At 50.1% G+C, this 1,118,886-nt stretch overlaps 44 protein-coding genes, 3 long non-coding RNA genes, 11 other non-coding genes and 1 pseudogene across 146 annotated transcripts; 31 read left to right on the top strand and 28 right to left on the bottom strand.

The window, feature by feature from the left end:
- Positions 1 to 8,980: 8,980 nt before the first annotated feature.
- On the top strand, positions 8,981 to 9,052 carry TRNAQ-CUG (transfer RNA glutamine (anticodon CUG)). Its single transcript has one exon. It is a non-coding gene; the product is annotated as a tRNA-Gln (tRNA).
- A 15,129-nt stretch (positions 9,053 to 24,181) lies between these two features.
- On the bottom strand, positions 24,182 to 24,253 carry TRNAQ-CUG (transfer RNA glutamine (anticodon CUG)). The gene has a single exon. It is a non-coding gene; the product is annotated as a tRNA-Gln (tRNA).
- A 32,215-nt stretch (positions 24,254 to 56,468) lies between these two features.
- Positions 56,469 to 56,540, top strand: TRNAQ-CUG (transfer RNA glutamine (anticodon CUG)). The gene has a single exon. It is a non-coding gene; the product is annotated as a tRNA-Gln (tRNA).
- Positions 56,541 to 90,063: 33,523 nt separating this feature from the next.
- Positions 90,064 to 90,135, bottom strand: TRNAQ-CUG (transfer RNA glutamine (anticodon CUG)). Its single transcript has one exon. It is a non-coding gene; the product is annotated as a tRNA-Gln (tRNA).
- Positions 90,136 to 106,634: 16,499 nt separating this feature from the next.
- TRNAQ-CUG (transfer RNA glutamine (anticodon CUG)) lies at positions 106,635 to 106,706 on the top strand. The gene has a single exon. It is a non-coding gene; the product is annotated as a tRNA-Gln (tRNA).
- Positions 106,707 to 113,163: 6,457 nt separating this feature from the next.
- On the top strand, positions 113,164 to 113,235 carry TRNAG-UCC (transfer RNA glycine (anticodon UCC)). Its single transcript has one exon. It is a non-coding gene; the product is annotated as a tRNA-Gly (tRNA).
- Positions 113,236 to 131,757: 18,522 nt separating this feature from the next.
- LOC125698329 (olfactory receptor 6B1-like) lies at positions 131,758 to 132,729 on the top strand. Its single transcript, XM_048956520.1, has one exon. It carries the CDS (start codon positions 131,758 to 131,760, stop codon positions 132,727 to 132,729), a length of 972 nt encoding a protein of 323 aa, XP_048812477.1.
- A 7,230-nt stretch (positions 132,730 to 139,959) lies between these two features.
- LOC125698328 (olfactory receptor 6B1-like) lies at positions 139,960 to 140,931 on the top strand. The gene has a single exon (XM_048956518.1). The coding sequence runs from the start codon at positions 139,960 to 139,962 to the stop codon at positions 140,929 to 140,931; it is 972 nt and encodes a 323-aa protein (XP_048812475.1).
- A 7,720-nt stretch (positions 140,932 to 148,651) lies between these two features.
- On the top strand, positions 148,652 to 149,623 carry LOC125698050 (olfactory receptor 6B1-like). The gene has a single exon (XM_048955896.1). It carries the CDS (start codon positions 148,652 to 148,654, stop codon positions 149,621 to 149,623), a length of 972 nt encoding a protein of 323 aa, XP_048811853.1.
- Positions 149,624 to 153,758: 4,135 nt separating this feature from the next.
- Positions 153,759 to 160,986, bottom strand: LOC125698051 (olfactory receptor 12D2-like). 2 transcript variants are annotated; one of them, XM_048955898.1, is made up of 2 exons: positions 160,960 to 160,986; positions 153,759 to 154,700 (listed from the first exon to the last, which is right to left on the bottom strand). In XM_048955898.1, the coding sequence occupies exons 1-2, from the start codon at positions 160,984 to 160,986 to the stop codon at positions 153,759 to 153,761; spliced, it is 969 nt and encodes a 322-aa protein (XP_048811855.1). The 2 variants fall into 2 exon arrangements, with proteins under 2 accessions (XP_048811855.1, XP_048811854.1); XM_048955897.1 differs by lacking the exon at positions 160,960 to 160,986 and having other exon boundaries at positions 153,759 to 154,718.
- On the top strand, positions 160,188 to 161,168 carry LOC125698049 (olfactory receptor 10A7-like; annotated as a pseudogene).
- Positions 161,169 to 169,998: 8,830 nt separating this feature from the next.
- Positions 169,999 to 173,881, top strand: LOC125698327 (olfactory receptor 1020-like). The gene is made up of 2 exons (XM_048956517.1): positions 169,999 to 170,050; positions 172,917 to 173,881. Exons 1-2 carry the CDS (start codon positions 169,999 to 170,001, stop codon positions 173,879 to 173,881), a joined length of 1,017 nt encoding a protein of 338 aa, XP_048812474.1.
- Positions 173,882 to 180,649: 6,768 nt separating this feature from the next.
- LOC125698326 (olfactory receptor 10A2-like) lies at positions 180,650 to 181,654 on the top strand. The gene has a single exon (XM_048956516.1). The coding sequence runs from the start codon at positions 180,650 to 180,652 to the stop codon at positions 181,652 to 181,654; it is 1,005 nt and encodes a 334-aa protein (XP_048812473.1).
- A 3,775-nt stretch (positions 181,655 to 185,429) lies between these two features.
- TRNAI-AAU (transfer RNA isoleucine (anticodon AAU)) lies at positions 185,430 to 185,503 on the top strand. The gene has a single exon. It is a non-coding gene; the product is annotated as a tRNA-Ile (tRNA).
- A 171-nt stretch (positions 185,504 to 185,674) lies between these two features.
- TRNAM-CAU (transfer RNA methionine (anticodon CAU)) lies at positions 185,675 to 185,746 on the bottom strand. Its single transcript has one exon. It is a non-coding gene; the product is annotated as a tRNA-Met (tRNA).
- Positions 185,747 to 190,595: 4,849 nt separating this feature from the next.
- On the bottom strand, positions 190,596 to 198,992 carry LOC125698052 (mitotic-spindle organizing protein 2B-like). The gene is made up of 3 exons (XM_048955899.1): positions 198,820 to 198,992; positions 198,604 to 198,740; positions 190,596 to 190,854 (listed from the first exon to the last, which is right to left on the bottom strand). The coding sequence occupies exons 1-3, from the start codon at positions 198,966 to 198,968 to the stop codon at positions 190,697 to 190,699; spliced, it is 444 nt and encodes a 147-aa protein (XP_048811856.1). The 5' UTR covers positions 198,969 to 198,992; the 3' UTR covers positions 190,596 to 190,696.
- A 3,491-nt stretch (positions 198,993 to 202,483) lies between these two features.
- SHF (Src homology 2 domain containing F) lies at positions 202,484 to 219,617 on the bottom strand. 2 transcript variants are annotated; one of them, XM_048955894.1, is made up of 7 exons: positions 219,082 to 219,616; positions 215,516 to 215,645; positions 214,393 to 214,611; positions 212,896 to 213,033; positions 210,322 to 210,493; positions 209,954 to 210,073; positions 202,484 to 207,080 (listed from the first exon to the last, which is right to left on the bottom strand). In XM_048955894.1, exons 1-7 carry the CDS (start codon positions 219,553 to 219,555, stop codon positions 206,894 to 206,896), a joined length of 1,440 nt encoding a protein of 479 aa, XP_048811851.1. In that variant the 5' UTR covers positions 219,556 to 219,616; the 3' UTR covers positions 202,484 to 206,893. The 2 variants fall into 2 exon arrangements, with proteins under 2 accessions (XP_048811851.1, XP_048811852.1); XM_048955895.1 differs by lacking the exon at positions 212,896 to 213,033 and having other exon boundaries at positions 219,082 to 219,617.
- Positions 219,618 to 229,209: 9,592 nt separating this feature from the next.
- Positions 229,210 to 229,281, top strand: TRNAH-GUG (transfer RNA histidin (anticodon GUG)). The gene has a single exon. It is a non-coding gene; the product is annotated as a tRNA-His (tRNA).
- Positions 229,282 to 229,709: 428 nt separating this feature from the next.
- Positions 229,710 to 229,781, bottom strand: TRNAH-GUG (transfer RNA histidin (anticodon GUG)). The gene has a single exon. It is a non-coding gene; the product is annotated as a tRNA-His (tRNA).
- Positions 229,782 to 229,903: 122 nt separating this feature from the next.
- LOC125698157 (sodium/nucleoside cotransporter 1-like) lies at positions 229,904 to 238,198 on the top strand. 5 transcript variants are annotated; one of them, XM_048956107.1, is made up of 19 exons: positions 229,904 to 230,085; positions 230,176 to 230,298; positions 231,229 to 231,324; positions 231,397 to 231,491; positions 231,592 to 231,683; positions 231,936 to 232,125; positions 232,234 to 232,375; positions 233,015 to 233,128; positions 233,556 to 233,633; positions 233,904 to 233,984; positions 234,271 to 234,351; positions 234,477 to 234,602; positions 235,366 to 235,496; positions 235,635 to 235,803; positions 235,928 to 236,125; positions 236,570 to 236,651; positions 237,006 to 237,104; positions 237,486 to 237,597; positions 237,740 to 238,198. In XM_048956107.1, exons 1-19 carry the CDS (start codon positions 230,008 to 230,010, stop codon positions 237,855 to 237,857), a joined length of 2,205 nt encoding a protein of 734 aa, XP_048812064.1. In that variant the 5' UTR covers positions 229,904 to 230,007; the 3' UTR covers positions 237,858 to 238,198. The 5 variants fall into 5 exon arrangements, with proteins under 5 accessions (XP_048812064.1, XP_048812068.1, XP_048812069.1 ...); XM_048956111.1 differs by lacking the exon at positions 229,904 to 230,085 and having other exon boundaries at positions 230,214 to 230,298; positions 231,197 to 231,324; XM_048956112.1 differs by lacking the exon at positions 229,904 to 230,085 and having other exon boundaries at positions 230,273 to 230,374.
- A 121-nt stretch (positions 238,199 to 238,319) lies between these two features.
- ALPK3 (alpha kinase 3) lies at positions 238,320 to 268,676 on the bottom strand. 3 transcript variants are annotated; one of them, XM_048956104.1, is made up of 14 exons: positions 268,450 to 268,676; positions 259,577 to 259,615; positions 256,259 to 256,380; positions 250,262 to 250,379; positions 248,114 to 249,137; positions 243,478 to 245,326; positions 242,659 to 242,806; positions 241,615 to 241,742; positions 241,463 to 241,498; positions 241,081 to 241,355; positions 240,660 to 240,748; positions 240,214 to 240,431; positions 239,966 to 240,014; positions 238,320 to 239,808 (listed from the first exon to the last, which is right to left on the bottom strand). In XM_048956104.1, exons 1-14 carry the CDS (start codon positions 268,674 to 268,676, stop codon positions 239,487 to 239,489), a joined length of 4,644 nt encoding a protein of 1,547 aa, XP_048812061.1. In that variant the 3' UTR covers positions 238,320 to 239,486. The 3 variants fall into 3 exon arrangements, with proteins under 3 accessions (XP_048812061.1, XP_048812062.1, XP_048812063.1); XM_048956105.1 differs by lacking the exon at positions 259,577 to 259,615 and having other exon boundaries at positions 268,450 to 268,633; XM_048956106.1 differs by lacking the exons at positions 238,320 to 239,808; positions 239,966 to 240,014; positions 240,214 to 240,431; positions 240,660 to 240,748 and having other exon boundaries at positions 241,193 to 241,371.
- A 6,352-nt stretch (positions 268,677 to 275,028) lies between these two features.
- Positions 275,029 to 305,056, top strand: LOC125698247 (mucosa-associated lymphoid tissue lymphoma translocation protein 1-like). Of its 5 annotated transcripts, XR_007379138.1 has the most exons (16): positions 275,043 to 275,138; positions 275,869 to 275,971; positions 276,121 to 276,209; positions 277,350 to 277,503; positions 278,196 to 278,416; positions 279,645 to 279,741; positions 282,896 to 282,922; positions 283,724 to 283,927; positions 288,660 to 288,837; positions 292,189 to 292,263; positions 292,879 to 293,006; positions 293,275 to 293,406; positions 293,538 to 293,689; positions 298,048 to 298,173; positions 299,477 to 302,412; positions 303,551 to 305,046. XR_007379138.1 is itself a non-coding variant. In XM_048956324.1 (15 exons), exons 2-15 carry the CDS (start codon positions 276,200 to 276,202, stop codon positions 299,792 to 299,794), a joined length of 1,941 nt encoding a protein of 646 aa, XP_048812281.1. In that variant the 5' UTR covers positions 275,029 to 275,138; positions 276,121 to 276,199; the 3' UTR covers positions 299,795 to 305,053. The 5 variants fall into 5 exon arrangements, 4 of the variants coding, with proteins under 4 accessions (XP_048812281.1, XP_048812278.1, XP_048812279.1 ...); XM_048956324.1 differs by lacking the exon at positions 275,869 to 275,971 and adding an exon at positions 276,924 to 277,042 and having other exon boundaries at positions 275,029 to 275,138; positions 299,477 to 305,053; XM_048956321.1 differs by having other exon boundaries at positions 299,477 to 305,056.
- Positions 305,057 to 314,860: 9,804 nt separating this feature from the next.
- ZNF592 (zinc finger protein 592) lies at positions 314,861 to 348,841 on the top strand. 2 transcript variants are annotated; one of them, XM_048955992.1, is made up of 10 exons: positions 314,861 to 314,959; positions 315,745 to 315,856; positions 319,423 to 321,770; positions 331,961 to 332,139; positions 335,839 to 336,015; positions 336,820 to 336,979; positions 340,790 to 341,068; positions 342,363 to 342,475; positions 345,626 to 345,761; positions 347,058 to 348,841. In XM_048955992.1, exons 3-10 carry the CDS (start codon positions 319,431 to 319,433, stop codon positions 347,580 to 347,582), a joined length of 3,909 nt encoding a protein of 1,302 aa, XP_048811949.1. In that variant the 5' UTR covers positions 314,861 to 314,959; positions 315,745 to 315,856; positions 319,423 to 319,430; the 3' UTR covers positions 347,583 to 348,841. The 2 variants fall into 2 exon arrangements, with proteins under 2 accessions (XP_048811949.1, XP_048811950.1); XM_048955993.1 differs by lacking the exon at positions 345,626 to 345,761 and having other exon boundaries at positions 347,058 to 347,187.
- Positions 348,842 to 349,362: 521 nt separating this feature from the next.
- On the top strand, positions 349,363 to 358,679 carry SEC11A (SEC11 homolog A, signal peptidase complex subunit). 2 transcript variants are annotated; one of them, XM_048955994.1, is made up of 6 exons: positions 349,363 to 349,497; positions 349,580 to 349,689; positions 352,154 to 352,303; positions 356,553 to 356,672; positions 357,991 to 358,048; positions 358,202 to 358,679. In XM_048955994.1, exons 1-6 carry the CDS (start codon positions 349,447 to 349,449, stop codon positions 358,250 to 358,252), a joined length of 540 nt encoding a protein of 179 aa, XP_048811951.1. In that variant the 5' UTR covers positions 349,363 to 349,446; the 3' UTR covers positions 358,253 to 358,679. The 2 variants fall into 2 exon arrangements, with proteins under 2 accessions (XP_048811951.1, XP_048811952.1); XM_048955995.1 differs by lacking the exons at positions 357,991 to 358,048; positions 358,202 to 358,679 and adding an exon at positions 358,079 to 358,194.
- A 7,345-nt stretch (positions 358,680 to 366,024) lies between these two features.
- On the top strand, positions 366,025 to 370,631 carry NMB (neuromedin B). Of its 5 annotated transcripts, none has more exons than XR_007379091.1 (5): positions 367,365 to 367,520; positions 367,960 to 368,162; positions 368,920 to 369,023; positions 369,173 to 369,277; positions 370,358 to 370,631. XR_007379091.1 is itself a non-coding variant. In XM_048956098.1 (3 exons), exons 1-3 carry the CDS (start codon positions 367,385 to 367,387, stop codon positions 370,403 to 370,405), a joined length of 387 nt encoding a protein of 128 aa, XP_048812055.1. In that variant the 5' UTR covers positions 367,365 to 367,384; the 3' UTR covers positions 370,406 to 370,631. The 5 variants fall into 5 exon arrangements, 1 of the variants encoding a protein (XP_048812055.1); XR_007379090.1 differs by having other exon boundaries at positions 368,917 to 369,023; XR_007379092.1 differs by lacking the exon at positions 368,920 to 369,023.
- Positions 370,632 to 378,130: 7,499 nt separating this feature from the next.
- Positions 378,131 to 382,475, top strand: DUOXA1 (dual oxidase maturation factor 1). Its single transcript, XM_048956278.1, has 6 exons — positions 378,131 to 378,277; positions 379,096 to 379,153; positions 379,837 to 379,971; positions 380,108 to 380,321; positions 381,003 to 381,217; positions 381,848 to 382,475. Exons 1-6 carry the CDS (start codon positions 378,131 to 378,133, stop codon positions 382,057 to 382,059), a joined length of 981 nt encoding a protein of 326 aa, XP_048812235.1. The 3' UTR covers positions 382,060 to 382,475.
- Positions 382,476 to 384,283: 1,808 nt separating this feature from the next.
- Positions 384,284 to 392,689, bottom strand: DUOXA2 (dual oxidase maturation factor 2). The gene is made up of 8 exons (XM_048956199.1): positions 392,307 to 392,689; positions 391,111 to 391,199; positions 389,564 to 389,874; positions 389,367 to 389,424; positions 386,560 to 386,694; positions 386,153 to 386,366; positions 385,417 to 385,631; positions 384,284 to 384,973 (listed from the first exon to the last, which is right to left on the bottom strand). Exons 3-8 carry the CDS (start codon positions 389,708 to 389,710, stop codon positions 384,774 to 384,776), a joined length of 969 nt encoding a protein of 322 aa, XP_048812156.1. The 5' UTR covers positions 389,711 to 389,874; positions 391,111 to 391,199; positions 392,307 to 392,689; the 3' UTR covers positions 384,284 to 384,773.
- Positions 392,690 to 396,476: 3,787 nt separating this feature from the next.
- DUOX2 (dual oxidase 2) lies at positions 396,477 to 413,489 on the top strand. The gene is made up of 33 exons (XM_048956057.1): positions 396,477 to 396,540; positions 397,147 to 397,230; positions 398,014 to 398,178; positions 399,031 to 399,218; positions 400,191 to 400,392; positions 400,858 to 401,024; positions 401,097 to 401,157; positions 401,258 to 401,354; positions 401,487 to 401,574; positions 402,256 to 402,355; positions 402,553 to 402,716; positions 402,920 to 403,083; positions 403,253 to 403,371; positions 404,081 to 404,218; positions 404,324 to 404,437; positions 404,958 to 405,160; positions 405,276 to 405,461; positions 405,830 to 406,055; positions 406,677 to 406,770; positions 406,998 to 407,173; positions 407,348 to 407,414; positions 407,714 to 407,806; positions 408,601 to 408,779; positions 409,590 to 409,820; positions 410,008 to 410,107; positions 410,234 to 410,283; positions 410,365 to 410,492; positions 410,669 to 410,822; positions 411,345 to 411,577; positions 411,912 to 412,070; positions 412,230 to 412,385; positions 412,467 to 412,595; positions 412,831 to 413,489. Exons 1-33 carry the CDS (start codon positions 396,477 to 396,479, stop codon positions 412,951 to 412,953), a joined length of 4,602 nt encoding a protein of 1,533 aa, XP_048812014.1. The 3' UTR covers positions 412,954 to 413,489.
- A 473-nt stretch (positions 413,490 to 413,962) lies between these two features.
- SORD (sorbitol dehydrogenase) lies at positions 413,963 to 430,320 on the bottom strand. Its single transcript, XM_048956077.1, has 9 exons — positions 430,188 to 430,320; positions 426,884 to 426,917; positions 426,006 to 426,170; positions 424,389 to 424,548; positions 422,141 to 422,259; positions 421,636 to 421,701; positions 416,334 to 416,509; positions 415,449 to 415,570; positions 413,963 to 414,916 (listed from the first exon to the last, which is right to left on the bottom strand). Exons 1-9 carry the CDS (start codon positions 430,245 to 430,247, stop codon positions 414,751 to 414,753), a joined length of 1,068 nt encoding a protein of 355 aa, XP_048812034.1. The 5' UTR covers positions 430,248 to 430,320; the 3' UTR covers positions 413,963 to 414,750.
- A 3-nt stretch (positions 430,321 to 430,323) lies between these two features.
- On the top strand, positions 430,324 to 441,362 carry LOC125698140 (uncharacterized). Of its 3 annotated transcripts, none has more exons than XR_007379086.1 (4): positions 430,324 to 430,719; positions 439,019 to 439,136; positions 439,223 to 439,256; positions 440,640 to 441,362. It is a non-coding gene; the product is annotated as an uncharacterized LOC125698140 (long non-coding RNA). The 3 variants fall into 3 exon arrangements; XR_007379085.1 differs by having other exon boundaries at positions 439,350 to 441,362; XR_007379084.1 differs by having other exon boundaries at positions 439,019 to 439,256; positions 439,350 to 441,362.
- A 3,763-nt stretch (positions 441,363 to 445,125) lies between these two features.
- RBPMS2 (RNA binding protein, mRNA processing factor 2) lies at positions 445,126 to 466,454 on the bottom strand. Of its 2 annotated transcripts, XR_007379111.1 has the most exons (9): positions 466,138 to 466,454; positions 458,325 to 458,402; positions 457,656 to 457,694; positions 457,081 to 457,143; positions 456,183 to 456,333; positions 455,620 to 455,768; positions 452,888 to 453,050; positions 446,540 to 446,609; positions 445,126 to 446,317 (listed from the first exon to the last, which is right to left on the bottom strand). XR_007379111.1 is itself a non-coding variant. In XM_048956235.1 (8 exons), exons 1-7 carry the CDS (start codon positions 466,195 to 466,197, stop codon positions 446,547 to 446,549), a joined length of 603 nt encoding a protein of 200 aa, XP_048812192.1. In that variant the 5' UTR covers positions 466,198 to 466,454; the 3' UTR covers positions 445,126 to 446,317; positions 446,540 to 446,546. The 2 variants fall into 2 exon arrangements, 1 of the variants encoding a protein (XP_048812192.1); XM_048956235.1 differs by lacking the exon at positions 452,888 to 453,050.
- Positions 466,455 to 484,637: 18,183 nt separating this feature from the next.
- OAZ2 (ornithine decarboxylase antizyme 2) lies at positions 484,638 to 494,161 on the top strand. The gene is given in 6 exon segments (XM_048955891.1): positions 484,638 to 484,727; positions 487,116 to 487,191; positions 487,193 to 487,273; positions 490,607 to 490,782; positions 492,253 to 492,338; positions 493,334 to 494,161. Coding segments are annotated over 6 exon segments (573 nt in total). The 5' UTR covers positions 484,638 to 484,707; the 3' UTR covers positions 493,468 to 494,161.
- A 113-nt stretch (positions 494,162 to 494,274) lies between these two features.
- On the bottom strand, positions 494,275 to 531,113 carry ZNF609 (zinc finger protein 609). Of its 3 annotated transcripts, none has more exons than XM_048955888.1 (10): positions 530,983 to 531,113; positions 522,187 to 523,056; positions 505,772 to 505,997; positions 500,701 to 500,788; positions 498,228 to 500,580; positions 497,585 to 497,951; positions 497,197 to 497,372; positions 496,500 to 496,716; positions 496,346 to 496,415; positions 494,275 to 496,272 (listed from the first exon to the last, which is right to left on the bottom strand). In XM_048955888.1, exons 2-10 carry the CDS (start codon positions 522,934 to 522,936, stop codon positions 496,266 to 496,268), a joined length of 4,254 nt encoding a protein of 1,417 aa, XP_048811845.1. In that variant the 5' UTR covers positions 522,937 to 523,056; positions 530,983 to 531,113; the 3' UTR covers positions 494,275 to 496,265. The 3 variants fall into 3 exon arrangements, with proteins under 3 accessions (XP_048811845.1, XP_048811846.1, XP_048811847.1); XM_048955889.1 differs by having other exon boundaries at positions 522,187 to 523,053; XM_048955890.1 differs by having other exon boundaries at positions 494,275 to 496,415.
- Positions 531,114 to 531,321: 208 nt separating this feature from the next.
- TRIP4 (thyroid hormone receptor interactor 4) lies at positions 531,322 to 560,360 on the bottom strand. Of its 3 annotated transcripts, XM_048956348.1 has the most exons (13): positions 559,781 to 560,359; positions 558,826 to 558,992; positions 558,463 to 558,599; positions 555,763 to 555,990; positions 554,867 to 554,945; positions 552,974 to 553,103; positions 552,568 to 552,783; positions 551,960 to 552,086; positions 551,027 to 551,214; positions 549,977 to 550,101; positions 549,108 to 549,199; positions 535,790 to 535,892; positions 531,324 to 531,718 (listed from the first exon to the last, which is right to left on the bottom strand). In XM_048956348.1, the coding sequence occupies exons 1-13, from the start codon at positions 559,864 to 559,866 to the stop codon at positions 531,651 to 531,653; spliced, it is 1,746 nt and encodes a 581-aa protein (XP_048812305.1). In that variant the 5' UTR covers positions 559,867 to 560,359; the 3' UTR covers positions 531,324 to 531,650. The 3 variants fall into 3 exon arrangements, with proteins under 3 accessions (XP_048812307.1, XP_048812305.1, XP_048812306.1); XM_048956350.1 differs by lacking the exon at positions 535,790 to 535,892 and having other exon boundaries at positions 531,322 to 531,718; positions 559,781 to 560,360; XM_048956349.1 differs by lacking the exons at positions 531,324 to 531,718; positions 535,790 to 535,892 and adding an exon at positions 540,672 to 545,280 and having other exon boundaries at positions 559,781 to 560,360.
- Positions 560,361 to 560,584: 224 nt separating this feature from the next.
- Positions 560,585 to 650,156, top strand: CSNK1G1 (casein kinase 1 gamma 1). 6 transcript variants are annotated; one of them, XM_048956360.1, is made up of 16 exons: positions 560,585 to 560,663; positions 561,238 to 561,384; positions 579,642 to 579,748; positions 602,896 to 603,312; positions 607,561 to 607,601; positions 611,216 to 611,285; positions 626,710 to 626,861; positions 629,913 to 630,147; positions 631,679 to 631,764; positions 633,842 to 633,926; positions 635,862 to 636,010; positions 637,481 to 637,585; positions 641,541 to 641,648; positions 641,923 to 642,029; positions 644,179 to 644,202; positions 647,037 to 650,156. In XM_048956360.1, the coding sequence occupies exons 4-16, from the start codon at positions 603,135 to 603,137 to the stop codon at positions 647,089 to 647,091; spliced, it is 1,395 nt and encodes a 464-aa protein (XP_048812317.1). In that variant the 5' UTR covers positions 560,585 to 560,663; positions 561,238 to 561,384; positions 579,642 to 579,748; positions 602,896 to 603,134; the 3' UTR covers positions 647,092 to 650,156. The 6 variants fall into 6 exon arrangements, with proteins under 6 accessions (XP_048812317.1, XP_048812316.1, XP_048812315.1 ...); XM_048956359.1 differs by having other exon boundaries at positions 560,586 to 560,663; positions 561,244 to 561,384; XM_048956358.1 differs by having other exon boundaries at positions 560,593 to 560,882; positions 561,244 to 561,384.
- A 1,493-nt stretch (positions 650,157 to 651,649) lies between these two features.
- Positions 651,650 to 652,950, top strand: PPIB (peptidylprolyl isomerase B). Its single transcript, XM_048956385.1, has 5 exons — positions 651,650 to 651,828; positions 651,946 to 652,059; positions 652,135 to 652,228; positions 652,370 to 652,554; positions 652,629 to 652,950. The coding sequence occupies exons 1-5, from the start codon at positions 651,673 to 651,675 to the stop codon at positions 652,749 to 652,751; spliced, it is 672 nt and encodes a 223-aa protein (XP_048812342.1). The 5' UTR covers positions 651,650 to 651,672; the 3' UTR covers positions 652,752 to 652,950.
- A 150-nt stretch (positions 652,951 to 653,100) lies between these two features.
- On the bottom strand, positions 653,101 to 654,929 carry SNX22 (sorting nexin 22). 3 transcript variants are annotated; one of them, XM_048956391.1, is made up of 6 exons: positions 654,480 to 654,929; positions 654,096 to 654,179; positions 653,890 to 653,994; positions 653,724 to 653,818; positions 653,574 to 653,647; positions 653,112 to 653,477 (listed from the first exon to the last, which is right to left on the bottom strand). In XM_048956391.1, the coding sequence occupies exons 1-6, from the start codon at positions 654,546 to 654,548 to the stop codon at positions 653,374 to 653,376; spliced, it is 531 nt and encodes a 176-aa protein (XP_048812348.1). In that variant the 5' UTR covers positions 654,549 to 654,929; the 3' UTR covers positions 653,112 to 653,373. The 3 variants fall into 3 exon arrangements, with proteins under 3 accessions (XP_048812347.1, XP_048812349.1, XP_048812348.1); XM_048956390.1 differs by lacking the exon at positions 654,480 to 654,929 and having other exon boundaries at positions 653,101 to 653,477; positions 654,096 to 654,473; XM_048956392.1 differs by lacking the exon at positions 654,096 to 654,179 and having other exon boundaries at positions 653,104 to 653,477.
- A 117-nt stretch (positions 654,930 to 655,046) lies between these two features.
- Positions 655,047 to 665,748, bottom strand: SNX1 (sorting nexin 1). The gene is made up of 15 exons (XM_048956356.1): positions 665,578 to 665,748; positions 664,499 to 664,601; positions 663,473 to 663,609; positions 662,193 to 662,259; positions 661,388 to 661,431; positions 660,327 to 660,468; positions 659,732 to 659,810; positions 658,938 to 659,013; positions 658,340 to 658,453; positions 658,107 to 658,200; positions 657,404 to 657,609; positions 656,223 to 656,366; positions 656,031 to 656,111; positions 655,701 to 655,772; positions 655,047 to 655,447 (listed from the first exon to the last, which is right to left on the bottom strand). The coding sequence occupies exons 1-15, from the start codon at positions 665,710 to 665,712 to the stop codon at positions 655,397 to 655,399; spliced, it is 1,545 nt and encodes a 514-aa protein (XP_048812313.1). The 5' UTR covers positions 665,713 to 665,748; the 3' UTR covers positions 655,047 to 655,396.
- A 1,281-nt stretch (positions 665,749 to 667,029) lies between these two features.
- PATL2 (PAT1 homolog 2) lies at positions 667,030 to 672,891 on the bottom strand. 3 transcript variants are annotated; one of them, XM_048956345.1, is made up of 19 exons: positions 672,781 to 672,891; positions 672,581 to 672,683; positions 672,140 to 672,438; positions 671,852 to 671,920; positions 671,700 to 671,765; positions 671,445 to 671,612; positions 671,205 to 671,288; positions 670,660 to 670,814; positions 670,264 to 670,347; positions 670,042 to 670,180; positions 669,768 to 669,888; positions 669,598 to 669,695; positions 669,255 to 669,299; positions 668,971 to 669,104; positions 668,568 to 668,727; positions 668,080 to 668,220; positions 667,902 to 667,999; positions 667,676 to 667,825; positions 667,030 to 667,312 (listed from the first exon to the last, which is right to left on the bottom strand). In XM_048956345.1, exons 1-19 carry the CDS (start codon positions 672,802 to 672,804, stop codon positions 667,273 to 667,275), a joined length of 2,178 nt encoding a protein of 725 aa, XP_048812302.1. In that variant the 5' UTR covers positions 672,805 to 672,891; the 3' UTR covers positions 667,030 to 667,272. The 3 variants fall into 3 exon arrangements, with proteins under 3 accessions (XP_048812302.1, XP_048812303.1, XP_048812304.1); XM_048956346.1 differs by having other exon boundaries at positions 671,205 to 671,285; XM_048956347.1 differs by lacking the exon at positions 671,205 to 671,288.
- Positions 672,892 to 673,127: 236 nt separating this feature from the next.
- On the top strand, positions 673,128 to 674,932 carry B2M (beta-2-microglobulin). The gene is made up of 4 exons (XM_048956394.1): positions 673,128 to 673,263; positions 673,371 to 673,649; positions 673,759 to 673,793; positions 674,745 to 674,932. Exons 1-3 carry the CDS (start codon positions 673,200 to 673,202, stop codon positions 673,770 to 673,772), a joined length of 357 nt encoding a protein of 118 aa, XP_048812351.1. The 5' UTR covers positions 673,128 to 673,199; the 3' UTR covers positions 673,773 to 673,793; positions 674,745 to 674,932.
- A 945-nt stretch (positions 674,933 to 675,877) lies between these two features.
- TERB2 (telomere repeat binding bouquet formation protein 2) lies at positions 675,878 to 679,468 on the top strand. The gene is made up of 7 exons (XM_048956515.1): positions 675,878 to 675,941; positions 676,255 to 676,336; positions 676,925 to 677,070; positions 677,232 to 677,293; positions 677,634 to 677,722; positions 677,817 to 677,905; positions 678,321 to 679,468. The coding sequence occupies exons 1-7, from the start codon at positions 675,878 to 675,880 to the stop codon at positions 678,437 to 678,439; spliced, it is 651 nt and encodes a 216-aa protein (XP_048812472.1). The 3' UTR covers positions 678,440 to 679,468.
- A 127-nt stretch (positions 679,469 to 679,595) lies between these two features.
- RPS17 (ribosomal protein S17) lies at positions 679,596 to 681,547 on the bottom strand. Its single transcript, XM_048956393.1, has 5 exons — positions 681,465 to 681,547; positions 681,170 to 681,321; positions 680,955 to 681,060; positions 679,896 to 679,961; positions 679,596 to 679,718 (listed from the first exon to the last, which is right to left on the bottom strand). Exons 1-5 carry the CDS (start codon positions 681,465 to 681,467, stop codon positions 679,638 to 679,640), a joined length of 408 nt encoding a protein of 135 aa, XP_048812350.1. The 5' UTR covers positions 681,468 to 681,547; the 3' UTR covers positions 679,596 to 679,637.
- On the bottom strand, positions 680,471 to 680,602 carry LOC125698499 (small nucleolar RNA SNORA71). Its single transcript, XR_007379206.1, has one exon. It is a non-coding gene; the product is annotated as a small nucleolar RNA SNORA71 (small nucleolar RNA).
- An 873-nt stretch (positions 681,548 to 682,420) lies between the features above and the next one.
- CPEB1 (cytoplasmic polyadenylation element binding protein 1) lies at positions 682,421 to 706,997 on the bottom strand. 4 transcript variants are annotated; one of them, XM_048956351.1, is made up of 12 exons: positions 706,898 to 706,997; positions 706,355 to 706,532; positions 700,684 to 700,872; positions 688,644 to 688,870; positions 688,039 to 688,288; positions 687,809 to 687,922; positions 687,533 to 687,637; positions 686,480 to 686,616; positions 685,574 to 685,772; positions 683,998 to 684,092; positions 683,758 to 683,838; positions 682,421 to 683,553 (listed from the first exon to the last, which is right to left on the bottom strand). In XM_048956351.1, exons 1-12 carry the CDS (start codon positions 706,910 to 706,912, stop codon positions 683,443 to 683,445), a joined length of 1,701 nt encoding a protein of 566 aa, XP_048812308.1. In that variant the 5' UTR covers positions 706,913 to 706,997; the 3' UTR covers positions 682,421 to 683,442. The 4 variants fall into 4 exon arrangements, with proteins under 4 accessions (XP_048812308.1, XP_048812309.1, XP_048812310.1 ...); XM_048956352.1 differs by having other exon boundaries at positions 687,548 to 687,637; XM_048956353.1 differs by lacking the exons at positions 706,355 to 706,532; positions 706,898 to 706,997 and adding an exon at positions 701,136 to 701,558.
- A 479-nt stretch (positions 706,998 to 707,476) lies between these two features.
- Positions 707,477 to 718,316, bottom strand: AP3B2 (adaptor related protein complex 3 subunit beta 2). Of its 2 annotated transcripts, XM_048956342.1 has the most exons (28): positions 718,029 to 718,316; positions 715,799 to 715,874; positions 715,620 to 715,694; positions 715,450 to 715,545; positions 715,201 to 715,361; positions 714,952 to 715,018; positions 714,471 to 714,653; positions 714,167 to 714,343; positions 713,836 to 713,933; positions 713,634 to 713,688; positions 713,412 to 713,483; positions 713,184 to 713,246; positions 712,830 to 712,962; positions 712,639 to 712,748; positions 712,385 to 712,561; positions 712,119 to 712,305; positions 711,922 to 712,040; positions 711,660 to 711,771; positions 711,215 to 711,428; positions 710,962 to 711,133; positions 710,834 to 710,888; positions 710,193 to 710,299; positions 709,866 to 710,097; positions 709,691 to 709,775; positions 708,989 to 709,086; positions 708,867 to 708,890; positions 708,133 to 708,271; positions 707,477 to 707,845 (listed from the first exon to the last, which is right to left on the bottom strand). In XM_048956342.1, the coding sequence occupies exons 1-28, from the start codon at positions 718,139 to 718,141 to the stop codon at positions 707,695 to 707,697; spliced, it is 3,351 nt and encodes a 1,116-aa protein (XP_048812299.1). In that variant the 5' UTR covers positions 718,142 to 718,316; the 3' UTR covers positions 707,477 to 707,694. The 2 variants fall into 2 exon arrangements, with proteins under 2 accessions (XP_048812299.1, XP_048812300.1); XM_048956343.1 differs by lacking the exon at positions 708,867 to 708,890.
- Positions 718,317 to 724,010: 5,694 nt separating this feature from the next.
- On the bottom strand, positions 724,011 to 728,047 carry LOC125698262 (uncharacterized). Of its 19 annotated transcripts, none has more exons than XM_048956381.1 (10): positions 727,936 to 728,047; positions 727,757 to 727,843; positions 727,466 to 727,549; positions 727,303 to 727,320; positions 726,868 to 727,129; positions 726,228 to 726,460; positions 725,329 to 726,156; positions 725,022 to 725,251; positions 724,909 to 724,944; positions 724,011 to 724,511 (listed from the first exon to the last, which is right to left on the bottom strand). In XM_048956381.1, exons 2-7 carry the CDS (start codon positions 727,793 to 727,795, stop codon positions 726,136 to 726,138), a joined length of 657 nt encoding a protein of 218 aa, XP_048812338.1. In that variant the 5' UTR covers positions 727,796 to 727,843; positions 727,936 to 728,047; the 3' UTR covers positions 724,011 to 724,511; positions 724,909 to 724,944; positions 725,022 to 725,251; positions 725,329 to 726,135. The 19 variants fall into 19 exon arrangements, with proteins under 19 accessions (XP_048812338.1, XP_048812340.1, XP_048812335.1 ...); XM_048956383.1 differs by having other exon boundaries at positions 726,868 to 727,069; positions 727,466 to 727,522; XM_048956378.1 differs by having other exon boundaries at positions 727,436 to 727,549; positions 727,757 to 727,774.
- Positions 728,048 to 730,893: 2,846 nt separating this feature from the next.
- On the top strand, positions 730,894 to 734,188 carry NR2E3 (nuclear receptor subfamily 2 group E member 3). Its single transcript, XM_048956363.1, has 8 exons — positions 730,894 to 730,951; positions 732,132 to 732,282; positions 732,726 to 732,829; positions 732,904 to 733,158; positions 733,227 to 733,408; positions 733,583 to 733,814; positions 733,883 to 733,988; positions 734,056 to 734,188. Exons 1-8 carry the CDS (start codon positions 730,894 to 730,896, stop codon positions 734,186 to 734,188), a joined length of 1,221 nt encoding a protein of 406 aa, XP_048812320.1.
- A 655-nt stretch (positions 734,189 to 734,843) lies between these two features.
- On the bottom strand, positions 734,844 to 897,982 carry MYO9A (myosin IXA). Of its 9 annotated transcripts, XM_048956332.1 has the most exons (44): positions 897,929 to 897,982; positions 867,232 to 868,153; positions 845,011 to 845,105; positions 841,157 to 841,219; positions 837,324 to 837,423; positions 834,729 to 834,785; positions 831,627 to 831,727; positions 829,082 to 829,208; positions 822,709 to 822,798; positions 806,074 to 806,190; positions 799,235 to 799,369; positions 783,973 to 784,094; positions 782,715 to 782,856; positions 781,834 to 782,029; positions 777,413 to 777,532; positions 773,595 to 773,670; positions 769,557 to 769,700; positions 768,773 to 768,812; positions 767,368 to 767,490; positions 763,845 to 763,925; positions 762,891 to 763,001; positions 761,549 to 761,671; positions 761,090 to 761,239; positions 760,535 to 760,845; positions 757,924 to 759,576; positions 757,278 to 757,359; positions 756,554 to 756,766; positions 751,666 to 751,778; positions 751,237 to 751,394; positions 749,486 to 749,709; positions 748,879 to 748,995; positions 748,259 to 748,447; positions 747,354 to 747,401; positions 746,632 to 746,743; positions 745,657 to 745,718; positions 743,526 to 743,718; positions 743,208 to 743,336; positions 742,515 to 742,620; positions 742,279 to 742,410; positions 741,104 to 741,227; positions 740,054 to 740,107; positions 737,986 to 738,188; positions 737,647 to 737,789; positions 734,844 to 737,273 (listed from the first exon to the last, which is right to left on the bottom strand). In XM_048956332.1, the coding sequence occupies exons 2-44, from the start codon at positions 868,072 to 868,074 to the stop codon at positions 736,822 to 736,824; spliced, it is 7,974 nt and encodes a 2,657-aa protein (XP_048812289.1). In that variant the 5' UTR covers positions 868,075 to 868,153; positions 897,929 to 897,982; the 3' UTR covers positions 734,844 to 736,821. The 9 variants fall into 9 exon arrangements, with proteins under 9 accessions (XP_048812289.1, XP_048812292.1, XP_048812290.1 ...); XM_048956335.1 differs by lacking the exon at positions 897,929 to 897,982 and having other exon boundaries at positions 757,278 to 757,356; XM_048956333.1 differs by lacking the exon at positions 897,929 to 897,982 and having other exon boundaries at positions 831,627 to 831,724.
- A 145-nt stretch (positions 897,983 to 898,127) lies between these two features.
- On the top strand, positions 898,128 to 901,350 carry SENP8 (SUMO peptidase family member, NEDD8 specific). Of its 3 annotated transcripts, none has more exons than XM_048956386.1 (2): positions 898,128 to 898,194; positions 899,089 to 901,350. In XM_048956386.1, exon 2 carries the CDS (start codon positions 899,132 to 899,134, stop codon positions 899,768 to 899,770), a length of 639 nt encoding a protein of 212 aa, XP_048812343.1. In that variant the 5' UTR covers positions 898,128 to 898,194; positions 899,089 to 899,131; the 3' UTR covers positions 899,771 to 901,350. The 3 variants fall into 3 exon arrangements, with proteins under 3 accessions (XP_048812343.1, XP_048812345.1, XP_048812344.1); XM_048956388.1 differs by lacking the exon at positions 898,128 to 898,194 and adding an exon at positions 898,257 to 898,377; XM_048956387.1 differs by lacking the exon at positions 898,128 to 898,194 and adding an exon at positions 898,427 to 898,584.
- A 1,773-nt stretch (positions 901,351 to 903,123) lies between these two features.
- On the bottom strand, positions 903,124 to 910,240 carry GRAMD2A (GRAM domain containing 2A). 3 transcript variants are annotated; one of them, XM_048956585.1, is made up of 12 exons: positions 910,155 to 910,240; positions 909,723 to 909,836; positions 909,592 to 909,640; positions 908,141 to 908,213; positions 907,966 to 908,069; positions 907,138 to 907,236; positions 906,292 to 906,363; positions 905,373 to 905,435; positions 904,645 to 904,798; positions 904,297 to 904,396; positions 904,117 to 904,224; positions 903,124 to 904,031 (listed from the first exon to the last, which is right to left on the bottom strand). In XM_048956585.1, the coding sequence occupies exons 1-12, from the start codon at positions 910,187 to 910,189 to the stop codon at positions 904,028 to 904,030; spliced, it is 975 nt and encodes a 324-aa protein (XP_048812542.1). In that variant the 5' UTR covers positions 910,190 to 910,240; the 3' UTR covers positions 903,124 to 904,027. The 3 variants fall into 3 exon arrangements, with proteins under 3 accessions (XP_048812542.1, XP_048812544.1, XP_048812543.1); XM_048956587.1 differs by lacking the exon at positions 909,592 to 909,640 and having other exon boundaries at positions 910,155 to 910,234; XM_048956586.1 differs by lacking the exon at positions 903,124 to 904,031 and having other exon boundaries at positions 904,113 to 904,224.
- Positions 910,241 to 910,482: 242 nt separating this feature from the next.
- On the bottom strand, positions 910,483 to 927,605 carry PKM (pyruvate kinase M1/2). Of its 2 annotated transcripts, none has more exons than XM_048956138.1 (11): positions 927,470 to 927,605; positions 923,796 to 923,965; positions 923,329 to 923,420; positions 920,727 to 920,858; positions 920,315 to 920,501; positions 919,252 to 919,522; positions 918,655 to 918,805; positions 917,484 to 917,636; positions 914,441 to 914,607; positions 911,522 to 911,703; positions 910,483 to 911,278 (listed from the first exon to the last, which is right to left on the bottom strand). In XM_048956138.1, exons 2-11 carry the CDS (start codon positions 923,944 to 923,946, stop codon positions 911,172 to 911,174), a joined length of 1,593 nt encoding a protein of 530 aa, XP_048812095.1. In that variant the 5' UTR covers positions 923,947 to 923,965; positions 927,470 to 927,605; the 3' UTR covers positions 910,483 to 911,171. The 2 variants fall into 2 exon arrangements, with proteins under 2 accessions (XP_048812095.1, XP_048812096.1); XM_048956139.1 differs by lacking the exon at positions 914,441 to 914,607 and adding an exon at positions 913,821 to 913,987.
- Positions 927,606 to 929,420: 1,815 nt separating this feature from the next.
- On the top strand, positions 929,421 to 938,044 carry PARP6 (poly(ADP-ribose) polymerase family member 6). 8 transcript variants are annotated; one of them, XM_048956131.1, is made up of 22 exons: positions 929,421 to 929,521; positions 931,655 to 931,732; positions 931,824 to 931,918; positions 932,038 to 932,098; positions 932,188 to 932,278; positions 932,355 to 932,421; positions 932,798 to 932,947; positions 933,148 to 933,298; positions 933,515 to 933,568; positions 933,652 to 933,747; positions 933,821 to 933,913; positions 933,991 to 934,116; positions 934,196 to 934,261; positions 934,383 to 934,450; positions 935,690 to 935,738; positions 936,216 to 936,325; positions 936,415 to 936,487; positions 936,623 to 936,692; positions 937,152 to 937,231; positions 937,301 to 937,364; positions 937,440 to 937,524; positions 937,592 to 938,040. In XM_048956131.1, exons 1-22 carry the CDS (start codon positions 929,519 to 929,521, stop codon positions 937,692 to 937,694), a joined length of 1,833 nt encoding a protein of 610 aa, XP_048812088.1. In that variant the 5' UTR covers positions 929,421 to 929,518; the 3' UTR covers positions 937,695 to 938,040. The 8 variants fall into 8 exon arrangements, 6 of the variants coding, with proteins under 6 accessions (XP_048812088.1, XP_048812087.1, XP_048812086.1 ...); XM_048956130.1 differs by having other exon boundaries at positions 936,213 to 936,325; positions 937,592 to 938,039; XM_048956129.1 differs by having other exon boundaries at positions 933,148 to 933,325; positions 937,592 to 938,038.
- A 676-nt stretch (positions 938,045 to 938,720) lies between these two features.
- Positions 938,721 to 949,244, bottom strand: CELF6 (CUGBP Elav-like family member 6). Of its 7 annotated transcripts, none has more exons than XM_048956144.1 (13): positions 948,977 to 949,244; positions 946,976 to 947,058; positions 944,145 to 944,193; positions 943,050 to 943,178; positions 942,891 to 942,970; positions 942,351 to 942,494; positions 942,074 to 942,218; positions 941,843 to 941,992; positions 941,680 to 941,742; positions 940,945 to 941,025; positions 940,713 to 940,856; positions 939,973 to 940,127; positions 938,721 to 939,833 (listed from the first exon to the last, which is right to left on the bottom strand). In XM_048956144.1, the coding sequence occupies exons 1-12, from the start codon at positions 949,242 to 949,244 to the stop codon at positions 940,000 to 940,002; spliced, it is 1,464 nt and encodes a 487-aa protein (XP_048812101.1). In that variant the 3' UTR covers positions 938,721 to 939,833; positions 939,973 to 939,999. The 7 variants fall into 7 exon arrangements, with proteins under 7 accessions (XP_048812101.1, XP_048812102.1, XP_048812103.1 ...); XM_048956145.1 differs by having other exon boundaries at positions 940,945 to 941,022; XM_048956146.1 differs by having other exon boundaries at positions 943,050 to 943,175; positions 948,977 to 949,202.
- A 1,306-nt stretch (positions 949,245 to 950,550) lies between these two features.
- Positions 950,551 to 959,821, bottom strand: HEXA (hexosaminidase subunit alpha). The gene is made up of 14 exons (XM_048956141.1): positions 959,409 to 959,821; positions 956,721 to 956,819; positions 956,289 to 956,354; positions 956,099 to 956,145; positions 955,786 to 955,896; positions 954,913 to 955,014; positions 954,679 to 954,811; positions 954,276 to 954,456; positions 953,861 to 953,947; positions 953,535 to 953,607; positions 953,030 to 953,207; positions 952,601 to 952,691; positions 952,113 to 952,217; positions 950,551 to 951,753 (listed from the first exon to the last, which is right to left on the bottom strand). Exons 1-14 carry the CDS (start codon positions 959,650 to 959,652, stop codon positions 951,690 to 951,692), a joined length of 1,581 nt encoding a protein of 526 aa, XP_048812098.1. The 5' UTR covers positions 959,653 to 959,821; the 3' UTR covers positions 950,551 to 951,689.
- A 3,644-nt stretch (positions 959,822 to 963,465) lies between these two features.
- Positions 963,466 to 966,862, bottom strand: LOC125698174 (uncharacterized). Its single transcript, XR_007379102.1, has 3 exons — positions 966,751 to 966,862; positions 965,663 to 965,802; positions 963,466 to 964,173 (listed from the first exon to the last, which is right to left on the bottom strand). It is a non-coding gene; the product is annotated as an uncharacterized LOC125698174 (long non-coding RNA).
- Positions 966,863 to 967,046: 184 nt separating this feature from the next.
- Positions 967,047 to 1,014,181, top strand: ARIH1 (ariadne RBR E3 ubiquitin protein ligase 1). Its single transcript, XM_048956137.1, has 14 exons — positions 967,047 to 967,508; positions 985,612 to 985,679; positions 992,563 to 992,707; positions 996,435 to 996,527; positions 996,911 to 996,966; positions 1,000,436 to 1,000,502; positions 1,001,074 to 1,001,180; positions 1,001,605 to 1,001,647; positions 1,002,919 to 1,002,990; positions 1,009,043 to 1,009,173; positions 1,009,269 to 1,009,326; positions 1,010,582 to 1,010,842; positions 1,011,655 to 1,011,767; positions 1,013,929 to 1,014,181. The coding sequence occupies exons 1-14, from the start codon at positions 967,149 to 967,151 to the stop codon at positions 1,014,011 to 1,014,013; spliced, it is 1,659 nt and encodes a 552-aa protein (XP_048812094.1). The 5' UTR covers positions 967,047 to 967,148; the 3' UTR covers positions 1,014,014 to 1,014,181.
- Positions 1,014,182 to 1,015,831: 1,650 nt separating this feature from the next.
- Positions 1,015,832 to 1,047,580, top strand: BBS4 (Bardet-Biedl syndrome 4). 4 transcript variants are annotated; one of them, XM_048956134.1, is made up of 16 exons: positions 1,015,832 to 1,016,042; positions 1,016,273 to 1,016,324; positions 1,030,592 to 1,030,671; positions 1,034,100 to 1,034,163; positions 1,034,905 to 1,035,016; positions 1,035,637 to 1,035,709; positions 1,037,541 to 1,037,594; positions 1,038,786 to 1,038,913; positions 1,040,597 to 1,040,651; positions 1,041,376 to 1,041,444; positions 1,042,319 to 1,042,471; positions 1,042,585 to 1,042,756; positions 1,042,951 to 1,043,020; positions 1,045,398 to 1,045,539; positions 1,045,913 to 1,046,105; positions 1,047,024 to 1,047,580. In XM_048956134.1, exons 1-16 carry the CDS (start codon positions 1,016,019 to 1,016,021, stop codon positions 1,047,161 to 1,047,163), a joined length of 1,581 nt encoding a protein of 526 aa, XP_048812091.1. In that variant the 5' UTR covers positions 1,015,832 to 1,016,018; the 3' UTR covers positions 1,047,164 to 1,047,580. The 4 variants fall into 4 exon arrangements, with proteins under 4 accessions (XP_048812091.1, XP_048812093.1, XP_048812090.1 ...); XM_048956136.1 differs by lacking the exon at positions 1,030,592 to 1,030,671 and having other exon boundaries at positions 1,016,015 to 1,016,042; XM_048956133.1 differs by lacking the exons at positions 1,015,832 to 1,016,042; positions 1,016,273 to 1,016,324 and adding an exon at positions 1,020,758 to 1,021,027.
- Positions 1,047,581 to 1,047,705: 125 nt separating this feature from the next.
- ADPGK (ADP dependent glucokinase) lies at positions 1,047,706 to 1,061,623 on the bottom strand. 3 transcript variants are annotated; one of them, XR_007379097.1, is made up of 8 exons: positions 1,061,300 to 1,061,622; positions 1,057,733 to 1,057,958; positions 1,056,716 to 1,056,778; positions 1,055,980 to 1,056,100; positions 1,055,287 to 1,055,483; positions 1,054,560 to 1,054,658; positions 1,052,627 to 1,053,782; positions 1,047,706 to 1,051,973 (listed from the first exon to the last, which is right to left on the bottom strand). XR_007379097.1 is itself a non-coding variant. In XM_048956143.1 (7 exons), the coding sequence occupies exons 1-7, from the start codon at positions 1,061,512 to 1,061,514 to the stop codon at positions 1,053,231 to 1,053,233; spliced, it is 1,470 nt and encodes a 489-aa protein (XP_048812100.1). In that variant the 5' UTR covers positions 1,061,515 to 1,061,623; the 3' UTR covers positions 1,052,110 to 1,053,230. The 3 variants fall into 3 exon arrangements, 2 of the variants coding, with proteins under 2 accessions (XP_048812100.1, XP_048812099.1); XM_048956143.1 differs by lacking the exon at positions 1,047,706 to 1,051,973 and having other exon boundaries at positions 1,052,110 to 1,053,779; positions 1,061,300 to 1,061,623; XM_048956142.1 differs by lacking the exon at positions 1,047,706 to 1,051,973 and having other exon boundaries at positions 1,052,110 to 1,053,782.
- A 70-nt stretch (positions 1,061,624 to 1,061,693) lies between these two features.
- Positions 1,061,694 to 1,111,694, top strand: LOC125698173 (uncharacterized). 2 transcript variants are annotated; one of them, XR_007379100.1, is made up of 5 exons: positions 1,061,694 to 1,062,372; positions 1,062,833 to 1,062,954; positions 1,099,848 to 1,101,144; positions 1,103,818 to 1,103,972; positions 1,111,529 to 1,111,694. It is a non-coding gene; the product is annotated as an uncharacterized LOC125698173 (long non-coding RNA). The 2 variants fall into 2 exon arrangements; XR_007379101.1 differs by lacking the exons at positions 1,061,694 to 1,062,372; positions 1,062,833 to 1,062,954 and adding an exon at positions 1,070,767 to 1,070,838.
- The last annotated feature ends 7,192 nt before the right edge of the window (positions 1,111,695 to 1,118,886 follow it).

The following is a 1,118,886-nucleotide window of genomic DNA, read 5'->3' as shown; positions in this document are numbered from 1 at the left end:
CCCGCCCAGCAGATTCATCTGCTGAAGCCGATGGATTGTCCCATCTGGAGAACACACCGCAGATATGGATGGATCGTTCTCTCAACCTCCCTGAAAACTGGAAACATTTCTCTTCCTCTCTGTACGGAGACACTTTGGTTTTTCCTTGTCATTAAAATCTTTGCGCTGCATACCTTGGGACTTGTGATTTGTTTTCCTCCTGAAACATCTCAGCGTCTGCTCTGCAGCAGAAAGCATCCTGAGCTTTCCTCTTCTCACTGGAAACAGAGGAGGGACAACCTTCCTTGTCCCATGACCACAAGGCCATCCGCAGGCAAAATAAGAACAAGAGATCCTGCAGAGAACACTGCCAAGATCAATCGTTCTGCAATTAAGAGACTCTTATAAAAGGAGACGCTGGGAGAGCAGGGATTCATTTGCATCGAGAAGGAAAGGCTCACTGGGAATCTCATCCATGCATTCCTTTGTTCATGAAGCTTCCCTTTAGATGCTGCCAGGCCACTATCAGGTCTCCCCAGAGCCTTCTCCTCTCTGGGCTGCACAAGCCCAGCTCTCTCAGCCTGTCCTTGTAGGAGAGGTGTTCCATCCTTTGGATCATTTTTGATCCAACCAGGTCTGTGTGCTCCTGAGCTGAGGACTCCACATCTGGAAGAGGTACTCCAGGAGAGGCCTTGCCTGCGCAGTGCAGAGGGGCAGGATCTCCTCCTTGCCTTGCTCGCCACGCTTCTTTTGATGCAGCCCAGGATACGGCTGGCTTTCTGGGCTGTGAGGGCACAGTGCTGGCTCACGTCCAGTGGCTATCCACCACTGCCCCTAGTCTTTTGTGTCAGGGCTGCGCTCAATCCTTTCATCCCCTAGCTTGTTTTGGTAGTCTGAGGGTTGCCTTGACCCAGGTGCAAGACCTTGCACTTAGCTTTCTTGAACCTCATGAGGTTCACCTGGACCCATTGCTCATCCTGTCTAGGTCCCTCTGGATGGCATCCTGTCCCTCTGGTGTGTCCACTGCACCCCACGGCTTAAGTGTCATCCACAAACTTGCTAACGATGCACTTGGCCCTACTGTCAATGTCACTGATGAAGATATTAAAGAATATTGGCCCCAGCAGCAACTGTGTGGGACATCACTTACCACTTATCCCCTGTAGAGGCTGGGGATTGACCTCTTGGAGAGCAGTATATGGGAAAGGGACCTGGGGGACCTTGTTAACGGTAAGGTGACCATGAACCAGCACTGTGTCCTTGTGGCCAAGAAGGCCAGTGGCATCCTGGGTAGTATTAGAAGTGGTGTGGTTAGTAGGTCGAGAGAGCTTCTTCTCCCCCTCTACTCTGCCTTGGTGCGACTGCATGTGGACTATTGTGTCCAGTTTTGGGCCCACTGGACATCACTTATCATTGTTCTCCATCCAGACACTGAGCCATTGGCCACCTCACTCTGGACTCGATCCTGCATTCAGTTCTTTGTCCACTCTACAGTCCACCCATAAAATCATATCTCTCAAATGAGGAGAGAAGGATATTGAGGGACACCATGCCAAAGGCTTTACTGAAGTATAGATAGATGGCATCAGGGACTATTCCCTTGTCCAGTGATGCTACTAGGTTGGCCAAAGAGGGTTTGCCTTTGGTGAAGCCATGCTGATTCTCCCATATCTCCTCCCTATCTTCCACGTACCTTAATAAATCTGGGGAGAATTTGCTCTCTGATCTTTCCCAGCACAGAGGTGAGACTCACAGGAAGGTAGTTCCTGCGGTCATCCTTGTTACCCTTCATAAAAATGGGTGTGATATTGCCTTTATTCCAGTCATCTTGGACTTCATCTCATGGCCACAACTTTTCAAATATCAGTGAGAGTGACTTGACGGCTACATCAGCTAATCTCCTCAGGACTCTGGGATGCATGTAATCAGAGCCCATGCATTTGTGGATGATCAGATTTCTCAGGAGGTCGTAAACCTGGTGTTCACTCACAAGCGGAGAGATGTTGCATCCCAAACCCTTCCTTCCTTTGAATAAATGCAGCAGCTAGCAGCAAATGAGGGTGATTCACTGGGGCACCACATCTCCCTTCTCGTCTGCAGCCTACCTCACCTGCTATATCGACTCACGGACACAATTCTCCCAGAGAAAAAAGCAAAGAAATCTCTGCTCACCCAGCTTTCCTTTTATAACACATCTCTGCATCATAGAAGGACTGAACCTGGAAGTGTTCTATGCAGGAACTCTTCTTTCTATCTTGCCTGGCAAAGAACTTGGGGCCATGGGACAAGGAAGGTTGTTCCTCCTCTGTTTCCAGTGAGAAGAGGAAAGCTCAGGATGCTTTCTGCTGCAGAGCAGATGCTGAGATGTTTCAGGAGGAAAACAAATCACAAGTCCCAGGATATGCAGCACAAAGATTTTAATGACAAGGAAAAAGCAAAGTGTCTCCGTACAGAGAGGGAGAAAAATGTTTTCAGTTTTCAGGGAGGTTGAGAGAACGATCCATCCATTTCTAGGATGTGTTCTCCAGATGGGACGATCCATCGGCTTCAGCAGATGAATCTGCTGGGCGGGCGAGGCAGACACAGCCCAGAGCCCCCCAGACCAAGGGAGCCCCCAGAAGAGATGGGAACGCCCGCGGAGCTGAGGGAGCTGCCAACAGCAGCTGACAGAGAGGATCCCACGGCTGTGCTCTGAGGGAAGGAGGTGAGGATGGGGCCCGGCAGGGTCACCACCACAGGGGAGGCCTCGATAACCACAGTCGAGTCAGCGCAGCGGGCGACACATGGCTCACTGCAGCTGCTTGCCAGTGGGGTTGGGCCAGAGGCACCGCAGGGGGACGGGACGCAGGGTCTGCAGCACGACATCTCTCGTTGAGGGAGGCAAAGCTGAAACACAGAGCAGGGAGGGAACACGGACCCAAAAATCAGTCAGTCTTTGTTTTCTGCTGCTCTCTCACCCTCACTCCTTGCTCCACTCTCGTTCTGTTTTCAGTTCCATGCTCTGAAAGGGAGTGCAGACGATACTGCTAGCACGGATAATGGCTGTGCCATTGCACCTGTAGGTCCTATTGGAGAGTCTGGCAGCAAATCACTGATTTCCCTGGGATGCTTGTTGCACCAGGACTACCTGCTGTGTTTCATGGTGCAGTAGCACAGAAAATATTGCTGAGATTGGAACAATGCAAGAAGTCTGAGACGAAGAGATGTCACAGCAATCTCCACTTAGAAATGCACGCTGTCCTTCATTGCTCCTACCATCCTCATTGTGTTCTCCAAGTTACGCCGCACATGGAGTCTCACCCAGTTTTGGAGTAGTCCAGATAGTCAAGAGAGGAAAGACTGATCATACCCGTCTCAAAAAATGAAAATCTAGGCAAAGAAGATAGCACAGGATGCACTTGGCTATTTGGTCAGTGCCACCTGCTGCAGGCAATGACTCTGCAGGGCGTACATCCTTGCCTCTGACTCCCTGAATCGGATTTGCCCTGAAAGATCCCACTTCTTCCCACCTCCACACATCCACCACTCTTCCTCAGGAAAAGCGTTCACAGTCCTGAAACATTTGCCATTGCCATACTGAGGAAGCCTACATCAGACCCAAACTGAGGAGCTAGCATGACAACTGTCAAGCCCACAGGCAGAGTCCGAGTGAAGGGAGGCTTACCTCGTTTCTGCAGGAAAGTGAGGGAAGCAAAGGCGATGCTGAGCCTGCTGCAGCATGGGCTTTTATGCCGTGTTCCTGAGGCATGTGACGACAGAAACATTCCATGGTCATGAAGCATCAAAACAGGTAGCGGTTGGTGACTGCCAAGACCTTGCTAGTAATTAATATCTTGCTTCTGTCCTCTGAAATGTTTTGCTGCAGATTCATACTGCCTACCATATGAACAGTTCATCTGTATTCCTGTCTGCATGACTGCTGATTGGAAAAGGGGCCCAGATCAGCAGGGATGCGGCAGAGGCAGTGAAGACCACCGAGATACTGCTTGAACTTAACATGCACTTACGGAAACTGCGCTGGCTGTTACTTCGCTATATGCCAAAGTAATGGCAATGAAGGCAGATTCCCAGGAAGGGAGAGTAGAACTGGGAGCCAGACACTCTTTTCTGTAGAGGTTGCTGGCTGGGATGTCTAACCACTGCCACATGTTCCCTGTCAACTCTTTAGCAGCATTCCTTGGCAGCTTGATGATGTCCTCACACTTTTACCAACCAGATGTGCTCTGCCACCAGCCTCTGTGAAATTCAGTGTTGAAGTATCTGAGAGTTCTCTTCTGAAATGCTCTGTGTGTGCAGGCCATGGGAAAGTAACGCTATAAGACACTATTCCTCCTTGTGGGCAATCAGAGACATGCAGGAGGTTGTGGGAAAAGTTCAGACAGAACATGGAGATCGTACAGTCCCAAATGAGAGATAAGACCCACGTGCCCATGGATGTTTTCAAGCTCAATGGCATGGAAAAAATGATTGGAGCTAGAGGAAATCCCCCTGTAAGCTGCACTGAGGACCACCTGTATGTTTCCTACACTCATCACGCTAATGCTCATGCTCTTTGACAACTCGATCAGCAAGGTAGACAGTAGAATTGAGTGTGCCCTGAGTAAGCATGCTGATGTCGCTAAGCTGAGACTGATAGTGAAGAAGGAGGGGGGAACAACTTTAAACCAAAAGAGGGGAGATTGAAGTTTGATGTTAGAAAGACGTGTTTTACTCTGAGGGTGGCGAGGCGCTGGGACGGGTTGCGAAACAAGGGTGTGGAGGTAGTGAAAACAGAGAAGGGTAACTTGAAGAGTGCGTGAGGTGGACTGTGACTAGGATGTCTGTAGCCATGCTTCATGGTGGTCCGACGGACTGTCTGTACACCCATCATTGTTTTATCTCTTCCTAACGACGGTGGGCCATGTAGTCATATTCAGTGTGATGACGAGTAGAGGTGAGAGTCATGCTCTTCTCTTTTATGGGGCTCTTGAGAGGAATGTCCACAGCCATCTTCCTTGGTGACTTGAACATGTTGTCCATGTTATTCCAAGCAGGAACAGATATCAGCCTGGGTAGTGGAAAAAGCTGTTGGCACTCACCAAATCTGGCTGTGGGAGTGAGATCAAAGTAATGCCAGCGTCCTTCCCTAAAACTGACCCATACTCAAATTAACCTGCTTTGCTCAGCGACGCATTAATCTCATTGACCACAGTCCTGCATGGCCTCCTTTTGAGGAGAGGCTCGGGGCTGGGAGTCCACTCCGCGCATTTCCAAGTTCAAAATGACATAGCATCAGCCTCCCAGAGCACCCGCCTGTCATCATGAATGGGGAAGAGATGGGAAAAACCCTGAACCGCAGGCACACATGAGTCACGCGGCTGTGGAAAGCAGTGGAAAAGGTGTCCTGGCCTCAGGCACGCCAGGAATAGCAGGCCTCCCAAGTGCCACTTTCCTCATCATAGACATTACTGAAGGGCTTTGAACCATTCCTGAAGCAAGTGGAATGTCTAGCGCTGCGTCCTTCGAAAGCGCTGCCTCTCTGTGACTAGTGCAGATCCTATGTCACTTGTCTTGGCTTGGAGAGGACTTTTGGATATGATCCACCCAACCCAGTGTCTGATGAAAGCTCACCCAGGTGAGCTTTCTCTGCTGGATCACCTGGGAACAACTGCTTGGCACTGCCCGGTCCAAGCCTGTGGGTGTCCCCTCTTCCTGACAACACTACTTGATGACTGCGGAGAAGTAAATGTGAGCCGGCGTCGGAAATGGGGAAGGAAGCCAAACTGGAGAAGCAAGGAAAGGTGATGATCATGTGGAGTGTGTTCAGTGTGCGTTCCCTGTGGGGATGATCAGAGGCCTGGTGCTCCAGCCCTGTGGGGATAGCGTGACATTGTGACGCAGAGTCTGAGAGACCAGGGTTTTCTTAGCTGCAAGGCAAAACCTTCTACCTGTGGGCATGAAAGAGCAGCCCTCCAGTGCCTAGAAAAGATGACAGAGTTGGCAGGAGGAGGTCATCTTGCCTTGCTTGTGTCCTGAACAGCTGGCAGGCCACGGCAGCTACTCCAGGTACATCAGACCAGACAGAGGAAGTGTTTACAGCCCAAACGTAGAGCTCTTGTCATGCATCTTGGACGTTCATGACAATCCTTCATAGGAGCAACCAAAGGAACTCTCAGCTAGTAAGGGCTCTGCACATGTCAGCATCTTGCTGTGGGACTCAAGGTACACATATAATCTACCCCTGAATCCCTTCCATGGACTCCAGAGCCCAGGGGAAATGAAAAGACAAAACTTGGCCCGCGTGGTTGTCACGTGGCCTGTTCACGGGAAAACAGAATGCTTCCTTCTGTCCTGCTTTGGGCCCAGCAGGCTGGCAAGTGAGAGGTTTGCATCATGAAAGACTGGTGGAAGGCTGTGCCTGTCTTGAAGAGTCTGGAGAGTGAAGGAGGAATGGCAAGAGATGTACCCGAGTGCTGTGGAGAGGGACTGCGCTCCAGTGGCAGTGGGAAAGAGGCATGTGTGCAGCCCATGCTGCAGAGGTGGGTCACAAACGGTACTGTTTCTGAGGACTGCAGCTTCATGGAGGGAGCCTGAGTGCAAGGCATCTCAGGAGGTCCATTGCTAGTCCAAGGAAGAGTTACAAGCATGGCTAGTCCAAAGTGAGGGCACACTGCTCAGTGTGTGGCCTTGTTGAAACTGCAGGTTCATAATGCAGGCATGCAGAGTCCTCAACTTCTTTGGATACTTGCTTTGTGCTTTCCTTGTGAAATGCTTGTGGTCCTCAAGCAGCCCATCAAGTCTTGGTTCAGCACCGTAATGCCCAGGGAGGAGATGACGGTGGAGCAGTTGGATCTGGACTGAAGGAGGCTGCATGTAATGCAGAGCCCTCACGGGAGCAGACTCAGGGCCAGAACTGCAGCCCTTGGAGAGAGAAGTTCATGGATGAGCATTTGACCCTGCAGGAGCTGCCACCCACGGGACACACATTCTGCTGTGTTCCTTTCCTAAAGGAGAGCACCCTGTTGTATGGACACGTCCTGGAGCAGTTCTTGAACAATTGCAGCCTGAGCATTGCACTGTACACTAACCTTACCTCCACATTCCCCATTCCTCTGCAGCGCACTGTGGGATGATGAAGAAGAGGATGGGTGGGAGAAGACAGATGTTGTTTTATGTTTCCTTTCATCTCTGGATATGTTAGCCTGCTTTTAATAACAGGCAGCAGATTACATTAATCTGAGTCTGTTGTTCTCATAACAGTCATCAGCGATGGATCTCCTTGTTCTTGTCTCAACCCTGGAGTCTGCTTTTAGTGAACCTATACTGAGGGCTGCAGAAAGCACCAACTTGTGAACAGATGGTCCTCACTGTTAACGCTTAAAGGAGGACACCTGACAGCACTGAGTCCCCGCGGATCTTCCCTGAGGCCCTGGGGCTTTGCTGGCTGACCTGTTCCCAACCCTTGCACACAGAGAGGTGGAGGTTGCGCCGTCCTCTGTTCTCCTCCTCTGGGGAAGAAGTGCAAAATGACATGTGGTGGAGATGATGGAATCTGGCAACTATTTCATTCTGCCCAATGTACTTATCGGTGTGTTGTAGAGAAGGAGGGGGCTCCTCAGTGCCTTCTTTCAGTCCCGGGTCTACCAGCCTGAGCAGTAAAGTTCCTGTGGAGAATGGGGCACCTGGGTGTACTGGGTGAAGCGTGTAAAGGAGAAGGGATACCTGGAGTGACCCTGAGGGGATAGTGAGGAGAGAGAGGATGAGTGGTAGCCCCTTGCTGGTACACGGTTTGTTCCCTGCATTGGTGCCACTGAAGAGAGCAGAGCAGTAAAAGGTGATTGATGCACAAATGCTTTCCCTCTCCTGCAAATCCTACCCAGCTTGTCCTATTTTTTTGTTTGTCTCGTGTGTCTGGCTCATGTCTGCAGCCAGGGTGTGTGGATGGCACAGGGAAGCTGCCTGCAGATGGCAAATCATGCAGGTCTTTCCAGAGCCAGCTCTTGCCTTGTTCTCCCAACAGGCTCTAGCAGCACAGCCTATCCCAGACCTTCCTCGGCCTGCTGCCAGCGCCTGAGGCTGGTCTCCACCCACAGCAGGTAAACCAGTGCTGTCCTGGGAGCCTTGGAAGCCCCACCTCCTACACAGCTGGGCTGGGCAGGCAGCACTGCAGGATCAGGTCAGAGAGTGTTCTCTGGCTCCCTGCTTCTGCCTGCCCTTGCTGCTCCCTGTGAGCTGGAGGGTAGTGGCAATCATTCATTGTGGCTGGGGCTGTCCACTTCCATCTGCTCTGTCCTGATCACATTTGTCCCTTCCTTGCCCAGCAGCACTCCAAAAATGCTGTGGAGCAGCACTTGCAGCGCACCACTCAGCTCTGCCTGGGAAGACCAGTTGTTTGGGGGAGAGGGGCTTGTGCTAGCTAGGCTGACACACAGCGGGTGCACGCAAATGCCCACACAAGCATGGGCATGTGCAGGCAGCATAGTTCTGAGCTGGATGGAGAGCAGCACCAGTTGGAGCATTCAGGGGAGCAGTAACAGGCCTCGCGTAGCACAAACAAGAGCTCCAACCCATGAGGCATATGGAGGTGAGCTTACCCAAAAAGCTTTAAAAGTGAATCCTGACCATAACAAGACATCAGAGAACTGTGATCACCTGGATACAGGCTTATGCTCCTTTGGTGTGAGACCTTGCTTTCTTTTTGCTGTCTCCTGGTATATTATGTCGCTGTGGAACGAGGTTGTGGATCTGCATGCAGTCGTGTCAGTAGCCAAGGAAAGTAGGCATAGGAAAGCAGGCATAGGAAAGAACTCTGAGACATGAGAGCAGTAGGCTTTCCTGATTGCCATCCAGGATTAATAGTTAGCCTCAAGACTGAATTCTCTTGAGTGCCATCAGAGGCAGCCATTGCATGCTGTGGGACCCATGAGAAGGTGTGTTGTGTCTTCCTGCCAGCTCAGCGTTCTGCTGAAGCCTCCTGTCCGTCCATTCTGTTGCTGAGAGGACATAGAGCAGGTGTGCAGCTGGTCCCATGGTGTAAAGGTGAGCACTCTGGACTCTGAATCCAGCGATCTGAGTTCAAATCTCAGTGGGACCTCTACTTTTGGGCTCCCAAACCATTGCCCACAGCTGACTTTCACCTAAGCCTGAAACTGAACTAATTAATGCATACCAGACGTCCTTCTTGCCATCCTTCCTTCTCTGTGCTTTTAGCCATGCAGTGGCCTTCCCCTGACATGGTTCCTCCACACCTGCCTAGCTTAGTGAGCACAGGCCCTGACCCTTCTTTGTTGCCTTCTGATTGATGGCTGCTGCCTTGTGAGGGAAACCAGCAGAAGGTCACTGTATCCCACAGCAGCTGAGGTGCAGACCCTGCAGTCCAATCCTGCTCAAGGCATGGTCGAGAAGAGCAGGCTGTTCAGAGCCGTGTCTGGGGGCATGTTGCTTATTCCAGTGAGACAGACTCCTCAGCATCCCTGGAAAGCTCAATCCCATCTTTGTCCATCTTCACAGGACACGAGGAATACTGTGTGTGGTGTTCTGTGGATTCCCACTGATGGCATGGCTTTTTTTCCTCTCACAGGGGTGGCACTGAGAAGAGGCTGCCTCTCTTGTGCCTCTTCTTCCTGCCCAGCCTCCCTCTGCAGGTACTAAAGTCGAGGACGGGATGCCCCCTGAGCCTTCTGCCCTCCGCACAAACCATTCCCTGCTCTTCCTGCTTCTCCTGTTAGAACACATCACAGAAGCACAGAGTGGTTGAGGCTGGAAGGAGCCACAGCTGGACGTGTTGTCTTTTTGTAGCTGGGGATGGACTCGCTGCCATGGGACAGGGCAAGTTCTCCCTCCTCTGTTTCCAGTGAGAAGAGGTAAGCTGAGGGCAGTGGGCACTGCTTTTCTAATCAGAGCAGGTGACCAATGGCGTTAGGAGGAAACAAAATCACAATTCCAAGATCTGCAGCACAAAGATTTTAATGGGAAGGGAAAAGCAAAGTGGCTCCGTACAGAGAGGGAGAAAAATGTTTTTAGTTTTCAGGGAGGTTGAGAGAACGATCCATCCATTTCTAGGATGTGTTCTCCAGATGGGACAATCCATCAGCTTCAGCAGATGAATCTGCTGGGCGGGCGAGGCAGACACAGCCCAGAGCCCCCCAGACCAAGGGAGACCCCAGAAGAGATGGGAACGCCCGCGGAGCTGAGGGAGCTGCCAACAGCAGCTGACAGAGAGGATCCCACAGCTGTGCTCTGAGGGAAGGAGGTGAGGATGGGGCCCGGCAGGGTCACCACCACAGGGGAGGCCTGGATGGCCACAGTTCAGTCAGCGCAGCGGGCGACACATGGCTCATTGCAGCTGCTTGCCAGAGGGGTTGGGCCAGAGGCACCGCAGGGGGACGGGACGCAGGGTCTGCATCACGACATCTCTCGTTGAGGGAGGCAAAGCTGAAACACAGAGCAGGGAGGGAACACGGACCCAAAAATCAGTCAGCCCGTCTTTCTTTGCGTTGGCTCTCTCACCAACTCCCTTTGCTGCCCTCCAGCTCTCTTTCTGGCTCCGTGTCCTCAAAGCACCTGCAGATGCTGTTGCTACCACAGTCTGCAGTGTGACAGCTCTCCTGCAGGCTGAGTTGGAAAGACTGTCAGGAAAGCTGCGACTAACTGGGTGCTGATTGCACCAGGACTGCCTCCTATGTTCCTGGTGCCGTCACATGGGTGAAGATTGCTGACACTAGACCAGGACATAGAGGCAGGCCAGAATAGACGTTGGACCAAACTTGCTGGGAAAACACACCGGGTCTTTACAGTTCCCATCATCCTCAGCACGCCATCTGAATTGCCCTGCAGAAGAACGCTTCCCACTTCTTGAAGAAGGCCCGGGAGAGTCTCTGGAAAGACTCATCTCTCACATGAATTTCACAACGTTGAAGATGGCGCAGGATGCACCCGGCTGTTCTCTTCGAGGCCAGCTGCTGCAGGTCCTAATTCTCTGGACATACGTCCTCCATGCCAACAACCATCAGTCTCACTGTGTCACTGAGATAGCGTCTCTTCCCAGCCCTCCACCCAATTTCCCAGTGGACTACACAGACCAAGTAGCAAGGGGACTCAACAGCAAGGGGACAGCACTTGGTCCCAGCTGGAGAGCTGGAGTGACTTTGTGCTTACCTCGTTCCTCAAGGAAAGTGAGGGAAGAGGGGGCGATGCAGAGCCTGCAGCAGCACGGGCTTTTATGCTGTGTTGCAGAGGCCCCACAGGGCAGAAACATTCCTGGCTCATGCAGCATTGAAGCATCTGGTGCTGGCTGATTGCAGGGACCTGCCAGGTAATTAAGACCACTCTTCTTTCATCTGAAATGTTTAGCTCCAGAATCACACTGTCTGACATCAGATTAATTCATCTGTCCCCAGATGTCGTAAGACCAAACGAGCGGGAAGACAGTCTCCTCTGGCAGGCAGGAGTTAGAGCCGTGATCAGATTTCCTATGCACATATACTGAAAGTTATGTATTCTATTTCTATGCATGTACACGTGTATATACTGTGTGACCAAACAGATGCCCGCATCCTTTCCTGAGAATTACCCACACTCCGATTGACCTGCTTTTCTCTACATGTTCATACCCCTGGCCCAAGGCCTAGGATGTTTTTCTTTTGCGGAGCGGCTTCGGACAGTGTTCCACATAGTGAAGTCTCTTTGTTGTGGGCCACAGATGCAACATCCCATTCCATGCATTTCAAAGTACAAAGGCACATGGGATTAGCCTCCCAGAGCACCTGTCTGTCATTGTCATGTGGAAGAATTGGGGAAGACCCTGAAGTGCAGGCACACACAAGTCACGTAGCTGTGGAGTGCGGAGCTTCTGGACTCTTTTCTGCCACAGCACTGCTTTCTTCATCAAGGTCGTTCCTAAGGTTCTGTGTGCCATTCCTGAAACAACGAGTGTTTTACACATTCTGGTCCTGCTGCCATTCAAAGCATTGCCTTTTCATGGCTGGTGCGGACCTTGAGTTACTCATGTTGTACTGGAAAGGGCCTTTGGAGATGATCTACTCCAATCCTCTGTGGGTTGCAGGCACACCTAGATGAGGTTTCTAGGTGGGACACATCACCCTTTGTAGATCTCCCCCACTACATGGAGTTTTCGTGTAAGTCCTGGCCCTAACTGCAATCCACTCCTTCAATTTCCCCTGATGACTGGTTTACTTACTGGCCGCTTTTGTGAGGTAAGAGGCATTTTTGGCCACCAAATTGGAACGCCTCCACCTGAGAAGGGGCTGATGTGTCGGACACCAGAAGTAACCTGGGGATCTCTCTGATGACCTTCCCACACCTGCAGGAAAAGTTGCCAGCAGTGCTGCTGAGAAGCTCCTGAAGTAGTGGAGTAAGCACTGCAAATGGAGGGGAAGGAGACAGCAGAATTGAAGGAAGGAAGCCTTCCTCCTTCCTACATCTGGGACTGGAAGGGAAAGACGTGCTGAGACAGATTTCCCCTCCTCCTTCCAGTAAGTCCATCAGGAAGAGCTTTCTGGGCACACGCATGCAAGTGATACGCAGAGCAGGTGGCACAGTATTTCTGGCCATGGTTGTAGCAGTGTTCATGCAAAGAAGGATGAGGCAACCTCTTTTGTTGCAGTCTGCAGCATTTAGTCAGAGCAGTTGAGAAGAAGGGGATTGGGAGGCAAACCAGAAGCATTTCTCCAGTTGTGAGAGAAGATCAGGTTTGTGTTCTGCGGCCCGGGAGAAACTCGTGACGTCCAAGAAAGCCACATGCAAGCACTTGCACCTGGGTTGAGAAACCCCCCACTACTAATACGAGCTGAGGGATGAAAGGATGGAGAGCAGCCCTAACAAAAAGGACTTGGCCATACTGGTGTGTGGCAGCAGCTGGACGTGGGCCAGCAATGTACCCTTGCAGACCAGGAAGCCAACATCCTGGTCCAAGCAGTGAGGCCAGCAGGGAAAGAGAGGAGATCCTGGCACTCTGAATCCCTGCTCTCCCAACATCTCCTTTTATAACAGTCTCCGTATTGCAGAACGATTGATTTTGGCAGTGTTCTCTGCGGGACTTCTTATTCTGATTTTGCCTGGGCATGGCCTTGTGGCCATGGGACAAGGAAGGTTCTCCCTCCTCTGTTTCCAGTGATAAGAGGAAAGCTCAGGATGGCTTCTGCTGCAGAGCAGATGCAGAAATGTTTCGGGAAGAAAACAAATCACAAGTGCCAAGGTATGCAGCACAAAGTCTTTAATGAGAAGGAAAGCAAAGTGTCTCTGTACAGAGAAGAAGAAAAATGTTTTCAGTCTAAGGGGAGCCCGAGAGAACGATCCATCCATTTCTGGGATGTGTTCTCCAGATGGGACGATCCATCAGCTTCAGCAGATGAAACTGTTGGGCGGGCGAGGCAGACACAGCCTCGTATACTTCATCACTGAATTTTACCGAGACAGTTGGCCATGCACTTCTTGCTGGAAAAAGCATGAGGACATTCCCCAAGGAATGATGCTTCAGAGATGATAGGGAACATGTGACATGGCTATAGACATTCCCAGTCAGCAATCTCATGAGAGAGAAGCATTTCACTCTCAGCTCCACTCTTCCTTGTTATATATCTGCCTTTGTTGACTTTTCCTTGGTAAAAAACAAATAAAAAAACATTGCTGTTTCTGTAAGTGCATACCGAGTACAGGCAATGCCATCGTAGTCTTCACTCCTCCCTGCATCCCTGCAACAGCCCTGTTGATCTAGGCCCCTTTCCCCATCTGCAGTCATGCCATCCAGATGTGTCGATGGAACTTACACCAGCATCTACAGCACATCTCTGATGATGCCCAGGGAGAAACATCTCACAGATTTAGCCTGAGAGCTTGGACTGAAAGGAAAGAGCTAACCACTGGTGTCCTTCATGCCTGACGTTCACTGTGACTGGTGGCCATGCTCACCAGGAACAGAGTAATGCTACAAATGACATTTCTGTGACGGAAATCCAATTGAAACCCCTGGAATGCTAAATGGAGAATTCCAACTCGAGTAATTGGCCTAGGGACACAGGAATACAGAGGAACTATTCTGATGGTAGGCAGTATGAATCTGCAGCATATCATTTCAGAGGAAAGAAGCAAGATAATTACTAGCAAGGTCTTGGCAGTCACCAACCGCTACCTGTTTTGATGCTTCATGACCATGGAATGTTTCTGTCGTCACGTGCCTCAGGAACACGGCATAAAAGCCCATGCTGCAGCAGGCTCAGCATCGCCTTTGCTTCCCTCACTTTCCTGCAGAAACGAGGTAAGCCTCCCTTCACTCGGACTCTGCCTGTGGGCTTGACTGCTGTCATGCTAGCTCCTCAGTTTGGGTCTGATGTAGGCTGCCTCAGTATGGAAATGGCAAACCAAATGTTTCAGGACTGTGAACGCTTTTCCTGAGGAAGAGTGGTGGATGTGTGGAGGTGGGAAGAAGTGGGATCTTTCAGGGCAAATCCGATTCAGGGAGTCAGATGCAAGGATGTACGCCCTGCAGAGTCATTGCCTGCAGCACGTGGCACTGACCAAATAGCCAAGTGCATCCTGTGCTATCTTCTTTGCCTGGATTTTCATTTTTTGAGACGGGTATGATCAGTCTTTCCTCTCTTGACTATCTTGACTACCCCAAAACTGGGTGAGACACCATGTGCGGCGTAACTTGGAGAACACAATGAGGATGGTAGGAGGAAAGAAGGACAGCGTGCATTTTTAAGAGGAGATTGCTGTGACATCTGTTCGTCTCAGCCCTCTTGTACAGTTCCAATCTCAGCAATATTTTCTATGCTACTGCACCATGAAACACAGCAGGTTGTCCTGGTGCAACAAGCATCCCAGGGAAATCAGTGATTTGCTGCCAGTCTTTCCAGTAGGACCTACAGGTGCAATGGCACAGCTATTATCCGTGCTGGCAGAATCGTCTGCACTCCCTTTCAGAGCACGGAACTGAAAACAGAACGAGAGCGGAGCAAGGAGTGAGGGTGAGAGAGCCAACGCAGAAAAAGAAAAGACTAACTGATTTTTGGGTCTGTGTTCCCTCCCTGCTCTGTGTTTCAGCTTTGCCTCCCTCAGAGAGAGATGTCGTGCTGCAGACCCTGCGTCCCGTCCCCCTGCGGTGCCTCTGGCCCAACCCCTCTGGCAAGCAGCTGCAGTGAGCCATGTGTCGCCCGCTGCGCTGACTCGACTGTGGTTATCGAGGCCTCCCCTGTGGTGGTGACCCTGCCGGGCCCCATCCTCACCTCCTTCCCTCAGAGCACAGCCGTGGGATCCTCTCTGTCAGCTGCTGTTGGCAGCTCCCTCAGCTCCGCGGGCGTTCCCATCTCTTCTGGGGGCTCCCTTGGTCTGGGGGGCTCTGGGCTGTGTCTGCCTCGCCCGCCCAGCAGATTCATCTGCTGAAGCCGATGGATTGTCCCATCTGGAGAACACACCGCAGATATGGATGGAACTTTCTCTCAGCCTCCCTGAAAACTGAAAATATTTTTCTTCCTCTCTGTACGGAGACACTTTGTTTTTTCCTTGTCATTAAAATCTTTGCGCTGCATACCTTGGGACTTGTGATTTGTTTTCCTCCTGAAACATCTCAGCATCTGCTCTGCAGCAGAAAGCATCCTGAGCTTTCCTCTTCTCACTGGAAACAGAGGAGGGACAACCTTCCTTGTCCCATGACCACAAGGCCATCCGCAGGCAAAATAAGAACAAGAGATCCTGCAGAGAACACTGCCAAGATCAATCGTTCTGCAATTAAGAGACTCTTATAAAAGGAGACGCTGGGAGAGCAGGGATTCATTTGCATCGAGAAGGAAAGGCTCCAGGGGAATCTCATCCATGCATTCCTTTGTTCATGAAGCTTCCCTTTAGATGCTGCCAGGCCACTATCAGGTCTCCCCAGAGCCTTCTCCTCTCTGGGCTGCACAAGCCCAGCTCTCTCAGCCTGTCCTTGTAGGAGAGGTGTTCCATCCTTTGGATCATTTTTGATCCAACCAGGTCTGTGTGCTCCTGAGCTGAGGACTCCACATCTGGAAGAGGTACTCCAGGAGAGGCCTTGCCTGCGCAGTGCAGAGGGGCAGGATCTCCTCCTTGCCTTGCTCGCCACGCTTCTTTTGATGCAGCCCAGGATACGGCTGGCTTTCTGGGCTGTGAGGGCACAGTGCTGGCTCACGTCCAGTGGCTATCCACCACTGCCCCTAGTCTTTTGTGTCAGGGCTGCGCTCAATCCTTTCATCCCCTAGCTTGTTTTGGTAGTCTGAGGGTTGCCTTGACCCAGGTGCAAGACCTTGCACTTAGCTTTCTTGAACCTCATGAGGTTCACCTGGACCCATTGCTCATCCTGTCTAGGTCCCTCTGGATGGCATCCTGTCCCTCTGGTGTGTCCACTGCACCCCACGGCTTAAGTGTCATCCACAAACTTGCTAACGATGCACTTGGCCCTACTGTCGATGTCACTGATGAAGATATTAAAGAATATTGGCCCCAGCAGCAACTGTGTGGGACATCACTTACCACTTATCCCCTGTAGAGGCTGGGGATTGACCTCTTGGAGAGCAGTATATGGGAAAGGGACCTGGGGGACCTTGTTAACGGTAAGGTGACCATGAACCAGCACTGTGTCCTTGTGGCCAAGAAGGCCAGTGGCATCCTGGGTAGTATTAGAAGTGGTGTGGTTAGTAGGTCGAGAGAGCTTCTTCTCCCCCTCTACTCTGCCTTGGTGCGACTGCATGTGGACTATTGTGTCCAGTTTTGGGCCCACTGGACATCACTTATCATTGTTCTCCATCCAGACACTGAGCCATTGGCCACCTCACTCTGGACTCGATCCTGCATTCAGTTCTTTGTCCACTCTACAGTCCACCCATAAAATCATATCTCTCAAATGAGGAGAGAAGGATATTGAGGGACACCATGCCAAAGGCTTTACTGAAGTATAGATAGATGGCATCAGGGACTATTCCCTTGTCCAGTGATGCTACTAGGTTGGCCAAAGAGGGTTTGCCTTTGGTGAAGCCATGCTGATTCTCCCATATCTCCTCCCTATCTTCCACGTACCTTAATAAATCTGGGGAGAATTTGCTCTCTGATCTTTCCCAGCACAGAGGTGAGACTCACAGGAAGGTAGTTCCTGCGGTCATCCTTGTTACCCTTCATAAAAATGGGTGTGATATTGCCTTTATTCCAGTCATCTTGGACTTCATCTCATGGCCACAACTTTTCAAATATCAGTGAGAGTGACTTGACGGCTACATCAGCTAATCTCCTCAGGACTCTGGGATGCATGTAATCAGAGCCCATGCATTTGTGGATGATCAGATTTCTCAGGAGGTCGTAAACCTGGTGTTCACTCACAAGCGGAGAGATGTTGCATCCCAAACCCTTCCTTCCTTTGAATAAATGCAGCAGCTAGCAGCAAATGAGGGTGATTCACTGGGGCACCACATCTCCCTTCTCGTCTGCAGCCTACCTCACCTGCTATATCGACTCACGGACACAATTCTCCCAGAGAAAAAAGCAAAGAAATCTCTGCTCACCCAGCTTTCCTTTTATAACACATCTCTGCATCATAGAAGGACTGAACCTGGAAGTGTTCTATGCAGGAACTCTTCTTTCTATCTTGCCTGGCAAAGAACTTGGGGCCATGGGACAAGGAAGGTTGTTCCTCCTCTGTTTCCAGTGAGAAGAGGAAAGCTCAGGATGCTTTCTGCTGCAGAGCAGATGCTGAGATGTTTCAGGAGGAAAACAAATCACAAGTCCCAGGATATGCAGCACAAAGATTTTAATGACAAGGAAAAAGCAAAGTGTCTCCGTACAGAGAGGGAGAAAAATGTTTTCAGTCTTCAGGGAGGTAGAGAGAACGATCCATCCATTTCTAGGATGTGTTCTCCAGATGGGACGATCCATCGGCTTCAGCAGATGAATCTGCTGGGCGGGCGAGGCAGACACAGCCCAGAGCCCCCCAGACCAAGGGAGCCCCCAGAAGAGATGGGAACGCCCGCGGAGCTGAGGGAGCTGCCAACAGCAGCTGACAGAGAGGATCCCACGGCTGTGCTCTGAGGGAAGGAGGTGAGGATGGGGCCTGGCAGGGTCACCACCACAGGGGAGGCCTGGATGGCCACAGTTGAGTCAGCGCAGCGGGCGACACATGGCTCACTGCAGCTGCTTGCCAGTGGGGTTGGGCCAGAGGCACCGCAGGGGGACGGGACGCAGGGTCTGCAGCACGACATCTCTCTCTAAGGGAGGCAAAGCTGAAACACAGAGCAGGGAGGGAACACGGACCCAAAAATCAGTTAGTCTTTTCTTTTTCTGCGTTGGCTCTCTCACCCTCACTCCTTGCTCCGCTCTCGTTCTGTTTTCAGTTCCGTGCTCTGAAAGGGAGTGCAGACGATACAGCTAGCACAGATAATGGCTGTGCCATTGCACCTGTAGGTCCTATTGGAGAGTCTGGCAGCAAATCACTGATTTCCCTGGGATGCTTGTTGCACCAGGACTACCTGCTGTGTTTCATGGTGCAGTAGCACAGAAAATATTGCTGAGATTGGAACAATGCAAGAAGTCTGAGACGAAGAGATGTCACAGCAATCTCCACTTAGAAATGCACGCTGTCCTTCATTGCTCCTACCATCCTCATTGTGTTCTCCAAGTTACGCCGCACATGGTGTCTCACCCAGTTTTGGGGTAGTCAAGATAGTCAAGAGAGGAAAGACTGATCATACCCGTCTCAAAAAATGAAAATCTAGGCAAAGAAGATAGCACAGGATGCACTTGGCTATTTGGTCAGTGCCACCTGCTGCAGGCAATGACTCTGCAGGGCGTACATCCTTGCCTCTGACTCCCTGAATCGGATTTGCCCTGAAAGATCCCACTTCTTCCCACCTCCACACATCCACCACTCTTCCTCAGGAAAAGCGTTCACAGTCCTGAAACATTTGCCATTGCCATACTGAGGCAGCCTACATCAGACCCAAACTGAAGAGCTAGCATGACAACTGTCAAGCCCACAGGCAGAGTCCGAGTGAAGGGAGGCTTACCTCGTTTCTGCAGGAAAGTGAGGGAAGCAAAGGCGATGCTGAGCCTGCTGCAGCATGGGCTTTTATGCCGTGTTCCTGAGGCATGTGACGACAGAAACATTCCATGGTCATGAAGCATCAAAACAGGTAGCGGTTGGTGACTGCCAAGACCTTGCTAGTAATTATCTTGCTTCTTTCCTCTGAAATGTTTTGCTGCAGATTCATACTGCCTACCATCAGAATAGTTCCTCTGTATTCCTGTGTCCCTAGGCCAATTACTCGAGTTGGAATTCTCCATTTAGCCTTCCAGGGGTTTCAATTGGATTTCCATCACAGGAATTTCATTTGTAGCATTACTCTGTTCCTGGTGAGCACGGCCACCAGTCACAGTGAACGTCAGGCATGAAGGACACCAGTGGACACCTAGCTTTCAACTGCTTTCAGTGCGAGCTCTCAGGCTAAATCTGTGAGACATTTCTCCCTGGGCATCATCAGAGATGTGCTGAAGATGCTGGTGTAAGTTCCATCGACACATCTGGATGGCATGACTGCAGATGGGGAAAGGGGCCTAGATCAACAGGGCTGTTGCAGGGATGCAGGGAGGAGTGAAGACTACGATGGCATTGCCTGTACTCGGTATGCACTTACAGAAACAGCATTGTTTTTTAATTTGTTTTTTACCAAGGAAAAGTCAACAAAGGCAGATATATAACAAGGAAGAGTGGAGCTGAGAGTGAAATGCTTCTCTCTCATGAGATTGCTGACTGGGAATGTCTATAGCCATGTCACATGTTCCCTATCATCTCTGAAGCATCATTCCTTGGGGAATGTCCTCATGCTTTTTCCAGCAAGAAGTGCATGGCCAACTGTCTCGGTAAAATTCAGTGATGAAGTATACGAGGCTGTGTCTGCCTCGCCCGCCCAACAGTTTCATCTGCTGAAGCTGATGGATCGTCCCATCTGGAGAACACATCCCAGAAATGGATGGATCGTTCTCTCGGGCTCCCCTTAGACTGAAAACATTTTTCTTCTTCTCTGTACAGAGACACTTTGTTTTCCTTCTCATTAAAGACTTTGTGCTGCATACCTTGGGACTTGTGATTTGTTTTCTTCCCGAAACATTTCTGCATCTGCTCTGCAGCAGAAGCCATCCTGAGCTTTCCTCTTATCACTGGAAACAGAGGAGGGAGAACCTTCCTTGTCCCATGGCCACAAGGCCATGCCCAGGCAAAATCAGAATAAGAAGTCCCGCAGAGAACACTGCCAAAATCAATCGTTCTGCAATACGGAGACTGTTATAAAAGGAGATGTTGGGAGAGCAGGGATTCAGAGTGCCAGGATCTCCTCTTTCTCTGCTGGCCTCACTGCTTGGACCAGGATGTTGGCTTCCTGGTCTGCAAGGGTACATTGCTGGCCCACGTCCAGCTGCTGCCACACACCAGTATGGCCAAGTCCTTTTTGTTAGGGCTGCTCTCCATCCTTTCATCCCTCAGCTCGTATTAGTAGTGGGGGGTTTCTCAACCCAGGTGCAAGTGCTTGCACGTGGCTTTCTTGGACGTCACGAGTTTCTCCCGGGCCGCAGAACACAAACCTGATCTTCTCTCACAACTGGAGAAATGCTTCTGGTTTGCCTCCCAATCCCCTTCTTCTCAACTGCTCTGACTAAATGCTGCAGACTGCAACAAAAGAGGTTGCCTCATCCTTCTTTGCATGAACACTGCTACAACCATGGCCAGAAATACTGTGCCACCTGCTCTGCGTATCACTTGCATGCGTGTGCCCAGAAAGCTCTTCCTGATGGACTTACTGGAAGGAGGAGGGGAAATCTGTCTCAGCACGTCTTTCCCTTCCAGTCCCAGATGTAGGAAGGAGGAAGGCTTCCTTCCTTCAATTCTGCTGTCTCCTTCCCCTCCATTTGCAGTGCTTACTCCACTACTTCAGGAGCTTCTCAGCAGCACTGCTGGCAACTTTTCCTGCAGGTGTGGGAAGGTCATCAGAGAGATCCCCAGGTTACTTCTGGTGTCCGACACATCAGCCCCTTCTCAGGTGGAGGCGTTCCAATTTGGTGGCCAAAAATGCCTCTTACCTCACAAAAGCGGCCAGTAAGTAAACCAGTCATCAGGGGAAATTGAAGGAGTGGATTGCAGTTAGGGCCAGGACTTACACGAAAACTCCATGTAGTGGGGGAGATCTACAAAGGGTGATGTGTCCCACCTAGAAACCTCATCTAGGTGTGCCTGCAACCCACAGAGGATTGGAGTAGATCATCTCCAAAGGCCCTTTCCAGTACAACATGAGTAACTCAAGGTCCGCACCAGCCATGAAAAGGCAATGCTTTGAATGGCAGCAGGACCAGAATGTGTAAAACACTCGTTGTTTCAGGAATGGCACACAGAACCTTAGGAACGACCTTGATGAAGAAAGCAGTGCTGTGGCAGAAAAGAGTCCAGAAGCTCCGCACTCCACAGCTACGTGACTTGTGTGTGCCTGCACTTCAGGGGTTTCCCCAACTCTTCTTTGTGGTCTTCTCATCACAGTGACTGACAGGTGCTCTGGGAGGCTAATCCCATGTGCCTTTGTACTTTGAAATGCATGGAATGGGATGTTGCATCTGTGGCCCACAACAAAGAGACTTCACTATGTGGAACACTGTCCGAAGCCGCTCCACAAAAGAAAAACATCCTAGGCCTTGGGCCAGGGGTATGAACATGTAGAGAAAAGCAGGTCAATCTGAGTGTGGGTAATGCTCAGGAAAGGATGCGGGCATCTGTTTGGTCACACAGTATATACACGTGTACGTGCATAGAAATAGAATACATAACTTTCAGTATATGTGCATAGGAAATCTGATCACGGCTCTAACTCCTGCCTGCCAGAGGAGACTGAGTCTTCCCGCTTGTTTGGTCTTACGACATCTGGGGACAGATGAATTAATCTGATGTCAGACAGTGTGATTCTGGAGCTAAACATTTCAGATGAAAGAAGAGTGGTCTTAATTACCTGGCAGGTCCCTGCAATCAGCCAGCACCAGATGCTTCAATGCTTCATGAGCCAGGAATGTTTCTGCCCTGTGGGGCCTCTGCAACACAGCATAAAAGCCCGTGCTGCTGCAGGCTCTGCATCGCCCCCTCTTCCCTCACTTTCCTTGAGGAACGAGGTAAGCACAAAGTCACTCCAGCTCTCCAGCTGGGACCAAGTGCTGTCCCCTTGCTGTTGAGTCCCCTTGCTACTTGGTCTGTGTAGTCCACTGGGAAATTGGGTGGAGGGCTGGGAAGAGACGCTATCTCAGTGACACAGTGAGACTGATGGTTGTTGGCATGGAGGACGTATGTCCAGAGAATTAGGACCTGCAGCAGCTGGCCTCGAAGAGAACAGCCGGGTGCATCCTGCGCCATCTTCAACGTTGTGAAATTCATGTGAGAGATGAGTCTTTCCAGAGACTCTCCCGGGCCTTCTTCAAGAAGTGGGAAGCGTTCTTCTGCAGGGCAATTCAGATGGCGTGCTGAGGATGATGGGAACTGTAAAGACCCGGTGTGTTTTCCCAGCAAGTTTGGTCCAACGTCTTTTCTGGCCTGCCTCTATGTCCTGGTCTAGTGTCAGCAATCTTCACCCATGTGACGGCACCAGGAACATAGGAGGCAGTCCTGGTGCAATCAGCACCCAGTTAGTCGCAGCTTTCCTGACAGTCTTTCCAACTCAGCCTGCAGGAGAGCTGTCACACGGCAGACTGTGGTAGCAACAGCATCTGCAGGTGCTTTGACGACACGGAGCCAGAAAGAGAGCTGGAGGGCAGCAAAGGGAGTTGGTGAGAGAGCCAACGCAAAGAAAGACGGGCTGACTGATTTTTGGGTCCGTGTTCCCTCCCTGCTCTGTGTTTCAGCTTTGCCTCCCTCAACGAGAGATGTCGTGCTGCAGACCCTGCGTCCCGTCCCCCTGCGGTGCCTCTGGCCCAACCCCACTGGCAAGCAGCTGCAATGAGCCATGTGTCGCCCGCTGCGCTGACTCAACTGTGGCCATCCAGGCCTCCCCTGTGGTGGTGACCCTGCCGGGCCCCATCCTCACCTCCTTCCCTCAGAGCACAGCCGTGGGATCCTCTCTGTCAGCTGCTGTTGGCAGCTCCCTCAGCTCCGCGGGCGTTCCCATCTCTTCTGGGGTCTCCCTTGGTCTGGGGGGCTCTGGGCTGTGTCTGCCTCGCCCGCCCAGCAGATTCATCTGCTGAAGCCGATGGATTGTCCCATCTGGAGAACGCATCCCAGGAATGGATGGATCGTTCTCTCAACCTCCCTGAAAACTAAAAACATTTTTCTCCCTCTCTGTACGGAGACACTTTGCTTTTTCCTTGTCATTAAATCTTTGTGCTGCAGATCTTGGAATTGTGATTTTGTTTCCTCCTAACGCCATTGGTCACCTGCTCTGATTAGAAAAGCAGTGCCCACTGCCCTCAGCTTACCTCTTCTCACTGGAAACAGAGGAGGGAGAACCTGCCCTGTCCCATGGCAGCGAGTCCATCCCCAGCTACAAAAAGACAACACGTCCAGCTGTGGCTCCTTCCAGCCTCAACCACTCTGTGCTTCTGTGATGTGTTCTAACAGGAGAAGCAGGAAGAGCAGGGAATGGTTTGTGCGGAGGGCAGAAGGCTCAGGGGGCATCCCGTCCTCGACTTTAGTACCTGCAGAGGGAGGCTGGGCAGGAAGAAGAGGCACAAGAGAGGCAGCCTCTTCTCAGTGCCACCCCTGTGAGAGGACAAAAAGCCATGCCATCAGTGGGAATCCACAGAACACCACACACAGTATTCCTCGTGTCCTGTGAAGATGGACAAAGATGGGATTGAGCTTTCCAGGGATGCTGAGGAGTCTGTCTCACTGGAATAAGCAACATGCCCCCAGACACGGCTCTGAACAGCCTGCTCTTCTCGACCATGCCTTGAGCAGGATTGGACTGCAGGGTCTGCACCTCAGCTGCTGTGGGATACAGTGACCTTCTGCTGGTTTCCCTCACAAGGCAGCAGCCATCAATCAGACGGCAACACAGAAGGGTCAGGGCCTGTGCTCACTAAGCTAGGCAGGTGTGGAGGAACCATGTCAGGGGAAGGCCACTGCATGGCTAAAAGCACAGAGAAGGAAGGATGGCAAGAAGGATGTCTGGTATGCATTAATTAGTTCAGTTTCAGGCTTAGGTGAAAGTCAGCTGTGGGCAATGGTTTGGGAGCCCAAAAGTAGAGGTCCCACTGAGATTTGAACTCAGATCGCTGGATTCAGAGTCCAGAGTGCTCACCTTTACACCATGGGACCAGCTGCACACCTGCTCTATGTCCTCTCAGCAACAGAATGGACGGACAGGAGGCTTCAGCAGAACGCTGAGCTGGCAGAAAGACACAACACACCTTCTCATGGGTCCCACAACATGCAATGGCTGCCTCTGATGGCACTCAAGAGAATTCAGTCTTGAGGCTAACTATTAATCCTGGATGGCAATCAGGAAAGCCTACTGCTCTCATGTCTCAGAGTTCTTTCCTATGCCTGCTTTCCTATGCCTACTTTCCTTGGCTACTGACACGACTGCATGCAGATCCACAACCTCGTTCCACAGCGACATAATATACCAGGAGACAGCAAAAAGAAAGCAAGGTCTCACACCAAAGGAGCATAAGCCTGTATCCAGGTGATCACAGTTCTCTGATGTCTTGTTATGGTCAGGATTCACTTTTAAAGCTTTTTGGGTAAGCTCACCTCCGTATGCCTCATGGGTTGGAGCTCTTGTTTGTGCTACGCGAGGCCTGTTACTGCTCCCCTGAATGCTCCAACTGGTGCTGCTCTCCATCCAGCTCAGAACTATGCTGCCTGCACATGCCCATGCTTGTGTGGGCATTTGCGTGCACCCGCTGTGTGTCAGCCTAGCTAGCACAAGCCCCTCTCCCCCAAACAACTGGTCTTCCCAGGCAGAGCTGAGTGGTGTGCTGCAAGTGCTGCTCCACAGCATTTTTGGAGTGCTGCTGGGCAAGGAAGGGACAAATGTGATCAGGACAGAGCAGATGGAAGTGGACAGCCCCAGCCACAATGAATGATTGCCACTACCCTCCAGCTCACAGGGAGCAGCAAGGGCAGGCAGAAGCAGGGAGCCAGAGAAAACTCTCTGACCTGATCCTGCAGGGCTGCCTGCCCAGCCCAGCTGTGTAGGAGGTGGGGCTTCCAAGGCTCCCAGGACAGCACTGGTTTACCTGCCGTGGGTGGAGACCAGCCTCAGGCGCTGGCAGCAGGCCCAGGAAGGTCTGGGATAGGCTGTGCTGCTAGAGCCTGTTGGGAGAACAAGGCAAGAGCTGGCTCTGGAAAGACCTGCATGATTTGCCATCTGCAGGCAGCTTCCCTGTGCCATCCACACACCCTGGCTGCAGACATGAGCCAGACACATGAGACAAACAAAAAAATAGGACAAGCTGGGTAGGATTTGCAGGAGAGGGAAAGCGTTTGTGCATCAATCACCTTTTACTGCTCTGCTCTCTTCAGTGGCACCAATGCAGGGAACAAACCGTGTACCAGCAAGGGGCTACCACTCATCCTCTCTCTCCTCACTATCCCCTCAGGGTCACTCCAGGTATCCCTTCTCCTTTACACGCTTCACCCAATACACCCCGGTGCCCCATTCTCCACAGGAACTTTACTGCTCAGGCTGGTAGACCGGGACTGAAAGAAGGCACTGAGGAGCCCCCTCCTTCTTTACAACACACCGATAAGTACATTGGGCAGAATGAAATAGTTGCCAGATTCCATCATCTCCACCACATGTCATTTTGCACTTCTTCCCCAGAGGAGGAGAACAGAGGACGGCACAACCTCCACCTCTCTGTGTGCAAGGGTTGGGAACAGGTCAGCCAGCAAAGCCCCAGGGCCTCAGGGAAGATCCGCGGGGACTCAGTGCTGTCAGGTGTCCTCCTTTAAGCGTTAACAGTGAGGACCATCTGTTCACAAGTTGGTGCTTTCTGCAGCCCTCGGTATAGCTACACTAAAAGCAGACTCCAGGGTTGAGACAAGAACAAGGAGATCCATCGCTGATGACTGTTATGAGAACAACAGACTCAGATTAATGTAATCTGCTGCCTGTTATTAAAAGCAGGCTAACATATCCAGAGATGAAAGGAAACATAAAACATCTGTCTTCTCCCACCCATCCTCTTCTTCATCATCCCACAGTGCGCTGCAGAGGAATGGGGAATGTGGAGGTAAGGTTAGTGTACAGTGCAATGCTCAGGCTGCAATTGTTCAAGAACTTCTCCAGGACGTGTCCATACAACAGGGTGCTCTCCATTAGGAAGTGAACACAGCAGAATGTGTGTCCCGTGGGTGGCAGCTCCTGCAGGGTCAAATGCTCATCCATGAACTTCTCTCTCCAAGGGCTGCAGTTCTGGCCCTGAGTCTGCTCCCGTGAGGGCTCTGCATGACATGCAGCCTCCTTCAGTCCAGATCCAACTGCTCCACCGTCATCTCCTCCCTGGGCATTACGGCGCTGAACCAAGACTTGATGGGCTGCTTGAGGACCACAAGCATTTCACAAGGAAAGCACAAAGCAAGTATCCAAAGAAGTTGAGGACTCTGCATGCCTGCATTATGAACCTGCAGTTTCAACAAGGCCACACACTGAGCAGTGTGCCCTCACTTTGGACTAGCCATGCTTGTAACTCTTCCTTGGACTAGCAATGGACCTCCTGAGATGCCTTGCACTCAGGCTCCCTCCATGAAGCTGCAGTCCTCAGAAACAGTACCGTTTGTGACCCACCTCTGCAGCACGGGCTGCACACATGCCTCTTTCCCACTGCCACTGGAGCGCAGTCCCTCTCCACAGCACTCGGGTACATCTCTTGCCATTCCTCCTTCACTCTCCAGACTCTTCAAGACAGGCACAGCCTTCCACCAGTCTTTCATGATGCAAACCTCTCACTTGCCAGCCTGCTGGGCCCAAAGCAGGACAGAAGGAAGCATTCTGTTTTCCCGTGAACAGGCCACGTGACAACCACGCGGGCCAAGTTTTGTCTTTTCATTTCCCCTGGGCTCTGGAGTCCATGGAAGGGATTCAGGGGTAGATTACATGTGTACCTTGAGTCCCACAGCAAGATGCTGACATGTGCAGAGCCCTTACTAGCTGAGAGTTCCTTTGGTTGCTCCTATGAAGGATTGTCATGAACGTCCAAGATGCATGACAAGAGCTCTACGTTTGGGCTGTAAACACTTCCTCTGTCTGGTCTGATGTACCTGGAGTAGCTGCCGTGGCCTGCCAGCTGTTCAGGACACAAGCAAGGCAAGATGACCTCCTCCTGCCAACTCTGTCATCTTTTCTAGGCACTGGAGGGCTGCTCTTTCATGCCCACAGGTAGAAGGTTTTGCCTTGCAGCTAAGAAAACCCTGGTCTCTCAGACTCTGCGTCACAATGTCACGCTATCCCCACAGGGCTGGAGTACCAGGCCTCTGATCATCCCCACAGGGAACGCACACTGAACACACTCCACATGATCATCACCTTTCCTTGCTTCTCCAGTTTGGCTTTCTTCCCCATTTCCGACGCCGGCTCACATTTACTTCTCCGCAGTCATCAAGTAGTGTTGTCAGGAAGAGGGGACACCCACAGGCTTGGACCGGGCAGTGCCAAGCAGTTGTTCCCAGGTGATCCAGCAGAGAAAGCTCACCTGGGTGAGCTTTCATCAGACACTGGGTTGGGTGGATCATATCCAAAAGTCCTCTCCAAGCCAAGACAAGTGACATAGGATCTGCACTAGTCACAGAGAGGCAGCGCTTTCGAAGGACGCAGCGCTAGACATTCCACTTGCTTCAGGAATGGTTCAAAGCCCTTCAGTAATGTCTATGATGAGGAAAGTGGCACTTGGGAGGCCTGCTATTCCTGGCGTGCCTGAGGCCAGGACACCTTTTCCACTGCTTTCCACAGCCGCGTGACTCATGTGTGCCTGCGGTTCAGGGTTTTTCCCATCTCTTCCCCATTCATGATGACAGGCGGGTGCTCTGGGAGGCTGATGCTATGTCATTTTGAACTTGGAAATGCGCGGAGTGGACTCCCAGCCCCGAGCCTCTCCTCAAAAGGAGGCCATGCAGGACTGTGGTCAATGAGATTAATGCGTCGCTGAGCAAAGCAGGTTAATTTGAGTATGGGTCAGTTTTAGGGAAGGACGCTGGCATTACTTTGATCTCACTCCCACAGCCAGATTTGGTGAGTGCCAACAGCTTTTTCCACTACCCAGGCTGATATCTGTTCCTGCTTGGAATAACATGGACAACATGTTCAAGTCACCAAGGAAGATGGCTGTGGACATTCCTCTCAAGAGCCCCATAAAAGAGAAGAGCATGACTCTCACCTCTACTCGTCATCACACTGAATATGACTACATGGCCCACCATCGTTAGGAAGAGATAAAACAATGATGGGTGTACAGACAGTCCGTCGGACCACCACAAAGCATGGCTACAGACATCCTAGTCACAGTCCACCTCACGCACTCTTCAAGTTACCCTTCTCTGTTTTCACTACCTCCACACCCTTGTTTCGCAACCCGTCCCAGCGCCTCGCCACCCTCAGAGTAAAACACGTCTTTCTAACATCAAACTTCAATCTCCCCTCTTTTGGTTTAAAGTTGTTCCCCCCTCCTTCTTCACTATCAGTCTCAGCTTAGCGACATCAGCATGCTTACTCAGGGCACACTCAATTCTACTGTCTACCTTGCTGATCGAGTTGTCAAAGAGCATGAGCATTAGCGTGATGAGTGTAGGAAACATACAGGTGGTCCTCAGTGCAGCTTACAGGGGGATTTCCTCTAGCTCCAATCATTTTTTCCATGCCATTGAGCTTGAAAACATCCATGGGCACGTGGGTCTTATCTCTCATTTGGGACTGTACGATCTCCATGTTCTGTCTGAACTTCTCCCACAACCTCCTGCATGTCTCTGATTGCCCACAAGGAGGAATAGCGTCTCATAGCGTTACTTTCCCATGGCCTGCACACACAGAGCATTTCAGAGGTGAACTCTCGTATACTTCAACACTGAATTTCACAGAGGCTGGTGGCAGAGCACATCTGGTTGGTAAAAGTATGAGGACATCATCAAGCTGCCAAGGAATGCTGCTAAAGAGTTGACAGGGAACATGTGGCAGTGGTTAGACATCCCAGCCAGCAACCTCTACAGAAAAGAGTGTCTGGCTCCCAGTTCTACTCTCCCTTCCTGGGAATCTGCCTTCATTGCCATTACTTTGGCATATAGCAAAGTAACAGCCAGCGCAGTTTCCGTAAGCGCATGTTGAGTTCAAGCAGTATCTCGGTGGTCTTCTCTGCCTCTGCCGCATCCCTGCTGATCTGGGCCCCTTTTCCCATCTACAGTCATGCAGACAGGAATACAGATGAACTGCTCATATGGTAGGCAGTATGAATCTGCAGCAAAACATTTCAGAGGACAGAAGCAAGATATTAATTACTAGCAAGGTCTTGGCAGTCACCAACCGCTACCTGTTTTGATGCTTCATGACCATGGAATGTTTCTGTCGTCACGTGCCTCAGGAACACGGCATAAAAGCCCATGCTGCAGCAGGCTCAGCATCGCCTTTGCTTCCCTCACTTTCCTGAAGAAACGAGGTAAGCCTCCCTTCACTCGGACTCTGCCTGTGGGCTTGACAGTTGTCATGCTAGCTCCTCAGTTTGGGTCTGATGTAGGCTGCCTCAGTATGGCAATGGCAAATGTTTCAGGACTGTGAACGCTTTTCCTGAGGAAGAGTGGTGGATGTGTGGAGGTGGGAAGAAGTGGGATCTTTCAGGGCAAATCCAATTCAGGGAGTCAGAGGCAAGGATGTACGCCCTGCAGAGTCATTGCCTGAAGCAGGTGGCACTGACCAAATAGCCAAGTGCATCCTGTGCTATCTTCTTTGCCTAGATTTTCATTTTTTGAGACGGGTATGATCAGTCTTTCCTCTCTTGACTATCTTGACTACCCCAAAACTGGGTGAGACACCATGTGCGGCGTAACTTGGAGAACACAATGAGGATGGTAGGAGCAATGAAGGACAGCGTGCATTTCTAAGTGGAGATTGCTGTGACATCTCTTCGTCTCAGACTTCTTGCATTGTTCCAATCTCAGCAATATTTTCTATGCTACTGCACCATGAAACACAGCAGGTAGTCCTGGTGCAACAAGCATCCCAGGGAAATCAGTGATTTGCTGCCAGACTCTCCAATAGGACCTACAGGTGCAATGGCACAGCTATTATCCGTGCTAGCAGAATCGTCTGCACTCCCTTTCAGAGCATGGAACTGAAAACAGAACGAGAGTGGAGCAAGGAGTGAGGGTGAGAGAGCAGCAGAAAACAAAGACTGACTGATTTTTGGGTCCGTGTTCCCTCCCTGCTCTGTGTTTCAGCTTTGCCTCCCTCAGCGAGAGATGTCGTGCTGCAGACCCTGCGTCCCGTCCCCCTGCGGTGCCTCTGGCCCAACCCCACTGGCAAGCAGCTGCAATGAGCCATGTGTCGCCCGCTGCGCTGACTCGACTGTGGTTATCGAGGCCTCCCCTGTGGTGGTGACCCTGCCGGGCCCCATCCTCACCTCCTTCCCTCAGAGCACAGCCGTGGGATCCTCTCTGTCAGCTGCTGTTGGCAGCTCCCTCAGCTCTGCGGGCGTTCCCATCTCTTCTGGGGGCTCCCTTGGTCTGGGGGGTTCTGGGCTGTGTCTGCCTCGCCCGCCCAGCAGATTCATCTGCTGAAGCCGATGGATCGTCCCATCTGGAGAACACATCCTAGAAATGGATGGATCGTTCTCTCAACCTCCCTGAAAACTGAAAACATTTTTCTCCCTCTCTGTACGGAGACACTTTGCTTTTTCCTTGTCATTAAAATCTTTGTGCTGCATATCCTGGGACTTGTGATTTGTTTTCCTCCTGAAACATCTCAGCATCTGCTCTGCAGCAGAAAGCATCCTGAGCTTTCCTCTTCTCACTGGAAACAGAGGAGGAACAACCTTCCTTGTCCCATGGCCCCAAGTTCTTTGCCAGGCAAGATAGAAAGAAGAGTTCCTGCATAGAACACTTCCAGGTTCAGTCCTTCTATGATGCAGAGATGTGTTATAAAAGGAAAGCTGGGTGAGCAGAGATTTCTTTGCTTTTTTCTCTGGGAGAATTGTGTCCGTGAGTCGATATAGCAGGTGAGGTAGGCTGCAGACGAGAAGGGAGATGTGGTGCCCCAGTGAATCACCCTCATTTGCTGCTAGCTGCTGCATTTATTCAAAGGAAGGAAGGGTTTGGGATGCAACATCTCTCCGCTTGTGAGTGAACACCAGGTTTACAACCTCCTGAGAAATCTGATCATCCACAAATGCATGGGCTCTGATTACATGCATCCCAGAGTCCTGAGGAGATTAGCTGATGTAGCCGTCAAGTCACTCTCACTGATATTTGAAAAGTTGTGGCCATGAGATGAAGTCCAAGATGACTGGAATAAAGGCAATATCACACCCATTTTTATGAAGGGTAACAAGGATGACCGCAGGAACTACCTTCCTGTGAGTCTCACCTCTGTGCTGGGAAAGATCAGAGAGCAAATTCTCCCCAGATTTATTAAGGTACGTGGAAGATAGGGAGGAGATATGGGAGAATCAGCATGGCTTCACCAAAGGCAAACCCTCTTTGGCCAACCTAGTAGCATCACTGGACAAGGGAATAGTCCCTGATGCCATCTATCTATACTTCAGTAAAGCCTTTGGCATGGTGTCCCTCAATATCCTTCTCTCCTCATTTGAGAGATATGATTTTATGGGTGGACTGTAGAGTGGACAAAGAACTGAATGCAGGATCGAGTCCAGAGTGAGGTGGCCAATGGCTCAGTGTCTGGATGGAGAACAATGATAAGTGATGTCCAGTGGGCCCAAAACTGGACACAATAGTCCACATGCAGTCGCACCAAGGCAGAGTAGAGGGGGAGAAGAAGCTCTCTCGACCTACTAACCACACCACTTCTAATACTACCCAGGATGCCACTGGCCTTCTTGGCCACAAGGACACAGTGCTGGTTCATGGTCACCTTACCGTTAACAAGGTCCCCCAGGTCCCTTTCCCATATACTGCTCTCCAAGAGGTCAATCCCCAGCCTCTACAGGGGATAAGTGGTAAGTGATGTCCCACACAGTTGCTGCTGGGGCCAATATTCGTTAATATCTTCATCAGTGACATTGACAGTAGGGCCAAGTGCATCGTTAGCAAGTTTGTGGATGACACTTAAGCCGTGGGGTGCAGTGGACACACCAGAGGGACAGGATGCCATCCAGAGGGACCTAGACAGGATGAGCAATGGGTCCAGGTGAACCTCATGAGGTTCAAGAAAGCTAAGTGCAAGGTCTTGCACCTGGGTCAAGGCAACCCTCAGACTACCAAAACAAGCTAGGGGATGAAAGGATTGAGCGCAGCCCTGACACAAAAGACTAGGGGCAGTGGTGGATAGCCACTGGACGTGAGCCAGCACTGTGCCCTCACAGCCCAGAAAGCCAGCCGTATCCTGGGCTGCATCAAAAGAAGCGTGGCGAGCAAGGCAAGGAGGAGATCCTGCCCCTCTGCACTGCGCAGGCAAGGCCTCTCCTGGAGTACCTCTTCCAGATGTGGAGTCCTCAGCTCAGGAGCACACAGACCTGGTTGGATCAAAAATGATCCAAAGGATGGAACACCTCTCCTACAAGGACAGGCTGAGAGAGCTGGGCTTGTGCAGCCCAGAGAGGAGAAGGCTCTGGGGAGACCTGATAGTGGCCTGGCAGCATCTAAAGGGAAGCTTCATGAACAAAGGAATGCATGGATGAGATTCCCCTGGAGCCTTTCCTTCTCGATGCAAATGAATCCCTGCTCTCCCAGCGTCTCCTTTCATAAGAGTCTCTTAATTGCAGAACGATTGATCTTGGCAGTGTTCTCTGCAGGATCTCTTGTTCTTATTTTGCCTGCAAATGGCCTTGTGGTCATGGGACAAGGAAGGTTGTCCCTCCTCTGTTTCCAGTGAGAAGAGGAAAGCTCAGGATGCTTTCTGCTGCAGAGCAGACGCTGAGATGTTTCAGGAGGAAAACAAATCACAAGTCCCAAGGTATGCAGCGCAAAGATTTTAATGACAAGGAAAAAACAAAGTGTCTCTGTACAGAGAGGAAGAAAAATATTTCAGGGGCGTTTTCTTTCTCTCAGGAGGCTGAGAGAAAGTTCCATCCATATCTGCGGTGTGTTCTCCAGATGGGACAATCCATCGGCTTCAGCAGATGAATCTGCTGGGCGGGCGAGGCAGACACAGCCCAGAGCCCCCCAGACCAAGGGAGCCCCCAGAAGAGATGGGAACGCCCGCGGAGCTGAGGGAGCTGCCAACAGCAGCTGACAGAGAGGATCCCACGGCTGTGCTCTGAGGGAAGGAGGTGAGGATGGGGCCCGGCAGGGTCACCACCACAGGGGAGGCCTCGATAACCACAGTCGAGTCAGCGCAGCGGGCGACACATGGCTCACTGCAGCTGCTTGCCAGTGGGGTTGGGCCAGAGGCACCGCAGGGGGACGGGACGCAGGGTCTGCAGCACGACATCTCTCGTTGAGGGAGGCAAAGCTGAAACACAGAGCAGGGAGGGAACACGGACCCAAAAATCAGTTAGTCTTTTCTTTTTCTGCGTTGGCTCTCTCACCCTCACTCCTTGCTCCGCTCTCGTTCTGTTTTCAGTTCCGTGCTCTGAAAGGGAGTGCAGACGATTCTGATAACACGGATAGTAGCTGTGCCATTGCACCTGTAGGTCCTATTGGAAAGACTGGCAGCAAATCACTGATTTCCCTGGGATGCTTGTTGCACCAGGACTACCTGCTGTGTTTCATGGTGCAGTAGCACAGAAAATATTGCTGAGATTAGAACAATGCAAGAAGTCTGAGACGAAGAGATGTCACAGCAATCTCCTCTTAAAAATGCACGCTGTCCTTCATTGCTCCTACCATCCTCATTGTGTTCTCTAAGTTACGCCGCACATGGTGTCTCACCCAGTTTTGGGGTAGTCAAGATAGTCAAGAGAGGAAAGACTGATCATACCCGTCTCAAAAAATGAAAATCTAGGCAAAGAAGATAGCACAGGATGCACTTGGCTATTTGGTCAGTGCCACCTGCTGCAGGCAATGACTCTGCAGGGCGTACATCCTTGCCTCTGACTCCCTGAATTGGATTTGCCCTGAAAGATCCCACTTCTTCCCACCTCCACACATCCACCACTCTTCCTCAGGAAAAGCGTTCACAGTCCTGAAACATTTGCCATTGCCATACTGAGGCAGCCTACATCAGACCCAAACTGAGGAGCTAGCATGACAACAGTCAAGCCCACAGGCAGAGTCCGAGTGAAGGGAGGCTTACCTCGTTTCTGCAGGAAAGTGAGGGAAGCAAAGGCGATGCTGAGCCTGCTGCAGCATGGGCTTTTATGCCGTGTTCCTGAGGCACGTGACGACAGAAACATTCCATGGTCATGAAGCATCAAAACAGGTAGCGGTTGGTGACTGCCAAGACCTTGCTAGTAATTATCTTGCTTCTTTCCTCTGAAATGATATGCTGCAGATTCATACTGCCTACCATCAGAATAGTTCCTCTGTATTCCTGTGTCCCTAGGCCAATTACTCGAGTTGGAATTCTCCATTTAGCATTCCAGGGGTTTCAATTGGATTTCCGTCACAGAAATGTCATTTGTAGCATTACTCTGTTCCTGGTGAGCATGGCCACCAGTCACAGTGAACGTCAGGCATGAAGGACACCAGTGGTTAGCTCTTTCCTTTCAGTCCAAGCTCTCAGGCTAAATCTGTGAGATGTTTCTCCCTGGGCATCATCAGAGATGTGCTGTAGATGCTGGTGTAAGTTCCATCGACACATCTGGATGGCATGACTGCAGATGGGGAAAGGGGCCTAGATCAACAGGGCTGTTGCAGGGATGCAGGGAGGAGTGAAGACTACGATGGCATTGCCTGTACTCGGTATGCACTTACAGAAACAGCAATGTTTTTTTATTTGTTTTTTACCAAGGAAAAGTCAACAAAGGCAGATATATAACAAGGAAGAGTGGAGCTGAGAGTGAAATGCTTCTCTCTCATGAGATTGCTGACTGGGAATGTCTATAGCCATGTCACATGTTCCCTATCATCTCTGAAGCATCATTCCTTGGGGAATGTCCTCATGCTTTTTCCAGCAAGAAGTGCATGGCCAACTGTCTCGGTAAAATTCAGTGATGAAGTATACGAGGCTGTGTCTGCCTCGCCCGCCCAACAGTTTCATCTGCTGAAGCTGATGGATCGTCCCATCTGGAGAACACATCCCAGAAATGGATGGATCGTTCTCTCGGGCTCCCCTTAGACTGAAAACATTTTTCTTCTTCTCTGTACAGAGACACTTTGCTTTCCTTCTCATTAAAGACTTTGTGCTGCATACCTTGGCACTTGTGATTTGTTTTCTTCCCGAAACATTTCTGCATCTGCTCTGCAGCAGAAGCCATCCTGAGCTTTCCTCTTATCACTGGAAACAGAGGAGGGAGAACCTTCCTTGTCCCATGGCCACAAGGCCATGCCCAGGCAAAATCAGAATAAGAAGTCCCGCAGAGAACACTGCCAAAATCAATCGTTCTGCAATACGGAGACTGTTATAAAAGGAGATGTTGGGAGAGCAGGGATTCAGAGTGCCAGGATCTCCTCTCTTTCCCTGCTGGCCTCACTGCTTGGACCAGGATGTTGGCTTCCTGGTCTGCAAGGGTACATTGCTGGCCCACGTCCAGCTGCTGCCACACACCAGTATGGCCAAGTCCTTTTTGTTAGGGCTGCTCTCCATCCTTTCATCCCTCAGCTCGTATTAGTAGTGGGGGGTTTCTCAACCCAGGTGCAAGTGCTTGCACGTGGCTTTCTTGGACGTCACGAGGTTCTCCTGGGCCGCAGAACACAAACCTGATCTTCTCTCACAACTGGAGAAATGCTTCTGGTTTGCCTCCCAATCCCCTTCTTCTCAACTGCTCTGACTAAATGCTGCAGACTGCAACAAAAGAGGTTGCCTCATCCTTCTTTGCATGAACACTGCTACAACCATGGCCAGAAATACTGCGCCACCTGCTGAGCATATCACTTGCATGCGTGTGCCCAGAAAGCTCTTCCTGATGGACTTACTGGAAGGAGGAGGGGAAATCTGTCTCAGCACGTCTTTCCCTTCCAGTCCCAGATGTAGGAAGGAGGAAGGCTTCCTTCCTTCAATTCTGCTGTCTCCTTCCCCTCCATTTGCAGTGCTTACTCCGCTACTTCAGGAGCTTCTCAGCAGCACTGCTGGCAACTTTTCCTGCAGGTGTGGGAAGGTCATCAGAGAGATCCCCAGGTTACTTCTGGTGTCCGACACATCAGCCCCTTCTCAGGTGGAGGCGTTCCAATTTGGTGGCCAAAAATGCCTCTTACCTCACAAAAGCGGCCAGTAAGTAAACCAGTCATCAGGGGAAATTGAAGGAGTGGATTGCAGTTAGGGCCAGGACTTACACGAAAACTCCATGTAGTGGGGGAGATCTACAAAGGGTGATGTGTCCCACCTAGAAACCTCATCTAGGTGTGCCTGCAACCCACAGAGGATTGGAGTAGATCATCTCCAAAGGCCCTTTCCAGTACAACATGAGTAACTCAAGGTCCGCACCAGCCATGAAAAGGCAATGCTTTGAATGGCAGCAGGACCAGAATGTGTAAAACACTCGTTGTTTCAGGAATGGCACACAGAACCTTAGAAACGACCTTGATGAAGAAAGCAGTGCTGTGGCAGAAAAGAGTCCAGAAGCTCCGCACTCCACAGCTACGTGACTTGTGTGTGCCTGCACTTCAGGGGTTTCCCCAATTCTTCCACATGACAATGACAGACAGGTGCTCTGGGAGGCTAATCCCATATGCCTTTGTACTTTGAAATGCATGGAATGGGATGTTGCATCTGTGGCCCACAACAAAGAGACTTCACTATGTGGAACACTGTCCGAAGCCGCTCCGCAAAAGAAAAACATCCTAGGCCTTGGGCCAGGGGTATGAACATGTAGAGAAAAGCAGGTCAATCTGAGTGTGGGTAATGCTCAGGAAAGGATGCGGGCATCTGTTTGGTCACACAGTATATACACGTGTACATGCATAGAAATAGAATACATAACTTTCAGTATATGTGCATAGGAAATCTGATCACGGCTCTAACTCCTGCCTGCCAGAGGAGACTGAGTCTTCCCGCTTGTTTGGTCTTACGACATCTGGGGACAGATGAATTAATCTGATGTCAGACAGTGTGATTCTGGAGCTAAACATTTCAGATGAAAGAAGAGTGGTCTTAATTACCTGGCAGGTCCCTGCAATCAGCCAGCACCAGATGCTTCAATGCTTCATGAGCCAGGAATGTTTCTGCCCTGTGGGGCCTCTGCAACACAGCATAAAAGCCCGTGCTGCTGCAGGCTCTGCATCGCCCCCTCTTCCCTCACTTTCCTTGAGGAACGAGGTAAGCACAAAGTCACTCCAGCTCTCCAGCTGGGACCAAGTGCTGTCCCCTTGCTGTTGAGTCCCCTTGCTACTTGGTCTGTGTAGTCCACTGGGAAATTGGGTGGAGGGCTGGGAAGAGACGCTATCTCAGTGACACAGTGAGACTGATGGTTGTTGGCATGGAGGACGTATGTCCAGAGAATTAGGACCTGCAGCAGCTGGCCTCGAAGAGAACAGCCGGGTGCATCCTGCGCCATCTTCAACGTTGTGAAATTCATGTGAGAGATGAGTCTTTCCAGAGACTCTCCCGGGCCTTCTTCAAGAAGTGGGAAGCGTTCTTCTGCAGGGCAATTCAGATGGCGTGCTGAGGATGATGGGAACTGTAAAGACCCGGTGTGTTTTCCCAGCAAGTTTGGTCCAACGTCTTTTCTGGCCTGCCTCTATGTCCTGGTCTAGTGTCAGCAATCTTCACCCATGTGACGGCACCAGGAACATAGGAGGCAGTCCTGGTGCAATCAGCACCCAGTTAGTCGCAGCTTTCCTGACAGTCTTTCCAACTCAGCCTGCAGGAGAGCTGTCACACTGCAGACTGTGGTAGCAACAGCATCTGCAGGTGCTTTGACGACACGGAGCCAGAAAGAGAGCTGGAGGGCAGCAAAGGGAGTTGGTGAGAGAGCCAACGCAAAGAAAGACGGGCTGACTGATTTTTGGGTCCGTGTTCCCTCCCTGCTCTGTGTTTCAGCTTTGCCTCCCTCAACGAGAGATGTCGTGCTGCAGACCCTGCGTCCCGTCCCCCTGCGGTGCCTCTGGCCCAACCCCACTGGCAAGCAGCTGCAATGAGCCATGTGTCGCCCGCTGCGCTGACTCAACTGTGGCCATCCAGGCCTCCCCTGTGGTGGTGACCCTGCCGGGCCCCATCCTCACCTCCTTCCCTCAGAGCACAGCCGTGGGATCCTCTCTGTCAGCTGCTGTTGGCAGCTCCCTCAGCTCCGCGGGCGTTCCCATCTCTTCTGGGGGCACTGGGCTGTGTCTGCCTCACCCGCCCAGCAGATTCATCTGCTGAAGCCGATGGATTGTCCCATCTGGAGAACGCATCCCAGGAATGGATGGATTGTTCTCTCAACCTCCCTGAAAACTAAAAACATTTTTCTCCCTCTCTGTACGGAGACACTTTGCTTTTTCCTTGTCATTAAATCTTTGTGCTGCAGATCTTGGAATTGTGATTTTGTTTCCTTCTAACGCCATTGGTCACCTGCTCTGATTAGAAAAGCAGTGCCCACTGCCTTCAGCTTACCTCTTCTCACTGGAAACAGAGGAGGGAGAACCTGCCCTGTCCCATGGCAGCGAGTCCATCCCCAGCTACAAAAAGACAACACGTCCAGCTGTGGCTCCTTCCAGCCTCAACCACTCTGTGCTTCTGTGATGTGTTCTAACAGGAGAAGCAGGAAGAGCAGGGAATGGTTTGTGCGGAGGGCAGAAGGCTCAGGGGGCATCCCGTCCTCGACTTTAGTACCTGCAGAGGGAAGCTGGGCAGGAAGAAGAAGCACAAGAGAGGCAGCCTCTTCTCAGTGCCACCCCTGTGAGAGGAAAAAAAGCCATGCCATCAGTGGGAATCCACAGAACACCACACACAGTATTCCTCGTGTCCTGTGAAGATGGACAAAGATGGGATTGAGCTTTCCAGGGATGCTGAGGAGTCTGTCTCACTGGAATAAGCAACATGCCCCCAGACACGGCTCTGAACAGCCTGCTCTTCTCGACCATGCCTTGAGCAGGATTGGACTGCAGGGTCTGCACCTCAGCTGCTGTGGGATACAGTGACCTTCTGCTGGTTTCCCTCACAAGGCAGCAGCCATCAATCAGAAGGCAACAAAGAAGGGTCAGGGCCTGTGCTCACTAAGCTAGGCAGGTGTGGAGGAACCATGTCAGGGGAAGGCCACTGCATGGCTAAAAGCACAGAGAAGGAAGGATGGCAAGAAGGACGTCTGGTATGCATTAACATAATTAACACAACCTCGTTCCACAGCGACATAATATACCAGGAGACAGCAAAAAGAAAGCAAGGTCTCACACCAAAGGAGCATAAGCCTGTATCCAGGTGATCACAGTTCTCTGATGTCTTGTTATGGTCAGGATTCACTTTTAAAGCTTTTTGGGTAAGCTCACCTCCGTATGCCTCATGGGTTGGAGCTCTTGTTTGTGCTACGCAAGGCCTGTTACTGCTCTCCTGAATGCTCCAACTGGTGCTGCTCTCCATCCAGCTTAGAACTATGCTGCCTGCACATGCCCATGCTTGTGTGGGCATTTGCGTGCACCCGCTGTGTGTCAGCCTAGCTAGCACAAGCCCCTCTCCCCCAAACAACTGGTCTTCCCAGGCAGAGCTGAGTGGTGCGCTGCAAGTGCTGCTCCACAGCATTTTTGGAGTGCTGCTGGGCAAGGAAGGGACAAATGTGATCAGGACAGAGCAGATGGAAGTGGACAGCCCCAGCCACAATGAATGATTGCCACTACCCTCCAGCTCACAGGGAGCAGCAAGGGCAGGCAGAAGCAGGGAGCCAGAGAAAACTCTCTGACCTGATCCTGCAGGGCTGCCTGCCCAGCCCAGCTGTGTAGGAGGTGGGGCTTCCAAGGCTCCCAGGACAGCACTGGTTTACCTGCCGTGGGTGGAGACCAGCCTCAGGCACTGGCAGCAGGCCCAGGAAGGTCTGGGATAGGCTGTGCTGCTAGAGCCTGTTGGGAGAACAAGGCAAGAGCTGGCTCTGGTAAGACCTGCACGCATCTGCAGGCATCTTCCCTGTGCCATCCACACATCCTGGCTGCAGACAAGAGCCAGGCACACGAGACAAACAAAAAATAGGACAAGCTGGATAGGATTTGCTGGAGAGGGAAAGCGTTTGTGCGTCTCCTTTCACTTTTTCAGTGGCACAACTGCAGGGAACTAACCGTGTACCAGCAAGGGGCTACCACTCATCCTCTCTCTCCTCACTATCCCCTCAGGGTCACTCCAGGTATCCCTTCTCCTTTACACGCTTCACCCAATACACCCAGGTGCCCCATTCTCCACAGGAACTTTACTGCTCAGGCTGGTAGACCTGGGACTGAAAGAAGGCACTGAGGAGCCCCCTCCTTCTCTACAACACACCGATAAGTACATTGGGCAGAATGAAATAGTTGCCAGATTCCATCATCTCCACCACATGTCATTTTGCACTTCTTCCCCAGAGGAGGAGAACAGAGGACGGCGCAACCTCCACCTCTCTGTGTGCAAGGGTTGGGAACAGGTCAGCCAGCAAAGCCCCAGGGCCTCAGGGAAGATCCGCGGGGACTCAGTGCTGTCAGGTGTCCTCCTTTAAGCGTTAACAGTGAGGACCATCTGTTCACAAGTTGGTGCTTTCTGCAGCCCTCGGTATAGCTACACTAAAAGCAGACTCCAGGGTTGAGACAAGAACAAGGAGATCCATCGCTGATGACTGTTATGAGAACAACAGACTCAGATTAATGTAATCTGCTGCCTGTTATTAAAAGCAGGCTAACATATCCAGAGATGAAAGGAAACATAAAACAACATCTGTCTTCTCCCACCCATCCTCTTCTTCATCATCCCACAGTGCGCTGCAGAGGAATGGGGAATGTGGAGGTAAGGTTAGTGTACAGTGCAATGCTCAGGCTGCAATTGTTCAAGAACTGCTCCAGGACGTGTGCATACAACAGGGTGCTCTCCTTTAGGAAATGAACACAGCAGAATGTGTGTCCCGTGCGTGGCAGCTCCTGCAGGGTCAAATGCTCATCCATGAACTTCTCTCTCCAAGGGCTGCAGTTCTGGCCCTCAGCCTGCTCCCGTGAGGGCTCTGCATTACATGCAGCCTCCTTCAGTCCAGATCCAACTGCTCCACCGTCATCTCCTCCCTGGGCATTACGGCGCTGAACCAAGACTTGATGGGCTGCTTGAGGACCACAAGCATTTCACAAGGAAAGCACAAAGCAAGTATCCAAAGAAGTTGAGGACTCTGCATGCCTGCATTATGAACCTGCAGTTTCAACAAGGCCACACACTGAGCAGTGTGCCCTCACTTTGGACTAGCCATGCTTGTAACTCTTCCTTGGACTAGCAATGGACCTCCTGAGATGCCTTGCACTCAGGCTCCCTCCATGAAGCTGCAGTCCTCAGAAACAGTACCGTTTGTGACCCACCTCTGCAGCATGGGCTGCACACATGCCTCTTTCCCACTGCCACTGGAGCGCAGTCCCTCTCCACAGCACTCGGGTACATCTCTTGCCATTCCTCCTTCACTCTCCAGACTCTTCAAGACAGGCACAGCCTTCCACCAGTCTTTCATGATGCAAACCTCTCACTTGCCAGCCTGCTGGGCCCAAAGCAGGACAGAAGGAAGCATTCTGTTTTCCCGTGAACAGGCCACGTGACAACCACGCAGGCCAAGTTTTGGACATTTCGTTTCCTTTGGGCTCTGGATTACCAGTAGAGAAACCTCACCCAGGCGATATTTCTGTGCACACTGGGTTGTAATAGATCGACAGGCTGGAGGGCTGGGCTCGGGTGAACCTGATGAGGTTCAACACAGCAAAGTGCAGGGTTTTGCATTTGGGCTGGAAGAACCCCAGGCACCTGTACTGGCTGGGAGGAGTGGTCCTTGAGAGCAGCTCGGCAGAGAAGGACCTGGGGGTCCTGATGGACAAGAGACTGAATATGAGCCAGCAGTGCGCTCTGGCAGCTCGAAAGGCAAATGGGATCCTGGGCTCCATCAGGAGAGGGGTGGCCAGCAGGGACAGGGAGGTGATTGTCCCTCTCTACTCGGCTCTTGTGAGGCCCCATCTGGAGTACTGTGTCCAGGTGTGGAGCCCTCAGTACAAGAAAGACATTGAGATTTTGGAAAGGGTCCAGAGGAGGGCGACTAAGATGATCAGGGGGCTGGAGCACCTCCCCTATGAGGACAGGCTGAGGGAGTTGGGCTTGTTCAGCCTGGAGAAGAGAAGGCTGTGGGGTGACCTCATTGCAGCATATCAATACCTGAAGGGAACCTACACCCAGGAGGGGAGGAAACTCTTCAAAAGGGCTGACAACAGCAGGACTAGGGGAAATGGTTTTAAGTTGAAGGAGGGAAGATTTAGGTTGGATGTTAGGGGGAAGTTCTTTACTAGGAGAGTGGTTAGGCCCTGGAACGGGCTGCCCAGGGAAGTTGTGGATGCCCCGTCCTTGGACGTGTTTAAGGCCAGGTTGGACGGGGTCCTGGGCAACCTGATCTGAATGTGTATGTTTGGTGGCCCTGTTAGGCAGGGGGATTGGAACTACCTGATCCTTGGGGTCCCTTCCAACCCGGGTGATTCTGTGATTCTGTGTGATCTGTGATATCCAAAGAGTTCTTCCATGCAAACACAAGCCACACAGGCTCTGCATAAGTCAAACAAACAAAGGGAATGCTTTCAAAGGAAGCAACACAGGACTTTCTAGAAGTACCACTTGTTACAGGAAAAGTTCAATGCCCTTTGGAAATGTTGCTGATGGGGAAAGGAACAATTTGGGAGGAATGACAAGAGAAGATCTCCTATTCCTTGCTTGCCTGAGGCCGGGACACCTTTTCCACTCCTTTCCACACCTACATGACTCATGGGTGCCTGCGGTTCAGGGTTTTTCCCAATTCTTCCACATGGTGATGACAGACAGGTGCTCAGGGAGGCTGATGCTATGATACTTTGTACTTGAAATGCAAGGGGTGGGCTGTTTCAATCCTGACTTTCAAGAAACAATTTCCATGTTTGGCACCCTGCCCTGAGCCCCTCCTAGAAAGGATGCCATGCAGGACTCTGGTCAGTGAGAAGCATGTGCAGAGTAAAGCAGGACAATTAGAGTAAATGTCTCAATCAGGAATCAAGGGAAGGATGTAGATTACTAAGATCATGCATACACACAAACTTTTGGTAATTTCTAACAGAAAATGTTTCCTTCACTTTGGACTAGCCATGCTTGTAACTCTTCCTTGGACTAGCAATGGACCTCCTGAGATGCCTTGCACTCAGGCTCCCTCCATGAAGCTGCAGTCCTCAGAAACAGTACCGTTTGTGACCCACCTCTGCAGCACGGGCTGCACACATGCCTCTTTCCCACTGCCACTGGAGCGCAGTCCCTCTCCACAGCACTCGGGTACATCTCTTGCCATTCCTCCTTCACTCTCCAGACTCTTCAAGACAGGCACAGCCTTCCACCAGTCTTTCATGATGCAAACCTCTCACTTGCCAGCCTGCTGGGCCCAAAGCAGGACAGAAGGAAGCATTCTGTTTTCCCGTGAACAGGCCACGTGACAACCACGCGGGCCAAGTTTTGTCTTTTCATTTCCCCTGGGCTCTGGAGTCCATGGAAGGGATTCAGGGGTAGATTACATGTGTACCTTGAGTCCCACAGCAAGATGCTGACATGTGCAGAGCCCTTACTAGCTGAGAGTTCCTTTGGTTGCTCCTATGAAGGATTGTCATGAACGTCCAAGATGCATAACAAGAGCTCTACGTTTGGGCTGTAAACACTTCCTCTGTCTGGTCTGATGTACCTGGAGTAGCTGCCGTGGCCTGCCAGCTGTTCAGGACACAAGCAAGGCAAGATGACCTCCTCCTGCCAACTCTGTCATCTTTTCTAGGCACTGGAGGGCTGCTCTTTCATGCCCACAGGTAGAAGGTTTTGCCTTGCAGCTAAGAAAACCCTGGTCTCTCAGACTCTGCGTCACAATGTCACGCTATCCCCACAGGGCTGGAGCACCAGGCCTCTGATCATCCCCACAGGGAACGCACACTGAACACACTCCACATGATCATCACCTTTCCTTGCTTCTCCAGTTTGGCTTTCTTCCCCATTTCCGACGCCGGCTCACATTTACTTCTCCGCAGTCATCAAGTAGTGTTGTCAGGAAGAGGGGACACCCACAGGCTTGGACCGGGCAGTGCCAAGCAGTTGTTCCCAGGTGATCCAGCAGAGAAAGCTCACCTGGGTGAGCTTTCATCAGACACTGGGTTGGGTGGATCATATCCAAAAGTCCTCTCCAAGCCAAGACAAGTGACATAGGATCTGCACTAGTCACAGAGAGGCAGCGCTTTCGAAGGACGCAGCGCTAGACATTCCACTTGCTTCAGGAATGGTTCAAAGCCCTTCAGTAATGTCTATGATGAGGAAAGTGGCACTTGGGAGGCCTGCTATTCCTGGCGTGCCTGAGGCCAGGACACCTTTTCCACTGCTTTCCACAGCCGCGTGACTCATGTGTGCCTGCGGTTCAGGGTTTTTCCCATCTCTTCCCCATTCATGATGACAGGCGGGTGCTCTGGGAGGCTGATGCTATGTCATTTTGAACTTGGAAATGCGCGGAGTGGACTCCCAGCCCCGAGCCTCTCCTCAAAAGGAGGCCATGCAGGACTGTGGTCAATGAGATTAATGCGTCGCTGAGCAAAGCAGGTTAATTTGAGTATGGGTCAGTTTTAGGGAAGGACGCTGGCATTACTTTGATCTCACTCCCACAGCCAGATTTGGTGAGTGCCAACAGCTTTTTCCACTACCCAGGCTGATATCTGTTCCTGCTTGGAATAACATGGACAACATGTTCAAGTCACCAAGGAAGATGGCTGTGGACATTCCTCTCAAGAGCCCCATAAAAGAGAAGAGCATGACTCTCACCTCTACTCGTCATCACACTGAATATGACTACATGGCCCACCGTCGTTAGGAAGAGATAAAACAATGATGGGTGTACAGACAGTCCGTCGGACCACCATGAAGCATGGCTACAGACATCCTAGTCACAGTCCACCTCACGCACTCTTCAAGTTACCCTTCTCTGTTTTCACTACCTCCACACCCTTGTTTCACAACCCGTCCCAGCGCCTCGCCACCCTCAGAGTAAAACACGTCTTTCTAACATCAAACTTCAATCTCCCCTCTTTTGGTTTAAAGTTGTTCCCCCCTCCTTCTTCACTATCAGTCTCAGCTTAGCGACATCAGCATGCTTACTCAGGGCACACTCAATTCTACTGTCTACCTTGCTGATCGAGTTGTCAAAGAGCATGAGCATTAGCGTGATGAGTGTAGGAAACATACAGGTGGTCCTCAGTGCAGCTTACAGGGGGATTTCCTCTAGCTCCAATCTTTTTTCCATGCCATTGAGCTTGAAAACATCCATGGGCACGTGGGTCTTATCTCTCATTTGGGACTGTACGATCTCCATGTTCTGTCTGAACTTCTCCCACAACCTCCTGCATGTCTCTGATTGCCCACAAGGAGGAATAGCGTCTCATAGCGTTACTTTCCCATGGCCTGCACACTCAGAGCATTTCAGAGGTGAACTCTCGTATACTTCAACACTGAATTTCACAGAGGCTGGTGGCAGAGCACATCTGGTTGGTAAAAGTATGAGGACATCATCAAGCTGCCAAGGAATGCTGCTAAAGAGTTGACAGGGAACATGTGGCAGTGGTTAGACATCCCAGCCAGCAACCTCTACAGAAAAGAGTGTCTGGCTCCCAGTTCTACTCTCCCTTCCTGTGAATCAGCCTTCATTGCCATTACTTTGGCATATAGCAAAGTAACAGCCAGCGCAGTTTCCGTAAGTGCATGTTGAGTTCAAGCAGTATCTCGGTGGTCTTCTCTGCCTCTGCCGCATCCCTGCTGATCTGGGCCCCTTTTCCCATCTGCAGTCATGCAGACAGGAATGCAGATGAACTGTTCATATGGTAGGCAGTATGAATCTGCAGCAAAACATTTCAGAGGACAGAAGCAAGATATTAATTACTAGCAAGGTCTTGGCAGTCACCAACCGCTAGCTGCTTTGATGCTTCATGACCATGGAATTTTTCTGTCGTCACGTGCCTCTAGGAACACGGCATAAAAAGCCCATGCTGCAGCAGGCTCAGCATCGCCTTTGCTTCCCTCACTTTCCTGCAGAAACGAGGTAAGCCTCCCTTCACTCGGACTCTGCCTGTGGGCTTGACTGTTGTCATGCTAGCTCCTCAGTTTGGCTCTGGTACAGGATGCCTGAGTATGGCCATGGCAATCCAAATGTTTCAGGACTGTGAACTCTTTTCCTGAGGAAGAGTGGCGAATGTGTAGAGGTGGAAGAAGTGGGATCTTTCAGGGCAAATCCAATTCAGGGAGTCAGAGGCAAGGATGTACGCCCTGCAGAGTCATTGCCTGCAGCAGGTGGCACTGACCAAATAGCCAAGTGCATCCTGTGCTATCTTCTTTGCCTAGATTTTCATTTTTTGAGACGGGTATGATCAGTCTTTCCTCTCTTGACTATCTTGACTACCCCAAAACTGGGTGAGACACCATGTGTGGCGTAACTTAGAGAACACAATGAGGATGGTAGGAGCAATGAAGGACAGCGTGCATTTTTAAGAGGAGATTGCTGTGACATCTCTTCGTCTCAGACTTCTTGCATTGTTCTAATCTCAGCAATATTTTCTATGCTACTGCACCATGAAACACAGCAGGTAGTCCTGGTGCAACAAGCATCCCAGGGAAATCAGTGATTTGCTGCCAGTCTTTCCAATAGGACCTACAGGTGCAATGGCACAGCCATTATCTGTGCTAGCTGTATCGTCTGCACTCCCTTTCAGAGCACGGAACTGAAAACAGAACGAGAGCGGAGCAAGGAGTGAGGGTGAGAGAGCCAACGCAGAAAAAGAAAAGACTAACTGATTTTTGGGTCTGTGTTCCCTCCCTGCTCTGTGTTTCAGCTTTGCCTCCCTCAGAGAGAGATGTCGTGCTGCAGACCCTGCGTCCCAACCCCCTGCGGTGCCTCTGGCCCAACCCCTCTGGCAAGCAGCTGCAGTGAGCCATGTGTCGCCCGCTGCGCTGACTCAACTGTGGCCATCCAGGCCTCCCCTGTGGTGGTGACCCTGCCGGGCCCCATCCTCACCTCCTTCCCTCAGAGCACAGCTGTGGGATCCTCTCTGTCAGCTGCTGTTGGCAGCTCCCTCAGCTCCGCGGGCGTTCCCATCTCTTCTGGGGGCTCCCTTGGTCTGGGGGGCTCTGGGCTGTGTCTGCCTCGCCCGCCCAGCAGATTCATCTGCTGAAGCCGATGGATTGTCCCATCTGGAGAACACACCGCAGATATGAATGGAACTTTCTCTCAGCCTCCTGAGAGAAAGAAAACCCCCCTGAAATATTTTTCTTCCTCTCTGTACGGAGACACTTTGCTTTTTCCTTGTCATTAAAATCTTTGTGCTGCATACCTTGGGACTTGTGATTTGTTTTCCTCCTGAAACATCTCAGCGTCTGCTCTGCAGCAGAAAGCATCCTGAGCTTTCCTCTTCTCACTGGAAACAGAGGAGGGACAACCTTCCTTGTCCCATGGCCACAAGGCCATCCGCAGGCAAAATAAGAACAAGAGATCCTGCAGAGAACACTGCCAAGATCAATCGTTCTGCAATTAAGAGACTCTTATAAAAGGAGACGCTGGGAGAGCAGGGATTCATTTGCATCGAGAAGGAAAGGCTCACTGGGAATCTCATCCATGCATTCCTTTGTTCATGAAGCTTCCCTTTAGATGCTGCCAGGCCACTATCAGGTCTCCCCAGAGCCTTCTCCTCTCTGGGCTGCACAAGCCCAGCTCTCTCAGCCTGTCCTTGTAGGAGAGGTGTTCCATCCTTTGGATCATTTTTGATCCAACCAGGTCTGTGTGCTCCTGAGCTGAGGACTCCACATCTGGAAGAGGTACTCCAGGAGAGGCCTTGCCTGCGCAGTGCAGAGGGGCAGGATCTCCTCCTTGCCTTGCTCGCCACGCTTCTTTTGATGCAGCCCAGGATACGGCTGGCTTTCTGGGCTGTGAGGGCACAGTGCTGGCTCACGTCCAGTGGCTATCCACCACTGCCCCTAGTCTTTTGTGTCAGGGCTGCGCTCAATCCTTTCATCCCCTAGCTTGTTTTGGTAGTCTGAGGGTTGCCTTGACCCAGGTGCAAGACCTTGCACTTAGCTTTCTTGAACCTCATGAGGTTCACCTGGACCCATTGCTCATCCTGTCTAGGTCCCTCTGGATGGCATCCTGTCCCTCTGGTGTGTCCACTGCACCCCACGGCTTAAGTGTCATCCACAAACTTGCTAACGATGCACTTGGCCCTACTGTCAATGTCACTGATGAAGATATTAACGAATATTGGCCCCAGCAGCAACTGTGTGGGACATCACTTACCACTTATCCCCTGTAGAGGCTGGGGATTGACCTCTTGGAGAGCAGTATATGGGAAAGGGACCTGGGGGACCTTGTTAACGGTAAGGTGACCATGAACCAGCACTGTGTCCTTGTGGCCAAGAAGGCCAGTGGCATCCTGGGTAGTATTAGAAGTGGTGTGGTTAGTAGGTCGAGAGAGCTTCTTCTCCCCCTCTACTCTGCCTTGGTGCGACTGCATGTGGACTATTGTGTCCAGTTTTGGGCCCACTGGACATCACTTATCATTGTTCTCCATCCAGACACTGAGCCATTGGCCACCTCACTCTGGACTCGATCCTGCATTCAGTTCTTTGTCCACTCTACAGTCCACCCATAAAATCATATCTCTCAAATGAGGAGAGAAGGATATTGAGGGACACCATGCCAAAGGCTTTACTGAAGTATAGATAGATGGCATCAGGGACTATTCCCTTGTCCAGTGATGCTACTAGGTTGGCCAAAGAGGGTTTGCCTTTGGTGAAGCCATGCTGATTCTCCCATATCTCCTCCCTATCTTCCACGTACCTTAATAAATCTGGGGAGAATTTGCTCTCTGATCTTTCCCAGCACAGAGGTGAGACTCACAGGAAGGTAGTTCCTGCGGTCATCCTTGTTACCCTTCATAAAAATGGGTGTGATATTGCCTTTATTCCAGTCATCTTGGACTTCATCTCATGGCCACAACTTTTCAAATATCAGTGAGAGTGACTTGACGGCTACATCAGCTAATCTCCTCAGGACTCTGGGATGCATGTAATCAGAGCCCATGCATTTGTGGATGATCAGATTTCTCAGGAGGTTGTAAACCTGGTGTTCACTCACAAGCGGAGAGATGTTGCATCCCAAACCCTTCCTTCCTTTGAATAAATGCAGCAGCTAGCAGCAAATGAGGGTGATTCACTGGGGCACCACATCTCCCTTCTCGTCTGCAGCCTACCTCACCTGCTATATCGACTCACGGACACAATTCTCCCAGAGAAAAAAGCAAAGAAATCTCTGCTCACCCAGCTTTCCTTTTATAACACATCTCTGCATCATAGAAGGACTGAACCTGGAAGTGTTCTATGCAGGAACTCTTCTTTCTATCTTGCCTGGCAAAGAACTTGGGGCCATGGGACAAGGAAGGTTGTTCCTCCTCTGTTTCCAGTGAGAAGAGGAAAGCTCAGGATGCTTTCTGCTGCAGAGCAGATGCTGAGATGTTTCAGGAGGAAAACAAATCACAAGTCCCAGGATATGCAGCACAAAGATTTTAATGACAAGGAAAAAGCAAAGTGTCTCCGTACAGAGAGGGAGAAAAATGTTTTCAGTTTTCAGGGAGGTTGAGAGAACGATCCATCCATTTCTAGGATGTGTTCTCCAGATGGGACGATCCATCGGCTTCAGCAGATGAATCTGCTGGGCGGGCGAGGCAGACACAGCCCAGAACCCCCCAGACCAAGGGAGCCCCCAGAAGAGATGGGAACGCCCGCGGAGCTGAGGGAGCTGCCAACAGCAGCTGACAGAGAGGATCCCACGGCTGTGCTCTGAGGGAAGGAGGTGAGGATGGGGCCCGGCAGGGTCACCACCACAGGGGAGGCCTCGATAACCACAGTCGAGTCAGCGCAGCGGGCGACACATGGCTCATTGCAGCTGCTTGCCAGTGGGGTTGGGCCAGAGGCACCGCAGGGGGACGGGACGCAGGGTCTGCAGCACGACATCTCTCGCTGAGGGAGGCAAAGCTGAAACACAGAGCAGGGAGGGAACACGGACCCAAAAATCAGTCAGTCTTTGTTTTCTGCTGCTTTCTCACCCTCACTCCTTGCTCCGCTCTCGTTCTGTTTTCAGTTCCATGCTCTGAAAGGGAGTGCAGACGATTCTGCTAGCACGGATAATAGCTGTGCCGTTGCACCTGTAGGTCCTATTGGAGAGTCTGGCAGCAAATCACTGATTTCCCTGGGATGCTTGTTGCACCAGGACTACCTGCTGTGTTTCATGGTGCAGTAGCATAGAAAATATTGCTGAGATTGGAACAATGCAAGAAGTCTGAGACGAAGAGATGTCACAGCAATCTCCACTTAGAAATGCACGCTGTCCTTCATTGCTCCTACCATCCTCATTGTGTTCTCCAAGTTACGCCGCACATGGTGTCTCACCCAGTTTTGGGGTAGTCAAGATAGTCAAGAGAGGAAAGACTGATCATACCCGTCTCAAAAAATGAAAATCTAGGCAAAGAAGATAGCACAGGATGCACTTGGCTATTTGGTCAGTGCCACCTGCTTCAGGCAATGACTCTGCAGGGCGTACATCCTTGCCTCTGACTCCCTGAATTGGATTTGCCCTGAAAGATCCCACTTCTTCCCACCTCCACACATCCACCACTCTTCCTCAGGAAAAGCGTTCACAGTCCTGAAACATTTGCCATTGCCATACTGAGGCAGCCTACATCAGACCCAAACTGAGGAGCTAGCATGACAACTGTCAAGCCCACAGGCAGAGTCCGAGTGAAGGGAGGCTTACCTCGTTTCTTCAGGAAAGTGAGGGAAGCAAAGGCGATGCTGAGCCTGCTGCAGCATGGGCTTTTATGCCGTGTTCCTGAGGCACGTGACGACAGAAACATTCCATGGTCATGAAGCATCAAAACAGGTAGCGGTTGGTGACTGCCAAGACCTTGCTAGTAATTAATATCTTGCTTCTGTCCTCTGAAATGTTTTGCTGCAGATTCATACTGCCTACCATATGAGCAGTTCATCTGTATTCCTGTCTGCATGACTGTAGATGGGAAAAGGGGCCCAGATCAGCAGGGATGCGGCAGAGGCAGAGAAGACCACCGAGATACTGCTTGAACTCAACATGCGCTTACGGAAACTGCGCTGGCTGTTACTTTGCTATATGCCAAAGTAATGGCAATGAAGGCAGATTCACAGGAAGGGAGAGTAGAACTGGGAGCCAGACACTCTTTTCTGTAGAGGTTGCTGGCTGGGATGTCTAACCACTGCCACATGTTCCCTGTCAACTCTTTAGCAGCATTCCTTGGCAGCTTGATAATGTCCTCATACTTTTACCAACCAGATGTGCTCTGCCACCAGCCTCTGTGAAATTCAGTGTTGAAGTATACGAGAGTTCACCTCTGAAATGCTCTGTGTGTGCAGGCCATGGGAAAGTAACGCTATGAGACGCTATTCCTCCTTGTGGGCAATCAGAGACATGCAGGAGGTTGTGGGAGAAGTTCAGACAGAACATGGAGATCGTACAGTCCCAAATGAGAGATAAGACCCACGTGCCCATGGATGTTTTCAAGCTCAATGGCATGGAAAAAATGATTGGAGCTAGAGGAAATCCCCCTGTAAGCTGCACTGAGGACCACCTGTATGTTTCCTACACTCATCACGCTAATGCTCATGCTCTTTGACAACTCGATCAGCAAGGTAGACAGTAGAATTGAGTGTGCCCTGAGTAAGCATGCTGATGTCGCTAAGCTGAGACTGATAGTGAAGAAGGAGGGGGGAACAACTTTAAACCAAAAGAGGGGAGATTGAAGTTTGATGTTAGAAAGACGTGTTTTACTCTGAGGGTGGCGAGGCGCTGGGACGGGTTGCGAAACAAGGGTGTGGAGGTAGTGAAAACAGAGAAGGGTAACTTGAAGAGTGCGTGAGGTGGACTGTGACTAGGATGTCTGTAGCCATGCTTCATGGTGGTCCGACGGACTGTCTGTACACCCATCATTGTTTTATCTCTTCCTAACGACGGTGGGCCATGTAGTCATATTCAGTGTGATGACGAGTAGAGGTGAGAGTCATGCTCTTCTCTTTTATGGGGCTCTTGAGAGTAATGTCCACAGCCATCTTCCTTGGTGACTTGAACATGTTGTCCATGTTATTCCAAGCAGGAACAGATATCAGCCTGGGTAGTGGAAAAAGCTGTTGGCACTCACCAAATCTGGCTGTGGGAGTGAGATCAAAGTAATGCCAGCGTCCTTCCCTAAAACTGACCCATACTCAAATTAACCTGCTTTGCTCAGCGACGCATTAATCTCATTGACCACAGTCCTGCATGGCCTCCTTTTGAGGAGAGGCTCGGGGCTGGGAGTCCACTCCGCGCATTTCCAAGTTCAAAGTGACATAGCATCAGCCTCCCAGAGCACCCGCCTGTCATCATGAATGGGGAAGAGATGGGAAAAACCCTGAACCGCAGGCACACATGAGTCACGCGGCTGTGGAAAGCAGTGGAAAAGGTGTCCTGGCCTCAGGCACGCCAGGAATAGCAGGCCTCCCAAGTGCCACTTTCCTCATCATAGACATTACTGAAGGGCTTTGAACCATTCCTGAAGCAAGTGGAATGTCTAGCGCTGCGTCCTTCGAAAGCGCTGCCTCTCTGTGACTAGTGCAGATCCTATGTCACTTGTCTTGGCTTGGAGAGGACTTTTGGATATGATCCACCCAACCCAGTGTCTGATGAAAGCTCACCCAGGTGAGCTTTCTCTGCTGGATCACCTGGGAACAACTGCTTGGCACTGCCCGGTCCAAGCCTGTGGGTGTCCCCTCTTCCTGACAACACTACTTGATGACTGCGGAGAAGTAAATGTGAGCCGGCGTCGGAAATGGGGAAGAAAGCCAAACTGGAGAAGCAAGGAAAGGTGATGATCATGTGGAGTGTGTTCAGTGTGCGTTCCCTGTGGGGATGATCAGAGGCCTGGTGCTCCAGCCCTGTGGGGATAGCGTGACATTGTGACGCAGAGTCTGAGAGACCAGGGTTTTCTTAGCTGCAAGGCAAAACCTTCTACCTGTGGGCATGAAAGAGCAGCCCTCCAGTGCCTAGAAAAGATGACAGAGTTGGCAGGAGGAGGTCATCTTGCCTTGCTTGTGTCCTGAACAGCTGGCAGGCCACGGCAGCTACTCCAGGTACATCAGACCAGACAGAGGAAGTGTTTACAGCCCAAACGTAGAGCTCTTGTTATGCATCTTGGACGTTCATGACAATCCTTCATAGGAGCAACCAAAGGAACTCTCAGCTAGTAAGGGCTCTGCACATGTCAGCATCTTGCTGTGGGACTCAAGGTACACATGTAATCTACCCCTGAATCCCTTCCATGGACTCCAGAGCCCAGGGGAAATGAAAAGACAAAACTTGGCCCGCGTGGTTGTCACGTGGCCTGTTCACGGGAAAACAGAATGCTTCCTTCTGTCCTGCTTTGGGCCCAGCAGGCTGGCAAGTGAGAGGTTTGCATCATGAAAGACTGGTGGAAGGCTGTGCCTGTCTTGAAGAGTCTGGAGAGTGAAGGAGGAATGGCAAGAGATGTACCCGAGTGCTGTGGAGAGGGACTGCGCTCCAGTGGCAGTGGGAAAGAGGCATGTGTGCAGCCCGTGCTGCAGAGGTGGGTCACAAACGGTACTGTTTCTGAGGACTGCAGCTTCATGGAGGGAGCCTGAGTGCAAGGCATCTCAGGAGGTCCATTGCTAGTCCAAGGAAGAGTTACAAGCATGGCTAGTCCAAAGTGAGGGCACACTGCTCAGTGTGTGGCCTTGTTGAAACTGCAGGTTCATAATGCAGGCATGCAGAGTCCTCAACTTCTTTGGATACTTGCTTTGTGCTTTCCTTGTGAAATGCTTGTGGTCCTCAAGCAGCCCATCAAGTCTTGGTTCAGCGCCGTAATGCCCAGGGAGGAGATGACGGTGGAGCAGTTGGATCTGGACTGAAGGAGGCTGCATGTAATGCAGAGCCCTCACGGGAGCAGACTCAGGGCCAGAACTGCAGCCCTTGGAGAGAGAAGTTCATGGATGAGCATTTGACCCTGCAGGAGCTGCCACCCACGGGACACACATTCTGCTGTGTTCACTTCCTAAAGGAGAGCACCCTGTTGTATGGACACGTCCTGGAGAAGTTCTTGAACAATTGCAGCCTGAGCATTGCACTGTACACTAACCTTACCTCCACATTCCCCATTCCTCTGCAGCGCACTGTGGGATGATGAAGAAGAGGATGGGTGGGAGAAGACAGATGTTGTTTTATGTTTCCTTTCATCTCTGGATATGTTAGCCTGCTTTTAATAACAGGCAGCAGATTACATTAATCTGAGTCTGTTGTTCTCATAACAGTCATCAGCGATGGATCTCCTTGTTCTTGTCTCAACCCTGGAGTCTGCTTTTAGTGTAGCTATACCGAGGGCTGCAGAAAGCACCAACTTGTGAACAGATGGTCCTCACTGTTAACGCTTAAAGGAGGACACCTGACAGCACTGAGTCCCCGCGGATCTTCCCTGAGGCCCTGGGGCTTTGCTGGCTGACCTGTTCCCAACCCTTGCACACAGAGAGGTGGAGGTTGTGCCGTCCTCTGTTCTCCTCCTCTGGGGAAGAAGTGCAAAATGACATGTGGTGGAGATGATGGAATCTGGCAACTATTTCATTCTGCCCAATGTACTTATCGGTGTGTTGTAAAGAAGGAGGGGGCTCCTCAGTGCCTTCTTTCAGTCCCGGTCTACCAGCCTGAGCAGTAAAGTTCCTGTGGAGAATGGGGCACCGGGGTGTATTGGGTGAAGCGTGTAAAGGAGAAGGGATACCTGGAGTGACCCTGAGGGGATAGTGAGGAGAGAGAGGATGAGTGGTAGCCCCTTGCTGGTACACGGTTTGTTCCCTGCATTGGTGCCACTGAAGAGAGCAGAGCAGTAAAAGGTGATTGATGCACAAACGCTTTCCCTCTCCTGCAAATCCTACCCAGCTTGTCCTATTTTTTTGTTTGTCTCGTGTGTCTGGCTCATGTCTGCAGCCAGGGTGTGTGGATGGCACAGGGAAGCTGCCTGCAGATGGCAAATCATGCAGGTCTTTCCAGAGCCAGCTCTTGCCTTGTTCTCCCAACAGGCTCTAGCAGCACAGCCTATCCCAGACCTTCCTGGGCCTGCTGCCAGCGCCTGAGGCTGGTCTCCACCCACAGCAGGTAAACCAGTGCTGTCCTGGGAGCCTTGGAAGCCCCACCTCCTACACAGCTGGGCTGGGCAGGCAGCCCTGCAGGATCAGGTCAGAGAGTTTTCTCTGGCTCCCTGCTTCTGCCTGCCCTTGCTGCTCCCTGTGAGCTGGAGGGTAGTGGCAATCATTCATTGTGGCTGGGGCTGTCCACTTCCATCTGCTCTGTCCTGATCACATTTGTCCCTTCCTTGCCCAGCAGCGCTCCAAAAATGCTGTGGAGCAGCACTTGCAGCACACCACTCAGCTCTGCCTGGGAAGACCAGTTGTTTGGGGGAGAGGGGCTTGTGCTAGCTAGGCTGACACACAGCGGGTGCACGCAAATGCCCACACAAGCATGGGCATGTGCAGGCAGCATAGTTCTGAGCTGGATGGAGAGCAGCACCAGTTGGAGCATTCAGGGGAGCAGTAACAGGCCTCGCGTAGCACAAACAAGAGCTCCAACCCATGAGGCATACGGAGGTGAGCTTACCCAAAAAGCTTTAAAAGTGAATCCTGACCATAACAAGACATCAGAGAACTGTGATCACCTGGATACAGGCTTATGCTCCTTTGGTGTGAGACCTTGCTTTCTTTTTGCTGTCTCCTGGTATATTATGTCGCTGTGGAACGAGGTTGTGGATCTGCATGCAGTCGTGTCAGTAGCCAAGGAAAGTAGGCATAGGAAAGTAGGCATAGGAAAGAACTCTGAGACATGAGAGCAGTAGGCTTTCCTGATTGCCATCCAGGATTAATAGTTAGCCTCAAGACTGAATTCTCTTGAGTGCCATCAGAGGCAGCCATTGCATGCTGTGGGACCCATGAGAAGGTGTGTTGTGTCTTCCTGCCAGCTCAGCGTTCTGCTGAAGCCTCCTGTCCGTCCATTCTGTTGCTGAGAGGACATAGAGCAGGTGTGCAGCTGGTCCCATGGTGTAAAGGTGAGCACTCTGGACTCTGAATCCAGCGATCTGAGTTCAAATCTCAGTGGGACCTCTACTTTTGGGCTCCCAAACCATTGCCCACAGCTGACTTTCACCTAAGCCTGAAACTGAACTAATTAATGCATACCAGACATCCTTCTTGCCATCCTTCCTTCTCTGTGCTTTTAGCCATGCAGTGGCCTTCCCCTGACATGGTTCCTCCACACCTGCCTAGCTTAGTGAGCACAGGCCCCGACCCTTCTTTGTTGCCTTCTGATTGATGGCTGCTGCCTTGTGAGGGAAACCAGCAGAAGGTCACTGTATCCCACAGCAGCTGAGGTGCAGACCCTACAGTCCAATCCTGCTCAAGGCATGGTCGAGAAGAGCAGGCTGTTCAGAGCCGTGTCTGGGGGCATGTTGCTTATTCCAGTGAGACAGACTCCTCAGCATCCCTGGAAAGCTCAATCCCATCTTTGTCCATCTTCACAGGACACAAGGAATACTGTGTGTGGTGTTCTGTGGATTCCCACTGATGGCATGGCTTTTTGTCCTCTCACAGGGGTGGCACTGAGAAGAGGCTGCCTCTCTTGTGCTTCTTCTTCCTGCCCAGCCTCCCTCTGCAGGTACTAAAGTCGAGGACGGGATGCCCCCTGAGCCTTCTGCCCTCCGCACAAACCATTCCCTGCTCTTCCTGCTTCTCCTGTTAGAACACATCACAGAAGCACAGAGTGGTTGAGGCTGGAAGGAGCCACAGCTGGACGTGTTGTCTTTTTGTAGCTGGGGATGGACTCGCTGCCATGGGACAGGGCAGGTTCTCCCTCCTCTGTTTCCAGTGAGAAGAGGTAAGCTGAGGGCAGTGGGCACTGCTTTTCTAATCAGAGCAGGTGACCAATGGCGTTAGGAGGAAACAAAATCACAATTCCAAGATCTGCAGCACAAAGATTTAATGACAAGGAAAAAGCAAAGTGTCTCCGTACAGAGAGGAAGAAAAATGTTTTTAGTTTTCAGGGAGGCTGAGAGAAAGTTCCATCCATATCTGCGGTGTGTTCTCCAGATGGGACAATCCATCGGCTTCAGCAGATGAATCTGCTGGGCGGGCGAGGCAGACACAGCCCAGAGCCCCCCAGACCAAGGGAGCCCCCAGAAGAGATGGGAACGCCCGCGGAGCTGAGGGAGCTGCCAACAGCAGCTGACAGAGAGGATCCCACGGCTGTGCTCTGAGGGAAGGAGGTGAGGATGGGGCCCGGCAGGGTCACCACCACAGGGGAGGCCTGGATGGCCACAGTTGAGTCAGCGCAGCGGGCGACACATGGCTCATTGCAGCTGCTTGCCAGTGGGGTTGGGCCAGAGGCACCGCAGGGGGACGGGACGCAGGGTCTGCAGCACGACATCTCTCGTTGAGGGAGGCAAAGCTGAAACACAGAGCAGGGAGGGAACACGGACCCAAAAATCAGTCAGCCCGTCTTTCTTTGCGTTGGCTCTCTCACCAACTCCCTTTGCTGCCCTCCAGCTCTCTTTCTGGCTCCGTGTCCTCAAAGCACCTGCAGATGCTGTTGCTACCACATTCTGCAGTGTGACAGCTCTCCTGCAGGCTGAGTTGGAAAGACTGTCAGGAAAGCTGCGACTAACTGGGTGCTGATTGCACCAGGACTGCCTCCTATGTTCCTGGTGCCGTCACATGGGTGAAGATTGCTGACACTAGACCAGGACATAGAGGCAGGCCAGAAAAGACGTTGGACCAAACTTGCTGGGAAAACACACCGGGTCTTTACAGTTCCCATCATCCTCAGCACGCCATCTGAATTGCCCTGCAGAAGAACGCTTCCCACTTCTTGAAGAAGGCCCGGGAGAGTCTCTGGAAAGACTCATCTCTCACATGAATTTCACAACGTTGAAGATGGCGCAGGATGCACCCGGCTGTTCTCTTCGAGGCCAGCTGCTGCAGGTCCTAATTCTCTGGACATACGTCCTCCATGCCAACAACCATCAGTCTCACTGTGTCACTGAGATAGCGTCTCTTCCCAGCCCTCCACCCAATTTCCCAGTGGACTACACAGACCAAGTAGCAAGGGGACTCAACAGCAAGGGGACAGCACTTGGTCCCAGCTGGAGAGCTGGAGTGACTTTGTGCTTACCTCGTTCCTCAAGGAAAGTGAGGGAAGAGGGGGCGATGCAGAGCCTGCAGCAGCACGGGCTTTTATGCTGTGTTGCAGAGGCCCCACAGGGCAGAAACATTCCTGGCTCATGAAGCATTGAAGCATCTGGTGCTGGCTGATTGCAGGGACCTGCCAGGTAATTAAGACCACTCTTCTTTCATCTGAAATGTTTAGCTCCAGAATCACACTGTCTGACATCAGATTAATTCATCTGTCCCCAGATGTCGTAAGACCAAACAAGCGGGAAGACTCAGTCTCCTCTGGCAGGCAGGAGTTAGAGCCGTGATCAGATTTCCTATGCACATATACTGAAAGTTATGTATTCTATTTCTATGCACGTACACGTGTATATACTGTGTGACCAAACAGATGCCCGCATCCTTTCCTGAGCATTACCCACACTCAGATTGACCTGCTTTTCTCTACATGTTCATACCCCTGGCCCAAGGCCTAGGATGTTTTTCTTTTGTGGAGCGGCTTCGGACAGTGTTCCACATAGTGAAGTCTCTTTGTTGTGGGCCACAGATGCAACATCCCATTCCATGCATTTCAAAGTACAAAGGCACATGGGATTAGCCTCCCAGAGCACCTGTCAGTCACTGTGATGAGAAGACCACAAAGAAGAGTTGGGGAAACCCCTGAAGTGCAGGCACACACAAGTCACGTAGCTGTGGAGTGCGGAGCTTCTGGACTCTTTTCTGCCACAGCACTGCTTTCTTCATCAAGGTCGTTCCTAAGGTTCTGTGTGCCATTCCTGAAACAACGAGTGTTTTACACATTCTGGTCCTGCTGCCATTCAAAGCATTGCCTTTTCATGGCTGGTGCGGACCTTGAGTTACTCATGTTGTACTGGAAAGGGCCTTTGGAGATGATCTACTCCAATCCTCTGTGGGTTGCAGGCACACCTAGATGAGGTTTCTAGGTGGGACACATCACCCTTTGTAGATCTCCCCCACTACATGGAGTTTTCGTGTAAGTCCTGGCCCTAACTGCAATCCACTCCTTCAATTTCCCCTGATGACTGGTTTACTTACTGGCCGCTTTTGTGAGGTAAGAGGCATTTTTGGCCACCAAATTGGAACGCCTCCACCTGAGAAGGGGCTGATGTGTCGGACACCAGAAGTAACCTGGGGATCTCTCTGATGACCTTCCCACACCTGCAGGAAAAGTTGCCAGCAGTGCTGCTGAGAAGCTCCTGAAGTAGTGGAGTAAGCACTGCAAATGGAGGGGAAGGAGACAGCAGAATTGAAGGAAGGAAGCCTTCCTCCTTCCTACATCTGGGACTGGAAGGGAAAGACGTGCTGAGACAGATTTCCCCTCCTCCTTCCAGTAAGTCCATCAGGAAGAGCTTTCTGGGCACACGCATGCAAGTGATACGCAGAGCAGGTGGCACAGTATTTCTGGCCATGGTTGTAGCAGTGTTCATGCAAAGAAGGATGAGGCAACCTCTTTTGTTGCAGTCTGCAGCATTTAGTCAGAGCAGTTGAGAAGAAGGGGATTGGGAGGCAAACCAGAAGCATTTCTCCAGTTGTGAGAGAAGATCAGGTTTGTGTTCTGCGGCCCGGGAGAAACTCGTGACGTCCAAGAAAGCCACGTGCAAGCACTTGCACCTGGGTTGAGAAACCCCCCACTACTAATACGAGCTGAGGGATGAAAGGATGGAGAGCAGCCCTAACAAAAAGGACTTGGCCATACTGGTGTGTGGCAGCAGCTGGACGTGGGCCAGCAATGTACCCTTGCAGACCAGGAAGCCAACATCCTGGTCCAAGCAGTGAGGCCAGCAGAGAAAGAGGAGATCCTGGCACTCTGAATCCCTGCTCTCCCAACATCTCCTTTTATAACAGTCTCCGTATTGCAGAACGATTGATTTTGGCAGTGTTCTCTGCGGGACTTCTTATTCTGATTTTGCCTGGGCATGGCCTTGTGGCCATGGGACAAGGAAGGTTCTCCCTCCTCTGTTTCCAGTGATAAGAGGAAAGCTCAGGATGGCTTCTGCTGCAGAGCAGATGCAGAAATGTTTCGGGAAGAAAACAAATCACAAGTCCCAAGGTATGCAGCACAAAGTCTTTAATGAGAAGGAAAACAAAGTGTCTCTGTACAGAGAAGAAGAAAAATGTTTTCAGTCTAAGGGGAGCCCGAGAGAACGATCCATCCATTTCTGGGATGTGTTCTCCAGATGGGACGATCCATCAGCTTCAGCAGATGAAACTGTTGGGCGGGCGAGGCAGACACAGCCTCGTATACTTCATCACTGAATTTTACCGAGACAGTTGGCCATGCACTTCTTGCTGGAAAAAGCATGAGGACATTCCCCAAGGAATGATGCTTCAGAGATGATAGGGAACATGTGACATGGCTATAGACATTCCCAGTCAGCAATCTCATGAGAGAGAAGCATTTCACTCTCAGCTCCACTCTTCCTTGTTATATATCTGCCTTTGTTGACTTTTCCTTGGTAAAAAACAAATTAAAAAACAATGCTGTTTCTGTAAGTGCATACCGAGTACAGGCAATGCCATCGTAGTCTTCACTCCTCCCTGCATCCCTGCAACAGCCCTGTTGATCTAGGCCCCTTTCCCCATCTGCAGTCATGCCATCCAGATGTGTCGATGGAACTTACACCAGCATCTTCAGCACATCTCTGATGATGCCCAGGGAGAAATGTCTCACAGATTTAGCCTGAGAGCTCGCACTGAAAGCAGTTGAAAGCTAGGTGTCCACTGGTGTCCTTCATGCCTGACGTTCACTGTGACTGGTGGCCGTGCTCACCAGGAACAGAGTAATGCTACAAATGAAATTCCTGTGATGGAAATCCAATTGAAACCCCTGGAAGGCTAAATGGAGAATTCCAACTCGAGTAATTGGCCTAGGGACACAGGAATACAGAGGAACTATTCTGATGGTAGGCAGTATGAATCTGCAGCAAAACATTTCAGAGGAAAGAAGCAAGATAATTACTAGCAAGGTCTTGGCAGTCACCAACCGCTACCTGTTTTGATGCTTCATGACCATGGAATGTTTCTGTCGTCACATGCCTCAGGAACACGGCATAAAAGCCCATGCTGCAGCAGGCTCAGCATCGCCTTTGCTTCCCTCACTTTCCTGCAGAAACGAGGTAAGCCTCCCTTCACTCGGACTCTGCCTGTGGGCTTGACAGTTGTCATGCTAGCTCTTCAGTTTGGGTCTGATGTAGGCTGCCTCAGTATGGCAATGGCAAATGTTTCAGGACTGTGAACGCTTTTCCTGAGGAAGAGTGGTGGATGTGTGGAGGTGGGAAGAAGTGGGATCTTTCAGGGCAAATCCGATTCAGGGAGTCAGAGGCAAGGATGTACGCCCTGCAGAGTCATTGCCTGCAGCAGGTGGCACTGACCAAATAGCCAAGTGCATCCTGTGCTATCTTCTTTGCCTAGATTTTCATTTTTTGAGACGGGTATGATCAGTCTTTCCTCTCTTGACTATCTTGACTACCCCAAAACTGGGTGAGACACCATGTGCGGCGTAACTTGGAGAACACAATGAGGATGGTAGGAGCAATGAAGGACAGCGTGCATTTCTAAGTGGAGATTGCTGTGACATCTCTTCGTCTCAGACTTCTTGCATTGTTCCAATCTCAGCAATATTTTCTGTGCTACTGCACCATGAAACACAGCAGGTAGTCCTGGTGCAACAAGCATCCCAGGGAAATCAGTGATTTGCTGCCAGACTCTCCAATAGGACCTACAGGTGCAATGGCACAGCCATTATCTGTGCTAGCTGTATCGTCTGCACTCCCTTTCAGAGCACGGAACTGAAAACAGAACGAGAGCGGAGCAAGGAGTGAGGGTGAGAGAGCCAACGCAGAAAAAGAAAAGACTAACTGATTTTTGGGTCCGTGTTCCCTCCCTGCTCTGTGTTTCAGCTTTGCCTCCCTTAGAGAGAGATGTCGTGCTGCAGACCCTGCGTCCCGTCCCCCTGCGGTGCCTCTGGCCCAACCCCACTGGCAAGCAGCTGCAGTGAGCCATGTGTCGCCCGCTGCGCTGACTCAACTGTGGCCATCCAGGCCTCCCCTGTGGTGGTGACCCTGCCAGGCCCCATCCTCACCTCCTTCCCTCAGAGCACAGCCGTGGGATCCTCTCTGTCAGCTGCTGTTGGCAGCTCCCTCAGCTCCGCGGGCGTTCCCATCTCTTCTGGGGGCTCCCTTGGTCTGGGGGGCTCTGGGCTGTGTCTGCCTCGCCCGCCCAGCAGATTCATCTGCTGAAGCCGATGGATCGTCCCATCTGGAGAACACATCCTAGAAATGGATGGATCGTTCTCTCTACCTCCCTGAAGACTGAAAACATTTTTCTCCCTCTCTGTACGGAGACACTTTGCTTTTTCCTTGTCATTAAAATCTTTGTGCTGCATATCCTGGGACTTGTGATTTGTTTTCCTCCTGAAACATCTCAGCATCTGCTCTGCATCAGAAAGCATCCTGAGCTTTCCTTTTCTCACTGGAAACAGAGGAGGAACAACCTTCCTTGTCCCATGGCCCCATGTTCTTTGCCAGGCAAGATAGAAAGAAGAGTTCCTGCATAGATCACTTCCAGGTTCAGTCCTTCTATGATGCAGAGATGTGTTATAAAAGGAAAGCTGGGTGAGCAGAGATTTCTTTGCTTTTTTCTCTGGGAGAATTGTGTCCGTGAGTCGATATAGCAGGTGAGGTAGGCTGCAGACGAGAAGGGAGATGTGGTGCCCCAGTGAATCACCCTCATTTGCTGCTAGCTGCTGCATTTATTCAAAGGAAGGAAGGGTTTGGGATGCAACATCTCTCCGCTTGTGAGTGAACACCAGGTTTACGACCTCCTGAGAAATCTGATCATCCACAAATGCATGGGCTCTGATTACATGCATCCCAGAGTCCTGAGGAGATTAGCTGATGTAGCCGTCAAGTCACTCTCACTGATATTTGAAAAGTTGTGGCCATGAGATGAAGTCCAAGATGACTGGAATAAAGGCAATATCACACCCATTTTTATGAAGGGTAACAAGGATGACCGCAGGAACTACCTTCCTGTGAGTCTCACCTCTGTGCTGGGAAAGATCAGAGAGCAAATTCTCCCCAGATTTATTAAGGTACGTGGAAGATAGGGAGGAGATATGGGAGAATCAGCATGGCTTCACCAAAGGCAAACCCTCTTTGGCCAACCTAGTAGCATCACTGGACAAGGGAATAGTCCCTGATGCCATCTATCTATACTTCAGTAAAGCCTTTGGCATGGTGTCCCTCAATATCCTTCTCTCCTCATTTGAGAGATATGATTTTATGGGTGGACTGTAGAGTGGACAAAGAACTGAATGCAGGATCGAGTCCAGAGTGAGGTGGCCAATGGCTCAGTGTCTGGATGGAGAACAATGATAAGTGATGTCCAGTGGGCCCAAAACTGGACACAATAGTCCACATGCAGTCGCACCAAGGCAGAGTAGAGGGGGAGAAGAAGCTCTCTCGACCTACTAACCACACCACTTCTAATACTACCCAGGATGCCACTGGCCTTCTTGGCCACAAGGACACAGTGCTGGTTCATGGTCACCTTACCGTTAACAAGGTCCCCCAGGTCCCTTTCCCATATACTGCTCTCCAAGAGGTCAATCCCCAGCCTCTACAGGGGATAAGTGGTAAGTGATGTCCCACACAGTTGCTGCTGGGGCCAATATTCGTTAATATCTTCATCAGTGACATTGACAGTAGGGCCAAGTGCATCGTTAGCAAGTTTGTGGATGACACTTAAGCCGTGGGGTGCAGTGGACACACCAGAGGGACAGGATGCCATCCAGAGGGACCTAGACAGGATGAGCAATGGGTCCAGGTGAACCTCATGAGGTTCAAGAAAGCTAAGTGCAAGGTCTTGCACCTGGGTCAAGGCAACCCTCAGACTACCAAAACAAGCTAGGGGATGAAAGGATTGAGCGCAGCCCTGACACAAAAGACTAGGGGCAGTGGTGGATAGCCACTGGACGTGAGCCAGCACTGTGCCCTCACAGCCCAGAAAGCCAGCCGTATCCTGGGCTGCATCAAAAGAAGCGTGGCGAGCAAGGCAAGGAGGAGATCCTGCCCCTCTGCACTGCGCAGGCAAGGCCTCTCCTGGAGTACCTCTTCCAGATGTAGAGTCCTCAGCTCAGGAGCACACAGACCTGGTTGGATCAAAAATGATCCAAAGGATGGAACACCTCTCCTACAAGGACAGGCTGAGAGAGCTGGGCTTGTGCAGCCCAGAGAGGAGAAGGCTCTGGGGAGACCTGATAGTGGCCTGGCAGCATCTAAAGGGAAGCTTCATGAACAAAGGAATGCATGGATGAGATTCCCCTGGAGCCTTTCCTTCTCGATGCAAATGAATCCCTGCTCTCCCAGCGTCTCCTTTTATAAGAGTCTCTTAATTGCAGAACGATTGATCTTGGCAGTGTTCTCTGCAGGATCTCTTGTTCTTATTTTGCCTGCGGATGGCCTTGTGGTCATGGGACAAGGAAGGTTGTCCCTCCTCTGTTTCCAGTGAGAAGAGGAAAGCTCAGGATGCTTTCTGCTGCAGAGCAGACGCTGAGATGTTTCAGGAGGAAAACAAATCACAAGTCCCAAGGTATGCAGCACAAAGATTTTAATGACAAGGAAAAAGCAAAGTGTCTCCGTACAGAGAGGAAGAAAAATATTTTCAGTTTTCAGGGAGGCTGAGAGAAAGTTCCATCCATATCTGCGGTGTGTTCTCCAGATGGGACAATCCATCGGCTTCAGCAGATGAATCTGCTGGGCGGGCGAGGCAGACACAGCCCAGAACCCCCCAGACCAAGGGAGCCCCCAGAAGAGATGGGAACGCCCGCGGAGCTGAGGGAGCTGCCAACAGCAGCTGACAGAGAGGATCCCACGGCTGTGCTCTGAGGGAAGGAGGTGAGGATGGGGCCCGGCAGGGTCACCACCACAGGGGAGGCCTCGATAACCACAGTCGAGTCAGCGCAGCGGGCGACACATGGCTCATTGCAGCTGCTTGCCAGAGGGGTTGGGCCAGAGGCACCGCAGGGGGACGGGACGCAGGGTCTGCAGCACGACATCTCTCTCTGAGGGAGGCAAAGCTGAAACACAGAGCAGGGAGGGAACACAGACCCAAAAATCAGTTAGTCTTTTCTTTTTCTGCGTTGGCTCTCTCACCCTCACTCCTTGCTCCGCTCTCGTTCTGTTTTCAGTTCCGTGCTCTGAAAGGGAGTGCAGACGATTCTGCCAGCACGGATAATAGCTGTGCCATTGCACCTGTAGGTCCTACTGGAAAGACTGGCAGCAAATCACTGATTTCCCTGGGATGCTTGTTGCACCAGGACAACCTGCTGTGTTTCATGGTGCAGTAGCATAGAAAATATTGCTGAGATTGGAACTGTACAAGAGGGCTGAGACGAACAGATGTCACAGCAATCTCCTCTTAAAAATGCACGCTGTCCTTCTTTCCTCCTACCATCCTCATTGTGTTCTCCAAGTTACGCCGCACATGGTGTCTCACCCAGTTTTGGGGTAGTCAAGATAGTCAAGAGAGGAAAGACTGATCATACCCGTCTCAAAAAATGAAAATCCAGGCAAAGAAGATAGCACAGGATGCACTTGGCTATTTGGTCAGTGCCACGTGCTGCAGGCAATGACTCTGCAGGGCGTACATCCTTGCATCTGACTCCCTGAATCGGATTTGCCCTGAAAGATCCCACTTCTTCCCACCTCCACACATCCACCACTCTTCCTCAGGAAAAGCGTTCACAGTCCTGAAACATTTGGTTTGCCATTTCCATACTGAGGCAGCCTACATCAGACCCAAACTGAGGAGCTAGCATGACAGCAGTCAAGCCCACAGGCAGAGTCCGAGTGAAGGGAGGCTTACCTCGTTTCTGCAGGAAAGTGAGGGAAGCAAAGGCGATGCTGAGCCTGCTGCAGCATGGGCTTTTATGCCGTGTTCCTGAGGCACGTGACGACAGAAACATTCCATGGTCATGAAGCATCAAAACAGGTAGCGGTTGGTGACTGCCAAGACCTTGCTAGTAATTATCTTGCTTCTTTCCTCTGAAATGATATGCTGCAGATTCATACTGCCTACCATCAGAATAGTTCCTCTGTATTCCTGTGTCCCTAGGCCAATTACTCGAGTTGGAATTCTCCATTTAGCATTCCAGGGGTTTCAATTGGATTTCCGTCACAGAAATGTCATTTGTAGCATTACTCTGTTCCTGGTGAGCATGGCCACCAGTCACAGTGAACGTCAGGCATGAAGGACACCAGTGGTTAGCTCTTTCCTTTCAGTCCAAGCTCTCAGGCTAAATCTGTGAGACGTTTCTCCCTGGGCATCATCAGAGATGTGCTGTAGATGCTGGTGTAAGTTCCATCGACACATCTGGATGGCATGACTGCAGATGGGGAAAGGGGCCTAGATCAACAGGGCTGTTGCAGGGATGCAGGGAGGAGTGAAGACTACGATGGCATTGCCTGTACTCGGTATGCACTTACAGAAACAGCATTGTTTTTTAATTTGTTTTTTACCAAGGAAAAGTCAACAAAGGCAGATATATAACAAGGAAGAGTGGAGCTGAGAGTGAAATGCTTCTCTCTCATGAGATTGCTGACTGGGAATGTCTATAGCCATGTCACATGTTCCCTATCATCTCTGAAGCATCATTCCTTGGGGAATGTCCTCATGCTTTTTCCAGCAAGAAGTGCATGGCCAACTGTCTCGGTAAAATTCAGTGATGAAGTATACGAGGCTGTGTCTGCCTCGCCCGCCCAACAGTTTCATCTGCTGAAGCTGATGGATCGTCCCATCTGGAGAACACATCCCAGAAATGGATGGATCGTTCTCTCGGGCTCCCCTTAGACTGAAAACATTTTTCTTCTTCTCTGTACAGAGACACTTTGTTTTCCTTCTCATTAAAGACTTTGTGCTGCATACCTTGGGACTTGTGATTTGTTTTCTTCCCGAAACATTTCTGCATCTGCTCTGCAGCAGAAGCCATCCTGAGCTTTCCTCTTATCACTGGAAACAGAGGAGGGAGAACCTTCCTTGTCCCATGGCCACAAGGCCATGCCCAGGCAAAATCAGAATAAGAAGTCCCGCAGAGAACACTGCCAAAATCAATCGTTCTGCAATACGGAGACTGTTATAAAAGGAGATGTTGGGAGAGCAGGGATTCAGAGTGCCAGGATCTCCTCTTTCTCTGCTGGCCTCACTGCTTGGACCAGGATGTTGGCTTCCTGGTCTGCAAGGGTACATTGCTGGCCCACGTCCAGCTGCTGCCACACACCAGTATGGCCAAGTCCTTTTTGTTAGGGCTGCTCTCCATCCTTTCATCCCTCAGCTCGTATTAGTAGTGGGGGGTTTCTCAACCCAGGTGCAAGTGCTTGCACGTGGCTTTCTTGGACGTCACGAGTTTCTCCCGGGCCGCAGAACACAAACCTGATCTTCTCTCACAACTGGAGAAATGCTTCTGGTTTGCCTCCCAATCCCCTTCTTCTCAACTGCTCTGACTAAATGCTGCAGACTGCAACAAAAGAGGTTGCCTCATCCTTCTTTGCATGAACACTGCTACAACCATGGCCAGAAATACTGTGCCACCTGCTCTGCGTATCACTTGCATGCGTGTGCCCAGAAAGCTCTTCCTGATGGACTTACTGGAAGGAGGAGGGGAAATCTGTCTCAGCACGTCTTTCCCTTCCAGTCCCAGATGTAGGAAGGAGGAAGGCTTCCTTCCTTCAATTCTGCTGTCTCCTTCCCCTCCATTTGCAGTGCTTACTCCACTACTTCAGGAGCTTCTCAGCAGCACTGCTGGCAACTTTTCCTGCAGGTGTGGGAAGGTCATCAGAGAGATCCCCAGGTTACTTCTGGTGTCCGACACATCAGCCCCTTCTCAGGTGGAGGCGTTCCAATTTGGTGGCCAAAAATGCCTCTTACCTCACAAAAGCGGCCAGTAAGTAAACCAGTCATCAGGGGAAATTGAAGGAGTGGATTGCAGTTAGGGCCAGGACTTACACGAAAACTCCATGTAGTGGGGGAGATCTACAAAGGGTGATGTGTCCCACCTAGAAACCTCATCTAGGTGTGCCTGCAACCCACAGAGGATTGGAGTAGATCATCTCCAAAGGCCCTTTCCAGTACAACATGAGTAACTCAAGGTCCGCACCAGCCATGAAAAGGCAATGCTTTGAATGGCAGCAGGACCAGAATGTGTAAAACACTCGTTGTTTCAGGAATGGCACACAGAACCTTAGGAACGACCTTGATGAAGAAAGCAGTGCTGTGGCAGAAAAGAGTCCAGAAGCTCCGCACTCCACAGCTACGTGACTTGTGTGTGCCTGCACTTCAGGGTCTTCCCCAATTCTTCCACATGACAATGACAGACAGGTGCTCTGGGAGGCTAATCCCATGTGCCTTTGTACTTTGAAATGCATGGAATGGGATGTTGCATCTGTGGCCCACAACAAAGAGACTTCACTATGTGGAACACTGTCCGAAGCCGCTCCACAAAAGAAAAACATCCTAGGCCTTGGGCCAGGGGTATGAACATGTAGAGAAAAGCAGGTCAATCTGAGTGTGGGTAATGCTCAGGAAAGGATGCGGGCATCTGTTTGGTCACACAGTATATACACGTGTACGTGCATAGAAATAGAATACATAACTTTCAGTATATGTGCATAGGAAATCTGATCACGGCTCTAACTCCTGCCTGCCAGAGGAGACTGAGTCTTCCCGCTTGTTTGGTCTTACGACATCTGGGGACAGATGAATTAATCTGATGTCAGACAGTGTGATTCTGGAGCTAAACATTTCAGATGAAAGAAGAGTGGTCTTAATTACCTGGCAGGTCCCTGCAATCAGCCAGCACCAGATGCTTCAATGCTTCATGAGCCAGGAATGTTTCTGCCCTGTGGGGCCTCTGCAACACAGCATAAAAGCCCGTGCTGCTGCAGGCTCTGCATCGCCCCCTCTTCCCTCACTTTCCTTGAGGAACGAGGTAAGCACAAAGTCACTCCAGCTCTCCAGCTGGGACCAAGTGCTGTCCCCTTGCTGTTGAGTCCCCTTGTTACTTGGTCTGTGTAGTCCACTGGGAAATTGGGTGGAGGGCTGGGAAGAGACGCTATCTCAGTGACACAGTGAGACTGATGGTTGTTGGCATGGAGGACGTATGTCCAGAGAATTAGGACCTGCAGCAGCTGGCCTCGAAGAGAACAGCCGGGTGCATCCTGCGCCATCTTCAACGTTGTGAAATTCATGTGAGAGATGAGTCTTTCCAGAGACTCTCCCGGGCCTTCTTCAAGAAGTGGGAAGCGTTCTTCTGCAGGGCAATTCAGATGGCGTGCTGAGGATGATGGGAACTGTAAAGACCCGGTGTGTTTTCCCAGCAAGTTTGGTCCAACGTCTTTTCTGGCCTGCCTCTATGTCCTGGTCTAGTGTCAGCAATCTTCACCCATGTGACGGCACCAGGAACATAGGAGGCAGTCCTGGTGCAATCAGCACCCAGTTAGTCGCAGCTTTCCTGACAGTCTTTCCAACTCAGCCTGCAGGAGAGCTGTCACACTGCAGAATGTGGTAGCAACAGCATCTGCAGGTGCTTTGAGGACACGGAGCCAGAAAGAGAGCTGGAGGGCAGCAAAGGGAGTTGGTGAGAGAGCCAACGCAAAGAAAGACGGGCTGACTGATTTTTGGGTCCGTGTTCCCTCCCTGCTCTGTGTTTCAGCTTTGCCTCCCTCAACGAGAGATGTCGTGCTGCAGACCCTGCGTCCCGTCCCCCTGCGGTGCCTCTGGCCCAACCCCACTGGCAAGCAGCTGCAATGAGCCATGTGTCGCCCGCTGCGCTGACTCAACTGTGGCCATCCAGGCCTCCCCTGTGGTGGTGACCCTGCCGGGCCCCATCCTCACCTCCTTCCCTCAGAGCACAGCCGTGGGATCCTCTCTGTCAGCTGCTGTTGGCAGCTCCCTCAGCTCCGCGGGCGTTCCCATCTCTTCTGGGGGCTCCCTTGGTCTGGGGGGCTCTGGGCTGTGTCTGCCTCGCCCGCCCAGCAGATTCATCTGCTGAAGCCGATGGATTGTCCCATCTGGAGAACACACCGCAGATATGGATGGAACTTTCTCTCAGCCTCCCTGAAAACTAAAAACATTTTTCTCCCTCTCTGTACGGAGACACTTTGCTTTTTCCTTGTCATTAAATCTTTGTGCTGCAGATCTTGGAATTGTGATTTTGTTTCCTCCTAACGCCATTGGTCACCTGCTCTGATTAGAAAAGCAGTGCCCACTGCCCTCAGCTTACCTCTTCTCACTGGAAACAGAGGAGGGAGAACCTGCCCTGTCCCATGGCAGCGAGTCCATCCCCAGCTACAAAAAGACAACACGTCCAGCTGTGGCTCCTTCCAGCCTCAACCACTCTGTGCTTCTGTGATGTGTTCTAACAGGAGAAGCAGGAAGAGCAGGGAATGGTTTGAGCGGAGGGCAGAAGGCTCAGGGGGCATCCCGTCCTCGACTTTAGTACCTGCAGAGGGAGGCTGGGCAGGAAGAAGAGGCACAAGAGAGGCAGCCTCTTCTCAGTGCCACCCCTGTGAGAGGACAAAAAGCCATGCCATCAGTGGGAATCCACAGAACACCACACACAGTATTCCTTGTGTCCTGTGAAGATGGACAAAGATGGGATTGAGCTTTCCAGGGATGCTGAGGAGTCTGTCTCACTGGAATAAGCAACATGCCCCCAGACACGGCTCTGAACAGCCTGCTCTTCTCGACCATGCCTTGAGCAGGATGGGACTGCAGGGTCTGCACCTCAGCTGCTGTGGGATACAGTGACCTTCTGCTGGTTTCCCTCACAAGGCAGCAGCCATCAATCAGAAGGCAACAAAGAAGGGTCAGGGCCTGTGCTCACTAAGCTAGGCAGGTGTGGAGGAACCATGTCAGGGGAAGGCCACTGCATGGCTAAAAGCACAGAGAAGGAAGGATGGCAAGAAGGACGTCTGGTATGCATTAACGTAATTAACACAACCTCGTTCCACAGCGACATAATATACCAGGAGACAGCAAAAAGAAAGCAAGGTCTCACACCAAAGGAGCATAAGCCTGTATCCAGGTGATCACAGTTCTCTGATGTCTTGTTATGGTCAGGATTCACTTTTAAAGCTTTTTGGGTAAGCTCACCTCCATATGCCTCATGGGTTGGAGCTCTTGTTTGTGCTACGCGAGGCCTGTTACTGCTCTCCTGAATGCTCCAACTGGTGCTGCTCTCCATCCAGCTCAGAACTATGCTGCCTGCACATGCCCATGCTTGTGTGGGCATTTGCGTGCACCCGCTGTGTGTCAGCCTAGCTAGCACAAGCCCCTCTCCCCCAAACAACTGGTCTTCCCAGGCAGAGCTGAGTGGTGTGCTGCAAGTGCTGCTCCACAGCATTTTTGGAGCGCTGCTGGGCAAGGAAGGGACAAATGTGATCAGGACAGAGCAGATGGAAGTGGACAGCCCCAGCCACAATGAATGATTGCCACTACCCTCCAGCTCACAGGGAGCAGCAAGGGCAGGCAGAAGCAGGGAGCCAGAGAAAACTCTCTGACCTGATCCTGCAGGGCTGCCTGCCCAGCCCAGCTGTGTAGGAGGTGGGGCTTCCAAGGCTCCCAGGACAGCACTGGTTTACCTGCCGTGGGTGGAGACCAGCCTCAGGCGCTGGCAGCAGGCCCAGGAAGTCTGGGATAGGCTGTGCTGCTAGAGCCTGTTGGGAGAACAAGGCAAGAGCTGGCTCTGGTAAGACCTGCACGCATCTGCAGGCGTCTTCCCTGTGCCATCCACACACCCTGGCTGCAGACAAGAGCCAGGCACACGAGACAAACAAAAAATAGGACAAGCTGGATAGGATTTGCAGGAGAGGGAAAGCGTTTGTGCGTCTCCTTTCACTTTTTCAGTGGCACAACTGCCGGGAACAAACCGTGTACCAGCAAGGGGCTACCACTCATCCTCTCTCTCCTCACTATCCACTCAGGGTCACTCCAGGTATCCCTTCTCCTTTACACGCTTCACCCAATACACCCAGGTGCCCCATTCTCCACAGGAACTTTACTGCTCAGGCTGGTAGACCTGGGACTGAAAGAAGGCAATGAGGAGCCCCCTCCTTCTTTACAGCACACCGGTAAGTACATTGGGCAGAATGAAATAGTTGCCAGATTCCATCATCTCCACCACATGTCATTTTGCACTTCTTCCCCAGAGGAAGAGAACAGAGGACGGCACAACCTCCACCTCTCTGTGTGCAAGGGTTGGGAACAGGTCGGCCAGCAAAGCCCCACGGCCTCAGGGAAGATCCGCGGGGACTCAGTGCTGTCAGGTGTCCTCCTTTAAGCGTTAACAGTGAGGACCATCTGTTCACAAGTTGGTGCTTTCTGCAGCCCTCGGTATAGCTACACTAAAAGCAGACTCCAGGGTTGAGACAAGAACAAGGAGATCCATCACTGATGACTGTTATGAGAACAACAGACTCAGATTAATGTAATCTGCTGCCTGTTATTAAAAGCAGGCTAACATATCCAGAGATGAAAGGAAACATAAAACAACATCTGTCTTCTCCCACCCATCCTCTTCTTCATCATCCCACAGTGCGCTGCAGAGGAATGGGGAATGTGGAGGTAAGGTTAGTGTACAGTGCAATGCTCAGGCTGCAATTGTTCGAGAACTGCTCCAGGACGTGTCCATACAACAGGGTGCTCTCCTTTAGGAAATGAACACAGCAGAATGTGTGTCCCGTGCGTGGCAGCTCCTGCAGGGTCAAATGCTCATCCATGAGCTTCTCTCTCCAAGGGCTGCAGTTCTGGCCCTGAGTCTGCTCCCGTGAGGGCTCTGCATGACATGCAGCCTCCTTCAGTCCAGATCCATCTGCTCCACCGTCATCTCCTCCCTGGGCATTACGGTGCTAAACAAAGACTTGATGGGCTGCTTGAGGACCACAAGCATTTCACAAGGAAAGCACAAAGCAAGTATCCAAAGAAGTTGAGGACTCTGCATGCCTGCATTATGAACCTGCAGTTTCAACAAGGCCACACACTGAGCAGTGTGCCCTCACTTTGGACTAGCCATGCTTGTAACTCTTCCTTGGACTAGCAATGGACCTCCTGAGATGCCTTGCACTCAGGCTCCCTCCATGAAGCTGCAGTCCTCAGAAACAGTACCGTTTGTGACCCACCTCTGCAGCATGGGCTGCACACATGCCTCTTTCCCACTGCCACTGGAGCGCAGTCCCTCTCCACAGCACTCGGGTACATCTCTTGCCATTCCTCCTTCACTCTCCAGACTCTTCAAGACAGGCACAGCCTTCCACCAGTCTTTCATGATGCAAACCTCTCACTTGCCAGCCTGCTGGGCCCAAAGCAGGACAGAAGGAAGCATTCTGTTTTCCCGTGAACAGGCCACGTGACAACCACGCAGGCCAAGTTTTGTCTTTTCATTTCCCCTGGGCTCTGGAGTCCATGGAAGGGATTCAGGGGTAGATTACATGTGTACCTTGAGTCCCACAGCAAGATGCTGACATGTGCAGAGCCCTTACTAGCTGAGAGTTCCTTTGGTTGCTCCTATGAAGGATTGTCATGAACGTCCAAGATGCATGACAAGAGCTCTATGTTTGGGCTGTAAACACTTCCTCTGTCTGGTCTGATGTACCTGGAGTAGCTGCCGTGGCCTGCCAGCTGTTCAGGACACAAGCAAGGCAAGATGACCTCCTCCTGCCAACTCTGTCATCTTTTCTAGGCACTGGAGGGCTGCTCTTTCATGCCCACAGGTAGAAGGTTTTGCCTTGCAGCTAAGAAAACCCTGGTCTCTCAGACTCTGCGTCACAATGTCACGCTATCCCCACAGGGCTGGAGCACCAGGCCTCTGATCATCCCCACAGGGAACGCACACTGAACACACTCCACATGATCATCACCTTTCCTTGCTTCTCCAGTTTGGCTTTCTTCCCCATTTCCGACGCCGGCTCACATTTACTTCTCCGCAGTCATCAAGTAGTGTTGTCAGGAAGAGGGGACACCCACAGGCTTGGACCGGGCAGTGCCAAGCAGTTGTTCCCAGGTGATCCAGCAGAGAAAGCTCACCTGGGTGAGCTTTCATCAGACACTGGGTTGGGTGGATCATATCCAAAAGTCCTCTCCAAGCCAAGACAAGTGACATAGGATCTGCACTAGTCACAGAGAGGCAGCGCTTTCGAAGGACGCAGCGCTAGACATTCCACTTGCTTCAGGAATGGTTCAAAGCCCTTCAGTAATGTCTATGATGAGGAAAGTGGCACTTGGGAGGCCTGCTATTCCTGGCGTGCCTGAGGCCAGGACACCTTTTCCACTGCTTTCCACACCTACATGACTCAGGTGTGCCTGCGGTTCAGGGTTTTTCCCATCTCTTCCCCATTCATGATGACAGGCGGGTGCTCTGGGAGGCTGATGCTATGTCACTTTGAACTTGGAAATGCGCGGAGTGGACTCCCAGCCCCGAGCCTCTCCTCAAAAGGAGGCCATGCAGGACTGTGGTCAATGAGATTAATGCGTCGCTGAGCAAAGCAGGTTAATTTGAGTATGGGTCAGTTTTAGGGAAGGACGCCGGCATTACTTTGATCTCACTCCCACAGCCAGATTTGGTGAGTGCCAACAGCTTCTTCCACTACCCAGGCTGATATCTGTTCCTGCTTGGAATAACATGGACAACATGTTCAAGTCACCAAGGAAGATGGCTGTGGACATTCCTCTCAAGAGCCCCATAAAAGAGAAGAGCATGACTCTCACCTCTACTCGTCATCACACTGTGAGGAAGACTGTTAAGCAAAACAGACCTGGCTGGCCTGAAAGGGTCAAACAGGGAACACGCAGCCCCTCCTGAAAGGGAAGGACTGCCACGTGTAACATGCGGCCCTTCCTGAAAGGGAAGGACTGCCACGTGTAACATGCGGCCCTTCCTGAAAGGGAAGGACTGCCATGTGAAACCAGCAAGCATAATTAACAGCTTCTTCGTTCCATGACCAAGAGCAGAACATGTTCTGTGGAGAGAACACCTTTTGATTACTGTACTGATCATAATACAAAGAGCTAACTAACCAATGATGTATTGCTGTCAGCCACATGAATGTTATCTGATTTAAGTATTGTATACTCCTGTAGCTAAAAGATATAAAAACCCTGTAACAACAATAAACTTTGCTTTTGCGCCACCAGAGCCTTAAGCCCGTCTGTCCCAGGCGTCTTGAGCTGGTCTCCGTCATTTGGTGCCGAAACCCGGGAACTCTCGGTCTCCAAATGACAAAGGCGTCGCTTCCTCCCACGAGCCGCGGTTGGTAAGTTGAAATAGGGAGGTAAGGACTAGGGAATTGGACAGATTGTTAAATAAAATGGGACAAGCTGCAAGTACAGAACGAGGCATTTTTTCTGCAATGCTGAAATCATTATTAGTTGCCCGAGGAGTAAAAGTGACTCGGGGTCAGATTAGTCGTTTTTTAGATTTTATTGAGGAAGTATGCCCCTGGTTTCCCAGGGATGGAACTATTAATATTGAAACTTGGAATAAAGTAGGTGAAAGACTCCAGGGCTATTATGCTGTGCATGGCCCTGAGAAGGTACCTATTGATACCTTTACACTTTGGACTCTAATAAAAGAATGTCTCAGAGGAGACACAGGAGATGAGAAGTGGCAGCGGACCACTCGCTCAACAGAAAAGCTATATCCTGCCTTGTCGCGATCAAAATCTCTTGATCATATCCCTTCGTCTATGCCATCAGCACCCGCACCCTCCCCTCCCCAGTATGAGCAACCTTTGATTTGTAAATTAGCAAACGGCTTGCCGCCTTGTAAACCTCCTAGCACTAACATAACAAAGGATATTTTACCCCCTGATGATTGGGGAGAGTTAGAAAAAGAGGCTGCTGAATATCACCATAAGGACTTAGCGGCTGTATTCCCAGCGTTACAGGCTGCTGGTGCCGCTGTGCAGACACAGCAGATAGTCAATCAGGTTAGATCAGATCCCCTTGCTGTTTCACCTGCCTTTCGAGCAGGGCGAATGCCTCCCCCGCCTGGAGTAGATGCTTTGCTTATGCAACAATCCCCTATGCAATTAGCGCTCAAAGAAGCAAGGAAAGCTGGGGAAACAATTGATGAATTTTCTGGGCAACTTTTCCCGTCTCAAGTTTTCCCTGTCATACAGCGTCAACTTGCAAACGGTGGCATTCTGAATGATTATGAACCTATTCCTTTTAAACAACTGAAAGAGCTTAAAGCTGCTAATATTCTTCCCCCTTATGACTGGAAAAGCTTGGCAAAGGCTGTGTTAAGTGGAGGTGAATATTTGCTTTGGACTTCCGAATATGCGGAACGGTTCTTCTTGTGCCCCTTTATTACCAGTTCCTCATTTTGGAGTGAACCCCAGAGGATTAATGCCTAATGATTTATGGCAGATGGATATCACACATGTACCTTCTTTTGGAAAATCTTCTTATGTCCATATAACAATTGACACTTTCTCTCACTTTGCAGTAGCCTCAGCCTTGTCTGGTGAAAACTCTCTCATGCATGCAACCATCTTTTGCATTGTTTTAGCATTATGGGAACACCGAAATCATTAAAAACCGATAACGGGACAGCTTATGTAAGTAGCGGTTTTGCAACCTTTTGTTGACATTTTAAAATTGACCATAAAACTGGAATTCCATATAATCCAAAAGGCCAAGGTATAGTAGAAAAATTTAATCATTTATTGAAAACTCAACTAAAGAAAATAAAAAGGGGGACATGAGGAATTAAAGATACTCCGTCCTCTATGTTATCACATGCATTATTTGTTTTAAATTTTTTGACATTGGATGATAATAGAAAATTGGCTGCTGATAGACATTGGAGTAATAAAAAGAGATAAACCAATGGTATATTGGAGAAATCCAATGGACGGTAAAATTTATGGTCCTGATCCTGCACTAATTTGGGGCAGAGGATATGTTTGTTTTTTCCCTACAGACGAAACCTCACCGTGGTGGATACCGGAGAGATACGTCCGTCATGCCGAAAACAAAGATGGGAAAACTGCAAAGGAAGATTCAGAGACTGACTCTAACCCAGACGAATCCATTGTGTGAACAAATTATAATGCAGCAAGATTGGGATACCAATGTTTCAACAGGAATTCACTGGGCTCTGAATTTTCTCTATATAGATTTATCTAAAGGGACAAGAGGTTCTGGAACACCTCCCTTAAATTTTCCTTTATGTCAAAGCACAATCACTCCAAAAACAGAATTTGCACCTTTATGGAGAGCATGTCGAGCTAACGAAACAGTGTGCATTGATTCCACTATCTGTGATTGGAATATGATAGGAAATCAAGGGCGACCAATTAATTTGGTCTCAGGAATTTGGACAAAAAACAATCATACGTTCTATTCTAATTTATGGAAAGCAGTCACAGCCATGGAAAAAATCAAAGCAAAACAATTAAACTTGACTTGGATTCAAATAAATAATAAATGGGCAATGACTGCAGAGAGTTATACAACTGAGTTTTATATGCGAGCTTGTGTTCCAGAACCTTATGCCTTTTTAAGCGGACCGCTAAATATTGTGAATAGCATAGTGAGTTGTACCGATTGTGTAATCTCTAATTGTCTTAATAGTAGCAGTAGTTCCTTCTTGTTAGTAAAGCAACCTGATTATGTCTATCTTCCTGTAAATTTGACACATTATTGGTATGCTGATAAGGGAATGGAAATTCTCCAAGAAACTTCTTTGCAATTAATAGAGAGATCTAAGCGAATGGTCAGATTAATAATAGCCGGAATAGCTGCGCTCATTGCTGCCATAGCAGTAACTACAGTAGCTTTTTTTTAACAACTAGTATTCAGACAGCAGCTTATGTTAATGAATTATCAATTAATGTATCTAAAGCTTTACAAAATCAAGCTACTTGGGATGAAAAGATTGAACTGCGTCTCAATTCCTTAAAGGATACAGTAGACATCCTGGGAAGACAGTTACAAATTATAGCTACTCGTGAATCTCTCTTATGTCATGCAGAATACCGAGCTATCTGTGTGACTCCTGTTGAATACAATAATACCAAATTCTCTTGGAACAAAATACAAGATCATCTTCAAGGCATATGGAATAATGCGAACACATCATTAGATCTTAGGGAATTGAGACAGCACATTCACGATATGATACAATCGCACCATATAGATCTTTCAGTAGCAACTCAAACTACTACATTTATAAGCGCTCTAAAATCTGCATTTCCGTCCTTCAAATCATTTAGAAATGGAATTTATAAGCTGATAGTCATTGCCATAATGATAATAATAGGAATTCTTGCTTGTCCATGCTTGATGAAAATGATAACAAATAAACTCCAAAATTTGCATATAAATCTTAAAAAATTGGAAATGGAAAACACAAAAAACAAACCACCACCACCCCTGGTCTAATAAAATAGAAAAGGGTGGAATGAGGAAGACTGTTAAGCAAAACAGACCTGGCTGGCCTGAAAGGGTCAAACAGGGAACACGCAGCCCCTCCTGAAAGGGAAGGACTGCCACGTGTAACATGCGGCCCTTCCTGAAAGGGAAGGACTGCCACGTGTAACATGCGGCCCTTCCTGAAAGGGAAGGACTGCCACGTGTAACATGCGGCCCCTCCTGAAAGGGAAGGACTGCCATGTGAAACCAGCAAGCATAATTAACAGCTTCTTCGTTCCATGACCAAGAGCAGAACATGTTCTGTGGAGAGAACACCTTTTGATCACTGTACTGATCATAATAAAAGAGCTAACTAACCAATGATGTATTCCTGTCAGCCACATGAATGTTATCTGATTTAAGTATTGTATACTCCTGTAGCTAAAAGATATAAAAACCCTGTAACAACAATAAACTTTGCTTTTGCGCCACCAGAGACTTAAGCCCGTCTGTCCCAGGCGTCTTGAGCTGGTCTCCGTCAACACTGAATATGACTACATGGCCCACCGTCGTTAGGAAGAGATAAAACAATGATGGGTGTACAGACAGTCCGTCGGACCACCATGAAGCATGGCTACAGACATCCTAGTCACAGTCCACCTCACGCACTCTTCAAGTTACCCTTCTCTGTTTTCACTACCTCCACACCCTTGTTTCGCAACCCGTCCCAGCGCCTCGCCACCCTCAGAGTAAAACACGTCTTTCTAACATCAAACTTCAATCTCCCCTCTTTTGGTTTAAAGTTGTTCCCCCCTCCTTCTTCACTATCAGTCTCAGCTTAGCGACATCAGCATGCTTACTCAGGGCACACTCAATTCTACTGTCTACCTTGCTGATCGAGTTGTCAAAGAGCATGAGCATTAGCGTGATGAGTGTAGGAAACATACAGGTGGTCCTCAGTGCAGCTTACAGGGGGATTTCCTCTAGCTCCAATCATTTTTTCCATGCCATTGAGCTTGAAAACATCCATGGGCACGTGGGTCTTATCTCTCATTTGGGACTGTACGATCTCCATGTTCTGTCTGAACTTCTCCCACAACATCCTGCATGTCTCTGATCGCCCACAAGGAGGAATAGCGTCTCATAGCGTTACTTTCCCATGGCCTGCACACTCAGAGCATTTCAGAAGAGAACTCTCAGATACTTCAACACTGAATTTCACAGAGGCTGATGGCAGAGCACATCTGGTTGGTAAAAGTGTGAGGACATCATCAAGCTGACAAGGAATGCTGCTAAAGAGTTGACAGGGAACATGTGGCAGTGGTTAGACATCCCAGCCAGCAACCTCTACAGAAAAGAGTGTCTGGCTCCCAGTTCTACTCTCCCTTCCTGTGAATCTGCCTTCATTGCCATTACTTTGGCATATAGCGAAGTAACAGCCAGCGCAGTTTCCGTAAGCGCATGTTGAGTTCAAGCAGTATCTCGGTGGTCTTCACTGCCTCTGCCGCATCCCTGCTGATCTGGGCCCCTTTCCCCATCTGCAGTCATGCCATCCAGATGTGTTGATGGAACTTACACCAGCATCTACAGCACATCTCACAGATTTAGCCTGAGAGCTTGCACTGAAAGGAAAGAGCTAACCACTGGTGTCCTTCATGCCTGACGTTCACTGTGACTGGTGGCCACGCTCACCAGGAACAGAGTAATGCTACAAATGAAATTCCTGTGACGGAAATCCAATTGAAACCCCTGGAAGGCTAAATGGAGAATTCCAACTCGAGTAATTGGCCTAGGGACACAGGAATACAGAGGAACTATTCTGATGGTAGGCAGTATGAATCTGCAGCAAAACATTTCAAAGGAAAGAAGCAAGATATTAATTACTAGCAAGATCTTGGCAGTCACCAACCGCTAGCTGCTTTGATGCTTCATGTCCATGGAATGTTTCTGTCGTCATGTGCCTCAGGAACACGGCATAAAAAGCCCATGCTGCAGCAGGCTCAGCATCGCCTTTGCTTCCCTCACTTTCCTGCAGAAACGAGGTAAGCCTCCCTTCACTCGGACTCTGCCTGTGGGCTTGACTGTTGTCATGCTAGCTCCTCAGTTTGGGTCTGATGTAGGCTGCCTCAGTATGGCAATGGCAAATGTTTCAGGACTGTGAACGCTTTTCCTGAGGAAGAGTGGTGGATGTGTGGAGGTGGGAAGAAGTGGGATCTTTCAGGGCAAATCCAATTCAGGGAGTCAGAGGCAAGGATGTACGCCCTGCAGAGTCATTGCCTGCAGCAGGTGGCACTGACCAAATAGCCAAGTGCATCCTGTGCTATCTTCTTTGCCTAGATTTTCATTTTTTGAGACGGGTATGATCAGTCTTTCCTCTCTTGACTATCTTGACTACCCCAAAACTGGGTGAGACACCATGTGCGGCGTAACTTAGAGAACACAATGAGGATGGTAGGAGCAATGAACGACAGCGTGCATTTTTAAGAGGAGATTGCTGTGACATCTCTTCGTCTCAGACTTCTTGCATTGTTCTAATCTCAGCAATATTTTCTGTGCTACTGCACCATGAAACACAGCAGGTAGTCCTGGTGCAACAAGCATCACAGGGAAATCAGTGATTTGCTGCCAGTCTTTCCAATAGGACCTACAGGTGCAATGGCACAGCTACTATCCGTGTTATCAGAATCGTCTGCACTCCCTTTCAGAGCACGGAACTGAAAACAGAACGAGAGCGGAGCAAGGAGTGAGGGTGAGAGAGCCAACGCAGAAAAAGAAAAGACTAACTGATTTTTGGGTCCGTGTTCCCTCCCTGCTCTGTGTTTCAGCTTTGCCTCCCTCAACGAGAGATGTCGTGCTGCAGACCCTGCGTCCCGTCCCCCTGCGGTGCCTCTGGCCCAACCCCTCTGGCAAGCAGCTGCAGTGAGCCATGTGTCGCCCGCTGCGCTGACTCGACTGTGGTTATCGAGGCCTCCCCTGTGGTGGTGACCCTGCCGGGCCCCATCCTCACCTCCTTCCCTCAGAGCACAGCCGTGGGATCCTCTCTGTCAGCTGCTGTTGGCAGCTCCCTCAGCTCCGCGGGCGTTCCCATCTCTTCTGGGGGCTCCCTTGGTCTGGGGGGCTCTGGGCTGTGTCTGCCTCGCCCGCCCAGCAGATTCATCTGCTGAAGCCGATGGATTGTCCCATCTGGAGAACACACCGCAGATATGGATGGAACTTTCTCTCAGCCTCCTGAGAGAAAGAAAACGCCCCTGAAATATTTTTCTTCCTCTCTGTACGGAGACACTTTGCTTTTTCCTTGTCATTAAAATCTTTGCGCTGCATACCTTGGGACTTGTGATTTGTTTTCCTCCTGAAACATCTCAGCGTCTGCTCTGCAGCAGAAAGCATCCTGAGCTTTCCTCTTCTCACTGGAAACAGAGGAGGGACAACCTTCCTTGTCCCATGACCACAAGGCCATCCGCAGGCAAAATAAGAACAAGAGATCCTGCAGAGAACACTGCCAAGATCAATCGTTCTGCAATTAAGAGACTCTTATAAAAGGAGACGCTGGGAGAGCAGGGATTCATTTGCATCGAGAAGGAAAGGCTCACTGGGAATCTCATCCATGCATTCCTTTGTTCATGAAGCTTCCCTTTAGATGCTGCCAGGCCACTATCAGGTCTCCCCAGAGCCTTCTCCTCTCTGGGCTGCACAAGCCCAGCTCTCTCAGCCTGTCCTTGTAGGAGAGGTGTTCCATCCTTTGGATCATTTTTGATCCAACCAGGTCTGTGTGCTCCTGAGCTGAGGACTCCACATCTGGAAGAGGTACTCCAGGAGAGGCCTTGCCTGCGCAGTGCAGAGGGGCAGGATCTCCTCCTTGCCTTGCTCGCCACGCTTCTTTTGATGCAGCCCAGGATACGGCTGGCTTTCTGGGCTGTGAGGGCACAGTGCTGGCTCACGTCCAGTGGCTATCCACCACTGCCCCTAGTCTTTTGTGTCAGGGCTGCGCTCAATCCTTTCATCCCCTAGCTTGTTTTGGTAGTCTGAGGGTTGCCTTGACCCAGGTGCAAGACCTTGCACTTAGCTTTCTTGAACCTCATGAGGTTCACCTGGACCCATTGCTCATCCTGTCTAGGTCCCTCTGGATGGCATCCTGTCCCTCTGGTGTGTCCACTGCACCCCACGGCTTAAGTGTCATCCACAAACTTGCTAACGATGCACTTGGCCCTACTGTCAATGTCACTGATGAAGATATTAACGAATATTGGCCCCAGCAGCAACTGCGTGGGACATCACTTACCACTTATCCCCTGTAGAGGCTGGGGATTGACCTCTTGGAGAGCAGTATATGGGAAAGGGACCTGGGGGACCTTGTTAACGGTAAGGTGACCATGAACCAGCACTGTGTCCTTGTGGCCAAGAAGGCCAGTGGCATCCTGGGTAGTATTAGAAGTGGTGTGGTTAGTAGGTCGAGAGAGCTTCTTCTCCCCCTCTACTCTGCCTTGGTGCGACTGCATGTGGACTATTGTGTCCAGTTTTGGGCCCACTGGACATCACTTATCATTGTTCTCCATCCAGACACTGAGCCATTGGCCACCTCACTCTGGACTCGATCCTGCATTCAGTTCTTTGTCCACTCTACAGTCCACCCATAAAATCATATCTCTCAAATGAGGAGAGAAGGATATTGAGGGACACCATGCCAAAGGCTTTACTGAAGTATAGATAGATGGCATCAGGGACTATTCCCTTGTCCAGTGATGCTACTAGGTTGGCCAAAGAGGGTTTGCCTTTGGTGAAGCCATGCTGATTCTCCCATATCTCCTCCCTATCTTCCACGTACCTTAATAAATCTGGGGAGAATTTGCTCTCTGATCTTTCCCAGCACAGAGGTGAGACTCACAGGAAGGTAGTTCCTGCGGTCATCCTTGTTACCCTTCATAAAAATGGGTGTGATATTGCCTTTATTCCAGTCATCTTGGACTTCATCTCATGGCCACAACTTTTCAAATATCAGTGAGAGTGACTTGACGGCTACATCAGCTAATCTCCTCAGGACTCTGGGATGCATGTAATCAGAGCCCATGCATTTGTGGATGATCAGATTTCTCAGGAGGTCGTAAACCTGGTGTTCACTCACAAGCGGAGAGATGTTGCATCCCAAACCCTTCCTTCCTTTGAATAAATGCAGCAGCTAGCAGCAAATGAGGGTGATTCACTGGGGCACCACATCTCCCTTCTCGTCTGCAGCCTACCTCACCTGCTATATCGACTCACGGACACAATTCTCCCAGAGAAAAAAGCAAAGAAATCTCTGCTCACCCAGCTTTCCTTTTATAACACATCTCTGCATCATAGAAGGACTGAACCTGGAAATGTTCTATGCAGGAACTCTTCTTTCTATCTTGCCTGGCGAAGAACTTGGGGCCATGGGACAAGGAAGGTTGTTCCTCCTCTGTTTCCAGTGAGAAGAGGAAAGCTCAGGATGCTTTCTGCTGCAGAGCAGAGGCTGAAATGTTTCAGGAGGAAACGAAATCACAAGTCCCAAGGTATGCAGCGCAAAGATTTTAATGACAAGGAAAAAGCAAAGTGTCTCCGTACAGAGAGGAAGAGAAATGTTTCCAGTTTTCAGGGAGGTTGAGAGAACGATCCATCCATATCTGCGGTGTGTTCTCCAGATGGGACAATCCATCGGCTTCAGCAGATGAATCTGCTGGGCGGGCGAGGCAGACACAGCCCAGAGCCCCCCAGACCAAGGGAGCCCCCAGAAGAGATGGGAACGCCCGCGGAGCTGAGGGAGCTGCCAACAGCAGCTGACAGAGAGGATCCCACGGCTGTGCTCTGAGGGAAGGAGGTGAGGATGGGGCCCGGCAGGGTCACCACCACAGGGGAGGCCTCGATAACCACAGTCGAGTCAGCGCAGCGGGCGACACATGGCTCACTGCAGCTGCTTGCCAGTGGGGTTGGGCCAGAGGCACCGCAGGGGGACGGGACGCAGGGTCTGCAGCACGACATCTCTCTCTGAGGGAGGCAAAGCTGAAACACAGAGCAGGGAGGGAACACAGACCCAAAAATCAGTCAGTCTTTGTTTTCTGCTGCTTTCTCACCCTCACTCCTTGCTCCGCTCTCGTTCTGTTTTCAGTTCCGTGCTCTGAAAGGGAGTGCAGACGATTCTGATAACACGGATAGTAGCTGTGCCATTGCACCTGTAGGTCCTATTGGAAAGACTGGCAGCAAATCACTGATTTCCCTGGGATGCTTGTTGCACCAGGACTACCTGCTGTGTTTCATGGTGCAGTAGCATAGAAAATATTGCTGAGATTAGAACAATGCAAGAAGTCTGAGACGAAGAGATGTCACAGCAATCTCCTCTTAAAAATGCACGCTGTCGTTCATTGCTCCTACCATCCTCATTGTGTTCTCTAAGTTACGCCGCACATGGTGTCTCACCCAGTTTTGGGGTAGTCAAGATAGTCAAGAGAGGAAAGACTGATCATACCCGTCTCAAAAAATGAAAATCTAGGCAAAGAAGATAGCACAGGATGCACTTGGCTATTTGGTCAGTGCCACCTGCTGCAGGCAATGACTCTGCAGGGCGTACATCCTTGCATCTGACTCCCTGAATCGGATTTGCCCTGAAAGATCCCACTTCTTCCCACCTCCACGCATCCACCACTCTTCCTCAGGAAAAGCGTTCTCAGTCCTGAAACATTTGGATTGCCATTTCCATACTGAGGCAGCCTAAATCAGACCCAAACTGAGGAGCTAGCATGACAGCAGTCAAGCCCACAGGCAGAGTCCGAGTGAAGGGAGGCTTACCTCGTTTCTGCAGGAAAGTGAGGGAAGCAAAGGCGATGCTGAGCCTGCTGCAGCATGGGCTTTTATGCCGTGTTCCTGAGGCATGTGACGACAGAAACATTCCATGGTCATGAAGCATCAAAACAGGTAGCGGTTGGTGACTGCCAAGACCTTGCTAGTAATTATCTTGCTTCTTTCCTCTGAAATGTTTTGCTGCAGATTCATACTGCCTACCATCAGAATAGTTCATCTATATTCCTGTGTCCTATGGCCAATTACTCGAGTTGGAATTCTCCATTTAGCATTCCAGGGGTTTCAATTGGATTTCCGTCACAGAAATGTCATTTGTAGCATTACTCTGTTCCTGGTGAGCATGGCCACCAGTCACAGTGAACGTCAGGCATGAAGGACACCAGTGGTTAGCTCTTTCCTTTCAGTCCAAGCTCTCAGGCTAAATCTGTGAGACGTTTCTCCCTGGGCATCATCAGAGATGTGCTGTAGATGCTGGTGTAAGTTCCATCGACACATCTGGATGGCATGACTGCAGATGGGGAAAGGGGCCTAGATCAACAGGGCTGTTGCAGGGATGCAGGGAGGAGTGAAGACTACGATGGCATTGCCTGTACTCGGTATGCACTTACAGAAACAGCATTGTTTTTTAATTTGTTTTTTACCAAGGAAAAGTCAACAAAGGCAGATATATAACAAGGAAGAGTGGAGCTGAGAGTGAAATGCTTCTCTCTCATGAGATTGCTGACTGGGAATGTCTATAGCCATGTCACATGTTCCCTATCATCTCTGAAGCATCATTCCTTGGGGAATGTCCTCATGCTTTTTCCAGCAAGAAGTGCATGGCCAACTGTCTCGGTAAAATTCAGTGATGAAGTATACGAGGCTGTGTCTGCCTCGCCCGCCCAACAGTTTCATCTGCTGAAGCTGATGGATCGTCCCATCTGGAGAACACATCCCAGAAATGGATGGATCGTTCTCTCGGGCTCCCCTTAGACTGAAAACATTTTTCTTCTTCTCTGTACAGAGACGCTTTGTTTTCCTTCTCATTAAAGACTTTGTGCTGCATACCTTGGGACTTGTGATTTGTTTTCTTCCCGAAACATTTCTGCATCTGCTCTGCAGCAGAAGCCATCCTGAGCTTTCCTCTTATCACTGGAAACAGAGGAGGGAGAACCTTCCTTGTCCCATGGCCACAAAGCCATGCCCAGGCAAAATCAGAATAAGAAGTCCCGCAGAGAACACTGCCAAAATCAATCGTTCTGCAATACGGAGACTGTTATAAAAGGAGATGTTGGGAGAGCAGGGATTCAGAGTGCCAGGATCTCCTCTTTCTCTGCTGGCCTCACTGCTTGGACCAGGATGTTGGCTTCCTGGTCTGCAAGGGTACATTGCTGGCCCACGTCCAGCTGCTGCCACACACCAGTATGGCCAAGTCCTTTTTGTTAGGGCTGCTCTCCATCCTTTCATCCCTCAGCTCGTATTAGTAGTGGGGGGTTTCTCAACCCAGGTGCAAGTGCTTGCACGTGGCTTTCTTGGACGTCACGAGTTTCTCCCGGGCCGCAGAACACAAACCTGATCTTCTCTCACAACTGGAGAAATGCTTCTGGTTTGCCTCCCAATCCCCTTCTTCTCAACTGCTCTGACTAAATGCTGCAGACTGCAACAAAAGAGGTTGCCTCATCCTTCTTTGCATGAACACTGCTACAACCATGGCCAGAAATACTGTGCCACCTGCTCTGCGTATCACTTGCATGCGTGTGCCCAGAAAGCTCTTCTTGATGGACTTATTGGAAGGAGGAGGGGAAATCTGTCTCAGCACGTCTTTCCCTTCCAGTCCCAGATGTAGGAAGGAGGAAGGCTTCATTCCTTCAATTCTGCTGTCTCCTTCCCCTCCATTTGCAGTGCTTACTCCGCTACTTCAGGAGCTTCTCAGCAGCACTGCTGGCAACTTTTCCTGCAGGTGTGGGAAGGTCATCAGAGAGAGCCCCAGGTTACTTCTGGTGTCCGACACATCAGCCCCTTCTCAGGTGGAGGCGTTCCAATTTGGTGGCCAAAAATGCCTCTTACCTCACAAAAGCGGCCAGTAAGTAAACCAGTCATTAGGGGAAACTGAAGGAGTGGAGTGCAGTTAGGGCCAGGACTTACACGAAAACTCCATGTAGTGGGGGAGATCTACAAAGGGTGATGTGTCCCACCTAGAAACCTCATCTAGGTGTGCCTGCAACCCACAGAGGATTGGAGTAGATCATCTCCAAAGGCCCTTTCCAGTACAACATGAGTAACTCTAGGTCCGCACCAGCCATGAAAAGGCAATGCTTTGAATGGCAGCAGGACCAGAATGTGTAAAACACTCGTTGTTTCAGGAATGGCACACAGAACCTTAGAAACGACCTTGATGAAGAAAGCAGTGCTGTGGCAGAAAAGAGTCCAGAAGCTCCGCACTCCACAGCTACGTGACTTGTGTGTGCCTGCACTTCAGGGTCTTCCCCAATTCTTCCACATGACAATGACTGACAGGTGCTCTGGGAGGCTAATCCCATGTGCCTTTGTACTTTGAAATGCATGGAATGGGATGTTGCATCTGTGGCCCACAACAAAGAGACTTCACTATGTGGAACACTGTCCGAAGCCGCTCCACAAAAGAAAAACATCCTAGGCCTTGGGCCAGGGGTATGAACATGTAGAGAAAAGCAGGTCAATCTGAGTGTGGGAAATGCTCAGGAAAGGATGCGGGCATCTATTTGGTCACACAGTATATACACGTGTACATGCATAGAAATAGAATACATAACTTTCAGTATATGTGCATAGGAAATCTGATCACGGCTCTAACTCCTGCCTGCCAGAGGAGACTGAGTCTTCCCGCTCGTTTGGTCTTACGACATCTGGGGACAGATGAATTAATCTGATGTCAGACAGTGTGATTCTCGAGCTAAACATTTCAGATGAAAGAAGAGTGGTCTTAATTACCTGGCAGGTCCCTGCAATCAGCCAGCACCAGATGCTTCAATGCTTCATGAGCCAGGAATGTTTCTGCCCTGTGGGGCCTCTGCAACACAGCATAAAAGCCCGTGCTGCTGCAGGCTCTGCATCGCCCCCTCTTCCCTCACTTTCCTTGAGGAACGAGGTAAGCACAAAGTCATTCCAGCTCTCCAGCTGGGACCAAGTGCTGTCCCCTTGCTGTTGAGTCCCCTTGCTACTTGGTCTGTGTAGTCCACTGGGAGGACTGGTGGAGGGCTGGGAAGAGATGGATTGTCCCATCTGGAGAACGCATCCCAGGAATGGATGGATCGTTCTCTCAACCTCTCTGAAAACTAAAAACATTTTTCTTCCTCTCTGTACGGAGCCACTTTGCTTTTTCCTTCCCATTAAAATCTTTGTGCTGCAGATCTTGGAATTGTGATTTTGTTTCCTCCTAACGCCATTGGTCACCTGCTCTGATTAGAAAAGCAGTGCCCACTGCCCTCAGCTTACCTCTTCTCACTGGAAACAGAGGGGGGAGAACCTGCCCTGTCCCATGGCAGCGAGTCCATCCCCAGCTACAAAAAGACAACACGTCCAGCTGTGGCTCCTTCCAGCCTCAACCACTCTGTGCTTCTGTGATGTGTTCTAACAGGAGAAGCAGGAAGAGCAGGGAATGGTTTGTGCGGAGGGCAGAAGGCTCAGGGGGCATCCCGTCCTCGACTTTAGTACCTGCAGAGGGAGGCTGGGCAGGAAGAAGAGGCACAAGAGAGGCAGCCTCTTCTCAGTGCCACCCCTGTGAGAGGACAAAAAGCCATGCCATCAGTGGGAATCCACAGAACACCACACACAGTATTCCTCGTGTCCTGTGAAGATGGACAAAGATGGGATTGAGCTTTCCAGGGATGCTGAGGAGTCTGTCTCACTGGAATAAGCAACATGCCCCCAGACACGGCTCTGAACAGCCTGCTCTTCTCGACCATGCCTTGAGCAGGATTGGACTGTAGGGTCTGCACCTCAGCTGCTGTGGGATACAGTGACCTTCTGCTGGTTTCCCTCACAAGGCAGCAGCCATCAATCAGAAGGCAACAAAGAAGGGTCGGGGCCTGTGCTCACTAAGCTAGGCAGGTGTGGAGGAACCATGTCAGGGGAAGGCCACTGCATGGCTAAAAGCACAGAGAAGGAAGGATGGCAAGAAGGATGTCTGGTATGCATTAATTAGTTCAGTTTCAGGCTTAGGTGAAAGTCAGCTGTGGGCAATGGTTTGGGAGCCCAAAAGTAGAGGTCCCACTGAGATTTGAACTCAGATCGCTGGATTCAGAGTCCAGAGTGCTCACCTTTACACCATGGGACCAGCTGCACACCTGCTCTATGTCCTCTCAGCAACAGAATGGACGGACAGGAGGCTTCAGCAGAACGCTGAGCTGGCAGGAAGACACAACACACCTTCTCATGGGTCCCACAGCATGCAATGGCTGCCTCTGATGGCACTCAAGAGAATTCAGTCTTGAGGCTAACTATTAATCCTGGATGGCAATCAGGAAAGCCTACTGCTCTCATGTCTCAGAGTTCTTTCCTATGCCTGCTTTCCTATGCCTACTTTCCTTGGCTACTGACACGACTGCATGCAGATCCACAACCTCGTTCCACAGCGACATAATATACCAGGAGACAGCAAAAAGAAAGCAAGGTCTCACACCAAAGGAGCATAAGCCTGTATCCAGGTGATCACAGTTCTCTGATGTCTTGTTATGGTCAGGATTCACTTTTAAAGCTTTTTGGGTAAGCTCACCTCCATATGCCTCATGGGTTGGAGCTCTTGTTTGTGCTACGCGAGGCCTGTTACTGCTCCCCTGAATGCTCCAACTGGTGCTGCTCTCCATCCAGCTTAGAACTATGCTGCCTGCACATGCCCATGCTTGTGTGGGCATTTGCGTGCACCCGCTGTGTGTCAGCCTAGCTAGCACAAGCCCCTCTCCCCCAAACAACTGGTCTTCCCAGGCAGAGCTGAGTGGTGCGCTGCAAGTGCTGCTCCACAGCATTTTTGGAGTGCTGCTGGGCAAGGAAGGGACAAATGTGATCAGGACAGAGCAGATGGAAGTGGACAGCCCCAGCCACAATGAATGATTGCCACTACCCTCCAGCTCACAGGGAGCAGCAAGGGCAGGCAGAAGCAGGGAGCCAGAGAAAACTCTCTGACCTGATCCTGCAGGGCTGCCTGCCCAGCCCAGCTGTGTAGGAGGTGGGGCTTCCAAGGCTCCCAGGACAGCACTGGTTTACCTGCCGTGGGTGGAGACCAGCCTCAGGCGCTGGCAGCAGGCCCAGGAAGGTTTGGGATAGGCTGTGCTGCTAGAGCCTGTTGGGAGAACAAGGCAAGAGCTGGCTCTGGTAAGACCTGCATGATTTGCCATCTGCAGGCAGCTTCCCTGTGCCATCCACACACCCTGGCTGCAGACATGAGCCAGACACACGAGACAAACAAAAAATAGGATAAGCTGGGTAGGATTTGCAGGAGAGGGAAAACATTTGTGCATCAATCACCTTTTACTGCTCTGCTCTCTTCAGTGGCACAACTGCAGGGAACAAACCGTGTACCAGCAAGGGGCTACCACTCATCCTCTCTCTCCTCACTATCCCCACAGAGTCACTCCAGGTATCCCTTCTCCTTTACACGCTTCACCCAATACACCCCGGTGCCCCATTCTCCACAGGAACTTTACTGCTCAGGCTGGTAGACCCGGGACTGAAAGAAGGCACTGAGGAGCCCCCTCCTTCTTTACAGCACACCGGTAAGTACATTGGGCAGAATGAAATAGTTGCCAGATTCCATCATCTCCACCACATGTCATTTTGCACTTCTTCCCCAGAGGAGGAGAACAGAGGACGGCACAACCTCCACCTCTCTGTGTGCAAGGGTTGGGAACAGGTCAGCCAGCAAAGCCCCAGGGCCTCAGGGAAGATCCGCGGGGACTCAGTGCTGTCAGGTGTCCTCCTTTAAGCGTTAACAGTGAGGACCATCTGTTCACAAGTTGGTGCTTTCTGCAGCCCTCGGTATAGCTACACTAAAAGCAGACTCCAGGGTTGAGACAAGAACAAGGAGATCCATCGCTGATGACTGTTAGGAGAACAACAGACTCAGATTAATGTAATCTGCTGCCTGTTATTAAAAGCAGGCTAACATATCCAGAGATGAAAGGAAACATAAAACAACATCTGTCTTCTCCCACCCATCCTCTTCTTCATCATCCCACAGTGCGCTGCAGAGGAATGGGGAATGTGGAGGTAAGGTTAGTGTACAGTGCAATGCTCAGGCTGCAATTGTTCAAGAACTTCTCCAGGACGTGTCCATACAACAGGGTGCTCTCCTTTAGGAAGTGAACACAGCAGAATGTGTGTCCCGTGGGTGGCAGCTCCTGCAGGGTCAAATGCTCATCCATGAACTTCTCTCTCCAAGGGCTGCAGTTCTGGCCCTGAGCCTGCTCCCGTGAGGGCTCTGCATGACATGCAGCCTCCTTCAGTCCAGATCCAACTGCTCCACCGTCATCTCCTCCCTGGGCATTACGGCGCTGAACCAAGACTTGATGGGCTGCTTGAGGACCACAAGCATTTCACAAGGAAAGCACAAAGCAAGTATCCAAAGAAGTTGAGGACTCTGCATGCCTGCATTATGAACCTGCAGTTTCAACAAGGCCACACACTGAGCAGTGTGCCCTCACTTTGGTCTAGCCATGCTTGTAACTCTTCCTTGGACTAGCAATGGACCTCCTGAGATGCCTCGCACTCAGGCTCCCTCCATGAAGCTGCAGTCCTCAGAAACAGTACCGTTTGTGACCCACCTCTGCAGCATGGGCTGCACACATGCCTCTTTCCCACTGCCACTGGAGCGCAGTCCCTCTCCACAGCACTCGGGTACATCTCTTGCCATTCCTCCTTCACTCTCCAGACTCTTCAAGACAGGCACAGCCTTCCACCAGTCTTTCATGATGCAAACCTCTCACTTGCCAGCCTGCTGGGCCCAAAGCAGGACAGAAGGAAGCATTCTGTTTTCCCGTGAACAGGCCACGTGACAACCACGCAGGCCAAGTTTTGGACATTTCGTTTCCTTTGGGCTCTGGATTACCAGTAGAGAAACCTCACCCCGGTGATATTTCTATGCACACTGGGTTGTAATAGATCATATCCAAACAGTTCTTCCATGCAAACACAAGCCACACAGGCTCTGCATAAGTCAAACAAACAAAGGGAATGCTTTCAAAGGAAGCAACACAGGACTTTCTAGAAGTACCACTTGTTACAGGAAAAGTTCAATGCCCTTTGGAAATGTTGCTGATGGGGAAAGGAACAATTTGAGAGGAATGACAAGAGAAGATCTCCTATTCCTTGCTTGCCTGAGGCCGGGACACCTTTTCCACTCCTTTCCACACCTACATGACTCATGGGTGCCTGCGGTTCAGGGTTTTTCCCAATTCTTCCACATGGTGATGACAGACAGGTGCTCAGGGAGGCTGATGCTATGATACTTTGTACTTGAAATGCAAGGGGTGGGCTGTTTCAATCCTGACTTTCAAGAAACAATTTCCATGTTTGGCACCCTGCCCTGAGCCCCTCCTAGAAAGGATGCCATGCAGGACTCTGGTCAGTGAGAAGCATGTGCAGAGTAAAGCAGGAAAATTAGAGTAAATGTCTCAATCAGGAATCAAGGGAAGGATGTAGATTACTAAGATCATGCATACACACAAACTTTTGGTAATTTCTAACAGAAAATGTTTCCTTCACTTTGGACTAGCCATGCTTGTAACTCTTCCTTGGACTAGCAATGGACCTCCTGAGATGCCTTGCACTCAGGCTCCCTCCATGAAGCTGCAGTCCTCAGAAACAGTACCGTTTGTGACCCACCTCTGCAGCACGGGCTGCACACATGCCTCTTTCCCACTGCCACTGGAGCGCAGTCCCTCTCCACAGCACTCGGGTACATCTCTTGCCATTCCTCCTTCACTCTCCAGACTCTTCAAGACAGGCACAGCCTTCCACCAGTCTTTCATGATGCAAACCTCTCACTTGCCAGCCTGCTGGGCCCAAAGCAGGACAGAAGGAAGCATTCTGTTTTCCCGTGAACAGGCCACGTGACAACCACGCGGGCCAAGTTTTGTCTTTTCATTTCCCCTGGGCTCTGGAGTCCATGGAAGGGATTCAGGGGTAGATTACATGTGTACCTTGAGTCCCACAGCAAGATGCTGACATGTGCAGAGCCCTTACTAGCTGAGAGTTCCTTTGGTTGCTCCTATGAAGGATTGTCATGAACGTCCAAGATGCATGACAAGAGCTCTACGTTTGGGCTGTAAACACTTCCTCTGTCTGGTCTGATGTACCTGGAGTAGCTGCCGTGGCCTGCCAGCTGTTCAGGACACAAGCAAGGCAAGATGACCTCCTCCTGCCAACTCTGTCATCTTTTCTAGGCACTGGAGGGCTGCTCTTTCATGCCCACAGGTAGAAGGTTTTGCCTTGCAGCTAAGAAAACCCTGGTCTCTCAGACTCTGCGTCACAATGTCACGCTATCCCCACAGGGCTGGAGCACCAGGCCTCTGATCATCCCCACAGGGAACGCACACTGAACACACTCCACATGATCATCACCTTTCCTTGCTTCTCCAGTTTGGCTTCCTTCCCCATTTCCGACGCCGGCTCACATTTACTTCTCCGCAGTCATCAAGTAGTGTTGTCAGGAAGAGGGGACACCCACAGGCTTGGACCGGGCAGTGCCAAGCAGTTGTTCCCAGGTGATCCAGCAGAGAAAGCTCACCTGGGTGAGCTTTCATCAGACACTGGGTTGGGTGGATCATATCCAAAAGTCCTCTCCAAGCCAAGACAAGTGACATAGGATCTGCACTAGTCACAGAGAGGCAGCGCTTTCGAAGGACGCAGCGCTAGACATTCCACTTGCTTCAGGAATGGTTCAAAGCCCTTCAGTAATGTCTATGATGAGGAAAGTGGCACTTGGGAGGCCTGCTATTCCTGGCGTGCCTGAGGCCAGGACACCTTTTCCACTGCTTTCCACAGCCGCGTGACTCATGTGTGCCTGCGGTTCAGGGTTTTTCCCATCTCTTCCCCATTCATGATGACAGGCGGGTGCTCTGGGAGGCTGATGCTATGTCACTTTGAACTTGGAAATGCGCGGAGTGGACTCCCAGCCCCGAGCCTCTCCTCAAAAGGAGGCCATGCAGGACTGTGGTCAATGAGATTAATGCGTCGCTGAGCAAAGCAGGTTAATTTGAGTATGGGTCAGTTTTAGGGAAGGACGCCGGCATTACTTTGATCTCACTCCCACAGCCAGATTTGGTGAGTGCCAACAGCTTCTTCCACTACCCAGGCTGATATCTGTTCCTGCTTGGAATAACATGGACAACATGTTCAAGTCACCAAGGAAGATGGCTGTGGACATTCCTCTCAAGAGCCCCATAAAAGAGAAGAGCATGACTCTCACCTCTACTCGTCATCACACTGAATATGACTACATGGCCCACCGTCGTTAGGAAGAGATAAAACAATGATGGGTGTACAGACAGTCTGTCGGACCACCACGAAGCATGGCTACAGACATCCTAGTCACAGTCCACCTCACGCACTCTTCAAGTTACCCTTCTCTGTTTTCACTACCTCCACACCCTTGTTTCACAACCCGTCCCAGCGCCTCGCCACCCTCAGAGTAAAACACGTCTTTCTAACATCAAACTTCAATCTCCGCTCTTTTGGTTTAAAGTTGTTCCCCCCTGCTTCTTCACAAAGTACCCTTCACTCCTTCAGCAAAGTAACAGCCAGCGCAGTTTCCGTAAGCGCATGTTGAGTTCAAGCAGTATCTCGGTGGTTTTCACTGCCTCTGCCGCATCCCTGCTGATCTGGGCCCCTTTCCCCATCTGCAGTCATGCCATCCAGATGTGTTGATGGAACTTACACCAGCATCTACAGCATATCTCACAGATTTAGCCTGAGAGCTTGCACTGAAAGGAAAGAGCTAACCACTGGTGTCCTTCATGCCTGACGTTCACTGTGACTGGTGGCCACGCTCACCAGGAACAGAGTAATGCTACAAATGACATTTCTGTGACGGAAATCCAATTGAAACCCCTGGAAGGCTAAATGGAGAATTCCAACTCGAGTAATTGGCCTAGGGACACAGGAATACAGAGGAACTATTCTGATGGTAGGCAGTATGAATCTGCAGCAAAACATTTCAGAGGAAAGAAGCAAGATAATTACTAGCAAGGTCTTGGCAGTCACCAACCGCTACCTGTTTTGATGCTTCATGACCATGGAATGTTTCGGTCGACACGTGCCTCAGGAACACGGCATAAAAGCCCATGCTGCAGCAGGCTCAGCATCGCCTTTGCTTCCCTCACTTTCCTGCAGAAACGAGGTAAGCCTCCCTTCACTCGGACTCTGCCTGTGGGCTTGACTGTTGTCATGCTAGCTCCTCAGTTTGGGTCTGATGTAGGCTGCCTCAGTATGGCAATGGCAAATGTTTCAGGACTGTGAACGCTTTTCCTGAGGAAGAGTGGTGGATGTGTGGAGGTGGGAAGAAGTGGGATCTTTCAGGGCAAATCCAATTCAGGGAGTCAGAGGCAAGGATGTACGCCCTGCAGAGTCATTGCCTGCAGCAGGTGGCACTGACCAAATAGCCAAGTGCATCCTGTGCTATCTTCTTTGCCTAGATTTTCATTTTTTGAGACGGGTATGATCAGTCTTTCCTCTCTTGACTATCTTGACTACCCCAAAACTGGGTGAGACACCATGTGCGGCGTAACTTGGAGAACACAATGAGGATGGTAGGAGCAATGAAGGACAGCGTGCATTTCTAAGTGGAGATTGTTGTGACATCTCTTCGTCTCAGACTTCTTGCATTGTTCCAATCTCAGCAATATTTTCTGTGCTACTGCACCATGAAACACAGCAGGTAGTCCTGGTGCAACAAGCATCCCAGGGAAATCAGTGATTTGCTGCCAGACTCTCCAATAAGACCTACAGGTGCAATGGCACAGCCATTATCTGTGCTAGCAGTATCGTCTGCACTCCCTTTCAGAGCATTGAACTGAAAACAGAACGAGAGCGGAGCAAGGAGTGAGGGTGAGAGAGCAGCAGAAAAAGAAAAGACTAACTGATTTTTGGGTCCGTGTTCCCTCCCTGCTCTGTGTTTCAGCTTTGCCTCCCTTAGAGAGAGATGTCGTGCTGCAGACCCTGCGTCCCGTCCCCCTGCGGTGCCTCTGGCCCAACCCCACTGGCAAGCAGCTGCAATGAGCCATGTGTCGCCCGCTGCGCTGACTCAACTGTGGCCATCCAGGCCTCCCCTGTGGTGGTGACCCTGCCGGGCCCCATCCTCACCTCCTTCCCTCAGAGCACAGCCGTGGGATCCTCTCTGTCAGCTGCTGTTGGCAGCTCCCTCAGCTCCGCGGGCGTTCCCATCTCTTCTGGGGTCTCCCTTGGTCTGGGGGGCTCTGGGCTGTGTCTGCCTCGCCCGCCCAGCAGATTCATCTGCTGAAGCCGATGGATTGTCCCATCTGGAGAACACATCCTAGAAATGGATGGATCGTTCTCTCAACCTCCCTGAAAACTGAAAACATTTTTCTCCCTCTCTGTACGGAGACACTTTGCTTTTTCCTTGTCATTAAAATCTTTGTGCTGCATATCCTGGGACTTGTGATTTGTTTCCTCCTGAAACATCTCAGCATCTGCTCTGCAGCAGAAAGCATCCTGAGCTTTCCTTTTCTCACTGGAAACAGAGGAGGAACAACCTTCCTTGTCCCATGGCCCCAAGTTCTTCGCCAGGCAAGATAGAAAGAAGTGTTCCTGCATAGAACACTTCCAGGTTCAGTCCTTCTATGATGCAGAGATGTGTTATAAAAGGAAAGCTGGGTGAGCAGAGATTTCTTTGCTTTTTTCTCTGGGAGAATTGTGTCCGTGAGTCGATATAGCAGGTGAGGTAGGCTGCAGACGAGAAGGGAGATGTGGTGCCCCAGTGAATCACCCTCATTTGCTGCTAGCTGCTGCATTTATTCAAAGGAAGGAAGGGTTTGGGATGCAACATCTCTCCGCTTGTGAGTGAACACCAGGTTTACGACCTCCTGAGAAATCTGATCATCCACAAATGCATGGGCTCTGATTACATGCATCCCAGAGTCCTGAGGAGATTAGCTGATGTAGCCGTCAAGTCACTCTCACTGATATTTGAAAAGTTGTGGCCATGAGATGAAGTCCAAGATGACTGGAATAAAGGCAATATCACACCCATTTTTATGAAGGGTAACAAGGATGACCGCAGGAACTACCTTCCTGTGAGTCTCACCTCTGTGCTGGGAAAGATCAGAGAGCAAATTCTCCCCAGATTTATTAAGGTACGTGGAAGATAGGGAGGAGATATGGGAGAATCAGCATGGCTTCACCAAAGGCAAACCCTCTTTGGCCAACCTAGTAGCATCACTGGACAAGGGAATAGTCCCTGATGCCATCTATCTATACTTCAGTAAAGCCTTTGGCATGGTGTCCCTCAATATCCTTCTCTCCTCATTTGAGAGATATGATTTTATGGGTGGACTGTAGAGTGGACAAAGAACTGAATGCAGGATCGAGTCCAGAGTGAGGTGGCCAATGGCTCAGTGTCTGGATGGAGAACAATGATAAGTGATGTCCAGTGGGCCCAAAACTGGACACAATAGTCCACATGCAGTCGCACCAAGGCAGAGTAGAGGGGGAGAAGAAGCTCTCTCGACCTACTAACCACACCACTTCTAATACTACCCAGGATGCCACTGGCCTTCTTGGCCACAAGGACACAGTGCTGGTTCATGGTCACCTTACCGTTAACAAGGTCCCCCAGGTCCCTTTCCCATATACTGCTCTCCAAGAGGTCAATCCCCAGCCTCTACAGGGGATAAGTGGTAAGTGATGTCCCACACAGTTGCTGCTGGGGCCAATATTCGTTAATATCTTCATCAGTGACATTGACAGTAGGGCCAAGTGCATCGTTAGCAAGTTTGTGGATGACACTTAAGCCGTGGGGTGCAGTGGACACACCAGAGGGACAGGATGCCATCCAGAGGGACCTAGACAGGATGAGCAATGGGTCCAGGTGAACCTCATGAGGTTCAAGAAAGCTAAGTGCAAGGTCTTGCACCTGGGTCAAGGCAACCCTCAGACTACCAAAACAAGCTAGGGGATGAAAGGATTGAGCGCAGCCCTGACACAAAAGACTAGGGGCAGTGGTGGATAGCCACTGGACGTGAGCCAGCACTGTGCCCTCACAGCCCAGAAAGCCAGCCGTATCCTGGGCTGCATCAAAAGAAGCGTGGCGAGCAAGGCAAGGAGGAGATCCTGCCCCTCTGCACTGCGCAGGCAAGGCCTCTCCTGGAGTACCTCTTCCAGATGAGGAGTCTGTTGCATTGCCTCCAGCGGTACTATCCTAAAACCAGGCCAGGACCAAATGACTGCACGCACACACCAATATGATGAACAGCAAAATGGCGTTTATTACACGTGAACTCTAGCTTATATAACCTATGTGCTTCGTCTACGACCCTAAGGCACGTGCCACACATCAATCATAGAGCAGGGAGAGGGCCTATCGCGTCACATCCCGTGGGGGGGTCTCTCAGTCTCGCAGTTGCTGACAACATCTCCCCCTCTCCAAGCTCAAGAAAGTCTACTACAACCCGAGAGGACAATAGCATGTATAGGCGCAATGCGGGGATTTCGGGGTGTACACGGTTAGGACCCTCAGCTCAGGAGCACACAGACCTGGTTGGATCAAAAATGATCCAAAGGATGGAACACCTCTCCTACAAGGACAGGCTGAGAGAGCTGGGCTTGTGCAGCCCAGAGAGGAGAAGGCTCTGGGGAGACCTGATAGTGGCCTGGCAGCATCTAAAGGGAAGCTTCATGAACAAAGGAATGCATGGATGAGATTCCCCTGGAGCCTTTCCTTCTCGATGCAAATGAATCCCTGCTCTCCCAGCGTCTCCTTTTATAAGAGTCTCTTAATTGCAGAACGATTGATCTTGGCAGTGTTCTCTGCAGGATCTCTTGTTCTTATTTTGCCTGCGGATGGCCTTGTGGTCATGAGACAAGGAAGGTTGTCCCTCCTCTGTTTCCAGTGAGAAGAGGAAAGCTCAGGATGCTTTCTGCTGCAGAGCAGACGCTGAGATGTTTCAGGAGGAAAACAAATCACAAGTCCCAGGATATGCAGCACAAAGATTTTAATGACAAGGAAAAAGCAAAGTGTCTCCGTACAGAGAGGAAGAAAAATATTTCAGGGGGGTTTTCTTTCTCTCAGGAGGCTGAGAGAAAGTTCCATTCATATCTGCGGTGTGTTCTCCAGATGGGACAATCCATCGGCTTCAGCAGATGAATCTGCTGGGCGGGCGAGGCAGACACAGCCCAGAGCCCCCCAGACCAAGGGAGCCCCCAGAAGAAATGGGAACGCCCGCGGAGCTGAGGGAGCTGCCAACAGCAGCTGACAGAGAGGATCCCACAGCTGTGCTCTGAGGGAAGGAGGTGAGGATGGGGCCCGGCAGGGTCACCACCACAGGGGAGGCCTGGATGGCCACAGTTGAGTCAGCGCAGCGGGCAACACATGGCTCACTGCAGCTGCTTGCCAGTGGGGTTGGGCCAGAGGCACCGCAGGGGGACGGGACGCAGGGTCTGCAGCACGACATCTCACGCTGAGGGAGGCAAAGCTGAAACACAGAGCAGGGAGGGAACACAGACCCAAAAATCAGTTAGTCTTTTCTTTTTCTGCGTTGGCTCTCTCACCCTCACTCCTTGCTCCGCTCTCGTTCTGTTTTCAGTTCCGTGCTCTGAAAGGGAGTGCAGACAATTCTGCTAGCACGGATAATAGCTGTGCCATTGCACCTGTAGGTCCTATTGGAAAGACTGGCAGCAAATCACTGATTTCCCTGGGATGCTTGTTGCACCAGGACTACCTGCTGTGTTTCATGGTGCAGTAGCATAGAAAATATTGCTGAGATTGGAACAGTAGAAGAAGTCTGAGACGAAGAGATGTCACAGCAATCTCCTCTTAATAATGCATGCTGTCCTTCATTGCTCCTACCATCCCCATTGTGTTCTCTAAGTTATGCCACACATGGTGTCTCACCCAGTTTTGGGGTAGTCAAGATAGTCAAGATAGTCAAGAGAGGAAAGACTGATCATACCCGTCTCAAAAAATGAAAATCTAGGCAAAGAAGATAGCACAGGATGCACTTGGCTATTTGGTCAGTGCCACCTGCTGCAGGCAATGACTCTGCAGGGCGTACATCCTTGCATCTGACTCCCTGAATCGGATTTGCCCTGAAAGATCCCACTTCTTCCCACCTCCACACATCCACCACTCTTCCTCAGGAAAAGCGTTCACAGTCCTGAAACATTTGGATTGCCATTTCCATACTGAGGCAGCCTACATCAGACCCAAACTGAGGAGCTAGCATGACAGCAGTCAAGCCCACAGGCAGAGTCCGAGTGAAGGGAGGCTTACCTCGTTTCTGCAGGAAAGTGAGGGAAGCAAAGGCGATGCTGAGCCTGCTGCAGCATGGGCTTTTATGCCGTGTTCATGAGGCGCGTGACGACAGAAACATTCCATGGTCATGAAGCATCAAAGCAGCTAGCGGTTGGTGAATGCCAAGACCTTGCTAGTAATTAATATCTTGCTTCTGTCCTCTGAAATGTTTTACTGCAGATTCATACTGCCTACCATATGAACAGTTCATCTGTATTCCTGTCTGCATGACTGCAGATGGGAAAAGGGGCCCAGATCAGCAGGGATGCGGCAGGGGCAGAGAAGACCACCGAGATACTGCTTGAACTCAACATGCGCTTACGGAAACTGCGCTGGCTGTTACTTTGCTATATGCCAAAGTAATGGCAATGAAGGCTGATTCACAGGAAGGGAGAGTAGAACTGGGAGCCAGACACTCTTTTCTGTAGAGGTTGCTGGCTGGGATGTCTAACCACTGCCACATGTTCCCTGTCAACTCTTTAGCAGCATTCCTTGGCAGCTTGATAATGTCCTCACACTTTTACCAACCAGATGTGCTCTGCCACCAGCCTCTGTGAAATTCAGTGTTGAAGTATACGAGAGTTCACCTCTGAAATGCTCTGTGTGTGCAGGCCATGGGAAAGTAACGCTATGAGACGCTATTCCTCCTTGTGGGCAATCAGAGACATGCAGGAGGTTGTGGGAGAAGTTCAGACAGAACATGGAGATCGTACAGTCCCAAATGAGAGATAAGACCCACGTGCCCATGGATGTTTTCAAGCTCAATGGCATGGAAAAAATGATTGGAGCTAGAGGAAATCCCCCTGTAAGCTGCACTGAGGACCACCTGTATGTTTCCTACACTCATCACGCTAATGCTCATGCTCTTTGACAACTTGATCAGCAAGGTAGACAGTAGAATTGAGTGTGCCCTGAGTAAGCATGCTGATGTCGTTAAGCTGAGACTGATAGTGAAGAAGGAGGGGGGAACAACTTTAAACCAAAAGAGGGGAGATTGAAGTTTGATGTTAGAAAGACGTGTTTTACTCTGAGGGTGGCGAGGCGCTGGGACGGGTTGCGAAACAAGGGTGTGGAGGTAGTGAAAACAGAGAAGGGTAACTTGAAGAGTGCGTGAGGTGGACTGTGACTAGGATGTCTGTAGCCATGCTTTGTGGTGGTCCGACGGACTGTCTGTACACCCATCATTGTTTTATCTCTTCCTAACGACGGTGGGCCATGTAGTCATATTCAGTGTGATGACGAGTAGAGGTGAGAGTCATGCTCTTCTCTTTTATGGGGCTCTTGAGAGGAATGTCCACAGCCATCTTCCTTGGTGACTTGAACATGTTGTCCATGTTATTCCAAGCAGGAACAGATATCAGCCTGGGTAGTGGAAGAAGCTGTTGGCACTCACCAAATCTGGCTGTGGGAGTGAGATCAAAGTAATGCCGGCGTCCTTCCCTAAAACTGACCCATACTCAAATTAACCTGCTTTGCTCAGCGACGCATTAATCTCATTGACCACAGTCCTGCATGGCCTCCTTTTGAGGAGAGGCTCGGGGCTGGGAGTCCACTCCGCGCATTTCCAAGTTCAAAGTGACATAGCATCAGCCTCCCAGAGCACCCGCCTGTCATCATGAATGGGGAAGAGATGGGAAAAACCCTGAACCGCAGGCACACATGAGTCACGCGGCTGTGGAAAGCAGTGGAAAAGGTGTCCTGGCCTCAGGCACGCCAGGAATAGCAGGCCTCCCAAGTGCCACTTTCCTCATCATAGACATTACTGAAGGGCTTTGAACCATTCCTGAAGCAAGTGGAATGTCTAGCGCTGCGTCCTTCGAAAGCGCTGCCTCTCTGTGACTAGTGCAGATCCTATGTCACTTGTCTTGGCTTGGAGAGGACTTTTGGATATGATCCACCCAACCCAGTGTCTGATGAAAGCTCACCCAGGTGAGCTTTCTCTGCTGGATCACCTGGGAACAACTGCTTGGCACTGCCCGGTCCAAGCCTGTGGGTGTCCCCTCTTCCTGACAACACTACTTGATGACTGCGGAGAAGTAAATGTGAGCCGGCGTCGGAAATGGGGAAGAAAGCCAAACTGGAGAAGCAAGGAAAGGTGATGATCATGTGGAGTGTGTTCAGTGTGCGTTCCCTGTGGGGATGATCAGAGGCCTGGTGCTCCAGCCCTGTGGGGATAGCGTGACATTGTGACGCAGAGTCTGAGAGACCAGGGTTTTCTTAGCTGCAAGGCAAAACCTTCTACCTGTGGGCATGAAAGAGCAGCCCTCCAGTGCCTAGAAAAGATGACAGAGTTGGCAGGAGGAGGTCATCTTGCCTTGCTTGTGTCCTGAACAGCTGGCAGGCCACGGCAGCTACTCCAGGTACATCAGACCAGACAGAGGAAGTGTTTACAGCCCAAACGTAGAGCTCTTGTCATGCATCTTGGACGTTCATGACAATCCTTCATAGGAGCAACCAAAGGAACTCTCAGCTAGTAAGGGCTCTGCACATGTCAGCATCTTGCTGTGGGACTCAAGGTACACATGTAATCTACCCCTGAATCCCTTCCATGGACTCCAGAGCCCAGGGGAAATGAAAAGACAAAACTTGGCCCGCGTGGTTGTCACGTGGCCTGTTCACGGGAAAACAGAATGCTTCCTTCTGTCCTGCTTTGGGCCCAGCAGGCTGGCAAGTGAGAGGTTTGCATCATGAAAGACTGGTGGAAGGCTGTGCCTGTCTTGAAGAGTCTGGAGAGTGAAGGAGGAATGGCAAGAGATGTACCCGAGTGCTGTGGAGAGGGACTGCGCTCCAGTGGCAGTGGGAAAGAGGCATGTGTGCAGCCCATGCTGCAGAGGTGGGTCACAAACGGTACTGTTTCTGAGGACTGCAGCTTCATGGAGGGAGCCTGAGTGCGAGGCATCTCAGGAGGTCCATTGCTAGTCCAAGGAAGAGTTACAAGCATGGCTAGACCAAAGTGAGGGCACACTGCTCAGTGTGTGGCCTTGTTGAAACTGCAGGTTCATAATGCAGGCATGCAGAGTCCTCAACTTCTTTGGATACTTGCTTTGTGCTTTCCTTGTGAAATGCTTGTGGTCCTCAAGCAGCCCATCAAGTCTTGGTTCAGCGCCGTAATGCCCAGGGAGGAGATGACGGTGGAGCAGATGGATCTGGACTGAAGGAGGCTGCATGTCATGCAGAGCCCTCACGGGAGCAGACTCAGGGCCAGAACTGCAGCCCTTGGAGAGAGAAGTTCATGGATGAGCATTTGACCCTGCAGGAGCTGCCACCCACGGGACACACATTCTGCTGTGTTCACTTCCTAAAGGAGAGCACCCTGTTGTATGGACACGTCCTGGAGCAGTTCTCGAACAATTGCAGCCTGAGCATTGCACTGTACACTAACCTTACCTCCACATTCCCCATTCCTCTGCAGCGCACTGTGGGATGATGAAGAAGAGGATGGGTGGGAGAAGACAGATGTTGTTTTATGTTTCCTTTCATCTCTGGATATGTTAGCCTGCTTTTAATAACAGGCAGCAGATTACATTAATCTGAGTCTGTTGTTCTCCTAACAGTCATCAGCGATGGATCTCCTTGTTCTTGTCTCAACCCTGGAGTCTGCTTTTAGTGAACCTATACCAAGGGCTGCAGAAAGCACCAACTTGTGAACAGATGGTCCTCACTGTTAACGCTTAAAGGAGGACACCTGACAGCACTGAGTCCCCACGGATCTTCCCTGAGGCCCTGGGGCTTTGCTGGCTGACCTGTTCCCAACCCTTGCACACAGAGAGGTGGAGGTTGTGCCGTCCTCTGTTCTCCTCCTCTGGGGAAGAAGTGCAAAATGACATGTGGTGGAGATGATGGAATCTGGCAACTATTTCATTCTGCCCAATGTACTTACCGGTGTGCTGTAAAGAAGGAGGGGGCTCCTCATTGCCTTCTTTCAGTCCCGGGTCTACCAGCCTGAGCAGTAAAGTTCCTGCGGAGAATGGGGCACCTGGGTGTATTGGGTGAAGCGTGTAAAGGAGAAGGGATACCTGGAGTGACTCTGTGGGGATAGTGAGGAGAGAGAGGATGAGTGGTAGCCCCTTGCTGGTACACGGTTTGTTCCCTGCAGTTGTGCCACTGAAGAGAGCAGAGCAGTAAAAGGTGATTGATGCACAAATGTTTTCCCTCTCCTGCAAATCCTACCCAGCTTATCCTATTTTTTGTTTGTCTCGTGTGTCTGGCTCATGTCTGCAGCCAGGGTGTGTGGATGGCACAGGGAAGCTGCCTGCAGATGGCAAATCATGCAGGTCTTACCAGAGCCAGCTCTTGCCTTGTTCTCCCAACAGGCTCTAGCAGCACAGCCTATCCCAAACCTTCCTGGGCCTGCTGCCAGCGCCTGAGGCTGGTCTCCACCCACGGCAGGTAAACCAGTGCTGTCCTGGGAGCCTTGGAAGCCCCACCTCCTACACAGCTGGGCTGGGCAGGCAGCCCTGCAGGATCAGGTCAGAGAGTTTTCTCTGGCTCCCTGCTTCTGCCTGCCCTTGCTGCTCCCTGTGAGCTGGAGGGTAGTGGCAATCATTCATTGTGGCTGGGGCTGTCCACTTCCATCTGCTCTGTCCTGATCACATTTGTCCCTTCCTTGCCCAGCAGCACTCCAAAAATGCTGTGGAGCAGCACTTGCAGCACACCACTCAGCTCTGCCTGGGAAGACCAGTTGTTTGGGGGAGAGGGGCTTGTGCTAGCTAGGCTGACACACAGCGGGTGCACGCAAATGCCCACACAAGCATGGGCATGTGCAGGCAGCATAGTTCTAAGCTGGATGGAGAGCAGCACCAGTTGGAGCATTCAGGGGAGCAGTAACAGGCCTCGCGTAGCACAAACAAGAGCTCCAACCCATGAGGCATATGGAGGTGAGCTTACCCAAAAAGCTTTAAAAGTGAATCCTGACCATAACAAGACATCAGAGAACTGTGATCACCTGGATACAGGCTTATGCTCCTTTGGTGTGAGACCTTGCTTTCTTTTTGCTGTCTCCTGGTATATTATGTCACTGTGGAACGAGGTTGTGGATCTGCATGCAGTCTTGTCAGTAGCCAAGGAAAATAGGCATAGGAAAGCAGGCATAGGAAAGAACTCTGAGACATGAGAGCAGTAGGCTTTCCTGATTGCCATCCAGGATTAATAGTTAGCCTCAAGACTGAATTCTCTTGAGTGCCATCAGAGGCAGCCATTGCGTGCTGTGGGACCCATGAGAAGGTGTGTTGTGTCTTCCTGCCAGCTCAGCGTTCTGCTGAAGCCTCCTGTCCGTCCATTCTGTTGCTGAGAGGACATAGAGCAGGTGTGCAGCTGGTCCCATGGTGTAAAGGTGAGCACTCTGGACTCTGAATCCAGCGATCTGAGTTCAAATCTCAGTGGGACCTCTACTTTTGGGCTCCCAAACCATTGCCCACAGCTGACTTTCACCTAAGCCTGAAACTGAACTAATTAATGCATACCAGACATCCTTCTTGCCATCCTTCCTTCTCTGTGCTTTTAGCCATGCAGTGGCCTTCCCCTGACATGGTTCCTCCACACCTGCCTAGCTTAGTGAGCACAGGCCCCGACCCTTCTTTGTTGCCTTCTGATTGATGGCTGCTGCCTTGTGAGGGAAACCAGCAGAAGGTCACTGTATCCCACAGCAGCTGAGGTGCAGACCCTGCAGTCCAATCCTGCTCAAGGCATGGTCGAGAAGAGCAGGCTGTTCAGAGCCGTGTCTGGGGGCATGTTGCTTATTCCAGTGAGACAGACTCCTCAGCATCCCTGGAAAGCTCAATCCCATCTTTGTCCATCTTCACAGGACACGAGGAATACTGTGTGTGGTGTTCTGTGGATTCCCACTGATGGCATGGCTTTTTGTCCTCTCACAGGGGTGGCACTGAGAAGAGGCTGCCTCTCTTGTGCCTCTTCTTCCTGCCCAGCCTCCCTCTGCAGGTACTAAAGTCGAGGACGGGATGCCCCCTGAGCCTTCTGCCCTCCGCACAAACCATTCCCTGCTCTTCCTGCTTCTCCTGTTAGAACACATCACAGAAGCACAGAGTGGTTGAGGCTGGAAGGAGCCACAGCTGGACGTGTTGTCTTTTTGTAGCTGGGGATGGACTCGCTGCCATGGGACAGGGCAGGTTCTCCCCCCTCTGTTTCCAGTGAGAAGAGGTAAGCTGAGGGCAGTGGGCACTGCTTTTCTAATCAGAGCAGGTGACCAATGGCGTTAGGAGGAAACAAAATCACAATTCCAAGATCTGCAGCACAAAGTTTTTAATGGGAAGGAAAAAGCAAAGTTTCTCCGTACAGAGAGGAAGAGAAATGTTTCCAGTTTTCAGGGAGGTTGAGAGAACGATCCATCCATTCCTGGGATGCGTTCTCCAGATGGGACAATCCATCGGCTTCAGCAGATGAATCTGCTGGGCGGGCGAGGCAGACACAGCCCAGAGCCCCCCAGACCAAGGGAGCCCCCAGAAGAAATGGGAACGCCCGCGGAGCTGAGGGAGCTGCCAACAGCAGCTGACAGAGAGGATCCCACAGCTGTGCTCTGAGGGAAGGAGGTGAGGATGGGGCCCGGCAGGGTCACCACCACAGGGGAGGCCTGGATGGCCACAGTTGAGTCAGCGCAGCAGGCGACACATGGCTCATTGCAGCTGCTTGCCAGTGGGGTTGGGCCAGAGGCACCACAGGGGAACGGGACGCAGGGTCTGCAGCACGACATCTCTCTCTGAGGGAGGCAAAGCTGAAACACAGAGCAGGGAGGGAACACGGACCCAAAAATCAGTCAGCCTGTCTTTCTTTGCGTTGGCTCTCTCACCAACTCCCTTTGCTGCCCTCCAGCTCTCTTTCTGGCTCCGTGTCCTCAAAGCACCTGCAGATGCTGTTGCTACCACAGTCTGCAGTGTGACAGCTCTCCTGCAGGCTGCGTTGGAAAGACTGTCAGGAAAGCTGCGACTAACTGGGTGCTGATTGCACCAGGACTGCCTCCTATGTTCCTGGTGCCGTCACATGGGTGAAGATTGCTGACACTAGACCAGGACATAGAGGCAGGCCAGAAAAGACGTTGGACCAAACTTGCTGGGAAAACACACCGGGTCTTTACAGTTCCCATCATCCTCAGCACGCCATCTGAATTGCCCTGCAGAAGAACGCTTCCCACTTCTTGAAGAAGGCCCGGGAGAGTCTCTGGAAAGACTCATCTCTCACATGAATTTCACAACGTTGAAGATGGCGCAGGATGCACCCGGCTGTTCTCTTCGAGGCCAGCTGCTGCAGGTCCTAATTCTCTGGACATACGTCCTCCATGCCAACAACCATCAGTCTCACTGTGTCACTGAGATAGCGTCTCTTCCCAGCCCTCCACCCAATTTCCCAGTGGACTACACAGACCAAGTAGCAAGGGGACTCAACAGCAAGGGGACAGCACTTGGTCCCAGCTGGAGAGCTGGAGTGACTTTGTGCTTACCTCGTTCCTCAAGGAAAGTGAGGGAAGAGGGGGCGATGCAGAGCCTGCAGCAGCACGGGCTTTTATGCTGTGTTGCAGAGGCCCCACAGGGCAGAAACATTCCTGGCTCATGAAGCATTGAAGCATCTGGTGCTGGCTGATTGCAGGGACCTGCCAGGTAATTAAGACCACTCTTCTTTCATCTGAAATGTTTAGCTCCAGAATCACACTGTCTGACATCAGATTAATTCATCTGTCCCCAGATGTCGTAAGACCAAACGAGCGGGAAGACTCAGTCTCCTCTGGCAGGGAAGAGTTAGAGCCGTGATCAGATTTCCTATGCACATATACTGAAAGTTATGTATTCTATTTCTATGCATGTACACATGTATATACTGTGTGACCAAACAGATGCCCGCATCCTTTCCTGAGCATTACCCACACTCAGATTGACCTGCTTTTCTCTACATGTTCATAACCCTAGCCTGAGGCCTAGGATGTTTTTCTTTTGCGGAGCGGTTTCGGACAGTGTTCCACATAGTGAAGTCTCTTTGTTGTGGGCCACAGATGCAACATCCCATTCCATGCATTTCAAAGTACAAAGGCACATGGGATTAGCCTCCCAGAGCACCTGTCAGTCACTGTGATGAGAAGACCACAAAGAAGAGTTGGGGAAACCTCTGAAGTGCAGGCACGCACAAGTCACGTAGCTGTGGAGTGCGGAGCTTCTGGACTCTTTTCTGCCACAGCACTGCTTTCTTCATCAAGGTCGTTTCTAAGGTTCTGTGTGCCATTCCTGAAACAACGAGCGTTTTACACATTCTGGTCCTGCTGCCATTCAAAGCATTGCCTTTTCATGGCTGGTGCGGACCTTGAGTTACTCATGTTGTACTGGAAAGGGCCTTTGGAGATGATCTACTCCAATCCTCTGTGGGTTGCAGGCACACCTAGATGAGGTTTCTAGGTGGGACACATCACCCTTTGTAGATCTCCCCCACTACATGGAGTTTTCGTGTAAGTCCTGGCCCTAACTGCACTCCACTCCTTCAGTTTCCCCTGATGACTGGTTTACTTACTGGCCGCTTTTGTGAGGTAAGAGGCATTTTTGGCCACCAAATTGGAACGCCTCCACCTGAGAAGGGGCTGATGTGTCGGACACCAGAAGTAACCTGGGGCTCTCTCTGATGACCTTCCCACATCTGCAGGAAAGGTTGCCAGCAGTGCTGCTGAGAAGCTCCTGAAGTAGCGGAGTAAGCACTGCAAATGGAGGGGAAGGAGACAGCAGAATTGAAGGAAGGAAGCCTTCCTCCTTCCTACATCTGGGACTGGAAGGGTAAGACGTGCTGAGACAGATTTCCCCTCCTCCTTCCAATAAGTCCATCAAGAAGAGCTTTCTGGGCACACGCATGCAAGTGATACGCAGAGCAGGTGGCACTGCCTTGTACTCGCTCTGATAAATGGAGCACTCTTAGGCGCCTGGGCGTGTGGGGATCAAACCTAGAAACAGGTGTGTGTTTTCACACCCAGATGGAGCAACAGAGCTCAGAACGAGAGATAGAATGGGTTGTCTTGGAAGTGTCATCATAAGGACGATGGGGAGAAGTAAGGTAGGAAAGGCATTTCTGATAAAGCCCTGAATTCACCAAAACAGGATGGACAACAGCAGCCACTACCTTCTGTAGAATACACAGTGGAAATCCTCCAGACCCCTTGCTTTCTTTCACCCAGCCTGAAGAAGCTCTGCTGTTTGGTGGGAGGCCTTTGAACTAATGACAATTGAGGCTCATTTTTGGCAGCCCCTTGTCTGGGATCCAGAGGGCTGTGCAACATCTGCAGAATGTTACAGAGGGTCAGCCACATGGTTTTTGCAGCCGTGGTGTTGTTGGGGGCTGAGTCGTTGCATGTCCTCAGCACTGTGCTGTTTCCCTTGAACTGAGAAACATTTCCTGTGGTGTGCGCCCTCTCACAGGGTGGGTCATGGGAAGCGTACAGGATGGAGAGCAGAGCCCGCAGTGAATTATGAACAGGAGGAGATGCTTGGCCTGAAGGTTTGCACCGGTATTCTGGCAGAGAGCAAGAGAGAAGGGGATGTCAGGAATGGGAATTGAGCCCAAGACTCCCAGGGTTACAGCCTCTTAGGCTTGGCCTGCAGGGCTGCCCTATGTCTGCTTCCTGGTTGGACAGGTGTTCTCCCTTTTGCTCTGCCTGGGGCCGAGCAGGCTGGCTGGGGAGGGCTCTGCTCCACAAGCCCCTTGGGTCAGGTGCTAGTCCAAGCATCTGCTCCATGAGGGCTCCACACAGAGGGAGGGCAGACTGCTCAGTGCCTTACCCTGTTGAAACAGGAAATTGATAGCCAAGCGTGGAGTGTCCCAAATTTCCCTTGGGTAGAGGCTGAGTGCTTCAGCTCTTGTTGGGAAATTCTTAATGTCTTAATGGCCAAGAACTGCCCGTTAAGTCTTTGTTTTCCAGGGCTGACCTTGTTACAGCCAGGCCTCTGTCTGCAGGTCTGGGAGATGTCCCATGGGGCCAGGTGGGGCAGCAATGCTGAGCAGAGATGAGGGTAGTGTCTCAAATGCCCCGGTCAGCTGGTCTTTCGGGAGGAAGCTGGGCTGGTTTGGAGCAGGACACTCAGCCTGCAGGAGGTGAAGGCAGCCCACAGCCTGGCAGAATAAAAGTTTATCTTGATTAGGAACCAAGCCATCGTTAATTGCTTGGAAGGCAGCTATGCTCACCACCACACCACCAGCCTGCCTACCACACCTGCCCTCTGCCCTTTGGTGGGCCTTGTTATGGAATATCTGGCAAGGAAGGGAAAGTACTGACATCAAATGACTGTTGCACAGTAACGGAAGTAGGGGCTGAGCGCTGGGAACTGCTAACCTTTGGAACTTGGCCTGGGAACCTACGCTGGGAATCAGAGCAACCTTGAGAAGTGCAGCTGGCATACTTGAAAAACGCACCTGAGAGCCAGAGCTATCCTGAAGATACCACTTTTCAAGGTAACTGAAGAACTTGAGGAATAACTTACTATCTGGAAGAGTGACAGTCTGACAACTGAGCAAGCATGCTAACAAAATGGGATTTGGCAACAGGAATTGTCTGCTCAAGCAGAAGGAATAGAAATTTGCCTGCGATAATTAATTTCCTTTCTGAAACAAGGAGAGATGTCATGATCTTTTGAATTTCTTGCAGGCAGAATAGGATTTGAAAGCAACTAATACTTACTTGGAAGCAGTGGGATCATCCCGCACTCCCTGGGGTCAGGGTTTTGAGTGCTGCTTCTCTTGTAGAATCTTTTGGAGCGGGTTGTTATTGCCCAGGGCATGGAATGATCCAGGTAGAGATGGCTGGAGCAGGTTGCTGTGGCCAGGTGGCAAAGGTGTTGGACTAGAAATCTGTTGTGATTCTCCATGCAGGTTTGAATCCTGCCAACTACGTGGGATGCAGTTCTCTTTTCTCTACATGCAGTGACCACACGGCAACCACACTGGCACACTGAATAGCTCCGAGGGCTGGGATCAGGGACACAGAGGCTAGTTGGACACTGGTAGCTAGCCTTGTTACCCACTGGTTGTTACTTGGTCCGGTTCCTGTTTCACATATTCATCAACGGCCTGGAGGAAGGGAGAGTTTCCATCCTCATCAAGCTTGCCGATGACACAAAGCTGGGAGGAGTGGCTGCGCTGGCTTTTAGCAAGATTTGGGCACGCTGACGAGTTGTGTGGAGAGGGCGCATTAAAGGGGCATGGTCAGCAGGTCAAAGGAGGTTGTCCTCCCCATCTGCTCTGCCCTGGTGAGGCCACATCCGGCATGCAGTTCTGGGCTTCCCACTTAAGAAAGACAGGGGACTACCAGAGGGAATCCACAGAGTTCTACAAAATGAGTGGGGGCAGCAGAAGACAGGAATTTCCAATTGAACGTGGGAAAGAACTTCATTACTTCATTACATGACAGAGCACTGGAACACGCTGCCGGGAGAGGCTGTGCCATCTGCTTCTCTGGAGATTTTTTAAAACCGTCTGGATGCTTTCCTGCACAGCCTACTCTAGGGAAGTTGCTGTAGCTGGGTGGTTAGACGAGGAGATCTCCAGAGATGCCTTGCAACCGCACTGATTCTGTGATTCTGTGAGAAAGGGCCATTGAGGAGTAGAGGTCCTAGAGGCCTCCTGTGAACAGATTGCCCCCATTGTTCAGAGGAAAGGGAAAGCACTTCCCTGTTTGCTCCATGTCATACTGGTGTTGTGCTTCTTTGGTGATGTAGCTTCCCAGTCGGGTGGAATTTGTACAATTTCTGTTGGAAAGGCGGAATGAGAGAGAAGTTGCAGCAGATGGTGGTAGTGCACATGCAGAGGGCTGGAAGGAGGAGGATGTGAAGTCTGTGAGCTGCAGGAGCATGAGGAAGGTTGCAGGCAGCTGCGTTGGTGGTATAGTGGTGAGCATAGCTGCCTTCCAAGCAGTTGACCCGGGTTCGATTCCCGGCCAACGCATACCAGCTTTTCTTCTGCTGGTGTCTGAATTGTGCCCTGCTGCACCTGTGCTCCCCAGGTGGCCATCTTCCTCACCCAGCAGTTGACTTCCAGCTGCCCTGGGACATCAAAACATTCCCTCCCCTCCTCAGAGCCCCCGTGCTGCCTGGTTTCTTTCCCAGGACAGCCACATGAGGGCGATGCTGAGAACTGTTGGCGGAGGTCTGTCCTCTCTGGTCCTCTCTGGCCAAAGGCCAGAGACCTGTCTGTGTGATCTGAATTTACCCTGCCTCGAGTGAATAGAACGTTCTCTCCTCCGTACTTTCCATCCCTCCATGCTGGCTGGCCAAAGGAACAGTTTCTTCTTCTTTGGAAAGGATGCTGATACGTATCACTCTCTATCTGTAGAGCACATGTTACTTCCTCAGAAGTACTCGTGCTTGGCAACAGATCCTGCAACCCGGCATAACCGGGTTTGACATACTCCTTTGCACAACCATTATCAGGATTGGAAGTTTCAGCATCCCTGTGTGAGCAGAGCCAGTGCCATACTGTGCTGAGGCTTCAGCATTCTGGTGACATTCTGAATATTTCTGGCCATGGATGTAGCAATGTTCATGCAAAGAAAGATGTGAGGCACCCTCATTTGCTGCAAATGGCAGCATTTAGTCAGAGTGGTTGAGAAGAAGGGGATTGGGAGGCAAACCAGAAGCATTTCTCCAGTTGTGAGAGAAGATCAGGTTTGTGTCCTGAGGCCCAGGAGAACCTCATGAAGTCCAAGAAAGCCACGTGCAAGCACTTGCACCTGGGCCGAGAAAACCCCCGCTACTAATACGAGCTGAGGGATGAAAGGATGGAGAGCAGCCCTAACAAAAAGGACTTGGCCATACTGGTGTGTGGCAGCAGCTGGACATGAGCTAGCAATGTACCCTTGCAGACCAGGAAGCCAACATCCTGGTCCAAGCAGTGAGGCCAGCAGGGAAAGGGAGGAGATCCTGCCCGTCTGCTGTGTGCTGTGCTGTGAGACCTCACTTGGAGTGCTGCGTCCAGATGGGGAGTCCTCAGCACAGGAGAGACGTGGAGCTGTTGGAGCTTATCCAGAGGAGGGCCACAAAAGTGATTCAAGGGATGGAGCACCTCTGTACGAGGACAGGCTGAGAGAGCTGGGGTTGTGCAGCCCAGAGAGGAGAAGGCTCCGGGGAGACCTGATAGTGGTCTGTGAGCATCTAAAGGGAAGCTACATGAAGGAATGAAGACAAGGACAAGATTCCCCTGGAGCCTTTTCTTCTCCATGCAAATGAATCCCTGCTCTCCCAGCAGTCTCCTTTTATAACAGTCTCCGAATTGCAGAACGATTGATCTTGGCAGTGTTCTCTGTGGGATCTCTTGTTCTTATTTCGCCTGGGGATGGCCTTGTGGCCATGGGACAAGGAAGGTTCTCCCTCCTCTGTTTCAAGTCATGAGAGGAAAGATCAGGATGCTTTCTGCTGCAGAGCAGATGCTGAAATGTTTCAGGAGGAAACGAAATCACAAGTCCCAAGGTATGCAGCACAAAGTTTTTAATGACAAGGAAAAGCAAAGTGGCTCCGTACAGAGAGGAAGAAAAATATTTTCAGTTTTCAGGGAGGCTGAGAGAAAGTTCCATCCATATCTGTGATGTGTTCTCCAGATGGGACGATCCATCAGCTTCAGCAGATGAAACTGCTGGGCGGGCGACGCAGACACAGCCCAGAGCCCCCCAGACCAAGGGAGCCCCCAGAAGAGATGGGAACGCCCGCGGAGCTGAGGGAGCTGCCAACAGCAGCTGACAGAGAGGATCCCACAGCTGTGCTCTGAGGGAAGGAGGTGAGGATGGGGCCCGGCAGGGTCACCACCACAGGGGAGGCCTCGATAACCACAGTCGAGTCAGCGCAGCGGGCGACACATGGCTCACTGCAGCTGCTTGCCAGTGGGGTTGGGCCAGAGGCACCACAGGGGGACGGGACGCAGGGTCTGCAGCACGACATCTCTCGCTGAGGGAGGCAAAGCTGAAACACAGAGCAGGGAGGGAACACGGAACCAAAAATCAGCTAGTCTTTTCTTTTTCTGCGTTGGCTCTCTCACCCTCCCTCCTTGCTCTGCTCTCGTTCTGTTTTCAGTTCCGTGCTCTGAAAGGGAGTGCAGACGATTCTGCCAGCACAGATAGTAGCTGTGCCATTGCACCTGTAGTTCCTATTGGAGAGTCTGACAGCAAATCACTGATTTCCCTGGGATGCTTGTTGCACCAGGACAACCTGCTGTGTTTCATGGTGCAGTAGCATAGAAAATACTGCTGAGATTGGAACAGTAGAAGAAGTCTGAGACGAAGAGATGTCACAGCAATCTCCTCTTAATAATGCATGCTGTCCTTCATTGCTCCTACCATCCCCGTTGTGTTCTCTAAGTTATGCCACACATGGTGTCTCACCCAGTTTTGGGGTAGTCAAGATAGTCAAGAGAGGAAAGACTGATCATACCCGTCTCAAAAAATGAAAATCTAGGCAAAGAAGATAGCACAGGATGCACTTGGCTATTTGGTCAGTGCCACCTGCTGCAGGCAATGACTCTGCAGGGCGTACATCCTTGCCTCTGACTCCCTGAATCGGATTTGCCCTGAAAGATCCCACTTCTTCCCACCTCCACACATCCACCACTCTTCCTCAGGAAAAGCGTTCACAGTCCTGAAACATTTGGATTGCCATGCCATACTGAGGCAGCCTACATCAGACCCAAACTGAGGAGCTAGCATGACAGCAGTCAAGCCCACAGGCAGAGTCCGAGTGAAGGGAGGCTTACCTCATTTCTGCAGGAAAGTGAGGGAAGCAAAGGCGATGCTGAGCCTGCTGCAGCATGGGCTTTTATGCCGTGTTCCTGAGGCGCGTGACGACAGAAAAATTCCATGGACATTAAGCATCAAAGCAGCTAGTGGTTGGTGACTGCCAAGATCTTGCTAGTAATTAATATCTTGCTTCTTTTCCTCTGAAGTGTTTTGCTGCAGATTCATACTGCCTACCATCAGAACAGTTCATCTATATTCCTGTGTCCTAAGGCCAATTACTCGAGTTGGAATTCTCCATTTAGCCTTCCAGGGGTTTCAATTGGATTTCCGTCACAGGAATTTCATTTGTAGCATTACTCCTTCCTGGTGAGCGTGGCCACCAGTCACAGTGAACGTCAGGCATGAAGGACACCAGTGGTTAGCTCTCAAGGGCTTTCAGTGCGAGCTCTCAGGCTAAATCTGTGAAACGTTTCTCCCTGTGCGTCATCAGAGATGTGCTGTAGATGCTGGTGTACGTTCCATCAACACATCCGGATGGCATGACTGCAGATGGGAAAAGAGGCCCAGATCAGCAGGGTTGTTGCAGTGATGCAGGCTGCAGTGAAGACTACGATGGCATCGTAGGGAAGCATTTGGAAGACTATGGATTGTTGTGTTGAATGGCACTGTGTCCAGGAGGAGGCCAGCGGGGTCTGTCTTGGTACTGATGCTCTTCAGTCTTCATAAATGACATTGATGATGGGCTTGAGTACACCCTTGGCAAGTTTGCTGATGACACCAAGCTGAGTGATGTGGTTGACATGTTAGAAGGAAGTGAAGCCATCCTGAGGGACCTCAGCAAACCAGAAAGTTGGGCCCATGTGAACCTCATGAAGTTCAACACAGCAAAGTGCAAAGTTTTGCATGTGGGTTGGTGTAATCCCGGATGAATATACAGTTTTGGAGAAGACCTCCTTGAGAGAAGCCAAGTGAAGAAGGACCTGGTGGATGAAAATCTGAACATGAGCCTGAATTGTGCTCTTGCAGCTCAGAAGGCCAATTGTATCCTGGGCTCCATCAAATGAGGTGGCTGGCCAGGACAGGGAGGATTGGAGAGGAGAGAAAGAGTGCAGGCAGCCAAACCGTCTCTATTCTGCCCTTGTGAGGCCCAATATGGAGTACCGCTTCCAGGTCTGGGGCCCCCCATACAGGAGCTGTTGGAGAGTGCAGGGGAGGGCCAAAGATAATCCGAGGTCTGCAGCACCTCCCCTGCTGAGACAGTCTGATGGAGCTGGGCTTGTTCAGTCTGGAGAAGAGAAGGCTTTGAGGGGACCTCATTGCAGCTTCCAGTATTTAAAAGGAGATTATAAACAGGAGGGGAATCAACATTTTACTCAGATAGATAGTGATAGGACAAGGGGAAATTGTTTTAAGCTCAAGGAGGGAAGGTTTAGATTAGACATCAGGGGGAAGCTTTTCACAGGGGGTGTGGTGAGGTGCTCGGACAGGCTGCCCAGAGAGGCTGTGGAAATCCCATCCTTGGAGGTGTTCAAAACCAAGTTGGATGGAGCCTTGGGCAACCTGGTCTGGCACCAGATCTGGAGGTGGATGGCCGTGACACTGGCAGGGGATTGGAACTCAATGATCCTTAGGGTCCCTTCCAACCCAAGCTATTCTGTGATTCTATGATTCTATGAAGTATGGCTTGAGTTGTCAGACAGTGAGGTGGACTGAAAACTGCCTGAATGTTTCATCACATTCAGGTGATGGTGATCAGTAGCTCAAAATCTGGTTGGAGGCCAGTCACTAGTGATTTATCCCAGGATTCAACTGTGGGTCCCATCCTCCTTAAAGTCTTTGATCTGAATGATGGGGTAAGGTATAAAAATCTCATCAGATTTTCTGTTGAAACAAAGCTGGGAGAAATATATATGAGATGATATAGCATACAAAGAGAGCAGTTGTGCTGCCATGCAATGTGTCCTGGACAATGGACCACTGTCATGGTTTTATGATTTTTGTTATTGGTTATTCCACTTCATAACATCATGTAAAGCTCCTGGGAGTCTGTTGAAGAAAATTTGGTGTGCATTGGCTGGGAATTGAACTAGATTGGATACCAAAGCTCGAACTTTACACAAACTGCACTCAGGATAATCTCAGCAGCACACTGACTTTCTATACACCCAACATCACAAACACTGCTCCAGAGACCATCCCCTTCCATGTGGAAGTCAGTGGTGCTGCGAGGGTTGCCCATCAATGGCAGCTTGCCCAATGCAGAGTGATGGGAAGGAAAGTGTCACAGTAGAATCACAGAATGGGCTGGGTTGAAAAAGACCATAACGATCATCTATTTTCAACCCCCCTGCTATGTTCAGGGTCCCCAGCCACTAGTCTAGGCTGCTCAGAGCCACATACAGCCTGGCCTTGAATGCCTCCATGGATGGGGCATCCATAACTTCCTTGGGCAAACTGTTCCAGTGTGTCACCACCCTCTGGGTGAAAAACCTTCCTCCTAATATCCAACTTAAACCTCCCCTGTCTCAGTTTAAGACCATTCCTCCTTGTCCTATCACTATCCATACTTATAAACAGCTTCCCCCCTCCTGTTTATACACTCCTTTCAGATACTGGAAGGCCACAATGAGGTCTTCCCAGAGCCTTTGCTTCTTCAAGCTAAACAAGTCCTGTTCCCTCTACCTTTCTTCACAGGAGAGGTGCTCCAGCCTTATCTTAGCGGCCCTCCTCTGGACTCCTTCCAAGAGCCCGAATTCCTCCTTGTGCTGAGGGCTCAAGGCCTGGATGGGGCCTCACAAGAGCTGAATAGGGGGGGACAATCACCTCCCTCCCTGATGGCCACCCTTTTTTAATGTGGCACAGAACACAGTTGGCCTTCTGGGCTGCAAGCGCACAGTGCTGGCTCATGTCCAGCTTCTTGTCCACCACTATTCCAAAGACCTTCTCTGCAGGGCTGCTCTCAAGGAGAGCTTAACCTGGTTTGTATAAAACTCTGGGATTATCCTGGCCCAAGTGTAGCACCTTGCACTTTGAGGAACCTCAATATGTTCTCATGGGCCTGCTTCTCCAGTCTGTCCAGGTCCCTCTGGATGATTTCCCTTCCCTCCAGTTTATTGACTGCACCGCTCAGCTTGGTTTCATCTGCAAACTTGCTGAGGGTGCACTCAATGCCAGCGTCCGTCATTAATAACGATGTTGAAGAGCACCGGTCCCAAGACCGATCCCTGAGGGACACCACTTGTGACCGGCCTGCACCCTGACACAGAACCATTGATCAAAACACTTTGGCAGTGTCCAGGCAACAAGTTCTTAATCTACCGAACAGTCCATTCTTCAAATCCATACCTCTATAACTTAGAGAGAATGATGTGGTGAGGGACCATGTCAAAGTCATTACATATATGATAACTGTCATTTGTGCTGTGCTGCTGTTACTGCTCCCCTGAATGCTCCAACTGGTGCTGCTCTCCATCCAGCTCAAACCTGTGCTGCCTGCACATACCCATGCTTGTGTGGGAGTTTGTGTGGGCATTTGCATACACCCGTTGTGGTGTCAGCCCCTTTTCCCCAGAACAACTTGTCTTCCCAGGCAGAGCTGAGTGGTGTGCTGCAAGTGCTGCTCCACAGCATTTTTGGAGCGCTGCTGGGCAAGGAAGGGACAAATGTGATCAGGACAGAGCAGATGAAAGTGGACAGCCCCAGCCACAATGAATGATTGCCACTACCCTCCAGCTCACAGGGAGCAGCAAGGGCAGGCAGAAGCAGGGAGCCAGAGAAAACTCTCTGACCTGATCCTGCAGTGCTGCCTGCCCAGCCCAGCTGTGTAGGAGGTGGGGCTTCCAAGGCTCCCAGGACAGCACTGGTTTACCTGCCGTGGGTGGAGACCAGCCTCAGGCACTGGCAGCAGGCCCAGGAAGGTGTGGGGTAGGCTGCACTGCTAGAATCTGATGGGAAGATAAGACAAGAGCTGGCTCTGCTGAGACCTGCATGCATCTGCAGGCAGCTTCCCTGTGCCATCCACACACCCTGGCTGCAGACATGAGCCAGACACACGAGACAAACAAAAAATAGGACAAGCTGGGTAGGATTTGCTGGAGAGGGAAAGCGTTTGTGCATCTCCTTTTACTGCTCTGCTCTCTTCAGTGGCACAACTGCAGGGAACAAACCGTGTACCAGCAAGTGCTACCACTCATCCTCTCTCTCCTCACTATCCCCTCAGGGTCACTCCAGGTATCCCTTCTCCTTTACGCCCTTCACCCAATACACCCAGGTGCCCCATTCTCCACAGGAACTTTACTGCTCAGGCTGGTAGACCTGGGACTGAAAGAAGGCACTGAGGAGCCCCCTCCTTCTTTACAGCACACCGATAAGTACACTGGGCAGAATAAAATAGTTGCCAGATTCCATCATCTCCACCACATGTCATTTTCACATAATCACAGAATGGCCAGGGTTGGAAGGGACCTCAAGAATCATGAATCTCCAACTCCCTGCCAAACGCAGGGCCACTATCCTCCCCATTTAATGCTAGACCAGGCTGCCCAGGGCCCTATACATTCTGGCCTTGAACACATCCAGGGACAGGGCATTCACAGCTGAGCCACACTGGTTTCCTACCTCTTCTGTCCACTTTCTTATTCAGAGGGACAGAGAGTTCTTGTGCTCTCAGGAAGGCATTCTTGAAGAACAGCCAGCTCTTCTCAGCATCTTTGTTTTTAAAGACAGCATCCCAGGGCATCTCGGCCAACAGTCCATTGAACAGCTTAAAGTTCACTCTTCCAAAGTTCAGGGTCCTGATGCCACTCTTCACCAGACCCACAACCCTCGAGATCATGAACTCAACCAGGGAGTGCTCACTGCAACCCAAGCTGCCTCCAACCTTAACACCATTAGTGATTTCCTCCACATTGGTGAGCAGCAGGACCAGCAATGCTTCACCTCTGGTTGGTCTGTCCTACAACTGGAACAGAAAGTTATCATCAACACATTCCAGGAGCCTTCTAGAGCTCTTGCAGCTCGCCATGTGGTCTTTCCAACAGATATCCGTGTGGTTGAAATTTCCTATCAGGACAAGAGCCCATGAGCACAAAGCCTTCCACATCTGAAGCAAGAAAGCCTCGTCAGCAATCTCCCCTTGATCAGGTGGCCTGTAGTATACTCCTATCACCAGCTGGCCTTTATTAGACCCATCCCTAATTCCAACCCACAGGCTCTCAACCTGTTCCTGACTGTTTCTCAGAGGGAGCTCCTCACAGTCTATCCACTCTTGGACAGAGAGGGCAACTCCCCCACCCTTCCTACCTCGCCTCTCTCTTCTAAAAAGCCCATAGCCCCCAGTGGTGGTATTCCAGTTATGGGAGTCATCCCACCATGTTTCCATGATAGCAACAAGGTCATAACTTTCTAAGCGCATCACAGTTTACAACTTGTCCTGCTTATTTCCCAGGCTGCGTGCATTGGTATAAAGGCACTTCAGCCGGGCTTTCCATCTCACCGCCTTTATAGAGGATCTGGGTTCCCCTAGAACAGCAGCATCCCCAACTCCCCCCTGCCCCAGTTCTTCCCTTTGTACTTCACTGTCATCATCCGTCAAGTTCGGTACGAGCCCTCGAACGACCCGCTCAACTCCAACGGCCCTGATTTTGCCCCCTTTCCCCCTTCATACCTAGTTTAAAGGCCTGTCTATGAGTCCTGCTAGTTCCTCAGCTAAGATCCTCCTCCCCCTCAGGGACAAGCTACTTCCATTTGCTGCCATCATGCCAGGCGCCGAGTACGTTGCCCCATATGCACTTGTATTCTTAATTTCTCCGGATAAATATCCACTAAAATTTCTTCTACCATTTCTCCATTCATACAAACGCCTACTTCCTGTCGGAATACCTACCAAACATTTTTTCTATTAACTTGATATTTGTACTATCTCATATTTGTCTGTTTAATTCTGGGACAAGGATCAGTTGTAATTCCCATCTCTGATCTCTCTGTCATAGATAGCACTCGTATCTACATATTGGTTCGTGTGTCTTCTGATCACACGCCTGTCTCTAGCAATGCCGCCTGGGTTCATTGTGGTGGTGTATCTTGCAGTCAGTGTTCCAAAACACTATTCCGTTTCTGAGTAATCTTATACTTAGCATGAGTTTTGGTAGCATTGGTTCTCCTACGGAAGGAGCTGTAAGCAGGGACGTTACTGAGAGCTTCATGCTCCAGAGAGACTGCTGAAAACATGCAGTCCACAGGATACTGCACCTCAAAGGTAATATTCAGTTTGTGTTGCTAGCATCAGCCTCTACCAGAAACGGACACCTACTAAGGTCACTTGGAACTCATTCAATTTAAATACAAAACAAGAACTGTGTTGCAACACGTGCCTATTAAAAGTCTTAAGTCTAGCAACACTTTTCCTGAGAGACAATTTCACCTGTCAATTCCCTCATGACTGTACAGAAAGTTAGCAACAATAAATAAAGATTAAAAAAATGATTTAAAAAAATCTTGTTATGCATTGCTTGGTCTAACAAGCCTAACAAGGTTGAAATTATAGTGCACAGCGCAAACTCAGAATTGAAGTTTCTTGGTGTTTTAATGGGGCCTTCTGAGACTATTAGAGATGGAGCTGTTGCAGGAAATCTAAGTGACCCTCTGGAGAGGAGCTGATTAGAAGTAGAAAACCAGAGCATGGTTAGAGGCAAAAAAAGAGAAGGAACAAAAAAAGGGGTAAGGTGCTGATGCCCAGCATTACCTTTGCAGCCCTTGCCTGAATGAAGTTTCTTTATGTCAATGTAGGGCATACAGAACAGACTGTCTGCACACATACATCTCTGGGAGCAGAGGAGGACAGCAAAGATGCCTGAGTAAAGGTCCCTCCTGCTCTCCTTGCTGCTGCAGCCAAAACAAGCCAAGGCTCTGTTAAAGGGACAGACCTCCCTGTCACAGTACAACCCTACCATATCTTCTCTTTGAGAACAACCTCTGTGACTACTGTCCCATAACTGCCAGGTCCACAGGCACACCGTTGGTATCAGCCTGGCCTACACATCACTGCTGTCCCAGCCTTTGGACTACTCTCCTCCCTTGTGCTCATAAGCCTCATACACTGCTGCTCAGTCCTGAAACACAGCCCTTAACCTCAGATTTCCTGATAAAACCTCTGCCTGTAGGCCCCCAGCAGCCCAGCCTTACAGAGGCAGTACCCAACTTTTCCATGTGGTCTCTCCTGCCCTCAACTAGATCCCCACCAGACACCATTATTTCAGTGTTTTCAGTGTTATTATTTTAGGTTTTGTGTGTGTGTGTGTGTGTTTATGTGTGTGTGTGTGCGTGTTTTTAATAGGCCAATTTGAACTTAATAAAAAACATCTAGGTGTGTATTTTTTCCAAATAACTAATCATCTCTCCTTCTGACTGGCTAAATCTCCACATCAATACCACGTGCTTGCTGTAGAAATGACCTCCCATAGTTCATATCTGTATGGCCCGGCCTCAAAAAGTCACAGAAACCATAACTTTTGATATGTCGTCAACATTAACCTGCATAAGTCTGGGTTGCTTCCACCAGGGCTTCTCTGGGAGAAGTGATTGCCAAACTACTTTCTATCATTTTTTTGAAAGGTCGTGGAGAGTCTTCAGGTAACAAGTCTTCAGGTTAACAAGAGAGTTACCTGAAGACTTGAAGAAAGCCAATCTTACTCCAGTCTTCAAAAATGGTAAGAATGTGAGCCCAGGCAACTACAGGCCAGTCAGACTCACCTTAGTCTCTGGGAAGGTAAAGAAATGGTTGATTCTGGATGCTTATCTCCAAGATCCTGGAAGAAAAGAAGGTTATCAGGAATAGTCAACGTGGATTCACCGAGAGGACATAATGCTTGACCAGTCTGGTGGTCTTCTATTTGTTGCAGTACATCCAGAGGAGGGCTACAAAAACATCCCAAGGGACAGAACATCTCCCCTATGAGGACAGGCTGAGACACCTCTTCAGGGCTCTTCAGCCTGGAGGAGGCTCCAAGGAAACCTGATAGCAGCCCTTCAGTGTCTAAAGGGGAGCTATAAGAAAGAAGGGGACCGACTCTTTAGCAGGGTCTGTTGTGGCAGGACAAGGAGAAATGGTTTCAAACTAGAACAAGGACATTTAAATTGGACATGAGGAAAAACGTCTTTATGGTAAGGGTAGCGGAGGACTGGAACAAGTTGCCCAGAGATGGGCTGGAAGCCCCATCCCTGGAGGTATTCAAGATCAGGATAGATAAGACTGAGCAACCTGATATGGCTGTAGATGTTCTTGTTCATTGCAGGGGAGTCGGATTGCATAATCTTTAAGGGACTTTTCCAACTCAAATAATTATATGATTCTAAGATTCTCATGACCAGCTGGATAGATGTGTTTTGAGCAGTGGATGTTGTCTACTTTGTTATCAGCAAAACTTTTGACACTGTCTCCCATGACTTCTTCATAGCTGAGTTTAGAGAGTGTAGGACAAAGGAGTGGACAGTGAGGTGAATTGAGAATTGGCTGACTTGGCAGAGCTCAGAGGGCCGTGATCACTGGTGCAGAGCCTAGTTAGAGGCCCAAGGGAGGTGATCCTCCCCCTCTGCAAGACCTGGTGAGACCACATATGGAGTAACATGTCTGGTTCTGGGCTCCTCAGTTCAAGAGAGACAGGGAACTACTCGAGAGTGTTCAACAGAGGGCTACAAACATTATTAGGGGTTTGCAGCATCCCCCTTACAAGGAAAGGCTGAGAGACCATGTTTGGACTGGAGAAAAGGAGACTGAGAGGGATAGACAGATACCTAAAGGGTGAGTGTCAAGATCAGGAGGTGGTGCCCAGTGACGGGATAGGGGGAACAGGCTCAAACTGCAGCACAGGAAGTTCCATCTGAACATTAGGAAAAACTTCTTTCTTTGGAGGATCACAGAGCACTGGAACATGCTGCCCAGATAGGCTATGCAGTCTCCTCTTTGGCGATATTCAAAATCCACCTGCAAATTTCTCTTGAGAACCTTCTGAATTAGGGGCGTTGGTCATGGCTGTTCAATCTTTTTTGCTTGGGCTGCACTGAGTAAAGAGGAATTGTCTTGGCCTAATATAATATGTATAATATATTTCATGTTCATATTCTGGATTGCTTTGATTACACTTCCATCTAGTGGTGTTTGCGTGGTACAATTTCTATGTTTTGAGGATTTCTCTTTTTTGTTGTAGTTTCTGTGTTTCCACATATTCATATCTTTTTTTTGTTTGTTTGTTTGTTTTTTCACAGTTTAACACCTTCATGGCTGTGCTTGTCTCCCCATTATTGCAACCATCTTTCAGGCATTTCCACAAAGATATTTGAAAAACTGTCAGAGAGGTTACAGAATATGCAGGTAGACATCGCCTTTTAAAGATTCCTAGCCTGACCACTGTGGTCCTTTTTCCATCTGGAAGGAAAGCATAGACTAGTCCTTGTTTTTGTTTCCCAGAGAATACATGTATGAACATAAAAAATACATTTATGCATATGTACAGTGCCAAGAGGCATTTATTCATTAGCCTTGAGTAACAAAATAGACTATTAAATGCAAGGTAGAAAGTTGAGATTAAAAGCCAGGACCTGGAACAATCTCACTTCTTTATGATATCAGTTAGGAAAACAGTCAAGCTATAGGGAAAAGGAGAGGAGAGGAGAGGAGAGGAGAGGAGAGGAGAGGAGAGGAGAGGAGAGGAGAGGAGAGGAGAGGAGAGGAGAGGAGAGGAGAGGAGAGGAGAGGAGAGGAAAAAGGACTAGCATCTTCAGAGACTGAAATGGCTGGCATTCAGGTGGCTGTCTGTCACTGAATGTAGGTCACAGTGAGTTCTAGACTTTAACACCTGTACAGTGCAGTGGGAACACTGACTTCAGAGAATGGTGATCATCCTAGAAATCTTTCACGCAGTTGTCATTCTGTCTAGCAGTATGATTCCATACAGGCTCTAAAATAATCAAAATATATGCTAACAAGATACTAATTGACCACCAATCTCTGATTATGATCTCACATCCAGTTCCTAGTCCAAAGAAGAGTTCATTCATCAAATCCGTATCTTTCCAATTTGGAGAGAAGGATGTTAGTGGGGACCATATAGGTGGCTGAAATGAAGTCCAGACAGATTACATCGGTGACTCTTTCCTTGTCCACTGAAACTGTTATGCCTTACAGAAGATCACCATGTTGATCAAGAAGGACTTGCGTTTGGTGAAGCCATGCTGGTTTTCCCACATAAACTCCCTGTCCCATCATCTTTCTCAGAACAGAGGTGAGACTGACACATTGGTAGTTCCCCGGGTCATGCTTTTTATGCTTCTTAAAAATGAGTGTGATGTTTCCTTTCTTCCAATCACCGGGGACTCCACATGACTGCCATGATTTTTCGAATACCATTGAGAGAGGCTTGGTGACTACACCTAATTCCCTTGGGACTCTGAGGGCATCCCATCAGGACCCACAGACTTGTGCATGCTCACATTCCTCAGGTGGTCACAAACCTGATCTTCTCTCACAACTGTAGAGTCATTCCCTCCCTGTCCCCTTCTTCTCAACCACTCTGACTTAATGCTGCCATTTGCAGCAAATGAGGGTGCCTCACATCCTTCTTTGCATGAACATTGCTACATCCATGGCCAGAAATATTCAGAATGTCAGAGAAGCACAACACCAGTATGACATGGAGCAAACAGGGAAGTGCTTTCCCTTTCCTCTGAACAATGGGGGCAATCTGTTCACAGGAGGCCTCTAGGACCTCTACTCCTCAATGGCCCTTTCTCACAGAATCACAGAATCAGTGCGGTTGCAAGGCATCTCTGGAGATCTCCTCGTCTAACCACCCAGCTACAGCAACTTCCCTAGAGTAGGCTGTGCAGGAAAGCATCCAGACGGTTTTAAAAAATCTCCAGAGAAGCAGACGGCACAGCCTCTCCTGGCAGCATGTTCCAGTGCTCTGTCATTTTCAGAGTAACTAAGTTCTTTCTCATGTTCAAATGGAAATTTCTATCTTCCGCCACCTCCAATCCTCTGCTAGACTCTCTCTAGTAGTTCCCTGTCTTTCTTGAACTGGGGCACCTGAACAGGACACTAGATGTGGCCTCACCAGGGCACAGCAGATGGGGAGGATAACCTTCCTCAACCTGCTGACCACTCTCCTTTTAATACACCCCAGGATACCACTGGCCTTCTTGGCCACATGGGCACACTGCTGGCTCACAATCCTATTTTCCTCCAGGACACCTAGGTCCTTCTCTGCAGAGCTCCTTTCACTCACCTCTACTGATGCATGCATTTATTCCTTCTCAGGTGCAGGACTCTACACTGGCCATTGTTGAACTTCACAAGGTCCCTCTCTGCACAATTCTTCAGCCTGCCCAAGTCTTGATTAAAGGAAGTGGAGCCTTCTGATGTGCCAGCCGCTCCTCTCAGCTTTGTGTCATCAGAAAACTTAATGAATATTGAATCATGACAACAGCTGTTCCATATTGTGAGAACAGCCTGTTGCATAACTTGAGCAGATACAAGCTGAAGGACAGGAGGCTTGCATTAATGTAAGCTCAATAAGAAAATGCAGAGGCTGCAAAACTTCTTGTCAAGTGAAGATAAGAAAGTAGAATAGATGTCCTGCTGTTGAAGATAAGACAGCAAAACAGATGGTACGGGTATGATTCCTAACCAAGACAAATGTTCTTCTGGCAGCCTGTGTGGTTGCCTTGCACCTGCTGCAGGCTGAGTGTCCTGCTCCAAACCAGCCCAGCTTGCCCCAGAATGATCAGCTGACCTGGGGATTTGAGACACTGTCCTCACCTCTGCTCCACATTGCTGCACCACCAGGCCCCATGGGGCAGCTTCCAGAGCTGCAGACAGAGGCCTGGCTGTAGCAAGGCCCTAGTAAACAAAGACGTAACAGGAAGAGGGAGGAAGAGGGAAGGTGAAGAGACTCTTTGTTATATGTATACCCAACTGTAAGATTAAGACACAATGGGTCAAATGTTTGCCCAATCAGTTTATTACAAATCCTGGTCACTTAGGGAGATGGGGAAGGGAAGGCAGGTGATAGAAAAGAGATAGAAAATAAAAGCAAGGAGTCTTTGTAGAAAATAAGTCACCACTGAAGTTTCCAACGTGGCTCATAGTTTTCTGCTGATCCCAGGAAATCGTCCAGTCACCAGAGGGGATGGGAGAAAGCCAGGAAGCTTTGCAGCAAGCAGGCCCCCAGAGTTCCTCCACCAAGTGGTTTCTTTTCTCAGAGAGTTCCTCCCCAAAGTACTTAGTTTAGTGGGGACCTTATGCCCCCCACTTTTCAGTTTCTGATTTTTAATTCTTTTCTCTCTCTTTGCATAACAAACCTGGCCCAACAGATAAGCCAGCAAGGAGTGGCGCATTCAATGTCACGCACAAGCATCACCTTTCGCAGTGGTCAGCTCCTTCAAGCCTCCCTCCACCCCCCACTAAAGACTGCTTGTCCCTTCCTTTTGCTTATCTTTACAATCATAAGCAGAAGCATTGTGGCACAGTGACACCCACCACTCCCTTCCCTAGATAATTTGCAGTTGTCAGTTAGAGCCTTATCACCAAAAAGGCCTCACAAAGCAAGCTTTGAGACAAGGAAAACAAAGGGGAGGGGAGTTTAGAACAACATCTTTCCTAACTGCTTACCCCACAACCCTTGGAACAGCTAAATACTGCTGCAGGGCAGCCTGATCTGGTGGGAGGCAATCCTGCCCATAGCAGCACTGTTAGAACTGGGTAGTCTTTATGGTACCTTCCAACACAAACTTCTCTATCATTTATGGTAATATTTGAACCCTTGTATGGAAATCCCAAAGGATTTTTTTTTCATTGCCTTCACCACTCAGTCACAACTACATGCTTCAGCCAGCTATGCTGGGATCACCACATGCCCCGGGCAATTGCTGATGAGCTCCCTGGAACTCCCAGGGACAGATGGCACTTAAAAGCCAATGCATGGGACTGACACTGTCCAATTTGGACAGCCGATGGCACACTTACAGAGGCCCTGAGAGATGGAACACCAAAGGCTGCAGATTTAGTGCACCACTCTCAGCATCTTGGCTGCACACTGCCATCTGGCTTATCCTACTGGAGAGGCTGGTTCCATTGCAAAGATGGCCTCTCTACTGCTTCCAAGTAAACAAAGGCAAGGGCAGTTCTGTGAAAACACACTGATGGTGCTAATTGGCAGCTAGAACCATGTGATCTGTATATCATATGCCACCTGGCATATTTGGCCACAGGTGAGGATTTCAATCACCACCCCTCTCTGTTGCTTCCGGGGAAGAATCAAAGGCAGTTTTGTGTTGGTAATGCTCAACAGAGACATTGTGAGTCTCCAAATGCTTTCCCCTATATGTATGAAGAGATTCATAATCTGCTGTGAGCGGTGGGGTGGGGACTGTCTTGATAGGGAGACGGTGACATCCAGCTATCACCTCCAGACTCTTTGGAATGTAAGGTGGTATTAACCTTTGATAGAAGCCTACATTTGCCAAGCAGATCCTTGGTGCAGAACTGGAACAGCATTTGAGAGTGGGAGAGATACACAGAACGGACAGCTTTGGACAGGCAGTATGTGCAGCTCAGGCATTGCCAGCGTATATTCAACAAGGAGCTGTCAGTGATTCAAGGATTTTGCTTTCCAGCTCATGAAACAGCTACTGGGCCACTGCTATCTGAGACCTTGCTGACAAACACAAATTTGTGGTGATTAACACGGCAGGGGAGGAAAAAAAGAGTCACTCTTGCTGCCATCTCTCCAGAGACCAAACCCCCCAGGAAACGGTCTGAAATCTTGCTGACAGGGTCTCAAAAGCCTCCGTGTAGAACTACGCTCCTGTATTCAAAAAGCATTCACAGCCTGGTCTAGACTGCCAGAGATTCAACAAAGGTTGTAGAACCATGACTACAATAAGACATTTCCAATTTCTCTTCCAAGCATTATTTCAAGAATAACTGAAGAACACAGAGGCTTGGAGATGAATCAAAAGATGGCTCCAATGAGCAGCTGATTGATCCTCTGATGAAAAGTCTCAAGCTTTGCTTTGCTTCCACCCCGGTTGTGAACTTCACAAAGACTAAGTCTCGTAAGTTATTGCACGCAGTTACCAAGGTTTCATTTTGGAGAAATTGTCTACGCACACTCCTCCCTGGCATAAATGAGGAGACGGGTTGGTTTGCTGAATGCCATTACAGAAGGATGCTAAATCCTGTAATTTGTAATTTCCATGCTTCACAGGTACACGTCTGAGTTAGAGTTTGATGTAGAAGCTTATACTGCATTGATATTCAAGCAAAACTGTGACGTGAAAACAGGAATATTATCCACGTTTTGATGTCAATATTAATGAGGCAGTGCTTTCAAACGGACTTTATAGGTTAAAACAAATTACTGTAAAGCAAATTTTAGCGTCAGAAATTTTCCTCTAGAAATGTTGGGCTCCGCACTGTGCTGAGGCTGCTCCTACCTTTCTGCAAATAAAATGATGGCAATGCAATTCCTGGAGATGCTAATGCCCTACTTGTTATTGGGTCCCTTTAGAAGCAATTCACTTCATCTGAAAAGGGAAATTGTCTATATTTTAACTGAAAGTCTAGGAATTGTACTATTTGGTTAATGGGGAGAAAAATCATATGTAAATATTAATTTAATGCACCAACAATTTGGTAGAAGTTTATCCCCAGCTGAAATGTTACCCGGCTCCTGGATGCATACAGATGCCAGCATTGGGTTTGCAGGATGGTGTCCAGCAGATCTTTGTGACCAGCGACTGTAATCTGGAGAGAGATATTAATTTCTGTTCTTACAGTCATATTCATGTGGTTGCTTCCTTTTTTGTTGAAAACAATTCAGCAAACAACTAGAATGAAGATGAGCTAGAGAATCAGGGGTGGGATTAATCAGAATGTACTTCAAGGTCTTCTATGTGGATGCCTACAGTTATGCTAGTCACCTGCATTCTTATTATTTTTGAACCTTCACTTTGGATGCTTTACATCTCATCTGAAAGTTGGTAGGTGTTGTTGTTTCCACTAAGAGAGAAAAACGACACGGCAGGCATCTAAAGCTTGATCACAAAACTTCTGGTCTGCCTTGTTGTCATGGTTCTATGTTGTTGTTTTTGTTTTTGTTTTTGGATTTCAGTATTCCACATCAAAACATCATGTAGTGTACAGGGCATTAAAGTGTCACTGCCCCAATTCCAAGTACCTATCCCTGTACATTACAGCAGTCACGGGATCTGGCCCTTCCGGGTGGGGGGGCGCTCTCTTGCTGCCTGGCAGTAGGTGCTGGAGGGTGCTTTCCTAGCCGTTCCAAGCTTTCCAGGTTTGAATCGGTCCCAGGAACTCTCTCTCTTTTATCTTGTCTGATTTATTAATCTCAATTTCAACTAAATTGTATATATATTGTGTTATTTTGTATTCCGATATTATAGTAAAATAAGTTTTCCTCCATAGATTGTTGCCGCTGCTTTTTCCTCCCTTCCTTCCTTCCCATTTTTGTGGGACTGGGGTGGGGGAGAGGGCAGAGGCCCTGTCGCCCCTGCCACGAACATAGATTGATCTGGTCAACTCCGTGACACTTGTGAATTGTTATTCAGTTCCCACGGGGAAAGAAAGCCTTTAATGTTCATACCTCTATCCTATATTCCCCTTTTTTCTGTTTTCCTTGACTTACCAGGTCTCTGTTCAATCTACAGTGTTTAGATACAAACTTCTCAGAATGGAGAAGAAGAATTCCACCCAAACCAACATGTTTCTCTTGTTAGGATTCCCAGGCCTGGTGGACTTCAAGGTTCTACTCTTCACAGTATTGCTGCTGACGTACGTTGTAACGGTGGTGGAGAACGTGCTCATCATTTCCCTGATCAAAGCAAACCGTGAACTCTGCAAACCCATGTATTTCTTTCTTGGTCAGCTGTGTTTCATTGAGGTCTGGTACATCTCCGTCACTGTCCCCAAACTCTTGGCAAACTTCATTGCAGAAGACAGGAGCATTTCCTTTGCTGGATGCATGACCCAACTCTTTTTCTTCAGTTCTTTCATGTGCACTGAATGTGTCCTCCTCTCTGCCATGGCGTACGATCGCTATGTGGCCATCTGTCAACCACTACGCTATCTCCTCATCATGACGTACCAGATGTGTGTATGCCTGATAGCTCTCTCCTGGTTCACTGGGTTCACTGCGTCCTTGATCAAGATCTCCTTCATCTCTCAGTTGGAGTTTTGTGGTTCCCATGTTATTAACCATTTCTTCTGTGATATCAGCCCAGTGCTAAACCTTGCCTGCACTGATATGTCAGTGGCAGAGATGGTGGACTTTGTGTTGGCTTTGTTCATCCTGCTTGTTCCCCTCTCCATCACTGTTGTCTCCTACCTACTAATTATCACAACAATCCTGCACATCCCCACCACACAAAGTAAGAAGAAAGCCTTCTCCACATGTGCTTCCCACCTCACTGTGGTCATTATTTTCTTCTCAGCCACTCTCTTCATGTATGCCCGGCCCAAGAAAATCTCTTCTTATGACAAGAATAAATTTGTGTCAGCTGTGTATACTATTGTCACACCCATGTTAAACCCCTTCATTTACTGCCTGAGGAATCAGGAACTGAAGAAAGCATTTAAAAAAACTCTCTCTGTAAAAATCACTATCTCAGAGGTCACCAAAACCATTCCTTGTCTGCAAACATGACAGCTTGTTAATAGGGTGTCCTGTACTGATTCTGATCTATTAATGGCTCTCATGTGTATGTGTAGGCACCCCCCGGTTGCTATTCTGTAGGAAATGTAAGGGAAACAAGAAAGTGTATAAAAAGCAAGTGATGCAATGCATTTGCTCACTACCTGCTGAGTGCCCCCATCCTCCCCAGCATGCTCCCCTCAGTTTTACTGTTCAGCAAGACCGCACAGTATGGAATGTGCCATGGACGCTTTCTGTTAGCTGTCCTGGTTCTTTCCCTTCACAGCTTCCTCTGCACTCCCAGCCTCCTCCAGGCAAGGCAGTATGAGAAGTTGAAAAGCCCTTGTCTTGATTTAAGCACTGCTCTGCAACAACTAAAGCACTGATATGTTATCAACATTTTTCTCATCCTATATTCAAAATATAGCATCTTGCTGGCTACCGGGAAGTAAATATGATAAAAATAAATATGATAAAAATAAAAAATAAATATGATAAATTTTCAGCTGTCCCAGCTGAAACCAGAACTGCAGCATGTCATGTGGCTACCAACACTTCATTCCCCAAGATTCTAGCTGTGAGGGCTGCTCTGAAAGTAGTGCTTGCTGTTTTATTACACTGGCCCATGACATCAGAGTCAGATACTGGTGGCATGGCATTAGAAAGAGAACCAACAAAACAGATCTGTTTCAGTGTGGATCACCTACAAGAAAGGATACTGGCATCTACTTGATCACAGCCCTACATTCTGAGGCGCTGCCGTGCCTGAACTCTCTTCCCTCTTCCCTGGTTGGAAGACAACTGACTGCATGGACAAGTCACCATGGAACATGGCTATGGACGTGCCTTTTAGGTTCAACCTGAGAGACAAATGCCTGACTATCCACTTTGCTTCTCCTTGTAATTAATCTCTTTCTGATGCCTTAACAGTGAGCAAAAGCACACACGATCGTGATGCACACAGGAAATGGCTTCATGGCTCTAAGCCCTGTCTGCAAAGGACTTTCCCCTAGCTCATGTCGATCTGTCATTACTGTTGAGCTTGGAACCATCCATGGGGACGTGGGTGCTCTCTATTTTTAGGGATTGCTGAGTGTTGATACTACACTCAAACTTAAGCCATCATGTCTCAAATGTCTCTGATAACCCAAAGGGATGGATCATTCTCTCAGCCTCACTAAGTCCTGCCAATGTTTTACTTCCTCTCTGTATGTGTCACTACATTGTTTTCTTCTCATTAAAGACTTTGTGCAGCATAGCTGGGGACTTGTGACTTCTTTGTCACCTTCATTCATGAGGGACCCACTGTGCAAGGAAAATTTGTGGTAGCAATCTGCCTAGCCTTCAGAAAGACCTTTCACTCTGTCTCCCACCTCATTCTCCTAGAGGAGAAGACAGCTCATGGTTTAGGCAGGTGTAGTCTTTGCTGGGTAAAAATCATAGAAATAAAGAATCATCACCTTTGGGGAACATCCCACATACGGATGGATCATTCTCTTGGTATCACTAGGTCAAGCAAATGTTTTACTTCCTCTCTGTACCAAACCCCTACATTTTCCTTCTCATTTAAGACTTTGTTCAACATAGCTAGGAATCGGTGATTTGTTTTACTCCTGCTGCCATTGGTCACCTGCTCTGATAAGAAAAGCAGTGCCCTCTGCCCTAAGCTTACCGCATATCCTTGGAAACAGAGGAGGGAGAACCTGCCCTCTCCCATAGCAGCAGGCCTGTCCCCAGGCAAGAGAAAGACAGTGGTCCCTCCCAAGCTTAACCACTCTGTGTTTCTGTGATGTGTTGCAACAGCAGAGTCTGGAAGTGCACGGAATGGTGGATTTTGTGGAGGACAAAAGGCTCAAGAGGCATCCCATCCATGTGTTTAATACCTGCAGAGGGAGGGTGGGCAGGCGGAAGAAGCATGAGAGAGTCAGCCTCTTCTCAGTGGTACCCCTGTGAGAGGACAAAAAGCCATGCACATCAGTGGGAATGTGCAGAACGCCACACAAAGAATTCACTGTATTCAATGAAGGCAGACAAGATGCCAGTCGGCTTCCCAGGGAGGTGGTAGAGTCTGTCTCATTGGAGTAAGCAACATACCCGCAGACATGGCTCTGAACAGCCTCCTCTTCTCCATCCTGCCGTGAGCAGGCCTTGGACTTCAGGGTCTGAGCCTCGGTTGCTGTGGGATACAGTGACCTTCTGCTGGTTTCCCTCACAAGGCAGCAGTCATCAATCAGAAGGGAACAAGAAAGTGTCAAGGACCTGTGCTCACTAAGCTAGGCAGGTGTGGAGGGACCATGTCAGGGGAAGGCCATTGCGTGGCTAAAAGCACAGAGAAGGAAGAATGGCAATGAAGAAGATTGCAGTGCATAAGGAAATGCAGAGCACAAGAGGGCAAAAGCAAACATCTACTGTGGAAAATTGAATGGGAGCCCAGAAGTAGAGGTCTCAGTGAGATTTCAACACCAAGTGCTGGATTCAGAGTCCAGAGTGCTCAGCTTTATCCCACAGGACCAGCAGCACACCAGCTCTACGCTCAATGAGCACCAGAACAAACAGACAAGAGGGATCAACAGCAGGAAGAGTTGGCAGGAAGGCAGAACATACCTTCTCATGATCCCACAACATGCAGTGGTGCCTATGACGGCATTCAAGTGACCTATCTCTACACAACGGAAACACAGCAGGAAAACACATTCTGTCCCATCCCTGAGATTTCTTACCCTACCTCTGGGAGCTGACACATCAATAAACCAAGTAATGCTTTGTTACCACACAGAAAATTAGTGAGTGCCCCATCCCTGCAGCTTATCCAGGCCAGGCAGGATGGGGCCCTGGGCAGTCTGATCTGGTGGGAGGCAATCCTGCCCATAGCAGCACTGTTAGAACTGGGTGGTCTTTATGGTACCTTCCGACACAAACTCCTCGATGATTTGTGATAATATTTGGACTCCTATAGGGAAATCCCAAAGGATTTTTTTTTCATGGCCTTCACCACTCAGCCTCCAATACATGCTTCAGCCAGTTACGCTGGGATCATCACATGCCCTGGGCAATGGCTCACCCGCTCCCTGGGACTCCCAGGAACAGGTGGCACTTAAAGCCCAGTGGATGGGATTCATAAGGGCGTTCAAGAGAACATTCAAGATGGCATTTAAGGGGGTTCAAGAGGACATTCAGAATAGAGACTGAAAAACAAATCTGACAGGGTGAGACGCTGAGAACAGAGGCTGTCTCCAGGAGACAAAAGCAGAAGACAAGGGGTGTGAAATCTCCCTGTGGTGATGACCCAGACCAGAGAAGAAGTGTGTGAAGGCAACTTGTCGCTCTGATAGGATGAGCACTTGCTCAGTCAGTTAGCGTCTAGTTATGAAGGAGACTTGTTAAGTGCTCTGTTGACATGTTGGTGGGGATAGAAATTTACGGGAGGGAACTTGGAAATGTATATAAGGGATGTTAGAGCCTGCAGTAAACAATATTAGTCATTCATGCATCTGAGTCCGTGCCTTCAGACACTGCATGCACTGACCACATCAGACACCAAATTGCAGGCTCACATAGGCACTGAGAGATGGAACACCAGGGCTGCACCTGCACCTCTCAGCATCTTGGCCTCACCTTGGTTTCACTGCCTTTATGCTTTTACGATTTTTGTTATTGGTATTCCACATCATAACATCATGTAGAGCACTGGGAGGTAACGAGCTAACGCTCCAGTTCCACGGACTGCCAATTTTATGGGTACCTGGTTCTCAGAAGAGAAGAAGAACTACATACCCCAGAGGACTTTGCGTTTCCATTTTCTGTTCAGAGGAAAAGATAAAACTGCTTGCAAGTCATGAGACAGCCCTCACTTCTGATTCTCGTCTCATCCGTGCATGCTCCCCAGCCATCTCGCCTTTAGCTTTAGATTAAGGAGCTCAGTTTTGGACACACTCGCTCACATGTTATGTTATTTAATAAGCCTCAATTACAATTGTAGTGTATTACACTGTGTTGTCTTGCATTCCGATATCATACTTAGTAAATTAACTTTACTCCTCGTATCGTTGCTGCTCTTTTGTTTTTAGGCCCATCTCCCATCTCCCTATCCTTCCCCACTTTCCCCCTTCCCCTTACCCAGGGCGTGGCTCTGGGGGTCCCCTGCACCATTGGTCACAGAGCCAGGCCAAACCGACCTGTAAACCATCAACAACCACCCCACACCCCTTTTTCAGGACAGAGGGCCCGTGGGCCTGCTGTTCCCCTGCCACAAACAAAGACAGATCTAGAGACAACTCTGTGACAACTCCAAAGATTGCCTCTCTGCTGCTTCCAAGGAAACAAGGGCAAGGGCAGCTCTGTGGTGACAAAAACTGAGGGTGGTATTTGGTAGCTGGAATTTTAGTCCCCACTTTGCTTCTTCCCTACTACTACCATGCCAGCTCTTGCTGTGACTGTTGCAGAAGTGAGAGAAGTCTATGAAAGCGCAAAATGGAGACACAACTGCCACGCCTCACTGGCTGAGTTTTAGAGAGGGACAGGTCTATTTTTCAGAACTGGCTCTTATCAATTATTGATAGCCTTTGTGAACGCCTCTCACAGAATCCACCCCTATTATCAAAACCTTGCCACACAAGCCGCATACGGGGACCAGGACGGAGACCAGAAAGGGTTTGTGTTGGTGGAATGGGCTTGTCCAGGGGTTTTTACCACCACTGTGAGGGATGCCCAAGGCCTGAGGAGGGTCCAAAAAGCCAGGTGATGTGCAAAAGCACTCATATCCATCACTGCATGAGAACGGGTCCTGTTTTCTACTGGCTGCGGTGCAACAATATTCGGATGGCGGTGTTGAGCTGTCAGTGTGGAGGAGGTGGTAAATTCTGGTACTGGCTGTGCATATGAAGAGCAGAGCTAAGAGGCAATCACAGTTGAGAAGGTGAGCAGGAGGGCTGCGACGAGTATCAGCAGTAGAAGAGCAGTATGATAAATAAGACAAATATGCAGAAATGATAGACAAGAACTTATTCAAGCGTTTTCCATCGGTTACCTACAGGTTATCAGAAGCAAGGACATGGAACCCATCCCAGAAGTGGGGGAGAAGCAAGATCAAAAAGGCGTGATTAAGATAACTAGAAAAGCTTTGATCCACTTAAAATCATAGAATGACAGAATAGCTGTAACAAAGGAACATCCTCATGGAGAGAAGCACTGTTGAGGTTAAACACCATGCGATTTGTATATCATATGCCACCTGGCATATTTGGCCACAGGTGAGGATTTCAATCACCACCCCTCTCTGTTGCTTCCGGGGAAGAATCAAAGGCAGTTTTGTGTTGGTAATGCTCAACAGAGACATTGTGAGTCTCCAAATGCTTTCCCCTATATGTATGAAGAGATTCATAATCTGCTGTGAGCGGTGGGGTGGGGACTGTCTTGATAGGGAGACGGTGACATCCAGCTATCACCTCCAGACTCTTTGGAATGTAAGGTGGTATTAACCTTTGATAGAAGCCTACATTTGCCAAGCAGATCCTTGGTGCAGAACTGGAACAGCATTTGAGAGTGGGAGAGATACACAGAACGGACAGCTTTGGACAGGCAGTATGTGCAGCTCAGGCATTGCCAGCGTATATTCAACAAGGAGCTGTCAGTGATTCAAGGATTTTGCTTTCCAGCTCATGAAACAGCTACTGGGCCACTGCTATCTGAGACCTTGCTGACAAACACAAATTTGTGGTGATTAACACGGCAGGGGAGGAAAAAAAGAGTCACTCTTGCTGCCATCTCTCCAGAGACCAAACCCCCCAGGAAACGGTCTGAAATCTTGCTGACAGGGTCTCAAAAGCCTCCGTGTAGAACTACGCTCCTGTATTCAAAAAGCATTCACAGCCTGGTCTAGACTGCCAGAGATTCAACAAAGGTTGTAGAACCATGACTACAATAAGACATTTCCAATTTCTCTTCCAAGCATTATTTCAAGAATAACTGAAGAACACAGAGGCTTGGAGATGAATCAAAAGATGGCTCCAATGAGCAGCTGATTGATCCTCTGATGAAAAGTCTCAAGCTTTGCTTTGCTTCCACCCCGGTTGTGAACTTCACAAAGACTAAGTCTCGTAAGTTATTGCACGCAGTTACCAAGGTTTCATTTTGGAGAAATTGTCTACGCACACTCCTCCCTGGCATAAATGAGGAGACGGGTTGGTTTGCTGAATGCCATTACAGAAGGATGCTAAATCCTGTAATTTGTAATTTCCATGCTTCACAGGTACACGTCTGAGTTAGAGTTTGATGTAGAAGCTTATACTGCATTGATATTCAAGCAAAACTGTGACGTGAAAACAGGAATATTATCCACGTTTTGATGTCAATATTAATGAGGCAGTGCTTTCAAACGGACTTTATAGGTTAAAACAAATTACTGTAAAGCAAATTTTAGCGTCAGAAATTTTCCTCTAGAAATGTTGGGCTCCGCACTGTGCTGAGGCTGCTCCTACCTTTCTGCAAATAAAATGATGGCAATGCAATTCCTGGAGATGCTAATGCCCTACTTGTTATTGGGTCCCTTTAGAAGCAATTCACTTCATCTGAAAAGGGAAATTGTCTATATTTTAACTGAAAGTCTAGGAATTGTACTATTTGGTTAATGGGGAGAAAAATCATATGTAAATATTAATTTAATGCACCAACAATTTGGTAGAAGTTTATCCCCAGCTGAAATGTTACCCGGCTCCTGGATGCATACAGATGCCAGCATTGGGTTTGCAGGATGGTGTCCAGCAGATCTTTGTGACCAGCGACTGTAATCTGGAGAGAGATATTAATTTCTGTTCTTACAGTCATATTCATGTGGTTGCTTCCTTTTTTGTTGAAAACAATTCAGCAAACAACTAGAATGAAGATGAGCTAGAGAATCAGGGGTGGGATTAATCAGAATGTACTTCAAGGTCTTCTATGTGGATGCCTACAGTTATGCTAGTCACCTGCATTCTTATTATTTTTGAACCTTCACTTTGGATGCTTTACATCTCATCTGAAAGTTGGTAGGTGTTGTTGTTTCCACTAAGAGAGAAAAACGACACGGCAGGCATTTAAAGCTTAATCACAAAACTTCTGGTCTGCCTTGTGAATTGTTATTCGGTTCCCACGGGGAAAGAAAGCCTTTAATGTTCATACCTCTATCCTATATTCCCCTTTTTTCTGTTTTCCTTGACTTACCAGGTCTCTGTTCAATCTACAGTGTTTAGATACAAACTTCTCAGAATGGAGAAGAAGAATTCCACCCAAACCAACATGTTTCTCTTGTTAGGATTCCCAGGCCTGGTGGACTTCAAGGTTCTACTCTTCACAGTATTGCTGCTGACGTACGTTGTAACGGTGGTGGAGAACGTGCTCATCATTTCCCTGATCAAAGCAAACCGTGAACTCTGCAAACCCATGTATTTCTTTCTTGGTCAGCTGTGTTTCATTGAGGTCTGGTACATCTCCGTCACTGTCCCCAAACTCTTGGCAAACTTCATTGCAGAAGACAGGAGCATTTCCTTTGCTGGATGCATGACCCAACTCTTTTTCTTCAGTTCTTTCATATGCACTGAATGTGTCCTCCTCTCTGCCATGGCGTACGATCGCTATGTGGCCATCTGTCAACCACTACGCTATCTCCTCATCATGACGTACCAGATGTGTGTATGCCTGATAGCTCTCTCCTGGTTCACTGGGTTCACTGCGTCCTTGATCAAGATCTCCTTCATCTCTCAGTTGGAGTTTTGTGGTTCCCATGTTATTAACCATTTCTTCTGTGATATCAGCCCAGTGCTAAACCTTGCCTGCACTGATATGTCAGTGGCAGAGATGGTGGACTTTGTGTTGGCTTTGTTCATCCTGCTTGTTCCCCTCTCCATCACTGTTGTCTCCTACCTATTAATTATCACAACAATCCTGCACATCCCCACCACACAAAGTAAGAAGAAAGCCTTCTCCACATGTGCTTCCCACCTCACTGTGGTCATTATTTTCTTCTCAGCCACTCTCTTCACGTATGCCCGGCCCAAGAAAATCTCTTCTTATGACATGAATAAACTTGTGTCAGTTGTGTATGCTATTGTCACACCCATGTTAAACCCCTTCATTTACTGCCTGAGGAATCAGGAACTGAAGAAAGCATTTAAAAAAACTCTCTCTGTAAAAATCACTATCTCAGAGGTCACCAAAACCATTCCTTGTCTGCAAACATGACAGCTTGTTAATAGGGTGTCCTGTACTGATTCTGATCTATTAATGGCTCTCATGTGTATGTGTAGGCACCCCCCGGTTGCTATTCTGTAGGAAATGTAAGGGAAACAAGAAAGTGTATAAAAAGCAAGTGATGCAATGCATTTGCTCACTACCTGCTGAGTGCCCCCATCCTCCCCAGCATGCTCCCCTCAGTTTTACTGTTCAGCAAGACCGCACAGTATGGAATGTGCCATGGACGCTTTCTGTTAGCTGTCCTGGTTCTTTCCCTTCACAGCTTCCTCTGCACTCCCAGCCTCCTCCAGGCAAGGCAGTATGAGAAGTTGAAAAGCCCTTGTCTTGATTTAAGCACTGCTCTGCAACAACTAAAGCACTGATATGTTATCAACATTTTTCTCATCCTATATTCAAAATATAGCATCTTGCTGGCTACCGGGAAGTAAATATGATAAAAATAAATATGATAAAAATAAAAAATAAATATGATAAATTTTCAGCTGTCCCAGCTGAAACCAGAACTGCAGCATGTCATGTGGCTACCAACACTTCATTCCCCAAGATTCTAGCTGTGAGGGCTGCTCTGAAAGTAGTGCTTGCTGTTTTATTACACTGGCCCATGACATCAGAGTCAGATACTGGTGGCATGGCATTAGAAAGAGAACCAACAAAACAGATCTGTTTCAGTGTGGATCACCTACAAGAAAGGATACTGGCATCTACTTGATCACAGCCCTACATTCTGAGGCGCTGCCGTGCCTGAACTCTCTTCCCTCTTCCCTGGTTGGAAGACAACTGACTGCATGGACAAGTCACCATGGAACATGGCTATGGACGTGCCTTTTAGGTTCAACCTGAGAGACAAATGCCTGACTATCCACTTTGCTTCTCCTTGTAATTAATCTCTTTCTGATGCCTTAACAGTGAGCAAAAGCACACACGATCGTGATGCACACAGGAAATGGCTTCATGGCTCTAAGCCCTGTCTGCAAAGGACTTTCCCCTAGCTCATGTCGATCTGTCATTACTGTTGAGCTTGGAACCATCCATGGGGACGTGGGTGCTCTCTATTTTTAGGGATTGCTGAGTGTTGATACTACACTCAAACTTAAGCCATCATGTCTCAAATGTCTCTGATAACCCAAAGGGATGGATCATTCTCTCAGCCTCACTAAGTCCTGCCAATGTTTTACTTCCTCTCTGTATGTGTCACTACATTGTTTTCTTCTCATTAAAGACTTTGTGCAGCATAGCTGGGGACTTGTGACTTCTTTGTCACCTTCATTCATGAGGGACCCACTGTGCAAGGAAAATTTGTGGTAGCAATCTGCCTAGCCTTCAGAAAGACCTTTCACTCTGTCTCCCACCTCATTCTCCTAGAGGAGAAGACAGCTCATGGTTTAGGCAGGTGTAGTCTTTGCTGGGTAAAAATCATAGAAATAAAGAATCATCACCTTTGGGGAACATCCCACATACGGATGGATCATTCTCTTGGTATCACTAGGTCAAGCAAATGTTTTACTTCCTCTCTGTACCAAACCCCTACATTTTCCTTCTCATTTAAGACTTTGTTCAACATAGCTAGGAATCGGTGATTTGTTTTACTCCTGCTGCCATTGGTCACCTGCTCTGATAAGAAAAGCAGTGCCCTCTGCCCTAAGCTTACCGCATATCCTTGGAAACAGAGGAGGGAGAACCTGCCCTCTCCCATAGCAGCAGGCCTGTCCCCAGGCAAGAGAAAGACAGTGGTCCCTCCCAAGCTTAACCACTCTGTGTTTCTGTGATGTGTTGCAACAGCAGAGTCTGGAAGTGCACGGAATGGTGGATTTTGTGGAGGACAAAAGGCTCAAGAGGCATCCCATCCATGTGTTTAATACCTGCAGAGGGAGGGTGGGCAGGCGGAAGAAGCATGAGAGAGTCAGCCTCTTCTCAGTGGTACCCCTGTGAGAGGACAAAAAGCCATGCACATCAGTGGGAATGTGCAGAACGCCACACAAAGAATTCACTGTATTCAATGAAGGCAGACAAGATGCCAGTCGGCTTCCCAGGGAGGTGGTAGAGTCTGTCTCATTGGAGTAAGCAACATACCCGCAGACATGGCTCTGAACAGCCTCCTCTTCTCCATCCTGCCGTGAGCAGGCCTTGGACTTCAGGGTCTGAGCCTCGGTTGCTGTGGGATACAGTGACCTTCTGCTGGTTTCCCTCACAAGGCAGCAGTCATCAATCAGAAGGGAACAAGAAAGTGTCAAGGACCTGTGCTCACTAAGCTAGGCAGGTGTGGAGGGACCATGTCAGGGGAAGGCCATTGCGTGGCTAAAAGCACAGAGAAGGAAGAATGGCAATGAAGAAGATTGCAGTGCATAAGGAAATGCAGAGCACAAGAGGGCAAAAGCAAACATCTACTGTGGAAAATTGAATGGGAGCCCAGAAGTAGAGGTCTCAGTGAGATTTCAACACCAAGTGCTGGATTCAGAGTCCAGAGTGCTCAGCTTTATCCCACAGGACCAGCAGCACACCAGCTCTACGCTCAATGAGCACCAGAACAAACAGACAAGAGGGATCAACAGCAGGAAGAGTTGGCAGGAAGGCAGAACATACCTTCTCATGATCCCACAACATGCAGTGGTGCCTATGACGGCATTCAAGTGACCTATCTCTACACAACGGAAACACAGCAGGAAAACACATTCTGTCCCATCCCTGAGATTTCTTACCCTACCTCTGGGAGCTGACACATCAATAAACCAAGTAATGCTTTGTTACCACACAGAAAATTAGTGAGTGCCCCATCCCTGCAGCTTATCCAGGCCAGGCAGGATGGGGCCCTGGGCAGTCTGATCTGGTGGGAGGCAATCCTGCCCATAGCAGCACTGTTAGAACTGGGTGGTCTTTATGGTACCTTCCGACACAAACTCCTCGATGATTTGTGATAATATTTGGACTCCTATAGGGAAATCCCAAAGGATTTTTTTTTCATGGCCTTCACCACTCAGCCTCCAATACATGCTTCAGCCAGTTACGCTGGGATCATCACATGCCCTGGGCAATGGCTCACCCGCTCCCTGGGACTCCCAGGAACAGGTGGCACTTAAAGCCCAGTGGATGGGATTCATAAGGGCGTTCAAGAGAACATTCAAGATGGCATTTAAGGGGGTTCAAGAGGACATTCAGAATAGAGACTGAAAAACAAATCTGACAGGGTGAGACGCTGAGAACAGAGGCTGTCTCCAGGAGACAAAAGCAGAAGACAAGGGGTGTGAAATCTCCCTGTGGTGATGACCCAGACCAGAGAAGAAGTGTGTGAAGGCAACTTGTCGCTCTGATAGGATGAGCACTTGCTCAGTCAGTTAGCGTCTAGTTATGAAGGAGACTTGTTAAGTGCTCTGTTGACATGTTGGTGGGGATAGAAATTTACGGGAGGGAACTTGGAAATGTATATAAGGGATGTTAGAGCCTGCAGTAAACAATATTAGTCATTCATGCATCTGAGTCCGTGCCTTCAGACACTGCATGCACTGACCACATCAGACACCAAATTGCAGGCTCACATAGGCACTGAGAGATGGAACACCAGGGCTGCACCTGCACCTCTCAGCATCTTGGCCTCACCTTGGTTTCACTGCCTTTATGCTTTTACGATTTTTGTTATTGGTATTCCACATCATAACATCATGTAGAGCACTGGGAGGTAACGAGCTAACGCTCCAGTTCCACGGACTGCCAATTTTATGGGTACCTGGTTCTCAGAAGAGAAGAAGAACTACATACCCCAGAGGACTTTGCGTTTCCATTTTCTGTTCAGAGGAAAAGATAAAACTGCTTGCAAGTCATGAGACAGCCCTCACTTCTGATTCTCGTCTCATCCGTGCATGCTCCCCAGCCATCTCGCCTTTAGCTTTAGATTAAGGAGCTCAGTTTTGGACACACTCGCTCACATGTTATGTTATTTAATAAGCCTCAATTACAATTGTAGTGTATTACACTGTGTTGTCTTGCATTCCGATATCATACTTAGTAAATTAACTTTACTCCTCGTATCGTTGCTGCTCTTTTGTTTTTAGGCCCATCTCCCATCTCCCTATCCTTCCCCACTTTCCCCCTTCCCCTTACCCAGGGCGTGGCTCTGGGGGTCCCCTGCACCATTGGTCACAGAGCCAGGCCAAACCGACCTGTAAACCATCAACAACCACCCCACACCCCTTTTTCAGGACAGAGGGCCCGTGGGCCTGCTGTTCCCCTGCCACAAACAAAGACAGATCTAGAGACAACTCTGTGACAACTCCAAAGATTGCCTCTCTGCTGCTTCCAAGGAAACAAGGGCAAGGGCAGCTCTGTGGTGACAAAAACTGAGGGTGGTATTTGGTAGCTGGAATTTTAGTCCCCACTTTGCTTCTTCCCTACTACTACCATGCCAGCTCTTGCTGTGACTGTTGCAGAAGTGAGAGAAGTCTATGAAAGCGCAAAATGGAGACACAACTGCCACGCCTCACTGGCTGAGTTTTAGAGAGGGACAGGTCTATTTTTCAGAACTGGCTCTTATCAATTATTGATAGCCTTTGTGAACGCCTCTCACAGAATCCACCCCTATTATCAAAACCTTGCCACACAAGCCGCATACGGGGACCAGGACGGAGACCAGAAAGGGTTTGTGTTGGTGGAATGGGCTTGTCCAGGGGTTTTTACCACCACTGTGAGGGATGCCCAAGGCCTGAGGAGGGTCCAAAAAGCCAGGTGATGTGCAAAAGCACTCATATCCATCACTGCATGAGAACGGGTCCTGTTTTCTACTGGCTGCGGTGCAACAATATTCGGATGGCGGTGTTGAGCTGTCAGTGTGGAGGAGGTGGTAAATTCTGGTACTGGCTGTGCATATGAAGAGCAGAGCTAAGAGGCAATCACAGTTGAGAAGGTGAGCAGGAGGGCTGCGACGAGTATCAGCAGTAGAAGAGCAGTATGATAAATAAGACAAATATGCAGAAATGATAGACAAGAACTTATTCAAGCGTTTTCCATCGGTTACCTACAGGTTATCAGAAGCAAGGACATGGAACCCATCCCAGAAGTGGGGGAGAAGCAAGATCAAAAAGGCGTGATTAAGATAACTAGAAAAGCTTTGATCCACTTAAAATCATAGAATGACAGAATAGCTGTAACAAAGGAACATCCTCATGGAGAGAAGCACTGTTGAGGTTAAACACCATGCGATTTGTATATCATATGCCACCTGGCATATTTGGCCACAGGTGAGGATTTCAATCACCACCCCTCTCTGTTGCTTCCGGGGAAGAATCAAAGGCAGTTTTGTGTTGGTAATGCTCAACAGAGACATTGTGAGTCTCCAAATGCTTTCCCCTATATGTATGAAGAGATTCATAATCTGCTGTGAGCGGTGGGGTGGGGACTGTCTTGATAGGGAGACGGTGACATCCAGCTATCACCTCCAGACTCTTTGGAATGTAAGGTGGTATTAACCTTTGATAGAAGCCTACATTTGCCAAGCAGATCCTTGGTGCAGAACTGGAACAGCATTTGAGAGTGGGAGAGATACACAGAACGGACAGCTTTGGACAGGCAGTATGTGCAGCTCAGGCATTGCCAGCGTATATTCAACAAGGAGCTGTCAGTGATTCAAGGATTTTGCTTTCCAGCTCATGAAACAGCTACTGGGCCACTGCTATCTGAGACCTTGCTGACAAACACAAATTTGTGGTGATTAACACGGCAGGGGAGGAAAAAAAGAGTCACTCTTGCTGCCATCTCTCCAGAGACCAAACCCCCCAGGAAACGGTCTGAAATCTTGCTGACAGGGTCTCAAAAGCCTCCGTGTAGAACTACGCTCCTGTATTCAAAAAGCATTCACAGCCTGGTCTAGACTGCCAGAGATTCAACAAAGGTTGTAGAACCATGACTACAATAAGACATTTCCAATTTCTCTTCCAAGCATTATTTCAAGAATAACTGAAGAACACAGAGGCTTGGAGATGAATCAAAAGATGGCTCCAATGAGCAGCTGATTGATCCTCTGATGAAAAGTCTCAAGCTTTGCTTTGCTTCCACCCCGGTTGTGAACTTCACAAAGACTAAGTCTCGTAAGTTATTGCACGCAGTTACCAAGGTTTCATTTTGGAGAAATTGTCTACGCACACTCCTCCCTGGCATAAATGAGGAGACGGGTTGGTTTGCTGAATGCCATTACAGAAGGATGCTAAATCCTGTAATTTGTAATTTCCATGCTTCACAGGTACACGTCTGAGTTAGAGTTTGATGTAGAAGCTTATACTGCATTGATATTCAAGCAAAACTGTGACGTGAAAACAGGAATATTATCCACGTTTTGATGTCAATATTAATGAGGCAGTGCTTTCAAACGGACTTTATAGGTTAAAACAAATTACTGTAAAGCAAATTTTAGCGTCAGAAATTTTCCTCTAGAAATGTTGGGCTCCGCACTGTGCTGAGGCTGCTCCTACCTTTCTGCAAATAAAATGATGGCAATGCAATTCCTGGAGATGCTAATGCCCTACTTGTTATTGGGTCCCTTTAGAAGCAATTCACTTCATCTGAAAAGGGAAATTGTCTATATTTTAACTGAAAGTCTAGGAATTGTACTATTTGGTTAATGGGGAGAAAAATCATATGTAAATATTAATTTAATGCACCAACAATTTGGTAGAAGTTTATCCCCAGCTGAAATGTTACCCGGCTCCTGGATGCATACAGATGCCAGCATTGGGTTTGCAGGATGGTGTCCAGCAGATCTTTGTGACCAGCGACTGTAATCTGGAGAGAGATATTAATTTCTGTTCTTACAGTCATATTCATGTGGTTGCTTCCTTTTTTGTTGAAAACAATTCAGCAAACAACTAGAATGAAGATGAGCTAGAGAATCAGGGGTGGGATTAATCAGAATGTACTTCAAGGTCTTCTATGTGGATGCCTACAGTTATGCTAGTCACCTGCATTCTTATTATTTTTGAACCTTCACTTTGGATGCTTTACATCTCATCTGAAAGTTGGTAGGTGTTGTTGTTTCCACTAAGAGAGAAAAACGACACGGCAGGCATCTAAAGCTTGATCACAAAACTTCTGGTCTGCCTTGTTGTCATGGTTCTATGTTGTTGTTTTTGTTTTTGTTTTTGGATTTCAGTATTCCACATCAAAACATCATGTAGTGTACAGGGCATTAAAGTGTCACTGCCCCAATTCCAAGTACCTATCCCTGTACATTACAGCAGTCACGGGATCTGGCCCTTCCGGGTGGGGGGGCGCTCTCTTGCTGCCTGGCAGTGGGTGCTGGAGGGTGCTTTCCTAGCTGTTCCAAGCTTTCCAGGTTTGAATCGGTCCCAGGAACTCTCTCTCTTTTATCTTGTCTGATTTATTAATCTCAATTTCAACTAAATTGTATATATATTGTGTTATTTTGTATTCCGATATTATAGTAAAATAAGTTTTCCTCCATAGATTGTTGCCGCTGCTTTTTCCTCCCTTCCTTCCTTCCCATTTTTGTGGGACTGGGGTGGGGGGGAGGGCAGAGGCCCTGTCGCCCCTGCCACGAACATAGATTGATCTGGTCAACTCCGTGACACTTGTGAATTGTTATTCAGTTCCCACGGGGAAAGAAAGCCTTTAATGTTCATACCTCTATCCTATATTCCCCTTTTTTCTGTTTTCCTTGACTTACCAGGTCTCTGTTCAATCTACAGTGTTTAGATACAAACTTCTCAGAATGGAGAAGAAGAATTCCACCCAAACCAACATGTTTCTCTTGTTAGGATTCCCAGGCCTGGTGGACTTCAAGGTTCTACTCTTCACAGTATTGCTGCTGACGTACGTTGTAACGGTGGTGGAGAACGTGCTCATCATTTCCCTGATCAAAGCAAACCGTGAACTCTGCAAACCCATGTATTTCTTTCTTGGTCAGCTGTGTTTCATTGAGGTCTGGTACATCTCCGTCACTGTCCCCAAACTCTTGGCAAACTTCATTGCAGAAGACAGGAGCATTTCCTTTGCTGGATGCATGACCCAACTCTTTTTCTTCAGTTCTTTCATGTGCACTGAATGTGTCCTCCTCTCTGCCATGGCGTACGATCGCTATGTGGCCATCTGTCAACCACTACGCTATCTCCTCATCATGACATACCAGATGTGTGTATGCCTGATAGCTCTCTCCTGGTTCACTGGGTTCACTGTGTCCTTGATCAAGATCTCCTTCATCTCTCAGTTGGAGTTTTGTGGTTCCCATGTTATTAACCATTTCTTCTGTGATATCAGCCCAGTGCTAAACCTTGCCTGCACTGATGTGTCAGTGGCAGAGATGGTGGATTTTGTGTTGGCTTTGTTCATCCTGCTTGTTCCCCTCTCCATCACTGTTGTCTCCTACCTATTAATTATCACAACAATCCTGCACATCCCCACCACACAAAGTAAGAAGAAAGCCTTCTCCACATGTGCTTCCCATCTCACTGTGGTCATTATTTTCTTCTCAGCCACTCTCTTCATGTATGCCCGGCCCAAGAAAATCTCTTCTTATGACATGAATAAACTTGTGTCAGTTGTGTATGCTATTGTCACACCCATGTTAAACCCCTTCATTTACTGCCTGAGGAATCAGGAACTGAAGAAAGCATTTAAAAAAACTCTCTCTATAAATATCACTATATCCAAATTTTCCAGAACCATTTCTTCTCTCCAAATGTAAGGACAAACTCTACAAGGACAAGATCATATAAGCAGCACACTATACAGATGCCTGACCCCTGGCGAGTCTGGTCAACCACTGCACCTGATTATTACTTCCTGTCCTACCTTTCTGTTTAATTATTTTCCCTCCAGAGAATCACAGAATCCTTGAGGTCATAAGGGGTCTCTGGAGTTTGACTGGTCCAACATCCACTTTCTCATGAAGGACCATCTAGTATTGATTTTCCAGGATCATGACCAGAGGGCTTCTGAATTACACTGCAGAGGGTGACTCTCTGGGTAGCTCTTCAGCAATCCACCGTTGCTCTGTCACACACACAGTAATTGTTTCCTGACAGACTCTTTGTTTCAGTTGATGCCTGTTGTCTACTTTCCTGTCTCTGGGCATTGCTAGAAAAAGCCTGGTTCCAACTACTTTGCACAATGTGCTGCCTTGAGATAGGTTGTCTATTTCTGGGCATAAGTTTTTCCCTCTGATCTGTGCGTATGCATATGTGTAAGTGGTATGGTAGTGAACATAAGGCCATTGATTATGACAAGAGGCCTGAAAACCAGATTCTGGAGTGAGAGACCTGTATTGGACAAAAACTGGAGCAACCAGAGTGGAAAAACAAGTCACTGGAGACACCGTGAGTCCAATGTCTAGCTACCAAATACACAGAAGGGACTCTGCAAGACAGATATTGAAAAGATCAGCAGCCTGGGAGGCCATAACTGTAGAGACCCAGGGTCTAGACTGATAAGCTCACAAAGGGTATTTTCTCTTAGTAAAGATAGGCATTCACGCTGTCTGTGTTGTGTGGAGACTTGTAAATAGAGTGTCCTTCTGTCCATGCTGATCCGTTTGTGGCTCTGTGTGTGTGTGTGTGTGTGTGTGTGTGTGTATGCAGGCACCCATTGGGAATTCATGATCATGTTCACCACTAGCAAGGAAATGAGATGGGGATAAACAGCAATCATTCCACTCACCTGCCCAGGACTGCAGGAATTGCCTTGCTCTTTTAGTGCACTGGAATGAGCTACTTAGAACACACACTGGACCACAGCTCTCAGAATCTCTTGAAATTCAACAAGGTTGAAATTGGCTATGTCAAATACAACAGATAAAGGAAAATATACTCTTTACAGTGCTACAAGGTTGTCTTTAGTTCAAGTACTAATCTATTTTTCCATGACTGTAGCACATGATTCCACATGTGTTCTATGTGGGTTGTTTTTAATTTCAACATTTCTTTTGTAATTCATTGTTCCTCTGTTCCACATTGTAATTGTTTGGAAACACTATTTCTACTCCCATCTGCATTGCAATAATCACAATCTCTGTTAGGTGACATAAGCTTAGATAATTTGGCTCTAAGTAGGACCTGAAAGACACTTTTTCCAAACATTTTAGTGTACACATGACATAGCATCAGCAAAAAGAAAACTGAATGTGAATTTCAGATAAGTGGAAAGTGTTCCACAAAAAACTAGGTCATTTCAAACTTACTTTTTCTATCTCTACTCTTATCCACTCCATTCCTACCACAGCCCACCAAATTCTTAGATACTCAATAAGAATCTTACTCACTATTTTTTATTTATTTTTTTTTTTCTAATGAATTCTCAAACGCTCTTCATTTCTTCATGTTACACTCAGGGACACAGGACACAGACGCTGGATGACACGTAGTAGAAAACTGAAAATCATCTTCCCCCTTTGTATTGAAATGAGTCTTTTAAAAAGAGCATTCACATTTTTTTGATTGTGTTCAATTGTTGTATACAAGATGGAACCTGAAAGAAATCCAAAATAAGCAGTGTGCAACTGAGTATCGCACAGTCATTCACTTATTCTGCCTGCAGGGTGATTCAGGAGCAAAATGAAAAACAGAGTGACTCTGGGTTGAGATAAAGACAGCTCAACAGCACGGAAAATCAAAGCTAAATAGTAATAATGAAAGAATATTTTTAAAAGTGCTGCAGTGCAATTGCTCATCACCTACTGAGTGCCCCCATCCTCCCCAGCCTACTCACCCCAGTTTTATTGTTCAGCAAGACCACATGGTTTGGAGTATCTCGTGGACACTTTCTGTTAGCTGCCTTGATACTATTCCCTCACAGATTCTTCTGCACTCCCAGCCTCCTCACAGCAAAGCACTATGAGGTGTTGAAAAGTCCTTGACTTTCTGTAAGCACTGTTCTGCAACAAATAAATATTCACGTTATCAACATTTTTCTCACCCTAAATCCAAAACACAGCGCCATGTCAGCTACCAGGAAGAAAATAAACTCTGCTGCAGCTCTAACCAGAATTGCAGCGTGTCATGTGCTTACTGGCATTTTATTGCCCAACATTAAAGCTACTCTGAAAGTAGAGGGCTGCCCCAAAAGTAATGCTTGCTGTCTTACTACATTGGCCCATGATGTCAGACAAGGAAGCTGGTGGCATGGTAGTAGAGGCAGAAGCTGCAGAACAGATCAGTTTCAGAACAAAGTTGAAGTTGGCCATGTCAAACACAACAGATAAACCTACAGCCATTGACTATAGTGCAGCAATATTGTCATTAAAAGAGCAGTAACCACAAGCTCTGCGACATAAGCTCAGATCATTTGGCTCTAAGTAGGAGCTGAAAGACCCTTTTTCCAAACATTTTAGTGTGCTCATGACAAAGCATCAGCAAAAAGAAAATTGAGTGTGAATTTCAGATAGGTGGAAATTGTTCCACAAAAAAATGTAGATCATTCCAAACTTTCTTTTCCTACCTCTACCCTTATCCACTCCATTCATATCACAGCCCTCCAAATTCTTGTATGCTCAATAAGAATCTCTCATTTTCTTTTTTATTTTTTCTAATGAATTCTCAAACGCTCTTCATTTCTTCATGTTACACTCAGGGACACAGGACACAGACACTGGATGACATATAGTAGAAAATTGAAAATCACCTTCCCCCTTTGTACTGAAATGAGTATTACAAAAAGAGCATTCACATTTTTTTCGTTGTACATAATGTTTGTATACAAGATGGCACCCTGGAGAAATCCAATATAAACAGTGGCTGTTTAATCCAGTGGGCTCCTGAGTATCACACAGTCATTCACTCACTCTGCCCGCACTCTGCCCTGGCTAGAGAACTGGAAAAAAGAGTAACTCATGGGTTGAGATTAAGACATTTTAATAGCACTGAAAATTAAGTGTAAATAATAATAATAATAAAAGAATATACAAAAGAAGTGATACACAATGCAATTGCTCTTTCCCCACAGTGGGATGGTGGGTGGAGCATTTCAGCAGTGGTGATGTTCAGCAGGGTCGTCTCCACTGATGCAGACTTTTACAAGGAGGACACCATACGGGCTCTCAATCATCACTGTTGAGAATGTGTAGCTAATGGTGGTGCCAATGATGAAAAATAGTGTTTTGTAGCTGTGAATTTATCAAATAATGTTATCATACTCGTTCTATTTGTTGCATTTGCCACAGAAGAAACAGGAGGCTTTGCTTTCAGTGGGCAAAAGCCATTCTGCACACCAAGTTGGAAAGAGAGATGACTGTCGTGCTTGGACCACAAAGAAGTCATATATAGCCTGGTGTTACTTTTGGAACTGCCTTCATAGTTGTCTAAACATGTGCTGTCCGTGCTCACCACTGTTTTTACATTTACATTTTAATATGGCTTTATTAGTAAGGCTCCCCTTGCACTCAGTGAAAAGATACAGATGCCTCACAAGAGTTGACTTAAGTCAAATGTAGATAATATCTTTCTCAGTCTAAGCAACATTGAAAATGTAATGTATGCTTGTTTACTTAGAACACCCAGTGTTTATATGAGGAGGTTCATTCAGCTTTCTAAACAAAGCTTTCAGGTAGTAGTTTAATTCCTTTTATTATACAGCAGAACTACACGGTGCTGTCTGCTTTTGCTCAGGTTCTGCAAGAGACACATATACGTCTTTTCTAGAGATCAGAGTGGTTACGATAGGACATCTAAAATGACAGAAGAAACATCAAGGTCTTGACTATCTCCCAATTTAGATCTCAGCTGTGAACTCCTAACTTCCATGTGACATAGTGAGTATTCTTCAGTCTCTTGTAAGACAGAATCTTTTTGACCTCTTCTCTTGTAAATATGGGAAGTGGTGTAACCAAGTTATGAGTCTTGTCCTTGCCACTTTCCACCAGGAGAAAGTTTTCTCCCTAACATACTGTTCAAAGTTGATCTCACCTCCTGATTCCTAAGAGTGTAAATCAAGGGGTTTAGAGCTGGGGTGATGGCACTGTACGTAATAGACACTTGCATGTCCCTTTTAGAGGAGCTGGATGAAGACGGAGGTGTATAATTGAAGAACAGCGGTACGTACAATAGTGCCACAACTGTAAGATGAGAGGCACAGGTGGAGAAGGGTTTCCATCTACATTCCTGGGACCTGACCTTCTGGAAGAGGAAGATGATGATGTAGAGGTAGGAGAGGACGATGAGAATGAATGGGCCTAGAGCAATTGATGTGGTGACAACATTGAGGAGAGTCATGTTGAGGCTGGTACTACTACAGGCCAAGGTCAACAGTGGCTTGATATCGCAGAAAAAGTGATGAATGTGGTTGTGGCCACAGAAACTCAGTTGAGAGGTCATGACTGAATGCATCACGGCATGTGCAAAACCAAGGAACCAGCTGGCCATGGCCAGCAGCAGACAAGTCCTTGGGTTCATGACAAGGGTGTAGCACAGAGGGTTGCAAATGGCCACATAGCGATCATAGGCCATGGTGGCCAGGAGCACAGCTTCAGTACTGCCCAGGAAGTGGAAGAAGTAGAGCTGGGCCAAGCACCCACCAAAAGAAATGGGCTGACGCCCAAAGAGAAAACCAGTCAGCATCTTGGGAACAGTAACTGTAGAGTAGAAAATGTCCAGGCAGGAAAGGTTCCCCAGGAAGAAGTACATCGGTGTGTGGAGCCGGGGCTGAGATATGACCATGGTCACAATGACACCATTTCCCAGAACGCTAGTCAAGTAGAGCAACAGGAATAAAATGAAGAAAAAGTACTGTAACCCTTGGATGTCAGTGAGGCCCAAAAGGATGAACTCGCTCACCTCCGTGTGATTCAGCATTGCTGGAACAAGAAAGATCAAAGGCAAAATGTCAAGGTTTTACAGTGTGAGGAATACTGGTATTACAATACTCCTTTTTTTCTCTTTTAATACAAAAACTACAAAAAAGAGGAAAACATAACATGTGTAATCCAATATAAAATCAAGTAGAAACATGAGAAATTAACAAGAACAAAAGTCACTCTATTGTGTCCTTTCTGTCTAGAACAAGAACGAAGAATAAAAATGTTGCAGAAAGTAAATATTAAAGCCTTTCATCTGTGCACAGCAGAAGAATACATAAGACATGAAACACTGCTGCTGCTTCATTTTCAGCCACACTTCTTCTTCAGTTCTGGCTATCTGTAGCTCCCCGCTACAGCCTTTGATTTCATCAACAAAGCTTAATTAACTCCCTAGTCATGAAGATTCATATGGTGATTCACTCTTGATGCTTTCTTTCTAGTACTTTGCCCACATTTCTTTCAGCCAATTTTAACTTTCACCTTTCTAACGTTCACCATCACTTCCAGATAGTACTTTGCTCCTAAAAATTGCAGAATTCTCAAGATTTTTTCAAAAACAACTAACAAAAGGTGCTACAAGGTTCCATACAAACATCATCATTTCTTTGGTGCACTGCGGAGAGTATAAGAAGATGATGCCTTAGCGTGTGATCACACACTGTTTCTGTTATTGAACTATGTACTTGAGCTAAACAATGCCTTTTTGTTGAGTGACAGCACGTGAACGAGACAGGAGTCAGCGTACAGTCCCTTACAACATCACAATGGTAAATCTAAGGTTGTAGGAAAAGTATCTCTGATCTTCCAAAATGCTCTCACTTCTTTTCTGTTTTGGGTAAGTTTGCCTAGCGCTATGCATAATTCCTGTCCGTACACAGTAAAACAAGAAAAGGATTTTAAAAAAGCCCTGAGATTATTTTACTAGTGCACAGGTATCTGGGGCTTCCAGTACAGACTGCAAATTTTGCAAGATGACTGTTTTCCTTTGTGCTTTCAGACAGGGACGATTAATGCTGGTGAATAAAACTAATGACAAAAAAGATTGCTTCCAAAATTTTTCAAAGAGGCTAAAACAAAGATAGGCACATTTGTTGGTCATTCTTTCCTGGTCATTCCACCAGATACTTTTATTGAGAGTACGCAGTTTTAAAATTACGATATATATCCATCCCACTCTCTTTCTCACACTTCTTTAGCTTATTCTTCTAGCAGGAAAACAATAAGCAAACAAAATGTTCTTTAAAGTGGTTCCATAAAGAATGCAAACATGTAGCATAAGGCAGTTTATATACATAAATATCCACTCTAAAAAAACTGGCTATATATGGCTGAATATGCTATTAGCATAACCTCCAGAATAACAGGCATTTGAAACATTAGATCTAACAATACTCTTGACTCACCAAAATGTTAGTCAGCCACCTACACTGGAGGAGTCAGAGATGTTATTCTCTATCAGGAATCAGTGCTTCTGTTTCTTACATGTTACTTGTCGCTTTTAAGCACTGAATTGTTCCTCACTGAAATCCATCTGGGAAAAGGCATTATGACATCAAGGTGTGCCACACAACATCTGCTGTTTCTGCCTAGTTTTATCAGTTGACCACAGCTGATCTAATCACTTATTCCTATTCCTCCTAACCACATTTTTTGTCTTCTGTATCTAACATTCTAACATCTATCTAACATAGCCAATCTATTTCACAGATGCTGACTAATCTTTTATCTATTGAACTGATCAACATATCCAGTCAAAGAAAAAGACTTACACCTAACTTATTTTCTAGTTGGGGGGGGAGAAGAGGAAGCTTCCTGCGTAGGAGAGGTGATCCAGCTCTCTGATCATCTTCATGGTCTCCACTAGAGCCATTCTAACACCTCCATGTCTTTCTTGTGCTGGGATCCCCACCCCTGGGTGCAGTACTTCAGATGAGGCCGGACAAGGGTAGAGTCTAAGAGGACAATCACATCCCTGCGCTGCCATTCCCTAGTACTCAATCCAAATTTCTCATGCTTTGACTTGTACACATCACCTCCCACTGTATCACCACGCTCCCCAGAGAAGCATTTACCTCCATTCTGTCTATATCCATGCCGCACAAAGTACTCTCAGTAAGCAACAGGATCTCCTGTAAAGTTTGCTTTCCAAAGCATGAACAAACCCAGTCTCCCACACTCTCTTTTTCCCTCACGTGTGTCAGATCCATCTTCACCATGCTTTCACTGTGTTCTTCCACTGCATCCACTTCACTAAGCAATGTCCTTCCAGTAGTGGGTAGTCCAAACTACCATCAGTAAGGTCAAAACAAGAAAAAGAGGAATAACTTCATATCTGAGAAGGTGGAGAAATCTGCAAGAGATAAAATTTTGTTTAAAATGAAAAAAAGTAAGAGACATCGACACAGAGTGGATGTCTCAAGAGAAAGATGGAAAGTAACAGCATCTACTGCCTATTTGATATGGTGTTGTCCTACAGCCTCTTTCATCTCAACGATACTGAAAAAAAAAAAAAAAATTACACAAAACAGAGCTTCTCTCTCTGAGGAACTTGTCATTCTGCATGTAGTTATCACTACTACTTTTAATCAGGTTGAAGCTTCATTGGCACTCCTAACTTCATCAACTTGACTCATGGAGCAAATCCTCCTGGAAGCTATGCTAAGGCCCATGAAAGAGGGGAAGGTGATATGGCATAACCAGCATGGCTTCAATAAAGGCAGCTCCCGCCTGACCAACCTTGTCCCTTTTTTTTAGCGTAATTGTTCCTGTGGAAAAGTGAAGCGCCACTGATGTAATCTGTCTAGCCTTCAGTAAAGCCTTTGACATGGTATCCCATAACATCCTTCTCTCCAAAGTGGAAAGATAAGAATTTGACAGGTGGACTGTCTGACGGATGAAGAACTCATTGCGAGACCGTACCCAAAGACTGGAGGAAAAGGAAGACCTCACTGGGGCCTTCTGGCACTTAAAGAGAGCTTACCAAAAAAATGGACGCTGACTTGTTACATAAGTCTCATAGTGCTAGAATCATAGAATCACTGAATGGTTTGGATCGGAAGGGTCCCTTAAGAGCCTTCTAGTTCCAACCCCCCTGCTACAGGCAGGGACACCACTCACTAGACCAAGTGCCCCAGCCCCATCCAGCCCGGCCTTGAAATGCCTCCAGAGAGGGGGCATTCACAACCTCTCTGGGCAACCTGTTCCACTGTCCCAGCACCCTCACAGTAAAGAATTTCTTCCTAAGATCTAGTCTAAATCTACTCTCTTCTGCTTTCCTGCCATTTCCCCTTGTCCTGTTGCTACATGCCCTTACACGAAGTCCCTCCCCAGCTTTCCCGTTTGCCTCCTTCAGGCCACTATATAGTGGAAGGCCACTATAAGATCTCCCTGCAGCCTTCTCTTCTCTGGGCTGAAGAAACACAGCTCTCTCAGCCTGTCCACAGTGGGGAGGTGCTCCAGCACTCTAGTCATCTTAGTGGCCCTCCTCTGGACCCACTCCAACAGCTCAGTGTCCTTCTTGTGCTGTGGGCCCCAGAACTCGATGCTGTACTCTGCTCCATCTGGGGTCTCACAAGGGGCAGAATCACCTCCTTCAACCTGCTGGTCACAATTCTCTTGATGCAGCCCAGAATACAGTTGGTGGAGTCCCTGGAGGTGTTCAAGAAACATTCACATGTTGTACTGAGGGACATGGCTTAGTGGGGAAGGTTGTAGGTGGATGTTTGGACTGGATCGTCTTGGAGGTTTTTTCCAACCTTGGTAAATCTATGATTCTATGATCAGTGCCCTCTGTCCTTTCATCTTATTCAACTCGGTTTCCAAATAATTTCCACTTAAGGTATTCTCTATTCAGACTACGTGTGTTTGTGAGACTCACTGATAAGCTTCAAGCTGTAATTGTAGGATCAGACATTATTGGAGAGACAGAGGATCGTCTCAAATCAGCAGCTGACCTTTGCCCCAAAAGGAATATAGCTGAGTCTTGGTCTACTTGGGATCCATCAGGACCACCAGGGCCTTTTCTGATAGCTGTTTCCCATCAGAGCAGCCCCCAGCATGTCCTGTTTCTTGGGGTTGTTCTTTGCCTGCTGCTCTCCTTACTGAAGTTCAGTACACCTGTAGGCTTTTCGTCCTTCATATATCTGGAAATGGGATTTCAAGTCTAGCTGCTTCATCACCTTCACAGAGATCGAGATCATGCTGACTGACCTGTACTTCAGTGAGTCCTCCTTCTTACCCTTTGGACATTTGGAATTCTTGAGACACTTACACATTGTTCTGAGGAATAATAGCTAATTCTTAGTTTTGTTACAGCAAAGCTGATGTTCAGATCCTCTCTGCCAGATTATCTCACTCCAAATGGTATAAGTACAGAAGAGGAATACATATATATATTCTATTATTGCATCTGCATGTCTCAAATATCAGCCAAGCAGACTTAGGCTGAAACACCAGGACATTTCCCAGACAAATAAACTCACTGGCAGATCTGACGAGATGATTAAGTCCCAAGAAAATGGCAGCAAGGAGCAGATGCAGGTGACCACATTATGTAGACTGCTGTCTGACAGAGAGCATCTTCTTACTTCTAAGAGCTGCTTACTTCAAGTTAAAATTCAGGATATGGATTTTATATCATTTGATGAAAAAAGTGTAAGCATGTAAATATTTGTATGGATTTAAGCTTGGTTAGATTTGTTCTGTACTTTTGCAGGTAGGATTGACAATGAAAACAAAAGTCAGGTCATCATTGCTTGAGTCAAGTTAGTAGGTGGAAACTCACAAAGATAGCCGTATCACGTAGCTTTGAGAACCAAGCACGAAGTGAATTTCACTTAATTCCAGATATCCAACTGTTCGTTCACCATGTGTGGTGGAACTTGACATGACATGAAACACCTTGAATTTCATCATAAGTGATACCACCAACCCGAGCATCTTTGGACATTCATCTTAGGAACTGTGTTTCTGTATTGTGCCATATTTCTCCTTGTTAAATACAAATTGTTTCTAGGTTGCCTAGCTCACATCCAGGTGACTATAAACATTTAGACACTGAAGTTAACTGAGAGACATCCAGCCAACTGAAACTGGAATTCTTCTGGCTGACCACAGATCTCACTCATATGATAACATAACCCAAACTTTGGAGGTATCTACTTCTTTCTGTAGAACGTAAGCACAGAGCAGTTATTGGAAGTTTGTAGGTTTATCTTCCTTGCAACTAAGTTACAGGTGATTCTCAGCCTGTGACTGCAAGGATGTTCTTGTACAGGTTCCCCAGCAGGGATCTTTTACTCAAAGGTCACAGTCATATCCAATCTTAAGCCTCATCTCATGTTCTATGCCCCGTGTTACTTGCAGTAGTAAGTACTTCTGAGACCACTGGTCTGTCCCAAGCTACTAATCCATTCGTGGTGTATGTGGTTTTTGTTTTTTTGTTTTTTTTTTTTTCTCTTTTACAATGAGAATTCATGAGGAAACAAAGCCTGGAAACCAAACCACTGTTACCCACTTCTTACTCTGAGGGTTTGGCCTACGTGGCAAGATGCAACTCCTATTTTCCACAGTGATTTCTGTCACATTCCTGGCCACCATAATAGGTAACTCTCTCATTGTGGTGATCACAGCCATTGACTCTGCCCTGCATACTCCCACGTACTATTTCCTAAAGAATCTCACCTTGACAGAGATGCTACAGCCTGAGCACTGTCCCCAAGATGCTCTTGATTCTGCTGGGAGAGGGAAAAATTATTTCCTTCACAGCTTGTGCCTTGCAACTCAGTTGTGCTATACTTTTTGTCACATGTGAATGCTTTCTCTTAGGTGTAATGGCTTATGACCGACAAGTGGCAATATGCCACCCGCTGCATTATGGCACCATGATGAACAGGGATCTCTGCTTCAGGATGGCTGTTGGGTCTTGGCTCTCTGGGATACCTGTTGCTCTGATCTTTCCCACGTGGCTATTTACTCTGCCCTTCTGTGGGAGAAACAAGGTGGATCATTTCTTTTGGGATGTTTCTCCCGTGTTGAAGCTGGTGTGTGCAGACACAGCTTTGTTTGATCTACTGATTTTTATTGCTACAGTCATAACAGTGATGATCCCTTTTTCACTGATCATTATTTCTTACCTTCTCATTATTCATGCTGTTCTTCAGATACCCTCAGTCGTGGGCCAGAGGCAGCCCTTTTCCACATGTGCAGCTCACCTGGTGGCAGTAACTCTTTTCTACAGCACAGCAGGCATCATTCACTTGCATCCTAGGTCCAGCCTCTCAAGCAATATGAAGAAAATGGTTTCCCTCTCTTACACAGTTGTTACACCTATGATCAACCCCTTCATCTATAGCTTGAGGAATCAGAAGGTCAAGCAAAGCCTGAGGAATGCACCAACAAGAGGCTACTTGGGAAGCAGATGATCCTTTCTCTGTCCAGCTCATGAGTTCCTCATAGCTGCACAGGAAATAAGTGTTACCCTGGTGAATAATTTAAGAGGCATTTCTGAAAGAAGTTAAATGCCTTTCAAAAAGATGTGCTATTTTAGCATTCCTTTGCTGTTACTGTATATTGTATCCATACAATATCAGCCATTTTTTACTGAGCATATAAGAATAAATTATTGTGATTTTACCTCTGGTCTTGCAAGCAATTAAGTAAATCTGAAAAAGTAGAGGAATATTTGAAAAGTCAGCGTCATTGTTATAACATTTGATTCACCCCCCATCATAAGTGGTGTGCATAAGTGGTAACTTATGTACATAGATAGGAAAAGTCTCTAGCAATGGCACCTGTTGTCCCAACGGATATAGCATTTACTTTGTTCTTGCGGGTGGCCCAAGCAGTGGCCTGCAAACTAAAACAAATCACTGTCCAAAGGAGGACTTTCCAGACGTGTTGTCTATAGAAGAGATCTAAATAACAAGCTTAGATTTTGAGTGAAGGCCAGGTCCAGCTCCTATCACTAAGAGTAGTCTTCCAGAACTCACAACTTCATCTCTTCTCTGCTTTCTGACACCTGCTCTCAGCCCCTTCCAACATACATCTGAATGAACCACAAACAGTAAAAATCTGTTAATTTTTGCTTCAGATTTAATCATCAAAGCACCTGATATAATCCCCTCTATGGAGGAGAGCAGTCATTTCTAATCTGATTTCATCCTTGCACAGATGCCAAAGAGAGTTCCAATGAGTTGCATACCAGAAGTTCCCATTTCTGTTTATTGTTCAGGAGAGCCCTGGTGACTGATTTCAATGCAAAAATATCTCACTTTCATACTCTTTACACATGCTACATAAAGACCTGTGAGGTTTTTTTATGTTGTCTTTGAGAGAAATTCACCCTGCTTGTACTTGACGCCTCTCAGAGAAAAAGAGGAAGTAAGTTGCTCTCCCTGCTACAGGTGAAACATGAGTGCTGAGCTTAGACCAGGCTTCTAGCTAGTAAATATCTCAATTACATCAGAGAATTCTTCTCCAGTCTACTTAATATCCAAGAAAAATATCTGTAACTTCAGATACCGGAGTCCTCAGCGCTGGCGTTCAGTCATGGTATCTGTAACATGGGCTTATATATGTGGAATACATATAATGTGGCAGGGGGATTCAGTGTGGAGCCAAGAGTTGGACTCAATGATCCTTGCGGCTCCCTTCCAACATGGGATATTCTGTGATTCTAGGATATGATACTTGTTGCCTGAGCTTGCCATCGGGTCTCTACAGCCCATCTTAGTGCAAATTATTCCTTAGAAGAGCAGGAAGACTTTCCTTCTGAAGCACGGAGAACCTCTGAAATAACTTGCTGGGAATTTTAGAGAGCAAACTCCAGATTAACTACTTGTTGATGTAGCCTCTCCTTCAAAACTAATGTGAACAAACATATTTGAAGTCACCCCACCGGATTCTCCTCCCAGCTCAAGCAAGTCATTTCAGCCTTATATTAACCCTTAGGTCAGATGAAGAACACAGGAAGAAGAAAATATTTCTGCCCTTCTGGAAATATCAAGAAAACCTCCACTTTCAACTAGCTGCACTATAAGCTCCTAGATGTTCCCTCATACGAGTTACAACTGCAGCCATGCTAGAGAAAGCAGCTTGGCAATACCGTACAGCGTTATGTCCTCTATCCAATGGCTTCTACTTTGTCTCCCATGTCAATACAGACGATTCCACGTTTGGGGGCTATGATCAGATGCAACAAACATTTTGGCTTCCTAAATTCAAATGGTTCCCATTTTGGCTTCCCAAATTCAAAATGCATTTAACTTTTTTCAAATTAATCTCTTATTTAAAATATAGTTGTTGACTCACTTCTAAAAGAAAATTGGCTTGGAAATGTAAAATATACAAAAGGGATAAACATCAATATCTTTCCAGAATTTTAAATTTTAATTTTCCTGTCCAGAATGATTTTCTAAAATTGGCCAAAATCTTGCAAATATTCCCCATGCTTCTCTATTTCTTTGTTAAACAAAAAGAAGACCATGCATGCATGGTATGCACAGAATCACAGAATCAAAGAATGGCCAGGGTTGGAAGAGACCTCAAGGATCATGAATCTCCAACCCCCCCTGCCACATGCAGGGCCACCAACTTCCATATTTAATACTAGACCAGGCTGCCCATGGCCCCATCCAATCTGGCCTTGAATACCTCCAGGGACGGGGCATCCACAACCCTTCTGGGCAGCTGTTCCAGCACCTCACCACTCTCTCTGTAAAGAATTTCCCCCTGACATCCAACCTAAATCTCCCATCCCTCAACTTAAAACCATTTCCCCTCATCCTGCAGTTATCAACCCTTTCAAAGAGTTGATTCCCCTCCCCTCTGTAGGCTCCCTTTAGGTATTGAAAGGCTGCAGTGAGGTCACCCTGCAGCCTCCTTTTCTCTGGGCTCAACAAGCCCAGCTCCCTCAGCCTGTCCTCATAGGGGTGGTGCTCCAGTCCCCTGACCATCTTCGTGGCCCTCCTCTGGACCCTCTCCAACAGCTCCCTGTCTTTCTTGTACTGGGGGCTCCACACTTGGAGGCAGTATTCCAGATGAGTCCTCACAAGAGCAGAGTAAGGGGGACAATCACCTCCCTGTCCCTGCTGGCCACTCCTCTTTTGATGGAGCCCAGGATACCATTTGCCTCCCGAGCCGCAAGGCCACACTGCTGGCTCATGTTCAGTTTTTCATCTATCAAGACCCCCAGGGCCTTCTCCACAGGGCTGTTCTCAAGGACCGCTCCTTCAAGTCTGTATGGATGCCTGGGATTCCTCTGGCCCAAGTGCAAAACTCTGCACTTTGCCATGTTGAACCTCATCAGGTTCACCTTTCCAGCCTGTCGAGGTCCCTCTGAATGGCATCCCTTCCTTCTACCGTGTCAACTGCACCACTCAGCTTGGTGTTGTCAGCAAACTTGCTGAGGGTGCACTCGATTCTGTCATCGCTGTCACTGATAAAGATGTTAAAGAGCACCAGTGCCAAGACAGAGCCCTGGGGGACGCCGCTCGTTGCCAGCTTCCACCTGGACACAGAGCCATTGATGACCACCCTTTGTCCACAGCCTTTCAACCAGTTTCTTATCCATCGAGTGATCCACCCATCAAATCCAGATCCCTCCAATTTGGAGATAAGGATGTGGTGGGGGACTGTGCCAAAGGCCTTGCTCAACTCCAGGTAAATGACATCAGTCACCTTTCCCTTGTCCACCGATGCTGTCACTCCATCATAGAAGGCCACCAGATCAGTCAAGCATGACCTTCCCCTGGTGAAGCCGTGCTATCTGTCTCAGAACACACACCCATTCCTCATGTGATCAAGCATGTTATCCAGGATGATCTGTTCCATGATCTTCCCAGGCACAGAAATGAGACTCACCAGCCTGTTGCTCCTCTCAGTCCTCCTTGCACACTTTCTTGTCAATGGCAGTGACGTGACCCTTCCTCCAGTCATCCAGGACCTCATCTGACAGCCACAACTTTTCCAATATGATGGAAAGAGGCTCGGCAACTACCTCAGCCAGCTCCCTGGGATGCACGCCATCCGGCCCCATAGACTTGTACACATTCAGTCTCATGAGGCGGTCTTGGACCTGCTCTGTCCTTAAAACCGGGGGGTTTTACCACCCGGTCCCCACCTAGAAGTTTAGGGATGCAGGGCTCAGGGACTTGAGAAGTACTGGAATCCTGGCCCCCATTGAAGACCAAGGCAAAGAACTCATTCAGTACCTCAACCTTCTCTTTGTCCATTGAAGCCAGTTCTCCTTTTACATTTACCAAAGGAGGCACACTCACTGTGGCCAATGTATCTGTAGAAAGTCTTCCTACTGTTTTTCACATCCCTCGCCAAGTTCAATTCGCCTGTGCCTTGGCGTTCCTGATCCCATGTCTGCCAGTCCAGACAGCATCCCTCTATTCTTCCCAGGTGACACAGCCTTGTTTCCAGAGCTTGTACACACCTTTCTTAGCCCGCAGCTGCCCAGCAGATCCTTACTGAGCCACACTGGTTTCCTACCTCCTCTGCCAACTTTCTTATTCAGAGGGACAGAGTGTTCTTGTGCTCTCAGGAAGGCATTCTTGAAGAACAGCCAGCTCTTCTCAGCATCTTTGTTTTTAAAGACAGCATCCCAGGGCATCTCGGCCAACAGTCCATTGAACAGCTTAAAGTTCACTCTTCCAAAGTTCAGGGTCCTGATGCCACTCTTCACCAGACCCACAACCCTCGAGATCATGAACTCAACCAGGGAGTGCTCACTGCAACCCAAGCTGCCTCCAACCTTAACACCATTAGTGATTTCCTCCACATTGGTGAGCAGCAGGACCAGCAATGCTTCGCCTCTGGTCGGTCTGTCCAACACCTGGACCAGAAAGTTATCAATACATTCCAGGAGCCTTCTAGAGCTCTTGCAGCTCGCCATGTGGTCTTTCCAACAGATACCCGTGTGGTTGAAATGTCCTATCAGGACAAGAGCCCATGAGCACAAAGCCTTCCACATCTGAAGCAAGAAAGCCTCGTCAGCAGTCTCCCCTTGATCAGGTGGCCTGTAGTATACTCCTATCACCAGCTGGCCTTTATTAGACCCATCCCTAATTCCAACCCACAGGCTCTCAACCTGTTCCTGACTGTTTCTCAGAGGGAGCTCCTCACAGTCTATCCACTCTTGGACAGAGAGGGCAACTCCCCCACCCTTCCTACCTCGCCTCTCTCTTCTAAAAAGCCCATAGCCCCCAGTGGTGGTATTCCAGTTATGGGAGTCATCCCACCATGTTTCCATGATAGCAACAAGGTCATAACTTTCTAAGCGCATCACAGTTTACAACTCATCCTGCTTATTTCCCAGGCTGCGTGCATTGGTATAAAGGCACTTCAGCTGGGCTTTCCATCTCACCGCCTTTATAGAGGATCTGGGTTCCCCTAGAACAGCAGCATCCCCAACTCCCCCCTGCCCCAGTTCTTCCCTTTGTACTTCACTGTCATCATCCGTCAAGTTCGGTACGAGCCCTCGAACGACCCGCTCAACTCCAACGGCCCTGATTTTGCCCCCTTTCCCCCTTCATACCTAGTTTAAAGGCCTGTCTATGAGTCCTGCTAGTTCCTCAGCTAAGATCCTCCTCCCCCTCAGGGACAAGCTACTTCCATTTGCTGCCATCATGCCAGGCGCCGAGTACGTTGCCCCATATGCACTTGTATTCTTAATTTCTCCGGATAAATATCCACTAAAATTTCTTCTACCATTTCTCCATTCATACAAACGCCTACTTCCTGTCGGAATACCTACCAAACATTTTTTCTATTAACTTGATATTTGTACTATCTCATATTTGTCTGTTTAATTCTGGGACAAGGATCAGTTGTAATTCCCATCTCTGATCTCTCTGTCATAGATAGCACTCGTATCTACATATTGGTTCGTGTGTCTTCTGATCACACGCCTGTCTCTAGCAATGCCGCCTGGGTTCATTGTGGTGGTGTATCTTGCAGTCAGTGTTCCAAAACACTATTCCGTTTCTGAGTAATCTTATACTTAGCATGAGTTTTGGTAGCATTGGTTCTCCTACGGAAGGAGCTGTAAGCAGGGGCGTTACTGAAAGCTTCATGCTCCAGAGAAACCGCTGAAAACATGCAGTCCACAGGATACTTCACCTCAAAGGTAATATTCAGTTTGAGTTGCTAGCATCAGCCTCTACCAGAAACGGACACCTACTAAGGTCACTTGGAACTCATTCAATTTAAATACAAAACAAGAACTGTGTTGCAACACGTGCCTATTAAAAGTCTTAAGTCTAGCAACACTTTTCCTGAGAGACAATTTCACCTGTCAATTCCCTCATGACTGTACAGAAAGTTAGCAACAATAAATAAAGATTAAAAAAATGATTTAAAAAAATCTTGTTATGCATTGCTTGGTCTAACAAGCCTAACGAGGTTGAAATTACAGTGCAAAGCACAAACTCAGAATTGAAGTTTCTTGGTGTTTTAATGGGGCCTCCTGAGACTATTAGAGATGGAGCTGTTGCAGGAGATCTAAGTGACCCTCTGGAGAGGAGCTGATTAGAAGTAGAAAACCAGAGCATGGTTAGAGGCAAAAAAAGAGAAGGAACAAAAAAAGGGGTAAGGTGCTGATGCCCAGCATTACCTTTGCAGCCCTTGCCTGAATGAAGTTTCTTTATGTCAATGTAGGGCATACAGAACAGACTGTCTGCACACATACATCTCTGGGAGCAGAGGAGGACAGCAAAGATGCCTGAGTAAAGGTCCCTCCTGCTCTCCTTGCTGCTGCAGCCAAAACAAGCCAAGGCTCTGTTAAAGGGACAGACCTCCCTGTCACAGTACAACCCTACCATATCTTCTCTTTGAGAACAACCTCTGTGACTACTGTCCCATAACTGCCAGGTCCACAGGCACACCGTTGGTATCAGCCTGGCCTACACATCACTGCTGTCCCAGCCTTTGGACTACTCTCCTCCCTTGTGCTCATAAGCCTCATACACTGCTGCTCAGTCCTGAAACACAGCCCTTAACCTCAGATTTCCTGATAAAACCTCTGCCCTAGCCCATAGGCCCCCAGCAGCCCAGCCTTACAGAGGCAGTACCCAACTTTTCCATGTGGTCTCTCCTGCCCTCAACAAGATTCCCACCAGACGCCTTTATTGTAGTGCTGCTTCACAGACTGCTCTTGCAGCTCCAGAACTTCCACTTGCCACAAACCTTTCCCCCCACTTTCTGGGAACGGACAGCTGAAGAGCATCTTCTCCCAGGTGACGTGATATCTCTCCACCTGTAGTCCCAACCCTGCCCTTCAGCTCCGCTCAGTGGATATATGATCTCCCACTCTCAGCATCATACCCTCTTCCCCATCCCAAAACCTCAACCAGTTCCCTGAAATACCACCCGCCAAAGTCCACCCCCCTCAGCAGTGCACAGTTCACCCACTGCCTTCACTGTACTGACTCCAGTAGCTGGCACTACTCCTTACGGCGGCCAGCAGCTCCTCACGGTGATCTGTGACTCCCTCACGGTGGCTGCAGCTCCTTGTAGGTGCAATGCTGATCTCTGCTCTGTGCTGACCGTGACAGGACGCACGGCAATGGCATGGAGATGCATCAGCAGAGGGTCGGGGTGGACATGAGGAAAAGGCTGGGATGGTGTGTGGGAGACACATCTGTGGCACTGCACTGACTCCTCAATTCCTGTAAGAGGCTCAATTCAACGCAGGACATTTACTCTTCTTGTGGCTTTTTACTTAAAAGTAGCCTAAATAAGGAGAAAATGTGACAAATATGCATTCAGTTCATTCAGAATTATTTTTTAGATAGTTTTCATTTTTGTTTTCCAAGTTGTTAGGTTCTGTGTGTGTGTGTGTGTGCGTGTTTTTAATAGGCCAATTTGAACTTAATAAAAAACATCTAGGTGTGTATTTTTTCCAAATAACTAATCATCTCTCCTTCTGACTGGCTAAATCTCCACATCAATACCACGTGCTTGCTGTAGAAATGACCTCCCATAGTTCGTATCTGTATGGCCCGGCCTCAAAAAGTCACAGAAACTATAACTCTTGATATGTCGTCAATATTAACCTGCATAAGTCTGGGTTGCTTCCACCAGGGCTTCTCTGGGAGAAGTGATTGCCAAACTACTTTCTATCATTTTTTTGAAAGGTCGTGGAGAGTCTTCAGGTAACAAGTCTTCAGGTTAACAAGAGAGTTACCTGAAGACTTGAAGAAAGCCAATCTTACTCCAGTCTTCAAAAATGGTAAGAATGTGAGCCCAGGCAACTACAGGCCAGTCAGACTCACCTTAGTCTCTGGGAAGGTAAAGAAATGGTTGATTCTGGATGCTTATCTCCAAGATCCTGGAAGAAAAGAAGGTTATCAGGAATAGTCAACGTGGATTCACCGAGAGGACATAATGCTTGACCAGTCTGGTGGTCTTCTATTTGTTGCAGTACATCCAGAGGAGGGCTACAAAAACATCCCAAGGGACAGAACATCTCCCCTATGAGGACAGGCTGAGACACCTCTTCAGGGCTCTTCAGCCTGGAGGAGGCTCCAAGGAAACCTGATAGCAGCCCTTCAGTGTCTAAAGGGGAGCTATAAGAAAGAAGGGGACCGACTCTTTAGCAGGGTCTGTTGTGGCAGGACAAGGAGAAATGGTTTCAAACTAGAACAAGGACATTTAAATTGGACATGAGGAAAAAAGTCTTCATGGTAAGGGTAGCGGAGGACTGGAACAAGTTGCCCAGAGATGGGCTGGAAGCCCCATCCCTGGAGGTATTCAAGATCAGGATAGACAAGACTGAGCAACCTGATATGGCTGTAGATGTTCTTGTTCATTGCAGGGGAGTCGGATTGCATAATCTTTAAGGGACTTTTCCAACTCAAATAATTATATGATTCTAAGATTCTCATGACCAGCTGGATAGAAGTGTTTTGAGCAGTGGATGTTGTCTACTTTGTTATCAGCAAAACTTTTGACACTGTCTCCCATGACTTCTTCATAGCTGAGTTTAGAGAGTGTAGGACAAAGGAGTGGACAGTGAGGTGAATTGAGAATTGGCTGACTTGGCAGAGCTCAGAGGGCCGTGATCACTGGTGCAGAGCCTAGTTAGAGGCCCGAGGGAGGTGATCCTCCCCCTCTGCAAGACCTGGTGAGACCACATATGGAGTAACATGTCTGGTTCTGGGCTCCTCAGTTCAAGAGAGACAGGGAACTACTCGAGAGTGTTCAACAGAGGGCTACAAACATTATTAGGGGTTTGCAGCATCCCCCTTACAAGGAAAGGCTGAGAGACCATGTTTGGACTGGAGAAAAGGAGACTGAGAGGGATAGACAGATACCTAAAGGGTGAGTGTCAAGATCAGGAGGTGGTGCCCAGTGACGGGATAGGGGGAACAGGCTCAAACTGCAGCACAGGAAGTTCCATCTGAACATTAGGAAAAACTTCTTTCTTTGGAGGGTCACAGAGCACTGGAACATGCTGCCCAGATAGGCTATGCAGTCTCCTCTTTGGCGATATTCAAAATCCACCTGCAAATTTCTCTTGAGAACCTTCTGAATTAGGGGCGTTGGTCATGGCTGTTCAATCTTTTTTGCTTGGGCTGCACTGAGTAAAGAGGAATTGTCTTGGCCTAATATAATATGTATAATATGTTTCATGTTGATATTCTGGATTGCTTTGATTACACTTCCATCCCGTGGTGTTTGCATGGTACAATTTCTATGTTTTGAGGATTTCTCTTTTTTGTTGTAGTTTCTGTATTTCCACATAATTCTTTTTTTTCTTTTCACATTTTAACAGGTAGATGCATGGCTGTGCTTGTCTCCCCATTATTGCAACCATCTTTCAGGCATTTCCACAAAGATATTTGAAAAACTGTCAGAATATGCAGGTAGACATCGCCTTTTAAAGATTCCTAGCCTGACCACTGTGGTCTTTTTTCCATCTGGAAGGAAAGCATGGACTAGTCCTTGTTTTTAGCTGCCTACCTACTCCATTTCCCTTACTACATTTCTTTTCTTGCAAAAATGAATTTTCATAGAATCATAGAACCACTTGAGTTGGAAAGGATCCCAGGGATCACCAAGTTCCAACCCCACTGCCACAGGCAGTGCCACCAACCTCCAGATCCGGAACTAGAACAGGTTTTCCAGGGCCCCATCCAATCTGGTCTTGAACACCTACAGCAATGGACACCACAGCCAAACTGAGCAGCTGTTTCCAGCACCTCAGCACTCTCTCTGTAAAGAACTTTCCTCTCACATCCAGCCTAAACCTTCCCTCCTTGAGCTTAAAATGTTGTTTCTGCTTTGAGATAGCATTCGCTGTAAGAAATTCAATGAACTATTTGTCCTTATTAAATCAATATTAAATAAATCTAATTTACCCACTGTTTGCTTCCAAGAGAATACATGTATGAACATACAAAATGACAGTGTCAAGAGGCGTTTATTCATTAGCCCTGAGTAACAAACTAGAGTATTAAATGCAAGGTAGAAAGTTGAGATTAAAAGCCAAGACCTGGAATAATCTGACTTCTTTATGATGCCAGTTAGGAAAACAGTCAAACTATCGGGAAAAAAAAGAAAAAAAAATTAAAAAAAATAGTATCCTGACACACTGGAATGGCTGGCATTCAGGTGGATGTCTGACATTGGATGCAGGTCATAGTTAGTTCTAGATTTTAACACCTGTACAAATGAAGTTCATGACAACAACCTCTTTAAGGCTTTTGTTTACCTGATTACCCCTGGGGTGATTCATTAGTCTCCACTCTGAAAAGGCTTTTAAGGAATGAGGTGAAGGAAGGAACATTTCTATCTGACAGAATGGAAAACAATAGTCTATACATACTGTTAATTTAAAAAGAAGAAAACATTAAAATTCGTGGGCATGGAGAGGTCTTTGCTAAGCAGAGATATGTAATTCTTTTTTGTTTTTGTTGTTGTTGTTTTCCATGTGAAGATAAAATTTCTGGGGAAAAAAAAAAAAAAAAAATTGGAATCCAAACCCTGAGAAATGAAAGTCTGTTGAACGGGATTTCAACATTCCTGCCCTTCCAGGTACGAAACAGTACTGCCTGAAATCTGTGTTAGTTGGTGCAGAAATGAGACACACTTTCCACAGTTTCAGTTGTCTGATGTTGTCAATTAAGTTAAGTATCAGGGTTTTGAATTAATAAGATTTTAATAGGAAATTCTATATTAAATACGTGGAAAGAAATGTTAAGTCTTAAAAAGATATACTATCGTAAGTATTCCAGATTTAAGTTACTAGATGGGTGTCCTCACGTAGCCTTTACTGTTACAGTACCTAGTAATCTCTTTGTAGTGCCTGCAGGTGGTAAGCAAGATCGGAAAGGAAGTTCTGACTTCTGAGTTAATATCTAAACTCCTGTTCTTACCAGTGGAAAGAAAACAGAAAATGTCAGTAAATTATTTAGCTCGTACAAAGTAGATTTAGAAAACATGCTGAATTGATTGCAGTCCAAAGCACTCTCTTCTCTCTGTAGACTAGAAATGGAGGCAAAAACTGATGGCATGAATAAAGCGTGTTGATAACACACCAACTCTACAACACAGTGGTGTTGTAGAGAGCCGAGGCCATTCTCAGTGAACGGACTAAGGAACAGAATTAGGACAACTGACTTAAACTGGCCAAAGGGACATTCCATACCATATGACATCATGTGGAAAGAGCTTTGAAAATAGTGGAAGTTCATCTGGCTCTTGTGCTGCTCAGGGGCTTAGCTGGGCAGTGGTTGGGGGGTGTGAGCAATTACTTGTGCGTCAGTTGTTATACACATTTATAACTATATACAAATAAATATAATCCTAACTATTATCTTTTTCCTTTTCTTTATCTTAGAAAATAGTTTTATATCAACCCATGAGTTCTACTTTTTTCTTTCCCAAATCTCTCCCCCATCCCACTGGGAAGTGGGGAAGTGAGTGAATGAGTGTGTGCTGCTGAGCCACCCGCCAGGTTAAACCACAGCGCATGAAAGTGCATACAAAGCAAAAGCGTGTCACTGAATTCCTCCATACAGAAAAAAAATTATCTATTGACATTCATCAATGCTTGCTGAACATTTACGGAGATCAAACAGTGGATGTGATCACAATGAGGCAGTGAGTGGTGCATTTCAGCAGCAGCAACGCAGCATGCAGAATTTCCTTTGTCATCACTAAAAAAAAGTTATATCAAAACAAGAATGGAAAAACAAAACGGTTGTTACAGAGTTTATTCTCCTTGGATTTGGAAATGGCCCTGAGCTGGATTATCTTCTCTTCCTAATGTTCCTGACAAACTATATTATGACCATAACAGGGAACACCTTCATCATTGCACTGGTGGTGGCTAATCAGTCTCTTCACATCCCAATGTACTTCTTCCTGGGCAATTTGGCTTGCTTAGATATCTGCTACAGCTCAAACATCTTGCCAAGAATGTTGCTCAGTTATCTGAGTGGAGACAGAAGAATATCAGTTGTCGGATGTTTTACACAGTACTATTTCTTTGGTTGCTTGGCAGCTGCAGAATGTTATCTCCTAGCAGTGATGTCTTATGACAGGTACCTAGCAGTGTGCAAACCCTTGCTCTATTTATTCCTTATGAACCTTATGCTCTGTCTCCAGCTAGGTGCTGCATCTTGGATAAGTGGTTTTCTGTCTAATTCTATATTAACATTCCTGATCTCAAACTTAGATTTCTGTGGCCCTAATGAAATTGAACATTTCTTCTGTGACTCCTTTCCAATGATGAAACTATCCTGCAGTGACACTCACATGGTGGGACTTGTCACTTCTTTTGTGGCAGGTGGATGCTCCCTGCCTCCGTTTCTCTTGACTTTCTCATCCTATCTCTACATCATTATTACAATCATGAGAATTCCTTCTTCCACTGGAAGGAAAAAGGCCTTTTCCACCTGTTCTTCACATCTTACTGTGGTGTTACTTTTTTACTGGTCAATATTAGCTGTCTATGTCCTTCCTCATCACGGTATTCAAATATCTCTGAACAAAGTCTTCTCTATGTTTTATACTATTCTCACTCCCCTGGTCAATCCTCTTATTTATAGCCTGAGAAATGAAGAAGTAAAGAAAACTGCACAAAAAGACAAGTACACTACTGGGTTTCAGATAGTTGATTTGTACTTCAAAAATAAAATGAAATAGTCCTTGATGATTTAAAGGTCCAGATAAAACTTCATGGCATATGGATAAAGCTAATTTTTAGTACAACTTGAGAATACGACATTGTACATAGAAAGAATAAATAAGGAGAAATACAAAATGTGTGGACAGTCTTGCTATCAATTTGGGGTGAGAGGTAGTACCGAGAAAGAATGTGTAGTGAACTCTGTAAAGTAAGCAAAATAAAGCCATGAATTAATGTATTATTGCACTTAGTATCTTCTTGCCTAACTATCTTTTTTTGATCTCTTTACAGCTGAAATTCAGAATAAATTGAAACTCAGCTTATAGTGGATAAACCAGTTCTTTACTAATGTTATGTTTTAGATTACTTTTAGTTTTTTCATCTGTCTTGTAGATGTTAACAACCCAGGTAGTTATCTAGACTCTCTCATCTACAAATAAAGAAAGTGAGAAAATTTGTTTGAGTGTAGTTTGTTTGATCCGTTTTGTATGCCTGGTTTTGGTTTATATAAAACATCAGGGTTTGTAACTCAAGAACTCTGTCACATTTATTTGTCAAATAGTGTATATTTAAAATAGGTGAGATCACCAGGCCTGACAGGATTGGTATGAGTGGACTGGATACCAGCTACTGGAGTCAGATCAGGGTGTAGGAAGCTCCGGCCTATGATGCCCACTACTCAAGTGGACTTCCCTACTCCTGTCCACTAGGGCAGGAAAGGTATGTGCTTCCAAAGCAGCTGCTGGGGGCAGCAGCACAAATGAGGCAAGTGTGGGGCTGAAACCAGTGGCTGAAGCTGAGCTGTGGGTCACACCCCTTGTGCATGGTGCTAGCTGCTGGGGGGCAAGTGTCTGTATCTTCTCCTGTCTGATATGCAAAGAATGCATGTGTGTATTCAGTCGCAAAACTTTGAACTGGAATAGCCAGCAAAGCATACAGTAGAATCATAGAATTACTCAGATTGGAAAGGATGTTAAATATCATCGAGTCCAATCACAACCTCACCATACTACCCTAACTCTAACAACCCTCCACTAAATCAGTCCCCGAGCACCACATCCAAACGGTTTTTAAACACATCCAGGGATGGTGAGGAGCCTATTCCAGTGCTTACCAACCCTTTCTGTAAAGAAGTTTTTCCTGATATTCAACCTAAACCTCCTAAACTTCAGGCCATTTCCCCTCGTCCTGTCACCTATCGCCAGTGAGAAGTGAACAACCCCACTCTTACTGCAATCACCTTTCAGATATTGGAAGAGAGCAATCAGGTCTCCCCTCAGCCTCCTCTTCCCCAAACTAAACAGCCCCAGTTCCTTCAGTCGCTCCTCACAGGCCATATTCTCCAAGCCCTTCACCAGCCTTGTTGCCCTTCTTTGGACCTGCTCCAGCACCTCCACATCCTTTCTGTACTGAGGTGCCCAAAACTGAACGCAGCACCAGAGGTGAGGCCTCACCAGTGCAGTGCAGGGCAGGATGACTTCCCTGGTCCTGCTAACCACACCATTCCTGATACGAGCCAGGATGCCATTGGCCTTCTTGGCCACCCAGGCACACTGCTGGCTCACATTCAGCCAACTGTTCATCAATACACCAAGGTCCCTTTCCATCAGTTTTCCAGCCACTCCTCCCCAAGCCTGTAGGGTTGCCTGGGGTTGTTGTGAGGAAAATGCAGGAGCCGACACTTGGCCCTATTGAAACTCATACAGTTAACCTTGGCCCATCAATCCAGTCTATCCAGGTCACTCTGTAGTGCCTTTCTCCCCTCTGGCAGATCAACACTCCCTTCTGTCTCACTCCAATTTATAGGAGGGAGAGAAGGTTTTTTAATGTCTGTATATGCGGCATGAGATTAAGAAGCAACAGTTCAAATGTTGGTCCAAACAGTTTATTACAAATCTTACTTAGGGAGATGGGAAGGGGAGGACGGACACTATTATGAATTAGAGTAATGGGGAAGGGAAGGAGGGCGATAGGAAAGATAGGAAAGAAGAAGAAAGGAGTCTTTATAGGAAGCAAGAGGGAGATAGTCACCACCATGGGTCCAGCGTGGTTTGTAGTTCAATCATTGATCTTCAGTAGTGGTGACCTGTTGGGCGTAGTTGTTCGGTTGACAACAATGGTGCCCACAGCAATGATGGCCCCTTTTCAATGGTAGTACCAACTTATTTAAGTCCAAAATGGTCGAGTCAGCTCTCTTTGGAGTGACAGCTCAAATCCAAAGTGTTTTCATCAGCTCTCCTTGGAGTGGCAGCTTCTGAGTCTGGGATCTCAGCAGAAACTCCTTTGTTCCTGGGCCTTGCCAGTAGATAAGAGGGAGCAGGGATGCCCACCCGCAGCCTGTTTTTCACAGGACACTATGGTATCATTCCCCAATTTTCCCATACCAAGCTGGAGCTATTTAGTCGCAGGCCAGATCTTCCGCCACTAAACACTCATGAGCATTCTTCCAGAGGCAAGCAGCTCTGGAGGAAGGTGCTTTCAAATGTCCACAAAGTGATGTTGATTGTCACATGGTAGCACCCATCACTTGCCTCCCCAGTAAATCAATCAGAGTCTTATCAAAAGCAATACCTCAGGAAGCAAGCTTTGAGCCAAAAAACAAGGAAGGATTCTCACACCTCCCAGCTTGGTGGTGTCCGCAAACTTACTGAGGGTGCACTCAATCCCCTCATCAAGATCATTAATAAAGATGTTGAATAGAAGCAGCCCCAGCACTGAGCCCTGGGGCACACCACTCATGACTGGTTGCCAACTGAATTTAACTCCACTGACCACAACTCTTTGGGCCCGGCCATCCAGCCAGTGTTTCACCCAGCAGAGCATACATCCATCCAAACTGTGGGCAGCCAGTTTCTCTGTGAGGATGCTGGGGGGGACAGTGTCAAAGGCTTTACTGAAGTCCAGGCTGACCACATCAACAGCTTTACCTTCATCCATTAAGTGAGTCACCTTGTCATAGAATGAAATCAGGTTTGTCAGACAGGATCTACCATTGGTAAGCCCATGCTGACTGGGCCTGGTCCCCTGGTTGACCCTTAACCAGTCCACAATGGCTCTCGAGATTATCCATTCCATAACCTCCCCCGGCACCGAGGTGAGACTGAAAGGTCCGTAGCTACCAGGATCATCTTTCCAGCCCTTTTTGAAGATGGGCGTCACATTTGCCAGTCTCCAGTCCACCGGTAGCCAGGAGTGTTGTAGGATGATGGAGAGTGGCTTGGCAACTGCATCCACCAACTCCCTCAGCACCCCACGGTGCAACCCATCTGGGCCCATGGACTTGTGAGTGTCCAGCTTTCAGAGTAGGTCCAAACCAATCCTTCATGGATTATGCAGGGCGTATTCTGTTCCCCATCCCTATCTACCAGTATAAGAGGCTTTGTGCCCAGGGAGTAACAAGTTTTACTATTAAAGACTGAGGCAAAGAAGGCATTAAGTTCCTCAGCCTTATCCTGAGGTCACTATGTTGCCCTCAGAATCCAACAAGGGATGGATCTCTCCCTGACCCTCCTCTTACCGTTGATGTATTTTTAGAAATATTTATTGTTGTCCTTCACCTTGGTGGCTAAGTTCAGTTCTAGCTGGGCTTTGGCTTTTCTAATTTTCTCCCTGGAAAAGATGAAGCTAGACCAGCCAGCAAGTATCTGGGGCCTTGGGTCTGAGCAGAAGTGAAATTCAAGCTGATCTGGTCAGTGAGTAGGTGACCCATGCAGTTTACCTGCTTCACAGGGTCTGGGATCCAGTTGGGGTGCTGAGCAGAGAGAAGGGTCATGGAGGTACTCCAGGATCTGGCAGGGAGTGCTGGATGGACAAAGGGGCCGTGCACCTTGAAGTATATGTGAATGTCTGTGCTTGTGAACCTAGAGAGTGCTGTGTGTGTGTCTTCACTAGTGAATTTCTACTGCCACTAGCCAGAGAGGAGGAAATGTCTGCATTTACATAAGTCCTCCGTGTGAGTGTTGTTGAAGGCAGCCCTTGTTCAGGGCAGCCTTTCTGGCTAGTCGTGTCAGTGTCCTCTCTGCATCTCTGTCAGCCTGTATGACACATGCTCAACTTTGCTGTCAGTTGAATATTCAAAGGGGAAGTGGCAGTCACATCCCCCAGCTTGGGCAGAGCCTGGTCCTCGGTCACCAGGCCAGGTCTTATCTGCTGGACAGGAGCAGTTCTGGGCCAGAACTGAGGCGGCCACACTTGCATCACTCTTTACCTCTCCTAACAAACTTCATTATTTCTATTCATTAAAAAAACAAAAAAACACCCACTCACAACTTTCACTAAGTTATGTGGTTCACAGTCTACTTCAATACCAGGGGAGATGTTCTGTCTTTTGAGTATACTCGGTAATGAATCCAGAGAGGAGTTCAGATCTCAGAAAGCAATGCAAGATGCCATTCAGAACAGCCAAACCTCTCCTTCTCTACAGGATCCAACACAAAACTATTAACAGATCTGATAAGTTGCCCAAAAGGCAAGAAGGTATCCCAACATCTGAAATCGTATCATAAGCTCCAGATGACTTCTCAAAAAAATTGAGGTATACTAGTATTTCCTAGTCTTTTTGGTAACAAAAACTGTCAAGAAATTTTTTACTAGTGTAGATGACTCAAGAAAGAACAGTTTACATTTTAAAGGACAGAACAGTATGCATCTGAATACTGTATACAAATGTCTGCAATGCATACACTAATGACTGAGCAATATTTACTATTTTATTTATATTACTAAATCATTTCTATATATTACTAATATATATATTATCTATTAGTAAGATTTTACTTTGAGATGGAAGCGAATCAAGGACACCTGGCAATTAGCATATTTTAAATTACTTCTGAAAGATAAACAAAATAACATCTGAGTGTTCTTGTTTCTCTTCACAGATTATAAAGGAAATTCAAATGGGTATCTCAGCTGCTGATTAGTCATATGGATGTTTGCAGAAATAATACAAAAGCTTTTCTCAGTCTCTCAGATAGTGAGTGTGGTGGTGATGAGCGGCCACAGGGGAGAGTGATGGATGGCATTCAACAATTCTTGACACAGTAGCCACATGGCCAAAATGGGAGGATAGAAGCTGGATAAGAAAACTAACAGGTGAGTGAAAAAACTGCCTGGACCATCAAGCTTTCACAGGTAGATTCAACAACCTAGCCTAGATGCTATCTGGCTGTGAGAAGCATTCTTCATGGGTTGATTTGGAGTAGTGCTGCTTCAAATCTCCTTCAGTGACTGGGAAGATGTGATGGAGAACATCTTCAGGAGTTTCCGTATTATAAAAACTGGAGGATAGGGGATAGGCCATATGCAGGAACTTTATGAAGCTAGAGCAAGAACAAATGCCAAGTGGTGGAAGAGGTGAATCAGATTGGCATTGACAGACTGGGGAATAGCTCTTCAGAAAGTAATGTGGAAGTCCCAGTCTATGGCAAGCTGAGCATGAGCCTACAGGGTGTCCCTGCAGAGAATAACCTTTTCAGCAGCGGTTCTAGCAAGACCCAAACAGCTGTTCAAGGGAAGCCCCTCATTTCCTTCTGCTTTTCACTTGTGAGAGCACCCATGGAGAAAGGTATCGCATTCTGGAGTCCCTCCATACATAAAATTCTATATTAAATGGAAAAGAGTTCAGAATAGGGCCACTAAAGGCCACTAAGATGATCAGAGAAATTACCACTCAAGATGGTAGTATCCTGAAAGGGGTTGTGTTGTATAAGAAAGCAGATTTCATTTGACTGTGAAGATACATAAGGTCAGTCAGCACTGATGATCAAAGCTGATGTTGCAACTTGTCAGGTATAATCTTCCTCAGCTAATATTGCTTTCTGCAATTCAGAGAGCTCTGTGTGTGTCAGCAATTCAGAGAGCTGTACCTTTCTGTGCTAATGAATAGAGATTAATAGACATTCCCAGATAGTGATTCCAATGAAAATTATTAGATTCGGTGAGAAATACAATATAGGTTTCTGACTTACTTTTCCAGCTGGTGCAAATGAGAAGGTGCTTCAGATTTCTATCTCGAATGTGGCCATATACTTTCAGATAGCTAGATACAGGCTGGTAGGTTGCTGATGATCTAAAAGAGGAACATTTCTTACAATACTGAATTTATTAAAAAATGTCCAGTGGAGTTGAATAAAGAGTGATGCTAGGGTTAAAATAAATAAGTAAATAAGCAGGTCATTGTTTTGTGTGTTAGCAATGGTGATGGCAAATAATAACATAAGCATTCTATCCATTCTTCAAGCTATCAAAACTTTGTCGGTACACTCAACAATTTTATTTGCCCTTGTTTATTTGAAATCTATGTATGCATATATACATGCTTTTGTGTGAGAACAGGGAAAAATAGTTTTTCAAAAACCAAAAAATTTAAAGCAGAGAATTTAATTAGATTGCAGGTCAGTAAGAAATAAACTCTTATTTCACACACTGAAAATAAAATACACTAATTGCTGACAAAATTACATTTGAGAAAATACTAGTAGAACTAAAATGTAAAGTGGGTGAGGCAATATTTTATCTTAATTTAAAAGGAAAGTAGGCAAACATTAAGGAAAATCCTAGCTTTTCTGCACTTCAGCTCACTGTTTTTCTTGTAACCTTGTTTTCATGACAAGTTGCTTTTCTAGTCTACCTCTCAAAATGTTATTTGCCCATTTATATTTGTTTCTCCCACTTAATACTGGAATTGATTTCAGAGAAGCTCACTGCTTTGTATTCATCCCCAAAAAGAGTTTTCTTCTTCATATCTTTCTCACTGGCTGATACAGGCTGGGTTCCTGTTTCACATGGAAGCTGATGAAGAGCAAGGGCTCAAAAACCAGACGTACTTCACCTTGCAGGGGTTCTCCTACCTCGCCTCTCTTCAGGTTCTTCTCTTTGAGGGAATCCTCCTCATGTTCCTAATCACAATGACAGGGAACTTGCTCATAATTTTAGTCGCAACTGCTGACCCTGCCTTACACACCCCGATGTACTATTTTCTCAAAAACCTGGCCTTGATTGAAATTTGCTTTACATTAAACATAGTGCCCAAGATGCTTACGGATTTGTTGTTGGAGAGAAAGATCATCTCCTTTTCTGCCTGCGCCCTGCAACTTTACTTTGCTGTATTCTTTGTCACTTCCGAGTGCTTCCTCTTGAGTGCCATGGCGTATGACAGATACGTGGCTATTTGCCATCCCTTGCACTACACCACCAGAATGAACAGGCGAGTATGTTTTCATATGGTCACAGCATGCTGGCTTGCTGGTATGCCAATTTCCGCAGGACTCACTGGTTGGCTGTTTAGCTATTCCTTTTGTGGTTCTAGGGAGATTGAGCACTTCTTTTGTGATATTGCTCCTGTTCTAGATTTGGTCTGTTCAGACACATACTTATTTGAGCTTCTTGTGTTCGTCGCTACTGTTACAATTGTTCTTATCCCATTTATATTGATAACAGCCTCTTACATCCAAATAATCCATTCCATCCTCCAAATGCCATCTTCTGAAGGAAGACACAAAGCTTTCTTCACCTGCTTTGCTCACCTGGTGGTGGTGATGCTGTTCTACTGCACAACTGGCTTGATACATTTAAAGCCAAGGTCCAGATTCTTGGCAAAGAGCAGGAAACTAGTGGCTCTTTCTTATACAGTAGTAACTCCTATGCTGAACCCAATCATCTACAGCTTACGAAACAAAGAAGTAAAGCATGCTCTAAGGAAGACATTTGGAAGGAGACAGTTCAGCAAGATGCCTCTGCCCAGAGGGTTTCACTTATTTTCAAAAAGTTGCTCATGCTTTAAAGGTTAAAACAGGAGAATTAATGCTTTCCTCAAAGTCTGGACACTTCTCAAAGTTTGGACATTTTTACCTCTTACTGGAAAATACTGAGAAATGTATATCATCTATGTACTGAATAAATATGTTTCATGAAACCATCCATGAAAATATTACAGAAACTACGGAAATGAGCCACAAAGTCAGTGTATTAATTGTGATATGCTAAAGCCTTTTTTCTTCTTCTACACACTGGTTTGCCTTCAAGCTAGTACAAAATAAATCACTGTCATAAGAATGCTTGACTCCAACATTCATAAACCTAACATGTAGCAAAATTCCTGCTAAGTCAGAAAACAAAATTGTGCAGTTTCAGGAAGAAGATGCCAACAGATGGCTTGCATAGCAATGTGACTTATTCCAGAGAAACCATTCCTTCCACTAGACAATAAACATGAACCAGATAAATTCAGCTGAATAGGTAGTTGGATGGAATTCAGTTCAAGATTATGACACCTGACTGTAGGTACCTATAGGTAAGTCAGCACCTCTATCTTCATCACAGTCAGTGACAATCTACTCAATTTGATTATCAGCATTTCAGTTCATTTGGTTGAACTGAAGTTGAGAGGAGCTTGATTTGGTGGCTTGAAGATAGATCTAGCATTTCTATAAAAGTCCTACTTTGTCCTGTTTTGGTTCCAATGTAAAAAGATGTGAGCTTCCCATAAGCCCGGGCTCTGGGCAGCCTGGTCTGCTGGCTGGTGACTGCCAATGGCAGAGGGGTTTAAACTAGATGATCTTTGAGGTCCTTTTCAATCCAGACCATTCTATGATTCTATGACACGGCATAGATGTGAGGATGTCAGCATACGACTTGCCTGTGTGACAAAATATTGGGAAAGCACCCTGGCAAAGTGGTGGGTGAAATACATAGTGGGCAGAGCTTAGATTCTGCACTTGAGGCAAGAACTGTGGCTTCCCAAGGACTTGTAGAGGACCATATCTCACAGGAGTTCTACAGCTCTGCCTGACACTACCAGAGAGATGAAGGATTGCTGTCAGTGGACAGTTGATCTGGAAACAGTAATTTATACCTCTTTTGTGCATCCCTCCCTCCATGTTGTCTGGCCTCGACAGTGTGAGAATCAAGGACCAGAGCAAGTACTAGGAAATGCTTGAGACTGAACAAAGCAAGCAAGCTTAGGAGAACAGAAATCCTCTTTTGAGGTGTATGCATAGGTAAACATGCATCAGGAAGTGTTTCACAGAACACTGTTTCCACTAAATTGGAGAGAGTAGAATTTGAAGAGTGGATTGTTTGGTGGATAAGAAATTGGCTGGACATTGTGTCCAGAGAGCTGTGGTCAACAGCCCACATCCAGGTCTAGAGTCCATATTGAGACTGGTAATACTTAATATCATTAACAATGAAGCAGACAGGGGGAGCAGGTGCACTCTCATGCATGTTTGCATACAGCTCCAAGCTGAGTGGTGTAGCTGATATAACAAAAGAAAGGGATGCATCCAAAGGGGTTGTGCACTCTGGAGAAGTGGACTCGCATAAAATCTCACAGAGCTTAACAGAGCCAAGTGTGAGGTGCACACATCAGCACAGACTGAGGAATGAAAACTTGTACATGAGTCAGCAGTAAACACCTGCAGCCCAGAAGGCCAATTCTACCCTGAGCAGCATGAAAACAAGCATGGCCAGCAGGGCAAGGGAAATGATTGTCGCCATCTACTCTGCTCTCAAGAAATCCCTCCTTGCAGTACTGCAACCATGCCTGGAGCCCTCAGCACAGTCATGGGAAAGACACAGGTTTATTTGTGTAGGTTCAGTAGAGGGCATGAAGGATGATCAGATGGCTGGAGCATCTCTCCTGCAAGGAAAGACTAAGGGTGTTGAGCATGTTCATCATGTAGAAGGCTCTGAGAGGACTTCATTGTGGCCTTTTAATACCTAAAGAGGGCTATAAGAAAGATGGAGAGTCTTTTTATAAGAGCATGTAGTGATAGGACAAGAGGTAACACATTTTTAAGCTGAAAGAGGGTAGATTAATATTAGATACTAGGAAGAAATTCTTTGCTGTGGTGAGTGGTGAGGTGCTTGAACAGTCTGGCTGGAGAAGCTGTGGGTACCCCATCCCTAGAAACATTCAAGGCCTGGTTGGATCGAGCTTTAGGCGACTTTACCTAGTGGGAGGTGATCCTGCCCAGGGTTGGAACTAGATTATCTTTAAAGGCCCCTCAGAGACTAAACCATTATATGATTCTACACATTTTTCTCTGTGCTGAACAGCCATTACCTTTGAGAGGCAAGAAGAGGAGATTGATTAGCCAGAACATCTGTTTATCACCCTCAGTAAGCTTGCATAAGACACCAAGTTGGGAGGTGGTGTCAAATCTGCCTGAGGGTGGGGAGGCCCTTCAGAGGGACCTGGATAAGCTGGATCTCTGGGCTGAGGTGAATGGGATGAGGTTCAACAAGGCCAAGTGCTGGGTCCTGCACTTTGGACACAACAACCACAGCATTGTAGGCTTGGGGCTGAGTGGCTGGATGAGCATGAAGAAGAGAAGGACCTGGAGGTGTTGGTTGATGCTCAGCTGAACATGAGCCCACAGTGTGCCCAGGTGGCCAAGAAGGCCAACGGCATCCTGGCCTGCATTAGAAATGATGCAGCCAGCAGGAGCAGGGAGGTGATCATCCCCTGTACTCAGCTCTGTTGAGGCTGTATCTCGAATGGTGTATTCAGTTTTGGGCCCCTCACTACAAAAAAGACATTGAGGCCCTGGATCGTGTCCAGAGAAGGGCAACAAAGCTGGTGAGGGGTCTGGAACACAAGTTTTATGAGGAGTGGCTGGGATTGTTCGATCTGGAGAAGAGGAGACCTCATTGCACTCTACAACTTCCTGAAGGGAGGTCATGATGAGGAGGGGTTTGGACTCTTCTCCCAGGCAACAAACAGGACCCGAGGAAATGGCCGCAAGTTGTATCAGAGGATGTTTAGGTTGGACATAAGGAAGAACTATTTCTCTCAGTGGTCAGGCACTGGAATGGCTGCCCAGGGAGATGGTGGAGTCGCCATCCATGGCAGTGTTCAAGGGGCGTCTGGATGAGGAGCTGCAAGATACGGGTTAGTGCTTGTGGTAGCGATGGTAGTGGGAGGACGGTTGGACTAGATAATCTTGCAGGTCGTTTCCAACCTTGCAATTCTATGATTCTATCACAGATGTAGCACCAACTCCTAAGAACTCCCCTCCACTTCCCCGCATCCATTTGAAATAGAAATGAAGCCCAGCATAAGGAGAACAGCCTCCGAATTTTTGAGAAACTTGTGTAAAAATGCCTGTCTCCATTCTTTAACATTCTGCACAACTATCTATTTTCCTGAGCTCCCACACAAAGGCAAATGAATTCAATAGCAGAATGGCAGCTAACACCAGGATGGCCAAAAACACAGGAGAACATCTCAGATGGGGGTTTCTGCTGATCAGCTTTTGGCACTATGGCAGATAACTTTTGTTCTAGTCCCCAGGAGTTCAAAGCCCTCACACGCAGCAGATGGGAAAGTCATATAATACGCAGCATAGGAGTACTTTGCTGCAGCATCTCCCATCTCATGAGGACATCTGCCGGGCTGGGCAGGGCTGTGAGGCAGGGCCATGGGTGAGAGCGTAACCACGGAGCGGCTCCCATTAGAACAGCAGAGCGGTACAGCAGAAGCACGCAGGAGGTAAGCCGCCCCCTGCTGGGATGCAGCTTTTCTTCCTATAAGGATGGTCACGAAGACGGTGCGCGCGTGAGGGCCGGTTAGCTCAGTTGGTTAGAGCGTGGTGCTAATAACGCCAAGGTCGCGGGTTCGATCCCCGTACGGGCCAGAAGTGGAGTTCTTTTTTTTTTTTCCCCCGCCCCTCGTTTTTCCGTCGCTGCTTAGCCGGCGGACGCGGTCTGCACGGCCACACACCGGCACCACACAATCAAGGGCGTGCAGGGAAGAACACGGTGAAGCAGTTCTTTGAACTAAAACTGCGGGGGGGAAAAAAAAGTTATAGCAGAGGATGGTTTCGATCCATCGACCTCTGGGTTATGGGCCCAGCACGCTTCCGCTGCGCCACTCTGCTACACAGCAAGTGTGTTGCCAACGCCTTATATCTAGGCACTACTCAGTCCCGCCGTCATTTCTTTATGTATTCCCTATCTGTTGACTGCTTTCTAGGCTACCCAACTCCACCACCTGCTTCATCACAAGCACACACATGTGCACATGCAGCAGGTCTCACAACTGGCCTCAAGACTGCCTTGTCCCCAGAACAGGCCCCTCTGATCCTCCTAGCACCCAGACTGGGACTGGGCATGGTATTGACTTAGGGTATGTTCAATACTCAGCCCACAAGCCCCTATCCCACTCAACAGCTGACCATGCTCAATGTTCACCACCAAGTGCATATCACAGAATCACAGAATTGTAGGGGTTGGAAGGGACCTCCAGAGATCATCGAGTCCAACCCCCCTGCCAAAGCAGGTTCCCTACAGCAGGTCGCACAGGTCGGCATCCAGGCAGGTCTTGAACATCTCCAGAGAAGAAGACTCCACCACCTCCCTGGGCAGCCTGTTCCAGTGCTCCATCACCTCACTGTACAGAAGTTCTTGCACACATTTGTGCGGAACTTCCTGTGCTGCAGTTTCCAGCCGTTTCCCCTTGTCCTGTCTCCACTCACCACTGAAAAGAGTCCGGCCTCGCCATTCTGCCCCCCACACCTTAGATATTTATAGACCTGGATCAGGTCCTCTGATCAGACCTCTCAGTCTTCTCTTCTCAAGGCTGAACAGACCCAGTTCACTCAGCCTTTCCTCATAGGAGAAGCCCTTCACCATTTTCATGGCCCTCCGCTGGACTCTTTCCAAGAGATCCCTGTCTTTTTTGTACTGGGGAGCCCAGAACTGGACGCAGTGCTCCAGATGAGGCCTCACCAGGGCAGAGTAGAGGGGGAGGATCACCTCCCTCGACCTGCTGGCCACGCTCTTTTTAATGCACCCCAGGATGCCATTGGCCTTTTGGCCACAAGAGCACACTGCTGGCTCATGGCCAACCTGTCGTCCACCAGGACACCCAGGTCCCTCTCCGCAGAGCTCCCCTCCAGCAGCTCATCCCCCAACCTGTACCGGTGCATGCAATTATTCCTCCCCAGATGCAAGACTCCACACTTGCTTTTGTTAAACCTCATCCGTTTTTTTTTTTTTTCCCATCTCTCCAGCCTGTCCAGGTCTTGCTGAATGGCAGCACTGCCTTCAGGCGTGTCAGCCAATCCTCCCAATTTGGTATCATCAGCAAACTTGCTGAGGGTGGCCACTATCCCCTCATCAAGGTCGCTGATGAAGATGTTGAAAAATGGACACCACCACCCCTCAGCAGTGATCCTCCTCAGTCCAAGAGATGATTTGAAGAGCCACTTCCATTGACCATCATGACGGGTGCCCCTGGGGCAGGCACGAGTACATCCAACTAGGCAGTTTGCTGGCACTGTGATGATTCCTGGTGTCCACTTGCTTATCCTTGTTCCTCCACTTCTCTTCAGTCTTGGAGATGAGCCTTTAATCATGTCACCAAACACTGCTCTGTGCAAGGGAACCTGCCTGCAACTCACTTAAGGGGAATGCTTCCAAGGGGATTCTTACCTTCCCATACACACACACAGTTCTAAGGAATGCTCCCATTGGGGGGAAGAGAGGGGGGGGAAATCTGCATAGCCTATACCACAGACATCCATTAACATGCCTCCTTGCAGCCTCAGGATTGTGCTTCTCCAAAACACCCCTTATTTCTGCAACAAGGACAGTCCTGGTCCTCCTTCTTCCCTCAGTGCCACAGTTCTGGGAGAGAAACAGGCAAGAAAGACCAGCCTTAGCTCCTGTCACTACCATCCCCAGCCTTCCTTGCCCTCTCCTTGCTAGTCCATGCACTAGTCCTAGACACTTTTCATCACTCATGTTGTCCTGGCCCTCCTAGCACACCCCACACACCAGCTTCAGGATTAAGCATACTAACTAAATACATTATACTTCAGACTGATCCTTTTCTACCAATATCCTCTGTTCCTTCTTCTGCACCTTTCCCCTGCACACCTCCACGGCTTTGCAGAGCTCTACAGCTTCTTCATCCTACAGTCTGTGCCCCCTTGGTTCACAGTCTCATCTGTTGCAGTGTTTATCCTCCCTGGAAGCGATACCTGTAGCTTGTCAGCTCACCAATCAGTGCGACTGGGAGCTCTGCTTTTTGTGATTTTTTCCCACCTCAAAAATCCTCCATCAGATTACCTGGCAGGAATAAGCATTCCTACATCCTTGCCTGCTCTCATAAATCAGTGTGACTGACCAGACTTGGCTCTCATCAGTGCCTCCCTTTCACATTTAAAAAATGTCCATGACCAAATACCTTTAAAACAGACACTCTCCTGTATACCCTTAAAGTTCTGCAGAGCCAGAACTTTAAGAGAAGTTAAAGTTCTGGCTCCGCAGAGCCAGAATTAGGCTCTGAGAAAGAGAAGTTAGGAGAAAAATTGGATGCAGTTGCAATAAAGGTTGGACATGGGACCGTGGCTCAAGATGCAGCTTGAGGGAGAGGAAGAGCTGTAAGGCAAGGGTGAGGGATGCAGCTCTAGGTCATTGGAAAGGATCACTCAAGCTTGGAAGCGACTTTGAATATCAACCTTATCTCTTGAGTCCCTCTTCCCTCCTTGATCTTTTTCCATGAGGCTCTTGGGTTTCTTCAGAGATCCATTTGCAAGGCTTGCTCTCCTAAAGCCTACCACTGCAATCTTGCTTTTTGCCCTGTTGACTCTTTGAACTCCACCACCTTATGACCACTGCAGCCAAAGCCACTTTTAAGTTCCCTATTCCCAGTGAGCTCTTGCCTGCCAACTAGTTGGAAGTCCAGCAGAGTACCTCATGGGCTCTTCTGTACCACGTGGGTCAGAAATTTGTCACTGATGCTCTCCAGGACCGATTAGGCCTTGCTGTGCTGCTGTACAATCAACAAACATTCAGAGGTTAGGCTAAGTAGGATTGTCACAGTGGAAAAATAAATGAACAATGTTTCATCTACTTCTTAGCTTCTCAGCCTTGTCTACCACTCCCATGCCCTGGACTAGCAATCCAAGACCTCCATATTCAGGTGCAATAGGTTCCAGGTTGACCTTCCTAGCATCATCAGAACTTGTATGGAAAAATAACAGGGAATAATACTTAAAAGAGTCAAACAACCTTTAACAATCTCACCACAACATCCCAGACCTGTGCCCCCACCAAGCAGCACTGTCCTCTAGAAAACAGGGCAAGCCATCCCTCCCCCACAGCAGGGACTGATGGTGCCTCACTTGCTGCAAACATTTGGAAGGGACAGGATATTATTCAGCAAGCTAATAGGGAAAAGAGAGCAGGACAATCTTCTCAGGAAAACAGGCAATCAGGAAAAGAAGAGCATCGATCCACAGACTGTGGAAGACACTGCAAAAGCTTGAAAGCAGTAGGTAGGTACAACATAGGACTTATCTTGAGATGCAGAGGGGTAAACAGAACAAATGTAGACACTAAACCAGCTAGAGAGAGGAGGTAGTGAACATGCAAGCAAGAACCAACTCTGTTGTTAGGTACTATTTATTCTCAGGATCATAGAATTGTTTGAGCTGGAAGGCACTCTTTTGAGTCACATCTCCAGTCTGCTCAACCTTCTAGGGACAAAAAGCATCAGTCAGGGTTCCTTCAAAGGAAAAAACAGCAGTACAGTTGCTCTTCTTCCACCAGCAAATTCAACTAGGACAACCATTACATTTGCCTTTCTTAGGCAGCGTGATTTTTCAGCTTTTCTTGGGGGCATAGGGGTGGAAATAGGTGCACCTCCTTGCACATAGATCAGAGCAGGACATCCCAGACCTTGTAACGATGAAAAAGCTCATAAGCTATCTCACTTGGATGCCCTTCAAAGTATACTACTGCCAGCTACTGACTACTTTGCTCCCATTTCTAACTCCCCCTGAAAAGTCCCAATGTCCATGGACAGACTTTTCATTCCCACAGCTCTTCAACAGAGTATTTCACACTCATACCAACACTAGCAAAATTCCTTAATTATGCAGGGCTGACAGACCAAAATGTCTGTGAAACCTCCATGACTCTCGGAAACATTACCTATCCCTCACCAATAACAGAGGCACTCTATCCTGAATAGGGAAATGGATTTCATTAACAGCTGCTGAGTTACCAAGGCCACAGCAGGGCACTGTCTGGATATGCTGTGAAGTGATGAATGACAACAGTGAACACTAACAAGTCCACTTAGCTGTTTTAACTGCATGCATGTACCTTACACTAAGTGATGAAGCTTTTCTCTTCCTTTATCTGGTGTAGCCCTTCTTTAACCTGGCTCATTAGGCAATGAGTTCTGTAACAATAAATGAGTAATCACATTAGCATAATTAGGACTGCTGTACCATCATGCTCACACAAGGGGCCAAAGTGGTTTTCAGGGTAAGATGCTAAAACCCACCTGAGCATACAGTGAAGTGACAAGGTAACCATCAGCTGCAGAGCAAGAAAATAGCCCCATCAGACATCAGACAATAGCCCCATCAGACAGTCAGGTTTCCAGTGCAAGCTACCATCATTGCAAAGCTCTCTAACAATATGACCTACTGTGACACTACAGCACTCTTAATGCAGCAACAGATTTTTTCAGCTCATAAAACTAGAATGAATATATTAAACTGAGTCTTAAGGAAGGAGGCAGTGAGAAGCACTGGTTTGTAAATGAGTTACTATGACTCTGCAGCAACTTCAGCCCTGTTTCAGGTACTTCTAAGCATCCAGCATCTTTCTTCATATCAGGAACCTCCACAGAACACCAAGTAGTCTGCACTGACAACATAATTTTTTGGAAATAAGAATAAAAAAAAGAAAACAGCCATAATCCATGAGTTACAAATAATGTTTGCCAGTTTAATAGATACAACATAAACAATTTTACAGGCATGGCTTATATACATCTTCAAGCGTCAAAATTCATCGTTGCCAAGGTCTTAGCTACTGTTGCCTCCACTGTTCTTTCCAGAAGCTCCTGCTTTCTGCAGCCGGCTTGCACTTGGCTGCCGAGGCATCCTCTGTGCAGATCCTTCCCGGCCGCTCCTTTCTACGAGAACCTGGGTCCCACTGACAGCAGAACTGCTTTTATTTCTCCCTGAAAGAACAAATGCATACATTATGGGTGACGCACAGGGCTGACGCTACAGCATCTAAGCTGCAAGCATTCCTTAAGTAATCATGCAAAAGGCTAATTAGATTAGATGTATTAGATGTTGCAGATGTATTCAGCACCCAACATAGAAAGCAAAATTGTGAAATCAGGGCCACAACAACAAAATGAGTTGCAGTAGGAGCATTAGAAATTCAAGTTTTAATCTACAAAGTAACCTGCCACTTTGTTCTTTAAATACTTGCTTTCATTTGGCATAGGAAGACCAGCACTGCAAACAGCAATTCAAGGACATGAAGAGCATCAAACACCTCAAGTCTGGGATAAGTGAACCGATGTGCCACTGCCCACCTCTTTCTGAAGCCTGTAGTCACAAAATTCGGAGACAAGAAACCCTTCTGCTCACATCACTTGTGACTTGATGAACAAGTTTGGGTTTCCTATCACTGTCTGCAAGTTCCAGGAGCCAGATGCCTCTACGATGAGCTACTCTCAACTTTTCTTACTGTGTTCAGAAGATAAGAGTTGCAATTCCATAGGCACAAGTAACTATCTCTGTCTGCAGCGTAATGTGACAGAAGAGAGAAGCAAATGGCTAGAAAGGTCAAAGTTGAAGAAAGCAACGGCCACACAGCCCACCCTGCCAGATTCAGCAAGAGGGGAAAGACTGACAGCCAAAGGTGTGCTGCAAACCAATAGCACAAGGGGGTAAGTGTGGAACACTGATGTTTGCTGACATCAGGGAGAATTACTTCAGATGAGAAGTAATACTTGCATTAGGAAAGATAAAAACAAAAGACCAAAGAAACACAATGCAGAGGGGCTACAAGAGCTGCACAGCTTTTATTAAGGACAGTATGCTCCCAAAAGCATCACTAAACATGAACACAGTAAGGAGGAAACAACACAGGAATCCAATCAGCTGTTTTCCTCTGAGTCTGTGCAGTTACATGCATGTAATGAAAATGGAGAGCAACATTTAAGTCATTGTATCAGAGCAACTTCCAGAATGCCACTAGCTTCTGCACACACAGGACTCTCTGTGGCTACCTGGATCATCCTGGAACATCCTGTGCTACCAAAAAGCACAGACCAGAGGTATACCTGCTTTACTTACCCAACTGCCCCACCTGTTTGGAGTAACTGAGAACAACACTCACATCAATACCACAAGCTAACACCTCACAGTACAGGAAAGACAACTAAGAACTTCCAAACAAAGGGTATGGCCCCTTCTTATCTGTAAAATTTGATGGATTGGAGTAGCAAAAGAAATACATTCACTTATCCCAGCCAAATCAGGTGTTCTACAATGTCTCTTACTGTAAGTCACACTAACGATCTACCAGCAGTTATCAGCCCAAGCCAGCCAACCAGCCTTGCATTTTTTCTTTGTATAGCTCAAGCTTGTAAGCACGTCAGCAGTTTGAGTAATGTGAGTACCATCAATGGAAATAAACAAATTGCACAAAGGCAATATACGACCTCATGGTATTTACGAGAAAAACTGGCACAAAGGATTGGAGCCCACCATGATGCTGTTAGCAGACCAGCACATCTCTATGTAAGTGAGGGCTCTCCCCTTCTTCACATGCCTACGTGCAAAAAGAGTGCACGTTCTCAGCCTGCACCTGTGGACTAACTAACTACATCCACATACAAGCAATTGCAGCATTAAGTGCTACCAGAAGCCAGGCCCTTGATCTTCTGACCTAGCTGAAAAAACCTGGGGAGAAAGAACCTCTTTGTGAAAGAAAGCTATTCTCAGACAAAACACACACTGACTTCCACCCTCTTAGCCTTCAAATCACAACAAAACAAAACAGTTACTTCAACAGCATAAGAACCAGCCGTATTTTTGGAAGCATCATCTCTAGAGCTGTGCACCGAACCAAAGTAGCCCATAAAGCATGCAATGACAGGCATGGCCGGTGAACCTGCCAGTTACAACACTATGGTGATATCAGGGCTCCTGACTGCAAAACACAGAAGTTTACTACCAAAAGCTCTGCAACTCAAGTACGACAGACTAGCGAAAGGATTCCACTGATAGTCAGCCTGCTGACACAAGATGCCCTTATCCTGGATGTGCCTCGCTGTCCCGCAACAACTGTAGCCCAAATAACGAACGCATGTCATGTCTGACTTGCCTCTCATTTGAGGCCATATCTGCACAAATACAATCCCCCCAAAAAAGCAGCTGTATTTGCACCTTCTCAAGAACCTGACACAGTATGAGGAGAGCAGACATGTGTGCCCCATTTAGCTCAGTGCCAGCTCTCTCCCATTCAAAAAGGTCAGAGCAAACTGTGCATGGGCTTTAAACTCCTCAAAATTCTGCTCCTTTTATTGTCTTGCAGTAGGGACCCAGCAAGTAAGCTGGCCTTCCTAGAAAATTAAGTATGGATGAAAAATCAGCTTATAAGAGTGGAAGTCTCTCCTTCTTGCAATCACAATGGGATTACCAGGACTCAACTTTTGCCCACCCATCGGAGGTGAGCACTGCAATGAGACTTATTTTCTCTTATAGTCCTCTTTCTTCAAACCAATCCCAGTATATAGCTACGGCTCCTCATTCTCAATCTCTCCAGGTCTCCAAAGCTGCTGAAATATTCCTAACAGCTCATACAAACATGGCACGCAGGGCTTACCCCAGAGCCAAGACACCCTGTTAAAGTAGCCTCCCTGCAAAGACACAAGCACGATTGGCAGAGTATGTTTCAAATAATCCACTGGAACAGTCTTGAAACCAAGGAAGAGGAAAAATAAATAAGTTTTCAAATGCACCTGCTAAAGGAGTTTGCTACGACAGCATGCATGAAGCTAAATGGAGCAGTGGGTCATTATTTAAACATGTGCCTTCTCTTGCACACACACACATCTGAAGAGAAGTCAGAGAGGAAACACAAGGCTGAGACCTACATAGGCCACAAAAGACCTGAATAACACCTACAACCTCAAGCCAGTATTCAGCTGGATTATTAGGCAGCACTACAACTGCAAGCTTAAATTAACACACCAAGTGCCAAATCCTGTTCAATAACTTTCAAAGAATAGGATTTCACGGCATTTCCTACTGAACAGTAGCCTGTTCAAAACCATTTCCTTCTGCTTCTCTAAGAAGGTTGCTTTGCTGGCTTTCATTATCACACATGTGAATCTCATTTCCTCCACTTCTCTTGTGTGCAAATCACAGAAGAGATGGAGAAGACGTTCCATACCTTTCACAGAGCTCTATTCAGTCTACCAGCAAGACTTTCTGGGTGGTTTTAGGTTGGTCGAGGGGAGAGAAAGTGAATGAATTAATTGCTGTTCATAATGAACCTCCACCTCGTTATTTTGCCAAAGCCACAAATTACAAGTCTGGCATTTGGAGTATTCCTCTAAATCCCATTTCACTGTCAATTCTTACCTCACAGAGAAAGAATATATATATATATAGATAGATACATGAAAGCTTAATAACTCTCAAAAAGACACACTGAAAGTGATCCCCATACAATGTTCAAAACAGCTCCCAGCACAGCAAAGAGTTGGCTCAAATATCCAGCTCAGAGAACGCCTTGCAGCTCCAGGAGAGACTGCAAACATCCTGTGCATGAAAAGAAAAGATGCCTACACCGGCCAGAGAAGGCCAATTCTCTTTGCAACTTGTTCACACTGACAGCACCATTGAGATTAAGACAAATCCTTAATACCTCTGAAGGGATTCCCTCCACCGTATTCAAGTTGCACACAGCATTAACCTTGATGACAACTTTCTCTCCTTAACAAAGAAGCTTGCATTACAAATCTAGTATCCAGATGAACTCTGGGACAATACAAGGCTGAGTAAGCAGAAGGTGGGTATAAAAGGGCTCCAAAGAAGACAGCTGAGCCAGCCAGCAGCATCCAGGAGTGGTAACTATCACTGGGGGTCCTTGCAACAACAGTGGTCATTCTAAAACACTGACCACAGCTTGAAAAAGATCCAGAAGCCTTGAGACAAAAAAAAAAAAAAAAAAAAAAAAAAAAATTAAAAAAAAAAAAAATCTCATGTTAACAGCTCATTTGGTATTAAAAATGAGTTGGGCAAGGCCTTGGAAAGCCACTTTATAAAATACACTTGGGCTGAAAAGTAGGAAAATGTGGAAAAATAGATGAAAAGACTGAGAGGGCCATCAAAAAATATTAATGAGTCTAGGGAAAAGAAATAAAAGAGCAGGGCATCGACAAATGCTTGTCAATAGAGATAGAAAACCACTGGCAGCTTGAGGACAAGGTGGCATGATGGGAAAAGCTACCATGGAAACAATATAAGAAAAACCATATTTAACTAAATAGTAAATTATACACACACCTCATCTAGATTAAAACCAACACTACTGTCCTAATGGGTATGCACACATCTCCCCTGCACAACAGGAAGAAATTGCCCAAAGCACATCCTTCCCCTTTAAAATAAGCACCAAATCAGTTACTGTGACAAAGCTCTGAATGCAGCTTGCACGAGGCTGTACCTAGCTAAACACGCCAGACAGATGCACCAATACTCACAGTTATTTTGAGACAGCTATGAATTGTTACCAGTGAACAACTCCAAGCAGAACATCACAGTTTAAAGTGGTTATATTCTATGGGAAAACACAATACAAAGTATGAGATTCCCTGCTGCTTAAGAGCTTTAGCTGCAAGAAAGCTGAAATAACTACTACAAGGGCGATGCATCTTTTCACCACTACACCAGTCACAATGATCAGCAAAACAATCTTGACCTGCTTTAAGAAACCTCCCTTCATCACGATGAGCTGAGAAGCCTACGCCGGTACATCACTGCCCCTGATAAAACTTGAACAGAGCAGCCTCAGCTGATGCATAGCAAGACCTGGATTACTGCAGCCACGTGTCTGCCTTCTGACAGAGGAGGAAGCACAGGAGAAAGGGCAGACAGGCAGCACCGAAGAACACCGTGCGAAGCAGCTTGGCAAGCTTATAGAGGACAATCACTGCATTCTGTATCAGCACAAGGAGCTCTGGCTTGGTCAGCAGACAAGTCCCAGCTAAGCAGTGGGCATCTCCCATTTCCCAGTGCCTTGTCCTGTGCAGAAGCCACACCATCCTCTTCTTAAATAGAAGGAGCATCTTCCAACAGGAGCTGGCAGGGCACGCAGCAGATACAGCTTTGGTTCCCTTTCCCCGCAGCAGTTCCTAAAGGGAAAGGAGGCAAGGCAAACCAAACACTCCTGCAGAACAGACCCGGCACAGAGGATACCCCCAGTCACCCTGTTAGCACTTACCCCAAACTCCTGAACTGGGCCACTGACGGTGGACTGTGCCCAGAACCAGAAAGCTTACGGAACAAGGAAGCCCGATTCCTCCTCCTCTTCAGTTTGAGCTAACTAGTTGCTTCCCCAGTTTAAGGAGAGAGAATTAGTCTGCTGAAGATTTGTTCATTTTAACGGGATCTTTACGTCAACACCACTTTTCCTCAGGGCTCCAGTAAAGCTCCTGCTCAACAGGCAGATAACTCACATCCTCCTTTGATCTAAGATGCAGTAAAAGACACACTGGCACCAGTGGCCTGGTTGTGTTACACCATCACCAGTTCTCACAAACCAACACCCTTCTCTGGAAGTCTGTTTCCATGACCTTCAACCAGAAGTACTAAACATCTTCCTCTGACACTACAGGCACATCGCTCCAAGTGTGGACATCACCTGTGGTGTCTGACACAAGTTGTACAGAAGTGCAAATGTATTTGATGACCATCTGAAGTCAGGCTGAGCACTGAACTAAGGCAGCCCCTCTGCAGCTGAGTCAAAGCAAGGACAGATGTCTCCCACCTGAGAGGCTGCAGAAATACATCCTCAGAAGGAGGTCTTGAGGGGGGGAAAATAAAAACAAAAAAACAAATACATCCACTTTTCTTGATGTTAAGGAGATTTTATAGTCACAGAAGTAAGGGTGCTTGTGACAAGACACTGCCATGACAAGTTTTGCCCAAAGAATGTTCTGAGGGCTAGCCTGTCAGTGGTGATTCTAGTCACAGAGGAATTAGCTGCTGTTCATCGTCAGCAAGTCTGGCTGATGGCAAACTTGCTTGGGCTGACAGAAACCAGAGTTCTCATTCAAGGTTAGCTACTGCTCTGAGACCTGATGCACCAAAAGCTCTCAGAAAATTAAAAAACAAAAAAAAAAAACAAAAAAAAACACCTAAAAACCAGATGCAGCTGGAAAGACCAAGCCTTCCAGCAAAGCAGCACAAACATCCACCAGCATTTGTGGTGAGACAGGCGACCACAGCATCCCTCTGCCAGGAGCACTGAGCACCAGTTCAGTGCCAGCTTCAGAAAAGCTTTCTCTGCAGATACAGGACAAAACACTAAAACAGTGGTTTGAAGGGCACAATCCTCCTGTCTTAGTAAGCTGTGTGTGATCCAGTGGCACAGTGCATCAACTAGCCCTGCAGGCATGTTCCAGCCTCATGAAATAATGCAGAAATGTGAAATAAAGCAGCAGTGAGACACACAGAAGACCAATTTAACACTGTATTTCCCACAAGTGCCACCGAGCCAGTGCCAGCTTTCCCTGAGCTTCCCCTGCACTTCACCAGCTCAGTACAACATACTCAAGGATACCAATGCGTTGGTTTTAAGGAAAAACACAAGCCTGGAAGGCCGGTAGCAGAGACACAGAGATGCAGGCAGAGCCAGACAGTGTCTGGACAGGAGATGCTCCTGCAGCAATGGAGAGGAAACTGACTGAAGGCCCCAAGACCGATACTAATCCCTGGAAGTTTGCCATCTCTTCAACGCATTTCAGCCCCTCAGGCTGATGGGAGGCAAGTGATAAGGGCAGACCAAGTTTGTCCATAGGGTTTTTGGCTTTTCCTCTCGAGGAAGTAATGCTGTTCACAAAAAGGGACCGTTCAGCCTGCAGACCTGAGCTGGCCTAGCGCTATCCTGAAGCAGCTCGCAGCAGCGGCCCGGCGCGAGAAGAACGTCCGAGTGCCGAACCTCCCTCACCCTGCTCAAGTCGTTTTCTTTTATCCCTGCGCATATTAAAGTCACGTGAGGCTACACGCGAGGCTCTTTACTGTAAGCGTCCTCTCACCAAGCAGCCCGCAACCGAGAGCATCTCCTCCAGCAAGAGGGAGGAGCCCATCCGCGGGGCGCACGCCGCGCACAGCAGTCCTCGCTTAGAAACACCGAGAGCGATGGAGAAGGGGACGCGAGGACAGCATCCAGCTCGGCCTCCTCCGTCTGCGCAGCCGAGCACCCGAGCGCGCCCCGCAGCGCCGAGCAGCGAAGCGCACCCGCTGCCGGCGCTCACGCCGCTTCTCGGCCTCGCGACCCGCCGGCCCGGCCCGCGCCCCTCCGTGCCACGCCTTTAAGCACAAAGGAAGCGAGGGCTCCGGCACGGCGGGTCCGGGCGCAGCCCGAGGAGCCGCAGCACCGCCGTCTCACACGGAGCGGGCGCCCCGCGCCCCCCTTGGGGCCGCCTCCCTGGGGGCCGCCCCCCGGGCCGGCAGCCGCAGCCCCCGCCGCGCGGCCCCGAACCCACGGCCCTGCGGAGCGGCAGCCGGAGCGCCCAGGGGCGGCCCCGGGGCGGGGCGGGCGGCGGGCGGCGCCGAGAGGCAGCGGGGCGACGGGCGGGCGAAGCGCGGAGGCCGCAGGGCGGAGGAGAAGGCGGGCGCGTCCTCGGGGAGCTCCGGGGGAGACGCGGAGAGGGGAGGGCCCGCCGCTCGGCCCCTACCTCGGCTGTCGGCGGGCGGCGCGGCGGGGGGGGCGCTCTCGGGGCCCGCCGGCAGCCGCTGCCCCGCGCACATGGACTTCAGCACCTGGAAGACCGCGAGCGGCGCCACGTTCATGCGCAGCAGGTCCAGCAGCACCCTGCGGGCGGGCGGGGCGGGATCAGCGCGGGGCCGGGAGGCTCGTTCGCTCCCCGCCCCGGCCCCGCGCCGCCGCTCACTTGAACACCTCCGGGTCCAGCCCGCTGCCCGCCGCCTGAGCCAGCTCGAACAGCTCCGCCTCCTCCGCGCTCAGCACCTTCCGCCGCGGCCGAGCGGACGCCGACACCGCCGCCGACACCGCCGCCTTCCCCGGCGCCGCACCCGACATGGCCGCCCCGCGCCGCCGCCCGACCCGCGCGCCGGATCCCGAGGCCCCGCCCCTCGCCGCCTGGCCCCGCCCCTCACGGCGAAGCCTCGCCCCCTCACCGCCTGGCCCCGGCCCTGCCCGTTCCTCCCGCAGCCGGCAGGCGGCAGCCGCGCCTCAGCCCACGGTTACCTGTGGGCTCCCGCAGGCGGTTTGCGCACCGTTTCCTTCGTTCCCTGTTCGTGCAGAACTGGACGGTTTCTCTGGAATTCCCTTTGGTCTCCCTTGCAGCGGGCTCTGAGCTTGCATGCCGTCTTCCCCTGGACTTTGCCTTCCCTGGGGGGCAGGTACCGCCTTGCTCATGAGCAGCACTTTTAACAAAACCGTAGAATCACAGGATCGTTTGAGTTGGAAGGGACCTTTAAACGTCATCTGGTCCAACTCCCTGCAGTGCACCGGGGCTCCCACAGCACATCAGACGCTCAGCGGCCCCAGCCTGGCGCTGAGTGTCTGCAGGGACGGGGCACCACCGCCTCTCTGGGCACCCTGTGCCACTGCCCCGCTGCCCTTAGGGTCAAAAACTTCTTATATCCAACCTCAATCTGCCCACTCCTACTTTGAAACCAATTCCACTCATCCTGTCACAACAGACCCTGATAAACAGTCTGTCTCCTCCCTTCTTACCTTTAGCCTTTTTCTTTACCCTTTTCTTACCTTTACCCTTTAGTCACTTTAGCAACAGGCCGCTCTCAGGACTCCCTGGAGCTTTCTGCTGTCTGGGCTGCGCAGTCCCAGCTCTCAGCCTGTCCTCATATGAAGGTGTTCCATCCCTGGAATCGTTTTTGTGGCCCTCCTCTGGATGCGCTCCAACAGCTCCACGTTTCTCCTGTGCTGAGGTCTCCCCATCTGGATGCAGCACTCCAGGTGAGATCTCACAGCGCAGAGCAGAGGGACAGATCCCCCCCTCACTCTGCTGGCCACATTTCTTTTGATGCAGCCCAGGATATGTTGGCTTTCTGGGCTGTGAGGGCACAGTGCTGGCTCATGTCCAGCAGCCTTTTTGGCAGGGCTGCTCTCAATCCTTCCATTCCCCAGTTTGTATTGGTGATGGGGGTTACCTTGACTCAGGTGCAGACCTTGCACTTGGCTTTGTTGAACTCCACGAGGTTCTCTTGTGCCCACTGTTCAGCCTTTCTGGGTCTCTCTGGTTGTTATCCCACCCCTTGGGCCTGTCACCACACCACACATCTTGGTGTTATCCACAAACTGATGAGGGTGCACTCAATCCTGCTTGTCAGTGTCATTGAGGAAGATACTAAAGAGCATTGGTCCCAGGACTGACTGCTGAGGGACACCATTTGTCACCAATCTCCACCCGGACAATGAGCCACTGGTCACCAAAAGCCTTCCTGAAGGCATCCTCCATTGCTGCTGAGCACCTGCCCCAAGACTTCAATGCAGTGCCTGCAGACGTACCCCATGAGGCTGTGACACTCCACCCTGACTCTGGGCAAGGGTGAGATCAGGGGGCTGATAGGTAGGGAAGGTGCTTTGGGCCCTAGGCGGGGCAGCGGGTGTCAGTGTGTGGCAGGAGCCATGCAGCCACATGTGCAAGCTGCCTGGGGAGCTAAAAATGGATAAACAGTTGCTGACTGTCCTCTTGTGCTAGGGCACAGCACCTTAAGCGTGTCTCAGTTCCCAAGCCAGCAGAGAGCATCTGGCTTCACACAATAAAGCAAATTGAAAATTTGGGTCTTGAGTTGCAAGGAGACATCAAGCTGAGATTGAAATTCTTCTATCTAAATGGAAATCAGCATCGCCTCTGCCATCAGGGAGGGATCACCTGCTCCACTCTCCACACGGCAGAGACCGCAGGCATAGCAGCTGCACTTCTGAATGGATGGCAGAGCTGGGGGGAGGACATTCCACATGCTAAGAATCCTGCAAGCGTATGAAAATCAGTGCCGTTACATGCCTCGGTAACAGACAGACATTTACTGTAGTTGGCAAGACAGGAATGAGACATATTCTGATGAAAGGATCTTGCTGCTAATGGCCCTGAGCAGGACCAGCCCCGCGGGGACAATTATCACAACACTGATAGCAGGAGCAGCAACTGCCTGTGAGAACTGCCAGAATTACCATACAGTCTGCAGGCAGGCAGGGCCACAGCCACAAAGCCCAAAGATGGATTTTGGAGAGACCTTCAACTAAGTGGGGCCGTCTGGAGGACTGCACTGAGGACACCCCTGTGCTTAGTCTCTTGTCTACTCTGGTGTACGATGTGCTGCTTTCTGTAGTAAAACCAGAAGCCACATTCCCTGCAACAAACTGCAGGAGACACAGCTCCTCCCCTCCTCACCCACCCACCAGCTCCCCTCCAGCTGACAGCTCTCTGCGCATACTGTCCTCCAGTGTCACAACCAAGACTACAAACCTTCCCAGAGCAAGTGATAGGAGACTCTGACTCCCCCATGCTTCCTGCACAGGCAGTTGTATGCCATAGCTGGGAGTCACACCTTCCTCACTTTCCCTGGTGTGAGCCTGATGGGTACATTCTGCAAAGTCTTCAAGTGACAGCAGTCAACATTGCTGAGCATGTGCACGGTCCATTCTGCCCTCTGAAGCATTTCTGTGTGCTCTGACAGGACACTTTTCCCCTTTTGCTCTCTCAAGCCAAGGGTGGGGGTTAGTCATTGGCAGCCCACCAGTATCCTTTGGAAAGGCTTCACCAGAGATGCTGCAATCCAGATGGCACCTGGAGCTCTGGTTAAATGACCTTCACAGGACAAGAGGTCTTGCTGCCTTCCAGAGACCGGACTGCAACACCTTCACAGCCTACAGTTTGCAGAGCAGGCTATCAGCCAGGGCAGCCCACGGTGGTGATGCAAGGCTGCATCTCAGCCCTTGTGAGGCACAGTTACAAGGGACAGAACAGACGGCCATGGGCAGGGGAGGGTCAGACAGCCCGCATATGTAGGAAGTAAAGGGAATTCCACGCAGCACAGAGCCTGCAGTCTGTACCATAAATAAGGAAGGAGGGGGTGCTCAGATGTCAGAACACAACAACAGCGCTTGCACACATGCAGATAGCAGCGCTGCACTGCGCCTGTGCAGGGGCTGCACGACACTTCATGAGAAACCAGGACTTGCCACTAACACGCATGCCATAGATCAGGATGTCGTGAGCACACGGAGGCAACGCTACACCACACGGAGCACCCATCCATTGCATGTGTGGTAAACTGGAGACCACCTTGTGTGCAAGTGACCAGTTGGGCAGACTGTGCTCCTTGGAGAGAGACAGAGGCATGTGTGAGCAGCAAGTGGGGCAAAGAGGTGAAAGAGCCTAGCGTGTAAATAGGGCCAGGCTGTGTACCGCCAGAGAGACAGCACTGAGCACGGGCATAAAACCAGACGAGCTGCGAATGTGCCGAGAGGTAACCATTAATGCCTACAGTAAATCATGACATGCTGTGCATGCGCAGAGAGGCTGTAATGCTGCATATGGGCAGTAAATCACAGTGCACTGTATCTGCACAGCAAGCCTACCCCGAACACAAACAGCGAGAGAGGACGTGCATGTGCAGAGAGCTGCTGGTCCCACGCCGGCACAAAGCAGGGCTTGCTGTGCACTGCCATTTAATGGAGAAAAATTCAGCATGCATACTTTTATCCTGGAAATGAAAGGCTCGTAGCTGCACGGGTCACCAGGCTGAGCAGGGCGTGAGGGACAGTGCCCCAAGCACCAGGTGAGGACACGCTGCCAATGCATGAGATGGGGGTCAACGGGGAGATACTGCATGAGATAAAGGAGGAAAGGAGCACGGTCATATCACTGTGAAAAAAGGACCAGATTTAGGGTAACATGAAAAGAGCTTAAACAGCAAGCAAATTCAGCTGACACGCCCCCCAGAAAAGGAAAGAGATTCAAACATACAGACTTCTGAGGCTCTGAGCAGGTTTTGAAGGAAATCCAGCTTCAAGATAGGAAGGCAAATGGAAACGATTTATCACAGATACATTCTGTCAGTTTAATTTAATGATCTTCTCTCATAAGTAACTTCTTAGACAAGATTATGCAGCACATTTAGGCTGGTTGGAGAAACAGGAACCAGTTTCCAATGACGGGAGTGGTGGGTATGGTTACAGTGGAGGAACCAGCTAATCAAGTAAATGATGGTTTGTATTAACAAGGGTGTCTCTGAGTGAAGAGGTATTTCTAGGATTTTGTCTCCACCCCTAGTATTGGAGTGACCCCATGAATACCAACAGCAAACAGTTCAGGGATAAGAGCGAGGCTAAGTTTTCAAGAAGGACAGAGCTGCACCAGTAGCAAGGCACTGGGAAGATCTCACCCACAAGATCTGCCCAAGCATGCTGCTTTAAAGACAGCCCTCCCCAAAACTGTGTAAAGGACAGAACTCATCACAAGTGTAGACTGAAAATTAGGTGGAAGCATATGAGCACAGATGTTTTGGGACAGTTTCCAAAGAGGGCAGCAGGAACAAGAAACTGCTTTGAGATGATGCTGGGGAAGTACACCAAAGGAACTGAGCAAGGGTGGTCTCTGAGTCAGGAGCTGAAGCTGCCCCTTGCGTCAAACATGCTGGTCTCCACGAGATTTGAAAGGAGGCATTCAGCCGCACCATATGTGTGCCATGTGTGCACAACACGTGCTACGCTGCACGTTTTGCTGGTAGCCTGCAGGGGTCGGGAACAAATTTCTCCACTCTGCTATAAACTTTGTCAGCTGAGGTTTTGTTTGATCCTTCTCCTGCAGCACTGGAGATTGCCGTGGCTGGAGACAGGACACAGGGCACTGTTCTCAGAAACATCCAAGCAACTCAGGCATCACTGATAGGGCTGGGGTTTAATCTAATCACCAGGCTTAGGTTTAACAGCACTTCTGCAGGCCAGAGAGGCAGGGAGGGGGGGCATCGATGATGGACAACTGCCTACATGGGTTTTACCCAAACCCACAAGGATCAGCTATTGGTGTTCAGGAGCCCTGAGGGCTCGTGCTGGGAAAGGTGATGAAGCTCACGTCAAGCCTGACCCTAACCAAACCGCTTCATTCCTAGCAGGCAAGGGATACTGCGGATGCTAACAGAGTTTCAGCAAACATTCCCATTTCCAAGGAAGGCAGGTTCAAATTCAGCCCTGAATCAACCCTTCACAGCTCTGGGATGCCTTCCTCCTGCAACGCTGTGTCTTTTGGCCAGCAAAGGCCTTTGCAGGAGCAAGCACAGACCCAAGCTGGCCCACAACCAGGCAGAGCAGTGTGGGGCTCCAGGGCTGTGCAGCTCCAACCTGACCTCTGTGCAAGATCACGCTCCCAGCAGCACTAATCCAATTACGAAACAAACTTCTTTCCTTCATTATCACGGCCTACAGCATGCTAAAGCAGTTTGGAAATTATGGAGGGCTTAGCAAGGAACTAGAGATCAGGCAATGAATGGCAGAGCTGTTTCACTAACAGGGAGGAAGGATGGAGAACAGAGGCAGCTGCGGGGTGTTGGGGATTGCTGGGACAACAAGTGGATTGGGAACTGCTACAAAGAAAGGTCTCTTGACCGACCACCTTCACGCCCTCAGTGGGGTTAATCTCAAAGCCACATCAGGCTGCTCGGGTCTTTGTCCATCCTAGAGTTGAGCTCACTCATGAATGGGGATCCCCTGTCACTACACTATCCCTGTTACACATCTGCCCTTCTGTTATTTCCCAACAAAACTCATTTCACTCACAGGAGAGCAAAAACAGGGCTAAGTCCTGTTGGAAGATTCAATCCATCTACATTTTCTGAGAAGTGCCTGAGGATCACAAAGAGAGGATGCAACAGTATTCCAGAGCCAGAGCCCTGCTCAGAGCAATATACTTTCTGTGGGAATCCCTAAACGAGACCCCAGATGTGCACGACCTGCATGGATCTGCTTGATTTGAGAAGCTCAGGTCCAAACCCTGACCAGGCTGGCTTGGGGAAGCTGAGCATCGCTCCATCCTGAGCATCTTCCTGCAGGCCATCAGGCCAAACAACGCAGGCAAAATCCTCCACCACAATCAGGCTTTTGAAGCAAGAGCCAAAAATCCCCAGGGCAAATGAGAGGAGGGGAGGGCCAGAAGCTACATGCCTGTGAGTGTCCATCGAACACCAGCCTAGTCACACCTTGTCCCGATTTTTAAGCCTGACCCAGCTGCTCTCTGTTTGGCAGGGACACCTAATATGCAGCCAGGCTGCATAGGTGGGATTTCACTGACAGGACACAAACTCGCTGGTGCAGGCAGCTGCCAGCCACTTTGTTCTTTGCCACCATTTCTCAAGGGAGAAAAACAACTCAGAATACATGGTGAAGCTCTCCTGTGCTTTTCTTCCCTGGTTGCATGGATTCAAGTAGCCTCTGCTTTACTTGCCAGTCACTAGGAAGGCAGTAGCAATACAAAGCAAGAGCCTGTTAAAGCATTTTCAATGCAGCTAGGGCACCTAAGAGCATCTCTGCAGATGCATTCCAGCATCTCCAACCCTTTTTGCATGCTCTGGTACACAGAGAAGCAGTTCCAGGAGAAAAACCCTCCAGCCAGAGTGGCTCCATCCCCACTGGACAAGGTGCCTCGTTGGGCTGGGGAGAGGCAGCCAGGGCTGCCAGCAGCTGAACACTGCTGTAAGGAGACACTGAGTGCCCGAGACAAACTCAAACCACAGCCTTTTAAGAAGTGGTGGAGGCTGAACATCGGGGAACAAAGTACCATGGCTTCTGCAGGCCTCATGCAGCACGCAGCCTGTGCCCCCACAGAAGCTCAAAGCCATGATAGGCCATTGAAGCAGCAATTCCTCAGCTATGGATTGAGTGTAGAAAATGTCAGAGCCTGTACAAAGTCCTCATGGTCCCACGGACCATCTCCACCCTCCCAGCAAAGCAACAGGATCAGCTTTGTCCTGGGAGCATGTAACTTCAGACATAGGAAGAAGAGAAACAACCTGCCCCAGAGACAGGGTGTCTGGAAGACAAACAGGGCTAGAGCCACTACACATCCAGGGAAGAGGACAAACCTGGGAAATTCAGGGATTTTGCCTAAGGTTTACAAGAGGTAAAGCAAAACAAGCCAAGGAGCCTCAAGAGCATCTCCCTCAGCCCAGCATAACAGGCAAACCCAGCTTACTACCGCCCACAAAGGGTCTCAAAGACACACTCAGGACACGAAAGCTGTCTTTTGTCCCGTGTCACTGATGGCTGTGCTGAACTACTCAGTTCTCTGTACATGAGAATGAAAAATGAAGCAATTTTGCTTAGTAAAATCCCCTCCCTGCTGTTTAGCAGAGGTTTGTCATGCCAGCTCCCCACCCAGCTTTTGGGTTGAGGGTACAGAGTCCCTGCAGAGCAGGTGACCGTGCATCCATCGCTTTATTAGGCAGTGGTGCTGCATGCGCGGCTCTGACCAGTTACTATGTACATTTGGCAAATGAAGGCAAGGAGCACCAAGCACCCACACGGGTGGGAGCCCCAGCAGCCTCCCCCTCTGTGCCTCACTGTGACAGCACCAGCCTCCTCACCAGCAGGCACAGGGCATCCTCTCTGTCACGCAGGACGTGGGCAGAGCCAGGTGCCCTCAGGAGACATCCCAGGATACTTCTTCCCCCCTTTACTGCACCTTGCTCCCCTCATGTCCTCTCCGGGGCCCCAGTTCCAGTCCTTGCTTCCCAAGAGGGGGAGGGCAGCACATGGATGCTCCCACTCAGCTCCTTCTCCCTGCCACCATCCCAGCAGGCACACTGGCACACAGGAACCCCAGGTGAGAGCATGACGAGGGGTCTAGCTGCCAAAGTCCCCAGTAACACCATCTGTGCCCAGCTCGCTGCTCTGGTGCCCATCCACTACAGCAGCTTTCGGCCCTGCAGACAGGCCACCTTCAGGTCCACACAGCTTCGAGCTCGGCTCGTGCGTGGTGACAGCTATAGAGTGCGGATAGCCACTGGGTAAAGCAAGGACATGTGCTCAGCCCCCTTGATGGGCAGCTTGCGGCTGGCGTAGTGATGAATGATCTCTGGCACGCTGTCAAAGGGCGGGCTGTGCTGACCCAGCACGTACTTGTTCTCCTGGGTCCGGGATAGTTTCATGTGCATGAAGCCCTGGCTGCTCCTGTGAGGAAAGACAGAGGCAGGGTTAGAGGAGACAGCAGTCCCCAGACCCCCACCCCTGCAGCCATGGCCCTTCTCACATCGCCCTCCGGTCCTGCAGCTCTCAGCCCAGTGGGAATAAAGCCCTTCTTACAGCCACCCCAGCTCACACAGCAGTCACACCGGGAGGCGTCAGGCTGGTGCATCCCCTGCCTTGCTGCAGCAAAGCAGGATTTCCTCCTTCAGGCTGTGCCCCCCTCCCTTTACCATCACTGCAGGCCCCATAAAACCCGCTCAGCATAGCGAGGCCATTTCCCGGCACAGCACAGGCACTGAGCCACACGCGGCTGCGCAGGCAGATACTGCCACGAGCTCTGATTCCAAGTGACGGGCTAATGGCCCTGTTGCTATTAATTTGCGTCTCTGAGGAGAGCCACAGCCTGTCTGCAGCGTCTGGAATGCACATTACAGCAAAATATTGATGACTTAAAAGCAGACAGGACCTCATCAGCAATGCTGAGCCGTATCCAGTGCTGTGCAGGCCAGTCCCATCCCCCCGGCTGGAGACGGTGCCCATAATGGACAGAGCAGCTGCATTAGCAGAATCCATTTAGGAGCTGAGAAGCAGGGAGCCAACCCCACCGGGAAAGGGGTTGTGTCTGGGGCACACACAGGGCTCAGTACAGGGTAAGTGCTGGAGGAGAGCTGCCACACAAGGTCCATAGCGAGGTGGGTTTTGCCCCAATTGCTCCCTAGGTTTATGTTGCAAGCTCAGAGATGTGACCAAGACTGGAAATGCTCAAGGGAGCATACTGAAAAGCCAGCAGAGTCACAGCCAGCAGCTGCTGCAACCTCTGCACCATGCAACGGGCACAGAGAGCCTCCAGCCTCCACACCACAGCTTCAGCTGCCTCCAGGAAGGAATGAGCTGCCAGTGACTCATCCTCTGAGCAGTTAATACAGCATAATCCTGCCCACAGCACTCTGAGGGGCAGCACAGCCAGAGTGGTCATGATAGGGTTAAGCCTTCCAGCTACCTGGCAGGCTCCTGCTGCTCTCTTTTGAGCACATTTTCCTTTAAGGCAACACAAAATGACTGGGGATCAGCACCAGAGCTCCACTTTCAGATCATCTCTTCAGTCACTCCTCCTTCCTCGAGAAAAATAGTTAAAAAAAAAAAAAAAAGAGAAAGAGAGATAGATGCAGGCAAGCAGCTTAGAGCTATATAAAAAGCATCCCAAGGGATGTTCCTTGAAAAGGCTCTATAGAGAAAGGCAACACAGTAAAAATCACATTCCTGAGACTGTGCGGTCTCTGCAGACGAAGATCTTGGACACTGCCTGACCAGCTCTTGGATGGGATGCAGCCTCCTGTGGGCAGAAGCACAGAGCTGCAAGGCTACGTCCCACCCACGTGTGCCATTTGAGAAGGGCATTCTTGCCATGAGACTCAGGGAGAAAAAATCCAAAGAGATGACTGAATTGTAGGGAAGCTGTGAAAATGGGGAAATACGCAGTATCAGAGCTTTTCAGCTGACCTGGGGGGCAGCCACGCTGGAGAGGGAGGGAGTCCCACCAATCCCGATGCCACCTCTCAGACACATGTAACGGCTTACTGGTGGTTAAGAGGACATCTCATGGCCTCCAACACCACTCACCAATCAGCAGAAGCTGTTGCTTCAGAAGAGCTCGCCCCAAGGCAAGGAAACATTACTGAGAAAACTCAAGCATCAGTAAAAATTCCAACAAAGAAATGAAAGCGATGAGCTTTTGCAAGAGTTTTGCTGTCTGATCTAAAGGCTACAAGCACAGAAGGAAGCACAGATACATTTTTTTTTGTTTCCAGATAAACATCTGCCCCACTTTGGTGCTGAAGGCAGAAATAAAAAGAAAAAAAAAAAAAAGGAAAAAAAAAAAAAGAGATGGAGAAATCTAATTCACAACTGTGGCACTGGAAAATAAACAGGGGAGGCTGAATCTGCCAGGTAGCAATACAGGTACAGAAACCACTGGGAAAATATTGGGTATATTGAGAAAAGGGTAGGGACACCTGGTCTGCCGTCAGGCAGGGATGACTGAAGTGCTCAATACTTTTTTCCTACGTGCCAGGAAGAGAGCTAATGTACTAGCCCTGCAGAAGGACAAGGAAGTATTTGCTAATCCATCATCATCTTCAGGACAGAAGCAGCTTTATTTTTGCAGGTTCAGATTGCCCCAAGACTCCCCAAGGAGCTAGGAATGGAGCTCTGTGCACGTACCTTGATGCTTCATGCAGCTTTGGCTCTCAGAGAAAGTGGAAAATTTGGGGAAGGTGCAAAGATCCCCTCCTGACCCAAGCAGAAACCCAGCCATGCTGTGGGAGCAAGGCTTCCCTGCTGAGAAATCAAAGCAGCACAGTGCCCTCTCTACCACACGGCTAAGGAACGGCTTCAGCATTTAAGAGGGCTAGGGAAGAAGGGCTGGGGACATTTCCATAAATAACAGGATTGTACATACTTTATTTTCTCATGAAATTCAGCTACAAAAAGGGGCAGCAATAAGCCAGAGCTGGAAGCTGTAATCACACACATTCAAATGAGTAATAGGGCACATCATTTTATCCGTCTGAGGGATTATGAGCACTGCCAAGGGGAAAGCAGCGTGCCTCTAGCTCTGGAAGTCTTCCCAAGAGACGCTTCTGCCAGACACCAAACCAAACGTCAAAAGCCTGTGCCACCCCACAAAGAAAGGCAGATCTCGTATTCCAAAGCCCTGCTGTTGTCCCCGAGCAGCCCTGTGGAGTGTGCTGTTCCAAGCCCCCAAAGCACTGGGGGTACATGCACGGCATCACCTCCGCTGCAAAGACAGCGCAGCACGGCCCCAGCTGCAGCCCCCCAGGTTGCACAGGTTCACTCACTTCAAGGAGAGGGAGAAGTCGTTCTTGCTGGTCTCGCTGTTGCGCACCAAGTAGCTGGCCTCCTTGCAGAGCCTCAGCAGCGTCTCTGCGTCCGTCCGGCTGATGGCCCCATGATACCAGCTGCGGGGGGGAGAGGGACTTGGCTACATGCATGCTTCAAGCAGTACAGAGCCTCGCAGCAGCACTGACGCCAGTCCCCATGCTGGGGGTAAGGGGTGCGGGTGGCAGAGGGTGCCAGGGGGCAGGGGTAGCCTAAGGAGGGCAGCGGGGACAAGTAGGAGGTGGCAGAAACACAGTGCTGGGGAAGAAAGTGAGGGGAAGACAGCGATGGGGATACAAAAGAGCCACCTGGAGCACACAGAACTCACCACTGGCTCTCCAGGGGCAGCGCGGGGTCAATCCTCTCCCCAAGGAAGGGACCAGGCTCCGTGCTCAATGCCTTGGTGCTCTTGAGGCTGCTGGTACCATGTCTGAGGGCAGCCCTAGCCTTCTCCTCCCTGCAGGGTGAGGTGCGGCCATAGCCCAGCCCCTCTGATGGCCCTGCAAGACAGACGGACATCACAGCGGTGGCAGGGACAGTCTGACAGACTGCAAACAAACCCAGCTCTCCCCATGCAGAAGAAGGCTGCAGAGACAGCCAGAGCCATGCCAAATCACACTGGGCCCCTCTCACTGCCCCATCCCCATACGAGGACAGCACAGGGCAGCTCCATGCAGCATCCACCCCCAAGACTCAGTGCAGAGCGGGGTTCTCACCATGCCCCAGTCCCTGGAAATATTTTCCAGTGAGGTTTCATAAGCTCAGAGAGCTTACGTGTGTTGCTAATGTAACAAGATTCGGTGGTTGCAGCATACAATTAGGCATCTCCATCAAGAGAATTAGTACTGAGAGGCTCTCCAATCTTGAAAAGAAGAAAAGAGGAGTGAGGAAGATGGAGCTGAAGGAAGAAGCAGGAGGGGGATTAACCAAGATGTGCCCTGGGGACCCAGCCTCCCACTGAATGTTATTTCCGTGCAAGATGATTTCAGCATTAATAATATTGTTTCTCCCTCCTCCAGAGAGTTCATTATTGCTCCCCTGCCAAGCGAGCCCCCTCGCACAAATTACTTATTGATCGGCAGAGCTGCTGGCGGATGCTGCTGCAGAGCACAACTGCCCCAAGGGTGGGTGTGCCGGACCTGGCCCTTGGGATAAGCTTCCCTGTTCACCAATGCAGTTTTTTCAGTCCTCTGCAAACATCTCAACTCAAATTTCCTCAGGAGGAGCTGAGGAACGAGGTGCTCAGGCCATGCCTCTGCAGAGGTTCAGCTTTTACATGGGCTTGCCCTTGCCTGTAGCAGCTGGCTAGAGGCTTCAATTTCAACTCATCACCTTAAAAAATTGGGGCAATCATTAAAAAGTCAGGCAATCAGAAGGCTGAAGCACTTGCTAGCAGCACAAAGTCATCATATTAGAGGCTCAGAAGAAATACATAGTATCTGTCAGAGAGCAGCAGAGGCATGCACATGATTAAACAGGATATTAAAAACAAGTCCCCGGGATGGAGAAGACATCCTTCAAGAAGCTCAAGTCACCCCCAGACAGGGACAGTAGAAAATAACACGTAACTCCGTCGAGATAAACTTAACACAACAAAGCGAGTCAAAATGAAAATGAGCATTTGTGTTGCTTAAGCCAGGAAAAATGACAAACCGATGTCTTCAGAGCGACCGCAGGGATAACAAATGACAGAGGAAGGAGGTGGCTGTGCAGCACACAAATTAGTTCTGCGTGACACCTGCATTTGTCGTACAAAGAGAAGCGGGAAGTTTTCCATTAGGCCCTTCTCTTTCTGGGATGAGCTCAGCTTGTGGCCTCACCAGGAGGGCATGTGGGGCAGCCACACTGCTGCAGGGTGTCCCTGCGAAGCAACATCGGCCGTCACACACAACCTCGTGGGGAGCCAGCAGGGTCTGTACGAAGCTCTGCAGGGATCTGGGTAATTGCAGACAAGGAAATCAGATGTCCGCAGCTGGCATATCACAGCATCCATCAGGAACAGCCTTAGTGACGCACGGGTGGGCACAGCATGCTGCAAAGTCACGTCTCACACATTGGTCTCATGTAAGCAAGGCCAGCCCAGTCCGGACCCACCAGCCTGGGTGGGTCCTGACAGAAGCTCTTTAGACGATGCTCTTGTAAAAAACCTTACTGCAGAACAAGGTCATTAAAAAATTAATAATGGGTCAAAAGAGAAGCCGCAGTCATTGGCTGCTGTAAGTGAAATGGCCAGCAGAGCTCAAGGAGAGTTTAGCAGGGGCTCTGCCTCCCAGCATGCACAAAAAGGGCTCTGCAGAAAGGCAAACCTGAGATGACAAAGCGTGTCTGGGAGATGGAGCTCTTCAGGATAGTGAAAGCAAGAGCTGGGAATCCAGAGGGATCTCCTGCCACTGAACAGCAAGGCAGGGAAATGACAGGTGAAACAGAGTGATGCTGAATGACAAAGGGATGCACCTGGGGAAAAAATAACCCCAAATTTCAGTGGTGAGATCTGAATTAGCTGGTATCGTGCCCATAAGGGGGTTGCATATTAAGAGTCACAGGAAAACATCAACTAAATGCTCAAAAAGAAAAGCTAAAAGCGGCCATCAAATGCTGGGAATTTGGAGGCAAAGAGGAGGGAACAAAACAGTCAATAATAACTGCCACTGAAAAATCCCCCGGTGCAGCTCGACCACCGCAGGCACAAAGATATGTAACCAGAGATGTGGAAAAGGCAAGGACAACATGTGTGTCCTGCCCAGGATGGGCAAGCCAAGGAGGAAGAGGAGGAAGAGGAGGAGGAGTGGGGGGGGAGGGGGAGGGGGAGGGAAGGGACCTGCAGAGCGTGGCACAGTGCTGGTAGAGTCCCAGCAGGCATCGGCCGAGCCCCCCCGGACCCCAGCTGTCATGCGACACCCACCGTTGGCATCTTCGTAGCTCTGCGGGCCGTGCTGCGGGGGGACGGAGGCATTGGCCTCACTGTCCGGGGGGGTTTCACCACTGTCGAGCTGTCCCACCGGTGGCGGCCACGGCAGGTCTTTAATGACCTTGATTTCAACTGGATACAAGGAGGGGTGAGGGAGGGGTAGGAAGAGAGAGAAAGAGAAAGAGAGAAAGAGAAGGCTTAGAAAAAAAACGTCAGCAACACCAGACCTCGTGAGAAAAACAGCAGCTGTAAGGTAAAGACTGAATTCCCAGGAGCCATGTGCTGGCCAAGGGGACCCACAGCCACCACCAGCAGAGATGGGGCTAAGGGAGGTGACAGGAGGAAGAGGGGTGGAAGGGGAAAGGGTGCTGGCTGCCCAGACAGGCATCCAGAACCAGCAAAGCTCCAGGTGACAGCCAGGATCCTGTAGGACGAGCAGTCTATGACGAGGTGGCTGCAGGCAGTCTGCAGCAGCAGGGAAGGGAGCGCAGATGCAGCTCGCTGTGGATTAGCCCAGTGCTGGTACCACTTTGTCTCAACGGGGGGACCAGCAGGGAGATTCCAGCATCTCAGGATGCTCCTGAGATCCCACACACATGCCAAGGCATGGCAACTGGCTTTGCCATGCATTAATTCCTTCCAGACTCAGAGCCAACCTGGAGCATCCTGGGCAGCATCTATGCATGAGCCAGATGTACAAATGCACCTCCTCCACCCAGGGGCAACGGGCAAATCCCCTACACAGATACCTCAGCACAAATCCAGCCCAATTGAATCCTCAGCTCAGGGTGCCAGGACCCAAATCCCAGCCACCCACAGGGACAATCAGACACCAGTGTCACATTCACTCAAAATGTGAACCACTCCCAAGCCCCAGCCTCCACGCCTCTCCACTGCCATCACAGGCTCATGCCTTGTGCACACCAGCAGCAGCACAGACACACTGCTGCAAATTCAAACGCATCTTAGATAAGAGCGTGGCAATTAGCCAGTGCTGGCAATGGAGCCAACACTAATGCACAGCATGGATTTCCTCATTAACAAACACAAACACAATCGATCCCGCAACATGGATAAACAGGTCAGGGGGATGGACGTTCATCTGGCCAAAGCCTGCCAGGGACAGCCCAGCCCTCCTTCCTGCAAAAGGTGATCTCAAGGAAGCAGAGCTCTTCCTGGGCTGGAGATGGAGCCCTGGCCCTGTAACTTGGGGTGGGAGACGGGAGTCAGCTGGCACCAGAGATGCTGATCAGTCAGGCAGTCGGAGATGGCACTGGATAGGCTGCCAAGGCAGCTCCATCCACCAGCCCCACACAGCCTGGCTGCCACAAGCCTTGCTGAAGACAAACAGCCACTGTGCAAGTGAAACATCACTCCCTGAGACACAGAAATGCAGAAGCTGACACCACCATCCCAGCTTCCCCACTACAAAATGCTACACAGCATCAGTAGCTGCTTCTCAAAACTCCAGCTGCTTCCATCCCAGCTCACCTGCAAAAGCTTTGGAGATCCTCTCCTTCTTCCACTCCCAGGGCTGGTCGTACTCCTCCGGCGGCCGCTCATCATCCTCAGGCAATCGAGATTCCCTAGGCCTGGGGCAGGCAGGGCGGTCAGTGTCCACATCCAGCCCTCCAGAGATGGGCTCATAAGGAGTGTCGTAGAGGTGAAGTGGCCGGGTTGGAGCCTCCCGTAAGCCTTTCTGGCGGATCTCTAGCAGAAAATGGAACAGAATGTGAGCTTCTCACTTGGTCACAGTCCCCAAAACCAGACAAAAGAGCTTGGTTTCACCTGAGGGTGATGTAGGGTGGGAAGCACAAGTGACAGAGAGGGCCCAAACCTCCAGCAACTGCCTGTCACAAGCAGCTCAGCTGCCAGACAGCAGGGTCCTGAACAGTTACCAGCATCAGTATACCTGCTCTCCCCACAGTGCAGTGTTTAACTAAATGTCCAACTCTTGAGCAGAACAAAAATCTCTCCACAGACACAATAAGACTCCTTGTTGATGCTGATTCTTCCAAGAAAGCAGCAATGTCCTCCAAAAGCTGCACGAGCTTTACAGAAACCGTTTGCTCCAGAGAAACCACAGGACAGGAAAGCAGAGCCAGAGCCTGGAGCATGCAGCCCTGCGTGCACTGCAGCAGTCAGAGCAATGCCTCTGGGAGCACGTGCTCTCACCTCGCCTGCTTTCAAGCCATAAACAAAACCGTGGGGGACCCTGCTGCTGCAGCAGACAACAGCACACTCTGCAACAGCCATAACCAAATTAAATAGCTCCCACATCCATCTTGCTCTGTGCCAGACCCATTGAATGTCATGTCTCTCCTGGCTCAACCTCACGAGCAGCACTGCAAGCAGAAGTGTTGAGGGGCCTTTAATACTCATGTAGCCTTTACAAGCGCTCTGTCTGTGGCCAACCTATCACACATGTAAATCTGTGAAAATCTGGCTGCAAAGCAGCTGTGCTCCTCTGTAGCCATCCATCGGATTTGGTGGCCACCCCTGCGAGACCTGGTGCCAGCACAGGCTGCAAGGAACAGAGCAGTGGCCACCAAATTCACAGAGCAGCAGGAAATGGAAGAGTGCAGTGGTCCTTGCACAGAACTTTCCACCTTACCAGCCATCATCTTCTGGGCTTCGTACGGTTCCATATATCCATCGTTCTCTGTCACCTTCTCCATCCCTGCCTGGCTACCAGCCACCTGCGCAGCATCAAAGGGGTCTGCATAGTCCTCCAGGACAGCCAGCTGGAAAAGGGAAGGACGGGAGAAAGGTTAGGCCATTCCCTGCCTTTCCAAGGGACCAGCTGAAGCCCCTTCAAATGTCACCACCTCACCACGAGGAGCACCCAGAGCAGCAGCCAGGATCTCAAGCTCCATGGGGACAGATGAGCCTCCAAGTTCTGGCAGCAGGAGCCATGGGTTGCTGCCACTCCACCTGTCCCTTTTGTTTTCCTTTTGGAGGAAGGCTCCAAGTGGGCTCTGCAATCCTGCAGAGCAGGTGCTGGCAGCCTGCGGCTTTCCAGGCACCCGCATGAGGCTCTCAGCAGTGGAAACGCTCCAGCCTTTGTCCCAGAAGCTGGGCCAGAGCCAAGCAGAGCAGAAGGCAGCCCAGCCTCCTCTGTTAGCATTGGCCTGGCACCAGCAAAGCCACTAGCGCCCATACAGATGCCCCAGCAAGGTTGTTTCCGAAAGTAAGGCTCTCAGCTTGGCCATGTTTTCTGAGGCAGCCTGAGACCCAGTTCAGGGAAGCTGGCAGGCACTGGTGAAACTGGGAGCTCACTGGTTATTTGTCAGGGCTGCAGGCACATCTGTAGGCATCTAGGTGTCTCTTAGCAAAAGGACTACGAGCAGCCTATAGCTTCCTCTCTTCCTTCTCAGGCCCCATATATCACAAGTGATGCAGGAGGGGACCCCCAAGCAACCAAGAGTCACCAGGAAATAGGACCAGGAGCCTCCTGGGTACAATTTCACAAGGAAAACACAACAAGCTCAAGGTTTGTCCTCACGGGTGCAATCTGCCACTCCACCACAGCCAGTGGCAGAGCCAGACTGCTCTTCGATTAATGGGTTTAAAACAAAACACCTCTTTCCTCCTTCCTGTGAAAAGTGACAATAGCCTGGAGCAACAAAACACAGCAGGAAAAAGGGACAGGAACCGGAGTTATAAACACCCCCACAACTCCTTGGTGTCTTGTCCATCACCCATCTCCCTCCAGGGCTCCTAGGGCAGCTTCAGCTCATCCAGGGGCAGCTCTCCCACAACCAGCATAGCATCACCCCCAGAGCAAACCCCAGCAGTCATCAGGGAACATGCAGCTGCTCAGCGGCCCGCAGTCCCTGGGAGGTTCTGTGCCATCAGAGGCGCCATGCCCAGCACTCCCTCACTCCCTGCTATGAGCTCTCTAGCTCCACAGTGGCAGCAGGGTCAGGAAGGGGTTGCCTGCTTGTTCCTCTGCCAAACCCGCCTGCATCACAGCCTGCCACAAGCCCCATTTCCTAGATGTGTTTTACTAGATAGCCTGACACCTGGCTTGCTGCTGGCACTGCTCCCGGAGCCTCCCTCTCCCACCCCATCAATGCAGAGCAGACTCAGACGAGATAGGAAACCGGCACAGCAGCTCAAATGCTCTTCCACATGCAGCACCTTACACTGGAGCCACTCTGAGTTATAACTTCACCGCTTCATTCTCTCCTTTGGGTGCAACATTTCCCTAATTTTACCTCTAGGACCTTTTCCCCAGGGGAATCACCCCACAGCTCAGCTTTTAGCAAGCACCAAAGCCAAACCCAAAAGCAAAACAAACGCTGGCCATAGAAGAAGGGCCTGGTTCCCTGCCCCAGGAGCCGGACATGGTTGCACCCAGGGCACAGGAGGTGTGGGGAGCCCGGGGCGAACAGCACAGCATCTCACAGGATGACTCAGTTGAGAGGCTCTGGCAGGAAAGACACACGCCCAGGAGTTTCCTGGCCAGCCGTTCCCACACGCCGTGGTGCTGACCTTGTGCTCCCAGCAAAAGCTTTGCATCAGAAGCATCACATCTCAGGGCTGACCCTAAGTATGTTGGCAAACCTGGAGCCACACATGCCCATGTGGTGGTCTCTTGCCCCCGTTGGGATGGCCCAAAGGGGAGATCTCACAGCAGACAAGAAAGGTGTCACCTGGGCTCAGGCAGGGTGGTGCCATGAGGGGGTCCCTCACTAAGTCTCACATGCATCGAGGGAAATCCTGGCAATGCTGTTCCTCGCATGGCACATCTCAAGAGTCTGAGACACATCTGAAGAATCTGTCCCATGCTCAAGCTGTGGGGGATGGAGCACAGGGACCAAGCAGAGGGAGGAGGATCTGTGCCGGTCCCCACCACCCCCGGAACATTTGATAACGCAACGTGAGCTGCTGAACGTGCCCTAAGCATGTCATCACAGGATGCCACCCATCCCACAGACTGCACAAAGTTATGACGATCCACCCGGTGCCATGTGCTTCAGGACACCCTGACACAGGCACCACAAGCGTGAGCAAGCTTCCAGCGACCACCCTCAGTCCTCCTGGGCCACTTCCACAAAGGACACAGCGAGCAACCCAGCCATGCTGCAGGCAGGGAACCCTCCCACCACCCAGTGCAGCAGATGGGAGCTGGAAAAGGTGCCTGAGCCCAGCAGAAGGTCTCCCTGTGGTAGATGCTCCACTGCTCCTCCAGGGAAATGGCTTTAGCTTTAACGGGCTTATCTCCAGCTTACCTAGCCCTTCGAGCACTGCCTCCATCCATCATGAGAACCCTAAAAAATGAGCAACCTCCTCCTCATCAAGAGGGAGGATCCGGAGATAGCCTCACCACCGCCTGCCTGGGTGATGATGAAGGGCGTCCTCTGGACCCACGCTGCTACCTGGGCTTCCCCGGCCACCTCCGAGCCCTTGGCTCTTTGCTGCACTTTCCAGCTTCTCACTGCACTCCAATGGATACAGACCAGTCCCTGGGCTGCAGCACCACACGTCCCTCTGCCATCAGGAGGAAGAACCCCCCGGAGGCCCCAACAAAGCGAAGCCCTGCTCTGCTGCGGGCAGCTCGTGGGATCACAGCTGAACGGGCCCCGCCGCAAACCTTCCAATAGCAATTATGCACCAAGAGCAACTTCCCGGGATCCACCGGCGACAACTTGTTTGCCTGCATCCAGCGTTCCCCGACCGGGTTTCGCTCGGCGCGCGTTTCCCCGGCGTGTCAGGCGACGCCCGCGACTGTTCTATCAACAACTCCCTCCTTCCCTTCAGCAGGCCGATCCGCGAGGAGTTCGCCCGGCAGGCCCCATCTTGCAGCACCGCCGGGCGCCCGCGAGCCTTAATTCGCACGGTGCCCCGTCGGACTCTCGCCCGCTGCCGCGGGTTCGTCCCTGGCGCCGTCTGCGTGCCACCGGCCCGGGGACCGCTCTCGCCTCCTCTCCATCCCCAGCTCGGAGGCGGCAGACAAAGAGGCACGGCCGCTTCCCGACAAAGCAGCTGGCACGGGCCGGGCAGGCCCCGGCAGGCTCACGGCGCTGCGGGGAAGGAGGCCCGGGGAGGGCGGCCCGACACCGGGGAGACGTCCCGAGCTCCGCGGGTCGCCTCCGCAGAGACGCCAGCGCCGGGAGACGTGGAGAACCCGTCGGAGACGCGCCGGCAGCCCTCGGGTCCCGCCGCGGCACTCACCTCCTGCGGCGGCTCGTCGGGCGGCTCGGGGCCGGCGGGGGGCGAGCCGGGGGCGGCGGGGGACGGCGCGGGACAGGCGGGCGGCTTCTCGGCCGCCTCCACCTTGATGAGCCGGTGCTTGGGCGAGACGTAGCGGGGCCCGTCGGGGGCGGCGGGAGGCGGCACCCCGCTGTACGGGTCCTCGAAGTCGCGCTCCTTCTGCAGGCGGTACGCGGCCACGATGTCGGGCTGGGCCGAGGCCAGCGGCTCGGCGGCGCCTCCCGGCGGTGGGGGCGGCTGCGGCGGCCCGGCGCGGTAGTCGGGTTTGGGCGGCGCGGGCGGCGCAGGCTTGGCGCTGCGGAAGCCGAGGTGCTCGCGGAGCCAGCGGGCCATGGTGCCCACGCACTGCGGAGCTCCGCCGCCCGCCCCGGCCTCAGCCCCGGCCCCGGCCCCGCCGCCGCGCTCCGAGCCGGCCGCCGCTCCGCTCAGCAGCATCGGCGCCGGCGGACTGAGCGCGGCAGCGGAGACCGGGCCGGGGGGGGAGCGGGGGAGGCGGCCGAGGGAGGCGGCCAGTGCCACCTGCCGGAGCCGCGGCGCCGACTGCTCCGAGCGGGGCTCCGAGCTGCGCTCCCGGCTCCCCCCCCCCCCTCCGCTCCCCGAGCCCGGCTCCCACCGCGCCCCGCCCGCTTCCCCCGGGTCCGCCCCGCACCCCCGCCGCCCGGCCCGCCCTCCGCGGGGCCCGCCCCGCCGCCACCCGGCCTGCCTTGGCGCCGCGGGCTGCTCCCGGGGCTGGCTGCTTCCCCCCGGTTTGCCCCCGCTCTCCTCGGCGCGGGAGAGAGAGGAGGAGAAGGAGAAGTGGGAGCAGCTTGAATTGTATGGGAAGGCTGCGCTGAGTGGTGCCCGTTCTCTGGAGAGGCTGTTTGGATAGCAGTAGCGCACACTGCTTGCTTCTAGCATAGAAACCCCGCCAGATCCCCAACCAGACAGCACCCAACAATCCACATTAGGAAATTCAGATTGTATCTGCATTCAGAGAATATGGGATACAAAAGACTTCAGGAGGAGAAAAGCTGCCTGCCACACACAGGTTGAGCGCAAGGCTCAAAGCATTTGAGGTCAGGCACTCGCTAAATCCTGGCCAATGGAGATGATGAAATAGTTATTACAATACAAAAACAACAGAGGTTCTCAATCTGTCTGTCCAGCAGTGGGAATGAAGCAGGATTCAGAGCTGATGGCACATGAGTGACAGCGCTTCCACTGCCTGTCAGTAGCCAAGGAGGATGTTCAGCAACATCTGCCACCAGTGGCTCTCATTCAGTCCTCAGGCTGGCAAAGCATGCACTCCGCATCCTCTGGGAGGTGGCCAAGGAGGGACCAGCTTGCGACGGCTGCTTTTTTAAAAATAGCACCATGCTGGAGGAATGATAGTGGCTGTTCCTTCCCATCCTACCCTGCTGCATCTCTCCTTGGTGAGGTGGCCGCAGGGGCATCACAGAGGAACATCCCGGAATCCACCTGAGCCTTCAGCTTTGAGCAGTGTTGGCTTCCCCTTCTTAAGGGAGGAGCCCAGAGCAGCTCGACAGCAGCACAGTGTGTGGGGTGAGGAGGGCAGAGCTGGCTGGGAGCCCCTCAGGAGACGCTGGGAGAGATCTGAAGGGGGCTCTGAGCTCTGCACCCCACATGGCTCAGCACAGGCGCGGGCTGCTCGTATTTTTTCTGCAGTTGTGACAAGACACAGGCAACATCTCTCCATTCTTGGCAGTGTGTGGCTCTAAGAAGCAGCTACAGATTTCTGCATTTGCACTGCCAAAGCTGAGCTCCATCTGCGTCTCGCTGCAGCTGATCTTGCTCCAATGCCCAAAGTGTTTGTATCCATTGTCTCTGATGCATGTTGGGATGCAGGGTTGATGCCTGCACCACAGCGATCAGCCCTGGTGCCACATCCGTGGCCTTGATGCCACTCCATCTGCGAGGCCACGTGGCCAGGCCCTGTGACAGATGGCTGTCATGTAGTGTTGCTCGTGCAGGACTTGGCAAGGGGCACAGAGCTGACGGATGGGAGAGGACCAGGAGCATGCGTGTGTGCCAGACTCAACATTTTGTCTGCTCCCTCATGCAGCCACGGCAAGGAGCGCCTGGCAGGATGCTGCCTTGGGCCCCAGGGAAGATGGCAGTGGAGTCACCATTTGCAGCCTTTGGCTGGGAGGTGAGCACTTCACGGTGGCGCAGAAGTGATGTTTGGCTCACAGGGTACTAAAAGAGGTGAGATGGGAAGGCATCTTAGCAAGGTCTTGGTGGGAGCTCTGCTCCCATCCTCTGTTTTCTGCCATCTGCCTCCATCTCAAGAGGATCCAGGAGCTCTTCCCTGTTGCCTTTGGGTCGGGGCTCACAGCACAGCCCTTTCTCTCATCATTTCCTGTGTAAATGCTTCCCAAGCAGGTTGAAGCATGCACCAGGAAGAGAAAGCCAGGTAAAGCCTTCTGGGCCCCCTCCAGCCCTGTGCATGCCCTCAGCCCTCATGTGCCCTCCTGGCTGATGGGAGGAGCTGCTTCAGCCGGTCTGAGCGCTCCTTAGGCTCATCTGCAGCTGGGGATGGGAGCCCTGTTCTGGTTCCTAGGCCAAAAACAGGACATGGGACCTTGTCTGGGTCTGGAAGGGCACAGGCTGCATGGTCCCTGTGGCTCACTTGGTGCCTTTCCAGTTAAAGTGGCTGCAGTCCAGCATTCTGCAGGTTCCACAGGCAACAGAAGCCTGGGCTTGGTGTCCAGTTCATGGCTGTAGGATTTTGGTGACTCAAAGGGGAACATCTCTGCCCCTGCGTGCTCTGGAGGAGGCACAAGAAGAGGATTCACCCACAGGTGATGTGGGGCCACCATCATCACTTGCGTCAGGCACTGAGACCAGCACCTCCCTGCATTGCAGGGGGGCATGTGGTCCTGTGAACCTTCAGGTGCTTCTTCCACAGTTTTGAATCAAAGCCCATGAATGTCTGTAGTACTTCCAGCTCCTTCTGTCCTTGGAGCCACCCTATACAGCAGAGATGACTGTATATTCACTGGCCATGCAGAGCTTCTCCTGAGCTCTTGGTACAGCAGGGGACACGAGGACTGGGAGAGGGAAGCTGCAACACCAAAAGTGCTTCCAAGAGGCAGCCAGGGAGCCACAGACTGATAAATGACACATCTGTTCTCTGCAAATGAACAAAAACTGGCATAAGGAGCAGGAAACTGGCATCGTTAGGGGACAGATGGGTAAATATGACATACTGGGGAAGAGTCAGCACAGCTCTTTTAAAGGAGGTTTATTTCTTCCAAAGCTAGTGGCTTTCAAGGAAAAAGCAGCAGGCGCCTGAGAGAGATCCAACTGAGAGGTCACCTGCATGTCCATGAGCCGATCCGCTGACAATAGATCAGTGGAGAAGTGACACAATCTGCTAATAATACTGAATTATTCTGGGTACTGCAGATGAGTGCTAAGAATGGCAGGAGGACTTTTGAGAGCTTGAGCAGCTTGGCAATAAAGCAAGATGAAAGCCAGTGTCAGTGAAGTGACACACGTGGGGAAACCAAGCCTGACCTCAATGTCTAAAGTGATGGGCTCTGAGGCCAGGAGCTCTGACAGCCGTGAAAATATCCCCTCAGCACTCAGTGGAGGCCAAAACTGCAAAACTTCTCAGCCAAAACTGATTTGGGAAGGGTTAGGAAAAGGTAGAGAATGCGTCAGAGACATCACTGTTCTCTGGATCAGACCCAGCTCCCCTCGTGTGGTCCTGGTCCTCCCCTTCCAAGAGTACAGCAAAACAGGAAAATGTGCAGAGAAGGCCAGCAGGATGATCCAAGGTTCCACACGTGGGCTGTGTGATGGATTGAGGCTCTCTGGCATAGAAAAGAGAAAAATGTGGAAACTGCGCAGAGACCTGCACAGCTCAGGGGAGTGGGGAGAGAGTGGAAGATGAAGGGTAAGCATGAGGAGATGAGTCTGCACTCAGCTGCCCTCCTTCCATGGGCTGCTGCAGATCCTGCATAGTTTACAGAATCACAGAATCACCCGGGTTGGAAGGGACCCCAAGGATCATGTAGTTCCAACCCCCCTGCCTAGCAGGGCCACCAAACATACACATTCAGATCAGGTTGCCCAGGACCCCGTCCAACCTGGCCTTAAACACGTCCAAGGACGGGGCATCCACAACCTCCCTGGGCAGCCTGTTTCAGGGCCTAACCACTCTCCTAGTAAAGAACTTCCCCCTAACATCCAACCTAAGTCTTCCCTCCTTCAACTTGGATCCATTTCCCCTAGTCCTGCTATTGTCAGCCCTTTTGAAGAGTTTACTCCCCTCCTGGGTGTAGGTTCCCTTCAGGTATTGATAGGCTGCAATGAGGTCACCCCGCAGCCTTCTCTTCTCCAGGCTGAACAAGCCCAACTCCCTCAGCCTGTCCTCATAGGGGAGGCCCCCTGATCATCTTAGTCGCCCTCCTCTGGACCCTTTCCAAAATCTCTATGTTCTTATACTGAGGGCTCCACACCTGGACACAGGACTCCAGATGGGGCCTCACAAGAGCCGAGTAGAGAGGGACAATCACCTCCCTGTCCCTGCTGACCACCCCTCTCCTGATGGAGCCCAGGATCCCATTTGCCTTTCGAGCTGCCAGAGCGCACTGCTGGCTCATGTTCAGTCTCTCGTCCATCAGGACCCCCAGGTCCTTTTCTGCCGAGCTGCTCTCAAGGACCGCTCCTCCCAGCCTGTACAGGTGCCTGGGGTTCTTCCGGCCCAAATGCAAAACCCTGCACTTTGCTGTGTTGAACCTCATTAGGTTCACCCGAGCCCAGCCCTCCAGCCTGTCGAGGTCCCTCTGAATGGCATCCCTTCCTTCCACCGTATCAACCGCACCACTCAGCTTGGTGTCGTCAGCAAACTTGCTGAGGGTGCACTCAATTCCCTCATCGATGTCATTAATAAAGATGTTAAAGAGCACCGGTCCCAAGACAGACCCTTGGGGGACACCACTTGTTACCGGCCTCCACCTGGACATAGAGCCATTGACCACCACCCTCTCTCTGTCTGCGGCCTTTCAACCAATTGCTTATCCATCGGGTCGTCCACCCATCAAATCCACTTCCCTCCAATTTGGAGATGAGGATGTGGTGGGGGACCATATCAAAGGCCTTGCTCAGGTCCAGGTAAATGACATCGGTCGCCTTCCCTTTGTCCACCAATGCCGTCACTCCATCATAGAAGGCCACAAGATTAGTTAGGCATGACCTTCCTTTGGTGAAGCCGTGCTGGCTGTCTCGGATCACATGCTCATTCTTTATGTGACCGAGCATGTTGTCCAGGAGGATCTGTTCCATGATCTTCCCAGGCACGGAGGTGAGACTCACCGGCCTGTAGTTCCCCGGGTCCTCCCTGCTCCCCTTCTTGTATATGGGAGTGACGTGACCCTTCCTCCAGTCATCCGGGAAATCCGGGTTTAAGAACAAAATGAGACAAACCTGCAGAAAGAAAGCTTTCAATCCTGCAAGTCTTTGTATTTAGACCAAGATATTTGTTGGGGGAAGGCAGCAGACAATATGGGCCCACACCACATCTGATCAGATGCATTGCTCCTCCAAAGCAGCATAACGCAGACATCTCTGCATCTATGCTCACACAAGCAATACAGACTCAGGTTTTCTAAGTGCATTCAGGCCACTCAGATGCTGTCTGTCCAGGCACGCAGGATATGCCCAAAGCACGCACATTTAGAAAGTGGAGCAGATCTGTTCAGACGTTTCTTGAAGCGCCCCGAACTTCCTGTCAAAATAAATCATTAAGCAGTTGATAATATCATTGAAACGATTCTAATTGACCAGAAGAAGTGTTGACAACTCATTGACAGACATCTGCCAGCAAGGCACATTGCTCTCACCCACCACGCACCTTCACCGCCCCTGCTCGCAGCGCAGACAGCCCCCAGCACATCCACGGCTGTGAGCTCCACAGCTGTGATCTGGTGTGCCCCGTTATTTTGCTAACACTGGACGAGGTGTGGAGAGCCATGGGGAAATTTCATTTCCACAAATCCGGGCGCTGCACCCTGGAAACTGGCCAGCAAGAGAGCTGAGTGAGAAAGGCAAGAGAAAGATGGCATCAGGAGCAGCGGGCAGAGTGCATAACACTTCTCTCGTCACAAGGTGTGGGTCCGAGGGAAATTTCTGAACATCCTCTATGTAAACTCTTTGACATTATTGTTTTCCTGTAAAATCATCATGTAGGGGCTCAAGCCCCTGAGATCTGCAGCTGTGTTTGCTGCCGGCGGGGTTGGGAAGCCAAGCCATGGGAGCATTCTGCAGCTGCCAGCTGCCTTTTCCCCAGCAAAACCAGGCTTGTGACAGGAAAACCTCTTGGCAGATGCCAGTTCAGTGGCAACAACCACCATGCAGATCTCACGGCCTCACCCAGCCACCTACTCTCACACTACCAGCCACTCTGACACTTGGATGCTCTGAGTCCTGGCACAAATTTGGGCCCTTCAGCACAAGGTCCTGAGGGTGGCAGGGAGGGCAGGGAGGAACAGCTGCATTTGCAGAATTAGCTCTGCAAAGGCACAGCAGTCTTCAAGTGGGATGGGCTGCCCAAATTCCACTCCTGGATGAACAAAGAAAGCTGGGACCAGCTGGGAGAGCGTGGATCTGAACCTGATAGCAAGTGGTAAAGTGGAATTGATTGGAGCTGCCTGCACTCATCGATCCGAGGCAGGGCAAACTAAGGAGGTAGAGCATATGCAGCTCAATCAGCATGATAAGCCAGACAGAGGACAGTGCTCAGGAGCTGCCAGGGAACCCGAGCACCCCAGAAAGTATTAATGGGGGCTTGATTAATCCAGCTGCAGTGGCCGCGCTCATAGAACTGAATCCATCTGCACACAGATGCTCCCTGACTTTATATTGGCTAGGGGCTGTGAACTACCTCTGGCATCTTCCTCGTATCTCTTCAAAGGGCTGTCATCAGCCATCAGGGATGGGCATGGTGCACAAGGGCAAAACAGGGACCATTCCCCCCATGCAGGTGATTTTGCCAACAGTCCAGTCCCATGTTTCCAAAAGGCAGAAAATGAAGGTGAACTCTGAGGGGAATTCAGGTGGCAGGGAGGTGAGCGCAGGGCAGGCTGCCAGGCAGCAGGTGCCTGCCTGTTTTCTGCCCTCTCAGCACCACAACGAGAGGTGAAGAGGTGGCTGTGTGCAGGCTGTACATCTCTGCTGCAGGAGGAGGCTCCCACTTGCAGTGCAGACAAAGGCAGAGCAAGAGCTCGGGCTGGCAGCTGGAGCCAAGCAGACAGACATGTGGCAGCATCTATATAATGCAGGGGCACAGCTCACTCTCCCTGGGGTATTGCATCGCATCCCATCTCCAGCTGGATGCTGGACCTACCAGGAAAGGGCTCAGTGCGCTTTGTGATCCCTGCAGGTCAGAAGTGACAGCTTTAGGGAATCTCTGCTCCATGCGTTTTGGGCACCATTTTCCTTTCTGTCTGAAGTCAGAGCCAGGCAAGGAGATCCCAGAATACACAAAAAAAAGCGCAAAATCCGCCTGTTATAACCTGTATGTTTGCCCCAAGTAGTGCTGGCAGATGGGGAAAAGAACCAAGAGAACAAAATCTTATGCCCTGCTGTGGGCTCATAAAGCCTCTTGAGAGTGTCACAGCTGAAAATTCGTGTCAAGAAAAGCTTGAGTGCTTATCCTTCAGTCCTTGGCATACGTCACAGAACAGTTGAGGTTGGAAGAGACCTCTGGGGTCCACCAGGTCCAACCTCCTGCACAAGCAGGACTCCTAAAGCACTGCCCAGGTGCATGTCCAGATGGATTTTAACAGCCAGAAAAAGAGTCCTGATCATGTCAAACACGTAATCTTTGCCTGAAACAAATATAAATGATACAAACAAGAATTTCTGAGAGCAATCAGATCTAACATGCAGATATTATCAACTCTAGGGAACAAAAGCCTCGATATCATGAGGTAGAAGAGGATGGGGGGAAGCATGGAAGGGCCAGAGCCCGGTCATGTTGCTTGTACCATCCCACAAAACTCAGATGTGCTTTCCTTTGCCCCAGATCCCGCCTTAACTTTTTCTTCTAATATCAACCCAGACCATTCTCCTTGCTTTTGCATCCTGCCCAGCAGTGCCCATAGGTATGGAAACGTGGGATATAGGGCCGGGTGGTAGAAGTCAGTGGAGATACTCTGATTTCCTCAGGAAAGAAGGTGGGCTGGCAGCAGCAGAGCAAATTTCAAGCTGCATTTATGGACTCCAAGTATGAGAGTGCTGGCCTGTGTGAGTGCAGAGTTTTGTATCACCAGTAAAATCCAGAGTGCCTGCTTGCAGCTGTAAGCATCCATCCTGGCCTTGTAGATAGCAGCACCTTTCCCAGGGATGTTTTAGGAACCCAAGACAGCACCAGGACCAAAAGAGGCAGCAGTGGGGATGTCTCTGCCTGCCTGAGATGGAGAAATGAGGCTGCAGGTGCCCTGTTGAGGGAACAGCTGGAGAGGCTGCTCAAGGGGCTGAGCAGCTAAGACAGCAGCACAGTGATGAATTGCTCCTGTCCCTGTGCCAGCTGCAAGATTTATGTGTGTGCCATGAAGTGGCTGCACTCTCTGCCTTGCTGCCCCAGCAGGCACTTGTACAACCCCATTGAACAACCTATAGGCTAGGAGGAAAGCCACCAGGGGAAACAGGGTGAAGAGCACAGGAGCTCAGCATCCTGTTCAGCCCAGGTGCTGAGCAGAACCCAAAGGGATCAGACCACCCAGAAGATGGACAGATACTGATACTAATACTACGCATCCCTTCTCCCCAACACATCCTTGCAGGTCCAAACTATCAGAAACACCTTGTGGGCAAAACCATGAAGCAGGAAAAGGCTGCTGGGGTCCTGAAAACCTGGTGTGATTTCAGTTAGGAAAAATCACATCCAAATCTCATCGGGGAAAAGCAGTCCATTGGTAGGAAGCAGTGCTGGGACAGGGTCAGCAATGCCGGTGATGGATGACAGCAGCTCCAAGCCTCCTCTTTACACACCAGCCAGGCCCTCAGAACTTTTATCTCTGCATCCACTTGCCACCTCTCTGCTCTCTTCCATGTTAGGCCAGTTCCTCCTTATCACCACAATGTTTATCTCCACGGTTCCTGTTCCAGCAGCTGAGGTCATTGCTATTCCGATGGCTAAGCATCCAAAGCATGAGCCCCATCATGCCTACCTAAAGAGAAACCAGCTCCACAGAGGCCAGTACACAGCCAGGTGAACACCATACTGGGCTAAGAACCGGGATCAAGGCTATGGTGGGCACTGAGCTCAGCCTGAGAATCACAGAATCATAAAACGGCTTAGGTTAGAAGGGACCTTAAAAGTCACCCAGTTCCAACCCCATCTGCCCTGAACTGATTGCCACCCTTCAGGCTGCCCGGGGCTCCATGGGACAACCACAGCTCTTTGGGCAACTTGTTCTGGTGCCTCCCCACCCTCTGAGTAAAAAATTTCTTCTTAATGTCTCACCTACATTTCCCACTTTTAGCCTAAAGCCATTCCCCTGACCTATCTCTATCTGCTCATGTAAAAACTTGGTCCTCCTGTATCGTCCTGTAGCCCTCGCAGCATCTCCGTGCCTCCTCTGCCCCACTCCAGCAGCTCCGCACCCTTCCTGCGCTGGGGCCCCATTCTGGGATACCCCAAAGTGCGTTTTATTCGTCAGACCCAGCGCTGCCGGGTCGGCGTCCTGCAGAGCACCTCCCAGAGCACAGACACCAAGGGGCCGAGGGAAGGAAGAGATGGATGCAGGCGAAGGGCGGTCAGGAAATGCCCATCGCACATTCGTCCGCACCTCCGAGCTCTTGGGGCTGAGAGCAGGCGAGATGCGGAGCAGAATTGGCAGCAGGATACAGAGTGCTCATAGCCGCGAAGGGTCAGGCCGGGTCCCGCGGCACAGGGGCCCGCAGCCGATTGGCGGATGGAGCTGCCATTCACCCTGCATCGCCATGGAGACGGCGCGCGACCCTCCCCTGTCAAAGCAGCGCGGGGCGGGGGCGGGGCGATGACGTCACAGTGAGATCAGCCCGGCTCAGCCGTAAGAGCTGTGCAGAGAGGGCTGTGCTGCAGAGCCCCGGTAGCGCGCCGTGATCGTATAGTGGTTAGTACTCTGCGTTGTGGCCGCAGCAACCTCGGTTCGAATCCGAGTCACGGCATCGCCTCCGCACGGCGGTACCACGGCACACGGGCTCGCGTCTCTTTTTCCCTCTTATTTTCTCCTCTTTTTTTCTCTTTTCCTTATCTAGTTCCTGCTTTTTTTTTTTTCCTTCTGTTTCTTATCTAATTTTCTTCTTCTTTCTTTGTTTCTTCTTTTTTCCCCCTTTTTTAAAAATTTTCTTTCTTTTCCCATCATTTTCCTCTTTTGCTGCTTTTTCTTTTTTTCTTTTTTCTCTTTTCTTTTTTTCTTCCCTTTTTACCCGGAACAGCGACTGCCGAGAGCCGCAGCTGGTGGGAATGCAGGAGCCGCTGCGAGAAAGGAGAGAATGACATTAAAAAAATTGACACGAGCAGGCAGCGAGCGTGGGATCCACGACAAAAAAGAAAACAGGAGCCCGTGTGCCGTGGTACCGCCGTGCGGAGGCGATGCCGTGACTCGGATTCGAACCGAGGTTGCTGCGGCCACAACGCAGAGTACTAACCACTATACGATCACGGCGCGCTACCGGAGCTCTGGGCGCACTCGACGCCAGCGGCGCTCTTAAGGGATGCAGGCGGGCTCGGCGCTCAGGACGGGGGAACTGCGCGGCGTCTTCGGCCCGGCCTGCGGGCCCTCACGGCTCCGCGCGTCCGGCAGCGCGTGGCCGAACCCGCCGTGCTGCGGCAGCGTGGCGCGCGACCCCCGGGCACCGCACAGCGCTGCTCGTTGCGCTCACGCCGAACAAATGGTGCCCGACTTCGCTCGCGTCCGTCCCGCATCCATCTGCGCCGTGCAGCTTTGCACCACCACGTCCCTTTCCACTGTACGGTTTTGCACCGCTGCGGCGTTTCCCCAGCTTTATTTCTTCTTGCAGTGTTTTTTGGTTTGTGATTTTTATTTTATTTTATTTTAGCGGGGCGGGAGGATCCCTGCGGTGCTGTTGCGGGTGCTCCAGGGCCGGGCGCCGGGCACAGCTCTTTGGACCGAGCGGTTAATGGATAACTGCGGGGCCGGGTCGGGCGCTGCGGGACGGAGTGTGAGTGCGGGGACGAGGCGTGGGGGACGAGGCGGCAGCGAGTGGCCGCGCTCGGGGTCTGGCGGAGTGCCACCAGGTTGGTGCTGGGGCGCTGGGGGTGCCCAGGGGGCTCCTGAGTAGTGGATGTTGTTCTGGGGTCCCGAGTCCTGGGAGTGCTCGAGGGGCTCTGCTGCCCACCGAGGACCGTCGCTGCAACAAAGCGAGGGTGGCACTGGCCTCTCTGCCTCGTTCGCTGCCACCACGTGAGGACCCTTCATGCTCCCCTCTGTCCTCCCGCGGTCACCCATTGCTTTCCCTGCGGCTGCTCTGCTCTTCTCCCATCCTTCTCCAGGCACAGGTGTCCCAACGGGATGCTCCAGGAACTCTGCGCTTTGCTAACACTGTTTTTTCTTGCTTTGCTGGACCAGTTCTCCCACCATGATCCTCCTTTAAAACCGTCCCCATGCAAATCTCTGTTTATTCCTACATGTTCCTCCTGCCCTGTTCCTGTCACCAGCATGAAAAGCCTTTCTTCCTTATTCTTAGCTGGAGGGCACTTGGTTTCACTGGGAGCTCTTGGTGAGGGAGATGACCAATTTTAGTTTGTACAAAATCTCCCATTTTTGTAAAGGGCTCTGCCCTGGAGGAGGGGTGCTGGCTCTCCTCATTGCATTCTGGGGTCTGACACTTTCCTGTAATCCTTGGGAAGCAGGGGAGAGCAAAGGCCCTCCAGGATGGCAGGGAAACAGTGGGCCAGCACACCCAGCCCTGCACACCCTAAAGGATGGCTACTCAATTTGCTGGCACAGGAGCTGCTCTGAATCCCTCCTGCAAAGGCTGTTCTCCCCAGAGACCTCAGACCAAAAACTGGGGGCAGACATTTGTCCCTCTGGCACTGACCCAGGCTCTGTGTCCTCAGCCAGTGGGTCATTCGCCATGCTGTGTCTCTAGCACCGTGAAGCAATGGCACGTCTAGAGATGGAAGGAAACCAGATAAACCTGGACAACCTCGAGAAAGGCATAGACAACTCTGCTTTCAGCTCTCTGGTAAACCTCCCCATTCTCTCCCTGTTGGGGTGCAGGAGCTGCTTGGGCGCTCCGGCTAATGATGTTTTCCAGGGTGAGGAGGAGCTCTGCGAGGAACGTGATGGTCCACATGGTGGGAATGAGAGGAAGAGAGGAGAAGGCAATGGGAGAGTTGCTTCATACTGCAGGTAAGGTAATCCCTGGAGACGTGCGCATGGAAATATCTCCAATGGTCATAGCAAGCTCAAAATTGGGCTGATCTGCACCTCGTGTGTCCACTCTCCCCAGGAAAGCCCTGCAGCCAGCCTCCAAGGCAAAGAGATTCTGCAAGGCTCACACCAAGGCATTGCGAAGGGTCTGCTGGGGGATCCTTGGAGCAGGTGAGGACTTTCCACCACCTCCACACCCCTTTGGCTGCCCATGCAGCATCCAGGCACTGCCACCCACATGGTGGCTGCACCTCATCAGCCCCACGGTCTGCTTCCTGCTCATCCCGCACACAAAGGAGAGCCTCTAAGGTGGCCAGGGAAGGATGTTTGGAGGCAGCATACCTCACTGTTGTCCCCAGTTAGTGTTGTGAATCCATGATGTCACGATTCTGGTGTTTCTGACCCCCCGCATGCCTTCCCCAGCCTACCTGTGCTACTTCATTGCGGCGTGTTGGCTCAACTTCCAGCGAGCCCTCGCCTTGGTCGTTATCACTGTGGTGGTCATCTTCTTCATGTGCTGGAGCCTCTTCAAGAAGTACTGTGGGGCAAAGGTGTTGACACTCCTCAGCCCCCTTTGGAAATGCTTGCAGAAGTCCTGGCCATGGCTGAAGTGGTGAGCAGGGAGGAGGCTGGGCATCTTCCACACAGTCAACTCCTGCTCTCTCCGAGCTGCTCTCTGTGGGGACTGCCTCTCTGTGACAGTTTGGAAGTTTCTTTGCAGGCTGCTGTATGTGCTCCTCCTGGGAGGCCTGGTGACGTGGCTGGCTTTGGACACGGCCAAGAAGCCAGAGCAGCTCATCTCCTTAGCTGGCTTCTGCGTTTTGGTGCTCTTCCTGTTTGCCTTCTCCAAGCACCACAGCGCAGTACGTTTTTCAGGTGTGGCTTGGCCATTGCTTCCCTCACAGGAGGTGGCACAGAGGAGAAATCCATGGGCTCTCTCTCTGCAGGAAGTAGAAGCTCCCAGGGCAGATCTGGACACAGCTTGGGGAGCAGAGCTGGGTGCTGCAGCCCCAACGCCACCCTGCTATTCTCCTTCCCACTGCTCAACCTGGGGTTCCCCATGTTACCACTGTCCTATTTTCTACCACAGCTCTCACACCTGTACCCATGTCTGTGCTTCAGGTGCCTGTGGGCAGAGGAACATCCTGGTGGGTTGGGCAGAAGTGACTGAAGTCCCAATGGCTTTCAGTCCAACCTTTTCTAATGTTTTGGACAACCAGTCCAGCCCTTTCCTCCAAAGGGTTGGTGAGCATGCAGTAGGGATCTGTACTACCAGTCAAACAACCAGAAGATCTTTGTGCCCTTCTCCTCCATTTTGCCAGCTGTTTCCTGACTCCCACCAACTTGTCTTCCTCCCCAGTTGCCAACCCATGTTTGTGGGTTTCTGTGACACTTTGTTAGCATGACCATCACCCAAGAGCCACTGAATGGGCAGGAATCCAGAGAGGTAAGTCTGAAGGCTCTGCTAACACCTCAGTCACCGTTCTGCTGTTGGTCCCCAGGTGTCCTGGAGAGCTGTTTTCTGGGGTCTTGGCTTGGAGTTTTTAATTGGACTCTTCATCCTTCGAACAACCCCTGGCATTCAGGCTTTCCAGTGGCTGGGTGACCAGATCCAGGTACTGTTCCTGCTCACCCCATCCCATGCTTCAGTCCTCCATGTAGGTCCTGGGACCAGTAAGAGGAGCTGAGAGTGGTACAGGCTGGAGGAGCTGCCGTCCCCTTGTATTGCCCAAGAGAAAAGCCACCTCTTGTCTGGTTTTCTAGCACAGCCCCGGCCCCTTGGTGTGGTATCCCTTGCAGGAGCTGCAGCAGAGCCCCATTTACTCAGAGACACCACACTAAGTATTCTCAGCTTAGGTTTATCTGCTGGGGCAAGGGAGCTGTGAGGTGAAGGGGCAGTCCACTGCTAGGTAAAAGAGATACTGGGACAAGAGCCCCCAGATCCCATCGTTCTGCTGGGGCTTCTTACCCTCATCTGGGCTGCAACTGGGACATTTTGATCATGGAGATCTCCCTCCTACCATGCAACATCACCATTTGCAGGTCTTCCTGGGCTATACCAAAGCTGGCTCTAGCTTCGTTTTTGGGAATACACTCATTGAAGACGTCTTTGCATTTCAGGTCAGTTTGTGGAATAAGGTATTGGGAAGGAGAGATAGAGTCTGGTTTTTCTTCTGGCCTTAGCCAGCGTTCGACCAGCTCAAGGATGCTTTGTGTGCACCCATGGGTCTCTTGCATGCCATGGGGTTTTCACACTAACCCTGTTCCTCTGCAGTGTTGTGGCACCCCAATAGTGTGGGGTGGCTGTGCAACATCACACCACGCCCAAGTGTACTTTAGATGCACTGCTTAACAGCCCTTTAATCTCACACCCTGGTGCCTTGTCTACAGAGTCTGCCCATCATCATTTTCTTCAGCTGCGTGATGTCCATCCTCTATTACCTCGGTGTCATGCAGTGGCTCATCCTCAAGGTAGGGCCCAGCTTTTTGATGGTTGTGGAAAGAAGAAGGACCTGCCAGTTACTGCAGCTCCTATAAAAAGCTGAAGGATGTCCCAGGAAAACTGGGGTTGTACTAATTTGGGCTGAAGTGATAGACACAACCTCCTCTTTCTTACCCAAACCTGGGGCTGATGATACTCCCTGGTCTGTGGGCACTCCTGGACATCACCTCTGTGCAGCTTGGCAAGGGCAGGCTGGAGTGGCCAGCCTCATGGGGTGGCTGTCTTTGCGAACACAGCGGCTTTGTGTTCCCCCAGATCTCCTGGCTCCTCCAGATCTCGTTGGGCACCACCCCTACTGAGACGTTGAGCGTGGCAGGGAACATCTTTGTGGGACAGGTAAGGCTTGTGGCAGGCGATCCAACTCCTCAACAGCTCCTGATGGCAGAAAAAGGGTATTCTCTTCCCTTCCTAGGAGACCCTCAGCCCTGTGTGGTGTCAGCAGAGGTTTTTCTTTCTCACAGACTGAAGCCCCGCTGCTCATCCGCCCATACCTTGCAGACATGACCCATTCTGAGATCCATGCCGTGATGGCTGGTGGCTTCTCCACCATTGCAGGCAGTGTGATGGGAGCCTACATATCCTTTGGGGTGAGAACACAAGCAGCTGTATGGCTCATTTTCCCTGCTCAAGGGTCTGGCGTGCCAGAACTGCCCTGGGCATGTGGGGTAAGAAAGCCCACTGTGGGTCTCCTTCCATAAATGAGATGCCCTCATGCTGGCCTGGCCAAAACCCCAGAGTCCTTCCGCAGCAATCAGGGCAGATCTCACTGCACCATGGAATAATGTAGCCTGGAAGGGCCCTTGGCGGTGGGGTCTCTGGTCCACCCCCTTGCCTGAGCCCCCACTGGTGCTCTCACCAGTTCCTCACTGTCTCAGAACTGTGATATCCGGATGTGGCCTCAACCTGCTGGCTGAGCTCCCGCTATTTAAACATTAATTAGTCTCCTTAAACAGGGAGCCAAGGGTGAAAGGACAGAGAAATGAGAAACTGCAGTGCAGAGGGCAGGGGCAGGGTAACAAGGCTGTGGCTGTGATACACTGCTCGTCACTAGGTACAAGTCAGCAGTGTTCTTGCTCTGATACTGATAAAAGGGATAAAGAGGGGGCAAGGATCATCAAGGTGAAGTCAAACAAGAGAGAAATTAACATCTCTGAAGTTACGACTGCTGTGGCTCTAGCACTGTTTTCATCCAGATGAGCTACCCCCCGCATCCTCAGTGGCTAAGATGGGAAAAACAGGCACACCTTCCCACTCCGAGTGAGCAGAGTGCCCTGGGTTGCTCCAAGCATTGCTGGCAATGTGCTTGGGCAGCCTCATACAGGGTCTGAGCCCACAGTCTGCCTGTTGCAGATAGATGCGGCATTGCTGATTGCAGCATCTGTGATGGCTGCACCCTGTGCCCTTGCCATGTCCAAACTGGTCTACCCTGAAGTGGAAGAGTCCAAGTTCAAGGGCAAAGAAAGCGTTCGTATCAGCAGTGGGTGAGTGGGAGCAGAGGGGTGGCACGGGGCAGCCGTGGGTGCAGTTTGGGCACTGCAGGTGGCACAAATTTTGGAGACCCCGTAGTGAGGTCTGCAGAGACTGGCAACGTGATCCTGTCAGGGTTTCTTTCCTCCCAGGGAAGAGCGGAACATCCTGGAAGCTGCCAGCAATGGGGCTGCCGCCTCCATAGGACTCGTGGCCAACATTGCAGCCAACCTCATTGCTTTCTTGGCCGTGCTGGAGTTCATCAACGCTGCCTTGCGCTGGTTTGGGGAGATGGTGGAAATCAAAGACCTCTCCTTCCAGGTACTCCCAAGTTTCCCACCCATCTCCACCTCTACCCACTGCCTGATTAGATCCCCAGCAGCAGGTGCCCAAGCCAGGGGCTCTACAAAGGTTCAACTGTTCCCTCCTGGGATGCTCTTCCTAGATGATCTGCTCCTACGTCCTCATGCCTGTGGCCTTTCTCATGGGGGCAGATTGGGCAGACTCACCGCTGGTAGCAGAGCTGCTGGGGATCAAGATCTTCCTGAACGAGTTTGTGGCGTACCAGCAGCTAGCCACGTACAAGAGGAACCGGCTGTCAGGCCTGGAGGAGTGGAGCGGGAGCAGGAAGCAGTGGATATCTGTGAGGGCAACCACCACCTTGCTGGGTATAGGGCAGGGATGGAACTGAAATGGGGCACAGAACCTGGCTAAGGCTGGGTGCTAGGCAGCAAGGGGGGGCACCATTATTCTGGGGATGGGAGGGGGAGGGGGGAGCACTTGTGGCCATCTAGATTTGGATATCACTGCTAGGTGTGGGGTCATTCTGAAGGCGACAGTGAAACCATGTCCCACTGGTCCTGCCCTCCAGAGGGCTAGACTATGATGCTCTAGGGCCTCTGCTTGCTGCCAATCCATCTTTTCCCATTGGCAAGCTGCCCCTCACCTGTCCCTTGCTTCTATAGAAGCTGAAAGAATTGGGATGGGACTTGTCTCCATCTCAGCTGGCTGGGCTGGGAACTACAACACGGTGTTGTGGCGCTGCTGTGGGGCCAAGGTGATCATCCCCTGCCTCTGTGCCCTCCAGGAGCGTGCTGAAAGCATCACCACCTTTGCACTCTGTGGATTCGCCAACCTAAGCTCCATTGGGATCATGCTGGGAGGCCTGAGTGAGTGTGACCCACATCCTGAGTATCTGGGTATGGGGCAGAGGAACCTAAGGAGTGGGAGCTGCCTTCAGGCCTCTGTGTTCAGTCTCTTATTAGCATGCAGGTAAGAAATGGGGCTTGCACAAGGTGATGTGGGTGATTTTGTACCACTTCCATGGTGAAGGTCACCTGTACATCCCACACACTCACCGACTGAGCAATGGGGCATAGAACAGAGGTTCCAGATGGCTCTGATGGCAGAGCAGTAGATGTCAGGGCCACTTGGGGACTTGGCACTTGTCTCATCTGTCCCTACTCCCAGGCAGAGCCAAAGCAAGGATCTGTCTTGCCCCAGCTTCTGCTTTGCCCCTGCAGCCTCCATGGTTCCTCACCGCAAGAGTGAGCTGGCTTCCATTGTGCTGCGAGCCTTGCTCACGGGCATCTGTGTCTCCATGCTCAACTCCTGCCTGGCAGGTAGGTCCCTGCCCACTGCCACTGGCAGGAGACAGGGCTGGGCAAAGAGCTGAACACACCTGTGAGTGCAGCCGCAGGGATGGGGAAGGCTGGCTGCCCTCCCCATGGCTCTCGTAGGGCCTTCAAACGCTGTGCTCTCCATCAGGGCCCCCAGATCCCATAGCTCTGCTGGGGCTTCTTACCCTCATCTGGGCTGCAACTGGGACATTTTGAGGGTGGCTGTTAAAGCTTTGGGAGGGGCTCCCTGGCATCACTGCTGCAACTGGTAGGAGGGATGTGGAATGTGGGACCTGCGAGCACAGCACAGGGATGGCACTGCCAGGGTATGGGACTGAAGTGCCCAGTCCCTCAGAGCCCCAACCAGGAGGCCTTGTCTCCTAGGCCTCCTCTATGTGCCAACAGAGGTGGGCAACTGCGTGACCATCCTTATCAACGCGAACTTCACCTCTACCAACTATACCATATACACGTGCTGCAAGCAGCTGTTTGCGAGGTGGGTGTGTAGCAGGGAGACAGGTAGGGTCTGGAGCTGCGCCATGCTGCCTAGGACTGAGGTGCACGAGCATCTGAACCGTCACTTTTGCTGTGGGGTTGGCAGGGCAGCTCTTGCCCTGACTGTGCCTCTCTCCTTCCAGCACGGTGCTCGAGAATGGGACACTCTCCTTTACGGGAGCCTGGGACAGCGTGGCAGACAGCCTGCCATGCCTGACAGGGTGCTGCAGGCACTACAACCACACACACTGCACGGCATGAACCCAGAGATACCACCCCCAGGGAGCACTGTGGTCTGCACAAGTTGGCCTCAAAGGCAGAAAAATCCCCAACAGCTGGACAGAAATCACCATGCACCTTGTAACCAGCATCCCTAGGTGCTGGCCCCATGGACAGAGGGGAAACTGATTGCAAATAAACTACAGAAATCCCCATGCTTGTGCTCTGCTTCCTCTCTGGTCCTGACTTCAGCTGTTCTACAAAGGGTGTGGGATGTCTTGCTGGGGCTGCACCCCGCTGCGCAGCTCCCCATAGCTGCTGTTTGCTAGCGACCTTTCAAGCCAAGCCTTCATCAGGTGCCTCTTTAAGGTTCACCATCCTCTTCTCCTTATGGCAGGTATGAATGGAGTAGAGATCTCACTTGAAGCCATTTCCTTTCCCAAACACAAGCTGTCCCATCCTGCCATGCTTGGATGCATCTCTTCCACAGGAACCACAGGGGGACAGGCCAGTCCTTCTTGCTTTATTGCACTCGAGTACCCCCAGTCACCAAGGTGAACACATATGTACCCCATTATTTTACAGCGGCCCAACAACAAAGCACCAGGGCCCCAGAGCACACCACGCTCCCTTCCCTCCTTTGCCAGTCTGCAGTGAGCCATTTTCAGATTCCACCACCGCTGCTATATTTAGAGGGGCAGTGGTGGCACCCATGCTCTGTGGCGAGACAGAAGAAGCCAGACCCAATGCAGGGAGCTTTACTTTGCAGTGTGAGCACCACTACCTGTCCATCGCTGACTGCAGAACCGGCCTCCATCCTGCACCAGGGATGCTGCCACTGGGGTATGTATGAAGTGTGGGGGGGTGACACTCATGAGTGACAGCAGTGCCCCACTCCTGTGCACCCTGTGTGAGGTAGAGCATCCTTACCCATAGCAGCACCGCAGCCCTCAGCATCCATCTGGGCAGGGGAGGCTGGGAGGAAAAGTGTGAGAGCCCCCACCCCATGCAGCCACCAATACCCTGCTACGGGGCTGACCCACACTCTAGAAGCCCAAGCAATAGCAGCAGGCAAGCAGAAGTGCTGCAGCTCTCCATTGATCCTCACTAGAGTGAAATGTTTGCAATCAGCATGCAAGGGACCAGTGGGACTCCACTTTGGTTCACATCCTGGAGACCAAGCACTGGCTGGGCTTTACAGAGGACATGAAAAGGGACAGGAGTAGCAGCATGTGTCAGGGCAGCATAAAAAAAGCTGTGAGGAAGGAGAGCCTATGCTCCCAGTCAGCTCAGGGAAGTACCGGGACACTGCTAGGAAAGGGGCATGGCAACGTCAAAGCCCAGGGAGCCAGTCTGATGGCCCGTGCTTCAAATGCTCAAGCAAGACAAAGGGAAAGAGGTGGCAGAAGAAAAAAAGCCCCAGTTCCGGGGTGTGCACGGCCCCACAGTCTCCATAGCTGGCAACAGCTTCTGCAGAGAAGCCTGTGGAAGACCCCACAGGAAGGCACCATCACGCCCATGGCTGTGCTGGCTCTGCTGCAGAGGCAGCCGGGTGGCTCGCACTAGCACACATCACACAACACAAACGTCACGAGCTGGGGCAGGAGCCAAAGGCAGGAGCGCCTCTGGCCTGCTCTGGCACAGCAAGGGTCCCCGCCAATGTAGCTATGGCTACTGAGGGCAAGTAGGCCCGCCAGCCTCGCCAGGCCCGGGTTTGGAGGCTGCCTGGGCCTCTGCCGCTTCTGCCATTCTGCGGGCACTCCTGGGGCTCACGGTAGTCTTGCGGGTGCCCTGGGGACTTGCTGCCCCCTTCTTCTGAAGCTGGGGGCTGGATTGGGCAGACTTCCTGCCCATGGAGGGGCTCTTGGAGCCTTTGGGCTTGACCGGTTCCAGAGTCTTCAGGCCCAGGATGTCACAGTAATGGTTGCACTGGTGAGTCGCAGCAAACTGCTCCAACAGGGAGGGGAAGCAGCTTTCTTTCAGCCCCTGGTACCTGCAACACAGCCACTCTCAGCTCTCCTTCGTGCCAGGAGATGTCCCACCAGCTGGCGAGGACAGCGGCCAGCTGCACTCAGTCGTGCCCCATCACACAAGTGGCAGAGCTGGGGTCAACGTGGGGACAGCCCACACTAGCAGTGAGAGGTACTCACCCTTTGAGGTTGGTTGCTATCCGCACATTGGTCATCTTCCAGCCCACTCCTGCAAAGAAAGGGACAACAACCAGTTCCTGCCCAGGCAAGGATGGGCACCACAACCACTCTTTGAGCAGGGCTCCAAGGCACATGGGGAAACAGGCAGGAGGGCAAGGCTGGAGCTATTGCTCCTCCTTTTGCAAGAGTGAGGTGAAGAGCCGTGGGTATCAGGTGGGAATCATAGAATCACTGGAACATCCCTTTACCTTCCATGTCAGTCACAAGGATGTTTCCATTCGTCCACTGGTAGACCCAATGCTGGAAGGTGCAGCATTTGAGCACAATCTCCGAGGTGCCTCGAGCCACCAAGCTGCCATCTCTCTCAGTGACACAGTACTGCTCACAGGGCCCACCCAGGTCCTCCTCCACCGTGGCGTAAGGGATGTTGTTGGCCGGTCGGTAAATCAGGTACAGAGGAACTATCCTGTGTGGCAGCACACAGCGGGGGTCAGCACCAGTTGCAGAACTTTCCACCTCAGCAGAGATCTGCATCTATTTTTTGCCTTCCTCCCCATATCCCTTCCACATGAGAGTGGGAGAAGAGGGAGCTGCCCTTCGGGATGTCCCCAGTGCCCCACAGGGGACCCTCCCACCATCTCCCCAGATGCTTTGCTCCACTGTCAAACTAGCAGAGTTGCAGCACCGTACTTACTCGGGCACTGCTCCAAAACCAGGGACAGCACGGGCCTCAGCAGCAAAGATCTTGCAGTACTCGCGACTGGAGTTTTGGATTTTACATTCCTGGAGATTCAAGCAGGAGAGTCAGGAACCTGTCCTGCCTTCAGTCAACAAGCCCACATCAAAGCTGTGAGACCCCTCCACTAGAGAAAGCAACCCTTGGGACCACTGCCAGTTGTTCCCCTGTCTCAGCAGTCAAAGGACAAGTGAAAGATCTGAGTAGCTCTGCATTGCACAGAGAGAAGGGCTGAAGAACACGGATATTGCCAGGGACATGGCTTTACTCAATCAGAGCATTCAAGAAGCGGAAAGAAAATAAGAAAGCTGGGTACTATGATACGGACAGATGGAAAACCCAGGGGAGACCCAAAAGGGCTATAGCTCACAGTGCCCACCTGGATGGTGATATCATAGTTCTTCTCGATGAGGCTGTTCTCGTTCTTGGTCCCAAAGACAATGAAATTGTGCACTTTGATGACGCAGGTGCAGCCAGACTCAAAGACAGGCTCCAGGCCATAGATGGCTCTGGCACGGCAGGCTTTGCGTGGGAAGCCAGCACCCAATTCCATGTCCACGCTCATCACACGCCCGAAGAATTTATCTCCCCAGTAGCCCGCATCAGCCAAGCCCTTTGCGAACACCATGGGTGTCATCTCGATCTCCTCTCCAACTGGTGGAGGGAAGAGCTGGTGAGGAGGGACAACACAGGCACATCCTGCCCATCCCACAGCAAGGCCGGGTGGCCAGGGCAGCAACTCATCAGCACGTCATCCTTACCTTCGATCTCTTCCCGCAAGATAAATCCTGACAACACTGGAGGAGACAAAGCAGGAGAAGAGTCAGAGTTCTGCCAGGATCTCACCCTGCCTCAGAGCCGATCGCACAGTCACACAGGTGTAAGAGCCACCAGGCAGCTGAGGGCACCTCACCTTCTGGGCTGAGCAGGAAATCAGTGGAGTCCGTGCCATACTCATTGCTGATCACACACCGGTAGACTCCACAGTCCTTCTGGGATGCCTGCACAATGGCCAAGGCTGCCTGGCCCTCATCGCCAGCACTGGAAGAAATCAGAGTATGGGGTCAGCCCTGTGCGCTGCACAGAGGCACCTGGGGCCCCGGAGATTTTGGATGTGGGCATGAAAACAAAACCAGCCCATGGGCATGCAGGAAGGCAGGAGCACTCCAGCTGCTCTCCTTGCACCTTGCAGCAGCTCTACTGTTCACATTCTTAGAGGTGCAAGATCTTCAGCCCTGCAAACTCATGCTGGGGTTGGGCTACATGCTAATAAAGGTAGTTGTCTCTAAGGGCAGTTGGGTCAGGGTTGTAGCTGCGCTAATAAACCCTTGTTTGGGTGGGATGGCTGGAAGCCAAAGAGTCACAGATTGTCCTGCTTCCTGCCACGCTTTCAGGCATTCAGGAGTGAGGACAGACACAACTCTCTCCAAGGAACGAGTAAAGCACAAGCTCTGCATCAGTGGAATGCCAGACTTCTCCAGCCTGCAGCTCTGGGCTGGCAGTTCCTCTAGTCAAGGTGGCAGACAGGGCGCAGTCAGAGCTGAATTTTTTTTTTTTTTTTTTTTTTTTTTTAAACCATCTGGGTTGCAAGGAAGCAACTAGAGTCCCAGTTCTGTGGTTTGACCCCAGCTCTCAAGCTCTGAGATGGGCACAGCACCTTCCCTGCACTGCCCAAGGTTCAGATCAACTCCTGCCCTCCCCAGGTCTCTGCTAGTCAAAGCATCAGCCCTTGAGCCAGACTCCATACAAAGTATCAGTAGGGCAGCAGGTGCCTATGTGGGCAATCCTCCCAACTCCCGGCACTAAGAAAATATGGTTCACAGCAGATCATGCTGTGCAATGAGCTTCTCACACAGCCATAAGAGAAGAGGCATCTTCTCCTCAGTAAACACAAGAGCCAGAGCCCAAACTCAGATCTATGCACAAGAACTCCAACAAAGCGGAGCTGAAAGATTACCTCCTTTGTGCTTCTGCTACAGGGATCTCATCCTTGTACCACATCAGCTTAGAATCGCTCAAAATGTTGAAGAACTGGCACCAAAGTTTCAGGTTTCCTGATGCATCAGAAAATTGTTCTGCCCTGATCTTACGAATCACCTGTGGAGCTAAGAACAGGGTGCAAAGAGATAGATGGTGAAAGACATGGTGCTGGCTGCAGCTCTGGGGACAGGCCAACCTTCCCCAGTGCTGCTGCTTAGGACTTTGGTGTTAAGTATCATGAGTACATCAGCACAATGCCACCCAGTACAACATCACCTTTCCAAGGAAGGTCTCAAAACTCCAGATATGATAGGATGTAAGTGGTACAAACTTTCTCAATGGCACAGCACTGCACTGCTTAGAGGGGTTCAGCCAGAAGCAACGCAGAACAACACTAGGCAACGTAGCAGAAAATACAGATCTACTAAAGTAGAGATTAGAGCAAGATGTTTACTTTTGCATGAGTGCTAATTTCTGTGTGACTGGCTCCAGCAAGCACCTCAGCATCGGGATGAAGTCCCTTCTAACTCATCGTCACCACAGCTCAAATTAGCAACATGAGGCCTATTGGTCCTGTTACAGGATATGTGTTTGTGCACCTCCTGCACTCAGACAGATGAGCATCTGGCTCAACTTACCCAGCACATGCTTAGGGTAGACTTTTGGTTTTCCTGTTGCTGAAGGGTGATGCTGAAAACCTTGCAAATTTACAAAACTCATATGACCACAATTGGCTCTTACTGGCCAGGGATCAGGGACTTCTAGTAAGCATCAAGGGGATTACATCTTTCCTTACCTTTGAATGGGTTACTTGCTTTCTTGGACTCTGCTGGTTGCTCTTCTGGCTTAGCATCTTCAGGGACTTCGTGGTCTCTGCTGCTGTCACCTGTGGGCTCCTCGTACAACTTAGGAACCTCCAGCGTGGCCATCTTCTTTGTGAGGGTTGGTGAGCGCTTCTCTGTGGGAGGGGATGGAGCTGGGGCAGGGGTCTGCAACAGGCCTGCACTCTTTCTGGATTGCCGTGGTGAAACAGTAGGGCTTCTTGCGTGCCCCTGGCTCTCCGGGCTTACCTCCTCTTCCTCCCCAACTTGCTTGGTTTTCGGCAGGTATATTTTGCGCCGGGCCCCAGAAGCAAGTTCCTCTGGTGTGGCACAAGGGAGCGTTGCCAGAGGGTCAGCAGGGCTCTCTTTCTCAGAGATCACAGGAGGCAAATTGGGTGCACTATGAGCAGGCTGCCCCACCGCTGCTGCTGGCACATTGCCCACCACGATGGAGGGCACAGAGAGCTGAAGTGGCCCCTCTGCCTCAGGAGCCATCTTGGTGCGTCTCTTCGGTGGCACAGGCCTGCAAGCCAGCATCTCCCTGCTGGTAATGAATTCCTCGTTAATCATGCCTGTGATCCGCCTGGATGTTCTGGGGGTCAGAGGCAAGTTCTCTGCTGTCTGGAAGAGCTGATTGTTTTGTACCTTTTCCAAAACCCTCCTTGAGGTGCGGGGGCTCAGGCCTGCGATGCCTATTGCTGGGAGCGGGGTTTCCTCTGTGGCAGACTGTTCCTCACCCCTGGGCTCAGCATCTTCTTTCGTGGCATCCTTACTACTATCTGACAAATGTAAAAGCAGCAGTAGATAGTTCTTCAAGGAGGAAACAAGGGTTTTGTGCTGCATTTTCTCCTCCAAAGTCATCTCTTGAGGTCTCTCAGGGCTAGGCAGGACGAGTGGTGCTTGTGGCTGAACCTCAGCACCTCTTTCAAAATTACCCAAAGGTGCTGCCGGCTGCTGGCTTGGAGTTGTGGCCATCTGCATTCCTCCTTCCTCCCTCTGAGGCACCACAGACACCGGTTTGGCATCTGCCTCCCCTGAAGTGCTGGTTGGAAACATCTCCTGCGGGGCAGCTCCATCTGCCTTTTTGGTTTCTGCGTCTTTGCTCACAGGAGGCAGCAGCTGGATCCCAGATGGAGCCTCCTCTGCTGAAGTCTCCGTCCCATGGCTGCTGCTAGCTGCAGGTGGTGCTTCCTGCACCACCAACGTCCCTACTGCAGCACCTGGGAATGCAGTGGGAATCAGCTTTTCCTCAGTCACACAAACTGAAGGAGGAGCTGGTGTTTCAGCCTCCTGAAGCCCCAAAGGTGTCTCTAGCATCTCAGGAGACAACGCTGCTACACTGCTTCCTCCTGCCTCTGTACAGGGCTTGCTCTCAGATGGCTCTACACCTTTCTCTTTGCTCTTCTCATCCTTTACTGCTGTCTGATGGGTGCTTTTCTCATGAGGAGTATCTTCTCCAGGCTCTGAAGAGCTCAATTTCTTTGGCAATGGCTCTTCAGTACCTTGGCTCTTAACCTCTTGATTTGACGGTCCTTGCTGGGTCTCCCTGCCCTCAAGAGTACAGGAATGTCCTTCTGCCTGTGCCCTGGAGGCAGGCTGCTCCCCGCTGGTCTGAGCGTGGTCTGCAGAAGGAGCTGGTGGCTTTGGTGTCTCCTGAAACCTTAGCCTGGGGTTTGTTCTTTTCCCAGTCCCCCGGGTCTCCTGGGAAACAGGTTTCTCTTTCCTGAGTTCCTCGAGCTTGTCGGCTTGTTGACTGCTCTCTATTGCTGGGCCAGACACTGGATGTTTTATGTCATTTGCAGATGGTCCTGCTGTTGTCACAACCTAGTCAAAAAAGAAAACAGGAAGTGAAATACCATTTTACTAGCCGTGTCTGTTTAGCAGCATTGCCCAGCTTCTGCCAGAATTACGAGTCCACGAGTCTTAGCTATTCGAATCCAGCATCACTGATACTCATCCAGGGCCTCATGGCTTTGCCATCATCCCACAGCGCCCTGTCACACTGCACAAAATGGTTTTCCATTCCATTTCATCCTCTAACTCTGATGTCTTTCAGTGCCTTGCTTGTGCACAGCTAAGAGGCAGGACGTTCAGTGGCTTTAAATACAATCTCCTCTGACATGGTGACTTTCTGAGGGAAAAAAACCTTTTATTTTCACCAGCCATGGCTGAGGCCTTGTGTGAAACTCATCATGCTCCTTTTCAAGAGTCAGTACCCTCCCGACACTATATCCACTCTGAGATGGGGTTACTGGCATGTCGTGCAGCGTCTGGATGAGGCTGCCCAAATGATTTGCAGCGAAACCGTATACCCTGGTGTTATCTGTGCTATTCAACCATCCTGTTTCTTTGACATTCAGGAAGCTCAAATGTTTCCGACTGCAGCTGCACAGCAGCAGACGTTTCAGCAAGCTGCCCACTGCAACAGCTGAACTTCAACCTGAGGAAAACTGGTGATATCTTCCAGACAAGGGATACTGTCTTAGGATGAGGCTCACAGGAGTCAGTGATAACGCTGATGCATGCTCTGCCTGACCAATGCTCAGCTCAACATCAGGACATGCGTATAGGAAAAGGTCACGCACAGTCTCCATTTGCCTAAAGCAAGTGGGTCTACAGGTAGGAGATCCCAGAGGACCTGCTGCTCAAGTTTTTTTTCCCCAAAGGTCTCTACTGGCTCACAGACGGACAAAAGGAGTGAGCTTTATGCCATGCTGCTGGCCAGCAGGGACTGTTTGGCTGAAGAGGAGTTGGGGCTTTGGGGTGCAACAAGCTTATTTAGCAGAGCTTTTTGGAAAAGCACCTTTCCTAAAGCAGCAGTGAAGCAGCCTGTCCCAGTTTCAGCTGGGATGCAGTTAATTTTGTTCACAAAGGCTGTTATGATGCCGTGTTTTGGACTTAGGGGAAAAACAAAGGTTGGTAACACACCCAAACTGAAGGTATGTAAAAGAAATGTGATAAAAGAAAACCGTTTTCAAAATTATGCAAGAACTACTCCAAGGGTAATCGTCATTCAAATCCACTGTTAGTGCTACCCTTGTGCACGTGCAGTTTCAGAGCCTGATTACTGGCTGGCATCTTGCAAAGTCCTGCTTAGAACCCAAGGAGAAGTCCTAACCACAAGGCCCAGCTACGTCCCAAGAAGGGGAAAAAAAACGCTGCTAAGACCCTGTCTGGTTTACAGGAAAGATTAGAGGAAAAAAAAATAATCGTTGTCCTGGGGAGTATAAATAACAGACTTGGAGTCAGCTTCAAAGAGTTTTTATATGGCTTATTTGATCACACAAAAGCCTGACTACTTCCCCAGCACCATCAACTAGCTGAAGCATTCAAATTCAAATCAGAAGTGCTCCCTTTTGACTAACTCAAAAAGCACACTGGCTGACAAGCTACAGGTTTCCCTCTGTGAGCAGATTTTTGAGAAGGAAAATACCTTGATATATGTCAAAAGCTCAGGGATGCCACACACCAACAAATTCCACCCTCCTTCAGAGTAAGGGACAGAATAACACAGGAGACAAAAAGAATGGCTTTTCCATGGCCGTGCATCACAGTGATAATTTATGCTCCTGTATGTGCTGTTGATGTGATGTGTTAAAAACGTCGGTGGCTGCACTGCTTTGAGCCCAGGTGCCAGACTGTGTAACACAGCAGGTTTCTTACCAGCGAAGGGTGCTCTAGCTATGGTTAAAGCAACCTAGGAGAGGAAGAAAGGATATTCCTCCCCTGGAGCAGCCAGCAGTCCCACTTTCCATATCACGGCTACTTCCAAATGCACAGGTGCCTCCTCTCATACTGACATGTACATCTATCCTTACTCAAACAATAGATCCTGATGGCAACCACAAATTGGACTCAGAGAACCTTTTGTCTGAGAAGGCATCACTAAAGGGAAGAAAAAAAAAAAAATACTGGTAGCTTCCAGTCTAATATTTTCATGGAAAAACGCCTCAGGTTAAGTGACAAAAATAGAAATTGACTAAAAGATGCAGTGAGGGTCAGGAGCAGGTGCAGCACTTTGGCTCTGCATTGCCACTGCAAAGAGACTTGCAAGAGTTTTTCCAAGAGGGGAGAGCCAAAAAATAGCCCAGGTCTACTGTATACACATTGCACTGTAAACAAAATTCAATGCCCTGCCCGGAACAGCTCACGTGGAGTACCTGGCACGCTGCGCTCATTTGCATGGGGGGCTCATTAAATGCCAGCTGAAGCCCAGGCTCAATTGCTAAACTGGACAGATGTCATCAGTCTCGTGTACACACAAGGCATCCACCCCCAGCTACAAATAACCATTCACTGCTCCCTGCTGAACTGATTTGGAAACATTCTGCATGAGGTCAGCGTGCCGATTAAACCGGAGGGCTCACAGCACGCCCCAGGCCACTCGCAGCCCAGCTGTCCGGCTGCATGGCCTGACGTACATCTCTCCTCACCACCTCATCTGACATTTATTCAGGGATGGAAGCTCAGCTCTTTGGGCACACCAAGCCCAGGCAGGCTGTTTTCGAGGTGTTTTTGCTGGAGGAGACCTGAGAAGCCACAGCAGCAGCTTCCTTGGGGTACACACAGTGATGCAACGCTGCCACATTGGCTGTGATCTGTTCTAATTACCTCTGCACCAATGACTTTGTGCCCCTCAGACTTCTTCGCTGTGCGCTGGTCTTTCTTTCCCTTGGACGGTGCAGGTGCTGTATTTGAGGATGATGAAGCATCCTCTGCCTGCCTGCTGACACCCACAGGCCGTGGGGCAGCCTCACTCACAGCCTCTTCCTTGGTTCCCACCTCACCTTTCCCTGCTGTCTCTTTCACTTGATTATCAAAATACAATTCCTTCAAAGAGAAGTGTGTGTCACCATTAACTTTAGTGTCCTGATTCACAGCTTTCACAGGCTCTTTTGTCTTTGGAATATTTTCCTCTTCTTGATTGCTTGCCAGCCTCAGATGCGTGCTCCTGCGTAAGGGGACAGGAGGGGCAAACCTTGGATTTGTTGAGGGCTTCACCCTGTCTTGTCCACTTTCTTCTCGCTTCGAAACTTCCTGCTTTGCTGCTGGAGCATCCACCACTTTCTTTTTCTTTTTAGCTGCAGAGTCTTTGGCCAATGGCTTAGACACGAGATCCTCTACAGTCTCATAGATGTAGGCAAGAAAGCCATTCCCGTTCTCTTCTACGCTCTCCAAAGAGGCGTCTCCATTGGTGGTCACCTCTGCTTTCAAAGGTGTTATCAGTTTGCTTGGCAAGCCCGTCATGGTGTTTACCGGCTGCTCCTTTGAGTCAGACACATCCTCTCGTAGTCTGGATTTAGAATCAGTGACATGCACTTTCGCTGCATCCTCTTTCTCCCACAGAGAGGCTCCTGGCCGGAGATTCAGATCCCTGGCCAGCCTCCGCTTTCTCTGGAGCCTCTCTGGGCTCATTCTCTGCAAACTCTCCACCTCCACGTTCTCTTTCCCTCGTTTCTTGCTCTGTTCTATCTCTCGTAGTTTCTCTTCAGCCTTTCTCTTAATTTTGGCAAACCACTTCTGATGAATTTTGAACTCCGTCATGGTTCCCACTTCCAGCACACCAGAGCAGGACACGATGCCTTTGATATTTCTAGCGGACGCCTGGTAAATGCCTGCATCTTCTTCCCGGCACCTGGAAACCAAAAGCTCTGCATGAGACCTGCCCGTCCTCCCCAGCCCCTGTAGCTCTCTACATAAACGTACCCTTTCCCACTTCTTGCTGTGAAGGGCCAAAGACAAAGATGCTGGCCTATGCCCCTGGGCTCTGCCTGCTCTCTGCTCTACCAGATAAGCAATTCACATGTAAATCAGTGCCTTGTTCCCTCTGGACTGTTGCATGATGAAGGAGTTACAGACAGCACCAGGCTTTCTGACTGTTCTCAACCACATTCCTCCATGGGATCTTCTCCTCTCAGTCTGTCATAGCCTAACTTCGCTTCTTACATTCCTGTTCTTCCTCCACCCTACTGCCTTACCAAAGCCCTCCCACCTTGCTTCAAAGGCACAAAACACATGGACGCCATTTCCACCTTCACCCTTGGACTCCCGGCCCACAGAGCTCCCTGCAAGAGCCGAGTCAGTCCCCCATGGAAACCTGGAGCAGCAGAAAAGTCCTCACTGGAATCACAAGGATCACAGGACTGCGAGCAATACTGGTGTCTGTCTGACATCCCAAATCCAAGACACAAAATGCAGCAGGTCTCTGCACACTGGGGACAAGGTGTACCTGGCTCTCCAGAAACACAACCCTCATTTAAAGATAAAGGAAGATGGCAGTCTGGGTATCCCTTCCCTAACCTCACAGTGGAAGCTATGAGAGAGGAAGGGCTGCAGCCTTATCCCCTCTTTTGTCTTTGCTCAGGACATCCCTATAGACTGCTTCTGTCCTTACCCTGCCTGATTCCTGAACCATCATCCTGAATGCAGCCAGTGCTTTCCCTTTGCTCACTTTCAGTCAGTCTCATCGCTCTGCTCCTGACTCTCACTGTGATAGCACACGCTGTTACAGCACTGGAAGACTCCAGGGAGAGGAATTTCTCCTGACCTTCCTCTTGCCTCCAGCATGACTGCTATCCCTGTGTTTAAGTCTCATCCTGATGTGATCTGGAGAGAAAAGCTAACAGGGAAGAGACAGTCAGGAACAATGCAAAGGGAAACATTCGCACTGGGGGGATCGCTACTGACAGCCAGTTTCTCCAAGTAATGAAAATGCACTCCCAACAGCAAGTCCAACTACTCTCCAGCTTCCCTACTCACTTGTACAGCTGCAGGGTGTGACGATTTCCATGATGGAAAATCTGGTACTTGGGTAAGCCACAGTAGCGGTCCATCTCCTCATTATCCTTGTACCACGTCACCTCCGGCTGCGGGTAACCTGGGGAGAAGGATGGACATCAGCATGAGGAATGCTGGACCAAGGAGCACAGCAAGGGACAAGGAATCAGCAGCAAAACAAAACACTCTGGCAGAATACACGTTATTCTGGGCTCATCGCATTCTTAAATCATGCAGCAGAGAAAGTACTGTGAGTAGAAACCAGAGGGGCTTATCCAAAGCTTTTACTGCTCCTAGGAAGAGAGCTATTTTTGAGGAAAAAATCCCAGCACTTCATTCCTGAGCAGAGGAGAGTGAATCACATGGCCATCTCCTGTAACACTGGCTGGGAGCAGAAGGTGAGCACACTGTCACTTCTACGTGAAGAGGCATGTTTTGCTGAGATTAAGGCTTAGCTTAGAAAACAGGCATTCGTCCCTCCATGGAGCTCACAGCATTTTGCTAAGTGTCACAGCCTGTAAACCGATCCCAAAGTTTCCAGTGAACAGAAGCGGCCTTGATTGCATCACAGCCAGCTTGATGTCCTACAAATGTCACTTGACAACAGATGTCACCTGCCTTTTCAGCAGGATGACATCATGATGTGTGTGACTGGCTGGGCAACGAGCTGGGCACGTGGCCACACACTGCCCGCCACACTCAGCAGCGGTGGATCAGCAGGAGGGCATACAGGCATCAGAGCCCTCATCTCTCACCCACAGCAGTTCCAGCTGAGAATAAGAGCAGCCCATTTTTCAGGGGAAAACTGCTTAAGCAAGTGGTCACCATTCATCTCTCTGCTTCACACATGGCTCCTGGCACAGCCCAGCTGACCCTAAGGGCATGGGATAAAAGTTTCAACGATCACGTCATGCCCCAGCTTAAGTAAGTGCATTGGGCAGTTGCTCCAAGCCCCAGGATGGGTATCTAAAGCTTATCCCCTGCCAACAGCCCTGTGCTACTGTTGCAAAGGAGACCAGCACGCTGATCGCCACCAGCATCTCCAAATGTGGTCTGCACATCAATCTCTTCCCACAGACAGCACTGGCCAGGACCCAGACTACGCAGGAGCACACAGAATGCCCAGCCCCAATGGCTACAATGTATGGAGTGGGCAGGGACAGGACACCAACAGCCTACCCAAGATACTTCCCAATTGCTAGCCCACTGATTTCAGGGCTGACAATCAAAATTTTTAATTGAAAGTCTCCAGGAGCCACCTGCTTGCATCAGTCTGAAGTGCCAGGAGCCTACAGCAATGTCCAAGCCCAGCATACATCTGTCTCTGTAAATAAGGTCCCACAGCAGGAGTAAAACAGCATGAGTAAAGACTCATCAATAGGAATCATCTCTGGTGCTGGCTGATATGTAATGCCTTTGACCGGGAGCTAAAGCAGCACATGTTGAACCTCCTCCCCTAGCCAAAGGGAGATAAAAGAGTACTCCAGCAAGGGGATCACCAGAGACTGGCCCTGCTGCTTGTATTTTCCACACATATTAGCTACTGACTACACATGGCAGCAGGACCCTGAGCCAAATGAGCGCACAGTGATTTTCTACTGCTCCAGGGACAAGGAACAAAACAGTTTTCATGTACAGCTCACACTTCATTCAGAGCAGTCCTACCCTTCCTCAGGCTGTCTGCACACAAGACCTTTAAAGGCCCCTCAGCTATTAGTACAGCTAGCTGGCAGGTAGGTTTTCCTAATATTCTGTGAACATTCTGTGAGCCATCACAGTACTTCATTCTGGGAAATGCAAACATACCACTTCCAAGAAACCCTGCAATGTCCCCCCGTGGCCTCTGCATCTGATGCCAATGCCCAGCTGACATCTGCTGCAAAGAGCTGTAATTCCTACAGCTGCTCAGTGCCTTGACAAAAGGCTTTTTTTCTTATTAAGCCTGAAATCTCTCTGGCTTGTTGCATTTATATACCTGCTCCCCCTCAGACAAGTGGTGGTGGCTGCAAATAGCCCATTTCAGAACAGAGCAGCCATTCATAAAATCAAGCTCTCACCTTTCCTAAGCCTGTCCCTGCTGCAGCCCCCTTGCAGCTGGTGCAGAGAGGGATTTGCTGGCAGCTGGTCTCCTGCATTTAACCAGCGAGCACCTCACTTTTACAGACATACATTCCTGTGGAGGAGGACAGGCTCCTGCCGCATTCCCCAAGCATCTTCAGCATCAACAAAAGCCACTGGGAAATGCATCTTCCAGCAGCATTGTTCTACCACGACAGCCAAGCACTGCATGGTGCAGGAGACCTTCTAAGCCCAGGTTTTTAATAGAAAAATTACGAAGTTTAGATCAAATACCCTTTTTTTTTTTTTCCTCCCCTGAAGCTATTGAAGCCTGAGAAGCTTTTGTGAACTCATCCAAAAACATTTGCATCAGGGACTCAAAATCACCCGGATAAGGTGTTTATAGCAATCTCAGCTGTCATTTTACGGGGCAGAAAATTGGGAAGTTGAGCTTCTGAAGCTTGGTAAGGTGAAAAGAGTTTGGAAACATCTTCATACAATCTCTTTGATTTTCCATTGCTCCTCTACACAAGCCATCTTGGGGCTTTAGGCAGTTTTGGGAGGAAAATTCATGGCAAGATCTGATCCCTTCTGCCTATGGACTCAGTAATGCTGACAGAAGGGCCAGACACTCAGCAAGGCAGCATCTCTCCATGCCACCAGCCTGAAAGTGGCACTCACTCCTCATTCCTCTCTCCTGACTGCCCCAAACCTTGCCATCCCTGCTCATCACCTGCCCCATCCCCAAAGCCACAGCCTCTGTGTCTCCCCACACAATCTCCATGCAAGCAATTCACTCTCTCTATTCAAGCATTCTCAAAGAGATTGTTTGAATTGCTGGTGGTCCTGTGTGGAGCCAGGAGTCACTCTCAATGATCCTTGTTGGTCCCTTCCTAAGGAGGGCAGAAATGCTGCTGAACAAAACTGCCTGAGAACTGGTAATACCTGGTACTGATGTAATAGTCCTGGTAGACACAGTCACCACCTCCCAGAGTGAGCCTCACTCCTTGAAAATCACAGCAAGCACTCATAGACCCATGCCCCCTCATCCAAACTCCTGTGATTCATCAGCCTGCATCTCCCCTCCCAAGCCAACACTATACAGGGACAGTTGAAAAACTGTAAAATGCTTATAGCACCTTCAATAAGGGATGCTCTCTGTAGAGAGCCCTATAACTCCTCACAGGAGAGGCTCTGAAGGATGAGACCCCTGAGGTCTTGAAATCCAGTCAGGCCCACCAAAGAAACAACTTGGTGCAAAGAAGCTGAGTGCTCCTCTCCTTTGTGAGAAATCACACAACAAAATCATGTCTTGCTGTTTTCTTCATTCTCAGAGAATAAAGGCTGAACTAGTTTTGCCCAGAAATGAAAACATGTCATCACTGATGCACAATTTGACCCAAAACAATCAAATAAGATGTGCTAGGGACTCCAGCAGCAGCAGAACAAAGCTGGAGAACCAGAAAACAGGAGAAAAGCAGGGATTGTGCAGCTACCTGAAAGCATCAGGAAGCCTGCCTCAGACTTACTTTCTTTCCTGCTGGCATTTCAGAGGCTGGCTCTTCAAATATTTGCATTGTGCTGCTTTCCTAGGAAAGACCAGTGAGCCTCTAGTATTCACAGATAAGGGTCTGCACTGGAATTCATTATCAGTTAAGAAGCAGCAAGAAAAAATGTCATTGTAGGTCATGTAAATGCATATGGGGCTTCAGAGCAACAGCAAGAGTAACTGACTGTCAGCCCTTTGCCTCCTGTAAGGCTATGATCCAAATTGTCCCTGGACTCCAATCACAGCAGCAGGACTGAGCTGGTATCACACCAGCCACTGGCCAGGGATGCAACTGTCACCTCCCTTCTCCCTGCACTTGAATATGAACATCATAACAAGGGGGAGATATGTGAACACCAGATCAGACCACCAGTGGACTTTTCTCTGCACTTCATGCTCAGTGCCCCAGAGAAATCCTCAGCTGCTAGAACAGGCCACAGGACCACATGCAAGGCATTCAGACTGACCACGTGGCAGAGGAGGTCTGGGTTGTTTAAGGGCTTTTCTACAAAAATTCCTAATTTTGGGAGGAGTCTATTAATTTAAATGCACAAAGATATCCTCCAGTCTAGCTCACTAAGTGTGAAAATGGCTGCATGCTGAAGATGCTCACTTGATGCTTTCTTTCACTTTATCAGAAGTGACACCAGCATCGATTTTTCGACTTTGTATACGACACCACATCGTGCCACCCAGCACCAACGGGTCATCCAAAGCTGGAAGGCAGCCTTCTGCCTACAAACAGCCAGGAATGGCTACAAACTGGATAGAGAACATATCTGTCTCCAGATAAACTTTGATAGGTTCAAGCAGAGGCATTCCTTGGCAGCATGTCTCCTGCACAGTGAGCAGTTTCTCATTTTTTCCAGGAGACGCTGGAAAGGACATGGACGTGGCCCACTTATGTAGAGCTGATGGTATCATCTGGACCTTGGAAGAGAAGGGGTCTTTTCGAAGGAATTGTCCACCCCGCAGTGCATCTGGGGAAGAGTTAAGCCAGAACTAGGCACTGTAAAAGAAATTCTGAAAGAAAGCAGTGCTTTTGCATGCCTCCACACAAAGCAGCCACACTCTGGGCTCGCACCACCAAGACACTTTCAGTTGAGGAGGAGAGAAGGGCATCTGCTATTACTCAAGATCTTATAACATATCCAAACATCACTCATTTTTTGACCTCTGACACTCTCTGCTTGCAAAACGATGAGTTACATGCCACTGCACAATATGTAAAGCTTTTCCTTTTTAATAAATTCAACCAGGAAAGCCCTAATGAAGAGCACGGCTTGGAGGCAACTCTAGCAGCCCAGTTTTACCACAGGAGCAGGAAGCTGCCTGCTAAAGTTAATCATCAATGAAGCCAATGTACCACTTGTAGCCCTGCAAGTTCAGAGAGCCAGACCTGTAAAACAAGTGAATCATATAAGAGCCAAGAATTCAAAGCAGGAGGATTTCAGAAAAGGGGTTCAGTATGTCCTTCATTGCATACAGCTTATTTGCAGCACCTTTATAACAGCAAACTGGATTCCCTCAATCTTAGGCAAGTCTTGGTACTTGAGATTATGAGGCTTATTGGAGGTACTCTCCTCATTTGAGAGGTAACAAGGTTTTTCAGTTAGTCTCACTGAGTAAGCTGTCAGTATAAGAAACTTACACAACTGCTGATCCTTCCTTGTATTATCTGTAAACAGATAACTACTATGAAAAAAAAAAAAGAAAAGAAAAAAGAACAGAGCAAAGTTTTAACATCCCTGTATTTAAGAGGCAAAAGCTCACCAGCAAAGGAGTTGCTTGCCTTTACATCAGTGCTTTGCCATGCCTCTTCGCCACACCTCAGCACTAACTCTACCTTTCAGCCTCCTCCATCTCCCTCTATATCCCTTGACCTAAATCCTTCCTGCTCAGGGTTAGATTTTAGCTCACTGGGCAGAAACTGGTCTTTATTTCAGAATACTGACAGATACACGTTTATCACTGATGCAAATTTACAGCCAACAGTGAGAGCTAAAGTTGGCTCCAGTGTAACAGTCTTCTTCATTCCTGAGGTGTGAAATCCAGGATTAGAGAAGCACAGACCAGGACAATAAAGTATCACTTGCCCAAGCAGTAATCATCATATTCCATTTCCTGGTCTTCAATCTGCACTGCTTGAGATGTTTGGTTAGGCCTTTGCTTGTTTACAGTGTCAAATGTTTTCCATTGATTCCCCCATCAAATTAAAGCTGAAATTGTCATGCAATTGCTGAATCTTTACTTGTCAGTATGACAACGTCGGACTTGTTACGTGTCGCCTTGTTATTGCTTACTCTAGTCTTCAACTAGCACAAGTCTAGCAAGTGAGACAGGACCAGGTTATTCACTGAAGACACTGTTACCTGTCACTATGCACGTGAATTTAGCATCAGAGTCTTCGGACACAGAACGAGATTTGATAGTGGTTTCAAATAGTGGCTGGGTTTCCTCCGTCAGCTGGGAAATGATTGCGCAGAAGGTGCTCCTGGAAGATTCAAGAAGCATTTCTTAGAGATCAAAGTACTAGAAAGAAATCAAAGGGTTCCCTTCCTATCTCATCTCAGAAGCCTGTCTGAGCTGTGTTCTTGTTAGACGTGCCCTCCTTACCGCCCATCATCGCTACAACAGGTTTTTCACAAGTCAAGAGTCATAGTATTTGACTGTTTTTTTCATTCCTGAGATGATTCTGTCAATTTAAAGTGTCATTTGGGACACATCTCCTTTGTCTATGAAGCTATTAGGGTAATGCATGTCAAGAATAATTTTAGTTCTGTATCACATCTGAACGTGTCTTTGATCAGCCAGCAGGCTCAAACCATGACACTAACAAAGTAGCTTCGCCCTCCTGGTACTGCCACTGTTATTCCCTTCACTGAGATTTTATTTGTGAAGATTTCACATTGCAGTTCCAGGCCAAGTGTGAATCGGATATGGCTCGTAAGCATATGGCCCTTGAGCCTGGCTTGCACCTTCCTGTGCTCAGGAATTCCACGATGAGTGCTTCACCTCTCACTGCTGCAGTAGGCACTCACAGTACACACTCCATGAGTCCATGCACTGACCCCCAAGTTCAGGCTGCAAGATCCAAACAGCCAGGACCATCCAAACACCCAGTGCCATCTACAAATCTCATAAAAATTGATCTTAGAGTCTCCAGGTACTTAGATGCCATTTGAGGATAGCACTAAATCAGCATACAGTACTGCCAACCCGGTTGGAGTATCACCAAGACAGGCCCTGGAAGATCGGGTCTCTCTCTCTCTCTTTTTTTTTTTTTTTTTTTTTTTTTTAAAAAAAAAAATTTTTTTAAAAAAAAAAAAGGATTTGAAAAAAAAAAAAAAGAATTAAAAAAAAAAAAAGGATTTAATTCCAACTTCAATCTTCATTTGGATAGTGCTCTGGCGCTCTTGGAAGGGAAGAATTTCTTCTTTCATTTTCTCCTCTGCAATTAAAACACTACATGTTTACACTGGGAGAGAGGATCCCAAGGTCTCAAGTGCCAGGACCTTAGGAGAAACAGCAAGTATTGCAGTGGAACTGGTAGCTAGCAGCTCTGCTAAAACACTTTCAGCAGTGGAAGACACATTCCTTAAACACTCTAGAGTCATGCAAGAGGTGGAACAAACCCCCAGACCACTCCTGACACAGCACCACTACGAGCAGAAGGGCTCTCAGCGCGTGCTGACGGCTGTGAGGAGGACACCAGCCTCACAAGCAGCCCCCAGCTCACAGGCAGGATGCTGACACTGCTGCTACTCATGCTCTACCTGCTGAGGAAGCACTCCGGTTCAAGGAAATACCCAAATCCACGTGCTTAGCATGAAGCCAGCAAGGTCAGGCACCGCAGCAAGGATTGAACCTCACACACAGCTGAAGGCACCTGAAGAGCTCCAGCCACAGCAACTGCTTCTTTCATCCATCCAAAAAACTTACCTGGGGGCTGCAGTGCTACAGTTTTCACTCTGGCTTCCCATCAGCCTCAGCTTATGAGAGATGCAGGGAGATGGATCCCTGAGTGACAAAGGGCTGGGGGGCAGCATGAGCCTCACCCAGCTGCCAGGCGCTTGGCATCGGGGAAGGGAAGAGGATGGAAGGTGGGGCTGTCGCAAACTCGACTTATCTATTGAACAAGGGTTATGAGCTGTAGCCAAGCAGCTGAGGGACAGAAGTTAAAAAGTAGATGCCACAGCTTGGGCTCCTTCCTGTGGAAATCAGTGGTCCCCAGGAGACTGGTCCTGGCAAAGCACCCCTCTCCCCAGCCACACGGCCAGGAAGGGGCTGTGGATACCAAAAGCTGCCAAAGCAGAGAAACCTTTCCATACGCCAAACCAGGGAGACAACAAAACTCCCATTTCCAAAGAGCAAGGCAGAAAATCCAATGCTGGCAGTTGCTGGTGAGGTTCTGATGCACCTTTTGTCAGTCCTAGACCAGTAAATGCCTTACAGATCCACACAGTGAAGTCACAACTCCCCAAGCATCAATGACCATTTCATAACCCAGCAAGTGAACAAGTTCAGCATCTTCAAAAATAAAGTGATGTGCACACACATAGTGACACTCGGGACCAAGTTTAATCCCAGCACCACATCACTGCAGTGCTGGGAGTAAGCCTGGTCCTTTCAGTGCAAATCCCAGAGCCAGGAGAAACACCGCAAAGGCTACTGAATGCTCCAGGAAAGCAGCAGCACCAGGAGCTGAGGACTCCACAGGCACGGCAGATGAATATGACGAGACTTGCTCAATGCACACTTGGCAGTGAGCCCTGGAAAGTCTCTTTAATCTTTCAAAGAAACCATTGTATTAGTCACAGGCAGGTTTTAGAGGCTGCAGCACTGTGGGGCTCTCAGCTGACTCATTCCAGCTGCAATGAGACTTGTCCAATTCAAATTGGTTTCTAAACCAGTAATTCTGAGCTTACAAGAAATCTGATACAAGGCAGCAGCCGCTCTTCCTCCGGGCCTTCCTGAAGGTGCATCTTTGTTGCACAAAAAGCCCTAAGGACCAGGAAGAGGACACCAGCAATTCAGTAGCCTTTTAAAATTAAAGAGGGATTTCCATACAAAAGCAGTGTGCAGGAAAAGGAGATTTGAGAAGCGATTTGCTTTTTCTTCATCGCAATTTGCTTTTCCTGACATTTTGGTTAACAATCCCATGGCAACCAAAGTGTTCAGGAAAGGCTTCTCCTTCCACCATCAATCCTCTACGTGCTTCTGCAGCAAATCGGCAATGCCCACTGACTTCATCTGCCAAAGGCAAGGTCCAACCATTCAAGTGCACATTGTGGTAGAGACCAAACAAAGGAGGATCTTTATGGTAAAGCAAAGGATGGTGGGAAAGGAGAAAAATTTCTTCTTTGAAAGCGTCAGGGCAGGCACATCTAATTTTTAATGTCTCTGTATGGAAGTCTCACTTTAATATCACTTAGCAGCTGAACAAACTGTACACCCATCCTTTGGCCACAAAAGGTGAACATTTCTTGCACCTTAACACAGGAATGACAATGAACATTCACTTTGCTGTCTGCAGTTCAGGCAAGCATTAGGAACACAACCGTGCAGAATAAGTTTGTTAGATCACCCCAGGGCTCTCTTAATTAGTACCTGAGCATTACAGATTAATCAGATGCAGTCAGATTCAGCAAAGTGTTTGGTCAGAGAAGTTTAATGCAATGTAGTTTTACCTTCCTAAACTGGAGAGAGAGAATCTGCTGCTTGATAAGCTAAGCAAAAAACAGCATAAAAAACATTAGATAAAGAAGCATGAAAAGGAGCTGAAATAAACTGTTACAGAGAGATATTAATGTGAGTTGTTTTGCACAGGTCACAGGTCCTATTAAAAGAAGGTACAGCTGCCTTACTCAGGCTGACTGCCAGGATGAGCAAGTTACATTGTAAATTGAAGTCAAAGGCTGTAAAAATGAAACAGTCGTTAACTGCAGAGAATAAGTGCAAGGATATTTATACAAGTAGGTTTCCAAGAAGCAGCACCTGAGCCTTCCATGCATCGTCCACAGCGCTGCACTCAAAGCAGGCAACTCCACTGGGAAGCTACTCGGTTAAATGGTACTTGAGAGTACAGCTCACTGCATGCCCATGTCTCTGCTGGCAAGGAGGTGGCCTCAGATTGTGGCCTCTATTTTTCTCAGGACAGAGATACCAGCTTTTTTGAGAAACTGAAAATGCTATGCTCATTATATGCTGCTTTCCAGTTTGCCAGCCAAATCACTGGGATTAGGGGAAAAAAAAAAAAAAAAAAAAAAAACACCTGGAACTTGCAGGCATCTACAGTTTATTTTCCTCTGCAGAAATGCTCTGGTGTAGCATTAACCATTTCAGGGAATAAAAATCAAATACAAATCCTACATGAGAAACCTGGATGACCTACTTACCAGCAGCAGCCCCAGAGGAGCACCTTCAGGGACCCACATCTACCACGCTGCCATTTCGTGACAGCAGCTCCTGTGGGGCAGTAGGACCCCTAGCAGTCAGGAGGGGTTCATCAGCCTGCCCTGAGCTCATCAACATGGGAATCAGAAGTCCAACTAAGTAGCTACCATCTAGCCAGCAGCACGCAAGCCCAGTGTGACCCAGTAGGATTGTTACATACACTGCAACCCCACCATACAGCCTCAGAGGTGATTGCAGCACAGGCAAGTCATCCGTTGGGATGTCAGAAGTCACACTCCAATACTGGTACATGCAGATGGATCAAACCTTCTCAGCCTGAGGAACACTACTGAACAATCAAACTTTAGTGCTTTATGATGCTGCCGCAGGAGGAGATGCAGAACTAAGAAAGGCATAAATCTTCAGGTCTTCTACTAAATGACCTCCTCCTAGCTCTGTGCAAGTCCCAGTCACACAGACATCAGCATGACCCAGAATCTCACACTAGAAGTGACTATAGAGGGTCTCTGAAAACTGCTACTGCCGGCCCCGCAGCACTTCCACCTGTAGCACTTCTCTTCCACACCCACAGAGATAAGAATTGAAGAAGTAGTTCTGCAAAGACAGATTAGGTAGAAGTCCGAGACAGCTGCTCAGGAGCAGCTCTAGGCCCAAAAACATGGGGTGGCACTTGCTCTTTTGGCAGCAGCTTCACTCTCTCCACCCCCAGCCACATGATTTTGATCCTTCCCTATTGCCAACACTGCTGCTGATGGGGAGCTACCCAGCCGGAAAAGGATCGCATAGCAGCCAAAAAAGGCTGATGGTCAGCTACCCAATCCATTTTGCAAACACTGAGCTGGTTCATGGGGGAAGTCCAAGGAACAGCACTTTTGGCTTCCCAGCTGAGCCCCAGCATCTGAGATATTTCTTTAAGCCCCAAGCCAGATCTGCCTTTATATGATCTGCTTTACTGACCAGCACACCCTCACTGCCCCCAGACATCCCAACAGCTTAGGGGAGCAGCAATTCCACTTGAGCTGCTTGCTGCCAGTGGGATCAAGCATCCTACCACCCGCAGCCATCCTACTAGTAACAGGTCACCTCACACCACAACCCCACTCTGTCCCCAATTCATGGGCATACATAGGCTCAATTCCCAGCTTCTTCAACAGTAAAAGAGAGTGTTACATCTCATTACAAAGGAAACCGTCTCCTTGTGACCTCCAGGAATATAAAGGACACAGGCATCGCTTGAGGATCCGGAAGGGAAGATCCTAAAATGCCCACTGGAGAGTGCAAGCACAGGCAGAACAATGTTTTAAACATGCTTTATTTGCCTGAGATGGATGGGGACGTGTCTTGTCTCTTAATCACACAAAAGACTGAAGCCAGAATGAAGGGTGCCTGTGCTCCAACCCCTTGTGCTCACATATGCGATCAAGTGGTGAACACAGTTAGCAGTTTTAATTCCCAGCGCTGAGCATGCAGCCCAGGCTCTATTCACTGCATGCCCCAAAACATTACACTCAACATTGGACTGCTGATCTCTTGAGGAGCCGTCTTAATATCAAAGAAAAAAAGCATGTGTTAACTAAAGTTTAACCTCAATATGCTAAGGAACGAAGGAAGTTGTTTTAAACAAACCAGAGATTTAAGCCCAGAGAGAGTAAGATCAAATTCTGAAAGCCGCAGCTACAACAGCCCTGCCTGCAGGCAGCTGGCATTTCACTTCATTTTAATTAAGTTTACAGCATACCCACACAGAGCTGCACCAGCATAACTACATCAGACTCTAAACCAAACCTATTAGCTTGGAAATGTGGAACTCCTGCACAAGGCACGACAGATGCCCCAGCACGCCTAGTCTGATACGCCTTGGGATTGGAGCGTCCATATCCTCAGCTCTCCAGAGACTTGTTAGTGTACACAGTATGGGATTCTGCTAATTAAATGCAGCATCTACAGCGGATGTGTATCCTCTGAGCAAGCTCAGGGGCTGGTGGATGTAGGCAGCAGCTTACTTTATCCTTGCACATCTAAAGCGGGCAAATCAAGGGCTAAATGTACAGGAGAAAGGGGATTCTGCATGCTTAGGCTGGAGAGGTCTGCTCCACGCACCTCCAACCCCAGTGGGAAGAAATCCTCTGCAGGCATCTCATCTATGAAGTGAGGGACAGCTTGTTGAAAGCTAGCCCTGAAAATACAGGTCTGGTTATTAACCGCTGTTGCACTGACCCATGAGAATTACACCCCTCTGTTGTTCTTCCATGTGGCTTCTACCTGCCTCAGCTCTTCTTTAAATTCCATTTCATCAGATGCTTTCAACATTTTTCATCCTCTTAAAGGTTTTAGCCCTTCAACTACTTGTAATTTCCTTTGGAAATGAAGACGGTCTTCCCCATTTTTCATGCACTTGCCAAATTTCAGTCGTGCTGCAAGGGCAGGAGGCAGAACTGTCAACACCATTCACTTCTTAATCACTAAAAATATCGCTCAAGCTGATGGCCTAGGCTGGTTCATCACCCCACTGGGACTGAGAAGTTAATTGCTTTAAAAACATAGATTTTAAATCCTGCATTGTTTCTAATCCCTTTCATGTAGTCACTGCTTGAAATTCCCCTTTATTTCTTCACTCCCAGATAGAGAAATCATTCTCCTTCCAGCTCTGGGCTCCACATGGAAGTTGACAGGAGCTTAGAAGATGGAATATGCTTTGCATTGGCTCCTTCCTCACATGTCCGACTGCATGGATCTCCTTGAGCTGCAACAGTCATTAATATATTTCAGTGCTTTTCCACAGCACAAAGATTGAGCTGCGCTAGCTGTCCAGAGCAGCAAGTAAACAGAGAAATGCATCAATGACACCAAGTCTGAGACCTCCAAGTTATGCTGCGATGGCAATAGCAGTGCAGAAAAACTCCCCAGAAGAACCCAAGAAGAGGAGAGCAGAACAAGCCCAGGGCAGAAGGACTGCTCCAACAGTCCCGTGCAGACACTCCCTCCTGCTGCCACTCTGCCCCATGCTATTATTGGGCTTGTTTTGCACACGCGGGCTTCTAAGTATAACATTCCATATGAACTTCTCTGCCTCTAAGGTTAATACTGCCTGAGAAAAACACAAGCCACTCAGAGCGCTTTCTTAGCTGTTGGTAGCCACTCATTTCACATTTTTCAGAGCCAGCAACAAGGCCTCCACGTCCACATGGTTATGCTTAAGGCCTCTTCCCTGCCACGTGTCCCGCTTCTTATCAAACACTCCATGCACACACGGAAAAAGTTTGTGTTTCACGTACTGCAGCAGTAATTATCAGCAACCTGGCGATAAAGTAGCTGTGAGCACCATGGAGCTGCACATTGTTATTTTACTGACTGGAAAATAGATCTATTGAGTCTCTACTTGTCAAGGTCACAGAGTAAATTGTTGCTAGGCTAAAGAAGTACGGTATTTTTCTGCAGGTAACTCATTTTGAGCTTAAATGAAGAAGGACTTGCATGCAACAATTCAGAGCTAGATGCCAACACAACAGAAAGTGGAAAACAAACTTGTTGCGTGCTCCTCCATCAACCACAGTTACACTCAGAATGATTCAGATCTTGCACTTTAACTCCCAAGTATAACTGCCTCTATTGTCCACATTAACTAGTACTAGTTGAAAGACAACAAGGAATGTGGAAGGACAAAGAGCAGAACGAGTGTTGGACAACAAGACACCCAGCTAAGCTGACATTTCTCTGATAAGTCATTGTGTGTAGATTTCTGTGACTGTGAGTTGGAAAAGAAACAATGTGAAAGTAGAGGTTTTTTGTAACTGCTCTTCTAACTTCCCTCTTTGGGACCAGCTGATGCTGCAGGATGTGAGGCACAGTCAGTGGGAGAGAACAGCTTCATTCATCCAAGAGCTTCCTTGCCTTGAGGCAGGAGGAAGATGGAGCACATTTTAATTCTATCTCCTGGAAACTGCCTCTGTTCTTAAGGAAACCACACTACTCCCCATTACACAATGAAACGTGATATTTAACACTGCTCTTGAAGGGCACTGTTTGTCCAGCTCCATGTCCCGATCTTCCACCCTGGGTTATTAGTTCACCTCTACTTGACTTTCAGCAGATATCAACTGGATGCTGTAGAAAGGGTTGAAAAAAAATGCAGCTTGGGATTATTATTCATAGTGTCACTACTGACAAGGAGCCCTACTCAAACAGGCACTGTTGCTCATATAGGTATACCCACAGGAAAAACAAACATCTCCACCCTAGAGAACCTACAGTGAGGAGATCAGCCCTTCAATGCTTTTGCCCTTGTCTTTCAAGTAGGCACTGGATGTGCCTCCTTTCAAAATCTGTCAGACAAGACAGATGCACTGAATTCCCTCAGATGCCACAGCTGGTACCTTACTGGTACACTGGTTTACACTGGTTTACTGGATTTACACTGGTTACTGACAAAAGCAAGGTGCTACAAGAAGTTACAGATGCTCAATGCTGAGGAGAGAACTCCTCTGAAATAAGAAAGTAGCCATGCTTTTCGGGAACTAAGCATCCTTGAGTTTACAGCTCATTATTACAGCAACAGACCTTTTCACCTTCACTTGATACGAAGTGCAAAGCAAGTGATACAAGACTGGGAACTGCTCCCAGCCAGAAAAGCCAGATGCACAGAAAAATCATGGCAAGGCACTCTCCTGAGCTCAGCTGCCACCACAACCAGAAAAAGCCGTCCAAGAAAAGATCGGTGGCAATGTCACCATGCTCTATAAATATCTGCACACGAAGAAGCTATGACAGCGGAAAGATATTTAAGCAAGGAGGCAATGCATTAACAAGACCTAGAAGCAGACATCTGCATTAGGTGAGAGGTACTGATTGCTTCCAACAGAAGAGAAGGCCTCGAACTCAAATGAAGCACCTTCCATTTCTTTTTACAAACAATTGTATCCTAAGGTATAAGACATTCTCCAAAGTCAGTTTGTTCTTACAGAAAGGGAAAGCCTCTTCCTAAAGAACAGTTCCCAAGTGCATAGAAAGTAAATATCCCAAATACTCTGTCTGATGAAGGGATGATGTTCTTCACCCTGTGGTGCACCAGGTCAATAGGAGGTATTGGCCTGCTCTGCTCTGGTTTGGCCTCACATCCAGCACTGCACGCTTTTTTGGGCACTGCAGTATAACAACATAAAGCTATTAGAGAGCATCCAAAGCTATAAAGATGGCGAAGGCTCTAGAGAGCAAAACACACAAGGAGCAGCTGGAGGATCAGGTGGGGCTAGGGAAAGGCTCTGCCCCAAGCTGCTGAGCTCAGGGAGCCTTGGAACACTGCTCTCAGCCATAGGGTTTGGGAGGTGCTGTGTGGAGACAGGAGGTGGAGCTGACACTCCTTGCGGGTCCTTTCCAATTCAGGATATTCTATGACTTTATGAATATATGGCCATTTTCAACACCCCCAATCTCTGGCCTTTGTAGAACTACCCTCAACAAATTTCTCTAATGTAAGAAATGGAAAAAGCACATCCCAGTTTCCAAATTAGTATCCTTCAATTTGCACAACATCCCTTTCCTGCTGCAGGCTCAGAGAAATCAAGAAAGACCATCCATGTTCTCTACACCGTTCATTAGTGCATGCATACAGCTGAAGTTTCTCCACGAGTTGTCCCAGGAGCGTTCCTAACCTCAGTTTCTTTCCATGAGGATATTCCCTCATGAAGGTATTTGTCACGTCACTACTCCTTCTAGTCCTTTCCTTTGAGAAAGAGAGAAGAGAGCAGGCAAGTAATCAGCTAAACACTCTACAAATACATACAGAGACACAGCAGTAGATAAACCTGAGGAAAAAAAAAATAAACACCGCACTTCCTTTGGATTAGAATACCCATTTTTGCTTTCTAACCACCACAACAGCCTCCCTCTGCAGTTCTGTGTCTGTAACACTTGCCCCATGCGTGCCAGCTTCAAAGCCACCGAATTCAAGTACCTCCGCATTAAAGAAAACTGCTGAACGTTATCTGCCTGTACACACATCACTCATCTTGCTTTTCCAGTTCTCCCAGGCAAGCTCTCCAGATGTTTCTGGATTTAATTAAACTCTTAATTGCTTTCTGAAAGTCTCCTTGCTACACCATTCCACTCATCCACTTTCCAGAAGTGTTATGATACATTATTTAATTATAGGACAAAAAGCCCCACTTCATTCAAACCTTTGCCCTGCATCATAGACAGCAATGCAATTTTACTGTTTGTTTCCACATATCTTCTCTCAAATCTGCACTCAAGGCAGTTCAGGGAACAGGATTTTTATCTCACTTGTTCCTTAGAGAACCTGAAAGATGCCTTGAATACAGGGAAAGGTGAGTTTCACTATTTAGCAAATCTCTCTTACAACAGAAGGGGCAGCCACTGAAGTTAAAGAGCAAAATGAAATCACCTTGTTATACACTGATAACCAAGCATTTGAATGGGTTGAAAAGGGCGTTGTAGGACTTGTGGAAAATGAATTCACTGCCAATTTAAGCAATGCAATACAGCATCACTTTGTCTGCAAATGCGTAAGACTCCTACCTATGAAACAGGAGTGCAGACAACACACAGTGCTAGCGTGGCAAGTTCAGGGTGTTTAGAGCTTGGAGCTTAGCAGATGTGGGCTGGAGTCACTGTGCTTGAGACGCAGAAGTCACACATCCAGAGGATGCCAGGCTCACTGCTTCACAATACTGTGCATCTTTTGCAGTGGCCTTGAGCAAAACTTCTGCCACCTGGGGAGGTCAGCTGAGAACACTGGAAGTACTACTTGAGGACTGATGGAGCCTCTTTCATGGCTAAACAGGTTAAAGCTGTGATTTGAACGTACTTGGGAGTGGGGGAAATAGGAAGTCAAGCTCTAGGCAACCAAAAAGCCTCAGCATCTTATTTATTAAAAATTCTCTATCTGTGATATCTAGAACAGAAGTACTGGACTCAATTACAGTTTTCCTTTGCACCACTAAGCACGGTCTGAAGTCATAGATTGGCTGTGAGTGCTGTATCTGCATTCTTGGTGCTGATGATGCCATGGTATGCAGCCAGACTGCAGTCAGATCACACACTACGATAGAAGCACAAAGCAACTGAACTAAGGCAACTTAACTTTGGCACTGCACAGCTTTAACATCTGACCTCCAGGCAGCACGTTACTCTTTTCTGGTGCCGTATTTATTTTCACAAATCTCAGCTTCTTTCAGGCCTCAACCCTTGACACGCTGGAAATGGATTATTTATAACTCATCAATAAGGAAAGAGGCATGCTCGTTTCAAGGGCTTACAGGTTGAAGAGCACTCCTAGAGAATTCAAAGTAATTTAAAAGCTTTCTTTTGAACAACTAACGCTACAGCCAACACCTTTGCCTTCCCTGGCATGTTGCCTTGTATTCACTAACCTCAACCTCAGAGCTGACAGCATGTTTATCATACCTTCCCCCAGAGAACAAAGCCTCATTGCTACCCCAGACCGCCCGCCTCAGGCCATTTCTAACCCAGGAATGTAGTTCTCGTCACTGCTCAGCCCGTATCTACATTGTAGAAATACCTTTTTGGCAATAAGATAAGGCACTCGCACAGCGGGCCCCTTGCTCAGCGTCTGGTGTAGATAACACAGGCGGCTTCATTGTAGGGAAAGGGCAGGAAGGGCAGGGCAGTATCCTGAGGGCAAGTTTAACTCGAGGATATCGAGGATAAAAAAAAAAATAAAAAAATAAAAAAAAAAAAGACAGAAGCTCGTGTCTGTCAGGATTTCGCAGCAAGACAGTCAGCTCAGCGCTGTTATAAAAAGATGAACGACGCTGACAGCGTCTGCCCCAGCAACAGCCACAGAAATACCGTCCTTCCTCAGGGAAGCAAGGAGCCGGCCCCCCTGCCGAGCACTGGGCCGCCTCGAGAGTCTGAGCGCGTCCTCCCGCTCCGGCCCGCCTTTAAGGCCCGGAGAGGCGCCCGGCGGCCAGCGGACGTCACTTCTACCGCTGCGCAGCGCTCGCCTCCGGCGAGGACGGAGCCCCGCTGCCAGACGGCTGGGCGGCCGCCGCGCCCGCTCAGCATTCCCCACCGCCCTCCGACGCCCGCCCCATCCTCGCCGCTGCCCGCTCGGCGCGGGGCGCCGCCGGCTCGCACCGCCGCCCCCCGGTCCGCCGCCCCGCCTCACCTGTTCTGGGGCCGGATGCTGAGCAGATAGCTGCGCCGGTCGGGCCGCGAGGCCCAGGCCGCGCTTTCCGCCTCCTCCACGCTGCCCCGCCGCTGGGGCGGCGACGTCCGCCCGTTGCCCGCGTACGAGTCGCTGAGGGCCCGGCGCGGCGAGCCCATGGCGGCGGCCGGGCTGCGGCTGCCCCTGCCCGCCGCGCCGCTGCCGGCCCTGTCAATCACCGCCGGCATTTATAGCCGCCCCGCACATGCCGCTGTCACTCGGCGGCGGGGGCCGTGACGCTGCCCGGGCCCGGGGGCCTCCTCCCCGCGGCACAGAGCCCCAGGGGCAGTGGGGAGGTGGGCTCGGCCCGGCCCTGCCTGCTCGGCGGCTGTCAGAGCATAACGAGGCCGAAGCAGGTTTGCTTCGTGATGTCTTCCAGGGGCACATCGGGGATTCGGGGCTCATTGAAGTTCTCTCGAGATGGCCTGTAACATTCCCTGCTGCCCCTGAGGTGCAGCGTTAGTGCTTTGCCTGCAGCATTTATCAGCGCCGTTGCAGCAGTCACATCCCAGGGTCAGCCCCAGGAGCATTTATCAGGATCACAGGAGTGATCGTTTGAGTTGGAAGGGACCTTTAAACGTCATCTGGTCCAACTCCCTGCAGTGCACCGGGGCTCCCACAGCACATCAGATGCTCAGCGGCTACAGCCTGGCGCTCAGTGTCTGCAGGGACGGGGCACCACCGCCTCTCTGGGCACCCTGTGCCACTGCCCTGCTGCTCTTAGTGTCAGAAACTTCTTATATCCAACCTCAATCTGCCCTCTCCTACTTTGAAACCACTTCCACTCATCCTGTCACAACAGACCCTGATAAACAGTCTGTCTCCTCCTTTCTTGCAGCCCCTTTGGGTACTTTAGTGACAGGCCACTCTAGGGTTTCCTTAGAGCCTTCTCTAGGCTGAACAGCCCAGTTTCCCCCCTTGGCAGCTGTTTTTCTCTGGGATTCCCAAGGAAAAGCCCTGTGCTGGCAGTTACTCGTTCTCCCTGAAGAGGACAGCACAAAACAGGGCTGGCTGTGAGAGGTGGGCACAGTCACAAAAGATTACCGAGAGTGATTTAATACCAGATGAAAACATAACCCATAATAGAATCGAATTTCCTCATGTTCCACCTTCATCTTGCTGTCAAGCTGTTGTATCGCATGCCGCAGGCACATCGCCAGAGACACCGCATTGCTCCGTGCAGGACTGATGGATTGAGCAGCCTCGCTGTGGATCGGCTGCCTGCCCACGGCTGTATGCCTGCAGTCTGCAAGAAGAAAACAACAGCAGGTGTTACTGCAAAAGAGATGAGACTGTGCTAGAGAGCTCCCAAGCGGGCAAACAACGGGACTTTGTGCTGATCCCTGCCTGAGGAGAAGAGAGAATGACTGTGACAGCAAGCAGCAAGGCAGGTGGTGGCTGCACACATCCACACAGAACAGAGGGCTTCTTACCAAACCACATGGTTAGAAATGGTGTTTAATTAGAACCTAGGCTACACTGTACTGCTGCGGCATGACCACACTGGTTAGGTGCAGCCACCCCCTTTTATCCTCTTACTACTCTGTGTTTTCCTACACTTGTCCCTTCTCAGACCATCCTGATATCTCCCTTCCCCAGCCTTTGGTTCCTCCCTAGGCATCCCATACAAAGTTTTGCACAGAGCCTGTATATTTCTCCCTTGCATCCCATAAGGAGTCTCCTACCTCTCTGCTTACTTGGTGCCACCTCCAGTCCATGAGATAGGTGGCTGCCCTGTGACAACCCTGAGAGGAACCAGGCTCCTGACTGGTTGCTTGGGGCTGAAAAGATCCTGCTCTGTAGCCCTGTGCTGGAATGCCATGGATGACTTATTGCTCCAGAGGTCTGCAATACAAATACAGCACTGGTGTGCGTGGCATGAGAAAGAGAGAAGTAAACAGGCCTAAATCAGCCATGAGCCCCAGAAAAGACCTAGAAAACAGTGAAAGTGCTGGGAGGCACCAGGGCACAAGGCCACAACACAGACGTGCAGATACAAACTGATATAACTCAGCCCAGACCTCAGCTACTAGTTGTCACGGGTGTACCAAACCTTGGAAACCAAGTGGAAGGGGAGATTTGTATGAGCAGAACCTGATGTCCACCAAGAAAGCTGTCAAACTCAGCAGAATCCCAAGCCCATGTAGAGGGAAAATCAGTGAAATCTGTGGAGCATGAGGCTGGGGAGAAGGTTGCAAAGGGACACAGTGGCTGTGGGGAATCCAGAATGCAGTCCAACAGAGTGGGGGTTGGTAGACAGCACTAAACTGAAAGCCAGGACCCCAAGTCTGTTCTACTTTCATACAAAACTTCTTGGATCCTGCTGGCCTGTCAGAGTCAGTGTATAATGGATTGACAACTTAGGTTTTCATGCTTGCAAAAGTTATACTAGTCCAAAGCAATCCAGCTTTGGATGTATCCGGTTGCTTGACAGCATCCTGATCAGACCTGCTGCTCTTCCACTCAAGTCCCATAGAAATGCTTATCTTAGCTCAGATCTCAGGACAGTGTTTTGGAAGGGGTCCTACATCATTTCACATGTAGGTACTGGAGTTTATTTGCTTTTTGCAGGTCACTATCACAGATGATTGTACTGTCAAGCAAGCAAATAGCTGAAACTGGGACATCAGAGAGGATACTTGGTCTTGGCAAATGCAAAGATGGAACTCATAGAACCTCTGGATTTGCTACTAGGAAGTACGGGGAGGATTGTCTCAGAGACTGAAGATCCCACCTCAGTACTTCCCACAGAGTTATACACTCTGAGGGACAGGGAAAGAGTGTCTTTCAAAATAATACCAGGGGCTGTGCGTGAAGTTAGAAGATGGTACACTCAGTAAAACAGAGATGCTTGCTCATGCCTCTTTTCATTAAGCTGATTCCACTCATTGTGTGTCAGCAGAAGTTGGGAAAAAAAAAAAGCCAAACAAAAAAACAGGAGAAATCAGTGGAAGAAAAATTTGTTGAGGCTTCCTCAGGACAAACATATTAGCTTTGCTTTAAGAAGCCTCCAAGCTACAAAAGGATACCCATTGTGTGCATGCTCCAATCTCTCGCTTTGTGCCGTTGCCCTGTGTGAGAGGCAGGATGCTGGGAGACCCGTTGTGGCATACCTGACATAAAAGGAGATGCTGGGAGAACTACCTTTAATCTTTATAACAGGACTAACTAGAGACCTTCTTGCTGTGTTCAATACCTCACTGGGTGCACGCAAGACAGAGCCAGCACGTCCCAGAGGCACAGAGTAACAGGCAACAAAGACGAGTTGCAGTGAGGAAAATTCAGATCAGATGTCAGGAGAGAAAAAAATGCCCTGTCAGGGAGATCAAACAGTGCAACAGAGACCAGGAGGTGGGCAATCTCCGTCTGTGGAGATCGTTACATGTGTGATTTGCGGAATCAAACTCTAACCCATGTAAGGTTAAAAGAGCAGGTACGTCTTTATTTCAGCGCTGCGCCACACGCCGGGTGCAAGGGGGATCACTCCTCCTAGTTTGCACACCAGAGAGTGGAGTCTCGCTACATTTATTAGCCAAGCCATACATATTCAGTAGTAATACCCAAGACTCACTGATATATTCATTACTTTTCCGGGAATTCATTTACATACTGTTCCCCCTCCCGAGGGCATGCGCAGTAGCTTCTATTGGATGAAGGCTCCACGTCTTCCTCCCCATTCGGTGGTCGTTTGGGATGAAGTCAGACATCTCCCTCGCCACTTCTTTCTGACCTTTGTCCCAGTTCTGGGGTCTTCTCATGCCCTGCATGCCTCAGCAATACCCTATTCTGCTTATCTTCCCTTTTTTCATTGCTCTCTTAGGGGCTCCTCTTCTACTGTCTGGAGAGGGCTCCCTTTTTAGAATATTCCTGGGCTGACAAAAAGGTTAGACTAAGCAATAAGTTTCCCTTGAGTTAGCAAAAGGTTAAACTAAGTGATGCTATTTGTGACCTCTTTTGAGTTAGCATAACCAAGCGATGTTATGGACCCCTTACATCTTGTATTCTTCAGCTTACTACCTCATGTGGATGGGACAAGCAGCTGAGCAACTGGTTCAGATCCTGCCTGGACTGGGTGTCTGAACTAGAGATTTCCAGAGGTTCCTTTCGCACCCCATTCACATTGTGGTTCTGCTCCTCTCCCCACTACTGTAGGGAAAACTGGATGGCAAGAGCAGGCTTAGCACCCACCAGCTCAAGCGCAATTGGGTGAATCCTGCTGTAGTGTTTGAGCCTTCCCTCAGACACATGGTGAACGTCTATTTTTCTGACCTTTCAGGCTCTCAGTTGGTTCTTGTGCCTAGTTATCCTGCTGAGACAGAGCTTTCTTTTACAGCACGTCTGTTTGCAGAGTGACAGTGCCTTCTGCTTCTGTCTGCATTTGGAAACTTGCTCTCTCACCATTTTGTTTTTGAAGTCTAAGCCAGTCAGCCACGAGGCTTCAATCCTTGTTAGCAAAGCTTTCGTCCTCTGCCTGCAAATCCAGCGCTGATTCACAGCAAGTCACAGATGTTTTCTCACTCCTCTCACACAACCCTTCCTTTTCCCATCCTGCATACATAAATGCAAGTCCCTCCCTTTCTAAACAACAAGCTTCTTCCTGCTCTCCAGTGCAATGTCAACAAGTAAACACCACTGGCATGCAGAAAAAAACAAAACAAAATATACTCTTGGCCACATGTTCATGTAGAAGAGCTTGTATTGATCTGAGGACAAGCACAGCAGACTTTTGACAAGGTACATAATGGAAATGCAGCAGACTATAGCTGATTGAAAAGATGCTGCATCAAGCAGAAGTGTCATCTTTAGCTTCTGGAAAGTGTTGGGGTTAATTTAATGATTATTTTTATTATCTACCTGCACTACATTTATATCTACTCAACATCACAGATGTGATAGAACGATGTGGAAAACGTTCAGACAGGACTTTCATTTGCAATCTATTAATATGTTTATTTACAGATGTAGGAGTATATTTCAAAATGCTTGGCTGGATGGTCTCTGAATTCTGTGCTGGGTCTGTGTGTTGTTAGAGACAGCTGGGGAGGTGGGCAGAAGGAAAGGACCTGTGACTGTGCTGAGTATCCTCTTCCCAAATCCCCTCTGCTCACTAATGCCATGTGAAAGATTGCCACCTTTGCAGGAGCAGAGCATGACCGTCCCATTCTGCACAGAGAAAATGATCCTTCCTCCATCCTCCATCAGCTGTGTTGGTTTCTGCTTTTTCTACAGTCTGCACCCTCATCACTTGTAAGAGAAAAGCACTGGGGAGTGGGGACTAAGCACTGCTGAATTCTGCCAGCCCTGTGGCGTGACTCAGCAGTGTCCCTTGCCTGGGGAAGCATATGGAGGTGGTTCCCCTTGCACCATTGCACATCTCCTGTCCATTCCTTTTCTCTCAGCCGTTACTGCTTCTCTTTGCCATCTGGAGCTGTCTGCATCCTTTTGTGCCAATGCTGAAGGTAACTGCCGTACGTGAGGAAGGAGAGACAATAGTGGAAATTTGTCCCTGCTGATCCTAAGCCCAGACCTGCTTCAGCCCTATCAGTTTTGTGTCATGCTCCCTGCCTGCTCACTTCAGAGAGTAACGTAAGGTTCTTTGGGAATTATGGTCACTCCTTCTTCACCTTCTGCTCTCTCCATTCCCAGTTGTGCGGACCACCAGCTGTGACCTCTGCTCCTTTCCGCTTGGTCTGCTCTTTTGAAAGGTCGTAAGTATGGGTTCAGTGAGTCTGTTCTTATATAGGCCACTGCAGATCTCACATCGTCTTCCTTGTCCCTTGGGTACCTGCTCCAACACCATCATTCCTTCTACAAGGAAGGGCAGCTAGCCCCGGTGTGGATGTGCCATAGAGCCACATAGCAAAATTAAATTTATGCTGGGGAACTCTTATCGTTTCATTTGCTCAGACACAATTGCAGCCTCATCTGAGATGCTGGTGGCAGAGGATACTCTGCCTTTTGTGCTCTGCAGATGGAAGTCACAGAGCAGCGATAATGAACCTCACATTCACTGCTGTGTTGTTTCTAAAATCACAGCCTGCGCGCGAGCGTAATTCATTTCATTAAGCTGTAGCTCCAGAAAGGCTCAAAGGATCTCTCATCCTGGCATAAAGGACTGTTTGCGATAGAAATCTGACAGGCACAAGTATTCTGGTCCCAGAAGACCTCTCTGAAATTAACTCCTAAATCAATTGGCTGCCTTATTAATGAATCCTCAGACCCATTTCCGCATCCGGTGAGGGAGATTTCAGGAACCAGGGGAGCGATTTCACACTTCTCGTTCATACCACAAAGGTTAAGTTTGGGCTTTGAGTAGAAAATCAAATGACTCGGAGCATGCAGTTAGGGCCTGCTCAGAGCTTATGGTGCTGCTCCAGCAGCTGGGCTGTGAGAGCAGGCTGTCCCCAGCTGTCACCCTTCTGCCATCCCACAGGGGCTTGTGCAACCTTGGGGCGGGCTGGCCATGAGCCACTTCCCCTGCAGCCCTCGTGATGCCTGGCCCAGCTGGCAGGGGATTTCTCAGTGGAAGCAGCCTGACAGGTTGTCATTACCTCGGGTGGTGCTCACCTTACTTCTCCCAGCTAAAGGAAAGGGGACAACACAGCTGGGGCTCCACCATGAGCCTTGGAGCTTCAGCCCTGTTGACAGAGGTGAGCGATGAGGCTGAAGGTGAGGAATGAAGGGAAGGGATGGGGAGGAGGGTGGCTGTGGGGATGGGCATGAGAGCAAGGGTGGTCGTGGGGATGTGTGGGGGCACCCACAGGGACACTGGTCAGGACTGCTGTGGGTATGAGAATGAGGACACGCGCAGGGATGGGGTGAGGACACCCACGGAGATAGCGGTGAGGATGCTTATGAGCACGGGGGTGAGGATGGCTGTGGGGATGAGGTGAGGACAGCCACGGAGGTGACCGTGAGGACAGCCGCAGGCATGGAGCAATGACCCTTGAGGGGATGAGGTAGGGACAGCACGGGGGCAGCGCTCGGAACAGCCGTGGGGACAGGGCTGAGGCCGCCGTCGGGCCGCGTTACGGACACCCGCGGGCACGGGGCCGACGACGCTCAGGGCAGCGGCAGGCGCGGGCACGCCGGAGCCCCGCGGAGCAGGCCCTACCCGGCCGCGCAGCCAGCCCCGGCCCCGGGCGGAGTCGCCGCGCTGTTTCGCTTTCGGAGCGGGGCGACGGGGCGGGCCCGGCGGCACGGAAGCGCGGCGCCGAGCGCCCGCGGGGCCTTCCCCGGGCGGCGGGGCCGACGGCAGGTGAGTCCGGGGGCCGTCCCCGGGCCCGAGGGGGAGACGTCCGAGCGGCCCCGGGGACGAGCCGGAAGAGCTCGGGGCTCGCGGCCGGGCGAGCCCCGGTGAGCGCCTCCGCCTCTCTGCAGGGCCCGCGGGCTCCCGGGGAGCCGGAGCCCGGCGCTGCCCCCCGAGGACGGCGGCTCCCCGCTGGCGACCATGGCGGCCCGCGGCCGCCTCCTCTGCCGCCAGGTGAGAGCCCCGCACCGCGGCGCGGCCCGGCCAGGGGCGGCCGCCGAGGGAGCGGGGAGAGCGGGCGGCTCGGGCTCCGCCACGCTGCCCGGGGCCTGGGCGGGCCGGGGGCTCTTCGCGATCCCCGGCCGCCGCTTTCTTCTCCGCAGGTGCTCGGCGGGGCCGGGAGCCGCCGGCTGAGGGCGGCCGGGGCGAGCGAGGCACGGCGGCCGGAGCGCCGGTAGAGCGATGCAGACAGGTGAGCCGGGGCGGGCTGCTTGGCTCTCGTGGTGCTCGGCGGCTCTCGGCGGGCCGTGCGGGAGGCGAGCCTGGCGCATCGGCGGCGGTGATGCGCGGAAGGAGCAGGAGCGACCCGACCCGAACGGGGATGTGTGTGCTCGTGCCGATGTACTCCAGTGCTGTGATCAGTGTTGGTCACCTCACTGCCAGAAGGACATCGAGGACCTGCGGAGTGTCCAGGGAAGGGCGACGAAGCTGTGAGGGGTCTGAAGCACAAGTGTTATGGGGAGCTGGGATGGGTCAGTGTGGAGGAGGCTCGGGGGAGACCTCATCGCTCTCTGTAACTCCCTGAAGGGAGGTTGTGGTGAGGTGGGGGTTGGCTTCTGCTCCCAAGTGAGAGGATGAGAGGTGATGGCCATAGGTTGCACCAGGGGAGGTTCAGGTTGGATATTAGGAAAAACATATTCTCTGAAAGAACAATGGTGCATTGGAACAGGCCGCCCGGGGAGGTGGTGGGGTCACCATCCCTGGAGGTGCTCAAGAACCATGGAGATGTAGTACTTAGAGACGTGGTTCAGTGGGAGATATTGGTGGTAGGTGGATGGTTGGACCAGATGATCTTCGAGGTCTTTTCCAACCTTCATGGTTCTGTAATTTTGTGACCCATTCAGTGCCACCCCAGCGGTGTCCATCTCCTTGCTTGTGTTGCAAACCCACGCCTGTTTCCCAACAGCCATTGTGATCACCGAGCAGCCGGTCTCTGTCTCCGTTCCTGTTGGGTACTCCTTCACTCTGCACTGCAGAGCCGAGGCCCACACCTCACTGCAGTACCAGTGGTTTTGTCAGTGCCAGGTAATGTTGTGAGCAAGGGTGACTTTCCTCATTGCATTGGGCCAGCTCCATGCCCTGCAGTGAGGTGAGTTGGCCCTCTGTTAGCAGTGCAGGTGGGCAGCGGGAGGCTGGAAGAGAATAGAGGAGATGTGGTAGTACAGATGTGCTTGCCAAGGGTTTCCACTGGTTCTTTCTCCCCATATCCTTGTGAGGAGGTGACACAACCAGGCATTCCAGCTTGTCCTGCCTTTAAAGGGGCTTGCTGGTGCCTTCTGCTACCAGCAGTGACGGGGGAACTTGCTGCCTACTGCCTGTGTTTTCTCTGTAGTCTGTCCGCTACCAGATTCCTGGTGCCACCAAGCAAGACTTGCCCATCACTGCACAGCAGACCCAACTCTACACTTGCAGAATTAACGACCTCTACAGAAATGTGATCTTCTCTGACTGGGTGAAGGTGGAGGTTCATCCACGCGTTGCCGGAGGTACAAACATGTCTTCTAGCTTTGCTCTGTTCTCTGCTTTGCACAGACATTGCTGGATATCACAGCAGTGGTCCTTTGTGGTTTCTGGGGCATTGTGTCCTCCAAGCTCAAGTCATTATATAGGAGAACTGCTCCGGTGATGTGGATCTAAGCAAAACCACTGTGACTGTGCTCCAGGTATTTCAGGTCCCTGTCATGATCCTGGTAACCCCGGCTTGTATTTACCCTCTTGCCCTGCTGACCACTCACTGTGGGTTTACTAGAGGGAAGTTATACTGGGTGTTTGCTGCTAGGTGTTTGCATAGGGCAGAGGGACTGGATGAGGCAGTCTGGCTATTTCAAAGCTGGGCAAAGTAACTTAGGGTGTGCCTGACCTCAGCGTGTTGGCTGCACCCTTAGCAGGAAAGAGTGAGCATCGACAGGAGTCAAGGCACCTTTGGGATCGGGAAGCAAGAGGCAGTGCTTTGTTGTGTCATATGCTGTCATGTATTGCTCTCAAGGATTCTCTGCACCTGGGGCAGAAAGATGTATTGGTGACACTGTGAGCACAGCCATCCTGTGAAAAGGCATCTCCTGGTGTGGGTGGAAAAAGTTTACTTCTCTGTCAAAGCACATGGACTGCACAGAAAAAAAAGAAATATTGTTTTCTGTCCTCACAAAGGGAGTACTAATTCCTTGCCTCTGCTTCACAGGACTGCTCCCTCAGCTCTGGCAAGGAGAACCAGTCATCATCCTCAACCCCACTGAGCAGAAGGTGGAAGTTGGGAAACCACTACAGCTGCAGTGTGCTGCCGTTGGGGTCCCAGCCCCCAGCTACCAGTGGTACCGAAACGGGAACCTGCTGGAACACCAGAAGAAAAAAAAACTCTGGGTAACATTACCTCGGGATGGTTCAGAAACTTTGGCTACTGAGGTGGGTGATGAGAGAAGCCCAATGGGATGGTGTGCATGGGAGAGCTTCAGAAGCCTTGGACAGACTGCTGAAAATTTTATGCTGTTGTCATCCTCAATATGAGGATGACACAGTCCTTCAGTCTAGCTCTTATCTGTGTGCATAGGCTCAGGAATGCTTTGATCTGCGTGATCAGGTGAATGCCAGCAGAAAGCTGTCTCTCCTTGCCTGTTTTCCCCCTCTCTTCAGCCCTGGAGGAAGAGCATTGTGCTCAGACATTTCCCTGCACTGCACGGATCCCCCCTGTTGCTTTGATAGCCCTGACCGAAGAACTGGAGTTGAAGAGGGAATACATTTTATGGGCTTCTTTAAAAGCTGTGGATGTTTCTCTAGGAAATAAGAGATTCACAGATGTGCCAGCATTAAGGGCTCTCAGCAGGCCTCTCATACCTTCTTGTAGCAGCACAAGAAGAACTATTGTATAAATGTGCAAGGTGTTGTGGAGTGATGAAGCTGCGGGAATGGTGTGTGCCTGCAGGAAAGCTAGAAGGAAAAGCAGTTATTCACAGCAGGAGAGAGTCATGGAGTCAGCAAAAGGTCTGATTTTATGGTGGTTCATTGGCTGAGTGCAAGTCAGCACTGTCTTCTTGTTGCAAGAAAGGCAGATTTCTTCCTGGGATATCACTTGAAGGGCAATAAGGGCAAGAGAGCCAAGCTCTTCTCAGATGGTGTTATGAGGGACCATGGTCTCAAACAGCTCTTTTCCCAGCCTGATGACTAGGAAAAGGTTCTTCCTTTGCGGGTGGATGGTACAGCTGTGGAGTATGTACCCAGAGAGGCAGTGAGATCTCTGTCATCAGAGATTTTCAAGACTTGTCTTGACAGCTGCAGCTGACTTGACACAGTTGTGGCTTTAGTTCCTCTCTGAGTAGGAGTCTGGGCTGGAGAACCACAGAAGTTTTTGCAAGCCAGCACTGCTGGGGTTCTTGAGCTCCTTCAGGAGGGTTGGATACAGATGGGAAACATACTACATGATAGAAATCTAGAAAATGTCATCCAGGAGGAAAATTGGGAACCTTCTGGTGTTGGCCACGTGCTGTCCTGCTTGTGTAGCTTCTAGGGCAGAGTATGGCTGTGACACTTTCAGGGCTGGTGGATAAAGAAAGGAGAGCATTTGGGCAGAGCACTTTTGCTCTTCAGAAGAAGGCTGTCACCATAAATAATGTAATTTAACTTTTGATCTGTCTAGATCAGCCACACCAAAGTCAGCGACTCTGGCACGTATCTCTGCTGTGCTTCCAACAGCCATGGAGAGCACTGGACCAACGCAGTGGACATTCGCATAGGTGAGCAGAGCTAAACCACGTCTGCTTTGCAGCAAATCATCTTCTGGTGTGAAAGGGAATTAGACAATTTTAGTGAACTTGAATGGAGATACCAAGCTGGTAGATGAAGTACTGAGATGTTATCCTAGGGCTCAGTTTGTGAAGGGGAAACTGGGTCAGGGTTGTGGGATTGGAAGAGCTAGAACGCATAGCCCTCCCCAGCTTGATCAGACTTAGTAACAAGAAAAAAAGAAAGCCATTGCTTTTAAGGACTGCTTCTGCAGGGAGCCGAATGTGAGAGTGGAGCAGAGCTCTAAGAGATACAGGAGTGTCCTGGCAGTCCTGCAGCAGCTGTCGTGGGAACAGCTTTCAGAGCACTAATTCACACCCTGGATATACTGGATGATCTCAGCAGAGCTGCACGTGTACCCCTGAGCTGGGGACGCAGGCATCAAGCAGCACTGTGATAAATGTGATTCCTTGATAACAGAGTTCAAAAATAGTGAGGGAAGCGGCATCTGCAAAAGGAAAAAAAACCCAGCAGTCTGCCCACCAGACTGTCGTGCAGCTTGGAGTGCTGCTGTGTCCTGCAGTCTGTAGGAAACCTGCTGCATTAGGCTGTGCTCTCAGGTGCTCATTGCAGCCTTTCTTGCCCTGTCAAGTTACTGATTTAATAGATTCCCCAACAAGATGTAGCAGGGTCCTTCATTAAGGTGAATTTACAGCCTCACCGAGTTGAAGTGATGTGGTCAGATGCTCAGATGTATCGTGCTGGAGAGGATGGTGTTTATTTTGGGAGGTTCAGGTCCATCGGGCTGGCAGCCCAGGGCTGATGCTGCGTGTGCTGTGCAACCTGATGGATCCTGGGGAGAAGATGGATCCCGGGAGCCTTGGGCATGCTCTGCCTCTGATGTGACAGCTACTTTGGCTGTGTGCCTTTGCAGTCCTGTGAGACAAGTGTAGCTTTGTGGACTCTTTACTCCACCTAGAGAATTTTCTATGCCATAAGCTTTTCATCTAATGTTTTTCACTGGCATTAAAATCTCTCCAGGGTGCAAATTGGATCTCTATAATCTGAGAGCCCTGTGTACTCTCCTTGCCTCATTGCAACTTGCAAAGCAGTGCCTGGGAGTAGCAGACAGCATGAACAGACTGGGTTGGTTTCCAAATGTTATGGCTGGATAGCTTTAAAATGAGACAAGCAGCTCTGTCAGAGACAGGAAAAGCACAAACAGGTTTGTTCTGGTGGCTTTCCAGGCATTCCTGGAGCTGCAGCACCTAGATTGTCACAAATGGGGCCAGATAGGATCCACCTGAGGGTGCTGAAGGAACTGTTGGAAGTGCTCATAAAGCTGCTTTGGACTGTCTCTCAGCAATCCTGGTCAGCGGGGGAGCTCCCAGGAGACAGGATACTGCCAGTGTGACTCCCATCTACTAAATGGGTTGGAAAGAGGATTTGGGAAATTGTAGGCCTGTCAGCCTAACCTCAGTCTGGGGGAGGTCATGGAGCAGATAATATTGAACGTGATCACTCAGCATGTGTGGGACTGAATGCAAGTGTGGTAATCCGAATTGGGAGAAAGTGCTGATGGGTGTGAGGGCAGGAAGGCCCTACAGAGGGATCTGAACAAACTGCATTGAGGGGCTGAGGCCAATGGGATGAAATTTAACAAGACCACGTACCAGATCCGTTGGTTACAAGCCCGTGCATTGCTACAGGCTTGGGGTAGAGTGGCTGGCAAGCTGTGCAGAGAAAAAGGATCTGGGGGTGTTAGTCAAGAGCCATGTGAACATGTGCCAGTGAAGTGCCCAGGTGGGCAAGAAGGCAAATGGCATCTTGGCTTGTATCAGAAATAGCACAGCCCAAGGAACAGGGAGGTTATTGTCCCTCTGCATTTGGCACCGGTGAGGCTGTGTACCCAGTGTTCATATTTGGGCACCTTACTGCCAGAAAGACATCAAGGTCCTGAAGCGTGTCCAGAGGAGGGCAGTGGAACAGGTGTCTGGAGAGGAGGAGGCTCAGGGGAGACCTTATCACTCCCTACAACAGCCTGAGAGGAGGTTGTGGCAAGGTGGGGATCAGCCTCTTTTCCTGGGTAACAGTGATAGGATGAGAGGTAATAGCATTAAATTACAGCAGGGAAGGCTCACGTTGGGTATTGGGAAATATTTCTTCTCTGAACATGCTGCTCAGGGAAGTGGTGGAGTCACCATCCCTGGAGGTGTTCAGGAACTGTGGAGATGTGGCACTGAGGGACTTGGTTTAGTGGCCATGGTGTTGATGGTCTTTTCCAACCTTATTTCTAATTTCTTATTTCAACCATAATTCTATTATTCTTTAATTAGCAGTACAGTCATTACTGTGTATTCAGATGCTAAAGGTCTTCCAGACCTGTAAGATTTACACAATTAAAATATGTCCTTACTCTTTTTTTCATATAAAGCCTGTAGAGTTTCAGGCTTTTCACTGGGCTGGATTGGTTTTTATAATAGGAAAATCTGTATCTGTCGTGGTAATGATGATTTTCAGGGGCTTCATGCTGGGAATGCTCAGGCGTGGGATTCCTGCATGGATGCCCTGCTGCTCTTCAGCAGGGCAGCTAATGGACTTCACGGATGTGAACTCCATGTTTGGGGTGGCCTTCCTGAGCTGGAATTCAGGAGAAAGCAAACTAGGGTGTTGTAGGTGCTGGGAATACTATCACACCAAGAGCAAACAGTCAGCTTCCTTCCTGCTCAAGGGAGTAGCTCTCTATTTTGAAGCTTATGTTGACTGAGTTTCTTTGTGGAATCATTCTGTTTCCCCTGCCTGCCCTTTCTCCCAGCTCTGTTTCCCAGCTGCTTGCACACAGTCACTCTTCTCTCCAGCATGCCCTGACCTTCATCCCGAACCACTTGCTGTTCCCCTTTGCTGCCAAAATGGGATTTCAGATAAATCCCACGCAAATAGACTCCTCAAATGAGCAGACTGTAGGGTTAACAAGGAAGCGGCAAAAAACGTGCTTGAGGAGCAGCCTGTTTTACTTCTGCAGTTGCAGCAGGGATGCAGATGCACTGTGTGATGCAGCTTTGCATTGCCAGGGGCCATGGAAACAGGTTCCAGACCTGCCATGGGAGCTGGCGCAGGGATGCTGCATGCTGGGCACAGACTTATCTTCCCCTCTTTCTTTTCCAGACACCTGTCGCTCTGGGAAGTTATTTGGTGAGTACTGTCTTTTCTTGAGAAATTATTCCCTTAATTAAAAGTCAAGCTCCAGAATAGATAGGAGGGGAAGGCGTTGATGTGTTTTTCCTGCCCAGGCCATTTCAAGCTTTTATGACAATGCTGCTGCCACAGGCTCTTTGCTTTCTGGATCGGATCTGTAAGGCACAGGATGAGTCTTGTCCCCTGCCAAGACCTCGTCTGTCTCACCATGTGGAGAAAGATTATTCCTGATGAGTAACCCAACCTCGGCCTCCACACCTGCCAAATGACAATGAAATCTGCTTTGCACAACACCTTTTCCTTCTTTGAAATACCTCCTTGGACTAGAGCAAAGCTCCTTGCTCCCACAGCTGCTGAAACCCATGAATCTGATTTTCCCACAGGGATATCTGGGGGTTAAAATGAAAGCAGGAGATGGAGTTTCTTTCCTTTCTCCCTTGGGGAAAGTTACTTCTGAAGATAGCTCAGAGCTTTCCCCTCCCAGGCACCACCAGTATGTGAGACAGACATGACAGGACCTGTGCCAGAAATCCTCAGTAGCACTGATCCTCTGCTGCTCCTGGAGTTTTGCTTCCCAAGTGGAAACTTTTCAGGTTTTTCTTTCAAAACGATGCCTTGTGTGTTTTATTCAAGTGTTGAAAAAGCTGAGGGCTTTCTGGAGGACACTGCAGGCTTGTGACATGTCAAACCTTCCTTCCTAAAAGTGAGAAAGGATTTCCCCTGTCCTCGTGCCAACCAAAGGAAGTTAGACCTTGCTACCTGCTCTGCACTTACAACTTTGTCACTTGTTTTTGTTAGCTACAGGCAAGCTAGCCCTTTTAGTGGGCAACAACCATTACCAGCATCATCCAAACCTGATGGCTCCCGTCACGGATGTGTTTGAGCTGAGTCTTCTTCTGAAGCAGCTGGGCTTCCAAGTTGTCTCTCTCCTGGACCTGAACAAGGCTGAGATGGTGGCAGCAGTCAGTCGGTTCCTACAGCTCCTGGAGAAAGGAGTCTATGGTAAGGCAGCAGTTTACATACAGGTGGCAGCAGTCAGAGAAAGGGAGGAGCAGAGATTTGGCAATTTCCCTAACAGCTATTGTATTAAAATAACAATAATAAATAAATTAGGGGCTCTGCTAACCCACTTTTCTTCATGTGGGTTAGGGTATCCCTGCAGCACAGTCTGCAGTGGTGCCAGGCTTGGCAGAAATCCCAGGTAAACACCATTCAATTTGGGCCAGGTTACATGCAGGCAAAAAAGGTTTTTCTCCATCATGTGGCTAACCTCTGACTCGATTAGCATGGTTTTGTGCTTGGGTTTTGGGAAGCCAGTGCTTCTGATGGTGAGTGGGAGAGGGTGTTTACATTTTTTCTTAGATGACAGAATTTAGGAGGTTGGTTGTGGATTGCCCCACACACTCCTTTGTCGGGCCAGAAGCTCCTTTTGATCTCTGATTGGCTACAGTTGGCCAAAATTTCCTTATTTCTCAGTCCTGATGACAGGCTTTTTGCAGAAGCGCATATTCCTAGCTGCAGACAGGTGGCTTTTGTGGTTTAACTTCCTGGGGCAGTGTTCCGTAAACACAAAACCAAAGAGCCGATCTTGTGGGTCTTAAAGCAGGTGTCCAGATTTTTGTGATGAAAGTAGCTTCCTTGGGATTTCTGAGATTCTTCCAGCATGATGGATACTCCAAAAACACCTGGCAGATGTTTGCTGGGTTTTGGTGGGCTTTTTTTTATGCTTTGAAACATCAGCATGAGGCACAGCCTGCTTTGAGCAGTGCTTATTTTCAGCACCCTCTCAGCTCACTGGTGTACCAAGGGATTGAGGCAGCAAAAGTCAGCATTAGGGCCAATTTCAGTGCTTGCTGTGAGGTTAGGAGTTGTGTAATGGATAGAGATGAGGCCCCGAGTGAAACACTGCAAAGCTCCTTCATTCCCAGAGGCACTGACTCACCCAGGGAGGCTGAGTTGGCAGGGAAAGGCAGCAGGCAGAGGTTGCTGCTCCAGCCCTATGTCATCTGACAGCAGCGTTGTCCTGTCACTTCACTTGCAGATTCCTTTTCTGGTTGCTCTCTGAAATCCCCTTGTGTCTCAGGTTTTGTCTCCTCTCCTGAGCCAGAGTATTCCCTGGCGAGATGCTGTGCTTTTTCCACGTCTGTGTAAGGCACTGCCGCTCCTGCCTTGTATGTGTAGTGCCCGAAGACCAAATGGGGTTTTTCTCCATGGTAATTCCCCTGTTTTCATAACCAGTGGAGAGGAAAAAGATTGGGAAATGGGAAACCATTCATGCTGTCATGCCTTATTTAAACTTCCAGTACTTTTCTGCTTTTGTGGCCATTGATCCTTCCTGGCAAAATTGATTATGTGCACTGGCAAGGAAAACATAAACAGCTGAGCTACCGAACCCTGATAAGCCTCAAGTGTTTGCTTGGCATAGCCTGCCTCAAATAGTGGTTTTCTTTACAGCTTTCTAAGCTGAGCAGTCTGTTCTTCGGAGGCAGTGAACCTTGGCATGGGCCAGTCCCCACACTGTGATCAAGTGGAAGATGTTTGCTGTAATTGGGTGGCATCCAGACTTAGGGTGGAGTGTTGGGTCTGTCTGCCTGCTGATTGCCCCAGGTCTTCTGAATGATGCTGCCTCTCACTGATCCATCTTCTTGCATTTTTTCACTTGTTTTCTTTGCATAAGATTGAAAGAAATAGGTGAAGCACACATCCTGGAAATTAACTTGTCTTTTTATTAGAAATACATGTTTAGAGGAAGCCAGCAACTCCTTCTAAACACTGTATATCACTTTTTTTCAAGGCAGTAGCTCCTGGATAAACACCTAAAGCTGACTGAGAGAGACAGTTTTGACATAGATCACACAGATGATGGTGAGACAGCAGCGTGTTGCCCCATGTCTTATGGCCTTTGCTGATGAAGAGAGTTGGGCTTTGTTGTCTCGTTAATTGCCTAATTGCCCTTCCAGCAGCTGTAGGCTGTTATTAGACCCCGCCCCCCTTCACCTCCACATCACCTGCCCAGCCCAGCCCCTTCTTCCAGGCCCTGGAGCCCAATAACTGAATAGTTTCTACTGGCCTTTTTCTTGCTTCTTGAACTGAAGTCCCTAAAACTGGACGTAGGACATAAGTGGGATCTCCTTAGGGTCAGTGGTGGTGCTGACAACTTCCCTTCCTCTGCCAGTCCCTAAGGTGTCTCCTAAGGTAGCTCTGTTCCCAGGTGCTGGCTCATCTTTAGGGGGTTGCTGCTGTGTTTTCCTTATTTTTAGCATCACTGTTCAACCAGAGCTAAACCCCAGACAAAATGTTGCCTGGTGTTAACCTGTCTGAGTGCAGGACTTTGTGCTTTTTGTTATTCAACCTCATCACAGGTTACTCAAGCCCAGAGCAAAAAAACCAAGGTTTAATTTCAGGCAGAATGGTATTGCGTGCCTGGATGTTTGAGGTGATCCAAGGGCTTCTGTGATTCACTGCAGTGGCTCATCTGTTTTTTCTCCAGCTCTCTTCTTACAAAAGGTACAGTGCATTTTGAAGGACCCAAACATCCCCTGAATAATCTAATTATGCAGCCCTCAGACAAACAAGAAATCTCCCCAGCTGTTATTTCAAGTGTCCTAAAAAGTCCCGAGTCAAAAATGTCGGAAATGCAACAAAAGCAAAAGCTTACAAGGGAAATAGGAGGAACATGCTGTCATGGGTTAATTAAGCTGCATGTTGACATTTCCTGTGTTATAAGCAGTGCCTGGAGCTTCCCCTTTTTAATTTGGTACTCGGAAGCTTGTCTCTGATCAGCAGTTTTTGACTCATAAGATGTGGGCAGAGTGTTGAAATGTAACTCGGAAAAAAAAAAAACAAAATGCCTTTTCCCCTCTGGGCAAAATGTTGACATTCCTGTTCAGGAAGAGCAATTCAGTCCAGAAGAGATTTGCAGTGAAGTTGTTCAGCTCATGTGAAGTTCCTGTCTTTCTGTTTGAACTCCAGTCACTGGGCTTAAACAGCGCAGGGAGCGTTCAAAGGTACAAAGCAAGGCCTCCAAAGTTAGGAGATTTGATAACTTTATGATTCTCTGTGGGTTTTTCTGTCATACTTCAGTTCTTTCCAAGTGTCAGTGATGTTGTTAGGCATAGGATGTCATCAACTCCATTATAAGTACAGAAATGGTGTCAGAGAGACAAAAGCCAGAAATGCTTGACTACTTTAGGGTCCAAACTTGAAAGAGCTGTATCTGATTTTTCCACAATTCTTCCCATGTTATACTCTTATATTTTCAGAGCTTTTGTGGCTTTGATTTGCTAGTTATGAAAGTTTTAAACTTGTGCAAATCTGAGCCCTCTGTTTCTGGCTGTTGATCCCTAAGAAGAGGAACCCAAACCTCGTGGGCATCCGTGAAAACAGCCATTTGAGTAACTTTCCATTGTCCACTGAGAACGGAAACTGAAGATGACTTTAGCCCTCATTTACTATGAAGTCATGGTTTCACTCCATGGGATGAGGTCATGCTTTCAGTCCTTCAGATCCTGTCCCATTCACTGCATCCCTTCCAGCAGCAGAGATCAAAGTGAGTTTCTTGCAAACTGCAGGGCCAGGAAGAGTGAAGAAAATAAAGGAGAGATTATTCAGTGAAGCATGGGCTTTGGCAGTGAATCTGACTTAAGAATGTCTTCTACTTTTGCCTTATAGCCTTTTGTTCTCATTTCTGACCTCTCATTCTTCTCTATACCTTAATTGCGGTAGTGCAACTGCTTGCATCACCTCACAGAGCTATTTTTAACAGATTTCAGTTCCTCAAGTTCTCTTTCAGCAGCATCCCCCAAGCAGTTCTGTCAGTGCTGGGAAACCAACTCACAGCTTGTTTTTGGAAAGCTACAGCCCACCTAGGGATTCTCGTGCGGGAGGAGAGCCCTTCGCTGAACACGTGTGTAGGGTTGGAGAAGCGCTAGCTTTGCCGTGCTCGTCTGTGCTGGCTTTCCAGCGTGGGTGTTCCCATGTTGCTGTCTCTTGTAAAGTTAGAAACCACTGTTATGTTTTGTGCTCCTAAACCAAATCGACATTGGACTTGCCACTGACACCTGGATGAGTCTGTCTCTTCTCCCCCCTTACAGGGCTGGTATCTGTTTGGAGGTTTTGAAGGACACAGTCTACATGTTCTGGACATCTCTCATCTCTCTCTGTTTTTCTCAGTCTCATTTTTCACTGTCTCATAGATGTATAAATACTAGCAGACCTTTGAAATTCAAAGAATATTTCCCATCATCTGAGCCTGCATGAGTCTGTCCTGAACTAGGTAGCTGAGAAGCTTCTTCCTTAAAAGGTTGTTAAAGTACTGTTGGTCGAGGTGAAATGCTTTGTCTATTGTCACGTTCTTGCAAAGAGATCATTTTTTTTTGCCAAATACTTGTTCAAAGGTGATATTCAGCCTGGCAGATGCCAAGCCTGGATGTTGTTGCACAAATGATTACGGGTTAGCGAACGTATAAACCTTGGTGACTTTGGTGTCTCTTAAAGAGCTGCTGGAAACCACAAATACAAGAGAGCCTCTCATGGCTGCTCCACTGAAGGGCATGGATTTGAAGAAAGTCAGGTCTTTGAGGTCAGGGTAGCTCAAGTTGTCTGCCTGGAAGTGCTGCTAGTGTGTTCCAAGCCAGTCCCCCTACAGGGCAGGAGGTGGGAGATGGCTGTGGAGAGCTGGCTGCAGACCTGCAAGCTTGCATCATGACTCATCTTCTCCTCTCCATGTTCCCAGCTATATTCTACTATGCCGGGCACGGGTATGAACACCTGGGGAGGAACTACATGGTCCCTGTTGATGCTCCACAATTGTACGCCCCTGAGAACTGCATCAGCGTGCAGAGGATCCTTCAGAAGATGCAGCAGCAGCAGACGGCCCTGAACCTGATCCTGCTGGACACCTGCAGGAAATGGTAGGGTGCTCTTTCCTCTTCCTCACCGGGACAGGCAGTGCATGGCATTTCAAGGGGTTGGGAAAACAGCTGCCAGCTTCATCCTCCCTTCAGCAATGGGTTCCTGCACAGCTACGTGAGACGTTCTTATGGATTTTCAAGAGCACGTCCTCTGTTGCACTGGCAAGGTCTCTCTGAAAGGTTATACGTCTGTGTTATGAAATCAGCAAGGCTGTCAGGTTTTGCAGGATGTCCTGGGAAGCCCAGTTGGTCACGTGTTAGATACAGCGTTGTAAGCATCAGATCCTGCTTGAGATGTGCTAGGGAGAAGGGAGATGAAAAAGCCTGCCAAATGCAGGCTATTTGAGCAGGTCGCCTGGAGTGTTGTCTGTGTTTTTGTTTCCATCTCAGTGAGAAGAGTGCAACACGACAGGAAAAATATTTCAAGTTATGCTACTTGGTTTGACTTCTCTAAAGGCTTCTGAAGTTACACTGTGAAGTGGGACCAAGGCTGCTGCTGAGGGCAGGATCAGCTGTTCCTCTCTCAGTGTGGAAAGCCCATCATTCTCCCTTGACCTGCAGATTTCCATCCTGCAAGCTTGTGAGCTGCAGAAAATTACTAGTTGCCCAGTTTCAGTAGATGTAGTTAGGCTTATCCAGTAGAAGTTGTCTCTGTTTCATTTATTTGGGGCTCCTGAGAGGGGCTTCCTGCCCTCCTTACAGGACAGGAAGAATCTGGAGGCTGAAGGAAGAAAATTTTCCCTCTTCTTTCTGTGGTTCTGCACTGAGCAATGGAAGGACAACTTTTGATACCGCTGCCTTGAAAGAGCTGTCAGGCCCATCAAAGACTCTTTGGTATCTTTTAGCTGCAGAGGTGGGAACACTAGCTTTGAATAGCTTACAAGCTATTCTAAGTTGCACTGAGAGTCACCCTGCCTTCTGCAGCTCTGAACTGTCAACAGTGATGGAGCTCACTGTCCTTTGATACCTGCCCCAAATGCCTCATAGCAAAACATCACTGTGCAGCTCACTGCTGCTGCATGGAGGAGAGAGCTTTGGTTCCCTGTCCCAAGGCTGCTGAGAGCCCTTGCTGAGCAGAGCTGCTGAATCATCAGCACGGCTCCTGCCAGATCTGGTGGCAGAGGTTAGCCCAGGAACTTGTCCAGATGTCAAATGTTGCACCTGAAAATAGCAGGGCAGAATGTGATGGGGAGGCAGCTTTGCTACATGGAGGCTCCCTGGGAATTCTAACATGAACAGCGACAATCTATGAAATGGTTTGGAGCTGATACCTCCTTCCTTGATGTTGCTGGCCATTTATCTGCTCAGTGAATTTTACTGCACTTTGGGAGCAGGGTGTGATGTGAGAGCTGCTCTGATGTTATGTGGCTGTTCTTCTCTCTTCCTCCCCCAGTCTCACACTTTTTCCCTCCCCTTTCCCACAGCAAGCACAGCACTTTGTGCAGTAGGTGTTATCACTGGGCACACAGTGGATGGCTGTGGAAGCTCCCTGCTTGGGCTTGTTTTTCTCAAGAAGTCACTGCTTCAGCTCAGCAAAGCCTTTGGATTTCATAGTTGTGTGTGTTCACAACACCCAGTAAAACAGGACTCCTGGGGCCTCCTTTCCAAATGCCCTTTTTGTTAAATTGCTGTTGTGAATTGCAGATGGTTGTTTCCATGGCTTGCCCAGCCGTCCATGGATCAGGAGGAGCAGTGTGTGCTGAGAAGGATTTCACACCAAGTATCTCTTCGCCCCATATGTTGGCATCAGAAATACCAAGGAGATGAGAAAGGCCTGGCTCATTTGCCAAGTGGTAGCAGATGTTCAGCTTCAGCACAGAAGGAATCAGGGACATGGAGCTCGCATGTAACCCAGTAATTCATGTGCTGATTTTGGGAGGATGCGATTGCCTCTTCCAGGAATTCCTGATTTATGAGGGCTTCTGGTTGTGCTGCTTAGGGCAGGAAAAGGACACCATCTTCTGTCTGGGATGTAGATGAGAACTGAATTGCATTAATTCAGTCTGAATGCAGTATGAGTGAACCTTTACTGGAGCTTTGCCATGCTCTCTGATATCAGACATCTCCCTGCCTTTGGTCGTGGTCTGGAAACGCCCTGCTGAACTTTGTCTTCTTCTAGGGCAGGGACTGCGGCCAGTATTTTCACTGCATGCATGATGGCTTTACTGGTGCCATCACAAAAGATTTGCACCAGCCTCTGTCTGTGCAGCCTCAGATCACTGTTTCTGGCGTGCAGACAACAGTACCTCAGCTTATTTGGGGATCTGAGCTCTCATTTCTTCTTGGACCTGGAATCCCAGATTTCTGTGTTCATTTAGGAACATCTAAGGGGCAGATAAATCTCTCTGTTTACTGTTCATATTTAGATGCATGTCTCCTTTCCAACATTTTCTCTTCTCATGATCTTTAGAAAATTTACACAAGCCAGATTAATGCTGCCATTAAACATCTTCTCCAGAGTGTTGCACCAGTAGTAGGTAACTTTCTGGGTGCTGGCAATGCAGTGATCCCTTCTGCTCTTCTTAGTGTGCCAACTTCAGTTCCAGCAAGCTATTCTAGAATTGAATAGCACTGAGTAACACCATCTCTGTGCTCTTTTCTGTTTGCGATCAGGAACTTATCCATATTACTGGTGTAGGTCTCCTACCTCGGAGGCAACCAGTCCCCATGTTCTCAGGTCTGTCTGGAGTCAGATTTGCTCCTAGGCAAGGCTTGTCATTAATGTTACCATGACATCTGCTTTAGTGGAAACCAGGACTGTCACTCGTGATACACCCAACCTTGGAAATAACAGGTCACCATCTAGGTGCTCACTGAGCTAGATCTAGACAAGGGTGTCAAAACCAATATTGAGCTCTGAGATGTAATTGCATATACTGATCCCATCTGGCCATGTGTCAGCTTTGATTTCCTGGGGCACAAGGTATGTCCATGGGCTAAAAGAGAGCTGTGGGGCACCCCAGAGCTTTGGGACAGGCAGACAAACTGTAGCCACAAGCAGTGCTTCTGTGCGCACCTCCCAGTCCCTTGAATTTGTGAAAAATTAGCCTCAGGAGAGGGGAGGCAAGGTTGCACCCGCAGCTCTAGGTTCATATGCTGCGTAGAGCAGACCACTGATGCAAATAGGTCAGAGGTGGCCCTAACTGTTCATTTCTCCCTGGTTTTGTGTTCTTGGGATTCCTGGCTTTAGTCTGTTGCTGCCCTACAACGCGAGCGTTTATTTTTTATATGAAGGCTGTTCTTACTTTCATCCACAGGAGGTGAATTTCATGGAGCACACTGGCTCTGCACTGCAGGCATGCTCTGATAAATGCTCTCAGTACTGACTGGTATCTTCATCTCCTCTTACAGGTACAACCCAGAGTGTGCCCTCTCCCAGGTACAGCCGCTGGAGCCCTGGGGCAATACTGTTTATGGCTATGCCACGTAAGTGTGCTTTGCTGTGCCCACACTATGACACAGGAAAAAATACTGGCTATTTCCATAGTTTTATTCTTGCAGACTTTCAGAGGCTTCAGAATGCCTTTCTCATGTTTCCTTCATTTTTCCTCCATCTCTCACCCTTTTATCTCTAGTATTTCCCATTCAGACACTTCTTTTCTTCCTCCTAATATTGCCAGTGGCAGCTGTTCATCAGTTATAGGGTACTTGTGAAGGTGACATCAGCTCCTGTCCTGTCATCTCCTTTCCCAGGCCTGAACCTGATTCCCAACGTATGTGTGCCACAAGCATGACATCTGGAACCTCCTGAGATGAAGATGAGCTTACTGCTCCAACTCTAGTTCTTTAGGCTGTTCAGCTGCTGTCGCCCACTGAGGCTGGCAAAAGAGGCAGTGCTCTCCTCCTCTGATCCCTTTCTCTACTTTTTTCCCATCCTATTCCCTTCTCACCTTCTGAGCTAATATCAACCACTTTGCACCGTTGCATGAGAGGCTAATTCACGCTCAGCTGGCACAGCCTGAATAGAGTCAGCAAGCCCTGACTCACTCCCAGGACTTCCTCCCATCTCAGAAAGGTAAAGACAAGTCATTCCCCTTGCAGGAGTGAAGATGCAGAAGCCTATGAGTTGCAGGATGGGCAGTTCAGCTCTGGGATCTTCATGAAATATTTGAAGAAACATATTTTGCAGGAGAAGAAAGTTACACACATGCTGGAGGATGTATTAGAAGGTAAAGGAGTGGTTTGTACCCGAGCTGGAAATGTATTTCCCTAGCAGGGATGAGAAAAAATATTGGCAGAATCCAAATCCTAGCAAGGGAGAGAGGGAAGATGAGCACCCCCATTCTTCCTCCCCAGAAATGAAGATGCAGGCTGTACTCCATGCAAGGTTTCAGTGACCTGGCAGCATGGACCAGTATGTTGATGTAGGCTCTGAAAGGCAGGATGGTAAATAAGGAACCCGGAGTGACACTTGTGCCTCTAAAATGTCTCCTCCAGACCTTGGCCGGGATCCCGTGGTCACTGGGAAGCAGGTGATGGAGATCAAGCACACTCTGAAGGAAGCCCGTTCCCTGACGGACCCCATCTGCCCCACAGGAGCAGCCACAGAGCGCTGGGGATGCGGCCACGGTGAGCTGTGTGGGGAGCAGCCAGGCAAGGCAGGAGGGAGCAGAGGGACCCCGTGCCCCTGACTGGCTCCACCCGGCAGGGAGGTGGCAGCAGGACCCTCACCTCTCACCCTGCTCTGCCTTCCCTTGCAGAGCCTCCAAGCGAAACAGTGACGTTCCCCTGTGGGGTGCAGGCAGAGCTTCGCTTCCACCGGCTGTTCTCCAACGTGCTGTCTGTCTGCGCCAGGCTGCAGCACCTCCCGGCCCTCCTCACTGATGCGCAGCTCATGCTCCGCCAGCCCACTGTGAGTCCTTTGTGGGGGAATGCTGGGCCCTTCCTCTCGGTTCTCCCTGCAGCAGCAAAGGGAGGGGGATTATAGTGAGCTTGAGGGCTGAACCTGCAAAAGGATCCCCTCCACTCTTAATGCTGCCTTTCTGCAAGTGCTCTGTGCCTTATAAATGCTCCCTCCATGTCTCAGTGGCCTGCCTGGCTTGTAACGCATTATGAAATGGATTTAGCACCGGTTTCAGAGCCTGTAACCAGTTATTTCTCAGGCTTCTTTCTGGCCTGCCTGATTGAATTATTGCATTTAATCTGATTGAGATGAAAAGCCTGTCCGTTTTCTGTGTTTGGAAGCAGATCTGATTCTTGAATAATGCTGTTTTAACCCACTGTTATAAAATAACTCCATAAAACAATACATCCTCTGCACTTGTTCTGTGTTGAGCCATATCAGCTTCCGTGAATCTTTCCTGTAAGAGCTCTGGTGGCTTCTTAGGTGGATCTCTTAGGATTTAACCCTTTTTGCTGCTCATTTTTGCTAACAGTCTTCCTCGTTTTGTGTAGTCCCTTTGCTGAAGGATAGCATGACTGTCACTGGGTCTTTCTGCCCTTGTTGCTGGTGGAGGGGTGCTGCCCTCAGATCCCTTATTGTCACTGGCGTGGAGCGGTGCGTCCAGCAGAGGTCGGGAGCCCGATGCTACCTGCCACCAAGCCAAAGCATTATTTCTTCATTTCTCCTTGTGAGCTCCTTAACATGCATGAAAATTGTGTGCATGTGTGCGCATATCCACTCCACGGCAGCGCTTGTGGGGAAGGGGGGACCCAGAGGCTTGCTTCTGCATGCAGGGCTGGCACAGGAGAAACTCGGGGCAGACCGAAAAGGGACCCAGGAGAGCAGGTGGGATCGATCCGCCGTCCTTGTCCTTTTCCCCAGCGGTGATGGCCCACACTGACCTCCAGTGGTGTGTGCTGACATGGCAGCACATCCTGGCTCTGGGTTGCAATTGGTCTGCCCAATTAGACGCCTGCAGCAGGGCTACCCCCCGCATCTTTGGGACCAACTCAGAGATGCAAGGGTGTCTGTAGGAGGGCACCTGGCTCCTGTATGTTTTAAGCCCTGTGGAATGAGCCCGGGGAGATATTTGGTTGAGGAAATGGCACTTTTTGCATTTGCCATGTTCTGCCTACAAAAGTGAGGAGCCTGGGCTTGCAGTAAGGCTTGTCAGAGGTAATCACAGTGATGTTTTCTAGCATTGATCCATTTTCTTTAATTTTGTAGTGCTGGCGTTCTCTCCCATCCCTCATCTTGCATTTTCATTTGGCAGACTGTACTCAGAGAGAAAGACTGTTTTAGGATATAAGTTGAACTAAATTACACGGAGATCTAAGGCACCCCCATTTTTTAATCTGTGCTGTCCAAATGTCTGCTTTCTGTGTTGGATCTCCTTATTTTGAAGTCAAGTCACTTGCTCCGGAGCTGTTTGACCTAATGGCCTCCCCAGTCACATCCCTCCCATTTTTGTAGAATCATTGAGTTTGGAAAAGACCTCTAAGATCATCTAGTCCAACTATCAACTCCATCCCCACCATAGCCACTAAACCATGTCCCTCATGCTGCATATTCACAGCTCTTGAACACCTCCAGGGACAGTGACTCCACCACATCCCTGTGCAGATGCATGTGGGTAACAAGTTGCTGTCAACAAAGGAGCTTTGAACCACACATGTCAAGACTTTAATTGATTCCTTGAGATGAGGTCAGTCCTTGCCCAGATTTCCATCTTGAAGGTCACTGATTTCAAGAGCTATTTTTTTTGTTTTTTGGGGTTTTTTTGTGTCAGCCCTGGAGAGATGAGAGGTCGAGGAGAGCTGGTTTGTTTTCAAGGATCCCCCTCTTGACTCAGATATCCCAGTGAACAGGAAAGCAGGCAAAGGCAGCGGGAGGCCTGCATGAGTGCGCTGGGAACTCCTAATTGATCTCAGACATACACAGGTCTGTGGAACCTGATAGGATGCACCCTCAAGTGCTGAAGAAGCCAGCAGATGTCACTGTGAGGCTGCTATCTATCCTGACAGCCCGGGCAGGTACCTGAACTCGGGCAAGAGAGACATGAGAATGTCCAACGAAGTGCCATGGAGGTGCTGAAGGGCTTGGAGCATCTCTTCTACATGAAGAGACTGAGAGAGCTGAGACTTCAGACTGGAGAAGGGGAGTCTCAGGGGGATCTAATCCATGTCCATAAATGCCTGCAGGCTCCTGTAAAGTGGCACAGCAGTGCAGGGTGCTGAAAGACAGGATTGGATTTTAGAAAGATGCAATCTGATGGCAAGGCTGTTACTTAGCAGATGCAAGGTCTGGACGTGGACAGCAGTAAGCAGTAGTTATGCTGTGCATAATGGGGGAAACAGCTGGGTCATTGTGGTTGTCCACAGCCACTGGTGCAACCAAAGCAGGGCAGAAAACTCTGCTGAGGTTACAAACAGGAGCTCCCAGGTTTGTGTGAGCTCTCCTCAGTGTTGCTGAGGCTGAAGCGCTGAGTTTGGTACTGTTTCCTTCCAATGTCTGTGCCAGAGAAATGCAGCACATCTCTTTGGGCTGTTCAGCTCTTGGGACTGGCTTGCGACCATTCAGGGACACTACATGGTTAACCCAGTCCAGATTCCTGGTGCTGCCTGGCTTCCCATGCACCGTGTTTTATGTCGTAATGGAGTATTGCTATATTCATGCTAGTCACACCCATAGTGTTGAATTTTTCTTGGGATGAAAGTAGGGCATCACAGTCCAATTGCAAACTAATAGACAGACGCACAGGAGAAGAGCAGCTTATGCAAGAACAGATCTGAGCATCCCTGCCCTGTTAGCTGGAACCAGACTGTGATGTTAATCTCTGAAGATTCACAGTGGCTGGTAATGCAGTTACAAAAAGGAGGCACTTAGAAGTCATCTGATCCACTGCACATCAGTGCCTGCAAGGAGAAAAAAGGGGACACAGCCCAACCCCAGCTTCAACAGGCACCTTCCTAATGCTACTGGAAGTACAGGCACCACCTTTAACTCAAAGAGTTGGTCATTTTCCTGTTGCTGGCAGGGGCTAGCAGTGCTGACTGCATGCTCATCCTGTCCACAGCTAAGTGCATACTGCAGTGCAAGGTCAGCAGTATCAGGTGAGATGGAGCTGGCTGGGTGCTGTGGGAGCACTCTGCTCCCTTTTGCAGGCGTCCTGCTGAAGTTCTGCATCAGTGGCATCCAGGATGACTTCCCTTGTGCTTCTGTTTTGTCTGCAGGTTTAGTTTAACCCAGCTACTGGGCTCAGCATAACAGTGTCCACATTTGGGATTTGGAGCAGATACCTGATGCAATGAGCCAAGCAAGGAGAGGGCAGGAGAGGGCAGTGTTTGTTTGCAGGAAGTGCTCTGCATTGCAGTCTATCTCCCATTTCAGTTCAGGCTGGCCAAAGGCTCCCTGTGCAGGACAGCTGCTCCACCCCCCTCTGAGTTGTGTCCACCCTTTGTTGGCACACCCACCTCCCTTTTTGCCAGGTCCATTTGCTGCCCTGATCTATCCTAAATGCTTTCCAGTTTTTCTTTCCAGTAACAAGTTGCCAGGCGGGGAGATGGAATTTGACTTTGCTTTATACAGTGATAAATGCTTTTCTTCAGCCTGCCTCCCTCCAATGGACCTGCTGGATCAGCAGCAGTGAAATAAATGACTTTTACTCCTGTTCTTCCAGCCTTGCAGACAAAGGTGATTCTGATGCCTGCAAATCCCAGCGTTTAGGATCCAGCATTTTAGCTTCCACGGCCAGTATTCTTCTGGCCAGAAACAAATTGCTTTGGCCTTCTACAGGCAGCAGTTCAGGGGGTGTTCCTGGACGCAAATGTTACTGATGAGGACCTTAGTGAGAGGGAACTGTTCTGGAGAAATTTGAGTAATTAGGCAGGAAATGACAGTTCTGTAAATGGCAGGGGCTAACTCATTACCCAGCACAACTCAGATCTCCCTCCATCTGTGCCTTTGGGAAGCTCCTTACTCCCTCCTCCACAGGCCTCTTACACTACAGGTCATTGTGATACTGGCTTTTGCTGCCATCTATACCACTGGAAATCCCATAACAGAGATTTCCTGCCCTCAGAGGGTGTTCAGCTAGGTTTTGCCACTGATTTACTTGAGATAAGTGTGTAAAGTCTATATTCCTGCTGCTTGTGTTCTGTAGTACTTCAGTTAGAGTACACCACATTGCCACTAGACCAAGTGTCAAGAGCACAGGCCAGCCCCAGGCACTGCTGTGTAGAGAAGCAGCATGTTTGATGGGCAGCTGTGTCTCCGTGCCCAGGGAGATGCTGAGATTTCCTCACACTTCCTTTGTTTTCCTGACCTAGGAAGTGGACGATGTTGCCAATCTGGAAGAGAGCCACCCAGACCAAATGGATTCTCTGCTCACCTCTGTTTACAAGCATGAGGAGCTGGACTGCGTCTTCCAACTCTGTGGACTACAGAAAATTCAGGTAGAGTACAAATACAGTTTCCTGCAGCCTCACAGAAGCAGTACTTCCCCCTGCTGCTGGCTGTCCCCCTCTGACCATGTAACTCTTGGCTCCATGCAGAAGATGCCCAGCATCTGGGGTGTCAGCGTCACGCCCACATCAGTGTTAGCAGAGCTTGTTGGTGGGCACAAAAGCTTGCTTTTCTCTTGCCTCACCCTTTATTTCCAGTGCCTGGCCAGAGAGGCTGTTCCTTGCCTGTGGCAGCCTCATAGAGGTCAGAGTAACCCAAATGTTGTGGATGAAGGATGTCTCACTAAGCACTGTGATTGCCTGAGAGATGGACTTGGACTTGAGCAGCAGAAGGGATTTTTTCCTGCTGTCAGAGCAGTACTGCTGAGCTTGAGCCAGATGCCCCCTTGGCACTCTTCAAAAAGACCATTTAAAGACCACTTGAGAGGCATTATTACTGGTCCCCTGGCTTGGTTCTTCCAGCAAGTCCTTTCTCTGCAAATAGCAGCATGCACCTTGTTTCTCTCTTAGTTTTTTCTCCTCTCGCACCCAGCCAGTGGGTCTTGCCAGATGCTTTCTGCAGGGCTCCACACCTGAACATTGCTCTTGAGCTGCTGTGTGGATCTGCCTACAGTGAGCAGCATTAGCCGGGTAGGATATGTGCTTCAGCATATGGCAGCAGGCCAGGCATGTAGGAAAAATCTCCTTTGTGCTGCATGAACCATCTCCCTGCTTTGTACAGCTGGGCATCTTGGGCACAGCCCCATGCTAAGGCTCCATACTCAGGGGGGTGGCTGCCACAAGCCCGTTATTTTCCAAATCTTTCACCATATATAACAAGATGGACTGCAAATGGATCCTTGCAGAGTGCTGCCGTTTGAAACTGTCAGTTTTTTTGTACTGTGGCATATGTGCTTTAAATGGTTCACATCTGTGCCCTTACATGCCTTCCTCTTGTGTGTGCAGTGCTGGGCTTTGGCAAGGATGGACACGATGACCAGGGTGGATGTCATGGCATTCCCTGTGCCCCAAGGCCTCGGTGCTCTCAGTGCCCTATTCAGTGAGGTCTCCAGGGAGGTGGCCTGGTTTCAGGACAAGTCCTGAAATCCAGAAACTGTGGCTCAGGCCTGTAGATGCCATAAATGTACAGAGCAGCTCACTTCCTGAGGCAGCAGCACTGCCCTGGCACACCACAGCATGGGGCTATGAGCCTTCAGAATGGCAGCTGAGCCCACGGAGTGTTCTAATGGAGCAAAAGCCTCTGCTTCAGCTCTTCTGCCCAATTCACTTTATGTCCTTTGTTCTTTCCTTCCAGACGGATGTGGTCCTGCAGTTGGATTTGCATTACACCCAGCTGAGCACAAAGCAGAGGACTTGTGAAAGCCTGCAGAAAATCCTCCCGAAATTGCTGCTGGGGCAGTTTTTCACCCAAAGGAACTACACCCGGCCCAGCTATGACAGCGCTCCAGCCCGGGCAGACCCCAGTGGGGCCCTGAGGACAGGCACTGGCCGCAGCTTGCCCAGCAGCAGCCCCTCCAAGTCCAGCAGTGAGCCGGAGGAGAATGATGAGCGCAGCATGAGCGAGCTCTGCTCAGCCCTGCTGCAGGCTGGCCCAGGGCAGGAGCACCCCTGACTCCAGGAGCTGGCATGCACAGCCTTCAGATGTTAACGCAGCAGAACTGAGCTGCTTTCCAGGCTTAACGATCACCCTGTCAAAATGAAATTTCTGCAGACATCACCAAGGCGTCGTTGTCACGTCTGGCAGAGGACCTGGCCTCTCGACAAGTCATAGTGTTGGCAGATGGCACCCACCAGTGCTTATAGTCAAGGGCACAGGCTGACACTTTCTGCAAATTAGGGTTTGCTAAGCGAGTGCCTGAAAGCGGGATTTGCGGCATTAACTGTGTTGAGAAACCCACAAACACTACAGTCCTGCAGTGCCGCACAGGCAGCATCTCAAAACCTACCACTGCTGATTGTTACCACTTCTGCAAGGGATGCAAGGAGTGACCAAGGGACCCAGATCAGACTGGGTCAGTGTGTAAGCTTTCCCCTGGGGTTGCACGAGAGCTTGCAAGTCCTGCCTGTGTCAAAGCAGGTTTTAAATTATGTGTTTATGTATTTCTACTGAATGTATTTATACTCGGGGCAAGAAAATTGCTTGCTCGTAAAAGCAAGCATGCCCCTTCTAGTCTGTTACATGGGGGCATAAGATGGAGTTAGATCCTGTGTGGTCTTGAGTTCCTCTGACACAGAATCCCCTATGTGTAGGGGATGGAAAAGACCGGGGTGGAGAAGGAAAAACCTCAAAAAAAGTCATTATTAGTGCAACTATTTTTTCCAGAGTGCCTGCCTCAATGTGCATTCACTGCAGGCAACTCCAAGCACTGCCTTCTGTAGAGAACCTGCCGTCCTGGGAGAGCCGTGGGTGAGGAGGGCCAGCCTGAGCAGCCGCAGTCCCCTCCCTGCCTGCCCCTCTGATTGTTGTTGAGTAATGGTTTCGGCAGAGCACTGCAGGGGAGGGCAGTCCTACAGTGTAAAGGAGGCCAGTGACCCCTCTGAGGTGTGGGATCTCCATCCTACGTCTTGGAGGTCAAAGACTCCTTGAGAAGTCAAGGTGATGGGGTGGGGAAAGTTCCTGAGCTCTAAAAGAGGGATGGAGTGAATATTTTGTAAGTTTTGGTTCTCCTGCAGCAGTGTGTCTGTCCACAGTGGGAACTGTCTATTGCAGCATGGAAAAGTATGAACTGCTCCTTCCAGATAAACCATCCTACAAATGCTGGAAGCCAGTCCAAAGAGAACAGAGGAGGCTTTTATTCTTGGAGTGAGTAGAGCCAGGAGAAAGAAGAGAGGCCCCATCTGGCTGAAGTTGAGAAAGTCTCCTAGGAAAAAATGTAAAGCTCAAAAAAAAAAAAAAGTACATGATGTAGTTTGAATTAGATGGACTGATAGGGAAACCAAACCAGAAAATAATAAACTGATTGAAGGGAGAACCAAAGATTAAGTCAACACCAGCAGAAACTTAAGACAGGTCAGTAGGAATTGTTTGCAGGCATTTGGGAGGGATTGTGCACACCCTTCTGTACCAGCGGGGCAAAACACGTCCCTGGCTCTTATAGCAAGTGAGGAGTCATCTCCTGCAATTAATAATCTAGTTCATAACAAGACTGTATTTTTTCTAAATAAAACACTACTGGTGTTTTTGGTGCATAGTTTCATGTGGCTCTAAGTTAATAGTTTTTGTTTCTTCCCCTAATTGCCGGAGTGATTTAATATTATTCTAATGTTCTTTATGCTTTGAACTCTAGCTTCTGGGCTTCTACGTCTGAGGATTGTTTCTTTTAAGCGACCCTATACTGAAGTGTGGATTTAGAAGATGGATCAGATGACGTTAATTAGGCTGAAATGATGTCTGATGAAATGTAGATAAAATAATGCCAGCATTCATTGTCAACTATCCATCTCCTCTGCAAAGGGTGGCCCTGGGGTGGCTTAGGAGGTCTCCTTCCTGTTCCCAACTGCCAAATAGGACCTGTCCTCTCAGCAGCATTTCTGCATTTCCCAGGAGACCCAAACCCAGCCCTACCACCACATTTCCATGTACCTCAGTTTCTTATGTTTCTGCTGACATTGCAAAGCTGAATTGCAAAAAGCCTGCTGCCCTGGCACCAGTTCTGCTAGAAGTCTGCCTCTGCAACCTGAAGATCCTTCCAGTCTACCTCTTTTTGTCTACACCGGGAGCTGAGTTTTGTTGGTTTCTTCTTCAGGTCTGCCAGCACTTTGCTCTTGCCTCAAAGAAGTACTACATCTGTTTGCCCAGATACTAAGGCTTGATGGTGACTCCTGCTTGGGCCTGGATTCATTGTAGGAGGGGATAAAGGTGTTCATGCCTTCATTGCCCTACCTCACATAGGAAATCCTGTGGTGGGATAAATGTTAAGTGCAGGTAATGTTCCCTTGAATTGGTGTTTCTGTCACCCAGAACAGAATGGGCAACTTATCCAAGATCATTGTGCTTTTCTTGGCTATGCATGTCTGGTCTTCAGCAATGGACCTGGGCTCTCCCAGGAGGGGAGAGGAAGGAAGGAGCACTCATCTCCATGAATGCACTTTCAGACACTGCTCGTGGTATGGCTGTGGCAGAGTAGTGGATGATACCTCCGAGCTTAGAAACCTGGAAATTTGATGTTATCCCACTGCATTTGTTCACGGAGTCAAAGCCTGCACAGATCCAATGGCTACACAGTGCAGGTAGGCGTGTGTTATTTTATGCTACTTCTAAGAAAATCACCCCAATAGATTGATCCTTCCAGAAGGACTCAAAACCCATTGAAGGCTGAGGCTCCTTCATTAGCTGCACAGCTGCAGGCAAGGTGGGACTACAAAAACTCAGCTACAGTTAACTTTGGATGTCAGGGGGAAATTCTTTACAGAGAGAGTGGTGAGGTGCTGGAACAGCTGCCCAGAGAGGCTGTGATGCCCCGTCCATCCCTGGAGGTGTTCAAGGCCAGGTTGGACGGGGCCCTGGGCAGCCTGGGCTGGTGTTAAATGTGGACGTTGGTGGCCCTGTGTGTGGCAGGGGGGTGGAGATTTGTGATCCTTGAGGTCCCTTCCAACCCTGGCCGTTCTATGATTCTGTGATAACTTCCCTGTCTTTGACAAGCACCAAGTTAACTGAAGCTTTAAACTTTAATCTGATGAAAATAGTAATATCTAAATGTTTGGTATTTTGGGTTCAATCTTCACTTTTTTATTTCCTCTCTGCTAATGGAAAACCGTTAAGAGGAAGGTTTGTGCTCAGCTTATTCTGCAGTGTCTGGGAGTAATGCTCTGCTCTTTGGCTGCTGCTGGGCAGTTTGTGGCAAAGCGAGGAAACGCACCCAAACTGGCAGTGCAAGTTAAGGGAAATGCCACTGTGTCTGTTTTATTTAGTGGCTGGAAAATCATGGGCCCGGTGTGCAGCTGGGAATTGTGCTATATGTAGGCTGGCATATATATCTAAACCTGGCACACTTCCATTGGCAGTAGATTCTTCAAGATTTGGTCTCAGTTGTTAACTAACTTTCAACTGTCGAGCTGACAAGCTGAAACTCTCCATGCCTCCTGCCAATCTCGTGCTACTTTCTGGCCTTTCCTACCATAGCCGTGTTTGAAACGCCATTCTGACAGACCACCTCTGCTGCCCCGTGTCACACAGCAGCAATATGTTACGGTTACTGGTGCAAAGGTTCACCCTCTACTGCTGCAGCATCAACATGCACCTCTGACATTGTGGGCTGACATCACAAAACAGGAGACATTACTTTTGGAGCAACCCTCATAAGATACATAAAATAAAAAGAAAACAGGGACATTGCTTCAGCTCAACTGGTTTTAAACTTTTGTACAGATTCACGCCTCCCCAAGAAGCAGATTGTTCAGTAATGAAGCCAGGAGAATGGATTTAAAGCAAAGGAGTGAGTGAGGTCATCCATTATGAAGGCAATAAACATAAGATTGCTCAAATTAAAAGGGTCAAGCTGCATTCCATCAAGTTCCCCTTCTGCAGACTGCCTGGGTAGCTCTTTGGAAAGCAAAGGCAGGAGCAGGTGTGGTGGTGTGGTGAAGCCTGCAGGCTCAGGCTTTGTTAAGCTGAGAAAATGACTGACAGCGCAGCCTCTTTGTACGGTTGCAGAGTTCTCTCTTCTTTCAGAGATGATTTCAGTGACTGCTTTGCTGTTGTTACTAATCACTTGAAATTGGGCCCATGACATCATGTAGCATTGAAGAGAACATATCGCCAAACAAATGAGACTCCTTGAAATGCTTGAAGTTGCTTCTTATCTTCACAGTTTGGATAACCTTTTGCATAATAATCAACAGCTTCAAATGTCTTGGTCATATCACCTCCTCGAAGAGATGGAAGGCACTCTTTGAAATTGCAGACCAGACTGCATATACACAAGAAGCGCTGATGCGGTGTCACGCAGCAACGATGAGCAAATGTCTCTTTGATAAAGCTGTCTTCGCCAAGTTGGATTTTCTTGCCACAGTGTCAGGAATGGTTGATGAGACAGACGTGTTATTAAGTGGTAGAAATAAACAGATGGAAGAAGCAAGTGAGAGATTTCAGCGATGACTTTCCAGAATGTTTCAGCAAAGAATGACCCAATTTCTATTCTTTAATGGAGATAAAAAACACGAGGTACTTATGAAAGTAGTTGTAGACCTCATATATGAGTATGCCTGGCACCCACTGCAGTGACTTTGCTGGAAGGCTCAGCCGGGGAGCAAAGGGGTCCTGCCAGGTACAGCTGCAAGTCTGATCAATCCCAACCTGACCACAACCAAGGGACTGAGTGTTAATAGACATGTAGAAGGTGTTCTGGTCCAGGCTTGCTGCTCCTCTGGGTGCTGTGCCATGCTAGTGGGATGTTGACACGTGTGCTGGCTGCCTTGTTTCCCACTGGGTGTCACCACCTAATTTCGAGCCTCCTGACTCTTTTCTTGCTTGTTTATGCCTGTCCACAGCATCTCTTCTCCATAGTATTCCATTTTGTCTCTTCCCACCACGGGGGACATGGAAGTTAGACTGGTGCCCATCAGCATCTGCCCTCCAATGGGAGGATGGATGACCACAGGCAGGCTGAAGCTATTTCCTCCCTTTGGACTGCAGATGTTGGAGCATTGTCTCCTGCAGAGACGTGGCACTGTCACAGCACTAAGTAGCAGCGTGGTGAGCACGGAGGAGCCTGCCTTTGGATGTGGGTCCCTACGGCTGGGCTTGAGAGAAATCCTTTTTTCTGTGAGGATTTCTGCAGAGAAGAGCAGCTGTGCTCTGACCTGGACAGCACACTGCTGGAAAAGCAGAGGGCAGTTTCTGCCATGCAGCTGTCTCCTGCCTGCCTGTCGCATCCTTTCTGTTGCTTAATATCAATTATAAAATATTAAATCAGACAAATACCTTTGGCCTTTCTGGATGATAAGAAAATACATTGTTCTCCCTCCTATAATGCTGTTGTTTTCACTGGAAATGCTAATGGGATTGTGTAAAGGTTATTTCTGCCTCCTCTCCAGTTCGGAGACGTGGCAAAATGCTCATGATGCCCTTTGTTTATGCCTTTTTAATGGCAGCTTTTATCTCTGGGAATCTGAGGTGTCTGCGTCTTTCCAGGTGCTCACCTGCAGGGTCCTTGGGTTCCTTTTGGGGGAAACTTCCTGGAGAAGATAAATGGATCTGCGCTGTCATAGGCATCTCTGCTGGAGCAGAGACCTGGGGGTCTGATAACAGAAAAGAGCAGAGCACCAAGATAAATGACCATAATTTCTAGCCCCAGAAATATCAGGAAATGATGGGTTTTCCCCAACCCATACTTCTGCACACGCTGATAGATGCCTTTCTGTGCACTGGTACTCCTGTGACAGCTGGAGTCACAAACCTTGCAGTGCTTTGAGCAGGAGGTTGGCATGGGGACTTTCAGAGGGTCCTCCATCCTTAATCCTTTGAGGAATCCACAGGAAATTGCCACAGAAATCAGTTTGGCTGCAGTCTTCTGCTATTGTATGCTCTTGTGGAAGCTCATTTTTGATGAGGAAAAGATAAAACCAAAAATGTGGCCAGTGCAGGGATACCCTTCTCTGCCCATACCAGCAAAGGCTTCACGTCATTCTGTGTCTTTTGCACCACTGGAGGCAGGGGATGGACATTGTGCTGATACCCTAAGGGCTGCCAGAGCAGTTGGATGAGGATTCATATCTTTTCCTAAAGAATTTATCTTATAGCTCCCATGGTACAGCTGGTAGGGGGGGAGAATGGTACTTTGGGAGCAATGGGTCTAAGGCTTTGAGAGGAATATGAGGTGGTTCCTGGAGACAGAAGGGCACATCAGAACAGCTGGCACTGCATCTTTCAGAGTTAGAGGATGGAGAGAATTGGACACTGCATGTTGGATGCTATGGCATTCAGCAAAGGGCCTGGGCAGAGAAATGGGTGCATCCCTGGGGCTCAGCAGAGATACGAGTTGTAAATCCTGCTGCTAAAAGCTGTAATTATCTCTTTCAAAGTTATTTTGCTGATGTCCCTGGAGGAATGTGCCTGAGAGGTCAGAGGGAACCAAGAGCAGCTGCTTTGGGAGGACAGACCTCTGACTGTGGATGGAGATTTCTGCTGCATGTTGGCTACACAAATCCCCACTTTGGTGGCTTTGCTCTTCGCACCTCATTTCAGTGAGGTCGTTCAAATCCTCCCATGCAGAGAATATCACAGTGTGGGGTGCACACAGAGAAGTCTGGTCACTGCATGACATGGCAATCGTGGCCATGGCTGCAGAGGTGGATGAACAGGGCTCACAGGCTGTGCTCTGATTTGGGTGATCACTTTGATGACATTTGAAGGCTTCGGGGATCAGTTCTTTTTCCAACACCTGTGGCATCTGCATAATGTGTTTCTGGTAAGGTCCCAGCTGAAGGTGGCACAGGACAAGCAGACACAGCTCAAGAGAGGAGATTGTACTTCCCCCAGCAGTGTCAGCCTGTCTACTGAAATTCATGCTAAATTGATAACATCATTCACCACACCAAAGTCTCCCTGCTGCTGAGTTACTCTCATCTTTTCACTTTCTGTATGTCTTTCATAAGGGTCTCGTTGGCACCTGCATTCACTAGAGAAAACCTGAAATTTAATTTCTAACACAACTTCTTTGCAATAGTCTTTAGACCCTGTGATTCTTGTTCGTCCCTTCCAGCTCAGGATATTTTATGATTCTATGATTTCGCTGTGCACTGCTGACATAGCAGAGCCTCTGGATTCCCTTCCAAGTCTGCTGAGACCCGCAGAGATCTCAGGGGTTCCCAACTGCAGTCGCCCATCACACCAGCACTGCTGGTGGGATTGACTCTGGCCTCACCTTAAGCCATGGAGACACTATGGACCCAACCTGGTGAGCAAAATCCTAAATAGAAGCAAGGCAGTTGACAGCTGCAACCATAAACTCAGTTCTGTGGTCCAGGAGGCAACTCCACCCTGAGTTCAAACTGCAGTGAATTTTGGATGCCCATGTGCCATCAACTCCTTTGAACACCTTGAATGAAGTGTCTCTTGCTTGTGAAATGGCGGTGTGCAAGCTAGTAGGCAAGCAGGTAAGCAGCTTAGTGGGCTGTGAGAGGTAGTTGCCAGGCTGAGATGTATCTAGCAGTCAGAGGGATTGTTGCCTGGTATTGTGTGGTGACACAGGCATTCCAACAGCCCTCTCTTAAGTCCCAGCCATGGGAGGAAGATAAGAAGGCTTCCAACCTGATGGAGGCAAAAATACACAGGGGAGAGAGATAGGAACCTTGTCTTTGCTTGAGGCAGAAGGAGAAGACCCCCCCTTGCCCCTGAGGCCCCCCTCAGCCAGTAGATAAGAACTCTGGGGATGGAAAATGAAGGCAAGGATAGTGGTTTGTAATCAGAAAGGGGCAACCACGATGAGAAGCGAGAACCAGAGTCAAAACCAGCATCACTAAAAAAAGGCGAAGGATCTTATTAACTGGAGGCTCTGTGCTGAGAGGCACCAAGGTGCCCATCTGCCACCCAGATAAGCTCTCTGGAGAGATCTGCTGCCTACTGGGTGGCCGCATTTGGGACATCAGGAAGAGGACATTGGGTAGGATAAAGCCAAACTTGGCGAGGGGTTCTTCGGGCCAGTGCTCTTCCTCATCTTTATCAAGGACAGATGGTGGATTGAGTGCTCCCTCAGCAGATTGCTGATGACACCGAGCTGGGTGGTGCAGCTGACACAACGAAAAGAAGGGAGGCCATCCAGAGTGAACAGGCTCAAAAAGTGGGCATATGAGAATCTAATGAGGTTCAACAAGGCCAAGCGAGGGTGATGCACTTAGGTCAGGGCAATCCTGGGTATGAGCACAGACAGGAGAAGAATTCCCTGGAAGCAGCACTGTGGAGAAGGACTTGGTGGCTCTGGTGGATGAAAGCCACACACGAGGCAGCAGCGTCCATTCGGGGCTGGAAAGCCAACGGCATCCTGGGATTCTGGGCAGCCTGACTTAGTAGCTGACAGCTCTGCCCATGACAGCAGGATTAGAGCTAGGTGGTATTTAATTTCCCCTCCAACCGAAGCCATTCTATGATTCCATAAGACCTAGAGGGTTCATTCTTGGCACTGGTTTGGACAGTGCTACTAAGGATGTGATAGAGAACACCAAAAATCATGCTGGAAAGTACAGGCTGGGCGAAAAGACAGAAGAAAATTGGTTTCCCTTCTCAAAGTACTTGTGTGACGTGCATCCTTTTTTGCTGGTCCAGCCTCTGCAGGATCTGGCTCTAAAACCAGGCTCTAAGCCTGACTGTGGGATAATGCTTCTCTCCTGCTCCTCACCCTGGAGGCCACTGCAGAGAAATGCAGGAAAAAAAAGGTGAGAAAAAAGACCGCTGTCTACTCCAGCCCTTTCTTGCTGTGCTTTGTCTTTGGGCCATAAGGTATTGCTGTGAGCAGTGTAAATTTGGGGTTTTGTGAGTAGCAGTGATGGTAGAAGTATTGTTAGCAACTGATGCTCAGAAAGAACTCCATGCAGCTTGGGAGGAGTTGTCACAGGGAAAGGGATTTGGCAATGGATAGGGCATTCACCAGAATGCCCTCCAGCTTAGCTTGTCAACTGCAGCACAGTGACAGGGCAAGATGCTTCAGGAGAAGACCTGAGAAACCTGCCACCTCCCACACAAATTCCTTTATTGCTCACTTCATCCCTACCCCAGAGCCGTAGATTATAATTTCACTCTCTCTACTCCATCATAACGTTACTCTTTGTCTTAATCGAAGTTCTAATGAGTCCTGTTCAGCCCTCTCATAGGGAGAGGGTTATTGCTTTTCTTTAATCCAGCACTGAAATGAGGCTGCTTATTCATTCCTGGCTCCTCTCCACAATTCTCTCTTGCAGGAAACACTTCTGGCAGGCTGCAGTAAGAGTGCGCAGCACATCTCTCTGCTGCACTGCTATGAGTCAACGTGAGTTCAACCTTTGGAAAATCGTGTCTTGAAGGCCAGAGGCATTTGTCTGTCCTCTCCTTAAATGTCTTTCAGCAACACGTCACAGCACTGCAGCCCATCGCTGAGCGCCCCGATGGCCCACTGAGTGCCTAACAGGATAAAAAAGGACATAAAATGCTCTGATGTCCGCAGTAATAGGGTCAAAGGAGGTCTGCTGGAGACAACTTCATCTTCAGATGACTTCTGGCTGTGCTAGTGCTGTGCTGTCTTATCATCACGGCCCCTAATGTTTTTAAAGTGTAAATGTTAATAATAATTCTTCATGGCAAATTCTACAGTTGTTTGTTTGTTTGTTTTTCTGAAAAGGCTGTTTGTCACGGACTCTTGCAGTTTCCTATCTTTCTTCATCTGCATGGTTTGAAAACAAAACCGGCAGACACTCAGACCTCCTGCTTCTGTAAGAGATTTCCACTTTAGCATTTTAAACGTGATGCCAGAAGTGGCAGGTTCACCTCAGCGTTATGGGAGAAGGGGCAGGTAATTCAGGAAGAGCACAAGGATGTTGCTGGAGTGTGCAGAGGGAAAACTAGACAGGCAAAAGCTCAGCAAAGACTTCATGTGGCCACCACTGTAAACAATTAATTTTTTTACAAATATATTAACAGCAAGAGAAGGGCCAAGGAGAAATCTCCATCCTCTGTTGGACACGGTGGGAAATGCTATCGCTGAAGATGAGAAAAAGGCAGAGGTTCTCAATGCCCTCGTCTGTCTTTAGCAGTCAGAGTTGTTATCCTCAGGGAACCCAGCCCCCTGAGCTGGAAGGCAGCAATAGGGAGCAGAACAACCCCACACCATTCAGGAGGAAACAGCAGCCTGCTGCTCCACCTGGGCTTCCACAAGTGCATGGGGCCAGATGGGACCCACCTGAGGATGCTGAGGGAGCTGCTGGAAGTGCTCACCAAGCCGCTCTTCATCATACGTCAGCAGTCCTGGTCGGTGGGGGAGGACCCAGGAGACAGGAGACTGTTGTAAATGAGACCCCATTTATAAGAAGGGTTGGAAGGAGGACCCAGGGGACTCCAGGCCTGTCAGCCTGACCTCAGTAAGAGAAGATCGTGGAGCAGACCATCCTGAACCTGATCACTCAGCATGTGAGGGACTGAATGCAAGTGTGGTAATCCAAGTTGGGAGGAAGTGCTGATGGGCGTGAGGGCAGGAAAGCCCTACAGAGGGATCTGGACAAACTGCATCGAGGGGCTGAGGCCAGTGGGATGAAGTTTAAGAAGACCATGTACTGAATCCTGCACTTTGGCCACAAGCCCGTGTATCGCTATAGGCTTGGGGCAGAGTCGCTGGCAAGCTGTGCAGAGGAAAAGGATCTGGGGGGTCCTTATGTAGAAAACCCAGTCTGTGAGTGACACTGAATCACCCTATTGCTGCCCAACATATGGTTCTTCCCACAGGCCACCCCCAAGCCCAAAATACACCCCTTACCCAACATGCATGCCAGCAACACACACATCTACATCCATTTCTTTCTGTGACCGTGTGAAGCAACTTCTTGAAGTTTTTGGGGGTTGCTTTTTGAGATATAACCACAATGAAATGGCTGTGAGGGTGCTACAGCCTATTTAGGACAGTAAGCCTTCCAGTAGTTTTTCAAGCTTTGGTCAAAATCTCCAGCAAAGCTCAGGAGAGCTTTCAGGAGTGACGTGGGCCATGGCTTGATCCTGCTGGTCTTTCTGCCCCAACAGGTGGTTCCCACCTGCATGCCAACCACTCCACTCATTTTTGCTCACACAATGTGAAAGCCAGTGAAGGAAGTACTGAAGTTTAATTTCTTCCCCAGAGAGGCTTATGATGTCTGGATCAGATCTCTCCAGTTCACGGAGTGGTTGCATAGGGCAACTCTGTACAAAGGGATAAGAGCATACCACAGCCCTCGTGTCTCCCTGGGAAACATGGGGAAATCACGATGGCCCTTGGCCAACCCAGCCAGGGCAGCAAGCATAGGAAACATTGCTTCAGAAGCACAGACACGTTGAGAAGCTCCTCTTGCCCCAGCTGCCTGCCTCCAACCACGCTGAAACCTGGAAACTGGATGTGAGTCTACCTGGAACCAAGACAAGGAGAAAGGGGTCATTCTGAACCTGCCTCAGCAATCAGGTCACTGCTGTCAGCATGGAGAATTGTGCAAGGGACCTTGCTTGTCCAGGCTTTGGAGCGTGTCTGTACTGCACTGGAGTCTGCAGCTCTTGTGATGAAGAAAACTGGTTCTCTGGAAGTTATTTCTCCAGTTCCCATTGCATAGTAAAATTTGATTTTTACAAATCCAAAAAAGGATTTGCTGTTGCACAAGTGAAAGCTGGTTGGGGAATGCTGCAGTGGTGCCATTCCAGCAGCCTTCCAGCTCTCATCACATCTCCAACCCCAGCAAACAGGAATCAGAAGAACAGCAGGGCACAGAATGCTTACTCTCCAATCCTAAAATTGAAGGATTTTACCAAATTAGGGTTCTCACTGCAATTCCCAAATTCCCTGGGATACAGAGCTTTCTTCTGTTCAATCTGATGCAAGGATGGATATGGGCATCCAGAAGGATGCAAGGATAGAAACGTTGCAAGAGCAAAATTTTCCATGTCTGTTGCTGTTGATCAGTGGTCATATGGGGGAGATCTTTGTTGAAGAGTCATGTTGGCTCGTTGACTTTTGTGCCAATAAGCCAAGGGGGGGGGGGGGGGGGGGGGGGGGGGATTCTGTTTGGAGCAATGCAGAGGGCATGCCCTTGGAGGCAGGGAGACCAAAGAGCCAGAGTGAAAGGTGTAAGTGGTTTTAAATGTATACAGATGATATCTGTGTAATTAACTACTCAGATTTAAGTTACACCCTTTTTGTGTGTGCGTGTAGATAATGCCGACGGCTACGCTGTTATCTCAGAAGAATGTTTGTGTCTGGGGATTCATTCTCATCCTGCCAATAATAAACCTTCCCTGGAGTTTCTGAAGCATTAATTACAGTTTTGTAACACGCGAGTTTTGCAACGAGCTCAAGGTAATTCTCTGTTACACCAAGCTCTGACAGAAACAAATTAATCGCTGATTTGAGAACTGACAGTTGCCTAGGCATGAGCACTCAGGACTTTATTACGTTTGTTATGTATAAATAAAATCGGTTTCACCATGTTTGCCAGCTCGCCTGCCTGCATACGCGCACACTCTGACACAGCCAGCACCTGGGAAGAACCCATTTCCCCCAGCTAAAAAGCAAGTTTGAACAGCCCCACACAGGATGAAAAGTTGAAAGCGAGGATCTCAGGCATGGCTGCACAACGCTTGCAAGTATTTAATAAAACCAGGATGGAAGAATGCTTGATTCGTGAGTCCACATCCTCTGAGCACTGTAAAAACCCCATCCCGATTCCTCCTCCTCTTCCTGCCCCCTCCAACCAGCTCCCATTGCAGTGGGAAGGGTCGTTGCCTTGGGCAGGAGATTGCCCACGTCCAGAGGGTTGCACCCAGGGGTGCTGCTCCTTGCAGCATCTGTTGAGCCTTTTTGCATTTCTACTGAGTTGTGGAGGGGAATTACCTCCCAGCCAGGCACTCGAAGGCTGCCGTTTCTCCTTGGCCATTGGATACAGAGCTTAATTCCCATCAGCATTATATTTCTTAATTAGCACAACCATTCAAATTACAGTGGCTTTCCTGCAAGCCACAACGTGTTTGGGACTGTGGCAGGTCTTTATAACCGCATGAGAAATGTCTGTCGCAGCAGTTACAGCCTGCAGCTCACAAGTAGCTTTTCACAGAGGCGTGCTACAAACACAGGTACCACTTGTGATTTTGAAAGTGTTTTCTCCATACAGCTTCCCTTGTCCTTTCCTTCCTCTTGGGCTATCATCTCCTGCTCTCCAGTTCATGCTCAGTGCCTCTAATCCTGGTGCTGGTACAGCTGACAGGAGCCTGGCTCTGTCTTCCCTGCACCTCCCTGCAGGTGTCTATGGACATGGATGAGATCCCCTCGAGCCTCCTCTATTCCAGGTTGAAGGCACAGCCCCTCCTCACAGCAGTCAGGCTCCAGTTCCTGCATCATCTCCATTGGCCTTTGCACTGGGGAGCAGTCCAGGCATGGCCTCACCAGTGCTTATGAAAACATCAGCAATCAGAGAAAGTACCAAGCCATTACAATCAACTTCTTTTTATTATTATCTTCAGGAATTAATAATGTGTACCCAAGTGTTTTATGGTTAAGAAAGTCACTAAGCAATTAACATCAGTAGTCAAGGAATCCTACAGAAGCTCCAAAGAACCAGGAGAATAAATCTAACACCTTACTTACATCTGTGAAAAGAAAGCATGAAGATGGGAAGTCCAGATCCTCTAATCTAACAGAATCATAAATAAAATGATGTAAGTGGTGCTGTAGGATACGATATTGAAAGAGAATTAAGACGAACTAATTAGCAGACAGCCTTCTGAGCATACAGTTTTGTTTTTGTTTTTGTTTTTGTTTTTTTTTTTTGCATGAAAAAAAGAAATGCAAGGCACCTCAAGAAGTGGAGATAGGGATGCCCACAGCTGGGTCATGGCGTAGTGCTGCCAGATGTGTTGTCAGAACCACCGAGTCCTTCTCCGCAGCGCTGCTCTCATGAGACCTTCTCCCATCTGTGCTCACAGCTGGGATTGCCCCGACCCAAGTGCGGCACCCTGGCTTGGCCTTGCTGAACCTCCCTGGGTTCACGTGGTCCCGCTCTGTGAGCCCGCCCAGCTCCCTCTGGATGGCATCCCTTCCTCCTGTCGTATCCAGCGCAGCGCTCGGCTCAGTGCCATCCGCAAACTGATGAGGGTGCACTCGGTGCCATCATCTGTCACTGATGAAGATGCGAACAGCAACAGTTCTGAGACAGACCCCTGGGGGACACCGCTCATCACCAACCTCTGCCTGGACATAAAGACACTGAGCACAGCTCCCTGGCTGTGGCCATCCCCCTATTCATATCATGGAATCACCGGATGGCCTGGGTTGAAAAGGAGCACAGTGCTCAACCCGTTCCGACCCCCTGCAGGTCGCCAACCAGCAGCCCAGGCTGCCCAGAGTCACATCCAGCCTGGCCTTGAATGCCTGCAGGGATGGGGCATCCACAGCCTCCTTGAGCAGCCTGTTCCAGTGCCTTATCACCCTCTGGGTGAAAGAATCTTATCCACTAAGTAATTGTAAGAGTCCACCTTTCGACTTCACCTTTCTCTAATGTATAGATACATTATATACAATGTATAGACAGCGAGCCACTGCCCCGCAGGTCCCATCCGCTCCGGGATCCGCCGCGCCTCGGTGCCTGAACACCGCAGCGATGGAGCAGCGCCGGCAGCACGGCAGCACGGCAGCACGGCAGCACGGCAGCACGGCAGCACGGCAGCACGGCAGCACGGCAGCACGGCAGCACGGCAGCACGGCAGCACGGCAGCACGGCAGCACGGCAGCACGGCAGCACGCAGCGCGGCGGGCAGCCCTCGCTCAGGCCCTCCTTCAGGCCCGGCCTCCGCGCCTGCCCGCCCCGGCCCGCTCCGGCTTCGGGAACCCCCGGCTCTCCCCGCGGACCCCTTGCTCTCGGCCCGCCCCGTTCTCCGGCCGGGCCGCGCGGGGAGGGTGGGGGCGGCGGCAGCGGTGACGGCGGCTCCCGGCGCGGAGCGGGCAGAGGCGGTGCTGCCGCGCCCCGGCCCCGCCTCCGGCCCCGCCCGCCGCCGCCGCCGCCATGTTGCGGCCGTTGGTGCCCGGTGCGGGGTGAGGCCTGCGCGGGGCCGCGGTGGCGGCGGGGCCCGCCGAGGAGCGCCGCGTGGGTGAGTGCCGCCCGGCCGCGCCCCGGCCCGCCCCCCGCCGCTCGCCCTCCGCCTTCCCCGCGGGCACCGCCGCTGCGTGCTGCCGCCCCGCGGGCAGGGCAGGGCAAGGCAGGGCGGGCGGCCCCGGCAGCCGGAGCCCCGCGTTTCGCCCGCCGCCCCGCCGCCCCGCCGGCGGTGGTTCCGGGCCGCGCCACCGGTTGGTCGGGGCGGCCCAGGCGGCGGAAGGCCCGCGGTGAACAAACTTCGGCGGGGCCGCCCACGTGCGGCCGCGGGGCCGGGGCCGGGCTGACAGCGCGGGGGCGGCGGGCCGGGGCTGCGCCTTTGTGTCGGGCGGGCCCGCGCGTGGGGCGGCTGTCAGCGGGCGGGCGGCGGAGCGGGCCGGGCGCGGGCCGTAGCGCAGTGCCCCCGTGACCCCGCGCCGCGTTCCTCCGCGGGGCTGCGAAAAGTTCGGCGCCGGTACGAGCGCTGCGCTGCGCGGCTGAGAACCCGGCCGGCGGCCCCGCGGCTGGCCGCGCTCCTTCTGACAGCCCCCGGCCGGCCGCGCTCCCCTAATGCCAGCTGGCGCTCTGCGTCCGGCCTCCTCCGTCCCGTCCCCGCGCCTCCTCCTCCATCCCCGGCGCTCCCCGTGCCCCTCCGGGAGATCTCCGCCTGCCCTCGGCCCACGGAGCCTTCGGCAGAGCTCTTCCATTGCACCTAACCGTTGTCTTGTGGCTTTATAAATATTTATTGCGTTCTTTCAAGGCGCACAACCTCGGTGTAATTGCAGTTTCATGCTCTCCTATTAGGTGGCAATCTTGAACTTCCTCCTCGAGCAGTATGTTACATGCTGGTGCGAAGTCTGTAGAGGAGCTGCTGCGGATCTCCCAAAGCCCCCAGGAATAGCAGTGCGAGCAGAAGGTCTGTACAGTGTGGGGCTCTGGGTGTGTGGAGAGGTTGAGCTTGTATACTGAGTATCGGGAGAGCTGCTTGAGAGCAGCGCTGCGGAGAAGGACTCGGTGGCTCTGGTGGATGAAAGCCACAGACGAGGCAGCAGCGTCCATTGGGGGCTGGAAAGCCACCGGCATCCTGGGCCGCACCAACAGAGGGGTGGCAGCGGCAGGGAGGGGACCGTCGCCTCTGCTCTGCCCTCGTGAGGCCCCAGCTGCGGTGCTGCGCCCAGGCCTGGGGCCCCCAGCGCAGGAAGGGTGCGGAGCTGCTGGAGCGGGGCAGAGGAGGCACGGAGATGCTGCCAGGGCTGCAGCACCTCTGCTATGGAGACGGCTGAGGAGCTGGGGGTGTTCAGCCTGGGCAAGAGAAGGCTGTGGGGAGACCTCAGTGCGGCCTTCCAGAGTCTATAGGGAGGCTGTAAGCAGGAGAGAAATCAGCTTTTTACATAGATAGCGTTAGGACGGGGGGGAATAGAGGGAGGATTTAGGTAAGATGTCAGGGGTAGTTTTTCCCTGAGAGGACAGTGCGACCCTGGCTTACGCTGCTCTGAGAGCTATAGATGCCTCAGCCTGAGAGGTGCTCGAGGCCAGGTTGGATGGGCAGCCTGATCTGGCACTTGATCTAGCAATTTGCAGTCCTCCCTACAGCAGGGGGGGTTAGAACTAGGTGGTCTTTGAGGTCTCCTCCAACCTAAGCCATTCTCTGAAACTTGGCTGGACCAGAAGGCCCTGTGCTCTGCCATGGCACCCAGAGCAAGTTCACAGATTTCTGGGATGGTGTAAAGACCTCAAGGTTCTCTGCCTCCTGAAGAAATGAAATATGTGTACTTTCTTCTATGAGCTGCTATGTCACTGCTTGCTTTACTGATCTGTGCCATTGCTTTGCAAGTCTTGGAGCACATCCATGTCTTGTATAGGCAAATAGAGAAGGCTGGCTTTCGAGCTTTGTTTTTAAGGCAAATCTTTAGCAATGGAAGGATAGAATAAGGATGGAAGTCCTTAATTCCTGCTTTCCACACAAGCCAGTTTGTGGAAGGTCTGGGCAGAATTTCTTCAGTGTACTTTTTCTGTTTTCTATCTAAGAGAAGGCTTAGAGAAAGTAGTCTCTTGATGGGCGCAAGGATGCGTGCAGAGCCTGAAAATGCAGTTTATTCCAACAAAACCTTATTTCGTAATGCTGCAGATACCTCAGGTTTGTTTTGTCTTGTGTTTTAACATACTAATTCATCCAGAGATGTGGCTAGGTATGCAGGGGTAAGAAGGGAATGGTCAAAAGTGATTGGCAGGCTGATTTTTTTCTTTCAGCATATAAAACTTGGGTGTTCCTGGTTATGGAATGAAATGTCTTCCTCACATAGGGCTGTGTGTGCCAGAAATCTCAGCAGCTGAGCGATGCCTAACTCCTGCCCAACTCGCGTGTTTTCCCACCCAAAGAAAAGGGAAGTTTCAGATCCACGCTCTTTGCCAACTATAATAATCTATGCTGCTTCTAAACTCATTACCCATCTGCTTCCACTCAGCAGCAGCTGATAATCTTCTGGTTTCAGGGACTTAACTCAAGGCGCAGTTGCCTTACCTTGCTGAGGGGTGTGACTTGTAAATTGCTGCAGAGCCCTCTATGGACATTCATATTTGTGGTTTAATTTAAAAATGAGAACAAGTTTAAGCTAAACCACAGCAAGCCACTTTTAAGCCAAGTAAATCTCCATAGAGTGTTTTGGAGTAGATTAACCTAAGCAACACCTCCAAGGCTTGTCTATAGGCATGACTGAGCTAATGCTCTAGGACCAGCATGCCTTCCTGTTCTGTGCTGTAGTGATTTCTGCTGGCCCATTTCTACAAATTGTACCTCCACCTGGCAGACTGCTGGTGCTGGGAACGTTTGGTTTGGTTTCTGAGTGATGTTTGACGAGCTTTGCTATTTGTGACTGAGTTTATTTAAAAAAAAAAAAAAAAAAAAAAAAAAAAAAAAGGCAGTCTGAAATCAGTGACTTCCAGCCTTTTGGGAAGGTATGATACAGCTGCTTCTCTGCTCTCTGCCTGCACCTCTGCTCCCAGCTCTTCCCCCTTCTTTTGGGCTCTCGCCACCCCTTCCATCTCCCACACTTGCTGCTGGCTTTGGCAGTGCTGATGCAGCCCAAATCAAGTGAGTGTGGCAGGAGTTGCTATGCCTGTGGGTGCTCCTTGACTTTTTTCCTCCCTGTATACATCAGCTCACACAAATGCGGTTTTAAAATGAAATGTCTTAAAATAATAGCTTATTAAATGTCCAGGAAGCCTATATATTGCACCAGTGTTTTGGTTAGATGTGCAGGCAAATCCAGTATTCCTTATAGTAATGAAATGTGCAAGTGATTCTGTGCTGTCAGTTTTCATCGTGGATCTGCTCAGAGCTTGATTATTGTTGTTGCAGGTCTCTGTGTTTAAGCCCCACTCCCTTCTGGAGGGCTTATGAGGAGAGCTGTCTGGGAATGTCATTTCTTGTTATGATTTGGATACAATCCGTTACTCTGTCTATGGGCAGTTTTGCCTGGTGGCATCATTACCTAATTAAGGATTGCTTCCTGATTCAGATAACCCCTGCTTGGTTTACAGTGCTTTGAGCTGTTGTACTGAAATATTTACTGTAGACTTGTATTATTTAAATTGCCCTGGGTAGGAAGTCATCTCACCTTTCAGGCTTATTTCTTATGGGCCACCTGTTTACTTCCTGCTTTCTTCCTTGAAGCAGGACTGAATTCTTCACATACAACAATCTCTTGAGAAATCAGCAGTCACTGTTGCTTTTTAGCTCTCCTTTTCTTCCCTGCCCCTCCCTGCACACCTTCCCCCCCTCACAAACAACCCCAACTTCCCCCCTCCCCCCACCCCTCAAAAAAAAAAAAAAAAAAAAGCCTAAAACAGCCACGAATGCAGTAATGCATTTCAGAATCTTTTCTGTTGAGGTTTGTGATGACAGTTATTCTTGGAGCTGTAAGGTATGGGTGAAAGAATGTCCTCTACATGGACTTGGTGGACCAGGGTCGGTGAGGTGCTGCTGTCTCCCACTGCTTTTCTTGTAGTGCCTTGAACAACTCTGGAGCAGACAAGTTGTGTGAGACAGGATTTGAATAGCTCCTGTCACTTGTCAACTGCCTCTGCATCTCAAGGGTGAGGACAAGGCAGCAGTTAAAAACTAAAGCTAGTGGGAGACCCTTGATTGTGTGAAAATAGCCTGGTGGCTGCAGCTTGAATTGATACCAGCTGTTGGTGGGCCTGCAGAAGGCAGAATGTCATTTCCCCTTCCCTAGGGAGCTTTCTTGGCCTGAATACCTTTGTGCTAAGGAAGCTAAGCTCCACAGAGCTGGTATCTTTTGTGTAAACAGTCAGTCTTGGAGCAGTTGAAATGGAAGCTGAAGTGTCTGCAGCAGACATCCCTAGATGTGTTAATGTTTTGGATACTTGTGGTGTTTGTGTTTGACTTGCTTGCACGGACACCTTATGAGGTTTGTCCTTGAGAGAAATATACCTGACAAAGTATTTTGCTTTTAATTGCAGCTTTCACTATGGGGGACATGAAAACCCCAGACTTTGATGACCTCTTGGCTGCTTTTGACATCCCTGATCCAACTAGCCTTGATGCCAAGGAGACCATTCCATCAGCTGGGGAGGAGAACGAGAATCACCTGAAGTCATCAGGAATCTGCGTAGATGAGAACGTGTCCTTATCCCATGCCTTGCCCCCCTCTGATGCTCCTGTTGTGAGTGTTATTGTGAAGAACACAAGTCGCCAGGAGTCCTTTGAGGCGGAAAAGGAGGGGAATCACCTCGGGGCTGGACTGCTACACAATGGGTTTCGCGGGTCTGATCTGCCAGCAGAGGCTCATACTTTGGTGCATAATTATGGGAAGTTTGAGTCGACTTTTATTAATGGTGATAGCTCCAGAAGTTACTCTGAAAAACTGGACCAGTCCAAGTCAGAGCCTTTGCCAACTTTTAGTCAGTTTAGCCCCATTTCCAGCCCTGAGCCAGAGGATACATTCAAAGAGAATAGTATTGGTGATAAACCCAAACATGCTCAAACTCCGTATTTTCCACCTCCTTCAATGTATATGCCAACAGGAGCTTCAGTATTGGATCACTTCAGGAAGGTACCAGAGCCCGAATTAAGCATGTTTGATCAATATTGTAAAAAGGAACAAAAGATGGAGATCCACTTCCAGCCAGAGAGCAGGCTGGAAATGAGCAGGAGACAGCAAGACAAAGCAACTGAGAGGTTTGTGGAGTCAGGAAAGGACTTGGTAGATACCAATAGCTTTCTTGGAGAAGGCTTGGTGTTTGGAGAGCTCCCTCACAGTAATTTAGGAGAAGATAAAGGGTCTGTGCCTGAGCTGAGCTTGTCTTCATCCGTACCGCCTCGCCAGAGGTTAAAGCCAACTCACTCAAAGTTGTCATCCTGTGTGGCTGCGCTGGTTGCTCTTCAGGCCAAAAAGGTTGCGTGTATTCCCAAAGGCGATCAGCCAAACCTTATAAAGGAACCCGGTCCTTTTAAAGATGGGACAAAAGGAAGTCCAAAAATGCCCAAGTCACCAAAGAGTCCACGGAGCCCCTTAGAAGTAGTGAGGAAGGCCAGCAAGCAGCCTGAGAGCCCCCGAAGTGTGTGCAGTGACAGCAGTGGGAAGGGCTCTCCTTCCATGGCAGCCAGCTCTCCACCAGCTATTCCCAAAGTTAGAATCAAGACTATCAAGACCTCCTCTGGTGAAATTAAAAGAACTGTAACTAGAATTTTGCCAGAAAGTGATGAGTTGGGCAAGTCTTTGGAAGAATCACCTCTGGAAACCTCATCTGCTGAAGAATTCATCAAATCTTTCCCTTCCCCTGACACTAGTGCAGCAATGGAAAGCGAGGCTAGCAAGAATTCAACCAAAAATGGGGCTGCCGTAGCTATCCAGCTGTCAAACATAGCGAATCCTTACACAGATGGCTTGAAAGCAGATCTTGCTGCAAATAGCACCTCTCTTGTGTCTTTATCTCCGCTGCCAAACTGCGGTGGTGGTGCCGTAAAAGTTGGTGTCGCGGGGCAGCAGCTGAACAAGAAGCAGCACCAGCAGCAGGGTATCGTGGTGCAGCCGTCCAACGCGACCACCTCCTCCAGCCTCCTTCCCAAAGCTGTGCACTTGGCAAATCTCAATTTAGTTCCCCACAGCGTTGCTGCTTCTGTCACAGCGAAGTCATCTGCACAGCGGCGAAATCAGCCTCAGGTGACGCAGATGTCCGTGCCACTGGTGCATCAAGTAAAGAAAGCTGCTCCTGTCATCGTGGAGGCATTCAACAAAGTGCTGCACAGTGCCAATCCGGTGCCAATATATACTCCGAACCTTAGCCCTCCACCTGACACCAGTATTAATTTACCTGCCTCTGGGTACTGTTGCCTGGAATGTGGGGATTCATTTGCCTTAGAGAAAAGCCTGACTCAACACTATAGCAGGCGAAGCGTTCATATTGAAGTTATGTGCACTCAGTGTTCAACTATGCTCCTTTTTTTTAATAAATGTAGCTTGCTTAAACATGCAAGAGATCACAAGAGCAAAGGCTTTATCATGCAGTGTTCTCAGCTGGTGATGAAACCGATTTCCTTAGACCAAATGTTTTCACCTTCTGCGAGCTCTTCAGCATCTTCTACTCCTCAGACTTTGCACTTATCCTCTCCTTCGCGTAAACCCAATGCTACTTCAGGAAACGGGGTAGGAATTTCTACTAACACACAGCCTGCCTTGCCTCTCTACCCGGACCCACTGAGACTAATCCGTCAAGGACTTAAGTGTTTAGAATGTAACAAGCAGGCGCAGGATTATGTTGCTTTAGCAGCTCATTACCAGAGAACCTCTGAAGATAATGAGAGACTGGTAAGTCGTCATTTTAATGTTATTAATTAAATCTCTACGTTTAAAGATACTATCCTCTAGGCATGGTAATGGCAAGTGAGTTACGCTGCCTAAAAGAAGGGAACATTTGAGAAACATGTGGGCCCACGTGTGTGCATCTGAAGAGATGTTCTAGCATTGCTTGCCTGCCTTCTTTGTACTCTTTGCCAGCAGAAAGGATGTGTTGTATTATGGGAACGACAGGAAAAGGACAGCAGGGAGACAGTGGAGACTCTTGAACATCAAGGGAAAGTGGTGTTGGAGATCAGAGATCCCATGAATGAGTTGTATAAGAGTACTGAGTCTTGCTTTAAGCAGGTTTTTGTGCTCTAGGATTGGCTGGAGGAAATCTGGCACAACAGAATTTTCCCTTCAGTAGAACCGGCACCAAAGTCTTCATGTAACACTTCAAACACTGGGCCCTGTGTTTGTTTTAAGACTGGCAAAACGTATATAGGATTAGCTGGGAGGATGGCAGCATGGTATGTGTGGCGGGAGGCTCTTTTTGGTGTTTTTTCTCTCCCTTTGGATGGTAGAGGGATGAGCTGGTGCTGTGTTGCAGTAAGAAGCGTCTGCTCATTGGCTCATGAGCACCATTGGTGGCTTCCTTGCTGCAGTGAGCACTGCACTGTTATGGCCTCTGTCGTCTTCCCAGACATTCCCTTGGAGGTGCAGGTGGATCTGGGTCCCCTCTGAAAATTCAGCTGATGAATAGGAAGGGGATGCTCTTCATTATGTACCAAGTCCACCAGTCTGCCACGGCCCACTGTGGTTCTGCACCCTCCAGAGCCTCCTTTTGCTCGTTAAACGTCTACCAGGAGTATCAAGGCTGTTAGCGTGGGTGCACAGAGGTCCTTTATCTTTCACTTCAATTCAGCAGCAGCAGAAATAGATTATGGCTGAATGGTTTCTGTGGTGAGAAATAGGAAGGCTGGAAGGGATTGGTGTGCTGTAATCACGTTTCTTACCCGAGGCAGGCCAGTGAGCACTGCGCTCTATCAGCACCGTAACTTGTTTTTGCACTGTGATGCATTTCTAGGAAATGTCAGCAGTCTGGAGTTAAATACGTTCAGGTGAGGGGATGCTGAGTGCTCCGGAGTGAGCTAAAATGTTAATCAGTCGCATTAAAAATTTATTACCAATTTTTGTAGTGGGATTGTCAATTCAAAAGCTCCTTGAAGAGAAATGTCTGGTTGTATTTTTAGACTAGTCTAATAATTTATTCTGTAACTTTACCAAGAGAAGACTTCAAGCCTTTTACTTCAGGTTTGCTAGATGCGAGATGATTTTTGAAGGATTTTTTGAATATGACTACTGGGGAATAAAAAAGAGAAAGGGAATATTGAAGCTTGCAAAGCCGTTTCCTCCCTGTTTTATCTTGAACTCCCAGGTGTGTCCTCACTACAGCATTGTGCTGAGCCCTTCTTCTATGCCTCTGCTCTCCTACCAAATACCTCCTGAGATGGGGTGGTGTTGGGGGTGCATGCAGTAGGTGGGCGCCATGCTCAGCTTTTCTGAGTTGTCAAGTAAATTTCTGAGGTCACGGCTTTCATTTTGGTTAGAAGAAAAGAGGAATGTTGATGGGAGCTGGCGATGTTTGAGCAGCTAGTTTCACAAACACTTCCTTAGGCAGTCAAACAGGAAATATTCACGTGCAATTCTTACCCCTCTGTGGGTAATGTAAAAGCATAAATCCAACATAAGTTTCGTATCGTTCTCTCAAGCAAATTCAACGCAGTCGTCATCATATGCACATGCTTGTTCTGGAGCACGTCTCTGTTGCAGGGCAATCCACTGAGACACAGAGGTGGCACTAACAGTTGTGAACAGCCTCAGATGCAAATCGCCTCCCCGCATCTCAACAGACTGATTATCTAGAAGATGACTGGAAGAGTTTGCGTCTGAGTCCTGAGATGGAGAATCTTGATAAATTCAAAGTAAAGCTGTGTTTTGGCTCACGTGCTTTGAAAAATAACAAATTGCTGTAACTTTGGTCGCAGCAGAGCAGATCTCCACTGGGTTGTTGCCTGAAGGTTATCATCAGTCACTTTTTTGATGTCTGCTTCTGGATTAATGCAAGAAGATGGATTCTTGAGCAGGGTTGATAGAAGCAGAAAGGAAAGAGCTGACACTGTTGGCTGATAATGAGGGGTAAATGTGGAGTATTTGCAGCTCCTCGGTCTGTACTGGAAGATGGAGACCCCTTTCCCATTAAAGATAAGCTAGGTTAATTTTTTTTATTTTAATGATACTAAATCTATAATACTGATTGTGATATGTGTGCATCTAGTGTGAGCAAAACCTGAGGAAGTGAGCAGGCTTTGAAGTACTCAGTTATGGTGCTTTTATCTCAAACCAAAAAACCGTACAAAAATAATTTCATTTTTTTTAATCGCTTTCCAGACAGCACAAAACAGGGATGCCACCTTGTTTTGAAGGTGTCTTATCCAATAGGGTTGACTGGAAGAAACAAATCTTGTACTTAAGACAGTATTTTCATTTACTCTGTTCCACGTTGCAATGATAAGACCAAAGGGTGAGCAAGCTGCAGTGAGGGGCAGGAATGATTGGATTGGAGAGGGAGAATGGCTTAAGCTGGCTTTGTTCCACATGGAAACTTATCCTATTTATCCACACTTAAGACTTCTCACCTTGATCGGAATTTCTAATTGGTGAATTATTTGGACATATTTGTGTTTCCTCTGTCTGTTTATAGGGCAAATAAGATGATTGAATTTACTGTTCGTTCCTGTCAGTGGTTTGGAACAAACTTTGTATTATCACTCTGAATGGCCTTGGGTAAAGTCCATATTAATGGGACTGATAACGGGTAAATGAGTTTCCTAGGAGGGGCCAAAAAATGGGAATGACTTCAACATATCCCAGCTCTTCTGGAAGAGGGGGGGATGAATGTGGTCTGAACAATAGAGGGAAGAGGAGATGAGGAGCAGCTGTGAGGAAGAGAGGGCAACCATGCTTGGGAAGGTGGAATGGAAAGACCTTCAGAGAAATGATTGAGGAGAGCTTTACCGTAATGTTACATTGTAGACCATTGGTAATTACATCATGTCTTTGAGTGGATCATATCAGTGGATCACTGTCATTTCTCCTTTTTTTGGAGACTTGTAAGACTTGGAATTTTCATGAGTTTGGTGAGATCTGTTTACTGTTCTGCTGTTCTTTTGCAGAATGACAAGAAATGGAATCTCGAGTATTTGGTAGGTTGGATTTTGCTCACCAGATGTCATGCTGCCTTTAGATATTATGTTGGTCCAGATGTTCAAACTGTGATGGCAGATGTTTCTTGTAACTTCAGAGCTGTTTGGTCTGACTACTGTAGCGTTATGTTCAAGAGCAAGTTGTTGTTGTTGAGGCAAGCATAATTAAATATATGCTAGATGATGCCAAAGTAAGCTGATTCATACATATGTTCTATAATTCATTTTCGGTGTATGTGTAGATAAAATTTGCTGAACCAACAAGATAAGAAGCTATCGTGGAAAGCTGGGAATGCTTTACAGGAGGACCTGGATGATCATGAAGACAGAGTAGGAACAGGATGAAGCAATTGAGAGTCAGAATGTTTGGTCTCAAGAAGACTCTGTATGACCAAGGTGGTGTGATCATGCACGGGATTTGTGTTAACCTGCAGTACCAGTCAGGACCTCATTTGTGGTCCTGAATTATCAGAAATAAACTGGAATAAATGAAAAATGACCGAGGAGTTGGAATTACGATGTTATGAGGGGAAATCAGAAGACTTTTATGAGTTCAGCCTGATAAAGATATAAGTTATGACGGCTCTCCTTCAGCATCGTATTGGGCATGATGTTAAGGTGAGGGCTGTGGCACTTATTGTCTTACAGGAATTATATCTTCAGAAATGAAGAGTCTTCTCTACTTGCAGGGATCACTAGAAGTGGCTTGTCAGCATCAGACAGCTCTTGTAGCCTGTTCAGAACTGAGCTCAAACTCAAGATGAAGAAAAAAGAAATCGTGCAGCTCCTGATGTGCTCAGTATAGATTTGCTTTTCCTTACAGCAGCTTCGCACACACTTGCTCTGTGTATTCAGTGTGATGTTTAAATAGTAGAGCTTTTTAAACCTACAGGCTACATTGATGTGAGAAGAGACTCACATCCCAGAATAATGTGTGCAAAAATTCAAGGTACGTTCTGATTCTCTTGAGCGTCATCAACAGCAGAGAAGTTTCATATGCATTGTTTTTCTTTTGTGAGTTCACCACCCAAAATCCATTGAGATAGCCAAGATAAGTACAAAATGAAGTACAGAATATGAACTAAGGACCTCTGAATTTTCTTTCACCTTTGTGCTTTTGTTCTTTCCCCTTCTTTTTTTTTTTTTGTGTGTGTCTTTTATGTGTCCAGTAAGAATTTTTCACTGAGTAATGACGTATCCTGTTTATGCATCACCTACACTGGAGCTACTTAAAAGCAATTTTATTGCTGTCTTTTTTTGTTTCTCCTTCCTTCCCCCCCTTAAATCAATGTTTTATAACTTATTGGCTAAAACCTGCCAGAAGCTAGTAAAACCACATGCTGCAATGGTAATTTCCCAGCAGTAAAGGCAAGTAAGAAAGCAGCCATATCTCTGCTATTTCTTCTGTTGTTTTTTTTTTTTCCTTCTTTTTCTTGTTCCCCTGCATGCGCGTGTTTTAATTTGGAAAGCAAGAGGATTGAAAGTCAATAAAAATGCCTCTGGTGCTGTAAAGCAGTGCTTTCTCCGTCTCCCAAAGCAAAGGCAACGAATGCAATCCTTAGGTACTGATTTTTGTTTTATATGGATGTTTTCCCTCTGGTTTTTATGGAAGCAAAGGGCTGGAGGATGTTATGATGAAAGCATGTTGAGGGAAGGAAGCAGGCAGAGAGATGAAATGGCAGGGTAGGAGTGAGACTTGGTGCCCTGAGGCCAAAGCAGTGCTTTGGGATGAGGAGATGCTAGGGGAGAAGAGAAGGCTGTAAGCTGATGGCTTCTGGCAACAGAAAGAAGGCCTCCAGCGACTGGAGTCCCGCGATGGAGGGACGTGGGCCCTTTTGGAAGGACGGGCTGGCAAGACAAAATGAAGGAGTTGTCGTCTTTTGTGAAAGCAGCCGGAAGGCGTGAAGCTCTGCCCGGTGGTGGGTTGAAATTAACAGGAGATTGCTAAGGGTGATGTGGTGGTGGCTCCTCACTGCAGGCTGATGGGAAGAACAAGCTGGTGTTAGAAGTAGCCTCACGTCTGCAGGGCCTTAAGGGGGCTGCAGCCACCCAATTCTCTGGGTGGCATCGGTGGCAATCCCCTGGCTCCAGAGAAAGGGGATCTGGGGGGGAAAGATACTCTGGATTTCGTAATCATAAGTAACGTGGGAATGTGAAGGTTGCAGGAAGCCTTGGCTGTGGCATCCGTGAGATGGTGGAGTTCAGGATCCTGAGGGCAGAGGCAGGGGGGAAGGACAAACCTGCTGCACTTCAGGAGAGAAGACTCAGACGTCTTCAGGGATCTCTTTGAAAGAGACACAAATCATTTGGTTCGGAAGGGACCGCCGGCTCACCATGCCTGCCCCAGCAGGGACCTCCGAGCAGGGTGCCCAGGCCTGCGTCCTGGCTTTTGAAGGTCTCCAATGAAGAGACTCCACAGCCTCATTAGGCATCCTGTGCCGATGCTCCATCGCCCTCACGGCAGAGAAGCGATGGTCCCTGATGGTCAGAGGGTACCCGCTCTGCTCCAGTTTGTGTCCAGTGCCTCTTGTCCTGGCACCATGGTAAGAAGCCTGGCTCTTTCTTCTCTGTACCTTCCTGCAGGTATTTATGGTTGAGACTCCCCTGAGCCTCCTCTCCCAGGCTGAAGTCGCAACTCCCTCAGCCACTCTTTGCAGCAGAAGTGCTCCATGCCTTTCATCATCCTGATGGAGAAGAGTGCATCTACCTTCTGGAGGGAGGGCTGAAGTGTTGTTGCTGGTATTAGCAATTACTTGAGTGGTCATGTATGAAGGGAGTTGGTCAAAAAGCAAAGTAGTGGATAAAGATGCTAGCAGAAGTGACATTTGGACAGCTGTGATGCTATCTTTGATAGGATGTGAGGTGTAAGGAGGTACAGGGTGAGAAAAAAGAAGCGGAGCTTAGAGACTGATGGGCATTGCTGTTGATGGAGGGCTGTCATAAGAAGGGAGAGGAGACACGTGCTGTGTAACCTTAGGGGTTGTAGAAGTGATGGGAAAGTGAGGATGTAAAAGCCCAATGTCATTCAGTAGGGGATTATTTTAGCAACTGGGAGTTCTGGTTTTGCAACACAAGGGGGACAGCGGGCAGTCTGTGGGTCAAAAGAAATGACACAGAAACTGAAATTCTTAAAACTATGGCTGAGGTTGTGAGGAGAAAAGACTATAGACTGAGAAAGTTGAGAATTAGGTTTATTTGATGCAGCATTGTCTATATATGGGATACTTAGGCTTGGACTTGATGCATGTTCCTTTACTTGACTGGTTTTAGGTGTCAGTTTGGGTCTAGATCTTTCTTTTAACTAATAACTAAGTTTCTATTCTATATATTTTTTTTTTCTTTTTCACCTGTAAGTTGAACATGCTAGTGAAATGATACATAGCTATTTAGAGAGAGACTTGGGAAGGGAGATATATCTTAGCTATCGGGAAGCCCACAGAAGAAATTCTCTGCTGGCCACTTCTGCTCACACTATCAAAGTAATGCAAGCCAAAATAGCTGTGCAGGTCTCTGGCTGGCTTGATTGGCTGTAGGATGGGCAAAAAAGAGTTATGCCAGTGGATGGCGGGCAGGAGGTGCAGAGCTGATGTGCTGGGGCTGCGTGTTGCTGAACGCTGTGCTGCCAGAGCTGCGTCACCCAGCTCCACGCTGAACGTGCTGGAGGTGCAGGCTGCTGGTCCTCGACCCAGTGAGGCACTAAGGGAAAGCCAGTGCATAGTTAAAGGTGAACTTTTGAAGTAGTAATTCCATGCTCATTTTTTTTTTCTTAGAGCAGAAGCATCCTGTTACTTTCCATTGCAGTGCTGTAACTGGGGTGCCTCGGGTGCCCCTTCTGTATTAAAGCAGATGCCTCTGGTGGGGGATTTTGGTTTGAATATATAAAGAACAAGGGCTCTTTAAAACATTTGCATTCCAAAAATATCACTTCTGTTTCCCACTTGTTTCACTCTGCATTTTTTTTTTTTCCTCATTAATTTTTTACTTTTTTTTGTTAGCCTTCTGCAGATTTTCCTCTTCTGTAGTCCAGATTCCATGCCTTGCTGTCAGCACAGCTCCATGTTCTCTGCTGCAGCTCTGTGGTGCTTGTGTTAAGGAGGACTTCTGTGGTCTGGGGACATCTCTTAAATGTGAATTTTGTCAGCATCCCTTAACTCTACAGCAGTGAAGAGGATCTAAAACTAGTGTAAATCATCTCTGCTTGCACTGAAGCTGGTTCCCTTTCAGTTTGCATCAGCAGTAAGTGAAAGCAAAGAGTTTTGTGCCCCAGGTTCAGCTTCCAGTGGGGTGTTAATGGGGACCCTGCCCTAGCTGGGTGTGGGCTTCAGCTGAGCGAGAAAATGGACTGAGGGCATTTCATGGTGATGCCTGCGTGTGAGAAGGGAGATTGCTCTGACTTTCTGCTCTAGCTTGCTGTGCGCAGCTGGGCTGGGAGGGAGCACACTCGTAAATGGATCTGCCATGGCTCAGAGTCCTTCCTGCAGTTGTTTCAGGGCAGCCGAAGGTCAGTGGTGTCATCTCTTTGCAGGCATTTTCCTGAGCAAAATTGGGCTTTAACTCCAGACTGTGATTCACAAACACCTCTGTGGCTCTGGGGTTGTGCTTTCCACGCCAGAAGACTTGAGCTGATGCGGCTTTCTGTGCTTCACTTTGCTTCAGCTGCTGTTGGTTTTGTTGGCCTTTTTTTTTTTTTTCCCCCCCCTTCTGAAGAAGCTAATAAATAGAAATGGGAATAAAATCAAGTGTTCTGAAGTGGCAGAGCTTCTGAGTGTTTTCCTGTCTGTGTGGATTTGAGTTCTGGAAGAAGAAAAGCCTGAGTGCTGTGTGGCAGGCAAACTGGAGCTATATAAAACTTGCAGCAAATAACTCTTGATTAAAGCATAAGTTATGGGAGCATGTGAGAAACACAGACATTACACAATTCAAATCATATCCTGGTAACATGCTTTAGAAATAACTGACTAATGAATGTCTCAAATTGCTGCCAGACTTCTTTGAAGAGTCATGGAAAGCTCAGAGATAAAAATGTGACATCTGGAACCTAGTTACAAAGCAGGAGTGTTGTAAAAGGAGAAAAAGCCGCTCAGTCTCCAGGATGATGTTGTTTGGTGTCATCTTAATTTTATTAATTCCTGACATCTGATTTGTTTGGTGTGACTGTTGCTGAGCACTGCGCTGCTCTCACAGACCTGCTCCCTGTGCTGGCAGTGCTCAGCGGGCAGGCTGTCACTTGGTGCGTGCCATGAAGGCTGCTCTTTCCTGTGGCATCACTTGGATTCCATGGAGAAGTAAATACGACCTGCTGTCATTTTGCTCGGCCACTTCTCCATGTGGTTCTTAGTGGGCAGCCCCTGCTTGTCGTTCAGAGGCTCAGTGTTCCATGCCCCTGTGGAGCGCTGTGTTGGGGCAGGTGTTTCTCCAGCTGCACCCTCAGACACAGTGCGTTCATTGCACCTTGTCTTCCCTGTGTCTTGCTCTTTATTCCCATATTGTGTGGTTCTTGCAGAGCCTAAAGAAATTAGCAGTTGGTGTTGATGTCCCTTGCTAGCTAAAATCAAAATGTAGCCAGCCTCAATGAGGCAGTTTTTTGGATCTGGTGAGAAAGTATTTCTTGCTCTGCTACAGGGGCAAAGGTGGCCTTCTCCTCCTGTTTGTGCTGAGTCTGCTCTAAATACTGGGAGGGATCAAAGTTGAGAAGCCCTCTTCTAACCATGCCAAAAAGCTTCGTTTCCCAGCACAAATCAGTTAGGAAAAAATGCCATAAAAGACAATGACAGCTCAGACTGCCCTGAACATTAATTCTTACTTGTAGCTCACCCTTTAACTGCTGACCAAAGCACTCTCAAAATACTCCTTGCCTAGAGGTCCCGGGGACGCTTTAATTTCCTATTTATGGGTTCAGGTGATGGCTCAGTGTTGCTGCAGCTCCTTTTGGAATCAGGGGCTCCTCCAGCATTTGGGAAGAGCTGACGTTGTCCTGCCATTGGTGTGCATGGGGGTCCTGCAGCAGTTTCTTCTTGACAGTATTTTCTCTCCTACGGAGATCTTTCCTGCTTCAGATTCAATCTGCAACACCTCAGACTGTGGCTTTTGGATTGCTTGGCAAGTTCTGAAGTTTCCTGCTTCTCTGGAGCTTAATTTCTTAATCTGTCCTCTGCTCATAGCGAACCATCTTGGATTTGTTCTAGCTTTGTGTTTTAATATAAATGGTGTTTTCTGTTACTTGCAGTATATTGGACAGTGCAGAAGAAATTACGCAGTTCAGTTTCATGCTTTGATAACTCATCATTGGCTGCTTGCTGCAGCTCGTTCTTATGGTCGTGTTAGGAGCAGTGGAGTGATCTTGCATGGATTTACTGATGACAGATGAGAGTTTTAGCTCCCAGAGGTATCTGCTACAGCTATCCATGTGCATACTGACGGGGTGCTAAACTTTACGTATCAAGTAAATGAGGAACTAAATCTGTAAATCTGTAAGCGAGAAATAAATCCGTAGTGCTGTTGAGTGCAGCCCTTCCAACAACAAGGAAATAAAAGGACACTGAAACGGAGACAAAACATCTTTGCGTCATTTGTAATGCCAGAGTATCGAGAATTCTCACTGCACATTGCTGCACACGTGGCTTGTGTTCCTCAGAAGCTGAGATTCAGTCTGGTTCGGAGAAATATCATGAAAGGCAGAAACGTGGTTTTGGGGAGAAGGCTGCCATCCGTCAGCTCTGTGCTGAGTTTTGCAGTATGCGTTTTGAGTTGTAGGACTGGGAGGTTCTTCTGGTTTTCGGTGATTTTGATGCAGTCTGGGGGTACTTTCCATCTCAAATGTCTCATTGCTGGAATGAAAGCAGTGACTGCAAAGGGCAGGAGAAGAAGCTGGGTGCTCCTCTAAACCCGAAAGATTCCTGGGTTGGGAAGAGTCAAACAGAGAGTAACTAACTGCTGCAACCTTTCTCCCCTCAGACGTGCCAGGTGTGCCAGATGATGCTGCCCAACCAGTGCAGCTACTGCGCCCACCAGAGGATCCACGCTCACAAGTCGCCGTACTGCTGCCCCGAGTGCGGGGCTGTCTGCCGCTCCGCCTATTTCCAAACCCACGTCAAAGAGAACTGCCTGCATTACTCCCGCAAAGTCGGCTTCAGGTTTGTGGAGTTTAAAGCTGAAGGGGCAGGAGGGAGTGGGAAACTGGATAAAGGTTTTGGAAATCTTCCTTAAAGCAGAAACTGAAGAGGATGTAACACAGAACCGGCGTGGTTTTCTGTGGGATGAAGCGCCTTTGAAATGGGAAATGACTCAGTGGATTTAAGGGGAGCTTTCGGAGAGCAGACGTGATTTTGAGGCAGCTTTAAGTTGAAAGGCGCTGGCATCACCTCTGGTCACAGGTGGTCCCTCAAGATTGCTGCTCACAACCAAAAGATTGCAGATCTTAATCCTCCACATCTCTCGGAGGACTGAGCACATGTCAGTTGTCAGGGATTGAGGGATGCACTTTGCAGGTTATTTTATCTCCAGGCTCTTACTATGAGCTGAGAGGAATGGGGGAAGGCTCCCAAGGCTCTGGATGTGGTGGTATGTGCGCTTGCGTTGTCGTTGCTGCAGCCAAATTGATTGCTTTAATAAAAGACGTTACGTTCCCCCACAAGCTTTTCCTGCTTTCTGTGTGTAGATGCAGATGATTTACCTGGCAGATGAGCGATGGACTGGGTGACCTTCCAGGATTCCGTAGAATTCAGCTTTTTCTCTGTTTGCTGTTAAGTACCACGACGTGTCCAGGAAACAGGGCGATTCCTGCGCTCGAGCTGTTCTTTTAAAATGTCTGCCAATTGGGGAAGCCTGCGCTCTGTGGCTTCTTCTGAAATCACACTGAAGTTTTCAAGGGCAGTTTCTTTCAATCACAGAGAAAAGAGACATATCCAACTGATCCTGAATTTAATTACATACAGATAGTTTTTTGGTGTTTTTTTTTTAATGTGGATCTGATTAGAGGAGGCATAGCCCACAACAAAGAATTAATTCCGTCTCAAATTAAATGGCTGTGATACTGTGGCTGTTTGAAAAAGGAATTAATTTTGGAGAAGGAGGAATGTTGAAAAAAGGGGTTGGGAGAAGATGTCAGAAAATGAGCCCTGGCTTTGGTGCAGTTGCTTGTCACCATTAGTCCTTACTCTTCTGCTCCTAGCTGTTGGGCTCTCAGTCTACAGCAGAGGTCGGTTCTGCTTCTTAAGTGTGTGCCCTCGCATTTTTTTAAAGCATGATTAATTCCAGATTTATAATATCTTTATGATGCCTTCTTAATCCTTATCAGCAATGCCAGCTTCCATCCATCCGCAGATGTCTAACAAATATTTGCTTTTTGTGCTGGGAGCATTAATGAATGTCTGAAACAAGGCAGAGTTCAGGAATGGTACTTATGGGGGGTTTATTAGCTTTTACCAGCTTCTCTTTCTCTTCTTTAATTGGTGTGTGCTGGTGCTCATCTTTGGCAACTGAACCCAGCAGATAGGGAAGCAGTGGCCGTGCCATCCTGTCATCCTTCCTGTCTCCACTGCCAGACTGGCATCGTTGCAGTCGTTGAAAACAGAAGAAATAAATTCAAGTTGTAGAACCAAATCTAGATAATCCGTGGCATCTGTCTTATGGTCACGTAGCAACTTTTGTTCTTTCCCTTCCTTTTCATTACTTGCAGTGCTGAGAAGCCAAGGGTTTCTTCGAAATCCTGCCCAAGGTCAGCTCAACTGTTGCTTCTCCACAACATGTCTCTGCTCTCCTTGGATTTCTGATGCATACCTTTTGCTGTTTTTTCATCAGCCCTTGTTCTGTCTCCTTTTCCGCTGATATCCCAGCGTGTCCAATTAAGTTTGGAGTAGGATTGTTTGAATTCAGGTTTTGGTCACGGCTAGTGATTGCATTGCAGATGAGGAGGGTTTTCTGCATTTTAACATGAAAATCAACAAGCCTGCCCAAAGTGCTGCCAGGCTCCAAGTGTCACCTCCCCATGTCACCTCCCCGCCTCTCCCACTGCTCCCCACTGACCACATGGCGCACATTTTCCTGCTTGCTGCTGTTTGGAGAGTTCAGGAGCTGGATGCTGGCAGGATAAGAGATATGCAGAGGTTAAGACAACATCATGTAGCCTTATCTTCCCTCACAGGATTCTTTCCAAGACTCATACAGCACCCTTCCTTGCCCTGAGGCTCTCCTAGAGTCTTCTGCTGCAAATTATCCCCTCATGCTTGGATTATAGCAGAATTCACAATTTACAGAAATTACATGGCAAGCCTCTGACATCCTCCATCCACTTTGCTCTGCTAATTAGTTTACTTTATTGAAGTTCATCTTTCTGGCACTGAGATTCTTGATTACAAAGTGGCTTTTGTTTAAACTTCCATTTACTGTAAATTAAATTAACTTGTGATCGTTTGACCCTGAGTTAGTAATTATTTCATCCCCTAAATCTTTATGAAGTCTTCAGTGCTTGCCAAAACAGAGTGTAATGCAGAGCTGTCTCTTGCTGATTTGAGAAGTGTTTCTGGGGGAAGCCTGTTGAGTATTCCTGGTTGTACCATCTGTACCTTCCTGCCAGGATTAGGGCTTTCTCTCCCGTTTATTCTTGGAGATTTATTCCTCCTGATAACAGAGTTCCTGGTGCTACCCTAATGGAAGTCTCTCCCCCCAGCTGACATGGCTGAGCATTGGGCTCCAAGGCACAGCAGAATATTTTCATGTTTTCCCAAGGATGACGCTGGCTGTTGTCACTTCTTCCCTCCTGAAAATGAAGAAAGGAGCGTTTCTGTGCATGTTTTGGGGAGAGGGTTTTTCTCCTCTGGGCTCCTTCTGCCTAATGAGCTTTTGAAGTACAACTTCAAAGCACAGACTTGTTTCCTAAGCGCTGTCGGGAGGCTCGTTTGGAGGGAAGGATAATCTAGCAAATGTCAGAACGAAGGGAAAAACAGTCATAAAGCTTAACTCCAGCCTCACTGAGGGGAACCATCTCTATTCACAGCTATTCCAATCCCAGGCCAGAGGAGTGCTGGTAAGGAAATGGAGCCTCATTTGCTCTTTCCATGCTGGTGTGTGGCTTCCCGTGAGCTCAGCTGTTGGATGTGTGCTTGGGAGAAGGATTCAAGTTAAATATTGGATAGCCTCAGTCAGATGTTGCTATCTTGGGAGAGGCCTGTTGGGAAGAGAGGGAGCAGCTGGGTCACCCTGGCTTTGTCTGGGGCTGCAGGGAGGAATCCTTTAGCTCCACCTGCAACCTCTTCTTCCTCCCATCTTTCCGCATGGAGCATCCCCAGATGAGCACTATCCAGGCAACACCTCTGTCTTACTGGCTTTATTGAGCTTAATTGCTTTCTGTTGCTGTTTTCAGTATCTTTGCTGCTGCTGTCATTATTGTCTGTTGCTTGGTGTAGTATGGTGCAGGGTTACTGAAGATTTCCTGGCTGGATGTTCTTTTATTAGTACATTTGTTTTGCTGCTTGTTACTACCTGGACACCTCTTCAGATACATTTATTTCAGTTCTTCACTTGCACCTGTGATGGAATTGGCATCCAGGGGTACGAGGCAGCATTTTTGTGTAGCATAGCTTGCCTTCTTCTTTCCAGGTCGTTTTGGTCTCTGTAGATTTCTTTTATAGATGTGCTCCCTTGCTGATCTGTGGGTTCTGCCCAGCTGCTGAGTTCCTGTATCACATTCCTCCTTGATTCCTCTGCGTTGTTACTGAAGAGACTAAACAAGGACCTGCAGTAGCATGGTCCTGCTACGCTGCCTTCCATCGGTACATGCATCTTGGAAGCAGTATTGCAGCTCTGATTCAGCTCTTTCCTTCTGCATCCCCTAGGTGCATCCACTGTGGGGTTGTCTTCATGACCCTGGCATTACTGAAAGTGCACATTCACGAGAAGCACTGCGAAGTCTTCCACAAGTGTTCTTTTTGCCCAATGGCCTTCAAATCAGCAGACAGCACCATGGCTCACGTGACCAGCCAGCACCCAGCAGAGCCTCACAAGACTACTCAGTAAGTATTTTGTTATTATCTGCTCTTCTCCTTTACTGCATAGCTCTACAGCTGCCTCCACTTTCTGTCTCAGTTGTTTATTCTTCTTTCTTTCCTTTTTTTTATTGTTGTTTGTTTCCTAATTTCAGAAGAGCTGCCCCTTTGCTGGCAGAGGTCTGTTCCTAACCATGGCATGCTGTCCTTGATACAATTGCTGCCTCCTCGGTTAGGAAGAGAGGAGTTTGGGCAGGGAAGGGTGGAACATCTGCAAACAGATCTTAATTGTCACCGTTTGGTCGAGCTGGGGTGGCACCTCTTGATAGTGCCAGAATCAGGGTAACTGCTGATTCTGGCACTCCACAACGAGGGGAGAGTTGTGCTGTGCCACATTGCCCCAGAAAAAATCACTAGAGAGAAACTCTTGTTTTTTCCACTCTGTAGCATTCCCTGCTGAGCCTCGAGCTAGTGCCAAAAACGTGTGCTGTAAGGGAGGGACCGTGGAGAGGTGGAACTGAAAGAAATACATAGCAAGTATGCTCTGAGTCTGCTCCCATCCATCTGCACTTACTGTCACACACTTAGGTAGTCATGCATATGCATGTAAGTAAACTTATTTTTAGCAAGTTGTGGTACGTGCCTGGGGCATTTTCTTGTTTTTCCCAGTTGAGATAATAGTTGAGTGGTCCGTGTGGGTGTATGCTGACTGATAGAGCACAGCCCTCTAGAAGCCCATCCCTTTTCCAAGCTGCCGAGATGACCCCTTCCACTGACTCCTCAAGATAACTGATGAAGAGAGAGTGAGTTTTCTTTTTTAAATTGTTCCAGGGTGATCTACAAATGTTCTTGTGAGACTGTCTTTAACAAGAAGAAGCTGCTCCAGGAGCACTTCCAGCAGAATACCAGCAAGTTGTTTGTGGGCGTGTTTAAGTGTCCGCAGTGTCAGCTGGTGTATATGCAGAAACAGCAGTTAATGCAGCACGTTAAGGTAGGTAACTCCCACCACTTCATGATATGAGGTCCTAGTTTCTGAGTTCACAGAGAGTTTGCACTGACTATTTAAGGACACTGGTTGAAGAAATGGAATGTTCTTGAGCAATGCATTAGTAGAAAAACAGACTGCAAAAATTTATGGTATTATCTGGAAACTCCAGTTGAGCACTTTGTATTAGTTGGTAACATTGCAGGTGGTTACTCCTCCTTGTCTCATTCAACCTTGTGACAAAGACAGATAAATCTTTCTGATGGTTAACTGTTCTATATTAAACCCAAGGAAGTGATTAAGCTTTGAGGGGAGCTTTGTCTTTGCTTGGGAGGCAGGAAGAAGTGTCCTCTGCCCACAGTACTACTGAATTTGTGTAAGGAAGGCTGGATCTCCCCTCTTCTGGGTACTGACATAAAAAGGGAGGGCTTTGGTTCCTTGTCCCCTTAGCAGCTGCCTCCAAGAGAGGCAGCACAGCGTTTGACACCTGCTTCCCTAACTTAACTGCAGAACTACAGGAGATTGCTAGAGGAGAGTGGCTGAGACAGAAGGGTTTGCCCTGGAGGTGCCAGCCTTCAGAAGGTAGCTATGTTGTACTGTCACGTGAAGTTTTTAAGCCACTACTCATCGTACTTGAGAAGCTGTGGCACTTCAGTGAAGTTCTGAGTGACTGGAAAAGGGGAAATGTAACCCTGTTCCTAAAAAATTTAGAAAATGACAACCCAGGGGACTACAGGTCAGTCATTCTCACACTGTGCCCAGCAAGATCATTGAGCAGATCCTCCTGCAGAGTGATAACACATATGGAAAAAAGAATGGCTTCACTAAGGGCAAATTGTGCCTGAAAATGTGGCCTTCTATTACATGGTTACAGCGTTGGTAGAGAAGGGAAGAGCAATTTATGTCATCTATGTGGAGATGTGCAGAGCATTTGACAGTGACTTACGTGACATCCCAGTCTCTAAAACAGTCGTGCATTTGACAGATGGAGCACTCAGGTCACCAGCTTGATGCCTAAGTGCAGAGCAGTGATGACTGATGATCCTCCTGGGTCATCAGTGGGACCAGTGGTATTTAACATCGTGTCAGTGACACGGACAGTGGGTCAGAGTGCACCCTCAGCAAGTTTGCTGACAACACCAAGCAATGTGATGTGATGGTATCAGCACCCTGGAGGGATGGGATGCCATCCAGAGGACCTCGACAGGCTTGAGAGGTGGGCTTACAAGAACCTTATGAGGTTCAGCGAGGCCGGGTGCAAGGTCCTGAACCTGGGTAAGGACAGTCCCAAGAAGAAACACCAGCTGAGCAGTAAGTTGATACAGAGCAGCCCTACAGAGAGAGAACTTGGGCATCCTGGTGGAGGGAAAGCTCAATAGTGTTCACTCATAGCCCAGAAAGCCAACTAACTGTATCTGCAACTGCACCCAGAAGAAGTATAGCTGGCAAGTTGAGGGAGGCGATTCTCCTCCTCTGCTCTGCTCTTCTGAGACCCCATTGCAGTGCTGTGTTCAACTCTTGGACACCCAGCACAAGAATGACATGGAGCTGTTGGTGCAAATCCAGAGGAGGCCACGAGGATGCTCAGGGGTCTGGAGCACCTCTGCTATGAAGGTGGGCTGAGAGAGCTGGGGGTTATTGAGAGACCCTGGGAGCGTCGTGGCGGGGCAAAGGGGGAATGGCTTAAAACTAAAAGAGAGGAGATTTAGATTAGATATTGTGTGAAAATTCTTTACTCAGAGGACAGTGAGGCGCTGGCGCTGCTGCCCAGAGCTGTGGGTGCCCCATCTCTGGAGGTGACAAGGACACAGGTGGGCCCTGGGCAGACCAATCTGGGGGCAGCCAGCCTGTGGCAGGGGTGGAAATGGATGGGCTTGAGGGTCCCTTCCAACCCAACCTTTTCTGTGGTTCTGTGATACATATGAAGAGCCTGTTGTTGCCCATTTGGTGGAGTTCTTGGCAGGCTGTGTCTGTGGGCTTGCAGATCTGATGGTCTCACAATGTGTGAATACTGTGTTGCTCCAGTCAGTGTATTTCTGTAGTGTGCACACTAACCACACTTCTGTGAAAATCCTCTTAGGTTTCCTGGTTGCATTCTGAAGAAAGAACCTGCAAACTGTTTTTCTCTTTGATTAGAAAAAAGCAGACATAATTTTTTTAATCAGTGCCTACTTCATTTTTACCTAAAAGGACAGAGGGTTCGGTAGCTCGGTCCTAAAAGAGAAAAAGTTAAAACTACTACCTTGCTCTTTCTCTCCATACCTTTAATTTGCAAATCTGGAAATGCTCTGGATGCATTAATGAATTAAAATTTGAAACCCTCCTGTAAAGCTGATGATTGGTAATCTTCCTGTATTATTTCCTGGGGAAAAAGAGTTGAGAGTAAGGCTGGGACCTTCAAAGCCCCAGTGCTGATAGCTGGGCTTGAGCAGAAGTACCCAACTTGCTGCAGCTCATTTGCAGGTGCCAGCCCCAGTAATTTGTCTGCAGCAGTTTGTGAGCAGGCTGCCTGATGTTGGCACAACAGAACTTCTGTATTTTAATCACTGGGCCGTATTTGGCCATCAGTGTGTCTTTGAGGTTGTAATAGAAGGCGGCTTTTTGTCCTGGCAAGGTGGTAATTGCATTAACCCATCTCTGTTCCCATCAGATGGCACTGCTTTGTGCCATTCGGAGTTCATAGGAGGTGCTGTCTGAAAGTCACCTCACTTTCTGTGCTCCGTTTTTCTTTCCTTCCAGTGGTGGAATAACAGAAGGCATGGAGTAATGGGTGATAACATACTCTGTGCTTATAAAACACTTGAGATTTCCAGGTGGGGAGAGAGGGGAGGTGTTTGTTACCCCGCATAGCGATGCTGTGCCCTGTGATCGCGTCGGAGCTGTGCAGACATGGGCTGGCTCAGGTGCAGAGCACAGGCTTTTTGGATCAGCCCTCGTGTTTTGAAGTTTGTTTAGTGCCTAACAAAAGGAAAGGCTTCCAAATGCCCCGGGGACCTTCGTGTGTTGAAACTTTACCCATTATTAATTACTATGCACAGTTAAGCCTCTAAATTATCCTTTTGTGTGGATGAACTGTTGTTGTTCCTAGGGGAATTTCTTGAGGTTTCTTTGGTATGTTGCTGTTTTATTTGCTTTTGCTTTCCCACAGCTCTTCATTTCTTATTATTTTCTTTATGTTCAGTTTTCTTTGTTAAAATAACTTTTTTGGGGGTCAGGGATTTTGGCCTGTTGAACAAGCAAAGAGCCTGAAGTCATGTTCCATATGAGGCTGATTTCTGGCTTTGTGCTTGCTTTTATTTGTAGGGAGCAAAGTTTTTAACTCTGAAAATGTCAACAACAGTAGTCGTGGAGTTAAAGAAAGCAGGGTTGGAGAGACTGTGAGATTCTCTTCTCTTACCTTCAGCAAAGATCGAGCAGCTTTGGAGCCTCCAAGATAACGGCAAACGTTTCACTCAGCGTTTCCCAAAGCATCGTGTTTTTAAAGCCTGGGTTCTTGAAATAATGGCAGTTAGCATTTCTCTCTCATTACAACTTTTTAACTTGAGCGCTCGGGGCTCACACAGAATGTTGAACAGAGAGGAGTTGCTGTTGTCATGCAGGAAACATTAATAGGAGCGTCGTGTTTCTTGGCAATATCTCTTACTGGGGAAGTGCTGTGGTCAGCCTCAAGAAGAAGTGGGAGGACGCACAGGGGCAAGATGTTAATGTGGTGTTTGGAGGGGGCTTTTATTATCTATTTAAATGTGATGGTCATGTATGACATGCAGTACAGATTACGAATAAATGTTATGCGATTCCGTTATTTTTGTTTTCCAGGGTGTTCATGGAGTCCCCCAGAATCCGGAGGAGCTCTTAAACTTTCGACAGAAGTCTGAGAAGACGTCAAGGAACCAGGTTCATAACCCACCAAAGGAGCTGTCGGTAGCCAATGGGACTTCCCACTCACCTCTGCCAAGGAAAGACATGAGGGTGGAAGGACACAATCCCGAATCCAAGGCCAGGCTGAGAAGAACTGGTTGGACTTGCAAGGAATGTTCGCAGTGGATCCCTGATCGGGAAACCTACGTGTCCCACATGAAGAGAAGTCATGGAAGGGTAAGGACTGGCACAGAACGTTTCAGCTGGGTGATGAGATATTTTTGGCTGAAGGATCTGGTGGTCATTAATATCTGAGCCAAAAAGAATCTGTTTGCCAGCTCACTGAGGAGTAAAAGCAGAGTGCTTTCTGTACGAGCAGAAAGCAGACTTTCTGTCCTTGGTCGTGTGCCTTACAACCTGTGTACCTTATCCGTTGTTTCGTTGTTCCTTCTCCCACTGCATCTCACGGCAGGCTTTCTCCTCTGCTCATTTCTGTAAGCAGATGGAAAGTCCTGTCTTCACCAGCTGCCGGTGCAACAGGTGGTCTAAACAAAGTTGCAGGAGGACATAGAGTTCTTAATGACTTTATTTGGTAGATACAAAAGGCATATGGAGTGCGCAGAGCTATCATTATTAGGAACTGTAAATCCTCAATTTTTTTGGTTTCATTCAGCTCTGGTCTTGCCTTGACCTAGTTCTGTCAAGTTAATCCTTACTTACTGGCAGAACACAGGCCAAGATGTTGTGTGCCAGATTTCTCAGTACCTTGGCATCAGGACTTCTTGTTTGAAGCACTGAGCCACCCTTCTTGAGTCCCATGAGCAGACACTGTGGAAATGTGGTTCTTTGGCCTGCATGCCTGGTAACTTCGTGTGGGGAGCGCTGGGTTGTGCATTTAAATATCAAGGAGATTTGGGCAGGGTGAGAGTGCAGAATTTTCCCATTTGAGTTCTGTAGCAGGAGGAAATTTGGCAAATATTTCAGTTCAATGCAAAATATGTTTAAGATGATTGTAAATGGAGTGCACGCAGGGTGTACAAAGGAGAACAGGAGGAGAAAGTTAGCTAAGAAGGGCAGAGTTTGGTGAGGAGGTCACACATGGGTAACAGCTGGCACTGTGTGATGCTCTCGAGCGCACTGCCCTTTCATTGCACTGAGCTTGGAAAGGAAAGCTGTCCTTCACACTGGGTCCTGCCGTCTCCTGGGTGAGGATGGACCTTCCTTGAGTTACTTCTGCAGAGTCCTGCAGCAAAATGACTGCACAGCAGAAGCGTCCAATGCAATTCCTATCTTTAAAAAAAGCAAGCAAGCGTGTGGCTTAACTAGTTTCATAAGACCAGTGCTGTCATTAGCCAACTGCTGGGCTGAATGCAAGTGAAACCCCAACATTTCAGTTGCCTTTATCAGTGGAGGAGGGTTGTTTTGCACCCATGAGGTAAGGTCCAGATGAGCAGCAGGGGAGAGTCAGAATAAGGAAGTCAGTGCCTTTTTGTCTCTCTGTTACTGAGAGATATTTCTGTTCTTCTGCTAGGCTATGAAGAGATACCCCTGCCGACAGTGTGAACGCTCTTTTAATGCCTCCAACAGCCTGCGTAGACACATCCGCAACAATCACGACACAGCAAAGAAAGTTTACACTTGCTGGTATGTACTGTGTGCCACCTCTTGAATGCGTGCTCAGTGACGGGCTAACCTTTGTGTTTGGAAGCCCTTTGTAACAGATCCATGCCTACATCGGGCTAGAAATGACTGAGGAAGAGTGAGAAGACAAATATTTTAAATTTGTAAGCAACTTGGTGGCTAAAATAAGTCCTTGCATTGGACTGCATGGTGCCCTTCTGGAAACTCAGGGTAAAGCTTGATTTGAGAGCTGCAGGTGACATCTAGGTTGCACAGCCTTGTGGAACAGCCAAGAAAATACCAGACCGATCTGCCTGCTGCCTTTTACACAGGCAGAAGTGTCTGCACAAGCTGCAGTGGAGAGAATCTGGATTTGCTTGGGAGGATGCTCCTCAAAGTAGGAGAATGGGTTTGGAGCTGCATGAATCAGCAGTGAATGAAAATCTTGGCTGGTGAACATATTTTCACTGAGAATACGGTGTCAGTTCAGGACAAAGCTTACAAAAATACCCCTGCAACTGTTCTTATCTGCTGTTGCAGAATAAGTCATATGCTGAACAATCATGCAAGCTTAGTTCCTGCCTCAGATTCTGAGGCATCTTCTTAAAACAGAATTCAAGCATGTTTGTGTTGGAAAGGACGTTTGTGCTGATGTGGGTTAAGGGATTTTTTGGTTCAGCTGAAATTTTGTATGAATGCAGGTGTTTCTGAGGAGTGTGCTATGGATTTTTGCACTTAAATGACTACAGGTCTGTTTTGAAGTGTACATCCTCAGTGTGCTCTGCTCCTGTGGCCCACGTGGTGAGCCATGGTAGCTTTGAGAAAATGGATGAAGTGTTGGCATCATCACCACTGGACCCTGATAGAAGCAAATTCCCAACACGTTTTTCAGCCAGAATTTCTCAGCTTCCCTTTTCTTGCACCCTCTGCAGGAGATGAAGCACTGGTTCCCAGTACTTTTCGTTTTGCTTTTGCTTTGTGGGTTGTTGGAGTTATGTGCACCTGGGTTGTACAAACCTCTTCTCTTTGGATCAGTTGGTTTCAGAGCAGGGTGCATCAGAATCAAAATAGCAGGGAAGGAAGATTTGTGTAGGAATAATGCCCTGGGGTGTGCATTAGTTTGTACAGAGCCTGGGATCCAGTTTTTCTGTTACTTTTCAGAGCAGCAGGCAGCTGTGGATCTGCAGTTCACCCACGCGTTCATGGGCGTGCATTATTTGTAGCAGAGAAAACTGAGCAACAAATTCCAGTGAACTGTGGTTGTGTTTAATTCTCGAGCTCGTAGTTGCTCCTTCTCAGAATCTGCTGATGAGGTTTTAATTGGACAGTGGCTGTGCTCTCTTTAATCATTATATTTCACTGAGTCTCACTACAGTACTCTTCTCATTAAGCCTTCTCTTTAAAACACTTGTGCCAGTATCTCCAACAGCTGCTCTTTGTTTGGATCTCAGGACTTCTGGTTGGTCTTCCCTTCAGCTAGGTGACCTGAGCGTGTCTCGTTACTGAGCCTTCCTATTAACACACCCTCAAATATCAGTCTCAGTGCCCTAACTTGCTGCCACCCTCTGCTCCAGGATTTCCCCATGAAGATTAGAAGCATGAGTAAAATCTGTCACTGATTGTCCAATATTCCTGTGGCTCCAGGTGTGCTGTCTTGTAGTTACTCTCTTGCTTCTAACATTTCGAGCTGTGATTTCCCCTTCTTGCCCTGCCCTGCTTAGGGTCTCATCCTTGCGTTAACTTTGTAGGGTGAAAGCAGTGATGGAGGACTTGCTTAAGCTCCCTCCTGCCAAGTTTGTCACTGGTGTAATTAGGAAAGCATCTTTTAGCTATTCACACAAAAAGAATTCCAAATTAGAACAAACTGCAAGGCATTCTCATGTTTTATGCATTTTCTTTCATAATTCACTTGGTTCTTGTGCTCAGACCTTGCTCTCATTTTCCCAGTCTTAGGTATGAACTGTCTGGAACACTTGATTTTCAGCATGTTTATTTTTGATAAATACCACTTAATAACCTCCTCTTGCCTCCTTGAAGGAGAAAAATCCCATCATTATTAAATACTGATTTATCATCTGAGCAATTCCTGTTTAAAAAAAAAAACACAACAGAAATACTCGGTGACTACATCTGTGTTTTAACATCATTACTGATCGTTGTTTTTCCATCTAGTGGAGAAGCTGGAAGATCAGTAGAAACCTTTTTCTCTCCTGTTAAAAAAGGCCTTTGTCTCCCAGATCTGCTTCACCCTCGATTTGCTGCTTTTCATCCCCTGCTGCCTGTGTTTCAGCTGCAATTTGTGCATTGCAGAGAGGTACGATGTTCCTTGCCTCACCACTCGGGTTGATGCCCAGCTCGTGGAGCTTCCCCACGTCACACTGGCGGTCAGCAGAAGAGTACAAAGTCAACCTTGGCTTTCCTGACCGCTTTCCGAGTGCTCTTTGCACCTGGCCATGCTGCAGAGGGGTGGTTTATATTCCTGGTGCTTATTTCCAGTAGACCTTGGTCGTCCAAGAGGGCAAGTTAATAGCTGGCTCTTCCATTTCACATCTCCTTCTGAAGCTTCAGTGTCGTTTCTGGCAGCTTTTAGGTCCTTCTGGGTTTTCATGTATTTAGTTCCACATAAATGATGCATTTGTGAGTGCTTTTGACACGTGGGCTGGAAGTTGAGAGGTTTTGTAAGAATTTCAAGTGTGCCATGATAAACAAGGTCCTGTGGATGTGATACTGCACTGGTAGTGGGACCTGCAGGGCCCCTCCTCGTTGCACACAAAATGAGGTCTCCCCGTGCATTGCTCTCCTGAAAGCTGCTTTTCTCCTGTTCTTTTTTCGTCTTGATTACTTACCTGGTGCTTCTGCGGCGTGTATCACAGCGGGCCTGATCTCCAGTCATCCCTGTATTCATTAAGTGCTGTGCTGTAAATAATACGTGCCCTACTTTTGTTCTTGCTCGTCCTTACTGCGGTAAACTTCCATGGATTTCTGTCAGGGATAATATTTTATTAGTAAAATGGTGATTTCCTGTCTCTTTTGGTAATTTAATAGTGCATTACTCAACAACTTCTGTCTCCTATGACACCTATTGGTTTGGCGCATAACGAAGAGCTGTTTGGATGAAAGAACAGTGGGGCATTTCCTCTAATAAATTTTCTTTGTTTTGTATTTATTTCCAAGGTACTGCACAGATGAAAATCAGACATTTCCTCAGCCGTTCATGCTGGAGAATCACATCAGCCTCATGCACGGCATCAAAAACCCAGACTTATCCCAGATGGCCAAAGCAAAAGCCCCAGAGAGAGACACAGCAGAAGTAACTCATACATTTTCATTCAAAAATAGATGTATCTGGCAAGTAGCTGTCCACACGGGGCAGAAAACGAGTGGTATTGGTGGCAGTGAAGCCCTCTTGCTTTGAAATATGGCAGATTTCCCTCCTGTTCTCCAAATTCCATCTAGTTTGTTTCTAGCAGTGTCGTGATCTGAACTGAAAGTGCAGCTGAGCTGCAGCAGCACTGGGGCAACGCATCTTGCGTTTTTCAAGATGGTTTTGAACATACGGCCCTGTGTTTACTGGCCTTTTTCGGACCACTTTGTAACCAGAACTAATTAGGGTTTGTTTTTACCCTCGTTCTCCCCATACCACTGCACAGTTTCCTTGAGGTATGAGAGTCTGGTACATTTTTTCTGCTTTCTCCCTCGTGTTTTTGTTACTACTTGCACAAAGGTTTCTGGTTTAGCTCCTACTAGATCTGTTACATGTAAGCACTGCATTCCTCTGCAGTGGGACTGTGCCATTTTTTTCCAACAATTGTAACCGTTCAACTGATGTTATTTTGGACTGGTTTGGAGCGGAAGGTTGGCAGGTTGAGCTCCTTGTTCCAGTCAGTTTAAAAACAGAAGCAATAAGGAAAATCTGTCTCTATTTATCTGTCCCCAGTCCCGTAGCACTGAGGGATTGCAACCAAGACCCTTCTCTGTTTGTGATCCCAGGCAGGGAGAAAGGGAAATCTGGAATTCTGTGAGCTGGTGGCCGCTTCCCCCGTGCAGAGCTCTGCAGCTGAGAGCTGGCTGCACACCGCTCTAGCTGTGTTCCAGATACAAGCCAAACTGTATGCAAAACAAAGGCTGTGCAGTGCTGCTGGATGGGGAGATAGCAAAATGACACAAAGGGACACGTGGTCGAGCCGTCCTCACAGGAGGAGACCGTGCTGCAGGATGGTGCAGTACAGGGCATGAGGCTGTGAGAGGTGGCGTGAGGAAAAAGGCAGAGTAGAGGGGAAGACGTTTCAGCTTCTCCATCCCATGGTTTTTCTGCCTTGCTGGCTCCTCCCAGAGCTCCCATCTCGCCTTGCAGGATAGCAGCTGACATCCTGCAAATTGTGACAGGGGGCAGAGGAGGCATTGCTGCAACCTCAAGGTGTTTGGGTATCAACAGGGAAGGCAGTGCGAGGGGAGCCCCCAGGCATGCCACTGTTTAGTTTGTGACAGAATACCTGTGTGTATTCACCTCAGGTGCCTTCATGTGTATGTGTGGGATTCGACAAACTAAGACTTATTCTTCTGTGGGCTCAAACGATGAAGTAACTTGTTAATCTTATTTTTTAAGGCGAGATCTCCAAAGAGGATGATGACGAACGATGTGGGGCAGGCAGGGACTGCTGCAGGTTCAGACGCACCGCCGGCCAAAAAACTGAAAGCGCACTGGAAATGTGCAAAATGTGGGTTTGCAACAGACGTCAGTACTGAGTTCCAGGAGCACATACCTCAGCACAAGACAGACAGCTCCACGTATCAGTGCTTGTTCTGCGGCTTGTGTTACACATCTCAGATCTCTCTGAACAGACACCTCTTCATTGTTCACAAAGTAAAAGATGAGGAGGAAGAGGAGGAAGAAGAGGATGAGGAGGAGCAGGAGGAGGGAGAAGAGGAGAGGGAGAAGCTACGAGCAGAGACGAATGAGAACGGACACGAGGGGTATAATGGCGAGATGAACACTATGGCGGAAGAGGAAAGCCTGGAAGGCAAAGAGTGCAAAACTGACTCAGCTCTTTGTGAGCACAGGCAGACGTGTGGTGTGGAGGGTCCTCGTAGCACCTCTCAGAACAATCATTCAAAGTCTGTTAAGACTTAGAAGCGAAACAGAAGCTTTTTGCTCTGTTGGGGCTTTTTCTCTGGGGGTTTTTACTCAAAATACTGGGTGGGGATGGGGCAAATCATTGAAACGTTCTGTTGATTTCTTGGGATAGACGTTGCTTTCCGTTAACTTCCATTTGTAAGGGAAATTTGGAAAAAAAAATACCTGCCATTGCATCCTGAGCACTAACTCTCTGCCAGCTCAGAGAGTTGAAAAGGGAAAGCAGGGCGAGAATCCTCCCTGGAGTTTGTCCAGCTCCTGAGGATCAAGGAGCACTTTCTGCAGCTGCAGTTCCCTGAAGATGAGCTTTCCTCCTTTGAGTGCACTGCTTCAGCCGCTGCCCGCAGCCCCAGCCTTGCCTCCCCCATCTCCCTTTCTGTCTCCTCCTATTTATGACTTACTTTTCCCATTTTGCCTTTGTTTCATTCATTTTAATTCATAATGCTATCTCAGCAAAGCACGTGTGTCAGGGCCATGCTGGCCGATCCGAGATTGTCTGTGTTTAATGGGACAGGCCTGAGTTGTACTCAAGCTTGCATTTAAGTTACTACTTTAATAACAGTCACGTTTTCCAAAAAGTAATTTAATGAAGCATCATGATTCTTAATCACCCCAAAACAGAATTTTGTAGCCCCTTTCTGGGAGAGCACAACCACAGGGAGAGGGAGGTGGGTGGGTACAGCACTTCTCTCTGCATTAGGGCATCGCGGTCCCGAAAACAAGAACTTCTCACCGGGGCCTGTGGGGTCCTGGCAGGGAGGTGATGAGGGTCCCCACGAGGCTGGTGGGGCCGGGAAGCCGCTGTCCTATTGCCTCAGTTTTCCATATTCCTTTGGAGACGTTTATGTCCACGTAGTCATATTGACTCTGTCCGTGCCGTTTCCTCATCGTTCCCCCAACACACGCGTTTCATGTAATATAATTATCTTCTATACTTTTTTTTTTATGTTGAGCCAGAATCCTGCTCGTTATTGTTTACTATGACAATGTTTAAATAATTTAAGAACTATTTATCTTATTGCATATGAATTGCTCACTTTCTTGTCTCAATGTGTTTTGATACAAACAGTTTGGACTCTTTGTATTTTTTGATACTGTGTACATTAGCCTAGGGAATGTTTTACAAGGTAGCCTACGTAGAGTAACGATAGCGGGGGCACTCCCAAGCCATCACATATCTATTTAATCTGCAGTGGCATTTGTGCCTTGCTATAATGTTTACTTCAAAGTATTTCAAATAAAAGCATCCAACAGTGCTCCTGGCGCGGTGTTTGCTTGCCGAGGGGAAGGCCGTGGGGCTGGAGGGGACTGAAGGGACACCCCAGCCGGCAGGGGTAGGGACAGAGCCCAGGGGCTCCTGCCCGCCATCCCCGCCCTGTCACCGCTGTCCCCTCCTCCTGCCAGCATCTCTTTGCCGTCTCCTTGTTGTCTTCTGTCCCTTCTGACCCTTAACAGAGGGGGGCTGAGGGGCCGGAGGAGGGCCAAGGAGGCGGGCTGAGGAGCTGGGGGTGTTCAGCCTGGGGAAGAGAAGGCTGCAGGTAGCGGTAAATGGGACGGCTTTAACAGAGGACACTGCGGTGAGGTGCGAGGAGCGCACTGCGAGCACAGAGCGGTGAGGCGCTGGCGCTGCTGCCCAGAGCTGCGGGCGCCCCATGGCGCGGCGGGCCCCGCGCAGGACACGGGCCGGGATCCCATGATCCTCCGCTCCCCCCTCCCACATCCACCCCCCGTTGGTTCCGTCCCCGCTCCACCGCCCCCTTCCGCTGCCGCTCCCGCTTTTCCCGGGTGGGGCGGGGCCGGAAGCGGCCGAGCGCGCGGGCGGAAGCGGAAGTGGCGCGGGGCCGCCGCCGTGGTGCCCGCGATGCTGTCGCTGGACTTTCTGGACGATGTGCGGCGCATGAACAAGCGGCAGGTGCGCGGCGGGGCGGGCGGAAGCGGGCACGCGCAGACCCCGGCCGAGCCTGACCCCGCCGCCCCCTTCTCCTCCCCCCCAGCTTTACTACCAGGTGCTGAACTTCGGCATGATCGTCTCGTCCGCCCTCATGATCTGGAAGGGGCTGATGGTGGTGACGGGCAGCGAGAGCCCCATCGTGGTGGTGCTGAGGTGAAGGCGGTGGGCGCGGTGCGGTTGGGGTCGCGGCCGCGGTTTGGTTCTGGCGGTGCCTGGGCGTCCGGCCCTCTGGAGGATGCTCTCTAGAGACGTGGCCCTGCGTCCATCCCGGCTGCCGGGTCCTGGTTGGGCAGAGCCTCTCTGAGGATCTCCGGTGTCAGTGGAAGACGGGGGAGAGGATGAAATGCCCGCAGGGAGAGGACGGGCGCTGCTGAGCGGTGCCGGGCACAGAGCAGGAGGTTCTGACTGACCGTCAGCCAGCACAGCGCGGGTGACGGAGCGCCGGCACAGGCTGCCCGGAGGGGCTGAGGAGCCTCTGTCTGTGGGGACGTTCAGAAGCCACCTGGATGTGAGCACTTTGCTCCGTGCTGGGCAGCACTGGGCCAGATGGACCCAGGGCTCCCCTCCAACCTCAGCTGTTTGATGGTTCTGTGAAGCAGGAAGGCGAAACTGTGTAGAAATAGCATCTTCTGTTTCTGTCAGCTGTCAAATACGTACATGACAGGGGTGGTCCTGGAGGAGGGACAGTGAAGAAATTAGAGGACATCAAAGAGCTCGATCCAAGCGCTTTCGAGTTCTATCAGACCTCCTGGAAAAACTTGGGTGAAACATGGGAAAGGAAGGCCTTGAAGCAGGAGGCCTGGCACCAGTGGTTTGGGGACACACGCTGCTGCATGAAAGCAGTGCTTGTGGCAGGGCTCGCCTTGTCACTGAGGTTGCAGCACATCCCGCTGTAGAGGCCATAGCAGCAGGGCATTGCAGCACAGTCGCCTCCTGTTCACCTCTCTTGTTGCTGCTGTGTGAGTGGTTGAAGAATGCAACAAGTCTCAATGAACAAAGAGGTTGATGTCTTTGAGATGCTAGCAAATAAATTCTTACAGGGAAGAGTTTTTTTTAAATAGGACCGGGCTTGCCACTACCAATGAGCGTTATTGACGTTACGTTGCATCCTCACTGGTATCCATTCACTATGTTTTTCACAGCTACTTATTTTTTTCCCCCTGATCTTCTAGTGAGCTAGGAGAAAGGGAGCTGCAGCCATACCCTGGTACATGTGTGACTGTGTAAGAGAAATAAGTGTACATACGTTGTAAAGTATTGGATGATCAATAGGTATACAGAGAAGGTTAGGCTGGTGAGATTATGACATTGGAAAAGATAATCAGAGATAAATGGAAAGTGCTCACCAGTGTTGTAGGCTCACAGGAAACTCCATGTGAAGCAATCTCCAGAGAGAGATCCTTCCTGAGTGGCAGTCAGCCCTTCAATGGGGTTAGGAGAGATGGAACCAGGCTGCGCCCCTTCTGATCACGCAGCTGAATCGCCTTCACCTGTGCTCCCGGCTGACTTGGTGCTCCCCTCAGGTGGTCAATCAGGCCGTGATCCAGCAGTTCCCCTACAGGCAGAAAATAAGGGATATCACCATAACTGGATATGTTTCAGATGCTGCGTAGCCTCACAAAAGCATGATGCCATGGGTGCCACTGATGGTGTGCCCTGCTTGCGTCCTCCTCCTTTCTGGGACAGGTTCGTCCTGGTGGAGTTCTTGGGCATTGACTGGGTGCAGGCACGGCCAGGTGCTGCATGGGTACCATGCGTGTCCTGTTCTGTGGCTGCTTTGGTCTTTCAGTGCATTTCTACATCGGTGTTAATTACCTTATGCCATTTAACAAGGCTCAAAAAGAAAAGACTTAGAAGCAAGTGGCACTCCTGATGGATCCCTTGAAGTTCAGGGGAGATGCTCTGCGCTGCTCTTCCCAGTGAGTCAGACGTGGGCCTTTGGGTCGCATCCTCTCTTCTTATCTCCTAAACGGCAGCTTCTTTACTGTCTTGAGATAAAACAGTGAAAGTTCATTGTTTCCTGCTGTATCGCATTATTGATTTGAAAGCAGGAAGGTTAGGTATTTGATAACAGTCATCATTTACAGGACAGGGGAAAAACAACTTGAATAGCAGTGCCTGAAATTAGATAGTTAAGCAAAGTGATGAATCACAATAACAAATTTTCAGCACGCCCGTCTGTTTGTTCCAGATGGGAGCATAAGAGCCCGTGTGTTTTCAGCGCTGTGTTCTCAAGGGCCATCCATCTACCTGTGAAAAAACAAAACGCAAAAGCTGTCTGCCCACCACTGCAGCACTGCCAGCGTAGCGCAATGAATTCAGTGCTCGTAGAGAAGGTGCTGCTGGTTGCCAGCCCTGTTACGAGGGAGAGAGCATAATGACTTTCCCTTGGTATGGTTTTAACCCTCCCCGCTGGCACTGATCTTAATTGCTGCTAGTATAGTGATAGAAAACCCAGATGGAGCAGGGGTCAGACACGTGCCAGTCCTCCAGGCCTGTGCCATTATCTTAGGCATTCTTTAAAGACACGGTAAGCTTTCTCTTAAAAGGCTATAACTGGTGAAGCCTGATTCTCAGTGTTTAAATATTGCTTAATTGCTCCTCTTCTCTTTTTCAGTGGAAGCATGGAGCCTGCATTTCACAGAGGAGATCTCCTGTTCCTAACAAACCGCATTGAAGATCCAATCAGAGTGGGAGAAATTGTGGTCTTTAGGATAGAAGGAAGGGAAATTCCTATAGTCCATCGTGTTCTGAAAATTCACGAGAAGTACGTTAAGAATTTGGGGGGCTTCTATTGCAATTGTTGAATTAATTGTCTTTTTCCTCATCTCCTTGGTTAAGTAATGGGTGGAACTTCATTTAAGAGATGTCCAAGTGCTGCAGGAAGTAATGTCAGAGTTTCCAGCAGTGCAGATCTATCCGCTTTGGTTCCCCTGTGAGTTTCAGCTGCAGAGTTCCCAAGCTGGGGAGTCTGTCCCGGTATCCTGAACTCACTCTGTCACGTAGCATCTCCTGTCATTTCCATCCCAAATTGCCTCATAACTTTGCTGCTTTGTCTCCTCTAGGAATGGGTGTGTTAAGTAACCTCTGAAGTAGAACTTTATGCGTGAAGAGTGTTTTCAGCACAGCATGCACTGTTTTAAACTTTGAGGGACCTAACCAGGGGAAGGGTTTCTTTGTACCGTTTTCTTCTCTGTAGGAATCATTATAGCATCGTTATACTCAGTGTCCAGATGGGCTGCACTGTCCCTGTACCATTTGTATTCAAAATGTTGAGCAGAGTGTGCGTCTGAAGAAGTGAAAAAAGCAGTCATTCTGGTTTGATTACTGAACAGGGTTTGGTTTTCCAAGCAAGACTTTCTCTTCAGTTGTGAGCCTTCTTATTTGTCTGTTCTGAAGCAATTGGGACTGCTCAAAGCCAGCAGTTGGTGGGGATAAGAGCCGGCCCTGTGAGGGATGTGAGTCAAAGCTGAACCTTGAACTGAATCCCTGTTTCTTCATGCCAGAAGAGCTGGCATGCTGAGAAGAGAGCTGAGTGGGTAACCCCATTTGAATGTGGTCCCGGCATCTTTTTGCTGAGTAAATTAGGAATGATCTGGAGCTGTACCAAGGCTCAGAGATCCATTTCTAGATTTAATGAATCACTTGCATCATATGTAAAGGTGGCATTCAAGGGTTATCAAAGAATAGAATGGCTTGGGTTGGAAAGGACCTCAAAGATCACAAGCTCCAACCCCCCTGCCACAGGCATGTTGGTCAACTTCCATATCTAATAGCAGGCCAGGCTGCCCAGGGCCACATCCAACCTGGCCTTTAACACCTCCAGGGACATCCAACTGCTCTGGGTTGCTGTCAGCCGATGAGGTTGAAGGGACAGAGGTTCTCTCTCAAGCTTTTGTGGCGGCTACGGCTGTTGGAACGTCTTGACTGCCCTCCTGGCCCAACTCGAGCTCAGCCGGCTTCATGCACATAAATAGTTCAGCTGAAATCCTGACTGCAAGGATGTTGTAGGCATAGCAGATTGTTTGCTGTACAGATTGATTCTGCACCCAGAACCTGTCGTGGGTTAGTTGTTTTTCAAAGTGTTGGTTCTTGGTAGCTTTAGTTTCAAAAAGGAGGTTGTATAGGCAGTATATCTGCTATCAAACACTGCGCACATGCTTTTTGAGATGTCTTGGGAACTCTTTTAAGTGAAACACTACTTTCCTTCTCCCCTGTTGCATGCAAAAGTCTCATCTGGGCTCCAGTGCTGCTGCTCGGACTGGTGATTGAAGAGGTAAGAAAAGTCAGGGTGTTCTCTGTCTGCTTTCAGCCAGTTTTTGGGAAGGAGAAGCGGAAACGTGCTCTCAGTGTAACAATTTGTCTCCAGACATTCTTCACCCTATTTTTTTTGCCTGGCTTTATCTCAACACTAGGTATCCAGTGCTTTTTTTTTGTTTTAATGGAAGCATAGCACCGATCCCAGATTTTGAAGTGAAGTCAAGCCGTTCTCCAGTATTTTTGATTGCATTAAAAACAAAAAAGACAAAGCCAAACTTGATCCTTATGTTAGTAAAGATGAAAGACCCAAAGCTGAGCACTGGAAGCAGCTCATACTTTGAGGTATCAGTTGCTTCTCTCATTAGTTGAAGACTATTTTTCTGGTGGTGGTTCTGAATTCAGGAATTTCCTCTGGATGGCCGGAGTCCAGTTTGCTTCTGTAGTTACAGGCTGAGAATGAAAATCGTGAAAAGACTCCGTGAAAGCTGACAGGAGTGTGAGAATGAAGAGAAGCAGAATACTCTGTTGTCCACAGTTTTGTAGCAACTGGGGCTCCAGTTCACAGCAGTATTGTTTCAAGGAGAAAAGCTTTTTCTACTTGCTAGCTTCTTCTTCGTTGTTCAGAATGAAATTGAGTTTGCTCTGTATTACAGAACAGTCTGCCATCCAGAGTGGTGCAGTGGCTGTGCAGGAGAGCCAGGCTGGCTTTCCTTTCACCTTTCAAACAGCAGAGCAGCTCTGCTGTGGGCTTCTCACACAGGTTTATGATGCAGCATGGAAACAGTTTGGTATGATGGTGTGCTCCTCACACCGTCAGTCTTCAGAATGAAACGCCATTATCTGTGCCTTTGGGTATCTCTGTCTTTTCCTGGACTCTGTAAGTAAGCTGCTGGGTTGTTGCCATTTCCATACTGTGAGCCAGATGTGCTTTGAAGAGAGATCTGTTCTATTTTTTTCCCTCCTTTTCCCTTCCAAGGCTCTCCTTTCGTGTAACACAGATTGTTGTTTGGCTGTGATGACAACAGCAGGGGCTGTGAGGACCCGCGTGCTTTCCCATACCATGCTGGACCTGTTGTTTCTCTGAGGAAGCCAACAGAACCAGCAGCAGTTCTCCAGATACCACAGGGAGGCAGCGGGGTCCCCAGGCAGTGGCACAGACCGCTGCTTTGAAACAAGCATTGCTGGTTGTCCATCCAGCCAGGTGGGAATGCCTGGAGAAGGGAGAAGAGAGCAAAACACCGTGTGTAAGGCCAGAGCAGGACAGCGCTGCTTCTAGGTCAGAGCAGCGGTTCTGCTGCTCCTGGGTGCTGGTTCTGATGAGCTAACTGAGGAAGAATTAGTTGAAGGAAGGATTAAATTAGAAGAAATTAAAGAGAATGAAAGGATTAAAGAGTAAAGAGAATGTACAGCGATAATTTCCCTGCTTTCAGTAAATAATGGTTTCAAGCAAGAAGTGATATTCTGTATTAATAGCCCCGTTTTCATTTTGATGTGGGTATCTGCTCACTTACTGATGTCATTCTTTGCCATCCAAAATACTTTGTCATTGAGACATAGTTCAGTTTGTACCTGTTACCTCTGGTTTTGCTTGGTGGCATCTGGGTGTTGTATGGAAGAGGCAGTGAAAAGCTGTTTCTGTGTCACTTACATGGAGCTGCTGTCACATCTCCTGTCAGTTCTGTTGTTTCCAGGCTGAAGAGCCTTGGTCTTTTCTTTGTACAGAAGTGGCTCCGGACCTTATTCACCATTTCTGAACCTTGGCCAGGTCTTCTCTCCAAAAAGGATGTAGAGTGTTCAGAGCCATACAAAGCCTTCAAGATGTAGGCACATCCTGAGTTCATGTCATGTCAGAAAGGGATTGTTTGTTCTGGTTTGTCCCTCTTTCCTGATAATTTCTGTGTGTCAGCTTGTTCCTGACCACTACTGAGTAGAACTGTGTGCTTTAACCCCAGAGCCTCATTTTCATAGAATCACAGAATGGCTTAAGTTGGAGAGGACTTTAAAGATCACCTAGTTCCAACCCCTCTGCCATGGACAGGGTTGCCAGCCACTAGATCAGGCTGCCCAGGATCCCATCCAACCTGGCCTTGAATGCCTCCACGGATGGACATCCACAGCCTCTCTGGGTAATCTGTTCCAGTGCCTCAGCACCCTCTGAGTGAAGATTTCTTCCTGACATCTCACCTAAATCTCCTGTGTTTAAAGGCACTCCTTGCCCTTTCACAGTCAGACCATATAAAGTCAGTCCCCTTCCTGTTTTGAGCTCCCCTCAAGTCCTGGAAGGCCGCACTGAGGTCTCCCCACAGCCTTCTCTTGCCCAGGCTGAACACCCCCAGCTCCTCAGCCCGTCTCCGTAGCAGAGGTGCTGCAGCCCTCGCAGCATCTCCATGCCTCCTCTGCCCCGCTCCGTTTTGGATGGCAGTACAGATACCAGAACTCAATATAATGCAAGATGGGCATTGACACAAGAGAAGTCAAATGCATAGTCACAGTAGCTGAACCTTCACTGGAAATGGCTGGTTCTGTTCTTAAACTCTGCAGGAAAGCTTGCCTGGGGCCAGAATTCATTCTTCTGTTTGCATTTTTTCCCCCAAACACAGTGTTCCTTCCTCTGCATTCAACAGTTTCCCTCTTTCATCCTGCTCAAACATCTTGGACGTATTTGCTTCTAGCCATTTGTGTCAGTCTCAACACGCTAATTCTAGGACAGCTTTTAAGAAGTTCTTTGACTTCTCTTTCTGACTTTTCTTTGCCAGGCAAAACGGTGACATCAAATTTTTGACAAAGGGAGACAACAATGCTGTGGATGACAGAGGGCTGTACAAACGAGGGCAGCACTGGCTGGAGAAAAAGGATGTAGTAGGACGAGCAAGAGGGTAAGTGGAGCTTTTTGTATTGCTTCCCACTGCTGCCTGTTAATCCCCCTCTCCCAGTGAGCTCCCCACTGGGCTTTTGTGACCTGCATGGAAGTATTTCAAGTGGTACCATGGGGGGTTAAAAGACAAATGTGGTTGTGTTCTGAGCTTGGCCCAAGTGAAGGCATCAAGCTGTGAGCTGCATCGTGAGATTTTGATGCTGAACAGACAGCAGTGCAAAGGCAGTGCCTGCTCTGGCATTAAGGCATGATGAGAATATGTGTCAAAATTATTTTTGCGAGTCACAGTCCTTCCAGCAAGAGAGATCTGAGTTTCTAATGTGGAACCCCTGTGTTCACAATAAGGCTCTTAAGCAGTGTGGGTTATCATCAGAGCTGTTAGAGGCCTGAGAGCCTACTTGCTCAATAATTCCTTCCTCATGGGAGGAAACAACTACCAGTGTCCAATCTCCACAGCTTGCCTAATTCCTTTTTGTTGAAGTTGTCCTTCCTGAGGATATTCTTTCGATTAGACAGGACAGCTCAAGTACCCAAATGTAATCTAAGCTTCATCTTCCTGATAATCACACACACGCACACAAAATCTCACCATGAAGCATTTTTTTGTATTCCAAATCACGCATAAGAGTGTCACTTTAATTAACCGTGAAGAGTGTTAGAATAATTGGAAGTAGACAGCTGACTCTTGGCTTGTTTAGATTTTGCTCTGCTCTATAGCAGTTTCTAAGGACCCTACAAGCTACGCTGCTTCTGTGCTGATTTTGTCTATCCCAAGGAAGCTCCACGGCCATTCACTTATTTTAAACTGAATTGCAACTGGGTGCTGATTGCCCCTTCTTTCCTCTCAAGAGAATAAGCTGGTATTACACCAATGTTTTATTCCCAGTGGCTACTGCTAGAAACGTGCTGGCACCTGGCTGGAGGTTCTCTGTGCTGAAAGAAGCTGGGAAAGCAGGATAAGCAACAAGCTGCAGGTGGTGGCAGTTTAATTTGGTTGAATTCCCTTGCAGCACGCTGTGCATAACGAGTGATTTGACTCTCCCTGTTTGATGCAGAGGAATGTGCCTTTTGGACAGGCCTCTACTCCTGCTGCAGTGGCCCTCAGGAAAGCCAGCCTGGTTGGAGATGCAGGCACTGGCTGAAGCAGATCATCTTTTCCTAGCACTGCTGAATTGGGTCAGATTGCCACAAGGCCATTGGGCCTTGAGCACCAAGAACCTAGAAGGCTGACATAGGAAAAAATCACCAGTTACACCAGTAGAGGTTGTGTGCACCCTTGAATACTCTTCTTGTAGTTTTTTTTTTTTTTACTCTTGTAGGTTTGTGCCCTACATTGGAATAGTGACCATCTTAATGAATGATTACCCAAAATTTAAGGTAAGAGTTCTTCATTTTCTCTCCCACCAGCTAAAATTCCCTTATGAGAACTTTGCATACTCAGGCAGAACCGTTTGCCCAGTACTTCCGATCCCGTTGCTGCATCTTTAGAGGTGAGTGTGCACTCTTTGTCTCTTCTGCTTTGTCTTACAGTATGCAGTCCTCTTTCTACTGGGTTTGTTTGTGCTGGTCCATCGAGAGTAGCCTGCTGCACTGAAGAACGCAGTGAAGATTCCATGGGCTGTGTAGGTGAACGTTTTAAGTAGAAGATGATGGTCCGATGTGCCGGGAGGAAGAAGAAAACGTACATTTCAAAGCTTCTTGCCAGTTTGGGTTTGTTTTGTTTTTTACTGCCTAAGGGCGAATGTTTGTCACAGTATTTCCAATGGTTTGTCACATTTTAGCATTTTTAGTGAGGTTTTTTATATTAAAACTTTAAGCCAAACTGTTCAGTGTTTGTACTTTGAAGCTGAGCTTCCTCTCCAAGTGCCTACAGGACTGTGTCCTTTAAGCCTGTGCCTCTGCTGGGCAAATGTGACCTCTCCCCATGCTGACTGAACTGTCGAATGGTGATCTGTGGAGGTGATGGTTTTTTTCCAATTTAGAACTGGAATAAAGATTTTACATCTTGCCCAGCATCTTGCCACATTCTTCATTATTGCCCAGCCTCGTTGCCCAGTTTTGTTGCCCAGGGAGGGGGTAAGCTTTGTCATTGCAAGTGGGCTCCTAGAGCCCAGTGAATTGACATCCTCTCCTTACAGAGTAGCAGCTGCTCCTGTCCTTTCTTTCTGAAGAGTAAGCAGTCCCGAGCTGTAGATCCATTCAGTACTGTTATGTTCCTGTAAATCACACTGAAATAATCTGCTTCAGGGCTGCAAGGTGTTTTGGGCAGAAGATAGCAAAGGATTACTTTGAACACAAACATTCAGTGCAGCCCTAGGTAATGGAAGATTTGAGATGGGAAACACCCACAGCTGTTTGGCAAGGATGATTTAGTAGGATGCAATAGTGTTAGGTTTTTTGGGTTGTCATTTTGGAAAAAGGATCAGAGTGCCCCTAGCTGGCCACATCTTGCTCATGTGGAAGCTACTCTTTGTCCAAACCACCGCTGCCCAGTGGTTTTAAAGAAGCTGCCTCTCATCACCACATGCAACAGCTTGTTTTGTGAGCTTCTTGTTAGTGATCTTGTTTGTGTAGAAGTGGTGTCGGAGGAGAATTTAAGACACAAGGCAGAAGCTCTGGAGCATCTGCCTCTACACTGATTGTGTGACCACTGTAACTTACATCCATGCTGTCTGTGCTGACTAATGGAAAGATTTTACCTCCCCTTCGTTAGGGCAGATCTTCGCAAGAACAGGCATTGGGGTCATGGTGCCTTTGCTGCCTCCACCTGAGGCTGCCTGACCCTTCTTGTGCAGTTATCTCTGGTTGTGTTGCTTGGCAGCAGGAGCCAAGTTATCCCTGCCTGTGCTGTCCCAGGATTGACAACTTTCCTCTTGATCTTGCAAAACCTACCAGCAGTTCAAGGCCACTTGACGTGTGTTACTTCAGTTGCATTTCACTGCATCCTTTATTCCCTCTTCTTCATGACTGCTCCCAGATTGCCCAGCAACAGGGATTATTGAAGATGATTACTGCTGTCGCACACTCAGCTTGTGTAGGGTAAAGCAGTCCAGAAGGGCAAGGACAAAACCTCACTTATGTTCTATTTTTGGCTTCTTGCATATGTACCTTGTTAGACTTGTGCAATCTATAGAGGTGCTATGTCCATGAGGCTGTTTTCTTTAACACTCAGCAGCTGTGCTGACCTGCAGTATCCCTACCTGAACAGAGCCAATTGGTTTAACTGCATGGTTTGTTGCCTGAGGAGCATCATAGAATCCTTGGATCTGTTCCCTTTGAGAAGGGACTTCTGAGGGCGATCTAATCCAACTCCCCTGCAATGCACAGGGATCACAGCTAGATCAGGTTGCCTCCGGCCTGATCCGGCCTCACCTTGAAAGTCTCCAGGGATGGGGCGTCAACCACAACACTGGGCAACCTGTTCCAGTGCCTCACCACCCTCACTGTAAAAGATTTTTTCCTTATATCTAATCTAAATCTTCCCTCTTTGAGCTTGAAGCCATGTCCCCTTGTTCTATCACCACAGACCCTTCTAAAGAGTCTCCCCTTCTTTCCTGTGTCTCCCCTTTGGATACTGACAGGCTGCTATCAGATCGCCTCTTCTCCATGCTGCACAGCCCCAGCTCTCAGCCTGTCCTCATATGGAGGTGCTCCGTCCCTTGGAGCATTTTTGTGGCCCTCCTCTGGAGGCACTCCAGCAGGTCCATGTCTCTCCCGTACTGAGGACTCCCCATCTGGATGCAGTGCTCCAGTTGAGGCCTCACAATGCAGAGCAGAAGCACAAGACCACCTCCCTCACCCTGCTGGCCAGGCTTCTTTTGATACAGCCCAGGATACGGTTACTTTCCGGGCTGCGAGGGCACAGTGCTGGCTCATGTCCAGCTGCCATCCACCAGGACCCTCGGGTCTTTTTTGGCAGAGCTGCACTCCATCCTTTAATCCCCAGCTCATTTTGTTAGTGGGGGTTGTTGTTGTTCTGTGCATTAATTTAAATTTATTTTAACTTGGGATGATATAAGGGGCTGAGTCAAGCTCTTCTGAAGTCTGCTAATCAACACGTCTCAGTGAAAACTTGCTGGAATTGCTGCAGGTGCTGTTCTCTGCGTTCTCTAGCTTTCACACCTCGCAGTGGCAGTTGTGTTACTGTCACCGAATTAATTAAAATTAAAAAAAAAAAAGGGGGGCAAAGCACTAAGGGATTCTGATGGTGAGGGGTGTAGGAATTAGCTCTCCACAAGCACCTGAGATGAGAAACGGTCCTTTCAGATGTCTGGAAATAGCAAAGTCCCTGTCCTGCCTGCAGCACGGCCCCCAGGCTGGCGATGCCGGCTGCTGGCAGCAGGTGTCAGCAGTCAGTGCGGCTGAGGACTGCAGATTTGGGTGCAGGAAGGTCTTTCCCAGCTTTGCTCTTGCATGGTGACCCGCAAATGAGCAGGAAGAGTTTGAAAAATGAAGGATGTTTTTGGGTAAAGTGTGGGGTAGTTCCAGCCCGGGTTTAGTGATTATTGGAGCCATGGTGTGATTTGGGAAATGACCTCCACAGGCCATCTTCCGCCTCTTCAAAGCTCAGTGTAGCTCAGAACGTGGATCTGTGTTATCTGCAGCCATGAAAATGAGGTGTTGGCTCTCATAAGAGTGAGGATTCATGCCGCAAATCCATTTGCAGCTCCAACGCCCACCAGCTCCTATGCTACCTCCCACATCACCTTCTGCATCCCTCCAACACCTCTTCTGCCACTGCGGGAAGGGAAGATGCTGGGGATGAGGCTGCAGAGGCTGCAAACTGGGAGCGTGGGGGCAGGATGACAAAGAGCTGCTGCTGGCTCCATTCCCCAACTCTTATTCTGCTTTGCGGAGCAGAAAAGCTATGGAGCGTGCAGGATCTCTGGTTCAGCTGGTTGCTAATGCTGAAAGGTCTGGCAAGTGCTGCCATGCTCCCACAGAGCCAGGGGTTTTGCTGTTTAGATGGGCTGAGGCTTTGTGTTTTATTTCAGGTTTGTTCTTTTTTTTAAAGGTGAGGCTGCTGCAGGAAAGCCTTTGAGGCTTAAGGATCTCAGGGTGGCATAGGAAACATGGAGACCTTTGTGTCACAACAGGAACGGGATTTATTTGTAAAGCATGTGGGTGTTGAAAGGTCTGGTTTATAAAGAAAAAAAAAAAGAAACAATGGGAAAAAAAAAAAACCAGCCTGGGCTAAGACTGCCACGGGCTCTGTTGTGGTTACAGCCAAACACAGCAGATTTTCTGGTAGACAATATCATTGCCTAATTACTGCTCGATGACATCTGCAGTCCGGGGCGCAGCTCTGCAGTGCACAGATCCCAGCAGGGGCAGGAGCCGCCTCAGAGCAAAGCAGTGCTGGGTGTCTCTGATCATTGCTGCAGTTCTGATGGCTGACTTTTTTCACATCAAAGGCAGACAGGCAAGTATGATGGATGGGCGGTGAGCTGTGAGAAGTAACGTGCTGAAAATTGAAGCTCTTTGAAACGAAGGCTGTCTTTGTTTGTGTGTTTATGATGCCTGAATGCACATCATCAGCCAAACAGCAGTGAGCATTACCTGTTTTCCTCTGCCGCTGCATACTGCTTAAGCAGGGAGTTTCTAAGGACTGCGTTTGTAAGACAATTGGCTCGTGCTTTCCTTAATAAAACTGGATGATCTCATGGTGCTTTTACTGCCTTTATAATCAGAACACGTCAACCTTATGTTTTTCAAGGAGAAGCTGTAAAGCAAAGCGTTATCCTTGGATAGAAGACTGCTTCTTGCTGGGGAAACACACGATGGCAAACCCAGCGTACAGCTCCTGGGACGAGCTGAACAGGGATGCCAAGGGAGGAGAGGTGGCTTAGGCAGAGACTCTCCTCTGCTGCAGCAGGAGAAACAGAGCACCCCGGCTGAAGGCCAGCAGTGTGGGTGACTCAGGGGCTGAATCAGAGGAGGGGGTGTCCTGGTTCCGGACCTCTGACTGCCCTGGTGATGCCAGGCAGCCACAACCTTCGGTTCCCATCCGTGCTGGCAGCTCCTGGCACTGCTCCATGCCCTGAAGATGACTGGTCCACCTTAGCTCTGGGGAAGCAGCACCTATATTGCGTCGTAAGGCAATTTCCTGCCTCTTTTGCCTTCTGCTCTCCCTTGCAGCGCTTCCATCCCTTTCTGCTCACGGGGCTCTTCATACACGTGTTCAATTCTAATAGGTCTTTTGAATGTTTGATCTAGCAAAGTTCCCCAGGCCTTGGTGGAAATCAAAACTGCACAGAGATCTGTCTAATTAGGGACAGATTAGAAATGCACCCTGTGATCCAGGATGGCGCAAACATGCTCTCTTGCTCCCGCTCTCTCTGCCTGCCCCCACATCTCTTGACTTTCCTGCTAGTTCTCTTTAATAATTTAAGAGCACTTCTTGGAGCACTCTCTGCTGAGTATCTTGCTATCGCCTCTGCTCTCCAATTTCTCTTTCTCCTATAGAACCGGTCTTGCAGGGTTTCAGTTTCCAGAGAGGCAGAAGTAAAAATAATGTGTAGAAAATGAACTTCAGTTTAATTTTTCTAAGCCTCAATTCACTCAAAGAGGGACATCAGTCTTCTGCCACGTAATTCTGGTTGGGACACTTCTGATCTAGGCATGGATTTGCCGGCAAGAAAACACGACTTTTTTCTCTAAGTCTTGTTACAAAGCTGTTATTTGTACTGTGTCCAGCGGGTGTGGAGTGAGTGGGAAACCTCAGGGAAAACCACAACTCATTTACTGCTTAAATGAAAATTGAAAAACAAGATGTGTGAGATTTCAAATTTTATCTTTTATCAACAACCACTGCTGCCTGTGGAAGAATGAATGTAACAGAGGGATTCAAACTTTGTAAACAAGAGGCAAATGCGTCAAAACAGAGCCTGGGGCATATGACAGGGCTTTAAGTTTGACCTGGCTTTGGAGGAACAGCGAAGGAGAAGCTGAAGCAACTTATCTGCTGCTAAGAGTTTTATTGGCACCAGGAGCTCTGTGAAAGAGACGCGCAGGGGCTTTGAGGCCTTTGCTCTTCGTGTGTGTTTTTTATTAGAGCCATTGGTTTTGAGCATGCATTTTCCTGCCCAGTGGATATTGCAGGGCTAGAAACATGCACGCCGTGTTTCTGGGGCTCTGCAGCTCAGAGTCCCTCCCAGGCCGCCTGGGAGATGCATCCGTCAATGGCAAGGTATCAAAGCATAATTCAACAGCGAGGAAACAAAATGGACCTTGTTTTAAGCCCTCTGAACCACGGCATTTCCAGATTGCTCCGTTAACTTCGCCTGCTCTTAGCTCAGCATTAGCAAAGCCCTCTGTGCAGAGTATGATACGTTTATTCTGCAGAGCTAGAGGAAAATCTGTTCTGCTTCACTTTTAGGTACGTTTGGATTTGTTGATAGTTTCACGGGTCTGTCAGTACCCTCATCAGCTCTGCGCAGGCTGGAGTTGCTGACTGATAAGGAAGGAGGCATCCCAGGTGTCCTGTGGTGCCGTGGGCTCTGGGAAACATCGGTGTGAGAACCCACAGAAGAAACCAGTGAAGGAAAGGACAACAACAAACCCTGGGGCCTGGATGGAGATGCTGTGGGACACGGAAAGCATTGAGCTATTTGCCTGCCCTGCAACACCCACTAGAAGCACCAAGGGATTCCTGGTGAGCTGGGAATGTGGGGATCTGCAGGCTATAAACCAGATCAGCAGGCCGGAAAGGAGTAGGACCTAATCTACAAGAAAATTGGAGCTCGCTGAATCTTGGAATCAGGAGGTGTGTGGGCAAGGTGATCCTGCTGGGATCATCCAGCTGCATTTCGCAAAGGTAGTTGGCAAGGGCTCTCAGAGAAGGCTCCTAAGGAGAGGAAGGAGACCTGGAATACATGAGGAGGCCCTTACTGGGAGAAATCTTTTGCTAAAAGGTAGAAGGAAACAGTTTCCGCAGCAGAAAACACCAGGGTACTGTGCAGAGATTGAGTTCAGCACATTCAAAAATGATCTGCAAAAGAAGGCAAATGCTGAAGTTTGGTGTTGATATTAAGTTTTTCAGGGTTGGTGTGGATGAAGGCCAACTGTGAAAAGAGAGTGGGCAATAAAAATGATGAAATTCAAATGTACATACATACAAAATTGTGCACGGGGGAAAAAAACAATTTTAACTCTATTTATAAAACAATGGGTTCCGAGTTAAGTGTTACCATCTGGAACACTGGGGTTGTAACAGATTGTGCTATGAAAATGTCATTTCAGTGGTCAGTAGTCACCGAGAAAACAAATTGCAAGTGAGAATTAATAGGAAAAAATAGAGAGTAGAACATACCACGGCAGTTTCCTACAAGCAGAGGCATCAGGGGAAACCAGCAGCTCAAGCTGAAAGATCCCGAGGTCCTTCAGGCTGCCTTGGGTGAGAAGGAATGGTTCCTGCAGGTGGGAAGGAACGGATCCAGCTGCAGAAAGGCGGCTGCAGGCTGCTCTGGCCCAGCTCCAGGGGTTAATCCCAGCAGGAAAGGGGACGGTGGGCTCTGCGCAGATGCACACTGCCTCGAGGACAAAGCCATCTATCAGAAGTCCAGCCTGTGCTGAGTCACCACCGTCCTTCCCCAGCTCCATTGCAAGGCTCTCGGTGGCTGACAGGCGACTCCCCTGTACCACCTGCAGAAACCAATGTTGTGACCTTTGCTGGCAGAAATCAATTTCTAAAATGGAATTTGTAACGTCTTTTGTAAAATATATTAACTGGGGAGATTCCTTTGGTGGCAAATAGCAGTTGGTAAGGTGAACTCCTGAGCTGCAGAGAGCAAGCTGTGGAGGAGCACTGTAGTGACAGTTTCTGCCCCAGGTGCTGGAACTTGCTGAACCTCTCCCAAGCAGGAGACTTCAAGTGTGGGTGCCAGCTGTTTTTCCTGAATTACAAATATCATGTTTTTGCAATGGAGATACAGATGAAAAAATCCAGTGGAAATTTGGTCTCCATTTGTAAGCAAGGTCACTTGCACTGCAGCCACCTTTCAAGCCATGTTTGTTCATTCTCAGGGTGACAGTGGAAGGAGCAGCACTCTTGCCTGCTCAGGAAGGGAACAGCTTGGCTGCAGTGTGATCACCGCTGCAGTTGTTATTCCCAGGTGTGGTAAAACACGTTTTGGGTGGACCCAGTCTGTTGAGCATCCTGTCCAGGGGCTGCTTAGCACCTGTACGACATTCACTAGTGCACAGGAACTGCTGAATCACGGCCTGATCAATCACCTGAGGTGAGCACTGAGTCAGCCAGGGGAGCACAGTGAAGGCAGTTCACCTGTGCTGCTGGAAGGGGTGGAGCCTGGCTGCACCTCTCCCAGACCCATTTAAGAGCTGGCTACCAGTGGGGAAGGATCTCTTCTGGAGATCTCTCCTCTGGAATTTCATAGCGGGCCCAGGATATGGGTAAGCATTCTATCTATTCTCTTTTGGTATAGCAACTGCTTAGCCAAACTCTCTGGTATAATTCATAATTATAATATCTGTACATTCATTGATTATACAACTAGAAATTGCCCTTGACTGTAATTATGCCACTTAAGAGGGCAAGCTGTGCTAAGCTTTGGGTTTGTGCTCTGTGTTTTGGTGTTGGGAACTCGATTTTAACAAGACCATGGCAGGGGACAAAATTGGTATTCTCAAACCTTGCTTGTACAGCTTCCTTTAGCATCAAATGTGCTGCTCAGCAAGCAGTGGGCTTGGGTCTATTTCCCTGTTTTCCATAAAACCCCGCTGGCTGCCCAGAATCATGTCCACTTCCAGCCTGCGCGGAGTCCCTGAGCAGCTATTGTGTTGCTTTTCCCCAGCTTGAAACCAGGGTTGTGAGCCCTTGTTAATCAAATCTCCTTGTCCAGCTAAGCCTCTGTGTCAAGCAATTAAAGCAGTGTGCTATCAGCTTCTGAGTGTTTGTTACGAGGCTGTGACAGAAAAGCTCCCCACTTACCTGTTCCCAGCCTGGCTTGCAATCCCTCATCACAGCCTGGAAGAGAGAAACAGCTGCAGGACTTGTGAGGACCCTGGGAGCACATGAGGCTTTATACTCTTTTTTTTCCTCTTGTAACATTAAAGCTGTGTTTGCAGTTCAGACTCTGCCCCAGGCTGAGGGAGCAGTGAATTGCCCCGAGATCTTTTCTCTCCAGCAGCAATAAACCCTGAGAAGCGCAATGCTAGCAGTCTTCCCTGTGCCTATTCCCAAGGAAGCTCTCCACCCCACGACCTGGACCTCCTGGTAAAGCAGAGCTTTGGGTTCGGCGCCACTTCAGGATGTTTTGAGGTTATTTTGGGATCTTTTAGTGCCATTTTGGGATTGTTTCAGAGTCATTTTGGTGCCATTTGGAGCTAGACTGTCTGCGGGCAGTTCGGACATCATTTGGGCCTTTTGGGGGCTGCTTTGGTGCCATTTTAGGCTGCACTGTGGGCTCTTGGGGTGACAGTGCAGATAAAAGCGCAGCGGCTGGCGGTGAGGCGGCCCCGGCGCTCCGTGTGTCCCGGCGCTCCGTGTGTCCCGGCGCTCCGTGTGTCCCGCCGCATCGCGACGCTCTGTGACTCCGCGCGACGCCCTGAGTGGACGCGGAGGGCGCGAAAGCAGCGGGCAGGGGCAGCTCGAGGAGGGGGCGTGGCTTGAAGAGTCCCCGCCCCCCCGCTCAGTATAAATGGAAGCGGCGGCGACGGCAGCTCTAAGCGGGAGCGTGTCCCGCCGGGGCGGCCATGGTGGCGGTGCGCTGCCTTCTGCTGCTGCTGTGCGGCGCTGTGCTGGGGCGCGCCGTGCACCTCGACTTCGCCGAGCACCGCAGCCAGGCGGCCAAGATCAAGGTCAACCCCCGTGGCAACCTGTGGGCCACAGGTACCGGGGGCCCGCGGGGCAGAGCGGCCGGGGCGAGGGTCGGTGCTCGAGGCTGCGGGGCCGGGACTGGCGCGGCGGTCCCGTGAGGGGCGGTTGAGGCGGGCTGCGGTCACGCCGTCTCCTGAGGTCTCCTTTCGCGAACGGAGCTCGCGGTTCCTTCGGAGCACGGATGGCCGCTCTGGGAGCCTTGGCGCCCCGGCTGTGCCCGGCGGTCCTGCGGGCGGAGGTGAGGGGCACGGCTCTCTTCGCGGCTCCTGGCGCCGAGCCGCCGGTCCTATGGCCGTAGAGATGCCATCGGAGGAGGAGGGCTCCCCGAGCGAGGCCCCGGGGCTGCTGGGCTCTTCTAGGCGTTCGGTTCGCTGGCTGCGGGTTGTCGGCGTGCGGTGCGGGTCGCAGCCTCGCTGCCGGGCGCGAGGCACACGAGCGCGCTGTGTTGCAGGTCACTTCATGGGGAAGAAGAGCGTGCCGGGCACCCAGCGAATGGATGAACTGCGGCAGCCGGCGGCGCCGATGTCTTTCGGCCCCTCGCTCAGAGCTTTGCTGGAGGACGTGGTGGAACTGCTTACCCGGGAGCTCCTGAAAATCCTCTTGCAAGAAAGACTTTTGGATCAGAACCAAAGAAAATACGATCTCGCTGACCAGGTGAATATTGGCTGGTATGGAGGGAGATGCCCGGAGCAGGGAGGTGGTGGAGATGGAAGCACCTGTGCTGCTGCTGGAGGTTCGGCTCTTTCTAGGATTGTGTTCGGCTGAATGGCAGGGGCTTTTTGTCCTCATGATTGGAGAGCTGAGCAGGGGATGAGGTGATCTCCAGGCCAGGGGTTGTTAAGGAGTATCTGGATCCTCCTCTGATGCAGATGAGGGTAGCTGGCTGCTGTGGCTGCCACGTGTGTCCCTTTATCCAGCCGTGGTGAAGACAAGGAGTGCAAATCCTGCCTCTTCTCTCCTTGCAGAGAAAGGTCAAGAGAGACACTGCTCTGTATGTGCAGGAAGAAGAGTCTGTCCTGCAAAAAGGTTTTAGTCTTCTAATTCCCCTTTCTGGGGCTGTTTTGCTGTGGTTAGGGTGCGGGGGATGTGTGATGTTGTTAGTTTGGCCTGCAGAGAGGTGAGGTGTGTGTTATTTCCCTGCAGAACATGTCTTTAGGAACAGTTGCATGCCCCATCTACAGCAGGGGTTCCTGTACCACATCAGCAGATCTTCACATTCCTCTATTTAGCTCCTTGGTGTGGCTTTTCCCTGGGGGCTTTCCCAGCTCCTAGTGGGAAGTTAGCCCCTGGGAGCAAAGCATGCACAGATCCTCACGCAGGAGGTGGAGATGGAGTTGCTTGGGCTGTGTTTCTGCCCGTTTGCTGCCTCTTGTGTGTTTCCTTGGTGTCTTGTACTTTCTGTTCACAGCAGAAAGTAATGGAGAGCCTAGAAGAGATGAAATCCTCATGGGTGTGTCCTGTGTGTGCTCCCACTGAGCTGCCATGCTTGAGGAGCCATTCAGTAGCTGAACACAGGTAAAGCTGCTTCTGTCATCTAGAAGCACTGATTAGGCAGTGCTTGCTCCTGTTTGCTTTTTGGGATAGGCACAGGTAGAGTGGAGCTGCAGGGATGTGAGCCTGAGTGGTACTGATGCTCAAGGACCTCCCTGATTCAATTTCATCAGATTTAGGTAAACTGAGGATCTGCTAGCAAACTAATCCCCTTGGGACAGAAGATACAGCTGGAGATGGAGCCAGAGCTAGAACCCAGTGCTGGACATCAGCCTTTGGTATGTGGGCTGCCCAGTGCCCATCTGGTGCCTGGATGTGAGGTTGCACCCCATTCTGGGTGCCTGGCGGGCAGTTGGCTCCTACCTCATACCAGTTCCTTCCAGAACCTCACAGCTCTCCTGCCTCAATCTGCATGTGCTCCCAGCTGGGTCTTAGATCTGTTTCTGTCCTTCAGGTACCCTGAACACCTCTGGACTGGCTTCTGCCTTCCTGTTCCTTTTTTTCCTACCACTCACCCCCTTGACCATCTGTGCTTCTGAGCTGCTGGTTGACATTAATTCTCCATGATGATTTTGAGCGCTGTCGTTATATGTTTCTGTGGGACCTTTTTTTGCTCTTGTTGGGGTGACATGACAGCAGCATAAATTCCTCCTGCTGTTCCTGCTTTCTCCCTTCCTGTAGCTGTTGTTGGACACCTGGGGTCAGCAGCCAGCCTGTGCTTGAGCTGGTGTGTGTGCTGCGTTTGCCACCTGCCTAAGAAGCTGCTTAGCAGCTTTGTGCTGCGAAACACTGTACACCCTCTTTTCAGGGTCTGTCACTTCCATCCTGAAGCAGTTTAGAAAAGCAGAGATGCTTCTCCCTTCCTGTTTCTCAGTGGGGCAAGAACTAACATGCAAGTGCTGTTCTGGTGCTTCAGCACAAAAGCTGTGCTGTGCTGCAGGGTAACTGTTGGGAATGCACACTACTGTTCAAAAACTGAGCAGACCTCTTACACTGAGGCAGTATCACTGATCATTTATAAACTGGTTCTCCCTTCCTGTTTGCTCCTGTAAACATTAAACAAATCCTTTGTTTCACGTGGGCTGGTCCTGCCTGCTGCTGGTGGGATTTGTCTCAAAATGTCCCTCCACGAAGCAGGATCCCACACACCATTCTATGCAAATCATAGCAGAAATCTCACAGAACAGGAGAGGGCTGCGAATGGGGATTATTCATCTTTTTAACCACATGCAGTAGCAGGGCTTGGCTCTCAGTGTGCTGGGGTTTCACAGTGCCACCCCAGGGCTGTGCCTGTGCATGTGATATCAGCTGAGGTGGCACAGGGGAGTTGTGGCTCACCATTGTGCTTTTTCTTGTAGGAGACTGGGCTTTTAACAAAGGTGCTGGAGAAGTATTTCTCAAACTGAAGAAGCGCAGCAGTGAAGGATGAGGTCAGCAGGCTAAGCTGTGCATGGCAAATGGAGGAGAGCATCATCCTTGTGGGTTACTGTAGCAACATCACATTTATTCTTTCTGTAATACTGTTAATAGTGATTGCTTGTATGAAAAGCAGATCCTCCCTGTATATTTCCTGTATGTTTTCTGCTTCCTTGTTGTCTGATGTGCCCCTGTGAATAAAACCAGCTCTTTGCAGATGCTAGCTCAGACTTTTTCTTGAGGGTGGAGAGGCAGACCCCATGGCTTGTGCAGGAAGAATGCAGAATGGAAGGAGGCTCCTGCTTCTCCTCACCAGGAGGTGATAGGCTATGCTCCCTGCAGCCCTGCTTATTGATCTAAAACAAAATTACAAACTTGGGTAAGTTGTTACAGCACTTGCTACTGCAGCAATCCTCTATAATGCTTCATCATTCTTTGACAGTCCTGGCTACTGGGGATGTCCCAGTGGACTGGAGACTGGCAAATGTGATGCCCATCTTCAAAAAGGGCTGGAAAGATGATCCTGGTAGCTACGGACCTTTCAGTCTCACCTCGGTGCCGGGGGAGATTATGGAATGGATAATCTCAAGAGCCATTGTGGACTGGTTAAGGGTCAACCAGGGGACCAGGCCTAGTCAGCATGGGCTTACCAATGGTAGATCCTGTCTGACAAACCTGATTTCATTCTATGACAAGGTGACTCGCTTAATGGATGAAGGTAAAGCTGTTGATGTGGTCAGCCTGGACTTCAGTAAAGCCTTTGACACTGTCTCCCCCAGCATCCTCACAGAGAAACTGGCTGCCCACAGTTTGGATGGATGGATGCTCTGCTGGGTGAAACACTGGCTGGATGGCCGGGCCCAAAGAGTTGTGGTCAGTGGAGTTAAATTCAGTTGGCAACCAGTCACGAGTGGTGTGCTCCAGGGCTCAGTGCTGGGGCTGCTTCTATTCAACATCTTTATTAATGGTCTTGATGAGGGGATTGAGTGCACCCTCAGTAAGTTTGCGGACACCACCAAGCTGGGAGGGAGTGTTGATCTGCCAGAGGGGAGAAAGGCACTACAGAGTTAACAAGGTTAACTGTGAATTTCAGTAGGGCCAAGTGTTGGGTCCTGCATTTTGGTCATAACAACCCCAGGCAACCATACAGGCTTGAGGGGGAGTGGCTGGAAAGCTGCCTGATGGAAAGGGACTTTGGGTACTGATGGACAGTCGGCTGAATGTGAGCCAGCAGTGTGCACAGGTGGCCAAGAAGGCCAATGGCATCCTGGTTGTATCAGGAATGGTGTGGTGAGCAGGACCAGGGAAGTCATCCTGCACTGCACTGGTGAGGCCTCACCTCAAGTACTGTGGTGTGTTTTGGGCACCTCAGTACAGAAAGGATGTAGAGGTGCTGCAGCAGGTCCGAAGAAGGACAACAAGGCTGGTGAAGGGCTTGGAGAATATGGCCTGTTAGGAGAAGGAACTGGGGCTGTTAGTTGGGGAAGAGGAGGCTGAGGGGAGACCTTATTGCTCTCTTCCAATAGCTGAAAGGTGCTTAGAGCAAGAGCAGGGTTGGTCTCTTCTCACAGGTGACAGGAGGGGAAATGGCCTCATGTTGTACCAGGGTAAGATTGGGTTGGATATCAGGAGACACTTCTTTACAGACAGGGTTGTGAAGCACTGGAATGGGCTCCTCGGGGAGGCGGCTGAGTCACCATCCCTGGATGTGGATTTGGATGTGGTGCTCAGGGATGTGATTTAGTGGAGGGTTGTTAGAGTTAAGGTGCATGGTCAGGTTGTGGTTGTACTCAATGATCTTCAAGGTTTTTTCCACCTATGTGATTCTATGATTCCATAAGTTCTCCTTGTTGGAGTGTACTTGCTTTAGGATGACTGTGTGGTGTGCTTGCAGTGTGTGCCCATGGCTAAGCTCTTGTGTGTGACCCCAGGGTCCTCTGGAACAGCTGAAGAAGGCAGGTTGTCTTTTTATTATCTTGTTTTTAATGATGTGTTTATAACAGCGAGTGTACTGTCTTCAGAGATGCAGAAGGCTGCATCTTACAAGCAGAGATTACAGAATAAGTTTCTGTAACTTCGTAAAGTGCTGTTCATATACTGTCCCCCAGCTACCCTGGGCACATCCTCAAGCAGAGCTAACTCTGACACTAGGTGCCTTAAGGGAAGCTGTAAGCTGTCCCCTGCATCCTTCTCATAATGCATTCAGCCTCGACCTCTGCAGGGGGCTGCTCTGAGCTCCTGCTGGGAGGAGAACAGTTCTCTCAAGTGCACGCAGGCCATGTTGTACCAAGGCATGATCCATGCCTGGATCAGTGCTAGGATCCTTCCCACTTCAGGGGAGTGGGACCAAGCCAAGGGGAAGTTTTTCAGGAAGGTGCCTCTCTTAAACTTATTTTCTCCACACACTTGTTGCTGTGTGCTGGGAGATGAGCAGCCCCCAGTCTGCCTTCTATTAGCTGTAGCAAAGCCTTGGCTTATAAACTAATAATAAGCAAGAAAAATAATGGCTCAGCCTATCATATTTGATGCTGGAGCAGACCAGATGCCTGAGAGCTGGCAGTTGTGATGGAATGGCAGCTGTATGGGATTTCTGACCTGATGCTCAGCTGTCTTATGACATGCCATGTTGTGGGACTGCCAGCTCACATTTTGCTCAGGGAGGCCTGAGGGAAGGCAGACAGATTTCCGGATGTTACAGCAGGAATCTGCCATGCAGCACCTTAGTGAGATCCTTCTTATTAAACCCACCTAGCAAGAAATGCTCATCTTGCCTGTCTGCCCCCATCTCCCCCAGTCCCTGAGATAAAGATAAGTAGATCATTTAGGAATTGCTGTCATAGGCAAAACAAACTCAATTTGGGGAGTTTAACTTAATTAATTTATTAATATAAATGTTTAAGTACTGATTCAGGTTCTGAGCAGGCTCAGAGTAAAGATGGAGATGGTGATGATGCATCCCTGCTATGTGTAAGACTGGTCATGTGTAAGACTGAAGAAAACCATGTACTTCAGTGCTTTTTAGAGCTTAAATAGACCTCTGCCACGTCTCCATGACCATGGTTTTGCTGGGTCTGAGCGTGTTTGTAGTCTACCCACCTGCTCAAAGCAGGGTCAGCTCAGGGATTTGTCCATCTGAGTCTTAAAAATCTCTGGGGCTGAAGACTGCGCAGCCTGGTGCTGCACCTGCAGCTCCATCACTGGGCTGTTTCATTCTTTCTCCCATTCTGACAAGCAGCCACTCAAGCTGAAGCCTCGAGTCCCTCTTCAATTTAAATTACAAACTGGTAAACTGTTGAGGGTTTGTTTGTTTGTTTTTTTCCAGCTTTGCACTTGTCCCCTTGTTGCTCCATGCTCCTGTATGGAGCTCTCTCTCTCATGCCTCAACATTCTCCAGAACCTGCCAGCTGCTTCTGCATGCCATGAGCAGATCTGCAATTGGGGACACTGACTTGAGAGGTTGCTGGGGTGCCCTCAACCTGCACAGACCATCAGCAGCAGCATCAGTTTGGAACATGGATGGCTTCATGGTGATCGTGGCAGGTCTCCTGGACTTCTCTGTGGCCATGGCATGACTGCAGAGATGGGAAAAGGAAGCAAAGCAAGATAAGAGGAAGGGAGATAAACCACCTCCTCTGCTGACATTTGTTTCCTTTCAGCTGTGGGACGGCTTGGTGAGAAGCAGACTCATATTGATACGGTTGAAGGTCCACTGCTACCACTTGGTGTCATTAGTGTTCAGGGTTAGTGAAGCGCTCCCAGCCACGCTCCGTTGGTTGGATAGGACTCTCCTACACCCTCAGCAAAAGTGTCAGGCCTCAGGTTGCTGTGCTCCTTCTCCTTCCTCTGCGTTGTTTTGTGCCATCTCTCGCATGTGAGATTTAAAAAAAAAAAAAAAAGGCAGTGAAGTAGGGGGAGAAGGAAGCAGAAAGGAAATCAGCTTGCTGTCAGGAAAAAAAAAAATTAGGCTCCTAAATACCTTTGCCATCCCCCATGCTTCTCCAGAGCTCCTCCTGTCATGCTGATATGGCCTGGTGGCAATGTGGGAAGGTCCATCTGTGACCCTGCTGTATGTGTGCCTGGTGCTGCTGCTCTAGGCTAGAGAGGATAAAAGACAAACCACCCATCTACAGACCCACAAAACCTTTCTATGGGCTGCACTTGTAGCGTTTGTTCCTGAGCTTTCAGGCTTCAATGGAGGGAAAGGGATCTAGAACAACAGGGACAAAACCAGCCCCAGAGAGCCTGGTAAGAGCCTTCCTGCAACTGGACCCTGCATCAGACCCAAAAATCATCAGGGTGATGATGTACAGAGAGGAGAGGTCTGACATAACGTCACTTCCAGTTTTTATGTATTTATTCTGCACTTAACCTACATGTGGTGGTAAGAACCAAGAAGGGAAATAAAATATTCAGGGACAAATTGGTGTTTATAGAGCACCATGAGTAGGATAAATGTGACGTAGCGGTTGATCACTGCTTTCTGGGAGCTGCTCCACCAGTGCCTTCACTCAGCTGCTACTGACTTCACCACCCAGTACTGAGCCCTTACTGGAGCTGTAGAGCTGGCCAAGTTAGTTACTGCATCGTTGATGCTTTTTGTAAGATGTATTTAGGTCACTTCTACAAGAATGAGATGTTTTCCCAGTGCGGGAAGCCAATCAAAGCAATAGTTCAGAATTGCCTCTTCCTCATGTGACGGGCAGAGGCATGTAGAGCAAGATCCCTCCTGAAAGTGAATTTAGGATGTTCCTTTCTCTTAATAAGGACAAACAAAGCTCCTAGTGGAGCAGCCCTCAGGACTTTCCACTGCTTTGGAGAGAGAGAGAGATTCATATTTTCCTATTACACGGCATGCTGTTGGCCTTCAGCAGAAGAGAGACCTTCAGAGACCTTCATCCAAGTTTGGGTAGCACAGTGCTGTGCATTAATTTCAAGGATGGTGTGGAGGTGTTAGACACAGGACATCTATGGAAAAAACGGGTATTGCTTTAATCAGGCTTCTGAAAACAGGGATTAAGAGAGAAAGCTTATCTCTAAATTGCAGCCTGGGATGAAAATGCTAATTATCACGGTGTACATCATTAACAAGACCTAGAAAAGCTTGAGAAGGGTCAACTCCCTCTTCTGACATCAGACTGAACCCCTGGAAGGGATTCTCCAAGCTGAGACAGTAAAATCTACTTCAAGGCAACGCCTTACTCAATATGAGCACTGTTTGCAGTTCCCATGGGGTAAGACATAGATTCTCTGGGTAAGGATGGAGATATTAAGGAAAGTAACCAGGTTTCTGTGATCTGGAGCTCCAAGAGCACATGCTGAGAGCCTCAATGGGGCTGGGCCTTGTGATGATCAGGTAGCCCCAAGCATGATGGGCTTTCTGACACGCACCTCTGGAGGTTCCATTGGTGACCTGTTCCTCTCCTACAGTGTTTTGATGGCTCTTGGAAGGAGCAGAATGCTGGATACTCAACACAATTACTGGATGAAGTATTCCTGACAGTTAAAGTCCCTCCTGTGTCAGTTCTCACTAGGAGGATGGCTGCACCCTATGGCAATCCCACTTGCTGACAGCTTTCTCCTGACCCCGTCCCTCACCCAACTTGCTAACCTTGACACTTTCCTCAGTTCATGCTTGGTGCTTCTCAGAGCAAAATAATTGCTCAGGAAGATCTTGGTGCAGTGGTTGACTTTTCCCAGGGCAAGGACGTGCATCTGAGCATTTGTACCTGCTCTGCTTCTGGCCCTGTGCAGGATCGTGCTCTTGCTTCCAGAGTTTTGCACTAAGATGAACAATGGAGCAATCCAAGCTGGCTTGCTTTACTGTATACATACTGGGCATCCCCAGCTCATGGGGCCAGTAGGAAACGAGCCTAGTTTATCAGACTTCTGAATGTGGAATGTAATCAGAGAGATAGAGAAAGTGAAGCCTTAAGAGCGATGTATTTATTTGAGGCATTTCTCCTCTCCCTGGTCAATGACAGTACCCAACCCAGTAAGGCCAGGCAGTAGGTGCACCTGGCGGGAGCTGGGAGTGGTGGAAGAGGTGGGTGTTTGGTCAGAGCTGCTCCCTATGTCTTCAGGATTACTCCGCAGGAAGTGGGTGGGCAGGGATATGACCTGTGGGGTGATGCTAGTTGGAGGTGTGATCGCTCTGTTCCCCAAACCAGGTTACTGGACAGTGCTAGGATGAATCTGCTGAGGATGGAGGCCAGTCAGGACCTGAGCCAGGCAGCAGTCACAGGGAGGGGAGAGAAGTCATGCTGTGCTCTGTCCTCTCAGTCAAACTTGTTTTACAGGTCTCACGTGCTGAGATGTCAGGTCTTTTCCCCCATCTTTGGATCCCCATCAACTTCAGTGCCCTGTGGCAGATGAGATGCATCTTTTCTCATTTGGTGGGCACCCTGTGATGGAAAAATCTCATTAGGGTTTCACATGGGTTGGACAATGGGAAGTCTTTCCCTCTGCCACCCAGACCTCTTCCAATGACAGGATGTTGGGTGGGGAGACTTTGGTTGTCTCCACCTTAACAGAGCCCTAGCTTGATGCCAGATGAAGTATCTATGCTCAAGAACAGCACTGAGGGGCAATGGAGACAACCAATGGGGCAGAGAGACTCCTGGACACTAACTGCACCAAGGGGATAGGCATAAATCCCTACCGGAGATCTTCTGGGCTCTGCTGATCCCCTGTCCAACTTTTGTGTCACTGTCACCTTGCCTAGTAACTGAAGGTTTGGATGGGACCTTACTGGGAAAATTCCCCTGGAGATGGAGTCTGGTGCATGGTCAGCGGTGGTAGCCATCCCCAGCCAAGATGCACTGCTGGATAATGTATTTTATGGGGACAGTGGCATTTATGGGGGCTTTGAAAGCCTTTGCTGCTTTCCCAAGGAGCTTGGCGGCCCTGGTGTCTTCTTGCCATACAAAAAAAAAAAAAAAAAAAAAAAAAAAAAAAAAAAAAAAAAAAAAGCTGGATTTTTAATGGGAAAAACGGAGGAAAAAAAGGCAAAGCCCCTCAGGACTGCTCACTTCTGCAGCTCCACAAAATGCCACGCCATCCCTTCGCTCCTTGCATCCTGCCTGTCCTGGGGTTTGGCAGCAGTGTTGGAGGAGGCGGGACGCAGCATACAAATTCGGGAAGAAACATGCCAGGCTGGCTTCTTGCCCACAGCCCCAGAGGCAGCGTGGGAAGGTGAAGGCAGCAGCTCAGAGCAGCTGCTGGCCCAGAGGATCAGTGGGTGCTCCGGCATTGGCCACAGCAGAGGTAGGCACTGCATGGGGTGCGGGGGTTTCTGCTTGACTGGTGTCTCACGGATAGGGGTGTTGTTGGGCAGCATCTTGGCCAAATCAAAGCTGAGGGTGTATCCAGGCATTGTAACAGAGATCCCTGCAGTCTGGATGTTCTCTGGGGAGAAGGGAGGGCTCCCAACGGCCTTTCAGCTCGTGGTGGTCATGCTCATAGAGAGGGATTGAGGTGCTTGCCCCTGTACAGAGCCAAAGAGGGAGGGATGGCCATTCAGAAGGACTGGCACAAGCCATAGAACCTCCACCCTCCCTGGAGATGTGCACTGGTGGTGGTGCCCAACACCCTGGGACAGGAGCAGGAGATGGTTCTGTGGGCAGACTGGGTCAGAGGAGGTATGGGCAGATGACGTATCCATCAGTGGTGTGCTCCTGGAGGCTCTCAGTGCTGATTTCTACCCCTGAAGCAACAGGATGACTCTATGGGATGGCTCCTTCCCCTTCTACCCTGGCACCAACGCTTTCTTCCCCTTTGACACCACCTGGGCCATCATTGCCTCCGTCTTCCTCTCTGCACTGGTCACTTCCATCATCATCCTGCCAGGCATCCGGGGCAAAGGGGTAAGTGGAGGGCTAGGGGAACTCAGCCCTGTGTTGGGTAGAGCCTGAGTGCCACCTCCTTCCCTGCATTTACGGCAGGCCTGGGGAGCTAATGTGCCTATGGGGCAGGAACCTGCTGATGTCTGGGTCTGAGGGATCTCAGATACAGCGATGAGCTCCAGCTCAGCTCCCATGCTGGAGAGGCCAGACTTCACCACCCCAAATTTACAATCGGCTCAGATCTGAGCTTGGCAAGCTCCTAGCTAGATTAGCCTGAATGATTTCACTGGGTGAGGCACAAAGGGCTTGCTCCACCTTCCTGAATCTCCAAAAAAACTGAGGGTGTGCAGTGTGCATGCCTCAGCACCACTTACTGAGCCCCCTGGGGATGCCTGGCAAACTTACCTAGCCCTACACCACCACCCGTGCTTGCCAGGAGCCTGCTGGAAAGGCATTTCCCACCCAGCAAACCTCCAAACTGCTTTTGTCTCCAGCTGTGGCCAGCTTCCAACACATGGAAGCACATAAGGCTTGGATAAGTGTGGAAACTTCAACTCAGAACTATTAAAGGGAGTGTCTATATCCTTCCCGGAAAGGGGATGGGCACGGTTTTCCCGAATGGGATGATCTGACCTTCTTGCTCTGCCTCAGCCTCCATGCTGCCCATGACATGGAAGGGATGCCCAAGCCATGGGTCCTTCCCCTGTCCTACTCACCTGTGGAGCCCATGGGGTTGCTCCCCAAGTGAGAGAGGGGTCTATTTCTGGTGGGACTTAATCAAAGCTGAGCTCCATGTTACAAAATCTGAGTGTATCCCCAACTCTGCTTTCCACTTGTAGCGGCTCTTCTGGCTCCTGCGGGTGGTGACAAGCCTCTTCATTGGAGCAGTGGTCCTCAGTGAGTACGGGGGTCTCATTGTGTTCAGAGACAGGTGGGGATAAGGAGTGCAAGGACAGACAAGGAGAGCAAGGAGGAGCAAGGTGGGAGGATGAACAGAACAGCTGAGTCCATCTTGCAAGATGAGCTCACAGGGAAGATCAATCCAGTTCAGTGCCCAGGATCTGAGCCCAGCAAGACAACCATAGAATATCTCAGGGTGGAAGGGACCCACAAGGGTCATCTAGTCCAACTCTTGGCTCCACACAGAACTACCTGAAATTCAAATCTTATGTCTGAAGGTTTCTTGGATTAGCAATGATAGGAAGCACAGACACTCAGAAACCTCCTCTCCAAAAGTTGGTGGACCACTACTGGTTTCCTAGCTGCCAGGAGACCCAGACAAACTGGCTGTAGTTAGAAGAAGATCAGTGCCTGGATGGTGTTCACAAGCCCCATTACCTCTAGGACTGGGAACTGAGCTGAGCATGTGGAGAAACAATCCCAAATGGGGCTCCTGTGGAAGTAGGTAGGTGCTGGGGGAGGTACATGCATGGACCATGCTTCTCTGCTCAAAATCCTGCTTATAAACCAGGCCTTGCCTTTGGAATGTTATTTGGTGACACTCACAGTATGTCCTTCCAGCATACATTGTCCCTAAGAGGTCTGCTCACCAGGACATAGCTAACCCATTATCTTCACAGCCATACAGTTCACCAGAGACTGGGAGAGCGGCTGGGTGACAGCCAACACCTCCTACAAATCCTTCAGCCGTGCCGTGGTGAATGCGGATATTGGGCTGCACATCGGCCTGGCAGGAGTGAACATCACACTGGTGGGTGAGTGTGTATCACAACACAAAGACATCGGACACAAGTTTGGCCACTGTCCACCCAGGTAGTGGGCATGCATACTGGGAACTCTTGGAGTTGCCTCCAAGGCTGGGAGAAGACCTTAGTCCTCTTCCTCTGGCAGGAAACCCAGTGAATCAGGTCAACGAGACCATCAACTACAACGAGCACTTTGCCTGGAGCTTCGATGCAGACTACGACCACAGCTACAGCGAAGGCCTGGAGAAGGGGCTGCCCAGCCCCATCCTCTACGTGGCGGAGAAGTTCACCACACACAGCCCCTGCAACGTGCACAGGCAGTACCGCATCTCCAGCCGCTACGCATCCATTACGCTGTGGTAAGGCGGAACAAGGGGTAAGTTCTGCTTCTGCTTAGCTGTAGGTAGAAAGGTCTGAGAGCATCTCCACATGTCTCAGAGGTCGTGGGAAAGATGCTGCAGAGAAGAGTGGTTTGGCATTCCTTACAGGTGTGTCAGCAGCCAGGCCCAGCCCTTGTCTCCTTCTTCATGATCGAGAAAAATAACAGGCTGTGCCCAAACCTCCCTGTCATTGAGAACTGGTTATCTCAAGGCAAGGACGTTGATTTCAAGTGATTCTGCCTTATTGTTCTTGGATTCAGAACAATTTCTTAGACTCGCCTCCCCGGTAAGCTAAACCCAAGCCCTGTGCACAGGGCAAGGCTGAGAGCTGTGCTCACTGCAGCTGCTGAATCAGATGCGGGCAGGGCTCATGGTGTGATTCTTCCAACAGAAGTCTCCTTGGCTGCCCTTTTCCTTTTGAATAGATATGAAACACCTGGGGCTGGCCAGTTACGAAGGACTACAGGGCCAGAGAAAGGTACAATTTGAAAGGGGCCCTTTGGAGGTCTCCACTTGAGCCCCCTATGCAGAGTAAACATATCAGAGTCTCAAGTAGCTCAGTGCTGAATATCCCCAGGTATGAAGAGCCCTCTTCACCACTGCAGGAACTGACATGCCCACGTACAGGGCTTTCAGCTCAGTTTTGTGATCCTTTTGTAGGATGGCCTTATGCACCTGGCTCATTTCTACCCTGCTCTTCTCCATGACCGTCCTCCTTTATGGCGGCTACATGCTCCTGCTCACTGCCGTGCTGATGCTTTTCTCACTGCTCTTCTTTGTCACGGTGAGGAACATCCCAAAGTGTCCCATCCAGTTTGGGCCAGCCTCCCTGAAAACAGATTACGGCAGATCTTTTTGGCTGACATTAACAACAGGTGAGTGATTAGCTGGGGCTTTTGGTCTCCATTCCTGCAGTACCTCAGCGGTACTTCATCTGCTCTCATATGAGTGACCAAAATCATCTGTGTCTCGAGTCATAAAATCAGGGAGAGACTTGGTTTGGAAGGACTTTCTAGGATCATGCAGCAGTATTAATGTCAAAGCCTCATCAGGTTGTCCAGGGCCTTGTTCAGGCTTCTAGTTGATGTACCCATGCATCAACCCTTTGCCTTTCAGGACCATGAATGGTCCTTTCTGCCCCTCGGGGATGTCCCACGGCTATTCCACTCATTGGCAGAAGGTGGCAATTAGGTCCCCCTGAAGGCTTCTCCTTTCCTGGCTAAACAAACCTACCTCCTCCAACCATTCCCCATACATGGTGGGCTCTAGACCTAACGGTCTAGCCCTCTGCCGCAGCTTATTAACTTCTTTTTGTACTGAAGAGCCCAGTTGTAGAGCTGCTGTAGGAAACTGGGAACAGAAATAATCCCTTCCCTTGACCTCCCATGTGATGCCATATCCCATTGGCTTCTATCCCCTCTGGTCCCCATCCCTAGGTCTGTGGCTGGATGGGCCTGGAGTGCATTTGGGGACAATGCATCATCTCTCCATGCTGTGTGTTTCAGGGCTGTTCTGCCTGCTGCTGGGGCTGGGTGTGATTGTTCTCAACTCTGTGCGCCCGCAGAAACTGAAGCTTGTTTTCAACCTGGATGAGGGAAAGAGAGAAGTAGATGGGTGGGAAAAGTCCCACCTGCCAGCCGAGTCCAGCTCCTCTGAGCAGGACATACTGATGGTGTCCTTGGGTGAGCTCTGTGAGGTGACAGCCACCAACCTGTGAGGCAAAAGCAACATGGTCTTGGAGATCTCCTTGATGTGGAAGCTAAACCAAAAGAAACTGGAGAGAAATCAAATATATATAATAAACACATAAGTATGAACCAAAGGAGAAGCAACCCCTACACACTCAGTAGCACACTTACCCCAAAAGGTGCCTCCAGAAGCCCACTCTGCCCAACAATGCTCTTCCCAACAACAGGTGAAGAAGAAAGCAGAGCTGTGGGCACTAAAGTACCCTGTATTCAGCACCTGCTCTTGGTCTGGAGTGAAGGATTCCTGGCAAGGAATCCCACGTATTAGCGGGATGTTGACAAACCTTGGAGATTTCTTCAATGTTGGAAGTACCAAACCTTGGAGGCATCCTAAATGTTGGAGGCACCAAGTCTTGCAGAATTCTTGCATGTCAGAGATACCAAACCCTAGAGACCTCCCAGATATCAGAGATCCTAAACCTTGGATGCTCCCGGGATGTCAAAGATACATACCAGATGTCAAAGGCAAAAACATCAGTTGAAGATCACAAAATGTGACTTACCAAGACTCTTGTGGCCTTCTGAAAGGAAGATAAAATGTTTTGGTGGGTGGGAAGGAGAGGAGGAAGAGGGGATGGAAGTGCATGCCCCGGTTCCCCCGTCACTGTCTGTAAACAGTTTGCAGGAGGAGAGTGCCTAGAAGTACCTGGTTTCATGCTGCTTAGCTGCCCACTTGTTACGGAGCATGCAAATATGTAATCCTACAGACCCACAGTGGATGCGGCCAACTCCTCCTGGCTGCTGGTGGCTAGCAGGTACCTTGGTCATGCAGGGTGTGTATTTCAGGTTTGCATCCCTTTAAATCTGTGCAGGCTTTGCAACAACATTTTTCTGTTTTGTACTCACTTACTGTCTCTTCTGTCTCAATAAAGAAAGCTGGACCTGATCTTTCTCTTGCGTGTCATTAAAAGAATCCCTCTGAGTGCTGACAGGCTGGGGATATGCTGATCCTTTGACATGATGATCATAGGAAATGGAAGAAGTGACAGCGTTGTTGTGGCCTCACAGGACATCTGACAGTGGCTAATCAGCTCGAGGCAGTAGGGGCAAATGGTAAGTAGAGTACCAGAGAATCCCCAAGCAAATAATCAACCAGGATATGGGAAGGTTGGAGTGGCCCTGGACAGGAGGAGGTCTTGATGAGAGAATCCCCAGACCAGCAGAGGGAAGACCATTGTGCAGCACCCTCAGGGAAGGGGTGCTCAGGCATGGTAACTCGTCCCATCCCTCTCCAGACGGAAAGCACTTCAACAAGGACCTTAAGGCATTTAGAAATATGTCATATTGAACTCCTTGAGTTTTCAAAACTTCAGCTAGGAAGCAGATGCCCTATGGCAGCTACTAGGAGATGCTTCACCCTAAAGATCCAAGGTGAAACAGAAGCTTTCTATCCATTGAACGAAAATTCAGCCCTCATAAGTCTCTGCCTTTCCCACTGTGTCCCCATTTGCAGCCCATCCTGGCAGCAGGTCAGTGGGCAGCTCTGGTGCCTGCCAAGTGGTGTGGTGGCCACATGTCCCAGGGCACTGTGTGCCTTTGGGCATGAGGACCATGATCCTCGCAGAGCCCCAGGCACATTTTGTGGTGCTTGCTCAGTTTACTGGCACAGGCTGTCTGGCCAGATTCCTTGTGTCCAACAGGCCAGGTCTGCGTAGCATGGGATCAGAAAGACTGGGCTGAGAGCCAAGGCTTTGCTGGCAATTACTTTGTGTCTCATTGTCCAACAGCATCTTGGCTCAGCCGGGAAACCGGGTTCAGCAATGGGTGGAAGAGGCAGGACCAGCCCAGGGGCCACACAACCCCAAAGTTTCTCAAAGGCATCATTTATTCATGCTGAATCTGATCCTTTCTGGGGGTGCCTCCGTCAGGGCAGCCACCCCATGGAAGGATGCCACTGGTGGGACTCAAGGCTGTATTTTGTGATAAGCACAGCCAGCCCAAGTGTGCTCCACTTGAATAGAGCCCATCCAAGAGAATGGGTGTAATTGCACTCTTCTCTCTCCCATCTTTCCCATGACATCTTTTTGGCCCGTGTTAGGCTACAATTCTTATCGAATAAAACCCAAGTCTGAAAGTGAAAATAATCACATCACCACATTCCCCCTGGCAAGCTCCTCAGTATATTTACTTAATCTTTAATTCTGTAGCCATCTTTTATACTCTGGCTCACACAGCATCCAGCCTGAGGGAGTTTGGGTCTGTGCCTGGCTTTCCTAGGAACATCTGAAGGTCTACACTAGACATCAGTGCTTGGGAAAAGAAAGACTGAGCGTGTTTGATTGCTGGCTATTGGAGTAGTGAGCATCCTCAAAGAGAAATCACTATGGGAAATCTCACCCACTGGTATGGGAACTGGCCATCAGAAACCCCCTGCACCAAGCTGTGGCAGGGCATAGAGCAGGAGTGGGGGTTACTCCTCAGCCAGGTGAGTGTGCAGCTCAGGTTGCTGGAGGTCTGAGCTATACTGCCTGCAGCCTGCTTGCTCACTGCAAAGCTGTCCTTGTCCTAGAGCGGGCAATCAGGGATGGCAAAGGCAGTTCTGAGCAAGTCCTCATCCTAACGTGGACTTATGCACTCTTCAAAGTCCCCTAGATGGATAGACGAGTCTCAAGAGACATCAGGAAGGGTCTGTGCTCTGTGTTCTTAGGCCCGCCTTCAGGTAAGGAGTAGGAAAACTTTTCTTCTAGATGTCATCAGGGGTAAGTTTGGAGGGTTGAGGAGGAGACAGAGTACTGTTCATGAACCGAAGGTTGACATACACTTCAGTCATCTCTCGATAGTCCTCTGCTTTGTCCACATGGAGATCAAAGAAAGTTTTCAGTAGGTCAGAGTTGAAGTAGTGCAGTGCAACAACAGTGATCCCAGCCACAAAACAGAGCAAGCCTGGAAAACAACATGCTCTCCGTGAGCAATCCTGTAAATGTCAGCACATTTCCCACCCCATATCCATACTCCAATGGCCTCGAACCAAGGGACACCCTCTCTTACAGAAGATGGCCTTCTACTCTATGAGGTGGTTTCAGCTGCTGTGTCGACCACCATAAAATCCAAGAACAGGTCTTAAAACTCAGCCAATTGATCCCCAATTCTTCTGCTGCAACTCAGGAGCTAAAAATCTCTCCATCACCCTCAAGACAGTGATGCTTCTCCCAGTTCTGCCAGCCCTCTCTGTATCTCTGCTGGGAGCCGCTGTGTCAAGACACAGGGTAAGCCTAAACAGGGCTGCAGTCCCAAGCTCCTCACCTCCAGTGGTGAAGAGAAAGCCCTGGGGCTCTTGCACACCCAGGGGTCATAGCGGTGGACCTAAAGTAGCTTGATGTACTTACCAACTGCTAGTGTGAGCCAGAAAGATCCCCCATAGCCTATCTGCAGGGATGTGGTCCCAAACTGGATTGGGCACACCAGGGAGTTCCTCACGGTGGAGAAGGAGAGCAGTGAGAAGATCATGAAGGCCCCTGTGATCAGGATCATGTACCCTCCGTAGACTAGGACAGGCATGGAGAAGAGCATGTTGGAGATGAGCCAAGTGCAAAAGGCCACCCTAGAGACAAGAGAAGACCAATGGACAAGATGTGCAAGTGCCACTGACTAGGATGCTCTACATGAGGATTTCCAGGTGGGAAAAGAGATCTGGGCTCTTGGTTGCACTGCATGAGGTTAAGAAACTGTGGTCAGGCTGGAGTGATCCCTGGTCTCCCAGGCTAAGCAGGGAGATGTGCAACGCTCATACTGCTATGTCCAGAAAGCAAAAGCACAGACTGCACATCTACACCATCTCAGCGCCCTGCCCACCTAAGTGTGGTGCAGGGCAGACCACAGAGAGCAGCACATGGCACCGAGACACCTGTAGAAGTAGATTCAAGCTGTTTGAAGTAGCTCTGAACTTGCCTCAGGAGCCAGGTTACAAGGGAAGCCTTCAGCTGTGGTCCAGGAGCTCTTGCTCCTTGCACAGGGCCAGCGGTCTGAAAGCGGACCTCAGAGAGCCCCCTCCACACACATGGCTCTCCATATAGCAACTTGCAATCGCCACCCACCACTCACCACCTCAACCCAAGGCCTCACCAGAGACTGGCCGATGCGTAGTGGCTGGAGATGCGGTACTGCCTGTGCACGTTGCAGGGGCTGTGTGTGGTGAACTTCTCCGCCACGTAGAGGATGGGGCTGGGCAGCCCCTTCTCCAGGCCTTCGCTGTAGCTGTGGTCGTAGTCTGCATCGAAGCTCCAGGCAAAGTGCTCGTTGTAGTTGATGGTCTCGTTGACCTGATTCACTGGGTTTCCTGCCAGAGGAAGAGGACTAAGGTCCTGCTGCATCCCAATAGAATGGGCACTGACAGCCAGGAGCATCTCGATGACAAGAGGCTGTCCAGAAGCCTCCAGTAAAAACAAGGCCATCGAAAAAGCTCTTGGAGACCCCCTATAGCCATGGTCTCTGCAGAGCTGGGGCTGAAGAGAAAGGGACATGGCACTCACCCACCAGTGTGATGTTCACCCCTGCCAGGCCGACGTGCAGCCCAATGTCCGCGTTCACCACGGCGAGGCTGAAGGATTTGTAGGAGGTGTTGGCTGTCACCCAGCCGCTCTCCCAGTCCCCCGTGAACTGGACAACTGCCAGAGAAAGTTTGATTAGGGTTAAAGAGGGGTTGCTCCAGGGCTTTACTGAGCTCAGGGTGGACCCAGGGCAAGCATGAGCTGCTGCATTCCCACTGCGACACCGCCAGGGAATGTAAGAAGGGCAGGAGAGATGACTCAGCCACAAAGACGTGCCACAACCAGCCCCACGCCCTGGCACAGCTCTTCTCCTCCTCTTGCTCAGCATCCACCCCCTTGGTCCCGCAGGCGGGGAGCTCCGATCCCCACAGCCTGAATCCATTCCGGCCATCCTCTTCGGCGCTTCCCCACGCGCTCCCCACCATGGCAAGCACCGCGGCCCCGGGGGACCAGGCTCAGAAATGAGCCCATTCCTCAGCTTCAGCAGCAGGGTGAGTTTCATTGCCATTATTAAGCTCCCTGTTAAGCAGCTGATCACACTGTTAGTGAATAATAAAAATTCACTGGATTTTTTGTCAAATAGAAATGGTGGAGCAGGATGGTCAGTGGGAGAGCAGGAAGAATTGGAATCCTTTCTGCTATATGTTTTTATGAAAAAAAAGTTTCTTTTCTGAAACACTTTCACTTTGTGATGGACTCAATTTTCTGGCAATTATGTGAGCTGAAATTAAAGGTGAGGACTGAACCTCAGGCTGAACAAGACCTTTCAAATCTGCCTGAAGGTAAGCTGGGTCAACTTGTGAGAGCACTGATCCGGCAGCAGCTTCACGGGGACATTTCCTGGCTGCAGCACTGTGTGCCCTTCTGCCTCTGGACAGAAATCCTGACGCTGGCTTTAAAACAATCAATTCCTCTTGCTTATCCAAGCAGCACTTGGCTGCATCCTTATCCAGAGAGCAGTGCTGGATGGTTCTCCAGGGCTGAGCAAGGGCTGAACTGGCTCAGGCTGTGGAGCAAGCTGCTGTCCCCACCCCTCCATCAGCTGCAGCCTGGCACTTCTGGTAGCATCACTCAGTGGCTGGATATTTCTGAGCAGAGGGTGACCACTGCAGTCAGACCAGGCCCTGCAAGCCATGCGTCAGGCAGCAGAGTGCTGTGGCCACTCACAGTCTGGCTATGTACTTCTATCCTCGAGTTGACCTAGTGCTCGTCATTTAGGTTGTGCCTCACCATCTTGCTCCAAGTGGCTTTTTGTTTGTTATCTGCCCTGGCCTTTAAAACCTTCCCTTGGAGGGCTTCTGGAGAGTTTCCTTGACTTAGGGTCAGGACTGGTTGCTCTCCCCGCCCATCATCTTCCCTCCTCTCCCTGCAGCTGCTACTCATACACCCTGCAGCTCTGTCCAAATTTGAGATGCCCACAGTCTGGACCTTGCTGTTTCCAAGTATTAGTCCCATTAATTTCAGTAGATTTCCTGCTCTCTGCCCAATCAAATTCTCTCCTTCATCTCCCGCCTTGGAAAGTCTCTACCCATTACTTCCATGCTGACTGTATTTTGTTTTGTTTTACTCTCTCTCCATCACTGCAAGGCTCTAAATTTGTCTGGCTGCTGTCCAAGCTCCTTATCCATGCTCCCTTGGCATTGGGCTGTGCAGCTGGAGAAACGTGGGGCTCCTCAGTGCCATTAGAACAGGCAAATACTCAGAAGTGCACATGGGCACGTCAAGTGCTCACAGCCCTTGTGTTGGGATCAGTATCGGGGTCAGCCTTGTTTAATATCTTTATTAGTGACCTGGGTGAGGGGACTGAGTGTACCCTCAGTAAGTTTGCAGATGACACCAAGCTGGGAGAAATTGTAGATCTGCCTAGGTGCAGGCAGGCCCTACAGAGGGATCTGGACAGGCTGCATCGATGGGCTGAGGCCAATGGAGTGAGCTACAAGACCAAAGGTTGGGTCCTGTGTTTGGCAATAACGACCCCAGGCATTGCTACAGGCTTGGGGCAAAGTGACTGGCAAGCCGTGCAGAGGAAAAGATCTGAGGCTGTTGTTTGACCCTCAGCTGAACATGAGCCAGCAGTGTGCCCAGGTGGCCAAGAAGGTCAACAGCATTCTGGCTTGCGTCAGAAATAGTGCAGCCAGCAGGAGCAGGAGGGCGATCATCCCCCTACAGCCAGCACTGGTGAGGCTGTACCTCCAGTGCTGTGCTCAATGTTGGGACCCTCAACCCCAGAGTTGTGAAGGGTTTGGAGCACAAGTGTTATGGGGAGCAGCTGAGGGAGCTGGGATGGCTCAGGGGAGACCATATCGCTCCCCACAACTCCCTGAAAGGAGGTTGTGGTGAAGTGTTGGCCAGCCTCTTCTCCCAGGTAACAGTGATGGAATGAGAGCTGATGGTCTCACATTGCACCAGGGGAGGTTCAGGTTGGATATTGGGAAAAATTTCTTCTCTGAAAGAGTGGTACTGCACTGGAACATGCTGTCCAGGGAGGTGGTGGAGTCACCATCCCTGGAAGTGTTCAGGAACCATGAAGATGTGACATGGTTAGAGGGCATGGTGGGGATGGGTTGATGGTTGGACTAGATGAGCCTAGTGATTTTTCCAACCATAATGATTTTATGATAATATGGTTCAAATGGTAAGGGAGCCCACCTGAGAGCTGCATTGTTGTTTTGCATAGCAGGGGTAGGGGAACCAGCTCCTGCCAAGCCATCACTCATACTGGACCCAGACCCTGCCCCAGGGCCAAATCTTACTCTCAGAACTGCCCTTGGAGGGGCTGTAGCACTTACCAACAATCACTACTCCCACCATCAAGCTGAAGAGAACACGGACCATCCAGTACAGTCTCTGTGTGGAAAGAGATGGGATGTCAGGCACAGAGAACAGCCCCGGGCTTTCCTCCTGCCTCACCCTGAGCCAGCCGGGGTCACCCTGGCATCCAGAACACGGAGAATGGATGCTTATCCCTGGGAGAAGGATCACGCACCGCCCGTCCACGGATGCCCGGGATGATGAGCAGGAAGGTGAAAGCCAGCGTCAGGAAGACGATAACCACAATGATGGTGCTGACATCGAACACAAAGCTCTTCCTCTGCTGCGGGTAGAAGGGGTAGACGCCATCAAAGAGAGTCATTCTGCACCTCCAGGAGATGGGGAGAGAGGTGGTCGCAGCACAGGCCCAGGCTGCCTTGTTGGCTTCTCCAGTCTGTCGTCACCAGTTCCAGCTCAGTTCCAGAAGCACCAGCTGCAGAAGGGTGGCCTCAATTCCTTGTTCCGGAGGGACAAGGAAGTGTGACACTGCAAGGAAATAAGCCCAGTGAAATACTGCCTGGCAGAGGAGCACCCAAAGCCCTCAGTGGTGGAGAGGAGGTGCCTGGCTCAGCACTTAGCCAGCCCAAGGGGTTTGTGGCAGTGTGAGGAACCACAACTGCTGTCTGTGGGGAGCAGCCCAAGCCCAGAAACCTGCTGAGCAGCTTCTCCCCAGGCAGAGCTGGGTCTTTCCCTCCAGATGATGCAGCCAGGACATTCAGCTTTGCTAAGTGCCCTTCTAGGAAGCCTGCAAGCCAGCAGGCACTGCTCCTCTGCGCTGGCATGTGCAGCCTTCCTCCAAAATGATGAGGATTCACCGAGAATGTTGACTTCACAGAAGCAGAATTATCCCAGCACCAAACACCAAGCAGAGCAAACCACCACCTCCATTTCCACCCCCTCTCCTCAGAGGCTTTTCCCAGGAACTGCAAAGTATGCTCCTGGGCTATGGGTCCAAGAACACAAGGCTCTGGAGCATGTAAGCATCAGGAACCTCAGGGTGTAGCAGACTGAGCTACATGAGACCAAGAGCAGAGGATCTGTGCGATTCCCATTGATTACTTTCGACTCCCATTAACGCTTCAGTCCTAGCAATTACAGAACTTCCCCCATTTCTGGATTAGATCTTTTCTACCAAAACCGATTACATGCTTCGTCCCTTCATTTCCCTTATTTAATATCATCTCTGTATGTAACTACCCCGGGAAGTCTTCAGAAGTCAGGGAATGCCAGAGCTAATATGACTCATGATCAAATATAATTTCATCCTGTCCTTGCATGGGAGAGTTGATTTTTTTCTTATTTTCTGAAAACAATAATTATCACATTTCTAGGTAAGATCCAACTCAAAGCAATTCAGCCACTGAAGTGTGAGTCTCAAATCCCCAGAAGTGGAAGGAAATTACAGTAAAGATCTTAAATCAATTTCTTGGGGGCAGCTGAATTCACTTCTTAATCCATAAAAGCAACACTTTGTTTCCTCTCTGTCAAGAAACAGAGACCATTACAGCAAGCAATTTAACAGACACTTGGTTTTGCAGGGAGGTTGCCTGCCTCACGACCGCTCCAGCTCTCATCCGGACGCTCAGTTCCAGCGTAACAGAGCCATCAAGCACACTTATAAAGCTCAGCTTGCGTTGTTTCGCTGTAACTATTCCAACATATTTCCCTGGACAGCTAAGCACAGAGATGGCCAGCCTTGCAGCACCACTGCACTAGGATTACCTGACAAGGAGGAGCTGTAACTGAGTTCAATATTAGGTTCAAGTCCAGTCGCAGGGTTGCAGCAAAGTGCCCACAGACGGTCCAAGAGGCTGTAAGAGCAGGAATAAACAACTCATTTAGACTAATTTAGTCAAATCTTGATTGCTTGAATGTCACTTTCCCCACTGTCTTTGACCCCAAAAGGTGTCTGGAGGAAAGGAATGCTTTCCCTGACCGCATCCACCAAAACGCAACCCTTTGCAAATTAAAATGATCAGACTACAAGCAGCAAGTAAGAACTAAAACTCCAGTAACATGAAAAATGTTTCCATTTTAATCCATTTTTAACCTTCAAGCAGTATCAAAGGATTCCTGCATTTCCTCTACGCTTGTAAGAGTAGTTTTTGGGGGAGTTCCCAGGGAAACAGTGCTTTCTATTGCTGCCAGCCCAACCTCAATTCCTGCTTGAATCCCTGCACAGGAGACCAATTCCTTGACATTTTCACAGCTTGAAAGTGGAAAACTGGGACCTGCAGCTCAGGACAGAAGAAACAGAAGCTGCTGCACTTTGGAAAGCATCCTCCAATGGAGAAGCACGCATGCAGCCCCAGAGCCCCATCACTTTCTCTGTCCGTGTACAGAGACAAGAAGTCGAAAGACGTCCTCAAGGAAGAGTTCAGTCATTCAGAAGAAATTGACATTTAGAAAACACGTTTATCTGTTTTTAAAATATTCTGTACTGGCAAGGGAGAAGAGCTAGGGAGGCAGGATGTTGAAACCTTAGCACTTTCCAGGGACAGAAATCACATTTTCCTGCCACAGAACGTGTCAGGCTGGAAGTCCAGCCCAAACCTCGCGGCAGTCAGCAGCAATCCTAGATCGGGCTGCTGAGGGCTGCAAATCGGTATTTCCCACTAAAACTTCCGAGGGCCATCCCTCACCCTCGGACATCGAGCAATTAGCGCTGCAGCTCGGGGGTGGAGACATTCTTTATTTTGCCACCTTCGGAAGAGGGTCAAAACGAGATAAGAACTGAATTTAGGACGGCGATTCGCCCTTTCCTCCTCACGCTCACCTAGCCGGGACCCACACAGCCGCGCGGGGAGCCGCCGGCTCCTCGGAGCACGAGAAGGGCCGGGGCCGCACCGGGGCTCCCCGGCGGGCAGCGGGGCTCGGGCGGGGCGGGGCGGCGCGGCGGTAGCTTTCCAGCAACCTACCTGCTGGCGGCGGCGGCGGCTCTCGGGAGGCACCGGCCCGCGCCCCGCTCTTATAGGCGGCGGCGGGCGCCGAGCCCTATGTAAATGCCGGCACGGCCCGCCCCGCAGCACTGCCCTCCGCACCGCCGGGCGGGTGAGTGCCGCGCTCCTGTCGTCCCCTGCGCGGGGGGCCGGGGGATGCTGGTGGTCGCTGCCTGCGCGGAGGGCTGCGGATCGGTTCTACGCGTGACGCGCCTGCGTGGGGGCTGCGGTGGTGGCGGAAGCGGGGAGGAACACGCGTGTGCGGTGCGGGGATCGGAGCTGTGCTGATCCGTGAGCCGGGATCCGCCTGTCCCCTCTGCACGGGGGGAGCCGAGGCTTGCGGCTGCCTGCGGGGTGTGGCGGGGTCAAGGGGTTGTGCTGCTCCTGTCTCTTCTTGCATTGAGGGCGCTGCGTGATGGGGACTGTGCGTGTCCCCGCTTGTGTGGTGCATGGGAAGGGTTGGGCCACACGTTCTGTGCCGACTTGATGGACAGGGTGGGATGGGGCCGTGGGTCCCCACCTCCTTGAACTCCAGGAACATCCTTTCCTTCTTGGGGAATAGTGAGGTGGGGCTGCTTGGCCCTTTCCATATGGGAGAACCGAGGGGTTAGGGCTACTGCCCTGTTCTGCTTGGAGCACTCACCTGCGTGGGGAGGTTGGGACTGCTCGTGTCCCTGCCTGCATGGAGGACTTGGGATGGCAGGGTCACGGGGGTCCCTGTCTGTGTGAGGGCAGAGTGGGATGAGGTCAGACACGTCTCCCTCCTGCGTGGCGCAGTGGAGCCACGCGTATCCCCATACGTGAGGCTTTGCAGCCACAGGACGTGGAGTTTGGATTGCATGTGTCCGTATCATGTGTGAGCACAGGGCAGTAGGTGGGCAGGTAGGAACCCCAAGGGATTTATGTCCCACCTGAGGGGGAATGTCTCATGTGCACTGTGTTGGCACGGGGCATCTGGTCCCAAGAGTGTTCTCAGGTGGGACCAATCCCTGTGTGAATGTCATCCACGATGTGTTCCCAGCTTTGTTGTTTTCTGGATAACGTGCAAGGCTGGAGAGATGCAGCCTGATCCCAAACCCCAGTGCTGGCTGGCTAGCTGGGAAAGCGTCAGTCCCTCAGTCTGTCCCATGTGCACAGGAGGAAAACCAGAAAAGAATCTGTGACTAACTGAGATCATAGGGGTCAGGCTCCAGGCTTCACAGGTGCCTTGAGTTTGCTCTTCTTTACCTACATGGTAACACTTTGCCCTGCCACAGGTCTGCCACTTCTCCAAGATGCTGACGGGGCTGTGGAAAGGGCTCTGGGGATGTTTAGGGAATGAATATCTGACTCTGGGGGAGCCAAATCTGCTGAGATCAGGTGGAGCTGGATTCCTAGCTGTGGGGGGAAGCCACGTGGTTGTGCTATCTGCATCGGGGTTTCAACATTCTCAGAGGGATGTAAAAGTTCAGTTTTAGGCCACAGGTTTTTTCTCTGATGGGAAAAGACGGGACTGAGGAAGCTGCTCTTTGCTTCCACTAGGTACAGATGGAGGAAGTGGTTTTCCCAAGGTGGCTCAGGGAATCTGTGGAACAGCAAAGCCCGGAGGGCTCATCAGACCTTAAAAACTTTCTGGTACATTTTACAAGTCTTTGGAACCAAACCTGGAAATCTTCCAATCAACAAGCTGCTCCATGGGCTTCCAAGGCTGATCTCAATTTCGTTACGTCAGGGAGGAGTTTGGGAGGCTTGGAGGCACGTGTGAAAAGAGGAGTCTTTTTCTGGAGAAGCCAGGGAACTGATTCTCAACTCATGGAGACCATACCAGGAAAGAGTGGGAAAGGAGTTGATGAGGACAGCTGAGTACTGCTCTTGGGAGATCCATCTTCTTTGGACGTGGGGTCCCAAGCCTAGATGTGCATCTTGCCCTTCTTGAGGATATCCTGTAAGGATTGATATCTCTCAGCCTTGCCTTTGAAGGAGTTCCCAGCAATGGCTGGAGAAAGTCTGACAGATGGGAGATGTGTTAGTGCCTCCCATGCCCACACAGCCCAAGTTCTGCCATTGAGAAGTGCTCTTGGGAAAGAGAGATTGCGCTTGAGGAGCGGTTGGGAGATGCACTGCAGATATGATAATAATTCACAGGAAAGCGTAGAGGTAATGGAAAGGCATGAAAGGGAAGTTTCACACTGTTGGAAAACAGTGCGTGGTCCAGGATCCTATCGACCAACTACTGCTTGGAGCAAGGCAGCCACACTGATTGTGTCACGCTGGCTTGACTCGGTGTGCCCAGGTCTGGAAGATCTCCCTACAGTCTGGGATGGACTGGGCAATAAGAGATGAGAAGCGCATGAGAACTAGCTTGTGTCTCTTGTCTGAATCAAGAGTAATTCCCTTAGCTGATAAAATGGGAGATGTGCTCAGTGACAGAAGGAATTCTCAAAATTACTTTCTGCTGACACCCGGTGAGAACAAGAAAGGGTAAGGGGCACAGTGCTATGCTGTGCCCACGGAGCTGTGCTTTGGGTTGTGGCTTCATGCCACACATTCTGACATTGCTAAGTTTTCACCTGAAGGTGAAACCCTCCGCTGTTGGTACACTGTGGGTGAGCAGGAGAGAAATCCAGCAGGAGACCAGCCACGTGGTGATGGTGAATGGGCTCTGCCACTGCTGGCTCTCCAGAAATCTCTGATGGAAGTGCGTTCATCCAGGTTCCTGTGCTGCGTTCACGACCTGGCTATAGGTATCCAGCTTCACAAGTGCGACTAACTGTGACCACAGATGGTAAATCTCAGCTCACTTCATTAGGCGCGTGGATAATGCGCTTACTGACATAGGCATTATAACTGTGCCACTGATGATAATCAGTGAAAAACCCCCGCTGCAATTAGCAGAAAGTAAAAAATAAAACCCACAGAACTGCTGACAGTGTGTCAGCCTTCCTGAAACCAATGTTTCTCAAGGCTTGCTTCAAACAATTGGGGAAAAAAATAACCAAACCAAACAAAACCACAGCAACCCCCTCCCTGCCCCTTCTTCCCCCCCCCCCCCCCAAAAAAAAACAAGGTAAAAGGGACTTGCTGAATTGTCATGGTGCAGTGTAGGAATATCTGGGAGATCTGTGTACCCCCATATTTCTTGGTAATGCAGCTCATCCAAAATGATGTTAGCATTTGGATACTCACCCACAATGCTGTTAGTCACCCATAATGCTGGAACAAGTGGGCAAAGATCATATTTAGTGGAAAACCCTATTTTGGAGTCATATCCAAGTTTGGTATTCCTGTGCATGGAAAGCCAGTGGCAGCATTATATCATTTGTGATTTAAAACAAATATAACCTATGCTGTTTATGGCTGGGAATCCCTCTGTTCAGTCAGGTGTTGGCTGAGGATTTGAAGGTTCACGTCCCATCGATGACATTTGCTCTGCATTCAGGGTCTTTGCATAAAGTGACGTGGTATGGCATCGCAAGAAAGACTGGTTCCAAGGAGGTCATCAAGCATTTGCAAGGACATAAACTGAGAAGTGACAGAGAGATCTTTAAATGCAAATTTAGCACATTTGGGGCATCTGCCTGCATGCTGTGGATGTTCCCCTTGTGTCCAATGCTCGGTTTTGTTTGGATAGGACAATGTGAGTGCAGAGAAGCGACTGGTTTAAATGTTTCTGTAAGGATGAGCTTATTCCTATTAACTGAGTTGACAGAGCTTAAGGTCTTTGTGCTGCAGATGATGAATGGTGAACCTACAGTTGGGGCTACCTGGTTCTGCTTCAGCAGAAGGGCCGTGTCAGGCCAGGAGGTATCTCCTGACAGAGCTTGGCCAGTGATGGGCTCCCGTACGGACCCCATTTCCTTCCCACAGCCTGAAGTCTGTACTCAAATACTGCTGACGGATGGCAGCAGTAGACACCACAAGAGGGAGCTGACAGTATGGTCTGTAGATCATAGGATCGCAGAATTATTTAGTTTGGATAAGACCTCTAAGGCAATCAAGTCCATCCATTGATTCAGCACTGCCGAGTCTGCCACTAAACCTCGTTCCTGAGCACGATGTCTGTGCACCTTTTAAATACTTCCGAGGACGGTGCCTCCTAGGGCAGCCAGCTCCAGCTCATTCCTCATCCTTTCTAGTTGCAGATTGCTTCTTCCAAGGACCCAGGGGCAAATGCAGCACACAGAGATGACATCGTGTCTGACGGTGCTTCTACTGATGTCGTGGAGCTTGGGTGGTAAGAGCAGTTTCTGGGAAAGGTGTCCAAGGGTAGAGCCTGGATCCAATGGAGTTTCATGGGATAGTTTATCAGAGGCAAGATGATTCATTTTGTGAGGAGATGAGAAAATGGAGCAAGGTCCTGAGTCTGTGGAGTCCGCAGTCTTGGAAACTCCTCTATTGCTCTGAGTGCACAGCTTGTAACCAGGAAATGGAGCTTCTTCCTTGGGTGATGAACATTAACAGAGGTAAAACAAGGTGCATTCTTATTGGAATAGGTGGATTGTTAATACACAGTGCAAAGAGGAGAGCATAACTCCAGGTGGTGAGAAGGAAGGGAGGACTTTTGTCACAGAGAGAAGAAAATGAAAATCACTTGAGAGCAGACTGGTGGGAGCCAGAAATCATATGCACTGCTTTAGAAACATCAGGATCCCAAGCATTAATTTCTACTTCACACATAGATTATTCCTCAAAAGAGGGCAGAACTCCTCAAAATACCTGTTTGTACAGAAGGTTTCAGACAGATCGTGGGGAAAACAGAACAGCGTAATATAATTTTATAGTGGAAACGCTCTTTCCATGCATTATTTTGCTGCTCACCACGTGGGTTCGTCTCTTCCAGGAGCCCAGAAGAACATCAGCTGGGAGGTGCAGCGCTATGATGGCTGGTACAACAACCTGCAGCACCACAGCCGTGGCTCCGTGGGTGCGTGTCAGGGCTGGGATGGCAGTGGAGGGTGGGGGCAGGTGATGCTTCGACAAGGGGACTGAGAGAGAAAGCCTTTCCCACTCGAGCCTGAGCCCAGGTAGATCACTAGATGCACCTGGCAGCCACGCGGGGCTGGATCAGGGCAGAGCGGAGCTGTGCAGCGTGGGGCTGTTCAAAATGTCTGAGGCTGGGGGACATGGCTGTTCGGAGCTGATGATCAGGGATCCCAGGGCTGGGAAAAAGACATCTTTGGAGACAGACCTGTAGAAAATTAGCCCAAAGAGAAACCAGCAAATTCAGGATTTCTCCCACCTTTAGGATTCTCCAGCAAATGAATACCACCATGCTGGTGGAGGGCCTTTTGAAACCAACATCGGGTGCAAAGTCAGGGTGTTTTTCATCTTATCCTTTGTCTCTGTGCCCCTCTGGCTGTTCCCTCCCGCTTCCCGCAGTGCGAGCAGTCCCGTACTTAGAACACATGATTGCACAGTCAATGCAGGCAGCTTGATATCACTCCAGTTACCACATGCAGCACACCACTGGGTTCCCAATAAAGCAAAGGCATTGCAGAGGGAGAAGGGAAGGACAACAGGAAGGGAACATGCCCACACAGGATCCCTCTTCATTTTATAAGGACTGATCCCAGTGTTGCAAGCAATGCTGGGAGTCGGCCTTGGTACCAAAAGTGCCTGCGTCCTCCCGTCTCTTTCTTCTTGCGCCTCCACGCCGTGGCTGTTCCCTGCTGCTGGGTGCCGTTGGACCCACGCTTTGGTGTCACAGGTTCCAGGTTGCTGCGTCTCCTGCCAGCCAACTACGCAGACGGTGTCTACCAGGCCCTGCAGGAGCCCCATGTACCCAACGCTCGCCAACTCAGCAATGCAGTGGCACGGGGACCTTCTGGGCTGCCCTCCCAGAGGAACACAACTGTGCTGGCTGTCTTCTTTGGTAAGAGCTGGAAACTGCCAAGGGGGGGAAGACATTTGTTTTTCATGCCCCTTGATGGCACATCAAAGCTCTCCTCACACCCACCGCTTCAGAGCGAGCCCACATCCTAAAGATAGAACCTTGCTCATTGTCCTACCAGAATGCTGTCCATCTGTCATATGAGCTAGGCATGAATTTTTGGTGACCTTTGACAAATACTGATATTTGTCACTTAGAAACTTCCTCGTTTGTTTTAGCAGTAGAGTTATCTGATGGTAGAACAACTGACAGAGCTGATAAGAGCTGCGTGGTGAGTGGTTGCTGGGCAGAAGTGCTACAAGCACTTCAGAGCAGTTTCTTTTGTTGCTCCAGACGGGTCTGGAGTCCCTGGGAGCTGCTGGCTCACTGAGGAAGCAGGCTGAACTTGTCAAAGAAATGGAGAGAAATTAGTTTCATGCAGCTCAAGGTTCTCACAGGTCTCCAGATGGCTTAATGAGGGTGCTCAGTCCTGAGATGAGCCATTGGAGGGGTAGACGTTGGTGTGGTACCATTCAGCTTCTCTCTGGAGCCAGATTTTCCCATCCGACTAGAACTCAAACAGGCCAAGAGTCACTGAGCTCAACCTCAGCAGCAACTATTGGTCTTGAAGGCCATCAGCAAGGGGGAGTTCAGGGAAGTAATGGCTGAGCCCCACTCCAGGTAAAATAGTGGCCTGCAGATGGTCTTTGAACTGCTGGCTGAGTTTCTCCACCCTGGTCCCCCGAATACCCTTTCCTCACTCATGAGGTCCAACCAGGAGTGCCTGGAGCATCATCTATTCCAGGTGCTGGTCACAGTCATCCCAACGACTGCCCATGCTTGGCTCTCTGGCAGGTTTCCATGTGCTCTCAGACATCCTGGGGACAGAGAAACCTGGCTGTCCTGCTGAGTTCCTGAACATCCGCATCCCGGAGGGGGACCCCGTGTTTGACCCTGCAGGCACTGGAGATATTGTCCTGCCCTTCCAGCGTATCCACTGGGCACTGGAGACAGGGCAGAGCCCCAATAGCCCCCGAGAACAGGTAGGAGATTGCATTTCCTTTACTTTCAGCTAAATTCATCTTCCTCTGGAGTTCGGGTTTATGGCATTTCCAAAGAAAAGTGCAGCACTTTTTCAGGTGCCTGCAGTAACAAAGTGCAAATGAACCCAAAGCACAGCATGCAAGGTACTGGTTTTCATGAAGCGATAACTGGTTGCTCAAGATTAATGATGTTTTTGGCCAGAAGAAAACTTGGTTACTCTAGATCCGCCTAATTTTAATGCGCATTTGAGTGTCTTGTATGCTTTAAAGAGAGCAGAAGAGAAAGTGCAGAGGAGAAATTTTCAATCTTCCTTGGCTGTTGGAGTTTTTATTGCATCAAAATTAGCATAGGTAAGTCTTGCTGGTATTGGAGAAGAGCAGTCTCTGGCTGATGAAATAAATACAACCAGAACCTTTTAACGAGATCAAAGAGTTTCAGTACCAGATTTCTACACTCAGTCCACTCTAGGTGATCAGTAATTAAGACATGTAATTTAGGCAACTCTTTAATAATGTGTCACAAAAATGAGCTGGTTCTGTCATAAGGCTGCAAAGCTTCTGGATTTCCACAGAAGTCTCCATGTTCTGCAGCGCTGGATGCATTCCAAAGTCAATGTGCTGTGGGTTTATTTTTTTTTTTTCATTCTGGAGTATTTCCCAACCAAAATTGCTGAAGCAAAACCGCCCTGCCCTAAACCTTTCACATGACAAAGCATGATGAGACCAGATCAGCAGGTCACGTTTTCAGCAGTTTCAAGCCTCAGAAGAATGAAAACTCCAGCATGCTTTCAAAAGATAAAGCATTCCTGCAGGAATTAGTCCATCAGATTGCATGGGGATTGGCTGTGATTGTATTTGCACCCTGATAATTCTTGCTAAAACAGGGGATGGGATGGCTTGTAAGATCAGACAGGTCAGGATGCGACTTTTCAGATGTCTTGCACCTTTTGACACCCATTGTGCTCACCCTAGACCAACGAGGTGACAGGCTGGCTGGATGGCAGTTCCATCTATGGCCCTTCGCATTCCTGGAGTGATGCCCTGCGGACCTTCTCAAAGGGACAGCTGGCAGCAGGACCCGGAGGGCACGTCCCCAGGGAGACAGATGGGAAGGTCCCCATGTGGAAAGCTCTGGATCCATCCACCGGACAGGGCGGCCCTCGTGGGATCTATGGTAAGGGGCAATCTGCAGCTTCCTTAGTGGTTGTCTCATGGCCACCCCAGCTGTGGGAGACAAGGTAGCATCCTGGCCTGAGGGAGAGGAAGATGTGCTGTGAACTGAAGGTACTGTGTCCCCAGAAGGCACTGGGTCATTTCCCAGAGGCTGGCAGGTACTCATGCCTCAGATTCGAGGCAATCTCTTGTTGGGAAAGGGGATACAGACAATAAGAACCGGCTCAGCTTGCTTTGAATTCCTTACTTGCCCGACCCCTGCTCTGTGCTTTGGGCCTGTGCTGCCCGTTTGCTCACATCCACAGTGAGAAACAGTGAGGAGAAAAGAGCAGGGGGCAAGAGAGGCTGGGGTTCAACCAATGGGGCTGGGGACTTAACCACAGACATGCCAAGCTCGTGGGTCAGAGGAGGAAGGGAAGGCATGGGTGCCTCCATCCCCCTCTGATGTCTCTGGTGGCTCTTGCAGACCTGGGGAATGCCTGGGGGAATGAGAACCGCTTCCTGCAGGCCATAAGCATCGCTTGGTTTCGATACCACAACTACCTGGCTGCAGAGCTGGCCAAGGATCACCCTAGCTGGTCTGATGAGGATATCTTCCAGCACGCTCGCAAGAGGGTCATTGCCACCTTCCAGGTGAGGGACGGGACCTTGTGGTCCCCAGTGTTCTCCCCGATCTTGTCCCTGACCTGGCTCCCTGTGCTGCAGAGCATTGTGCTGTACGAGTGGCTGCCGGCCCTGCTGGGGACACCTGTTCAAACATACACAGGTGAGAGTCACAATGGGCAATGGGGTGAGGGAGTTTGGGGTGAGGGCCTCCTTTTCCCCCATCCTGGGTGCTGGATCCAGCCATTACTGCCTCGCTGCAGGTTACCAGCAGCACCTGGACCCCAGCCTCTCACCAGAGTTTGTGGCAGTAGCAAGGATGTTCCTTGCCACCATGGTGCCACCAGGTGTCTACAAGAGGTAGGAGGAGCATGATGCCCAGAAAGGGGACACCCAATCTTGAGACATGGCTGGGGATAATCCCTGCTTGGCCCCAGCCTGGGGACATCCCTGGCCAGGGACTAAGTGCCCAGCCCTTCTCTGATGTCTTAGGGACCCCAGCTGCCATTTACGAAATGTGTCCAGCTCCAGTGATCCATTCCCAGCAGTGCGGCTCTGCAACAGCTACTGGAGCAGAGAGGTATGGAGAAGGATTCCAAGCATGTGGTAGAAGTTCTGTTTCCCCGTGGACTGTCTTTTCCTTGGGAGGAGTCGTTTCCCACAAAGGGAAGGAACCCACTGTACCTTCAGCTGATGAGGTCGGGGATGTGAGGACAATCTGTTCTGGGCACAGAGTCAAAGCAATCTGCAGAGCAGTTACTGCTGTGGGACTGCTGGACTGGAGCTGCTCTGCCTCTTATCCCCTTCTTTGGGGTCATTTTCTAGCTTGATCCATATTGGATCCTGTTCAGCTCTGGTGGTGGTAGCAGGATCACTTTCACGCTAACAGCTTCTGGTCTTGTGCCCCAAGGCTCTGCAGGAGGACACGTGTGCCATGACCAGAAAAATCCACTGGTTGCTTGGGTTGGTGGTGCACTTACCCTGCCTGGGCTTCATTCAGCGCTTTATATTATGGAGGACTGAACAGGGGGTGAAAGGATAATTGGGCACAAAGTAAGCAAGGAGAGTGAGATCCTCCTCATCCAGACATACCAGATGCCTTCTTTAGGCTCATCAGGCTCAGACCTCGAGGTTGAGGTGACACAGAGGAGATGAACCTGGAAGACCCATAGGTCCTCTTTGTCCTTTGGGTGCTGGGTTCAGGGCGTTGGGGCCTCCTTACATCCTTCAGTCTGTGAGGAACCACCTCATCTTCCCTCAGAGCACTGGGATGCAGCAGGAAGATGTGGATGATCTCCTGCTGGGGATGAGCTCGCAGATTGCAGAACAGGAAGACAGCATCGTGGTGGAAGATCTCCAAGGTCGGCACTCAGAGCACATCCAGCCCCATGCAGGGCATACTGATTACAGCCCTGGGGCTTTCATCACAAGAGCGTGGCGCCGGTCCCCATGTTCAGCATGGCCTGTGGCAGAGACGAGGCCTGCCAGGCACCCAGGGCTGTTGAGTTTGCCATGTTAGCTCTGCCATTGCATCTCAGTGATTTGATTCCACCTCTAGATTACTGGTATGGACCTCTGAAGTACTCCCGCACAGACTACGTGGCCAGCTGGCTGCAGCGTGGCCGGGACCTCGGCCTGCCCACCTACAACCAGGCTCTGGAGCGATTCGGGTTGGAGCCTCTGCAGGACTGGGCAAACTTTGCCCCACACTCTCACCAAAAGGTACTGGGAAGCTGGTTTGGGTGCAGAAAGCACGTTGTGTGTTGGAGCACCTCGGGGCCGTCCAAGCAGTAGGTGGCTTCTCCAGCAGTGTGGGGAGGGGGTCGTAGCACCTTGCTGAGCTCCCTCCCAGCCCATGGGCACAGGACGTCGGGGAAATCCACATTCCTTGCTCCTCCTGGGGCTCACTAGGATTTTCTGCCCAGGTCCTGGAGGTTGCTGCCCTGTACGCTAATGACACAGCCCGGCTGGAGCTGCTCCCTGGAGGCATGTTGGAAGGTGACAGTCCCCTCTTCAGTGCCATCATCCTGGACCAGTTTGTGCGCCTGCGTGATGGTGACAGGTTCTGGTTTGAGAACACCAAAAATGGGTAAATGCCTCTTCCCCCTCATAACACACAGCAGAGATGGAGAAGCCATCCTCCATCTCCCTTAGCTCATAAAACTGTAGGGAGCAAGCCCCGGCTGCTACTGGTCATGTCTGTGGGGTTAAGCAGTGGCACCCCAGGACCACCACTTGGCTCCACATCATTTCACCAGGCTGTTCACGGCGAAGGAGGCCGAGGAGATCCGTAACACCATGTTCCGTGATGTCCTGGCTGCAGTCACCTACTCACAGCAGGCAGAGCTGCAGAGCAATGTGTTTGTCTGGAGCGAGGGTGAGTGCTCCGTCCTGCACTGAGCTGGGACGCAGGACAGGGATGCAGAACATGTGAAATGCAATGGCTGTTTGTAAACAAGGCCAGCAGCACTGATGTTGAAAGTGGGCTGAAGCCCAGGCACGAGCGCTGCATGACTCCTGCAAGGATTCCCAGGCCCCAAAAATGCTCATGATGCCCTGAAATGTTCTGGGGTTAAGGCTTGGTCTCTGCCTACCCTACATTGTGTCACTCTCCTTACTGGCATGTTCTTTATCTCTTTTACATGCATGAGCACACAGGTCAGTACAATAAATGTGAAGGACCTAAAAGCATTTTATCTGGCACACACTCCAGCCCTTGCAAGACGTTTTGGTTCTTCTGACATGCACTTGCAATTGCTCCCTGGGTTGTACAGGCTAGACAAGCAGAGGCTACAAACCTCGGTTTGCAAAGGGTTCTTTCTCAGCCCATCCCTTGGGAGAGGTGGTGGTGTTGAGCTCCCCAGAGTACGAGACCAGTTCTGCACATGGTCTGATGTGATGTGCCAAGGTTCAGCCTTGAAAACAAACCTTGTCCCTCAAGATCGCAAGCATTCCAGTTTTGCATTGCTCCCTGGGTTACTTGGCAATGAACTCCAAGCAGCATCTCAGCTGGAGGTTCATGGAGATGATGGAGGTTTGAAAGGTAAAAGCCCCGTGACTCTCACAGCCTGTCTTCCCCGATGCAGGAGACCCGTGCCCCCAGCCCCAGCAGCTGACAGCTCAACTCCTGGCCAACTGCACACCCATGACCGTGTTGGATTACTTTGAAGGCAGTGGTGCAGGCTTTGGCATCATCATCGTTGTCCTGTGCTGCTTGCCTTTAGGTTTGCCTCTCCAATTCTTTACCTATCTATCTCCTCTTCTACCAAAGAAAGCACAGGAAAGGAACTTTGTGGTACCTCATGCCTCTCTCTCCCATGTGTCCCCAGTGAGTCTCTTTGTTGCTTGGATCATTGCCATTCTCCGTAAGAGAGATTTCAAGAAGCTGCAGAAGAAGAAGAAGGCCAGCGTGCGGAGGGAGGTGACCGGCGAGGCGTTACACGGTGAAGCAGCATTTCCGATCCTTTGGTGGTGCCTGGTGATGCTGCTGAAGTCATCACACATTGAGCTCCATGTCTGTATTCTTGCATATCTTGAGCTCTGCGGCTGGGAGATCATTCTTCCCTTTGTATGTTTGGTCTCTCAGATGCGCTGCCAGCAGTTAGGGAATATCATCAAGCCCAAATAAAATGCAAGACTAGAATGAATTTCACAAATTGGATGAGAGAGGGAGAGCTTAACTCTGGCACAGCTAAGACTCAGGCACGCTTGCACCATGGCATCAGTGATGGCAGTTATTGCAGCAAAGTCAGGCTATGTGATAGAAAACTTAAGGTGACTGACCTGTAGGGCATTTTCTGTTCCCCATCTGCTATGTGCAGCATTGACAGGAAATAATGAAGGCTTTCCATCCCTTGTTGCAAACCCAATGCAGTCACTCCAGTGAAGGGGTGAAGGAGGTGCTAGGTTGATTAGAAGCACGAGAACATGTTTCTAACTGAATGCTGTGCTATTTCCCATCAGCCATGGAGTGGCACGGTCCCAAGACAGACAGCTCCCTTGTCCACATCCAGCTCCAAGCTGACAAAGTGCTCAAAGTGCTGGATGGGAGAGGGTTGCTGCTCCGGAGTGTCAACCTTAAAGCCCAGCAAAGGGTGGAGGTGATCCTCTCCAGCAACAAAGGGAACAAAGCTCTGCTGCTAAAGAGCCCCAAGGAGTATGACCTGGTGAGTGCCACGATGCCTGGAGAGAGCCTCCTCTGGGCCCTCCACCATCCTTGCATATGTACTGCACCATTTGGAGCCTCTACCGCCCACAGCCATTTGTTGGGATCTTCTGCAGGTGCTGTTGTTCAGTGAGGAGGCAGAGAGAAGCAGCTTCCTTGGAAAGCTCCAAGATTACTTGAAAACGAGCTGCCTTGAGCTGCACGTGTCTGAGATGAAGGAGCAAAGCCTGCTGAAACGAGCAGTCACCCAGGAGCAGAGGAAACAAATTCTGGAGACTTTCTTCAGGCACCTGTTTGCTCAGGTATGCAGAAGTGTGGCAGGCTCTGATGCATTGCAGAAAGTATTTCTGTATTGACTGAGCAATGAATGATGCTGCTGTTGGCCTCCGTAGCCAACGGCAAGCCACACACAAGGAAGCTGCCAATAATTTGAGGACCAAGGGACTTTTTCCCTTGTAGAAAACAAAGGAAGTTTGTAGTGGTGACGTGAATGTTTAGAGTTGCGAAGAGATGTTTGGATGATGGAACTGTGGTTTCCATCATGTGGAGGAGAAGCATGGGGTGTCCCGTGCCAAAGCCAACATCTCTGTGCAAAAGGTCGAGCAGGTGAGCACCAGCCTTCTGTCCCAGAAACGCTCACGAGTTTTCTTTTGTGGGACACAACCTGCAGATGCTGGACATCAACAAGACTGATGCTGGAGAGCTCAACTTTGAGTCTTCACAGAAAGCAAAGGAGTCCCTGACATGTGAGCTGAGCAGGGCTGAGTTTGCCGAGGCCCTTGGGCTCAAAGCCAACTCCATGTTTGTGGACTCCATGTTCTCCCTGGCTGACAAGGATGGCAACGGCTACATCTCCTTCAGGGAGTTCCTGGACATCTTGGTGGTCTTCATGAAAGGTGGGAGCTGGTGGTTGGTGTCTTCACCTGTTGCCCAAAGTCCTGTTTCTGGACTCGGAGTGAAAAACAAGATCCATCCAACTGGTCAACCTGTAGACACAATTAAAATTCTTTTTGCTTTTGACAGCTCAGCTTGAGTTGTGAGGCAGTGACGATGTAGTGATATTTTCTGTGAGACTGTTCATGAGGGGAGCTATCTTAGAGCAGCAATTTGCTGAACTGTCACCTCCAATATACAACTCTGCTCCATCTCCCTAAACGACCAAGGAAAAAAGGGATTTGCAGGTGAAGGTGGTGAATGCCAGATTCAGTCACTGCAGCTCCCAGAAAAAAATCTTGGCTTGAAAAAGCATGTTCTGGGTTTGCACAATAATGCACAACAAAGAATGCATAGATACCCATTTCTTCACTGCACTCTTGAGAAAGTCAAGCTGGAGTGCAGCACAAGGGTCTGAAGATGAGTTCAGTTACCATTCAGACTGAGCAGCAGAGTGATTTTACTCTCTTCAGGGCTGGATGAGACTTCACTGGTGCATGTCCGGACTCTTGAAGACAATGTCTGAAAGCAAGTGTGCTGGTGAAAGCAGGATCTTGCTCTCACTTTCTCTTCTGTGCCACCAGGGTCCTCAGAGGAGAAGTCCAAGTTGATGTTCAGGATGTATGACATTGATGAGAATGGGTTTCTCTCCAAGGAGGAATTTCTGAGGATGCTCAGGTACTTCTCCTCAGCTCAGTAGTGATTTTCATGATGTCTGCAGTTACAGGCGTCTGCACAAGCAGCTCACAGCTTCAGTGCTTCAGTCCCCAAGGAAGCTACATGAGAGCCTGCGGGCTCAACACTCGTAACCAGGAGCCCATTTCTACTGTGAGATTTGACTGGGGCTCTGCCCCATGTTATTGCAAGGACTCAAACTATGGTCTCATCTCTCCTCCTTGCTCCAGGTCCTTCATTGAGATATCCAACAACTGCTTGTCCAGAGAGCAGGCGGAGCAGGTGACAGAGTCCATGTTCCAGGCCTCGGGGTTTCAGGACAGGGATGAGCTGACATGGGAGGACTTCCACTACATGCTACGGGACCATGACAACGAACTTCGTCTCACCCAGCTCTGCATCAGAGGTCAGTGGGGGAGTGGATGAGAGCTCTGGGTCACCTCTGTTGGCCTGGAGGGGATGGGTAGCATCTAACTCAAAGCTCCCAAATCTTGTCCCATCCCAAATCAGTCTCTCCAACTAACAACCATTGCGTCTCTTACACTGTAAATGGCCATTTTGTTCTTTTGGCTTCTGAAAGGCGTCCCTGAGGTGTTCAAGCAAAATGTACACAACCGTGTCTCCTTCATCAAGAAAGAGCCCAGAGGGTAAGTGCTTTCACTGGTCCTGCTGCCACTTCTGTTTCTGCCGCTGGGCACATCCATCCCTCACCTCAGCTTCTCCAGCAAATGCTCCTGAAATGCTTTGCTTTTGGAGTGAATCCATCCACTGTACCAAGCAGCTAGAGTTCATGCAAGCAGGGAGGAGTGGGATGGCTTCTCAGATGAGTCTGAGATGGAAAGCATCCATGGGGCAGCAATGGGGTAAATTTTGGAAAGGCCAAACTTGCTGCTGACTGACCCACAAGGACAGCTTCAGTCAGTATGTCTCTCCCTCTTTCTGGCAGAACCACCTCAGACAGGGAGGACCCAAACCAGGGCATGGTGGCCCACTGCATGGATCAAGAAGGGCATGAGCTGAGGAAGAGACCAGGCAGAAAGTGAGTAAGCTCATCCCCTTGTTGGGTTTCTCACATCTCTGTGTAGCACATAGGTCAAGTGATGCTGCTGGGAAGAGTAATGCATTGGGGAGGGGATGCAGGAGCAGATCTGCTGGAGATGCTCAGCCCCAGCAGGCAAACCAAGCCCTTGCTGAGCACCTCCAGTGAGGACAGTGCAGGTCTGGCTGCTTTCCTTCTACTGCTGGGGGTGTGGGAATATCTCCCTGAAAATAAATAAATAAAGAAGTGGACAACTTTGGAGACCATGCCAGTGGATTTTGGGCTGTATGCCTCACCCACAGAGAGGAGCACTGCAGTCCCTTGGAACTGTGCTGATTCACACATGGGCTGCCTGCAGGCGTTGCCAGAGAGCCTGCAGCCCTCACTGCTGTGGCAAGTACTTCCACAAAGCAGCAGTTAAATGGCTGGTTTTTATGGCCAGGAGTAATATATTTTTCATAATAGCCCGGTTTCCCTTAACAATGTCAAGGACTTTCGCTATTCTGTAATGTTTATGGAGGTTTGAATATAAAAATGCAAATTATCTTTTACAGTCCCTATCTACAGTTTCATTTGTGAGTCACACGGCCTGCTGAACTGCTGCTGTTGTCTTTCAAGTAGACCAACCAGTGACCTGAGGTCACCCACTGACCCCGTGTCCTGTGGGTCACTGCAGCAATGGGTGTGCAGAGTTGGTTGCAGGGACGAAGACCCAAATCTAGGCACTGCAGCACGCTACACAGACCAGGAGGACCCTGTTGATTATATCTATTGTTGTTCTTGTTCTTCACAAGGGTGAATCAGTACCAGCTGCATCTATACACTGAAGCACAACGGAAGAAGTACCAGCAGAACAAAGTTCAGCAGAAGATCCAGGAGTTCAAGCGTTTCATTGAAAATTACCGGCGTCACATTGTCTGCGTGGTCCTGTTCTCTGCCATCACCACCGGCTTGTTTGTAGAGAGAGCATACTGTGAGTGGCCCTGCAGCCCCACGTGCTCCTTTGGAGGAGCTGCCTGTTGCACGGGGCGTGCTGCAAAAGGTCTTTGGGCGATGGCGCCAGTCCTCGCGAGGAATAACTGTAGAATTACTGGGGTCAGATGAGACCTGTGGAGGGTCAGAGCAAAGGCAATTTCAAAGCTAAAGGTCTCTTGTCTGGAGGAAGCCTGAGGAGCTCTGAAGTTGGGGATGTCACCACCTCACTGCGTGTGGGCCAATGTTTGTGATCATCTTCCCTGTGTTCTTGTTTTATGTCTAACTTGAATTTCCTTTTGTGAAACTCATGCAGTTGCTTCTCATCCTTTCACTATGCAGCTCTGAAAAAGAATTTGGCTTTGTCTCATCTGTAAAATCCACCAAAAGGTTTCAGATAGCAACAAGGTCCCCCCCCCCCCTTCCTACCATCCTCCAGCCTGACCATTTCCTTCACCCTCTCCCCTACATAACGTATCCCAACTCCCACCCGTCCTGGTGGACTTTTCTGGGCTTGCTCTAGTTTGTTGATACCTCTTACATTGAGATGTCCAACTTTGGACATAAGGTGCAGATTCAAAATGCCCAACAGAGAGCAAACGCCTCCCTGGAGCTCCAAGGACACCCTGTCACCCAGCAGCAGCATACCAGGGTCTGACACAGCAAATCATGCCTCTGTTCCCATGCAAGCCCATTTGGATGACATTTCCTTGGTTACAAACACAAGTGGCTGTCCCTGTGGAGCAGAAAGGGGCACTGTCTCCATCACTAGGCTCATCGTGACATCAGCTCTGCTTTCTTCCCCTACCAGACTACGCCTTTGCATCCCCCAGCACTGGAATTGCACAGACCACCTTTGTGGGGATCATCATCTCGCGAGGATCGGCTGCCTGTATCTCCTTCCTGTACTCCTACATCCTGCTCACCATGTGCCGCAACCTCATCACCATCCTGCGGGAGACATTCCTCAACTGCTACATCCCCTTCGATGCTGCTGTGGATTTCCACCGCTGGATTGCCATGGCAGCCCTGATTTTCTCAGGTAGGTGGGCTGCTGGGGTGTGGGGCAAGAGGATCAGACAACCATGGCATGGCAGGAGAAGGTGAGAAGCTTGAAGACACCAGAGAAGATGAGGAATCACCACGTCCTTGGTCACATAAGTGAGGTCTGTCACATCTCCATCCACAGCAGTGGTAATGCTGTTCTCTCCCTTCTTCTCTCCTTATAGTGCTCCACACTGCAGGTCACATAGTGAACGTCTACATCTTTTCAGTCATGCCTCTTAGTGTGTTGTCCTGCCTCTTTTCCAGTGTCTTTATGAATGATGGGTAGGTGAAATTTAAAGTGCAGTCAAGGGAGACCATCCTGGACATAGAAGGGAATGGAAATGCAAGCCAGGAGTTTGGTTTCTCCCAGGGCTGGCAATGCCATGGGGCAATTTCTTGTCCCTCTAGATCACAGCTCCCTCAGAAGTATTACTGGTGGTTCTTCCAGACCATTCCAGGTGAGAACACGCAGCAGGGCCCAGCCCCAATGGAGCCCCAATGGGGCAGCCCTGATCGCCTCCCAATCCTTCCTTTCGCAGGCATGACAGGAGTGCTGCTGCTCATCATTCTGGCCGTGATGTACATCTTCGCCACCCACCATTTCCGCCGTGTCAGCTTCCAGGCCTTCTGGATCACCCACCATCTCTATGTGCTGCTCTATGTGCTGGTAGAGGTCATGGGATAGGAGAGGGGGATGATGCTTATGGACTGCAACCACGTGAGAGGTCCCTAGGGACCTGGTGGCCTCAGTTCCAGCTCCCTGCTGCTGCTGAGCTGCCACCAACCCAATAATGGCAGCGCCGAGTGCCGTGCTGATGGTGGCCATCCCCTTTCCTTGTCCAGGTTGTCATCCATGGCAGTTATGCTCTGGTCCAGCAGCCCCGCTTCCACATCTATTTCATCATCCCAGCTCTCATCTATGGTGCAGACAAGCTGCTCAGCCTGAGCAGGAAGAAGGTGGAGATCAGCGTGGTGAAAGCCGAGCTCCTGCCATCAGGTACTGCTTCCCTCTGGCTGTGCCGTGCCAGGTCAACTCAGGCCCTTTACAAGAGGATGGAGGCTGCAGGGGTGGAGGAAAAACATCTATGCGAGGGCTGGGTTTTATGGAGTATTCCATGGTGGCAGTTTACAACCCCGGTGCTACACAGGTACCTGTGGCCCCAGAAATTGGCTTGCTGGTGGCTCTAGTACCTCCAACAGGGAGCCATGTCCCATTGCAAGCACTGCACTGTGCTTCCCTCACAACTAGGGAAACTGAAGCAAAGAGCTCAGGCCATCCCACCCATACCCCAGCCTCTCCAGTGTGCTCTCAAGCTGTCCCACCCACCATTAGCAGAGTTTGAATGCTCTTTCCTTAAGCCTTTCTACCAATCGACAAAGGAAAAAAGGAAGTCATAGAATGATGGACTTGTTTGAGGTGGAAGGGTCCCTTGAAGGCCATCAGTCCAAGTCACTGCACTGAACAGAGACACCTACAGCTCCATCAGGTGCTCAGAGCCGGTCCCCTTCCCCTCCCCAGGTGTCACTCACCTCCGCTTCCAGCGGCCACAGGACTTTGACTACAAGTCTGGGCAGTGGGTGCGCATTGCCTGCATGGCCCTGGGCACCACGGAGTACCACCCCTTCACACTGACCTCAGCCCCACACGAGGACACACTGAGCCTGCACATCCGTGCCGTGGGGCCCTGGACCACCCGCCTGCGGGAGCTCTACTCCCCTGAGAGCCTGGCCGTCCTCGGCAAGCTGCCCAAGGTGAGCTGTCCCTCCAGGGATGGGATTCACAGTGCTGGCAGGGGAGAGTTACTGTGGGTGTTAGGGAAAGGTTCTGCACCAAAGGGTGGTGGGCTTAGAATGGGCTGCCCAGGGCAGAGGCATGGCCCTGAGCTGCTGGAGCTCCGAAAGCATTTGGGCAATGACATAAGCTTAGGGTTTTGGGTGGTCCTGTGCGGAGCCAGAAGTAAGGCTTAATGATCCTGTGGATCCCTTCCACGTGGGCATATTCTGTGATTCTGTGAGCCCTGAAGGTGACCAATCCCTGGGCGAGTGGAGGATGTAGACACTGTACCGATTGCTGGCTCCTTTCTAGCTCTATCTGGATGGACCCTTCGGGGAGGGCCACCAGGAGTGGCACAAGTTTGAGGTGTCGGTGCTGGTGGGAGGAGGCATTGGGGTGACACCTTTTGCATCCATCCTCAAAGACCTGGTCTTCAAGTCATCCATCAACTCCAAGCTGATGTGTAAGAAGGTAAGATGAAACACCTGGAGGGCAAGAGCCCTCCTGAGATACCTTCACCTGGTGTTGGCATCTTTGGCAGTCAAATCCCCCACAGCCTTACAGGGAAGAGCGCCACGCATGTGTGAGAGGTCCTAGTCCCAAGCTGAGCCTCACCCCTGACTTCCACAGATCTATTTCATCTGGGTGACGCGCACGCAGCGGCAGTTTGAGTGGCTGGCGGACATCATCCGCGAGGTGGAGGAGGCAGACAGGAACGAGCTGGTGTCTGTGCACATCTACATCACACAGCTGGCTGAGAAGTTCGACCTGCGCACCACCATGCTGGTGAGTCCCATGCCGGGAGCAGCTGGGGAGCGGACGCCATGCTTTGGTGGCCTGTCTGACATGCACGGGTCTCTCTTGCAGTACATCTGTGAGCGGCACTTCCAGAAGGTGCTGAACAAGAGTCTGTTCACGGGGCTGCGCTCCATCACCCATTTCGGCCGCCCCCCATTCGTACCCTTCTTCGACTCGCTGCAGGAGGTGCATCCCGAGGTCAGTCCACCGAGCTGCTTGGGGATGGGATGGGGGCACCCACCTGCAGGCGGGAGGGACTACGATGTCCCCAGTCCCAGCCTTTCCCCAAGGCCCTGGAGACCTCGGTGGTGTAAGAGGAGGGCAGGAAGGGCATCAACCCCCACGCTGCTGTAGCTGCTCAGGGAGGTGATAACCCACGAGCAGGTGGGCTGGGGGAAAACTGCCGCTGACCCTTTTGGCCCCTCCTCCCCAGGTGCACAAGATCGGGGTGTTCAGCTGTGGCCCGCCTGGGATGACAAAGAGCGTGGAAAAGGCTTGTCAGCAGCTGAACAAGAAGGACCAGGCCTACTTTGCACATCACTATGAGAATTTCTGACCCTGCTCCCCTGCCGTTTTACTCCTGTGTGCTGCAGTCTTTGTGGGAAAGGTGTGTTCGACCTCAGCATCCATGCAAGCCAGGCCTTGGGTGGTCATGGTCCCATGCTCCCACCTGCTGCTATTCCTAGAAGAAATGCGCCTGTGATGGTGAGCCCAGCACACAGCACCGCCTTCCCGGTACATCCTGTGCAGGAAACCCAGTGCTGGATTCAAACCCAGCTCTGCCACCTTAATCCTGCAATCAGAGGTTGGCTCTGAACAACTTTTGGAATGTTGGCAGAACCCAAATTCACAGCACTTTGCCTACAGACCCAGGAATCAGGTCACGAGGAGGCAGCGAGCTCTCTTCTCCTGCAAATGGGCTCGGCTTCCCTAATGCACTCATTTGTGCCTGCTCATGAGTGATCTGAGCCTCCCCCAGGTCTGCTTAGGGCCTGTGTTTGCACTGGCTTCTTTCAGCAGCATCACCATCCTCTGATCAAGGATTATTTATGCCTGTTTAATTAATGCCTGGCTATGCATCGCTGGGCTGCGGCTCTCCTGGGCTATGAATGAGCGATAGGATTTCATCTTTGCTTAAATAAAGCTGATTGAAGTATTAAATCATTTTATTGCCTTCTGTGCTGAGTCTTAGTCACCTGCAGACTTGCAGTACTTGTAGCATCATGCTGGTGTTGCTCCCATTAGAGTATCTACACCATCCCACCTGGAAGTACATTCAACAGGAGTGAGTTTCCCCTGCACTCGTCATACAGAAGGGCTGAGGACAGGAGGGCCAAGGACCCGAGGCACAGCCCCCTAACCTGTACCCTGCAGTGCCAATGCTGCCCTGACTTTGTCTAGGAGGTGCCCACAGAGGCTGAGCCTTGGGGAAAAGTTTCATTTGGGTAACTGAGCTCTGCCACAGCCTGGTGAGGGCCAGCAGCACAAAAGCCCAGAGGACAGCACAGCCCAATAGTCACAGACCCCTTCAAACCATCCACCACACAGCTCAGAGGACACAGAGACACCAGGAAGGTAGCATTTATTGTGGGAAGTCCAGTACCGGCCCAAGAAATGGATCTCAGAGTGATCTCCTAGTATTAAAATCAACACAATTGTAATCTAAGATTAGATTTTATCTGCAACCTGCTCCTTGGCAAGTACCTTGTTCATGGCTCACTAATTCAGCAGGAAGGGCTGATATCCCAGAGAAGTTACAGTTCATTCACAGTGGTATTATCTTAGTGATGCTGCTCCCCTGCTGTGCTTCCCCCCACACTAAAAGCAAGCTGTGCCCCCCACCAGCAGCCCACCCTCAGGAGCCAGGTAAAGACCAGGATCTGCTTTCCCCGCCAGAGGCAAGGCAGCTTCCTTCAAACACGCTCCAGCCTGCTCTGCAGCAGTCCTTTCTGCCCCACCAGGAGCTACTGGGGGGAGGATGACACAGAAGCTATGGTCCCAGCTAGCCTCCAACCCCAGCTTCACCAAAAAATCCCTGGGCTTTCAGGACCTGCAGTTTGCTGTTTGTGAAGAGCATGGGGTGAACAATCTGAATGTTCAGATGCTCCCCGGACAGGTTTTGTTCCACAGGTTGCCACAGTCCCTGAGCATCCTCAGGGGGATGTGCAAAATCACGTATCCCTCAGTGCCATTCACTCTCATTATCGTTTGATTTCTTAGCTCTATTACAAAACACTGCCTGCATGAGGTGACTGTGTAAACATGCAACAGCCATACATCGGCCTCTCGTGGCTTCATGCTTTGCATCTCAGGCAGGCGGTGCAATGAGGAAAGGGCCGGGCACCACAGCATCTCAGGGGTTCTGGTCAGTGGGGTCACATTTCAGCATGACTTTTATCCCTTCGCCCCTCTTTGTGACCTCAAATGCCTCAAGAGCCCTTTCCAGGGGGAAGCGGTGCGTAACCAAGGGCTTGATGTTGATCCGCTTGGATGCAAGCAAGGAAATGGCCACAGGCCACCTGCAAGGGAAACAGCAGGAAGTGAGAACTTGGAGCCTCAAGGAAAGGGCAAAGAGGGACCTGGCTTCATTACAGTAATTTCTTCAGCCCAGGCAACCAAGGGACTTTTGCCCACAATCTTCCAGAGAACAAGACCAAAGAGGACAGCTGAGATTCTCCTGCCTTCAGGGCCAGGACAGCTCTCAGAGCATTTGCAGACCTGCTTTTCTGCACACTGTGCAGTTCAGTCCTCCACAGAAAGCACATATGCCTTCAGATGGGTTATTGGTACACCCTCAGCTCCGGCAAAAATGACGAGATGAAAAGGCACCATCAGCAAGGCTGGGTGCGCACTAAGATTCCCCTAATCCTTTGTCTCAAAACAGACCACGTTAGGAAGTCAGAAGCAGCCAGCTTCTCACACAGCACACAGTGTGGAGGGCCAAAGCTGCTGCTTAGCATCTCCCAACAGAAAGGGCCGAGAGCAAATAAAGGCCTTCTCAAGGACGTCAGGGATGAAAGGCACGGAGACCCCATCAGCGGTGAGACTCACGTGCTGCAGTAGCGGAATATCCCCCGGATATCCACCTCCCGCACCGCAGCGTTCACAATGGGCACCGTCACCATCTCAGGGCCCAGCCCCACCAGCACCAGGGTCCCTCCGGAACGAGTGGCCTGGAGAAAAGACACACAGGTATGTTGTATTTTGCCATCTGCCTAAAAATAAAGGTGCTCTCTGTGGCTGTGACGGATTGCCTGGGGCACGGTGGAGGAGTTGGGAGAGGCAGGATGCTGCCAGGAGACCCTAAGTGTGGAACACGTGATAAACAAGGCTTGAAAAGCAGTATTTAGAAATTCTCTGAGGGATTTTGTCATCTAAACCTCATTCTGAAAAACGACTAGGAGTACAAGAGTTACTTTTGGATCTCAGTAGGAAACGTTTAAAACATCTACAAGACTGATGCTCCCCTGGAATTTCACTGCAAACCTCAGGGAAGTGTCTTCTCCACATCCTACTATTACACAGTTCACAAGAGCAAAATATCCCCTCCACAGCTGCTTTTTTTCACCCTCTGGAATTAATTTTCTTAATTATTCTCTTTACTTAATGAAAGATGCTGTTCTATGCTCTACTGGCTCCCTGACACTGCTGGGTCGCCACGCCTGGGTCTCCTGGTGCTCCTGCAGTCTGTGTGGTAAGTGCTCCTCGCATCAAAGCAGACAATTATTTCAGTGTTGTCTGCAAAGACTAACTTTTAATCATCCCTCAGTGCACAATCTTTCCCTAGTTTGTGGTTTTACAGACATCATCTCTCTCCTGTGCTCAGCCTGCTGAAACTGAGGGAATGGTCCTGAAAGAACTGTCATCCACCACCAGGTCCCAGAAAGGGAAAGCAAAAATCAGTACTGCTCTACCCCAGGGACGACTGGTACTCACGTAAATGCTGGCCTGGATGCAGGCCTGGACTCCGGTGCACTCCACAGTTATCTCAGGCATGCAGCCAAGCAGACTTTTCACTTTGGCAGCCACCTCCTGTGGGGTCTCATTCTTTATCTGAATGGTGAAATCTGCCCCCATCTCCTTGGCAGCCTGCAGGCGAGAGGCAGATAAATCTGTGGAGGGACAAAACATGTCAACAACGGCTCAACACACAAACCGGAGAGGGAGCAAGACCCTGAGCCTGCAGCCTGCTTCCTGCCCCTATCTGACAAGCAGAACCACCTTGTTTGGCGCCCAGCTGTCAGCTACCTCAAGATGAGTCCCATGAATTTCTGCAGCCCACCCAGGCCAAAAGGTTGCCCAGCCTTGACGCGAGCAGATGACTGCCATTAAGGAGGCTGATGGAAGCACTTGTTGTTGGGGCCTGAATATGGGCTCACTGCACACAGCCAGGAAAGGGTTTGCATCCCCTCCCTCAAATTCACACGGGCTTCAGAGAGGAGGTAGGAAAGAAACGCACTCATTTTTAGAGGAGGCAATGAAGAATAAGCAAAGGAACCTGTGAAGAAAAAGGCAAAAGGAAGCCTACAGTAAGACAAAATCCCAACACTTCTTCTGTTTTCTCCTTCCGTGGGTTAGGGCTAGTTAAGGTGCCTGGCTATTGCTGACACCCCCAGTGGTACCTTTCAAAGGCACTTGCAGACTGAGGCTTTGATTTGTAACCTGATGGCCCACAAATCACCCTGCTACGGACAGCACCTAGAGGTGTTTCTGGTCCATAATATGTATTGTGGACACTGAGTGTTCTCTCTTCCACATGACACCAAACCCCACTGAGGCCAGGGACATCTCCAGGGAGGAGGAGCTGGACACTTTTAACTGCAGTAAGAAAGAGATAGAAGCACATGAACTAGAAGGCAGTGTGGTTGGACTCGGTGATTTTGAAGGTCTTGTCCAACCTCATCAATTCTACGATTTCCAGGTAGAAATCATCTCTTTGCCTGCCAAAGCAGTGATCTGCAGGGGCCTGCATGTCTGCATTGGGAAAGAAGTCTGGATCAAAGGCAGAGAACAGAAGAGAGGACTGGTGAGTCCACTGCTCTGATGTGAGCCGCTGTGAGTCAGCCCCAGTGCTGGAAAGATGTGAGGCCAGAGGGCCTGCCCATCATGCAGGGAACGTGGCATTACTGCCAGGGCAGGTGATGGACACGTCCCTGCCGGCAGCAGGAGGGCTCACGGCCAGGTGCAGGCACACCCAGGATGAGCAGGGTTATAAAATGCTGCCAAAGGAGGAAAAGCCAAGGCTGGAAACTCAGTGCAACACCCAGGAAACCCGAAAAGGTGAGACTGTAGGAGACATGAGTCACCTCTATTCTTCCCAAGCTCAGAGCACCTTGGGCAGATGTACAGTCACACTTGGCACCGAACTGCATTCAGGGACTTCTCAAACAACACAAGTTTTCAGGCACTTTGAGAGCTAAGCAGCACTTCTGCCTGGCATGTCTCTCAAACCTCAGTGCACGGGAGCAAAACCCAAGGAGAAAACCACACGCTTCTCCTGCAGCTGGCATCAGCTTCCTGATCTGCTCATCAAAGGAAGTCCTTGCACAGGAGAGGAACGCAGCAAGAGAAGCAATACCATCAGAGTCAGACAGGCCTCTGGTAACGTCTTGGAGCACTTGGCTTGTGTGAATCACTCTTAAACATTTACTGAAGCTGCCAGATTTGCAGGTTCTCCAATCAGAAGGCCACTGGATTGTCCACTACTTGTGAGTCTGCAGGACCAAACCGTTTAGATTTTAAACCTCAGTTTGGCTGAACCCCACATAACTCTTGGGAGTAAATTCTCACTTAAAGAACGACAGGGCCACATCTTGCCTTCAGGCAGAAATTAATTTTCACTTCCCAGGCAGAGATAATCAGTGTTCTCACTGCCACTCTAAGTAACCGACCTTGCATTTCTAATCCCACAGAAGTTATCAGATCACACTTAAGCTTCTTATAAGCCAGTTTAACTGGGAAATGTTCTTGAAGCTCTCACATGTCTTGTGTTGATCAACCTTCACAAAGGAGCTGAGCTTGGTCTAGTTATTCATCCTCCCTGACACTGAATTCCAGGGTTTCCAGAGGCACCAGCACTCAGGACTTGAGATTTAAACAGCACAAGGGAAGTAATGGCCCTTAGGTAGTGAATACCAAGTGTATTTTAAGTGACAGAAAAAGGCAAGACACTCTTATAGAAATATCCAACCACTGCTTCACTTGCTTGGGGTATAAGGATGCTCTTCTACATGTCTTTAAGGACAGAAGGTTATCAAAAGCAGCAATATTCTGTATCAGATAAGCTGTCATAGCTGGTAGGAAAGCCGAGTTCTGGTGCACATGAGCTTTTGGGAAGGGTAGAGCTGAGTGTCAGCCTCTAGCTACAGTGCTGGAGCTCCTGCAGAAGTTTTCCAACATCCGCTGGCTCCAGCTGTGACAGCAGCCATAGGAGGTGAGTTCTCCCCACACTCGGGGAAAGCTCTGTTAGTGAGTTACACATCTGTGCACAGTTTTGCAAAAGAAACATTTAAAGCAATGAGCTCTCAGTGTGCTGAGCAGACAAAGTTCTTCACAGACATCATAAAAATTACGTGAGATGAACTCAAAGAGTTTGGTGGCAGATGACAGAAGGGCCTTGTTGATCAGTCACCTCACAGGTATCGGTTCCTAAAGGTGACACCAAAAGCACAGCAAAATCCCCAGAGACAACAAGGCAAACAGAACCCTTTTCTCAGCTCGTGTCATGCACAAACATTTGACTACAGGCGGCACCTGCATGGGTGTCTCTGAGTGTTTCAGCCCCAGGTGTGGGATGTGGAGATATCTATAGGGCAGGATTGTTACTCAGAGCTCGCTCACCCTACAAAGCAGATACCAAGAATTCCCTGGGGTCACTTGGAGCACATGCTGTACAGACCTCTAGTTCACAGACAGCAGCTCCCTGAGCTACAGAGAAGACCACATAGGAGCAGAACCAGGGCTGGGGCACTGGGGTGACCCATCAGCCTCAGCCCCACCAATTCCTGCCAGCTCATCAGTCTCTTCCCCACCCATGGACCGGGTCACCCACCAACCTCTGCCATAGCTCAGCTCTGCAGCAAGGGTGTGATACAAGAGATCAAGCTGATCTTCCTGTTACGGCAACCATCATCCTTGGATGACAACACTTAGCAAAACCTAAGGGCTGAATTGATTACATCCACTCAGCACACCCTGCAGGGTGGGGCCAGCAGAGCAAAAAAGGCCCCTGACTTGGCAGTATGAGCATTTTGGGAGGGGAAGGCAATAAGCAGCCTTTGCTTTTGACGCACGCCAGTACTGAAGGATCCTTCTGGAAAAGCAAAAGGGTGGAACCGTAATTTTATCTCTCAATTTGAAGACTGAGAAACAGTAACCAAGAAGTCAGAAGAACCTGGTCCAAAGTGGGGAGATGGAGCAACAACCTTCTGAAAGAACCATGCTGGGGCTTTGGTCTAGAATGCTTCAGCAACCTCTGCTTGCTGCTTGGTGGCATCTCCATGCTCAGAGGTTTTTCAGACCCAAACAAAAACATGTTGGATTGTATTTCTCCAGGATGCAGTTAGGCAAGGATTTCTGAAATGCAGGTTCCTGAAAAGTCCATTTTGGTCACTAACAGTAATTAGTGGAAAATGCACTCCCTAGCAGAAAAGCAGCAAGACAGTCTGTAGAGGGACACTGTGGCTGGACACATAATGACCATAAAAATAATTTGCCCAGGCCACCATCTAGAACTACAAGAGGAAGGAGAACAGTTTGCTTGGAGCAAAGCTCCAAGAAAACCACCAAGGAGGAAATAAAATACATTGAGTTTGCCTGCCATCAAGGTAATGATTAGAAGCAGACACAATCAATGTTTATAAGCATTATAGGGAAAAGAAAATCTGATAATCAAGACACCTTGTTCTGTGAGTCAAAGGCACAACATGAACCAAAACCTGAAAGCTGAGGTCAGAAGAGCTCAAAACAGAAACAAAAAGAAAACAAACAGCGAACAGAGGCAGCAGAAGCAAAAAGAACATCTGCAACTATAACACTCGTAATGCAGATGAACGGCCTCTTCTCAAGAGACCTGCTCAAATTCCAATGGAAGCTTCTAGGGCTTGATCCAATAATCACTCATTAGCCTCTAGTTTATTCCCTTGCAGCAATGCAGCTAGCCCACTTCCACAATCTATCTCTGCTAGGAAGCAGGTGTAATTAGCCTGGTCAGATAACCTGGCAGAGAAGCACCAGTCGCAACCTATATGCTCTATAGATTCTAATTAGGGCAGAGAATATTCATAGAATCACAGAATCACCAAGGTGGAAAAGACCTACAAGATCATCCAGTCCAACCATGTACCTATCACCAACAGTCCTCACTGAACCACGTCCCTCAACACAATGTCCAAACGTTCCTCAAACACCCCCAGGGTCGGTGACTCCACCACCTTCCTGGCAGCCCATTCCAGCACCTGACCACTCTTTTGGAGCAGCAGTATTTCCTAACGTCCAGCCTGAATCTCCCCTGGCACAACTTGAGGCCGTTCCCATTTGTCTTATCACTACTTACACAAGAGAAGAGGCTGATCCCCAGCTCACTACATCTCTATTCAGGTAGTTACAGTGCTAAGAGCCTCCTTGTCCACACTGAGCCACCCCAGCTCCCTCAGCCACTCCCATAACACTTGTGCACCAAACCCCTCACAGCCCTGTTGCCCTTCTCTGGACACGCTGCAGGGCCTCTTTTGCAGCAAGGTGCCCAACATTGATTGCAGCACTCAAGGTGCAGCCTCACCAGAGCCGAGTGCAGAGGGACAATCACCTCTCTGCTCCTGCTGGCAACACTTTCTGACCAAGCCAGGATGCCATTGGCCTTCTTGGCCACCTGGGCACACTGCTGGCTCGTGTTCAGCTAAACACTGACCAATACACCCAGGTCTGCTTCCTCTACACAGTCTTCCAGCCACTCTGCCCCAAGCCTGTAGTGTTGCCTGGAGCTGCTGTGGCCGAAGTGCAGGACCTGGCACTTGGTCCTGTTGAACCTCATTCCACTGGCTTCAGCCCAGCGATCCAGCCTGTCTGTCCTGGAGAATAAGATACTTATTAGGATTCCCTCCAAAAAGGCACTCTACTGGTGCATTCAGGGACAGGCACGAGGTGTCCAAGCAGTGACCTTGAAGTTACAGCAAGGAAGTAGACATTTTTTGTTGCATCACATGAAAAAAGCATGCTTCTAAGGACTGAAAAGACTTACCTGTAACTATAACTGTTGCTGCACCCATCACCTTGGCTATAATCACATTAACAAGGCCAATTGGTCCTAGGTACAAAGGGCAGAAAAAATACATTTACAACTGTCAGCACCAGCTGTGGGATTTGAGTGTGCCCAGAGCTGGGCTCTGTCTGTGCTACCAGGTGGGCATCTCTCAGATCACTGCGCCACAATTTCAGCGCAGCAAGAGCAGATCTGGAGGCCAGCTACTGCTACACAAGGGACTCTGCAATGAAAACATTCCCCAGTCCTCTGCTCCCTTGAGCTGGCTGGCACAGTGTGCCTTGCACTTTGCATTCTGGCTTCTCAGAGTGCAGCTCTGCAGTGCAGTATGGCAAGCACAGCCTCAAGGTCCCCCCTGGCACTGCCAGAACTCTCCCATGACCCACACTTACATCTGAGTCTAGAAGCATAGCCTGAACCCTGCCCATCCCCCTCTGTGCCACTGTTGGCAGAGAACCCAGGGACTGAGGATGTTCTACCATACCTGAGCCACTTACAAAGACTTTGCTTCCCAGAGTGACTCCTGCCCTTCTGCAGGCGTGGATTCCCACCGAAAGTGGCTCGATAAGGGCCCCTTCTTCAAAGGTGACGTTATCTGGAAGCCTGCAAGAGTCAGACACAGGGCAACGGTAACCAAGGATGTTTATGAGAGTGATGAGGAAAGCGATACTTAGGCGATACTGGCAGATTAAACATGGGTCTAATTAACTGCAAAATACATTCTCAAATGAGAAATGCGGAACTGAAAAGCATTTCAAGAGGCTGTATTGCCAAAGTACCCAACACAAACTTCTCCACACCACCTGTAGGTTCCCTACACCTGGGACCCATCAGTGAAGTCCCAGACCCATCATCTAGGTCAAGTCACGTAGCTCCACAGAATCATGGAATCTTTTGAGATGATAAGGAACTTTAAAGATCATCTAGTCCAGCTCCTCCATGCTTCAGGAAGCACCTAGCACAAGCCAAGGGGGATTCCACATAAAGCAAAGGCAGCCAGAAGCAGGTATCCTTATCATGCCCTGGATGAGATGCACAAAGTGGACTGGTCCCTGAAGACAGCACAGATGTGTGCAGAGGGTATTGAACACCTTTTGGACAGAAACAGAAGTGTAGGGCAGATAGCAACACTGTTGGAAAAAAAAAGCAGAAGGAGGGTGAATCCCTTCTGTGCTGCTGACAGAAATAAAACCTAGACTTTCAGAAAGCCACCAGTGTGGCCTCTCACACAGCAGGTGCTGGGACAGCATTGGGAAGCTCAAGGTCAGAGCTCAGCCAGGCCACCACGAAGAAAAGCAATGGAAATGACAGTTGTGGGAAGGTAGCTGTAAGATGTCTGTCTCTTATCTCCAGGAGGCATCAAAGGGCTGACTCCAAGAGTTTGGATGCCTGAAAATTTGGCATCACATCCTGCAGAAAGACAGACAACACTTGCCCAAATGTACAAATGCCCACTGAGCTCTGCCACCAGCCTTTCTTGCCAAATCTGTGCTGACAGAGCAACTTCATGCCAGGGAACCTCCTCTGCATCACACAGCCATGGCACTGCTGATCTGAACCCAGGAGAACCAGGCTGTGTTTCATAGTTTAAGCAAAAAAAATTAATTAATCAAAGCAACATCCCCAGATATTCAAACTGGGGAAAACAGCAGACCTCTCCCTAACATAAGACAGATACAAAAAAACAGCCAATTCCTCCCCAGCAAGAACTTATCGTCAGGAAATGTTATTTTAATGAAACAGGGAAAATCAATGAGAGTAGGTCTGTAGAGCAAGAAGTTAGGCCCATACAGAGCTGCATCTCATTCTGCTAGCAGCTGCTCAGGATCCAGTTTGAAAGGACTTCCTGCCTGAGGATGCTCATGAGAAGTAAAAGCATTCAGATGCCTCCTTCAGAACGATTTATCCTGAATGCTGCCCCTGCAGACACCAAAGATCAACTCTGGGGAACTCCTTGCTTCACACAGATTGAGAAAGAAACGCTCCAGATAGAGACCTGTCTCAAGGAACCAGCATCTTACCCTATTTTTACCTTCCTGTGTAAACGTTCTTACATGGGTATAATTTTTTTTTAACGCAATTTTTAGCATACTAATTTGCTGGAGTACTTAAGCACAGTTTGCCTGTAAGCAAACATGTCAATCCTGCCACAATTAAGAGTGCAGTCAAATGGAGATGAAAACAGGTGTGTAACACTGGCAGCTCAGTGGGGCCACTCAGTGCCACATTAAAAAAAACAGCTTAGCAGGGACGCCGTTTTCTCTTCCTGTTCTGCTGTAACTGGGGTGGCTTTGTTTCAAATGCCAGAGCGAAGTGTCAGCAATTGATGTGGTGCTTCCTGAAAAGCAGCAATAATACTGGAATCAAAGACCTGCAGGCACAGTTGTAAGAAGGCAAGGATATAAAAGGACAACAGAAAAGGCTCCAAGAGCAGGGAGCAAGCGGGAAAAGGAAATAATTATAGGGTACAACAGCAGAGATATTGTAGGAAATATGCAGGAAACGTCTGTTGATGTCTGGCGCCAGAGGGGACAGCTACACCTGCCTGATAAACCCTTTGCAAAGCAGCTTGCTGTCCCAGCCTTTACATGCTATTCATGGATCAGAAAGCAACAAGACCTGTTGTGTTCAAGTAAAGAGCGCTCACTGTGAGACTCAAAAGGGCCAAGGGTGATTAGGCTTCACCTCCCTACAGGGACTGTAAGTTCCTCTGCAGAGGGTGCAGGACTGACTTGTAGCAGAAGCTGGCGCTGTGCTTGTAGTAGCGGCACAGGTTCCCATCGTCAGGAGGTGTTGCACAGAAGAAGATGGTTGGAGACAGGTTGTAGCGGCCAGCTTTGCAGAACTCATCTGTTTCTCTCGGGACACCAGGCTCGATGGCCACACGATCACCTGCCAGGGTGAAAGCAGAGTGTTATTCAGAGGGAAAGGTGGGCACACAGCTCAGAACAGCATGAAACCCTGGCACAGGAGAAGCACGAGGGACATTTGTTAGCTGAAAAAGATCACGCTGCTCACAGCAGGCAAGTTCCCAACAGTTCCTCTACAGAGGCCTCCTCACCAAGACCTTCACAGTTAGATGAAAAGAGCTGGTGTTTCAGAGGCACAGCCCCAGAGCAGATGGAGACTCAGTCACATATAAACCTCTCTCCAGCTGCATTCAGCCTCAATAAATGAAAAGACAGCCCTCAGCCTAAGCAGTCCCACATTGATCAGATCTCATTCAAAATCTGTAGCAATCAGAGTAAGAAATAATTAAGACAAAGCAGGAGAGCTCTGCTGGTCCTCAAGCCAGAAAGTAATTCAAGATGCAGAGGTGACAACCAGGACTGAGGCAGGACATATCAGAGAACAGAGATAGCTTGATGGTAATGATAGCGTAGAATGGGTGGCTGGGCAGACACGTGCTGCAGAACAAAGAAATATGACTTAAATATACTTACAGGGCAGGATGGACTAAGGGAAAAAAACGGTGGGACCATGTTACAAGTACAGAAGGGACAGAAGACAGTTCCTTTTATTTGCCAGTGAAAGCCAGTCGGTGCTAACTTCTCTCAGCTCTCCACCAAAAGGCTCTTAATCAGCTACAGTGACTAACGAAGGGAAGGATTACAGCCAAGGTCTGTTCTAGCTCGCTGTGATGTCTGTGATACGGCACGCAGGGAATGCCCAGGGGAGAAAGGGGCAGGACATGCTGAATTCTCCCATTACCTTCAGTTTTGGGGATAACCAGGCTGCATGTGGTTTCTCTGCATTTCGCAGCCCACAGCAATTTCTCTTCCTCCTTCATCTGCACTGTATTGCATCTGCATCCCATCACCCAGGCACCCTGCTACCTCCCTCTTGTCCTCTCCACTCTGCTTATCTCCCAGTCATCAGCAAAGGGCAAAGTCTGCTGCTAGGTCCATTTTCTAGGACATTTCTGCAAACTGCTGAGGTCACAACATGGGACCTCGTACAGTTGCTCCAATGGCCCTCTCCACTGCAGGAGGCCACTTGCTCCTTCATGTACACACACAATGAAGAAACATTAACAGCAGGTTGTTGGCAAGAGTAATGCATGTAGTTTCTGAAGCTTTCTCCAGCTTCCTCTAAAGATACCTCTTATCAGCATGCATTATAACCTGCACTAAAACACAATCAGAGCAGATCAAGGTAACACAAGGCACCTTTCCTAAGGAAAACCACCGCAGTCAAGTTGGGTGATACACAGCACTGTGGCACTTTTAGAGGAGGGTGACCCACAGCTCATAAAAGCAGATGCATTACTGCAATGGAAAAGCACAGCCTGATATCAATGCACCCTCAGGAAAACAAAAAACTCAACAGACAGACTCGATTCTAATCACCTGGTTTCAGATGTGTCACTCCTGCTCCCACTTTGACGACGGTCCCGGAAGCTTCGTGCCCCAACACCATGGGGTTCTTCACGACAAAATCTCCAATTCGACCATGCTGCCAGTAGTGAACGTCAGAACCACAGATCCCAACAGAATGCATCCGCAGGAGGACCTCTGCCAGAAAGGGACGAAAGGTTCCATGCAGAAAAGCTTACCTTCTCTGTCACTGAAAGAGACGCAATCATTGTCTCCGTGTCCCATGACCACAGTCAAACCAGCTCTGAAATATTCAGATTTATTGGAATTAAATAAATGCGCCAGAACCCTCATTAGGGACAGATGGCACATTCATGAGACGTGCTGAAATGCAAAACTACACAAGGATTTTCATTTCAGGAAAGCTTAAAAGAGGGCGAGATCCCTGTCAATGAAAGCTAATACAAGCTAAGAGGGGCATGCTGACTTCTGGAGCAAACACAAAAGAGCAAGAACATTTAATTTCTCCTTCTGCCTAAGGTATAATTTCAGCCCTGGGGAGAGCAGTGAATCAAATTCCCATGAGCCCATACACCCAGCCTGTTACTATTTAGCCCTTTGCTAAGACCTTCTGGCCTGCCCCAATGGCAGCGTAACATGAAATACATGAAATAGGATGCAAAAAAGCACCAGATACTCGGATACTTCTGTGACTGCTCCAACTCTTCTTCTCAAAGGGAAACACAGCATTATCCATTTCAGCTGCAGATTCTTTTTTTAGATTATTTTATACTTTCTCAGCTGCATAGCATACATACAGTATTTGTAGTATCATGGAGTGACAAAAGAGAATGAGAGAAGAAAACAGAGCAGCAAAGGAGGCAGGCAGAACCAGCCCTCTCCAGACCTACCATTGGGACCCGGTTCTGGGATCGGACGGTCTTCCTGTAGACAAACAGAAAAAGACAAGAGGGACTCAGGTGCTTGTTGCCCAGCGATGTGGAGCATGCCCTGGAGACACTCAAGGTCACCCAGGACAGGGCTCTGAGCAAGGGATGGAGCTGTGGATGTCCCTGTTCACCTTAGGGAGTTGGACCAGATGACCGTTAAAGGTCCCTTCCAATGCCAAGGCTTTTATGATTCTATGATCATACTATAAAGAAAATATTCTTACTACAGAGCAATAACTAAATGTATAAATCACTTGTAAATGCCACTGTAAACTATGTTTGAAGTCACATCCTCTTCTCGCAATTGGCATGAACTCCTCTTTATGCTATGACTAATAAGTGCAGGCTTCTCAAAGTCATCACAGGGTGCTGGCTGTTGGCCACAGGCCATCCTTCCTTCCAAATGGTCTGCAAGCTTTCTGCCTTCACCAATCTCCCCCAGATACTCCAAAAGACAAAGGAAGAACTCTGTTGGGTCTAACAACATTGAGATGGAATGATGCAATGTTGATCCACTGCACACTGTGCTTCCAAACATCTCTGAGGTTTGGGGTCAAGGGCACACGAATGTCCCACCTCTAAAGATCTGCCATAGATTTCTTCTCAGTGTTCAGAAAGTAAAGGGGAGAAGGTTACATTTGTTTTCCTATTAACAATAAGAAATTCACCTAAAGCCCACCCCTAGAATCACACTTCTAAGGAAGTCCTCACCAAAGGTGTTTGTGCTAACCTTGCTCTGTGCTGCTCAAACGTTCATGCACCAGAGCCCTTTGCCCACAGGCCAAGACTGGGCATGAGTCCTCTGAGCAGACCTCCTGTTCCCAGAGCTCCTGTTTCAATACAGCAGCTACTAGGAAACATCTGATGGACATCAGAGACCAGTGAGCTCACAGCTGGTGTTTGCCCCTTGCAGCGCTTACCTCTGGCTGTATCTTTTTGCAAGAGTGCCTTCAGTATCTAGTTAGCAATGAAAGATCTCCAAATTCAATTTAGAAAAGGAAATTTTCTAGAAAATTCCAGCAGCAAAATGAAATTTAATGAGTGCAAAAACAGATACGGAAATCCTGAAGCTCATCTGTACACAAACCTGGCCGCAAACCCGTAGGCTGATGACAGGGGTACTGCATCACAACTGGGAGCTGGGGGACATGCAAAGGCGAGCAGGATAGAAGTTGACCCAGGCACACATCTCCCACAGCACAGCTTTCTTAAAAGAAATACCTACCAAATAACCAGTGGCACAGTGCAATGCAAAGTGTGGTGTAAGTCCATTGACTGAAACTGTCAATGCAAGGCACTTATTTCGGGAGGGAAGCAGCTCTGTCCCACCAAGGACACAGTACAGAAAATCTGTTTTTAAAGAAGTTGATCTAGACATAAGGCCTGATGCAAGAAATGCAGTCTGGTAACACATCAGAGGTATGGACTGCCTCAGCTATCCCAAAGGGATCAGGCAGTTTCTAGTCAAGGGCTACAGATAAAAACAAAGCCAACTTTCAGCTGAAACTGTGTAGGTGGGATTCCTCAGTCCAAAGAAAAACATCTTTTTCTTTTCTTTTCTTTTCTTTTTTTTTTTTTTTTTTTTTCTTTTCAGTAACAGCTGCGTCAAATGACAAATGCTTTAATGGAAAACTAATCCAGCCTGATTTGTTAAAAACATAATGATCCAAGACTCCACATTTCTAGACGAATGTTCTGTCCACTGCTGAAGTCCAGAGACAGCAATAGGTCTGCCTGAGGCTGTGAAGCAAATACAGCATTTTCTTCTGTGAAAGAAGATATATTAAGAGAGGAAGGATACAAACCAGTTTATCTCAAAGTGGCAGAAAATGGGAGGCTGTTCTTACTGTACAAGATTTGAAGAAGAATTAACAAAAATATGCCAATAAATTCTCACGTAACATAGAATCTGAATTCACAGTGACTCTCCCTACGGCAGACAGGTTCATACAGTTGTGGTTATCATGGGAATTACCTCACCTAACTTCATCCATCAATAATGCACACAAAAGCTCAGAGTTTCCTGCTCAAACTCTTAATGTGACCAGTGGGGCACTGCAACGAGAGCACTGGGGCAAAGAAATACAGAAGCCCAACCCACCTGCAATGAACAGCTAGATCAGGGACTCAGAGCCCCATCCAGCCTGACCTTGAGTATCTCCTGGGACAGAGCATGCACCACCTCCTGCGTGGGGCAACCTGTTCCAGCACCTCACTATCCTTACTGTAAAACACTTTCTCTTTACATCCAACCTACATCTCCTCTCTTGCAGTTTGAAACCATTTCCCCCCATCCTATCACAACAGACCCTGCTAAAGAGTCTGTCCCTTTCTTCCCGACAGCCCCTTTAGGTACTGAAGGCCACTATCAGGTCACCTTGCAGCCTACCCTTCTCCATGCTGCACAGCCCCAGCTCTCAGCCTGTCCTCGTATGGAGGTGTTCCACCCCTTGGAGCATTTCTGTTGCTCTCCAACAGCCCCATCTCTCTCCTGTGCTGAGGACTCCCCATCTGGATGTGGCACTCAGGTGAGGTCTGACAGCACACAGCAGAGGGGCAGATCCGCTCGCCCTGCTGGCTGTGCTGCTTCAGATGCAGCCAAGACAGAGTTGGCTTCCTGGGCTGTGAGGGCACAGCGCTGGCTTCCATCCAGCTGCCATCCACCAGGACCCCCAGGTCCCTTTCAGCCTGTGGGATTAGAGACCGGCGACACAAACGGGATGAGCCGGCACCCGCTGTCCCGAGCCTCGTGCGCTTTTTCTGAACGACCGGACTCGGGAACGTGCTTCTGAACCGGAGGGAGCGGCCTGCTCCTCACCGGGGCCGTTCCCGTGGGACGACAGCCAGGGCTCGCGGCGATGGCCGCCCCGGGGCCGAGCTGGCGGGGAGCCGCGCAGGAGGCGCCACCAGGTGAGCGCCGCTCGGCCTTCGGCGCCCCGCGGGAACGGCCCGCACCGCCGCCGCGATCGCAGCCCAGCACATCCCGCAGGTCCGACGCCCGCCCGAGATGCCGGCTCTCCCGCCGGTCCCGTTAGCGCGGACAGCCGCCCGGCGCGAGGCCGGCACGGCCGAAAGCCGGCACCTGCGGCGGCACGCCGACAGACGCACGTGGCCCGGCCGGCTCCTCTCCGCGCTCCGTCCCAGCCGTTAAGCGACTGGCCGGCCGCACCCGCCGCTTTCCGGGAACGCTTTTTCTGGGCGATCCCCGCCGGCGGCGCGGCTCTCCCGTCTGCCTCCCGTTCTCCCCGCTCCCCCCGGCCCGTACCAGCCGCAGGTCCCCGGCTCGGTGCACTACCACGGCCAGGTTCTGCCCCGGCGCCGCCATGGCTCGGCTGGGCTCTCGGGTTCAAGGGCCGACGGCGGAGCCTCCCCCCGCCGCGGGGCCGCCCTCTGCCCCCGACCGGCCCGGCGCCGCCCCGCTCCCCCTGGCCCCGCCGCGGCCTGGCCCAGCTCCGGGCAGCCCCGCTCCGGCCTCACGGTGCCGCGGAGTCGGGGACGGCCGGCTGGGGGCTGCGGGCCCCGTCCCCGCTCGGGGCCCCGTCCTCTTTCCGGGCTCCGTCCCCGCTCTTCGCTCAGCGCGGCGTAAATGCGGCGCCGTCTCCCGCGCGGTGCGGGCAGCGGGCGGCAGGCCTGGGGCCTTGCGGCCACACGGCGTCTGCGCGCCGTTTCCCCGCGGGGCGATGGGCTGCGGGGAGAAGCTCGAGATTTCAGGCCCTGGAGGAGGCGTTCTGTGTGAGATCCTTTGCAGGCTGCGATCTCCAGATCGTTCACCCCGCTGTTCCTTGAGCAGCCCGAAGGTGAGAGTTTTCAAACTTGGGCTGCATTTAAAAACTCTGCCTTTGAAAAACAAAACAAAACACTCGGGATATGTCGTGCAGTGGTGCCAGAACCATTTAAAAATAGCCTCAACTGCTCAAGTTGTTACTTCTTCCTGCTGCATTTGTTTGCTTGCATGAATGGCAGTACCTCTGAACTTCCTTTCCTTTTTTTACCTTGCAGGCAAGCGAGGGCTGACACGTTTCTGCATCGGGGCCAGCTGTATCTCTTGTTCCCAGTGATGTTTGTCGGAGGCAGGGTGGAATTAGTGGAGCTGACCTGTGGTTACAAGGGCAGGGGAAGGAGCATGTGCAAGGGAAGCTGTGACAGGACGCGTTACTCAGTGTTTATACAGCACTACACCTCCCTTGACGAAGCCCCAGTGTTTACACTTCCGCAAACTGCAGAAACACAGCGAGTGGCTTGCTCCTCCTAAATGTGCCTGTTTGCTGGAGGCACCTGCTTGTGGCTCCTTTTTGGGGCATGTTGCAGCCAGCCTTCAAGCTATGCTCCAGGACAGGCCGTGGTGTGTTCAAGAAGTGTTTAGATGCTGTACTGAGGGACGTGGGTTAGTGGGGAAATACGGGTGGTAGGTGGACAGCTGGCCTGGATGATCTTGGAGATACTTTCCAACTTTGGAGATTCTGTGATTCTACCCACTGATTTTCAAGGAAAACCCTGAGTAAGCAGAGTTGCCCAGAATTAAGCACGTCTGGGGATGCTAATGATTCCCATGCAGCCTAAGCTGTGCTTTGAATAACCCAGCAGACTGAAAGTTTGTTCTTCCAGCAGGAACTGGTGGTGCTGGCTCTTCTCAAGGTGCAGCGATGCCCTTTGCCAGCACAGCCACGTGGCTGGACAGCTTCTGCTCCCTGCCCCATTGCAGGATGTGAAGGAAGGCAGTTCCTTGGCAGCACTGGTGCAGACAAACAGCTTTTTGTTGAGGCAGAACCGGTCCCTTCAGCTCTTCCACCTCTCCCTGCCATGGCTGTCAGCACTCCAGCTTCAATTTCCTCTCCTCTTTTCAGCTTTTCTTCTTATTCCACTTCATGTTTTCCATCTGTATTTTCTCTGACAGTACTTGATGTCCAGTGTGGGTCTAATCCTTAAATATCACAAGGTCTTGGCCAGCTGCTATGAAGTTCCTCTGAGATCCTGGTTTAAAAGAAGCTTTGAAGCTCATGTCGTGGTCTGTTTCTCGTTGTTTGCCTTTCAGTGCTACCTGGCAAACTCTTTTGACCACCAGCCAAAGAAAGCTCCAAATAAAAACTGCTGAGGACTTGGTTGTTTCTTTTTTGTTTCTTTTTTTTTTGAAAGCTGGTAGGCATCGACGACTTCTGACCACAAAAGGTATGCATATTTCCCTCAAGCATGGCAGTAGGAGTACTATGAAGGTCATGTCATAATCGTCAGTTTATAGTGCAAAACAGTCTGTATTGCCAGAGCAGCTTCACTTCACATCAGCTCAACAAAAATGTGTTTACCTAAAATGTCGATGATCAGGGTTGTTGTTCCCTTAGTAGATGAGAGGATGCCTTGCTGACACGACCGTAAGTCAGTTTACTTCCATCAGGCAAACTCAGCATGCGTTTTTCTTCTTTGCAAGTTCTGAAACACCCCTCTGGACCATTTCAACTCAAGCAGGTTTTACACTCAATGCAGTTTCTTTCATTTCCCTTATTATTTACCCCAGAAGAGGTCTCCATGTTTCCCTGGGAAGTGCAGTCATGCTCAACAGGATTTCTCTGAAGCTTCCTGCACATTTCAGCCTAACAATTCTATTTCTGTCTAACCAGAGCAGAAAATGCTAAAACACTTGTTCAGATCCACCAGTATCTTTGACAGCATTTCAAAAAAGAAGTCTTTTAAGAAAGCGTGAAAATACTTGTCCTCCATCCTGGAGAAAGGGATTTCCGTGACAACATCTCAGCCATAAGGTCATAATCAAGACCTTGGGTAGTTTTATCTCACTGCTTCAAGGCTCTGGGAGACTTTGTGGTTGCAGGTTATCAGGTTTTGCATCATTCTGTTCTGAGCCAGGACATTCGTCTGTCCCTGTGCCTACGTGCCACCACTCACTCTGCCTTCTCCATCAATTCCATAATTCAGTTAATATGAAATCTCCTGAAGTGGTGGCTATTTGCATAGCTTACACTTATGGTTTCTTCAATCCTCAGCTGCTCACTTCCTTGTTCATGCTTAAAGGGTATCACACTTTGGGTCCTCCCGTCAGTTTGTATTTTGTTTAATTTTCCCCACAACAGTGATGCTTAGCTAATCATTCACAGTCCGCTTGTGATAAAGTCATCCAAAGATCTTTTATCATGCGTGGAGGCATGCACTTCCTCCTGTCCAGGGAGGGGTGCCTGTTCCTTTTGTGTCGCTCACTGCGGCTATCCTGTCCCTTGTTTCCATGTTTGGTCTGAGAAATACTTACCACCAACCTTTGTTGGCACTGACTTTTGTCCAGCTGGGGTGTTTGTCCACCCTTTTTGTGCCATTGCCTGGAGTACTCCAAGCCTGTAGTACGCAGTAGTGTGAGTGACTCAGGGGCCAAACTGCCCAGAAGTCACTCAAGGTAATTTGGTTACATGTAAGGGTCCAAGGCAGGGCTGCTACCCAGAGAAGCTCTGCTTTACTCCACAGCTAGCTCCCGCGTCATGTATGCAGAAACACCTCTCTTCACCCAGATTTCCTGAGTTGTTGGGTGGTGGCAAATCTGTCTACATTTACGTCAGTGCCTGGTGCTTGAAGCACTGGCTCAGGTACATGTAAGTAGGGGTTTAAACCCCAAGCTCTGCTCTCAGTGCCTTGGAATAACAAAATGTTCTTGGGGCATCTGCAGTTACGAAACAGCTTTCCAAACAGCGTGATCTGTTTGCTAGTGCATTTCAAAGACTCTTGCACCGCTTCTTTCCTTGCTCTGACGTTGTCACATCAATCCCATGCAACAACATGGGTAGGTATATGACCCACTGCTCCCATTTCCTTTCTGAAGTACAGTTTTACTGACTTCACAGTCATTTTTTTGACACAGGAAAATGCCAAATCTCCTCTAGCCGTTGACCCCCCACCTTGATACCATGTGTGGGAGCTAAGGGTGGGAGCCTTGTTCAGAATGTGACTCTAGGGCTGCAAGTCTCTTAATCCAGAGGAGTCACCTGGATTAACTGGTAATGTTTAATCCATGATCCCTCACATGCTACGACCACACAATCCCCTACTGAAATTCCTGCATGAATTCAATTCTGATATTAACCCTGCAAAGTTGAGCAGTCAAGTTGTTCGTGCCCTCTGAACCCAGTGGCCTCTGCCCAGATCCTCCTCTGCAATGCATCAGAGTAACAACTTTCTGAGTCTTGTTCACTGAATTAAGATGAAGTGGGGCAAAGAAGTGCCAGCATCCAAAGTTAGCATCATACATTGACTGACCGACAGATGTAACCTAGAGGGGCCAACCATGGTTCTTCTGTCCAGCTCCTGCCTAAGTCAGGGTTAACTGGAGTTAACCTCATCAGGTTGATCAAAGCTTTATCCAGTCTGGTCAGTGATGTCCTCGTGGCTGACAATCCCTTAACATATCTTTGTGCCTGTCCCATGGCTACACTGAGCATGGAGACTTCATTCCTTAAGTCCAACTGGTGTGTCTGTAGTGCAGTTTGAGCAAATAATTGCTTGTTGTTTTCTATGGGCACCTCTGAGATGAGAAGAGTCTGGTTCTATCTTCTCTATATTCAGTCTCTACTGAAGGCAGCAATAACATTCCCCAGAAACCTTCTCTTTTCCAGGTGAAACAAGCCCAGCTGCTTCAGCATGTCTTCATATGCCATGTTCTTTAGCCTTAACCATGTTGGTGACCCTCTGCTGAACTTTGCAGTTGACCAGCCTGTCCATTGTCCTCTGGAAGGATTTACTCCAAGTCCTGCTTCCGTGAGCACAGCCAAAACCAAGCAGTCAATGACATTCCTTCCCTTCTCTTGTGCATCTCTTTCTTTGTGTACCACCCTGAAGCTACGTGTCTCTATAAGTATTATTACCGTGCACCTTTCCTCAGTATCTTCTTTTCTTATACCATTGACACCCGGATGGTTTGAGACTCACCACGTGGTACTTGGAGGTACCCATAGAGAAACAGCTTGGCACAGGCTTGGAGGTACAGTCAACGGAACTACGTTTTGGGCTGTTTGTGTCATCATCTTTTTTGCCTAAGAAGGGACTTGTGATGGTGGAAGGATGCAGAAGCTGCCTGTATGCTTTTCAGAGCTTTTCCCATCCTCCTGGCACAACCTTTCTGAAATCATCATTAAGTCTTCATAGGCAGCTGGGTATGATCCATGCAGGAGAGTTGAGGCTGGTTTTAGGGTGAGTGCTTTCATTTCTGGAGGACTGGCTGGTGGAGCAGACAGCTCCAAGCAAGTGGAGCAGAGGTACGGGACATGAGACCACCAAAGAAGCATGGCTTGATGAGAGATGCAGAGTGGTACTCAGAGAGGGAGTAGCTACAAGGAGGCTTTGAAGACAAGGAGCAAACCCTGTGCTGAAGATAGTGCATAAGGAAGTTGGGGATCCAGGCTACACAAAAAGTCACGATATTTGTCGTTAGGGATCAGTGCTTCAAGGTAGGCTGTGTGTGGGAGCAGATTTTGCATGTTGTATCTTCCTCATTCTGGGCCATTCATCACAGCGTCTCCCTGCAAGAACCTGGCCTTAGCACCAGTGGCCCCGGGCTGGGGGCAGTTGTTTGCTTTGGTTTGCAGTCACATCTAATCTATGCCTTCCCCATTCATGGTGAAGTCTGATACCGTTACAAAGAAAATCTATTTAAAAGGAAAATCACATATTTAAACACATCTCATATAACAAAGTTCTGTGGAATTAGTTGCAAACCGCATAGATGAGGGAACAGAGGGGAATAAAAATACCAAGCGCATCACGGAAGCTAGTACCAGTTTATTGCCCTGCCTCTCAAGATTTGTCTGGGAAGTTTTTTTTAATGTGTTGACATCGCATCTTCTTAAACAAAGTGACCTACGTGCAATAAATTCAGCCACCCAGGGCTAGAAATGAATTCTGGATCTCACAGGAGACTGAATAACTTCCCCTTCTCAAGAGGTGAAGCTCTTCTTTCTAATCTGTCACTGGGACCCATGTTCTGAGACCAGTATGAACAGGAGAGTAAGTATTGGCCCCAGTGGAACACCCGTATTTTGGCCATGTGGGCAAAATAGGTTGAGACATCAACAAAACAAATTCAGAGTATACTTGGGTAAATGTCTAGCAAAACCATGATAAGGAAAGAAATAAGCTCTGCAGTGTGAGCAGATGAGGTGAATCTAAGTGGCCTGTGCAGTGAACATCCCCAGGAGCAGGAAGCTGGATGCTGCCCAGCATTGGGTCTGAGCACCTGCCAACCAATGGAAGTGGCATATGAATTCCTTTGCTTGCACAACATGGCTTTGATTCATCTGGTAAACTGTCTTTAACTCAACCTGTGAGTTCTGGCACTTCTACCTCTTCATCCTTTCCCACATCCAGGCAGCACAACAACTCCCTTTTCAGCGGTGTCCCAGGAAACGTGGAGAGCCCAGCAGCGAAGTAAGGTTGCCAGGGAGGTTTTCCAACCCGTTAATTTCAGGTGTTAATTTCAGGAGAAAGACATTCTTGTGGTTCTCTGCTCTTCTCCAGGGAGGAAAAAGATTAACCAAATGCTACAGGAACTGTTAGGGTGGGCTGCAATGGTAGTAACCTATGCTCCAGTCAGAGGCTACACATTACTTTCATGAAAGGTATGTAGGACTTGCATATTCACCTGGATACCATGAGAATCTGGCATGATCTGGAGCATCATTTTTGGGCCAAACAACTGAAAGTTGGGTGTGGCTGGAAGAACAAGTTCATGGTCCATGTACAAATAGCATTTCTCAGGAGTGCAATGGAAAAAGCAGCTTCTGGAGGAGGAGGCTGAGCATAGGAAAACCAGCTTGAGTTGAGCAGGGAAGGAAAAGCCAAACATGCGAGGACGTTAAAGGTCCCCAGTGCAGAGAGCCAGAGAGGATATGGGACTGCAAGCAGGAATACAAGGTAGTCCTTCTGCACACATCCAAAAGCAAGTGAGACTCTAACTGATGAACGCTCAGCTTTTTGCAGTGTGTGGGCTACCAAATTCCTCCCATAGGTTATGACTCCTCTGCTGCTGCATAGCTGAGCTCCTACACAAGCAGGGTGATGCATCCTTCTCCCAACCTTGCCCTGGAGGTCAATCCAACAGCATACATCTGCAAGGGTTCCCCCAGACAGCACAGAGCACTGTGTGATTTGCTTGTTCTCGTTTTTCACATCGTGTCCTTTTTCAGTTCCAGCCTTGCTACTTTGGTTCCCTTTAGCTGGACAGTGATCTCGGTTATACCCATAGGCATGCTCATGGGATGCTGGGAAGTCTGAAATCCACCTGAGCGGTTTAGTTGACTCAGAATTTCAGCATGTCTTGGCAAGAAGTGGAAGCCCAGGGCCTAGAAGGGTGATGTTCAAGAAAACCCAGCAAAGAACTTGTGTGACGGATTGATGACACAGATGGAAACTGCTCTTTTAACCCTTGGCAGATGGCAAACTTTTACATCCCTGGATGCAAAGATGGAAAGAGGCCAGGAAGATCTGGTCCTAACTTGCAGGCTGTCTGTAACTGGTTGGGCTTTAGGATGCCACACATGACCTGTTTGTTCCCTTCATCCTTCCAAAATAGCTTACACGTTAGAAGATTACAGAATTGGCTCACCTGTGTATTTCCTTGTCTTCTAAAGCAGTGACTGAGTTGGAAGTTGCCGCTGTTTCCTAATTAAATGCTGGGCACGTCTTTTTGCAAGGCTATGGGCCATCGTGACAGAGTCCACCTCTGCTTATCACCACAACTGTAACTAGCAAACTAGCAATCATTACCTCTTTCTCACAAGCATACTGATGGACACAGCCGTTAAAAAGCTAATCATCACTAACAGTTTGCACTGCCAACCCATTTTGACATGGCCATGCAACTCCTTTGCTAGACCTGCTCATTTCTGCACTCTCACAACATTAGCCATGCAGGAGGGGAAGAAAACTCTCTGACCATAATCTGGGGGGAAATGTATTTTTCTGACATTTTGACATTATGTTTTCTGGTGTTTTTTTTTATAGCACTGATTAAAAGTGCACTTTCATGTTCTCTGGGATGAATACTGGTGATAGAGAAAATGTAGTTTTAGACTTGAGTACAGTAGGACTAAAAATCTCAGCCAAAATGAGCACATCTAGATTCAGCTATCCTGCTTTGGATTCTTCGTGACATTGCCAGTGGCTCCCGCTGCACAGTGCTTTTGGCAACTGGCTTTAAAAACCTGCAGTGAGCCTCTGAAGAAATTGTAACTTGAGATATGTTTATTTTTTTCTAGTGTAGAAAAATGTTTTCTAATTCCCCTGCCAGGAATCCACTTGGATTTCACAGAATCATAGAATGGCTTGAGTTGGAAGGAACATTATAGGTCATCTAGTTCCAGCTGCTCTGCCACCCACTAAATCAGGCACCAGACCAAGCTGCCCAGGGCCCCAGCCAACCTGGCCTTGAATATCTTCAGGGATGGGGCATCCACAGCTCCGAGCAACCTGTTCCAGTGCCTCTCTACTCTCTGAGTGAAAAATTTCCTCCTAACATCAAATCTAAATCTCCCCTCTTTTAGTTTACAACCATTTCCCCTTAATCATTACCAGAATGTGTAAAAAGTCTGTCCCCCTTCTAATTATAAGCTGCTTTTAAGTATGGGAAGGCCACAGTGAGGTCTTCCTGGAGCCTTCTCTTCTCCAGGCTGAACACCCCCAACTCCCTCAGCCTTTCTTCATAGGAGAGATGCACCTCTTGGTGGCACTTCTCTGAACACAGTCCAACAGTTCCACATCTTTCTTGCACTGGGGACCCATGACCCAAGTGTAGCACATGGCCTTGTTGAACCTCATTAGGTTTATGTGTGACCCCTTTTCAAGCCTGTCCAGGTCCCTCTAGATGGTGTCCCTTCCTCACGTTGTGTCCACTGCACCGCTCAGGTTGGTGCCATCAGCAAATTGCTTTGGGTGCACTCAATCCCATCATCTGTGTCACTGATGAAGATGCTGAGGAGTGCTGATAATGACACGGACCCCTGGGGGACGCTGCTCATCACCGCCTCCAGCCGGACATTGAGCCGTTGACCCCAGCATTCTGGCTGCAACCACCCAACCAATTCCTTACCCACTGAACAGTTCATATCTTTCCAGTTTGTAGATGAGGTTGTGGTGTGTGGATGTGGATTTGCACAAGTCCAGGTAGACCACATCAGTTGCCCTCCCTTTCTCCACTGATGCCATCGCTCCATCACAGAAGGACACCGATTGGGTAAGGCACAATGTTCCCTTGGTGAAGCTGTGCTGGCTGAGTGGAATCACCTGTTCTTCTCACATGAGCCTTAACATGTCTTCCAGGAGGACCTGTTCCATGATCTTCCCAGGCACAGAGGTGAGTGTCACTGATCTATAGTTCCCTACTTCCTTTCTTCTTCCTTCCTTTCACTCTCTCTTGTAAATGGGAGTAATATTTCCCTTTTTCCAGTCACTGGGGGCTTCTCCTGACAGCCATGACTTTTCAGACATGATGGAGAGCGGCCTGACGACCACATCAGTTCCTTCACATTTTCCAGCTTCACAGACTTGTACCCATTCAGCCTCATCAGAAGGTCTCGATCTTGCATTTCTCTGACACTGGGAAGGATTCCACCCCCTAAACCCCCACTTGAGGATTTGGATCCCCGCATACCGTTCACCAGCTGAGGGATGGAAGAAGGTTGCAACAGGGCATTAAAAAAGGATTTCACAAATGATAGGACCTGGAATGCCACAGGACAAACCTTGTTTTCTGTTCAAGACTTCATAAGCTGATGCTTCTTGCCTAAACAGGTTGACAGAGACATATCCAGGGCTGTGCTTCTCAGCTGGGAAGCTGCTGATGGGGAAGGGGAACCGTGCGCTTCTGGAGGAGCAAGGGGCAAAGCCAGGAAGGATCTCAGAGTGCAAATGAGCTGCTGTGTTGGAAGAAAATGAGATCTCAGAGCCATGAATCAGCCTAGGGCCCTCTCCACTGCTGGAATAATACAAAAGACTTCAGCTGAGGAAGACAGGAGGATTCAAGTCTTGCTGTGGGCAAATATGACTCAAAGGGAAAGGCACGGTGTGGCTCCATGGGTGGAGGAGGTGCTTCTCTCCAAGACAGGAGCAGAGATTTTGTTTTCTTTGCGGTTTATTTTCTTTGTGTTACTTCAAGCCGGAATGAGTTGCCTCTTGTTTTTGTTGGATTGAAAATGAAAAGTTGTTCTGGGCCACCTGCCGGGCAACGCCACACAGGAACAAGCTGAATCACCTGCAACGCTCAGAGCGCTCCTCTGGGCCAAAGGAAACCCAGTCCTTCAGTTTCATGGGGCTTTCCACTGAAAGATATCCGTAGCAGCCACTTCTGTGTGTTGAGTGTGACCTGGGTCCGGCACAACATGCCACAGCAACCAGTTCAGCTTCTCTCTGCTTGAGATCCTGGTGCAATTACTAGGAGAAATTTGATTTCATCACATAATGAAAAAAATTCATTCTGTGCTTTTGCTTTTACTTTTCTATATTTGTCTTTTTACAGGATTAGTTTAATGGACTTATTTAGCAGCAGATTGGCCATGTAGCATTTCTCTACCTGTTTTCCTGCACAACAGCTCTGATTTGTTGTTTAGCCCAGGCTTTGCTCCCAGCAATCTTGGTCACAAAAGCGTCAGTGCTGATATAAACTCTGTATTAACGATTTCCTAAAAGAATATTATCAGAATGATTTAAAACAGCTGGCATCGTTTTTTTTTCCCCACAGGGAGTTAAAACACATTTTAATAAGGACCAGAAATGACGTACACTATTGTCCATGCAAAAAGATTCTACTGGGATGACATCAGGATCCTCACGTGCATCGCAGCTTTACTCTGATCCAATAGACAACACATATCTGCAGGAGATCACCTTTCTCTTAACCACAGAATATTTTCCTTGGACACCCAAGCTACTTACTGGCTTTGGGTTGGTGTGTGCATGTGTAATGATCTTTTTAAACACAAACAGTTTGAAAAGCTGTTCCATTTTTCATTTATAGAAATGAATTTATATTTCATAAGAAACTTATGAACTTATATTTCATAAGAAAGCACAGTGCTTTCTTAGGGGTGCATGTGATGAGAAGCAAACACTGAGAAATGAGATCTGTTAAAAAGAAATTTATCCATTTGCATTAAGTGATAAATGGTTTCCTATTAAATGTGGCCAGAGTGAACTTCTTAACCAGACATATCCCTTCTTCTATTCAACATCCACATGAATTGCAACAATCAGAGAAAGTGTGAGGGCTGAAAGGCTCGGCCCACCCTCCTGCTCCAAGCTAAGGTGGGATGCCCAAGGGCTTCTCCAGCCATGCCCTGAAAGTCTGGAAGGTTAGAAATCCCGCTCTACTACTTTGCCCCCCGTCCAGCAGCTCAGTGTCGTCTTTTTCACTTGTATCCAACTGGAAACTCCCCCCTTTCTCAAGAGGGATTAGTTTTCAAGGGACCAGGTTTTTTTTTTAAGATACAGGTTTTCCTGTGTCTGTTTAATAAAACTAAATCCGTCATGGGAACTCCGTGCTTCCTCCCGAGGTGTCTATCGTTCTTCAACCATGGCAAATATATTTTTAGACAACAAGGACAGTGGTCCCTGGGATTTCCAAGTAAGCCTTTTTTAGAGGCACAAGATGTCCATGTCACAGCACTCGGCTCAAGGCAAGAGATGGCCATTTTAAGATGCAGCTGTTGAAAAATACAGAGGTTGCATTTCAGAAAGATGCCACCACATTGAGGCTGGTCTGCACGAGAGAAATGGTTTACTCTAGTTCCTCCAGGCTGCCCCAAAACCACACTTATAAAAGAGAGGATGTTCTTACAACTGGTAATTTCCATGGAAAATCAGTATTCCATTACTGATGGGTAAGATTACAGAGGGGTAAGCTAAAAATATGGCAGTGAAACTGATAAGATTTTCTCCTTTTATCCTTGTCTGCATTTTGATGTGCATGGGACACAAACACAAGGATTGATTCAGAATGGGATAGTCGTGACCTGTGTCCAGTGATTTACTTGGGGATGTTTTCCTTGCAGAAATGAGCTCTTGGGATTGGAGATACTCTCGTTCATTAACATCCCCAGAAAGACTCAGCTGTGGGGTGCAGGGTGGTGGTGGTGAGGTGAGAAATGCATTATTTCTTGAGGAACAACTTTGTTCCATTTGTAGGTGAAGGCAGTGATGTGCTTATCAGGCTGTCTGTCAAACCATCAGATGCCTTATTGAGCCAAGCACGTGGAAGCAGTGCTGCTTGTTGTTGATTCTGGCTAAGAGCGGTGCTTAGAACTGCAGCACCAGACCCTGTTCCCAGAGCAAGGTCAGTCAGCTGGCATCTTCCAACAGTGCCACGTGTAGGCTGAGTGAGCCCTGCCTGGCCATCTGCAAGATGTTTCTACCCCGAACCCTCTAAGCTTACTCATTCCCTTCCACTTTCTCTTCTCTTTCTTGGGCAAGCGGCAGGGAGATTTGGTTCCCAGTAGGTTTCCGCTCCCTCCTGGGAGCCAGAGGATGCTGTAAGGAGTGTGTCTATCTGGGTGGCATGAAGCCCACCAGATAAAGCTGTAGAGTCAGTCTTCTGTGCCCAGAGAGTGTAGGAAATAGTGGGTCTCTTGCCCAGTGGCTCTAGGGTCTGTACTGGACTGATATTTGCACAGGCTGCCCAAGGAGGTGGTGGAGTCACCATCCCTGCAAGTGTTCAAGAAATGTGTAGATGTGGCACTGAGGGACATGGTTAGTGGGCAGAGTTGGTGGTGGGTGGATGGTTGGACTAGATGATCTTAGAGGTCTTTTCCAAACCTAATGATTTCTCTGATTCTACTATTCCAGAGATAGCTTCATCTCCCTCCAAGCATCCTGACTTGCTCAGATCTTCCTGAGCTGGTCTCCTAGTGCCATCTGCTGCCTCATCCCTACGCTGCTGTAGGCTGGTGGCTTCCTCACCTGCATCATATTAGGATGGTTAGCATCACACTCCTCATCCTGGAAGCCCAGACCCTCTCAGCAAGCCCATTGGGGTTCAGTGGGGTCTTTCTGTGGGCATGCTATAGCTGATGAAAAAATGGGATCTCCCTCTGGTAACTTAACACAGAATGACTTTGTCTGAAGTGCCTGCACTTTGCCCATCCCAATGTGAAGAGAAAGGTGCAGAGCAAAATCCAGATGTGTTTCATCTGCTATTACCGGCTGTAACCTACTCCTAAGCTGCTGCTTGGGAAACCATTCTGGATCTGTGTGCTCGGGTCTTGGATGCCACCTCCTGGCTTTCCCACTGTACTGTGCAGCCCGTCTCAACGCACGCTGCAATGAGCCTTCCTCGTTCAGAGCAGCCTCTGTTTCCTGAGGCTCTGACCTGAGCTAGTTCCCCCATATGATGACTTCCAGCTGTTGTGCAGGGCGCAATTGTTCCTACACACTTGGAGCACACCTGTGTCTTTTGTATGTCACCTGTGTCTTTTTCTGCTCCCTCTTTGGAATATTTGATTGCTGATTCCAAGTGCCTGAAGGTGGAGTTGGGGAATCATTTCAGAAGCTGGGAGTGATAGCAAATCAGAGGGATTTGCTGAGGACTGATCAGTATAAACTCCTACAGAGTTCAGCTTTGCGGGCAGCCACCTGGGTAGGGCCTTTCTGCAAAGGAAAGGAGGTCACCAGCAGGGCTGGGAAAAGCAACACAGAGCTCAAGTTGGAGCCACCTGTCCTCTCCTCACAGATGCACAATTGTCCTCCAACCTGAGGTCACGTCTTCAACCATGAAAGACAGCCTGAGAGAGAAGGGATGCTCTGGGGAGGGAGGGCCATAGCAGAGGCCCTTCTGCCTGCGCTGCCGCTGCAGACCAGCAGATGGAAGCTGCTGGGCTTTGCAGGAGCCATTTTAATCATCTGCAGAAGTTGTCTGGATTGCTTTCATAAACAAGCATAGGATGAAGGTCCCAGATCCTGCAGAGGTCCTGGTGGGACCAAAAGAGACTCGCCTCCACGGGATGCCCTGATCTCTGAGCCCCGTGCTCCAGCTGGTCCTGGACAAAGACAGGCATTAAGCACTTGGTCTCCTGGCCTTCAGCTCCCATTTCAAGCAGAGACTGAGTTTGGCCTCTGGGTTTCCTGCTGGCTTCCCTAGTTTGCTGCGTGCCCAACCTGTCCAAACAGGGGCTGGGATCCATACCTGTCTACAGATCTACAGACATCCATGTATAGACATAGACGTGTACATAGATACCTATATAGTAACAGATGTACCTCTAGAAATAGATGTATCTACAGACACCTACAAGGAGAGATATACATACATACAGACAGAGACACACAGATCTATTGGTAGATACGGATGAGTGGATAGATACATGTTTAATACAGACATGTGGATACATAGGAACCTCACCCACAGCCATTCCCTGCCCCAGGAGCCCCTTTGCATGGTGACGATCAGCCCTGGGAGGCAGTCAGGGTCAAAGCAGGACCGTGGCTCTGCACCCCTTACACTACAGCTGCCCACAGTGGCACTGGGTTGGGGGAACAGCAGGGACCCTCAGCGCAGCCATGACCTACTTCAGCTCCGCTGCGCCCGCTCCCGGTGTAAAAGCTTAATAGAGCCGAGCATCAATTATTCATCACCTGGCCATGTTAATGCATGTGCTAAAGGCCTCTTTTTTGTTGGTTTTTTGCTGTTTTTTTTTTTTAACGACAAAAAAAGTCTCCTCCATAATTTAAAGCCTCACACGCTCCTGTCACTGGGGATGCTCTCAGAGGCGCTTCTGCTCCAGTGAACAGCAGGCAGGAAGCAGGAGGGGACCCACAGCCCCACCACTGCACCCTATGCCAGCTCTCACCCTGCACCACAGGGAAGGCAGGGTGACCCCACACCCTTGGCTGTGCCCAGACCACCACCCCCATGGGACACGCAGCACCCAAGGGCCCAGCACTGGGGTGGAAGGGCAGGCGGAAGATGAGGGCAGAGCAGCCGCTTGCTCACGCAGCCATGAAGGAGCTGGGCCACGCCGCAGCTCCAGCACGTTTTGCCTTCTATGGACATCTCTGCTGCACAAGGAGCAGTGCTGGCACGGATGTGAGGCCACCCCAGGCCCAGGGGAGGCGGGGGGAGGGAAGAAAAACACCCAAAAGCAGAGAGCCTTCCTGGCAAAGAGCCCCATGTCCTCCTCAGGGGGGTGCCCCGCGCCTCCCCCAGCCCCACAAGAACACAGCACACAGCAGCAGAGTCACAGCAGCCTCTGGGTATATATATTTTTTTCTTTTGTTGCATTTCATATATTATCCAGTTTCACATTCTCATAGGATCAGCAAGTATAGAGCAACTTATTCTCAAATCTTTTAATACAAGCGAGACAGCCATGGTCATATAATACTTAAAGCACTTCAATACCAAGCAATAAGATGCTAAAACAAAAATTGCACAATTTCTCATTTACGATGCCTAACTGAATCATTAGTACAGAAGACAACCCTTCTCTTTTCAAGCTTTTAACTAAACATTAACTTATCTTACAGGATTACAATTTCTCTTTTAATAATAATAATAATAATAATAATTAATTGCACACAAACACACAAGAAATTCTTTATGATGCATAAATATTTCCTTATTACACATGGTACAAAAATACTCGTACTTTTTTTTTTTGTTCGGTATTCCCATAAGGACAGCTGATTATTTGGCAGGACTGGATGCTCTCCAATCAGAAGGATGTGGAAAAAAAGGGGAAGAAAAATAAAAGAGGTTAGATAGCTTACAGCCTTTCTATATATAGAAGTCTGAAAAAAAAAAAAATAATAATATAATAACCCTGATTTTAAAACCGGAGGATGGATGAGAACAGAAACCCAGTGCATCGTACTTGGAGGAAAGGGGAAAAAAAAAAGGAAAAAAAAAAAAAAGAAAAAACATTTTTCAAATTCTTCTGGTCGTACTGGGAAGGGGGAGGGCGGAGGTGGGGAAGGGGTGAGGCAAGGACAGTTCGTGTTTCTCAGAGCCAAGTCTTCACCGACGCAAGATGAAAACCTCGATGGATCAGTCCGTAGGACCTGTTGCTAACGGTTACACAAACGCTAGAACAAACAAACTTACACTCACACATACACAAGTTAAGTGTTTTAATTCATGCCAGAAAACATGCAAAACCCGATTTGCCTTTCGTTTCCTTCAGCCGAGCTCGGGACCGAGCCCTCGCCGGGTGTCGGCGCAGCCCGGTGGTGAAGCTCAGCATGGACAGATGGATGGAGGGACGGAGGGATGGAGGCGGCGTGCGGCGGCTTCACAGTCCGGAGGGGGACGCGCCGGGGCCGGGCGCTTCGTCCGCTGGCCGCAAACCAAAGCGAGAGGTGGGAGCCATCATCCCTGGCACGCCCCTCCATGGAGAGGCAGGGAGGAGGAACAGGAGCCCAGGAGAGATGCTGTGGAAAAGAGGACGGTGAGCAGGGCTGGTGGGATCTGTGGCCCGCCCCGCTCTCCCTGTGCCCGCCGAGGTGGATCTGATCCCGCTGCCCACCAAGCAAAGCCAACTTTATCCTACATGAGGTGTATGGGGTGGGTAACATCCCGTCCTGCCCCCCCGCAGGAGCTCAGGGAGCCCAAGGACAGACAAGACAAGGCTCCAGGAGTAATTAGTTACTTACTAACAAACTAACAAAACTGACGAGACTTCCATCCTTGCTGGGTAGCTTCAGAAGGAGGATACCAGCGCATCTGGAAAAAAAGAAAGCCACGCCAGAGGTCCGTGATCCAGGATTATTTCAACCAGAGCCCAGCTCCTTTAGGCCACCCGTGAGCAGAGATGGCTCCAGTACTGGAAAGGAGGCACCAGGATGTACCCCAAAGTAGTGCTCTAAGTGCTGGCACCACCCAGCCCTGCGCTGGTGGCTGGTGCACGGACAGATTGAGGCTCACCAGGCACCAGGACAGGTCCTCCCTTAAGAAGGGCAAAAGGATCCCACACACCTGAAGGGAGCTAGCTCCCCATCCCAGGGCTCGTCTCAACATCCCAAGTACCGTTCCATAACCAGCAGACAGCATCAAAATTCACACCCAGCTCACTACAATACATTGAGCAACACCATCCAGGCTGTTTGTGAAGCTTGTCACTTTGGAGGTGTGCAGAAAGGGACTGATCCCCCAGTCACACTCACACTCTCCTGAACATCCCATATTTACAGCTTTTCCTCCATTCAGGCTCAGACAGGGCAGAGGAGGCTCACACCAGGCAGCCATCACTGCTAGATGGTGACCAGTCTGCCCTCGGCCAACAAGAGAGATGTCACAAGCCAACACACTTAAACCAGAACTCTTCCACTTGACTCAAGTAAAACCTACCTCTTTCAACACAGAAAAGACCCAAAGAGCTTTTTTAAAAACTAACACAACCATCAGAAGAGATTCTGGCCAAACTATGCAATGGAGACAAGTGGCAGAGCTATGAGCCAGCAGGACTTGGAGGCCTCCCCAAGCACCTCTACCGCCCAGCGCTGCTCTGCGACAAGGAAGGAACCAACAAGCAGACATAGGAACAATAACCAAAGCTAGCCCTATACAGGGACAATGGGCAAGGTCTTTTTGAATGCGAGCCCCATCTGGAGTGAAGAATGCCACAGCTGCTAAAATGAATGCTTTGGTAGTAGAGGCTTCATGGTTCATCCAACTTGGAGGTGGCTATCTACTACTGTCATGTCATCGATGATCAGCATCTGGCATTGCCACGGGCTGTAAGCAGGCAGTAGACGTGCCAGGCTGCTCTCCATCATATCTGAGAAGTTGCTGTCGTCAGATGAAGTCCCCAGTGAAAAAGAGTATCACTCCCAGTTATAAGAAAGGGAAGAAGGAAGAAAGATCTGGGGAAGTACATGCCAGTGAGCTTCACCTCTGTGCCAAGGAAAGTCAAGGAACAAATCCTTCTGGAAAAAATGTTAAGGCACATGCAAGCAGAATAGGCGATCCCACACAGCCAGCAAGGCTTCACTAAGGGCAGGTCAAACCTGACCCAGATGGCAGCCTTCTGTGATGGCAAGACATCATTGGTGGACAAGGGGAAGGCAATGGATGCCATCTATCTAGACTTGTGCATGGCATTAGGCATGGTCCTCCCCCACGTCCTCATCTCTAAGTTGGAGAGAGACGGATTTGATGGCTGGCCTATTCAACAGATAAGGAATAAGTTGGATGGTTGCAGCCAGTTAGTGACGAGCGGTGTCCCCCAGGGGTCTGTCTCAGAACTGCTGCTGTTCACATGTTCATCAGCAACACAGATGATGGCATTGAGTTTGCTGATGGCACTGAGCCGAGCGCTGCGCTGGATACGACAGGAGGAAGGGATGCCATCCAGAGGGAGCTGGGCGGGCTCACAGAGCGGGACGACGTGAACCCAGGGAGGTTCAACAAGGCCAAGCCGGGGTGCCGCACTTGGGTCAGGGCAATCCCAGCTGTGAGCACAGATGGGAGAAGGTCTCACGAGAGCAGCGCTGCGGAGAAGGACTCGGTGGCTCTGGTGGATGAAAGCCACAGACGAGGCAGCACTGTCCATTGGGGGCCGGAAAGCCACCGGCATCCTGGGCCGCGCCAACAGAGGGGTGGCAGCGGCAGGGAGGGGACCGTCCCCTCTGCTCTGCCCTCGTGAGGCCCCAGCTGCGGTGCTGCGCCCAGGCCTGGGGCCCCCAGCGCAGGAAGGGTGCGGAGCTGCTGGAGCGGGGCAGAGGAAGCACGGAGATGCTGCCAGGGCTGCAGCACCTCTGCTATGGAGACGGCTGAGGAGCTGGGGGTGTTCAGCCTGGGCAAGAGAAGGCTGCGGGCCCACAGCAGTGATGGAAGAGTGCTGGAACTCTCTGGTCCCTTCAAATTTAAGCCACCAGGAAGGCCACTCTGGGTTAAAATAGCAGCTGGCAATGCCAGGGAACAATGGACGGCTGTTCTCTAAGCACCTTCACACTGCTCTACATTACACTGGGTCGTGCAGCAGCAGTCCTGCTGCAAAGTCATCCAGCAGTCCTGTACTCGTGCACGAGACCTCCACAGGACATCCACAGGATTTCAGAGGAGACAGAGCTGAAGATTCATTTACTGAGAGCCAGTGATGGCCTCAGCACTGTACTCCAAGCTAGACACATCCCTGTTCTAACCCTACTTCCTCTGCCCCTGGAAGAAGGAGAGGTCTGTCACCTGATAGAAAGGCCAGAGGCTTCATAATGAAAACACAGACAGCAAGTGCCAGGACCTTGAGACAGCAGCCTCCTGCCAGGAAGGGACACCAAGGTCACACCTCCCAGAAAGCACAGCTGCCTGTGACAGCCGCATCCTCCTTCCACCAGCACAAGACCTGGGAAGCCAGAAACTGAACAGCCCCAAGGCAGAGCGGGAGAGCCGAGATCCTTCTTGTGATGCTTCCCAAGGGAGAGCCCTGCCAGTTCCATCAGCTACGCAGAGCTGCTGGATCCCAGCTACCCAAACCCTACAGCTGGGAGATGCTTGCTCAGCACAGCCACATCTCCCCATCCAGCACTCCTCCCCTCGACAGCTGGAAGCAGTTTCCTCCTGCCCTGAAGCAACAGGAAACTCCCCCTTCCTTCACAAGGCCACGCACTTAACCCAGCAGCGGCCGCCATCCCACACACCCGGCCCTTGGCGTGAGCAGCAAGGCAGTGGGGCACGTGCACCCAGCCCAGCCTCCAGCCATGTCCCCAAACCTGCAGGCTCATCTCTGCTTTCCTCAGGAGCCACCTCCTGCCCCAGATGTGCACTCCAAAGCTTCCAGCACCTTTGTTAGCCAACAGAAATCCCATCCTCCTTCTGAAGAATGGGATCATCTAGCCAAGATGACATGCTCTTTAAGAAAACAGGGCCTTTGACAGTGCCAGTTTCTATTATTATCTTAACATCCCTCAAAATGCCTTGCTTTTCCCAGGCACTGGAAGCAGATTGCTCTTGGAGCTGCCTGGAAGGAATGCAGCTAGGCAAGAGGATCTGCAGGGCTGTCTCCAGTGGGCCTCAAGGCAGCAGGTCCTGCCAATACAGCCATCAAGGATGGGAGCTGAGAAAGAGTGGATGGGGCTATCCAAAACTGGGATGGGAAAGCAGAGCAAGAGAGGCTTTTACTGGAAGACACACCGTTGCTTCTGGAGCTGTATTAGCTCACAGCTGGAAAGGAGTCTGATGTCAACTTGCATTTCTCTTGTTTGCCTTCTCTATGAAAGTCCTGCCACCTCCCCGCTGTCAGAAAGCCCTCCCTACACAGGACAGGACAAATCAGCCCTTCCTTGTGTTTCTGGGAGCCGGTAAGACCCCAGCAGCATGTTCCAAAGCTGGAAACACAGCAGATGGCAGCTGACCCACAGCAGGAAAGGTCAGTCAGGAAGGCACACCACAAGCACTACCATCGCCCAGCAGCACTCTCCAGATACCTGTTCCCAGTCCCAGCAGCAGGCATCTCACTCACACCTCCTGCTTCCAGGGCCCTGAGCTGAGGAGGCAAACAGGCAAACCCTTGCACAATGTGCAAGACCTAATTAGCTCAGCCCAGCACCAAGGAAATCTTAGTGGAGTTGAAGCAAGCACTCCCTAGCCAGCTAGAAAGCAGCACATCCTATGCTGTAAGCATGCAGAAGATGATAGGATCCATTCCCATTGCTCAGAAGGAGGACTTCGGAAAGCATCCAGTGCCTTGAACCACTCAGCTTCGAGGCAGCTCACAGACCTCAGCTTGCAGGTTGGGAAGTCACTGCTGATGGCATCTTGGTCCAAGTCACTCATCCAGTGATGCTGGGAGAACGGGTGCTCCCAAGGAACAGAGAGCATCTCACATCTGTTTTTTTCTGCTAAAAAGAAATAGCTCGCTCGGGGAGAGCCTGCCTTGGTCAGCCTGTGTCCGCACTAAGCCACTGGAGCTTGGGCAAACACCACAGCCATGGAAGTCTTGGAGAATGCTTCACACTTTTAAGGACATATGCCCTGAAAAAATAATCCTGATGAGTCCTATGTGACAGCCCCAGTGAACAGGCAACAAGTTACAAAACAACACACACTGTTTCCAGCCGTTTCTGCTGTTTTCTGCTGTTTCCAGCCACCCACCCCAGGAAAGTCCATCAGCCACCACAATGTGAAGTGCAGGAGATCTTGCAGAGGGGACCCCAAGGCTGTGCCAAAACTCAGTGCTACACCGAAGCAGGATCCTCATGGCCCTACAGGTCATTGGGCTGTCCACTGCTCCAAGATTACCAGGTTAGTGGCACCCAGATGATCCCACCCCAGCAAACAGCAGCATCCCAACAGGAGGCAGGGTCTTGAAGAGGAACACAGCATCTGAGCCCACCCTGCACTCCCAGTTATTTAGGGCCAGCAGCAGGTCACAGCTGTAGGCACCAGCCTTATGCCCAGCCACTCCACAGCTCAAAGACATCCAGCCTGTCTCAAACAAGCTCACGCAGCTTACCAGAAGGAAAAGTTGGAGAATTAGGCAGAGCACTGACCTCCCCTTCCATCGATGGGCTCTGCCTCAGCTTGGTGTTGGGAAGCCTTTCAGTCCTGCTGGCCTTTGCCATGAAGCAGAGCTTGATTGCTCCTTCCACTCCCTTGGGCTGATCCCAGATTCAGAATCCTGCCCTCACCACCCCCGCCGAAGGATGCTCCTCCAAACCATGTTTCTACTGCTGGCAACAGCCTGGAGACTGTGGGGGCACCTTGGGCAGCCAACCCACCAAGATGGGCAGCTGGAAGCTTCCATTCCATGATCTGCTCCCTGCCTTGGGAGCATCAGCCACAGCCTTCTAGGTCCTGGCTACTCAGCCTGGTCTCCTCCATGTACCATATAGTGACTACCACCAGTTTCATCCACTCCTCTACCCAATTCCCAAAGAAAGTCCAGCCCTTAGGGTTGCAGAGGCATCTTGGAAGCATCTCTTTACAGAGGTGCACTGACAGCATGATAGGAGCCTCATTGTCTCCTACAGCACACCCAAAGCCTGGTTTAGAGATGCTCCAGAACACATGGTTTCACAGCAGAAGCACAGTGCAGTCCAACACAATCACACAGATGCTAGCTGAAACATTTCATTGGGTCTAAAGGGCTCAAGACAAACTGCATCCTGGTTTCCATCTCTGTACCAATTCCCCCTCTTCCCAACTCAGCACATCTGTGCACCCCAGAGTCTTCCAAGGACAAAGGCAGACCTGGGCCCCCATCTTGGATGACTGCTCTCCCCACTATCACTACCCACCACAAGAAGCAGCGATCCTGGACTCAATTCCTTCACTTAGAGCTAAACATAGCAACCATTCTCCCACATTCCCTTTTCCCATCCTCCCGGTCTCCTACACTGCTCCCTTCCATCCCCACTCAGATGCCCTTCTGTACAGCTCACAAGAGCCGCAGCCTGGCTGTGGTTTCAGGCCGCAAAGAGAAGACAAGCTCCAGGCAGGAACTTGCTCCATTTCCAGTAACTGGAGAGAAAGAGGTGAGTTTAGACCCACAACTAAGGGCAGGGTCTGTCCCGATATGCAATTCTGGAATAAAGTGACCGCCAAGTGCTGTTGTCTAAAGGTGCCCGGTAGAATTTAGTTGTGTGCTATCGCTATCACGTCACTCACCTCCCCCATTGTGTGCTAGGAGTGAGGTCAAGGTGTATCTCTGGTCGCCCTTAAAAGGTTGTGGATGGGGAGAAACCAGGTTTCTGTCACACCAAGTGGCAGGGTCATCCCTGCCCCAGCTCAACCGGGCTGCTCCCCTCCCACCAGCAGGACCTGGCCAAGCCTGGCTCAGCTGGGAGGAGTTGATGTAAGATGGTGCCATGCTGTGTGCGCCATGTCATGTGCTGCCAAGTTGGAGATGTGGGTTAGAAAGAAAGCCTGGTATCTCATTCCCCAGGCTCTGGTGGGTGGGTAGCGTGAGGCCCATGCACTGGGTGGGCAAGGAAATATGGGCTACAGAGATGGGCAGAAGCTTGCAAATCCCATGGTGCATCTTGGAGGATAGATGGTTACCTTACCAGTCTTTCCAAACGGGGCTGCCGTCATGCTTAACACTTCTAGGAATGGAGCTGTAGCACAGCCACTCCACTAGCTGCAATAAGGCATCACTAGGGTGTCCCATCTCCAGGGACAGCTCTGAGCTTCAGGGCTAGCCTGCGCTGGCATCATGGCTGGAGTTCACTAGGGACATCAAAGGAGGGATTTGAGAGAGGGTGGGAGGGAGGGAAGGCACATGGGACAGTCTTAAAGTCAGTGGAATCCCCACACGTAGAGGCTTTTAGCAGTGCCGGCTCAGGTCACAGTCACACCTATGGCAGCCTGGTGCCTGGAGGGACCCCATCTCCATGGCACAGCAGCTCAGCAGTGCCAGAACAGCAGTCATCCTGCTCTTCTGCAAGCGGCTCACTGAGAGCTCCTGGCAAGTGAGCCGAGGCCAGACCAGCCTCCTGCCATCTCCTGCCAGCCCTCTGGCACGACAGACACCTACTCACCTACTTTCTACCAGGCTTGAACACAGAGCTGTGAGACTACGAGTGCTTCAAGTTTTAACCTTTTGCACCAAGCTCTCTGTTCAGCTACTGCCTCCAACTACGTGCTCCCTGCAGTGCTGATGGCTCGTGGAGCTGCTCCAGCCATCCCCATAAATACCCTCCAGCCAAGAGGAATCCCAGGAGGAGGAGCTACCGCTGTCCTAGAGAACAGCTCGCGTGTCCACCACCGCCAAGCCCTACCAGTGAGAACGAGGGCTCAGCACACCAAAACCAAGGTTACAGCTTTTAGCCCAGTTTGAGAGCAAAAGTCACCTCGCACTGCCTTAACTCCACCCTGCCTCAGCTCTGCAAGGAAAAGGGCTCCAGCCTAGAGATCAGGCAGCTCCAAGCAGCCAACTTAAGTAATGTTTAACCCCATAAAACTTTATTGGTGATGTATGCTGCACCAGAATGTCCCCCTGTGAGATCACCGCCAACCTCAAGCACAGTGCAGCAAGGAGCAGCTGTAACTGCTCAGCCAGCCCAGCCACTCTTCTTCATCAGAGCCACAGCTCAGAAGGGACACACTGACTCCCCAGGCCTTACGGGAACATCATCCATTAGGGACTTGCTTGGGCAGGGCATCCCATGTCCTCCCAGTATCTCCCTGGAGCCAGAGTTTCTCTCCAGGATTCGAGTCCTCTGAGAGTTAAGCTGCCTGTCCAGCACAAGTAGTTTGCCAGCTGGAAGGTTTAAACTAAAAACCCAGATGGAGAGAATCTGACTGAAGGCTTCCTTTATTCTGGGAGAGCAGTTTTTCCTCTGTCCACCCTACACAACATAAAGCCCTGGTGTCTGACCCTGCTGCTCTGGGTCCCTGTACAGTCACTGATGATCATCCTTGAAAGAACCACAGTAGTAATGGTTCCACACTCCTCAGCAGTCCCAGCCAGGATGGAGAGGGCATTCCTGGTTCTTACTACTAGGGGCAGCAACAGCCCTTGGCTCCACCACCCTACACAAGGGAAGGACAGAATCTGCCCTCCTGGGCTGCCCAGGCGCACAGTCAGATGCTCCTGTAGCTGTGGGCACTCCTGGAGAACATCACACAACTCTCAAACTGGAAGTAACCCAGTGAAGGGTCAGCATATCTAGAACACCAGGCTGAGCCTGTCCTGAGCCCCACATGCCTCTTGCCTACCCTGCAGGAGCATCAGCCCAATGCTAGGTCACCAGCAGGACAAAAGCAGCAGAGGACAAGTCTGTGCAGGCGAGGAGCTTGCGTCTCTTCCACATTGCATCTGGACACAAGCTTGGCTTGAAGCCATTCACCTAGGGTCAAAACACTTGCAGGAGCAAGAAGAGGCTGAAGGGCCAACTTAGCTGTTAGCCAGGTGGGTAAGGTGATGGGACATTGCTCTTCTTCCTCCCAGGCTAAGCAGGGAAAAGCAGAGCCAAGCAGTTAAGTCCTGATGCTCTGGGAACAAAGCCCAGAGCCCCACTGCACTGGCCCCCAGCACTACTATGGGAACAGAGACTGAAACAGGCAGAGCCCTTGGTGACATCAAGCAGGGTAGGTTCTCCTACACAAGTGCTCCAAAACAAGCACCTTCACATGGAATTCAGGCCTAACCTGTACTTAGCTTTCTTTTTGCATTTCTGCCATTTTGGAGGTGGTTATGCTTAGCAGGGGTGGGTGGCCTCAGAAGAAAATCATGCTTCCATGTACTATGATCCCAGTATCAGATGAGCAGAGGTATCCTTATGCCTCCAGCTGTCAGGGAGCACAGCCCCTGCGACAGCAGGCAGCAGTATGCATCACCAGCACCTCCATAGCCTATGGCAAGTGGCTGCACTGCACCCACAGGGTCCCACACCTTTGCTTCAAGGAGGATGTTTCATAGTTATACTTGCTGGCACATAGCACATCCTCCCCGCAGACACACAAGAAGCTTCTCTGGCAATGGGGACCAACGCCAGACAAAAACTGAGCACTCACCCCAACCCTTCCCTTCCCCCAGCCCAAGAGAAAAGCTGGGCCTGCAGGGTGGGGGAGCAGCAGAGCTCTAATTGCATCCATGTCTCCCATTTATTCCATACTCAGCAGCTCCACCACTTGCCCTGCAGCCCGTGCAGGGCCTGGAGCAGCAGGAAGAGCTCTGCCAGGAGCAAGGTGCAGAGGCCAGGGGAGAACCAGCAGAGCAGAGACCCGAGGGAAGAAGCACCAGGGGAAGGAGAGAGCGGCTCTCTCTTGGCAGGGGCCAAAGGGAGAGACTCACCTGAGCGTGAAGAGCAGCGGCCGCAGCAGCCGCTGCTGGGTACGTGAAGGCGGCATGGGGGATGGCAGGGGTGAGCTCCGTGGTGTACAGTGGGTAGGGAGCCCATGCTTCTGGGGATGCCGGGATTAGAGCCGCTCCAGTCAGGTCATCTGGACAAAGAGACAAGGGGACAGGCAGCTTAGAGCTGGACCAACTGCCTGCTTTCAGGGACAGACTCAGCATTTCCCACTCCAAGTTAAAACTCTGAGGCTTAAGATGAACACCACCAAAGCGTGCCAAGGCTGCACGGCACGGCACTGCCCCTTCTCGCTTTGCATCTAGAGATGATTTAAAGCCCTTGGTGGTACCACTCCACCTCCTCAGCACTTCCAGAGTTGGTCAGAAGCCTTAGCAGATGCCTGCTGTTCTCCTGCAACCCCAACCCGCTGGCAGATATCAGCCAGAAGACACAGCTCTCCTTCCCACCCTGGCTGTAGGCTCAGCTGCACCAAGCCCTGCCACCAGCATTCCCAGTACCAGGTACCTCCCAGGCTGGCCCTCAAGCTGCATCCCAGCATACTCACAGGGGTCCCGTGCAATGAAGTGTGCGCCCAGGGCAGGGTGGATATTGGTGGGGTTTGGTGTGGCCATCAGCTTGCTCTTGGCCATCTTTGTGTTGGCTTTAGCAAACTCTAACCGCAAGGTCTGAGGGTTCTCTGGGTCAAAGCGGATGCCCTGTGACAGAAGAAAGCAAAGGCGTCTCTCAGTGAGGTTTCCTGCCCCACTGCACTGCCTGCAGCTATTCGTGTAACAGTGCCCAACAGCGGAACAAGGGCCATCACCCTGCAGTCACATACCCAGTTTGTCACCTCATGCTTCCCTACTTAGCTGACCTAGGACCCACTGCTTCCACGTTAAGGGACATAGCTTTGCTCTTTATGTGCAGTTCCCCAGCCAGCAAAGCACTGACAGCTATTGGCAGTAGCCAGGAAATACCCATCTGCTGGAGCTAAGATGCCCTGTCTGCTCTGGAGCTTCCTATCTGTGGTGCTTCTATACCTGTACCAGCCTGGGTTGGATAAGCACACACCCTGAGACTCAAGGCGAGCTCTGCAGCAGATCAGAATGCAGATGTATTCTGTTGCCTGTACCAGACAGCTCTGGCCACAGAAGCAGCAGCATGGGAAGGCTGCTTCCCCTACACTGCACCTTCCTGGAGCAGGTTCCATCTGGCAGCAGAGCTCCTAGTAGGTCAGAGGCCAGAACAAGGACTTACCCAGACTAATGGCACCCTTAAATATGACCAGCTCTCCCGCTTGGCTTCTGGGAAATTGCATGACCAGTTAACTACCACATTTGAGGGCACAGCTGGGACTCCTTGGCTCTTCCTACGCTAGGGACAAGCCAAGTATCACTCGTGCTCCAGACCAAGTGACAGCAGTGTGTATGGCCCCCAGCCCTCCCAGTACCTCCAGTACTCACATTTAAGGCATTCTTTGCTGCTTCAGCACCAGCTCGGCTGTCAAAGGTCACAAAACCAACCGGCTACAAGAAACAACACTGATTTCAGTTTGGAAATATCTTTCAGATCCACTACCTACCCTGCCACCCTTTCTATCCCAGTTAGCTTACAGCAAGCAGAAGAGGCCAAGCAAAGTCGTATTGAGCCTTCGAAGCAGAGCTTGAAGGGCCTTGGATCGTTAACTCCTGCTCTGTCCTCTCCCAGCACAAAGTTTTCTCATCCCTACACAGCGGGCACTTCTCACCCTGGCAGCCTCTGGCAAAGCTGCTGCTCGCCCTCAAGCAGAGCTGCTGCTAGACTAGGGATCCCTGGTGCGGGGCTGAAGGACCTGTTCTCATCCAGCACCCGTGACCCCCGGCCAGTCTCAGGAAATAAGGAGACATCCAGCATACACTGAGAGCTTCCAGCCACCAGGACAGGGACAATGAGCAGAACCCAGCTGCCTATGTGATGCCACACACAGTGAAATGGCATCTGTCCCCAGTTCCCATCAAGCAGAAGAGAGAAATACCCAAACTCTAGGAAAAGGAGGTACCTGCTTCGATGTTAGCTTGATCAGTGACCCTTCATAACCCTAGAGAAGAGAAGAAAGCAAGACAGCGTCAGGTTCTTGAAGCAGCCAAGCTAAAACTTGGCCATGATGCAACAGCTCCAGGAGCTCCTGCAGCACCAAGCCCTACACAAGACAGGCTTTGCAGAGGGAGATCTATTAACCCATCTCCAAGGGTGCCAGTTCACTCTTTCCCACCGAAAGAGAAGACAGTCACAAAGCAGAGAAGGCATCTCATCTCAACTAGCCTATTCTGCCTCTCTGGGAAGAAATCCAGCTCTTGGCCAAGCTATTAAAAGATGAGCATCCTGCTCCAGTGGGCAACACAAGGGCTCTTGGGAAGAGGCTCATTTTGATGAGCCACCCATACCCTCTTTCTACACCACGGCTAGATGGAAGCAACAGCAGGTTGACTTATGTGTACCACATTATTTGATCAGTATGTGTGTCCTAGCCCAGGTACATCGAGCTTACCTAAGGCAGCCCCCTCTCAACACACGCTGCAGACCACAGAAAGACTTCCAGGACATTTAGGACCAGACCTCCCAGGTTCCCCAAAGCTTTAACAGAAGGCTTAGCTCCTCACTTCATTCTTGCTTCCTGCCACAAGATAGCATCTTTTCCACTAAAGACAAAACACAAAGACTTCCTTACCTTGAATGGTCGGAAGAGTAGGTAGAGCTCTCTGGGTTTGATGTCCACAGGAAGGCCACTGACAAACAGTGTCCGTACCTAGGAAAGAGGTCAACGAGGTCTACTGAAAGGAGATATTTAGTACTGCAGGAGGAACACAGAGCGCAGTTCAGAAGCAAGGTGCAATGGGATTAGGACATCCTGCACCAATGGTGGCTTTGCAGGCACTAACACTTCCCTGTGTTAGAGCAGCACTGTCCTGGGCAAGGTGTAGGCAGGCCTTTTCTACTTCCCACAGTGGGATTTAGACCTTCACAAAAGATTCAGGCTCCAGAAGAAGACTTAGGTTGAGTAGGGTATGGACAGCAGCCCCACAGTCTTTTAACAGACCTCGATGCCAAAGGCTTGAGGTCTACCAGATGACCATATGCTGTCAAAAGCACTAAAGGAAAGTTTGACACATCACGGTTCCAGAAGAAACAACCTCAGCTGTCTCTCTAACTCCTTCTAGAGATATCAAGTGCTTGATCACTAGATGTCTTACCCCTAGCCCATCCTGGTGCCTCAATTCAGCCACTAAATCAAAAGAAAGCCCTCAACTTTCAGTGCCACCTCATAACTACACAAGTATCTTTGACTTCAGAAGCCCCAGGAGAATAATTTGGGGTCCACCCCAGCTCCTTCCCCAGCACTCTTTGGAAGTCACTCTCAAACCACACTACACCAAGTCCAAGGATGCGACTGCTCTTCCAAGCTGTAGAACTCATAAAACAAATCCAAATACCTTTGTAGAAGCACAAACACAACAGAAGATGACTTCAACAGTGGTAGAATGCACATAAATAGCCAGGAATATGGACCAGTGCTAAAGGCTGGGAAGAACACTGCTGAGCAGCAAGACCATCACAGCCACCTTCTCCCTGCACTGGGAGATGCTGGCTGCCAGCCTATTTCCATAGGAAGCAGAGTGATGAAGCTGCCAAGATTTCCTGTAAGTCAGCATAGAGCTAGAATGGGAAGTTATGTGCTACAGAGGTCACCAAGGCACTAGTCATCATTGAAAAGGACTGGGAGAAAACGAGCTCAGCTTCACCAGGAGTGAGAAGCATGGCAAGACAGAAAAAAGGGCTCTAGAAACAAGATGGAAATCTTTGTTCATTGCTTTCAAGTCACCTGGGCATGCCTCCCATTGAAGCATGCCTGTGGAACACTGGAAGTAGAGAAGGACAGCACGAACACCCAAATGCCTGCTGGCACCAAATCATACCAGACACATCTAGGAAGGACACCCAGCAGGACCAGGAGCACAGAGCCCATCTCCTGGCCTACTTCCAGCCTGGAGTTTACATCCCTATCACACTTCCATGGCATAAGCATTCTGAACCCACACTTGCCTTGCCTGGGCATCTCCCCTTCCTCAGAAGAAGCGGGCTGCACCTGACGCCTCTTTAAAGCTCTCTTCCCACTCAAGTGAGAAGAAACGCAATGTTTCTGTTGCTTTCCAATAGGGAATGCGTGCTCCCTCAAGTCCCTCTCTCAGTTCAGAGAGATTTTTCACATCAGCTCAAGGGGTACCTTAAACCCTATAGGATGGGCATAAATCACAAATTCTTGGATGCTCTGCCCCTCATTCCCTTCATGAGGAGGGATCAAGGGCCACCAGCACTCAGCAGGCACCGCAGTGGTCTGCTGCCACCCCATTTAGGATGCAGAGCCCTTCTCTAGGCCAGCGTATATGGGATACAACCACTGAGCATCCTTATTCTCTCCTCACGTCCTCCCCACCAAGCCCAGCAACTCGTTTGGTGCCACAGCACACCACTCCAGAACCATCTTATGCCTGAGCTGAGCGAGCAGTGGCAGCCAGAAGCACCTTGACAACTTCAGGCTTCAGCATGGGCTATACGAAGCGGCTGCTGTGCATTCCCAGAAGACACACGGCCATTTCTTGCAGGGAAATGTTGCATGGAGTGCAATGGCACATGTGCCTGAGCCACGTGAAAGCACCATCCCTTTTCAATATTTCAGGATTTGAGTGCGCTCAGGCCCCAGAAATGGATGTTTCTTCCAAGCAGACAGAAATCTGCATCCCTGTTGGGTCTCTAAATGGTCCCGTGATGTGCAGCTCAGTAAGTCCTTGCGACAGGCATGACAGAATGGAGGACATGCCATTGCTTGGGGAGGGAGAAAGTCGGCTACCCAAAGCCCTTACAACAGCCTGATCAGAGCAGTGCAGGTGCCCAGGAAAGCTCTTTGTCAGAGGGAACAAGCCCCTAATGCTGTCCTCATCTGGACAGGAACAGGATACATTATTCCAAAGCTTAAAAGCTCCCCTTGGCCTCCAGGTACAGTTTGTCACAACACACAGATTGAGAAATGGGGATTCCAGACAACCCACAGCAGCTGGCAAGGATGGGCATCACCCCAAGAAAGCCTGGGCAATCCCCAGTGCCACCAGCCAGAATCTCCAAACTGTATGTGCCCAAGGATCACGAGAGACTAAGGAAGGTCCTGGCTCAGAAGACCTTGTTAGGGGAGGAGGTGGGACCTTAGGCCAACCTCCTACATACAAAGAGTGCAATTACAGAGGAGAAACAGTAAGAGGTCTGGAAAAGCATCTTCCAGTGGGGTAACTTCCACAGGGCTCTCCAAGAACCTTAAACCCTTCAAGAGGCCACCAGGACCTCCACCTTCCTGCCTTCGTCAATTTGCCCCACTTCAATTCTCTGCCACTCAGCATCGGATCCACTTCAACATTCAGCTTCCCCAGAGGCAGCTAGAAAAGCCACAAGACAAGAAAAAAAGGTATATAGATGTATGTATTCCCTTCCCTGTCCCAGCCCCCTCTGGGGATGTCCCTGGTGCAAACACCCGGCAGAGATGGAGGAGAGCCATGGAAAACAGGATTTGTGCCAGGACGGACAGGACCGTCTAGGCCATCGCTTGAAGAGGGAGGATCCCAGCATAGCTTCCCACGCAGAAGCAGGGAGGGACAAGGACGAAGCCATTAGTGCTGAGATCCTCAGTGGCTCTGAAGCCTTTCTTACAGCGCTGCGTGCCCCAGAAGAGATATCTGGTGTGAGCACAGCCAGGTTCTCAGCACCAAAGCTTCAGGTCCACATCTCCTGGTCACATTTGCTTCGTATAAGCTTGAAGGGGAGTCTTAAGAACACGTAGATACTGCCCTGCAGCCCAGCAAGGGTCAAGTTATGTCAAAAATGCAAAGGCACAAGCACACATCTCCTGCGAGGCTGCTCTGGGAGGTCTCCAGGCTTTCGTCAAGAGAGACGAAATCTGTCTACTCTGAATCCTCCCACAAGTGAGCAAGGCACAGCCTCCCCTTCTGTGGGACGCAGCTTTGACATCCATTTCCTACTCCCCTGTTCTCACAAAGCTGAGACCCCATAGTCAGTCAGGTCCCAAAGGCAGTCCCTGCTCCACACAGCCAGGTTCTCTACCCGTCCCCAAAAGGTCCCACCACGCCGCAGCCCCCACAGCTGCTCCCACAGGAACACATCCCACCGATGCTCTGCTTGGGCACCCCAAAGATCAGAGCTCTCGGGATGCAGCCACTTGACACGAGGCTGCTGGAATGCAGCAAGGCTGCAGGCAGCCCCGGGAGCCAGGACTTATAAGGCATGGATGGGAAAGGCGGGGAGCCAAGCGTGCAAATGTGGCTGCAGAGAAGGAAAGGCTCGGGAATGCCACTGCTGGAGCTAAAAACCCAATGGGGCCACTCCAGATGGCCTACAGGGCTTTTGCTCCTGTGGTCGGGGCAGGAAGGAGCTCGAGCAAAGGGGGGAGGAGGGCGAGGTAGCAGCAGCTGCCTGGAGCAGCAGGAAGCACATGGGTGCCGATAAGCCCTGGCACAACAGGGCAGCACCCAAGAATAGGACGTGGTTGGGGCAGAGGAAGCTCTGCTAGTTTTTATCCCACGGGGGCAGCTTCACAGCAGTTGCTCTGGTGGGAGATGAGCTCCCACCTACCATTTCTGCCCTGAGCACAGGATGTGGGTTTGGCTGCAGGACCCTCCCCAGGTATGCCATCCTCTAGGGTCCTCATCTGCATCCAAGGTCACGAGCCAGGCAATGGCAAGCTGAAAGTTTGCAGCAGTTCTCTGCTGTAACACTAGTTAGGAGTGTCACTTCAAATCACACCTTTGGGGATGCTGGTAGGATGCCAAGGCAACTGCAAGACTGAACCACCATTGCATTAGACCAGTTCCTGGCAAGACAGAACTACAGCACAGCGCTACACAGAAAACAGACCCTAAACGCCAACTTTAAGCAGCACCAAGTCCTGATTCCCCTCTGCACCACACAGGGCTCTTCCCCACAAGACCCCACGCACACAATACAGCCCAGAGGATAGGGGCAGGGCAGATGCAAGCCCATCATCCTCCCAAGGAGAGCATGGGGAGCCAAGCTCCCAGAACAACAGCTTTGACCCACAAAGGCAAGCTAAGGTCTCACACCTACACCATGCCTCTGTGTTCACAGTGACAGCATCTGCGCCTATAGGGCACGCAGCAGAGGTCAATTCCCAGACAGGAAAAGGCTCCTTGCTCCCAGTCAGGGCACAGTGCTCCAGCAGAGAAGGTGCCAAGCACTCTCACACCCTGATAAATCTTTGAGCTGAAGCCTTTATTCTGGGCACTCAGGGCCAGGACAGGCAGAAGCTCCGTGATCTCACCACTCAATCTTCATGACCCAAAGTCTAACATGGCCAAGACCTACAATCCCAAAAATATCTTCTTGCTCCAAAAGCTTTCTCTACCAGATCCAAAGAGTCACACTTGGCTTCATGCAATGCCAATTCCCCTAGCAATGCCAGGAGCTCTCAGAGCTGCATTCCAGATGCTCTAGGAGCATCCTTCCTATCTCACCCATCTTGGCAAGGAAGCCTTAGATTTGGGCCCTTCAGAGCTTTACCATGCACCACTTAAAACCATTTTCCATCACGGAAAGCTCTGTTCTATAGCTCCTGTGGCTAGCCAAGGAAAGAAACTCAGTTCCGAAGCCACGTCTTGTTTACTAGATCAGCAGGCAGAAGGAATAACAGTTCTCATGTCATGGAGACCAGCTGGAATACTGATGCTCAAAGCAGTTCAGATTGGAGTCTAAGAAACGTAGATTTGAATAAGCGAGGAAGGAGAAGGAAGCCATTCCATAGGCTTCCAAGGGCCACCAGGAGACAGACTCCCACATCCCATCCCCCTGGTAAGAGCAGCCCCATTGATAGAGGAAGCCTGGGAACACAGCAGTTCCCAGGACCTTTCCAGTGTCCTCCTGGGGGAGGAAGGTTTAACATCAGGCTTCCAAATCCCAACCAGAGCAGGAGCAACACCTCTGCATCAATGGGACAGAACAACAAGATGCATGGTAAGCAAGCAAGCTCCTTGGGCTGCTGGAGAAAGCAAGGAGAGCGCACAGCACCCAGCAGTGCCCCTCGGGATGGGTGCTGTCGCGCAGATCGGCGGCTGCCTGGAAAACTAAACAGAAGATAGCAGAAGTGGGGAGGGATCGGCTTTGGGGAGGTGTCTGGTGAGGAACAGCAGGGGCTGACAGTCGGCCCTGTTTGTTTAACATTCCCATTAGCGACCCAGAGAGGAGTAAGAGGCATTCCTGTGCTCAGCATGTCACCGGGCAGGAAGGGGCTGCGAGATGTGGGGGCTTGAAGATTAGATAAAGGGAAAGGCTCAATTTGGGAGCTTTGCATCGCCATATCTGGGGCACGCAGTGCCCTTCAGGGAAGCAGCAAAGTAGGCTCATGGAGGAAGGTGAAAAGCAGAAAAGGTGTTTACAGCTCCAGGATCTGGTGTTATTCTCTGCACAGCTTAGGAAGATATCCCAGCACCATACCCCTTCCTGCTTGCATTGGGGTTGAACGGTTCAGTTCAGTAATTAAACGTAATTACTGCTAACGGGGAGTGAATTGACACACAGCAATGGAAGCTCTGGATGAGAGTTTGAATTTGGGTTGGCTTGGATGTGGTGAAGTCCCCTGAACATGAGGTCATTCCCGGTCCCCCCACCACCATCAGGATCCTCAGCAGAGAAGCGCAGCTCCCGCTCAGCTGGGTAAAACAGCCCTGTGGGGGGGTCCTGCAGAGGACCACCATGGAACCCAAGCAGTCAGGATGGGGACATCCCACCAGTCCCAGAATCACCTCCAAGCATCCCCAGCTACCACCACGCAGCACATCTAAGAGGATAGGCTGGGCCATCCCTCTCCCTGCATGCAGTGCAGAGCAGGGGACACTCGTCACTCAGCCAGCCCGGCACCCCACAGCACAGACCTTGAGCCCCATCTTCCAGGTAGCGAGCATCACACTGGAGGCGACGCACTCTCCAAACTGCCCAAACACCGTAAGGGTGCAGCACCACCACAGCCAGCAGATAATTGGAGCGCACAGCCGCAGCCCCGCACACGCAGCCCACAGAACCCCCTGGTGCCGAGCCTCCCCGCACCCAGAAAATGGCACACGCTGTCCCCCCAGTGCCACCCACCGAGGTGGGACACGTCCCCAGCAGTGCGACATCGCGTCACCTCAGCTTCGCTCAGCACAGCGGAAGGAACACCGCGGCCAACACCTGCGCGCCCATTCCACCCCATTAGCCAGGTCCCCAGGATGGAGGACACGCTGGCCCCGAGGCAGCTGGCGCGCAGGGACCAAAGGGCCCCGGTGGGCGGCGGGCAGCCAGCCCGGGCGCCATGTTGCGGCGGTGTGAGCGCACGGCGTGCTGGAGGAGGGCGAGGGGAGGGGGCTGAGCATCTCCTGCTCCCCAGGGCCAGGCGTGGAGGACTGCAGCAAAACGTTGCGTATTCCTCCAAGATGGAGGAGGGCGGGTGACCCTGCTGCACCACCACCACCCCAAGGGTTGTGGGATGGTTCCGTGGGCCGCTGCACAGGGACGCTCAGGAGCCCCCCCATCATGTGGTCTGTCTCATGATGACCATCTAAAGGATGGGGATAGTGGCTAGGGTGGCACACAGCCCTATCAACCCCAGCTAGGTTGTTGGTGCAGCTGCCATCACTACAGTTTAAATTTGTCCCTGTCACCTATATTGGCATCTGGATGTCAGAGCTTGGTCGCTCCAGCTCCAAGGGAATGAGGTCCTTGACCAGGAGACTACAAGATCACCCAGGGCTCACCACACTGCAGCCAGTAGTCATACTTCCAGCCTTGGATAAAGCCAACACACACTGCGCTGCAGTGCTGGAGCCCCGACGTCCCAGCCCTCCAGTTCTTACAGCTGGACCTCAGCTCTGCAACCCAAAGATGCATCAGCATCCCAACACCGTTCACTTACACTGTGTCTCCAGTGCTGCAGCCTTCACACCCTTGATCACCTATGCTCTGAAGCCCAGATATCCCAGGTCACAGCTCCCGGAGCTCCAAATCCCAAGGAGCCAAACCCTCAGTGCTCCTCAGCCCCACTGCCTCGAGTCTCCACTGCTCCGGCTCCCCACTAACAGAGTTCCAGAGCCTCAGAAGTCCCAACTCCCTGGTGCCTTGGGCCACCACTCCCACAGCTTCAGAGCCTCAACACCGTGAGCCTTCAATGCTGCAGCTCTCAGGACTCTGGAACCCTCGGGTCCGCAGTGCTCTGCACCCCTGTTCTTAGGGCTCCTGAGCCTTGATGCCGGTGGGTCTCCGGTACTCCAGAGCCCCAACAGCCCCGGTTCCCTGGACGCAGGGTCCTCGGTGCTCCAGGTCCCTGCTCCCGGGACCCCGAAGCCCCGACGTGCAGCACTCCCGGTGCTCCAGCCCCGACGCCCGGCTCTCGGTGCTCCAAAACGTGTTCCCCAACGCGTCCCACGAGCTCCCACCTCCTCCTCGACGTTTCCTCCGCCGTTGGTGTGCTCGGTGTCCTTATTGAGGTTACTCATGGTGGGGGGCCGAGGGGGGTGGTGGTGTGAAGGCGAGTGAAACAGCAGCTCCGAGCGGGGAGCGGGTGCCGTGCGGTGCCGGTGCGCGGTGCGGAGCTGCCCTCCCGGCTCACATGCGGTGTCCCGGGAGGGGGGTTCGGCTCCGCCGTTAAGAACCGGGCGGAGCGGAGCGCAACGAGCCGCAGCTGCGGGGCCCCCGCCGCTCCCGGTGCCGCTCCCGGTGCCGCCGCCGCCGCGCACGGAGCAGCGGGGCCGGGACCCGCCCGCCCCCGCCCCCCCCCCGCGCGGAGCCGCCCCCGGGCCGCCCGCCGCCAATCCCGGCCCGGCCCGCCCCCGCGGGGGGGCAGGGGGATGTGGGGTTGGCTTTTATTTTTTTTTAATGCGTGTGGGTTTGGGGGGGGGGGGGGGTTGTGTGTGCTTTTTTTTGTGGGTTTTTTTTTTCTTCCTTTCTTCTCTCCCTTTCCACGAAAAACTTTCTCAACTTTGGTGAACTTTCGGGCTTCAACTTTCTTAAAGGGACCGGCGGCCACAGAGCAGGGGGCGATTCCTGTGGGCTCCCTCGAGGGCTCCAGGAACCTCAGGGCTGCAGCCCGACAGTCCTGCGGCAGCAATGCCGAAACCCCCCGCTGAAAGCTGCACCTCAGCCCTTGGGGCTCAGGATGTGGGCTCCGTTCCAGGGCAGCAGCCCCAAATCCCCCAGAAAAGCATCCCTTCATCCCCCAAAACGTTATCCCCATATCCTCCAGAAAAGTATCCCTTCATGCCCCGGAATGTTTTCCCCATATCTTTCTGAGCAGCATCCCCATATCCCTCAAAACTGCATCCCTGCATCCTTCAGAGCAGCATCCCCGCAGCCCCCAAGGCAGCAGCCCCTCATTCCCTGGGAGAGCAGCCCTGTGTCCACTTTCTGCCCTTCTCCATGTCCACGCGGGTCCGTGGACTGGCCCCATCCCAATGAAATAGGCAGGGGGATCTGAGCTGATATTGTACTCAGTGCTGTCTACCTGCTCAGCCCCAAGGTTGGGTGAGAGAGGGAAAACATCAGTTCTACATTAGCCTCCTGGTCCTACTGGCACCCCAAGCTGGAAAGGCAATGTGTGCCCCCAGTCCTTTGCTTCCTCCTTCCCAGGCTGAAGTCCCAGATCTCAGCTTCTCCTCATAGGGAAGCTGCTTCTGTCCCTTGATCACCCTGCAGGTCTTTGATGGCCATCAACTCCCTTCCCTCAACAGCTCAGGGACTGCCTTTATGGGGATGCTGTGAGTCACACACATCTCCTCCTTGACCCGTCCCCCATGGCCATCTCCCCAACACAACTCCATTCCTTCCTCTTCAGACCATGCTGTCCCAACAGAGCTGAACTTCCCTTCGAAATGGAACTCCGTCCATGAGCAGGACATCAGCTGCAGGTCAGGGACGTTTTGCACACATGTATGTCATGAAGTGAGCGAGGCTGGGTGTGATCACAGCTGGTTCCTTCTCTCACACCTGGGTTTGGTGACCCTACTCAAGCCCTATCCCAATCTGCTTCTCCACCTGCTCATACAGGGAACAAACTGCCCTGAACTCAGCCACCCCGGCATGACCAAGGAGCTGTGGATCCAGCACCAGCACGAAGGTGGATCCCAAAGTTAAGCAAAGCTTGACCGTGTCTTCACATGAGGAGGCACAATGTGAGGGGAGCACTGGCATTGCATTACTTTGCTTTCTAGGTTGGGGCTGCAGCAGCTGCAGCTGTGTGTGCGCAGCACGGAGGATTTGCACATTGGGTTCTCATACGGATGGTGGCAAGGCAGCTGTTTTTCTAAGGCTGCATAACGAGCTGCTAAGCCAGAGAGCCCAATCCCTGCCAGGTTGTTGTCCTCTGGGAAGGGAAAAAGAAAAAGCACTTTTTAGCTAAGAAACCAAATACCTTGTTTTAAATGTTGTTTTACGGGGGTGGGGGTGGTTTGGTTTTCTGGAGATGTTTCACACCAGGGATACCTCAACCCTGGCAAACTCAGAGAAGAGCCTCCAGCCTGACCCCAGCACCAGGGCCACAGTGGGACAGGGCTTTCTCCAGCCACCAGCAAAGCAGTATGAAGGCATCAGGAAGACATGGAGCCCACGGCAAGCAGAAGACACAGTGAGGTGGGAGTCAGAGAAGAAACAGAAGAGAACTGTGAAAATGCGATGCCTGCAGAGATTCAGGGTGAGGGCTTTTCGTTGGGTTGTTTTGCAGTCCCTGCTTCCACATGGAAGTGGCTTTAGCTGCAGCATCTGAGAGGGTGACCCTGGTTCAAACCAAGTTTCTCCATGCAATATGTTTTCATAGAAGCACCCTTCACCCCAAAGCATCTCCCATCCAACAGCGTCCTCCTCTGCACCCTGTTTTGGGAGTGAAGGCTGTCGGTGTTCATAACCACTGAGCAGGTCCTGGGAAGTATTTCTTAAGTACCTCAGTGAAAAACAGGTTGCAATCAGCTGAGAAATCAAGGTGAAATGTGATGGAGTTCAGCAAGAAGCACACAGTCCTGCAGCTGGGGAGGAACAACCCCCCCAGCACCCCTGGGGGAAATGGCCGCAGGGGCCTGGGGACACTGAGGTGACCGTGGGCCAGCAGTGTGCCCTTGGGACAAAGTAGTGAGTGGTGTCCTGGGCTGCATTGGGCAGAGCACTGTCAGCAGGTGGAGGTTCTCTCCCCAAACCTTTTTATCCGCGTTCCCATGTCCTGTGTGAGTGCAAACCTGACTTGTCTTGCTGCAAGCACTGACAGCACCCAAAAGGGTCTGCCAGACAAAACACAGAGCCACCTGCCTGCAAGGAGGCAGAGTTTCCTTTGGGGGATCGTAGGGCTGTCGCAGGGGCTGCCTTGCATCCCTGCTAGCCCCAAGCCCATACAGGCTGCACTTTGGAGGAGGTGCTGTACTGTTTTGCTGTTTCTCACTGCTTATCTGGAAGCTGAGCCTTGGCACTTGTCCCAGAGCAGGGAGGACGTTCCCGTGTCATTTCCAAAGTGTTTGAGGGACAGTGATGGGAAAGTGTGCATCCTCCAGGCACAACATGGGTTTTCCTCTGCTCACCGCCAACACCGATTTCTCCTCCTCCCACTCTTGTCTGGGAAGTCTCACATCTCCAAAACCACTGAGCAAGCACTGCTGGACTCACCAATGGCAGTTTACAGGACTTCACATCAGCTCTCAGAGATCTTTCTGGCCAGCAGCTGCAGGACACTTTGGGGTTGAAGTGCTGTTTTCAGTATGGATCAGCATCCAAACATCTGGAGACCCATTATAGCATTACGTGGTGTTAGTGGGCAGGGACCTCCAGAGCCTTCCATCCAACATCTTGCTCACAGTAAGACTGTCACCAGTGATGGATGAGACCAGTCCTGGCTCGAGAACCCCCAGGCATGGAGCCCCACCACCTCTCCAGGTTCCCACCTTCCTGCAGGGAACCCAGCCCAGCCATGCCAAGCCACCATCTGTGGCCACAATCCCACTTTACATCATCTGCCCCTACCGAAGGACACGTAGCTCCGCTATCTTTCGTCTTGTCTAGGAGCTGTAAGTGCTAATGGACTCCTTGGACCTCTGTTTGGCCAAACTACCCCGGCCCAGGTCCTTGGTGACCCTCTTGCAGTTTCTCCACCTCTTGTTCCCATTTCCATCTCACAGCACTCAACCCAGTCCCACAGCCCTTTCCACCTCTCTGTCCCCAGGCAGTGGTGACAAAGCTGAAGAGCAGCTCCAGGCTCTCTGCACAGCTTGGTCTGAGCACCATGTGGCCACACCACTCCCACGTTCTCCCAAGTTCTCCACATCGTAGGTATCGACACACCGATGCATAAACCTCACATGGGCATTTCACATCTGCAGCTGGGTTTGTGAGAATGCCAGAAGTTCCATTCCTCAGGGCTCTTCAGGTCTGTTAACCCTGAATCTCCTTTCCTAAGCTAGTACTTTAAAAAATTATGTATATGTCATGGTGACACCATTTTGAGATGGAAAAACTGAGGCTCAGAGCACCCAGCATCACAAAGCCAATAAGCAAAAGTGCCTTGCCCCTTTGGAGACCCAAATCCTGTTGCATTCAAGGTCGTTGTACATGACACAAAGGCTCCAGAGCAACGGAAGGATGCACAAAGGCAATGCAAAGGAGTGCAGGTATTGCGCTCCTCTCTGCAGCATCCCAGTGACTCTGGGGCACTACTAAAGAGGAAAATCAGCACCAAGGGAGGAGGGGAGCTGGGTACCAAAAGATGGGATGCAGTCAGTTCTAACAGCACAGGATTTGGGGTGTCCCATAAAGCACAATGGGGAGACACCAGGGCTCGTCTGACATCACATGCCTGCAGCCGCTACTCCGAGCGCTTTCAAACTTTAATTCCTTCCCGCACGTCATCGCCCGTCTTCTCCGGCTCTGCCTTGCCCCATGAGACGTGCTGAAGCTAACTGAGACAGACAGGGGCTCGGAGGTGTGTGCAAATGCTTGCTCAGACGCACCAGATCGCTGCAGAGCGGCTTTTATGGGCATTTCGGAGCGGCTCCTGGCAGCGCTGCCGGAGCTGAGAGCCGGGGCCGTTCCCTGCTCGCCGCGCCCCGTGACGTCCCAAAGCCGCCCAGCGGGCTTCGGACCAAAAAGGGGTGAGGAGAGCTCGAGTTTAGGAAATCTGAATAAAAAATGCACCAAACAGAAGTGCCTTCTCGGAGCCAGGAGCACAAACAACGAGCCCGCAGGCTTTTCCCTGACGGACTGCAGATGCAGCATGCAGTCCCCCGTTGCAAAACACTGCATGGCTTTTGCAGTTTATTCACCTAAGAAATTCACCTGGCTTTAGTCTGCCCCAAAGCTCTTCTTTTTCTTTTTTTTCGCCTTGAAGATGAAATACACACACAAAAAAATTGGCGTACTTCTGAGCTTGTGCAGCGCAGTAACAGCACTGCTATCCTGTTAGTTTAATAATGTATTGCCTGCACTGTCATATCAATTATGGGCGAATAAAGCAGCGGGAATCTTTTCTGTGGTTACTTATGAAAGGTCCCAGAGACAGCCCTCCCTGTGCCCAGCCCTGGCACTTGTGCCACTTCCAGCTCATGTGGAGCAGAGGGACAGGACAGGGCTCAAGCTGAGCCACTGGGAGGTGTCACCGTGTCACGCTGTCCTCGTGTGTTGGAGCATGCTGGGTGTCACCATGCTGGGACCTTTGAATGCTAGCATCAGGATCCCTCCGTGCCCTTGGGATGGCAGCGGATGGAGCATGTCCCAGCAGCAGGTCCAACTCCGACCATCAGTTCCAGTCCTGCATCCTCTTACATCACCTTCATCCCTAACCAAAAGAGCATACATGGAGCATACAGAAGGCTGAAGCGCTCCCCAGATTTGCCATTAAGCAGCTACAAGTCAAGAAGGCCGTGCAATACGTTCCCTGGCCATCCCAGAAAGCACAACCAAGAAAAAAAGAGAGCCCATGTTCATGCAGGGAATTAACGTCCAGCCCTTTTATGTGCTGAAGACCTTGGAAAACAAAACAAAAGGACTTGTTGTGGATGAAACCTTGGCAACACAGCCAATGTACACACGACCTTCTGACTTGCAAAACATGGCCAAAAACCCAAGCGAGCAGCCCCAGCGCACGCGGCATCGCTCGGCTCCCCAGGCACCACAGTGCTCTGTGGTTCATGGGATGGGACATGCAGGATGGCTGCTGCTCCAGCCTGAATGCAGTGCTTTCTCAGCAGCACTGGCCTGGAAAAGCCCTTTATCAGCTCTTTTCTGTTTATTATGTCCTTCCTTAGGATTCTTGGTGCTCCTATGGGATCCCTGAACTCAGTGCACATGCCCCTGGTGGCCCCCAGGGTAGGGGAGGAGCCTCCTCGCAGCTTTGTTCCTCCTTGCTGCTGTACTGTAAGGTCTTGTTGGTCTTGGGGACGCTGAGCATCACTGAGGACACTTCAATAATCAGACTCTACTTTCTACACCCCGTCCAGGGGGAAAAATTACCCCACCAAGAACATTCAGAGCTCCTGGTGGATTTGACCTCACAGCTCCAGCCTCCCATTCCCTGTGAAGAACCTTGTCCTCCTCTTGGAGCCGATGCTTCCATCCAAGGGCTATTTGCTGCTCCTCTGTCATGTGGATAACAAGGGATTAGTGAGTCAGGGGAGGATGAGAGCTAAATGAAGCATGACCACCTCAGAAGAAGCTGCTCTATCAATCTTGCTGGAGTGGGTGGCCTCCTGGAGTCAGGAAAGGCAACGCTACGGCAGCACCTTCCCACCAGTGCCATTACCATCCCTGTGCAGAAGATGCTCACCACGGCTTTGCCAGCCCACTTTTGAGGGCTCCATGGCTTGGCCAAAGCCAGGGTGTTCCCAATAAGATCAGGGAACATCCCCATCTCTGTCCCCAGGGCACCCCAAGTCTCTCCCCTCAGTGTTTCAAGCTTTGGCAGCAAACCAAAGCCATCCATCTTTCCAATCCTTCATCCCAGAAATGCCAGACTTGTTTAAACTGGACTGTTTGGATGAGGCTGCTCGTGTCGGTACGTTGGACACCCAGCACGAAGGAGCTCAGCTCACGATTAATGCTTGGCACAGCTTGGAAACCGCAGAAAACAAAGAGTTATATCATGGGATGATTCCTAGATGAGCTGCAATTACTTCTGCTCTGCTTTGACCACAGCACATAAACACTGAGCACCGATCGCTTCAGCCAATGGGACTGACCCTGTGCTGCATGCTGTGCTGGTGCCTGCGCTCCAGGCATTTCCCCACATCCCACATTCCTGCAAACACCCACTGCATCACTGATCACGGATGCTGTGAGCGCTTCCAAGAGCTGTAATTGTAACAGATCCCCACCACCCCTCTGGTTGCTCCCGATCCACGGCTCCCCATCAGCTCCAACCTTGCCATTTCCCCTTCTTCCCACCCAAAAGTGTTTACATGCCAACTTCCCAGGAACAATCCATCTTCAGGAAGGGAATATGGCCTGGAAAATTCCAGCCTCGGCATAAGTAAGGGGCTATGATGGAAACTGTTTTGCAACCTTTGTTTTTCTACCCTAATGCTGGCAACCCCATAAACTCATCGGCTTCCACATGGCCGCCTCCCCACCCTGCAGCCCCGTTGTCTCTCTTCCTACGCCCCAAGGAACCCTAAAAGCTCCTGGTCGAGACCCAGAGCTCAGGGGTCCAGCGAGCCCCCTGCACGCACGCGCCCTGCCAGGCGAGCCCTGGGAACAGCTGATTTATAGGCTCGTGCCTCGTTATGTTTACGCCAGGCGAGTTATTTAAAACGAGGAGAGCGAGAGGAGACGGGTTTTGTTTAAAGTCCGGCGAGGAGATTTGCCTTAAATAGTCAAGAGCTGAGATGGGAGGGAGGCCGGCAGCGGTGCAGACCTCCGGGGTGAGAGCGGAGCCGGGCACCGCGGGGGAGCCGGGGGGAGAGAGGTGGCAGCGGGCTCCTGGTTAACCCTTGGGTGCTGCTCACACCCGTGGCACGTTTACCCTGCATGACTCACAAGGAGAGAGGGGGACACATGAAACGGCAGCCCTGAGAGAAATGCAGCTGGCAGCGTGCTGCCTGAAATCTAACGATGGCAATTCACACAGCAGATTACGCCGGAGCAGCCCCTCTGTGCCCACCCCCAAGGAAGCCCTGCAGCCTGGCACTGCTCCAGCTAGCAGCCCCCAAGCAATGACCCCCTGCTGCTTCCCCCCTGCCCTCGAGGTCTCCTCGCAAAGGCCGCTGCTGTGAGAGCATGGCACGAGCTGGGTTTGCTCGGCGCAGAGCACGGACACGATAGCTCTCTATAAATACATCCGGGGTCACCACCAGGGACGGGGCAGAGATATTTAAACTCAAGGGGGATGCTGGCAAAAACAAAAGGCTAAATATAAACTTTCCATCTGCAGCGCCAGGCTGGAGGGAAGGTTTTAACTCCTGGAGCAAGGAGGTGGAGGAAGAGCACCCAGAGCAGTGGGGCAAGGCAAGGGTAGTGCTGGGCATGTCCTCCTTTGTCCCCATCCTCAGTGCAGAGCAGATGGGAAAAGGCTCTCATCCCTGGCCCAAGCAGGGCAGTGAGGGGCAAGATGCTGCTCAGAGATCTTTCCATGCCCTTGACTTATTTGGTCAAAACTGCTGATCAATTGATCAGAATAACAAGCGGCATTACACTGGAACAGGAGAAGCCAAAGCTGCCATTGTGCCCTTTGCTGATCCCCAAATCCTTGCTCCTTCTGAAATACTGCAGTTGAGGAGAGGGGGTGAGGGGAAACAGCACCAGTGTGCAGGCAGACACTGGGATAAATCCTGGTGCTGCATGCACCTGATTTGGGGAGCTCAGAGCTCTGTGGTGAGGACTGCAACCAGCCCCATCTGACCTCTGTCCCTCTGTTCCTACACTGTCACCCCACTGAGCTTGGGCTCGATCTGCTCTGTCCTCATTGCACCAGAAGTGCGTGGGCCTTTGCAGGAGGCTCCTCAGCGTTTGCAGTCGTAAATCACAGCAGAGCTGCTTGAGCCTGCTGTGCTCCCAAATCCCCTAAGCTGCAGCCCTGATAGCAGCCCCACCAGTGCGAGCGGAGTCACGTCCGCAGTGAAAAGTGAAGAGGGCATGCAAAGGGCTGCGGGCACTGAGATGCTGCACCCCAACACGGGCTGGCACCCTGATGTTCCTCAGACAGCACGGAATGTTCTCTCTGCTCCCCAGAATGGCTTTAATTCCTGCTGTGGTCCAATCAGCTCTGTGCTGTCCCCATTCCCGTAGCCAAAAAGGGGCTGTAAGTCCATCGGGTCACCCCCTTAGGGAACATCCCTGCAGCTTCTCTTCCAGGTCTGGTGTGATCCCTGAGACCACAGGCCTGGGTTTGGGGCCCCAACAGCAAAATCTAGGGCAGGCAGCATGGCTGTCAGTGCAGCCACTGCATTCCCCAGGGACAGATAAAAGCACCAGCCAGCAGGGTCCTTGCTACCCTAAAAGGGTTGTCCTGTCACTTGGGCTGGCCTGGCTTGTGTTAGCATTGCGGGAGGAGCCACACGTCACTCGAGGAGTGGGTGCCATCTCAGCCCTGCTGGCTTAGGGCTGCCTTATCGACATGGTGGGGGCTGCAGGAGCATCCTTGGGCCACGTCACCCACGATGGGGACGAGGACGCCGAGGACAAGCCCAAGTGTGGCCGCACGCCCAGCTGGAGCCGTCACATCCCATCAGGCTCAGCCAGCTGCAACAGCTTGGAGATGCCCGAGCCCCCACGCTCTCCGAATTCCCCTCCATCCCTTCCAGCCTGTGGTTCCCCCTCCGCGCCCAGCTCCCTCGAGCTGACATCTTCCAGCTGCTGGCCCAGCACTGCAGCCCCTGCCTGCCCAGCTTTGCAGGGCTCAGTTGGGGGATGCTGCATCCTTCCATCCCTGTTTCGGTACAGCCACGCTCCGTGCCAGCCCCTCCGCTTTTCCTCCGTGAGCCATCAAACATTCATGGCCCTGCGTGGTAAATAAGCATTACGAATTCATGACTTGCTGAATTAAACGGGGTCTGGTTTGGGCCGCTCGGCCAGGCAGAAGGAAGGGCAGCTTTGCCAGCAGCAGGTAGGGCGAAGTGGGGACAACGGGATGTTTGTGTGTCCCCTGCACTATGGGCTCCTCCAGGTTGTGCTGCTATATCCCCAAAAGCCAACAGCATTCAGCACCGAAGCAGTCCCACGTCCCAAATCAATGACAGTGCAGCCCCCAAGCCTTCACATTGGGGCTCAGTCGCCCCTAGGAATCCATCCAGGACTCACGCAGTCCTGCTTGCCCCCAAAATGCTGCAGGAAAGTGGGACCCGAGGCTAAGGTTCGTGGCCTCAAGCAATATTCAGTCAAGCACTATGGTTACAAGACTAACTCGGGTTAATGGATAACACCGCAACTCTTCACCTGGTGAGGGAAATGAGCGCAGGTAGCTTTTCTCAGCACACAGAGGATGGGATCCCCAGGTCTGACATGACATGTGGCACAGGAAAATACATCAGGCTTCACACAGACCCCTTCTCCTGCCATCAGTTCCCATTGCCAGCATCTCCCCACTTCCCCTCCACCTCCTCCGTGGGGTCAGGAAGTTCCCATGTGGTTTCTCCTGCCCTGTGGTGGCTTTCACACGGGATAACAGCGTAGCCAGACCCCCAAGGATGCTCTGACCCACAGACTCCATCCCCTCGCCTGCCAGGGATGGGATCAAGCCCGGTCTCAGGGTGACCCCAAGGCTGAGCTGACAGTGCAGCAGCACCAAATCCTCTCCCCGGCTGGGCTGGGCTGCAGCAGGGAGGTGTTATGGGGTGGAGGGCACAGTGGAAGGGGCTGAGAAGAGCAAAAGGATGGGGAGAGAGGTAGGGAGGTGGCAGGCAGCTCTCCCCTGGCTTTAAGGTTCGTGGCCTCAAGCAATATTCAGTCAAGCACTATGGTTACAAGACTAACTCAGGTTAACTGGGCTCCTGGCGTGCCCAGGAGGGGACAGTGACAAAGGCCACAGTGGGAGGCAAGGGATGGATCCAGCCACTGTGAGCTGCACAGTGCTGCACAGTGAACAGATTCCAGCTCCCTCGCTGGATCCAGGCTCAGAGAAATCCAGGCAGCTCATAGAGTGTTTCAGCAAACTTCTGAACCCACACGAAGAAGCGTATTCCCGCACGCTTCCGCTATTGAAAATCAAAGACGTAGCTAATTTTTTTTCCAGGGAAGGCAGTCCCAAAAGCTCGAAATCCCGGTTGGGCGTCAGCGGGACGCGATGCTGAGCTGATCGTAGCGGCAGGGAAGCGCTCGTTGGGAAAGAGTGACCCCAACCGTCACGCTGGAAGGAAATCCATGCTGCTCTCAGCCTGCGGGAGCGAGGCGAGGCGTCTGAAGCCCGCTGCGGGGAGATGCGAGGCAGGGACAAAAGCGACGGGGTGGGTGAGGCAGGGCAGCCCCAAGGCTCCTCTGGCTGGAAGTCGGTGCGGTTTTGTGAGACAGGAAGGGTTGCAAGGGGCTGGTTTGGAAAGGGATCTGGGTTTGTGTTAGGAGGTTTGGAAATGTTTTAAAAGGCTGCGAGATGCACAGGCTGGTTCACGGCGTTACCTCCCCAGCGGCAGGCACTGCTGTGTTCCCAGCCCGCAGCTTCCGTGGTGGGATGGGGCACCAGCAGTTCACAGCAGAGATCTGGGGAAGGAAGGACCCAAAAGCAGGGCTTTGTAAATAGCTTCCCTCAAAAACAAGGCAAACAAAGTCTGGCAGATCCACAAGTGGCACTTTAATATTTTCCCAAATAGTTTTTTAGGTTTTAGTGCTCAGAAAAGGCTCCAAGTGTAATTTAAAAAAAAAAAAAAAAAAAAGAGGAAAACACTGAAAGGCACATGGGATATTTTGCCAGTCCCTAAGAACCTGCCCCTTCACCTGGCAGCTCAGATGTGTACAGGTGCTGCAATGATGGCCGGGCACCCAAATTTCAGTGAAGATGTGCAGGATTGCACGCTGCCACCACCAGGGCTGGATCCCATGGCCCTGCTGCATCTCAGGGGTGCCTGGCTGCATGTTGGCTCTGTCCCAAAGCCACATCACAGCAGGAGGCAGATCTGGGTGCTGCCAGTCCCTCACAATGCCGTTGCCATCCCTGCATCCAGGACAGGAGGAGGCAGGGTGCTTTCCCTCAGCCCTGTTTGCACGCTGAGGACGTGCAGAGGCAAACGTGAGCTGGGATCCAAAGGATCCAAGTGACAACTGCCCCTTGGAGCAGCTTCACGAGTCCTTTCAACAGCACACCGTGCCCTTCTACCAGCTAGCAGTCCATAAGGACTTCAGGCAGCTCCCAGCAGGTCTCACATCACTATCCAAACTCCAAGCACGTGTGGGAGCTCCAGCATCATGCGTGCACTGTGGTGTGAAGCTTTCAGTGCCCTGTTTGGGAAATTCCTCCGTGCAGGTATCTCACAAAGCTTTTTATCAGCATTTCAAAGAAGCACAGGAAACCTGCTCAGGAATCCCCTGCTCAGCTGTCTGATGGGTATTTCCTGACGTTCTTCCTTGATTTTTCCTAAGCTTGGCTTTTCTCAGTGCCTGCGGTCGGAGCCCCAAGGACTGCAGGATGCTCAGGAGGACAAGAGCACCGGAAATAACTGCAGATGTGTCTCTTGAAGAAGAGTCTTTTGGTTTCCTCATTGATGCCTGATGCACCTGCACGGCAAAGGTGTTTGAGTCTGGATTGAGAGCAAAGCTGTACAGAGCCTGGGAGGCCTTTTTCCTCCTTCCCCCTCCTTTTATTTCCTTTCTCCATTCTTCAGTGCAAAGCTTTGTTCAAACAACACTTCCCTGGAACAAGGAGAACTGCTAGGTAATCAGCATGAAACGTTTTGGCATCTGAATGTGTTCCAAGCTAAGAAATCCACACCAGATTCCCATTGCTCTCCTAACAATGCTGGAAAACAATGTGCAGCACACACCCCTGCAGAGAACCCGCCAGGGAGAGCGCTCACACACAGCGGGGCAGGAGCCGCACGGGCAGGGGAGCTGCCAGCACCATCCCTGACATCTCCACAAGGCAAAACATGGAGAAATGGGCAACAGTAACATCACAGAGTTCACCGAAGAGCAACAGGAAGTCCTGCAGCTGGGAAGGAACAACTCCAAAGCCGTGCTGGGGCACCCAGCTGGAAGCAGAAATGGCCGCAGGGTGCTGGGGACACCGAGGTGACTGTGAGGCAGTGATGTGCCCTTGGGACAAAGTGGTGAGTGGTGCCCTGGGCTGCATTGGGCAGAGCACTGTCAGCAGGTGGAGGTCTTCCCCCAAAACCCTTTCCTGCCTCCCACAGCATTACACTCACTACAACTTGCTCTGCACGCTGACAGCCCCAGAAAGGGTCTGTGGTCTTCTCTGCAAGATGAAAATCCAGAGCTGCTCATCATCCACCTTAAAAGGAGCCTACCCAAGAAATGCAGACTTTGTCCCTCCGGAATACAAGAGGTTTCTTACTCTCTGCATGCCCGACAGAGATTTCTGGGGCTGTTTCAAATAAAGAATGCAATTTTATACAAGTAATTTAAATAACGCCTAAAAAAAAAAACCCATAGAATGCAGCAACTTTGAAACACTACCAAAGTGAAATTGGTGGTTTTGAGACAGCCAATGGAAAGGGTTGCACATTCATACTGCATCAAGCAATTTAGCAACCCGTGTCATGAATAAACAATCTACCTTCATCTCTTGGCAAAATATCCATTAAACCTTAAAGAAGAAAATTGTAGAAGACAAGTACCCACACCTATTTATAGCCATTCACACTAAAAATACCCACAGAGTAGTCTCAACAGCATTTGGAATACATACAGGAGCCCATGACAAGAAAATCAGCAGCTTCAAGTTGATCAGTGTCCTGGGTTGGGTTGAGAGGGGCTGAGGGGCTGCAGAGCAAAGTCAGAAGCCGTGTCTCAGCTCCCAGCTGCAAGCGAGGCACGTGGCTTTTCAGGACAATGTTCTTCTCTTCGCCTCCGTTCCCAAGCAATCCAGAGGGGAAGACGCAGCCAGCCTCAGCGGTGGTTTCACTGAGCCTGAAAATTCCTGTGGGGCCACAGAAATATCAGCTTTATGAATCTGACCACATGGGAATGGAAAGGCACCGAGCAGAAGCCCTTGCACGTGCAGAAATAACCATGGGACAGCCAAATAGGAGCATGAGGGTTTGGGGTTTGTAGAGAGCAATCCCAAGCCCACATGTGCACAGAGCAAGGGAAAGAGGAATGGTGCTACCTCTTCCAGCAGTCCACAGGATGGGACGGAGGCAAGATCAGGTTCAGGAAACATCTGGGTACCAGACCTCAGCTGCGGCCTCCGAGTGATCCAGTGGGTTAAAACAGGTCCAGACACATCATTATGGGGGTGTAGAATTGAGAAAAGCAGTATTATTAGAGCAAACAGAGGAGGTTTTTTGCCTGGACAGGACCGTGAGCTCCTCAGCTCTTTGTTCCCAGCAGCTTCAGCAAGCAGGCACTTTGCAGCCCAGAGCGAATCCGCGCTCCTGGACCACCAGGCTGCCCAGCCAACAGCCAAGGCAAAGCCTCCAGCATCGCTTCACAACATGCCTGAAACCCAAACACCGAAGCAGAAAGAAAGGCTCTGAGTGAGCCTTGCTGTGCCGGTGCAGAGCACGCCAGCCGGATTTCGGCTGACTTCAGACAGCTCTATCAGAAACACCTCCAGCTCCATTCAACACACTGCCACACGGCGTCGAAAAGCAGCCAGGATGAGATGCCCCAAAGGTGCCTGTTTTTCCCTGAGGACAACAACAGAGCTGCTTGTTCCCAGCTCACATGCAGAGGGCTGAAGAGAGGTGTGACAAAGCCCGTGTTAAGTGAACAAGGGAGAGGAGATGTGCCAGAAAGAATGAGCTCATTGCAAAAGTAATTGAAAGGGCTTTTACAAAAATCAATACAAAGACCTAGCTGGATTCAGATGTGCAGTGTGTCAGAGCAAGACACTTCCTCACAGCCCGTCTGTTTTCCTTGTCACATCCACCAGTCCTTTTGCTATCAGCCACAGCATTTCCTTTGCACCCATCAGTGTGCCACAACACAAGGCAGCTTGCATGACACTTGTCTGCACACTAGGAAGCATGTTCCTGTTTTAAACACAATATTGTTCTTCCCAAAGGCCTCCTTTTCCCCAGGCAGTTCCCTCCAGCAAAGCACTCCTCTCTCTTCGTTAGCAATCCGTCCTCAGATATTTCTCCAGGGCTCATTTTTGGCACTTGGTGCCACCCAGCAGAGCCTGCACCAGGAGGTCTTGGATGTATCCTACAGCACGAACGGACTCCACAGGCAGCCAAAGAAAAAGGCTCCGGGCACAGAGGAAGAGGGAGGCCAAGATGACGCAGAAAAGCAGCTGTGAGCATCCTCCCATCACAGCAAACAGGGGCAGAGAAACACAGACGCCTTTTTTTAACCAAGGGAAGCGAGCTGACACAGCCACAAGCTGGGAGCCACATGCCCCAACCTCTCACTTACACGTTCCTGCCTTTGCTGTAGGCTTTGTTCTTCGTGGCTTATTTTTTCCATCACACCTCATTTCCAGGTTGTGCTATGCCAAGTGATCACAGACGGAGGAAGTGTCTTTTTCCAGTATGTGAAGTAAAACCCTGCCTGCCCCTGCAGGGCAACACATCCTGCCACTGTGCAGGCTTGCTGGGGGCTCACGTGTCTCTCACAGCAGCACCTCACCCCATGACCACCACACTGATGCAAGCAGAGCCCTCTCCGATGCCTGTAAAGGCTTGGGGACTGGCCCAGAGCATCTTCAGAGCACACTGCTTGTTGGTGACACGCAGAACCATGGCGGGCTACCACGTCTTGTCACCAGCTCTCATCCCCCACCTATGTTCTTTTGTCTGCCTGCTCAAGACCTTGGATGCACCAGTATCGCCTCTGCTAAGCTTGAAGCTCAGCATGCTCTGAAACAACATGTTCCTTGACCTGCTTTTCTCTCATCACTAATTTACACCTAGCAGATTTTCAACTTAGCTCATGCATGAACTCTGCGCTGACACCACTTAATGGCTAAGTAACGAATTCTGACAGAGCTCATTAAAACACAGAGAGGCATGGATGGGAGCAGCGTGCCTCAGCTTTGACCCCCAGCTCCAGGCAGGTCTGCCAGGGAAGCAACTCACTATGACGGGAATATGAAGGAGCAGCAGAAAACTGCATCAGCATGGCTTGCTTCAACCATTAAAACCCAACCCTGAGGTGGACAATCACACGAGAACTCTGAGACACGATTCCAGCCTCGCAGCCCTGCAGGCTGACCAACTCCCCTGAGCACATCCATGGCTCACCCAGAAACACGGGAAGCCAAAACCCAGGAACGCTGCTGGTGCTGCAGCGCTGGTAATGCAATACATGTCAGCACAGGAAGGCCAAACTGGCAGCCTGGGAGGATCAAGGTATGAAAACAAAATTTCTTGGCAGCGTTTCGTTTTGTATTTTTTTTTTTTCCCCTAGAAAAACAAGATCCTAACATAGAAAACGAGCAGTCACAAAAGCAGGGTGAAAAGGCTGCAGCTGAAGACATAACTGCATTCCCAGATATGTTCTCAGCCCTAGAAAGTTCCAAATGGCACATTCCTAAAGACGATTTTAAATAACTGAAGGGCATTAATTACTTGGAGAGCTACCGATCTTTTTCTATCATTAATTTCAAAGTTCTGATCCTAAATGTTTTCCATGAGGCAGCACGCCTCTGACACATCCAGCTATGTGGTACTGAGGGCTCTGAGGTTCTGGTCGCAATGATGAGGGCACAGCCAAGGGAAAAGCATGCGGTACTCACGGTGGGAGCAGGCAGAGGGAAAGGCTACAGCTTCCCTAGTACAACCAGCAGCACGGGTTTCCTTATCTGAGAGGTTGTGGCTGTGAGGTCAGCCTGTGATTGCATTGCCATGGAGCCAGTCAGAGGGGTGAACGGGCTTATGGCCATTTCTCACACAAACTCATGGCCAGGACTGATGACAAGGAAGAATGCAGAGCAAATGTTCGAGAGATGTTCCCTTCCCACAGGGACCCTGCTGTCCTTCTCAGCCTTGAACATCTGGGTAGCATCTTTGCTGTCAGTCCCACGTTCAGGAGGGCTGTGACAAGCAGCTGTCCTCCTGTCATCTCCTCACTTGTTTCCACCTAGCATCTTCCACCCTAGGCAGCACCATGAGGCTGCCAGGCTCTTAAACACCAAGGCCTGCAAACATCATCACCTGGAATTTGGGATGATGAATCCTAAAACTGGCACAATGAACAGCAGAGCTGCTATAAGGTGCCAGTCCTACCTCGCAGTGGTTGCAGCACAAGAAGTGTTCCCAGGCCAGGAAAGGTACATGCTCTGCTGGACTGCATGTGGAATGCCACGCTAAAACAACGCACAAAGCTTTGGGAGCTGGGAAGCTGCTTGCAAATGGCTTGTGAGAAAAAAAGAACAGAGAAAAGAGGACAGTTTGCTAGGCAGAAGGATGATATTGACCAGAAAAGCCTCACTGCTGCACAGCAAGGACAGCAAGCAGGGGACAGAGGAATGACCTAAGAACAACAGCAGCTCACTGCTTTGCAGTGCTGGTAAATGGAAAAGCCACAAGTGCCACAGACCTCATTGGCAGGTGAGAAGTGCCTTGGAAATGGGCAGACGGGTGGAATCACCATCCTAGCAGCACATCTGCAAAGTACCCAGAGGCACTGGGGATGGTGGACACACACATGCCACAGAGCAGAGACAGCCAAAGCATCTCAGCAAAGCTTCTCAGAGCCGCAAACAGCAGCAAGAGACCTCGCACTCAGCAAAACGTTCCGTGGCACAGATGGGGACATGAAGGGACGCGCAATAAAACCCTTCCCGGGGGATTCAAAAATAATATCGTGTACATTCCAGCTTCCCGAACAACAATCGCCTGCAAGGCAGCCACTGTGGGAAAGTCTCAGCTTGCTTTTCCTGGGTATTATAAATAGAATTATGGCTGTGAGCAAGGCTTTAAACATGGAGGAAGGGGGAAAGGCCATTTTCTGGGCCGTGTTTGAACTCAGGCTCTGGCTGGAGGCCAGCTTTCTGCACAACAGCTGGTCACTTCCTGCCAAAGCAACGCAACGCTGCAGCGCTGGGAACCAGGGAGCCTTGAAGCAGCACTGCCGGCAGGCTGCGAGCCCACGGACCGGGACAGATAGCGTGAGAGAGGGCGAGTAGGTGTGAGGCTTCCCCAGATGTGCTCCAGCTCAGCTCCCAGGGGCCTGAGGAACTTCTGTTCCAGCAGGCTGAACCCATCACAGCCCACAGCTTGCTTGCACTGCCTGGCTCCGCAGGCTCCGCATCCCCCTGCTCATCACAAGAGCGTGCAGAGCCCTGCAACAAGCAGCTGTGCATGCTGATGGCCACGTTCCCATTTCTCTTGTCCTCCTGGCTCCTACACATCTGGGCTATGGCTCTGCAGGTCTTTCTGGTTTCTATACATCCAGGCTATGGGTCTGTAGCTCTTTTCGGCTCCTACTCATCTGAACTGCGGTCTCTACATCCTTCCGGTTTCTATGCACCTGAGCTACGGGTCTCTACGTCCCTCTGGCTCCTACTCATCCAGGCTATGGGTCAGCAGGTCCGCAGGCCACCTCTGAAGTTCGATTACCACGAACCAGGCAGGCTGTCACGCATCACACCGACCCACGGACCCACGGCAGCCGGACCCGCCTCGGCTCCCCGCGGCCCAACCCCCGCGAAGCGCAGGACTGAGGGGAGGAGCGCACCACGCATGCGCGGCAGGGGCGCGCGCCGCCTTTGTTTGGGGCGGTGGATCTTCCCGGCCTGCCCGGCGCGCGCTGGAGGGGGCGGGGTCAACGGGAGGGGGCGTGGTCGCATGGGCGTGGCCGATGGAAGAGGGCGTGGTCAAGCGCTCGGGGGAAGGGGGCGGGGCGCGGCGCGCGGCGGGGTCAGTCGGAGCGCGGCGGCGGAGGAGGGAGGAGGTGCGGAGCCTAGCGGAGCCGAGCTTAGCCGGAGGCAGCCGAGGATGATAAACACCCAGGACAGGTGCGCGGCCCCGCCGAGCCTCTGCGCGCTCTTCGGGGAGCCGTAGGCTGACGGAGAAGGGCGTTGGGCCCGAGGAGCTCCGGCGGGGTGGGCCTCGGCGGGCTGCGGCCTTCCCTCGCTGAGGTGGGCGGGAGGCGGCGGCCGGGCGGCCCGCGCTGTAGGGCCCGGCGCTCAGCCGTCCTGCGGTTAGCGGGGCCGTCCCTGCGTCCTCGGCACCGGGAGGTCGGCACGGGGCCGGCGGTGGGGCTGCGTGGGGACGGCACCCGGCACCGCTCTTCAGCGCGACAGAAGGAAGCGGCCCGACTCGTCGCGGCGGGGCCTGGAGGTGCAGGGCTGCAGGTGTGCGGCTGGAAGGTGAGCGGGTGTCCGCTGCGAAGTGACACCCGACGGCGTGGGCGCGGAGCTCTGCGCGTTGATCGGCCGGAGGAGCCCGGGGGGCTCAGCGCCTTTGCTACGGCGAACACGAAGAGGCCGCGGATGGCAGCGCTGTGCAGTTTGTGCTCTGCGTCGGTTGTGTCGAGGAGGAGGTTTTGTCGGGCTGTGGTGTGAAGTTCTTCGTGGGACCGCTGCGTGGGAGAGAAGGAAAAGTCCTTCGATTGGCGCCCCGTGCTGCTGTTAGGGCCGCTTGGTGGGAGGTGAGGCAGCGTGCCGGCTGGGTGAGGCCGGGCCCGGAGGCCGAGCCCTTGAAGAAGGGAGCTTATGTTCTGCCTCCTGCATGTGCCGGAGGAAGCAAAACTGGGAAGTGGCTGGAGCTGCTTTGCATGAGAACCGCTGCCTTTCTCTCTTCTTATTTATTTATTTTTTTTTCCCCCACGACTGCACTTCATTATCCAGCTTCTCGATGCATTGGCCGCAAGTTGGAGAGAGCTATCAATAGTACATTGTTAACTAGGGGTGAGGGAGGAGGGAAGGGAAAAACAAAGCTGCCAGCAGCTTTCTGGGGGTGGGGAATGGCACAGCAAAGTGCTTTGTCATGCCTCTCCACATCCACTACTACTGAATACACACTGGTCCATTGATGGCCCCAGTCATGCCGTGCCGAGGGACTGTATTAACACAGAGTGCAGCCGGGCGTGCGGGAGGGATTCTGCCCTCAGCCATCTCCAGCGTGAGTTCCTCATGGCTCTTCTGGAGGGTTCAGCAGCCTGTTCTGCAAGCAGCATCTGGTGTAGGTCGTGGCCACATGGAAACACTGCAGAAGAGCACTGTCTAGCAAAGCTGAAGGAGGGATATTTGTGTTTTCTGCAGAGAGATTGTTTTGGTGTGGGGTAGATAGCCAGGACTCTAGCCTGTGTCGTAACTGCGTTTGCAAGTTGTTTTTGGCACCCACAAGCGTTTTGGTTGTTTTCAACCTGCTGGTGTGCATTCCGTTCCCTGCACACTGCTCAAGCCATTCAGGTGATGTGGCTCCCTGGGTGCTGAGCTCACGGAGCAGGGCTGGAGTGCAGAGCAACGCCTCACCTGAGAAGCTTCAGCACAGCCAGCCAGCTGTAGATGCCTGCATGGAGCCTGTCTTTTACAGCCGCGCTCTGTTTTTCGGGAAGCTGTGACAGGGTGGTGGTCATACAGCTCTGTGCTGGTGTGCTGCATCACGGCACTGCTGGGCAAGGGCTGCTTTCTTTGTGTTGGCTTTGCAGGCTTGGTTACAGGAATGCTGCTGCTGCCCTGTGCCTCGAGAAAGGGCTTTTTTGGTGCTGGTGAAGGACATAATGCTCCTGAAGCAAAATAACTTGCCTTTGTGAATGTGCTGAAAGCTAGGGTAGTGGTAAAGCCTGTAAAGCACAGAGTGATCCTGAGGGGTCTTTGAGATTGCAAGGGGAGCTTCTTTCACTTGTATTAAGCTGATAAAAAAACAATTTCAGGACGAAGTCTGTGGGGTGAGCTTGTAATGATAGGATCGGGCTGAGGGAGCTGTGTGATAATTCACGCGTGTGTGGAAATGCCAGCTGGGATGTTGGGCAGTGTGTTGGAGGCGTCTGAAGAACCAGCCCTCTCACTCCTCCCTGTTTCAAAAACGTGAAACTTTAAACCTCCTCCTTCTGAGCCCTGTTGGTCTATTTGTAGATATTTGTCTGTAGAAAATGTGTGCTCATCTGGTCATGCGTTTCAGCCATCTGCTCCTGGCAGGCTCCCAGCTGTCCCTTATTAGCAAGGGGTGGCTCAGCACGCTCTCTGGGTTTGTGGCTACCAGAGCCCTTCTGCCTCCAGCAAAGCTCTGCTGTTCTCACAGTGTGGGCAGCCAGGTGGCTTAGTGCAGACCTGCAGGCGTGGAAGGTCCGTGGGTGCCCTCCCGTGTCTTGGGGAAGCAGCAATACGAGCGGCTTGGGGTTGAGCTGGAGTGTTGGAAACCTGATCCCTGCTAACTGCTGTCCTCTCTTTCTCTTGCAGTAGTATTTTACCTTTGAGTAACTGTCCCCAGCTGCAGTGCTGCAGGCACATCGTTCCGGGGCCTCTGTGGTGCTCCTGATGCCCCTCACCCACTGTCGAAGATCCCCGGTGGGCGAGGGGGTAGCAGGGATCCTTCTCTTTCAGCTCTGATTTATAAGGTGAGCAACATCTGACGTCCAAATAATGACCCATATCTGCGTTACAGCTCTGCTTGCTTCCTTCTGGGAACAAACACAAATAACTCTGCGATAATATGTGGGGAAACAGCTCGTTTTCTTCCAGCAGCTCTGCCGGCAGCTGTCTTGCTTAAGTACTGCTGGTTTCTTAATAGACTTTTCTTGGAGGTGTGCAGCCAGAGCTGGTGAGCCCCGTTCCCAGAGGCTGTTCCAGCTGCAGAGCCATGAAGCAACTTCTCAAACATTGTGCAAAGAGAGGGAATGGGAAGCAGAAAGGTGAAATGCAGAGGGTGAGGGTTGGTAAGCTCCTCCCTGTGCTCTGTTCCAGGAGGTAACGTTGTCCAGGCCTGGGAGCCACCTGAACTTTGTGGCAGCAGCAGGCTGCTCTCACACTGCAGTGTTCCTGTGTGCAGGGAGGGACGAGATCACAGTTTCTGCAGAGTTGTCTAGGAGTGCTGTGTCCCCCTCATTCTGTGGCCACCTGTGCTGTAAGGTGTCTCTTTGACTTCCACCTGGGTTGACTGTTTAGTGCAGTAACTGGTGCTTGTGCATCTCCTCTGTTGTGTTACAGTGGTGCATGTCTCGCCTTCTGGGACGAGGGCTGTTTTCCACAGACCAGGCTGTGAAGTGCTGTTGGATGAAGTTGCCTAAATTCATGCTAAGCTTGCAAATTCAGCAGCTCAGACAGCAGTGTTGTCATAGGTGTTAGTCTTCATTTTAATTACCCTGTGGGAGGCAAGCAGACTTTGTATGATGAAATGATGCAGGCCCTTCCAGGTCACAGCTACACAGTCTCCTCTGGAAATTCATGAGGAAATGTTTTGCTGTTTTGTCACTGTTTTGCTGATAAAACCCAGTTTGTTACCAGAGTCTTTGAGAACTGACCCCTTCCTTAACAGAGCTTATCCCAGAGTGGAGCAGGTTGTGTTTTTAAACCGTTTAGAGCAATTTCAAGTTCCGCTCCAGATGCGGGTCACTGGGAGCCCCTCTCTGCTGCCTGCTCAAGTCAGTGGTGCTGCAGTGTGACATGGAAAGGCGTCTGGACCCAAAAGCTTAAGCCCTTTTTCCAGCTGTATCAGCTGTTCTAGCTGAAGGCATGACCTTTCTGAATGAGTCTGCAGCACAGTGCCTGCACACAACAGCATTACAAATTAAGCAGCATGGCTCCCTATAGCTGTTGGTGTTCTTGCATTCAGAGTCTTAACACAGAAAGATCCTAACATCCTTCTTCCCTGTTCTGCCAGCACCCAGGGCTTTCCCCCTGTCCTGCTTGAGATGCTTGAGGAGTGCAACTGGGATGGAAAATTTTGCACTCGGTGAAGTATAAGCAAGTGGGCGCTGGTCCTTGTGGCTCTGAGCTGCCAGAAAGGAGCCTGGGGTTGCAGAGCAGGCAGCTGGGATAAAAGACAGAGTGGCGGGGACGTTCTGCAGGGGTGAGTGAGCGAAAACTGGATGCTTGTTGCACAAACAGGATTTTGCTGTGAGCGTGTTCCAAAGAATTCTGGGCTACTGTTTCACAGGAACAGCTTCTGTCCTCGGGATGTCACTATTTTGACAGGAATAAAATTCCACTTGCCTGAGATGGGCTGCATAAATGCAGTTCCCACAGAGCTGGGGGAACTGGTTCTGTTAATCCATGTAAATGGGAAACCTTGCTAGGTTCAGAGCTTGGAGAGAACTTTGAAAGTGATTGGCTTCTGCTTGCAGAAGGGCTGGGAGGCTCTGGGAACCCTTCCTTGCTGCTGCAGGCTTTGCAGACCTTCCTACACAAACCAGTGCATGTGCCACCCCTCCCCTGCTTTTCTCAACTTCCTTCTCTTCTTGTTTTTGTGAAGTATGAGAAAAGCAGCTGTAAGCTTCTCATGCTTGAGAGATCCCTTCCTTAATGAAGGGACTTTCTGTGCACAGGAAAAACTGCAGAAGGCTCCCGTGAAAGGTGTGCATAATCCCTTTGTTGTGCTGTTTTTAAATGCACCTCTGTGGTGCTCTGACTCTTGCCACTGGCTCTGTTGTGCCACGGTCAGGTGTCCCTTTCGAGCTGCAGCTCTTGGTAGGTAGGCTTCTGGGTGCACTTGGCTGAAAACCATCACAAAACCCACAGACTTGTTTCAAGCTCAGCCAATAGGTTTATTTCCTGCAGGATATTTATTCTGACCAAGTGTAAACTTGTTTTTCAGCACGCAGCTTTGTGCACTTGAAACAAACAGCAGCTTCCTCTGCTTTGGTGACCAGCAGCAGGCAGTTCCTGATTTACATGCAGAGCCGATGTCACCAGCATTAACTTGCTCAGCAGCTTCTTTCTTGGCACAGCAGCAAAACCGGGGGGGTTTGACTGCTTGCATGTGTGGTGATAGGGGGTAAAACAGTGGGAAGTGAGGTGGAGGAGCCTGGAAACCCTCTCAGAAGTGTTCCTGCTGAACCACTTGTTTCTGCAGTGCTTGCACAGCTGAGGAAACGTCCCCTGCCCTCCTGGTTGTGAGGAGGAATACCATGGATCCAAACTGAGCTGCCTTTTCTCAGGTGTGGGCATTATGGTCAGTGCTGCATAGGTGGAATATATTAATGAAAGATAAGAAGCTGAGGTGCTCTTTCTGCATCTCAGAGCTCATAAGCTGGCTCCGTTGCCCTGATACAACAATTCAGCTGCAGCTGACAGTGTTACTCTGGGGCCTGATGAATTTCTCCGGTCGTTTCACTGGGGCTTTTCACAGCTAAATGTGGAAGTTATTATTGGGCAAGCCTGCTGCCTACGAAAACTGTCAGGAGAAGGAATGGCATTTAACCACAAAATTGTTTTCTAGGAACTGCTCACTGAATTTGAGGCAGGCTGCCTGCTTGGCATCCTGCTTGGAGCTGTGTTAGGGGGGCATGCGTGCATCTGTAGTCTCTGGAAAAGACCTTGCCACAGCCTTCAATCCGTGTAGCTTCTGTCTGGTTTGGGATTCTCTCTGTGCTGTCTTTTCCTCCCTTAATCCACTGCCGTACCAGCTGGCTGTAAGGTCTGGGGAAGCAGCTTGTGGTCGTTCCTTAAACAAAAAGACTGTGCTGGGGAGCAGGGTGACAGAAGTGGTCAGGCTGCAGCAGCAGAAGCTGTTCTAGCATGTTGGTTCAGGCTCCAGGAGTCGCCGACAAACTGCCCTCCAAGATCTGAATGGTTCCTTGCTGCCCAGGGTTTGAGTGTAGGGCCAACATGCAGAACTGCACTCACGTGAGCAGGAAAACGCATTTTGAGCCCTGCTGTAAGGCCTGAATGCTCATCGTGGTGTGTCTGCACCCTGCAGTGCATGTCATGAGCTCTGCTCCCTCCCTGTGCAGGATGAGAAGATCACTGTTAGCCAAGATGTCCCGGTGCACGAAGGGAAGCCTCATGTTGTCCACTTCCAGTACAAGGTCACAGAGGTGAAGACTTCCTCCTGGGATGCAGTGCTTTCGAATCAGAGCCTCTTTGTGGAAATCCCTGATGGGTTATTAGCTGATGGAAGCAAAGAAGGGTAAGTCTGGGGTCCCAGAGCTTTGCCTGTGGCCTTTTGCTTATGTTTGTGATGCGGTGTGTATGGGGAGGTGAGCTGCACATACAACAGCTCTGTTCCCTGGTTTTACACCTAAAGGATGGCCTTAACACCTTGTCCTCAGAGATGTATGTATGGGAGACTAGCATGAGGATATTTTCTTCCCCTTGGTGGCCATTCAGGATGGGTTACTGTTTTCAGAGGCCCTGTGCTAATGAAAAATACTCAAGAAATGAGTGGAGCGATTCTTTGCATACTTTGTGGAACATTTTATCCCACTGGCCAATTGGCAAGCTGCTTTTGGCAAGTATTTTCCTCTCTTCCAGGAGGGAAAAGCTCCATTATATTGCTGTGCTCCTTCTCATCAGTAGGTGGTTCTGCTGTTGGGCTGCTGCCACGCAGGCTGCCAGCTCTGCCAGAGCCTCTGATTTTTCTCTGCTGGCAGAACAGGGCCGTGTTTTGTCCAGACAGCTCTGCTCTGGGAAGTTTGTGTAAGCGCAGCTTCCAGAGCAGCTACTCCCAGCCAAGCACACTGTTGGAGATCTGTGGAGGGGAGCGCCGTGGCGTAGATGTGGCTTTGCTGGATTCCTGCGCAGAGCCCCCTGAAGCCCTTCTAAACTTCAAGACGGGCTTCATCAGCACGTGTGACCAGCTCCTGCTCATCACAACAAAGGCTCCTTGGGTACCTTCAGCCCGTGCTGTTCCTGCTGCCTCGTGCTGGTCCCTGTGCTCTGAGGCTGGCTGGCTGTGCTCCCTGCGCTTGGCCCCACGTGTGCCCCTGGTTCCTGGGGGCCTTCACCAGCCCCACTCATGACTTCAAGCACGATGCCGCAGGCTTATTTTTAGCTGGGTAAAACAGCCGAGTGGAGGCTATAATTAAAGTAGTTCATTACCATATTAACGAAATCCTGGCAAATTCAATCTCCCTCAGCGTGCTGCGAGCTCGCTGACTGCTGTTTAATTAGATCTCGATTCCAGCCCTGTTTGTCACCGTGCTCACAGCCCGCGTCGCAAATGGCGGCGGGGCTCCGTGCTGCTCCATGCCCACAGGAGGGGCCCATGCCTGGGGAGAGGAAGGAAGCTGGGCTCTGCCGTGCGGCTCCTCGGCTCTGCCAGCCGGGTGATGTGTGCAGGAGCAGCTTTGTGCACCACGGGTCGTGTGCGTTGCCAGCGGAGGGAATGAATGCACACGGCTGCCGTGTCCAGCTCCCCAGCTCTGAAGGCTTTGGTGCAGCACTGCTGTGTGTCGGTGGGTGCTGGGGACTCGGATTCAGGCTTGGAAACGAAGGCAGGAAGCCCATTGTTTTGGCACCCATTGTTCACTGGGACAATCTGTAAACAAGTCATCGTTCTGCCTGACAGCATCCAAGCCACGGATGGTGCTCGGTGGCTTCCTCGGGACAGGACTTCCTATTGCTGATGTTCTTTTGTCTTCTCCTTGCTCCTTGGCAGGTTATCAGCACTGCTGGAATTTGCTGAAGAAAAAATGAAAGTCAGCTATGTCTTTATTTGCTTCAGAAAAAGCAGAGAAGACAGAGGTGAGAGCTCAGCCCTGCTGTCAGATTTAGCCCTCAGATCTAAAGCAGTGCTGTTGAACCCGTGCAGAAACCTGGTGTGTCCCAGGGCTTCAGGGGGTGCTTTTTCCTGCAGGAATCCTTACAAGTGCTGCTTTTTTTTTTTTGGAGTGTTTCCTTGTCCAGAAAGTTCAGCCTCCTCCTTGGGGGAGGAATGGTATTTGGCACCAGCCTCTGTGGTTTGGAGAGCTTAATACCCAGGACGTGAACCCTGGTAGCTCGTTGCTCCAATGCCCTTCTCCTTTTTAAAGATCTCCCAGCACTTTTGCCCTTCCTAGGCCTGCAGGTAATCCTGCCTCAATGGGAGATGCTTACGGCTTAAGGGGGCTGCTTTAGGACCTAAAGATAGATGTGTTGGGTGAGCGATTAGAGCACGGAAGTCGGAGATTTGTGGTGAGGTACAGAGCTGTGGATGTGTCGCTTCGGGTCTCACTCGGTGCGGGCTCATAACGCAGCAAATCGCCATGGCAGGAGTAATTCCAGCCTTAATTCTAATTTTACTCTGCTACATCATAAGCTGCGCTGCGCTCCCCAAAGCAGTGCCTGCTATTGCAGCTAAGCCGCACTGAGCCCAGGAAGATGTCACTCCATGTTAGGATGCCAAAAATAATTTTCAGCTGAACGAGTTCTTGTGTTTCGCCAGCATTGGCTGTGTGGGTGACCTCTGTAGTGGAGGAGACACGCGATGCTGGGTTCTGCTTGGTTTTAATTATAAGGCATGGGGTGTTGCTCTTAAACCTGGCTGTGCCTGGAAGCTGATGGCCAGCGGTGCCCTGAGCTGGGATGGCTGTTCTGAGCAGAGCTGCGGGCCCCCAGCTAAATGCAGTGAAAAGCATCGGTGTGCTGCAGGATGGCTGCGGATCCCTGCTGCAGTTAGGAGGGGAGTTCGTGGCTCGCGGGGCGAGGCAGCTGCAGAGGAGGCTGCTCCTGTTGGTAACATGTTTCCTTCTCTTTGGTAGCGCCGCTCCTGAAGACCTTCAGCTTCTTGGGCTTTGAGATCGTGAGACCTGGTCACCCCTCTGTCCCCTCGCGGCCAGATGTGATGTTCATGGTGTATCCCCTGGACCAGAACTCTTCCTCTGATGAAGAATAGCTGCGGCGGGGGACCCGAGCGTGACCTGGAAACCTTTTGAGGGGAGAGAGTGTTACATCTCCTTTCTTGAGGAAAGGGAAAACGAGCTTTTGTTGAACTGAAACTGCATTTCTCATTGTTAGATTGGCCTGTGTATCCTCAGAGTTGACTATCTCATTGAAACGTGTTGCCTAGAGAACTATATATACACACATGTAATCACCAAATAGTAAATGGAAGATGTTTATCAACTGGCATAGGAGCTCCTGCCCTGTGGCTGAGTGCCATGCTGGCCTCGAGGCCTCGCTGGGCCGCGCAGGGAGCACAGCGGTAGATGCAGCATCGTCAGCCCGACTTCTCTCCTGGCTGTTGGTCTGTCCCCATCACCTGATGTGTGGCGTGCGCTCATCTGACCGAACACCTCTTGGTTTTCACTCAGACTCTTAAAAGTAAGGCATGTTTGGGGGTTAGACACGTGGAGGAGGCGTGAGTTAACCTTTAACACTACATTAAAACCCCTCTGCGTCTCTGCTTTGGGGCAACCAATGCTGTTTTAACTGGTCTAACTTTTTTTGTTTTTTTTTTCTTTTTTTTTAAAAAAAAGAAAAAAGGCCCAACTTTCTTTCCTCTTCCAGCTTTTGTTTCAGCAGTCTTACTCTGTCCAATGTTACCGCTGCACTATCACCGCGTTCAATAAAAGGGGCATTCAGACTAACTTCACCCAGCTGGGGCTGCTTTTTTGCAAGAGCGGAGCCTTCCTTGTACTGCAGCGGTTCCCGTGGGGTGGAGGAGTGGTGGGAACATCACCTGCAACCAGTGGTGCTGGGTCTCAGCCCAGGGCTGGCTGTGGGGCCATTCTCACTCCTGCTGTCCTGCAGAGGATTTCGTCAGAGCAGAAGCCGAGCCGTTCTGTAATCGTGCTCAGTATTTTCTAAAAGGGGAGAGAGGTGGAGCAGGGATATGAGCTGGTGTGAACAAGTCATCTCTTTGCCCTCCTTCCCTTCCAGTGTGATGGAAGCAGGGCAGATGTGGGCTCGAGGGACATGGCACGGGGGGCTGCCATCCCTTTCCAAGTCCCTTAGTGGAACCGATGGCTGTGCTCCCTCCCCACAGGCCAGGCAGCGGGGCGAGGACTGGCTCCTGAGCTCAGTGCTGCCTTGCTTCCAACACACCCATCCCTTTATGTAATTGCTGCCCATTAAAGCCTTAATTATGCCTGTTGCCTCTCAGCAGCTGACCTTCCTGGAGTCCCTGATCAGTTATCCCTTTAAGTAGTGCATTTCCGGGCTTTAAGTGGTGTGGGGATGGGTCTCAGCCCTGGGCTGGGTCCCTGCGCCGTGTTGGGCACCAGGGGCTGCCTGTGGATCCCCCAACGCAGCGCAGGGGAGCGGGGATGGGAAGAAGAAGCCACCCTCACAGGTTTGTGATTGTCTCTTAAAAAGATTTATTCTCTCTCCTTGCCCAAATGTACAAAGGCAAGAAGAGTACAGTTTGTATATATATATATTTATATATATATATATAAAAAACAAGGAACTTGGTAATAATGTACACTTTACAGAAGGGCAGAATCAGGAAGACTGAAATGAAACCCAACACAGCAACTCCAATGGAAACGAGAGCTATCAACACCAACGGCTCAGCCCCGCTCTGCTCTGCCTGCGGTCGCTGGCCCTACTGGGGCGGCCCTGGCCCTGGGGTGATCCTGCAGCACCCCGGCCCCGCTGCCTCTGGGGTGACCGCTGGAAGAGCGACGAGCCAACCTGGGAGGCATCGGGGAGCGCCGCGCTGCCGGGCATCCCTCGGGCTGGGAAAGGTGGGAGAGCGGGGGGACGGGAAGAAAACAAAACCCAAAAACAACAGCTTTCAAACAATTGCTTTTTACAGTATGTACAGAGCATCCCGGTACAGCGGCTCTGGGGCCGGGGTGCCTCGCGCACGCACAGCGGAGACGGCACTGCGGCCCCGGCCCGGGGGGAGACGGTGGGGCCGAGGTAGCGCTGGCCGGGGGGCGGCGGGCGGGCAGAGGACCAGAAAGCCCCTGTCCTCGGGTGCAGGGAGCGGCGGCAGCGACCTCGTGCCTCTGGGCAGAGCCTAAGTGTGCTTGTTCCTCGCTGAGCTCTGCCCGCAGCCCAGGGAAGCCGATGGGAGAGGGGAGGGTGCGAGGGAAGCGGCACCCCGGGGGGCACAGCTCGGAGCCCAGGGGGAAGCCGTGGGGCCGGGCCACGCAAGGCACTGGGGAGAGACCCCGGCAGCAGGGCAGGTGGTGGGGGTCCCGCTGCCCAGCCTGGGGCGAGGGGCTGTGAGAGGCGTACGGGGCGGCTGTGGCCGACGGGGGCACCGAGGCCACCTGACCCCACGGCTATGGCTGCGGCCGCCCCACTGCTCACCTCCCACAGCTCCCTGAAACTGCTGTAGTGCAGGGCTCGGCCCGGCCGTGGCCCCGCGGAGGCGGGAGGCAGCATCCCAGCTCCACCACCTCATGCCCCACGCTGCTCAGCCCCACGGCGAGGCTGCAAATTCATCCAGAGACCTCAGTGCTTCCGTTTCCTCTTCATATGCACCAGGTGGGCGATCTGCTCCCATCCCGAGCGCCGGAGCCCAGGAGAATAAATACTTCCGCAGGTGCCGGCTCGCCGCTCACCGAAGGGCTGTGGGGCTCAGTGTGTGTCCGACGGGGGAAGAGGACAGAGTCTGCCTCAGACGACAGCAGAACGTCCAGCAGAACAATCAACACCATTCAACTGATGTCTACAGGAGTCTCCGGCGCGTCCCCATGTGAGCCTGTCACATGCCTGCTGCACAGCCCGGTCCCGGCGTCACGTCCTGCCGGAGCCAAGGGCTCAGCCCGCGCCCAGGGGCCAAGCCCAGCGCCCCACGGCAGCCTTACCGTCCTCACCTGCGGGGCGGCGGGTAGAGGGAGGGCGCGGAGCCCTGCTGGCTGGCCACGATGGCCGTGGAGGACAGACCTGCGGGGAGAGGGGGTGTCAGCAGCCAGGCCAGGAGCGGGGTTCACACCGCCCAGCACTCCCCAGGGCCCGCAGGGCTCTCACCTGTTGCATAGGGCAGGTTGTACTGCGCCGGCAGCAGCGAGTACCCGAGGTGGTGGTGGTGGTGGTGCGTGGAGAGCAGGCGCTGAGATGGTGAGGTCCGGGGCCGCTCTGCGCTCCTCTCTCCACCACCGGCTCCTCCAATGCTGCTGCAGCTCCCGCTGCCCCCTACCACCCCGCAGCCGCTGCGGTCCCTCTCCTGAGCTGTCTTCTCGCTTATCTGTGGGGGAGAAAGCAGCGGGCGCTGAGGGACGGGGGTATGCAGGGCTTCCCTCTACCAGGGCTGCCCTGATGGCACAGCATCCCCATCTCCCTCGCTTACAGGGTGCACTCAGCACTGAGCAGAGCGAGGGGAAGGATGGTGAGAGTCACCAGCAGGTCTCAGCCCAGCAGCTCCTCCCTGCCCCAGAGCAGGGGCTGCCTCAGAGCCCCCCTGTTCCCCACTCAGAGAGGAGCTGCCTGGTGGCCCTACATTGCTGCGGGACATGAACAGCCCTTGCATTCTGCCCCTCCACCCACCAGCTGCAGGGCTGAGTGCCTCCCTGGAGCAGCCCTGCATGAAGGTTTGGCTCATCCACTCCAGAAAGTTCTGGGTTGTGGGATTACCCTACAGCCCCAGACTTCCTACAGCAGGAGCTCCTCCAGGCTGCAGGCACCTTCCAGAAGCTCCTGCAAGCTAGGCAAAGCTGCTGACTCTCACCGTGGGTGATTTGCTCTTGTAGTGGCTGGCGTGCTGCTGCAGGATGTCCAGGGCCTTGGACTCGGAGCTGGACTTACAGCTGACACTGGGGCTGGCGCGAGACTTGTCGCTGTCATCACTCCCAGATGCCTTGCTCCCGTAGGGCGAGAAGGAATAGCTGGAGGGAAGGTATGAGCCTGCGGGGGAAAGGCAGCAGTCAGGGCACGGGGAGGAGAGGTGTGCTGCTCTGTACCGAGCTGTGCCCACGTTCCAGTGAGTGAAACAGAGACCCCAGCCATCACTCCCCTGTGCCCCACCCGCTGGCTCCTGGAGCGTGGTCACCAATATCACCACGGGTCTGGGCCGGGACACAGGCACGGCTGCCCCTGAGATGGCCGTGGCTTCCTACCTGGGTAGTTCTGCATCATGACGGTGGGCATGGCCCGGTAGCTGGGGTGGTTGGGGTCGTACGACTGGCTGTAGGAGTAGCCGTGCATGTAGGGGATGTAGGACTGGTGCTGCGTGAGGGGGGAGGACACAGGGACGTGGACACTGGGCCTGGGGTCCTTCCCCACCATGCGAGCTTCCTCAGTGGGGGTCAGTTTGCACTCGGAGCTCGTGCTCTCCTTCCCATCCTCCTTGGACACCACTTCTTTGCTTCGATTTCTTTCCTCCTTCAACTTTCTGTCCCGCTCCTCCTTCCATCGCTCATCCTCCGTCTTGATGTCCGAGTACTTTGCTGGGTAAACGTAGGTCCACATCCGGGGCTCTGCTTCCTGCAAGAACCACACCCAGGTCAGGGCAGCTGCCTCCCTCCCCCCCCAGCCCCATGTTTCCCCATACCACTGGGCACTGGGAAGAGAGCAGCACAGCCATCACCCCTTCCCCAGGTTCTCCATGTTCCCCTCGGTGGCCCCCAGCCATGGAAAATCATGGAGTCCCTTCACGATGGGAACAAGCCCTGGATCAGAGGACAACGCGCGTTTTCTGCAGTGACAGCCCTGGAAAACACATGGGGAAAGCCCACCAAATGGGCAGTGGGCTGACATTACCTGTCTGTACCAGAGCACAGGGTCCACCTCTGCCTGCCGACCGCACTCAGAGCCTCCCTTTGTCTCTGCGGTCTCCTTGCCAAGGTGGCCGGCCTCGCTCAGCTTCACCTTCAGCCCCTCGGCCACCTGGCTGCCTGACAGCTTGGACGAGTCCTCCAGCTTGGGGATGATGACGGATTTGGCCATGTCAGCACCTCCCTGCTCCTTGGCCTTGCTCAGCCCTGACTTGACAAGGTCGGTGAGGCTGGGGGCCTTGGTGAGCGTTGGGGGCATGGGCGGCTTTTGCTTCCACTCCTCCTTGAGAGCCGCCTCCCGCTCCTTCATGCCGAGCTCTGCCTTCTTCTCCAGTCCTCTCTGCTGCTGCTGCTCCAGGCTCTGCCTCTGCTTCTGCTGCTCTTCATACTGCTGCCGGTAGGCAGGGTTGGTGCTCAGCAGGTGAGCGTGGTAGCCCTGCTCGTTGTAGCCATAGGGCGGCACGTAGGCGTACTGGTTGTAGTAGAGGGACTGCATGTACATGTTGGGACGCTGCTGGATGACAGAGGGCTGCTGGCTGGAGCTGCCCAGCTCTGCCTTCTTCTCTTCAACGCCCTCACTCTTCACCTTCACCTCTGGGCTCTCCTGCTCCTCGTCCTTCTTCAGCTTCAAGGCTTGTGTCTCGGCCGCAGCCTGGCTGCTGGGGTTCAAGGGCCCCGGGCTTGCCTGAGGGTAGCCAGGGGAATAGTAGGTTTCAAAGCCTTGGTAATAGGGAGACTCTTTGCTCTGAGGTTGTGGGGGGAAAAGAGCTTTTTTGGCTCCATCCTTGACAAGCTGCTCTGGATCCTTTGCCTTCATACTCTCCAGCTTGCCCTCGCCGTCTTCCCCAGCATCAGAGATGTCCGAGTAGGCCGGGCTGTTGGTTTTTACTGAGCTCGCTTCCGCCCCATTCTGGGTGACGACGTGCAGCGGGGTCATGGGCTGGGCAGGGTTGGCGTTCTCCAGCCTGCTGGCACCACCAATGGAGGGGCTTGGGGCATTGTCGGTGAAGCTGTAGATTTTATCCGCCTCAGCCTTGATGCTAGCAAGCCGACTCTGGTGGGGGTCGGAGGAGCCGTTCAGCAGTCCCTCGCTTTTCGTCCCGAGGTCGCTCGTTTCCCCCCGGAACGGGCTCTTCCCTTCCTCCGCCCTACACACCTTGCCAGGAGTCAGAGGGTTTTCTACCTCCTTGGGCTCCTTCTTCTTCTTGTCTTTCTTTTTCTTCTCCTTGGAAGGGGTGAGGGCAGGGTTGACCGCGAAGGGCTCTCCCATCACCGTAGGTTTGGGCTGGATGGGTTTGAGCTGGGGGCTGCTCGGCATGGTCTGAACCACCGTGGTGGTGAGGCCCGTGGAGGACCCAGGGCTGGCTGTGGTGAGGGTGGCCGTCTGGAAGGTGTAAATAGGCTGCGGGGGAATGGCAGGGGCAATGGGTCTGGCAGACTTCAAGCTTTTGGAAGGCATCTTCTCCTGCTTAGCACCAGATGCCTTCTTGGACTTGTCTTTATCCACGCACCTCTTCTCCAGCGTGTCGAAGCCGTCGTTGCTCGTCTCATCAGCCACCGAGGGACCATCCTCGGAGCCGTCGTTAGACAGGGCACCGGGGTCAGTGTCTCCTTCCCCTGCCAGCTTCTTCTTGCTGGGGACCTTGGCGCTGAACTTGCTGGATGGGGATGGACTGTGGGGCTCCATCAAGCGGACCTTGGGGGTGGCCGAGCGCGCAGGCGAAAGCGAGCCCTTCTGTGACACGGAGGCACCGTTGCAGCTCCCGACGTCAGCGTGCAGGGAGGGCTCCTCGCCATACTCGCTGTCCACGTCGGCCTCCAGCTTGCTGTCATCGTCCGTGTGCGCGTGGGCCTGGTGATACTTCAGTCCATTGATGTGCTTGTACTTCTTGTTGCAGTTGGGGTGGGGACAGTCGATGAGGATGGGAGAGGGGCAGTTGCGGTCGAGGACAGCTGGCTCCACCTTGACCGTGGTGGGGGGCACAGCTGCCGAGCCCATCGAGTTCGTGCGGATGCGTTTGCTGCCCTTGGAGTCCTCCGAGCTGGAGTTGAGCTCCATGTCGGAGAGAGGTTTGCTCTTCCGCTTGGTGACAGACGAGGGGCTGGCCTTCACGTCTTCCGCCGTGCCGCTGGGCGGCGTGCGGTGGTCTGAGGAGTTCTGGCTCCCACGGCGCCCTTTGCTGTTCGCTCCTGCCCGGGTCTTGCTGCTGTTGCTGGTCCCTTTGCTGTCCGAGGCGGCGGCCGTCTCATTCACAGGTGTGTTGCTGTTGGGACGCATGCGCTTGCCTCGGCCCCGGCCGTTGCGCATCTCCAGGTCGCTGGTGGGAGAGTCACAGAACCTGCAGAGAGAAGGACAGGGGGTTACTGTGCCACGGCCCCACCATGCTTCCACGTGTGGGTTTGATCCCTGTGCCCGGGCGAGGTGGGCCGGGAGCCGCTCAACCCAGCCCTGTGCTTACCGGGGAGGTGCCCAGTCGTGTTGCGTGCAGTCCAGCAGCGTCCCCACGTACGTCTTGTTCCTCCAGGTCACGTTGACCACCAGCATACCTGCAAGGCAAGGGGACAGGGTCACCGCTCTCCCTTCCCTGGACACTGGGCAACAGGGGAAGGGGCATTTATGTCTCACGCTCTGGGGTGGACAGAGGCTCCCAGTGCATCTCAAGAGCCTGCAGTGGGGGAAGCAACCTGCACAGAGTAACTACCACAAGGCCCTGCTGTGGCTGCAAACTCCATGTCCCCAAGGAGGGGGCGTGACTGCCACTAGATGGCAAGCTGAGCCCGGCATCACCACCATGTGGGCTCAGGGTGGTGATGGGAGCTGGGGCTTTCTTTGGTGAAAGATTCATCTGCTGCTTTGCCTGGCTCCTGTGCTTCTTTCTCGGGGTCTTCTGCAGCATCCCACGGCTCTTCCCATTGCTGCAAGCAAGGAAGGCCCAGTGTGCGTCTAGCCGGCGAGCCCACCCGATGCTAGCACCTTCTGCAAGCTGCAAGAGCAGATAAGCAAGTGACTGCACTGCATATTCTGAGGCCGTTAGCAGAGTGAAACTCAAGTGGGTATTTCCTCCCAGCAATGGGCTGCTCTGATTACTGCATAACTAATTTGACCAGGAGCAGAGTCCATTGTGCTGAGTACATTTATCTGAGCAAGGTAAAACTTGGAAGATAGAAATCTCATTTAGAAGGGCAGACCAGTGCATCTAGATATACGGCCGCACAGCCCTGGAAGATGAATGGAGCCCAGGGAGCCCACAGCAGCTGTGCCTGAAGCACATTTGTAAATCTCGGGCCGTGGCCTCGCTCAGAAGGTGCCAGCAGCCAGCTGCAGGCTTTGGAAGGACAACGTCAGAAATGGAGAGGTGCTCACGCAGCTGTGGCCCCCGAGAGATGAAAGACAGAGTGCTGGCACGGGCTGTTCCTTCCTCCCTGCACAGCAGCAAGCCCTCTGCCATGCTCCAGCCTATATTTAACCTGCTGCAACCAATCATCCCAAATCCCCTCCTAATCCGCCGCCAATAACCCAGGACAATTTAAAGCACAGGGATGGATGCTAAGCAGCTTTTTTCACCCGCTGTCCCCTGCGGGTGCTCTGGGACGCGAGGGCAGGCAGCAATGCCCTGCGCTCAGCATTGGAAGGTAATGTGTCACCGATGTCCCAGCAGTCCCTTAGCCTCCGTCCTTGGCTGGAAAAGCCCTTGGAGGTGATGAGCTCTGCACCAGGCAGCCGAGCACGGTGCTTTCTGCGCTCCTTGGGAGGGCTGGAGCTGCAGCACTGTGCAGCCAACCCCACCTGCTTTCATGGGGAAGTACCACGTGCTGATGTCACTGCAGCAGGGCGCAGAGAGGGGGATGAATGGAGGGTGACACTGCCAGGCTGCTCCCAAGGAAGGAGGCAGTGGTTTGGATGCAAGGTGCTGCACAGTGAGGAAACCCTGCAAGAGTGCGTGCAGACAAAGAGGTGAGCGTGGCGGTGCAGAGCACCCTGATGGCCAAGCTCCCGTTTTGGAGCAGCTGGGCTGCCTTCCTCCAGAAATCAGTCTGAGGAGACAGGAGCTGGGCACTGCAGTGGGGTATCTGTTTGCTGGGACAGATCCAGGCTGAAGCTTTGCGTGCGAGGAAGGTTTAATTTCCAGCACAGCCAGCACATCAGCTCCCTAATTAGAGCAGTGCTCAGCTCCCAGCCCTGCTGGCTCTCCCCTACAGACACAGGCGGCTTCAACTCCTTCTGCCTCTGATGTTCAAGGGCTGAACAAGCGGCTCCATCGCACGCAGAGCATCCCCATCCCACTGAGACACTGCCATCCAGGAGCTCCCATGCTAGACAGAACAGCTGTGGAGAGCTCTGCTACCTCGCTGTTAACCTGCAGGTGCAGGAGCCTTCTGCAAGGCAACGGGACTACACCCAGGTGCATTCTCACCATGAGGAACAGTCTGCCACAAACCATGGGATGGGATTCTTCCGCTCAATGCGTCCTCCTGGAGAAGGGAGGCAGAGGAACCAACACCAAGCGCGCTCCCACAAAGCGTGGCACAGCAGATTGCAGCTCAAGAGCCTCCCTGTAAACAAGCCCTCTAATCCAGGCAAGGCGGTGAGGGCGGGAGCCCAGCTGCTATCACCTAGGGCAGCGACGTACACGCCTCAGGCAGCTCGACACCAGCAACAGTCCTGTCTGGAGCAGAATATTGCTCACCTGTTGATAAAACAGCCTTCATACAAAGCTGACAGATGCTGAAATAAACAGTGCTTTGAGAGTGATAAGCAGTGCATTAGCTCTGCTCGAGCTCCCTGCCTCCCTGCCTCCCTGCACTGTCAAGCATCCTGCCAGCCAATATTAGATCTGAAGCGGCAACGCTGCGGGAGTACCAGGAAATTATGCATGATAAAGCCCCTCTCCTCTCTGCTAGAGTGTGAGCAGCTGCTTCGCTCCCAGGGCTGCTGCTTCCCCAGCTGGGGCGCATCAGGACAGCAGCACCCAAGAGGGGATGTCCCTTGCCCGGTGGTTTCTGTCGTGCTGTGCCGTGTTGCTCGATGCTCCGAAGCTTTGAATCCCAAACGCTGTCTTGTTGGGGCTGCAAACAGCACCGTTGTGTGGTTTGGGTCTGGTCACTGCTCTGAGTGAGCGCAGCAAGGACGTGCCACCCTGCTGGTGACACTGGCGAGCAGGATGGAGGAGAGCCGGGAGCTAATGAGGCAGCAAGTGGAGTGATGCTCTCTAGTATAATTAGATCAGTTAATAGTTCCTGCAGATCGAAATCACACCTAACAGAATTAGGGAAACTGCCAAGGCAGCTGCTCCTGAGAAAGGCATTTAACAACGCACATTCCCTGCACAAGATGGGCTCGGTGAAGGGGAATGGAGGTGTCACCACTGCGGCAGTGGGACAGCACAGAGAAGCAGGGGCCACTGCTGGGGACAGAGGAGGAAGCTGGGTGTGACTGTGGGACATGTCAGTCAAGGCAGAAGAACATCAAGAGACTCGTGGGAGCACCATCGCAGTTGGGATGGCTTTCCTCGTCCTTCTCAGGATGCAGGATTACTGGTGGGCCTTGGCTTTGTGACGCCTTCACCCTGATTTCCTGGCCATGAGGACAACCCTGAGACCATTTTCTACAAAAAGGGATCCACACTGCCTTCCTCTGCATAACCAAGCCCTTCCAGGCAAGGCTTTGCATCCTCAGTCGCAAGGCAAACCCACTGGAAGGGGATGAATCCAAATATCCATGCTCCAGCATGGCCCCCAACCCAGCACCACTGCCCTGGGAGCAAGACACCAGGCAGGACACCAGAGAGCCGCTTTCACCCTGAGCTTCCAGGTGCACAGAGCTGAGCAGGCGGTGTGCTGCTCCTACAGGGGCCGACAGATGTGGCGGACTGGAAGCAACCAGGGGAAGTGGTGAGATTTGTATTCTGCGTGACAGGAGTGCAGGGCTCGCTGTAAAAGCCATCGCTCCTGACAGCAGGAGCCAAGCGGCAGGCAGCGGAGGCAGGCAGAGAAGGATCTCCACACAAGTTCATTGAATTACTGCAGACTAAAAATAGGCGAGCCGCAGGAAAGGCAGCGCGCCTCTGAGGCAGGGGCTGAAGACAGGGCTGCACACCGAGGGGTGATGCGGACGGACAGGCGGACAGGCTGCGGAGCTTGGCTGGAACAATGTGGGAAAGCACCAGCAGAGCTGCTTCCTCAGAGGACTGGAGCCCCACACAGCGCTCAGCGCTCAGCCACCCTGCGAGCGAGCAGAGCGCACTGCTTGCGCTTCGACCCCTCCCGGCTAAGCAAGGGGTCTGTTTGCTCCTCTGCCTCCCGTCGGGGTGTTTGTTCCTCCTTGCACGTGCAGCACGCACCTCTTCTGATGCCCATCCTCCAAAAAATTAATGGAAGGTCCATCTCTCATCACCACCGCCCCTGGGGGTTTGACAGAAACCAGAGCCCTGGGGTATTATAGACTGCAGCCTGTGGCCAAGGGAGTCACGCAGGACCCCAGACCCCAGTGGTGCTACCGCCATGCAGCGCTCTCCCTTCTGGCTTCCTGGTACAGCCCTGGGGCAAGCAGAGCAGCAGCTACTTCCCAAGTGTTGATGCACACGGCTGTATCCCTACCAGCTAAGACAAGGGTCCCTGGGCCCGATTTTACAGCACATGGCATTCTCCTGCCTCGGGAGCAGCAGAAAGCACACGCTCAGCTCCCTGCTAGCTACATTCAGATGGGCTTTTCCACAGCAAGCAGAAGGGAACACAGGAGGGTGGGAGGTCCCACCCAGCTCTGGGTGCCCCATCCTCTGCCACCTCTGCCCTCCCGGGCTCAGCTGAAGCCAGACACAACCGCAAGGAGTTCACCTCAGGCCTCCAGAAGCAGAACCCTCCCATGTCCCCGAAGAGGCTGGAGGGAAGGCCAGGTTCCAGCGCTCGCTGTGCTCCGCTGAGCCACCTATTCATCCTTGTGTTTCTTGGCAGAGCCCCAACAGCAACTCAAACCCATCAAAGGGGCTGGGAAAGCAAAGCAAGCTGTGTGCAGATGAGACGAGCTCCAGCGGAAAAAGGTTCGATTGGCTTGGCAGAAGAGACGAGAGCCTGATCTCCTGTCGAGTCTATTTTGAAAGCTCCGCCGGGGTTTTTTAATCCAGCAGGAGATTGCTGCTGCCTCCCAGGGTTTGAGCGCTTTTGTGACAGACCTGCAGGTTGCCAAGCAGAAATGAAGTCAACTCTGTCGAGTTCCCGTTCGGGCTGGCGTGGCCTCTCCTCTGGCACCTCCAGGAGCAAGTCAGCTCTTGCAGAAAGGCAGGGAAATGGCAGCTGAGATTTTCGCCCACTGTCTGGGCGACGGGCTAACGCAGCGCGCAGGCTGACGCAAGTTTTGGCCTGCCATTCCCTCCGCCGCACAGCCCGCGAGCTGCTCCCACACAGCTCCTCTGTCCCGACCACCCAAATTGCAGCACAACGCCCTGGAAGCGCCAAGGCACGGGGACAGAGGAAGAAAAGGATCACCACAGCTCTTTGAACGGGAATGCTGGAGAGCAGAGAGCCGCCACTTACCGTCCTCCGTCTCCTGCCAGACGATGCCCTCCAGGTTGACGCTGGTGCCGGGCTCGCAGGGCCCCAGGCACTCGGGCTCGGTGGCCAGCGCCACGTCGCAGGTGTTGACACCGACGGAGCGGGTGCGCACCATGATCTGCTCACACGGCGACGAGATGTCGTTGTTGACCACGGGGACAAGGAGGTGCAAGGGCAGCACGGCGGGTGTGGAGACCGGAGATTCCATCTGTGGGGAAGGAGAAGCGTGTTGATCACAACAAGCACCAACAGGCAGCCGTGCTTCGGAGAGCCTCGGGAGCTTCCAGTGCCCAACAGAGGACAGGACCTTGTCGGTTTCTCCCACCCCGGCACGCCCGTACCCACGAAACCCTCAAAAGCTTTGGAGGGGGGTGGGTCCTTCTGCAGGAGAGATCTGCAGAAGTGGGTGCCAAGTTCCTTCTCTAACCGCTTCTGCCGGTGCCATCGGGCCCGGTCAGCACGGCTCTGGGCTGCTGCTCTGATGCGCAGGCACTCAATGGCTTTGGACCCGATGGCTCATTAGAAAAAAACGACAGGCTTCTGCTTGACTGGCAGGACAGGCCCAACGAGCAGCGGGCTCTGTGCGGTCCCATGAAAGCCAACATCCTCCTCCTCCCACATCCACCCCGTGACCATCCCAAGACACACGTCCAGACCATATCCCCCTTCTCCAGGCAAAAATCAGATCTCAAACACCAACCATTCTGCCCTCCTCCTTCATGTCACAGGCAGAGCTGGGCTTGGACACGCCAGGCGTAACTGCCACACACATCTGCAGTGCTTTGGGGCTGGCTGCTCATCCCCTGCTCGTCTCCTCTCGCACAGTATTTTATGATCTTGATAAGGCACCGAGCAGACTCAAAACAGAAGCAGGCTGAGAATTATCACCGAGTGCTGCCCTAGGTTTCGGTTTCAATCAGCTGAGGGTCTCTGGAGCATCCAGCCCAGAGACTCCTTGCACCAGGAGCTCACACCACACAACTCCCTGTCCCACACACTACTGCACATCGGTGCATCCCATGCACCCAAACAAGGATGTTTGCCGTGAGCTGCAAAGCCTCTCCAAATCCTCAGCAATGCAAAGCATCTGACAAAGCATCCGGCATCCCATCAGCATGTGTCCTGTGGGATGCCAGGAGGTTTTGGCTATAGGGACCTCACCAGCAGACACCTCAGTCCCCTAAGCCCAGCCTGCACTCTCAGTGACTGCAGGGATGAGATGCTCCAAGGAGGCAGCAGGGTCCTGGCGGGGCTCAAGGAAGCAAACTCAAACCACACACCAAGTGTTCCGAATCTGAGCGAGTCCCCTGCAAGAAAAGCCATGGCAAGGAGCAGGAGGGATGCTTGGCTTTGGGCTGCTTGTTTGTGCATGCAGGGGAGAGGAAGGGCACCTGTGGGTTTTGAAACTGTTCGGCTTCCTTCCACTTTGCAACAGAAACCACAGTGCAGCACAGGAGCGTTTAATTACAGTTCCAGCTCTGCTAATTATCGCTCGGTCACATTTGTAATCTGCATTACGCCACAGTGCATAATAAGCAGCTCACTGCGATCTCTCTAATAAGCGAGGAGGCTTTATGGGATTTCATATTTCACCCTGCACTGGAACAAACACAGCCTCATTTATCAGCCATCAGGAAAAGGGGCGCTTGTCTGCTCCCACCAAGAGCTCGGGAGCAAAAAGGGGCGTGGGGAGGTGGGCATGGGGATGTGACCTGGCGTGGGGAGCTTGGTATGGGGATATGGCTGAGCTGGAAGAAGAAGAGGGCAGATCGGCCCCTGAATTCCCCCTGCTGCACATCTCTTATCTCCCGGTGCTGCAGTCTTCCCTCCTTCTGCTTCACTGGGGTGAAGAGATGTGCCAGCTGAGGCCGAGGGCAGCAGGGACCAGCGTGGGGTGGCACAGAATCAGGCCCCTGTAAGATCTGCTGTGTGAAATAACGGCATGCAGTGCTCCCATCCCACGCACAGCGAGGCCCTGATGCTGCCGTGCCCTGCCCTATGGGGCCAGCTGCTGCTGCCGTGGGAGATGTGGGACCCAAGCTCCCATGGCGGCATAAGAGTATTTAATTCTGCTGCTTGCCATGAGCTGGGGGATGCAGAGGCAGCGTGCGTGCCCTCTAGCAGGAGCTGGGCAGGACAACGTTTCCCATGCCGCTGCCCCTGCAGCGAGCTCCCTACTGAAAGCCCTTTGTGTCCGCGCGGAGGTTTTCCCATCACGAGGAACGTGCGCCCGCCGCCGCCGAGGACAGAGGTGGAACGCAGCCAAGGCTGGTGAGCAGCGGCAGCGCCTGGGAACAGCAGCTCTGCCATCACACTGTCAGCATGGGGATGCTAAGGGAGGAGAGGGCGGCACGTCAGTATTGCTGCTCTGCCCGATGCCAACCTCTAAAGCACCTTGCTTCGGGCAGAGTCGCGCCAGGACCAGCAGTTATGAATTTTCTCACTCGTTCCCAATAATCTAAGTCATCCGGGCGTGAAATTCTGAGCGATGAAAGCCAACAGGTGCAAAAGCCTTGTGTTTGGGAGCTCTGATAGCGCCCAGCTCTGTCACCATGTCACCATCCCACGGCACACACTGAATGCCACCTCCCTGGGGTGGGATAACCATGTGCAGCTCCAGCTGGCAGCTTCAGTGGGTGCCTCCAAGCCCGACGGCACAGCCCCCAGGTGCCCTGCTCAGCGCTGGCTGACATCATGCCAGAGGGCGGTGGGGCTTATCTCAGTGCTGGCAGCACTTGGGGATCAGCGTGCCTTTGATCAAAGCAGGGACAGTGCCCAGGACAGACGTGCTGGCACCCAGTCACCCGCTCCAGCCATTTACAGGATTATCAGAGAAGCTCTAGCAAAAGAAAGCAAGCAAAAAAAAAGGTATTTTCTATTGGAGAGGGGCAGCAAAGAGCAAAGACAGGGGATGGGTGTGTGAGGAGGAACTGGGAAAGAGAAATCCCAGACATCGATCTCCTGCTGGGGAGATGCAAGTCCAAAAGACCTCAATGCTGCAGCTCCTTGAAAGCGTGCCAACAGACACCACAAAACCCAGCTGAAGGACACAGGACTCCAGGCAGCCGTGCCAGAGCCCGCCCCAAAACCCAAATCCACACACCCTCAATGCATTTGGGACAAACTGGCTGAGAACTCCTGCAGGGCCCATCCTTCTCGGAGGGAGACTTCTGAGCTCTGCTGCTTCAGGGAGGTCAGGAGGACACGCCGATCCTACACCATCCTCTGGAGGTGGGGAGAACCCAACTGTTTCCCATACACCTCCATCAGGATGAGCACCCACCAACCACAGCGCACAGCTGACATGAGGTGCCGGGGGCAGGCACTCAGCTGGAAGACAGCACAGCTCCGTGTGCTTCCTTTGCCTTTCTTTCATCTTTCTCCTGAATTTTCCAGCCTAAATCCTGATCCCATGCTCAGCCCCCAGCAGCTCGCACCATGGCACGGCCACGCAGCACGCAGAGTGGCATGTGAGCTGGGAGCATTAATTATTAAGTCACTTGATTAATTAATGATGCTCCTGCAAGCACAAAGTCCTGCACATTCAAAGTTCTCTTTGGAAAGCTGTGGCATTTATAGGACAGCCAGTGGAGGCAGAGCTCGGGAGCTGGGAACGGCGTCGGTGTAGGATGACTGCAAAAGCCAGGCACCTGGCTCCTGGGTGCAGGAGGATGAACAGAAATGGCTCAGCGCACCCAGTGCCCTCACTTGCCTCAGTCCCAGGGTGCCCTAGCCACGGATGTAGGAGAAATGCAGCAAACCCATCTGGGCGGGTGCAGAGATGCAGAAAACAGGAGTGCTGCACATGCTCAGCATAGCCGGGTGTTCAGGGCTCCTGGAGAGGCTCCATTCCAGGGTGAGAGAGACGTATTTCAGATGCGATAAGCAGCAAAGTCTAGAAGGAGTTTCAGATCTATTTATCCCTCAGGCAAGAGGAGACATCTTCCTTCCATCTCTTTAATATTAAAGACCTGTTTTGGTATGATTTCCACGTCTTAGCCCTCGCAGGCTGCACGTTTAGGAAGCTGCCCGCTTGGCTCTTATCTCCTCTCCTTTGTAGGTTTTGCTCGAGTTGCCAGGAGAGATGCTCGTGGTTTGCAGTCACAAAGCCAGCTCTGTCTGACGGCTGATGGGGAGATTGCAGGCGGGGAGGCAGCGAGGAGCCAGCCAAAGAGCAGCATGGTACGTGCCGGCAGGGCAGGCAGGGAGACAGCACCCCGCATAACCTGCATCGGGGAGGGGACCAACACGTTCCCTGCTGCAGAGCTGCCCCCACTGCACATCCAAGCAATGCAGAAAAGCATGCTTGAGTGCTGCTCCATCAGCTCCTCTGGACTGCAGCAAGCTTAGAGCTGAGATCCAAGAGGGATCTGAAAACCCCAGGGGTGGGAGCAGGGGGACGCCGACACCACCCAGCCCCGGGGCTTTCCTCCAACCCCAGGAAGGTTCCTACACTCTGACCTTGCAGTTCTCAGCCTGCACACAGAGATAGATGTCACCAAATCTTGGCTAGCTAGCCATGGAACAAAGCCCAGTGCTCAGGGCAAAACAGCAGCCTGGGTTATGCTTGAGCAAATTTCATAGCTAGCATCCCTAAAATAAAGCAAATGCGCTGTTAGAGAAAGCATCTGCTTTATTCCCCAGGGCTCTCCATGCCACACACCGAGCTGCAAGGGACAGTTCCTCCCAAAGAAACACTACAGGTTCAGTGCTTAGTGTGCAGGTTGGGCATCCCACGTTGTTCAATCCAATCCTTGTCACTTCTGCCCTTACAATGTAGGGACCCTATGGTACCGTGGCCCCAGGGTCCTACGTGCTCGCACCACAGCCTTTGGCTCCTAAACTGGGATTTCGTTGCAAATTTGGCTTCTCTGGATGTGAGGGAACCAGAAATAAAAGGCCAAGAGAAATGGGACAGCAGATACCCTCCTGAGAATGGCACGAAGAGATTCCCAAAGAGAGGATTCCCCATTATTTAGAGGATAGACACTGGTCTGTAGAGGAAAAAATAAACATTTCTGCCTCCAAATTCCTGCAGAAAGCCCACCTAACCTCCAGCTCCTCTCCCTGAAAACACAGAGACAGCATCTGTACCCCTACCCTGCCAACTTCAGCCATCCAGAAACGTGTAGCTGGATCCACTGGTAGAGGTTCCAGCTATCAGAGGCAGGAAATGCAGGGAAGGCTGGGTGGATGGGGTTCTTGCCTAGTGGGGACTGGGGCTGGGAAGTGGGGTGCTGGCTGGGATCAGTGGGTCAGCAGGATGCCCTGTGGGTGGGCAGGGTGGCTGGGGTTAGCTTTTGTCTAGCAGATGCAGGAGGAGATGCCACAGTGCCTGCCAGAGCATCACCATGTTTTTTGTACGGGGGCAAGGAGAGAGAGCGAGCTACGAGGCTGGAGAATGCTCTGTAGCACGGAGGCTGCAGCCACATCTTGTTTTAATTGCATCAGCAATCACTAAGCAATTAATGGCAGGGAGTAGGAGGAGCAGGGCAGCAGGAGACAGAAAGGCACACAGCAAGTAGGGAGAAACAATTTGCTCTTTCTCTGAGGAGAGCAGCACCGTTTACATCCACTGCGCCCTGCTCCCAGAGCACCTCTTGTGCCATACCCAGGGACTAGAAGCGGCTCGCCGCCCTCCCAAAGCGGTCACTGCAGAACACTGGCTCAGGGATGGACAAGCAGGAACCAACCACTGTCCTGGGAAGCGCAGCCTGAATGCCAGAAGCCGCCCCGACCACTTCCAACCAGATGCAAACACTTCAGCAGGGCGGCCAAGCTGACCATGGGCCCCTTTCACCCAGCTTACGGGGATTGCGCCGGGTCACGGCACGCCGAGCTGTGCAGAAGGGAATGGCTGCAGTGAAGGAGAGGCGGGAAGCGGTGATTGATGTGGACGATGTGCCATTCCAGGTCACATATCGACAGGAGCCGTGCCTCCTCGTGGGCGGTGAGCCAGCCCGATTATCTGTCATATGCTGCAAGATGCAGTGCCAGCAGCCCGGCCGAGATCACCCAGCTTGTTTGTAATAAGAAAATACAAACCCTCGGATGCAGGCAGCCAGCTTTTGTTCAAGCCTTCACTTGCCCGTGGAAGGTGAGCGAGCGCAGCAGGCTGTGTTAAAGCACGCAATGCCTGGAGGCTGATCCTCCCTCGTGCTCCTCAAAGAGCGATGGAGAGCAGTGAGCAGGAGCGCTTCCAGAGGGAAGGACGTGAGCTTTCCTGGGAGCCAACGCTCTGTTAACCCTTCTTCTTGCTTTTCTTCTGCTGCGGAATCCTCAGATGCGAACCCTCGGCACACGGTGCCATTTTGCGTCCCGCAGGGAGCACCAGAGCCTTTCTGCCTCTTGGGATCAGAAGTGGGGAAAAAGGTTTGTCATGCTTGTTTGACAACCCTGGCGAGCAAGTGTAATGCAAATCTTAGTGCTTGCAAAGCGTATTTTATCTGGAGTTTGAAAAGAGAGAAACCAAATTACACGGAACAGAAAGTCAAGGAATGAAGGCTGCAGGTTTCAGAAGAGCTCACTGGTTTTTGCTCCCTTGGGTTCTGCAAGTGCCTTAGAGGACGCCCATTTTCCAAGGGTGGATGTTCAGAGCTGCTCAAAAGAAGACATATCGTAACCCACACATCCATCCTGATCACCTACGGAAATACGGACTGAAAGAACAGCGTCACCCTGGGTTTGGATTGCATCCATAGGCTGGAGGACCCAAATGGTCAACGCGCCATCGTCACTGTCATTCAGAGCAAAGCCACTGAGGAAAGAGTTGAGGGTTTGTGTACAGACAGCCAAGCACGCCCAAGGCAAAAGCTTTATCCCAGAGTTCCAGCCCACACTGTCCGGCACAGGCAGAGCAGAAGCAATGCCAACAAAAGCTCCGTAAGGCTCCTGGAAAGGCTGCAGCCTCAGCTGACCTCCATCTAAATAACAAATCTTCACCTGCGACTTCAAACGACACGGCACGCCGGGAACCTGCCATTAGGTAATTAGGAACCTGAATTTTTACACCCGAGATCCAGCACCGCAGGTCATGCTGCAGTCGAGCCACCCACGGCATCAGGCCTGGCACTGGAAGAAAATGGGAGCAGGAGCTCGAGGATGTGGGAAGAGAAATAAAAGCTTGGCTTTGGGAGCCGGGCTTTGTCCCAGCAGGGCTTGCATGCTAGAAGTTTAAGAAGGGGTTTGTTTGCTGACAGCTTAAAGGATTTAAGGGAAGGATTAACCATGGCTTTGCTGATGAGAGAAGCAGTGGCAAACTCGGAGCAATCCCATGCACATGGGGAGAAGCTGGAGGAGGATGGGGAAAGGGGGATGTGCTGAACCACAGGGCCGGACTGCTTTGTGCAGTAAGCTCAACTGGGAGCCACTCTTCCCAGCGTTAACAACCTTCATCTGGTGCCACAAGATACAGGGAAAGCCTAAGGAGAGCCAGGCCCAGGGTCTCACCTGCATGCTGGGATGGAGCCCAGCTTGTTCAGGTGCCCAAACGGCAAGCATTTACAGCCAAATCAAGCTCACACTCAGCAGGACCCACAAAAGATAACGGCAGGAGGCAGATCTGCTCCAGGCAGTGGGACATGCAACTGGAGGGCTTCCTTCCAGCACAAGATGTCCATCACTGAGCACCACAGGGCTCAAACAGATGCAGCCGATCGATGGGCTTGTCTGGCAGGCTGGAGCCCAGAGCCAAGGACGTGCTCCGGCTAATCCAGGCGCTTCAGCCATCGCGGCCGCCAGGCAAACAGGCACGGCCCCCTTAAAAGAAGGCATCGCCAGCACAGATTTAGCCGCAAGAGGGTGGGGAGATCGCTGAGCTCCAAGCCACGGGCTGAATCTTATCTGCTGCTTTAATACCTATCAGTGTTGATACAGATTAAAGGATTAGGCAGGATTACCGAAGGCAACCCCCCTCCGGCCCCAGGCGGTGAGGCTGGGCATGGGTGCGGTGCTCGCATTCCCCTCCTGCGCCCACAGCCCTGAGGGAAGCAGCCTCCCAAAATGTGGCGAGGAACCTTGTGAGAGCAGTGCAGGGAGCCAGGCTGGGCTCTCCAGGAGGCAGAGGAAAGCTCTGGAACACCGGCAGGCATCGTTTTGTTCTCCCTGAGGTTGCCTACCAACATGGAACTGGTGGCATCACTGCTGCAAGAAACCATCCCACCCATCCATCCACCATCCCTTCCCTAGCCCAAAGCTCTCTTACCAACACATTTGGGCAGCCTAGGGAGGCCGCCTGCTTAAAACCAGCTTTTTTCTTGCTGCTCGGCATAGCTTTTAATTGGATCACTCCCTGACCCAGTTCCCCACATGGCTGCACAAACCCTCCAGCATCAGTGTGGGAGGATGCACCAGGACGCCTCCTGCAAACGCCGATGCCCACATCGAACAGCTCCCGCACCCGAGCTGCAAAGAGAAGTTTCCCATTTTCAAATAGATGCCTGCATTCTAACACTGCTGCTTTCATGTGTGTGGCTACAGTGGGAGACCTACCAACAAGCAGTAAAGGAGCATTCCAACTGGGCTGCTTCCCTTACCACACAATCTCCATTGCAGTGCCGTTGCACTGAGCACCATCTGCAGCATCAGGTGGTGACCATCCAAACGTCTTTGTAAAAAGTCTGAGACATGAGGGAAAGAACCCTGCGTGACTTTCCAGAGCAAAGCTGAACTTCCCTGGGTTGCACACACGAGCCAAAAGCAGTGCCCTTGTCACCCAGCACTGCAAAAAAGCAGCGCCACTGCAAGCTCTGCTCTAGCAGCTGTCTTCCTCCCAGCAAAACACCGCCAGGCTACAAGACCATCAAGACCTGCATGACTGGACTTTAGAAAAAAGAATAGGGGAAAAAACAAAACAAAACAAATGAGCAACATAACATCGAGATTTCCATTTCAGTCCAGAAAAAACAAACAGCGTTTGTCCCCCCGCCCAGGAAGGCACGAGCTGCAGAAGCTCGCCGGGTGCATGCCAACAGCAATAAATCTGGGATGGAGCTGTGCTGCAGCCCGGCGCCAGGACAGATCCATCAGCCCTACAAATTCTTGGCCCGGACCAAAAAGCAGCTCCCTCCCTCCAGCCCTGCTGGGCCGAATGCCAGCTGGGTCCCCCAGTGACCCTACTGGGCCAGGCTCCCCATCCCACAAAACTGCCCATGGGGTCGATAACCACGGAACCAGTGAGAGTATTCCAGCCAAAAACAGGACAGATGGGCTATTCCCACCAGGAATAACCCCAGGTGCAAATCATGGACCCTAAGGTTTGATGGGACACGAGTACCTCCAGCCAAGGGGTTCAGAGTTAAGTCCTACAAGTATCCTTTTCTCCGCAGCACCTTAAAAATGGATTGCTTTGGATGACTGCAATAGAAGTGAAGAGGTGTCCATCAGGAGAAGCAGAGCGTGGTGCAACGCCAGCACATGTCAGGAGAGCGCGTTGTGCTTCTTCCAGCAGAGCCAGCTCCGTCCCCATGAAGCATATGGCATCACAAACGTATTTTGCTTCCCGGGTGCACAATTTGGGAGCACACACGCCGTGTATCACCTACATGTCTCATCGGGGAAGGAGCAGAGCTCCTTGTCACCGCGCAGGAGTTGTCAAACAAAGTCACAGCACAGGGACGTGTGATGTGTAGGGAAAACACTGCCAGAAGGAACACAACAAAGGGGGCAGAATTGAGGCTGCTGCGCTCAGCTTTACGCTCTTCCTCCCAGGTGCCAAGAGCCCACCTACTGCTCAGATGGCTTTTCACTCCACACTTCAATGATGAGCTGCATCCCGCTGCCACCGCTGCCTCCTGGCACCCACCAAGCAGAGACAAACTCCCTGGGGACCCATGGCCCTGTAAGCCCTGGGAGCTCGAGAGCCTTCCTACAGCTGCCCGCCTCACTCACCCACAACTCTGCTACACGAGGAAGTCCTGAGAGCAGTACTTTGTCCCAAGCAAAGATTATTTTTGGCAGGCTTATCAGAACAGTTCTTGCTCCCTTAACCTCTTGGATAAGAGCGCGCTTAGAACAGTCCAGATGTTGGAGCACCAGTGAAACAAAAAGAAATGGTACAACACAACCCATGATAAAAACACACAATGAAAACACACAGAAGCAACAGCAGCACAGTCAGAGCCCGAAATGAGAAGCTTGAGCTGAAAAGAGGGAAGTTATGGGGAACTCAAAGTTATGGGGTGGAGATGAACCTCCCATCCCAGCAAAGCACTGCTCTGAGCAAGGGGTCACCTCTTAGGCTGCTCCAAAACCCATCACCCAAAGCGATCCTCCAACGCTCTGAATCGCACAACGTTTCCCGCTGCTACCAACAGATTCCCAAACAAATCCAATCTGTGCAACCCCTACAGCAGCGATTACTGTAAATTAAGCAATCTTCTCCTCCCAGGCCGGCGCTGGCCATCTCCAGTAGATCTGGGACAACTTTCATCAGCTGCTCCCAGAGGACTGCAGCTGCCAGCAAGCCTCCAGCGCTTTGAAGCAGGCTTATTTTCTTGTTCTCCTCACCCAGAAGCACTAACACGATCCGATTAAATGGGCCACATGAAACCCAACCCACCCACACGCTCCCCCATTTTTGCCCTTTCCATTCATCGGCAGCCTCAGTGCAACACGGGTTCGTCAAATTTCTCCCCTTTCCTTAAATTCTTCTGCCAAGTTCTGATTAAAATCCTCCTAAGTGGTTTTCTCTTGATTCCATTTCCTAGAACCGAGAAGTAAAGCAGTCCTGAGCGCAGCACTGAGTGCCAGCGTTAATAGCCGCCGACGCAGCCGGGCCATCTCGGTCTCCCACGCAGGCTCGTTAGGATCAATGGGAAATTGAAAGCAATTCTCTTCCCATCTCCCCTATCAGACCACCAGCTCCCAGAGGAGGTTGGGTTTTAATAGCCCTGCTCGTACCACGCTCGGATCGCTGTCAGTGTGGGCATGTTTCACGGTGCACCACCGCTGTGGGTATCGCTTCAGTGCTGAGTTTGAAACGCCGATGGACGACGCTTTTCTCCATCCTCTTCTCCCTCGACCTGAGGGCTCCTGCACGCTGCCTATGGAGGCAATGCAATGGGAACCCCAAAACACTTCACTCAAACCAGAAAATGCAGCACCTGCCCTCTCCACCCTGTCCTCCACACCTGAAGGGCCCCACAGGGAGAGGCACTACTGCCATCAGTCCCCAAACCCCATTTTTAATTCCACAAGCACCCTTGGAGACCACTGAATCCACCTGTGGGAAGGCTCACCCACACGTGGGTCTGAGCCCCCACCCATCAGGTTCTCCATCAGGGAAGACCTCCCTTCTCTTGTTGCAGGGCAGAGCTAAGAGGAGTGGAGGCTGCGAGTCCTGTGCTGGGATCCACCAACCCCACGCAGACCATGGGCACACGTGGGCACACTGGAGGGCAGCTCCACATGCAGCTTTCCTCACGCCAGGCCTGCGGCTCATCTCCCAGCAGTTACAGAATGCTCTGCTCGTGGCTGTAGCGTTTTTTCCTCCAAAGGGACACACAGAGGCCTTCTTGCACAGGTCCGCCCTAACAGCTCCCTTCACCCTCATACACAAAGTGTAGTATTAATAGCCAGCCTGAAAGACCATAAAACACCAAATATCTAAAGAGTTCCTGTGCCTTGAAATGTAAGCTAAGCAAAAAAAGAAAAAAAGCAGCCTTCCTGTTAGCAAACAGCTGTGATATATATACACACGCTTGCTTTCCTCCCTTCCAAGCCACAGAAGAGCAAACAGCACTCGAGGCTCTGCAACGCCGCTCTCCCTACAAGGCATCCTACAGACGTGCAATCCGCCAGCTCTGGCTGATCACTTCGTTTCCACCTCAAAGAGCTCGTTGGCACCTCGCCACGCTCCCCTCACTGGATCCTTTCCAGCCCTCAGAAGCAACCTGCCCAGCCTCAATCCTCCGCCCTGCCCTCGTCCCCTTCTGCCAAGCCCAGCTCTGGGCTCAGCTCACCGGGGTGAGGGGGATGAGCAGGGCTGCTCCCAGCTGGAAGCGGAGATGGAGGCGAGCGGGACTGCGCTCGTTTGCATAGCACCTGGGAAAAATCACAGCACGGCATTTACATCGCTAATTGGGGGAGCGAGCTTCCTGGAACAAGATTGCTTTCTGGCACAGGGAAGGGAAGGGAAGGAAAAAAAAAAAAAAAAAAAAAGGAGAAACACTCACAGACAGACACAAAAAGCCTAACCACCATTTGTAGCTGCGACTCCACCTGCAGCACCTGCCGGCACCAGGCGTGCATCCCGCCGCATTTGGTGGCACGCAGTTCCTCTCCCACCAGCGCGCCCGCACACAACCCAGTGTCACCCTCAAAAGCCCCAGGTGTGTTTATTGCCACCCCTCGGCTCCCTGCACAGCCCCAGGCAGGGCCAAGTAACAGGGACAGCAATACCTCCAGCAGACACTGCCATCAGAAACAGCACATCAGCAGGCTGCAGACACCTCCCCGTCCTTTCAAAGCCCAGCCAGCCAGCCAGTGCATGCCCGTGGCGTTACAGGGATGCTCTGAAGCTGTACTTATGGAAGGGCTCCAGCTCCAGCCCTAAGTGCCCACAGCAGAGCACGGTGACCACAAAGAAGACGAGCAACCCTGCGCACCAAGGCAGCCTGGAAAGGCACAGGGAGGGCCAGCAGAGTGCTGGGCACGGTGGGCTGCCAGGTGGAGTGGCAGATTTGCTCATTAGTGGATTATTTCTGGCACACTCCGCCGTGCATCAGCTCCCCAGAAGGGCTGTAAGAGCAGCTCACGGTTTTGAAGCCTTCGAGGCTGCAAGGCGCTGGAGACGCCGGCGAATCTTCCTTTAAAGAAATCTCGCTCAGCCAGATAAATGGTGCTGTGCAGCAGGGGTCATTAGGCTAATAAGCAGCCACTGTCAGCCTGGAAGCAAGGCAACAGACACAAGAGAACCCACCAAAGCCAGTTAGCCTCACCATCTGACCCATCTAAAGCAGCCACCATCTGCCAAGAAGTCTCCTTTGGTGGAGAAGCTGGGCAGGTGGGTGAGCACGCAGGGGCACGTGGCGGCCACATCTCTGGCCACTGTGAGGCTGGGGAGACACGGAGCGCACAACGCCACGCATTTATGGCTTCTCCCAGCCAAGGAAGCGCCGTGAGCCCGGTGCAAAGTCCCTCAACGGGGAGCAGTTCCCCCTCCCGCACGCTCCTCGTTCCTGCATTGTCATTCCACTCTCGTGCTTGGCAAACAGGAGCGGGTTGCTCGGCGGTGCTTGTGCTGCCGTGTCCTTGACAGGGAGCCGCCGGCCTCGGCTTCCAGAGCACTGGGGAATTGCACCGTGAGATGGAGACGGGGCTGCCCTGCGAATCAGCTCTTAAATTGGAGCCGGTGATGCAAACGAGCTGTGCATGAAGCTAACGCAGCCCCTAACCGGTCCTTCAGCTGTGCCCTGTGGGAAACCCAGCAGGAGGAGACACGATTTCCCCTGCTCTGCTACAATGCCTTGCGAAGTGGGATCAGCTGAAGCTCCCAGACTGCTAGCAGCCTTCAGAAAGAAAAAAAAACAAAAAGCACACACATATAAATAACCTCTCAGCAGGAGCCAAAACTCAGAGCCTAACCCCATGGTTTTAAGTGAACAAGTCCAATTTCCTCCTTTGTAGCTCTTGACACATGTTGGCTGCGTGCCCCCTCCTCGCCTTGTTCCTGCAGCAGAAGGCTCTGCACTGCGGGTCAGGGGACGATAAGGAAATGAGCAGTGTAATTTCCAAGGCCTCCAAAGGCAGCCCTGTCAGCAGCTCCGGAGGCGGCTTACTCGAGCATGGCTGGAGAAAGGAAACCGCGGCGAGAAGAGGCGGCAGCTGCGCCGTGCGCTCCCTGGCTGCCCTTGGCTCGGCCCCGGCTCGGGCTGCCAAGCTGCCGATCCCTGGAAAGAGCTGGAGCAAGGGTGGGAAGCCTCAGCCATGAGCACCTCGGAGTGTTGGGTTTGGACGCCCTGCGTGCCCTAAAACCACGGTGAAAAAGGAGAGAGGGGATGGACACAGACCGCTCCGCAGCGCCTGTAAAGCACCTGGCCATTTCCTTCTAGGGGTGTCCTTTGCTTCAGCCCTGAGAAGAGCAAAGCCACAATGGGCGCTGCCCATCACCACCCCCGTGGCACTGGGCTCGGAATCTGATGCTGAAGCATGAGGCTGGGCACACAATGCCTCATCCCTGCTTGGCCATATCTGCTTGCAAATCCACCATCTCGAGCCCATTCATCCTCACCACAAAGCAGCCTGGGCTTTGCTGAACCCCCGCACGGTGCAGCAGTGAGCCAAGAAAAACAATAATTTTTAGGTAAGAAGGCCACTCTGGGCTTTTTTTTTTTTTTTTTTTGCAGGAGTGGAACTGGTGGGACTGCAGCTCCTACTGCCAGCGGGACATGCACCAAGACCTCAGTGGGGTACAGATGGGCAATAAGGGCTCCAAGGGCTCCTCCAAGCTTCAGGCAGAGAAGCTGCCCAGGTAGTTCTGCATCACAGCAAAAGAGCTGCCCACACAGGAGGAAATACCAAAACCTAAAATGGTGCATGGAGCTGGAAGTTCCAAGCACTGTGAACCTGCTGTGCTATCTGCTAGCAAAGAAGACAAACAAGAAGATGAGTGCCAGGGAGGAGATGAGACAGAGCAGAGGCACAGTTTGGATCCCCTTACCATGCCCCCTCACCCTCAGATCAGCACCAGCACGCTCAGAGCAAAGCTACACTGACTTCAGGAGAGAGAACATGGGATGAAAACGCAGCAATGGCATCCGCAGGGGAACAAACAAGGCCTTCTGCCCGAAACTGCAGTGCACGTGATGCAGAGAAGGTTTTGTGCAGAACCAAGCCTCCAGCAGCTCCTGTTTGCCTTTTCCTTGTTTGCAGCAGCGTCACATCTGGACAATCATCAGGGAAAGAAAAAAAAGAAAGAAAAAAACCACCTCCTCCTGCTGAACAAGCTCTCAATCAAAACAAAGCCGGAGCAGCAGCCAAGAGCTGGGAGGCTCTTTTGTTTAATGCTTAACATCCCCTGGCTGGCCAGCACTGCTGCTCCCCCCAAATGCTGCACCTCAGCAGCTGGGCCACGTGCAAGGCTCAGCACAAGGCTCCATGCAGGAACTGAGCCCCCTTCCTGTCCCCCACATCTCTGCTGAGGATGCAGCAGGGACTCACAGACCAAGTTAAAGGAGGGCAGGGGAGCTCGGCAAGAGGTGGCTGCATGCAGGGGGATCCCTACCCCTCGTTTTTCCCCTCTCTCCCTCCCCAGATGGGAATCGGCCTCAGAGCCTCCTCAAGCTGAAGAGGTTGCCCCACACAAGTGCCCAACGGGCTTCTCCTCCACAAGCCCAACTTGCAGCCATTCAAATCCATCATGCAAAAGAGCATCTGCTCCTCTTCCCAGCATCATTCACCTGGGTTTTGGTGCTGGGAGGGACATGAAATAGCACACCTTCTCCACACCACTCCTTAGTTTCACAAGCTTCAGCTGATGGCCCCACAGGCCTGTTTTCCTGACTGACCCTAGAGCCACTCACTCCATTCCCTGTTCTCTCCCCCAGCCTTCTGCCTGTATTTTCATAGCTCTATGCTCTACTTTCGCAGACATTTCCCCATTCTTGCAGACATCAGCAGCTCTCCCCATCCTCCCCCCCCGCCCCGGTGTCCAAAATCTGCAAGTCAGAACCAGAGAGGAAACACATCAGCTTCCACATCGCCAACCACAACTCCAATCCCGCACACCTCCCCAGTGCAGGAGCACGGCGCCACCGGCACAAAGGGGCTTCGGTAGGCATGAGCACACAGAGCTGTGCATCCGAGGGCACCCAGACCACTGCTCAGGCTCTCAGACAGATCAGGCACACTCTGCCACTGCAACCCACAGGGCTCCTGGAACTGAATTGCAGGGTGTGCCCATATGCTGCTCCTGCCCAGCCACAGCACCAGTGCCACGCAGCAGCAGAGGAGAAATGCACAAGAACCACCCACAGCAGGGCAGTGGCCACAGGCTGACTGTTGCTGCAAGCTGGGCAAAGCCCACACCCCACGTGAGGAGGCTCCTGTCAGTCCCCCACGCACCTGTGCAGATCCCACATTTACCAGCACACGAAGGTCTCCTCATCAGCAAACGACGCAAGGGAAAAAAGAAGTTCTTGGGGAACCACAGGCAGCTCTGACACACACAGCAAGGCCGCTGTGGCTGACAACAGGCTGGAAGCCCACAGTGCCCACTGTGCCAAGAGCCGGAGGTGGCACAGAGCTACGCATCCCTCCGGGCTCCTCCTGCTGGGCCGTGGGGACCAGGGAAGTTCACAGGAGCCACTCCTGCTCCTTCACCACACGCAGCAGCACGTTGCAGAGCGCAACAACCTCTGGCACTGCCACCGCTCCTTCGCAGCCTGAACCTTCCTTACCTTCTCCGATTTGACCTTTTTCAGCTGCCGGCACTCTCCTTCCCCATCCTCCAGCTCTGACTTAACTCCCAAGGGGTTGAGCGCAGCTCCTGTGTCAATAGCTATACTCCCAAGCTGCTCGGTGGCAGCAGCAGGCTCCGTCCCCTGGCCACCATCGTACTGTCCCACCCTCACAGCCAGGGCCAGGGGCTGCAGCACACCAGGCTCCTTCTCCGTCGGAGCCCCCGCACCCTCACTCCTTTCCTTCTTGCTTTTGGACGAACCGCCCTCCTTGTCCTTCTTGGAGCCGGCCACACTGCGAGACGCCTTGGCTGACTTCTCTGAGCCCTTGGGGGTGACGGCAGGCCCCAAACCCCCTGAGTTCGCGCCATCCCCAGAGCGTCCTTGAGCCTCCTTCTTGCCCCCAGCTCCCTCACCGGCCGTGAACAAGGAGCTGCCCGGGGCCGGTTTGCCACTGTCCTTGCCGCTCTTGCTCCTTTTCGACTTGGATTTGCCCTCCTTGCCTTGCGGGCCCGGCACCGGGCTCACAAACTTGATGTTGTCAGGTAGGGTCGCCACCGCGTTGGGCGCCGGGAGCCCCACCTCCTTGGAGCCCGACATTTCCAACTTCTGCTGATCCTTCTCCAAATCAGCGTCCAGATCAATGATGAGATTCCCTACGCCAATGTCCCATTCATCCCCGCTGTCGTACGTCTCTACCGGGTTCGCATCGATTCCTTTCCCTCCGGAAGCTCCGCTGCTCAAGGACATCTTAGAGTTAACGGCCCCTCACGGTTCAAGGCTCTTCCCTGCCTCCTGCCCGGGGTCTGCAGCGCTACGACGTCCTCGGGCTGCCGGCGCTCGGGGTCTGCCCAGGTGACGGCATCGCTGCTGGAAGGGAGAGCAGAGAGAGGAGTTACATGTGGAGGATGGCACACAGGGGCAGCCGCACCCAGCTCTCGCCCCACCGCCACCGCACGCCCCAGCCGGCGACAGGGTGCGAGTCCCCTCGACCGTCCTCACATCCCTGCAGCAGCAGGAGCCATCTGGCAGCGGTCCCTCGATCGATGCGAGGCCCTGGCAGGTCACAGCTCCCGGCTCCAACAAGACATTACTCACACATTCCCTGCTCGCCATTTCCCTCTGAATTATTGAGCGCGGCCCTGGGATGGAGGATTGATTCCTCTCCTGCCGATGCCACCCACGGCCGGGCTGCCTGGGGGGGCTGCTCCGTTGCCAGGCACGGGGCTCAGTGCCTCCCTGGGAAATAAATCCCAGCCCTGGGGCGCATGGACACGCAGGGCGGCATGGAGCGGGGCAGGAGCACTGTGCAGGGACACAGCACCGCACCCGGCCGTGCAGCTGCAGAGCTGGGAGGAAGCCCTGAGCCCCATCTGGATGAGGCCCCCCTCCAGCTCTGCTGTGCCTGAGGCCTGCTGCTATTGATGAGCAGCACTTCAAAAACAGGTGACTTCAAGAGAAACAAGGGGGAAAAAAAAAAAAAGAAAAACAGAAAAAAAACAAAAAAAAACACACACACAGATTTCTTCAAACTCCAGCAAGCAGGAGCCTGGAAAGCAGCTTCATGGTGCGTTTCCAGAGATGCAAACACTGTAAAAATGCCAAGGATTCTTTCATCAGACAGGCTGCCGCAGCCAGACCATTTTCCATCTGCTCCCCACAGCATCCCTGGCTCCGCGCAGCCAATAATCCACTCTCTGACAGGTCATTACGGAGAGCTTGAACCCCAGGAGCCAGGGGCGAGCACGCAGGCTGGAAATGAAAAGCACTGACCTCTCATTTCAGCGGCAGAAAGTGCCGAATCAGGAGCTCCGTGTGTGCTGACGGCCGCACCAAGCCTCCCCGCGCTGCTCTCACCTTCCTCCTCCTCCTGCCCACCTTCCTGCACACACGGCTGGAGCATCCCGCTCTGCACCCTGCACCCAGGCCCTTCCGTTCCCATGCTGGAGCCATGGCCTCGTGCCCTGTGTGCAGAGGGGTACGGCAGCACAGCCGGCCCCACAGCGCCCCAATGCTCCATGCCATGGTGAAATATTGAGAACACAGGCAGCAGACGAGGACTTAGGTCTGAAGCTGTGCAAACGGCAGCGGTGGGCGACCACGGCTGCTGATACCTCCCACAACAAAAGGCGGAAGGAGCCCAAAAGTCAGCCGGCTCCTCAGAGAGCCAGGAGCAAACAGGTTCAGCAAACAGGGGGAGAACACGAGCACCCGACAGAGGAGGCTGCCCAGGCCCTGCCAAGAAGGGAAGAGCTCAAACAGGACCAACTGGAACGGGCTGGGCTCTGAAGGCACCGCAAAGAGGAATGGGGAAGAAGCGGCGCGTCCCAGCCCGCGACCCCGAACTGCAATGCGGGGTGTTTCCCTGCAAGCCAACCCACACACGAGGAGGTAAAGCGGTTCCCACAGCCCCAAACGTTGTCCAGGTCCCCACACCTCACACTGCCACTCACCTCCCGCCATTGCCGGATGGATCCCCGTGCACCATGAGCAGCGTGTGCTCACTTGTTGGCTGGAGCCTTGCCAGCACAGCATTTTAAGAGCAGTCCTGGTGCACAGATCCAACAAGGAGACAGCTTTCTGCTTGGGAATGCTGTGCACACGCAGCACCAGACATGAATAATTCAGCTCCATTAGGTGCCGAGACCTCTCCAATCCACATCTCCGTGCTGGGAAGGAGCCAGCGTATTAGAGACAAACCTGAAAGTTCACTCTGGGAGCAAGCAGCCAACTGCAAACACACCTAGAGGAAACTATTCAAACAGAGCACTTCAAAAAGCACCCAGCAGAGAGCCGGGAAGCTGCACAAGCCCCAGCTCTTAGTGCTCCAGCATGCCGGGTCTGGCCGAGCCCTGCACCGTGGTACTGGAACCCAGGGAGGGGTGGCAGGATGCTGGAGGAAGTGCTGCTCCTGCCCCAACGGAGAAGGGCTGGCTCATCCCCGTCCAGGAGCAGCCTCTGGTGGCTCCCAGACACGACTGACTGCTACTTTTCACCCTGCGTAACTTTCAGGAAGCGAGAAGAGGAGAAGGGGACAGAAAGCCGGGGGCCCGAGGGGCCTGGCCACAAGGCATGCCCCCAGCCCCTTCTCCCTGCATGCCGTCCCAGCACCAGATCCCTTTTTGTTTCCTTTTACGAGCAAAGTGAGCTCCGAGGGGACGCGTTCCCCTTCTCAGGGCCGCTGTGCTCGCTCATAATCCCCCGGCTGGGCTTGTTTGGGTTGGATCTTTGTGAAGAAACTCCCGTGTCTTTTTCTGCAGATCTCTTTTTAAGATGTTCCCTTTCTCCCCGCCCCCTCTCTCTAGAGATGGGGGAGGGAAAAAGGAAAAAAAAAAAAAAAAAAAAGGAAAAAAAAAAAAAAAAGAGAAATGTTGAATGAGAGCCAGCTGGCACACACAAGAGGAGACGGAGAAATCTGCACAAAGGAGCTTCCTCACTCACTTGCTGCTTTCAGCTCCAGAAATCCAGCAGGGAGGAGGGCTTGCTCTCCCCCGTGCATCACTCGAGGCGCAGCAGACAAAGGCGCCTGGCCATGACACCCTCCTCGAGTGCCACCCAGGGCAGCAGGGCTCCACGTTCGCCCCGCGCCGTCGCCAGGCGCACCCAGCGACGCGGAGGAGCTGCGCTCCCACCGGGCACCAGCACAACTCCGGCGGCTCCCGGCTGGAGCGGGATGGCGCGGGCACGCTGCCAGAAGCCAGCAGGCTGAGCCCCATTTGAATAAAATGGAGCCAAAGCCTCCTCGTTTAATATGGAGGTGCACCCCGGCGAGACTACATCTTCCAGCATGCACCGCAGCCCAGCGAGCGCTCCAGAAACTTACGCCGGGACTCCAAGTTTCCGCCGGCGGAGCTGTGACACCGGGGATGAACCTGACACGGGGCAGCCAGCGGCTGAGTCATGTGCTGGCGTTCCTGGGGAAAGCCGAACGTGGGCAGTGCAAAAGCAGGGAGCTGCGAGAGCCGAGCGGTGCGGGGGGGCAGGAGGGCTGCAGAGCAGAGTTTAGCAGATCTATCCGCCGTGACACCCACCCACTTCCAAACACACACTGCACGCCAACGTAACGCACACCAGCAGGCAAAAGCTGTGGTTCAGACCAGAACTCAAGCTCGCATCCACCCCTCCCCAGCCTGCTGGTAACCCCAAAACACAACCCTGCAGCAAGGTGGAACGTAAATTACTACAAGGAATCCATAGATACGACGAGATATGGGCACACGGCATGAGATCTGAAGAGCAGGTTTTGCTGTGTTAGCCAAAACTCTTCTTCCCTCTGATGCTTACTCCGCTCCAGCATGCAGCACAGCTCAGGAGGAGCCCAGTGGGTGGCTGACAAAGCCCAGCGTCCCAAAGGAGGCACCGAGCAAAGCCAGAGCCCAGAGCACTGCGTGCCCCTCAGCCCCAACAGCCCGGCGTCACCGGCAGCGACGTCACCGGTGTGAGGCACACAGCAAGGGGGAAAGGAAAGGGACGAAACGTCTCAGGCCTTCTCTAGTGTCTTGAGATGGGAAAAACGGGAACAACTCTTCTTTCATCCTCAAATGGCTTTTGGGAGTGTCAGCACCAAAGTCACCATTTTTCGTTCGCCCCGAGCACACACACCTCCAGATTCACAATTACTTTGTTCCGGCACTTCACAGCCATGGCATTGTTTCCCAGCTGCCTACCCCACACCGAATCAAACACCTCTCAGGTTTTCTCTACCAACATGCAGAGAAATCCAAGAACTTCCTACTTTAAGAGCACAAACCCATGTCTGGGAAATGACACTGTCAATGGAAGGCACACTGATGCCTGCAGAGCCACGTGAAGGCACCTAGCATCACTTCCTCTCCCTCCCATGTAGGACAACAGACAAATGTTCTTCTCACCCTCCCTCCCCCCCAGTATGGGGATGGATGGATGCAACCCCATGGCCAAAATCGCTGTCTCGAGGTCCTGCCGTAGGTACGGCCTCACAGAACTCAAAATCTGAGAGCTGAACACATCCAAGAGCTTCACCCAGATCCACAGGTCCACATCCATGCAGCACCCAGTGCTCCCAACACGTGGCTGTATTGGGAAAGAGGAGCTGAGAAACCTTGCCATGAGGAACAAGCAGGGGAACAAGGGAGCAGCTCCCATCCCAGGAGCTCAGCTCTCCCATCTGTCCAGAACCAGGGACACAATCACAGAATGGCTCAGGTTGGAAGGGACCACAGAGACCATGGAGCTCAGCTCCCAGCCCTGCTGTGGGCCGCCCACCCGCAGCTCAGACTGCTCAGGGTCCATCCATAGCCGTGTCACTTCTGGGGAATGGGGCACCCACAGCTCTGGGCAGCCTCAATGTGGTGGTTCAAAACCATCAAGAATCACAGCACCGTCCTCACCCAAAATCTGCACTCCTGCAAGCAACGTGCAGCCAGGATGAGCTTGGGAAAGCTCTGGACCTGGCGCAGGTGCTCTCCTCGCGCCCCACGGTTTGCTCCCGCCGAATGCCAAAAATACCATCAGACACTGGAGAAGGGACATCTGAGCAAAGCCTGGCACTGAGCAGCGCATCGTGACGCTTCCCACAGGGACATACGGGACAAATCTGGGGGTTGGTTCTCCCTCTCCATCAGGAAACTGGAACCAAGGCAGCTGTGTGGATTGCAAACCGGTCTGGCTACACCCTTGCAAAGCCCCACGTACAACGGGCAGCCTGTCCTCACCCACTGGAGAGCGCCTGGAGCCACCCCAGGGCTTACACACACCTCAGCCTTCGGAGGACAAAGAACACCTCTCTGCCACTCCAAAAATGAAGGAGCTGCCACTTCTCCTATTAACGCCTTTAATTCCCCTCACTCAATAAGCAATTAGGGCACCTTGGCGAGACGAGCAGAGGCTTCATTTGCAGCAGAAGACCGGAGGTGCAGCTGCAATCCCTCTTGCTGTCAAGGCACCAGCCTGGGAACGCTTTGGGAAAAGCCAGCCAGGCTGCAAAGCGCAGGAGGAGACATGCAAGCAGTGACAAACGTGGCACACTGAGGATCGGAGCAAGAAATCCCAACAGCACTTTTTTTCTACCTCCCCCCCCCCTTCCTTTCTCCTTCTTATGGGAAGGATAATAAATAGGTGTGTTTCGCAGATTAATAAAGCCCATTTGCAATGCTATGATATACATCAGAAAGTTGCTAATTCACACTAATGGCCCATTGCAAATGACCGAGTTTTGTGAATTAGCCAGCATGTAATGGAACACAATAAAAAAAAGCTAGAATCATGCATCAAAGTGTACTCGGCCTATTTTTGAGCTGTAGTCCAGTTTTAATTACTTGTGGCAATGGGCACAAAGAGAAAGAATGTCGAAACCAGAAGAATACAGAGGAAATCTGCAGGACGAGGAGTCCCGCCGCAGAGCCTGTCTGCAGAGGCACCGTTCTGCAGGAAGCTGGAGAGCCCCGGCTCCCATCGCTGTGCCAGCAGCACGTCGGCTCCTTCCAGAGAGGTTCCATTCCATCAGCCCCGAGGAAGGGCACATCACATTTATGGAAATGGTCCCCAAATCACCTTGTTTTGTATCGATACATCGCCATCCTGGCGCAAAGCGACGTCACACCCGACGGAGCGCGGCACACAGACGTCATCCTCAGGCTGCCACGAGGCCAAGCGGCCCACGGCAGCTCAACGGAAATCCCATGCTGCAAAGCCTGCCCGTGCCCACTGTGTAAAAGCACAACATACTTTCTCCTCTCCTTTTTGTTTCTCACTCCAGAAAGTAGGAAACAAACTGCAGAAGTCAGGAGTTTAATTAACACCGTAAGATTTTCCTGAGCTGACCCACAGCCCTCCTGCCTGCCCGCACACCTGGTGCTCAGGTGAGGCCGACTTTCTTAGCACGTGAGGGATGCTCAGTGCAGCAAAAACAAAACAACACCTTGGCTGCAATTAGCAAACAGATTTTTTGCCAGAAGCAAGATGGACATTTCCTTCAAAAAAAATGCACAAAAACACCCCAGGAGAGTTGAAGTCACGGGGTGAGCTTCCATCCCGTTCTAACCACAGGACCAGCGGAGCCCACCGCCGCAGCCGCCCGATGGAAGCACGGCGCCGCAGGGAGACGGACCACCGCACAGGGTGCCTGTGGAGCATCCCAATAAGGGCGCCACGGGAGAACAACTGGCACGGGCCGCCTCCCTGGGCTTTGGGAAGGCACGCACCCAAACGGCTCCAAGCCATCCCACCGGCAGCCAGCTGGGCCGGGCTGTGGGCAGCCCCATCTCCCTCCCAACCCAAAGTCAGGGAGATGGCTTTGCTGTGCAACCGAGCACCGACCTCACCCGGAGCTCAGCAGGGAACTGCCCCACACCTCGCAGACCCCAAAGCCCACGTTTCCCTTACGCACCGCGTAAGAGCATCTGAGCACGTGCCGCCACACATCCCCAAAACGATGTACCTGGGACCATAAATACCATCCTCTTTACATAAGGCTCTGGATAAAAGGGACAAAGAGGCTTACCGCCTTACATCTGGCACCCGCGTTGCATCAGCAGCGCTTTAATCCGAATCAGAGTGCGGCCGCGCGTGGGAACGCCTGCCCGAGGCCGAGAGCAATGCGATGCAGAGCGGATCTTCCTACCGCCGCCATGGGAAAGCAAGGAAAGGCCCCGCTGGGGGACGGGTCCCGCTCGCGGGGGAAGGTCCCCAGGCAATTGGAAGGAGCTGCCGACGCCACCGCTGAGCCCCGGGACGCTACCGGCACCAACGCAGTGCGCGTCTGTCGGCCGCTCTTGTGCTCAGCGAGCCGTTTCTTCACGACTAAACGCGTTTCAGAAAGCTGAGCGGTCCGGGGGCAGAGGCCGAGCCCAAAAGCCCCGGCCACGCTCTATTACAGGTCACGGCACCTCGCTCCATCAGCGACCTCCTCCCGGCCGGCCCCGACGCGGGGCCGCTTCTGCCGAAGCACCGCATCGCGCCGCGGGCGGACGGGGCCGAAGGAGCCTCTACGGGAGCGGGGCGCGAAGGGGACGGCGCTCCGTCCGCAGCCCCCCCACGGCCGAACTCCCGGCGCGGATCAATGGGAGCCGAGCGGCTCTCCCAGCGCCGCGCGCGGCCGTGCGCTGCCAACAAAGAGCAGAAATGCGCGGCGCAGTCCTACGGCGGAGCCACGCACAAAGCGCGGAGCGGCCCCGCGGGCCCCGCACCACGGGGGGAACGGGGGGAGGGGGGGAGGAAGGCCGCGAGCACCGCCCGCCGCGACACGGCCCCGCGGGGAGAGGCGCGGGGGGGCGGCGTGACAGACGGGGCCCGAACCGGTGACCTTCCCGTGTACACAATGGAGGGAGCGGGCAGCGCCGCGGGAGCGGCTCGATGCGGCGCTCCGGCCGGCGGGGAAACGCGGGACCGAACCGGGCAGCGACCCCCGGCCCGGGCAGAACCGTCCCGCAACCGGGGGCCGAACGGCGGCCGCGGGGAACGCGGGGAACGCGGGGTCTCGCGGGGGGGCGGCGGGGGGCCGGGAGCCGTTGGGGACGGGGTCGGGACGGGGGGCGGCGGAAGGGTCCCGGCACCAACGGCCGCCGAGGGGCGGTTCGGGGCCACAACGGCCGCGGGGGGCGCGGGGGTCCCGGCCTTAACGCTCGAGAGGGGGAGGGGAGGAGGGGGGGGCGGCCCGGCGGGCACCGCTGGGGGCGGAAAAGAGGGGGTGGGGGGGCGGCCCCAACGGGCTCCGCCGGGAGGAACGAGGGCCCCGACCCGGTGCCCGCACGGGGGGCCCCGAAGCTCGGCCCCCCCCGCCGTACCCGCCGCGCCGCTCAGCGCTCCCCCCGCACTCACCCGCTCTCTCGCGCCCCGGCGGCCCTAGGTCTCCTCCATGGGGCCGGGTGGGCCGCGGGCAGCTAAGGCCCGCCCGCCGGGCCCGCCATGCCGCCTGGGCCGCTCGCGCAGGCCGCGCCGGTGTCCGCCTGGCGGGGCGGGGCGGGGCGGGGCGGGGCGGGCGGCGCGGGGCACGGCCGCTCGGCTCCGCTCGGCTCCGCTCGGCCGCGCTCGGCTCCGCGGGGACGCGGCAGCCCGGAGCCGGCGCCAGGCAAAAGGCGGAGCGCGGAGTCCGGAGCGGAGGGCGGCGGCGGAGGGGAAAACGCGGGGCCGGAGCGCCGGAACGGCTCCGGACTACGAGGGGGGAACGGAATCGGGCAGAAGTTCGTCGCGCTGAGCGCGGCGGGCAGCCGGCCAGGGAGCCGCGCAGCGCCCGCGCACGGCCGCGGGGAGCGGCTGGGGGCAAAGACGGGGAGATCCATCTTCTCCACAGGAAGACAGGGCGCGTGACCGCCGCCCGCTCTTTGGCCACACGCAGCAGAGATGCAGGCTGGGAACAGCGCTCCTTTTAATGCCGCCCGAGGACAGACGCAGCACCGCGCGCCGAGGCCGTGTCCGCGCCGCGCCGCGCCGCACCGCCTGCTGCCCGCCTCGCGCCGGCCGCTGCCCGCTTGCTCCGCCGGGCCCGCTCACGCCGCCGCTTTCTGCTTCATTAACCCCTTCTTCGCTCCCTGATGGATCTTCGAATCCAGCTTCCCTGTAAAGAGAGGGGAAAAAAAAAAAACAAGCAACCCTCATCACTCTTTATTTTTAAATGCTATTTCCAATGCAAATCAGCTGGAGGCAGCGAGGTCTCCTCGTTAGTGTGTTGCTGTCACATTCAATTATCGTGCTCGAGGAGCCAGGCGTTCCCAGCCGCCGTGGCTTCCCCTGTGCGGGCACCACACCGAGCCGGGGGCTGCGGGGGGGCTCCCGTGCGGAGGAGAGCAAATTGTCATCCAGCACTGCTGCTGGGGAGCGATCGTAGCACAGAGCTCAAGACACTGCACTTGGGGGGCAGGAAAGCCAAGAGGCGGGTGTCATGCTGCCTCACCCTGACCCTGCCTCCCTGCTGCAGTGTGGTCGGGGGCATTCCTGGGGATGCGATGCACCGGGCTCTGAGCTGCTCCCACCGTCAACTTGCACCAAACTGAGCACATTTCTCATTTCAGCTCAAAGATGACTCCAACAGTGCTTTTTCCAAAAGCAGCAGACTACAAAACCGCTTGTTCCACCACAGCAACTTCCCTGAAACTGTCCCCCTCCATCTTTTGGGTCAGCCTTGCTCTCAGCTAGGTACAGAAACGAAAAAATGTACAAAAAAAAAGCACACGAGCAAGGGTTCATTGAAACTGGGAGCAGGGACAAGACTCCATTGGTGTCTCAGGGCAACTCCCAGGACATGGGGCATCAGCACAGCTCCTCTGTGCTGCCGTCACAAACGTACAGCAGCAGACTGGGCACCTGTGGGCCAAGCCAGACCGGCCGGAAGCGATGTGCCAGCCCTCCGAGTCACCAAACCGGGGGGATTTGGCAAGAGAAAAGCATTGATTTCACACTCGCTCCGTGCTCTGGTCTCCCACTGCCGAGGCTCAGCCACATCCTGGGTTGTTAGCTTTACCCTTAGCGTGACTGCCTGCTCCTCCCAGGCCCCAGAAGTGATCAGCGGGCTCCTCTGCTCTATCAGCTGGCAAAGATAAAACGTCACATGGGTAACCTTTAAGAAAAGGCTAAAAATAAGGCAACGGCCCCAGGGTCTCCTTCTCTTTACGCTCAATGATTTAAGGACTCTCATCTCACCGGCAGCACCGCAATGCGTCCCCTCTCCCCCCTCCTCACCTCCCCACACCTCCGTGCTGCTCAATGGCGGCTTTGGGAAGCTGTGCCCAGATGCAAGGAGATCTCCCACAAGAGCCACAGCTGAGCTTTGTCCTCACGCACTGACACTAAGCAGGGACATGTCTGGGGAAAGCCACGGTCACAAATGTGACACAAACACTATGCCCATCCTTTCCATGCAAACAATAACCCTGGCAGCAAATTGAGCTCTGTTTCTTTTTTTCCTTCCCCAGGCTGCTAGAAACGACTCATTTGCAATGGAGAATCATTCAGATGTCATTGCGGTGAGGTCCATGCTGTTATCTGGCAAGAAAAGCTGCACTGGCTCGGCTTCCCAACAAGACAAACTGGCATTTTGTCACGGCCGATCCAGGCTTCAAGATGAGCTCAGGTGGGGATGTGAGCCACACTTCAGACTGCATCAGATGCAGAGCCAGCTCCTCCTAAAATAGCGTGCCACCACGACAAGTGGGTGATGGCTTCCCTGCTCCTTCCCCATCCATCACAAGCCTCCTATGAGCGACTCAGCATGCCGGCACACACCCTGGAGGGGACACACAGCTCCAAGATCCCTGCCACTGCAGCTCCTGCGCTCTCATGGCAGAGCTGGTGGGGAGGAGGGCAGGGAAGGCAAGGCCAGCAGCGGGAGTGAGCAGCCGCCAGCGCAGCCAGCTTCCTTCCAGGCTGTTAGACTGATCCTGCTCCAAGCAGGAAACTGTCACAACACAAAGGAGACTATGTGACAGAGGGGGGGGCAGGCGGTGCCCCAGCTGAGGCTCAGTGGAGGCAGATGTGACAGGGACAGGACACGGTGGCACCAGGGAGACTGAACAAGAGCAGAAAGAGGCTAAAAAAAAAATGTACAAAAAGGAGGACATGGCCCTGAGTGCTCAGCAGCACGCTGGAAAAGACCTGTCCCTGGTGGAAGGACAGTGCCACTAGCAAGATCCAAGACCTCGCACGAGCTCTGCAGATCAGCAAGCACTGTTGGCTGCCACTGGCTGAACACTCCTCCAGGATGCCGCTATAAAAGCTGGATGACAAACCACATCACTTTACCCCTCGACCTGCTCAGCACACTACAAGTATTTGCCAAATGCCCGGGGAGCGAGCACAGCCATGGGAGAACTTGAGCAGAGAAGGGGGGAGAAAACCCTCAAAAACAACACAAAAACCCACACTGGGCTTCAAAAGGCCTTATAAAGCGGTCCTGAGAAACCCTGCCGCTCCTGCGCCGCTAGATAACTACTCCCAGAGAAGCATGCTGCAAATGAGAAAGGAAAGCCAGCCATGAGCTCTGCTAAACAAACAGCCAAGACTATTTCTGCTTATGCTGCTTTTAGCCTGTCAAATTAATTTTTCACATCCCCTGAAAGCATGTTCAGTGCCTTCCCCAGGCTGTGTGGTGAGGAGGTTGCTAATAAGGACAGAGCTGACTGCAGACTCCCCAGCTGCTGCATACATCCTCCATTCTTTTTACAGCAGTGGGCAGGAATAACTGGCAGCCTGTGGAGGGCTGGTGGCTCATAAAAGGGACGAACAACGCTGGCAAGCGGAGTGCAGACAGATGCTGCAGTGCTTCACCGCCAGCTCTGCCAGGACATCCCATCCCCACTGGCCCGCAGTCACACGTCCATCTGGACCTACGGCCCTGGCTGCTTCAGGCCACTCCTGCCAAAACGAAAGCAAGCACTCAGCATGGGCCATCCTGAGCGCCATCACAACCTGCTCATCTTGTGAGGACAAACTTTGACAGTGGCACCGAGTGCACCCTCATCAGTTTGCGGATGGCACTGAGCCGAGCGCTGTGCTGGATACGACAGGAGGAAGGGATGCCATCCAGAGGGAGCTGGGTGGGCTCACAGAGCGGGACTGCGTGAACCCAGGGAGGTTCAGCAAGGCCAAGCCGGGGTGCCGCACTTGGGTCAGGGCAATCCCAGCTGTGAGCACAGATGGGAGAAGGTCTCACGAGAGCAGCGCTGCGGAGAAGGACTCGGTGGCTCTGGTGGATGAAAGCCACAGACGAGGCAGCACTGTCCATTGGGGGCCGGAAAGCCACCGGCATCCTGGGCCGCACCAACAGAGGGGTGGCAGCGGCAGGGAGGGGACCGTCCCCTCTGCTCTGCCCTCGTGAGGCCCCAGCTGCGGTGCTGCGCCCAGGCCTGGTGCCCCCAGCGCAGGAAGGGTGCGGAGCTGCTGGAGCGGGGCAGAGGAGGCACGGAGATGCTGCCAGGGCTGCAGCACCTCTGCTATGGAGACGGCTGAGGAGCTGGGGGTGTTCAGCCTGGGCAAGAGAAGGCTGCAGGGAGACCTCAGTGCGGCCTTCCAGGACTTGAGGGGAGCTCAAAACAGGAGGGAAAGCGACATTTACACAAGCAGAGAGCGACAGAAAAGGAGAATGGCTTTAAACAAAAAGAGGGGAGATTTAGGTTAGATGCTAGGAGGAAATTTTTTACTCAGAGGGCAGTGAAGCACCAGCACTGCTGCCAAGAGACCCCATCCCTGGAGGTGCTCAAGACCAGGCTGGCTGGGGCCCTGGGCAGCCAGCTCACAGCAGAGGGTTATAACTGGGTGGGCTTTATGGTCCCTTCCAAGCCGGGCCATTCTGCAATTCTATGATTCCTGCCTCACATCCCAAACCAGCCTGCAAGCACTCATGCCAGAAGCAGATCAGCTGCAGGCATGTGTTTCCTCAGAGCACATGAGCACCATGATTCCCAAGTGTTTGCAGAGGCAGGAAGAGGCATGTATTTGGAAGGAAGCAACATCTGGGGAAAGGGGAACCAAAGACAAAAATATTACAGATGTATTTGAATCATTAAACAAACACCTACAGATCAAAGAGCGCAGGGCAAAGGTTGTGAACTCATATGGCAAAGGCAAGCAGAGGTGGTGAGGAGAGCAGGCAAGAAAGGCCAAGGAGGGCATCTGTGGAAACTTTACTACTTACAGATTTTGGGCTTTCCTTTGATGGGAAACTTCACAACCATCTCCTGGGGATTAGTGCAGATAAAGACAAATGGAGACCCAGATTCCTGGCTCAAATCCGGATACTGTGAAACACAGACACATGCACAAAACACTCAGACAAACTGCAGTGGGTGTGAAAAGATCTCTACAGTGAGGAGCAGCACTAAAGGAAACGCTTCCAGGCAAACCATTACTGAAAAGGTGTAAAACAGGGTTTTACAGAAACAGCTCTGCCTCAGTAAAGTGCCCTTACACAGCTTGCATCAAGTGAGGTTGATGGCTTGAAGTAGTTGGCTGCTCCTCTGGGCCAGGCACCCTGGGACAGGAACTCAAAGTCTACTGAGAGATTTCACTGTGGTGAAAGCACCAGGGAATTTTACAGGTAGAGTGTAAACAGAGTGCTTCTCTCATTAACCACAGTGAAAAGGAAAGAAATAATGCCCAGGGTGGGAAGCACATGGAAACGCTGCCTGGATGCAGCTCACCCTCACTGCTGTGCAAAAGTGAAATGCAGAACTATAATAAAAAAAAGTGTAAATAGCAACTGTCCCTTCAGATCCTTCGCTGCAGGCCTAGTGCCGGTAGGTATGTGCAGAGTGGAGGAACAGGGCAGCACAGGAGCTTGAGCCCAGGAAAGCCTGTTCAAGCTCACAGCGGAAGCGGTTTCTCTTCTGCGGGAAAAATGCCTTTTTTTTTTTCCCCCCTTGCTTTCCTCAAGCAGATCCAGAGAGGCTGCTGTATGCATGGGACAGGATGCCAGACCAGATGGAGCAGTGTGTCCTGGCAAATCCCCCATTTGTTCCTAACAAATGACTTCTAGGCGGAATGTTTGAAAAGCTCTCCCTCTCTTGCCGGTCTGCCAAGATGGGTTTGGATGTGTCCTGAACAGCTGGGCACGGAGAGCAGAGCAGGGAGCAACCCACTTTTCCTGCATCGCAGCGGGGTTTGGCAGCGCTGCCGGCAGTTAGGGGAGATTTACAGAAGCCTGACACCAGGAGTGGATCAACTGGAAAGCGTTTCCAGCCCCCTCATTTTACAACAGCACGGGCCACGTTTTCCGAGCGAGAGATGTACGTGCGCTTAGCTGCGCTGTGCAACACCTGTGCTGGGAGAGGAAGAGCCACGCTCATCTGCAAGGCCTGCAGATGCCCTGCTGCACTGATCTGGTGCTGGACAAGTTTCTTCCTTTTATTTTTTTTTCTCCTAAGCCACGTTACTGGACTTGCTTCTACCGCTTTGTGCTGATGCCAAGGATTTTCATTTCCCATCTGCAGGGAGGGAGGATCTTGGAAGGTTACAAAGCCCCAGTACGAATATCCCAAGCCAACGCCTGGTGAGTGCGAAGTGCTGGCCCGGCTTTATTGCTCTTGCTATCGCACGGGTGACTGCTTGGCTTTCCACAGCCAGGCACTGGACTTCCCCAGCAGCTCTCGCACTAGCGGGGCCTCTGAAGACCACAGCATAGAGCTGTGGGGCTGAAGCCACCATCCTAACCGCCTGGAGACAGAAGTGATGTGTCCCTGTTTATGACACGTGGTTTGGCCTCCGCTCATTCAGGTTGCGTGTCCAAGACCACAGAGGTCCTCACAAACCTCTCCTAGGTGGATCTGAACACCACAGCGCTCCTCTCACACATCTCACAGGCCCCCACAACGGGAAATATCCCTAACAGGCATCCAGGCATTAAGAGCAGCCGAGCTTGTTTCTCCACTGACAGATCTCACCCAAAACCAGGATCAAATCTTCAGCTCGAAAAGCTTAACCCAATCCCAAGGCCGAGATGGAGGCCACAGCTGTGGCTTGGGCTTACGTTTCCACACCACAGCCTTTCATCTCCTCTCCCAGGGTACATTTCTGTACACTTGCCAAATCTGTGCAGTGTCTGTGCCCTGCATTTTAAAAGCTTCAGTCCCTCCTCTGGCATCTCAGCCCAGAATGCTAGGCAGGAGCCCCCCACCAAGACACTATTTTGGGTTTTCTATTGTACCCACCCCCAAATTCTCCCACACCATCCTGGTGAGCGACAAGGCAGAATATTCCTGGCTGCTACAGTCAAATAATCTTTTGCCAGAAGACACATCACCAGGACCAAGCGCACAGCCTCTCCCTGGTGCACTTGTAGGCAGTGAATATGAACTACCGCAGCAGACTTCATTCCCAGAGATCACCAGAGGAGTTAGCATTTCCCAGCTGCTGTTGCTACTTAGCTCCCTTACCAGCACCCTGTTGTAACATCACGTGCCATCACCACGCTGGGGCTGAGCAACGTAACAGAGCTGCAGATCCTCACCTACATATCAGCACACAACAACACGCTGCCACTGCTGTCCAGACATCAACAGGATTGAGGAAAAGCACTGAGGGAGAACAGCACAGCTATTCCTGCAGCTTAGCTCAGCACTAGGAGCCCAGTTCCTACCTGCCACACTCCAAAGACGCCTCTCCTATCAGCAGCGACCTGCTTGACTTATGTTCTGATCACAGACACAGGCATCAAGACGTGAAGCACATTTGTCTCTGTTCAATTTTCCACAGTTGCCCAAGTGCCTAATGAGTAAAAAACCCGTTTCTCAAAGTGCCATTGGCACTTTGGAAGGCTTTTAATGACATTTACGATCCTTGGCCGCTCTGAGAAAGTTCTCCTTCTGTTCAGCTGTATGCAATTCTTCCCACCCAATTTCCTCCTCAAACAATAACCTCTCCCTAAAATGCTTCCCTAAGGCAATGGCATTTCCATCCCACTGTTTTTATCGACTGTCTGCAGCTTTTCTAGACCAGCAACAGAAGGGTCAGTGCTTCTGCTCTGGACTGCAAGAGGTCAGCCGAGTCGCTCTACAATCAATAAGTTGATGATGCTGAGAAAAAATTTGCTCCCAACCACTATACCCCACAGACTGCAACCACTGCCCTTCAGCACTTCAGCAAATGCAAGAGTGTAGGAAAAGGCCAAAGACCAGATCTAATGTGCCAGAGAGAGCAGAGAGACCGGTAAAAAGGGCCTGCAACAGCTTTTTTTTCTTTCTTTTTTTTTTTTTTTCGTTCTTTAAATAAATCTCCACAGTGAAGAGAGGGCAAAGCACACTTCTTCAATGCCAGAGACCAAAAATCCAACCCAACTGGGAGCCTGATAGGGGAATGTTCCCTCCCAGTTCCAACTGCACTCATTGTTCTAATCTTGGGGGTATAAATAAGATGGGACTTACTACTCTGGGGCTTTAGTGCTGCCTCTGTTAGGAATCGATTCAGCATTTAAGAGAAGGTGGCTGGAACGAGCTCTAAGTAAGTCTGGAAGCCAGGCTGTCCCTCGAGAAGGGAAAAACCCACTCCCAAGACCACAGACAAGCCAGAAAGCTCTGAAGAAAGGGGTTGCACAATATAACTGCAGTGAAAAAAAAAAAACAATTTGGTCTCCTTCCAGCCCTTCTGCCACCTCATACCAGGCTTGCAAGATGGCTGTTCGGAAGGCAGTGGGCACCGTGGGCTGCAAGCAGTTTGCCAACTGCTGCTTCAAAACCCCACGTATGCTCTGCGCATGGCTGCGTCAGCGCAACCACCGCCCTCCCCTCCTCGCTCAGCCCAGCCACAAGCAGATGTAAGCTCCCATCGTCCCTGCAAGCACGCTGGCCAGGCTTCAATTTGCTGCTAACAGGTTTGTAAGAGCCTAGCTGTGAAGAGATTAGCAGGGAGAAGGGAAGAAAAAAAAAAAAAGAAAAAAAGCAGGTCTCCAGGCAGCTTAATGCAGAGAGCTGGAGGTTAAATGGAGCATCTGAGCACAAGCTGGAAGAGGGAGCCGCGCTAGGCTCCTGCAAAGGCCAGCCACCAATTCGCCAGCACCCGCCCTCTCTCTGGAGCTGGTGCTTTGAACACACATTAAGTGGCTATCAGATGTCCCCAGCAGTTACCCCAATCAGGCTGCAGGCAGGGATAATTGCTAATGAATGTTCCCTACACTTTGCTTTCACCGTCCCTCATCTCCCATCACCAGCTTGTCACGGCCAAAAATAGCAGCAGGCCTGCCGAGCCTCTCCGCTCCACAGCCCACAGCCAAGAGCGAAGCAGGAGCTCGGAGTCAGCACGGAAACAATCCCATCCTCTCCGACATTAAGAAAACCCTCTGCAGTGTTTTTCCCCCACCAATCTGCCAAGGGAACTATTTTTTCCTTAATTGAGGTAAAGCCTGGGGCTGGATGCGGGGGCCACGCAGGCTTGCTCAGGCACTGCTGGCTGATTTTCCTTGCAGGTGATATCCCTGCTTTCTCCTCATTCCTGTCCCTCCCGGGGCTCCCACGGCAGACAATGAGCGAAGCGGGACGGGCACTGTTTCCTTGGGAACCACCAGCGCTGCCCTTGGGCCAGCGCTTCACCCCTCAGCAACGAGATGCACCTGCTTGAACCAAAGGGTACAGAAACAACCAAAGGAAAACGTGCAAAACCATCGCTAAGTAGATGAGCTGTGCTCTGGAGGACCCAGTGGAGGAACAAAGGCCACGTGCCATGGAGCACAGGTTCTGTGCGGCACAAAGCACAGAGCAAAATCATTCCCCAGCAGCTTTGCTGGTGACCTTTCAAGCTCCTCTTGCAGTCTTATTAAGGCCTCCAGACACACAAGCTGGAGGAAATAAACAAGAGATCGAAGGCTAAAAATACCGAGTGGAAATTGCCCCGGCGTTTGTTTTCCCTTTTTCCCCTGCCTGCCTGAAACCCAGAGCCCTGCAATGCAGCCCGCTCTCCTCCACTCGTCCCCGCAGGCAGCCCAGCTTCAGCAGAGAATTGCACGCTGGAACCTGTAGTCCTGCCGGGGCGGCCGCCGTCCGCTCCATCTTAGGGCTGCCGGGGGCCCCGGGGCAGGGAATCTGGCCAGAGCTCTGCGCGGAGGTCGTGCTGGGGGGGAGGCGTTGTGTGGGGTCAGCGATGAAAAGGGTCGGATCATTTTCCTAGTGTGCCTCCTCGGAGCCCAGCGCCGGACCAGGACACCAGCTCGCAGCTCGGCCTTCACCTCCCCGCTGCTCTCGAAGAGCTTCAAAATAAAAGAGGCAGCTCTGGAAAGCAAAGCTGTCTGGAAAGAATAAAAGCAAGCAGAGCCCATGTGTTGGCAAAAGCACTCAGTTATTCCTCACCGTAAAACACATTCAGGGAAAAAAAAAAGTCTTGGCAGAGATGGTGTCCCTCTGAAAGAGCGGGGCTGCTGTAAGCAGGCCCATAAATCAGCCGTCCCCAGCAGGCAGAAACATGCACCAGGCTCCAAGAGCTGGGAGCAGCAGCCTGGCTGCAGGCAAGCAAGGGAAGCGGGAGGCAAAGGAGGTGAAGTGCTGCCCAGGACAGCGCGCCTGGGAGAGGGGAAGGCGTGGGGAGGCTCGTGAGCGTGTCTGGCCTCCACACAACTTACTTCCTTCGGTTTTCCTTGTGATTTGTGGGAAAGGCAGATCCGCTCTTCTTTCATGCCTCATAAGCTTCATAGCTGTCAGACTAACATAACAGGTAATTAACTACTAAACAGCCATTTTCTCCTCCTCTCCTGAGGGAAATTGCTCACCATCCAGCTAGAAAATGTTTCTTTAGCGGTTTGCAAAAAGAGAAAAGAAAGTCAGTAGTTTCTGGCAACCAATGGGGCTGCAGCAGCCAAATGGGGACGTCCATGGCAGCACTTGCAGTGCAGACACCAGTCCCATGTGCACGTGGGATTCAGGAGAAATGGAGCTCTCTAAAATGAGGGTGAAGATGCAGAGCAGGCCGTGCCACTGCCAGGCCACCGAATGCAGTCTGCACACCGCTGGCAATAACCCAGGCTCCTGCTCCTGCAAAAGAGAGGCTCAGGTACAACTGCAGACAAAAAGGACCAGCTAATGGTTCTGTGATGGTCCAGCAGGTAGGAGTTAGTTAACAGCAAGAAGAAAAATCCCTTCTTTCTCGCTGCATGCAGGATGAGGCTTCAGTCAGACAGCCTCCGTGTCCAAGCAGTGCCCTTCCTTCCTCACAGCTTTTCCAAGGACGGGCATGCTGAAGCATCTTTTCCCCATCTGTTGTTCTGACAGCAGTAGTCTCCACTGCCTCGTTACACGGACGTTTGCTTTTGGGGATTATCAAGCCAATCTTCCCAGCCCAGCCTTCGTTCTGAAGTGCTCCAGGGCACGTTTGCACAGCAAAGACGGCACCGACTGGCAACGGGAGCAATCGCCTGAGCCAGGCAATGCAGGTTTGGGCTGCTGTGTGATCTCTTCTTGGCTGCTGGCCTCACAAAGTGCTCACAGAACACCAAGAGCTTCACACTGAGTCTTGATCTCCCTCCCGACATGGTCTCACATCATGCTTCCAACTCTGAGCAAGTGTTTAGCCTTCTTTTAAGGACCCATTCCCTGCCCCTCAGCACAGGCCAAACAGGCTTCTGGCTCATGACAAACATTTTCCTAAACAGAAATCCCAGAGCAGATCCAAAGTTCTAGAAATGCCAAATTTTCTAGCCTGAGGCAGAAACATCCAGTGCTGCAGTGAACAGGCAACCAAGAAACTCTACTTGCAGCCCTCAGTCAAAGACCACCACGTCGTCGGCACAGAGGAGCCGCTCCAGGAAGGCTGGCTTAGAAAAGAGATCCGCAGCCACGCTCAATGCGAATCGACACAAGAGGCAAAAGAAAAAAGCAGTTTGGCAAAAAACAAAAACAAAAGCCATCAGCCAAACTTTTGTTTGAAAGCCTGTCAGGTCTAGACTGCAACGTGTGAGGAAGGAACAGCTCAAAACCACAGCTGCTAATGGTTATGGATTTGGCAATCAAAATGTCTTTGTTAAAAAAAAAAGTTAACTGCCTTACTATTGAGGTTACAAACCGCAGCCTTGATGCATTGTTGCAGTCAACATCCTCCCTGCTGTTTTTGAGAGCTTACATCTGCTGCTGGCAGATAATGTGCTGGCATTGGCTCCTTCTATGAGAATGCACAAGGAATTTTGCTAGCCAGCCTGCCTTCCTTTCCCCTTCTTCCCACAATCATGCCTGCCAGTTGTTGCCTGTTCTGCCCCTCACTTGCTTGGCCAGCAGGCCACCAGACACACAGGCAGCGGGCTGGTATCACCACGGGATCTTCCCTGGACGGTCTGAGTCCTCCATGGGCGTTCCGTGCCTCAAGCTGTGGTTCTGCACCACGAGCTGTACTTTGACTCAAGGGGCAGGGGAAGCAATTAAACGTAGTAAGCAACAACAGGACTTTGAAATGTAGGTGTAATACTTAAGTTCATTCTGGTGCACTTGATTTTGAATCACTGAACCATGGCAGTGGAGGCAGGGCACGTCACATCCCCTCTTCTCTCCCAAAACCAGCCTGTGACACAGGACCCACAGCCACCAATACCCTTCTGTGGCTCAGATCCCACCCCTGGTAAACCCACAAGCAGCATGAAGGACCTGAGATGTTTACAGAATGCCTGACAAGCATCAGGGGAAACTGGGTGGACTTGGAAAAATACTCAGTAGTGTAAAAGGCTCAGCTGAAAGAACCATCTCATACTCCAGTGCCAAGGGAGCGTGGAGGCAGGGCTAACCTCAGCTGCAATGCAGCCCCACTGCTTGAGCTGTCAGGAGGAGGCACGGCAGTGGGGAGGAGAGAGGCAATGAGGGGATGAGGAGAAAACAGGGCACCTGCTTCTGCTCAGAGCACCTGAACCCTGCTAGACGCAGCCAGGCATTTTCAATCAGCTCCATAAAGTCCTTGCTTCTTCCTTTGAAACTCTGATTTAAAGACTGGTGCAGCACGTGAGGAAGATTAAACCTAACTTTGGTGAATGCAGCTCAGTGCAGATCAGACACCCACATCCCTGCCCTGCTTTCTTCCAGCAGCCACCACTCCCTGCTGTGACCCTCGCTGCTGCTCCCCGAGAGGCACAACACGGCCAGCGGGCTGCTGGCACTATTGATCTGGTCACTGAGGCATTAGGCTATTTCTCAAAGCCAGGATTTGCAGCTGAGGGGCCGGCCTGTTCAGGGCTGTGAAATTGATGCTGTGCCGCTGAAAGCTGAAGCAAGTGAAGCAAGGGCCCTCAGCTGCATTCTGTAGCTGCTGGTGCCCCCACTGTTTAGGATCACCACACAAATGCATGGCCATGGCTCAACCCAGCTGAGCCACAGCTGGGAAACCAGGGCACCTGGCTTGAGGTCGGTGTTACCTAACCCTCAGTTTCAGGATTAATAAAACCCAAGCGCCAAGAAGAAGGCAAGTAACAGTGACCGCATCGGAAAGAAACAAATTCCCAGATCGCTGACTAGTTTGTTGAAATGGTAGCAGAGGCTAAGTCCACAGTCATCATTAATTAAGTCATATACTTCAGCCTTGGCTTCGTTTTTTCCCTAGGGTCTATGAAACCAGAAGACAGGGCAAGCTAGCCTCTATCATTCGATTTCTTTGGCATGTTAATGCATTCCTAAATTAATCATCATCAAGTGACAATCTCTCCTTCATCTTAACAGTGAGCAGTGGCCTCGGTAAACCTGCTGGCTTATGCAAGGCAGCTGGAGCATTAGAACAGCTTCTGATGAAAACCAAAGCACTTCACATACAGAAAAACTCCCCCATCTCTGACCGTCGATAATCCAAACCAGCTGCGTGCCTACTCTGCTTCTACAACCAAGAACCAGAGGTGCTTTGTGTCTAAGGAAGTACAGCGAGGAACTGAATAAAGACACGCATCACCTGTAGGTCCCTGCAGACCAGACTAACACCTCAGGCCATTGGATCTTGCATCAGGCTCCGTGTGAATAACAAATTCAGCTTAGGAGAACTCAGAGACCTGTAAAGTTCAAAGGCCTTCCTGTTGGTTGCAGTCACTAACAGCCACCTAGACATCTTTCCTTTTGCACTAACCTGATCTAGTCCCCAAAACCCAAAACCTTGCTAAATTCATCCATCTGTAGAGGTGTGATAACCAAGCCTTGGGAACCAGAAGCATCTCTTTGGTGGGAGTGAGCAGAGGAGTCTCCTGGCTACGTGCACCAGACAGCTACGCCACTGCAAAAAAGAGCTTTTGCCTCACCTGCAGCTTGTGCTAGGAAACCTTTATGGAGGTCCTCATGGAAAGTCATATTTAAATGTCTGTATGTTCATAATGTTCTTCAAAGTACATTTCAACGTATGTGTTTATGTTCCTCCCTCTCATTACGTTATTTCTTGGGAAAATACCACTCGTGTGTTATTGTTCCTTTCCTTGCAGATAACCTGAAAAGGCTCTCTGGATTCTACACGCAAATTTTCTACCTCCCTTCTTCATTCCTACAGGATAAATTAAATCACGTCTTGTATGCTTAGCGCCCAATTCTCTTTTTTTTTTTGCTGTTATTTCCACTGGGGAGGAAAGAGGAGGACAAGAGATTAAACGTGAATTTCCTGAGGGGGAAAAAAGAAACCTATTTAAATGATAGCTGCAATCTCGTGGCACAGAAATAGCTTAGACACGTTCCCTCGTGCAGATTTAGGACACCAAGCGATCACCTAGAAATGAAAAATAAACACTTTACTCCCGTCAAACATAATTATCTGATATTTCAATCCAAGATTATAGCTACTGCTAGGTATCAGTATCTGTGTGTGCTTGCATTTAAAATAAGTCCAAACACACCTATCAACTACCAAAATAGCAGCAGCGGAAATGTTCCTTTTCCAGTTAAAGTAACAGTCTCTCTGATCAAAGTCATTAGCAAAATGAACATGGACTTCAGAACACATTAAAACAGCATAAATGTAAATAGTTCTCTGCTTGCTTTAGGCTCCTGCCAAGCCCTGCCTGCACCATCCCACGTTTCCTCAGTTACCAGTGCTGAAGTCACCAACACCTAATGCAGGAAAAGAAAGGCAGCTCCTTGCTCTGCTCGAGGTGTCGGTGACGTCAGCCCGCAGCAAGGAAAAGCAGTCATCAACACTCAGATCTTGACAGGGGAAAAGTTTCCAGGTCACCTCTAGCACCGAAAAACATAACAAAGGGATCATTCTGATCCAAACCAGTGCTTTTTGGGTGGCTGCCATCAGCAGGAGGAAATGAGTCCAGAAGGCGCTCCAAGGAGGCGCAGGATGCCTGAAGCGCCGCTAGAAATACTGAGATGTAAGAGCCACACAGAGGGATCTGCTGGCACCAGCCCTAGGCAGCGGGCTGAATTCAGAAAGCAGCTTTTGCCTCACTCCCCTGGGAGCAAAGCAAGCTACACCAAGTGCCTCGGGTGGACTTTCCTACCTGACAGTAATGCAGCTCCTTGAGCGGCTTCTATCGAAAGAGCATAGCAATGAAATTAGTATACATCATCTCTGAGAGGCAAGTGCTGCCTTATTTCCTGCATGGGAAAGAGACCCAGAGGAACTTACTGAACTAGTCCATACCACGAGCAGCATAGCTGGGATTAGGGCGATGTCATCTGACGTGACGCTGACTTTAATCACAAGGACATCTCTCCTCAGCAAACATCCTCCTCTGCTCTCTGCCAGCTACTGCGTGCAAGATCTTGTCCTGTCATCACTTCTTGCACAGCCCTGCAGACCTGCAAACCACTTCAGCAAACCAAGCCACCTTCAAACACTGAACACTGCAGGGCTGACCCCTGTGAAGGGGTTATGCAAGGCCAGACCTGTGTGCCCGGTAATAACATGAGTAAGTAACCAGTCCCAAACAATAAGGCAATCGCTTGCACAGATGGAAAATATATATATATATCAAAAAATATATATGCTCAGGATGGATGGATCAGCAAGAGCCTCCCTTGTCTAGTGGAAAGGATGGTCACAAGAGTCAAAACCAACTCCAGCAGCTGCTGGAAAAGGCAGGATCAGCATCAAACAGCAGTGAGCACCACAGGGAACTATTTCATCTTCAGCTGGTGGGGACAACCCACAGACACAGCTTGCTCTGTGCTTGTGGAATTACTTCTTGTGGAAAACACAGAAGCTTCCAATAAAAGTTGGGGAGAGGAAATAAAAGAGGAGAGGCATGAGCCTGAGCACAGTGCCTGAGGAGCCCAGCAGTGCTTTCATCCCCGAGGTCTCTGCGGCAGCATCGCGTTGCCTCACCTGGTAACACACTGCAGCTCTTCAGAAAATTGCCAGTGCTTTCTGCGTGCTTTAAGTGGGGAGATAATAACATCGGCCTTTCCTGCTCCCCCTGAAGCTAGGAGGAGACCTTGTACACCAAGTAATCGCTGGATTACACTGCTGACAAGTGGCTTTGGGGCTGCTTGCTGATAAACCCGGGCTGAATCACCAGTGCGATCAACAGGGATTTCCTGCTCCCAGCGAGATCCAAGCTGGATTTCTGAGCTGGCACTACACATGTTTTTGTCTTGCTAGCATTTGCAATTAAATTAATCTCAGCTTCTTCCAGATGCACTTGCGGCTCATTCTAGTCCAAAACCACACACATTTTCTCATCAACCAACTTCAGAAGGATGCTCAGATCTCTGAGTTCAATCTTACAAGCTAGAGAAACGAACACTGCATACACTGAGCCTGGGTAAAAAGACTGAGAAAAACACTGTAAGAAGATAACAAATTAGGAATTGTAACAATTTTGTGATGTGGGAGCAGCAAAAGCCGGAGAGATATAAGCCCATATCTGCTATGGCTTTTGAGAAGAAAATCTCTTGCCTATAGGTATGATAACAGCATTCCTGGAATATGCTACTCTCTTCCTGGTGTTTCTCCAGCAAACTGAGAGGAATTTACAGAGACTATTCTTTACTACTAACTTTCTTTCTCTGTGGAAAGATTAAAAATACTATTTACCAGCATCTTGATTTCAAGATTTTAAGAAGCTGTTGCAGCCATTTTACCAGCACCTAAAGAACATGCCCACAGTGGAAGAGGAGAAATTGTGGATGATGATGATAGAGAGAAAAAAAAATAAAATCCTACACTGACCCCAGAATTTCTTCCTCTGCTCTGCCAAGGTTTGCTCCTACACAAAGGCCAAAAGTGCCTGCAGACTGCTGTATTCTTGTCCCAAAGCTCCCTCTGCTGCTCACAGTCTAACCTTTTCCCCTTCCTGAGAGGACTGACCCTGACTGAAAATAAGCAGAGGCACTCTCTTTATCTGTGGTTTCCAGACATCTCTCTCGTAACTTCTGCTTGCTGAAAACCTCAGGGGTGTGGGAAGGCCAGAAAAACACTTTATGAGAAACTGCCATCAGCCACTGATGCCTCTCCAACTCTTTGTGGCTAGAAGGCACTCATCAGTCTGCTGCATTCTTGTCCTCCGTCTCAAAAGTCTCTGTCTTGCTCACTATCAAGTGAACATGTTGGGGTCTGCCAGCTCCCATTCGACCAAACCCGGCCGTACATGGGGCAGTGGAATGAACAGACAACACCGAGGACGAGCCTACTGTGCTTAGCACTAAGTGCATGCTTGGTAGATGAATAAAACACACCCTGAGAAAAGCAGCTGCTCCACATCTGGGGCACGGAGTCTGACACAGCATCGCTGAACAGAATCAGACTTCAGGAGGTCTCTAGTCCAACCTCATTAAATAGGAGAAGTTTGAGGAAAAAATCTTGAGTGCCAACACCTGCATTCAGTCTCCAGAGAGACGATGGCCAACCATTCCCATTCCATTTTGGGTGCAACAGTCCCGCCCGTTTTCAACCCCACCAGCTCCACGCAGACATGTTTTGGACACACACACACTGCAGGAGGCTCCAGTGACAGCCCTGCTGAATGAAAGGCTCTGACCATTTGATCACAGAGGGCTATCAGATTAGTCAAGAATGCTTTACTCTAGGTAAAGTCCTCTCTGAGATGGAAAGACCAGTGTAGGTGTACTGCCTGGCTGGGCACAACATTGAGCAATTCTGTCAGCATCTTGTGTTTAAGAGAAACAATCAGTGCTTTAGAATAAGTCATATTCAGGTGAGATTAAGTCCCTGAGTTTGCCAAATGAGGACAAAAGCCAGCAATACAACACCCACAATGTTCTGTTGCACACTGGTCCACACAGGGAAAGCAACAGCTGCCAGGAGCCATGTCAGCATGATCTTTCAAGCCTGTGATAGTTTAATTGAGCAGCTACGAGTCCTCACTGAAAAGAGTTTCATGGTATATGAGAAACTAGTTTCAAAAGTGCCAGAGAGGCTGACCGTAGACTGAATCCTTACAGCCCACCACTGATGAAACATACTATCTTGCTTAGCCATACAGAACTGCATGGTAGAAGTGCCTCCTCTCATCACACTTGAATTTTTTCATTCACCATCTTTTCAAGAGCATGTCAGAAAAGTGAGTTACACCACTTGGAAAAAGCTTTCCAGAAAACAGAGGCTTGTAAAGGTTTTACTGCACTCACCTGCTCATTAAATTGCTCTTGTGATAAACAATCAGTTACGTCCACACAGCCCAGGAGGCACCCTGAGGGATAATCATTTGGGAATGCCACATCTGCACCAAAAGAAATATATTTTAAGGGGCACACAACTCCACACACATTGCTGGGATCTCTCAATCCCCAGGTACCCCTCCCTCTCTTGACACACCTGCACTTTTTAAGGCAGAAGAAAACATCAAGCGAGTTTAACATTCTGAAGTTCTTTTTTTCCATGTTTGGTAGGGAAAGAGCACACTGGCATAAACTGTGTGCGTGCTGAAAATGGTAAAGGTTGTGCATTGCTCTCCCCACACATCCTCACCTGCATGACATTCCTGCACGTGCCATTTCAGCTGAGCGGCGTGCAGAAACACTGCACAGATGTGTGTGTAGTGCAGCCACTAGCATTCACCTGCCCACATGAGAGAACATTTGTGTGGCAAACTGCACGTTTTCCTTCTTGATTCCCACAAGGTCAGAATACACAAAAAGCCTTTAACATCCCTGTGAACAGACAGCAGCACAAGCAGCTTCACACACACACACACACACACACACTTGCTATCTCGTTGCTTGAGCCCAGAATAAAATGAAGTCCCTTGCTATCAAAACTGATCAGGGAAGTCAGGCACAATTCTCTCGTGTTTGTGCTTGAAGTATCTGAGCAGCCTAAGGACGGAGTGAAAGCCTGCCACCATACCAATTCAGCTGATGAAATGCACAAAGGATGAAGAGAATTTCAAGAACAGAAAGTAAAAAAGTGAAGCAGTAATAACTGCTCAGCAGAAAGGGCTTTCTGACACTGCTCATTATGTGGCTCAACGCACAAAGATCCAAGGAGGGAAGCTCACCTTTGTGAAGCAGCATTCTATAGGTGGTCTCCAGTTCAGAGATCTCCTGAGGAGAAGGTCTTTTGGCAGTAGCTGCAATCCACAGCCGCCCTCTATGAGATGTGTACCAGGTCCTGCCCTCCACCCTAGGAGAACAAAGGAGAATTTAGGACTTAGATTTCAAGAGAATTCCCACACAGACAGACTTTCAATCTAACGTTTTTCTAGGTAATTCCTGTCACTAAACTTTGCCCTGACTACATAAACCTCAAGCAGCATGTCAGAACTAGAGAAAAGCTGAGAAGGGCAAGAAATAATGCCACAAGCAAAGCGTGTCCTCACTCCTACAGAGTAACAGCACAAAAGGACATCAATCTCCTGTAAAAACAACAGTATGTTGGAAGTGTGCAGGACAATCTGCCTGAATAATTCACTCATAAGCTCCAAAGTTGAGCATGCGATCTAGAGAGTAACAAATGACCAGACAGCTGCACAGGGCAGTCCTCAGCCATGGATCTCAGTGCGGGCACCAAGCACCAATGCTGCACCTGTACCAAAGCAGCCCAGATCACCTCAATGCAGAATCAGAGGCAATTCAGAATGCAGAATCAGGGAACACTGAGATTTATGGCATCTTCAGACTGGGAGAAGAGAAAGCTTTGCTCTCTAACATGAAGCATTCTTTGAAGGAAAGAATAAAGGCTAAAGATGATTCCTTGTTCTATATTAACGGCAGGAAAGATGAATTAACATGCCAGGAGTGCTGGGCTGAAGCAGCTTCTCTTTGGAACCCAATTCCTAGGCCAGAGGGGAAAGGTGTGTGCAAGGTATGGGGTGGGTGTTTTTTGGTTTGGCTTAGTTTAAACAAAGTCTGTGACCGCTATTGGCTTCTTTATCACAGACAAAAAAAAACAGAAGAACATTTTCAGCCCATTTACCTTTCGTGTTCCAGAAAGGTACGCCCTGACTGCACCGCAGAAATGTCAGCATCTCTCCATAGCTTGAACCTTCCACTTAGCTATTTTCATGAGAGACGGATTCACTGGGCTTCTCCAACATTTCACTCTTTACCTTTTGATTCCTCTTACGAGCAAGGAAGCCCAAGGCTGGTGCATGCTGAGGCACCAACCATCATCTGAGATCTCCTGTAACTCCCGGTCCTGAATCCGCAGTCTGTTCCGCTCTGAGCCAAGCTCCTCTCCAGCACCAATGGAAGGGGTGGCTCCCCTGTGTGGTAGCAAGCCAGTTTGGTCCACCCACTTCAGCGTTCAAAAGAAACAAGAAAAGGGTTAGCACTTCTCTAGTAGCAATATATATAACTGTAAAACCTACTTGAAGCTTTCCTTCACTTAAAGATAGCGTTACGTTACTCTTGCTGGGATCATTCCTCCTTCCCTGCAAAGAGAACGCTGCACTTGCACACTGTGTGCCGGCAGCAGGGAAGGCAGAGCGGATCCACTCTGCGTAGCGCTTCCTTTCTGTGCATCACAGCTAAACTACAGATTTAAAGAATAAAACTGCAGGCTGGTGTTTTAAAGTATTCATAGGGAAATATAATTTTCAAAGCATGTTCACAGCTGTCAACACTCAAAACTGGTAATCATCCTGCTTCCAGAATGCTTAGCACACACCAGTCGTATCATGATTAAAGTAGAATTAGACGCTGGAGATTACACCCATCGAGATCAGGAAAGCTGGCAGAAAAGGCTTCATTAATAGAGCTGAAAAACAACACAGCCTTAGGCTGACTCTCAGAAATTCTTCCAAATCCTGAAGAGGTGGCAGGAGACTGCAACCCAAATAAACCAAAACTCCTGAGAGCAGGGAACTGGCAAATCTTCTCTAACTCAGATGGCAAACGAGAATCTCTGAGACAGGGGAGGAATGAGGCACTCCTACAGGGACACTAGAATTCACAATTCTTAAGCATGGCTCACCCACAGTTAGCCAGAATTCTGCTCTAAATGAGTTCAACTCATTCAACAAAATTCAACCCATACTGACCAAAGGAGCAGGCTGAAGAAGATGGGGATTCACTAACACACCAGAACCCGGAGTTGTCTTTGCTTCTGGGTTGGCAGCTGGCTTGTTCAGTGTGCCACAATTAATGGCTTCAATAGTTTCATCCAGTCTGCAAGGACAAATGAGAGGCATGAGAATTCCCTCCTTCCCCCTGGCAAAATCCCTGCAAAAACACCTCTAACTCACGTCTGTTTTTTTAACCACTTTCCCTAAACTAGAGGATTTCTTTGCTTTAATTTCAATGGTTATTCTCATCTACCACAGAAACTCTTCCAGGTTGGAAGCCGAGATTAATTGGTTCTGGTGAGATAGTCCTTCTGCAACAAATGTGCAGGGAAGATTTATGTCTAAAAGATGTGTTAGCTCTGCAAGTCTCACATGGTCAGGCTTAGGCAGCGATCTCAGCAGGTCTGTGCTGAAAGATTATATGCCACAAGCCAAAAAGACCCTGAAGGAAGGAAAGGATGTGGAACTGCATCCTACAAACCAAGGTGCCCTTCAAGAGAATGGCTTGCACAGCTTTCCTCACACTTACTCTTTCAGTAGCTACTCTTCACCAGCAGCATTTTCACCTCCCTGCCCTCACTTACTTGCTGTGGTACTCAGCCATCCCACTGTCCTCCTCCAGGATCTGCCTTCCAGCAAAGTCGATGGTGACTTTTTTGGCAAGGCGGGAGGCATGGCGCAGCTCCTGCAGCTCCTGCTCTCTCTTCTGTAGGGCCTCCCTCTCTTGCTTGGAGAGCCACTGGTTGGAGTCCGTCGCAAAATAATCCGACTCGTCGTCAATGACCTGGGTGCGACGCACGCTGGTGACAAAGGACCACAGTGGTAAAAGATCGGCCCAGAGCAGCACCGTGTGCCCCAAGCCTGCCTCTCTTCCTGCTCCCTTCTGCTCTCAGACACAAAGCAAAGACATCCCAACAGAACACTGCAGGAGTTCGTTCTTGTGCTAGTGAACGAGAACACCAAACTTCAGTGCTCACAGCTGGGACTTACCTGGTCCTGTCAAACTCTAGCAACTTGTCTTTGTGTCTCACGGCCATCTCCAGGCCTGCTTTCAGTCTAGCTTCTTGCCGAGGCAGTAGGTCTTTGCTTACGGCATCCAAATTCCCTGAACTTTCAGCACCTGAGATAGAAAATAAATCACAGCTTCAGGGAAAGCCTGGCTGTTTAAAGGCCGGTCTCGGTGGGGCTGGCTGCAGAGATGCCCCTAAAATAAATGCCATTCAAGGAGTGAAAAGAAATACCTTGCATCAACATCACCATCTGTCTAAACCAACTTCTGACCTTTCCTCCAGCCTCTTTTGCAAAGCTCCCCCTCCCAGTCCGAGAAAGCATTTAAAACTGAGTGACAATGTCTAGGCAGTGTTTAAGAGACAAAGTCTTGGTCTTTGATTTTCCTTGGGCTTTTGCAATCGCTTGAGCAATCCAAACCCATTGTCAGTGCAGGCCTCGAGGGTCCTCCTAAAAGCCAAATTATCTCCTAAGCGCTGTTAGCACTACAGAGAGCCTCTAGTCACAATACACGGACAACAATTGCTAGCTATGCACAGAGCAAGCCTTGTGCCTGCTGCTCTACAAGCTTCTCACAAACGAAATCTTCCCACAACACACCTCAGCAGGTTTGTGAGACCAGCTGTTGTTAGAGAGAGAGAGAGAAACAGAAATATATTCCCAGCAATAATCTCTTATTTCTTACCATTTCTGGCTAGAGGCCAAAACCCAACCAACCAAACAAAAGGAGAAAATGTTTGCCTCACAGCAACAATGGAACGGGCCAATGTATTTCACAGAGGACAACACACAGCATAATGCCTTTATTTCAGGGAAACAAAAAAGCCTTTATTTCCCTGTAGCAGCCAATCCACATTTTTTCCCCTCCTGAGACAAACAGCCATCCACATTTCAGCCTTCACCTACTGGATGCACAAAGGGAGACCTAGCAGAGACAGAAGTGGAGCCCAATAAAACGGGTAAGAAAAGGGGATCCTGAAGTACAACAGGATCTCTACAGGAAGATTATAAACAGGCTGACTCTGACCAGCTATTGTTCCTGACGACTTGCAGGACCTCCTGCACATCAGCAGCTCTAATCAGATGTTGACACCAAGACCCACAGTAAATACTTCCCTGGTTCCTCAGCAAAGTTTATTTTCCAACCAAGAACACCATGACCTTGGCTACATTTCAACTCAACTCAGACAAACATCCCCATAATGCAGAGGTCTTCACTGGGAGGCTGGCTATTATTTCCTTGCGCTTTCCTTGTCTCCGTTCTTATTTTTAGCTCCCAAGATAAGTGTTAGATGAGAGAAGCCATTAGAAAACTTTAACCAACACCTCTCTCGCCCCGGTAAATCAGATAGCAGCACTCCATCTTCCACAGCACACATTCCACCCAGGACTTAACCCGATTTTCAAGGACTGCTGTGCTGATCCAGTTCAGAATCGATTCAGGAATGCCTGACAAGCGGCCCCAGGGCCTCTGGGTGAGGACAGGACATCGCACGCTGCCATTTGACACTCGCACTTATCACCACCCCATGTCCAGAAACGCTTGCTGAGGGCATACAGCATGCTGGCTTCCCAGCCACCCCTGTAATGCCCACCACAGACACCATGCAGCAATGAGGGCAAGTGTCACAGGGAAATTTGAAGCTACAGCAATTCATAAACTGCCCTGGCAGTTTGCATCTCAGAGAAATGTTCAGGCACCAGCTCATAAGAGTTTCCCTTTGACTTCGCCAACAATTCGTCATAATCATGATTTAAACAACATATACAACATATACAGATATGCACACACATCTTGCTTCTACAAAGCAAGCACACAGTGAGGCAAAGAAAATGGGATGGGTTTATTACTTTAAGATATGAGATGATACTAACCTGCCATGAGCTTCTTCAGCAGCTTCTGGCTCTTGTTTGAGTCCCGCTGAAGAATGTCCTGCTCTTCTTTAGTGCACACCTAAGTGAAACAAAAGCTGAGAAGGACATCGTGTGGTCAACCAGCTTCAGAGCTTGGGACAGCAGCTCAAGGCAAGCTGCTTAAAATGACCACGATAGCCCATGCCTTTGCTCCTTCCGTGCTGTTTACATAGGGAGAACCCTGACAGCTTGCTCTTAACTAACAACCACCTGTGCAAGTTGTACAGCCTGGTTCTGCGGGCAGACACACGGCTGAGTGCTCTCAGAGGACAAGACACACTCAGAAGCTTCCTGAGCAGATGAACAAGGCTTAACTCACAGTCCTTTTCTGGGTTGATCATATGGAGATAAAAAAGTCTTTGAAAACTGCAGCCAACCTGATTCCAAACCTTGTCTACATCCAACCAATATCCTCTCTCTGCTGAGGTTAACTTCACTGAATCTACACTCTTTAGCTTGCCCCTTTCTCCAAAAGGTGGCTTCTCTCCTCCCACTTACAGGCCAAGCTGGGCTGTGCCAGGAAAAGGCTGAAGCCTGGCACATGTTTTGGACACTGGTGCAATGCAGGGACAGCCCTAAGAGTTGCTCATAAATCAGGTAAGCTCCAAAGCGATGCAAATTACAAAGGAAACTTCTCTGCTCTCTTCATAAAAACACAAAAGTGACTTGAAGCCAGTAAAGTTCTTCCCCTGGCAGCAGATGCCACAGGCTCTTTCCTGCACAGTTCTGGCTCTTGGGGCATTTTGCTTAGGGAGCTTTGATCCAAGACAAGAAGCTAAATCAGCACATTTAAAGCCCTGAGCAAAATATGATTCTACGTAAGAATGGCAAATAAAAAAAACCACCTCATTACTAACCAGTGAACCACAAAACAAGCAGGGTCCAGAGCCTTCCTGCTCACACACAATGCGCCCGCAGACCAAGCAGTTGTTGATGAGCCTGTGTTTCTGGCCCAAGCACTCGCAGGCATGACGGCCAGGGATCAGGACAGCCAGCCTGTCTTGCCCTTCTTTGGTGTACAGGCTGACATATTTGGTCTTTCTCTTACAGGAATTGCTGCTGCTTGCAGTGCTGTTCTCCTGTGCCTGAGAAGAAAAATAAAGAAACTGTGTTCACACTGTAATACTAGCAGCAAAGAGAAAGCACTGATACTTGACCAGGCTATGAAGATTCAGATAATCTCTATTCTGCCTAATCAGAATGAAATTTCCCCAGGTCCAAACCAAGACAACTGAAGGAGAACCTTAGGCCTACCATAAACAATCCGAGGCATCTCACCAGAGCAAGGACATGAGGATGCTGCAGGCCCATTTGATCTCTTTGCTGCCTCTGCAAGCTGAAATCACTTGGTCTAGATGGCAGATGTGCTGTCAGTCCTGCACGTGTGCAGAGGTTTTCCATGTTCTGCACATTCACGTAAGCACAACAGACTCCAAACACAAACCCATCTCATGACACTGGGTGAGACTTGTTTCAAGTAAGAATTGCACACTAGCCATGACCAAGAAAAGGTAGGACTTAATATCTTGATGTCAGCAAGCATCATTCACATATAAACACACTCTGGGCTTGCCATAATCGTGACGCTTAACACTCCTCTTGCAGCTCAAGAACAGTATCTCTTTGCCTGTTCTCTGCAGAGGCTCCCTGACCGGTAGAAAAGAGGAAACCATTCCCCACAAGGCCTGTTTTAATTCACCACTGAGCAACAACTTGCCTCTCCAGCTGCTGCATGCTCAAGGATGGACACGTAGCTCACACACTGGGTTTCCCAGCAGTAGTGACACACTGCAGCATACCTCTTGCTTGGCTGTTTTCACCAGCTTACCCTGTGCTTTGCTCTAAACCAAGCTACTAGCTACATACTAGCTACATAAACCAAGCCACATAGCTTCACAATGAGAAGATAAAGCATTTCTAGTCCTCTCAGCTCTGCCCAATTGGCTTCGTTGCCACTACCAGATTCAAACTCCACTGTTCAGCAGAAACAAAAACAGATACAGTGATCCCAACACCTCGGCAGAAGTTTCTCAGTATTTCCAATAGGTTGAGAGAGAACTAGAAGGAAATCATAGAACCATAGAATCACTCAGGTTGGACAAGACCTTAAAGATCATAGAGTCCAACCACGACCTGACCACACACCCTAACTAACAGCCCTCTGCTAAATCACGTCCCTGAGCACCACATCCAAATGGTTTTTAAACACATCCAGGGATGGTGACTCAGCTGCCTCCCTCTGGAGCCCATTCCAGTGCTTCACAACCCTGTCTGTAAAGAAGTGTCTCCTGATATCCAACCTAATCTTACCTTGGTACAACTCGAGGCCATTTCCCCACGTCCTGTCACCTGTCATCAGTGAGAAGAAACCAACCCGGCTCTTCTGCAATCACTTTTCAGCTACTGGAAGAGAGCAATAAGGTCTCCCCTCAGCCTCCTCTTCCCCAACTAACAGCTCCAGTTCCTTCTCCTCACAGGCCATATTCTCCAAGCCCTTCACCAGCCCTGTTGCCCTTCTTTGGACCTGCTGCAGCACTTCCACTGTCCTTTCTGTACTGAGGTGCCCAAAACAAAACAGAAGCCAAGGTGAGGCCTCACCAGTGCAGTGCAGGGCAGGATGACTTCCCTGGTCCTGCTCACCACACCATTCCTGATCCAAGCCAGGCAATGGAACATCATCCACCCCATAGTTCCAAAAAGGTTTGTTTTGTAAATCCTTACAAATATTTTAAGCGTTTGCACTTTCCCTACTACAGAACCCTCAGTTTAAAAACATAATTAAGTTCCACCATTTATTCAGGTGCAGCCCTAACTTTTAAGATTCGTATGATCCTCCACGGCTTCACAAGGTGACACGTGGACAAATCACAGAAATTAGCTCTGGGGATGTGCACCATGCTCAGTGTTTGTAGCACAAAGGAATCCATTGCAGATCTAACAAAGCCAGTTAAGTGCAGCACAATTCCACACACCTGTCCTGCATAGCACACTCAGCAGAAATAAAATTCAGAAATTCAGTCTGGGTAACTACAACAATATTTGATAGCACAGGTCATCAAATTTGACAAACAGTTCTATTGAATGGAAAACAAGTCTGCTACAAAATGTATTAATTAGCTATCAGAAAGAAAGGTAATGAATGCTTGCTGGCCTTGCGCTGCTTTGAGACAGGATATCCTGGTTTTTAGTGTTTCTATTCTCATATTCTGCAGCTTCTTTCAGTAGAGCTCTAACATTGAAGGCCTCCTCTCTGGAGCAACATGAGCCTGAAATATTCCAGTTTTCCATGAAGGCTTTATTCATTGTGATCGCCAAGTTTCAAACATAGCAAGAAGCAACATTTTGCACACATTCCTTAATGCCACAAGCTTCAAAACTTCACTCCCACCATTCCCAAGAATATTATTCGCCCCATGGCAGGAAAAGACTCCTATATACACACAGAGCGAGTACTGCCTGCTCAAACCTGCATTCAGCTTCAAAAGGAGTGGCAACACAGAAACAGCCACCACGACAGGCAGCCATGCAGTCAGTGCTCATGTATCAGATGCACCCACCTTGGCTAGGTCGAGGGGGGTTTTTACTTCCTCCACATGTGTGCTGGGCTCCACATATGCAGGTGTTTCCTGTTTATTCCTTCCTTTGCGTTTCCCCTTCTTTGCTTGGTCTCCAGGCCGAGGTGCCTCTGATGTCTCTGCAAGAACATGTAAGCACAAAGGCTCAGAGCAAGTGGCAATGGGACACCCCTCAACTCCTGCATCCACTTAGGGAATGGAAATTGGCTACGTCGCAACGTACAGAAATAGGACCACCCATAGGCATTAATGGTAAATGATTTTCTACAAGCAGAATAACCAAGACTATAATCAGAATAATCAAGATACTTAACACTTCGACTCCTCCCTCCCCGTACCACTCACCATCCTTTTTCCGATAGGCCGGTAAGGGCTCAGCAGGTGACTGCGAGGACTGCTGCCAGCGCGACAGCAGCTCTTCCACAAACCTCCCCTTCTTCCCCTCGGTGCCTTGGAGGAGATCGACCACGTACTCACGGATCTCATCCTCGTTTGTTATCGACAGGATGTAGCTGCAGGACGGTGGGATGGAGAGAAGTGGGTATGGGGGCTTTTGTTGTCAGGACTCCAACAGCCCGATCACACACACAAGGAACTAGCAGAACTCATCTCCCCTCTTCATACCAGGTTTTTGTGGAGTTTATAGGAAGGGAAAGGAGGTTTTCTAACATAAATGCTTGAACAGATGCATTGGGAAAAGTCTTGTGGCGTTCTCAGTTAAATTAATAATAAAGGAAAACAAACTGCCTTTCTTCCTCCATTCTGGGCTAAGCGACATTCCCGTTGCCCCATAATAATAATAAATAATCAGTGGGTTGTTGTTTGCGCTCACATAAAGTAAAAAAGCCTAAACCTAAAACAATGAGAAGCTCCTGCTTAACCACACAGAGCACACAGCTAAACACACACCCCTCTCAGTGCCAAAATCAAGGGCAATCCGAGGCACAGAGGTGCCACGGAGCCATTTGGGGAGCAAGTCCCCCAAAGCCAGAGAAAGGGGACAGCTGCTGGGTTCCCTAAACAGCTTCCTAACGGCAGCTGTCGTGCTGGGTAACAGACGGGTCCGAAAGAAGGATTTCCCATTTGCTCACGTAGAGGATGCGAACCAGGAGTCGAGGAGAACCGAGGGACAGGTGGGGGACCTGGGGAGGGCCGTGAGGGGAAGGGAAACCCTCAGGAGGTACGAGGCACGGGGAGGACGTGAGGAGGACCGAGGGACCGGGTTGGGGAAACGGGAGCGGAACGGGGGAGCCCAGCGGCAGCGCGATGCAGGGCGGCCCGTGGCGGCGGGCAGGCTCACCGCACGACCTCCTCGCCCACGTCCAGCCCGAAGTCGCCGCGCAGGCGCCGCACGCACCAGCCCAGCAACGCGCCGGGCACCGCCATCTTCGCGTGGGGACGGGAAATGGCGGCGCACCGCCGTCCCCCGGAAACGCGGCCCCGGCGCTCCCGTTCCGCGGGTCGAAGAACCGAGCGGCGTTCTCCTCCGAGAGCTTATCGCGTTTTGCCTCAGCCGGGCTCTGGGACAGGTCACCCTCTCAGGGCTTTGTTACGAAAAACGCAGCCTGTACGCACCTACCCTATACACAAACATCGCATACACGCATCCTTTTTTAATACTAAGTGACGGAGAAAAAGCTGGCAGAGCAGGAAAGTCTGGTGCCGCCCCCGATACGGCCGCGCTACGAGGACCGCGAGGAGCCGAGCAGCAGCAGGATGAGGGCTGCATGACCCCGGCCATCACAGAGGGCGAGGGGGCCGAGCGACCGGCCGCGGGAAACTGCGATAAGAGACGGGAAACTGCACGAGATTCCGAGAAGGGGGACGCGGAGCTGGGCAGGAGAGCGGCCATCAGCTACAAGCGCGGTCCGGGCGGTACCCAGCTCCAGGCTGCGGCTGAACGGCCCCTCAGCGCGGGGCTAAGGCGAAACTCGGTGAGGGGAGGAGCGAGCGCTGAGGTAACTCGCTCTCCCATTGGCGGGTTGGTGGGTCGGTGCTGAGGTAACTCGCGCTCCCATTGGTGGACGTGTGTCGGTAGTGCTGCTGGCGCGGGATGGCGCGCATTAAAGGGAACGGTGTTTGCGGCGTGTACCGTAAAGGTGAGGGCCGAGGTGGGGACTTGCGTCAGGGCCCGCTGCTCACCGTCTGTCGCTCACCGCAGTGTTGGCCCGCCGCGCACCGTGGTAGGTGCTGAGCTCAGGCAGGCTCAACACGGCCCGCTCGCCGCCGCGACCTGCCCGGCGCATCAGGGGAAACCCGGTGTGTGTGAGGCCCGTTCCCGCCTGGCAGGAGGGCATCGAGGAGTTCCTGCGGCGCAGCAGTACTGCGATCCCGACGGAGAAGCGGCAGGGAGCAGCGGGCAGGGCAAGAAAAGGCAGCGCGGGGCTGGCTGAGGTCCTCAGGTTGCTTTCCTGCAAGAGATCTGTTTGCTCTCACAGTCTCGCTGAGCCCTTTCTCGCCTGCTGCCCTGCGGAACGCGGCTCGTCGCGTGGAAAACAGCGGGCGTGATCTTAAAAAAACTGGGCTTCAGTTCAGCTTTTGAGCAGGACTAAAAGTAGACGTTTGAGAGGCTGTGGGGGAAGATGTGGTAAAATTGGGGTGAAACTAAGACGTTTCTGAAGCACGGTGATAGCACACCGTGTCACGGAGTTCCCCGTGCCCTGGGACTTGTGGGCACAGAGCGAGTGGTGCGTTCTGGAGAACTTCACCTCTGTTATTATTGCTACTGCGACCTTAATGTAGTGTTCTGCTTTGGAGTTCCAGGTTCCTCAGGCCCCCTCATTTCTTGCAAGTCTGGTGATTTGATGATAGTACCCTCGGTGAGGCCCGTGTGAACACTGCAGCTTCTTTAATTGTGGGGGGCGAAGAAGGAAACACAAAACCCAGTGGTCTTGAGTGCTCTCTGTAAGTAGATTTTAAAATGTTTTTAATAAAATAGGAACAAGCAGAGAACTGCTAACAGAAGTTAAACCAACTACCGTGGCAGCATTGCCTAATTTATTTGTCTCAGTTCGTTAGAGCTCTTGCAAACATCCACAAAGACGAAAAGAATAAATTCCCCACGCTGACAATAGATGTCAGCAGCGCTTCCAGCTACCAAGGGCTGGGCTGTGCCGGTAACCCGGCAGTGCACGTTTTGCCCTTTTTTTTTTTTCTTTTTTTTTTTTTACATCAGAAAGGTGTTGGTGCTGTGAAGAGGTTTTTGGGCACGTAGCAAAGCAGCATTCAGGGAATATGTGATAGTGGGGATTTGATGGTGCTGGGGCCTTGGGTAAGGACTGTTGCGGCCAAGCTCTCTGCATACCCCCTTTCCTGGTGTTTTTCTGCTTTCCTTTAAAAAACAAACTCATTTCTGAGTAACGAACGTACCCATTTCTGTCCATCTGAAGCTGGTGGGCCTGCACATTGCTGCTGCACACCGAGCCGATGCTGAGGCTGCTTCCAGCAGGAGAAAGGAGGACGGGACGCAGCCTCCTGCCGAGTGCCAGTGGTGCGTGAGGAGCTGGCGGTTAGCGCACAGCCTGCAGGACGCCCCTCCGCTCCTCGTCGTTGCCCACTTGCCCCATTGCTGACTGGGGCTGGCGACCCGTGAGGCCCTTCGGGTGGCGGCTCCTGGCGCGGCGCTGAGCGACGCCCGACAGCGGCACGATTGTGCGCTGCGCGCTGCACAAAGCCGCATTGTCACAGCCGGTGCGTGGAATGGGGCCGCCGCGCCCCCGGCGGCGGCCGCGCTGTGACAAGTGCCCCACAGCGGGGCCGCGCAGCAGCCCGGCGCTGCCCAGAGTCGCTGCGGAAGGCCGGGGCGGGCCGTGACACGGGCAGGACAGTGCGGGACGGGGAGCGGCTGTAAACTGGAAAGGGAGGTACGGGGTGAGAGCTGCGAAGTTGTTCTCTGCGAGGGCGGGGAGCCCCGGCACAGGCGGCCCTGGGGGCCTCGTACTTTACAAAAGCAAACGGTGAATGTTAACGTGGTGCCGGCTTTGTTGTACGGTTAGTTTGTGCCGTTCCGCGGCCGTTTCGTCCTCCCCGCCCACACGCCGCCCCGACACCGGCCCGGCTTCCGCATGGCAACCGAACGCGGTTGCTAGGGCGAGCCCGCCACCGCCGCCACCCGGAAGTGCTGCGGGGCGGTGCCGCCGCTTCTTCGCCATAGGGCGGTGCCTGGGGAGGGGCGGGGCTTCCCCGAGCGCTTCCGGGTCGGCGCTCTCCCCGTCGAGCGCGGCGGAGGGAGGAGCAGCGGCGGGGCCTGGCCGGCCCAGCCCAGCTCAGCCCGGCGCAGCCAGGTAGGGCCCGGGGCCGGGGGGTTCGGGGCCTCGGGGCTCGGCCGTGCCGCGCCTGGCCTCTTCGCGAACGAGGGCTCGTTCGCGGAGCCGCCCTGAGTGCGGGCGGGAGCGAGCGTCCGTACCCGGAGCCGCCTCACCGGGTGCGGGGCCCGCGAGCGGCTGCCCCTGGGGCTCCGTTGTAAAGAGGGCTTGTCGCGGGTGGGGCCGTGCCGCGTTTCCCGGCGGAGCGGCGTTCCGAGCCGTGCCCGGGCTGCGTGCGGGGCTCCGGCTCCTTTGTGTCCCCCGGTGCCCGGGGAATCGGCCGTGCTCGGCGCGGTGTGGGCGCGGGGCTGGCCGGCGGGCCGGCTTCCACCCGGGCCCCGCAGCGCCGAGCTCCTGCCTCCTCTTCCCCGGGAGGCGGTGGGCTTTGCGGGCGCGCGGCCCGGCGCCCGGCCGTAGCGCTGCTCTCCGCTCCAGGAGCACCGTCCTCGTCCTCAGCTTCCCACCAGTCCTCCGGTGCCGCCGGTGTGCGCTCGGGCCTGATTTATTTTGTTATCGGTGACCTATCGCGTACGGGCAGCCGGCTGCCACTCCCCGAGTCCTTCAGCGCTCGGTGCCCCAGCTGCTGCCTTCGATTTGCATCGATCTCCCATCTCTGTAGCGGCCGAAGTTGTTTTTTTTATTGTAATCCCCTGTCGGTACCCCCGGCTGCCTGCCGAGGCTGGTGGGCGAGCGGAGAAGAGGGAGCTTTGTTCCCATGTAGCAGCTCTTATCAAATATTAGCGGCACTTTCCCACAGAAACATTCCGAAAATACAAAGAGCTGCTTTGAGTGGTGAGCAGGGAGAGATCGTCTTCGTGCAGAGGGGTTCTCGCTGGATGTGGTGTTTTGGTGGCGAGGCTCTCCTGGGAGCGGAACACTGATGTTGTTCTGAGGGTCTGGGTGTTGTGGATGGATTTGCTGTGGTGTCCTGCATGCAAATAGCTGGGGGTCCTCTAGAAATGCTACTAATTATAAGTATTGTCAAGCAGTGTTGTGCAGGAGGGGTGACCCCAGGAAAGGTGCAACCTGTTGGCAAAAGATCTCAAATGTGTTGTGCTTAGAAAAGGTCATTCTGTCTTAGCAAAGCTCATAAAAACAAAGTGTGCTTAGAAAGCTTGGCTGGTGAGAAATAGCCAGGGATGTCTGTTCTTGGTGAAGTTGCTGCTAGAAGTGTAGTGGTACCCTGGTATGGGTGATACAGAAAGCTTTTGGCAAAAATCCTGCTGACTCCAGTGAAATACTAAACTATGGGCTCGATAAAATCGCTGCCTTCCACTTATGCCTTGCCTAAGTAGCTATTCTCCGTTCAGATACGAATGTTTCTTCCAGTGCTGTCTGCCATGAAATTCCATTTTCTGGACTCATTGAAGCGTCCTTTACTGCCTTTTCCTGTTGCTCTTTTTTTTGGGGAGGAGCTGCTGGGTTGTGAAGGCCTGCAGAAGCTCAATAGGAATCCCTAGAAGTGTATTTCCAGCTGCTTGCCTGAAATCCACGCTGCTTTAGACTGGGGTTGCTTGCCATGCTGCTCTGCCTGGAAAGCTACTGTTACGCTGATGGGTGAGAACTTGCTTCAGGTTCTTATCGCAACCTTACTTGCAGCCAGCATGAACCCATCTGTTTTTGTGCCAACACCACCTCTTCTCTTCTCTGGTGCTTTCAGAGTGTGCTTTGCTCTTGGCTTCTTCTTCCCAAGCCCCACAGTTGCTGTTTTCCAGGTTAGCTGCCTATCTCTGCCGTGCACATGTTTGCTTAAACGAACCCCAGAATGTGACTGACCCAAGCAGGTCTCCTGGGGATGCCACACGGTGTCACACAGAGTTCCTTTGTGCCTTTGTCTTTCACCACTCCATCAGGGTGGTGGCTTGCAGGTCGCAGCAGAAAGCTAATATCCAATCTCTTGTTCCATTGCATTAAAGACCTTCCAGCTATTCAGACAGCTTTTTGAGGAGCCTGAAGCGCGTGGCCTTGCCTTGCTCCATCCCACCTGTATTTCTCTTCCATGGGAGTTTCTGTGCTGCTCCAATTCTCTGTACTGCCACCAATTCAACTTTTCAAGCTGAAGTTGCTGCTGGAAAATGTTCTGGTAAGGCTGATCCAGATGACGGGTTCAGAGAGCATTACAAGGGGAGCCGTTAGCTGGTGAGGCTGAGGACAGCATAACCTGTGGCTGTCTTAGACTCATTGCCCTTTTTTTGGTGGGTGTCTCTTGAATTGCCGCTTCTTCGGAAGCAACCAACTGCCACGTGTTTCAGGTTGCATGTGAACTCCTCTATAATGCCATACAGAGGGCCTTCAGGTGATCCATCTGGCCCAGAATTCTGCTTACTGGAAAGCAGCAGCAGGTGCCAAGGATAGGAGCACACAAATATGGCAATTTTGAGGAAATATTGCTCTGTTTTTCTCATTCCAACATTCTGTGACCTTCCTGAGCTGGGCTTAATAAGAGTTAAATCTTGTGCCCTGCCGGGGATCTGCCCACTCACTTGAATCATTGTGGTGCTCAGAGGACACTAAGCCTGGAGACTACTTCTTGTGTAGCCCACATACAGGGAAGGGACAGAAAACAACAGGGATGTCAAAAGGAAAAAAAAAATAGCAAGGAGTAGATCTGGAACAAATTGCTTCTTCACTCTTTCCATGGTATTGATAATTTCAGGAGACTCCTTTCTGGGGGAATACACTGCTGAAGTCCTGTTCCTGGGCGCTGGCTTCAGCTCTTTCTGGTGATTTTCTTTGGAGTTCATCATTTCTGATGTCCTGTGCTTTGATTCTATCACCTACTTGTGTCTTGAGGTTTTGCTGCAATTCCTTAGAGTCACTGCCCTTATTTACTGATAATGTTAAATTATTCAGAGTGGCAAATGTTGTCATCTCAGTATTGCCTTCCTTGCACCGTTCAGTAGAGTGGAGCAGAGCAGAAAGCAGCTGTGAGTCCCTCTGCTACAAAGATGATGCCCTTCTTCCCTGGTTCTTACGTGCATTTTTTTAACCAGTTACTTAAGTTTTTGAAGAATTTTTCCTTTTATCTCGTGACAGCTTTGCTCCCTGCAGACTTTTGGTGAAGGATTCAGGTACCCAGCACAGCTTTGAGCAGGAAGCTATGCAGGGCATGTCCCCATCCTGCTCTGGCACGATACGGTGCCTTGGATTCTCCTGTCCCACAGCGTGGTCCGATCTCATTGTGGTGGCTCATACTCAGCTTCTTGCTGTTGGAGATAAAATGAGGCACCGCCACCCTTCCTGCGTGTTGCTGGGGAGGAGTTGCTTTATGATGTTTAAGAACTGGTCCTGGTGTTGCATGTTGACACAACGCTCAGTGGTTTGTGTGGAGGCTCAGTTTAATTCCGTGCTTCCTGCTTGTCCAACCCCCTGGTGAGCACAGCTCTGCTGCTGTCGCTGCTGGTGCGGCTGAAGCCATGCTGGTTTGAGCTTGGATTTCTGAATCCCTTCTTCATGACACGTTGAGCTTGGATCTTGCAGAGGTTCAGTGCTTGGACACCGAGTGTCCTGTTGACCCCTCTGCCCTTCCCTGTGGTTTCAATGTGTGCTGCCCCCGCATTGTTGCTTAGAAAGCAGGTGCTTAAAGAGTTTCTCCATCATCTTAACTTCCAGTGTTGATGGAGGAACACACACACGCCTCAGTTTTGGCTTTCCATCCTATTTCACTTGTACTAATTTTCATTTTTCTAGCTTTGTTTTCCATATGGCTGCCCCTTGCCCCCCTGTAAGATGAGATTTTATGAATCAGCTTCTCTTCCCCCAAAAGCCACGTGATCCTGGGACACGTGTTCCCCTCTCTGCTCTCATGCTGAAGTGTCAGAGGAGTCTTTAATCTCTATTCCTGGTGCCCGTTCCGAGTGCTGTTTCGATTGAATCAGACCCCTCATTCTTGTACAGGCTTCCAGTTGTTCAGAAACCTCAGTTCCTAATGAGTCGGAGCCCGAGTGTGGGAGCAGTTCTTTGAAATGCTGTCACGGAGCTGTTGGTCATCGGCTCCTCATTCTCAGCCCCCAGAAACTTCCCCTCATCTGTCAGCAGCGCTTGCACAGACCGCAGCCAGCAGCTCCTTCCAGTGTTGTTTCGGAGTGCGTCCTTGCAGAAGGAGGGGGGGCTGAGCAGCCTCTGGAGCTGGGCGAGGTTGGTGGCTGTGGGGAAGCAATGGCAGCAGGCAGCTTGAGCTGCGGAGGGCTGAGAAAACGGAGGGCTTTGAGGTGCAGAAAGCACAGGTTGTAGGATAGGTATGGAAAGGTAAATACCTTAGACTTGTGCTTCCTTAATCATTATGTTTCACATTAAATCCCTATCTTCTAAAGATGGAGGAGGTATTCTAAGTCTTTGCTAGATGTCTCTTCAATTTCTGGTTCAGAAATCCAGACCGCTCATGCAAATAAAGCAGTTGGCACGACTGGCACGGAAGCACAGATCACTGTGAGGTCATCTCCATTTTCTCTTGGCATTTCCTATGTTACTCCTTTAAAGCCTATTTAGAGCAGCTCATGTTCCCAATGGATAGGTGTCTCTTACCTGTCTGAGTCTTCTGTTTTGGTTTGCTCGTCTGTGAGCAAATCCCTTCTGGATAATAACTTAATAGCCTGAAGAACTGACAGCCATCCTACCCAGAAGATTAGGCTGACAGTTTGCGCTTTGTGGAGGCAACCGAATGGTCTCGTTCCCAATGCGGGAATTGGAGATATCTCACAACGGAATACAGAAACTGCTTTCTGTCTGCCTCTGCTATCCTGCTGCTCTTTTTTTCCCTCTTAGATTATGTTATGACATTCCTTTAGACCGGGAAAACTGCAGCTGTTTACAAAGAAACGAACTTTTTTTTGCGGTCCTGAACCCGCTGTCCTTTCTCTGAGGCTGTCACGTCTCTGTCGTCTCGCAGGGTGAGCTGGCCATGTAGCACGTGCTATGGTAGAGAGCAGCCCACAGCTTGTTAACTATCTTGAGTTCTTGCTGTCCCATATATGTCTTTTAATGTGTATTGATAAAGCTTGATGAGTTTGAGGCTTGAATAATGCTAAGAAAACTCTGTAATAGCAGCTTTCTATAGAGTCCCCCTTAAATCCCCCACCCCCTCTCCCATTTCACAAGGAATTGTAATTTCTAGTGCCACAGCTAGGCTAAGGAAGTGGTAGGAGAAACCTGCTTTTGAGTTCTGCAAAGCCAACCAGCCTGAAGCATGCTTCTTCATCTATTCATTTCACAAAACACAATAGCCTCCATCTTAGCAACTTGCTGTGGAGCTCAGTTCATGTTTTAAATCATCTTAGGCAGCAATAAATCTTCCCAGCTTATAAGACTGAAAATTGTGTGAGTTTCCACTTAAGCACTAATCTTTGTTACACCTGTAATTAGGGTAACATCTTGTTTGCAGAAATAACAACCCGAGCTCTGCTTGTTTGCTAGCTGCTGCACGTTCATTTCTGAGTATAAATCAGAGGGTTGATTCATAACCAGTCTTTTTTTTTTTTTCTTTCATGTTAGTAGAGACCATACTGCAGGAAGGGGGGAATAAGGAAATCTGTTTGCATCTGTCTAGTCTTGCTCATGGCAAGGAGAGGGATATGAATGGAGTTGTTTTCTTGTGACGGGTTTTTTTGGCTGAGTTTCTAGAGCATAGCAGTCGCGGGGTCTCAGGCTTGCTGGGTCTTCAAGTTTGGTTCCTTGTGAGTCAAAATTCCTTGTATAGGCTTGACTTCTTCTTATTTAGGTCAGTGAAAAACAACAAATGAGAGGAAGTCCTGTGCAATATGGCTTATGAAGTTGTTCCACTGCAGGAGACAGTTCTGGTAAATAAACTGAAACAACTGTGCTCGTGAACATTTCCAGGTGCTTCATCCCAAGTGCTGCAGCAGCCCTGGTGGAGCGGCTCTGGCTGTCCTCAGGTACCTTCTAACTGTCCTTGTGATGCACGAGGCTGGCTTCTACAGCTTTGTTTTATTTCCTAGATCTTGAAAGAGCAAGCTTGAGTGAACAAATGAAAACTTATTAACCTGTAACATCTTATTTTAATGAGGCAGAGACCGCATGCTTTGTAGCTGTCTCTTTTCAAGGCTGTTAGACTTCAAAGGTCTCACCTTCGGGATGCTGATGGAGGCTTGTTCCTGCTGTTGCTTTTCAGCAGAGTGCTCTTGGCAGAGCTGAAGCTGCAGGTAACCCCATGCCCGTGTGCTTCGGGAGGGAGGGGTTGTGGCAGCTCTTGCCCTAAGGAGCCTGGATGCTTTTGAAGTGCCTTCCAAAATGCTCTGTGTGCTTCCACCAGGTTCTTCACCACGCCAAGTGCTTGCTGCCTGTTTGCAGTCTCATTTTGGATTACCTTGGCTGGCGTAGCTGCTGGCAGGGCATCAGCAGCAGGTGGGATGATTTCGAGGTCCTCGGCTTCCCCGGGTGATCATCCTGCAGCTGAGACCAGGCCTGCAGCCACTCAGGCATCTGATACTGCTTCCCAGCCGTCCTCTGTTTGGAAAGGTTTTGACAGGTTTCTAATTCTGAAAAAGCTCTGTGCAGTGTTGGCGGCACTAAGGCTCCAGTTTTACTCGTGATAGATGCGACACCAGTGATGGTAAATCATTGTTAGGCTGTGTTCTGCTGTTGCAGCAAGAGTATCTGTGCTGAGATTTGTATTATTCAGTGGTTGCGATCCAAAACTGGTTTTAGGCTCCAAACCAATATGCAGTCCTTTGTCTAGACTTACTGGATATAGCCCTGGTGCTCTGTTGGTTGTTTTTCTCAATCATTTCTCAATGCTAGCAGTTACTACATGTGCCAGAGTGCCTTCACTCGTCAAGATCTATGACTTGGGGCGTGTTGTTCTGGAAGCACTTGTTCTGTTCCTTCTGGTCTGTGCAGATACAGGGCTTTGACAGAAAGGGAACAATGTGAGCTAGGGCTGGTTGTGGGGATCCCTGCTGGCCAGCGTGCTGCAGGGACTGGCTCAGGTGTGAGGAGCGGTGCTGGGAGGAGGGCTGGGTGCTTGGGCAGCCCCTGTGCTGCCAGCTGCTTTCAGAGCCTTGGGGTTGAAAATGATTTGTAGGTATGGAGTTGGACCGTGGACCCTCCGCATCTACTGCAGGAAGCCCTGCTCTCGTTTCGGTGTGATCTCAGTCATCCTGCTTTTGTTGTTAAGTGCCACTGAGCTAGTGCTCCAAAACACAGAACCTACCTGGATGTCCTGCAAGGTGTGTGAAGCTGGCAGGGCTGACACAGGGAGTGCAGATGTTCCCCAGGGCTATCTTCAAACCAAATTCTCTTTCTCACACATAGATTTTCTTGAATGCTTGCAGCAATCCTGGACTTTGAACCTCAGCTGAGTGCTGCAGTACTGATTCCGATCCCAGGACCCAACACACATCTCGTGCTGGAGAATCTGAATCATCCCCATCTTTATGGCTTTGAAAATCGGTAACTGTCACAGAGCTGTTCTCTGTGACACCTTTGGGTAAACTGGATTCTGTCTTTGCAAACTGTTCAGTCAGTCTCTGGTAACGCTGACAAAAGTTTGAGTAATCCTCGTGTTCTGGCAGATCAGCTTTTCCACGGTGCGTTGTAGTTGTAGCATTAGAGTAGGAAATATGCTTGCTAAGGAGGTGTTCCAAAATACATTTGTGCTGAAACCCCATCTGTTAAACCTTCTTGATCTCCTGTCTTACAGTCTAAAACTGAATGTAGTAATAGTTTACACCACTTGAGCAAGCCTACCTTAAACAGAGCGGTGGAGCCCCACACTGATTTTGTGTAGTATTTAACTGTCCCTCTTCTGATGAGTGGAGTTGGGGTACCCTGCTAATAGCTTTGAGGTCATTTGGAACTAAATGGAGTCAACTCTTCCAAGGGATTTACCCTTGGACCAATGCTCAACACCAACTGTCCTTTCTTTCCATAGCTAATAGAATCTCCTGAGGCACAGAGGGCTAAATTTAGTCTTCCAGCAAGCCAGGTATGACCTTGTGTTACAAGGGCTTCTGCTGCTCATCTCCAGATATCTAAATCAGAATGTAAAGGATGCATTTCTGGGATGGGCAGAGCTTTGGGGGATCAGTGACGCTGGAAGGCTTTGTGTGTCGGATAATCGGCTGATGCTTTCAGTGCTGTGCTGGCAGTAATTCCCGGCCCGGCCCCAGCTCCGCAGGCCCAGCAGCGACCTGCTGCACACGGCGGCGCTTGGTGCTGGGCTTCGGCAGGAGCTGACCTGGTAGGCAGCTGGCCTTGTGGGCTGTGAGCGCAGCTCGGTGGCTGCTGCGCTGAAGCCTGCGGGTTGAAAGTGGAAGCTGAAGCAAAGCTTCTTTGTGCGGGTGTGATTTCTTAAGTGTGCGAATGGCAACAGTCCTCTTCAAGGGGAGGCTAAATTCATCTCCTAGAAGCTAGAGAAGAACTCTCTGCTCTGTACAGAAGCCATCAGGTACACAAGGAGGTAAATCCATGCAACAAAACGCGTGCCAGGGCTGTCCGGCTCTGCGCTGTTTGCCTTGACCTACATGGTCACTTGCTTTTTGTGTCTAATTAAAGACACAGTTCGTCCTGTGAGTGTAGTGAGGAACCTTCACTGGGTCCTAGAGCCTATGACTTACGCCTTTAATGTGTAATCAAGCTGTTAGAGTTTGTCTGCCATCTGCCAGAAGTGCCAAACTTTCCTGCAGCTGGCAGTGTGCTGGCAGCTGAATGGGGAAAGCTGGGAAGTAGAGCAGGACTTTTGGGTGTCTGCTGTGCTTTCTTGTGTTTAGAGTGCAGTGAATGGGGTGGCTTTTTAGCTTGTGGAATAAACTCTTTGCAGGTGAGTGGGCCACCCCTTATTGTGTGGCATGGGCACGGCTTGCTGACTGGGGTTGCAGAGCTGACCTGTACTCCCAGTAATTCAGTCATTGCTGGTGGTCTCCCGCTTGCTACAGGTAACACATGTGGTTGCTTGAATTCTTTGGGGGCTGAAGCATCAGTCTGATGAAGTACTGCAGTCACTGGGTAATGCTGAGTGAGTTTCAGTAAGTGGTCAGAGAAGGCTGTGGTCAGCAGGTCTGCGTAACAAATGCTCTTAGGCTGTGGCAGGCGTGTCTGTGCTAACATCCTTAATCCAGTGGTTCCAGATGCTGGAGCTGTTCCTATGGCATCTGCAATCGTTATGAATGGTGGCAAGATACCAGCAGAGGATTTTGTGATGCGGGTATTCATGTATTCCATCTTCATGAGCCCCTTCTTCTGGAAATATGGAGGAGATGGGATTTCCTAAATTGAGCTGGAGCTGCTTGGTTTGTGGATACCTGGAAGGGAGGGCTCAGCATGCTGCACACAGCTCCAGCTCTGCTGTGCCACATGAAGTCAGAGGAGCTTTGTCACACAACGTTCTGTGGTTAATGTGTAAAGACGTTTCAAGATGGGGTGGGTAGAAACCGAAACCAGGCAAATTGAAACAAATAATAAGAAAAAAAATAGAAATAGGGGACAAATAAGGTAATTGAACATGAAGTTCAGCCACTTTAAAGGGGAAAACTGCTTGTATTCCCCCTTTCTATGTAGAAAATGGGAGGAGGTGATGATAATGCTTCCCTTCAGCTCTCCTTGTGTGGGATGGTGAGCAGCAGTTCCTCTGCAGGCGCTGATCTGCTAATAGGCCGGAGTTGGGCCGTCACAACGATGAGTAAGGCGTGCGCCTATGAATGTCCTGCTCTGCCATACTGATTACATGAGGTCAGCAGGGCATCAGCAGTGCTGGCTTTGGGTGTGTTTATGGCATGGCTGACAAACTGAGGATTGCTTTGGTAGGCTCTTTGGTAGGCTTGCTGAACCATGCCTGCTAAAAATCTTAATCTGATTTAATCGGAGATTGGTCTGTCAAGCCACGCATTTCCCTGTCAAAACATGAAGAGGGCTTTTTAGCACGTGCAAGCAGCCGTTGATGAAGTTTTGCACCTAAACACAAAAGCTAGGAGCTTGATCCTTTCTTGGTAGTGATATCCCACAGTGAAGTGTTGAACGCTTGGCAGGCTGTGGTTGGAAGTGCCCTGCCCAGAAGAGGATGTCTGGGTGCTGCCTTTCTGTGCCCTGCTCCTGCCGCCCGTCAAACCTGTTTGTGAGCTGCTCTGCCTCTGACCCGGCACTAAGCTCTCCAGGTACTGTCAGGTGGTTTTCTCCTGTTGCTATAATGAGGTAGACTTTCTCACAAATGAGGCTGATAAGGGAAACAAGCCAGCAGGAGTTCCTGCTTGCGATTGCTGAGTTTCATGGACAACGTGGTCTGGGTTTTCTTGGAAGATCTCATTTCATCCTTCTGCAAGTTCAGTCTGCAAGCATCTCCCATCTTCTAGAGTGCGTATGTATTGATTTTCCTAGACTCTTAACGTTCTCAGGTAGTTTTCTTTCAACTACTACGACTGTTGCAGGAGATAACTGGGTTTAATGTGTGTGCGTATGTTAATAATAAAACCTTTCTGGTTAGTTATTGTTAATCAGCTTATTAGCGTCTTCTAGAAGGTTGTGACACATGGAGGAAGAGAACAAGGAGGGATAAAGAGAAGCTGCAGAGCAGCTGAAGTCTGCTGAAAGGGAGCTCTTGAGGAGCAGCTAAGGTGCTGACGGGTGGAGGCTTCTCCTAGAAGGAGGGCCATCTGCATCAGATGTGTGTACGGGCTTTCTGCTCTGCAGAGTTCACAGCCTGGACCTGTCAGGTAGGCAGAGCAGACCCCAAATAGCTGTGTGGGTTACTGACTGCTCAGCTCAAGGCATTTCTATGCTGATAGCATCTGGAGTATTAAGGAGTCGGTGAGATGGTGTGTCGAGTGTGAGACTGCTGAGCAAATCATCACAGCAGTAAGTTCTCTGACGGGTGGTTACATTTCTTTCACAGAATGCGTGAACTAAAGAAACTCATGGTCAGATGCCTATTAAAGGCATCTTGCAAGGAAACTCCTTGAATGAGATGGATATTTATAATTTTTTTTTTTTTTTTTTAAGTATGCTTCAAATCCCTTTTGGGATAACTTCTTTCAGTCTTCAGAGGGGTTTGCCTCTTCCAGAGAAGACTAGGAGTGGAAATGCTCCTTGTACAAATGCCTATCAACTCCTTAAGTCTCATGGTGTAAACCATAAAGGGACCCTTTGGAGAGGAGGAGACCCAAAAGATGAGCAAAGTGCACGGTGATGATGGTGCAATGTAGAACATGATCTGGTACTGGGTGTTTCACATAGGTATGGTGAGAAGAAGCATCTGAGAGATCGCTGCAGTGTTCCTGAGTGCCTGATTTGATATCTCTAATTTAAAATCTCACTAACGAACATAACCCAGCATTGATACAGTCCAGATGTGTGCTGGGTTCCAGCCCTTCTCACTGACTTGCCTTGCACCAGAACAGTAGTCAGCATGGTTGCACTGGGGAGCTCCATTCCTGTCTCAGAGGAAGCAAAGCAGGAGGCGGTGTGCTTGTTTTGCATCCTTACATACAATGAGGGTGGCCCTGTTCTACCTTCTCACCTGTTGCTCTAGTATTTCTGTTATCAGAACAGGGCTGTGTCTGTAGCAGCCTCTGCACCAGCTAAAAAGCAGGTGTTTTGCATTAGGGTGTGTGCCTCTTTCTCCTCGAGCCATGCGGTGTCTTCCACTTCTGTTGCTTGCATGGTGTCTGCAGCTGTAGGGGAAAAGGCTAAGTGCTCTGGAAGGGAGAAGTCAGCTACTGCTGGGGTGAGTTTTCCCACTTTGGTCTTCCAGCTTTGGAGGCTATATTGAGCAGGTTAAGTTTTGCGAAGGATAAAACACAGTTATGTTTGAGCATCCTCAGCGAGGCTGTGATGCCATCGTCCGCTTGGGCTGAGGTGTCCTTGAAGCACCAGGTGATTCATTACCCATGAAAACGTGCAGCCTGGCTCCTTTTGAGAACACCCTGTGGGCACGTGTGGTGAAAACCTTGCCTAATGAAAAGCAGGGCTGTTCTGAATGATTCAGGGTTTGAAGAATTTTATTTTGTTGTATTTGTGTGCCATAAGTAGGACTATCTGAACGTGTCCACGTGTTTTCTCTAGCTTTTTGGGTCGTCTCATTCAAGGCATCGTTATGTTCCCTTTCGTTGCAAAGACTGTTGGTGTTGGTTTTGGAGCCTTCAGCACCTTGCTGCTAGCTAAACACTGGTTTCCTTTTGCACAGGCTGGTAGGAATGTGTGCAGGCTTTGCTTTCTGCAGGCTCTGTGTAGAGCACAAAGTTCTGGTTGCTCTTCTGCTTTTGTAAAGGGAAGGCTGCAATGGAGACCCACTTGCTGTACTCTGCCACATGTGCAGTGTGTGGGCTACTCATGTGAGTTAAGGGAATTGAAAGATGTTAAAGGGTTTTTACAAAGCTCTGCAAGCAGCAGTGTGGGGTTTTTTACTTACTTTTTACATAGGTGTCAGACGATAAATACTGTTCTGAGTGCTGCCCGAGTATACAGTGCAGAATAAAAGCTGAGGTTTTTATTCTCCAGTTGAGCAGAATAAATGTAGATGTCAGCTTTGGGGTGTATTCAGAGAGGAATTTGCAAATTACTGAATGCGCAGAGGAGCTCTGCTGCAAGCACAGTCGTGAAGGCATTGAGCTGTGTGCCCAGCTCTCCTCCAGGTATCGCTGGTAAGTGTTTGTTCCCGGTGAAAAACTTGCAAATTACCTGGCAAGGTAAGGCTTTTCTTTCTGATGCAGCTGCTTTCTGTGTTTCAAGGGCAGACGGCCTCAATGCGTAGTCTGGGTCTCTTCTGCTGTTACAGCTACGAGGCATAGCTTTAATATCTACTGGTAACTAGCAAATAGCAGTGCATGCTTATTCCTTGACTCTTACTTATTTGTTCTCTGCAATCAAATTGAGTCCTTTGGTTTCCCTTCTGACAAGAACTGGTTATCTTTACTCAGCTTAAAGGGCAGTGCTGGCTTAGCTCAGGTCACGGCAATGAGGTGCTCAGGGCTGGAGGTGGGAGGAGGGAGCTTCAGCTGGAGCTAACTGCAGGTGGGATCAGGAGCAGAGCTGTTGAGGTGGAGTAGGGCTGCTGGGGCCACCAAAGGCTTCTGCAACGTCAGAGAAGCTGGGCAAGCCCAAGAGAAGGCTGTGCTGAGCACTGCTGCATGGCCAAAAGCCCACACTGGCTTGGGAAGACCCAGGAGTAAAAGCTGAAGGAGCTACATCTGCTTTTCCTCTTCTTTTCCTTTTCTTTCCCTTTCCTGGGTATCTGCTGCTAGCTCTCCTCTGGTTGCTGAAGGTTAGGAACGTGACCACCCCGGAGTTTTGAAACTCCTCGTGTTCAGAGAGTTTGTCTTTACTGCTCTTAGTTGTCTCAGTAGCTTTGGTTAAAGGGCTGTGGTGGGAGAGAATGAAGTCCTGAGTGGTGGTTTAAAAACAAGCAAAAAATCCAACCAGAGCATGGTGTGTTCCTCAAGATCGCTTATGTGTATCTGTTGGTTGAAACATGTTGCCTTCTCGAGGGAGGGCAAGCTTTTCTCTAGACAAAACTTGTGAATGCTGACATGCTGGACTTGGAAATAGAAGTGTTGCAGGCTTCTATGCCGAAGCTGCTCACTAGTGTTGATGTCTCCTGAAAAGACTTTCCTGCACACCAGAAATGATCTGCAGAGACCTCATTTTTCCATGTGGGTGTGAAGCACTTTAAATGAAAATGTGCTGACCCAAACGTGCATTGCTCCAGGTCTGACGGGGGATTTCTCAAGTATGGCTCTGTATGCCACCAGTCCAATTTCTCACCATTGAAACCTGATGTGTTGTCCTTGCTCTTAAGGTTTGTTCCATCATCTAATACCAGTGGCAGCTTTTTGACCCCTCTTTCAGTGCTGGCTGGTGCAAAGACTTCAAAGTGGGGTAGCATCCATTAGGTTGGAATTGTAATATTGCTCCTGTGCATTAAACTCGAACCTTTTTTTTTTTCTCCAGTATTATCCAGAGGTTCGTGCTGCTAAATGTCAATAAAATGATAATGAGGTGAAGAACAAAGATCCCAAAACTGTGTGCATACCACCTGTGAGCCCTGTGAGGAAGGGTTTTGTAGCGTCACTTCATGCTGTGATGGAAACAGTGTCCTCTGGGAGCTGAGCAGCATCTGTAGAACGCCCTGAATTTTTTAGTGCTAGGCTCTTGAAATCATCTCTCTTGGCTCCCACTGCTGCAGGTCCCCAAGACGAAGTGAGGAAAGGAAGGATCTGGCTGTGTGTTAAGATACAGATGTCCATTGTTGAGGTGCCTTCGGGGATGTTGCCTGGGAACCTAAAACAGGAAAGTTGGCTTCTCAGCTGCACTTCTCTTGGAAAGTAATGGGGAAGAAAACCTTGCAAGGCTGAAAGCTTCTGTATTCCTGTCCTTCCATTTCTGGCACCCTAAAGTAGAGATATTCCTGAGGAGGGTGGCACAGCGGGAACTGAGGCATCCTCATGGACTGGCTCCCCCTGCGTGCTCCTGTAAGCCCAAGGCTTGGCGTTCAGCATGTACATCTCCAGGCCCAGCGAGTGCCATCGAGGAGATGTCACAGGAAGCTCGCCAAGCGTCTGGAGGTACTAATTAAACACACAAAGGCTTAATTGCCTGTCAAAAGCTGGAAGGGGGCTGTCTTGTGGCTTAGGACAGCCTCTTTCATCCTCATTCCTTCTTTCAGTAGCGGAAGAGGTGCGCTGCACTGTGTTCTGCATAATTTGAGGCTTTCTGAACATGGCTACCACAATAACTTGTGCTCCAACCGGGCTGACCACATATTCTCACTTGTGACCATTGCTATAGAGGTGGCTATTTCATGCCATGCCAAGCACGGCTCCTGGCTTCTAGTCCAGATCTGCCACGTGCTGAATCATGCAGGGTCCTCCCCTTACTTCGAGTTTCTCTGCTTTGCCAGAGCAATCTTGCTGCCAGATGGGGTTTCTGGGTGAGCAGCGCAGCACCATCAGCGTGCTGCCGGGTCGGACAACGGCTCTGCCTTGTGAGCTCAGGTTGCTCTTGAGGCTGAGTGTGTCTGTGAGGCGCTGCTACGTGGGGCTGGGAGCAGCGGTGTTTGCTGAGCTGAAGGTTGAAAGGTCTGGTTGCAAATGGCCCACGTGAGGTGAGGATGGGTTTTTGGGATTGGCCTTTGCCAGCAGGAAGTTGTGGAGATACACTGGGTATTTTCTTGTGTGACACTTTGACTCCTCCGTTCTTGCCAATGTTGTTCTTCCAGCAGAACATGAATAATAGCTAACCTCTAGTTTAGCAGAGCGTGAAATAATGTTTACTCTAGGAATAGCCCAGCTTCCTTGTTGGGAGGTGCCAGTTCTTAATGAAAGTTGGTATGAAGTTGAAGATGCCAAGTCAGTCTTCGGTCAGGGATCCCTGATAGGAATTCGTGTGTGTGTTCCTGCCTTCCTCTGAAGTGTAACTAGAGCATATTCAAGGTGGCAGAAGAGCAAGCTTCCCCTTGTGCTCAGTATTGAAATACAGGGACTGCTTCATGAATGGGATGCTGCTACCCTTTGCCCAGGTGACCCAATGAAGCTGCAATCCCTTCTTGCTGCACACAGAGAATTGACAATTTTCTAGTTCTTGTAGGGCTTGGGTTGGGACAAGTTCGGCCAGTTCTTCCTTGCTGTGATGTTTGACCCGGTCAAAACACTTAAAACTTGAGCACAGGGTAGAACTGAAGTTTGCCTTAAGTGCTTCCTAATAAGCATAATATTAGGAGGCACACTCAACCCAATGCCTTTTCGTATTAGAAGAATGGAAAGGCTGAGTGCTGAAGCTGTGGAGCAGGTACCTGGCTTCATTCACAATGGGTACAGGTAATTGTGGTGAGGATTAATAATGGTGCCTGCTGTGAGACTTTTGAAGTCTCGTGCAATGCCACTGGGCAATCCTCATAGCTTCTTGTACACAGTTGAGGAATGACACTGGAAGAACGTGTGTATGACTTGGGCTGGACTGACAAGAAGTTTATAGGAGTATAGGCAGAGTGAAATCCTGTGTGCTGGAGTCGAAGCGGTGCCTCTTGGACGCTCAGCGATGGCTTTGGTGTATTTGTTCTTCACACTGAGGACAGCAAAAATGCTCTCCTGGCTGATGTGCTGGGGCAAGTGATGGGCATCTTCTGCTGTGGCCGGCATAGAGGGGTCAGTAGTTACAGAACAAGCTATTGGAGAGAGTATGGACCCTTAATCTTCTACCCCTGCTTTAGTAGCTGCGAAAACGCAGCTAGAAGTGCAAGCTCTGCACACCCCTGTGCATTTGGGAGCTGGTTGCTCATAGCCCAGTGCAAAGCAGCACATGTGGGAACCCCTCTTGTACATGGCTGTCCGCTTTTTCACAACTTGAAGTTGTTTTTTTTTTTTAATGACTTTTGTGGGAACAGTCCATGCCTTTTCTGCTAAGGAAGCTAGATGCCTCTGCTTTGTGTGCAGGACAGAACAGCCCGTATCTGCTCATTCAGAGCAGAGCTTTCAAGAAATGCTGTGAAACAGTTTCATTTTAGTTCATCCTTCATATCCCCGTCGCAGAGGCTGTGTGCTCTGAAGGGTGTTGCGTGAGGAAAAAGGTGCAAACAAAACAAACCCTATGTGCTTCCTTCTGACCACAGCACCTGGGGCATGGCAGGACACACAGCCAGCCCAGGGGTGCTGCCTCGTGATTTGGGAACCTGTTTTCCAAGGTGGGGAAATGCTGTTTCCCAGAGAGACAAAAAACATCTGTAGTTGAAGAAAACCCTGTTGCTGAAGTACATTCATAGCACAGAAAGCTGTTTGTTTGCTGAGACGGGGAATAAGTAGAAATAGTAGAGGTTTTCTACAAGTGATTTGTCTGCCGGCATGCTTGGAAGCTGGTGTTCTAGTTTTAGCTGTTACGTTTAGTTTCAGTGTTACATTTCAACTTTCTCTTGCCTTCCAGTTTCCCTACAGAGATGACTGGCTAGCTGCTGTGCTGCTCCATGCCCTGGCACTCACTGCCCTGTGATTTCAGATAACAAACACAAGAAGTGACTCACAAAACGTGTGGTGAGTACCTGGGGCTTTGGATTCGGGGGTGTACCAGCATGTTATCCTTATCTTTGCTCCTAAAAAGTATCTGGAGCGTCTATGGAGAGATGCCAGGAGACCAAATGCAAGTTGTTCCGTCCTTGTTTCTGTTTTAATATATTCTCTCAGTTTTGCCAGCTTTTCCTTTTTTTTTTTTTTTTTTTTTTTACCTGAAGTATCTGTGAGCTTGCATCTCTGATCTACTTTCCCTAGCTTCATTTTTAGAAGCATGAGCGTTGAGCTGAAAAACTGGGTAATTGCCATGCTGCCTGCCAAGTGTGAGTGTCTGCAGCAAGGAAACTGGGCAGGATAAGTCCCAGAGTTTTGTGAGGAGATGAAGCTTCTCAAAATGTGCTTTAACTTTGGTAATGAGGTACCAGGCTGATGTGCTCTGTAAATGAGATTTGTTCCAGTATGGCAACTAGAATATGGGCTGGGTTGCCTGTTCTGGTAGTGCTCGCCTCTGGGACAAGCAGAAAACTCAAAACTGAAGCTGTTGTGAATTTTCCTCTCCTGAAGAGAGAAGGGAGAGCAAAGGTGTGTGTTTGGCCTTGGCATGGACAGAGGCCTCGCTTTCATTAGCCATTAATGATGAAAATAAACCAAACAAAGAGGCAAGTGCATTGGGTGGATGAAGGCAATGACTTGGAGACAGCAGAGCAGGTCTCTCTGCTTGGCACACGTTTCCTGGGGGTGTTGGTAAGGAGTACTGCAGGGGTGGTACCAGATTCCCTTCTGTGTAGGGTTTTTAATTGTGTCTCATCCTTTCGGAGTGCTGTTTCTACTTCTGGACAGAATGACTTCAGAAAACAAATGCCCTAAATTGTAATTTGCATTTTAAATTTTGTATGCAGCCTTATAAGCCTTTGACTTCTGGTAATTTCAGCAGGAGAGTGGAGGAGACAAATGCCAGGATGGCAGTTTGATACTGTTGGTAGCTTCCAGACTGGAGGAGAAATTGGTTTTCAATTTTGCTTGATATGGTATGTCCAGTAATTTTGCAGTTTTGCTCCTTGAAAGTAATTTATGGGGTTTTTTGGTGCCAATTGTAAGAATGCTGTTGATAGTGTGAAAAGTGTTTCATTGGAGCAGTTCAGACTGATGCTTTTAACCTCTTAATATGAGTGCAACAGAAGACTGTAGGCATCTAACTCTGCTTCACTTTTTTTTGTATTGTTTTGTCTTAAAGATAAGCCCCTGGAGTCTGAAGCAGCCTGCTTAGGTGATGTGGTGTTGTGGAAGGTTGCTGCCAAGTCATTGCCTTGTTTTTCTTCTTCTCTGCCTGTATGAAGTCTGGGATCTTGGAAGGTTTCTATCAGATGAAACTGTTTCCGTGCCTTTGGGATCATAGTGTGCTTTTCCACTTGAGAGAAGCTTCTGCCCTGCTCACAGTGCTTAACTTTTTCCTCCTTTGCTTGCTTTCTGCTTCACCACTGGCACAGAGATGTAGATTTCTAGCACAGACTGCTAGGCAGTGGGAATGCTAAATCACGAGATGACCCAAGTGCATGTTTTTTAGTTGTTGAGGATGCATTACTGAAATTCCTTATCATAGAATCACAGAATGGCTTGGGTTAGAAGGGACCTCAAGGATCATCAAGCTCCAGCCCCCCCATCTCCAACTGATGCCTTATCAATTCCAAGACATTGAGAAGTGCTGCTTGCCTCAACCACGTTCTTGCTCCCAAGCTGCCTACAATTATGTCCCTTTCCTGCATTGTCTTGTCTTTTTGTGTACTTCAACGTTTAAACCAGCTCCAGATTTCCCATTTCACTCTGTTCCCCTGTGCTCCTCTGCAAGCCAGCACCACACTTGTGTCTTCATCTGTAAGATCTGTTTCAGGATCCTGAAGCATCCTGACTTCTTCCCACTTCCTGCAGAACCTGTGCCAGGCTCTTCTGCTTGCTCAGTTATGCTATGAAGCCCATCCAAGGGGGCAGCCGCTGAATCTGCCGTGCTTTCCCCCACTGTGCTCAGCAAACCTGCCACGTCCCATTGGGAAGTTTGGCTTCAGAAGCACTTTCCTGGATGGCATGGATGAATAAGAGCAGCAGAAGCTGAGTTAATGGTGAAGTTCCTGGATTAAAGGGTTGTGAATGTTTAATCTCTGCTCTACTCAGTGAGTGCTTTTCTGCATAGCAGCAGATCCAGCACGTGCTGGGATGTGATGGAGCGGTGCTGGACACGCTGTGCTGTCTGAGCATTGGCGGGGATTGCAGAGCACACATCTCCATGCAAAAATCCATCTGAATCCAAAATCTTACCCTTGATGTCAAGATTGGGTGGTGGCAGTGAAAGTTGTGGGTGCCTCTGCTGATCTGTGGCTGCACATGAAGTGGTCCTGATGATGTGTGGTAGCTAAAATATCCTTCTGTACAAGCAGCTTTCTAGTTGCATTAGTCATCCATCAAGCTTCTGGATTATTTAAGTGGTGCAGCTTTCCTCAAAGAACAGCAGTGTCTATTTGTAGAAAGGTACATCGTGTGAAGTGCAATTCCAGTATATGCGAGTTACGCTGCTCGAGATGTTCTCAGGAATGCTGCATCTCCTGCTGTGGGACTTTGTGATCTGTGAGGTCCGTACCAAAGGTCTGGAATTGTGGAAGGCTTCGGGTTGGTCTTGGGCACTCGAATAGTGCTGTCATTAGGGGTCCTTCTCAGCTGTGAGGCAGCAGTTGAGCAGTGTGCAGTTGAGCTGTTGGGTGCTGGGTGCAGGAGCTGATAAACCCGGAGGAAAAAGGAGCAGTGACCAAAAAGACGTGGTGCAGGTGGAGTGTTCTGCTACGTATGGAGGCAGCCTATCTTAAATCTTTAATGACCAAAACTACCTTTATTTTTAACTCTTCTGGGATCTACTTAATCAGACTTAATCTGAGTCTTGAAACGCCTGGAGCTGAACTGGTCCTCTCTTGAGCCACAGTTCAGCTGTTCCTAGCAGTGCTGTTCATGGAACATCTCTGGGACAGCTGCTAATTAGAAGGTGAATTGCAGCATGATTGTATTTCCATCAACTTAGTAAAAACTTCTACTAAAGGGTTTTGTTGCTTTTGAATTTTTGTGCTGTAATGCATACCGGGTAACTTCACTGCATTCTAACCCAAGAATTAAGCACTGCTTTGTGTAACGTTTGAAATTCATAAGCTGGCAAAACACTTGCTCTTGCTTGTGCAGCCTGGCTTTTACGTAACTCATTATTTTTGCTCAAGTGTTGCAGATAGTCTGTTTCCTGTAGCAACAGCCACCAGATGTTTAGCTGAACAAGACTTAATTCTTTAAAATTGACCTGTAAGAAATGTGTGAAGGCGAACGTGGGGGTGGAACAATTGTATGTCGGCATGGTTTCCATTTACGCACTGAGAACCCTGCGAGCCTTGCCGTTTCGTTTGAGCAAGGATGGATCCTTCTTTGTGCTGTGCTGCGAGGCCCTTCCTGTGGTTGTTAATGCTTCCATAACTGTGCTGTTTTGAGGCTGGGGGAAGGGAATCGAGCTATCTAATGAAGATTAACATCACTTGGGCAATCAGCACCGTGTGGGCTGAGTCTGGTTGATCTGCTGCTGTGCTGATCCTGCTATGAGTGTCAGTTGTCAGCTGGACTTTGTACTGCCTGTGGTCAACCTGGCAGGAGGCAGATCCATCTGTATGGAAACCAAATCCTGCCTCGCTTCCTTTGGTGGATGAAGAGAACGCCCTGGTGTTTTATGGGTGATAAAGGAAGGACAAGGGGTGATGGCTTGATATTAAAAAGGATGTGCTTAGATTAGGTGTGAGGAAGAAATCCTTCATTAAGAGGGTGGTGAGGCCCTGGCAGTGCTGCCCAGGGCTACGCTGCCCCATCCCTGCAGGCATTCAGCACCCCGGTGTCAGCTGAGTGAGTTAGAGATTCCTCTGCTGGAAATGAGAGTGGTTTATTCCCAGTGGTTCTTCAGGGCGCAGTGCAGGTGCTCTGCTCATTCATGTAGGAATTCCAGCCTTTGTTTTGGTGCTTGTTCTGAAATCCTGGATGCCTCCCACAGAATTATCACACAATTTCAGGAGGAGGTGACTTGAATCTCCATTTCTTCTAGCAGGATATGAGGCTGGCGCTTGCGTCAGGTTTGTGTATTCAGTCATTTTCAAAGCTAATGCATGATGACACGGTAAGGCTTTGCTGGAGTGAGCTTGTGAGTGAGGTGCTCTTGGGCTCCTTGCTGGGTTTTACTGCGGTCACCTGCTGTTGTCATCTTGGCACAACGAGCTGCATTTGTTTCTCCTTTAGCTTTATCCTAGACAGCTCCTTTTTGAAGTGTTATTGAATTATCTTGCTTACTAACTGAGGCTTTCATAATTGGAAAACTATGCTGAATTGAAATATCAACTAAATAATTGAAGTTGAGCATTTCCTATCCTGGTGGGAAGGGGAGGGAGGCTGTGCTACATCCCGGTGTTTCAAAAACATGTGAGGGTGGGAGATGTGGCTGCAGCTTCAGCAAGAGCTATTGCTGCTGCAGTTAACACAAATGAAAGCCTTTATGTTCTTGGCATGCTGCTATTATACAGGATACAAAGAGAGCTGCTGAAAATTACCAAACAGGGGAAGCAAACCTCCTCGAGAACATGCATTTATTTTGAGTTGTTCGAAGAATCATAATGTCCAATTGTCTGCAAGCTTCCCAACTGTTCATTTAGTGGAACAGCAGTCTGACAGCTTGCTGGAAATGATGATAGCATCCCCCTGCAACTCTCCTTTTTTTGTTTCTTGTTATCTTCTCAGTGGGGTTCAGCCAGGAACCTGATGGAAAGCCACCGCCAGACTTGGGAGCGCTGGCCCTCGGTGCTTCCCATCAGCCTGCCCTGCTCGTGGGCAGGGTGTCGCAGCTCAGCTTCTAATTGAAGGGTCCTGACCCTGACCTGTGGCTGCTCAGGGCTGGACTTGCTGCCTTCTGCTTAATTTCAGCTTCTCCCTTTGCTGCTAAATTGCTAAGGTTGTTGCAGGGCTGCTGCGTGTGGATGGAGTGGAGCATTCTGGAGATGCTGTGATTTGGAGCAGCATTTCAGACTTCAGAGGTTTTGGGGAGCTGCTTGGGGTTCACCTACAGTTAGCCACTAGGAACAGCATGAAACAGAAAATGTTATGGAGATAAACTGATGGCTGTCTGAGAGCGGTTTGTGCACTTCCCTCAGGTTGTGAGAAACCTGGAGGTAAATGCTTCATTATTTCACTTGGAAGGCTTCTGAAGTTTTTCTCATCACCTTGAACCTTCTCACTGTGCCTCAGCACTCGCAGCTTGCTGAATATTAAACGTGTCACCGTGTATCTGAGCTACTATAAGAACAAAACCAAAAACAGTGCATATGGAGCTTTGACTCGCACCCAAACTCTGTAGTTGTGCTGGCATAAATAGATCTGTGAAAGCTGTTTTCAGACGGTGCAGGGATACTTGGTCTTGCTGATTTTGCTTATGTTGGGGAGGGGGAAAAACCACCAGGAAAAGTGAAGCTAATTAACTGATACAATATGTATCTGCTCACCAGATGGATTAGGTATAAGCTGCTTTCCTACAAACACTTGAATTGAAAAAATTGCCATGCAGTAACTGATCTTTTCCTAAAAACAGCCCAGAGCCTAGCATTAACATGCAGCTACCACCGTAATCCAGGAAATGATTCCCTTCAGAGGCTGTAAAATTGTAATCCTATTGCAATAAGGAGTGTAAGGGAGGTCACAAGAGATGCAGGCATCACGTCACCTATATTTGGTACCATTTTGAGAGAAACCTGGGGAACCCTTGCAGCAGTCGGGTCAGGTCCTTGCAGTCAAGTCAGTGGTGAACAACCCCACTAAAGAGCATGGATTTGCTACTGCTCCTGGGACAGGCACCCTTTGGCAAAATGGTCCTGAATTGACCTCTGCTGCATCTGAACGTGTGTGCTGTGAAAGAACAGCAAGGGATGGGACAGACAGGGATTATCCTACTTTCTTCCTGGAAATGGTAAGCAATTTCTAAAGGTAAATACAGTTGCTCTTGCCTGCTTTTTATCCAGCAGAAGCTTACAGCCTTGTGGTTCATTGCTGTTATAAGTGCAGGTTGGGAAGCTACTGTAGCTTGTGGTGTTTGACATCTGCACAGGGCTTCTTAGGCACAGTCAGGCAGTGATTCCTCCCTGAAGGGATTTGAATATATGTAGGTAGGCTTTCTCTGCTTTGGGAAAGAGGAAAAGTGATGGATATCTTGCTTGATCTAAGCTGTAGAGCATGACACTGAGAGCTGCAGGTCCCCAAAAGCTACATAAATCCAGAAAGAAGTGGGACAGTTTTACTCAAAGGGAGAGAAGAAGCCCACCCTTGCTGTAATAGATTGCTTTGGGTCATGCACAAGTCTTTAGCTCCGATACAGAGAATTGCTGTGTTTTCCATGCTCCTGCAGCCTTGGTCAGATATGCTGCTGTCCATCTAAGGTGGCACCAGGTGGACCCGTGGTCTGGTTTCTCATGCTCTGATTACTGGCGATGACTTGATTTTTCTTTCGTATACAGTGAGTGACTCACAGGGATATTTCTAGCTGAATATGAAATCATTTCCAGGATTCACAGCACAGAAGTTGACTTCTGACACGTGAGTGATGTACAGCCAAATGCTGGGCTTGTTGTTTAGATACTATCAGGAGATGCTGCCCTTCTCCTCAGGAGTATGCTGTAGTTTTACTTCTTCCCGTGCAGAAGAAGTGCTTTACAAGCTGAAGAGTTGGACTTGTTTGTTTAGCTTTCTCAAAGTCACAGAGTTTGCATGGAATGGAGCAGACACTGTAGAGAAGTACTTCATCTTGGGAATACAGTTTAAAGCTGATGCTTCGTATTATGATGATCTGTGGCTGTGCGAGGCAAGCTTTGCAGCCTTAGAGGCTCAACCGTTTCTTTATTTCCCTGAAGGTTTGGTGGTGGAAAAGGGTTTGGATGAGGGCTTTGTGCCATTCAGAGGACAGAGACCCTTGGTAGCCCAAGCACTTTGACTTCCCTTGTTGGCTAGGAGGCAGGTCTGCATGAGACAAGGGTAAAGAAACAAACCACTTGTTTTAGCCTTACATGCTCTTCTTGTTCATAGCTCCATCAGTTTGTCCGAGAAAGCCTTGGGCTCCCTTTGGAAGACTTTGGCCTCCAGATATTGAAACACATGGAGCGATGGCCTTAGGAGTTGCCATCCTAAGTTGCCATCATCCAGGAGATCGATGCTTGTGAAATGAACGCTAAAGGTCCATGTGGAGAAAGCTGTCTGCAACTAGTCAAAGGCAAAGCAGCACATGCTCGTCAGGATGTGTGTCGTGTGGTTACAAATCTCCACAAGCACACGTTCTGCATCTCCTCTTAATTCTAAAAGTTGCACCCATCTAGATTTAAGAGTGAAGTTTGAAAGGGCAGAATAGAAAGCTTTCAAGAGTCTTTTTGCTTTCCTATCCATAGCAGCATGGAAAGCTGCAGGTTATCACAAGGTTATTGCGGAACTTGGAGCTGCAAAATGTCAAACTGGCAGGAATTCCTTGAGGCTAATGCTGTCAGTGGGTGACATGGGAAGGGGAAAGTGTTCATCTACTCTAGTTTCCAGTTTAAAAGTCAGTTCAGGTGTGCTTCGTATTTTCATATTTTCTCTGGGTTCATCAGAAATAGGTGACTTGTGCTTGTTGTTCCTGTGTGTTGTTTATTACTTTGGGTGTTGGCTTTGTTTTCTACCCGTCTCTAATCCAGGGGAAGCTGTAGGGTTGCAACTCTTTATACCAAACTCATGCCCTAATCTTATCACAGGGACTCGTTTCGGTTCTTGAGAAATCTTTGGGTTTCTCTTGACAGCGTTGCTAATTTTTTAAGCCATCCCAGGATGGGAAATACAGAATCATGGAGCTCTTATTACTGTGTTTGAAATTTCCTTGTAATCCAGTTTGGATATCAAAATATCGTACAGCCTCTCTTAGCACAAGACCGTACTGCTTCAATTTGAGCATCAAAATACTTCTCAGCTTTCCTTGAAGATCCAGCCCTGCTCACTCGTTCCTTGGCAGTCCTGGTCCTAAGGAGTAGCTCTGGAGTTGGCTGCTCAAACATTCTGTTCATGCAGTCTCAGTCCTCAAATTGTGGTGTTTGTTGGCCTCTGGCCCTAAAACACGCGGCTTATACCCCTGGCTTTCACCTTGGGACTTCCCAGACGAATAGGGCAGGGAAATCCATCAGCAGCTTACTCCCGTGCTGATCCATAACAGAAGGACTGCATGACTGGAAACAGCAGCTCAGGAAGAGTGCTGTCAGCCCTTGGGTAACGCAGTATCTGGTAAGGCCCGAGCTGTGAGGCCTTTATTGCAGCTGTGGACAACTCCTCTCCTTTGTGTTTCACCACATAATTGGGCTCGTGCTTTGTTATTTCCTTGGGTGAGGGAGCATGTGGATCTCTCTCGTTGGCTTTGTCAGAACAGCTGCAGAAATTGAAGGATTTTTCAATGCCATTTAACATAGATGTCAATGCATGAATGGGTTCAGAAGCTTGCCAAACAGGAATACTGACACATCTAAGGCCAACACATAAATCTAATTGCTTTAGCAAAATGTTTCCTTCTGCTGACAGCAAGCCTTGACTTTGCTCTTATTCACACTAGTTGGCATTTATAGGTATGTGCCTTGCCTTTCCTTCCGAACGGATTGCCGGACCGTAAGCGGATAGATTTGTTTGTTGTGGCATAACATTTGCTTTCCATGGGCATGTGTCAGGTTTACAGCAGACAGAGGAGCCAGACTGCAAGCTGTGCAAAGTCCTTAGCATCAGGAAAAGAAATGAAGGAGAAGATGGCTTGTAAATCACCTCTCCAAAACCGAGAAATCTCTTCTGCTCCTGTCCCCTGCTCACCTGCAAGTTTCTTTAAGCTGATGTTGCTACATCCAATGCGTGGAGATCTGAAAGCTTGTGCCAGTGCTGCTTGTTCCGGTCGTTGCTCGAAACTGAGTGTGCTGTAGGTGGGCATCCAGTCCTGTCAGTTCTGATGCAACACTTGGGAGTGCTCCTTTGGGACAGAGGAACATGAGGTACCCGGCAGTAAGGCTTGTTTGCCACATCCCATAACCTCTGGTGATCCCCTCCGGCCCCGGGGAGTGGAGCTCCTGGTAGAAGTAGCTGAACCACCCAGGCCTACGTGTTAAAGTAGCTGAGGTCTCTTGTGCTGTTAGAACTGTTTATTGATCCTGGAAACAAGCATTGCACGGTGCTGGGGTGTGGGTAGCAGAGCCGTTCCCTCCCTGTGCCTCTCACCATGGGTGTGTGCGTGGCAGGGATGCTTTGCCTTGCTGTGCAGGGGTTCTGCCAGCTGTCTTTGCCCACTCTTAACACCTTGTGCTGCATCTCTTGGAAATTAACTCCCACTGGGCACCTCCCCTTTTATCAGCAGCAGGGCAGTGGGATATCTGGCAACTCTTCTTTATGAACCCACATTCAGGAAGGTAGAGTGTCTCGTAGCTGGGCTGCTCCTCTGCAAATCTAAATTTATGCAATTACTGTGTACTTAAGAAAAGGAGAAAACTCAAGGAGCTTGATAGTGTGTGAATGCAAACAGTGTCAGCCAGATGGGTACAAACAAAAGAAAAAACAACCTGCAGAGCTTATCTTTGTGAGAAACTGGAGATTACTTGCTGCTACATGGTACTTTCTCCATGCCACCCAAACACTGTGAGCAGCTTGACAGCAGGCCTGCCAGCCTGCAGTGTGTCTCCCCAATGTTACCTGGCCCCACACAGCACACAAACATCTGTGAGTGATATCCATATCCTGGAGAAGTGGCACAGGTAGAAGTGTCAGGTGTGGTATGGGGATTGTTGATGCATCCTGAAGAGCCAAAGCATCCTTCCAGCACCTGAAAGCTTTCTGCCCCCTGTCAGCAGGTGTTCCCTATGATCCTAGCTGCTTCCTAGCCCTCCTGAGGAGTAACGAGGTACTGGCATCACTCTGGGAACATATGCACATGTGCACATGACTGTGTATCGAGACCGACTGCTCTGCTGAGGAAGCACAGGGTGTTACAGAGCTTGTGTAGGTGCAGCCCATCTCATTGCTGGCAGGCACAGAAGGAAACCAGTAACCAGGCCTGTACCTTGCACTGGGAGGAGGCACTCAGAGCCATGCTGCAGGAGCGACCTTTGCTTTGTGTGAAGCAGGAGGCTGGGCTGTTCCTCAGAGCTGTCACAGAGCTGCCAGGCATCTCTCAGCCCCCCTGCAAGGGGCTGCACGTCTCCAGCAGGTATTTTGCTTTGTCTGCGTGTCGTTCTTGGCAACCTCTCAATCTCATAGACTGTCAAAATCAATCTCTTCTGACAGCTAAACTGCTTCATAAGCATACACAGTTGGGAGCCTGGAAAAAAAGGAAGTCAAATTTCAGTGAGAAAGGAGGAGGTTATTTTTGATGGCCCACAAGGGTGCTGCCCTGTTGGATGGGTGCTCTTGGGTTTTTTTTGTGCTTGTTCTGAGACTGTAGCACAGCTGCAGTGAAGACTTCATGGAGTTTTTATAATTCCAGAATGGTAAGGGAGGACAAATTGTCAGACTTGGAGCCCGATGCCTGCTGCAGCAGTGCCTTCTGTGCGGAGCTCTGTCTTACAAACTGTTCCTAGGGTTTGCGAGGCCTGAGGAAGGCACCACAGATGCTTTTACTCAACAGCTGTGCTTGCTTGCTTAGTTCTACAAAATCTCTTTTTGACGAAGTGAGCTGCATGTGACCCTATAGAGACGGAGGGGGCGAGCAGGGGAGGGTGAGGTGCAGGAGCTGCTGCCCCTGCCTGAACGCAGCTCTCAGATCTGTTTGCTTATGCTCTTGCAACATATTCCTCAGCCCTCAGTGAGCAGTTTCATAACTGGGAGCACTGCTTCTTTTCCTCCCAAGCTGCCTGGTGCTCTCCCACCTACACACGGGGCTTGTCCCCTGTTTGCTTCCAGCAGTGTGCTACATGCCTGGGGAGCTTTCCCTCTGCCTGCTCTCAGGTACGTGGTTTCCTTCTTGAAAAGCAGCTTAGCTGCAAACCAGATATGTAGAAAATGCTGGTTGGGTTCCTGCCAGGTTCCTGATCTAGTGATACAAAGCAGCAGCACAGCCCTGTGACTGCTGGAAAAGGCAGTGCCTGCAAGGGAGGAGAGCGTGGAGTTTGGGCTTGAAAATGAAAAGGTGATCCATGCTAAATCAATCAATATTGAATTCTCTTATGTTCCCTTTTACTACACTATTTGTGTCCCCTGTTGGCATCACTCTTGCATTTCTTAAGAGCTAACCATCCCTTACTTCCCTGTGTTGTTGCCTTTCTGTTACCAGCTCTTGTGAGGCATTTCAGGTGACAGGCAGGCAGTGTCCCCTCAGCACGCAGGCTGCATGATGCTGAGGAGCAGTTTTGACAGTCCTTGGCCAAACAGTGCCCCACACAGCAGTGAAGGCACACGGTCCCTCTTGCAGCCGTGTTTATTTGGACTGATTTCTGGTATTCATCCCTGTGGAGCACATTTAGGCAGGATTAATCTGCCTGGCTTATTGGTGTGTGTTTTCTCAGCACCTAAATCATCACACAGTTGGATACTAGCATGAAGCTCCCTCTGAAGGGGCCTCCTTTTGATGCACTTTGCTAATTTCATGCCTTGTGCATGGGGGTGATTTCTTCTGGAAGGTTTTGCTGCTTTGTGCGGTGGTGGAGAGATCCTCACCCAGATCGTTGGTGACAGTGCTGCTTTTGGGATGGCACACCATTACACCCATACATATTTAGGTTTCAGTTCCAGACTGGCTTCCCATATCTGTGGAGCTACCAGGTGCCATATCACGGATGTTTTCCCCAGCTGGAAGCCTGCTGATGTTTGCGGCTGTGTTCTGGACGTGGTTCTGTTCATACGCTGCTGGATATCATTGGGGTATGATGCTGCTTCAGACTGCTGGCAGGCATCTTCCCAGGTCTCTGCTTTGACCAGCAGCATCTGAAACTCTTCTTGAGAGATGTGAGCCTTGGCAGAGGTTTGTATCTTTCCAAGGCAACCAAGAGAAGACTGTTCTGCTCATTTGCACTCATCTTTTGAGACGCTGTTGTGCATTTTGGTGGATCAGAGTAAAGGCAACCAGCTTCTCTGGGGCAGCCAGAGACCTCGGGAGGTGGGAGAACTTTCTCTTACATGTGGGAACAGCCTTTAGCTGTATCCCACCTCTTTACTATTTAATAATGCTTATATACTGAGGGTGTTTGAATTTGTTCTTCTAGAGAAGATGCATGTACCTGATGAGTGCTAGCCTTAATCCTGGTGCACAGCCAGGTCAGAATGAGCTTCCCAGCACTCTCTGGTTTAGTCAGGGCTGTCTTTCAGCTCGAGTGTTTAGTTAGCATGACTCCTGCTTGCCCCTTGTTATTAAGGGATTGTTGCTTTTCCATGATCCTCTCTGTTCAAGTTCATGAGGACCTTCCTTCTGCTGAGCCACTTCCCATGAAAACTCTTGGCTCTGAGCTTAACGCTTCCATTTTTTTTCTCTGAGAGCAGAAGAAAGCATGTAATGGTTTGGATGGTGCAAAGGAGGGCTGTTCTTGTTTTGGTTTGGTTTTTTTCATGTAGCTGCCAAATCACCAGTCTTCTCAAGCTTCCCCAGCACTTCTGCAATTCACCCTCCAGGCTGCTTCTCCTTGCCAGGCAGATGAAACAGTCACAGGCTATCAAGGTGCATCTGTCTTAAGTTCTGCTGCCAGTCTGATCCAAGCTTGCTCCAGAGCTGAAGCTGCTGAGTGGTCTCATCGAGGACTTTGCTTCTTGCTGGTATCAGTAAGTGTGAATTACACAGTTACACCCATCAGCTGCTATTCTCCATCAGAGCACTTAAATTTGCCTGATGTGGGCTCTTGAAGATGCAGGTGGCCTCGAAGTGGCCCTGGTAGGCTAGACCCTTTCTTCTTCAAAACTGTTACCTGAAGGGAAGCAAGTGGTGTAGATGTGCCTTTCATTTTGCTCTTAGGTAACCTGGAAAAAAAAACAGGGGTATGCGGGGTGCTCAGATATCAGAGGAGAGAATGTCTGCTCAGTTCTCATCTGCCCTGGCTCTACTGTAGACCTTTCACCACTGCCAATTTTTTTCTCATTTCCTCTATAGCATCCTCATAATTATCTGTTTCCTGGAACCCGATCTTGCCCGATCTGTTTTTGCAAGCGCACGGTATCTCAGGCGTTGGGCTTTTGCTGGCCTTTGAGGGCCATACAAAGGCTGGGTAAGCTGCTGTAATCTCAAGGTGCAGCTCTCTGAAGCAGTGTCTGTGTGCAGGATTCCTGGTAGGGCTGCAGCGTGCAGCTGTGTGTGGGCTGAACACCTGCGCTGCGCAGAGGTGCTTGTTGCTTAGGAGCGGGGATCTGGCAGTCTGTCAGGCCGTTGTGCAGAGGGCTGCAGGTCTGATTCCTGCAGCCAGCCTCAGCAGGTAGCTGGGCGCTTGTCTTTGCTCTTTTCTCCCTCTTCCCAGCTGAAGTAACAACAAAAAGAGCCTCAAGTTTCATATGGGGATTTTTTTTCTTGATTTTTTTTTTTTTTTTTTTTTTTTTTTTTAGTAATTCAGCAGTTCTAGCACTGTGCAACTCTTGATGAAGTTCATTAACTCACTTTCTGGCAGATCCTGGTTTGTAGCACTTATGTATGAATATGCATGTGTGGATGCTGCATAGCTTCAGCTTGAGTGGGGAAGCTGGTGATGCACCCAGCTTGCACCACACAAACCACTTCTCTGCAAATGGTCCATTTCATATTTCAAGACTCTGCGTGTGGAATAACTAATTACTTCTTTTTCCGGCATAACATTCCTGCCTTTCATGTTGAAGGCTTACAATGGCATATAAAAGCTTCTGAGAACAAAGTTTGGACTGACTGAATGTAGGGGATGCCAGGGCTGCTCTTGGTGAGATGATCAACAACCAGCCCAAGGCTTGCTTACAACAAATAACTTGCCAGCATATTTGTTTGAGGATGATGTGACCAATGTTTTTTAGCAAGGATCTTCAAGGAGAAAACTTCATGGATAAGACTTCAAGTGAATTCACTTCTGAGGTATTGAGAGTTCGTTTGGGTTCATCCCTCTGTGAAGACTGGAGCTGCAGCGCTGTGCATTTGAGAGTAAGGAGTGGAGATGGCGATCTTCCATCTGTCCTTCTCCCTTCCCAATAATTTAGACTTAAATACTATTTGTACACCTCATCTTTTTATCTGTACACCTCATCTTTTTTATCCTTTTATTGGAGTATTGCGTCCAGTTCTGGGCTCCCCAGTACAAAACAGACAGGGATCTCTTGGAAAGAGTCCAGCGGAGGGCCACGAAGATGGTGAAGGGCCTGGAGCATCTCCCCTATGAGGAAAGGCTGAGTGAACTGGGTCTGTTCAGCCTTGAGAAAAGAAGACTGAGAGGGGACCTGATCCAGGTCTATAAATATCTAAGGTGTGGGGGCAGAATGGCGAGGCTGGACTCTTTTCAGTGGTGAGTGGAGACAGGACAAGGGGAAACGGCCGGAAACTGCAGCATAGGAAGTTCCGCACAAATGTGCGCAAGAACTTCTTTACAATGAGGGTGACGGAGCACTGGAACAGGCTGCCCAGGGAGGTGGTGGAGTCTCCTTCTCTGGAGATGTTCAAGACCTGCCTGGATGCCTACCTGTGTGAGCTGGTGTAGGGAACTGCTTTGGCAGGGGGGTTGGACTCGATGATCTCTGGAGGTCCCTTCCAACCCCTGCAATTCTGTGATTCTGTGATCTGGACTATGAACAAAACTGCATAAGCTGAACATGAAGTCATTTGGCCAAATGATTGAACAGAAGTGACTCATGCTGTTTAAAAGGCAACTGCAACCTTCCAGCTTGGACAGAACTGCCCAGTGTGGGACGTGGGACACAGCGTGCACTTACCAGTTTAAACTGCAGCTGAGAATTCTTATCTCCTTTTTCCATTTTTTTCTATTGTTTTTCACATGAGATGATGCTGAACCAGGTTACTCCAGTGCTGTTTGGGAATGCCGATTTGTTCTGTGATGGCAGTTTGGACGCAGCTGGGTACTTGAAATGCATTCCCATGGTAGGAACCTTGCTGAGGGAATCAGTATCTCCTAGCAGGTGTAGGAAAACCAGAAAGCTCTGGAGGGCAGGAAGCAGACGAGCAAAAAAGAGGGCATATTTTTCGTGACTGTCAGGAGTGAAGACTGAGCATTAAGGCCAGAGTGGATGGGCATGGGCAGCCTGATCTAGCATTTGATCTAGTGGCTGGCAGCCCTGCCTGCAGCAGCAGGAATGGAACTACATGATCCTGGAGGTCCCTTCCAACCCAAGCCATTCTATGATGCTGTGATTCTGTAGTTCACCTTCTGCGCCTTCCTTTCCTACTTGCTTGTACCAACAGCCAAGCACCACAGCAGGATCCTCCTTTAGGTCAAGCCAGTGTGGGATATTAGGTTGTCTGTTAATTTTACCCTTAAGAATGGGGCAAATTACCATCTTCTTTTTTTTCTATTTTATTTTTCCCCCTCGTCAGTAGCACAGAGACTCTAGCAGAAATAGAGTAGTTCAACTGTGCCCATGGCAGAGGGGCTGGATCTTCAGGTTCCATTCCAACCCAAGCCATTCTATGATTCTAAAGTGAGTGATAAGGTGGCTTTGGAAAAAGGAGTTATTCTTGGGCCATTTGCTGAAGGCTCTAGGTTTTGCTCAGTATGAGCCTGGAAGCTGGTGATGTCGGTTTATAACATGACAGTTGAGAGCCCTGGAGGATTTTAGTCTTTGAAGTCATGTAGAAAAAGTAGATCTTGTCTGGAAAACATTCTTCAGATCAAGAGATTTACCAAAAGTGCTGCATGTGTGCATAGGGCAGACGTTGCAGCAAGAAAGCACATGTGCTTGTCCTAAAGCAGGAGCTGCGGTGCTGCTTTGAGAAATGGGATGGCTGAGCTTGTCCTGCTCTGTGTGAGAACAGGAACTCCAGCAGAACACGGAGCTTTCTTCAGAATCTGGGCTTCATGAGAGGAAAAAGGGTCGAAGTGAACTGCTTTCGCTTGGTGAACAGGTTACCAGCCTACCAAGTGTTTGCAGACCAGTGCGTTTTTGTATCCCTGGCCAATCAGAAATGCCCACAAATCTGCGTCAAGCCTGCTTGGTTCAATTCGAGAAAAGGCGAATGCACCTGCAGAATCAGTTTGGACAGGTATTTTCTGAATTTGTGGCACGAAGCAGATCAGCTCTCGTTCTTATCTTGGAGAAGTCTCCAGAGTTCCTGAAGTAGGTCAGGGAAATTTTCAGTGTGGCAAGCAAGTTGTGCCTTCGGATGGCAGAAGTAAAGATGCTCTGACTTGTTTGCACAGTGCCTTTTTTGCACTGTCCGTTGCTGCTGTTGCTTTTAAACTTAAGAGCTTCACAGTGGAAACAGGATTGCTCCCAGCAATGTCTCTGGACCAAAGCAGAGTTGTGATGTGCTCAGTGAGCAATAAGCCTTTCTTTGTGCTGGGTCTGATCTGAGTGTGAATGGCAGCTGCCTTCAACTCCACCTAGAAGCTGGTTTGTAGCTCTAACCCCGTGGTTTTATTGGTGCAGTGATTGAGATCTCGAGTTCTAAGCACTTGGAAGTGTGTAGGATACTAAGCTGGCTTCTTTATTTAGCTAACTGTGCTTTAAGTAATTTCCTCTCAGCCCTGTATCTTTTATGAAATAACTGTTCCCTTGTCTCTGAGTACATTGTAGTGAAATGAATACTGGAATTGAACTGAGTCACCATTAGGCAAATGTGTTCATGCAGCATTTGTTTAAATGCAAGTAACTTTCAGGAGCAATCTTGCTGAGTGGGTGGAAAGGTAGGAAGGAAAATCGTTATGAAAAAGTTTGAGTTGTGGCAGGAAATCGTGCTGGTGTTCCGAGTAGTCTTTAAATTTTAATGGTGCCGACTTCAGAAGACTTCAGGTCTAGCCTTCATTCTTCTGCCACTCCTCCTCCAAAACCGAGTGCTTTTACTTTGCTAGTCCTCAAAAGCCGTGTTTGAGGCCAGGTTTACAACAGCTGCTTTTAGTGTGTAGTGGCAGTAGTGAAAGATCTCCGTGCGGTTGGGTGTACTGACAGCTGGGTTCAGGTGAGCCATAATAAAGAGGTTATCAGCCCCTTTTCTTATTCACTGGCTCTGGATTCCTGTTTGCAGGAGGCTTTGGGCTGAGAAAGAGGATGCTTGGTGCTTGCAGCCTGCCAGCCATGACCTTTCCATCCTTGCCCTTGGGGGAGACCTCATACAATTAAGTGGGGGAGACTGGGGGCATAGGAGCTTGTAAGGTTAAAATCTTATTTCACAAGCCTGGAAGTGCACGGTGGGGCTGTGTGTGTGCTTCATGTGCCTGAGAGAAGCACAGCTACCTGAGGGGCAGCCAGCAGCTCCGTGTGAGCTTCAAACACAGCAGCACGTGCCTCTGGTTGGATCTGTAAACTTGCATGCAGAACTTGAATGAATCCAGGCTTCAGTCTGCAAGAAGGGAAGGCTGTGGGGCAAGGCAGGAGGGCTCGCAGAGTCACAGGAACCACAGTCCTGTGTCCCACAGCAGTGACTGAGCAGCAGATGGAAGTGGAAGCCAACTCAATTATCAGCTGTTTGAAACGTGGTGAGCTGTGTCTCTTTGCCTTTTGGTGGCTTTCAGCTCCACTTTACTGGTGAAATGCTGTTTTGCATTGTTGCTATTTTTGCCAGCAGGTAGCCAAGCACTTGGAAGAGATCTGTGCCAAGGCATCAGGTTCTGCTGCAGAGCTGCCCCAGAATCGGGATGCAGAGCTCTGTGGGTAGGCAGTCAATGATGCTCTGTGCTGGAGAGGGCAGAATGAAGCTTAAATGCTTTCTGGTATCCAGCAGTAAAATATGATGACCTGGAATGTGTTCTTGGGCAGCCCAGGCCATCTGATGTTTGCCGCAGTTGTGAAGTCCTTTCAGCTGATTTCAAGCCTATTGTGACTCTGTATTCTTCTTACTGGCTATGTAACCCTTAGCTGAATGTGGAAGTCTTTAAAGATTAACTTGTGATGTTACCAAAATTTCTTTCCTTCACTGTAACCTGCTCCCACCCTGCCGATTTTGCCTTTTCCTTTCCAAGTCTTTTACCCCACTTCTTAATAATATCTCTATCCCCCTCTACTCTGCTCTTGTGAGGCCCCCTCTGCAGCACTGCGTCCCAGTGTGGAGCCCCCAGTACAAAAAAGACGGAGCTGTTGGAGAGGGTCCAGAGGGCATGAAGATGATAGGGGACTGGAGCACCTCCCCTACGAGGACAGGCTGAAGGAGCTGGGCTTGTTCAGCATGGAGAGAAGAAGGCTGCAGGGTGACCTCAGTGCAGCCTTCAGTACCTAAAGGGAGCCTACAGACAGGAGGGGAGTCAACTCTTGGAAAGGGGAGATGACAGCAGGATGAGGGGAAATGGTTTGAAGTTGAGGGAGGGGAGATTGAGGTTGGATGTCAGGGGAAGTTCTTTGCTATGAGAGTGGTGAGGTGCTGGAACAGCTGCCTAGAGACTGTGGATGCCCCGTCCATCCCTGGAGGTGTTCAAGGCCAGGTTGGATGGGGCCCTGGGCAGCCTGGGCTGCTGTGAAATGTGGAGGTTGGTGGCCCTGCATGGCACAGGGGGGTGGAGATTCGTGATCCTTGAGGTCCCTTCCAACCCTGGCCATTCTGTGATCTTCCCAGTTTACAAATCTGTGCTGCCTTTCATGTCTCACAAATGCTGGGCATTGGTTTTGTTTGTTTTCTATCTGTGAAATGGGAAGGTAGCTCTTGTTTGGATACTTGTGCCCAGGTGGCCAAGAAGGCCAATGGCATCCTGGCTTGCATCAGAAACAGTGTTGCAAGCAGGAGCAGAGAGGTGATTGTTCCCCTATATTCAGCACTGGTGAGGCCACTCTTCGAGTACTGACTGTGTCCAGTTTTGGGCCCCTCACTGCAAGAAAGACATGGAGGCCCTGGAACGTGTTCAAAGGAGGGCAACAAAGCTGGTGAGGGGTCTGGAACACAGGCCATATGAGGAGAGGCTGAAGGAGCTGGGAATGTTCAGCCTGAAGAAGAGGAGGCTCAGGGGAGACCTCATTGCTCTCTATAACTTCCTGAAGGGAGGTTGTAGTGAGCTGGGGATCGGCCTCTTCCCTCGTGTCATTAGTGATAGGACCAGGGGGAATGGTTTCAAGCTACGGCAGGGGAGATTCAGGCTGGACATGAGGAAGTATTACTTTTCAGAAAGGGTGGTCAGGCACTGCAATGGATGCCCATGGAGGTGGTGGAGTCACCGAGCCTGGGGGTGTTCAAGGAAAGGCTGGATGTTGTGTTGAGGGACATGGTTTAGTGGGAGCTACTGGGAATAGGTGAACGGTTGGACTGGATGAGCTTTGAGGTCTTTTCCAACCTTGGTGATTCTATGATTCTTTTTGATACCCTTTTGTGAAATCTGCAGCTGCTGTCCATGCGTTTTCTAACCTCAGTGAGTTATGGTTCTGCCTGCAGGAGAGCAGTGCTTTCTGAGTTTGACAGCATCCACTGCATTTTCCTCTTTTCATTCATGGGACTTCTGTTTTACTCATCTTTCTGATCTCTGGTTTAGCCTTCAAAGCACACCTTCATCCTCTCACATTTGAGTTCTTTTCAGAAGTAAATAAACTTCCTGAGTTTCAGTGACCATCCATTGCTTTGTGGGTTGCTTTTTGGAGCAAATCTTTTCCTGGGGCACCTTGGGGTGGGGTCTGGTTGCTGTGCTCTACTGATACGAGAGCGTTGTCCTGCTTCTGGAAGCTGATGTCACAAAGCAAATAAAACTCCTCGTACCCAGGCAGGCGGATTTGAGACATGGTGATAACTCTGGTGATAACTCACGTCATCAAAATAAACGCTGCTGCTTGACAGTGTTGGGGATATGTGATGAAGAAGTGTCTCATTCTGCTTGCCTCTGTCAAATGCTTCCTGGTAATTCATGTTTGGTTTTAAGCATTAAAGCTTGAATTACACGTATTGGAGGTAGAGGTAAGGCCTGGTAATGCTGAGCATTGCAGTTCTTGTAGGTGAACATTTCCGGCTCTTCTCTCCTAACGATCCAGTGGTGCTGATGGTGATGGGCTGTTTGAACCCCACTCACGGGGTCCTCCTAGCTGCTGCTTGGTGTAGAATGGCCACACTGCCACTGTTCTCGGATGACCCGATGATTTTCATACCTGCTGTGCTTGCTGCAGACATGCTGCTTGGTGTTTTCTGCTGCAATGCACTTTTGAACAAGGAGGTGGTGAGAGTTCATCCTGTTTTCACAGGCCGCTGAGTCACGGCTACCTACAACGTCCTGTGGGTTGTAACCTGTGCAACCTGAACAAGGCCCTTAGCGTTAGCAAAATCACAATGAAAGATGGGTGTATTTGTGGCACTCATCCTGCATGAAGCAGATCTGTGTGGATGGGTATTTGCTCTTACTGGCTCCTCTTCAATCTTGGAGGTTTTCAAATACACTGTGGAGGAACCAGCACCTTAGGAAGGCTTGTCTTCCTAAAGGTCCTGCAAACCTCCTGTCTGTATAGGGGCCCCCAAGCGACACAAGGACAAAAGCAGTGCGGGGTAATTACAAAGTGTTGTTAAAGTTGCATGTCAACTTGGTTTAGTCTTGGCTCTTTTGCAGAAACTTTTCAGATCTAGGGAGGGAGCTCACACTCTGGAGAGCTGTGCTTTCTTTTCTGCCATCCCACAGAACTGCTAATGGCAACAGAGAAGGTTGGGGTTGTGCTAAAGACTAGTTCAGTGTTCAGAAGCTGGGATTACCAACTGTTAGCTTGCTGCCCACGTGCTCTGCATCTCTCGTAAGTGACTTCTGCCTTGTGTACAGATGCCTCAGATCAAAACAAGAGTTTCAAGAAACAAATGCATACCACAATTGAAGGTTAGGGAGAACGTACTCATATTTCAAAGGAGTTAATGCTTTTGTTCTGCTCCACTGCTCTGTGAATGGGTAATAACTCCTGTCTTTTAGTGTTGGAGGGCTGGAAGTAGGTGGGTTGGCTTCATCTCATGAAACAGCCAAGAAAAACACTGCTAAATTCTCTGAAAAATAGCCTTCTGATGTATGAGGGCTGCTCTGAAAGTCGTGCCTCTTATTTGGTGATGCTGGCCCATGATGTCAGAGGCTGACACGGGTGCTGTGGCAGTAGAGGCTGAGCCTTCTCACCATTTTTCCATCACGTGTTGTTGCTGTGACAGGTGTCTGCAGAGGGGCACTGACAGAATGGTGTCTGACATGGAAGTGCAGAAGGAGCAAAGGGTGGAATTGAATTCCTCCATGCCCTGTCTTGTAGAAAAGGGGTGACCCTTCTGGATTTCCTGCAGCCTGGACAAAGTATCAACTCTGATCTCAGTGTCAGGGAACTGACTGAGCTGAAGGCTCAGACTTGCTGGAGGAGGCAGAGGAGAAGTTGAGCTTTCTCTTGCAGCACGATGGCACCAGGCCTCATTCCAGTTTAAAGACTGTGAATGCATTGCAGATCTTGGCTGGACTGTCCTACCGCACCCACCGTATAGTCTGGACTTGGTGCATTCTGACTTCCATCTGTTCAGAATGGGCTGTGTGGGCAGCATTTTCCTGGTAATGATACTGTCACAGCAGCTGTGAAACAGTGGGCCACCTCTGCTGGTGCGGGCTTTCACAAGTAGGGCGTGCAGCTTCTCATTCACTGCTGCCAAAAATGCACAGCTAATGGTTGAGAGTGTTGGAAAGCTGTGTTACTGTGCTCTTTATATCTGCTGTAGTTCCTGGAGCTGCACACCTGAACAGGCTGCCCAAGGAGGCTGTGGATGCCCCATCCCTGCAGGCATTCAGGGCCAGGCTGGATGTGGCTCTGGGCAGCCTGGGCTGCTGGTTGGTGACCTGCACACAGCAGGGGTTGGAACTACATGAGCATTGTGTCCTTTTCAACCCAGGCCATGAGTCTGTGATTCTACTGAAGTAAATAGAAGACATTACTCTTAGAGCAACCAAGGTATTATTACTGCAGGAGGACTGAGCCTGTTTCCTTAGTAACTTTTGAACCTTCATAAATACTGTTGGATTATTGGGTGTACCTGGCAGTGTTCTATTGCTGATGTGCTCCCACTATGACTCTTGCTGGCTGGTTTCACGCAGTGTCTCTGTTCACCTTGGTGGTGTTTCCCAGCCTTCATACAAACTCTGGAACTTCACCATGAGCACAGAAGTAGGGCACAGGCCTTGTTTCCAAAGTCATTCAGGTATCGCCTCTGGAGAACTTGCAGTTCACTGGTGTCTTGTAAAGGAACTCAACCAGTGTGTGTGTAGGTCCTGTGAGGTGGAGGACGTTTCCAGGTGTGCTCATTGTAGTAGCAATTTCTTGTTTAAGAACTGCACTACAACCCCCCAGCATGCTGCTTCTGCTCATCCTGCTGAGCATTTGGGGTTGCCCACCACTGCTGGTGCTGTGCTGCAGAGACTTTAGGGTTTCCCTTTTGAGTGGTAGGAGTTTCATCTGACCGCAGAAGAGAACTCTTCTTTCTGTGGATATGTTACAGCAGTGGTCTGTATGCTCAGACAGCTCTTGGCAAATTTGTAGCTTTTTTTAAATAATGTTGCCTCGATCCACTCTTTGGTCATCTCTCAAATATGCTGATTTCAATCAGCAAATATGTTGGGGGTTATCTTTAAGAGTTGTAAAATAGAATTTGACTCTTCAGTGTGGTAGATGCCTGTAGCTATAAGCACGTAAGGGTATTTTTCTCTTGGCACCTTTGCTGCTTTCTGTTCTTTATATTGCTTGTGTGATAGTTTACAGATGTTTGATTTCTCTTTGTACTTTACACTTCCCAATGGCTTGAAAGATAAGGCACAATTGCCATGCAGCTTCCACCTGGAAATAACTTTAAATATGTGGTGCCAGTCCTGCTAACTCCAATAGTAAGTGGTGGACGGGCAGCACTTCTTATCGTGATGTTCTTAATCAGAAATTGTTAAGAAATGATAAAGTTCCTACAGAGCTGTTAATTTCCTCAAGAGCTAAATAGCTCCTAGAAGATGCTGGAGGTTTGCCACGTTGTGCACTTGTGCTTTCTGTTTTAAAATAATGATTTTTATGTTACTTATCTTTTTTCTTTTCCCCAGGTGAGAAACCAAAAGCAGCTTGCCTTGAGTCCTCAAGATCACAATCGACTGGTTGGTACTTCATAATGATGCATTAAGAAACTGGATACGGTGCCAAAAGAACTCCATGCATTTCCACGATACTCTTGGATCCTGACTGAGATACTTTTGGATTATATATAGATTTCTGTTCCAAGGAGAAGAGTGCACGCTCACCTCCCTTTCTGCCAGCTTGCTGGCAGAGGTGCTTTACTAAGATCATGGACCATCCCAATAGGGAAAAGGATGAAAGGCAGCGGACGACGAAAGGGATGCCAGGGAGGAGCAGTCACGGCTCTCGGCCGAGCTCATCTGCGTCTTCTGGTGTTCTTATGGTGGGACCCAACTTCAGAGTGGGCAAGAAGATTGGGTGTGGGAACTTTGGCGAGCTCAGACTAGGTAAGGAGTAACAGTTTTAGTGGCCTGCATTACTCAGATTAGCATTTCACCACTGGAATATAAATATGTAAAAGCTTACCCTGGCTTGAGAAAAGCAAGCGCTTGTCCTTGTTTGCCAAGTGCCGAGCTACCTTACCTGAAGCTTCTGACTCAGAAGATGTAACGTGTTGTTCTTATTTGCGTTATTCTGATTTGCATAAAGTCAAAGGGAATACATTGGAGAGGCCAGAGATGCAAATTCTGAACAATCCCAACAACGAAGACCGTTCTCAACACTGAATGTCTTGCCTAAGGTGAAAAATATTCCTAACTGTCTGGATTGCTAAATCTTGCTCTCAGTCTCTCCTCAAGTTAGGATGCCCTACCAAGCGTCAGTGTGCCCTCCTTTCCAGCATTCAGCTGCATCCTCCCTGCTCCATGACCCTCACTAGTCACAGCGCCCCAGTTTCTGCCCCTTCTCCCGCTCCCTGATCTGTCTCGCTGCGTTTGACTCCCCGGCGATGAGTGGAGCGGCCATATGGCTGCTGCATTGTGGCAGCTGAACCAACCCAGCAGCCCTCGGTTGTTTGTTTTTTTTCCCTTGGTCCACTGGTCTGCTAACTGCGTGCCTTGCAGCTGGTCGCCCAGACAGATGGCCTTGCGGAGTGCAGTGCATTGGGCTCGTAAGTCATCTCAGACAAAAGATGCATTTGGTTGGGTCTGAAATGAGGTGGGGGAAGCAGACGGTGTTTTTAATTACATGCTTCTGAGCTCCCAGTGTGTGGTTTTGGAGTGGCTTTTTCAGATCATAAGCAGCAGCTTGCAGTGGTCTTGACTTAGAACAGCTGCATTTCCCGTATTTTTGCTGAACAAGGTGGTTTGCAGTGCTAATAAACTGGAAGGTGCTGAAAGCAGGCTGTCTGACACAAATACCATTTGCCCAAAACTCGGTATGCGTTTAGAATTGAAATAGTCTGCACGTGAGGTAGGAGGGACCATAGATAAACTGAGGTGGTTGCTTCAAGAATACTTAACTGCTGAGAGCATCTGTATAGATTCCTGTTCTGAATCTGTGTGTGATTCATCTTTCACTGCATGGTTTGTGGCACCCGTAAGACGTGCCACTTCTTCCAGGATGAAGGCTAACTAATTTACGATCTGCCTTGGTAAATGGGCAGGCTTGGTTTCAGCACTGCATCAGTTTTATTGATTTGCAAGAGCCGAGATGGTGCTCCAAAGGCAGAAAGAAATGGTAGGAGGGACAGAACTTCCCAACTTCCTGAATGTGAATGAGCATTGCTGGCAGCAGAAGGTAGTGCAGTCAGCAGATGGTAGTGCAGTCTGGATCCTTATAGTAACACAGCTTGCATAGCGCCGTTGCGTCTCCAACCAACTCCCAATAGCAAATGGCCCTGTGGGAAGAGCCGTAGAATTGCTTTGTAATCCAAACAGCACTGGGTGCTCAGCAGCTTTATAGGATCCCCAGGTAAACGCTTCCTGCTTTTGTTCAGCTGGAGCCCAAAGTCTGATTTTTCGTCTTCGCAGTCCTGTTTTGTCGTGCTTTGTTCCAGGAGGCACTGGATTTTTGACTGGATCTCTGACAAGAGATTTCACTTCTGAAAACATCAGTTTACACAGAAATTCAGTTTCAACCAGGGAAAAAGCAACACCTGTTAATCAAGTGCTCCTTGTTTTGTTGATTTTCACTGGGGGTAGAGGTATTTTTGGTGTGCTGTTTTGTTGATCTGCATTAACCAAGTGTGCTGTAGCAGCTGTGTTTGGGTAACAGACACAAATAGATGCAGATAATGGCAATTAGGCATGAAGTCTGCGTAGAAGCTCTGCATTTTATAAAACTTACTACTTTTTGCAGCCACTATAGCTTTAAGAACTCCTCTTTGGTTAATTATTGGATCTTCCTATCACACAGATGTGATGATAATTATTGCTGGGTTGTGCTTTGGGAAAGGCAAAGCAGCTTTTCCACAATATGAGCAAACAAGTCTGATAGCAGCTTTGTCCTGCAAAGATGAATGACATGCCCTCTTCTTTTTGCTTGGTTTGGGGGAGGGAAGCTGTTCTGTGAGTGTCAGGTTAGCTGCTCAGCGTTGATCTCTTGCTGCAAATAGAGATAGCCCCAGGGATGTTACTTTTTTGAAGCTGTTTGTCACATGGGAGCAGAGCAGTGGGATGGCAGGCTGAGATGAGAAGAAGGTGTGCACAAACATCAGCACCTGGACCACAGTGAGCTGAAATGATGTTATCCTATGGCTGTTCCTTGGACAGGCTGCACAGGCTCTGGGGCTGAACTCCTCAGGCTGACTCACGGAGTAACCAACTGGATTTTTGCCATCTTCACTGGAAAAACCTGTGAGGTTTTACAACCCATAAGCAGGTTCAGTGCACTGGCTATCACGTCTGTATTTACTTAACATCTGAACCGTGGAAAGAGTGGAGCCCAGATCTTTTTGCTCCAGTGCAAACATAACCTGGCACTTCCAAAACTCTACATTAAAAAAGTGAAAGCAGCTTTTTTCCTGGTTTGAGGGAAGACTAAAACAATGTTTGGGGAGTTGTCCCTGTCTGCTGGTTCTATCCCCTCAATAAGCTACTGCACCAAAGAGAAGGGTCATACCTGGAGAAGTTGCATAGTGTTCTGAAGTCAGGGGTTGGTCTGAGATGTGCTTGGGTTGGCCAAAGATCGTAGCATCATAGAACGGCCTGGGTTGAAAGGGACCACAACGACCATCTAGTTCCAACCCCCCTGCTATGTTGCCATCCACCAGAGCAGGCTGCCCAGAGCCACATTCAGCCTGGAATCTCAGCAGTGGGGTAGGTAAGAGTGGCTTAGAGGTCAGATCCACGCTCTGAGCCATTTTTTTGCTAGGGAAAAGCGCACTGCAAGGCTTCCTGTGTGAGCGCTGGTGACTTAACAAGTCGCTTCTCATTAGGATGTGTAGATCTTCATTGGCTGTGGAACGGCTCAAAACTGAGGCATGGACTTTATTGCTGCCCCATCAAAAGCTTTGCCTGAACTTGAGGGGCTTTTGTTACCACAAAAGTTAGTTGGATCATCTCGATTGCATTAGCTGGGAATGTCCTTATCACAACTGTCTTGCAGTTTAAAGCACATGACTTTCTCATTACTTGGGCTGGAGCTTCCCCTGTTATGGCCCAGCATCCTCAAATCGTGCTTCTCAGTGTGAGTTCAATCCCCTGGGAGGGGGGAGGGAGAAATGTCTGTGGGCGAGCTACAGCTGGAGCTGCTGATGTGACTCATTTCTGGTTGCTAGCAGGGAGCAGATAACCAAGTGTATTTAGGCTGCCTTCTCTTAATGCCTGAGCAGATTTCCCCCTGCTAGCCCTTGGGTAGCATCAGGCCAGGGTCCTTACTGTCTGGGAAGGTGCTGCCCTTTATCCTGCCACCTGCTTGTCTGCTGCTTCTGTCCCCAGGCTCCTCCAGGCTGTGCCACCTACCAGTGTTTGTACATTCCCCATGCATCTGCACAGCTGACTTTCACCAGCTTTTAATGACAGATCTAAAGAAATGGGGACAAACAACAACAAAAGAAGTGTTGTAAGGGTGAGGGTAAGGCAGCGTGCTGGCCTGGTTAAACCCATCCTAGTGCTTGGCGTTCCTCCTCCCCAGGGCTGTGTCAGACCAAGCACTGCTGCGTGCTGGGTGTCTCAGGAATGACTTTTGTTCTCAGTGCTGTGTTACTCCTGGGAGCAGCCGTGTGCTCCACTGCTCCTGCACTGAGCTGAGGGCGTTATTCCATGAGGAGGACTGCCTTTGTGCTGCTGCCCCGAAGAAGGCGTTTTGCATACATTGCCTGCCTGTTTGTAGAGGAAGAAATGAAAGCTCTGTTGGTACACAAGTTCTTTTCTTTGCCTCCTTGTAGCAGTCTCTTTGACACGCTGCACAACTACGCTGGTGAAACTCCCTATAGATCGCAGCATGAAGTTGCTTTTTGTCCAGCAGAATCAACTCTTTTTCCCCCCCCCTTTTTTTTTTTTTTAATGATAATGCAGAGAACAAGTGTGCCTGGGATATCTCCTCAGATGTACCAAACAGAAGTGCTGCCATAAAACACAGTTACCTTATGCTGAATGAAAGGTAGCGCCTGCCCTGGTTTTGAGATTTGCACTGTGTTGGAGGCATGAATTTGAATTTGAGAGGGTAGTTGAGAAGCCAGATCTCTGCAGCCGATGGCACTCCTCAGCGTTGTCTCTATTGTGCAACTAAAAGATGTCTTTCTTTCTTCACAGGCAAAAATCTCTACACCAATGAGTATGTAGCGATCAAACTGGTAAGTGGAAGCTTTGGGTGTTTTGAAATGCATTGTACCTAGTGCTAGAAACCGAGAGGAAAAAGCAGCTTCCCCACTTGGCATGCTCAATCCCAGCCAGGTGAACGGAGATGAACAGAGAAGTTCTTGCAGAGCTCTGAAAAAGAGCAGCTCCCAGCCCCTTCTCCTGCTGCGTGTTTCTGGTCTGTCAGAAGCTGTGATCACCTCCTTCCTGAGGGGACGGCCCTGGTGGAGGTCTGTCACCCCTTCCAAGCCCCAGGGCTGAGCTGTTCTGCTCTGAATTCCCGTTGATTCTCCAGGTTGTGACCATGTGAATGCAACAAGCCAAGCGAGCTCCAATCCAGCCAAGGTCAGGCCTTCCCCTCATGGACTCAGACATCCAAGGACACGCAGCCACAACCTTTGTTAGCAGGAGTCCTGGGCACGGGGAAGCTCTCTAACTCTGCCAGATTTCTAAAGTCACCCCAGGAGTCAGTGCCTTCACTTTTTCTGCCTGTAAACTAAAACTTTCATTAGTTGCTTGGGGTTTTGCTGAAAATACCCAGTGCTCTTTTCTCATCTCTATGCTCTTTAATCACAGATCCAAACCCTAGAATTTGAAGTTAAAGTTGTAATGCTGATTTGACATGAGCAGCAAGCGTGCCTGTTTTCCCAGCCCGTGTCTGGCAAAATGACAGGAGTCATTGGTGTTACAGAAGATCAAGATGGATTTGGTGCATTAATTCTGATTCGTGTTCAGATGCCGCAGATCCTACATCTCTGGTGTTCCCTTTACATGGTGCAGAGTAGATGGAAAAATAATTAGCACGTTGCAGGAGGGACTCGTTTTGAAGCATGCTGGCAAATATCAGAAGATATTCCCTAAAATAACTGAATAACAGCTGCGGGATGTTTGGGGATGGAGCCAGACCGGGAGGAAGGGCCGGAGCTTGTTGTGTAGCTTTCTTTGTGGGCAGATCTGACAACAGAAAATGCACTTGTGTGAGCAGACTGGCTGTGCCATTGAATCGATAATGCTTCTAATTTGATTTTGCTTTCAAAGATACAAAGGGAAGAAGTGCTTCTTTCGACAGGCAGAGCTTTGAGGCAGCCCTACTTCAGCTCCGGATAATGTCATGCAAGGAATTAATGAACAAATTGACTTAGTGCTGTTGTCTGTGTGCCTTTCTGAGACTTGGACAAAAGAAATCTTCCAGTTTTTCAAATGTTTTTCTAAATTATATTGTGTTTACCAAGATAGATTAAATCATGTAATTTTCTTGGGGGATGAAAAAGCCAGGGAAGCTTGAGACTAAGACCTGTTGTAAATAGTTTTGCTTTCCTCCCTTGGGAATACCTGCATTTTTCTTCTTGTTTTTAACTTTTTTGTAGCAACTTGATAAATTTCCAAAGATATTCTTTATCCTTCAGGTAATCTGCAGACTAGTGTCTGTGTTTGCTGCGCTGAAGGCAACATTTCCTACTTTTTCCAACTCAAAACTCTACTTCAAATCCTTTGAGCTGCTTGAGATTCTCCTGCACTGCAGCCCTGCTGTCTCAGCGTTTTGTTCCTCTTGTTGAAGATGAATGGAGGGCAAATTAGAGAATAACGCTGCAGATGCCAACGAGTTGATCAGAAAATGCTGTGACGTTCTGTGCTAACCTCTGTTGGTTTGTCTTTGGGGTGCGGATTTCTGAGGTGTGCTGCATCTCAGTGAGCGGGGAGCACTGCCTGTGCTCTGACACCGTGGGTCCCCATGCAGCGCCTGCTCTCAGCTGGAGGTCTTTTGGAGCTGACGTGCCGTGTGTTAGCTGTGTTTGTTGGCTTAAACTATTGAGGGATTTAATGCTGACTTGCACATGGCAGGAGTTTCTACCAAGCTGCTGCTGCTGCCTGTCGGTTTGAGCCGTGGGTTTTATATGCTAGGCAGCAGCAATTCCCTGCTTTTCAGCACAAATGCAGCATCTGCCAGCACCCCTAAGCCCTTGGCCTGCAGAACAACCATCTGCTGTGCTGCGATCTGCTTGGAAGCTGCCGTGGCGGGCGAGTGTCCAGAGCTGCTCCTGATGCAGAGAGGCTCAGGCATGTCTTGCCCTGCTTGTCACAAGCAGCCTCATGTCCTCACACGTTAGTGCCTCTGCCTGCTGGAACAGATGAACTGCACACTGAATAGACTTGAGTTCCTGTTGCCCTAAATCCCTTTGCTGTGGAGGTCTCTGAAGTCTTAAACTGACGTTGGCAGTTATTTTCACTTAACTGTGGCTTGTGTAGCAATGGGCTTTGTGTTTCTTTGTATTTGCCTTCAGTGAAGGTTTTTGAAGTGTTTTTTAAGTAGTTGGCCATATTGCACTGCTGAACCTTGTAAATGGCATAGTCGAGAAGCAGTCAGGAGTGATATTCCCCTTGCTGGCTACAGAGGGGATAACTTGAACAAGTGCTGAACAGCTTGGCTGGAAGGTCTCTTGGCTGAATTCCTGTACAAAAATGGCTCTTTGACTTGAAGATAAGTCTTTAAGGTGAAATTTGTAGCAAACGTGGGCATTAATCTTAAACGAAATAAGACAGGGATCTGCTGAAGCTTCAAGTCTCCTGTGCAGGCTGAAGAGCCAGCTGAGCGTGCTGAAGGTGCCAGCACAAGCTCCTGACTCTGTTGAGCATCCTCCTGTAACTCTGGAGCTGATGTGTAGCAGTGCTTTGGGGCTTTTCAGCAAGTGTTTGAGATTCAGACTGGTGCTGATGCCGTTGGATGGATTTCATGTGGTTTGTGCACGCAGCATTTGTCTTCTTGTACAGAAGAGAACAACAGCATAAGCTGAGGCTGGAACAGTCCGCATCATTGGCTACCTCAGGTGCAGTTCTATGGAAAATGTAATTACTCAATTCTCTTAATCCTCTCTGTGTTAAGCTCATATTTTTTAGAAGCTCTGTAATCATGCATGTTAATGCATTATAGATCGTAGGCATTAAGTTTTGTGTGTGAAGTGGCAGTTGAGAGATGTGCTGGTTTGGATGCACTGCAGGCTTATCCATTTTTTTTTATCCCGTGTGTAAAAACAGAATATTCTTGAGTGCTTTAAAATGTTTGAATGGCACCTGCCAGTGAAGGAGGAGCCTTGCTCCCATGTTTCTATCAGATCTCTGCTGAGCTTGCTGCTGTGCTACGCCTTTATGCAACTCCAGGCACGGCATATGACTCGCTGTGTCACAGAAATGCAGGCTAGTGACCAACAGCACTCTGGGCAGATGTATGTCCATAGGCTCAACTTGTGGCTTAACCTTTCTCAGCCATGACTTTCCTGCCTCTGTCCTGCCTGGTCAGCGTCGTCCTGCAAGGATCAGCAGCTTCGATGGACAAGTTTTGAATGGCACTTCCATGAATGAGCTCTGTTTTTAGTTTCTCTTTAACAAGGAAGTTATTGCGCTTCCAGCAAAGTTCCTCCAGAGTGCATACTGCAAGTCTTCCTGCTTTTACTTTCTGTTCTCTGTTTATTTAAATGATGTCTAATGACGAAGTCTGTTGTTAGACTCCTAAGGCATTTTATCTTGAAATATGAAGCAGTCTTTATGGTCACAGAACTTTAAGTACTTTTTTCAGTCAAAATATTTCAGGTGGCATTTTTTTCTTCTCTTCTAGGAACCAATAAAATCACGTGCACCACAACTCCATTTAGAATACAGATTTTACAAACAGCTTGGAAGTGCAGGTAAGTAAGCCTGCCTTAAGCTTATAGGAGGTTTGTAATTTCTTTATGCAGTCAAACGTTACCATCGTGTGTGTTGTGCATCTTTGACAAGAATTTCCTGATTCCCTGACGCTGAAGGGCATGGAGCGTCTCCCTAATGAGGAAAGGTGGAGTGACCTGGGTCTGTTCAGCATGGGGGAAAGAAAACTGAGAGGGGATCTGATAAATATTTGTAAATATGTGAAGGGAGGTGGGAGGCAAATGGGTGAGGGCAGGCTCTTCTTGGCTGTGTGCAGTGACAGGACAAGGAGCAGCAGCCTAGAGCTTGAACGCAGGGAGCTGTGCAGTGCCATGCAGAAGAACTGCTTTATGGTCAGGGTGCTGGAGCGCTGGAACGGGCTGCCCAGAGAGGTGGTGCAGTTTCCTTCCGTGGACATATTCAAGATCCATCTGGGCACTGACCTGTGTGACCTCTTGTAGGAGCTGCTTTAGCAGGGGCTTGGACTCAGTGATCTCTTGAGATCCTTTCCAAACCCTGTGATTCTGTGGGATTGGGGCAGATTATTTTATTCCCACACGTGCTTTTGGAGAAGTTTTGGTCAGAATATCGCGGTAATAATTGGACAATCATTCAGACCTAGAATCTCTCATTAGTAAAATGATTACTGTGTTAGTGAGGATTGTTGTTTTTCTTACACTCCTGATTTTTTGTGCCGTTTTGCCTGGATGGCACAGCTTCCTCTTGCAGAGGATGTGCTCTCACACCGCCAACAAAATACCAAGTTGAAGAAAGTGAAAGACCTGCTCTGAGTTCATGCTACGTGGGACCTGAGCAGTCATCACGCAGCTTTATTTTGCTTGTTGAGTTAGTTCTTCTAATTAGTTTCCTGAATTTTGTCCTCTGGTGGCTGAGATGCTATTGCACTTTTTAATGACTTTTCTCTTTTAGCATGCAAATTCTGGTAGTAGGAGCAACGTGAGCTATTACTATTGGAAATACTGAAGTGATGTTTTGTTTCTTGTTGTTTTGGTTTTATTTTTTTAAAACAGAACTTATCACTGAAATACGGTGCTCTTGTCTGTGCACTTTGTATTCTGGTATTTGCATCCTGTTGCACACCAAGCTGATAGGTTAATGCCATCAGCACTTAACTCCAGCTCCCTGTGCTTTTGAGACTTAGTGCATTTCTGCTGTGGCCTTTGTAAGTGAATATGTCAAGCACAGGTTCACACGGTGAGACATCTAACTCCACCTTTCCTTCCCTGGTTGAGTTTTGTTGATGCTTGCATCAGCATACCCCAGTGAGTGACTCTCTTGGTGGGCTCAAATCCCAATATGCTTTTTCTCCACTTGCCAGCTTTCTACCTCTCTTTAAAGATATTACTGAGAAATTTGTAAACTGATGGAATGTAGGGGGCTTTACTGTGGTTGCATGAAGGTGTTTTGTTTGTTTTACCATAGCTCATTTCCTGTCAAGCAGGAGAAAACAATCTTATGAATTTAAACCTTCATCCTACAACATTCACCCAGATTTCTGCCTTGCCTGGTCCTTTGCATGCTGGTGGAACAGACATGGGAATCTTGCCTTTAGGATCTGTTCTCATCATTCCATGGGGGGATAACTGCCATCTCAAGTTTTGTTTTTATTGCCAAGAGTGTGTTAGGAGAACTCCTGAAGGACATGACTTCTCTTTCTTCCTCTGTGTGGTCCCACAGGATCACAAACTCTGCTCCGCCAACCTGTTGGATGCCATTAGAAGCTCGTGTTTTGCTAAAACAGGTGCAAACAGGCCAGGAGTTCAGGGTGGAGGATGTGAGCCGTATCTCTGTCTCCACAAAATCTGGAAGCTTAACAAAACAAATTTTAGTGGAGCCAGACTGCCAGGATCATGGAGTCTTCTCTTGATGTCTGCACACCAAGCTGAGAATTCGGGGAAGATCCTCTGCAAAAACAAGCTGGTGCTGCATATGTGCTGACTTTAGAGAAATAGTTGGATTGATCTCGGCAATGCTTTTAGTGCCACACTCCCTGGAAAGGTCCTTGCTTCAAAAGCTTCAACTCTTCTGAAGTGCATTACTGCTAAATCATAGAAGTTAGTGTGGAAGGGACCAGCTTGCCATGGATCAGATAGGAACATTCTTGTGGAGTGTCTGTAATGATACAGTTTGTCTCTGGTGTGTATAATTAGATGTGTTCACAAGAAGCTGATTTACCAGTGGGGATGCAGAGGCAGCCAGTGCCCAAGAGCTGCTCTGTTTGACCTCAGCTCTTTTTCTACCCTCTGGCACAGCGCCGGGGTTTACATGGCAGCTGTTGGAAATAAGGATGTGTTCTTCCTCGTTATTCAGTTAACTTTCCTGCCCCTGAATGAAGAGGCAGGGACCTGCTGTGCAGAGACCATCTGCTTGTTTCTTCTGTCTCACTGTGGAATTAAATATTTAACAGCCTAAAATAGTGTATGACTGCTATACCTTAACGTAAGCAGTGAAACAAGGGGAAAAACAACAAACAAGCCAACAAAAAACTCTTTCAGAGTGGTTCTTTGCTGTACACTGCAGATGAATGTGCATGGACATCCTGCTGCCCAGCCTCTGGCCGGGGCCGCCTGCTGCATGTCTCCTTCTGCTGGTGCCAAGGATGCCTGTGTCAGCCCTGATTTCATTTTATTTTTTTTGTGCTGGATAGCAGCTACCTGTGAATTAATGTGAATGGCACAGCTGTCCACGTACATCCAAGCATGATGGGTATTCCCAAAACTCAGCTCTGGTGCAGCCAGCGAGGTCTGCTTCTTCCACACCTCGGGCACAAGGCGAGCTCACCTCTGACCTGACAGGGTGCTGCTGTGTCTCCTGTCGCCTCTGCTATGTCTGTAGGGAATCATCAGGCCCTTCTACTTGTAAGATGATGCATGGAGGAGCATCATCTCCTTGCAGGCTGATGTGTCTGATTCTCTGTAAGTACTGGGGTGGAGAAGGCTGGTGTTGGCAGAGCAGGATGGGGCTACTTTCACCATGGCCGAATAGATGCAGCTCTGAGCTCCTTAAGATGGTTGTGTTTCCTGTGCTGTTTACCAGGAGGCATAAAAGAATCATATTATAGAATCCCAGAATGAGTTGAGTTGGAAGGGACCTTAAAGCCCCCCAGCACTACCCTGGGCTGGCTGCCTCCCACCAGCTCAGGCTGCACAGGGCCTTCTTGTGGCTTTGGGCACCTCTGGGGATGTGGTCATCACAGCTCTCCGGACAAAGCATTTGCTCTGCTCCAGCTGCCCCCTGCTCACACAGCAGCATCCCAGGGTTCTTTTCAGTCTTATTTCAGGTGAATTCCATATTCTCACCTTTCCTTCAGGTTAAACTCCTACAGACTTACCAGGGAGACTAACTTCTCCAAAATTTTTACTGGGAATTCTTTTTTTTTTTTTTTTTTTTTCTAATCAACAAAATAGTGCCTCTATTTCCCAGTCTTACTCAGTCTTCAGCCTTTTGATTGAGCTGCTCTTTCCTATGTGTAACATGGATATTAGGGCAGGAGAATGTGGCCATGTTTTTATCTCTGTCCCATCACTTGGATTTTGGCAGCAATCTGCAGCAGCTCCTCCTTTGTATCTGCTGGCAGTTCCAGCCAGCTGGGTGTGGAGATACTGGACTCTCCTGTTTACTGACTGCTCTGATCACAATCTGGGATGGTGATGGGGTATGTGGCACTGCTCAAGCCTGCTATATTGGAAGGTGGATCCTCCTGATCTCATCACTGCTAGAAAGTGCTTTAAATGTGCTTTGAATTTGAAAAGTTAAATCACTGCTGTGTTTCCTGCTGTAGTTAAGTTGCTGGGAGCTGATGAGCTGATACAAGTGGACATAGAGATGTCTTAGGACATCTTTAAACACCAGTCATTACTTCAGAAGGAATTATAGACCGGGGGGAGTCTGGAACCTCTGTATTTCTCCTGGAGACACAGCTCGAAGCCATTCCACGTGGCTTGATGTGCTGCAGAGGTGTCTGAAGCTCTGCTGTGTTCCTGTGCAGCCACAGAGCTGAGGTCTCTCCTGGTCCTGCTGCCATTGTTTGCAATGCAGCTCACCTGAAATGGAAGCCAAAGGCTCAGCCCTTGAGGCAAGCATTGTCCAAAAGCTTTGTTGCTGTCCAGCTCTGGTTGGAGGGCAACAAGATTTACCTCCTCTAAACCTTGCTGTGCTGAGTAGCTGGGGCAAACGTCATTGAGATATGTGCATGGATGTATCATTGCAAAGCCCGAGCTACTGTTTCCCTAAAGCCCCGTTGGTTTGTGCAGCCGGCTTTCCTTGGGGGTGGGGAGCCCGCTGCTGTGTGACGTTCCCATGTTGCTCTTAGCCCCATTCCTCTCTCCGAGGATGTGATCGTGGCTGAAAAACATCTCCAAGCACTCAGGAAACCGCTTTTTGGTCTCTTGCTTCTACGCAACTGAATAATTCACCGAGGCCAGGAAGTGCTGCCTGCCGGCAGTGACCAGCAGCGGTGCAGGGCTGAGCTTTCCTCAGAGCGTCTGTGGCTCCATGTGGTGATCAGGGATGTGAGCTGCGCCTGCCCCACGAGCCCCACATTTGGGAGGTTCCTTCTGCCCCCAGGTTCCTGCATAGTGACAGCTTCTGCCTGCGCGCGGTGCGCAGGGAGGTGCAGCGCTTGGCTTCAGCGGTAACTGCGCTCCCTCTCAGCTGGCAGATGAGTCACGCCGTCCCCGCGCCCTCGCAGTCCCACCTTGGCACATGTGATTCATTGCAGCACGCGCTCCTGCTTTCACACACCAGCCGTGCTGCTCCCCGGCGGTGGGAGCCGCTGGCCGGGGGGATCGCGCACGAATCGGCTCCACAACGCTGCGCTGGAGAGGAGTCGTACACAGGAGAATCCCAGGAAACAGAGAACATCTCTGCTGCGTTCCCGGCCCACGCGGCACATGAGTCACAGCAGAATATACTGAGCCAGGGAGGGAAGTGCTGGTACATATAGAACGTGGAATGGTTCTGTAGTTTTGTTGTAGTTCTTGCTCTGTAAACAAATTCACCTCTAATGAAATACCGAGTCTGTGTGTTTACTTTTGGACCTCTTTCTGTTGCACAACTTGCAGGAGTGAAGCAGTCTGTTTACTTGTCAGGAAGCGGGATCAAGAAAAATGAAGGTGGTGTAAATAACTGAGCCTTTCAGTCAATATTTGCATGTCTATTTTTCAGTGTAGCTGCCTGCTGCTCCGTTCTGCATCCTGAGTTGCTCTTCAGGACTGCCTACATTGCGCGCATTTCTCTCTTCCCGTGTTGCTCTTGCGCTGCCCATGTCCTGCTGCACGCTCCCTGTGTACCAGTCTCGCGAAAGAAATTCTTTCCGTGCCGGTTTCACAACGCTGCCATTCAGCAGCAATTAGGCAGGGGTCATTACAGAGCGACTTGTGCAGATGGGAGTAAACAAGGTGCTGTGGAGGAGCGTGTTGCCGTGCCTGCTGCTTCATGGGGAGCTCCCTGCCTGCAACGCTTTTCCCCGCAGGAGCTGCAGCAGTGCAGGGCTGTGTAAGTGAGGCCTAATGCAAGATTGCCTGGTAATACCAAATTGACATCCATTTGCACCAAAAGCAACTTGCTTCTTCGGATCCCAGTCCCATGTTTGAACAGTTCCCTGCTTCAATCCCTGGCGCAGACGCTCGCATTCCTTTTAAGCTGTCGGTTTGTTTTCTAACAGCAAGCAAAAGCTCTTTACCTTCATTGTCAAATCTTGCAAGGTGTTGTGAAGAAACTTGCCACTGAAGATAGGTCTGAGGTGCCTCAGCAAGGAGTGGTGACAGGTAAGGTTTCATTCAAATAAAAAAATGATTTTTTGCAACAAAATCGCAACGCATGGGAGGCCGCAGCAGAGTTAGCTGTGCCCTTGAAGAATGTGGTGGACAGCTCCAAGCATTTCTGTGTCATCTGATGAGATGTGGAGCTGGTGGGGTCTGTGAGTTCAGAGCTCGTGATTTACAGAATGAAACACAGTGGGGAATTGCAGCCCCCCCAGCTCCAGCCTGCCTTTGAAAGCAGGCTTGCTGTGGAGCAATGAGGGGCAATGCTTCACTATCTGAAAGTGTGGTGGTTCCCTTGCTTGGAAGGGCTTACTGAACATGTACACTTTAACAGCTCTTTTAACATGAGAAAACTTCCTTGGGCTAAATTTAGGCTTTGCCAATTGAAAGCTATCAGATGTTATTAAAGCAAGGCCCATTAATATTTGAATATGAGCAGCTTCCTTTTTATATTTCAAGAAGTCTTCTTCTGTCTCCTGCTCTTCTGGTATTTGTGGCAGCAGTCACAAAGCCCCAGGAGCATCCTCTGTTTGTGGCAGGGCAGAAAGAGAAAACTGTGCCAGGGAGGTTGCACACAGGTGAGCATGGGGTGCAAAGGGTAGGGGGCTGCCTGCCTCTCAGAACAGCTGATAGTTGATAGGTGTGGTTTGTGTTCTCCAAGCTCTGCCCTGCCTGCTGTTCACAACGCCCTCCTCTTCCTCCTGTCTCAAGGAGATGAGCCACTGCCTCCACATAGGATGGAGCAGTGCTGCTCAGCATGGGCTGTCCCTGGGAGAGGCTGATGGTCCTGTAAAGCATCTGAACTTTGTTTTCCAGGAGATTTTTCTGTAATAGAAGAGCATGGGAGGTTTCCATCAGGCTGCAAGGACTATGTGGGTAACAATTACCTACAGAGCTGACAAATCCTTCAAACGCTCTGACGGTTTGTGTAGTAGGGCTGATGAATGCCAGCCTCCTGAGTTGCTGTGGACAGCACACGTGTGTTTGACTCAGCATCCATCACCTACTGGTTTGGCACTTCTGCAGGAGCCAATGGTGATCTCATGGGTTTTTAGCAGGCATTGTGTTGGGCCCTGTGATAAAGCAGCTCTGATGCAGCATCAGTGTGGGCAGGTCTGCGTGGCTCAGGTCTGGTTTATCTCCTGGTCACTTGAAGCTGGGGCTGTGTGCCTGATAGGCTTTATCCAAATAAATTAGACTGCTCTGGTTTGTCATCAAAGAAGCAAATGCAGTTGGATCAGCTGCTGCCACTCCTTGCGCAGGGCAGTGCGTTGCTGTAGCAATGGGGCTGGGGCACCTCTTGGTCTCTGCACAGAGATGTGGGCCGTAGCTGAGCTGTAACGTCAGCTGTCAAATTTCTTCTGTGTTCCCATTGTGAAGCAGCAGCAGTGTCACTTCGCTTTGCAGCTGGCCAGCACGCTGTAAGCTTCAAGTGCCACTGAACTGCACTGTACATCACTGGCATGTGGGTAGGCTGGGCATCAGTGCTGGCAGGAGTCAGCAAGGGAGATGAGCTGATGAGGGGCAGTGGCCACCTGGCTGTTGGTGCAGTCGAACCAAAGTGTTCCTCCACATGGCAGAAGTGGTTCAGCACACGGCTCTCATTATTGCTGCTTTCTTAGCAGTTTTCATCTCCCTGGAGTCAAGCAGCGTCTTCTGCCAGTGCTTCTGTCAGATCTGAGTGCAGCTGGGTGTTCTCTTGCAGCCTGGAAGTGCTGTTAGTTTTCCTTAAGTATCCTGTAGGTTGTACATGCGGCATAATGAAGCATATTCAGGTAAAATACCCTCAGTCATCCTCATTCCTCTTAAAAAATGAAGGACCCCAAACCTGCTGCTTAATTCCCCTTCAGGGGCGAGAGCTGCTCGTTTAGATGGCTGTGACCAGTTCCTGCTGTACAGGAGCTTCAGAGCAGCTCGTGAAGCTGCCTCACACTGTGGTTGTGTTTTAATTGCTCAAGAGCTTTCTGTGCAAATCTCATTGCTGTCAGTGGGCTGCCTGTGACCCTGCACTTAACCTGCACACAGTTCAAAAGCTGCGGCACTGCAGCTTCCCACGCCTTGCAGCAGAGACACAGCCTCTGCTGAGTACACAAAGAAAGCCCAAAAGCAAAGCAAACGGGACCATGAGGTTAGAGGAATAATTACACCGTGTTAAGCCTTTTGATTTATTCTGCCATCCGTGTCCCTGTGTGCAGGTACGTGGGAAAAGGCAGATGGTTAACTTCAGCTGGAACTTTTGGAGGTGGTTTAAAATAACTGCTCTAATGTTCTGCAGTGTTTTGATTCTCCTGCTAAGCTGGTGCCTTGTGTGCCAGCTGCACCCAGTGCTGGAACAGCAGAATGTGCACAGGCTTTACCAACCTCAAATGCAGCAGTTGTGCAGAGACTGGAGTGAAAGAGACGAAATACAGAAATCGGTTTCCCAAAATCTGCGCAGCTGGATTTGGTTTTTGTGAGTATCAATGTGGGCATCCTGAAATTGCTTCTTTCTTCATCTGTGTGAAGAGTTGTCTAATGGAGTCCAGCCATGTTATCAGGAAACCAGCTTGTGCAGCTCCAGGAGAATGAAATGCCGCCCCTTTTGATAACACAACAATTGGGAAAATTGTTTTTCTGTAACTGAAGTAAAATCATTTGGATTTTTACCAGCAGCAAGAACAAGTATGTTCTTCCTTCTGTCCTCACTACGTCTGTTTTTCTTCTGTTCCTTTTCCTGTACCTTTTTTTTTTTTGGTAGATACAGGCACAAGCTACTCGCAGCACAGCAGGGGTTCAATACATCCTGTATGGCTTGAGAAGGCACAAAATCTGCTCACTTTCTGGAATGAAATTGGAGTCTTGAAGTCTGCTGTAGACACGTGTTGGAGATGAAGTAGCCCTGTCTGCAGGCACACAGCTGTGTGCAGGGTGGCATCTCCTCTCCTCCAAAGCTCAGCTGCAGGGCAAGCATCGGGGGAAGGGAATTGGTTATCATACAAATTTGGGATGCTTCCTCTTGCTTTTTCCCCCAGAGTCTCTGGGGATGCTGATGGGCTCTTTGCTGCAGTGAAGCAGTGAGTCCTGCTGGGCAGTAACATGAAAGCACTTAGCGTGTGCTGGAAAAGGGATGATCCACAGTGCAACTGAAGCAGGAAAAAGATGTTGCAGAATTCTGGTGGCAGAGAGCTGAGTGTCTGGCAGCAGTCAGAGAAAATGGCAACAAGGATGTTGGGAGCTGCAAGGATAGGAGGAGCTTGTGATGATGCTGTGAAAGGGCTGCAGAGCTGCCATCTGTAGCAGGGCGAGTGGCTGGAGCTCTGCAGTATGGAAATGTCCAGAATCAGTGGGGCTGAGAGCAGAGAGTGCCGGCTCCACAGCCGGCTGTGAGGAGGCACACAAAGCTGTGATTACCCAGCAACGATGGTCACCTCTGCGACCTCCATCAGGACAGCAGGAGGAGAGAGCTCTGCATGTCCGTAAGGATGTACCTCAGGAGCACGAAGACGTTGGCAAAACAAAAAGCTTAATTGAAACACAGCATTTTAAATTTCCTGAAGAGGTGAAGAGCACTTGGTTGAGCTTGTGTTGAGTGCCTGGTGACAACTGGTGGTGGATCAAGCTCTTCATTACTTCTTCTAAGGACTCGTCGTGAGTGGAAGATGCTCTTCACGTCTGGATCTGAGTGGTGGGATCTTGGAGGTGACTGGGTTGTCCTCATCACCCAGGCTCTTTGGTTGGAATGGTTCAGTTTCACGTGTCAGTGAAAGGTTTCACTAGTTCTACAGTCTGGTTCTTAATGCAGTGCCACACAGCCCTGGATCTGGACCTTCCAGCAAGGAAATGGCATTACACAGTCAACAGCAGCGTTAGGGAACGTAGCAGCATCTGCGTAAGAAGGCTCATAGGGCCGCGTCCTTCTGGAAGACTTGTGCAGTGCTGGGCTCCTGGGCTAAGCCTGGACTACTGCAGTCTTTCAGCTGAACTGCATATGATCAGGTTAAAACATAGGGTATTTTTGGAGCAGTATGTTGGCTTCCTTTCCCTGGGCTCCCAGACCTGGGTGTCTTTCAGCCCTTACTGTTAACGATTCTCCACTGCAGCGGTTTGGATTAAAAGAGTGCCTGTTCTCAGTTCAGTTACAAATTTACTCTTAATCATTTGAACCCAGAGTGAACCACAGCGAATAAATAACCGTACTGGAAAGAAGTGATTTTGAGAGAAAACGAAATGAAATGAAAGCTTGAAGGGCGTTAGGCTGTAAGGAGCTCTCAGTGCAGCCTGCTCGTTACTGAAAGCCTGGAAGGTTCATGTTGTTTTCATCCAAAAGCCATGCCTTATTCTCGATGGTTAGTTAGTTTATGGCTTTTAGCTTTATTCCTGGGCTTTGAAACCTGCACAGCAAAAATGTTCCCTGGTTCTCTCTGGTAGAGGGATTTTGGAGGCTGGCAGAAGAGAGGATGGCCACTGGATGAGTTTGGACGTTTTTCTTTCAAATATCAGTAGTCCAAAGTGGTCTTAGCAGAAAGCTGTACATAATATGTATTTCATTTTACACTGTCACATTACTCAGAGCTGTCTCTGCAGGTCCAGGTAGGGGCTGCCACATGAGAGCCTGTTTGAGGGACTGGTTTTCAGCTGCGTCCCCAAGGTCAGCCTGATCTGCAGTCATGGGCATCCCAGAACCTGTGCATGGAAATCGAGCACAAAATCAGTGCAGCTCCACTGAGTGTCATGCAGCCAGCTTTGAGAGTACTCCAAAATTTTCATCAGCGTGTTGTCATGGGCACGGCAAAGTACCTGCTACTGACTGCAGGGAGTGAGAGCATTCAGCTCAGCTTCACCCACTGCTGGTAGGAGTTGCCCCGGTTGCACTCAGACGTGCTAAGGAGAAGCAATGTGTGCTAATTGTTTTACTTAAAGTTTTATTTCAGTCCTGAAGCTGAAATGTATGCAATCAAATATTTGAAAGACCTTTAAGGTAACTTTATTCCAAGTAACAAGTTGATCTTAATTTTTCTCCACTATTATTTTTCAAGTCGATACTTCAGAAACCTGAAGGTCAGAATGAGCCTTTGTTATTTCAGCCTACAGAACATGGCTTGGGGGGTAACCTGTTAACCAGCAGAGGTGGAGTGAAACCTGCTGCCCTGGGGTGCTTGAAGAGGTTAGCAGATGAGTTGTTGGCCCAGTCAATGTTGATGGCAAAGTTTCTGTTTCAGCTAGGATTTTATTCTGATTTGAAATTAAGAGAAGGGTAGATCCTCATTAGTGTAATCAGCTTAAGTGGGTTGACTACTCTAAAGCAATTTGTTTAATTTGTTTGAAACATGTTCAATTTTAGCTATAAATGTTCAGCTCTCGCACAGTTGCTATTTATGCTGTTTATCGTGTAATTTTGATTCAGTGATTTGTAAAAATAAACCTTTTTGCTCTGGAAGAGAATCTTGTGACAGCCTGTATCCTATTCATCAGTGCTGCTTTAATATCTCACAGAACTTTTTGTGCATTCATGCTGCAGAGGCACTGCCGTGGCTCTGGATGAGTTTTAAGAGGACTTGTTTGTGCTGCTCATAGCGTGCTTCCTGCATCCAGCATCAGCTGGTTCCTTGATGTCAGAGTGCTCCCCTTCCCTCTGTCTTTGGGTGTCTCATTTGGGCTTTCTTAGACGCGTCTCCCTCTGTAATGGTTCCCAGTTTTGAAACCTGCACGGGTCTTAAGAAAACAATCAAACTTTAATTCTTTCTTGAAATTGAAGACCTCTGCTCCTCATTTGCCTGCGTGACATCTAAGGGCTACATAAACCAGTTTCCAACGGGAGCAAAGAAATGGTGATTTGGAAGCTAACAGTTCACCTGTTACAACTTGTGGTTGTTTCTTGTTGAATTGATGTACAAGGACTCTGTTCTTGCACCTCCACGGATGTCATGCATAGCTTTCTGTACTTGCTCCCTCACCTCTTCTTTGGGTGTATTTTGGGTTGTGCTGTTGTACTAGGTTTATTCCTAGGCTCTCGCATCAGGGCATATTTGCCCCTGCAGACAGTTTCCACTTTGTTCCTGCCGCGTAGGGCAGTTGCTACACGATGTTTCCCTTGGGCATATCATTTGATTGGTATCTGCCTGCCTTTTGCTAGTTGGTAATTGGCCCTGGAAGTGGTTGTGGATGGGCTGTGTGGCTCACACGGCTGACGCCTGACCGCCTGGCTGGTTAGAGCACACAGAATGTCCAGTGGGTTGTTAGAGCTGTTCCTCGTGCCACAAAGCATGTGGCAGAAAGGCAGCACAACCTGAACTGACCGCGATGCTCTTCTGACCCTTGGACTGAAACTTGCTAGGAGATGTACTTTTGTGGTGTTCATCCAGTTCAGCTGCAGCTCTCTCCAAGAGGGTTGCTGTTTGTTGCTGTTCCCTTCCACGTGTCCAAGCTCAAGCAAACACCAAGCTTCTTTGGTCAGCCATTCTCCTGGCCACGTGAGGCCAGCAGGGCGGTGTGAGGCTGGGATCCCTTTGGTGGCAGCCCCAGGAGCTGCGCAGTTTCAGCGCTTTGGGAAACCTGGGGTTGGAGTCACTGGAGCCTGGTGGTAGCAGTCTGGGTTTTGGCTTTGATGTCTGCGTTTGTCTCATTCCGGCAGTGATGCTTTAATCTCCAAAGCGCTGTGCTGGGTTTTCGCTGCGCTCAGCTTGAATTTCTTCCAAGACGCTGCACTGCTGAAATAGCAGAATTTGTCCATGGATTCCAGTGCAGTGATCAGTCTCTGTTTATTGGGTTGATAAACTTTCCACAAGAGTAAGGGTGGAGCAGGACCTCTTACATAGAGTCAAGCCAAATCACTCAGCAGCACAATGGAAGCCATTAAGCAAAGTGCACTGCAGAGTGCTGCTTTTCTTTCCGAAGAAGATCCTGTGTGTGTCATACGAATTTTCTTGTGTTAATATTTAGTGCCATGGAGAAGATCCTTGTTTGGATGTTATTCTGTGTGTTAGTTGGGATTAAGTGGTCGAGGTTTGTATTTGAAGTGTTGAGTTGTATCATTCAGTCCTTGGGATGAGCCCTGTGCTCTTTTTGGCTTTCCATCTTCTCTGACTGCAAACCTCCCCTAGGACAGCTGCACAGCAGTGTCTTCCTTTGACCTTTCCAACCCTCGGCCAACACAACGGCTTTGCATTAAAGACCTCAAGTTTGACTGCCTAGGCAAAAGATACCTTTTCCTTCATCAGCAATCGATCTCCTTTGTTGGAAATATCCTTCTTAAGTATTTAGGGATCTGTGGGTGGTATTTTTGAAGCTCCTGTGGCTCACTGTGACAGTGGACTTGGTGGGACCAGGACACAGTGCTTGTTGCAGAAATAGTCGGGCTGCATTCTGAATGATGGGCATCCAGAGCAGCTGGGCTCTGAACAAGTTATTATGTAGATTTTCTGAGGCTTGTAGGGAGAAGTGGCTCAGGGAAACCTACATCTCAGATACGCACCCTGGAATTATGTAGCCTTATCTGCCCGCTTGGATCCTGCAGGAAGCAGGTACTGCTACTGTTAAAGCTCCTGTTTCCAGCTTTGTCCTTTCCCAAAGAAATACTGAGTATGGACTTGAATTTTAGTGAGTTGAGAGTGCATTCCTCCCAGCTTCACTGTGCTGATGGTGTGGGGCTGGGAGGCTCTGAAGGGCTGGTCACCATGCGGCCTCGGTCACATTCCTCCAGATGCCCTCTGAAAATGAGATGTTTGACAGCGTTTTTATTCTAGCAAAGGCAAGATGCACATTCTTGACCGCAGGCACAGCTGGCAGCAGCACGGCTGAAAACCCTCGGAGAAAATCGAACCCTAAAAATATGCCTGAAACTAAAATAATGTCCTCTGCAGGCTGCCACTTAGGATGCTTTTTTTTAATGTTCTTAGCTACAGCTTCACCTTGTGGGAGCTCCTGCCTAGAGCAGAGCCTTCCCGAGGCTTAATCCCACTGTGAAAGTGAGAAGGGCACTCCAAGCTCTTGGCTCGGAGCACTTGGAGCTGATGGCAGAGCTAACTGCAGGGGCTGGGCCCCAGGGAGCGCTCAGGCTTGCTGTGCTTCCTTTCCCACGTGAAACCCCTGTCGTTGGAGCCTGGCTGCCATTTATCTTCCTGGTTCTCGTGTCCAGTAGGAATTCAACTTTAATTGCAGTGGGCTCTCTTTACCAAGTAAGGATGTAAATGTATTCCTTTTCCCTTGCTCTGGGAATGAGATTCTTAGCCTTCCTTAAGAGCCTGTCGGCAAATTTGTTCTCCAGCACTCCATAATTAGCACGCTCCTTGCCTGACTGGTTTCCTTCCGGTTTGCACTTTTCAGGACTGTTATCATGACATAGAAATCGCAGTGCAAATATTGTGCAGAGAGCTTGAATTTAGAAGTCTCTGTTTTAAGCTTGTCAAGCCTTCAGCACAGGGCTGATGGCATTCAATTGCCATTTGTGTTTATTTGGGGATTTTGGAAAATGTTCAGGGCTGCCTGGGTCAGGTTCCACCATTGCTTTTGGAATCGCTTCCATGTCAGACAGCCCTGCTCTCAGAGGATGCTGCTGCTGTTCATGCTCACTACAGCATAAAGCAAAGGGCAATAGCCTCCCAGGCTCAGGTTGGCGGTGCTGGGCAGATGCTGGATGTGGGACACGAACTCGGGTTGGGCTGGGAATGCCTGCAATACTCCATAATATCTCACTAATGCGTCCTGACGACTGATGCCTAACATGATCCCCTGAGCATGTGATTTAACGAGATTAAAGCCATCCCTCAGTAATCTTTGTCGAGCTGTATTTTGTTCTTTTCATGTAATTCACGGGAGTATAAAATCTGCAATATTTAAGCTCTGGTAATCTCGGTGCCTCATGTATTCTATTGTTGGCAAGTTGATTAGTGCCGCTGGGCAGATTAACGAGCTTTCCTGAACCTGTAGGTGAAGCTGCTCTGCTTCTGACACGCTCCGGTTCTGGCGTTCTCTGCCTTTACCTGCACTGGGCTCGGCTGCCTGGGCACGTCGTGGGCAGATACACAGCCAGAGCCGGGTACACAGCTGCACCAGCAGCCCAGTTCTGGTGGCCAATGATTAGCGAGAGGAGCAGTTAGCTCTGCGCTGCGTTCTGCCCTGGATGGACCCTGATTGTTTCTTCGTGGTGATGGATGAAAACATCAATCTCTGCTCTTTCTTACGAATATAGTGCAGGCAAGCTTTGTGTGACCGTGCTGTGTAACCCCAGCTGGGGATTCGCTTGGTTTGACTGCAGCCCTTTTTCAAACATACCTCGTTTTCTGCAAGGGCTTTGTGTTCCTGGCTGCTCAGACGAGCGCCAGCCCGTGGCTCTGCCTGCTGCTCAGTGCGACGCAGGGAGCACTGAGTTGGTTATGCTGAGGCCAAGCCTTTGTGCTTCCAGGGCCAGGCGCTTTCATGTGGTCACATTATTGCTTTGAAATCCATTTGTCTAATCAAGGGTGTAGCCGAGCAAAGCCTGCACTCATTTGGCCTTTGGTTCATTCACAGTACATGCTGAAACTAATTTGCTTGCCGTGTAAGATCAGAAAGGACGCTCGAGACGTGAAAACCAAGGCTTTGCACAGCAAAAGATTTGCACCCAGGAGAAAGGGTGCCCATGTTGTCCCAGTGACTGATTCCAATCCTTTTCATATTCTTCCAGCTGAAGGGCTTCCCCAGGTTTATTATTTTGGACCGTGCGGAAAGTACAACGCCATGGTACTGGAGCTGCTTGGTCCTAGCTTGGAAGATTTGTTTGACCTCTGCGACAGGACGTTCACTCTGAAAACGGTATTAATGATAGCCATCCAGCTGGTGAGTAAAGCGATTGTGTCAGCTCTCTTAGCCAGCCAGTTCTAAATTAGCTTGGCTTCGCCAGAACAGAACCTCAAGTGGAAAATTGAGGTCACAGATGCACGGTGTTGATCCACACTGACATGGTTTTGGGTGCACAGCATTGTGCTCCTGTGGCCAAGCAGCCTGGTTTTGTTTGAGTGCTCCTGCATCATTGTAAAACCAGTTTATAGTCTTTTTGATTAAATCAGATGGCAAAGCCTTGCATACAGTTTGTATCCCTTTTCATTGCACTCCAGAAACAGTATTACCGTTTTGGGCAACTCTTCAGTGTTCAAAAAAATCATCGTTGGTCTCATAAGCGGTGAGAACAGAGTAGCAATGTTGGATATGTTTTTCAGTATGTGCATGTAACATAAGGTAAAATTTGGGTTGAAACAACATGCATCAAGTTGAATTTGAGTAACTTACATTTCTTACAGTAGTGTTAGAGACATGTCCTAGTACTTACAGGAGTAATTTTATTGCAATGAGACTGCTGGGGAAATGAAGCCTAACACAGCAGGGTCCTGCCTTGTGCCAAGCACTGGGGTGGCAGATCAGTTCTGTACTGGGAGGATCTCCATTGGCACCAGCTGCCCATCCTGTGACCTGGCCTGGCCTGCCTGCTCACCAAGACACCAGGACCAGCGTGGAAAAAGGGGGCTCAGAGTGAATCATGGGGACAGGAAAAGCAATCCCACATGGAACTGGGGTTCTCTGTAGGCAGCACTTCTCCTTTTTCCTTGGGGAGATGTTTGAGGACCTTACCAATCTTTTCAGGAAGAGGTCGTGAGATACCAGCGTGGATGCATGTGCTTAAGGAGACAGATTTAGCATCTTCACAGGTGCTCCATCTCCTTTGCCAGAAGGGTTTGTGGGAGGAGGGCTCAGCTGTCTCCAAAGTGCTTTCTGAAGGGGCTGGCGCTTCCTGCTGCACTGGGACAGAAGCCCTTTGGGGAATGTTGTCTTGGATTTCTGCTAATTCCTATACTAAATCATTACCATTGCTGTGTCACACTCCAGTGTGAGAGAGACATACAAGAAGAGGAGCTGAGCTGTCACATTCAGTGGTGGTTTTGCCTCCATAAATTGTTTTGCTGTTGTTTTTGAGCAGCCAAGGCTGCTTAAGCTGCTGTAATTCTAATCTCGGTCGTGAGGAAACGTGAAACTTCACTGCCAGAATGCAGTGCATCGCACAAGCAGTGCCACTCTGCTCTGGTGTTTGAGATGCCTGGTAAGGATGGATGCCCAACACGCAGGCAGACTTCCCACCACGTGAGCAGCCTGCTGCCACCCAGACAGCAGGGAGGAGCACCTCGCTGCCTCAAGTCCCCGCTGGAGGGGGGAAGGAAAGGTTCTCTGTGGTTGTTTTCGCACACGTGCTGCAGGAGGACTCCTCTGGCTGATGGGAGCTTTTGGGCGCTGCTACTCCACAGTGTGTGCATTTCTGATGCCTCACGTTGCTCGGCTGGGAGCATCGCGTTGGAACCACTTCCTCCAACCTCTGCGTGCAGCTGAACAGACAGAGCGTCCCTGAGCTGTGCAACGCAGGGAAATAAAGCAGGCGGTCACTGAGGCACATAAATCAGAAGTCATGCCTTGGCTGCGCAGGGCTGACAGCCATCAGCTCCCTGCTCCTGCAGACAGAAGCGGGGCAGGCGTCCTGTCACAGGGCATAAGGCGCACCGCTGCCGCAGGACATCTTTCTGACGGGGAAGAGCCTCTTCCAGCCGTCCCCAGCAGCACAGCAGGAGGTGTGCAGGCAGGTGGAAGGAAACCCGCCTGTGCCTGTCTGCGGCAGAAGCACAAAGAGCAGGTTCACCAATAGCTCAGAGTGCTGCTGGAGTGTGTTGTTCCACAGCATCCTCGCTGTCCGGGTTTTTGTCCAAATTGCTGTCATTGCCATTGGCTGTTGCAACAACTGGGCTTCTTCGGTGGCAGAGATGTACAAAATGAGCCAGTCAGGCTCTGCTTGAAAACCTGTTCTGCACGGAGGGGTCAGGAAACCCTTTGTTCCCATTTTAAGGGTTGCAGTTCAATTTGAGCTGCCTCCTGACATACCTGTCTGTCTCCAAACCTGCTGCTGTGTCACGGAGCTGACTCAAGACGTGAAGAATGGCTGAAGTGCGGAGCATCTGCAGCGTCCTGGAAATGATGAGCAGTAATGGCTGGGAGCTGTGCAATCCATTTTCTCAGCGCATTGAAATAAATCACTGCTTAAAACGAGAGGGGAGAGGAGCGGTAACACAGAGTTAGCGACACAAAGGAGAGCTGCTTGCAGGCCTGCTCGAACATCGTTACACATCATTTAGGCATTTTCTGAAGCAGAATTAACAACGCACACTGAGTGAGGTGTGTTGTGAGAGCTGAGGCGGCCCTTCTTCCCTTGGAGCCAGGCGTCTGGCCCTTTGCTTGCTGCTCGGTGGCAGAACACAGATAGTCAAAAGCTGAAAAATACTCCAACCAATTCTGCTTGACGACTGGTGAGATTAATTATTCTTTTTAGTCGGCGTTGAGGAGCGTAAGGCTTCCGCCTGCCCAGATCCCCCCTCCAGGGAGAATTTGGCATGTCTAAGACAGCATATGGGTTGAGGGAGGGAGGTGGTGAGGCACAGAGCAACAAGGGAGGGCTGTGGGTAAGGGAGGAGCTCCTGGTAGCCGGCTTAGCATGTTTAAAATCAATACAAAAAGGCTGCTGCAATTCTCCATGGAATCCTTCCAAGAACGCTGTGCTGGTGGTAGCATTACAGAAGAAAGGGTCCCATTCCTTTTCAGATGAAGTCAGGGAGCACAGGGCGAAAGGTGGGGATGGCAAATTCCTCTTCCAGCTGTGCAATGAAGAATGCCACTGCTCAGGCAGTCACCGGTGCCTCATTCTGCTCTGTTGGTGCCACTTGCACAGTGCCTGTGTGTGCAGGTGGCAGCGGGTGGCTTGAGGAGGCTTTGTGGTGGGCTGCAAAACCTGGCTGCTCTGTTTGCAGGAGAGCAGCTGGGCTGCCTGGGAGTAATGTTTGCTTCGTCCTTTTGCAGATCTCTCGAATGGAATACGTGCATTCGAAGAACCTCATCTACAGAGATGTCAAGCCAGAAAACTTCCTTATTGGCCGGCAAGGCAATAAGAAAGACCACGTCATTCACATCATAGACTTTGGATTGGCAAAGGAGTACATTGACCCAGAAACCAAAAAACACATACCTTACAGGGAACACAAGAGCTTAACTGGAACAGCAAGATACATGTCCATCAACACACATCTTGGCAAAGGTCTGTACGTTCAGCACGAGCTGTGCTGGTGCTGGGGAGCTCTGATGGTAGCTCAGCTTATGGCTCCGTGCCCTTCATACCTTTGCTAACACAGCATGGCGATGCTGTGAGGCTTTTGGGGGTTTGTTGGTTGGTTTTTTTTGAGCAGTTGAGACAGCTGAAAGTGTTGGAACTGGAAGCCTTGTAATTATGGTTTTTGTTAGGAGCAAAACAATAAAGGTAGCAGTCCTGCTCTGATAAAAGCAAGTGGGCAGGCAGTAATTGCCACACTTAGTGGCGACCAAGGAGATCTTTATAGCGCAGCCCCACACCAGCGCCTTTCAGTTTCAGTTGCTGTTCCCTGACCTAATAACCGGTTGGAGAAAATGAATAATGGCTTTCCTTAATGATAGAACTAATTTTAAACCCATCTTCTGTCTCCTCACTCGCTGCCTTGTATCCTTGGAAAATTACATCTTTGTGGCTGAAAGGCAGAAGCCCTTGTTAAATGTTTATAGTCCTTTAAACTCATGAGAGTGGTACGGCGATGGCACAGGGACGGGTCGGAGAGCCTCTCGTTTTGGGGAGTGAGAAGAGATGGGTGCAATTTCTGTTTCTGAGGAGACTGGGGAAGAGATGGAGGAAGTGAGCGGCTGCAGATGGGAGCACCGCAGGGCACTGCTCTGCCACCACCTACCGGCCAGCTGGCCTCCAGGCTCCGTGTGCTCCGTGTTCTGTGTGCGGGGGAGCCTGGGGGAGAGCAGGTCGCTGCCGCTGGGAGGCAGAGACAGTTGGTGAGCAGTGCTGGGGACCCCGCGCTGCTGGGGAGCTCTGGGACCATTCGTCCAGCAAGCAGCGATGCCAACAGGACAGCCTCCTGCTGGTCAGGTTGCCTTTGTTCTCCCTTGTATCCTGTGGCTTGTTGGCAGTGTGGGCCACGTTTTGGTAGATTATTTTAAAGGATGCCTTGCCCTTGGCTCGAGGCCTCCTTTTTATGTTTTTTTACCTCATCTATAATCATAACATCTGCATGGCAACAGCAGCGAGTGTTTCACGAGCAAAAGCAGTGCTAAAAGGAGCTATTTTTAACCCTCTGTGATGCACTGAGCTCCAGAAGCAGCAGGAGATGGCTGGCACTGTGTGCATGTCAGTTCCCACAGCTGGCTGCGAGTGTCCCCTGCCTGCTGCTGCGGGGCTCAGAGGAAGTAATCCAGCACATCCCTTGCACACAGTGCTGGGCATGCTGGCTCCCAGCTCCTATCTTCTAGCTGATCCGTGTGTTTCATGTTCCTTGTAACGAGTTCCAAGTTCTTTTGCACAAGTCCTGAGATTGCACGTTTGAGAAATATGTAGATGTGGCACTGAGGGACATGGGTTAGTGGGCAATATTGGCAGTAGGTGGATGGTTGGACTAGATCATCTTTTCCAACCTTAATGATCGTATGATTCAAGTGAGCATTCCTGCTATAGCTTTCTGCCTGAAATCCCTTTTCCTACTGGCCAGATCCATTTCTGCAGCCGCAGCAATAATTTGTCATCTCTTCTGTTGCAGAGCAAAGTCGTCGAGACGACTTGGAAGCCCTTGGCCACATGTTTATGTATTTCCTGCGAGGCAGTCTGCCCTGGCAAGGACTGAAGGTAGGTTTGAGTCTTAGGTTTTGCCCATTTAAACTCACTTTTCTGCCCAGATGTGAATCTGTCAGGGGAACATATGGAAAATCAGGGCATAGCAGTCCTGTATGTCTGTGAAGTTGAATACTAAGGTGTTAGATTTACCTGCAGAGAAGATGCCAGGCCTGAAGTACATTACCTGTCACTGCAGATTAGTGTTAGCATCACTGAGTCGGTGCAGCTCTGCAGGGAAGGTGCGAGCAAAGGAGCAGCTGGGACAGGGAGGGCAGCAGTGGGGCTGCTGAGCAGTTGGAGCAGCTTAGCTGTAATGTGCACCTGCCCAGAACACAATGGTTGTTTATGAAATTCCGGTGATGGCACACAGTGCCCCAGCTGCATCCAGGGTCGTGTTTGTAACAGGAGCAGTCTGATGGTTTTAGACTTGCCGAGAGACTTTAGCCTGAAAAGCTGCTTTTCTGGCAGAAGTATGGAGCTTGGCTTCCCTCCAGCGACAGCGGACATTCAGTGCTCAGTTCTGGATTGTAAGTTTATGAAATGTCATCTACAGTGCTGAGGGCTGCGAGCAATTGAGTTACAACAGCCACAGCTGACATCCATCAGCAGAATGCCATGTGCTGGCTCCCAGCTGCTGCTGGCTTCATCTTCTCTTCTCCACCACCTTCCTGATCGTGCAGCTACGTGTTCACCTCTGGAGCTGCACTGAGTGAAGGGATGAGGGTGACCAGCTTAGGAGGTTTTTAGTGAAGACAGCGACTCCTTTTAGGCCTGTTGGCATGCTGTGAAAAAACAGATGAGCTTTTGGGCTCACCATCTTCAGCGGAGTGCTGCTGTGGCCGATGGCATGATAGAACCTGCTAAGCTGCTTTGTCACCATCTATCCAGAGTTAACCTCAGCTTTGCCTTATCAACACGTGTCAGAAGTGTCAGCAGCAGTGCAGAAAACACAGAAGGGATTTTCAAGCACTGAAATGATCCTGAAAGGGCTCAGAACCTCTCTGGCAATAGGTGCACTTCCAATGGTAAATCTGTCAGTGTTATTCCATTACATATTTTACTTCTTTAGTTTGAACTTAACTGCTTTAAATCAATCCTATAAACTACTCTAAAATAATTCCAGGTTTAGACAGGACTGCAAAATTTTCCTTGGATCAGTGCTGAGTTAGTGAGAATTAGTTGTTTGCTCCTTGAAGTCTTGCATTTCTTTAGCTTCAGAGCACACCCAAATTCTTCAGCCTGAAAACGTGGCATCTTCACGCTTGTAGGTTTCCTCAGCCTACACTTCTGGTCTCTACTGTCAGTGCTGAGGTCTTAAGAGGACATCTTACAATGCTAATTGTATTGCTGGCAGGTTTAATTGGCATATTTTGAAATGGAGGCGGTGAAACCTGTTTGTAGGGTGCCAACTGGAGCAGAGTGCTCTGCTTCAGGAGCGATTCAGGTGGGAAAACAAACTGAAATGTATGTCATTTTTCTGGATGACCAGCTGCTTAATCAGTGCTAAGTGACAGGCGCTTGGGGGTGAAAGAAGTAGCACGGGGTTTGGGAGAAGTGTGACTGATATCATCTGGTTGCTTGACTCTGTGGTGGCATTCTGTTCTGCACAGTAAAAACATGACATGTCAAAATTGCTGTCACAGTTTAACTGCTTTTGCAGTTGCTTATGAAGCTGTCATGCTTGCAGATGGCTCTCAGCCTGGGACTGCTCTTTGCTGGAGTGTCAGGATACTGATGTGCAATTGAAGTATATGCAGCTTTAATTTCTTGCCCCAGAAAAGCTTCCCTATACCAGGACTGGGCTGGTAAGAAATGAGCCCTGTGAGCACAACCAGCGTGCTTCCTTTCAAGTACTGGAGGCATCCTGAATGCCTCTCTGGATGTTCTGTGCTGACTGCATGTAAAGCACACAGTGAAGATAACAGCAGGATAACATACTGTAATCTAGGATGCAGTTCAGCTCCAAGTGACATCGCCTGCTACCACCCAGAATCAGCATTAAACACCTTGTTTTTCTTCCCATACAGCATGGCGTTTCTCACACGGTTGAACTCTTTCCCCACAACTGTTTTGTCTTTGTGCACTGCAGGCTGACACCTTAAAAGAGAGGTATCAGAAGATCGGGGACACAAAGCGAAACACTCCGGTTGAAGTTCTCTGTGAGAACTTTCCAGGTAAAGTGCTGATGGGGTCACTGGAGACAGACATACCTTGTTCGATATGATAGTTCTGAGCAGCTCTGGCAGAGAGGATTTCAGTGATGTACACGTGTTATGTCGTTCCTCAAGCAGGAAAACAACTGGGGCTGCTGCTAGGAATTAGCAGGGCTGGGAGCTTGTGACTGTGGCTTGCTACAAGCATAACTCTTCCCACTCTGCAAGCTGGGCAGTGCCCGAGTGCCCCATGTCCCTGCTTTTCTTCCTTCCTGCAGAGGACCTTGTTGTCTTCCCTCTCTCAAGTGCCTGTGTTGGCTCTACTCAGTTGATTTGTTTCCAGTTGAAAAGACTTACAGGTGCTAAAATTTTAGGTGGCCAGCTTAGAAGATGGGACGATGTCACTGAATTCCACCTTCTAACAACGGCTTCAAGGAGAGCTTTATTAAGGGTGCACTCCTAGCAAAGTTTGGCAGCTTTTCTCCAGTTCAGCAGAAGTCCGTTGCAGAGCTGGGAGAGCAGAGTATGAAGTGAAAGCCCTCCCGGGGTGCGGTGCAGCCTCCGTGCAGTGCTTTCAGTATTTTGTCTACGAGGTGAGAAACTGGACAACAGGGAGAGCACCCAGGTCCTCACAGTCTGCCCCATTCCTGTTGGAGCCGTTCTCATAGACTCACAGAATCATTACGGTTGGAAAAAACCTCTAAGATCATTTAGTCCAACCATCAACCCATCTCACCATGCCCACTAATTCGTGTCCGTGGCTCTTTACCAGCACAAGGAGCAGCAAGTCTGGAAGGAATTGTTGTTCAGGTCATTCTTATTTCCCAGACACGTTTCCATCCCAAATCCACCAAGCTCCAAGCAGAAAGACATCAGGTTGGCTGTTGTCATTTTTGCTCTTTTCCCCATTCCTTCCCTTCCCGGTGCTCCTTCCTCAGAGCTCTGGCACACATGCAGGTCTGGGCTGAAAGGAGATGAGGCAACTTCTTTCCCGCACTTGCCTGGATCCCATTGATCATCTTTCAAAGACAACAGCAGGAGGAGGAAATGACCTTTCTTCTTCTTTTGCCTCAGTGTGACAGACAAGCTGCCAACCATAGGCGTAGCTAACCGTCACCAAGCAGAGCTGCTTTTATTTTTGTCAGTTAAAGGCAAAAACTGAGCTTCTTCCTGCAGTACCCAGTCTCATTCCTCGTGTTGAGCTCTGCTCAGAACAACAGTCCTGTCCTGGTATAGAAATCACTGTGTCTATTTTAAATGTCTGTGAGCTGACGTATGCGTGAGCATCCTGTAGGCAGGCTCAGAGAGCTGTCCTGTGTTGTAGAGTGCATTTTAGTGTTTGTTTTTATACAAGGGTATAGAGTGAAGCTTGCTGTGGAACTTGCTGGAGGTAGAGCAGCAGCCCTCTGCAGCAGGTGTGGGACTCCAACATTGTTAGAGATGTATTTGTATCGATTTGCATTGTGGGCTGCTTCTAAAGCAGTAGTTTTTAAAGGAAAGCCAAGGTTAGCAGCAGCAGCCCAGGCAATTCTCCCTGCGTGATGCTCAGTGCTGCAACAAGGCCTTGCTTTATAGCAGCTCATTCAGAAGATTCAGAATGAAAGCAAGCTATTATTAGGCTTTGGGCAGGGCCGGAGGGCTCTAAAGAGCTGAGTGAGGTTCATCAAGCAGCAGGAGGCTGGGTAGGTCACGGGGGGTGAAAGCCTGCAGGCTCTCCTCCGCTCCCATCGATCCGCCTGGCTGGACGTGGCAGAGCCTGGGCAGCTCTGGGATCTGCCCCTGGTCCGGCTGGGGGAACTGTCGTGCTCTGTGCCGTGGAAGGGCCTTGTTAGAGTTCATTGAAAAGCACCTTTCCAGCGTGTGCATGTATCGCGTGCCGTGCGCTGAGAGGCTTGTAAGTGATGGAGCGACGAGTGGGCAAAGCTGACACTGCTTCCTTCTCCCCTTCTCCAACAGAGGAGATGGCCACATACCTCCGTTACGTTCGGCGATTAGATTTCTTTGAGAGACCAGACTACGACTACTTACGAACCATCTTCACAGAGCTGTTTGAGAAGAAAGGCTACACCTTTGACTACGCCTATGACTGGGTCGGCAGGCCAATTGTAAGTCCCTCCTGCAGAGTGCAGGGCCTTGCTGCTCTCGGTTTGTTCCAGTACTGCCAGTTAGTGCCAGTGAGTCAGGATGAAACCGCTCCCTTCTTTTCTGGAGCCAGCAAGTACAGGCTCAGTGCAGAGAGAAGTTCTGGTGCTGTGTTGGGGGGTTCTTGTGGTGCCATGAGTTATCCTAAGGGGCAGATGGCCCCTTGCCACCAATTTGGGTTCGCCTTGGTGTGGCATATTCAGTGCTGACTTCCTCCCTTGCAGCCACGAGCAGGACTGGACTTAATTTCCTCTATCCTAGCACATGATTTGAAACCTTTGGTCATCAGTATCTGAAGACATCCATCTTACAGCTGGAACCCATACTTGCTTCCTCAGCACCCAGCATAGCAGCTGAGTTGTCACAGAGCAGTACGGGAAATGTGGGCAGGGCTCTGACAGGTGCTCAGAAAACAATGAAAGGAAAACCCATCGTGATCTCTAAAGATCCCTGGGCTTGCCCTGCTCCAGGTGCTGAGCCAGCTCTAAATATGGCGGGGCAACGTGGGAGTATCCAAGCTGCACTTAGCACCAGATGGGACATAACTGTGATCTCAGTCCATTACTCCTATAGTCAAAAGTGTTTGTATTCAGGAAGGCCTTCGCTAAGAGGTGTGTCACTGGGAAACCTGGTGAAATGTCTGAAGCTCTTCCGTTGGCTGCCCATCTGATCCGTGCCTGTGCTGCAGCCCGTCGCTTGGTGCCGCTCCGCTGACAGCCTTCCTGCTAACAGCCAGTCTCTATGCACCACCAGTGGCAAAGGCAGCTGTAAATTAATTGTCACTGGTGCCGGATCAAATGTGTCACTGGTGCCTTCAGAGCTGAACCTGGTACCGCTGCCAGTGACTTCCATCCATCTGTGTTTAGCATTACCAATGTTTTCTGTGCGCAGAGCACTTCGTTTTAGTAAGAAATCATTCCCTTTGTGAATCGTGATTTTTGCTCTCATTTTTGTTTGATTACAAAGACAATTGATAAAAAGCACCTTGTAAGACAAGCTTGCTATTGCTGACAACTGCAGTGGTTGCTATGGAGATTTTGATGTTGTGAGCAAGGATTGTGACTTTGGTGAGAATAGAGCAGATGAAGCCTTAATTTTAACACGTCCTGTTTCTATGCAAGGGTGGTTTTTAAAAGCAACAAGACAATGAGCTGAGGAAAACAAGCCTGTATGTTTTGCAGTTGCATTTGTGACAAGTGCGGTGCGATCTGACACTGGAAGAGATTCAGCTGTATCTTTTTAGTTCACTTTCCTACAAGGTGTTTGATGCTGGTATCCAGCAAGCAGTCACATCACAGGCGTCCCATGGCTCTTGCTGTAATTATGCCCGTTGCTGCCAGTACCTTTGGGCAGCGTTTTGACGTCTTCCTGCGCTGTTTGTGCATGATGGGAGCCGACCTGACTTGTGTCCTAACAAACACCTTGTTTTCCAGCCTACTCCAGTGGGATCTGTTCACGTAGATTCCGGGACGTCTGCAATAACGAGAGACAGCCACGTCCATCGGGACCGGCCGTCACAGCAGGCCCTGCGCAATCAGGTGTGTTGGCAGCACTGCCTCGCTTGGCATCCTTCTGAATTCCCCTTGGTCTGCAGAACAGAAGCCCTGCCGGTTGGGGTAGCTGGGGCTGATTCTTGCCTTTGTGGCAAGCGTGTTTCTTGCTTAATTTAGGAAGACTTTGGTCTGAGCAGACTTTTCTCAAAGCAACGAATGGCTGAAAGAGCGGTGGAATTCCTCCAGATTGTGAACAAGTGGGGTGGAGTAAGATGTGTGTGTTCCATGGACATGCATGGCATCCGGCTCAGGGTGCCCTGTCAGAGGCACTGTGCTGCACAGCAGAAAGGACTGCTGGCGCAGGGTCCTTTGGGGGAGGCTGGGCGTTGTGGTCCAGATAAACTGCAGGTTTATGAATTTCCCCCTTTTTTCTTTCTAGTGGTAATATTGGTGTTGAGAGGCTGGATTTTCTTTATTAGCAAAGGTGCTCAGAAGTTGAGTAGATCTCCAGCTGCCGGCTCCTGGCTGGAGCTGTTGGTGCTCTTGCTTCCCAGTGAGTGGTTCTGGGCTCGCTCTGCTGCTCTAACTGCTGCGTGCTGTTCTGGCTGTGTCTGTGATTCCTGCACCCACACAGCTCACATGAGCTGGGCCTTGTGGGCACAGAATTGAGTGTGAGATGCAATAACCTGTCTGGGCTCAACTCTCCTTGTTCCATGCAGCTGTGCTTGGAGTGATAGAACACCTAATACAGACTGCATCTAAAGCTTTCAGCTACAATCAGGATGAATATTCCCCATTAGAAGTGTTGCTTGTAGGAGGCTGCACTGTTTGAAGCATGTGTGCAGTACTTATGCATGCTTATTAGTGTGGACTGGGTTGACAGTAGTAGTAAATGTGCTTTATTATATTGCCTGATGAATGCATTAACTCCGTTTTGGGTGGCAGTTTGTAGTTGTCTGCTCTGACAACAGATCTTCGTGCTGTGTACAATCAAGGCATCTCGTTCTCTTTGATGGACAATGACGCCTGGCTTCATTTTCAAGCATATTAGTTCACAAATGTTAGTAGATAGCACAAAGACAGCTGTCTTATTCCCAAAATATGATTTGGACAGCATTCAGTTTTTGTTCTTCTAAGCCTTTCAGTCTTAATCATAGAATCACCAAGATTGGAAAAGACCTCTAAGATCATCCAGTCCAATCATCCGCCAACCACCCATATATCCCACTAAACCATATCCCTCTGTACAACATCTAAGGTTTTTTAACACCTCCAGGGACAGTGACACCACCTAGGCAGCCCATTCCAGTGCCTGACCACTCTTGACTTCCTAACATGCAACCTCAATCCCACCTGATGCAATTCCAAGGCACCTTTTGTCTTGTTTTTCTCCTAAACATTACTGAGGATGTTCAGTTATTCAATAGGATCAATCACAGAATGGCTTGGGTTGGCAGGGACCTCAAGGATCACTGTCATTTAGCCCCCCTGCTGCAGGCAGGGCTGCCAGTCGCACGATCAAGTAGTGGATCAGGTTGCCCAGGGCTCCATCCACCTTGGCCTTGATCACCTCAGGGATGGAGCATGCACAGCCTGGTCCCACCCCCAGCCTTAACCCACCAGCCCTCCACCTGCTCCTGACTGCTCCTCGGAGGCAGCTCCTTGCAGTCCGTCCACTTCTTGACACAGAGGCCATCACCTCCACCCCCTCTACCTTGCCTGCCCTTTCTATAAAGCTCATAGCCCTCCATCGTGGTATTCCAGTTATGTGAATCATCCCACCACGTGTCTGTGATGGCACGAAGATCAAAGTTTCCCAAGTGCACCACAGTTTCCAACTCCTCCCTCTTATTCCCCATGCTGCATGCATTGGTATAGAGGCACTCCAGCTGAGCTTTCAGACACACTGCCTTCCTAGAGGAGCCTTCCCACAAACCTCAGGGACGGATCTGAGCTGACAGCATTCCCTGGCTCTTCTCTGTTCCTCAGCACTACACCAACCCCCCCAGCAGCTCCAGTTTAAAGCTCTCGCAGTGAGCCCAACCAGCTTGCTGCTCCTCCCCGTCAGTTGTGTCCCATCCCATGGTTCATTGAAGGTATGTCATGGATCATAGAAGCCAAAGATCTGAGTGTGACACCACCCATGCACCCTGTCATTCAGCTGGCCCGTTCTCCTCTTCCAGACCTCGGTCTCCAACCAGGAGGACTGAGGAAAGCACCACCTGCATTCCCAATCCTTTTAGCATCTTCCCAAGGCACATAAAGATTCCTTGACATTTTTTTCCTTCCCTGGTCTCAGCCTCAGGCAACCCAGCTTGAAGGACCAGGTGGGGATAGTAGTCCTCCACCTTTATCCTCCCCAGCGTCATCCTCCTGTCCCAAATGCAGGCACCCAGCACATATCAGACCTCTCTAGAGAGCTTATCTGGGCAGATGGGTGCCTCAGTGCCCCTCAGCACAGAGCTGCTATGGAAGTCACAGATACCTTCTTCTCTCTCCCACACCATAGATTTTTTTATCAGGTATTTGGGTGTAGAACCTTAAGACAGAAATCTGGCCCTGGTGTCATCTCGCGCCTTTCCTGCAGAGTGCCTCCAGGCTCCCAGGCCATGCTCTCTGTGCTGACAGACATACAGCTTCATCAGCTGACCTGGCCAAGGAAACTGGCAGTGCAGTGTTTTGTAGAAAGCAGCACCCAAGATATGTACTTCACCAACTTCTAAACCTCCATTTAAATTCTCCAGTTGTTCTTAATCTTGTGACCTGCAGCAACTGAAGAAGAATTTCAAGGGAAGTGCTTCTCCAGTAACTCCTTTGAATGATACCAATAGAAAAGGATAAGCAGTGTCTCGGGCTGACAGAACAAGCATTTAACAAAAAGATTTACAGGCCTGCATGAAAGCATCTCTAGGGAAACGCTCCCTGTGAAGTGGGTTTGTTGACTGCTCAGGAGGAGCTGCACTGCGGGGTGCTCAGGGACGGACCCAGAGGTCGCTCACAGAGGAAATGATGGTGCTTGTTTTATGGCGTGCGAGCAGAGTGCTTTTCTGTTCTGCTTCCTTTTGCAAACGCTCTCGTTGCAGTTTTTTACAAGTGCACAGGAAGGTTTCTGGAGTCATCCTGCGTGGAATTGCTGGCAGCCCCTCCCTCTTTTCCTGGCCACACAGCAGCTCCTCTCTGGCTCTGACCAGGGCTCAGGCTCATTCGTGTGGCTGCAGAGAATGACTGCATCCAGCAACACAGCCATGCCCTTAGTAACGTCGTGCTGGACTCCATTCTGTGCCATTGGCGTGAGATCTGACACACATCTGTCTGCCTCCCTGTCCTGTGCTTCCAGCCTTGGCAATAAGTTCCTTCAGCTGATTGTTGGTTTGGCTGCACAGAGATGCTCATTGCCCTCAGATGAACACTGGGTGTGTTGTCATCGGTGCTGGATGACCTGTTAGCAGCCTCGTGTGCAAGTGCAAAGTGGTTCTTCTAATAAAACAAATCAAATTCCAATAATTTCCTTGTATACAGTTTGCATCTACTGGAGATGAAGTCAGCGGAAGTTTCTTGTTTACTGCACTTTTGAGTAAAAAAACGAGTATTTTAGGGAGGTCAGTCTTGGGTATCTCAACTTGCTGCCATGTCCAGGGCTCTGATGTGGGCCCTAGCAGACAGGGTGGAACATGCTGCCAGCATGGTTGTTGCTGTGCTGAAACACATGCAGGCAACGCTGTGCATAGAAATAACTTCTTGGATAGATGTGAGCTTTCTTGTTGTTTATCACCTGCAGAAGGAATGCACTCCTGCAGTGGGTAAAGCTGAAGGAATGTATGGTTAATACTTGGTAAAGTTAAGCTGTAGCCTAGCTGTCTAAATTGCCTTGCTGTTTTGCAAGAAAAACCTACAGAGAAACAAAATGGACTAACTCACTAACAGCCATCCTCTCATTTCTTCACCTCATTCACCTTTTGCCCTCTCTTCTGCTTCTCTCCTGCTTCTGGACTTCGAGCAGGCGTCATCCGATCGCCGAGGAGAGTGGGAGATCCAGCCCAGCCGGCAGACCAATACCTCGTACCTGACATCTCATCTGGCTGCGGATCGGCACGGAGGATCAGTGCAGGTACCTGCTCCTCCCTGTCAGAATCTGTGCGTCACTGAATTGCAGTTATACCTGCCACTGCAAGGCCAAATGCTTGGGAAAAGCCAGGTGGCTGCTGTAGACAGGGAGTGTGATGTAAAGGCTTCCCAGGAACCAACAGGAGACAAGAACAGACAGAAATTATTTCACAGGCTTCCCGTTCCTCCAGTACGCCTTGTTGAGACGGGTGGAGATGCATCACGTGGAACCGTGCTGTGGGGGGAGCTTTGTTAATGGGGAATGTCTTGTGTTTCAGGTGGTTAGCTCGACCAACGGGGAGCTGAACGTGGACGACCCGACGGGGGCACACTCCAATGCACCTATAACAGCACAGGCAGAGGTGGAAGTGGTGGAGGAAGCTAAGTACGTTGGCTTTACAAACAGGCTTTCCACTGGTGTGGTCATTAATCTTCCTCCTGTGAAACGAGTGGGGGTGTCTACCCACGGGGAAGTACTCGATGCTCGTGTCCCATGCCCTTTTCCTGCATATTGCTGCTTTTGTGCATGGTGCCTTCAGTGCTGCTGCTGCTTTTTAAACTTGTTGTGGCTGGAGAACGTAACTCTTACTCAGAGCATGTGTTGCAAAATAGATGGTAGCACAAGTACCAAAGTAACATGAATAGATTGCAGGAGCCTCCGAAGGGAGAACGCTCTGTATGCTCATGCTGAGTGTAGGAGTAGCGTGAGCACAACTCAGTGAAGAAATTGTTGGTCTGAGTTCACACTTCATCTGTGGCTGCAATAAGTAATGCCAGGTATCCGGAGTGGTATGACAGTAATCCTTTCAGGGACTTGGGGTTTTCTCTGTGAATTCTCCCAGTCCAGTGCTGAGAGAGAAACCAGTTAACAGCCCTTCTGCTGATGGGGAGCCGTGTGCTTGCTTTGAGCAGACCTCTCCTCTGTAGCGTGTGGCAAAGAGTGAGAAGCGACATACATAGTTGCTGCTTTGACCATTTTGGCCTCCATTGCACACGTGCTGCACCTGGCGCCATCATGTCACCTTTTGCATGACCCTCAGCACGGGACCTTCTTGCTGCCCCTGAACTAGAGCAGGACCCCAGCAGGTAATCCCAGCTTCCCCATACAAGGGGAGGTGGGCCTGGAGCTGCCCCCAGACTGGTCAGTGCTGTGACATTGCTCCAGTGCCTGCCTTGGGCAGTCTTGGTGGTGCTGGTGTGGCTTGGCTCAGCCCTCTGCTAGGAATGATTCATGGAAGGGTAAGAAGGAAAACAGGGAGGTGTGAGAAAGGATGGAAATGGCTCTGAAAACTATCCATCAGGCTGGAGCCTTCTTGTCACTATTCCACCTTGTCACTATTGTGCTGAAGGTCCTTTGCTGCCTGTCCTTCAGAAAGCACTTCTGTGATCTTCCTTGGTTCCCACCAAGGGAGTGCATGATCCTGGCAGCTGTTTGAGCAAGCAGTGGATGTGCTTTCTCCTCCCATCCAAAGGAGTGAGCCATGATTTTGGCACAGGCTTCTCCTAGAGCATGGTGGGGAGGGCAGGTCTTGAGGTGCTACTTGGAGAGTGGGCAATATTCCTCTTAAATTTGGGTAGTGGGGCCTGCAGAGGCCACAGGTTCGGTGTCACAGGCTGTGTCTTGGTCAGGACTGAAGTGGGGCTTCCCAGGCACATGCTTTGGGGCAGACGACCACCCAGCAGCTCTTACATAGGGGAGTATCAAGATAGGTGAGAAGAAGCATTGCGTGAGCCGTGCTGCCCAAGCTGTGCCTGGTCATTTGTTCTGTCCCTCCCAGACTCTGTTTGCGTGGTTCAGAATTGGTTTTGGAGGGTTTCAGCAGTCACTGTGAAGCAGAGCAGACGCTGCTCTGCACCAACAGGTCTGGGGGCTCTTGCTGTAGCTCCCCAGTTCCTTGTTTCATTCCTCTTGCCTCAAGGAGGGCTGTCTTCATCTTTCCTTGCATCTGTGATCATAAATTCCCTCAATTATGAGGAGAGCAAAGGATTTTTAGACTCAAAATATTGATTTGCTGTGTAGCAGTCCAGAAAAGGGTTAGAACCAGCTGAATTTGGAGCTCTGTGTTTTGAGGGGAGATGCAACAGTGGAAAATTCTTTCCCTGGAGCTCCTGGCCAGCAGAGGAGCTGTGCTCCTGCTTTGGGGTCCCCTGAGGACACGCTGAACAGCAGCTCACAGACACAGGCCCTCGAGCTGGTTCTTCTGCTGTTGGAGCTGCAAGGGATAGAGCAGTCTCCTGTGTGGTGGCTTGGAGCTCTTGTGTGATCCCAGGCCCCAGAAAGGGCCTTCCAGGGCCTGTGACCGTGGGGAGAAGGTGCAGAGTTTGTCTGAGGTCTCATGGCACTGAACACTGGTGATTCTCAGCGGCACCGTGGTGAGGTGGTATGAGGGCTGGGGCGGGTGGGGGCAGGCATGGTGTGTGTCTGCCAGTCTGCACTGCATGTTTGCATGGCTGCAGTGACATGCTTTCATCCCACCTCTGTGAACTAATTGCTCTTTCTTCCTTTCTGTGTTTTTTCTCTACACTCTCTGTAGCTGCCTGAAAATGCTCAACTTGTGGTGAGTCCCTCTCTCCAGTCCACATGCAAGGGGGAGCGGACCAGACTAGACTGGGGTTGGCAAAATCCAACCAACCAATCCATAAACAGGCACAAGCTCAATGCCAACCCAGGGCAGTTTGGGTTTAGGACCCTGCTGAGCGCTTCTTGGGGAGGGTGCGGGCCGAGTCTGAGGGCCGCGTGAGGCCCAGCAATCAGACGGATGGCTGAACTGATCCGTGCAAAAGACAAATTCTCATCCTTTTCTATTTGGCTTCCCATCTCCCCCAAACTGTAGTGTCCGTGAGCAGATGATGCCTAATGGAGCTGGGCAGACTCGGGAGCAGGCTCGCCTAATATCTTGCAGGACTTCCTCGCACAGATATGAAGGAAAAACCCTGCTCTGGTGTGGAGGGGAGGGAGCAGTCGCTTCCTGGGAGAGTTCCTACAGAGAAGCACAGCCAGGGCCCGCAGTGATAGAGGGGGTATAAAGCAGTGGCATTCATTAGTGACATTAGTGAAGGCACTAATGACAGAGCCGCAGTCTTCAGGAGATGGCCGCTTTCCCAGCAGCAGGCTGAGGACTGGGGGAGCACCGCAGCTGAGCTGGCTCTCGGGGAGAGCCCATCCAACCCTCTGGTTTGGGATCAGCATCGCTCCAGGCCCAGCTCCTTTGTACGTACCGTTCATCAGGCTCCCGAAGCTGCAGTCCTGGCCCCGAGGAGGCTGTGATGCGTTCCCTCCCTCCCATCCCCTCTGTGGCCGGGGCTGCGATGTGCCTCCAGCATCTCCTTGAGGCCCAGGCAGCACTCTGGGGTGGGTGGGAACCTTGCAGAACAAGGTGATGCCTCTGTGGGTCAGGAATGTCCTTGCTTGATGAGAGACTGACCCGCCTCTGCCCTGCTCTCCATAGGCATTGCCTCCGATACCTCTGGCATCTCTGGCTTTTCTGTATGTCGTAGTCTGGGGCTGTTCTCTTGGGCATTGTCTGCATGCACAGAGATCACATTCTGTAGTTGTCGGCCTGCCTTATCCTTTCGTTTTGGTGTTCTGCCTCTGCCTGTCTGACCTGCCAGGACTTCCTTTCCTGAACCCTTCCCTGGACCTCTGAGTAACACCCTAAAAAGACGTGAGTCTCAAGGGACCACAGCCAGTCAGCCAGCTCCCTCTGTACAGTGCCCAAGGAAACGAGCGCTTCTCAGCCCTCTTCTCTCCTTCTTCACCATCTGCATGTGAAATCATAACTCGTGCATTGTCATCATCTCTCCCCATAACCATCCCTTCCCTTACTTACCATCACCCATGTCATGAAGGAAGGTGGCTGCCATGGGAGGGAAATACTGCTGTAGGTTAAACCCAGAGAGGGCAGCAGGAGGACTGGGGCAATAAAATGCACCACCAGTCTTGCAGCAGGGGGTGAGAGTGCCGGTAGCATGCAGGAGCCTGTGCTGGGTGCAGAAAGCTTCAGAGCATGCTGTGTCACAGGGGGTTTCTGGGGATGGAGTGCTCCCAGCTGACAGGTTGCTCTGGGCCTGTGTTCCTGGAAGGACAAGCGTGTCATGGTTTTTCTCGGCTCGCCTCCACACTGGGCCTGCTATGAGCGCCTGAGAGGAACCCAGAGCCAGATCGTGATGTTACACTTCCCCTGGCAATATGTCCCCGCAGGAGCGTGCCATGGGCAGTTGCCCTCCCGCCGCTGTGGCTTTGAGCTCCGTGTGTCACAGGGCTGCAGTCTCCCAGCAGACAGTCAGTGCTGGCTTATGCGGTGGTGTCGGCCACCGTGGCTTCTGTGCCCCGAGGTAAGGGATAGGCTCCTCCTGGGGTGAAGGAGAGCGTGAATCTGTTCCCCCAGAGGAGCACAGTGCTGACATCTCGGAGCTGCGGTGGACCCCACCGAAAGCAATGCGGAAGTGCTGTCACAGTGTTTTCGAAGGATTTGGGTCTAGCCGTTGGTTAAAGAAGCTTGTAGGAAAAAATGGTGTTTGCATACTTGCGCTGCTTAGCTTCACGCCTGTTCTGCAGCCTGGAGAGGTGGGCTTTCCACGTCTCTCCAGAGATGGCTGTAAATGGCAGAAAGATCCGTAGCTCAGGAGCAGAACTTGCACAGAAGTAACACGTTTCCTCTGTGCAGAGGGTTCCTGGTGAGGAACAGGCTGAGGGTGGGAAGGCAGACGCACCTCTAATGCCCAGTCCCTCTGTAGGAAGGCAGCAGGGCTAGGAAGCCTGGATTCGGTGCGATGCCACCAGTGAAACCACCTCTGCTGGAGGTTCAGCTGTGCTGAGCGTTCTTCCCTCCACCTCAGTCTCCACTCTCCATCCTTTTGCTTCTCCTAATCCCTGGGCGCTGCGCACCTCCCTCTCCTTAGCAGAGGGGAGAAGCAGGTGTTCTGCACCAAGTAACACTTTATCAAAGGTGGAAGCTCTGGGTATCGTGAAAGGTTCAGTAAAGGAACCTGGTCCCTGATCAGAGATCTCTTTGGCACCTGTCTTTTTAGTGGGCGGTGTTGAACCCGTGTGTCTTGTAGCCGGGGAGCACAGCCAGGGCTGTCCTCGTGCCCTCCGGACCTCCCCCAAGGTCTGGCCATCTGGCTCCTTGTCCCATTGCTCCCCACGTGGCTCCTGGCGTTCCTGTGCTGGTCGAGCCTCTGGAGGAGGGAAGGGCCATGCCCAGCTGTCCGCTGGCAGCGCCCGACCCCCGGCCCATGGTCTGGGCACGGTGGCCATCCACACGCCAGCCGCTGCCAACCTTGTGGGCAGGTCCCCGGGCTGGGGCCGGGCGCACGGAGCAGCCGGTGCATGCGGGGGGACGGCAGTGGGGCTGCGCGGGGCTGACTGGCCTTGTTCTTTGTGCTCCAGGTGCTGCTGCTTCTTTAAGAGGAAACGGAAGAAGACAGCTCAGCGTCACAAGTGACCGGTGCCTCCTGGGCCTTGCAGGAACACCACGTGCACCTGCGGCTCCTGCCCTGGCTAACTGGAAGGGGCTTCTCTTTAGGGGGAGGAGGAGGCATAGGAGGAAGAGAAAAAAAAAACACAAACAAGTGACATTTTAAACCAAAAAGAGAAGAAAACGTTCCAAAACAAACCACTCTCGGGTGGATCTGCTGAATGGTCTCCCTCGTTCACTCCAAGCCTGATGCTCCTTTTGGGACCAGGACTGTGGCTGGCTCAGGTCTTGGTCGCCCCGGGAGGGGGGCTGGCTGGCTGACCCTCCTTCCCGTTGTTTACGGCGAAGGCATCGTTCATGCAAACCTGAGGACTGTGCTTAGTTCCTGCTCACTTTACCCCCCTCCCTCCCCTGCGCTCTCTGCTCCTCCGCCCTCCTCCCTCCTTAATTAAGAAACGAAGCACCGTAGGCTCAATTGGCTCTCGAGAGGGCAGGAGGATGTGGTCGGGGCGCAAGAGTTGCGTGGGAGAAGGGCCTGACTGCTGCAGCAGTACGACACAGGTTCCCTTTTAGGCTCCTTGGGAACAGTTACACTGTAATGTGCAAGCTGTGAGAAATTTGCAATCTACTGTTCCAGTTAGGTTTCCTGGCTCCCCTTGACACCTCCCTCCTCTGACGGTAACAGAGCAATGTGGATTGTTTTAAAGAAACTGACGTCGTTGCACTTTTTATTATTTTTAGCATTACAGATGCACATTGTATCTGTGGATTTCTGCGTGGACCAGTGGTGCAAGCGCAGACAGACATTCAGCTGGGAACGTTGGGGTGCAGAGAGTGCCCTCGAGTGGGGATGTTGATGACATCCACACAACCCTTGTGCCAGTTTGGGGTTCCCGGAGCCCGCCCTGGGCCGTGCGCTGAGGAAAGCATACTTGAATTTTCAATCACCCTTTCCAGCTGCCAGTGAATGTCCCCACCATGGTTTCCTACACCGTGCCTGACCCAAGCAGCCCACAGACGTTGGCAGCAGAGAGAGGCAGATCAGGGTTAACATAACTGGGAGCTGGTGCTTCCCAGACCGCAGGCATCTCAGTGCAGGGCCAGGCAAGCACGCGGCCCTCCCCAGCCTTCCGGTAGGGTGGTTGTGAACACACACCTTCCCTGGGGAAGTGTGAGGAGCAAAGCTTCCCAGGCAAAGTGGCAATCCTTCACTGCCTTAATACTGATTTCATCTCCAGATGGTCGGATGGCTTTGACTGGAACAGCCTTGACGTCCTCCCTGCAAGCTCCCAGCCCATGGGGAAGCCACGGTTCGCGTACAGGCCAAACACACAGCTAGCAGCTAGCAGGGCACCTGCGACATGATGGCTTGTGTCCTGCTGCCACGCTTCCCACCCCGGAGGAGGCTGAGGCTGCTCCTGGACGTGGCAGGGTTGTGGAAGAGCTCAGGCAGTTTTGGGGGAGTTTGTGAATAAATAGATGCTCGTGCTCTGTGTTTCCATGTGTGCCATCTGACTGCACTGCAGCTGTTCGCTTGAGGGATTTCACTAGCTGTAAACATGGGCTTGTGCTCCCTGGGGAGTACGGAGGGAGGAGAGAGAGACGAGACCTCACAGCCTGTTGTGAGTGATGAGCTGTGGGCTGGGGCTTGTGGCGTGGCACCCCAGGAGCTGCAGCTCCCTTCCTCGGCAGCTGGGCCGGGCGTTGCTCCTCGTGCTTCCTCGAAGCAGGTGTGAGGTCAGCACAGGAAGGCATTGCTTCTGTGCCAGGATCCCTCCGGGCCATCCTTAGCCATCTTTGCCTCTTGATGCCTTACCTGCTGGAGCGCGGCTCTGAACATGGCCGCTCTTCCTGTCCCCAGCGGCCCCTCACGCTGCAGCCTGGCTCACTCTTTGCTTGCACGTCCTCTGGGAGCTGCACACACCCTCATTCTCGCTCTGCAAAGTGCTTTCCTCGGGGCACACCGCAGGCTGGGGCAGGGATGGACCTTCAATCACCTGCACGCAAGATCCAGAACAGGCACTTTGTCTCTCTTCCCCTCTTGCTGGAGGGAGGACAGGGATCAGCCATGTTCCACCCTCCCCGTTCCGACCTCTGCTGCCTCCCTGCAGTTCCGTGTCTCTGGCACAGGCATTCCCCTCTCTGCTGTAGGAAACCATGGTTTGGCATCTTGCGGGGGGAAAGGGGCACAGGCGCTCCCCAGGAGCAGCCATGCGTGCTGCAGAAGGAGCCGGGCCTCGAGACACTTCTGTTGCTGCCCTCCCAAGCCCCACTAAGTGCCTGTCACCAGAACTCGATTCCTTCTGCATCTCCTGCCGTGTTTGGTCATTCCTTGCTGCGTCCGCCCCAGGAGCAGTTTGTAGTTGCAGCATCTGTAAGTGTTTGCAGGGTGAGGGAGGGCTGGGGGAGAAGGGGCCATCTCAACAGTTTCTGTTCTTAAATGTTTTTTTTTTTTCCTGTTGTTACTTATTTGGTTTTTTGTTTCTGTTTTTTTGTTTTTGTTTTTAAAGTGAATGTATTTGATTGTTTAGAAACTTTCCTGACCTTGTTTTTAAATGGGTTGGTTGGAAAGCTGTTTCACCACGACCCGCTCTGCTTATCTCTGGAGATACGATGTTCTTTTAATCCTATGATGATGTGTTTGTAGGGGAGGACGGTCCCCCCACGGCATGCTGGTAATGCTCACTTGTACCAAGCCCTCTTGCACTATAATCGTATGTTGGACTCTTCGACAGGGCAAAGGTGGTGGTTTGTTTTGTTTTGTTTTTTAAAAAAAAGGAAAAAAAGCAGGTTAACAGCAAGTCCTGTGCGTGAAGATCCGCCATCCCAGGGATGGGAGGTGAAGAGAGCCGAGCCGGGCCGAGCCGGCTGCTGCGTGCCGGGCAGCAGGCAGTGCAGCCAGCAGGGAGAGCTGCGGCCCTGCTGGGAGAGCCGGGCGGGGGGTGCCGGGCAGTGCCCTGCCAACAGTGCGATGCAGTCTTCTGAGGCGTCAAGTGAGACTTTTTTTGTTTTTTTTTTCAATAAAACATTGCACTGCTGCATTGTTCTCCATGAACAGATGTGCTTATTTCCTCCTCACCAGAAACACTGCTTGCTTAGATAATGTTTCCTTTCCCTCTGCTTCTCTTGGGCTCTCTTGATAACCCTCCCTTCTCACTGGACCTTCCTAATGCTTTGTGCTTCAAAGCCACGGGCAGCTCAGTCTCACAGCAGTGGTGGCACCCATTTCTTTTCTCTCTGTGCCCCTACATTCCCACCTTAGCCAGGGATCCATCTTGGGACTGGCACTCTTGTACATCCTCATCATTGACACAGATGATGGCACCGAGTGCACCCTCATCAGTTTGCTGATGGCACTGAGCCGAGCGCTGCGCTGGATACGACAGGAGGAAGGAATGCCATCCAGAGGGAGCTGGGCGGGCTCACAGAGCGGGACTGCGTGAACCCAGGGAGGTTCAACAAGGCCAAGCCGGGGTGCCGCACTTGGGTCAGGGCAATCCCAGCTGTGAGCACAGATGGGAGAAGGTCTCACGAGAGCAGCGCTGCGGAGAAGGACTCCGTGGCTCTGGTGGATGAAAGCCACAGACGAGGCAGCAGCGTCCATTGGGGGCTGGAAAGCCACCGGCATCCTGGGCCGCACCAACAGAGGGGTGGCAGCGGCAGGGAGGGGACCGTCCCCTCTGCTCTGCCCTCGTGAGGCCCCAGCTGCGGTGCTGCGCCCAGGCCTGGGGCCCCCGGCGCAGGAAGGGTGCGGAGCTGCTGGAGCGGGGCAGAGGAGGCACGGAGATGCTGCCAGGGCTGCAGCACCTCTGCTATGGAGACGGCTGAGGAGCTGGGGGTGTTCAGCCTGGGCAAGAGAAGGCTGCGGGGAGACCTCAGTGCGGCCTTCCAGGACTTGAGGGGAGCTCAAAACAGGAAAGAGAGCGGCCTTGTGCGCATGGCAGACAGCAACAGATGGGACGAGCGGGAACAGCTTTAAACTAACAGAGGACACTGAGGTGAGGTGTGAGGAGAACACTGCGGGCACAGAGGCGGCGAGGCGCTGGCACTGCTGCCCAGAGCTGCGGGTGCCCCATCCCTGGAGGCGACCAGGACACGGGTGGCCCCGGGCAGCCCGCGGCAGGGCTGGAGCCGTGCGGCTGTGAAGGCCCTTCCATCCCGCCGTGCTGGGACTGCAACGCTTCCTTCCCTAGCCGGGCAGCAGGCCGCCACCAGGCGTTTCCGTCAGCAGTTGTTTCTGGTGACAAACGACCGGGTCGGGGCACGCAGCGCAATCCCGCTACGTAACGCCGTGCCGGGGCCGCGACTGCGCGCACTGAGCGCCGAGGGCAGCCGAGAGCAGAACGGCGCCGGCCACCCGGGGATCCCGCCCCGACTTCCGCCCGCTCCCATTGGCCGTAGCTGCCCCGAGCCCGCCCCCCCGCCTCGCGGCCGCCGCGCCCCGTGCCCGCTGCCTATTGGCTGCGCCTCCGCCAGGCGACGTGGCGGCCGCCCTACGGATCCGCAGCGCCCCCCGCCTCCCGCCGCCGTTGGTCGCGCCCGGGCGTTGAGCGCGGAGGGGCCGGATCGCACCACCTCTGCCGGGGGGGGGCGGCGGGGAGGGGCCGGATGCAGGCGGCGCGGCGGGCGCTGCGGCCGGGCTGCGAGCGGCGGAGGATGAAGGCTTTGGTGGCGGCGGCGGCGCTGGGCGCGGCGCTCCTGCTGCTGCTGCCCGCCGCCTCGAGGGCCGACGAGCGCAAGAAGGGCCCCAAGGTCACGGCCAAGGTTGGTGCGGGCGGCCGGGGGTCGGGCCGGGCCTCCGTAACCGGCGGGCCGGGGGGGAGGCCGGGCCTCTGCGAACGGGTGAGCCCCGGCTGACGGCCCCCGCCCCCTCCCTCCAAGGTGTTCTTCGACCTCCGCGTGGGCGAGGAGGATGCGGGCCGCGTCGTCATCGGGCTCTTCGGCAAGACGGTGCCCAAAACGGTGGAGAACTTCGTGGCTTTGGCCACCGGGGAGGTGAGGGCCGGGCCGGGCCGGGCCGCCGCGCGGGTCCGCAACTCTCCGTGCGGGTGACCGCCCGGTTCTCTGCAGAAAGGGTTCGGCTTCAAGGGCAGCAAGTTCCACCGCGTCATCAAGGACTTCATGATCCAGGGAGGGGATTTCACCCGCGGGGACGGCACCGGAGGTACGGCAGCACGCGGCGCTCCCGGCGCACGGCCCGGCAGCCCCGCGCTGCTCACGTGGCTCCGGTCCCCCCAGCGCCGGCCCCGAGGAATTCCCGGGAGCGCCGCGCACCCCGCTTCCCTCCTTTTCCTTTTCTCTTCAGGGAAGAGCATCTACGGGGACCGCTTCCCTGACGAGAACTTCAAGCTGAAGCATTACGGCCCCGGCTGGGTGAGCATGGCCAACGCCGGCAAGGACACCAACGGCTCCCAGTTCTTCATCACCACGGTGAAGACGCCGTGGCTGGATGGCAAACACGTGGTGTTTGGCAAAGTGCTGGAGGGCATGGTAAGGGCGTGGGAAACTAGGGGTGGAGCTGCATGCGGCCACTGTTGTCCCTGTCACACGGCTGCTTTCCCCAGGACGTGGTGAGGAAGGTGGAGAACACTAAGACAGACAGCCGGGACAAACCCCTGAAGGACGTCACCATTGCTGACTGTGGCACCATCGAGGTGGAGAAGCCCTTCGCCATCGCCAAGGAGTGACCCGTCCCAGCGGGCTGGAGCTGCAGGGGGCCCCGTGCCGCAGAGACCGGCCTCCACGGGCTGCAGGCTGCCCTTCTGCCCCATGTGCATTCCCCACCGTCCCCAGTGGCATCCCGGGGTGTGGTTACTGAGGCCCCATTCCCAGCCCCTGCCACCTCCCTGGGGGCAAGATGGAGCCCTGCTCCACTGTCCAACACTTTTGTAAGAAGCACATGCACCAATAAATGTGACCAATGTGTTTTTTATAAACTTGCCTGTGCTCTGCTCTCTTGAGGGGTCAGCCCTCCTCGCCCCTCGCCTGTCTCAGATCAGCCTCCACGCTAGCCCTATGTTTTCTTGGCAGAAACACAGAGCCAGCTTTGGGCAGCACAGCCACAGTGGTTTATTGTTCCAAAGCCCAAACACCGAGGGGTTTTTTTCCAGTTAGGGTTCTGCCTGCAGGGACTCCTACAGCAATGCCATTGCAGGGCGGTGGCTGGCAGAGCTCCAGCTCTCCAAACCAAGGCATGTGGTGTTAGAGAAATGCCACCGCAGCTCCCAGCAGGGCTTTGCCCCCCTCCCGTGGAAGGTTTTACTGCCAGGATCCTTGGTGTGACACCACTGCTGGAGGTGGTGGGGCTGCTCAGGAGCCCAGTTGCCCCCGGGGCACAGCTGTGCAGGGTGGGCAGTGCCATGGGGTATAGAAGCCGTGCAGCACCCCGCTCAGCACGGTGTTGGGGAGCACATCTGCAGGGAGAGGCGTGAGTGCAGCTTTGTGAAGCCCAGCATCTCAGAGGGCAACGCACAGGGGGACTGCAGGGCCACTCACATCCTGCTCCTTACCCATGGCTGGTGGCCATGCATAGGGATCAGTGTGGAAGCCAAGGACGGGCCGCTGGGAGGGCGAGTGGCTGACACTATGGAAGGAGAGGGATGTCAGTGCCCAGCAGCCCCTGTTTGGCTCCCAACCCCTGGGGAACCCTGCAGACTCACACAGGGCTGCAGCCCTTGGGCTCCTGCTGGCAGCGCCGCACCTTCAGGAAGTCCAGCACATCCTGGGGCAGTTCCTCATTGTGGCACAGGACGCCCTGGAGTTGGGACAGGGGGGGTGTGGGCACAGCTGGGGTACAGATGCCACCGCCAGCCCCCTGTGTCTCACCTGGATGTAGAGCTCCAGGCCCTGCCGGCGCTGCTCCAGCACTTTGGGCACCCAGTTGGGGACTCGCCGCGGGGGGAAGTCGGGTACCTTGCAGCTCTTCTTGATCTGGAGCAGAGCAGGTGGTGTGGGTGCCTTGGCTGCCACTGTGGGTCCCCAGGGAAGGTCCCTGGCTGCAGACCCCACCCCTTCCGGCACCAGGTCCTCACCCGCTTGTGCAGCGCCTGGAACTCGCTGTAACGCTTCGCCACCGTGTGCCGCCGGCCATTGCACAGCACCTCCACCAGGAACACCTGCACCTCCTCATCCTCACCCTCATCCTCCCGGGGCAGGAGCCCCAAACTGCCCAATGGGCACACAGGGGCCCCCAGGGCAGGGCGGGAGACGGGGTTGCAGGGACCAACACGTTGCCCCTCCCTCCCCCACCCCCCCCCCCGCCCCTTCATCAGGGTCAGCAAAGCGCCTGGAGAATGTGGGACCACCACGACCACCACACGGGGCAAAAAGGGACCGCTGTCCCCAGGAATAGGTGGGGACCCTTGGGGACAGGCACCATCCCAGGGCAGGCAGGGACCCCCCCCAACGCCCCTCACCGTGTGTGCCTTCTCAGGGCTGCGCGCCGTCACCTCTGGCTCCGCCGCAGGGATGGAGACTATGATCATCGCCCGCCCCCGCTGCCAGCACCGGATGGCCACCCCGTCCTGCCCCGGCTGCTGGGGACTGGGAGAGCCTTGGTGCTCTGCAGCCCGAAGGTAGCACAGGGATAAGAGGAAAGGAAAGTGGGAAGTCAGCACAAGCGCGCTTTTCCCTTTTCTTTCCGTCGCCTGTAAGACTCAGTATCAGTTTTGATCAGCGCTGCTGCAGCCCCAGAGCCAGCGCTGAGGCAGCCTGTTATCACAGGGACGGGGGAGCATCGCAGCCTCCTGCAGAGCAGCTCCAGCCCCGGGCTGAGCTCAGAGCCTAAAAACAGCAGCCGGGCCCTGGTGAGAGTCAGGGCTTAATCAACAGCCGGGACAGGTGGCTGGGTTGTGCCAAGGTCACGGGGCCCACGGTCACAAAGCACAAAGCCGGAGGCAGCACCACCTCCCTCGCATCCCTGCAGCCTCTTCCCAGCAGCCCTGGCCCCTCCCTGCCCTCTCCCCCAACACCACACGCCTGGCTGCCCTGATACAAGTTTTATTACATAGTCGTAATGGCACTGCAGGAGTAAGATAGTCGTAAGAGCCTTAAAACCCAGCCTGAAAAATATACATTATAGTGTCGTTAACCCCCTTTGCTCTTCACCTACTCAGGGCTGGCTGGAAAGCAGGAAACTCATTTCTCTTCAGTAAGAAAATATATGTTGCTAAATGAAAAATATACAGTTAGAAGAGTTACTGGCTTGTAAGCTGCTCGTTTGGGGGTTAAACCTCTACCAGCGCTCAAGTGTTTAACTAGGGTTCGTTCACGTGTAAAAGAGGTATAGTGTATAAAAAGGCAAAGTTCAGGTATGCTCGCTGGCTTGGTCCAGTTAAGAAATGGCCTTGGCTTCAGGTAAGAATGCTTCCCAGTACTTCACCAGCTGTGGAGAGGAGGAGAAAAGAGTCAGGAGCCAGCACAGCTCAAGTGCATCGTGAATGAACTTTAAATTCAGCAGACTCAAAAGGGTTTTTTGGGGGGGAGGAGGAGCTTTTGCCTCTTCCAACACACAGCTCTGCCGAGGCATCTCCTGGGGTACAATGCTTAACGAGCAGCTCACTCATTAGCAGCACTCCCCCACTGTGGACTCAGGCTGAGCTCCAGGATGCGTAGGAGGGCTGGCAGAGGGCACTCACCTGCTGCTGAGAGTTCAGTAACGTCTCCAGGTACTTTGTCACATGGTTTCTGAAGTCCTTGGATTTCTCTTTCTGCAAGACACGGTTGCAGAAGTGAGCACAAAGCTGCAGCAACCACTAAAACCCTCACGTCTTCGTGGGGAGGCCTAAACACGGGCTAGATCCTGATGGTTTGGAGGATCGCTGCAGGCCTGCGTGCTTTGAGCAGAAAACCCCCCTTCAGCCAAAACCCCCCTTCTGCAGCGCCGATGCCCCATTCGAACACTTCTGCATTTGCAAATATCACCAACTGCTGGGAGAGCTGCCTGCTGATGGCTGGGGCTGACCTACCTCAAACCGTATCACTTCCTTGCGGATCACAGCAGAAATCCGTTCAAAGTCCCTTTCATACTGCGTCACACGAGACTCCCACTGCAGAAAGAGGAAGCGTGCAGTTTCCAGGGCTGCAAAGCTTTTTGCTCATTGTCTGAGTGGTTTCGCAAACCCGACTGCTCAAACTCAAGGGGCCACAGCACGCCTCACCTCTGAGATCTCCTCCTTGGCCTGCTGCAGCTTGTCAGGTTTGTTGGCCCACAGCAGCCTGGCCTCCATCTCCCTCTTCTTCTGCAGCATGGTCTGGGCATCCTGCCACCGCTGCCAGGTCTTCATACGTTGGTCAAAAGCTCCCTGAAAGGAAGAAGCAGAGGCTGGGCTGGCACATTCCAGTGAGACAAGCATGGGGCTGCGCCCTCTGCCACCTCGCTGATGGCTGCACCTGAGGCCACATGAGGGAACCACAGTGGCAGCACAAGCCAGAATATGGAGCGTCTTGCCCGCTGCTCTACCAGGGAAAGGGCAGCTCTGAGGCCTCCCTCAGTACAGGGCTCAGTTTATTCCTTCCATCAAGAACAGCCATTGCAAGGAAACACCTTTGCTAGCTCCACACTGCCTCTCTTGCACAGCAGTGACCACAAGTCACAGCAAAGCACTCCAACACCTGCCAGACAGTATTTTTGTGAGCCACCAGCCCAGGCAAGGAAGAGCTATCACACTTCTGAATGCATCCAGCCAGATAGTGGGGAAGAGCTAGAAGAGCAGAAAGCAGATGTGGCAGCCTGGCCAGAAGGACAGAGCAGCCGAGAGGCAGGCAAAGGCTGAGGCAACATTATAGCTTCTCCCAAGAACATGCCTACCTCCAGCACTATCAGTGGTCTTGGTCCTCTGCAGCACTCATCATATCTCCCCATGCCAAGCAGGCTGCATTTTGGCCTCTGTAGTCTCCAACTAGGGCAGGAACAAGTCGGCCTGCCTGACTGGGAAGTCACCTGGAACTTGTTTTATCCAGCCTCTGGCACAGAAGCCTGCATATCAGGCAGGCAGACTTCAAGACCCAGTCTACTTACAACACAGATGAGAGATTACCAGCTTACAACCTCTGCAGCAGCTGCAGCCTTCTCCCCTGGAGGGGCTGAGACCACCTATAAGCCATGAACTTGACCCATATTCCCTCTGGAGAACAAGAGCTCAGCCAGATCTCACCTACCCTATGTTCCTGATCCAGCTGCAAGTTTGCTTTCTGCTCAGAAAGACCAGTGATGCCATTCTCTCTGCTTGCACTCACAGGACCAGCTACCTCCTGGCACACCTCAGCCTAAGATCTATGCTAAGACCAGTGGTTCTGCCCTGGAGGTTGGCTCTGAGGATTGCCCTAGAGGAGTGCTTACCCTTACAACTGAGAGGAGGCGGATGTAGTCTCCCAGGAGCTCAGCCAGGACGAAGAAGTCATTGTTAGCCTGTTCCTGGTGCAGCTGTTCAATCTTCTCTTCCACCTCAGCCAGCTGGGACAGTGCTCGGGACAGGGCCGTGTTGTCCTCAGAGCTCCCCAGCATGGCCAGACTCTTTGCAAACTGTGCTGTATTCAATGCTAGCTCTAGTGAATGGAATAAGAGAGTCAGCTGTGGGCTTTGCTACACCGGGTGCTACACAAAGAAAGCCCTGGCCTACAGTTCAGCCCCGGGAGCTGCTTTTCTGTAGCCCCAAGAGACATCAGCTAGCAGAGCCAATGCCACCTGAGAGCTGGTGGCTTCTATGAGACACGGAGAACCCCCGCCAGGAAGAGGGAAACAGCAGTGGGAGGACAGGCACAAGTTTGCAGATGTCAGCCAAAACATGCAAAGGGAAACATTCCTGCTCCCTGGCAGAGGACAGCGTAGCATTAGTAACAAGATCAGCTCTGGTCTGGTTCATTACAGCAGCTTTCAGCCGCCAGGCTCACATCCTAAGTCTGTACCACCGGACAGAAACTGTGGCATTATCATTTTTACTTCTGTCTCCCAGGACAAAGAAGCAAAGAGCAAGAAAGCACTGCTGTATCTTCTCACAAGGCTTAACTCTTACAGTCCAAGCAAGCAGAACCCAGCCCGTTACCTTTCCTGTGGTTCACTAGCGTTTCTACAACAGCATGCAGCTTCCGCAGCCGCTGCTCCTCACACTCCACCTCCTGCAGCTTCTCCTCGAACCACTGAAATGGACAGACCCAGAGTTGCTTCCTACATTATCTGCACAGCTGCAGAGCTGCCCATGCACCCCTCCCCAAAAACGTGAGCTGGTGGGAAGGTGCAGCAAGGACAAGGACGGCCCGGAGACACCGGCACACTTACGATGTCTGATTCATTCATCTTAATGGTCATTTTGCTGACAGCGTCGGTCGCTTTGTTGAACATCTTCAGTATTCCTGCTCCACTCAGGGCCTGGGTGCCTATTGCTCTTGGCAGCTATAGAGAGACAGAAAAGTTTGTTTTGCCAGGAGATAAGGGTCGCTGTGAGAGCAGTGTCGATAACACCAGTGTCCTGGTGTGCTTCCACGAAGTCTGTTCCTACAGCAAAGCCTTCTGGCACAGCATTAGGCAGATGATAAGATTTGCACCGTCACATTCTCCTCGCAGGTGCAGGGACCACACTGGCCACACAGGCAGGCAGACAGTCAGCACTTCTGTATCATTTGGGCATCGGGCTCCAGTCCCCCCCTTACCTCCAGACAGCAGGCTGCACTCTCATCATGGATTTCAGAATAAACACAACCCCTGCTCGAAATGTGTGCCCCCACTGTGGTGTCAGCAAGCTTGGCCACGGCTCGTTATCAGCACACGGTGCTTAGATATGCACCAAGAGCATCTCACCAAGCTCTGAAGCACCATGCCCCCTTAACTTCCTCTGCACCCCCAGGGACTCGCAGCCACCTCAGTCCACCCTACTGACCTCCTCCTTTTCCAAGAACTCCCTAACATCCGGGTCCTGCAACATGGTTGGATGGCTGACAACTCTCTGTAGGTACCTGGGGAGAAGAACACACAGTACAAGTTACCTCTGCTGAAGCCTGGCTCCAAGCCACCTTGGTGAGCTGCAGCACACACGAGTCAGCTGCGACACACTTGTTTGCTCAGAAACAGCAGCTGAAGTCAGACCCAGCCAGATGTTCTCATCCTCCCACCAAGAGTCCTCCCTCCCTGGGGACTCCAGTGAGACAAGTTTGCACCTGCACCGATACTCACTACACACCAAGGTTACTTGATACAGTAACTGATGAAGATTCAGTCTTACATTCCTCTGTGATGACGCTTCAGAGGCTGAAGCTGGAGGTTATTGGCATACTGGTGCCAACTACAGCAGTTAGCAGGGGTGGCAGAGCGAAGGCCACTGGTGTCTGCATAGTTAAAGGTGCCAGTTAAAGAGAGGGAATTGTTTCTCACCTGATCTGCACTGTTTGAACCACTACTTAGCATCCAGATTTTTGGGCTCCTGAGACAGATCAGTTTTCTCCCTGCCTTGTCAGAGTTCAGCCAGATTTGGATGAGCACCAGCAAGAGTTTTTGAAGCAGAAGATACTTTTAGAGTCAACTCTTGCAGCTGCAACTCTTCAGTGGCCTCCAGGTTCCCTCTAAGCCTGGAAGCAGACTGCTTTTCTCACACAGGGAGAAGACTGCAGCCAGTCTGACCTTTCTGAGGTCCCTTGCTTGGTTCAGGCATGAGGGGATAGCTGTTGGGATCTGTACCTCTCTAGAGCAGCCCGTCTCTTTTCTAGGAACTCTGCAGAGGAGGAGTCTTCTTTCCCAACTTTCACTTTGGTCATTCCTAGCACAGAAGGTAGGTGCAATTAATGAGTGGCCCCAAACTGAATGCACAAAGTAGCAAGGTCTGTCACAAAGCATACAGGCTATCAGGGTGACGAGAGAGAAATCTGACCTTGCATCAGAAGAGCTACTTGGAAAATTAACATCTGCTTACATCTACATCTAGCAGAAATCTACATCCAGAAATGAGGCACTGCAATGCCACGCGAGACCGGAACGAGGTCTGGACTCAAGCAAACAGAGCAATTCAGTGACAGTGCAGCGATTTCACTCTTCTCCAAGAGGATGCAGAGCCACTCATCAACTCTAACAAGGCTTAATGCCCAGAGCTTCAAGCAGGGAGCCAACAGAGTTCAGTTGTGTCACAGAACTCAGATTATTTTACGCACCTACTTTCTCTTACTGCTCTGCAGCTTCCCTCTCAGCTTGGAGGTTGCAGGCAGACCCATCTTTTGGGCACAAAGCTCAAACCAGAAGGACCAGATCCAGAGCAGCACTCTGCACCTCCACCACTCACCTATGAGACTCTTCTCAGGCGGTGGAGGCACGATGAACCCATTTTGGGCATGCTTCTCCAACAACTTCTCATAGAGACCCAGAAAGTCACTGAACCTCCTTTTCACTGAGAACTGCTTGCTCCTGAACATCGGCATGCTCGTCTGGGGGAAGAGATGAGACTCACATCAAACTCACCCAGGGAAGCTTGCCCATGCACACACGGTGCACCATCACTTCTGGGGGTGGCAATGGGGCATCCTGGGCTCTGTGGGATTTGAGGAACACGCCAGGCCAAAAACTGAGCAAGCCTTGGCCCAGGTTTTCAGCAAATCTTCTCCCAGCAGCTCTCCTAGGGCTGAACAGCAGCATTAATACCAGTGACACAGCAGCTGCTGTGCCTGCGGGCTGCCTGCTAAGCCCTGCCTGTTGCCTAATCCCACCATCCCCGCTCCCCACAGGAACAGGCACTGCTGTCAGGTCACACACCAGGCTGCAGGGGCCATCAGCAGCTTTTGACTGTGTCTGCAGAGCAAAGCTGGCAGCTAACAAGCCTCCCAGTCCCTGCCACACACCCACAGCTGGGCGTTGCAAGATGCAGTGCCTGCAGCCCAACAGCTGCTGGACAGACAGCTAGGAAAGGCTTTTCAGAGAGCACAGAGATCGGTCCCAAAGCAGGGAAGCAGCTGCAGAAAGCTTGATGTCTTGTGACTAGCCCCAGAGAACAGGTCCTGGCAAGAGACTTGCTGGAAAGAGTTGCGTGCAGGTGAGCTTAATCTGAAAGAACTGCCAGCACAGAACCACCAGGAACAGTGCCAGCACCTGGGGCTCTCCATAGCAGGTGACATTCCTGCTGCTCATTCCAATGCTGAGCAGATATCAGCTGAAAAGGTCTTCTTCCAAATAGATGCAAACCTGTTTCAGAGCTAGGCTCATCCTCTGATCTCTAAGGCTGGATTATAACTCATGAAGCCTTGTAGATTCAGGCCTCTCATCTATTTAGGTCACCACTGGCTTGACATGAAAAGGAAAGGCCAGCCCAGCTGCCTTAGACTGGGGAAAAAAATGGTGAGTTTGACATACCTGTGTTGATACTTTGTAGGCTACGTATGCATTCATGCCATCCCCTGCGGAAAGCAAAACCAAGGCATTAGCACAAGGTTGGCCTTTTGCACCATCACCCGGAGGCTTTGGTGGCTCCAGCAATCCCCTGAGCTTCGCACACCATGGAGAGGGGATGGTGATTCTGATCTGAGCCCCGAGTCCGCACGCAGACTTCAGACCTTTCTGCAGAAGCCTGGAGCCCTGCCCACCACGCATTTCCCCAGCCTGGCTGCTCAGCCTTTCCCAAGGCAGCCAACGCCGATGGTCAGTCGCTTGTTATGCTGACAGCACAGGAGTAACTCCATGCACACCACGCACTGCTCGCCCTGCTGCAGCCCGCGGCTGTGCGGCACACGAGGCAGCCCTTCCACAGGACGCAAGTCAGACTGGCTGCCTGTGGTTTGGCTCTGGGACGTCACAGCCAGCCTTTTCTCCAGCTAACACAGAAACTGCTCATGTGGGGAGAGGAGGGTTTACGCCTCGTAGCTGAAGCAAAGCGCATCCTCACAAGTCAGACTCTGCCCCAGTGCCCCTCAGAAGTGCGCTGATTAGAAGCCGGCGCACCCCCAGCTCCAGAAGCCGTGAGCTGGCTGGGATCAGAGGGGCTCCCTGTGGGCTGCCTTTGGCTGGCTGAGCTGCTCTCGTCCCCGCTTCCAACAGAGAGAAAGCTTCGTGCTTCTCATTGCTCCGCAGCTGCCAGTGAAGGTGCCAAAGCTTGGGACAGCATATTTGATTTCAGGTTAAGGCAGTTTCAGCTCTCCCCTGCCAGCCATACACAACTCACCGACTTTCTCCGGGTCACTCACTCCTACAGTCAGCTCAAATTTGTCCTCCTGTTCCTCTTCTTCCAGCTGTTTGAAGCAAGCACATAAGGACAGCAAATTAGAACTAGAAATCCAGGCTCCCGTACACAAAGTCCCATATGCTACAGAGCGCTGTCACCCTGCCAAGGCATCGTTGGCATTTCAGTCTGGTCAAGGCAACGCTATGAAGCCCCTGGGCTCCACACTTGTGTTGAGGCTGCACGTTCCAACCATCCTGGATTGGATTTGTCTCTACAGCAATGCTATCTGCACAGACTAACGCACAAACTGCTGACCACTAAGGCAGAACTCTGCCAAGCCCATCCTCAGCCCAGCTCTGCACAAAATAATTTCCTCTGGGCTCTTTTACATAATTTCAATTCTCACCCAAAACAGGTGAAGATACCGAAGCTATGCAGGAGGCAAACTACAGTGTGCAGGCACACAGGGATGGAGAACTGTGACAGCAACTGGCAGACCCGGCCTGAACCCTGAAGGTCAGAGGCAGCAAAAACAACAGTACTGCCTCTGACAGGCCACTGAGGCTTCAGGCTTGCTTGGAAAGCATTACAGCTCCTCATTAGCAAGGTCAAGGTAAAGCATCTGCCCCACACAGCCTCTTGTTTAAGAACCTGAAGATGAGAGCTTCTCGGTTCACTAATCAGCCCAGCATTCTGCCCAGGTTCTGAGTTGCTTTGCTTGAGCCAGCCTGAAGCCAGCCTGCAACAATGACAGTACTGCAGAGTCCTCGTGATTTCAGGCTGCTTGAGGGGCAGAACAGGAGCTCTCTGCTCGTCACCAAAATAGTACTCATTTCTCAACAGGAAAAGGACACAGAATTAGGCAGAGCTCCGCCTAACTGAGCTTGGCAACCAGACCACAAGTTCCACTTAAGAAATCTGAGCTCCCAAATCACCCAAGAGACTTTTTTATATCCACATGAGAGCAGTTCCACCACATAGCCCCATCTGTGGCAACAGAGGGAGCTGGAACTCTCAGTCAGAGCTCAGACCCTCAGCTCAGCCGCTTGCTCAGCACTGGAAGCAGCCTGCATCACCACGCTTCCACAGGAGCAAGGCTCACCTGAGCCCCACTTCAAGCCCCAGACTGACAGCCCGAGATAAAGCCAGGGCATCCAATGTGCCAATTACATTAATTACATCGTTAGATGCAGGTTCCCATCTAAGTAAACAGACAGGTTCCTGCCAACTCCAGGTCCCAAACCAGCAGGGCAAGTTGGAAAGCTGAGAGCAGTTCTCACCTCCTCATAGCTCTTTGGAGGGTTTCTGGAAGAAGAGCTTGCAGCTACTTCTAATGAGGGGGCAGGATTGGATGCTTTGGCCAGTTCCTTCTTCTGGTTGTTCTGTGTGCTGTCTAGAGACAATTCTACAGTGGCATCTGTCAAAAGAAGTTGGCAAGAGTCAGCCTCTCTACTTTGGGTTTCTAAAAACGTCAGCATTTTCAGAGAGGCTCACGGGACCTAGGCAGCAACAACAGTCTTAATCAGCATTCAAGAAACACAGGGAAGACATCTGTATGTACTGGGAACAGCACAACCTCACACAGCTTCGCTGCAGTAAGGGCATTTGATCAACGCAGCTGAACGTTTTGTTAATGGAAACTTACTCCAGAGAGGCGGTCAGGAGTTCCTTGCTGTGTGCTACCAGCAGCTGCACACTACAAAAAGCTACAGACAAACTGAATTTTAACACTGCACCTAGACTGACTCCTTCCCAGGACACTCATCCACCAGAGGAAGTCAAAGCTTCTACCTGTTACCAGATATGTCCAGAACTGACTTTCAGATGCCTGTGCCAGAGGTGTCATGCTCAGACAAGGAACAGGATTGCTGGGTAAGGTCCAACCCTCCTTGCTTCCCCCCACAGAGGGGTGTTACATTCCCTGTTCCTGGGGACCACCAGATCCCTGCTAGACACGCTTCCTCTATCTGCGCAGAGGGAGGAAAAGTTAGAGAGCAAAGGCCTTCCAGGTGTAGAAGGACACACTGCCTTGCAGTTCAACAAAAGCCCATTTTTAGGCCTCTTCACCTTGCAGGCAGTTAATCCTGCCACATGATTAAGTGAGAGACCTGGAGGAGGCTACAGGACCTTCCCAAACACACCACAAGTACTCAGCACTCCCAGAGCACAGCATAAGCTTGAGAGATAAGGAGTTGTGATAGCTCAGAGCAAGCAGCCTAAGCACAGGCAAATCATGGCTAGAACACAGATGACTCTAAGCTTACAGTTCAGAAAGCACCAGTAAGGGCTCAGAGATGCAGACTCACCTGCAAACAGGTCCTGATCATCTTGCTCTACACGAACTCCATTCTCTTTGGAGCTGTTGTTCACAGGAAGAAGCAATTCCCTTTTTGGTGCCGGGGGTTTGCTCTTTAAAACAATTAAAAGGACACAAGCAGTCATTAATGCTGAGGAGGTCCAGACGCTACCACACAGGGTCACCACTACAAACCCAGCACGCACAACGGCCAGAGGCTGCTTCCCTTCCAGCACCCTTCATAATCCAGGTTGAGTACACAGATTGCAACAGCTCTCAGCAGCCCTGGGAGACCCAGCCCTTCTGTTTGCACACTGGCAGCAGCACCACTCAGGCCAAGCAAGCAGCACCAGTGAGCCTCGGGTGAGCATGCCAACACAAAACCCCTTGTAAAAGTCAAGATTTTGCTGCTGGTGGTGCAGGCCTGTGGCAATTTGCTTTTCAAGTGGCACCCAATCCTCCGTCTCACAGCCCAGCTAACAGAAGCTCTGTGTGCAGGGTCATTCAGACCCTCTGCTCCCACACAGGAGCTGTGGAAAAGCTCCCAAGCCAGCAAGAAGCTCTCCGCAGACAAGGCAAGGTGACTGCTGAAGTTTCCTTGATGAGCCTCAAATGCTGAAGAGAGCTATCTACTCTTGGCTTTCAGTCTGCCTTAGTTTCTAAGAACACAGAAGTACCACGCCCCGCTCTCCACTTCTTGCTATAAGAGAACCGCAGCCTCCTTCAGAGCAGCCCATAACAGTGCCCAGCACCTCCAGCACACGAACCATCGGGGCCTCTGTGGCTCCTCAGGCCCCCAGCCCGGCACTCAGCACAGGGGCGGACGCCGAGCTGACAGCTCTACCCGCACAGGAGCGCTCTGCTCAAGAGGAGCGCACCGAGCGTTAGTTATGACAGCTGCTCTAACAACCGCGTTAAGCGCCCGATAAGCGGCTTTAGCCGAGCAGCGCCGTTTCCTGCTCGGGGAGGCGCGATTCGCACTAAGGCCTGCGGCCCTCCGGCTCAGCAGGCCCCAAACATTCCTGAGCGCGGAGCAAAGCGGGCCCGGGAAGCCCCACCGCGCCCCGGTGTTTCCCCCTCCAGACTCACGGTGCTAGCGAAGATGTCCTCCCCCTCCGTGTCGCTGTCGGCGCCGTCGCCGTCGGCGGAGGACGGTGGGAAGGGCGGGGGCAAGTGCGGCCCCGGGGAGGGGGAGCGGGAGCCGCCGGCACCGCCCGACGCCATCTCCGCGCCGCCGCTTCCGCCCGCGACAGGCGAGACCGGAAGTCCCCGCCACTACTTAAAGCGTGGGGGCGGAGCTAAGGGACGGGCGGAGCCTCGCGATTGGGCATAGCCGGCTATCGGCCAGCAGGGGGAGCCAATGAGCGGCTCCGGGAGGCTCGGCGGGCCCGCCGACATGCGTGCCATTATCTGCCGTCTTGCAGCCCGGCGCCCCTGCTGGGATACTGAAAATCACAGCCGAAGGGCAAAAAGAGCCCTCGCCCGAGCACGGCCTTCGTGGGAGCGGTGCCATGGTAGCTGCAAGCTGCCCCTGTGCCTCCTTATCTCCCCCATCCCCATCGGGCTGCGCTCTGCAGGGAATAGAGAACAGCACGTTGCCTGTCCTCACCTCGAAAGCTGCGAGGCAAAGACTATCAGAGCTCTGAAGCTGCTTTTGGGTGTTCAGTTTCAACCTCTCTACATGCTAAAGCCAGATGCTTTAATACAGGCATCCTGAACTATTTTTGATGTGCCAGTTATCCAAGTGCACGAGACAGATGTCCTCCAGAGGAACCCAGGCAGGCTGAGCAATGGGCTCAGGAGAACCTCACTGGGTCCAGCAAAGCCAAGTGCAAGGTGTGCATCTGGGACATGGAACAGCTGCTATCAGCACAAGCTGGAGGTGTAAGGATGGAGCACAGCCCTGCCAAAAAGGACCTGGGGAGGGGAGCAGGCAATGAGCCAGCAGTGTGCCCTCACAGCCCAGGAAGTCTGCGATTCTATGATGCCCCCCCATAGGATTAGGAGGAATGCCACTGTACAGGCTAGAAAAGTCAGGCAGCCACCACCAAGATATCTAAACCCTAAGTATTATATCTAGGCACCCCTCGGTCCTAGAGGCAGACCTGGGGGTAAGCTGTGACAGTCATAGCCATATTTAAATAACGGAAAGATGACACTGTAACTCCAAAGTGTTCCATCATGACACCTCCAAGCCCTCAGCATAAGAGGGGCTTTGTCCTCAGCCATGTGTTCAAACCGCTCTTCCTGTGCACAGATACCCCACTGTGTCCCCTCCTGTGTGCAGACCTTTCCTTTCTCTGCTCATCTCCCTGCCACTCAGATCTAAGCAAGCCGTGACCCTCCAACACTTCCACATCCACTTTCATCACTGCCTTTTCCTACAATTCTCTTTAACTTCCTTCTGGGTCTTCTGTTTCTTTCTGCACTCTTGGATGCTCTCTATCCCCAACCTGTGTCTCCAGGCCCGTGCTCCAACAATGCCTCTATCAGATCCAGGTTACTCGCACACAGCAGAGGCCACCCACAGGAGCTGCAAGCGCTTGTTAATCACCTTTTTATTTTATTTCAAGTGCTATACACAAACTCACCCCCTGCAGGTGCTCCCAGCGCCCCAGTGCAGAGTGGCCTCAGCACCTGCCAAGCGCTGCTGCAGGGTGTGAGGCCAAAATAAGTTACCCACGTCCCCAGCCAGCACACGGCTCACCCAAAGTGCCCAGCACCCGAGTTGCGGTTGCTTCAAAACTCAAAGTCCTTGCATTGGCTCTGTCTCACTCTCAGGGCCTAGCATAGCATGGGAGCCTCCGACGGCAGTGGGGAGCACCTATGGAGAAGGAGCAAGGTTGAAGTATCAGGTTTGTCACACCACACTGGTGGCAGCCACCAGGAGCCTACCAGCCCAGCCACCACCTAGAGCTTGCCAGCCAGACTGCAGTAGGGATTCCCCAGTTTTCTGCCCCCACTTTTATTCATCCCGGAAAGATGCACACCAGATCTGCTCAAGTCCAAGCACTGCAAGTTTCATGGCACTAGGGACCAGCAGGGGGGCAAACCGCTTGCTCTGTGTGGGCTCGTGTCCTCCAGCATAATGGGGGTCTGCAGACTTGCATATCTACCACTTCTCTTCCCAAAGATCTGGTCCCAACAGATCCCTTTTCTCTACAGGGCAGCACCAGGCAGTACTCACTCCATCTTGGCCTCCAGGTGGTGGACAGTCTGCTTGTCCAGGTAGCGGCAGAAGAGCGAGAGGAGATTGCTGGGCAAAAAAAGTGGCTCTACCAGCAAAGCCTTGGGCACTTGTGACAGCTCCCGAGCAACCAGGAATACAGTGTCTGTCCTGGGGACACCAAGGAGACAGTAAGTATTGCATTGATCAGCCAGCCCCAGCCACGTTTGAGGTCCCATCTCCTCACCATGTCTCAAAGTCCCCAATGTGTGGCTCCAGTGGTGTCTCAGAGGACAACAGTCCCTCGCCACGGCTCAGCAGGGAGTAGAGCAAGGAGATGCCAAACTGTGGGGATGCACCAGGAACTGTATCATGGCTGCCTGTTCATCTGCGGTGCCTTTTGGATAGTGGGGATACCAACATACCTGGTTCTTCAAGGCCATAGTGAGTGGGAGCTCAGTAGACTCAGGCAGGGTCCTGGTCATCTCCTGCAGGACCTCAATGAGCCTGCTGAAGGTCATCCTGCCCACCACCTCATTCAAAGGGCTGTAGAGCAGGGGGAGAGACTGGGCAGGGCAGAGGGGAGAGCAGGGATCTGAGACTGCTTGACCCACAGCAGTCCCATCCCCATCCTTGAGTCCTAGCCCAAATGCCTGCATCCCACATTCAGGGACCACCACACATCCTAGGGATACATGTCCACCAGAACTACCCTAACACCTCCTGGCAACCTTCCTCCTTCTCCACTTCAACAGGGGAAGCAAAGCTCTGAGCCTACCCTTCATAGGCCATTTTCCCACGTCAACCCAACCATCCACCCAGCCTAGCTGAGACCCAGCAAGATAGCCAGTTCCAGGAAAAGGGATAGAAGAAAGCAACCCAGCACCCCCTGCCCCAGGCTGGAGGTGCTCGCCTCATCTGGCACATCCTTCTTCATGAGGAAAGGCAGGTGGTGGGTGATGGTCAGCAGGATCTTCTCTGCTTGCTCTGGGGCCAGGTGGGGCAGCAGCCGTGCTGTGAGTTTCTTGCCTTTCCGAACACACAGGACCTGCAGGAACTCATCCTCTGCCTCCCTGGGGATGAAGGCTCCCATTGGCACAAACCCTGAGAGACCCGAAGCCCTTCTGCCCATCTAGGAGATGAACTGACATCTCCCTCACTCCCACGCATCTTCAGTGGAGGACAAGGCTTGTAGATAGGGGCACCACAAATTAGGGTGATGCACAGAGGACAGAATCCCATTACACATGATTACAGGGAACACAGCTAGGATCAGGGCGTGCTGCCCACCCCTACTTCACCACAGCATATCTTACTCCTCACTGCTGCAGGCTCTGATATTCAGGGCCTGATAGATCCGTCCCACTTCCTGGGTCTTGTGCTCCTGCTCTTCTGTGGCTAAGGACATCTTCCGCTGCATCTCTTCCACCTCCAGCAGTTGCAGGAACAGCTAAAGAAATGCCAAGAGATAAGTGGCCAGCTTGGAGCATTTGCTGAATGTTCAAAACCCCCACATCCAGGCAGACCTCCCCCACAGAGCTCCTTGGACAAGCCTCTGCTCCATCCCAGCATGCCGCAAAGCGGGGCCACCGCCACTCACCCTCTCAATCCTGTGCAGTGCTCGAAGCCGGTGGCTCCCCGCAGCCTTCAGGAGGGGAGAAAGGAAGGCACAGTTACAGCCAGCACCAGACACCGCTGCCAGCACAGCTCTGGGCCAGCTGCTCCCTGGGGATCAAAGTGGCTTCAGGACAAAGACCAACCCTGCACAGCGGCCACAGCCACCACCGGCTGTCCCATTCCACCCTGCTGATGCCATAAAAGTGACACGCAGCCCTACTGCGTGCCCCATCCGACACCCAGAGCCAGGGTAGCTCCTATCGCTCCTCCTAAACTTCTCCAAGACATGGAAGGAAGCTTGGAGCCCGGTGTCCCCCTTCACCTACCTCCTCCACCAGGGCATGGTGCACAGCATCGATGGCCCGCCGGGGGCTGTAGCAGGTGGATACAGCGACCTGGCCCAGCGAGCCGGCAATGCGCACCACTGGAAGAGAGCGTGAGCGTGGTAAGAGTGTGTCCCATGCCCCATATCCCAACCTCAGCAACAGCCCCTCACCAGAATTGTAGGTCTCCACTTTCTGGATGAACGGTGTCACCAGTTTGGGGGGCTCCTGCTTGTTGCGCCCACCCAGCAGCTCTTCCTCTGCCTGCTTGCGCTCCAGCCGGTGGTAGTAGGTCTGCAGGCAGCCAGAAGGACAACATAGGACCATCCTGTCCCATTCCTGCACAGGGCTCAGCACCTCAAGCCCCTGCATTTTCCAGCTTCCTCAGGTGTGAATGTGTAGCTCCAAGGAGCTGGGTGACCACAAGACCCCACAGAAGCAGCTCACCTGGTAGTAATAATCATCATCCAAGTTCTCACTCTGCAGCTGGATCATCTCCACCTTGACAACCCAGTCCTTCTCCTTGCAGGTCATCAGCCCAGCACAAGGGTCAGCTTTAGGGGACCACAGCTTCTTGGGGGAGACGCTGTCACAGGGAAGACCACAGCCTACTGTGAGCACTCAGATCCCCCCTGAGGCACCCCTAAGCCCCCCCTGTAAACCCTATACCTCTGCAATGTCCCACCCTGCTGCTGCCGCTGGGTCAGGATGCGCTGGTGCTGCGGGTGCAGCTGAGTGAGGTGGCTGGGCATGCTGCAAAAGGACAATGAGGACTGAAGACAATACAGCAGCTCCAACGCATCTCTGATGCGTTCAGGACGCATCTCAGGTCTTGGCTGAGTGCCACAAGGGCCACCAGCTCCCTTGACCTTCAGACAACAGATGGTGACGTGCCCATGGCATGCTGTCCATCCTGACCTCACCCAGACCAGATGCCTCCTCACCATCACAACCACAGCTCAGCTCCCACACTTGAGCCACCCCCACGGAGCTACCAGCTTCTATGAGGGCTGCAGCACCCCTCCCCTGCCCCCAGGCAGGCACCCCACTCGCCATCCCTGCTACCTGAGGTTGAGCTGGCCACTGGTGGAGGGGCTGAAGAAGACAGAAGGATCCAGAGAATGAGACATTGGGCCAAAGTGCATGGCGAGAGACCGTGGTGGAGTGCCAATGTTGGGCGACAGGGGACTGAAAGGGCCTGGAGAGATGTACCCTGCAGACTGGAAAGGAAGGGAAAAGTGGTCAGGTGGCAGGGCACCCTGCTGTCCAGGGGCACCTGGAGGGATGGCTGGGCTCTACCAAAGCCACATTGTGCTCCCATATCTGGGCAAGGCAAGGGTACTCTAGTGTTATGCTGCTGCCTGGTACAGCCCAGGTCCATCAAAGGTGCTCCAACGTGCTACCAAACAGGCCCAGTGCAGGAACATCAGGATAAATGTATTTAAGAAGCAACAGCTATAACCATCCCCATCAAAGATAAAGAAGAGTGCCCAGGATGAGACTGAGCTGCAAAGGCTGTCACTTAGGAGAGATGCTGAGACATGCTCAGAAGCATCTTCCAGGACATAGCACCATCTGTGGGGTTAGTGGCCAACAGCTCACTCCATTACCTGGTTGGAAGTAAAGAAAGAAGAGGCTCTGCGGGGTGGTGGGAAGGGCCGAGGGGAGGATGTGGAGCATGGTATCAGAGGCTGCTGCAGGAGTAAGATGTTACTGGGATCAGCAAGGCACAGCCACAAATCCCAGCCTCATAATAGGTCCCATACAACATAGAAGCATCTCAGAGCTTGGGACAGCTTCTGGAGCAGGGAAGGCAGAGGAGCAAAACAAGAGTCTCTGAAAACCTGTACCTGCTGGAGGAAGTGCTGGGGGAAAGACTTGGGGGACATCCCCCTGAAGTCAGGGCGCTTGTGCCGTGGGGAACCCACATACCCCCTCTGCACAGGGGAGCCGAGGAAGTCGAGGGCCATGTTGGTGGCAGTAGGTGGCCTCTCCAGGACCTGCAGGATGGCTTTGTCCTGTGGGAGGAGGTGGCAGATGAAGGAAATGGAGCCTTGACTGCTCAGCACCATAAGGGACACACAGGGAGAGCCCCAAGGACACACCTCTAGCATGTGGTGGGGTGGAATGCTGCTGGGGCAAGAGCCCCATGCCATGGGGTCCATTGCCAGCTGGAAGACAAACAGAGATCAGCACGGGGAGAGGAGAGGCAAGAGACACTCAGTCTCTGTTACTAGTGTGGAGGGGATGTTTTTACCATGTCCTCTTGGCCAAATTCTGCCCAGTCAGAGCCGATCCTGCTGTCCAGCACCGCTGAGTCCTGGCTCTGAGAGCAAAGAGAACAGTTAGTGATGTACACTTTGCAAAAGCACCATGGGCGCGACCTTGTTACCTCCCAGAACCACCCCTTGGCCCCCCATGGGACACAGTCCACAGTACAAAGATGGAGAAAGGAGCAGCAGGACCACACCACCGACTCTGCTTGGGCACCGGGGGACCCCAGGGATTTCACTCAGGGTCCCATCCCACCCCAACCAGGCATCACCTCCAGCGTGGGCTTGCTCTGTACAGCTCTCATCACTGCTGGGTCTCCCAAGTCGTTGGGTTCCTCCTCATCCTCCTGTTCCTCAACTCCTTGCTCTTCCTCCTCTTCTTCCTCCTCCTCCTCAGAGCCCACCTGCTCAGCCTCTGCCTCTGTCCCACCTTGGCCCTGGAGCTCTCCCTGCTCCTCTGTCGGTGGCTGCCCCTCCACCACTTGGGGCTGTTCCTCAGGCTCCAACAGCTCAGGGCTCCTCTCTGGAGGCGCCGGGGTTTTGGTGGCATCCTCCTCAGTGGAGTCACGGTCTTGAAGGAAGAAGCAGAGCACACTGAGGGCAAACAGACACCCCCACCCCCCTGCTCAGGACCACCTTCCTCACCGCCCCCTCCATCCGCAGTCCTACAGGTGCTGGTGGTCAGCCCAAATCCGGGCTCCTTCTAACCTTACCCAGCCCAAACGTCATCTCATTGTACAGGTCGAGCTCCTCGTCTTCCTCGGCCATCTCCTCCAGCAGAGGAGCATCTTCCACCAGCAGGTAGTCCTCGAGGATCTGGGGGAAGAAAGGGGCGGCAGCGGGGACACCGGTAAGGCTTCAGAGCGAACGCAGCGACAGCACAGCCCCGCGTCAGGGCAGGGCGGGCACTCACCACGGGCTCGCCGCCCTCCGCCATGACGCAGCCCCGCCACCCCCGCCGCCCTCTACGGGGCCGCGCTGCCCCGCCCGCCGCCTTTTACGGTTTCCCGCGCTGCCGCTGTCGCGCACGCGCCGTGCCGCACGGCACCGCCCGTCGACTCAGTGCGCCTGCGCAGCCCCCCCCCCCACGTTAGGCCACGCCCACCCGCTTTCGGGAAAGAGAAACCGAAAGCGAAAGCGGTGCTCCTGCCGTGCGCAGGCGCCGTGGGCCGCGCCGCTCCGGCTCCGTAACCTCTACACCGCCGCTCTGCCCGGAGACAGGTGACGCGGGGGGCTTACCGCGCCGCCATTGGCTGCAGTGCAGGCGGGCGCAAGCGAGCGGCGGGCGGGGCCATTCCCCGAGAAGCGCGGAGCGGAGCGGACGGCGGAGCCATGGGGAAGGCGGCGGTGATGCTGGTGGCCCTGGTGGCCCTGCTCGGGCTGGCGCAGGCCGATCGTGAGTGCCGGGGCCGGGCGGGAGCGCGGGCGCGGGGTGCTGACCCCTCCTTTGGGGTCGCTCCCCGTGCGGGGCTCCCCCCGCTCAGCACCCCTCCGTCCCCGCAGTGACGCCCAAGGTACAGGTGTACTCCCGCTTCCCCGCCTCCGCGGGCACCAAGAACGTCCTCAACTGCTTCGCGTCCGGCTTCCACCCGCCCAAGATCTCCATCACGCTGATGAAGGACGGCGTGCCCATGGAGGGCGCGCAGTACTCCGACATGTCCTTCAACGACGACTGGAGCTTCCAGCGCCTGGTGTACGCCGACTTCACGCCCAGCAGCGACGCTGTCTACACGTGCAAGGTGGAGCACGAGACCCTGAAAGAGCCGCAGGTCTACAAGTGGGGTATGGCCGCCTCCTCCTCTTCCCTGTGCTGCCGGCCCCGTGGCCGTGAGCGCCCGTGGCCCTGAGCCCCATCGTTCTGGGCCCTGACATCGCTTCTTTCCCTCCTTAGATCCCGAGTTCTGAGCTGTGCCCGGGATGAGCACGGTGAGTGATGTCCTGCGGGTAAAGGGAGGCCCCCTAAATAGCCCACAGAGCCAAAAAACAGGATGAACGATCACAAGATCCCCTGTGTTCCCACTGACAGCTAGCAGGGCTGTTCTGAAGCTCTTTCTGCTTAATATTACAACCGGTGCTCACCCACACCCAGACTAGGAGCCCTGCTTTTCCTCCCAGAAGAGAGCAGTCGCTTGGAGCAAAGCTCTTTGGCACGTCTGCTGGACGCCAATACGAGCTGTCACTGCCCATTTCAGTGCTTTTCCTCCCCACCAGCCAGGAGAATGGCATCACAGGGTCTGGAAGTTCCCCTGCTTGGAAATCCCCCTGCACCTCAGGGAAGGCAGGATGGTTAGCCTGCGGTGGGCATGGCAGAGTCAGCTTGGTGTGAATAGCAAGCCCAACCCATGATGGAGAAAACTGCATCATGGCTGAAAGATCTGCAGTACAGCTTGAAACTGAAACTCCTTTGCTGAGATCTCTGTCTGAGGCTGGTTGAATATTGACAGTGGGAGCTGAGCCTTTTCCAGGGAAGTTCCCTCCCAACTAGCTCGGGAAACAAAGGTTTTTAGGCTGACTCATGGGTCATGAATCACGTGAACTTTAAGATGGAGCAGGAAGGGAACTCTTGGGCTGAACTTCTTGAGGTGTAGAAGGATCACAGTGCTTTACCTGCCTCTGTTTTCCAAAATGCTTTTGAGCTCTTCCTGCAAAGGCTGGGAGGGGTGCTGGTATTCAGGAACGGGAGAAAATAGGGGTGAGGTGAACAGGGGAGGAAGAGGGTACTCTTAATTAGCAGCACAAAAACCTGCAATACTGAGAGGCTGGAAAGTCTCGAAAGCTAAAAAATGGTTGCATTGGAAGAACAGGTTCTTAAAAAATAATGAAGCAGTTGAAGCAGTGCACAGAGCAATTGATATCAATCTCCTCTCTCCCATGCAGGTCTGTAGAATTCTGCATTTCAAGTGGAAATGAGCTTGAGCTTCTGTCCTTTTTTGCATCACACTTCTGGGTAGGATGGCAAAGAGCAAGCATCTTCATCATGAAATTCCTTCCTTTAGGATGCTCTCCTAGGGTTAGCAGCAGTGCTCTGAAATCTGTGCTCCTGGAAAAGCATTGGGGGGGAGGGGGGGGGGTATGGAGGGGAGGGGAAGGGAATGGGGAGGGGGGGGGCTGCCTTGCAGCCTTCAGGCATGCAGCAGATGGTTTGCAAGTACGGAGATGCTGTTGAAGGTACCCTGACCTGTTGCTTAGGATGAAGGAAGATGCAAAGCAAGCTGATTGGGATTGGAATTGTGAAAATTTATAATGCAAATTCATGCCTTCGAAACTTGTGCTTAACTGTGCAAATTCACAACTCTGAAACTTGTGTGTTCCCCAGGAAAGGAACAGAATTAATAGCAATAAATCAGTAAAGCCTGCTCTCTAACAGCTGTTCTCCATAAACAATTGCTGGAGCTTGTGTTAAAATACCTTTGACTTGGAGCAGCGTTCTATCTTGGCTTATCTGAGCACGTAGCTCTCAGTATCTGCACTGCCACTGGAGCTCTTCACCGGTCTGAATTGTACACAAGTTTTACCCAATAAAACCAGAAAAGACAAAATGATGATTTTCAGGGTGCAGGGAGCTGCCTGGGGAGGCATTTCCCAACCTGAGCGCTGCTGTGGCTCCTGGGGGGCTGCTGTGGTGACGTCGTGCTGCTGGGTCCAGCCGGACGTGGTGGGTGCAGATCTCAGCTCTGGGCTGGGCTGAGTTACTGCAGTGCTTTCATGGATGAAGATTGTGTTGCTCGAGGTTGATGCAGTTCCGGCTTGTTTTGTAGACCGCTCTGTTACATTTGCGCTGCCTGTGCTGAGCAATGAGATGTGCACAAACCTCTGCCTTTCTGCTTTGCTCCACGCTTTACTCAAGGACGCATCGTTTGCTGACGAGCTCCTCACCTCAGATTAAAATACCTGAAAGCAGGGTTTGGTCTGAACATTCCTGGCAGGAAAGCTGCGCTCCCAGCCTTGGCTCGCTCCCCCCCCCTCACCCCTCAGCATTTCCCGCCGCTGCCCCTCAGCTTCCCGCCGCCATGTTTAAGGGCTGCCAGGCCTGGTTCTCCCACAGCGTCCAGCCCGGCCCCCGGCAGCTGTGGGGTGAGCCCTGGGGTGGTTGTGGGGCTGTCTGGGGGTGTGTGGGGACACGCTGGGGCAGGGGGAGCACGGAATGGGGTGGGGGATTTGCAGCAGAGTGTAGGAAATGCGTTGGGGTGTGTGAGGGAGTGAGCTGGGCTGCGCTGACAGCACAGCATGAGGGCGCATGGTGTTGGGCTCACCTGGGACAGCTTGGGGGAGGGGGGGTGCATTAAGGGCTGGGGGTGCTGCTGGTGTCTGCGCCATGTGGGGATGCAGCGGGCTGTGTGACACACGGGGGTTCGCCTTCGTCCTCACCCTGCTCTTCCTCCTGCAGTGGCTGGCGGAGGGCTGCTCACCCGCTGGCAGGACGCCGACTATCTCTTCAGCAGCGATGCTGCTCACCCCGATACCCGCAGGTTGGCTCTGTCCCCCCTTAGCGCCACCCCCGGTGCCCAGCACACACCTGGAAGGTCCCGTTTGGGGTTGGCCGTCTCCATTGCTCGCTGATGGCGTGCTGGAGGGGCTCTGCTGGTTTGTGGGGGGCAAAAGGCAGTGAAGTGATGGGAATGCTTGCATTAACACTGATGTTCCCCAGTGGTGGGGATGGCGCTGTGAGGCTGCTGACATGGCTTTTTGTGGGAGAGCAGAGCAAGGCGGGAGCTGATCCATCTGCACTCACACCAGCGGAAATAAAACCCGCCTGGACTTAGTGCTGTGCAAGACCTGCGTGCAGAACCAGCTGATACCTGTAGCTGGGTAAATGGAGGCAATGGGGCTGACCTGCTACAAAAGCTTGAGGTCTGAAATAAAGTTGGCACCACCCCAGGGCTTATGGGGCAAACAGAGAAGTAACCACAGGCAAAACAAAACAAAACAAAACAAAACTGAAACAAGCAGGAAGTAACAAAACACAAGTGCTGATTCCAGACCGATCAGAGCCAAAGCTTCTTCTGTTTGGCTCGTAGTTGTGCTTACCTTCAGAAACCACCCCTTTTCTTTCCCAGCATACACGAGAGCCTGCAGTACCTGGATGGCAGAGCTACAGTGTTCCATCCCTGTTACCTCTCAGCATGGCTGAACAGCAGCACTGCCAAGCAGCAGCCTGTGGCTCTGGGGCACTTCGTGCTGCCCCCCGCCTGCCTGCAGGAAGGTGAGGGGCTGTGCCCCATCCCCTTGCTCCGAGGGCTGATTTCCTTCTGCTGGGAGCGATGCCTCCTCCCCAGGGCTGAGGAATTGATGCCCCACTGCTCAGGGCGCAGCGCTGCTCACTGGGCTGCTGTTACACTCATTTATTTTTTTTGCTCACGGCAGAAATCAGGAGAAAAATAGGTAGATTTCCTTGGGAGCAGATGGATGATTCCCTTGTGGAACAGGTGCGTGAGAAACACCCCACGTAGGGGCTGTAATGACTTGTGTCAGCCTCTAGGGCTGCTGCCCACAGCTGTGGGTGCCCCATCCCCAGAGGTGACAAGGCCAGGGGTGGGCAGCCTGGGCTGGGGGCAGGCAGCTCAATGCAGGGTGGGGTTGGGGGGGGGCCCTTCCAATTCTAAGAGTCTGGGACTCTGGCTTTCTTTGCAAATCACTCAGCTCCCACTGCGCGCTGTCCTCTTGAGGTCATTCCTCAGTACGTCTGAAGCAAAAAGTGTTGCTGGATTGAAAACTTTCTTGTGAATGGTGCACCATTTTAAATGAATTCTGCACTGATAATCACAGCCTGAAGAAAATCTGTCTGATGAACCAGAGACAGTGAGCAAGGAGTGCGAGCAAGGAGCTGGGGAGGATGCACAGAACCTACCTGAAAGGTATTTCTGGCCATGGCAAGGGGACTTGGAGGTGTCCTCATCTGTTAGAAAATACCCAGCACAGAGTAACACACGATTCCTCCCAACACAGCAGTGAAGGAAAAAGGGGCTCAAGAGCATCCAGCCAGGAGGAAGTTCCATGCCATGCACTCCAGGAATACCCGATAAATAACATGGTGACAGGTAACGTGCAGCTTGGGTAGGCCTTTAAGTGGAAGACAGCCTGGAAATGGCCGCAGATGCTGGTGGAGTCAGGGCCACCCCCAGGGATTGCTCTCTACCTACCTGCCAGACCCCAAGACTGCTAAAATTCACCCAGAAGATTGTCTTGGGTTTTATTGACGCCGCTGTTCCTGATGGCTCTGCACTGCTCGTTGCTCATTGTTCCCATTTGCAGTGTGCAATCCCTGGTGCAGAATCATGCAGGTATGGAGGTCCACCGTCCCAGGTTGCCCCTCGATGCTGATGCTTATTCCCAGTTGTTACAAAGTCCTGAGGGCACAGCTGGGATTGCACCTGAACGCCTCCCATGTTCCACAGCTCCCATTTCACCCAACAGAGTAACGCTGGGCTTTAGAGCAGCACTTTCCATCCCTAGGCTACACCTCTGCCCGTGACATGAGGAAATACACTGGAGAGCTACACGACTTCACTCCTGGCACCGCGGGTTGCACCGCCTACTGGGTTCATCATGAAATCAGCCTAAAAAAATTCTAAGTAACAGGCAGCTGTTCTCAGCAAAACCTTAACTGAGCTCTGCCCAACACCATCAGCCAGCTATGGCAGTCCAGTTCTGTTTACCAGCATCCTGTGGTTGCTGCAAGTAACGCTGCCTTCCCTGCCTTCCTGCAGATTGACTGTTATTCCACTGCGCAGCCTTTGCTGTCACTGCATTTTAGTTACAGCAAAGAGATTGGTGACACTGAGCTGCAAATTCCAAGTTAAATCCCTGCGGTGCTTGAGGGAGCTCTAAGCTATCTGTGTTTGGTTTGTCCTCGTGACAGCTCAGTACACTTTACATACCTGCCTGCATTTGTTGTAAACGTTTTTTTTCCTAACTATTGAAAGCAAATTCCACAGCAAACATAAATACAGGTGTTTCCCCCAAAGAGCAAACCCTCTGCCTTTTCATTTGTATGGGGTACTGAACGTGTGTGCTGTGGCTGCCAATGGTCAGGAGATCCTTTGGCTCATGGCCTCCAGGGAGCCCTGTGGGTTGAGTGGGTTCTGAGCACAGGCCCCGATGTTCTCCTTACCAAAACCCATGTAAACCACAGGCTTGAACACAAGCGCAGACACTGATCGTGGAAAAGGTAGGGAAGGAAACAGGCTGAGAACCCTTATCTGCTGGAGGAGCCCGGGAGAATGGCAGGGACCGGTAGGTTCTCAGCACAGCAGGATGGGAATTGTGGGGTGAATGCAGCCCTCTCTGGAGACAGTGGTAGGAGACACATCTCCTGGGGGTCCTCCTGGGGGCTCCAGGGCCTGTATCCGTATGGGCTTCCTCCCAGACAGCACGTTGCTCAGCTCAGTTTGCTCCCCTTGTGGAAATAAACACAGAGACTTTTCCTCTTCCATCTAAGCACTGAGAGATACGGTCAGAAAGACAGCTTTTATTCTGGCACAACACGACCTTGCGAGCTTCCCACTCAAAGCTGGGAGGCTCTGAGGTCGCTCCATGTTTGCCTTCTCCCAACCGCGCGCCACCACCCCGACATCAGTAAGGACACTGCCAAGCAACAGCTCTGCACTCTCACCCCAAACAACCAGGAAGGTGTCAAGTCCTCCTCGCACTGCGACACCTCGGATGCAGCACCCAGGGAGGCCCTCCGCTCCGCCCCGCTGTGGGCTTTGAAAGAACGAGCAGGCCGAGTTGGTTTCCCACATTTATTGTAAAAGCAACACAGCGAGCGGCTCAGAGCGCGCCTCGCGGCGTTTTGAAGTTCATCCCCACGGTGGGCTGCGTGACCTGCAGGTTGGACAGGCTGCCGAAGTCCTGAAAAAGAGCCTGGGGTCAGCAGTGTGCCCAGACCCACCGAGGGAGGAGGTGGAGCCCTCCCGGCCACGGGGACAGAACGTTCCAGGCTGTCAGTAGCCCCAGGAGCACTGCTGGGGACGCGGTCACCACCTGGGCTGGGTTGCACCGGGCCGCAGGGTGGCCTGAGCTACTCACCAGGAGCTTCAGCATTTCCTTGGTGTCCGGGTCCACTTCAATGATCTCCTGATCGAGAGCAGAGACCTGGGGACAGAAGAGAGACAGCAAAGGTTTGGCTGTGCCTTGGGGAGAGCCGATCCACTGCCCCCACCAGAGTGAGCCAGGAGGAACCCGATCAAAACACCTCGCAATTCCCCTCTCCAGACCTCGACCTCTGTGCACTCCCTTCCATTATAGGCTACACCACACCAGTAAGAAACAAGTAGGTTCATCCTGCAGCTCCTTCCCCACTCAGCAGCTGCAGCCTGTCCCATCTGCAGCTGAGCGCAGCCCCCTGCAGCAGACACAGCTGACACCCAAGGGCTCTGAGAGCAGCTGCACAGTGCTGCTCCCTTCCAGACACCACGAGTGAGGAATCACACCAAGCCCAGGCACCAGGCTCATCATCCCATCCCGGCCTACAAAACTATCTGCTTTCCCAGATTTAAAATAAGCAAACCAAGCACCAGCAAACTAGGAGAACTGAAAAGCACAAATAATCAAACGGCAGCTAACAGCATTACAGAAGATCAGGAAGAGGGGCACAAAGCCGATGTCCGAACGCTACAGGGTTTGGGAGGGATGGCACAGACCCAACCAAACACGGGAAACGCTTTCGGGTTCCTCTCCCTGCACTATCAATGACCGGGCCACGCAGCAGACCACGATCACTTTCGAATGCAGGTTCGGGGGGTCCCCGCGGGGTGGCTGCGCTGTGGGACTGAACCACGGCTGCCCTTCAGCGACATCTGCTGCACGGCGGCTTCGGGCCGTGCTGTGCGCCGAGCTGTTATCGAGCTTATTTTCAGCTAGGGAAAGGAAGGGCAGCGCCCTCCGGCCGGCAACGGTGCCGACTAAAAGAAGGCGGCAGCGCCCGAGGGAACGCCGTGCTGGGCTACGGTGCGTCCCACCTCTGCCCCGTGCCCGGCCCCCTCGGGGACGCGCTCCGCAGCCCGGAGCCCTGAAAGCACCGCTCTCAGGAAACAGCCCCGTGCCGCAGCCCGAGCCCCCAGCCCACGTGAGCGCGGCCGGCCGCACCTCGGGCACGTAGTTGTCCCGGCGCTCCCTCTCCTCCTCCTGCAGCTTGATGGAGATGCCCCGGACGGGGCCCCGCTGGATGCGCTTCATCAGGTGGGTGACATACCTGTGGGACAGGCGGCGTGACGGGGTGGCAGACAGACAGACAGACACACACAGCCGGGCTGAGCCCCGGGGCCCGAGCACGGCAGGGTTCCGCTCCCCTCGGGCCTCACCCCGCGATCTTATTGCGCAGCTTCTTGCTGGGGATGATGGCGATCTCCTCGCACACGCGCTTGTTGGTGTGGAAGTCGTTGCCCAGCCGGGTGTAGTACTTCTCGATGATCACCCGCGCCGCCTTCTTCACCGTCTTCGTCCTCACGCGTCCCTGCGGGGACACGCACCGCCGCTCGCCAGCCGCCCTCCGCCCCTACGGCCCGCCGCCCCCCAGCAACCCGCCCCGCGCTCCGGAGCCCCGCGATGAGCCGCCCCGGCGGCCGATGGCGGCGGATGGCGGCGGCCGGGACTCACCATGGCTGCAGCTGCCGCAGAGAAAGAGAACGCAAAGGAGGGGCGGAAGCGGGAGTGGACGCCGGAAGCGCGCGCAGCGCACAGCGCCCCCTGGCGGGCAGGAGGACCGCGCTGCCGTAGAGGCCCGGTGCCTCCCCGTGTCCCCGTCGAGCACCAACAGCGGCCCCCGGAGGCCGTGCTGCGTGAAGGCGGCCGGTGCGGCCTCGCCGCTGAGCCCAGCGGCCCCGAGGCCCCGTTTGGGCGCTACGGGCTGCGACGCGGCCCTAGCCCCAGCAGCCACAGGGCTCCCAGCCCGCCGTGCAGCCCAGAGGTGCAGCCGTGCTAATGGGCGCCCTTAGCCACTGCCTGCCACCGCTACGGGGCAAAGGGGAACCAGCCCCCTAAAGCCAAGCATGAGAAGGGAAGGAGAGACACGTGTAGGGAACCATGGCCCCCCGCACCCAAGTGGCACTGGCCACCCTCATATCAGAAACCTGGAAGGCCCTGTGCAGCACGTGGGGCTGGTCTCAGCCCTTCAACGCGTCGAGCACGTCAGCCTCAGTGAGAAGCAAGCTCCAGCTGGAGCCTCAGGCCCAGGGCCTGAAAGTGCAGCTCCCAGTATCTGCATCACCCCCAGTACCAGAGTCACCTCATCTCCATGGAGAGATGATGACAACAGCTTTAACCCGGGAGCAGGGAGCCCATCCCCCCGCTGCACATGGGTAGAAAGAAAGGAGCACAGAGGGCTTTTTGCTGCAACGTGTTTATTATGTGCCAAAAACTACACCACAGCTTACTCCACGCGTCTGTAGGAGAGTGCAGTCTTGCCTGCATATACTACAATGAGGTAGAGACTTCACACACAGCTTCACGAAAACCCCACAAAGAGCAGCTGGGATATGCAACAATGCAACATCAGCTCAGCAGGAGAGGGAGAAATTATGACACTGGTTCTTTGGCACACAGCTTCTGATAGAGGGGAAAGTAAAAAAAAAAAATAAATCTCAAATCCCAGCAGCATTTCAGTCGACTGCACCATTACTTCATACATTTCTGAAACAAAAGGAAGAGTACTTGTCCCCTCTAAGAGAAAGGGCTCCTATGAACCTCCATCCGTCCGCCGAAACGCAGCCCTTTTTTAGCTAGTTACAAAAGGAAAGTAAGTCCTGTGACTTTGTGATTAAAAACCTCTATCAACCCCCCTTAAGTGCAACAAACTATTTAAAACTATATACAGCAGCTCAGAGATCATTTATCCGGTCCAGTTTCAAATCCAGAAATCCTGTCCTGTTTCTGTTGCAAACGCCTCGATTTACAACTTCCCACCAGCAGCCCCCAGACACAAATTGCAATAATGTTAAAAGCTGCCAGGAAAGAAAAATCTCTCATTTCAAACGACTTAAAAACTGTTTAAGAGTGTAAAAAGGAACTGGTAAAAACCCTTGAGCGTAAAATATGAAATATGATTTGGTTTAAATGAAGAGCAAAGTCTCCTTGTTGTTACAGTAAAAAACGCCAGCTGAACATTCAGTTTATGCCGTTCAGATGGGGGTTAAATGAATGGAAAGGCACTGTATGGCAACTGCAAAAAAATGGAGCCAATGAGACCTGCATTATTACCATCAGTATTGCAAGGAATGTAAAAAAGCGCCTTTAATAAATAAAAAACCTAGGTGAAGGCATCTGCATAAACACCTTCTCAACACGCGGCCCTTTTTGCTTCTCGTCAAACTAGGAACCAAAGTCTGGGAACTGCAGAATCGCTCGAGGGGGCACTTCCCCCCCTCAAAAACCCCAAACAAAACCCGACAAAATTCACTGTGCATTAGTGCAGAAACAAAAAGACCAGCAAGTGCAAACGTGAATGTAAGATTTTCCCATTAGTCCTCAGGAAGCGCGTTCCCAGCCTGGGTCTGGCACCAGCAGGCACGCTCGTGCGCTCTCCACTTGGCAGGTTAACAAAAGGACTTTCCCCCGCGCCCGCGCCCCGACCGCCGCTTTAGCTGGAGTCCCCGTTCTTCTGGTTGCGCATCAGCGGGCGGTGGTGACGCAGGACCTCCATGGAGTGCTGCCAGTGCCAGCAGGAGCGGCAGAAGTACTTGAAGCAGATCTGCAGGGAGAGAAGGGAAAAGAAAAAACGCCGGTCAGGATGGGCTGAGAGCCCCCTGGGCGCTCCCACAGCCGGCACTGGAGAGCTCCGAAGCACGGGGCTCCCGCTTCAGCGGCCCGTCCTCAGCAAGGACAACATGCGACCCCAAGGACCTCAGCTGTGAGGAGCAGAGCCTGCGCAGCCACGCAGCACCGCCAGCCTTACCTGGTCCCTGCAGAAGAAAGGGCCAGGCTGAGCACTGCAGACTTGGCACATGGAGTCTTCCAGGTACGGGTCGATCTGAACCTGCACCAGAAACCGGGCAGTCAGCACAAATCACAGGGCAGGCCAGCAGCACCACCCGGAGCAGCCCAGAGGGACGTGGGGCCACGCCGGTCAGGGTGCTACCAGCAGCACCACCCATCACCTGCACGTTCAGCCCTCCAGCTGCCCCGCTCCTCTCACCTTTTTAGTAAACTTGGTCGTTTTGATTTCTACAAACGCAGCAGTCACTGCCTTCAGGTAGCTGCGCTGGTTGTTGAAGGTGACGCGGCCAGACCCTGGGAGAAGCCAGAGCACAAGTGTTAGTCCAAGCCAGCAACCGGGGCTGGGAACCAGAGGGCAGGAAGCACTGAGTGGCTGGGTAGAACGCGACAGTGCTCCCAGGAGCAACAGCAAGCTCCACGCCTGCACCTGAAATAGGCTGGTGCTGAGACAGCTCAGCAGCTTTTATTTTAAGCCTCCCACTCATCCCATAGTCTTGCATTTTGCATCCTCACTGGCAGTCAGCAGTACTCTTGCACCACTTGTTTCCAGCCAAGTTTTATTACACTGCAGAAAAACCAAGCCATGCTTACCTACAAGTTCTCTTTGTTAGCCTAAAGGAGCTCTGACTGACACAACGCCCTGTGTGCTGGCAGCTGGAGCTGAAGACATTACTCAGAATATGGTTATGCCCTGTCCAGGCCCCCCAGCCTGTCCTGCAGTGCTGGGTGGATGCCAGGGGTTGCTCCGGGCATTAGGCTGTACATAAGAATCACAGCTGGGCTCTGGGGATTCTTCTCCCTAAGAAGGTCATGCACACCCAGTGGGACCCTAAAAGCCACCCAGGCAGTGGCACTCTTCTGACTCAGAGGGCTTACGGCCCCTCCTGAAACTCCTCATGACCACAGTCAGGCACTGATTTATCACACAGCCTGCCTCCAGAGGGATCATCCCCTGCTTGAGAGCACTCAGCATGAGGCAGGTTGCTGCCCTAATGAGCCTGCTGCCAATCCAGAGATAGTTAGGGGAGTCTGGGGCAGTGTCTCAGCACAGATTTCAGCCAGCCTTAAACCAAGTGAAAGCACAGTTCATTTGCTGATCTCACATTGCTACAGCTCTAATTCTGCTGAAGGCTGAAGTGCAGATCTGCTGTTCAGAGCCAGAGATCTCTCTCACTGGAGGGAGCGACCTGAGCTCAGCACAAGGAGGCTTCAAGGTTGTGCTCTAGGCCCTCACTTTACCAGCACAGAACAGCTTGTTGGGCAAGGCTTCAAGATTTCATCCAGTCTTAAGGGAACTCAGAGCTTGCTTAAAGTCTCCAACCTCCATTCCCCACTTCTCACTCTCCACTATCCCCCAAAAGCCACTTCAACATCTAATACCACAAGCATATCCTAAACCCAAGCGTTGGGCACAAACCTTGACCAGAAGTCTGCAAGCTGTGTAAGGACAGCACTGCACAGCACCTCAGGATCAATTGGCAGTTGACTGGCTGTGTGCAGCACTGAACCAGGGCAGAAAGCCCTTCAGCAGTGCCTGAAGAGGAGTCAAAAACCTCAAGCAAATGGAGAATAACCCAGAACCTTCCTGTTGCCAGGCTCTGTCAGCACACCCGAGGCTTGACTTGCATCCCTACATCCTCGTGGTACATCCACTTCCTGGGATGGCTGCCTGTCCTGCTGGCTGCTTGCTCCCCAGAGCTCATCAAGGGACCAAGCGGCAGGCACTGCTGCAGCCTGAGCATCTCCAAGTGCACCACAGTGGGGTAAGCACTCACCAATGGGGTACTTGTGCTTGTCCGTGTCGATGCCAGCGTAGATCACCCCTCCAAACAGGTCACACATGACAGCTGCCAGGGCCTCTGCATTCAGCATCCCATGCAGAGCCCCCACAAACACCGTTTTGCTGGGATCCAGCCGCTGGGAGGGGCTGCGCACAAAGTTACTGTCTGCCAGCACCCACGGGATCACCTGCACCTGAAATGATGCGCAAGCAGGTCAGCCAGCCAGCAGGAACCAGCCCAGGCCTTCAAGACTCAACCCCCAGTTTGCAAATGCCTCTTTCATTATTGCTGTTCAGGGTCCACATCCAGGGCACAGCAGCTCTGGAGCTCTAGCTGCGAGAAGAGCACACACACCACCACCCTGCTCTGCTTTCAGACAAAGTGGAATCCAGAACACCAGGCCACTGGGGCTGGCAGCCAGGGAACAACCCATGCATGACCAATTTCACCTACTGCCCGCACCTATGTTCCTAGCTCAGAAGCCTATTGTTGAAAGGGATTGACAAAACCACCCACCGCCAACTCCACCAGGAGCTTCCATCTGCTAGACAGCTGATACAGGGCTCTGAAGAGGAGTGGCTTCTGGCAGAGCTAAATCACCAGGCACAGAAGTGCTGCCAATAGCCAGACAACAGAAGAGCTGTCTGGAGTGCAATTAGTTTGCGCCTGTCTAGGTGAGAGTTTGAATCTTGATTCTTTAAGTCTACAAACTTGTGAGCAGTACCTGATCTACATTTAAGGCCTCGCTCCTGCACAGGGCAGCAGCTGTGGGATCTAAAGTATCCACCTGCAAAATCATCCAAAATCATCCCTTCTGCAAGCAGGCAGGTTTAATAAAGATCAGAGCACAGTAAGCATCTGTGCAAAGCGAGGGCAAGCAGAAGTGATGGGCCTGCTCACCTCTTTGCAGCGCATCCTGCGGCTGGACATCTTGAAATAGTACTCACTGAGCCCGTCGGGGCTCAGCAGGTCCTGCGAGCACGCCTGCAGCAGAGCACGCACGGACTTCTCCGATTCAAACACCAGGTAAACGTATCCTTCGGAGGTAAAGGTAGAAAAATAGCATTAGGACTGTGGTGAAGGACAAAGAGGATCACCTCACTTTGCAGATTCCTTCAGAACCGCTCTCAGTACTTTCAGCATCTGCACCGCATCTCTGTCGCTCTGTCCAACCCCTTCTTGCAGGAGGCTGCTGCTCAAGTACCACAGGCAAGATCCATAGTGATACAAAGAGCTGAAGAAAAGCCTACCTCTCCATCAGAAGATACCTGTGCTCAAGGTCATCTGTGTCACAGACTCCTTATGTGCACAGCCACATCTAGATGTGACAAGGGGCTACAATGGGCCTGGCCACAGCACAGGCTGCAGCAGAGTAGGACCGGCTCCACACAGACGTCTAAGCCCAAGAACTTCAATGCAGAACTTTACTGTCAGTGCCAGCACCCTGCACCTCGCATCACTCTGGTGATCAAGCAAGGCCATTAGATACTGCCAGCCTATAAACCAGTCACTATGTTTGTTATGCTGTAGCTCCCTACTGCTTACACATCAACCCAACAGCTTCAGGATTTAGCCACAAGACTGTTCAACTCACTGGTACCCACAGCCTTCTGCAAACTTTTGCATTTACCGCACACACTTTACGCCAAGGGCACACGCGTCTTGAGTGCTTGCACTGGCAGAGAATAGCAGCCACCACCAGAGCAGAACGATCCCACAGTGGGCTCCAGAAGCACCAACAGGTGTTTTGCAGCCCAGTGCTTCAACCCATCCCTGCTAGGGACAGGCCAGAAGTGAGAGTGCTCTGCAGCCCTGGTGCTGACTCAAGTGAGAGTGAGACGTTTACCCCAAGGTGCTCTGTACCATCCAGTCACCAGCATGCAGCCATACCATCCCAGCATCTGTGCTGTAACATAGCATGGGAAAAAAGTAACCCTACCGTGTCGCTATTACCTTTAGGCATATTACCTTTGGGAGGGCAGCGTGGGTGTTTGCCATCCTTACCAGGCCACTGCACACTCAGTGAGCCAAACGCACGGAAGGTGTTGATCAGTCCAACTGCATATGGGAGGAGAGAAGTCAGTGTCCTTACCGACAGCAATGCCCGCGTATTGCTTCAGCTCCCTGCCTCCCCCACGAGCTGCAGGGGCTGGCAGCAGCACCCCAGGGAGAACAGAAGCCCACCTGACACCCAGCCAAGGCCAGAGCACGTGGATGCAGGTTGCTCACCTTCTGTGATGTCCCACGGAACTCCCCCCAGGAACACTTTGCAGGAGTAGACAGGGTTCTTGTAGTTTCTTGGGGGCAGCTGCCCACTCCAGGTGCAGGTCGCTTCATTCACAGCTTAGACAAACACAAGCAGAGCTCAGAATAGGAGCACACATCTCCCACTCCCCCGTAAGACACCAAGCAAACACCCACAGCTACTGAAGCCAGCTAAGACCCACTATTTGAATTACCTGCTGCTTGCCTGTGCAGCCTGGCTTCTCTTTCAATACTGAAGGGATCTTCCGGAGAGTCCAGGAGATCCCAGGAAGGCCACGCAGAAGCTCCAGGCCATCTTTTCGATGCACTGGCTGGAGGGGAAGTGACTGTAGCCAAGGCAGCTTGATCTTGATCCATCCGTGATCCCACTCCCATCTTGAGGGGGTCTCTTGACACCCCACTGAGGGGCAGAAAGGGCAGAGGTGGGGAGATGCGAAGGCTCGACTGCAAGAAAAAGCCCACATAAGAGCCAATCTTCCAAGCAGGACACAGGAGCACGCAGACTGGGTCAGCGAGACAGACACTCGCCTTGCTTGGTGGCTTCCAAATTTAGCTGCACTTCAGGGAGCTTGAGCAGGCTAGACCCAATTTACTCTAGAAAAAGTGGGCCTACAGAGGGGTGCAGTCAAAACAGAAGGGCAGTAAAAGGCACAGAAGGGAACTCAAGAGGAGCCCAGGCTGGAGGCAGCCGCACCCACTGATACTGTAGTCCTGCACACCTGCACTCTCCAGAAGTGTGGAGAGATGCCACAAACCAGAGAGCCAGGCTGCAGAGAGCAGACACAGGACCCAAACTTACAATCAAGTCTGAGAGGTGGTCAGAGCCCGAGCTGAACCCGCTGGTATCCGAGTCAGAAGGGCTGCTGGAACGCGAGTCCAGGAGGGAGCGGGAATCCAGGCGGGAATTCCTCAGTGCCGGCGCGGAAAACTTCTCTGATATGTCTGAGCCAATGGGGTCTAGGGGCAGGAAACCCAGTGGGGGCTTCCCCAGGACGTTCCCCAGAGGGCTACTCAGCATGCTGAGAACTGCAAGAGACAAACAGCCCGTGTTTTTGAGGTCAGACTTACGTACAGGGGCCAACAGACAAGTATACAACAGACTGCTTCCCCACACAGTAGGGCTTCCCTTCTGCTGTGGTGGAAAAAGGTAAGAAAATGCCTTGCTATGAAGCCAGCAGAGCGCTGGAACATCCAGGGGTGCTCAGCTCCCAGCACCCTGCTCTGCAGGCCAGCATGAGAGGGAAGGCAGCATGCACTTGGCCATACAGTATCCCATGGGGGCACAGCCCCAGCCAGCTCTATTCAAGAGCAGCAAGTCCCAGCAAGCTGAGCATGTCCCCAAACCCAACAAAAAGAGCAAAGCATTCAGAAATGGTTTTAATTATTCAGAGGCTGCAAAACAAGGCAGGCTGCAAAACAAGGCAGCCTGCCCTGAAGCTTTCAGTTTCCAGGGAAAAGAGTTTGGGATCCATTTGAGAGCCTCTGAACTACCTAATCTCTTAACCCAGGTTTTCAGGAGCTCTTGTACAGAAGGAGTAACAGTTTAACACAGTCCCCACACTAGGTAAGTAACAGAAATACACTATCATACTGAGGTACACTACAGTCAGTAGACACCAGCATCATTCCAGAGTTGGGGGAAGCTGCCCAAAGCAAGAAGTGGGGACACACCTGCCCCAATCTCCATACCTGCTGGAAGCTGGCATCTCCAGTCTCATGCTACGCAATAAAGGAATCTCAAAACATCAACAGAAAACCCAGTCTGGCACAGTCAGGTTCCCAAGAAAATTACTCAAGACAGAACTGGTCCACAGGAGCTCACTGCTTGATCCACAGCATTCCCCCACACGTTGTAGGGCTTCATCCCTTAAACTTACCCTAGCAGAGGCACCAGCCCCTCCCCTTCCACACTTCAGCCACAGCACAGGGCTGGACTAAGCACTGTGCCAAAAAGGTACTTGGAAACAGACTGTCTGCATGGTAAAGTAACAGGGAGCTTTTTGAATATCCGCTCGACTCCCCCCTGCAGCAGAACTCACACCCAAACCAGCAACTATCAGAGCAAACCCCAGCCACAGAAAGCCTCAGCAGTACTTACAGTCAGCAGAGCTCAAGTGGAGCAGCAGCAAACTGAGAGCTGCTGCAGGCAGCTTACGGCTGGGAGGAGGCTGCTCCCTCCTTGTCACAGCACAGAGCAGGGCAGAGCATCTCCCAGCCCAGGCAAGCTGTGCTACGCTGGTTCGCCGACTTCTCTGAAGCCACGTGATTGCATTTAAAAATACAGCCAGCATATTGTTCAAGGGAGACAGCTGAATTTGTTAAGCAGGCTCAAAAATTCGATTAGTCACTAAACACTACAAGAGTCAGAGCGAAGCAGCCGATCCCATGACCCAAGCCTCAAGGCTGGCAAACACTGCAGCGTTGATGCCCTCCTCCCAGCAGGCAACACAGCCCTGCAACTCCACTCCTGGTCACAGCACTACCTTTGAAGTCACAAGAGCAGCACCCCAACCAGGTTGCAGCAGCAAGGGTTCAAGGGCACAGCAGAAGCTGCCCAATTGTTCTGGGGAGATCAGTAGTTTCACCCCCATTCATGCCATCACACTGACTTGCTAAAGCCTCTGCTTCTGCATTTGCTCCCAGGATTGCTGGGAAGTCACTGCAGCTAGGAAAACAGTAGGAGCAGAGGGAGTTCCTGAGAGCAGCGGGACTGCTGGCCTTTGAAGGGGTCAAGTGCTCTGGCATCTGAGAAGCACGGGGCAGCTGAGTTCAACACCTACCACCAAGTTGGCTACAACCAATGTCTGGTTCTGAAAGCACTGGCATCCTGCTGTTAATACAGATGGATTTTATTTACTCCAGAAGCTTCCTACCAGCTCTGCATGCTGAGCTTCTGGGAGACTCCACAAGACCCCAGATGGTCCAAGGGCTTGGCAGAACACAGCAACCCTCAGGGACATGAAGAGGAAGAGCTGCAAACCAGGCTCAGCGCTTGCTCTTCTGCATTTGTCAAGCAATCAGGTTGCATCCCCTGGAGCCAGCCTCTGCAGGTAGCCTAGGAAACACTGGCACTAGAGACCAGATCTCGTTTCCCTCTGCACATCTCCGCTGCCCCAGAGTACCCAAACGCAGCCAGCTCTGCTCCCTGCACTCAGATAATTTGGGCCACTCAATAAAAACACCATTCTTTCCGGGACATTGCCTTGTCCGTCCCTCCCTCCCTCCTGCAGAAAAGAAATCTTGAACCATCTTTAGAACATAAGCAAGATGTATCAGCAATTTCTGGTATCAAGAGCATCCCTGGAGATCCTGAAGTGGAACAGCAGACAGATAACACTCCCCCCTCCCCCATCCCCCCACATAGTCTGAGCAGTGAAGTGCAAGCAACAAAATATTTTTCACACTTATGCTGGAAATTTCAGTCTGAGGGTCAACATGATTCCCATCCGCAGCAGCACCAGCATCTGGAGCACAGCGTGTCACAGAAACCTTCTGGAACTTTTCAGATCTCTGCTCAGAGCTGCAAGAGAGGCACATGCCAACCCTCCTTTGCAGGGGACAGCAAAACCAATAGCTTTTAATAGAAACTCCGCTCTGACTTTCGACTCACTGCTGCAGCTCTAATGACTGAATCCGGAGCCAGCGTGCTCCATCTCAGAGCACATCAGCCAAACACTGACAGATTTAAAAGCAGTCCTGACACCAGTGTGGCACCATTCCATACAGCAGGTGCTCAGGTCACTCTCTAGAGAATGAGCATCGGAGGATCTAGTCCTGTTTCTTGCTGGAGCTTCTCCTCACAAATGCCATCAGAGCAGCACTGGTGCAGTGTGCCCTCTTCACTCCTGCATCATCTTGGGGATCTGAGCCACAAACATCTTGAATCCATCACACCCAAGAAGTACGAGCCACATGTTTCACAGCAGGAGCATACAGCCACAGGCTCAGCTTTTTCCAGCTAATTCTGTCCTGTAGACCCCAACTCACCCCTTAACTCTGCTCATCAGCCACTGAGCTGCCACATTTAATGTGAACTTATCCTGCCTCAAGGCTCCACCACAGCAGGCTGCAGTTGGTGGCACACCCCCTGGGAAAGGAACCCCAACAGCAAGACATCCGATAGCCAACACAGCCATCTCACTTTTTACTCTTGCATACTCCAGCTATATTTGCAAAGTAATGTACTTAGCATTAAAGACATATGGCTTTCTTCCCTGCACACTACAATTTACAGCCACTTCAGGATTAGACCTTCCTGGTAGTTTAGACCAAGTACATTTTACAAGAAGCAGATGTAAAGATGAGCCCCACGTAGCCAGGCTTACTACTGCTAGCAGTTTAGGGAAGGACTCTGAGCTAATAAAAATATTACCTCCATACTGATAACAAACAACACCTTAAGATAAGCACTGGTGATTGAATTCTTCCAGGCAATAAGAAGCTCTGTCACTGTTGAGCTGTACTCCCACCAATGACCCCTGCCTCTGCTTCAGGCTCAAGAGACCACACAGCAGAACAAGCACAGCAGCACCTCTGCTGCACAGTGCATCAGTTCCAGACAAGTCACCTAGAAAATGAGCCCTGCCCAGTGCAATAGCACTCACATCACACTTGTGTCCTCCTGCTCAAGATCTTCCCAACAGAAACGCTACTCTCAGCCCTCCCACAAGCACAGGTAACTGTGGGTACATATGAGACACTCCTGCTGAGCCCAGCAGTATGCCAGGCTCAGGATCTCCGCATCACAAGCATGCAGGTGCCAGACATTTCTTGATGTGTGTGCATGAGACAGTGCTTTTGGCAGTGGCACCAAGCACTAGATGAGCACATGCACCCACTATTTGAAGTCGTGCTCTGAATACATATTGCAGCCTTTGAAAGCTTGCTGCAGGGTAGGAGAAAGCCTATTTAGGAGGGACCAGAACTTGCATGAGCAGGTCAGCAACACCAAGCCCTTCATATGGTTGCTTCTGCAGGCTGACAGCACCAGCAAGGTTAAAGAAAGGGTCATTTTGGTCTCCAGATACTACTCACACTGCAAGCCTGCCACACTGTCCTCGCCTCCTTGTGGACACAGTGGTAAAGAGCTGAAGAGGACAAGCAGGGCAGAAGAGGTGGCTTTCAGAGCCACCATGCTTCTATTGCTGACACCTGCTGTGCCCAGGGGTTGCAGAATCACGCACGCGTTTGAGGGACAGTGGCAGAGGAGGGAAGCAGTGTGATCAAGGCCCTGGACGCTGAACACAGTGCAGTTTCTTTGTCATTTGTCAAATAAGCCTGTACAGGGGTAAAAAAGGCTGATGTCCCAAACAATAGCCTGCTGCAGTTCCAGAAAAACAGCTCGTCTGCAGTTTTTACTGCCCGGCCAGACTCTACCCTGGTGGGATGGGAAAAGGCTGAATGTTTTAGTCAGCCAAAAAGCAGCACCTCCTACAGACACTAAGCAGCTTCATGGCATGAGAAACATTTGCATGTCTGAAAGGCAAACGGGCACCTTAACCACCTCCTACAGCTACAGCCTCTGTAGTCACAGCAGCGATGCAGCCAAACAGGCTGCCAGAGCCAGTTCTCCCCCTTCCACCACACTAGCCTGCTCACCACAGGGATGGAGCAATCCACACTGCAGACCAACCCAAAGCCAAGTTTTAGCACTTCTTGCCTGCATTCACTGAGCTTCACACTGCCTGGGGGAGCCAGAACACCTGCAGCCACAGAAAACAGAAACAGGCAAAATCTGCAGCAGACAAATGCTAACAACAAAAAACCCCTCCTCACAAGCCAGCAGCCAGAGGACATGGAGGTGGAAGGGGATTTTGCAGTCCTGCATGTTCAGAGGTCACCAGAGCCAGACCCAGCACCACTGATCTGAGCTTGGATACCTCCTGCTCAGAGGACTGGCTCAAATCCTCTTCATTTCTCTACGCTCCCATGACTCCAAATTGAGAAAAATCACTGCTATTATGGGAAGAGTCACCTGAAGTCAGACTGTAACATCACAACAGAAGTCTCAGTCATCTCACACCAAATGCCAACATCCAAGGAAAGCAGTGTCCAGATCTGCAGATGTGATCTGTCTGCAGCCAACGACATCTAATTAGTAACTATCACACAGCCCTTTTTGTTTCTGGTCTACAGAAGAGGAACCTCTGCTCTGACAGATTCTTCATTTGGGACAAAGAAGAACTGAGGATATTCAGGCAGCTATTTCTGGTTTGCGACAAATGAGGCAGGGGAATAAAAAAAATGCAGCATGATCCCACAGCTGAACCACAGAATTAGAGTCAGGACACCTGAGGTCTATTCTTGGTTCTGGCACCAACGTGCTAAGTCACTTCCCCAGCAGGCCCTGAGAAATGGAAACAGCAGCAGAAGCAGAAACAGAGGCCTATTGCCTTTTGCCTATTGCTTATTAATGTCTGTGAGCACAGGTCCTCCTCCTGCTCTGAGCGAGCAGGACCTGGCTGACAACAAGCTTGACTGCTTCTTCAGGCAGGGAATTTAGTATGATATTTCTGGGAGGAGAAAACAGATGCTTAGGGTAGATTTAAAATCAGTAAGAACAGTAAATACAATTCAGGATTTTACAAGTGTGCAGGCAAGACTCATTAAGCAGGCTGCCACAACTGTGTCTTTAAAGAGAACAGAACACTGAATACAGCAAGGTCTAACATGTATCAACCCCAGAGAAATTTAAAAGTCAGCATATTCAGGTCAGATACCACACAACAAGCCTCAGATTCACAAGCCTCGAGAACAAACACTTCTATATTTAAGCACTAAACTCCTCTGAATTATCTGCTGCAGCATCCAGGGTGCAAATTCTGCAGCATGTGTTAGCTTCTGTGATAACAAGGCTGAGGCTGACTCATTTTCATTGCTCAGCTGCATCACAGTTTGTGGGGGTGTCAAGTCGATCGGGACAGCAGCCTTCAAAAAAGTTGCTCAGAGGATGTCTGGGTGAGGCAGCAGGCTGCAGCAAAGGAAGAGCAACTCAAGGCAGGCTGCGGTCCCAGTCACAAGCCTGAGCTGGCAGCAGCACAGCCATCACCTGTGATTCAGCGGTTTTGCCAGCATCTAAGGGAGCACATGGAACAGAGGAGCTCCGGAGGAGGCAGGCACCGAGGCAGAGACACGGCACTGGCTGGAGGGGCTGTGTGCAGCAGCAGGGCACCGTCCCCGTCCTGCTTACTGAGTCCCATTAGTTCGTGTGCTGTGGTCGCAGCTCCAGAACCACCGTGCTTTTTGGGAGCAGATATTTCCAAGCCAGCTCAGTGAGACTCTGGTGATTTACCTCAAGCCTGTGGCCAGGCAGGGTCAGAGCAGCCACACTCCAATAGCTTTCTCTCTGCTGTGGACAGCTGCAGCATGGATGAGAACTTCCAGAAGTCCCTTCCAACCTGACTTACCCCCAAAAAACTTGGAGATGACCAGCCAAGAGCACTGCAGAGGGATCAACTGGCCCCCTCTTACAGCAACAGCACAAGAAGTCAGCTTGGAGGGATTTCAACTGCCACAAACTGACCAAAGACTCCCTGCTGGCTCACCTATATCCCCAGTGCCTCAGCAGCAACAAACAAGAATCATCCACAAACTAGAGCCAAAGGTGGCAGCAGACCAAGCCTCTCACACCTCTGCCCAGCAAGCATCTCTTCCACTGCTCAGACATCCAGTGGCACACAGGTTGGAAAAAGACTTACCTGCCTTATTTTGCCCAATTTTGGGGATGAATATTAACCTTGCACTCATCTGTTACCTCCAACAGCTAGGCAGCAGCAAGAGCCCCTCAGGATACTCTGAGGATTGCAAGACATCCTTCCCTCCAGAAGGAAAGAGACTCTTGTTGGTGCATCCCTCCTCCTGCATGCTGCCTCCAGCGCAAGACAAGAGCCCTGATTCACTTCAACTCTTGCTGGATCTAAGCAGAGATTTTGGTTATGTTTCTGGTAAGTTGCTCATCTGCTTGCTTTCTCTTTCACAGCATCAGCACAAGTAAAAACAAGCCTGTTTGGAAGAAGCTGCTCAAATGGAAGCCCTAAGAGCTAGATTAAGAGCAACTTCCACTAGAAACCAACTGCAGACTCAACATTTTGATACTTCTTTTAATTATTTGATACATACTTTATTCTGCTAAGGATCAAATACTGCTGCTACAGGAACAGCCTGCATTTGTCAAGTGCTCTGGGCCTTCTATTCCACAGCATAGCCAGCAGCTGGGAAATCAGCCCATGAAGTCCAGAGGATATTTCAGCAAGAAGTGTACACTGAGCATCCTCACCGACTATGTTCTCCAACAAGCCCTACAAAAGCTACCGAGGTGTGGGGCAGGCTTTAAGTAAGGGCACTGCACACATACCACTCAAATGCAACCGCCATAGAGGAGACCACAAAAGCCAAGCCAGCTCCCAGCTTTGAGCTCTAGATATCCTCAAATATAAAGTAATGCAACTGTTTGCACTCCACTCCGCAAGGCTGCAGATGACACCAAGCTGAGCAGTGCAGTTGATACGCTGTAAGGAAGGGAAGCATCCAGAGGGACCTGGACAGGATGGAGAAGTGGGCCCATGTGAACCTAATGAGGTTCAACAAGGCCAGTGCAGGGGGCTGCATTGGGTCGGGGCAATCCCAGGTATTTACACAGACTGGGGGAAGAGCTCCTTGAGAGCAGCCCCTGCGGAGAAGGACTTGGGGATCCTGGAGATGAGAAGCCGGACATGAGCCAGCAGTGTGCACCTGCAGCCCGAACGGCAACTGTGTTCTGGGCTGCATTAAGAGAGGAGCAAGCAGCTCCAGCCCTCTAAGGACAGTGACTGCTGCATTGGGCTCACTAGCAGCGGCCACGCTAGACTCATCAGCAACGCTCACCGACCTCAATCCTGGTCTGTGCCACAGCTACAGAGTTAGTACTACCCCACAAAAAGCTGGGTGCTTCCTGCTTCCTTCTGCCAAAGCTAACCAGAGCTGGAGAATGGGATTTCTCAGTTGCCTGCTGCCATGTATATGGTATTCTAAGAACAGTTTGAAAGCAGCCAGTCCTGTCCTGAGGGAGCAGCTCACAAGTGTCCCTCACTGCTTACAAGACATTAAGTCACAAGTCCATGGAAATAGCTGTGCTTCTTCCTGTGCAACAGTTTTTGCCTTTCAAGAGACATCTTCCTTCAGGAGATGGGGTTCTGCCTGGCAGACTCTAAGCAGGGGCTTCAGCTCTCTTCCAGGCAATGCACAACAGCTTGCCTGCATCTCCAGCCCGGAAGAGTTCAAGCAGCCACAGATAATCAGTACATTCATTTTTGCTGAAGAAAAAAGTTGCTGCACTGCAGGAAGCAGAAACATTGAGGATTGAGAAGAACTACCTCAGCTCATTTCCCAGCACTGGAGCTGTAACCTTGCAGGATGAGATGGCAGTAGAGGGTATCTATGCAGTTGGAGCTGCAGCCTCCAGAGCAGATTTAAGATTAAGGTGAAATCTGCTGCTCCACCAGGGTGATGCTTAGGAATTTGGTGACATTTAGGAACTGCTTATCTGTTCAGGTCATCCATAGCCAAAAAGGGTGTTCAGGTAGGCAAAGCCATCACCAACAATTTCCCAGAGCACTGATGGCAGCATGCAGTGCTGTCTCAGAGGCTGGAGATCTCCTAGGGGAGGCTGAAGGAACAAGTTCCTTCTGTTTACAACAACGGGAAGGAAACAAAAGGCTAAAACTGACCAGAAGCACTGCTCGCATCTGGGCCAGAACCTGTCAGGCAGTAACCAGATGCAATACAGTTATCAACAGGACAGAGACCCAGACCAAGCTCAGGGGAACAGCACAGAAAATTCCTCTTGTGCACTTACTAACTGCTAAGCCCCACTTCAACAGACTGGTTCTAGGATACTTTCCCAGTAGGTAAGCCTGCCTGTCCCACACAAACCGAAACTAACCCTATGCAGGATGGACCAGGCAAGCCAGCCCAAGCTGCCAGCAAACACTGTCCAGAGAGACAAGAAATTCATACGTGCTGCTCGTTCATTCATGCTCAGATGCTGCTGTCACCAGTTCTTGGGGCAGGAACTGAAATGACACTGCATTTGCTTGTGCTCCTGTACAAACAGGGGAAATAAAGGGCACCACCAAGGGCTGTCCCACATCACTGGCCTCTGTAAATACAGAACTCGATGCCTTGCTGCCTGATGTGGGATATACTTGAAAGAAGGGGAAATGCTGCCTCAAGAAATGCAGCTGGGATCCCAGGACTGGAAGCACTTGAGGCCTGTTTCCTGCAAAAGCCCCTCCCTAGGCCACAGAGCCGCTGTCTGTGGCTGGATGAAGTACCTCCAGCCTGACAGATCTAGTGGCAGCAGTGGGCTTGATGTGCCTTCTCTGCTATGAGACAGCAGTTCACTCCTACAGCCAATAAATGCAAGCAGCTTCAGCCTGCAGCAGCTGCTGCCTCCCAAAGAGCTCTCAGACACCAGCTTCAGGGACTGGCAGTGCAGCTGGCACGCTCTCAAGGGCTAAGGACACATCCTCAGCGCATTACGGCACTGCACCCAGAAGGAAGGCATGCTGCAAACAGCCTGGTCTGCACACGGGCATTTCAGCATCCTTGTGGCAAGGGGGACAAGAGCATACAAACCACCCTTGCTACGCCTTATCATGACACCCAGTCCTGCATCGTGGCATTGCTCAAGGTGCACAAGGTGACACGCAGGTCTGCAGCCAGCAGGTCCTTCCCTTTGGCTCAGAGCTCTGCACTCCCAGCAGAGGAGGTACCAGCTCATCAGTACTCAAGCACAGGCGCTGCAGGGGATCACATTAGCAGTATTTTTAGCCTGATTGTTAGGTTTTTACATTTAAAAAACAAAAACACACTTCTACACTTCTAGCCACCTCCCTATGGGTCTGTACAGCTGAGTCACTGCTGAAACCTTCCAATGGTTGGATGCCAGCAGCACAGCAACACCATCCTTCCCCGGCCCCTAGACACAGCTCACTGTTGACATCCTTGCTTGCCTGCAGGACACCCCAATGGAGATGCCCAGGCTGCAAGGCCAGGCATCAGAAGCACCAGACATGGCAGCATCCTGCTTACATCCTCCCCCTTCCAGCCACAGCACAGCTAGGCCACCTGTAAACATCAGCTGCTGGGACCTGTATAGCTTTCAGAGACAGGAGCCCCGCAGCCTTTCTGGGGAGGCTCCCAAGCTACACCACCTCCAAGGAGCTCTGTGTTGCTACTCCAGGGCCTTCAGAGAGCAGAAGCTCTGGCTCCGCAGACGTGGGAGGTGTGGGCAGGCTTGAGCAACATAGCAGCCATGCACAGATACCAGCATTTCACTTTCCTACAGTTCTTGAAGCAGGAAATGAACACATAGACAGGCCAACAAGCACTTCTGGCCTCACTACCACACATCCCGAAGGCAAACGCCATCTCAAGAGCATAACAGCTTTTGCCACACAGCCCGAGATTCCTCTGGGGGAAGGAGCACAGTTGCATTTGAGCTGGTTTACACCCCAGCCATCCCCACCTCTTGTTCTAAGGGAATACTAGAAGTAATAAATGATGGAAACTGAAGTTATTGGTGCAGGTGCCTTAGGACAAGCTGTGCACAGAGCTCCCCATTATCCCATGTTTCAGCAGGCAATGACTGAAGGACACGTAGCAAGAGCATGGTATTCTCTTGCTCATTAGGGGAAGCCCTGAGGACCATGTGCTACAGCAGAGCAAGGCTAGAGCTGCTGCAGCTTGACTGTAACAAACCTGAGCACCTGTGCTAGGGCTCACACTCCAGCTTGCATGCCCTGCCTTCCAGAAACTGGCTGTGGGTAGTCCTGGAGCTATCTACATTCCTAACAGCAGCAACTTCATGCCTGGAGCCTCCTGTGTCACCCCGATCTGTGCAGAGATGCACTGCCCTTTTAACAAAGCAGCAGCACGCTGCTATAAAGGGATGAGTTTCTGTAGCAACCAGGCTGAACTTGTACAAACTCTGCCAAAGCACTAGATCTTTCCACGGACTGATACTTGAAAGAGCACAGCAGTGCTTGCAGAGCTGCTCTTTACAGCCCTGTGGGGCTGGAAAATAAATTAATCCCTCACTATCACAGCCAGCACCCTACAACCAAGTTTGTGCACACAACACCCCTTTCTCCTCCTGCACACACACAGCTTTACAGAGGGCTGGTGCTTCTGCAAGAGCTCTGACTCCTGCATGGTGCTGGGTACTCCCAAGAGCTCCCTACCCCACCAGAATGAAGAGAGCAGACTGGGCAGGACTGAGGGAAGGGCAAGGCAACAGCAAGGCCACTATCTCACAGACAGCTGATCACACAGGTTTGTACTGGACCACAGGAGTTAAAACAACAAGCCATTCTGCTGTGTCTCCTCAGAGCAGTCATTTAGAGGAAGCAGGAAAGGGTCTCTCCAAGTGCTGCAGGCAGCTGGGCCCCAGAGGCACAGCCAGGTGCTGCCATGGCAAGGGGGTCCCTCTGCAAGCACACACCCTGCCAATCACCAGGGATTTTTGCTGGCTGCAAAGTTGAGCTCTGCTCACAGCTGGCATGCTCAGCTCTTAAGGCACCACACCCCCAACCCACCCAGGGAGAATGTTCCTGTTCTGTTGCATTATTCCTCTGCCAGCCCAGGCATTTCTGCATGCAGTGAACAGACAGCAGAGCAAAAGGGGCTGTGGCACAGCTTCCCAACTCAACCCTGTCCTCACCACATTACACAAGCACTAGAGGTTGATAAGCCCCCACCAGTAGCTACCAGAACCTATTACACTCAGCATTAGCTTAAAACGGGCAAAAAATAATGCAAATTAATCCCACAACTGTTGCAGCATGTATCAGCAGACTCACCAGATTGTGGGCTGGTTTGTGCTGCAGCATCAGAGTCCTGGGTGCTCCAAGGTCTGTCCCACCCTGTAAGGTTAAGGGACTGCAGGCCAAGGCACAGGTCGTTGGTGTCAGGGAGGCCACGGGAAGACTCTTGCGTGGATGTGGGGAAAAGCATCCTGCTCGCCACTGCTTCGTCAGAGTCCTGGAAGTCTGCTCAGATGGAGAACAAACAGAAGCTGGAGAGTTCAGGGCTGTTTTTTTTCTTTCAGAAGGAGTTTTCCAAAGCGTTAAGCCCCACAGCAGGTCTCGTGCTGCTCTGAAGCTGCTGCCACCACAGCCAGCAGTCGCACCCCAAAAGGGAGGGCCACCATATGTCCAGGATCTAGCCCCCCCACCCCCCTCAGCCCCTCCACCTTCCTATCCCGCCTGCATTACTGACTGGGTCAGCATGTGACCAGGCTGCTGATGCTTACTGTGCTGACAGTGACGTCACTCAGCCATGCAACAGAACCGCATCAGCTCTTACAAGATAGAGGTAAGAAGAAAGGATGGATTCCCCCAAAAGAGAAGGCAGCAGGTAGGAGGAGGGAAGGGGCACAGCTCCGGTAAGCCAGGCAGCACAAAGCAGAGCTCCACAGCACAGCAGACAGCAATCCCCCCAGCAACGACAAAGCAGACAGTTAGTTTGAGTGCTACCCAGCTCTCCCGTCCCCGCCTCCCTTCCACCCACAAAACCCAAAAAACACTTTAGTCCTGGACAGCCTCCAGCTGCTGGCTCCAATTCAGAGCCCAACGCAAAGCTTCACAATTCTGCTAGCATCATCTGTTCGCCTCAGCTCTGCCACTCTGTCACCCTGACTCTGCATTGTTTACCACTGAGTAACAAGGATAACCTTCAAACCCCCCCACCCCCCTAAACTACTGAGAGGGAAGCACATTATCCTGCTCCAGTCCTTATGAGTGCAGCACACCAATCCCACTTCCCAACGGGATTTTCCACGGCCTATTTCCCTTCCACCCGCTGGTCTCCCCCATCCCTCCCCTCCCTGCACAAGCCTACAGTACAGGAGACAGCAGGCTCCTGCCTCAGTTTAAGCCTGTGCCAACAGCCTAAGGAAACACAGCAGGTTCATAGCCTGCAAATTCCAGCTTAGTGTGGGATCTGGGGGCTGATGAAACCACACGATGCTCCAAAAATCTGAGTCAGAGGGTATTTATAAGCTGGCTCCTTGGTAGTGGCAGCTGTCTCCTCCTCCCCCTGCCCCCTTCCCTCCCACCGTGCCATCATATGCACAACCTGTGCGTGCCACTCGCAGCTCCAGCCCATCATGTTATCCCTCACATGCCATCTAAGACACCCCAGTGTCCTCTTCCACTCACCCAGCACCAAGGTGAGGCCCTCACTTTCATCCTAAGGTGGTTTCAGGAGCCCAAGCTCCACGGTCAGGACATGACAGGGTAAAACAGCACAGGACTTGGCTAGGACAGCATCCACAGGTTCTCCTGCTCCCCTAGCATTACCAGGGCAAGCTGCAACACCAACTCAGCCACATTTCAACCAAGTGCTGTTATGGGTGCTGAGTATTTTTCTGACAGTATCACACTGCATCTTCAGCTGGGTGTTTTACTGCATTAGTTCCTCTAGTACAGTTTTCACTTTTGGACAGGCCCTAAAAGCATTAGCAACCCAGCTGTAGGGAGAAGAGGACAAAAGCACATTGCTTAGACAACTCAGTTCCCACAGCAACCACAACTCGCCCATATGAATATGCAGCATTCCTGCTATTATGGCAGCGCACAGCGCTCTGCTTGCGGCCCTGGCAGGAGCGGGCAACCCTCCCTCCCTGTGGTCAGTGGGATCTCATCACCAGGTTCTCTACCATCTTCAAGATCAGCCCCCATCACACAATATTCTGACAAGCAGGACATGGGGCAGAAGGGATTCATTTCCTACAGAAATTTGGCCCAAACAATCGCAACCTCAAGTCAGATGCGAGTACATGCCTACCAAATATTAGTTTCACTTTGCAACCCAGTACAGCCCAGTCCAACGCTTTGCTGCAGCCTTTTCCAAGCCACACAGCCAGCTTCAATCATTGCAACCTGGACTTCTCCATGGAGCTGCCACTGGAACCCAGCCACACCAGCAGAGGGAATTGCATTGCTGCACTGGGCTTGTGCCTAAGCCAGCTGGGTTTTGTTTCAGTAGCATTCTGGGGCTCTTAGCACAAGACCTCTTAACAAGCTGCATCTCAGCACAGGTCAGCCCTTAGGTTCAGCCCCACCAGCTGGCTTACACAAGCTGCAGCCACCTGTCCCCCAGCCCTGCACTTCCCACTCAGTCCAGCCTAGACAGATCCCCAGCTGGGCTAGGGAACCCATGTAGTTAAAGCCATGCCACCAGGAGTTAGTTTTAGCCTGGCTCCTTTCCCCAGTCTGGTACGCAGTGTGGCTGCACCAGCCAGGCATTTGAAATAGGAAAGTACTTAGGAAATTACAACTAAGCCTGCATGGAGAAAACAAGGCACTGAGCTTGAAATGCAAGGAAGAGGAGGAAGTAGAATGATTAAGCACACCTGCATTAAGCACAGGCTGCAGCCACATGGAGGTCTCCCTGCCCTCCCACTCATTTCTAGCAGAGCACTGATAGAGGTTTCCACAAACAAGGCCCTTGAGAGTAGGGCATACATACACAACCAGGCTGCAAAGCAGATAGGAAGGCTCTGACACCCCAAAACATCTTGCTGTGCAGCAGCATTGCCCGAGACTGACCTTTTAAATCCAATCCAGCAAAGTAGGAGGTAAAGTGAGCATTTCTAAGCCCAATTGGTCACAGCAGAAGCACCCTTTTGCATCTTTTATCCCTACGGTTTCAAAGGCTAGGAGCTGCATCCCTAAAAATTAAGCTTCTCAAATATGATTTGCACACAAGACTAAAACAAATCTTCAGCGAAAGCCTTTAGAGGATGAGCCAATGGTACTTCTCAGGTACAACCAGGGATCAGTGGGGGCTTAGAAAAGCTCTTGTTAGGCATAAACCTACTAATTGCACAACTAAGCATCTTCCCTGTAATCTGGAAGACTCTAAGTAGGGAAATTTGGTGCCACATGAACCATCTCTTTGAAGGCATCTGCCTTATTTCGGTAACCACAAGCACCTGAGCAGACAGCAGCCAACAATTTAGGAAGCTACACAGGGCTGCAACTGATCTGCTGCTTCACCTACCTCAACAAGCAAGGGACTGCTGTAGGACAACTGCATCAAGACTTGAAAGACTGAGCACCTCGCCAGCACAGCAGGTCCAGAAACCTGCTGGATCTCCAGCACATGGGATACATATATATGTCAAAGGCAGTAGGCATTGCCTCTTTCAGGGCACACAGGTACCAAGTTTAGCTATCCCAGCTTTGCACACCAGGTATACAGCATTTATTTGGGGGAAAGCAGATACAACCTGATAGCAGCTTTGCTGTAGATGACACCCTGCTGAGCTCAAGTAAGGGGGGCCACATTCCAGATGACCATTTACAGCATTTTGTCCCCTCATTCCAGGTGCCACACATCCAGTGCTCCTGGCATGTATGCTGGTGGCTGCAGCTGTGAAGAACACAAGCACTCACACTGTAGTACCATGAAGTACTTTGTGGGCGGCTCAACAAGAGATGCCATTAGCTAACTGCAATTGAGAGTGGGCAGGAAGCAGATTTAGTCTGTCTGCATTTGTCCTTTAGTTTTTCTCAGGTAAAGCAGATACTTGGAATCATTAAGGGCTGATGGGCCACACCAGCAGCTTTACACACACCTTGGCACCTCAGGCCACTCCCACCCATGGAAAACAGTTTAAGCATCTCTCAATCCCCTGCACAATGGACAGTCGATTTACAACAAAATAATGGCTATATTTGGAGCATTTGTTAGCCATCTTAAGCCTGCTCACTTTAGTTGAAACTCCACTCAGTTTAGCCAGGTGAGCAAACAAAGGCTAAAGAGAAGGAGCTTTACTCACTGTTCTACTTAATTAAGCTGGACACTGTGCCTACAAGAACAGACTGGCAATTTCCAAAGTAATTTCCAAAAGTTTCCACCCAGCAACACCTGCTTTCAAGTCTGGCAAATAAATCCACTTGAAAAAGCTGTGCAACAAGAGCTACCTAAAGATTGGCTTTGCTCACCTCCCTACCCAGACTGGGCTGAGCACACGTGCCACCTTTCAGGCTGGTTCTCTGGAGAGAAGCAGGTCTTTGGAAGCAATCCTGTCTTCAAAGCCACCAGACAAGTTCCACAATCACACTGCCACTCCTGCCAGCACCAGCCTGACCTGAACCTTATGTTTGGGAAGCTCCAGAAGGAAGCACCCATAAGAACCACACAACAGTCAGGGCCTGAAAGTCTGATCATTTTGACAAGGCAATTAAGTTAACCAAGAAACATCATCAACTGCAAAGTTATCTTTAACATTAGGTATGCCCAAGTAAGTCTCCAGCAGCAGTCCCTCTGCTGTTTAGTTCTGCCCAGAGCTGGATAACTTTCTAAATGTCTCAGAAATAAAAGCACCAATCAGGCTTTTGCCATATGTTACTCAGTCTGATGTCATTCTGACCCACACACCTTGACTCCATATTAGCAAAAGGCCATGAACTCCTGCAGTCCCTCCTTCACCATGTATAATCCTCTTACTGTTGAATGGCATTGCTTAAACACATCCAATCCAGGATAAATTTAGTTTGACCTGAGGAAACAACTGAGAAGCTTGAGGACTACAAGTAGATTTGAAGTGCAAGGATTTCCCCTGCTGGAGCACATCCCTTCCAAGAAACTTTACTCAGTCCCCAGCAGAGGCACCACATCCCAGCAGCATCATAGGTTTATTACTCCCTTACCCTTCCAGCACATCAAGGCCAGATGCAAGACTGATAGCTACAGGGGACAGAAGAGTCTGACCAGTACAACACCAGCCTCTACGAAAGAATTAATAACTATACCACTGACCTGAATGAGTTAATGCTCACTACATAACCACTCAGAAACTGACAGCATATCTCCAGAGCTGTTTCACTAGCCATACCAGGCATAGATCCCTACCTAGAAGAGAACAATCCACATTTCCTCTGGCATTTCTGCAGTGCCACTGCAAATCACACGGTCAGATCAGCCCTTGGTGAACGGAGCTAACAATACTCAGGAGATTAAGCTGCAATGCAAGTTACCTGGTAGCAGTCACTGTGCAAGTTTAGAACAAAACTGCGCTATGCAAGCAGCCACCAGTTTCACACTCAGTTAAGAAAGCCTGCCACCAATAGCAGCTGCAAGTGAATCCTGTCTGCCTACAAGGTTACAATTGGTGAGGTTTTCCCTTTACTTCCCATTTTGCTTCGGGACACATCCAGAGCACCAGTTTGCTTCCAGTAATGGCCGGAGCACTTACTGACCCCATAACTCAGAGGCAGGAACAGCAACCTCTATCCAGCACGCAGACACCAGGCTGTGGGCAAGTACATTTTCTGACAGACCTCACCCACTCTAAAGGGTCAAGAGCACATCCTTCAATTACACTGAAGTCTGGGCCCAGCACTCCTCGCTTTGGCACACAGCCTCCTGTTCTGAGGCAAATCAAGTGCACAGCAGAGCGCTCCCACTGCCCCCAGCCTGCAGGAAGCAGGGCCTGCCGCACTACTTCCACAGCTACGTCACCTGGCAAGGCTTCACGCTTGCTTTTTGTGATGGGAGTGGTGCAGACACCACTGAAGTCCAAAGAGTTGTCCAACATGGCATTTATCCTGCGGAATATATCTGCATTGCTGCAAGTGGAAAGGGCAGGGGCATCTGGGCTGTCCCAGCAGTCCTTTATGCTCCTCCCTCTGTCTTCCTTCTGGAAAGAGAAGGAGCATCAGTGGCAAGCAGGGCAGTGAGTAGTAGCCTGCTTTTAAAACCCCTATTAGCTTTAGGTCACTTCACCATCCAGGTTTAGGAACAAGTTTCCCATTATCCGTGGGCAGTCACATGGACAGGGCGCCGGGCACAGCGGTGAACCCCCCGCCCGCGGGGCCACCCCCGAAACTCTCCTCAGCAACCGCTTTCCCGCCCAATCTCCTCAGCGCCCCGCTCCCGCCCAGCGCTCACCCCACCGCCCACGTGCGAAGTCACGTGACGACGGCGAGCTCTCCCCCTTCCTTTTTTCCTCCTCCTCCTCCCACCCTTCCCCCCAGCACCGCGCATGCTCGCTCTTTCCCTCACCGGCGCGAACGCCATGAGCGCTGCCGAAGGGGGGCGAGTCTCGAGGGAGCGGCTACAGGCGGCGCCCCTCCGCCCCGCCGGGCTTTTATGGGCCGGCGCGCATGCGCGTGGCACCGCCTCGCGCCCCCTCGGGCCGTTGCCCCGCGCCCGCTGGGGAGGTGCGGCGCGCGCAGCTGTGCGCTCAGCCTGGCGTGCAGTAACACCTGGCGGCCTCCCAGGCTCCCTGCCCACACTGAGCAAGTGCGGCTCGGCTTGGGAGGGACCGTAAGGATCGCGGAGCTGCAGCCCTGCCGCGGGCTGCCCGGGGCCGCCCATGTCCTGGTCGCCTCCAGGGATGGGGCACCCGCAGCTCTGGGCAGCAGTGCCAGCGCCTCGCCGCCTCTGTGCCCGCAGTGTTCTCCTCACACCTCACCTCAGGGTCCTCTATCGTTATCAGACAGCGTACAAAGTCATTCCTGCTCATGCATATGCCCTGCAAGTACAGGAGGCGAGGTCTCCCCATGAGGGCTCTGTCCCCGATGCTGAGGGCACCCGCTGGGACTGCCCCAATCCCTGCACACACGCAGCGGAGGAGAAGGCTGCGGGCTGGAGGAGAGCTTTATTGGCCATAATAAATAGAGTTACACGGGGCGACTGGTGAGAGACGGGTGGTAGGAGCCACTGCATCTCCACTGAGGGACATCATCCTGACCCGCTCCATGGAGGCTGGGGCAGGGAATAGCCCTGTAATAGGGACAAGAGGATCTGGGGACAGCAACGCGGGGCAGAGGGGTGGAGGAGTGCAGAGGGGCCGGCCGTCACTGCGCCAGGGCCTGGATGATGTCCTTCACCAACATGGTGCCGATGACCATCTTCTCACTGTTGACGGTCAGCTGGGCCGCCGCTCCCTCCCGCCACTCCAGGGTGATGAGCACCAGGCTCCCGCTGGTCACCGTCTTGGCCGCAAACCTGTCCGCCAGCAGACATGAGGCGTCAGGGAGAGCTGAGCCTGCACTGCCACCCTGCCCCTGTCCCTGGGATGGGGAGCGGGGAGGTGTCTGCCACCCGCAGCCACTGCCGTAGGGGGTTTGTGTGAGGGATCACGCGGGCCCCTTGTCCTATAGGAAGCTGCATAAGGGAGCTGATTTCACTTGGGTAGGGCTGCAGAGAGAACCATGTATGTCCAGACCCCAACTTTGTCCATGCAGTGGGTCCCACTCCCAGGGAAGCTGAGATGCTACAAGGTGTCTGGCTACCTGTACTCGTTGTCAGCTCCACAGGGCACACGTCCCACGTTGGCAGCCGAGGTCACTTGCTGGACGATGGCGTGGTCGCTCCGGCACTTCTCAGGCAGTGTCAGCTTCTCTGTGATCTCACTCATGCCCGTCAGCTTCCCTGGAGCAGGCAGCAGATGCCCTGCCCATCTCTGGCCACCACTAGTAGTGGCCATGTCCCCACCAGGACCCATTTTGCTGTCCTCAAGCCAAGCCCTCAGTCCTGTCCTCTCCCATTCCAGCTCAGCTCTGTCCCAGGACACCTCTGGATCCTCAGTGAGGTCCTGACTCCCTGTCCCGGTTGCTCCTCTTTAGCTTGGCAGAGCTGGATTTGGGAAAACCTTTCCTCCATGATCCTTTCCAGGCTTGTCCCTGTCACCCTGCCTGGTGGTGGTAGGCTGTGGCCATGTCCCATGTCTCTAGGGATGGGCTCCTCCAGGCACCAGCAGTGCAAGGTGATGGAGCCAGGTTCCACAGGCACTGAGCACCCACCATAACCTGGCATCTCCAGCTCACACATCTCTTACAGTGTGGTGGCACAGGGCCAGGGCGTCCCTGTCACTTACCACGAAGTGACATGATGTTCCTGTGCCAAACGGGAAGGGGTATGGGGACCCTGTGAAGACCCGTGGACAGGATCTTGAGATGTCCCACTACCCCACAGGGCTACTCTGGTGCCAGAGGGGAACAAAGGGAGCTACTCTAGAGCCACTTACCCTCACCCCGCCGCGCAAGGTGCTCTGGGCCACGGCACAAGTGGCAGGGGGACAAAGCATGCAGTGAGTGCCACCGTGGGGATGGTGGGTGACCCCCCAGCCTGGCCCTGGTCGCCACTCACCCTGCTCCTTCCTGAACTCGTTCTCGCTCATGAAGACAGGGGCCATCAGCTCCCCAACCGGTGGCTGAATGGAGACGTAGAAGTGGCGCGTGTGGGTGCTGGGGACACAAGCGGGTGAGAGGGAATGCATGAGAAGACTTTACTTCCTCCTGCCCTGATCCTAGCCCTAAGCCATCACATGCAGGACAATGACTGGAGGGAAACCGAGGCACAAAATGGCTGGGGAATAGGAGATTCCATCAGATTGGACTTGGGACTGCTTCCACATCCTTGTATCCTAGTGCCTGTCCCACTGTCCTCTGGAGCACCCCGTGTCCATGCCATTTTCCTCATCCCCTGGAAGGACCCTGGGGCCCATCCTGGTGTCCCCATCCCCTGGAGAGACTGTGCCTGCCCCACTGTCTGCTGGAGTTCACCATACCCTGTCCTGCTGTGTCTGGGGTACTCCAGTGCTCTGTGCTGGTATCCCTTGTCCCCTAATGCCCATCTAGCTGTCCCTGAAGTCCCTGTCTTGCCATTCCTTGTCCCTTCGGCTCCTTCGTACCCTGTCCTGCTGTCTCCCAACCACTGGTGTAGCCAAAGTCTTGTCCTGCTATCTATTGTTCCCTGCAGCCCTGTGTCCACTGGAGAGATGTTGCTACCCATCCCACTGTCCCCAACCCCTGAGACACCCCTCCTGTCCCCTCCTACCCAGTCACTCACCACAGCTGGAAGTTGGCTGTCTGGGTGGAGTCACAGAAGTCAATGCCCATCACCACGCTGGCTGTGTCCCCGGGTGCCAGGCTCTCTGAAAGCACAGCGCTGCCACTGTGTCCCACCTCCCCTCCACCACTGTCCCCTTGCACCCCCAAAGCACCGGTGCTGTGCTACACCATACCAATCTCAGGGAACTCCTGGATCCGCATGCCCGCAAGCAGCTTGGGCTCGCTGACCCGCAGGCTCTTCACCTCGGCGTCGGTGTTATTGGAGATCTGGATCTGGACAGCCACCATGTGCGGGTCTCCCGGGAAGGGACGGCGGCTGAAGCAGTACTCGACTGAGAGCCCCTCGCCCGCCATGCGGTGCAGCAGCTCATATGTCCTCACCGCACCAAACGCTGGGCTCAGCAGCTGCCAGGGACCACGGGACAATGTGGGCCACCAAGCCCATCCCCTGGGTGACAGGGGTCTGTGTAGCCCATGGGAGGAACGTAGAGGACACTTACGGCAGGTGCCAAGGAGGTGTCGGTAAGCGTGAGGCCCTCCAGGTCAGTCACCAGGCTGGTGGAGATGATGCTGCTAGAGGGGACAGGCTGGGGAGGTGGGGGGGTGACTGTGGGGGGAGGAAAGGGTTAAGAAAGCTCCAATCAGCCACAGTCCTATGGGGACAGTCCTATGGGGATACCACATGGGGACAATGTCAGTGGCACAGGCACATGGAAACAGCTACATGGGGACAACAGCAGAGGGACACCAACCACATGAGGACAGCCTCAGTGGTGTATCCCCATGAGGACAACAGTAGAGGGACACCACGCGGGGACAGCTTCAGTGGTGTAGTCCCGTGAGGAAACAGCAGAGGGACATCAATCACATGGGGACAGCTACATGGGGACAGCCCTGGTGGCATAGTCACAAGGGGGAAGTCCCTCAGGCACCACCCCAGGAGGAATGCAGCAGGGGACATCCTGGTGGCACAGTCACCTTCCTCACAACCGGCCTCAAGAGACAGGAGCTGTCCATCCCACAATCTCTGTCCCCATTCCTGCTCATCCAAAGACCCCACACATCCCTGCATTCCCCTACAGACACTCATGCCTCAGTTTCCCCAGAGCCACCACCATGGCCATCCCATTCAGCCACTCACAATCATCCAGGTCGAGCAGGGAAATCTCCTTGGGGCCGGCCTTGCTGCTAGGGGCCTACAAGACATCAGAGACATGGGGTGAGCAGAGGGCAGGGATCCTCCCAACCTCCTCCCGGCCCAGTCCTCACCGTCTTCCTCCTCTTGGCCTCCACCACGGTTGGTGCCTCAGTGCCAGAGTCTGATCCCGAGGAGCTGCTCTCAGAGGCGCTGGCCTCCTCTGATGAGGTCTCAGCACGACTTTTCTTCCCCTGTGGCCTTGCAGCCTTTTTCACCTTTTTTCCCTCAGCCTCCTCCTCCTCACTGGAGCAGCAGGGAGAGGGAAGATTTAGGGAAGGCCATGCCACCAACTTGGCTGGGAGGGATCCAGCCTCCCCGGCTTACCTGCCCACGCTCCCTGGGGATGCCTTCCGGGGGCCTCCCTTCTCCTTCCTCTTCTTCCTCTTCTCCTCCTCCTCCTCCCCTTCCTTGTCCTCTGACTGCTCCCCGCTGCCTTCCTCTTCCTCCTCCTCCTCCTCCTCATCCTCCTCGTCGCTGCTGGAGCTGGAGGTGCCAGAGCTGCTGCTGCTGCCACTCTCCTCACTGTCGGACTCAGGTTCTGCAGGGAACATGGTTCAGTCCTACTGCTCTGTCCCTACATCTCCACCATACCCCACAGTGTCCCACTGCATCCCATGTCCCCAGAGCTGCTCATGGCATCCTACAGCACCCCCGCATCCCCCATCACATCCCAGCTTCCCCTGTGCGATGGGATGTCCCCAGCGTGGTGACCCCGGCCATGATGTCTTCTGCTTGATGCCCCACCATGATGGCTCCACCGGGTCCTCACCACTATCTGCTGATTCTGTGGGCCCCGACTCCCCCTCTGAGTCAGAGTAGAAAGGTTTTTCCACCTTCTCCTTCCTTTTCTCCCGGCTGGTGCACTTGGTCCACTCAGGAACCTGCTGACACAAGGCTTGTTAGGGTTCTCACCCAAAGTGGCTGTGTGGTCACCAGGGAGGGGATATGTGGCACCTTCTGAGTTCTCCCAAAACCTCAGCAAGATGTCCTGACCTTAGTATATCCCATGTACACTGGGGTGCCCCACACACCTCCACATTCCTCACAGAGGGGTCTGGAGCCTCATCTGGCCAGTCTGGCAGCTCCTGGTACCCAACAGCCTTGGCATTGAGCAGATGGGACAGGGATCCCAGCTGGAAATGGTCCCGGTCTATGGCAGAATGAGAAGTGATTGCAGCTCAGGAACAGCTCACCCCATGTCCCCACACCCTGCAAGCAGATTGGGTACCTTTGAAAGAGGACTCCAGGATGGGAGCGGGTTTCTGAGCCAGGAAGAGCTTCTTGGCATATTTGTTGAGGGCCCCACTCTTCTCGGTGGGCACAATGAGCTGGCGGATGAAGCGAGCACGGTCACGGATGTCGTAATTTTGATCGTACTTGGCCAAGTTGAGCACGTACTGGGTCAGCAGCTTGCTCTGCACAGAGGGACATGCTTAGGGCCAGTCTCTGGGCTAAGGAAACTGAGGCAGGCCATGGGGCCGTGTCACAGGGTACCTGTTTGGAGTTAGTCAGATAGAGCTTGGCCGCGAGGTTGATGACCTGCAGCTTAACGATGTCTTCCTCATTAGTGAAAGATTTAGCCATCTTGCGCAGCACGTCAGGTGCGATCTTGGGCACGTGCTCACAGTACTCTCCGATCAGCCACAGGATGCTTGCCCGCGCCATCGGCACCTGCAAAAGAATCCCACGTATGTGGCATCGCTGCCACCCTCTCCCCTCCAGAGAAGGACACACATGCCTTGACCCACCTGGATGTTATCGGTGAGCTTGGCCATGTGCTTGATGATCTCACTGTGCTGAGCTGGCTGCATCTGCAGCAGCTTCTTGATGACAACCACGGACTCAGCCACCACCAGCTCTGTGGGTAGAGACTCAGCCTCAGGGGGATCCTTCCTGAGGGGCAAGGAGCCCGTATTTCACCCCCACCTTGTGTGCTCACCATCCCGGTTGGAGAGGAGCTGGACCAGACCATTGAGGCAGGTGTCCCGCACCTTGCCGATGTTGGTGGCACAGCGCCCAATGGCTTGGATGGTGGCTGCCACAAAATCCTTGTCCATGCTGCGGATATAGGTCTGCACAGGCAGAGCATGTCACTTGTGTGCCAGCACTGGGTATCCCCACCATGTGGTGGCCTTCCATTGGGGTTTTCTGAAGCCACCCATGGGGTTGGCACAGCTTCAGCTCTCTCCTCCCACTGGGGCTCTCCTCTGCCCCCCCACAGTGGCATTTTGGCACCTAGAGCCATGCCACAGTGGCAACATGGTGCCTAAATCTGCCTGTGGCCATGACATACCTGAAACTCCCTCAGGATGGTGGAGATGTTGGTCTCATTGGCCAGGTTGGTGAGCACCTCCAGCTGCAGGAAGAAGGAAAAGAGTCTGCTTGAGGACATGACCTGAGGACACTGAGCCCGTGGTGCCCACCTGTCCCTCTAGCATGGAGGATGGCTGCTCCATGTTGCAGAGCTCCAAGGTGCCCCAGAGTCCCCAGTCCTGGGCCCTGCCAGGTGTTTCCAGCTCACCTTGAGGATCTTGATCTGTGTGGGGTCCGTGGAGCGGATGTAGAAGCTCTTGAGGTAAGGCTCAAACATTCCCTGCGCAGAGAGCCAGAGGTATTAGTACCATCATTGTCTCTACCATGCTCACCCATGGGCAGGTTGCCCTGGTGACTGGCTGCCAGACAGTCCTCATTCCACTCCAGAGTTAACAAGGCTGACTCCTCCAGCACCAGCACGCAGACTCACCCGCCGTTTGATGGACATGGTGGCCACATTCTGCAGCACAACATACTGCACCTCGCTGTCGGAACAGATTGTGGACTACCATCAGGAGCAGACTCACCATCAAGGTAGTGCTACCACAATGCCTCCACCCCTTATCCGGGATGTCTGAGCCTCCCCGTGGATCTCACTGGTGGAGAACCACCAAAACCCATGTGCCACATACCTGTGACTCCGCAGGAGCCGCACCAGTGCCTTGGCAATGACGCCAACCTCTGCCTTAGGTGCCAGGTGGAAGTAGAGCTGTGCCACAGCCATCACCACCTGCAGGGAGACACATGCCTGTCCCCAGTGGTTCATGGAGGATTGCTGTGTCCCCTAATGTCCCTCCCAGCAGCACACGGAGGAAGCTGAACCCTGGGGAATGCCACCATGGAGACCTCTCAAGACATTCCCAGCACCCTGGTGGGTTCTTGCCCGGTGGGCATATCGTGAGCCCAAGGCTAAGGAACACTGCTGATGGCCCGGGGGACAAGAAGGGTTAGAACTGGGCTCACTGCAGCATTGCGGCTCTGCAGAAGGGGTTTGGTGTTGCGCAGCAGCAGGCGGTGGTCGGGGTCCATGACGTAGGGTTTGCGCTTGGCCAACGAAGCTGCCTCTGCCTTGGCATCCTTGGTATCCTCTTCCTCGGAGCCGTAAAAAGCCTTCTCTGCACTCTCCTCTAGTAGGGATTCCTGCCAGCAATACCCACTTTCACTCTACAACCCTAACCACAGCTGTAGGGCACTGGAGCATCCCTGGTGTCAAGGTGGCTGGGGACACTCCAAGATGGACAGGACGCCCTAAGGTTCTCAAACTCACGTTCTGGTTGGGACTGAGGAACTGGGTGCGTGCATAGCGGGTCAGCATGTTGATGATCACCACCTGGCCCCATTCCTCCACATCAATGAGCAGGTTGCAGAGCTTGCGGTAGTTCTTGTGAATGAGGTCGATGCGCTCCGGGCAGACCTCCTCAAATGCCATCACCACGCTGCCGGCCACCAGCTGTGGAGGGAAAGTTGGGGTGGCTCACTGGGATGGTGGCATCTCCAAGAGGATGCTGGTTTTGTGGGGAAGAGGACTTCCCCACAAGGATGATGGTTTGATAGGGATGGTGGCATCTTTGTAGGATGCCATCTCTGTGGGTACGGCTGCATTCCTGTGAAGATGCTAGATCAGTGGGATGGTGACATCCTAGCGAGGAAGCTGGCACTGCAGAGATGGTGGCACCCCCAGGAGGATGCTGGCTCAGCAGGGACAACAGCATCTTCATATCTGGGGATAAGGGAGAACCAGAGCTCACCGTGGTCTTGTCTGCCAGCAGCTTCTCAATGACTTCGATGAGCTGATCCTTCTGGTCTGAGTCAAGACTGCAAGAGAAGAGTGGGCTTGGTGTGGGTGGGCATGTAACCAGCCCCCCAAGCCCCCCATCCCTCTTGGCACCAAGCAGCTGAGACCCCACCACCAAGATCTGCGCCCCCAAAATTTAGCAACAAGAAGATGCGCAGAGCTTTCAGTGTGTTTTTCTCATTCTCAGCAGCCATCCTATTACCTATAGAGCTTTGGGATGGCATGGGCAGCTGTCTTCCGCACATATGGGGACATGTCTGATGCAGCTTCTTTGATGGCCAGCATCATGATGGGCACGATGATGGGCACACGGATGCTGGAGAGGACGCGCAGAGCACTGGCACGGATCAGCTGGTTGGGGTCCTACTGGGATATATGCATTGCTGCAACGAGCCAGGACAGCCTTACGGCCTTCTTGCCAGCCCCAGAAAGGGGCAGGAAGGATTCCCACCTTGAGGCCCCGCTGGAAGGTGGAGATGGAGAGCAGGGCTAGATCCTGCTGCTCCTCTGCGTAGCGCACCAGGTACACATATACCAGCTTCTTCACCTGCGAGATGGAGACCAAACACTCCCAAATCCCTCCCAAACAGGGAGCACCCCAAACCCCAGGAACAACCTCACCTCAATGTTCTTGCAGGCGACATTCTTCACTACGGCTGGAAAGAGGTCGGAGGCATTTTTGCCCCGGGCGATCATCTAGGGAAGGAAGCAGTGGTGTGACTCGGGGTGGCTGGTGTGGCACGTCACGGCACAGCACAGCCCGGCATGGCACACAAAGCACTGCACGCAGCGCAACCCACCGCCACGATCCTCTTCATAGCCTCCAGCTTGAGTGAGTCCTTGTTGCTGTCCAGCATCTCCTTGAGGTCATCATGCCTGCACCACATCAGGGTGGAAAGTGCTGCTGGCCACTTTTAGCCCTTTTTAGCCCTCTTTTTAGCCCTTTCCCATGGTGAGAGATGCCTGCAACCTGACCCCTTGGGGCTGTGCAATATTGATGGAACAGGAGTTGGGTTACAGCTGCATGCAAAAGGAGCTGGAGTGACTGGCCACCAACCCTGTCTCCCTCCTGGTCATCGGCTTGATGTCTCTTGTCCCCTCCTGGGCACTCTGGTGTGCATGCACCCCAACAAAGAACCTTTCCCCTGTGCTCTTCTTGGTGTGGGCACATCCAGCACCTGTCACCGCTATCAACTCTTATCAGGCTGACTGCCAACAATGTCCCCTTTTATAAGACATATCTGTCCCCACCAAACCAGGAGGGACTTGCAAGTCTGCATCTACCCACAACAGCCCCATCTTCACCACAAAATGGCAATTTTCCCAAACCAGGACAGATCTGCACCAAAACAACTCCACTGCTTGGTGAGTCTTCTGGGGCACGCGACATCCCAGGACCTCCTAGAACAATGCTCATCCCCGGCCACCGCTGTCACTATCCCTGGGGGCTCCCTGGGGAGTTCTTACCGCGGTGGCTGCCCGGTGCTGGCAGCCACCTCATCCTTGGGGGCTGCCAGTGGCCGCAACTCGTCAGCACGCAGCGCGCTGTAGCAGGTGGGCGGCCCGGCCTCAGTGGCCAGCACTGGGCTAGTCACCTCCTCAGCCACATCACTGCCTGCCACCGATTTTGGCCGCAGCAGCTTCTGCACAGGTGGCAGTGAGAGCATTGCTGCAGCTGGGGGTGGTCCTGGGGACAGCAGGGATGGTGGCAGGGCTGTGGCTCCGCTCCTCCTCCTGAAACCTGATGCTGGGCTTTGGGTTGGGTTGCAGTGACAACCCAACAAGGCCACCAAGATGCTGTGAGGTCCCAAGTGCCATCCATCCTGCCTCCAGGATGTGGGAATGTGGCATGGAGATGCTCCTCTGGGGACTCTGAGTGGCTCAGTCTTTTCTGGGGACATCCCTGAAGGGATGGGACAGCTGTGGGTGTTCCAGTAGAGTGACGGGTGACACCTGGGACTCATGGGAACAGCAACAGATCCCATGTGGCCACAGAGAGACGGAGCAGCATGTGGGTGATGGAGCCACTGCCAGGGGTCAGGGATGGGGGACATTGCTAGGCTGAGGGACTTTGCCAAGGGGTCAAGAATTGGTGAATCCGTCAGGAGGTCAGAGAGGGGGACTGCAACAGAGTAGGGGACACTGCATAGAGCAAAGGTGGGAGACAGTGACAGAGTGGGGGACATTGCCTGCAGGTGAGGGGACAATGGCAGATGGTCAGAGTGGGGGACATTGTCAGGGGATCAGGGATGGGTGACACTGCCAGACGGGGTCAGGAACTGGGGAAACTGCTGGGAGGGCTGAGATGGGGGACAGTGACAGAGTGGGAGACACAGCATAGTCTAGGATAGTGTCAGGATGGGGAACGTTGCCAGGGGGTGAGGGGACAGTGCCAGCATGGGGGACATACGCAAGGGGTTGGGGTAGGGGACACTGCCAGCCTGAGGGACAGTGCTGAATTGAAGGGGGTCAGTGACAAAGTGGGGGACATTTTGTGAGGATCAGTGATTGGGGACAGTGCTAGCAAGGGGAGTACTGCCAGTAACGGACTGGGTACCATGCCAGGCTGGGGAACATTGCCAGGAGAGTGGGGGGGGACCTTCCTTTCCCCTCTTCCTTTGCCCATCCTCCCCCCCCCCCCTTCACACTGCCCCATATCCCCCAGCCCCATGAAGCCTGCTGGCCGCAAGTGGCACCTGCCATCCCCCTGCCATTGGGCACTGCATGCCCAGCACAGGGCATGGAAACCCTGCAGCCCCACCGCCCCGTGCCCCAGCGGATCCCAGCTGAGGGAGCCGGGTCCGTATCTGGAGGCCACGTCCCCCTCTGGGGACAGCGAGGAGGCTGCTTCCCATCCCCACCGCTCCCCACACCCCGTACTCCAAAACGCAGCTTTCCCCTTTTGAGAAAGATGCCGCATCTCCATCCGTGTCCCCATCCCGAGGTGGGGTCACCGCCAGCCTGCAGCCATTGTCCCCGTGGGCTGTGTGTGTGCGCGCGCATGTGCCACCCGCGTCCCCGCGTCCCCACCTCTTGTAGTCGGAGGCGAAGATGCCGCCGCTGGCGGGGTCGTGGCCGTACTCGGGCTCCCCCAGGCTGGAGGACCCCCCCTTCTCCTCGCCGTAGGCCGGGCTGGCCGCCATGGCGCTGCTGGCGCAGGCCGGGATGCGCAGCCTGGGGACGCCGCACTGATGTCAGCGGCGTGCGAGAACGGCCACCGCCACCGCTTAAAGGCACCGGGGAGCGCGGCGGCCCGCGGAACCGCGCGGCCTGGGGGATGCTCGGCCGCCGGGTTTCAGGGCGATGCACCCACGTGGCTCACCCCCCCACCACCCCTCCTCCCCCCATAAAGAAAGGATGGAGGAGGAGGATTTCCTCTCCTGAAACACTGGGGTCTGCAGCCCTGCAGAGGGAGTTGAGGAGCTTAGGGGCAAAGCGTCGCCTGGGGTCTTGTTATTCGGGGTGTGTGTCATTATTATTTAATCTGGGATGCCGTTGTTTGGGATATCGGCGTTTGGGATGTGGTTATTTGGGATACTGTTGTTCAGGATGCTGCTATTCTTTTTATTCTTTTTATTCTTATCACCATCACTATTATTGTAGGGGATATATACTGTATAATATATACTAAGATTATAATTCACTATTATTATCCCCTACTATTACTATCCCCGTCATTACTGCCATTACTAATGGCAGTAATATTATTACTAATATCACTTCCATTGTTGTTGTTATTCACAGATAGTAGCACTATTTGTGCATGAGCCTTATCACAGAATCAGGGAATCATTAAGTTTGGAAAAGACCTCTGAGAACATCTTGTCCAACTGTCCAAAATGGTTATAATTATTTAATAATAATGGTACATATAATAATCATGTGCAATGGTCACTGTGGGCTGGGATAGAGTGTAAATTGTCCACGGAGTTCATTTAGTCCATAACTGTGAGCTCTACCTGTCATAACAGTCCTTTGGCACAGGAGGAACGATTCACAGTTGGGTTACTGCATGCAGAAGCTAGTTCTGGTTCCATCAGTTTGTCCTTCTTTAACCTGGGTACTTCTTACTGTAATACTGTTAGCAAGGCATACAACAACCGTAACAATGGTGACATACAGTATTATGTAGCAATGCAACATGCTATTCAAGTTCTTGGCTGTTCTCATCCAGCATCGGATCACCGTGAGGTACACACAGACATCCCCATCCTTCCTCATTACCCACCACGTGCACCCAGGTCCCTGTGCAGAAGAAATCCCATGAATAGGCTTGCCTTTTCCTAAGGCACGAGTAACCCAAACTGCCTTTGGGTACGTGTTCTTTATGTGCACCACCAGGACTTCATCCCCTTTTATGGTACACAAGAGGTTTGACTGGGCAGGACGAGCTTCATTGGCAGATCCCCAAAAGTGGACTAATCAGGAGGCTTTTGCTAGATGCGTGTCTCACTGTTTGCATGTCCCAGCACCCATTGCTCTCAGTGTAGTCTTGAACAGTCCACTGTACCATTTGATTTTGGTGGGTGTGCGCGGCAGGGGATGCGATGTAACCACTTAGTGCCACGCTCCTTGGCCCAAGTGCTTATAAGGTTGTTTTGGAAATGAATCCCTTTGTCTGACTCAATTCTTTCTGGGGCTCCATGTTGCCACAAGACTTGCTTTTCTAGAGCCAGGATAGTATTTTGGGCAGGAACATGGTGCACGGGATGCGTTTCCAGCCATCGGGTTGCTTCCACTGTTGTACGCACATGGCCTTTGCCATGGCAAATTATGTGGGAGTGTGATACAATCCACCAGCCAGGCCACCCATATTTATATTTCAGCCATCGTCCTACATACAAAGGGGCTTTATTTGCTTGTTTTGATTAATTACAACACATATTTCACATTCATGGATAAACCATGAAATAGCATCCATGATCACATCCACCCCTCAATTGCAAAGCACATCTATGGGTTGCATCTCTTCCTTGGTGGCCTGGAGTGTCATGGGCCCACTGAGCTAGAAATAATTCACTCTTATGTAGCCAGATTGATCTACCTGCCACTGCTGAAGCTAAGAGAGGTACTCAGTGAGTTCTTTGCCTCAGTCAGGCTTCCCACAGCCGTCGTGTCCCTGAACCTCTAGGTAGGGGCTGGGGGAGCAAAATCACTCCCAGTGTAAGAGAGGAGATCATTTGTGACAACCTGAAGGAAGGTGATGAAGAAAGGAAAGAAACAGAGCCCTCCTGGTTCTGTGACTTTTGAATACAGACAGACATGTGGGTGAAGAGGTGATTGGTGGCCATGTTGGCCTTAGCCACCATGAGGCAGTCACATTAAAAATCCTTGGTGATAGGAGGAAAGCTGCCACCAAAGCCTCTATCCCAGAGATGGAGAGAGCAGATTCTGGGCTACTCAGAGAACAATTTGGTAAGGTCCCCTGGGAAACTGCTTTTAAAAGCAGTGGGGTCCTTCAATGCTGGTCACTTTTTAGGAACCTCTCTGAGCACAGAACAGGCAGTTACAAAGCGTCGAAGTCAAGCAGGCAGGGCAGAAGGCCAGCCTGGCTGAACAGGGATCTTCTTCCAGAGCTTAGGCTTAAAAAAAACAAATTGTATGGCTGCAAGATTAGGAAACACGGGAAGACTACTGCTCACTTCTGCAGGGAGAAATGTAGTCATAGCTCAGGTAGAGTTGAAACTGGCCGATATGTGGGAAACAATAAAACCATTTTTTTTATATGTTAACAACAAAAGGAGAACCAGAGAGAACATTTGTTTGTTACTTGATGAGAATGGCCGCCTTACCAACAGGGAAATGGACAAAGCAGAGATATTTAATGCCTTCTTTGCCTCTGTCTTCCTCAGTGATGTTGGGCTCTGGCACCTCAGGTGCCTGGAGTTGAAGGACAGTGAGTGCACTAACAATCAGTTCCCAGCCAACCCTGAACTTGTTTGGGATTTCTTGCTCCACCTGGAAGTACAGAAGTCCATCAATCACCAACAGCCTGAGATTCTGCACCTGGGCAGCGGCAACAGTAGATACAACCTGGGGGTTGAGATGCTGAAGAGCAGCCCTGCTGAAAAAGATTTGGGGGTCTTGGTCAGCAGCAAGTTGAATGTGAATCAGAAGTGCTCATCAAGCTGCTTTCCACTATCTTTCACCAGGGTAAGATTAGATTGGACATCAGGAAAAACTTCTTTACAGACAGGGTTGTGAAGCACTGGAATGGGCTCCTCAGGGAGGTGGTTGAATCACCATCCATGGATGTGTTTAAAAACCATTTGGATGTGGTGCTCAGGGATATGATTTCGTGGTGGGCTGTTAGAGTGAGGGTAGTATGGTTAAGTTGCAGTTGGACTTGATGGTCTTTAAGGTCTTTTCGAACCTGAGCAATTCTATGACTCTATCAGCAGTCTTGATCAACAGGGGAGGTCTCAGAAGAAAGGAGACGGCCTGTGTACATAAGCGTGACACTCATGTGCAAGAGGGGTTGGAAAGAAGATCTGGGAATCTCCAGGCCTGTCAGCCTGACCTTGGTGTGGGGAATGTCATGGAGCAGATCATCTTGAGAGTGGGACCAGACCCTAGGGGACAACCAAGGGATCGGGAATAGCCAGGGAGGTTGGCCAACATCATCTCCTTCTGTGAACAGTTAACCCGCCTCCCGTAGGTGAGGGAAAAGCTGTGAATGTAAGTGTACCCGAACTTCAGAAAAGCTTTAACTGTCTTCCACTGCACTTTCAAGACAAGGGACAGATGGATTTGAACTTGGCAAGGGATGTGAAAAATAATAAGAAGCAGTTCTTCAGGTACATAGGAGACAGACAGAAGGAGTGTTCTCCCTCTGATAAATGAGAATGGAGAGCTGGCTTCCTCAGACACAGAAGAAGCTGCGGTGCTCTGTAAGTACTTTTCCTCAGTCTTCACTGGTGGTCAGGATCCTCCACGTCTGCCAGGACCCTGAACATCTAAGTGTGGGTGAGAGGAGCAGATTCCGTCCCACTGTAACAGCGGAACAAGTCCAAGTCCTCCTCATGAATCTGAGTGTACATAAGTCTGCGAGGCTGGATGATATGCATCCTAGGGTTCTGAAGGAGATGGCTGATGTGTTTGCCGAGCTGCTCTCCATCATGTCTGAAAAATCATGGCTGTCTGGTGAAGTCCCTGGTGACTGGAAAAAGGAAAACATTATTCCCATTTTAAAAAAGGGAGAAAGAGTGACCCAGGGAAGTACAGGCCAGTGAGCCTCACCTCTGTGCTTGGGAAGATCATGGAGCACATCCTCCTGGTTACCATGTTAAGGCACATACAAGACAAAGAAGTGATCTGAGACAGTCAGCATGGCTTCAGCAAGGGCAGATCTTGCCTGACCAATCTGGAGGCCTTCTGTGATGGCGTGATGGCTCCAGTGGATGGGGAAAGGCGGTGATGTCATCTACCTGGACTTCTGCAAGGCCTTTGACATGGTCCCTCACCACATCCTTCTCTCTAAATTGGAGAGGTGTGGATTTGAAGGATGGACAGTTGGATGGATTAGGAACTGGCTGGCTGGATGCAGCCAAAGGGCTGTGATCAATGGTTCTGTGTCAGGGTGGAGGCCGGTCACAAGTGGTGTCCCTCAGGGGTTGGTCTTGGGCTCAGTGCTCTTCAGCATCTTCATCAATGACCTCAAAGGACCTCAAAGGACCTCAAAGACCATCTAGCTGCACCCCCGCTACCATGGGCAGGGTCGTCAGCCACTGAATCAGACTGCCCAGGAACCTGTCCAACCCGGCACTGAACGCCTCCAGGGATGGGGCACGCACAGCCTCCCTGGGCAGCTTGTTCCAGTGCCTCAGCACCCTGTGAGTGAAGAATTCCTTCCTAACAATTCACCTAAACCTCCCCTCCCTCAGTTTAAATCCATTCCCCCTTATCCTGTGACTGCCTACTTGTGTGAAAAGTCAGCCCCCTTCCTGCTTGTGAGCTCCTTCCCCTCTTACAGATGGTGCAGCATCGCCTTTTTTCCAGCCACCAGTGTCTTCACCTAAAAGCCAGAAGTTCACAAACATCATTGAGAATGGCTTGGCCACTTTCCTCCTTTGGACTCGGCTGCTAGTGGTGTGGCTGAGCATCCGATTTCTGCAGCTGACTTCATGTCTCTCAGCTCATTTCTGCCCTCTCCCCCTTGGCGCTGCCATCTTCCCCAGACTGACCTCCTGTGAAATGATGCAGCCCAAGAAAGTAGGAAAAAAACACAATTAAATCTGTATTTCATACAGGAAATGTGTCTTTGAAACTGTGAAGCATGAGGATGAAGGGAGGTGGCTGCACCCACCTTGGGGACCCGACCCTCCTTGGGAACACAGCCCTCCTTGGGGACACAGCCCTCCTTGGGGACACAGCCCTTCCTGGGGACCCAGCGCTCCTTGGAGACTCCACGCAGTGGGGAGAAGAGGCAGCAGGGATACTCACAGGCCACCATGACTTCCCCTGCCCTCCAGCACTGCCACCTGCAGCAGAAAGAAGTCTGGGCCCACATCTCTCCCTGCTGGAGCGTGAAACAGCACAGCAGTGTGCCTACTGTGGTGACAATGGGGACTGTAAGCAGGCAGGGACCCCAGAGACAGGTGATGGGTGAGACCATGACCGAGCAGGTCATCCATACCAGGCTGGGGACGCGGTGTGTGCTGTCCCCACTTGGAGCCCGCTGGAGCTTGGTTCTCAGCACCAAAACACACTTCTGTGGTGGAAATCTGGATGGGAGGGGTGGTGGCACAAGCTGTGGCTGGACGCGGTCACTCCCAGGGCTCTGCCCGGCTCTGGTCCCATCTGACACAGACCTGTAAGATGGCGCGGGGTGCAAGGGGCCCACTGGGATCGGCTCCTTGTTCTGTACAGGATAACCAAGGAGTTGGGTCCTGTACCAACACGTTATCTTCAGGAGGCATCAGGAATTTCCTGAACTCCGTGTGATGGTCCCAGCGAACGTCTGGGAGGTTGCAGGCACCCATAAAGACAAGGGAATCTCCAGGTATTATTTGGGATATTATTTTTTATTGCGATTATGTGACATACTATTACATGGGATGCTACTATTTGGATATAGATTGAGTAGTATAAGAAGGATTAAATTTTTCGTTCTAATTACTTAAGATATCATTACCTTGGCTACTATTATTTGGCTATAGATATTAGCAGTACAAGAAGTTGCTGAAAAGAATTGTTATACACAGATAAGCAGTATAATTAACAAGTAATTCTATTTGCAAAATACTCTGAATGCATTGATTATTTGAAGAAGGCAAACACAGTAAGGCAGCAAGAAAGCAGCTTATTAGTATTTCTACCCCTGTGCAGGGGGTGCTGAGCTCCAACTGTGAAATGATCCAGCACAAAAAGATGGAAAGGAACGCTGGCAGAATGGTCATCTTTTGAAGGAAGTGGACATGTGGAAAGACGAATGGTGGAGACAAAGCTCTGCCAGGGGTCTGTGCTGGCGAATGAGACTCTGGAATCCTCTCAGACGATCACGTTGTGCTGTGCCTGGGAGAGTTGGGAGATAGCACCCAAAGCCTCCAAACCTTCTTGGTGAACACAATCGTTCTGGGGGACCTGAACAACTGCTGAGGATGCAGCCCTCCTTGGAAACCCAAACCTGGTGGGAGCTGAACCCTCACTGGGGAACCCAACCATTCTTGGGGACTGAACCATCAGTGGGGAAAAAAGCCCTCTTTTGGGAACCCAACACTTCCAAGGATCCTGCTTGCCTTGTGGAACCCAGACCTCTTGGGGACCGAACCGTCATGGGGGAACTCAACCCTCCTCGGGCATCCAGGTCCCCTGGTGACCCAACCCTCTTCTGGGAACCCGGATCTTGTGGATCCATAACCCTTCTTGGGGACTCAAGCACACGGGGCGCAGTGACACCAAATGTACTCACAGTCAAACTTACAAGTTCCTCTTCATGGCTGTTCACCTGCAGGAAAAGAATATCTTTTGTTCTGGGACTTGTTTGGCCCCACTGCAAATGCCCCAACCTGGCTCCATACTTACAGACTGAAAGCTGAAATTCCCCAGATCCAGCAGATAGAGAGCAAAGTTGATGCAGTTGTTCTCAAATAAATTGTACTTGGCTGTGCTGTTCATCAGCTCCCTGACTTTTCTCTTGAAGGTCTCAAGGTTGATCCCCTCCTTTTTCCTGAGAACCTTGCCTTTCCCCCTCTGCTGTCTCATCAGCTAGAACCCTTCCTTGCTTATTCGCCCAGCACTTGAATATCCGATATCTGAAAAGTGAAGAGTTGGCCATCACCCTGTCGCTCTGTGGGCTGCCATGACATGAAGGCAGGGCACCTGCACTTACTCCGGAAGTGGATGACCTCCCCGTCCCCACAGTAGACAACCGCGTGCTTGAAGCTGAGCGTAGCATTGCTGCTGGACTGCATGTTGAAAAGCACTATGTCCCCAGCCTCAATGCTGTTCTCTGATACTTCCATAAGGATGTTCTTATAATTAGGAAGGAAATCTTGTAGGAGGAAATCTCTCGTCTCTCTTGCTTTCTCCTTGGGAGGGAATGGTGAGAATCAGCTTCAACACAGAAGCAGCCACATCACCCCAAAACTCTGGGGCAGCACACGGAGAGCTGGGGAGAACGGTGATTCAAAGCCCTTCTACTCACCGAACAACTGCTGCTTATGTTTGCCATCTGCAAGGAGAGAAAGGAAATGTCAGCACAAGCGCAGCCATCTTACCTCACTGGAAGTCTCCTGTCCCCCCTGCTCTCCTGATGCTGGTCCGTCCCCCGCGTGGGGCTGGCAGCGTCCTTACAGTGCTGTGCTGGTGGGCAGAGGTGTGGGCAGGCAGCGTGGTGCTGGGGCCGGCACACGCAGCGCTCTGCTCCGTGCAGACACGAGTGGTGAGCGGGACGCTACTTCGTCAAGTGAAACCAAAAGCAAAAGGAGACAGGAAAATCCCAAACGGCTTTATTTTTCTGCTCCTCAGAGTGTTAGTTTTAATTTCCTCTGGTTAGTATCAGGGTGTCATCCATTTGGGTGGTGAGGAGCCCCACATTCTTATTCCCAAATCCTTTATCTCGTATCCTTCATCCCACAGGTAGCCCAGGAAGGGTGCTCCAGACCTATGTGCTCCCCAGGTCGCATCACCACCTTCTTCACTGCAGTGCTGGGAACATCTAGGAGAGAAAACAGCTCTGGTCGAGGCGAGTATCATAATCCCCCCACACCTGAGGGCAAAGACACTCACCATGTCCCCAGTGAGCTGGCCCAGCCCCAACAGGGCAAGGGCGAAGTGGATGCAGTTACAGGTGACAGCATCATAGTCCAGCACCATGTCCATGGCTGCCCGGATCCGCCACTGCAGGGCAGCCGCATCCAGTCCCCCCTTCATCCGCAGCACCTTGGCGGGGCCTCGTGTCCTCAGGAGGTGGCTCTTACCGTGCTTGGCCACAATCCCTGTTGGGGATGTTCCTGAGGTGCCTGTGGTGTAGAGGAGATGGCGTTCAATGAAGGTTGAGGGTCAGAAGGAGGAGCTGGGTCCCCAAATAGGGTAGAGGTGTCCAAATAGGTTTGAAGTGCTCAAGGAGTGTTGGGGTCATCAAGAAGGTTAGGGAGTTGGAATCACTGGAAGTGTTGGGTCCCCAAATAGGGTTGAGGTGCCCAAAAAGAGTTGGGGTCATCCCTTGATGAGTTCCCAGTAACCTGGGGTATTTGTTTCCCGAATTGAGTTGAGATCCCCAAGGAAGACAGGTTATCAAGGAGGTTTGGGGGTGACCTGAGGTGTTGGATCCCCAAATAGGGTCAGGGTGCCCAAGGAGTGTTGTGGTCCCCAAGCATGAGCTGCTTTGCCTCCTGTCCCCTGTGTGGAGTTTCCTCCCACTGCTCACCTTCCAGGTGGATGATCTCCCCATCACCGCAATAGACACCAGCGTGGGCACCCCACCAGCCAGGTCCCCTCGATGCCAGTGGGAAGAGGAAGAGGTCCCCAGGCTGGGGCTCAGCCGCCCCGTTGGGCACCACATCAAAGTGCCGACCCAGCAGCCCCTCACAGAGGAAGAATGCCGCTGTGCTTGCCGCTCCTGCCACTGCCTGGGGACACCACCACATGTCACCTCCAGCCAGGTGCCACCCCACAGGTTTGTGCCTGTCCTGCAGAGGTTTGGATCTCCATGGACCAGGGAAGAGATCTGGGAGGTCATCTCCAATCAACTCAGGTGGACAGCTTGAGTCCAGAGCAACCATGGGCACTGAGCAAAAGCAGGTTTGCCCTATAGGTGGTAGGATGGGTAGCGTGAGGTGCAGCTGTGGATGCTGGCACTTACCTGCTTGGAGCTGCTCACCTGGAAGGACAAACACCCATTGGTCACGCTGGTGGAACTGGGACCCACCTCACCCCAGAACCCAACTGCAGACAATTTTGGGGCAGCGTCACCAAGGTGTGTCCCTTGGTGTCACCTGTGCTGCCTTGATCTGTTCCATCCAAACCTGCCACAGCCAGGAGCGCAGCCAGTACCGGAGCTGGAGGAATGGTGGGACCTTGTCCTGCAGGGTCAGCAGCAAGGAGCTCACCTGGGGGTCAGTGAAGCCAGAACCAGCCTGGTGGCACCCACACCTGCTGTCACCCACCCTGGTGGCACCCACTTCACCCCCAACACCCTCTCCATTCACCCACGTCCCCTTTCCCTCACACTCAGCACAAAAAATGCAGGTGCCACGACCCCAGGGTGGAAAAAGAGGAAGGAGGTAGGATGGCCTCCCTGGTGGCTCCCCAGCTACCTGCTCCAGGAGGTCCATCTGGAAGGAAAGACATGGCATCCACAGAGCTGTGCCACCCTGGCTTGGGGATCTCGGTGTCCCCAAGTCCTTGGCAGGATCACATCACCAAACACCAAGCTATGGCCTCAGTCACCACACTATCCCTGAGGATATGCCTGAGCACTCCTCTCCACCCTCACCTTAGAGACTCCTTCGATGTCCCCTTGTTGTGCTGTGATCCCCAGGCTGCAAGACCCCAAGTTGCTGGCAGTGCCAGCACCCAGGAATGTGCCCAGACTGTCCTGACCGGCCCCACCGCTGCCACTGAGCCCGCCCTGTCCAGGTGACATGGGGCCCTCCCAGGGGGAACAGTCTCCACCTGCTGGGACATTTCCTCCAGTAACCCCTTGATGACAAAAAGGTTGTCACAAAGCGCACAATGGACCTGAGCCTGTGACCACCAGGATGGTGCCACCTCCGCTATCACAGGGCTGTGCCTATGGAACAGCCACCGGGATGTCCCCGGGAAGATGCTTGCCCTTGAGGGTGGGTTTCATGGCCAGGTCAGCCCTGGAGCCCCATTAAAGTTTCATCTGGGGTCAGCAGAGGCTTTGGCAGGGCATGGAGCAGGTGACCTGGGAGCTGTCACCACCACTCGGCATCATTTGTCACAGCGGGAACACAAAGGGAAAAAGAGCTCTGGTAAAGGAGAGCTGATGATGGATGAAACCAGAGCCAGGCCCTGACATGGCTGAGCGCCAGTGGTGGTGTTAACCCATCGCAGTCACCTCTGGTGCCAGCAGGGGCTGCCTGAAGTCCCACATTGCTCTTGTTTCCTTCCAGAGCCTTGTATCTCCTGGTTGCTTTTGCACTCTCTTGATCCCCTTCACCAACTCCTGGTCCCCATCATCCCATTGTGGTCCCCACCATCCTCTCATCATCCCTACCACCCCTATTGCTCCTCACTGCTCCCTCCCAATCCTTGTTACCTTCCTAATTCCCATTGCATCCTCCTGGTCCCCACCAATCTTTTTTGGGCTCTGTCATCTTCTCCTGGTCATTATCAGATCATCTCCCTATCCTATGGTCCCATTCCAGTCCCCATCAAACCTTTCTGGTCCCCATCACTCCCTCCTGATGCTTGTCCCCTATTGGTCTCTGCCATCTTCTCCCAGTCCCCACAGCACCTTCCTGGTGCCTTCCACTCCCTCCTGGTCCCCAGTGGGACCTCCTGGGCTCCAATGTCTCCTCGTGATCCCCATTACGCTCTCCTGATCTTTGTTGTCATCTCCTAGTTGCCCCAACCGGTTCCCAAACTCCACCCTCCCCACCTGGTCCTCTTCTGGTTTCTACAACCTTCTTCTTGTCCCCAGCCATGCTGTCCCCTGACTGCAGCACATCCATTTGCTCCCCGTGGCTGGTGGGATTAGTGCAGCCAGAACCCAGCGATGGGTCTCAAGACAGCCAGCAGCATCTTGGGGTAATTAGTAAATTAGTAATTAAATGCTGGGAAGGAGGGAGGGAGCCGATCCCAAGGTTTTAGGCTGGGTAATCCCAAGCATCTGTCACAGAGCTGGGTCACGGGCTTTAACGTTTGCTCCTTCATATGGGGACCTTGGTGCTGAGCCCCTCAGCAGTGGCATTGGGCACTGTCTGGTCCCCAGTGTGCTCGAGTGCCCCTTTGGGCTGCTGGCAGAGACGCAGCGTTGGGGGCACCTCTGGATGTTCCACTGGGGCCACGTGGCCGGGTGCAAGAGCAAAATGGGGTGGGAACAATATTTTTGTAATTATTGGATTTCCTCGGCGCAATGATTATTGGCTGGTGGCAGATGGCTGCTGGGGCTAATCCCCTTCCCAAATCCCAGCTCCAGAGCTGGCTTTTTACCGGCGGTGTGGAGGGAAACATGGCTGGGTGGCAAATTAGCCGAGTCAGTGCTCATCACCATCCCTGGGGGCCAAAAGCCACCGCGTCCCATTACCGTGGGGTATCCAGTGTCTGCCCCATGGGCAGTGGCCAAGGAGACCTGTGGGTATGCAGGGTACCCAGTTCCCACTGCATCAGCCCGGCACCTTTGTGGTGTTGCTTGTGGCAGGAACAAGATGGAGCCATGGACTGGGACACGGGAATGAGATGCTGGGATGGAGGATGCTGCTGATGGAGTGGAAGGATGCTGCATTTGGGATGGGGTGATGGTGGCAGTGGGATGGAGGATGCTGCAGTTGAGATGGGCTGATGCTGCATGTAGAGGTGATGGAGTGAAGCTGCAGGTGAGGACGGAGATGGATGGAGCCACATCCCCCATATCCCCTCGTGTCACTACCTCTGGTCCCAAGCAGAACCCTTGCGATAGATCCACCCCAACCTCAGCCTCAAGACTCCATCCCCCTCCCTGTCCCTGTCTCCACTGGCCTCACAGCCCACCCCGGATGGCCGCGGGGGGGTTTAGTGCCTAAAGCCCTCAAATCTCAAATTGTGCTGCCCTGTCACAGCGAGGGTTTAGCCTTCGTTGCGTAACCCTTGGGCCACCTGGCCCCATGCTGCTGCGTCAGCAGCCACGGCCCAAAGCCCCCAAAGGAACACTGAGGCTGCTGGCCCCAGGGGGACACACGATACCCCTGACCCAGCACTAATCCTCTTTGGGGGACCCCCATCAATTATCCCCCTCAATTGGAGCTTGTAATTAATTGCCTGGGGACAGGGAAGGGGGGCTTGTGCCGTCCCCCCACCCCGTAATTACCACTTTTCGTTATTCCTCTCTAAACTCCTTAACAAGGGGCTTATGTGCTTACAGGGCCTGGTGGGCGCAGCACGGGGGGACATAGGGGTCACCCCTGCACCCCAACACTCCTCCGCAATCCCAGCCCTCCGCTTCCCAGGGCCAGCATCTCTGTGACCCCCGTGTCTCCACTGCGGGTGGCTTTGGTGGCTTTGGTGGCTTTGGTGTCGCAGGGTTTAGGGTTACAGGGAGGCAGCCATGCCGGGGCTCAGCACCTTTTTAATTCTTCATTGCGTGGCTGATTGATCCCCCCCCGCACAGACACTAAAGATTAAGACGGTGACAAACAGGCGGCTGCTTACACAGCGCCCGCGCTAATCTGCCTTGAAGAGAGCACAGCCACAGCCCCATCCTGCAGAGCGGGGACAGGGACAGCCCGGCATGGCTGCGTCGCCGGAGGGGTCGGTGGTGAGCGCCGGGCTGGAGGACAGCCCCTCGGGTAAGAGCCACATCCTGCTGCACAGGTCTGTCCTCAGCGGGTCCTTCTGCGGGATGCTCGGGTCCCCACCGGTGTCCTTCTTCAGGAATCCGCGGGGTCCAAACGTGGTCCTTTGGGATGCTCGGGGTCTTCCATTGCGGTCCTTCTCCAGGATGCTCAGGGTCCTCCATCGTGGTGTTTCTCAGGAATTCTCAGGGTCCCCCATCGTGAGCTGTCTCCAAGATATTTGGATCCTTATCACAGTTGTTTCCTAGTATGTTTGGGGTCCCTCATCACGGTTCTCCTCTAGAATATTCGGAGTCCCCATCATGGCTCTTCTCCAGGATATCTTGGGTCCCTACTACAGTCCTTCTCTAGGATGCTCTTAGTCACGGTCCTTCTCTGAGATCCTTGGGAATTCTCATTGTGGCTCTTTTCCAGGACGCATGGCTTCTCCATCATCATCTTCTTCCCCAGGATATTTGGGGTTGCCATTGTACACCTTCTCCAGGATGCTTAGTGTCCACCACCACCTTCCTTCTGCAGGATGCTTAGGGTCCCCTGTTGTCCTCATCCAAGACACATGGGTTTCCCAGCCATGACCCCTCCCCTTGGTGCCCATGGTCCTCATTGCGGACCTTTTCCACCATGCCTGGGGACCCCCACCAGCATCCTTCTCCTGGCTACTTGGGGTCTCCAGCTCTGCTCCTTCTCCATGATGCCTACAGACCCTCTTCTAGATGTCTGTGGTCTCTGCTCTTCCCCCAGGGATGCCGTGGTCCCCTGCTGAGACTCTCCTATGGGGCCATGGTCACAATCACAGCCCCTATCTGGGGTAATGTGTCCCCAGCCATGGCCCTTCTCCAGGACACCTGTGGTCCCCACTTGTGGCTCTTTGTCATCATGCATGCTCTCCCCCCACTGGGACACCCAGTGTCCCCAGCCCCAGGAACACCATTTTATCCCATTTAAAAGTCCCATGAGAGTTCATTCCATGGCATCCCTGGGGTGTGGGCTGATGCTGAACCCTGTGTGCACCTCTTGGACTCCTCATCCATGTCCCCTGGGATATCTGAGGTCCCCCTGGGCCGGACCCACGGAGGAGACAGTGCCCATCGTCTGAGTGAGGGCGCTGATGGAGGGGGATGGGGACTCTGGGGTGTCTCTGCTCACCCTGTATGTTTCGGCTCTGCTCCCGCAGGACTGAGCCCAGCCCCTGGCAAGGCGCTGAGTCCCGTGCTGCTGTGCAAAGTGTGCGGGGACACCAGCAGTGGGAAGCACTATGGCATCTATGCCTGCAATGGCTGCAGCGGCTTCTTCAAGCGCAGCGTCCGCAGGAAGCTCATCTACAGGTGGGGATGGGGAATATCCAGCTGGCAGGGACCCAGGGAATGGACACCGGGTGGGACAAAGGCTGTGGGTACAGGGGGGGACATGGCATTCAGTGGGGCAGGACACCCATCAAGGGAGGGTATTCACTGGGACGCAGCACCAGTATGGGACAAGGCACCTATAGGGGATGAGGGCACCCAGAGGGGATGTGCATCTGCAGGGGACAGAACATCCCTGGGGCAAACAAGGCATTTGTTGGGGCAGGACACTCACATGACAATGGACCCATGGAGACAAGGCACCCATTAGGGACAGGATATTTACTGGGGCAGGGCACCCGCTGGCTGAAGGCCACCCAGCAGGGACAAAGCCTCCCTAGCATGGGGCATCCATGGGTCATGGGACACCCCAGGGAAAGAGGGCCATCCCTGTGGGTGCAGCCAGGTACCACCTTTCCCTGCAGGTGCCAGGCAGGGACAGGGCTGTGCCCAGTGGACAAGGCACACCGCAACCAGTGCCAGGCATGCCGGCTCAAGAAGTGCCTGCAAGCTGGCATGAACAAGGATGGTGAGCAGGGCAGATGCGCTGGGGAGGGAGGTGGCAGAGTGTTGGCTACAGTTGATGTCACCTTGTCACCACAGCTGTGCAGAATGAACGCCAGCCCCGGAGCACAGCCCAGGTCCGGCTAGACAGCATTGAGCTGGATGCCGAGCTGCCCCCAGAGCACGTGGCTGCCACGCGTGATGTCCCCCCGGTTCCCTGCCCGGCCCCCCGTGGCCCCGGGGCTACTGCTGCCACTGCTGCCGTCCCCCGCACGCCCACACCGCCCAACAACCACCGCTTCATGGCCAGCCTGATGACGGCCGAGACCTGTGCCAAGCTGGAGCCTGAAGATGGTGGGTGACCGTCGGCGGTGGGGAGGTACGGGGGGCAATGGGGTGATGTTGTGTCCCCATCCCTGCAGTTGATGAGACAGTAGATGTGACGGGTGGTGAGCCTGAGCGGGCAGGCGGTGAGTACCAGGTGGCCCCGTACCCAGCAGCTGGTCCCGAAAATGTCTACGAGACCTCGGCACGTCTCCTCTTCATGGCTGTCAAGTGGGCAAAGAACCTGCCTGTCTTCTCCAATCTGCCCTTCCGGGACCAGGTAGGGACCCCAAAAGCTTTAGATTGGGATGGGGTTGGGATGGGGATAGCCTCTCTGTGACCACAGAGCGAACCTTGGGGTGTCCCCAGGATGCCAATTTCTGGCCATGGGCTGAGCTGTGGGTGATGTTCCTCCGCCCAGCCAGGTGGGCTGATGGGTTATGGCTGCCCCCAGGTGATCCTGCTGGAGGAGGCGTGGAGCGAGCTGTTCCTGCTCTGTGCCATCCAGTGGTCCATGCCCCTGGAGAGCTGCCCGCTGCTGGCTGTCCCCGAGCCATCCCCTGGCAAGCTGCTGCCAGCTGCTGTGGATGTGCGGGCGCTGCAGGAGACCCTGGGGCGCTTCAAAGCATTGGCGGTCGATCCCACCGAATTTGCCTGCATGAAGGCCGTGGTGCTCTTCAAGCCAGGTGAGAGTGCACACCCGGGTCCTCCGCTGCCTGTCCCCATGTCACCCCAACACCCGCTGTCCTGGCAGAGACCCGCGGCCTGAAGGACCCTGAGCAAGTGGAGAACCTGCAGGACCAGTCACAGGTGATGCTGGGCCAGCACAACCGCTCCCACTACCCTGGGCAGCCCGTCAGGTACAGCCAGCCCCAACCCCGGAGGTGCCGTTGACAGCGGGCTCTGTGACACCGCTCCATCCTCCAGGTTTGGGAAGCTGCTGCTGCTCCTGCCGGCGCTGCGCTTCCTCTCCTCTGAGCGCGTCGAGCTGCTCTTCTTCCGCCGTACCATCGGCAACACTCCCATGGAGAAGCTGCTCTGCGACATGTTCAAGAACTGACCCTCCCTGTTGTCACCTGGCTGCTGCTCGGTGTCTTCTTGGGATACCCCGGCTGTTTGTCCCTCTGTGCTGGCACTCTGTCACCCCCAGCTCTCCTCAGGGTGTGGATGTCCCCAGGCCAGCAGCCAAGTCCTTGGGGTGCTCCCAAGTGGTGCAGGAGGCTGGGTGGCAGGGGGACATCTCCAGGGCAGCATCTCCAGGGTGGCACCAGGAGGGCCTCACGGGATGGGCACCTCGATGGGTGCTGCTGTCCCCAACCCAACCCTGAGCATTGCCTGGACATGGTGTCAGCAGCACCCCAACCCAGGGACATGACACCAGCCTGGGGGTGGCACTGGTGGGGGACACGTGGGGACAAGAGCTGTGTCATCCCGTCCCAGGGGGCTTGCAGCCAGCCCCGTTTTGTACTCCAAATAAAGAGGGCTTTTGCAGACAGCCTCCTCGTGCCCTTCTCTCACATTCTGGCACTGGGGACACTGGGGACATGGGGCCAGAATAGCCAGCTGAAAATCAGATCTCCAGCTCCAAAAAGAGAGCCAAGAAGCAACAGCCACCTGCAGACCCAAAACCCAGAGGTGATATTATCCCCCTTGGTGGCGCGTCCCCAAGGCGCAACCCCCCACGTGCCCCCAAAGACATCACCCAGCGCTCCTCTTACAGCTCTTTAATAAGCAAGGGCTTCACTCGGCCGCTTCGTACAGCCACACGGAACACGCCGGAGAAATATTACACAGAATTGCACTTTATACAGAACAACGGCCTCGTTGCAGGAAGGAAGGGAGCAACATTAATTAACAAATTAATGAGAACGCGCAGACGCGACGCGACAGCTCGACGGCTGCCCGCGGCGCTGGGCAGAGATAAATCATTCTCCTTTATATAATTACACTTTTTTTTTTTTTAACTTTTTAAATTTTTTTTTTTAAACAGGTAAAATTCATAGAGAGCGTGACACAGGATAATATATCCTCTTACAATACATACTTCCGTGGGTTTGGTTTTGGTTTTTTTTTGTTTTTTTCCTTTTTAACTTACACTCGGCATTCTTATAAATTACTTTAAAAAAATTTCCATTAAAAATAATAATTAACAACACGCAGCCCACGTCCTTTCCAGTAGTAAGTACATTCACTTGGTACGAGGAGCGGATCGTCGTCCAAAACCAACACCGTGCCCCAGAACGGCCGCGTGCGGGCACGGGGAGCAGCAGGGCTTTGTGCTGGGTGGGGACCTGCTAAAACCACCCCGATTTCTGGGGGCTCATCGCTCATTGCTAGTTTAGATCCTGCCAGTGAGAGGGATATATACAAAATTTTATATATATATATATTATTACATACATAGAGGGAGGTGATGCGTCAGCTGGATGCGGCGGCCCTGCTGCTCTCGTGGTGCCGGGGGGAGGTGGGTGTGGGATGGGACGGTGCTCTATTGGAGGAGACCTCGTCCTAAAGACTGAGCTTCGAAGGATCGTTTTGGTGGGATTTCTTTAAATAACAAGGCCTTTCCACTAAGCGAGGGGGAGAAGTGGCTTGTCCCAACGCGGGGGGCTGTGTGGGGATGATGCACTCCCCACATCACCGCGTGGCTTAAATCCAAAGGGAAAACAAAAACAACCACCAAGAACAAAGATTAAAATAATAAAAAGGCAAATAAATAAAACACCCCTTGAAATCACAGGCACTGGGGGCCGGGAACAGGGGGCTGCATTGCTGCGTCCCCAGTCCCAGTAAAACCAACAGAAAACATGCAGGAAGACTCAAGTTATTGGTGTTCTCCATCTTTCTGGAGGTGTTCAGGGAAAGGCATGGAGCCCAGCCTGCCCAGAATGCCAAGCAGAAAGGGGCAGACGCAGCACTTATGGATCCCATCAGCGCCCCCAGGCTCCCAGTCTCTCCCATCCTACAGACAGGCAGCCCCCCGGCTGCAGCAGGAGCCAGCAGCCCCCATCGTTAGCGAGCGCCACTCATTAGTGCTACTGCAGGCAGTGCTTCTGAGCCCTGCTAATTACAGCCCGATGGAGCAGTGGTGGAAGACTCAGTGATGGCCGGGACCCGTGCTGCCCACTGACCCCTCGCCCTGGCACAAAGTCCTTTTTGGGGCAAAATATTTAAAAAAAAACAAACAACAAAACACAACCAATAAAAAAAAGTATTTACAATAAACTCCAGTAAACCAGAATATAAACAGAGCTTCAAGTAAGTCCTTGATTATTATTATTTTAATACTGATGGTCTGAAAAAGAAATAAAAATAAAATAAAAAAAAACTACCACGAGAGGAGGGCACATTGGAAATAGGAAAGAACAACCAGAGCTGAGTCCTGTTGGCAGATCTCCTTCTCACCGTTCCACGCGCCCTGCAGCTCATGCACACCGCGGTGCGTTCCGGCGTTCTGCTTCCCACTGCCTCCTCCTCCTCCTCCAGCACAGAGGACCCGGCACGGCGGCTCCTTCCCCGACGTCCCTCTGTCTGTCCCTCTGTCCCCGTGCCGGCCATCCCAACCCCACACCATTGAGGCCACCGCCGAACCCGTCCCCAGCAGCTTCCGCATGGAGCGCTCATTTTGGAGCCCGAGCGGTCAGGGGATGACAGTGACGATGATGGCAATGGGGACGTCGTCACCCTGGCGTCTCACACCATGAACTCGTTGCTCCCCAGCAGGACAAGCTGCTGGCCGGCGCTGCGGTCAGCATCGGGGTTCCTTTTGCGGCCCAGCCCCCCTTCTGGTGCCTCTTTGGTTTTCGGGGGGGAGTTCTTCACGCTCTTCAGTTTCTGCTTCCCCTTCTCGGGGTTGAAGGTCCCGCGCGTGGTGAACTGCGGCCGCTCTTCGCAGTGGGGCTCGGGGGGCTCGCCCAGGGCCCCCGCTCGGTAGAAGGGCGACTTGGAGTACATCTGGAAGCGCTTGCGAGGCAGGTGGGGCAGGCAGGAGGTGGACGACTGGGAGGAAGAGGAGGATGAGGAGGAGGAGACGAGGGATGGATTCGGCGTGTCCGCCACGTCTGGCCGTGTCCTGGGGTGCCGCCGCAGCCGGCCCGGCCCCTCCACCTTGTTGGGGCGCAGGGAGCTAAGTGCTACACTTCGCTCTGCAGGACAGGGAGGCAGCAGGTCAGTAATGCGGTCCTCGGAAGCATCTGGGCTCCCCGTCTCAGCAGGGACATATAAAGCAGGGAGAGAACCCGACCCGACACAGGTGAGATGATCCCACCTCCACCGCATCGCTCGCAAAGACATCCCGTGTCCTGGCAGTGGGAACAACAACCTGAGCACCTGGGACGCCGTGCCCAGAGAAGCGCACGCCTCCTCAGCCATTCAAGAGGCAGCATGATCTACAGACCCTGGGTGTTTTAATCATTAATTAACACCAATCTCATTAATCCAACTACATTGCTCTACTCAGAGCTTTGCTGTGGAACAACTGCATTGAAAGCTGTCTGATTGCAGGTTCTACTGACTCACCTGACCGATCGGAGATGGCTCCTTCGGAGTCAAAGTTCAGGTTTTCTGAGCTGTCAGCAGTGCCGATGGAGGCTTCTGACTCGAGTGTTTCATCATCAGAGGCGCGAGGCTCCAGCGTCAGCATCTCGAATGTCAGCTCCTCCCTGCAAAACCCAACTCTGTGACCCAACAGGACCAAAAAAGAGGGGAGGAAAGCAAGAGGGATGCACAGAGTCCTCCAGTTCAACCCACGAGCAGCACATCCACCCCAGAACCAACCGCCATCACGCCATCCCCAAGTTGAACCTCTAGATGCAAGGCGTGGAAGTGAGCCAAGCTTGAATTCAAGGGCAAACTCACTTCTCCTTCTGCAGGCTTTCGATCTGCTCGGTCAGCACCCTCTCCTCCTGCTGCATGGCTGCTTGCTGCTGCTCTGTCACATCCAGCTCCATGGCCTCCTCGCTGCTCACGGTCTCCTCGGGGACATCAGACACCGAGGGCAGGCGCACGGCCACAGGGGACGTAGGGCTGGGGAAGGTGCCGCGCCGCACGCGGCCTTTGCCCTGAAGAGAAACATCAGAGTCAAGCGAGCATTATTTTGCACAGCCCATTTTTGGGGGACTCCTCCTCCCTGGCACAAAGGGATGCAATGGGATGATGTGACACAACGGCAGGTTTGAGAGGAGGAGGGTCTGCTAAGCAGGTGGGGGCAAGCGCTGCAAAAAAAACAGGTGAGGAATAGCTGGGGGACAGCAAAAAAACTAATGGCCAAATAGAAGAGTCCTGCACGTTTAGTAGTATTAAAACTTCTGATTATGAAAAAGGTCTTAGATGGGAGTATCATAGATGGAGAAATATTGTGAGTGCAAATGGCCTCTGCTTTACCTTCAGAGGAGCTGCTCCACAGGGTGGAAGAGAAATACTGATTTTTGGACACAAAGGATGCTGAGGAGTAGTGCGCTTTGTGGGCACGCCATGGCCATTAAAAAGCTTTTATCCTAACTGTTGCTGTAACGGAACACAGTCTCCTGAAGTCAGGATCCTGAACTGGTCAGAGAGTGAAAGATGAGTGGGACAACATAAAGTGCAAGATGGAAAACCCAGCACTTGCCTTTGCTCCACCTACAGGCTGCCCTCTTCTTTCAAACAATCATTGTGTTTCTTGGTGAAACTGAATCCCCTTCCTGCTGCACTTTGCCTCATTCATCAGCTCACAAACAGCTTTTCTTCCCACGGGGCTACTTCAACACTGTAGCTGAGGTACCTCTTGGTCTTCCTCATAACCCACATACCCAGAACATGGGAGAAAAGCCTCCCTTTTTCACTTTGAAAGCAAAAAGCTATCAGGAATGCAAGCAGGGATCTTTCCTCGAATGGCAAAGCAAACCTATGCTGGCATCAACGGGACACAGCCCAAGTGGGAGGCAACACTGAGCACTGCTTCCTCCTGCAAGGTTTGTTAAATCCTCCAGCCCGGACAAACGCTGCTGCTCAGCACTGAGACGTGAGATTTGCTCCATTTTACCCTTTCATCTCCTGCTGTCGCACCTGGGAGATCTTTCACAAAGGAGCTTCCGCGCAACGCAGCAACGTTCTTCTGATGGCATCACGTGGGCTGCTGAGCCGAGGCACAGCCACCTGAATCCTATTAGCAAAAAACCCTGAGCTCCCAAAGATCCCCTGTGCCTCGTGTACTGCTCTCCCTGCCTATGGGGCGCTCAGCAGCGAGCGGATGCTGCAGTGACGACATCCACGTGGGCTTTCAGCAAAGCCCTCTCCTCTCCCAGCTGCTGCAAGCGGAAAATTCCCTGGTGGGTCAGATGTGGGTTTGCTCACAGTGCTTGCGTGCCCAATGCTGGCTGGAACGAGCAGGGTGACAACACTTTCTGATGGTAAGAGCAGGGTTTGCTCTAAAAGAAGGAGCTTTCATGGTCCTATGTTTGGTCTCACTGGGCATTGTGCTGCTGCAGGGCTGCCGGGTGCCCACATCTATCCTGGGCTGCCCTGTCCATCAGGGTACAGCAGCCAGGCTGCCCAGAGCCCTTCAGTAGATGCCATATGATCACTAGGGGATTCACCCACCGCAGTCAAAGCAATGGCTTCACAGTGCCTAAACGCAACCCCAGCAGGAATCATGGATGGGAGCAATGAATCAAGGAAAGCAAAAGTGAGCAGGGCACAGAACAGAAAAAGAAAATGCAGAAGTGATGGTGAAAGCCACTTCTCACAGAGCTGCATGCAGGGGCGAAGGCACAAGCCCGGCACAGTTTGGCTGCTGCTGCTCCTGGGGGTCCCAGAGAGCCACCTGCAGGGGGACAAGACGGGCAATGTCACAGACGATGGCCGGTGGCACGGGGCTGGAATGAGCGGCGGTCACACAGAACGGAGGGACGCGGCTGGCACAGAGCGCCGTGCAGTGAATACATACCGGGATTGAACTGCGGGTTATGCTCATAAATCTAACTGCAATTAGTACGGGTTTCTGGATTAGAGAGGACATGAAAAGGAAAGCAGAAGGTTAGAGTGCACATGCCATCGTCCCTCCAAAAGAACTGTTTTTTCTTCGCTTCTGTCTTGTTTTAAACCAGGACGAGCGAGGCGGCTCTCTGCGGTATCAGTGCCAGCACATGGCTGAGCCCCAACCTTGGCAAAATGACCCCCAGAGTTGGGTCAGACCTGCCCTGAGGGCCGCTGCAGGCAGCTCAGCCCCACAGCATGGGTCTGGATCAGGCATCTCCTGATCCCACAGCCAAAAAGCCACACGTAGCATCAGCAGCCCACCGGTGCGCTGGGGTGAGCAGGAGCCAGAGCAAGCCATCGCTCACCCCAAAGCATGGAAGCTCAATGAGATGGTTGGGGAGCCTCAGGGAGCTCAGTTTGGATTCAGGTGATGTTACTGAGCTCATCAGCAGCACAAGGAGGACAGAGCCAGTGGTTGTGGGCTGCTTCAGTCCAGGTCTCCCTTGCGTTTGTGCATGGGGTGACAGCAAGGTAAGCAGAGCCTGGATTCAACACAAATTGCTCGAATGTGCAAGATAAAGCCTGAAATGTAAACAGGAGCCTCTGAGCTCGAGTGACTGCATTTCCATCGAGCCCTCTCTCAGGCTTCTTTCCCATTGCCTTTGCTGGGTTTTTGTTTTTGCCTAATTCCCTGAAATCATGGCGAGCTGCCATGGAGCTGGGAGATGTGCTGCCTGGGGTGGGATGGTTTGGGAGGTGCAAGGAGGTGGGGAGCCTGGAATAAGCAAGGAGAGGTAAGGCAGGATTGCTTCAAGTGAAAGGAGAGGACAGGAGAGAAGGAGAGGTGACTGTGTCAGAGCCAGAAAGCAGTCTGACTTTCTCTGCAGCAAGACAGATGTTCTCTGCGGCTATGATGGATGCACCACAGGAACACCTGGTATCTGCCTTGGTGCAAACTCCCTTGTAAAAGGAAAGGGACACGAGTCTGTGAGCAGCAGGGGCTGGTGCAGCATCTCACCATTGACCTGCGGATCAAGGACAGGCGGCTCTTGGCTTTGTTCTCAGCAAACTCCAGGCTGTTGATGTCCTTGAGGCGAGCCTTGTATTTGTTCATCTGCTCGATGACAATGAGTTCTACACAGCTGGGAGGCAAAGAAAAGACAAAACTGGAATCAGAAAGGTTTTTATTACAGCTGTCTCTGCCTGGTGTAAAGATCTGCTCTGCTTGAGAGCTTCAGCATGCAAGGATGCAAAGAAAAAGACCAAGGAAATTCCCTAAGAAGAGCGACAGAATACACAGTTCCAAAAGTAATCTCTCCTATTTGTTTCCATGGAAAAAAGTTTCCATGGGTCAGTATTGCAGCTGGCCATGTTTGATATTTTTATGCACCAAGTTGGGACGAAGTGATGATCTGTCTGGGGGCAGGCAGGCCCTACAGAGGGATCTGGACAGGCTGCATCAATGGGCTGAGGCCAACGGGATGAGCTACAAGACCAGGGGTCAGGTCCTGTGTTTGACCATAACAACCCCAGGCATTGCTACAGGCTTGGGGCAGCAAGGCTGGAAGCTGTGCAGAGGAAAAGCACTTCTGGGTATAAGTTGACAGCGAGCTGAAAATCAGCCAGCAGTGTGGAAATAATTAGGAAAAATTTATTCTCAGAAACAGTGGTAATGTGCTGGTAGAGGCTGCCCATGGAGGTGGCAGAGTCACCGTCCCTGGAGGTGCTGTTACAGAAAACAGCAGATCTGAGACACATGGTTAGTGGGCATGGTGGGGATGGGTTAAAAGTTGGATTAGATGATCTAAAGATGTCTTTCCCAACCTTAATGATTCTATGATGTTACGGCCAAGCTTAACCCAAACTGCAGCAAGCACAGAAATGTTCCACATGATTATCACACACAAATGGGCAGTGCTATATGGGTCCTAGCAGGTGGGTCTCCAACAACAGAATAAAGATCTGGCTGTCATGAATGGGATTAACACATCAGCACAAGCTCCACTTGTTTCTGCTACGATCTGCTGGTCATTGAGGATGCAGAGAACTTGTTTTAAACCCCTGGTCTGCTTTGGTAGATCCTCCCTTTCTTAACCCACTGACTACTGAGAGAACACGAAATACTTCACTAAGATGCAGTTAACAGGCACAGCTGTAGAGGTTTTATCATTTCCATGCTAAAGCTTTTCTTACGTGGTTGTTTTACTGATGTCCTGAACGCTCTGCAGGGGGTCCGTCGTGTCGGGGCAGCGGAGGATACAGGGAGCAAAGACGATGGCCAAGGCGTTAGCTGACATTCGGTTGGTCTCTTCTTGGAGAGCAATCCTGAAGGAAAAAAAAGATTACTACAGAATCCAGGGGTGAAGGCAGCTCCTTCACCTCTGCCACTGCCGACGATGACCCACAGCTGCCCTGCCTGCCCTGTGTACCTGACCAGGTGGAAGATGAGGCGCTCCAAGGTGCTGAGATGGGTGCGTGAGAGCTGGTCAATGACCGAGTAAACTCCTCGCACCGTCTCCCTCCTCTCCTGCAGGCCTGCAGAGAACACACCAGCCTTGTTAGGGGCACTGCTGCATTCCACCTCTGTTCACTGTTTAAAACGACGCATTCTTCATGCTTATTTGCACTACTTAAAAAGACGTAGCTGGCGAACAGGTTGGGCTTAAATCTGCTGCACAGCAATGAAAAGTCACGCTACCGAGCACAATGCTGACCTGCCTGTGGCTTTGTGTAAACAAACTCACAGCAGAACGTCAGACTCTGGGCAAATAAGACTGGGCAAAGTAAGATGATTTGGGCCCCAAATGTAAATACAGAATTAGGTACTTCAAGTGGCTCTCATTTCCCTCAGCCTGGGAACTGAAATCACAAAATGGTTTGGTTTGGAAAGGATCGTAGAGAGCATCCAATTTCAACTCCCCTGCCATGGACACAGACACTTTCACTAGACCGAGCTGCACAGAGTCCCATTCAGCCTGGCTGTGAACACCTCCAATGATGGGGCATCCACAGCTTCTCTAGGCAACCTGCTCCTAGGTCTCACCACTCTTGGATTTTAAACTTTCTTCCTTATATCCAGTCTCAACCCACCCTGCAGCAGTGGGAAAGGACCCATTGCTTACCCATCGCCCGCAGAAACTCCTCGTACAGCTCGAAAGTCATGAGAGGGTTGGGCAGATCTCGGAGCCACTGCTTGAAGACGCTGGCAATGACATGGATGTTGTAGTCATCTAAATTCACATTATCTATGTCTGCTCGGTGAGGTCCAGCAGAGCGTTGAGAAGAAGGCATAAACAGAAGAAATAACGATCAATATTAAGCTGCAAGCAAAACCAGATTTTGGAATGGGCATTTGGTTGGAAATGCAGAAGCAGCGCTTGCTTACACCAACTCTTGCTGTTGCAGAGATTTTTCTTCCTGTGCTTTGTTTCCCCTTTTACCTGTATCGAGCCCTTGCCGCAGCTCCTTGATCTTGTTGGTGGACCCTGATTTTCTGTAGATGCCCTCTGTGTACAGCCCGTGCATTTCTATGTAGTTGATCAGCTTCTCCACCAGCAGCGGCACAGCTCTCTCCTCGCTGGTCAGCCGGGCGAGCTCCACTCCGAACTGCCGGGACGAGAGCTCAGGATCGTACTGATGGGGAAGAGAAAAATGGGAAAGGGCTGAAATGAACTGCAGAAAGCGATGTGCCATGACCCAAAGTCATAACCACGGGGTTTTCTTTGTTTAACAACCATGGTTATGGTGCTCCTGGCCAAAGACCTAACAGCATCTGGACACAAGTGCCCAGTCCCAGCACAGGGAATCAAGACAGCACACGATGCAGTGCAGGCTCTGAAACAGGTCACGGCTCCTCTTTCAACTCCTACATCTTTACTTTCCCTACTCATGCCATCCTTCCACCAATAATGCACAGCTCGCTGCTGAAAGCAACCCCAAAAACAGGGATCCACCAAGCACAGGCAAGCCAGAGCCTTCCTACAAGAAGACCTGGAACCATCCAGGAGACACTGTCATTTCATTGTCAGCTCATAAAAACTGATGCAGAGAAACAACATAGCATGAGAAGACTCCAAGCATCTTTGAGCAACCATTGAGAGCTGTTTTATTTTTAAGTTTTGTTTTTCAAGAAAGGAACAAAAAAGGACTGAAAGATCAACTGAGGTGAACACACCAGTACCTCCTTTGTGACATTTAACTAATCAACCCACTGCAGGCTGTTCTCCTATTGTCCTGCAAAATGTTAACAGCCTCAACTCTTCCTGTTTGCTGCATTCCTGGTGAGTGTCACTGAAGCACTGGCACAAGGAGCAGCTTCTTCTTCTGCCCCATAAGAACAGTAGCATCTATCAAAGCCTGAAGGTCTCCCTGTAAAGAGGAGGCTCTGTTGCTCAGATCTCACATCACAGGTGCAAAAGGTCTGCAAGTATGGAAGACACTGCCATATTCCTTGAAAAAAATCAGTGATTTCATGAAGCTTCCCAGATCTGTAGAACAGAACCTCATAGAACCCAATTTGCATTCCCAATTTGCAAAGATGGACTGCCAGAAAGGAAGAAAGTGCAGAAGAAACGCCATATCAAAGCAAACACATTTAAATACATGTATACATATTCAGATTATTTCTTGGGAAAAATGTAATTACACTTTGTGGAGGCTGTACACCTGCAAAGCCTCCTGAGGGCTCATAAAGCTTTGCACACATTATTATCCTGGCTGCATTATCATTTTCTGGGGGCATAAGCAGCACGAAATAAACTATCCAAAGCAACAACCAAGAAAGAAAGCCTGATGACTCATTGTTCACTGGTGTGACCCACTGCATTCATTCACTGTCAATCATATCCTCCAACACGACCAGCAGTATTTAATTCACCTCTAATGAGCACAGCAAGTGCTTCAGCACCATCCGCCCACCCTTCACCTCTTGCTGTCCCCGTCCTCGTGCCACAGCTCAGCTGTAGGGCTGCAGCTTTTTGGGGACTGAGCCCTATCAGAGCAGCGGGGTGAAGAACAACCTGTATTTTTGCCTTTTGTACTGGGAACAAAGGCATCAGCCTCGAGAAACCAAGGCTGGAGGTGCTGCAGTGGGTCCTGCTTCTGGCTGTGGGCTGCAAGAACGCCACTGGAAGCATCCTGACCTTCTGAAAACAAACATAAAGCCACGGAAGTCAAAACCAAGTTCTCTTTCTAATAACACTGACTATTAAAAAATGTTATTTATTGATAGCAGCCACATTTTGAAGTCCTTGAAAACTACAAAATGAGGCAGGTTTCTATCATTCAGCATGGCTACAAGCCAGGGAACATCACTGGAGGAGGTGCTGCATGACTGGGCAGATATATATTGATGCATCACTGTATTACTACTGAAATATGTGCAGCCACAGAAGCAGTGAATGGAGTGACCTCCAGGGAGCCCCAGTCCAACCTTCAGCTCAGCAAAGGGTTATTGCCAGCTCAGTGCTCAGTTCCGTGCCCATAAGTGTTCATTAAAAAAAGGGGCTGTACGAGACTGGGATCACAAGTAGAAAGGTATTCAATGAGAACAAAGGAATGAGAGGAGCTTACCTTTTTGGAGCACTTGGTCGTGGTTTTGAGACAGCACTTCTTGTGACAAGCGTATTTACATACTGCAGCAAAGAAAAAATTGCACTCAATAATCCAAAACTTCAGCCCTCTGCAGAAATGTGAATTAAGTAATTCTTCTTAGGGCTGGGAGGTCAAAGGCAAGGCAAATTTGCATTTTTAGGGGTCAATTCTGTATTAGATTCACTCCAATGATAAAAAAAAATATTAAGCCTTTCATTTTAAAGGCTCTATATTTAAGTCCCTGAAGCATTAAAAAAACCTGACAGATCAACTCAGAAAACAATCCATGAGTCACTCTGAGCTATCAGACATGGATATACTCAGAGACTGGAAATAACACCTCATTTGTATTCTTCCTGCACTGGATACCAGCCTGAAGCACCACAGGGTGGCTATTTCTAACCTAATTGAAGAATCAATGGAAAAAAAAAACAACAAAATAAGATCTCAACCTTGCCTGTTTCTTCATCTCCACTCTCCTGATTTACCCCAAAGTCCAAGTGCCTGCAGGTCAAATTCTCCAAGCCCAATGATGGCCACAAGACTCGCAGGCATTCATCCCACAGAGTGCAGTTGTAGGGCATGTGTGCCATACCTGTCACAGAACCTTACCATCCCTTCTTAAAGTACTTACAGGTGGTTTGAATGGTTTCAAATCATGAGTTATGGCTTGTTAAATAAAGCTCCCAAGCACAACACCACTGTATATTCTGGAAGGAATGGCAGGATGAACTCACCGGGTGACTTCAGAAATCCTTAAGGTTTGTCTCATAAGCTATTCTAATGTGAAAAACCCCAAACATTTCACAGTGGGGTTGTCCGAAACAGTATAAAAAACCTTTCAGAGCCCCAAACCCTGTGACTGTAATATAAGCATATTAATATAATCTTAATTATATTTTAATTAAGATAATTAAGCAATGTAAGTAAATAAGTCAAATAGAGCACACTTACATTTACAAACAGAAGCTCTGTCCATTATCCAGATCAAGGAGGAACAATATTCACAGTAGGTGGGGATGCTGTACTGAGTTGCTTTGAAAATGTGCCCATTGTGCTCTTCGACCTGCGACGAGAAAGATTTGACGTGGTAGTGAGAAAAAGACTGGAGACTTCAGAATGGGGAACCCAATGGGGGCAGCTCTCCAGCATGGGCTCCTACATAGAACCACTGTGCTATTTCTCTTTTCTTTTTGGACCAATAACCCTGCAGCAGCTCAGAAATCCAGCCTGTATGGAAACAAATCTTCATCAAGCAGTTTAGAAACCAGCTGCGTTCGACTGGTCAAGCTCTCCATTTTGAAGAGCTCTTCTATGCTTCCATGGCCCTTTTTCCTTTACGTCTTTCCCAGTGCCATTACGCCCTTCAAGACAAGAGCTCTGTCAGATACACATCTGGTCTTCACTAACGCGGGACGTGTTCTCATAGAACAACCTACAGCAGTCCTTGATCTGAAGAGCAGTGCTGCTTTACAGCATGCTGTTTTAACCTACAGCCGTTCACAGGCAAACCAAATTCACCTTGTCCATCTCCCTAGCACCTTTTTGAGGGTGCACGCTCACTAGATGAGACACTGGGATCCCACCACAGCACATATCATTAGCAGCTCTCTTACAGGTGCAGCTCTGGCCACAAGGACTGGTTCTTACACACAGGCCCAGGGTGCTCAACTCACCACATCCGCTTCTTTTTTCCTTCTCTTTTTTCGTTCTGTTTTTGGCACCTGGTATTAAAAGAGATTTGAGCATGTTAATGGATGATCCCCACAAGGAAAGCATGCACAGCTCTTACACATGACTTTTTCCACCTCTTTCCAGCCCCGTCCTGCCATGCACTCCAAGGAGCACTCCTGCAAGGGACCACCCTACTTTCAGAAATCCCCTAGCCAACTGTCACCATCTTCATCTCAGAGCTGGGATTAGCTGCTACTCTGGCTCCATGTCCAGCACCTGTGACCTAAAGCATTCGATCCCAAGTAAGACACCCAAGGGCACAGCACTGCAGCCAGAGCCCTGGAAGAAATCCTATGCGGAGAGCCTGAGGAGGACTCAGAGCAGATCAAAGATGGGACATCTGCTCTACTTGATGCACAAGAAACACCATCTTCCAAGACCCCGGGATGGTCCTTGCAGACAAAAGGGAGGAGAAAGCGAGGAGGTCAGGTTTGTGGAGGAACACCGACTGCCTGAACTCAGCCCCTGAGGTCACTACCCACATACCCTGCTCCCAAAGCCAGACCAAGAGTGATGCACGTGGTCACTGGTGCTCAAGAGCCTAGGAAAGCCCAAGAGAAAACAGCACATTGCCTTTACTCATCTCTCAAAGATCTGAGCTGCCTTCCCACCCATAGACAGCTGAGGATTGGCCCTGGAGACAAGGTCCACATGTTGGCAGTGGAGAAGGCCTAGCTCATCCCAGATAAGAACCTGGGTTTGCTGAGCCCAGTAAAACAACACCAGTGAATCAAGCCTTGTGTGCCTGCTTACATGGCCCACCTCAGCTCGCAACACAAGAGAAGACAACAGACCAGGTGTCTGAGCGTGACTCTGCAGAAAGATAGCTCCAGAAAATGCTGAGTACCTTCACTGCAGTGTAGTCCAGGGGTTTGTACTCTATCATATATTCATCCAGGAAGACTTTGAATGTATTGACCCAGACTTTAACTGGAGACTCGCTCCAGTCCCTCTGTTCAAGCCTCATGGTCTTCTCAAGAATCTGCTCAAATAAGGCATACAGGTCCTTATAGCGGATGCTTTTCCCATCATCCATCTGTTACAGAAACAGAAGGGGAAAAAAAAGAAATTTTTATTCATATTAAGCTGCCTTCTCTGCTCCAGGCAATTATTTCAGTCCAAATGGCTTTTAACTCACTGCATTTCTCAGATGTTCACAACTCACAACTTTAACACACAGGTTTCCAGACCACTTGGGTGGCAGAGAGCTGTTTACTGACTTATTGTCATTTCCCATTCAGCTGAAACCCATTCTACTTTCCAGTGGACCTGAAATCTTCACCTGAAGTACGCTGAGATAAGGAGGAAGGGCAATTCCAAATTTACAGCTTCGTGGGACTGAACGGAAATGAAGAGCATCTTCCCTTTAGGACAAGCAGATCAGGAATCGAAGGCCTGGTGACATCCCTACCAGCAGAACTCAAAGCATCTCCTGGAGATGCTGCCACGTGCTGCCCGCTCACTCACCGCTAACGCTGAGGAGTAAAAGCTGAAGATGTTTTGCCGGAATTCCTTCAGTGCTTTCTTGAACACAACATCCACCAGAGTGTCCTTCTTGCTGTCCTCATTATCCAGCTCATTCATCTGGGAAACCAAAGGGTGTTATGCACCAACGTGACTTTTGCTGTGGCACTACGTAAGACAGAGCGCCGCTAACAAGCAGCTGCCCCACCACCGGCAGATGATGACAACATGCGGCTGCAAGGCAGTTTCTCCTGCACACAAACTCAGAGTGTGGAAACACGAGTGCTTCCCTGCAGCCTTCAACTCTTGCCCTCCCGAGTCTCCCATTTCTGATGCCGTTAGGGGCAGCTCAAAGCAGTGGAAGCGCCAGAGCTGCTGTGCTCATGTGAGATGACCATGCCATATGTGCACAGTGTGCCTGCCCTTTGTCCCAGGCTGGCCCTGGCACATGCTGTGCACTCTTAGCAGCTTTGGGAACGCAACTAAAGCTTTCCCCTAGATGGATTATTAGCAGTGCTACTGCTGCTTCCACGATAACATCGCTCTGCCGCCGCCGCCTGCTCTCAGAGCTCTCTGATGATTTAACTGGAGCACCAACGGCAGGCGTTACCTTTTTCAGGAGAAACTCATCCATGCTCTTCAGGTCGCTCGCGCTGGTTATGATCTGCAGCGAGTCGTTCTGCCACTGCACAGGCTCCAGAGCCACGCTGCTGATTTTGACGCTACGTTTGCGTTTCACTTTGGGAGAAGGCTCTTTGTTCTCCTTAAATTCCCTTCGGTAGATTCCTGACAGCTCAGGGCTCCGCGGCGGCGTCAGATGGTGAGGACCCAACTCTAGGGGTAATAATTAGAGAAGGAGAGACAGAAAAAAGCACAGGTTAGCTGACATGCTCTCTGCCTGGCCGGAAATGCTGCGGCAGTATTTGTTTGGTATTTGACTCCACTGGAGTTCTGCAGTGCGTTTTGTTTTTCTGCATCTCCTGAATTAGGTGAGATGAAGCATGAATCAATAAAAATGCTTCTTCCTGTGTTTTATGTAGGACCTGAAAGAGAAGCAGGGCTTGTTTCGGGCAGTAATAAAAACCTGTGGCAGCTGATGAACTCTCAGTAAGTGAAAAATGATGCATCGTTTCCCAGAGCTGTACCGACAGCCAAGGTAACACAAAGGGAAAACAGTTCTGTCACCAAAATAAGGAGACAGGAGGAGAAAAGTACTGTGTGGTGCTTGTAGGAAGATTAAATGTCACTTCTCCATTGGTTACTTCCTCTGTCAAGAGGGAAAACATCTGTCACTGTCCAGACGGCTGCCGAGAGGATTAGCTCCAGGGCAGGAGATGGAGCTGCTGGTGACGGCACACAGCTGGCTTTGGGGCTTGGGGAGAGAGGTTTGTCCTCTGCCCTTGTCCTCTGCCTCCCAGAGTGAAGAGACAATTCCTACTTCTAAAACTAAACAGAAATTGTGAAAGAAATAACATCTGCTTTGGATTGTATTGCACAGTATCTCTTTTGAGTGCTTTCCGAATCCCTCCAGATCTGTTCTGGATCCCAGTTTCTACCTTTCCTGCCACAGGGTTGATGTAACTCCTGAAGTCAACAGAAGCAAAGCAGCATGTCCCTCCCATCTGTGCCATTTCCCAATTCATTTTCCTACAGCAGCCTCACACAGATCACACAACCATGTCTGAAACTCCAATTTACAGATACTTCAGCCCTACAGACAAACATATTTATCATAGAATCACAGGATGGCCTGGGTTGAAAAGGAGCACAGTGCTCATCCAGTTCCAACCCCCTGCTGTGTGCAGGTCGCCAACCAGCAGCCCAGGCTGCCCAGAGCCACATCCAGCCTGGCCCTGAATGCCTGCAGGGATGGGACATCCACAGCCTCCTTGGGCAGCCTGTTCCATCACCACCCTCTGGCTGAAAAACTTCCTCCTCATATCCAACCTAAACCTCCCCTGTGTCAGTTTAAAACCATTCCCCTTGTCCTAACACCATCCACCCTCACACACAGCCGTTCCCCCTCCTGTTTATTTGCTCCCTTCAAGCACTGGAAGGCCACAATGAGGTCTCCTCAGAGCCTTCTCTTCTCCAAGCTGAACAATCCCAGTTCCCTCAACATTTCCTCATAGGAGAGGTACTCCAGCCCTCTGATCATCTTAGTGGTCCTCCTCTGGACCCGCTCCAAGAGCTCCACATCCTTCCCTTCTACGTCTTTACCCACATCACCATGAACTTGGTTACCCTTAATGGCTACGTAAATCCAGACTCCCAACAGCTACAGCTTTCATCTCTGCTATGACAGCAAAAGCAGTATCTGTGCCACTACAACACACTGCTGCCTGCTCACCCACCACTCACCTTCGCCAAGCTGCAGGCCAGCAGCCACCTCTCTGCTGGGCACCTCCTGCTCAGCATACAGCTCCAGCAGTTCAGACTGCGTGGCAAGCTTCTCCCGGGGGGTCTTCTTCTCCCCCTGCTTTCCCTTCACCCAAAATCTCATCTTGGCTCGTTGAGACCTGCAAACAATTTGCGGGAAGAGGAACTGCCTTAACTAGGGAAGTGTCCTTCAGCTCAAAATTACCCAACGCCTCCCAGACCTTCACGTCCCTTTAGGAGTTAAATTTATATGATGGCCTCTTGGCAAATCTGTACAATTGCAAGCTCATGGTCATGTACAAAACATGCAATCGGTGATCACGGCTGGTTGAATCCAAACCACTGAGCTGAGGACCAGCAGGATTCAGGGATGCAGAAGGGCCCGGGACAGGCTTGTCCCATGTTCCTTACCTCCCATCAGGGGTAAGGGGCTTCTGCGTGGCTGCCAGCTTCCCAATCTCCCCCTGAGACATGGTTTTGTGAAGCTTTGGTTGGCCATCCCCCGTGGAGAACCGCTGAACTGTCTGTAATGATTCAAGGGTGAACTATTAAAAAATGACACCGCTCTTGGAATGCCAGATAATGCTTTTTCTTAAAGCAAAAGTTAAAGATTTTATCTGTAATGACTGAAAAACACACCTTTATTTTTATCTGCGATAGTCCTAGCTACAACTGCAACTACTGAAGTATGTAAGGATTTCTAAAGCAGGACAGTTCTTCATTCCTGCTTTGAGGTCTACCTTCTCTTTAGTAATAAATGCAGAAAGCCAGTGTGCCCCAGGCCACAGGTTTGTCACCAGCACAGAGCTGGGCAGCTCTGCGTTCAATTAGAGCCCATTAGCACGATCGTTAGCCAAGCCAAGCTGATTTGTGGTGCTCCCAAACCTACCGCATGGATCCCTCCCAGCAGAGCCTGCCTTCAGCTCCCATACAAGACTTTGCAGAAGGGAACAAAAATAGGAATCCAAAGACTTTGTGCCAAGGACACATTAAGATGGATCCTTTAGAAACATTAAACAGCTTTGATATGAAAGATCCCTGCTTTCATCACCACTTCAAGAGTCATGGGATAATTTCCTAAGGGCAAAGTGAATTTGCAATAATTAACGGAATTCCACAAACAATAAATTACAAATTATTATTTCACACTGTACAGTGATTTTGCACTATTTCTATTGTCTTGTGCCTGGGAAGAGAGTCAGGGCAAGAGATGGTGCATTTCCTCCTCTCCCTGGGAGAGGCCTGAGCTGAGATGCTTGACGACCTGCAGTTGCTATCCAAAAAGCGTGTCCCAAGAGGCAGCACAAACAGAGATGTTACCTTCCTATCTCTCTTTTCATGTGCTCACAAGGCCTTCACCATTGTTATGTGAGCCACACCATTCGTCTTGGGAAGCATTCCTGAGATCTCCCTTTGGTTTGCCCAGCACAGAGGAGGAAGCCACCCAAAAGGCAGCGTGGCCCAGAAACATTCTGACCACATTTATAAGAACAGCCACTTTTGCACTTATTTTCCATGGCAGCTGTGACTGGAGGGGGGGCTTTTGGGAAGCAGGGAATCAGGTTGTGACATGACTTGGAGGTATCTTCTTTAGCTTTCCCTTAACCTAGATTCCCAGCTGGATGCATTGTGTTTCTAAGCATTCCCCCCATTTTTTTTTCCTATTAAAAACACTCATATAAAATTCTGCAATACGTGGGCCTCACCAATCTCCAGTTAATCTTCCTCACCCTGCACTAACCTCCTTGCCAGCCAGGAGATGGCAGCACACAAGGCAAAACTGCCATTCTTGTTCCTCTTGTGAGAGATCAGTGATGATCCCATGTAAGTGGTGGAGAAATACAAGGCAAAAAAAGACCTTACAATCCATGGAATGGATTAGACACGTCAGGACAGAGAGAAAGTTCTCTGTTAAATTCTGCTAAAAGGCCTTTCTATGAAGCAAAACACAGCAGGGTCATCACTGCCTGCTGGATGCTAATAGATGGGGCCTGGAAATGATCCTCACCTTTACCAGCATGGAACAAAACCGTGTGGGGAAGAAATGCTCCCTGGCATCGGTGCCTATGAGGGCACGGGTGGAAGAGCCACACAGCCTCACTGCTAAGGCTCACAGTGACTTTGTGGCCTTTCTTTTGTCACACGTAGGCACCTCTGGGACCGCATGCTTCCCTGCAAAGCTTTCACAGGGAGATGGTCCCTACCTGTAATCTCACCAGTACTACCACGTATCTCCCTGCTCTGCCTCTGTTTTTGGTCTGTCTCAGCTAAGTGTTTCCTCTGCTACCACTGCAAGGCTCTGAGAGAGGACTGAAGGCATTTTTGACACTGATCCTTTTGTCTGAGGGACTCCTCCAGCAGAAGGGCCAGGTCCTTGCCTGGGAAACATTCCTCACCCTGGGTGCACCACAAAGCACGAAGCCAGGAGTCTGCAATCATCCTGTGGAGGAAGAGGGAACCCCATTTTTTCCTCCAAAAGCACAAACTCTATTTTGCTTGCCATTTTGCAAATGAGATGATTTGTCCCAGCAGGCAGCAGTGCTGCACGCTGCACTGAAGGGCTTCCTAAATCTTGGGACAAGAGCTCTTCTGTCACAGCTGGCTCTTCAGGATCAGTGGGTGTCAGGCTGCTGTTTGTCAATTTGTGGCTTTAGGATGGAAGTTGGAGCAAAATACATCACTGCTTCAATCTAAAAGGCACTTGGGCTCCCTGCAGTCAGCAGTACCTTAAGCAGCCACCTAATATACTGGTGCACCTCGGGCTGTGGCCCTGGCTGATGATGCTCATGGTCTTCGCTGCCCTTGGATTTAGGTCTGGAGCATCAGTGCCTGGTGAGCCACCACTGCCCCAAAAAAACAAGGGGTAACACAGTGCCAGTACAGTGCTAGTGCAGAGTCACCCTGTGCTCAGCTGTGCAAGGTTACACGTGCTCAGCCACCAGGCAGCACATCAAAAGAGGCCTTTGGGAAAGCTGCAGCCAGGGGCAGGATGTGTATGAATAAGCTATTTACCAGAACAACAACTAGACTGCATATGGAGACGGCTGGACGCGCCTTCATGTGAGTATCACAAGGCACAATAGATACGGCCACATGCATATCCCCTGCTTGAACCCAAGGTGCACCACTCTGCTCTATTTTAGGCTGCTTCATCATCTGCAACACCCAGCTGGGCTCTACTAATAAATACGAATAAGCAGTCCCTAAATTTTGCTGCTTTCAAGAGCTCTCCCTTAATGGTGTGGTGATCCTGACACAGAGAAGCCAAAGAGCTGGTGCCAAACCTGCAATACAGAATACAGATGGAAACACCGTACATGGGGCCAGGACACACAGACACAGGATACACTGCACACACAGCTTTACGAGTAGGGTTTGCTAGAAAGCAGAACTCAACCCCGCAATGTGGAACTGCTGTCTGACCCACAGTTAGAGCCAGGGACAGAGCACAGAGAAAAGAGATACAGGAGGAGAGATGAGACACAGCTGGCACTACTGCTACTTGCATGCAGTGAGAGCCGTTAACCCAGGTGAGCAGAGTCCCAGCAGCACCTCTACGTGAGGCAGCTCCCTCCCAGGGATGGAGTTTTCCAAGCACCTTGCTCAGCAGAGACTGCCAGTGGGAAAGACTTCTACAGCTAAAAAACAAAGCCTTGTAACAGGGTAACCTCCAGGAACACAGCAGGACACTTGTCCCAGACCCTCGCCATGCTTTGAGCTGCTGCTTCCAGCATTTCCAAGTACCTGGTCCACTGCCATCTGAGCAGCCAACAATACTGTGGCAGAAGGAAATCCAGAGGGAAATGCTGGCATTTAACTTCACCTTGGAGAATTCTGTTGCCTTCACCTTACCAAGACTCCCTTGGACAAAAGCACATCAGCACGCATTGAGCATCTGGGACAGCCTTCAGGCAACACAGCTTTCCTGGGCTCCTCAGATGGTTTCAGACCTGCACCTCCCAGTTTGGCTTCTTGTTCCTATTTTTTCCCCATTTAAAGGATCTTTGATTCTTTTAAGTTAGTATCTTCTCACCCTCCCTTTCTCACCGTGTCTTCAAATCCACAGTTTGAGTGAAAGCAAGGGGGCAGGATGGAGGCACTGCATCTGCAGGGGCATGCTTACTGCAGCTGACTTCTCACCAAATGAGGGGGAAAAAACTGGTTCTGACATAAGTCCTATGTAAAATTCTCCCTTTCCTGTTACAAAAGCAGGGAGATGGACTAAGGGGCAGCTGAGTGAGTTCGGTTTGAAGAGTTGTGCCTTTCCATCACATTCCTGCCTGACAGCACTAGAGGTATTCCTGGCTCAAAAGACAAGATTTTATCAGGACAATTTGAATTTTTCACCCTTCCTGGTTAGGAAATTATCCTGGGGAAAAAAAATGTGTATAATAAAAGCTGCTAACAGAGAATTCAAAAAAGCCCTCCTTAGCTTTCCTGACAAAGGCAGATTTTAAGATCACACGAGATATTTGCTGTGGCAACACCACAAAATGGGCACAAAATGAAAAGCCAATCCTGCTTGTAGTTTTGTTTTTATGCTCTATCCCACATCCATCCCTGGAGTTGGAGCATATGAGTGAAGCCACGTGAGCACTTACACATGAGATGGTCACTGCCTTGTGCTCATCCAACGTCTACGTGGGCAGCACAGACACCTTAAGCCACAGGAAAAGTGGGCAAGAGTAGCAAGGGGCCGTCCTCTTGCACCCCCCAAACCTCTCAGTCACTGCCACCCCTCCTGGACAGAGCCACTAAGGTGTTTTTAAACACGCTGTGTTTTTATTGCCCAATTCACAGGTTTTTACTTTCTGTAAGATACTCTCGGCTGACATTTGCCCAATAATTGAGGACTGGACAACCCTCGATAACCCAACTAAGGATACCAAATCAAAAGTGCAAGGTTTATACTTTTTTCCTCATTGTCTCTTGCTTTTCTGGCCAATGTTTGCCTTGCTCTTTTTCTATGCATACGCTTTGCTAGAGCCAGTGGGATCCCAGGCACTTCCTAATGGAGGGAATCCTGGTGAAGCAATGAACAAACAAAAGGTAGTTGTGCAACCTAAAGCCGCTCTCCAACCAAGCCAGCAAACATCACCATGGTGGAGAGAGAATGAAATAATATCCCCTTCTGTTTCGTATGCGTTTCTGCTGTGTTCTCTGAGTTTACCCATCTACAACGTCCGTGTGAGTGGGAGAAGAAGCAGCGTAGGATCCGTGCAGCCAAGGTTAGCAAAGAAACGCTCCCGCAGATCTCGCTCCCTCCTTTCTCCTATTCCCCAACAAGTTGTAAAATTACCATTTCGGAGTCACTGTAACAAGCCTGGCCGAGCCGGGCCGCAGGCCCTGCCTCAGGGTGAGGAGGTAGGTCAGAGGAGAGGAGGAACTCAAAATTGCCATCGTAATCATCTTCCTCCGTATCCCCCTCCCCATCAGCAAAAGTACCTCTAGTCAAGAAATCGGAGCGCGTCCGCGCCATGCGGGCTTTCTTTTTATGGGTCGGTCTGGGAACCTGCTTGACCAAATGATAAAACATAACAACAGAAATAAAAGTTTGTAAAATGAAAATGTAAAAATAAAAAAGGAGATTCTACGAAGCCTGGCAACGCAGCGCAGCTCAAGTACGGTCTGAGGAACACTGCACTCCACGGAGGACACACGTTACTACACGTAGTGCAAAAACGACCAGCAAAAACAAAAGCCAAGACAGCACGGAGGAAGTGGGACAATAATGGATGTTACTTAAATGGACATTAAACCAAACAAGACAAGACTGCGTGCTACAGTGTTTGCCATCAGGACTGCGAGATCCTTGTCATCCAGAGCAATTCAGAGCTGCTACACTTAAGCTATGGGGGCTTTTTGCCAAGAGAAAGTGTGAAAGTTGCCTTTGTGTGACATCCCCACCCCCAAGTACAGCAGTCTCTGTGCTTTACATTTGAGGGAAAATTGGCAAAATAAGGGTTTGGGAGTTTTCTTCCCCTTTTTCAGCCATAAGAGAAAATAAGAAAGCGGCAGCTCACCTCTCCTCGGCCAGACCCAGGCATCTTAAATGGCTTCCGAGCCAGCTCACCCTTGGGGAGGCATTGATGGCTTGCTTCCCTGCTGAAAGGCAACAGAACAGATACGTTTCATTCTTTCCTAAAAGCTTTCCCCCCGTGCCAGCACAGCTCTCAGCAACACAGACAGACACAGCCCAAGCAATCAACGAGAAATCGCAGTTGGAGGTCACAGATTTTCAGAATTCTTTAGGGTTTGACTTAATGCTGAAGAACAAGGTGTGAATTTCTACCCGCCAAGCTGCTCTGTACGCTGCTCAGTGGTTACAGATGGTATCTTCCCAATTCTGTATTTTGAAATGCCATTGCTTTGTCACAGCATAAAGATGTTTAAATTTCAGGCAGACAAAAAGTAGGCATTTTTAAATGTAATTTTCCATTTCCTGTTGCTTGCTTGGTGCATTAGCCAACTAGGAAATGAAACTGAAGGGAGTATGTGGGGAAGATCCTGGCTGGATGTGGCTCTGGGCAGCCCGGTCTGGTGGCTGGCCACCCTGCACACAGCAGGGGGTTGGAACTGGATGAGCTTTGTGGGCCTTTTCAACCCAGGCCATTCTACGATTCTATGAGTCTAAAGCCTACGAAGCAAGCACACCATCTTTGTACTCACTGGAGCCCGAAGGGATTGTCTCTGGGTGTGAAGAACATGGCGCCTGCCCGCATCTCCTCGCCGGGCTGGCTGGGCACCCGGGGCTGCCGGAGGCGCTCATTCCTAGAGAAGGGGCTGCCCGGGGCATCCCTGGGGTCTGCAGCCAGCCGGGGGTTGCCCCGTGATTCCAGCGCAGGGCCTTCCCTTCGCTCCATGAACATGCTGACCGGTCTGTCCTTGGGGGCAGCGTGGGCCGGAGAGCCGCCCCTGCTCCCGACGGTGAGACCTTTGATGTCCACTGATGAGGCTGGAGCTCCGCCCGGCGCCACGCCGTGCTCCGCTCTGTTCTGGGTGTGCAGGATGAGGACAGACTGAGGCCGGCTGTCGGGTTTCTTGGATGGTTTCAGAGTAGGGTCCTTCATTCTGTTCAGTTCGGCCCGCTGTAAAGCCTCCACCTTGCCTTGCTTCTCCAGCTGCTCGAAGGCTTTGCGCTGCCTCTCTAAAATTTCCTTCTGCTGCCGGATCTGCTCCATCATCTCTCTCTCGTTCTGCAACTGGAGCTGCTTTTGTCGCTCTTCCTTCTCCACGTTGAGCTTCTCCAGTCTCTTGATGACAGAGTCTGGAGAGTGGGTCTGCGTTGCAGCGGCCGTCCCACGTTCCTCTCTCTTGGCAGAAGACTTCTCCCCTTCCTCCCTTCCCAAAACTTTGCCCTGCTCTTGCTCAGAGTCCTTCCTCATCTCAGAGAACATAGCTGTTTTCTCCTCTCTTTCCACCGCCTTGTTCTTCAAGTTATTCTCCACCTGTGACTGCTTTACCTTCATGTTGTCCTGTGGTGGAACGTAGAAAGTAGGTAGATTACTAGAAAGGAAAGTTTCTCTTGGATGCACCTTGCAGATATTCTGGGGGTCACAGACCACGTGCTCCTTTGCAGCGCGGTTATCGGGCAGCTCAGAGTCCGAAAGCATCCTTCTGCAAATGGATAAATTGCTGTTCACATCCGCTGCGCAGAAAGACTTGTCCTGCAGGTGAGGCTGAGGACTGCTAGGCAAAGAGTCCCGGCTCTCAGTGGGAAGCAACTGAACATCTAAAACCAGGGGAACGGGTTTACTCGGGGTATCTTCGCAGCTTAACATCTCCAAGCTCCCTTGAGAGCTCTCGCTCTCTGGGGTTCCCTGAGGGGAATGAAGTGCCTCAGATACCAGCTCGGTAGACCACTGCCGCTCTTCTGAGGGTGACAGCCCACCAGTGGACCGGACCTTAAGCAGCTCCAAGCTGAATTTCGCCTGTTCCAGCTCACGCATTCTCCGGCTTTCTCTTTTTGCACGAACGACTTTCTTCTGATTCAGATCCTCCAGTGACTTGGGTCTCTCTCGTACAATGACTTCCTCTTCGGTGTCCATCCCGCTCTGGCTGCTGGCTCTCTCGTGCCTCTTGTACAACGACGTTGCAGAAGTGTCCAGGAGGTCCAAGTGGTTCACCCGATTATTCTCCATCAGCGCCTTGTGCTCCTCTATAGCTCTCACTCTTTCTTCAAATGAGCCATCCTCCCACTTGGATGGGTCAGAGCCCTTAATTTCCAAAGCCCCATCTTCCTCCAGTCCATCCTCTTCTCTAATAGACAGGCCATTCTCCAGCTGCATCTCTTTTAACCTCTGCTCTTTCAAGGCTCTAAACCTGCAAGAAAGCAGAAAAGCAGCACATTGTAACGCTGTGCCCACTGCACTGGTGGCATCTTGTCACCACAGACATTCCCTTCATCTCACCACTGTCGGCATCTCAAGCAACTCTCCTTGCAAGGCAGGTACAATCTGATGCATGTTCATGTTCTGTGCACAGACTGCATTTCCAGTCTTCTCTTTTGCCATCTCACCTACTCAGGATTTGCACCGACGCATGCACCTGTGAGCTTCTCCTGTGCTGATGACAGCAGCTCCAGCCTTCATCCCTGGTGTAGCTTGCTTATAAGCCAGAAAATCGTAACACATTGCATCAGCTTGGCTTTGTCATCTCCCTCATCCTGTCTGGGATGCCTCTGGCACAGCAAACAGGCACTCATCCTCCATGCTAAGAGCTATTTCCAGCTCCCAACTCTCTGTCAGTCACTCCACACCTTGTAGGCAGTGCCCCAAAAGCACAAATCAAGACCTGCCCTGCGGCCAGCGAGCTGAGGCATGGTTGTGAATGCTTTTCTCCTTGTAGCACCTGGTGTGAGTAACCGCTGCCCCTGCTCCTGACTTGCTGACTGATCCACTGTGAGATGGTGCAGCAAGCAGATCGGCCAGCCAATCTGAGTTAAAAATAGGCTACTTAGAGCGGTGCTGTTGCCAAGAAAAAAACCCTTCCAAGTATTTATGTCCTCAGCTTTCCACTGCCTACGTGCTCTAACCTGAAATAGGCTCTGCTTAGTCTAGGAGTAAGATGGGCAGCTAACTGAACTCCTGTTAGAAAGTGCAGACAAAGGAAGGATCAGGGAAGAGCGGAGCAGCACCAGCAATGCCATGAAGGGACACCACCGTGTGTACGTCGCTTTGGTCTCAGCAGTGCCAGAATTCACATCAGCCACCTCTTTCCCTACTGGGCGCTATCAGAAAGCATTTCTTTCTTTACTCATTTATTCAAAGACCAACATTACCTTTGTCGTGCTAAATATCCTCTGCATGCTGCTTGCAAGCACAGCACCCCACGCCTGCTGGCTCTGTACCGCTGCTGAGCGCGGTGCCCCCGCCAGGCTGCCTGGATGCTGGCGGCCGCCTCGTGCCTCCGCTTCAGGTGCTCCCTCCAGCAGCTCTGGATGAGGTGGGCCGCAAACTGCATCTGCAGAAACCTCCTCCTCTCCACGAAGCCTCGCCAGTGGGTTTGGAGCACAAGTGCAGCTTTGCTGAGTATGAGCGGGTCTGGTGATGGCTTGCCTTGCTTTCGGCTCTGGTAGCTGCGCCAGAATCTCTGCAAACATAGCGAGCAGAGCAAAAACAGCTTCTTGAAATGGGAATGGTTTAGGAACTGGATAGCACCTGCCTTTATGCCATTGTTCCATCTCTCCCGCACCCAAACTACTGCTCTTCTGATCGCAAGTTCTTTCCTAGGAGACGGGAACTGATTTTACGCATCAGATGCTCCAGCTGCAGCCAGAGCTGTATCCACAGGAGTCATGGAAGTACTTGTGACGAAGCCAGGCACTGCCACCTACCTGTATGATCACTGCTGCCTGCCTCATGTTCAGGAACTGCCTTCTGCAGAGCATACTGCGGAACCAGCGCTGCAGCAGCATGATCCTGCGCAGCACCTCCTGATGGAGCAGGTCCTGCAGAAGCTGCCGCTCGCGCTCCTTCACAAAAACCTGGGAAATAAAAGCACCAGGCATGAATCACTGAGCCTTTGCCTTCCTTCTAGGGAGACAGTGAGCTGCCTGCACACACGTGGGTTTTGAAGGCTACCTTCCTATAACCTGATCCCCATGACCTGGTCTAAAGAAGACACCAACGTTCCTCTCTATTTTGTATTAACAACATTAAAAGCGTCCTTTAAACCACTGGCTTCTGATGAACAGAAGGAAAATACTTTCATTAGTTAAAAACATACACAAAGGTGCTAAGATAACTGCGCACAAACGCAGGCATATCTTTATCTTAAGCAGATAAACATTTACCATGGTTCTTCCAACTTGGTAATTGTCTGGATTGAGTTTTATTTTCCTGAAGAAATCATGGACATTGTGCTTAGATGGGCTGATTCCTTGTGGCAGAAGGACGTGGAAATGGTTCACAAAGTCCTGAGAAGGCAAAATAACAAACACCAAGACTGGGTTAAGTGGGTATTGCTGTGTCATCTGCGTAAGTAACTGGGTTTTCCTCCGCTGGCCACACAAAAGGGACCTGTCCAGGTGCAGAAGGACAAATGGAATGTTACGGACTGCAAAGTAATGAGTTTCCTCCATCATTTGAGGTTTAAAACTGCACAGGAAGCACATCAAAGCAGTGGCCCAGGGACATTCAAACATCTCCCAGCGTGGGAGGAGGGATTCTGCACAATGTGCAAGCTCACTTCGAGCAAAAATGCTGCAGATCCTCAGAAATGGCCACTACAAAAGGGAGCAACCAGAATCTGCAAAGCATCACGGGCAAGAGACTGCTCCAAGGGTTGCTGCTGTGAGGACTCAGAGCAGAGGTATCAGGAATGATCCTCCCAAGTAATGCCAGGATTCATCCTCATGGCAAAAAGACCCTGAGCAGTCCTCCTTTCTGAACAGCTGCTGCACAGGACATGACATCTGGCCAAAAGCAGCTGCCAGCAGGAAACAAACTGGCAACAGCAAATCATGAAAGAACTGACACGTGCACTAAAGCTGGCAAAAGTATGGAAAAGCAGAAAATACAACAAGTTGGACTGAAAGCATTCCAGTCAGATGGGATGCAGCCACTGCTGAAAGAATGGGGAAAATGCTGCTCCTGAGGAAACAAAAGTAATGGGCACCCAAAAAGCTGCTCAGTGCCCTATGGAGTTAGACACAGGAGAAGGATCTTTGTCGTTTGGGTGGGTCACAACACGGAGGAATCTCCAAAATATATTTATAATGCTTTTAACAGGGAACCCAAACCGTAACTCTCACACCTTGTTGACTCGGTCTGTTAAAGTTCCAACAGGGACCAGCCATCATCAGTCTGAACTTCCCTTTATCACTATGAAGGGATATAGATTTGTAGAAGTGATTTTGCACGTGTTACGAAAATACACTGTGTGTATTGTGAAAAAATAAAGCTTTTTTTTTTTTTTTTCCCAAAACCATAATGATGACTGCAGAGGGACTTGTAGTCTTTGGTCTGGTTCAGCTTAGCAAAACCGCCCACCAGTACTCCCTTCCCGATGTCATCATTACATGTCATCTATTCATTGTTTAGTAAAAACACAACTGCACTTGCAAGCTAGCAACACTCAGACAACTGCAATAACGATGAGGAAAGTGCTGAAAGACTGAAAATACTTGAGCTAACCTGGAAAGAGTATTTGCAGCTGTATCCTGACTGGCGGATGCGAACAGTCTCCAGCATGCCTGTGTACCGCAGCTGCCGGAGCACCAGGCTGTCGCTGAACCTCAGGGGCAGCTGGAAGGGAAAAGGAGGCCAACCATGAGCAACTATTTCCTTGAGCTCCGAGCACCTGGGCAGACTTCTAAGCACGTGGGTGGGTCAACGGGCTCAGCCCGTGTAGCACATCAGCAGGACATGCACACTGGCAACGATGACAAGGGGCAACGTGGGGCCCCAGAAACCATGCTCATGGCAGCAGGGTTGAATCCTGTTTGCTCCTACAGAGCCGTCAGATGGAGAGTTTCATACATCTAACTAGACAGAAAGCTACACAGAAGGGGTTTTTGGATCCTCTGAGCTGACTAAGAAAGCCCCATCAACAGCACAGCCAATGAGCAGGGTGAGATGGAGCAATGATGCCCCACTTTGTATTCTTAACCATCTGGGTAAGACTGCGAAGGATTAATATATGAAAAAAATATTCCTATAACCTTCTTTTTAAACTGAAGATCTCTAGCCCAGCAGACAAACAAATCCTTACATCATATTTCTTGAATTTGCCTTTATCACTGAATCAGTCTGATTAATGTGGCTGACTCTGGAAGAAGGTACAAATATCTTATAACCCCAACTTGGCTTTGGGTTTCTATTTAAAAAAAAAAAAAAAAATTACATATTTACAAAGTATTTCCAAGATGATTTTAAGCAGAAGATCAAGAACTAAAACCCAACTCTAGTCCACTTCACTACTTCCTTCCCCACCTCGTGGCTGTGCTCTAGGAGGATCTGTTTCCAAAAACACTCTAAAGGTTTCCAGCAGGCTGACTGAGAGAGAGATAAAGAACGAGTTCTGCACAAGAGAACATGGGTTTTGCAATCACACCATTAGCAGCATTGATCTCACAGGACAGGGTTTACCTTCTCGGCATTGGATCGAATGCACTTGACAAAATAAGGTTCTGCCTGGCCAAGAGTCTCCATCAGCTTGTTGAGTGATGCCTGCAAGGGAGAATACATCTCCAGTTGGGAAACAGCACGAAGAACAAGGAGAAAACATGCACTGAGGCCACAAAACAAAACTTTGAACAAATGGTGAGTAAACCAGGCAGATGGGAAACCTCCCCGAAATGAGCATCTCACACTGATACAACTTGGCTGCTTCCATCTTCACACCCAACTAAATGGCTACGGAGACAAGCAAGCCTGTTTGTTCAAGGCCTTTGCAGAAACCACAACAACACTCCCGCTGCTCCTTAAGACCCCTGCTTCAGCCTTCCCAAATCAACCAGCAGACCCCAAAGTCCCCCCTGCTGCACCCCAATGAGCCACACACAGGCAGGGAGCGGGAGCCAACGACCTGCTCCCTGTGCACCCAACTGCCAATGTGTCTGAAACACAAACGTTTTCATCTGTCAGAAATCATTCCGCTTTCTAAGTCTGAGATCACCGTTACCAGCACAGAAGGGAATTCTCGATGATGCAACAGGAAGACCTGACAGCTTTCTCCAATAACTGCTTTGCACAGCTTGCCTGTCTGTCTTGCTGAGTGAACTCCCATTAATTCAAATCATTGAATTTACAGATTTTTAAAGCCTGAACATTTCACAGGCTGTTCTGAATCACAGAATTGCTCAGACTGGAAAAGACCTAAAGACCATCAAGTCCAACCGCAATGGATGAAGGTCGTCCCAAAGATGGCCTATCTCCGGTCATACTTGTCTGCTGAAAGGCACAATAGTGGTCACTGAGAATCAAGGCTCTGCCACATTTCTGACACAGAATTTTCACTGCTTTTCCATTTCCCTTCCTTTCTGTGCTACTATTACAAGTGTAGATTACAGAAGTGACCCGGGGTTGGAATCGCTGCCGCATCCAACCACTCTATGGGATGCCTGATGAGTGCCTCCAACCTGCAAACACTGCAGCAAAGCACAAGCTCTGGGAAATAACGCGCTGACTGCTTTAGAGCAGAGCCTAGTCACTGTCCCTGAGTCACTGCGGCTGAACTGACGCCTGTGCTGCACTCTGCACTGTATCTATTTCTTTTATGTGCCCTCTAAATGCTTTGGATGTCTCTGATTGCAGAGCACATGACTGACGTGGTATTAATAACGTGCTCCAGAGCCGATTACTCGTGGCAATGACCTGATTTTAATAGCACCAGAACTCCGTTACTTAGAAGATATTCTGTTGCATATATACTGCATACAGCTATGGATTTATGGATATGCATGCTCATAAACCTGTGTGCACAAGTGCATAATGTTAGAATGATGTAATTCATCTGAAGATTGGCTCGCAGAACTCCTCCCGATCCTTTTGAAGCCATCCTTAGGGGAAGCCTTTTATGTTAATCAATGTCTGCCTACACGCAGGACCTGGGGAAGAGGGGCTGACGAGGCACCCACGTGTGGTGCAGCTGCACACGGAGCAGCCGTGGTGCTGGGGGGCTGTGATGGGGCAGAGCCCAGCTGGTGGGCACAGTCAATCACGCAGCACAGGAAGGCAAAGGGACAGGGGATTTTGAGCTCAGATCTCTGCTCTCCACAGCAGATGGTCCCCCTTCCACGTGCCTCCCGCTGCCATCTGGCCTGCCCCGGGCACTGCAAGGCCCCTGGATTAACTGCCTGCCCCGCTCTGCTGCCCACCCCCAGCTCATACGCCTCTTCCCCAGGGCCAGCCCTGCTGGTTGCGACCCAACATCCCAGCACGGAGATCCGGCTGGGAGGGGAGCTGGTAATAAATCTGCCCTGAGTTTTGAAGCAAGAGCCATCGCCGCTCTTGCAGCATCCCCTAATCCAGGCAGCCATGACTCAGAGCTATTTTGCAGCAGAACTTCAAGCATGGCTAAAATCAATACGAGACGCAGCAGCTGCGAGCTCCCTGTGCAGGCATCGGCCACAAGGCAGCATTTATCTGAAAAACACAGCAATGCACAAACCCCGTGATGGGAAACATTTGTATTTCCTGTCGCTGACCCAGTTCCACGCTCTGCAATTTTATTAGCTTGCTCTTGATAAAAAGCCATCTTGCAGCCAGCACCAAGTGTTTTTCCCTGGAGAAAACACTTCACCCTTATGAGTGCTAAATGAAATCAGGGCTGGAGTGCCCAGCATTCTTCTAGAAGAGGAGCAAGCAGGAGCACTAGGAGCCAGCACACTGCAATATGCTTTCATTCATTTAAATAAAGGAGGATGAGCCGTATGCACTGCTCTGATGCTGCCAGGTCAGTGCTGCAGTGTCAGAAAGCACAGGAGCAGTGTGAAGGCTCTGCTTTGCTGCATGGGGGGGATCTTCACAGCACCCCAAGCTCTGCTGCTGGGACTTATACAGGAACCTCAGCCCTGCACTCCTCCACATTACGTCTAAAGGACAGATGGGTGTCAGGAAAACATCCTCAGTTCAGCCCCCCCAGATGTATAAATTACCTATGAATTATACTCTGCAGACATTTATTTTAATCAGTGTACAATTAATCCAGACTGAGCTTTAAATATATACATACACATGCATTCTTCATTTTATATATACAGCGTTCTATGTGTGTGTACATGTGTATATATATAAAATTACTTGATCACAGCCACATCCATGCACGAAGTCTCTCTAAAAATAACCAACATCTCAAAAATTAAAAGCAAAAACCAAGTCAAACTTCCCCAGAAAAGCATTTTTGTTAAGTGAAATGCTGCATCCTAATACTACCACATGGCAGTGCATGTGACTGGCACCGATTCCCAAGCCCTGATGCACACATCTGAGCATTACTTTAGCTGTGGCTATTCCCAGAGAAGCTTGGCTGGCACACAGCGCTGCCATCATAACAGATGCTGTATTGATCCTCCTCTGAGTTCCCCTGCATGCCTTGAGATAATGCAGCAATGTTTTGACCTTTCTGCACCTATTAAAATTCACATTCCACCTGACTTGAAAACAGACTGAATTGTAAATGTTGAACCTAAGCAAAAAAAAACACTTTAAAATCCTATAGCAGAATTTGACTAGCTTTCTGGATTCAGCAGAGAAAACAAGATGATGTGAATGCCTTGAAAGCAAGGAGCCAGAAAGCAGGCCGTGCACACACACACAGCTGCACGCTACGTAAATGTTTGATGAGGTGCCTCACTGCGAGGGCACTTAAAAAATCACAGCACAAAAGAGACCAGCACCAACCCCCCCAGCACAAGGCTCTCCCTGATGCCTTGCTCACTGGTTTTACCCTGACATAACTGCCTTTCTTCCCACCCCTTTCTGCAGCAAGTGACAATCTCTGTCTCTCTGTCCTGCAGCTCACCCTCACGTCCCCCCTCTGCTGTCTTGGAGCATCATCTTGAGCTGAGCTCACATCCTGAACAAACAGTGGTGAAGCTGGAACATATTTACTTTCCATTCAGTACAGGCTTATCTCCAATCTGTACCAAGGCAAACAGTGCTGCGTTACCTGGAACTGGGCGCTGATGCTGGGTGGTTTCTTCTTCTTGTGGAGATGGAGAAGGGATTTTGTAATGTGGTCGTGAAGTGTCAGGTTGGTCAGGTGCTTGAGGGACTTCACATCCAGCATGTGCTGTGGAAGACAGATTTCATTCTCTATAAACGTAACTGGAACTTAGTGCCACGCTATAATCATTTACATGCCCTGCAGAGCTTCCTTACAGTAACCACCCTATTTCATTTCCATGGAAAACATCAGGGAATGGCTTGAAACATATGACCTGCTTGGCCTTCTAGTTCTTGCCAAAGGCTTCTTTGACCATGGGAAGTTTGTCTCTCTGACACACTAAAGTGGGGTTGCAGACAAACATAAATATAACTGGAAAGTCGACCATTTGTCTATTATTTGCATGGCATTTTAACAACAAACTTGAATTGTGACTGCTGCAAATTCATCACATGCATATAGAAAACAAGCCATCAGCCATAATTAGCAAGTCCAGGGGCTTCATTCCTCTGAACAGGAAACTGTAGATGGAAACCACGTGCTTGCCAGCAGGACCTCAGAATCACAGAATGGCCAGGGTTGGAAGGGACCTCAAGGACCATGAATCTCCAACCCCCCTGCCACATGCAGGGCCACCAACCTCCACATTTAATGCTAAACCAGGCTGCCCAGGCCCCCATCCAATCTGGCCTTGAACACCTCCAAGGACGGGAATCTCCTCTTAGAATAAGGATGGGGTGTATGGGAAAGTCCCAGGGAGGACTGGCACACTGACAGTGCAAAATCCAGTGTAGAATTTCTTTCAGTTGAGCCAGCACTGCCAAGGCCAAAAGAGGCATCAGTCCACAAAACCTACTGAAACCCTCCTTCCTTCTAACTGCTACGAAATGCTCACTTCGTCACACACAGCACATCCACTATTAATGAAGAGTTAATTTACTGCCATTGGAAGATACAGGGACTGCAGGACACACACAGAACGCAGCCGTGCTGTAGGTATGGCAGAAATGATCAATTGTTAAGATTGTTTTTAAGACCAAAAACTGTGCAGGCATCACGAAAATCGCTTTGCTTATGAGGTGACAGCCATTCTGCATAACTACTTGCTCTTTTTAGAGATGCAGTTATCATATTTCCCTAGCACGTACACACTCCCCTCCCCAGAAGGAGGAAAGAAAGGGCCCAAGCAGGTCTGAAAAGGAGGATGCGAGTGCTCACACAGACCTCCCCCAGCACAAACCAGGGCTGAAATCCTTGGTTTTACAGACACTAACGAGCCCCAAACAGAGCAGAGATGACAGCAGCCCCAGAACAACCCCAGCCATCTTTCTTACACACACATCAGCATTTCAGCACTGCACCCACAGCCTTAACCTGGGACCAGCAAGGTCAAAACGCTGCTTCTCACCTTCGGGAGACTGGGTTTGGCTTTGCAGTTCTTATTTCGCCTGGGGAGACAACAAATGGCTCAGATTAACCCACCTGTGTAACTGCAGAATAGTTTGTGTGTTACACTACAACAGAACAGTTCTACCATTAAGAAACATCATCCTTTTTTCTTTACTGCAACACAGCACAGACAGTAAGGTCCAAAAACACTGGAGGTTATGAACCAAGCCCTGCAAAATTCCCTTTAGCAACTCCTTCCTACAATCTGACCTGAAATGAGGCTCCCTCTGCATGCTGCCGACTTGTACGGATTCAGCTGAGAGGGAGGTACTCAATCACAGTGCATTCTTACATCAGAAATGAAGGGCTAATTTGGGCAGCGCAGGGACCATCCTGCTTTCTCACACCACCTGGGTGATGCTCTCTGAAACTCCACATCAGGCTGCAATGTGATTCACCCGCATCATTTCCACATCTAATTTGTAATGGAAACTTTGATATCACGTTAAAAAATGTTACTGCATAACATCACTGTCATCTCTTTAGACTGGTTTGACCGGGAGACTCATTCCTTCTCTCACTTCCCCGTACCACTTTACTGTGTCTGTCATTACAAATGAATGATAAGGGATGAATAACTCAGGTATATAAAACATACCGGGGTCGTTTGACCCAATTGTGTCCAAGCCCACTTGAAACTGATCTTTTTTTTTGCTTGTTTTGGCTATTTACATTCCTCTTATTACCCATATTGCTCATTGTATGCCAGGAATGAAGCCAAAATCCCCTCCTTTTGTACTGACATGAGGATGCCGTGGGCCCTTTCCAGCAGCTTGCTGTTAGTTGCGTTCACAAATATCCCATCCTTGTCCAGGAAGGAGCTGGGGCTGGCGAGCCTGCTGTGCCGCATCCCCATCCGGCCATTCCAGCCAACAGCAAAGGCATCCCTGAAACCCAAACAGGGCAGTCAGACACATTTAAGGACAGATGGAATAAACACAAAAGATGGTTCTACGACAGAATAAAGCGTTGAGACGATTTACTTAATAACCACTGCCATCTTCTAAGGTGGAAGATCAGAATCACTTCCCCGGTTTGTTCCCTTCTGCCACGGAGCACAGCTGTGCTGGTACCCAGGAATGCGGCTCCCCTGCAGCCCTGGCTTGAAGGAGGACGAAGAGAGGAACCAAAGTCCTCCCTTACAGGAAGGAAAAGCTTCCACAAAGCTTCACATCAAGGCAAAATCCCCTCCAGGGCTGGAGGAGCCTCCTCCCAGTGCCTGGGGTCATGCAATACTTCTGTATGGTTCAGCCAGCCTTGCAGAAGCTGTCATACAAAATAACACTGTGAGCTGGTCTAAGGAGGGATGTGGGGTCTGCAAAACCTCAGAGATATTTCAGAAAGATGGGAAAAGGGTAGGAAGAGACCCGGCTCATGGAGGGCACCAGTATGGCAGCATCAGTCTTCTGGCCATGAAGATGCCAAAGAACACAGTGGTTTATGCTTTGGAAGAAGTGAAAGATCAAGTGCCACAATGGAAAGAAAATGCTAAGCAAAAAGAGTTGTTAATGCAGGCAGTTCAAAGCTCATAGCCAAATCTTTGGAGTAAAACTGCATAAAGATTCAAGTCTCCTCACTGCCTTGCTGCAATGCTTTTAAAATTCATTCCTAGTTCCATTAAATCTGTATTTTGACGTGTACTGCTATTAAAAGAAAGGATGAATACAGCAAAGCAAACCCTGGATGAGTGCCTCCGGATCTCTCTTTTTTTAAGCAGCCCATTTGATCCAAGGAAGGCCACAGAGAAGCTTGAATTTCAGTGATGTCTGCAGGCCACCTTCACAGCTAAGGTCCCAAAGCCTCCTGCTTGCAGGGGAAATAAAACCCTGTCTGAACCACTTCCACTAGCCCTCAATGGCCACCCTCAGGACCCACAGCCCATCACTAATTCAGCTGACTGTAACTCAGAATTGAATAAGAAAGTGGTGATATGGGCTCTGAATGAGACTAAAGAAGAGAAAACCCTATACATTCTCGTGCAGGTTTAAAAAGACCAACCATCTCTGTTCATTACAGACACTCGAGGATGGATATGTGCACACAGTGATGGACACAGCTGTTGTGGCACTCGGAAGTCAATCATCTCACCATGCAAAACCAACTGCTTCAAGACAGACTGATCAACACCTGCTTCCCTGCACGCTGCGCCAACATCAAGGAACATAAAACAGTTTCTGCTGCATGAAAGCAGACAGCCCAAGCGGTTCTGGTTAGCAGTGGCATGGCTTTCATTACTCGGTGGCTGCTGAAGGCAGTTCCGAGGCGTGCTGGCTTCCCGACGCTCTGCTGAAGCCTGGTTTCCTCCAGCTGCCATCCCAGCATGTGGGAACCACACGATCACTTTCTTCTGAGATCAGAAGCTCGCTGGGCCCTCCCCATGCCTTCCTGCATGATGTCATGCCTGAAATTTGCTTTTTGAAGAGAGCCCCAGGCTATCCTGGGAGTTGTACAACACAGACTTATCAGCCACCACATGATGATGAGATGGCTTGAAAAGAGAATTCCTCCGTTTCATTTAGCTCTGTAAATCACTCACCAGCCTATCTGTTGGCTCGACACTTCTGAACTGAGGGACAATTCAACCACAGGGCTGTTACAGCAAACCTCTTTCCTATAGGTGTTATCCTTATCTCTGCAGATCCCTCTTCTTTTTTTTTTTTTGACAAGCACAACTTAAAAGCAAAACCTACATTTAGAAAGCATGATTAATGACTCTTCAGATCAAATTTATTCACAGTGAAAGGTATTAAAAATCACACGCCTACTCCAAAAGTGCCTTCTGGAATTTAAAGACATGAGAGCTCACACTGTGGTTTGGGCTTTCAGAAGGCAGGGGCACAGAGGACATGTGGGGACCGGTCCCCAGTGATGCCCAAGGTTTCACTGCTCAATGATGCCAAGATTAGAGATGCTACTGAGCCACCACACCAAGACAAACACAGGGAGAGCACTCTCAAAACCACATCTGTGCCAGTTACAGCAGAGGTGCAGCAGAAATAGAGCTCTGTCCTGAGTATTTTTAGGATACAACTGCTGAGGATGAAGGAAGACACAGCAGACGCTACCCTTGATGCTGGCTGTTTATGGGAATTTGTGTGATGTCCTGACTTGTTTTAAGCCAAATAAATACAGCTGACCACAGGCTGAACCTCGACAGAAAGGAATAAACACATTCATCTTCTGTGTTCTGTGAGACAGTAGGAGTTTCCCTGCCTTTACAAGATGTACTATCAACGACTCCAGATAATTAAAATGTTTTGGGCTATGAAAATACTGGCAGCCCAACCTGCCCTACTGGCGTGCCCCAAAGTCAGAGCTATACAACCAGAAAAATGCCATCTCACTTCACTGATGTTCTCCAAGCACCACCACCCCATCTGAAGGCTTTCTTTCAATAAGCATCCTCCTTTGGACTGCTGAGAGATGGCAGCTGGAGAAACTGCACAACACCTCTTATCTACCCAGCAAGATCTTCGCAGGGACAAAGTTTCATGTTACATCACTTTTAGGGAAACCTGCGCAACCAGAGAAGTGAGGAAGAGTCACTTCTGGAGGCACCAACCTTGTCTGCCTCTTTCGGAAAGGAAGGGGCACAGATGACATCTGTGGCTTTTTGTTCCCCTACATATTGCTCCTTTTATTTTTTCTTAAATCTAATTTCAATCTTGAACATTTGACTTAAGGCCACTGAATCAGAGATTTAATAACGTACTTAGAGAATATTTTGCATCACACACACAAAAAACCCAACAGTGAGATGCAGGCATCACGGTGTTTGGTGAGCATCCCCTCGACTTGTTCTGGGCTTCTCATGGAAATCAGAGCAGCCATGAAATTGCAGCTGGATATCTGCAGCTCCAAGCAATAACTTTGGGAGCTGAAGGTACACTGACCATGTATTTCCCAGTGTCCAAATATGTATACTCAGAGGGAAGCAGGGAAGCACCATACCTCCCTAGAGATGCTATCTGAATAATCAGAATTTCTGGCATCTGCAGAAGGACAGTACAGGAGTAGCTGGACAAAAGGTGAGTATGTGCACCCACAGTCCCCACTGAAATGAAGACACTTTGCTTCACCAGAAGCTTAATTCTGATGCAGATCTGGAAAAACTTTGGCCAAAGAGGCACAGATCTGTGCCAGAAAGCACAGAACCGACTCTCCATCAGCAAAATTGAATTAGGTGCTTGAATGCCCACAACCCTCAAGGAGGGATAAAAAATAGAACTGTATCTATAACCACGAGTTGAATCTCCTTCAAAGTTCACACGCTGTAACATTACTTTGGAACTAAGATCTCCTGTGCTCTAAGAGACATTCCAGTCACCAGACGTCCCCTGATTTTCCCCTGACAAGCAGCAAACATTTGCTCAGTCGCAATTTCAGACCTTCCCTGGTCCTGAACAGCCAGCAGCACCCGCAGCCATCAATCACACTGCTTGCACACAAACACATCATCTCTACTTTTGCCTCAGAAAAATGTCTGGTTTTTTTTTCCCCATGATATTGGCACATTCATTCTCCTTTTGTTTTTTTTTTTGCACGCTTCTGACCACTTTGCACATCGCACCACCTACAACCACTGCCTTGGGGCTGAGTAAAGCTGCTTTCTGTGCCTACTCTAAGATATTTAGATATCATCACCGGCAGCGAAAGAACTAAGAGAAGACAAAATTAAGAAGCACACTGGGAAAACCATTCACGCAGTCATTAACAGCAGCAGATAGCACTCTCCCATCCAACACTTCCTTGCCATGACAATGTGGAAGCAGGACACTTACCGCTGGCTCCTCTCGTTGATGGTATTGACTCCCTGGAGATCCGAGAGCGGCGTCCGCGGGCTTTTCCGAGTAATACCTACAGCAGCACACGGAGAGGGGAGTTTCTACCTGGCTTCTCACCAGCAGGCAATTAGCAGAGCCATAGCTTAGTGTTGACTACGGTGAGGAGGAGGATGTACATGTCACGGCACATGCTGCCCATACAAACAAGGGTGCCAAGGATGCCAACGTACCCATCGTCGTCGACGTCGTGCCTCTCTGCCCTCGAGTCATAGCCCTGTGAGTAACACTGTTTGCTCAGCGTGCTGCTCTCCCTCCCACGCTCTCACGCTGTGTTAGGGACACGGTGTCCCAGCTTGTAAGCAAAAGCTACAAGGGAAGAACTGCTGTGACGCTGGGGATTGCTTCCTGCATGTCCAAAATATTCCTAACCAGAAGGTATGCGCTGCACCTCATGGGGCACGCACAGCACCTGGGTTTGAACAAGGTGCTTGGAGAACTTATGCCTTCCATGCTTCCTCCCTTCTTGCAGACTAAGGGATGTGGACGTGCACTGCACAGGGAGCTGTTATTGAAGCTGCATCCTTCGAGATGTGCAGATCTAGAGGACCATGAATAATAGATAGCCAAGGAAGTCATCACACATGGTTACAGAAGCAAATGTATCATCAGTTACCTTCCCCAAAGTGGAAATGTTTTGTAACCAAGCATTTAAGAAGATAGAAGGCAATTTTTGTAGGAAACAAAATAGCTTTCAAGCCTCTAAAATACAGCTACTTAGACCCAGCAAGCCTCAATTTGACAAGAAAACAGTCATGCAATTTTAAAATGTGTTGACATGTCTGCTGTGAGACAGGAAACATCGCAGTGCTGACTTAAACATGGGAACTGTATGCCCCCTCACTCTGACATTTCTGTAGCAGAATAAAACTGGAAAAAAAATGAAAAGGAAGAAGCCTAAGAGATAGCTTGTAACTGAATAGGAAGAAGCAATAGCAGATTCCCTGCGCACGTTTGTCATTTTTGCTCAAGACAAAACAATTCCTGCTCAAGAGATTTTGCAATCTCTACTTCTGATGATGTTCCAGTAGAGAGAATGATAATTCACTTTAGTGTTTAGCTATGCCTAGAGCTTAAAACTCTCTTTAAAATCTCCATTGCTGCCATCAAAGTCATTTTTGGGGTTGCACTTCTCATCAGAGAAACATTCTCTTCCCTCTTTCTTTATTTTTTATTATTTTTTTTACCCGTGCTTGGATGCTTGCATGTACACATGCAAAAGACTTCTCTAACTTACAGCACTCTAGAGTGTTTAATGACCAGTTCCAGTCATAGAATCATAGAATGGCCTGGGTTGAAAAGGACCAAATGCTCATCCAGCTCCAACCCCCTGCTGTGTGCAGGTCACCAACCAGCAGCCCAGGCTGCCCAGAGCCACATCCAGCCTGGCCCTGAATGCCTGCAGGGATGGGGCATCCACAGCCTCCTTGGGCAACCTGTGCCAGTGCCTCATCACCTCTGGGGGAAAAGCTTCCTCCTAAGATGCAACCTAAACCTCCTCTGTCTCAGTTTAAAACCCCTTGGCCTATCACCATCCACCCATGTAAACAGGCGATGATGAACTTTCATTGCTATCAACGGACTTTCATGGGTATTGCTCAGATTTTCCTTCTATCCTTGCCTCCCAGAGCCCCATCCAATGGAACAGGTCAGAGTGAAACTGTGAAGACAAGGTTGTTCAAAATCACTGCAACCTCACCTTGCCTCGATCAGGAAAAGGAAACGTCTATTTCAGGCTCCCAAATAACAGCTGCATTACAACTGCACTGCAACTCTGCCACTTTCACATCCCGAGTGACTTTTTGATGAACGTAAGTTACAGTGCACAAGGACAGAAGCTGAGTTAAGGAGGATTGCTTCAGGAATACCAAGAAGACTGCATCGTGCCATCACCTGGCTCTTAAAAGGAGACATTCATACATGCCAAAGCCAAATAAAAGGTGCCATAGTGATGTAGCCCCTTTTCTAGGGAACAGAGAGGGCTTTTTATGAACAAATGGCAAAAAGTTCCAGATTTAACCACTTTGTGCACAGCCTAGAGAATTTTGTATAAGAAACATGGATTAAGAAACTGCATGCACTATAATACACTGCATGCCAAAACACAGCGGTGCAAGAAGCAGCCACTTGTTCCCTGCACCCAGCTCAGCTGCAGGCTGATGAATTTTATATTTTGGAAATGATTTTATTCCCATCTCCCAAATCTATTTCCTCTTCTTCAGCTGTGGTTTCACAAAGAATGATTATGCTTACCACATGTTTTCACAGCAAAGAACTTCAGACAGTGCCCACTTTGCCCATGAACATCAGCCAGCACAGACGTGGGGTTGAGCTGAGATGTTCACCTCCACACTTTGGAACACCACAGAGGAACACCAACCCCAGGCCGATCACTTGCCCACAGATGTGCTCAATTCAACATCAAAATGTTGTATGTGCTTCAATCCTAGCTTAAGCTGTCTCATGAAACCTGGAGAACAGCTTACGGAAGCATGCCCCATGGGAAGAGACCAGACCATAATAAGCCAGGCTTCAAAGCATTGAGCTCAGCAGCCTTATACATGGAACCTCCCTGCCTGACACTAAATTAAGGCTGTGTTTCAAAGCAGCTCTACGAATTCCGTCCTCATTCCTAAGCAAACTGCAAATTAGAAGCCCCCAAACTTCCCACATTGCTGAGTCAACCTACACATCTTTACCTGCAACCTGAATTGTCTTCACTAAGGTCACTTAACACTTCAGTGTTCGTGTCACTGCATTGTGTTTCCTTGCAGTAATAAAAGTAACAGTGGGAAGCTGCAGCAAAAATAATGTAGGTAGACAGAAGTCTAAAATAAGAATTAAAGCACTTCCTCTGCTCCCCCAGTGCTACGCTGCAGGAAGCAGAGAAATCTGATCTGAGGTTCCTAGCAGGAAATGCGTATTTGTGGAGTTACCATCCAAGTGCTGTACTTACCATGCCTGCTTCTGCAGAAACAAATCCCAGCATTTTGCACTTCTGCCTAAATTGCATGAGGGCAACGTTAGCAGCTGGGGCAGCAAATGTGCCCTTGGCTGCATAGAGTCATGCTCTATTTCTGTAAGCTTTGTTATGCAAAATGAAGGAGGAGAACAATGGCGTGGAATGACACGTCTCAAGCTGTGAGCATGAAATGTATACGTGTATGCAGACCCTTCTGAAGGTTCACCTGCAGGCTTTGCATCACTCCCTGAAAGCAGTGAGGCCATTCCTAAGGCTGTGACTGACCGCTGCAGGGCGTGCAGCAGGCAGTGACCCCTTGGGTGACGCTGCATACAGCACTGCTGGCAGCCCTGCACGCTCCCTGCAGCCTCCCTTCTCCTCCCACCACACAGCACAGCCCTGGGAATTAGTAGCATGGGCAGGATATCCGTGTTGTCATGCAGAACTAGTTTATCACGTGACAAAGGAGTGAGGGGGAAGAAACGGAGACCAAGTGCATCTTTGCCTGCTTGCTCTGTTAAAATATTGCCAAATGCTTTGTGAGTATAGCCCATGGAGACCATGCAAGTCTTAGGGGAAGACTCAGCAGAACCACCCAACGTCTCAAGAGATGCGGATCTGCCTTTGTTTTCGCTCTCCTATTGATTTCAGATGGGATCCAAACACCTTTTGGCAGCCAGCAGGATGGCTCAGAGGGCTGCTGGGTGATTCCACCCTTCCTGTGCCGAATGCACCTGATCTCCATTTCCCCCGTGTGAGTGCGGCATCAGAGAGAAGGGCGGGATTGGAGCCTTACTGTACTTCTCCTCCTTGCATCTCTGCAGGATCTCTAAGCTCCTCTGGTGAACTGGGTGATGGAGAAAGCTAAAACTATCCACACTTTTCAAAACCGCACATGGCACTGCATCATCATGCCCTTGGGAAGTAAAATAAAAACAAAACAAAAAAAATGGAGAGAAGAGAAAGATTACATAAGCAGAAACCAGGAAAGAGTGAAGAACAAGGCTGCCAGCTGCCTGAAGGATGTCAGAGCTCTGCTGCTCAGCTCAGAGCTTGCCTACATCGTAGCAGTTCTGCCCACAAGCAGCAGGGACACAGCGGGACCTCAGCCACCCCACAAGCAGGCAGTGGACACGGCAGCGGGACGGTGGGGCTGGCTGGTATCCCAGCTGCACTGCCATATTGGCCAGGGCACAGAAATGCCATAATTGCCCCAAGATTATTTGGACATACAGTAAATGATTACACAAATCTTGTGTTATCGTTCATTCAAAACTCCTTCCATGCCTCTGCCAGCTGTAGGCTGCAGTTTCCTGGAGAGGCACCTGGAGGCATGGCCACCTCAAACTCCCAGCTCATCCCAGTGCTGCGCCTTGCTCAGGCAGTGACCACGTAACAGAAGCAGAAGTCACTCGTATCAACAAGGATTTAGTCTTCCTCGAGGGCAGAGGATTGAGATTGGACTGGGATGGGATCGTTTGTAAGCAAGGATCAGAACTGGGAATGGGTCGAGGTGGAAGAAGCCACCCCTGGGAGGACGTCGTGGTCCAGCTCCAACCACGGGGAGGAGGAGAGGTGACACAGGTGGCACTCTGCAAGCAGGCAGCACCCCTCTGTGGCTGAACGGATCGAGGCAATGGGAAGCCTGAGATGTCACACTCCTGTGTGGTGGGGTCACTGAGGGGTTACCTTGTGTCAGCACATACAGGAGCATTTGTACCAACACGTCACATCGTCAGAAGGGACTGAACTTTATAGAGGAACGCTGTCAAGGGTCATCACTCCCCATCAGCACCACTTCACGCTGCTCAGTGGCACCTCTGGGATCATTGCTGGCAGCTACTCTTATTTGGCCAATAATTACTTCTTTGCAGTTTTTATTAATTTAACTTGGTGCCTGGCTTTGGGAAGAACTCAGCAGAACCCAGCAGGGTTCAGCTCTGCCCATGTTTGTGAGATAGGGGTACGTGCCATTTAATCTGGGAGCAGCCCTTGCTGGCTGAATGGGAACACAGCCACACCAAGCCTATCTCAGAGCAAGGACTTTGCTTCACATCCAGCAAAAAGCAGATGGGAAAGCTCAGAGTCCCAACAGCCTGATTTGTAAGACCAGCACCAACCCTTCTAAGTCTCCCCTAGCAAAATACTCTGGTTTTCTTGCATAATACATTCACACCACTGATACAGCAGACTGCTAAAAGTGTCAATCAGACAATTTTTTTTCTTAAAAAGCTTGATAATGTTCCTTTCCTCAAAGTTCATTAAAACCAAATCTAGTTCTAACGTGTAGTTGTTCCAAACTATCTTAATTCTCCCTGATACATTCAATAATAGCAACAATTAAACCAAATTACTGAAAGAGTCCACCCTTCAGCTAATTAGTGCCCCATTTGAGGAGGGTGAGCAGCACCATGGGAGCATCTCTTGGGCACAAGTTTGCAGCTGTGCTGCTTTGCTGCCGTGGGCCTCCAAGTTAAAGGGAACAACAGTCGCTAAAAGCTGTGCTATGAGAACACCAGGAGAAAAAGGAAGACCCCCAAAACACTGCAGGAGGAAAGGGTGACACCACTGCAGCACTTCTAAAGCAGAGCGTGGAGCTCACAGCACTGCGTGGCACTGCTGGCACAGAGGAGATAACTGCAAGGCTGGCAGACAAAGAAAGCAGAGCACGTTTTGCAAAGCTGCTTATATGCACAGGCTGCAGGTTTTCTCATGAAATTCCCTCTGGATGTTGCAAGCTGGACTCAGCCAGGCCTGCAGCCAGGTAGAAGCAGTTCAGATCAATTTGGGGTGAAGACAAAAGAATAAAAAGAGGCTTGAAAAAAGCATCATGCCTCAGACGTGTCACTGCTCACCGGTTACAGCCACTGCCAGGGTGCAGCAGCAGCAGCAGCAGAGAGCTGGGCAGCAGGCCTTCTTAAAAATCACGTTAAATTATGACACGTGCAGCAGGCGTGTGAATGCACACGGCTCTTCTTTGTGTGAGGTTTTTCTCTGCTAACCCACTGCAATGTCATCAAAAGCTCCTCATCCACATGCACTGAGGCATTCAAATGATGCTAATTAAAGCCAGCAAAGTTTGGTAAAAATGCAAAATAAACCTAAAACATATGCTGCCTTCAGTTGTCTGCGCTTTCCAGAACAATTACCAGGTAATTTTAGTGCCAAGTGGCTCTTCAATAATTCACAAATGCCTTCTGCCATAGATGCACTGTGCAAAGCTGTGGCTTTTATTTTGGGCAGCAGGAGGGTCAATATTGGATGTTCTTGAGACCATCTGAGCCTCCTGCTTTGCTGCACCTCCTCCAAAACCCTTTGCTTTGGGATATTTTGCAAGACGTGGGATTTTGCACCGTGTCGTCTGCTGGGTTCTGTGCAATGTCACTGCACAGCTCTCACTTGGAGGGGAAGCCAGGAATGCTCTCCAGCAGAAAAGGTTTACCTCATTACAGGAATTAACTTTAGGTAAACTGCTCCCTTAGTTCTGCCTTCATAATGGTCAATTGTCAAGGCTCTCCCAGTTCAGTAATTATTCAGTAACACTATGAAAATGCAGGTAGGCAGAAATTCAGCAGATAAACTCACTGGGGAACGTTGGGAGGTTTAGGACAATCTTTAGCTATCCTGTATTTTGAGGGTTCCTGGTTTTTGTCTTTTTCTCTTTCCTTAGGGGGAAAAAAAAAAAAAAAAAAAGAAGTTTTGAAGAAAAAAGTGGGCACTTTTTTATATAGTGGTACATTGTATTGTATTGTATACTGAGTGCCAGAAAAGTCTGTCTCAGCCTATGCTGAATACTGGTTGGCTTTGCCACAGAAAGTGGTACAAGAACTGAGTCTTCCAAAACTGCCTGAAAACCTCCTGACTGTTTTATGTCTATGCATAGATATAAGCAAGGCACAGCACAAACTGAAGGCCGGGAAGGCAGAGATGAGCACAGCAGTCACGACTGCTCCCAAGAGGCAGAGGAAGCAAAGCAGGGCTTGAAACCAGCAGGGCAGGAGCTCTTACTTTCAGAGCCTTAACTTCTTTGTCCTTCCCTTGAACAGCTTGCTGTAGCTCAGCTTTGTGGGATTTATGAAAGGTGAAGAGGCAACGCTAGGAAAACGCAAATTGAGATTTTCCAAGGTCAGGTATTTGGGGTGACGTTTCTCCCAGTGCCAAAGAGTCACATTTCAGGAAAGCTCCTTCATGCAGGGAGGCTGCACACGTGGAACATCCCCCCATCCTCCACTTGGCACTGCAAAGCACGGAGGTCTAAGTGCTGCCTTGATGTGCCAGGCAGACACAGGTTCCTCAGCGATGCCCTTTCTCTCAGCCCCTGTGGAGCAGCTCAGGGCCTCAACAGCTGAAAGCTGGTTTTGTCTCCTGCATTTCCTGGGATCTGACCAAAGGCTGGTATTATTCTCCCCCAACAAGACAATTATTCTTTCTGCTTGCATGGCTTCCCTATCGATGTGCCTTGTCCCCTGGCTCCCCTGATGCACACCTCACCACGTTTCCAACTGAAAACAAATGGGGCAGCTCCGTGCTTAATTTAACTCAGCTGACGTTTTCCCTGCTGATGCTCTGATTTCATCATGAATTTCAAGCCCTCTTGTGCCCGGAAATTAATAGTAATAGTTTGTACCCGTCTTCCCAAAATTGCTTTAATGCAGAGAAACGTTCTAAAAGCACAGCCAAGTATTGCCTGCCACAGCATGATGATGCACCATTACTCTCATTTAATTTAATGCCCCTGTGTTCCGCATGAGGACAGCTCAGTGGTTCTGCATGACTGTGAAGCAATGAATTTTGCTAGACCAGGGGCACGCTCTCTTTCAGCTTGAAGGGTGAACAGCTTGAAAAACTCTAAGGAGGAATTAATCCCCATTTTTTTGCAGATGTAACCCTAACTGCTAAAGAAACCCTAGCTAAAAAGAATTTACTGCCTGATTTTTGTATTTCTGTTTGAATCATTCAGGACTTCCTACGCAGGCACGCAGGAAGAAGTGAAGCAAGGGTAAAATGAAGGTCTTAGAGCATTAACATCCTACTGCAAACATACCCACCAGCATAACTTTGGGGTATCAGCTATCTATACATTTCTGTTACTCAGCTTTTTAACAGACCATTAGCTCCTAATGAACCAGGCTGGCTATTTAAAATACCGTAGTAACAAAACAAACTCATGCTGCCTGTGAAAAGCAAAAAGCAGAGTTAGGAAACCGGCCCACTTACCAGTTTTCTTCTCAACGTATCGTTTTCCAGCCTCCCTAAAAGCAACCATTGCCCTGAAAAACGCCCGGAGCACGGCCCAGCGGAACACTGCCACCGGGTCGATGCCGATCATCCCACAGATGAAGGCATTTCTGCTGCTTCGCAGGAGAGCCACAATGTCTGGGCGCATGTGGTCTGTGTTCTTCTCACGGAAATCCTGGGGAGAAAGGAGCAAAATAAGGAATCTCTGCGAGATGCACTGCAGAGCAACTCAAGTCATGCTTCTGCCTTATTTCTCCTCTCATATTAGATACCTCTTTACCTCCAGAAAACAAATGCACTGCTCTCTGAAGCATGAAAGAGAAGGCATTTAAGTTTCTCATGTGTAATCATTGCATTACAGATCTGCAGACCTGTAAGCACCAGTACAGTCTGATGCATAAGCTCATCTTCACAAAAATCCTTCTGCTAATAACTTACGTGTGCAAGTGGGGTAAATGGAGAAATCTCTCACATGGGATTTCAGAGGACCTGCACCAGTGAAATGCTGAGACCTGTGCTCATGTAGCCTGTACACTCTAATGATGGATCAATAAAAGACAGTCGGTTTTCTCAATGAACCAACCCCAGAAATATCAAATTAAAGTTTGGGGTGCAGCAGGAGCCTCAGTGCACGTCTTCAATTCTTCCCCAAATACCAAGAGTAGCAACAGGGCAGAGAACAGGAAGATCATCCCCACCGCCACCTTCTCCTCGCATGCTGTAGCTGAGTTTTTCACCAAGCACTTCCCTCTCCAAGCTCGCTTCTTTTCTCCAGCCAAGCCCTCTTCAAAACATCTCTGCAAAGCCTAACAAGATGCTTTAAGCGAAAGCAACTGCTGGGGAGCAGCTGGGTGACAGACCTTCACTCCATACTTGACTTTGCCTGCGTAGTGTTTGATGATGAAAGCTGGCTCCATCACTGCTGGAAATTCAATGTAGGAGTTCCCTTCGTGTTGACGCTTGAACTTGTCCAGCAGGGTCTGGTTGGTGGCTTGAGGAAAACTGGTTGGAAAGAATGGAAATGGAGTATAAAAACTTCACCTCTTGCTTGACCAAAAACAGTAAAATAGAAGTATTCTGAGCTTCCACTTCAATGACTGCATATACCAAGTGCACTTTTGTATGCTGTCAACAAACAAAAACAAGATACACGTGCTGCCTGACGAACTCTTTGCTGATTCAATAGTGATTTGAAACCAGTTATAGAAGGCATATGTTCATTAAGGACACTGCACTGTATGCCCAGTGCGTGTCAATCATTCAAAATAGGGGCATTTATGTGAAACTCAGAGTTTTTGGGACTGGTTTTGAGGCTTTGAACACTCAGTCTTACATCTATGGCGGTATTTGTGCACCTAGGAAATCCTGAGCTAGCTTACCTACAAATGTTAACTTAAATTACAGCAGTTCCCCAACTGATCCTGGCCTAGGAAAGAGGAAGGAAAGAAGTCAGAGTACATTAGCCCTGTCTGTTGGTAGCAACAAGCCAGTTCTTCACCCTCAAACCTCAAGGAAACCCACAGCATGGGGGGACATCTCACAGCAAATACCTGAGCATGCAAATCTCAGCTGCATCTGAGGCCATTAAACCCGACAGAAGGCAGCCCTTGTGTGCAAGTGTCCCTGGTTCTCCTGGGATTAATTTTAGGACTAAATTGACTAAGCCACCTTATGGCTGGATAACAGCAACTGCACTGCCTGTTTAATTTCAAGCATCTTCATGTTATTAGCCTGAGGCACAGACAGAAGCAAAGCAAATGGAACTACTGCCCTTCCCTCTAACAGAGGAAATTACTGAAATAGAACCATAGGTATTGTTTGGTCAGGGCTTTTTGCTTAGCTTGCTGATTCTCCAAGTGCTTTCGTTACCACCTTGGAAACAAAACCAGTTCAGCCTCGAGAGCTATCAGCATCTTTCTAGGAAAAATCACTCAGAAAAATTACAGGAAGAGCTAAGATTTGGGGACGAATGCTTCCCAAGTACAGATCAAACACCATTAGCTGAAATAGCACTTCCAGATGTTCCCCATTTACTTACAGAGGCAAAGCACTTATCTTTTCCTGCTCGCAGCCCCAGCTCAGAGGGCAGGCTCAGCACCCCTCACGGCTCTCACTTACTTGCTCTCCTCATCCAGCAGATGGAGCAGGCCGGTTGGCTTCTTGCTGATGAGGTTTATGCAGCCAGAGTTGTCAATGTAGTCGATGTTATGCCAGCTAATCCCTTCTGCTCTGTATTCCTCCTACAAGAAAAAGCACAATTAGAGGTTACAACCATACTGGCTGTAAGCAAAAGGAAATCAAAGGGCCAAAGGGTTCCAAAGAAACTGATGCATCATTTATCAAACCAAGCAGCTCTTCCACCACGGTGCCAACAAACGTTTCTGATGCAGAAGAAAAGAAGACAGGGACATCTGTATGACTTGTGTTATGTAGAACCATGTGGCAATTGACAACTTCAGGCATAGCAACCTTGAAAACTGCTTCATGGACAGCAGTGGTAGCACTTTGGGAACGAATCATCAAATGCACCCCACATTTTATTAATGTGCAGTAAAAAAAAACGATGCTAATTTTGCCTGCTTTCTCCTAGGCAGTAAGTTAGCTATGCTGCAGACTGGGCCTTCAAGAAACACACACAGTTTAAGCACACGTAAAGCTATTAAAAGAAAACAGTGGTGCAACACACTCATTTAATTACACAGAAAAAGCAGTAAAACTCCCCGTTCCTCGCTGGACCTCCCACTTCTGTGCCCAACAGCATCTATGGTCGTGCTGTAAGTGCTGGCAGTCCCCAGGGGCACACATCACCAGAGTAGGTGTCAGCAGAGTAGGAATGGGGATCTGTCCCCACATTCATCCTGCTGTACCCAAAGCAAGCCGTTTGTTTTCCACCAGACAGCTGCGATCCTCGCTCTTCTGGAAAGGGCCATCTCCTCTGAGGTGCATCTGCAACTGCATCATCTAGAAAAGTCTTCTGGAGAAATTATTTTAGTGCATCTGGAAGAAAGTAGAGCTGTTCTGCTCATAAAAATCCTAATCTTTATCATATGCTTTTACGTAACAACTTGTGACTCACTCTCAGAAGGGCGATATTGGAAGTGTTACTCCAGATGCTGGAAGAAGCAGCACCATTCCAAGCTGTGATTTTACTTTTCTATTGTAAAACACTTTGAGAGTTGGAGAAAAAAAAATTAAGACAGACCTCCTCAGCTGCAGCAATGATACACACATAGGCCAACCCAATTCGGTTTTACTGTTCTTTCTGCCTTTACTGCTGAGTGCAAACCTTTAAAAAATAAGAATGCTCTTCTAGCTATCCAATATATTAGCATGAACCCTTCATGTATTATTTCAAAGAACTAGAGACCTTTGGGACAACCCATGATGAAATTTTTGTTAAAAAAATACAAGATATATCACCACGATCAATGGTTTTCAATATTATATGTCATATAATGATGCTCTGGAGCAAGACTCGGCTTTCTATTATTACTTACCTGAACTTGAAAGAGTGAGCTTTTGCAGTTTTCTTTAAGCAGAAACAGCACTAATTTCAGACACACATACACACCTCGGCCCACCCAAATCCTTTCTTTTCACAAACGTTGCACCAACACATGCAGGTGGAGGTGGATTTCCCATTACCATTAATAAAAACTTCTCCAAAACGTCTCAGGAACCAAAATTCTCTAAGCATTCACCCCAAGCTGGATGCCAAATTCAACACCTGGGGCTTCACGCAGCATCACTCCAAGAGCACCCGCTGTGTGTGTAGGTGTGTGAGTGTGCAACAACTCTGAAAGTGGCAGAGCTGGAAAAGGAAACTGCTATTTTGTTTGGAAAGCAAAAACCCAGGAGATGATGCGCTCCCACAAATCGTTCCCAATTTTGAGCAACCAGTTTGACAGTGAAGATAGTCTTCTGGAAGGCTGTCAGCCCACTAAGCCCTTCTATCCATTCTGTGTTGACACAGCAACCAGAACAGCTTCCCTTAGCACTCGTGGTGAAGTGTGGAGCACAAAGCCCTCAGTGCTCAGAACAGCACGCATCCCGCTGGAACAAATTCCTGATAATAAGGAACAGCTCTGCATTATTCATTTTCTATTTGCTTTTGCATCTTGGATCTCTGCAGCACAACCAGGATGCTGAAAAAACAGACGTACTTGACAAAGATTTGCTGCATTTTTAGAGCAAACCAGGAAGAAAAGTTTCTAGATGGAAACCCTGCCAACTGTAGAAGAATGCCTATTGCTTGAGCAAGCATGAGCTCTTCCTGAGCGATTCAGTGGAGAGCCGGCGATGCGTGCGCTGGTAATAGGAGGCAGCATCATCCATCAGCAGCCTGCTCCTGACAGCTGCTTAATGGCATGCAGGGGCCATTAGTCCTGCTTGGGACCGGTCCTTACCGCAGCACTGAGCACTAAGATAGCAATAAACCTTGCTGGGATCAACCGAGCACAAACAAGCCCTCAGCATGCTCCTCAGCGCCCAAAAGCCCTTTAGTTTCTTGATCCTGAAGACCTAAGCCATACAACCCTGATTTTGGTATTGAGCACAAAGCCAGGCCGCTGAATATTGCAGACAGACACCCAGCTGAGCAACTGTGGGTTTTTACCAGTTACTGCTGCAGCTGCTGGCTTTAATTACACAACCCAACAGCAAAAACACCCCTATTAGCCATTATTATTCTTTCTCTTGCTCTGGAGCTCTACATGCTTTTTACCCCCCAGAAATCACCTAGAGCTTTAAGCCTCCATACACCGACCCTGGGAACATACCACCTCTCTGCTCCACATGTTCCAGTCCAGTCACAGAATCAGAATGGCCTGGGCTGCAAAGGACCACAGTGATCATCGTTTCAACCCCCCTGCTGTATGCAGAGCTGCCAACCACCAGTCCAGGCTGCCAGTTCTCCTGAAAGCCACTGAAGCTGACACTCGTTGTCCTGCATGGGAGCATCAGCAGCTGCACACTTGATGTCGCTGTCAAAGCCTTCCTAAAAAGTTCTGCTAATCCAAATTTGGTACAAAGAAACGAGTAATGCTAGCTGGTTTTCCTAAACAGACCTCAGAAAATAATTTAGTTTCAATTGGTTTACCAGTTTATTGGCACTTCCAAGTTGCTTACTGCTATTACTAGATGGGGAAAACTAGTTAATGATTAACACACTAGGACTCATTTATTCAGGTTCCTCTTCAGCTCACAGCACGTGCGTGATCCAAGGCCAAACACCACGTCCCTCCTGGCCTGTTTCCTCAGTCCCAGGATTTTGGCTAAAAAAAGAGTTCTCCTTGGCTAGTTTTTTCCCCATCCCTCTCAAGCTGTGGATTTATTCCCCCCATCCGTCCATCCGTCGCTCCCTCTCTTCCATCCCCAATTCAACTTCTGGCTGCGATGGCCAAATATGAATTGGGATTACACTCCTCAAGTAATAACCTTTTCCATAACAGCTCGGATGCAAGCTCTCATTTCGGGACAGACACGTACACAGCAAACACCAGAGCACTTGTTCCAAAGCACAAATGGAAAGAAGTTTCCCTTAGTCCATTTTTTCCCAGCATGTTTCCAGTTCTTGGTTTGGTTGTCTTTAGAAAGAGTCACAGTCCGAGAGGACTAACTGTGACTTTGTGATCTACCAGATCTTTGCTGGCTTGCAGAACACCATGCAACCCCTGCAAATAAAAGGAGCAGCTTCAGGGGAAGATCCCTGCTGTCTGCAATGCATACACCAAACCTTCGTGATGGCGGGATCAGAGTCCTGCCTGCCAGTGGCTGGGGAGAGGTTAACTTCAGAGCGGAAATTCCCCAATTTTTGTGCTATTAGAAGCAAGTGGACAACACATGGGGTGTGCTCAGACCCCTGGGGATCACATCTGCAACTCTCCAACCTAATCCAGCAAGTGGGAGTGACAGATCATCCATCACAGTACTTGGTCCTGGAAGATACGCCACTAAAAGGTGAATCTTGGCATTTCCAGAAGTGTTTGCAGCCTGACAAACCACACGCACTGCAAAGGGTTTGTTGTCTTTCAGATCCTGGATGAAAGAACAGGTTTCAGCTCTTTTGCCAGCGCTGACCGTATCGGTTCTGCAGGTAAAATGCCCTCGCAACACCAACTCTGTGGGACTCGCACTTACAACACGGATCCCTGACTGTGTGTTGGTGTTACCAGGAATCAAACCACAAATTTCCAGTATTTGCAGGACGTGCTGGTGCAGCGAAGCCCACAGATTCCTATTTTTTGTCACCCTCTCTTAAATGCACAGCCTCACTCTCTGCAGCCCCAGCCCACTGAGACCCGCTCTGCTGGAAGGAACAATGCAAGTTTGCTGGAGAGGAGCACAGGGCTTTGGCTCCCAGACATAAAACTCGGCGAAAAGAACTGAGAAATGAGCCAAAAGCACACAGAGTCAGGTTTTTCAGAGTCTAGCAGCTCAATATTTAACTCTATCAGGTGAGAAATTACCGACTGCTCTCCTCTAGAGCATCCATAGGTAGACAAATACCTTCCAACCTTGCATCTCAGCTGTCGTGATCATACTGGCACAGTGATGTGGCATCCATAGGGACACACACTGCATACCAACAAAGACACTTGTTCTGCTGGCATGAGCACAATAACCTCCCAACTGACACAGCCTGAAGTGACAGAGCAGAGTTTTGTTGCCATAGCACCATCAGTTGCTTGCTAACAGCCTGGTCAGCAATTGCATTAGACAAAGCCTGGGGGAGAAGGGGGTCAGTGGCTTCAACTCACCTCTCACTAAGGAAAAAAGTATTTATGTATGCGCTTCATAACTGCATTCAATATTCAGAAAGATGTGGCTAAGCAAAGAGCTGGCTCCTTGAGCTCTTCTTGCTTGCAAGGCGTTTTTGAGAGCTTAAAATGCTCAGACTGATCTGAATGCCATGCCTCAAAACTATTTGTGATGTTCAAACATAGAAGGAAAATGGGGGTCCAGGCGCTGCAGAGCACATACCTGGAATGTGAGCATTCTCTACTGAAATTCACATGACGTTATTTGAGGAACATTAGCTTGTAAAATCTGTGGTACCAAATTAGCAGAATGTGGAAGTATTTCCAATATTGTTATGTGAAAATTAGAGCAACTGTAGTAAGCAGACAGCTGAGCACTATTAAAAGAAAAATGCCTGTCTACTACTGACCACAGGCTGCAGACACTGGAAGGACTGCTCGTCCCATAGAGGGATGCAGAATAAGAGCTGGTACTGGAACACGTGTGCTGAACAGCAGAATATTCCCAACTGGGATGAAGGGCTTGAGGGAAGCCTGCTGCTCAGAACCACAGAGAGCTGGGGTTTTATAGCTGATGTGCAGAGTAAGAAGCACTGTTATGCCTACAGAAGGGCAGATCAGCTCTGTTATCAAGACTTTATTTTGATGCTAAATCAAACACTCTCTAATCCACAGCGAGATTAAAACTCCGCATATATTGACTGACAGAAAGTACCCACAACTGACAGCATCCAGCCCTGACAGAAGCTTGGAGCACCTCTCCTATGAAGCAAGGTTGAGGGAACTGGGATTATTTAGCTTGCAAAAGAGAAGGCTCCAGGGAGACCTCATTGTGGCCTTCCAATACATGAAAGGAGGGGGAGCGGCTGTATACAAGGGTGGATGGTGGTAGGACAAGGGGAATGGTTTTAAACTGACACGGGAGGTTTAGGTTGGATCTTAGGAGGAAGTTTTTCCCCCAGAGGGTGGTGAGGCAGTGGAACAGGTTGCCCAAGGAGGCTGTGGATGCCCCATCCCTGCAGGCATTCAAGGCCAGGCTGGATGTGGCTCTGGGCAGCCTGGGCTGCTGGTTGGCGACCTGCACACAGCAGGGGTTGGAACCAGATGAGCATTTGGTCCTTTGCAACCCAGGCCATTCTGTGATTCATTTTGGAGGCACTGGAATGTATTTCTGCACATCCACATGTGCTTGGAGCAGGGAGGTGAGGTGCAGGAAACACCGAGCACAGAATCCACTGCCTTCACTCATGTGTCTGAGCCTTCATCTGTGTCTGTGCTTCTCTCGTTCTGCACTCCCTGCATGTGAAATAAATACACAGAAACACAGCACTAAGCCTTCACTGCATGCAAGCTAAAAGCGAACAACTTAATATTAATCCTGAGTAGATTCATCCAACAGACAAGCGGGGAGAAAAGGAAAAATAAATATTTTCATTAATGTCTGCATTAATCCTCTATCTCTGGTGTTATTTCCAGGATGAGAGTGAAAGAAGATGATGCTTAGGATTTTCACTTTTGCATCCAGCACTGGAACTAAATTCATTTACTCTGAGGGGAAAAAACACACATTTATAATCTCAGTCTTTCAGCTACTCTGAATTGCTCCACATGCAGCTATGGGCAGCAGCAAGGGGCAGCAGATGCTAAAAAGTAGAATCAAAAAGGGAGAAAATTGCAGTGCTCACAGCCATCTAAAGTACTGCACTCCCAGGGGCACTGCTCCCCAAAACCACATGGCAGAATGAAGAGATGGCCAGAGGGAGTGGTCTGGAGCCTGAAGAACACAAAGACAGCATGAGACCGTGTATGTTGGAGGAGAACATGAGAGACGTGATATAAGTGCAAAACAGAGAGCAGCATGGAGAAAACATAATAAACAGAAGTTTCCCATCTGTCTTAGAGGATGAAATACAGGGAATAGAAAACTAATCAAAGGGCAGCAAAAAATAAGGGCTGAACACTAAGACTGAGGTTTTTTTCCCCAATGTATGGATTTTGTTGCCCTATTGCTGGATACCAAAAGTCAAACAACTGGCATGACCTGGGGCTTGGTAGGCATCCATTGCCCAGCCTGCAAGCCACAAAATATCTCAGCACTTCAGTGCCCAGGAGGCGATCATCTCATACAGTACTGCCATAGCACCAGGCTGCAGTGGAAGCTGGGGAGCAGCCCCAAAATTAACATTTAAAGCCCACAGAGAAGGTGGGCAGCCTTGTTGCTGGCGAGATGGTTTTGTTCCATCAGACACCCCACATTCACTGTGAGAGTATCACTCGAGCTTGCAGAGCAATGTGACCCAAAGCCCTTCCTGATAGGCAGATATAAAAGCAATCAAAGCAGGTTTAGAAAGCAGGGAAATGCGTGAAAGGTCCTCAGACCTCAGGCTTCATCTCCCTGCAGCACGTAACCACCAGGCAGGACGTTCTCTCCTTCCTTTGCATGGGCAAGGCTGAAGGAGAAAAGAGGGGTGAAATGCAGGGGGAAACGGTCCAGCATGAAGTGCTACTGCAGCGAGTCCAACTGTAAAATCAGAATGGACTAACAAGGAAATGTACGGCAGAGTGATCAGACATTTGCGTGGGATTGTGCACACAGCATGCTGTGCTTCCCAAAAGCATGAGAACACCTGTAATGCTGGGATAAACCCCAAAAGCAGAGGAAAACCTGACCAGATGGAGCCAGATAAGTGGCCAGAGTGCATCTGGCAGAGCTGATCCGATGACCTTCCTTACTGAGGCACAAATAAGCCTTACTCCCACACAGCTATTCACAGAATTAAGTGGGAAACCACCTTCTTCCAGAGCAGCTCCACGTAGGAACCATGACCCACTCCCGTGCCCCCCATCACTTCGGGATCTCCACAAACACATTTTTCCCAGAAATTCACAGTTGAACAGAAGGGTGTGAAATTCCTCCCCACTCGGCTCCAACACCATCTGCTGAGCTTTGAGACAGCGCGTACAAAGTGAGAATGCAGGAATCAAACCGCTTCCACACCTCACTGTGCTCCTTGCCGACGGCCCCAGCTTACTTACAAAACATCACAAGTGGACTCAAAGCCCAAAGAAATACAAGCTTTTGCAAATATAAGCCTGCAGCCAGCAAACCCAAGTGTATGAACTGCTCCTCTTGATTGCTGTCCTAATAGCAGACCACCAGACACGCAGATTCAGAGGGATAAAACATACAAATAAGCTGAAAGAGCACAGCTGAAAAACCAGAACAGAATCCTTATTTTTCATTCTATATGGAAAACTGTCTGGGAGAGAACATAACGTTGGTTCTCTAACAACAACATTAAAACAGGTCATCATCATGTGATCCGCTGAGCAGGCTGAAGCTTCTCCAAGGCTCTGTAAGAGCTCCTCTATGGAGCTTTCTGGATATGTTGGTCTGGAATTTCTCCACGGATTTGTGCTGCTGCTTTTGTGGCCGTGTCCAAGGAGAAAGGACTTGGAAGGACCAGCCACAGCAAAAGCTATTGAGGAAAAAGAAACCACGGCAAAAGAAACTCCCCTCTGATCCCTGGCAATGCCACGCTTTTTAAAGGAAACTTTGATCTTTGCAGCTAAAAGGTTTTTCTCTCCTCTAAGCAAGTAAGGATCCATGAAAAGTCTTATTTACTGTCACTAATACCAGCAGGCTGCACTTCAAAGGGGAAATGGATTATGGTTCTAAATGCTGTTGCTCCTGATCAGCCCTGCAGTTTTTGCAGGCATTTAAAAATAGTTATTTCTCTGCAGATAACAGAGCGAATCAGAAGAGACAGAAGCTGTCCTAGTGAAGGGCTAGCCAACGTATCTAGAGCTCCTGAACCCATCTTCTGAGCAAGCAAAGTAGAACTGCCCAAATACAATGTGCTCATTGAAGGGACCCCAATGCTGCCAACCTTCCAGATGGGAGAACCTCATTCCAAGAGTTCCTGAATGAGTGAGACCTGTGTCCACAGGCCGTGGATGACAGAGATGCCTCGAGTTCCTGACACCCCTCCAGACGGGTGCCAAAGCCAACCGTGCCCATGCTCCATTTAGGAGCTTGCCAAATACTTTCTGTTTGTTCCCAAGCTAAGTAAAAAAGGAATTTACACACACAGCTTTTTCTTAAAAAGCGCCCACAGCCAGCATGTATAAATATGCATCCACATGCCATATAAATACACTATCTATAAAAAAACAAAATGGTGAATTCCTATTTTGGTTCGAGACACGTGAGATGAACATCGAGTCGTCATTAAATCACAATTAGAAAATCATGGAGAAATAAGTGCAAGGCACTGCATGCAGCTCTCACTGGATGACGCCTCATTTTCCAGCCAGCAGTACTGACAGCGGCCAACACGCACAGGTCGATGCCCCCGGGATTGCTGTTATTTAGTGCATGATCCAAAGGCACGGCTCTGTGCTCATGGGCTCTGCAGATCCCCATCCCAAATCAGCTCCCTACGCTTCAGTGGCAGCGGTGGGGTTTGGTGGGTTCTGATCTCAAAAGATGGAAAATCACGTTTGTGACATTCATCTAGCACAACACACCCAGCCATGGCCCCGCTTACTCCTCCAGTCCTTTTGCCCAACCCTGGCCCTACAGCCAGTGACACACAAGTCTAAGGATGATTTGCAACCTGCAGGTAATTGCTACTGAAATCAAAGAGAAAAGGAATTATGTCTCAATGGGTTTTACTACACGTACCAGGCTTGAACAACGTAAAGGAAACCTTGGCTCAATCCTGCTTTATCCTTGTGCCAATAAATGCACGCACTTTGTTTCTCCTCTCATCCATCCATACCCTCAGCAGGCTCACAGCTCTCCTTGCGAGGGCTCATCCCATACTGCCCCCAAAAAACCCTGCTATGATGCCAAGCCAGCTGTCCAGGCAGGAATCTCACACGTTCTGGGCCAGCCACTCCTGCCTCAACCACGCAGCATTTCAGATGAGCTGAAATATTTTAGGGGCTTTCTGCTTCCAGTGATGCCTTGTTCCTCATCTTGCTCACACCAGACTCAGGGAAACCCACCAGCACTGCTTTCAGACAAACCGCCGTTCACAAACACTTGCTAATATTTCATTAAACCCTTGCCTACTGTAGCCCAAAGGTTTGGGAATGTGCAAAAATTTCCCTACAACCACAGCTCTGGTCAAAGACTGGGACTCAAATCACAGAATCACAGAATAACTTGGGTTGGCAGGGACCACAAGGATCACGAAGCTCCAGCCCCCTTTTGCAGGCAGGGTCACCAACCTCCATATCTAATACCTGCCCCAGGGCCCCATCCAACCTGGCCTTGCACACCTCCAGGGATGGACGGGGCATCCACAGCCTCTGTGGGCAGCTGTTCCAGCTCCTCACTGCTCTCCTAGATCTTCCCCCTGACATCCAACCTAAATCTTTCCCCCCTCAACTTAAAACCATTTCCTCTTGTCCTTCTCTGTTATCTACATTCAAACAGTTGGTCCCAAGCATCAATATCAGCACTCAGCACAGCAGGGTGCACGGGGCAATTCACTGGGGCACAGAAATTAAACGTGTCTGTACCATTCAAAAATAACTATTACAAAATACTGCTTATTTCATCTTCATCTCTGCTTTTTAATTTGCATTTTTGTCTGTTACCTAATGTATGCAGTATCAGTATATTAGTGCAAACTGTGGTGCTGTGTTCACAAAGACTCAATCATTAGTGGACTTACATACACCGTGCTTCCCCACTGGGCTTTAAGAAAGAATCAAGGAATCAAAAAACACTAACTAATCCAAACTGCTTCCTATGGACAGCTAAATCTAGCACAGAAATAACACAACAAGTCCTCGAGTCCATACATCACAGCAGAATAGCTTTCCAGATCATTTTCTGAGAACGTTTTCCAATTTGCCTACCTAGAGTGCTGCCACGCAGATTTAATACAATTAAAATTTGTTTTTCCATCTGTTTTCACGCTGCCATTACCCCAAAGCTCTTCTCTCATCCCAAGGAGATCGTGCACAGCAAACATTCCAGGGGCTGATGGTGAGCACAGCCCCATTTTCTTCTGAAGATAACGCTTAAGCAACTCAAAGTACTCTTTCTTCTCCCCACGTATGAGTTATGTACAATGGCACGTTTCCAAATCATAAATCAGTAACTTCTGCAGCCTGTTATTCCTCCGCATGTCACGGGGAATAGAGCTGAGCACAGCATTTTGCAGCCAACCCTTTTCCAAGGAAAACAGAAATCCGACGCGAGCTGCCAGCGCCCGACGCATCGCTCGTGGTCACCGCTCATCTCCAGCCATGGTAAGGATGGAATACGTGGAGGCCACGTTTGTGCCCACAAGGAGTGAGGAAACACTGCAGGGGAGACAACGAGAGCTCCATGCTGTATCAGAAAGTCCCTTTTTTGTTAGGTGCTTCTGCTCTGTTTTCCCTATGTGACACTGCTGGGATTTGAAGCAGTGCACAGAAATCCCGAGTGTCCAAGATGCTTTAAAATACTGCAGGTGCTAAGCATGGCTACAGTCATTTCACAGGGCAAATTAACTGTGTCACCACATCCTGCATCAAATTCATGGATCCTTGTTTTTGTTGGTGGTGCTTTGTTGGTTCTTGTTTGTTTTTTTAATTCACTCCCACTGCAATGAACAAACTGCTACAGCATCCACGATTCAGCCAGGACTTCATTTTCCACAAGGAGTTTAGAATGGCCTGGATTGAAATGGTCTGCAATGCTCATCCCGTTCCAAACCCCCTGCTGTGTGCAGGTCACCAACCAGCAGCCCAGGCTGCCCAGAGCCACATCCAGCCTGGCCTTGAATGCCCGCAGGGATGGGGCATCCACAGCCTCCTTGGGCAGCCTGTTCCAGTGTGTAAAAACCTATCTACCTCTAGAAATACTTGCAGAGCTCTGGATGACTGAGCAAACATTTTGCAGGACGTGTTATCTTTATGAAATTAAGTTTTCCTATGTGAGTTGGCTGGGACATGAAACTCACCAGGGACCATGCCAGAAAACAGACTTTGCTCAACACCTGAGCACAAGCCAGTTGACTGCGCTCCAAGCCTCTTTTTTCTTTTATTTCAACCTCAGTTCCCCATCAATTTTTAAAACAATAAAAGGATGTCCTCAAAATTGAAATTTGGCTGCTGCAATGTAGAAAACGAGGCAGAACCTGAAGCGGCAATGCCTGCGGGATGGCAGGCTATAGGACCTGTCAAACTTTGCAAAGTATTGGCTGAAAACAGGAAGAGGAGGGTGGGGGTGAGCCAAAACAACGAAAATCAGGAGGCTGCCCATCCATCAGGACAACTGCCAGAAATCTGAATAGCAGAGGAGAGCTGCTCCAACACCAGGGGCTATGCGCACACCTTGCCTTACACTGGGGTCATGTCAGCTGGAGGGATGAGACCACGCTTTGTGGAAGAGCTAATCATACCTTCACTGTGCAAGGACCTTGCGAAAGCAGAATTCATCCTCCTGCCATATAGAGCAGGAGTGGTAAGGCCTGCAGGAGAAACCTCAGAGCCACCAGCAGCAGGGCTACAGCCCTGGGCCCCAGCTGACCCCCTCTTGTGGGACACATGGGAAGCAGAAAACCACCCTGGCTCAATGCTGCAATGACAACCTTTACACCTGTGAATCATTATCCTTCTGAACACAAGCGTTTGCCTACACAAATATACCAGGATTTATGAGGCTGGGCTTCACCCAGTTAGTGTTGGTCTCTCTTGCATCTTCCTTCATCTGCTGAAGCACATTCCCATGCACCCCAGATCATCACTGAGCCTTCCTCAGCTATCCAGAATGGGTGGTTTATTAAAAAAAAATAATGTAGGAAAGGAACATTAATAATTGTCTTCATTCAAGATAGAACTCCAACACGTACCTTTTTTTTTTTGCCTTCTCCTCCTGTTTTACTACAAACAGTGTGCAGAGATGTGTTATCCTCACTCACAAGGTCGTCTTGAGAATAAGGAGCTGTGTGCTGCAGAGATCTTTGCATCTGCCTCAGCACACAGCAGCAGAGCAGCTGTGTTTTTGGGAGGCACCAGGCTGCAGGCAGACAGACCGTGGCTGTTTGCAAACAGCTGGAAATAGCATTGTCTTTAGATAGAAAGGTTTTTTTGTGAAGTGCATTAGAAATCACTAGGAGTCATGGAAGACAAAAAAGAAAATATGGTTAAAACAATCCTGTGCCTGTGATAGACCATTCTGTGGTAGGGTCTCTGGTTTCCATAACATAAGCAGTATGTCATAGCAACAATTACATCAGTACTAAATGCCATTCCTGCACACAAATTCTGCTACGACTCGTAGAAAATCCTTGGTGCCGACTTGAATTTGTCCTTCCTTCTAGCAGAAGTTTCCAAATAGCTCAGCAATGCTGTCTGCTGCCTTCCTGAGAATCTGAGAAGTCCAGCTCTGGAAGCAGAGAACATCAGCACCTCACCAACAACCCCATTTGTTTCTCAGCACAGGAAGACACCAAAACAAGCTCAGGTATTTGCCACTCAAAGTAATGCAACTATTTTGCTGCCCTGAAACACAACATGTACTACCCAGTGTCCATCTGCAGACTGGCAACGATTATTAAAAAGCAGATTGGGCCAACTAGGAATGAAGGACATTCTTAATGTCCAAAATCTGCATGTGCATCACCAGCTGTCTTCTCATCAAATCTAATCATTCTCCTACTTGCAGCAGATAACCCCAAGGAGAATAAGAGAAAATGATTAGACTGTGCAAGTCAATCAAGAGTTAGCACTTGTAGGGTATTTACTTACACTTGCAGAAAACAAAATATGAAGAGAAGAGTGTATTCCCACTGGCTGAGACTGCAAACAAATATTTTCTGCCTTGATGATGTGTTCAAGCATTAAGAATTGGAATTGAGCACTTTGGAATCAGATGCCTCCAAAACTGCTCTTCTTATCCATACTGAAAACATAGATGCGAATGACTTCATGCACTTGACAGGTTTATAGCAGCAACCTAATTAGGTCATTGGTTATAAGCTGGCCCATGGAGAATTACAGCACATTCCTTTCATCAAACTGCCTCCATCAGGAGCTCTGATGGAACATTTCAGACCCAAGCAGCAGCACTGACCTGCCAAGAAGCCTCAGCCCAGCACAGAATTCCCTTTGGGATGATGACATCTCACCCAGGTGCCATCTTCCCCCACACCCCCCCCAAAAACCCCTCTACAAAGTCTATCAGCTACTTCAGAGGAAAAAAAGAGCTATACTGGTTCGACAGCAGTCTTCCAGTTTGCCCTTTTGTTGCGGATAACTGCAAAACCACCCCATTTCCCAGAAATACAGCCTTGTTTTTCCCCACTAACTTCTTACAGCATCCATTGAAGGGTGCATCAGAATACAAAGAACCAGTTACAAAACAGAAATAAAGCATTCAGCAGCTCAGCACCATCTCCTTGATGTGGACAGCAAAGAGAGGAGGGTCAAAGTGCAGCAAACACCCTGCAAATGTTCCATCAGGGCTACATTGCTTATTTTTGCCCATCCTTTGTGCCCACCCCTTTTCAGATCTCTCGCAGTACTTACTAACAGATAGCTAGTAAGTACTGATAGATAACAGAGAGGCCCAAACCAAAGCTATCAGAGTTTCTGGGCAGGGCCAGTTTAATGTTCTGATCTCAGCTGGACTCAGGCTGCACAGTGCAGCTCATCAAATACCAGCCCGACGGAAACTAACGATAAGGAGGATTCCATCGACCTCACCCAAAGAAGGATTTCACAGAATCAGGGCATGCAGACTGGCATAGAAAAAAAAAAAAGGCATTTTGAAGGTCCAGAGCATATTTAAATTTACCTTTACATACTTATATATAGATATTTTTAATTCTTTCATAGGCATTCACTGTCAGTCCCTGTCATAGATGGGGAACCATGGGAAACAGACAGCCTTTAATGCAGCCCAACTGCACGCCGTGCATTCACAACAAGGCACGTACTTCAGCAGTTGATGTGTCCTGCTTGTTATTACACAATAAATGATGTTTGGCAAAGCCTCCTCCCACTCTGTGAAGAAACCATGCCATTCTGTAGCACGTTACCTGTTAAATTATAGCCTGTACTTCTGCCATCTCTCCTACAGCACATTAATCGGAGGCCGGAAGGCAACACCCAGTCTTAACAAACCTAAAACAAAGCTTAAAGTTCAACCCTCCTAACATGTCTCTGCTATCACAAGTCACAAGGACCAAGCTGAACCTTCCAGAATGTGCTCCACTTTCAAGAGAATCAGAAAAATAACATACGTGGTATTGAACCACATAGCAGTGAGCCCAGAGAAACGCAAGACAGAAGTTGGACGCTGATGAATCCTCAGAGCATATGTTAATGGGACAACAGTTAAGGTCTTGGTGATGCCTGAGGATATCTGTATCTCCAATTCAACAAGGGGCTTGGAAAGCAAGAGTTATTTCAGAACAGCAAGTCTCTGTATTTTATCTTATTGGCAGCAGTAACAGCAATAAGTAGCAATGACAAATAGAAACTAAATATGAATAATTCCAGGTACATTTTTTAGCACAAAGGAATTAAGGGGACATTTGAAGAACTCTGGGTCCATCAGTCCCACAAATCCATGAGCACACTCATCGTATGATAGCAAATATTTACAGGCCCACCTGTTCCAGCTTAAAGATGTGTTGGTTGAAGTAGTGCTGTAAGCGTTCATTGGCAAAGTTAATGCAGAACTGTTCAAAACTGTTGTTTTCATAGTCCTCAAACCCAAAAATATCGAGTACTCCGATGGATAAAGTCTGCAAGAAAAGTGAGAATGCAGATTAGCATAAAAATAAAAAGCCAGTGGATTATTTCTATGCTGAGTACAATCAAAAGCAAACAAACAGAATGAAATACACTTAATATTGGGATTTCATTCTTACTGGGACTGTTAATATTATGCCATCTGGAAGGCTTCACCTACTTCAGAGGGATGAAATGTAACTTCAGATGTCTGGACAGATGGCCTTTTTCTAAATAAAAGTCCTCTCAGAGTATTTTGGCTATTTTTATTATTTATAGAGAAATTGCCATCTTCGAAGAAATCTGAACCCAGCTCCAAGTTATTCCATTGGGCCTAATATAGCAGTCTGGGGGAAAAACAAGGGTAGGGCTGGAAAAGAAGCTAGTATCACAAAAACAAAACACTCAAACACTCGTAGAAAGCAGATACAAGCAAAGCAAACTCAGTCCAGCTGTAAGCCTCCCAATGCAACACCTGCACAGCAGGAGGTTGAACAGAAACAAAGCATGGCAGGGAAGGAAAATACAACAGGTCAGCAGTTGAAGAGCATCAGAACCTAAACATGGACAGAATAAACATCCCATAGTGAGAAGTGTGGCCCAGACCACGCTCGTGGTGGGATGGTGTCTCCCAACATCTAACAGGGTAAAAAGGACCTGACATAGGTACAATTCCTGCTGCAACAACCAGGCCTGCTCTGTCAAACAAGTAATTAATCATCAGCTACAAATAAAGCTCAGCCCGTGTCCATCTAGCAAGTCTCTGGCCAGGATGCATGCACAGGGCCCTCCATCAGCTCAGGCTTCCACATCTCACCAACATCCCACTTAGGTGAAGAGTTCTGTTCATACATCCCAACTACACCAAACAGCACACCAGGTAACAGCATCAGAGCTAGCCAGATGACCCAAAGCTCAGGCAAGGAGGGGAAATACCCCTCTGCTCCATCCATAGGAACACAGTGAGCTGCTGGGCACCGGGTTTTAATTGCACTGGTCTAACAAGGATTTTATCAACCACCTTCTTAAGGCTATCACAACTCTGCTACCAGAAGCACAAACCAAATTACCATAGTGTTGTCTGTGCTGCAACTGGAACATTTTCACGTTATCATGGCAGTAAAGCCTTCCTTCTGTGCTTGGCCCATAGGCAGAGGGCTACCCAAATCTGAAAGAGCTGCTGCTGCTGCAATCTTTGTATGAGAACGACTGTGGCAACGCCGGCAGTCATACAAGCAGAAGTACAACCCAAAAAGCACAGTGAGAGGCACACCAAGTGCTGCGAGCCTGTTTTTCCAAAAGGTCACTGGCCACTTTCTCCTCCTCTTGCCTGATGTTTGGGTTTTCCTCTCTATTCCGGCACCAGATGGCTGTACCTGCTATAAGGATGACAGCTGAGAGCCCTTGGGCAGCTTCCCAGCAGTTTGCATCACCTGGCAAGCCCTGAACAACAGCTGTTGGACAGGAGGTGGAACTGGAAGCTCCTGGAGCAAGGACAGAGCCTGGCAGAGCAATCTCCCTGGGCATCCCAATGATCTGTTCACAAAGCCATTCATTAAATCCCAGACTGAGAAGTAAAAACCATTGGTTTCATGGTTTTATTTTTAATACCTTCATTAGCAATCGGCTCACTCACTTTATCTATGGGACATATGAAGATGGTAACAGAAACACCAGAGAGTGACCTAACCCTAATCAGAAGCACCATGCTGGCACTGCAAAGCCCTTTCCTTCCAGGAGTGAATGCTTCAAACTAAGCACACAGACTGCCACAACAGAACACGACACAGCTGAGTACAACCAACTTCCCCATTTCCAATGCTAGCAGTTACTGTGCCAAAACCACTACTGAAATACATTTCAATGGGTCACAAAAAGCAGGCTCAGAGGCAAGAGGCACAGAACTCCAAAACCTCAGCACCTAACAACATCACTGCAGCTCTGTGAGACGAGCAGGGATAATTCTGCACGGGTCATTTCTCAGCAGTTCCCCCTTCTCATCTCACTTCCATTGCGCCCAACTCCGCCTCCAGAAAGCAAAATCTTGCAATGTGCTTTTGGATGCACTGAACGAGGGAAAGAAAGAGGTCAACATGTTGGAGTCCATCAGACTCTTAAGACAAGAAACTCGGATTTTCATGGCTGTTTCTCTGCCTGCCGACCTGCTGGCCTTCAAAAAATCTCACTGTACCTCTCATAAAAGGGTCCTACTGGCTTTGCCAGCATAAAGCAGCTCAAGCCTTCTACCAGGAAAAAAAATATGTCTGTTGAGTTATGCGTAAGTGAAATTATTCTGTTAAGCTGCATGCAATCCGGCCGGCTATAGGATGAAGTTTACAGCACAGTATGTACTGAAAGTAATCAAATATCAAAGCTTAGAAATCTTCAATGCTTCGGTTTTTAATTTAGGCTTTGAAGGAATGCCACCTGGAAACAATGACAAGATGTAGGATGAACTACATTTAATGAACCTGTGTATAGCTTACGTCTTAATGTTGCTCCTATACCCAAACCAATATTTAAAGACAAGTGTGCAGCAGTGACAAGCCAGCAAGTGTCAGCTTGCTGCAGGACCAAGCAAGTTATTAGTGCATCATCTTTAGAATCACAGAATGGTTGCAAAGGAGCACAATGCTCATCCAGCTCCAACCCCCTGCTGTGTGCAGGTCACCAACCAGCAGCCCAGGCTGCCCAGAGCCACATCCAGCCTGGCCCTGAATGCCTGCAGGGATGGGGCATCACAGCCTCCTTGGGCAGCCTGTTTCAGTGCCTCACCACCCTCTGGGGGAAAAACTTCCTCCTCATATCCAACCTAAACCTCCCCTGTGTCAGTTTAGAACCATTCCCCTTGTCCTATCACTATACACCCTCACAAAGAGCAGTTCCCCCTCCTGTTTATACACTCCATTCAAATACCAGAAGGCCACAATGAGGTCTCCCCAGAGCCTTCTCTTTTGCAAGCTAAACAAGCCCGGCTCCCTCAACCTTTCTTCATAGAAGAGGTGCCCCAGCCCTTTAGCAATCCATTCTTTGTATTTAAAAACATACATCAACGAAGATGTTGAAGTTTGTTGAGCCTCAGGTTAGGAATCAGAGAGTATTTGAGGGAAAAAGCAGCCTCACACTTTCCTAAAATGCCACAGCCATGAATCAGGGAGTTAAATGTCACGCAGGGGTCTTCAGGGCACTCAGCAAATGAGGGTCTCAAAGCTTGCCTGCTCTGCAACTCCCACAGTGCCCATAAACATGGGCTGTCAGAGCTGACTTATGGCACCCCAACGCATGCTGGTGATGTCATCCCACCACTGAGGCACGCTTTGGCAATCGCAAAAGGGTTTGTTTCAGATTCTGGGGGGGAAAAAAAAACGAAATGATATTCCAAACCAAGCCAACGCTGTGAATATAAAGAACATCATCACCAATAAATCTTAAAGGATTATTCCAATCTATATCACCACAACGTCCACGGTGACGTCTGACACAAAGTGGGAGGTGGGAATTTGCTACAGATTCTGAATCTGGGACATGAAAATGACGAACAGATGTGCACGAAGCCCAGTGAAGTGTTCAGCAGTTCTTCCTCTCTTTCAGGTCAGATAGCCAAGAATAATCTTAGTTGATGAATTAAATTATTTAGAGGCCGTGAATTCACACTGACCACGACAAACACTTAAGAACACCTCCGTTACAACAGGGTTATTCAGCAGAAAAGGAAGATGCTTCACAAAAACCACGTGGGAAAAGCTTAAAAACACCCTTGAAAGAAATGTCTTTCCTTCAAACATCACCTGCACTGCATCATCATTTTAAGCAGCAAGACAGTCTTCTAACAATCCCTAACCTAATATAAGGAGGGGAAATTAAATAAAGGACTCTCTGAGGTTTAGTAATCGAGTTCTCACGAGGAGGAAACATCTCCAACCTCATTAATAAAGGTCAGATTTCAGACAGTTGTAGGGTATCACAAGAAGAGCCGTTATCAGAACAGAAACCAAAAGCTCAACAGAGACGACCATCAGAAATGGAGAACACACCAGCAGCAACTCACAGCAAAACCCACACGCAGCAGCACTGCTGGAAGCATGAAACAACTCCTATCAAATCACTATCCCAAACTCAGCTCAGAAACAACGTGCTGTGAATCCTGTCAGTGAGTGAGATAAGCCAAGTCCCACTGTGCTTTCCCAAAATAATTCACTGTACATTAACTATGCATGGATATCAAAGGTCTGATTTACATCTTCCAAATACTAGCTTGAAAAACAGTGGAAGAATGGCAACCAAGGAGTTGTTTGCTTTACCTAGCTTCGTCTTTTGATCTTCTCCTCACTGCTGTTATCAAATAAACACACGTATTTGGATATGAAAAATCTCTCTGTTCCCATTGCCCCAAGTTCTCCTGAGGCCATAGACACTGTTAGGACCTGTGTCTTCTTCCAGCCTATCAACAAAGCAGTCCATCAGAATTCAGCCTGGCTTAAATCAAACCAATCAAACCCTGCAGCAAACGCAGCTCGCCCCAAGGAAGGCCCACATCTACCAGGTTTTGGCCAAGTCCTGCCCAAGTAGCTCTGCAAGGCCATTTGCACAGCAAGAAGGCTTTGCTGGATGCAGAGATGGTTTTTACAGCACACAGAGCAGAGTAAAGCAGGATCTCAGGTGCATACCAGATTTACAGATGTGCATTTGGAATATTTGCCTCCTCCAACCTCCGTCCTTCATTGTCAAAGCCCTGAGCTACAGAACCAGGCAGAATGTTAAGCAAGCCCCTGCAAAGCCCATGCAAGCTCAAATCAGGTGTCTTTATAGGACTGAAATCAGAATTTATGCTGACAATCACAATCTGCACCTTCACTTTTGACACCAACTTTAGGCACAGGTCTGCTCTCAACTTGCACTCTCAGTTATTTTACCTCTGCACAAGACTAAGTGCCACAAAAGACAGATCTCTGCCAAAAACCCATCACCTGACAACCTTCCAAACCTTCACAAGCTGCAGGATTATTTGACAGTTTATCTTAAAAGTCAAATTAACACTGGTGACAAGCATGGGCTGGGATAAAGCCAGTGCACTTGCTGCAGCATGAAGGGTACATCACCCACTGCCAACTCAGGAGGCAGCAGCCTTTCAGGGAAAGGTGCAAGATTATATTTTTCTTCCAAAAACCAGAGATTAAATGTGTATTTTTGGGATACAGGCACATACCTGTACATATCCAAAGCAATGCTGCCACGTGAGCACTGACATCTTGCCTGCACTGACAGCTCTTTCCATGGGCTGGAGTTCTCATATCCTGCAGCCAAACCCCAGGAACACACACAGGAGTAAGAAGTGCTACATCTTAATGCAGTGTTTTTCAGCCTGAGTCCTATCCGAGGTTGAGATCGAGCTCACAGGTGTCTACAGTTGTGCCCTGCTGCCACATAGAGCTCAAGCAAGTGGCAGTGTCCTAGACTGATTTAGTCTGTAAATATTACGGAGCACACACTATTTAAAAACAAATAAATAAAACATCTATAGTGGGTTATTAAAAAAATAAGCAGCGTTTGAGATGCATCTCCTTGTGAAAAGAAGTCCACTGTTTGTGTCTCACCAAGAACACAAGTGGCTTTTTCCCTGACAGCTCAGACAAAACTTTGATGACATACCAAAGATCAGGAAACGTTCTGTAAAATAGTACACCAAGTGTGTGCAGGCAGGAGGCACACTGGATGTCACCAAACTCATCTTGCCAGTAGTGTCACCAACCGCCTATTTAGAACAAGCTTTACAAAATGCCTTTATTTATAGCCTATAATCACGCTCCTCTAATCACCACAAGCATTTCTGTGCAGTTAACTATAGGAGCAGCTATGCTACAAACCACTGCGACTTCCCTCAGTCCCCCAGTGTAATTCAAATGCAATGCTTAGCAATGCAATCAGCCTCTTGGCAGCTTCACTCTGGTTGCACGATCCAGAAAAGAAATGATAAGAAAATAAAACGCTGCTGGCCTGCACCCAGTATTTCCAAGCACGGCATAGCTGGCGAGCTGCAGGCACGTGCATGCGTGGCCACGTTCGTACACGTATGCATGGAGAGCAGCCAGGGGTCAGCCCTTCCCTGAGCACAGCACAGGTTCTGGGACAAGGGCTCAGAAAGGATGTCCTGGATCACCGTGTGCAGCCCCTGCTATCGCAGGAAACGTCCTGCAATCCCTGCCATCAGTTCTTTGGGAAGCCGGCGAGGCACCGCGCTGACTTCACTCTTCCCGTCGCAGTGCTTTTCCAACCCTGCTCCCTGCTCCTCAGAGCCCTGTTATCCCCATATCTCCTACCACAACACGTTTCCCACTTTTTCAGAGTAACTTCACTGAACGACCTCATCAAAACATTTCCATACAGTGGGATTTCCAGCTTTTCCCTCAAATACGCACTGCCCTACGGTCTTACATGAGGGGGAAGAAGGATTTGGCACTGCTCCTGGAGGGGTGTGGGCCCAGGATTTGTGACTGAAGCAAACCTTTTCCCCAGCCACTTGGAGGATACGTTACTGGAGGTGCTTCGCTTTCCTGGCTCAGCAAACACCACTTAAAATAACAAAGTACTTGGTCTGAAATATTAACAGCAATGTTCCACGAGGAGACGTTAACTTTATGCCGAGCAATTTAATGTTTTATCCCATAGTTACCCATTTTAAATCAGAAGTGTGCAGCCAAAATAGCTGGCAAGGCATTACCTTGGTGCTTTCCTCCATATCCTTTGAGTTCAGGAGCGCGTGGTTAATTCTGAAAACTATCCAGTCAAAGAGGGCACTGTACAATGATTTAGCCATGGAGTTCCGCACAGTCACAGCCTGAAAGGAAAAAAGAAAAAGGAATTGGAAACGATTCATGCTCTGCACTGAAACGTGCTTCACCTCTTAAGCAGCCACGTCCAATGGTTGTATTTTGCCCTTGCTAAAGCCTCTGCCTGCTGTTCCACTTTACATCCCCCAGCCACCAGGGGCTCCCAGCAGTCCCCACGCTGCTCTGCCAGGCCAGGCCACGAGCTGTGCCCCTGGACTTTGGCTTGACTCACTGTGATGCACTCAAGTGGATGACGCATGAGATCAAGCAATAAATCCCATGACCAAAAGCAAAAGGAAAAAATTTACATGGATTTAACTTCACCGAGATCGCTGTGGAGTTTACTTCTCCTTCCAAGGGGAAGGCAAGAGGAGGGTGGATACTGCGTGGCAACCAGCAAGTTGATGGGGAAGCATGTGCTGAGGCAAGCAGTACATCTGAGATTTTTTGCTGTGTGTATCCACAACGCATCAGCTTTGCACAGGGAGCTACACACCGGATCAGAAAGGAACGATTTATACTTCAGGGCTATCTCTGCACATGGCTCTTTGGTTTCTTGCCTTGAGTTGCTTCTGCACACACTGATAACCCAAAAAGCTTACAGTATCAGCAGCAACCATCAAGTTACACTTGGGTTGGTTTTATAAGAAATAACAAGGCAGCAGACTGTGTGTTCATACAGAACTATTTCAACAAAGCCTTGGACACACACCAGTGACTTTGTATACACCACAGTCAGAACCTCCTCACCAACATTCCCACCAACATACATGAGCTGCGTGGTCCCGTGGCCCCAACCTGCAGCAAGAGTGAAGTCACGGAGCATCATTTATCTCTCACCAAAAGCTCCCTCCTTCCCCCTGAATATTTTGGGACAACATCTCTGGACGCGACTGCATGCATGCAGTTAAAACCAAGAACCATTTCTATATGAAGCCAATGAAGAACAGTACTGTTCCCTCCATATGCTTACAGATCTTACAATACTTTGAGGTTTTTGCCCCCTTCTACGACAGTGATCCCCAGGAGAGCTGCTCTCCCTGTTCTGCTCCAGACCCAGGAAACCCTGCACAACAAATTGCCCTGATCTCCCATTTCCAATAGTTATTTTAAGACACTACGGCTGTAGCTAAAGAGCTGGCAAAAGCAATTTCACAAAGCATGAGAGGCAAAGGATGTGCATGTACACATGGATCTCATTTGCAAACGTGCTGACTCCTTATAAGTCCATTTCTTCTCTTGCAGCTGTGCCACCCTTTGGGCTCACCGCAAAGCAGAGAGCAGACCTTCACACCCTGCATGAGAATCATTACAAGACACTTACACAGACATTATCTGCTGTATAGAACTCCAGCTTTTTACTTTTTTCCCCACTTCAATAGAGTATTCATGCTTCCTTCCTTCATTCTCCAGATCCTGCACGATGATACCTTACAGATAAAGTCCTCCAGCATCGTAAGTACATACCAAACTGCATAGCAAGGGGATATTGCTTCTTCTCAAATTTAAGAAGCTACTGCAACTTCAAGGGCACACCATCCACCCCTCCCTGGAACGGCAGGGTGAGCACACTTAGGAAACAACTCTTCCAGCTTTTCTCTCCTTCATCTGAGGCCCTCATCTTGCAGATTAACATTTTCCTGATACACTTAGCAGTGGAATTTGCTTCCCTCCCAAGCACAGGTACTCAGAAGTAAGTGGTGGCAGCATGCTCATGATGTGCAAGCATCGCAGCTGCAGCATTTTGTACTTTATTAGAAGAAGAGACGAACACACACGGCCTGCTGAAGGCAAAACACAGCTCTTAGCTCATGCCTATGCTAACTGGAGATGCCCTTTGAAACTCATGGCATGTATGACGTACGTTCTGTGTCCAGGCAGCCTTTTTTTTCCTTCTCACGTACAATCTAATTCCCCTGGAATCACTACCTTGTGATTTTACTTAGATTGTTAAACTCCCTAAAGAGCAAAGGCTTGCAGCAAACTCTCAGCTATGCAGTGACACACGGAAGCTCTGCAGGCCGCTCTGCCACTTTCTTTGGTCTTTGCATTCAGCAAGGTAAGTGCTCTCACAAGGTTCCTCCAGGCAATGGTCCACCTCGAAGCTCCAGCTCAGTATTTTCAAGCAGCTGCTGTCATCTCCAGCTCCTCATCTCCTGCACGTCTCCTTATGTGACCGTTCTGGCAGATCCCCGACGCTGTGGCACTCATAAAATTCTCACACAAAGCCAAACAAAAATAGCTCATGCGATGCCAAAAAAAATCTCTGTGGGATCAAAGCAAGAACAACATCTTGCGCACACACGGAAATATCGCTTACTGATTCAAAACCAAAACAGATCAAACGCATTTGAACACAGTGATGCAGGAAATAAACTTCAGGCAAGGTTTTAATCAATAAGTTTCCTGCATTTAGGACTAACAAGAAGAATATCTGATTAGAGGCACCGATGCTTAGATGTCAGAGATGACACTTGCTAGGGCTGGCCAACATGTGCTACAATATTTGGGTTTGCCCCTAACATTGCACTGCCAAAGCAACTGGCCCATGACTTTTCATGATGGCCATTAGATTCAGGCTGACTTAAAAACAGATGCACTTTTGGAAGCATCTTCTGCCAAAATGAACAAGGGGCAACGGGCTGAAGAACTGCAATCACTCTTTGAAGTGTTTTGGAGCAGACTTCAAGTCTCGGGAGCGCCAGCCTATGTTTGGAGATGGAGAAAGATATAATCTCAGAAAACCAGATTTGCTCAAATTAAAAGCCTCTGCAAAACACGCTGGGAGACATTCAGGTTAATTCTTAAGATGACAAAGCCTCCTGACGTGTACAAGATGCCATATCTGCCACCTCCAGCACCATCGCTCCGGTGCCAGGCGCTCGCATTCCTACTGCCCTGCTCAGATGCAATGACTCAGAGCAAAAGCCAGAAAAGGGTACGTGTGATGATGGACATAAGAGCTGGTATTTCAGCATACCCTCTTCTGCTCAGAGCTGCCAAAGCCTGCACTGCGGGCGGGACGGGCAGAGCTGTACAGGAAGAATTCAGGCTGTTAATAAATGCCAGAATGGGTCCTTTCACCTTGCTGCGTGGTCAGACACTGCAGCAGTTCACAGGCAGTTTAAACCTAGTGTAAAGCATCCTTTTGGCCTCCTAAAACCTTGGTTAAAACAGCAGCTCTTTGCTCATCCCACCACAACTTTTGTTTAAAAAAAAATTACCAGCTGGCCTTGGTTCTGGAGCTCAATTCTGCAGCTCATCTCTTTGAGCCCAGTGCAGTACTCAAGGAAGGCACAAGCTGTGGGGGCAGCACCGGCACTTCGGATACATCTCTACGTGCAATCTAAAGGGAAATCTGATACTCCAAAGTACACCTGGAACCCAGCACAGGCTGCCAGCAAAGCGGCCCATCACGCCAGAGCTGAGCTCACTCCACTCGTTATTTATTTATAGAGCTGGGCATGTTTGTGCCCAGTGAACCCAAGGCAACCTTACCAACCATCACTCACTGCCATGCTGTTGACAGAGCCCAATGAGAAGAGGAAAAGTTCTCAGATCTCTAAGCCATGCCTTGCTTTGGGGTCTTCAGCTGCCCTGCAGGCACTGATGGCTTTGGGACACACAGCAGAGATGCCTCCGTGCTGACAGAGCCCTTGGTCACGGCACCAAGGTTTGCTAATGTGTGAGCGAGCATGATTGCAATTCTAGCAATATGTTTTTCATCAGATGCTCCCTGTGCCAAGCTGAGCGTTTTCTGGATCGCAGACCCCACCAACTCCACTGAGATCCAGAGAGAGACAAACTCAAAATCCTCTCCTCACTGACCTGTCCAAACCAAACAAACCACAGCCCGTATCCCTAACAGCAACTGGCCTTCAACGTCCAACTTGAAACACTTTGACCCAAACAAAAACACAGCATAAAGGCCTCTTGTAATCAGTATAAACACTTCCACCAACGTTTTTGCTTAAAAAAGCCTGCACAAAATAAATAACCACTTCTGGGCTGCGCATCACTCGACATGGAGACTCCAAAAATTAGGAGACGGCAACAGAAACAAAGCAAAGCTCATCGCTTCTGCTGTTGCTTAAGATCACTGGGTGATGGAAACTTGGGTGCAGACAGATCTTAAGGCCAGATTATATGAAATTATATACATATTAGATCTCAACAGCCTCTGAGTTTGCTTTACAGGGATGTAGTCTGATTTACTCCATCACTGCTTCCTAGCAAGCACAGGAAGCATTGCATGCTCCTGCAGAGAAACCCAGAGAGCATTTTGTGCAGAAAATAATCACAGTCAGCAGCAAGCTATCAGTGCAGCTTTTGGGTCACTAATGTACAAATGCTGTGTTTTTTGACCCCAGTTACTGAGTGCAGGCTCAGATTCTCAGAAGTGAAATCAAAAAGCAGAACTGGAAAGCAAGTGTAAGCACCAAATTCAAAGAAAGATCTGGTGAGGAATAAAACCCCATAGAGCTTAACAGTGGGCAACCCTTGTCCCACTTCTCCAGCATTAAGCAAACCTATGTAACGTCCACAAACATGTTGTTGGTCAACACGACATTCATAAATCAGCAATTCTGGGTCAACTTCATGTTATTACATCCTCTCCCAATTTTTCATTGGGGACAACGCAGACGGGTGCAAGGTCAATGCGCCCACTGCAGAATTGCTAAAAGCCACCAGTACTTGAAAACAGGATGTTTAAAAGCCGTTTCTCAGCAAAAATCTGGAAAACTCACTGGGTCTGTAAGAGGAGATGCTTCAGAACTGAGCGTGTTGTGTCAAGGTTCCTCCTGGCTTTTTGCATTTCCTTGTGTGTGTTACTTACTCGCACTGACCACAATCAGCCCACAGGTTCTACAAATGCAAAATTACCACCTGTCCCAAAAAGTCTGCACCGGTAAAGCTTGCTGTGACCTTCCCAATAAGAATCTCCAAAATCCAACTGGTTGGAGTACGGATGCTCTCAACACTACTGATGAACTCTGCCCTCCCAGTAAAGCGGTAAATCTTCCGGAGCTCATGGAGCTACAAGCACACGTGTGTGCGTGTTTCCTGCCCTCTAGGAAGAAAACAAGCAGCGCTCGCTCCCCTTTCAGACCAACGTTATCAAATACAAAACCAACCAGAGCAGTTCCAAGAGGACAAGAAGCATCTCTTTGCAACGGACGTGACATCTGCAGGAGTTTATGCAGAAGGTGATCAAGACATGAGATAATGCGCTCAGTAAATCCACTCCCTGTAGAACGCTTGACGTCTTCTGGTTGTGCACAACAGAAATGGAGATGACTGTTCTCTTCAGGAAATAAGATATGAATGCAGGAAGAGAGGAAATATCCCGTTCTTCCTTAGGGCCTTTGATAGACTTCCTATAATTTCTATACAAGGATGAAAGGTGCTTCCAATGAAATATTCAGGAAAAAAAAAAAAAAGCAGCCCCAGGATTCTTCCCCTTCAGGAAATCCCTTAAAAATCCAATCTGCATACATATTTATAGTGGTTCTACGGGGTTTTGTCTGTTTTTCTTTTAATACACGGAATACATTTGCTGTGCAATACCCAAAGAATCAATCCTAGTTCTGCTCGCAGGGAGCTAGCAGTAAGCCCCAGGAACCCCACAAAAAACCCCCGTGATCTGCTGATCACACACATGATTTGATTTGATGTTACAATTCAATGTTTGTTTCAAAATCCTTATCAGCCATTCCCATTTTCCCCCATTTAATCTCCAAGGTGAAATTCAGCTTCATAATTACACTCATACTTATTCTCACGTCAATGCTTTATTCCAAAATGCCTGAGAGGAAAATAGAACACATTTTAATACCTACTGAATTTCACTCTTGGTCTTAACTAATGCTTTCTGCTGATGCTTCCTTCAATAGCTGCTGTGGATTTAAGCACAATATATGATCACAGAATGGCTTGGGTTGGAAAGGACCTCAAGGATCATCAGCTCCAACTCCCCTGCTGCTTGCAGAGCTGCCAATCTCCATATCCAATACCAGACCAGGCTGCCCAGGGCCCCATCCAACCTGGCCTTGAACACCTCCAGGGATGGGGCATCCATAAGGGCAGGTTGTGAGATGTGAGGTCTTTCCATTATCCCACAGATAGCAGAAGTCAATCACTTTGAAGAAGTGGGAAAAGAACAAGACAAAAGTATATTTATCTATCTTTGAGTGGAAGCACCTATTCAGAGTTACGCTGCGTGTTTGAGCAAACGATGGAACAGATCAGTTCCTGCTCTTAAAGAACTTATGTATGTATTTTAATATTAGCAACGTTTAACCAATGGATATGGACATGACTGAGATCAGAAGCAACAGAAACAAGAGCGATTCAAGCTTTCACAGTACACCTGCTTTACATCTCCTAAAGGAGCCCAACGAACAGGAGCAGAAGCCACGCATTCCTTCCCTATAGCTCTGACCATCCAGCCCACGTAGGCACCTTAGTGATTACAGTATCTGCAGCTGCTGTGAATTACAAGAGCACATAAGGCAGGCACTAAGCTTAGTTTCACTTAAACAAGGCTCAAAGGCCGCAGCTCTAACTAATAAGACCACTGTGTGTATGCACAAAGCGTGTCAGTGCTGCAGGAGAACAGTAATAATACCAGAATTACCTTTTCATCTCTGATGCTGCCACTGCTCTGTGAGTGTTGGAAATTAAACACTTGCGGGATGGATTGGGCTTATTTTGGTACTCATACAGGCAGAGAGCTGCTGAGGCACTGCTTACTGGGTCTGCTGCTCCCATTCTGAACTGCAGCAGCAGACAAGGCAGGGCGAGCAGTATAGCTGTAAGGCTGGTGGTGGAGGGCAGCAGCACTGCACACAAACCTGGCTGCACATCAGATGCCCTCACAGTTCAGTGAAACACGGACAGCACGCCCTCGCTCTTTTGGATTTGTAAAACAGATGCAAAAGCACTGAGCTGCTGGAATTAGACAAAGTCTGAGTTTCTCCTTTTGTCTGAATGCAGGTTTTGGTGACTAACTCTTCTCCGACATGGGGCTGAGCCTACTGAGCAGATCCTGGGCCATACATGTGTGCACACAGAATTTTGGATCCCTGCTGCTTTGCTCGCTTTCTATGTATTACCTAAAGCATTTCGTGCCTGGTTTACATTCACTGCTGCATCCCACAGTGAGAGATAGATTAAGCAGCTTTTGTGCTCCCCCTGGGCCACAGGACATGGGCTGAGACAGGCAGGCTTAGCTTTTATTTTTATTTTTTTTTTATAAACAGAGGCTTAGCACCCAGAGGAAAGTACTCTTGCAGGATATCAGACTCTAGCTTAATCCCTGTCTTGGCATCAAGGAGTATTATATCATACAGGGGCTGAGCAACTATGATGTAATTTTCCATACCCATATTTTATCTTCGCATCATATTAAAATCCTGTCATCCTCCAGCTTGCTTCTCCTAAGAGACCTCAAATCGTTAATGCATCGTGCTGCCTTGACTTTGGAAGAGATTTTTTATGATTTTTGTTTGCATTGATTAAGCACGAGAAAGGTCTTTAGACAGAAGAGAGGAAGAAGAGAGGGAGTATGAAGTACAAAGAAGGAAAAGCTTGCTCAGAAGTGCTCCGAACTTTCCTATAAGGGTTCACCTTTGCGTTTCATTTCTATGAATATGCCTGCAAATAACACATCCCCAAAAGCCCCCCAAAGCCCTGCACTAGCACAAGGCCATCGCACTCATCGTGTGTTAACCTGTTCAGCCCTGCACCACCCCCTATTCTCAGGTATATTCCCACTGACACTGACATTCCTGTGCTAGCACGACTCCAAGGAACAGCACACACGGCAGAACTGCTCCCCAGCCCTCCCCTCCTCACTCATCCCCATCACTGCACAGGGAAAACGAAGTGGAAAATCTGAAACAAGAACAACAGCTCCTGTGGGTGTGAAGTGAATCCCAGCAGGTGGTAGGCAGGGCTCGGATGAGGACAGATGGAGGACCCATCATTCCCATCACCAACTGCTGCTCTTTATTTTTAGAGCTGTTTTGCAAGCCCCCACCTTTAATACTGGCACACTGGACTGAATATCTGTAATGTGCTGTGGCCGTGCTCTTCAGAAAAAGCACCCAGCATACACTTAGAACCAAACTAAATCAGCAATGGTGCTTCAGTGCTTTCCTCAATTTCTGCGTTCTGGAGCCGCGTGGTTGTAAAGTCATCGTCCCAGAAAGATTTCAGCCAAAGCCTTCAGCCTTCAGATCTGTGTGGTACAGTTAGAAAATGGGATCTGCAACCTATTAGAAAAAGTACAAAAAGATTCCCTCTTTCTGAAATAAAATTTCCAGAAAACAAGTGTGTTCTTCTACTTCTTCCCATGGAGGAAGGGATGCAAGAAGAGATGTCCTGCTGAAGGGGCTCTCATGGAAAGCTGCAGGCAGCCAAATTTGAAGGGAAAAGAAAACAAGAGTTTCCCCCACCTGCGTTCACCCTGAGCCTATTGAAACAAACAGCTGAGATCCCATTCAGACTGCCAGGCCCTTTGTCCATGTTTTCACAATGGCACTGTACATAAATAAATCAGGAGGTTGCTCAGTGACACAAGAGCAGGGTGTGTGACCTGACCCCAGCTCGAATCCGCAGGCTACATTTAGGGAAATTTGCTCCCAAGTTCATGGGCACAAAGTACCTGCATTCCTACAGCAAAGCACAGCACCTGGCCAAAAATAGCACTTGAGCTGTTAACAGCCAAATCCTGCCCTTCCCAAGCAAAAACACTTGTAGAAAAACTTGTTTTGCCAGTCTATGTTGTCTCACTGCAAGCTTTTTTTTGGCAAGCCTCCTCAATGGGAAAGGATTCCTCATCACTCCTCAAACTGCTCCACCACGGAGCCAAGGATCGTGCAGCACAGTCTCACCCCACAGAGCTTCTGCACCTCCCATCAAGTGTTGATGGACAGTCATTAGCTGTCAAAAGTCAATTTAGATTTACTCAGTTTGAGATTATATGGAAAATCCCGTACTCCAACCAACAGTAACAAATTACATACTGCATGAGAAAAGCTGACTTGCAAATGGGTTGTTCCCATTCTGACAAAGCTCTTCACATGATTTTAGACTGAATTTACTAAAGATTCTGAAATTGCAGTTTTCATTAACCAGATGTAGTTAAAACAACCTTTCAAAGAGCCTGGAATGGACCTGATGAGAGAAAGTGAACCTGGAGTGAAGAAACTGATGGCAGGCATAGAAAAATCGCCATTTCCCTTCCTAAAAATCCTTATTTTGATGACTGCTCAGAATTCTTGAAAGCTGAGGTTCTTCTTTTTCCCAAACATTGCTGACACAAGATGCAAGGGCAGTGAAGAGCGAAGGTAGCAGCCTTTGTGCATGACCTCTGGGTTCCCCTGATGATCAGATGTGCATCGTTACCATGAAGTTGCACAGCTTTGGGTAATTCCTGCAGACACCGGCTCCACTGCTGCAACCTCTGCCACACACACCTTCAGGGCACACAGTAAAAGAACCCAGGCAGATTGAAAACAAAGACCCAACGTTGATGGGCTCCGTCTTCCTAGCAAAGGATGCTGCAACTCAGGGTGAAGCCCAGCAATCCCAGAAAAAGAGCCTCATCCAAGTGCACGTCCTGCCCCCAAGCACTGCTGCTCCTGGTATTCTGGAGGAAAAATAAGAAATTTAGTCCCATGAGAAGATTTCTTCTGAAGCTCTGCACCGGCAGGTCACCTTCGTATCCTGAAGCAGAGACGCTTGCAGGTCTCTTAGAAGCTTTGTGGGATTTCTGGCTTTTTCAAGTAATACTTTTCTGCAATTCTGAATACACTCATCAGTGTAGGAAGTCTTCAAAGGAATCCTGCTAAGCCCCTAACGTTAATGACCTGTGGTGACAATGAGTCTCATAAGCTAATGGGCTCTGGCATAAGTAGGTGCTTCCAGCAGTTTTACATCTTTCTACTCTATTGAGTGTCCTAATACTTCAAGACTGAGAGCGCACATCCCAATTTCTGCACACTATTATTTTGTCTCCTACCCACTTCTCCCCTATTATTTTCAGTCTGCAAGGTGTTCACCATCAGCTGCAACTATAATCTTTTCCCCTGTGTGTTTTTTTTTAAACTTTATTTCTTTTATTATCTTAGATAATGTCGTGCCAATTTGTAATCTTGGCCCTGAAACTCCATTCCTTTTCTCTTTATAATGATCTGAAAAAGGCATCAGACAGTACCACCACAAGTACATGAGCCAGTGAAACATCTCTCAGCTCTTTGCTGCGATGAAATACTTTTTTCCTCTTGTTAAGGCTTTGCTGTCTTGTGTCACTGCCAATTAACTGTTACCTCGCCGAAAATGAACTGTTCTCCCCTGGCTCAGCTCACAAACAGTCCGAAATAAACATTTTGCTGGACTTTTACTGAAGCAACCAGGCTAAGAAAAGGGACACACACCCCACAGCCCCTTTGGTACCAGAGAATGCAGCTTCAGTGCTCAGCACCCCGCTTCTTTCTCTGGGTAGCAGGCTTTCAAGAGACCATTTCTGTTAGCAAACCTTAAGCAATTTTTCTAAGCCACCATCAGCTGATTTCACGTGGACCTACAGCTGCATTTATTTACACAGAATAAAATGCACAGCACAGACTGATAACTGCAATGCAGGCATCCAGCATGCCATCATAGGATGCTTGCAGCATGCTCTCATGGCCAAGTAACTGCCTGCATCTAAGAGCCACTGGCTAAATCGCAGGCACGCAGCCACTGACGCAAAGAGATGACAGCACTTTATGTCCTATAGGAGCTTTGAAATAAAAAGTTCAAAGTAACTCCTTGTTACAGAGCATTAGCAGAAGTAGGGACACTTAGGGTCATGCAGTAGGACTGAAAAATATTTGCACCCCAGGTTTTGCTATAAACATATAAAGGAGTGATAACAAGGAGAGGAGAGGAAGCAGCGCGCCCTCCTTGTGCCTGCAGGGCTGCCCTGGCCACAGCACTCCAGCCCTCCTCTGGCTTTTAAGATAGCGATTTTCCCCTATGGATGCACACTGAGTTCCCTACAAAGCATTCACTGTGACACCCATCAAACAAGCAGCTCCTAACAGCTTTCCAGACTTGAAGGAGTGGCACAATCAGGTTACTCACTGCCCAAGAAATTCTCTCACATCTTTCATTTCCCTTCTCTTGGCTGTCTACACATCAGACTTCTTCAAAAAGTGTGAATTCATTCATTAACTCATCCTGAGGGATAAAACCTCTGGGTTGCAAACAGCTGAAAATTAGAGAGGTCTGCTAAAACGAGCCTTTCTGCAAAGTCATTGGCTTAAGTAATGCCAATGGAACCAAATGAATGGAATGCATCATGGAAAAAAAAAATCTGCTTTCTGGAAGGATGTGAAAGAGGATTTGCTAACAGATGTTTTACTTGGATAATGAGTTTCTTTCTGCATCTGATGAAGAACAGGGAAAAACACAGAGGCCCTGGTGAAAAACAAAGCAGGTGACAGACAGCAGCTGGATAAGCAGAACAAACAGGACGGAAACCAGGTGGGGATGGGTGATGTGCTGGACCCAGGGCTCAGCTCTGCTGCCATGCGCAGGGGAACAAGCTGAGCAATGCAAAGGTCAATTGGAGAGAGAAGCATCAGTTGAGATGGACTTCAGAGAGGTAAATGGTTATCTTAGGGTGTACAGTAATGCTCGGGGAGGGCCCTGCAGTAAGCAGCAATGGAAAAAATCTGAATTCTCTGCATTACTTAGACAGAAGCAGGAAGACAGATGTGGCCCAGAAAGGCAGTTCCTTGTCCAGATTAAGCTTAAGATGATGCTCCGATTACATACCTAAGGAAAAACAAAGATTTTGTTTGTAGTTAACAGCCCTCAAGTTGTCCACAAAGCTTTGATTAAAGTGCTCTGCTCCTGCCACGTTTCCTACCACATACTAGCCAAGCTGCTCAGCACTCAATACATCTGGTGGTTGGTTTTGTTTGGGTACCTGAAATGAAGCCTTCGAATGCTTTCTGACCTCCCAGGGAAGACTGCAGAAATGCATGTAACAATAAAAGGTGGAGCTGAGGAGTGCAGGAACACTCAGAAGATTCTTCTACCATTAAAACCCCATTTTTCTTTATCTCGTTTATGTGCCTGTCACAGTTCACCATGCTAGGAAGGAGAACACTGGCTGCAGGACTGCCCACGTGCAAGGCAGACACGAAGCAAAATACTCCAATCAGCTGAGAAATCACCGACTGCTCTCCTGCTCCTGAGGCCAAATCTTCTCCTTCCAAAGGATCCTCATTGCTGCACGCTGTTTGCTCACTGAAGTGGAACTGGCCGGCTCCCTGTTATCAGACAGCACTCACACCACGCAGACACATCGTGATTTCTCTGGAAATCCATTAACTGCTGCTGGTTACCTTAATACACAGCCGTGCTCCTGACAAAGACACTCACGGCTGCTCTGGGCAATGAATCTTGACCTCTGAACAGAACTGCAGCCTTTCATGTCTGCGCAGCCTTCCCCGAGTTGATCTGCAGCACAAAGCTTCTGAACCTTAGCGCTACACCAAATTACGCAGCCGTTTCAAACACTGCATTAAAATACCATCCAGCTGCTATAAAGGGAAAAATGAGCAGTTCCAGGAGGCAACTCCACGGCAGACAAGCCAGTGTGGGTCTGAAGATAAGAGGCAGCTGCCAGAGGTAAATACAAGCATTATTTATGGCTGCGGTGTCCTCGCTCATTTGAATTTCAGCAGCCATCTGAAAAGCAGACTCAGTGTGTACAGGCAACTCTCACACAGGGCGTGCAATCGAGCCCACGATTGCCATCAAAAAAAGAATTGCAACTACAAAGCAGTGTCGATTTTTCACTGTAATACCCTGAGGACAGGCACTGATTACAAATGAAGCAACAAGCTGCACCTTGAGCTGGGAACTCTGCTCATGAGCGTCTGCTCCCAACTGCAGCCCTGCAAGAGCCCACGCTGCTACCTCACATCTTCTGTCCGCGTGGGTGAAATAAGTAAAACACATAAAATGCAACCTCTGTGCGTTGGGAAGAACTTGATCAGCAGAAGGTGACAGCATCAGCAGCTGCTGGGACGCAGGAGGCAGTGCTCCTGCTGTTTGGCTGAGTCTTACCTTCCTACTGGAGCTCAACAGCTGTATGTTAACCTGACTGAGACCACCCAAAGCCACCCACCGTACCGAAAGAAGCACAGAGTTTGACAAAGCCAGCATTTCTGCCCAAACTGGAAAGCGGAACGAAGCCAGCAAGAAGTGTTGTAATACAGAAGGACAATGTGAATAAACACAAGCAGTTGCAGCTGTCATCCTCAACACCACGAGCTTCAGGCTGCTGGGATGAGTTGTCATCACTACTGCTGCTCAAGGACATTTTGCAATACGTTTCACCCAAGCACCGAGAGATGCCAGTATCTCCTCTTACTTCAACCATTGCAGAGATGAACAGATACACGAGAAGAGCCCGACTTAAATTTAGAACAATTATGAAGGAGAACGTTTCAAACAAGGAACTGCCAAGTGCTCAAACCACAGTTCCCAAAAAAGCCCCAAACCACACAACAATGTTTCTAATCAGCGTACAATAACAGCACAGCCAACAAGCATGCAGATGGAGAGGAATGCAGTATTGCTGCAAATCCAACACAGGCATCCTCTTTGTGTGCTTGTGGGGCTACAGCTCAGGAAAACTGAAGAGAAAAGCCTTCACTTGGTGCAACGAAGTCCAATCTCAGCTCTGATGCTTCCTAACTTCTAAAGAAAGGAAGGGCAGAAATTGCTGTGGCAGGACCACAAGATTATGGACCTTGCAGCAGCCAGGCTGTGAACACACAGAGAGCATTTGCCATTTCACCTGAGCTATCTCCCATGCTGAGTTCCCACCCATGTATATTCCAATGCTGTCTGATGAAAGAGGACAGCAAACAGCCCCTGTGCAGAGCTCCAAGAGAAGCAATTCCTGCACCTGGAAGGGATGCAAGTGGGAACCTCATCAAAGCTCATTTTGAGAAAGGAACCCATTCAAAACTTAAGATCTCAAGGCTGTGTCTGAAAAGTGCTTATATCAGATTACAGCTCCTCCTTGCAACTCCTCTCCAATAACCAGAAGCCCATCAAGAACATGAAGTCTCTCAGGTGCCTTGTCCACAGTGCAGGCTGTCTTGCTCTGCCAAGCAATCTCACCACTGACAATCCACAATGCTCCCTGCAGACCCCCAAACTTCACTATTCCCACTCACGGTTTAGACAAAACGTTTAAGAAATGAGCTTGTAGGGCTGAGAGCCCCTTTTTCAGCCCAGTTTTTGCTCAATTTTTGCACTTCTTTTAGTAACTGACGCGCTGCCCAGACATCTGGGTGCAGGCTGCGTGCATAAAATTGCTCAAAGCCTTGCAAAGGCACTTGGTAGATGCAAGCTGCTCTTCTTGATGGTGTAAAAGAGCAAATCTACGCCAAACTAAAGTTTTTACAATCCTCTTTAGAGAGCCACTGCAGCATGGCCTTTTCCAGACAAATTCCACTGAAGCTTTCGGTCTATCAACAACCTGAAAAAGGCATCGAGCATTTTAGCATCTGGAAAATCAAGTAGCTGCTATACACATCATTCCCTTATCGGGAAGGGCAGCTATGAGTTGTGGTGGGGCAGTCGTGTCTGCAAGCCCTTAAAACCTCCAATTCCTTGGATCCAATTTGTAAAACACCCAAAAATAACCAACCCCCTGATTCCCTCCGTGAATCCCTGTCAAATAAAATCCAGCAGTCACATTCAAGGCCAGGCTGGATGTGGCTCTGGGCAGCCTGGGCTGGTGGCCGGCGACCCTGCACAGAGCAGGGGGTTGAAACTGGATGAGCACTGTGGTCCTTTTCAACCCAGGCCATTCTGTGATTCCACGATTCTAACACTGTAAGAACAGCAGACAGAAAATGCCCACTTTTCCTGACTCAATTCGCAGCTCCTTACAGAATGATTAGGTCATGGAGATTACATCAGAGTGCATGATCACACAGTGAGCCACTGCAGTCTGATGCTCCTCTGGCTTCCCCTCACCACACCCTGATTCTTCATTTCTTTTACCAGATATTGGTGACAAACCTTTACCAGCGAACACATCTGAGATCTACAAGCAGCAACATCACCAAGAACATTTTGGAAAGCTTTTCAGCAGTTCACACTCAGCTATCTCTGGTAGCAACAGAGCACGTCGATCAGACTTTAGACAGTTTAACATATTAGAAGGAACTGTTTAATCCAACTTGCCAAGTTTGGCAGTGAAGTGGTTGAAAGAGTTTGCTCCCTCAGCACTGCTGGTGGGAAAAAAGCTCCAGCAAAAGGGAAGGAATAGAAATGCTTTAAACTATTCTAGCAATTTCCTCAGTCTGTGCATAAAACATCAGAAAAAAGTGCAGACATCACCTCCACTGCACACTCATCACAAAGGTGTGACTGAAGCACGCTGCCCTTTGCTGGGAGAGATTCAAGTCTCGTTCAAAGACTTTGAAGATGAAAGTTTTATTTCAGTTACTGAACTTGAGCACACAAACTCAAAAATGGAAAATGTGTATTTTATGCTGGGAAGAAAAAAAAGGAACAAAAATATCTACAGTCCATTCTAATGACAGCACTTTTTTTACCTATTTGCAACACAGCTGACTGCTCTGGGGGACGTTGCTCAAGATGCTGTGCATTCTCATCAAGCATGCTCTGTGCTCTTAAATGGAGGAATACAACAGGAGACTCAGAAACATCCAAAATATGTTTTGCAGCAGAGCAGCATTTACATACTTCGGAACATTTGAGAAGAAAACAGAGGTATTTCTATTTAACAACCACAGAATGTAATTCAGAATTCCTGGAAACCACATGTTCAGGGGAAAACACATGTTTGCTGACATTGTAACCTCAGACAGACCATAATAAAGAATTTGCAATTCATGCAGTGCCATCCCCAAGGCCAGCAGCAACACGGAAAGCACTCAGGACAAGCTGAGATGCTGACAGAGCCATGCAGTCTCCAAAGCATCCTGTAAGGGCCCAGGAACTGAAACAGGAGTTTTCTACAGAAGACCTCCAGCTCCTCCCATACAGGAACCATGACTAACAGGGGCACTTCAGAACCACGCCAAAAACTTCCTGGAGCTCTTAGATCACCGCTCTGTTGTGGGATGAATCAGTGCTACAGCGTAGGCATGTGTGGAGACTGCTACTTAACGTGCATCACGTGCGTTCAGTGATGCATGGTTCCGCTCTGCACAACATTTAACAACTGTTAAGCCATTAAAATATTCAAACACCATCACAGAGTAACATGCAAACCTGCTTTTCAAGAGCAGAAGGTAAAGCCAACCATTTTCCAGCTTCATGCACATCAGTTTCTCCTACATTTGTTTAGTTTCACACAAATAAATGAAAGCTAAAAGCAACTCCACCAGAGTTAAGTGTGCATTTCAGTCTCATTTCGGAGCACTGAAAGCCAAGCCAAGAGTTTCTCTTAGAACTAAACACAGCATACAGACCTCTGCCAGTTTGTAGGGTAAGATCAGCTTTTCTCCTACTGTCACTGTCTTTCTGGTAACCAAGGCCTCAAACAGCATTTCTTCTTTCACCTAAAACAAAAAAAGCATTGATATTAACAATTATTCCAAGACTAATTTTTTTTAAAAATCCACTTTGCTTTGCCAGCCCTTACAAAGTTAATGCTCAGTGCATAACAATGAGCTAGATATTCGGAGAAGACAATTCAGCCCCTACATCCAGCATCACAAAACAACAGAGCATTCAAGAGAACCTGATTTTCTGCATTCAGCCATCTCAGTTCCAGCAAGTTCCCATTGCTCGCCTTTGTTCCCACTCTGGCTCCTCCCTCTCACACTTTTTTCACCTCTGTTAGCAAAAAAAAAACCAACCTCTCAACTTTCTGGTGTTATCATACAAATTACTCTACAAACAAGCAAAATGGTGTCAGTGGTTTAAGAGAGATATCTGGGTGGGGTTGGGTTTGTTGCTTTTGTGTGTGCTTTTTTTCCATTCCGATTTGAGAGAAGGGGGGAGCTTAGGAGGAGAATGAAACCTAACAAGGAAAGCACCAGATATTTGCTCTGATATTCACACCTGATACTGAACTCCCTGAAGAAATCAGTCCCCAACCAGGTGACAACCATTTGCTCATCAGCCCTTTGCGGGGATCAGCTGTTGCATAAACACAAAGAGGACAAATAGGTGAGCAGGGCTAGCAAATTAAAGAGTCCCTGCCTCCAACCATCAGGAGAAAGCCTCCATCCAGCGAGATTCCAGTCCCTGTTATTTTCATCTTCTTTGGAGAAATCCCAAAGCGTTCCCTCTCTACCAAAATAGAAGATGTTATGCTCATACATGAGTAAGACCCAAACACTCGGAGACGTTTACTCCTCTTTGTGACATTTCAATGTCAAACAAGGAGTTCTTTGCCTTGGTGAAGATCTTTGAGGCAGGATTTAGGGCTTTGACTTGCAGACACAGCACAGGGTGCACAAGCTGCTCGCAATAACCCAACAGCTACAGCACCCATAGCTGTTCATAGCATCTCTGCTGCAGGCTAGGAGCACCAAATCCATGCTTCTGAAATCATTCTAGGCCATATTTTACTCTTAGTCTCTAGTACATCCATTTATGATTTTAGATGGATGATGGGAAGTTTAGAAGTTTATGTACTTTGACTTCTTTGTTTAACCCAATATTTATAACTGAAAGCAATGCAAATAAGCCAGCTGAGCCAAATCTCAAAAAACACTGCAATAACGACACAACTCTGAACAAAACTTTTCATTTCTTTCCACCAGAATTGCTGCCACGGGAGTTTCCCCCATACACTCCAATGCATTTTTACACAGCTGGCCTTTCCTGCAACTCCCAGCAACAAGAACATCTCACCCTAGCGTGAGCAGCAACGAACACCATCTCACCTGTATGCAGCCCTCATCTACCAACAGCTCCCATATCGTAAGAAATCAAACATCAGCACCTCGAGAACCTCACTTGTCTTCAGTAATACTCTTGAGCTTCCAGCCTGCTTTTCCAAATCACGTGTGGGGGGAAAAAATAATCCCTCTTCATGCTCCCAGCAAACGCAGTGGGGTCATTTGCTGGCTCAAGCAACCAAAAGCCACATGTGGACAATTTTTTCAGCAGCTCACAACTGCAGGACATCGGCTGACACCCCTCAATTGCAAAGCCTGGAACAAAAGTGAGTTTTGCCCTGTCCAAATGGGCTGAAGTAGGAGCGAGGCAGGACTGCTGCAAACCCTGAGCCTGCAGGCTGGCAGTTTTTAAACTAAAGAAAAAAGCAGTAGGCAAAAGTGTATTCAGGTGGTTAGGAATCAAAACAGGCCGATGCAAAACTCTTGGTGCCCAGACTAAACAGCCTAAACACTTCTGAGTCCTGCATTTGTCAGCAAACAGTTTTGAATGGTTTGCACAGCTACCCATACCTTCCCCCTGCCCACCTGCCTGCTCTCCACAGCTTTCTCTTCCCCGTGCTCTCCTGCTGGACGAGACCTGCACATGTGCTTCCTCCACCCCATGCCTGCTGTGTGCACACCTGCAGGGGTCTCCCATACAAAAACACTCTTGGCAAGGATGGGACGTTCAGCTCCAGAAGACAATCCTGCAGACCTGCCCACAGCTAACGCCCAGCAAAGCATGGTTTGCTTTCTGCACCACTGCTGAAAGCCAGTGCTTGACGATGAGCACAGCTGAGCTATTCAAGTTTTAACTGAAGGTCACAGCATGGAGGTATTTGGCTCTCCATGTCCACAGGAGACTAGCTGCTTCTGTCTTTGAGAACTGAATTGTGATGTTTAGAACTTATTGAAAAGCTGCTTGGTGTGGAGTCAGATAAATTAAATTTAGTCACTGACAGGATGGGCTTCCTTCTTGAGCAAGAGCTGAACTGTTGATTCTGGCTTTCTTTGAAGCCAACTAAGTTACCTGACTGGAGTCCTGGCTGAGAGCTTCACACCCAACCTTCAACCTGAGAGCAAATGCAGAAAGGAAGGCTGGAGCTCCTTTTCACCCCAGCTAGTGCTTGCTGAGATGCTCATCACACAAGGAGCACGCTGTCTGAGGGATTCTTCTGAGCTAACACAGATCATTTTTTGGTAGAAAATAAGCTTTAGCAGTTTCCTGTGGATGCTGGGTGCGAGAGCCAACGTGGTCAGTGCAAAAGAGACACGGCAAAACTTACTTTGGTAAATAACTTTTATTTACCACAGTCTGCACTGAGGCTGGTTATCTAAGCCTAACAACTGGATGTAAAACTAAAGACAGAACTTGCCCTCCCTACTGGATGCTTGCCATGGAAATAATTTCCGTCACTAGTAAACACACACAAAAGTATTCTCGCTCTTCTAAGGGAAAAAATAGTCTCCTTTATGGTGAGCTGGCAGCAGATAATTTCTAGGAGATCGTTTCTGTTAATCATGCTTAGGAAGTCACAAACGTACCGCTGCATTTAATAAAGGCACGATCCCTGCTGACCTGCAAAGCTTCAGCTTCGAGCTCTGAACAAACAGCTCCTCGAGCTGAAACAGGCTCAGGGATGAGCTCCACATCCAGACACAAAACCCTGCAGTCCCACGGCCACGTGGAGGGGCGGGAGGACTTTCCGGTTTGGACTGCAGAGAAGAGATGGATACCAATAAACCCACGGAGGAGCGCTTCCAGGTTTTTCCCCAGGAGGGCTTTTACACAATCCTTGGTTTCTGAGGAGGATCTCTCCCTCTGCCTGCCATAATTTCGCTGCCTGTGGAGCCTTCCAGGTCTGCTCGATCCATCAGGCAGCACTGACATCACACCTCAGCGCTGATATTTCAGCAGAGTTTAAACAAAGGCCGAGAAAAACCTGCCAAAAGCCTCACATAATCCACATGCTACGTCTGTGCCTGAGAAAAGGAATCGAGGTCTTACTGTAAATGAAACAATGATCCACAGAGGCTGGCCAAAATCCTACACTGCAGTTTGCTTTTTCAACAAACGCCGGTCTGGATGTTTTAATAAACTCAAAGAGTATTAGAAGGGGCTGTCAGCATCGAAGGAAAATAAAATCCATCTCAGGTCATCATCTCCTCCCTGATTTCTTCAGAAATCCACGCGTCAGCTTCATTTCACAGGGAGACAAATCTCTCCATGCAAACGATGGCTAAGTATCTCAGTGGAAGAAAAAGGTACTCGATGCTCTTGCACTGACTATTGAAACTCCCCCAGATTTGTCCTCAGAGGCTCAAAGGCTCCATTTTGCAATGAAAAGCAACAAGCTCGTGATACTTTGGGCCAGACGTCCCCTTTGGAGGGGGAAAACGTGCCTAATTTTGCTCAGTTTCTTCACTTCAGCCAGGCTGGCTGTTCCTTTCCCCAGGAAGGCACCCACTCCCTTGGTGCTGTACTTCTGGGTCCCTGGATCCCTTCTTTTCGGCAGCTCTCAGATGCACCCCATTCAGCTGCCCTTCTTCCAAACCCAAGAGGATTTTTTCCTTCTCTTTTCCGAGTCAAATCCCTGAATGAACAAATCCAGCAAGACTTCAAAGAAAAAACACAAGAACAAACCACCACAGCCCCAGATTTCTTGCCTGTAAGTATCAGATCACAGGAAGGATAGCTGCATCCTCTTCTACACTCCACACTGCCCTGCTGAGCAGCCAATGGCTGCATGGAAAGAGATTCAAGTATTTATCAGCCAGTCCTAGTTTCATTGAGATGATTTTTCAGCCTTGGTAAGTAATGCCAAGATGTAGAGAAGGAATTAGCAAATTTTTAAATCTCAGCAACACTGGCATGAGAAGAGTAACTGTGTATTTTCAGTGATCACACACACAAAAAAAGAGTAAAAAAATAATTATCCAAGTGAGACAAAATGCAAAATATCAAATTGCTTCAACTGAGATTTTTGGTCTCTGGATAACAGGATTCCACTCAATCTGGAAAGTGCTCAGTAGGTAAGTGCAATGGCTGCCCTGCAACGAAGATGCATCTGTCTGAAGCCTTCAGTTCTCCCCTTGGTCAGAACTGAATCAACATGGCAAAAGAGCAACTCAAGTCTGCAGAGGTCAAACATTTCAGACACAGAGACCAAGCTTCTCCTGAAAATATTGTATATTGTAGTATTGTATATACTTGTTCTGTTTCAGCTGACTGGGGCGTGGGTCCATCAGAAAGTTTACACTTGTGGGCAACATCTGCACTTCCACAGGGAAAGAACCAAAGAGGTGCAGGTTTAAGAACAAGCAGCACCACTTACAACAAAACACAGCAGCACCTCCTACAAATCCTGCCTGACATCTGCACCGCTGGTGCCTGATGAAGAAGTTTTGGTGCTGTGTTTGATCAGTCAGCTCACAAAGGACTTACTGAAAGCAACAGCAGTACTGTTTTGCTCAGTTACACCAGCTTCTTAGCATTCTTTCAAGAAGTTAAAATATGCATTCATTTATTTGTTCTTTTTCCTCTATAAATTCTACATACCTACAAGTGAACATGGTACCCACGCTGGTGCTGTCCCAGTGCATGGCACAAAGCCACCGTCGGGTCCATCTGGCTCAACTGATGCTTGATTTCACACGTGCCTGTGCAAGTAACACCCCAATACCTTCCAGCACACAGATGTTGCAGAAGAATTTGTTTGCAGAAGAAAGCTAGGGCAACGACCCAAAGCCTGGAACTTTCTCAGATCTTCAAGTCACTCTCTTATTCAAAGCTTTCTTCAAAAAGTGATTACTTCTTAAATGACCTGGCATTCCTGCTGCGACCAACGCAGCCATTTTTAACAGGGTCAGATCAATGACATTCTATCCAAACTCACATTTTCCTTCTGTTTATTTCTGCAGTCTGCAAGTCCAAGATGCAAAGAGCATCCAGCTGCTTATACCCGTATTTTACAGAAGCTTTCCCCTCCCTACATTCAGAGCATTGATGAAGTGCTATGAAAATCTGTGCGCCAACCCCTGAATTCAAGGAGTAAGACAGCACAACAGCTGCCCGAGGGAAGGAATGGGAGAGCACCACGTGTGCACAGAAGGACAACAAATTACCTTCTGGCAGGAAAATAGGAGAAGTGAACCTTCTACACTATCCAGAGACTTTTCAGAGGGATGTAGGAAATCTAAGGCAGCTGGGCTCATGGAGCACGCTCCTCTGTTCCAGCAAGATTGGATGCGATGGGAATCGGTCAGGTGAGATGTGCCAACTCATGGACACCTGTCCAAGTGACACTGGTACAGCGGTCATCCAGGGAGGACAAAGCACTCTCTGTACAGGCTCTTACACAGTAAAACAGCAGATGGCATCAACAGGTTCAAACCAGAACTAGATAAATGCAAGTCTGTAACTGAGCACCAAAGGGACAGAGTGAAATGCACCTGCAGCATATCCACCACCACCTCTGCAGATGCTGGCAGAGGGACATCAGGCAACAAAACACAGCGACTTCATTCAGAACCCCCTACAGCCACTACCTGGAGCAGCAGAGTGGGCTGATGGACTCACAGTTCCTTCAGAAGTTTCTTATACAATTACTGCAACCGATTTCAGCATTGAGAATTCTGGTGAGGGAGCTCTTGAATTGCTGAGCAATTGAAGAAAATACCATGAGGAATGGCAGGTTTTAGACCCATCCAGAACTTGCATGCAATCTTTCTAGTTGTAATCTCAAAAATGCTATTTTCAGTCAATTATACAGGAACTGATGGCCAGCTAGAAAAAACTTTACATTAAGGCCTCATAAAAAAAGTCTTCCTAACTCCTTAATGGAAAACACCAACAGGCTACATTAATGTAAGACAATCTGCCCTTCAGTGAAACTAGAAATACAAATAAAGCTCATTAGCTGTCAAAGCTAAGTGACTGAAAGCAGAGGCTTACCTCCAGCAGGTCCGACACGATGGGCAGTATTTCGGGGTTACAGATATCGATGGAGTCATCCCGATAGGTCTTCTTCTTGTATCGGATGTTACCCAGATGTAGTATTGCAGACAGGAGAGAGAAAATTCTACAGGAGAGAGACAGATCTCATTTTCACTTTGTTGGTTTTGTCTGTTTTTCCTTAAATCCACTGAGAAAGCAAACAACACGCTCAGTGTGAAACCTGGCTGCAAATCTTTGTCAGGTATTGATCAGGATCCCATCACCATGAACTCTGACAGGTGATAAAGACTCATTTGAACACTGTTCTCAGTACATGCCTTACACAACTTCATATTCCACCCTTTCCACAGCCCCCTCGACCTCCAGACATCCAAGTGCCACCTTTCTATTCGACTTATTCCTCTAATTTTCTAGTATTCTCTCTTAGACCAATACTTTCTCAAAAATCAGGCTTAAAACAAGCACTCACTTAATTTTGGGGTTGTTTTTTTTGTTTTGTTTTTTGTTGTTTTTTTTTTTCAATTAGTCAAGTACCAAACTTGCAGTGATTCAGCCTTTTTGAAAAGAATTCCATTCTGGTTTTCTTGGACTCGAAAAAATAACTCAGGTCACCTGATTCCCAGCCTGAAGTTCAACATAATCAAACCCATGGTTACAAAACGGCAGGCCATTTAACAAGAAAAAAAATGAAGTTCAGGATAAATCACAGCTGCCTTCAGCTATGTACTTTACTTGTCCTTCTGGGGACCTAACAATCATTGAAATTGCATTTGATTCCTCGCCACACCACCAGCCTGTCTGGACAACACAGCATCACCCCTCTGAGCCTGTCCTACATTATCATAGCATTATAGTATGGCCTGGGTTGAAAAGGACACAATGCTCATCCAGTTCCAACCCCCTGCTGTGTGCAGGTCACCAACCAGCAGCCCAGGCTGCCCAGAGCCACATCCAGCCTGGCCTTGAATGCCTGCAGGGATGGGGCATCACAGCCTAACCTGTTGCAGTGCCTCACCACCCTCTGGGGGAAAAATAAAAGTTATCATGCAGTAAATCAAAATCCTGAATTTACACGGATATCCTACTCTGCTCAGACACTTACCCACTGCTTTCCTCTGCCAACTGAATTACCTCACTGTAAGCAACCCTGCGCTGCACACAGGCTTTAGAAAACCTGTCACTGCAACTTGATTCCTGCTGTGTAATGAGTCGCCCAGGGCAGAACATGGGAAGCAATTTAGTTCTGTGCTGCCCTCCTCACTGCTGCAGCATCTGTCTCGAGTGCATGCAGTGGCATCAGTTCAGGGAGCAGCGATGCACCGTGATGCTGTCAGGAGAATGTCAGCGTGCTCTTGATGTGAAGCAGACAGATGGGAAAAAGAAGGGCGTATGCTGATGTATACAGAGTGACAGTAAAAGTGTGCACACTTGGGTTTATCTATATGTGTGGAAAGCACAGAGAGAAAGCAGCACTGATTTCACCATTTGTTAATGCTCGGGATAAAGTATGAGCTTATGAAGAAGATTCTCAGGTAGGTGAAACAAGTTCTTACTGGAGCAGAAAGCAAAATGATGCCTCACTGTAAAGGATTCCTAACTGCTGGCTGGCTCAGAAACTTGTTAAGAAGAAAGAAAATCCATGCTTAAAAGAGCAGGAGGTAATGGTAGATGTAGCTTAAATGTCAGCTCCTCTAGGCGATGAGTAGGGTTTCAAGTGCCATTAGCACAAAGCAAAAATTCCCTGTTCCTACATAAACCTCCTGGATCTCAGAAAAAGGAACCGTGTTCATTAAATTATTGTCTGACCAATTTTACTCAGAAAAGCACCAGCTTTCTCACTGCGTTCCAGCTACTGATTTGCCCTTCAGCTTATGATGTCAAAAACAATGCTGCCCCGAAGATCACTTATCAATACCTATTTTTTCTGAGCCTGTTTCTAATCTTAGCAACATATTTGTCAAGTTCATTCAGACCTACTCAAACCTCTGGAACAATGGAGCCAGTCAGTGCAGGAATTACTCTGTGGTTTAGTGCAGGATGTAAAGCACACAATTCCTTGCCATTGGCAAAAGGCAGCGCTGCAATCCAACCGAGAAGCCCAAGTTTTCAACCAGCATTTGCACTGAATGAAGGGCTGCTGGAAGCGAGTCTAAAAACTGGCAACTGCATGGAGAAGGATTAGATTTGATGCCTGGCTTTCTGATTAAACTAGGATCTGGATTCATTGCACGCACAGTATGACTATTCTGAATAGTTCACATCCAGATGCCAACTTTTTGCCAATATGCACAGACAGCTTGATAACAGTAACGAAGGGCATATTTTGCTTATATCTTGCCATTGTGATTATTCCCTTATTGTACGAGCAGTCAGTGTGTCATCAACCCTTCTCACCACACCGAAAGGTTACTCATTTACGTTAGCTTGTCTCACTGATTACAGGGATCATTTTTATGTTATATATTACTATTATAAATGTACAACGCACTTGGTATTAATACAATTCAGTAATACAATCTGTTAACATAGAAAATAAACTCACTGTCTGCGAGTCTTGGGAAGGAAGCCCACCATCTCCATGGCTAGCTGTAGGCGCTCAAAGTCGTGCTTCAAGTCCTCCCCTTCAACGGAAAAGCAATCCTGCTGGGTTCAAAGGGAAAAATTAAGTCCTGCAACTGAGGCCAGAACAGGTCCAGATGGCCAAGTCAGCACTTCATAAATATCATCCCAGGATCTCCACGCTTTTATCGGCAACTAGAACATTTCCAATCTGGCACTGGGAAACGAGATACGCAGGAGGCCTCGCTAATGCGGATGCAGAATAACAGTGGTTAATTGACCCTGACACCCAGCCCCTTGGATACTGCTCTGAACCCTGCTCCAGAGCAAGAGGGAATGCACAGCACCACAACAGACAGAGCAAGAAGTGCACACGCAATGCAATAACAATCCACGATTAGCTCCAGAGGCAAAGCAGACTTTTTCTTCGTCAACACTGGAAAGAGCGCACAAACTGAAGCTGTCTAGGAAAACCAGCTTTTCAACGGTCTGCCTACAAGCAAACCAAAGTGCAGTTTTAAATATGATAACTATTTGGCCAGAATTGTGGAGAACAAGCATGCAGAAAGGCCGTGAAGTAGCAACAGTGTGCTCGTTTCCAGTCAGTTCATTCCACATTAAGTCCTGGCCCTGGCCTGGTTAGGAGCTCCTTGAAGAAAATAGGAAGAATTCTGTTTTAAAATACTTCAAAATAAAATGTAATTCTATGTCATCAGTGAATGAAATGCTGCCTAAGAAAGGGAAAGTTACGCATCGTTTTCGTGAGCTTTATTCCAAATATCAGTATGTTTTTACAGGGAACTTGAACCCACTCCTACCTCTATCTCCCAGCAGTTAACGTGTCACAGCTGAATGATTTAGTTAGCCAGATTCTTCCCAATACTTAGGGAGCAGAGTTAAACTAATCCTCCTTAAACGAGTAAATAAACTACTAAAGGCAAGGACCTCGTGCATGCTTTGACTGACTTTGGGGCCCCTACGGATTATTCATAGCTCAGATTTTATACTTTTTCCTTAAAAAATCCCCAGCCTCCAATTCAGAATTATGTTGTTGCCTGTCGTAGATATAAATGCTGTCTTAAACCTCAAAATATTTACTAACACTTAAATGGAGACTTTCTACAAGCTAGTCCACTGCACTATTAGCTACTATTAAATAGTAGCACAACCCAAATGTGGGCTGACTGGCATCCCCAGCCATCACAAATATGCTGTGGGTAATTTCAGGACCTGGAGTCCTGCAGAACCAAAAAACACATCCACAAATTCTACAAACAAGCTTTTTGAAGAACTTTTTGAAGGGACGACAAATGCCACTTTTACTGGCCATCCACATTCCAGGAACCCATTTCGTTTGGTGGCATTGTTCACCCAAAATAATTCACAAGGCAACAGCGAAATACCACAGCTGACTCACAAATACTGCAATCCGTGCCAAAGCCATTTAATGAACAATTTACATAACAATCGTCAAAGTCATTAGTCCACATGGAAAAGCTCTTTGCAAATTATCTACTTAAAAGCAGATGCGCTCCATAGTGTTTCAGTTCTGTGCTAGGTATTGTTTCCTAATGGATTTTATATACATACATACATATGTATTTTTAAAGCATTTATGTATAAATAATATGTATTTTAAGGAGTGTATATACATATATATTTCAAAAAGTTCCACTGATTTTAGAGCAATGAGTCCCCTGCTTACTACTGGCCAATTTCAGCAATCTTTTCTGGGAAAAGCTCAAAGAATTTATAATGGGGTTTCATTATAAGCTGGAAGTGTGCATAAGGTGCAGCCCAACGCCTCTGTTGTCATCTCACAGAGGAAAAGGGCCAGAGGATGCTTAAGAGTAAATCATCCCGAAAGCCAGGATGTGATCTGCCATGAGCAGCACGGAAAACAACCCTGAGCAGAGTAAAGCACCAGACAGCCCAATTGTAAGGACATATGGTTTTCCCACTCAAAATAAGGAAACGAAGCAGGGTTTGGTTTTCCTGGCATTTCTCCAGTTGATCTTCCTAACCCACTCCTAAAGCAATTCAAGTCTCTGCAACTCGTTTTGGTATCGTGAGGCACACAGGGAAGCAGCCCTATGTTCTCACAGGACCTCATGAGGATGCCAGTACAATATCTGAGGCTTCTGAACTCTGGGAGGCTAAACTCCCTCCTTCTTCTCCTCTTGTAACACGGGTTTGCAGCTGAAACCTTGTTAACACGATGCCTATATGGCCACAGAGAACAACAGCTCCTTTCCACATCACCTCATCCTCCAAATCTCTTAGCTGGGTGCAGCAACCATTACATGCATGGCAGAATTAACTGGGACAACATGCAGCTGGCTGGAAACATGCTTTGTGGTGCAAGACAAACCAACACAGACCATCACAGGGACACATGTGCAAGCCACACCAACACGAAGCACACCACTGACCAAAGCCACAGCCCCTGTCTTGCTTGCAAAGGAGCTGGGGAAGGGGCGAAGCAGCACGATCTCTTTCTTGGATAGATCCATTTGGAAAGGACAGCAGAACTATTTTCAGAGGAGGAATTGTTTGCATTCTGAGCAATAGGAGGATCTGATTGTCTCACAGATGGCTGATGGGGCAGGTTTGGTTTTGTCTTCTTTTCTCCTGGAAGTTGGACGGCAGATACACTGCTACAACCACAGCGAGCTGATGTGAAACGAGCCAGCTCTTAGTGCTTCCAGATCCTGATTTGCAGTTTTATCAGGCAGCCATTTCAATTTCCACAAAGCTGCTGCCTCACAAATCACTCCGCAGCAGCCAATTTACACAAAACAATCTGTATTGTATATCAAGAAGGAGCTACTATTTGCAAAAAACTAGATGACCATATCCAAACCAAACTGCTGAAGCTTTCCAGACAGAAATAAGCAAAAAAGGATGACGGAAAGGGTATCTGTATTGCCACCAGCTAACACACAAACAACACCAATGCAGGGCAGGGGAGAAGATCAGCAACAGCTTAACATTCATCTCTGCCCATGTCCCAGCGTGCCTCGCCAAAAAGGCAGCAAGAGGAGCAGCCCTGCACAGCCCCGAGGACGCAGGCACTCGTACTGACCGGCTCAGAGTCATAGCAATACTCATCCCAGCTCTGTCTGAGGGGTTTCTTTGTCATCTGAAAGCAAGGCAGACCCACGTAAGTAGCATTCAGACCCAACACGACTCCCACCACCAGCTCTTCAGAAAGGGAAGTGATATTGACCTCCCAGATAAAAGAACTATTATTCTGCATAGTCATTCCTGATCTGTTTTATCAACATGAAGTTAGGTTTATAACTATTTCACATCTGTGATGCTCTGATTTCTCTGTAGTGTTTTCAAGTGGAGGTTTCCCAAGCTCTGAGCTAAATGAATTGAAGCGAATTGGTTGGAAAAACCTTTGCTTTACCTACAGCCAAAGAGCTATTTATGCAGAGTTGCACTGATTTCTGTTTCTGCTCTCAACTTTTGCTCTGGACACACACACATGCTGCAAAACTGTGATTGTTTCACTAAAAAGCACCAGCTTCTCCTGAGTTCCTGTCATTTTCCAGTCAGACAGTGAAGACTTGAGAGGACTCATCCAGGCTCAGGACTCAGAGCTCCTGCAAGGAACACAGCACTGGGGCTGTGGATTCCATTAAAACAAGGATCTGATCCTGCAAATTACTAACTTCAGCATGGATAAATATGAACGTACAGCACAGAAATCATTCAGCGAGTTGCTCGATGACTCCAATCACTGATGGGAGGGGGATGTTCTAAAATAGCCTAGCAGATATTTTAAGAAAATCAGCTTTTAGAAAAAAACTGTTTTTTTTCCAACCTTCTCCCTGCACTTACAATCAACAGAGCATTTTGTTGAAGTACCTGAATAGATTATTCCTCATCTGCAATGCAAAATACACTTTTATTTTGCATAACAATGTGAATTGAGGAACCTGGGAGAAACAAAATAACTCAAGGACCCAGTGGGTCAGTGATGGGGCCTGGCTCAGTATTGCATAGCTTTTAAATTTTAGTGCTTAATTCTAGTTAGATATTTATGTTCACTTCTGGGTTTGTTCTCTTTCCATTTTAAAAGGCTGAGATTTCTCTGGGATGCACTGAAGAAGTTACTGTGAATGCTCAAGCCTCAATTTAGTGCTTTCCCCTTCTATGCTCACAGTTTCTTTCCCCATTCTTCCACTACGACTTTTTTCTTCTTCCTCCTCATTTTCCCTTTTGTCCTTTGCCTACAGGACACGGAAGGCTGTTGCTGCACTGTTAGGAAGCCAGGCAATCACCTCAAGGAGCCACTATTCCATAGCTGTCAGCACTCACTGGCCTACCACAAACACTAAGCGCAGAGAAATGATTATAATCAGAACGCCGAGATGTCATTGCTCTCCATACACTGTGGTCAGGTGAGCCCAGAGTCTGCTTCCATCACCCACTAGATGAACCTCTGCACCCTTCTGTGGCCTACTTGCCTACAGCAGCATAGTTTCATTATTTAATTTAAATATCAATGACCCGAAGCGCTAAGATACTATTAAGTAAAAGGAAAGACTGTAATTAAAGGCAACGTTTGAGGCTAACAGAGAACTATCAGATTGCCCAACAAAATCTGTGCTTGACAAAACGTTCCATTCAAATCATGCTGGCGCTCTGGAGCTGCAGAACTGCAGCACAGATGGTGGGAGGGAGCACAGCACGTTCTGCAACCTCTGTGCTGCTCATGGATGCAGGAGGCACCAAAAGAGCAGAAGCTAAACAGAGCTGAAGCTCCTAGCATGCTCCTCACTTGTGCCAATTTCCCAGTCCTGCTGCAAGTGGGTGGCAGTCATTAATAGCACGCTATATTTTGGCTTTGAAAGCCCACTTTAAACATCTTTAAAGAGCCCTGCGTGATTTACAGAATCTTACAGAGTTAAATTATATTTCTACAAAGACCAAAGGCTGCTTGTGCTGCACAGTGCATGTGAGCTGCTCTCCAACTCGCACGTTAAATTTCTCTTTATGGCTTTTGGCATTTCAGGCCAAGAAAATTGCAATTGCAGTTAAAGTCAACATAGAACTATGCTCCATCTCATCCTACTCCACTGATTTTAATTTTTGGGCAAAAACCTGTAAATTCTCTGTTTACAAGTATCAACACACAGCTGCATCTTAAGCATGAAGCAAATGAGATCTCCTGAAGTATGAACTGAATTGGCACTGATGGTATCTCACACGTTCTGAATCCCCACATTTTCAGTGGTTTCTGTGTTTTCATTTACATTAAACTTTTTTATTGTTAAACGTAAAGGCTCGTGCTGACAGCCAGCCATAAAGAGACACAATTAGGACTACATCCTGAATGGCATCACACATTTTTCTTTTCTTCTTCTCAGCAGCCACACCTTAATGCCTCAACATTCATACAAAGGCAGATCACTACTGTTTCTCCCTTGTTTGGCTTGTGGCTTCTGTTGTCTATCCAACATAACTCCACTTACGGGACAGAAAATGGGCAACACTGATTTTTTTTCATACTAAGAAATGTTCAGGTTGCCAATGCAGACCAATTTACAGTGACAGACTGCTGCCTATAGAGCACTGAAATGACCCATATTTATCACTGCACACACTGATGCTTATCAGTGGTGGAAAAGGCAAGATGTTGCCAGTGCCACCAGTAGAGTAATCCCACCTGGTTGAGGTAATGGTACTCCTCAGGCTGCTTAAGATGAAATGCTGATCTCTCTTCCTCGCTCGCTCCTGCCAGGAGGTAATAAAATACATGGTAGTTCCTGGTGACAAAGAAAAGGATGTTAAACTTGAAAACAAACTGCAGCATTGAGTAGAGAAACACATTGAAGTCTCGTAGTTTCACATTCCAGCCTCCCAGCTCAAACCTGCACGTACACTTTCAGCACATAAACAGGGTTTATCACGTCCACTTCTGGGTTTGTTCTCTTTCCATGGTCCCATGGTTTTTAGCTATTAGGGCAACTTTGAATGCAGTTAGAATTCCAGGGGATGAAACAACAAAATATGAAGCTAAAAAGGACACAAATCTGGAAAAGAGTCACTGAGTCCCGTGTCACCAAAGCCTTCCGAGTGAGAGACAGCTCGGTCTGTCACTGTTCTGCATCGGTCTGATCTCACACTGATGCAGGAGATGAAGACGCCCTGATTTACGAAGCTTTTTTGTGGATTCATCAGATAAATAAAAATTAGGGCCCCGTGCAACAACTAGAGTGCTTAATACTGAGAGTGGTATAGATATGGCCTGAGAGCACTTTGCAGTGATGCAAGAGCTTAAACCAAGTAATGGAAAGCTAGATCCTCTGTATCCACGAATGCAAACCTCCAGGAAGGGATTTCAGGAACTCCTGGCTGACATCGTTGTGTTTTCCTTCAGAAACACATGCAAGGCCTATATACTAATTAGAAAGCTCATTTGCAGTGCAGGATTGTTTACTTTTTAAAAATAATTCATTGCCACTAAAATAAGTAATACATTGGCAGCTGCAGTTCTGTGTGACAGAATAGAAAAACAGCCCCTCCAGGATAATGCAGCTGATAGCCCAGCTGAAATGCCTCCATACCAATGCATGCAGCATGGGAAATAAGCAGGAGGAGATGAAAGCCATACTGCAATTAGGAAACTATGACCTAAGTGCTATCAAGGAAACATGGTGAGACAAATCGTGCAACTGGAATAGTATGATAGAGAGCTGCAAGCTTTGCAGAAGAGATAGGAAGGGGAGGAGGGGCAGGGGAGCTGCTCTCGATGTTAAAAAGTGGATGGACAGCAATGAACTGCCTCTGAAAATGGCCATCATCAGTTTGAGAGTTTACGGGTTGAAATTATGGACCAGATCAATAAAGGACATCTGGTGTTCAGAGTCTATACAGACTGTCAGAACAAGAGGAGCCTGCTGACAAGGCTTCCCTGCTTCAGCTGCAGCAATAGTCACAGTCGCAGGCTCTCATCCTGATGGGGCCTTTCAGCCACCTGGGGATCTGCTGGGAGGGCAACACAGTGAGCTGCTCCAGGGGACTCCTGGAGTCCATCAACAATAAACTCCTGGTTCAGGCATTAGACAGACCGACCAGAGAAGTGATACCAGACCTGGTGCTCACAGGGAAGATCATTACCAACATGGCTGAACAAGGACCTGCCAGTCAGGCTGAGGGACAGGAAGGAAATATACAGGCAGTGCAAGCAGGGATGGCTGGTCTGGAAAGAGTACAGGGATGCTGCTGTGATCAGGGAAAGCCAGTGTGCAGATGGAACTGAACTTGGTGAGGGGTTCTTCACAATCCCAGCTGTGAAAAGGTCTCACGAGAGCAGCGCTGCGGAGAAGGACTCGGTGGCTCTGGTGGATGAAAGCCACAGACGAGGCAGCAGCATCCATTGGGGGCCGGAAAGCCACCGGCATCCTGGGCCGCACCAACAGAGGGGTGGCAGCGGCAGGGAGGGGACCGTCCCCTCTGCTCTGCCCTCGTGAGGCCCCAGCTGCGGTGCTGCGCCCAGGCCTGGGGCCCCCAGCGCAGGAAGGGTGCGGAGCTGCTGGAGCGGGGCAGAGGAGGCACGGAGATGCTGCCAGGGCTGCAGCACCTCTGCTATGGAGACGGCTGAGGAGCTGGGGGTGTTCAGCCTGGGCAAGAGAAGGCTGCGGGGAGACCTCAGTGCGGCCTTCCAGGACTTGAGGGGAGCTTATAAGCTGGAGGAAGACTGACTTTACATGGTCTGATAGTGATAAGGGGGAATGGTTTTAAACTAATAGAGGGGAGATCTAGGTCAGCTATTAGGTGTAAATTCCTTACTCAGGTTGTGCAGGGCTGTGGGTGCCCCATCCCTGGAGGCTCTCACCAGCAGGCTGGATGGGGCCCTGGGCAGCCTGATCTGCTGAGGGCAACCAACCAGCCCACAGCAGGAGGGTTGGAGCTGGAAGGGCTTTAAGGCCCCTTCCAACGGAAGCCATTCTATGGTTCTACAACTCCATGGAAAACCTTCAATTTTTTACTTCTGCTCAAATATTCCAAATACTTGAATAATAAAACTATTCCATGCAATACTCATCTGTTTTGCTTCAAAACAACCATGACATGGGTTTCACACTAACAGCATAGCAGTATTTCTAAAACCAAAACTGTGGTTGATTCCAAGAGGAACCAAGCTTAATTATCACAGCACCTAACAGTGTATTTGTCAAGTATGAGGTAGTCTGTGCCATCTAACTTTGGGAACGCTCCATCAACATTAGAGAAAACTTCTCACACAGCATCTATTCCCAAAAGAGAAACGCAAAAGTGCCAGATATTGAAATACAACAGGTGATGGAAAGTTAGAAGCAGCCAATTTGTTGCACTCAGAATAGTTACCATTGAAGAGGAAATAACAACTAATATTAGGAAGCAACAGTTTGCTTAAATTTGTCATCTGTATAATCTTAGCTTTTTCTAAAAGCCCTTCTGATGTTTTCAAGAGCTGTAAAATAGAATTAAAATATCATATTCTTTCCCAAATTAGATACTAAGTAGTTGACAAGCTGTGTAAGAATACAAATGGTATGGCATTAATCATATAGACAGTGGAAAATATAAGTCAAGGACTGTTAATAAAATAATGACTTCTCTTTTCCCTGGGCACTGCATTCCTCCCTAAACAGGCAGCAAGATGGCAAAAACAGGCTTCTATAGCCAGGCAGTGTCTTAAGAAATAAAATCTGAAGTTAGAGAGACTTCAGTACAAAATTATGAATGAAATACATAAAATTCTATATAATAAAATAATAAAAGCAGTAACAGTAAGAAGTGCAATGAGGAGCATTTTGTTTTTGAGCCTGCAGCTTCTGATGCACCTTCCCCATCACCCAGTGTGCTACCAACTAACCCAGGTGCAGCATCCTCCATCTCCTGGTCATAAAGGAGTAGCAAGTTCCCAAAGATGACCAAACCAGGAGAGTTTGGTGAAGATTCAATGCAGGTCTTGTTGTGAGTTTGTATGATTTTGATTTGTTACAGGCACAAGTTAAGCATTTGATGTGATCAGGACTCCTTTTTTGGGTGTGGAATCTCCAATCATGGAGATGTTAAAATCCATCTAGGCACGGACCTGGGCAACGCTCGAGGAGTCCCTGCTCGAGCAGGGGTCGGATCATACGGCCCCCAGGAGTCCCTTCCAGCCTCAATCATTCTGTGATTCTGTGATACAAGGACTGCTTCTGCCCTTTAAGTCCACACAACATTGAAATGCAGAACATGCCACAGGTGGAGCCTCGCAGCCCATCAGCAGAGCACCCTGCATGCTTGCTTGCTGGTGCAGCGCATCCAAGCAAAGCTGTCAGAGTTTCTGTTTTCCCCTCCAAGCCAACATGGCACACAACGTAAATACAGGCTTTATCTGTGAAGCACGCAGTCAGAAGCACGAAAATCCCCATCCCCCTGCCAGCCCAGGCAGGGACTGGAGCCATCTGTGCTGCACTATCAGCACATCCGGGAGGCAGAACCCAGTGAAACACAGGCACCTACCGTTCGTTGTGCTCCTGGTAGACGAGCCTGGACTTTTCCAGCAGATACTTTTCAACATAAGCTCTGGAAGAAGAAATAAAAGCATTATTCATTGACCCAATATTCAACTTAAATGAACACAGCTTTACTGGGACTTTGCAGTTTTAGTACACCAAAAAAGCTTCAGCCTTGTTTCACTTAGTTATATAAATTTCTTCCTAGGCAGAACAAGCCCAATATTATGTTTGGCTTTTGAGGTTTTTTGGTTTGATACAAAGCCAAAACTAACTTGGATATGAAAAACATGATCTCAGATGAGTTAGCCTATGGGCAGGGAGTGCAGGGGGGAATTTTGACAGAAACTAAGAATCTCTGATACCTATTTAATTCAAAACCAGCAAAATAAAATTGCTTGCAGACTGAGATTTGTGCACAAACCCTCCTTCAACCAGAAACGCATCTGGGTGCACAAGTTTGCAAGCTAAGATTTAGCCATGGATTCCATGCCCAAATTATCACCCCCTCTTCTCCAGCAGCCACTTTGCTACAAAAGCTTTGGGTTATTAACTTGTGGATATGGTCAAAACCCAGAGAACTGCAGAAGCTTCTTACTGGCGTTGACATTTTATCCTAACAGCTCCCCGACGAGTTAATTTCATGTATATATTAATGACTTCACTAGCTAAAACAAGCTTTGACATGATTGTTGCTGTTGTTTTTTTGTTGTTTTTTTTTTCTTCCATTCAGTGCTAACCAGTAATGATAGGGACATGGAAGCTAGAGCTATAATTGCCAATGTTGATGATGTAACTCGACACACAGAGGCAGAGGCTGGGCCTTTCCAGCCACCGACCCACAGTGATGTGGCACTGACAGCAGCCACGTGCGAGCTGCACCCCCAAGGAGCTCTGGATGCGATGGGACAGCATGGTGCCCAGCATAACCCTCAGATGGCAGACAGAGCCAGGCATTATCCAGGAGCAATTCTCCTGGGGGCAATTCTCAGCGATTCTCCTCTACCTTCACCAAAAAATAACCAACCTGGCCGTGCCCGCAGGGTTTTGGGCTGACTCTTGGGGCAGTGCTTAGGAGAGGCTGCAGGAACTGGCACATCCACACACCTCAAGCCTCCCCTGCTGCACAGGAGGAGTAAAGAAAGGCAGGCGGGCTGCAGCAAGCACCATTATCCCGGCACGTGATGTGCACCAGGAAGTTCTTTTATTTATTCCCTGTGAGGAAGCCGAGGACAGCTATGGATATTCCTCTCTGTCTAACCTTAAGTTCCTGTTTTACCAACTTCCCAAGCCAAGGCACAAAGCTCCCTGAAGACTCAATGAAGAGATGGGGCAGTGAGTGAGGCACCAGCACAGCCTGGGTCCCGGCACAGCACTGGGCAGCAGCTTGGCACACAGCTGCAGGACAACCTAGATCTAGTCGACCACGCTTGACACATAATCCCTTCCCCTGTGATTTCTGCTCTTATTATAGACCCAAAAAACTCAGTTGCATGCAATAATTTAGGTTGGAAAGGTCCTCTGGAGGTCATCTGGCCCAACCCACTACTTAGAGCAGGGTAGATGTAAGGAAAACGCTGCTCTAGCAGGATGTTCTTTGCTTAGTGAGAAGGTGATAAATGAATATAAGTATGTTCCCTGTTCTAATAGGACAGTGAAAAGGAAAACAAATTGAAATATAAAAAAGTAAACACCCCCAAATGTTCTCTTTCTATTTACTGGTGTCAATTATGTAGAAACTACCTTATTATTACCCACAGTCTTAACAGTAAAGAAACGTTGAGAGTACCTCATGCAAAGTACTCACTTAATCACGCTACAGAACCTGTCCCTGGTATACCAGCCAATATCATCAAAACCTTGAGCATGGATTTCACATACAAATCCCACCATGCAAAATACCCACCATCCTCACAGTACCTGTGACACAGCCCCGTGCTGCTGCACAAATGTAACATTATGGCAGTGCACTGTTGCTTTTAATTAAAATCTCTCCCATCTGGCTCTTCTGCAATTTTAAGGAGCACGTAAGATGTGGAAGCTTTTGATCATCTTAGGAGGACTCAACGTGTTGCAAAGCCCTTCCTCCACTGCTCACTTATCTCTGAACAGGACATAATAAATTCATAAAGCCTTATGGGAATGCACTTAAATGAAGCCTTTGCTCATACTCCACTGATTTCCAACATATCTTCAAAGCCTTCATTTCGTGGGGTGGGGTTGGCTGCTCCTAAATCTCTTGGCTATTACACCTCTTAAGCTGAAATTCGCTTTGAGTTTGGGTCATTATCTGCATACAGTCAGTAACCAAATACCCAACTGCTATTTTCAGCCCACGAACGGAACAAAATTCTGATCCGAGCCTGCAAATTATACTTTACATTAACCAAGAAAATCATATGCACAAAATGGGGACGTAACCGATTTGAACGGGCTTAAAAAAACAAAGTGTGCTTAAAAGCTACGCTAAATGTAAAAATAAAAATTAAAAAGAAAAGACAAATCACAGAACTTGTGATCTTCCTTGTAAGACAATGGAGAATAAAACCTCACTCTGGTATGCAGGGAACAGCTGAGTTATTTTTGTAATGTCTTCTCACTGTGGCTGGGGCCGTGCACACTCTCGTCCCATCGCGTAACGAAGACCAAAGAAATGAGTTTGTTAAAGAAAAAATATCTCTCATGTTCAGAACCACTGCACACAAATGCAACGTTATTTACAGGTAAGTGCCAATAAACCATAAAGGGCACTATCACAGAGCTGGCCAGCACGTCAAGGTAACAGGCTGTTAGGGCATCTGCTGGATTCTATCACCCTGTGTTTAAGTAGGTATGAAAAAAGAAGAGAAGCTTATCCTTTTAAAAGAACTATTCACCAGAATTAATAATAGAAGGGGGAAAAAAAAAAAGAGCAGCAGATAAAAGTTGGATGAAAAAACAGCTGCCTGACTGCAAAGAACGCAGAGTACCCAGGCTCATTTGAAAAATTAATGGCACCCATTTGTGCCATACTGTTCTGGTGGAAAATAGGGAAGGAAAAATGTAAAAGCAATTCTCTAAATTAACAACAAAGTCCCAGCAAGAGATCTCTTAGCTAGCTGCAGAAATTATAAGCCCCTGGAATGCCACTCTACTCTCTGCTTTTCCAGATGAGCTAATTACCCAGCCAAAAAGCAGGGTTAAGGTAGCCCTGCTCCCTTCGGGCTGGTGTGAGACACTGGGCTGTGGCATGACATCATCTGAAGAATCCCAAGAGAAATCCAGGTCCAGATGTGTCCCCCAGAAGCCTTCACCCAGCTGTGGCCATCACCAGGAGGAGCTCACCACGAGCTGTGGAAGCAGGCAGTGAGGCTGGAAACAGACCCTGTGGCAGCAGAGCGGAGACAAGTGCCTCCTAACAGCAGCCTGGGGCACAGGGTGCCCTAAGTGGTCAAGGGCTGGCTTCAAGAGACACTTCAGGGTATGGATGGAAGCGTATGAGGAACCAGACAGCAGTGCTAAATCATCTGGCTCCATCTTCTCTGTAACAGCTACCAGGCATCTGCAAAATTAAATCCCCTTTGGCTTTCTATTTCTGAGTCTGAGCAAAGCCAGCCTGCAGGCCTCTCTGTGCCCATCGCACACTCTGGCCCCGTGACCCATCCTCACGGCCCTAAAACATTGCCCTTGCTTGCTCTCTTAAGAGGAAAAAATCACATTTTGGCTTAATTATAAAGTTGACGTTATGATTAATGAGAACTGAACTGGCTTAAATCCATTCTCAGGTGTATCCAGGCTTTGATGTGCAGCGCAGATAAACCAACCTTTGCATAACATTTACATACAGTAAAAATGCAGGCTGTGGATCCCACTGCCACTCACCCTCGCACAGTGCCCGTCTCCTGGTAGTTCACTTGGATAAACTTGCCAAAACGACTCGAGTTGTTGTTATGTGCTGTCTTTGCATTTCCAAAAGCCTGTGAAGAGAATGAGACAGCATCACTGCATCTGAAAAGCTGCCACTTCTCCTTATGGACGACATCACTACCAACGCACCTCCGGGGTTTTGCTACTGCTGTAATATGGTAAGAAATTAATAAAAAACACAGGGAGTTGAATGAGCTACAGAATAACAGGATGAGCTTCTGGGGACCACGTTCACTTTCAGTTTAGGATTCAGAAAGGTTAGACAAACACTGCTGAAAAGTGAAGCGTCAGCTACACGAGAAATTTAATATTTGACGTTATTACATTCTGCGTTAAGGCTACACTTTATTATTTAAATGGATATAAAAGTATACTGCTCCAACAAGACTAACTTCTAATGAGCTCGCTGCTTTTTAATTACATATGGAATTAGGGGAAAAACACTTTGAAGGCTACCCAGGTTTTAGACAATGTCACGCATCGTGCAGACATAACCCATAGGATCTTCAGTATTTCAGACACCATCATTTCAATTTGTCGCTGATGCTTTCCCAAATCTAAATGCTTTAAGGCTTTACAATGCAAAGCTTTCATTAAAACTCCACCTTACTGAGCCATCTAATGCAGAGAGCCATCCCTGAGCACAACCACCACTGGGAACCTTTAAGAGCTGCATCTCAAAGCAGCTTAATTGAAAACTGGTGTTTGCAACTGTGCCTAAATCACTTCAGTAGTCTGGCTCATGGTGACTGAAACGGCCCAGCTGCCAGGTACAATTAATGCTTCATTTATTACACCTGTTTTGGTAATTGTTCCCCTTTACTTCTAAGCCAAACGTACTTAAGGCAATTATACACAGGGTAATTTCTAGGAGCTGTGTCTGTACGTTGAATCACAATTACAAATACATTTTGTGCTAAGGCTCAATATTAGGGTTCAGCCCAGAGCTCCCAACAGATTTATTTCCCACTCAGCTATTTATTGGAAAAGATTAAAAGGGCTTTACATCTATAATCCCCGACTTCTCAAATGACCTTTGCAGGTTTTACTTTGCAACTAAAACCCCAAAAATAGGCCAAGTGAGAGGAAATCCTTCTGAAAGGCACTCGATGCCATCAGCCCTGCATCCACGCAATGCTCCCGTTCCCAGCAGCTGGATGAGCACCCAGCCTTCCCACCAGTGGGATGCAGCACAGCTCGGGCCCATGGAGCAGCCAGGTCTCAAGCATCCCTCATCACACGCAGTGTTACATCCCAAACCGAAGGCTTGCTAACAGAATAACGATGGAATTTCCCCCTCGTTTGAAGGCAGGGATTTGTTTTGGCTCAAGCTGTTGCATATGAATTTCCACCAGTTGACTAAAACAAGTTCTGCAACGGCAGAAACCTGCCAAACGAGCAGCTGATGCTCAGGCTTGCAGAGAGGCTGATTCCACACAGGAAACTAATAAGCCTTCCCATACGTGGGCTTCCAAGCTTTGCAGGTTACACACACTTAAGTTTTCTGCCTTTTCCCCAAAAATCACCTGCGCACACAGGAGCTTTTCCCCAGCATCCTCACCATCACCCTGTGCTCAGCTCTTTGTGAACAAAATCACATCCCGGTGCTTAAATCCCAGGCATTCACTTTCCCCAAACAAGCATTTTCACATGATAGTACTATTTCAGCATTACCAGAAGATCCACCTGTCCCCTTCCAGCTGTTTCACCCAAGCAGCCCAGCGAGCGCCTGCCTCCTTCCTGAGGTGCTGCATGGGGAGCCGAACCACAAAACCCTTCTGAAGTCACGTTGGACATCAACACGTTCCTTGGCCCCTTGCATCCCAGCAGGAAGGTTTCACCTGTTTCTCTTTGTGCAGGGTGAAACATTTTGAATGTGGTGTGGGGAACTGCACCAGTCCTCCTCGTTTATCTCCCCATTACCCCCATTGTGAGGAACGAGCTCTGTGGCTTTTTGTCCATCCATGTGTCAGACCACGCTACACGCTGCAGTATGAACGCCCACAGAACTCACAGCCCGTAATATCACTCTTTCAGTCGTTTTCTTTATTGCTCACATAAATGAGAAAGCTCTCTGCCTTGTGAAAGCTGCTTTCTCTATGGCGCAGGCATGCCGGCGAAGGGCCAGAAGTATGTGAAGGCATGTCTGGTGTTTAACTTGACACAACCTCATGCATTTTTGTTTGGCTCGCCACGTTCCTTTAACAGAACTATCAAGCTATATTAAAAAAAAAGTGCTATTAATTCGATTTATGCATGTCTAATCTACATATCTGCAACGGCAGGGCAGAACATTCTACTTCAGCTTAGGAAACCACAGAATGAGTTACAACTGCCGCGCTGAAATTACGCTCTGTTCGCATCACTCCACTTCTCGAAGCCGTTGATTCCAGCACAGAGCGGAAAAACTCAGTAACAGCATTCCTGAAATTCTTGGGGAGACCAAAGCTTGTACTGGCTGGGGCTCAAGGCTTGGAAGGAAACGAGCTCAATGCGCTCCTGTGTGCGAGCGGAGCACCCGCCTGCCCATCCAACGGCTCGGCACAGGCAGACCTGGACCCGGAGCCTCCTACAGCACTTCTGCACAAAGAGATGCCTATCATGGGAGCCGAGCGTTCGCACCGCAACTGAATTTGCCAGGTGATGCCGACAGCAACGGTGCTCAGAAATGAGCCGTGTTCCCAAAACCGTGCAGCTTCCTTCGACTGAATCTTAACACCTCCAGTTCAGCCATCATCTGCTCCATCGCCTGCAGGAATGCTCGCTTCATGCTCATTCGTGGGGCCCAGGAGGCAGGAAAAATAAAAGCGAGTGTGCTTGTGGCTGAAAAGCTCACCTTCCTCCTCTCCTGATGAGGCCAGCACTTTGGTCTCTTCATTCTGGATTCAATATCAGCACAATCTGGAATGGCTATTACAACTGCTGTAAGGATCATCTCCACGACTTCTCTCAAATAAATTCATTTTCTAATCCTTGCATCTAGGAAAACGCCACCCTGGGGCTGGCAGCAAGCCCAGAGGTTGAAGTCACCTGCATTCAGGCTATGGAGGAGAAATGGCTCAGTAGCAGCCAAAGATTGCCGTGTTCTGTGGGCTGCTGGGAACTCATGCAATGCAGCAACTCCTGAGAGACTGGGACAGGAATTCACAAATAAAGAGGAACAAAAAGATGAACTTGCACAAGTCTATTTGCCATCAGAAAGCCGCAACAAAGGCCAGGGCCAGAAGGAAGGACAGGACACAACCAGCATAACACTGGGGACACACACTCCAAAGAGGTCCTGAATTTGCATCCATAAAACCTAATTAAAAATCCTGACAGGACAAAGACTCCGCCTACAATTAAAAATAATGATTAATATTGAGCTTGCTAACCTGTGACAATGGCTATTGAGCACAACAAAACAAGCACATCGCCACAGAAAATGATTAATAGCAGAAAGTTCCCTTTTTAAAGCCAAACATGTTTTTCTTCCAGGCAGGAAAGTACAGCCCATAGGAAAACAACAGCACCTTCACATTTCATCCTGCTGGTAATGTTCGTGTCTTTCTGTGACCTCCACACAGAGCATCGTGGGCTTTTTAAGCTGGTCCATGCAGTTAAGAACTCCAAGCTGCATCTTGAAACACGAGGTGGATGTCAGAGGTGAATTTTGCTGGCTTTTGTTCCACCTGCAATTAATTTCACAGCATTCAACCTGTCAGGAACCTACCTTTTTTAAAAAATGCACTGAATCATGACCAGAACGTGATCATTTCATCACCTAAAATGCACCTGGAGGACAGGAGTTAGAGCTTCCCTAAATTCCTTCTCACTAACCTTGCCATGTGAGGCACTATGCCCTCCTGACCATACCTGGCTGCAGAGCACAGCCCCTCAACCCCCTCCAAACCTCCCCAAGTTCAGCTTCCATAACCTGCATGCAGCAGGGCAGGGTGCTTAAAAAAGCACCGACAAGTATGAGCCACAATTTGCATTTCTGCAACGTACAATAGGATCTGCATTTATGATACGTCCACCTTGCAAGGTGCCGTTCTGCATGGCCAACAACAGCTCCACACGTCTGGTTTGCAGCAATGAAACACCAGGTCAGGCACTGACACCTCACTCTAATTCTTCCCATGGTGGCTCAATGTTTCATGAGCACTAATGAAACCATTTATGCTTTTTACAGTAACAGCACAAACCACCAGATATTTACAGTGCATGTGCTGCGATGCCTGGGCACAGCTTTTGCAAAGAACAGACCTGCAGCACGGAGCAGAGCCACCAGCTCAGATCTGCTGCACCTCTGCTTCAAACCCCAGAGGTGCTGCAGCAGCTTTGTCTATTATGAGAAAATACATTTTCCCTCCTTGCCACGCAAGCAGACTGCTGCAGGAAGAAGAAACGAAGAGCACAGCTCCCTGCCAGCCCTGCAGAAGCCATCTGCTCAGTGCCAGCCATTGGATCCAGCATGGAAATGCAGCTCTGTACCATGAGGAGGGGGCCGGTTCCTTCCTCGGCACAGGAGCCTGTGAGCTTAAAGGCACCAGATCTGTACTCAGTTTTGGGCTCCTTGGGACAGGGGAGGACCTGTGAGGAGACAGGTCTGCTGGGATATGGCCACTGATACGTATGGTCCTGGAATCCATGCTCCTGCATTAAAATAAAGGAAGATTACTTAAAATGTAATGAAAGCACTCTCTTGGAGAACGTTTTGGCGTCAATGTAATTGAATAAAAGAAGTTCCAGTGTGTGTGAAGGAGCTTTCAAGAATACCACTGAGCACAGCAAGATGTTCTAAACAGGAGTCATTTCAATGCACAGTTTGAGGGGAGATTTCAAGTTCTGCTGATGCAGGGGCTACATGAGAAATTGGATTTAATGCCATTAGTGGCATCATTACTGGCAAACGCTCCAACTTTGGCAGCATACTCTTTCTTTTCCAGGTATGCACTTGGGAAAAGGACCAAGAAATTACCACTACGATGCAACAAAATGACTTCAATGTGAGCTTCACAGGACTTTGTAATGTGGATGGAAACAGAAAACAAACACAGAAAATACGAGTCACGTTGTTCAGAGGAGACTTTCCCCTCTCTCCATGCAATGTGAGTATCCCAATTAGAATCACTGAATCATTCAGATTGGAAAGACCTCTCAGACCACCAAGTCCAACCATAATAATAAATAGGAATAGCAGAATAAACAAAGCAGCAAGCCACAAAACACAAACACTTGGTATGAACTTAAAGTGACCGTCCAGCAGCCTGTGTTACGGATGGCACCATCAGCCACACCGTGATTTCCCCACTTTGCAAAACCTTCTTCACAAACCAAGCTTAAGCACCACAAACAGCTGACTCTACATCTGAAGCTTCTCTATAGTGGCAAGAGGCAGCAGCAGTGTGTGTCAGGATGGCAGCTGGTTTCTTTTATGAAGGCCAATGAGGCCTCGCTGCACGTAACGCAGTGCTCGCTTCCCTGGGCTGAGGGCAGGATGACACATGCGGTGCCGAAGCCACCATTGCTGGTGGAGTTACACAAGAATGGAAACACTCACAAGTCCTGAACCTCACAATTACTTTCATGCAAGCCAGAGCCCCATCCACTTCTCTCCATCCACAGCCCCTACCGTCAGGAGTGGCCATGGCCATGCACGCGCCCCATGGCCACCCGCCAGCCCCAGGGCGGCCTCTCCACATTTTCCCCTTTGTTTTTGTTTTTTGTAACGATTCCACAAGGGCCATAAACATTTAGAAGCCAGTTTCAGCTTCACACTGCATGCTTGGACAGCCCTGACAGCACTGCAAACTGAAGCACTCCCCTGCTCCATCCCTGACAAAAAGTTTTCCTGCAGTTTGTCACCAAAATCGGTGCCACAAACTCAGAAAGCATCCCCAGTGTCGAGCCTCCCATCTGGAAGCTCTTAGCAGAGCCACGGGGTCACGATGTATATTTTACACACATATTTTCGTGATTTTCCCAGGAGAAATATGTGTAATGAATAAAAACACAAACACGTTAGCAGCAACAAAAACATACCACTGTAATCTGAAACGCAGCCTGGCTTCTGCGCGTGTTATCCTTCCTTCTGGATCCCGGCTACTCTCTGCTAGCTCAGACCAAAACAATACACATAATACAACAGAAAACTGTCAGAGCTCTTCTGTTGAGTTGGCACGGTCAAAAAAAAGAATCACACTGTGCCATGTAAAATCCTACTGCGTGAGGAAAGATGAGGTGGAGCTCGGAGGTGCAAGACTTCACCTCTTCCCTGATCTTCTGATGGGCTACAGAAATAAGCTGCAACTCCTCAAGGAGATGCCAATATTTCAAGAGTGTTTGTGCCATGAATTTGGTGCACCATGCCCAGGAGGACGGCTTGCTCACACGGCAGCAGCTGGGTGGGCTGTGCTTCCAACATCCTGTGGGTTGGAGGCAGCTCCCAACACCCAGCCAGCAGCAAAAGCACCTTTTCTCCTCCTGCAGCACCCACAATGGACGACGACCTTTTCTCTAACGTGTTGCAGAGAATTATAATTGGCTCATCTGCAGCAGGAGTATTTATTTGATAAGCAGCTGGAAAACCAAGGCTGGCGCTGGCTGCTGGCAGGCAGCAAGAGGGAAGCTCAGAGATCAATATGCTTTTATTGACCAAAGCTGGACAGCTTGTTTGTCTGACCAGAGCACGCAACTGCTTAAAAACATATTTTTATGTGTTAAGCACAGCAAAATCCTATTTTCCATTTTCCAGCTGGAGCATTTTTGAAGCTGTGATGGAGATATTTTCTATAAGAAGGACAAGTTGGTGAGCGTGGGGTACGTGTGACCCCACAGCACTCGTGATCTGCACAGGCAGATCAGGCACGGCGCAGTGCGGAGCAGCCGCTGCCCCGGGGCGTGCTGCAGGACAGGCTGCCGTCCACAGTGCCTCAAAATGGAGCAGCAGCTCTCACTGCACAGTGCCTCCAACACAGTGCCAGTATTTCTGAGTTTAAAAAAAAAAAAAATCAGCTGAAAAAAAGAGAGCCCTGAATGAATCAACCTAAAGGAAGCGTGGTGAGATTCTGCACTCCAGCTTTGTGGTATGCAACAAATGCAAAAATAGTGCTGATATTTTTCTGTCACCCACTGTTTTCTTAGCTAGCCTTTGCTAAAAGCTGAGTGTTTGAACACCACTTGCAACACTCCAGACTCCAAGCTTTACAGTTACAGGAGCCAACCAAAGGTAAAGCAGCACGGTCTCGTGATTTAGAACCGGATTTGTGAGCCCCTGACCCTCCTTTTGGGTTGGAATCATTTCCTAAATTGTGCAGTAAAGGAAGATGCTCCCAAGTTCCTATTACTGCACAAATTAAACAATCCCCATCTGCAGGGAGCTGGGAGGAGACACCATGTCCTCAAGGATGCCTAAAATCTGCAGTGTAAATGAAGTCTCCAAAGGCAGTTAATAGCACGTATGTTTGCAATCTCAAGTCTTCATACAGAACGGCTTTTACTCATATTGGGGAACACGAGATCCTCAGAAAAACCAGCTGTGTTATGGACAGCCAGACCACAACTCGCTCAGGGTGAGTGATGCCGCTGCTTGCTGCACTGGGAGCCATGCAGTTGAACTCTGCTGCAGCACTGCCTGACAGCACAAGAAAAGAGGAAGATGCACTGGGAAATTCATGGGGATGCTGCTTGTCTTTATCAGTGACCAACAGTCACGGCAGATCTTGTCTACCAAACAATTCTGTGCAAATAAGCAATGCCATTACAGAGACTTCACTTGGGGACGCATTCACCAAATCCTCTCCGTCCTCACTGCGCTGTGGATTCCAGCAGGCCGATGCTGCATGCAGAGTTTGTGTAATCCACTTTGTTTAACTGCCATCATGCTACCTGACAAACCCAGCCTGCTTCCCATCCAAAAGACACCTGAAGGCCTCCATCTGTGTGATACACAAACCTCCAGCACACACAGCTCGCTCACCCTGCAGGAACCTGCAAGCTCTGCACCCCCAACACACAGCGACGCCTTTCTTTGTTCAGGCCCTGAAGAACCACTACCATGTGCTGAAGCTCTGCAGCAATTCTTCTGTAGCAAAGCCTATGGAAAGCGAGGGAAATCACAGCCTGATATCACTGCTGCAGTAGCTGAGATGAGGTAAGATAGAGGTGAGGCCAATAGGTAAAAATACCATTGCCTGCCATTAGAATAGCAGGAAAACTGAGTAGGCTGTTGGGTATGTGTGCATTCTGCCAGCCTGCAAACCTCAAAGCTCCTGTGCACACGCAAAGTATTTTTTCCTCTGTGTAGCAAGAGAAACACCTGTGGAATCCAACTGGAGAAAAGGACCTCGGCCAGCACAGCACAGGAATGGCAAAACTCAGCACTCCCTGCGCTGAGCTCCAATCGTGCAATTTACACCCTGCATAACACCACATTTTGCTCTGTTATTTGGAAGTGGGCAGCTACATAGCACGTACATACCACATCGAAATAAAGAGTGGGCCGCAGTTAATTATGCTTACTTGGTGAAAAATGAACTACAAACCGGCATTTGCAAGGAAAGGAGAGGATGGCACTCCATGGGAACGCTGCTTCAGCTTTACAAAACAAAGACACCATTAGTGGGAGCTAATGGGGGCTTGGCTTGCATCTTTTGTCTTTGAAGACAGTGTATTAAAAGCATTTCTTTATTGATTTTAATCAGCAAGCAAAATACTATATTAAACAATTAAACTCGTGCAAAAACAGGGCTTCTCCTCAGCACAGTTCTGCCTGCAGTTGGAGAGGAAGAGGAATGGCAAAGGAAGCTAAAAAATGACAGAAAGGAAAAGCACAGAAAGAAACCTTTCTTTCAGTTAAGCGGGCACGGCTCAGCCTTCCTCCTCTTGTTTATGCCCACCGGGCAGAACACAGCACGACTGTCCTACCTCGCGCTGGCCTGGTTTCAGCTTCAGGAATGCTTTGGTTGTTCGGCCCCTGGCATCAGATCCACAAGGCTTTTACTCTGCCAGTCCTTTTTCTGCTGTTTCTTCCCCGTCTGACCCTTTGAATGCCATCCATGCACGCAGGATCTACTGACAATTCATCAGCTGTCTAGACTGACGTCGCCGTAATAATTAAAACCAAGGTGGAAATTGAAACAAGGCATGGAAAAATTCCCACAAATGGGACCAAAAAGGGGGAAAAGGACAGAATGAATGCTGGAGGGCTGCATGTAGCTCAAACTGCTGTGTGAAGATAAGTGCTGAGCAATAGCATCACCATAAGACAATCCCAGCACTGCTGCGCCCGGCACCTGGAGACATGTTCTGCATGGGACTGAAATCCCAAATGGGCCCGAAAGCAAAGCACACGTAAACACGCTGCAGAAAATGAAGAAGCATCAAATCCAATGCTCTGAAGCCTAAAATGGTCAGACCATGGCACCACAAGATGAGGAGTGCCAGTGGGGAACCAAGGGCTCTCATCAGTAACACTGCCAAGCACATGACAACACCAAATACACAGCAGTATTCTTCTCCAACTTGAGAGATGCAGTAACATGCCGTGTTTCAGAGTCATTGCTTTGCTTCCTTTTTTTTTTTATTTTAATCTTTTCCCCATTCTATTTGCCTCTGTCCTTTCCAAACCATCAAACACAGCCACCTCTGCTCAGAAAGCCCTTTGCTTGAGACGTAACGGCCAGGTAGGAGAACCCACACAAACAAAACCCCACGCTGTGTGTTTCCTCAGTGCACTAGGGAACCCCTGCCAAAAGTAAAAAGAAGCTCTCTATATAGGAGATCACATTTATAAGTGCATTTATAAGCTATTGCATACTTAAGTGGGTTGGGGAGCACCAAAAAACAAATGCAACAACATCATCTCCTCTAAGAGGCAGAAGCAGACACTGACATCTCTACCAACCCACCCAAGTGCAAACTCCCCACAACCTCCCAACCCAGCCCAAAACAGAAAGGGATTGGGCCACTGCTCAGTTCAGCCAAAAGGGGCAAAAGCAAACCCAAGAAGCAAACATTTCATTGTGAATAAAGCACCAGTGGTTGCCAGCACCCAGCCGACCACAAGCCCCTTCCTGCAGAAGCACTGCTTTTGGTAGCACATGAGCAGAACGACATGTGGAGCTGGCTAACTCTACATGAAGTCAAAGCAAATCTTAGAGTAGAAATGCAGTGTTTTCTCCCAGTGTACACAACTTAGTTCTAAATTAAAGCCTATTTTACTACTTGAATTTCCAATTGAAAGCTACCGACTTAATTAAACTCTCAGGAAAAATTACTGCTTAAGATCCTTCAACATCGTTACCACAAAGCAATTTAAAAATTACATCCACTGAAGTCCAGATGCAGACTGATGACTCCTGCAGACTTCAGCACAGCTCCCATGGACCCCTTCTGCCTTCAGAGCTGACAGTCAGGGCAGCCTCATTTCTCCGAAAGCTTCACACGCTGCCGGAGCACAAACAGCCAGCTGTTCTCTCAACAGCCATCTCAGCTAACCATGTGCCATTTTCCTACAGACAGACAGAATTAATGCACAAAACTTGACGTAGTTTGTTTATATTTGAATACAAGCGATTCTGCTCATTCGTGAATCTATCTTAATGAAGCTTGCCCAGCAACAAGAAACAGCAAGGGCAGAAACAGCTGATCCCATCGATCTACAAGAGATTTGCAGCCTAAATAGGGGGGAAAAAAAAGACTACAGATTCCTAGAGTGCACAAGGGCAGCACAGAGACTCCATTTGCACACAGCACAGCTCTCAGGGCCCTTTAAAAGCCCAGTGATCAATAAAGCGCAATTGGAAAACTTTGTCAGAGGGGTCTGCTAATGCTGTGGAGATTAAGCAGACGCTGATGTATGTTATCTCAGCGTTGAGTGGGTCGTTCTTTGAGAAGAGTGGACGCTGCCAGCGCAATAACGCCGCTGTGCCGCGCAGCATGGTGACTGCGTGTGAGCGCTCGGCTGGACTGACCACTGGTGGTTTCCCAAAGCTCAGCACAATCCCAGCTCTGGTTATTACTCCATTCACACCCTCGCGTGTGCCAATATCAGAAAACCCCAGAGCTGTGACCTCCTTGTGCTGGAATCGTGCGCTCCGTCAGCACACACGCTCACCCATCCAAGTACGCGTCCGCCCTGTCAATAACACGGCCTGATAAGTTTAATTAATAGCCCCGCTTGAAAAACAGGCAAACATCAATAGGAACCCTTCCCCCCCCCAAAAAAATCAATATGTTTTCTCTCAGCTTTATTGAAATTATTTAGCTTTCCTGTACCAGATGAAAACCAGATGTCCCACAGAGGGAGCGGCTGCACGAGCCAGAAGGAAAAACCAAGGCAGCAACGAGCAGGGCCCACCCATTCATTACCCCCGTATTTCACTCAAGCCATAAGGCTATTTATATTGCATCTCTATTATTACAAATATCGTAATCGTGATGTAATCCTGGAAACCTCAATTTTCTCCTTCGTAGCTGAGGAAAGGAGAAAGCAGCACGCGACTTGAACGGCTCCAGCAAAGTTTCTTTGTGCTGCATAAGCACTTTCAAAAGCCTTGCTCAGATTAATGCCAATATTATGGTCTGTAATCCCTTTTGAAGCAGACCAAGCCCAGTATTAATGCAGGCTTACTGGCTCTTGGATGCCCACTTGCCATACTTCCAACATGAAAAAAGCAGTTTGTGCACGAGGCGATTTGGGAAGTGTCACCCCAAGCACACTCCTGGGAATATTAGTTTTATCCACACCATTTGCATCAGGAATGGAGCTGCATGATGTAAAAAGCCAGGAGTGAGACGAAATGAAGAGTGATTTGCAAAGTTTCTGCTATACACAAGGGCAAAATGGTAGGTGACCTGACCTCACTGGATTTTTGCTGTCACACTGGAACAGGCTGCTCAAGGAGGCTGTGGATGCCCCATCCCTGCAGGCATTCGAGGTCAGGCTGGATGTGGCTCTGGGCAGCCTGGGCTGCTGGTTGGTGACCTGCACACAGCAGGGGGTTGGAACCAGATGGTCATTGTGATCCTTTTCAACCCTGGCCTTCCATGATTCCATGATTTTCAGGCATAATTCTCAAGAAAAGCACCGTTTTCTAACTCTTCTGCAAGCTTTGTCAATGTCTTTGCTCAAGATCTTCTCATCCAATGCTTCTGGCAGTAGAGCTCTTGAACTTTAATCAACTCTATGATAGCCATTATAGAAGCTGCAATTCAGAGCACAGGCCCAGCTTCTTCAATTTGCAGAAAAAGAAAAGCCAATGGGGAAATGAGCCTTGTCATGCTAGATTAGCTGCACAGAAATCAATCATCAGACCCTGTTTGCATACAGGCAACACATACACAGCCAGCAACACTCAGAACCACAACAGCAATCACAGTCACCAAGCAAACATGGAGCTCTCGTTGTGGGCCATTCACTCACTTTACAGAATCACAGAATGGCCTGGGTTGAAAAAGACCACAATGATCATCTGGTTCCAACCCCGTGCTATGTGCAGGATCGCCAACCAGCAGACCAGGCTGCCCAGAGCCACGTCCAGCCTGGCCTCGAATGCCTCCAGGGATGGATTTCTTCCAAACAGATGTAACACTTAAAATTCTCCCAACATTAAGCTGCTGTTGATGTCCAGTTCCACTCCCAATCGTAAGCCATGAACCCACAAACACACTCAGGCATTCACCAGGACCAAAGCAAGCCAGCAGCAACACCTCACCTTCCCATTAACAGACGCAAGAGTTGCAATAGCAGACAAAATTTCATTGCTAATGACTCTCCAAAATATTTCTGGTATCTGACACAGACGGACGAGCTTTTTCATAACATGAGTAAAGGTTTTTTTTTGCTATTGTATGCATTCCTCTGAAGCCTGAGAGTTAAGTTCACATCATGCTTTTCAGAAGGAGGATGCCAAACCGCAACCCAGCAAACTACGCTGGGTTTTACTTGATTAATCGCTTTGGCCTCCTGCATGACACCTCCAAAGCAGAGTCGTGTTCAGCAGCCCAATCCCTTGATACGTGTGAAATATCAACACCCTGGAGCTCAGATGCAGAGGGAGGAGAAACATTTCTGTGTTTTACTTTTCCCTGGAAGGCCAGCTTTGCTGCACATCGGTGCATTGCGTTTTGTGGGGCTGATCCATCGCTGACTGAGAGCTCTGGGAAGGACAGGATGGAGACGGGAGGGAGCCGAGGCACCGCTGCTAAAACAAAAAGAGCAACCAAATGCAAAAGCTGCACGTTGCATTTGGCAGCACGCTGGGATTAGATCACTGCGAATCCCAGCTTAAGCCCCTTAATAAAGTTCAAACATGAATTTCCTGACTAAGGTAAAAAGCCTGGCTAAAATTTATGAACTGCTGGCAAGTTTACCTCCATCCCAGAGGCCTCCAAATACCAAGAAAACTCTGGCCCACAAATGCAGAGTTCAGGCAGATAATTCAGCTACATTCCTCTGTTAGCATCGCTGGAGCTGGAGCTGAGGCAATGAGGAAATAAAGTGCAGTGAGAACGAAAAGACATGCCAGTGAAATACAAAGTTGGATCAATCGGCAGGAGGTAAATACCCACGCCATGCATCACATGGCCATCACTCCCTGCCGGCAGCAGCGACTGCAGGGCTCTCTCATGCACACTGCTGCTGCAGCACAGCTGGGCTCAGACACCAGCAATGCTATTCTGTGCTTCTGCAAACAACCTACTTCACTACTAAGGACACTGCTCTCCAGAACACACCCCCACTTTTTCAGAGCCTTAAACTAAACTGCAAAATGCTATTTCCAAAGCTCACAAAGTTTATTTTCAATTAAGGAGTGGATACGAGCCTCGCACAGAGGGACATTTAATTTCCTGCTCTAGGGAGGCAGGCAAATCTTCCCCAGCTTCACCAGACAGCCCACTCCACCTACCAGCAGCTGATTCCTATCTCTGCCCTGAACAATGCCTTCTAAGAAGCCTCATTGTGCTCATTTCAGAGCCCTTCTGATCTGCAGGGTGAGGAGCATTTGCAGTCCAGAGGAGGTTTTGTACAGACTGGGAACTGGGAATGCAAAGCTTGCAGCGCATGCAAAGCGCAGAGAGAAGCAGAGGCACTGGGATGCAGCACTCAGTAAGCACAAGCCTTCCAATGAAACGAGGCTTATCCAGAGGTGGAGGAAATGCCTTGTTGTATCTGCTACCTGTCACTAACTACCTGGCACTGGGATGCAACAGATGCTCTTTCTCATTTTCATCTATATCTGGAAACAACAATTTCTGCTCTTCAGAATGGTTTTCTGCAGCGCCAAGATCGCTTCCACTAAAATATATAAATGCAACACATAAATCAGCAGTTTCACAGTGAAATTTGAAAGCTTTAGGAAGAAAACCCACAGATGACCCCCACTGTTCAGCAAGCAGGGACACAGCATTACCCCCTCTATCTGCCCCTGTATCTGCCCCTGCCAGCCTGCATTTCCTAACTCTAAGTATGAAGGAAGCAGTAATTCTTTCAAAGAGAAACTAATTTTGTATTTAATTAAAATCAGTTCAATTTCATCCTTGAGCAGAGGGAACCAGAGGGATGCAGTGGTGCTGCTGAACAGCTGTGAATCAGCATTGCCAAAAAAAACATAATAACCAAAAAGATGCCACCAAGATTTTATCTTTTTCTTCAATTTTGGTGAAGCTTTACAGGACACACCGTGGCACCACTGACATTGCAAGAGTCACTGTTAAATTCAATTATTTTGGAAGCCAGAGGCTGGACCACAGCCCTGCCCTCACTATCCCACCCAGCACACAGCATCACCCCTTCCTCAAACACTCCCAGAAACATTTCTAAGCCAGCCCTCAGCTCTGAGGCAGATGGAGGCTCCAACGTTTTGCCCTCATATCACACATGAGCATTTTCATTCACCTGCCTTCCTTCTCATTTGACATCACTCACACAAGTCTTCCCCAAGGTTATACAAACTAAGTACACCTGCCTACTCTGTGGCCACCTGCAGCTCTGTGATCCCTATCATCAATGCTGTACAGGAATCCCATTTCTCTGTTCCTGCTCCCTTCCACCAAACATACTACGGATCTAGAAAACATTGGCAAAAAATAATCAGGTTTTCTTGTTTTTATCTTGGCCAGAAATCACTGATTTTAAACTAAATACATTCAATATTACTTAAAAAAAAAAACACACAAAAAAAACACAGAATTGATTACAATTACCCAAATTCCTATTTCTTTTACTAGTGCTTGTGGATTATTTGGCTTCCAGGTACCCTTTGTAATGAAGCCAACTGATGCACTTTAAATAATTACAGAATCACAGAATGGCCTGGGTTGCAAAGGAGCACAATGCACATCCAGTTCCAACCCCCTGCTGTGTGCAGGTCACCAACCAGCAGCCCAGGCTGCCCAGAGCCACATCCAGCCTGGCCCTGAATGCCTGCAGGGATGGGGCATCACAGCCTCCTTGGGCAACCTGTGCCAGTGCCTCATCACCCTCTGGGTGAAAAACTTCCTCCTCATATCCAACCTAAACCTCCCCTGTGTCAGTTTAAAACCAGCCCCCTTGTCCCATCACCATCCACCCTCACACACAGCCGTTCCCCCTCCTGTTTATCTGCTCCCTTCAAGCACTGGAAGGCCACAATGAGGTCTCCCTGGAGCCTTCTCTTCTCCAAGCTAAACAAGCCCAGTTCCCTCTTCCTTTCTTCATAATAATGGCTCGCTGTAACTGCAATCCATCCTGCTTTGGTTTGTATGATGCTCACTTTTGAATACAATTTCAATTCTTAAGCGATACTGCAAATCTCTTTCTCTATTCTTCCTTTACCCATGATTGTCATTAGGGTTTGGACTCTTGGAAATTGAAACTTACTCTTCTTTTTATGAAATTGCCAAAAACCTGAAAGTAGAACCCCTTTCTGGCTCAGCTTAGCTGGGAGCCATGCAGCTGTAAGCCAAAAGCAAGCAGCGTGCCTCCCTTCCTACAGCGTGCCCATCACACCCCAAAACATCACTGCAAAGTAACGCAGAGGGTGGCAGTGAGTAAGAGTTCTGATCTTGAAAGCTGCCTGGATTCACTATGGTTGCACACAAGCACAAGCACAGTCCCTGCTGGGGACACTCAGGGTTACTTATGGCACTGGAGGAAAAAGGTGAAACGCTGAAAGAATGAAAGAAAACTGAAGATAAACATGGAAGACGACAACTGAGAATGAGTGGTAAAAACAAAGCAATTACCCCAAAATACGTGGCAAGGGGGTAAGAAGCACAGGAGGAAGGGAAAGATGAGATAGGGGTCAACAAACAGCACTTCTTCCAGCAGAGGCAAAGCTCTGCTTGTCAGCCACACTGGGGAAACAAAATCGTTGCCCATTCTTAAAGGTGGAGAAAAAGGGGGTTCTCATAAGCCTGCTTGAATAACGAGTCACTTTTCCTGCCGTCATTTCAGGTCAGAAATAACCATCTCTGTCAGTGAAACGTAATAGAATGGACTTTCAGATCTGGGGGGGGTAATGAAATATTTGATGACTTAAAAATGACAAATAATGCAGGGAAAAAAAAAAGTCAAATTCCATCATCAATGCAGTCGATCTGGATATTCCACAGACTGCACAGAAAAATGACTGAGTGATTCAAACCTGCTGAAGCAGATGAACGTCACACTGATACAGAGGCATAAAGTGCAAAATACCACATTTGGGAAGCACTGGTGGGAAGCATTCGGTGCAGGGCCATCGCTGTGTGCCTCCTTTGTGCTGCTGCTGCTGGAGGCCGCACAAATTCTTCTCATCTTAGACACCATCAGGGCGATCTGTGCCAGGCCCCCTCAAGCTGCTCCGTGCACGGGAAGAGGAGAACATGAAGCACCCACTGCCTGATTCACAGCACACAGGAGCAATAGTAGCTGGGCACATGCCGGGTTAAAAACAGTAAGAAGCGAGCAAAGAGACAACACTGCCTCTTCCATTCGTACAAAGCCATTTTTAAGACAGGAAAACTGCAGGGCATGTGGTACAACCTCGTAACTTAAAAACAGCACACTGAAAATTGGACCTGGGGTACTAAACTAGATGATCTCATTTCTTTTTTTCTGACAGAAAAGATGCTGCTGACAGAGCACTGATGCTGCTCTGCAAAGCACTGGAGGAGCAGCTCAGGATGCTCCTCACCCAGCTTTGCATTGGTGGCTCCTGGTGACAGCAGCTCCTCCACATCCAGCACTGCAGGTCCGGCCGTGCCCAGCTCTTGGAGTTAATGGATGTTTTTCTCCACTCAATAGCTCTTTGTTCAGCTCTGGACACGTTTGGAAGCACAGCCTGCAGCTCTGGCAGGGGAGCAGTGTTGCACCTAGCTGCGGCCAGCTGCTGCCGGCAGCTCCCAGCTCAGGCAAGGAGGGGAGCTGCCTGCTCCTAGCTGAAGCCAAGCTTCATACACTCTACTTAAATAGCTTTTAATTGCTGCTTACATATGCCTCCAACAATTCAATGAGAACGAAAAAGGAAGGCTGTTAGACTTCCAGGCTGCAAGAGTGAAGCTGTAGCTTCCACGCACACCTGGGACTGGTGGTGTAATAACATGGCTCCAGAAGTTTAAAATAAAATCAAATTTCAATTAAAGAGATGACTGCAGTGCTGTTCCTAAGATTCCAACACAAATCTGCACCTACTGGGAAGGCACACAGCCCTGCACCTCTACAAAAAACTGAATGCTCTTTTACAAAAGCAACTCAAGCCATCATTCTTCCTCTCTTTTTTTGGCACTGGCTATCAGGGATGAATGACAGCAACAGCTCCTATGCACAGCCAGCAATGTTCACTAGCCTATGGCTGAAACATTTTTTTGTTATTATTTTTAAACAATTGAGAAATCCCTGCTGGGACGTTCAGAAGATGCATACAAACAGCTGCTTAGAAAACGTGTCTGGCTTTTGCAGTTTGCAACGCAGTACTTCTTGTGACAAACAAGACCTCAAGATGTTGGGATCGCTACGGGTTACCTAACAACCCAGTGCCAGCTCCTCGAGACCCGGGCACATCCATTACCTCTCAGGGATGTGTGGAAACCTGCTGCTTCTCTGTTTATGCTGAAAGTTAAAAAAATGATGTATTGATTTAATAGATTGAGTTGCATCAGTCCTTTCCAGCAGTGCTGACACACGGCTGGCTCCTCACTGGGTGGAGGAGAGCACCTGGTGGTCCTGGTGGCTGGGGGCAACACAGGAACTCTCCTCTACTGAAAGGTGTAAAACCATGAAAATATCAATAAAATATCAAGCTCATCTTGAGGCTTTAACTCCTTTAATTAAAGGGAAAACAGTATTTAAACAATTGTCATAAACAAGTCCTGAAAATCGATACTAGTCGGAGCAAAATGACAGTTAGTGAGAAAATGCTCCTGCATTACTCCTTACATGAGATTTCAAACACGGTCAGCTTTTCTGGGATTTCTACCACTGTTACCTTCCTGCTGAGAGCCGATTTACTGCCATCTCACAAAGAGTTTAAGCTTGCATTTGCCCATTAAATGCTTTGTAAAAACACACATGTATTGTTTACAAAGCTATTTTGCATCAGTTTGCACAGATATACCCCCAAAAGTTTAAAGACCCACGGATGCCTCAATACACAACCAAGACCTGCCTAAAAAACCACAGCATGGTGTGTCACGGCGTGCACCACGTTCTTTACGTTAAGAGTTCAAAAAGAAAGATGGGAGACCCAGGTTTCCTGGTTTTTCCCCAGCACAGAAGGTCATAAGGGCTCCTTTGCAAGAAAAATGTCCATCGCTCATCAGGTGTAATAAGCACCTGAACTATCAGCGCTTACCTGAAACGTTAACTTCACCTTCATAACTCACATCCCATCCCGTCTTCAGGTTGGTATTTTCATCTCTTATTTGGATGGAAGAGAGAGAGAGCTAATCCAGGACAAGCTCATGCTTTTATATGATTGAGCTGTAGCTAAATATTCCACCTCAAGCACCTGGGAATCAAAGTGGGTCCCGTAACTTCTCCCGACCAACTTTCCCACTGCAGAGATAATGCACCATTAAAAATCTTCCTTTGGATAGAAGCATGACCTTTGGAGCTCAGTTTGCTGGTTCAGAGCTGGGAAGCCAGAGCAACTTGTTCCCCAAGCACTCAGAATTGGTGGGTGCTGAAGGAATGCTTCACATGCAGCTCCTTATGCCACGCTTAAATGGTTCTGGCCAAGCAGTTCTGACCTTTCTGACCATTGCACCTGGACTGGAAGCTGTGCATATTTGGGTATGGTGAACTAAGGCAGTGAATGATGCCACCAAGAGGGGTTGAATGCTCGGGAAGCTGAATGTATGAGGACCAGGAACACTGCACAGGAAAACCAGAAACCCATCCCTGCATCTGACTGGGGACAGAACACAAAGTGGTTTGAACGTGAGGCTGTGGATGCCCCATCCCTGCAGGCATTCAAGGCCAGGCTGGATGTGGCTCCGGGCAGCCTGGGCTGCTGGTTGGTGACCTGCACACAGCAGGGGGTTGGAACTGGATGATTATTTGGTCCTTCTCAACCCAGGCCATTCTGTGATTCTGTGATACAAACAGATGTGTAAGTTGGAGGTAACTGCTACAAAACTGGTGGCCACCAGTAAAGGACCACTGAACACACACAAAACATCTCCAATTTGCAGTGCAGTATAAAGAGAGGAGAGTCATTGGCAGATGGTGTTTATTCCACAGAGTTCAACTATTTCACAGGAGCCCTGGAGTCACTACAGGAGAGACACACCAGTAACTGGAAGTCCTGCAATAACAACACTTTTGGAGAGCAAACCTCCTTTGGAATGAGAATGAAAGCGAAAACATTTCTTCTTCTATATGTTGCCTATTTCTCTCTCTAAAAAAAATGTCCAACTCTTGGAGTGTTTCACTGAAGGACATACACACAAACCACACGTGCAAAACGCCTGGCACGCTTCGTCGATGCCTTCTTAAATAACATCAGGGCTGGCATCTAAATGAAAAGCAACAATCCATATGGTAATTAAGCAGTGAAGCTATGCACTCCACATCCCTGATGGAGCATCAAGCTGAGCACAATGAAATTTTCACCTAAGGCATGGCATGAAGTGTATTGGAAACAGAACTGCACGGGCAGTTGTTCCTCTGATATCTATGTAGAACATCTGAATCTGAGAAGCTCAGTGTTGGAACTAACTACGGCAGGAGTTCTGCTCTCTGGCAATCCAGCTCTACTGCTACCCTGCTGAAAATGCCATCTTCCATAGGTAAACAGGCTACATAAGGAAATGGGAAACAATTCAGAAAAATGCAAAGAAAATCACCTATTCAAACCAACTCAAACCTTGTCTTTATTAAAAAAAAACATGTGGTATTTAGGTAATATCATTTAACATGAAATGAACAGAGAATTACATCATTTCACAGATGCCAGAACTAGGCACAAGTGATGGGATTTGACTGAGGTCAGCCAGCAGAGTGAAACAGCCCTGCACAGCCACTCTGAAAAGCACTGCTCCAAAGCAAGTCTGCCCACTGAATCTATTAGGAAAAGGGAAAAGACTTCAGGCTTATGTCAGATGCGCATCAGAAGGAGGCACCCCTGCACCCAGCTCCTGGACAACACCACAGCATTCAGATGACAGTAACAGCTTGCCTTGGAAAGCACAGCTTGGACAGAGCTCACCGGAATCTTGTAATGACTTCTGCAAGAAAAGAGCTCCAAAACAATAGCCTTGGGCTATTCCAAAAGGTAAAGCAGGAAAATAGCAAAGCTGCAGCAAACCTTGCGCTCGCTGTGCTTCCGCTCCCTCCCTGCGAGCGTGGCTGCAGAGCGATTCCCAGGAACAGGCTGTGCTCTTGCAAGTGTTTTGCAAGCAGGCAGGGTACTAAATTGGAATGAGCTCCTCTTATTTGCTGTGCTCTGGTCTCAAAATCCAAAGTCGAAGCACCAACACGTCCATCGCTGTGCACTTGTCTCTTAAAAGGCAAGCCTGAGATAAATGCAATTTTGTTTTCGATAAACAGAAGAAAAAGAGGATCCAAGGAGGCTTCTAAAGGAAGGGAAAAGAATGAAGAAAGAGGAAAAATGATACAGATGTTCAGCAGCCACCACAAACACAAGGAATCAAGAGGTCAACCTGCAAACTGTTCTCAAGGTAACAAGCCCTCACAGCCAATCCTCTCTGCAGATCCCTTTTTAAGGCAATTCTAGGAAGTGAAGGAAAAACAGAGGTATGCATATCTTATCTGTAAGGCTACTTGATTTGTGACTGCGTTGAATAGAACTGGCAGACCAGAAGAAATTCTGGATTAACCCAACCTCGGAGCGACCTGGAAGCAGCTGAAGTGCAACAAGAGAAGCGCAGCTGCCAGAACGAAGGAATGCAGAGTTCTGCCCCAAAAGCAAAAGGAGCAGCAGCCAGGATTCCCCAAACCCACAGTGCCCAGAGCCCAAGTCCTCGGGCTCACCGGTGGTATGCAGACAGGGAGAGCTGCTATCACTGCCTGCAGCTGCCAGAACACTTGCAGTGCTGCAGGAAGTATGGCCAACATATTCCGAGACACCAGCCAGGAATTAGGATACTCCCAAACAAACAGATGAAAGTTCACTCAGAAATAACAAAAAATGACAACTCTAGCGAAAACTATTTCAACGAATTACACAACAGGCTCAAAGCAAATCAAAGAATGAATTACTGTATCCCACCTTTAGACTACCATATCTGTAAAGGTAACGTTGCGGTTCGTTCTACTTCATTTCCTTACCAGAAAAGCCCTCAGAAAATAACATATAATATAAGCTAGGTACTGATGACCAGAAAATAAACTGTTGGCTATTAAAATTCCTCTTGAACTATCCCCCAGCTCAGTGAAGCACATAGAAAAAAAAATACCTACATGCTACAATGCCACAAATTCAGTCTGCAACGTACAAAATAAAGGCTACTGGCAATTCATGAAAGGGTATGAAGGGCGAAAACAAACGCACTAATGAACTTGCTGAAGCCATTTGCTGTGATTCTTTTCCCTTTCCTGAATCATGCAGTATTCTCCAGGCTGAAAAGCAACCTCCCGTTACTGCTCATCCTGTTGTAACTCACTCTATTATCAGCATTTACCAGGCAGCCTCGTAATACAACCGCAACTACTTGGGTTTTTTACACCATGAGAAACTTTCCACACTGCTATCATTTCCATCTTACCTCAAGCACTGGTCCAGCTCCAAGAATAATCTGCTCGACTCCGCTAGCAAATCCTTTCTGGCTGAGGGCAGTGAGGTGATGAATCAGAAAGTTTGTGCTCTGCGTCTTCCCCGAGCCGCTCTCCCCTGAAATCACGATGCACTGGTTCTTCCTGCGCTGAAGCATGGCGTGGTAGGCCACATCTGCCACGGCGTAAATGTGGGGCTCCAGCTTGCCCAGCTGATGGTTATCGTACATTTTGACATACTTAGGGTTATAAATAGGTAGAAACTTGAATGGGTTGATAACTATGAGGATGCTGCCTACGTAGGTGTAGATTTTCTCTTGCTTAAAGCGGTTCCGGAGGTTCTCCAGGAGCGTTTTCTCGTTCAAGTCAGGCAGGCCGCACAAGTCATCGTAGTCCTTCTGCTGTGGCTGGGGCAGGAAGCCCCGCTCCACCATCCTGCGGCGCTCCTCCGTCACCCGCAGCCAGGACTGCAGGCTGCCATAGTGGATGGAACCATCGAGGTTCTTCTCCCGCAGGAGGAAGCGGTAATCCTCGCCGCTCGTCCGGTTCTCGAGAGCCATGCGAGGCCACAGCATCATGCGCTGGACCGGGCAGTCGGTGGGGTTGAGGATCCATTCCTCCCCACCGAACTCCTTCACTTCCGCGAGGACATAGCATTTTGTTTTCTCGAGCTGGAGTTTATTGATGAGCGAATCGATCACCTCGGCAGCAGTGGAGGTTTTCCGGGCGGTGATGGGGCAATAGATGGTCCCTTCGGCGATGCTCCCGGGGTAGATGTGCAAGGTGTACTCGCTGTCTTCAAAGCGTCGTCTGCCTCCAACATCATTCACACTCATATTGGATCCTTTCCCATCAGTACCTGCACTGCATAGTTGGGACGGGCCTGGACGTTGTCAGGTCATCATGCTATCAACACTGAAAACGGAGAAAGAGGTTAAGCTCAAATGCTGCCCACTTCAGGCATATAAATAGGAAGGGGAACAACTGCTTACAAGGGTGGATAGTGATAGGACAAGAGGGAACAGCCTTAACCTGACACAGGGGAGGTTTAGGTTGGATGTTAGGAGGAGGTTTTTCACCCAGAGGATGATGAGGCACTGAAACAGGCTGCCCAAGGAGGCTGTGGATGCCCCATCCCTGCAGGCATTCAAGGCCAGGCTGGATGTGGCTCTGGGCAGCCTGGGCTGCTGGTTGGTGACCTGCACACAGCAGGGGGTTGGAACTGGATGAGCACTGTGCTCCTTTTCAACCCAGGCCATTCTGTGATTCTGTGATTCAGGCTCACCACTATTCAGACAGAGCCACCCACATCACCTCAACCTTTTGCAAGTTTTTCCCTGGCCCTGAGGCATCAAAGATGCAAGCAGCCCCCCTGGTATTCCACGCATTCTCATTTTTACTAAGAATAAAATCAACACAAAAAGTATTCCTTTGGGAACAACACACCAGACAGCATGCTGAACCAGCAGTGACACAGTGCTCACGCCAAAAGGTGCTTCAGCTTCATCAAATATCACTACCAAATAGCTCATATGAGAGTTAGTGCCTCTATTTCTATGCTTACAAGTTTCATGCAAACCTAAGGCAAGCATCATCCAAACATGACCTTGGAAAACTTTGGTTCTCCCAACACTGACTTCCCTTTGCACATAAACTATGGATTTTCTAGAGCCTCTAAGAGAACTCATCCTACCTTAAATTTAAAATGCCAGCTTAAGCAGCTTTAGTGAGCCACCTTAAGGGCACGTCCCAGCCAAGCAGAAAACGCTTTCCCTGTCAATTCAAAGGCCCTTCTGACAAGCAGTTAAAATGACTCTTGAAACAATGATTTATTTGCCTAGTCACAAGTTCAAAAACCACCCGTGACTCAGCTCTCATGAGGTTCAAGTTGTCTCAGACTGGAAATAGATTTAATTCCTTCACCAGTTCAAGAATCGAAACTGCTGATAAGCTTTGCTGCAGCGCTAACAGAAGGAGGATCTCACACTGGTTTCTTTTACCCACCCCTACCGCTGCTCTGAAATCCAGCCTGTGATACAAATCACCACATTACTGCGTACTGTTAGGGTGCCTGACACTCTCAAATCTCAGCTGCTTTGCATTAAGACAAAACGACCACTCATCTCTCCTGGGAACCTCCTCCCTGCCCCAGAGCCATAACCCCACAGCAGTGGATATAGCCTTTTTCTCCCAACCCATCAGGGCTCTAACAGTGGCACTTCTGCATCCACCAAGTCCACCTTACGTGTCCACACTTACAGCAGGCATGACACATCACAGCCCACTCACTCATGCATTTTTATTTCTCTCATACTGCCTATAACCCACAAAACTCAAACCTCTGGTGCTGAAACATCAAATATAGGAAACTTCTCGGACTTCATCCCCAAGAAGACGAGACACCCCACCATCAGCCCCAAATAAATGCCATTCCAGAGCCAGAGGTCCTCAGCGCCCCAGCAAGTCACAACGAGCTCAAAATTCCCCTCAAAGATCTTCATGTAATTCCACTATCGAGACAGAAGAGAGGTGAAATTTCATATAGATGAAGGTTTGCGTGATGTCCAGGCTTGTGCTGAGCTTTTCATTGAGCATCAAGCTCAGTGTGGTTAAAAGAAGTGTCAGAACCCACACTGGGTCTGGGGTGCTCCTGAGCTCCAGGTATTTGGAACTGGGCATTGGTACTCCTTTCAAACACTCCCCCTGTCCTTGTGTCCCAACACTACCATCAGTACTCAGAACCGCACCGCTGGAGACTGGGATATTTAATTCCTTGCACACATTTCCAATATCCCCAAATGAAAAGCATTATTTTACGTTCTACCATTGCATTGTTTCTCACTCCCATATTTCATGAAGTATATTATCCCTAGCCACACGCTATGCGAAGCAGAGAAATTAATATGTCACAGTGAAATACATCAGGCATGGCTACACGGCGCATTGCTTGGTAGCAGGACATATATTATGCACTGGGAAGCACTCCAGCTGCTCTGCTATAGGTTTAGGATAGGCACAGATGCAGCAGGGATGATGTCAGCTCTGCGCTGCGTTGGGCTTTCTTTGTCCAGCTCTGAGCCTCTGGTATCAGCTTCTCTTTAAGGAGGAAAAAACACTTAAGCTCAGTAATTCCTCATCGAGACTTTCCTTCAAAGCTTAACACGAGACGGTCAGCTATTTTTATTCAAGTTATCTGAGCCTATCAAAGGCTGCTGATTCACGTGAGAGCTGCAAACAATGCTTTAAGTCAATCACTGAGCAAAACCTCCTTCCACGCTGCCTCCTCCTTGCCCTGCACACTCACAAGCTCAGTAAAGCAGCCTGCCCCTCTGCCCAGGATTTTTTTTTCTTCCCCATAGGAGCTGAATCCCCATGGCCCCAGCAGCACAGCAAACATCACCTGCACCCAAACAGCTCTGAGCCTGCCAGAAGGCAGAGCCAAGCGCCAGCCTCCCGCAGCACCCAACGCCCCGCGCTTCCATCCGGCACAACGAAATTTGGCGAGGTGGGAAAGTGGAGAGGTGTTAATTTGAGCCCCATAAATCCCCACAAGGCTCACTACGTGATTTACTCTTAATGACATTAAACACGTCTTGGAGCATTACGCCGGGTCACAGAAATGTTAATGAAGGTAATTGCCTGCGGCCACCGATGGACAGGAGCCTGGCTCTGCTCAGCATCTGACACAGCTCACATGGGCAGTGAGTTTTACAACATACAAAGCATGATCTCCCAAGTGCGAGGCTGCGAACTGAGCCTCGTACCCTCCTGCATTACAAAGCAGATTCATATTTACAGATATTTAGGAGCAGAGGATCCCACATAAAAGTCACAATGATAACGTGCTGACCAGCTGGCTGAAAGAAAACACGTCTTATGATGGTCAGCTAGGCCTCGAGTATATGCTGAGAAGTAAGTGGTGGTGTACATCTACACTGCAGGCAATCACAACGTGGTTAAAGTTTAAGGCAGTTAAACGCTGGTAGCAAACATGCTTTCTTAAAGAAAATATATATGCAGTAGTATATTGGGAGTGCTTTTGTATTAGGGAGTGCATTCTGAAGCAAGTTTTATACTCTAAGCAACACCACATGAGTGAGAATGGCTGCGTTACCTTTGGGAAGTCCAAAAAAGTAGGGAGAAAGGAGTCTGGAGCCTCTGTGATTATGTATCACCACAAAGAGCACAAGTGCAGGCTTTCAGTTGTGCTATTTCCTGCTTTTCTGCTCAGAAAGACATATCTCAGTATTTTCCTTTTCAGGGACAATGTAAGCAGCACGTGGCAACAAGCCAAAATAAGCTGTCCACTGGAAGCATCAGTACCCGCTATAAATAATCCGAGACAGCTAAAGCTTGAAATGATGGCCAGGGCTTGCCAAATACTGGAGGACTGGAAAGAAAAGAGAGCAATGTCAGAGCTGAGGCTGCTAGAGGGGCAGTTCTGGAAGCAAAGTTCATTTACAGTAACAGCGAGGAGTAACTACAAAAATAGAGAAACTTGCTTCCCTTTCCTAATCCTCAGACAACTGCAAAGCCTCGGCTGCTCGAGCCGCATCCCTGCACCAGGATGCACACCGTGTGCAGCAGAAACTCCTCAAGCAGATAACTTAATCTGAGGCTGAACACTGAAACGTGCTGCACTGCTTAATCTGAATTTACTGGCATATGAGCTCTCTGAATTTCTCTTCGGCAGCAACAGAAGGCAGACAGAGCAACCCCCAACAGTGAGCTGGTACCGGACTGGCACATCTGTCACAGCTGGTGCCATCAAAACTATGGCATCCAGGAAAGGCAGAAAAGCCCGCCATGATGCCAAATGTCTCCTTGCACAGGGAAGAGAAAGACAAGGGTATTTTCCTTAATTTATGAACAAAAAAATCTATAAAAACATGCAATGTTTCAGTCATCCAGCGTGCAGTTCCACAAACCAGTTCATTCAGACATCAGTACAATGCTAATCCTCCTCTTCTAACAGCCTTTCTCTTCTTTGCTTATCCTCTTCTATCATGAGGAGAGGAAGGTTTTCCTCTTCTCATGATAGAAAAATGAATATTGTAACTTAATCATCTACCTCGGAACAGCCCAAAGAACCTCAGGTTGTAGGTACATGGGCATTGCTGCCTGAAAGTACCACGTCTGCACCTGGGTATTGGTGGGGGAGGACCAGTGAGATTTCTGAGTGTTTCAGTGCTGGCTTGCAATCACAGCTCAAATGGAGTTCAGAAGGAAGAACAAACATGGACAGCAAAGAAATAAGCGCTCCAGGATTCTCTGTATACAGAGAAAAGCCCTCATGTACAAATTCCAGAGGAGCATACCTGGACTGACAGATGTCAAGCAGGAACCAACGCAACACAACACCAGAGACACCAAGCAAAAGTGCTGACCCTTCACTCCCCACCCCATAGCAAACCCAAACAATTCTGTAAATGACCCCTCGATCCCTGCAACCCAGGGCAGACTCATAAACATCACAAGCTGTTTCTGTGGCTGATATTGTCATAACAAGAGAAGAAACCGTGCTCGGCCAGCACTAAGCACCATCCCTGGTAAGGGAGGAGGGGAAGGCAGTGAAAGTATCTCTGCAAGCAGAGGTCAGCCCCACCACCATGCCTTGGGGGTCAGGAGTACACAGAGCCCCTCAGTAAGATGCCCAGAATATGAAAGAAGCAGCTGTGGATACACAGCTAAAACCATGTCAACAGTTCCCAAAGACTCATGGTTGCCCTTACTGAGTGCAACCTGACATAGGATGAGAACCCTTCATAAGCTGTCCCTAAGCTCGCCAGCTTTTCCACTGACTTGAAAATTGAGAGATGTCATCTCAGCCTTGTTTTCCCTTATTTTTATTTTTTTGCTCATCACTTCTTTCAGCAACTTGATTATTCACCTCTGTCCTACACAGAGACCCACACTTCAGCTTGCCGCATGGAAGCTTCTCCACGACAGCAGCACTTGCCCTGCTGTGCAATGCAGGTCTTTCTTCTCTTCCTGAGGTGCACCCTGTTTGCCATGCTTGAATCTTACAATTCTTCCTATTTAAGAGGCCTGTGGATACACAGAATACCTCAGCAGATGATTTCAAATCCCAGAATTACCCAACATTTTGAGGTTTTGCTATTCCCCTGTGGTCCAAGAGCTATGAATGCCACTCAACAGCCTTTCTCCTAGCAGCTCCAAGCAGAGCCAGGACACTGCCACCCCTTAACCATCCTCTTGCTGATGTACTGCGTGGAAATCTGCTGGGCTGTAGCAGACCTTTTTTCTAAGACAAAATGGAAAGGAAAAAAAAAAAAACCCACAGGAAAAACTGTTGCAAAACAGTTCCTAGAGGCCGGTGAAAATGGCTCCTATGAACAGGGAGCTGACTTAAGGCATGAATAATATCACAATCGCTTACTCTTCCCCTTAAGGTCAAAGCACCTTCTGTGCAGAGAATGAATCAGTGTTCAAGGAATTAATCACAGCCACGCTGTGAATGAAGCTCTTGTCTGCAGGGTTCCTGCCTTGCTCGCTGGAGAAGCTGCAGTAGGCATAGATGAAGGCTCTCTAACACGGAGCAAAAAGGGCCCGCAGGAAGGCATGCTGAGGTCTTGTGATGGAGGAAACTGAATGGGAGAAGTGATTTCCATCTCTACTTCCGTCACAGGCTTTCTGCATGATGCTGGGAGGCGAGAAGTGTGGTGCAAACAAAGCAAGTCACCGATGGCCACGGATGTTCCTCTTTCTTCGGATCCCAAACTGAGTCACTGCAGCCTGGTTCCTGGAAATGCTACAGTTCTCCTGAAACTCCACGCACTAAAATAGCCTGCTTTCTCATGGCACACGCCCAGCAGTTAGCATTTCCCAGCTGATACTCACCATGGCCCCTCCCTCTACTTCATCTATGAAATCACATCAGAGCGAGCAAGGACACCGATGCTGAGTACTTAGCATGTGAGCATCACCACTAAAAGCTCTGTTCTGACCAGGGATGCTTGGTGATTGAGCTGGCACTGGGCACCCTGCTCTCCAGCTGCTTCCTGGGTCCTTTCTTCTGCAGTGCTCCCTAGTTTATGAAAGTCAGAAGTCTGAGAAATAGAAGGTTATCCATGTAATGCTACAGTTTATCTTCTAACTTTAAATCAGAGCGACCACAGATGAAAAGACAGAGTGGGTTTGGGTCTTCAGAAGCCAAAAACCCAAAGGACCACAAGGGCTGGAAAGTGCAGCCAAGAAAAAATAAAGGATAAAATCAAAAGAAGTGTGCCGATGCTCCCCTTTAACACAGCCATCATAGATCCCAGGATTATTTGCTGAAGAACTATGAACTCAAACACAGCACCTTCCTATTCCTTCCCCCATCCCTGGGGACACTGAAGGCCACGCCAGGCAGGGCTCTGAGCACCCGATCGACATGCAGACATCCCTGTTCCTTGCAAGGGAGTTGGGCTGGATGACCTTTAAGGGTCCCTTTCAACTCCAAGGATTCTATCATTCTGTCATCTCAGGAAGTGTGCCTGTATTACACATATTTTTGTTAGCAGCCAGAGTGTTCAGATTGTGAATGTGAAGAAAACAGCATTTACACTAAAAGTCTTATGGAACCTGCTAAAAATGAAGGATAAGAAGCGCTGGAGCACAGAGGCACTGCCAAGCATCATGCTGAGGATGCTCACCAGCCCCAGAACAGTCCCAGAGAATACCTTTTGCACAGCTCAGGGATTACAGAGGCATTGAGTACAAGATGCTTCTATCCTAGAAGAACCCAAGAAATAAAAAAAAGCCTGGGAAATGATGAATCCTGCATCTCCTCACCAGCCCTGCAGGCCCCAGTGTCAGGAGAAACTGGCTGAGGGATTCGACCACAGCTTCAGCAGAGGAGGCTGCACACTTCGTCCAGAACAAATACCTGAAAGAAGAGCTGGGCAAAGATGAGGCATGCCTGTCCAGGAGCTGTAAATCTCATACAAATGCATTACAGTAGTAGCTAAATGTCACTGCAACGCTGCATTAGAACATTTCACAAGGTAACTGAATCAAATAGCAGGGGGAAAAAAAACCTACAGATTGCTGTATGCTAGTTTCAAGAAGTAATTTACCATTCTTGAACAGCATCATCGTGATAACTTGAGGCTTGGGATGTTTGTTTTTTTCCCCAACAGATCTTAAGGACGTTGATGTCATCTGGCAGAAGGTAACACAACCTGAGCGCAGGGCCAAGCTGAAGTGCAATAGGGCTGGAGAAGCTGTAACTTCATGACTGATGGTCTCACCCCTTATGTTGCAGAGCGTGAAGGACGGCAACCAGTGGTGAAAAAGGGATGGTTTTACAGCTTCTTCACAGAAAACTTTTATCTATCAACCTTATTCAATAAAATACTGCAGTGTTCCTAACTCAATTTTACTACGCTGCACAAAAATTACTACCCATCTGATCCCAGAGACTCCTCAAAAAAGAGCTTGCTCTTCTGTAAAGGAGACATTTCCAACTCTCCTACTGATAGAATACATCTTGCTAATGCCTACTCCAAGATTAGAACCAAAGATAAAGTGCAACTCTCATGGAGTTTAAGCCACTTTCTTTTTTTTTTAAACATCTTAGGTAAAACATACCTTCCAATAAATAGAAGTTTAAACATCTAGAGCTTAAAAAAAAAAACAAACCCACAACCCTTTCCTGCTCCATCTGTCTCTGATTTGAGCCGTGGGCGCTCAGAGGCACCAAAGACCTTCAGCTTAAGCCATCAGCAAATCCCAGCGGCTGCCGCCGCATTTACTTTCCCTCCTCTCCAAGCACTCTTGCAAATGTCATTTCCAAGCAGCAGTTTCTTCTGCTCTAACTTTCACTTCCGAAATACAAATCAACAAGGCTTGGACACCATCCATCCAGGTTCTTTCCAGATCCTCCAATGCATTTCCATAGCACTACGAATGCAGGCAGTCCCCAGCTGAGCGCCTGCGCTCTGCCTTCCTGTTTGCCACTTCTGCTCGTTCCACCTTCCCGTCCGCAATCTGCCGATGAAATCATTTCCCAAAAGACAATAATCTCTTCTGCAGCAAATGAAAGTCAGCCCTCAGCAGCAGTAACCGCAGCCTGGCCAGAAGACAACCAGCTGCTCCTGGCTGGACTGAAAGTTTGCATTACGCGAGAGACAGCACTGCGCGTTGTCCCAACACATCCGTCCCATTTGGAGCCCAGCAGCTCAGTGCATGGCATCCAGCAGCTGCAGTGTAAGAACCAAGAGGAAAATCACTTGCTATTTCTTAACGTTACCGTGATCGTTGACCAAATAAAGCAGAGCACACTTTAAAGAGTGGGACGTCGATCGAGGTCCTTCAAGTCCTCCTCCTTCCTCACCACCACCAAAACACAGAAGTTTTAGAAGCACTGCCTATTGTAAAGCATTCAGAAACGTGCCACCAGGAGAAGGAATATTAAACTGCCAGGTCTGCTCAGCTACCTCAAAACAAACAAGCAGGGTGAATCATATTTTAAAGAAGACTTCCAGCAACTAGTGCAAGAAAAACCCCAGATCTCTGAAGGCCGTATTCAGAAAAAAAAAATACTCATCCCACATATGGTTATAATTTACAAGCTAGGGCACAGATAGACTGGTGCATTTCAGCTAACCACAAAACAATGTATTCAATCACAGAATTAAACTGTCACTGAAGTGCCATAACACAAGAGGGGCTTTGAAATGTGGAGATGAGCATTGTGAACGCACCGGGACACAAAACTACAAACAAAACCTTCTCCCAACACAAGCACTGAAAACACCTTGAATTATAGATGACAGCCTCACTAAATATAGTTATTGTCAGACACCTCAGAACACAAGCTTTGGAGTTCTTTGAGAACATTAATATCTAAAGAAAGAATAACAGGGGAGAGATAGCCAAGCATTTAATAATGCATAGCATCCGCCTGTTGCAGAGGTGGAGCTATTCCGGGGAATTAGTGCTACCTTTAATAAACAGAGGCACACAGGTGATGGTCGCACTGAGAAAGTTTCCACCTCTGCTGCCTGTCCAGAGTGAAAATACAGCTGCCTGTTGAGAAGTGGATGTGACAGACTGATGCATGAGAAGACAGGCTCCTCCAAGCGTGCGCACTCCGGGCGATGCCAGCAGACAGCAGATGAACTCCTTGGTGCTGAGGCACAGCAAGCTAAGAGATGGCGAAAGCTGATAGGGAACAACAGAACAGAAATGAGCCTCGTGATCAACAACACACCTAGGGATGTCACCAAGCAGCCTGCACACAGCTGCTGCTGCAGATCATGGGCAGGAACAAGTGCTGACCACACTGCTCTCCTCGTCTCCAAAACAACCCTGCATCTATCCACATCTGGCCAGCAGGAAGTCTGCACAGAGACTGCACAATCCTGATGTGGCCAACCGCCCGCGAGCCCACAGAAAAGGCTCACTTAATTAAGAGTTTTAATTAGCTAGGTTGTTACACTCAGCAAGATAGGAAGTACTAAGGCTCACTGCTTATTTGTTTGGTTAAAACCAAAGCATCAGAACATCACAGAGAAAGACTTTATTCTAAAAAAATGAGCAGGAAAAGGAAAAATTCCTACATGTGCGTGGTGTTTGTTTTGAGAGGCGAAGTGCTACGGATGGCCTGTCAGAGATCAGCCACAGCATCCAAACAAAACACGGCAAGCTCTGCAAGGCAAACCCGCAGCCAAGCGAGGAGGGGAGCTTGCAGTGGGAACTCCAAGGCCTGATCGAGCTGCAGCTCAGCCTCTCCTCGAGGTTATCAAGTTACTGCTTTCTGAGATGGAAAAGATAGGCTGCAGGAATTCAGCAGGACTGGTACTGGGGAGCTGATGCATCCATCAGTGAAGCAACACGATAGAAATCACCTTCTCAAAGAAAAAAGCCACAAATGATCAAGTATCTACAGCAGAGGTTGTAACACAGCCATCGTAAAATGCGTATTTTAGGATGCAAGCCCTCTGGCTTGTTCCAGACTGGGAGGTTTATTGGCATTCACACACCTTTTGCTAATGATACATCACTGAGAAACGTTAGGAAGAAAAAGCATCCGGACCTCCTCCTTCTGGGCAGCAGCCACAAACAGCGCCTGGCTCAGCTCATAAGCCCATCTCTGCACTTGGAGATTGGTGTCTGCCTTAAACGGCCAAGCTGGGGCTCAGCAGAAGTGATGCCAGCAGTGGAATGCAGCTATCGAATAAATAAAACTCAGAAGTACATTCTGGGCTCTGGAAAAATCACTCAATCCAGTGAGGTAAGAATAAAGCTGATCAAGGTAACGACCCCAGTCTCACCACGTTCTCTGAAAAATAACAGCAACTGAACAAACCCTCTCTCACGCGGAAGCTGCAGAACTGTTGCTTGATCTCCAGAGAAACCAAAAAATGGCAACAATCACAAGTTGGCAATGGACTGATTTCCATGCTTCAGCAGGCACAAATTGAACTGAGAGTATTCAATTGAAACCGGCACAAACGATTCGCTTTCTCCTCCCAGCCTGACTGTTGTAAGCTTCCACATGTCGTCCTGGTCTTCAGAAGGCTATTTTTCATCCAGAATAAGAGGGCACAAGGGAGGTGGGAGGGTAGCAACTACTTCTTTCCATTGGAAGGCATATTTTTTTCATTAGAATAGAGCAACATTAAAAACCACAGCAGAAGACATGCTTTTCCATCCCAGCTCACTCCATCCAATAACAGAACAGATTCATCCTCGGCCAGAAACGTGAAATCCTGACCTGATCTATCCTTAAAAAGGGCATTAAAGCAAATGGAAAACAGAGCACACGGCTCACACAGCCTGCGCCATGAAAGGTCAAGCATTCTCAGATGGCTTCAGAAATTAGATGAGACTGCAAGAGAAGAGTATCCAAATGTCGAAGATAACCCCACGTCCTGGGCAGAAACACCATGGAGACAAGGAGCTGTGCACAGCGAGCTCTGCAGAAGGGTTTCTTGGACATCTGCTCATGCATTTACCACCCAGAGGCTCCCAAAGCCGCTTCGGCGGCGGCATTTGTCCTAATTGCAGCCGGGGGATAATCGCGCTTATCCCGCACCGTTAGCTGCTCTGGGGGTGCCAAACACAGGACAAAGCTCTCTTCCACCTTGCAGATCTCGCTTCTCTTTGAAATTTGCAATGGATACAAAGCTCCCCCGAGGACATTTTGGTTTTGAACGTTTCAAAATCACCCACTGACTGCTACCTCTGGCTGTCGCACATACGTATTTGCTTACACCAGTAAGTAAAAGACTGTTGCAGATTTGTTAAGTTAACGGCTGCTTATAAAAACATGCCTTCAAGTTTGTTGAGCTTACCTTTCTGATTTGTTAGGACTTCTAAATCAGGCAGCAACTAGATAGCATCCATAAATTTCTAAATTACTCATCAAACTTGTTACCTGGCCCCCAAAAGTGAGCCCACAAAGCCAAGCAAAAAACGCAGCGCATCTTCTCCAAGTTGGATTCCTGAGCCATGAGCAAAGCCTTGAGCAAACACAGCAAAGTGCCACCGTGCCCTTGGAAGGGGACCGGATGCAACCAAGGTCAACTGTGTGTTATCTGAAGAAACTGAAACGCAATGCTGATGGCACTCAAGCCAGGAAAAGCCTGGCTCAGGTAACACAGCTGGCTGCATGGCCACCTTTTATTTACAAGAAGGACAATTGAGAAGGGAACCACAGGCACTCCATGCTAACCAGATGTAAGCGGTGTTCCATCACCACCTAGAAACAAAAACAATTTCCCCTGATACCAGAACCTCAGCTATGAGACTTAAAGATGGGTCCAGAAAGAGAAGCCATCCTTTTTGCACAGCTCTTTCCCCAGTACCACCGGACCTCAATGCAAAAATGCCTTACAAGATCTTATGGAAGCGAGGCCACTTACTTTCCTCACTTAAGTCACCTAGATTTGTATTCAGTATGTTAAACTTTCACCCAAATAACTTCAGCCATACATCTCTCCCACTCGAGGAACTCATTTTGCAATACTCACCCACCCAACCACATCAGAGGACCCGGCAGCTTCACCTGTGGCACGCAGCAGTCAGGTGAGGAGGACCTGAGCATTTCCATAAACCAATTGAACCCAACGCTTCCAGATTACGACCAATCATTCAACTGGCACGAGGCCAAGAGAGCTCTCCATCAGAGAAAGAGGTCGGCGAAATCCAATAACAAGTATTTAAAAAGACAAGTAAACAACATTAGTTTGATTTTCTGGCCGGGAGGCACGGCGAGTTCATTACGAAACGGGGAAGGGGGGTGGAGGGGTGACCCAGCAATAAAATAAAATAAAAATCAGCAGATTTAATCCATGGGGTGGGTTTTTCTCCCTGATTACTTGCACACCATTACCCTGGTAGAATTAGACGCATTAGCACAGCAGCGCTGGCCACAACAGGCAGCTGCCCGAGGCAGCAAGCCCTGCTTTCTCCTGTGGCTGCTCTGTGTGCTGCGGCAGCGCCGGGTCGGGCAGGAGCAGCAGATGCTACCTCTCACTTCTAATCAGAAGCACAGAGACATGGCACTCGTCAGACGTGCCGGCTCCCAAGGCGAGCTGCCATCACGGATCCTCCAGACGTGCGGGAAGAAAGCGCAGGTGTGCTGTTACTCCTGCTACAGATTTAAAGGACGCATCCAGCAGGGAAATGCAGACACAAGGGTCAGCCTCGCGGTAAGATTTTTAGGACTCGGCTCATCACACCACAAAACGGGGCAGGAATAACAAGAGGCATCCATTTCCTATTAGCACAAATGCACTGGCAGAAAAGGGACGAGCGAAAGCCAAGTTGCCGCTAATTAACTCACATTGTTTGGAGGACTGAAATAGATCCCGTCATTTCTTTACCAGTATAAGAGATAAAAAGGACAATATCAAAAGTTCTCCTATCTGTTCGTAAGCAATAAGCTTCACGGAGCTTTCTCACCCCTCTCCATGAGGTGACACCCCACCTCTGCCACACGCACAGCGACGCAGCCCAAGATTTGGATCAGAAACCTGAGATTTCGCTGACTTCTCAGAAAAGCGATACGCACTGCTCCTGTTGTTCTGAAGGGCCTGAGCACTTCCAGCAGCACTGCCTCGACCTTCCCTAACAAAGCTGATGCAGCTTTCCATGCTTGGACTCATCCCGAAAGTCACTCTGAACACAGAACGCCTTTTATTCAGCTTAGCATTATTGCTCTCTGCACCTCAACTGCAGGCAGAAAGAGGGATCAGGAGCCTCGCACCCATTTAAGGGCATCACCATCCTTAAGCTGCCAGCACTTGGCATCCGACGTGCACAGAAAACCATTTGGCGTTTGATTATTCTAATTGCCTTCAGCAGAAACAGCGGCTGACACAAGTCCCATCGATCTGCCACTTTCCCCCATCCTTTCCAATAAAGTCTGCAGTGAAACTCCTCTTTGGCATGACCGAAGGCAGCGCCATTAACCCGAACTTTTAAAGGGTAATCAGGTTTGACAAGCCGCAAGTTTCAACAGAACGATGGCTGGAGGTTTTTTCTTGCCTGGTTAAACATGTTTCTCTAAAACAGAGGTGGCTTTTTTGTTTGGTTTCAAAAGCAGTTAAATGTAAGGCCAACTTAGCTTCAGTAACAAGGATCTGAAGAGCCAGACACCAACAAAGCACAGAGAGCTGCCTGATTGGGATGCGCAGCTCAGACCCTGGGATGTGGATTGCCCTTTTCCTTTCAGCTTCTGCTACCAGCACCCAATTCTCCCAATATTTTGCCAACTGCTCTTTCAGACATTCTACATTTAATCAGCTTACTCAAATAATCACGTTTTGAAATAAACAGCAGTCCCTTCTTCAGCCTGAGGACAACCTGTCTGCCTCCAGCACCACTTCTGAGATAGGAGAAATCACATCCCTCCCACGTGAGATCGTGCTTTCTCCAAGCACGTAACTCAATTTTGCAATTTCCATTTCCAGTTAACTACAACAACTTTACAAAATCATTCTGGAATCTTTTAAAAACCAAGCAGTGTGTGGCCTCAACCACCCCCCAGCCCCCCAAAATGTGAAGTTTTCCATTGTAAACTGAATGAAATCCAGCAGCTATGCCTTGCTGCAGCAAATGCCCTCAGCAGCACAGACCCAGCCTTTTCCAATCCCTGAGATTGCCCTGATCCTTGAAACTCACTGCAATACTCCAGCTATCACCTGAGATCCTCCATTTGCAATAATTACCATCATAAGAACTGAGGCTCAGAAGTTGTTCATCAAGGAAATGTCAGGTTAGTGGAGTAAGGGGGGGGCAAAGGAAGGCCTGGTGCCCAAAGCGTCATCCTTCCCCTAAAAGAGAATAGGAGGTGGAAAACTCAAAGAAAAAGCAAACATTTCACTTGACGCTTCTCTGAGGACCTCTCACCTCTGTTACCTGAAAACCAGAAAACGTGCTGGTGTTGTGTGGTAAAATAAAGCATATAAGCATTGTAATTATCTGTCCAGAGAGTCCCTGAGAGCATATGGAAATGAAACTGCCTTATATCTATTACCTTTGCTATGTGATGAGATCAACAGAAGGAAGTGTGAAAAAACGTTTAAAAATATGTTCAGTGTGGGATCACAGAACTGAAGCACATTCATCACCAGGGTAATGTAATGACACTAGGAAATGAGCTAAGTGAATTTAAGATTGAAGTCTCTTTTTCTCTTTTTTTTTTTTTTTCCTGAAGTGCATCTGTTTGGCTCATATCAACCTGAACCTCACCATTTAGCTGGTTTTCATCTCACATATATGCATGCAAAAGATGCAAGAACATAAATCAAAACGGCTTCTTCGACAGGCACTCATGAAAAACATGCCTGTGCTTTTCTTTTTGCAGCCCTGCCGAATAATCTGGATCCCAGCAGGTCCCAGCTGCAGCTCTCCGTGTCAGTGGGCAGTGGATGAGACCTCACTTCAAGCTGACCCTTGCTTGTTTTGTTTGTCAGGACAAATGAAAGCAGCTGCTTTTTCACCCAGGTGGATGAGAGACACTGGAGTACACCCACAAGGACAGCAGGCTCCTGCAGAGAATGCAGCATCCCCATGGAGTGGGATCTCCTGGGATCACACAGCAGCTCCTACAGCGGTTGCTTTCTACAATCAGAAACGAGGACAGCAAACCACAGTGGGCTCGCTATGAAGTCAGCTACAGACCAACAAGCTGAGCACATTTCTAGGCATTCCCAGCAAAGATTCAAAGTGATGTCAACAGGCATCACCAGCTCAATTTGAAGGTGGATGGCACAGGCAGAAGGCAGCTCAAGGAGGAACAAGAAGATGCTGGGCAGCTTTAGTCCTACCACTTCTGTGGGCAGACATCCTCAGGAGCACCGGGGAGATGAAAACCAGGCCAAAGCCCTGGCACAAAAGAAGCTTTCACAATTAGTACAAGGTTTTTGTTTTCATGCATAACTAAAAGAATCCTGAAGTACTTCCACTTCAAATCACCCAAGCTGATGACTGCTTTGTACAACAAGCCACCATCTCCACTCGCCAAGGATGCCACCACAGCACAATGTGCTGATCTGGTTACTGATTTCACCAAACTACACGCTCTGCTACATCACTTTCCTTACGCTTTCAGTTCTCTTACATCTCTGAGGTTACGTAGGTTCATCAGCCCTGCACCACATCCTGAGCAAAACACCAGCACGAGCCAATAGAAAGAACCAAGACATTAAGGACTCGAGCCCAAGTGATGGCACTAGGACGTTTAAAGTACGAATGAGGAGAAATGTAAAACTGATAAGGCTATTTTGGCAAGGGAGAATATTAAAAAAAACCAAAAAAAAGGAAAAAAATAAACACCATGGCTTCATGGCTTGAGTTACTGTGGTTAGGAAGAGAGAATAAGAGGGAGCTTTCCAAGGGAAGCCCTGGCGCTGCTTTGAAAAGGACTGCCCTGTGCCATAAAGCTTGGATAAGAGCTGTATTAAGAAGAAACCTCGTCTGTCTGAACCGCCTGTGCCTCAGCAGAGCTCTCTCCAACCAGCTGCAGGATCATCCCTGGAAGCAATTTTCTCTCTCTTTCCCTCACCAAACAAACTCACATCACGACCTCCAGCACCCTGGTAGCACTGCACCTCACTGGTGCTCAGGCATATCCAGGCTCAGGCTGTACGATGGACAAGTGTTTCACGTGCAGTGACAACAAACTGCTGGTGCCCCCCACCATCCTCCTCCTCAGCAGGTTGCTGGGCTGCGGAGGCAGGAATGAACGAGCTGTGCATATTTCAGACACGCTGCTGGAAAGCTCAGGCTGACGTGGAGCTGCCCGCAAACACTGGATTCTTTATGCATTTTCTGCATGCATGTCGTAGGCAGCACCAGAAATACCGTACATATGGAAAAGTGGGGAAAATATTTCACTTGTGTGATACAGAAGGGCTCTTGGTGCCATCCAACCAAATCTGGCTTGGCTCGGGGCAGGAGAGCTCATTGTGCGATAGGGGCAATTCAGGAACACAGATAAGTTTGTTCTCTGTGGATAAATAACCTGTGCTCAAGCTCAGCCACTGTATCTCGGTGAAGGATAAAGACCTTGGTGGTAACACGCTAATATTTGTCTACTCGCTTATCAGACAGGAGCCTTATTACCAAGGCTAATTGAGGCAGAGATTAGATTTCACGTGTGAAGGAGCAGACAATAGCATCAGATATTCTTTGAATGCCAGTAAATAAGATAAATGCTGTGAGTTTTCCCCTTAACAATGCCTCCAAAGAGCAATGAAAGGACACAGCAGAGCAGGCAGACAGACAGACCACCAGAACAACCTGAATGCACCCCAGTGATTTCCATGTCTCCAGTACTCACATCTACTCTAACTTCCTCTTAGTGCTGCCAAGCCACGCACATTATTAGCGTGTCGTGTTTCTTCTGTTAAGAAGCTGCAGTGCTTTCTTTTATCCTCACCTCCTCGTGCATATGTCCAAGCAGCTACAAGTAGGTCAAGCCTTAATACCGAGGTCTTAAAATTCTTCTGCTTGGAGGCAAAGAGCTGAAAATGGCCATTCCCCCCCCCCCCCCCCCCGAGATGAGACTACAGCCTTCCCTTAAGCCCAACTCCTATTCTTGCACGAGCAGTGCATTACATGTGGAGCCCTGAGACACGCTCAGCCTTCACCGCTTCCTGTCCAGAGCGTGAGGCTGAACGCAGAGCAGGAAGGAGCAGCCCCAGTGTGAGTTCCCAGGGCATAAAAAGGGTCCCTGCAACAACGAACAACCTGCGCTGTGAAATCACCGTGGTCTCCCTGACCCCGTACACAGTTCCCTAAAACAAGAAGGATTCTCAGCGGATTTCATTTGGTTTTGCTTTCCTAAGCAAACAGTGAAAACCATCCCAGTACCTCCAACTGAATTAAGTAGCCAATAAATCAAGAGAACAAAAGCACTTCGTTTTGGCTCACCTTCCACCAAAGCTCAATGCCCCCACTGCAGCAACACGAAGGAGAGCAGAAGTTGCTCGCGGTCCCAAACCGCCGTCCTGCTCAACTGTGCCATCCCAGCCCTAGAAAAGGAAAAAGCTAATCCTCCTCAACACTTTATCATATTTCATTGCATAGACATCACCTCACTCTTCTCGGCCAGCAGCAACTACAAATAGCCTACAGGAAGCCACTAATTTCCTGAAAAGAGGGTTAACTCAGAATCATTGGAAACAGAGAAAACTGAAGCTGCTTCTAACACTTTGACAAGGCTAAGCATGTCATGGGAGGAAAAAAGGTTGATCAATCACAGTGCTGAGCCTGACCAGAGATCTGCAATCATACAGAATTAAAGAAGACCCCAGTTCATCCACATCATTAGCACAGACCTAGCAAAGCACTACAAGTATCTTCTCCAGCACACACGCCAACTGAAAGGCACAGTGCGTGCTCGGGTACAGTTTTAAAGTAGAACTGCCTAAAGATTGCCCAAAAATCTCAGTCACAGGAAGGAACAGAACTATTTTGAAATTCTGAGCACCTCACAAATGAGAACATCTTGTGATGAAATGCTCTCCCCTAAACTATTACTTCAGCAGCTGAATAGTAGGAGAACCACAGAAATAACATTTGACTTCTCACTTGACCCTGCTTCCAGGAAAGCACACGCTTTGTCACTGCAGATCTTCAAACACCACCAAGTTTATACTGCATTCTGTGCTAACAGTGTAAAAATACCACTGCTCAGGAGCTCAGCAATGCAGAGGGATCTCTCTTGCTTGTTCAAACACTTATCAGCAGTTGTGCTGACAGATCAGAGGCACGTGGAAAAGAACTTCAGTGCTGTTGCTGCCAATCACTGTGTTGCTCCTTGCAGAAAAACAAACCTACGTTAAAAGGTGATGCTTCAGCGACTCGGCAAAAAAATTGGTTTTAAAATGTCCCGATTGCCCCAGAACAATGGAGCACAACACCAAGAGGCAACACAAAGCACAACACGCATGCACCATCCGAAAAAGATACGAAAAAGTGATGCATGTAACTGTAATTATAATAGCAGCCCTCCAAAAGTGCAGGGATTTCACACTATCAGAAGCAGGAGGAGCAGGTGATGCACAAACAGCCCTCCCAAGCAGCTCTGCACTGTGGGCTCTGTCACACAGGGGAAACAGTCAAGATGCGGGCGAAGCAAAGAAATGCGTGTGCAATGCAGCATCAGCAGAGGAATCAGAACGATCCTGCAGTTAAAATGCCACTTGAAAAATCAAAATTGAGAGGGCTAACCTGACAGAAACAGAAAAAAAAACGGGTCTTGCTGGTAAGGAGGATCAGCACAGACTGGGTTTCAGAGCTAAGATACCACCTCATCAATGCTTAAAACCCCATCTATTTCTTGGGTTCGTTTGTTTGTTGTTTTTTTCCCATTAGCACACAAAATAGTGAAGATAAATGCTTTTCCCTTTCATCCACACTTGTAGAACTCCTGTCTCAAGTGCTAACCTCAGCTGCAGGAGTAGCTTCCCTCTGATCACAGCAATCTTAGCCCGTCTCAACTTGACAGAAAGCTGCAGCAAAAATATGTTTGTGTTGGTTTTTATAATGACTGCATCACTCTTTGCTTGCAACCTAATACATTCTTACTGCATTCATTTTACATTTTTATCCGCACCTTTAAGGCTCTTCCTCTTGTATAACTTGAGATCACTATCAAAAGGGTGACTCCTCTGCCAGCTCAGGATGCCAATCTCCATTTCCAACCCATTAAGAAGAAAACAGCAGCCGCTTTCATCGTTTTCCAAGAGTCTCCCTTCACACATCCAGAGAAGCAGCTTCTAAACATTTATGCATCCTTTCCACATTCTCTCAAGCTTTTCCCTTCTTTGCATAACACCTACAAAACAAAATCCCACAGTGAGGGCTGGAGGTGTGCCGAGACCCCGTGCCAACCCAGAGCTGCCTGCTGCTGTTTCACTGCCCTCCTGACAGCTCCTGTGGATGCACCTGAAGTGATGAAGCTGTTTGCAGTAGGTACTGTCTTTCTTCTGTAAGAGCCCCTGGGATGTAACTGGCCCCAGCTGCATGTTTCCCTGGTGGCATCATGGTTAAACTCCTCCTGGTGGAGCTGCTCACACTTTCGAGCTGTCTTGTAGGGATAAATAAGCTAATAAAAAAAGCACATCTTGTTCGGAAAGTTCAAAGCAATCTTGGTTTTAACTGTAATGAGAGAAGCATCTCTACTTTTAGTTTGACCAGAATAATGAAGGAGAGAATGGGAGAACCTCTGCAGTTATTGTAATCTCGATGAGAGTGTTCCTGTAACCGTGCCTTTGGGAAAAGGCAATAAAAAATACCATTTTTTACCTGACACACTAAGCTCAGAAACTGAACTGAAACCCTAAACACGAGCTCTACAAACACAAGAAACTAGAAGCAGAAAAGCTCTTCTGCTCTGTGATGCCCTCACAGACCTCAGCGGTGCTCCTCCAACCCGCCCCAGGTGGGCAGGATGCTCCGGACAAGACGTGCCTCTCTCAGAGATGCCAGGAGAAGCCTTTCTCCACCTGGAGACAAATTGCCAAGAGTTTATCAAGAATTTCCCTAAGAGACGGACTCATCCTGCACATGAAAGGTTCCAGGACAAGAAAAACAGCCCCTGCTCAAGGAAAAGTCCTGGTTAACTCCGGTTTGAAAGCACGGCTGGTGCTTTGATGCGCTGCCAGCAGTCGCCTCCAGCAAGGAAGCCTGGGATGAGTCACAGCACCAGCAGAAGGAACTTGCCAATCTGGATTGAAAAGCAGGAACAGAACTTTGCATTTTCTCCCCGCTTTTCCTCCTCACTCTGCCATATTCATTCCTGCACAGTAATTCTGAGTAATTGCATGCTTCAGACCAGCAAAAGAAAGAAACACACCGCAGAGGCGAGGAGGGTCTGCCAAGCAGCACTTTTTTTTTTTCCTAAAAGGAGAAAAATTGAGACAAAAGCGTGTTAACTGAAGAGGTTTTACCAACTTGTACGAATTCCAGTCTGCATAGGAGTTTATTGCATTCCACACCTGCAGAACTACAAGCCAAAAGCTCACACTGCTTCTGCATCACCTCTTTAAATACTATTTCCCCTAATCTAAATTAGTTCCAACATAAAACCAGAAAGAAGCTACTGAATCTCAAAGACAACCTCAAGGAAAAGCAGCACAGCCCCAGCCTGCTCTCAGAGTAGGGACAAAACACGTCCCAGATTGATCCGTTTTCCATTCACAGAAAACACATGGCTGAAAGTAGTCCTTTTTCTATCTGAAATACTGCATCTTAGGCTGAAAACCTTCACACAGTTCTTTTATCACACCCCCCATTACTCATCGGTTGAGGGCAACGCATTTCCTTGCCTCATTCAAACCACTGTCCCAAGCTACTGCTACTCAAAACCCTACTGAAGGAACAGCAGTGCTATCTACCTCAGCTCCACTTGGCAGCGCTGCTAACAGAACTACTAATTCAACACGTTCCCTACTCACAAACCCAACCAAAATTGCAAATATCGTCTGCTGTAGTTGCTGACACGACTCCAGAAGAGCATCTGAAATCTCACTCTGTGTGTCTTTATTGTTTTATCTATCCAGCTGAACTAGTAATTTAAAGGAAACTGTGCTGGATGCTCTAATTGACCCTGTTCCCTTCCTTCCCCAGTCTGTCTCTATAATTAGCCCTTTTCCAGCTTAGCCTAGCAAACAGCAACAAGACCTTGTGCAGGCACACCCTGCAGACCACAGCAACTGGCTCACATTGTTTGACCAGATCAGCATGCATACCAGCTACTTGGAGACAAAAAAAGGTGGGAAAAAAAACGAAAAACAGCAAGAATGAATGCACCTCCATCACCTTCCAGCGTAAGGTATGACAGCAAACCCAAAGAACTCCACCTGCAATGTTCATCTGTTGGGCATCCCTCCTATGAACGCAAGCCAAAGCAATACAGAACCTGCTCACCTCAAGGTAATACCCAGTTGCACAACTGGCACTGAACTCACATACATATGACACGCAGTGCTTCATATTTGAACACACGTGAAGTGCAGAAAATGATGCAGCTATGCATCCACCAAGGCACTGGGAGAACCCACACCTTATTTGCTTGAGGAATTGGAAGGCACGTAGAGAATGAGGAAGGAAAAACAAAACATTTTTTAAAAATAGTCTTATCAGCAACCAAGGAGTATTTACTTCCCCCCTTGCTGCTACAATAGGCTGACCAATGTTTTCTTTATGTTCAGGTATGGGTGCAGCAAAGAGCTAACTCAGCTTGCTGCTCCCATCTTCACACTGGACTCAATCCCTCTGCCATCATTCTGCACACAGAATGCACCACAGGGCGCTCTGTCTCACAGAGCTTTCTGAAGATGCATTAGCAGCACTGCCTACTTGCTGTCTAATGGCAGCTGAGACTGAAATTCTCCTCTTCAGATTCATCAGCACGTAAGCTAAATATTTATTATTCTAGCATCTCAGAGCTGTAGCACACAAATATGCATACTTCCATAATTAGCCCACAGCACTCACTCACTTCAAAATGAGGTTTTTAGCACTGTGAAACATGAAGATTGCACAGAGTGGAATCCTAAAGGACTGCCAGTGGAAAAAGCCCCACACTGCCCAGACTCAGGCTCGCCCCGCGCCATGAAAACCTTTATAATTACATGTCACAGCTCAATTTTCACAGGACGAGAGCCAGGACCCAGCTACTTCTCCCTGTGATCAAACAAGACATGCTTCTAAGTACGTATTAATTCCATCTCAAGTGGGAAGATTCTCACCTTTGTCTCTCTCCCGCTTCAGAAGTCTCTGTGCTTGTAACTCTGCAATCTTGGTCTGCAAATCTGCCAATCTCATACCTTAACATAAAAAGGCCCAACACAGCCTTGGCTATAAATGAACACAGGGGTGAGGGAGGATGAAGGGATAGGGATGGTGGGAGAAGGACAAGACCTCGATGCAGCCTTCCAATACCTAAAAGGAGCCTACAAACAGGAAGGGAGTCAATACAAGGGTAGATAATGGCAGGACAAGGGGAAATGGTTTTAAGTTGAGGGAGGGAAGATTGAGGTTGAGTACTGGAGGGGAATTCACCAAGAGAGTGGTGAGGTGCTGGAACAGCTGCCCAGAGAGGCTGTGGAAGCTCCATCCCTGGAGGTGTTCAAGGCCAGTTTGAATGGGGCCCTGGGCAGCCTGGGCTGGTATTAGACGTGGAGGTTGGTGGCCCTGCATGTGGCAGGGGGTTGGAGCTGATGACCCTTGAGGTCCCTTCCAACCCAAGCCATTCTATGATTCTATGAAAAGAACTCCTTATTCAATGAAAGCATATGCTCAGCCCCATCTTAAAACCAACTCCAACATCCCCATGCAGCTGAAAATGATGTTTTCACAATGGAAAATGGTATGACTTCACCGCAATGGTCACTCCTCCTGCTCATCCTGCAGCATCTTGTTGGACACATCATGTCTCCAGACATCAAGAAGCTTGAGGGCTCTGAGAAAAGGTCATACCAAGATGTACAAAAGCGTATTCTGCAAGAAGGAATTCTGACATTAAGAAAATTAAATAGTAGCTGACAGGAGGGTCATTAATAACATCGGGATCTAAAGCTGTAATGATCCTTCACCCAAGGAAAATTGTTCACGTTTTTTGAATATTTGTCCCCCCCACCCCTGAACAGCATACCTGCAAGAAAAGCACATATCCTAATGCCCCCAGAGAGCCTGCACAGGAGAGGAAGTCATCCCAGATCAAAAGTCTCCAAAAGCTTTTTCAAATAGATTCAACTCATAAAGCACAGAGAAAAACTGCACCCAAAACACTTTAAATCCATGTCTACGTGTTGAGTTTTAATTTCAAAAGCCCCTTTTTTATTTGAATGAAGAAGCGCTCTGTCAAGGATTTCACTTTTACTAGAAATAAACATAATGCAAGAGACAAGATTGCAATCTTCCCATCAAGCATCAGACACAGAGCTACTTTCAACTTGAAGCTTAGAAGAGTTTTTTGTGTATAATTGAAAGCTGTCCATATTCAGCACCATTGCTCCCATCAGGGCCATCCTTCACACAACAACAGCCGCACAAAACCTCTCCCTCAGCTTTAACCCCAACTTCCACAGGTTCCTGGACAAACCAAACACAAGAGCAGCATCAGGACTTACATGCAAGGAGGGCAGCAGCACTGATGAGCAGCAAACCCTAACAAAGCACAAAAACCCCAACAGCCGAGCGGCTCTGTAACAGATGATGCTCTTTCTTTCCCTGCTCCAGTTTTCAGCTCATCTTTCTTTTCAGTAAAGACACAAAACAATTCTTAGCACTACAAGAAGTAGAAGCACTACTCTTCACTGGTCCTTTTTTTGTCCTCTGTTCTGTTGCTCTTCCTCCATTCACTGGAGGTGTTCTATTTATTTTCCCTCTGTTTATCGCATTGCTCACGGCAGCTGAATAGCGATGGCACTGGAGAGGTATTTAAATGAAATAAATGGTGGCAGAGGGATGGGAACAGAACGTGAGCTCATATGCATACAGTGAATCTGAGCTCAGAAACAATACTTTCAAAGGCAAGCTTTTTGTTCCCATTTTGTAATTAAAAAGGGATTTGAGCGTGAGACAACACACACAGATGCACAGCACTTCTACAGAGTGGTAGGGGGAAGCAATGGGCAATCGCTGCTAGTAATCCTGCTTGGTAATTTATTGCCTAGAGCTACAATTACAGTCCTGCATGAAGAAATAATACTGCTGAAGGTTAATAAATTCCTTAACCAAATCACAGTGAGCTCAGAGATGTGTTTGGAGCAGCAGCACCATCAGCCTTGAGACAGGCCCTGCGTTGCAGGGAATTTTACAACTGCCTCAAGTTGAACGAGATGAGGGAAGCGCAGTCAGCAGAAAAAGTTATTTCTGCTTCAGAAAATCCTACCTATAGACTCCTCAAATTGCTTCGGATAGTTGATTGTGCCTGTGATTTAGCCAGAATCTGAAGATTCTGCACCAGCATTAAGTTCCCAACTAGCAGCTTTCCATCTTCAGCTGGCAAGAAAACCCCCACGTTCCCCAGCAAAAAACGAACTGGCCTCAACCTGACCTATTTCAAGCATTTCTGGCTCTGCCTACACGCCCGTACTGAGCCCAGCCACAGAAAGCCCATACAGAACAAACCCTTTTTCCAGGGATTTGTCTGCAGCAAGCAAACGTGACCTGACCTCCGCTCCGCACTGCCCTGCTATCTCTGAGTGAACCTCCGAGGCACGGGGAAGCATCTCTGGCTGCGATTATCCGAGGCGATGGCCGTGGTGAACCGCGCTGCTCCCCTGACACAAAATGCAAGCGTGTGCCTGTAGGGATTATTGGTGCAACAGTCTCCCCATAAAGCACGGCAGGATGAGCACGGCACGCATGCTCTTGTTGCTGGCTGCTGTGTTTCACCTCGCTGCAAGATGGCCTGAATCCAGAGCCAGCTGCCTCTGCTGCATCCTCCTCCGGCTTCAGCAAGCCCTGAGCCAGCACTATCTTTATTCCCCGATGAAAATGAACAGAGTAACAATGGTCCTGCGTTTAAATGACGTCTGCCAAAATCCCTCTTCAAACAGGAGCTGTTCAGCTCTCCTCACCACCGGGAGCAGCAACAGAACAACGTAACTGCCCTCTGCCCGTTGACTGATTGGCAAACTGGGGAATGCACATGCACAGCTTTTAATTCCTCAGAGAAACCCCCAAAAGGATAATTTACAAACAGAACCTCGTTCTTCCAACAGCACTAATTCCAAAGCCTTAAAAAGTTGCTTCACACCCTTTTAATCAAGCACTACATTTCTAATGGTCTATTGCGTTCGATGGTTGGGTTTGGTTTTTTGTTTTGTTTTTTTTTTGCACCTAATGGGACAGCATTCCACAACAATTAAATCATTTAGTAATTCCTTCCAGGGGAGGTTGTTGTCCTACACACCCAACAAGCACAAACCAACGTAATCGTTCCTTACCTCAGACAAGTCTTGCAAAACTAAAAATGTCAGTGTTACTGAGGGCTGTATTCCAGGCTACACACCTACAGAAAAACAGCAGGCTCACGGAAGTCGTCTAAAGTAAATATTTTAAGTTAACTGTTCTAAGTTCATCACTCAAAACAAAACCAACACGTAGATGTGGAATACAATAAAAGAATTCTTGGCCATCTATCAGAAAGATTCACGACGTGGGTTGGCGTGGTGCGTTTTTTTCCATGCAAGAATTTTTCAAAGATGGGTCAGACACACTGCTGCCATTAGCACTCAGCCACCACTGGTTGACACGTGGTGCCCAGGACCATGCTCCTTTCTAAAGGCCATTCAGCACAACCAATGGAATACAGCCGTGAGAATTTCAATGAGAAGCCAGCACAGATGCTGTCAGATGACCTGTGGCTGTCAGATGACCTGTGCTTGACAGATAGAAGCACTGACTGCAAACAGGCATCCAGAGAAGGAGCGACTCTACAATGTGCACGAGGTCGTTTTGCAGTGCGCCAGATGTGATTCAAGGTGAGAAATCAGCAGTGAGATTCATAACTGACAGAGAAGTCCATAGATATTTCTCTTTGCTGTTGTAGCTGTTTTTAACATGAGTAAAGGCTTTCTCATCTAGCAGCACTCGTCCCATTTCATTTCAAAGGCTTCGCTCAGGCTGTCAGTCACAAAAGCAGAATGAAAACCAGAAAATGCAAGTGCACAAGTTGCCACTAATCCCCTTGCAGCCCACCAGGCGGCACGTGAGCCAGCAGCGGTGCCCCACAGCCACTGCACGTCCCATCCCAAAGCCTAGCACGCTTCATCAAAAGGGCCTGGCCTGATGATTCACGACAGCCTTCAAGGGGAAACCAAAGGAACCCAGGAAACTTGGAGCCAATTCTCACTTGGAGGCTTTTCCTCCCTAGCAGAAGATGGGCTTGGCACAAGGCCCAGCCCCACCTATGGCAAAGCTAGGTGCTTCACAGGGCCCTTAGAACACCCTAAAAGCAACTGACAACGGACACCACTGGGTTGCTGAGCAAGTCAGTACCAGAGAGCTGATCCAGCTGAGAGCGATCTCCTTTCCCTTGGCCATTAAACACAGCCTGCTCAGATCCGCTTTCAGCAGAAGCTGGCAGCTGGATCGGCTTAATGGCATCAGGACAGCGTGGTGCCAGCATGACGGACCTGCGGGCACCGAGGGGAACCGTGTGCTCTCATTGAAGCTTCCCGACCAAGGCCAGGGATAACCCCGCTCTCCTCAGACACTTCATCCGAATCGTGGAGCCCAGAGGGTCATTTCCCTGACCAATGCAAACCAGCAACTGCATGAGCAGGATTTTGGAGCAGCAGCTTCACTGTAAAGGAAAACATCTAGAAAGAGCAATACACAATTGGGCGGCATCGAGCTTGTGGATTAAGCACAAAAAGCATTTCTCACAGTTCTCGCTCACATGTAAGAGCTTTCCATAGGTACCTGCTACGTGATTCCTCCCTGCGGACAGCTAACAGAGCTGGCATTTGAAGACAGAGCAATCAGTTCAGTGCTAAAAACTACTTTCTGCCAGGAGACGTTCTCTTTTGGAACGTTTTCTGAGGATGTGTGGTTTGCTGAGCTCACTTTTAGATTTTTGACTTCCCAGGTACAAAGGTTGAAGCAATCACACAAGCAAGAAACGTAACACCGTGATGCTCAGCCTGCCAAACACAGCAGCAAGACAATACTGAGTCCAGCAGAGAAAACGAAGCCTATAGCATTTCCCTTTTGTATCTTCTGCATCATCATCTGTCAGGAGTCTCACAGTTTACACAGCTAAGTCTCGGACACCTGTGCTTTCGAACACCTACCCAAGTCTACAGACAAATTTTACAAGCAGCCAAACAAACATCCACGGTCACAGCCCCAGTGGGGACACAGCGGCGATGCTCTGCATTCCCCCTCACAGCCGTCGCAGCCGCCGAACCTGAGAGCGCAGCACAGCGTCTGCAAACGCCAACACGTAGCAGGAAGTGCAAGCAACCCGCGGGCTGCTCCTCGGAGCCAGGAGCCTTCCAGACACAGGCAAAATTCTCTCATTATCCTGCTCTTGCCTGAAGGAATGCTTGAGAAAGTATCAAATTTGCAAACTTTAAGCCACGTTTACTTTCAGAAAAGAGAGAAACCCCGTTTGCTTAAGAGGGAGTTAGGCAAATGTAGGCACGCAGGACCGCAGCCTGAGAAAATCAGGCAGCTCTTTTAAACCTCCACCATAAGAGCTCCTGACACCGACTCCTGCACGCAGCCCTGCCCCACCAGCAGCACTACTCACTGCTGTCGGCCCGACAGTGGGCAGCCCAGCCCTCTGAGCAGCTCCTGGGCTCCTGCTGCAGCCAGCAGCCCTCCTGCAGCACTCAGTTCACGACAGTGCTGCTCGAGGGCTTCACATGCAGAAGGAGCTGCGATTCTGAGTTAGTTATAAAAGAGCTGGGAGCAGGAATCTACAAATCCCATCAGACCAGCTAGGATGCTTCCACAGCAAGGCTCAACAATGCTCCTTCCCCCTGAGAAATGTACATTTACAGCAATTACACCCAACGGTTTGAACAAGTATTAGACCTTGCCAGAAGTCATCCTCCTAACCAGACACGCGCTTTTTGCTGTGCCCACTGAGAAAACACCACTCCAAACCTGACAAATGGCTTTCGGATTGCACTCGCTGCAATGCTTTTCTAACACCTGGCAGCTAAAACTTCAGGAAGATGGGGTGGTCTCAGAGCTGTAAGGGCTGGCCCTGCTCCTCAGTGGGTGCGGTGCCAGGCAGTGGGAGCAATGCAGGGGATGAGAAGTGGTGCTTCCCTGTGCTCACAGCACTCCCCCTGTTGACTCCCTGGTGAGTCGGAGGATCCCTGCCGGGATCCCTGGGAGCTGGAGACCATCCCTGGGGAAATCAACGGGCAGGCAATGAGGAGCACCAGTGCAGCCGCACCTCGAAATGGGCAGCGCTGAGGCTGCACAGGTAACCCCGGGTTTCATGTTTCCCAGGCGCCTGACCTCGCATGCTTAACATTCTCAGAGGTTTTCTTGCAAAAGGGCTGAATGCTCACCAAAATGGCCACGATAACGATAACTCAGGAAGATGACATTTAGGTGCTCGGCAGAACGCGAGAGATGGAAGCTCAGTTTTAGCGTGAGAGACGGCAGCTGAGGCCACCACGGACTGGCACGGAATACGGGCGCAGCGCCTGCCCACGGGCTGTTAATCCAACACCCCATCCTCACCGCTACACCGCCAGCATCGCGCCGAGCCCACGGACCAGGGGACAAAAGCTGACGGGCCGTGTGTCACACTGCTCGGTTCTGCCAGCCCCATCCAGCCCGCACCAAAGCCTCGCAGACCGATAGAGAAAAGCAGGGCCAGGAGCGAGGCGAGGCAAGGCAAAGCTCTGCCACTGCCGCTATGGGATGTGGCTCCCACCGCCTGCTCTGTGCTGTCAGCTCCCTGCCAGTGACACCTGCGAAGCACAGCGCCGGGCAGGGACAGCGGGGATTGCTGATGGGAGGGAGCGTTCCGTTCCTCCAGGATTTTGGAAAATTCCAGAAAGAGACGGTGCCCGGAGTGCCTCCAGAAAGTGAGGGGGGGGGGCAGAGGGTGACACGGGGATGGGAGAACAGGGATGGAAAGGGCCGCACAGGGCGGGTACCGAGATAAAGGGCTGCTGACAGACGGAGGGGCAAAGAGGGGAGGATGCAGAAGGTACGGGGGGAATATCGACACGGGGGGAATACAGACACGAGGGGAAATAAAGAGACGGGAGAGAATATAGACACGGGGGGGGGGGGGGGGGGACAGAGGGCTAAACAGAGGAGGCACGGGGCTGAATAGAGGAGGTATACGGACACAGGGGGTGAAGGCAAGGGCCGCACGCAGAAGGCAGAGGGCCGCACACGGACGCGCGGTGCAGATGCAGGGACGCACCGCAGCCCCGGGGCCGCCCGCAGTCCCCGCCCGGCGCAGCGCTGCGCGGCTCGGACCGAGCAGGGGCAGGACGGGGGCGCGGAGCCGCGGTGCTCGGAGCGGGGCCGCCGCCCGCCGCGACGCGGCCGTTCCCCGCGGCGGACACGGAGCGCCTCGCCCGGCTCCCGGCGCAGATGGCGGCTGTCAGCCCGCGGGGACCGCTCCCCAACGCCCCCCGCTCGCAACAAAGGCCGCGCCGGGGCGGGGGTACCGCGCTGCCCCCCTCAGCCCTCTCGCCTCTGCAGCCCTCAGCGCTCGGTGCTCACCTGGTCCCGGCGCGCGCCGCGGGTGGGATCGGGCAGCAGGGCGGGGGGTTGGGGGAGGGGCGCCTCGCGTCGCCCGCCCGCTGCCCGCGCGCCGCTCTGAGGCGCGCGCCGCCACGGGGAGGGAGGGGGGAGCGCGGGGAGGGGGAGGAGTCGGCCCCGCCCCTCCCCGCCCCTCCCCGCCTTGCCGCGCCCCGCCCGGCTCGCGTTACGACACCCCGGCGCGCTGCTTTACGGCGGCGCCCGGCGACCGGGCGATGAGGCGGCAGGTGAGGAGCGGCGCGCTGAAGGGCGCGGGGCGGCGGGCGTTGAGGGAACGGCGGGCAGCGCGGGACGGGCGGCGCGGGGCCTCGTGCCGCCGCGAGGGCCCGGCCTCAGCCTTCCACCCGGCCGCTCCGGTGCGTCCTGCCGTTGGAAACGAAGGCGGCAGGAAGACGGTGTGAGGCTTGCTTGTAAGGCAGAACTGCGTCATGTGCCACACGGGGCCGGGACGCCTGGTGCGCTGCGCCCTTCCGTCTTACAGGTCGCCACATCACAGCACGCTTGGGCAACGTGATTTCTAATTAAAATCCAGGAAGCTTACAGTGACCGGCAGAACGCTTACCTTTGGCAGGCCTTGCTTTGGTGACGGGTATCTGGTGGACTTTCCTGCCTCGCTGGTATGCGAATTAGCGAAATCCCACGCAGGAAGCAGAGGGAATTGCCCCGGCGGCCCCCGCAGCGCAGAGCTGCTGTCCGTCACCCTGCGTGCTTCCTTCCCTTTACTCACCGCCGCTTTGCTCATCGTGCAGCAGCCCTCGTGCTGGGGGAGCGCACGGCCGTGCTGATGCCAGCCCTCGGGAAGCTCACAGACAGCGGGGCTGCAGGGTCACAGTGACTGCCACACCGTGCTGCGCCGCTAACCAGAATTGCTCTGAGATCGCCTAAGGGCGAAGATTGCTGCCGTGAAATCGGTGCTGTCTCACAGCCCAGCTCGGCCCGTCGCACAGCGCGCTTCTCAGCTCGCACCTGGCAGATGCTGCCCGTGTTGATCCTTCAAATTCTGTTCTGGGAGACTCGCTGTGCTGCTGGCTGCCTGCTGAGGAGGAACGTGGGATGTTTGTGGTCTCCTGTCAAAGGTGTAGTCGTTGTGTAATTCCTCTTCTACCCTTTCTGTCTTCCAGCTTTTGAAGTTTCCTGGAGCGCAGCGGCCCCACCGGGTGCAGGATGGACCCTGTGGTTCTCAGCTACATGGACAGCTTGCTGAGGCAGTCAGACGTTGCCCTGCTGGATCCTCCAAACTGGCTCAATGATCACATCATCGGCTTTGCCTTTGAGTACTTTGCCAGCGACCAGTTCCAAGAATTTAGCGATCAGATTTGCTTTATCAGCCCCGAAGTGGCTCAGTTCATCAAATGTGCCCTTAGTCAGGAAGAAATAGCCATATTCCTTCAGCCACTGGACCTGCTCCACAAGAAGCTGGTGTTCCTGCCCATCAACGATAACTCCAACCAGGCGGCAGGAGGCACCCACTGGAGCTTACTGGTTTACTTCAGGGACAAAAAGTGCTTCGCCCATTACGATTCCCACAGCAAGTGCAACTCTGTCCATGCCAAGCAAGTGGCAGGGAAACTGGAGGCCTTCCTGGGGAAAAGAGGAGGCAAAGCAACCTTCGTGGAGGAGAAGGCGCCAGCCCAGCAGAACAGCTATGACTGCGGGATGTATGTGATCTGCAACACCGAGGCTCTGTGCCAAGGGTACTTCAGGGAACAGCAAGAGCCTCTGCTACAGCTCCTCACCCCTTCCTACATCACACAGAAGAGAAGCGAGTGGAAAGCTCTCATTACCAAGCTCGCACAGAAGTGATCTGGGTGCTCTCAAGTCACCGCTCTCAGTGCCTGAGGGAGGTGCCCACGCTCAGGATTTTTCCCCTCAAGAAGAATGTAACTCCTTCAGCACGGTCCCAACCCACAGTGCCCTCCTCACAAAGCCTTAGTCTCCTCTGGAAGTCACCGGCCTTTCAGCTTCCCACCAATGAAGTCACTTGGCTTTCAAAAAAAACTCCCTGTCCGTGCTGATTTTTACACTCGTTGCTGTGGCAAAATGGGGTGCTAAAGAGACTTCTCCACCTCTGCCCAGCAAGCGACTCACCCTCATTAGGTGGCTTTAATTAGCTGGGGGCATTGCTGCTCCTGCCTGGTTTAGCAATGCCTGTTAAAACCAAGCACAGAATGCTTTATTGTGGACAGCCCTCATCTGCACCTCCAGCTCTGGGTGTTTGCAGCAGCAGTGCTGGAGTTCCCCAAACACTTGACAGTGGAGATGTGTCCAGTGGTCAGACTCAAATGGAAATGCTGCAGTGAATTGCAAAATGGGGCAAAAATCAGTGTTCTACAGATAGCTGCTCCTTGCCTGTATGAAAGTATCTCTATTTTTTTTCTTCCTTTTTTTTTTCCCTCCTTTTCCACCCCTGCTTGCTCTGATTACAAATTAAAGCCTGGCTCTGAGCTGCTGGAAGATGAATAGGTGAACAGAAAGCTGAGAAAACAACTCCTAGGAAAGAAAGCTTAATTGAAATGGAAAGTGACGCTCTGTCTTTGAAGTCTTATTTTTTTCTTCATGATTTTAGGTCATCTCCATTTTGGGGGAGGGTGCTGCACTGTTCCCCAACCCTCATTATCATTTGCTGTGCTTTCTGTAGCACAAAAACAGTTTTTGTATTACCCCAATTTACAACAAACAAACAAGCAAAAACACGAAAAACAAGGACAACAAAGGGGCAGAATTTGAGGTACAAAAGCCAAAGATAACAATCTCCTTGAAGTTCAAGATGTTGGTCCCTAGTACCCTTCTGGCCACACTCAGAACACATGGGTGCCAACTGGATCGAGGAAATCCAGGTTAAAAACAACCCTCGAAAAGGCAGAGGAGTTCCTTTAACCTGCACCTCCCCACACATCCCATTTGAGCACCAGCACAGCACGGCGATGGCCAGCTGTAGTGTGGGGCACAAATGTCTTCAGCTCCCCTTGTTTTTAAGAAAGGTAAGTAGGTGCAGCCTGACAGACTGCTCCAAACACACAAACACAGAGCGGGGCTCCGAGTCGTTGCCACATTGAGCAGCCGGCAGCGTGCGGCTTTCCTCCCTGGGAAATCACCTCCACTGCTCGGATGGATCCAAAAACCCCAAAGCGGCACCAAGTCCCTCGCTGAGGGAATTTCCTTTGGAGCACAGGTCCTACGTGGCCCAGCCAGCGCCGTTCCCCAGCTGTGACACCGCTGAGACGTTGCAGATGAGCTGTGTTTAATGCCAACAAATACTTGTGTCTGGTGCGGTGGCGTTAACTCCCCGTCTGTACTCAAGCGGGAGGAGTGGATGAAGGAATAAAACTCCTGGGTCCCTTCTTTCTTGGGGGAACCACAAATAAAACTTAAAGTAAACCCGACGCTTGACTGAGTTGTGGTACTTATGCCAGCACCCAGCGGCATGGCTGTCCCACCATGTGTTCCTGTGCACCATACTGGGGCTTTGACTTGCTGCTGGAGTCCTCCTCTTCCCAGGCACTGCTAAAGCAAAGTGGCACTGCAGCAAGCACAGGAACTGCATGGTGTGATCGAAGCATTGCTTTAGAGGGGGATTGAGAGCAGAGTGGGCGGAGCGGAGGCTGTGAGCAGGCACTGCTAGGGGACATGAGGACAGGAGGTGATGGGAGAGAGGCTCCTGGAGAGCCTGTCTGAAGGCTGTGACACACAGCTGCCTCCCAAGCCGCCTCTGTCCTGTGAGGAGGGCAGGGCTGGTGGAAATGGCCAAGCTGCCAAGGAGGGTTGGTGCACCCTGAGCTTTTACGTGGTGTTTCTTTACATAAAGAAAAGCAAATAGGACCATCCTGGGCGTCATCGAGAGCAAACAGGCACAGAACAGGCAGGCAAACACCTGGAGGAGGAAACAACCAGCTTCCAGCAGGACGGAGCCCAGGCCTTGGGGAACAGCACCCCAACCTGGGGGAATGAGGAGCCTACAGGTGGTGCTGCAGTGCAAACACCGAGCTGGGCACACAAGATGAAATAATAGCAAACCTCTAAAACTCATTTTTGGGCAACGAGCAACATTGAGAGGTCAAGCACCAATATCTTTTAATTAGAGAAATCCTAAACCTTCCCAGCAAAGCTGTATGGAAGACTGTAGAAACAAGGAGAGGCCAATTTCCTGTGCTGGGACACGGAAGAAATTTCTACAGAGCCTTGGGAGGGTTATGCTTGGAGTGCCCACGTGCACAGCTTCCCTCACCACCGCATGAGCACACGTGTGCTGCTGCACTGTGTTTGCAGAGTGGGCAGAGCCCTGCGGCTCCGGCTGGGCACCTCACCTTCGGGGCTGGGAAACAACGCAACCCAAAACGTGGGTTTGCTTTTTGCTTAGCAGCACTGAGAGATGGTTACGTACTTCCTACTTTGCTCTTCTTCTACCCAAGACAAAACCATTTTCCTTGAGCTCGGTCCCCAGACACGCTCCCCGCTGAGCTAAAATCAGCCAGAACTGCACAGATACAAGGAAGTAATCCCAAGGAGAGCTCGGCACCGCATGGAGAACCACTTTGAGTCGCTGAAAGAATCACCCTAGAACGGAGCTTGATGAGGTGTCATCCCTCTTTGTCCCCTTCGTATTGTATCCCGAAAACGTGCACCAGGGTCAGCGTCACGCCGGCAGGGAACGGGGGCCGCGGCCGCTCGAGGAGGAGGAAGAGGAGGAGGAGGAAGGCTCAGCCCGTCTCTCCCTGCCGCTGTCCCCAAGCGGTTCCTGCCGCCACCGCAGCACCGATCCCGCAGCCTTTGCTGCCACCTGGCGTAGAATTCGTCCCTGGCAGCTTCCGCCCCGGGTTCCCCCAAAATCTGTCCTGGCCCCATCATTTCGGGAGACAAACGCTGGGGGACTTGTCCAGATCCCTACAGACCCACTCACTCGGCGCTGGAGAAAGGACTCGGAGCACCACACGAGCACACGGTGCCTCCTGGCCAGGCACACGTGGAGACATCTTTCCAAAGGGACGCCACCATCCCCAGCCGTGGCACAGGGACAGCCGGGACCACCCCAGCACTCAGCCAGGACAGGCCTCACATAGCCACGTCCTCTCCGTGCCCCCAGGGGACACAGCCAGGCACGCAGGAGCACCGAGCATCCCGCTGCAAGCCTGGCATCGACACCAGGATGCTCACAGCACTGCTAGAAAAATCACCATTTATTATCATTTAAAATACGTTCACAGCCTCGAGCCGGACAGCCAGCTCTTCCCCAGGGCTCAGGGATTTGGCCCCATCAGCACTTTTAGTTCCCGAAAAACAGGAAAAATACAACAGAGGAATCGCACAGGTACCCCCTATCTCCCCAGCACACCGCAGCACCGACGTGTGAGCTCAGGGGAAGGGTTCCAACAAATGGCTCCGCACGGTGACAAAGGCTGACACATACGGACACAACGTGACCCTGGCTGTTCTCAGCCAGGCCTTTTGGGACATCTTAACGAGGCGAGCGGGGCTAACGAAGCCTTGGTCCAGCACCATTCCCAGGCACGGGCTCCAGCAAGGACCCCCGTTGTGGAGGACCCTAAAGTGCTTTGTGTGCCCCTTTGCTCCAGGAAGGAGGGGCTCAGGGGAGCATGGCACCCCCCATCCCTGCATGTCTGGGTGGAAGCGGGGGTCACAGAGAGAAACAAAGAGCGGTGCAGCTGCAGCTGCCCCAGCTTCACGCAGGGCAGAAGCAGCCCATCTACGTGTCACAGGGCTCACAGCGAGCCTCGGGTCATCTCTGAGCAAGAAAACCCTCATCTGGAATACAAACCAGTGATCGTTTTAGCAGCAAGTCTTAAAGGGAGGCTTGTGTTCCCCCAAGCCGTCATCCCCCGGAGTGCCAGGGAGGAAAAGGATTGGCAGGGAGTTGGCAGCCATGGCCACGAGCCAGCGGATGGTCCTGCAGGGAGCAGGAGAGGAGAGTTTGGTCCCATGTTACGGCCGAGGGGACGCCGGGCCACGTGCAAGTCACAGAGTTCAGCTGGAAGACTGCTCCAGCCTCTCTGGCTCTGTACACAAAGTGCTACCACCTGGTCCTTGTCCTGTGCAGAGTGACGGTCACCTGTGGAACAGCAGAGTGAGTGGGTGGCGAAAGCTGCTCTGTCTCAAAATATCCCCCAGCCTGCACAGCCCTGATGGTCCCTCACCTCCTGTGCCCGCGGGAGAGGTAGTCCCGGTTGAGGGAGCAGAGCTGCTGCTCCAGGCGGAAGATGCGGAATGCCAGGTAGGAGGAGGACACGACCAGCAGGCAGATCCTGGGTGGGAGGAACAGTTACAATGCTCACGTGCATCCTGCATCCTCATCCCACCTCCCCCAGCACACTTACAGCACGATGAAAATCTTGAGGAGCTGGTAGTCGGAGGGTCTCAGCTCTGCCACGCAGCCCTGCTCTGCTTCCAGCTCCTCCTCTGTGTTTATTGCACTTTCTGCAAGGTGAGAGGAGTCAGCATGGACAGCTTCTGCCCAGTGTACCTAGCTCCTCCTGCCTGGCATCTCCACCTCCTCATGCCCAGCATCCCCAGCTCCTCGTGCCCAGCGTCCCAAGCTCCTCCTGCCCAGTGTGCCCTACTCCTCCAGCCTGCCATCTCCACCTCCTGCCCAGCATCCCAACCTCTTCCAGCCCAGCGTGCCCAGCTCCTCCTGCTCAGCATCCCCACATGGGCACAGCCCTCACCTGAGGCCAGGGGCTCCTCAGAGGTGAAGCTCTCCTTGGTGCTGAGGCTGCTGACAGAGGTCCGGTGGATGCACTGGTAGTCAGCATCAGGCAGGGACAGGGACAGCGAGGCAGGTGACACCTTCCTCCACTTGCCCTCAGGGACAATCACCTCCTGTGGGGATCCCCAGGTGAACAGTGCCACCAAACCCCCCCAGGCACCCCTTGAGCCATAAGGAAGTGCTCTCCTTGCACGAGTTTTAGCAGGAGAGTCACGCAGAGCCCACACGGCCTATCCTGTAGTCACTGTCACCAGCCCTGCTTCAGCATGCAGGGATCCAACGCTGACAGCCCAGACCCCCCAACCCTACAGCAGCACAGCCCCACTGTGGCTCAGTGATACTGTGAGCACCCCCAGAGCCACACACCAGGACCAGCACCAGCTGCAGCAGCTCCTTGAGCATCAGCCACGACAGAACAAGTGGGCTTTTGTCCCTTTCTTTTGGCTGATTCAGTCGCATGCCCAGCACATTATCAGTGCTGGCAGCTGCGAACTGCATCAGATCAGGAGGCCACAGTGAGAGCAGAGGCACTTTGCACACCGTTCAGAAGCTGTGCATCCATCAGCGAGCCACAGGGAGTGTCTGGGGGTGGCAGTGCTGCACTGGCTGCACATCTCCCACACTTTGGCCTTTGCTTTTAAAGCATCGCGACAGAGCCCTCAGCCTCCAGAGCATCCTGACCCTTACCAGGGACACGGCATCGGGCTCCTCCGTCAGCTCCTTCAGGCTCAGGCTCTTCTTACTCGAAACCTGGAGAGAGAAGAAGACAGGATTAGACCGCCTTCCCTCTTCTTGCTCCAATGGGAGTTACAGAATTAGATTCTGAGGTTTTCAACTAGTGTGCTGTTATGCAAAGGAGCTGCTTTAATGCTCGCAACCTGGCATAGGGTGCTCAGAGAGACAGCGCTGCCCCGTTCCTGCAGACACCCAGGTCATGCCGGGGGGGCCTCTGAGCACCTGATGAAGTTGTGGGTGTCCCTGTTCATTGCAGGGGGCTGCACTGACAGACTTTAAGGGTTCCTTCTGACTCAAACGATTCTGTGATCTGACAGGGCTGCTTTCCATTTCCCCAAAAGCCCTACACAACACAGAGGAGATGAACCACGAAGAAGGAAAACAGGAATACTGGGAGCAGCTCCAGCACCGCTTTCCATGTGCTTCAAAGGCAGGAGAGCTCCCAGCACCTCTCCGCTCCAGCCCGAGGAGCGACGAGTTTCCTCCTCATATCAGGCTTTTTAATTCAAATTTTTACTTCGTGGCATTTTTTCCCACTATGTGAGTAAGGAAATCTGGGGGAAAGTCAGCAGTGCGCATAGTGGTGGAACAGGAATAGCCACCAGATTAGAAACACTGCCTCTCCACACCCTGCAAGGGCGAGCACAGGAACTCCGAGGGCTCTGTCCCTCTCATCTGTGACCCAGAACAGGTCACCAGGACAGGACACTGTGTGACACCCCAGGGACAGGGACAGGTCACATCCTGCCGGGATGCTGAGGGCAGGACTGGCCCTGTGAAGCTCAACAGTGCAGCCCAAAGCATGAAACAGCCAGCGAGATGCTGGGATGGCAAACAGGCAGAGCGGGATGGGAGCCACGCACAGCATTACCTGCAGGTGTGTGCAGACCCTCCGCAGCACATCGTACACACTGTCACGGGAGATGAGCGACACAAAGATGTACTGCAAGAGAGAGAGAAGGCAATGGGAGGGGCCCCCTCCGCCCTGACCTCAATCCTTCCTACAGACCAGAAAACAGATTGACGTGCCCAGGAGTTTTTAAGCGCCGGTTCCCCATCCGCAGGGCAGGCTGAGACATCCTGCCCTCAAATCTGCCCCCCATGGGAGCCATGTCCCCCTGCCCTCCCCGCACCACCTCCCTGCTCAGCTCCCCAGCTCTATTTTTGCAGCCTGCTCAAGTTTGGGGCAGATTTTTTCAAGGCCAGTTTTGTTCCCTGTGGCTCTGAGTGGCACCTGGAGTGACCAGAAGGATCCCAGGGACAGCAGCTCACATCACCTCAGCAGTGCAGAAGGGCTGCAAAGGGGCAGCTGGGCTGAGCAGCCCGGGGCCCACGCTGTGCCATGGTGCCACCGCAGAGCGCTGCCAGGAGCGGGCGCAGGGCACCCAGCAGGGCTACGTCAGCACATTTCAGTAGGCAACAAGCAGCGCATGTTAAGAGCTCAGCCACAGCTCACACTCAGCCCATTAACCAAGTTCTGTGCCAGCCTAATTGTGGCCCGAGTTTATCCCCTCCTCGGCTGTAAGAAGTTTAAAGGTTTATCAGAGCCTGGCAGGGATTGGCTGAGCTCGGACGAGTTTCGCTCAGTGTTTGCTTCGGACAGAAACAAAGTGAAATACAGAAACAAAAGCAGAACTCCACGTTTGCCCTGGCCGGCTGCCAGCACAGAGCTGTGCTCAGTTCCCCAGCAGGACGGAAGGCCCTGACACTGCAGTACCTTCCTGCTGGCGGTGGTGGTGATGGCCAGCCCGTTGGGCAGCAGCCGTGCCGTCTTGTGCTTCTTGATGAGCTGCACGGAGACCACGGGGATCACGACCTGCAGGCGAAGCACACAGGGCGTGCAATCACTTTGGGAAGGCAGGGACACGGCGAGTTACGTGGAGAGCTGGCGCTCCCCAGAGACTGCTTTGTTTTCATTAAAGGTCATGGCAACCCCCCAACGTTAATCTCGGCTTGGAGTCGGTTTCTGCCTGACCAAAACTGCGAGAACACAGGGAAACCACCGTCCAACACAAACACAGTGCATCCCAAAAGCTCACTGCAAGAACTCCTGCAAGAAGGGCAGCAGTTAAGAACAGTCAGGATGCAATCTGCAGAGCTGCAACGCGCTCAGCCCAGTGAGCGATGTGCTGTGCCTCCGCAGATAGATTTGTTTCAAGCTGCCGACATAAATAATGCAGTTCCGCAGCCCAGCTTGAAAGGAAGTCGCTTCCCTCAAAGATCCCCGTCAGCCACAACATTAGTGGGGAACGTCAGTGTAAATCAAGCAGAAATGTCAGAAGAGATTCACACCCCCTCCAGAATCCTCTGGAACTTTTAATCTCCCTTCCAGCCAGGTTCTGCCTGGGGGAATCCTGCTCCAAAGCAGTACTTGGCTCTCCCAGGCAGAGCCTGCAGGTCACCAGAGGAAGAAGCACAGCCAGATTCAGTGCAAAGCACTGAAGGGAATGTCAGTGGCTCATGGGGAGGGTGAGGTGTGCTGCAGTGGGCTCTTTGGGATGGAGCAGTGGACATGGGGGAAGGGCCGCGCTGGGCACCACATTACCTTAATGTCCTTCCCAAAGAGGTTGGCGTAGAAGCAGAGCCAGTTGGGGGAGATGTAAAGCCGTCCCTGGATGAGGATGTCCCTCTGCAGCGCACAGGAGCAGACTGCAGAGCAGAGCGGTGTCAGAGCCCCGTGGCCCCGCACCTCCTGCCCCGCACCGCACCGCACTGCCCACCTTTCAGCACGCTCTCCTCCGTCGGGATGTCCTTGAACAGCTTGTGGTACTGGGAGTTGTACTTGCTGGCAGCCTGCAAGAGAGCAGAGCAAAACAGTGAGGAGGAGGAGGAGATAGGAGCACTGGGGGGAGGACACCAGCAGCCAGCTCTGAACGGCTCGGGACGACGATCCCACAGACATTCCCACCGGTAGCTACGAGCTATCTAAAGAGCTGCTGAGCCTCCACTCGCTCTCCACCGCAGCAGTTATGCTGCTGATGGATGTTTCTCCCTTCTGTCCCGCAGGCATTGCCACACTTGCTTTGCGCCCGTCGCGCCGTGCCATGGCAGTCTGTGTCACAGTCCCTGCTTGCTTCCACTGCAGCAGGAGCGGTGGGCAGCTCGGCAGCAGTGCGCAAAGGTGCTCAAATAACGCTCTATTTAAGCTAAAAGCACGGCAGAAGCTCGGTGACTTGCACTAAATCCACTCAGGCTGCGCAGGCAGGTTTTTGCCCCCTGCCCCTCCGCCAGCGCTCGTGGCACAGTTGCAATCCAGGCAAAGACCCGAGGGAGACAGCGGGCAGGGAGAAACGCAGCACAGCCCTGCACCAAGGTCACCCCTGCACCACGCACCTTGCGACCGGATCAGTGCGGCTCAAAGAGGATCAGGCTGAGCATCACCTGGGGGCAGGCCAGACACCCCCCATCACCCTGCTGCTCCGAGGGCACCGAGCTGCCCTCCACCCCAACACAACAGGAGAAGCACCCGGCTCCCTGGCAGCCTGCCTGGCGCTCACAGCCCTCCCAGATTCCTCTGAATAATCAGCAAAATATTTTGCTAAATATACATCTGCTCTGGGACAGGGAGCTGCTCCCCGCCAAGCACAGAGCCAAGCCAAAGTGGGGCAGCCCTGAGAATCCGCTGTCCCCTGGCTGCAGGCACACAGTGCACCTGAATGCTGGCTTTTGCTGCACCCAAGCCTCTCCTTGCCGTGGGAGCAGGACACACTCCAGATGTCCACCCGCTTGGCGTGGCTTTGGATTACCGGGCTGATCTCCCGCGTCACGATGCCAGCTGGAGAAGGTTCGGTGGCACCGTGCCTACACATCCGTGCTCCAAGCACACACAGCGGGGTCGGTCCAAGTCTGTTTGGGCAGCCCTGAGCCCCGGGGTGCTACTCTGCGGGAACAGCGGCTGTGTGCAGAACGGGTGCTCCCTGCGCCGTTCTCAAAGCACCAAACCCAACGGGGAGAGCTGTCCGCAGCTCCTTTCTGTTCTCCTATCGCTTCGGGTTGTAGGTGAGGAGAAAAGCTTTACCGCGGGCACAACGCAAAGAACCAGACGGGCTCCATGGAGAGCAGCAGGATGCGCTCGCAACCAACATTTAGCTCTGTTTTCAGCCCCCACAGAGCCCAGCGCGGAGCTCCGCTCCCCCGGCGCTCCCGGGTTTGAAGCCGCGCAGCGACTTACCGCTTCCCTCTGGCACTTCTTGATGTCCTCCTCCTTCAGGGCCTCGAGGCTGCGGGCAGAGCAAGGCGCGGCTCAGCGCGGGGCCGGCTCGCCACGACGGGACGGGACGGGAGAAGGCAGCCGGCACTCACCTGCCGTCCGGGGCCTCCGCGCTGCGCTCCCTGGACGCCGCCTGCAGCCTGTCGCGGCCCGGCATGGGCTGGGGGCTCCTCGGGGGGGCGGCCCGCTCGTGCATCGGCGCGGCGCTGCGGGAACAGCCCGTGAGCCCCGACCCGCGGCCGCGCGCCGCCCGTCGCTCCGCCGCCGGAAAGCAGCGTCGGGCGGACAGAAAGGGGCCGCGCTCGGCCGGGGCTGCCGCTCGGCGCCTCGAGGACGCGGGGATCTCCTCAGGGCCGCACGAAGCAGCGCCGTGACCTTCCGCGCTCGCCTCGCGGCCCGCCGCCGCCCGGGACGGGTCGAGGGCCGCCCGCCTTACCCCGTTCCCGGGGAGCGGCCCCTACCCCGCGCCTCCGTCCCGCTCCCGCCGCGGGTTCCGAACCCGGGTCCCGGCCCGCAGCCCCTACCTGCCCGGCGGCCCCGCGCTGCCCGGCGCCGTCATGCCTCGCGGCTCCACGCCGACCGTTCATTCGTCGCCCGCCGCCTAGCCCCGCCCCCGCCCCACGCTCCCATTGGTGGCTGAGCGGCGCCGCTGAGCTCGATCCCTTCGCACCAGCGGCCCGCCCTCCAGTAGGATGAGGGGGGGCCTGTCGGACCCACGCCCCCTTGCGCAGTTGCCCCGCCTCTTAAAGGGCCCGCGTCCCCTTTCCGGGTGCCCCCCTGTGGTGGCCACCCGCCTCTCCACCCCCACGCGCGACCCCGCTGTCGCGCAGCAGCAGCACAAGAAACAGTGGGCAGGGGTGCTCAGCTCTTTATTAACGTGCACAGTGGTGCTCCACAACCCCGTACACCCACCAGAGCAAACAGGGCGCCCAGACAGAGGGAACGCTCTCAGGAAAGGCGACAACACAGACAGACACCATATAAGGGCAGGTGGCTGCATAGAGATGAAGCGTGCGTCCCCCACCCATCCTGCACCCCAACAACCAGCAGGACTCCACCTGCACCCAGGGGCACAACGAGCAGCACTCTGGTTTGGGTTTCTAGTAGGAACCGCGGAGCACACCTTTGGAGTGTAAGCCCAGAGGGGACAACCCATAACCCCTCGGGGACAGAGGGCACCAACCTGGGGGAGCTGCGGTGTGCAGCAGCAGAACCGTTTACCACGAGTGCCTACTCCTTCCCCATCACCCCACAGCCGGGGCAAGGAGAGGCATCAGCCACACCCTGAGGACAGTGCTAAGCTAGGGGGACACGGGGAGCGCAGGGCCCCACTCTGACATGGCTAACTACAGGCAGAGAGGTCTGGAAACAACTACACACTTCAAGTATTCTGAGTGATTTAAGGTCTCTTCCCCCGCTGCTGCACTCGGTGGTGTTGAGCAACCTAAATCCACGCTAGGGACGAGGAGAACATCGCAAGCGACTGCAGGCCTAATGCATGGGGAAGGGCGCGGGGGTGGAAGAGGGGAGGTGCCGGCAGCTCATGGCACGGGCACCACCCGCATGGTGTTGGTGTAGCCGGAGCCAGGGCGCCAGCCTGTCAGCACGATCACCAGGTCCCCAGTCTTGAAGAATCCACGGGCTTTGCCTGGGGAAAAAGGAAAAAGCATCAGCACTCAGGTCTCCTCACACCTCCCTTCCCTCGCTTATTAAAGCAGAGCTGGTTTCCTGCTGGCAGCTATTTCAAAGCTGCCGTGACAAAACCACCGTCCCATTTCCCCGTTAGATGCGGTGCACTTACACAACCGTGGTCCCCCACATTCCAACAGCAGCACCGACTGCTGCAGGTCCTGCCCCAGCCCCCAGAGCGAGGCAGGAGCGCAGCACTCACCGACATTCATGCCCAGGTTCACACGGAGATCCACATCCTCCGCCCAGGCATCGTGGGCCGGCTGCTTGCACAGCACGGGGAAGATGCCGCGGTACAGGTGTGCCTGGCGCGCTGTTTGGTCATTGCGGGTGACAGCGATGATAGGAGCCCGCGGGCGGTACCGGGACACCAGGTGTGCAGACCTGCAAGAGGGAAAAGAAACACAGGGTGAGGCACAGCACTGCAGCACAGGCACAAGCAGAGGGGCACCCCTGCCTGCAGCACAGGCCATCTCCCATCACCCTGGAGAGCTCTGCCACTTCTGGAAGTGTGCCGGGTTGAGACCAGGGGATGCTGGCACAATATTTTGCAAGAGCCAAGTTCTACCAGCAGAGCTCAACAGTTATTTCTCAATTTAGCAGTGGGGCCGAGCAATAGCATGAGGCAACAGACCCTAACGGGTTTTGCGGGTGAGACTGCCGCACCCCTGGGTTTCAAAGTGCCATCTGCATGCTTCGGCCCAAACACAAGCATTTATTTGTCTCTGTTGCTATGTGAAGGTGGCTAGCTGCCATCTATTCTGTCCTCTGCAAACTCTCCTCGGCATCTCAGCAGGGCCCCTGCAAGTTTTCACTGTTCTTGTCAACCCCCACCTCATGAGGTGGAACAAGCCTGTGTCAGCAGCAGTGTGAGGATGCTTTCAGAGGGCAGAATCCATGTCAGGGAAAGGCAGCCACCCCCAAAGTTGGGTCTGACCACAGCTCACTGATGGGTTTAAGTCTCAGAGGAGCAACCAACATTTAATCCCACGTGTTCATCCCAGCCTCCCCCCCCCCCCCCCCCCCAAGCAGATGCACTGCTGGAAGCAATACTGAAGCAAGTGCCTTCATCTGGTCTGAGTGTGGGGAGCACGGGGTTGCTCTGATGGAGGCACACATGCAGAGACCAGGGGCACCAGAGCCTCCATACAGCAGGCAGCAAGCACAGGGTGGCAACTACAGCCTCCCCTCCCTTGGGCTCTGCTTTTAGAAGCCAAAAAAAAATATAAGCTGCACAGCCATGCCATTTACAGCTCCATCTTTCTGACACACTTGCTAGCAGCTTCGCTAGCTTTTGCAAACCTTGTTTTCTGGAGCCAAGCTCAGCAAGAACCTGGTTCAAAAGCCCCCAGTCACACGTGCCAGCTCTCAGACAATCCTCCCCACACTGCCCAGCAGCTCTAACACACACAGGTACTCCAAGGCTGTAACAGAATCCACAGCTAAAAATATTCAAATACCAGAGTTCAAATCTTTCCAAAAAGGTCAAGTGTAAGACTGGAACCTTTCACAAAGAAACTTTAGAAGGGTATCCAGAACTGCGCTCATGTAGTTGCTCCTGGTCTTTGCACAAAGTGGCTACTTCAAATCACTCTAAGCTGTAAGTTTAGGTTAAGGGTTCTTGAGGTGGGCCATGCCCAGCACGTGCACAGTCATGTTTCCGTTGCAGCACTAATTCTGCTGCCAGCTCCATGTAAGATACTCAGCTTCTCTTCTAGAAAGTAGTTTGAGACTTATGGTCCACCGCCCTCTGAGCGTAGCTCCTCTAGATGGAAAGCTGCTCACAGCCAGGCTGCAGCCCTGTGCTTCACTCTCACCCAACAGGAAGAGCAGTGTATCATCAGCACAGCTGGTTCAGAAATCCCTCCCTACACAGCTTCAGTCTGCGTTGCTGCCTCACCTGCAGCCACGGTGCTGAGCTCACCCAGCTGGACGCCTGCTTCTTCCACAGGACTACTCACAGGCAGGCTTTGGGAAGCTTGTAAAAACTTGCAATGCATTCATTTCCCCTACCTGACAATTCTGATTAAGCATTCTTTCTTCACCCCTCTTGTGCTTAGGGGAGCTGGGTTGGTGCCTAGAAGGTTCAGCAAGGTAGCAGCCGAACTACAGCTCTTTCAAGAGGACAAAGCCTTGATAGAAAGGAAAAGACTCTGCATCTGCTCAACTTTTAACTCTACTGCTAACTTGAGGACTTCTTGCTAAGAAGGTGGAAGCTGCAGCAGTTTACTTTTCCCCTCCGCTCTTCCAGCCAGCAATGCTGGCAGAGGTGCTGTGCAGAGCAGGAAGAGGCAGGGCCTGGTGCTGATGCCACGCTGGCAGGCTCGGGAACCCAGTGCTGCATGTGCGCAGATGTTTGAGATGTCTGCCACCTCCCCAGGAATCGTCGCTGCCAAACCTGGGCTCCGCTGCTACAGCTTTATTTCAAGGCACTCTGTGCGGGTCTCCTTCCCCCAACTCGGTCACGGAGCCGTGATCCGAGGGAACCTGCGACCTCCTACCTTCCGGACTTGGTGAGGACAATAATGGCCCCGCTGCAGCACTTGAAGGACGCTTCCACAGCGCCAACAGCAGCGGCCTCGGTGGGATCGCAGTTCAGGGGGGTCAGGCGACGCAGCTCCTCGAACAGCTGCCTGTGAAAGATGGCGGCCTCCGCCTCACGGGCGATCTAGAAGAGCGACACACGTTCGGGAAGACAACACTCGTGTCAGTCACTCAGCACTGCGTAGAGCGAGGCGCTCTGTCACAGAGGTGTCACACAGCTGCTGCCAGCTTCTGCCTTTCAGAAGAGTTGCCAATGAGCCAAAATTGGCTTCAGCACCACCTTAATGAAGAGCAATTTGATCCTCCGAGTTTTTCTCACCAGTTGGTGGCACCTCGCCCTGCTGGGCCCGCACTCAATTGCCATTCATGCCCAACTGCCAGGCACTCTTGCTCTGCTCCTACCTACCTGCGGCCCTGCGGACACCAGAGCTGCACGCTGCTTGCTGAACGCCTGCAGTGTTAAGCGTGGTCTCTCATTCACGCAACGGCTGGCACACAGCACGTATCTAACCCGCATGCTGGGAACAAGCATCAGTTACCTTACCCAGCCTAAGCCTCTCCCCTCTCTGAGCCCTACCTGCCGGACTCGGTCATAACTATCAGAGCTGCTGCAAAGCATTTAAAGGAGGCCTCCACCGCGCCTGCTGCCATGGCATCAGCAGGCTCCCTGTGATGTACATTGTGGCGTAAGATTTCTTCAAAATGAAGACGATGGAACATTGCGGCCTCAGCCTCACGAGCAATCTGCAGTCCCAAGGAAGAAGGGCAGAGAAGAAAAGAGGAAAGAAAAGAAGGAAAGATAGACCAGAGGAACATGAGAGCACGTTAATTTGCTTAATTGTCATAGTAATGCATGCAAGAGGACGCTAAAGGTCAGGCTGCGGAACACTCTTTGGCTCTCAGGCGCGATGCTGCACGTCACAGCACAGCTGCACTGCCTGCCCCACACCACCCGGCTGGCATGGTGCCTTAATGGCAGCACTCTCGCTGTATTTAGGACTCTTCTCAGAGCAACCAAACACAGTTTGCTTTTCAGGGATTACAGCATAACCCCTCAGACCACTCTTTCTTGTGGCTGCTTATTTCACTTCCCAGTAGTTCTTCCCTAGAAAGGGAGATGTGCGCCCTCTTAGCTTCACCCAGTTCAACTAAGAGCCAAAGAAGTTTCACCTCCAAGTGCTGTACCAACTTCTCTTTCAGAGACAGAGGAAAAAGGAGAAGCAAGCCTTCTTTACAGGGCTGTCTCACCACACAGTGAGGAATTTATGCCAGGCTCAGACAGGCCAGAGGTGCACAATTAAAGGCCTCCTGGTCACAGCCTAAGCACGTGCAACAAGCTCCATCATTTATTCATCCCAGTAGCATGAGAATCGCTCACATTAAAAGACAATTCCCATCTCAGAAGGCTGCACTCGCCCTTGACAACCTGATAAAGAAGGCTTGCGGAGACTAGAAAAGCATGCAAAGGCTGATCTTCTCAAGGTCTTCACCCCCTTACTCCCAAAGCTGAACAGCTGCCACACACTGCACTACAAGCTGATGTTAAAGCAAAGACTGTAGTGCCGTTGTCATAGAACCTTTGCACTTGGATCCCCTTTCCAATAAAAATTTTGCTACTTTAGTGCTAAGGGATTATTTTTCATGATGCTGGAATTATCCCTCTTCCACAGATACCAGTTTAAGCCAAAGTAGTTAAGTGTCTTATGTCTAAATATAACAGGACATGTGATAGATAGGAACACGAGTCCAGAGCCAACACACCAGTCCTAAAGCACTCAGTTTTGTTTCTGCTGGCTTCACACTGTTAGGTCGAATGGAATATGGAGTATACATCCCTGCCTGGAAACACTGCAGGCAGCAGCAGGCAGGCAGCATGCCTTCAGCTCCCAGGCCAGATGCAGGTAGCTTTGCACTACATGCAGAGTGAACCTGAATTTGGTTGGAAGGCTACTTCTCCACTGCCAAGAGTTGGAATGCGACTCAGTGCTCAAGTGCCTGCTCTGACAACGGCTTCAGAAGGGCACAGCAATTCCTCACTGCACATCACAGCTGGCTTTATGTGCATGGAAACAGTTTGTGTTTGTAGTTAGCATGAGGGTAGAGACTGCAGAGTGGAAGTGAGAGGAAAGGAAGTGGAAGGGCTATGCACACTGTGGTCCTGTTAGACAGAAGGGCCACATCAGCATTTGATAACTGTAGATCATCAGTTGGAAGTGGAAGGAAGCCCATTTCAAGAAGTAGGAAACACTCTGCTCAACATTTGGAAACTTGCTGCCAAACTCCAAGCACCTTTTTTTATTGCAGAGAAGCCAGTGAGGAAACAGCTCATTGCTGCAGAGCTCACTGGAAAATGATTGCTTTGTGAAACCACACAGCAACCCAGCAAAACTCTGGGAGAGAGCAGCTGAAGGCATTTCAGTGGAGCAAAGGGTGCAGGTCCTGCTCATTCTCAGTTCTGCTGATGACCTTCCTGCCTACGTCTACATACATTAACAATAAATCTGGATTTGCTCCTCCATAGAGCAGATATAAACTTTCAGTTAATCTCTATGGGCCTGGCAGAAGGAGCACCATTATCCCCAGCCCTGCAGGAAGAGGGAAGCACATACGGGGGGGGGACGGAGCCACAAACTCAGTTTGTGCTGTAGCTAACTACGCTTTCAGGCCAGAACTGCAACATTCATGGCAGTAAGTTTCCAAATCTTGGTAGGAAGACTTAGCCCTCAATGTAGGGCTGAAAGACTAAGGAAGGAATTTGAGTTCACAGTTAGAATTCAGCTCGTAAGCCAGCAGTCACTGCCCAGTAGTTAAAAGTCATGTTTTATTTGCCATGTGAGAAAACAGCACTCCATACTGACCAGATAAAAGATGTTTAGATAATGCACTGCAAACAGAAATGCTAGCTCAGTGTCTTCATCTGTATCACCTAAACTGCAGATGAAACTATCATGATTCACAGCCCTAGCAAGTGGGGAAAGCCAGTACTTCTAGATGTCTGGCATCAGGATTTTTGATGAACTGAAACACAAGCTGGGTTAATGTGAAGCAGAGCAGAGCCTTCTGGCAGTTCAGGCATGTAAAAACATGGTGCTGTCGTGCAACAAACATTCCCACCACCAAATGCATCAGCTGCTGGATGCAACACCTCAAGCCTCCTCCTTCCCACCCTTCCCAGTCCCTCCCTTCCCCCACAACCTTGAGGAGTCAGCTAACACTTTGTTATCTAGAGACACTGCTTAACAAGCAGCTTCCTGACCTTGGGCAAGTTTAAGGCAATTAAAACACTAAAATGCACAAGGCATTCAAAGAAATTCATACCAAGGTAGCAGCCAAAAAGCCTGTACCTTAGCCTTAAATCAAAATGAAGGTGTTTCAATTGAAGTTTTAGATCTCTGAGCACTGCAATGCAGCTCTCAGCTCCACCTGGCAGCAGCATGCAGCATTCAATGCAAGGCTCCAGACCCTCAGGGCCACGCTAGGTAAAGCAAACCCCACGGTGGGAGCACGAACCAAAGAATTGCTGCTTTATGCCACTAGGTGCTGCCACCTAGCACCAGGCATTCACATCTCCAGGTGTGGGAAGGCAGAGCACTGCCACTTGCACCAGGGGGGCTACTCACAGCGTGCTGCATGCGCACAGCCTCCAGCGGGTAGTCTCCCTTGGCGGTCTCCCCAGACAGCATGATGCAGTCCGCTCCATCCAGAACTGCATTGGCAACATCACTGCCCTCAGCACGGGTTGGGCGAGGCTTCTTGATCATGCTTTCCAACATCTGCAGATAAACGAGTTCAGAAGAGTCAGGATACAGCAGGAGGAAGCAGCTGGTTTTGCACTAAGGCACCTCCATACACGCGTAAGGTACAAGTCAAGGTATAACCTGACTTCTGGTAGTAGGGAGAGACATTGTCCTGTAGAGGGGCCTGCTCCCTAACAAGCTCTAAATTAAAGCAAAAACACACAACACGTTTTCTTTCCACTCTACACTTACTCCTTTTCTGAAGGGCTTTAACTCACACAGCACCACAGATATCGTATTCTCACTTTCCAATTCGACTTCTCAGCACCAGAGCTTGGTCCAAGAAACTCAACTTGGAGATTTATTGCAGCATATGCTCCTGCCCCTTTCTGAGGTTGCTACTAACATGCTGTTCTGGTTGGAAACATGTGGCTGGTACATCCAGAATCTCACCTAATGACTGCCTAGAGTCAATCTGCACTACCCTAACAGAGGCACATAATCCCACAGCCTGTACCCAGAGCAAGTACTGCTAGTCAGCCCTGCCAGTGCCTGAGGACTGTCTGCCTGTGATCTGTACTGAAGCTGCAGTGTCAGCTTCCTCCCCTCATTTGCAGTTCCCAAGGTAATCATATCATAGATCATATTGTTTTTTCAGTGCCTTTTAATGCAGCAGAATGAGTGCAACTTTCAAACGACCCATGACACAGCAACTCGGAGCAATCCTTCTGTTAGATAGGGACATGCTGCTCTAAGATGCAAAATGCAGGTTATTTTTCCCCAAAACTTTCTGGACACAGCCCAAAAGGCTCATGTAGTGTAAGGTTTTAAGGGGTAGAGCCTTCAGCAGCCAAGCCTTAATGGGGAAAACCCCAAATCCCTGAAGATGAGTTGTTCAGCCACTGCAACGCCTCTTGGCTCTTGCTTCTCACCTGCTAACAAATGCTATCAAAGATCTGCCCCAGACTCTCCGCAGCATGCAAGGACATCTGCTGACACCCTGCCAGACCCACAAACACCCAGCAGTTATACAAGCTAGCTTTGTTCAGAGCACCTGAGTGGCACAGATGATGGGTTTGCCAGCCCTGTTGCAACGCCCAATCATCATCTTCTGTGCGAGAAAGACTTTTTCAGCAGGGATCTCAATACCCAGGTCACCACGGGCCACCATAATACCATCGCTGGCCTCCATGATCTCATCAAACCTGCAGCAAGAGGAGAGATTCGTTATCCCCTTTGTTCTGAGGGTGTCCTCCCTGCTGTCCTCCCTTTTCTGAAAGGAAGCATCACTCAGAGCCTGATGCACAGACAGCTTATCAACACGCTGACCTTCCAGGTGCCATTTCGGTACCCTGTAATACCACAGCAGGAGGATGGAACATAAGGTCAAGCCATAGGACAATTTCTTAAATTATATATAAACAGATTAAGAAGAACAAGAGTTTATCTGAGACATTTCAGTCTAATAGTTTGTCACATATTTGGTGATTCCATGCATTAGCTCACCAGTTTGCATCCTCAGCACTGAAGTCTGAAATCACACTCACTACAAAGAGTGATGTACATTTCTGAGGAGCCACAGCATGAAAGGGCCGTGTCCTCCTGTTGCTCCAGAGTGAAGGACTTGCAGTGCCACTCGTGCAAAGCTCACCTGCGCACACCCTCGTGATTCTCAATCTTGCTGATGATCTTGATGTGCTTTCCCTTTTCCCCTAGCACCTTCCTGACAGCGTGGACATCAGCAGCTTTGCGGATGAAGGAAGCAAACACCATGTCCACGTTCTGCTCCACGCCAAATTTCAGGTCCTGAATGTCCTTCTCTGAGACCGCAGGCAGGTCAACCGCAGCACCAGGGAGGTTCACTCCCTTCTTGCTACCAAGCATGCCACCATTTTCAACCTCAGTCATGACAAAGTCCTTGCCTGAAACAGATGCATTCCCACAGTCAGAGCATAGCAGGGTGAGTTCCCCACCACCAGCTCCCACATCCCCTCCTGCCAAAGCTGCCTGAGAACCACAATGTTTACAGCACTCACAGCAGAAGCACAGCACTGCTATCCTTGAGACTCCTATAACACGTGAGCTTGTAACGTACCTGTGAGAGCACAGCACAAAACCACTGTGTGCTTTAGGGAAAGATGCCTCTTTTCCCTACCATGCAGGAGATTGGGGCTGCTTCCCTCGAAGAACTAGTAGGCTACATTTCTGCATGTGGGCATCCCATAATATCCAAGCACCTCACCCACACCTCCCTGCATGCTCTGGAGTTACAGGAGATACCTCCAGGCTAGAGCAGATTTTTGAACCACCATGAAGGAAACACTGGGAAATTAACTTTCCCTTGCACTACCAGTAAAGCTAGTTGAGTTTCTAACCATAAAACACAGGATCTTGTTATAAAATTTGCTCAACTCTGAGTAGGAAGTATGAATTAATATAGTTTAATAGGCATATGCATGCCCCCCACGTATTCATCTGTGAGAGGGGGTTCTGGATGACTACTGAATGCCAGCTCAAGCTAATTACCCCAGCTGAGCAACTTTTTTTGTTTGTTTTAAATATAACATCTCACTGCAGCATTAAGTCTTAGATCTCAGTGCTCGTTTCTTTAACTCAGAACTTAAAGAACCATTCTGGATGGAAGGAAGTCACAAAGATGCTTAGGGAAGAATGAACAAGGAGAGCTAGCAAATGCTGTGAGGGTTGCTACACACCTTTCTCCTTAACCAGCAGGGAAATGAGACCATCATCCACATAGATTTTGCTGCCCACATCTACAACTTTGATGAGGTTCTTGTAGTCCAACCACAGGACGTTCTCATCACAGCTCTCCATGAAGGCATTGTCCAGGGTCACTTTGAGAGCTGCGCCCTTCTTGAGCTCCACCTCTGCTGTGCCACTCTGTGTGTCAAAACAAGTGTTTCAGAAAAAAAAAAAACATGAAAAAACAAGCACCCAGCTGCCTTGCAGCAGTTCATGCAGACTCTTGGCACAAATGCCAGACAACACATACAGTTATTTTGTTCTCATAAGATAATCCTGGTTTGGGAAAAGCAGGCCACGGGAACATTATCTAATCTCAGGCACTGGAAAAGGTGGGCATAAAAAGAAAAAGGAACAACTTACTCCCTTGATGAGTCCAGTTCGGATTTCAGGTCCCTTGGTGTCCAGTGCAATAGCCACAGGTCTGTAGGTGATTGGGTCAGAGGCAAAGCTCTCCGTAGCCTCTCGCACGTTCTTAATTGTGCCCTCATGATACTGGAAAAGAGAGGGAAACTTTCAGCTCACTTCTACTCCACTGCTTGTGCTACATAGCCCAAACACTACTCAAGCATGATCAAATAGCAGCAGCTGGAGGACTGCATGTGTGAAAGGACAGAACAGCAAGAAAGCATCACAGATAAGGGATGGTTGCACATAGCTGCTGTCCTCTTCCCTTCAGACCTTGAAAGTGGAGGTGCCACACTGCCCCAGAGCCTTTCAACCTCATCCCCCACTATCAGTCCCACCAACACAACCAAAGCGAGGACGTTGCTGTCAGGCACATGGGTGGACACTTTCACAACTCTGACTCAGATTTCCGCTAGGGATAAGGGATTTACTCAGAGGATATTATCCCTTTACGTATTTGCATTTTATTTTGAGAGCTAACGCAACTGCAGCCAGACGTTCAAGGCTCCGTCTCCGCACACCACGCTCCAAAACCCTTCCATGGGTGCAAGAGCATTTCGTTAGTACTGCCAATTTTGGGACAGTTTCACAGGGAAATTCTCATCCCAATCATCTCAAACAAGCTTCAGATGATCATCAAGTCAGGCTGCTATCTAGTTTAAACAACACTAGAGATAAGCTTGACAGTTATGCAATACTTGGCAGGCTCCAGAAGATAAGAAATGCCCTTTCCCCTCCCTGTGGCATGGGCTGACAGCATGCAGCCTGATCACCTAGCTGTCCTCACATCACCTGCCCTGGGATCAGGAAGGTGCATCTGCAGCAAGCCGTGCATGCCCTCAGCCAGAAATACACCACAGCTAGCTCTCAAGAGCAGAAAAAATTAAGTTTACTGATCAAGTGGAGACTGAGAAGGCACCTGGTCCTTCCACATACCCCAGCTGTAACAGGCAGCACCGGAAACATGCCTGAGCAGAGCCGTGGGGCTTATCAGTCACCTGGGATGTTTTATTACTTGGTACAGATCAATGACCAGCTCCCAGGAAGTCTTCCACAAGAATTACACGTGATCGGAATGCTGGCAGGCGCTGAAGTAAAAGCAGACTTCCTCCATGAAAGAGCTTCAAGGTCTAGCATCTGGTTGCAGCTGCTAACTTGAGCCCTGTTATGTGTTTTAGGGTGAATGCTGGAACTGAAATATGGACAGCACGTGAAAACCTCAAGCAACTGTAGTGGACAACAGAGTGCTTGAGGAACCAGATGGGAACTCAGTTTTGCCTGGTTACTCAGCTAGCAGTCAAACTGGGCAGCAGACAGCAGTTGGTTTTGCTGCAATCACCTAACCTCCATCTAAACCAAATATGCAATTGGGCTGCACTTCACCCAAAGCCAAACCACATTCCCTGTCCTTCACCTCAGCAAGCAAGCACACCAACCACAGCACTGTGCTAAGACAGCTAAGAAGGTTCAAGCTTGGCCACCAACTCCTCACTGAACCTCCTGGCTGGGAGCAGCACGCGACCACTGAGGAATGAAACCAGTCCATACAGCCCTTTCTACGTTTGAATTTTGGTCAGCTGCAGCCTGCGCACTGCTGCTACCACAAGCTAATGCAGTCATGGTCCAACGGTTGTGCACAGCTAAACACCAGACCTTTTCATTTCTACAGTGCCCTGTGGCCTTTAAAGGCCATGAGGGTGAGAGTTCGAGCCGTTACACACCTCAGGGCTCACAGCTCACTAAGTAAAGCCACCGATAGCTGTCATTTGGTTACAGTTTGACATTTTGAAAGCAGGAGGGCAGCCAGCGTAAGAACTCAGTCTCAGCGCTAAGGGTGGCATTCCGTGCAACCTGGAATGGGATCCTTTGCTCCAGCAGCGTTGCAGAGGATCTCTTCTATTTATATCAAAAAGGGCTCGTCCACCACAAGCAGTGTTCATTTCTTCTGACCTTACTCCCAGAGGATTATTGCCCCCCACAAGTGACAAGCTGCTAGCTTCATGACTACTGAGGACATAACCTGAGCAGCTGGCTAGCCAGGTCCAGAAGCGCAATTCTTCCAGACACACACAGTAATTACTTCAGCTGACTTATCTTTTGAGACAAAGTTATTCACTGACCGCTTGCAAAACCTTCAACGGTGAAGCAGGGTGAACGACTGTGTACTGTGAATGGCTGCGTACTCCTGCAGAGGTAAGCAGGCAACCCAGAAGCAGCCTAGCCCTAAAGCAGATGCGAGTTCACTTCCCCCATGAGGGTGGGGAAGAAGCAAAGGAACTCAGATATCAGCTACCTGGCTCCCAGATAGAGGTAGGTGCAGAAAAGGGTGTGGAAATAACTCAAGCTGCTTCCAGAAAGCATTGAAACGTTATCAGGAATGTTGCAGGCTTGGTATTTACAGCTGGCACACTTCCCCCAAACATGAAGTTTTGTCTTCCTACACTACCACAGCTGCTCTGGAGCAAGTTGGATTGCCCTTGGTCTCGTCTTGCAGAAGGGAAGGAAGGGATGAGCAGTCACAAGTTCGGGACAGTGTCAGTCCCACCCCCATCCTTACCTCGTGGGTGCCATGCGAGAAGTTGAGGCGGGCAACATTCATTCCAGATTTAATCATTTCCTTCAGCTTGTCCACAGAGCGGGAGGCTGGGCCTAAGAGGAGGAAACAGTTTGAATATTAACCTGCTATAAATAATGAGATAACCCACAAGCATCAGGCTGTTTCATGTGGAGGGGATAACTGAGACGCAGTGGATACAGACTTGCTCAACACAAAAGCAGCTCCTTTGTCTTAACTTGACTTTGGGAGCACATTTGAACCCAACCGGTTCAGACATCACTGGATTTACTACTAGCAATAAAAGCAGGCAGACAGGCATGGGAAAGTTGTGTTGTTTCAACAGACAGGCACAGCCTTGGCAACAGATGAAGGCTGAAGCCATCCCACATTCCCACAATGAGTTTCACCAGCACAGGCATTCACAGCCTAACGTGAGCCATGTTCCCTGGGATCTGGGAGCCACATACCGATGGTGCAGATGATGCCGGTGTTTCTGGCAGTGGTCGGCTCAGAGTCAATGTCCAGGCGGCACATGTGCTCCAGAAAGGTGTCTGCCATGGCAGCATGCAGCTGCTGGGTCTGGATGAAAGCGGTCCCTGCATCGTGGTGCTTCGACATGGTTACTGGAGTTCGGTGTCTGCAAGAGAAGAAAATGGTGCTGGGTTTAGGGATCGCCCCGCTCATTCACCATGCAGAGACACCAACACACCCACGTGATGAATATGGAGGTAACGAGAAAGCTGCTACTGGGTCAGACTATCGTCATGTTCCTACTTGAGAGTCTTAGATACAGGCAAGACACACTTCTATTTAAATGTCATTCCCCATGGACACCACCCAAAGCTCACCTGCCTTCTATGCAGAAGTTCCCTTCATAGCTTCTCTTCATTGCCAGTCTTCCCCTGCAGCTACACAACGCAACAAAATTCAAGTGCTTCAGTGCACAGGCAGCGCGCTGCCCACTGCCTGCCCGCTCTCAGCCCATCTCTGCCAGCAGCCTGGGGACCGGGCGGCCAGCTGCTGGCGTGACTGCAGGCGTGCTGCACGCAGGGACACACCTCAGCACACCAAGTGCACCTAGGCTTAACCCGGCCTTTAAGCCCGCAGATAATCAGACTTGAGTTGATTGAGCACAACGCTGGGGCAGACGATGCAAATAAGACTAAAGAATCCTTGAATGTCCTCAAGGGCCCTCTTCCAAATGAATACACCACTACTGCAGTCCATGCATTTGCAGGAGGCAGGAAGACTCCGACAGGGCTTGAGACCGGCTGTTCATGGGAGTAAGAAACTCCGTGCTTGTCTCCACGAGATGAAAGCATCCCCAGAACAGCAGGGAAGGTTCTGAGCACACAAGAAAGCTGAAGTGAAACCCACAGTTGTGTGCTGCAATGGGAGGACCCCCACTGGGAATTCTGTCCTCAAGCAGCAATGCAGCTAGAAGCCACTTATCCTCTCCTTCCTGCACGCCTTCCTTCTGCACTTACACCCAGGTGAGATGGGACCATGTGCCTGGGCAAGGCTCAGCTTCTTGGTGTGCTGCTCCCCAAGGTGGGGGGGACGGATGGACCGCTGACCCTCAGTACGCCATCAGCACACTGAGCCATGCAGAGATGCGCTCCATCTGCCACAAAAACAGAGCTCACCGTGCACCTCCAGCTGCCAAGGGCATTAATAAACCAGCAGCTCCACTAAAGCCGGGCCGAGCAGAAGGGAGCAGCATCAGCACAGAGGTCCCCCGCCAGCCGCTCCCCCCACCTACGTGCCGATCCTCTCGCAGGCAGCCCTGACTCACCATCGCCTCATCGCCGCGCGAAATGGAGCGCAAAGACGGGCCAGCAAAAACCATAATTTGTCCTGGCAGGCGTCCTTCACCTCAGCCCTGCCAGAAGCTGCTGATTCACTCAAGTCAGTACAAGAAAGCCTGCCCACATAAAAGCCTCAACAAAGGCGCCTTATTACGGGGATGCCCGCTGCTCAGACCTGAACACGGGTGTTTCAGCCCTCTAACATCTGCTGGTGCATCCTGGAGCACCTGCTGGATAGCACAGAAAGCCTCTGCCGGGAAACTGCCTCTGCAAAGAGCAGCGAAAGGGACGCGTGGCTGTGGGGAACAGGGTTGGGGAGAGAGGAGCACGTTGGGCAGGAGCTCAGTCTCCCTGCTTTGGAGACAGCTTCCTCCTCGTGAAAACTCCCCACCCACTCAAGTCATTTGTGAACGTGATTTCCAAGCCCTGAAGGCTTTATGACTGCATAAAAAGGGAGGAGAGTTAAATTGCTTTGAGTCAGAATCCCCAGAGATCCTCCAACAGACTCAAGGAGATAAGAGACACAGCGACAGGGCTGTGCTGTGACTTTGCTCAGTGGGGACAGAGGAAACGCAGCAGCAAAATAAAATCCCAGCCACCATCTGCTGGGCTGCAGGGAGCCCCACATTCTTGTTCTTCCTCCTGCATCCCATTTGCAAGGAGCGAGCGGTTTTATAACCCTAAGAGGAACGTCTGGCATTCCCCACTTTTTGTTTTTTAAATCAGCTCCTCAGGAACACCTGAAGGCACTGTGAGCTGAGCTAGGAAGGGGGTGGGGGAGTAATACCTTGCAAAGCCTGATTCCCCACACAAAGCTGCTTTACTTTCTCAGGGTGTAGCTCTCAAATCCCCAGAGGTATCACCCCATTTCAGGCAAGGCATGCTCAAGATGGCCGGTGCCTCCTCGGCCGCTGAACATTCCAGAAAGGCAAAACCGTTGGAAGGCAGCGGGCCGGGCTGGGCAGCAGGGTGACTCAGTGCGAGCTGCAGCACCGAACCTCTGGCTGCGGCATCCCAGCTGCGCCCCAGGGCAGGAAGGAGGCACAGCCCCACCGCCATCCCCACCCACAGCCACGGAGCCGGGCGCACAGCAGGCTGCCAACACGGCGGCCCCCCTCACTGGGAGGGGAGGATGAGTCCGACTGCGGGAGGTTGCGCCGCAGCCTTATGCAACTGCAAGATGGCCTCCCAAAGGCAGCCCTCGTGGGGCCGGCCGGGATGGGCCGTCGAGCCAGCAGGCGGGGGATGAGCGTCGGGCACCTTCACTGCGTGTTGTAACGCCGCGTCCGCCCTTCCTAGAGGACAAGGGCACGGAGCAGGCTCCAACTAAAGAAACGAAGCACAGGCAGCAAACTTATCAAGAGAACACAGAGCGTGCGCACCTTCCATTACACCCCGCAGCGGGCTGCGCCGGCACAGGACGGGCAGCTTCGCCGCACAGCGGCAGCGGTCAGAGCGCCGCGCTTCGGAGCCTTAGCGCAGGAAGCCCCGCAGGGCGCGCCGCAGCAGCCCATGCCGTACGTGCGGACCCGCACAGCGCGGCGCCGCCCCCTCCCCCTCCCGGCCGCACAGGGCGGCACGTGGCCGCGGCGCTCGGCCCCGGGGCACGGCGAGATGCGCGGCCGCTCCTCAACGACTCGCAACCGTCCGTCCGAGCGTTGCTCCGGGTGCGGGGCGGGAGCGCAGCCGCGTGCTAACGGCGGCATTTCCGGCCCTGCGTTGGGGTGCGGTTCTCCGGCTACCATCCTCCCCTCCCCCCCAGACACACACCGGTGCCAGCACGTGCTCTGGAGCCGTCCCCGGGGCAGCAGGGTGCCCGAACCCGGCCCTGCGCACCACCCGCTCCCCAAGGAGCGCAGTGCCGACTCGGAGTGGCACGTAGCGGGCTCTGCATGCCGCCTCTCTGCTTCGACGGGCGGCCGCCGTCCGCTAACAAAAGCCCCATTCACGCACCCCGAGCGCTTCAAAGCCCGCGGCAGGGCGGGGGGAGGGGCAGGCGGCCACGCGGGGATGAACGGAATCCCAGAGCTGGGAGAGCAGGGAGCCTCGGGAAGAGCCGAGCGGGGCCCCAGCACGTGGCCGCCGCGCCGACGGCTGACTCAGCCCGGGCGGGCGGAGCGCTGCGGGCACCCACCCAACCAACCCTCCGCCAGCGCCGCCGTGACCCCAACCGCGTGGAGCCCCCCCTCCCCTCAGCGCCCCCTCGGCGCCCTGCCCTGAACGTAACACTCCCGCCTGAACGTCGGGTCCGGCGACGATGACGGCGGCCTCGGCTACCCACTTGCCGCCCTCCTTCAACGCCCTCCCTGTGCGGAGCCGGAGGCCGCCGTTACCTCCTAGTGCTGCTTCCGCCTCCGAGACCGTCCTGCCTAAGCGCCGCCGCCGCTCTGCACGCCTCCCCGCCGCGCCGCCAAGGTGATCCCGGCCGAAGCACCGCCCCGCGGATCCCTCCGCCCACTGCGCAACGGGGCGAACGGCCGGGACTCTTTTTTCTAGCGGACGCGCAAGCTGCGGAGGAAGCGATGTGACTCTCACGCGCAGCGCAGCCAATCAGAGGGTGGCACAGCCTGAGCGCACGCGGGGGAAGAGTGGCCGCGGCCTTAAAGGGACCGCGCTGCTCTTAAAGGGACCGCGCTGCTCTTATAGTCTTAGCTCCCTTCGTCTCTCCCACCCGCGCCCCTTGCCCACGGTACCTGCAGGGATGCCGGACGGCCGAAGGACGCCGTGAAGCGGCTTCTGCTGGCCCCTGAGCCACCCCATGATGTCCCCCATACGTCACTGGAGTTGCCCCCAAGTTTGGGGGACAAAACAGGTGTCCTAGGGAGAAAAAGTCAATGCACCCACGTGGCTTCGTCACGCATAGACCCCCCAATGCGATGACATCCCACGGAAGATGGAGGTGCAGGGGAAGACGTGCCATCCCCCTGCTGCCAACCCTGTGGTCTGGGGACAGAAATAGACATCTGGGGACAAAAATAGGTGTCTTGAGTTACAGAGCAGGCCTGGGTGCCCAAACTTGTCAGAAGCCGTCTTGTCAGTGGCTCTGGGTAGCATGGGGTGAGGTGTCCCCATGTCATCCCAAAAATGGGAGAGAGAGGCGAGGACATGAGAGCACTGTGCTGGAATTATGGGGATGTCGTTCCCGCAATGTGGGGACTCTGTGCTGGGACCGTGGGGACACTGCTGAGGGCATGGGGGGACCCTACCTGGATGTTCTGCATTGGGATCATCAGGACACTGTGCTGCAGACATTGGGAACAATGTGCCACACCGCGAGGAAGGGCTCTTTATAGAGGTCCTCTTGGGGTCCTTGTGACAGTAATGTAGCACCCAAGGTGGGCACCCAGTGCCACATCCATGTGACGCTGTGCTGGGGGCACTGGAGATACTGAGTCGGGAGCATGGGGACCCAACATGGGACCATGGGGGGCCATGGGGATCCTGTGCTGAGAACACTGAGTGAGGACTGCAGGGACCTAGTGTGAGGCTGTGGGAACCATGGGGACCCGCATGTGGCCATGAGTACCATGGGGGACCATGGAGACTCTATGCTAAGGACATTTGGGGATACTGAGCAGAGACCATGAGGCCCCAGTATAGAGCCACAGGGCATCCAGTGTGAGGCCATGGGGACACCACATGGGATCATAGAGACCATGACGGACTGTGAGACACCAGAGGGACCCTATGCTGGCAACACTGAGTGCAGGGACCTGATATGAGGCCATGGGGGACCATGGGGACCCAGCATTGGGTCATGGGGACACTGTGCTGGAGGCAATGAGTGAAGGCCATGCAGGCACAACACGGGGCCATAGGGGCCATGATAGGACTGCAGGGACCCTATGCTGGGGACAATGAGGGGAGACTGCAGGGACCCAATGGGAGGGCATGCGGGACTCAACACGGGGTCATGGGGGCCATGAGGGGCTGTGAGGGACCACAGGGACAATGAGAAGCGCAGGGACCCAACGTGAGGCCACGGGGACCGAAAGCGGGCTCCTGGGGACCGCGTGCGGGGGACACTGAGTGAGGACTGCAGGGACCCGGCGCGGAGCCGTCGTGTGGGGACCCGGCACGGGGCCGCGAGCACCGCGCGGAGAGTCCGCGCTAAGGACATTCGGGGACACTGAGCAGAGCCCATGGGGACCCGATGTGGGGCCGCGGGGGTCCGCCGCCCGCCGCCATCCGCCCGCCCCGCTCGAGACGCGGCCGGGACGGGTCGGGGGCTCGGGGCCGGGGTCCCTGCGGTGACGTCACCGCCCGGGCGGCGTTGCCGGGCGACGGAGGCGCGGGGCCCTGACGTCAAGGCCCGATGGCCGCCCGCCCGCCCGGCGGCATGGAGGCGGCAGGGACGGGGCCGGGCCGCGGGCAGCGCTGAGATGGTGAGGGCCGGGGACGGCCGCGGGGACGGGGGGACGCCGGGCCGCCTCTGCAGCGGGGCCCGCGGGCGGCGCCGGGGCCGGGCCTCGCGCACAGGCCGCGCCGCGGTCGGGGGTACCGAGGGGGGAACGGCCGCGAGCGCGGGGCCGGGGTCCGCCGTGTGCCCCTCGAGAACGCTGGGAACCCCGAGCTGTGTGAGCCCCGCGGGTGGAGGAGGGAGTGGCTGAGGGAGCTGAGCCCTGCCCATGGGCTGGGGGGTCTGTGCGGGGTAACGGCTGGGTGCCCCCCCGGCCTGCACCACTAGCCTGCACCGCTCGATCTGAGCATCTAAACCCGCACCGTGCAAACCTGCACCTCCAGAACCCGCGTCTCTCATTCTGCACCTCAAACCTGCACCTCAAAACCTTCATCCCAAACCTTCACCCCAAACCTGCATCCCAAACCTGTACCTCTAAACCTTCACCCCAAACCTGCACTCCAAACCTGCACCTCTAAACCTTCACCCCAAACCTGCATCCCAAACCTGCACCTCTAAACCTTCATCCCAAACCTGCATCCCAAACCTGCACCTCTAAACCTTCATCCCAAACCTGCATCCCAAACCTGCACCTCTAAACCTTCACCCCAAACCTGCATCCCAAACCTGCACCTCTAAACCTTCACCCTAAACCTGCACCTCTAAACCTTCACCCCAAACCTGCATCCCAAACCTGCACCTCTAAACCTTCACCCTAAACCTGCACTCCAAACCTGCACCTCTAAACCTTCATCCCAAACCTGCATCCCAAACCTGCACCCCCAAACCTGCATCCCTGAACCTGCAGCCTGCAAGTCTTCACCTCCAGAACCTGCATCCCTAATCCTGCACCCCAAAGCTACATCTCCCAATCTGCACCCCTACTCTGGCAACCTGGAAAACCTTCAGAACCTGCATTCCCAATCCTGCACCCTTCACCTGCACCCCAAACCTTCACCCCCTAATATACCTGCAAACCTGAATCCCAAACCTGCACCTCCAGAACTTGCACCCCTAAACCTGCACCTCCCAATATGCACCCCAAACCTTCTCCCCTAAACCTGCACTCCAAACCTGTTCCTCAGACCTCCACGCCTAAACTTCTTCCCCTAAACCCACATCACCCAATCTGCCCCCTCAACTTGTACCCCAAACCTGCACCCCCAGAATCTGCACCCCAAACCTGCACCCCAAACGTGCACCTCCCAATTGCACCCCAAACCTGCACCTCTCAATCTACACCCCTAAACTTGCACCCCAAGTACCCATATCCCAACATCTTTACCCACAACCTGGACCCCAAATCTGTACCCCATATCTGCTCTGTCAGAACTTGAACCTCTCAATCTGCATCCCCAAAACCTAGTCCCCTCGATCTGCACCTCGATCTGCACCCCTAAACCTGCACCCTGCAAATCTGTAGCCCCATAATCTGTACCCCAAACTCGCATCTCAAACCTGCATGACAAAAAACTTGTACCCAAAAATCTAACCCCTAACCCAAACTTCTAAACACGCACCCCCTAATCCACACCCTGCACATCTACCCCTCAGAAAATGCCCCTTAAACATGCACATCTAAACCCACACCCCAAATCTGCACCCCCAAGCCTTCCTCCTTTCTGTACCCTTAAATTGCACCCCACCAATCTCCTACCTCAAACCTGCAGTTCTCAATCTGCCCTCCTTCCTGCACCCCAAAACCTTCACTCCCAATTCTACCCCAGACTTGCCCCCAGAATCCTGCAGGCCCAAATCTGTCCTGCAAATTTGCTCTCCCCACATAGACCTACAGTCCTCACTCTGCACTCCCAACTTGCTACCTCCCACCCTGCACCCCCAAATGTACGCCCACAGGTCTGCCCCCAAACCTATACTTTCAAATCTATCCCACAAACCCACAACCCCCAAAGCAGTCTCAGTGCATCCCTTCATTTTGTGCCCTGCAAACCAGCACCTCAAACCCAACCCCCCAAAACCTGATCCCCATCCTTTTCCCCTTGCAGTCTCCCTTTCCAACTTCTCAATCTGCCCCCAGTCCACCCCAGCAAATTCCCCCACAACAGTCTTCCCCAAATTCTCCCCGCTGACCCTCAGCCCCCCATCCCTCTTCCCACAGGACCTCAAGGGCCAGTACTGGACGGACGATGACTCCGATGGGGACAATGAGTCCGAGGAGTTCCTCTATGGGGTACAGGTAAAGCCACTGGGGGAATAGGTGCCACGGGGGGGATGCTGGCCCCCTCTGTGGGGCTGTGGGGACTCTGGCTGTGATGGCGCTGTTGCAGGGAACCTGTGCCGCCGACCTGTACCGACACCCACAGCTGGACGCCGACATCGAGGCTGTGAAGGAGATCTACAGCGAGAATGCTGTGTCCGTCAGGTGGGTGTGCCTGTGCTGTGACTTGCTGGGACACCTGGCTGTGACAGTGCCTTGTCACCCCGTGGTGGCACCCCCAGGACCCAGACTCACACCTGCCGCCGTGCCACGTGTCGTTGCAGGGAGTATGGGACCATCGACGACGTGGACATCGACCTCCATGTGAACATCAGCTTCCTCGATGTGAGTCCCCGTGGCGCAGGGGGGATCCAGTGGGGGGGCTCTCGGGTCCCCACATCCTACTTGATGTCTCCGTGGCTGTCTCTCGGCAGGAGGAGGTGGCAACAGCCTGGAAGGTGCTTCGGACTGAGCCCATCGTCCTGCGCCTGCGCTTCTCCCTCTCCCAGTACCTCGATGGCCCCGGTGAGTGGGGATGGGCGGTCAGGGGATGCCTGCATGGCTGTGAGCGCTGTGCTGACCAGCAGCTCTGTGCCCACAGAACCGTCCATCGAGGTCTTCCAGCCATCCAACAAGGAGGGCTTCGGGCTGGGGCTGCAGCTGAAGAAGTAAGAACTAAAATGAGGGGTGGCAGGGAGGGGCAGGTCACTTTTCATAGAATCATAGAATCATTTGATTTGGAAGAGGCCCTTAAAGGCCACCAGTCCACCCCCCCTGCAATGAACAGGGACACCTGCATCTCCATTAGGGGCTCAGAGCCCCCACCAGCCTGACCCTAGCTGTTTCCAGGGACAGGGCATCCACTGCCTCTCAGGGCAAACTTCATCTCCGGATCACCCAGGTCCCACATGTCCCTGTCACGCCATGTCCTCTTGCTGGCCCTACAGCTCCAGGACAGGCTGGTCACTGGGTTTCCAAGGGGTGGAGTAGGAGATGTGCTCAGCTGAAGCACCCACCTGGGCACCCATGTCACCTCTGTGCCAGGATCCTGGGCATGTTCACATCGCAGCAATGGAAGCATCTCAGCAACGACTTCCTGAAGACCCAGCAGGAGAAGCGGCACAGCTGGTTCAAAACGAGCGGCACCATCAAGAAGTTCCGAGCCGGCCTCAGCATCTTCTCCCCCATCCCCAAGTAAGGTTCCAGTGACGTCCCCACCTTCCCCAGTGCCTTTTTTCCCCCCATTTGCTGAGGAGAACAGGAGCTTCCAAAAACCCCAAAAGCAGGAAGGTGAAAATTCAGTGCTGGATGTATAGGAACAGAGGAGCTGGGCGGGAAATGGCCCTCTGGGGAGGGTGATGGTAACAGGTGTCTCTTCGATCCCATGCCCGCAGGTCTCCCAGCTTCCCTGTCATCCCGGACTCAGTGTTGAAGGGCAAGCTGGGTGCTCCCGAAGTGCGCGTCAACCGCCTGATGAACCGCTCCGTCTCCTGCACGGTGAAGAACCCCAAGGGAGAGGTGTTTGGCTACACCCCCAGCACCCAGGCAGGTGTTGCTCCCTTCAACATCCTGGTGGGTGTCAACACCGGCTCGGGGCTCTCTTTGCTCTCCCTCCCCTTCCCACGTGGCGTCAGGGGTGCATGTCCCCACTGTCCCTGCGGGATGGCCTTAGGGCCCCCAGGGCTTTCGGGAGATCCTGATGCTGTGTGAGGGGTGTGGGAAAGGGGTAATGCATCTGGTGCCGCTCCGGCTCCATCGCAGGTTGGTGGCCACTGTAAGAACGTCCCCACGCTGGAGTATGGCTTCCTCGTCCAGGTGAGCACCCCACAGCACTGTCCCCACAGTCCCTTTATCAATCTCGGGGCCACCATGGGGCTGACCCTGCGCCTTATCCACAGATCATGAAGTATGCAGAGCAGCGCATCCCAACGCTCAACGAGTACTGCGTGGTGTGTGACGAGCAGCACGTCTTCCAGAACGGCTCCATGCTCAAGGTGCTGCAGTGCTGGGGGACAGGGGTGTGTGTCACCCTGTGTCACTGTCACTGAGTGCCTGTCCCCTCTGCAGCCGGCTGTGTGCACCCGGGAGCTGTGCGTCTTCTCCTTCTACACCCTGGGTGTGATGTCCGGTGCAGCAGAAGAGGTGGCCACAGGCGCTGAGGTACACGGGGAGTGACATAAGTGGGTGACACGAGGGTGGAATCTCTGGGGTGACCCCGTGTCCATCTTGGTGGCCAGGTGGTGGACCTGCTGGTGGCCATGTGCCGCGCTGCGCTGGAGTCCCCCCGCAAAAGCATCATCTTCGAGCCTTATCCCTCCGTGGTGGACCCCAACGACCCCAAAACACTTGCCTTCAACCCCAAGGTAAGCAGCAGGGTGGTGTGCCCCAGCACTGCGCACTGACACCCTTCTGATGGCCACCCCACTGCTGCCCCACGTGCAGAAGAAGAACTACGAGCGGCTGCAGAAGGCGCTGGACAGCGTGATGTCCATCCGGGAGATGACCCAGGTATGTGGCAAGCCCTAGCTCTGCATCCCGGCACCATTTTGGATGTCTGCATGGGATTTTGATGCCTGTCTCCGTAGTGGGTTGGTGACAGAGTTTTTCATGGTGCTTGTGCCTCTGCCAGGGCTCCTATCTGGAGATCAAGAAGCAGATGGACAAACTGGACCCGCTGGCACATCCCCTTCTGCAGTGGTAAGACTGAGGGGTGCTAAAGAGATGGGATGGGGTGGGGTGGGGTGGGGTGGGATGGGATGGATGGGGTGGGATGGGATGGGATGGGATGGGATGGGATGGGATGGGATGGGATGGGATGGGATGGGATGGGATGGGATGGGATGGATGGGGTGGATGGGGTGGGATGGGATGGGATGGGGTGGGATGGGGTGGGATGGGGTGGGATGGATGGGGTGGGATGGGATGGGATGGGGTGGGATGGGGTGGGATGGGATGGGATGGGATGGATGGGGTGGATGGGGTGGGATGGGATGGGATGGGATGGGATGGGATGGGGTGGGGTGGGGTGGGATGCGATGGGATGGGATGGGATGGGATGGGGTGGGGTGGGATGGGATGGGATGGGATGGGATGGGATGGGATGGGATGGGATGGGATGGGATGGGATGGATGGGGTGGGATGAGATGGGATGGGATGGGTTGGGATGGGATGGGGTGGGGTGGGGTGGGATGCGATGGGATGGGATGGGATGGGATGGGGTGGGATGCGATGGAGTGAAATGTGGTGGAGTGAAATGTGGTGGAGTGGAGTGGGATGGGATACAACAGAATCAATCATTAAGGGTGGAAAAGTTCACTAAGATCGTGTAGTCTAATCATCAACCCATCCCCACCATGCCCGCTGACCATGTCCCTCAGTGCCATATATCCAGAGTTCTTGAACACCTCCAGGGTTGGTGACTCCACCACCTTCCTGGGCTGCCTGTTACAGTGCCTGACCACTTTCTGAGAAGAAGTTTTTCCTAATATCCAAACTGAACCTCTCCTGGCACAACTTGAGGCCATTTCCTCTCGTTCTTTTGCTGGTACCTGGGAGCAGAGACCGACCCCCACTTTGCCACAGCCTCCTGTGAGGGAATTGTAGGGAACAATAAGGTCTGCCCTGAGCCTCTCCTCTTCTTCAGGCCGATCCCTCCCAGCTCCCTCAGCTGCTCCCCATAACACTTGCACTCCAGACCCCTCACAGCTCCGTTGGCCTTCTCTGAACATGCAGGGCCTTAATGTCTTTCTAACAGTGAGGTGTCCAAAAATGAACGCAGTAGTGTGAGGATGGATTGCGCTGTGATGCAATGGGATGAGATGCAGTGGGATGGGATGGGATGTGATATGATGGGATGGTATGGAGTCAAAAGTGTTTAGGGACTAGTGGGACTCAGGTGGGACCGCTCTATCTCATCTTCTATCCTGCTCCCACAGGATCATCTCCAGCAACAGATCCCACATTGTCAAGCTGCCCCTCAGCAGGGTAAGTGGCATGGCCAGAGCTGTGTGGGTGTGAGCTGTGCAATGTAAGGTGTGGGGTGTAAGGTACGGGGGGTGGGATGTGCAGTGTGGGTGTAGCTACAGGTTGTGCAGTCACCGTGTGAGATGGAGGATGCAGGATGTGGGATGGAGGATGTGGATGGAATATGGGAAGCTGGAGGAGGGATGTAGATGTACGGGTATGGAATGGAGGTCTGAGGGCATGGGATGCGGGTTGTGGGATAAGGGATGAAGGACGTGGGGTGTGCACTGTGGGATGCAGTATTGGGACACAAAACAGGATGCTGCAGAAAGCAGTGGGTGAGCTCCTAGAAATCCTGGCCCTCCTGCCATGGCCAAGCATCTGAAAAGCGCTGAGGTGGGCGCAGGGCTGGGGGCTGCCGTGCATGATCTGCGTCCGTCTGTCTCTCCTCTCTCCTCGTTGGCGCTGCCTTTGCTCTGCCCTTTCCACTGGTAGCAGCTGAAGTTCATGCACACCTCGCACCAGTTCCTCCTGCTGAGCAGCCCCCCAGCCAAGGAGGCCCGGTTCCGCACCGCCAAGAAGCTCTACGGCAGCACTTTTGCTTTCCAGTGAGCAGCCGCGGGGCGGTGGGGGTCTGCGGGATCCCTATGGGGCGCTGCAGGGCCGGGCGCCGTGGGGCTGACGCCGGCTCTTGCAGTGGCTCTCACATTGAGAACTGGCACTCCATCCTGCGCAACGGGCTGGTCAACGCGTCCTACACCAAGCTGCAGGTACCGCTCGCTGATGCCGGTTCCGGATCCGGGCAGGTGGGGAGGGATGTGGGCAGCCCCAGGGGTGCTGTGGCCGTGCCTCGTGCCCACGCTGCCGCGGGTGCCGCGCTGCTCACCCCGGTGTTTTCCTGCAAGCTGCATGGAGCAGCCTATGGCAAGGGCATCTATCTGAGCCCCATCTCCAGTATTTCCTTTGGATACTCAGGTAAGAGGCTGCCCGCTCCGCTGGTCCCACCTGTGCTCCCATCCCGCTCCCTGCATGGCACGGAGGAGCCGCGTGGCATCGGGATACTGAGGTGTCCCAGCCACATCCTGCATCCTTCTCCCGCACCGTCCTCTCCCCAGCAAATCGGGGCATTCTGACGCACCCGCTCGGTTATTAAGGGAAAAAGAACAGAGAATGGGCATTTCCTGGGCTGAAAAATTGACTTTAAGGTGACACGACAGCTGCTTCTTCCTTGTGCCGACTCCAAAAGGCACTGCCCCCACTGTGGGGGTTTGGGTTTGCCTGCAGGATGGAGCTCCTGGTGTGGCCATCCCAGGAGTGTCTGTGACACATGTCCTCACCACTGTCACTCTGCGTCACCCTGGGGTGCTGCTGCCCGGTGGCGGCCGTGTCCCCAGCCCATGGTGCCAGGAATGACCGCTGTGTCATTGTCTGCAGGGATGGGGAAAGGGCAGCACCGGATGCCTTCAAAGGACGAGCTGGTGCAGAGGTACAACCGGATGAACACCATCCCCCAGGTGACATGGCGGGGACACGGGGCTGGGGCTGGGAGCGGGCAGGGTTGACACCAGTTGCTCTCCCTACAGACCCGCTCCATCCAGTCCCGCTTCCTCCAGAGCCGTAACCTGAACTGCATTGCGCTTTGCGAAGGTGCGGGGCCGTGGGGGCGATGGGGTTGGGTGTGCTGGTGTGACAGCCCCCACATGGCGCCCCTTCCCTCCGCAGTCATCACCTCCAAGGACCTGCAGAAGCACGGCAACATCTGGGTCTGCCCCGTCTCGGACCACGTCTGCACCCGCTTCTTCTTTGTGTGAGTGCCAACCCCATCTCTGCGCTCACGGTCGCCCCGTGGGCACGGCTAACGCTTTTCCCTCCAGGTACGAAGACGGCCAAGTGGGAGACGCCAATATCAATACTCAGGACCCCAAAATCCAGAAGGAGATCATGCGTGTGATCGGGACTCAGGTGTACACAAACTGAACAGCGGGGACCCTGCTGCGGGGTGCAGAGCGACAGCCCTGGTCAGGGATGGGCGCGTGGGGTTGGCAGTGGGCGCTGGTGTGTGGGGATGCCGGAGGGTCGCAGTGGCACCACGGCTCCCCCCTGCACATAGGCGAGCAGTGGGGAGCGGGCTGCCAGTTCCCTTGTCCCCTACACCCCATCCCCGACCCCGTGCTGGTGGCCGTCCCTCCTCGCGTTTGTGGCGATGGCGTTTTTATCGATGAGAAACTGAAGCAAAAAAAACCCAAAGGAATAGATACAAACAAACAAAAACAACAAAAAAAAGAGGAAAGCGAGCTGTTGTGGTGGCGTGAAGTTCTTTGAGCGCATCGCTGGGCTGAGGGCGCAGGGAAGGGGACACGGGGAGAGGATGTGAAGGCAGAGGGATGGGGACATAAGGATGGGATGGAGCTGCGAGGAGTGGTGGGCATGTGGGAAGGGATGGGCTGTTGAGAGATGCGGTGTGGCTGCTCCAAAGGGATCAGTGTGGTTGTGCCACGTGCTGCGGAGCAAGGGTTGCATCACAGAGAGCAGCTGCTATCTGCTGTGCTCTGGGGACACCGGAGGGACGCCGTGGGGACAGGAGCAGAGACACACCAACAAGAGCTGCACTGGACTGTGCTTTATTTCAGCCGACACAGACACCAACAATGACAGAGGTACAGACGTCAGCCCGCACAGCCGATTCCCACTGTGTGCAAACCCCGAAGAAAGCCCCTAGATGGGGGGCTTGGCAGGGTGGAACAGAGGCAGCTTCACACTGAGATTAACCCAAACTAAATCAGCCCGACAGCCCGTGCCTTGCCTGCTCCCGCTGCTCGGCCCCGGGGACAAATTCCTTTGGGAAATGGCGATTCCTGGGAAAAACACAAAGCAAAATCCCCAAAGGAGCAGCTGTGTGCGCAGGTCGGGTCCGCGTGAGTCCGCAGCATCTCCTCCTCCAAACACACGGCTGGTGTCGGCCCGGCTCGCGGCAGCCATTGCTCCAAAGAACAAACCAAGGTGACGATTTTGACAAAATAATTTTATTTCACTTCGCTTTGTTTCTGCCGAAACCTCACATTTTTTTATTTAATCGTTTTTGGCTGAAAAACAAAACAAAACAAAAAAGAAAAGAATTCACAAAAGAGCCAAAGAAGCAAATCGCTTCGCCGTCTCCCGCAGGCGACCAAGGGCTCTTTTGGCCACGTTCACCCCCCAAAATCCCCTCTGCGTCCCCCCCGGCGCTTGGCCACAAACTGCCCCCCACACCGAGCCCTTGAGCCGTGCTCCTCCCGGCGCCGCTCGCAGCTCATGCGCCCGAGGCGTTTCATACATTTTTTTTCTTCCTGTTTTTTAAGTTTGTGTGTGTGTGTGTGTTTTAAATTAATTTATTTATATATATATTTAAAAAAGCAATAGTCCTTTGGTCCCTAAACTCTAAGGAATGATATGACTCTGAAACAAGTAATCCTATGTCCCTGTGCCAGTGACAAGCAGGGGGAAGCGCGTGTCCCGCTGCCCTGCTCCATGGGATATATATATATATATACTTATTTATATATATCTTCTATAAGTCCAACATCCTCTTATCCTTTTTCTTCCCTCTTTTTCCCAGCCAGACGTGGAAAAAAACCACCAAGATTTCCCTTTCCAAACAAGCATCCTCCAGGTGAATCGCCCGAGGCCGGTCTCGTCCCGCTGGCTTTGGTTTATAATCCATCCGGAGCCTCTTTTCCTCATTCCTCTTGGGAAATTTGTAGCAGCAAATGAGTGCTTATAAAAGGTAGCTCACATCCCGGCTGCCCGGGCCTCAGTCCTCTCCCGGCAGCAAATCTCAGCCCCAACGCCGCGTCACTCTCCTCCTTCCTGCCTTCCTCGCTCTCTCGTTCCCGTTAAGAAACAAACAAGACCAGTTGGAAAAAATAATCAAAAAAGAAATAGAAAAGCTACGACCAGAATGGCTCTCTTCTTCGCTTTTTTTTTTTTTTTTTTTTTTTTTTTTCTTTTCTTCTCTCCATCAACTCTTCCTCTTCTCCTTCCTCCTCCTCCGGGATATGTTGCAAAGAAAGAGAGTTACGGGTTTCAATACTGCACTTGGGGAAGGGGGAAGTCGGCAGACACCGCGGGACGCCCGACCTGCAAGACAGCAAACGCGCCGTGAGCGATCCAGGCAACTGCTGACCCACGAGATCCCACATCAGCGTGGTTTTAACCAAAACAGCCGCTCTTTATCCCAAGATAAACAGGCCTGTGACGCTGCCAGGTGCCTTCATACCTCTCTGCGGGGCCAGGGTGCCAGGGGTCAGTAGGGTCTGTTGGCATCTTTTGGCCGCTTTAGCTGGACTTTTAGCCTCTTCATGCCGATCTGGAAGCCGTTCATGGCCTGAATGGCTGCCTGAGCGCTGGTCGGATTGTCAAAACTGACAAAACCTGGGGGTGAGGAACAGGGTGACACAGGGTTTGTTGCTGTCAATGCCACACCGAGCTGCTTGACTTCAACAGGGTCATGGCATAACTTCACCACGGGCCCCACGTTCCCCACGGGTGCTCACTCAGCCCAGGAACGGCCTCTGGAATGTGGGGCTGCATGGCACTGGGTGATGGCACCTTCAGGAACACGAGGTTTGTGGGGACACTGAGGTGATGGGGTCCATGGGGACTCTGGGGGAGAGGATCTAGAGGGACACTGGGGTGATGGGATTGGTGGGGACACTGCAGTGATAAGGCCCACATGCAGTCCGCAGGGAAACTGAGGTGACTGGACTCCCAGAGACACAAGGTCTGTGGGGATGTCAAGGTGAGCAGGTCTGTGGGGACGGTGAGGTGACAGTGGGGACACCAAAGGACATGGATTTGCAGGGACACTGGAGGATGAGATCTGTGGCCACCGAGGCGTCGCGTCAACAGCACGAGGAGTGTGGCAGCAGGAGGGTACATCCTTCTGTCCCCACACAGTGTGGTCCTTCAGCCCCACGGTGACAGCCACCACTGGGCTTTGCTCACACAACGACTTACCAAAGCACTTGCTCTGGTTGGTGGCACGATCCACAAAAACTTTGGCAGAGATGACATTGCCAAAAGGCAAGAACATCTGTGTGAGCTCCGCATCCCCGAACTCCTGGGGCAGGTGATAAATAAACAGGTTACAGCCCTCGGGACCTGGGTGACACACAAAGGACAGGGCCACACGTCAGCTGCCAGGCGGGGGGCCACCGGCAGCACACAGAGCGCGGGATGCCCCCCTTACCTTCTCGCTGCTGCTGCGGGATGATGGGCGCTTGCTGGGGGAAGGCTTGGCTGATGGGTGCGTAGGCAGTGGGATATGCTGCTGGAACAGAGAATGTGGCACTGAAACCCCGACGCAGGATGGGGACTGGCCCCCACAGGGACGTCTCCTGCTGCTACGCATCCCCAGAATGCTGGGTTTGGTGGCACAGAGGTTCAAGCACCCACGGGCACCGCTCTGGTAGCTGCTTTCCAAAGCCTCGTCTCTCCCAACCACCTTCTATCAGGAAGCAGAGGGTTGGCACAGTGGGATGGTGCAATTGGGGTTTAAAACTCTTTTTGAGGTGTTTGCTCCCATGGTGATGGACATGGGAATGGCTCTCCCAAGGGAGATGCTGTGAGCACCAGGAATGTGCCATTACTGAGGAAGAAAGCAGCACATTCACTTGATTTTTATCAATGACCAGGGGTCAAGAACTTGGTTTTCCGGTGAAAATTTGGAAACAATCACCAGTGCTCCTAATTAACTTTCCTCCAGCCTGTCTCCAAAATCTGCCGGAGCACCAGCGTGAGGGCAATAGGAACGCAGTGGATGGGATTAGGGGACTATGCTCTGAATCTGAATCGCCCCCATCACTGCCCCGCAGCTCCCACACCTCACACTTGCATCAAACACAGTAAAGTGAGCCCAGTTCACTCCCAACCCGCAAAGAGCAGAGAGGGGAGAGATGAAGAAGTGCAAAGCCCAGTGTGAGACCTGCATAGTGCTGCATGCCCGCGTAGGCTTGCTGGAGGGGATCTGCCACTGTGGGGCTTTGAGCTAGGAAGAAAAAAGGGAGAAGGAAGAGAGTAAGCAAAGGGGAAGCAAGGACGGCTCCCGGCACTTGCTGGGAACGTGCCTGAGCCCCGCGGGGCGCTACCTGGGTAGGGGTGGATGCCGTTGGTGTAGATGGTCTCGGAGGCGGGCTGCCCGTTGGTCTGTGGCGGCAGCGGGCTGAAGCCATTCACGCCAATAGGTGTGGCGATGCTGGGCACGGGCGCCGTGCTGATGCCAGGCGGGGTGCTGGTACCTGCGAGAGGACGGAGGGCGGCTCAGCGCCGCTGCGGCCCCACGGCCACCGAGGGGGCGGCCGGAGGGAGGGTGGTCCTACCTGAAGAGGGGGTGAGGGGGGCGGCCACCAGCCCGCTGACGTTGAAGGCGGCCATCTGCTGCATCTGGGCGGCGGCGATGGCGGCCATGGGGTTCAGGCAGGTCCCCTGCGCCGCTGCCATCAGGGCCGCCTGCTGCTGCATGATCTAACAGGGGACAGCCGAGGAGAGAGGGAAAAGCGAGTGAGGCACAGAGGAAAAAAGGAGCGAGGAGGGTAGATCAGCACGTTCTGGCGAATTCCCCCCAAAAATCAGGTTCTGTCCCACGAGGCCCCGTACCGCCTGTGTGTAGGCCCCGTAGGCGCCAAACTGGATGGTCATGGGGTTGAAGATGCCCAGCTGCCCCGCCATCTGGTGCATCCGCCGCAGGGTCCTCTCCTTGTCCGTGTCCGCAAATTTCACCACCAGGCTGGATGAGGCGCCCTGCGGCACAGCAAGGCAGGGCTGAGCGGGGCCACGACCACATCCCCACCACGTCACCCACGGCAACCCCAGCACAGGGACACCCCGCAGCCGCAGCACCCTGGGGATGCCGCCTGGGCTGGCCGCAGCACGCAGCAATCAATGCGGGGTTTAATTACAGCCCTATTCCCTCCCGGCAGCTGCTCCCTGACCGCTGTTTCCTTTCCCCCTCATCTGCGGTGTTGACCTTCGTTGTTAATTAAACCACACCTTTCTCCCACAGCCCCGCATGCCCACCCCTGGCATGCGGCAGGGATGAACCCTAGGCGATCCCGGCAACACACCGGGATTGTGATCCAATTAGACTGATCAAATTAGCCGGTGATTGGATTAGGGGACAGCGCGGCCAGCGCTTACCGGCATGGTCTGGCTGCCGTGCAGGCTGCTGATGGCGGCTTGTGCCTCGGCATGGCTGCTGTACTTCACAAAGGCACAACCTGCAGGCAGAGGGACAGGGACAGTGACAAGAGGTGTTCGGGCAATGCCTCGCTGCCAGGCTCTGCTCCGTGCTCCCACCTTTGCTGGCCCCATCGGGCCCACGCAGGATGGTGCATTCCTCAATCTGTCCGAAGGGCTCGAAGAGGCGCCGGACATCATCCTCGCTCTGCTGCTTCCCCAGCATGCCCACAAAGAGCTTCCTGTCTTCTGGAGGCAAAGCAGAGCTGTCGGCGGGGGGAGCTGCGCGGCGCCCATCCCCTTCCCGTCCCCAGTGTGCAGATGGCTCACGGAGGGAACAGCAGCAGCGCAAAACCCAGTGGTGAGGATGCACAGCACCCTACAATGTGTGTGCGTGGGGAAACCTCTCCTGCTGGGGGTGAGGCAGAGCTGGGGCTGTTCCTGGAGACCACGATGCCATCCTGTACCACGGGTATGCGGCCAGGAAACAAAAGGAGCCCCAAAACGCCAGCAGTGGTGTCTGTGTGACAGACCATCGGAACAACCCACGGTCCATGGCCATGCCCGAGGGACATCGATAAGCAGAAAACAAGGGAAGGGAGAGTAAATAATGAGGAGTTCGTGATTACTGCCAGCATCTGCCTCGCGCGGTCACGCGCTCCCACCGTGCGCTAATGGCATCTGACAAAGAAAATAAGGTGCCCTGTCGGAGCGTTGCCGGGGAAATGCAGAAATAACGGCGGGAGGCGACAACAGCGCGGCCGTCAGCACACAGGGAATCAGTGCCGGGATTGGGGCTACACACTGCTGGTTACACATCAGCCAGCATCTGCCGAGGGGCCCTGCAGCTCCTGGGCAAGGGGCCGGAGCTCCTATCGACCTGCAACCCGTCCTCAGCTAGACACCGAGTGGGTAATTTACTGCAGGTCCTTCCAAGGCTCACCCAGACCGCGCTCAGGACCAGGTGCTGAGCGCACGCACGGCCGCACTGCACACAGAGATGGGCACAGCTGGCCATCAGCCAGCACCCGTGGTCACAGTGCAATCACGGCGCTGCTGCGGTCCCCCAGGGCCATTTCCAGCCTCCGGGTTCCATTGGTGTGATGAGAGGATGCCAGGTCTCAGCCCTCTCCCCGAGCTACAGGCTGTGGCTCAGCACACCCCTGGGTGCCGCCACCCCATCGCCCCCAGGTGCCTTGGGGTGGCTGTTCCTACCTCCTCGTCCCTCGCTGTCCGCCGGCTTCACCTGGATGGGGCGGTTCATCTGCAACACACAACCGGCAGCAGGCGGTCAGCACAGCGTCACATCCTGACGGATGCTGTACATGGGGCAGGGTGGGTTCTGGGGATGGTTTGCCCCTGGCCCCGCAGGGCTGGGTGTGCTTTGGGATGGTCAGATGTCCAGAGCCACCTGACACAGACACGTGGTGGCTCCCGTCACCCTGCAGCGGGGCTGTACGGGTGTGGGTGTGACACACGCCTGGCACGACGTTGTGCCCACACCTGTAGGTGTGACACGTGTGCCCTGGGACAGGGGGTCAGCACTTCCCCATGGCTGTGCCTCCCCACGCAGCCCGGGGCCACCCTTCCCCACTTCTCCCCCTCCTTTTTCCCCTTTTTCTTCTGAAAAAGTGCGACAATTACGGCCGTTTCCATGGCAACAAGCGTGCTTCCCCCGCGCTGATGTGCTTGATAGGGTCGTCACGGCAACAGCCGTCACGCGTGATGGGGCACACGCCTGCAGGGCTGGCATGCGTGCAAGGAGCGTGCAAGCAGTGTGCGGGCGCTGCACCCCAAAATGCCACCGTGGGGCACCCCCAGAGCCAGGTGGGGGCAGCGCCAGCCCCGGGTGGCGATGAGGAGGAGGAGGAGGAAGGCTCAGGAAGAAGAGGAGGGCGGTTTCCACGGCAACCGCCTCGTCTCCAGGGAAACACGGGGAGGAGATGTCAGTGCGATGCAAGGATGCTCCGGGGAGGGACCGGGCTGGGGGGGACCTCAGCCCTGTGGTGGCATCGAGGGACACAGGAATACTTGGGTCCCCACCGCAGCTGGCAGGGGCGAATTCCATTTTTGGGGGGATAAAGGCGCTGTCCCTCAGCCAACCCAGCAGCCACATTCACCATCACAACGGCCATTGCTGGAAGGCCATGGGCATCAGCCCACCTCCCCCGCGCAGCAACCGCCCCGCTCAGGCAGCTCCAAAATGAGGTCTGGGCAGCGCTGCTTGCACACACACCCCCGTGCACAGCCCTCCCAGCACAGCACCCCCTGTGCACGCTCACACCCACACGCTGCCGTGTGTCCACGTGCCACGCACACGTGTGCACACGTTTGCACACCCCTGGGGCACAGCTGCACCCACACCGTTGGTGTGAACCGGGTGTGAACGTGCGCGGCACACGCTTTCACACTCACATGTACAGTTACACGGCTGCACACCCGGCACCACCAACAGATGCTTGCATGCTCAGCCATCCCAGAGGCAGAACCGTGCCCGGAGCAGCGCACAGCGTGCGTGCAGCACCTCTGCGTGCGCACCCCTCGCACTCCTCTTGCACACCCCTTGCACACACACACACACACGCAGGGTGGGCTGCGACCCCCCGCAGGACGGGACCCCCCCCGGCTCCACCCGCCGCCCACCCCCGCCCCCCGCGGTGCAGCCGCGCTCCGCACCCACCCGCACAGCCCCGCACCCGCAAGGATGCACCCGGCCGGGCGGGGCCGTGCCGGCAGACAAAGGCGGGGGCCCTACCTCGATGCAGAGCAGCTTGGAGCCCGCGGGCACCCACAGCACGGGCGGCCGCGGCCCCGGGGCTGGCACCTGCGGCAGCTGCATGGCTCGGCCCGGCTCGGCTCGCTTCGGGCCGGCCCGGCCCGGCTCCACCCAAAGCGGCCCGGCTCGGCTCGGCTCGGCCCGGCTCGGCTCGGCTCGCGCAGCGGCGCGCGCGGGAGGCGGGGCGAGAGAGGGGCAGCCGCAGCCCCACCGAGCCGAGCCGAGCCGGGCCGGGCCGGGCCGATGGGCGGGGCTACGTGAGGCCACGCCCCCCGCCAGGCCACGCCCCGCACCGCGCCAGGGGCGGGATCCGGCCCGGGGGGTGGCGAGCTGGGGGGTGTGCAAACAGCAGCACGGGTGTGCAAGCACAAGATGGGGGTGCAAGCACCAGCACGGCCGTGCAAGCACAAACCTGCAGACGCATACCCTCTCGGTGTCACACCCATGAACAACAGTGCGAGCACAGCCTCACGGCACCAGCACCACACAGCGGCTGTGCACCGTGTTCATGCGTGTGCGAGGACACGCGGTGCACGCACTGCAAAGAGGCGGATGATGGGCACGCGTGGCACTGTGCGAACGGCCTCAGCCCCCCCGCAGGGCCGCCCTGGGGTTGTTCACTCTGGAGCCTACTGATGGCAGCCAGGCCGCGGGGGGGGCACGTCCCTCCCAGCCGTAACAAAAGGCCTCTCCGCACGCCCAAGGTTGGTATTTATATTTATGGAGCCCGCGCTTTCCCCAGCCAAGCGGCGGCCCTATTGATTTTGATTTAGAAGAATAATTAAATATTTATTTTCACTTTGTTAAAGCTCGGGAGGTCAGAGCCCGCAGAAAGCACAGCGGCACGCAGGCGGGAGAAAAATCAATGCTTGGTTTGCGGCCGCTGGAGCAGCTCCTGTCCGTCACACTGGGCCTGCGCTGCACCCCTGGCATTGGTCACCCACCAACCCTGGGCCCTGGGGAGGGGGATTGCTTAAATGTGATGAGCCCGTGTTTAATGAAGCCACGTTTGAGCACACGCTTGGGACTGACGGAGGTGGTGTCAGACTCGGTCTTGTGGCCATGCTAGTGTTGTCCCCAGGCGCTTGACTGAGCTCCCCAGACTCCTCACAGCAGTGACAAAATCACAGCTGAATCCTTGAGGCAAAGTGACGCCTGTGCACATTGCCTTGGGCCCAGTGTAGCATCCCATGCCATCATGGGTGGCCAGGGGTAGGGCGATCTCGTGCCCCCAGCCCAAACCTCGCCCTGATTCCCTGCCATCACTTACCCCTGGCAGCGTCTTCTGCTCGTGCAGAGCGCTCTGAGCCTTCAGGGCCGAGTCACGGGCGCAGTAGGTGAGAAAGGCACAGCCTGCAGAGATGGGGAGACAGCATTAGTGGCCGGGAGACACCCGCAGCAACCCAAATCCCACCAGCCAGAGGCTACTGCAGCACTGGGGTGCACCGGCACCTGACCACCCTAGCACCTGGCACCGCACCGCATCACCCATCCTGGGGCCACGTGTGCACAATAGAAACTGCTAGGCCTCAGCTCAGCCCCAAAACAGAGTGGTAGATATGAATGCAAGAAAGGCAGGATGCAAGGAGGAGAAAAGCCAGAGCGTGCAGCCCCGAGCACAGCACCAGGGAGCCCTGCGGGAAGCCGCAGCCAGCGTTCTCCAGGAAGCGCATTTCCAAGCGTCGACGCCGCGCACCCCAGAGCTTCCTCCTTGCTGCGGATGGCGACGGCACTCCGGCTCCTCCAGCATCACGTCGTGGCACTTCGGGAGCAGGAGCGTGCCTGGGGTGAGGTTTTCCCACGCCAGCTCACACTGCCAAGCACTCAGACCCCACAGCTCGCGTTGGGGGATGGCCGGTCCCTGCCCTGGCCCCGTGCTGCCACGTTGCTCCCCATCCGAGGGCTCCTCGGATTTACCGAGGTCACATCCAAAAGCTTCGGAAAGTGATATTAAAACAGCAGCAAAACAGTTTCCCTTCAACAAAGTAAATATTTAATGAATAAAATTGACATTGATGCATTTTTAATATTGGCACAATTAAATCCGCCAGCTGATTAAGTATTAATAACTCTTAATAAGTACAATCAGCGTGCCTCGGAGGAGAGGGAGCGCAGCAGCGAAGTGGGGGGCGACGAGGATGGGGTCCTTCACCCCCCTTGGGGCAAATCTGCGCTGGTGGGAGCAAGGACAGAGCCCTCGGCTAAATCTGAGGTGGAGAGGGGAGGCTGATGCTGCGGCTCGCTTCAGCCCGAGCGCCGGGTCCTTCCCAGCAGCCTGCGTTTCCAGTGTTTACCATCTGTAATCAAGCTGGCTTCCTCCGCTCCGCTCGCCTTGCCTTTGATTTTCCTCCCTGCGGGCAATGATGGGGACAGTGCCCAGGAGAAGTTCGGAGGGCAGTGACGATGGCAGCAATTGTGCCCGGAGGCTCACCCTGAGCACGGATGGCATTTGAATTAGAGCAGCATCCGCAGTCACGTCGTGTTCCTGGGCCATGGTGGCCAAAGCTGATGCTGGATGAAGAGCTGAGGGGCAGCACGATGCAAAGCCCCTGGCTTGGGGCACAAACACGGCTTCAGAGGCATTTTAGAGGCCACAGTGCCAAGAACAAGGGAGTCTGGTGGTCACCCCACCTCATCGGCACATTGACATCCACCGGTGATGAGTTCCAGCTTCCAAAATATTCCCAACGAGGCAGGTGCTGCCCACGGCCTGGGGACACGCTGACAGCTTGCAGAGGAGCACAGGGCCCTGTCCAGGTGGCAGCCGGAGCTCCACAGTCCCACGCTGGTGCTGCAGATCCAGGTGGTGCTCCCAGCTGCGGGGGGGCTCTGGCCCAGGGTGCTCCTATAGCAGCTCCCAGCCCCCAGTGAGCGTCCCCATCCCGGGGATTCGTTCCTCTGCTTCAGATGGGCGCCTCCAGCTCATGGTGCCCCACCTCAGGGGTAAATAACCCAACACAGGGGTACGCCTCCACCTCACGGCTCCTTCACTTCAGCGGTGCCTTCCCCACAGAGGTGCCTCTGTCTTATATCTAGGGTGGTACGCAGGGGCAGCTCCACCTCAGGGGTAACGTCACCTCACGGTGCCTTCACTTCAGGGCACCTCCACCTCGTAGTGCCCACCTCAGGGCCGTACCCACCTGATATCGCCCACCCTAGGGCTGAACCCACCTGGCAGCGCCCACCTCAGGGGCATCTTCCCCTCACGCTGCCCACCCCGGGGACGCCCCCTCCTCACGGTGCCCAGCCCGGCCCCGGCTCCCCGCCGTACCTTTGTGCATGCCGGTGAAGCGGTCCTTCAGCACGGTGAGCTCGTAGATGCGGCCGAACTCCTCGAAGAGCGGCTTGAGGTCGCTCTCCTCCAGGTTGCGCGGGATCTGCCCCACGAAGAGCTTGATGGCGTCGTGGTCCTTCATGGCGATGGCGCCGGGCGGGTGGCTCAGCCCGTTCACTCGGCCGCTGTTCGCGGTGCTGAACGCCGCCCCCGCCGGGCCCGCCCCCGCCTCCGCCGCCGCCACGCCGCTGCCCGCCGCGGCCATGGCCGCTCCGCCGCCGCCGCCGCCGCGCCCCGCCCCGCCGGCCCGGCCCGGCCCGCCCGCCCCGCTCGGCGCCGCTCGGAACCGTTCGGAACCGCTCGGCGCCGCTCGGCTCGGCCCGGCCGCGCTCGGCCCCGCTCGGCTCCGCCGCCGCCGGCCCGCTGACGTCAGCCGGCCGGCCCCGGCCGGGCGCGAGGCATTAGCATAATGAGGCGGCGGCGGCCAATCCCGCGGGGGGGCCCGGCCCCGCCCCCGCCCCCCCGCCCCCCGGAGGCGGTCCGCGGCCGCCGGCAGCTCGGCGTTAACAGCCGCGGCGCGGAGCGGCCGGCCGTGCTGCCAGCGTCCCCGTGCGCCGCCGAAGCCGTTCGTGCCCCCCGGGCCGGCGTCGCTAATCGCGATTTTGGTCTCGTTTTGGACGCGTTTCGGCACAAACAGCCGTGCCGGTATTTTTTTCCCACCCTCCTCCGGTGCCGGCCCCGCTCTCAGCTTCGCCCCGCGGCTGCCCCGTGTTTGTGCCGGGCGGTTTTGGGGGGCCGGGCAGAGGCAGCTGCCGCTCTCCGGCACCGCTCGTGTTTATTTTTAAACCCGTTGGCCCCGAGTGATTCACACGCTGCACGTTCCCGTGTTCTCCCCGGCAAGTTTTACATGACAAATCCCGGGTAAAAATAGATGTTCTCGAAGGAAGCCGCAAGGACGCGGTGGGGAAACGGGGGGACCGGCGGCACCCCGACAGATGGGCGCCCCGGCCCCAAAGGGACCCCGCCTGCTGCCCTGCGGGCTCACGGCCTCGGGGCAAAGCTGCCGCAGATCGCCTGCAAATCCTCGTAGGGGAGAAGGAGCCGTCTTACAGCCTCCTCGGAGCTCTCTGGGACTTGACAGCACGTCAAGCTATTATTATTTATGACTCTTGTGTTAGGAGTTACTCAAGTTAAGAGAAACGAACGTGCCAGGAGTGACAGGCGATCCTGGCTTGCCTTCAATGTCCCACCTGAACCATTGGGCCCGGGCAGAAATTGTGATTAAAAAAACAGAAAACAAAAACAAACAAACAAACAAAAACAGAAAAAAGGGATGTGAGCTTCCCAGAGAGACTCTGAGGAAGCAGAAGAGCATCTTCACTCAGGAAACAGCACATGGGCTGTCAGGAGCCAGCAAAAATACCCATCTTTCCCCCAGACCTGGCCAGCAGCTAAACATCATGTGCAAGGGCTCCAGCATGCTTTCTTTTCCCCTAGAACTCAGGGGGTTGTATCACATCAAGCAAGAACTACCCAGGTATTCTTTCACAGGAGAGTGAGAAACACAAGGCTTGACGATTTAGGAATGATTTTAATTCCAAATTAATAATAATAAGTTTCCAGCCATAACAGAGAGCAAACAGCAGATCTCACTCATTTCAGACCAGGATGAATACACAAGAGTCCTGGCTTTCAGGATTTCTCCCAGAGAGATCCTCATGCTCACACTGGTTGGGATTTCCAGCAGGGCAACCCTACCCATCAAAGTACCAGAACCATGACTGTCCCTGCTCCTCAACATGCCAACAGCAGCCTCTTCTCCAAGGAAACGCGTCCAAACCAAACCACGTGGCTGCAGGAGAACCAGAAACGAGCTTCTCCAAGCTCACTACAGAGCAGCAGCAGGACAGATAATTTGGCCAAGTCCTCAGCAGAGGCCACAGCCGACTGAAGAACTGAGCTGGGACTCCATGACATCCATGCACCCAGCTCAGCAGGGCTGCGAGGTCTGTGAGAGGCTTCGAGTAGGAGCAGACAGGGTTTGGGGCAGCAGAGACACTGGCTTGGAGACAGGCCTCCTGCTTAGACACAGCTGAGGTACAGAGAGATGAGACAGAAAGGACAGGAAGCAACAAGTGATGCAGCAGTGTTGGTGTGCAGGAGACCACAGAAGCAAAACCAAGGTGGCAGCGACATCCAGGTGCTTGCAGGCCAGTTACACATAGGATTCTCCCCTGCACACACTGCTGTACAACTGGACACCACATTCTCTTAGCAGAGATGAAATCTGGGATACTGGCAGAGACTAAGCACAGCTTATCCAGCTGAGCAGGCATCCAGTAAGCTCCAGAGACAGCAGGGTGAGGCATAGCCAGATGCCCCTCCACCAACATCTCTGGAACCAGCCTGCCCCAGAGCGGGACCTATCCATCTCCTGCTAACAAAAAGCCCTGGTGTGGTGTTCCCAAGCCCCAGCTGAGTATGAAAAGGCATCTTTTTCTCTTTGAGGTCATTTATTTATAGATTTAAAGAAACCAAAATAGAAAAAGAGGCAAAGAGTGCACGCTAAGAAAAAAAATGTCCATTGCAACAATGCAAAAGCAGAAGCAGGGGTAGGAAAGGGGTCCCTTTACCATGCCAGCAGCTTTTGAGAGAGCAAGAGATCATTCCTCTGGTGTGCACAGAGACTGAGGGCAGTGGGATTCTCCTTTCAAAACCCGCCGAATTCATGATCACAGTATCCTACAAAGAGAGGCTCTGCCTGGACACCCCGCCTGGAAGTGGAGCAGAGGGACAACATTACACAGGGGACACTGAACAGTGCCTGGTGCTGTTCAGCAGGGGGGTGGCAGGAGCTGACGGATGCCATTTCCTCAGCACAAAACTCTTGCCACTGCAGAGCTACCAGCCCATGCCAACAGCAGGGGCCCTCTTCCAGCACAGCACACAGCAAGCTTTGCCCACACGCAGGCACAAGAAATGCCGTGGACCTCCAAGGGTCTTTTCACACAATTGAAAGCTTACCTCATTTTCAATCCCCCTCACTGTTCTACCCATGCAGAGCTGATCCCCTGAGGCTGTCCCGTGCACTGACACCACAAGTTGGCAAGGCCCAGCAAGGAGGGACGGTTACCTGAGAAGCTCGCAGCGGAAGTCAGCCAACCGCACATAAGCATCTTGCAGGTTCCTCACTGTTGCATTACTCCAAAGCCTCTCAGCCACAGCCCCGGCTCTCGGCCTTGAAGGAACATGGGACAAAGGCAGGTAGGTCAGAGAAAGCTTCTCCTGCAGTGCTGAGCTCCCAAACATCTCCCTGACCAAAGTCCTTTGACACATAAAAGCACATGGCTTCTGTACATCAAAAGATACATGCCTAGTCAGGTGCAGAGCAGATGACAGGACAGACCAGCATTAAACGCAAGCTGGTAGCAGTGGCAGGTGGCACAGGAGTGCGTTTCATTCTTACAGACAGCCACAGAATCTCATTTAAGCCTCAGAGAAGTTGTTACTACACAAATATGCTACCAGAGGACAGAGCACCTTGAGACCAAACCAGCAGCAGTGGGTGCACATCATGCTGTGCTGAAGGAGTCGAGCTAACCCTCTCTAAACATCTCTTACCAGAGCCTGGGGGTCAAGTTGGTGACGTCCACGTATTCACCCCACATGCACGCCTCCCCGCCAATCACCAGATCCTTCTGCTTAGCGCTGCCTGCCAGGGGACACAGCATTCAGGTGATCAGGTGTTGTAAGACAACTGCATCTTCCTGCCCTGCCCAGGGTGGGGACGGTGACAACCAAGGGCTGGCTGAGCTGTAGAGGCTGTCATTTGTCCTTCTGGAAGCCCCTGCCTCAAACTGTAGGCAGGGAAAGAGCTGAGGTGTTTCCTGCCTGCAGCGAGGGAACAGCATAAAGCCCAGGAGCCAGGGGCACACTGATTCGAGCACCTTCGCACCATCAGCGAGAACGAATGACCAAAAAGGCCAGCCCTTGCACCACCTCTGAATGAGCAGTCAGCAGCCAAGAGGGGATGTGACATAAGGAACGCACCACTGAACTTTAAGGGCTCCACCTGGTAGGCTGCCATCCAGTCTTGCCCGTAGGAGATGCGGTTGAGGTACCAGGGGGCAGAGAGCAGAGCCCTGTAGCCAGCCTTGGTGACATTTGCCATCTCCTCCGCATACGGCAGATTGTTCTTCCACACGTGGATGATCGTGTCTGGCCTCACCTGGCCCCACAAACACACATAAAGCCTGCGTACAGCATCAGTGCAGCAACAGAACACCACCTCCCCTCACAAGAAGGGTTCCCCCAAGCCATCCCAGCTCCAAACACCACTCTGGTGAGCAGGGTTCTGCACCAGAAAGAAGCCACAACCAGTTATAACAGTGAAAACTAGAACTACACCTGCACCCCTGTCCTGACTCATCTATTCCCTCCAAGGAAACTGGATTTTGAGCCGGGTCAAGACTCACTTGAGTGAGTTTGGCATGGGTGCTGACACCATTCACCCAAGTGTTAGGGAACTGTGCTAGGGCACGTGAGCAGCTCTCACCTTCACTCCATTGTCAAACACCTCCTGCCACACCATATAGCCCTTGCCAAGGGAAGAGACGATGTCCAGGAGTCTGGAATGGAAACAATACTGAGTTTAGGGTCCTCCCATCCCTCTTTTCTGGTTCACTGATACAGCTAACATCCCCCTCACAGAACTTTTTTCTCCCTCAACTCCAGGCCTTTTTGCAGTCAGTCTTTTGAAAGAAAAAAAAACACAACTAGGTTCTCTCTTTAGGGACAAAAAGGTAGGACCAAAGGGACAGTAGAAGACATTTGTGTCTGTCACATATTGCAGATGCTGGCTCAGGATGCAGCCACCCTTACCTCTGGATGTAGTATGATTCTAATTTTGTGTAGTCCTCACCAAAGCCCATCTTCTTCATGAAGACAAGAATTTCTGGATTGGACTTCCTGTGTACCAGAGAGAAGAGAATAGAAACCCCAAGCACCAACTCACAGAGCCTCTTTCAGAGTCCAGGGGAGCAGAACACCCAAGATTCATTGGTGATCATGGCCAAGAAGCAACTGGCTGGGATGTGGGGATCCTGTGCTAGATTTCCTTCCCTCTTGCTCTCTCCTGCACATGAATAACCCTCTACTTTCCCCCTGCCTCTTCCTGACACTTAGGTGGCTGCTCCTTAAGGTACCCATCCACAAGCACATGCTAAGTGCCCAGGCAGCAGAGCACTGTTTCGGACCCCAGTCTCCAGCCTGACCCATCTCTGCAGGAATCACTCACCAGCACGTGAAATCCACCTCATCGCCACCGAGGTGAATGAAGTAGTCTGGGAACACTGCGCTGATCTCCTGAAACAAACTGGTCACAAACTGGTAGGTGGTGTTGAAGATGGGGTTGATGGGCCCATAGGTCCCAGAAGGATCCTTGCCCAAATAGCAGGGAGTCAGGAGGCCTGGAGCACCTGGGTCATAACAAAATCAGCAGAGTGAGAAGGGACCTAAGTGTGGCCATATCTCTTATGTCCTACATCCCAGCTGATGGCTTGCTCTTCCCCAGAGACAGCTTATGGGATGCCAAGCTCATGCCACGCTTTTGCGATCCAGATCACAGAGATCCTTCCTCCACCAGGTACAATGGCAGCCCTCCTCGCACCCAAGCCCTCTGGTGAGGGTCTGTTCCTCACCTGGACCCCAGGAAAGCGTGTGCCCAGGTGTGTCAAACTCTGCAATGACTCTGATGCCACGGAGACGAGCATACTCGATTACTGTCTGCACATCACTGGCTGTGTACACATGGGTCATGGCATTGAAGGCTCCCTGGAGGAACATGAGGAATTACAGCATCTCGCTCACAAGCTTGAGGAGCATCCAGCATTCCCTGAGCTGTCTGGGGAGCTGCACCCAACAGCATGGGTTACCTGCTTGCTAAGCTCTGGGAAAGTAAAGCTCTCATACGGGAAAGATGGATCGTCCACAATGTGCCAGTGGAACACATTTAACTTGTTGTAAGCCATGACGTCCTGGGAAGAAGCAGAAAACATGGGTAAGCACACCCTGCTCATTTTGAAAGGTCTGTCAGCCTGAGGAATCGAGTGACTTCAGGTCCTGGACAACATAATATCCCCAAATGCTCCCAAGGACCTAAGAGTGATGCAGACATCTGTCAAACATATTGGCATCACAAAGAGCTGAGAAGGGCCATTAGTGGTTCCAATCACAATAACATCCCTATTCTCCTTATATTAGAGCCAAGGGTTGAGATTTGGAAGTTTAATTCTGGCTGGGACAGATGTGGGACCTCTGCCCGCTTTCATCTAATGCAACTAAGCAAAAGGCAGTGCTCTCCCCTGCCTCACAAAGTAAGCTGGGCCACAGGAATCTGAGATACCTCAGGGTTTCCTCCTCCCATGTAGGAAGGGAGCTGTGAGTGACACCAGGAGCAGATACAGATACTGCACTAGGGAGGACCAACAGCACAGAAGCATTTTTCTGTGATTCACATCTGTGTACAAAGAATTGAGGTCACACGGCTATCTCACCCCAGCCTGTTGCTTCATCTAGACACAAGTAAGCATGCATTCTCCAAATGCCTAGGTTTGGCAAGCTCTTCCTTGATGAGATGTGATCACAGTGACCTATGCTCAGATCTTTAGAAATGAGCAACACACACAAAAAAGTAAGAAAACAGGAAGGCAACTCAGGGATGCTCATTTATCACAGCAGGACACCTGATTAAAGTGCTCCATCCCCCTGTGGGGCAGCACACATGCCTCCCACTACGGGTTTCCTACCAGAGTTTCCAAGATGGCTTTCAGAGGCAGGTAGTGGCGAGAGGTGTCCAGCAACAGGCCGCGGTGAGGGAAGCGGGGAAAGTCCACAATTTCTGTCTCATTGATATAGTACTGCACGAAGAGAGAAGACAGGGAAGAAGTGAGCAGGTCTGCAGGTAACACAGACATCAGCAGGAGGCAGTCAGAGTCATCTTCATCCCCAGGGCTAGCAGGACTCATTGGCTTCAAGCACAGCTTGTCCTCAGGAGCCAAGGCAGACTTGCATTGCCACGGGAACCACGTTGGCCAGCCCACATGCGAGCCACCCACTCACCATGCCGTTCTCGTCTCTCCCAACAAGCTGGCTGAATGTCTCCAGGCCTGGGGGAGAACCACACACAGTCACTTTTGCAGCTGAACAGAGCTCAATTAAATAAGTCTATGGGGAAAGAGAGGCACAAAGAGATGTCCTGATGTGCAGGCAGGGTGGGAGTGACCAGCAGAAAGCTCTAAGCACACCTCACCTCTAAGAGCTCCCCAGACAGCGTCGGCATAGAGCAGCATGGAGTCCCTTGAGATATTCAGTTTATCTGAAACACAGCATCAGATCAGATGGCACAGACATTATGTTCATATTCTGCTAAGGGGCTCAAAACCTTAGCTGCAGGGGTGCAGCTGGATCAGGCAGTGATTTTGGTGGGGAACTGCAATCTTGGGTCCAAGGGAACTGATCTGGGGGTAGGGCTGTGGGTTTTTTTAAAACCTTTCCCACTGCTTTATCAGCACCCTCAGCTAAGTTGCTCCCTCCCTGTCCCAGTTTCTCAACCATACAACAAGGATCCTGCCTCTCCAGAATTAGGATTAAGTGCTGTAGGGTGCTATTTCCAACCAAGGAGCATAGAAATACCCATACTCCTGTTCCAGTCACTTCTTCCCACACCCATCCTGATTCTTACAGCTCTCCTTGGAGTCCAGGTTGGGAAAGCCATTGCAGCCTGGTGTGGCAACCCAGATGAGGAGTTCAGTGCAGGATGTCTTCCAGGGCTGCTTGTTCTCTGCAAGGCACACAGACCACAGGCATTAATTCCCCTGCTGCAAGCCTCCCAGCCCAGCCAGCAATGGGGACATCAGGCTGGTACTGCAACAGCTCCCAAGGCTTCCTGGACACCAGCTGCAATTACTAAAGTCTTCTCCAGGGAGGACGAAGCAGGAGCTCTGGCTGACCTTCCCTGTCTGAAAAAGCATTTTTGAGTCCTGAATATTCATTGGCACACATGGGAAATGTTGCCCTGACTCCAAAGGGAGGTGTTAAACCCACCCTGAGATAAGTGGGTCTGCCCACAGCTGTCCAGGAGCAACGTGGGTCACAGCAGCACCAGTTCACATCTATAGCTCTGTGGCATGGCCAGGAACAGGCTGAAAAACAGAATGCTTGGTTTTGAGCGAGCCTCATCATAAGATGGCCACCGAGCAGGCTTCAGAGAGACTGTGGCACCACCAATATTAGGGGGAAACACAGAGAACACAGAACCTCAAATGGGGTTCAAGGAAAGAATGGTGAAACCTCTGTGTGCAGAGGAGAAATGGCTCCAAGATATTCCTCCATTCTGAGGTTTCCTCAGTTACAGACGAGCTGGTAGCCAAGGCAACCCTGCAGCCGTGCGAGCTGGCACACGGTGCACAGCAAGACCTGCTCTCTATGCCTGGCAAGGCAGAGGCTCACCAGGAACGGCCACTCAGAGGCCTGGAGACATGAGGAACACCTATCTTCCCCTTCCCGGGATGTGCACCTCCCAGCACGTCCCTCTCACCCCTACCCAGATGAAGATTTTGGTTTCACTGCTGCTTTAGGGCAGAGAGTTGATCACACAGCCCCACTTCTGCTTTCATGCCTGAAGCCCAGCAGAACTAGGACATCATCTACAAATCTCCAAAGTATTTTCAAACCCTAACAACTGTCCCTTCGAGTGCGATATGGTAACAGACGTTCCTAGCATCATCCCACCTGGGGCAGTAATTGCTTTCCCTGCCCAAGGAGAGGTAGAAAAATGCATTGAGAAGTACACTCTAAGGTCACAACCCACAGAAGTGGTGCCTCCTGCTCTCCATGGCTCTCAGGAGGGGGTGCTACAAAGCCGATCAGCTTGCACAGGTCCACAGAGGTAAGAGAGGACGGCACCAAAGCATTTGGAGGCTTTCAAGAGGACCTTAAACTTGTTCTCCTGAAAGACCAGCGCTGCCCTGGCACACTGCAAATGGCTCAGGAGAAGATGCTGATGTCTCCTTAGCTCTCTGCAGCTCAATCGGCGCACTTGTCTGTTCAATTGGACAGAACAGTGGCTCTCTGAAACAGGAAGAAAACTGTTTCTGTCATATACTATTTCCATTAATAGAAACTATTTCTTTCCAGTCAGGGTTTCCACTGCCCGTTATTACTAATCACTTGTGGAAAAAGGAAGGCAAAGAGGAAAAAGGCCCTAAAATTAAGCATGCAGCGTGAACTTCACATATAGGAGAGCACACGGAAAACTGAGTATACACAGAGAGCCTGATGTGGTGGTCACAAGAGATTGCTCCAAGTCATGGGGTGGTCAAATTTCCCTGACAGAAACAGGAAAACATGAGTAATTACAGCAGCAAATCTAAGAAACTATGTGGTCTTTGTAACTTGCTATTTAAAATAATAAATTTTGAGAAATCAAATAAGCCAAGTGTTTCTTCTGAGTGTTTCAAACTCACTTCTGCCACAAGGCACTGGAAACAAAGCAAAGCAACTTCCATTGCTGTCATCCCTTTTCTGCTCCAATCCATGTGAAGCACTGGGGAGCAGATCTACGGCTCTTTCTGAAGAATGGAGCACTGGGCAAACAAAGAGCTGCTAGAAAAGATGAGCTCAGACTTCGGAGAGGCGATGGGGCAGTTGCAACACAGGCAGCAGCTTTGTCACGAGAAAAGGAAGCAAACCGCAATGCTGCTGAACTGAAGTGAGATCTGGAGATAAAGCTGAGATAAAAAGACCAACCTGACTGAAACCCCCCCTGAAAGAAATGCACGCAGGCTGGTGCTCACTGTGCCTTGCAGGGCTCGTTTGGTTCCACTTTTACTATTTGAAAAACACGAGCAAAGCAAAGCACTCCTCTGCATGTAGCAAAGCAGCACCAGCCTCTGCTGGGAGACTCAGTTCAAGCAGCTGTGCCACAAGACCACAGCCTACACTTCTGTCAGCCCCAGCTGAACTAAAGAAAAGAAGGGGAAAAAAGCAACACAGGGGATTCCACCTGAGCCGGCAACGTGCCCTGAGAGTCCTGGACAGGCTGTGGTGACACCATGAGCAGATCAGGACACCAACCAACGAGTGGAAGTGGAATGAGCTGCAATGGCAGAGGTTTCCGCCACAGAGCTGGGTCAGCTCGTGCCCTTCGGGAGCAGAGCTCCACGCGGAGTTCACAGCAGACCCGGCCAGCCGGGGAAGCCGAGCTCCGGCCGCACCCCACGCTCCCGGACAGAGACCTTTGCTTTATTGAGGTGCGGAGTTTAAAGGTTCCACTGTAAGAAGGCAGCACGGCTTCTACGGAAGCAGCGAGAGAGGAGTTCGGCTTTGGGGACCGAGCCCTCCCCAGGCGCACACCCCCGCCGCCCCTCACCTGCGGGCCGCGCCGCGGCGAAGATCAGCGCCCGGTACCGCTGGAAGGCCTCGTCCAGCACGGCGCAGCCCGGCCCCACGGCGGAGCCGGCGGCGTGCGCGAAGCGGAAGCGGGCAGGGGGCAGCGGGCAGCGGGCGGGGGCCGGCGGGGAGCGCCGCAGCTGGGGCTGCGGCCATAGCGCGGCCGCCGGACCCACCGTGGCCAGGAGCAGCAGCGCCCGCGCCGCTATGGCAACGGGTGCCATGTCCGTGCCGAGGGGAGGGCCGAGCCGCTGCGCCCGCCCCGTGGTGCGGCCTCAAGAGCGCGCCCGGCACAGGGGGATGGGGCTGAGGGCTGTAACGGGAAGCCTGTCGGCCTCCGGACCCGCCTGCCCCGGCGTCGTTCGAGGGACCGGCCCTCGAGTGGGAGGGGATGGGGTTCGGCGTTGAGGGCAGCAGGGAGGTTTGGGGGAAGCTCAGCCCATATCCAGCAGCGCAGCCCTCCGCAACCACGTGGGGCACCGCGGGCTGTCTGTACGGCCGGGGGAAGCTGAACCAAAACCCAAGGATGGGCACAAAGCAGGCGGCAGCGCCAGAGCCAGGAGGACAAAGCGTGGCGGTCTGCAGCCACTGCGTAAAAGTGAGGGGCCAGCTGAAGTCCGGTGTCAGCCTTGGGCAGCCTGGGAGCACATCCCCTGCAGCACAGCTCCAAAAGGAGGCGGTTCCCCAGGATGGAGCTCCTGGGGCTCACGAGCAAGGCCCAAACGCGGCTTATTGGGGGCACATCAGGGCAGTGGGTGCTCTGACAAGGGGTGCTGTGGCTTGCAGTGAATCCTTATTTCAGTTTGTGTTGGTTGGCTGTTCACCAGACTTATGTAAAACGTTGTGATCACGGCCTGTGGTGAAAATATTCCAGTCTTTCTGTGTACTCTGTTGCTGTTGCTATTTTAGGGGCCCCGATGTCTCTGGGGGATGACTCAGAGAAGTTCGTTCCTAGCTGGCCAGCGTTAATCCAGACTAACGGTCTGAGTCAGGAATGCATCTTTACATCAGAAAGCTGATGCCTGTTGCAGAGATACCTGCGGACACCCCGTGTTGGTCTGCAAGGGCTGTCCCGTTCCAGGCAGAGTGCAGCGGCTGAGGGATGTGCAGAGAGCTGTGCTCTCCACCACGGCATGAGGTACAGATAGAAATTGGTTACTCTGCTGTAAATTGTGATAAAGCTGTCACGCTTTGGGTCTTTCTGGTTTGTCCACTTTTGTGGCCTTTGGGCTGTCAGTGGAGCTCTGTGTAACACTGCATTTTTTTATGGATAAAGCCATCTATTACGCCTCCCAATTCCCTATAACGCTGGCTGCATCTGCATTTAATCAGGTGCATGTTTTGCATACAGATTCCTCTGCTGGTGAGAAGCACGTGAGCCTGTGAAAGGGGAGTGGGGGAGGCTGACTGTCCCATGGCCACAGTCCATCCCAACACCTGCTGGAGTCCTGCTGGATGTGAGCACGTGCCTGGATGTTCTGCAGGGCTGAGTCCGACCCGTGCTGCCCGCTATTAAATCTGGCTGCCTCACTTTCTGGGATCAGTTTGCTATGAGTGATCATGGAAACCTTCGCAGGGTGCTTCCAGGGCTTTCCTGTTTGTTTTGCTCTTTGAGCCAAGCGTTATCTAACACTCTTGTTCCCGAATGAAGCCAGCTCCCAGGTCAATGGGCCTGCTGCTGCTGTGGCTGGAAGAGGGCTCTGGAGAACACAGACCATCTTCTGCAACTGCCTGCAGATCTCTGACATTAATGGTTGAGGACTCAGAAGCTTTCAAGGCCAACTTGCTTTCTCCACTTGGTTGTTCATCGATGTGTCCATCGATTTGCACCTTGACCACTGCAAGTCATGCTACATGCTGCCACTGAATGGCTTGGCAGATGCACGTGGCAAATGAATTTCTCAGCACAGTTCAGCAGCCTTGCCAGGTGACAGAGCACATGCAACAGGAGCAAGTATGAGAGATTCAGCGCAGGAGTGAATCTCAGCTCCAGGTGCTTTGTCAGGAGGAATATTTCAACAAATATGATCTTAAAAGCAGAGTCTAAGGCAACGTGCTTGAGGGCAAGATGTGTTAATCAGTCTGAAGGATTTGGGTTCCTGACTAAGTGCCACACAGCTCAGCCAGGTGGTATTTGCACTACCAGTATTATTTGCAAAGCCTTTTTGCTCTGGATTATCTCCAGCTTTTCGGTGGCTGAACAAACCTCTGTGATCTGAGGGGCATCTCAGCCCATGCTGATGGTGCAGGTCTTTAATGGGCGTGCAGGCAGCCAAAATCAGCCCCGAGGGAGGAGAGCAGAAGCTGGGCATGGAGAAATCTCCTGGGTTTCCTTTTTCCACTGCAGCATCTCCACAGGTCTCAGGTGATAGAGTTTTTCTTTTTTCCCCAGGGATATCTGCTCAGCCCCACATGAGCCAGGGAGCAATGGAGCAGGAGGGAGGCAGGAGTACCAGCACTTTAGAAGCATTTTGGTACAGCAAACAGGGGCTCAGGGGTTGCTTGTGTCAGGGCCGTGGGACTGCATGGGGGATCATTTAAACATCAGGCTCTGCATGGTGCTATCAGATAGAAGGGAGACTGCAGTGAGTTATTGTGGAGGCTGAGTATTCGTGGCTGCTGTCCCTGGCTGCTCTCAGTCACATCTGCAGATCTAAGCAATCAGCTGAACTGGAGTCAGTCAAACACCCATGGATGTGCGGGGAAGAGTTCCTCTGTCTGGAAATGAATGCAGGGAGGCCCTGCTCCTGTAAATCCCTTAAGCGTGTGCTGAACTTCGTGGAGCAAGGTGATTGCAATGCAGTATTTTACTCTTGTCAGCTTCAGTGTTAACAGTTAGTAGAATCACTTGTGTAATTAAGCTCTTGCAAGAATAAAATGAAAAAGCACCAGGTGCCTATGGAGATCTAAATCATTTTTCAGACCAAGTAGAACAGCAGTTTTCAACTTTCCTCGGTAGCTGGAGTCTTAATATTCCCCGAGGCAGCACAGATCCCCTCATAATGAACTGAAGCAGCAGCCGTGCTTCTTGTGGGTACCATTCACAGACAGTACAAGGGGAAAGCGGGAACCCAGGGCTCTGCAGTGAGGATTGAGTCAGAAACTTTGTAACTTTTGCAAAAAGCAGGGCTAGAATTTCACACCAGTCAATGCTTTTAAGAGGAACGTGTTAGTGTTTTAAATTTGTTTTGTTTTGGACAAAACAGACCAGTTTTGTCACTAACACAAACTGACACATGCAGCTCTGGGCACAACGAGCAAAATTATCAGTAATCAGCAAAGTGCTGATTGGTACAGAGCCAAGGAAGAAGGCTGGGACCAAAGGAGAACCACATTTGTGTGTTGGCATTCTTCACTGCACAGAGAAGATCCCATCACTGTTTATAAATGTTTGTCACTGGAACCTGTTGTAAAAAAGGAATCAATAGAGTTTGAAAGGCAACAATTGTCTGACATCAACCCTGTGCTGGGTAGGAGGAGGAAGGCAACAGGAGTGTGTGTGCTGCAGGTGTGGGGAGCTGCTGTGACTGACAGTCCTCGCCAAAAGGTGAAGTTTCATTAACGCCTGGAGATTAACTGGCACACTGTGAGCAGGAAGTCAACCTGCCTTCCTTGATATATCTATGTGCAAGAAAATGTAAAGGCATTTCTAAATGGCTCTGTTGTGTGATGCAGTGAGATTCGCCCTGTTCCCGATGTTCCGGTGGAAGGCGTCATTCCCATTCAGGGTACGACAGTGACCGTACCTCGAAGAACTGCACGAAGCAGAAGGGGCATAGGGCAGCGAGGAGGCTCCGACCTCTGCAGCGTCGGCAGGGGCCAGGAGAGGGCAGCGAGGAGGCACTCACAGCTCGGGGCACGCCGACACCCGCGGCGAGGATGCTCGGGTGGCTGCAGGGCTGCGCGCCCGGGCGCAGGGCCCTCCCTAGCAACAGGAGGAAAAAACAAATTATGACACCTGGGTAACCCCGTCCCGGAGAGAAAGGTCATCTCTGGCTACGGGTTGGATCCGCATCCAAGTGTGGCCCCGAGGAAGTTTCAAAGCTCTGACAAAGCAAAATCCTACCACTCAAGCACCTTTCTCAACTCCTTGGGGTTCATATACTTGCTTACATGTAGGCGAGGACTCATGTCACCAGCTGGATAGGACACTGAGCCCCTGGGGTGACAGTCACCCTGGGGACACACCACTGCTCTGTGACCCTTATCTGCCAGGACACAGGCAGAGATGGGCAGCCAGCCATTGCCTGGCACAGAGGGTCCTGGAGATACGTAGTGGGAGAGGATGTGAGACAACCAACCAAGCCACTGTCACTTGACACATGAGGTGGCACCAGCCTGGCAAACATCCAGCTGGTAAGTCTGGAGCTAAACAAAGCCAGTGTTATTTATACTTATGTAGGACAGGATGATTAATGTCCAGGCCTTTGCCATTCCAAATAAGTTGGATAATTAGGGAGCTGACTTTGTTTACTAGTAGCTTGGCATAAGGGAATGTATATGCCCAGCCCAAATATCTCCCCAGCCCCACGTGCACCCACGTGTGTCACTGCGATGCACTCCTGACCTGGCCATCTCAGGGCAGCTCAGGGACAGCAGGCCGCCAGCGTGATGCTCTTGGATGGAAAACAGGGCTTTGGCAGGGTCCCCAAATGCAGGTGTTGCCCCTCCCGCCTTCCTGGTGCAAAGCAGCCATCATTTTGCACTGCCAAGCACCTTCTCCTTCCCCTGGGTGCCCATGGGTTCTAGGAAGAGAACAGAGCCTTGGCATGAGAGGGGTATTTGCAGGGCTTTGCACAACTGTCTGGGGAGGACACTGGGCAGTGAACTCATTGGGAGCAGCTGTGATGCTACAAAACACACAGGGCTGATTTTTGGCACTGCTTGTATATCCAAAGCTGCAGACTGGTACCCAGAAAGGTTTCCAGAGAGATTCTCCCAGGAAATCAAACACCTAACCTGCTTGGATCCCCAGGGACATCTACCTGCGTTACCCTGAACTGAAGTCCCTGACACTGTGGCTATCATTATGCTTTATGTGCTCCAGCAGAAAATAAACATCTCATTTTCTGCACGTGCCTCTGTCTGTTTCACAAGGTATTTATTGTTTGTGCTGCATAAAGATGGTGGAAGCACAAGCAGGAAGTAGGATCCTGTTGTGCCAGGTGCTGCAATGACTCCTGCCCGTAAGAGCTGATGAAACTCATCACACCTACGCTGTGTATGGTAAGGCTGAGTATCCCCCGCCCTCAGGGCACGGGTCATTTTCCTCCAGGCAAAGAGGGTGAATAATGTTACTACATCAGAATGAACAGCGTCACCCAGGTAGAAATAATTCCCCAGGCTAAGAGGAAGCAGAAGATTATTGCTGTGGAGGGCAAAAGGTGGCCCTGGAATTCCTCCTGGGGCTGCGCAGTCTCCTCACATCCGCAGTGAATAGCAGTGGAGGATATGGGATCAGCTGGCTCTCCTCTGGGCCAGGCTGCAGCCTGTTACCAAGCCAACCAGAGTCCCTTGCGCTCCCCAAACGGCTGCAAACAATAAGCCCAGCTCGCCTCCCCCATCCCTCAGCTGTACCAGGCTGAGCACGTCTGATATCAGAAATGGAGAGGTCTGGAGAAAGCCCACAGGTTGTGGGCAAGCTGAGCGGTCAGGGTGCTGCAAGATCTGAAGGATGCTCAACTCCTGCAGCATCCTAGCATCCTGGGAACCATCTTGGTGTCTGTATCTACCCTGTGAGTGTCCAAGAGAGACCCTACAAGGGATGGAGCCACCTGGGAGCTGCAGCCCCAGGTCCCTGACCTGCCCAGAGCACTCTAGAACACCATTTGCTGTTTGCAAAAGGTCTGTTTGTGACCATGTGACAAAGGCACTAGTGCATACTCTGTCTCCTGCTAAATGCCAGATTCAATAATAAACAGTGACAAGGCACTATGTGATGCTGCCTCTTTTTATAGCACCTATCCTGTGAGATTTTTTGGGGGGTTATGCAGCCCACTGGAGAAAGGCAATCTAGCCCAGCACAACTGTGAAAAACTGGGTATTTTTATCTCTGCTGACCAGACGGAGCACAGAGGCACCTGGCACGGCTGGGGTCACACAAGGCTTCATGGCTGGGAACCAGTGAAAAACATGTCAGAAACACTGCCTATCCCTGAGCCCACAGGGAGGTATTGCTGTTCAGCATTTGAACGCTGTCTGCTGCTGTGTGGTCTTCCCCAAAGGCAGAATTACCTGCATGGCCCATGCCAAGTCAGTTTTCCTTGGGAGGTACGTGTGGATCTGCTCTCCTTGGAAAACATCGTCTGTGCACAGAAACCCACTGCTTGCAGTCCTGATATCCAATCCCTTCCTGGGACACCGGAGATGGCCTTCTGAAACACAGAGATAGATAGGTCTGATAGATCTTGCTTGTGAGGCGCTGCCCCCAGCCTGCACGGCCAGGGCAAAGCCTTGCACATCCTTTCTGGTGCTAGCACATCACTGAACATATTTTCCCTCACATCTTCCTTATAATTCCCTTTCATTTTCTCACATTCCCTTATCATTTCCCTCACATTCCTCTCATGTTTCCATCATTTTCCTTGTATCTTCCCATCGCATTTCATTCACAGTTCTTTCCTTCACATTTGCCTCATACCTTCATTTTCCTCACATTTATATTGTTGCCCTAACATTTTTCTGTCATTTCCTTCACATTTCTCTTGTTTCTTTCCTTCTCATTTTTTTCAATTTCCATATGTTGTCTCCCAAATTTTCCTGTCAATTCCCTCACCACTTTTCTTCACATTCCTTGGTTTATTTCCTTCAAATTTCCATTTCCACTTTTTTTTCCATTCATAATTCCACTTCCTTCACATTTTCCTCTGGTTCGCCAATTCCTTCAAGCTTCCCTCACATTTTCCTCATTCACCTCATATTTCCATAATTCCCTTCACATTTCCTTCCTTCTCATTTTCCTATTTCCTCCTATTTTCATTCATGTTTCCCTCACATTTCTTTCCATTTCCCTCACAGTCCCTCATTATTTCTGCTATTTCTGTTGTACTTTCCTTCACATTCCCCTCACATATTGCATTCCTGTTTCTCTCATTTCTTTCCTTCCCACTTTCCTACTTCCCCATCTTTTCTCACATTTCCCAGCAATTTCCTCACATTCCCCTCACATTTCCCTATTTCCTCATTTTTTTCTCTCGCATTTCTGTCCTTGTTTCTTTCCCTCACATTTCTCTACTCTGCCGTCTCTATTTCCCTCACATTCCCCCCATTTTTTTGCCACTTCCCTCCAATTTTACCTTCCCACTCCCCTCTCGTTTCTTTACCTACGTCCCCCACATTCCCTCACACCCCTCCTGCTCATCCCGCACAACAGCAGCGCGCACACCGCCAACCCGCCCGCCCCGCGGGCCGAGGCGGCCTAACGCCACACTCAACATGGCGGCGCGCCACACCCAAGATGGCGGCGGCGGGCGGGAAGAGGCGAGCGGGGCGGCTCAAGATGGCTCCCGGCGGGGCGAAGGGAGATGGCGGCCGCCGCGCATGCGCGGCGCGTCACGCCGCAGCACGTCACGCTCCGTGCCGTGACGTACCGTGCGTGCGCGGCGCGCGGTGACGGAGCGGGTCGGCCGCGTCTCTTTGTTGGCGCTGAGGCGGCCGAGGCGCGGCGGGGCCGGGAGTGAGGGTGGGGGGCGGGCGGGAGCCTCCAGTTCACCGCCTCGCCATGGACTCGGACGAGGGCTACAACTACGAGTTCGACGAGGACGAGGAGTGCAGTGAGGACAGCGGCGCGGAGGAGGACGACGAGGACGACGAAGAGGACGAGCCCGACGATAACCTGGACCTGGGCGAGGTGGAGCTGGTGGAGCCCGGCCTGCGCGTCGGCGGCGAGCGGGACGGGCTGCTGGGCGGCGAGACGGGCGGGCTGGGCCCGGGCGGCGGCGGAGGGCTGGGCGGCGGGCCGGGCCCCGGCGGCGGCGGCGGCCCCGAGCAGGAGGAGGACTACCGCTACGAGGTGCTGACGGCAGAGCAGATCCTGCAGCACATGGTGGAGTGCATCCGCGAGGTCAACGAAGTCATCCAGGTGCGGCTCTGCTCCGTCGGGGCGCTGCGGGCGGGCGCCGGGGCCGAGCGGCGGTTGCGGACGGTGGAACGCGGCCCCGGCACTCCGCCCCGCCGCCCGGGGGGTCGGGGTGCCGGCGGCCACTCCGAGCTCCTACTTCTAGCCCTATTTCTGCGCGCTTGGCTTTAGGCGTTGAGTTGAGACAAACGGCTTTGCTGCCTTACGGTAAAACCGGCCCGGCTGCGGAGCCCCGCGCTGGGGAGAAATGCGAGGCTCCGGGCCCGGCACGCCTCCCCGGCGCACGCAGCTCTCTGCGGCCGGCCGCTTTTCCTGCGCTTTCCTTTTGTTCGGGTTGACGCGGTGTTGCTCGGAGGCCCGGCGAGCGGATTGCCGGCGCTGCTCCTTGTCCAGGAATGTGGTGCGGAGCGGTGGGGGGGGGGGGATCGAATTCACCGTGTTAACTCGCGGCCGCGGCGCCCCGAAACCGGGCGCTTCCAGTGCTAAATGCGAGCTGCTCCGGCGAGTGGTGCTGCCCGGCGTGCGGCTGCTTTAACGTCTTTAAAGTGTTACGTGCTGTAAAGCGAGTTTATGGGAGCTTGGTGCAAACAACAGCCCCGGTGCTCACGTAGGAAATTGGTAAACGGCACTTCCGAAGTCAAAGTTCATAACTTTAATAATAGCTGTGTGTGCGTGGGACTGTGTAGAGACTCTTGCTGATTGCCAGCGTGCAGCTAAGGAAGATCTCCTGGTCGTGGATGGATATTTCTGTGCTCCCAGGATCCTGACGTGTTATTGATCTTAATGTAGGGAAATGAAGACTTGCAAACAGGAAGCAGACATGCAAACATTTGGTAACTTGAAGTTTTTCGCACTGAGGTAGTGATTAAGGTGGTGACTATTTAATGAGTAAGGCTGTGATAATCACGAGCTGTGTTGGACAGGCGCAACCGTTTGACCTGCGTTTGCTTAAGTGAAGTGATGGAAATGTTCTGCCAGTGAGGAGTGCTGAGCAGGGTCCTGTTTGTGTGTTTCCTAAGTCTGGTGGATTCACCTGCGGGTTCTTTAGGAGCTGACTTATTAAACAAGCTCCTGTTTTCTGGCCTGTGGTTTCTCTTCTTCCTTATGCTGCCCCTGAGCTGTATAACTTGAGTGCTTAGCCTCAGTATAGCAGAGCTAGTGACCAGAAGTCGATAAAGGTGAAAGGACCCTTTTCTTTTTGTACCTGGGGAGGTGTGACCCTGCTGCAGCTGGCTCTGTGGGATTCTGCAGAACGTAGCTGATCTGCAGAACTGCCTTGGCTGCAGCTGTAGATCTTGCTGTTGGATTTGCTGTAGTTATTTCTGGTTTAGAAGAGTGAACAAAGCCAATTTGTTTAGAATGTCACGAGTAAACCTGGGACCTAACGTCAGCTTAGGCACCACGATGCATCAGAAGAGGGTAGAAAAACATTCAGTTGTTCCAAACTCCTTTGAAATGGCACCTTACTTCTACTTCTAGTCCGTCTGGAGGTAAGTGGACCTAATTCAGTTGGTGCTTCAGTATTTGCTCATCCTCACTTCTCTTGCTTGCTGTGAAATCTTCCAGGGCTCTGTTCTGTATATTTCTTTCTTTTGGCTCCCACCCAAGATTGCTGCTGCTGCTTTTCTGGTTCACTAAACCTTTTCTGGAGTCACGTTGGCTCAGGATCCTGCTGCGGATCCTTGGTTGCAGCCCTGTGATTCACTTGTTCCAGTCTAGTACTGAGTGGCCAGTCCATGTGTATCTCACTTTGGTTCTTGTTATCAAATGCTAAAGGTTGTGGCTGCCTGTTGTGATGCTTGAAAACTTAACTTGCTTGCTGCCGAGGTGCCAGATATCTGGAGGCTTTGGCTGTGGGGTGTGTGCCCTCTCATCAGTGGCACTACCGGTTTCTGGTCAGAAGTAATTAATAAAGCAGGCTTTTGTTTTTCAGTTGATCACTTTGCAGTTGCAATGAGAAGGAAAGGTGTCAGCGAGCCTTGAAGCATCTGTAAGGAAGCCACAGCAGATGTAACTTGCATGTGCAGGGTGCCCTTGTCCTGCAGAAAACACAGTCCTGCAAGAGCTCTTCACTGGCTGGGAGAAGTACTAGGAGAAGGAGTTGAATTTATTTGCCCATCCATTTTGCTGCTTCCCAAATGCAAGCTGTGCAAGAAAAGCATGAAGTTCTCAGGACAGGGATTTGATGTGATGAAGACTTTGCTGAGGCTGTAGCTGACTTGTGATCAACTTCCTGGCTGCAAAGTGTGTAATTTGTGCTGTTAGCGCGTAATGAAAACGGCTGCTCAGCACCAAACTGGTGCCTTTTTGTCCTGTGGCCTCCGAAGACCGCTGAACTCACAGCGAGCTCGGGCAGTTTCAGTGTGAGTGACTCAGATGTTCAGCATATTTTGCATTCGCTTTCTTTTCTCAGGGCGTGAGTTTTCAGGTGTTTAATGATGATTTTTGCAAAGTATTTAACATTTATGCTGATGATTTGATTCTGCATCTCACACTCTTCTCCAAGTGCGAAAATAGGGATGTTAATACACCCCTAACCTTGTGCTGTGGGTTAAGAGAGACTTCGAAACTCCACCTCAGATCTGAGCATTGCTTTCTTTAAATTACACAGCGTGGAGAAACATTCCATGGGTTGCTTAGGATTTTGTTGTCTGAGTAAGTGGGCAGATTTCTGGCATCTTTATCAAAGTAAATGGGCGTCTTTTGTCCAGCTGCTGGCAGAATAACTTCACTGTGAAAACCTTGATGTAAAGGTGATATGAAAAGGCTTCCTCTTCTGAGAGTATCTTCCCTCAGTTGGATTCTTTCCCTGTATTTTTCCTCTCCAAACTTGGGGATGAGGGATTGTCCAAAAAGTTTCTACCATCATTACATCTTCATATATATATATCACTGCTATTTCAATCTTTGCTGTAGATTTTCTGAAAATAAACTTGGTAGTGTTCAGAATAGCACGTTTATTTCTACTCTGAATAGAGCACGTGATGCTCAGTGCCTCTCTAGTCCTGCTTGGCTCTGCGTTTTCGCCCTGTTACAAGCTTGTGCAATTTTGGTATTTGTGAGTTGTGTTCATTTTCCCTTTTGGCTGCCCTTTTCTGCAGGCTTTGGCATTGTTGTGATGTCCCTTGACAACGTGTGTTCCTTCTGGACTTTGTCACGGTGAAGTGTTGAAAGCGATCAGGGTGCAGCTCTGAGGTGGCTGGGATTTAAAACAAAATCCTGCGATGTCGGAATTTCTGTGCTGAATGTTTGTTCCTATTTAAAGGATATTGCTTTGGAAATAAGCGTCCTTGCTGGATAAAAGTGTTGATGTGAAGTGAGTCCAAACCAGCGGACCGCTCTGAAGTTACAACATTGTGCTTGTTTGGCTTGGTAAGGAGCAGATACCCCAAATGCTGCTCTGCGGCTAAATCCAGCTCTGTTACAGCAAGCTGAATCCAGTGTGGCTTGGGAAAAGCGATCTAATTAAACACTGGCCTCACTTGCTTGGACAGAAAGTGCTGAATTCCAGTTATAGCTGAGGAAGTCTCCCCAGCAGTGGTGTAATGCAGTGCTATTGGCAACGTGTCAAAATATGTTGTCCGAAATAGGAATGACTTCCCAGTGAGCAACAAGAATCGCTCCTGTCATGCAGGGCTGTGCTGAAGACTGTATTTAATGTTAGAAATGTCATCTTGAGACACCCTGACTGCTTGAAGCTGCTTGACAAGCATTAGGTAGGAGGCCGTGGGAGGAAAGCACTGGAGGCTGATGCTGCTCGCATTCGGGTCTGTTGCTCTGCCTGCACCAGGTGAGCTTGCCAGCCTCTGCCTTCTCATTCTGTGTGGTTAGTTATTGATGATTAAATCCGGTTGGGACCCTAAAAGTTATGATGCTGGAAGGAAATGCATTGTTAAACTCCACGGTGCTGTCACATGGCGTTTATAAGGTGTTTCATTATTGGAGGAATGTGTTCCGTGTTTCCAAGGAACGGAATAAACTTCATTGTGACAAAGAGCTCCTGAAATCTGCTACAAGTCATCACTGTGAGGCTTTTGGAAATGACATTATCTGTTCCCTGGCTGCCAATTCATGTAATTCTGAATATAATAACTTTTTTTTTAGATCTATTATAAATTTCAGAACGTCAAGGTAGAAAAGCCTGTTCTATCTGGGAAGTCTCCAGAGTAAGCTAAACCTCGTGCTTCAATGACCCGTTGGCTTCATGCTTTAGCTTTCTGTTTCTCTTAGGCCAGATGTAAATCTCATGGCTGGCCATGAGTGAAAGCTGATGCCGGGCCGCTCTGTTCCCCCAGCGCTGTGCAGAAATGGCAGCAAAGCGGGCGGCTCTGATGGGCCTGTGGCTGCAGGGTGGACTGGTGTGTTTTGGAGGCAGTTGCAAAATGAAACTGAAAACACTTTGTTCTTTTTTTTTAGCTCCTTTAAAACGTTTGTTTATAAACGAGAAGAGAAACAAATAGTAGCTGCAGCCATTGGTATTCCCTGTGATTTAATTCTGTTTGGCGGAACCGCAGGTGCCACACAAAGCAGAAGCTGCATTTCTGCTGTATTTTGGGGGTGGGTGAGTTGCAGCAGTGTTTGTGGTCCTTGATGTGAAACAAGAACTGTTTCTGGCTGTTAGAAGCGTAATTAAATACAAAACAATAGCTCACATTTTTATACTTATCCCAGTCTCCAACTCCTTAGTGTTGTACTTGCAGGAATTAAAACCCGATAATAGGAAACAAACCCACATTCAGGATGCTTTTTGTGTTGCTGTGGCATGGCACGGGAGGGCAGTGCTATGTCTGTTCAGACCTACTTGCCCAGTGCTCTCTGGTGAGCTGTGCTAGATTTGGGAGCGTGGTGCACAGCATTCCAGTCTGACAGTGCTGCTTGAGCTGAGAGCTGAGAGCTGGAGGACCGGGGCTTCGGTTTGATGTGATGCCATAAGCTCGTAAACGAGAAGCAGCTCCCTGTGCTGCAGCTCTGCAGGGTCCCCTGCCACCTGTTGAATCCTTTCCAGTTCTCTGTTTGGAAAACAAGCTCTCTCCTCTTGCTCCATGGTGAGATGAAGCAAACGAGGAGGGTTGGTGCCAGCTGTAATAGCCTGCTTGGAGGGAGCGACCTCTACACTCTGACCTGTGCTCCTGGTGTAATTGTGAGTCACAGGCCTTCATGCAAAAACAACATTGAAGAGTCTTTTCTTTCAGGGTTGTGCTAACATGGGATCTGAGAATATTGCAGGCGGTTTTTCTCTTGTTTGTGGCTGTCTGTGCTGTGTTATTTGGAGTCCATGAAGAATGTTTGGAGGCTTGTCTGTATGGGTGTGTAGTGCTGCTGAATTTCGTGAAATCACTCCAGCTTCTGCACTTGCAAGAGATTGCAGCCTCACTTACTGTAAAATGCACACGGCAGGTTCACAGCTATTTGGGAATGCCAAATGGTGCATTTGAGTGCAGCCTGGAATACAGATGCTGCGTGTTTGAGGAAGGAGCTGGTGTGGGAGCATGAAGGCACTGATGTTGTCTGAGCCAGAGCAAAATTGTCGTTCTTAATTTGGTGATGGAAATTCTGATAGTGAAATCATCGTCGTGCTGGGATTTTTTTGTTTGGTTGGGAATGTTGAAAGCCTCGAGTTTGCCCGGCTCCTGCTTTGTTCTTCAGCTTCCTTTTAGCTTTTGATCTGGAGCTGGGATGGCTACTGGCTGAATGAACGCTTTGAGAATTGCTGTTGAAGGCGCCCTAAGAAGCTGATCTTCATGTGTAACTTGGCTCAGCATTGTTTGTGCTTCCCAAATTGGGGCCTTTTAGAATCTGAGATGTCCATATAACTCTGACAGTTTCAAATGAGGTCCCTTGTTTACATGGCACAGTACTGCTGAGTAACAGGTCTGGTATTCAGGGTAGTTTGCTGCTGTGTCTGTTGTCATTCAGTGTGAGCTCAGTGGGTCACACAGGTATCTGCACCCTCACAGAGGCTGAGAACTCTTGGACTCATCAGGAATAATTTCAAATTCTGAGTCTGGGTATTTTCAGCCGTATTTGGAACAAGGAGGAGACTAATAAGCCATTCAGAGACTTTTTGTCAGGAAAAATACTGCTTTCTCTTGTGGCATAGCCCCCTGCTCTGGTCACATTGGTGTGCCCTGTGTTATGGGTTGCATTGCAGCACCTCCTTGGCCACCTTGCTGCAAAACCAGATGGTCTGGGAAGGTGATTGTGACTCAAATGCAAGGGAGAAAAGGGCTTTCTTCCGACCCACTTGGTTATCTGGGGGTCTGAAGTACCCTCTGCCTTCTGGGGCACCGTGAACGTGTTTCTTGATGTGGGGAGGGATCCAGCTTTGGTTGCTTTGTATTTTGAGGAGTTTGGGGACTGGAGAGTGGTAGTCTCTAACCCTAGAGATTAAAAGCTTGTTTATTTGTTTACTGTCTTTATTGCACATGAGGAAAATTCCCTATACTTGCTATCAATAATGTTCTTTAATAATGTTTTGTTTGTTGCTTCACCAGGGAAGGGATGCCAAGGTTTAACTCTTTTCCAGCAGCTGAGCAGGATGGAGCAGGAGCTCTAGCTAAGAGGATTCTGCCTCGGCACAGCTGAAGTTCTTCTGGAGTGGAGAAAATAAGTGCAGAATGAGAAGGGTTTGTATAGTTGTGCCTGAAAATAGTCAGCTGGCAACGTAACTTCCTTGGGTCATAGTGCAAAGATTTCAAACTTAAGGCTGCTTGTTCTTAAGAAGAGAGCAGCAGGAGACTTTCTTTCCCAGATAAACAACAAAAAAGAAACTTGAAGTGATTTTGAAGGTTTTCACTTCTACCTGGTGCTATGAGCTGGGTTGGCCTCTGAAAGGCTGTGCTAAGGAAGCTGCATGAGCTGTGCTGAGAGCAGCTGACCTGTCTGCTTGAGCAAAACCTCTTCAGAGAGGAAGTAGCTGGTGTCTGAACGTGCCTGTGATGTAAAAATCACAGGAGAGCACACTTGATTCTGCTGTTCCTGTGCTGCTTTGATGCATGCGTGGATGGGGATGAAACAGAATGAAGTACTTCTTTGGGTCATTTCCTTCCAGCTAAGGGATGGGATCAGTGGTTAAATGCACTGCTTCTTCCCAGCCATCAGCCAGTTTGCTGTTTGACCCTGTGCAGTCACTTTGTCCTGTTTTCCTGACTCGAAGTCATAGTGGTTGAATGGTTGGCAGCAAAAGAAATCGTGTGAGCTGGAGGCTGAGCTTTGGTAGCAAATTTGGAGTTTGTATAGAGTTTGTTCTAGGTACACTGTGACTTCTGAGAGTGGTCTGGATGACTGTTGTAAACTCAGATCCCCTCTGCAGCTGATAATTTGGGATTGTGTGTGTTGTTGTGTAACACAATAGGAAGGCAATCAGTGTTCCTTTGTCTGGCAAACAAATGTGGAGAGGGATCTGGGGGGAATAGGAGAATTCTCATGTGTGAATGGCCTCCCTTGCGACACAGGGTGAGAAGAATAACTGAAGTCTTAATGATTTACATCCTGTTGAGGCTCTGGGATCTGAGAACCAGGGAGGTGGAAGGAGTAGTTTGGAAATAGGAAGAATTAAGGACTTTGTTTTTAGACTAAGTGAGCATATGTCAGATCTATGCCTCGAGGGACCCAAAGAGAAGGCTCCCAAGGTGTCATGAGATGCCAGAATAGGAACTTAGGAGTGACAGAGCTTTGCCAATCAGTGTATTCCAAAGCTAGATTGAGCGCTGACTTCTTAATGAAGAGCTGGGAAGAACACTCCAGCATGTAGTCAGCTGTTTGGATTCTCTTCTGGGAGCTCTTGCAAACTCAGGTAAGCCCAGGCAGTCAGTTCTTGCTGTAAAATGTAGAATGCAGGTTCTCACTCTGCATTCTTCAGTTCACCCAATAGGTGCCATTAATGTGGAGCTGGTTTCTGTGTGAAGTAGAAGTCTTTAGAGTATAATTTTACCTGGTGTGCACATCCAGAAGTATTAAGCAACAATTTCTAATTACTGTGAACATCCAATGAACAAACATGTTCAATGTCCCCGTTTGTGTAATTAGTAATACTTCTGTGATTACTTGAAAGGCTCTCTGAGCAACTTGAGGCTTTCTTTTTCAATTTTATAGATATTTTATTTAAACAGCATTTATTATTTAATGCATGTTTTATGTGCATTAGCGTATTCTGTAAAGACTCTTCTGATGCTCGTTTTTTTTAATCTTACTTGGGAAAGTGATGTATTTGAAACTTCCTTGTTTGTATTGCTAGGAGCTGAAATTAATAGCTGAAGATATCTTTATGTTTAACCGAGATAGCCCATGGTAAATGTAAGCGTAGTTAGGTAAGACAGTGACCATTAAGTAGGGCTTGACACGGGTCCTGGACTGTTGCATTTAAGAAGTGAAAGATAATTTATCTTCAGCTGGGGAGGTAAGCTGCAGGTGGTTTCATGGAGCTACCAGGAAGCTGCTAGGAGGCAAATGTAGTGCAAAGCCATGGTGATTTTTGGGATGCCTCATACTGAAACTGTGTTAGGAGCAACTTGGGGGTGTTTGGGATCTGTCATCTGCAGGCACCAGGGTGTAATTCCCTTAAATGAGAAAATGATGGGAAGAAAATGGGAGGGGTTTCTTATTCTCCCCCACTGCTTTGTGTTTTGTTGCTGTTGTGCAGAATCCCAGCGGAATGCTTCTCCAACTCAGGTGTGCTCAGGTAGCGAGTGCAGCAGATGGAGGCTGCGGTTACAGTTTGGTGTTTGTAGAGGATGGGAATGAGAATGAGCAAATGACCTGCCAAACCCTTCATGCCTCCAGAACGGCCCTTCTTCAGCAGTGGCTTCTGTTTGAGGTGTGAACAGGCAAAATTGCTTCTCGAGTAGAAATTCTGGCTTGTGAAATGGGATGTTGCTGGAGCTCTGTTTTGCTGGTTATGGAACTAAGGCTAAATGAGTGTAATATGGTGAATAAACTGCAAAGTCATCATTATAAATGGTCTGAGCTAGAAGAGGCTTGTTGGGGAAAGGGTACTGGCAGGCTTTCCTGGTGCAGATGCAGTTTCTGCCAGGAAAAAAAAGTGCTTTTGCAGGTATAGCTTATTTTCTATGGGGAAGTGATATATTCTATAACCAGATCTGCTCTGGGGCTTTTGCCAAAGTGCAAGTGTTGCCAAAGATTACATCCCCAAGATGTATCTGTGATCATTTCATGGGTCTATCTAGTTTTAAAGTGTTATGATCACTAATTCTGTCTGTTTTTGTAGGCTACACTGTGGGCACTGCCAGAGTGGACTTGCTTCTTGTTTCTTAAGGTTGACACCACATGTGTGCCAGAGCACTTACAACCAGTAGCCAGTGTGTAAAGGAGCCCAGGGCCTTTATCAGTGATGGGCAAGTCAAGGCAGCCCAAGCAAGCTGTTTCTTTTTTTTCCTAAAGAATTGTATGTGCATTGCTGCTTTGGTGAGTGGGGGAAATTTCCTATGTCTGAGTGTTGTAGAGAGTGAGCAGCTTGTTAAATGTGTGCTGCTGTAGGGAAGGGACAGAATCCGAAGCAGTTAGGGCTGGAGAAGAGGGAATTGTCATGTTTGGATCCTCACCAAACCTAAGCCTGGGGAGGAAAGATAAGATGAAGGATATCAAGGATTTCTGCTTCCTAAGAATTCTCTTATAAATGCTACAGGCTAAATGTTCTTCCACTAAGTCTGTATTTCTCATCCCTTGTGCGTCCCTAGAGAGGTTAACAGTTGCAATCCCTGGTGGCTGTGTGTCAACACATATTAGACAACCTGATCTCTGCAGTGAAGGGTTTTTCTTTTAATTGGGATAGTTTTTGTTTAGCTTTCCTGATCGAATTTTAACTTAATTGATTTCTGTGAGTGCTACTTGTATGCTGCTCATCCAAGAAGTTACTTTGGCTTATCACTTTCTACTTCCTGTCTATCTTCACTGTTGGAAGACATTAATTATAATGTTCTGAAGTGGAAGTCCAGATTGAGGGCACGGCATACGTAAGCAAGTTATTTATTGGGAGGTTTTGCACGGTATTTCATCTCACGAGTACTGGTGAGTCCAAGAGCTCTGACTTTGGTTGCAGAAGTTAGCCTTTGCTTTTGTTCTGATTTCTTAGAAGACCAAAACACTGGATAAGCAAACACTGCAACAGCTGCCAGGTGAGAAGCACGCATCTGTGTCCGCCGTGTCTTCTGGGTGAAGATCTGTGCACAGATCCCACGTTTTGTCAGGGTAACCATTGATTTTTGAGGAGTTGTGGGGTGAACTCGAGGCAGCCCGTGGTTGGGTTGGGTAGGGTTGTCTTTCACCTGTGATAAACATCTCGTCTGTCTGTGCCCTGCTGGTATAGATGCTCTCCTAGAGCCCAGTAACAGAAGTAGAAGGGAGGCAGGTCATCTGACCATTGAGTTTTATCTGGTATTGGGAGACATTTAGGCTGAATATCCATGGGATGTGATCATCTGCTTGTGTGCCATCTGAAGACAAGTCGCTCTTTCTTTAATCATCGCCTGGGAAAACTGGTGAGACCAGCAGAGGAGTGATCTGAGAGGCCAGAGGCTTTTCCAGAGAACTTGCACACTAATCCAGGAAATCAATTAGTTATTATTGTTCTGGCATACATTTGACCCTACAAGCAGATCTGCTATGGAAATTGTCACTTGGGGGCGGAGGGGGGAAGAATAAAAGCTGTCAGGAATTTACCCTTTCCAGTTTGTGTGCTGGTGCAGTGGCTGTCAGAAATGCTCTCATCCTAGCTGTTTGCCTGACTTCTACCCACTTGAAGCATGCAGTGGTATTACTTCTTGAATGCACAATGTTTTTTGTCTTCAAAAACATCCTGGTGTTTGGACATCACGACATACTATGGGATACTCTTCCAGGAATTACTGCAGTGCAGACTTTTTTTAAAGTGTAACAGATTTTTCAGTCAGATGCAACTCCAGTACAGCATGCAGATTTTTAATGTACAGTAACTGATCTTTGAGAATGAAGTGGTGGTTTGGTCTGTTTGAGAAAAGCATGGAGGATGTTCTTGTTTTGTGTAACTGCCCTCAGAAGAGCAGATTTTCATACTTGTTCTGTGTGGTTGTATGGCTGATGCAGCACTGATGTGTTCCCCAGGAGAAGCCCAGTTTCTGATACCTTCCCAGGTACGCTCACAGCATCCTCCTAAGGCTTTTACTGTCTGTTCAGTGTTGGAGTGGTTTGGCCAGGTGCTTAAGCAGCAGAAAGGAAGCTGTGCTATCCATAGGCTGTTCTGGCCAGTCTTGTATTCATCTGGATGAGATGTGAGCCTTCTGAATGATGTGTTCTGGGATGAGTGCTGAAGTTGCTTGTGGGATGATGCAGGAGAACAGTGGCTGTAACGTGCATCAGATTGTACTTTGGTATGTTTTGAAGCCCTTTGGGACATGAAAATCTGGAAAGCCTGTTAACATGGGGAAAGCCCAACTTGGACGTGCTGTGTGGTGCCTGGGAGGCTGATCTCACAAACAGAGGCTCGTTGGCAGCAAGTCCCTCTTGTCCCAGTTGTACCAACCCAGCTGTTTGGCCTTGTTTTGATCTTGGTTCTGGCTCTGGTCTGGGTCAAAGTAAACCAGCAAGGCCCCTTTACCCAGCTTGTTAATTCCAGCTGTCATTCAGGGTCGTTGTGTTAAAAAATGCTTTCCTGTTCCTGTTGAGCCAGTGCTGTGCATTTCCCTTCAAGCCCCGTAAGTGAACTGTCTTACAGGTGTGAGGTAAGAAATGAAACAATAACCACGTGTGCCTTCTAGGCTGCTGTGGAACTAAACATAACAAACGGTGCTTCTTTCTGCTGTTGGAGATGCTTATGATCTACAGAAAACCAGCAGCTTTCTTCTGTCTGGTATAGTTGGATCCATTTGCAGTATGTGGAGGTAAACAGTAACAGTTCAGTGTGTGTATTGTCAGGTGGGAGTGGGAAGTGATGAAGCCGTGGGTCCTTTGACTTCAGGGTTGCCCTTATATAGCATAATCACTGGGCTGGATGTGGTTTTCTTCCTCTGCTGTGGAAGATCTTAAGGAGCCACTGAAATAGTAAATGACTGAAATATAAAGAGATGATACCAACACCTTCTCCTACTCTTAAGGCAAGTCTTTGTGGATCGGTGGGTGGGAGGCAATGGGCTGAATTACCCTATTTTGAAGCACACCCAGCACCCATGTGCTCCCACTCTGCCTCTCTCGGTGTGTCAGCTGTAGTCGCTCAGTGGCAACTTAGGAAACTATAGATGTGACACGTGGGAATTTCTCATGATGGGAACCACCAAAAGGAGCAAAGTACTTGGTGTGGTGCTGCCTCTGAGGGCAGTGAAACTACAGCGTGCTGTGATCTGAGTGAGTTGGAAGTGGGATGTTGTTGTGTGCGTGTTCAGAGGGCTCAGGTAATGTACAGGGGCATGACTTGTCCAGGGTCACAGTGCCTCAGCCTGGGGTCTTTGTTCAGTAAAAAAGAAGTAAAAGCCAAAATGTTCTTCAACTGAGATGTGTCAATTAGTGATTAATATCTCTATCAAACCGTACATCTCCTGGTGTAAGGTTGATCATAGTTGAAAACATTCAGTACAGCCTTCCCCAGCACTCAGTTGTGCAAGTGTTGAGCTGCTGGTGGAGCTTGTGCAACTGTTGGAGAACACATTTGAGCATAGCAAGTGTGTCCAACGTTCTTTTATTCAGAATTAGAATAATTTAGAATATTTAGTATTACAGTGTGAATTCAGCTTCAGCATTCCCAAATTTGCTAATTCATCCCAGAGTTGTTGCTTTAGGATTTTTATTTTTTTTTTTCAGATTTAAAAGCTTTGTTAGACAATGGTTTTTTGTTGTGGCTTTTAATCATTAACCTGAAAACTTTCCAAAAGGCTCTGAGAAAATGTGAAGCAGCTGACTGCTTCGTTTTTCTCTCTTGAACCAATTAACTCAAGTAATAGAATTTTCTCCGAAGTTGCTTTTTATTATCTTCCTCTGCTAGAAGAGTGTGTGTTCATCAGCTAGAAACAATCAGCAAAGTGCAGATAGGTTACAACAAACTGAGATCTTGATATCAAGCTACTATGTGATGCCATCATGTAATGGTCCTAATTCAATAATTCTGCAGAACTTAATTTTCAGAGTTAGAGATGATGTGAGAAGGGCAATTAATGAGATGAAGTCAGATGTTGGAAGCCAAGGAGGTGAGTCTGAAGTTGATGGATGTATTGGATATGCAGTGGATAGCAGCTGGGGGACAGCAGCAATAGCAGGGAGTTATCCTGGCTTCGTGCTGAGTTGGTTGGAAGTGCAGGAAAATGGTAAATTTGGGTGATTCTGTGCTATAAACTGTACTTCAGCATGGCTTTGGTATGACTGTAGGATGCAAAGATCAGATCATAAGTGGGATGTGATGTGAATGGTTCAGGTTTCTTTTCTTAGTACGGTTTCTGGCAGACTTTGGAGGGGATCCATGTGTGCTTGTTGTACCCATAAGCTGTGATGTGGCTGATGGCAGCAGTGCACTGCGACAAGGATTTCTCCCAGGCCTCAGGGATGGCAGAAGAGAGGGTGGGTGAGCGGTGGTGGACTGATGCGTCCCGCTGCTGTCCTCGTCTTCTCACAGAATGCACTCATGGTCTGTAACTGAGCCAAGCTATATTAGGTTACACAAAAGTTTTCTAGCAGCTTTTCAGAGCACTCGGTGTTCTTGAAAACTAGTGAGCCTGAAGATAAACCCTTCAGGAGATCAACTCCTGGAAGTGCTCCATGCTTAGATCTCATCTTCTGTGTTTGGCTCCTGGGAATTTTATTAAGCTGCTAGAAATGGGTTTGTGTTTGTGAGATTTCCTGCAATTGTCTGGTGTAAGAATAAAGGTGAATGGATCTTCCCAAACAAAGGTCTCTCAGCACATTTGTGAAGCAATGCAAACCTTATGGTGACAGTGCTTCTGTAATGCAGTTTTGGCTAAAAGCTTGTCTTAAACACTTAAGGATAAACATACAGAGTCCAAAGGTTACCTGTATGGAGCTGGGAGGCATGAAGCGAGGAGCAGTGGTGGTAGAACAGAGCAGGTGTAAGCCTGGCAGGGTTTGCAGTGACTGAGTGATTATTGGGGTGTTTGGCTCCTGATCGGTGGTGGCATTAATGCAGATGAGTGTTGCCTGTGCTGAGCCATCCCTTGCAGCCTGGAGCCATCCTGAGGGCAGTGGGGACGACACACCTGGTGCATCCAGTGCTGAGCTGCAATGAAGGCAAGCCAGAAGTCTGGAATGGACCAAGAAATCTTCTGATCCTTCTCATGGTGAAATTGCTCCTAGTCCACCTGCTGTCAAATGTGGCATGTTGGTTATTTGGGTTATTCTCCCTTCTGTGGCACATTGCACACGGCGTTGGGAAGCCTGGGAGATGCCGTTCGATCCTGCACGTGCTCAGAGGGCAGCTGTAATTTCCACTCCGTGCTCCTCTGCTGGCAAGTGCAGTGTTTTTCACTGATGAAATATTTACAGTGGAGGCATGACACCAAGCAGATGTCTGCCTGGTTGTTTCACACAGGTGGAATTTTGACCTCTTTTTCTTTGGCAACCCGTTGCTTTCCCACCAGTTTGTGTGATGTTTCACTAGCAAGCAGAAGTCTTCATCTTTGCACTCAAGTACTTTGAAACCAGGTGCTTTCCTTCATGACTACTGGAGCAGCTTTGTTGAAAACCAAACTGGAAGCAGCATCAAGTTCGTATCGATGGAGCAAGTCTTAGAAAGCTGCTGCTGGTAGGAAATAAATCCTGCAGCTAGGATGAAAACTCTTGCCATGATTAAAGGGCAAAATGCAAAGCCATGGAATGGAAAGAAACAATGAATTCATCAATACCAAGCATGAGGGAGATGGGAAAGTCTTCTGTTGGAGAATGAGGCTTAAGATGAGCTGTTAGTAAATGGCTTTTATCTGGAGTGAATGCTCCAATTGGAACAGCAGCTTACTCCCAGCACGTGCTGAGAAGCTGGAATCTGAAAGATGCTGTTGTCTGGAAAAACCGTGCAGCTTGTCGTGACAGATGAAGACACAAATGGATCAAGCACTGCAAACTGTCATTCAGCAAACTACTCTGCTTGGAAATACACTTTTAAACTGATGCGCTCGTAATCTTTGATTTATAATTCACTTAATGTCTTTGTGCATCCAGGTTCCTCCTTTCCCTTTGTGCCTTTCTTTTGGTGGCCAAAAAAATGGAACTCGACACTTGTGACCCAGCTCCTGAAATCCTGCTGGATCAAAGAATTTTATTTCAATTTGTGCTGCTTCTTGGGAGAAGTCCAGATGTGACTTCTGGACTTTGTAGCTTCCCCCTGTATCCAGTGTGCATCAGCAAGTCTAAGTATCGTAGGATAGGTACAAATGGTGAGTGTTAATACCTCCCCTAGGAGTGGGAGGTGGAATCTGTTTGAAGCAGACTGGGACCTGGCTGCTTTGTGAGCCTAAACAAAACCCCAGCTGCAGCCTGCCTGTGTCTGACTGGGCAGAGCTGGGTGTTGTGGCTGCTGGATGTTGTGACAGCACGTCTCCGAGTGCCCGGAGGATTTCAACAAAATGGCTGCGCTCCTCAGCTCTCATTTCTATCAGGATATCAACAGGCTCGCTGCCCCGAGCTCCAGCCAGTTGTCCTCAGCTCAACGTGGAGAATTTAATAGATGCCTGTTGTAAATGAGATCTACTTCAGCTCTCATCAAATCGTGTCTGAATGAAAACGGAGTGTCTGAATGCGTCAGCTTTCCCTTAGTTTCCCATCTGCTTCTGGCTGTTTCGTTCAGTCGTTATTTTATTTTTTGTTAAACAGAAGATGCTCTCTGTGAGAGCAGGCATCTCCCAGCATGGCAGTAATCCTGTCTGAGCAGTGCTGGGGTCTGCTCGTGGTTAATCCCTGCGTGAGCATGATCCTGTGTGCAGGTGGAGAGCTGTCTGGTCAGGATGGGAGGGAGACACTGCGTGTGACACCAGCATCCGCAGAATGCTGTGGTAATGCTTGCGGGTGTCCCAAGTGACTGCTGATGTCTCACGTGGTGCTGCTGCAGAGCTGTAACGGAACCACTATCAAAGCAGGGGTTGGAACCCAATTATTTTGGTGTTGTTCTAACCGTGGATGCAATGAGTGTGTCTTAGGACCCAGGTAAGGGATGTGGCTCCTCTGTGACTCTCATTGGGGTGGGTGCTGGGATTTACATGATCTGGAGCTGCTCCCAAATAACTGAGAGAAGGATGTGTGTGCAGGCAGTTAATGCTGAGCAGCTGTTACTGGCACTTCCCAGGTGTGCCTGGCCATGAATTAGGCCAATCCCTCATGCCAGAGCTTTTTGCATTTATCTGGGACTTGTATTATGCAAACCAAGCCTGTCATCGCTGCCTCCCTCCTCTCCTTGGTCTTCCCTGCGTGACGCAGGCACGGATTAAATTCCTGCATGCAATATAACGAGGGCAGAGCAGTGTTAGTCCTCTGTATCAGTGAAACACCTCGTGAGGTTTTACATTTCAGATTGTGGATGGGCCAAGCAGCTATTTCTGGTAGGAACTTGTCGTGCTGCTGCTGTTTCCTTTTTTTTTTTTATATTCAGTTAACATTGAACAAATTGTGCTGTAGCTACATGAAGCTGAAGCCCAGCAAGCCACTGAGAGCTACTGATTTGTGTTGGATTTGTGATGCTTGATACTCACCGCGGATCAATTTATTTCCTTGCTAACAGCATAACTTACCATTCAGAACAAGGAAAACTTGTCTGTCTTTTCTTCGAAAGAGAAAACCCAGGCACTGCACCAGTCGCCCCCTTAGCCTGCTAAGCAGTTAATAGGCAGTCCCCACTTGTAGCTTTGGAGTGGTGTGGGCGAGGGACTTGAATTACCAAGTTCCTTACAGCTGTGTACATCTGTGTAGGGCAGTACATCGAGCTCTGCTTCGAGGCAAGATGTGTCCTAGAGAAATGGAGATTTCCTCAGAGCAGGAGTTGTGCTGGCGCTGTTCAAACCAGGGTCACTTACAGATCAACTTGCTTGCTGAAAAATGAATGTTCACCTTTCATTACTTGGCTCTAGAAAGCGTGCATGTTCAAATGAGCTATTCTGAGTTTCTAAAGCTGCTTTGCTTCATGTGAGTTTTTTAGGCTGGAGGATTTTCTTATTTTGGCCTTAAACTGTACTGGTATCGATGAGCATATGAACACACTGAAGAGGGAAAGGAGTGTGACTTATAGCAAAAACTGCAAGGCTAATTCTTTGTGCTCACGTTTTATCTCTGAGGCTCTGTTTCAGTGACTGTTGGTGTTGCTGCTGGAAAATGCTGTCATGCTGGTCCTGAGTTCCTTATTCCTGCCCTGTCCCTTATGCTGCTGCAGCTAGCTGTGTGGTCAGGCAGTAAAAGAGACTGGGGACAGATTAGAGGGGAAAAAAGTCAATTATCAAGGTGGTAATTTGCAGTGTTGCAGCATAAAAAAAAAAAGTTGCATTCCCGTGGGATGGTGAGTGCAGGATGTGCAGATGTGTGGCTGAGGGTGGGACTGATGCTCGGGCTGGCAGAGCTGGCTTCTGGCAGCTTGAAGTTGTAGCTATAGCCTGCAGGTTCTGAAATCACATTGCTGTTTTGTGTCCTACTTTCCAGCAGCCTCAGAGTCTGCTGAAAATCTGCCCCGAGGCAAACTTCCATTTTGGTGTCAGATGGCAGAGGACGTGCAGCCAGTCCTGGGGTGCTCTGCTGCCTGCGCTGTGTGTGAGCAGCCCTCACACTGAGCTGGAACGGCTTGGGTTTGGGGAATTAAGGCACAATTCTGGGGTGTAAGAGATGGCTTCTGTTGGGTTCCTGGGCTGGAAGGGGGAGGTGAAGTTGGAGGAAAAACTTGTGGACTTTATTTCTGGACCAATTGTCCTTTCTGCATTGTAGCAGCATCCTGGTTTTATGTTGTGTAAGCACGTGGGGCATTCAGATGCTGGGCCTTTTCTGTCTGTCCAGACAAACTCTTTTTCCAGTGTTTTCCATAATTTGTGCAGACAATATGTTATCAAATGCATTGACATCCTTATTATTTAAAGCTTCGCTTTGGATTTTCACAGTGCCATTTTAACATGCTAAAACAGTTATTCAATTTTCTTTTTTCTTCTAGAATCCAGCGACTATCACTCGAATACTGCTTAGCCATTTCAACTGGGATAAAGAGAAGCTGATGGAGAGGTAAGCAGCCGCATTGCACGCTAATCCAGTAATAAATGTTTCGGCAGGCATGATGTGTAAACAGATGAATTGCACGGTGTGTGGCAGAAGAATCTCTTGTGTAAGCTGTAAATGTTTCCTCCTTTTGTAACTCTTAGTGGCTAGGTAACTCCTGGCTTTAATGCTAATAATGCCTGTTAGGCTTCAGAGAAGTTTCGGGAGTCAGTTGCCCCTTGGAAGAAGACATACCTTGGTTTGATTACCTGCAGCCACTGGATTTTTGCACTTTGGACTAAAGCAAGCAGGAGCAGGTTCCTGTTATCTTGCAACTGTTTTGGGTTTGGATTTAGTTACTTTTTGTATGTCATCCTAGCATGTATGTTCCTGACTTGTTTATTCCTCAGTCTTGCCAAGACCAAATTCATCTTGATGATGAAGAGTGCTGGTGAAGTGCATCTGCCTTATCTTCACCTTTGCAGCACTAGTTTTTTTTGCACGGTGTGTATAAATAATGGCTGGAATGCTGTCTCCCTCTGAGCAGAGCAGTTTATGGCTGCTTCTCATCTTTGATGCCTAGCTCTAGGAGAGTGTTGCTGGTAAAAGTACTTTCTAGTTTGCTGGGTTGAACCCAGTTCAGTAGTAAAATTGACTTTTAGTTTTCATTGATTTTGTTGCACTGTTGCTGCTGTTGAGAAGATCCTAAGGGAGCTAGAGAAGTCTGCTTGCTTGTAGAAGCTGGGGAAAGAGGCTGGATCAGAAGGAAGGCTGCACAGTGACTTATGGGTGGTCTTTGCACCAAGTATTTGAGTGAGCACTGAAGGACTCTAGGGTTTCGTTACTGCCATTTGCTTTACCCACTGATCAGGGTAAGAGAAGGCAGGATGCCTTGCAGTCTGTAAAGCTGTGCAGAAGGAGTTGTAGTATTGCTGGTTGCTATCAACAGGAAGAGCAGGTCTGCAGCAGTCTGCTAGCTGGTGGTTCTGGAGCTGGAATGCTTTCTGACAGGGTGAATGGTGTGTTAACATTTTCAGGTAGTGCTGGGACATCTCTAATGTTTTGTTTGGCTTAGATTTTTTTTTCTGAACTATGGTTGGTTTTTTTTGTTTTTGTTTTTTATTTAAGCTTTTCAGTCTTTGCTTTATTTTTGTTTGATTGATGACCTTTATTAGGCAGTGCCTGGAAGTACATGAAAGCTTTGTGCTGTGGCTGAATATAGTCTCCTTGAGGATATTTAAATTGACTACAACTGTTAAACATTCAGATTTAGTTCCTTCTGTGTAACTTCTGTCTCTTCATTCTTTCTCTTTAAGGTTCTTGCACTGGTTCCTTTGGTTGGACTAAGGTTTACTCTGGCTACCTCCATCTCATTTGGAGATACCCCACAGAAGTGTATCAAACCATCATTTGTGTATTCAGGAGAATTATTTTTTTTTGTCCTTCTCACTGAAAGTTTGCTTTAAGCAGTGATTTGAAAGCAAAACAAACTTGAAGGGGGTGTCAGCCACTCCAGTGGGAGGTATTATTGTTAAAAGAAAGCTTTTACAGGTTGCAGCCAAAATATAATTAAGCACGTGTAAATATTTACAAAGGTCCACAGGTAAACGTTTACTCTCTGTACACATTCATTAAAATACTTACCTTAATTCTATAGGATTACCCCTGTGAGAAACGTAATGTGTGGCCCTTGCTTATGCAGAGCTGTTTCATGCTGCCCATAGTTCCAGTGCAGATACCCCCACTGGATTAGAAGAACACAACAGGGTTTTCTCTCTAGTAGCTATTGCTGCTTTCTGTCACTTCTTCATCAGACAGCTGTCACCAAGGCCATGGCAGCCCTCTGCTGACACCACGTTCAGCCAGGAGCAGCATGCTGACAGCTGGCTCTTGGTAGAGTGGGGAAGAAGATGTTGTAATCGCTGCATTGTTGGGGTAGGAGGCAGGAGATCACTTGGACAGGCAGGAAGCAAAACAGTCAGTGTGAAATGGTGATGGAGCTGGAAGTGAAGCCATGAGCTGGCTACAGATGGTGACTCTTCTTTTAAGCACTTGAGCTCTTATAAATTTGGCCTCTTTCGCTCCTAATAACCCTTAGGAAAGCTTCCCAGGAAGTTCCTGCTGTTGCCTGCTGTTTGGATGGGTTTACTGCTTGCTCAGATATAATGTTTGGGTGCAGGTTCAGGTATTTGATAGCACACCAAGCCTGAGCTTGAGCTGAGTTGTTTAATGGTGTGTAGGGAGAGCTAGCCAGCATCTCTTTTGCCCTGGTTCATCGTGAATCAGCAGGACCTGGCAGGCAGCTGTATCAGTCTTCGCCTGTAGCAGAGCAGATAAACTAAGTGGCTTCTTTTTTTAAAGTGCTGCGTGTTATTTACTAGGGCTCATGAGATGAGCATTTCCGTATTTTAAAACATGAAAACCTCTGTGTTGCTTTGTTGTTGCATACAGTTCTTAATAAGCGGGTTACTGCTGTCTGTGACAGCTTTATCGTGAAATAATGGCATGGAGTTACTAAAGGAGCAGGTGTGTTACAGGTATTTGTTCCACTTGCAGTGAAGTAATAGCCACTGCTGAAACTCTGCCTTATCTGCTGATGAAATACTAATTATTTGACTGGGTCTGAAAGCCAGATTGGTGTTTTGGAGTGGGATAGTCTGAAGGATATAGAAGTGGGCAGTGCAGGAAATGCTCCAGTTCCTGACATCCTACACGTGTCTTGGGGAACAGAGATGTTAAATTGTTTTGAGGAGAATTAATTCAGCATATAGCCAATGCCTGATTTAGTTGCTGGAGGTACAGAGATGCTGAAGTCCAGCACAGGTGCTTCTCTGTGTGGCTGTGTCTCTGCACTGATCTTAACTTGGTGGCTTGGCTGCTAGCTCTGGTTGCCTCTCCTTACTTCTGTGTCCTGTCTGTAGGTCTGCCTGTCTCCTTTCCTTGGGGCATGCAGGTGCTTAAGGCTATTCAGCAGGACTGAGCAGGTTAAAAACAACAAAATAAAATACTGTTCATGGCCAGGTATTTGATATGAAGGTACACTGTGAGTACACTGATGCTGTGAGATTTACAGTGCCCTTTCACTAATAAATAGCCTCAATAGTGTACCAGAAGCTTTTTTTTTTTTTTTTAATGGAGAGGGTTTTCATGTGAAGTATTCCCTTGGATGTAATTTTATTATGCAGTTACCAACAGCAGTGTCTTGGTTTTGGTAATCTATGAAGAGATTATAGAAGAACTTCAAAAGTGCTTTCACTTGTGTGGCTGTTCAGTGCATAACAGCAGAGAAAGCAACTCCATCTGTTATGAAATAAATGAACTTCATTAGCTGGTTGTGTTAGTTTATCAGTCAGCTCTATTGAGCAAAATCTGATGTTGAACAGGCCACAATGGTTCTTGAATGCCATTAGTGCTAGAATTACTGGGTTTCTTTTGTGCGGAGAGAAGAGCATAAGGGATTTAATTGCTGGGCCTGTGTGAATAAATACTAATGTCAGAAGGAGGGAAGAGGTGCTGTTGCCCTCCTCCAGGCTGAGAAGGAGGACCGAGTTATGAGGAAGCAGCCCTTTAATAGCCAGGGCTTAGGGATGGTGCCAGAACCAGAGAGAATCAGACTTTGGGGTGGAGGAAAGCTCTGCAATGAGGATAAGGCACAAAGCAAATCTTCCAGTTTCCATTTGGAAATGATTGTTGTCACATGGCCCGCACCAATCTGGTGGGGTAGGAAAGGAGATGAGCATGTGTGCAGGCCAAGCAGGTGTCAGGGCATCCAGGTGAGTGGGAGAGGAGCGATGGGTGAAGGGCTGGTATAACCTGGAGCTTTCAGGGAGGAAAGATGGGAATTTAAAGGCTCTTTCTCTAGGAGGGATAATGGCAGGGATGAAATCAAATAGGAAGGCATATGTTATGGATACAGGACTTTGGGTCTGTGCAGAAATACTTTGCTCAAGTGAGGAGTCGCAGAGCAGATGGAACCTTAATAAGTCCCTTACTGGTTAATTGGGGGATGAATGTTTGTTAAACTTAACAAGCGTCTTGTCACAGATCTGTTCAGAGCATTCAGTTCCAAGGAAAATCCAGATGTCACACAGGAGAAAAACAGACAGCTGGGAGGGTCCTAGCAATGGAAGTTGTACCAAGAGTCACAACAGGTCTCATCAAAAGAGACGGAGGAGACTGTGGAGTTTCCAGTAGATGGAAAATGTAGCTGCTAGCAAGGAGCTCTTGAGAAGGACAGGCATCCCATAGGATGCAATTGGTGGATATCTGCAGGAGGAACACAGGTGAAATTGTATGAGATTGCTGCGAAATCTTGTTGGAGCTGCATCTGTTTTCTCATCTTTGATTTGAGAAGGATGAATGGAGATTGAAAGCAGCTGAGAAGCTCTGCTGGGACAGTCAAGCAGAGGAAGGGTGTTATGTGAGTAGCAGACTGCAGCGCTGGCAAGGCTGCCACAGCTACCAAATACAAAATGGTCTTGAGGAAGAACACAGGGCAGAGGGGACCTGCTCAGATGTTTGGTCTGTGCTTAAACACCTAAACAAGTGGAGAAAAAGGTGTGGTAATAGAAATTGAGTCATTCTTAGCCATGGAAGGAACTGGAATAATCTATGGGTAGGGTTGAGAGTGTTGACACAAGGAGTGGTGGAGTGGTTGGAAGACTGCTGGACTTTACTCTGGAGTTCCCATTTCAGTTGTGTGTGCTTAGGGAACCCCAGGTTTTTCCTAGGCATTGTATAGAATTCGCATTTTCTTGCTGCATGATGACAGTCAGAGACAAATAGTTGCAGAAATGACTTGCTGAAAGCATCCTGGCACAATGAAGAGAGCAAATGCATTAGAAGAAAACAGCTTGGAGGAGGAGGAGGACCCAGTACCCCATTTCCCTTCAACGTGGGTATGGTTTGCACAGTTTCAAAGAGCAGAGCAAACGCTATGCAAAGTAGCAATGCAGCAGTTCTGAGGGCAAAACTAAGCCTTTTTTTAATTATCTCTGTGGTTTGTTACTCCTTTGTGTGGCTGTGCTGAGTTTCTCAGCTGCCTCATTTGTTTCCTGGGGAAGTGTAGGAGAGACCAGGTGCTTCTGAGGTGGAAATATGGGCTATGGATCAAGTACCAGAATGTAAGCACCTGAATGTTTAGCAGTGCATCAGTGCTTGAAAATGTTCAAATTGGATACAGGATTTATGCATGTAACCTGAGTTAGCTCTACTGCTAGCCTTGAGCCCAGTGAAATGGTGAGCTCCTCTCTGTTCTTGGGAAACTACTGAAAGGCCAGGAAGAAGATGGGTGTTCAGAGTTGGCTGCTGATGGTATTTGGAGGGGGGAGAGAGTTCCAGGTGAAAAAACAGCTGCTGGTGTCATGGCTGCAAAGCTTTTGCAGATTTTGTGAGAGGAGATCTACCTAATGACAGTGGCTGAGCCAAGTTCCCGTTTGTGGAGATGTCCTTGAAAGCAGCCCACCATTACAGATATCCCTGGTATTTCCATGAGCGTTGAGCCAACCATAAATGCCAGCAGTAAGGCTGCATCATGGGATTTGTCTTGAAACTTTTCTTTGCAAACATAGCATCTAACTGCCTGCTCTTTTCAAATGTAGGATGTCCTATGCTGCTTGTGCTGCATACGAGAACAATTTGAATGCTGGGAGCATTTTGTGGAGTTCAATATTTATCTGTGACTTCAGCAAACAGGCGTATAACAGAACTGCACTGAATTCACTTGCTGAAGTTTTCTAGGTATAAGTAATCCTGAAGGCAAGCCAAATACCTTGGTTAAGCTAAATCCCTCAGCAAACACCAAAGAGCAGTGGCAACCCTCATGTGCTTCCAGAATACACCAATACCTTCAAAATTCAGTGTCATGAAAATTGAGATGTAAAGTATGTGAACTGCATTAAGAAATGGATGAAGCAGCTGTGAACCATTTTCTGTGGTGCGCTGACTCATGACGTAATGATCTGGAGGGCACTGCAATTGGGTGGTTTGGCAGAAATGCCAAAAGTCCATGTTTATTTGTAGTGAGGATGGAGTCCTAGGACTCAGGTGGTATTACCTGAGTGCTCTTTGGTGAGAGATAGAAGATAGGAGCAAGAAGAGTTAAGAAAATGTCTGAAGTAGATGCTGCTTCATATTGATGTAACTTGCCGGTGATGGAAAAAGGGGATGGAATGGCTTGTATACTGATGATGGAAAGGAGATGTACAGGAGGCAAGATTGGCTGATTAATTGTCAGATCTCATTGGTTCTTTCTAAGTGCTGCAGGCAGAAAGATGCAGTGCCTTGGTATTGGGAAGAGGTTGGCCTGCCTGCTTGTGGTTCTTTCCAGTCTGACCCTCCTCAGGACCTCTTTAAGGTGCTGAACATATACTAAATGCACTGAGGAAAATGCAAAGTACAGGAGCTAGGAATGAGCCAATCGATGGGTGATAACTGATGGCTGATCTCTGCCTCCTCTTTATTGTTGTCTTGATTAGAATGTTAGCCAAAGAACTTAAGTCAAAAAGAGAATTGAAGCTGAGAATCAAACCTGTGCTTTGGGAAGGTGTCCTGATGCCTGGGAGGTGAAGCGAGGTGTTCTTGTAGTTTGCTGCCCTGGTGCTTCCATACACGCTGGTCTCTTGGAGAACTGTGTGTTATCTGAAATGCAGTTGAAGGGCTGGACATACCTGAGTCTTCAGGAGTGTGCAGTTCAAGCCCCAGTCTCTGAATCCATGTTTGTGGTATCCACTCCTGTAGTCAGGAAAGCAGTTTGTTAACAAAGAGCCTGCTGAAAGTAGTAGGTGTGCTGTATTTGTGTGGTTTTTTTTTTTCTTGAAGTATTGAAGCAACTTTGTGTGTTTAACTGCAGCATTTAACAAACAAGTTCAAGGGAAGTAGTTAAACTCTCACTTTCTCCTGTGTTCTGCAGGTACTTTGATGGCAACTTGGAGAAGCTCTTTGCGGAGTGTCATGTAATTAATCCGAGTAAAAAGTCTCGAACGCGCCAGATGAACACAAGGTCATCAGCTCAGGATATGCCTTGTCAGATCTGCTATCTGAACTACCCAAACTCGGTGAGTGTCAGCATGCAGAGCGCTGGTTGGCTGCTAACTCTCCTGACTTTGCTATCTGAAGCTTCACGTTTTGGCAGCTCTGTAAGGACTTAACCAACAGTATTTGAAAAAAGCCTTAAAAAAAAAAAAAAAAAAAAAAAAAAAAAAAAAAAAACAACAAACACAAAAAACTACAAAACAAGCTTTCATTTTTTGATTGAGCTTTATCTCTAGTTTAAGCCTAGAAAGCACCATTCAAGGTTGTCTCTTAATACAATAAACAGTGTCTTGTGGTCTGTGTAGTACAGTAGGGACCGTGGAATGATGGATGCTTTATGCATTGTCTTAGTTCTTACTATGTGCCTCAACAGACTTTTTTTTTTAAGTAACTTCAAGAAGTAGTGGTTAAGATGGAGTGGTGTTGAACTTCAGTGTTTTCTGCAAAAACCTTGGAGGATGCTGGGCTCTGGGCAGTGGGGTGGTAAAGTTATTCAGGAAAAGGCAAGTAGTGGATCAAGTGATTTTTGAAAAGGTCAGGTAGCAATTGAGACATGTAAATAAATGACAGATGAAAGGGGAAAAAGTAGAAAGCCTGACAGGCAGAGGGATTTATTTAAATAGAATGCCAGGAAAGGAAATGGCTTCTAAAAGAAGTAAATAATAATGTAAAGTAGGCAAGCTACAGCATTCAGCATAAAACCAGGTGAGTCTAGGAATAAAATGAAGCTGTGCACTTCAGAGGATGCAGTCAGTGATATTTCTGTCCAGTTCTTTATTGTGCTACTGCACTACTTCTGTAATGGGAGAAGATTAGGGTAGAAATACCTGTGGGAGCCCTAATTCAGTCTTTCAGTTTATGGTAAGATTGATGAGAGCACTTATTCTTTAGCTATTCGCAAACACTAAATATTCCAATAGCACTGTTCAGAGATCCAGGATTCTACTGTGTTTTGCACAGGCAAGCAACTTGCAGTCAGCTTCTCTGGGGTGGGAAATTCAGGAAGAACAGAAGTGGAAAAGTGAGAGTCTGTCAGTGGTTTTCCCAAAGGCAGAGTGCTGACATAAATCAGGAGTTCTTCCTTCATGGGATCTTGCCATGGAGCTGTTTTGGCTCCCTGAAGTACCTAGCATTTACCTGACCTTTAAAGAATGAAACAGCCCTTTCCTAAGACTTCCACTCCTGCTCAGGAAGTGTTTTAACTTGCTTTTCAGCAGCAATGGAAACCATGATGAGCTTTGGGTAGCCTGGAGTCGAGTGCTCTTGCTGTCATGGGCTTACTTGTGAGCCTTTTCCTCACTCAGGAGTGAGCAGAGCAAAACTCTGTTTGAGGCAGAAGTAATGCTCAATGCTAAGATTGCTATTGGGCCAGTGACCACAAGGCTTTGTGTGTCTCTTTTTAAGCCATGTGTGCTTATGATTTCCTTTAGAGAATATTTGCAAAGGAGGACCGTGGCTTGCTTTGTATGAAGAAGTGCTTTTAAAAAAGAAAGATGTGTTTGAGAAGTTGTTCTATCCCTCTACCTCTCTAACTCCTATGTAATCACTTTTCCATGTTAGATAGTGAGGAAATAGCCATTCCATTGCCACTTAGGCTGTGGAACATCTTTGAAAACAGGGCAAGGGGCAAAACAGCGAGAGACTTCTTCCCCAAATGTCATCACAGGGAAAGGTCCTTTCGAATTTAGGTTTTATTCCTTAATGAATTGCTTACCTTCTTTTTAGTGTAATTGTGCCCAGCACTTGCAACTGACTCTTTTAACTTTATGCTGCCTGAGAAGCTGCTGGAGAGAACTGCACAGAGCACACCAACACTTCTTGTTTTTGTAGTTCCAGTAGCATGTAAAAATAGCACTGGCCCAGTTATGACAAGAGCAGCTCTTAACTGGAGCAGTAAGGCATTGCAAGGGAGCAGGGTTTCTCTACATTGTTAGTGTTGATTAACTGGGGGTGTAGTTGAGGGAAACCTCTTGGTCTGCCTTATCCAGAAGCTGGAGTGTACAGGGAAATCAATGCTTACAGCTTCTGTAAAAGGCTGTAGTGTCTCTGTGTCTAAGGAGACCAAATTCCATTTGGTTCAAGTCCGTTTTGAAGCTGTTTTAGTCCATAGGATAAGTGAGATATCTAACCTAAAATCTCAGCTTTAAATTTTCTGCTTTGGTCAGCTTTAACTCATTGTTTGTCCCCAGAAAGAGCTGTGCTTTTCCTGAGAGCACCTTTCAGCCCATGGAAAGCTGAGAGTTGCACCTGTTAAGAAATTTCACACTGCAAGGCTCTTAGAATGCAAGATTCTTGAATATTGACCCTGCTGGGTGCCTTTGCAGGCGATGCTGGTCTGCTTTTTGAAATGTATAAAAGGGCAAATACACCTCTGGCATCTCATCCTTCAGATCCCATAAGAGTAGGGCTGGGTGCTTCAGTCTTTTTGCTTGTTCCCTTGACGTCTGCAGTCAGCTTAGCCAAAAATAATTGGGAACTCCCTCAAAATAAAGAAATGAGTGAGAAGATGCTCCAAATTCCTTGCAGCTTGGGAGGAGGTGTGGTGGCTTCCTTTTGTGCGAGCACTTAGCAAATCTTTTTGCTGCCTGAAATAATACAAACAGTCTCAACTGAAGGTAAGCCTTCTGGAGCACTCCCCTGTGTGTGCTTGCTGCAGGAGTATTGAAGTTTGCTAAGGATGCTTAGTCCTTCAGATGGACTCTTCTCTCTTTAACAATCAACATCCTGCTGCTGTTTGAGGCCCTTCTGTGGAGAATGCCAGGTCTCTTCTAATTTATGGAGATTTATGCAAGATGATGGCATCTTGGGGTGGAGCTCTTGTTTTAAGTGAGAGTAAAACGGTGTGTAAAGCTGAGCTGTGCTGTAAGTACTGTTAGTGAACTGCTTCAGGTAGTTTGTCTCTGCTCCTGGCTCTCAGTGTGAAATAAACTTCAAGAAGATCATAGAGAAGTCACTTATTTCACTCTTTCGACAGCAGCATTTTCTTCCCCACCCCCTTGTGTAACTGTTCAGCCCCAGATGCTATCTTGGCATACTGTGTAGGTGATCCATTCACAGGTGAAGTTGTCCTGGTTGCTGTTCCCAGCAGCTGATCATTATTGAATTTTATTTAGTAATTTACACCTGCCACTTAGCGTCCTCATCTGATGAGCATCTGAGTTTCAGAGGGAAGCCTAGCAAGCAAGTTGGCAAACTTTGTGTGTGCATTAAAATGGAAGTGTACACACTTGTATTTCTATTACTCAATGCTTGCTGATCTCCTCTCACACCTGTACAGAGGGAGCTCAATTAGTGATTGTGCATAGCAGGTATGCATATTATGGGAACTGTGGGCAGCACCCGTGTGTGGTAGCAAGCCATGTGGACCAAGAGGAGGAAAAAGGACTTGGTGTTATCATGTAACTGCCACCTGTTTGGTGGTGCTGCCTTTATTTTATTATTTTCCAAGAGTAAGATGAGGGGAGAGCCATTTTAAGATGAGAATCCGTTCAAATGGGCAGACAGGATGGAAACGTCAGCCACACCTTTCCTTGCTGCTAGGGCTGGGGATTCAAAGTCTGACTTTGAAAGCGTGTCTAGAGCTGTGTTAGCAGTGTTGTGAGGTGGTGATGATACAAATAAGGAGCAGAGGCTCAGATTTGGTATGGGGATGAGCGATGCAGTCAACTGCGCAACACTGAGAAAGGTGAAATGATGCAGTGAATTTGTGGGATAAAATAACCTGATATGTTGTGTTCTCTGTCATTGCAGTACTTTACTGGCCTAGAGTGTGGACACAAGTTCTGTATGCAGTGCTGGAGTGAATATTTAACTACCAAAATAATGGAGGAAGGCATGGGACAGGTAAAATGTCAACTTGTACCCCATGTCTTCAGAAAATTCTGGGTATGGGGAAGGAAGGGGAAGGTTCTTCACTAAAGATTAAGAACAAACAAAAACAAGCAACAGAAAACCCAGAAGACAGCAGGGACAAAGCCCTCATACCTGAGAACTTTGAGAGTTACAAACTGAGAGGCTGAGGGAGCTGCATGCAGTTGGTGCATGTATCTTTGCTGTGAGTGGGAGGAATCATGCTGTGCACAGCGGAACATCTGGGATGTGATGATTAAGCCACTCGACTGTCTTTGTTATGGATTGTAGTGAAGTCTGTTGCCTTGAAATTCTTTGTGATACCAAAATAAAACAAGCAGTGTTCCTTTTATGATCTTTCTGTTTCTTTTTTCCAGACCATTTCATGCCCTGCTCATGGCTGTGATATCTTAGTTGATGATAACACAGTTATGTAAGTATTGAGAGTTGCTACTTCTTGGCTTTCCTCTCTTTTTTCATTTTGCTATTAACGTGCTATTCAGATGTTATGAAGAGCGTATAAAAAGCTGTGCAGAACTTTAATGTGCCAGTGAGGTTGGTGCTGAAGTGTCTGTTTCGATACTAAACATTTTTTGACTTGTTTAGGTCTGAAAACTCCATGCCACAGAACATGAAGGAAGGACTTCTTGACCAATTTGGTCATTAAGGCAGTAGGATAGACACGAGGAAGTCTTTGCAAACCCTGTTTAACTGCTCTGTGTATTTAGTTTCCTTCAGTTTATGTAGCAATTTGACTTCTCACCTGGTCAACTTGCTGGTTCACTGGTTCCTATACCTACAGTTGGTATGTGAGTCAGAGGAAGTTGGTCCTGTGTGCTGTGTGATGCAGGGGATGTTTTATGCCTTCTGATAGAGAGAAGTTGACCCTTAGACATAAGATTTGATTAAAGGGGTATGTCAGACTGTGTCACTTGGCTCATTAACTTGTCTGGCTGAAGGATGACTGCTCACACACAGCGAAGCAATGAATTCCTTGAACTTCTTTCTCTTTTATATTGAATGATGTTATTGCATGAGTAATATCCTTCATAATACCGAGCCTTGATTAAGTTCATTTTAATTCTTCATGCTAAAAGGCATCTAAACAGGAGCTCATTTTTTTCTTACCTTACTCCTTCCTTCCTGAAGTCTGACTCACTCATTGATACTAATTTGCTGTTTTTTCTGTCAGTTGCTCCCAGACTGGTGGCTTCCCATCTCCCTCTGCTAGCAGCTCTGTTACTCATAGTGTGTAGGCTGCAGAGAAGCGAACGAGCTGAAATGCTCTCATGCTGTCGAGGGGTGCTTTGTGGAGTTCAGATAGTGGAAGCTAAGCTTAAGTTGTCAACTCATGATTGAGATTTTTGTTTACTGGAGTCTGAACCCAACTTGCGGTGTAGTGCATTCACAGTGGGAAATTTCTCGAGGGTGTTCTTGGTTAGAACAGTTTGTGAGTAAGATGTGTTGTGTATCTCTTCACATAGGCAGCTGAAGGTGTTGGAATTGGTGGAGACAGTGGGTGGTGGCAGTAGCAGGATGGAAGAGGAGGAGAGCAGCTCTGGCTTTGTTGCTGCTGTGTGATATTTAACAGTAGGTCTGATGAGCCCTGTGATTTGCTTCATGGTTACTGTAGTAGAAAGAACCACAACCACGTGCTGTGGGATTCTCTCACCTAGAAACAGGAGGGGCTTCTGACAAGGGAACGATGCTTGTTCACTAAAGAGAACAGATTTTCCTGATCTAAATGGAACTTGATATGGAGGTGAAAGCCTACTTGTCCCTGGTCTTATGGGCACTCCTGGGATTTCTGGGGGAAGGAAGGTGCATCTTCTGTAAAATCCTCATGTTTCACTTGAAAACAGAAGATGATAATCTGCAGCAATTCTAGTAAATGGCAGGAACAAAGACATAAGTAATACCATCTGGAATCTTCACCCTCCCCTCCAATGTGCTTTTCTCTTTTTAGTTCTTTCTCTTTTGTAAAAGCTCCAGCTCTAAGCTTTAGAAGCCAAAGAGCAGTGTGTACTGTCGAGAGACATTAGAGCTTCCTTATCTATCACATAGGTTAGATAGGCCAAATTATTCATTTATTCCTTTCTCAGTACTCCGTCTCATCAGAGCAGTACACGTGCAAACTGCATTCAAGTGTACAAGTCCAAGCTGAGCAATCCAGATGACTCGCCTTGATCTGTGAGTTCTCAGCTAGCAGATTGATTGTCGGTCTTCCTCCTGCTCCTGTTCTTGCTGAGCTGAAGCAGGGAGGCTTAGAAAGGGCCCCTTTCAGCTCTTTGGAGATCTTTAGACTAGCTGAAGGTAATCTGCTTCTAGCCCTTCTTCACCCTTGCTAAAGGTGATGGTAATTGCTTTAAATTCACATGTAAAGTTTACTTTTCCAGCTTACTTTTTGTATCTTGGCTCCTAGAAGAATGGACCCAAAGGGTGGTTTGTGGGCATTGGGAATGGGTTTCATCTCTTTGTCATCTTTGTTTCATTATTTGTGGGGAGAAAAAAACGCAATAGTACTCATCAGAGCCAGATGTAGAGCAGGTGAGGGTGTTGACACAGACAGGTCTAGGGAGGTAAGCAGAGGCAGTGGGTTGTGTGCTCCATGTGCTCCGTGTGCTCTGGCCAGGTGTGGCTTTACTCCTCACGCTCCAGTTCCTCTTGCGTACATTAAATGTCTCTGATAAAACTTACTGCATTTTTTAATGCTTTAGAAATTTATGTATAGAGTAAGAAAGCGAGTCTTGGAATTCACATGGCATGTCAAAATTCAGTTTTTTTTTCCCTTTTTTGATTAGTTTTGCTCTGAGATCGCAGACTTATCACAGAGAAGGGCCTGATGAGATGCTTTGTCAGTCGGTTTGTTTTTATTCTAGCACTGGGAATTTGGCTGTCACGTGCTGTGTTTATGTAATAACTGGCATGTCGTTTGTCAAGGAGCTCCTCGACTGCTCAGGGCCAGGGTTTATGCAACATCCCAAGGTCACGTGCTTTCTTTGGTGCACGTTGGCATCATAACATGCAAGAGCACACTTGATTGTGGCTGCACCCCGAAATGGTGAATTAATTGCAGTATTTATGCAGTGTGGTTCTATCAAGCTGAACTCTGGGTTAACTTAAATACCACAAAGTGCATCCAGCTTTATGTTGTGAGGCTTTGTAAGTGCGGATGTTTCTTTCGTAACTTTAAAATGTATATAGTGGTCTTCAGGAATATACAATGAAAGAACTTACAAGATGTATAGCATGGATAGTCTGCAAATACCTGCTGGGTCCGTGTGGCCAGGACAGGAGTGGTCACCGTGCTCTTAAAGGATTCCTGTCTGTCTAGTTTTCTTTGCCCTCTTCCTTCTGAGCTGACCTAAAGTTGATGTGTATACACCCTCTGTGATGTTGAATTTAAATCAGTTTTGAATGTAAATTGACTTTGGGATTTCTCGTGAATACAACAGAATTACAGCCACATTGATTTCAAAACTGAAATGGTAGCATTCCTGTGAATCCCAGGTAACGTTGGATCTATGAGAGTCAATGCAGCACTTCTTCTGAAGACTTGCAAAGGAGTTTGACACAAAGTGTGGCTGTTCCGTGTGGATGAGCTGGTGAAGCTGTTTGCTCTGGTTCTTGGTCTGTCAAACTGTTTTTTGAATGAAGATCACCCTCACTCTTTAGACAGTATTTCTCTTGGACTATGTGAGATTTCTGTGTGATTTTGTAATTAATATTAGAAGTTAAATATGATACCTTTCAATTTCATAGTAAGAATAAATAGCAAATACAAAAAAGAAACCTGCAAGCACAGAAGGAAGAATCAAAATCATTTGTCTTGACTTTCTGGTTATGTAGGGAAGAAAGGAGTTTTCTACTACAAGAATGTATTTGTTTTTCCTTTTCTGCAGGCGTCTGATCACAGATTCGAAAGTGAAATTAAAGTACCAGCATTTAATAACAAATAGTTTTGTAGAGGTGAGTTTTGATTTGAAATTTGGGTGATGGCTTCCGGATTGTTTTTTTCTCTGTATCTCTGTATTGAACCAGAATGAGGCTTCTTTATAACTGTAGAGCAGGTTTTCTTTTGTGTGGTCTCTAATCAGATGTAATACAAATCAAAGGCTTTTCAGGGCTTGTTTCATAGCCGAGTTAGTTACAGCTGTAGTTATAGGAAAATAGTCAAGAAAATCTGTAGGACTGCAGAGGTGTTATGTAAAAATACAGTGAATATCTGTAGATAAGAGATGACAAGAGCTATTCAGTGTTTATTTTCTTAGAAGCACTTAATGTTTATGGTTATTGAATGCTACCTAAGATGCTTCAGACTGAAAATCATGAAACACCATTCTATAAAGAATAGCGTGCCTTAAACATTTGTCATGTGAAGTAAAGCTGTAAAATGTCTTTTAGCAAACTACTGCTAGTTTCACTGCTCCCAAAGCACTGTTCTGAGTTTATTCTGATTTTGAAGACTTACCTCTGTCCCTGTTTCCTGGTTGTACGTGTTCAAATCCACTGCATTATGTTCTTTTTCTTTATTTCGTAGTGTAATCGGCTGTTAAAATGGTGTCCTGCCCCAGACTGCCACCATGTTGTTAAAGTCCAATATCCTGATGCTAAACCTGTTCGATGCAAATGTGGACGTCAGTTCTGGTGAGAGCAATAAAGCAAAAGAAGTCAAGGTCGCCTTTTACTTAACATGTTGAAAGTGTTAATAAAATGAAATAATGGAAGCTGATACAAGTTAATAATTAGTGAACTCAAGTGTCTTTCCCAAGCGAGATCCTTTTGTTCACCTTCTTTGTTTATAAGATAGCTAATTTACTTTGCAAGGTTACCTGAGTTGCTAGAAGGAAAATAAATCCCTGTTGAATCTAATATTAATACCCAGACTGACGAATGCAATGTATATCCAATTATGGAGTTATGGGATTTGAGGGTTTTTTTTAATATGGGTAAGGTTTCCTTGGGGTTTTCCATATTCTTTCAGCAGAGCCTCTCAGAAGAACTCCCATGATGTTAAGCAAGTTAAATAAAAGTATAGCTGTGTACTTCATTTGCTGTTTTCCCCTTACAGCTTTAACTGTGGTGAAAACTGGCACGATCCTGTTAAATGCAAGGTGAGCATCTCAGAGTTCTTTGCTAAACGTGTGACTTTGGAACATTTGCAGTCAACTTATGTGCAAGGCATGCAGAAATGAAGCACAGGATTTGCAGCTGCTCACATCGAGAAGCATTTTAGTTCACCTGTTTAGATGGTAACGTGAAAAAAATTAGAGTAGTCTTCCTGGATGCCTTTAGGATGCTTCACTTTATTTGTTAACCTCAGCCATTTGGGAAAGTGCCTGGAGGAGAAGGATATTCCAGATGAGACCCTCAAGAAGAATTAGAAAGCTTCAGAAGCGAATGCTTCGCTTTACAGAGAGTGTTCCTGTACTCAGCATTTCTGCAGGTGCTCAGGGCTTGCACAGGACTGAGGTTTGTGACATGGAGGAAGTTAGGTCCTGGTTCTGGCACCTGCTTTTGTACAGCGTCCACTGCTTTTCTTGTGAAGCTGCCCAAAGCTGTAAGCAAACCTGGGATCCCGTGGCCCGTTGTGGAGCTCACAACAGATGTGCTTTGTGCCTTGAGGAGAGCAGTCTGTGCATCTCCAGTGATGAATGCAAAAAAACTTCCTTGGGGGATGGGGAAGGAAGCATCGCCAAAGGTGTTGTGCGTTCTCTGGGAGACCAATCAAACCTGGGTCAGTTTGTTATCAGAGGTGCAGGCAGGCTTTTGTGATTGTGTGCACTTGATGTAGCCGTGCTTCCTCTAAGTTTTAAAGAAGTAAAAGCCTGAGTACGTGGCCAGGACACCAGTGGACAGTGTAAGTCTAAGGAAGATCTTGTGACTTGATACGAAGCTAGCACAGAGGGTCTGACAGCAGTTTTTGTAAATCACTCTTAGAATAATTCTAACAGTCCTGTGTGAAGTTTTTCTTAGTTGAGCTTAAGAATTGCCAACTCACTGCTGAAGTGTTTGTGCATCAGCTGCACTGTGATGGTGCAGCAGGAAGCATCTGCAGCTAAATGGATTGCTCTTTGCACTGCTTCCCCACATCACTTCACTGTTCTCCCTACCCAATTTACAGCAAGGCAATCCCAAAAAGATAGGATTTGGGAATAGTAATAATGGCTTAGATTCTGATCCTTTCTCCTCCTGGCGTGTGTCTAGAGAGCGAGACAGAAGATTTTTATCCACTAAAGGAAGCTTTGTGAAGTCACACCTCACCTCATTGTGGTAGCACTCAGCTCATAGGTGGCTGAGCATTTCTTGCCATCACCTTAATGTAAGCAGCTCTCTTGGGGACCTTTACGGTTCCTCTCTAACTTCTCCTTTGTTTTTCTAACAGTGGCTAAAGAAATGGATTAAGAAGTGTGATGATGACAGTGAAACCTCTAATTGGATTGCAGCAAACACAAAGGTGAGGGTTTTTTCCTTGTATCTTATATGCACTATCTAATTCCTCAGTTCTAGGATTGCTTTTTTTCTGTCACGTGTCATGAAGAACAAACATTAAAATGCACAATCAGTGCTTGTTTGAAGTGCAGCTGTAGGTGTTACTGCCTTGAATCAGGTTAAATAGGTGTGTTTGTGTGGAGGAGTTGATCGGAGACCCAAAGGAAACTCAGGTTTCAAGTCTTGGGGCTCCTGTCTGGCACTGGTGGCTTCCCCAAGCAAATCACTGCCTCACTCCAAGTGTGTGAAACATGTTAACGCCACCTGTGGCTTGATTGGCCTGTGATAATTTGCATCTGCCTTTAAATCCCCTGGGCTGGTCTCTTGAGGAGTTGTTCATTTCCGTTGGGCATCATTCCAGATAGAGCCTGGCAGAACAGCTGTTAGGATTTTATTATGTAAATGTCTTCGTTCCAGCTAGCTCAACTTTGCATGAAACTTCAGCTTGTCTGCATTTGCTCGATTTGGGAGGAATAAAAGCAAGGGTTGGCACAGCAGGGAGGAAACAAAAGAAGCAGATGCCATCGGGGCCAGGAGCAGACCTGGGTCTCGTGGCTGCCAGAGGGGTGGAAGAAGGTGGGGAGGGTGTTAGGAAATGGCTGCTTTGTTTTCTTAGCTCTGTTGTGTAACTGGTCAATGGTATTGTTTGCAGCGGCGCTGCTTCTTTCTGGGGCTGGCTGCATGTTTTTCATTGAGCTGGAATGTTGTATTATGCAGAAACACCCATCGGTGAAACGCACAGTTAACAGACTGCACAGTTTCAGCATGATTTTGCTTTTTTCTGTTTCATGGGTTGATATTTGTGTGGTCCCTGCTTGGAGGCTGAGTATTGCTCAATAAAACGAACGTGGCTTTTTCTGGGAATAACGTGCTCAGAGATGAATTGTAGCTCCAGAACTAAATCACGTTTATTCAAAGTTTGCTTGGTCTTCAGATACTGCCTATGCTAAACCTGAGGAAGAAGAGCCAAACCACTTGGGAGGGGTTGAGTATGCATGCTGCTTTTTTAGCCTTGGGGCCCAAATATTTGGAATATTGCCATGCAGCAGCCTTATTTTTCTTGTGATTAAGCCTCGGGGCTCAGGTGAGCATCTGCTGCCCTCAGGGTGTTTCTGGTCATGGCTTTAAAAGCTCTCCATCCCATCGTTTTAAAACCAGCATCTAGACTTTGCCATCGAGTAGCCATGCTAATGGCATTTAAAGCATAGCTCAGAAGTAGGATTGAATGTGAGCAGTAATATCTGTTTTTGTGGGAAACACCCATCCAGAGGATGGTGAACAGAGGAAATGAATGTGGCCAAGCCGTGTTGGCATCAGCCCAGCTTATCTGTTAGCTCCTGCAGTCTGGTGTCAGTGGCAAAAGAGATGTTGCCCTTGAACACCCCTGTCTAAGTTACTTCCTCAAGATGCAAGAAAATGCTTTGGATCTCAGGTGCATTGAGTTTCTTCGCTTTGGAAAACCTAGAAGGGGATTGGATCAGATACCATCAGACACTATTTTCAGTTGCTCGTGCTGTCTCAATTTCGGGCATTTTTCAAGTTCTCTGAGCATGGCCCTGAGCTGCAGTCCTATCCCTTGTGGGCTCTGTTCAGGGAAGAATGCTCCCCAGCTTCTCGTGGTAGAGGTGCAACCAAAAATACCAATCTTCTTGGAATGCATGTGATTGAAGTCTGGGTAATGCTTTGCAACAGGGGGGCATGAGATAGGTTTATTCCACCTTGCTCTGGGAGGAGGAAACATCAAGCAGCTGTTGTATGAGAGAGTAGAAAAGTGAGCTGAGTTGATTTCTGTTCACAAACTGGAGTGAAGCAATGCTTTTTCTGGTGAGTTTTGTGCAGTGATCTGAATGAGAAATGAGTTTGAGGAGCGAGTTTTGTGGTCTCCAGTAGGAGTTGGATATTGCATGGTTGGTTCTTAGGAGGCCTCTATGCTATTTAACTTGCCTACACAAAAGATAGCAGCTCTTGCAGTAGCATGGGGTGCAGTCGGTGGCCTTGTACAAAGATGAGCTGTGTTCACGTGTGAGATCTGTAAACTAAATTAAAATTGAAGCCAATACAACTGTTGTGAAGCCTTTTATTCTCAATCTTTTTCAGACAAAAGGGTTGAATTGTTCAAGGTTTTGTGCGTTTCTTTTTCTCGCTTTGTTACACAGACTTGTTCTTAAATAGTTGCTTTCTTGGATAAGCCTGGCAGCTTTCTGGTGCTGTGTGGTTTCTGTGGCTTTGGGAACAAAGAAACCATGCAGATCAACTACGGTTGAACCTTCAAAGGATGAATGAAGAAGAACACAATTTGGATTTGTGTGTGTATTTTAGGCTCGTAAAGTGTATCAGGACTGCCTGAAAGGAGCCTAGGAGGAAGAAGGGGAGCAAAATCGCTGGAACAAGGGTTTGGAAGTGGATTTTTCTGTATTAGTCTTTCAGCATCTTTGAGCATTAAGAGAGAAGAAGAAAGATGTTAACAATCCGGTATTCACCCAAGGCACTGTTTTTTGTTGCAAAATTAAATTGAGGGTAATGAAAGTTGTTGATCTGATACTACAAGTGCTGCCTCACTGCTTTTGGCTCCATCTCATTCTCTTCTGGGCTAGACAAGATCTGAACATCTAATGTGTAAAACAAGCAGTTTTTTCTTCCTCCTTCACAAAAACTATTGGGCTTTTTTACCCTCCAAGAGAGACTGTAATGGCACGAACCCATTTCTCTTTTCAGGTCACTTTTAATGCCTCAACATGTACTCTCACTGTACTTTGTGGAAGTCCTGCATTTGTTCTAACGCGGCAGAATCCTGGCTGCCAGCTGATCCTCCCTGGGTACCAGCAACTAACTTTGTTCTTCCATTTCTCGCCAGCATGATGTTGTGCCAGAACCACAAACAACATTTGCCCCAAGATGTCACAGTGCCATCTTTCCTCTCACATGAGCAGGTGTTGAAAGTACCCTGCTTTGCTCCCTGATTCTAGGTGCTGTCACACTGTATGGTTTTGTACTAGCTGTAATTAAGATCAGTAGTGGATTTAGTTGAAGTGCTTCATGAAATCTGCGTGGCACTGAGGATTCATCTTTTAGGAGACGTTACAGGCAAAGGCATTGCTGGCAGAGCAGCTGATGAGCACCACTTGCCTCTGGGAGCCCAGGAGAAGGCTGATCTTTTTGCCTGCACTGACCTAAGAAATGTGTTTCTATTTAGCCTTTGTTTGCAAAGTGCCTTGTGGTGTTGTATGAACATGCAGCTTTTTGTGACAAAACAGAGATTGTTCTCCTTTGCTAGGTTTGCTTGGGCTGTTGTTTTGAAGTGCAGTGTGCGAGCGTAACACCAAATTGTTTGGGGTGGAACGATGCAAATGAAGTCACTTCTGCATCATGGTATGATAGATAATGTGCAGAATAATCTGCTGGTTGAGTAATTTGATTTGTTGGCTGTGACTTTGCTGCATGGCTGTAACTCTCAGTAAGATCTGCCTTCCTTTTCCTCCTTGTGTATAAATCTCCCTCACTCGTTTCATTATTGGCTTGAGTGGTTGCTGCTCTTTTCTTTCTGCTGCTGTTCAGACCTTCCTTTGCGTGTTCTTCTCATGGCTTTTCCTTAATTTTTAATTGTGTTCAACTATGGTGAGCTCATCAAGCTGGGATTTTCACAACTGTGACAGGTTAAGCTAAACTTGAGTCCTGGTGTTTGTGCAGGACTGGAAGAGTGAGAGGGGCTTCCTGGAGGAGGCAAACAGTCAGTGTACTGGTACTGTCTCTTCTGTGGAAACCATTTTTTGACTGAAGCTCACAAAACTGGATTAATTAATTAGGAGCAAGCTTACCTGACTGGACCTTCATCTTACGGACAGTCCAGTGGAACTGGTGTGAGAGGGCTTGCAAAGGAGCTACTCTGCTTCATTTACTGTTTGTAGCCAAATAAGCATTAGTGGTAGGAAAGAAAGCAGGGCTGGATTGTTTTCCTTTTGTGCTTGCTTGCTGCTCAAACCTATCAGAGTGCCAAGCCAAAAAAGCCCTGGACCAAACAAAATAACCAGCCAGCTTGAGTGCGGCGTATTTCAAAGCACAAGAACAAGAGTAACTGCAAAGAAGCCTTCATCAGGCTCCTGCAAGTGTTCTGCTCCCAGATTTGGGGAATCTCATCTACGTGAGAAGCCCAGGTTAGGAACTGGACTCAGTCCTTTTGCAAGCTGCAGATGGGATGGAGCGCTGCTGTTCTCTCGTGGCAGGATGGCTGGGAGAGCAGCACTCTCCAATCAAGAGCCCTAATAGCGTTATGGCTCCCTTCGGAGGAATGGCTGCACCCTTCTTCAGGAAAACCTTGTTGGTTGTGTGATGTCATGTGCTTCTGCTGCCCAGTCCTTCGTTCTTCCTCTTCAAAAGCAGACAGAAGGAGCAGAGCAAGGCTTGGAAAAGACAGAAGTGAAATCATCATTGAAGAGAGGGGGAATCATTCACTGTTTTGTGTTGAAAAGCCCCTTTGGATGTCATCTTGCTCAGCCCTTCAACTCAAATATAGGCTAACCTCAATGTTAGGTCAGGCTGTACTTACGAGACTTGAGTTTTGCAAGAAGGAAAAGTAGCTCAGCACACTTGAACTGTGTTGGCCAAAAAAGAAGTTGTGATCTTTCATGCGAACCTCTTCTCCCTTGCCCGTCTTCCCCTTGTAACATATTTGTCCTTTGGGATGAGTCACTTCTGATCCGTGTTGGACTCTTGCTCCTTTTGAGTTATTTTCTGAGCTCTTCTCAGTGTGCAAATTCCACTGTCCCTTACAGTACCAAGAGGCAAGGTTGTATGCAAATCTTGCTCGTGGTGATAGCTGAGACACCTGGAGTGAGAGTACAGGCCTCGGTTGGATTGTGTCCTATATAAAAGTAGCAGTTGCAGACTGATGTGTGTTAGTTACCTCCTTTACTGAGAATGATCAATACTGAATGTTGGAATAGGAGATCGTGCTCACAGTGTCTGCTCTGGTTAGCAGAAGGTAACGATGTGTTCCTGACTGGTGCATCTGCATTGTGTTACTGTGAATAAAGTGCTGCAGGGGCAGGAGCAGGTGGCAGAAGAGCTGGACTGTCTTCCTTTGCTTGTAGGGGCAGCACAGGGATTTCTTCTTTTTTTTGTTGCTGTTCAGCCTTTGTGTATTCAGTAGGATAAAGAGAAATCTTTTCTTTTTAGTGTGCTACTTGAGTTGAATACTGTTTTAGGAAGTGGCCGTGCTCTGCAGATGTATGAGAGGGATATTTTGAAATAAAAACAACCTATTCCCCAAAGATTTCACTGTGCTGTGCTGCTCTTTGATGTGTCCTCCTACTTGGCAGAGGCCTCATACCTGGAAAGGAAGCCCCACGTGGGCTTCTGTAGAAAAGTCTTCAGTGAGCTGCCACGTGAAGAGGAGAAAAGGAGCCTGACAGGAGGTGTAGAAATGCCGCAGGAGGAGGATTGTCTTTTTAGCTGACAGAAGCTTCTTTGAAGCACAATAGATTCTTGCTGCTAGTTTTTGGATACTTCTGGGATGACATTTTACAACTGCAGGTGTCTCAGATTGATAGCAGCGTGGTACCAGCTCACTGTTAAGCTTGTTTCAGGCTTGAGTGCTGCAGTGAACCAAACAGTTGACAGTGAGGAAAGCCAGATGCCTTCCCCTGGGCAATTATGGATCATCAATCAATACTACTGTAATTTTGGAGAAGGTTGTGAAAATAACCCATCCCGTTTACTGCTAGGGATGTGCAATAGCAGTGTAGATGAAATGTGTTGTTCCTTAGAGGTTTAGGTTTTTTTTTCTTTTTTGGTTTGCTATCTGGTAGCTCTGAGTTTTGGTATTAAAGACGTGACTTGGAAGAAGAATTTAATGATCAAAGGGGAAAAGGAAATTGGGTATTTCACTTGATATGCCATTTCTTGCTGCTATGGGAACCCTTCTAACTTTAGGAGGTGGTTAAGGGGTACCATGCCTAAAAGCCCCGGCGCTAAACCTGTTTTGCTTCCCCTGCTAACTGTATTCTGTGTACTGTCAACAGGAATGCCCAAAATGCCACGTCACCATTGAGAAGGACGGGGGCTGCAACCACATGGTCTGTCGGAACCAGAACTGCAAAGCTGAGTTCTGCTGGGTGTGTTTGGGCCCCTGGGAGCCTCATGGATCTGCCTGGTGAGTTTGGAAGTGGGCCAGTGGGGAGGTGAGGAAGCCATGAGAAAAAGAGCATTTGTTTGAACTGGAGTCTGGCATCTTTGTCCCTGTTACAGGTACAACTGCAATCGTTACAACGAGGATGATGCAAAGGCAGCAAGGGATGCGCAGGAGGTGAGTCCATAACCTTTGGTGGTAAGGGAAATCAACTCTGTGCCGTTCTTTCGGGCTGTCTCTAAACAGACATCAGCCCCAAGGAATTTCCTGAATTTGGGCATGAATCCAGAAGGCACCAGCAGCTTTGAATTCTTGCCTTGTGTAAGGTTCAAAATCACTTTAGCCCATTTTAAAGAGCGTGGTAACTCAGCTGTTATCTGTCGTGCTGCCTTGTCTATTTCATAGCAGCTCTTTGCATGAAGTCATCTTACTGCAGATCAGACAGCAATCCCAGCACCCTTTGGAAAATGCTCTTTGCTGCAGAGTTCTTAATGCTAATCCTGAAGTGTTTAAGCGCAGCAGACTTTAAGTTATACAGCATAGACTTCAGTTATTCCACTAATTATACTTGGAGACCTGACGTAAGGAGAAATTGAGAGCGAAGCTGCAGCTACATTGAACTGCTTTGTGAATATGGCTAGCACAGCCAAAACCCCTGCTAACTTTTAATGGGGAGGAATTGCGTGCTGTGTGCTGCAGCTTGCAGAAATCATTTCCTGCACCTCTGTCAAAGTACCGTTACAGCCAAGAACCCAAGTATTTCCTGCAGCCCCACCTCCTGCAGATAGGACGGCTTGGCCTGACGCGTGCTGCCCTTGTGCAGACTGTGTGCAAGTTGAACCATGCCCATGTTGTCCTTGTTCTCAGCTGATCTGTCAGTGAGAAGAAAATGAGATTAATGATTGCGTATTGAGTCATCTTGGATCTCTTGTACTGCATAGCACGTGGCATCTTCCCCTGCCTTGTAATCGACGTGCCTAGGCAACCTAAGGTTGCCCTCTTAACACAACCACCATAAATGTTTAATTAGAGTTCCTTAATAGCCAAAAAAGGAAAATCTGCTTCTGGCTGTTTGTCATGACACTGGAAGCATTTAAGCCCTCGTAACTTGAGATGGGAGGCTGAAATTAAAAACTTCAGGCTCCAGCAGTGTGATTCTAATTATTTTTGAGGCTGGGAGTGAAGATGCTGCAGCTGTGCTGGGAAGTTCGCCACATGACAGCAAGCTGCAATGGGTCTGGCCCCTCCTCTGGGCACAGAATGGGGGTTAACAGTGCTGCACATTGTTGGCCAGCGAGAGGAGTGGAAACTGCTTTGGCGAGGAAGCTTCTTCTTAGTGTCAGGAAGAGCCTTGTGAAGGGCTTACTTCTCTCGCAGCCGTTACTTTGTTTTAACTATTTGTTTTCTTTCTTCCTAATGGGAATTAACACAGAGATCCAGAGCAGCCCTGCAGAGGTACCTGTTCTACTGCAACCGCTATATGAACCACATGCAGAGCCTGCGCTTTGAGCACAAGCTCTATGCTCAGGTGAAGCAGAAGATGGAGGAAATGCAGCAGCACAACATGTCGTGGATTGAGGTGCAGTTCCTGAAGAAAGCAGTCGACGTCCTCTGCCAGTGTCGTGCCACACTCATGTACACTTACGTCTTTGCCTTCTACCTCAAAAAGAATAATCAGTCCATTATCTTTGAGGTAGGAGCAAACGTGGTTCCCAGGAGCTCAGATAACAAAGATGAGTGAAATAGGGGTTTTCAGTTTGGAGAAATGGTTCTCTCCATTTGCGTGGAAGTTTTCTGAATTTTCTGTCTGCAGTACAGCAGCCCTGCGAGGCATTGTGTAGGTGCTCTGCTGGCAGAGGAGGCGGAGCTGCAAGTTGCCACACTCTGAAATAAGAAAAAGGATCAAAGTTCTGGCTTTGAACTGGCAAAGAATGCGCAAAAGCTGAAAGCTGGTGTTTTGCATTTCCCTGGTCTCTTTCTAAGGGCATTATCATTAAAATTGCACTTGGAGATTTAAATGATCTGCTTTGCAGGTGAAACTGTTAGCTGTTTGATTTGAAACAATACTTTGCTGGTGCACAACCCAAGCAGAAGGCTTCTGGGCTGTGTGCAGAACTACTGAGCAGCAGTCCAAGCTGTGCTCTGATGCTGCAGTGCTTGTACTAGGAGTCAGCAGAGGCTTTGCCAATGCTGAGGATAAACAAATACACAAGGGACACAATGGGAGATAATTTGGCCTGTACCACACTGTACTGCTAGTAAGGAAAAGACTTTTCAGGCTTGCCAAGGTATTCCAGATTGAGAAAGACATAAGACTTGTTGGTAAATACACAGATTCTGTTCTGATCAAAGGATGAAATTTCTGCTCTTTCATTCATGGTTCTCAGACCAGGTTACCTGAATATTATGCAGTTTCACTCATCCTGTTTTTTCTTTCATTTGGACTGATGAAAGAAATTTCTTCCTCCTAAGAAATGCTTTTTTTTTCTTCTCTTGTCTTTGCAGAATAACCAAGCAGATTTAGAGAATGCTACAGAGGTGCTTTCTGGGTACCTTGAGCGAGATATCTCCCAAGATTCGCTGCAAGACATAAAGCAGAAAGTACAGGATAAGTACAGGTTTGTTCCTGAACAGCTATCTCAGAGCTGCCCTTCCTACTGTATTGTCATCCATTGTGGTATGCTGTGGTGTGGCACCTCGCCAAGTTGGCCTTTTCTCCAGTCATGTCCTGTGTGGTGTCAGCCTCCTGCTGTGCTTTGGGATCCTCTGCCTGCCCCTGAGCCACAGCAGAGCAGTGCCCTGTGCCAGCCCCTGACATCTGGTGACCAAAAGCAGTGGCTCTCCTTGCACTGCACAGAAGGAGCGCTGAGGAGTGGCCAGGGCTGAGACAGACCTGCGCAGGCAGGTCTAGGGAGAACAAGGAGTGACTTTGTTGTTCCCAACCCACAATTTTGGCCTAGGTCAAGCTGCTGTAATAAAGCAGTCAGCTCTTTCCATTGTCTGTTGAGTCTGCTTGCACAGCACGTCCCTTGAGCAAAAAGCGAGTGCAGAAAAGCTGTACTGAGGAAAAGGGAGAGAACTCAGGGAGAGAGCAGGAGAGCGAGGGCCCAGGTGATACAAGTGCCAGTGCTCTTTGTAGTCCTGGGGGAATTGCTTTTGCGCAGTGGAAAAATACAAAGATGTAAGATGCGAATGAGTCACAGGATTATGACTTCTTTTTTTTTTTTTTTTTTTTTTGAGGCGTTTTGCCAAAGTCACCAAATTTCTTGCATCCAACTTGGGGAAGAACTGTGCCCAAGTAGCGTAAGCTGTAGTGATGAAGGCGGCGTGAGGACTGGAAGCAGCCATTAGCCTGCAGTGGGCCAGTAAGCCGTTCTGCTGTGCGGGCTGGCAGCACTGGACAGGGCTCACAGGAGGCATTTGATAAATGGCCATTAGGCCAGGTTGGCTGTTTGCTTTAGGTCCTGTGAAACTGAATGCTCTTCTAGGAATGATTACATCTATCCAGAAGAAATTAGAGTGTGATATAGCTTGAATTGCCTGAAAACAGCATCCCAAGCCTGCCTTCGTATTTCTGGAAAGCCCGTGCATATCTGTCAAGCCTGTGCAGGTCCCAGTTAACTCGTTTGGTCACGTCTTAACCATGTCCTGCACAGTGCTCTTTGTGTACTGCTTACGGAGTAACAATGCAAGATTGGAACCAAGGATGTTACTGAGGTGGGCAGGTGGGGTTTGAAGAACTGGGAAGCTCATCTCCTGCTTTACAAAAGCTCTTCTGGAAAGCAGGATTAAACCCCCATCACTACAAAGGAACTGAAGTTGGGAAAGCAGGAACTGTTGCACGTTGGCTATCACATGCTTTGTTAAATCAATGGGACTCTGTGTGTGATGGCTTGTGTTGCAGCAGCTGACAGCAAGGGGAAGAGACAGAGCAGTTCTGTGCACATAAATCTGCCCCATCTGATCAGGTACTAAGCAGTGTTAGAGCTTAGAAACTAACAGTGTTAGAGCTGCTCATTTATAGTTTGCTCCTGGAGCCTGAACACTTTCAATGTTTTTTCTGCTTTTATCTTTTTAGTTGGCTATCGCACTCAAAATGAATATGGCATCTTCTGATATGTTCCTATGAAATCCCTTTTCCTCACTATCATTCTTTCTGGTAGGACTGTACCGAAATCTGGAATCAGTTTATTTGCAGCTGTATCAGTTGAAACGAGTGTAGGTGTAAAGAGTTTGCAAGGCACTGGAGTTAGGGGGTGAAGCTTCTCTTGCAGCCAGGCCAGTCCCCTTCCTGTAGTCTGCTCTCAGTGCTTGGCCACATCCATTGGGAACCAAGCAGGGTCAGCATTCCCAAGATTTGGCCCGGCCTGCTCTGGGTTTGTCGTGCGCCAGCTCTCCTCTGAGCGCGCTCTCTCTCATTTCAGGTGTCAGTGCTAAACTGTGCTTTGGCTTTTCCAACTAGCAGCTGCCACTTCTTCATTTTTCAGTTATTAAAGCTCTATTATTCAGTTATTTATCAGCTCCAGGGACTTCGGGGATGCTTTTGCATGGGGAAACTCTCTAAATTTGCATGATGTTTTTTCAACCAGGGACCTGGAGCGAGTGACTGGAGTAACTGAAGTCTTAATTAGCGCTGTTAACTGGCTACAACTATAAAGCCCTTCTCAGGGGATACCCCCTTTTGGAAGCAAGGCTTAATTTAGGCTTGCATTACTCAACGCTGGGAAAGAACTGTGCCTCCTAACCTGCTTTCTCTGTGCTGTCCCCCCTCTGCTGCAGATACTGCGAGAGTCGACGAAGGGTTTTGTTGCAGCACGTGCATGAAGGCTACGAGAAGGACCTGTGGGAGTACATTGAGGACTGAGAGTGGCCCCGCATTAAACGAACTCTGAAACTTTTACCATCTAGAGCGCTCATGCGATTAAAAAAACACACACAAGGCACTGCGCCTGTTACACCGCTGGTCTGTAGAACCGGGATTCTGTTTTGTTAACGGAAAATTTAAGTAAATTATATTGTAATAAAAAAAAAAGGTAGATAAACCATTGTACAACAGTATTCTAGGCGGCCAATAAGAGTGTGACAGACTCACTAAAAAAAGAAAAAAAACCAACAAAAAAAAAACAACCCTCCAACTTTAACTTGTAACGTAGCTTCATTTCCAAGCCGACTCCTTTTTCTTTTCTATCTTTCTTTTCCTGTGTGTAGTACAGATGAAATTTAAACAGTTTCTTGACACTGCTTTTCATGTCCAAACCAGCCATTTTGATGTACTTTGGTAAGGGGGGATGCCTCCTGCCCCCCTCCTCCTCTCTGCCCCCCCCTCCCCCCCCCCCCCAGTACATGGATGAATGTTGATTGGCTCCTTGTAAAGATGACTTTTTGGGGAGGGGAGGAGGGGGGTACACAGCAAGGAAAAAAAACTTTGTATATGACTTTTAAAACAGAAAAAAAAAAAAGAGGACAACACAGTATTTTTCAAAGTTGTATATAGCGCATATGCATGGACAAAGAGCAAGCGTGGCACGTGTTTGCATAATGTTTAATTACAAAAAAAATATTTATTCTTTAAAAATCTTCAAGATTATGTCTATTTGCTGTGCATTTTCTTTCAGTTTGATTTTTCTTTTATTTTTTTTTTTCCTCTTGTTCTGTTTTCCCTGGGATGGGGTGGGGGAAGCGTGTGCTGGCGGAGTGACTTATTTTTGAAGGCGTTCACCAGAGAAACTGGAGTTCTCCTCATGCAGTTCCTTTACGTCCGTCGTTCTGTGCCCGTTGCTGGTGACGGACCTGTTCCCCCTCAGCTCCTGGCACTCGGTATCCAGGTGTGCATTGCATTCATGAAGGGTGTATGTTGTGATTCAGGATGCTTTGCCTTTTTTTTTTTCCCTTCCCCACACTGGTACTGCTTGACCTGCCCCAGCCCAGCTCTGCTGTTCCCATCCACGCACACAGGATGCTCTTGGCCTGGAGGAGCTGTGTGTGTGTGTGCTTAGAGTTGTTTTCTTATTTCTCCGAACTCCGAGGCAGGAAAAGGAGGGGTATTTTGCACCACTTCTCCAAAGACTATGGCAAGATTTCGGCTGTGGATCTCCTCTCCCATCCCCTCTCATCTGTCCAACGGAGCGTTCCTTGCTGTTCAGTTTCACTTACGTTATAAGAGTCGTAAACATTGAAAAGGAGAGATGATGGAATTGTCTTTGTGTTTGTTTTGGGCTCAGTTACCGGGCGCGGTGTCCCGGCCGCTACTTAACACTCCATCTAGCGCAGTAGAAATTGAAATCGAGGGGGTATTTTTCAATTCAAAGGGGAAAGAACTAATGAGCTAGCTGCTGAGTCCATTTTTATGATTTCTGTAACAAGAGCTATGTTAAAGTAAACGATTGGTGGTGGTTTTATTAAATCTACTCCTGTATAGGAACTCCTCCTGTGGTATTTTTCGCCAGGCCTCGAGCTCTGTGCGGCCTCCGGGGGGAGGAGGGGCCGAGGGCGGCTCCGCAGGGCAGGGCCGGCTCCGGGGAACGCCCGCAGCGCCGCCATGTTGCGCCGCGACCCGCGCCGCCCTTCTGCCGTCGGAGCGGCGCCGGGCGAGGGGGGGCGGGCGGGGCTCCCCGCGCCGGTTGGACGCTCCCCGGCAGCGCGGCGGAGCGCGTGAGGGCGGGGCTCGATGGAGGAAGCCGCCGTCGTGTTGAGTGCGGGCGGGCCTTAGCGCGGTCCTGATCGCAGCCCTGAACCGACGGCCGCCCGGCCTCCCCGCGCTGCTTGGAGGCTGCCCGCCCCGCCCCGCCCCTCCCGGTGCCGCCCACCGCTCCCCTCACGGCCGCGCCTTCCCGCCCCGTCACCGCGGCAACCGCGCTCCTCCCGCCGCCATGGCGGAGCCGCAGGCCGGGCCGGTGAGCTGAGGGGAGGGAAGGAGGGTGGGCTGCGTTGGGGGCGCATTCGTTTTGCCTCTGTTCGTTTTATTTCTCTTCGCTTTGCCTCTGCGTTCGCTTTATTGCCCCCTGCCCGCCTCTCCCCCCACCCCCAAAAAAATCTTCGCCGAGTGGCCGAACTTGTCGTTGAGAGCGGCGGGAATCGCTGGGGGCCGTGCCGCCCTGCTAACGCCGCGCTTCTCTCTCCTCAGGTTTCTTCGTCGGCAGCGGTGGCGGGACCGCCAAAGCCCCATCCTAAAAGAGGTTGGTTTTCAGATTTGGTTGTTCTTCTCGGGCTGGTTGGTCGTAAGATTTCTTTTAGAAGAAGTCTAGTAAGGATCCAGTGCTCTGTGGGAAAAGTGAGGCAAGCGCCGCGTAGAATCGTGGGATGGCTCGGGTTGGGACGGACCGCAAGGATCGCGGAGCTGCACTCGGGCTGCCCGGGGCCGCCCGCGTCCTGGTCGCCTCCAGGGATGGGGCACCCGCAGCTCTGGGCAGCAGTGCCAGCGCCTCACCGCCTCTGTGCCCGCAGTGTTCTCCTCACACCTCACCTCAGTGTCCTCTGTTAGTTTAAAGCCGTTCCCGCTCGTCCCATCTGTTGCTGTCTGCCATGCGTACAGAGCCGCTCTCTCTCCTGTTTTGAGCTCCCCTCAAGTCCTGGAAGGCCGCACTGAGGTCTCCCCGCAGCCTTCTCTTGCCCAGGCTGAACACCCCCAGCTCCTCAGCCGTCTCCATAGCAGAGGTGCTGCAGCCCTGGCAGCATCTCCGTGCCTCCTCTGCCCCGCTCCAGCAGCTCCGCACCCTTCCTGCGCTGGGGGCCCCAGGCCTGGGCGCAGCACCGCAGCTGGGGTCTCACGAGGGCAGAGCAGAGGGGACGGTCCCCTCCCTGCCGCTGCCACCCCTCTGTTGGCGCGGCCCAGGATGCCGGTGGCTTTCCGGCCCCCAATGGATGCTGCTGCCTCGTCTGTGGCTTTCATCCACCAGAGGTACTTTTTATAGGGTCTGTGCAATCACTAGCTTGGTGCTGTTGCTGGCTACTTACTGTATGTACAGAATGCTTCTTGCAACCGGAGAGACTTTGTTTTATTGCATACGTATTTCTTGGGTTGTTAATGGATTTGAACGTCATTTATCTTTTTAAATAAAGAGTGGCTTTGTACTTTCAGGTTCTGTTGATACTTGCATCTATCCACACAATGTCTTACTGTAAAAATGATCTTGAGAAACTAACATCACGTGCTGTTGATATTCCACATTTGCATTTCCAAAGTTACGAAGTAAAAGGGATGTATGAGTGAGATCAAACAGTCAGGTTGGGACATAGCTATCATTTGCTATGTTATTTTCTTATTTAAGATGTTGTTCTGAAATTTGGGTTGAATCTGACCTGGAACAATAACAATTTCAGTTACCGTTTCAAAAAGTCTGCCTAAGTCCTGGTATTTTGCAAGGGGTCTCCTAGAGCCCACTCAGCTGTGCTCACTCTCCTCATGCAGATCTGCTCAATATAGAGACCTGTGTACCTGCCTGGGGGAGATTTGGCTTTTGCAGGTTTCCCTTCCTCCCGCGTCCTTCCTTTTGGGGTGGCCATGCTAACTGTGTGCAGCCCTTGTTTCACCTAACTTTGTCAGCTTGCCTCTGGTGCATTGCCTGGAGTTGAGAAGGGACTGCTTTTGCTTCAGGCCTGAACTCAAGTGAAAACAGACTTTGGTTTTATCTCCACTACCAACTCCTTTGGGGTAAGGGCGGCTGTTATGTTTTCCCTGGAGGCACTGATTGACACCACAGCGAGATGGTTTGTCTCCATCCTTCTCCATACAGATGATGACTCTGGGCCCCTCATCCCCAGTAACCCCACATCATTACCTGTGATATTTGCAGGCTGGGAGGCTGTGCCTTCTGCCTGTTTTTTTTCAGCACACTGTGTGCCTTCAGATCTCTAAGGCAGCTACAAGACTGATGGTGTTTGCCAGGTGATGGGCTATCACCGCCATGCTATTTCCTGGCTCTATTAAGTCAACTCTGCATAATTCATGAGTGAATGGAATAGCTGAGAAAGAAAGATGGGGCCATCAACCTCACAGACAAGCAGTAGGGGTGTGCTGCGTGGAAGCTGCCTTCCCTCTGTCTGTGTGCTTGTTAAACCATCAAGGCTTCCTGCCTTTAAGTGTGCAGGTTTAGTATTGATCATCTGGGAGGGTGAGATGAGACAGTTGTGACTTTCTTAACAGGAGCATTTTGCAGATCTTGCTGTTTGATGAAGCATTACTTGCTCATCGCTGTTGTTGAGGAGCTTTCTGTCATAATTTGGCATTTTGCATTGCAAGCCTGAAACTGAGCTGGATGCTTTTTTAATGCCACCAGCACTTGTTGGGGTTTTAAGGCTGCGTGGAAGAATTGCTCTTGTCCCCTTCATCACCCAATGTTCTTCCACCATCCTTGATTTGGCATCAATGTTCATACAGCTGTGTGCCAGAGGGGAACAGCTAGTAAATGGAATTCAGTTCTTAGTGTCCCTGGGTCTCCCTGGAGTGCCAGTGTGATTCTTTGGTCAGAAGTAACAATCACAAAGACAAAAAAAGAAATCTAGCTTGGAACTTGTGTAATTATGTCAGCATGCCAAGGTGAACGTAGGCATCTCCAGTACGTGGGGCAGCCGTGGCAGTTCTTAAATGAAAGGGTTTGGGGACCTTTGCCATTAAGTATTTGACTGCACTGCCTTCTGTGCAGTGGGCAAAAGCTGGTCTGAGCTGCTGGTTAATCCCTGGGAAATGAGGGCAGCAGCAAGATCTGCCATAGGGAGTGATGTAACAGTGTCCTGTGCCTGTAAGTGTGCTGCTGGGGCTGTGTCAGAAAGGAGAAACAGTGAATAAAAGCAATGCTGTGTGTTCTGTGGGGAGTTTGGCTTCTCTAACCTGTGGCTGGTTTTTTTTTTTCTTTTTTTTTTTTTTTAAGAAGAATATTTCTAGGATTTCTTGTTGAAGTCTCTCTTCCTACATCACGCCTTGAAGGAGCCAGGCAGATCTGTGTCTGTTGTTTTTGTGCAGAAGAGCGCTGCTAAATTTACTCTAAACTGACATTTCAGAGCACCGAATGGTAATTTTCTTTGCAGCAATTTGCCTTTTTAACTTGCACTGTATTTTCAGGAGGGATGCAAGAGAGATTCTGAAGGCAGCATGAGCACAAGCCAGTTGATGAGATACAAAGTCGCTGTGATATGGCAGCGTATGGCCCTCTGCAAAAGGTTTGGTGCAGATTGAGTTTGTGCCTGAGCGGAGCACGTGTTACAATAACCACTGACAGCACTGTATGCAAACGGGGCAGAGTGTGGCTGCTGGACTCCGAACCGGAATTGTCACCGTGGGGAATCCAGGCCGGTGCAGCTGCCTGTGTTTGCACTAGGTAGCAGAGAGGGCTGAAATAGCTGCTTCTGAAAACGGTTCGGATTTGCAAGAAGTAATTTGAGTGACAAACTGCAGATGTGCGTTTGGTCTCTCGGTGGAAGGATTGAAGGCAAACCCCTGCGAGTGCCTTGCTGTGGCACTTGGGGACGGTCGTTACTCAGCGAGTGACACACTGATAGCTGAGACCATTCATTATTTTGTCCTTTACCCCCGCGGGGAGAGCCGCTCAGAAAGGCAATTCCTTTTGTTGCTACATCAAGATCGCAGCTCTCCCTCTGTTGATATTTTGTCCCCAAGCAGTGGGTCAGGCAATAAAGGGAGCTCTGTTCCCTGAAGCAGTGCAGAGTTAGCATCAGCCTGCCGAGGAGGGGTTTGAATCTCCTGGCTGCATTTTAAATTCATCGGGTATTTTCCAAAAGGCTTTACTGGTTTGGATTGAACTGGTCTGGATGTGTCTCCCATCCTTCCTCTTTCCTTTTGCCACGCAGGCAGCCAAGTCAGCTTGCACTGATAGCGCTGTGGTGGAGAAAGCTCTTCTGTATGGCTGATCTGTTGGGGGATATAGCTTGAATTTATCTTGTTGTGTCATGAAAAATTCTATTTAGAAAGGCAGTTCTGGGCTCTTGTGTTAGCTTAGTAGTGGTTCAGGGTTGAGTGGGGCAATTTTTAATGCGTTTGGATTTCTACACAAATCTTAGGTTTTGTGAGATACGGTGGTGGCTTTTTAATAGTGAGATAAAAGGAATAAGTAGAAAGGTCGAATATAATAAACACACAGCAGCAAAATAGAGTGTGCTTGGGGTCACTGGAATAACAGGGGCCCTTCAGGCTGTGAAGAAGGAGGATCCCAAATGGCTGCCACCCACCTCTGTGCTCACCAGGGCACGGGCAGGTTGGTAATTTCCCCAGAATCACAGAATTGTAGGGGTTGGAAGGGACCTGCAGAGATCATCGAGTCCAACCCCCTGCCAAAGCAGGTTCCCTACAGCAGGTCGCACGGTTTGGCATCCAGGCAGGTCTTGAACATCTCCAGAGAAGGAGACTCCACCACCTCCCTGGGCAGCCTGTTCCAGTGCTCCCAGTTTCCACAGATAAGCTGTTCCCTTTGTGAGCTGCAAAGGCATTGGCAGGGATTGGGTGTTCTTCCCTGTCCTGGGCAGCGGGATGGTTTTTGGATGTGTGGCAGGTATGATTTTTCTGGTGTTTACAGGAAGGAATTCTGATTAGCTGTGACCCTTGGCCAAGCGCTTCGGCTTCGTTTTTTCTCATTTATCAGCCAGTGGATCGCTTTAATCCGAAGTGAAGCTACGTGGGTGCTGCAGGTTTCCAGTTTGCGATGCGTTTGGAGGCGCGAAGTGCAAACTGCTGTTTGAATGCATCCGTGGCGCTGTGCTGCTGGGGATGGCGGGGCGGAGCAGAGGGGAGGAGCGCCGTGCGCCCCGCTCAGCTCTGCCTGCGGGGCGTTTCAGCGGCTCATCGCTTCGCATCACGGCACTTCTGCACAGCCCGCAGCTCTACGGCTGCTGCGGGGCTCGGGAGGCTTCGTCTCCTTTGCTGTCCTAGGTGGGTTCCTCTTCTGTCTTGTGTAATTACAGTGTCACCAGCCGGGATGTGTAGTGGGCCTCCAGAAGGGAGGAGGTGAGTCATAGAATGGTTGTAGGGGTTGGAAGGGACCTCAGAGCTCACCCGGTTCTGACCGCGTGCAGCTCTGATGTTACTGCAGAGGAAGGTGCTGACCCACAGTTAAAGCGGTGGTGAGGTGGGCTTCTCACTGGCAACACACGGGTGCTCAGGGTCCCTCTGTAAGTGACAGCCAGGTTTGATTTAGACCTGGCTGTTGGGAGTAAATCAGCAGAGGTGGGAAGCGTGTGTTTTAAAGCTGTGGTTTCAGCCCGTTCCTTTGTGCTCTTTTACCACTCAGAAAACCAAGGTGTGGACAGATGACAAAGATGCTGCGTTTCTGCATCTCTCCAGTGTAGTTTCCGTTGTTTCACTGGATTTTGGAATATTCTCAAGTGATGTTTATTATTCTTGTCCAGCTGAATCCCACAGCAGCATTCTGCTCAAGCACTGATAGTGCTGTCCTTTTCCTGTTGGTCCTCATCCTTGAGGATGAAGATAAAGGCAGCGGGTTCCAACAACAAATAATTGCAGGTGCCACTTCCATGGGCAGTAGAACTCCCTTTGCCTGGTACTGACTCTTGTTGGGAAGTGCTCACGATGCTCTCAAAGTGTGACTGTTGGTTAAGAATTCACTACAGCGTGTGCAGAAATAGACAGAAGTCTTCAATGAGCTGTGCTGTGGATGCATCTTGCTTTGTCCCCAGGCAGCTGACACAGATAGCTGCTGGGCATCCCTCCTGCTCCTGCCTGCGTGCTGAGGGCAGGCTGTGGTGGTCCCTGATGAGCAGGCATTGCGCACTGCTGGCTGGGCAGTTCCAAATTCCTGATGGGTTTTCTTGAATCAATATCAATGGGTTTTCTTCAGTCAATATCAATGCATTCCCTGAGCCAGCTTCAGAGCTGCCTTTGAACTGCTCAGAATGAAACTACCTGAGGAATCCAGATAAAAAATTAAGGATACTTCTGACTGTGTCAGAAAGAAAGCGTTGTGTGTGTGGGGAACAAATGCATTTCCAGGTGTCTGGATGTACTGGATTGCTCCTGTTTGCCCATCTGCACACCAGCTTCTGGAGTCCATTTCAACCTTCAAACTTGGTGTAAGAAAATGATTTCTAAATAATACAGATTAGGTGGTAATGTCATCATTGTTCTGTATGAAGATATGGTATTTTTCTCTTTACAAGTGGGTAGCACTGCTGCCGGTATTTTGTTCATTATGTGCCACAGGAGGTTTTTATTTTGAAGAAAGGCGATTGATCATTTTTTGGGTAATTAAATTGCATACAACGTTTCACTTCATCCCTTTGGCCTCAGACCAGCAGCTCAGGAACCCCCGCGTCATAAAGAACTGCAGGCGCTGCAGTTGGAATGTGCTGGTGCAGCTCTGCCCTCTTGTGTGTGCACATTAATGTCTGCGAGAGCACATGGGGGGCCCTGGGATGCAGCACAGCGGGGGTGTTGTTCTCTCAAGGCCGTGACATGCAAGCCTGCTCCAAACTTAGGCAGTGAAAGGAAGCACCAGCTCTTGTAGCAAGCGGGTACCACTGGAGCGTCTTTTGCTGATTTGGTAGTTAAGAAATATGCAACACTGGGTTAGGGGCAGCAGGTGGGGGAGGTACAGCTGCAGCATGCTTCCTATAGAACCACAGCATCGTGCAATGGCTTGGGTTGAGAAGCACCTCAAGCTGAGATCAGGCTGACCAGCACCCATCCAGCCTGGCCTTAAATACTTCCAGGGTTGGGCATCCACAGCGCCCCACCACTGAGCTTCCTTTAAAAGCCCTTGGTGCTAGGCAGTGCCTTCTGTATTTTAAAGCCATTGTGTGTGCCCGAGGTACTGCTTATGGAGGAAATGGCAGCTCCTAGTGGAGGTCTCTAAGAATGATAGCAGCAACAGTTTAGACACCTCAGACGTGGAGCTCCAAGTCGGAGCAGGTCCCCTATTTGCTAAGTGGGAAGTTGCATCTGATGCCACTCCTCTGCCCTCTCCCGTATCAGGATGAGGGGAATCACCCCAGGGGCACGTCTTCCTCTCCAATACATCTGCACAGCCCAAGCTGTAACTCGAATGCCTTAATTTTCAGATGCCTAAGTTGTGGGAGGTGCATCATGCTCGAGAATGGCAGAATTGATGTGTGTGCAACCTCAGTCTTCCGTCACGTTATTGCATGCTGGCTTTTGCCCAGCTCTCTGACATCATCTGTTACACAGGAGTGATGGCACCCACTGATAAAGGAGCGGCTCAGTGAGAATTTAAAGTAATAAAAACCTCCTTCACGTAGGACACAGCCAGGATTTGTGTTTGCCTTCAGCACAGATGAATTCCCTGATGCTGTAAGGTGCTTCTGTGTCGTACTCCGTGTGTTAGATGTTAAAGACTCACAGGACAGTGTTTGTAATGCTCATTGCCAACAAGAGGCGAGAGGAGAAAGTCGGAAGCGAATCAAATTTTGGGCATACAGATAATTAAGGGCTTGCTTCTGTGGGGTGATGAGCTGTGTGCACCATGACACCTCGGTGTCTGGGGCATCACCGTGTGTGTTGTGACTGTGGCGAGACAGCAGTGCTGTGGTGGGGCTGCCTTTGGGCAGCTCAGCTCGGTGCTTTGTCCAGCAGCAGTGAGCTTTTGTGTCTCATAAGCATCCTCTGTGCCTTAACAAAGAGACCCGGGTGCTGCAGAAACCCTGCTGTATAAACACTGCTGGTTCACACTGTGTAGTGACTTCTGATTTCATACAGCACCTAGCTTTGATTTATTCACCCTGTTTAGGCTGAGGCAGGGCATCTGCTGAAAACACCCGTGTGTCCCTGTAGCTGTAGGTGCACACGGGCAATTAAAGACGAGACAAACAGTGGGGAAAACTGACCGTGGAGGCAGCGTTTACTCTGGGCTGCACATCAGAACATCATCCTGAGCAGCGTGTGTGCAAAGCTGTGTTCGGAACCGGGCTCTTGTGGCAGGAAGCAGCGTGCTGTCACACACCCGGCTGCAAAGCATGCTTTGTTTGCAGGGATGAAATGAGGACAGGATCTTCTGCTTGCTGCTGAGTGGGATGTTCCAGAGGCTGTCAGGACTGCACTGCGCTGCTCTTCCTTAATTTTGTTTTACTTTCAATCAGGAAAGCTGCTGCTTACGAAAGCCTTATACCAATTTAAGTTTCAATTTCCATGCAAAACACCTCGTGCTGTAGATAGAAAAAGCCAGAGCACACATATTTAAGCCAAAGGGAGGATTAGACTGGAAATCCTGAAAGCGCTGATCGCTGCCGTGCTCCTGATACAGGAGTTAATGAGAAGCTGGTCATGCAGGTTACTTTGGGAGCAGCTGCAGCCAGCATTACTTCTTTTGTGGGGGAAATCTCTCCCGTCCCTGCTGACATCTCCAGCCTCCCCTAATACGGATAGGGCATTTTGTTCTGTGCTCTGTGCCTCTCTTATTGAGGAGCAGCACGGCCAAGCACCACCCAAAGGCAGCCTGCTCCTTGCCTCCTGAGGTGCTGGCACAAGGCTCCCAGCAGGATGAAAGCTTTTCAGGGGAGAAAACAGGAGAGGGCTGTGCCAGAGCTTCGAGTCCTCCAGCATCTCCAGGTGTAGAACCCAGTCCTCAGGGACACAAGACCTGTTGTCAGATCAGCCTCTTTTTGTCCAGATGAGCTTGAGTTTAAAAGAAAACATGGCAAAAGCTGTTTGAGTCCCCTGGTTTTCTCCTTGCAGCGTGTGTTGCTGCTCAGCAGTCAGCACTGCTGGTCAGAACTGATTTGTGCAGAGGACACAGGCTTTTTATGAGTTTTGGTTTGGAGGTACGTGCATGTTACTTGATTTCACCACAGGGTTGCTTGCTGTTTCGGGTTGGAATCGTCTGTGTTGTGCCGTGACGATCAGGCTGGTGTATTTATGGCTCCTCTCCACCGCTCTAAAGGCATCAGCACTGCAGAGCACTGCCTCACCAGCTTCATGCTGCTCCCCATATCCAAACTGCTTCTGCCACTGGCAGCATCATTGTGGCTCCGGGAAGCCCACGGTGCCCACAGACATGTATTTACGTCTATATCTTCCCCACTGTAAGATGCCTGTAGTAAATAACCAGTGCAGCTGTTGTCTTGCAAAGAGGAACATTTTATCTGGAGCAACTCAGAGCTTGAAACGTCATCCAACAGAAAGTGCACAGAAGTAGGAGCTGGAACTCTTTGCAATTGCTGTGGTGTGAACTAGCAACGGGAAATGCCTTTTATTTATTTTTCTTCCTAGTGTATAAATCACCTCCAAGACCGAATTTTCAGCTCTTCCGTATGACTGTGGCTGATGTTCCTGCAGGGGGAGGTGGAGAGTCAGAAATGTCGCCTTTTTGTTCAGCCCCGCTGCTGTTAATACCCGGTCGTCAGATCGCAGCCGTGAGTTATGGCTTTCCTGACAGCATCGGGATTGTGTCTGATGAGTTTTATTAACCCCAGCTGACTGTAAATAACGAGGAACCGCACGGGTCTGTCATTTGATTTAAAGGTGTTCCGGCAGCAATTTGCAAAAGGGAAACAGAGGATTAAACAGGAACGGCGCGCGATGCCAGGAGAGGGTTGCAGAAGGCTCTCTCCGTGTTTCTGTCGTGCGTGTGCATTTTGCAGGTATTTGTGTGCACAGACACCTGCAGCCTCACATACGAGCGTCACTCGGTGCAAACAGCCGCCCTTGGGCCGTGATTTTCTGAGCCATTTTCATCGTTCCTGAGCTCAGGGTGCATTTGATCTGCATTTATGCTGGTTTCAAACTGCAGAGCTGGGCTGGGTGTGGGAAGGGCAACGTTCCTCTATCAGTTTCAACTCAAAGCTGTAATGTATTTTCCATCACCAGGAGCTCAATTGAAGCCTTTGGGTGCCTGAGAGAGGAGGAGGATTTCTTACTGCATGTGTCTGTGCACCAGCCCAGCGAGGAATCTGTAGGGTGCTTCACTGCTATCAAAGCAGTCTGTTCTTAAATGTAAAATCCTTCACTGAGGGCTTCCTTTCTCTCTAATTTCGATCTTACTTTGGAAAATGCAGTTCCATGGCAGCGGTGCTTGATTCACAGTAGCTGTTTGGGTTTGTTCCTTTTTATTTTAGTATTATTTTTCCTTGAAGATGCTCATCACCTCTCTCCCACCAGTTTTCACCCTTTGCCTCGCACTGGCAGCCTGTGCTGCTCAAGGCAAAAGGGAGAAGTGCGCAGCTGGTTTCCTCTCTGCCTTTCCCTTCCTATCAGCATTTAATTAAACACAGTTGTGAAAACACCGAGCTTCATTTTGGATTGCAACCACAGCCATCCCCAGCAGCAATCCTTCCCGAACTCAGAGTGACTGTAACCCTGGTAATGGTGTCAGCCAGGGCCTCGAGGAGGCTGAGCTGGGAGTTGAGGGATGCTGTAGAATGGGAAATGAACCTCGAATCAACGAGCTCAATCCTGCTTGTGGATGTTAGTGCCAGCCTTGCCCTCTCTGATGAGTGGAGATAACACTGCTCTCACTGCAGCCAAGCTTCCTCTTGGCTTCTTTCTGTGAGCAAGGTGCACTTGACTACCTTTTTTTTCCTGCTAGTAGCAAAATGCTACATTAGTAAGAGACGTGGGGCGTTGCATCTGTGCTTATTTGGTTTGGAAGTAGCTGTGTACTTTCTCAAGACTGGAGGGTTTGGCTTCACAGCATCTAGGTTTTGGGAGTGGCAGAGTCAGGACAGAGTAGGGCAGTCTTCCGACATCCCTGGTGCTGACTGCACTGTATCCAGACACTGACACATGTGGTGAGTGTGTAATCAAATACTCCTTAAAATCACTTTTCTGAAGTTCTGCCCTCTCCTTGCTTGGTGTGTTGCCTGGGCAGTAGGTTATTATGCGTTTTGGCAGGGCAGCAATCCCTTCCCCCTGGAACACAGTAGGAATCTACAGATTTCTTTGTTTGAGCTCTTACCCCCTCAGAGCCCTGCACTACAACAATTTCAAAGCCTTTCATTAAATCCGAAGACCTCTCTTTGATTGTTCATATCTAAGCCATAATTACCCAATATCAAGGTACCATTTCATAGGGGGGTTCTCGCAAGAGAGAATAACTCTGATTTGATTTCTTTCCAGTCCTTTGAGAAAATCCATAACAGGATGAATCTAGTGAAGAGTGATGATAGCGCAGCACTGATACAAACCTGATGATCTTCCCCAGGTTCTGTGGGGGTTTCCGCTCCAGCAACTTCCTTAAGGCTGCCCTGTCAGAAAGAAAAATCGCGTTGTTGGCAGTGGGTTGTGCAATCAATCACTGGCCACAGAGAGAGGGGGGATCAGATGAATTCTCAGTGGAAACACTGCAGAGGAGCTGGCACAGCCCTTCACCCAGGTACTTAGTTGTGTTTGGTGCCTGGCTCCCCGTCACCATTGCTTAATGGGACTAGGCTGTTGTAATGCCAGAAAACAGAGGTAGGTAGGTAATTACATAAGTTATAAATCCTTCTCACTTACCAACTTCTTGGATTATTGTGTTTTCTTTGTCTGGCCTGAGAGTAGGTTGATATTCAGAAAATGCATTATTTCACCACTAGAATGGTCTAAACCACTGCTTTCCTAACCTGTAGTCCCTGCTGGGCCAGGGCTATGCAAGAAGTGGCAAAGAATAGTATGCTTCTGTGTGCTCTGCAGCAGTTACACACCAGGAACTTGTGAAAGTCCGTATATTGGAAGAGGTGGAAAATTGCTTTGCAGACAGTCTGAGGGATGTGATGAACACACTCAGCTCCTCCTGCTCGAGCCCAAGCTCCTGACCTCCCTCTGTACAGAAAGCTTCTGAGTGGCTGTTTGTGTTCCAGTGCCTAATTAGGGTAGGATTGCAAATGGCCGCGTGCCCTGTGGAGCAGCCGCTGTTCCCCATCATCCCTGCTGGGAGACTGAGGGGTGCTGCCTCTGCGTCTTTGCTGCTGCTTGGGGGATGCTGCAGCTGTGTGACGTGTGTCACCTGGTTTTGTCTGTAGGTGTTTCATGGGAACTGTTAAACTTGAAAAAATGCATAGATAGTAGGACTGGCAAAGGTTGAATTGGGTCCTTTCAGAAAGGCACAGGATGTCGTCTTCCTCCCAAGCAGGGGGGTACTGTCCTCAGAGAATGCAGTGACCCCTTGTGGTGGGACAGTCCTTGCCTGCTGGCTGGGGGGCAGAGGTGATGGAGATAAATGAAACAGAAGCATTTCACTGCTTTTGTGGTGCAGTAGGAATTCCGATTGAGCTGGCTGTGGCTCTGCAGAGATCTGTCAACAAATGGCATTAATTCTTTGCACCTCTGAAAAGAATACAAAGCCCAGCTACCAGTGCTTTGCTGCCCACAGCCCCTTCTGGGGGGATTAGACAGGTTCTAACATTGAGTCATGTATCAATTTCCTCAGTTTTTGTCCTTCCACTCTTCTGTGTCCTCTGTGGCATTCACACCAGGTTTGGTTCGTAATGTTTCTCTTAGATTTCTTCAGAGGAAGGGTCAAAGCGTTGCTGTTTTCTTCTTTGAATAGGCTCAGGGGCTCGACCTTCAGATTACTTGTATCTCCAGAGTAATGTAGGCACCTTTTCAGAAAGACATTGGAGTTTTTTATTTGTCTCTTTTCTTTTTTTCTTTTCTTTTTTTCCCCGATTTGTCTTGGGGAAAAAGAAAAAAGGAGGCTGATGTATTCTCAGTCAGGTGTGTTGCTATTTCCAAATGAGTTTTACGAGGGGAAGAACTCTGTGTGTTTTCCCAGCTCCATGTGGTTCTCCTTAGAGACAGCAAATTGCCGGGGGAAGCAGAACCGTTTCATCTCTGCAGATGTGGGTGCCGTTCACTTCTGTATCTCATGGTGGTTTTTGCTTTCTCTTGGTGTACCTCCAGCACAGCTCCTCAGCTGGGCTCTGCAGATGGTGTCTGTGAAATGTCTGCGCCCATTTTATCCTTTTCTTTCCATTTCTGCATTGTTTCTCAGCAGCAGGACGGTAGCAAAAAGGAACGACAGGCACAGAAGACAGCTCTGTGTCTCTGCCTGTCTGTGCTGTGGGCACTGGGGACCAGGCCTGGGCCCTCTGGGTTTTCTGTCTATTGCAAGAGTTAATGGTGCTCTGTTTCTTTTTAACCTCTCGGCAAGACCTGCGCTGTGCCAGGCATCGGGCTGGAGACTAACAGGGTATGTATGTCTGGAGGGCCTTTGAACGTTCTCCATTTGAAACAGATTTCATTGTAGTGGTAAAGGATGTTGTAATTTGAAGCTATGACAGTAGGTGCAAATGGATAAAGTGTACTTTAATTTTGACTGGAATCAAAATCTTTATAATTAAATAGAGCTTATGATGTCTGCTTTGAAGTCCGTGCTTACAGAGGGGGGTCGGAGCGGTTCTGTGTGCTCCTGTGGTTGGTACCATGTGGTGCAGGAGGATCCTGACCTGTGCTGCAGGCAGGCAGTGGGCACCATGAGCCTTTGGGAATGCCACCTCCTGCTCTGAGCTGCTGGGAGCTCAGCCTGCAGCTCCTTGCACAGCGCTGTGGGTCTGCGTGCTGCTGGGGTCGGGTGGCCCTGCCAGCCCTGTGGCCACAGCTCCTGCAGCAATCTTTGCCTCATGTTGCCTTCTGCACTGGTGTCATAATATTGACTTGCAAACACCGAGCTTTTTTTGCCAGTTGCTATGGTTACCTTGCAGCCACCAGCATCTGAGCTGTAGAAGGGAGTAGGAAGCAATACATTCTGAGCCTTAATGAAATGCACAACAGTGTGTTAAACTTCTAAACCCAATGTAAGTATTACTGAGCAACATCTGGCCGTGCTGGGCCGTAATTACTGCTGCAAGCTCCTTATGGCTGAAATACTGGAGTGAGGGTTATGCTATTCCACTGCATCAGATGCATCTTTCTGCCAGTAGCCTCAGCTGTCTCAGTGATGTTTCGTAGTCACTTCACAGTTTCAAAGAACTGAGTTTGACCTCTCAAAGTTACTCACGCCTTGCAAATGGCAGCATCTCCAACATCTCTTCTTGTGTGTGCTGCCAGTTTCCTTCTCATTCTCTCCTAGAAACTGATTTTTAAGGAGTTTGGTTCTTCTGCCTCAGCTCCAAAGTACCAATCTAACTCATACCCCTCAAGCTGCTGCTTGTGTACCAGTTTGGAACCAATCTCATCCAATCAGCATGAGTGTTAAATTGAAATTAGTCAACGTGCTGCTGCTTGGTGCAATTGGCTCCCATAACTGCCCCAGGAGGAGCGGATGCCTTGAGCCTTTAGAGGTGGTAGATTTTTGTTTTCAGCTGAGGGCCCTGATGTCTCTGTCTCATGCAGTGCATTTTACCCATCATTTTGAGAAATGGAATGCAGCTGGGTGCTGGTTGTGTGTCCAGACTGCAGGCTTCAAGTCAGGATGTCAATTGTGCTGACGGGTGCAATTGCTGTTTTCAAATTAGTTGCATTGCACTTGCAGACCAGGCAGTTCAGAATTGCTCTCATTCTCTGCTGATTAATCTGATTTTGTGTGTTCTGCTAATATTGTACCTGCAGTGCCGGAGATACCCATGCTAGAGAGGAGGAACTGGTTCATCTATCTGCTGTACGTTCGCAGAGAGTACGACGAGTGCAAGGTAGGAGTTGCTTCTGAGACTTTGCACTGGAAAGGATTTTTCCTGCTGTTAGGAAATGGCAGTTTTCATGCCAGGACAGAGCCAGCTGTGCTGTGATGGGTGTCCCAGGTCACCTGGTGAGCCAACAAAGGGCCCTAGGGTCCTCTCCTTTCCCATTAATCTGTATGTCTTCAAAATAACATCCGTAGTTTGAACTAAGGCTGTCCTAACCACCCCCTCTCCTTACTTCTCTTGGACTAAGGTGACTAAGAGAGAAACAGCTCAGACAAGGCTTTAATTTTCCTCATTCCTCAGCTGTGCTCAGAATTCATATGTGCATTTCTCTAGAGCTGTCCATGAGCTGTTGATGATAGGTTTGGAAGCGGTAAGAATGAAAGATCTGCAAACTTTCCTTGTTCCAGGAGGTGAGTGGTGTCCTCCAAACTGATTATAAGGCAGTTGCAGGTCTCTCAAGGGTACATTTCTACCAACTCTAAAATACATCTTGGCTATCCTAGAACGAAATTCTTCCATTTTGCATGGTACAGCACTGCACCCTTTGATTTCTCCTAGGTTTAGGGTGTAGCTTGAGTGGAGTTGTTTGATTTGGGATTGCAACAATAAATGGGCTATGGAAATGGTGAGATTATTAAATGTTGTGTTTTCCTGACAAGAACACAAGGCACTGAAGGTGATGTGCCAGTGGGTGGGAGGAGGGTGTAGGAGTGCTCTGTTTGTTTTCCTAATGTGCAAAGTGGATCTGAACATACTTTTTTCCTCCTGAAACACTAGGATTGGCCAGGACTTGTCCCTCTCTCTGTTGGAAAGCTCTTGGGGGTGCTTAAGAAAGTGGTAGGCCAGAAGAAAAGCATTTAGCTTAATTAATGAAGCTGGAAGGCTTCCTCTCAGATCTTGGTTTAAATAGCTGTAAACAAAAGCTGGATTGGTAATCTAAATAGGAAGTTGCTGTCCTTTTCTGTTTCTATTTGGTCCCCTGTTTTGTATGTGTACTGTTGCCATGAAGGGGTGTAAGACTGTGGCGTGCAAAAAAAAAGTGTCCAGCTCAGGGGAGCAGGGAAAACAGCCATGTGGATGCTCCAAAGGGAACACTGCCTTCTCCGAGTCTCCATCAGTCACCAAAGGAAGCAAAATATGGGGAAAAATGGAGGTTTTGGCACCAGACCACAGCTGGCTGGGTCACCTTCCATCCCTCTGCCCAAACACGATGCACGTGTGCTCGGAGGCCTGGATTTGTCCCAGAGAAGTTAAGAACATGCTGGATCCTTCTGTGCTCTTCAGAGGTGGCTGTGTCCCAAAGGCAGTCTGCTCTTGGATGGGCTGAGCTGCCCTCTGGGGCCTCCAGCTCTCGCTGCTGTTCTGTGGGTTGCAGATCTGAGCAGGACGCCCAAGGTGCTTTTGTGCGTGCGCAGGGCTAATATCTTCAAAAGCTGAGAAAGTCTTGTCATCTCCAATGCCTGACGTTGCTGTAAACTTACAACTCCAGAACAGGTTGGGCGTTCACTCAGGTCTGTTAGTTTTCTTTTAAGACTCAGGTAAGAAATGAGTGTCTGTGTTAATTTTTTACTGTTAGCCCCTTTTTTCCATTCACTGCTTTCAGAGGCATCATCTCTAGCTCCCCTGTTTGCCAGTGATGTAAAGCACCTAGGAAATAGTGTTTGTTTGCTAGCATCGTCTCCCCAAAATCTAACGGGTTGAATTGGTTTTAACCCTTACAGTGCCACTCTGTGTGCTCTGGTGTTGCCAAACTTCTGACAAACTTCTTTTGCTGCTTATTACAGCGGCACATTGATAACGGGCTGCTTGATTCTGCTGCCCAGCATGATGCAAAGCAGATATCCTCCAGGATGAGGATGCAGCACCCCTTGCTATGCAGTCGGGAATGCAGGATTTGTGGGGTGATGCTGGAGAGTGTGGGGACCGGCCCTGCTGAGCAGTCATCATCACTCAGCTTCACATGCAAAGCTAATGAGCCGTGTGTTCTGCTCACAGCCTCAGTTCTTCCTCCTAGCTGTATTTTTTACAACAGAAATAATCTTCTGTTATGTGTGAGGGAAAGATTATTAAAATTACCAGATGCTTTTAATTAATTAAAATCGCTCATGCTGGTTGGTCTCCTGCCAACGCATCTGAATTCTGACAGCCGGTTAAATAAAGCTGGGAGGAAACGCTGGGATTACAGATCATCCTTCTCAGCTTCAGGCCTTTTGCTGTGGGATTTTTAGGGTTTGAAGAATTAATCAGCTCCCTCTGGAAGGCAGCTCTCTATTGCCCTCTCTTGCTCTGAGAGACTGCATTTGTGCTGATGGAGCAATGTAGTCTGTCTGCCTTCAGGAGATGCTCGCTTGTGTCCAAGCCGAGTGTCTGATAGCAGAGTGCTTGGTGAAGACCAGAATGCAGGCGTGTGGAGGGCTCTGGCCAGGAGATGGGTAGGTGCAGACCCCAGGGGAAAAGCACCTGGCTGCTTCTTTCTTTTCCTTCCTCTGTTTAATTCTTTTTTTATGACGGAGGCTGCTCAATAAATACTCTCCTTGCCTTCGCCCTGCTTTCCTTCTATGTGCTGCATTTGAGGTTCAGTTTCCCTTCTTGTTTTCAGAGGCAGGGGATGGAGGTACAGAGCACGCTCTTGGCACAAGTGCCAGATGAACAGCGGGCTATTGCTAGCCTGGGAATCCTTTCCCGCTTTGTCTCTTCTACACTGGAGCTCAGAGAGGAGGCTCAGAGAGCAGAAGCAGTGTGTTTGCTTTGTGGTCCCAGTTTGCATCCTCCCAGAAATCACTTTTCTGGGGCTTCTTTTACAATTTCAGATCACGTGTGACTGTGGAATAGAGCCAGACTACACCTAAACTGTCAGCTTTATAGATGCAGACAACAAGGATTTACATTTTCATCAGTTTTCTTCCCTTCTTTTCCCATGCTCTCTTCGTTAGTTCATTCAGCTTCCATTAATTCAGCTACAGTTGCTCCAGTTCAATTTATTTCTTCACAAAGGGCTTAGAGTAGGTGCTGTTATCAGCAGAGGATGCTTCATAGATTTCTTGCAGTGTTTTCCCCAGGTGATATGTAATTATCTGTAGCAGTAGGAATGAGCAGACAAATACTGCCAGGCCTGCAGTGTTGTTGGCACTGTGCTCTTCTCAAGCTCTGACCAGTTTGCACTCTTTACCTGCACTCTTGTTGTCCCAAACACAGTCCTGTGTCTTTGTTATTTGTGTGGTTGCAGTTTCTGCAACTGAAACAAAATCCCTTTCACTAGCTTTGTTAAAATGTTGGAAGTTTACCAATTTTGTACTGTTTTCTCACAGTATATTGCAAAAACTAGCTGCAAATTCTATCTTAAAGCTGATTTTTCCAAACACAAGGTTAGATTAATTGGTGTTTCAGAGACTGAGGTTACATTTGCCATATACATTTGCACTTCTTTGTTTCAGGCTGTCATCAAAGAGCAGCTCCAGGAGTCCCATGGGAGGTGTGAATATGCTGTCTACGTTCAAGGTGCGACGCATGAGGCCTCTGAAAGGCTTCCTTTGGCTAAAGCCAGTTACTTGTGATACAAGATAGAGAGAGCACTTGGGGACAAATGGAAGGATCAATTATAAAATTCCTGTGTAAATATGTCTGGCCCTTTTTGTAACGGACAGATCAGATTTTCTGTTTTCTCTGCATTGGTGAGTTTGTCATCAGCCCCTTGGGCTGTGGGCTCTTGGCCATCGATGCACTGCTCTTCCATTGGGTTGTGTTTTGCTGTGTGCTGTGCAATGTGTTACAGACGTTTGTTTTCTGCTAAAGCGATGTCCTTGGGTGACTCATCTTACTCTATGAGCATCTTCCACTTCCTGTCCACCCTCTGTCCTCCCAGAGGCGTCCCCAGAACTTGGCCTTGCAGTTCAGAGGGCTGTGTGTCTTCCCAGCAGTTGCCTGGGGTGGGAGAAAAGGGAGAATTTTTGTCCAAGGACATATTGCAGCCTGTAGAATTAGGAGGAGAGCGATCCAGACTGCATCTTAACGAACAGTTGGCCAGGGTTTTAAGATGCCTGAACCATAGAGAACAGAAATGTTTCCAAGCAAGCATGAGTCCTGTGTGTGCGTTTTCCTTCTGCCTCAAGTTGCTGCGAGAGGGGAAGGACCAAATGGGCATTGTTGTAATGTATCTGTACTGCCTGTTCTTTCCCTGCTGTCAGAGACACTTCTCCTGCTGATAATGGGCTGATTTGCCTGCTATATGTTTTCTTACAGCTTTGATATTTCGCTTGGAGGGGAAAATTCAAGAATCTCTTGAACTGTTTCAGACATGTTCCATTCTGAACCCTCGAAGTGCTGACAACCTGAAGCAGGTGGCGCGATCGCTGTGAGTGGTGTTTGATTGTTTCACTTTGATGTGCCACCCAGGACCTTCCACGTTTTGTTCTTCTCCCAGGCATCAAGCAGAATCCCTGGCTGCTTAATTCCAAGCATGCTTCCTCCTCATCAACACTTGAGTTGCTTTCCAGGAGCGTGGGCCACCCTTTAAAGCACAATCTCTGTAATCTGCCTGGCTGCTATTGTTGTATTTTATTTGATTTTTTTCATTTGTGCTTTAAGCAAGATAAATAGCACACCAATTTCCAGATCCAGAGCTAAAGGTGCTGCCTGGAGCTGTGTAAACTTGCCCTGCAGACCCCTTTCTGTCTCTGAGTGTCCTGTTTGCTTTTGATCACCTGTGTTTTCCCTTTGAGACAAAGGCAGATGACGGAGCTTGCGGATTCATTCCTTGCATCTCCAGTCACGTAACGGAGCGCAGAATTGATGACCTTGGCTCTGAAAGGGAGCAGTGCTGACTTATTGCTCAGACTCCAAAATTCTCAGGGTTTCTCACTCCAGTCTCTGGAGAACTAGCAAATAGCATCATTTCTCAGTGGCAGAGGTGGCGGTGGTCACACAGCAGGGTTTCAAAGCAAGAAAAAAGTAGAAATGGAATTGCTTTCACAGGTTTCTTCTGGGGAAACACAAGGCTGCCATTGAGGTGTACAACGAAGCAGCTAAACTTGATGAAAAGGACTGGGTAAGTGTTTTGTTGCTTTGCAGATTGCTGCACAGTGCAGATGGTTCTCCAATTTTCTGAAAACAGCTGCGCATGCATTCCAGGCAGAGATAAGCTGATGTTGCCTGCAGTGTGAGCAGAGGAGGAGCTGCAGGGCCAAGAGGCATCGCCTTTTAGCATGGGCTCTTGAGCACTCAGGCTCTGCACCCTCTGGTTTGAGGGTTTCAGCCTGCAGATTTCAACCTACACATCCCACACCTTGTCCTGGGGCACAAACAGACGATCAAGCAACGTGTTTGAACCTTGCTATCAGTATTAACATAGCCATTTATAGTATAAAGAGCTAAATTACCTTCAGGAAGGGATGGAAAATGCTTCCCTCCCTTAACATTATACACTCAGCATTAGAACTTACTTTAGTAATTGGGAATCCTTTCATAATGCAAAAAATGAAAAAGATTACCCTCAAGTTAGCTAAGAGTTACTTCTTATCTACCAAGCATTACCTGCTTTGAAAAAAATGTAGGCCGATAACTACAGGAGCAATAATTAAATTAGCTCTTTCAGGAGGGAAAAAAAACCATGAAGGAAGAACACTGCAGAGGGAAGTGTGTGACAGGTGGTGAGAAGAGAGGGGATGTGGCTTCAGTTAGTTGTGGGCAGCCTTTTGCAGGTGACTTTTGCCCGCAAAAGTGTTGTTTCTGAGACAGGCTTGTGAGGTGTGATCTTATTTCTTAAGACATCAGGCTCTTGCTGACTTCTGGTGCTCAGCAGGTCTACAACTGAGGCTTGCTACAAGGATACATTTGGTATTATTCTTCTTGTCAACTCATCCTGTGCCAGTCAACTTGGAAACCTTGCCATGGATTTTCTGTGAAGTCTGTCTTCTCTTAGCTGGCCTGGCTGCCTGCAGTATGTGCTTGGCATGGCTATAGCTTTATTCGCAGCTGCAGCAGGCAGCCTTCAGGGGGAGTTTTGATCAGTTATTTCCTGCAGCTGGCTCGGACTGGCAGTAGGGCCAGCCTGTGCTCTTCCCTTGTGCTGTTCTGTTCTACAAGCCGCAGTAACAGGGAGCGGCTCTTTGATTCCTTACTGCTCTCCACAGATGGAGAGACTGCACTGAGTCAAGTGTTCTGCATGGATTAATGGGTAAATAAGAGAGTTTCCTATCAAAGGTCAAGTCTGTCTAAACTGGTGAAGCTTACCAGAATAGAAACGAGGAATTGTGGACCCTGCTTTTCAGCTCCCCAGGACGTGCCAGGGTGAGGAAGATGACAAGTAGCTTGGCTGTGACACTGCTGGCAATGAATTAGAGGCGTGATGGTTCCCTGAAGTGTCACCAGCGTGTTTAAGATGCCAAAGTGATCTTCCAACTGTTGCAAACACGTTTTAACTGCCTGCGATCCTGGATTTCAGCCCTTCTGCTCCTTGACTTCTGTTTCTTGGGTTGGAAGGGACTTAAAGATCATTTGTTCAGCCGAATGCCGTGTTGTGCAGATCTCTGTGAGTGTACAGGTAGGTGAGGAGCCACCTATCAGGGCAGCAGGCGTCAGCTTCACAGATCTCACTGGGAAATGAGTCAGAAAGCAGCCTTTCCTCCTTGTTCTCCAAAGAGACCTCCGTCACTCTGTGCTTCAGCCTCAGTGAGCTGTAGGCTTGTGTGTGCCATCACACGTAAGCTCTGTGGGTTCCTGAAGCAGCTGGATTTCATAGGTTTATTTGAACGACAAAGCCAGCTTGTGGGCAGGTACAGAGGTCCCCCTGTCCGGGCAGCCGATGACTGTTGTCAGGGGTAGGTTATGTAGTGCATCTCAAACCTCATCCTGATTTGGTTTTGTGTTGTTTCGTACAGGAGATCAGCCACAACCTGGGCGTGTGCTACATGTACCTGAAACATTTCAACAAGGTAATGCAAGTGCTCGTCTTACCAACCTGACAAATGGGAGACAGGGCTTCCAGAAGTGTCACTCTGGTAGTTTTGAGGTGGATCCTTTGCAACTGTTGGTGCCAAGGAAGCTTTTTGCTTCAGTGTTCGTATCTGGAATCAAAAGATCATGAGCTGTGTCTGTTCTTGTCTGTGTTGAATTACTGAGTCAGCTGAAAAACTGTGAGCTTGGGTGAGAGTGAACCTGAGCTGAGCCTTGTAGCTGATCAGGAGGCATTTTCTGAAGTAGGGCTTTTCAGAGAGTGTTTTTAAAGAGGGTGTTCAAGGAACCTCAAAGAGCTGCTTCAAACTAGATGGAAAACCAGCAGTGCTCCACAAAGAGCTGCCTCTGTTTCAGAGCCTTTTAAAACCAGAGTTGTAAATGTAAATGCTGCTTGTTTTGTGAGCTGTGGCAATACCAGTTCCATCTTCTGGAAGCAAGACAAGTGTGATGGTTGAGACCCCAACTTCTTCACCAGCATATAGCTCAAACTGCTGCATCTTATGCAGAATTTCTTTGATCTGAAGGAGCACTTGCTGCCCCGTGTCTCTGGCAGGACTCAGTGGGTTATGGAGTTTGTGTATTGGAGGTGAAGCAGACTCCCCTTTCCCTGCCCTCCATGTGCAGGATTTATTTCAGTGTTTGAAGCTGGTTTTGCACCAAGCCTGGAGTAAAAGACACAGAGAGGCCTAGCTGGAGTGTGGGCAGTGCTGCTCATGCTTTGTAGCCAGTAAAGAACTTGGAGTGGAGTTTTGGTCCCTTGGCTGAGGTGATTGATTCCTCTGGCTGATCTGGCAATCCGTGCTTGCTGTTGGAGTAAGCACTGTAGTGAGGAATCAAATGTAAGATACCTAGGTATTAACCTAGCAAATCTGAGGCTTCCCTCTCCCAACTTCAAACACGGGAACTCTGGTCCTCTCTTCCTTGGGAGGTCACTGCCTCTCCTCTTGGCTCCAAGTATGCCACTTGTTTTTTTTCTGTCCCAGAAAGCAGGTGGTTCCTGATGCAGAACTTGTTTCAACACTTAGCTGGGTTGAGTTTGCTAGCAGGGCTCTCTGAGCTCAGGGGGTGTTAGCTGTTCCCTTTCCCTAGCTGCTGTGGATTGCTTTTGGGCTGTTGCTTTGCTCTGTAATCACTGACTATGTTTTTATTCTCTGTGGTTGTATGTTTAGGCACGAGACCAGCTAAACAATGCCCTGGAGATGAACAGACATGATCTGACTTACATGATGCTGGGAAAAATTCACCTCTTGGAGGGGGAGACTGAGAAAGCCATTGAAGTCTATAAGAAAGCAATAGAGTAAGAATGTATACATATATATACACACACACCTTTTTATTTTATTTTATTTTATTTTATTTTATTTTATTTTTTTCCATGTGCCAGCAGGAATTTGATGGTGTCCTAGATTTGAATTGAGGGCACAATTAAAAAGTTAATGGGGGTTCTAGTGTCTCTGTGCAAAGCAAGCACTTTCTGAGCTCTTCAGCTGTCTCTGCTCTCAGCTGTAGTCCTCCTCCTGCTGACAGCGTGTCAGGGAAGAAGGGAGCTGCTTGAAGGTCTGCCAAGAAAAAGTGGAAAACAAATGGGCAGAAATGCCTGGGAGCAAACACGTCTCAAGCTGACTTCATAAATCCCAAAGGCTTATCTACCGAAAAAATTTCACCCCAGCTGTCTCTCTAACCCTGTCTGTCTCTCAAAAATCAATTGTTGGGTTTCACATGCTGTTTTTACTTAGAGTGATTTGCGTTTGAAGGAGAGTGAGTAGGCAGAAAGGAGATGGGCTGGTACACGGTGAGTTTCTCCCAGCCTGTCACCATTTCTCAGTACTGATCTGTCTTGTTTTAGGGCATTCCTGAGTGCCTGATTTAGCAATGCTTTTAAAATGTAGGCAGAACACTAAAGGAAAGCAGGAGCACGCCAGAAGCCAGAGGAGGATCTACAGTTTGTACTGGCTGTTCTCCTATGCTGTTTCCTTACACACCTGCTTTTGGCTGCTGTCTGACAGTATGTTGGGTTGAGTAGATGTTTGAACTAATCTAGAATGTTCATTACGTAAACAATCCTTGCTAAGCATCTTACCAGCTTTATATTGGTTACCGTGGTGCCCCTTTCCCTCCCTTTTCTTACTGCCATGACATTTTGCCTGCTGTTAGCAGCTGCTCTCTGGGTATGTACCAGCAGGCATAGCTTTTGCTCAGGTTGAGATTGATTAGGGTTTGATAGCAGGGTAAGTGAGGCCACAAACGTACAGTGCCCTTTTATACTTTTTTGTTATTGTTGTCCTTTGCAGCCTATTTATTTAATCCAAACCATCTGGGAGTGGCGCTGCATTTAGCATTCACAACATTGCCTCAAACTAGCAATGAGGGTTTGGGAGTTGCTTGCAGTAATTGAAAATGCTAAGGATCTGTTTCTCTCAAGCCTTGCTGTGCTGAACAGCGGCGTGTATCATCAGAGATGTGTTAAGCACCACGGTGGTGCCTGTCTGAGCACCGTGAGTTGCAGTGCAGCACAAGGCTGTGGTGAGCAGGGAGCAGCTTGGAATCTTATGGCAGGGCGAATTGCAAGTGTGGTGATGAACGTGTAGAATCCATCAGAAGCACTGAGGATCGCCTCTCACACGTGGCCCGAGAAGCTGGCAGTGGATTTACAGCATGGTTTATGAGGGGCGATGGGAAATCCCATTTTCTATTTCCAGGTCACTGATGCAGGCTCGCTGTGGAGATTAATAAAGCCACGTTATCTTATTGTGCCACCAGGTCTGTTTCACAGAGCTACCTTCACTTCCCATTAACATCCATAAGGCATTTTGGAAGCTTAGATGTACTGTTGGTCTCTGTGATGGTAACTGCTGTAGTATTTGGGTTTAATGGTTAATTTCCTGGTGTACTACTAGTGGAATGTAGCAAAGTGATTCTGTTTTTACCTTGTTCTAGAGGGGCCAATAAACAGTGCAGCTCTCTGGCTTTTGTATTTCAGATTTTCTCCAGAAAATACGGAGCTCCTTACGAAACTGGGGTTAATTTACTTGCAGGTACTGAAAACTGCTAACTAGTTATTGTATGAACTTATTTATTTGAAAAATGATGAGTTAATTTCTGCCTGTCCTCAGCTGACTTGCACATGCTTCTGTATTTCACACGACAGTTTGCTTTTCCGTGTCTTCCTTTTTCCTTTTGCTGCTAACAGCAAGTTGATTTCCTGGATCTGAGCCAGAGCAGGAATTCTGTTTGGCAGCTGCCTTCATTCTGTTATAAATCCTCCAAGTACAGTCATTACCTTGCTGCTGGAGCTGTGGTCCAGCAAGTTAATCTGCTACAAAAGCAGCCATGAAATGGTTAGCACCAGTGCACCATAGAGGAAAAGAAGGGAGACTTCTTTCCATGTGAGGAGTGCCAGGGGCCCTTGGGGGCACTGGGGTGAGGATTTGCAGAGCAGCAATTTGTTTTATGGCAGAGGCAAAGGAGCAGAGGAACATCAACTTGAGTTCACAGTATAGAAATGTCAGAGCACAGACAGTGCAGAAACCTTTGTTTTGCTCAGAACAGTGAATCCTGCTCAGCAAAATCCATGGTTAGCATTTATTTAGTACATTACTTAACGACACACACAGCTTCTTGTTTGATAATCGGAAGCACTGTAAAATTCACTTTTCTGAGTCCTTGTTTTAATTGAACCAGGAATTCTGGTGTCCAGAAAGTGTGTTCTCTTTCTGAAGCCCTTATTGCTGCACTTCTCATCCTTGCTTCTTTTCCCAGCTTGGCGATTACCAGAAGGCTTTTGAACACCTTGGAAAGGCGCTCACTTACGACCAGGGCAACTACAAGGTATCAGGAGTGGAAATGAACCGCTGTAGTGTCTTCCCATCTGCTGTTAATCTGTCTGTGCTTCCAGCTGTTGAATACAGGTGTGACTTTTCCTTGGCTCTGGTCTGGAAAGCTGAGCTTGGCATCTAGGTATCATTCCTGGCTGTGAAAGTGCTTCCCTTTTTGGACATGCTGCTGTATTTCTCTGTGCCTCGTTCTCCTGTAGGACGTTAGCAATGTATAGTATGGAAACGTGTGGTTGACAGCTGATGCATGAATACAAGCCAAATGCTATTGTGAAAACACCTTTACACTTACAAATTTTACTTGTCACTGTGGTGTACTATAAGTCGCTCAGCCAGCTTAGTGTGGTTTAAATATAGTGTGTTGCAATTGCTTGCCTTCCCCTCCATGCATATTTCCATTAATTTGCAGTATCATCCAGTCAGTGTGAACTAGGCTAGCTTTGCTTGCTTTTATTTTTTTTTTTAAACTCTCCTGTTAAGTTACACCAGCCCCATTTCTGTCTGTACTTGTTGGTGAAACGGAACGGAGCACATAGATCTTCTCACAGACTCAGGCTCCGAAGGCACCCTGCAGCCCACAGCATACCCTGCTACATACCATACCATACTGAGCACCTTCTCACACTGTAGTGTTTCTGAGGCACTTATGATTGGGATAAGGCAAGAAGTGGGCCTGAGTCCCTCCTTGCCCTGACTTCACATTGTGCTCAGAGATTCTAGAGCCCCCTGCTGTTGGTCTCGGCAGCTCCCAGAGGAAACATGTGGAAGAGCTCCTCTTGAGATGGCTTTAGTTTAGGAGCTCTGTCCCCTTGCCTTCTTGTTGTGCTTGGGGAAGCGCACGCCCTCAGCTGGTCTCTCTCCTCCTGAAGGCTACGTTGGCAGCTGGCAGCATGATGCAGGCCCACGGAGATTATGACGTTGCACTGTCCAAATACAGGGCAGTGGCCAGCAGCATGCCTGAAAGCCCTCCCTTGTGGAACAACATTGGGATGTGCTTCTTTGGCAAGAAGAAATACGTCGCTGTGAGTGTGCTTTCCTTTCTCCTTTCACCTATATGAACCAAGAGCCCTGCTGGGGCAGACGGGAAGTCTCTCTGGGTGCACTGCTGTGCAGCACACCTCTTCCTTTGCTGCAGGCTATCAGTTGCTTGAAGCGGGCGAACTACCTGGCTCCTTTTGACTGGAAGATTCTGTACAATTTGGGCTTAGTCCACCTCACAATGCAGCAGTACGCATCTGCTTTCCACTTCCTCAGTGCTGCCATCAACTTCCAGCCCAAGATGGGAGAGCTGTATATGCTCCTTGCAGGTAATGAAGTACTGTTGCCAGGCTCTGGTGTGTAGCCAGCCTGGGAGATCAACGTGTTTCAGTGGGAAAGCTTGGGCTGAAGTAAACAAGTATTGGACACAAGTTGTACTTGTGAACAAATGACATTGAGTATTATCCTAAAAGTGAAGTCCTTGTGAAGCATCACACCTTCTGTATGTTTTCCTTTGGTACAGTTGCTCTGACAAACCTTGAAGACATTGAGAATGCAAAACGTTCCTATGAGCAAGCTGTGGCATTGGACAGGTAAGTCTTAATCATGTTGGTCAGTTGATCACGTTGCTTTTCCTTCCTGCACCTGATTTCCTTCACGTGCTTTATCCCTCCCTCCTCTGACTCTTAAGTTTGCACCAAGGAAACATTTTTGTTCCAGAAGCAGTGCAAAGCAGCTTTAAAACCTTCTTTTTTCATTCAGTTCTGAGAAATGAAAGAAAATTTGAGACCAAACCAAAGCTGGTTTTTATTTTGCTGTTTAGTGAGTCAAGAGATGATGGCTTTGGATTCCAGTCTTTCTTCCTGGGAATATGGAGCAGATTGAGTAAACCATTCATCCCAGAATATTTTGTAACTGAGCTTGAGCACTGCACAGAGCACCGAGAGACTTTTGGGATAAAGCCTTTCTGAACTGGGCAGAGGGAAGATTTTAGCTGGAAAAAATGGGAGAAAGAAACCAATACAAAGCATATAAAAGGGAGTGTGGTGCAGCCCTTCCTCCTGTTTTACAAGCAATGTCAGTATTGGGAATCTAGCTATTAAGGTCAGAGCACCTGCTTTCAGAAATGTTAAAATGAGCCTTTCAGTATTAAAGATGGTCATTGCCATTGTTTCAAGCAGAAGAAAAACACAGTTTTGTCTCAAATCTACGAATAGTTTTGGCTGCCTGGGTCTGCTTTTTCTTTTGTTTTACCTCTCATGTTTTACCTTTCAGATATTAACTATTAGGTGATGCTCCTCCCCAGCTTACTGCAAATATTGGCATGCTTTTGGAGCAGCCAGCACAGTGCTCCTGAGCCCAGCAGTTTGTGTGCTGGCAGCAGAGCTGCAGGGCAGGCTCTTTCCATCTGCAGTCACCATGAGGTGGCATGTATTGGTGTGTTTGAAGGAATACTGCTCCCTTCCCCTCCAGCCTAGTCCACACCAGGCTTAATTCTGGAACTAAAGGGTTCTGGAAGTTTCCAAGCCCATTAAAACAAGCATCAGGTTTCAGAAATTAGCACTGGACGCCGTAGTGCAGTTCTCTTTGTAAATACTCTGAGATTTTTGTTGAGAATTGCATGGCTTGCATGCAGGACAGAGCATCCATCTGGTACTGGGATTCTGCATGAGTTTTGCGTCAACGCAATTGCAGAGTAGATCTAAATGTTACTGCTGCATCCATTCTAAATGTCAGTACGTCTGAGCAGCCTCAGAGGAACTGAACCTGTACGAGCCATCGTCAGACATTTGCAAATGCATTGCAGTGTGAGAGCATTTTGCAGTTATGCATCAACCCTTCCTACCAAAATTACTGACCAACGTCCACTCAACTTCTCTGCCTGGCTTTCCTGGTCAGCCTAGCAGGGGGTGCAGGATCTGAAGATTGCTCAGACAAAGTTGTGGGTTTCTGCGCTTTGATCAGAGAGAAGGAATAGAAATGTAGCTCCACTACTTTGCCTAAGGATTTGGCAGAAGCAAGATGCTACAGCTTCAGTTTTACTGGGAAAATCAAACCCAATCAAAGCAAAAATGAACCCCAGCTGCTAGTGGCTGCTGGGAGGAACATCCAGAGACTGTAAGGCCTCGTTCAGCTGACGTGCCTTGCGTTTCCCACAGTTACTTAATGGCTGAATCCCTGTCCCCACAGGCTTCCTTCCCTGGCAGGTCAGGAACTGCCTGGCCCGGATGTGTTTTGTTTTTATTGCAGGATCAGTGTTCCAATTTCTCCGCTAAAGGAAATCCAATGGTTATGAATGCTATCAGGTTTCTCTAATGGTCTCTTCCTTGCAGCCCCGTCATATAACTTAGTGAGGATGGATGGCCCTGGCCTGCAGATGACACTTGCTATTTATTGAGCGGTAGCAGCAGCCTTCTCTCCTGCGCCTTTCCCCAAGGAGGCGCGGTGCCACAGACCTGCACGGCTCCAGCTGTCCCAGCCGTGCTCCAGGAGAGGGCAGCAGTCCCTCGCTCGTGTTTCTTGAGCAAAACGCACAAAGCGGCCCTTACTCTCCTGTGTGCAGAGATGCACGTCTGCGCCTCGGTCTGGCCACAGGCGGCCTCTGCTTTTCCAGGGCTGAGCCTGGGTGAGAGAGCAAGAGCTCCTGGGGCTGAGCCTGTGCCTGCCTTGCGTTTTTCTGTGTCAGACAGTACCTGTGCGTTCTGCTTCTCTGGATGTTCCCCTACGGCAGCACGCGCACTTTTACATTTTACTGGGGAGGGAGTGAGAGGAGGCAGGGAAAATGAATTGTAAACAGTGTGTTCTGTAGTGTGTCAGCCTGTGGAATACCATCAGTGAGGTGCTCCTGCTGAGCTGACCCACCCCGAGCGCTCTCCCACCAACCAGCAGAACTGTGGGTAACCCGAGGTAACCAGCACAGAGATCACCTCTCCTCCCACAGTGAACACAAACGTGCTGTGTGTGCTGCAGGTGCAATCCCCTCGTCAACCTGAACTATGCCGTGCTGCTGTATAACCACGGCGACAAGCAGGGGGCCCTCTGCCAGTACCAGGAGATGGAGAAGAAGGTCGTTGCACTGAAGGAGAGCAGCACTCTGGATTTTGACCCCGAGGTATGTGCTTGAGAGTTGTCAGCGGGAACTAAATGGCCACATTAAGGCTGGCAACAAACAAGGGGGAAGTTTGACTTTTGAGTCCAATTATTAGGAAAAATTCTGCTTATGAGATTTTCTAAGACTGCTCTAAGTAGAGCAGTCACCTGCTGCGAGCTGCGTGCTTCATTTCTGCTCTTTGAAGCCCAGTTCTTCAATCAATACGCAGCAAGACAAGATTCCCTCTTAATTAAGAGAATGAATTAGTGGAGATGTTTCCCTCGAGCACCAAGGCAGTTGCCAGCCCCGCACAGCTCTTTTTCTCTGTTGACTTCATTGTTGTCTGAAGTGTCCCTGTCTATGAGGGTCTTTTCTTTTTGTTTTGTTTGAGAAGATGGTGGAGGTTGCCCAAAAGATGGGAACTGCCCTGCAGGTCGGGGAGAGCCAAGTCTGGACAAGGCCTGCTAAAGAGTCTAAATCCAAGCAGCGAGCTGCTCCGTCAGGGAAGCCATTGGGCTCCAACCAGGCCTTGGGTCAAGCCATGTCCTCAGCTGCTGGCTATGGGAAAAGCATGCAGCTTCCATCAGGTACCTCTCTTTTGCATTGCTGTGAAGTGAAACCATGGGAAAGGAGAAGAGAAACCTCTCTCCCTTTGGTTATGGCATGTGTTTAGGGAGGTATTTACTTACTTACACAGAGCTCCCTTCAGCCTTATAAGGCTTAGGCTGATAGCTGTATGTGCTGCAGCTTGCTGTGTGGGAGCATCTCCTGAGCCATCGCTTTCATCCTGACCTCCTCTCACCCCTCAGCTTCCCAGGAGCAGTGCAGTGGAGACACTGCTCACTGCAGCGATATTCTGTCTCTCTGTGTTTTGTTTCCTGTGGTTTGTGGCACAGGAGGAAGGTTGTGTAATCCAGGCCATTTCTGTGGCACCCCGAGGACCTGCTCCATTTCTCATGGAAGCTGAAAAATAAAAACGTGGAAATTCAGGGGTTACCCAAAAGGCCTTATCATCCACATCAGCAAAGCTGGCTCGTAAGATTAGCTGTCAGCTTAGATATAAGTGTAGAAACAACTCTGGTGTGGCGGTGTCCTGCTCTGATTTTGTTCTGTAAGGAGCTGCTAACCGCTGGGAAGCTCTCCCTGAGATTGCTAAAACTGTGAGCTGAGAACTGCACTGTGGCTTTGGTTACAGTCTGAGTACAAACCAGATGCAGTGGAACTATTTTCCCTACCAAAGCTTTAACTCCTGAGTTTCTGCTGACTTCCTGTGGCAGCCCAGCTGAATGAGAAACTGCCTCAGCTTCTTTTCAGCAGAGTTCCAACTACTGTCATGTCTCTGGCTGGGTAAGTTGCAGAAGAGTTGAGTGCTGCTGATAAATTTCATGCTAGGCAGAAGAAATCAGAATAAAGAAGAGCTGCAGTTGTTTTGTGTCTCCACGCTGCTCAGAGGTGCCAAAGAACACACAGAATGTATGCAATCATCCTTTCACTTCTCTCCCCAGGTGCCGGAGCATCCACTCCCCTCGCAAAGCCTCCCTCACTGCCCCTGGAACCAGAGCCAGGCCCACAGGTGACCTCAGCGCCAGCAGAGGCCGAGGAGCAGCGGCAGGAGAAGCACAAGAGCTGTCAGGCCGCAGAGTAGGATGGGCAGGCGTGGGCCTGACCTGCAGGCCAGGGGACCCGGCCTCCTGTGACCTGGAGTGGCTTCATCCTGCTGTCAGTTAGCGTAGAGCTGGCGTTTCTGTCAGTGATTTTAGCACGAGGTCTCTGCCTGGTCCCGGGAGTCACTGAGGCAATCAGCAGAGGACACTGCGTGGCTGCTGCGAGTGCAGTCACACCTTGCTTCCTCAGGAGTGGGGAGGATGGCGGCTCAGCAGGGAGTGTGCAGCGGCACAGGAGTCAGCCAGTCCTAAATTCCAAGTTCTTTGCTGAGAAACAGGGTGAATGAGGCTCAGTGAAGCCCTGTGCTCCTGTGATTGAAGTTGTTCCTTTAGAATTAGTATTGCCCAGCATGGGGGAAAGGTTGGTTTCTGGGGAAAATAAAGATCTTTTCTGAGAAGGCTTGCCTTGGTCAGCTGCAGTGCTGAATTTCTTTCAGTAAAGCTGCAGCCGTGCTCTGAAGAACGGAGTTATGTCCTCCTTGTGAGTCTTTCAGGAGATTCAGTTCTGCGAGCTGCAAGAAGGCAAAGTAGCCCTGTGGTGAGCAGAGCAAGAGATCTTAATGCCCCTGTGCTACTGAGATGTTGGAGAAACGTCTTCATCCTCAAAGAGAAAAATCTTAGCCTTCCTTTCTCCACTCCTGTCAGTTTTTTGCATCTGGGATTTATCCAGAGCTTGACACAGGCCCTCAAAACAACTGTGCTGGGGAACTAAGCTGAGCCTGTCATGCTTTACGTAAGGAACCAGTAACTGGGTTAAGTAAGTGTAGTTTTCACTCTTCCTCCCCTCTGCATAGAGTTGTGCTGCTGTGGGACTTGGGATTTTGCTTTTCCAAGCAGAAAGTGCAGTGCTTTCAGCCCAAAGAAGCTGCGGCTTCAGGAAGGCTCAGCTCATATGCTAATAAGCCTGATGAGCTTTTAAAAATAAGCTCCTGTTTTTTTTCATGGTTTCATAATCGACACATCCAGTGGAGTGAGGTTTGTAATGGAAACCTCCTGCAGCAGCCTGCAAAAGCAGCATGACCACGGCCCTGGATACCTTAACGTCCTCCAGCAGCTCTTTCTGGCCAGCTGCTTTTATCCAGAGCGATGTTGATGTGTTTTTAGAGTGCAGGAACCCAAAGTGTTGCCCTGCTCCCCTGGGGCCACTAAAAGTAAGATCCCTTTGCTTTGTCTGTTTTGATTGCCAAAACTACCTGCTTACCTCAAATGTGGCTTCTTTTCGTTTCTTCTGTCCTCTGCTGGTTGGCTTTCTATCAATCCATCCCTGCAGCAGCACTCCTTTAACGCTTTCCTTGTGCTAGAGCAAAAGGAATCAGAGGTTTTGTGCAGCAGCCGCCAACTGAAACAAACCAGACGAGCTGCAGTGTAATTCAGGTACAGTGCAGCTATTTCATTTGCATTAAACTTCTTACACTGCAGATCACTGCAGTGTCGAGGAGTGTCTGTGCAGGAGGCCAGGAGTACAGAGCAGGGGTGGGCTGGGAATGATCTCTAGCCCCTAAAGCTTTTGTTCAAGGTGTATTTTTCTGTAGCCATTGCTTGTCATTGTTTGGGCTTACCATAATGGGTGGCAGGTTTGGGAAGTTCCATTCAAGGAGCAGCAGGTGGAACAGAGTGGTCACAGCACAGCTGACACAGGGAGCTTTTTTCTCCAGCTGCTTGTTGTAAGGAGGGTAGGTTTAACTTCAGGACTGTGGCATTAAGGAACTACTCTGGGGGAGCAGCCTCATCTCATAGGTGGCCATAGGAACCAGGACCACAGCCTGCCTGAGGCACGTGAGGCTCTGTGCTCACCCAGTCCCACCTGGGCCACCTGTTCTCTTGGCTGCTGGGGGCTCTTATAGGACAAGTGCTGTGTGTTACTGATGGGGCGTGCTGCTGAGGGAGGCACTGTGAAGGTGGTAGAAATATTCCTTCAAAGGTACAGAGCTTTATGCAGATGATTAATTCTCTGTGAATAAGAACAGTAGCACCTTGTTACTTTCTGCTTTGGAAGGGAGCAGAAGGGAGCTTCGTGTCTGAGGAGGTGTTTTTAAATATGTAATTATGTTGGATAATAAATATTACTGCACTGCTTTGTCCCGTCCCCTCTCCTCTTCCTCCCGAGGGCTGCAGCGGCAGTATTTGCATACAGAAAATTCACAGTGTATTTATAGAAGCTTTCTGTGCTCTCTAGTGATGGGAATGAGGTTGGACTGTTCCTTCAACTGAAATAAGCAAGGGGTTCTTCAGCAGGCCTGTACCAAATCACAGAAGCAATTTGGAAAGCACCACTTGCGTTCCAAAAGCCGCTTCTGGCATCAGCCATAATTCTCACTTTGGCTTTGGTTTTATTTTTCCCTCCTAACTGAAAACATAAGATGGAAAAGAATAATGAGCTGAATTTCTAGGGAAGCAGAAGCCATCCGCTTTAGGACATTTTGTTTCCCTTTTCAGAAAAAAAAAGTTCATCAGTTAATAAGGTAATTCAAAGCGCTTACACGAGGCGCACTGTGACTTGACGTCCTCTCGGGGAAGAAACAGGAGACGCCGCAGCTCTCGAAGCCTGGGCAGCAAGAGCTTGCTTCAGCCAGGAGCAGCGGGATGCGGGCTGATGCAGCACCCAGCCACTGCCGTGTTTGCCCTCTTGTGGTCACGGGCAGACGAGGTGAGCGAGGTGGGCCCTGCCTTGCATAGGACACGAGCGCTGGGGATTTCCCTCGTGGCAGGGGCAAGGACTTTTCTGCAGAGGCAAACAAACCTCAGCGCTGAACGGAGAACGGTGAGCTTTACTAAGGACTAAGTTCCACACATAGATACACTACAAAAGGACACAGAATACAAGTGATTCGTCTGCCAGGACTGGTTTCTATGAAAGCAGTTCCACCACAGGGAAAGCTTGCATCACCCTCTGAAACCAAACCGTGCTAAAATGAGTTTTCTGCAGTGGTTCTTGAAACAGATGAGCTTTGAATCCAGTTTTAACCAGGCTGTGCTGAGCAGCTCTCCTGACAAGATCACGGGTGATGCTTTCAGAATATTTGTTTCCCCTGCTTGCATTTTAATGCAATTGTTCACCCTTAGCTGCCAGGATTTGATTCCTTCAGCTGCTATGAGCTCAGGGAGGGCTGGTAGCAGGTTCACCTTCCAAGGGGACAGTGACTGTTTGGCACCAATGCCTCTCTCAGGTTTCTGGTGCAGAAGGCAATGCCCAGGCGTGCTGTTTCCAACCTGCATCTATCGAGAAGAGATTGAGAACTTAATCTGACATCTCTGAACAGAGGAGAGAGATTGTTTTTGCATCTACAATAAAATTTGGCTAAAGTTTCATCAGACTCTGCTGCTAGAGGGGAAGGCAGACAGGAGTGAGGTCTGGGAGTGTGAGGCTGAACATGCAGCAAAGAGGTTTGCTTCCCAGCCACTCAAACCTTTAAAGCAAAGCACAAGGACAAGCTTCAATATCCCCATTTCCCTCTCAAATCTCCTCCCTGCCTGACTGTGGGATGTGAGACAGACTTAGTTAAGAGTTCTGCTCCTGCTGTTTCAACCAACAAATCTACAGGTGTATTTATTTTTCCCCAAAATGAAGCTACTACTGTGGTATGATCATTGAGTTTAAACTTAATTCCGTACTTTTATCCAAACTTTCCCTGCTTCATGCCACTGGTTCTCCAGTCCATTAAAAACCACTGAATACTCATAAGACAAACAGGCCACAGAAGTCCTGCCAGATGTGCTCCAGCTATGTTTCACAGCAAAAACAAAACAAAGCACCCAAGCAACAGTACTGCAGTGGGGATGGATGAAAACACCAGTCCAGGGACAAGTTCCAGCCCTCCCACTCAAAAAGTACTTCAGGGGAGTTCTTTCATCCTGTGCTAAAAACCTGCTGCCCGTTTCCATTTCAGCAAGGTGCGTGAAAGCAGGTTGAATCTAAACTCGTAATATTTGTGTTGAGTACAAGCCAAAGTTACCCCTGGGACAGTTACCTGACTTTAAATAGCCAAAATAGGCTACGACAGCCCAACAAGCCTCCTGTCAGCAAATGTTTTTGGAAGAGAGCCGGGAAGCCGAGCAGCAGGACCAGCGCTCGTGACAGCTGTGTGTATTTGGTTTGGTTTGCTTTCCTTTCCTGCTCGAGAATCCACGCTGCCTGGTCCGATGCCAGGGAAGCTGCTGGTGGTCCCAGCCAGCCATGATCAAAGGTCACACAACGCCCCTGCTGACGGCCTCAGACCTGCAGACGGTTGTCAGGAGATGTTTTTTATTTGTTATGTTTTTTTCCTGTAGGAAGACTAACCCAGAACTCCGAGTCCCGCGCTACAGTTTATAAATAATAACTTGTAAAAAGACACAGAAGAGAAAGGTGTCCAGTCTTGGGGAGATCCTGCACTGAGATACATACTGAGAGTCAGCAGGAGGCCAGCGTGGGACACGCAGTGGGAAAACACAGCACTGACCGTTTCTCTCGTCTCACAGACGACTTTGCTCAGAGGGAGAGGAGCAGTTAAATACATGCTGACAGATAACATTTTGCATGGCGTCCATAAAAGTTCAAGCAGCTGTCAATCTTTGTCCTTACAGAGCATTCACAATGGTGTTTTCCACCGGGAGGACATCACTAAATGCCATACAGCAGCCTTGCTGAAACAGGTCGCTCCAGCCTCGGTGATCCTGACTCTCCTCCTGCTGCTCGGATGACCTACGATCCTGGTACAGCACAGGTTTGCACAGACATTTAACTGTGACACTGAAAATATCCGTATGATAGCTATGGAAATAGGAACTGGAAGTGGCAGAGACAAAGCTATGCTGGAAAAGAGACAGAAAGAATACTGATGCTGTGCAATCAGTGATGGGCTGTTAGCAAAAGGTAAAAAATATAAATAATGTATTAAACAATACACAGATTAAACAAGATTTCTAAACTAGCAAGGCCATGACACTATTCAATTCGACTGATAAGACACAGCTCTATTTTAATTTTTTTTTTTTTAATTTAAAAGGCTGTCCAGAGCAAAGACAGTGACCTCATCAAAGGAAAAAAAGCTCCTCCCGTCAGCCTTCCCTGCTAAATACTTAGAGCTTCTGAGGGCCCTTCCCTAATAAATCCATCTGAACAGAAGGCAGCAAAACTGTAGAAACTGCACAGGAGTTCCCAACAAAAAATTAATCTCCAGCACTCAACAGGTTGCTGTAAGCTGTACAGCACCCCACATAAGCAGCTGTTAGCAAAGGGAGCAAGCAGCGAGCCCCTGTGGCTGTGCTCTTGGGGTTTAGCATGAAGCAGACACAGGTAACGTTTTGTTGTTTACCCGACAAAAAAATAAAGCTGTCTCCCCCAATATAAACCCTGAATATCTTCACTTTCAGTTGCCCCAAGACTAACTGCAGGCAACGAGTCGAATCCTGTCAGTCACAGAAAGAACAGATACCCAAAATAATTTAAACTGCCTTGAGCCCACCTGTGCACTGAAGGAGCAGGTACAGCGTGCATCACATTTTCGGGCTCTGGCTCCCTCCGCCGCAGGGGCACTGAGGTTGAGAGGTAATTTTGTCAGGAACAGATTTCATCAGCACACTGAGCGAGCGGAAGGTTTGCTCCTGCCACCTAGCCATGTGCTGGGAGGAGATAATGCAGGAGTTTTCTATTTTTACTTTATCATAAGCAAGACAGGGCTGAGCAGCGCTGCGCGAAGCTCTCAGGGCTGCCACATTTTCCAGCACTAGCAGACAAGGCCCACGTGCAGTTACAAAGAGCAGGCCTCCTCCAAATGGGGATTTTGATTGTGTGTCCCCCCCCCAAATACTTAAGACAAAGAAAAGCCAATTTTCACATTAAATATGAAAACCTCTGCACTTAAACACGAGGTGTTCTAGTCACTGCAAAGCGACTGGAATGTATCTGACGGTTTACACCTGGAATTGTTCTTTGGCTCTTCTGTTATACCCAGAAAACACACTGCACCCTGACTCTGTTCCTATATCAGCGCCGGCTGAAATCCTAGTGATAACAGCACGGTTCCTCAGACACCGTACAGTACTGGAGACAAAGGGGACCTCGGTCTTCTACTGAAGATTTATTTCTGAATATAGCAGTCCTTCAGCTGAGATAGCATCCCCGAGTCCCACGGTCCGCACGGGATCTTTGCACACCAGAACAGGCGTGAAATGGAAGGAGATGCCTTCTCTGTGCCAATGCACCACTGGCTCGTCTGGATTTAAGGATATTTTGGAAGGAGCCTCTATCTGGGAGGTGACAAACTCCAGAGGAGCTTTAAGAAAGACCCTGCTAGTATCGATGGTTTCTGTCGCGCAGGCCTGCGCCCCTGCCGCTCTGGCACCGGCAGCCACAGCAGCCACCTGGTTGCCCCAGTGCCCGTCCACTGTGGCGAGGATGTGGTAGGCCAGCGTGTGGAAGTGGATCCGTGTGAGATCCGAGGCCCGGTCCGCAGTCTTCCCGTGCTCCTTCAGGATCCAGAAGAGGATGTCGCTGACGGCACCCACGTCGGGGACGCCGTTCCAGGAAGCCAGGGAGGCGTGGGGACCAGAGGCTGACTGCGTGAGGAAGAGCAGCTCCTGCTCGTTCAGACCGATGGAGTTCACCAGGGGAAAGACCTGCTAACAGCAACATGGGAACAGGATTTTTTCTCTCGGAGAGAGATGGGTTCTCATCCATTCTACAGAAGTGTGTTACAGTCTGCTGACTACTGTACATCTTGTGCAATTAATTTTCTAGACACACTTTAAGGAGCAATTGAGTATCAAATCCACACGAAACATTCCTAAGACTGGGATTGGAGCCGTGTCAGCTTTGACAGTGGACCATCAGGACTGGCAAGAAGGAAGGACTGCAGGAAATTTAGTTTGTTGAAATTAAAAAGCTCAAATTTAAATAGAAATCTGCAATCCTGCTAAATCTAAACCAACTGATGGTACTTGTACCTGTGGAGTTGTGACATTCTCCTTGGTCATCTTTCCCTGATGGCCAAACATCTTCACCAGAGAGAACAGAGCCCATGCTATGTCTACACAGCAAGTTTGTTGAACAGCTGCTGAATAAGCTCAGATCTGCAAAAAATGCTACTCCTTGGTGAAGGTGACCTGATAATCAACCAATGAAACTTGCAAGGAGACCATACTCTGTGAGCTGAAAAAAACAGATCTGTCCTCTGCTAAGCCCCAACTCACTGCATTGAGCTGTTAACATCAGCAGAGAAAACTCAAAGTGTTCAGAATGCATCAGCTGGCATTAAACCCGCGTTCTTAATTTTTCATCAAAGGGACTAAGAGAACTAATTTCCAGTTTTCCTTTCTCTGTTCATCTACCAGGCTGTACACTGTGATACTAAAGAAAAGGAAACCCATAAAAAGAGCACGTCCTCTCATTTTTGTTACCTGATGCACAATGTTGCTCATAAAGTCCTGATCAGTCATACTGGCCAGCTCCAGGTGTATAGGAATGTCAGTAGGAATGTCAGAGATGGAGGCTACCGCCTGCAGGGGCAAAGGCAAAAACATCTAAAACACATTCCTGCTAAAGGGAATAAGAACGACTTCAAACAACTTGTGTTTTTCAGAGTTCCAGAGCTGAGCTGGGGGTAGATTAGGTTATAATCAGTTTTCCTGCAGTCTGTTTCAGAAACGTGAGATGTCTGAAACAGCCATAAAACAGTCGATGTTAGAAGAGGAAAAAGACTAGTGCATTGAGATGGGCACTCAGGTGTGAGACAGGCAACCTGGCACAGCTCCTTAGGGCTCAAAAGCGGATGTTGGCATTTGGGTTATCTAAGAGATAACACTTAAAGAAGTCTTGATTATAACCTTGATCATCTTAGCATGTGGAACAGAAGAAGTGTAATCAGCCACTATCCAGGCTCCAAGAACAATGTCAGTCTGCCCAGCCAGCCAGTCAGCACTAACAGAGAACTTCTTTTGCTGTAGACAACCCACGGAATCCAACAAGACTAGACTGTGCCAACCTTCCAGTTTGCATTCTTCTTGTAGCATGCAGAGACCTGAAGATGTGGCCTACTTACAACTTCAAGCCTGGGAAGCCAAAAGTTTGCTGAGGCGCATTTGCTGGCATGGAAGTTAAGGAGATGCTGGCGTTTAAGTGTCTTACCTCCATAAGACGTCTGTGCCGCACCTCCTTGCTCTGGCCTTCCATCATGTGCAGTCCTGAAAGTACCACGAGATCAGGTTGAAACTCCTCCAAGCTGGACACGAACACTTCCAGCATGTTGAGGGCCCCGTTTGAGAGGTCATGGGAGAAGATAAAGCGGTTGGCGTTGGGTGCCTTCGCTTGTCCCCACTCTTCACCTGGGGTGGGACAAACATTCAGAAGAGAAGCAATCAGACCAGGTATGCAGAGATTATTTTGGGGGATAGCCTGCTGGAATCTGGAGGCACGATTTCCCAACTAACAGCTACTGCCAGCCCAATTATACCTCCATGTCTGCTTAGGATATCAACAAAGTGCAAAGTATGCTTCATTTCTGTAGGCTGTAGCACAGGAGAATACAGAACCAAAGGGATGGCAGCACAGCAGCATGAGGCAGCATTTACAGTAACTGCATTACAAAGAAGTAAAGTTTCAAAGGAATGTAAGATGTCTGTTTACCTGCCACAGCTCCCTGCAGCACAAAGAATTACCAGATTAGCCCACTGACAGCTGCCAGCACTGATAACTTACAGGGGCCTTTTGGAATTAATTGATTCAAAAAACCCCACGACAACAAATCAACAAACTTTAAAACCAGGAATATCTTTGCGACGCTCAGGGTTCCCATCTAGCATTCAGCCTTTGGCAAGGTACCTGCTTGATACTCCAGGATAAGATGGAACTCATCTCTTTCCTGCATGGATTCAGGTGGCACAACCACGTTGTCATCTAGTAGCTCATGGAGCTTGGGACCAACTGGGCCACAAAGGAGGATCTAGGAAACAAGAAAACCAATCAAGGATCCCCTGCCAGTATTTCAGTTCATAGAAGTAGCCATCTTATTCTCTGAAAGCCACTCCATCAGTCTCAAATTTGTTGATCTCAACAGCAGCTGACGAGTGAGACAGCTCTCATACAGGAAAATGTATTCCCTTCAGTGTTTGGTTGCTCACTTTACAGAAATCTTGACTTAAGCCAGCACAGCTTTAGAACCAAGCTCTGTTCACTTTCGCAACCTCACTGAGGTTCTTACACCAATCTCTTTCAAACAATGTGGTGTCCACACAACCACCTGAAAAAAGAAACCGGCTTCTACTAAAACAAGAGAGCAAAAATTGAGAGGATTAGGATGACACAAGGATTTGTATTTGTTTTATTAGAGGGAACGTGAAGACAAAAGCCAATAACTCAAAGGGAGCAATAAACTAGCAACCATTTCCTAGACAACAGATGTGAAATATTAAGAATTAAACAAGTCAGCTGTGCTTTTCAGTCTATAAGGCCAACAACGTGTTCCGCTGTACCCTAAGAAAATCTCCCAAATCTCCAGGGATGTACTTTAAGCCTCATTAAAGATGAGCAAATAGCATGAAATTCTTGGAACACCTACCTTCAGGTCTGGATTTGCTGCAAGCTTCTGACCAATGAGAGCAGCATTGCCTCCAACGTAAAGCTGTAAAATACAAGGGCAGGTATGGGCACTGCCTTGCTCTGATAGCTTTACACATCTTAGTCACCTGCAGAAGACTCAAGATTGTAGCATTTCAGAAAACGTCCCAGCATGAGAGAATTCAGCAGAGCTCACTGGGGCTGATGGCAAAACAACTACAATTCAGCCAGATGTCAACAGATTTCATGTTCCCTTTTTTTTTAAACCTAAGTCTTTGTCCTCAGGTTAAGCACAACCCTCTAACGAATCAATTAATATCTAACAAACATTCCCTCTCATATCTCTGCAAGTTTTCAGGTTTGTTTGTTTGTTTAAATCAGCAAAGCAAACTAGCAGTCATTTAAAAGTCGCAACAATATTTCATCCAGTTTGCAGGCAGGGTTAGAAGTGCTACCTGTGCCCACACAACGTGAGCAGAATTGTGGAAGCTGCTTCTGCATTTGGGACAAGGAGCTAACTGGTACCAAGTAGGTTCAGAAGACCCAGTGTAACCAGAGCAAAAGAACTTTGCTTCTGGAAAGGTAGGCTTCAGGTAAATTAATTCCTTCTTTTCATCATTACCTCATCTTCTAGGGACAATTTGAACCCTGCATTGAAGTGCTGAAGCTAACTGGAGTGCTCTGAACACTTAATCCATTTCCTTCCTTGCTTTCTGCCTCATTACAAGATTTTGGAGCCTCTTTGATACCATCAACCCCATCTGGCTCCCATGAAACATGAAAATATCTCCAGTAGAATTCATACAGAGCCATCTCGGATGGACATTTTGGTCTGAAGAATGCAAGCAAAGCATGGGCTATTCAAAGCCCTGCTACTCAGTGCAGAGTTCTGTTCTTAGCTATAGCATAGCTTCTTCCCTAAATGACTCGTGCTCTCCCTAGGCAGAACAGAAGTCATCAATGATGCAGAAGATAAGAAAGAAGCTTCTCAAACCTCATCTTCATGGGCAAGACATACCTGTGCCCCAGGGTGCTGCGAGGCAGTCTGTGCTATGTGATGGAAGGACTCTGCGTCGCTGAAGAAGCGTTCGGCAGCCGCTCCTTTCTCCATGAAGTGAGTGAATGCTTCTCTCAGGTCCTGTCTGGAGTTCAGGACATCATGATTCTTTCCCAACCCGGGTTTAAGACCAAGTGCCTCCAACAACTTCACGCCGGACAGAACCACGTCGACGCAGGCATTGACGCTGAAACAGAGAAGGAAAACACATACTGGGAAACCACAGTGTGCTGGGGCACTGGTGAGACAATACAGTGACATCACTTCCCAGCCAGCAAGGTCTGCTGCGAGTTCTGGCAGCCCTCAGGAGAAAACAACCAACCAAATGGGAAAAGCAAGAACACAGAGATACGAGTTCCCTGCAGTTCTGAACTTCGGTGCTCTCCTCTTGACTTGTTTTAACTGTGCTCCAGCACGGGGCCGAGGAGATGGATCTCTGAAATTCCAGTGAATTGCAACAAGAAAGCATAAGCTGCTTATTTTCAGTGCTGGCTGTGTATGTTCTAATTTGTTTTACACCTCATTTGCTGTCCTAGGCTTGCTCAAAAAAGAGCAGGCACAATAATAACAGCATTTTTAAGTTTTAATTCCTAGAGCAAAGACATTTTTATTGTCTTAGTTCTGGATTAAGACCCGCAGGCAATTCAGAACTGTTAAAAAGAAAGCTGGAAGTATTTAAATCTACCCATCAACCTCTCAAATTTCAACTACCAACTAACAAAAAGCAGAACCACCTACATGGCAGCCCATACCTGGACCAGCTCTGTTTACAAGAAGTGAGACACTTTTCAGTTGAAACACTTAAAGACCGCAACTTCCAAAGCACCATCCTGAAGTTCCACAGATAGCCCACCTCCTCCTCACAAACAGAAGAGTCCAGCACCAGTTGGGAAGTTATAAGGACCTTAGCAGACTTGGATGAAATCACACCTGTGGCACAAGCCTTCCAGTCCCCACCCCTTACAAACTACAGCGATTTAAGCACAGTGAATCGAATACAAAGAGAGCAGGAAAGTTTCTGGGCTGGAACCAGGTCCCCAGGAAACATCTAGCATGCATTACTGGTGTATTTCAGGGCAAAATTATGAGCACTTGTTCCTGTTCCTGGGTTTCATAGAGATACTGATATAAGCAACATGTTTACTAAGCTCACATGAGCAATTACTATAGCATTTTCTGGGGCCATGCAGCCCTGAGAGGAGAAGGCTCTGGAGACATGAAGTGGCCTTTCAGCATCTAAAGGGGCTGTAAGAAAGAAGGGCACAGACTCTTAGGCAGGGTCTGCTGTGACATGACAAGGGGAAATGGTTTCAAACTACAGGAGGGGAGAAATTCGCTGGATGTAAGGAAGTTTTGCACGCTAAGGGCAGTGAGGCAGTGGCACAGGTTGCCCAGAGAGGCAGCGATGCCCTGTCCCTGCAGACACCAAGGTCAGGCTGGGGGCTCTGAGCACCTGATGTGCTGTGGGTGAGGGGGGTTGGACTGATGGCCACTAAGGGTCTCTTCCACCTCCAACGTGGAACCATTGAACCATTCTGTGCTTCTGGAACTGTTCTTAGCTGTGCTTTCCCCTACAATTCTGTGGTTCTGTTCCTCCATCCCATGCTTCCACAACAGGGATCCAAACAATCTGCAAAGCTTTCCCAATATCTCCAACCTACTCAGCGTCTGTCCACAACACTCTGAGTACCGCCGCCTGCTGCATGCCAGCTCAGAACACACAGCCATTCCTCCTCGTCAGTGACCTTTGATGCATGACTTGCTCCCAAGCACAGCAAGGCTGCATCGTACAGAATAAAGGACATGAAAAACCTCAAGGGTTTTCAGTGCAGGTTGTAACACATATTAGAACAGAAACCCTCTGTGCTGTGCATCAGCTGATATGCTAAAGAGAGAAAAATCCCCTCGCCTTGCAGAGAAAAGCAAAGAAGCAACGAGCATCAGTGGTGTTTTAGCCACAGTCTCGCTGCAGCAAAAGGTCACCAATCTCATGTTTTAATGATCATTAAAGACACGAGGGGACCTAAACCAAGTAACAGTTCTTTCAATTGAGATGTTTCTAATCATCTTCCAGCTGTCTTCCCTCTCCCTACACTGCTAACACACTTCTTGCTTTCAATAAACTCCCCCAACAGCAGGAATGAGCTACTAATGAACTGCTTCTGCTGGTGAACTTTGAGGCCCTGGGTGTCTGGTGTGGGCATCTGTTTTATATATATACACATACACAATCAGTCCCTTTAAGGAAAGGAAGCAAGGAACAAACTGAAGTTAACTGTCTCTTCCAGTGAAGGTGTGGTGAAAGAGAAGGCATGAGACGTTTGAAGCAAGTCTGCATCAACCATAACTCAAGAGCATGACAGACTGTAACACTGTATCAGCTCTGCATTCATTATGCTGAATAACTTTTTTCAACACTTGAAGGTTGAACCTCATGGTCAAAGACAAGTTATTCTGTCAAGTCCTTCTATTCAAAAGAAAGTGAGTCAAGTGCTACATATAATACCAAATTTAATGGTCAGATTTAAACCCTGCTTTTCAGATCGATGTGACATTCCCGAACTTTCCCCAACGCTCTTTCTTTGCAGGTTAAAAAGAGTGCTGGACTTCACACAGGTGTTTTAATGCCCACTGCTCTTTCCTATCCCCTTCCTTCTCTCATTTCTTCCCTTTGATTCCACTCAGAGAATCAAAGAACTGTAAGGGCTGGAAGGAACCTCTAGAGATCATTGAGTCCAACCCCTGCTAAAGCAGGTTGCACAGGTAGGCAGGCGTCCAGGCATGTCATAAGTATCTCCAAAGAAGGAGACTCCACCACTTGTCTGAGCAGGCTGTTCCAGTGCTCTGTCACCCTGACAGTAAGTTCTTTCTTGCGTTAGTATGGAATTTCCTGTGTTTAACTTTGTGCCCCCTTGTCCTGTTGTTGCACACCACCAAAAAGAGCCCGGCCCTACTCGCCTTCTGCCCTTCAGCCTTCTCTTCTCCAGGCAGAACAGCACCAGGTCTCTCAGCCTTTCCTCACACAGGAGATGCTCCAGGCCCCCGCGCATCTCTATGGCCCACAGTTACACTTTCTAGAAAATCTCTGCATTTTTGGAACTGAGGAGCCCAGAACCGGACCCAGCACTGCAGATGCGGCCTTAGCAGGGCAGAGCAGAGGGCAGATCGCCTCCCTCGACCTGCTGCCACGTTCTTATCGCTTATCACTCAGGTAACACCGCTCTTCTTCTCCCCACCCCTACCTTTGCTAGAAGGCCTCGCTCTGTCCAACCAGCCCCCTCACACCCATCAGCGCCGCCAGCCGTCCCCAGGTCACCGTGTCAGTACACGAAACCATTTCACACACAGCGAAGCGGGGCGAGGCGTCCCGAGGCACAGCGCACAGCCCGCCCCGCCGAGCGGCCCTCAGCGGGCAGCAGCCTCATCCTATTCCATCCCGTCCCATCCCGTCCCGCTCCGCTCAGCGCTGTGCCACGCCTGCCGCTGGAGGCCCGCGCACGCACGGCGCCCTACACGACGGCGACCTACCCGACGGCGACGCGCCCCCAGCCCCGCGCCGGGCGGACGATGGCCGCCTGCCAGGCCGCTACCATGCGGCTCTCCAGGGAGCCGGCGCGGCTCAGCCCGCCCAGCAGAGAGGCGGAGAGGTGCTGTAGGATGGAGGGGGGCGGCCGGGGACCAAGTAGGCAAAGGTAGCCCAGCGCCAGGGCCAGCAGGCCCACGCACGCAGATCGCTGCCACATCGCGCGGCCCTTCCCCCGCCACGTCTGAGGGGGGAGGAAGGCGGGAGGGATGGACGCGGGGGCCCTCCTTACGCCGCCTCCGTGGCGCCCCGCCCCCTCCGGGCCCCGTCTGCCGTAAAGCCGCTTCGGGAATCGGGGCGGGCTCTACGCGAAACGCGCAGCTGCTCCCTCCCCGCGCCGTTTGCGTACCGCGGCGAGGTGCGGCTGCGCTGCGGGCGTAGCTGAGCTACGGGAATAAGGGGGGAGCGCAAGCGCTGCGGTGCTTCGTGAGGGGAAATGGCGGGAGGAGCGGCTCTCTCACGACCGTCGGGGCTTCGGGGTGTCCTGGGTCCCGAGGGAGCCCGACCCCCGCCCACGGGGCGTGAGTGCCGTGGTGTGGAGACCGAGGAGCGTCCAGGGAGCGCTGTCCCGGTGCCTCCATCGGGGCTCGATCCACACAGAATGGAGCTGCGCTCGTTTTTGCCTCACTCAGGCCGCCCTTTCTTCTCCGTCCCTCGCTGCCCTCCTCCTCTATGGGCTCACGGGCCATATTTCTGCTCCGTGTTCTTCAGCCTTTTCCTCAGTAACGCAGCTCACGATCTCAGCCCCCAGCCCCGGCTCTGCCCGAGCTCCGCACGGACCGCTGCCCGCCTGGGAAGCGGGGCTGTGAGGGGAGCGGGGGGAGCCGGGCTGCTGGGGCGGCAGGAGCGTCAGCTGTGAGCCTGCGACGAAACGTGCGGGAGTTTGACAGCTGCGTTGGCTGAGGGCTGATAATTCCCTCACTCAGCTCCGTGTTGTGAATGGCTGTCACTTTCTCGAACTCTGACAAAACAAACAGTAAAGGAGATGGAGCGGCAGAAGGCTTTTGGGGTTCTTTCGGTAGGACTTTCCATTTAACTAGTTTACCCTTTTTCCCTTTGGCCCTTTTCCTGCTGCTGTATGCACCATGAAATCTTGCTGCGGTGCCTCTGGGCTCCCCAGGTGCAGCTCTTGGTTAATGCTGTGCTGCTGGAGGACGCAGCCAACACCACAGGAGCCCCTAGCTGCTCAGTGCAATCAGGTCTTCACCTGTGGGAGCCTGTGTATTTATAGCCTTGTCGCAGAACATCATAATTAGAGTGCCCATAAGGCACCTGCAGCGCTGACACAGCTCAGGGACTCCGTGATTAGTGCTGTGCCACCAGAGGGTTGGACACTGAGCAGATAACCCATCCAGTAGTGTAGTATGTCAGGGAATTAGCCTTGATTCCAATTTGGGGTGATTAGTTTTTCATCTGATGCTAATGCTGTGTTCTGTATTGCTGCTCTGAAGACTCAAGTTGTCTTTTTTTATTCCCAGAACAGGTCCAGTTTCCACATTAAACCTGCCTGGTAGGAACCACTGCTACTTGGTCTCTGCAAACTGCTGATATTCTGGCTCCGTGACCAGTGTTGTTAGTGAACTTGAAAGAGGCTGCAAAGGTAATTGAAAGATTTGTTTTATGATCTTGACTCCTGCAAGACAACGAGAAGAAAAGTTCCCTTACTGAACCTGTTCAGTCACAGAGCTAACAAGCGGTTGTGATGCATACTTGTTTTAACCTAGTGCAGATCTAGATTTGCCTGGAAAAGGTAATTTAGAGGTGAAACTGTCAGCTCCCAACCAAAATGCAGCACCCTATGTCTCGTCCCTTGAGCTGCCCACCGTCCCACAGACTTCAATTAGAGGTGATGGGGAGGGGCGCAGGGCTGCTGGATTCATGCAGTGACACAGAATTGAGTAGAAAAGTATTAATTAAATTCCTGTTTAATTATCTCTCATTTAGGTCTGTGTGTTATTTTAAAGGTGTGACAGAATGATTTTAAGAACTTTTGCTGGAATACTTCCTAATACAGGAAGAGTTGGTAGATTTCAAAACAGAGTTAAAATGTCACCTCTACAGTTATTCTGCATTTCTTCTTCCTGGTTATATGAAGTCCTTTGTGTAAGAAGTCCTTTTCTTGACACAGTTTCGTGGTATGAGCTGCTTGTGACTTGGAGGGGGTGTACAACAAAGGCAGTTTTAATCAGTTTTCAGTTACTGGAAACTGAATTTGTTCCCTTTAGCAAAAGGAAGAAAAAAAAAGAAAGTGAGGAGGGGGGAACTTTGTCTGCAGGAGGCAGACAAACAAGCAGGCAAATGCTTCTTTTGAAAATTAGCTATGGAGAGTTGCACACAGAGCATGTGCTCTCAGCAGCCACTCAGTGCTCACAAACCTTTATGCATGAGCTTCTTAATGACCTTACTGAGTTTGCTTTTCTGATCACAGGCTCAGTTTTGAGACATGGGGGTTTGCCAGAATCCTATTAGGCAGGAAGTGAGAGGAAAGGGGATGAGGATAGGCAAGCAGAGGAATAACAGGGAGGGGTGAAAGCCAGAGCTTTGGGTTCCCAAAGGAACTGTGGAGAAGTGTTTTTTGTAGCTTGAACTCACAAGCAATTGTTTTTACTCCTTATTAAGTTGAATTTACATATTTAAATAGAGTCATTCCTTTTGACCTACTTTGGCCAGCTTAAACTGTAGGCGTGCGCACAATGCGGGAAGGAGTTTTTCTCAAACGATGAATTCCTTTATTGTTGGTGGGATCGGTCATGCATATCTTTAGTGCCTGGGATTGAATCTTTAGCTGCACCTAATAAACATTAGGTAGTGCTCAAGGCAGGATTTGCATTGCAGATGGCTGCAGTGCTGTTGCCTCCTGTGGCAGCCAGCACTCCCATCACATTACTGCGTCTTTGCGCTCCCTTGGCTTCCTGAAGTCAATTATTCAGGTGTTGTCTGCGTGTTCTCTGAGATCAAGCCTTCCCCTGAAATCCCACACCCTCCTCTCTTTGATTGCAGGACTTGTTTAATCCAAGTTTGAAACTCATTAGAGCAGCGATCTGTCCAAACTCATGGAATTACTGTGGATGTTTCTGATGCTTGACCTGTGACATTTAGTGGGAGCCAGTAACAGAGTACATGAGCACGATTGCTTGCTGCTAGAGGAGTGGGAAAAAGTGGAAAATAGGCTTTTTGGGTGGGTCCTGGTAGTGGCCTGGAAAATTCAGAGGAAAGTTTGCACTGAGCCACGCAGATGAGCAGAGGAACTCCAGTTAAAATACAGACTCTGTGCTATGCTCAGAAATTGGGCAGCATTCCCCATCTCAGCTCTGCCAGCATATCTCAGTCCTGGACTTGAGCACCCACTGCTTCTCTGCTCCATAACACACGCTCAGCTTGGCCACCGCATCTCAATCTTGATCTGTAACACCTCCCGCTGTTCCAATTCTGGGGCCTTTTTGAGCAGAAAATACCATCTCTCTCCTAAATTGTGCCAAATTGCTTGGTTTTGGCCACAGAACTAATTTTCACTTGTCACCTAACGGGTACCTAGAGACTTTCATCTAGCAATGTCAGTGCCAGAGGAAAAAGAACATGAGAATACCCAGCCCCCTGCTAAGTCCCCTAATTATATAGTGATGTGTTAATAACAAACACGCTTTCATGTCTTGGCAGTTGCAAAACACTCATCAGTAGTGCAGTGCTTCAGAACTAGAGTCGCACAGGAAAGATGCAAGTCCCCATTTAAATTACTTAATTAGGACAAGCATTGTCTGTATCCAGGATTAGAGTTTGGAAGAAATGCTAGTGTGAAGCTGTCAGATGCCAGTTGTTTGGGTGTTATGCAGAATCTGAGCCACCACATAAGAGCCTCGCTGTTGCAGAAGCAATTTTTCTGTGCAGAGAATTTTTCTTCCCGCTCTGCCTCATGATTATAAATCTGTCTGATTTGGAGGCCTCGCCATCTTTTTTTGAACTCAGCAGTGGGGGGTGGAACGGCTTCCATCTTGGCTGATGCATCAGGGCTGGAGCTGGGAACATCCAGATCCAAAATGATGTGCTGCTTTCAGTTTGAGCCAAATTGCTGGGATTTGCAGTGCTGATTGCTCACACCCTGTGGTGACGAGCCTGCTTTCCAGCAGAAGGCCCCAGAGCTGGAGCAAGAGTGAACCACCAAGAGTGCTGGTGAATACCCTGAGCAATTTGAGTTCTTGGCAGTGGCAGCCTGTGCACAGGAAGTATTGCCCTGTTACTGGAGGAAATGATTCAGATCATCAGAAATTGAGGGAGTCGACCCTTCATCAGAAGAAGATGGGTTCTTCTGACCCATCCTCGATAGGAAATCTATCAAGGAATATGTGAGAAAAAATTGATTTGAGGCAGTCTTGATTGCAGGTATGAGACAACCAGGGGATCAGGTCCAGCCTGCACAGGTTCATGAAAGGCAGCTGCTGCTTGGCCGATTGCTCATTGCCTTCTGTGACCAAGTGTCCTGCCTGGTGAAGGAGGGAAAGGCTGTAGATGTAATCTACCTAGATTTCAGGAAAGCCTTTGGCTCTGTCTCCCACAGCACTCTCCTGGAGAAGCTGCAACCCATGGCTTGCACAGATGTACTCTTCGCTGGGTAAGGAATTGGCTGAAGGGATGAAACAGGGAGCAGTGGCAAATGGAGTTCAATCCAGCTGTGGACTGGTCATGAGAGGTGCTTCTCAAGGGTCAGGGCAGACCCTGCTTGATATTTTTATCAGTGATCTGGGTGAGGGGACTGAGTACATCCTCAGTAAGTTTGCAGATGACACCAGGTTGGGAGGAAGTGTTGATGTGCCTGAGGGCAGGAATGCTCTACAGAGCGATCTGGACAGGCTGCATCGATGGGCTGAGGCCAATGGGATGAGCTACAAGACCAAGGGCCGGGTCCTGCACTTTGGTCACAACACCGCTGTGCATTGCTACAGGCTTGGGGCAGAGCAAATGGCAGTGCAGAGGAAAAGATTCTGGGGCTGTTGGTTGATGCTCAGCTGAACACAAGCCGGCAGTGTGCCCAGGTGACCAAGGCCAATGGCATTCTGGCTTGTGTCAGGAATAGTGCAGCCAGCAGGAGCAGGAAGGTGTGATTGTCCCCCTGTAGTTAGCACTGGGTGCTAACCATGCCACGAGTGCTGTGTTGTTTTGTGCCCCTCACAAAAAGAAAGTCATGGAGGCCCTGAGTGTGTCTGGAGAAGGGCTGCAGAGCTGTGAGAGGTCTGGAGCACAAGTGTTACGGGGAGTGGCTGAGGGAGCTGGGATGGAGGAGTCTGGGGAAGGCTCAGGGGAGACCTCACCTCTCCCTCCAACTCCTAAAAGGGAGGCCGTGGTGAGGTGGAGGTCAGCCTCTCCTCCCAGGTAGCTGCAATATGAGAAGGAATGGCCTCAAGTTGTGCCAGGGGAGGTTCAAGTTGGACTATTAGGTGAAATTTCTCTGAAGGAGTGGTACTGCAGTGGCACAAACTGTCCAGGGAGGTGATGGAGTCACTGTCCCTGCAGGCGTTAAGAAATGTGGAGATGTGGCACTCAGGGATGTGTTTACTGGGCATGGGGGGGCTGGGCTGATGACTGGACTAGATGATCCTAGTCTGTTCCTGCACTAATGGTTCTCTGATTCTGTTCTTGTTCTGGTGAGACTGCAAGTTGGTGCAGCAGCACCAACTGGAAAAGAGTCTTCTGGAAGTAAGGGGGAGGTTAGGAAACCTGGAAAGTATTAGCATGTGGGATGATAGCTTAGGGGAAAATAGAGAAGGCTAGTCAATTAGAACAGCAAAAAGAAGGGGAGTCAGGTGGGAGAGGTTTCCTTTTCAAAGGTGGACAGATGTGAATGATGGGTGTGTTGTGTTAGCTTCTGAGTGTTAAATTGAGCTGAGTCTGAAGTCCCTACTTGTAAATGCAGCCCGTGTGCTGGCTTTGCTTTGGGGCCTGGCATCAGCTGCTTGCCCTGCCTGGCAGTGCTTCGGCCCCCTCCCTGCAGCAGATCTGGCTGCGAGCAGGGCTGCCAGTTGTTGAGAGCTGCAGAACAACAGGCCAGCTAAACACCTCTTTATCTGACAGGTTTGGCCCTGTAAACAGCCCTGCAAGATCTGTTGGGTGCTGACATTGTATAATGACCCGGAAGAAAGGATGGATCTACTTCTGATATGAGCAGGATAAAGCAATGCTTTAAGTGCTTTCTTCTATTCCAACTTCTTCAGCAAGGTAAAAAATGAATGACAGATGCCCAATCTTATCTTGGGAAAGGAAATCTGAAAACAAAGCTCATGAAATATTCTTCAGTCCACTAGATCCATCCAATTTACATAGCAACTGGGGAGCGTTGTGTGGATTGTATCTCATAAAACATACTTTGCATTCTTTATTGCATACGCTACAAACTCTGTTCCTGTCATGTTGGTGTCACTGAGAGTGAGTTGGTTTTAAAGGTTTGGTGGCTCTCTAGCATGGCAGCAGTGAGGGCACAGACTGCTGCTAAACAATGTTATCAGCACGTACCTCTACCAGATGGGAGTAGCACCACCCCATCAGCAGAATTATACATCTCAAATGGATCGCTTGTTTCTGTTACCATTCAAGAAAATTCCTAAAAATTGGGTCTCTGTGATGCCTTTCATTTGCAACCCTTTAGGCTTTAATTTAAGCTCTTGCTGTGGTGGAGGACTGTGAAGAAGGCTGTAGGCACACCTGGATAGACTAGAACAGAGGAACCAAGTGTTTGCTGTCCTTAGTTCTGCTTACTTGCAGAGCTGTACGCGAGGGCGTGCTGAGGTTGCTTTGCCAATGGGTAGGACACACTTGGGTCACAGTTCTGTGAGCATAAGTGAGGGAAGAGGCACGATCTGTAGCTGACAGCCGTGCAGTTTTACCAGCAAAGTGTGTCTTCTAATCACAGCTGTGGTAGAATTGCATTGGGTAAAGTGTGGCACAGGCTGTGCTGCAGCTCAAGGGACAGGAGGGCTGCAGCAGAGTGGCTCTGCGTTCTGACGGGCGGGCGATGTGCTGACTGATGCAGTGTGCCTTCTGTGCTGTTCTGAGCTAGGCACAGTCTAACACTCAAACTGAAGCCCCGATTCGTGTTTTGCAATAAATTTGTGTATTGCTCTACTGAGAGGCAGCTGTTGGAAAATTTCACCAGCGAGACTGCCAACGCTATTTGTATATTTCATAGTTCATATTGTAAACTACTCTTATGATCCCCGTGCCATATATATTAACCGACACAGCTCACAAACAGTGGTGTCTAGCAAAACTGTCTTCTACAGGTCTGTCTGCAGAGGTTTTAGCAACAGTATACTTGCTTTAACGAAGTTGTGGTATTTTCCTTCTGCATAAGGTGTGGAGGGTGTGTAAGGTGGTCCAATGATAGTGATTGTCTGTGAAAACTGATTGGTCTTAATTGGCAGAGGAGGGCAGCTACTTCTGCTCTGCTAATCAGCAGAGGAGGGCAGGCAACAAATGGAGAAGTTGAAGCTTCTCCAGAAGAAATGTGGCTGAGTAAAGTGATGTGCATGTGAAACACTCAGAAAATGTTCTGTGAAACAAAAGGGAGGTGAGACTGATTATATGGGGAGTGGGTTGAACAAATTTCAAAGCAAGTAGTTTCTTATGCACTAGGAATAATAGTAACTCAATCACAGAAATCCAGAACAAAATCTGTGCTATTGTAAATATTGTTTGATGTCTGTTCTGACTTACGCTACTGTGCAGATACTACTGAGACACTGTGAGCATTAAATTAATTTTCCTTTGTAGTTCTGAGGCAACTGTAGCTCCTGTGAGGGTGTGCTGCCTCTAGGCTAGGCAGCGTGTATGACAAGGAGAATAGCTAACCAGAGGAGCTTGAACTGAGCCAGGTAGATTCCCAGCAAAATGCTTTGTGGCCATGTGGCTGACTGACCCGTAGATTCCAGAGAGCTCCTTTCAAAAGCCTGCACGTTATTTTGTGCTGTTGTATTCATGTTATAAACTCAGAGATGATTCTTCATGAAAGCTATTTTGCAGTGTCTTCAGGCTAATTCAGGCGGTTGGGCTCTTCTCACCGACTCAGAGCAAAGCACATCTCTTGCACGAGGGCTATTCAGCTCATAGCATTGAAGGCCCACTTGGTGGCGCTCTGGGAGACAAGGCCCAGCGGGCAGGTGGGCTGACAGAGGAGAGAAAGCACTGACAGCACCTCTGTGCTGAGCGTGAGAGAAAGACTCTGCCTCCCTCATGTTTACAACTATGTAGAAGAAAGCAAAGTGTTCCATTTCTACCTTATTTCAGACATAACAGCTGATATATTTACTGTGCTATAGTTGTCAAAGCAGATTATTGTGTCACTTTATTGTTTCATACTTTAACTCCAGCTGAAATATCAAGCATGCAGAAGAGTTTAACAGTGAGTGAGTCCATCTTGTGTCTCTGAAGGAAAGTGATTAGACCTGTGACTTGCTCCAAAGACAGCTGCTAATTCTGCTTGGCTACAAGAGTAGTTCTGGTTGCCCGTTAATCTAAAAAAAAAAAGTTTTATATTTAAAAAAATAATAATTTCTTCAGAGAAGAGCAATAAGGATGATCCAAACCAGCTTCTGTACAGAAGCTAAACTAATGGCATGCTTCAGTATCAAGCAAAGATGCTCCAGAGAAATGTCATGGCAGGTTATGAAGCCACTTGCCTGGGAAAGAGACACTGAGCAATCATTCACTGGTCACCCTCCAGACATCACGCTATTCAGCACTGTCAGAGAGGAGATAGTGGTGCTGTGGATGTGCAGTGTGACGTGCCGTGGCAGTGCTGTGTTTTGTTGTGGAGTGTTGAGGTGTTACTGAGCATGGTCTTCTCTTCAAATGAAAGCCTGAGATGTCAAACAGGGAGAGGTGTCAGAAAACACATCCCAAACACAGCCCTCTTAGGGAAAGGAGCTGATAACTGTGGAGTCTACTACTTGATTTAGCATTCAGTAAGCAGCTGAAGGTGAAAAGGACAGCTGCCTTGAGACACTACAACTACAAAAGGGCACGGTGATGCACTAAGCACTTGACCAGGTTAGCGAGTTACCCAGGTAGGTGAGGCAGGTGAGGAGCAGGAGCCCTGCGGGCAGCTGGAGTTTTGGTGGCAGTGCATGTTATTTTTTTCTGTTCAGCTGAAGTCACAGGTGCTGCAGTGCTTCTTGCTGGTAGGCTCTTGAGCTTTCGGCCGGGCACCCATCCAGCCATCCGTCACTCTTGGATTTTGTCCACGGGAAACCAAATGTGATCTGAGAGTTGCCACCGCAGCAGAGACATCAAACAGACACCTGGCATTTAATACAAACTGAGTAAATTCGATCTGAAAATAGAACTGGGGCGTGCCTTGAGTGCCAGGCCTGCTGTGGGGCTTCTGGCTGCTCCCTGGGGGCTGGGTCACAACCTTGTAGGTCAGCTCCAAGCAGCAGGCAGAAACAAATGTTTGGATGTCAGTGTGGAAAAGCCAACGTGGGGCAGCTCGGAACCTCAGGTACATTGAAAGCCAAGACAGGCTTTTTTTCCCCTCCCCCCCCTCCACAGTGATGTGATCAAATGAGGAAGAATGGAGCTCTTTTGTTCTTTGTGGCACAACTGACAGATAACGTAGGGGGAGGAGAGAGTGGCTTTGTTTTTAACTGTGAAATCCACGAAGGGCTGTGTTCTTTGTGAATTAATTAATTTGGAGAAAATGGAATTTAGTGATTTGACAAAAGATTCATTTCCACCCACTTCCCAGCTGGCACCCTAGCATGGTTTAAACATAGACTGTCACATTCTTAGCACTCGTGCATGTTTGGATAGAAATAGCTCGTGAGTTTTGGAGCAGTAAGTAGCAGCAGTGCTCCCTGTGCTGCTCATGGCAGCAGGTGGGACTCGGTGTTGTACCCAGTGATGTTCTGCAGGCAGGTGCAGATACACATTAAGGACAAAAGCTGTAGCAGATCATAATCATAAACTCATTAGTCTGCTAACAAGGGCTGGGAGAATAAACCTGAAATGAAAGTGTAGCTTGCTATAATAGCATGCGGCAGGCACCTGCTGGCTTCCCGAGGTCATGACTTCACCTTGGGAAGTGGTGAGCTGTCTGCCCACTGATAATAAGCCAGCTCAGAGGCTGTTAGGATATGTAAACTCCATATTTCCTCCAAATCATTTAACTATTGGCAAATCTTTAATTAGATCTACCAAAGAAAGCTGTTTTGGAGCCTTCTACGTCAAGATGATGCACCTAACCCACAGCTGATCTGATCCCTTCATGAACTGAGGGTGACTGTGTCATCTGCTGCCAGCAAATGCAGTGGCAGGACAGTGATGTCTTTCCTTTTAATGTCACCACTATCAACAGAGCTAAGATGCCTCTAAATAACACAAGAATGTTTAGCAATTGTCAGTCTCATGTGAAAAGTTCAAGCTGTATTTCAGGGACAGAAGGTCTCCCAACTAAAAGGAGATCAAATCCCCACAGGGCAGTTGTAAAATGCCACTGTTAGTGCCCTCAAAATGCCTTTAGCTTATTTTGCTGAAACTGCATGCTGCAGCTTTCATCTGTAAGACAAGAAAAGGACAAAAGTGTGCCCAGTTGGGACCCTTGGCAACTTTTCAGATCATAAATACAGCAAGGCAAAAATAAAAGGAGGTATTTCTTCTGAGCATAAGAAAATGCAGAAGACAACAGCATCAGCCAGGCTGTGCGCCCATTTTGGGTGCAGTTAGAAGGAATCTGAGAAATTGTGCAAGGCAGCTCTTTAATTGCAAATATTTGATACTCTGTCAAGATTATGGGACACCAGAGAAGTCCCATTTACTGTCTGCAAGTGCTTAATATAGTGTGAGCCCCAGGAAGTGCTGACCTGGGAGTTGCATGGCAGAAGACAGGTGTTTTAGAGAAGGGGAAAGATTCAGAAGGGCAAGCAAGGCAAAAACCTTTGTGTCTCAGGCAGGACTAACCCACACCCAGTGAATCTGGATCTGTTCCTCTGTTCACTACCTAAAACAGAAAATATATATAATTTTTTTAAGATTCCTTTTATCAGTTCTATGCCTTTTGATTTTCATCTGCAGTCACCCAAGAGAAATCAGCTGTAAACTTCAGTACCTGGAAAGCTGGAGCTGTGCATGACCACAGCTGTCTTAAACACAGTGAATACAAAGGGAAGCCTTCAGGACTGTCAGAGTTCAACGTGCCAGCCTGGCACAAAGTTTGATGGCAGGGTGCATGTGTGTATGTATATGTTCAGCAGTAGTCAAGGGCACGTAGACCTTGCCTGTGTCTCCTTTGGGCAGTATGGAGTTTGACTTGTTCCTGTTCCCCTGGAGCCTGCCAAGGAGAACTTAATGACCTTTTGGTATCTATCTGCCCTTATCTTCTCTGTGTTACCATAGCCAGCAGCGGAGGAGGGGCTAACAAAAAGTGGAGAAGGACAAAGGAAAAACAAAACCTTCTATCGCCAGCGCACAAAAGACCACCTGGAACTGCCACCAGGAGATCCTGTCAGTGTTAGACTGGTTGGGTTTTTTTTTCCCAGGACAAATCACGCACTTGGAAGCCAGCAGGATCTGCGGAGCAGATAAATTCTTGTTCGTATAGCCTAGCAGTAGAGAGTCATATATTTCACTGTAACCACAAATACATACACTCACTGCAAGTGTGAGATGAATGAGACTTGGAGGACAGTGAAATATGCAGCCTCCTGGGGCTTGATCAGCAGCACACAGAAGGAACGTAGGCCTACCAGCTTGCTGTAGGTTTTGGAAAAGACTCTCAGCCCTGTTACAACCAGCCAGCCTGTCACCTTAGGACTGGCTTGCACACACCCACATCTAGCCTCCCACACAGTGTGCACAGGATTTCTCATAGTGGTAAGGAAGGAAGGAGCAGTCTTCCTCAGCACAGCAAAAGCTGTGCTTGTGCCAAGTATGCTGAGCTAAAGTAATGTGTGAAACAAGGCTGGTGATGCATGAAATGGTTTGGCCGTGCTGGGATGGAGCTGGGGACCTTCTGCAGTTCCTTGCAGGGAGGAAGAAGAGAAATGTTTCTGCTTTGTTTCTATGTTTGTCTTGCTTTTTTTCTTACTGTGCCAGCCAGTAAGACATTGCTCCTTGGAAGTGTTGTTCCTTGTGAAGGAAAGCTGAGTTCTCTAAGGCATCATTCCTGATAGCATGGAAGCACCAAGCTTGTTTCTTCTAGGCCTGACATCTCAGGCAGTGCTTTGTGTCCAATGTTGTTGTGCCTAAGGAAGAGGTCTAACCAACCAACTAAGCAACTTCCTACTGAAATAAAACATGTCATCATTTTACCTTTGGCTCTGTACAAGATCTTTTGCATTTCTTCTCCTAAACCCCTCTCCCAGGACAGGCTGGGCGCGGGGATGGCAGGAGCCAGCTGCTGGGATGCTCCTGGTGTGCAAGGCTCAAGAAATACTCTATGGCAAGGATATAAGAATGGACTGCTGAGTTATTTCAGCTGTGCAGTATGATGCAAAGTGCAGTCAGACCTTGGGTGATGAGCACTCCACACTCCTATGAACAGAACTCGCCTTTATCCAGAGTGCCCAGCAGTTGGTAGAAAGCGTGCAGGCAGGCAAGGATTTGTGCCTTTGCTTGGCAAAAAGCCACAGGCCTTGGCTCAAGGTGCTGACAAGTTATCGTTAGAAATCCTGAGTGCCGCAGCGATCAGCCCCTGTGAAATGTCAGCTCTGCACATTCGGCTGCTGTGCGCCGGGCAGGAAGCTGGGAGCAGAACGGCACCCTGACAGCAAGCGGGACGTCGGGCTGCGGGAGCTTCGGCGGCACCGCGGTGCCCGCCTGGCTGTGCGGCACCGAACCGCGGCGGTCGGCCTGCAGGAGAGGGCGCTGCGGGCCCGTGCTGCGCAGCCGGGCAGAAATGCGTGCCTGCAGAGCTTGCAGACAATGTGCAGCGCAGCGCAGACGATGACGGGCACGAAGCAGCAGCGGGGTTCACCTTGGAGCCCCGAGATTTCTTCCTTCGCGGGGCAGCTTTGCACCGAACAGCCTAAAGAGGGGAGAGAAGAGCTCGTTGCTAACCGCTTGTACAACAGGGAGCCTGTGAATTTCTGAACTGTGTTTAGTGCTTGTGATGGGCAGAGGGCTCTGTTTGCCTTGGAGGGTGTTTCTGGTGGATTAACGCGCTTTAGAGTTCAGTTGCTGCTCACCGGAAAAGCTGGTGGGTTTTGGTTCGTATGATCAGTTGTTTTTTCCTTCTGCATCAGTTTTTCCTGCGAAACATCCAGGCCCGAAGGTTTTTGGTAGGAAAGAATGCTAGAAATGGTCCAAATCTACATCAGAAAAGGGGAATCGTGTCACAGGCATTTGTTCTCTCCCATTTCCATGGAAACATGCTAGCATGGACTTTAGTTTCAGGCAGAGCAGCCTGGCAAGGTCTAGTTGGCTCTCTGGGATGAGCTGCTGGCAGCAACACACAGAAAAGTGGCTTGGACTCGTCGGGTTTTGAGAGACCAGGTATACCGGTCCTTCAGAAAAACAGTGCTTAGTATATAGCATCGTAAGCGACAGATGTAAAAAAGATTTGAATCCCAGCCCCCCCCCTTCCCATCCTTCCCTTCCTTGTCCCACTGCCCCGTCCAGTCCTGCTGAGGAAACAGCATACACCGCAGGCTACAATTTTTAATTTCCTGGGGGTGGAGAGCACATCGTATAGCGACTGACAGGCTTTTTTGTTCTGCGTCAGTCCTTTTATTAACCCCCTGCTAGATCATTCACTCTCTCTGCTTAGCCGCCCCTGCTGCGTTAGTGATGAGAGCGTTTGTAACAGCAGGTCTGCCTTGGGAGATTATGGGGATCCCGTGGACAGGGAGCAGTGGGTTGGTCGCTGTGCGTGCACAGATTGCTAGCTGCAGCTTTGCCTCCATCTGCCCTCTCTGCTGGCCCGCATACCTTTCATTATCCCTGTAGCGACAGCAGTCGCCTGGCCGATCCCCCGGGGCAGCCCCGCGTTGCCCCATTGGCGGATTTGCTGTCCCATCTGTGCAGGAAGGAGCTCGGTGGAGGCAAAAGCGACCCTTTGTCATCCCGGGCAGTTATTTCCTTTTTCTTTTGGTTTAGGCCGTTGGTGGTGGTTGGTTAGTCAACCTAATTTTGGGATGCTCACACAAGTTGTAATTAGCTGCAGTTATTCACTTATTTCCTCCCTGCTTCCCTCCCACATCACTCAGAATTCAGAAACACCCCCCCAACGCAGTGTGCCTGTGATAATTGTCCTCCAGGCCAATCCTGAACCTTTCAATCTGCGATCAATACCTTCATCTGTCAGCCACGATTAATTAAACGGAATCCCACTTTCAGGGCTTTGATTCATATCACCCCAGAACAGCTTACTATGTGCTATAATCCAGACGTGATTCTAATGCTGGCCTCGAGTGAGAGGGAGGGGCTGACTGATACATCAGAAACAACTTCATTACAAAGCTAAGCGATGCACGACCCCTTGTTGTAAGGCAAGTGCTAAGTAGGTGGCACCGTGGTCTTCTCTAGAGCCTGGCTGCTTCATCTGGGGGAATAATGCAACTGAAACCAAAGGTGTGAGCTAGGGTATTACTCTGAGAAGGGGAAGCAGAGTTGGGCCCAGCACCATCGCTTTGATGTCCGTGCCATGTGTGTGGGTGTGTTCTGCTCTGCAGAGGCTGCTGCTTTTGGCCAGCGGTTGTGGCTTTGGAATTTGATCTGGTTCTGAATGGTAATTTGGTATCTGAAGGCTGTTCTGAGCTTCCTGGCTCTGGTTTGTGGTGGCCCAAGCCAGACTGTGAAAGATGCTATAATAAAATTCTTAAGAATGGTAGAACTGTTTTTTACTTAAGATCCTTCTGATGCATTTAGTAATTCTCTTCTCAGAGCACAGAGTGGCAAAAGTGAAGAGGGGTGTGAAGCCAAGCCATGCAGTGGTGAAGCAGGGACCGGATCCAGGATTCATGGCTCCTTCTTCTTTGCTGTCTTCCTTGGACAGAAAAGGAGGTCAGATCAAAAAAGGGTAATTTGAATCTGTGCTAGGCCTTAAACCAGAGAGCCACGACCTTTTTTGCTGATGCTGACCATGTGTCCTAACCAGACAGCATTTTCTCCTATGATTTCTGCTTGTTTTTTTTTTTCTTCTTTTCTTTTCCTTTTTCCCCCCATCTCTGATTCACAGGCAGGCTGTCACTGTCTCTCTTTCCCTGAAACACATCCCTTGCACCTTTACCCTCAGGACTTCAAATGGCCTCAGATCCAGCCCCGAGGAGTCTGAGGGCAGATGTTGTTATTCAGAAAGGGCAGGCATCTCAGCAAATCTTCAGGTGATAAGAGATGATGTTTTCTGGCTTCCAGCCCCCTGGTAGAAAACAAAGTTGATGATGATGCAGAGTCATGACCTCAGGACTGGGAGCAGCAAATGCTTGAGCTCTCCAGCAGTCCTCGGTGCCCAGTTTCATCTGTCTGACTATCTGGGGGTTTCCAGGATGTTCTGCAGCTTCCAAATGATAGATGTGTTTTGTTTCGTGCCCTCGTAGCACAAATGACTTTTGAATCATTACTCAAGAAGAATGCACAGGCTGTGCAGGATCTGTGCTGTACGATAGAGGGGATTGCAGTGTTTGTCCAGCACAAGCAGGAGCTTGTTCGCAGCGCTGGAGCTGTTCGGCTTGTCCTGCCTGGCAGAATTTACACCTCAGTGGTACGTAACGGGCAGAGGAAACAGCAGGAACACAAAGCACGCAGTGGGCTGGACACTGAGTTTGCCTCGCTGACAGAGCTCACAGAATTTCACAATTGTTTAGCAGAGAGGAAAAGCCAATATGTGAAACTTGCAAATTAATTTGTTGGGAGTTTGTTTTGCCGTTGTTGCCTTTTGCTGAAGATTGGAACAGTAACAGGGCTGTTACGTTGCCTGCACTTTAAGCTTTGGTTTGTAAATAGCAAAATCTCTGTGAACAGAATGATTTTAGGTTCATGTAAGCCAAAAAAATGCCAATTTCTCTGCTACCCCCCTAGGAAAATAGAGCAATGGGATTTAATGGAGCAATAAAACACAGAGCCTTTGTGGGTGAAAAGTGTTAGCCTTAGGTTCATTGGAAGATACAGGAACAAAGGCCACTTTGCTTTCGTCAGCCACTTGAAGAGTACAGACCCCCCATCACACTCACAGGGTGAGAGGCTCTGCTGGTAAAGCTTTATTGCCAGTATAAAATGAAAATTGCCCACAAAATATAGAAGAGAAAATTCGTATCTGTGCATTTGAGTGCTGTGCCTGGTATGACATCACTGTTAGCCAATCAGCAAGCTCCCTTTGTGTCTGGCTTTCTAATAAAAGCCACTTCATCAGAGTAATTTGCAATAGTAATTTATTCACCTTCTAGGAATGACACCACCTGACTCTTAACAGGCAAAGAGAGCACACAGGGATCTCAAGGGCAGGTGCTGCAGCTATGCCCTGGACAAGTATATCTCTAACACCAATGTGCTAAGAGTTGTGTTCAGGTTGCAGTTAATATGATTACTTATATTAATTAATCGCCCTATGGTTGGGCACTCCTAAACATCCTCAGCACTGCAGAGCAAAATGTCACTGTGGCAGTGGGAGAAGGGAGTAGCACTGTGGCCATGTAGCTGGTCTCAGCACGCTAGGGCAGGGTTTGATGGCTTCCCCATGCTTTGCAGGGATGGAACAAGGTGCTGTTTAGAAGGCAAACTTGGATGAATTTTGAATTTCAGGTTTGCCTGAATGAGGGACAGGGAACACTGAAGTGGAGGCATGGAAAGAGAGAGGGCATCAAAGTGTTGTGTACAGCTCACTTGCCTTGTACTAAGCAGGGAAGGATCTGGAATGCCAGAGTGGTGTGGATATGGCCTCGGGCTGCTGTGTGAAGAGAAACCTCCTTTCCAAGCTGTGATATCCCACAGGTCTTCTGTGATATGAAATGTGGCAGTCCAGTATTATATGTGAGTAATAGCCCTGTGAGCATGTGTAGGCATGGAGATGCTAAGGTATGACGGCAGGCAGCTCTAAAAAGTCCCCAAGTTGTAAAAAACCAAAACATTGCTTAGAGTGAGGTCCTGGAGAGCTGTGGGGCTGAGTCTGTGTTCTGCAGGTGTAAATTACCCTTACCAGACTCTGTGTAGGCAGTGCAGCACACAAAGGCACGGAATAGGCACCAAAACATGAAGACAACCAGAATAAGAGATCACTTCTGCTCTGAATAATTTGCTTTATTGCACAGTGAGAGAAAGCAGCAGAGCTGAGAACAGCAAGCAGATGCCCTGAGTCAGTCCAAGAAACGCACCAACATAACCATGGCATGCTGGTAATGGAGATGTCAATTGGGAATGCAGCTGGGCTAAACACCAGCAGCTGATAGGTGGCAGAGTGATGGGATGTTGTCACAACAGCCCTGCTTTCTGGTAGAGCTGGCAGCATTGCTGCCTCAGCATCACCAGGGTATCTACACAGTGTTTGGTTTTGAAATTGAAAAACAAAATCCGAATAATTCAACTAGTGCAATTAATTTGCTCTATAAATCTTCTTGCAAGCATGTTAAAGTAGGCTTTTTGTCAGGAGCTTCTCCAGGAGTTTACCCTCACCCCATGTGCAGCATTGATCCTGGAGAGCAGGACAGCTGCACATGATGAATAACCTACCTCTCACTATTCCTTAATGAAGTGTTTAGCCAACAGTCCATACTGCTCTGATGGGGTCTATTATGATTCAGGTTGGAGGAGCCACTTAAGGAGGCACAGCCTTGTTAGCTTCATGGAAAGCTAACGAAGACCAGATCCTGTGCCTCTGTGAGTGCTGGAGGAGCGGGGAGTGCTGGAGCCACAGGCAGTAAATGTCTGCAGGGGTGAGTAAGTATTCCCCTTGGATTCCTAAGGAAATCTACCAGATATGCTTTTCAGTCTCTCACTGGGGCTGGAATGTTTCTTCAGGTGTTTCTAAAACAAACAGGGCCATCTAAAACAAACAGGAGACCACACGTGGCACAGAGGATGGCAGTGAGGAGGATTTATTCCTATGCCACAAGATGCCTTCAAGCCTGCTCAGGTCTGTGCTACAGCCAACATGATGAGTGCTGGCACTTCTGAGCACTGCACAGCTCCCTGTTCAGCCAGACCTTAGCTCATTCTCCCGTGCTGTATGGTGGCACTGGGATTTCAGGAAGGGCTTTGCTGTTTGAATCTTGCTCGTTTTGTTGGTTGAGTTGCATTCATCCTGTTTAAAACAGTGATTGGGGCTGGGCGAGTAAAGGGGAGGTAACTGAAGAGAGAGAAGGGCTCTGGTGTCTATAGGACTGCTTTAAGTGTTGTTTATTGATTTGCTTTGAAAATATGTCCTCAGTCTCATCTGAGTGCAATGAAAGGTGACAGAACTCCAGAGCAGAAGAGTTTATAACATATGTTCTAAGAATTGCTTGTCATACCTGAAGGGAAAATGGAAGGGTAACATAAACACGCACAAAGCTTTAGGGTAATGGCTATTACTGTGCAGAGAAAGCAGTCTCAGGGTCTGGAATGATCTGATGAAGTCTTGTAATGGGAATTTGGACAAAAATATGTTATACAGCCCTGATTCTCTTTGTAAATGAAGCTTCATAGGAGAATCTCAGAATTTCTGTAGCAGGTAAGTGAACAATTTTTGAAAGTGGGCCTTGTTGTCCTTACTGTCCTGCTGCTCCTCTTGGAACCTGGCTTCCAAATAACCTCTGCTGCTCAACCCTGAAACCAGCTCAGCACAGAGTACCTGTCAGACAGGGAGGATTGTTGTGTGAGGAGTTTACATTTACTGTCTTGTAGCACTGGGAGAGAGGCAATCACTTCTTGGGATAGCTCATTTATAAATCAAGGCTGCGTAACATCTTGCTTCCATCAGGAATTGAGCCTTAAAAGCAGTGTGCCTTTGCTGTGCACATGCAGGCAGAGATAGAACAATGTCTAGACCACCTACATAAGTGGTTAGGTGCCTCACCTGCTCTTCCCCATTGCTTTGGTCCTGCATTTCCAGGCATTAAAATATCTGACTCTTTGTTGTCCTCAGATCAGGCAGCAGCGAAATTGCCTCCACTTGGTTTAAGTGCCAGAATGGGTCCTCTTAATACAACCCCACTGGTACATTCCCAGTGCCCTTTTCCCCTCCCTCTGGCATGCAAGACTTACAGAGTGTCTCTACGCAGCTAGAAATGGATTCTCTTTGTTCAAAATCTCTTTGCCTTGGGCTCTCAAGGCAACTACCTAAAACCTGCAAAAAAAAAACCCAAAAAAACCAAAAAAACCCACCCATGTCTGTAAGTTGCATTAATCCCTTCATGACAAATTGGATGCTGTTGTCAGTGACAAGTTAACCCGGCTGTTCTCTGCGTGCTGTCCATGCTTTCCAGCCAGTAGTCTCAGGTAAGTGGGCAGTTTCAGAATGCAGTGTCTGGTCAGCTGGTGCACAGTCCAGGGTCAGGTGTGATTTTCAGGATCCCACTGTTCCAGCCCCTGCACATCACAGACACTACCCTTCGTTCAGCATCTGGGTAGCAGCTGGGGCATGTTGGATTGGCACAGTTGCCCAACACAACTCCCTACCAGCTATAGCTGTGATTCCAGTCTATGGCCACCACCAATGTGTTTTCCTCCTCTGGTTGGGTATGGCATTGATCCTGTCACTGTCTCTGGGAGGGTTTCACTCCCCTTTCCTATAGTGTAGATGTCAAGAGTTCAAACAAGGATATGACCTCTTATTTTGGAAGGTCTCTCTTCTTCATGGGAAACCTGACTTCTCTGTGCCTGCCCTGCTCAAATCTTCTGCATCAGTTAAGTCTTCTGCATCATATTAACTGCACCAGTGGACAAGGGAAGAACCACTGATGCCACCTTTCTGGACTTCAGTAAGGCCTTTGACACAGTCTGCCTCCACATCTTTTTCTCCAAATAGGGAAGATACAGATTTAACATGTGGATTGTTCAGTGGATGAGGAACTGGTTGCAAGATTATACCCAGAGAGTGGTGGTCAGTGGCTCATTGGCTGGGTGGGGATAAGGGTGAGTGGTGTCCCTCAGGGGTCAGTCCTGGAACAGACTCTTTAGCAGGCTCTGTTGTGATAAGACAAGGGGAAATGGTTTCGAACTACAAGAGGGAAGATTTAGATTGGATGTAAGGAGGAAGTTTTTTACACTAAGGGGGGGTGAGGCACTGGCACAGGTTGCCCAGAGAGGCGGTGTGTGCCTCATCCCTGCAGACGTTCGAGGTCTGGCTGGACCAGGCTCTGAGCACCTGATGGAGCTGTAGATGTCTCTGTAGATTGCAGGGGAGTTGGACTGGGTGACCTTTAAGGGTCCCTTCCAACTCAAATGATTCTATAATTCTATGATTGCAGTTCTTTACCTGCCCCATCACTCTCCATTCTTCCAGCCTTTCTCTTTTCCTCCTCTGCATTCCTTCTCTGGGTGACCTTATTTACACATTTTGCATATGTAATGTCCTGCTGATGACTCAGAATGATCACTTTGCTCCCTGCCTGTCCTGTGCTGTCCAAATTAATTCAGTCTGTCTTTCTGACAGCACTTTGTGGATGCCTACCTACTGGCTTTAGCTCAACACAATCAGTGCGAAGCTTTTAATCTTCTCTTGCTTACTCTTCTTTCCTACCTTCCTTGATGTTTCTGAGTTTTCCTATCATCCTCCCAACACCTGGCTCCTCTCTGACTTGGCCTCCCTCTAAACATCAGGGCCCTGCCAAAAACTAGCCAGTCCTTCCTGCAGAATATTTCCAACATCCAGCTCTTCCTCCCCGTCTACCTGAAATCCTCTGAGGTGCCCAGGTTTTCTGAGCAGTCAGATGACTGCCAAGCCTCTCCATTCCCCTTCAAAAACTCAATCATGCTACATTGCTACCAGCAGCGACATACTTGATGTCTACTGCTGTTATCCAGCATCTGCCTTCATGACTGTCAGTGCTCTTTAGCTCGTGTGTGGCTTTTTGTTGCATTTAAATGTGTCCTTGGGATGTACACACATACACACACTGCTGAGCGTGGGACTCTCCCTCAGTGGCATCCTTTCAGCATGCTTAGCAAGGTGAGACCATGGCTTGTGTTTGCTCCTGCGATAGAGCCTATAATGAGGGTGCAAAGGCATATTACTTGGAAACCTAAATTATTAAGGCTTGTCATTTGAGTTTCTTGGAACAGTGAACGTGATACTGGTTTTAATGCTTGCAAATATTGTTTGTATGCTTCCACTTCCCAGGCACGTTGCAGTTGTGTTGCCTCTGTCAAATGCAGCAACTTTGGTTCTCCTCCCACAGATTTTCTGGGCATGTAAATGACCTAAGATAGATACACTGTCATTTTCTCATGCTGTGATTTTACTTACACCCCCTCTGTGGTACATGACAATAAAATTACCCTTCTAGTTCCTTTCCCACAGACAATCTTCCAGGCTTGCCAGTTAGCATCACGTGCACAGTTCTCCTTCAACTGCATTTGGGACCAGGGGGGTGATTTGGGACAGTCTGTTGTGCTGTATTTCACCCTTAGGAGAAGAATTGTGGTTTCCATGCTGTTTTCTCTGGTTCTTGTGTGTCTCTTTGATCACAAATTGACTCCTCAAGCTTTTGGGATTAGTTACCTTGCAGGATTTGCCTATCATCCTAGTGATGTTGTTTTCTGACAAGCTCCTCTCTTTACAGGCTCTGAACTCCTGATTAGCTGATGGACTGTGTCTGTGCTGTTGTCACAGATTTCCTCTTTTTCACCTGTATTTAAGTGTTACTTGGGTCTAAAATGCTTCTCAGCTTTTCTGTCACTGTCCTCTGTCACCTGGCCTTTCATGTTTTCACTTTAATATAAGAAAGATTTCAATATTGGATCCACTTCTCTCTCATTTTTGTCCCCACTGACCCTTCTGCGCGACATACAAGCAGACCTGCACCAGCAATAATTCAGCAGAGAGCCTGCAGGTGCCTGCTGCACTCACCAGCGCTTGTTAACAAGGCTCCTGCCTTGAAAACACAAACAACAGAGCTGTGATATGCCAGCAAGGTCTATGTCAAATAAAGCCCTTATGCTTTCTCATATTCCTCCCCCAATGACTTTATATATAAGTGTTCGCTCTCGGGGCTGAGTTTGAGCCAGTCAAGCCAGGATTAGAATTGCTCCCAGGCAGTAAGCATTTTAATCAAATGTCTTCCCTTTTACTGCTTATCATGCAGCATGTACTGACACCAGAGGAAACGGGAGCCAGGTATCAGAGTGGACTGCCAGCTGCAAGCCAGCTGGCATGTTCTCCTTCCCAGCACAGACACTAATGGTGGGATGCTCCTGAATGATGTCAGTCGAGTGTGGAACTGCCTGAGGAGTCCTTATCTGTAAGAAAACCACGCATCGTGCAGAGATGTGGATAACGAGTGGTTGTGGGTGTCAGTTTCTGAGCATTTCAGTATGTTTCGTGGATCTGTCAGTTCAGCCTCAAGGAGGGCTTTTGGAAAAGAGACAAGCAAGGTGCAGTAATGGTGATTTTCAACTCTTGGGCTGTGAGGGACTTCTGTAGAGACACTTTTTTTTGTCTGTGGGCTGAACTGCACAGTGCAGGGCACTGCAATCTACATCAGGGAGCTTTTCAGAGGCCTGAAAACTGAGCGTCTGAGCAGACTTCAGAGAGAGGGAAGGGAGAGCAGCTATGGACTGCAGAGGATGGTAAGCTGTGGGAAAAGAAACCTCCTGATCACATGTAACAGCTCTCCTTGCTCTGCCTGCAGCAGAGAAATGACCCTTCAGGTTTATTTTCTGGATGAATGACCCAGCATGAATGCTGGAGCTTGGTGTTCCACATGCTTCCCACGTGTCTTGCCCTCTAGAAGAGACAGAAAAGCACTAATGGAGCAGCACACTGATGCCAAGCTTGCTCTCAAAGCAGTAGCCAAAGGAGATCATTGTCAGCAGCTCTCAGACTGAGCCCTCCAGCTGGTCATGTTGGGGTGTAAAAGGAGCAATGACCTCTGCTTTGACTTTGGAAGCAGAATGTCCAACTGGAAACTGGAAACTGGAAAGAGCAAACTCACAGAGCTTTGCAAGGAGTTGCTGCACTTTCTTCATCCCAGGTCTGGCAGATGGATCAAAGCTAGTTCTGCATCAGATACCCACTATGTACTAAAGAGAGGAAAGGAAAGGGAAGGAAGGGAAAGGGAAAGGGAAAGGGAAAGGGAAAGGGAAAGGGAAAGGGAAAGGGAAAGGGAAGGGGAAAGAAGGGAGAGGGAGACGGAGAGGGAAGGGAAGGGAAGGGAAGGGAAGGGAAGGGAAGGGAAGGGAAGGGAAGGGAAGGGAAGGGAAGGGAAGGGAAGGGAAGGGAAGGGAAGGGAAGGGAAGGAAAACCTCATCTGGTTCTTAATGTTCTGCCTCCACATTCACAAAGGAAACAACTTCCATTTTCTGTAACAATTTCAGTGTTTCAGTATCAGTAGTGAATGACCTGGTCAGATATTTCGAGAACGGTGATGACCGGCTGTAAGAGGGGACCTTGCCTTTGCCTTGTATCTTCCAGGCTTGCATAAGCTGCCTAACTCATTACTGGCACGTACAGCAGCACTGATGGTACCTGGGGGTTAGCAAGGTAAAACTTTCCTAGCTCCTTCTCCTGCCTGAATTCTGGGCAAACGGGGCTCACAAGTGCCTATTTGTACAGGCAGAAAATGTCATTATTCTGTCCAATTATAATCCCAAACTTTAAAAATTAATTGAGGTAGGTATTAAATTAAACAGGTTTTGCTTGAGTAAATATTTTCCATTGTGGAGCCTAATCTATTCACTTAATAATCTAAAGCAATGTTATTAATTTTTTTTTTGGTTTGCAGAAAAAAAGAGTCTGTTCCATTAGGAACTGCCACTGGCTTAAGAGGATTTTACTCCCTTTTTATGGTTTGACTCAAAGAAAATTTATTCCCGCAATAGGTTTAATGATTCTTAGCCAATGTTGTCTTCCCAGATGCAATTGGGCTGTAATAAAAAAAAAAAAAAAAAGGCTTTTGTTAGACATGCACATTCTTGGCTGTCAATAATGATTAATATTTCCCTACAAGATCATCTTATTTCTGGGGTTTGACTTAGAAGCTGCTGTTCCCTCTGAAGCTTGCTAAGGGTTTTCTCCCAGAGCGGCTTTGATGCAGCACAGGTGAGACCTGCAAAGCCTTTCTTTGTAGTCCATCTTTGCCCCTTGATTGCTGACCTGTGGCACTATGCTTTCTAGGGTCCTCTGCACAGGAATTCTATTTTGGGGTGACAGAGAATTATTTGCAAGAGGAATTTTTGAAGAATTCCATGTGGGGAGAGGCCCTCAGAGGTCCCAGGGGGGAGGACAGCTTGGTGAGCAGAAGAGGGATGTAGGGCTAATTCTGACTCCTCTCCAGTGTTGGGCAAGTCACAGAGGGCTCTGACACTCACTCAAATAAAGAGCAAGTAGTGGTAGCAAGCTAAGACACTGCCGTTAGAAGCCCTTTGCTGCAGGGCTCCATCCCTGCAGAAGGAAGGAAGGGCTGCATCCCAGCCACCCTCATGTGGTGTCTCCTGTTAATCCTGTGTCTGTCCCCCCTCGATGCACGGGCAATGATGGGTATATCCAATGATGGGTATATCCAAGCTCAGAGGTGCAGGAGGAGGATGGAGGAATAGGGCTGGGCTAGGTGGATATTTTTTTGAAGTGTTACAGCAGAGATTTTGGGGCATCGCCAAACATATGGGGCTGGAGCTTCACTGAGAAAGTTTGCGTTCTAATTCATGGCTATTTTGGCAGTGCTGTACTGGTTCATAGTAATAAAAACCCTGGGAACAGGAAAGGACGAGATGCTTAGCCGGCTTAAGAGAGACCTTTGCCATTAGCAGGATATACATGCTTTCAGATGAGCTTGTCACATCAGTCCTAAATGAATTTGTGATTCATGGACTTGCGAGGCTCTCTGTGCCTTTGTCAGGCAGATCTTTTGGACAGTATGATGACACCAGAGATCTTGCATAAAGGAATCTCTTCTCGCTTCCTGTTCTCTGAAAGGCAGCTAATTTCAGGACAGAACCTGGCAGCTGATTGTAGGAAAAGAAGTGATCATCAGTACCAGCAATTAAAATTGAAGTGGAAAATGAATGAGACAAAATGCTTGGACTAGCATCTGGAGTTCCTTTGGAAAGCAATTGCAATCTGATACAAGTTGTAACAGTATTGTTAAGCTTGCTAGTGTCGGTTGATGGATATCCCTGCCCTGCAATTTTTGTTTAGATAACAGAAAGAGCTGTGTCTCTGAAAACCAAGGAGATAAGGAAAGTCTGCTGAGTCTTTGCACCAAGGAAACAGGAGGTCCTGCTTGGATTTGGTCACTGAATATGTAACATACTTCTGGGAAACTTCTGCATATGTAACATACCCACTGGAAAACTTCTGCTTATGTGAAACGAGACATGGATATATACTGCACTGTCTTGTGAAAGCTCGACAGGACGATTACCCCTATGCATCCAGCACTGATATTAAAGAATGTCTGCTTTCTAACCCTCCAGCTTGAGTCTTAGGGAGTTTCCTGATCAACTGTCTTGTGGTATCAAAACAGTCATGAGTGGTCAGAGCCGTTGTTTTACTTCCATCAGAGCCCTGCTGCATAGCAAAGAAAAGATTCCTTTTCAACAATGGCTGTCAGCACAAAGAGCTGCAGAAATGGTGCTAATGCAGCCTCGCACTAAGCCAAGACAAAGACAAACTACTTTCAGCATCATTTCAGAATCCAAGGTTAAACGTCGGGCTGGTCCAAGCAGGTTTTATGAGCAGCCCTCGCATAACAAACCTGTGTGGGTGCAGAGGGGGAGCATAAGTGCTTTTTGGAAAGGAGAATTGCTTCACTTTCCAATTTCTAAAGGCTCACGATAAATCATAGCCTGAACACTCAAAAACAGAAACCCAATGGCTTTTCTGCTCATCTTGTAGTGAAATAATGGGTGCTGAGGTGAGAAAGCATCGCTGTGAGAGACACTGAGTCACCAGGAAAGAAGCAGGAAGACATTGGCTTGAATTTCAAACAGTGTCTGCTGACCTCCAAAGTGGGTGAACCAAGGCTCAGGGAGCACTGGCAGAGCCCTACAGGCTAATGCTGCTTTGAAAGGACCTGAATCTGAAGGTCTTCTCACTGCAACTGAGCCGTGTGTGGGTCAGGCAAAACTATTGGCAAAACTGCAGTCAGATTCAGCTTGGCAGGAGGGTTTGTCACCCAGAGGAGTCACACCTGGACCTGGCAAGACCAAGAGGTGCATCCCAGTGACACAGTTGAGAGCAGGTGTAGATGACCATCGTTTAGAACCACAGAATCTTTTGAGTTGGAAGAAGCCCTTCCAACTAATGGTTGGTTTGGTCATCTAATCCAGCTCCCTTGCAATGAACAGGGGCATCTACAGATAGATCAGGTTTATTCACTGCTTTTGTGAGCCAGGTGATTCCCGTGCCCCTCTTCAGTTGGTCTTCAGCACCAACTGTGTGAGTATGCCCTCTTTTCCTTCTCTTTCAGCCTAAGTTGGATATCAGGGTAAACTTCTTTACAGACAGGGTTGTGAAGCACTGGAATGGGCTCCCCAGGGAGGTGGTTGAGTCACCATCCCTGGGTCTGTTTAAGAACCATTTGGATGCAGTGCTCAGGGACATGATGTCGTGGTGGGTTGTTAGAGTGAGGGTGTATGGTTAGCTTGTGGTTGGACTCGATGATCTTTAAGGTCTTTTCCAACCTGAGCAATTCTATGATTCTATGATTCAATCACTGCACCTGTATTCCTATTCCTGGATTAGTGTAACCATATCATATGTGGAGAATATGTTTTCATGTTCCTGCTGTTCCAGCACATTACCCATCCTCACATACACCCCTCTGATGCTATTTCTGGGCTCAGCACTTATCACCTTCGTTGAGAGATGCCCCTATTTTCTCACATCCTTTTCAGCTGTTCAGGTAACTTAACAAACGTTTCCTACTGCACAAGGATCTGTGAGTGCAAGGCATATTGTGAGAGGCTCTGGGAAATGATATGTTTTACTTTTAACCCATCTCTTTCTTCCACCAAAGCCTTTCTTGTCATGGAGTCAGCCCTTGGACTGCCTTGGGCCCACTGTTGTCCCGGGGGGTGTGATGGCTGCGATCACGGGTGCTTCAGTCGAGCTCACCAGACTGCACTGACGCATTGCTGTGCACAGCCATTTGAAAGAGGTTTGTGTGGACAGGAAGTGGGGCAGATTAGAGGCACACTGAAGCTTTTGTTTTATGCCAGGACTTCAAAATGTTCTCGCTGGTATTTCTGAGGTCCCATTTTTAGCCACTTTCTACATGTGTATAATAGAACAGGAGACCAGCCATACTGCTCTTGTGAGCCACACACTGAGTTTTCACGGGGTGAGAGTCACAGGACACTTCATGTGTCCCAGAGAGCCGACGGGCTCCTGAGGACGTGCAGGACAGGCTCCTTCAGGTCTGCTTCCTACAGCAGCTGGGAAGCAGCTCACCAGCACCCCCCTGACCAGCTCTGCCACCCTACACACTGCTCTGGAGCTTGAGCTAGATTTTCCAGGTGCCTGTGTCTCTTCTAGCTGGCTCAGCCATACCACTTAGAGCCCTACCAGCCCCTCCAGAGCTAGTTGAGTGTGTGTGCACAGAGGTAGTCAGAGATCCTGGCAGGCTGTGGGTGGTGCTGGGATTTTGTTGCCTCTCCATCCCCCCGTACGTTTCCACCCTTTCTAGACATGCATCAGTTCCACTCCCACAGGAGCACTGGGAAGAACATGCTCCAGCTGCTGTTCCTCCATGGTTTCTGCCCAGCAATGTAAACAGTTTACAAGGGACTTTGTAAACAGCAGATTTGTTTAGGATATTGTCTGCATTCCCTCTTCAGTGTCCCCTTATTCTGCAGCATAGAGCAAACATTGTTTGCTCTGCTGGTTTTAGGTCTGTGCCTTGCATCATCAGAGGGAAAGATGCTGGTGACCAAGAGGAAGGAGCAGTGTATGCTCCTGCAGTCCATGTGAGCCTGCTGGGTTTGGGGGATCCCTCCAGGGTCCTGTGTAATGTTGCTATGAATACAGAGGAAAGTTGGCATGGGTTGAGGCTGCTGCTGAGCCCTTTCCAGGACATGATTGCATGAGAGAACTGAGTTTATCTGAGTGGAGAGCTTGCTTATGCTGTGCCCAGGGCACTGGGAGATTGATGAGAAATCCTCAAAGACAGGGTCTTCATTTCCTATTTGAGAGTCTCAGAAAGTCACTGGCTCCCTGGGGAAGCTGGTTGTCCACCCAGGAAGTAAGGATTTTAAATCTACTTGGCCTTCATCCTGTGGGAGTAACATCTGAAGATGTCTGTTCTCCCTTCATGTCTGTCCACATGCCCATGCCCATTAGAAGAGCAGCTTCTCTCTGCTTCCCCTTGACCTTTGTCAAGAAGTAGAGAATGGAGAGAGCAGTTCTACCTGAGTTTCTGCTTCTGCCACAGGAGCTTTGTCAGATCTGAGCTGTACTTACTCCCTTGTAGCTATTAAACCTCATATACTCGAACTGGACATGAACAGTTGCAGAGGTTGATGGGGGAAGCTCAAGATAGAGGCTGACATGCAAAGAAAATGATATAGCAGCAAACAGAAATGTATAGAAGCAATCAGGGGCAGCTGGGTGAATGAGGGACAATCCTCAAGCACCCAAAGGTCTGAAGGGTGGGTCTTCCTTTTGCTAGTAAAACATTACTTCTGCAGTGTGGCTGGGGGAGGTAGGTGCCCAGACAGGTGAGCTTGTGAGGGCCTGACTTTCAAGAAACATTTAGGGATGGTCAACAGACCAGGAGGGAACATCTTTTGAATGTTAATTACAGTGTGCCTATTGTCTGTTGTCGTTTGATTTTCTGCTGTCATACTTAGGCCTGAGCAGACTCCTCTGTTAGCGTGACCATGTGAGGGGCTGTTCGACCCACTGTGGCAACATCCACATCATTATTGGGAAGAGAAGGCCAGGCAGTTCTTCCAGATGAATGTGCTGCTTCTTCCTTCAGAAGCATGATGTATAGCACGGACTCAGCATGGCCAAAGAACAATCATGAGGGATGACTTTTGGATGTCCCTGGATTTTTTAGATACCACGTTAAAACCCTGTTTTCCTTTGGAGGATGTTGGATAGTTGAGTTCTATCCAGCAGAATCTTGGCTTTCTGGTGAGTTTCAACTGTAAATATTTGAACAACAAAATGCCTCGTCTCAGCCTTAGCAAAATTTAATCTTTCTGTACATAATGAAATCTGGCTTAAGTCACAAGTGAAAGTGAGAGTGATAGTTTCAGGTGTGTCCCTGTGGGTGTTTGCCCACATCAGCACAGAAAACAGCGTGTAGCTCATCACGGGTGGCAGCCTGCTCATCAGGAAGGGGCTGAAGGGGCAACTGCTTGGCTGAGCTTAATGTACTCTTGAATAGGAAAACAGGAGGGCTTCAGGTTGTAATGGATGAAGTGAGACAGAAGGTAGAAGGCAAAGGGCTGTCAGGAGAGTAGCCAATTCTCACCTTTTTCTGTTTCCTCAGTTTCTGTAGTTTGCCTGTAGCTTGGCACCAGTTTTCTATAAACCTCAAAGCTCAAGCAGATTGTCATCCCTGCCATAGGTAAAACCTCCCTCTGTTCAGCTCGCTTGTCTGCTTCATTCCCTCTTGAGTGGACAATGCGACATTACAGGAAGGGTTCTGTTCAGTTCTTTTTTCTCTCAAGCCCTCACCTTGATCGTGCAGAAGGGTGAGAATAGGAGGCAGGAAGCTCTGCCTTCCTCCCGCCCCATCTGCCCAACATGTTCCGGGAGAGCTCTGCTGCGACCCAAGTTAGGGACACTGAACTCCCAGAGGGCAGAGCTGAGTCTGAGGAGTAGGAGAGGAGTGCAGATTACTGAGGAAAGGCTGAGCAGATGTGTGGAAAGAGACAAGCAATGCCAAAGCAGGAGAAAGAAGAGGGAGAACAAAATGTACGTGGGGGCTGGGAGGCATTTGGCTGTGATGAGAATGCTCCCGCAGCCCCAAAGGACCACCCAGGACTTGTACACAAAGGAGCTGTGAGGAGGCAGAGAGGTGCAGTGCTGCCAGGCAGAGCCAAGCGTGCAACGTGATCCTCATAAAAACAAATTTCTTACATGAGAAATCTGAGGGGGCTGGGGTTTCTTGGGGCCAGCAGCCCCTGGTGGTGCAGGAGGTGAGTGGAGAAACAGGTCAGGAAGGAGGGGCAGAGCAGCTGCTGGGGCAGCAGGTCAGGACCAGGGCACTGGCAGAAAGTCTCTGCAGTTCTGCACAGAGAATACGTTTAAAGCATTGACGTTTCCAGATGATCACTGAACTGACAGCTGCCTCCTGCAGCCATCAAGGGCCTTGAAATCCTACCTTCCTTTACAATAAGCAGGTGTCTCACTTAGATGTCTTGAGTGAAAACATCTGGAAACCCCCAGCCTTCACCCCAAATTCACCCTGCTCAAGACACCAAGCAGACAAGTTTGTTCCTCCTATATGCAGCCCCTCTGCCAAAGGCAGTGAGTGCAGGCTGTGCTCCTTTGTTTTGGCCTGGGCTGAACTGTGTGTGGGAATCCATCCGGTCCAGTCACACCCCAGTGCCTGTTGGAGGCCTTGGATTTGGCACAGGGATCAACTCCTGCTGCGCCTTGTGCTCCTGCCATTCCTCTGGTGGAGGAGGCAGGTGAAAGTGATTGGCAAAACCTTTAGGGATCCACATGTCTTCCATCCCAATTTCAGTGCTGCAGTGGTAGGAGATCCCCACCTCTCAAACTACAGAGAGGACAGAGTAAGACCAAATAAAACTGAAGGACAGTGCCAAAAAGCATTGCCTTTGTGTCAAAGCAGTGCCCCCAGTTATAAACTACTGCTGCCAGGTGACGGAGCCACCTTGGGCCCAGCAATGCTTTCTGCCTTCTAACTCTACCAATCCTTTTGTCACAGGGCCACCAGTGAGGTAGTAGTGTGTCTTGTGACCAAAACAGTGCCTGTACAGCTAAGCCCTGCATCGCTTCCAGGTCTTTTGACTTCAGCATGACGAGTGGTTCTGAAGGTAGGGTTGAGATGGCAAGTGCAATCGAATTAATAGGGAATATGATTGCTAATAAACCAGGCGTGATAATACTTGGCAGGATGGGAAGGGCTGATGAATGTTTGCCGAGCCACTTGAAACTCTGAGAGTGCCTGGCGTGCTGTTAGGTGTGCAAAGTGATTTCAGGGAGGGATACATGCCTTCATCTCTCCCTCACAGCCTGCGAGCTGGTGTTGGGGGCTCTGGCAAGCTGAAACAATTCCCATTTAGGTTTGACCTTTTGCTGGATATTAAAGCCTGGCTGTGGCTCAGTGAGATGAACGCTGCAGCAAATGCAATTCCTCAAGATGAAATATCTCTCCACTGGGTAATTCCAGCCTCATTTTGAGGGTTGTTGTATTATTTTTTTTCTTTCCCGCTGAATCATTTATTCCCAGTGTCAGGAAGGTGCAGAATGACTTTCCCCACTGGCTTTCAGAGCTTCATTGATTCAACTCCCACTCCTGCAAATGTGCTGGACCAGCAGCCCTTGGTCTCTCTGATTTTCCCAGGGGGGGGATGGGGAAGGCAAGAGTCTCAGGGCTGGGGGAGCCCTTCAGTGAACCCATTCACAGCCTAGGTGAGATGCTACTGTATATTAAGCTCCACAGTCCAGAACCTGTGCTTTTATTTGCAGAGTTTTGGCTTTAAGTGCCCGCTCAGCAGTCTTCATGGGGAAGGGGAAACAGGGCACATTAAAATCACTGGTGAAAGCAGATTTTGTTCTGGAAGAACCAGGACCCACAAGACCTGAGATACCTTGAGCCCCTTCAGATACTGCCAAAGGTCACTGAAGGCAGCACAGATTGCTGTCTGTATGCAGTGTTCAGAGAGAAAAGGGGCAGGATGTGTTGCAGCACTTTTCTGAGAGCAAGAAGATAATGGCAGATCAGTGGTAGAGAGAGGAGAGGTGAGTAGGGTCATCTACAGCAGGTTGTGTGCAGCACCTATGGGAATGCCTGAGATTGTACAGAACACCACAGACCTGTGGCCCTTCCTGCTCTCTGGTTCACTGTTGCAATGTAACTCCTTTGCACATGCAGGTTATGAATCCAGTCCTTTCCCTTCAGCAAAAGAAAGCAATCTACTCCCACAAATGTGTAGTGAGCAAATTCAATCACTTGTGTGTCTACTAGACAGAAGTGAGTGAACCCAGGCCTCTGCCTGTCATCATCAATCTATCTGCAGCCCTGTATCTGAGGTCACACTTTACGCTCTCCGCTGCAGCTCCCTTCTCCAACTGAGATGGGAAGAGAAGGAGCAGTGCAACGACACCTGGAGAAAGCAGGGCCCAGGGTCCCCTAAAAATCTGGGAACCCAACCCAAAATGTACCAATCATGTACTTGTGTCCCAGCAACATTGTTCTGAACACTCAGCTTTAGCGTTACCTAAATTGTGCAGACACCTGTGTTCTTGCTGGTGTTTTCCAGGTCCCTGAGGCAGGGTGCATAACTCCAGTAGTGCAGCAGGATCTCTCCCTTGGCTTTGCAGTTCTGAAGGCGTAGGTGAAATCTCAGCTGCTTCTGACTTGTTCAGCTCTACAGGGTTTTGCTTTGCACTGTGATGTGCTTCTGCCATCTCCTGAGGCTGTTTCACAACAGACCCTTTGGAGAGGACAATCTCTTTATCTGTGAACATTTCTGCTATGGGAGCAGAGCTGAGTCACTGCTGCTTTGCGCTTGGATACAGTGCTACACCAGCTGAGCAAGGTGAGGAAGCCAAGTGGGTGTGAAACACAGAGCACTGCCTGCCCCCTTTCCAGAAGAGGAGCAAAGAGAGCAGGACAGCTGTGATGTTGGCTCAGTGCTTAACGCGGGGCTAGATGGATGCCTTGTTCTACAAAGCTAGTAGCCAGGCACTTGCTACTGAATTCCAAGCTTTGACTGACAGAGTTTCAAGCTGTCTGACCATACCCATTCATTACAGGTTGCAAGATTCCCCTGCCAAGTAGTTGCAAATGTTTCTGTTTGTTTTCTGTTTGGTCCAGTTTCTCATGTTTATTATCCTAAACTTGCCCAGGACATGACTCTGACATCCCTTTCTAGCTCTCATTCCAATTCCATTTAACTTCTACTTCATCCTGTGAAGAAGTGACAAGCACTGTTCAAAAGGACAGAAGAATTAAGATGGGTCTTTGCACTCTTCCTTCCATGGGATCACACGTGATGCTCTCACGTCTGTTGGGCTCAAGCAAACCTAAAAACACCAAACAGTGCAAAAGGGTGCTGGTGTTGACTGCAGGGGGCTGTGGGCTGTAAAGGAGCAAGGATGCTCAGTGCTGGTAGATATTTGAGTCACTGTTTATTACAGTGCTACACAGAAACAAAAAAAGATCAATATTTATTAGTTGCAGAAAGCATAATTTTGCATGAAAAGCATCGATCAGCATGTCAGCCAAGACAACGTCATTATATCTTCTTTATGATTTGGTCAACATCCCTACATGAGTGAGGACTTTGTTCCCCTAGACAGATAGAGCTGGGGCATGGTTCTGTGTTAGAAGGGAGCAGACCCTGCAGAGGTTGTGATGCACTGAGATCTGTATTTAAAAATCTTGTCTAGCTGGAATATCCTTGAGTGCAGCCTCCCTTAGAGTTTTCCAAGTCAGATCCTAAATTTTTAGCCTTTTATCCCAGTGAAATAAGCTGCTTGCCAGCTAGGGTCAGGGTGAAATCTCCCTCCAGAGGGTAATACTGCGCAGTTATGGGCATTACAGGATGCTGATGCCATCCTTTCAGTCAAACCAGCATATGTGGGGAGGATGCCTGTCAGTCCCAGGAGTTACTGCGGTTTTATAGCAAGATCCCCTTATTCTTCTACAAAAGCAGTTCAGACCCTACCATTTCCAGAGCTGTTCTGGCCCCAGCAGAGATACAGGAGCACCAGGACGGCCATGTAAGCAGCAGGCTCTACGATTTGCAGAAAACCAGGCTCAGGGCTGCTGGGCCAGGGTTCCCAGCAGCACTACTGGTTCCTTTAGGGCAAGCCACAAGACAACCACATGCTCTGCAATTGCAGAATTTGGCTTCCACTTAAACACCAAAATAATTGGCTCAACAAGATGGGGGTGTAGTGGCTTCTCAGAAAATCCTGCTGTAGAAGTCATGATGGGAATTCTTTGAGGCCAAACCTTGTGGTGCATCTGAGCCAGTAAAGTACACCCCTGGCTTGGTAAAAGGATCCTGACTGGTAAAAGTTCCCAGACTGGTTGTGAGACTTAATCTAGGTGTTTGTAGATTGAAGGTATTGTCAAATGAAGATGAATGGCCCTATCTGGCTATGAGTGATGGATGAGTTGTTGTTCCACGCAAGCAGAAGGGATCTCCATGTGGATCCTGAAGTTTTTAAGACCGTTGTTCTTGCTTCCACAGCCAGCCTGACCTTCTGACAGCTGTTTTGCCAGAGGCTGGGTTCCTGTGTGGGACATGAGGACCCAGATCACCCATTGGTGCTGGGTAGGAGCTCTTCATTGTTACAGTACCAGAAGTCACAGTCCCATCCCTGCTCTCAGGCAAGCAGGGCTTTCCTTGTGCCCCACGGTGCTCATCTGCCCTGGGGTGAGCATCTTAAGGCAGAAAGGTGACCCCATCAGAAATAGAGACAGATTGTTTGCACCTTACAGCAGGCTGGCAGTGGGACTGGGCATGGTGGCACTCCAGGAGCGTTCAGAGTTTTTGGTCGCACTCTTGCCTTGCAGATGTGATGCACAGAGTGAGCAGTTCTGCTGTGTGATGTCTCAGTGATGGAACCCTTAATTTCTCTTTAGGACATAGCAAATGTTTGGGCTGAACAGACTGATGGTCCTCCCAGCCCAGTACTGTGTCTCCACCAGCAGCCAAGGCCAGATGCCTTAAAGGAAGGCATAAAAATCCCATAATGCCCATAATTTTGCATTACTACCCTATGGGGGGAGATTTCCCCCTGACCCAGCTGGCAAGCAGCTTGTACCCTGAAGCAGGCCAATCAATAGCTGTTATGATTTTCATTTGAGCTACTGTCACTGCGGATGATGTTCTTATTCCCATAAATGTCTGATCCTATTGTGAAACTCTCTAATGATGTTTGTTATATTGTTTTTTTTTGATATCCTGGTGAGGAGCTGATGTTCTCAGATACAGTAGTCAGGGTATGTCATGGATGACCTGCTGCAGGCTGCTCTTGGGATCCAGAAGGGGAGCTTGGCCCCTTCCTCACCAGCCCAGCCAGCTCCTGCTGTTTTAAACTGACTCTCCTTTGCTTTACAGTGACCACTTAGGGAAGGAGAATGACTGATGAGTTCCATATCTGTATGAATTTTTGGTTGAGGCACTGCCCTACAAGCATTAGTGTACCAAAAGTAGATTTGTTTCCCTCTGGAATATTTGCAGGGTATTTCTTAGGGACTGTGAGGGCGATGGCAGACTAGTTGATCTTTGGTCACCAGCTGTTTCAGGTGATGGAAACAGTTTCTTGTCTGGCAGTGCCCTGTCACTCCTTGTCTCCTTGGACATCCTGGCCAAAGCTGTTAATGCCAGCCTCTGAGCAGGTTGGCATACAGCAGAGGGTCCAGAGGACCAGAGCTCACTGCAGTGTCTGGGAGAAGACCCTGATGTGACTAACTCTAAATGAGAACTTCTGTAAAGTAAAAGCTTTCATCCAGAGAGGACCCCCTCCCAGCCATCTTTAGGGTGAAATATCCAGCCCAGAGACTGCCTCTTCCACTCTGCCTCTTCCGCCCACTCCAAGCATGGGAGAAATTACAAGGAAGGCTACCCACGAAGGAGCGGCAGAGGTGTGTTTGCCTGCTAGCAAAACAGCAGAGGGGAATGAAGGCAGGAGAGCAGGTCTCGTCATGTAGAAAGGGGAGGAGGTGACACAGCCCATGATAATTGGACCATTAAATCTAGCAAAGGCACCGACACTTACACAATGTGGCTCAGGGAAACAAACGTTCTGTAGTAACAATAACTCTTCAATAGCAAGCAATAATAAGCAGCTGCAGTCATTTTTTTTTTTTTTTTTTCTGCTGACCTAGAGCTTAATTCTGTTGTTCAGACTCTGGGTCAAATTGTTCTAAACCGCTCCATAAAGGCCAGATAGGTTTGCAGAGATGTGCAGGCGGGACTGAGAGGAAATTTTGTCTCTGAGATAGTTTGCAAATGCCTCTCAAATGTCTGCTTGTGTTTTGTATGCTTCCTCTCTTCCAGCTTCAGAAATCTCTGCACCGGAGAGAACCACCCCAGTCCCCTTGGTCAGATCCCCTCTGTTCAGTGAGTCACCAATTACAAACGATGCCAGAGCTGCCTGAGACAGTCACAAAATTGGCTTAAAAACCTTAGAGATTACAAATCTGGCTTTAACTCTTCTTGTTTGCTGTAGGTCTGGGGAGTAGGGTTTTCATCTCAGAGCCACTTTCTCAGACTTTTCAGTTGTGAGAGCTGAAATGCCAGTTTTGTAATAACAAAAGTGGAATTTAGCATGCGGAGCTGAGGACTGGAGAACAACACCCTATTTCTGAAAGCTTCACAGTAAGTCCAGACTGTCGGGGCTTCCAGAGCTGCTACTCATAATGGATAGTGTCCAGATGAAACTCCTGCTGGTGTCTGCATCTGAAGGTGTTATGCCCTGGTAAAAGGTGTGTGTGGGAGCAGAGAGGCCCCAGACGTCGCTGGAGCTGGCTCTGGTCAGGTATTTTCTGCCGATTCTTACCAGTCTTGTGGCATCCCCAAATGAGGCCCTGGGGATTGCAAAGCAGTCAGCTTTCATTTAAAGCCTGACCTTGGCATCAGGCTGCTAGCATGGCAAGGAAGAGAGATGAGTTAGCTGGCAGGCTGCCTGTATGTGGCAAGGGCTCTTTAAAAGCCTCAGAGGATGCATTAGTTTGATGTCAAAGGCTTTGTTTGTGGCGTTCCCTGGAACGGTTATCCTCCCTCTGTGTCTGTACACATATCTCCTCCCTGTCTGAGTCTCTGAAGCTCCCCCAGCCCATGGCCGAAGAACGCAGGGACAGATGGAGATGGATCCCGGCCTCTGTGGGGACAGCTGCATCCCTGACAGTCCCCTCTGGTCACACACCTGTTAGGAACTATACTTAGCATGGGAAAACTTTCCAGAAAAAAGAAGGCAAGGGAGAAGTGGGGAGGCGGAAGGGCTGGGAATTTGGCCTCGTTCTTCGCAGCAGGTCCTCAAGCTCCAAAATGCCTTTCAGCGATAGCATCCAAAGATGACAATCAGGTGAAAAGCAGGCAACATATCAAGGCGTGCTGGCACTGTTCAGAGACAGCCTGAGTGCGTGATGGCTTCATAAGTCCTGGCTGAGCCGCCAGGAAGCCCAGTGTGTTTGTCCTGCCGGGCCCAGCAGTCCAGATCACTCGGCATATGGGAATGGAGGGTGATACTGAGGGAAGCACGTGCTAGGAAGGCACAGGTGGAACATGCTTTTGCAGCATGTGAGGCAGCACAGGCTCCTTGTCCATCATGTCACCCAGGATTGTTGCAGTACTTCCAGCAATTCAAGCAGTTCTTGGTTCTGGAACACGCAGCAAGCTGTCTGCCTGTGCTCCAGCCTGCCTGCAGCATTCACTGCCATCCATCCACCTGCCCATCATCCCACTGTGTATGCTCCTACCCCTACAGCTCACAGACTGTGTGGAATGAATAAATCCTCCACTTGTGGAATGAAATCCTCCTCTTGGTGCTGTGCAAGGTGAGGGAACGGGAAGCATTTCAGTTTTTCTTCTGTGTATAAATGAGGAGCCTGAAGCTAGTGCTCCTGCTCTGATGCTAACTGAATGTGCAATAAGCTTGCCTGCCAGTCCCCCCTTCTTGCAGCAGCAGTGGAGGCAGCAGACCCAGGTAGGTTTAGAGCCCATGTTTTCTTTTATCTTCCCCCCCCTTGCTGAGCAATGAGTTGCATTTTCACTACACATGGCTCCCGTTGGCCTGATGCCATCTCTGCCACATCACTTGCAGAGTGCAGCAGTCGCTGATGAAGAGTGAAACCCTACCAGTGCTTCCTAACTGCAGGAGGCTCGTGAGGACTGAGAATCCAGCAGCTCTCAATGCCTCCAGAGCTGTCTCCAGCTCCCTGTGCTGCTGACAGGTGGCATTGCTTTCCTGGAAGGACTCACTGCGTGCCTGCCTGCATACCATGCAGGCAGTTAGCATTTCAGTATTTGTGGCCACCTGGGCTGTTGCTTGGCAGAGGGATTTGCTGTACTTAGATGAAAAATACAACAGGAACTTTCATCTGCTCTGTGGGTAAATTGAGCTCATGTTTTCAGTCTCTGCAGCTCTCTGCCGTGTTGTTGTGTCCTCTTAGCAAAAAGTTCACCAGAGAAAATGATTACATTGTACTTAGGAGTCACAAAACACTATGGGAAAACACTAACCATTTTTCCTGGATGATATTCTTAGTGTTTTCCTACCCTCAGGGGAAAGATCAAGAAAAGAAGAGAGAATACCACGTATTCTGAGGACAGCCACAGCATCTCCAGCTGATTGGATATATGGGCAGTGTTCCTGATGGGATAAATCTGTTGCATTCCTGACTGCCTCATCAGGCTTCCTGTGGCACTGGAAGGATTTGCATCAAGCCAGATAGCACAACAGCACTGCAGCAAGGCAGGGGAAAGCTAACATCCCCGTTTCACCAGAGGAAAAGCGATCACCAGAGGAGAGGTGAAGTCCAGGAAGGCTGTGGTGCCTCTGTGGGGTTATGCAGGGTATCTACAGCATAGTTGAAAGACAGGCCTGGGCATAACATCATCCTTTTTGAGTGCCATCAGAAGTGGGATGAAGGCTCTCCTGGAACTAGAGGCACTAGTCAGCACAAACTGCTTCTGTCGATGTGCTTTATTGGACTAGAATCGATGAAGGAGTTTAAAAAAGAAAAAAAAAATGCCCCCCAAAATGGGCTCACTGAGCCAGACCAAGTCATAAACAGATTAGAATGCTGTGGAGGTCAGGTTTCAGCTGGTGTTCATGAAAACAGGGGAGTTCTGGCATTGTTGGAGGGTGATTCATTTCACTGGAATATTTCAGGGAGGAGAACCACACAGGAGTTGGGAGCACAAACCTGCAAAGAGAGGGGTCCTGTGTCGAGTTTCTGCCTCCAACTTCGCCGTTGCAGATTTATGCTGATACCACGTCTATCAGGAAAAGTTATCTGTTTCTGTTTGACTCACATGAAAGCCCATGTGTGGTTATTGCATTCTAAGTTTGCTAGAACTTGTTAATAATTTAGGATAATAAAGTCAGTCAAATTAATTCACCTCTGAAATTGAGCTTATTTGCATTGGCTTGTCTTTTTTGTAACAGATCTCTCTGCGGGCATATGTTTGTATAAGCTTTTTGTATGTGCTCGAGAGTGTTTGTGTGCATATGTAATTTCTTACGACCAGAAGAAGCTGAGCTGGATTTAAACATTGCACAAGAAAAATAGTTTCTCCCTGCCTGTGAATATATTCAGGGAAGGTCCACCCCAAAGTGAAGCCAAATAGAGGGGAAATAAATCCATGGGAAAAATGGGGTTTGTAATGGAAATGCTCTCTTGTCTTAAATTATAGCCAGGCATATTGTGAAGCTGAAACACATGCTGAAGCATCCAGACAGTGCCTCAAGCTGGCCACGCGTTCCCAGAAATAAAGAAAAACACCAGAGCCTACCTGCAGAATGACCTTTCTCCTAACTGACTTGCAGCTCCGAAGCTTTTGTGCTGGAAGAGATAGGGTAAGATACACGAAGTGACAGATTGCTACTGACAGTGAAAGGCTCTTTCAGCTACATTTCTCTGCAGCCACAGTGATATATCCAGGGGCTTGTTAGAGAAAAACAGCACCAGCCAATAACCAGTTGGTCTAAGCCCTAGAGATAGACCGTATGTCCCACACTCTGTTTCCTAATCAACGAGTGTAGAGTGAATTCAGCTGCAGTATTGCTTCTCTCTCACGTGTTCTATGGGAGGGGAACGCACCCGTGTATTTATCTGTGGCAGTGCCTCTATCTATAAATAACAATGTTTGTGTGTGCGTGTGAGTGCATATTTATGTGTGTATGTATTTACTGTGGGCGAGGCTGGCTGTAGAGCGGCCCAGAAAATGGAAATCTTTTTGTGCAAATCATGCTTTTGGAGGAAAGGAGAGCCAGGAGACCAGGGATGATGAATTGGCCCTGAACTGCAAAGAAATTTTTTTTTTTTAAAGGCGAAACAATTTCAGGGAAAGGGTCTCCAAAAAAGTCCAGTTTTGGGAGGTAGCTCAATTGAATTTCTGGTTTCTGGCTGCTTGCCTGGAGGGCCTCTTGTCACTTCTACTTTCTTCCAACAAGGCAGAAGGTGGAATTGACAGCAGCCTTCCTGCCAGGCTGTTAGAGAAGCAGTGAAGCCAGATGCTTCGCCTCCCTGCTCCCTCCCCTTTGCGCAGCCCAAGAGCTGGAGAGTGAAGTTGCTTAACTTTTCCATCTTCGTTCTCCCGTGTTCCTGCTCTTACCCAGCAGAGGTGCTGTGGAATGCAAAAATCAGTGTGTCTGCACAAAGGGGCTCTCAGCTGTTGAGGGATGGGAGCACACATGTTGCATGGCATTGTCACGCTTTTGTCTACAAAAATAAAGTCACACTTTTGTACACAGTGTTGAAGCAGAGAAGCGCGTTGGGAGATGGGCTGGCACACGATCCCCTCCCCTAGTGCACGACCAGGGCAAGTCATTGTGATACGTAATACGTCACGTAATGTTTTCAGAGCTTCCATTCCACTCCTTCTAAACCTGGACTCAACCCGCGCTGTTTGCATAGCTGCATAAAGGTTACATTGAAGGTGATACCTGAAATATGATTTCTTCTACAAGGGCAATACCTTCGGCCCTTCTCTTTTCATCTTTTTATAGGGTTATTGCCTTTAGATGATAAGAAATTTTAAAAGATTTCTGTTGCTGTTGAATTACCAATTCTATATGCATCATTTAACTAGATAATTTGCTGACTCAAAAATTTCTGTGTAATCAAATTGGTTGGCTGTTTTAACATTCATAAATGCTGGTTAAAATGATGTGGAGAATGGGTTCCCCTATTTAGATTCAGCGCAGTAGCAAGGCAAGGTTGTCTAATATTGTTTCTTGAGGTCTGACCTGCACCAAGTTAGGGGTTGTACATTTCCCAGAACACAACCCGCAGAGCTTTTGTTCTCCCTTGTCTCTAGAACCCATTGACTTTGCTGAAGGCATCCAGACATCTCAAAAGCAGTGAGATCATAGGGCTTTATTAAAATGCACACAGCCCTCTTCTCCTTGCTACCCAGAAGTTGCATCACCTTCTACCCAGTGAGTGTTTGTGTTGTTCTTCCTCCTGCCACTGCTCTCTTGATCCCTGTGCCACCTACCCTGGGAAGGAGAGTTGTGATGGAGGCAGGCTTTCCTCCTTGTTTGGCATGCACTGCTGCTTGTGCCAAATCAGGCAGGAATGAACATCAGCCTAGGGCAAACCACGAACATTTGTAGCCTGCAGCAAGGCAAAAAAGGATTGCCCAGAACAGCCTTTGGAAATATTTTAATTATCCTCGGTGAACTGGCAATCAACTAACTTGAGGGAAAGATCACAAGTGGAGACAGAATCTAAGGGGAATTTTATGCTTGGAGTCAAATTTCAGCAACATTTTTGAAGTGTTTCTAATTGGTATCATTTACAGCCATCACCAAACATCCCCAAATCATAACAGTTTGGATGTGTGTGGAAAACAGATCTCAGTTGTGCAGGTCTAGTGCAGCGTTGTGAGATGGATGAATGTGGGGCTTATATAAAAGAGTCTGGATATCAGCCCAACCACCGAGGTCTTTCTGAACAGCTAGATAGTCAGGAGACCTTTTTAATGGACTGTGAATCCAAAAATACATTTGATTTTTTGTATCTCCATACTTGCCAGTGAAAGAAGAGCTGCATCTGCTTAATGTCTTTTGGATCAAGTCATCTGCCAGCCAAAGCAGTCTCTTCTTGCCTGCTTCCAAGAGGCATGAGCTTAAACAACTGGTCTCAGAGTGGGGTATATCTACAGTCTCAGCAGTGAAGAAAGGTGATTATTCCTCCCTAGCAATTCAGTTTCACATGAGGAAATTATCACACACACAGAGGCGTGCACCTTCCTCTGTTCTGTCAACACGCACTGCTAGAAAGATTTATTTCAGTAATAAGGTCCTTGCAGTGAAACTTAACAAAAATGAGGGGGCAAGTTTATTAATTATATATTTTCCAGTTAATGAAACATGATATTTAAAAGAAATAATTGCAGACACCTCCTTTGATGGCACAATTCATTTTCACTAATAAATGGTTTGTGTTTCCTTTTGTTGAACTGATCAGTTACAGAGACAAATCCTGCCTTGTGCTAGGCTCCTCTGATCTCTTTTTATTTGCAGGAGATGAAATGCTCTCCTGTTCAGTGCATGCAGAAGAGACTGGAGCTGAGTTGCTATTTTCGTAACAGTAAAACTACGGCGAGATCTGAATTCTTTGTTCATGTTTCGTCGCTTTGAGGCAAGCAGTGGTGATGAGATCAGACATCAGCCATAGGGTGAGTACAGATACCACCCACACCAGCTCCACCAGCAGACTGCAGTCTGTATCTGGTTCCTCCTGTCTGTCCCTTGCAGCCCTGCTGCAGGCCCTAATAGATGCAGAAGCCTTGTTATACAGGACTCAGGTATGTCTTCCCTCAGGCTGCTTCTAAGCAGCCACTTCCATTTATGCTGGAGTGTTATGTGGGAGCTCTTAGAACACTTCAGCTCAGCATTCAAGGCATTTTCAAAACCTGGTCATGGATATACATCATCTGCCCTCGTAGTAACTTGAGGTTCTCTCTTACAAAGGATGTCCAGGTGAGTTCTTATATGCCCTGATATTAGTGGAGCAGGGACGTTGGTTGGGATTTTTTTTGCAGTATCACTGATATTTTTTATATGCTCCTAACAACTTTCAAGCAGGTTGGCAGATTCTACCTCATGTAGGTGTCCACCTCTCTTTTTCTTTCTGCTACCTGAGGTATACTACAGAGTCTGTGACACACAGCTGAGTGATTTTTATTCCTTCCACTTGAGGGAAGTATCTTACAACATTTTATGCTAGTCCACTGCAGTTGACTCATGCCACCTACTCTTGAAATGCAGCCAACAAGGTGAGAGAATGTTTAAAAAAATTAACAGTGTGCAGATAAAACTGAGAGAGAAAGTAGAAAGAGAAATGGGATAAAACACCACAAGCAGATGAACTTGGTGTGCCTACTAAACACAGAGCCATCCTGAGTGACCGTATGCTGTTCCTTCTTTCATTATTTACTTTACAAGCTGTTGGTGAGGTTGGTAGGTTCTCCCCGTGGTGTTCACTGCAAAATAAACTACGTCAGGTGAAGTCATTAGCTCTAATAGCTATGCACACCTCAAGACAACAGTCCTTCATCACTATGATGTTGATGGGAACTCTCCTAGGAGGTGCTTATCTAAAGGCGTGCCACAGGGATTAGGGTTAGGTCCTTTGGTGTCTTCATCAGTGAGCTGGAAGGGGGGGTAAGCAGCATGTTAATGACATCTGTGGCTGAAACAAAGAGGGAACAATGCAAAGGGCCCTGGTGCCAGCCCAGCAGAAATGGGTAGAATCTGCTGTAGGCTTTCAGTCTGTCTTTGCATTCACTTGATTTTGTAAGTAAAATGAGAAGTCTATGCAACCAAAGAAGTGGTTGGATATTTGTAATGGCATTTGTTCAGCCAGTGTTGGCTACTTTGCTTTATAACACAGGTTATCTGCAGGCCCATCTTGTGAATATTTAAATGTGTGAGTAGTGGAAGGAGCAAATCTGGATGGAGGCTTGCCAGCACGGAGGGAAGTAGAGTGTGTGGGTTGCGTGTCTCTTTCTCACGTGTGCACGTCTTCCAATACCTTCCAGACAGATTGTCATCCAAACAGCTCTGACAGCTTGCAGGCATCAATCACACAGACTCCGCAATAACTCTGCAAGGTCAGGAAGTGGGATCAGGTGGGGGAAAATCTGTGTCACTTTGTTCCTCTAAGGAGCAATTTGTGCCTGAACAAGGAGAGGTGAACAGAGGGTAGCAGTGACTCCTGCAAGAGTGCAAATTTGCTGCAGAGCTTCCCTGATGTGCCTAGAGCCAGGGATGGGAGCCAGGTCTGCTGAACCCCCATTCCCTGCCTTGACCACTAGAAACACTTCCTTCCCACAGAAGCCTCACTGTGAAACCACCCACAGGAGAATGGCTTTGTTATTTGGCAAGGGGAGCCAAAGCTCTGCTCTATCCAATCCACAGGCACATTTCTGGTGTTACGTGTTTACTAAAATCTTGGCTTTGCTGGTCTGGAGAGAATAAAAGTTGATTGTTCATCAGCCAGGGATTGGCGTCTCCCTGCCTGTATGTGTAAATATCTCTGTACAGCCCTACCAGACCACGGGGAATGTTTGTGGTGTGCAGCCTGCTTGTGTTAGAAGCCTTCTCTCTCCTCTGCAATAAACACATCTCTTGTTACCTGTTCTCTCTAAGGCTTTTCTCGTCTCTCCTATCCTTAACTTGGCTACTTTGGCTTCAACGCCTTGTGATAGCTGGATTGATGTATTTATTTAATAATAAAACTTAAAGAGCTAGTTGTTTTCTGCATCACCGTGTCCCAGCCACTGCCTGTCTGTGGAGCCGGGTCACGATGGGGTTAACTTAGAGAAAAGCAGGGCTACTTGGTGTGAGTATCATCCCTGCCAGCCCTGCTGTTCCTGCTGCCTCTCAGCCTTCTCCCAGTAACCCACCTTCTCCTGAGTTGGCAGGAAAGACTGTTGCTGTTCAGGCTGTCCTGACCTTACCAGTTCCATCTCTCACCATGTGGAATGGATCATTTAAAAGGGAGTTCACAGCCCAGGTCTACAGAAAGAACCATATGACAATAGAGAGAAAATGACAGAAGACTACAGCAGGGGGATGGGCTTGCCATGCCTTTTTTCTCCTATGCACATCCTGCTAGGTGTCACAGTATGTGTTTGCATGTCTCTCATGGCTCTGTGCACCCATGTCTGAATGTGGCTGTGCAGATTTGGGCACATGGGCTTGTGGGTTGGAGCAGATCCTCTGTGCAGAGCACCGCTGCTGCATCAGATCCCAGTTTTGTTTTAAAACAGAAGTAAGAAATCTGCATTCTGGATTTTGTTCTGAGGCATCTGCTGCTCCACATCTGAAGGCACTCAGCTCCTGACTAGTGTAGCAAAGTGTTCCCCAACCCCACAGCTTCACACGCTCAACTGATAGATCTAATGGAACATTTTGCTGCTTTGGAAGACTTAATGTTATTCAGCTTCCTGAAATCCTGAGTTCTGTGATATCTACGTGACAGCACTGCTATGAGCAGAAGTCAGTCTAACTGGCTCATCGCTAATGTTTTCCTGTCTGTTGGTTTTACAGCCGAATAATGAAACTCACTTCCCATCACACTCTGACCTTGGCTTTGCAGAGTGTTCAGGTGCATCTTAAAGACTTGGTTTTTCAAAAGCAGAAGTCTGCCACAGCTGCAGCTCAGTGCAGGGAACGGCTCGTTGCCTTGAACACTTTGTTTCCCTGAACGTGCAGTTCTTCCTTTAGGATGAAGTCTGTATCGTCAAAATTTCCGCCCATAAAACTGAAAACATTGAGACTGTTTTGCATATCAGCAACAGAATGAAGAAAGCACAGGCAATCAGGACCCCAAATAATTATGTTTATCATCTATTATCATCGTGCAGGGCCTGACTGCAAATAAGCACTTCTAGCTGGCTGCTTGCAAGAACAGAAGGCAGGGAGTACCATTAGAGAGCCCACTGATTATTTAAAAGGATACCAGCCAGCTGCTGAGCAGTGCAGCAGGGCATTCTCTGGGCTGCGAGCACCTATTTATTATGTATGTAAAAAACAAGGACATGTCCAGTGCTGAACCCTTGTGTGTGTGTGCAGGTATTAGAAGGTTTGGTTTCTAGAGGTAGACTGCTGGGGAAATAACAACCCAGCTCCATTCTGGCTGATCCTGGGATTTTGGAAGGTGTAATCTAGAAAAGCCTACCATTGCTTGAGCCCTTCTCCATGAAGGGGATTCTTCCAAGGGAACTCTCTGATGTTTCCCCTCATGGCTTTGTTTGCTCCTCCCTAGCTTCATGCTGCTTTGGGGACATATAATCCTAAACACAGACTTCACGACTGAGTTTCCGACTAGCAGAAGTATCTTCCACCATACTGCTGCACAGTCTCAGGGCGCTTGTCAGAAATGTCCAAGCATCTTCAGGTGATCTGAGTTCAGAAAATACACCCAAAACTGCTGCATTCTTGAAGGTAAGCAGCAGAAAGCACCTTCTCCTACCCACATCCTTACAGCTCAGTCCTGTCTGTCCAACTGCTGCACTGCAAGAGGGCCCAAGTATGCCCTGGCTGCAGTGAGTGCTGTGGATTGCTGCAGTCGGCCACTCTTACTAGAAGATCTTACTAGAAATCTGCTTAAAGGTAGAAATCTTAAGACTGATAGCACAGGAAGAGTTAAAGCCAGATTTTGTATGCAGTATGTAGTGAAATTAGTTGGAATCCCATCAAAAGTCTGTGCCTCTTCATCTCTAGAACTTCTGAGATGCTGTACGTTTACTTATTTTGATGTTCAGAGCTATAAAGTGGCTGTCTAAAATTCTTATTTTCCATGATGATCTCCAGATGAGGATGTAAGATCTCTCCTATTGGAGGCCAATCCTGAGGTGTTTCTGTGTGTACAGGAGAGCTATTTCTCATCCTCTGAGTATCTGTCAGTGGGAACTGGTGTTTCTCTTGCAGACACCACCCTCTGCCAAGAACTCTCCTTTACCAAGGCTCTTACGAACTACTTTCAAAATTGGAATGCTTTTTTAGAGCCAGACATTGATGTCAGTGCATTTTTACTGAAATGCAAATGCAACCCAATCAGCATTTCACTCCCACACTTCAGTTTTTTTCCTTCAGATTACTTTTCCATGGGTGCTCTCTCCTTCTGGCTTATCTAGAAGACTCTGGCAATGCTGTCAAGGCAGGCACTGTTCACCTGCATCGAAAGGACACCTGTCTGAGGGCCAGAGCCAGGTACTTCTGCTGAGGAGACCTGAGCTCTGTGGTGTGCTCTGTGTCTGGAGGAGAGTCCTGCTTTTACTAAGCAATGGTATTATGCCTGCTGTTTGAAGGCCATAGGGTCCTACAGGCACAGGACAATGCTGTGTGAAAGGAACCCCATGGGGTTTTCAGTCTAGGCCCTTGCTCAAAGCACAGACAACTTCAATGCTAGGTCCAGTTGGTCTGGACCTCATCCAGATTTACAAATATATCTCTGTTTGTGTATTCCTCTGCCTCTCTAGGCTCCTGTCCAGCTCTTAACCACATTCACTGTGAAAAATGACTGCACAGCGCCTATCCTGGAGCTGGGTGCTCAGTAGCTGAGTGGGAAATCTTTTCCAAAATCTTTGCCCTTTTCTGTGCCCAGGAGATAGGAGGCCAGAATCCATCTCACTTAATCTGACAGTATCCATCCAAACAGATTAGCTTTTGGGAGGGTAGAGCAAGCAATGCATATATTTCTAGGTCTGGGTTCCATCTTAACCAAACCTTTCTCTTACTTATGCCCAAATGAGAAGAGTCTTTCCTGATTTTGGCCTAAGAGGACTTGTTCTTTTAAGGCCCTTCAGGTCTGGAGTAATCCTAGACCACTGAATTCCTGGACCAGCTAGTGAAAGGAAGATGAGATGATGGGAGTCAACCAGGGCTTTTATGGGAGCTGTAGAACCCGGAGCAGGGTGGTGAAGGAAAAGCCCAGAAACTAGTGAGCCTGCCTAGGCAGAGGCATTTCATTGACAGTGTGTTTGCTTCTGTTTCGCATTGGTGAGTAGAAACAGAATCATGTTCTGAACCAGATTTTGGGGCAAGATGTCTCTAGGCTGGGGCCACAGTCTGGCTGCTGTGGGGTGAGCACTTGGATCCCGGGGCTGAAGGCTGCTGCTGGCTGCAGTGAGGAGGTTCTGGAGCTGTGGGGCAGAACCTCTGGACTTTATGTAGCATGGGAGGTGTAGAACAAAGCCTCAGGTGCTCAGGAACTGTACAATCACAAGATGAAAGGAGGAGGCCTATCCCAGAGGGCTCCCCACTGAAGTGTGAGACTGGTGGAGGTGAGCAAGGAGCTGTGAAGTGATTCTGACTGTGATCTTGGTGCTGTGCTAATGGCTGCCAAGCTTCCTGCAGAAATCACAGCCAAAGAAGATTTTGAAGAAGACAAGTAAGCAGCTCTGTGGGTGTTCTTCCCATCTAAAAGTATGAATAAAGAAAAGCATGACTTCCTTGAAAATCTGGTGGGTGGACTGGTGCTATGAGCTGATAGAACATGGGGGCTGATTCCTTCATAATGAATGAGAGATGGCAGATGGGGAGAGACAAGGAAAGACCTTCAGCATTAATGTAGTAAATCGACTTCTGAGACTGCTGGGATGGTGGCTTTGGTTGTTTTTTTGGTTTTTCCTTGATACAAAAGAGAAGAGGGAGGCTATTTGCCTGAGGGTAATGAGAGATATTAGAGGTAAGTACAGTTGGTCCTCTGTCTCATCCAAAGCAAAAACCAGCTTCAAAGCACTGAGATAGGATGGTCTCCCTGGTATTAAGGAAGGCAGGACGCTTGGGGCTGGTCCCACTTCCTTTTTGCTCTTGTTTTGCAAGAGAAGATGAAGAGCTGATGCCCCTTCAGACCAGTAATGACTTCACAGCCCTACTTTTTCCCCCAAAGCCTTTCCTCGTACACGCTAACGAGTCTGAGCCTACTTCATGGTGCATGCAGTAATTGTGGTTTTAATTATGCTCTGTGTTTTTGACCATCTGTTGCGCTCTTTTCAGAATCTGTTTCAGTTCTGATATCCCTTTTGAGATGAAGGGACCACAAGTGCACAAAGTATCCAAGGTGTGGATGAATCATAGGTTCTTCTGTTCTTTTTTCTCATTCCAAATGATTCATACCACTTGATCTGTTTCTTGATGCTAACTGAGCATTAAGCTGACGTTTTCATGGAACTGACAGCTATATGTATGTGGAAAAATGAGAGCCCACAAAGAGGAGTGATGTCTGCAGGACAGGAAAAGACAAGGTTTTTTGGGAATATCACAGGAGTCTGAAGGCTGTATGGAGCCTCCCAGCATGGAGCCCGCTTGTGAGAGAGACCAACAGGCAGTTGGTGGTGTCAGGAAGATAGTGGAACTTGCTGATAGACATGAGAGCAAGCATAGAACACCTCATCTTTGAACAAGAGTAGCAAAATGAAAGGTTAATGAGCCAGAGAGCTTGTTAGGAAGAGAGCAGCTGCAAGCTTGGGCAGGGGACTTGCAGCAATATCTTTAAAGAGGACTACATTCAGAGCTGGCAATAAAATGGGCTGCACAGGCGGATGCACATCGCAGATCTGACTCTGATTTGAGTTTGTGTGTGAGGATGACATGGGATGCATGCCTGAAGGACGTGCAGGTTAAACGCAAGTTATGTGGTTACCACGTGTGGGTCAGACCCTCCATAACCTTGGGGCAGTCTCATTCCAGGATCCTCTTTTGACTTTTGTCAGCTGCTTCTCATCATATCTTCTGAGCATCCTTTAAGGATGCCCTGGACTGCCTTGATGCGACTTCTGCTCTTGCTGTTTTCTTATTCTTGGAGAGTGCTGAACATAGCTCACCAAATTACTTGAGGGGTTTTCTCTCTTATTCCAGTATTCTGCAGGCAGGTTCCTTTCCAATACAATCCCTTACCTGCAGGGTTAGGTGCTAAGCATCAGTTATGTGAGAGGACTGTAAATGAGGTTCCTTCAAAAACTAGTTCTGTTTTGCTTAAGGCCATAAAGGGAAAACTGCTGTGTTTCCATTAAATTCCCTTTGTATCAATCTATAGAGCTCACTGTGGGCGAGAGGTGCTAGGATCCCAATGGGCTGCTAATTAATTACCAACCCCACATTCTTTATTGGCAATGCGGGGCCTTCCGTCACTGCCTCTTGATAGTTAATTAGGTGAAAGCCAAGGAAAGGCTCTGTTTCAGTGGCGATCAGTTAACGTTCCTTCTGGCTTTATTCCTTGCAGACACTTCTTGGCAGTGTGAGGGAAAGCCAAGACTGAGCATATGGTTTGTTGCAAGCTCTGACCTTCCCAGTGAACTGGGGCAAAGCCAAGCGCCTGGAATTTCCATCGAGTGCCATTCAGAAGCCTGCATGATGCTGTGGAAAGCCTCTGTGCCATTTCTGGGAAAAGAAAGCCATGGGTAAAGTGCCAGTTGCTCTTCTCTTGTATTATTACCTACTAGGCAAAATGAACAGCTATGGTAGCACAGCAGGAGAAGGAGACTTTTTTTCCTTTTCCAGACCTGGTGGTAAACAGCAGCACAGCCGCATGGAAGCTCTCAGGTAGGGACTTGCTGGCCATGGGTGCCCCTTGTGTGGCTCTGTGAAGTCAGGGGCCCATTGGATAGCAGATTGGGAAGCCTGAGGGCACACTTCTACAAGCCACACATGCAATCTGTTGAGATCTTAGTCATCATCGGAGGAAAAAGCACGTTTGGGATGAGTTTGGAAACTCTCCAGCCATTCTAAGTGTGAAATCTGCAGCTGGCTGGCCAGGAAGAGACCTTAGATAAGCAAAGCGTAACTGCTCATGGCTTGCCAAGATCTGGGTGGGAAAAGCCTTCCTTTGAAGAGGATTTCCCATCTTCTCCCAAGGACTCCCTCGCTGCTGAGCTTTTTTTTGTTGCCCCAGCCTCGTGGCTAGGATTTCTATTTCTCAAGTCCTTGAAGCTCATTGCCCTCTCCGATTCCTCACAGAGTTCACTGCAGCCTGGCTCAGGTCACAGAGCTGTTTACTCCTTCACTGGAATCTGCTTTGTATGGAAATGATTTTGACTTTATTTTCCTTTTGCTGTGCAGCCACCTAATTACTTAACATTATATTGCAGCCTCTTCCTACAGCATTGCCAAAGTGCTCATCAAAGCCTCTCTGCCCTAGCACTGGGGGAGGATGGGTGGATTGTTAGTCTCTCTGTGTTCAAGGTTAGAGATGTTCCCTTCTCTCATGGACTAGTGACTCTTCCAGACACATCTTTAGCCTTGCCATTCAAGATCAAAACCAGAAGCAGCTGGGAGCGCGTTAGAGTAATGTGCACTCAAAGGCAGCACTTTGTTTCCTGTAAGTGACTATCAGCTATCAGCTGAGCCCGTGATGTGCTGAAATCGGACTGATTTGCCCCGCAGAGGGGAGCAGCTTGTCTGGGAGCTGCTATGGAACAGCCAAGGCTGAACACACACAGTGGCATGCTAATGACTACCTTGTCTCTCTTGCTTCTGCCCTGTGTCTCCTGCTAGAAAGGTTTCTGATGGGTGATAGCAGCAAGTGTTTCCATAGAGCAGACTTCACAAAGCTGAGGTTCCTCCAGACCCTTGAGAGGCTGTTCTGGAATATCACATACTTGGCATAACTGGATCCATTTGGTCTTGGGATGGTGATTGGGATTGGTTTTGGGATTATTTGGTCTCCCTCCTGTCTTGACAAAACAAGGCTCCTAAATCACCATATTTCTCCTCTTTATGCACGTACTGAGTGCCAAAGGCTAACACAGGAGAAACATATCCCCACTGGCAATGATTTCTCAAATATGTGATGTCCTAGAGACGAGGTAGTATGCTGGGCAGAAGGGGGTGTGTGAGAAAGCAAGAGGCTTGATTAAACAGTCTGCACTCAGATTTAATGCATGTGCACCTAAGCTGCCTGCAGAGAGCAGCTGCTGGGGCCTGGCTGGTGTTCCATGCTGCATGCAGCACTGCAGCACTGGGAGGGAAAGCAAGGGCAGGACTTGAAGGGGCCAGAAATAGAGCAGGAAATTTTGGAAGGGCAGTGGGCAGAGTCATGGGAGCCAGATCTGCTCTTGGATGGCAGCTGTTGCATCCTTTTGCTCAGCAGGTACGTTCTTGCTTTCTCAGGAAGAGTTGGCTTTTCAGAAGAGAGGGAGAAGAGAACAGAGAAAAAACTGGAGGGAAAAAGAGAGGAAATAAAAGGAAATAGAAGACAAAGGAAAAGACAGCAAATGGCTGGAAGAATTAGACATGGAGTATAGAAAGGACTGTATGTCCCCAGTTGCTTTGAGCACTCAGCAGATCCTGTGGTGTGTCTGCTTTATTACTGACAGAGTTCTCCCTTCTGTCGGCTTGTTTCCTAATTGCTGGTCTTGTAAACTGCTTGATTTATGGCTCTGTTCATCAGTTCTGGCCCTCGGGTATAACATGCTTTTCCTTCCAGGCTGGGAAGTGAATAACGAATTAACAGCCTGCCTCAGGTTCAGTAAGAAGCTAAGCATTCAGGGATCTTTATTGTGATGCACGTGCCAAATCTAACTGCTTAATTTTTACTTCTCATTCACGGATGCTATTCAACGACTTCTTCCCCAGGGCAGCAGCTGTGTCATGGATGCTTGGTGCCTTTGAAGTGTCCCACAAGTGAAGCCACCAAGGAATGGATTTGCAGTTGGTTTGCACAGAGAACTCAATCTGTTTCCTCGCAGCTTGCTTTGGAGCTGACATTGTGTGCCATACACGCTTGTCTCGGACAAACTTCCTTTCAGTGCAGCTGAGGGATGAAGATCAAGGCAGAGAACAAACAGGCCTGCTGAGCTGAAGCTGTGACCCCCCGGTGTGCAAGCAGCCTTCAAGCCAGCTCCTGGCTGTCCTCCCCACATTCAGTGCTGAAAAGAGGTTTGTCCTAGGCCCTGAAGTAGGGTCCCTGGAGTCAGTGCAACTTTCATCCTTTATTGAGTACTTCTGCCCCCACAGTCCTTGGTGGCAATGTTGTGCCTTCTGCACAGCTCTGATCCTCATGGCTTCATGACTGCACCACTGTGTGCTGGGTTTATGGAGCATCTGGGCCTTGGAATTGTGAGGTTTGTGCATCCCTGCAGCCGTGGACCGTGAGGATGGGAGCTCCCTGTGCTCCAAGCATGGGCTGTTCTCATTGACTAGGACTATGGCCAGGAGGTGATGTCAAGTTCATACAATAGCTCTACAGACACACTGCAGCAGAGTCCTCCACGCCTGGCAGCATGGCAGAGGCTTAAAAACCTGTGTGAAGGAAGAAAGCTCTCATACAGGACAGAAAAGCTACTGCAAAAGTGCAGTAGCTGTTCTGCAATCATAAGGCTGTGCAAGAACTAGCTTGGGACTTGCAGGTCTCAAGCAGTTTAAGTCGACAGGTCCCCTCAGGACTTAGCAGTCCTGCCCTTGAACAGCCCCTTAGGATGCTGCTGCTCCCTGTGAGCTGCTTTGTTGCTGCAACATGAAAGGGGGAATTCAGGAGAATGGCTTTGTCTGTGCCCTCTGCTTGCTGCTATAGGAACAGGGGGCTCAGCTCTGTCTCACGAGAGGCCGTGAGTGAAAGAAAGAGCTTGGAAAGTCACGTGGAACATTTACATAAAGGCCCCACAGGTGCTGTAAAAAGTGTGTTAGAGGGAAAATTTTAGTGCAGTTTTAGTTCTGATCAGTCCTCACTTGTCTGCAAGAGCTCAGCATGCTTGGGAGCTCTGCTGGATGCTTTTTCTCTTCTGAGAATCCTACAGCAGTGAGTTGCTGCTGTCTGGATTTTCTTCTTAGGGCACATGCAGTAAAGCAAAGCATAAATAAACTACACAGTACAGTGCTTCTTTCGCAGTAGCATTAGCAGTGCAGCTTGGTTAGGTAGCCATGGTCATCCTTTGGTATGCTTTGTCTCTTATGGGTCTGCAGGTGCATACTCACACACCATGAAAACCACCTGCTGAGTAACCAGGCCAACTGGCCTATAGAGCTATAGGTCTTCTGGTTGTTGGCCTTGATGGAGAGTCTCATTAAGGCACACCCAAACAGGGGGCTATGCCCATGTATTTAGCTGTCTGCTGTGCAGCTGGGGGCTCCCAGGGAGTGCTGGCTGTAGCCATTTGGTTGCTCGTGCCAAGGATTCTAGGATCCAAGAGAGGGTATTAAAAGAACAAAAACAAACCCATTGAGAGTATTAACTACTAATTGCAAAATAACTGAATATATGCACAAAGTTCAGGTGTTATTACTTACTGATATAAAGGTTCAGAACTGCCTTTGGTTCTGTGTGTGCACGTGCTCACACACGTGTAGAATCCGTCTTGTTTCCTAAACTATTGATGGGCAAGATGGTGCAAACAGAACAAAGGCAGCAGGATCAAGGTCCTGGCCATAACTGGCATCTGGCTGATCTGAGGTGGTGAGCCAGCAGCAGAGATCAGAGGAGCAGAAGCAGACCTGGGATGTGTGATTGGGGCAGGTAGAGTTGATGCCTGCACCCTTCTTCCCCTCTTGTGCAAAGGCTGGAGCAGTTTCTAATCTGGGAGCCACATCACCTCCTATCTGGATGCTACTGTGGGTGGCATCACAGCACAGCCAACTTCTCTTTGAACACGTTCCTAGTGATCACAATATACAAAGGGTTTTAAATGGGATCACAGTTAAATATTTCTCTTTAAACTCTGTATTCACATGGCAAGCTCCTCTCTGTCACCTCTGACCTGTTCCTGTCTTGCTGCTGGTATGTATCTAAGTGCTACAGCATTCAATCACTTTCCAGACAATTGAACAGGAGCCACTCCAAATACGGTCACTTTCCCTCTCCCCTGCCCTTGGGGTGGAATTACCTTGAGCAGGTTGTAGCCGTGTGTGCAGTAATGACTGTATCAGTGAACTTAGTTCCCATTGCCTGGATGCAGGTAAAAAAGCTGCTAAGGGGAAATCTTACAGCTGAAGATACGATCAGACCAGCATCTGATCCATCTTTAGAACCTTTTTTTTTTTTTAAGTTACTATATTTCAGCAAAAGGTTACTGGCCCTCTGCTGTCACTTCCTTTCCTGCAGTGCAAGTAACTCTTCATGCTTAGTTCTGTACACCACAAAGTAAAAGAGAGCTGTGTGAAAACCCTGCTGGCACGCTCTTCTTGCTTTGAGCATGCTGAGGTTGGGGACCTGACCTTTCACAGGAGTCAGCTTCAGTGTGTCCCGAGGTCGTGATGGTCAGCCCTGTGACAATGCAGCCTCAGTGGGCACTTCTGCCTATACAGTTCTGTCTATAGCAGATGTGAAGGCATGAAGGTGGTTTTCTATGGAGCAGATGAGCCCATGGGTTTGTGCATAAACCATGGGAAGAGCTTTGATTTTCAGCTCAACCAGGATGGAAAAGGCTTCTGGACCTCGTGCTGGTTTGGCTCTCTTACAGCCGAGTGCCTTCCAGACGTGGCTTGATGTCAGCACTGATCTGACCACAGCCCTGTCTTCCCAGCAGCAGGACTAAGCCAGGCTGATCTCCAGGAGCGGGATGATAAAAGTGAAGGACTGCAAGCTGGAGGGAGAAGCTAGTGGCAGCCCCCACAAGCAGTTGGGAGTTTTCCAGCTCTCTCCCACTCTCTGCTGCAACTCTCAGCTTGCTTGGAGTCAAGGACAAGCATAACTCACTGCCTGTCTTTCTCTCCCCCACACAGCGTGTACAGGGACATGCTCTACTTTGGAAGTGAAGGTTACCTGCAGGTTGCCAGAGCCTTCTCTGGCCTTTGTGGTGATGGAAAGATTCATGTGGCTTTAATCTGTTGAGCTGGCTCTGAGCATTGCGCCTTCAGATCCCCAGATCCTTCCTGCAGCTCAGGAGCAAATGCAAAAATTGTAGACCCCCTGCAGAGCAAAGGTCCAAAACTGGCAAATGCTCTGCTCTGCACAGAGCCAGCCAGGAGCATGCCAGCTCTTCTGAGAGGAGACCTGAGGCAGGGGTGATCTGCAGCCATCCCTTCTCTCTGCTTGCAGCTCCAGCTCCCTGAGTAAGTCCCCAGGAGCACAGAGCCCTGCTGCTGGCGTGGAGGTGCCAAGTCCGGGCAAGGCAGGCATGGGGAAAGGGAGGTGACTTTTCCTCTCGGTTGCTTTGATCGTTATTTAGGTAACAGGGGGAAGAAAGGAAGTTATTGTTTAGTTGAGGGCTTGGATGTCCTTTTGGGGAAGATTATGTTTGCCTTTGGCACGGAGGAGTTATTGTGTACTGGCAGTTCATTTTAATTAGTTGTTGTTTCTTTACCTCGGCTCCGTTTAACCGGAGAAGAAATTTGCAGAAGGAGAATTTTGAAAAGAGAATGAGATAAACAACAAAACAAAGCCTAGATATGGGCTGGGATTGGGATCTGTGCTTCCACTTACCAGGAAAAGCATTTCCCACAGAGGCAGAGGAAGTGCCTCATTGCTTTCTCTTCCTTGAGCCCATGTTCAGGGAATGAATGAGGGAAGCATCTCCCTGGTGGGATTAATGGCAGTATGGAGATGAGCTGAATGTATAATTCCTGGAGGAAGGAGATTGTAGCAGCATCAGTGTAGCCCTATGCCTATGAGTGCTTTATTGTTTTCTCCCTTCTGAAAACACCCAAAGAATTTTCTCCTCTAACTTCTGCCCATGAGATTGAATTGGATCAGATGGGAGCTGGGCAAGCTGGGATGAGTCATATAATTGGTAATTGTGAGGGCATTTCGGCACTGTTTATCTGACTTCAGTTAGAATTAGGCATTAAACAGGAGCTGAGCCTAGGGCAGAGGATCTTTCCCTCCTCTTCCTTTGTATCCATCCTCTTACCTCTATCTTTATTTTTTTGCAGTCTCCTGGCAAGGGAAGCCTTCCTTGTTGTCCCAGCCGTGTGTCCAGGCTGCAGCTGTCCTTGCCTTGTTCAGCCCCCTCTCACCCTTGGAGCTGCAAGGTGACAGTCACAACAGCCGGGGAGCAGAACAGGCAGCTGGGCTTTGGCAAGTGACAGGGCAGGGCAGGGCTTCCTTTGTGCAGGCCATAAGGACGGGAGCCCTCCTGCCACAAAGAGATTTCTCCATTAAAGCTGCACAGGGCTCTCCAGCCCGTGTTTTCAGGCTGGCGGCACTTGCTGGCAGCCTGTTGCCCATGGAGCCGGGCTCTGTGCCTGCTGTCTCCTCTATTCTCTCCGAGGGCACCTCCCTGCTGTTCGGTCCGAGTGAGCTCGGGGTCACTCCCACTTCAGGCCTTTTCCATTCCCTTTCCAGCTCCTTAAACAACAAAGGTGTTGAGGGAATTTATACCTCTGCCTGGTAACGAGGCAGATCAGTGAGATGCTGTCACGGTTTTGTGAGGGCTCCATAGATTTTTATTGCTTTTCAGTCCTCGGGTTCCCAACCTTCTTTTGGCTTGTAAATTGCCCACGAGATGCAGACACAGCTCCTATTCTGTGAGTTCCTTTGATGATTTTATTTATATCTCTTGCTTTGTCTTGTCTTTTATTACAGGGAGACTGCAATTAATTATTATCCCATCAGCTTCTATTTAGCCTGACAGTACAATGCAACACGCGGTGTCCAACCTTCCCTGCCTCTGTGTGCACAAGCCAGCAGCTATTCTTGAGGGGAACAAA

Source organism: Lagopus muta, chromosome 10, assembly GCF_023343835.1.
Source record: "Lagopus muta isolate bLagMut1 chromosome 10, bLagMut1 primary, whole genome shotgun sequence".
NCBI lineage: Eukaryota > Metazoa > Chordata > Aves > Galliformes > Phasianidae > Lagopus > Lagopus muta.
This window is presented reverse-complemented; position numbering and strand designations above follow the sequence as displayed.

Bases quoted from the DNA above. Each gene is read 5' to 3' on its own strand.
- LOC125698329 (XM_048956520.1), top strand. From the start codon at position 131,758: ATGGAGAAGAAGAATTCCACCCAAACCAACATGTTTCTCTTGTTAGGA.
- LOC125698328 (XM_048956518.1), top strand. From the start codon at position 139,960: ATGGAGAAGAAGAATTCCACCCAAACCAACATGTTTCTCTTGTTAGGA.
- LOC125698050 (XM_048955896.1), top strand. From the start codon at position 148,652: ATGGAGAAGAAGAATTCCACCCAAACCAACATGTTTCTCTTGTTAGGA.
- LOC125698051 (XM_048955898.1), bottom strand. From the start codon at position 160,986: ATGCAAGTGAATGATGCCTGCTGTGCT. The intron at 154,701-160,959 runs GTAGAAAAGAGT...AATCACACGGAG, and splicing joins TGAATGATGCCTGCTGTGCT to GTGAGCGAGTTCATCCTTTT.
- LOC125698327 (XM_048956517.1), top strand. From the start codon at position 169,999: ATGTTTGGACTGGAGAAAAGGAGACTGAGAGGGATAGACAGATACCTA. The intron at 170,051-172,916 runs GTGAGTGTCAAG...TATCAAAACAAG, and splicing joins GATAGACAGATACCTAAAGG to AATGGAAAAACAAAACGGTT.
- LOC125698326 (XM_048956516.1), top strand. From the start codon at position 180,650: ATGGAAGCTGATGAAGAGCAAGGGCTCAAAAACCAGACGTACTTCACC.
- LOC125698052 (XM_048955899.1), bottom strand. From the start codon at position 198,968: ATGTCGGGTGCGGCGCCGGGGAAGGCGGCGGTGTCGGCGGCGGTGTCG. The intron at 198,741-198,819 runs GTGAGCGGCGGC...GCCCGCCCGCAG, and splicing joins CTGGACCCGGAGGTGTTCAA to GGTGCTGCTGGACCTGCTGC. The intron at 190,855-198,603 runs GTAGGGGCCGAG...TTGTTCTTTCAG, and splicing joins GCCGCCCGCCGACAGCCGAG to GGAGAAATAAAAGCAGTTCT.
- SHF (XM_048955894.1), bottom strand. From the start codon at position 219,555: ATGCTGCTGAGCGGAGCGGCGGCCGGCTCGGAGCGCGGCGGCGGGGCC. The intron at 215,646-219,081 runs GTGAGTGCCGCG...TCCCTTTTCCAG, and splicing joins CCGACGAGCCGCCGCAGGAG to CTGGCTGTCCTGGAGGACTA. The intron at 210,074-210,321 runs GTGAGTTCTGTG...TCCCCCCCGCAG, and splicing joins CTGCCCCTGGAGAGCCAGTG to CTGGTATCATGGGGCCATCA.
- LOC125698157 (XM_048956107.1), top strand. From the start codon at position 230,008: ATGGTGCCCGACTTCGCTCGCGTCCGTCCCGCATCCATCTGCGCCGTG. The intron at 234,603-235,365 runs GTGAGAACACAA...TGCCTGTTGCAG, and splicing joins GAGCCTACATATCCTTTGGG to ATAGATGCGGCATTGCTGAT. The intron at 236,652-237,005 runs GTGAGTGTGACC...TTGCCCCTGCAG, and splicing joins GATCATGCTGGGAGGCCTGA to CCTCCATGGTTCCTCACCGC.
- ALPK3 (XM_048956104.1), bottom strand. From the start codon at position 268,676: ATGCCGGCGGTGATTGACAGGGCCGGCAGCGGCGCGGCGGGCAGGGGC. The intron at 259,616-268,449 runs GTGAGGCGGGGC...TTTTTTGCTTAG, and splicing joins AGCATCCGGCCCCAGAACAG to CTTATCAAGCAGCAGATTCT. The intron at 241,356-241,462 runs GTAAGGATGACG...TCCCTCCACCAG, and splicing joins CTTGCGGGAAGAGATCGAAG to TTGGAGAGGAGATCGAGATG.
- LOC125698247 (XM_048956321.1), top strand. From the start codon at position 275,106: ATGAGCCTTGGAGCTTCAGCCCTGTTGACAGAG. The intron at 283,928-288,659 runs GTAAGGCAGCAG...CCATGTTCCCAG, and splicing joins CCTGGAGAAAGGAGTCTATG to CTATATTCTACTATGCCGGG. The intron at 288,838-292,188 runs GTAGGGTGCTCT...CTCCTCTTACAG, and splicing joins CTGGACACCTGCAGGAAATG to GTACAACCCAGAGTGTGCCC.
- ZNF592 (XM_048955992.1), top strand. From the start codon at position 319,431: ATGGGGGACATGAAAACCCCAGACTTTGATGACCTCTTGGCTGCTTTT. The intron at 342,476-345,625 runs GTATGTACTGTG...TTTATTTCCAAG, and splicing joins AAGAAAGTTTACACTTGCTG to GTACTGCACAGATGAAAATC. The intron at 345,762-347,057 runs GTAACTCATACA...TTATTTTTTAAG, and splicing joins CAGAGAGAGACACAGCAGAA to GCGAGATCTCCAAAGAGGAT.
- SEC11A (XM_048955994.1), top strand. From the start codon at position 349,447: ATGCTGTCGCTGGACTTTCTGGACGATGTGCGGCGCATGAACAAGCGG. The intron at 349,498-349,579 runs GTGCGCGGCGGG...CCTCCCCCCCAG, and splicing joins GGCGCATGAACAAGCGGCAG to CTTTACTACCAGGTGCTGAA. The intron at 356,673-357,990 runs GTAAGTGGAGCT...TTACTCTTGTAG, and splicing joins GTAGTAGGACGAGCAAGAGG to GTTTGTGCCCTACATTGGAA.
- NMB (XM_048956098.1), top strand. From the start codon at position 367,385: ATGGTGGCGGTGCGCTGCCTTCTGCTGCTGCTGTGCGGCGCTGTGCTG. The intron at 367,521-367,959 runs GTACCGGGGGCC...GCTGTGTTGCAG, and splicing joins TGGCAACCTGTGGGCCACAG to GTCACTTCATGGGGAAGAAG. The intron at 368,163-370,357 runs GTGAATATTGGC...TTTTTCTTGTAG, and splicing joins AATACGATCTCGCTGACCAG to GAGACTGGGCTTTTAACAAA.
- DUOXA1 (XM_048956278.1), top strand. From the start codon at position 378,131: ATGACTCTATGGGATGGCTCCTTCCCCTTCTACCCTGGCACCAACGCT. The intron at 378,278-379,095 runs GTAAGTGGAGGG...TTCCACTTGTAG, and splicing joins CAGGCATCCGGGGCAAAGGG to CGGCTCTTCTGGCTCCTGCG. The intron at 379,972-380,107 runs GTGAGTGTGTAT...TTCCTCTGGCAG, and splicing joins AGTGAACATCACACTGGTGG to GAAACCCAGTGAATCAGGTC.
- DUOXA2 (XM_048956199.1), bottom strand. From the start codon at position 389,710: ATGACTCTCTTTGATGGCGTCTACCCCTTCTACCCGCAGCAGAGGAAG. The intron at 385,632-386,152 runs GTGAGGCCTTGG...TCTTGTCTCTAG, and splicing joins TACGCATCGGCCAGTCTCTG to GGTGGCCTTTTGCACTTGGC. The intron at 384,974-385,416 runs GTAAGTACATCA...GTTGTTTTCCAG, and splicing joins CTGGCTCACACTAGCAGTTG to GCTTGCTCTGTTTTGTGGCT.
- DUOX2 (XM_048956057.1), top strand. From the start codon at position 396,477: ATGCAGCACACAGAGATGACATCGTGTCTGACGGTGCTTCTACTGATG. The intron at 398,179-399,030 runs GTAAGAGCTGGA...GCTCTCTGGCAG, and splicing joins TGTGCTGGCTGTCTTCTTTG to GTTTCCATGTGCTCTCAGAC. The intron at 410,108-410,233 runs GTAGGTGAAATT...TTGTCCCTCTAG, and splicing joins AGTGTCTTTATGAATGATGG to ATCACAGCTCCCTCAGAAGT.
- SORD (XM_048956077.1), bottom strand. From the start codon at position 430,247: ATGGCGGCGCCGGGGCAGAACCTGGCCGTGGTAGTGCACCGAGCCGGG. The intron at 422,260-424,388 runs GTCAGTCCTGCA...TGACTCTTGCAG, and splicing joins AGCGCCAGCTTCTGCTACAA to GCTTCCAGATAACGTCACCT. The intron at 421,702-422,140 runs GTATGGTAGAAC...CTTTGTACCTAG, and splicing joins AGTCTTTGTAAGTGGCTCAG to GACCAATTGGCCTTGTTAAT.
- RBPMS2 (XM_048956235.1), bottom strand. From the start codon at position 466,197: ATGAGTAACCTCAATAAGGACACCGAGCACACCAACGGCGGAGGAAAC. The intron at 456,334-457,080 runs GTGAGTACTGGA...CTTCTGTCACAG, and splicing joins CAGCAAAGAATGCCTTAAAT to GGCATCCGCTTTGACCCAGA. The intron at 446,610-455,619 runs GTGAGTCTCTCC...CTTTTTTTCCAG, and splicing joins CCGCTGCTCTTCACGCTCAG to ATGCGCTGGTATCCTCCTTC.
- ZNF609 (XM_048955888.1), bottom strand. From the start codon at position 522,936: ATGTCCTTGAGCAGCGGAGCTTCCGGAGGGAAAGGAATCGATGCGAAC. The intron at 497,373-497,584 runs GTAGGAAGCCAC...TTTCCCCCGCAG, and splicing joins CATGATGCAGAACTACCCAG to GCTCATACCTTCCCTCCAGC. The intron at 496,416-496,499 runs GTGAGAGCCCTG...CTCTCCCCGCAG, and splicing joins CAACCTGCCCTATGCAACAG to GTCTGTCCTCCACGGCCATC.
- TRIP4 (XM_048956348.1), bottom strand. From the start codon at position 559,866: ATGGCGGTGCCCGGCGCGTTGCTGGGCTGGTGCGTGCGGCGCCTGCGC. The intron at 558,993-559,780 runs GTGAGCCTGCCC...ACCGTCCTGCAG, and splicing joins GTGGGCGAGGAGGTCGTGCG to CTACATCCTGTCGATAACAA. The intron at 531,719-535,789 runs GTAAGTAGTAAA...CTCTCTTTACAG, and splicing joins CAAAGGAAAGCCCAAAATCT to GGAAGCTGGATTCGAAGATC.
- CSNK1G1 (XM_048956360.1), top strand. From the start codon at position 603,135: ATGGACCATCCCAATAGGGAAAAGGATGAAAGGCAGCGGACGACGAAA. The intron at 631,765-633,841 runs GTAGGTTTGAGT...TGTGCACTGCAG, and splicing joins TGCCCTGGCAAGGACTGAAG to GCTGACACCTTAAAAGAGAG. The intron at 633,927-635,861 runs GTAAAGTGCTGA...CTTCTCCAACAG, and splicing joins TCTCTGTGAGAACTTTCCAG to AGGAGATGGCCACATACCTC.
- PPIB (XM_048956385.1), top strand. From the start codon at position 651,673: ATGCAGGCGGCGCGGCGGGCGCTGCGGCCGGGCTGCGAGCGGCGGAGG. The intron at 651,829-651,945 runs GTTGGTGCGGGC...CCTCCCTCCAAG, and splicing joins GCCCCAAGGTCACGGCCAAG to GTGTTCTTCGACCTCCGCGT. The intron at 652,229-652,369 runs GTACGGCAGCAC...TTTTCTCTTCAG, and splicing joins CCGCGGGGACGGCACCGGAG to GGAAGAGCATCTACGGGGAC.
- SNX22 (XM_048956390.1), bottom strand. From the start codon at position 654,332: ATGAAGGGGCGGGGGGGGGGGTGGGGGAGGGAGGGGCAACGTGTTGGT. The intron at 653,819-653,889 runs GTGAGACACAGG...TCCCAACTCCAG, and splicing joins GCCTGGAGCTCTACATCCAG to GGCGTCCTGTGCCACAATGA. The intron at 653,478-653,573 runs GTAAGGAGCAGG...CTCTCCCTGCAG, and splicing joins TGCATGGCCACCAGCCATGG to ATGTGCTCCCCAACACCGTG.
- SNX1 (XM_048956356.1), bottom strand. From the start codon at position 665,712: ATGGCGTCGGGCGGTGCCGGCGGCTCCCGCTCCCCCTCCCCGGGGCCG. The intron at 664,602-665,577 runs GTGAGTCTGGAG...ATTGTTTTAAAG, and splicing joins AGGACATCTTCGCTAGCACC to AGCAAACCCCCGGCACCAAA. The intron at 656,112-656,222 runs GTGAGGCGTGCT...CTCTTTCTGCAG, and splicing joins CCAAGGAGGAGATCTCAGAG to TGGGAGTCTCGTGTGACGCA.
- PATL2 (XM_048956345.1), bottom strand. From the start codon at position 672,804: ATGGCGGAGGGCGGCGAGCCCGTG. The intron at 670,181-670,263 runs GTATAGGGTTTA...TCCCTGTGACAG, and splicing joins CAGGGTGGGACATTGCAGAG to CGTCTCCCCCAAGAAGCTGT. The intron at 668,000-668,079 runs GTATGTTGGTAT...GCATCCCCACAG, and splicing joins CTATGGCCTTGAAGAACCAG to TTTGGCATCTCCTTGCTCTA.
- B2M (XM_048956394.1), top strand. From the start codon at position 673,200: ATGGGGAAGGCGGCGGTGATGCTGGTGGCCCTGGTGGCCCTGCTCGGG. The intron at 673,264-673,370 runs GTGAGTGCCGGG...CCGTCCCCGCAG, and splicing joins CGGGCTGGCGCAGGCCGATC to TGACGCCCAAGGTACAGGTG.
- TERB2 (XM_048956515.1), top strand. From the start codon at position 675,878: ATGTTTAAGGGCTGCCAGGCCTGGTTCTCCCACAGCGTCCAGCCCGGC. The intron at 676,337-676,924 runs GTTGGCTCTGTC...TTTCTTTCCCAG, and splicing joins GCTCACCCCGATACCCGCAG to CATACACGAGAGCCTGCAGT. The intron at 677,723-677,816 runs GTATTTCTGGCC...CCAACACAGCAG, and splicing joins GCACAGAACCTACCTGAAAG to TGAAGGAAAAAGGGGCTCAA.
- RPS17 (XM_048956393.1), bottom strand. The intron at 681,061-681,169 runs GTGAGGCCCGAG...CCTGTCCCACAG, and splicing joins CTGCGCAATAAGATCGCGGG to GTATGTCACCCACCTGATGA. The intron at 679,962-680,954 runs GTGCGGCCGGCC...TTCTGTCCCCAG, and splicing joins GGGACAACTACGTGCCCGAG to GTCTCTGCTCTCGATCAGGA.
- CPEB1 (XM_048956351.1), bottom strand. The intron at 685,773-686,479 runs GTGAGCAGGCCC...GCATCATTTCAG, and splicing joins GCAGGATGCGCTGCAAAGAG to GTGCAGGTGATCCCGTGGGT. The intron at 683,839-683,997 runs GTGAGAGGAGCG...TTTCTGGTGCAG, and splicing joins CGACCAAGTTTACTAAAAAG to GTTCAGATCGACCCGTACCT.
- AP3B2 (XM_048956342.1), bottom strand. From the start codon at position 718,141: ATGGCGGCCAGCCCGGCCTACGGCGAGGAGAAGGGGGGGTCCTCCAGC. The intron at 713,934-714,166 runs GTGAGCCCAGTT...GTCTCCCTGCAG, and splicing joins TGCAGAGCCGCAATGCTGCA to GTGGTGATGGCTGTGGCACA. The intron at 712,306-712,384 runs GTACCCTGTGAC...CCCTCTGTGCAG, and splicing joins ATCTGACTAACTCCAAACAG to AGCAAGCTGCTGACCCAGTA.
- LOC125698262 (XM_048956364.1), bottom strand. From the start codon at position 727,795: ATGCCATGTCTTTCCTTCCAGATGGACCTCCTGGAGCAGGTAGCTGGG. The intron at 726,461-726,867 runs GTGAGCAGTGGG...TCTACACCACAG, and splicing joins GGAGATCATCCACCTGGAAG to GCACCTCAGGAACATCCCCA. The intron at 726,157-726,227 runs GTGAGTGTCTTT...TTTCTCTCCTAG, and splicing joins GCCAGCTCACTGGGGACATG to ATGTTCCCAGCACTGCAGTG.
- NR2E3 (XM_048956363.1), top strand. From the start codon at position 730,894: ATGGCTGCGTCGCCGGAGGGGTCGGTGGTGAGCGCCGGGCTGGAGGAC. The intron at 732,830-732,903 runs GTGAGCAGGGCA...TTGTCACCACAG, and splicing joins AGCTGGCATGAACAAGGATG to CTGTGCAGAATGAACGCCAG. The intron at 733,159-733,226 runs GTGGGTGACCGT...CCATCCCTGCAG, and splicing joins CAAGCTGGAGCCTGAAGATG to TTGATGAGACAGTAGATGTG.
- MYO9A (XM_048956332.1), bottom strand. From the start codon at position 868,074: ATGAGTGTGAATGATGTTGGAGGCAGACGACGCTTTGAAGACAGCGAG. The intron at 799,370-806,073 runs GTAATGCCTTGC...CTTTTCTTGCAG, and splicing joins ATATGGAGGAAAGCACCAAG to ACTTTATCCATCGGAGTACT. The intron at 763,926-767,367 runs GTAACGCAGCAC...TCTCCCTTGCAG, and splicing joins GCATCAGCGCCCAGTTCCAG to GCATCACTCAACAAGCTGAT.
- SENP8 (XM_048956386.1), top strand. From the start codon at position 899,132: ATGGACCCTGTGGTTCTCAGCTACATGGACAGCTTGCTGAGGCAGTCA.
- GRAMD2A (XM_048956585.1), bottom strand. From the start codon at position 910,189: ATGACGGCGCCGGGCAGCGCGGGGCCGCCGGGCAG. The intron at 907,237-907,965 runs GTAATGTGGTGC...CTTCGCCTGCAG, and splicing joins TCTTTGGGAAGGACATTAAG to GTCGTGATCCCCGTGGTCTC. The intron at 905,436-906,291 runs GTAATGCTGTGC...TTCTCTCTCCAG, and splicing joins GGGTCTGCACACACCTGCAG to GTTTCGAGTAAGAAGAGCCT.
- PKM (XM_048956138.1), bottom strand. From the start codon at position 923,946: ATGTCGAAGCACCACGATGCAGGGACCGCTTTCATCCAGACCCAGCAG. The intron at 923,421-923,795 runs GTATGTGGCTCC...TCCTCCTCTTAG, and splicing joins CGGCATCATCTGCACCATCG to GCCCAGCCTCCCGCTCTGTG. The intron at 911,279-911,521 runs GTGAGTGCTGCG...CTTTTTCCCCAG, and splicing joins GAACCTGGGCATGAATGTCG to GCAAAGCCCGTGGATTCTTC.
- PARP6 (XM_048956126.1), top strand. The intron at 933,326-933,514 runs GTGGGTGTCAAC...GCTCCATCGCAG, and splicing joins TTGCTCCCTTCAACATCCTG to GTTGGTGGCCACTGTAAGAA. The intron at 936,326-936,414 runs GTGAGCAGCCGC...CGGCTCTTGCAG, and splicing joins GGCAGCACTTTTGCTTTCCA to TGGCTCTCACATTGAGAACT.
- CELF6 (XM_048956144.1), bottom strand. From the start codon at position 949,244: ATGGCCGCGGCGGGCAGCGGCGTGGCGGCGGCGGAGGCGGGGGCGGGC. The intron at 944,194-946,975 runs GTAAGTGATGGC...TGTGTGTTGCAG, and splicing joins AGCAGAAGACGCTGCCAGGG to ATGAACCGCCCCATCCAGGT. The intron at 941,993-942,073 runs GTAGGACCACCC...GTCCTCTCGCAG, and splicing joins CCCCCTCACCCCCTCTTCAG to GTACCAGCACCCCGCCTGGC.
- HEXA (XM_048956141.1), bottom strand. From the start codon at position 959,652: ATGGCACCCGTTGCCATAGCGGCGCGGGCGCTGCTGCTCCTGGCCACG. The intron at 954,812-954,912 runs GTAACCCATGCT...ATGTTCCTCCAG, and splicing joins TCCCAGAGCTTAGCAAGCAG to GGAGCCTTCAATGCCATGAC. The intron at 951,754-952,112 runs GTAACCGTCCCT...CTCCACTTCCAG, and splicing joins TTCCGCTGCGAGCTTCTCAG to GCGGGGTGTCCAGGCAGAGC.
- ARIH1 (XM_048956137.1), top strand. From the start codon at position 967,149: ATGGACTCGGACGAGGGCTACAACTACGAGTTCGACGAGGACGAGGAG. The intron at 1,001,648-1,002,918 runs GTGAGCATCTCA...TTTTTCTAACAG, and splicing joins ACGATCCTGTTAAATGCAAG to TGGCTAAAGAAATGGATTAA. The intron at 1,011,768-1,013,928 runs GTTTGTTCCTGA...CCTCTGCTGCAG, and splicing joins AAAGTACAGGATAAGTACAG to ATACTGCGAGAGTCGACGAA.
- BBS4 (XM_048956133.1), top strand. From the start codon at position 1,020,838: ATGCATCCGTGGCGCTGTGCTGCTGGGGATGGCGGGGCGGAGCAGAGG. The intron at 1,021,028-1,030,591 runs GTGGGTTCCTCT...TTGTACCTGCAG, and splicing joins CGTCTCCTTTGCTGTCCTAG to TGCCGGAGATACCCATGCTA. The intron at 1,035,710-1,037,540 runs GTAAGTGTTTTG...TGTTTCGTACAG, and splicing joins AACTTGATGAAAAGGACTGG to GAGATCAGCCACAACCTGGG.
- ADPGK (XM_048956142.1), bottom strand. From the start codon at position 1,061,514: ATGTGGCAGCGATCTGCGTGCGTGGGCCTGCTGGCCCTGGCGCTGGGC. The intron at 1,056,779-1,057,732 runs GTATGTCTTGCC...TGTATTTTACAG, and splicing joins CGCAGCACCCTGGGGCACAG to CTTTACGTTGGAGGCAATGC. The intron at 1,054,659-1,055,286 runs GTAAGACACTTA...TTGCCCCTGCAG, and splicing joins GGCACAGACGTCTTATGGAG to GCGGTAGCCTCCATCTCTGA.